The sequence below is a fragment of the Manis pentadactyla genome, chromosome 7, assembly GCF_030020395.1.
Source record: "Manis pentadactyla isolate mManPen7 chromosome 7, mManPen7.hap1, whole genome shotgun sequence".
Classification (NCBI taxonomy): Eukaryota; Metazoa; Chordata; class Mammalia; order Pholidota; family Manidae; genus Manis; species Manis pentadactyla.
This window is the reverse complement of record NC_080025.1, coordinates 55,638,047-56,604,436: the sequence shown is the minus strand read 5'-3', so window position 1 is coordinate 56,604,436 and position 966,390 is coordinate 55,638,047. Positions and strand designations below refer to the sequence as shown.

Sequence of the window (966,390 nt, the reverse complement as noted above, 5' to 3'; positions counted from 1 at the left end):
CATCAGGTGAGAAATTGGGGATCAACAGAGGTGAGGCTTAGAACCTCACCCCCCCGTTCTGAGAGAAATCTTCTGCATACGTGGATGTTTTATTGCCCTGGTCTAGCTTGGATTAACACATAGTCTACAGGCACACACCTGATCATCTACATGTGCTCTCTTACAACACTAAACTATGTTTTCTACCTTTATCTTGTATCTACCTACCACTTCAGCATTTTATTAAAAATAATAATAATAAAGAGAGAAATGTGGTATCCACATATAAATCAAGTATAAAAACCAAATGAGTATTCATATTTGAACTGACTGTTTATAGTTCATAATGCATGAGCAAAACCGAAAGTTTCTGTGATGACTACCCTTGTACTGTTCACTATGTAACTTATTCATTATGTAAGAATTTGTTCTACATGTAAAAACTTGTTTGTTATGCCTCAGAAGATTGGAGACTGACAAAAATTAGGCTTGGGGTGGAATAATGATTGTGCATTGAGCATTGACTCCCCTATACAGAATTTTATTGTCGTTAACAACCATTTGATCAATAAATATGAGAGATGCCCTCACAAAAAAAAAAAAAAAAAAAAAGGACAGACTTCCAATGGTAAAATAAATTAGTAACCGGGATGTAATGTATAGCATAAGGAATATAGTCAAGATATTGTAACAGCCTGGTAGGGTGATAGCTGGAACCTAGAATTATGTATATAAATGTTCTCCCACTGTGTTGTACACTTGAAACTCATGTAATGTAATACTGTGTGTCAACTACCCTTCAATAAAAAATAATTATTAAAAAAAAAAAAAAATAAAATAAATAATCAATCATCCCAAGTTTTCTTCTGCCTGCTACTTCTATAGCTTTTCTTCTTCCTTCCTAATTACAACCCTTAAATAGAATTTGTGCCTCATATCAAATTTACCAAGTATCATAATTCTTCCAAGTGGTAAAGATACCTCAAGACAAATGCTGGGCATAGAAGCCACAGGGCATAACTACGCAAAGAAGTAAAAAGCTAACCTTTTCAAACAATAAGGCTTCTCTCTCACTTACCAACTTTACATTTCCCTGTATGGCCCCGGAAGATGACTGGTTAGCCAGAGACGGGTAAGATTCCTCAAGGGAGGAACAACCTAAGACAGGCACAGTCGCAGGGTGGCCATCAGGTGAGAAATTGGGGATCAACAGAGGTGAGGCTTAGAACCTCACCCCCCCGTTCTGAGAGAAATCTTCTGCATCCGTGGATGTTTTATTGCCCTTGTCTAGCTTGGATTAACACATAGTCTAGCGGCACACACCTGATCATCTACATTTGCTCTCTTACAACACTAAACTATGTTTTCTACCTTTATCTTGTATTTACCTACCACTTCAGCATTTTATTAAAAAGAATAATAATAAAGAGAGAAATGTGGTGTCCACATATAAATCAAGTATAAAAATCAAATGAGTATTCATATTTGAAATGACTGTTTATAGTTCATAATGCATGAGCAAAACCAAAGGTTTCTGTGATGACTGCCCTTGTACTGTTCACCATGTAAGAACTTATTCACTATGTAAGAATTTGTTCTCCATGTAAGAACTTGTTTGTTATGCCTCAGAAGATTGGAGACTGACGAAAATTAGGCTTGGGGTGGATTAATGATTGTGCATTGAGCATTGACTCCCCTATACAGAATTTTATTGTTGTTAATAACCATTTGATCAATAAATATGAGAGATACCCTCTCAAAAAAAACAAAAAAAAAAGTACACACTTCCAATTGTAAAATAAATAAGTAACCAGGATGTATTGTATTACATAAGGAATATAGTCAAAATATTGTAACAACTTTGTATGGTGATAGATGGTAGCTAGAATTATCATGTATATAAATGTTGAATCACTGTGTTGTACACCTGAAATTAATGTAATACTGTGTGTCAACTACCCTTCAATAAAAAATAATTATCTACAAAAAAAAAAAAAAAATGAGAAGGGTGCCCTCCCTGTACCAGGAAGGGAACATCCTTATTACCAGAGGCTGGGAATTGCCATGAAGGGGATCTGTGCAAACACACTCAAATGACCCTCATCTTCCACAAGCTTTGTGCAACCCACAGGTCTCTGTGCCACTTCCCACGATTTCACTTCCCTAGCCCAAACCCCTTTGTCTTAACACTTCTTCACAAGTGCATCATTTCTTTGTCTAAAATGTATAAAATATGCTTTCTGTTCTGATCACTTCTCCAGATCGTCATTCTCTTGCAAAGACCTCCTGTACATATAAAAATTTAAAAAGACTTTTCTCCTGATCTGTCTTATGTGTTCCTAATTCCTAGGCCCAGCTGGAGAACATAAAGGGGTACAGGAGAGCGCTTTTTTTCCTCCCCTAAATCGGAATCTAAATCCTCTTTTAAGACAGTGCTAGAGACAGAAGCGGCTGGGAAAGAGCACCATGGTAGCAGCAAGGAATCCTGGCTCCTGGCCCGGGGCAAACCAGTCAACCTCCCTGGGCTACATGATTCTCTTGGGGACAAAGAGAAGGTGGGGCTGGGCTCTGTGTGAGGTTCCTTCCGTTGTCTACCAGTCTATGATTCTGACAAGCTAAAAGTCCCTGTAATCCAAGGAGACTCCCTCTCAGGGAAAATTCTGAATATTCCCAACTCTATTTACAGGAAATAGAGAAATAAAATAGGTTGTTGTCTGGTCAACCTGCTCAGTGTCACTTTTACAGAAAGCGTCATGACTTCAACCAGAACCCACCACGTGACTCTGGAGCAGTGCTCCTGTGCGGGTCGCCCGACCACCCTCTGAGTGTGCAGGACGTGACTACTGTCACAAACCCAGCCTCGAAAGCCAGTCCTGGAGGTCGACACCCTTGCTGTACCACAGAACACCTACCACGGACCCACGCAGGTCGGAAACCACAGGACTAACAACCTGAACCCAGACTACAGAAAGAAATGTGGTTAACAGCTGCTTCCAGCAGAACTGGGTGTTTTATGAGGGGCTTTTGGATGGAAGTAACAGAATTCTATTTTAAGAACAGTGGGATTTACCTTAAGTATGTAAATATGTCTCGTAAAATCTTGCATCCAAGCCTCCCAGATGAAGACATGAGAACTAAAAAGCATCAAAGTGCCTTCCAGTCTCTCTTCTCTCTCTCACTCTGCTTGCCCTTCTCTTGAAAGTGATTGAATCTCTGTCTCCTGAATACCAGCTTTCCTCCTGTTGGTTTAGCAGTTGGTGGCTACCTCTCAGCTCTCCTCTGGTTTGAACAGCTAATTTAAACCTCCAGCATCTTTGTCTCCAATTAAACTGCATTGGAGGTTATGATTGGCTCAGCTTTGGTCAGGTGCTCCCCTCAAGGCCAATCAGTTGTGATCAGAGAGGTGGGATCACCTGGCAGAAACATGTCTGCCAGGATCCAGCCCACTACACTGGGTGCATGGGCAGGGGAAAGTCTTTGACCATGACTGGGGATATGTAGGTATAGAAACATTTTGGCCAGATTTTCTGGAATTTTCTTCCTGAATATTTCTTTACATATAAAAAATATGCATAAAATATTCTGTGGTATTCACATTTTCTACAGTCTGATGTACATAGGCTCTAACTGGCAAGATAGACAGCTTATTCAGACATCACTATCATTCATTGGTAACCATCACAATAACAGGAAAGAAAAGCAATTCAACCAACTGGAGCTAATCTTGCCTCTCACCCCTCAAATGAACCTAGGTTCTTTAATTCTCCCAGTTGAGTAGGCTGCAGATACATAGTGAAGGAGATATTAGAACGAATTCTGGCTCTGTGGGTGTACTTCATGCAACCACTCTTCTTCAGCAGCTCCTGACTACAAGTGAGGACTCCAAGCACTAGCGGGCATGTTTAGTGTTGGTATATTTAAGAATAAATAATAGAAGTTATATGGTTTCCCTAGAAACCTTTTCTAAAGAAACTGGCTGTGAATAAAATGAGAGTTCCTGTGGCCAGGATTCTCACCTGGCCCTGGTTGACTAGCTCACTGCACACCTGTGGGCAATTTGACTCTTGCTGTGGGCGTGACACAATGGCCCGGATGCAAGGCTGCAGGAGAGCAGAGGACAGAGGCCCAGGGGACAGCTGTGCTGGATGACTGTGCAGAGAGGCCCAGAGGATGGCTGTAAGGATACAGGGGCCTGGAGGCAGAGATCAGCTTGCTACACACAGACTCACTCTGAGGGAACAGGATTTTAGTGACTGACGTGCCACCTGGAAATAAAGTTGGGTAAAACTCTTTCACCCCAAGAACGTTTTACTGTCATTTTCTTTGGTCACACTGAATCCAAAACAAACTTGCCTGGGGCTGAAATCCATTGGCAAGACACTGGCACATACAGCAGTAGTGCTCCTGTGCGGGTCACCCGACCACCCTCCGAGTGTGCAGAATGTGACTACTGTCACAAACCCAGCCTCAAAAGCTAGTCCTGGAGGTCGACACCCTTGCTGTACCACAGAACCGTCCATTACAGGGTCAAGGCCCGAGCTCAGCTGTAGCTCCAGGAGCAGTGGTTGGGCTTATTTTGCTTAAGGTTATTTAGGATCAAGTCTTTCTTTACCAGCTTTCTTTACAGTATATGAAAAATAAACCCAGGTAGTTTTTGGCATCTTTTGAAGCATTTGCAAGTTGTGGCGTATCAAAGAGAAGTGGAAGAAATCCTACAATGCAAAGCAGATGGAGACTCCTCAGGGAATGAGAGGAAATAGCTCTGATTATTGTAAGTTATTTGATTTGAATTCTCAATGCAGTCATGTTCAGATTTGAATAAAAGTGACCTGGAAAAGAGCCGTATATATTAGTATCAGTACCAGGACCTTTGCAATAGCTGTGATCTTATAGAGTTCTTAGGTAAGTTTACCAAAAAAGGTCTACAGAATATCAGAAAATTATTGATACATGATTCCCAAAGTGCTAAGGGAGCTAGATTGAGAATGATTCCTACCTGGCATAAAGGGTTATATTATGAACCACCAGTTTATGTAACAATCCCTTCCTCCACTGCAACATTTCACAACCCTCTTCCCGTGCCCCCCACACCCCAGCCTCACCATAACGAGCAGGGTCGTTAGCAGGAAGAAATCTGTTTGCCTCTTTTACCTTTGTTTCTAATTTAGAGATGATTATCTCAGGGTGTCTACATTATCTCTTCCTTGGGATCTTTGACATTTTAAGTCTTCATTTCAGTACCTTGGTTTCATGATCCTTGTCCATGTCCAACATCAACAGCAGAAGAAATCAAGCAAATCACAAGAAAAGGGGAAATCACTCTAAGATATGGAAGAGATTGCATGACTCTATTTAATAGACCAGGACAGACAGTACAGTTATAACACTGACTAGAAAGAAATATTAGCCAGAACAGCATTTACTCCAGATTCCCTTACCAAGCAAGCCCTCCACAACAGTGTCTTCATTTCCACCTGAAGTCATCTGTCTTGCCAATGGGTTTCAGTCCCAGGCAAGTTCACTATGGATTCAATGTGACCAAAGAAATGACAATACAACATTCTTGGGGTGAAAGGGTTATACCCAACTTTATTTCCACAGAGGCAGGTCAATTACTAAAATCCCATTCACTCAGAGCGAGTCTGCATGCAACAAGCAGGTCTCTGCCTCTGGGCCTTTCTGCCTGCACAGCCATCCCACTCTGTCCTCTGTGCTTCCACCACTCCAGCCTCTGCTCTGCTCTCCTGCATGTGGCCCAGAGCACTGGGCAGACCTCTTTATATAGAGTCAATAATGATGCATTGCCCACACGTAGGTAGTGACCTAGCCGACCAGGGCCAGGTGAGAATCCTGGCCACAGGAACCTTCATTTTATACACATCATCATCAAACACTTAGGATGCCATGGGGTCAAGGCTGAAAGTACCTAATCTGTTTTCAAGATAATATCCTTTTTCTTTCAATATGATTGTCAAACATTTATTTGCCACAAAATGTGAAATTGTTGGAATTCAGAATTAATAATATAATTCTTTCAGAGACACAGTAAGCATCTTGCCTGAATATTCTCCTGGCTCACTTTCAGGGAAAATTCGTGTTCCCTAATTAATCAAGATAAAATATTATTTAGCAAAAACTCTTGAATCAACTTGGCTCTTTAAATATTCTAAAACACAAGAGCCCAAGTTCTTCAAATGCTTATCCCTTGTGGATAAAATTGCAATATTTCCAGAATCTCTCACCTGGCCTTAGTGCATCTCCATATCAATAGGTGTTTGCCAAGTGGGTGGACAGTGAGTGCACACTGGGACTGGAGAGGTTTGGTGGGGTCCTTTTGCATCTGAGTTGCAAGAGATACAGGTGAGCAGAAGTAGATGACTGCTTGTAAGCAATAAACGGGTTTCTCCCACTTCATTTTTCCCTTTTGACTGATTTCAGCTTTAAAGGTTATTTGCCCCTGGCTGGGAACATATTTTCCCCCTGGAGTTACACCTGGAGGTAGTTGGCAGGACCTCTGAACCCGAAATCTGTCTTCAGGGGCACGATGCTTGGGCAGGCTACCCCTAGAGGTGGTTGGGAGATACCTGGAAAAACCCCTGTGGGTGGTGAGGAGGCCCTGGTGGCTGCTGTGGTGGGGAGTGATAACTCACCCTTCCCTCTGGAAGTGTGGATGGTGCAGCTTCACCTGGGAACCCCCTATCCATGGGGCTTCCAATTTGGGAGACCCTAGTGGGAAATTGGTATAGGGTAAAACACCTCCTAGATGGGTGGGCCCTTCCTCAGAATTGGGGGAGGGTGGAGACACTGAAGTTGTGGAATTAGCCCTCCATGAAATAGAAGACTGCTTAGAGGACCCGAGTGGCCACGTGGCAACTGGGATTGTGGGATGTTTGTTTCTCAAGATAGTGAAAAGGGTTATTGAGGAGAGAGACACACTTCGGCATCACTTGGAGGAGCTGGGTGTTGACTGTCTTGCCAATGGGTTTCAGCCCCAGACAAGTTCGCTATGGATTCAGTGTGACCAAAGAAAATGACAGCAAAACGTTCTTGGGGTGAAAGGGTTATACCCAACTTTATTTCCAGGAGGCAGGTCAATCACTAAAATCCCGTTCACTCAGAGTGAGTCTGCATGCAGGAAGCTGGTCTCTGCCTCTGGGCCCCTCTGTCTGCACAGCTGTCCTCTGGGCTTCTCTGCACAGCTGTCCTGCACAGCCATCCCCTGGGTCTCTGTCATCAGTGCTGTCACCACTCCAGCCTCTGCTCTGCTCTCCTGCAGCCTTGCAGCCCTGCCACCGTGTCGTGCCCAGAGCACTGGGTGGAGATCTTGATATAGAGTCAACAGCCATGTATTGCCCACAGGTGTGCAGTGAGCTAGTCAACCAGGGCCAGGTGAGAATCCTGGCCATAGGAACTCTGATTTTATCCACAATGACCTATGGGATGCCCTTAAGAAAGAGACAGTTATTGAGAAGATGGGTCATGCTCCTGGAAGATATGTTAGCAGCAAGGGAGAAGGCAGCAGGAGAACCATTGCAGGAGGCCAAGAGGGAGGGGGAGGAAGGAGCAGTGCCGTTAACCCCGGGGATGGTAGAGATGTTGGGGGAAGGGGAGGGAGTGGAGCTCAGGCAGAACTGTTGCCGAGGCCATCACCCAAGGCACCAGCCCCTCCCTTATTAAAGGCCTGCCTGGTTGTAATTAAGAAAATAAAAACACAACAAAAACAGGCTCCTCAGGGGGAGGAGTCGCCCCCACCCCAGGTTGTGGGGCACTCCATGCTCCACCCCATACCCAGGATCAGCTGGTGGATATGAGCATCCAGTTTCGGCAGAAGCCATCAAACCTCTGCCTAAATGATTTTGCATCTCTGGCATATGGAGGTGGAAAACATTAATATGTCTGGTTCTGAAATGGGTAGACAGGCTTCCCTGACAACTCACCCTTCTCTCCGGAAGTGGTTGCAAAGTGCCCATTACACCTCAGTGAATCAGGTGCTTCTGGATTGGCCATCAGCAGCCATCAGGGCAGTTAGGCCTAATCAGGGTGATTTACCATACTTACCCACTAGCTGGAAAACATGTGCAGAGCTCTAGCAGGTGTTATGGAAGTTGGGCATGAAAAATATCATCTAAAATATGGACCCCCAGAGCCCCTGTGAGGAGTTGTTCACTGCAGGAATGAGAAATCTGGTGCTCCATACAGCTCCCCCATCTCTCTTTGGGTCCCTAGTGACTATTCTTGCCCCCCACCTAGGGCAACCCATAAGTGAGGCTACTCGTACTTTAGCAGACCTGGGGGAGGTTGAAACAGTAAGAGCATAGAAGGAAGTATGGGCTACGACTGAAATGAGAGGTGCAAAGGGCCCCATGAAGGTCTTGATGGCCCAGATGTGTGTTGATTTGATAAAGGCAGGGGTAGTGAAAGGAAAACCTGATGGGCAGCACAACAAGATTTTGTTAGGACTGTGACACCAATTAAAGCCAAAGCAGTGGTTCCAGCCACTGAGGTCCAGGACATGGAAGACGGAGGCAAAGCCCAATGTCAAGCCTGTGTCCCTGCAAGACTTCCTGGGGGACAGTACTCAGGCAACACCTGGGCCCTGTTTGAGCATTGCAGTCTAACTGAAGTGGGGAGTCAAGGCCCCCACCTTGGGGGACTTCATGGGGACTGGAGGCCACATGTAGAATTAGCATTTCATTGGTCTCCCATGAATGTACAATGTGTCCTGGCACTGGTGGACACAGTTGCTGAACATTCTCTGATTTATGGCAATCCTGAGCATTTTCCTGGGACCTCTGCTGTGATAGATGGCTATGAGGGTAAAGTAATTAGAGTGAACAAAGACCAAATCCCACTGGGGACAGGGCATTTAGCTCCAAAGAAGTATACTCTGTACATTTCTCCCATCCCTGAATATATTTTGAGGGTGGATATACTGCAGGGCCTGTGGTTACAGACCACTGCAGGTGAGTTCAGACTGAGGGTACATGTGGTAAAGGCAGTTCTGAGGGGACGTGCTAAGCACCCACCTGTAGCTCTGCCTGTACCTCAGTGGGTGACAAATACTAAGCAGTATAAATCACATGGGAGAGAACCAAGATGGCGGCGTGAGTAGAGCAGCAGAAATCTCCCAAAACCAAATACATTTTTGAAAATACACCAAATACAACTAATCCTAAAAGAGAGACCAGAAGACACAGGACAATAGCCAGTCTACATCCACACCCATAAGAACACAGCACCTCACAAAGGGGGTAAGATACAAGCCACAGCCTGACGGAACCCAAGCACCCCTCACCCCAGCTCCCAGTGGGAGGAGAGGAGTCAGAGCAGGGAGGGAGAGGGAGCCCAGGACTGCTGAACACCCAGCCCCAGACATCTGCCCTGGAGCGAAGACACAGTGCGTGTGTGGGGTCCTGGATACTAGGGAAACAGGAAAGTAAGACCTGTGAGCAGGTCCCCGCAGCCAGCACACCCGAGACAAAGAAAAGTGAGTGCTTTTTGAAAGCCTTAAAGGGACAGGGATCCCACAGCTGGACAGAAGCGCCCTGGGACACTTAGCCAAGCAGCTGAGAACCTCAGGGAACTCTGGGTTCCCGAACCCCCACAGCGCAGCTCAGAGGCCCCTTGCCACGATAAACAGCCTCCCGCCTGTTCCCCCTCTGATGCTTCTCCGCCATATTGGAGCAGCCGCCTGAGGCCAGCCACGCCCACAGCAACTGCAGAGCTAAATAAACTCCATAGCGGCTAGGCAAGATCAGAAGCCCCGTCTGCGTGCAGCTGCCCAGCACAAGCCACTAGAGGCCGCTGTTCTCCCAGGAGAGCAAGGCCATTAAACTGGCAAGAAGGGACTTTCTCTTACCCAACACACGTGCCAGCTCCCCACAAATATATCTATCGCCATGAAAAGGCAGAAGAAATGGATACAGACCAAGATCACAGAGTCAAACCCTGAGAAGGAGATAGACCTAACCAGTCTTCCTGAAAAAGAATTCAAAATAAAGCTCATAACCATGCTGATGGAGATGCAGAGAAATATGCAAGAGCTAAGGGATGAAGTCCAGAGGGAGACTACAGATGTCCGGAGGGAGATTACAGAAATGAAACATCTCTGGAAGGATTTATAAACAGAATGGATAAGATGCAAGAGGCCATTGATGGAATAGAAACCAGACAACAGGAACGCATAGAAGCTGATGCAGAGAGAGATAAAAGGATCTCCAGGAATGAAACAATATTAAAAGAACTGTGTGACCAATCCAAATGGAACAATATCCATATTATAGGGGTACCAGAAGAAGAAGAGAGAGGAAAAGAGATGGAAAGTATCTTAGAAGAAATAATTGCTGAAAACTTCCCCAAACTGGAGGAGGAAATAATCGATCAGACCATGGAAGTGTACAGAACTCCCAACAGAAAGGAACCAAGGAGGACAACAGCAAGACACATAATAATTAAAATGGCAAAGATCAAGGACAAGGACAGAGTTTTAAAGGCAGCTAGAGAGAAAAAGGTCACCTATAAAGGAAAACCCATCAGGCTATCATCAGACTTCTCAACAGAAACATTATAGACCAGAAGAGAATGGCATGATATATGTAATGCAATGAAACAGAAGGGCCTTGAACCAAGGATACTGTATCCAGCACAACTATCATTTAAATATGAAGGAGGGATTAAACAATTCCCAGACAAGCAAAAGTTGAGGGAATTTGCCTCCCACAAACCACCTCTACAGGGTATTTTAGAGGGACTGCTCTAGATGGGAGCACTTCTAAAACTAAATAGATGTCACCAGAGAAAATAAAATCACAGCAATGAAAGGAGACCAACCAAATACTAACTAAAGGCAACAAATAAAATCAATTACCCACAAAAGCAGTTAAAGGAAGCACAAAAGAGCACAGAATAAAACAACCAACATATAAAGAATGGAGGAGGAGGAACAAGAATGGAGAAAAATAAAGAATGACCGGACAGTGTCTAAAATAGCTCAATAAGGGGAGGGCGGAAGATAGCGGCGTGAGTAGAGCAGCGGAAATCTCCTCCCAAAACAACATATATCTACGAAAATATAACAAAGACAACCCTTCCTAGAATAAAGACCAGAGGACACAGGACAATATCCAGACCACATCCGCACCTGAGAGAACCCAGCGCTTCACGAAGGGGGTAAGATACAAGCCCCGGCCCGGCGGGAGCCGAGCGCCCCTCCCCCCAGCTCCCAGCGGGAGAAGAATAGGCAGAGCGGGAGGGAGACAGAGCACAGGACTGCCGAACACCCAGCCCCATCAATCCGGGCCAGAGTGCAGACACAGTACGTGCCCAGGGGGCCCTGGATACTAGGGAAATAGGGCAGCAAGAACAGTGAGCGGGCACTGGAGGCCGGGTGCCGGAGGACATAAGAAAAGCGCGCGACCATTTTTTTTTTTTCTGTTTTGTTTTGGCGAGCGCTTTTTGGAAGTCTTAAAGGGATACGGACCCCAATACCAGAGAAACAGGGCAGCAAGAACAGTGAGCGGGCACCGGTGGCCTGGCGCAGGAGGACACCAGAAAACCAAGCGCCCATTTTCTTTTAATTTTTTTTTTTTTTTTGCTGTTTTGTTTTGGCAAGCGCATTTTGGTAGTCTTAAAGGGATAGAGACCCCAATACTAGGGAAACAGGGCAGCAAGACCGGTGAGCACAGTCCTGAGGCTGGCACCGGAGAATAAAGAAAAATGAGCGACCACCTTTTTTTTAATTTAAAAAAACAATTTTTAATTAAAAAAATTTTTTTTCTTTTTTCTTTTAATTTAAAATTTTTTTCTTTTTTTTTTTTTTAATTTAAAATTTCTTTTCTTTTTTTTTTTTTTTGGTGGTCGTTGTTTTGATTTGGCGGGTGCTTTTGGAAGTCTTAAAGGGGCAGGGAGGGACACTTAATCCAGAGGTAGGGAATCCCGGGATCTCTGGGCACCCTAACCCCTGGGCAGCAGGGAGCAGGGAGGCCCCTTACGGAGATAAATAGCCCCCCAGATGCTCCTGCTCCAACGTGACTCCACCACTTCGGAGTAGCTGCCCAAGCCAGGACACGCCCACAGCAAGAGCGGAGATTAACTCCATAGCATCCCGGCAGGAAGCAGAAACCCTGTCTGCGCGCAGCTGCCCAGCACAAGCCACTAGAGGTCGCTGTTCTCCCTGGAGAGGAGGGCCACAAACCAACAAGAAGGGAAGTTCTTCCAGCCGTCACTCGTCCCAGCTCTGCAAACTATTCCTATCACCATGAAAAGGCAAAGCTACAGGCAGACAAAGATCACAGAGACAACACCAGAGAAGGAGACAGACCTAACCAGTCTTCCTGACAAAGAATTCAAAATAAAAATCATAAACATGCTGACAGAGATGCAGAGAAATACACAAGAGAAATGGGATGAAGTCCGGAGGGAGATCACAGATGCCAGAAAGGAGATCACAGAAATGAAACAAACTCTGGAAAGGTTTATAAGAAGAATGGATAGGATGCAAGAGGCCATTGATGGAATTGAAATCAGAGAACAGGAACGCATAGAAGCTGACAGAGAGAGACAAAAGGATCTCCAGGAATGAAACAATATTAAGAGAACTGTGTGACCAATCCAAAAGGAACAATATCTGTATTATAGGGGTCCCAGAAGAAGAAGAGAGAGGAAAAGAGATGGAAAGTATCCTAGAAGAAATAATTGCTAAAAACTTCCCCAAACTGGGGGAGGAAATAAATGAACAGACCACGGAAAAACACAGAACCCCCAACAGAAAGGATCCAAGCAGGACAACACCAAGACACATAATAATCAAAATGGCAAAGATCAAGGACAAGGAAAGAGTTTTAAAGGCAGCTAGAGAGAAAAAGGTCACCTATAAAGGGAAACCCATCAGGCAAACATCAGACTTCTCAACAGAAACCCTACAGGCCAGAAGAGAATGGCATGATATATTTAATACAATGAAACAGAAGGGCCTTGAACCAAGGATACTGTATCCAGCACGACTATCTTTCAAATATGACGGTGGGATTAAACAATTCCCAGACAAACAAAAGCTGAGGGAATTTGCTTTCCACAAACCACCTCTACAGAACATCTTACAGGGACTGCTCTAGATGGGAGCACTCCTAGAAAGAGCACAGCACAAAACACCAACATATGAAGAATCGAGGATGAGGAACAAGAACGGAGAGAAGAAAAGAATCTCGAGACAGTGTATATAACTGCTCAATAAGCGAGCTAAGTTAGGCAGTAAGATACTAAAGAGGCTAACCTTGAACCTTTGGTTACCACGAATTTAAAGCCTGCAATGGCAATAAGTATATATTTTTCAATAGTCACCCTAATTGTTAATGGGTCGAATGCACCAATCAAAAGACACAGAGTAATAGAATGGATAAAAAAGCAAGACCCATCTATATTCTGCTTACAAGAAACTCACCTCAAACCCAAAGACATGTACAAACTAAAAGTCAAGGGATGGAAAAACATATTTCAAGCAAACAAGAGTGAAAAGAAAGCAGGGGTTGCAGTACTAATATCAGACAAAATAGACTTCCAAACAAAGAAAGTAACAAGGGATAAAGAAGAACACTACATAATGATAAAGGACTCAGTCAAACAAGAGGATATAACCATTCTAAATATATATGCACCAAACACAGGCGCACCAGCATATGTGAAACAAATACTAACAGAACTAAAGGGGGATATAGACTGCAATGCATTCATTCTAGGAAACTTCAACACACCACTCACCCCAAAGGAGAGATCCACCGGGCAGAAAATAAGTAAGGACACGGAAGCACTGAACAACACAGTAGAGCAGATGGACCTAATAGACATCTATAGAACTCTACATCCTAAAGCAACAGGATATACATTCTTCTCAAGTGCACATGGAACATTCTCCAGAGTAGACCACATACTAGGCCACAAAAAGAGCCTCAGTAAATTCCAAAAGATTGAAATCCTACCAACCAACTTTTCAGACCACAAAGGCATAAAACTAGAAATGAACTGTACAAAGAAAGCAAAGAGGCTCACAAACACATGGAGATTTAACAACACGCTCCTAAATAATCAATGGATCAATGACCAAATCAAAATGGAGATCCAGCAATATATGGAAACAAATGACAACAACAACACTAAGCCCCAACTTCTGTGGGACACAGCAAAAGCAGTCTTAAGAGGAAAGTATATAGCAATCCAAGCATATTTAAAAAACGAAGAGCAATCCCAAATGAATGGTCTAATGTCACAATTATCGAAATTGGAAAAAGAACAACAGATGAGGCCTAAGGTCAGCAGAAGGAGGGACATAATAAAGATCAGAGAAGAAATAAATAAAATTGAGAAGAATAAACCAATAGCAAAAATCAATGAAACCAAGAGCTGGTTCTTCGAGAGAATAAACAAAATAGATAAGCCTCAAGCCAGACTTATTAAGAAGAAAAGAGAGTCAATACAAATCAACAGTATCAGAAACGAGAAAGGAAAAATCACGACGGACCCCACAGAAATACAAAGAATTATTAGAGAATACTATGAAAACCTATATGCTAACAAGCTGGGAAACCTAGGAGAAATGGACAACTTCCTAGAAAAATACAACCTTCCAAAATTGACCCAGAAAGAAACAGAAAATCTAAACAGACCAATTACCAGCAACGAAATTGAAGAGGTAATCAAAAAAATACCAAAGAACAAAACCCCTGGGCCAGATGGATTTACCTCGGAATTTTATTAGACATACAAGGAAGAGATAATATCCATTCTCCTTAAAGTTTTCCAAAAAATAGAGGAGGAGGGGATACTCCCAAACTCATTCTATGAAGCTAACATCACACTAATACCAAAATCAGGCAAAGACCCCACCAAAAAAGAAAACTACAGACCAATATCCCTGATGAACGTAGATGCAAAAATACTCAACAAAATATTAGTAAACCGAATTCAAAAATACATCAAAAGGATCATACACCATGACCAAGTGGGATTCATCCCAGGGATGCAAGGATGGTACAACTTTCTAAAGTCCATCAACATCATCCACCACATCAAAAAAAAGAAAGACAAAAACCACATAATCATCTCCATAGATGCTGAAAAAGCATTTGACAAAGTTCAACATCCAATCATGATAAAAACTCTCAGCAAAATGGGAATAGAGGGCAAGTACCTCAACACAATAAAGGCCATCTATGATAAACTCAAAGCCAACATTATATTGAACAGTGAGAAGCTGAAAGCATTTCCTCTGAGATCGGGAACTAGACAGGGATGCCCACTCTCTCCACTGTTATTTAACATAGTACTGGAGGTCCTAGCCACGGCCATCAGACAAAACAAAGAAATACAAGGAATCCAGATTGGTATAGAAGAAGTTAAACTGTCACTATTTGCAGATGACATGATACTGTACATAAGAAACCCTAAAGACTCCACCCCAAAACTACTAGAACTGATATCGGAATACAGCAAAGTTGCAGGATACAAAATCGACACACAGAAATCTGTGGCTTTCCTATATACTAACAATGAACCAACAGAAAGAGAAATCAGGAAAACAACTCCATTCACAATTGCATCAAAAAAAGTAAAATACCTAGGAATAAACCTAACCAAAGAAGTGAAAGACTTATACTCTGAAAACTACAAGTCACTCTTAAGAGAAATTAAAGGGGACACTAACAGATGGAAACTCATCCCATGCTCGTGGCTAGGAAGAATTAATATCGTCAAAATGGCCATCCTGCCCAAAGCAATATACAGATTTGATGCAATCCCTATGAAACTACCAGCAACATTCTTCAATGAACTGGAACAAATAATTCAAAAATTCATATGGAAACACCAAAGACCCCGAATAGCCAAAGCAATCCTCACAAAGAAGAATAAAGTAGGTGGGATCTCACTCCCCAACTACAAGCTCTACTATAAAGCCATAGTAATCAAGACAATTTGGTACTGGCACAAGAGCAGAGCCACAGACCAATGGAACAGACTAGACAATCCAGACATTAACCCAGACATATATGGTCAATTAATATTTGATAAAGGAGCCATGGGCATACAATGGCGAAATGACAGTCTCTTCAACAGATGGTGCTGGCAAAACTGGACAGCTACATGTAGGAGAATGAAACTGGACCATTGTCTAACCCCATATACAAAAGTAAACTCAAAATGGATCAAAGACCTGAATGTAAGTCATGAAACCATTAAACTCTTGGAAGAAAACATAGGAAAAAACCTCTTAGACATAAACATGAGTGACCTCTTCTTGAACATATCTCCCCGGGCAAGGAAAACAACAGCAAAAATGAACAAGTGGGACTATATTAAGCTGAAAAGCTTCTGTACAGCAAAAGACACCATCAATAGAACAAAAAGGAACCCTACAGGATGGGAGAATATATTTGAAAATGACACATCCGATTAAGGCTTCACGTCCAGAATATATAAAGAGCTCACATGCCTCAACAAACAAAAAACAAATAACCCAATTAAAAAATGGGCAGAGGAACTGAACAGACAGTTCTCCAAAAAAGAAATACAGATGTCCAACAGACACATGAAAAGATGCTCCACATTGCTAATTATCAGAGAAATGCAAATTAAAACTACAATGAGGTATCACCTCACACCAGTAAGGATGGCTGCCATCCAAAAGACAAACAACAACAAATGTTGGCGAGGCTGTGGAGAAAGGGGAACCCTCCTACACTGCTGGTGGGAATGTAAGTTAGTTCAACCATTGTGGAAAGCAGTATGGAGGTACATCAAAATGCCCAAAACAGACTTACCATTTGACCCAGGAATTGCACTCCTAGGAATTTACCCTAAGAATGCAGCAATCAAGTATGAGAAAGATCAGTGCACCCCTATGTTTATCGCAGCACTATTTACAATAGCCAAGAATTGGAAGCAACCTAAATGTCCATCGATAGATGAATGGATAAAGATGTGGTCCATATACACAATGGAATACTACTCAGCCATAAGAAAAGGGAAAATCCAATCATTTGCAGCAACATGGATGGAGCTGGAGGGTATTATGCTCAGTGAAACAAGCCAAGCGGAGAAAGAGAAATACCAAATGATTTCACTTATCTGTGGAATATAAGAACAAAGGAAAAACTGAAGGAACAAAACAGCAGCAGAATCACAGAACTCAAGAATGGACTAACAGGTACCAAAGGGAAAGGGACTGGGGAGGATGGGTGGGTAGGGAGGGATAAGGGGGGTGGAGAAGTAGGGCCGTATTAAGATTAACATGCATGGGGGGGTAGGAGAAAAGGGAGGGCTGTACAACACAGAGAAGGCAAGTAGTGATTCTACAACATTTTGCTATGCTAATGGACAGTGACTGTAAAGGGGTTTATAGGGGGGACCTGGTATAGGGGAGAGCCTAGTAAACATAATATTCATCATGTAAGTGTAGATTAGTGATACGAAAAACAAAACAAAACAACAACAACAAAAAAAGGGCAGTTCTCATGTGGTAACCTCAAATGAGTTCTACACAAGGGTATAAAGGGCATATAAAAGTGTAGGCAAAGCGTCTGTTTGTGTTTATACAGAGAATCAAAGCCTCATTGGGGTACCCCGAAAATGAACTAAGATACAATATGAAAGAGAACTTCCAACATCAGAACTCTCTGGAAGACTCATGCCAGAAGATGATCATCAAAAAACCCCAACAAAGATACATGCACTGCTACAGCTGTAGATGCACTCATCCCACCGGCTCCTGGACTTGCCATGGGAATGAAGGAGATATCTAAGCTGGCCTGTGCATACAGTAAAACAACAAATTTGACTGGATCTATACAGTTGGAATTCAACCAAGAATTAGGAGAAGTGCAAATTGTAGCGCTCCAAAATCTTACAACTACAGACTATTTACTATTAGAAGAACATAAGGGATGTGAACATTCCCCAGGAATGGGTTGTTTTAATTTGTCTGATTTCTTTCAGACTGTTCAAGTTCAGTTGGACAATATCAACCATATCATAGATAAGTTTTCACAAATGCCTAAGGTGCCTAACTGGTTTTCTTGGTTTCACTGGAGATGGCTGGTAATTACAGGTATGCTTTGGTTATGTAACTATACTCCTATTATGTTAATATGTGTGCGCAATTTAAGTAGTAGCTTAAAACCTATCCATGCTGAAGTTACTCTACAAGAAGATATGTCAAAGAAATAATCAATCTTCCCATGTTTTCTACCGCCTGCTACGTCTATAGCTTTTCTTCTTCTTTCCTAATTACCACCCTTAAATATAATTCGTGCCTCATATCAAATTTACCGAGTATCATAATTCTTCCAAGTGGTAAAGATACCTCAAGACAAATGCTGGGCATAGAAGCCACAGGGCATAAATATGCAAAGAAGTAAAAAGCTAACTTTTTCAAACAATAAGGCTTCTCTCTCACTTAGCAACTTCACATTTCCCTGTATGGCCCCGGAAGATGACTGGTTAGCCAGAGACGGGTAAGATTCCTCAAGGGAGGAACAACCTAAGACAGGCACAGTCGCAGGGTGGCCATCAGGTGAGAAATTGGGGATCAACAGAGGTGAGGCTTAGAACCTCACCCCCCCGTTCTGAGAGAAATCTTCTGCATACGTGGATGTTTTATTGCCCTTGTCTAGCTTGGATTAGCACATAGTCTAGCGGCACACACATGATCATCTACATTTGCTCTCTTACAACACTAAACTATGTTTTCTACCTTTATCTTGTATCTACCTACCACTTCAGCATTTTATTAAAAATAATCATAATAAAGAGAGAAATGTGGTATCCACATATAAATCAAGTATAAAAACCAAATGAGTATTCATATTTGAACTGTTTATAGTTCATAATGCATGAGCAAAACCGAAAGTTTCTGTGATGACTGCCCTTGTACTGTTCACTATGTAACTTATTCATTATGTAAGAATTTGTTCTCCATGTAAGAACTTGTTTGTTATGCCTCAGAAGATTGCAGACTGATGAAAATTACGCTTGGGGTGGATTAATGATTGTGCATTGTGCATTGACTCCCCTATACAGAATTTAATTGTTGTTAACAACCATTTGATCAATAAATATGAGAGATGCCCTCACAAAAAAAAAAAGAAAGAAAAAAGGACAGACTTCCAATGGTAAAATAAATAAGTAACCGGGATGTAATGTATAGCATAAGGAATATAGTCAAGATATTGTAACAGCTTGGTAGGGTGATAGCTGGAACCTAGAATTATGTATATAAATGTTTTATCACTGTGTTGTACACTTGAAACAAATGTAAGGTAATACTGTGCGTCAACTACCCTTCAATAAAAAATAATTATCTAAAAAAAAAAAAAAAGAAGCAAAGGTGGCCAGGTGTCTCCTGCATCCCAGCAGAGGCCAGAGAGGCTCTTGGGCTGAGGGGCACACCTGAAAGGTTTTCCATGGGATTGGAGAGTCCAGTGGAACCAAGCATGCTGTTACCTGCCTATCATACAGAAACAGTGTCCCTCCTGGGCCGTGCTGGAGAGGAGGGACACTGAATGACAGTATGGGTGTCCTGGTTGCTCAGGACAGTGCACTCCAGGCTCATCCCCACCCAGAAGTGGGACTCTGCCAAAAAAAAAAAAAAAAAAAAAAAATGGGCAGAGGAACTGAACAGACAGTTCTCCAAAAAAGAAATACAGATGGCCAACAGACACATGAAAAGATGCTCCACATCGCTAATTATCAGAGAAATGCAAATTAAAACTACAATGAGGTATCACCTCACACCAGTAAGGATGGCTGCCATCCAAAAGACAAACAACAACAAATGTTGGCGAGGCTGTGGAGAAAGGGGAACCCTCCTACACTGCTGGTGGGAATGTAAGTTAGTTCAACCATTGTGGAAAGCAGTATGGAGGTACATCAAAATGCTCAAAACAGACTTACCATTTGACCCAGGAATTGCACTCCTAGGAATTTACCCTAAGAATGCAGCAATCAAGTTTGAGAAAGACCAATGCACCGCTATGTTTATCGCAGCACTATTTACAATAGCCAAGAATTGGAAGCAACCTAAATGTCCATCGATAGATGAATGGATAAAGAAGAGGTGGTACATATACACAATGGAATACTACTCAGCCATAAGAAAAGGGAAAATCCTACCATTTGCAGCAACATGGATGGAGCTGGAGGGTATTATGCTCAGTGAAACAAGCCAAGCGGAGAAAGAGAAATACCAAATGATTTCACTCATCTGTGGAATATAAGAACAAAGGAAAACATGAAGGAACAAAACAGCACCAGAATCACAGAACGCAAGAATGGACTAACAGGTACCAAAGGGAAAGGGACTGGGGAGGATGGGTGGGTAGGGAGGGATAAGGGGGGGAGAAGTAGGGGGGTGTTAAGATTAGCATGCATGGGGGGGTAGGAGAAAAGGGAGGGCTGTACAACACAGAGAAGGCAAGTAGTGATTCTACAACATTTTGTTATGCTGATGGACAGTGACTGTAAAGGGGTTTATAGGGGAGACCTGGTATAGGGGAGAGCCTAGTAAACATAATATTCTTCATGTAAGTGTAGATTAGTGATACAAAAACAAAACAAAACAAACAAACAAAAAAAGGGCAATTCCTGTGTGGTAACCTCCAACGAGTTCTACACAAGGGTATAAAGGGCATATAAAAGTGTACGCAAAGGGTCTGTTTGCGTTTATACAGAAGATCAAATCCTAATTGGGCTACCCCGAAAATGAACTAAGATACGATATGAAAGAGAACTTCCAACATCAGAACTCTCTGGAAGACTCATGCCAGAAGATGATCATCAAAAAACCCCAACAAAGATACATGCACTGCTACAGCTGTAGATGCACTCATCCCACCAGCTCCTGGACTTGCCATGGGAATGAAGGAGATATCTAAGCTGGCCTGTGCATACAGTAAAACAACAAATTTGACTGGATCTGTACTGTTGCAACTCAATCAAGAATTAGGAGAAGTGCAAATTGTAGCGCTCCAAAATCTTACAACTACAGACTATTTACTGTTAAAAGAACATATGGCATGTGAACATTCCCCAGGAATGGGTTGTTTTAATTTGTCTGATTTCTCTCAGACTGTTCAAGTTCAGTTGGACAATATCAACCATATCATAGATAAGTTTTCACAAATGCCTTAGGTGCCTAACTGGTTCTCTTGGTTTCACTGGAGATGGCTGGTAATTACAGATATGCTTTGGTTATGTAACTATACTCCCATTATGTTAATGTGTGTGTGCAATTTAAGTAGTAGCTTAAAACCTATACATGCTGAAGTTACTCTCCAAGAAGATATGTCAAAGAAATAATCAATCTTCCCATGTTTTCTTCCACCTGCTACTTCTATAGCTTTTCTTCTTCCTTCCTAATTACAACCCTTAAATAGAATTAGTGCCTCATATCAAATTTACCGTGTATCATAATTCTTCCAAGTTGTAAAGATACCTCAAGACAAATGCTGGGCATAGAAGCTACACGGCATAAATATGCAAAGAAATAAAAAGCTAACCATTTCAAACAATAAGGCTTCTCTCTCACTTACCAACTTTACATTTCCCTGTATGGCCCCGGAAGATGACTGGTTAGCCAGACACGGGTAAGATTCCTCAAGGGAGGAACAACCTAAGACAGGCACAGTCACAGGGGGGCCATCAGGTGAGAAATTGGGGATCAACAGAGGTGAGGCTTTGAACCTCACCCCCCCTGTTCTGAGAGAAATCTTCTGCATCCGTGGATGTTTTATTGCCCTTGTCTAGCTTGGATTAACACATAGTCTACAGGCACACACCTGATCATCTACATTTGCTCTCTTACAACACTAAACTATGTTTTCTACCTTTATCTTGTATCTACCTACCACTTCAGCATTTTATTAAAAATAATCATAATAAAGAGAGAAATGTGGTATCCACATATAAATCAAGTATAAAAACCAAATGAGTATTCATATTTGAACTGACTGTTTATAGTTCATAACGCATGAGCAAAACCGAAAGTTTCTGTGATGACTGCCCTTGTACTGTTCACTATGTAACTTATTCATTATGTAAGAATTTGTTCTCCATGTAAGAACTTGTTTGTTATGCCTCAGAAGATTGCAGACTGATGAAAATTACGCTTGGGGTGGATTAATGATTGTGCATTGAGCATTGACTCCCCTATACAGAATTTTATTGTCGTTAACAACCATTTGATCAATAAATATGAGAGATGCCCTCACAAAAAAAGAAAAAAAAAGACAGACTTCCAACGGTAAAATAAATAAGTAACCGGGATGTAATGTATAGCATAAGGAATATAGTCAAGATACTGTAACAGCTTGGTAGGGTGATAGCTGGAACCTAGAATTATGTATATAAATGTTTTATCACTGTGTTGTACACTTGAAACTAATGTAATGTAATACTGTGCGTCAACTACCTTTCAATAAAAAATAATTATCAAAACAAAAAAATAATAAATAAATAAATAAATAAAATAGCTCAATAAGTGAGTTAAGTTAGACATTAAGATACTAAAGAAGCTAACCTTGAACCTTTGGCAACCATGAATCTAAAGCCTCCAATGGCAATAAGTACATATCTTTCAATAATCACCCTAAATGTAAATGGACTGAATGCACCAATCAAAAGACACAGAAGAATAGAATGGATAAAAAAGCAAGACCCATCTCTATGCTGCTTACAAGAGACTCACCTCAAACCCAAAGACTATAGGAACAAAGAAAGACTGAAAGAACAAAACAGCAGCAGAATCATAGAACCTAAGAATGGACTAACAGTTACCAAAGGGAAAGGGACTGGGGAGAAAGGGAGGGAAGGGAGGGATAAGGATGGGGAAAAAGAAAGGGGACATTACGATTAGCATGTATAATGTTGGGGGGGCATGGGGAGGGCTGTGCAACCCAGAGAAGACAAGTAGTGATTCTACAGCATCTTACTATGCTGATGGACAGTACTGTAATGGGGTTTGTGGGGGGAATTTGGTGAAGGGGGACCCTAGTAAACATAATATTCTTCATGTAATTATAGATTAATGACAAGAAAATTAATTAATTAATTTAAATAACTAAATAAATCGCATGGGAGACACAAGGAAATTGGGGAAACTCTACAGGAATTGGAGAAGATGGGCATCGTAAAGCCCTCTCATAGTCATTTTAATTCCCCAATGTGGCCACTGAAAAAGCCAGACGGCTCCTGGCATATGACCATGGGCTACAGGGAATTGAGCAAAGTCACATCCCCCTTGCATGCTGCTGTCCCCTCTATAGCAGCCCTTATGGACACACTCAGCCATGAACTAGGGACATATCATTATGTTGTGAACCTTGCTAATGCTTTCTTCTCTATTGACATAGCACAGGAAAGTCAGGAACAGTTTGCCTTTACATGGGAAGGCTGACTGTGGACATTCACTGTCCTTCCACAGGGATACCTCCACAGTCCCACCATCTGTCACAGACTTGTATACCACATGGAAGAAACCTCAAATGGTGCAGATGTATCACTGCATTGATGATATTATGTTCACATCTGATTCTCTTGTAGATTTAGAAGGGGCAGTTCCTAGACTGCAGCAACATCCACAGGAGAAAGGATTGGTTGTGAACAGCACCAAGGTTCAGGGACCTGGTTTGTCAGTAAAGTTCTTGAGGTTGTCTGGTAGAGTAAAACTAAAGTTATTCCAGAAGCAATCATAGACAAGGTCCAAGCTTTCCCACCCCTACCACTGTGGGAGTATTATAAGATTTTGGGGGCCTTTTGGGATACTGGAGAGTATTTATCCCACACTTGGCACAAATTCCGAAGCCCTGATACTGGTTGGTACAAAAGGGCATCAAGAGGGACTGAGATGAAACATGTGCAGCTGCTTTTACTGCTGATAAGCGAGCAGTCAAGGCCATGCAGGCTCTGAGTGTAATTGACTCATCAAGGCCCTGTGAGCTAGATGTTCATGTAACCAAAGATGGCTATGGATGGAGCATTTGGCAGTGGCTTGAATGGACATGCCAACCTATTGGATTCTGGTCCCAACTATGGAATGGAGCAGAGGTCTGGTACACCTTGATAGAGAAGCAAGTGACTGCTGTGTACCACACCTTGCTAGCTCAGGAGCCCATCACCAAAACAGCCTCGACCAAAGTAATAACCACCTATCCCATTGTGGGGTGGGTGAGAGACTGGAACCAAAGACCACAGAGTGGTGTGGCACAGATGCCTACAGTGCCCAAATGGGGTGCATATTTACAGCAGTGTAGTGCCCTTTCCACTAACCCTTTAAGTGGATAACTCCAACACTTATTGGGGCCAGTGACATATACCAGTGGAAAGCAGGAAGAACTTGCTTTTGAGCCATTAGTATCTGAGAATCCTTATCAAGAGAGAAAAGCCCCTATACCTGAAGATTTTTGGTACACAGATGGCTCTAGTCATGTGCAGCCCCTGAAGTGGAGGACTGTGGCTTTCCATCCTAATACTGAGACAATACAGATGGAGGACAGAGACAGGAAGAGCACTCAATGGACTGAGTTGTGGTCAATATAGCTCGTGATCACCAAAGAGCCCTCCCTTATAGTTGTCTGCACTGATAGCTGGGCTGTCTATCGGGGCTTGACCCTGTGGCTACCCACATGGTACCATACCAACTGGATGGTTGGTCACTGGCCCCTTTGGGGACAAGAGTTTTGGCAAGACCTATGAGCCTCTCATCAGACTAAGACTGTTATGGTATAGCATGTGGTTGGCCATTTGCCTTTGGCATCCCCAGGGAATGATGAAGCAGACACATTTGCCCAGGTGCACTGGCTAGATGGAAAGCCTACCTCTGATGTAGCCCAATGGTTAAATCAGCATTTGTTGCATGTGGAGCAAAAGACAGTGTGGGCTGTGGCTCATCAGTGGGGCTTACTGTTGACCTTTGAAGAAGTCACAGAGCCCAGAAGGAGTGCCTTGTGTACTCTAAGAAAGACTTACACCGAGTCCCACAACAACATGGATGATAGTAAAGGGACTGATACCCCTTGTCAGGTGGCAAATAGACTATATTGGGCCTCTGTCCATATCAGAAGGATATCGGTATGCTGTGACTTGTGTGGACACAGCTACTGGCCTGTTGGTTGCTTTTCCTGCATGTCATGCAGATCAGCAAACCACCAAAAGGGGCCCAGAGTGCCTCGTTGCAATCCATGGCCAGCCACAGGTGACTGAGAGCAATCAAGGCACCCACTTCACTGGACATGCTTTACAAGAATGGGTGCAGCAATTAGGAATAAAGTAGAAGTTTCATGTAACATAAAACCCTACTGGGGTAGGCATTATAGAGAGGTACAATGATTCATTGAAAACTGGCCTGGAGTTGGACACTAATAGTCTACAGAGCTGGTCATTTCACTTATGGACAGTGCTACAACGTTTGAATGAAAAGCCCCGAAAAAGAGCCTTGAGCCCTGTGGACATGCTAACACAAATTGCTGCCTCTCCTATTCAACTGTATGTGCAAACTAAAGAGAAGTCATTGAAGCCAGGATATGGCCAGCAAAGCAACATCCTGCCACCAGCCCCAACTGCGTTAAACCCTGGACACTCTGTTGAGTGGTTGTGGCCCTAGACATTTTAACACATGGACCAGCTTCGGCTGGCCCTATGGCACCTTGGGGAAAAGGCCTGCAAACTAGCCTCCTGTTTATTCCTGGAGTAACAGCAGAATGGCCCCCAAAGGTCATGGTAGTGAGAGGTAAAATGGCTGGGCGGTAAGACTATCTTATGGGGAAGTTTTGTTTTATCTTTATGGCCAGTGCATGTACTTCCTGTAGCCCTATATATTGACCCATTTGTAATTCCCACAGATAGGGGGGTGAAGGTCTTGTATCTAGACCAGGATGTGATCCCATTCCTGCTGCCGTCCTATCACAGGACCACTCTCTTGCATGCATTCTACCTGATGGACAAGATTTGCCTATGCTGGTGTCATTACAGCCTGTATCTTATCGCCCTTAAGGTTATTTTCTTCTACAGTCCCTGTGACCTGGATCCACCCTGTGGCTGCAGCTGCCATGTGATGAGTGCACTGAACTCCCTACCACTTCAGCTACTGGCCTCCTGTGGAATGCGCAAGCTATGGACTTAATCTGAATAGGACTTTGAACCTAGCTGAATCCTCCAGCTTGAGGATTATCATAATTTTATTGCTGTTGTTATTGTATGTTATTAGTCTGATTACAGTGTTCCAGTTTTCTTGCACAGGAGCCATTGCAGAAGATGGGGAATAGATTGTGAGGCAAGATTTCTGGAGGGGTAGCCTGTGGGTAAAATTGCAATATTTCCAGAACCTCTTGCCTGGCCTTAGTGCATCTCCATATCAATAGGTGTTTCCAAAGTATGGAGAGAAGTAGTACATCTCCATATCAATAGGTGATTACAAGGTGGGTGAGGCCAAGAGCACACCTGGACCAGAGGGGTTTGATGGGGCCTGGCAGCCAGGTTGTAAGAGATGCAGGTGAGCAGAAGTAGACAACTGCTTGTAAGCAATAAATGCGTTTCTCCTACTTTATTTCTCCCTTTGACTGATTTCAGCTTCACAGGTTATTTGCCCCGGGTGGGAACATATTTTCCCCCCTGGACTTACATCCCTGATTAATGATATTTATCCTTCCTGGACTTTGTTCTTTCCAAGAAGAAAAAGGAGCCAGCAATCCAAATTAACATAGGATTTGTGTATGCAAGAACTACCATCAGCTTGCCTTCAAAATTCAATAAAATCTCATTATTTTGTTAGTGGCCCTGTTCTCTAAATTCAATCCTCTCTTTCAGCAAATAACAAGTGAAATATTCCTTTGACTGATAACAAAGCTGCATTCCCTTTTCCTCAAATTTCCTGGAAGACTCTTAAAATTTTATATTTATCTTAGTGAAATATGTAGTGCATATTTTGAATTCTTGAAATATTTTGTCCTCTCCAAATATGTCGATTGACTTGAGAATATTTTGAGTTACACAGATCTTGATATAGAAACTGCAGAATTGAATGAAAGATCTCAGAATGTCTAATTAATTGAACTAAAATAATCAAATGACTGATATTGTGACTAAAATTACCATACTATAAATGTACTCCAGTTTTTAAAAAACACTCTCATGAACTTTCCTGAGAGAGCCACAAAGTATAGTCTCTATACCTACAGATTTAACATCTAGAAGTTCAACTATTAAAGGACAACTCAGAACTATGGTATGTACTAACTGATCATTTTTTGTAGGAAATCAACTTTGAACCCAAGCTTTGAGACTCATGTGAGGAGTTGAGCAAATTAGCTAATGAATGAGTCTTTCTGAACATCATATCCATCTCTGCAATTCTTTTGGGTACACATCAAAAGCATATGCAAGTGTGATGTCAATGCCAGTTGTTTATCGCTTTGCATGTATAGTATTTGTTTGTGTTATGTATTTGTAGTTGGAAAATCCATTTATTCATTTGTGCACCAAAGATTAGTGTGTGTTAGTTATTAGGGATTCTGTAGTGAACAAATACAGGAAAAGTCTTTGTTCTCACCGACTGAGACTGTATGGTGGAGATAGACAGTAAACAAATGAGATAATTACAGACTGTAATGTGTGATTAAGGAAATAAATTAGGTGATGTGTTACCAAGTAAATGCAGGAGGACAACCATAAATAGATGGGTTAGAAAAGGCCTTCTGGGGAATTAACACCTGAGTTCAGACCTGAAGGGAGAAAATAAGGGCACCAATAGTTAATTATTAGCTGTTGCTGGAGAAAATCAAGTACATATAGAAAGAGGTGATGCTATTCACGTATTGTGGAGGTACTTAAGCATCAAATGCCATCAGTAGATACGATGTGATATGATTAAATGCTTTTGCATTATGCACCCACTTTTTGATGAGATATTTTGGTCCTCAGGACAAAAGAAAGCCACTGCTTAGGCTATAATTTGCTATTTCATTAGCACAATATTTAGAACAAGCAGTATGTCCTATAGCTGTCTTCTGTTACCAGAGAAAGTGTTACCTTAGAGGAAAAGTAAATCAAGTATATAAAATTCAACTATATTTCTATACACTTGCAATGAACAATCTGAAAATGAACTTTTAAAATTCCATCTACAATGACATCCAAAAGAATAAAGTACTTAGGAATAAATTTAAGAATGTTAGTGCAAAATTTATACTCTGAAAAGTATAAAACATTGTTGAAAGAAACTAAATTAAGATCTAAATAAATGGAGAAGCATCTGTGTTCATGGGTCAGTCAATATTGTTGAGGTGGCAATACTCCTCATTGCCACAGAATCAATACAATCTTCATCAAATCCCAGCTGGATTTGTTGTACAGACTGACAAAGTGATCCTAATATGGAAATGCAAGGGACAGAGAATAACTAAAACAATTTTAAAAGGGAAGAACAAAGTTCAAGGACTCACATTTCTCAATTTCAAAACTTAAAACAAAGGTACAGTAATCAAAACCACATGGTACTGGCATAAGGATGATGTATAGATCAGTAGAGTCGAATTGAGAGTCCAATTTTAAAATGGACAAAAGATATGAATAGACATTTCTCCAAAGAAAATATGTAATAGTCAATAAGCACATGAAAAGATGCTCAACATGATTAGCCATCAAGGAACTGTGTAACTGAAACCCACAATGAAATACCACTTACTACCCATTAGAATGGCTACCATCAGAAAGGGAGTAATGAGCATGTGAGGATGTGGAGAAACTGGAATGCTCATACACTTCTAAAATGGAACAGATGCTTTGGAAAATAGTCTGGCAATTCCTCAAAAGATTAAACATTGAGTTACTATCAAGTCCACGTTTAGGGACACAACAAGAGAAATGAAAGCCTATATCTACATAAGAAATAGTACAAAATGCTCATAGCAGCATTATTCAGAATAGGCAAAAATTAGAAACAACCCAAGATTCACTAGTTGATGAATGGATTAAAATGTAGTATAAAGTAGAATATTACTCAGCCACAAAAAGAATGAAGTACTGATATATGCTGCAACGTGGATGAACTTGAAAACATTAGGCTAAGTTTATGTGAAAGAAGCCAGTCACAAAAGACCATTTAATGTATGATTTTATTTATATTAAATGTCCAGATCTGGAAAATCTATAGAGACAGAAAGCAGATCAGTGGGTACCTACGTCTAGGGTAGGGAGGCATAGGAAAGAAATGGAGAGTGACTGTTAAAAGTTATCGGGTTTCTTTTTGAGGTGATAAAAATTTTCTAAAATTGATAATGATGATAGTCACACAATCTGCGAATACACTAAATAGCATTTAAAAGGGTGAATTGAACAGCATTTGAATTGTATATCAATAAAACTTTTATATTTCAAAAAAGTAAATCAGAAACAATACAGGAAACATCAATAGTTCTATCATTGAACCTTAAAATCAGGAAAGTTAACAAGAATTTATCAAGTCAACTTATCTGTCTTACCTTGAGTCATGACCTCTGTGTAATAACACTAGATGAAAATCTGTTCTGTTTTTCTGACTTAAAGAAAAGGAACATTCATCAGATTCCTCAACAAAACGTTTCAGTTCCGACAACTTTGTGAATCAACAGTCTTCCCTAAGAACAACCTCATGTTAGATTTTAGGCTAAGATTAATCTCTTTTGAGGAGAGAAGATTAATATCTTAATGACTGTTTTCTATTTTTCTGGATGTTTATCTTTCTGTTCTAGAAGAGTCTGGTGCTAATATATTTTGCCTTTGCTCTACTGGTCTCTTCTCAGGCTTGTTTTTTATTGCAAATGGTGATGTTTCACATCTTAATTTAAGACAACAGTGATGCTGTACAAATGGGTAATTTTCTCCCTGCTTTCCTTTCTCCCTGTTATTTCTAAAATGAGGTTATCTGATCCTATCAATTTCATGTGTTACAGTGTGATAAATGAGCTCATATACAAAAGGGAAAGTATCACCCAATAGCATCATTTTAAAGATAATATATTATTATTCTATAGTTTTGCCAAACCCAAAAGTTCCTTTTCTTCCTTAAGAGGGGTGCTTTTAAGTGCCTTATTTTAAGGTTATTATCTTCTCTTTGCTGGAGGCCATTAGCCCTTTAATCAGCAGATTTTTAAATACCATTGCCTTCTGAAAATCTGAAATCACACTGGGAAGTGAGAGGAAAATAGCTGCAAAGTAACTGTTCCTGGGGGAGAAGAGCTCTTCAAGAAAATGGAAAGGAGGAAGGGAAGGGTGGCAGGTAAAAACGAAATGCAGAATTGCATTTAGGTTTTTCTCTCTTCTATGCAACATATTTAGATGGCAGCCTGCCCTCAGGTATACTTTATTAGTTATCTCCTAGAGCTTCCTAGAGAGTTCTGGCTGAGATATTCCTCATCTAGAAAAGTTCAGTAACAGATAATGAAATCATTATTATTTTAACGCACTAAGAACTCATCCCACAAAGATAATCTTTTCTCCAGATTATGTTGTGTCTAATTTGTGCTTTTTTCAAAAAGCAAAAATTAGATTCTTTTGCTGATGGGATCCCAGTTTCTCTAAGATAGTTAAATTTGTGTCTTCAAATGAAAGTCCACTTAGGCACAACTATTACAGAATACTATATGAAGCACTGTGGGGTTAAGCAGATGACTTAGACACAACTCTTAAGCATCTTAGAATCTAATGAGGAATAAAGGACACAAATAACTTTGATACAAGGCAGAGCATGACAAAAGTCATCTTACAGCATTGGTATTAGCTGATGATTTCCCAAAGATTTCCTTCTGTGTTTAATTCCCAATTGGTCCTAAGATTTTGAATTAAATGCAAATATTAAACAACCATCCAAATATGAGGTCTCTACTCAATGTTATGTATCATTTCCTCCAGTTGCTGTCCTGATAAAAACAACATTCAAGTCCTTTAATGCTCTAGCATTTAGATTGCCTTTCACTGGGAGATCTGTATCCTCTAAATGAAAAGACAATGATAGGCCAGAAAAGCAGAAGGTTTCAAAAGTAAGCCAGAGACTCTAGCGGAAAACTATTTAATTCTTTATGATCTTAAAAGATCCAGGTGTTTTTAGATTTCCTCAATAGTTGGATCTTTCTTTAGATAGCTCTCACAAAAACGCATGTAATGTTAACACCTTAAAATTCACCAATGTTATGCATAAATATCTGAAACATTCACAGACAGATGCAAAACTCCCAATTCCCTTTTTACACCACAGAATTACCTGAATGGTTCTTTTAAAGCAGAACAATGAGGTTTCTCTCTGGCAGGAACATTTTCATTTAGAAGATGGTTATAAAAACTCTTAATCCTCTGTGTATATAAATGTCATCTCTTTGCAGTATTAATCATGTCCATTATATTTTCTCACTTTCCTCTAATGCTTTAACTATTTACCCCAATATCATTCCCACTATCAAACCTAAAAGTTTAGTCTTTGACAGGCTGACCAGATAAATCTCACTGGTAACTTTGACTGCCCAGTACATCTAGTGAAACTTTAAAATATTTTTTAATTCCACTGATATAGCAAAAATTCCTGATCCCATATGAATTCACCTGTTCTCTTATGAAAGGTTGATTCTGCCCCATGAAGTTTTATTGAAGTTCATTTGCTCATATTCAGAACCCCAAAGTAGACATGTGTTTCTTTTGCAAGAGCAGATATTGAAAGAAACAGAGAAATAATCACATGATAAAATTCAGGGAATGTAATAAATATATCAGAGCTATGGTACCTGTCCCACCACAGTCTTTGCTAGGGAGCTCTGCTTTGTTCCAGGAGAATGTGACCTCACCAGACTATAGCTGAGTATTGGCCAATCAATTGCTTGGTTAGTGATCTATGATGTATCCTGGTGTGGAAAGTTAATGAGTCCTTATCTTGAAAATTTAGTGAGAATAAGGGAATAAACTCCTCACTCTCTCAGTTTCTTGTGTCCATAATGGGAATGGTAATAAAAGCATTTACAACAAAGCAGAGGTTACTAAATTTTATTAAGGTACTAAACAGGGTCTGGCATGTAGTAAATGTGTCATCATCATCATTATCATTTTGAATAGCTGTCTTCTATTCAAAATCCTCCCATGAGAATGTATATGTAATAATATGTGTGTAATAAGCTGAAAAATGAAAGTGATGAGGGATACCTAGCCCTACCATATAAGAAAATAAAAATTAAAGCCACTTTAAGTAAAATGATAAGGGATTTACACAGAAAGAGACAGATAAAATTTGCTTCTGAAATTGACCAAAATCTATATGGGAATTTAGTATATGATAAAGGTGGTATTTCAAGTTATTGTAGAAAAGATATATTATTCAATTTTTAATAACTGTTTTTGGGAAAGTTTAGCACTTACTTGGAAAATAAAATAAAATATCTAACTCACTTCTCACATCCAAATAAATTCTAGGTGGGTCAAAGATTTAAATCTAAAACATGAAAGTAATAAAAGAAAAATATGGATGAATATTTTATAATTTGGGGAATGTTTTTCTAGGATGAAAAGAGATTCTGAAGGCATTAGAAATTGATGACTATAATTAAAAGCAAATGTTTTGGGAGAAAGTTAAAAGCAAATGTTTGGGAAAAATCATGAAGTCAAAGACAAATAGCAAATAGAGAGGAAATATCTGTCACACAAATGAAAGTCTAAGGAATAATTTCCATAAAATACAGAGAGCTCTTAAAAGTAAGATAACAACTAAGCTTTCAATAGAATAATGGACAAAGGACACAGAAATGACTAATAAATATAGGAAAAAGATTCAATTTTTTACATTAAATAAGCATCAATTTTAAACAATTAAGTATCAATTTACAACTAAGAGATCAGCTAAGACTTCATTTCCAGCAATCAGTGTTGTTGAGGATATAGGAGAAACAGTTTGATTCACTGCTAGTGGGAGCAGAGATTGGTGCAGTGGCTTTAATGGCAACTTGATATTTTCAAATTTTCAAATAAAGAAATGTACATTCCCTTTTACTCAGCAACTCCATTTCTGGAGTTGGACAAAATACAAGAGTATGCATAAAGATGTTCATTGCAACACTGTTCATAAGAACAAGATACTAGCAACAGCTTAAATGACCATACATAAGGCACTGGTTAAATAAATTCCATACACTACAACACCATACACGCATTAATAACAACCAAGGGGAGATGACTATATTGCATGTAGTGACATGGAAAATGTCCAAGATGTATTTTTAGTGGAAAAAGGAAATGACAGAAGAGAGTGTTTAATATGAATATGAAGCCATTTGTGCATCTTAGTATCAGTACAAGTATGCATTCTATGCCCCATTGATATATTCATATGTACATAATATGTGCATATTTATTAAAATACATCGGTGGGGTATATTATGCATATCTAGATGATAAATGGTCATACTATGCATATATCTATTAGTAGTGGTATGTATGGTGGTGGTGGTCATGGTGTTTATATACACTTGGAGAGTATTTGCACGGTGCACCCCAAACTGGTAACCTTTGGGGAATGGGATGGAAAGGGAGGCATTCAGGAAGGAAATCAAGAACCTTTACTTTTTATTCTTATGTTACACATTTCCAAGCTATTCGAATATTTTTATAATAAATGTATGCTACTTTTATAATTTAAAAAACTCATAGAAAGTAATGTGTTTTTTCTAAATCCTGCTATGGCTCCCTATGGCCAAAAAATTAAGCCCAAACTCTTTAGCACACCAAAGGCTGCCATGATTTGTTTCTTATCTCTCCCCTTCTTTCTGCTGCATCTCCTGTAATCCCTTCCTCTTCTGCTCCCCTTCCCACGGTGGTGGTAATTTCCCTGTCTGCTCCCAGATCCACTCTCTGCCCTTTTTCCTTTGTTCTGTATCATAGGAAATGATATTTCCTAAGCTCCCTTGCCCTTCAGCTTCTGGGTGGAACTGCAGTGGGAACCCTGGCAGGAAACGGACAGGCAAAAGTTGGGAAGAAGCCAGGGTACTTCTCCCTCCTGCTCTGCTTCAGATCACCATCTCTAACACTGACTGTGTCCCCAGCCGCCATGGGACAGGTTCCTCTTTCATGGACCCAGCTCCCATGGGACAAGAGTACTGTGACTCCTGCTCCCACAAAGTGGTCCCAGATCCTGGATCTGGTAACATCACTCTGTGTCCCTCCAGTGCGAGGGAAGATAGCAGCTTCCTGCTTCTGCTGAACTCTGAGCTGCCTCATCACCTCTGTTTGACTTCTCAGCTCTTCCACCACTTATGTAACCAATTCTCTGCATTAAATCTCCTGTTTTTAAATACTTAAAGTGCTGTGTGTTTTCCGGCTCAACAAGAACGATACTCTATTCCCTCTTCCAGCAGCAATAAAAAACGGACACAGTCTGCTCTCCCTTGCTGCGCTGAGCACAGGGAACACTTCAGTACCCCAGGGTTTTCTTTCAAGTAGTTCCCTCAGCTTACAATATCATTTTTTTCCGTGTCTTGCAGTCAAAAACTTACTTATTCCCTAAGGCTCAGCCCAAAGCCTGCCTTCTCCAGGAATCCTCCTCTAATCCTCAACCACCCCCAGTCTGCATTTCAACCACATCTAGAGAGCAAATGGATTATCCCAATGCACTTACTGTCAAGTATTAAATAAAAAACTCCAGGGACAAATATATCTTAGGTCAATCACCTGACACCTCATTGGCACTTAAGGTGTTCTTTTTTTTTTCTATTTTGAAAGGTTAAGAAGTAGTCACCTCATCAGACAGCCTTCCCTGACCAGCCTGTATCAATACTTTCCCTTCTTTTCCCAACTCCCATCCCACCTCCATCTCTCCATCTGCTTAGTGAACTTTCATATCAGACATTGTAAAAGACAATCAGCAAATGAATGTCCTGGTGTTTACTGAGAGCCATGTGGACAGAAATTTTTTCTGTTGTGTTCCCTGCCATGTTCAGAACACCTGGAACAGCACCTATTTAATGAATGAGTAATAAATGAATGACAGTGCACTTTGTTCTGGATCATGTAAGGCAGGGAGAGGGATGGAATCCTTGGCAGAAGGATACCGATTCTGTCTCTTTCTAGCCTCAACTTACTTAATCTCCCTCTAGCTTACAAAGCTCTGGCCTCACTGGCCTTTCTCAGATTCCTGGACCCACTAAGACCTTTCCAAACTCAAGCTCCTTTTCATCTTTAGATCCCAGCTTAAATGTTTCCCATTTTTCTCTTCCCCTTGTTTGTTTCCTTCATACTGTTTATTAAACTTGTAGGCCTTTATTTGATTCTCTCATTAGAATAGTAGGTCTATTAGGCTTAGGGCCATGTATCCCTAGCATCTATGCCTGGTACATTAACAGGCACTCATTCTTTTTTAAAAAGGTTGAAAGAATGTTGCTGAATGAATCAAGGATAAATTTTCCTTTACAATTTCAGTCAAGGTCTACTGGGTGGTCCACCATGTAATTCCTGGGGTCAAACCAGAAGAGAAAATTCCCTAGATAGAAATACTGGGAGGCTTCCACTTACCACAGTTGCGTTCAGATTAGAAAATTTCCCTGCAACCACTCTATTCACATAAATGAGACCCTATTCATCGATTACCACTTAGAAGAGTTCTATACTAAAGCCAGGGTTATTCCTTCAACCAATAGCTGCCAATCTGAAAATAAAGAAAAAAGTATTCTCTGAAGATTCTTAAAAGATGCTCTTGGGCAAAGCACCCTCTTTCACATAATCTGCATTTTGTATTGATTATCAAAGGCCTTCAGTAATTTCAAGTAATGTTTTTCATTTTATTTTGGACACACAGTATTAGCAGCAATTCAACTCCCTTCTCAAAGCTAAAGACTTACCTTCTGTGGGTAAAATTATAACATTTCCAGAATATCTCACCTGCCTTTAGTACATCTGCATATCAATAGGCATTCAGTGGTGGAAAGAAGTATGGCTTTAGTGCATTTGCATCCTTCCTCAGGGATGGAGAGAAGTTCATCTCCATATCAGTGGTAATTACCTGGGCAAGAAGGGCTTATCTGTGCCTGAGAGGTGAGGGGGAGGGCCGGTTTTGCTGTTGCTGGAGTAGTAGAGAGAGATGGGCTGGATTGCAGTGTTGTAAGCAATGAATGGGTTTTGTTAGGAAAGAGTATAAAACCTAAATGTGATTTATTCCCCCTAGGATGTTTAAATACTTTAACAGTAAGGTATTAACAAAGGGCCACGTGGTGGAAGCTGCTCGGGCTGAGAGTGGGGGTGGGGGAATTGATAAGGGCCTGGCAATACCTGTTTGAGTTTTTTGAACCTACCAATAAAATTAAGACATGTAAAGGAAAGATATAACTTGGCTTAGGCGACGTCCACGAAAGAATGTGAACCCTGCAGCACTCAGCCAATGAGAAACCAGGAGAGGGACTCGCATACTAGGAGATAAATTATTGGCGCCAAACTCCCCAGGTGTGCCTGCCCACCAGACACCCGATCTTGCAAGACCGTCGTTAAAGCCTCGCTCCACTGTTCTCTTTGTCTTCATGTCCACTTATTGAATTTGGACCAGTGAGTGTGTTTCTCACAATTTGGGGGCTCGTCCAGGATACTCTTGCCTGTGCAAGGTGGGGGCCCAAGCGGAGTGGGAAGACGTGTCCTACCCAGCTTTGGGCGGCTTGTTCAGTCTGGGCGTCTCACCTTCACACGGAAGCCGAGGGGAGACCCGAGACTGTTGTGTGGAGACAGCGTGACCGACGCAGGGGAGAAAACACAGGCACCGTGGCAACCAGGCAACCTTGTGCATGAGCCAAGGTGGGAATATTGGGCTATAAGTACTGCCTTGGTGGTTGGGCATTTTTCAGAGGTCAAGTGTGTGTGGCTGAGACGTGTAATCTCGGGGTGTGTGCAAGAAACTTCCATTATGGGGGATTGAGTAAACAGGGAACTCAGACACAGGGACCTCTTGAAGGATGGGAAATACAAATTCTAGGCCTAGGGAAGCAGAGAAAGGGAACCAGATGAGCTCCTTTGGAATTCCCCCCAGATAGCCTGCTGGGGTGAAGGTTATGGTACTGGCAGGACACCTCCTGTACTGGGTTAAGGACAAACAGAAGATGATCAAATTTTGCTGTTTTGTCTGGATTAAAGTTAGATCAGATGAAAACTGGCTTTGCCAGGTTTGAGTTATTTTTTGATGGTAATAAAGCCTTCAGTTCACCTAAGGAATCTGTTGGTTAACAAGGGCGCTTCCCCTATTTCCCCTCAACACCAGGGAAGGGAAAGCTAGGGAGGAGGAACTACAAGAGACCTCCCAGGAGAAGCCCTGGTGTTGGTGTTGTGTGTTTTTCTCGGTCCCTTTCCCCGCCGCAGCCGCAGCAGAGAGTTGAGAGGTGGGGACACAGCGGTGAGGCAGAGTGAAAGTTTTGCTTGGAGTTACTCCTAGAGAGAGAAAGTGAGGCTGCCTCAGGAGGGAGGGGCGCCCTGGGAGGTTGGAGAAAGTTTTACGTTAAAAGGTTGTGCACTTTGAGGGTGCTGGTGGCCTCGGAGAGGAGCGCCCCAGGGGTTGGGGGTTCCCTCTTTAAGGATTCTTTAGGAGTGTGGCTGCACCTGAAGGTGTGGACTTGTTAGGTGGTCTCAGGTATCTTTGATGAGACATTATATTTCTTATCAGTCCTCTGGGTAATTCTGCAAAATTAGCTTAACACAAGAAATTTACTGCTTTTAGTCCCCTCCCAGGATGGCAGCTTCCTGGTTTAGGAGCTTATCAGGACTGGCTGCCCTTTTTCCAAGGGGGGCAGAGTTATTGTCTGTTTGCTAATGAGTAAGTTGAGGGTCTTGCTTCTTGACCTCCTGGGTATTAAAATGCAATCTTTGGGGTGGAATCCTTCCTGCCTTTTGCTATGTTGTTTACGGCTGCACCTGCATGCTGAATTGATTGCCTGGGTTGCAGACTATAGAAAGAAAAAAAAATAGGTAAAGTTAAAAAAAAAAAAAGAAAAGAAGAGGCTGGGCCTGTATGATTAATATAATAAAGACAGGCTATGCTGAAGTACCCTCTCCTTTATCTGAGGAATATTCAAACATTCCAGGCCAAGTTGCTCCTGTCTTTTTGAGCTTTAATTAATTAACTCTAGGTCTTTTTAGTAGACTTTCCTGGCCTTTTTCTCTTTCCACCCCGCTCATATCTCATATCAACAGACGTTCAGAGGTGGAAAGAAGTATGGCTTTACTGCATTTCTATCTTTCCTCAGGAGTGGAGAGAAATTCATCTCCATATCAATAGGTAATTACCTGGGCAACAGAGGGCTTATCTGTACCTGAGAGGTGAGGGGGAGGGCCAGTTTTTGGCTGATACTAGAGCCTGAAAGAGAAACGGCCCCAGACTGCAGCTTGTGAGTAGTAAATAGATTTTAAACTTTATTTTTCCCTTTGATTTCAGTTTTTAGAGGTATTTTGCCCCAGGATTTCCTCTCCCCAGACTTAAAAATGTAAGAAGGACTTAGAGTTTCCCCTTGCCTTCTGGGGAGTCCACCAGGAATCCCAAGATGTTTCCATTGAGAGAGGTCCCACTAGGACAAGGGGAAATTTGTTAATGCTCCCCTCATGGGTACTGAGGTGAGAAATTTTAAGCATTGTTAGAAGATCTCTTTGGCCAAGTGGACCCACTAGACCAATACCTGGGACCTAATATATATACTTAGGTTGAACTGATGTCCATCATGAATATCCCATTCCCTGGTGGTGAGGGGGGGTGATCAGGAGAGCTGCTGTGTCCATTTGGGAACAAAAACACCCACTGGGCCAGGGTGTCCAGTCAGCGGAACAAAAGTTCCCAAATGTAGATCCTAGATGGGGTAATAATAATCTAGGGAATAGAATTAAAATGCGAGATCTTTGAGGGCTAATTATAAAGGGAATTAGGGAATTGGCCCCAAGATCTCAAAATGTTTCTAAGGTGTTTGAAGTTGAAGTCCAATGGGAAAAGGAAGAAACCCCAATTGCATTTTCATAGAGACTCAGGGACCAGAAGAGAAAGTATTCAGGACCTGACCCAGAAGCTCAGGTAGGACAAAGTCTTTTAAAAGTCAATTTTGTAACCAAAAGTTGGCCAGATATTGCTAAGAAGTTACAGAATTTAGATGGATGGAATGAGAAACCTGTGGAAGAATTACTAAGAGAAGATCAAAAGTGTTTGTTAGAAGAGAGGCTAGAAGCTTGTATTTCAAATTGTTAGAGGGAGAGCCAGACCCTCTCCAATGGACCCCAGGGGAACTGCAAATTCTAGAGAAATTGAAAGCAATCCTTAGTCACCACCCCAGTCCTGGCACTCCCATCATTAGAGAAGCCGTTTCACTAGTTTGTTACTGTTGAACAAGGTTCTCTGTAGGGTTTTGACCCAAGCCTGGGGAGGAAAGAAACAACCAGTGGCCTTTATGTCTAAACTATTGGACCCTGTCTCTTGAGGATGGACTGAATGTGTTTAGGCCATCGCAGCCATGGCCTTACTGGTGGAAGAGAGCAGGAAATTAACTTGGAGGAACCCTCACGGTCAGTAGTCCTCACCAGGTTCGGGTCCTGCTTACTTAATCAGTGGGCTGGGCACTGGCTAACAGATTCTCAAATTTTAAAATATGAAGCAAGTTTACTTGAAAAAGAGGACCTGATCTTAACCACAGACACCTGTCTCAATCCGACCAGCTTCCTATGGGCAGGGGAGTCTGAAGGTCAATCAGAATTGAGCCATAGTTGCATGGACCTCATAGAGTATCAGACTAGAGTCAGGCCTGATTTAAGGAAAACTCCTCTAGGTGGGGGTCAGCTCAAACCTGTGAGTTGTTTGCTCTTAATCAGGCCTTAAAACTACTTTCAGATAAGGAAGGCACCATTTATACAGACATGCCTTCGGAGTAGTCCATACCTTTGGAAAAATTTGGACAGAAAGAGATCTTATAAATAGTAAAGGACAAGAATTGATTTCATTGGGAAATTAATTAAGAGGTTCTGGAAAATCTTGTACTTCCAGCTGAGATTTCTTTAATGTGAATGGTCACCAGAAAGGAAGTTCTTATGAAGCTACGGGTAATAAGATTGCTGATGTAGCTGCTAAAGAGGCTGCATCTGAGGATGAAATTAGATTTTTGAACCTCACCCCAAATATCCCTAAAATCTCATTGATCCCAAAGTTTTCCAAGAAGGAGATTAAGAAGCTACAGGAGGTGGGGGCATCTCGAGATGAGAAAGGGCGGTGGACTTTACCAGATGGGAGAGAAATGATCGGCCAGCCTATTATGAGAGAGCTGATGAACATTTTACACAGGGGGAGCCATTGGGGTCCTCAGGTGATGTGTGATGCTTTGCTAAAGGTTTATGGTGTATTAGCATTTACACCATTGTTAAACAGGTTTGTAGGAGCTGCACAATGTGCCAAAGAATTACTAAGGTGTATGAGAAAGCCAGTATCTGGAGAGAGACTCCCAGGAATAAAACCATTCCAAAGTATTCAGATTGACTTTATGAGATGCTGACAAAGTGGGAAAGCTTAAATATTTAGTGGTGATTGTTGACCATCTCATTGGATGGGTGGAGGCCCACTCATTAACAACTGCAATGGCAGGATCAGTGATAAAGGTACTTTTAGAACAAGTTATTCCTAGGTTTGAGTTAATAGAAAATGTTGATTCAGATAACGGGAGTCATTTTACTTCAAAAGTACTACAGGGAATGATTATTATATGAGCTACCATATCTGGGAAGGGCAACAGACATGCCCACTGTGGAAACAAAAGATCAATTTTTAAGAGAATATGTGCTGGCCATGTCTTCTAATTTATCTTCTCTCAAGCTGAAAGGACTCCTCACCCAGACTCCCCCACTTGAGTTCTTCACTCACTGCTTCCAGCCTAGAGACCTGGTGTTAGTAAAATCCTGGAAAGATCAACTCCAGCCCAGCTGGGAAGGCCCCTACCAAGTGCTCCTGATCACGGAGACTGCAGTGAGGAAGGCTGAAAAGAGTTGGACTCATTACACCAGAGTAAAGAAACTGACTGGGGGATCTGGGGACAAAACAGAATTGGCAGGTGTCCCAGGTGGCTAACCAACCCTTAAGGCTTAAACTAAAAAGAACCTAAAAATGTTAACTTTTATCCTTCTAACTCTGTATTTCACAGGCAAGTCGCAGGAAGCCCTAGAATGGGAAGGAACTCCTGGTTATCCTGTCAAACTGGTCATCAATATTACTAAAACATCAAGCCCCAAACCATTAGGTTCGATGCTTGTCACGTTCTCTCTTGTGGTGACCTAAATGACCAAAGACAGCTTTCTCGAGATAATAAGTATCTCTGTCCTGAATGGACAAATCTTAATAGAATAAAAAAAGGCAAGTAGGCCCCATGTTCAAGGTAGAGCAGTGTTTGGTGGACTACCCAGTTTCAAGGGTGGACAGCCCCTCATGCAGTAGAAAAATCTTCAAAAAGAAAGCTCCACTTAGCTAAAGGAATTCCTCCTGACAGTTGCCAGGATAGACAGTGTAAACCCCTTTTATTAACAATAAAGTTATTATAAATATAGTTTAAATAAATATAATAATTTAATTATATTAATAAATATATATATTAATATATAAATTTTATATATTAATAATAATATATAAATAAATAAATAATAATAAATAAATAAAATAAATAAATAAATAAAATATTAATAAATAAAAAAAAATAAATAAAGTTATTATAAAATAAAAATAACAACCAGTGCAGATGTCATTGGAGTACATCCTGTGGGAAGGTTTGGTTTTAATTTAATCAAAGGCAAGACTTCACCCATAGTGGCCACCCCCAATCCTGAGGGAAATACTGAGCCAGAGCTTCCCCAAAATGACCCTAGACTAGTTACTGTAACAGAGATAAAAGATCTAAAACAGACTCTTGAAATAGAGATAGGTTATGGAGATACCAATGCCTGGGTAGAGTGGGTTAAATTTTCAGTACTCGCTTTGAATAAAAGTGATTGTTATGCATGTGCTGCTGGATGGCCACAGGCGCAGGTGGTTCCCTCTCTGCTGGGACACAGATCCCACTGAGATGAACTGCATGTTGGCCCTGTACCAGGACAAGGACGCTTGGGGAAATGAGACTTGCAAGGGCTTGTCTTTACTCTTTCATGCACTAAAGAAGTCAGACCCAAGGGCAATCCCCTCTTTTTCTATAGGGAAGATGAATCACTCCTCATGCCTCTCTAGGCAAGGGGAAGGTTTCAGAACTCCTGTGGGGAACTTACTGACTTGTACCCATGTCCTAAATGTCTCTAAAGAGGGCAATTTCTCGAAATTATGCATCCCCCGAGTGGATGTTTGGTGGTACTGTAGAAAGGGGAACCTGTGCTACTCATTGCCACCCACCTGGACTGGGACTTGTGCTTTGGTCCAATTGGCCACTCCATTTACCCTGGCATTTCTCTCCACACCCAATGAAGTCAAATGTATACATTGACTCAATAGGAGTCCCCAGGGGAGTCCCTGATGAATTTAAAGCTATAAATCAAATAGCTGCAAGATTTGAGTCAGCACTATTTTGGTGGTCCACTAACAAAAATGTAGTTAGATCATTAACTATACAGGGATGCTCTTCAAGAAGTAGCTAGTCAACTAGATGCTACCAGCAGGATGGCCTGAGAGAACAGAATAGCATACGTTAGCAGGAAAAGGAGTCTGTGTTAAGTTAGGAGGAAAATATTGTACTTTTATCCCAAATAATACTGCCCCTGATGGTACTATTACTAAAGCCCTACAGGGACTCACCACTTTAGCTAATGAATCAGCTGAAAACTCTGGCATCAGTGACCCTTTTACAGACTGGTTGGAAAGATAGTTTAAAAAAAATAGAAAGGTATGGTTGCCTCTGTTTTAACATCCCTTGTTATAGTTGCAAGAGTTCTAACTGCTGTAGATTCTGTATCATCCCTTGTGTGAGAGACTTGACTCAAAAGCTTATAGAGGCAGCCATAAACAAGATAAGAGAAATTTGAGAAAGGACCAGGCATGAATTAAAATACATTACTGGGAATAAAATCAAATTCTTAAATAAAAAGAGGGGGGAACTGTTAGGAAAGAGTATAAAACCTAAATGTGATTTATTCCCACTAGGATGTTTAAACACTTTAACAGTAAGGTATTAACAAAGGGCCACATGGTGGAAGCTGCTCGGGCTGAGAGTGGGGGTGGGGGAATTGATAAGGGCCTGGCAATACCTGTTTGAGTTTTTTGAACCTACCAATAAAATTAAGACATGTAAAGGAAAGATATAACTGGTTTAGGCGACGTCCGGGAAAGAATGTGAACCCTGTAGTACTCAGCCAATGAGAAACCAGGAGAGGGACTCGCGTACTAGGAGATAAATTATTGGCGCCAATCTCCCCAGGTGTGCCTGCCCACCGGACACCCGATCTTGCAAAACCGTCATTAAAGCCTCGCTCCACTGTTCTCTTTGTCTCTGTGTCCACTTATTGAATTTGGACCAGTGAGTGTTTCTCACAGGTTTTAAACTTCATTTCTCCCTTTGATTTCGGTTTTTTAGAGGTATTTTGCCCCAGGATTTCCTCTCCCTGGACATACACCTTCTGAGGGCATACACTCCATTATCAGGTATTAAGAGAAATGGGAAAAACACTGAATTCCTTGGAGCCTTAGTCCCATAGTCTGAATCTGTTTTTATTCCCACACTTGACATGTCTTTTTAAGTAAAATTATAAGTTAAGATTTCCATCTATTACCAATATAAGCTGCTCCAGAGCTAATAGTGCTATCCTGCCTTCCCCAGGTCACATGGCCAAGTAACAATATATTTGCATATACCTGGCACACATTCAATGCGTAATAAATGTTTAAAGAAGAAAGCACTTATTTACCAGTCATTTTGTTTTAATGGAAAAAATTGACAAATGATGATATTCTCATAATTTGGCGAATAATATATCTTTTTCTGGGTAATTATAACTGCCAGTAAATTCTAAAGTCCTTTTTTAAATTTTTTAATGAGTTCACTTTCGCTTTTAGGTGCCTTTTAATACCCATTTTCTCATCAGGTTATTAATAAAGGGTTCCACATTCTTGCTCCAGTTCAGCAAAGGTTCTCTTTAAAAGCAGTGTCAACCCAAGTGTAGAATCCTGGGGGTCCTGCCCTGGCATGTAGATGCGTTTGCAGAAAGCAACCCCCAGTGGTCAGAATTAGCAAACTAGAAGTGGCCTCAGGAAGTTATTAGCTCAGGAACCCTCAGCTCTATTTCTCAAGAGTCTCATCTGTTGTGAGAGAATTGGGGTTTTCCCCAAAGGATCTTTAACTTCTCTTCACCCGGTGATACAGGAGTAGGTCTCTATGAAAAAGAGACGTGTCAAACTTACTGTGAGTAGCTAATGACCCTTTTGTATATCGCACAAAAATGTTCCTCATGGATGATTTTGATAACTACTTTAAGCATTTCCTAATCCTCTGGCAAGGGAGAATGGCCTTCCAAATGGCTGATTTGTCAGCTTAGACCAAATAGGCCCTATGTGCACACTGACGGAATTCTGTTATGAATTGTTATAAAACCATTACATGTATCATTTTAGAAAACAGTGTTACATTTCATATATATATATTTTAATTATAATTGATTTAAAAAATTCTTGAAAAAACCATATTCACAGAAGCACGCTTGTATCTAACCTCAGTTATAGAGTGTGGCCAATACCAACAATTGAGACGTGTTCAATGTTTACAATGTTTATGGAATCAAAATTTCAGATTAACACTCAATACCTCTTGGCAGGTAGTCCCATGAGAAGGACAGTTGCTTCTTTAGATTAGAGAGGAAAACTACTTCCTTGGGACGAAACAAATGCCACAGAGTTTCCTGCATCCCAGTTGACTTCGCTCCTGCTGGTGGAAAGATGGTGCATGAGTGACGCCCAGGTCAGGGCACCACTGTCATCCTGGCTCGAGCAGTCCCACTGCTGCCGTGAACTGCACCTGCACTGCAGACCGCTCTGATCATCTGTCCCCTTCCCTATGCTGCTCCTCAAATCCAAGTTCCCACTATCTCCTCCTTTGCAAGACTCCTATGACTGTTACCCCACTGGATGGTAAACAATCCACCTGTTACTCCCAGCATATTTGAAGAGACTTCCCAGCCCTGCCCTCTACTTCCCTTGTGTAGAGGGAAACTCGGCTCTCCCTGCACAGTTGTGCAGCCGTCTGGGCTAGAAGCTGTTCTGTACAGTCAAGCTCTGCTTATGTGCAGAATTCTCCCATTTCCACCTCCAAATTGTTAACATTTCCCTTAGTCCTTCCTTGTCACCCTCTCTCACTACAGATTCACTTCAAACTCAGGCACTTGTGTCACCTTCCTTCTGTGGGGCTTTCATTGCCATGCAAAAGACCATCCTATCCAGAAGCCACCTTAGTCTCAGTCTCATGGTGTTTTGATTTCTCAAGACCACACCTTAAGTTTAATTACCCCTAAAATTCCTCCATCTCTTAAATCTTAGACTCAAATACCCACCACAATACAGCTACTATTCAACTAGACTGGCAGCTCCAGTTCTGAATCCCACCCACTCTCCAGCCTGTCAAACCCAATGTGTGTTCCCTTCACTTTTTTTCCCACCCCAGACTCCCTGCTCCATCACTTCAGTCCCTTGCCTCTTGACCTATTCCTACCATCTCCAATACAGCACCTGTGCACACTTTCTACCTTCTCCCAGCTCTTCTCTCTTCTGTTGTCACATGACATACTCCTCAGTGACCTCACCTACTCCCACAACTTTAACTGCTACTTTCTATTGGACATTTCGATAAGCACTTGCAAACTCAGTTTGTTAAAACTAAGCGAATCATCCCTCCCCATAGTTGGGGTGAGAAATGTGATCCTCCTCTTATATCCTTCACCTTAGTGAAAGATGCATCATTTACCCAGTCTCTCAAATCTAAAAACCGAGTCCTTCTGGACTTCTCTCTCTTCCTTAGCCACATGGATTCTTTCAATCACAAGGCTCAGTCAGCTGAACTTAGGAAATTCCTAAGTGTCTGTGGAATCCATCCATGCCATATGAACCCTATTCATGTCTTACTCAAACCAGTTAGGATTCTTTAGTTGCACAGAAACTAGCTCTGGCTAATTTGTTATAAGGAATATGCATGCATTTATATATATTACAATGATATGGGTAGTTTCCCAAATTGGAAGAAAAACTGATGAACTGAAACTTTGTAAGGACAGGTACCAATGGCTTACAGAGGTAGGAAGCCTTCAAAGGTATACGATTAGCTAATGTGGTGCCAGTCATCCATGTCGCTGTGTTCCTCCTAACTGATTTCTCTGTTTTAACCCCTCCCATACCACCTTGACAATCCAGTCTCCAAACTCTGGTCAATAAACCTTCATTTTAGAATAGAAATCCAATCAAGTCTCTCTCACTCTTAAAATCCTTCTTAAAATCACTCTTAAAATGGCTGATCAGAGCTTTCAAAATAAAACCCCCAAATCTTCAGCATTCATGAAATGGCTTCTTTCAATCAGCCCATCCCCGACCATTCCTTTCCCCTCGCTCTATCTCACAACCTATTCCTGGGTCCTACCAGGCTACATTCAGTTCCCTGCAGGTGCCAAACTCCCTCATGTTCTGGAGCCTGTAACAGTAGCAGCAGTCTTGGCAGAAATAGAATTGACCTGAGCAGACTTGAATGAAAGAACCACTTCCAGAGGTGTGTGAAGGGTTAAGTGAATCAACAAAGGGAGATGGAGTGCCCATGGACTAGCAATGGTGGGAAGTTACTACCACCCAGGGCTAAGAGACAGGGGAAGAAAGTGATGTCAGAGCCCAGGGAGAGCTGGAGCCAAGGGTGGGGGGGGGCGCGGTTTACCTATTTGGAAGTGTAGCTTTTGGGAGATGCAGCTACTGCCAGAAGGTTAGAATGCCACCTGTATCCCCAAGTGCTCCTAAGCTATTCTGCATAATGCTCACCACAGCATTTGTCACACTGTTGTTGCAGCTTATTCCCTTGTCTGGCTTCCATGTTAGCCTACATTTTCCTACATGACAAAGACTTTCCTTCCTCAGCTACTCAAAACATACATAGCATGGTATCTGGCACATAGTGCTCAACAAATGTTTGCTTAATTAACAAACAAGTAATTGATCTACCTAGTTTCACATTTTTCAAAGTGGAACCTGAAATCAACAGGTTTACAGGCAGAGTTAAGGGATATGTTTATTGAGATAAGAAAGCTACTACTGTGTTGGAATTCCTCCGTCTCCAGGACTAGGAGAAAAAGTGTTATTAAATTAAAATGGAAATAACAGGTTGCTGAGTCTGACTTTTCACGGTAACCATGAACAAGTGCCCTTCAATAACATAATGCAGAAAATGAGGTATAGCCTCTGTCTTCTCTGATGCAAGAAATGAAGAGTCCATGGGTATCAATGAAATTCTCAAAAATAGTAGGATAATTGGAAGAGAGGAAAAATCAAGATGAACTGAAAATGAACAGACCTCTTTGGTCCACATAAATGATGCATGCAGGTGACAGTAAGGTGTCCCATAAGAAACAGTAATAAGGTGGCTCTCTGGGAGTAAATATAAATCAACACCTAAGGGATGAGATTCTAGAGAAAGAGAATGTTGCTACCTGTTAGACCTGCATGATTTGACTGTAGAACATTAGTTTACCTTAAGAGATGTGTAACTTTGGAATGTGTCAGCAACCGGTATGCGAGCACCTCTGGAGCACAGTCTAAGATGATCTTGTGAGTCCTCGGGTCTGAGGACCTGCGGACCTCAGGTCCTCAGGCCAAAGTGAATCCACTGAGACTTAAGGTATGTTAGAAGCCAGGCTCATCCCTCCTAGGTACACCTGCTATGGGCTGCATTTTGACCCCACCCACCCAATTCTTATGTTGAAATCCTAACCCCAGTGTGACTGTATCTGGAGATACAGATAAAGGGTCTTTAGAGGGTAACTAAGGTAAAAGGGATTCATAAAGGGCGTGTCCTAATCTGATAAAACTGTGGTCTCTTAAGAAGGAAAAAGATCTTCAGCTAGGATGCAGACAGAAGGCGACTCTGCAAGTCAGGAAAGAGAGCTCTTAACCAGGGAGTCCTCGACCTTGAACTTCCCAGCCTCCAGAACTATGAGAAGTAGATTTTTGTTGTTTAAGCTGCCCAGTCTGTGGTGTTTTGTCATGGTAGCCAAAGCTGACCAAGACAACACCCTATATTAACTCAGGCTCTCTATTTGAACTTTCACACTGTATTCTTCTCCAAACTTTCATTACCTTTCTCTAAAGAGTTTCCTTATGCAAAATTCAGAATCATAATTTAAGGCCAAAACTTGATGTCGGATGACCCTTGATGAACTACCCTTTGAAAGGGTATCTCGCCGTGACCCTCCTTACCCAGAATGACTCAGGAAACACAGGCCCACGCAAGAGATTTTATTATCTGAAGGAGAGAGTGGCTGCCCCACAGGGGGTGGTGGGGAGAGAAAGAGAGAGGGAGCAGCAGAGAGCAGTAGGACAGAGAGAGAGAGAGAGAGGGAGAGAGAGAGGGAGGGAGGGAGGGAGAGCAGAGAGACAGAGAGCAGCAGAAAGAGACAGAGAGAGAGGGCAGCAGCATGGTGCCTTTTATTGTGGCAGATCCGCTTGGCCTGTTGCCTTGGGGGAGGGTCGGGATGTTTAGAGATAAGGTGGGGTAAGTCCAGGCAAGCTCAGGCATAATTCACACCAGCTTCTGTGCTTGGGACCATGGGGCAAATGGAGGATAAATTATTATTTTCTTATATTCCTCCCTTTTCTGTTTTATAAGTGGTAGAGGATTTGGGAAGGGGTGAAGGTCAGTCTTTAGTAACTGCTTCCTGCTGATTAGGGGCGATGAAGTTCATTTTTGTATTGATGGGGGGTGGTGTTCAGATGAGCCTTTTGTCTGCAGTGGTGATGGCATTTTCCAGGTTCAATAAGGATGATCGTCTTTGGAGAGGGGTTGGTAATCCTGTACTATAAGCTGGTTAAAGGTTTGGTTAGAAATTTTTTGCATTTGGGCTGATTGCTATGTTTACATAGGGTGGCTGAATTAATAGCATTTTGTGGGGACATATGTTTAGGCAGAAAAGCGACCTGTAGGGCAAAGGGGATCTTTGATGGTGCAATCTTTTGGACAGTTTGAAAGAGAAGAAAGGGCTGGTGTTGGGAAGATAGGTCTGGTGAGAGAATAAGTGTTGAGACCAGGGTTAACGGTCTTGAGGCATGATGCATGGCGGTTGTAAGGGAGGTCTTAGGACTCCGTGCAGGCAGAAACTTCTTCAGTGACGGGTGGAAGTGGAGATGAGCAGCACGAAATGCAGAGAGTAAGAGGTCCCATCAGGGTGGAGTAGGAACCTGTGGGAGATTTGGTGGGAGGGGAATATGGGGAGACAAACGGCTTAAGGTGGGAGTTGTGTATATAATGGGGAAGACGCTGGAGTTTAACTGCAGTTGGCATGGAAAGGATTACTGTGTATGGTCTTTGACATTTGGGAGTTAGGGATGGTGTTGCTTGGTGTTTGGGATGGGCATGGTTTGGAGAAGTTTTTTCCTGTCTATGGTAATGGCCTTGTAGTGCAGGGAGAGCTGAACTCCCAGATATGTGACCTGAGCGGTAGACAGCTGAACTTTGGAGGGTGAAACTCGATAGCTGTGTTCTGAGAGAAAGTCTAAAAGGAGAATAGTATCCTGTTGACAGGTTTGTAGGGAGGGACTGCACTGGAGAAGATCATCTACATATTGAAGGAGGGTGGAGCTCTAGAGTAAGGGATTTGAGGTCTTGTGTTAGAGCCTGTCCCAAAAGGTGGGGACTATCTTTAAAGTCTTGGGGAAGGACTTGTTAAGTGTTCTCTGAATATTAAAAATTAACTTAACATAAGGAATTTCCTGCCTTGATTTTTCTCTGGGATAATGGCGTCTTGGTCTGGGAGCATATCAAAAGGCTGCCTGCTCAGCTCCCAAGGTGAGCTGAGATATTGTCTGTTTGCTAAAGAATCCTGCCTTTTACTATGCCATCTACTGCTGAGTCTGCAGTTAGTTGCTCAGTTTGCAAAATTACCTCGTCAGAGCTGAAGGAGGGAAGACAGCACATAGGCTTGGGCCTTTTAATATGTTAAAGTGAATCTTATACACCATTACAAATGATTAGCATAATAAAACATGTGCTACTCTTCTTTATCTGGGGAACATTAATTGATCTCACTGAAGAATGATTCTAGAGCTTAATGTTCAACATAGTTTTAGTACAGGGGTGGTTTCCTAGCATGTAGTTACATTGCTCTGACTGCAAATATCCCGCCCTGCTTTCTCCAGAGGCTCTCACCTTATTCTAAGCCTATGGTCCCTGTCTCATTCTCCCCTCTACAGATGGAGACCTTAGCTGCCGCTAGGGAAAGGGGGCGACGACCGCTCCGGCTGCTTCATGCTGAGAGGGGGTGCAGTAAAGGGTGCAGCTAGGTCTCCATCACTGGTCAGTTGAGAGGGCCTCGGAAGGTTGGTGCTTCTATTCTGGGTTTCATTTCTACTACTATTTGCAGTTTTGTGGCTTCTAGGCAAGATAGAACAAATTATTAGGTTAAGTAGCAACATCTGGAGTTGGATTTTCCATTCTAGAAGGACAAACTTGATGAGATTAAGAATGCATGGCTGAATATGAGAACTAGAAATATGAAGAGTCTAACTGAGAATCATAGCCAGATATCATGGGGAAACTAGAATTCTGGATCGAGTTTACAACTCAATGACTAGTATTAGGGTTTAGTATAGATAAGACTGCATTATTGAAACAATACTTTTCTCTAAAATCACCCTCATTTTTTTATTTTTTTAAATTTTTTTATTTTTTATTGAAGGGTAGTTGACACACAGTATTACATTAGTTTCAGGTGTACAACACAGTGATTCAACATTTATATACATGATAATTCTAGGTACCAGCTATCACCATACCAAGTTGTTACAATATTTTGACTATATTCCTTATCCTATACATTACATCCCGGTTACTTATTTATTTTACAATTGGAAGTGTGTACTTTTTTTTTTTTAATTGAATCACCCTCATTTTTATTTAGAAGTAGCCAGATAAAGAAAATAATTAACAGCTGGCTTGATTATTTGCATAAGTGCAGCAAGAAGAGTAATTTATTACATGGGATCTTTTAAATGTGCTTTGCTGGAACTTTTTGTAAGAATTTCATATTGAACTTTTAAGGGCTTCTTGAGGCCAGAAAGCCAAGCCAGACTTGCCATCAGGTTGTGCCTGCAGTACCTGTACATTTGGGCAAATTCCTCTCTTCTTGAGGTTCCCAAGACATTCCTGAGGTTCCTGCACCTGCCAGGAAGTGAACTTCCTTACTCACCTGGTAAGGCTGCTGGGAACCCTATAAGCAAGGTACCAGGCCAGTTCTTCCAAGGGGCTTTGTTGGCTTTATAAAGTCAACCTTAGTTCCTTAAAGCTGTTCATATCTGAGCTTATGCACGTGTCTCTCAGGTATGACATTCCAGTCAAAGCCTTGGAAGTATAACCTGTGTTTTTAATTGGTCCTCTTACAAGGAAAGCAGATTCTTATTGAACTTATGCAAATAAACATACTGCCATGAAATATAAAAATAGTCAATGAGGGTTTTTAAATTCTGGAGGGATCAGGTAGAGAGAAAAATAAGTTTCAATTCTGCTTATAAAGATTAGTCATTTAATAAACTGTTGTCAGCTTAAGAGAAAAAGCTTAAAAGACTTTATCAGCAACATTTGAAACAAAAAGCCACAAAGTCATCTTCCTTAGTTTACTTAATCCTATGTAACCAATACCTGTTCTGCTGAAATCTAGTTCTTTACTAGCTTAGGAGTAATGAAACAGTGGCTATAAATGACAAAAGACTTACAAATGACAATGGTTAAAGATCTGACAAGAGCTTACTGTAAGACAGATGACATAAGGAAATTCAGATATTTCTGTGACACAAAACATTCAGTAACAAAGTTTAGCATCATTCCCTTTGACAGTGCTTTCCAGGTAATTAAGCAGGTAATTATATATCTGATAAATAAGCCAAATTAGCCAGATACTTTCTCCAATGAGAAAAAATTCCTCTGACATGTTCCAGGGGCCCTCTGGAAAGTATCAGAGTGAACTAGAGGTAAAAAGCACTTTTTGAATTTGATTTTGGGAAGCTGTTAAAAGTTTTAAGGCACTTGCTTAAATAGTTACTCACATTAGAAAAAACTACACTTTAAGCATTTTTCTTTGAAAGATTTAACAGATACCATCAACTTAAATGACTATAGGTAAACTTAGGCAGCTGATAACCATAAGGACATGTCTATTCAGTTCAACTTAAATTAGCATTAATGCTTAATATCTTCTATTAGAATTTTCTGGAAATTTTAGAATGCCCAATTTTTACAAGCGCTTGTCTTTAAATCAATTTTTATTGATACCATCCAGAGGTAGAAAAATATTTTTCATTTACACACTTAGACACAAACATACAGATTGAGATGTACTGCTACAGTGAGAGGACAGACAGAGCTCCTGGCATGAGCCAGGAGGGGACAAGAGAGCCTGTGGTGGTGCATTGTCTAGGAGTTTTATAGGCCATTGAGGATATTTGGGAACGTGAAAAAAGCTTAGGGGTGTGGACTTTAAGGCAAGTAGTAGGTGTTTAGGATTGCAGGGGAGACAGAGGGCTTGGTTTGGAGGTAGGAGATAGCCTGGATATATGGGATCTCTTTCCATTTGCCCCGTACGCTCACAGAAGTTGTATAAGTTGCAGAGAATTTTAGGATCTAAAGAGCCATTTGGGGGCCATTTAGACTGATTGTCCAAGGGATATTGTGGCCAGATCTCATTACAGTAGCGAACAGGTTTGAGGTCTGGAGTGAGGTGGAGAGGCTTTAGATTATTGAGTAAGCACCCTAGCGGTGAATCTGTGGGAACAGAGGAGCCAGATCCCATGGTGAGAACAAGACCGTTCAGAAATCGCTGAGGCGTCCCTGAGCGATTGAGAAGTTCACGGAGAAGACCAGGCACAGTTATGGGGTCGTCACCACCTCTAACTGTGGGGTCGAGGCGAAAATGCCAGGGAGGCTCGGTACCTGGTACCAGGAGTTTACGAGTAGAGTAGATATGTGGATAAAGGGAGACCAGGCCTCAGTGCATGAGGATTCTCACCATGGGGAGGCAGAGAAGGGTCAACTATGGGGATCAACCGTGACTCTGAAAGTCGTGGTTGGAGGTGCCCCTGTCCCAGAGGAGCCCTTGGGGGTGCCGGACACTCAACGGTCACTTCCCAGGTTCCAAAGGGACATTTAAGTTGACCATGAAGGGGAGACTCACCAAATCGAAGGCCAGTGTTGAGAGAGATGAGTGGCAGGGGAAATGGACGGTGAGCCCGTGGAGGAGGATCGGGCAGTGAGGGTTCCCAGAGCAGCTCAGGTTCCCAGAGGAAGAGCAAAGTCAATGGGAGAGCCTCATCCAAGTCACAGCACCAATGAAAGGGTATCTCGCCGCGACCCTCCTTACCCAGAATGACTCAGGAGACACGGGCCCATGCAAGAGACTTTATTAACTGAAGGAGAGAGTGGCTGCCCCGGGGGGGGGGGGGGAGAGGGAGAGAGAGAGAGAGCAACAGAGAGAGCAGAGGGACAGAGAGAGCAGAGAGAGAGAGAGGGAGGGAGGGAGAGAGGGAGAGAAAGCAGGGAGAGCAGAGAGAGACAGAGAGAGGGCAGCAGCGTGGTGCAGAGCGTTGTGCCTTTTATTGTGGTGGATCCGCTTGGCCTGTTGCCTTGGGGGAGGGTTGGGATGTTTAGAGATAAGGAGGGGTAAGTCCAGGCAAGCCCCAGGCAAACTCAGGCATAATTCACACCAGCTTCTGTGCTTGGGACCATGGGGCAAATGGAGGATAAATTACTATTTTCCTATACCCTTGGTGCTCCTTTGTTCTGATTTCTGTAAAATGGGGGGGGGGGGGGCAATTCCTGCTCTGCCAGCCTCACATCATTGCTGTGATGCCCAGATGTGTGAGAACACGCTCCACAAACCTGGAAGTGCCCGGGCCTACCTCTTCAGCCCACAAGGGAGGTCCTCATGATGTTTGCTGGCTCCTAGTTTTCTTTTTTGACCATAACGAAAGGCCATTATAATTCCTAGTTGGAATAATTAAGTAGGGAAGTGGTCAGAAGCGGCAGGAAAATTTCAGGCCGCCTATGTGGGGGAAGTCTCAGGTCAGTCCAGGAGGGAAACTTGGAAGAACTGAGACAGGGAAGGAAGAGTAAAACAGATGTGAAGCTTAAGAAAGAAGAGCCAAAAAACTGAGGGAGCTCTGGCTCCTTGTGCCAAGGCAATAGCCTGTCCTACATCCCACACCCCTTTCTAGGACAAGAGGGAGAAACAGAGATGAGCTCCAGAGAGCACCGTCCTCCGTCCTTCCGGAGTGGGCGGCGGCGGGGGTGGGGAGCTAGGGATTCGAAGACCAATCACTCGCCCTAAGAAGAGGCACAGCGAGAGGAAGAAGGCGGCTGGGTTGCTGTGTATGGCTGCCTAGAGGAAGGGGTCCGGGTTTGCCCTTCTCAAGTTGCAGCCGCTCCGCCCCATTGCGCCACCTGACCCCACCCCGGGCAGGCTCTCAGTCCCCGGCATCCTCTCTCCCACCTTGAGAACCCAAATAGGGGCCCAGGACTTGATGAATTCAGCCATGTAGGGCCCACCTTGTTTTTTTTCTTTCTGTCCCTTTACGTGGAAAAAAAATTGCTACCCCCAGCCCCCCACATACACACCCTGCGCTCACTGTCTAGTTTGGCAGCACCATGTTCACAAGGGTTTACTCACCAACAGGTCTGCTCTTGAGTCTGTGGTCTTGAGCCCCCAACCCTGGGGACAGGTGAGTCCCAATCCACTGGTGAGATGTAGAAGCATGTGAGAGAAAAGAGGACTTGGCTGCCACTCCATAATACACCCTGGGATGTTTTTATCGCAGGGCACAACTTAGGATGCCTTCCATGACTGTGTTACTCAACTGGAGCCTCACAGCAGCTCTATCCAGGAGGCCGTCATACTAGGGTGGAGGCCAAATAACTTGCCCACCAAACAAACATCAGAGCTGGTTAGAGATGGTCCTGGAGCCCAAGCCAGCTTCTGCCTGCTTCCCTGCCCCCCCCCCAACTTCCCCCCGACCCCGGCCATGTCTCTAGTTTCTGCTGCCTCCTGACCCCCACCCCACACAAGTACTAGAACTCAGGCCCCCTCTGGGGAAGCACACCCTGCCTGTCCAGGAGTGGCGGACCCACACACAAAGCCAAATGAGCAGTAACAGACTTCAGACTGAGAACCAAGTCCCAGGGACGCCCCTGGTGAATGCCCTCTGGGGCAGAGATCCCCTCTGCTCTGGGAGATGTCTTCCCCCATATGCACAGAAGCTGATCCTGGCTGCCTGTCCCATGGCTGCTGAAGGGAAGTTTCCTCAGAGTGGGATGATTCCAACTCAGGGCTCCTCAACTTTGTGCACAGTAGAATCACCTAGAGACCTTATAAGAAATGCTGATTGCCAGGATCCCGCCCCAGAGCAGTTGAACCAGAATCTCTGAGAGAGGGACCTAGGCATCTGTTTTTTTTTTTATTTCCCCAGCTGATTCTGCTGTACAGGGATGATTTAGAACCTCTGATTCAGGTGTTCAAAATGAGTGAGGCACAGGCCTAAGATGAAGGATGGATCACAGGATGGGCACCCTGAAATGGAACCAGTGTCCTGACACCCTCTTCTTTTCTCCATTCTCCCAACAAAACATTGCCCTTTCCCTTTTAATTCTGGGTCCCAGGGGGCTCTCTAAATTTCATGAGAGCAGCACTCGTTTGTTCAAGGTTTTTGACTTTCTACCAAATGCCACCGCGTGGCCTGGAGTCTCAGTGCCCAGGGAAGGGTCCCCCGCCTCAGCTCACTCGGCGCTGCAGAGCAGCAGGTTGCCCAAGGCTATTCTAAAGACACCCCTCCTGCCCGAAGGGTCACTCGCTGCTGAAGAGAAGTGGTGCCTGGCCAGCCCACAGAACTGTGGCAATATGCTGAGGAAGTGTCTGTAGGAAGCACGCACAACACAGAGGGAAAGGCCAGTGATTTTATAAACTGCTTCAGCTATCCTCACAACAACCTGTGCTCTCACCTTCAGGCCTTCACACTGGCTGTCCTGTCTGCTGGGGCCCCTCTTCCCGGGTCATCAGTATAGCTAAACCCCTCCCCTCCTTGAATCTTGCCTCTGAATGAGGCCAGTGCCGACCACTCTATTTTATATCACACACACATACACTACCTTGCCTTACTTTCTTCCCACAGCACTAAACGCCTTCTAACAGGACACCATTTACTTGGGTAATTACTTTGTTATTGGGTAATTATACTTTGGGTATAATTGGGTAATTATACTTTGTATAAATACACAAATTACTTTGTTATTTACCGTCTGTCTCCCCCAGCTGGAACATCGGCTCCACCAAGTGGAAATCTCCATTTTGTTTGCTGATGCAGCCCAGCGGCCCGCAGCAGTACCTGCCATGTTGTGCTGCTCCATAAACACAGGCGGAGTGATGCACGAATTAACGGATTTGCATTTTGTCCTGTATGTCCCTAATCTACCAAACACCCAGGGACCCGCCACACACACACTTCCCTGAGCCCCCTGGGATGCCTGCTCTGAGTTCAGCACCAGTACTACAATCTCAGCCTTTTTCAAAGTCTTTTTACCTCCCCACTTCAGTCCAAGCTGGGCTCTGCACTGAGAATGCTGCCTCGCGTACCTACAGTGCTCTTCAAAGAGGTGATCTTTTCTCATTTTAAATGCGCCATGCACAGTGGCTACTTCCCTATCTCACCCTGTCCCACTGTTCTTTCAGTTCCTTCTTTCTTTTCTTTGAAGTGCTTGTTACAACACGAAATCATTATTTTGTCCTCTGCCGACTTAAGGTCTTTCTCCCTCCTGAACAGAAGCTCCACAAGGATGGTGCGCGCCTGTCTTCCTCACTACCGTATCACGAGCACTTAGCACACAGGACAGGCTCCCAGTGAATGTCCGAGGAAAGGGGGAAGAGATGAAGAGGGAGGCGGCGGGAAGCACCAAGGAGAGCTGGATTTATCCTTGTTTATTCCAAACTCTTCTGCTTTATTAAGCTCCACAGGAGGAAATGATTCCTTTGAGGAACAGTCCTCTCATTCTATTAGACGGTGAGCAGAGCTTGAGAAGAAATGGGAGCTCTGAATATTTAAAAAAGGGTAAGGTACAAGATCTGCTGCAGAGGATCTGATAATGGACCCTAGGGGAGGAGGGACAGGGTCCTGGTCAGCAGAAACAGGACTGTCTGGAACCAAACCCAAGCCTATTGGCTTGCCCTCTCCCACTTGCTTGATTAAGGGGTTCTTGGTGGCTAACTCCAGCATCCATCTCATGGACACAAGACGGCAACCAGAGGGCCAGTTCTTCCAGTCTAAGTGGTGACAGCTTTGTCTCCCTGATATTCCAAATAAATCCAAGCACACCCATGGAGTAATATTAAATCCAACAGCCTTCCCCATTTAGATTAGCAAACCATCCACTAAAGGCTTAATGTGCATCACTGTGTCTAATTCTCACCATAACCACATGGTACAGCTCTCATTACTCCTGCTTTACAGAAGGGAGCCTGTTGAGTATACAGGAAGCATGGGCTGGTAGCCTGGTCAGGCTTGCAGGCTTAGCCACTACATTTTATTTCTGCTACCTTCTTAGTAAAAGGGCTCTATGAAGTTCATTTGACTACAAGGATAACACCCCAGCACTTCTGGGCTCAGACCTAAACTGTGACTGGTTTACAAAGCTGACCCTGCAGTTGTTGGTGCAAGGAAGGTTCTAGTTCACAAGAGTTAGGAGAGATTAAAAAGAAAAAAAAAGCTGCTGTCAACAACTGCCTATGGGCTATTTTATTCTGATTTTTCATCATGTTGGAAAACAGTCCTTTTGTTCCCATTTTGTGGAAATGGGAAAAGCCACAAAGTGTCAGCAACACAGTGGTCACCAGGCCCTCTCTGTGATGAGGGCTTCCCCTGAGCCACCAGCTGTAAGGAAAGTGAAGCCACTGAGGGTGAGGCCTTGGAAAGAGTTTTCACATTGCACGTACCTATCAGTGCAGCACTTACTTCTCCTTTCCAAAAATAGGACTTTTATTCAGATCTACTTTGTTCTCCTTCAAAGAGAAACTGTATTTGAATAAAAGCATAGGTGCCACCTGCCACGCTCTGGCGCATGCACACTGAAATTATTTCTGAAACAGGGCTGTGGAGTCAGGGTGTGGGGTGAGCGTCCTTCTGCAAAGTTGTACTTAGGGTGTTCTGAATTCCAACTTGAGCCACTGTGGGTGACTTCTGTCTCCCTTAAATGCCAGCTCTGTAGGATGTTTTCCTAAATATGCCAGACCCTTTCCCAAAACCATCTCTAGAGGCAGGTGCTCATAGGAATTCTGTATATATTTAACAAACAGAATATGATTAAAAGAAGCATCTGGGGCAACCTAGAAACTGAAAGAAAGGGGTGGGGAGAGACTATCTTAGCCTAGAGACATCTAAAGCCTGGAGGCTGGGAAAACTGAAGGATGTGGGGAGGTTGCTATGAGACTTCAAGGTGTGGGGGCCTCACATCTCCAAGAACAGGGAGAGAATCAAAGGGACACCTTCTCTCTTCTTGAAGCTTGGGAGCCCTAGCCTCCCTAAAACTGAAGCCCACACTCACCCTTACCAGAGGCAGAATGTAATTAGCACCTGATCTCTTTGCCTTGAACTTGGAAGTAACAGCTCCCCCTGCCTGTTCTCTGAGGTCCACCCAGTCCTGCCAGAGTGGTTCTTTGTCTGCTCTCTAGATGTGCGGATACCCTCTGGGGGAGCCCTGCAGCAGTGTTACAGGAACCAAGTCCCCAGACTAAACTGTCAAGAGCTCAGGGCTATCCTACAACCACTGTCATCTGGAAAGAGCCATATGGCCTGAATGTATTCAAAATCAGTTCATTGAGGGGGAAATCCTTTTTTGATTCAACTCTTCTCTTTTAAATCATCATCTTCCACTGAAGGGACAATGTTCTTTAATATCCAAAATTGTTAACAGTGTGGTCTTAGGACCATCTATTTGTATCTGAACCAGCTAGGGTACTTATTAAAAATTCAGAGTCCTGGGTGCAATCTCAGACCTACTAAATCAGATTCTCTGTGGGTGGGACTTGCATTTGGCAGATTGAAGGGATCCTGAGACATACTAGGGTTTGGGCATCACTTGAGGTGGTAATTCAAGATTTAAATTCTATCTCAGAAAAATGTGGCCCAGGTGAGATCACAAACACTTTTAGGCCAGGATTTTTTTCAAGCTCCCCCTGTTATTATGGTAACAGTGAGGCACTTGGGAAGTTGTGGATTCATTTCAGAACAAAGGATCTATACACAGAATGGTGGCATCCTTTTCATTTAAATGTCTCTGCCCCACTAATGGTGCTGTTCACTGCTTAATGGCAGTTAGCTCTGAACAAAAGGATCCCAGAGCCGGGTGTACAGGTGAACCCCAGTTGCACTTGCAATTGCCATGGAAACAGCAGCCATCATCACTAGCTGGAGCCACTCCCAGGCAATCCTGCCAGGCCATTTCAAAAGCCCTGGCTTCTGTTTGCCTCACATTGGAAAAGAAACCCTGCCTTCTTGGAGCACTGTTCTGAGGGTCAATAAATGTGTATCCAAAAAAGAAGTAAATAGGGAATTGTGCTTTCCACCACTCTGTTTTCTCCTCTTACATCTTCCAAAAGCATTTCAGCAAAATCCAAACAGGATGACAATTCTTCTCATCTCTTGGCACAAATCTCATATCACCTCTTGCTTGTAGGGAGTAGGAGGGGTTGTGTTTGGGGTTGAAATCATTCATTTGCCTTCTTCCTTTCTCTACTTAATTAGTAGGCCTAATAATAAATGCATCTGCACCAGGATTTTAATTAAGCTGAAGTTTTAAAACATTGTTTATTCTATACTGCATTTAGGGGAACTTTCAAAAGGATAAATGTGAGAGAAACAGCATCATGCTTTTGTTCTAGAAACCTAGATGTTAATGTTGAGCATGCGATGCACGATAAGTAAGCACTCTATCTTACATTATGGATTGAGCATTTTATCTTTGCCTAAAAATGGTAAAATAACAGCAGCTAGAAGCATATGTTTTTATCACATAGGAACAAGGCTCAGGGAGCTGTGTCCTTACTAAGGAATTTTCCACATTCCAGAGTCAGGTCTTCCCCCTCCCAGGCCCGGAAACTCAAGAGTTCCCTGAGTATGTTGATCTCCTCAGGGGAGATGCACACCCATCCACTAAGCCCCCAAAACTCAATGTCAGATTGTTCGTTTACAACGAGATGTCTCATAGAAACAGGAACACATGTATACCCAGCCCTTTCTCCCATAGTTGGTTGGCCTATGGGGTAAACTAAATAACATACTGGTCAAAATGCCACTTTGTTCATTTACAATTAGGAAACAAAATAATAATAAGGAATGAAATACTCAAAGCCCTTATAGCAGACCCATTTCTGTGGGCAGGAATACAGAGGAAGTCAGATAATAATGGGAGATTGCCTGGAGAGCAGGAAATGAGAACAAAGGGAGTTCTTTAGATAAATCCAATGCTTAATGGCATCAGGCTGGGAGAGCCTGAGGCTTCCACCTACAGATAGGATTGGTCCAGTCAATGGGAGGAAAACATTTCCTTTTCTCTGGACAATGCTTGGAAGAGCCGTTGCTGCAGGTCCTGGAGACTCAGTTTTCAATGGTTCCAAGCTTATTACTGTGCTCTTGATTTTCACATTATTTCTTGGAGGGTGATGGGGGGCACTGTCTTGTAAATGGCCTCGCATATTCCATGTTCTGTATTCTGCACCATATTGTGTTGATTTCATAGTTTAACTCTGTGCCATCTACTTTATTTCAATTTCTTGAAGGCAACCTCTCTGAAGCGCCTCATAGAGGCAACATATCTGAGTATTTGCTAAATAACTCCAGCACGCATTTGAGAAGACAGTAATAAATTCACAATCCATGTTATCCTGATGCCGGGGTTCTTGTTCATGAAGCCGAAGAAAGAGCTTCACAAACACTCAAGGTAGGAGAGCAAGGTACAGGCTTTTATTTAGAGATGAAGTGAGAGGACAGAGCTCCCAGCTCACGCCAGGAGGGGACAAGAGAGTTCGCGGTTGGCTCATTGTCTAGGGGTTTTAGGCGCGGTTGAGGATTTTCAGGAATGAGGGTAAAGGGTTAGGGGTGCAGACTTGTCGAGTGGTCCCAGAATGCTTATTCTTGATGAGTAACAGAAGAAATTTTCTGCTCTGATTCTTTCTCAAGATAGCAGTTTCCCTCTGGGAGCATGTCAGTTAAGACTGCCTACCCTGCCCCCAAGGTGGGCTGGGTTGTTGCCTGTTTGCTGAAGTAAATTCAGAATCTTACTTCTTAATTTCTTGGGCTGTTTATAGTTGGGCTTGCTTACTAAATTAGTCTTTTTCCTAGGTTGCAGATTACTGGTTAGGATCAGAGAAGGAAATATAGCACATAGGTATGGTAAACATGAGCTGGGCCTTTTAGCAGGCTAAGGTAAATTTTACGGTGAAGTCACCGGTTATGCTGAGACACTTTACTTTATCTGCAGAACACTCAAACATTCCAGGCTGTTGCTGTTGGCCTTTTGAGTTTTAAATGATCTCACTGAAGATGCCTATATTCCTAGTCTGGTATCTTTACCCTAGAGAATTACTGTGACTCTGACTTTGAGTAATGCTTATCACAGTTTCAATAGGGACTTCTTTGCACATTGCTACATTGTTCTGATGGTAATTATCTTGCTCTGCTTTTTCTCCAGAGGCCCTCCCCCTTCTCTGCCTAATCCCACCGTCCCTGTCTCAATCCTTAGTATGGATTTGGTTCAGACTGTGAGCTGGGCTGAGCCACCTTCAAATGCCATCGCAGGGGCATCCTGGGTTACTTTAGAGATGCTGCCCTCCTTATTGTCCTTGTTCACCTCCTGGTTACTGTTTTCCCATTGCCAGTTACCCACTAGGGGAATGCTTACATCTTAAACTGAGAGGGCTGGGGGCAGATGGGGGTGGGGTGGGGGAAAGCAGAGGTTGAACAGGGAGTGCAAATGGGCACATAGGTCCCCCAGGGCCAGTCTCGGTAGGCACAACGAAGCGGCCAGTTAGAGAATTGTTTAACTTCGATTTGTTCTATTAATTTCTTCGATTTGTTGGACTGAACATCTATTGCATGAATGTATTCAATTTTGCACATAAGTTATTCATTTTCAGGTTAATTCTCATAAGTAGAAGGAAAGGGAAAACAAACACTTTCTATAGCCCCTAGGACCATTTTATCTTACTAGGGCAATGAACCTAGGGACTCAGGTTCTTCTGAAAGCTTTAGCCTGGAATGGAGCTATCACTCAGATATTAAGGATTAGGCCAGGGCAGCAAAACAGAATGGCAAAAAACCCCAGACATACCAGGCTGCTCAGTCTATTGATTCCAAAAGCTGTGTGGTGTCAGAGCAAAAAGGGGTGAGAACCTATTTGAGGAATCCAGGCTCTAACTTCCTCTGCCCTTTGACCATTTCCTTTACTTAAAGCATGTTCTTGGCTACAGGGGTTTCATTAGGGTCTCTGCAAGGGAAGTGTGAGCACAGTGTCCAGCATTTGCCCTGCAGGGACAGCAGACCCCTAGAGAGGCCTTTGCACTCTCTGTGGAGATCTGTGGGGCCCTGCAGCAAACTAAAGGCATGCAGAATTCCAGCCTGAGCTTCTGCCAGGTCCAGAAAGCTGGGGATCCAACCTGAATAGGAGAATAAAGGAACCTGAAAAACTCTGGGGTTGCTGAACACGACTCACTGTGTTGACAACTGTGCTGGTAATCCAGGCTGATCAGAAAGGAGACAAGTCCAGGGACCTCCATGGAGCTAGTCAGGACTGCTCTGCAGATTTCTGAGTAACCCAGAGGAAAAGATGTGATATGTCTCAGCATCTACCCAAAGCTAAAGCCTAGAAATTAAGTAGAGGCAACTCAGATAAGCAAAAGGACAATTTACCAATTTTAGGCCACAAAATTTAAAGATCCTGGAGTCTTAAATTTGGCAATCTAGAAACAAGATGATGTTAGGCTTCAGAAGTCCTATAATGGATGTTAAAGAATTGAATTAAATAGATATTTTCTTAACTATTATTACACTTCTATGTAGGAAGGAAGGAGAAAATAAGGAAAAGTGGAGGTCCTGGGAAATGTTCTATCATTTGAATGTACTATAGTCTAACTCCTTTTTTTGAGCAGAATCATTGCAACTATCCAACACTACATTGGCTAATATATATACACATTATATATATGTATGTATGTGTATATATATATATACATATATATATATATATATACATATATATGTGTGTGTGTGTGTATATATATATATATATGTTTTAATTTGGAGATGTAGAAATGCTAAGCATATACCACAAACAACATCCAAATAAAAGTGAAACAAGGTGAGAACTCCAGAATTTGAATTAAATTGCTTGTAAAATGTCTTATTTGAACAGCCATGGAAGCCCAGAATGCAGGTGAACCCTCTTTAAAGAAATCAATTATGAAGTAAATCCATTCCTACATCTATACACTAGTTCTACATATTTCCTATTGCAAACAAATGTCATATAGAAAATTTAGAAACTGTCTTCTGTTCCATTAAGGGAACAAAAATAGTTTCAAGCTCACTAATTTAAAACAAAGCATCAACACTGGGAAAAATCCAGAAGTAGATGCTATATTTTCAAACTTGAACTATTTGAGCTGCCCAGCTCCAAATGAACTAATTGGCAAAATCTAAGGTTTCTAGTGTGGATGATGGTGTCTGTGAGTAAAGCCCTTTTCATTCAATTACTTGGGAGGATCTACAGCCTGACAGCCAGCCCCTACCCTGCTCATGTGGGAGCTCATGTCTTTGCACAAGGGAACAGCCTTGCCTTGCCTCCTCCAGCACATGCCAACTGTCAGCCTTAAGAGTCCCTCTTACATGACAGCAGAAGAAAGCCACACTTGCTACTCAAGTCTCTTTTACAGAAGAATACACAAGTTAGGATTGCAAGGCATAAGAAACAAACCAGCAACAAGAAGAGAAACCGAGATAATCAGAAAAATGGAAACAATTCAGGGAACAAAGCAATTGTAATTAAAATACTGAGAGAGATTAGCTATCAAGAAACCAAGATTAAGGTACTGTAAATAAGGAGCAGTCAGAAAACAGACAGAACCATTTGAAATTATTAGTTATTGCTGTAAAAAAAAAGTGCAGCAGGAGAATAGAAAAGTCATGAAAACTTTCCAGCCCTTAGAAAAGACAAAGAGAGGAGAACATGAAATAAAAGTTAAAAGACAATTTTATGTTTTATTTCACCATAATAAAAAAGAAAAGTTGAGACAAGACTAACTCATCAAGCCTAGAATTCAACTAATCAAATTTCAAGAGAGCACAGAGGCCATAAGGAGGAAATTAGCAAAGAAATAATGAAAATATTTTCAAGGCAAGAGGTCACAAATCTCTGGGTCAGGAAGATCTATTAAATGCCCAGTTCAAGAATTTTTAAATAACTAATTCTAAACACATTACTATGAAATTTCAGAACACCAAGCATAAAGAGAATCTTCCACAATCTTCCAGAAAGTAAAATCAAGTCAGCCATCAGAGAACAAACCAGACTACCATCTGATTCCTCATTAGTAACAGTGGGTGCTGAAAGGCAATTCAGCTCTACTTTCAAAGGTCTAAGGGAAAACACTTTTTGACCTGTTGTGCTAAGATCATATCTTGAAGTATTAATCTTTATGTTTCCTGTGTGTTTCCTTCCCTCTTTACTTACTTGAACCCCTAGGGTCTTTTTTCTTCCACTCAGTTCCACTCAGATAGGCATGAGTCATCCACTTTGGAAACTACAATAAAGATTTTGAAATTAAAAGGCAAAAGCCTGTAGACAAAGGACCAGACAGGAAGATGTATCTGCACGCTTGCAGAGCTCGTTTTTCCACTACAAAGGCTAGATAAACTATGGACTGAGGAAGAGAAAAAAAAGGCAAAGGTACCACTTCAGAAAGGAATAAAGAAACTTAAAGAAAGGAATTGGTGGGATGGGGAAAGCCCCTCATCTCAGATACTGGTTGGTTTCCTGGAAACCGAGTTGGTGCTGAGCCATCCACATGGCTTGCAGTCTCTGGTGAAGAGCTCCACCCTTCTGGTCTGACGGCTGGTCGTCATCCCTTTACTGTCCAGTTTGATGGGATGCTTAGTATGAGTGCATTATCCACTAGCTGATGGTGTATACCTTAGACATTTTGTGGGATGTTAGTGACATGAATAGAAAGCATTTTCCTCTAATCAAGACAGGGTTTTGCAAAACCAGTTGAAATTGCCCTCTTCCAGTAGAAATCTACACCCAGTCAAACTACCAAATGTGTTGACAAAACTGATACATTCGTATCTTAGCTGTAAGCCATTTTTAGGAAGTATATTGATCTATTTTAGCAAAATGAGGGAGGAAACCAAGAGGAAGACACAGAATTCAGGAAACAGCAGATGCAACAAAAGGATCAGGAGGGAAAGTCCTGGTATTTCCAGAATGATAGCTAGTGCAGGCCTAGAATATAAGCAGTTCCTATAGGAGCAGGAGGTTGGAGGACTCTGAAAGGGAGAGAGGTTTGGGAGGGTAGTCTCTGTTAAAAAGATGATCTAGACAGAAAAGATAGTATATGGACTGAATGTTTGTATCCCTCCAAAATTCCTATGTTGAAACCCTATGCCCAATGTGATGGTGTTAGGAGTTGGGGCCTTTGGGAGGTACTTAGAATTAGATAAGGCCGCAAGGGTGGAGCCCTCGTGAATGAGATTCATGCATTTATAAGAGGCAGAAGAGCTTGCTTCCTTTCTGCTCTCCGCCATGTGAGAGGATACAACAAGAGGTTGCAGTCTATAACCTGGAAGAGGCTTATCACCAGAACTAACCAAACTGGCACCCCAATCTTGGACTTCAGCTTCCACAACAGAGAGAAATAAGTATCTATTGTTTAAGCCACCCAGTCTATGCTGTTATAGCAGCTTAAACTAAGACAGATGGTTTGATGGAGTAGATGGTATAAAGGAAAGGATTTGTTGAAGCCAGTGTTTTAAGAAAAAACAGAGAGAGGCACTTACAAACTTAAAAATAAAACTCCACAAGAAAAAGATATCTAAATATGTAGCAAACTCAAATGCATAATGGTTTTAAGAAATTTCTAAATTGTAAGAAAAGAGAATACATTTGGCTTTGAGGAAAGGAGATCCTCCTACTAATCCTAAATTTATACCATCTGGCCCAAAAAAGAAGTGAAGGTATTTCAAGTGCATAACTTCGGCCAGCATCTGCACAGGCCTAATGACATAAAAATTGCTTTTTGGCTTGCAAGGAAGACTTGACTGTGGTAGCAGAACAGAATACAAGTTGCTCATCTTGACAATGTAGAAGGAGGGTGGTGGCAGGAAGAGGAAAGTTAGAGAAAAGAATGAGGCACCAATATCTTTCTAGAAAGCTGGTGGTCATCAGATAATGCTAAAAATCGATGACACAAGAAACAAAAAGCAAGTAAATTACCTACAGTCACAAAGACAACCAATGGAAGAATTGGAAAAAGATACCAGACACACATCCAGTCCTGCAAGGAGTGGAGGATAATATCAAATATGAGAACTAAAACAAATATTTCTTCAGTGTTGACTGTACTCAAAAATCCAATCAGTTAGAGCTGCTGTAACAGAATATCATCCACTGGTTGGCTTAAACAACAGAAATATATTTCTCAGAGTTCCAGAGAATGGGAAATCCAAGATGGAGGCACCAAGTGGCCCAGTATCTGGTGAGGGTACTCTTCCAGGTGTGTGGGGGCCTCTTCCAGTTATGTCCTCATGGGGAGGGATGCAGAGAGAGATCTTGTGTCTCTCCTTACAAGAGCACCAGACCCATCAGGAAGGCTCCACTGGTGTGACTTAATTATCCCTGCGAAGACCCCACCTCCTAATACCATCACACTGGGGTTTAGGGTTTCAACATATGAATTTGGGGGGACACAGCATCCATTTCACAGCATTGACTATGATAAAGTGGGCTGCAGGCTGGAGAGAGGTAGGGAAACTACTATTCTTTATTATGAACTCCTTTATGTGCTTTAATTCATTATTTTGAACATATACTTCTTTGAAAAATTTTAAATATATTTCAGCAATCACCACCTCTGTGAAGCCTTCTCTGGCTCTCCCTCCCCATCCCCACCAGTAGAGTTGGATACATTCATTTGGGGCCTGACTATACTGAGTATACTTACACCAGATGTTATGGACTGAATTGTGTCCCCACAAACGCATATGGATGATCCTAACTCCCTTGTGACTGTATCTGGAGAGAGGGTCCTTAAGGAGGTGGTTAAGATGAAATGATGTCTTAAGGGTAGAGCCATGACCCAGTGGAATCGGTATCCTCACAGGAAGAGGAAGAGAAACACCAGCACTCTCTCTGACTTGGGAGGAGACAGTGAAAAGACAGCTGTCTGGAAGCCAGCAGGAGAGAGCTCTCAACACTGCTGCTTGCACACTGATCTCAACTCCCAGCCTCCACAACTGTGAGAAAACCAGTTCCTGTTGTGTAAACCCTACAGTCTATGGTATTTTGTTATGACAGCCAGAGCTGACTAGGCACCAGGTTCTCCTGCACGATTTGATATATCTATCTCCCTTTCTAGATTCTAGACTTCTTGAGAGCAAAGACCCAATGTAACTGCCATACTGAGGGCTTACCATGTGCCAGTCGCTGTATGAGGCACTCACATGCTATCTCATTTAATCCTTACAACCTCTCAAGCCGGAACTATCATCCTCATTTTACAGATAAAGACACCAAGGCTTGGAGAAATTATATGATTTTTCTAAACTCAACAGAATCCATTTATACATGGCTCCACACGACCATACTGCTTTCCTGGTCATCTGTGTCTCCTTGCCTCCTAATAGTTCCCCACACATAGCTTGTTTTGAGAGGCTGTTAGTTCCTGAATAAATGTCTCAGCAAAAGAAAAGGACCCTGTTTCTTTTTACAATGATGAAACTCTTGAAGTTGATGTTCTTGAATACTCCCACCTCCCACAATAATGAAATAAATGTAAAAGCCCCTCCTCCAGTCAATCTATCTACACAAGTTACGGAGATCAGTGCAAATAAAATTGCAGGGCCTCTGGTTCAAAAGTTATTAAAAATAATAGCACTTCCGGGTTGGTAAACATGTGGGGGTTAGGGGAGAGTGGCACACGCAGAGAGCAGGGAAGCTCTGGATCCTTCCACATGGGCTGCCCTGTGCATCTCCTCCATCTGGATGTTCCTCAGTTAAATCCTTTTATAGTAAAACAGTAAACATTTGCCTATGCTGGACACCTACTTTGGTTTAATCACAGAACAACTGACACCAGCAATCTCCCTGCAGTAATATGTCTAGATCTTCCTTGTTCCTTCTGCAGCTTCAAAGTCCTGCATGGTGTGGCTTATTCAACCAGTCCCTGCTGATGGACATTCGCCCTGTTTCCAGCCTTGTGTTGTTACAACAGAGTTACAATGAATTTTTTTTTTAAAGTTATCTCAAGATGGCAACAGCAGAGCCTTGAGTGCAGGGCAGGGTCCCGCCACGCACAGCGCCTTGTGTGAATCTACAGTCACAGACCCAGGAATCCTGACATTTTCCTCTACCTTTCTTTTGAGACCAGGCACAAGTCCCAGTTTCTAGCCATCTCATCTGAACGTGTTATTCCCACAAGGGTTTAGGTTCAGGTGGGGTGAGAGTGCTTAGGGATCACACACCCATTTCTCCTTTGCGTTTCTGTTTCCTGAAAATGGTGCATTTACCTATTAAGAACCAGCACTTGAGAAAGGGAGGATTCTCAAAAGGCAGAGTAGCATTAGTCAACAACAAAAAACCATCTGTGGAATGTGATCAATTAGCAAAGGGCTGAGAGCCTATGATTCAGATTTTACTGCAGAAAGGGGAAATACATAAAACTCCACAAAAATATATTACAAAATGAGATATATATTAATCAAAGGAGATTAAAACATTTGGTCCATTACCATACAATCTATTTAATATATTCTAATACAGTGAAGAGTTAGCATCAAAGTTGCTAGCTAGCCCTAGCAGAATTCGTCCATCTGGAGCACTCCATTTGCAGCTTTTGGTTGTGGAGCTTTAAACCAAGAACTGCAACTCCCATGCCTCTGGGAGCCAGACAGGGTCTTGGGTGAGTGAGGTCTGCCAAGTGTGGACTTGGGCAGCAGGAGAGCACGGCTGGGTCTCTGCTGTAGCTGTTCCCTTGTCCAGCTGATTCCTACCTTATGTGGGCTAATGTGGTTAGATCTTCTGAATTTTCAAACACAGCCAGAAATAAGTATATCACAAATTGTAAATGTTAATGACTAATTTCAATAATTTTTTTAAATGTTCCGGTCAAATAAGAATTGTCTGGGAGCTGATCATGGTCATGGGCCCCTGGTTTGAGCTCTCTATGACAAAAGATTCATTTTATCATACAGAATCCTAAGGAAACTAAGTTTGGGACTAGAGTCTCATATACAAATCCATCACTCACAAGAATGCCTGGGTGGCAGGATGTTTGAATTAGGAAGAACAAAGATGTGAAGGCAGTGGTTTGCAAATCCACCACTCCAGGGGCCATGTGGCAATGTCTGGAGACATTTTTGGTTATCATAACTGAGAGGAGGGTGGGGGTGCATCTGGTATCTGGTGGGATGCTACAAACCCTTGTCCAATGCAAAGAATAGCCCCACAACAAATACTCATCTGATCCAAATGGCAATGCTGCTGAGGCTGAGAAGCCTGCTCAAAGGCAATGATTTACCCTCACAATGCAGTTCTCACATTGAAGCTTAAAATGCAGATCCTTGGGTTCCAACCCAGACTACTCATCAGATGCTCTGTGAGTAACATGCAAATATATGCATTTTAGAAATCTTCCCTGCTGATGCTAATACATGCTAAAATCCAAGAACCCCTGAACTGAAATAACAGAATCTAAAGGATGCATTTTTATCTAGAGAACTGCCATTGTATGTTTAGCAGGGATGTATGCTCAGTGATAATAGAGAAAACTTCCACTGCTAAGCCGCAAAATACTGCACAGCCAAAGCAATGGTATCAGAATAATCCGCCCACAATCACATCCTGTTCCAAAAAGATAGGGGGAGTTATAAAGAAGAAAAACTGTCATTGTTTCTTTACCCTCCAAGTACAGAAGGTAATTTCTTAGACTGCTAAAGGTATTTTTAAAAATTTGTCTACAAGAAAAACAAAACAGCTAAAAGAATCACAATTTTGAAGTCCATCTATATTCCTCAAGCATTGCAAATTCAAGCATTTTAAATTAGGATATGTTAAATTGAAGAGAATATGTTATAGATACCATTACCATCTCCTTCAATACATGTCACAGCAGTTGGAAACAGTTTAAGCTTTATAAAGCACCCTATGTTGCAAGTTTTTGTCATTTTCCATTAACATTAAAAAATATATTTTAACAGAAACACTGCCTGGGGCCCTCCCTCTCTTTTGGGGTGTGTTAGAAGCTTCCCCACTCCAGGAAGGCCTATAGATAACTCTTCCCCGCTCTGGCCAGTTGAATACCCGCTAGCATGAACTGCTGTTTTTCGCAGAGGTGTGTGCCACCTTCGGCTGGAAGACTGGGCATGTGTAGTGGCCATGATCCCTAGGGGACATAAATGGAAAACAGCCCAGAAGTGTAAGTACAGAGAAGAGATTTGTCCCAGGGTTGACGCAGTAGGAATTTCAAGGGTGTAAACCCAGACAGAAGGTCTGAGAGATGTAGCTTCCTTGATAGTCAAATCATTGCCTTGTATGCTAGTGTAAGTGTTTTCTGATTTGGAGCACAAAAGGCATCTTTGTAGGCTGGCAAATCACTGAACTCTAGAAAGGTCGCTGTAAGATAAAGAAAGGCCTTTCCACACTCTGGCAAACTTATCTTGCTTATATCCTTTGTGTTGCTCTCTTTTATTGCTTTTAGAGAAAAATCAAAGTAAAAGTGGTCATATCTAGGCCAAATTGTCATTGTTACGTATATGCAAACCCAGATGAGTATCTGTGGGGAAAAAGCTTAAGAGACATTACTTAACCTGGGGAGCAGAGATCAAAGGGCCTCATTTCCAGAAGTTGCACTGTTACTAATCCACAGAGGAAGTAGAGCCCTCAAAGTCCCAACAGGAGAGGAATCTCTGGGCCTCTACCTTCCCTCCCAGCCTCATCCTTGATGACATCCCTGGTAATCACCAAGGGCTACCCAGCTCCTTGCTGGCCCCTGGGCCCTTGTGTCCCCTCCCAATGCCTGTCTCTCATATTCTTCAGGGCTTTTTGCCTCCCTCCCAAAAGATAAATATTCAAGGCTCATTCTGCCCAGTTCTTTCAAGTGGAGGAGACTGATGCGATTAAACTCACTAATATTTAAAGAAAGTAATATGTTACCTCCACAAAGGTTCAGAAGATGTTACCCCAAAATATGCCACTTTGGTATACTGATCATTTTGAATTAAAGGTACTTGAGAAACAAGTGGTGCAAGAAGGACACTCTCTGACCTTTTGTTCCCTAGAAAGGAGGAGATAAATCTCTCATGGGAAAGGTACCGTCCCCATGCCAGGAGGGTAGAAGATATCCTTTTCACCACAGATAGAGAATTTCGGGCCAAGAAGGCTGTATAAACTACCCTTGTTACTTTACCATTTTGCTACCCCTAGCCTGAACTCCTTTGTCGTCTTGATTCTTTACAAACTTATTGTTTCTTTGTTTAAAAGGTATAAAAACCTTCCTGCTTTGGTCACCTCTTTGAGTCTTATGTATTTGTGGGGCTCCACACAAATGTATTTAATTAAGTTTGCTTTACTCCTGTTATTCTTTTATTAAGGGGATTGGGGAACAGGAGAAGGTCCTCACCTAAGAACCTAGACAAGTAGAGGTAAAATTATTTCCCCCCCATACCTCCTTGCAGAAAGTATTTATACTGTAGATGTTAAGAAAGGTAATACTTAATCCAAAATAACTGATCTCTTAAGGTAAATTTTCAAGGAACACATCTGAATAGAGGAGCTCTCACGCCCCTCAGACCACTGTGGGCAGTCAGAACGTGAGCCATGGAGAGGGCGGAGGGCAGGCTCGTAGGAGACCAGCTCGGTCGGTGAGTAAACAGTTCATCTTCCAGATCCATCAGGAAATGGAGATGTCCTTTCCCAAACTTACATTTGAAATCAGAAAAGTTGGAAAGCATTCTACCTGGATCCTACGGTACAAATTCCTTTATCTTCAAAAACAACAATGGCAACTTTCCGAAAGTGCACCCTGAACTGAAAAAACAGTCATTTTCCATTACCTTTGCAGGGAAATGAGAAAGACTGTATCTCACTCGGCCTCTTTCTGACTCAGCTTGCTCATCTTTTAAGCTGAACTGCTCCTACACAGATATCCTGGATGTTAATGGTCTCATTAACTAATTGTGCCTCTGCTAATAATGATAATGGCTTTAAAGGAGGTTATTACATAAGGAAGAGGCTTTTTTGATATAAAAATTATTAAGGTACAGATCTAAGAAAGTGGCAAAGTGTTTTCAAAACCACAAAGATAATGGACATCAATGCAAATAGCTGTAGCTCAGAGTGAAATCCTGGCTGAGAATTGGACCTGTGTCCTGCTCCACGTGCCACTTCCTGCCCTTCAGGTTGTGTGATCCCAGCTGAGACAGGAAAAAATAGGTTGAACATCCTTTAATAGTTTAGGTATCCAAGTGTTCCTCAACAGAGGAGAAGAACCGAGGGTGGTGGGGGTAGTGGATCAAAGATAAGTTCTGAAAGACTAGTAAGAAAGTTTAGCCATGAGGTACAGAATGAGTGATATGCCTGCCCTTAATTAAGGATCAAGTATTGTGAAAAGAAGTATACATTGAGTAAAGACCTATTCTAGCAGGAAAGAGAGATGTAGCACTATGGTCCCAGTCCTATCGCTGATTTGCAGTTCACTGGAATGGCAGTTGTGAACAAGGTGGGGCTTTTTTTGTCTGTCTTACCTGCTGCTAAAGAGCAAACCCCTCCAGCAGTGCATGACACATATCAGGCACTCAATCAACATTTACCAAATAATAAGCAAATGATTTTAGTCTTGAAGAAATCAAACAGCCCTTAGGGACTATTTCTTCACTGATTCTTTCCCAACTAGCCTCACAGGATGCTGCTCCAGTCAAAAGCTCAGAGGAAGTAGTCTTCAAGTCCTAACAGGTGGGTGTGAAGAGAAGCTAATGGCATGTGGTGATGATGTGCAGAGGGACGCTGCAAGGCTTGGAGGTGGGGGTGGGGAACTCAGGTGGTAGGTGGACTGGTCAGAGAATGAAAGATAGCTGAGCTCACTGGGCGTAGATGTGCACACACTGGGGGAGGACAGGAGGGTGGCTGCAAAAGATCAGCAGCTGACCGGGGTCATTTAAGCAGAGCAGAAAAATTGGTTAAGCAACCCAGTTTTCTTCTGGTTTCACCAAGGGGCTAGTGAGAATGAGCTAAGGGCTGCAAATGGCACGACTGTGGGAGAGCAGAAGGGAGTCTAGCCTTAGGAAAGACTGGTCAGAAAACAGAGTCAGCTGATGCTGGACCAGCCATTCTGCCTGCCATTTTTTAAAAAGTTGGGAAGAGGGTCAGAGAGCACAAAGAATGGAAGAGAATCTTATCCCCACATCAGGCATCCAGGATTGTCCATGATGGTCTCAAATTTTTGTCATTTTATTGCTTTCACCAAAGGTAGCTTAGCCTAAGTTCTCTGAAAAATAGAGCTTTTGAAACTTGTGAGTAAATTGTTTATTTGGGAATGTGATTCTGGGAGCAAGGGTAGGATGGGGAGGGAAACAGGCAAGGAGGGAGAAACAAAACAAGGATGTGGAGTGGAGCGGCCATTGCTAAGGGCAGCTGGTGCTCTATCTTCCAGGACCTTCTGATGGGGTGATGAAAAGCACCTCCAAACTGTCTTCTGAGGGGGAGCTGTGGCTAACTTCCCCTTCTGTGGGCCTGTGCATGGGTAAGACAGGGTGGTTTCTTATAGGTGTCATCTGCCTCAGCATCAGCAAAGCCCCAGGGCCAGAAGTGAGAGGTTCACTGCATAGGCTCAAGTACATCTTCCCAGGCCCATCAAAGCCTGCAGGAAACTATTTGTGCAGCAGTGGCTGGAGTAGGAGGTGGAGCTGGAAGATTTGGACATGGGGTATAGTCCACACCCAGCTCCTCTCTGATCTGCTTATGCTCCACCTCTAGGAAGTCCAGTCTATCAGAGAGTCCTGATCCAGGCAGAGGCTAGTTGTAATCTTTGCAAAGACTTAATACCCAAGGGCTAGTGGGAAGTAAAAGGAAAGGAGCGACACACAGCAGCAATTCACCGGAGAATTCCGCTTTATTAGGGAAAGGTGCTGGGTTATATAAGAAGGGGCATGGGGTGATTGTGGTGTAACTTCTACGGGGCTGGTGGCTATTGGCTAGGTGCTGGGATTAGGGGGGCAAGGGGTGATTGGGGTTCAGGTGGCGCCGGCGGGAACCGAGGACCCGGAAGAGAAGCAGGAGGTTCGCCATCTTATGGGTGGGGGCCCTTCATTCCCCCCTTTCTCCTCTATGGGGTTGTGGACGTTGCTTTCTCTCTGACTGCTTCCTGCTGAACGGGGGCGGAGAAGGTAGTGAGGGCTTGAGGACTGGGAGGAAAGGGTTGATAGGACTCCCCACAGTAAGGACGAGTAGATGTGGACTTCTTCAGGTTGGAAATCAGGGAAGGTTCCCTGTAGCCATAGGTCGAGGACTTGTTGATTCTAATGGTGCCAAGAGGATACAGGTGCCAGAAGCCAGGCGTCTGTGGCCATTGTTTCCAGGAACAGTTTCCAGCGGAGAGAGGGGTCCGTCTCAGCGTGTGGTGAGGAGGTTACGTGAGGGTGAGGGATCTTCTGTGGCTAAAAGCTGGTAGTTCCTGAGAAAAGCTGGTTGAAAGTTTGATTAGAGATTTTACCAACTTGGGATTTGATAAACTTTACAAGGCGAGAAGAGACAGACGAGGAGAATGATTATTATAGGGCTTGCAATGGGCCAAAGCCAGGTAAGGAACGGGTTTGTTAGTATTGAAGAGAATGGGTTGGAGGAGTAATACTGTGGGTACCTCGGAGTTACCCATGTAGTGAATGGCGCAAGACCAGTAGGGACATCCGCGTAGGTGTCTGGCCATCACCTGCAACAGGCCTGTTTCTGGTCATAGAGGAAGCAGAGGTAGGGAGAATAAAGGTAGCTGCTAGTGAACACTTCGGTGGAGGGAGGAAAGTGGAGGTATAAAGGCTCGGAGCAGCCTTTCAGAGGGCAGTCTGATGTGGCAATGAGGGCAGTAATTTTTGTTTGATGCTGTGTGTAAGTCTGTCTGACTTTGAATCGCCATACAAAGGAGGCTGGGGTGGCAGGGAAGACAATAGGAATGAGGAAAAAAAGCGAGAGAGAGCGAGGGAGCAGTAAAGGAGGAAAAAGTCATGATTCGGGTATGGATGGCAAAGGGGGTGAACGGGATTTTGGAGGAAAGAGGACAGTAAGGTCAGGAGTCTGGAGGGAGGGAGAGTCTGTAAACTTTTGTAGGTTAAGAGATCCTTTAGGTGATGTGGGGACAGAATGGTAAGGGGCGCCCCAAATGTCAGTTTATGAGCTTCCTTCTGCAAGAGCTGTCCAGCGGCTAATGCCCGTAGGCAGAGGGCCCATCCCCGAACTGTGGGGTCTAATTGCTTAGAAAGATAAGCTACTGGGGCAAAGGATGGACTATAATATTGGCCTAGGACTCCTAGAGCTTGACTGGACCTCTCAAGAATGTATAATGAGAAGGGCTTCCACAAATCAGGAAGATGGAGAGCTGGGGCTTCCACAAGGGCTCCACGGAGCTTAATGAAGGAGTGTTGGGGTGAGGAGGATAATGGTTCTTCAGGGGGGCCCTTGCTGAGGTCGTATAGAGGTCTTGCCAACAGGGAGAAGTTAGGGATCCACGCTCTAAAATACCCAGCCAGGCCTAGAAAGGAAAGGATTTCTGTCTTGGTTTTGGGAACGGGCAGGTCAGAGAGGAGCAGTTTTCTGTCTAAGGTAATGGACTTTCTTTGTTGAGATAGAAGAAATCCGAGGTAAGTGACAGAAGGGGAAGAGATTTGAGCTTTGACGGGGGATACCCGGTAACCTCTGGAAGCTAGAAGGTTAAGTAGGGAGGCAGTGTCAAGTTGAGACTGTTCCCACGAGGGACTGCAGAGTAGAAGATCATCCACCTATTGTAATAAGGTGGACTCGGAGTGATCATGATGAAACTGTTTGAGGTCCTGAGCTAGGACCTGTCCAAAAATATGGGGACTATCTCGGAAGCCTTGTGGCAAAACTGTCCAAGTGAGTTGTTCAGAATGTCTTGTGTATGGGTCCATCCAGGTGAAGGCGAAAAAATCTTGGGAGGAGGGATCAAGAGGGATAGAAAAAAAATGCGTCCTTGAGATCTAGGACTGAGAAGTGGGAGGCCGAGGCAGGGATCTGCAATAAAAGGGTGTATGGATTTGGGACTAAGGGATGGTTAGGGACGATGGCCATGTTGATGAGGCGAAGGTCTTGGACGAGGTGGAAAGATCCGTTGGTTTTTTTAACAGCTAATATGGGGGTATTAAACAGGGAGTGAGTGGGTCTGAGGTAATTTTTGTTTAAAAGATCTTGAATGATGGGTTGGAGGCCTATGAGGGCTGAAGTGGTTAGGGGGTATTGGGCCTGACAGATATACTGAGAGGGGTCACGTAATTTGATAGAGGCAGGAGGACATAGAGCCATGGAGGGGCTTGTAATGTCCCAAACTTTGGGATTTATAGGGTGTATTAGGGCAGAACTGGAGCTTTCATTGGGTAGAGGGGGGTCGTCAGCTATGAGGGCTATCAGAAAGGGAGTACTGGGGGCTGTGGGAGTGGATATAGTTATGGAAACATGGAGGAGAGAAAGGATGTCTCGTCCTAGTAAAGGGATGGGATACTGGGGCATAACCAGGAAGGAGTGGGAGAAAGGTATGGGATTGTCCTGGATTGTGCATAAAAGGGGGGGTGTTTAATGGGAAAATCTGCTTACCTCCTACCCCAACTATAGGAGTAATGGCAGGCGTGGTAGGGCCCCGGTATTCTCGCAAGACTGAGAAGGTGGCTCCTGTGTCTAGGAGGAAGGAGATGGGGCGACCGTCTACTATTAAAGTAACCCTGGGCTCCTGTTTGGTGATGGAAATGGTCGGGCGAGAAGCCCCCGGGCCCCGTCAATCTTCTTCTGCCAGTCCCACTACGGCAGGCTTAGGATGGGGGTTGTTCGTCCAGCCTCCCCTTCGGGTGGCTGGGCAATCAGACCCCCAGTGGCCCTTTTTGTGGCATCTGGGGCATGGGGTGGTAGGAGATCTGCGGGAGGGGCATGCCCTTGACCAATGTCCTTCTTGTCCACACTTGAAACAAGCTCCTGGGGGGGGCTTGTTTGTAGAAGGGCGCCCAGGTTGTGGTTTTATCAGCTGGGCTAACATTTGGAAATTGGCCTGATCAGCCTTTTGTTTACGGCGTTCTTTCTCCCCCTCCCGGTTATGGAAGACTTTAAAGGCCACTGTTAGGATCTCAGTCTGTGGGGTAGCGGGGCCCTGTTCTGACTTTTTGAGTTTAGCTTTAATGTCGGGGTAGCTTTGAGCTAGGAAGTATGTCATAAGGACATGTCTCCCGTCAGGCGTTTCTGGGTCCAGGCTGGTAACTGTAATAGGGCTTGAGTGAGTCTGTCTAAGAACTCGGAGGGAGTCTCCTCACTCCTTTAAATTATGTCTTGGAGCTTTTGAAAATTGACTACTTTATGAGCTGCCTTTTTCAGATCTGCTATTAAGCAGCAGGCAAAGATATCTCGAGAGCGGAGACCCACGGCAGTGGGGGACTGAAGGGTTCTGGCTCAGTCTGTGGGGGAGAAACAGGTGATGGGGGCAAAGACGGAGGAGGCTCCTGGGACTTAGAGGGGGGCTGAAAGGCTCAGGCTTGATCTGCAGGGGGGTGAGGTGGGGGAGGAGATGGTGGGGGAGGAAGGGGGAGGGGCTGTTATAGGAGAGGAGGGGGAAGGGAGTGAACGGGAGGCTTCTGCGGGGGAGAGACGGCTTGCAGGCTAGGAGAACTTGGGGGGAGGTGGGGGGAGGAGGCGGAAAGCCTCGGTATAGGGAATCTCCTTCCATTTTTTCAGGTGCTGGCAGTAGTTAAAGAGATCGCGAGTGATGTTAGGATCAAGAGCTCCCCCTGCGGGCCATTGGTTGTTATTGTCTAGGGGGCATGTCGGCCAATCTTGGGAGCAGTATTTATGGAGAAGTTTTGGTTTTATATCAGGCATCAGGGAGAGGGTGGCTAGATACTTGAGCAGGCATTCAAGAGGTGAACTTTCAGGGAGGGATGAGGAGGCTCCCATGGCTGAAGGACAGAGAAGGAGACAAACGGGAAGACGAACGGAGATCCTCGGACTGGGAGCAGACCGCAAGGAGACAAAGGGCGTCCCCGGTGATCCTTGGTGGTCTGCGGAAACTCGTATATGAGTCGGAATTTCTTAGGAAGTGTGGGTCGTCACCCAGACTTCTCTAAGAAGGCAGAGTGCCGGAGTCACGAGGAACCTAGTACTAGGAATCTTCGGCAGAAGGAATGGAAGGGGGGGAAGGGAGCGTTCTCATCCGCAAAGGAGTCACCTCGTTTATGGCTGTTGGAAGAGGGGCCTGAGGGTCCGCCGCAGCCGTGAAGGCCTGAGGCGGGGAGAGTTCCCTCCTCGTCAGGGAAGAGCGGCCCACTCCAGGGGAAAACTTACCCACAGGCCAAAGAGGAGTGGTGAGTGTGAGGAGCCAGCACCGGAAAAAGAGGACGAGGGCAAGCTGCTGCTGGTGTCAGGGGGAAGACAGGGCCCAGTTGGGGTGTCCCGTCTCTCGGGTTTCGGCACCAATGAAAGGAAAGGAGCAACACACAGCAGCAATTCACCAGAGAATTCCGCTTTATTAAGGAAAGGTGCTGGGTTATATAGGAAGGGGCATGGAGTGATTGTGGTGTCACTTCTACAGGGCTGGTGGCTATTGGCTAGGTGCTGGGATTAGGGGGGCAAGGGGTGATTGGGGTTCAGGTGGCGCCAGCGGGAACCGAGGACCCGGAAGAGAAGCAGGAATTTCTCCATCTTATGGGAGGGGGCCCTTCAGGAAGAGCTACAGCTAGTCCCCAGGCCATTAGTAATAGTTAAGACTTCCCTCCTTTACTATATAATTAGATCAATGGTTCTCAAAATTTGTACATTAGAAGTACCAGAGCAGCTTTTTAAAATCCTGGAGCCTAGGCTGTAATGCAATTTAATTGTCTAAATTAGAAAATTAACGTGACTATAGTTAATAATATTGTATTGTATATTTAAAAGTTGCTATGAGAGTAGATCTTAAAAGTTCTCATCACAAGAATAAAACATGATAACTGTGTAGTGATGGATAGACATTATAGTGATCATTTTGCAATATACACAAATATCAAATTATGTTGTATACCTGAAACTAATATAACACTATATATCAATTTTTAAAAATCACAATTAAAAAAAGGAAACTAACATCAATAACTACCTAATTTGCAGACATTACCCAAATTTCACCAGTTATCCTCTATTGTTCTTTTTGTGAATGGGACCCAGAATCCAATCTAGGGTCAAGTGCATTTAGGTGTCCTGTCTCCTTAGTCTCCTGCAGTCTGTACCAGTTCCTTAGTCTGTCCTTAACATGACCTTGACTCTTTTTTGAAGAGTACTGTTAAGTTATTTTAGATAGTATTTCCTCAATTTGGGTTTGATGATTGCTTGTGATTAGGTTGAGGGTGTCCATTTTTGGCAAGAACATCTCAGAAGGAATATGGTATACTTCTCAGAGGATCATGTCATGGTTATATGACATTGATATGTCTTAGTAGTGGTGATGTTAATCTCAATCACTTGATTAAGGTGATGTCTTCTAGGTTTTCTCTATGTTTCATTTATAATTTCCCCCTTTGTAATCAATACATATCATGTGAGGAGATTCTTTGAGACTATGCAAGTATCCTCTTTCTCCTTATGCTTTGCCTACTAATTCTAGCATCTGTCAATGGTTCTCACATGCAACACATATGACCGTGGTGTTTGCCTAATGTTGCTTTTCTATGCTCATTGTTCCTTCTACATTTATCAACTGGAATCATAATCTAAATTAGAGCTGTGTGACATGCCTTTAAATAACTATGAAAATGTAATAGTCCTAGATAAAGGGGCTAGTCTGGGGCTAAAACCACAGGAATAGGTCAGAAATAGAATTTCTGGCATGAGGAGAATGAAATTAAATACCTGCCACTGGTTTTCATTTCGAGATGGATTGTGTCCCTTGATATAGGGAGCAGCTGGAGATGAGGAATCAATAAACCACCAGAGTGAAATGTGTCGTCTGGAAGTATTTCAGGTGTGAGACAAAACAGACCAGTGTCTTCTATAGTAAAAACCAACCAGCCAACTAGGTTGATAGGTGCAGGAAGGCTGGTATGTGATGTCTGTGGCAAAGGGCGCACACTTATGTGAACAGCCCAAGATTAAAAGAAGGTACCACCTGCAAAAACACAAACTAAGAGCAACAGAGGAAAAACTGAGCTTGATATTTCTGTTCAAAAGAAAACAGAGACATTGTTTCAGGTGAATAAAAAAAAAAAGTGTTGGGGTAGGAGGCAGTGAGGAGAAACGGGAATAAATGAGGAAATAAGGATTAAGGATTTTAGGTCACAGTTGGAGAACCCAGCAATGGAAACTAGGAAAATGGGCTAGGGGTGGAAAACTCCTGAGCCAAGAAACGGAGAGAGGTAGGTCCTAAAGGGTAGCAGTCGGGCAGTCCCGATTCAGACCCAGGGCCTTGTCCCTCAGGAGTCTGGAAAGAAAGGAGTCTGAGGGAGGGAAGGATTGGAAGACGGACAAAGTCAGTGCAAAGGGCATCTTAGCCATGAGTCTTTCATTATGACGACAACAGCTCAGCTCAAACTATATTAAGCAAAACAAGAGACTCTTGACTTCCATGACTGGTCAGGTCACTGTGAGAGCTGGCAGAAGGTTGCCAGCATCCAAAACTCAGCCTTAGGGGCCTTTACTTCTTCTAACCCTAGCTCTGAAAAGACCAGTCCATTGTATCCATGGGGATATCAGATGAGGCTACTGAATTTTTTCCTTTTTTTGTTGTTGTTATGGTAAAATACACATAACACAAAATTTACCATCTTAAGCATTTTTAAGTGCACTAGTATTAAGTATATTTACATGTTGTGTAACCATCACCATGATCCATCTCCAGAATTTTATTTATCTTGCAAAACTGAAACTCTTTACACATTAAACTTTCACTTCCCATTCCCCTTCTCTCCCCAGCCCATGGCAAGCACCATTCTATTTCTGTCTCTGTGAACTGGACTCCTCTAGGTACCTCAGATAAGTGGAAATATATAGTGTCCACCTTTTTATGAGTGGTTTATTTTGCTTAGTATAACATCTTTCAGTTCTTTATTTGGTGTGTTGGTCTTCCCACCATAGATGGGCTTCCTCTGTGTACACAGGGAAGACGGCTGCCTATATCTCAAAGCTTTCATTGTCTCCGCATAGCAGCCCCAGCAGAAAGATGGACTATTTCATACCAGCATCTGCCTGTCACTACCAAGAAGAACTCTGATTGGCCCCCCTTGGATCCCAGGCCCACACTTTGAACCAGTCACTACTGCCAAAAGGATGAAGTGATATATGAGTGGCCAGGCCCAGGTTAAATGCCTACCCAGTGCTCTCGAATCTGGATGGGACCAGGATTAGCAAAATCACTTAGAATAGCAGTTCCCCAGAGCAAAGAGATGCATCCTAACCAGAACAAAGGAGGGCGGGTTTGCTAGGAACATCAAGAGATACTTCCTATTGAATGTCCCCACAAAAAACTTCTGGAAATAATAATAGTCAATTTTATGATAATAATAGCTAACATTCCTTGAGTGCTTACTATGTGACAGGCACTGTCCTAAGCCCTTTCTTGTATTAAATCATCTAAAGCTCACAACATGCCTAGATACTGTTATTATCCCATTATACAAAGGAGGAAACAGATACAGGTAATGAGTCACTCATCCAAGGGCCCACAGAAAATAAGCAGGTGAACAAGGATTAGATACAGGCAGTGTGAATGGAGATCCTGTGCTCTTAACCACGGACTGACACAGGATCTGAGTGAGTTTAGATGTGAAAAATAACAACAAAGTCAAATAGAAAAAATGATAGTGTTTGAATGAAGCCATAGAGTAGGATTGTTAAATCCCCACGAAAAGCATAAGCCCATCGCAGCCCATGATCTCATAGCAAGCATGGGCACCTAGAACTCAGAAGGCTATGACAACAGCACTTGGAGAAGTCTAAAGGTAAGTACTAGAAAGAAGCTCTGAAAAGACCAGTCCATTGTATCCATGGGGATATCAGATGAGGCTACTGAATTTTTCCTTTTTTTGTTGTTGTTATGGTAAAATACACATAACACAAAATTTACCATCTTAAGCATTTTTAAGTGCACTGGTATTAAGTATATTTACATGTTATGTAACCATCACCATGATCCATGTCCAGAATTTAATTTATCTTGCAAAACTGAAACTCTTCACACATTAAACATTCACTTCCCATTCCCCTTCTCTCCCCAGCCCATGGCAAGCACCATTCTGTCTCTGTGAACCAGACTCCTCTAGGTACCTCAGATAAGTGGAAATATATAGTGTCCACCTTTTTATGAGTGGTTTATTTTGCTTAGTATAACATCCTCCAGGTTGATCCATGTTGTACCATATGTCAGAATTTTTTTCCTTTTTTAAGGCTGGGTAATACTTCATTGTCTGCATATGCCACATTTTTGGTATCACTTCATCCCTCAGTGGACAAGGCTATTGATTTGTTATCGTTCAAGGTAGAACAGAGAGGAATTTAGAACATGTTATTGTACTAGGAACAGCAATAAACAGATGTTTAGCCAATTCAGTCCTTGGACTTGCCTCAGCTTAAATTAATTGCAGTAAACCAAGAATAGAAGGAACCCTCCATGTTCACTGCACCACCATTTACAACAGCCGAGATATGGAAACAACCTAAGTGTCCATTGACAGATGAGTGGATGAAGAGAAGGTGATGTATCTATACAATGGAATATTATTGAGCAATAAACAAAGAATGAAATCTTGCCATTTACAACCACATGGATGAACCTTGAGGGCATTATGCTAAGTGAAATATGTCAGACAGAGAAAGACAAATCCCATATGATTTCACTTATATGCAGGATCTAAAACAAACAAAAAAACCAAGCTCACAAATACAGAGAATGATTGGTGGTTGCCAGAGGTAGGGGAGAAAGGAGGAATGGGGGGTAAAATGGGGTGAAGGGGACAAAGGTACAAACTTGCAGTTATAAAATAAGTAAGTCTTGGGGATGTAATGTACAGCATGGAGACTATAGTTAATAATACTGTATTATTGCATATTTGAAAGGTGCTAAGAGAGCAAATCTTAAATATTCTTATCACAAGAAAATTCTTTATGTATGGTGAAAGATGTTAACTAGATGGTGTTGTTCATTTCACAAAAATATAAAAGTATCAAATCACTATATTGTACACCTGAAACTGTTATGTTAATTATATGTCAATTAGAAAGTGGAAGTACATCTAAACACTAAGTCAATAAACAAATATTGCTTACTATTAATAACAATTATTATTAGAAACTTTCCTTCATTGTTAGTATCAGTTCAGGAAGGTATATTTTTTATTTGAGTTTTTCAATAAATTAATATAATGTTAAAAAAAGAGTAGAAGGAAACACATTATTAATACTAAACCAAAGTTCCCTGATACATTATATAGACATGAAAATCGTTACAATGAACCTGAAAGCTTGAGAAAAGAGAATGGTGATAAGGAAACTTTTGAGGCAATTACAATAGTGGAGATGCCCAAGCAGGACTGCTGCTAGGAAATCAGTTGCTTGAAGACATTTTCAGAAATTGCAGTTCAGAGAGTCAGCCCAGGAGCCAGTCGGCTGGGCAGCCCTGGCCCTGGAAGGTTCTGACCTAGCTGTCATTCTCTGGATGCTGCCCTCTAACCTTGCCCCCAGTGGCTTAGAGCCCCATTACTCTTTGCCCTGGGGAGCATGTTGCAAGATAACTCAGACATACACGTGTCCTCTACCCCTCCATGCTGTTTCCACAGCCTTGAACTTGCACCCAGTTTGCCCTAGCATTTGTCATCTGTAAGTTTCTCTTGCTGTTTTCTCTATCTCCTCCAGGTCAGAAGCCTCTCTGACCTCCTTAGGGGCCACTGCATTTTCTGCAAAGACCCAAAAGAGTGTTTGGATAGGCACGCTACATTCTGCCAAACATATAACTCTGGCAATCTGCCCTGAGAAAGACCTTTAAACTTTCATTTGGTCCCGTCTTTTACTGTCATTTCTGAACCATAGACATTAAGGCTGAGACTGAGCATGAAGTGTTCCTTTTCTCAACCTGTTTCATTACAAATGAAGAACTGTCCCATTTTAAGACATCTGGAGGCATTTCTCACATTCGAAAGTGACTGTTCAGCAACTCTCACAGAAAATCCTATTATATTCTCATCTAATCCCATACACCAAAGTTTCAACCTGCTGTTGAAGCAGATATTGCCTCAACATGGACTGTCCTCCAATATATTTTCATCCCTTCTTTTCTAGTGAGAAATCCCTTGATTGGTAGGTGTTTACATGGATATTCAGTGTAAAGATTCATCGTTCAGATTCCCTTACAGTTAATGTGGCCATATTACTAAGATCTGGCCAATTGCATGTGATGGGAAATGATATGTCCAGGTCTGGAAAGTGCCAATGGAAGGGGCATGCCCATCATTCCTCCATTTTGTACCCTGTTTGCTATGTGGTTGTGGATGCAGGGCTGTGCCACACTGGACCACATGGGTAAGGGCAATATCCTAAGTATCATAGAAAAATATGATGGAAGAAACTTGGATCCCTGAATGACCTCATGGAGCAAAAACCTCCACATCATCCCTGGAATTATCTATCTCTTGTCTGTAACAGGAGAGAGAAATTCCTACATTGCTTAACTCACAGTTACTTTGAATCTCTGATACATGAAGCAGAACCTATATAGCAATACATTGGTCTCTGTTCCTGAATCTTTTCTTAAGGCCAAATCATATTCATTCTTTTGATTCTCTCAAGATAAATCTCTATTTTTTCTGGACACTTTCTCCAGGCACCCTCTATTCTTCATTTTGAGTATCCCCATACATAAATTATGATAAAAGGATTAGCTTCTAAACGATGTACTCGACCCTTTATTCCTCCCTCTTCTCCCTACTTCTTGTCCTCCCTCCTTTCCCTTTCCTTTATTTTCCTTTCCTTCCTCCTTTGTTTCCCTGCAACCAATAGTATGATGCTTCTACTGTGTATCAGGCACTGGATAGGACATTGTGAGAGGACACTAAGGTGCTAATATGTATCAGATTCTTAGCTGCCAGCAAAAGAAAACTACTGTGCTTCATTTAAGAGGAAAAGACTAGTAAAAAAAAAAACATTTGGTATCACAAAATCACCAGGATACCTGGACAACCAGGATCATGGTTATACAGCTAGGAAAACCACCCCAAATCAACTGCTCTGGAGAGGCCACCTCTTTGTCCAGCACCAAACACTGAACATCTGTAGTGCTGACACCACTGGCCCTCACCTGGAGCTGTCACCAGTATCACCACCTCTACTGCCCCGCTACCTGATGCTTCCTCACCATCCCCTCCTCTGTGTCTCCAGCTCCCAATTCAAGGTCTGGGCAGTCACCACTGGTTGTGATGCCCACATCACATGCCCAAGACATAGCAGCAAGGGAAAATGAAAACAGAAGTATCTCAAGTGTTCACTTGGTTAAGTGTTAGCAGACTCTACATCATAGTAAAACATAAAATGAAGAATTTTCCCAACATAGGAAGGAAGTTCAGAAGCTGGGCTACCCAAACTAATACAATAGGCCGTATATCTTTCCTGGAGGAACTTAATCTAGTCTCCCTAAATCTATGAGACTGTTAAACTGGAATGCATCAAGAAGCTTCTGTTTTCCAGCTCTGCATCTTTTTAGGAGGCAATTCTAAACAGAGATATCTACCTCCTCACCTGTAGAATATAAGGAGCACTAGAAAAAATTACACTTTCTTTTACTACCCCAGAACTGGTAGAGATGATCTTTAGTATGCCAGATCTGGAGGAAATTTCTAGGAGTTTGCCTGTGTTTGGAGGAATTCCCACATCACCTAGGCCTTAATGGAGAAGACTGATCCTAATTTCACAGTCCCTAGAGGTTTGGGTTCAGGTGTGCAATATAGTCTTGGCCAATCAGACGCTCCTATCCCAGACTTTAAATCTATAATGAATGAAGTGAAGAAGCTGGATTGATTAAAAATTCATCTGTGACCCTGTTTTCAGATGACTTAATATTATACATAAAAAACCCTAAATAATCCACCCCAAAACTACTAGACTAACTGAATTCAGCAAAGTAGCAGGATACAAAATACACAGAAATCTGTTGCATTCCTATATACTAACTATGAACTAGCAGAAAGAGAAATCAGGAAAATAATTCCATTTATAATTGCATCAAAAAGAATGAAATACCTAGGAATAAACCTAACCAAGGAAGTGAAAGACATATACCCTGAAAACTACAAGACACTCATGAAAGTAATTAAAGAAGACACCAATAAATGGAAACACATCCTGTGCTCATGGATAGGAGCAAATAACATTGTCATAATGGCCATCCTGCCTAAAACAATCTACAGATTCAATGCAATCCCTATCAAAATACCAACAGCATTCTTCAAAGAACTAGAAAAAATAGTTCTAAAATTCATATGGAACCACAAAAGACCCCAAATAGCCAAAGCAATCCTGAGAAGGAAGAATAAAGTGGGGGGGATTACACTCCCCAACTTCAAGCTCTACTACAAAGCCACAGTAATCAAGGCAATTTGGTACTGGCACAAGAAGAGATCCATAGATCAATGGAATAGAATAGAGAGTGCAGATATAAACCCACACATATATGGTCAACTAATATATGATAAAGGAGTCATAGGTATACAATAGGGAAATTACAGCCTCTTCAACAGCTGGTGTTGGCAAAACTGGACAGCTACATGTAAGAGAATGAAACTGGATTATCGCCTAATTCCATATACAAAAGTAAACTTGAAATGGATCAAAGACCTGAATGTAAGTCATGAAACCATAAAACTCTTAGAAGAAAACACAGGCAAGGATCTCTTGAATGAAAACATGAACAACTTTTTCATGAACATATCTCCCCAGGCAAGTGAAACAAAAGCAAAAATGAACAAATGGGACTACAGCAAACTAAAAAGCTTCTGTACAGCAAAGGACACCATCAGCAGAACAAAAAGGCATCCTACAGTATGGGAGAATATATTCATAGATGACATATCCGATAAGGGGTTAATATCCAAAATATATGAATAGCCCACATGCCTCAACACCCAAAAAGCAAATAACCTGATTAAAAAATGGGTGGAGAATCTGAACAGACATTTCTCCAAAGAAGAAACTCAGATGGCTAAAAGGCACATGAAAAGATGCTACACATCACTAATCATCAGGGAAATGCAAATTAAAACCACAATGAGGTATCACCTCACACAAGCTAAGATGGCCACCATCCAAAAGACAAGGAACCACAAATGCTGGTGAGGATGTGGAGAAAGGGGAACCCTCCTACACTGCTGGTGGGAATGTAAACTAGTTCAACCATTGTGAAAAGCAATATGGATGTGCCTCCAAAAACCAAAACTAGGACTACCATTTGACCGAGTAATTCCACTCCTAGGAATTTACCCAAAGAAAATAAGATTCAAAAAGACATATGCACCCCTATGTATATTGCAGCACTATTTATAATAGCCAAGAAATGGAAGCAACCTAAGTGTCCATCTGTAGATGAATGGATAAAGAAGATGTGGTACAAATGCACAATGGAATATTATTCAGCCATAAAAAGAAAACAAATCCTATCATTTGCAACAACATGGATGGCGCTGGAGGGTATTATGCTCAGTGAAATAAGCCAGGCAGAGAAAGCCAAGTTCCAAATGATTTCACTCATTTGTGAAGTATAACAATAAAACAAGACTGAAGGAACAAAACAGCAGCAGACTCACAGAACCCATAATGAACTAACAGTTATCAAAGGGAAGGGGTTGTGGATGGTGGGTGGGGAGGGAGGAGAAGGGGATTAAGGGACACTATAATTAGCATACATAATATAGGGGTGGCACAGGGAAGGCAGCACAGCACAGAGAAGAGAAGTAGTGACTCTATAGCATCTTACTATGCTGATGGACAATGACTGCAATGGGGTGGGGCAGGGGGGGACTCGGTAATATGTGTGAATGTGTAACCACAATGCTGCTCATGTGAAATCTTCATAAGATTGTGTATCAATGATATCTTAATTTTTTAAGAAATTAAAAAATTCATCTGTGGCTGATGGAGCCCACAGGAGACCCAACATTTAGTGAGCACAGCAGATATATCCCTATTATGTGTCCTTTGGCATGATCTGGGCTCTGATTCTCAGCTGGGTTTTAGAATTGGCCTTCCTGGAGATGTTGTTACTTACCCTAAGGCCCTTTCAGTAAATTGCTTTTTGCTTAAATCAGTCAGAATTTCTCTTGCTTACAATTAACAGTCTTAATGCACACACCACTAAAAAGCAACCACTACACTTAACTGTATATGTTTTTTTCTTTTACAACTGTTTCACTTTAACAACATATTCACATACACACCAGTAAAAACTACTGGATATTTTTAGCTTTGGCTATCATATTCACATGGTTTTTCTTCATCTTAATGCTACTTAAAGACTAAAACTAGGAGCCCTGGTATCTTGCCAATGGGTTTCAGCCCCGGGGAAGTTCACTATGGAGTCAATGAGACCAAAAAATGACAATGGAATGTTCTTGGGGTGAAAGGCTTTATATCCAACTTTATTCCCACGGTGGCAGGTCAATCATTAGAATCCCATTCACTCAGAGTGAGTCTGCATGCAGTAAGCTGGTCTCTGCGTCTGGGCCTCTCTGCCCCTGAAGCTGTCTCAGTCTCTGTCCTCAGCGCTGCCACCACTCCAGCCTCTGCTCTCCTGCAGCATTGCAGCCCTACAGCCGCACAGCCCAGAGCACTGGGTGGGGAGCTCTTTATATAGAGTCAGTAGCAATGTATTGCACATACCTGTGTGGTGAGCTAGCCGACCAGGGCCAGGTGAGAATCCTGGCCATAGGAAATTTGACTTTATCCACACCTGGGGACTACTTCCTTCACTGAGGGAAACAGACTCACAGAGGTTCCCTCTCATTTCAGTGGATCAATCTCATTTCTGTGGATGGCCTCTGATCACTTCTCCAACTCAATCAAAACCATTCCAAATTAGGAACCTATCTCCTCTCATGCTGAAGGTGCTGAACATGTATTTTAGAAACACAATGAGCTACTTCATTCTGTTACACAAACCACCAAAGGAAATAGGAATACTGGGCCCCAACTAATTTCAAGGCATCACCACCTGTGTAAGCTATTCAGCCCAGTTTGGCAACTTTATCAATTTACTCCATCAAAACTATGTTTTTTTTCCAAATTTGTTAATAAGCATGTTGATGGGAAGAATGGGATCACAAGACTTAAGGAGCCAGCTGGCAGGGAATGAGGAGGTAGCTCAGACTTCCTTAACAAGCTGATACTAAAAATGTAAGAAAACTACCATATGAACCAACATTCCTTACATCCTCTCCCCCACACTCCCAATGTCACTAAAGGAACAGGAATGGACACTGCCCCCTCTGCTTGCATACACATGCCCATATGGTTTCTTTAGCTCTTACTGCTTCTATTCCCCCAGATATTGCCTGTGAACAGGATTTCACTTACATAAAAATGATTGCAGGGAGGCAATGCATGCTAAATGTACTGGAGATGTGTAGAGAACTCGGGAGGCGCCCTTTCCAACTGCTGGGTGATTCCCTTCATGGTATCCTCTGCTCAGTGATCCCCATCATCTCCTATGCTCAGTGATCCCCCATTGCAGAGCTCTTAGCAGGAGAGCCTGATTCTTGATTTCACCATCCCTGAAGGTTTGGGCCCACATGTGTAACCCAGTCTTAGCTGATCAGATGTCCTGCCCAACCCTTTAAATCTGGAAAGAGTGAAGCAAAGAAACTGAAATGATCAGAATGAGGGGGTCAGTTTATAAATTTCCCTCAGGGCAGCCCTGGTTACATGTTTAAAGACCAACCATGGCTTTTGAGTTTGCCCTGAACTATCTCCAGCCAGTCAATCATTAGAATTCCATTCACTGGCAAATATGCTTGTCACCTTCTAATCTTTTAAAGTGGACAAATACAGTGAATTTTCCAGTCTTTCTTGAGTTGCTCTCTGTACCTCTTCTCAAGAATGCCATTTCAGTTTGTTGGTAATTTTCTGCTTCCTTAAACTTTAATATCATTGAGATTAAGCTGTCATGACTAGATTGATATTCATACCCTCAAATACATGTATCTCTTCTATATTATTCTGGATTAGGTTCAGCTGTAAAAAACAAAAAGAACCTCTAAATTACAGAGTTTAAGGCAAGATATAAATTTGTTCTTTCTCAATTAAAATAGTCCAGAGGCAGCTGCCTAAGGCCAGGATGGGCATAATCCTGCATAATCATTAAGACTCAGGCTTCTTCTGTGCCACTACTCTGCCCTTTAGCATGTTCCCTCATGTTTCAAAATGACTGTTGAGTGCCAATGATCACATCTGTGTGACATCCAGAGGAAAGAAAAACTCTCTTTTTAAGGACTGTGGGGAAGTTGGGGTTCCTATGGCCAGGATCCTCACTGAACTTAAACCACCTGATGATGTAACTGGCCTGTTGCTGGGCTGCCGCTTCCACACCTTTAGGCAATAAGCTATTACTGCACTATATAGAGAGCTCGGCCCAGTGCTCTGGGCAGAGGTAGAGACGCTAGTGCTGACCTACCACCAGGAGAACAAGCCAGGTAATAAACCCTTTCACCCCAAAGAACGTTTTGCTGTCAATTTCTTTGGTCACATTGAATCCATAGTGAACTTGCCTGGGGCTGAAACCCATTGGCAAGACAAGGACACTGTCTGAAAGTTACACAACACTCCTTACACCACACTGGACAAAACATGGTTAAACAAGGCCAAAGTAGAACTACAGAATATGGCCCATTAGAGTTGTGCATTGCTACTCCAAATAAACTTGGGAAGAGGGAGAGAATGACTATTGAGCAGGCAACCAATAGCTCTTCTGCAACTCACTAATGTTCTGTTTTTCTGATAGAGTCTATGTTGCTTTCCAGTAGTAGAGTCAAGTCAAGTGGAATATAAATAAAGAGTTTGGACATTGGCATCAGACTGGTTTAGCTTCATACTCACGAGGTTTGTGACTTTGGACAAAATACTTAACCCTTTTGAGGTTCTGTCTTTTCATCAGTAAATGGAGACTGTGACATCTACTTCATAGTGAAATGAGATTTTATACATATGCCAGATTAGAGATGACCAAATTTCTTTGGTATCCCTCGTATTAAGAGGTAAAGTCCATATCCCTTCCCCTTTGAATCTAGGTGAGCTCTGTGACTACTTTGGCCAGTAGATTATGGCAGAAGTGATGCTGTGGCCTCCAATCAACATTGCCCAATGCTGGAGTTAACCTAATCACCCTAGGTTGAGTGACCTTCTGAGGAGTAGGACAGCACTAACTTGAATTATTCCTCCTTTCTAATAATTTCATATGGTAGATTATTAGAAAAATAACCATATTTACCATATTTATACTCCCAGCTTCTACTTCTATCTCTTGGAACACTTGTTCTTGGAGACCAGCTGCCATCTAAGTACAACTGCCCTGAGACCACAATGCTGTGAGAAGCCCAGGCCGTGGGGAGACCAGGGCCAACCAACACTAAAACTCTGAACCTGGGAATGAAGATGCCATCTTGGAAGTGGGTCTTCTAGCCCCAGCTGCCCCAGAGGATGCCATTTGGATCCTAGAAAATCACCCAGCAACAACCTTCTCAAATTCCTGACCCACAAAATCAGAAGCAAAATAAAGGCTGTCTTAAGCCAACAAGTTTGGAGGTAGTTTGCTACTACAGATAAGCAGAACAATGCACATAAGTACATGGTAATTGGGTGACTATGGTGCTGACCTGGATTCAGGATTAGCAATAAGCACCGAGTGACTCTTTGGAAGCCCTTCAGCATGCTCATGCCCCATGTGAAAAACACTGCACATTCACAAAGGAGCACATACATTCCTCTATCACAGCTTTATATATTTATTGTTTTAATCCCAGTGTTCCTATTTAGTTTCCTCTGTAATACCCTGTACTTTATTTTACACAATCAAAATACCCATGTTGAGCCAAAGTCCATTAAACTTCATTCACTTCCAAAGGAATTCATGACCAAAAAAAGGAGTAAGAAAAAAGGAAATAAGTTAGGAATCCCTGTTGGGGGATGGCAGAGCCACCAGATGAAAGGGACCTGGTTTCTTGAGTAACTGCATAAAGCACAGTCTCTCCCTACCCACCCCCACAGACTCATAGTGGACTGTGATAGGAGCTTAACATAAACTTGTATTGTATTAAGCCATTGAGATTTTAGAGTTACATTATTTTGCCTACTCTTCTTACTACAGTGTCTAATTATAGAAGAACACATTTACAGCCATCAAATAAAGCCTACCAGAAGGAGACTATGATAAGGACAGAAAACTTGAGCCAGGTTAATATAAAAAGATAAGAGGGACTTTGAAACCTGTAATTTGTTTCATGGGAACCTCCACCCAGGGCCTTGCTGCTCTGGAGTCCTTCCTTGCCCAAGTGCCACCATCTTCCCAAGGTGGACTCTTGGGCTCCTGATCTCCTGCTTGAGGCTGACCTCTGCCTCCTCTAGGCTGCTTCCAGGTTCTCTAAGGACTGGCCATTCCTCAGTGTTGGCCCCCTGCTGCCTTTGAGTACTGGCCTCTGCCTCTCCTTGGCTCAGGTTGGTCTCCTTCGCTTCACCCTGTGCCTCATTCTCTGCCTTGGCCTTAGGTCTCCTGGCCTGGGTCCCACCCAGCACCCAAAGTACACCCTCCCCAACATCACATGATGCTAGAGTTAACCCAGTTACCCCTGGCTGAGTGAACTTCTGAGGAATTCCAACACATATGAATTATTTTTCCTTTCTGCTAATTTCTTGGAGCAAATTAATTTAGAATATCATATTATATTCTCAACTGTTCATGTTTTCTATCATATATTACATGAAAGAAAAAACTCTATTAAACACCTTACTATATGTCAAACCAATGTGTTAAACACTTTTGCATTTCATTTAATCACTGCCCAAAGACTCCTTTGATGGAGCTATTGTAGCTGCACATTTCCAGAAGAAAAGAATGATGCTCTATAAGATTAAAGTTACAGTCTAAGGTCCCACAGCTAGTAGGAAGGGGAGCCGAGTGTCTGAACTAGGTTCATTTCATCTTTTTTTTTTCTTTTGTAGATAATTATTTTTTATTGAATGGTAGTTGACACACAGTATTACATTACATTAGTTTCAGGTGTACAACATAGTGATTCAACATTTATATACATGACAATTCTAGGTACCAGCTATCACCATACCAAGCTGTTACAATATCTTGACTATATTCCTTATGCTATTCATTACATCCCGGTTACTTATTATTTTACCACTGGAAGTGTATACTTTTTTTTTTTTTTTTTTGTGAGGGCATCTCTCATATTTATTGATCAAATGGTTGTTAACAACAATAAAATTCTGTATAGGGGAGTCAATGCTCAATGCACAATCATTAATCCACCCCAAGCCTAATTTTCGTCAGTCTCCAATCTTCTAAGGCATAACGAACAAGTTCTTACATGGAGAACAAATTCTTACATAGTGAATAAGTTCTTACATGGTGAACAGTACAAGTGCAGCCATCACAGAAACCTTCGGTTTTGCTCATGCATTATAAACTATAAACAGTCAGTTCAAATATGAATACTCATTTGATTTTATACTTGATTTATATGTGGATACCACATTTCTCTGTTTATTATTATTATTTTAAATAAAATGCTGAAGTGGTAGGTAGATAGAAGATAAAGGTAGAAAACATAGTTTAATGTTGTAAGAAAGCAAATGTAGATGATCAGGTGTGTGCCTGTAGACTATGTGTTAATCCAAGCTAGACAAGGGCAATAAAACATCCACGGATGCAGAAGATTTCTCTCAGAAAAGGGGGGGTGAGGTTCTAAGCCTCACCTCTGTTGATCCCCAATTTCTCACCTGATGACCCCCCTGCGACTGTGCCTGTCTTAGGTTGCTCCTCCCTTGAGGAATCTTACCCGTCTCTGGCTAACCAGTCATCTTCCGGGGCCATACAGGGAAATGTAAAGTTGGTAAGTGAGAGAGAAGCCTTATTGTTTGAAATGGTTAGCTTTTTAATTCTTTACATATCTATGCCCTGTAGCTTCTATGCCCAGCATTTGTCTTGAGGTATCTTTACCACTTGGAAGAATTATGATACTCGGTAAATTTGATATGAGGCACGAATTCTATTTAAGGGTTGTAATTAGGAAGGAAGAAGAAAAGCTATAGAAGTAGCAGGCGGAAGAAAACATGGGAAGATTGATTATTTCTTTGACATATCTTCTTGGAGAGTAACTTCAGCATGTATAGGTTTTAAGCTACTATTTAAATTACGCACACACATTATCATAATAGGAGTATAGTTACATAACCAAAGCATACCTGTAATTACCAGCCATCTCCAGTGAAACCAAGTAAACCACTTAGGCATCTTAGGCATTTGTGAAAACTTATCTATGATATGGTGGATATTGTCCAACTGAACTTGAACAGTCTGAGAGAAATCAGACAAATTAAAACAACCCATTCCTGGGGAATGTTCACATCCCTTATGTTCTTTTAACAGTAAATAGTCTGTAGATGTAAGATTTTGGAGCGCTACAATTTGCACTTCTCCTAATTCTTGATTGAGTTCCAACTGTATAGATCCAGTCAAATTTGTTGTTTCACTGTATGCACAGGCCAGCTTAGATATCTCCTTCCTCATTCCCATGGCAAGTCCAGGAACTGGTGGGATGAGTGCATCTACAGCTGTAGCAGTGCGTGGATCTTTGTTGGGGTTTTTTGATGATCATCTTCTAGCATGAGTCTTCCAGAGAGTGCTGATGTTGGAAGTTCTTTTTCATATCGTATCTTAGTTCATTTTCGGGGTAGCCAAATTAGGCTTTGATCCTCTGTATAAACACAAACAGACCCTTTGCCTACACTTTTATATGCCATTTATACCCTTGTGTAGAACTCATTGGAGGTTACCACACAGGAACTGCCCTTTTTTTTTTTTTTTTGGTATCACTAATCTACACTTACATGACGAATATTATGTTTACTAGGCTCTCCCCTATACCAGGTCCCCCCTATAAACCCCTTTACAGTCACTGTCCATCAGCATAGCAAAATGTTGTAGAATCACTACTTGCCTTCTCTGTGTTGTACAGCCCTCCCTTTTCTCCTACCCCCCCATGCATGCTAATCTTAACACCCCCCTACTTCTCCCCCCCTTATCCCTCCCTACCCACTCATCCTCCCCAGTCCCTTTCCCTTTGGTGCCTATTAGTCCATTCTTGCGTTCTGTGATTCTGGTGCTGTTTTGTTCCTTCAGTTTTTCCTTTGTTCTTATATTCCACAGATGAGTGAAATCATTTGGTATTTCTCTTTCTCCGCTTGGCTTGTTTCACTGAGCATAATACCCTCCAGCTCCATCCATGTTGCTGCAAATGGTAGGATTTTCCCTTTTCTTATGGCTGAGTAGTATTCCATTGTGTATATGTACCACCTCTTCTTTATCCATTCATCTATCGATGGACATTTAGGTTGCTTCCAATTCTTGGCTATTGTAAATAGTGCTGCGATAAACATAGGGGTGCACTGATCTTTCTCATTCTTGATTGCTGCATTCTTAGGGTAAATTCCTAGGAGTGCAATTCCTGGGTCAAATGGTAAGTCTGTTTTGAGCATTTTGATGTACCTCCATACTGCTTTCCACAATGGTTGAACTAACTTACATTCCCACCAGCAGTGTAGGAGGGTTCCCCTTTCTCCACAGCCTCACCAACATTTGTTGTTGTTTGTCTTTTGGATGGCAGCCATCCTTACTGGTGTGAGGTGATACCTCATTGTAGTTTTAATTTGCATTTCTCTGATAATTAGCGATGTGGAGCATCTTTTCATGTGTCTGTTGGCCATCTGTATTTCTTTTTTGGAGAACTGTCTGTTCAGTTCCTCTGCCCATTTTTTAATTGGGTTATTTGTTTTTTGTTTGTTGAGGCGTGTGAGCTCTTTATATATTCTGGACGTGAAGCCTTAATCGGATGTGTCATTTTCAAATATATTCTCCCATCATGTAGGGTTCCTTTTTGTTCTATTGATGGTGTCTTTTGCTGTACAGAAGCTTTTCAGCTTAATATAGTCCCACTTGTTCATTTTTGCTGTTGTTTTCCTTGCCCGGGGAGATATGTTCAAGAAGAGGTCACTCATGTTTATGTCTAAGAGGTTTTTGCCTATGTTTTCTTCCAAGAGTTTAATGGTTTCATGACTTACATTCAGGTCTTTGATCCATTTTGAGTTTACTTTTGTATATGGGGTTAGACAATGGTCCAGTTTCATTCTCCTACATGTAGCTGTCCAGTTTTGCCAGCACCATCTGTTGAAGAGACTGTCATTTCGCCATTGTATGCCCATGACTCCTTTATCAAATATTAATTGACCATATATGTCTGGGTTAATGTCTGGATTCTCTAGTCTGTTCCATTGGTCTGTGGCTCTGCTCTTGTGCCAGTACCAAATTGTCTTGATTACTATGGCTTTATAGTAGAGCTTGAAGTTGGGGAGTGAGATCCCCCCTACTTTATTCTTCTTTCTCAGGATTGCTTTGGCTATTCGGGGTCTTTGGTGTTTCCATATGAATTTTTGAATTATTTGTTCCAGTTCATTGAAGAATGTTGCTGGTAGTTTCATAGGGATTGCATCAAATCTGTATATTGCTTTGGGCAGGATGGCCATTTTAATGATATTAATTCTTCCTAGCCACGAGCATGGGATGAGTTTCCATCTGTTAGTGTCCCCTTTAATTTCTCTTAAGAGTGACTTGTAGTTTTCAGAGTATAAGTCTTTCACTTCTTTGGTTAGGTTTATTCCTAGGTATTTTATTTTTTTTGATGCAATTGTGAATGTAGTTGTTTTCCTGATTTCTCTTTCTTTTGGTTCATTGTTAGTGTATAGGAAAGCCACAGATTTCTGTGTGTTGATTTTGTATCCTGCAACTTTGCTGTATTCCGATATCAGTTCTAGTAGTTTTGGGGTGGAGTCTTTAGGGTTTCTTATGTACAGTATCATGTCATCTGCAAATAGTGACAGTTTAACTTCTTCTTTACCAATCTGGATTCCTTGTATTTCTTTGTTTTGTCTGATTGCCGTGGCTAGGACCTCCAGTACTATGTTAAATAACAGTGGGGAGAGTGGGCATCCCTGTCTAGTTCCCGATCTCAGAGGAAAAGCTTTCAGCTTCTCGCTGTTCAATATAATGTTGGCTGTGGGTTTATCATAAATGGCCTTTATTATGTTGAGGTACTTGCCCTCTATTCCCATTTTGCTGAGAGTTTTTATCATGAATGGATGTTGAACTTTGTCAAATGCTTTTTCAGCATCTATGGAGATGATCATGTCGTTTTTGTCTTTCTTTTTGTTGATGTGGTGGATGATGTTGATGGACTTTCGAATGTTGTACCATCCTTGCATCCCTGGGATGAATCCCACTTGGTCATGGTGCACGATCCTTTTGATATATTTTTGAATTCGGTTTGCTAATATTTTGTTGAGTATTTTTGCATCTACGTTCATCAGGGATATTGGTCTGTAGTTTTCTTTTTCGGTGGGGTCTTTGCAAGGTTTTGGTATTAGGGTGATGTTAGCTTCATAGAATGAGTTTGGGAGTATCCCCTCCTCTTCTATTTTTTGGGAAACTTTAAGGAGAATGGGTATTATGTCTTCCCTCTATGTCTGATAAAATTCTGAGGTGAATCCTTCTGGCCCAGGGGTTTTGTTCTTTGGTAGTTTTTTTATTACTGCTTCAATTTCGTTGCTGATAATTGGTCTGTTTAAATTTTCTGTTTCTTCCTGGGTCAGTCTTGGAAGGTTGTATTTTTCTAGGAAGTTGTCCATTTCTCCTAGGTTTCCCAGCTTGTTAGCATATGGGCTTTCATAGTATTCTCTAATAATTCTTTGTATTTCTGTGGGGTCTATCGTGATTTTTCCTTTCTCGTTTCTGATACTGTTGATTTGTGTTGACTCTGTTTTCCTCTTAATAAGTCTGGCTAGAGGCTTATCTATTTTGTTTATTTTCTCAAAGAACCAGCTCTTGATTTCATTGATTTTTGCTATTGTTTTATTCTTCTCAATTTTGTTTATTTCTTCTCTGATCTTTATTATGCCCCTCCTTCTACTGACTTTAGGCCTCATTTGTTCTTCTTTTCCCAATTTCGATAATTGTGATTTTAGACTATTCATTTGGGATTGTTCTTGCTTCTTCAAGTGTGCCTGGACCGCTATATACTTTCCTCTTAAGACTGCTTTCGCTGCGTCCCAGAGAAGTTGGGGCTTTATGTTATTGTTGTCATTTGTTTCTATATATTCCTTGATCTCTATTTTAATTTGTTCGTTGATCCATTGATTATTTAAGAGCATGTTTTTAAACCTCCTTGTGTTTGTAAGCCTTTTTGTTTTCTTTGTAGTATTTATTTCTAGTTTTATACCTTTGTGGTCTGAAAAGTTGGTTGATCGAATTTCAATATTTTTGATTTTGCTGAGGCTCTTTTTATGGGCTAGTATGTGGTCTATTCTGGAGAATGTTCCATGTGCACTTGAGAAGAATGTATATTCTGTTGCTTTTGGATGTAGAGTTCTATAGATATCTCTTAGGTCCATCTGCTCTACTGTGTTGTTCAGTGCTTCTGTGTCCTTACTTATTTTCTGCCCGGTGGATCTATCCTTTGGGGTGATTGGTGTGTTGAAGTCTCCTAGAATGAATGCATTGCAGTCTATTTCCTCCTTTAGTTCTGTTAGTATTTGTTTCACATATGCTGGTGCTCCTGTGTTGGGTACATATATATTTAGAATGGTTATATCCTCTTGTTGGACTGAGCCCTTTATCATTATGTAGTGTCCTTCTTTATGTCTTGTTACTTTCTTTGTTTTGAAGTCTATTTTGTCTGATATTAGTACTGCAACCCCTGCTTTCTTCTCTCTGTTGTTTGCCTGAAATATGTTTTTCCATCCCTTGACTTTTAGTCTGTACATGTCTTTGGGTTTGAGGTGAGTTTCTTGTAAGCAGCATATAGATGGGTCTTGCTTTTTTATCCATTCTATTACTCTGTGTCTTTTGATTGGTGCGTTCAGCCCATTAACATTTTGGGTGACTATTGAAAGATATGTACTGATTGCCATTGCAGGCTTTAAATTCGTGGTTACCAAAGGTTCAAGGTTAGCCTCTTTAGTATCTTACTGCCTAACTTAGCTCGCTTATTGAGCTGTTATATACACTGTCTGGAGATTCTTTTCTTCTCTCCCTTCTTATTCCTCCTCCTCTATTCTTCATATGTTGGGTGTTTTGTGCTGTACTCTTTCTAGGAGTGCTCCCATCTAGAGCAGTCCCTGTAAGATGTTCTGTAGAGGTGGTTTGTGGAAAGCAAATTCCCTCAGCTTTTGTTTGTCTGGGAATTGTTTAATCCCACCATCATATTTGAATGATAGTCGTGCTGGATACAGTATCCTTGGTTCAAGGCCCTTCTGTTTCATTGTATTAAATATATCATGCCATTCTCTTCTGGCCTGTAGGGTTTCTGTTGAGAAATCTGATGTTAGCCTGATGGGTTTCCCTTTATAGGTGACCTTTTTCTCTCTAGCTGCCTTTAAAACTCTTTACTTGCCCTTGATCTTTGCCATTTTATTTATTATGTGTCTTGGTGTTGTCCTCCTTGGATCCTTTCTGTTGGGGGTTCTATGTATTTCCGTGGTCTGTTCGATTATTTCCTCCCCCAGTTTGGGGAAGTTTTCAGCAATTATTTCTTCTAAGATACTTTCCATCTCTTTTCCTCTCTCTTCTTCTTCTGGAACCCCTATCATACGGATATTGTTCCTTTTGGATTGGTCACACAGTTCTCTTAATATTGTTTCATTCCTGGAGATCCTTTTGTCTCTGTCTTTGTCAGCTTCTATGCGTTCCTGTTCTCTGGTTTCAATTCCATCAATGGCCTCTTGCATCCTATCCATTCTGCTTATAAACCCTTCCAGAGTTTGTTTCATTTCTGTGATCTCCTTTCTGGCATCTGTGATCTCCCTCCGGACTTCATCCCATTTCTCTTGCGTATTTCTCTGCATCTCTGTCAGCATGTTTATGATTCTTATTTTGAATTCTTTTTCAGGAAGACTGGTTAGGTCTGTCTCCTTCTCTGGTGTTGTCTCTGTGATCTTTGTCTGCCTGTAGCTTTGCCTTTTCATGGTGATAGGAATAGTTTGCAGAGCTGGGACGAGTGACGGCTGGAAGAACTTCCCTTCTTGTTGGTTTGTGGCCCTCCTCTCCTGGGAGAACAGCGACCTCTAGTGGCTTGTGCTGGGCAGCTGCGTACAGACAGGGTTTCTGCTTCCTGCCCAGCTGCTATGGAGTTTATCTCTGCTGTTGCTGTGGGTGCAGCCTGGCTCAGGCCTCCGCTCCAAAGTGGTGGATTCGCATTGGAGGGGGAGCGGCTGGGAGGCTATTTTTCTCCATAAGGGGCCTCCATGCTCCCTGCAGCCCAGGGGTTAGGGTGCCCAGAGATCCCCTGATTCTCTACCCCTGGATTGTGTCCCGCCCTGCCCCTTTAAGACTTCCAAAGAGCACCTGCCAAAACAACACAACGCCCACCAAAAAAAAAAAAGGTGGCCGCTCGTTTTTCTTTATTCTCTGGCGCCAGCCTCAGGCATCTGCTCACCAGTCTTGCTGCCCTGTTTCCCTAGTATTGGGGTCCCTATCCCTTTAAGACTTCCAAAAAGCGCTCGCCAAACAAAACAGCAAAAAAAAAAAAATTGGTCGCTTGCTTTTCTTATGTCCTCTGGCGGCTGGCCTCTGGTGCCCGCTCACTGTTCTTGCTGCCCTGTTTTCCTAGTATCCAGGGCCCCCTGCACACGTACTGGGTCTGTACTCTGGCCCGGATGGCTGGGGCTGGGTGTTCTGCTGTCCTGGGCTCCATCTCCGTCCCGCTCTGCCTATTCTTATCCCGCTGGGAGTTGGGGGGATGGGCGCTCGGCTCCCGCTGGGCCGGGGCTTGTATCTTACCCCCTTTCCGAGGCGCTGGGTTCTCTCAGGTGCAGATGTGGTCTGGATATTGTCCTGTGTCCTCTGGTCTTTACCTAGGAAGGGTTGTCTTTGTTATATTTTCATAGATATATGTGGTTTTGGGAGGAGATTTCTGCTCCACTGCTCTACTCACACCACCATCTTCCACCCCCTCCTAGGTTTGTTTCATCTTAAAGCTCATTCCCTTATCACCCTACAACATTGTCTCAAACCACCCCATTCTAGGCTATCATTATTCAAATAGGCAAATGGAATTTTAGGTGAGCCTGGGGAAAACAAAAAGTGTGAATGTACAGATCTGTCATAGGCTTCAGAATATTTCTCTCTTGATGACTTGAATCAGAACAGACATGTGCCCATCATTTGCCAATGAAATTAAAGTGATTAGTTGAACAGTAGTTCAAACTAATCATGGTAAAATTTAATAAGGACAAAACTTCAAAAGGAAAAATACAAACACACACTTTAGAAAGTTAATTCTGCATAAGCTTACTTAAAAATGTTCTGAGGTTCACCATTTGCAACAACATGGATGGAGCTAGAGGGTATTATGCTCAATGAAATAAGCCAGGCACAGAAAGACAAGTACCAAATGATTTCACCCATTTGTGGAATATAACAACAAAGCAAAACTGAAGGAACAAAACAGCAGCAGGCTCATAGATTTCAAGAAGGGACTAGAGGTTACCAAAGGGGAGGGTTGGGGGAGGGTGGGTGGGGAGGGAGGGAGAAGGGGTTTAAGGGGCACCGTAATTAGCACTTACAATATAGGTAGGTCATGGGGAAGGCAGTACAGCACAGAGAAAACAAGTAATGAACCCATAGTATCTTACTACACTGATGGATAGTGACTGCAATGGGGTGTGGGTGGGGGAACTTGATAATATGGGTGAATGTTGAAACCATAATGTTGCTTGTGTGCAACCTTCATAAGACTGTGTATCAATGACATCTTAATTCAAAAAATAGTAAACATAAGCTTAAATATAAAAAAATCAAGAACTGGGTGAATAAATTTTGGCACATCTAAAAAAAATACTCTGAGGTTCATAGTGACTCAGCAGAACAACCCTCATGATATATTTTGATCTTGATGATAGTACAGACTATTGTGCAGTTGTTCTGTAAAGTTTGATTCCAGGAGCTATTACCAAAATCACGCAGTGGAGAAGCCATGAAGTAACCTTTCCACTCTGCTCATCCTGGGTCAGGTTGTCTTTGGATTGTGGAGCCACTCACTGTAAGTGATAGAGAACATCTTGGGCATATTCCAGAGGCAAAGCTATGACAATGATTACTTGGGGTAAAGAGTCTCATTAACAAAGCCCTGGGGGACCAGGTTTATGGAGCAACAAAAGAGATCAGTGATTAGAGACTGAAATACCTATTTTTTTAATCATATAGTAGGATTTTTAAGTGTGCACCACACATATGAATTAGCTTCACCAGAGACACAGGTAAGAAATGGAGATCTTGGGAAAACCCCAAACCTACTAAAGCGAATTTCAGTTGGGAGAGGGGAAGCCCCTCCAAGCACTATACACATTGAAGTTGAGAATCTTTGTGCCAGTGGTTCTCAGCTTTAGCTGATGATAGAATCACCTGGACACCCACCCTAGCTATTCCACCCCAGGGCATCATACTTTTAAAGGCTTCCCAGGTGATTCTAATGGGGAACCAAGGGCAAGAACCTCTGCTCTGTGCTAAAATATTAACGTACAAATGTTAACAAGCAATACAGCAGAAATGGGCTTATTAAGTTTGTGAAACACTTTAATTAGAATGATTCCTTAACATTCATTGTGAGTCACCCTTCCAGGATAAATGTACTTTATTTTGATAACAGTGATTTGGAGGAGGAGGAGAAGATGGCAGCATGAGTAGTGTGGTGGAAATCTCCCGAAACCCCATATATTTTGAAAATACAGCAAATACAATGATTCCTAAAAGAGTGACCAGAAGTAAGAGTACACCAGCCAGTCTATATCTGGAGAAGTCAGCATCTCACGGAAAAGGGTAAAGTACAAAGCCGCGACCGGGCAGGACCCCAGCACTCCCCCCACCTCAGCTAACCAGCAGGAGGAAAAGAATCAGAGTGGGGAGAGAGTGGAAGCACAGGACTGCTAAATAACCAGTCCTAGAAATGTGCCCCAGGAGCACAGACACACATTGCATGGTGCTCTGGAGATAAGAGGAGCTGAAAAGAAAAGTCTGAGACTAAGACTGCAAACAGGTTCCCACAACTGGCTGCCCTGGGACAAAAGAAAAGCAGGTGCTTTAAAAGTCTTAAAGGGGCAACACTTTAACAGGTGGACAAAATCGTTCTAGCACACTCAGCACAGCACACTGGGAACTTTCAGGAGCTTCAGGCGCCCTATCCCCCTGCTTGTCAATGCAGCCCTGAGGCCCCTCCGCAATAAGCAGCCTGCCCTCCCTTCCTCAGTGCTGGCACCTGCGCGCAAACCAGCTATCCATGCCATTCCTGCAGACCAGCTGGAGGGCAACCCTGCCTAAAGCAACTACACAGCTTAACACAGATGCTTCTCCATGCGTGCAGCTAACCAGCCAAGACCCAGAGGCGGCTCCCTGTGTGCAGTTGACAAGCACAGACAGCGGAGATGGGCACTGAGACTGGGAGCCATGAAGAGGCTTTCTTCCTGCAGCAGAACACACGCCACTGACCTGTGACCTGTGACAGCATCCTAGGCCATACTGGGGCCTCCCTGCCCATGGCAGCTTAGGGGATTAACCCAGAGGCCTCTCCCTGTGTGTGGATAACCAGCACAGACAGTGGAGACAGGCACGGTGACAGGCAAGCAGGAAGGTAATTTGTCCTCCCAGCTGACACACGCGCCACTGGAGAGCGACCAGTCCCATTGCTCCAGGACCATGAAAAGGCAGAAGAACCTTGCTCAATTCAAAATCCCTAAAACACCAGAAAGAGGGTTCAGTGGGACTGAAATCACCAATCTTCCTGAAAAAGAATTTAAACTAAAAGTCATAAGTATGCTGATGGAGCTACAGAGAAATATTTAAGAGCTAAGGGATGAATTCAAGAGGGAGATAACAGAAATGAAAAAAACAATGGAAGGATTTAAGAGCAGACTGGATGAGGAAGAAGAGACTGTTAATGGAAGAGAAATCAGAGAACAGGAATACAGAGAAGCAGGGACAGAGAGAGAAAGAAAGATCTCTAGGAATGAAAGAATATTAAGAGAACTGTGTGAACAATCCAAATGGAACAGCATCCACATTATAGGGGTATCAGAAGAAGAAGAGAGAAAAAAGAGATACAAAGTGTCTTTGAAGAAATAATTGCTGAAAACTTCCCCAGGTTAGGGAAGGAAATAGTCTCTCAGGCCATGGAAGTCCACAGATCTCCCAACACAAGGGAACCAACAAGGACAACACCAAGACATGTAATAAATAAAATGGCAAAGATCAAAGACAAGGACAGAGTATTAAAAGCAGCCAAAGAGATAAAAAAGATCACCTACAAAGGAAAACCCATCAGGCTATCATCAGACTTCTCAGCAGAAACCTTACAGGCCAGAAATGAGTGGCATGATATATTCCATGCAATGAAACAGAAGGGTCTCGAAGCAAGAATACTGTAATCCAGCAATATTACATTTAAATTTGAAGAAGGGATTAAACAATCAAAGATAAACAAAAGTTGAGGAAATTTACCACCCAAAAACCATCTCTATACTGTAAGTTAAAGGGACTGCTCTAGATGGAAATATGCCTAAGGCTAAATAGCTATCACCAGAGAAAATAAAACCACAGCAAAGGAAGTAGACTACCTAAATACTAACTAAATGCACAGTAAAATCAGCTATCCACCAAGTCAGTCAAGGGAAACACAAAGAGTACAAAATAAAACACCTAACATATAAAGAGTGGAGGAGGAAGAAAAAGAAGGGAGAGAAATAAAGAATCACCAGACTGTGTTTATAATAGCATAATAAGAGAGTTAAAGTTATATGGTTAGATAGTAAAGAAGCTACCCTTGACCCTTTGATAACCACGAATTCAAAGCCTGCAATGGCAATAAGTACATACCTATCGATAATCACCCTAAATGTAAATGGACTGAATGCACCAATCAAAATACACAGAGTAACAGAATGGATAAAAGAGCAAGACCCATCTCTATGCTGCTTGCAAGAGACTCATCTTAAATCCAAAGACATACACAGACTAAAAGCCAAGGGATGGAAAAAGATATTTCATGCAAACAATCGGGAGAAAAAATCAGGTGTTGCAGTACTTCAAAACAAAGAAAATAACAAGAGATAAAGAAGGACACTACATAATGATAAAGGGCTTAGTCCAACAAGAGGATATAACCACTATAAATATATATGCAACCAATACAGGAGCACCGTCATATGTGAAACAAATACTAACAGAATTAAAGGAGGAAATAGAATGCAATGCATTTATTTTAGGAGATTTCAACAGACCACTCACTCCAAAGGACAGGTCCACCAGACAGAAAATAAGTAAGGACACAGAGGCACTGAACCACACAAGAACAGATGTACCTAACAGATATCTACAGAACTCTACACCCAAAAGCAGCAGGATACACATTCTTCTCAAGTGCACATTGAACATTTTCCAGAATAGACCACATACTAGGCCACAAAAAGAGCCTCAGTAAATTCAAAAAGATTGAAATTCTACCAACCAACTTCTCAGAACACAAAGGTATAAAACTAGAAATAAATTGCACGAAGAAAACAAAAAGGCTCACAAACACATGGAGGCTTAACAACATGCTCCTAAATAATCAATGGATGAATGACCAAATTAAAACAGAGATCAAGCAATATATGGAGACAAATGAAAACAACAGCACAATGTCCCACTTCTTGTGGGATGCAGCAAAGGCTGTTCTTAAAGGAAAGTATATAGCAATCCAGGCCTATTTAAAGAAGGAAGAACAATCCCAAATGAATAGTTTGAATTCACAATTATTGAAACTGGAAAAAGAAGAACAAATGAGGCCCAAAGTCAGTAGAAGGAGGATCATAACAAAGATCAGAGAAGAAATAAATAAAATTGAGAAGAATAAAACAATAGAAAAAATCAATGAAATGAGCAGCTGGTTCTTTGAGAAAATAAACAAAATAGATAAACCCCTAGCAAGATTTATTAAGACACAAAGAGAATCTACACACATAAAAAGAATCAGAAATGAGAAAAGAAAAATCACTATGGACACCACAGAAATACAAAGAGTTTTTAGAGAGTACTATGAAAAATCATATGCTAACAAGCTGTATAACCTAGAAGAAATGGACAGCTTTCTAGAAAAATACAAACTTCCAAGACTGACCAAGAAACAGAAAATCTAAACAGACCAATTAACAGCAATGAAATTGAATTGTCAATCAAAAAACTACCCAAGAACAAAACCTCCAGTCCAGATGGATTCATTGCTGAATTTCATCAGACATTTAGAGAAGACATAATACCCATTCTCCTTAAAGTTTTCCAAAATATAGAAGAAGAGGGAATACTTCCAAACTCATTTTATGAAGTCAGCATCACTCTAATACCAAAACCAGGCAAAGGCCCCACAAAAAAGAGAAAATCACAGACCAATATCCCTGATGAATATAGATGCAAAAATACTCAACAAAATATTAGCAAACTGAATTCAAAAATACATCAAGAAGATCATACAGCATGATCAAGTGGGATTCATCCCAGGGATGCAAGGATGGCACCACATTTGAAAATCCATCAACATCATCCACCAGATCAACAAAAAGAAGGATAAAAACCACATGATCATCTCCATAGATGCTGAAAAAGCATTTGACAAAATTCAACATCCATTCATGATAAAAACTCTCAAGAAAATGGGTATGGGTATAGAGGGCAAGTACCTCAACATAATAAAGGCCATATATGACACACCCACAGCCAACATCATACTTAACAGTGAGAAGCTGAAAGCTGCCGGAGTCCAGCTCCAGTGGGGGGGTGTGAAGCCCAAAAGGATGAGATGGAGTCAGTGCATGGAGAGACAGGACACAGAGTCAGATGGAGGTGGTCTCTCGACAAAGTGCCAATGACAGCTTTATTTATACCATTTTGCACAAGGATATGATTATTTTTTATTGTTCTGTTGATTAATTGGTATAGGCCATTGATTAATAGGTATAGGCAAGCTTTTTTCTTTCTTTTTCTTTCTAATCTATTCATGGTTGGTCAAGTGTTAGACAGGTGATCTTTTTCTGTTCCTTGACTGAAACTTTTCCTAGCAACATGTACTCTATTATGTTTCTTGTTTCTATGCAAAGTGGTTTCTAAGTGATGCATGTGACCACAGAAACATGCAGCATGTATCAGTGACTATGGAGTCTATCAGTTCAGGGTGAAATACAGGTCACTCACTACCACAGTTAGCTAGGCAGGTATCATCATCTATATTTCTAATGCAATTGGTATATTTTATTTCCTCATAATATTTATTCTATCGTAGGTAGATGCAAGATAAAGATAGAAAGCATGATTTAGTGCTGTAAGAGGGCAAGTGTAGATGATCAGGTCTGTGCCTATAGACTAGGTATTAATCCAAGCCAGACAAGGGCAACAAAACATCCAGGGGTGTAGACAATTTCTCTCAAAACTGGGGGGTTAGGTTCTAAGCCTCACCTTTGTTGGCCCCCATTTTCTCACCTGATGGCCCCCCTGCGACTGTGCCTATCTTAGGTTGTTCCTCCCTTGAGGAATCTTTCCCATCTCTGGCTAATCAGTCATCTTCCGGGGCCATACAGGGAGATGTAAAGCTGGTAAGTGAGAGAGAAGTAATATTCTTTGAAAAGGTTAGTTTTTCATTTCTTTGCAGATTTATGCTCCATGGCTTCTATGCCCAGCACTTGTCTTGAGGTATCTTTACCACTTGGAAGAATTATGGTACTTGGTAATTTTATGTATGAGGCATGAATTCTAGTAAAGGGCTGTAATTAAGAAGGAAGAAGAAAAGCTATAGAAGTAACAGAGGGAAGAAAACATGAGAAGATTGATTAAGTGTCAGACAGGGTTATTCCATTCAGTATTCCCGTATAGCTCTATTTCTCTAATTTTCCTATAAAACTCTTCATCACTAATTTCACTAGCATTAAAAACAAGGGGGGCATTCCTACCTAGGTGGAGATGGGGTGGTCAATGTTTTACTGACTGCAGGTTTTGGTATTCTATGCCAAGATCGCCATCTGGCCCCTGCGTGTTCTATTCTTCAGGAGCACTGTCCTGAAAAGCTTTTGGGAAGTTATGTTCTCCTCCTTTCCATGCTGCTTATCAAAGGTTAGCTTACTCTTTGGCAAAAATGCAAGCAAAAGCAAAGCCAATAGTATAATGGAGAATAACAAAATCAAGGTGAGTAATAGGGGGAGCCAGCTGTGAAGGCCCCTGCTTTGTGGGGGTCTTCCTCCAGCCTGAGCTTTGCTACACAGCTTGAGTAGCATGGCTCCCACCAGAAAGCTCTTCCTTTAAGATCGGTAACAAGATAAGGATGCCCACTCTCCCCACTGTTATCCAACATAGTACTGGAGGTCCTGCTCACGGCAATCAGACAACACAAAGAAATAAAAGGCATCCAGACTGGCAAGGAAGAAGTTAAACTGTCACTATTTCCAGATGACATGATATTGTACATAAAAAACTATAAAGAACCCTCTCCCAAACTACTAGATCTAATATCTGGATTCAGCAAAGTTGCAGGATACAAAATTAATACACAGAAATCTATTGCATTCCTACACACTGATGATGCACTAGCAGAAAGAGAAATCAGGAAAACAATTCCATTCACAATTGCATCAAAAAGAATAAAATACTTAGGAATAAACCTAACCAAGGAAGTGAAAGACCTATACCCTGAAAACCACAAGACACTCTTAAGAGAAATTAAAGAGGACACTTACAAATGGAAATGCATCCCATGCTCTTGGTTAGGAAGAATTAATATTGTCAAAATGGCTATCCTGCCTAAAGCAATCTGCAGATTCAATGCAATCCCTATCAAAATACCAACAGCATTCTTCAACAAACTTGAACAAATAGTTCTAAAATTCATATGGAACCACAAAAGACCCTGGATAGTCAAAGCAATCCTGAGAAGGAAGAATAAAACAGGGGGGATCTCACTTCCCAATTTCAATCTCTACTACAATGCCACAGTAATCAAGACAATTTGGTACTGGCACAAGAACAGACCCATCGACCAGTGAACAGAATAGAGAGTCTAGATATAAACCCAAGCATATATGGTCAATTAATATATGATAAAGGAGCCATGGATATACAGTGGGGACATGCCAGCCTCTTCAATGGCTGGTGTTGGCAAAACTGGACAGCTACATGTAAGAGAATGAAACTGGCTTACTGTCTAACTCCATACACAAAAGTAAACTTGAAATGGATCAAAGACCTGAATATAAGTCATGAAACCATAAAACTCTTAGATGAAAACATAGGCAAAAATCTCTTCATACCAACATGTGCAACTTCTTCATGAACATATCTCCCCGGGCAAGGGAAACAAAAGCAAAAATGAACAAGTGGGACTATATCAAACTAAAAAGCTTCTGTACAGCAAAGGACACCATAAGTAAAACAAAAAGGCTTCCTACAGTATGGGAGAATATATTCATAAATGACATATCCGATAAAGGGTTGACATCCAAAATACATAAAGAGCTCATGGGCCTCAACAAACAAAAAGCAAATAATCCAAGTAAAAAATGGGCAGAAGACCTGAACAGACAGTTCTCCAAAGAAGAAATTCAGATGGCCAACAGACACATGAAACGATGTTCCACATTGCTAATCATCAGAGAAATGTAAATTAAAACCACAATGAGATATCACCTCACACCAGTTAGGATGGCCAACGTAGAAAAGACTAGGAACTACAAATGCTGGTGAGGTTGTGGAGAAAGGGGAACCCTCCTACACTGCTGGTGGGAACGTAAATTAGTTCAACCATTGTGGAAAGCAGTATGGAGGTCCTTCAAAAAACTAAAAATAGAAATACCATTTGACCCAGGAATTCCACTCCTAGGAATTTATCCTAAGAATGCAGCAGCCCAGTTTGAAAAAGACATATGCACCCCTATGTTTATCACAGCACTCTTTACAATAGCCAAGAAATGGAAGCAACCTAAGTGTGCATCAGTAGATGAATGGATAAAGAAGATGTGGTACATACACACAATGGAATATTATTCAGCCATAAGAAGAAAAGAAATCCTATCATTTGCAACAACATGGATGGAGCTAGAGGGTAGTATGCTCAGTGAAATAAGCCAGGTGGAGAAAGACAAGTACCAAATGATTTCGCTCATCTGTGGAGTGTAACAACAAAGCAAAAAGTGAAGGAACAAATCAACAACAGACTCACAGAAACCAAGAATGGACTAACATTTACCAAAGGGAAGGGACTGGGGAGGGTGGGTGGAAAAGGAGGGATAAGGGGAATAAGGGGTGTTATGATTAGCACACATTTAAGGTAGTGGGTGGGGGGCACGCAGAAGGCAGTATAGCAAAGAGAAGACAAGTAGTGACTCTATAGCATCTTACTACGCTGATGGACAGTGACTGTAATGGGATATGTGGTGGGGACTTGATAAGGGGAGGGAATCTAGTAACCACAATGGTTGCTCATGTGATTGTATATTAATGACACCATAATAAAAATAAATAACTATTTAAAAAATGAAAATAAAGTAATTTTTCTGCTCTGGGGGCAAAAACCTGAGACTCAAAGTCATTGTGAACAAAAGTTATTCTTTGCTCTGTGTTCTGAAGACTACACTAGCCCTTTATTGTGGTTTTTCTCACAAGGTGGCTCTGAGGGATGGCAAATGAAAATATTAGAGTGCTTTTAAACAATTGTCTGTGTCAGAGAATGACCTGAGCCCCTTGGCCCTCAACTGTGGTCTTCCTCCCCCTCTGTGGTCCTGCATCATCTTCAACTTTAGGTACTAAATCTGATCACTGGAATTGTACATGATGAATGCAAGTTTATTTGCAGATATATTTGATTAGGACCCAGAAACAGTGCTTTTCCAGGGGGGAAATGCCGTGAAAGTCAGCAGGTAGAGTAGGCAATTGTTCTATAGCAGAATAGGGCCAGTGGCTGCATCTGATGTTAGCCATTTGTGCCTTAGAAGAAATTTGAGTTCATTGCCACAGATCTTTGCTTTCTGGCCCTTATCTGAGTGTGCAGTGACCTTAATTGGACCCTGAAGGTATTTGACTGAATTTCTGCTAGAGGTTCTTCCCTTACACTCTTGAAATGGTAGTTTAGGTAATTATTTTCTTTCTCTATAGATGCAAAAATTTACACATTGTCTTTTTTTTAATTGTGGTAAAATACACATAAAATGTACCATCTTAACCATTTTAAGGGTACAGTTCAACAGTTTTGTACATTTACATTGTGCAACCAATCTCCAGAACTCTTCATCTTCCAAAACTGAAGCTCTAACCATTAAACAACTTCCCATTCTCCCCTACCCTTAGCTGCACATTACCTTTTGAACATGAGAGTGATCAGTTTAATCTACTCTTTATATAGTTCCCTAAAATTCACTGGCCTACAAAGTTTTACTTGGTGTTAACCACACTTGCTAATCCAGGCTTATTAAATCAAAATATTTTCTTTCTTCTTCATGGATCCATGTATCACTGAGCCAAGAAACTATATACTACAAAAGCAAGTACATTCTTGTTTTTCTTTAGATAAAATGTCCATTCAAAATAGAATAAAAGTGGGATACTATAAGCTGAATTTGTCTTGAATGAAAATTTAAAAGTTTGATATTCCTGAGCTAAGAAACTCTCAAATGTTGGTGGGAGAGAAAATGGATTCAGTATGTTAGACACTATCTATCAATATGGAATGTAGACATCTTTTCACCAGCTATTCGATTGCCACGCCTTTACAGATACATTCACAAAAATTAAAAACAACAACTTAAATGTTAATCAATAAGGAACTGGTTAAATACTTATAGTACACTATGTAATGAACTATATTATACAACTCTTAAAAATGATGTGATAGGTCCATGTGTGCTGATATAGGAAGATAGACTAATATATTATTAAATGAGAAATTCAAGGTATAATGGAATTGTTGGGGTTTAGTTTGTTCTCCTCAGTTCTTGTCCCTGCCACAACAAAGAATTGAAGGGTAGAGACACAGTAGTGAAGCAGAATGAAAGTTTTATTTGAATACACTCCAAGGGAGGAGCAGGTCAGACTCAAGGTAGACAAAGGCAAGTTTACTTGAATATAGCAGAGAGGAAGGAAAAACAGAGGGAGGAAAGGGAAGCTCAATGAACTCCTGCTTCACATAGGGCACCTCCCCTGCCAACTCATAAAGGCAGTGTCACCTGGCATCCAGTGTCTGCTTGAACCTGCATGGCATGGGGACTGAGTCCCTAACCACCCCAGGATTTGGGGGAGCTGCAGAGTACTCGATGGAGAAAGATTATGTTCTGAGAGCTTCCCAAGGAAAGGAAATTTTCAGGCAGGCTACTACAGAGCATGATCATATAGCTGCAGTCTTGTGAAGCCCAAATCAGAGCTGTCAGCAGCCCCTCCCTACTTATCTGAAGTAGGACAGAGAGAGTTACACACTAGAGGAAAGGCAAGTGTGGGCAACCTCAGAGAGGAGACACACGTAAGGGTGTAGGTTCTGGGACTTTCTGAGTAAGGGTTTGCATAAGGCATGATACATACAGGTGATTCGTAATTTCCTTGAAGTTTTGTCTTACAAATAGGGTGTTTTAGGTGACTGTGTTGGCCTGGATCTCAACATTCTTTGCCCACATAGGCTTATTTATACTTCTGAGGTCTGTTTCCCACCCTGGTTACAAAGTTATTTGATTGAGGGGCAGGAAGAAAAGGAAAAAAAAAACAGTATATAGGTTAAGTTAAAGAATAAGACAGGCCTTTTTGCAGGCTAAGTAGATTTTATAATGGCAGGATCTAATTGGTACAATGAAGACATGGGCTGCACTAGGATGTTTTCCTTTACCTGGGAAATAGCTGGACATTCCAGGTTGCTCCTCGCCTTTGGAACTTCAGCTGATTAACTCATTCACTCTGAGTCATTTCTGGCTCTCTAGTTTTATCTGGTTAACTTTGAGTCTCTTTTAGTGGGCTTTACTGGCTTTATTCTCTCTCCACCAGTTCATGTCTATTTTTCTGCCTAACAGAATGACATGACCCTTTTGTGAAAAAATTCAGGATCATACACACACACACACACGTATACATGTTGGTGTCTGGGGATATATTCCTTTTTCTGGGAGGACAAATGTTAACAATGGCTTCTTTGGAGATATAGGCTGGTGGTTATGGAGGAGTGGAAAAGGGAAGAAACATTTATTTTTCATTTATACCTCTCAGCGCTATTTGAATTTTAAAACCACGTACTTGTATTACTTTTAAACTTTTAAAAATGTCAACTGAGTTATATAGTCAGAGGCATTATGGACTTTGAATTTTAAGCATTTTCTCTAGAACAACAAGTATATTAAAAATAATCTCTGGGCTGCTCACCTCTGCAGCATGCCCACACTCCCTCCCTGGGTGTGTTCTTTGCTTTGTTAACCTGTTCTTTGCTTTTACCTGGTTGACCTGCAATGAATCCTTTCTTGATCAGAGTCAAGAAGGAGGGGTGAGAAAGACCTTTCCCTGGAACATCTTTTTGGTGCCACGATTAGGATACTTTCCATGAGTTTTTCCTTACCGTCTCCAACTTCCAACGTGCATGCAGTAGGCAGCGGCAGCTCACCCTGGGTGAATCCACACATGCCAACTGGGTTATTCTCCCCTATTTCCTATTAATAGTTGAGTCTCTTGGCTGAATTCTTTCCTTCGAGGATACAAGAACTGAGAAACTCCATAACCCTCTACCTTCAGATGTGAGTATGTCACTCTCTGCTGTCCAGGTGGAGCAACCAGTCAAACACCTTATGCTGTATTCTTGCCTTTGTGGATGGGTTTCCCCACATTGCTTTTGTTTTCTTTCCTTGCTACCATGCACTCTGCACCCCTGGGTCTATTGCAGGGCCTCGTCATACTATTGCTTCTTTTGTTCATTTATCAGAGGTGAATGTAACTCTGGGGGGAATATATTTTCCCAGCCTAGGGCAAAATACTTTTTAACCAAAATTAGTTAAATCGAGAAATAAAGTGGGAGAACCAGTTTATTGTTTACAAGCAGTCATCCACTTCTACTTGCCTGTGTCTCTTGCCACCCCACTGCCCCACCCAACCTATCTGGTCCAGCTATGCCCTTGCACACCCTTGTAATTCTCTATTGATATGGAGATGGACTACTTCTCTCCACCCCTTGTAAACACCTATTGATACAGAGATGCACTAAGGCCAGGTGAGAGATTCTGGAAATATTGCAATTTTACCCATGGTTCACCCATCCTCCCAAGGTCCTCACCCTTCCCAGACCCTTACCCATGGTCTTGTATTATTGTTGCAATGGTCCCCAATACTGAACTTCTCAGACAAATCTCATCCTCTTGTCTTTTTCCACCATGTCCATTGCCAACACTGGACTTTCCCAGTGATTTCTTCTTGGTAGACTCTGTTGTTGGGTTTCTTCTTCTTCCCTGGTAGAAACCACCCTAACCATTTGGAAAGAAGCTGTTACTCTTTTTAAGTTCTTTCTTTATCTTTTACCCACTTCTGCAGTCAAACTGTGCATCTCGAAATTTCTTCCTATTTCTCTTCTCCAGGCCATACATGGGTAAGATTTACTATTTCCATTTCTCTACTGACCCTAACTGTGCCCCTGACTGGTCTGACACTGTTTTTCCATCAATTACCTAGACAAGGGAACCAGAATGCACCCTCATCTACCTTAATCCCCTCAATCCTTTTCTCTCACTTTCTGTTATGACATTAGATGGGCAATGCCAAGGGAGGCTATCAGAAAGAGTCCTTTTAAGCCAGGAGAAAAATTTCTGGTCAGTTGAAATCATAGCTCCCATTGTTTCCAGATGTATAAGAAATTTCAAGTGGTAATTTTAATGAGGTGTCTTCAAGAAAAGACTGGTCCTCCTCTGAAGGCATTTGTTGGAGATACAATCCTTAGGCTTCTCCTAAACCCTCAGCCACAAATCCTTTTGGGATGCTGCCCCTGGACCACATATGACAATTGCCCTCCCAACTACCATCCTGAGGTACTGAACTTACAATCATTATCCTTAAGAGAGTATTCCGGCAGACCATCCCAGCCCCAGTGGCTCCACATCAAACCCTTAAAGGGACCTGACAGCTCTTCTAGGAGAATTCCCTAAGGCACTGGCATTAGTGGTCCCTGAGGCACACAGACAGGCTTGCTGAACCAGCGCCTCATTGGCTGGGAGGATCAGGGAATGCTCTCTTCCTCTAAAGTCCAGGTTAGGATTTCGGTACACCACAAATTCCTAATCTCTGTATTTCTCTTACAGATGGGTAAGTAGGTCTCCACCACCACCCTCCCATTCCCCATTGGGCTGCATCTTCAAAAACTGGTCTGTCTTTGACCCTGCTACATTTAAGAAAAGGAATTTAGTTTTCTTTTGCAATACCACTTGGCCCCAGTACAAATGAGGAAACCAAGAAGAATGACCCCTTAATGGAAGGCCCCCTATAATATGATCCTGTAATTAGACCTATTTTGCAAACATCAAAGCAAAATGGAGCGAAATCCCTATGTCCAGTTCTTCTTTGCCTATGCAAAAATTGTAAAGTAGATTCTGTTCTCTTGGCTGTGGTGGATCTGCCTCCCTCCCCAGCCCCTGAATACTGCCAGACCACCCAGCCCTAATTCTCCTCCACAAGAGCCTAAGAAGGACTCTCAATCCCCAGGAAGTCCATCAGTCCTTATTACAGAAAAACTAAAACGAATTTAGGTCTATTAGTAAACATATTTTGTATTTACTGAAAGATTGTACTATGAAGAAGCAGGTTTCTAAAAATTATGAAACATATTCATAAATTTGCCAACCTAAAGAATGCTAGTGTAAGGGTTTACAATTGCTTACTTCTTAACTTTCACTGAAAACTAAGGCTTCAAAGGGTTTTAAGTTCTAACTAAGACTTGTTTCACCTGAGGGTTTCAGTCCCAGGCAAATTCACTATGGATTCAGAGAGACCAAAAAATGACAACGAAAGTTGGGTGTAAAAAGGGACTCATACCAAGCTTTATTCTCATGGTGGTAAGTCAAGCACTGAATCACGTCTACCTCCGCATGCAGCATGCCCATCTCAGTCTCTGCCTCAGCTCCAGCTTCTGCGCTGGCTGCAGCTTCTGCCCCAGGTGCTGCCTCTACTCCAGAGCCTCTGGTTTCTTGCTGCCCCATCTCTGCTCTCTTCACTAGGCTCTGCTTGTAACACAGGGGTAACTCCTTTATAGCAGTACAGCAGTAATGGCTTATTGCCAACAGGTATGCAAACATGTACCCACGCAGTAGGCTAAGTATTACCTCAGCGCAGGAACACGATGGGTATCAGGTGAGGATCCTGGCCATGGAACTTCCATTTTCCCTACAGACTTCTTGAAATTATACGGGAAACACCTCTGCATGCAAGAAAAGTAAGATGGGTGTTCTAATAAGAGAAGGTATAAGAAATGGAAATGCATTTTTATTGAGGGTAAAGAAGGTAATTTTGTCCTAAAGTACAGCTGGTTATTTGAAGAGGGAAAACTCCAAAGGTGAAAAGAAAGTTGTAGGTTTGTGGAAGGAGAATTAAATGTGGTCATGCTATGTGAGATCAAAATAAATGTGTTTTGATATCAAGTACACGGCAAGATTAGAATTTTGTTTTCTGTTTCTTAAAAGGACGAACTTTTCTTGAACTATTGGTCTGCTCTTAATATTAAGAGATATTGGAGGGTTTTACTAATTGTTTTATCAGAATAATTTCTTGTGCTTCATATTGTCTAAATCAGGTCTTAGGGTACTTAAAAACAATCTTAATATTAAAAGAGCTAAACTTTGCTAAACTGTTATATATTACACAAATAACCAAATTCCCTTGTCAATTGCCTTATGATGAACTCTCATCAGGTATTTAACCATTGACATTTTAAGTCTTTTGTCATTTGTAGATAGTTTTACCCTGAAAGTAGTAGAAAAATTGGATTCAAGCAGAACAAGAATTAGTTACATAAGACTGAGTAAACTGAGGAGGATGATTTTAATTTTTATGGATTTGTTTCAAATGTTTCCGATCTTTTTAAAAAATGTGTTTTTAAACTCTCTTAAGCTAACTTACACAATTCAGTAAATTGTACCTTTATAAGCAGAACTGAAACATTATCTCTCTCTCTCTACCTGATCCCTCCAGAATTTGGAAACTCTTGAGTTTTTTATATTTTATGGCAGTATATTTATTTGCATAAGTTCAATAAGAATCTGCTCTCCCTGTAAGAGGACACAATTGAAACATTGTTTATATTACTAAGGCTTTGGCTGGAACCTCGTATTTGAGAGAGACATGCATAGACTCAGATATGATCAGACAGCTTTGAGGAACTAAGGTTGACTTTATGGAGCCAACAAAGCCCCTTGGAAGAACTGGCCTTGGGCCTTGCTTACAGGGTTCCCAGCAGCCTTACCAGGTGAGTAAGGAAGGTCACTTCCTGGCAAGTGCAGGAATCTCAGAGTATCTTTGGAGGCCTCGAGAAGAGAGGAATTCACCCTAATTTATAAGTACTGCAGGTGAAACCTGATGGCAAGCTCCTGGCTTGGCTTCCCTGACCTCAAGAGGCCTTTGACAGTTCAGTCTGAAATTCCTTATGAAAAGTTACAGCAAAGCACATTTAAAAGAGCCTATGTGATCAGTTGCTATTCTTGCTGCACTTATATAAATAATCAGGCTAAGTGTTTTGAAGCTAAACTTATCTTACAAACAAACTAGTCTTAGTACAATTACCCCTAATAAAAATGAGGGTGATTTTAGAGAGAAAAGAATTATGTTTCAATAGTATACCTTATGATATTAAATTCTACAATTGGTCATTGTAAAATGTACTGGATCCTGAATTTTGATTTCCTTGAAATATCTAGCTATGACTCCCAAATATTTCCAATTTTCACCCATCATTTCAGTCAGGGTCTTACAATCACTCGTCCTCATATTCAGCCATGCAATCCTCATCTCCTTGTCAAGTTTGTTTCCTCCAGATTACAGAAAATCCAACTCCAGATGCTGCTCAGACAAGGACTTCAATCCACCCTTAACACTGATGAAGACATACATCAGCAACCCCACAACCTCACTGCATCCTCCTTTTACGTGCCCTTGTGCATCTCGGCCACTGCTGAGACAGCTCCGTGACCCTTCCTCTCCCTGACAGACAACAAGGAACTTCTGGGCCCCCAGGTAGGGTCACGCCTCCTCAGCAGGAAGCAGCTACAGAAGAATGACAGACATTCATTTTCCCTTGAAAGATTTCAAGGGTCCACATTCCTTGTGATGCTACAGTAAGTAGATAGCCAGACATCAGCAGGGAGAGTGTTGGGGACTTGGGCCAGGGTTTACATTCCATGTAAACTATTTTCTCGGGATGTAGGGAGGGAGGGCATAGATACCAGACATGCCAAAACTGACTTGTTCCAACATGGAGGAGAAATCGACCTTCACTTCTCTTCGAAGTATTACAGGCTCATTAGCATACTAAAAATCACACCCCTTGGCATCATGACAGTTCTGAGGAAGACCATCTAAGGACAAAAAGAGGGTGTCACCCTGCTTCCCAGAAATCCCCTCCCTATTCCAAGAAAACCCCACCTAGCCCAATGAATATTCCATGCCTTCTGCAACTCCAGCTCTAAGACCACTCAACCCAAGCCCCACCATGCTGCTCACCTTGTTGTGCCCCATTTCCTTGAATCCCCCATGTGGAGCTACAGTCACCAGGTTCAGTCGCGAGATGCAAGAGCAAAATAGGTCTTTATTGCTAGCTCGAACTAGGGTCTCAGTGGCCCATCAGAACACAGGACTCGGTCTGAGACCCTGAGCAAAGTTCCCTTTTTGCTTTTATACTTTTGGAAAACAGGTAGGGGCTTTCCAAGGGGGGGGTGGTTTATTGTGACCTTAGCTGATTGGCTGAGGAGGGTCAGGGTCTTGTTGCTGGGCATGGTTTCCATGGGAATGGGTGTGGCTTGAGCGGGAAACTTCTTTCAAGATGGAGGACACAGAACAAAATGGAGGTGGGGGGTCATGTAGGGAACATAGTTGTTCAAGATGGAGGACACAAAATGGAGGCGGGGGGTTATGTTAACCTTCCAGGGGTCCCACAACCTCTGCAGCATGCCCACACTCCCTCCTTGAGTGCATACTTTGCTTTATTAACTACTCTTTACTTAGAAAATAAATAAATAAAATAAATAAAAATAATCTGTCCATTTGAAAGGTAAAACAAAACATAATGAGATTTTATTTCATGCCTTAGATATTTAGGCAAATAATTACTTTCATGATTAGTTTAAGTCATATAGTCTTCCATGGTTCATGATCAACCAAACAAACCAAAAACCCTTCTTTATTTTCTTTTTGACAAAAGACTAAAAGACATTTTTAAAAATGCCCTTAGTTGTCTCCTTGGTGCTCTGAAACAGTCTTTGTAGAAGTTTTGTAATTTTATTTTTTAAAGCTTTAGTGCAGGATTCAACATTTTCTATAGATTTTGCTTAGAAAATTTCACTCTAAGCTTCTGTTGTTCCATTGACTAGACTATAACATGTATGGATTCCTCAGTGTCTGAGACACTTGAAGATCCTGTTCTTATAAAATTGCTTCATTTTCTTTTCCCAGTCCTGGGAGGTAAGCTTTGTTGCAAGTGAAAATATTTTGCTTTTCTCAGGACAAAGAGACACAGTTGTACCATTCATACTCTGACACTCAGTGCAGTAGAACAAGGGGTCCTCCCACCCCTGGCAACAAGCTCAAGATTTCCATATATATTGTGCACCAAAAGTTACACAAGAAGATGTTTCCCTTTTTCTGTTGGGAAAAGACATGTGATATTAATTTTCTGAGTATTATATTAACATAATGTATCTCTGTACATGTTGAGTAGTTCCACGAATCAAAGCTGTGATAAAGTCAACTAATAAGCCACAACCATTGTAACAGACCAGACCAGTTCTTAGTGACTTTTTTTAAAAAAGAAGACATTTTATTTAAAATAGATCACTTTGAAAGACAATAAACAAAACCCAAACTCACATTTAGTTACCAAGATATTAGAGTTACAAAAAAGTCCAGGTTACAGTATATAATTTTAAGTTGTGTTCCTAATCACACTCACTCCTGACGCCGGGGTTCTTGTTTGCAGAGCTGAAGAATGAGCTTCACAAACAGTCAAGGTAGGAGAGCAAGGTACAGGCTTTTATTTAGAGATAAAGTGAAAGGACAGAGCTCACGCCAGGAGGGGACAAGAGAGCCCGTAGTGGTGTGTTGTCTAGGGGGTTTTATAGGCAGTTGAGGATTTTTCGAGAACATGAAAAAACTTAGGGGTGTGGACTTGCCTCACCTGCCCTGTCCTCAAGGTGGGCTGGGTCATAGTCTGATTGCCAGGGCTGACAGCAGAGTCACAGGTTAATGCTGATACCCTTGCAGAACACTCAAACATTCCAGGCCAAGTTGCTCCTGGCCTTTTAACCTTTAACTGATCTCACTGAAGATGTCTATATTCTTAGCTACCTTCCCCTAGAGAATTAGTGTGACCTTGACTTTGCATAAGGCTTAACAGAGTTTCAATGGGGACTTCTTTGCCCATTGTTACATTGCTCTGGCTGTAAATATTCTGCCTTGCTTTTCCCAGGAGGCCCTCACCCTACTCTGATTACACCCACCATCCCTGTCTCACTCCTACCATGTCCTAGTATAAAAAATGCAGAATGTACTTATTTAGAATTGAGGAATACTCATTGGAAAATAAATTTCTGGCAAATGTACAAACTATGTGTGGTTCCCATAGAATTAAACAAAAATAGATCTTGTTCAAATTAACAATAAAAATCCCATGGGACTGACAAATAAAAGATGGCTGGCACAATTTGAATTCCATTACAAAAACTACTGTAGAACTTTAAAAAGTGGTAACACAATGGAGTCTTTTTTCATTCTCTGTAACTATGGCATGCATTTGGAACTATCCTGGTAACTATGGCTGTGGATAAGATTTCAGGCTGCTGACCACACTGGGAAAAACAAAGGTTGCTTCTTCTGTATTTTGGGATTTCAACAAACCAACACTGGGCCATCCAGACACTATAGGTGTCAGGTTTTGTGATGATTACAGAAGAATCATACCTTAGCCACAGCCTCCTGTTTAATTGTGCTAATATTTCTAAAATGTCATTCCATTAATCAGAAGTGTTTCTCAATACCAGATTCTAAAATAAGAATAATATGATCCGATTACATTGTTCTTTAAGTTTTTTCCACAGAAAGATGAAAATTATGTCAGATTATCAGTCTACTTTGCATACTATAAATACATCATAGTCCCAAACCCCTGCCACTGGTATGTAATTTTTATTATATTCAACAAAAGCAGTTGATTTACAACCATAGCTGAATGATTATGTAATCTGTATATCTTTATAAGGATTTTCATATAATAAATTCTGCAATATGAAAAAAAATCCTTTATTCAGAATACATGCCTCAGAAAATAGTCACTTAAAACTTAGTAAAGATTCCAATGTACTTATTTGTTCTCTGGGAAGTCTTCTAAGTGACGTTAGAAGGAAAAGGCTATAGTAAGCATGAAATGCAAACCATTTGTGTGTATGTATAAGCGTTAGGCTGGTTTGCCTTGCACATGGCTGGGTGGGGTTAGTCAGCATTCCCGAACCATTTCCCAAGAAAACATAACTCCCTGGTGGCTGCTATGCCTAGGTGGCGAGCAGGTCCATACAAGCCCCAGAAGTTGGAAATCACACCTGCCTGGTGCACTGGGCTCCCATCTTCCCACCTCAGTGGTCTTCTAATGGCCATGAAGGAGTCACAGAGTCATGGCTGGCATCTGGAAAACTGTTTCTCTGAAAGACCCCAAATTATTTGGATATCACTAGAATGTGCTTTTAGAATGGCAATGTTACTGAGATGCATGGTGGCAGAGTTGGAAGGACATGAGTTTTTGTCAGACAGACCCAAATTCTCTATAGCTTGGCTCCACCTTTTTCCAGCCATGTCATCCTGCACAAGTCATTTTATCTAAGCCTCAGTTTTTTGCATCAATGAAATAAGGATAGTAATTATTTCATGGGTTTTTGGAGGGGAGTAAATGTGATAACATTTTTAATATGTCTTGAATACAAAAAGTCTTTAACAATTGTGGCTATTACTGTTGTTACAGTTGGTATAATTTCCTTCTCAAATTGTTACATTTAGAATTTATATCCCCTCCCTGACAATCCAATGCTTTTGTTCTTAAATTTCTCATGGTGCTAAAATAGTGGTTAGACAACTGTCTCCCTGAATAGGTTGGAAGGGCCTTGAGGGCAGAGGTCTGCTCAACTTCATCTTTGTATCCCTCCTTCTAGCTTGGCACTCACAATACCATGTGTTTTCTGCATGCTGAACAGGGCTGATATATATTAGAGCCTAATAAAGCTTATCTGAACCTTCCCATGTAAAATTACTAAAATTATGCCACTATTTCAAAAAACCTAAACTCACCTCCAAGAACGCTTACAAAATTTATTTCAAGACATGCAGTCAAGGCTAAGACATAATGGCAATGTCACAACGCATAGTAACACCTTACTGCTGCTTACTAGTGTTTATCTGGAAATAGCTTAGCATGTCTATGCATTTGATCTCACTTGAAGTTTTCCTATGAAATACGTGATGCACAGGTATCATCAGCCTTGTATACAGGTGAAGAAGGTGAGATAAATAGGATTAGTAAATACCTTACTGAAAGTCTGTTTTTTAATCAATGGTGACATTTCCCAGAACCATCATCTCCTATAATTCTCCCCCTTTGAAATAGAGCATTTATGTCTAATTATGCACAGAGATTAAGCACTGGTGTGCATTAGGGGCCTAACTGGAGAGTTGAATAAATGGCTGCTACTATTATTGTTACTACTAATATAACTTCCTTCCCCATTGGAATTATTTCCTTCTTTCTATTCCAAAAGCGTTTTGCTCATGTACCTCTAATGTCAGTTACTGTAGACCATATTCCCTCAAAACCAATGCAAATGATTAATTTTCAACCTGAAGTACCCAAAATGTCCTTTACTGAGAATGTTGATTAGGTGTCCTTGATTGGTAGATTTTTGGGGAAATACAGAAAGAATTGTGTTGATTGTTCCATGGTTTTGGAGGGCTCCCTCTGACTTAAACCCACAAGTTCAACAAGGATGCAAAGTAAAGACTAATAAGGCCATGACATACAGGGAGGGAACATTACTTTTCAGAGCATCTTGAATTTTTCTGGATAAAGGGAAGGAGGGCAGTTACATACTCAATGTTGCTTTGATATTTCATACTATAATCTGCTTCTGTGTAACATTTTATCACTGTGTAATAAAAATTTCCCTTTACTTTCTTTTACAGAAATCATTCCAAGGAAAGATAGCAATCCTGCTCTACAACTGGCCCCTCTTATAGGTATGATGTCTCTACCCTCACCAAGATGGAGTTCAGCTTGGGAAGTTGTGTAAGTTATATAGAGTTGTTTAATATAAAGTCACAGTAAACCCAACCCTAAGTCCCATGCCAGACAGGACATGAGGAAATGCCTCCTCCACTCAGCTATTTTCCCTGACACGCGACATAGACAATATAGTTTCCGAAGGGCTGTACAGGGGCTACCCATCATGTTCGTGGGAACCCACTGGGGTCTACTTTGCTGAAGACCAAGAGACAGCTGAGTAGAAGAGAAAACAATCTCCTTGCTGCCCCAAGGCCAGCTGCTGCTTGTAATTCTACCGGTAGAGTTTCATTCCAGTTTTCTAAAAAGAATAGTCCTGAAATAGAAAACACGTCAAACTTTTGTTCATTAGTTTCCTTTCTGCCTCTTGGGAGAAAGGAGTTGATCAAATCCTTTCTTGAGAGCAGTGTAATGAGGACAAGGGCTATTGGGCAAGGAGAAAACAGAGGAGGGAAACCACCAGCCATCTTCTCCTGAATCACACAGAATAGCTAGGTCCCTCTGTCCTGAGAGTGTCCTCACCTTTAATAGGACAGCAAAGAACCAGAGAATGAGTCCTTTAAAGGAATTGGTATGTTAGTTAGACTTGGCAATGAAATGTCATTTCCAGCAAGTCCTCCATGACTAAGTTGTCTTTTGCTCAAGATTCTGATGTAATGACTCACACCCTACAGTCTTGGGAAAGATACCCCTATGAGATATTCTAATTTCTTAGTATGGTCATTATATCTAAAACAGGAGTGCAAGCCTTTTTTTTCTAGAAACACTGGAGAACAGAAACCAGCTCATCATCCTTAACTCTGCTCAACTGTTCTGAAGAAACTGCTGATGAATTCTTCAGCGCTGCTATTTTTCTCTCTCACTGGCAGATCAAGGGCTTCAAGGCTGAAGACCTTGGGCTGACTTACTTCCTCCTGTCATTATCAGGGCAACTGCAGCAGTGGCTACAATGGGGGTAGCTTTGACGGGCTTCACTATCTCTGTTCCTCTTTCCCTAATTCTAAACTTGGATGTGGCCACCTCTTTCCTTTCAGAGACATCTGCAGGAACATGACAGCTAGTACAAGATGTTATTTTGCTGTAATGTAAAACTACAACATAAGCATTGCAATAATTCCATACTATTTGAAATTACCAATCAGATATATGAGAAGAAAGGTAACAAGTGAAAGCGATATCTGCTTTTAAAAAAAATTCCCTCTATGGTGATCACAGTTAATCATACTGTATTGTGTACTTGAAAGTTACTAAAGAGTAGATCTTAAATGTTCTCATCACACACACACACACACACACAAAAAAAAAAAGGTCAGGGGCTGGGGCAATTGGAAGAAGGTGGTTAAAAGGTACAAACTTCCAGTTATAAGATAACTAAATCCTAGTATGTAATGTATAATGTGATGACTATAGTTAACACTGCTGTCAGGTATACTTCACAGTTGCTAAGAGAGTAGATCCTAAACGTCTCATCACAAGGAACACAAATTTTTTGTAGCTATGAGGAGATGGATGTAACTAAACTTACTGTGGTAATCATTTCAAAAAATATGTATGTTAAATCATTATGCTGTACACTTTAAACTTATGCAGTGCTGTATGTCAATTATATCTCAGTAAAAATGGAGGAAAAAAGGTAACTGAGCTTATGTTAACTATTGTTAAAAATATGTTAACTAAGCTTATTGCAATAATCTTTTCACAATACATACATATATCAAATCATCATATAGTACACCTTAAACATATATCAATTATATATGAATAAAGTTGAGAAATAATCTCTGGCTATTTATGTATTGTCAGGAGTAAAAAACATAATAACAATCCAGTTTAAGCTTGAAAAGTGGTCTGTGTGAGATGTCCTGGGATATAATTTGCTAAAATATTTTTCTCATGTTGCTCAGTACTTGTATATGAACTAAGTTGACACGGTTCTCAAGATATAGGGAGCGTTTTGTATATGCTCAGCCAGGAGCCTCAAACTGACCTCCACTCTCCATGGAACCACAGAGCATCATGAATACGGTGTAGCCTAAGAGCCTCTCATTGCCAAGGGAAACTGAGGAAGCCTATGTTTCTGAGGAGGCCGATGCAACTCCAGGCTCCTTCTATCCTCCTCCCCACCACCTTGATGCCTGATTAGCCCTTCCTCAGCCACCCCCTTGATTCTGCCTTGGCTCTCTAGAAATAAAGTCACTTTAACTTATGACCCAGCTCTTATCTCTAAAAACTGTAAGTGCTTTTATACACATTTTCTTGTTCAATCTGCAATACCTCTAATAAACCCACAGAAAATATAGTTCCATTACTTCAGCAAAGAAATTGAGGTGCACATATGTAACTCCGGGGAGAGGAAATCCAGGGGCAAAATACCTCTAAAACCAAAATCAGTCAAAGGGAGAAATAAAGTTTAAAACCTATTTATTGCTTACAAATTGCAGTCTGGGGCTGTTTCCTTTTTCTGCTCAGGCAGAAGCAAGCAAGGACCTCTCCCTAATCTCTCAGGTTCAGATAAGCCCTTGGTTGCCCAGATAATTACCCATTGATACGGAGATGAACTCTCTCCACCCCTGAGAAATGCCTGTTGATATGCAGATGCACTAAAGCCAGGAGAGAGATTCTGGAAATATTACAATTTTACCCACAACATATTCTAAAACATTTGCATATAGCAAGCTGATAAAGCTGCTGAGACAAGGAATCAAAGGCTTATCTGTTGAAATATGATTGCCTCATTTCTTAAGAACTCAAGATTTTTTTTGGTGTGCTGTCATCATAAATGCATGGATGAATGCTGCTTAGAAAATTGAAAAAAGTACTTTAGCCTCTCTGATAAAATTCAGCAAGCATGAGATTGTCACAATTAGAATCAGTTGTCTTTTTCCAAATTTAGGTGACCTTTTTAAGTGAAGCAATTGAAGTCTAATTAAACACAAAGAAGTTAAGGTTTCACTCAAGAACCAACTTCTAAAAATCAAAAATTATTTCAGTGCTAAGGTTCTGCTTGCTTGTAAGTGAATACAATAGAAGATTTTTTTAATGTTGGATGTGCACACTTGAAGTATCTAAAATACTCTCACATATATTCAGTGATTTTTATTAGCTACTTTTAGATAAAAGACTTGAAAAATAACGCCATTGATAATGAATGCTGCAATCAGTTTTGCATGGCAGAGCAAGTCACCAGATTTATCACCAGGGAGATAAAAATGCTTGGAATTAAAAGGTACCTTTCATTTGTGATGTAAGAGAGGGGGAGGGGCCAGCAACTGGTTTTGTAGCCAATATCAACTTAATTTCAGGAACTTCACAAATAAAATTAGCATAACAAAGATATCTGGAAAGGATTCAGGACCTTCCTTTCCCTGACCTGATGGAAGCAAATGAAAGAATCTTCTCAGGCCCTGTGTGTCTCTATTCACACTTCCTCACTCAAAGTATGGTTTAGGCACTTAAAAATAATAACAATTCTTAAACTTATATGGGACTTAAAGTGTTCTCAAAACACTTTCATATCCTTCCATTGTGTTCTCACCCAGCCCATTATCTCCATTTAGCAAATGGAGACACAACTCAGTCTCTCTGAAATCCAGACTGCAACCACTTTTCAACACCATGAGATGCAACATTAAGATACAATCTAAAATTGGGGGCAAATGAGAAAAACATCGTGCCCTACCCCACAACTGGCCCTCCAAGGTTGAGAGCAGAGCTACTGCCAGACACAAGAGTCACCAGTGTGAGGGTGTTACAGAGGTGGACAATCTATTGAACCTCTTGGTGGGGATTAGGGACAGGCTTCTGAGCCATCCTGCCTGCAAATCCCTCCTTTATAGCCTTAGTCACTGTGTCAGATTAAGTGAAATGTGCACTGTTGTGAAATAGTCCCTGTGCGGTATCCCAACATTCTGGCTTCACAGAGTACATGCAAACAAGCCCATTGCTGAATACGTATATAACAATCATTGTGGCTCATATTGGGTCATTTGCAGTACATAGAACCCATTGTGAGGTCTACATGAAACTTTATATTCTGACTTTACAACGTCCAATTGAGAGTAGTTCTACCCCTGATCTAACTTAAGTCAAAATAAAATACATTCAATATTTTCCAAGAAACAAAGCATGAGTCCATTTTGTAGATCAAAGGATACCAAGACTACTAGGCAGGGGGCTTCAGAAAAATATATCACAATTTTGAAACTGAGCCAAAATTCACATCTTATCCTCCTTAAAAAGAATAGTTTTTAACCAAAACCATATAAGAAACTTCTAAAGTTTCTTTAGAAAATAGCTAGTTTTTCATTGTAATGGTAAAGCATGAAGTTTAAGTATCTGTTGGAAAGAACACTTGCTTCAGTAACCATTGAAGAGCATCATGTCTCCTAAGTACCCCATAGGTCATGCTTTCCTCTTTTACTTACAGGTGTAGAGGCCTGCCTGTCACTGCAGCACTTTACATGTTATAATTTCAGAGCACTTTGAAATACCCTTATTACCACATATTTTTACAAAAAGGAAACTGAAGGATGAAAAGACTCTCTGGCAATTAGAGTCAGTTTAGGGTGGCAGTTCTCAAAGTACAGCAGAGGATGCCTGGGAGTCCCTGAGACCTTTCAGAGGTTGGCCAGGTCCTTCCTTTCCCAGCCACAGACCCGTGTGAGGTAGGATTCTTCACATACTTCAAACAAAACAACATACAGCAACAGTGTCCATGCAGAAGCCAAGTGGAGAGCCCATTGCCTCTTGTAAGGCCAGACACTGAAGAAATTTGCAAAATGTAAAACAACGCCATTCTTCTTGCTGAATCTGTTTCTGCTTTGCAAAATACAGATGTCGTAAATGCTTTTTATGTTCATATGCAATAGGTTTCTTATAGTCACTGTAAAACAAAATACTAAATATTTTTTAAAATTTCTGATATGGTCAATAGCAATAGATAAAATTCAAATAAACAAAAGCCCTTCGGGTCTTCAATGCATTTTTAAAGGAATTTTGATACTAGAAAGTTTGAGATTTTCTGGGTGAGAGAATAAAACCCCCATTAAAAGAGAAAGTCAAATAACATTATCAAAAGAGAATAATGATGGATTTTAGATTAAAATGAAAAGATCAATATGGGAGCTAAAGGAATAAAGAAGTCAGGTCCTAAACTGAAGCCATCTTAACCCAGACAAGCTACAGTCACCGACTCCTCCTCAGTTTTAAATAAATAGCCTCAGGAAGTCAGTCTCTTCCTTCTGCTTCCAAAGGCCATGGGAGCACCCAGTACTGCTTTTGAATTCAGCAGCTCCAGCGTGTGCTAATTGATTTTATTCTGCGAATTTAGAAGTAGGTAGTTTGGAGCAGAGTGAAGAACTCTCCTTGATATAATGAATGCAAATTAATGTGAAAGTATATCCCCAGGATTTCCTGTAAGACTCTTTTATTACAGTGGCAGTCAGGAGTTTTAACAAGTACTTATCATAAATAATTTATTGCTTCTGGTGGCACGTTAGATAACTTACATGACTGTTACTATGGGAACATCAATGTCCATATACAATTTAATTCTATTCCCAGAAGCTGAAATGAAAGTTGGCATTATCTTAATGTTACAGATGTGAGAATACAGGTATGGCAAAGTAAGTAGCTGGCCCAGATCCAACAACAAATCAGAGGCAGAAGAGCTGAAGAGCTGAACTAGCCAGCTGACACCCAAGCCAGGACTCTTGGGGTCAGACCTGGAAGCCTCTTCAAGTCATGTGCACAGCGAGAGCTTTGTTTGCACAGACTCTTCTGCACTAGGGTGAAGACAGGACAGTCTATCACAAGCTCAGGGTGGGCACTGGTTAGTCTTGTTACCTAGAAGCAGTGTACATGAAGGCACCACTCCAAGGCTCTGAATTGCACTCAGGGGTGAAAATCAACAGACCAGGCACTGAATAGGTGCGTACCAGCCAATGACCCTTACTTTGCCCAAGAGAAGCCCAGGCTAGCAGGAAGGGAAGGAAGTACATATGTGCATGGAAGAGAGAACGCAAGAAACATTCACACAGATGAAAGGAGGGCTGTTTCATCTTAAATGAATGTGGCACAGAGAAGCAGGGCAGAGCTCCTTTAGATGGAAAACTACCAGGTTTTTCAGTAGTTGTCAAAGGACAGGAGTGACAGCAGAGTAGTTTCTCTTCCGCCTTCCCCATCGTCATAGGGCAGTGATGATCCCGCCCCTGGTCATCATCTAATCTACAGACAGAAAAAAAGGAAGAATCCTAAAAAAGCTAGATAAGAGAAGGGCTACATTTTATGTGGAGGTTGTAGTCTAGAAAAACAAAGTCATGGTCAAATGACTTACAAAAGAGAATTCTCTTATAAAATTGATATAAAAAGTCTATCTTCCCACCATCCACCACTTTTTATCTTTTAATATACCATTAGTACTCATAGTAAATGAAAATCCTTCACATAAATAAAAAATTATTAATAAAAAAGATTCTAATATTTATGCCATGAAACTGTTTACTCTTGTCTGTAAGAATTCTAGGTCACTCTAAACCTGGGATCAGCAAGTATTTTCTATAAATATGGTAAATATTTCAGGTGTTGCAGGCTATGCAGGATCTCTTTAAAAATATAAAAGTTATTCTTAGCTCAGCTGTACAAGAACATAATTTGTTGCCCCTGCTCTAAACTACTGCAGCAAGCCTAAGGGCCATAACAGGCAGGGGGCAGAATGGACGGGTCATCCATGCTCGCCTCTGTCCTCTCCACAGATGTGGTTCCTCTTGTTCACATTGTATCTCCAGGCTCTGCAACATGAGGCCTAGGTAAATACACTTTGAATCGGTAAGTGATGACTGGAAAGAAGTTATAACTGAAAGTGTGCAGGCCCTTCCCTCTTAATCCTTCCTGGATAAACTTAAAAAATAATTTGGTGTTAACTTTTTTCTGCTGCAAATCTGAATGTTGAGAATCCACAGTAACAGGCCTTTGCTTTCTCCTGGCCAAAAAAGAGTCTTATCAATAATGAATTGGCTAAATATTATGTCTAACACTCTAATGTGTCTACATGTATGAGCACCTAAATGGAAAACAGTACTGAAAGGGGGTTAACATGTAACGGAGACCGCTTTCAAGTGCAAATCACCCCAGAGAGAGGAACACAGGCACTTCCTGGTGGAGTGAAAGGGAGTTCCTGAGCCAACGTTATGCTCTGTGTGTTTAACACTTTATTTACTATCCACATATGTCATTACAAGGTAGAGAATATTACATTTTATGGGTAGAAAACTGAGGCTCAGGGAGGTTGAATAACTTGTTCAAGTTCTGGAAATTAGTAAGCTAACAAACCAGGTTCAAATCCAAACCTGTATGTTCCCACATGGCAGGCTCTTTACATTATATCTGACTGTGGTAGAGGTTGTGTTTCTAACTCTATTGACAATTTGCTTTGTGGCCTTTGAGATGACTGCTTCACTTGTTAAACACAAGTATAAATAGCTACCCACCTCTCAGGGAGGTTTAAAGAATTCATGAATGTTACAAAATACAGCACAGAGCACTACCTTGCACTCAGTATTTGCTGGATTTGAATTTTGTTGAACATCTGAATTGGCTGAGACCCACGACAAAGGAAAAAAAGAGTATGTGGAGGAAATTCCTGATTTAGTACCTCCAAGAGGAAGAAAGAAAAAAAAAAGTGAAATGCAATGAAATGATTGTGCAGTTGGGGGTGTAAATTCAGCAAAGTAGGGTGCAAAGCAGGATTTAGAGAGCACAAGAAGTCCGGTTTCTAGGAGAACTAACATAAGCTTTGATTTTCAAAGGATTTTTGTTTTTGCTTTTGTTAGCAGCAGAGCCTTTCTTCAGAAACCTTATTTTGAAGCCCAGTATAGAACTCAAATGCAGAGCTATTCTTAGCTCCCTTTCTGGTTTCCATGGTGTACCCTAAGGAACTTTCATGGAACCCCCCAGGCCAGCTCAGGGCATGATTTGAAACTTCTTGCTCTTTTTATCTGCCTCCTCCCTAGACACCCATCATAGTATTTATTTATTTACAGTTAATGAAGGGTGGACTGTCTCTTTCTCCTAATAAGAGTATAGAGACCTACCCTGTGGAGTGGTTTCCTGTTGATGGTTATCATGTTCAGAGTTGAGGTGACTCTAGGCATAGTTTGACTCAGGCTTTAAGTTATGGGGTCAAGAATATGTATCTCCCCCTCTTTGATGTGCAGTCTCTGTAAAGACTCATTTCTCAAGCAGGCTCTTTCCACTTGTGGCAGAGATGGCCACCAGCAGTTTTAGACTTACATCCTTAGTACCTACAATCTCAGGAAACAGTGAGTCTTGCTTAATAGTACAAGTCCCCTTAAAGGAATTGACTCATCTTCAATCATGTGCTCATCCTGATCCAATCACTACAGTTGGTGTAATTCAGAATTATGATTGGTGAGCCTGGTTCAGTGCCCACCCCTACAGCCAGGGGAGGCCAGTTCCACCAGAACACATAGCTCGAGAAGAATCAGCGTGAAGGGCCATGCACCCAAATGATACTAAGCACAGAAAACATATGTGTATGCTAGTGACCAGAGTCATGATCATGATGGTAAGTGAGCCCAAGCCCGGGAGATTTGAAGAGCAGGCTGACTGAAATGATGATGTAAGAAAAAGGTAGAAGTAGAATTCAGGAACAAAAAAATGAAAGAGAAAAGATGAAAGCTGTGTCCCCTAGTAGTGTGGTCTTGTGCTTCCACAAGGAGGAGAAAAAGACTCACTCCTTTCCTGAAGGAAAGGCAAACAGACTGTCAAGCCATCCGAGGGACTATTTGTCATCCGAGTAAGATGAAAAGTAGTCAGCAAGAGCCTGCATGACATTTCTGTGTGGGAACTCAGATTATAAAGTCACTGGGGAAGACTTCACGGGACATTTCTGAAGTGACTCAGTTGTCAAGGGTGAAGGGAGCAGCAAGAGCAAGACTTAAGCCTTAAGAGTAGAGCAATTTCTTATTTATTTTGGCCACAGTATCTAGAGAGAAAGATTTAGAAGCTGTTAGCTGGACACAAATAGCATTAAGCCAACCAACGATAAAGACCATTTCCATAGTAGTATAACATAGTGGTTAGATGCTCAAGTTCTAGAATCTTGTAGATCTAGGTGTAAATACTGACTCTTCTCCTCATTGGTGATGTAACATTGAAAAATTACCTATTCTCCCTGGACCATGGTTTTCTCATTTGGAAAATGGAGATGACATCAGCAAAGGACTTTGCACAGTGCCCATCATCTAGTAAGTGTACATAAGTGTTGGTGTTTATATTATTTAGAAACAAAATGGTTGATAGGAACAATGTAGATACTGTATAAATGATGACATCAAAACATCCTAAATCAACTGAGTGAGAAACTGCATTGCCTCTGAGAAAAAAGATGGAGATAGAGGTAAGGGAGTATAGTCCATTGCAAGGAAGTGACCAGAATGCCTGAGTTTTTTTACTTGAAATAGAAATGTCATTGCAATATATTTTTTCATTAATTTATTCATTCCTCATTTACTCATGCAAGAATGTTGTAAGAGCCATTAAGTGTTAAGAGCTGTGGGTAGGGTGCTAGGGATATAAGGAAGATAAAACCCCCTGCCTTAAATATCTCATATTCTAGGAGAGGAGAGAGAGAAGAACGTGAATGGTATCAGCGCAGCGTGATGAGAACTACAGAGCAGTTTGTTCAGAGTCTGTGCTGGCAGCAGGGTGCTGAGCAGCCAGCTCTGCCTGGACATTGCACGGATCCAGAGTGCATTCGAATGCCACCTGTTTTGTCCTTGCAGGTTAGAGGAATAGAGAATAGGACTTCAGTAATATATAAGCTTGGACGGTCACATCTAGAAACCAAACTGGCAAGTGTTAATAACTGTGGAAATGGGGTGATAGGGAGTCTTTCTATTATTCTCCCTATGTTTAAGTATCTTTGAAAATTTGCATAATAAAAATTTTTTTAATGGTGTATGAGATCTAATTTCACAAGGCACAAAAGAGCAGTGAGGTGAAGAATAACTAGGGACTGAAAGACTCTGACGAAAGAGGAAAATTGTGCCTCACTTGATAAGGGTGGAGGAGTAAATAGAAGAAAGTAAAGGGCAGGGGCCTGAGAAAGAACATAGAGCAGAGAGAGCAAGGGGAAAAGGGATCGAAATGGAAAGACAAATCGTTCTAAAAAGGGAAAACTAATAAAAACCAGAATTCTGAATCTTTGAATTTTGTTACAAAACAAAGAAAAAGAAAGGAAGGCAAGAAAAAAAAAAAAGAAAATACAATCAAAGCAGACTCAGATGAAAGCGTGACGGTGAAGCTGAGAGAGGTGAAGGCTCAAGCAAAAACCCTTGTGAGAGATGCCAAGGGATGAAGAATCCGCTCCAAAGAAGGGATAGTGGAAGATAAAACAGGGGGCTGCCCCATGAGGAAACCAGACCCAGCATGAGAAAACGGGCTCCAAACAGGCTACATAGCAGGGTGTTCCTTTAAGGTGCTGCAGTGTAAAGACAATTTTCCAAGTGAGGTTGGGTTAAGTTTGGGGAAGATCCATATATACACCTGGAGAAGTTTTTTGTTCATCCATTCATTCATTCCAACAAATAGCTATTAATTTCATTCTCTAGCAATAAACCAGAAAACAAGGTCAGCATGTTGACCACAGAACTTAGTGCCTAGCAATAAAGACAAACAACTAAATAAGTGATTATAATAAACTGTGATAGGTGGCAAGACTTTTCATGCAGGTGTTCCCCCAATCCAGGCTTGGCCCTTGGGCTTTGTAGGTGCAGAAACCTGATCTGTTCCTATCTCTCAGGGATGGAGACACCTTAGCAAGCTCACAAAGACAGAAGAAGGACAATTTATTCATTTATAGTAAGAAAAATATTAGGAAATATTTGGATATTCATATTCTGGATGAGGACATTCTTTCATGGTAGACAAATATAAATGGGAGTCAGATTAGTATCAAAGGATTGCTCAGAGAATGGAACACAGCAAGGGTGGGTGAACTGGATGGTCTTAATGCCCAGTGTCACCAAGCAGTGATAGCCCAGTGCATTCGGCTGCACTCTATAGTCGCTCGATGCCTCACAGAAGATACTGGTGTTTATGGTTCACACCATCCTTCTGGCCACTGCTAGGTGAGCTACCATGCTCTACCTTCTCAATACCCCTTTTATAGATTCCCTTACTTCTACTTACACACTCATTCTTCACTCACACTACAATACAATTAACTAAATATAATTTTTCTTAGATATAATTAAATTCAGTCTTGCTTCTCTAAGGTGATAAGCATATTACCCAGATTGTATCCGGGTACTTAGGCTGTTGGATCCTTTCTATGTGGGTCTGATTTTATCTATAATGTTTGAATTATTCCCATTTTCACATTCCAAGTATAATTTCAACCTCATTTTGGGGGTGCATGGCCCATTTTCCATTTATTAGATCTACTCTCTAGCCAGCTATGGTTGGGTTTGGCCAATGAATGGGACATCAGAGATCAGAGGGAACGAAAAAAAAAATAAGGTTGGGATATCTAATCCCTGAGCTCTCACTATGGATCCCTGTCAAGTGGGCTCCACCTCCAGACCAAGGATCACAGCTCATATTGGGTGGGTCCTCTCGGTTTCTGGGTTTTGGTAACAGCTCTCCTCCTTTCCCTTTTCAGCCTCAGGGTGGTGACAGTTCCCTGATGTTGTTAGTCCTGACATAGTGCATGGCCCTTTATTGATCTCCCTAAATCCCAACCACACCATTGTAACAGTCTCTTTATTAAATGCTCCTCAAATATCTACTTTGGACATACCATCTCTTTCCCATTGGGACCTTATATAGGTTGGTGTTGACATAAACCCGTTGATTACCAACAGAAAGTGAAGGTAAATAAGGCTGGAGCACAAATACACAGCCAAGTAGTTGACTAGTGAAAGAGACCCAAGGAGTTTGGAATTTAATCTTTGGGGCCGTGAAAGAATTGTCAGGTGTTTCCTGAAAAATAAGTAAGTGAAGTAGAGTAGAATTTTGAATTTAAAAAGGAACCTTAAAGAGTATCATGTTCTTAAGAATACGTGAAATTGAGTCAAGTAAAGCTAAGTGTCTCACCCAACATCACTAAGTTCCTTAACTATGGAACTGAGAGTAAATTGGGCATTCTGGTTCCTGGTGCTACCCTGTGTCCCTGAGGATATTATTTTGGTTCCTAGAAGAAAGCAACATGCATATCTTACAGTTTTCTTTCATCAAACTAGAATTCCATAAAAGGGAGGGTGAGGGAGGTAGGTGTGGTGATTTTAAAATATGTCCATGGGTTCCTGGATAATTCTCCCTTCAAGAGGTGGAGCTAGATTACTCTACTCTTCAGTGTGGGCTGGATTTGCTGACTTGTTTCTAACAAACAGAATATGGTGGACAAGATGGTGTGTCACTTCCAAGATTGGGTCATAAAAGGCAATGTGATTTCCTCCTTGCTTTCTTTCTCTTGGACATCTGCTCTGGGAGAAGCCAGCTGCCATGTTGGGTGGACACTCAAGCAACCTGATCAAGAGGAACTAAGACCAACTGGCAATAGCCCTTTGAGGGCACAATCTTGGAAATAGACTCTCCAGCCCCAGCCCAGCCTTCAGATGATTGCAGCCCTAGATGACAGCTTGACTTCAATCCAGGGCCAGAACCACCCCGCTAAGCGTCTCCTGAATTCCTAACCCACAAAAACTGTAAGATAATAAATGCTTGTTTTAAACTGCTAAGTTGAGGTTAACTTATTACATATTAATAATTAATACAGTAGGGAGGAAGAAGGAAGAGAAAAAGGGAAAAAGAGTAGTCAGAAAAAAATACTGCTTGTAAAATATTCTTGCATACCACAGCCAAAACTTGTTCAGAGATTAACTAACACAGAAGGCTGATGAGTTAGGGAGGTGCCAAATCAACATATTTGGAGCACAGAATGTCATAATTTCTGCAAAAGTACAAGAAAGAAATGTTTTACAATTTTAAAACTTGCAAAGTGCCACTCTGGTCAGTTCAGTCTGTATAAGCCCAATAGTCTATTTATGATGACAGGAAAAGATTTTGTGGGAAAATATAATTACTCTTTATGCACTGGTCTCTGAAATCAAGAGAATATGTCCACCTAATTTCACTCAAATATATGCACATTGTGGGTAAAACTGCAGTATTTCCAGAATCTCTTGCCTGGTCTTAGTGCATCTCCCTATCAATAGATGTTTCCAAGGGGTGGAGAGAAGTAGTCCACGTCCATATCAATAGGTAATTACAAGGGGGAAAGAGGGCATATCTGGACTGGAGAGGTTGGCTGGGGCCCGTTTTTCTGCAGCCAGGTCGTGAGAGACACAGTGAGCAGAAGTGGACGACTGCTTGTAAGCAATAAACAGATTTCTCTCACTTTATTTCTCCTTTTGACTGATTTTGGTTTCAAAGGTATTTTGCTCCAGGCTGGGAAAATATTTTCTCCCCAGTGTTACAACATAAATAGAGTATTAAAAAAAAAAAACTGAGCTATCCACAGACTCTGAGAAGGGACCAGTGGTTACCAAAGGAAGGGGCTGGGGAGGGTGGGTGGAGAGGGAGGGAGAAGGGGATTAAGGGGCACTATAATTAGCACTCACAATATAGGTAGGTCACAGGGAAGGGAGTACAGCACAGAGAAGACAAGTAATGACTCTATAACATCTTACTACACTGATGGACAGTGACTGCAATAGGGGAGTGAGGACTTTATAATATAAATAACCACAATGTTGTTCATGTGAAACCTTCACAAGATTGTATATCAATGATACTTTAATAAAAATAGTATGTTGAACTATCATCCTTTCCCCTGCTTCCAAAACTGCTTCCAAGCTCCAAGAGTTTACCCTTCCGTCTAAATTTCTTGTGACTGTTTTTGCAGGAAGATCTGGAAGTCTAGAGGCCAATGGAAGCTTTGCTAGTTCAGTGTTAATATTTGGGGAGGGGATGGTTTTCAGAGATGAGTAAGGCCCACAAGATAACCAAAGTAACTGACATTATCCATCTCAACAAAAGATGGAATCTCAGGGAAGATCAGTTATTATCTTGTCAATTAATTCTATGATTTGGGCCTTCATGAAAGACACAACTCCTTCTTGATAAGTATAAATGCCTTCCTATGAACCTCTCTTCTGTGGCTTCATGTTATATTTAATATAGGACATGGGGGCCCTCTGAATTTTCTACTGAAAGTCCTTAATTGCTGATTCTGGTATTTGATGGATGTCATTCATCCTAAATGTGGATTGTTTCTTTTATAATCTTTGATTCCTTTTCCATTCAGCTTTAATCTCCTCAGATTCAACAATGGACAAAAACATTAAAGGAGGAAAGCAATACTAAAGAAGTATGAATATCCAAAACTGGACAGCTACATGTAAGAGAATGAAACTGGATCACTGTCTAACCCCATACACAAAAGTAAATTCAAAATGGATCAAAGACCTGAATTCAAGTCATGAAACCATAAAACTCTTAGAAAAAAACATAGGCAAAAATCTCTTGGACATAAACATGAGCAACTTCTTCATGAACATATCTCCCCGGGCAAGGGAAACAAAAGCAAAAATGAACAAGTGGGACTATATCAAGCTGAAAAGTTTCTGTACAGCAAAGGACACCATCGGCAGAACAAAAAGACATTCTACAGTATGGGAGAATATATTCATAAATGAAATATCTGATAAACAGTTGACATCCAAAATATATAAAGAGCTCAAGGAGCCTCAACAAACAAAAAGCAAATAATCCAATTAAAAAATGGGCAGAGGATCTGAACAGACACTTCTCCAAAGAAGAAATTCAGATGGCCAACAGGCACATGAAAAGATGCTCCACATCGCTAATCATCAGAGAAATGCAAAATAAAACCACAATGAGGTATCAACTCACACCAGTAAGGAGGATCACCACCATCCAAAAGACAAACAACAACAAATGTTGTCAAGGTTGTGGAGAAAGGGGAACCCTCCTACACTGCTGGTGGGAATGTAAATTAGTTCAACCATTGTGGAAAGCAGTATGGAGGTTCCTCAAAATGCTCAAAATAGACTTACCATTTGGCCCAGGAATTCCACTTCTAGGAATTTACCCTAAGAATGCAGCAGCCCAGTTTGAAAAAGACAGATGCACCCCTATGTTTATCGCAGCACTATTTACAATAGCCAAGAAACAGAAACAACCTAAGTGTCCATCAGTAGATGAATGGATAAAGAAGATGTGGTACATATGCACAATGGAATATTATTCAGCCATAAGAAGAAAACAAATCCTACCATGTGCAACAACATGGATGGAGCTAGAGGGTATTATGCTCAGTGAAATAAGCCAGGCAGAAAAAGACAAGTTTCAAATGATTTCACTCATATGTGGAGTATAAGAACAAAGAAAAAAACTGAAGGAGCAAAACAGCAGCAGACTCACTGAACCCAAGAATGGACTAACAGCTGCCAAAGGGAAAGGGACTGGGGAGGATGGGTGGGAAGGGAGGGACAAGGGGGGGAAACGGGCATTACAATTAGCAGACATAATGTAGGGGGGGCAAGGAGAGGGCTGTACAACACAGAGAAGACAAGTAGTGATTCTATAGCATCTTACTACGCTGACGGATAGTGACTGTAATGGGGTATGTGGTGGGGACTTGATGATGGGGGGAGTCTAGTAACTATAATGTTGCTCATGTAATTGTAGGTTACTGATAGCCTCCCAAAAACAGAAGTATGAATATCATAAAAAGTAAAATTGAATTATTTTGAATGGTGTAGTACCAAAGATAATTTGGTCTCAAACAAGCAAGGATGTGTGACAAGACAGTAGCTGCATTTCGTGCTTGGAATCACAAGTGTCATGAAGTGAAATGCTTAACCTAGCATATATGAAATTGATGAGCAATGTCAGATCATGAGACAGAGATGGCAAGAAGGTGGGCTGGCTGGGCAGGGAATCTGGGTGTGACCCCAAGGAGGCAACCAAAAGAGTGGAAATCAACCAAAGAGAAGAAGAAATCACCAAAATTAAAGAAGAGATGAGCAAGCAAATTTATGAAAGGGTGAAAGAGGGTACTGATTCAAGGAATTTCATTGAGAGAAATACCAACATATGTGAGTCAGATAAGGAGGAAATAGTCTTTGATTCAATAGAAGAGCTATATAGCTAGCTAGCTATGTAAGAACACAAATACATAAATAAATAAATATCAGTAAAAAAGGAAAGATGAAAACAGTAGGACAATTTGCCTCATGTTGGTTTTTCTTCCCCAGGGAAAGAGAAGTCTAGAAAACCTTGTGAGTGGCAGCAAGACCCCTAAAGAGTGATTGATGTCCATACAGTCCAGCTCTGAAAAAAGAGCTACTTTGATTATGCAAGTATTAGAGGATAAAGTAGGACTCCTTCTAATGCCCTGGGATTGTATCGTTTAGTTTGCTAATGGGAGACTGGATTTTAAGTGGCAGAGGCAAAGGGCTGAGAGAGTTAGAAAGCATAATAAAGTTCAGGAGGAAAAATAGTTTTCTGGGAACAGATTGGCTTACCACTGCATTTGCAAGTAACTCCCCTGCTGTTAAAATAAGCCTTTGGCAGATACATGCAGCCTGGTTCTAGAGAAAAGGGAAATAATAAAACCCAGGACACCAGTGCTTCTGACTGTCTCATTCAAGGAAGCTAACAACAGAATAGCAGTAACGGGAGGCGCTCACCATTTCCGGACTCAGATTAAAATGTTTCACAATTTCATTGCAAAGGCTAGTGGAAGCAAGCAAGAGAATAATACCTAAATAAGGCCTAAAATGTTGCTCCAACAAGAAGATGACAGACTAGTCTTTCCAGTGTTTTAAAATCAGCGACAGAATGACCAAAAAGAGCTTGAATAGTGTCTTTGTTTCAGGAGACAGTCGTCAATACAATGAGGCATAAACTTTAAAAATAGAGCCAGCATATGGGTTGCCGTCTAACTGTGTGAAATATATAAAAATGCTAGAAAAATGTGATTAGAATTCCGATACATTGTGGATAAAGCTGGAAATGAGGCAAGAATATTCATGCAACCCTCTGTAATATGCATAACAATAGAAACTCTGAAAATATACTGCATGGTAAAATGCTAATGAAACATTAATAAGCAAAAATTTCTGTGCACAATCAGTGAAAGTGAGGGTTATTAAAGATTGAGGATCTATTGTTTAGGAAAAAGTGAAGTTATATAAATAGAACAGAATTAGAAATGGTAGGGATAGTCTGTTTTGTGTATCAAAGAATGAGGAGCAAATAATATATAAAGTATGATCCCAGATTTTTTTAAAAGAATAACAGCTGTTGTCTCTGGATATTGGGATATGGGAAATTCTGATTTTTTTCATTATATTTTCTTGCTTTTCAAATAACCTCATATATCATCATTCAAAATGTTATTTTTAGAAATCATGCTGCAGATTTAAGGCCAATACACTGTATTAATAAGGGAAAGAGCATATGTAAGTTGTAGCCTACAAAAATAATATTATTATAAGGATGACAGGAACAGATGGATTCTATTTTCATTTTGGTGACAAATACATAGGTCTAGATTCCATGTAAACAACTATAGAGTGATTGAGGAAGAGAAGAGGGAAAATATAAAAAGGATGAGTAAAGAAAAAGAAATTTTCATTAGAATCTTAAGAGTGTGAGTTTTTAAGAGGTGAAAGAATGCAAAACAAAAATTGGGAGGGATATTAAATAAAAACAATATTAAGCAGAGTTGATTTCTTATAGAGTTTAAAGTTATAACATGTATGTATGCTGTATACAGGATGTGCAGTATTTTATTGAGACATACATAGAATCATAGAACTCTAGACCTTAAAAGAATCTTGGTGGTTATCTATTATCCAATTCCTTCATTTTATAGAAAAAAGTGAGACCCAGAAAAGCAAAGCGACTCAGACCTAGTTAGAGGGAGTCTGGGATTTGAACTCAGAATTTAGGCACTCAGGGCTCTGTTTTTCTGGTTTTACTGTCATTTATGCTGAATGTAAGCATCATGTTCATCCTCGTACAATGAAGAGAAGGAACATTCATTAGGACTGGGCCAGGACATGATAAACACATATTTTAAAGGGATGCATTCCACTTTTCTAAAACTGAAAAAGACTGGATAACTAAGAGGGAACTAAAAGAAAGAGGTAAATTATTCTAGATTGAATGGAGAAAATGGGGGGTGAAGGGTGGTGTGGGCACAAGGTGTGTCATGAACTCAAACACAGCTAAGAAAGTATAAGAGATTAACCAATTGAGACTGATCTTGAATCAAGGGAGGGAATGGATAGAATGTGATAGCTCTCTATAGAAAACTAATGGTTAATGAAAGCAATGAAATTTTAGGTGCTTGATATCTAAATTTGTATAAACATGGACAATCAGAAATAATTTCTTATGGAAAGCCAATTAGCAAAGTTTTCAGGAAGTCATACATGGAGAACAGAGAGTTCTTCTACTCAGGGAACTATTACTTAAATAAAAAGTCAGAAAGAGAGTAGATGAATCTGGAGATGTGACAGAGAACTCTAAACACAAAAGCACAGAAGCTTTTCATTGCATTTGTAAGGAATTATTTGACATAAAATAGGGCCCCCAAGCCTTAGGAAGAAAACCCTCTCCAATAAATAGAAATAAAAATGCAGAACAGCAAAAAAAAGCATAAAGAGTGGGTTGTGGGTTGGGATATTTAAATTTAGGTTTCTGTTATATTAACAGTGAATAAATCTGAACAATAAGAATTAATGGAATTTAGTTGAAGACATTCATCAATATATAATGAAAGGAGAAAAGATTGGCTTTCGATAAATAATACAATTGTGAATGTTTCAAGTGTCTTTTCTTTTTATATCACCCAGAAAAATTGTTTTAAATTAAAAATATTTATGAAGTTTTATATAAACCATTGGCAGCTTAAAAGTTAAAGAAAAAAAGATTGTCCAGCAAAGAAAAAAAGATTGTCCAGTGTGTTTTTCATGATGAATGCTGACCTGTCTGTCCCCCTCCTGACCAGAATCAGAGGCTTTCACAATTATACAATCAAGCCAGCTGGGGAGGACCAGCTGGGGTTCTGGCACCCTATGGGAAGATATGTTTTAGGGTAGGAGTCCTATGGAAAATGACTACATTTTGCCAACTGCGCTCTCTGGGCTTTGGCTCTGAGCCAAGGATCTGCAGTAATGGTACCAGCTGATGCTGCTCTGACAGCTCTGCTGCTTACATTCTCTAGTTCATTAAATAGCAAATGATGGCGGGTCTATACCCAATGCCAGCAGTCCACACAGAGGATGCATTTCCACTCACCTCCAAATTAATTAGGTCTCCCAGCTGATACTCTCTCAGACCATCCTATATTTCTTCACACTTAAATAATTTGTTTTCTATTTATTTGTTTAATGCCAGTCTTCTCAACCAGATTATAAGGACAGGAACATTTTACCACTATCCTAATGGTCCCTTTATGTAACTATTAAGTCCTAACACAGAGCCTTACACAGAGCAGATGCTATAAGTAATGTTGACTTCATGGATGAACTGTCTCTCGGAGAGTCCCCACCTCCAATACAACTAGTAAAGGAAATGTTCCTTAATTTATCGCAAAAGGGCAACTTTCCATATTTTTTAATCCTGGAAAATGGTTGCCTTTAAAATATCTTTCAAGGCCTATTCTTATTCATTTGCTTAGTGCAACTCTCAGCATTACTATTTTTGATTCATTGGGATGTGCTGCAAAAATAGGAAGTCAAATCTAAATCCGTAAATTGGCTCAGGAAGTAGCATCCTGGACATATTACCATTCTTATTGATGATAAACTCTCTTCCCAATAGATTCCCATCCTCCCTGGATTATTTCATGCCAAAAAAGGTATGCTTCACAGAGCTCTTAGTTCGAAGTGGCAGGTTCTATTTAAATACTTAGATAAAAGCATTGCCAGGCTGTGCTGCTATTAAGAGTGAACTTCCATGTAAAGTAACATTGCAATAAAAACAATACTTTTGGTAGTTTTCCATGTTCCTTCAATCCTTCTTCATTTTTTGGAGATCTAATGAACTTAGGGCCTGGTTTAAAAGAAATTTCAAAGAAAAAAAATCAAGAGCTAAGCAACAGCTAGAAATGCAACTATGCCATTAACATTACCTTATATGCAAGGATACACAAGCAGAAACATATTTGATACCCTAATTATTACATGATCTTACTTAAAAAAAATTTTTTTATTAAGGTATTATTGATATACACTCTTATGAAGGTTCTACATGAAAAAACAATGTGGTTACTACACTCACCCATACCATCAAATCCCCACCCATACTCCAATGCAGTCACTGTCCATCAGTGCAGCAAGTTGCCACAGATTCACTACTTGCCCTCTCTGTGCCACACTGTCTTCCCTGCGATTCCTGACACCATATGCACCAAACATAATACCCCTCAATCCCCTCCTCCCTCCCCACCTGCCCTCCCACATCCCTCCCCCCTGGTAACCACTAGTTCCTTCTTGGAGTCTCTGAGTCTTGCATGATCTTACTTTATAAAATAAGTATAAAGTATAAAATAAAGTCCCTGAAAAATCCCAGGGAACACAATATGCTCAAATCTTTGCTCAAGACTCACATTTTGTAGAGTTTATGTGATTTTTAACTTCTGTCCAGGATTTTGAGACAACAGGCTTATTCTGTAAGGATCCATGCTGAATATCACATTTCCTGAGAAAATGATATCTCTCATCACCTTGAAGTACTGAACAATGCTTGGAAGAAATGATTTAACAAGATTTAACCTTAGGTGCCCTCACCAACATATCAAAATTTGTTCAAAATTCGTTTTAGATGTTATCTTGATTTCCCCAGCAGCAGGGTGATGTCTAGAAAAGGATGAGGTTGCTCAACTGCTCTACAGATATATCTTTCCACCTGATACAGTTTACAAATATCTTGCTGATTCTGTTACTGCTAGGAAATAGGAGGAAACCTTGGGAATGTCATTTTTAATCTCCATCTGGCCTCATTTTTCTCATTTACAAAGTGAAGAACTTGAATATGATCAATAGTTTGAAATGTTTGGCAACAAAACGTCTCTTCACTGAAGTTTGGATGTGAATATGGCTTCAGTTAACATAGCTTGAAAATCACTAATTTAAATATTACCTTAAGTCGATTTGATTATTAAATATTATAATTCCCATTCAGAGATTCATGATATTAACAAATATATATTAACAAATATTCACTGAATGCCTGCAGGTATCAGGGCTTGCAAGGATTCTGCTATAGCCTATGCAAACCAGGCTAGGACCTGTTCTTCTAGCAGATTATTTTTCAGAGGAAGACCATATAATTCCACAAACAAAATAAAAGGTTATAATACAAGTACAAAGGAATGCACAAAATAGGGGAGATTACTTCCAGCCAGGGAATCAAAGAAGTCTTCATGGGAGGGTGGCATTTAACCAAGAAGTAGAATTTTTGACTGGGGAAGGTATGGAGGGAGACTTAAGAGAAAAGCACGTATTCCAGTTTGGTTGTGGTATAAATGGTATGATGGGGACTTTGAGCTAGAGCTGGGCAATTAGGTTGGAATCAGATTATCAAAGCCCTTGAATTTCATGATAATGAGGTTTGCTTTTATTCCCCAAGAAACAGAAAGCCACTACAGGGTTTTGGCAGAAAATAACATAAACAGAAATGTACCTAGAAAAGATATATCAAAGTAACGTGTAACTAGAAGTGGGAAAGACTGCAGGCAGGAAAATTAATTAGTCTAGCAAGAAGTGATGAAGACCCAGCCTGGCGGCTATCAACTGAAATGTGTTCCCCCGCCCCCGCCAGATGCGCATGTTGAAGCCCTAGCCCCCAGTTGACTGTATTTGGAGACAGGGCTTTTAGAAGTTTAGTAAGGTTCAATGAGGTCCTAAGGGTGGCATACTAATCCAGTTGGATTGATATTCTGATTAGAAGATGGTGGTGCTGGGGGCGGAAGATGGCGGCGTGAGTAGAGCAGCGGAAATCTCCTCCCAAAACAACATATATCTATGAAAATATAACAAAGACAACCCTTCCTAGAATAAAGACCAGAGGACACAGGACAATATCCAGACCACATCCGCACCTGAGAGAACCCAGCGCCTCGCGAAGGGGGTAAGATACAAGCCCCGGCCCCGGGGGAGCTGAGCGCCCCTCCCCCCAGCTCCCGGCGGGAGAAGAGCAGGCAGAGCGGGAGGGAGACGGAGCCCAGGGCTGCCGAACACCCAGCCCCAGCCATCCGGGCCAGAGTGCAGGGCCCTCGATACTGGGAAAACAGGGCAGCAAGAACAGTGAGCAGGCACTGGAGGCTGGGCGACAGAGGACATAAGAAAAGCGCGTGACCATTTTTTTTTTTTTTGCTTTTTTGCTGCTTTGTTTTGGCGAGCGCTGTTTGGAAGTCTTAAAGGGACAGGGACCCCAATATTAGGGAAACAGGGCAGAAAGACCGGTGAGCAGAGGCCTGAGGCTGGCACCGGAGAATAAAGAAAAACGAACGACCACCTTTTTTTTTTTTAATTAAAATTTTTTTTTTTTTAATTAAAAAAATTTTTTTTCTTGTTTTTTTTTGTGGTCGTTGTTTTGTTTTGGCGGGTGCTTTTTGGAAGTCTTAAAGGGGCAGGGTGGGCCACTTAATCCAGAGGTAGGGAATCCGGGATCTCTGGGCACCCTAACCCCTGGGCTGCAGGGAGCAGGGAGGCCCCTTACGGAGATAAATAGCCTCCCAGCAGCTCCTGCTCCAACGCGACTCCACCATTTTGGAGTAGCTGCCCGAGCCAGGCCACGCCCACAGCAACAGCGGAGATTAACTCCATAGCAGCCGGGCAGGAAGCAGAAACCCTGTCTGCGCGCAGCTGCGCAGCACAAGCCACTAGAGGCCGCTGTTCTCCCAGGAGAGGAGGGCCACAAACCAACAAGAAAGGAAGTCCTTCCAGCCGTCACTCGTCCCAGTTCTGCAGACTATTCCTATCACCATGAAAAGGCAAAGCTACAGGCAGACAAAGATCACAGAGACAACACCAGAGAAGGAGACAGACCTAACCAGTCTTCCTGACAAAGAATTCAAAATAAGAATCATAAACATGCTGACAGAGATGCAGAGAAATACGCAAGAAAAATGGGATGAAGTCCGGAAAGAGATCACAGATGCCAGAAAGGAGATCGCAGAAATGAAACAAACTCTGGAAGGGTTTATAAGCAGAATGGATAGAATGCAAGAGGCCATTGATGGAATTGAAATCAGAGAACAGGAACGCATAGAAGCTGACATAGAGAGAGACAAAAGGATCTCCAGGAATGAAACAATATTAAGAGAACTGTGTGACCAATCTAAAAGGAGCAATATCCGTATTATAGGGGTCCCAGAAGAAGAAGAGAGAGGCAAAGAGATGGAAAGTATCTTAGAAGAAATAATTGCTGAAAACTTCCCCACACTGGGGGAGGAAGTAATCAAACAGACCACGGAAATACACAGAACCCCCAACAGAAAGGATCCAAGAAGGGCAACACCAAGACACATAATAATTAAAAAGGCAAAGATCAAGGACAAGGAAAGAGTGTTAAAGGCAGCTAGAGAGAAAAAGGTCACCTATAAAGGGAAACCCATCAGGCTAACGTCAGATTTCTCAACAGAAACCCTACAGGCCAGAAGAGAATGGCATGATATATTTAATACAATGAAACAGAAGGGCCTGGAACCAAGGATACTGTATCCAGCACGACTATCATTCAAATATGATGGTGGGATTAAACAATTCCCAGACAAACAAAAGCTGAGGGAATTTGCTTTCCACAAACCACCTCTACAGAACATCTTACAGGGACTGCTCTAGATGGGAGCACTCCTAGAAAGAGCACAGCACAAAACACCCAACATATGAAGAATCGAGGAGGAGGAACAAGAAGGGAGAGAAGAAAAGAATCTCCAGACAGTGTATATAAAAGCTCAATAAGCGAGCTAAGTTAGGCAGTAAGATACTAAAGAGGCTAACCTTGAACCTTTGGTAACCACGAATTTAAAGCCTGCAATGGCAATAAGTACATATCTTTCAATAGTCACCCTAAATGTTAATGGGTTGAATGCACCAATCAAAAGACACAGAGTAACAGAATGGATAAAAAAGCAAGACCCATCTATATGCTGCTTACAAGAAACTCACCTCAAACCCAAAGACATGTACAGACTAAAAGTCAAGGGATGGAAAAACATATTTCAAGCAAACAACAGTGAGAAGAAAGCAGGGGTTGCAGTACTAATATCAGACAAAATAGACTTCAAAACAAAGAAAGTAACAAGAGATAAAGAAGGACACTACATAATGATAAAGGGCTCAGTCAAACAAGAGGATATAACCATTCTAAATATATATGCACCCAACACAGGAGCACCAGCATATGTGAAACAAATACTAACAGAACTAAAGGGGGATATAGATTGCAATGCATTCATTCTAGGAGACTTCAACACACCACTCACCCCAAAGGATAGATCCACCGGGCAGAAAATAAGTAAGGACACGGAAGCACTGAACAACACAGTAGAGCAGATGGACCTAATAGACATCTATAGAACTCTACATCCAAAAGCAGCGGGATATACATTCTTCTCAAGTGCACATGGAACATTCTCCAGAATAGACCACATACTAGGCCACAAAAAGAGCCTCAGAAAATTCCAGAAGATTGAAATCCTACCAACCAACTTTTCAGACCACAAAGGCATAAAACTAGAAATAAACTGTACAAAGAAAGCAAAGAGGCTCACGAACACATGGAGGCTTAACAACACGCTCCTAAATAATCAATGGATCAATGACCAAATCAAAATGGAGATCCAGCAATATATGGAAACAAATGACAACAACAACACTAAGCCCCAACTTCTGTGGGACACAGCAAAAGCAGTCTTAAGAGGAAAGTATATAGCAATCCAAGCATATTTAAAAAAGGAAGAGCAATCCCAAATGAATGGTCTAATGTCACAATTATCGAAATTGGAAAAAGAAGAACAGATGAGGCCTAAGGTCAGCAGAAGGAGGGACATAATAAAGATCAGAGAAGAAATAAATAAAATTGAGAAGAATAAAACAATAGCAAAAATCAATGAAACCAAGAGCTGGTTCTTCGAGAAAATAAACAAAATAGATAAGCCTCTAGCCAGACTTATTAAGAAGAAAAGAGAGTCAACACAAATCAACAGTATCAGAAACGAGAAAGGAAAAATCACGACGGACCCCACGGAAATGCAAAGAATTATTGGAGAATACTATGAAAACCTATATGCTAACAAGCTGGGAAACCTAGGAGAAATGGACAACTTCCTAGAAAAATATAACCTTCCAAGATTGACCCAGGAAGAAACAGAAAATCTAAACAGACCAATTACCAGCAACGAAATTGAAGAGGTAATCAAAAAACTACCAAAGAACAAAACCCCCGGGCCAGATGGATTTACCTCGGAATTTTATCAGACATACAGGGAAGACATAATACCCATTCTCCTTAAAGTTTTCCAAAAAATAGAGGAGGAGGGGATACTCCCAAACTCATTCTATGAAGCTAACATCACCCTAATACCAAAACCAGGCAAAGACCCCACCAAAAAAGAAAACTACAGACCAATATCCCTGATGAACGTAGATGCAAAAATACTCAACAAAATATTAGCAAACCGAATTCAAAAATACATCAAAAGGATCATACACCATGACCAAGTGGGATTCATCCCAGGGATGCAAGGATGGTACAACATTCGAAAGTCCATCAACATCATCCACCACATCAACAAAAAGAAAGACAAAAACCACATGATCATCTCCATAGATGCTGAAAAAGCATTTGACAAAGTTCAACATCCATTCATGTTAAAAACTCTCAGCAAAATGGGAATAGAGGGCAAGTACCTCAACATAATAAAGGCCATCTATGATAAACCCACAGCCAACATTATATTGAACAGCGAGAAGCTGAAAGCATTTCCTCTGAGATCGGGAACTAGACAGGGATGCCCACTCTCTCCACTGTTATTTAACATAGTACTGGAGGTCCTAGCCACGGCAATCAGACAAAATAAAGAAATACAAGGAATCCAGATTGGTAAAGAAGAAGTTAAACTGTCACTATTTGCAGATGACATGATACTGTACATAAAAAACCCTAAAGACTCCACCCCAAAATTACTAGAACTGATATCGGAATACAGCAAAGTTGCAGGATACAAAATCAACACACAGAAATCTGTGGCTTTCCTATATACTAACAATGAACCAACAGAGAGAGAAATCAGGAAAACAACTCCATTCACAATTGCATCAAAAAAAATAAAATACCTAGGAATAAACCTAACCAAAGAAGTGAAAGACTTATACTCTGAAAACTACAAGTCACTCTTAAGAGAAATTAAAGGGGACACTAACAGATGGAAACTCATCCCATGCTCGTGGCTAGGAAGAATTAATATCGTTAAAATGGCCATCCTGCCCAAAGCAATATACAGATTTGATGCAATCCCTATGAAACTACCAGCAACATTCTTCAATGAACTGGAACAAATAATTCAAAAATTCATATGGAAACACCAAAGACCCCGAATAGCCAAAGCAATCCTGAGAAAGAAGAATAAAGTAGGGGGGATCTCACTCCCCAACTTCAAGCTCTACTATAAAGCCATAGTAATCAAGACAATTTGGTACTGGCACAAGAGCAGAGCCACAGACCAATGGAACAGACTAGAGAATCCAGACATTAACCCAGACATATATGGTCAATTAATATTTGATAAAGGAGCCATGGACATACAATGGCGAAATGACAGTCTCTTCAACAGGTGGTGCTGGCAAAACTGGACAGCTACATGTAGGAGAATGAAACTGGACCATTGTCTAACCCCATATACAAAAGTAAACTCAAAATGGATCAAAGACCTGAATGTAAGCCATGAAACCATTAAACTCTTGGAAGAAAACATAGGCGAAAACCTCTTAGACATAAACATGAGTGACCTCTTCTTGAACATATCTCCCCGGGCAAGGAAAACAACAGCAAAAATGAGTAAGTGGGACTATATTAAGCTGAAAAGCTTCTGTACAGCAAAAGACACCATCAATAGAACAAGAAGGATCCCTACAGTATGGGAGAATATATTTGAAAATGACACATCCGATAAAGGCTTGACGTCCAGAATATATAAGGAGCTCTCACGCCTCAACAAACAAAAAACAAATAACCCAATTAAAAAATGGGCAGAGGAACTGAACAGACAGTTCTCCAAAAAAGAAATACAGATGGCCAACAGACACATGAAAAGATGCTCCACATCGCTAATTATCAGAGAAATGCAAATTAAAACTACAATGAGGTATCACCTCACACCAGTAAGGATGGCTGCCATCCAAAAGACAAACAACAACAAATGTTGGCGAGGCTGTGGAGAAAGGGGAACCCTCCTACACTGCTGGTGGGAATGTAAGTTAGTTCAACCATTGTGGAAAGCAGTATGGAGGTACATCAAAATGCTCAAAACAGACTTACCATTTGACCCAGGAATTGCACTCCTAGGAATTTACCCTAAGAATGCAGCAATCAAGTTTGAGAAAGACAGATGCACCCCTATGTTTATTGCAGCACTATTTACAATAGCCAAGAATTGGAAGCAACCTAAATGTCCATCAATAGATGAATGGATAAAGAAGATGTGGTACATATACACAATGGAATACTACTCAGCTATAAGAAAAGGGCAAATCCAATCATTTGCAGCAACATGGATGGAGCTGGAGGGTATTATGCTCAGTGAAACAAGCCAAGCGGAGAAAGAGAAATACCAAATGATTTCACTTATCTGTGGAATATAAGAACAAAGGAAAAACTGAAGGAACAAAACAGCAGCAGAATCACAGAACTCAAGAATGGACTAACAGGTACCAAAGGGAAAGGGACTGGGGAGGATGGGTGGGTAGGGAGGGATAAGGGGGGGAGAAGTAGGGGGGTATTAAGATTAACATGCATGGGGGGGTAGGAGAAAAGGGAGGGCTGTACAACACAGAGAAGGCAAGTAGTGATTCTACAACATTTTGCTATGCTGATGGACAGTGACTGTAAAGGGGTTTATAGGGGAGACCTGGTATAGGGGAGAGCCTAGTAAACATAATATTCGTCATGTAAGTGTAGATTAGTGATAGCAAAAAAAAAAAAAAAAAAAAAAAAAAAAAAAGGGCAGTTCCTGTGTGGTAACCTCCAACGAGTTCTACACAAGGGTATAAAGGGCATATAAAAGTGTAGGCAAAGGGTCTGTTTGTGTTTATACAGAGGATCAAAGCCTAATTGGGCTACCCCGAAAATGAACTAAGATACGATATGAAAAAGAACTTCCAACATCTGCACCCTCTGGAAGACTCATGCCAGAAGATGATCATCAAAAAACCCCAACAAAGATCCACGCACTGCTACAGCTGTAGATGCACTCATCCCACCAGTTCCTGGACCTGCCATGGGAATGAGGAAGGAGATATCTAAGCTGGCCTGTGCATACAGTAAAACAACAAAATTGGACTGGATCTATACTGTTGGAACTCAACCAAGAATTTGGAGAAGTGCAAATTGTAGCGCTCCAAAGTCTTACAACTACAAACTATTTATTGTTAAAAGAACATATGGCATGTGAACAGTCCCCAGGAATGGGTTGTTTTAATTTGTCTGATTTCTCTCAGACTGTTCAAGTTCATTTGGACAATATCCACCATATCATAGATAAGTTTTCACAAATGCCTAAGGTGCCTAACTGGTTTTCTTGGTTACACTGCAGATGGCTGGTAATTACAGATATGCTTTGGTTATGTAACTATACTCCTATTATGTTAATGTGTGTGTGCAATTTAAGTAGTAGCTTAAAACCTATACATGCTGAAGTTACTCTACAAGAAGATATATCAAAGAAATAATCAATCTTCCCATGTTTTCTTCCGCCTGCTACTTCTATAGCTTTTCTTCTTCCTTCCTAATTACAACCCTTAAATAGAATTCGTGCCTCATATCAAATTTACCGAGTATCATAATTCTTCCAAGTGGTAAAGATACCTCAAGACAAATGCTGGGCATAGAAGCCACAGGGCATAAATATGCAAAGAAGTAAAAAGCTAACCTTTTCAAACAATAAGGCTTCTCTCTCACTTACCAACTTCACATTTCCCTGTATGGCCCCGGAAGATGACTGGTTAGCCAGAGACGGGTAAGATTCCTCAAGGGAGGAACAACCTAAGACAGGCACAGTCGCAGGGGGGCCATCAGGTGAGAAATTGGGGATCAACAGAGGTGAGGCTTAGAACCTCACCCCCCCGTTCTGAGAGAAATCTTCTGCATACGTGGATGTTTTATTGCCCTGGTCTAGCTTGGATTAACACATAGTCTACAGGCACACACCTGATCATCTACATGTGCTCTCTTACAACACTAAACTATGTTTTCTACCTTTATCTTGTATCTACCTACCACTTCAGCATTTTATTAAAAATAATAATAATAAAGAGAGAAATGTGGTATCCACATATAAATCAAGTATAAAAACCAAATGAGTATTCATATTTGAACTGACTGTTTATAGTTCATAATGCATGAGCAAAACCGAAAGTTTCTGTGATGACTGCCCTTGTACTGTTCACTATGTAACTTATTCATTATGTAAGAATTTGTTCTACATGTAAAAACTTGTTTGTTATGCCTCAGAAGATTGGAGACTGACAAAAATTAGGCTTGGGGTGGAATAATGATTGTGCATTGAGCATTGACTCCCCTATACAGAATTTTATTGTCGTTAACAACCATTTGATCAATAAATATGAGAGATGCCCTCACAAAAAAAAAAAAAAAAAAAAGTACAGACTTCCAATGGTAAAATAAATTAGTAACCGGGATGTAATGTATAGCATAAGGAATATAGTCAAGATATTGTAACAGCCTGGTAGGGTGATAGCTGGAACCTAGAATTATGTATATAAATGTTCTACCACTGTGTTGTACACTTGAAACTCATGTAATGTAATACTGTGTGTCAACTACCCTTCAATAAAAAATAATTAAAAAAAAAAAAAAAAAAGAAGATGGTGGGAGGGAGCTCACTCTCCTTCAAGCACAGACTGAGGAAGGACCATGTCTGTCTGTCTGCAAGCCAGGAAGAGAGTTCCCCCCTGACCATGCTGGCACCCTGATCCCAGCCTCCCAGCCTCCAGAACTGTGAGAAAACAAACGACTGCTGTTTAGGCCACCCAGTCCATGGTACTTTGTTATGGCAGCCTGTGCATATTAAGACAGACAGTGACATTAGGAATGGCAGAGAGAGGACAAATGTCAGCAAGACACCATGGAAATAGAATCAACAGGATTTGACAACTAATCTGCTTTGGAATGTGAGAGGCAAAGGTCTACAGTGGCTCTGAGTCTACAGTCAGTGACCAGAAGGTGTTATGATGCCACCTGCAGATATAGAGACCAGAGTGGGGAAGAACAGTCCTGAAGGGACAGAGCTTAATTTTTGTTTCTGATAAGTTTGGTGATCGAATTTCGTGTGTTGGCAACCTAGCTACTCAGTCTTCCAGCAGGTAAATGGAATTGTGGGTTTGGTGGTAAAGAGAGACGGCTGAACTAAAAATCTAATTCATCTTGAGTCACCAGCAGAGGGACAACACCAAGGACTGCTAATGGACAAAAAGACATTCATGCACGTACAGATCCAAATGACCTCCAATCTACCACAAATGATACCTCTCTCTCTGTTTGCTATGTAGGCTTGGCTTATGTGTTTTACAAATTCTAGAACTTGTACTGTAAAAGAGAATTGGAAAAGGCAGAACATTACCTTTAAAATAGTAAATAAAATGTAGTTGAAATGCCCCAGGATCCCCTTCTGCTTTGATATAAATGTAATTTGTTTCTGTTGGCAAGAAAATGTAGAACAAACAGAACTTACTTGACTATAAGGTTAAACAAACAAAAGATAACTTTGACCCTGAAGCAGGGTGAGATAAACTGTTCTTCAAATGAAGCATGGATAAGCTCTAAGGGGACTGAGGGCAAAAATGGAACATTCTATCCCATAGGGATGCTGATTAGTAAGAGAATTCTACACCTGGGAGTCTTAGTCCTTGAATTTCACAAGTGACAATGGAGTAACTAAATGGAGAGAGAAAATGAGGAGCAAAACAAGAAAATAACTGAAGGAGAACAAGACAGTATAAAATAGGAAAATTTCAAAACATTCACCTAAGTAGGACAATAAACAGGATATGTAGAGAATGAATACCTTGAAGCTCCTTCTCTGTAAAAAGTGGCTACCTGGCTTAAGAGCAGCTGATTTCTAACATTCACAGAATTTGAAGATGAAGGGACTGGAAAGTCTTAATTATATGGTTCCCTGAACCCAAAAATTAGGGAGAGACTTTACAAAATGCAGGGATCCCTGTAACTTAATGACTGCTATAGACTTTCATATTCTTCAGTATAACAAAGTAATTCGTGTATATCATTCCCATTTCCCAGAAGCAACCACTTTCAATTATTTAAGCCATTTCTTTTGCTATTTAATGATATATTTCTAAATTATTTATATATATATATATAACTAGTTACTGAGTCTCCAATTTAGACATTTATATTGATTTCCTGTTATGGACTATCAGGATTTAGTGTTCTTGTTCCATGTTCTCTTGACACACACACAGTCTTCTGTTTCTTTTTCTACCCAAATAACTATACTACATTTTTTTATTGGATCAGTATTCGTTTTCATTGTTGTGACTACATAAATGTTGCTCATGCCTAAGCCACATAGCTTTGATCTTATTTCCTTTCTTGTTCAACCTTCTGTTTTCCCTAGAGTGAATTGTACTGTTTTCTTCAATTGTCTAGTTTTCTCTGAAACTATCAGGTATTCATTTCCTAAACTCTCTGCCAGTAGTTTTTCTCAGCATAACCAAGAGCATGTAGGGAAAATTGAATTTCCATGACTGAATCCAGAATATACTTGTCTGGGGCTGAAACCCTCAGGAGAGACACATGTATCAGATAATTTTTCAGGGCCTTTTTTTTTCCACAGGGACTACTTTCTGCATATCTTTGAGTTCTCCCATCAGTAGGACCCAGATGACACTAGACCTGCTGCACAGCCGCTATCCCTGGCCCTTCTTCACCATTAACCTAAGAATTCCCTCGACCTCTCCTGTATGCATTTCCCTCCCTACTACAACTTCTCTTCTCCCCACTTTCTTCTTTTTACTCAAGAACTATTGAGTGCCCTCTGTGTTCTAGGCATTGTTCTAGTGCTGTGGACAGAGCAGAACTAGCAGTAAAGAGCCCAGTGTTGGACATGGTGAGCTTGAGGTGCTTATGAGACATCTCAAGGCAGTTAGATATGGAAGTGTTGTGTTCAGACAGAGTTAGGGCTGGAGGTGTAAATCTGAGAATAATGCATGTATAAATGGCATTTAAAGCCACTGGACTTGAGTTCACTTGTGGGGTGAGTGTGGAGAAAGAAGATACAGGTGCCTCAACATTTAGAGGTCAGGAGTATGAGACAGATCCAGTAAAGAAGACTGAGAAGACCTGCCAGGGAGGTAGGAGGAGAACCAAGAAAACGGGGTGTCCTAAAAACTAAGTGAAGAAAGTCTTTCTCATGAGCTTCCTCAACATGGCTGCTTACTTCATCAAGCCAGCAAGGAGACTCCCGCCCCTCAGAGAGGCCCAGTTTGTCTTTAAAGGGCTTTCAGCTTATTAAGTCAAACCCTAGATAAATTGCTTTTTGATGAAATGAAAATCAACTGCTTTGGGACCTTAACTCATTCACTTTTGCCATATTTTATTGGCTAGAAGGAAGTAATAGGTACCACTCACACTAAGGGGAGAGGCTTCTATGGGGCTTGAACAGGGCAACTGTGAGGGGTCCCTTAGAACCACTGAGTGGTTCCATTGAAACACTGAAACACTGATGACATAGGAGAGAGGTAGCAATGGCAGAAGCATCTCCTTGAGTAGGCCAGAGGCAACAGGATGGAGGACGGACAACTGAACGAAGAGGGCAAGCATGGAGTGTGAGGTTAAGGTGCCGGTAGGCGGGATGACATGGCAGTGGGAGCATGGCAGGTCCCTTCTGCTATGTCCTATATAGTCTTATTTCTCAGTGTATTTCCTTGTTTTGATAAAACTTATTTGGATTCTTGAGAAAAGATAATGGGAGTTTGTATTACTTAAAAACTTGACATGTCTGAAAGTATCTTTGTTCTACCTTTATTTTGCTGGATACAGAATTCTGGGTTGGAAATCATTTTCCCTCAGCATTTTGAAGATATTCCTTTGCCTTCTAGCTTCCAGTGCTGCTGCTGGGAAGTCTGATGATAATCTGAGCTTTTACACTCTTCTGTTTATGTTAGTGTCCTGAAATTTCAGTATTAAAGGCTTGGTGAAGTTGTTTTAATTTACTATACAATGGGCCTGTCCATGGACCTCTCCAATCTAGAAATTTAGGTCCTTTAATTCTGTAAAAATTCCTGTAAGATTTCTTTAAAAATGTTCTCCATTTCTCATTTCTCTTGAACTTTTGTTACTGGAAGCTGAACTTCCTTCATCAGTTCTCTAATTTCCTTATTTTCCTCTGTAATTTTCTAGATATTTTTTCATTTGACCCATTGTCTGATAAATTTCCTTACCTTTATCTTGAACCCTTTTATAGATTACATTTTTTATATTCTCTTCTTCATTTTATTTTATTTTATTTTTATTAAGGTATCATTGATATACACTCTTATGAAGGTTTCACAAGAAAAACAATGTGGTTAATATATTCATGCTTATTATTGAGACCCCCGTTTCCCCATTGCAGTCACTGTCCATCAGTGTAGTAAGATGCCACAGAGTTCCTACTTGTCTTCTCTGTGGTACACTGTCTTCCCTGTTACCCCACACATACCATGTGCACTAATCATGATGCCCCCAAATCCCCTTCTCCCTTCCTCCCCACCCGCCCTCCCCTAACCCTCCCCTTTGGTAATCACTAGCCCCTTCTTTGAGTCTGCTGCTATTTTGTTCCTTCAGTTTTTTGTTGTTATACTCCACAATTGAGGAAAATCATTTGGTATTTGTCTTTCTCTGCCTGACTTATTTCACTGAGCACAATACCCTCTAGCTCCATCCATGTTGTTGTAAATGGTAGGATATGTTTCCTTCTTATGGTTGAATAGTATTCCATTGTGTATATGTACCACATCTTCTTTATCCATTCATCTACTGATGGACACTTAGGTTGCTTCCATATCTTGGCTATTGTAAATAGTGCTGCAATAAACATAGGGGTGCATATGTCTCTTTGAATCTGATAAATTGATTTATTTGGGAAATTCCTAGGAGTGGAATTCCTGGATTGAATAGTATTTCTATTTTTAGTTTTTTGAGGAAGCTCCATAGTGCTTTCCACAATGGTTGAACTAGTATACATTCCCACCAGCAGTGTAGGAGGGTTCCCCTTTCTTCGTAACCTCACCAGCTTGTTGTTCCTTGCCTTTTCAATATTGGCCATCCTAACTGGTGTGAGGTGATATCTCACCATGGTTTTAATTTGCATTTCCCTGATAATTAGCGATGTAGAGCATCTTCTCATGTGCCTGTTGGCCATCTGAATTTCTTCTTTAGAGAAGTGTCTGTTCATATCCTCCACCCATTTTTTAATAGGGCTATTTGCCTTTTGGGTGTTGAGGTACGTGAGTTCTTTATATATTTTGGATGTTAACCTTTTGTTGGAAATGTCATTTACAAATATATTCTACCATACTGTAGGATGCCTTTTTGTTCTGCTGATAATGTCTCTTGCTGTTCAGAAGCTTTTTAGTTTGATGTAGTCCCATTTGTTCATTTTTGCTTTTGTTTCCCTTGCCTGAGGAGATGCATTCAGGAAAAAGTTGCTCATGTTTATATTCAAGAGGTTTTTGACTATGTTTTCTTCTAAGAGTTTTATGGTTTCATGACTTACATTCAGGTCTTTGACCCATTTTGAATTTACTTTTGTGTATGGGGTTAGACAATAATCCAGTTTCATTCTCTTCCATGTAGCTGTCCAGCTTTGCCAACACCAGGTGTTGAAGAGGCTGTCATTTTCCCATTGTATATCCATGGCTCCTTTATCATATATTAAATTAATTGGGCATATATGGTTGGGTTTATATCTGGCTCTCTAGCCTGTTCTATTGGTCTATGGGTCTCTTCTTGGGCCAGTACCAAATTGTCTTGACTACTGTGGCTTTGTAGTAGACCTTGAAGTGAGGGAGCGTAATTCCCCCAGCTTTATTCTTCCTTATCAGGATTCCTTTGGTTATTTGGGGTCTTTTGTGGTTCCACATGAATTTTAGAACTATTTGCTCTGGTTAGTAACACAACCTAAAGGTTCTTTTATCCCCCCTCCTTTTTCTTCCTCCTCCATTCTTTATATATTAGGTATCATATTCTGTACTCTTTGTCCCTTAACTGACTTTGGGAGTAGTTGATTTGCTTTTGTATCAACTTAGTAATTAATTGTTCTACTTTCTTTACTGTGGTTTTATTTCCTCTGATGACAGCTATTTAGCCTTAGGAACACTTCCATCTATAGCAGTCTCTCCATAATACACTGTAGAGATGGTTTGTGGGAGGTAAATACTCTCAGCTTTTGCTTATCTGGAAATAGTTTAATCCCTCCTTCAAATTTAAATGATATTCTTGCTGGGTGGAGTATTCTTGGTTCGAGGCCCTTATGTTTCATTGCATTAAATGTATCACACCACTCCCTCTGGCCTGAAAGTTTCTGTTGAGAAGTCTGATGATAGCCTGTTGGGCTTTCCTTTGTATGTGATCTTATTTCTCTCTCTGGCTGCTTTTAAAAGTCTGTCCTTATCCTTAATCTTTGCCATTTTAATTATTATATGTCTTGATGTTGTCTTCCTTGGGTCTCCTGTGTTGGGAGATCTGTGCACCTCCAGGGCCTGAGAGACTATCTCCTTCCCCAGATTGGGGAAGTTTTCAGCAATTACATTGTCAAAGACTCTTTCTATCCCTTTTTCTCTCTATTCTTCTTCTGGTACCCCTATAATGCAAATATTGTCCTGTTTGAATTGGTCACACAGTTCTCTCAATATTCTTTCATTCTTAGAGATCCTTTTTTCTCTCTGTGCCTCAGCTTCTTTGTATTCCTATTCTCTAATTTCTGTTCCATTTACTGTCTCTTCTACTATATCTAATCTGGTTTTAAATCCCTCCACTGTATGTTTCGTTTCAGATATGGAATTTCTTAATTGAATCTCCATCTGAAATTCATCTCTGAGTTTTTAAATATTTTTCTGTACCTCCATGAGCATGTTTATGATTTTTATTTTGAATTCTCTTTCAAGAATATTGATGAGTTCAGTTTCACTTGTCCGTTTTTCTGGTGTTTGTGGGATTTTGGGTTGAACCAGGTTAGTTTGCTGTTTCATATTTGTATGTGGTGCCCTCTAGTGCCCATAAGCTCTACTCTCTGGAACTGCTCAGCCCCTGGAGTGATGTTGGGGGTCACAGGGGAGTGGCGCTGGTGCCTGGTGGGAGGAAAGAGCTGTTTCCTGCTTCCTGGATGATGTGCCTGTCTCCACTGTCAGAACCAGTGGGCTGAGCACACAGATGTAAGCCTCTGTGCTTTGCGTTTGTAGCTGCCGTAGGCAGGGCCTCCTTCTGGCTGGCCTGATGCCAGGGCAGGACTGCCAGTTTGTGATCCAGTGCTGGCAGGCCAGGAGGAAGGCGCAGCAGGCTGTGTATCACGTTGGGGCCTCGGAGCTGTGTAGGCAGCCAGGGGAATGGAGTGCCTGAAGCTTCTGAAAGTTCCCAACCTGCTGGGGAACAATTTTGTCCACCTGTCCTTCTGAGCAGCAAGCTATGTGCAATCCTTTCCCCTTTAGTAGCTCTCTCGCTGTTAGGTAGTCTCTCAGACTGCCTGCCTTTTTTTCCCCGAGCAGCCGGATGTGGATCCCTTTTTTCCACAATAAGCTGAAATCTCAGTCTCTCCAAGTATTCCACCTGTCTTAGCTTTCCCTCCCCACTAATCTCCAGAGCACCATGCAATGTATGTTTGTGCTCCTAAAGCAGACCTCCAGGTCTGGGTGTTCAGCAGTACTAGGCTTATAGCCCCTCTCTGCTCCGTTTCTCTTCCTCCCACTGGTAAACTGGGGTGGGGGAAGGGCTTGGTTCCTGCCAGATTAAGGTTTGGTATGTTACCCTGTTTTGTGAGGTCTGATCTTTTCTCCAGGTATATGTAGTCTGGTGCAGCTTTCTTCCCTATTGCTCTTTTAGGATTTGTTGTATTATCTATATTTTCGTATTAAATGTGGTTTTGGAAGGAGTTCTCTGTATCACCTCTCATGCCACCATCTTTAATCCTCTCTTTCTCTAGAACACATTTTTTACTATCACAGTTTTAATATCTAATTTGTTCTTTCTTATTCTTTTCAAATATAGTGGCTGTAGAGCCAAACTGCCTGGGGTCCCATCCTAGAACTATTTTCCAGCTCTGTGATCTTGGACAAATTACTTAACCTCTCTGTGCCTTGATTTATTCATCTGTAGTGTAATAATATATAGGTCTTGTAGGGTACCTGTGAACATTGAAATTTGACTACTCTGCATACTTCAGATAAGTGGAATTATACAGTAATGGTCTTTTTGTGACTGGCTTATTTCACTTAGCATAATATTCTTTACATTTATCCATGTTGTAGCCTGTGTCAGAATTTCCTTCCTTTTTAAGGCTAAATAATTTTTTTTATTACTTAAAATTCTCTTGTTCTTTTATCCTAATGTGTATAGAGTTTTATTTTATTTACCCCATTCCTTTAGGATTATTTTAATGGAGTTTTAGGGAGCAGAGATAAACTAAGTCCAACCTGGTCCTTAATAGCAAACCCATATTCTACTTATGAAATGTAGCATTTAAGGAGATAAATCTCTTTCATGCAGGAAATATTAGTTAATAGATATAAAATAAAACAGTATCTGACAAACACACGTTATCAGTATATCTGAGGGTATTAAAGTGCTTTTTGAATTCTTCTTCTGTTCACTGTAGTCTTTAGTTTTCTGATTTTATAATTTTTTTAGTTCATGTGCTTTGTTCCCAGTCTTTCATACTAAGAACTTTCCTTGGAAATCTAATGATTTCTACTTGCATTCATGTTTATAAGGTATGTGGAGGTAGTGGTTGTTAGTGAATGGTGAACTCTAAAATGGAGTAAAAAGAGAGAGAACTGAGATTTTTACTGGGGGACACTCAAATGTTAATACGTATAGATCCCGTCAGTTAGGCTGGTCAGTGCCCTAAAGAGGATTGCTCTGATTTTCTGCCTGGGAGGGTATAAATCTGGTTCTCAGAATTTGGTGAGTCCAGTAGGGGAAGGATGCCACTGATCAGCAGCTCACCAAATCAGAATCAATCCCCTCATTTTTGGTACATCTCCTGCTGGGAAAGGAGGAGAGCAGTTGCTCATGGACATCTGTGAAGGACAGAGGAGGGACTAGGGGGTGGGCAGTGTTATCAGCTCCCTATACAAACATCTCTAAACCTTGTCTGAGTTAGTTTGCTAAGTTAGTTCCAAAATCCTAGTAGACAGCTCTGATCTTGTTTCTTCTCTAATAAAAAAAATTTTTTTAATGAAACACATATAACCAAGTTTACCATCTTACCTTTTCTCAGACTGTAGTTCAGTACTGTTAAGTATATTCACACTGTTGTACAACCAGCCTCCGAATTTTTTCATCTTGCAAAACCCAAACTCTTCACCCATTAAACACTCCCCATTTCTTTTTTCCCCCAGCCGCTGGCAACCAATCACCATTCTACTTTCTGTTTCTATAAATTTTACTATTCTGCATACTTCAGATAAGTGGAATTATACAGTAATGGTCTTTTTGTGACTGGCTTATTTCACTTAGCATAATATTCTTTACATTTATCCATGTTGTAGCCTGTGTCAGAATTTCCTTCCTTTTTAAGGCTAAATAATTTTTTTTATTACTTAAAATTCTCTTGTTCTTTTATCCTAATGTGTATAGAGTTTTATTTTATTTACCCCATTCCTTTAGGATTATTTTAATGGAGTTTTAGGGAGCAGAGATAAACTAAGTCCAACCTGGTCCTTAATAGCAAACCCATATTCTACTTATGAAATGTAGCATTTAAGGAGATACTCTGTTGCTTTTTAGAATCAGTTTAGCTTTGCAAGACTGCTCAAAGGAGAACAGAACTGGGAAGTTGCATTTATTCCTCATTTAGCCAAAGAAAAGCTTATGTTTTGATGTTAAGCAAAACATTACTTCAAGCAACTGAATTTTCAGTATGAGTATAAACTTTTCCTTGGGGAATCTGGTGTAGGGGATCTCCAAGTGTGGTCCCCAGTCCCACAGCATTAAGAATCACGTGGGAGTGACAGAAATGCAAATTCTCAGGCCCCACCTTAGACCTACTAAATCTGAAAATTTGGGGGTGAGACCAGCAACTGTGTTTTAACAAGCTCTGAAAATGCTTCTATGCTTGCTTAAGTTTGAGAATCACTGGCCTGGAGACAATCCTTTGCAAAGCTGCATCTAGAGATTAAGCAGTTTATTTAGTCTTAGTCCAAATGTTTACAAGATTTTCAGGCTATGCATTGACCATCTTTTAGCAGATATGTTGTGAAGTGACTATACAACCTACAGAGCCCAGGTTTGGGACTTTTGATGAAGAGGCAAGCCTTGTCATGTCCTTATACTACCTGATCACTTCCTTATCCTGCACCCACTGGCCACACTGACTAACTAAACCAAGGGACAACCTCTCATTGAAGCCCAGGCAATCTACTAGATGGTCAACGAACTAACTGGATTCTCTCTCTTGAGAATATGAACTAGAGACACCAAAACAATAGTTAGTGCTGAACTGCTGAAGTTACATAAAACTGAGTGATGGCCACAGTGGGCCCTGGGCAAGCACAGTTCCTGTGTCCTTTTAATTTGCTTACTTTTTTTCCCCTTGAGAGGGTATATATTTCCTGCATGAAAGAGACTTGATTGGCGTACATGTTATTGATTAAAAAATGCTGTGTGATTCCTTGGTTATAGTTATTATTATCCCTTGTATACTTGCCCAAACTATTGGTTTCTCCATGCTGTTGTCCTTTTTTGGCAGCAGTATATAAACAAATTGATGTCTCTGTCCAAAATCTGTTTAATTTCTCAAGTGTGAAAACAAATTTGGTAGCACTCTTTTTTCATTCCAGCACTGAACTCTTGGAGTTCTTTTGCAATTGCTTCTGAGTCTCAGAGAAACGAGTGCAAATTGCTTTGAAAATCAACCAAAGAATCAATATCAGTGATGTTCTTTTAAAAAACTCAAAGATAAATAGTTCCCATAAGCCACTGTCACCGCACTGCAAGGTTCAAAAGGAAATAGTCTGAAAATGAAAGCAAAGGAAATCACACAGTATTACCCAAACGGTTATGTGGTAGTGAATAAAAGCCAGAATGTGATTTGAGAAATGAATGTTTGTTCTGAGAACAACATTAACATAATAGGAACATTAGAATCAAGCCTTTTTCAAGCTATGATATTAAGAATTGATGCACATAAAAATTGTTATCAGAGAGCTGTTTGCAAAGATGTGTTAAATCTAACACATCTTCTTTTAACACTATGCTACTGTAGAATATCCTAGGAATGGAGAGACCATATTGGTCATCTGATCCAATTATGCATTTCATGCTTAACTCACTTCTATGTCCCTAAAGAAATGACAGCCACATGACCCTGGCATGGTGGCTGATGACGGTCATCTATTATACCTCACATAGTAAACCCACAAAAGGGATAAATTCATTTTGAAAAACAAAATGTAGGAAGCTACTTTGAAATATGGCTCTTATAAAATGTTTGGAAAAGTTGGGCTTTTTGTTTCTGTCACTCCTTGAGGAACAGGTATTAAGTATTATCGCAGACACTGATTATTGTCCCCAGGATTGGTTTTCCTTAATCTCCGAATGTTTTCTTGGCACATAACTGCTCAAAATAAAGCTTACATTCCCTAGCTTTCTTATAGCCATGTGCATCATTTACAACCAATTACCACCAAATTCTGTGGGTCAGGATTTCAGATAGGGCGTCACAGGGAAGGCTACTTCCATCATGCTAGCATGACTTCTATTAAAGTAGTCATAAGCCCATCCAGATTCAAGTGTAGAGGAACTAAGACTTTTGGTGGGGGATTGGCAACGTCACAGTGTAGAAGAGCACATGGGACAGATATTTTTGCACTAACCTTTGGAAAAAGCAATCTGCCACACCATACATGTGGCCATCTTGACTAAGTCCTGACCAAGAGGATATAAGAGGAATTCGTGTTTAGCTTCCTGGAAGTATCCTTAGAAGTTGCGTGCGGGGGGAGCTTCCCTTCTTTTTTCCACTTTCCTCTTGGTTGAAACATGGATGAGATGACTGGAGGTGGAGCAGCAGTTTTGGACCACTAATTGAGGATTACAGAGCAATGAGCTGGAAGGAGCCTGGGTGCCTGATGACCTTGGAACCACTGTATCATCCCAGAGCTGCTTAATTCATGTTATGAAAAATAAGCTTCTATCTTGTTTAAGCTACTGTATTTTTCATTTTCTGTCACATGTGAACAATGCTAATCTTAACAAAAACATCACAAATGAAGACAGATGATTGCAAATGCACCTTAACTTACTGGATCTATAAATATAATAATGCTTAGACAGTTTATATAATGCTTACATGGTTAGAGTTTACTGTACCCCATGCAGTAAGGATTATGGTATTTTATGAAAGCTTCTTAGGAATGCCTGACACATTTAGAAGTACTTTACAATATTTGAAAAAACATATTATGAGGTTGATAAGAAATGGTAATAGAGAAATTCATTAATGGAGTGATTGTAAGTTGGATTGTAAACAGAGTTAATATCAAGATGAATTTTTATAAAGGGACTACCTCTACATTTCTAGTCTGAATTTCCTGAACCATGTGCTTTTTTGTGGTTAGAAAGATAAATAACGAAGTGCGCTTGCTCTTGACATATTTTATTTACAATGATACGGTGGTCATTGTAGAAAATGAAGCAGCTGTTTCAAAATAGCATGTAACTGGCAAAAGAGGATTGCTAATTCAAAATTGTAAACATTTGCAGAATAAGCCTCATTTCAAAGTCAAGAACTACTTTAAAACTACACATCTCTAATTCTATTTTTCTTTATTTTGAAGCATTCCTATTTTTGGCGATACAATTCAAATCACTCAAAGCATGAGGGAAAGTTTTAATATAATAAGAGCGTAATCAGGCAAAGCTTTGCTTTAGAACCATCTGTACTATGACATTTTATTCATATCACTGCGCTCTCCTGTTTGAAGGGCATCAACTAACTTTGGTTAAGTTCCTCACAACAAATGGTGCATTTGTTTTTAATAAATAGTTGTAAATGCCTCGAGTGGACAATGGAATATCAGTAAAGCAAAGCACAGTAAATACAGAGAAAGGCTAGAGTATGGCGAAGGAAAAGAATGGTGTCACGAAGATGGGGTATTCTTTCTTTGTCCAAAAAGAGAACGAGCACCACGATATGACTTTAAACATAAGACATTACCAACACTTATCGCGGATGAAAATAAAATGCTGCTACCGAAATGGAGGCTGAAGTTTCAGGGCAAATCGGGCGGCACCAGCTGTACGTGGCTTCCCACGTTGCGCGGCCAGGTGGACGGCGAGGCGCGTCGGGGCTGACGCCCGGTGGCGGAGAGTGGGGCCCAGGGCTCCCGGTCCCGACTCTCGGGGAGCGCTCCTGCCGCGCTCCCCGCGAGACCGCCGGCACCCAGCAGCCTCTTCGGCCCAGCGGCGGCGGCGGGAGTGAGGTGAGCGGCGCCCGCCAGCGGAGGTTGCCATGGTTTCCAGGGGTCACGTGGGCGCGCGGCAGCGCTGCGGGGGCGGGGCGGCCCGGGCGGGGGAGAGGGGCGGCCACGGCGGGAGCGGGAGGAGCCGGAGATGCTGCCAGTCCTCCTGGGGCCGCGCTCGCTCAGCCGCCGCCGCCGCACGGAGCAGCCGGGAGCAGGGAGCCGCGGGCCGGGCCAGCCGGGCGGCTGGGGTCGAGTGCGCCGCGCTCGCAACCGGTAGCGCCGTCCGCGCTCGCTGGACTGCCGCGGGGCCCGAGGCCGTTCCGCGGAGGGGGCGAGGGCGGCGCCCAGGCGCCCGCCGCCCCGGAGGCAGGATGAGCATCGAGATCCCGGCGGGACTGACGGAGCTGCTGCAGGGCTTCACGGTGGAGGTGCTGAGGCACCAGCCGGCGGACCTGCTGGAGTTCGCGCTGCAGCACTTCACGCGCCTTCAGCAGGAGAACGAGCGCAAAGGCGCCGCGCGCTTCGACCATGAGGGCAGGACTTGGGGGGACGCGGGCGCCGCCGCCGGTGGTGGCACCCCCAGCAAGGGGGTCAACTTCGCCGAGGAGCCCCTGCACACGGACTCCGAAAACGGGGAGGAGGAGGAGGAGGAGGAGGCGGCGGTCGCGGACGCGGGGGCGTTCAACGGTGAGGACCCCGCGCCCTGCGCGGCCCCGCTTCCCACCGCCGTGCCCCGCTTTGCTCTTTAATTCCGCGGCTTGGCGCACCCACCTCCCCGCGTGCTCCACCTTCCCTGCCTCGCCATCGCGCCCACCCCCTCAGCATCCATTTCTGTCTCTCACTCGCCTACCTTCCTACTCTGCTCCCTTGTCATGCCCTCCCACCTCGTCCCCTGTGGAGGGGGGAGCCGAAAGGTTACGGCTCTGCCATTTGCCCCTTCGTCCTGCGCTCGGGGGCGGAGGACGGGCGCTTTGGGGTGGGCATGTGAAAGACGACTTTCACTGTGGTTGGAGCTCTTTCGCTTGACGGAGACCATTGTGTACAAAGAAAACTGGCTCGCTTGGAGTCCTCTTTCAGCCCTTACATTTATTAATGGAGTGTCCTAAGAGAAAAGGCGAGGGGTATTCAATTGAATTGGCTTTACTGCCGTTAGGACGGCAGATTCACTCAAAGGTGCATGAAATTGGACTCACTGGGGACAGAATAAAATTTATGATAAGAGCTTTGACGTACTTAGAAACAGTAATATATAATTTAACAATTTACCAGTGCCGCGTTGTGTTAATTCTGGACATACAACAAAGGATCCTGTTTAACCTGCAACCCATGGGGTCTTTGGAATGAGGAAACGGGCTAATTGTTCGCTTTTTATTTAAAACAAATACTGAATGACTTGGTGCCTTTTTAAAAAAGTGTGTGAAAAACACTGTAGGAAGTTCTGAAAGCTTGTTGGTTGTCTTTAGAATGAAAAGCCAGTGAGTAATTGTAAGGACTGTGCCAGACACTGAAGCTAAAAAGAATGAATGGGTAAGAAAAGGAATTTTCTCAAATAGCTGCTCCTGGCAAGCCCCACCCCTTCTGCTTACAACCCTCTTTCATTAACACACACACATATTTACAGTGTCCTGTATTTTACAAAACATGCCTAAATCCCATCTTTATGGCATCCTAAGCTAAAACACAATGGTTTGCAAATGTGCAAGTATTTTCTCTTTGTGGTGTAAGGCAAATATGCATTCAGCATTGCACCAGCTTTTATTTATTTACACTGCTTGTAGTTAATGTGTCCGGAGCGCATTTCATATAATGAAACGTTTTAAAGTGTCATTGCCTTGTGTATGTTCCTAGTAAGATGTTTCTTTCCTTTGCAATATTGTTGAAATGTGTAGTAAAATTAATGTATTTTTAGCGTGTCTGAAGTAACCAGAAAAACCTTGGAAAGGGAAGGTTGTTACTTTAAAATTTTTAGTTTCAGTCTTTTTAGTGTTTGCAGGGATAGGATAATTACATTCTTAATTGTTTTTTTTCACAAGAATTTAATCAGATGCGTTTCTTGCTAGAAACAAAAAAAATGATAGAAGAAAACATTTTAAATAGATGGAAAGGAGAAGCCAATAACGGACGACACAGAAAGGGCAGAAGCATCTAATACTTCTTTTATGCTCTTTTTTTTTTCTTTTATGCTCTTGACACATGCATGTACACATGCATACATACACATGCAATGCACATGACAGAAAAAAGGACTAGTTTCTGGACTGGAGGAAACTAGGAACTAAGGGACTTGGCAAATCTATATATGTTGAATATGATATATTGTTAGTATGACTAAAATAATTTGTTTGTATAATGCTTTTGAAGTACTTTGCATTGACGATTCCATTTTCTCCTTACAATGTACACAGACCAGATTTTATTTCCATTTTGCAGCAAAGAAATAAGCTATTAATTTCTAAACACCAGGGATCATTTTATATGGATTCCCCAAGGCACCTTTATAGTAAAAATTGCTCAGTGTGAGTTTTAATAAATACTTGTTAACTAATTTCACTATTTATTAACCAGCCCTGGCCCCAAGGACTTCAAAACTTTTTGAGTGCAACCAGTACAACTTGATCATTATCCAATACACATATATGTATGTATGTATAACAGAAACTTGGGCAATGGTATTCCCTCTACCAGGTCCAGTAGAAAATATCTTCTAGAACATTTTCTTTTCTAATCAATTTCCTCATATTATTTTTTAAGCAAATTTTATTGAGATATACAGTATAAAAATAATTATAGGCTACCAAGGGGTTGCAAACTTTTTTGTAAAGAAGCAGACAGTAGGATTTGTGAGCAAGATATGGTCTGTATTGCATATTTTTCTTTTTCTTTTTTTAAACAGGTATTCCCTTTGGAAGTTGGGGCTGTACTTCCTCCATAGTTTGCTGATCCTTGGTGAGGGAGTGTGGGGGAGTCAAAATGGTGCCATTGGGGAAAAATATAATAGGAGTGAGCCTATCAGTTTAACATCTAGGTCTAAAAATGTGACAAAATGTGAAAATATCAGACACTGGGTAATTCTGGCATAGTAAATAATAAGTACTACATGGCAAGTCTTAATTTAATGTGACACAGCATAAGACCAGCTGGATCACTAATTCTTAAATTTGAGTGTGCAATCTCAAGGAAGTTGAATTGAGAAATGAGTATTACCTGTTACCATTCTTGGAGAGCTTTTTTGAATAGGTTGGACTGGGACAAGGGATCTTTTTTTTGCTGGCAGACATCCCAGATCATTCTGTTATCCACAGTTTCCTGACCTCACTTTGATATACATTAATCAAGAGAAATGGTAATAATACCTCTTCTTAATAGTTAAAAAAGATAGCTGTCATTTGTTGCCATTTGCTGTATGCTAGGCCTTATCTAAATGCTTTAATTGTTATCCCAGCTCTGTGAGAAATATGAGGCCATCACTTGTCCAGGGTCACACAGCTAGTATGCTGCAGAACGGGGATTGGAACACAGGGGGTCCTGGCTCCATGCCTGTGATCTCCCAGGCTTTATCTCTGAAAGAGAGTGGGGCTGGCATCTCTTCAGTATTCCTTTTATCTCAAGCTTTACTTGAGACCCTGAATGTGTTTTATCTTTAAGGTTCTGAAAAATAAACTTGTCCAGGGTCACATATAGGACCAGTGAGTAGTAGAGCCTGGTTTCTTGCTCACATCTCTCTGACCCAAGACCAGTAGGGAGTTCTTCCTAAATGAAATTTGTAGTATGGGCTGACTCACAGGTCAGGTTTTCCTGGTTATTTTTCCAGTAATGGTGATGAATTTGCATTGATTGGTTCATACCCACTTTCATGAATCCCTTTAGGACAAGTGATGAGAGGTTGGGCAAAAAGATCAGTTTTTGATGGTGCAAAATACCCATGACTCATGTAGGAATCAAGCATGTGACCTTGACCACATAGTTGGTGGCAGCTGAATCAAATAAGTGAGCCAGGGTCTGGTAGCATGGCCATTGATGGCACTAGGCCAAACATCCAGATGGGGAAAGGTGTTCTTTTCTTCTTACCTTTCCAAAGATCCCTTCCCCTGCTGATAGCTTTCCCATTCCTCTCCTATTCTCTTTTAATATTATCACTTTTAATTTTTACTTTCAGTTTTCTACCAATTCTGGTTAAAGGGCAACCTTTAGGTGCTAGAATGATAATAGCTAATGGTGATCTGTCGTTTGTGGGGAACTATTGAAATCCTGAAAGAAGCTCTAATGGAGGCTGCCTCCCTCTTTCCCATCCTACAGAAAGCGAATAAAGCTTGATATGTCACTTAGGAAAGGGTAATGTCCCCAAGCTTGGAAGTTATTAGCAAGGTTTAACAGTAGGCCAAAGAGTTGGATCAGTATTAGTCTGGAGTGAAATCTATAGTAATTAATGGTTTTATACAGTCATCATTGTGAGTTCCTATGTTGCTCAATAATTTCTAAAGTGAAATTGCTGAAATTATAAAATGAAAGAATTAAATTCCAAATTACCATGATAAATTGACAAGTGACCTAAAACAAAATCAATTACATGTGGATACATGAAAAGCAACCAACCTGGGAGAAAAATAAACTAATACAGAAGAGCTAATTTTCCCTATTGTGGAAGTGGAAGAAAAATATCTCTAGTTCAAAGTGGATATACAAGCCAGAAATATAGAACCATGCCTTATAAAGCATGTCAAAGATACATAAATATCTATAAATTTATATATACACATTAATATATATATATGTGTGTATGTATAAATGTAAAATTACTATGTAACAACTATGACTTAATCCTAACTCTGACCTATGTCAAATCTTGTTGGAGATCCTTATCTATTTTTGATTTTTTACCATTTAAAGGGATTACGGAGACTTTACAAGAGAACCTAAAATGTAAAATACTGAAAAGTTGGAGCTTGTGGTGGGAGATTAAGGGAACAAAAGTTATTTATCATGAGAAGAAATGGATGGAGAGTTGAGAAGAATATTCATGTATCTAAGAAGGTTTCTTAGATGATTATGAGCAAATAGTCTTTATCTTGTTAGATACAGAATTAGAAGAACTAAGCTTCATTATAACTTGAATAAAACTCAGAAATTCATTTATCTGCAGTGGTTTATGTGGTCTCCCTAAAACGAGATGGCAGAAGCAATAAGGGCAGGAGACAGACTGGCTTCCCAAGAATCTGCTGTGAAAATGTTCTTAACCATGCCCATACTGGGAGTAAAAAATCAGTGACCTATTGAGTTCTTTGCCTAACTGACAGTGGGAAATCATAGCTTTAAAGAATTGTTGCACTGGTTGAGTGACTAGGCTCACTTCTATGTGTCTCTAAGAACTTGCTCTCGCTGTGGCTACTACAGTTTATGATGCAAAGCAGCTAATTGTTAGCTCTTGACTCCTACTGCACTTAGCTGTCAACATATTACTAAAATTATTTTAGTGGTTGTAGTTCTCTTATGCAACTAACCGAAAGTTAAACTATCTTTTAATATCTTATCAACCTCTTAAATGCATTTAATTGGTTTGAAAAATGTTCATGAAAGTCAGCTTTTTTGAATTAACTTTAATTCAGATTTTTTTTTAAATGTATGAAACACTGCACTAGGCATGTTGACCAGTTATCATACTAATGGTATTTAATGTTTATAAGGCCCTTAGGACAGTGCACACAGCAGGCATTGATTACCTGTTAAATAAATGATCTAAAGAACATGAAGTCTGATAGAAGTGCAAACTATTCTTGCAGAATAGCAATTTCATTATATTTTGTGGGAAGTGAACCTAGTGTTTGCACTTTTTAGAGAGATGAAATAGGAAATGGGTTTATATGGTAGTTCCACCTAGGATTTAATGTGAAATTATGTTGCACAGTAATAAAACCCACATCCTTTCAACTCACAGTTTTTAGCTAACAGCTCCAAGATTTTATAGTTCATGAGGCTTTATGGTCTTTGGCTGTTAGAAATTTACATGGTGAATTTTAAATTTACATGATAGTCTTAATTCCTCCTGAAATGGATTACATCATTCATGACAGCCATAAAATATTGATGCCATTTATTTTAGTCATGAGCATAAAACAATGCTGTTGGAGAAGATTTTTAAAATATGGAATTACAGATGATAATTGTTATTTTCAAAGTGGAACTGTTATGAATATTATTCATTTTAATAGTAGTATTAGGTGGGTTGCTTTAGGGATTGAAATTGGAAATCAAAGGACTTGAATAGATGTCCTTTCTCAAATCTTATCCATCTGGTACTTTAGGCTTTGGGAAAAGGGAGGGAGAGAGGGGAAGGGAAAAAGGCGAGGAGGAGGGAGGTAGGGATGGGAAGAGAGGTGTGAGATCACTTGGGACTTGTGAAGGGTTCTTTGAGTAACTTACCTTTGTCTGCAGAGAGGGCATAGAATCAAAACACCTAAACAAAAATGGAAGCATGGGATGCTATCTTAAAAACTGTTTGGCCATTGTTTACTGTGAGACAGTTATAAGCTTTCCATTTGAGGTTGCACATAAAGTGATGTGCTGTGTATGGGTGGGGCGAGTAAATATTTAATGGTTATTTATTTTTGCAAATCTCATTCCATGGATGTCAGTAAATTTCCAGCTGTCAAGATTTTTGGTCATAGTTGTGTCAAAAACAAATGTGTTTCTTTTCAACCTGTAAATACTAACAGGCCTTTGAATTCATCAATGAGGAATTTTTTGGGACCCATTAAGAAAGTCATTTAATGAGACCAGTAGCAAGGAGAAGGCCTGTGGTGGAGGGTGTTAGAGGGAGGGTTTCGGTGAGAGAGATGGAGTGATGGCAGGATCCACCATAGTGTCTGTAAAGTCACAGTACCAGGAAGGGCTGAGCCCTGGGGTGGCCTGTTAGGAGAATAAATGTATGAAAGTGAGAAGGTTGGGTGCTGTATGCATTTACTCTCAGCAAAAATGTTAATTGACAACGCTCTGCACCATGCTGCTGCTCTCTGTCTCTCTGTCCCCCTGTTCTCCCTGCTCTCTCTCCCTCTCTCTCTCTCTTTCTCTCTCTCTTTCTCTCTCTTTCTCTCCCCCTCCCTCTGGGGCAGCCACTCTCTCTTTTAGATAATAAAGTCTCTTGTGTGGGGAAAAAAAATGTTAATTGAACCTAAGTGTCTATCAGTAGATGAATGGATAAAGAAGATGTGGTACATATACACAATGGAATATTATTCAGCCATAAGAAGAAAACAAATCCTACCATTTGCAACAACATGGATGGAGCTAGAGGGTATTATGCTCAGTGAAATAAGCCAGGCGGAGAAAGACAAGTATCAAATGATTTCATATGTGGAGTATAAGAACAAAGGAAAACTGAAGGAACAAGACAGCAGCAGAATCACAGAACCCATGAATGGACTAACAGTTACCAAAGGGAAAGGGACTGGGGAGGATGGGTGGGAAGGGAGGGATAAGGGTGGGAAAAAGAAAGAGGGCTTTACAAGTAGCATGTATAATGTGGAGGGGGTAGGGGCGGTCTCTACAACACAGAGAAGACAAGTAGTGATTTTACAGCATCTTACTACGCTGATGGACAGTGACTCTGAAGGGGTATGTGGGGGGGACTTGGTGAAGGGGGGAGCCTAGTAAACATAATGTTCTTCATGTAATTGTAGATTAATGATACCAAAATTAAAAAAAAATATATATATATATATATAAACCAGGGATTGCTGAGGCCATTTCATCCCCATGGGAAATGACTGCCTGCGAGTGAAGCTCACCAGAGGAAAACTTAGTTGAAAGAGGGAGAGTTCTTTGTTTGAGACCCTGGATCCAGCTGTGCCTGAAGCCAACAACCGTAGGCTTTTTGGTTACATAAACCAATAAATTCTTTTTTCTTTTTTCATTAAAAAAAATGTTGAGAGCCAACTCCTTTTGCTGAGATAAAAAAATGATTATTCTCATTAATTTATCTCTGGACTCCTAAAGAAATCATCTTTTTGCTAGAGACTGTCTCATAGTGTACATTATCTATTTCATTGAACAGATGGGGCAGCTGAGAGCTGGAGAAGTTCCTCACCCAAATTTAGTCGGTTTTGGTCTTGTTCATAGAACAATCACTTAACATTCTGTGTGCTATTTATATTAACTGACATCTTACGAATTCTGCCCATCTTCCATTCAGGTGATAGATAAGGTTTGAAAGGCCAGGCCAAGAGAAGGGCTTTTGTACTTTTGCTCTCAGACTTATTGTTTGTTTATTCTTGCTTTTTTTAATTGCAGTGAAACCTCATATTAGACTTCATTTTATCAGTTGCTTAAGAATCGAATTTTATAAATGGAAAAGAAAATAGGGTGCAGCAATTTTTCTAAGGTGAATGAATTATTACTGTGCTCCTGGTCCTGTTCTTATTGCCCTTCCAGTTGTCCATACCATTTAGTTGCGGTTGGGATAGTCAAAAATCCCATATAAAAACATTACTATGATGCTGATTATTGTCTTCATTTTATGGGAGTGAGTTTTGTGCTTCGGAAGTTCAAAATGACTCAGGCTGTTCCATTATGTAATTATTTTTTGGAAAGAATTTGAGCTAAAATTTTCAGGTCATGGCTTACATGCAAACACAACAATCTAAAAAAATCAGAAATATAAACGGTTGGTGTAACATTTATAAATGTTTCAGCAATAGGCTCTGCCATGTGTAACTTAATATGTTTGGAAACTAAAAAAAAAATCATTCCAGTTGGTGCTGTTTAAAAAAGTTCCTGTATTTTAAAAAAAGACAAAAGGTCAAAATATAAACACATGTTCCACATAAAAGTGAAGCCAAGAAAATATGCTGTATACAGTTATTCCATAGTTTGGCTAGAGACTGACATTGTTTAATTTACATTAGCTGTTCCAAGACAAAATAGTTCCTGGGAGTGATATTAAGAGGATTTTTTTTTTGGATAGAAAAGAAGGGGAAAAGCTTCCACTTGTTTAAATACATTTCATTTAGACCCAAAAAAGCATCTTTCCAAAAGGTTATGCTGAATTAAAACATGACTCGGCTGTTTCATTTCAGTTCCTATAGAAAGTTAATGTTTGTTAAATGATATTCTTTTCGTTTAATAATAATTGTTAACATTTTTGGCTGCTTAAGTATCAGACACTGAACAAGGACATTTATACATGTCATTTAGCCCTCTTCAGAGTCAAGTGATGGAGTCAGGGTTTGAACCTGTGACAGTCTAAGTTCAGAGCCATTTCCTTAGCCATGGTACATATCCTACATTTTCAGTTATGCTTATAGCAGTAACTGGATTGAAAAGAACCACCTATCAAAAATAAGCTATCTGTTTTTCCCTCTGAAAATGTGCAGTCTAGCTCAGCATTGATCTGGCCCTTTTACACTTTGTTTTCATATCTTTAGCACTTCATACACTGTAGAAACTGAATAAAATGTATATTTTTAAAAAAGAACACCTGATATACTGAGTGGTTTAATGCTCAAAACTTTTTGATTATGTACCCTCATTAGCAAAATGTATACTAGTATGTACTCCTAATATCTGTATTTATAAATCTCATGCATATACCAGTGTATTTATTATGTACATGGTAAAGCATCCCACATGAATTCTGAAAGGAAGAAGTCAAAAGTATTTTGACTTTAATTCACAAGTTAAATTTTTTTTCCTTCACACAAAAGGTTTGCCTTATACTCTGCCTTGGGGTGTATGAACCCATTTTGGAGATCACAACTCCAAACAATACAACTGAACTTGATACTCTATTAATATGCAAGGTACATATAATCAACTTTGGTTTCCTGATTTAAACTCCTAGATTATAAAGGGCCTGCAGGTTGGCAGGATCCTAGCATGCATGTGTATATATGTTTTAAGGCATTCATTGGTGAGTTCATCGTTTGAGTCAACAGAAGTTTGGGAGAATAAAGAGGAAATTTCTATCATAAGAATGGAAATAAAATCATATTTCCTGAAAGGTAAGATTCAGGCTTTTTTCTTTTAAACTTGCATTCTTGACTGCACCTTGAACCCCAGTCTAGATTGTAGAGTAGCATTGTTCTTGGTGCAGATTTTGGGGATGTGACAAAGAGAATCATTTATATTAAAGGTGTTGCTTAAGAATCACTAAATCATGGAAATGCCAATCAGAATTAGAGGAAAATTTAACTATAAGAGTTTAAAGGAAATGAAGTTTCATAGAGGCACATCCTCTGGAGACAACAGTTGGTTAGAAGGGAGACATTTTCACTCTCTCCTATCTGTAATTTGAAACAGTATGTACTGCATGCTTGTATTACTATCCAATACATTTTAATTGTAAAAAGACATGAAAGGAAGGCAATTTACTTTACATGTAAGTGTCCATTCAGTAGTAAATAAGACATAGATGTGCTTCTAAACTGATCCAGCCAAATATTCTTACGTAAATTATTCCCTTGGTCCTCAGCATACAGTCCTCTTTCCTGAACTTTCTGCCAGATCCCACTCTCCAGAGGTTAGCTGACATTTCACCCCACCAAAAGCCTTTGCAGTCTCTCTGACATGGCTGGTATCAGTGTGGCAGGATGAACGTGTTCTGCATCTGAGTAGGCTTTGCAGGTACCAGGTATCCTTGCCACAGGCAGGCAGGAATGTGCAGGAATATGCTCTCTCCCTCTAGGGCTTTCCTGTGTGTGCTGCCCTTTGCCCACAGTAGGTGCTCAAATATACTTTAAATTAACCTTAATTGAATACTAAATGTGTAATAATGGTAAATGTCTATAAATGTATCTAAAACAATTGAAACCCTCTTTGGCATGAAGACATTTAAAATAGCCTAATGATCCTTCACATTAATGCATTTCAAAACATTTTCATGGAAGAAAAAAGCTTTAGCCTATCTTCAGTTTCAGAGTGTTTAGACCTCATTATATTAAAAACGAGGCTTTATTATATTTTGATCTGATACTTGATGACTTGACAAAATGCAAAGAACACGGGCACACAGGCTTGTCTGGCCAGTAAGGATTTCACATTCTAACTGGGGAGACGTTCAAACCCACCTAAATGTCCCATGTCCTTGCTTCACTGAAAGAGCCCTGTGCTAAATCCAAAACTTGCCTTTCCTCATCATTTCTACCACCTAGAATGCAGGCTGCCTTCCTCCCTTTCTTGCATGAATCCTGCACTCCACTCAGGCTTGCTTGCCCGTTGGAGCCCTCCTGTTTTCCCTCCAGCTCCAGCACAGACCTCCTCTCTAAAGACTGAGATCGACACGTTTTCTCGCTTACCAGCAGCCACCTTTGCTTGCTTGTTCCTCAGGCACTTCCAAATAATTTTGTCCTTAACTGAATGTGTTTTCTTCAGTTATGGCTGTTCTCTCTGTATTCTCATGGCATTCTGTTTTTTCCCTCCACTAATTTGATAAACATGGTCAGTAGAGCCCCCTTTCCTCCGCCTCATGTTTCTTAAACCTGGTAGCTATGGAAAACAGATGCTTTTAGTTGCTGAAAATATAAAAATACAGACATGAAAAATCAGAAACAGTGGAAACTTTAAAAAAAAAAAGACTTCACTTTGTTATTGACTCTGGGTTTGAATTCTGTCTCTGCCATTTATCACTTCTGGCACCTTGAGCAAGTTAACATTTACCATCTGTGCCTCACTTTCCTCATCTGTGAAATGGGAATAATGATGGTACCTATCTCTGAGGGTTGTTGTAAGAATTAAATGATGTAACAGTGTCTGTTGTATGTTAAGCACTGTGTATTGGTTTATTAAGAAAGGGAGGCAAGGAAGGAGAATGGGAGAGGCAAGTTTTAGAAGTCAGAACATGACAGTTTTTTTAAATGAAGTTTATTGAAAATATAAGAAACTAGAGACTGCTTTCAAGGCAGAGGATTAAAATGCTTTTTTAAGAAAAGTTACTAATGAAAAATATAAAAGTAAAGTTTTTAGCTAAGTGTTTCAAACTTAAAAAATCCCATGCTCCTTTAAATCTTAACTCCTTTAATTCCATTTGAAATGCAAGGTAAATAGTCTGACTTAAAAAAATGAAAAAAGCATTAGAATAAAGATTTGCTTTATTTTCATACCATCCCTCCCTTAAGAATCAGTGTTAACCTGCCAGAGTAAATAAATTCGTGTGTGCAAAATCTCCATTTTTATGGTTTTAAGTTCTAGCAAGCCATTTTAAAACAACTTAAGAAAGAGTAGGTAGGAGTATTGCAAATAGTCACTTGCTTATTTAAATGAGGTGGATGCTTATAGTAAAAACATCGGTATGTACTTGAAATATAAATTAATTGGAAAAAATTAGTTGTATTAAATTGACAGCTTATTGCCACTTTTTTCCTCATGTCATAATATTTGTGAAAGTAAGCTCAAGATGGGACAAATTTATACTTCCCTAAGTTTTATGTTAGAATGTGGTTTTATTCCAAAAGCCCATAATTACATACTTGCTCCCCTATAAATTGCTAACTTAATATATTTTTAGAAGGACAAAAGATAAACATTTGTGTATACTTTGTTTTGTTTTGTTTTTTGGTATCATTAATATACAATTACATGAGCAACATTGTGGTTACTGGATTCGCCCCATTATCAAGTCCCCACCACATACCCCATTACAGTCACTGTCCATCAGCATAGTAAGATGCTATAGAACCACTACTTGTCTTCTCTGTGCTATACTGGCTTCCCCGTAACCCCCACCTACATTATGTGTGCTAATCGTAATGCCCCTTTTTCCCCTTATCCCTCCTTCTCACCGCCTTCCCCGCAGTCCCTTTCTCTTTGGCAACTGTTATTCCATTTTTGGAATGGTTCTGTGCGTCTGCTACTGTTTTGTTCCTTCAGGTTTGCTTTGTCCTTATGCCCCACAGATGAGTTAAATCATTTGGTACTTGTCTTTCTCTGCCTGGCTTATTTCACTGAGCATAATACCCTCTAGCTCCATCCATGTTGTTGCAAATGGTAGGATTTGTTTTCTTCTTATGGCTGAATAATATTCCATTATGTTTATGTACCACATCTTTATCCATTCTTCCACTGATGGACACTTAGGTTGCTTCCATTTCTTGGCTATTGTAAATAGTGCAGCGGTAAACATAGGGGGATATATATCTTTTTGAGGCATGTGAGTTCTTTATATATTTTGGATGTTAACCCCTTGTTGGATATGTCATTTACAAATATATTCTCCCATACTGTAGGAATGGCTTTTTCTTCCGCTGATAGTGTCCTTTGCTGTACAGAAGCTTTTTAGCATGATGTAGTCCCATTTGTTCATTTTTGCTTTTGTTTCCCATGCCCGAGGAGATGCTTTCAGAAAAAAGTTACTCATATTTTTATTCGAGAGATTTTTGTCTATGTTTTCTTCTGAGCGTATTATGGTTTCATGAGTTACATTCAGGTCTTTGATCCATTTTGAGTTTACTTTTGTGTATGGGGTTAGACAGTAATCCAGTTTCATTCTCTTGCAGGTAGCTGTCCAGTTTTGCCAACACGAGCTGTTGAAGAGGCTGTCATTTTCCCATTGTATATTCATGGCTTCTTTATCATATATTGATTGACCATATATGTCGGGGTTTATATCTGGGCTTTCTAATCTGTTCCAGTGGTCTGTGGGTCTGTTCTTATGCCAGTACCAACTTGTCTTGATTACTGTGGTTTTTTTAGTAGAGCTTGAAGTCAGGAAGCTTAATTCCCCCAGCTTTATTCTTCCTTCTCAAGATTGCTTTGGCTATTCGGGGTCTTTTGTGGTTCCATATGAATTTTAGAACTATTTGCTCTAGTTCACTGATATTTTGATAGGGATTGCATTGAATCTGTAAAAAAAGTGCTTTAGGCAGGATGGCCATTTTAACAATATTAATTCTTCCTATCCATGAGCACAGGATGTGTTTCCATTTATTGGTACCTTCTTTAATTTCTCTCATGAGTGTCTTGTAGTTTTCAGAGTATAGGTCTTTCACTTCCTTGGTTATGTTTATTCCTAGGTATTTTATTCTTTATGATGCAATTGTGAATGGAATTGTTTTCCCGATTTCTCTTTGTACTAGTTCATCTTTAGTGTATAGGAATGCAACAGATTTCTGTGTATTAATTTTGTATCCAGCAGCATTGCTGAACTCAGATATTAGATCTAGTAGTTTTGGGGTGAATTCCTTAGTTTTTTTTATGTACAGTATCATGTCATCTGCAAATAATAACAGTTTGACTTCTTCCTTGCCAATGTTGATGCCTTTTATTTCTTTGTGTTGTCTGATTCCCTTGGCTAGGACCTCCAGAACTATGTTGAATAAAAGTGGGGAGAGTGGGCATCCTTGTCTTGTTCCCGATCTTAAAGGAAAAGCTTTCAGCTTCTCGCTGTTAAGTATGATGTAGGCTACGGGTTTGTCATATATGGCCTTCATTATGTTGAGGTACTTGCCCTCTATACCCATTTTGTTGAGAGATTTTATCATGAATGGATGTTGAATTTTGTCAAATGCTTTTTCAGCATCTATGGAGATGATCATGTGGTTTTTGTCCTTTTTGTTGATGTGGTGGATGATGTTGATGGGTTTTCAAATGGTGTACCATCCTTGCATCCCTGGAATGCATCCCACTTGATCATGATGGATGATCTTTTTGATGTATTTTTGAGTTCGGTTTGCTAATATTTTGTTGAGTATTTTTGCATCTATGATCATCAGGGATATTGGTCTTTAATTTTCTTTTTTTGTGGTGTCTTTGCCTGGTTTTGGTATTAAAGTGGTGTTGGCTTCGTAGAATGAGTTTGGGAGTATTCCATCTGCTTCTACTTTTTGGAAAACTTTAAGGAGGATGGGTATTAGGTCTTCACTAAATGTTTGATAAAATTCAGCAGTGAAACCATCTGCTTCAGGTGTTTTGTTCTTAGGTAGATTTTTGATTGCCAATTCAATTTCCTTGCTGGTAATTGGTCCATTCAGAATTTTTGTTTCTTCCTGGGTCAGCCTTGGAAGGTTGTATTTTTCTAGAAAGTTGTCCTTTTCTTCTAGATTATCCAGTTTGTTAGCATATAATTTTTCATAATTTTCTCTCATAATTCTTTGTATTTCTGTGGTGTCCATAATGATTTTTCCTTTCTTATTTCTGTTTCTGTTTATGTGTGTAGAATCTCTTTTTTTCTTGAGAAGTCTGACTAAGGGTTTATCTGTTTTGTTTATTTTCTCAAAGAACCAGCTCCTGTTTTCATTGATTCTTTCTATTGTTTTAGTCTTCTCAATTTTATTTATTTCTGCTCTAATCTTTATTATGTCCCTCCTTCTACTGACTTTGGGCCTCATTTGTTCTTCCTTTTCTAGTTTTGTTAATTGTGAGTTTAGACTGTTCATTTGGGATTGTTCTTCTTTCCTGAGGTAGGCCTGTATTGCAATATACTTCCCTTTTAGCTTGGCCTTTACTGTGTCCCACAGATTTTGTGGTTTTGAATTATTGTTGTCATTTGTCTCCATATATTGCTTGATCTCTGTTTTTATTTGGTCATTGATCCACTGATTATTTAGGAGCATGTTATTAAGCCTCCATGTGTTTGTGGCATTTTTCATTTTCTTTGCGTAATTTATTTCTAGTTTCATACCTTTGTGATCTGAGAAGCTGGTTGGTACAATTTCAATTTTTTTGCATTTACCAAGGCTCTTTTTATGGCCTAGTGTATGGTTTATTCTTGACAATGTTCCATGTGCACTTGAGAAGAATGTGTATCCTGTTGCTTTTGGATGGAGTGTTCTGTAGATGTCCATTAGGTCCATCTGTTCTAATACGTTATTCAGTGCCTCTGTCTCTTTACTTATTTTCTGTCTGGTTGATCTGTCCTTTGGAATGAGAGGTGTGTTGAAGTCTCCTAAAGTAAATGCATTGCATTCTATTTCCTCCTTTAATTCTGTTAGTATTTGTTTCACGTATGTTGGTGCTCCTGTATTGGGTGAATACATATTTATAATGGTTATATCCTCTTGTTGGACTGAACCTTTTATCATTATGTAATATCCTTCTTTTTCTCTTGTGACTTTCTTTGTTTTGAATTCTATTTTGTCTGATACAAGTACTGCAACTCCTGCTTTTTCTCCCTATTAATTGCATGAAATATCTTTTTCCATCCCTTTATTTTCAGTCTGTGTATGTCTTTGGGTTTGAAGTGAGTTTCTTGTAGGCAGCATATAGACGGGTCTTGTTTTTTTATCCATTCAGTGACTCTATATCTTTTGATTGGTGCATTCAGACCATTTACATTTTGGGGTGATTATCAATAGGTATATACTTATTGCCTTTGCAGGCTTTAGATTTGTGGTTACCAAATGTTCAAGGGTAATTCCCTTACTATCTAACAGTCTAATTTAACTCACTTAGTATATTACAAACATAACCTAAAGGTTCTTTTTTGTTTTCCCTCCTTTTTCTTCCTCCTCCATTCTTTATATGTTAGGTATCATATTTTGTACTCTTTATCCCTTGATTGACTTTGGGGGTAGTTGATTTGATTTTGTATCTACTTAGTAATTAATTGTTCTACTTTGCTGTGGTTTTATTTCCCCTGGTGACAGCTATTTAGCCTTAGGAATACTTCCATCTATAGCCATCCCTCCAAAATGCACTATAGAGGTAGTTTGTGGGAGGTAAATTCTCTCAGCTTTTGCTTATCTGAAAATTGTTTAATCCCTCCTTCAAATTTAAATGATTGCCTTGCCGGATAGAATATTCTTGGTTCGAGGCCCTTCTTTTTCATTGCATTAAATACATCAGTGCCACTCACTTCTGGCCTGTAAGATTTCTGTTGAGAAGTCTGATGATAGCCTGTTGGGTTTACCTTTGTATGTGATGTTTTTTCTCTCTCTAGCTACTTTTAAAAGTCTATCCTTATCCTTGATCTTTGCCATTTTAATTATTATATGTCTTGATGTTGTCTTTCTGGGGTCCCTTGTGTTAGGAGATCTGTGCACCTCCATGGCCTGAGAGATTATCTCCTTCCCCAGATTGGGGAAGTTTTCAGCAATTACATTGTCAAAGACACTTTCTATCCCTTTTTCTCTCTCTTCTTTTTCTGGTACCCCTATAATGTTAGTATTATTCCGTTTGGATTGGTCACACAGTTCTCTCAATATTCTTTCATTCTTAGAGATCCTTTTTTCTCTCTGTGTCTCAGCTTTGTATTCCTCTTCTCTAATTTCTATTCCATTTACCATCTCTTCTTCTACTACATCTAATCTGGTTTTAAATCCCTCCATTGTATGTTTCATTTCAGATCTGGAATTCCTTAATGATTGAATCTCTGTCTTAAATTCGTTCCTTAGTTCTTGAATATTTTTCTGTACCTCCATGAGCATGTTTATGAGTTTTGTTTTGAACTCTCTTTCAGGAAGATTGGTAAGTTCAGTTTCATTTGTCCCTTTTTCTGGGGTTTGTGAGAATTTGGTCTGAACCAGGTTCCTTTGATGCTTCATATTTCTATGTGGCGCCCTCTAGCGCCTAAAAGCTCTAGTCTCTGTATCTGCTCAACCCCTGGAGTGAGGTTGGGCATCGCAGGGGAGTGGCACTGGTGCTTAGAGGGTAGGAAAGAGCTGTTTCCCGATTCCCGGCTGCAATGCCTGTCTCCAGTGCCAGAGCCAGTGGGCCGAGCACACAGGTGTAAGCCTCTGTGCTTTTCATCTCTAGATGTTCTTCTCTGTACTTTTCATCTCTAGCTGTTTTAGGTGGGGCCTCCCTCTGGCTGGCCTAATGCCAGCGCATTGACGGCTGTTTTGCGAGCTGGTTCCGGCAGGACAGGAGGGGGCCTCGGATCTGAGTAGCCAGCCACGGTGATGGAGTGCCTGAAGCTCCTCAAAATTCCCAACCTGCTGGGCAGAGCGTGCCCAGACCACCTTGTCTAATTTAACTCAATTAGTATCCCTTCTCCTGCGCAGCAAGCTCCGTGCCAACCCTGCTCCTTCAGCATCCTTCTCGCTGCTAGGAAGCCTCTCAGACCACCTGCCTTTCCTTTGTCCCAGAGTCACCGGATGTGGATCCCTGTTCTCCACAAATGGCCAGAATATCAGTCTCTCAAGCACTCTGCCTGTCGCAGCTCCCCAACCCCACGAATCTCCAGAGCACCACACAGTGTAGGTTTGTGTTCTAAAGCAGATCTCTAGGGCTGTGTGTTCAGCATTTCTAGGCTACCTCCCCCTTTGCACTCCGTTTCTCTTCCTCCTGCCGGAGAACTGGTGTGGGGGAGGGGCTTGAGTCCCGCTGGATCAAGGCTTTGGTACGTTACCCTGTTTTGTGAGGTCTGCTCTCTTCTCCAGGTTTATGCAGTCTGGTGCAGCCTTCTTTCCTTTTGCTGTTTTAGGGTTAGTTGTGTTAACTATATTTTTGTACTATATGTGGTTTTGAGAGGAGTTCTCTTGTCTCACCTCTCATGCTGCCATCTTGAATCGATCTGTACCTTTGTTTTTATATGGAATTGTTTACAGCCTTTGATTTCTTATTTGACACTCATTAACAGGAATGATATAACAACTAAGCAATTTAGTACTTTTGATTAATAATAATTCCTTAAAAAGAATCCAAAAGGACAAGACAAGTAGTGATTCTACAGCATCTTACTACGCTGATGGACAGTGACTGTAATGGGGTATGTGATGGGGACTTGATGATGAGGGGAGTCTAGTAACCATAATGTTGCTCATGTAATTGTAGATTAATGATACCAAAATAAAAAAAAAAATCCAAAAGATGGTGTTTGAATTATAATAAAAACTCATCTGTAAAAAGAGTATCTTGTTAAAAATATTTTAGGAGGACATTTAGCATTAAAAGGGTAGAAAGTTTCAGTTAATGCAAGGCGCATGCAAGTTCTAGAGATACAATGTACAGCATGGTGACCCTAGTTACCTGTCTGTATTGTACACTTGAAGTTTGCTATGTAGATAGAGCTTAAATTAAAATCTTGGCATGCATTTGTGCACACATAATGGTAGCTATGTAGAGTTGATGGATATGTTATTGATTGTGGTGATTTCAGTGTATACATACATCAAAACATCAAGTTGTATTTAAATATATACCATTTTTATATGCCAAGGATGATAAAGTGTGAATTATTCTGGTTGGGGTGGTTGTGTCAGAGCATACTGAGAGATTTTTATCTGTAGATAAAACCAAGTAGAGCAGAACTTTTTTTTTTCTTTTTTAGTGTGAGGTATTTCTAGTGTACAGAAAGGAACTAAGTAAGGGATGCTCACATACACCATCCCTTAGCTCTAATAAATTTTAACCTTTTTTTCCTTTAAGAAAATAACAGCTGTGCAGTAGGAGTCCCTTATATATCCTGTCATCCTGTTCTGTTACCTTCCCTCTCCATAGATAACCAGCACTATGGTGAATTTGTTATTTGTATCTCCTGTGCATGTTCTTGTATTACTATTATGAAGGCACTTATCCACAGATTAGAAATAGTGCTATTTTGAATATTTTTTGTATAAATTGTGCCACATGTAAGTTTCATTTATGTAAATTATCATCTTTCAGCTTGTTTTTAAGAATGGTGTTTAAGATGATGTTACACTGATTCATGTAGTTCTAGTTCATTTATTTTAAACTGCTATGTAGTATGCCCTTCTAAATACTTTATCCATTCTTTGCTAAATATTTTGGTTGTTTCCAATTTGTTATCACAGTGCTGTAGTGAACACTGTGTGTGTGCATATTATGCAGCTGTAGTAGAGTTTGTAAGGTATTTTTCAAAGTGTGGTCTGAGAACCCCTGGAGAACCATTCCCCTTCTACTCCCAGACCTTTACAGGGGGCCTATGGTGTGAAAACTGTAATAATTATAATAAGAAAAACAATAAGTTCTTTGCCTTTTTTCTCTCTCCTTCTCTCCTAAGTATATGCTATGGTTTTCCAGAGGGTACACGATGTATGGTACGACAACAGATCTGAACATAGAAGCAGGTATGAGAACCCAGCTGCCTTCTATTAAACCAGATTTGCAGAAATATACACAGAGTCATTCTTTTTACTACATTTTGTTTGTTTTGGAAAATATGTTTTCCAAAATCTGTTATGTAAGATAATATGTAATTATTTTGTTGTTGGCAATTTTAGATGAACTATTTAAAAAGTGTATCAGTTCAATTTCTAATACAATAAATATTGATGGACATAAGTCACATGATAATGTTTTTAAGAATATAAAGAGTTTTGAGACCAAAGGGTTTGAGGATTGCAGCTTTGGGGTATATACCTACACGTGGCAAGGCTGGTCGTAGGGATGCATAGCTTTTAACTGCACCTCATGCTGCCATGTTTGCTTGGCAATGTTGTCACACCACTTTACATTCTCAGGAGCAACTTAAGAGTTCTGGTTCTCCACATTCAAGCTAACAATTGTTGGTGGCAGATTTCTAACAAGCTTTGCCAATAGGATGGATTAGATGGAATCTGCTTTTCCCTGAGAACTAGTGATTTAGAGCATCTTTTCTTGTTCATTGACCATATTTGTAGTTTATCTTCTGTAAAAAAAACTTTTCTTACTCTTTGCCATTTTTCCTATCTTGCTGATTGTGTTGTTTTTACTGATTTGTTGAGGGGCTTCTTTTTTTTTTCCTCTTTTTTTCTTTTCTTTTCCCTTCCTCCTTCCTTCCCTCCTTTCCTACCTTCCTTTCTTTCCTGGTTATTAATCTTTTGTTGATAACACATATTGAAAAGATCACTCCTAGTCTTGGGTTTGTCTTTTCATTTTGTTTAAGGTAACTTTGGTTGACTAGAATTTCTTAATTTTAACATAGCCTAACATTAATTTGTTCTTTTATAATTATGCTTTTTGTGCCTTGTTTGAGGACTCCATCTATATCCCAAATTAAAAAGATAATCTCTTTTTATTCTAAAAATGAAAAAATTTTAAGTTTCATACTGAAGGTTTTAATCCATAGATAATTTATTTTTGTGTATGGTATGAGATGGGAATCTCATTTCATTTTTTAAAACTAAACATCACTTATTGATTTTTTCCCCACCTATTTTTCTTCAGAATTGTTCATTCATAGGCTTTTATTATTCCATAGGCTTTTTATTATTTAAGGTAAGCTTCTTCAGTTTTGTGAAAAAGTTTATTGGGGGTTTTATTGGAATTGTACTGGATTTATAAACAAATATGGAGAGAATAGATATTTTAGTGATAATGAGTCTTCCTAGCCATGAACTTGGTATATCTCCCATTTATTCAGTCTTTGTTATTTATATTCTTCAGTAATGTTTTGTAATTTTCTCCATAAAGAATTTTCTCATCTTTTCTTAGTCTTATTTCTATGTAACTTGTCAGTTTTGTTATTATAACTGGGATTTTTTTCTGTTATGTATCCTAATTTGTCTTTACTGAGAATATATAAAAAGAACTGGTAAAACTCAATAAAGAGCCTCTAATCAAATTGAGCTAAAGACTTGAACAGTTTGATAAAGAAGACATAAGAATTGCCAGTAAGCACATGGGATGATGCTCACTATTGTTAATTACTAAGGAAGTGAGAATTAAAACCATGCCATTTTTTATGAAATGCCATTAAACACACACACAAAAAATGGCTAGAATAAGAAGACATACCTTACATTGGCAAAGATGTGGAGCAACTAGAGCTCTTATATATTGTCTAAGAGGGTATAAAATGGTACAAACACTTAGGAAGACTGTGGGCTTTTGTAAGGTTAAACATTCACCTACCTATGACCCAGCAATCCTACTCTAGGCATTTACTCAAGAAAAATAAATGCATACATTTACAAAAAGGCTTGGATACAAATATTCATAGAAGCTTTATTCAAAATAGCCCAAATTGGAAACAATCCAAATGCTCATCAACAGGAGAAAGGGTAAACAAATTGTGATGTGGTAATATAATGGAATACTATTCAGCTAAAAAAAAAAAAAACTACTGATCCTCTCAATAGCAAGAATTAATCTGACATTTATATAAAATATGAAAACAGGGTGTGCGGGTAACCAACACAGGCAGCGGAGAAGGGCAAGGCGACCAGCAAGCAGGAAAGGACTTTGTTCTCCCAGCTGACACACACGCTACCTGCCTACAACTACCTCTATTGCAATAAAAAGGCAGAAGAATTTGGTCCAGTCCAGAATTACCCAGACAACCCCCAAGAGAGGGCCTGGGGAGATATATTTAACCAGTCTTCCTGAAAAAGAATTCAAAATAAAGGTCATAATCATGCTGATGGACCTGCAAAGAAATATGCAAGAGCTAAACGATCAAGTTGGGAGGGAGAATACAGAAATAAAACAATCTCTGGAAGGACTTAAGAGCAGACTGGATGAAGTGCGAGAGGCCATTAATGGAATAGAAACCAGAGATCAGGAACACAGAGAAGCTGAGGCAGAGAGAGAGAAAAGGGTCTCCAGGAATGAAAGAACATTAAGAGAACTGTGTGACCAATCCAAACGGAACAATATTCACATTATAGGGGTACCAGAAGAAGAGAGAGAAAAAGGGATAGAAACTATCTTTGAAGAAATAATTGCTGAAAACTTCCCCAAACTGGGGGAAGAAATAGTCTGTCAGACCATGGAAGCCGTCAGAACCCCCAACAGAAGGGACCCAAGGAGGACAACACCAAGACTTATAATAATTAAAATGGCAAAGATCAAAGACAAGGACAGAGCATTAAAGGCAGCCAGAGAGAGAAAAAAGGTCACCTACAAAGGTAAACCCATCAGGCTTTCATCAGACTTCCCAACAGAAACCTTACAGGCCAGAAGAGAATGATATGGTATATTTAATGCAATGAAACAGAAGGGCCTTGAACCAAGAATACTGTATCCAGCATGACTATCATTTGAATATGAAGGAGGGATTAAACAATTCCCAGATGAGCAAAAGTTGAGGAATTTTGCCTCCCACAAACCACCTTGACAGGACATTTTAAAGGGACTGCTCTAGATGGAAGCACTCCTAAGGCTAAAAATAGTTGTCAACAGAGAAAATAAAATCACAACAAAGAAAGCAGACCAGCCAAATACTTACAAAGGGCAAAAAATAAAATCAGCTATTCACAAAAGCAGTCAAAGGAAACAAAAGAGTACAGAATAAAACACCTAACATATAAAGAATGGAGGAGGAGGAATAAGAAGGGAGAGAAATAAAGAATCATCAGACTGTGTTTATAATAGCTTAATAAGAAAGTTAAGTTAGACGGTTAGATAGTAAAGAACCTACCCTTGAACCTTTGATAACCACGAATCTAAAGTCTGCAATGGCAATACATACATATCTTTCAATAATCACCCTAAATGTAAATACACAGAATGCACCAATCAAAAGACACAGAGTAATAGAATGGATAAAAAAGCAAGACCCATCTATATGCTGCTTACAAGAGACTCACCTCAAAACCAAAGACATACACAGATTAAAAGTCAAGGGATGGAAAAAGATATTTCATGCAAACAAAGGGAGAAGAAAGCAGGTTTTGCACTACTTGTATCAGACAAAATTGACTTCAAAACAAAGAAAGTCACAAGAGGTAAAGAAGGACATTACATAATGATAAAGGGGGCAGTCCAACAAGAGGATATAACCATTATATGTATTCACCCAATACAGGAGCACCAACATACGTGAAACAAATACTAACAGAATTAAAGGAGGAAATAGAATGCAATGCATTTACTTTAGGAGACTTCAACACACCTCTCACTCCAAAGGACAGATCCACCATACAGAAAATAAGTAAAGAGACAGAGGTACTGAATAACATATTAGAACAGATGGACCTAATGGACATCTACAGAACACTCCATCCAAAAGCAACAGGATACACATTCTTCTCAAGTGCACATGGAACACTTTCCAGAATAGACCACATACTAGGCCACAAAAAGAGCTTCAGTAAATTCAAAAACATTGAAATTCTCCCAACCAACTTCTCAGACCACAAAGGCATAAAACTAGAAATAAATTGCACAAACAAAAAACAAAAAGGCTCACAAACACATGGAGGCTTAACAACATGCTCCTAAAATAATCAATGGATGAATGACCAAATTAAAACAGAGATCAAGCAATATATGGAGACAAATGACAGCAAAGGCACAAAGCCCCAGCTTCTGTGGGACACAGCAAAGGCAGTTCTAAGCAGAAAGTATATAGCAATCCAGGCCTATTTAAAGAAGGAAGAACAATCCCAAATGAATAGTCTAAAGTCACAATTATTGAAACTGGAAAAAGAAGAACAAATGAGGCCCAAGGACAGCAGGAGGAGGAACATAATAAAGATCATAGAAGAAATAAATAAAATTGAGAAGAATAAAACAGTAGAAAAAATCAATGAAGCTAAGAGCTGGTTCTTTGAGAAAAAAAACAACATAGATAAACCCCTAGCGAGACTTATTAAGAGAAAAAAAGAATCTACACACATCAACAGAATCAGAAATGAGAAAGGAAAAATCACGATGGACCCCAAAGAAATACAAAAAATTATTAGAGAATACTATGAAAATCTATATGCTAACAAGCTGGAAAACCAAGAAAAAGTGAAAAACTTCCTAGAAAAATACAGCCTCCAAGACTGACCAAGGAAGAAACAGAAAATCTAAACAGAGCAATTATCAGCAAAGAAATTGAATCAGTAATCAAAACACTACCCCAGAACAAAACCCTGGTCCAGATGGATTCACTGCTGAATTTTAACAGACATAAAGAGAAGACATAATACCCACTCTCCTTAAAGTTTTCCAAAAAATAGAAGAGGAGGGAATACTTCAAAACTCATTCTATGAAGTCAGCATCACTGTAATACCAAAACCAGACAAAGACCCCACAAAAAAAGAAAATTACAGACCAATATCCCTGATGAACATAGATGCAAAAATACTCAACAAAATATTAGCAAACCAAATTCAAAAATATATCAAGAAGGTCATACACCATGATCAAGTGGGATTCATGTCAGGAATGCTAGGATGGTACAACATTAAAAAATCCATCAATATCATCCACCACATAAACAAAAAGGACAAAAACCACATGATCATCTCCATAGATGCTGAAAAAGCATTTGACAAAATTCAACATCCGTTCATGATAAAAACTCTCAACAAAATGGGCATAGAGGGGAAGTACCTCAACATAATAAAGGCCATATATGACAAACCCACAGCCAACATCATACTTAACAGTGAGAAGCTGAAAGCTTTTCCTCTAAGATCGGGAACAAGGCAGGGATGCCCACTCTCCCCACTGCTATTAAACATAGTACTGAAGGCTCTAGCCACGGCAGTCAGACAAAACAAAGAAATACAAGGAATCTGGATTGGTAAAGAAGAAGTCAAACTGTCACTTTTTGCAGGTGACATGATATTGCACATCAAAAACCCTAAGGAATCCACTCCCAAAATACTAGAACTAATATTTGAATTAAGCACAGTTGCAGGATACAAAATTAATACACAGAAATTTGTTGCTTTCCTGTACACTAACGATGAACTAGCAGAAAGAGAAATCAGGAAAACAATTCCATTCACAATTGCATCAAAAAGAATAAAATACCTAGGAATAAACCTAACCAAGGAGGTGAAAGACCTATACCCTGAAAACTACAAGACACTCTTTTTTATTTTTATTTTTTACAAGACACTCTTAAGAGAAATTAAAGAGGGCACTAACAAATGGAAACTCATCCCATGCTCTTGCCTAGGAAGAATTAATATTGTCAAAATGGCCATCCTGCCTAAAGCAATCTATAGATTCAGTGCAATCCCTATGAAAATACCAACAGCATTCTTCAATGATATATAATGATGAAAAAATAGTTTTAAAATTCATATGGAACCACAAAAGACCCTGAATAGCCAAAGCAACCCTGAGAAGGAAGAATAAAGCAGGGGGGATCTCGCTTCCCAACTTTAAGCTCTACTAGAAAGCCATAGTAATCAAGACAATTTGGTACTGGCACAAGAACAGACCCACAGACTAGTGGAACAGAATAGAGAGTCCAGATATTAACCGAAACATGGTGAATTAATATATGATAAAGGAGCCATGGACATTCAGTGGGGAAATGACAGCCTCTTCAATAGCTGGTGTTGGCAAAACTGGACAGCTATGTGTAAGAGAATGAAACCGGATCATTGTCAAACCCCATACACAAAAGTAAATTCAAAATGGATCAAAGACCTGATTGTAAGTCATGAAACCATAAAACTCTTAGAAAATAAACATAGGCCGAAATTTCTTGGACATAAACATGAGTGACTTCTTCATGAACATATCTCCCCAGGCAAGGGAAACAAAAGCAAAAATGAACAAGTGGGACTACATCAAACTGAAAAGCTTCTGTACAGCAAAGGATACCACCAATAGAACAAAAAAGGCATCCTACAGTATGGGATAATACATTCATAAATGACATCTGATAAAGGGTTGACATCCAAAATATTTAAAGAGCTCACGCACCTCAACAAACAAAAAGCAAATAATACAATTAAGAAATGGTCAGAGGAGCTGAGCAGGCACTTCTCCAAAGAAGAAATTCAGATGGCCAACAGACACATGAAAAGATGCTCCACATCACTAGTCATCAGAGAAATGCAAATTAAAACCACAATGGGATATCACCTCACATCAGTAAGGATCGCCACTATCCAAAAGAGAAACAACAGCAAATGTTAGCGAGGTTGTGGAGAAAGGGGAACCCTCCTACACTGCTGGTGGGAATGTAAATTAGTTCAACCATTGTGGAAAGCAGTATGGAGGTTCCTCAAAAAACTCAAAATAGAAATACTATTTGACCCAGGAATTCCACTCTTAGGAATTTACCCTAAGAATACAGCAGCCCAGTTTGAAAAAGAGAAATGTACCCCTATATTTATTGCAGCACTTTTCACAATAGCCAAGAAATAGAAGCAACCTAAGTGTCCATCAGTAGATGAATGGATTAAGAAGATGTGGTACATATACACAGTGGAGTATTATTCAGCCATAAGAAGAAAACAAATTGTATCATTTGCAACAACATGGATGGAGCTAGAGGGTATTATGCTCAGTGTAATAAGCCAAGTGGAGAAAGACAAGTATCAAATTATTTCACTCATATGTGGAGTATAAGAGCAAAGGAAAAACTGAAGGAACAACACACCGGAAGACTCACAGAACCCAAGAATGGACTAACAGTTGCCAAAGGGAAAAGGACTGGGGAGGATGGGTGGGAAGGGAGGGATAAGGGGGGGGAAAAGAAAGAGGGCATTATGATTAGCATTTATAATGTGGAGGAGGGGCACAGGGATGGCTCTACAACACAGAGAAGACAAAAGTAGTGATTCAACAACATCTTACTACGCTGATGGACAATGACTGCAATGGGGAATGTGGCAGGAACTTGGTGATGGGCAGAGTCTAGTAAACATAGTGTTCCTCATGTAATTGTACGGTAATGGTACCAAAATAAAAAAAATAAAAAATACAAAGACAGGCAAAAGTAAACTGGTGGTACAAATCCTAATAGTGGTTCTGTAAGAGATAGTGGGAATTGACTGCAAGGGAACTTATTGAACTTTTCCAGGGTGTTGGGAATATTTTACTTCTTGATTGGAGTGTTGATTACCTGGGTGTATGCATTTGTCAAAATTCATTGAACTGTACGTTTCATTGTATGTCAGTTTTACCCTGATTTAAAAAAAAATTGGAAACACAGATGTTCTTGAAATCCTCTTTCTGGATTTTAACTGAAATATTCCATTGCTTTCTACACTGATTATCTTGTGAAATTTTTCATTACTTTTTTGCACACTAGCTTCTCGGTTGCATTTTCATAATTATGGAGCATAAATGGGATTGCTTTTTGCTGCTTGTACAAAAAGCCAAAGGCTAGTCAAGCTGTACTGTTTCTGAGTCTGTTTTATGTTTTCAGTCAATGTGGTATCTTACGGTTTTACAAATTTAATACTTGTATAAGTATCACTTACATTTGTCCAGATAATCTTCAGATGTCTGGGAGCATCAATATTATGTTAATTTTCCATTTGCACTGTTCATTAAACTTTGTCGAACTTAGTATATATTGTACTGTGCAGTGTTCTAGGCAGTGGGGTTATAATAGTGAAGCAGGCAGACAAGGAAGGATCCTGCCCTCAAGGAGTTTACAGTCTATGGAGGGAGGAAACACGCAGTAAACATTGTATAGTACATACCTTTAGACAGAACCAAATCACTGAAGAAAGTGAAACAAGATGATGTGATTGAGATGAACTGCAGGGGGCTAATTTGAACTAGGGGTTCAGAGGCAGGCTTCCTGAAGGGAAGACATTTGAGCCGTGACTAGAATAGCAGGAACATCTTCATTCTGTGAATATGTGGGGGAGGATTTGAATATAGGTATTTTCTGCAATTGTACTCTTAGGAGTAGGCTAACCTTAATCACATCTGCTGATTATTTTCTTAGTTGGTCATCATGTTAAAGTCTTTTTTTACTGAAATACCCTTTTGTGAGTCTGTCGTACTGTGACTTGAACTCATGGAGCTTTTGGCTTTCCTGGTATTTTTGGTAGTCTCATTTGGATTGTTCACTCTTACAAATGGAACATTAGTCTCCATAAATCTGCCATTGCACATATTTGACCACATAGGTTTAGAAGAAACAGTTTTAGCATATGCAGAAGCAGAGATTGAATTTATGTACTTTTGAAAATGGCCTTTCCTAGATCCTACTTCTCTTAAACATTTTAAAATCCTTAAAAGTGTTTGGGAACTTCTCTCTCAGCATTGTTACTGCATCAACTCTGTGTGTGGTTCTATAAGCCTACCTGTCTTAGGACTCTTCTAGGGGAAGCTGTATTTTTCTTTCTGTTCTTCAGGGAATTTTTGGTAACGTTCTCATGAATTAAAAAGTGGAGAATCAAGTTCATTCATAAGCAGAAGTAAGTAGAAATGTTCTTTCTCCTAGTGTAGTAGTTATAATTTATTACCTTGTATTTAAAAATATTAGTTACATTTTGAGTTTGATTTAGTAGGGAAAAAAATGTGCATCTTTTTAGAGGTCCTTAGAACTGGCACTTTCTAAAAGCTGAAGTGTCTGTATTTTATCTGACTGGGCCCTACCTCCAGCCATGCTCCATGTGTCTAGGTGGGTTAGACACCTGATCTCATGATGTATAATCAAAAAAGAAGAAGAAAATTGTTCCCTAAATGCCTGCCTCTCAGTGTCCATCATGTCTGATCAGAAATACTTTGAGGGTATGTGGCTCGTAGTCTGTGTCTCCTTAGGACCAAGACTGGGAAGTCTTTGGAGAGTGCTGGCCATCTGTTGTTCTGTCCTCATACCCCAGGAGCCCTTCCAGAGGCTGGATCCCAGCAGATTCTTAGGCGCCATTTATCTGGAAACACTCAAAGGCTTGTGGGACAGCAGCAACTGGAGTATATCTGAGTACTTATGAAAGTGATCGGGGCTCATTGTCCTTTAACAAAAATGTGGAAAATAAGTGGGCATTTTCAATGTCAGGAATTAATAAGCATGTATAAAGCCTTGTGAAAATTGTGTCAGATTAATTAGCAAAATATTTCAGGTTTTGTTTATTTGCTTTTTTGCTGTTGACCTTTTTAAAAAGTTCATTCCTCTTTGGTTCAAGGGTAGAGTCTTATTTCACTTTTAATTTTTGAAGCACAGGCATAAGAGAAAGTAATTTATCCTCAGCTGAATATTTACTCTGTCAGAAATAATTAGCTAACATGGTTTCAGTTTTACATAATTTCAAGAATCTTTTCTTTAGACAGTTAACAGATTCAGAGAGTGTTTATTGCTAGAAAAGGCTACTAACAGGAGGATGGTGATGTAATTATTCTGCTGACAAAGTATTGTGTACATCTCACTTGAGGTAAATGAACACTTCAGGTAAAAGACCTTTCTGCAAAAGGTCTGTTTAATGTGGCTCCACTGTGGTGGATAGGTGGAGTGTGCGTGTGCGTGTGTGTGTTTGTGTTTAATGACCATAGATCACAACTTTTATTTGTTTAACTTGGAACTTTTCTCACAGTTATGCTTAAAAATGCAAACTGCATACACAGCTGTCAACCTAGCTTTACTTTTTTTAACACCAATCTCATTGGCTCATGCCTTCAACTAACTGCTTTTGTTTTCATAGAATTTCTTAACTTCTTTAGTTTTTTACAGAATTTCACTTTACCTAATTTTTTCGGTTAGGTAGCTGCTTGTGTGCTGTAAACCGTTGCAGTCATGGTATTTGAAATACGTCTTGGACTTGACCAAGCCCCCTGGGGGCAGCGGCTCTTTGTTCTGTTTCCAGTGCTGACATCCACATTCAGTGAAGCAGGAAAATAAGTGGGACTAGGGAACTTGCTCTGTTTACCTAACAGAGCTCATTGCTTTGTGCTGCTGATATTTACTTAGCGCCTCTTATCTCCGGGGCACTGCTTAGGCCTTGGGCATAAAGAGAGGAGAAGATATGCTGGTCCTGCCAGCACCGGAGGGCAACTGGAGTTGCAGGTGTGGGAGGTTGTTGGCCTTGCGAGGAATAGAGAGGCTCAGTTTACCTCTAGAAATGGAGGGATTTTCCTGAAAGGATACTCCAGGATTAAAGATGACTTGAATCAGTTACACTTCTGGGTCTCCTGGGAGCAGGGCAGAAGAATTAAGACCAATCCAGTGGGATACGTTTGGGAACTGAGAGGGAACTGAGGCGGTTGCACAAGTGTGAAGATATTCATGGGAACACAGGACTCTCAGTATTCCAGTGGAACAGCATTTGGGAGAAACTCAAACCTATATAAATATTTTGTATTTTTCTTTCAGGATTCACTAAGATCTTGGTTGTATTTCTTAAAAATGTTAGGAATTGAATATATTCTTAAATCATATTTGTTTCTCCAGGCAAATAAAAAGTTCCCTATTTTTTTCCCTCTCAGTTCTCCTAGTCCTTATTATTGGTTGTGCATGTGCATGCACATATAAATGTACCCACAGAATATCTGTAGAATAGGAAAATCTAAAGGTGGAAACCAGGAGGCTGAGAACACTATCTTTTAACTTTTTTTGTGAATTTGTACTTCTGTGTACCTTGTATATTTAAGAAATGGTAATATTAAAGTGTTGGCACACAATATAAAAGATCATTCTCTCATATTGAATTGAATTTATAGTGTACAGGCACTTTCAAAGACATTTATTTTTTTCTTCAAAAACTCACACTGAAAGAAGGAGGGTGGTCTTACGTTTCATGTTTTGTAAGTTGAGAATTTAAGTCAAATTACCCGATCCCTCTGGTTTTCACAGACGGCAGTGAGGCCAGTGGTGAATCGCAGGCCTCCTGACTCCAGCGGCTGCCCTGCCCCAGCCTGGCCCTCATTCCAACGCTATGGACTGTTGGCGGTGTTCTTCCTCCCCTTCTTCCTGATCCCCTTCCCTGTTCTTAGGTTTCTGGGAGAGAAAACCCCAGGTGTACCCTGCCCAGATGTACATTGCTTTATGTCCAGCAAAGCTTCTACCCTGAACTGCAATATTCTTCCAGCAAAGCTTCTACCCTGAATTGCATTATTCTTCTGCATTTTGGTAACTGGACAAAAAAAAAAATCCAGAGAAATTATGAAGATTACTGCTAGCTTGCCAGAAATTTGTGTTTCATGCGTGAAAGTGCATCTGGAGGGATGTGGATAAGAGGGATTGGATTTTTAGTCGCTGTTGTCAAAGCCCAGTGTTTATCTGGACTACCCACCGCGAACCACTTGCCAGGTGCCCATCTTCCTAACTGCCCAGTCCCAGGCCCCAGTCACTGTTGGGGAATGGAAATCATAGTCATAACCTATCCACTCACTGGTGAAAAATTCATACAGTTTCTAGCAAAAATATGAAGGGGACGTAAAAAGGAACTTGCAGTTCGGAAAATGTCTTTCATAGATGTGTGCTTCAGTATGTATGTGAGAAGACATAATGTAGAGTCTCCCACTAACATGTGGAACCGTGAGGAATGTGAAGCTGTAAATGTAGTCTGATCACATATATTGAGCTGGCAACTCAGATACCCCAAGAGGATTGTGGCAGGGACATGAATTTTTTGAAATGATGAACATCTACTAGTAGAATTCCAGAGCAGAGAAAGCAAAATACAAAAAACTCCACAAAATGCCTTTGACTTATGTAGTATTGTGTTATAGAAAATTAGGTGTATATTGAGAATTCATCAAAGAATTGTATATTTATGTATAAACAGTGTTAGGTTCTAGGCTGCGATAGTTATAAACTGACTGTTGTCAACATGAATGTCCAGTGGGATGTTTGAAAGTAGTGTGGGACAAAGTTGGGAGATTCGGGACAGCTGTTTTCCTCTGAATTGTGATGGTTCAAAAAAATTGCCCCACAAAATCAGAGTACACCTTCTAGATGGCAATGCTCCTTGTGTTGAAAATCTCTGTGTTAACCTCTTCAGAAAGACAGAGACCTAAGGGGGACGCCAAGAGAACCAAGACTTCATAGCATTTCAACCAGAAGCTTATAACCCAGTGATTTAATTGTCTAGAGAGGCTTGGGAGCAGGAGGGGAATTTTCATTCCCAAGGCTAAGATGCGCATTCCACCTTCTTGCCTTTATCAGTCTGCACTCTGTGTTCTGCATTCCTGTGGCTTAAGTTGTTTGCACCCTCTTCACTCTCTGTCCTTGCAGCTTGCTGGGGAGGCTTTCTTTAGACTAGGTTCTGAAGCCGTTTTGTAAAAGGGGGTTGAAAGTGTCCAAAAAAACTGATGGGAGTTGTTTTTCTTTTTTATGTGGCAAATATACATAATATAAAGTCTGCCCAATAAAAGGTTTTTATGTAACTAATTTGTAATTTGTGACCTGAAAATATATGGCTAAGTTATTTTGGTATATAATCAAGGAAATTTTATCTCTCTTGCTCAATGTGGAGGGTATAATTTGGCTATAAACTATAGTGTTTTAATAATTGGGTTTGTGAAGTATTTCAAAGACTTAATCTTTAGTAACAGTGGAAATCAATCTGGAAGGAAATACCTGTAACTGTGTGATTTCTGATCTCTATGAGGCAGCATTTTAGTGTTAGATGCACCTAGGGTCAACTTTTCCAGCTCTGCCATGGGGTGGCTTTGTGATCTAACCAACATCTCTGAGCCTTATTGTAAAATGTCCTCATCAGTAATAAGGTGATGGTGACATTTAATAAAATGATTGCAAGGATTAATGTAAAACATCTGATTCAATTTTTTGCTAGTGTTTGTGTGCATTCATATTTTTCATGCAGTATAACCATAGTGCTGACAAAAAGTTTGTCTTTTTTTACGTAACCTACTTCCACCTTGTAAACAATTTTTACAATTACTGTTTGAAAAGTATTGAAGTATTAAAATGTACTATCGTAGACTCATGATATTCTACCATTAAAATATACCAGTAAAATAGTACATGATGTCCTTACCATATATAGCATGAACCATAAACTTACCTGCTTCTCTCAAGAAATAAAGTTTTAAAAAATCTCACCACTTGAGATACTGTAAGCAAAACCCAGAAAAAACAACAGAGCTGAATTGAGTCTGGGTAGTGGACCCGTGGTTGGCTTACCAGCTAAGTGATGTACTCCCAACACACCAGCCTGAAGTTACAGCCTGTAGTATACAGATTTGCATGTCATGGATCTTTGGGTTGCACACAAATGATCAATTCCTCAAATATGAAATCTCAGAATATTAAGGATATACTGTCCTTCAACTAATGATTTCGGTATACATGAGCATTTTTAGTTCTGTTTCCTAACTTTTTCATAAAAATGATGCTGCTGGTAGTTGTATACATATATTGTTTTTTCCTTGTTTAGTGTTATTTCTTTAGGTTAAATCTCTAAAAGTAGAATCACTCTGTTAAAGGACACAAACCTTTTATGACACTTGATGTAATTGCCAAATTGTTACCAAACATAGATTTACGCTGCCCACAGTTAAGTAATTTCAACTGCCAGTTGGGGGGACTAACTTAAAAGGTGAAGTGTTGATTTTAGTTTACAATTTCTTCGCTTCTAGTGAATTTATAAATATTAAACCTATAAATTTGTGGTACTTCTTGCATTATTTAGTCATTCATATTTTTCCCCTATCTAACTTATGGGATCACTTAACAATTGAGGCCCTTTTCAGGGTTTTGGATGGGTTAGATTTTTATCTAATCATATTTTTTGCTTTTTTCTTTTAGCTCCAGTAATAAACCGATTCACAAGGCGTGCATCAGGTAAGCCTGACTGTATTACGGATTTTGCTTTCTAATGGTGACATTTTTTGGGTGATAGTATTGAACAAGAAGCTATGAAGAAAGTAATTGCTATAGATTAGTAATTTATTTGTCAGTCATTTCCCAGAAAACACAACCGTCTTCTGTAATCAAGAACTGGAAAGTAGTTGGAAATCTTCTCTGAGTGGCTAAACTTAAAATCACACTGTACATTGAGGTACTTGTTTAAATGGAGACTGACACCAATTTGTTTTTTTGTGCTCTTGATAAATTATTATCTGCGTGGTTATCTGCTTTATTAAGCACAGTTTAGAAGTGATATAGAAGGTGGATAAAGGACCCCCTAGAAACAGTGAGGATGAGAGTTTTTACTACAGGACAGGAAAACTGCAGATATAAGAACTTGTTATCGTGGGGCCATTTAAAATAAGAACAAACTGCTTTACTTTTGTTACCATCTCTGAGGCTATTGCTGTTTTAAAGACACCACAGTAACCTAAAGCACATTCACAGTGACAGATCTTAGCCACTGACAAGTACTTAAATTAGGATCACTATACTGTGTTATCCACTTCTTGTAGGGAAGTACTTCCTGTAGAAAGTAGGGTTGAGAGCATTTCTCTCAGAAATGGTTTCAATAAAATACTTTGGGCATCAAAATGGATAAACTATTACTTGGAAAATTCACCTCTGTGGAAAGAATACCTTCTTCTCTGGATAGAGGACAAATAAAATGTTACTGTGTTTGGTTTGAGAAAACTACTCTTCCTTTTAAATTTAACTAGAATTGTTTTGCTGAAACACATTCCAGCAGATCATATTTGACTCTTATATAATACAAATGAGTAATTTTAAAAATGACCTTATTTCTATCTGTGCTGTGTTTTTAAAGGTGTTTTAAGGTTAAGTTGTATTTTTCATCTGTCTCCAGTTACTGGTAGAATTTACTCTTAAGTAGTAACCAGGTCTGTAGGGAAAAAAATAGGGATCAGGAATTTGTGCTACACTGCAGTGGTATTTACTTCACCTCCCTGAGCTTCTTGTAATCTCAAGTAATATTTATTTTAAATATTAAAAACAAAGAGTAGATTATAATGCCTTTTGTGGAATGAGAGGTTATGTTTATGTCAGTAAAGCATCAAACTTCATCCCAAAGTAGAGCTATCAGCGTGATCATATTCTAGCGTAGTATATAGTCTGATAGAAACAAATGAGGAACAATAAGAGAAAATCAACAGTGTGCTATCTTGTTTTCATAATGTAAAATTCTTTCCACAGAAACATAGTGAAGAGTCTTAAAATAAATTACATCTTTTTTGCCTCTAACTGTTGACACAGGATATTTATTTCTGGGCAAGTCACATTAGTATTTGTTGCATAATACACTTACCATCAATTGATGAGTCAGGGACTACAGTATGTAGGTTGGTTTTGAAATGCCATTATTTAATTCCCCTGACACCACTAAATATGTGTCCAGTATATCTCAGCTAGACTTGGCTAGAAATGCAGAGAAGATGGAATGCAAAAAAATACACATTAAAGTAAAAATGTTGCATTTCTTCCTAGAATGATAGGTATTCAGAAATGTCAGTGAAATCAAAAGGAAACAACTTGATTTAAAGAAAATAAAAAAGATGATACCAAGTTCAGGAGTCATGTTATACATAGCAATAAGCCTTAAGAGGAGTAAAAACTGTTACCCTAATAATATAACAGGCAGTAAATCATTATGAGAATGAATCTTGACATTGATTATTGGAAGGAAAAGAATTTATGGAGTGTATGCTAAGCAGTGTACATACTTTTTCAGTCTTTCAAGCAAGGGAGATAAAGTTATATTTAATACCTTAGATAAAAAGACTGGTGATACAAGATTAAAAAAAAGGAATGGGACCATGTAATTATGTACATGTCTGTAATTTATTACCAGAATTTCTTAGGATGTATTTTCTGATGGAGTTCTATTTCAGAAATACTTTTTCTTTCTCATCAGTAAACCATAAAGCTTGAATATAAGACCTATAATTTAAGGGAAGAAAATAAGGTGAAATCAATTAGAAGTTTGTATAAGAGTTTGTTTCTTATTTATCTGCTTTTAAGTAATAACAATAAATACTATATGTATATATTCTGATAAATATACTCTGTGTAGTGCAAGGTGTTCCATCTCTGTTGATTGAATGAGAATTCAAAAAATAATATGTTATATTTCTTATCTTCTGACTAGGTTTCCTAAACCTTTGAGGTTTGGGCTTTTGCTATTTGTACTGCATCTTTCAAAAATAAATATTTCAACCTGAGTAATTCAAACAAAACATTTCTTCCTTTTATGCTTTTTTTCCTTTTGTTATACTTCATGAGGATGAGAGGAATGTTTTAATTTAGAAAGTGTTTAATGAGTATATTATTTAGGATCATTTTTACACTTTCACTGACACCCTTTCTGCTCAACTCTTCTCATGTGTTTTCAGTGCCTAGCCATAAACCTGTCAGTTTTTATTTCTTTAAGTAAAAGGAATCAGTTTTGCTCAGTATTTTCAGACAAAAGCCCTAGAATTTTAATCTTTCAGAGTTTCATAAGTTAGTTTTCCACTTGGTACAGGAATCAAAGGCATACAGTAGAGTATAATTAATGGAAACAAATGCAGTTGGGTGTTGGAAGAATAAGGTCTTGCCTTATAGGTTAGATTTGATGAGTTCTACAAAATGTGATTGAAACTGTCAGGTATCTTCTGAAATCCAGGTGTCTTTGGTATCTTCCTGAGAGCACCCCTTAATCTTATCATTTATTTATTTTTATTTTTTATGGAGGCACAATTAACAATAACATTGTGTATGTTTAAGGTGTACAACATTATTGATTTGATACATTCATATGATTACCCCATAGCATTATTTTTAAAGGCATACGGTAATCTTACTTTTAAATGAGAAACAGTCGTTTTGTTCTTTTTTTTTTTGGAATGATTTCCGATATATTATTTGAAAAAAAGCATGTTACAAACTAACAGGTAAATTAACAAATTAACAAATGATTCCCTTCTGTTTTATAACACAACTATTTCTTTTTTTTTTTTTTTGTGAGGGCATCTCTCATATTTATTGATCAAATAGTTGTTAACAACAATAAATTTCTGTATAGGGGGGTCAATACTCAATGCACAATCATTAATCCACCCCAAGCCTAATTTTCGTCAGTCTCCAATCTTCTGATGCATAACGAACAAATTCTTACATGGAGTACAAATTCTTACATAGTGAATAAGTTACATGGTGAACAGTACAAGGGCAGTCATCACAGAAACTTTCGGTTTTGTTCATGCATTATGAACTATAAACAGTCAGTTCAAATATGAATACTCATTTGGTTTTTATACTTGATTTATATGTGGATACCACATTTCTCTCTTTATTATTATTATTTTTAATAAAATGCTGAAGTGGTAGGTAGATACGAGATAAAGGTAGAAAACAGAGTTTAGTGTTGTAAGAGAGCAAATGTAGATGATCAGGTGTGTGCCTGTAGACTATGTGTTAATCCGAGCTAGACCAGGGCAGTAAACATCCATGTATGCAGAAGATTTCTCTCAGAACATGAGGGGGGAGGTTCTAAGCCTCACCACTGCTGCTCTCCATTTTCTCACCAGATGGCCCCCTGCGACTGTGCCTGTCTTAGGTTGTTCCTCCCTTGAGGAATCTTACCCGTCTCTGGCTAACCAGTCATCTTCCGGGGCCATACAGGGGAATGTTAAGTTGGTAAGTGAGAGAGAAGCCTTATTGTTTGAAAAGGTTAGCTTTTTACTTCTTTGCATATTTATGCCCTGTGGCTTCTATGCCCAGCATTTCTCTTGAGGTGTCTTTACCACTTGGAAGAATTATGATACTCGGTAAATTCGACATGTGACACGATTTCTATTTAAAGGTTGTGATTAGGTCGTTTTGTTCTTTTTTAACCCATTTTTACTCTTAGTAATCACTTCTTAGCAGTACATCTTTTTAAGTTCATGAAAGTCTTACACATAATCTATTTTAGAGTTTTCATGGACTAACATTGGCAATTTGGGGTTTAATTTTTCTTAAAGCTTATAGGCTTTCTGTTTTGAAAGATTATTCTTTCTGGTGGAAAGATGGAAATATACCATTTACTGTTGTAATTATTATTAAAAATTAATGGTAACAGTTGACACAGTAGCTTAATGAATCTTTGAAGAGTAAACTTTGAAGCTAGCAACAATTCTGGTGCTTCATTGTTCACCTGATATTTTATATGGGGAACACCCCAGACTTGAGTTCAAACTGTCCATTTACTGTGTGAATTTGCATGTAAATTGCTCTCCTTACTGAGTTTTTACTTATTTTCATTTTCTTTCATTTAAAGATAATAGCTATAATCACGCTTGTTGTGATGGAAAATTACATGGTTTTTATAAAGTAGAGTGGCTAGGCTCTCAAAAATGTTAGTGGCCAGCCCTCTACTGAGCATAGTTTAAAACAAAACAAAATAAGAAAACGCTCAGCTCTGTGCCTTATCCTGTCATAAAAAAGCCTTAGAGAGTCATAACACTATTTTATATTCATCCTTTAGTATGGGCATCTCTTTTTATTGTTTGTACATTACAGTTTTTAAAAGATTATAATTGTTTTCCTCTGTGGCTTTGTCTCCGAGTTGAAAAAAAAAAATGAAATGTCCGTTGATCTTGAGACAATGCCTTGCAGCATGAGGTCAGACCTCTCTGATTTTTTTTTTTAACCCCAGGATTTTTTATCGAGGAAAGTCAAATCTGTAGAAAAGTTCGAAGAATAGTTCAGTAACCAACACTTTATTTATATTTCCCAGTTGTTAAAAGTCTTGCCACATTTGTGCACTCTTTTTCTTCCTTCCTTACACACGCACATTTTATTTTTTCACCGAGTTTTTTAGGAATCCTAAATACTTAATGTGTATCTCCTAAGAACAAGGATATTCTTCTTCATAATATACAGCTCAGGAATTTGACCTTGACACAATGCTGTTTTATAATATACAGTCTAGAGTCTGGTCTCCTCAGTCTTCTTGATATGTGCTTTCTCCCTCTTCTTAAATTTAAGCTCATTCCAGGATTTTATATTGCATTTAGTAGTCAGGACTGTTTTTCCTGTCTTTCATAAATTCAGTCCCTGAAATTTTTGAGATTGCTTTTTTAGAGTTTGGAAGGTTATCCCAACAGTGAAACAGTTCCCTGTATTGTCTGTTATGAATTCCTAGATGGCATGGCATGTCCACTGTCTGGTCACTGTGCCCCGCTGATGTCCATGAAGTTTTTGCAATGACATTTAGTGTTGCTTTCATTGGACTACTTATAAGTATGCCTTGCTCATAATTATTTCTTACAATAGAAGTGAAAATGGAACTCCAAGTTATGAATTTGCTAATTTTCTTTTCTCATAGTAGATAATTAGCCACTCTTCGATTTGTAGCCATAACATGAACACTGAATTTTATAGTATATTTTTAACAGAGGTAAACTTTTATAATATCCCTACACTAGCATTTGGAGGAATTCAGAGGTCAAATTGAGTCTTTAAATCTCACATACCCACTGTGTGAAATGACATGCTAAAAACTTGTGAAATAACCCCAAACAGAAAGTGATGATTCCCCAAGTGAGTAGCAATATAGCAGTAGTTCAGCTCTTGTCTTGAATCTGATTCAGGGAACATATGCTTCCTTGATTCAGGGAACATATGTGTCCTTTTGTTTTGTTTTGAAATATTTTGTAGCCTTGGTGTTCATTGTTTGCACTTTAAAGTATTTGATGAAAACTTTTAATCCTCAAATCATTTTTTTCTAGAGGTCATTCTCAGCAAACTAATTTGCTGGTATGAATATATTTACATTTATATTTTGTTTTTCCAATGAGCCTCATTTTGGAAGCTCATCTCAAGCTTGGTAATCACCAACACTAGATAATGCATACCAGGAAAATACTACTTTAACCTATTGATTTCACTAATTCATTCAATGAACATTTACTGAGTCCCTACTGTGCACCAGACTTAGAGCTAGGGATGCAAAAAGAGTAAGATGCAGCCCTTAGGAAGTTCACAGTCTAGCAGTAAGGCTGGCTGTGACTCAGTGCGGCAAATACCATAATATCCACAGCGGGAAAAGGAGAAAACGTAGTTCCTCCAGGGTGTGGCTCCCAGAAAGAGTGCCATTTGAGCAGGTCTTTAAGGCTTATAACATGGGTTTCCGGAAAACAAGGGGAGTGTTTGTGCTTTGTCACTACTAGCTAGCTACCTTTATTATAAAGTCCTTCTCATAGGTTGCTGCTCTGCACTTTGCCTCTGCCGTCAAGCAGTGTGGCACAGGGTAAGCAGATGTCTGTGGCCATGGGCAGCAGGGCTGAAGGCCAGGAGTTCTTTCTGCCTTTAACTTACTCTTACTTCAGAATGTTAGTGTCTCTCTTCCCAGGGGAGGCAGTACGGGCTCTGGATTCAGACAGAGTTGGGTTGGAGTACCAGCTCTGCCACACACATATCCACTTACTCAAGTGTGTGTGTGTGTATGGGTGTCCTTAGTCGTCTTTCTAAGGCTCAGTTTCTCCAGGTATAAGTGGGCTGATACCTACCTATCTCATAAGATTATTGTAGTGAATAAACAGAAGATAATCTATGAAAAACACTTAACACAATAATCTCTGTAGTGTGGTTTCACAGTATCAGCCTATGTCCAAATGTGTCTCCTGGATAAGCCGGGGCTTCCAAAAGCCTGAACTGGAGTCAGAAGGAGCTTATGGCTGCAAAGCTTGCCATGGAGCATTCATTAGAAAGAGGACCCAGGGTGAGACTGATAGCAAGTCAGACAGTACCACCAAGGCAATAGGATGAAGCAAGATGTTCTGCCCTGGACAAGAGAGGTGGGAAGTGAGGGGGAGGGAGGATACAGGGAGGTTCTCTGAGATGTCAAGGCCTAGGGCTCTTTGTCCAGGCTTCTTCCTTGGAGGGGCAGAAGTGTGCCCAGGCCAATGTTAAAACAGATTTCTCCCCTGTGATTTGTTGCAAATAACACCGGGTGAACAGAACAAGTGCTGCTCCCATCCCACCCCCAGCCTCTTCCCTGTCCTTCTTACTACTCATCCACTGGTGCTTCCTTGAGCATGCCTTAGCGTGAGGTGGGAAATGGAACCCCAAGGAATCTGCGGGAAGTGTTGAGTCTCTGGTGCTTTTCTGTTAGGCCCAGGAAAGCTGAAAAACTATCTCAAAGCCAGTGAGTAATGTGATTATCTCTTGACTTAATTACATTTTCTCTAAAGTTCTCTTTGAGTCCTCCAGGGAAGGGAGAGAGGAAGAAGTGACATGATCAGCAGTTCAGGCACGACAGGGTGGGGTGAGGTGTCTCTTCTGGCTCCCATGTTGTCCTCACTCAGACTTGCACACCAGCAGATGCAGAGGGACTTAGAAGATGGCATGGAGGCCTCTGTAGCCCACTGAGCCCCTCGTGTGTCCTGTTTACTGCACACTGCCAATAAAACAGACACAAGTAGATAGAATGGGCATTTGAACTTATCACAACCCTTCTGTAATTATGATCAGAGGGGAGGTCACTACTGCTGAAAATCTCTGTGTGAAGGTCCAGTGCCTCCTCCACTCACAACCCCTTCCACTGCAGACCAGTACTTTTGAAAATATAGAATTGCCGTGGCAGTATCAAATTGCTGTGATAGTTCCTAAACACTCCCGCTCTGTACTTATCTCTGTGTGGACTGCTGTGGTCTAGGCGACATGACCTTGGTGTGGTCTGTATGAGATAGAAAATACTCATGAACAGCTTTTACAAAGCAAAGCTACGTATTTATCTAAAAGAACTAATTATTAAAACAAAACCAAAAAATCTCATTTTGTGCAAACGGACGGCAGTGTGAATTGTGAATGGTGCCCTTGGAGCTGTGGAGCGCGGGTCTGCAGCAGCCCTGCCCCAGGTCCGTGGTGCACGATGGCTGCTTGTGCTGCCTGTTCCTACGTGGAACACTTCACAGACTTCCCTTGGCCAGCCATGCTGCAACTTGCCCCCAGCCTGGTTCCCTGCCCCTTAGCATTATTTCCCTCTTTCTGGAGCCTGTGTGTGTGTAGAGTGTGGACTCACGTTGCAGTTACTGTAACACAGTATTTGACACTGGTTGGTTGGTCACCTGTCTCTCTCCCTCTCCTAAACTTTGAGCATCATGATGAATGAGAGAAAAGGGCATTTCTGGAGAAAGTCAAACAAAAAGAAGAATGCGTAATAAGGCAGTGTCAGTAGTAGCTGGGTGGGAAGATTTGGCCAGGCAATGGTATTTAGAATTCCTGAGATAGGACCCACATATGTATAGTTAGGGGCGAGACCACCAAAGTGGTGAAGATTATGGGACTCAAGGAAGCAAAAGAAATTTGAGGATGGGTGTGGACACTGAGATCTTCTGTGATGGTGGCAGAATTGGAGTGGGAAGAATACTGAGCCATGTGCTCATTAGGAGGGGTGCCCAAATGCCACAGATGTCTCAGGGGCACCGGCCTTTTCTTGTGCGGACCAGGTGGGGTCTGGCTGCCAGGGGTGAGATGGGAGCTGAGAGTCCCGGCGGGCAGGGACCAGGGTCCTCTCAGAGAAGAACGGGGTGTCAGCTAAGGTGGAGTAATGTTGGAGATCCTTGAGAAAAGCACTCGAGGATATGGGGAAAGTATTGGAAAGGAGGGTAGTGGATGGGAGGACTCCACGGTCAGCACATCCACTGAGCAGATATTGACAGAGCAGCTTCTGACTCCAGGCACTGTTCTGAGCATAGTACAGCGTCGGCCAGCACCCCTGCCTGCCTGCAAGGTGCTCACAGTCTAAGCGGGAAGGTCGAAGGAGTGGGAGGTGACCCTGGGGAAAAGATGCTCTGTGGGGGATCCTGAATCTCCTAGATGAGCAGGATAACTGAGCAAAGAGGGCATAGCTGGATTGAGAGTCATTAGGTTATAATTTACTCACTATAAATGCTCATTTGACTAAACTTTCTCTAAGGCCAACTCTGTCAGGTTCTCAACAAGAGCACTCTTACCTCTACTATTTAAGTGCACAAGGCGGCATGGCCTGGAAGCCAGGAGCTTGGATGGGAGGCCATTCTTTCATTTATTAATTGTTGTGCCCAAAGTCGCGAATCCCAGAAGACCACCAAGGAGCCAACACCGATGCAAAAGCAAAGAGCCTTTATTCGAGCTAGCTCGAGCTCAATCTGTCATCTACAACAACACAGTAGCAAGATGCCAGAGAAAGAGAGCGCGTTTTCCCCAGAACAAAGGTTTTATGGGTTTCCAGGGCGGTTTGGGGGGGTGATGGCCGTGGCTCTGGCTGATTGGCTGGGCCTGGGGATAGTTGGGGGGCGGTGATGAGTCGTGGTTTTGGTCAGTTGGCAGGATCTAGGGGTGGTGGGTGTACTTCTTGCTGACTGGAGAGAGACTAAGCTCCAATTGGCTGAAATAGGATCTGGGAGCTTGCCCTTTCATTAATCAGATATTCAGTGAGAACCTACAGTGTGCTTGACAGTTTGGGTCATTGTTGCATCATTTAATAGCCATGTGACCTTGGGCAACTTACTTAAACCATCTTCTGTAATGCTGTAATATTTCATGAAGAGAATGCAGACAGCTTTTTTTTTTTTTAAAGCACAGAGCCTGATACATAGAGCTGAATATTAGGCTCATTTTGTCATATTTCAATCTAATTAAAATGCCATACTGTTAATCTCTCTGTTTTTTTCTCCAGTAACGTGTCCCATTTATTTTTAATTGGTTAAAGTACAGAATTCTGTATCTCTTATGGTTAATTCCCTTACCCCAAATTGGAATTGACTTAACATCGTAATGATACTTGTGGAAGATGGAAGAGATTTCTCTCAAATGTACTATCCTTTAGCTTTTCAGATGGAAATAAAAAAGCAACTCCAGTCTCCCCTAAATTATAAGCTGTATTTGTAGACTGTTATTTTATTAATTAAGTTGATCTGCCTTTTAAAGGTTAACCTTTAATTTTAAATGGATGTGTGTAAATGCTGCTCACCCTTCCACACACACACTCCAGCTCTTAATCAGATTGAACCAGCTGCTGCTTGGAGCTGATTGCTAGAGAATGTTACTGTCATTGGGCTGAATCTCTGGGCGCCTGACAATGTACTAGCTAGTCATCTGATCATGTTTTCTGATATTTTGAAAATTAATGGTACAACCAGAACCGAAAGGTATATCCAGATCTTCTCTTGCTTTTTACCAGGAACAAACAGGTGTCACCTTTTTTCCCCCATTTTCAGTCTGGAGTTACTAAAACCAGGGAATATTGATTTTGGGGGGTGGTGTTTTACTTAAGACAATATAATCAAAATGCTAAAAACTTAAAATACAGATTAATGGCATATTGTTTTCAGAATGGTAGAAAAGAGGAGCCTTTCACTTGAAAGACTAAACATCTTAAATAATTGTTAGAACTATTTTGAGGAATTATGAGTGTTATTTTTACTGACCACCATCTATAAAAGTGGAACTGCTCTCCGAAGATACTTTAAAACAGAATTCCAAGTTATAGCCCCCATTTATAACAACAATTTATAACAATAATTTAATGCATTCATTGTATAACATAAAGTAATAGAGTACCAAATGCAAAGTGTTCCGGAAAATGTACATTGTTTTTATGCTGTGAGGTCATTTTTTTATTAAAGTGTCATTGATACACAATCTTATGATGGTTTCACATGAACAACATTGTGGTTTCAACATTCACCCATATTATCAAGTCCCCCCAACCCCCATCTCATTGCAGTCACAGTCCATCAGAGTAGTAAGATGCTATAGAGTCATTACTTGTCTTCTCCATGCTGTACCACCTTCCCTGTGACCTACCTATGTTGTGATTGCAAATTATAGTGCCCCTTAATCCCCTTCTCCCTCCCTCCCCACCCACCCTCCCCAACCCCTGCCCTTTGGTAACCATTAGTCCCTTCTCAGAGTCTGTGAGTCTGCTGCTGTTTTGTTCCTTCAGTTTTGCTTCGTTTTTATACTCTGCTGTTAGGTCATTTTCAAAGCTGAATTTCAACAGGCTGCTGAATCTGCAGTAGAAACTGAAAACTTAAACTTACTGTTATCTACTCTTGTGGCTTTCCAAAAATAAACTGCTGCTCTCAGTTTACCTTTTTATTTGGTATTTTCACTTCATTCAGATTTTATAGCCCTATTAGAGTGTTGCTTTACTTTTCTTAAGCACATGAGTTTGAAGAGAATGGTTTAGTCTATTTTGAGGTTCTTAGATTTGAGAGCTGCTCTTGGAATTAGAATCATGAAAAGGCTTATAATCCATAATTATGTTTTTATTGATTAAAAAATAAAGGCAATCTATCACATAGGCAATTAAATTAAAAGTTAAGTGAAATTAAAATTTTTCTTTAGTTTAATCATCCTTTTAAAAGGGATTCTTGATTTCAAACTATGTGGTTGGTGGGACTGAAGCCTCTTGGATGGTGGTTGTAGCTGGATGGTGGTTGTAGCTGTACGAGTCATCCTGTGGGTCTCATCCTGGACAGAGATTGTGAGACAGAGATTGTTACATGTTTTGAAGGCAGCCTGAGAGTCCTGTTACAAGATAAACTGAGGCATATGAAAATATGCTCATTTGAGGAAAAATCAATTCAAATAGTGCAGCATTCATTCTAGCAGACAGAAAGGAGCTCTGAGGAGCTGTACAAAATGAAACCCTTTTATAGGCAGAAGTGGGTGGGAACAAGGAGTTTACACTAGGCAGGAAAGCAGGTTGGTCATCGCAAGGGGTGGGGGGTCTACCTGGCAGATTACCTAACTAGTGCTAACTGGGTGATTTCTGATTGACTGGTTTAACATTCCATTTTGGGGGAAAACAACTGTAATTCTTGGTTTGGTGATTCTGTTTTGGGCCTTTTGTCATGTTTTTAACAGTCCTCAATGGTTTTTATAAATTTTTAATTCCCAAAGCTTTTCCCTTCAATTTTGTCTGAGAATAGCTCAGAAGTTTGAATAAGGATCAGTTATTTTGGCTATCAGCCTTAATAGGCTGATTTGTGAAAGTAGATGATGATTATGATTTAAAATGTATGCAGGGCTGGCTGTGTGCCAGGCATCATTTTTCAATTTTGCTTTTTTCCTCTGCGATAACCCTTGAAAATTACTACCGACTTTGGATGTATTTTTCTTATTATCTCCATTTTACAGGTGTGTAAACTGAGGCACAAATGTTTTAATATGCCCCAAATCATGTTCTTTTTATTTTTTAATATTATTTATTATTTAAAATGGAATCAAACTAGTTTTTAACTGTTTTATTAAATGGGAGTTATGGGTTAGTAGTACTGTAAAAATCTCGGATACTTGATAGCCTAGTCAAATCATGCAATTGTATGTGGAGATTCTGTAGGAAACTAAATTAGATGTCTTCTAGCTATTTTTCCCTATTAAAATTTTTCATGTTAGATTTTAACATTATATTAAATATTTTATATACTAAATCCCAGCAAAGGAAAGAGCAGTTGTTTAATTTCTAGTGCCACCTTTGTTTTCCTACACATATTCTTACAAATGAAGTATTTAAATCATTGTTTAATAATACCCAAAATATTCTTTGTATTTTAACCAATTCATCATTCAAATTTCTTGTGCCCAAAAGTACAATGTAATTGACTTTATAATGCCCTTAGAAGCCGGTTGAGTGATTCAGGACTCCCTTCCTCCCACTCCCCTTCTTTTTTTTTTTTTTTAAGTATCAGTAAAGGTTTATCAGAAGAGTGTCACCCCGAACTGGTATCGCCTGTGATATGATACTACCATTCATTAAAACCTCCTGGCGGAAATAATGCTTTTTTCCAAAGTGCATAAAAAGCAGTTTTTGGTGTGACTCATGCTCTGCCACTGCCCCTTAACATCCCAATTCATATTAATTTTGATCTAAATTTAAGCATTATTCCCCTATACTTTTAAGCTAGAAATCCGAAAAGTACTATATATTGCCACCCACATGAATGGATGAGTATCTAGAAATGTTGTAAACCACAATACTATTTGTTTATACATGGAATTAACTACATTTCTAGAATGATTAGCTTGCAGCTTAGTCATGTTTATTATTTCTCTTTGTTTCTCCCTGTAGAGGGGAAAAAAAACCTCTTAATATTTGGAAAAATCAGTTTAGTTTATATTGTAATGACTACTATCCATATACTTTTCAGATGTCTGTAAATGAAACAAGATTAATGATACAGGTATATCTAAGGAAGATGCTAAGAACTGAGTAAGTCATGTTTGCTTGGTTTATAGAATTGTATTATTAAATACCATATACCTCAGTGATGATGAATCCTATAAACAATAAAAAGATCTAGTTATATATGTCTATATAAAGTAGCAACCAATGAGATCAGCCCTTCCAGCAGCAGCCCAAAAGCAGTATGTGAGGTGCTATAAGTGATTTGGAAGGGGGGTGGGGTGGGATGAAGAGGGCCAGGAGAGGGGGCCGTGGATAGAGGGGAGGGGTGAGAGGTGACAGTATGCTAATTTTCTCCTTATAATTTGAAATCATTTCTAGCTCTCCCATATCTTCAGCAACAATTAGTCAGGTCTGGCTTTTTTCTTCTTCTTTTGGCATTTTTAATGATGAGGTCATTTTTCCCACTATGTTATTGGTTCAGCTATTAAAACTTTTCTATGTGTAATGTACAGTTAATATCTCTGTATAATACACAGTGTTTTTCATAATAATCAGTATGTACATACACCCTTCATATCATTTAAATATTTTTTATTATAAAACCGGTACATGCTTATGGTAAAAAAAAAAGTCAAATTGTACAAAAGGGTGTAAAATGAAAACTAGAGGTGCTGGTTTCTCCCCTTGTTCCCAATCCTAGTCCTGGAGATAACTTCAGTTAGTGGTTTCGCACTTTTCTGGACATTTTTATGCATGTACACATTAAGTTGAAATTAAAATTATATACAACTGTGCACATTGACATTTTCACTTAATATATCGTGTACTACTTTTTTCATGTACTTACATTTACAGGTACCTGATTCTTACTTTAATGCTCAAATGGTATTCCATTGTACAGCTGTATTACAGCTTATATAACAAGTGTGTTTAAATTTTAGGTAAATGCATCTAATTGTGTAAGTACATCTATAGGGTATATTTCTATAAGTGGAATTCTTAGTTAAAGGCATGAGTATGTGAAATTTGTACAGGTATTGTTAAATTGCCTTCTAAAATGGTGTACTAATTTATATTTCCATTTAACATAGTGAAAAACACTCAATATTACAGAATTCTTAAATGTTTAGCAATTTAATAAGTAATTTATGCTTTAGTTGGCATTTTTAATTTATGATTGAGTTTAGCATATTTTTATTATTGTTGACCATTTGCATTTATTTTTCTGTGAACAGCCTGTTCAGTTCTTTTTTTACTGATTTGTTAAGTGTTTGAGTTCTGAAGTCAGATGACTTTGGGTTCAAATTTGGGTTTTGCTGAGCACTGGGTGTTTGACCGTGAGAGGCCACTTTGAACTTCATTATCTATAAAATGTGGTGATAAGAGTACCTAACTCTTGGAGTATTGTTAATTGATTGGGATAATGAATATAAAACACTTATTTCCTAAAGTATAGGAAGAGTATAATATATGTTTGTTAGTAGCATTACTAATATTACTGAGATTTTTTAAAAATTAAGAGTAGAATTTGTGAAATTCCTTCATGGCATCCATGCAGTCATTTGGTGTTTCTGTTGTAACATAATGCTGCTGTGGTGTATTTGTAGACTTTCTACTCTTCAACTATTGTTATATTCCTAGAATGAACTCTGCTTGGCCATAGCATTAATTATTAATTGTGTTCTTTAAATACAGCTAACACATATGAATTACCTTAGTACAAATCAAAACACATTTTTAAACAGAATCAAGCTGTGAATTTCAGGTATACTTTAGAGAACATTGTTGAATGTGCTTTCCCATTTTAGGTGAATGATTAGGGATCAGAGCTAGAAATGATCTATTTAGGAACTGTTAGTTGAAGCACCCACTGATTCTAATGAGGCATTTATCATGATTCAGACGTAATAGTATATATAACAAGCAGCCATTGTTCCATCCAAACTGTGGAGCAAGAACGGCACAGGGAAGTGACATTTTGTTTCTGCCTCATGTTTTCATGTCTACTGAGATTATATATACTTCACAGCTTTTAAAATAATCACTGCAGTTTTATAAAACTGCAATTATGCTTTTTCATACAAAGAAGTGTTACATGTTCTAATCTGTGCCTTTTAAGGATGGATGTATGCAGCTCTGAAATAATATGTTACATTGCTTCAGTGACATAAATCCTATTAAGATTAATTTTAGATTGGGAGTCTAGCAGAGAAATGAAATAAATACATAAGGAATATTTGTGCAAATCACTTTTCATTGTTTTCCTTCCTAAAACCATTTCATCCTTTAAATACTGACTTCTCTCTTAATTCTTCCTTTTCAACTTCAGAAGGACTAAGGACATTAGAAATGTGATACACATGGGTAAAGATATTTTATGTTGCAAAAGTAAGAATTTGGGTTCTATGCTATGAGTTCATTCTTTATACGAACTTGTATGTAATTAGAACCTGGAATTCCAATGAGAAATACTTCGAATAATCATAATAGCTATCGTTTTTTGAAGGCTTACTGTACGTCGTTAAATGGTCTGAGTACTTTATGTGTATTAATTCATTTTATCCTTGAAGTGACTCTATAGAGCAGGCACTATGTTTGTTCTAACATTACAGGTAAGGGAAGTGATACATAGAAGTTAAGCCCTTGCCCAAGGTCAGCATCAGAATATCATAGAAAGGATTCAAATTCAGGCATTCTGTCTGCAAACCTGTGCTTGAAATATTCCCCTCTACTGACAAAGATGGAACTATCATTCAACAGATGTTGTTGAGAGTCTGTAGTGTGCTGGAAATTCTTAGTTGGAGTAGATCTGGGACAGAATGGTGGTTAAGTGAGACACACAAGCTCCTGCTGTCATGAGATGTACATTCTTCTGGAAGCAAAATAAAGACGTTGAACACCATGTTTTATGAGAGTTCTTCATAGGTATAGCAGGTTGTGCTTTGCAAGGTATTTTGTAATAATGAGGAGTGTCATTCACCTTTTTTCCCTCTCTTGGCTGTCTGCAATATGCCAGCTTTTTATGGAGGTCCAGGAGACAGGGCAGTGTGGGGGGAAAATTCCTGTACTTGGACATCTGAAGACCTGGGTGAGAATCCCAGTGCTCCATCCTGTGCTAGCTGTGTGAACTCTGAGCTTTAGTGCCTTTTATAAACTGACGCTGGACACCCTGCTTCCTGAGATGGTGGTTAGGATTACGTGAGCCCTGGACCCTAGCACAGAGCTTGATGTAAAAGCAGCTGATTAGTCATTAGTTTCCTTCCTTCTGTACATTTACCATATTATTGGTTTTCAGTGAAAGATACAGATGCAGGTAGAAGAACTAAATTGATTTCCCTGTAAATGATGTTTAACTTTTTTCTCACTAGAATACTGTATTTGTTCCAACTCAAAAATTGTTTTGTTTGAAAGCATCATTTAGGCAAATGTTGGAGAAAGTTAATGCTTGCACATTTTATTATTCATAAAAATATCTTCTTGAAAGATGTGGTACATATACACAATGGAATATTATTCAGCCATAAGAAGAAAACAAATCCTACCAGTTTTTGCAACAACATGGATGGAGCTAGAGGGTATTATGCTCAGTGAAATAAGCCAGGCGGAGAAAGACAAGTACCAAATGATTTCACTCATATGTGGAGTATAAGAACAAAGAAAAACTGAAGGAACAAAACAGCAGCAAACTCACAGAACCCAAGAATGGACTAGCAGTTACCAAAGAGAAAGGGGTTGGGGAGGGTGGGTGGGAAGGGAGGGATAAGGGGATTAAGGGGTATTATGATTAGCGCCCATAATGTGGGGGGGAGCACGGGAAGGCAGTGTAACACAGAGAAGACAAGTAGTGACTCTATAGCATCTTACTATGCTGATGGACAGTGATAATGTGGTGGAGACTTGATAAGAGGGGGGAATGTAGTAACCACAATGTTCCTCATGTGAAACCTGAGCATAAGATTGTATATCAATGATGCCTTAAGGAAAACAAAACAAAACACATGAGGTACCACTTCACATTCCCTAGGATAGCTAAACTCAAAAAGATGGGCAATAAATGTTGACATGAATGTGGAGAGACTCAAGCCCTCATACATTGCTAGTGGGATTGTAAAATGGTTCAGCCATCTTAGAAAACAGTTTGAGAGATTCTCAAAATGTTAAGGATAAAGTTACTGCATGACTCAGAAATTTTACTCCTTCATATATACCCAAGGGAACTGAAAGCATATGAAAAAATATATATATCTTCTTGAAATAATTACAAAAAATGCATCGTAGCATACTGTTTTTTCAAAATTTCCTTGTGTAACTAGTATATTACATCACCATGTTAGAATTTGCTTCTGTGTTTTGTACCATAAGAATAACATTATATTTGTAATATTTATATATTTTAATCATATAAGTGATACTGCTTACTTTCTTATGCTTATTAATACCCACATTTGTTTGATTAGAAACATTTGTTTCTGATATTCACTAACGTGTAATGGGATAGCCAGGTTTTTTTGTACTGCAGTAGGCTGATAGAAACTGTACCTGTTTATTAAACTATTAATGCTATACTTAATAACCTTGGCCCTTGTATCTAGTCCGTCACTGGATTAATGCTTACTTTTATGGTGGTTTTCTACTACTTTCTATTTCTGTTGTCACCTTAAAAGTTATCACATATGTCACTTCTGGAGGAAAGCTAAATGATCTCTCTTGCTTTAGTCTTCTGCTTTTTTTCTAATTCATCTGGCATTCCTTTATCATAATGTCCTGTATTTCACACTTGATAAAGTCTTTACATTTTAAATTGACATTTATCTCAAGCCTAGACTCAATCACTCTGTGATCCTGTTTTCTAGTACCCATAACACAAACATTCCCATCCATCCATGCTGTATGGCTGCCTATCATATTCTAAACATTCTTTGATTTAAAATGTGTCATGTGATCCTCTCATCAACTTTTTGAGTAAGGCTCTATTTATTATCCCCATTTTATAGACAAGGAAACTGAGATGCAGAGAAGATAAATAACTGGTTCAAAGTCCCTCCGCTTGTCTGGAGTGCAGTTAGAGTTTGAACCCTGCAAGTTTCCCTTTGGATGTGCGCTCTTCAGCACAGACTTTCTTAGCGGGGGTTTGGGGTGGCTAACACTCTGCTCAGGTGTTATCTGAAATGAAATTCAGTGGGATGACTCAGTTCTTCAGTGAGTGACATGTGACACCTATTTACGTGGGGGAGAATGCCCCTCCCAGGAGGTTACATTTCAGCCAAGACACAGGTTTGGTGGGGAGCATTCCAAGGGACTTGGACATGCAAAGGTTGGGAGCTTACTCTCATTCATAGGCAGGTATGTTTATCTATTCTACTTCATCCTTATGTGTTTTCATGGTTAAGCCAAATATTTCAGTCTGTTTTTAAGGTTCACTCCTCATGTGATTCCTGTATAGTCGGCATTTATTTAATCACAGCAACTCTATGAATTGCTAGTTAATAGCTACATTTTACAGATGAGAAAAACTGAGATTCGTAATGCTTAGTAATGTACAAGGGTCGCACACTTAATAAGTGGCAGGAAAAAGCATGGCAGAGCTGGGATATGCCTCAGTCTGAGTCTTGTGCTCTTTCCCCACATTATAAATCAGTCATGCTCTACATAACCACAAATAATAATTTATACTCCTGCCTCCACAAATGAACACATCTCCCCAACCAAGTTCTAAGTTAGTAGAGTGCAGGAACCCTATGTAGTACTTGGATCATTGTAAACATTAAGCACAGCTTTACAAATAAAGAGTCAGTAAACAAGGGTTTTTTTCCATGTGTTAGCTTCACTAATATTAGAAGCACTTTGTATGTCAGAAAACAAAATTTTAATAGTTAAAAAATGAGTTGCAGGGTGAAAGTATCATTTTCATTAAAAAAAATGCTGTTTTAAAAGATACCAGCCAGTGGTTCTGAAATCCATGAAACATAAAAACTAAATTGAAGACATAGGCCAATCTTATTTGTTCTGCAAGACGAGATTAATTCAATTTTGCTGACTCTTTGTCATTTACATTCCTGACTAATGTCATAGATAAACAATCACAGGTACCCCTGTCAGAACTGTACAATGTCCCTGAGTTATGCACCACCCACTTCCATTGTAAGGGTTCTATTGAATAGTGCCTAGAGCTTAAATTTATTTTGCAAATACCACTTCTTTATCAATGACTGTTCTGTGGTTTTACTCTTTTTTTTATTAGGGTTTCATTGATACACAATCTTATGAAGGTTTTACATGAGCAACATTGTGGTTACTACATTCACATATATTATCAAGTCCCCCCTACATACCATATTACAGTCACTGTCCATCAGTGTAGTAAGATGCTATAGAGTCAGTACTTCTCTGTGCTATGGTCCCTTCCTTGTGCCCCCCCTACATTATGTGTGCTGATCATAATACCCCTTAATCCCCTTCTCTCTCCCTCCCCACCCACCCGCTCCACCCCCTTCCCTTTGGTAACCATTAGTCCCTTCTTGGAGTCTGTGAGTCTGCTGCTGTTTGGCTCCTTCAGTTTTGCTTTGTTGTTATACTCCACAAATGAGTGAAATCATTTAGTACTTGTCTTTCTTCACCTGGCTTATTTCAGTGAGCGTAATACCCTCCAGCTCCATCCATGTTGTTGCAAATGGTAGGATTTATTTTCTTCTTATGGCTGAGTAAGATCCCATATTTTTATCCATTCATCTACTGATAGACACTCAAGTTGCTTCCATATCTTGGCTATTGTAAATAGTGCTGTGATAAACACAGTAGTGCATATATATGTCTTTTTGAATATGTCATCTTGTTTTCTTTGGGTAAATTCCTAGGAGTGGAATTTCTGGGTCAAATGGTATTGGTTTTACTCTTATCTTTGGTAATTGGTTGGGCCTTTATTATCTTGTTTTCCTTGTTCTGATCTTTTTGAGTCAGTGTTCCCTTTACTTTCTGACATCTCCTTGGTTGTGATTGACCAAAAAGCACATTGAATTCAGTCAAGTGAAAATGGAGAGTTTATTGAAATAGTGGTAGGGTGGGGTTCTCACAACATCTTCCAGCTTCAGTGGCAGGGATGTGGCAGGGATGCAGCCGGGCCTCGGGAGTGGCTAGAACCTGTGCTTTGAACACTGTTGGTGATCTCTCCATGTCTTGCCTCTGATTCTCTTTCTTGCTATAAGGCTGCTTTCTCCATATGGTGTGGATATGACCACATAGCTCCACACTTTATAGCAATAGCCACCAGAAGGAGACTGACTTGAGGTTTCCTCTAATTCAAGCCCCCCAAAATCTCAGGAAAGTGTTTAATTAATTAGCCCAGCCATCCTAGATTGACCTGCAGGTTATCTCATTTGCCCATCTGGGGCTGCTATGACACAGGACTCAGAAACCCTGATGTCATCAGGGACTAATTTTAGTTGGTCTGCTCTGGATTATCAGAAACATGTCTGCTAGCTGATTATTAGGTCAGACTGGCTGCCCCGAAGAAACCTCTGTCTTTCCTGGTGGTAGGCTGTGTCTTGGCTGGCCCACTGAGCTTCCTTTCCAGCCTAAGGGACATCAGCAGGGTACTAGCCCATTTGCAAGTCAGAGGGCTTGCAGACAAGCCCTGAGCTCTGTGTTTGAGGGAAGCTAAGTCACTTGTTTCATCACCTGCGTGTGTGTCCGCAGGTGACCCATTTGGATGTGAGAAACATTATCATTTTATGCTAATAATACTTTACACATAGAATGACAATAAATAACAATACCAGACAAATGTTGCTTCTCTTAGGAAAAATGAAACTATTGTCATGCATATCAATTCATCTAGCTACTAAAGGAAAAAGCCCCAAAGAAGAAAGAATACATCAAAGAGATAAAGTGGGAGGTAAAGGTCACTGTTACTTTTTTCTTATTGTTTTTGGATGTTATTTTCTTAAGAACATTAAGAGCAGCCCCAACTGCCTGGTTCTCTCATATTATGCAAAATTTTTCCATTTTTAAAGCAAACTGGATTTTTTTTCCTAGACTTGCAAGGATTTTTAATTTGGGAGAGGACAGCTTTTTTGTGCAAAAATGTTTACTTTGGGAATGTTTATACTCTGATAATGATGGAAGAGACGGCTTTATATCTGGCTGGTCACTTCAGTTAAATTAAACAGCATTTATAATTAACTCACTATTTGCAAGACACTGTTCTATGTATATCGAGAGATTGCTGAAGACGAGTAAGGTTTTGCTTGTGCCTAAGCCCTGGCAGAGCTGACGACCATGTACCCGTGACTCTCTTACCAGACAGTTGTCGGACAGCATAGCAGAGTTGGGTCGTGTTGAATGCCACCCACAGTGATGCCAACGTACACGTTCTACAGAGAGCATGAGCGTGAAGGATTGGATAGACATTCCATGCAGTGAGTTTGTGCCCTCAGTGATGAAAGGGAGATGCGAATCTACCCTTACTGCTGACTTGCTCAGTTTTTGCATGCCTCTCAGAGTATGAACATTTCTAGGGTTTGGAGGTATCTATTTTCCATACAACTTGCTTCTAAATGTAAGCCAGCAGCAACTTCTAGTGACCAACAGAAGGAAAAGCAGTCTGTTTTAATGCTGGAGAGAAAACCCATTGGTGTGGACCTACTGTGGGACCATATGACTGTCTTCAGCGGCACTTCCTATGGGATTTTCAAGAATAACATTGATCATTGGAAATTTTTGCCTCATATATTGATTTAGAATTTAAGCCCCACATAACATGTGATTCCACTAAAATAAAGAACACAAATAAGGTTCATACTGTGTTCCTACATATAGTTTTTAATCCTAACGTGTGCTTGGGTAAAGTGTCAGGGAGGATGTGGCATTTGTGCAGAGTTTTGAGGGAAGAGTGAGTAAGATTTTGACAGGAGAATGGCAGGGGGTGGAAGGGATACATTTCCAGTTGAGTAAATCATGAATAATATTGTGCTTGTGCTGAGGTAATACTGAATTGTCTAATAAGGTTAGAAATTTATAGGTTTTACTACAGGAGAAAAGACTCAAAAAATAGGTTTGAATCAGATCATGGAGGACCCTTGAAAGTCTTGGTAAGAGTTTGGACTTTATTTTATATGTTGCGGGGAGCTTTAAACATTTTTAGTCAGGGATGTATTATGCCCAGGAATGTTTTCCAAATAGGTCCACGTTATCTTCCCCACTTCTTCTGTCTTGATTATTACCCAGGAAAAAACAGAACAGGTGTTCTCTTTGTGGGAGTATCCATATATAGTGATCAGACTGCCTTATTATTAGTAAGGTGTGTGAACTAGGAGGAACTGGGGGTAGGTGGGTGGGTAGGGAGCTACTACCAGCCCATTGTGCTCTTACTGACATGTGTATTACATATGTTGTAAACCCAACAGTTTGCTTTTACAGTTAATACTTTACACAGTTTTGCCTTTTAAAGATAAGAGCAAAAGTGTGTGTTTATACAGTCTTTTATATTTCTCACATATTTACCTTTAATAGTGCTCTTCCTTTTTTCTTGCTGGTTTGAGTTAGCATCTGGTGCCATTTCCTTTCAGCCTGAAGGACTTCTTTTAGTATTTCTCATAGGGCACCTCTGCTAGCAACACATTTTGCTCAGTCTTTTTTCATTTGAGAATGAGTTCAGTTCACTTTCGCCTTAAAGGATAATTTTGCTTGATATAGAATTCTTGTGAGACAAAGTTTTTCTTTTGGTAATTTGTTTATTCTATCAGTGCCTTCTGATCTCCATAGTTTCTGATGAGAAGTTAATCATTAAGTGTTTCATTGTTCCCTTGTGTGTGATAAATCTTTTTTTTTTCTGTTTTGAAGATTTTCTTCATTTTTGACTTGAACAGTTTATTAAAATGTGCCTTGAAATGGATAGCTTTCTGTTTATTCTAGACTATGATTTATTGAGCTTGTTAGGTCTGTAAATGTTTTTCATAAAATTTTGAAATCTTTTGGTCATTATTTCTTCCCATTTTCTTTTCCTGCTACTTTCTCTCTTCTTTTTGTGGAACTGCCATGATGTGTGTGCTTGATGTCTCACAGGTCCCTGGGGCTGTCTTCATTTTTTTTTTTTAGGAGAGCAAGGCAGAGGATTTTATTTAGAGATAAAGTGAGAAGGCAGAGCTCCTGGCTCATGCCAGGAGGGGACAAGAGAGCCCCCTATTCATTCATTTTTCTATCTGTTCTTTTGAATGAATATTTTCTATTTTTCTATCTTGAAGTTCCTTGATTCTTTCTTCTGCCAGTTCACATGTGGTGAACCCATCTAGTGAAATTTTTAAATCTCAATTATTGTGCTTTTCTACTCCATTTGGTTCTTTTTCATAATTCCTACCTCTTTATTGAGATTTTCTGTTGAGTCATTGTCATCATACTTTAATTCTTTAAACATGGTTTCCTTTAGTTCAAAAGCATCATGGTTTTCTTTGAAGTTTTGGTCTGCTAAGTCAGCAGCCAGGGCCACTCAGAGACAATATCTTTTAACTGCTGTTTTTCCTGAGTACGGATCACACTTTCTTGCTTCTTTGCACGCCTTACACATTTGCTGAGGCTTGGCACTTTAGATTACATTTTGTAACAATTCTGAATTCTGATTTCCTTCATCTCAGGATAGTTGTTGCTGTTTTTCATTTAGTGACTTTCCTGGGCTAAATCTGTAGACTCTACCTCCACCAGTGTGTGTGGCTAAAATGTCTCTGCTTTTTTATTTTTTAATTCAAAAAATCTAACCCTGGCATTCCAGGATTAGTCCCTGTATCTTGCATGGCTTAGTGGTCAGTCACTGATTAGCTAGATGTTTTATTCCAATGCGTGGAGCTGATGGATCTGTTTATGAATTGGGGAGCATGTTCACATTTGCGATAACTTTTTTTTTCTTTCTGTCAATCACCAATGTGTTCTTCATATCTGAGTTTGTGTTTTGGTTTTTTTGTTTGTTAAGATTCCACATATAAGTGAGATCATATGGTATTTGTCTTTGTCTAATTTATTTCACTTGATATAATGACCTTCATGTCTATCTATGTTGTTGCAAATGGCAGAATTTCAATTTTCTTCTTTTTATGGTTGAATAATGTTCCATTGTTTAAAAATGCCACATATTCTTTTATCCACTTATCCATCAGTGGGTATTTAGGTGACTTCCATGTCTTGGCTATTATAAATAACGTTGCAGTGAACATGGGGTGCATATCTTTTTAGAAATAGTGATTTTGCTTTCTTCAGGTGAATACCCAGAAATGATGTTGCTAAATCGTATGGTAGTTCTATTTTTAATTTTTGGGGGAACCTCCTATTGTTTTCTACAGTGGATGCACCAATTTATGAAAAGTACACACTTTTCTCCACGTCCTTACCAACACTGTTATTTCTTGCCTTGTTGATAGTAGCCATCCTGACTGGTGCCAGGTGATACCTCATTGTGATTTTGATTTGCATTTCCCTGGAAATTAGTGATCTTGAGCACCTTTCCCTGTACCTGTTTGGCCATCTGTCAGTGTTCTTTGGAAAAATATCTATTCTAATCCCCTGCTCATTTTTTAATCAGATTGCATGATTTTTTTCTCTTGAGTTGTTTCAGGTAGTTTTGAAGTGTGTAGCAATTTTTAACTGCCATCTTTGTCTTCTCTGCACGTGCTATAGCCTCATGGCGATCAGGGATATGTGGATGGCTTGGGCCCCGCCCAGTTTCTGCTGCAAGCCCACACAGCCTTCCAGGATGTTTGGAGAGCTTTATGAAGCCCTTCTGTGGCTGTCTCATTTTTTTGTTTAATTTCTGGTTAGCCTGTCGGTCTAACGTTTGCCATAGCTAGAACCACAACCTCATGCTAGGTAAGCTACTCGCCGCCTTGTTTGTCTGCCACCATGACCACCATTACCAACTGTGTTGCTGGGCATGGTATTTTTGCACTCTACTCTTAATCAAGTGAGCCTTCTCGGCAGCTATGCTGGTAGAACTACCCTCTTGACTGAACTGCCATTGTGGGGGTTCTGGGATAGAAGTTCCAGGCAGGAATTCCTTAGACTTCCTGTGAAATAATGGAAAATATAGACAGCAGTCTCTGTCCACAGTTTCTGGTACAGACCTCCTAAAACGCTCGTCGTTTTCCAAGTGTAAGGGCACTAGGATAATCATTTGTTCTAATATTTGGTCTTGAAACCTAGTGTTTGACACAGAGCTCCCAAATCCTTTGGAACTCCCTAGGTGATGGGAATGCCTTTTGTTCTAATGAGGAGACTTTTGGTGGGCTCAGAGATAGCTTTAGGATGGGGCTGGTCACTAGAAAGACCAAGCCATGATGAGAAGCTTGGAACTTCTAGCACTACCTGCCATCCTGTGGGAAGGGGAGAGGCACTGAGGACTGAGCTGATGATCAGTTGCACCTGTGTGATGAAGCTTCCATTAAAATCCCCCAAGTACAGAGTTTGGTGAATGCATCTACATGCTGGGAGGGTGATGCACTCCAGGTCCACGAGGACAGAAGCTCCTGTGTTTGGGGCCCTTCCAGCCCTTACCGTATGTCTTCATCTTTATCCTTTATCATATCCTTTTTATTAAGGATATAATAAACATGTATCCTCTGTTATATAATAAACATATTTCCCTGAGTTCTGTGTGCTGTTCTAGCAAATGATCAAATACAAGAGAGGGTCGTAGGAACCCCCAGTATATAGCTAGTCTGGCCAGAAGCTGTGGGTAGCCTGGGGACCTGGTACCTGCTGTTGGCATCTGGAGTTGGGGGCAGTCCTGTGGGACTGAACCCTTACAGTGTGGGATCTCACACTACCGCCAGGTAGTAGTGTCAGAACTATGTTGAGTTGTAGGGCACCCAGCTGGTATTGCAGAATTGGTCAGTGTGGGAAAAACCCCACATACCTGGTGTCAGAAGCTGTGAGTTGGTGGTAATGTGAGTTAAATGAGAAACTCCTCTGGTTTTCCTGTGGTGCTCCCACTGTTCTAACTTGAGATTCAGGGTTTTTTCATGAATAATAAATGCTTCTCAATTTGTTGTGTGCCTGTAATTAATTTTGTGAAAATTTTGTCATGTTTTATTCTTGCTTTTGGGGTGGGGATTTGCCACACTCCTCACTCCCTTGTACTGCATCTCTGCTGGTAGTTTTTAAGTATTTAAGATGTAGAGGAAGCCATTGAGGTAGGCTTTAAGTCAGTATTCTGATTTTATGTGAAAAGTGTTATTAAAAAGTTTTCAGTTTTATTGTAGTATTGTTAAGGAGATTTTTTTTCATAACTACTTTCTAAGACTGTGTAGTACCTTGATTCTGCCAGTTGTAGAAGCTGTATGTTTTTAAGAAGTATTAAGTTGTAAAAGAATTTTGAAAAGGGATTATAGGTAAAAACAAAAACCTAGTAAGACTTGGTGAACTGTTTCACATGTCATTAGAAATCCCTAAAGAACATAATTTTAAATGGCTGCATAGTATGTATTGATTGGTACCTATCAAAATTATTATTTATTTATTTGTTGGTAATTTCAGATTTCTTCTATTTTCAGTTTTCATCTCTTCACATTAGATTACTTGAAGAGCACTTGCTGAGTTAGACACAAACATTTTCAAGCCTTTCAATAAATATTTCAGACTGACTCCTCCATCCCTACCCTCACCCCCAGCATAGCATTTCTCCAGCAGTGAATGGAAAAGTTCACTCCAAGCTATGTACCCTCTCTAAAACTGGATTTTATTAAGGAACAAAAAGTTTCCTAATTTACTAGATTTAAAATGTTTAATTGCTGCTTTACCTAATTTCTGTATCTCCTCTTATATCTGTATATCATATCTTTTAAATTAAAAATTCATTTAAGTTCATTGTTACTTAACACCTCACAAATCTTGACTCTTTAAAAAATAGAAATGGAACTTTTATTTTCTCCAAGTAGGAAATCCTATTAGGCTTTTTAGAAGTATTTATTTCTTTAGACTTTAAATAATGAATAAGCTAGAATTGCACTTACTTGTAAACATATATATTTTGAGTCTTTGAATGTTGATATGCATGGTTCTGTCACAATTTGGTCAAAGTTTTCTATTAGCCTCAAATTTCTTATTAGACTTCTGATAGTATCATACAACTTGGTTGAAAGATGATTCCCTGTGGCTCATGTTTGGTAATTAATTGTATTACTAAATCTGGAAATTGACTTAACTATTTTCCTATAACTCTGTCTGTATTTAAGCCCAAATTTTATATCCTGGAACCATCTGGTTAAATGATACTGGTTCTGAAAATGTATTAATAAATTAGAAGAATCCCTGTAGTATTTCTGTTCCTATAATTCTCTCAGAGGTACACGTTAGGCAGTGTTAGTCTAAAAACAGTAAACAAAATATTCAGAAGCTTTAAGTATTTCTAGCTCTGCTGCATCTGAAGGGCAAATTGTGTCTTGATAAATGTGTGTAAATCATTCATTATCAGCTAGTGTTCATATTACTTTAACATGATCAAGGTCTCAGACCAAAATAAAATGTCAAGAATTGAGCATTTGCACAAACTCTTGGGAAGCTGTTGGCATTTTAATAAAAGATCAGAATTCTTTTTTGATTTCTCCTTGGCTATTAATTGCTGAAAACCCTTGGTATTCGTCAAATGTAATTTCAGAAATCCTTATTAGATCATTTTCAGGAAAGCACAAATATAATTTCTATTACAGTGCTGTCCTCTAGTACAAACGAGTTCACGTATTGTCTGCTACTAACTATGTCCTGGAGAATATCGTTGAGGGATTAAAGTGATAAGTAGTAAGCACATACATGGGCTTTAAAATATTAATGGTTATCAAAATATACTTACTAACCAAAGGAATATTAGTAGCTACAGGGGGGCCACTGTTCCTTGTGAGAGGAATCCCACAGCTACTCACAGTGTATCAACAGTGGTATTGTGTAGAGTGCTCGAGCCTGTGCTATTCTGGATTCATCCTCGCAGAAACACTCCATGCTGACATGATTCTTTTTATAAAATCGATTGAATGTTTTGTCCTTTTAATTGTGCCCTACTCCTTATAAACAAGTTAACTAATAAAAGAGGTGATGGCTTTATAGACTGAATGCCTACATGTAGAGCATGAGGTAGAAAGAAAATGGCTTGAGGATCAGTCCAATGACCGAACCCACGTTCTTTGTAACTGAAGTTTTAAAAAAGTTTGAAACCCAAATCTAGAGTAAAAAGTCACTTCCCATATGTCTGTGGGTTCTGAGATAATTAGGACTTTATTTTTCCTTTGGAGGCACTTTTGAAGAAAAATGCATACATCTTTTGAAACAGATTAAAGAATGTTTTCGTTAGCATTAATAATAGGAAAGTAGTGAATGATGAGCAAATTCTCATTGGTTTAAAGCTCTCTATTGCTGTTCAGTTATGTATCTCAGTGACACTGATCTGATAGTGTCCTGAACATAGTGGTTTATTTGTGAGATGTGAATGGTCCTTGATTATACAATCACTTAAAAAGGAGTTGTGGACAGGTGGAGGAAAATTGATTTTAGAAATATAAAAACATAGAAAGGGATTTGTAAATTACATAGTTCTTATTCTAAATATCTCTCGTTAAAGGTCAAAAAGTAATGGTTTTATAATGAATCAGATTTTAGTTCTGCCATTTTCTCAAACTCCTTAAGCTTAAGATAGTCTCTATGCTAAGGTGTCATGTTTTGGGGTGCCATGTCCCAAACCCCATCAGGAGCCAGTCAGCAATTTGCCACTGCCTTGGGACTGGTGACATTCCAAATGGGGTGGCTCTGTCAGCCTGCAGCCCTTCATAAAGAACACGTGTTGCAGATACCCACTGTCCTCCGATGGGCATATAGTGTGCACAGGAAGTAAACTGCTGCTGTTTAGGCCAATAAGACCTGAGGTTGTCTGTTACTGTAGTACAAGCCAGCCCGCACTGACAGAGGCAGGTTCATAGGTCTCAGGATCAATTCACCAACTAAAATAACTATTCATTTCTTAACCATTCTTGTTAACATTCACTATGTGCCGGTCATTGTTCTGAGTGCTAGAAATATAGCAGTGAACAAAACAATGTTCTCTTCTCTCAGCAAACTTCCTCCCATTCTTCATTAACTATTTAGGAGTCTCTTCTTCTGTGGAGCCTTCCTCTGCCCTCTAAGCGACTGGTCACTCCTTTCTCTGCTCCCACAGCACTTTGTACACACCTTCATCTTCACACTAATTTTATCGTGATTATTCTGGTTCTGTTCGTGCTTTCTAGAAAACAAGTGGTTTATATACAGTACAGTGTTATGTATACTATTTAAAGTAATATAAAATATGTAACTAAGTTACACATTATAATAGTGAAAAGATAATGTATATGCATTGCATCATTCGTTTATTCTTTGTTTTATCTCCCACATTTCAAAAACTTTTTAAAATGAATAAATAAGACTTCCTGTGGGTCCCTTTACTTGAACATGGTTTAGAATCAGAATGTGAACTTCATCCAAATGCCTTTTCTGTGACTTACAATGTAAGATTATCACTGTGTGTCAGAGCACATCTCTACCAAACTACCTGGGCGGCGACGTGAATGAATGGTCGCAGGGAGAGCCTGTTGACTCACCTGCCTCTAACTAGTTACAGGGTGTCCTTAAGCCAGTGTCCCAGTCTTATTTTTATTATTGCCTCTCCCCCAAGTCTTTTTTAGACTTTTTCTGCCTACTTGCTCCACCATGGGATTTTGATACTACAGATGTACTGTAATATATTGTATGTAAATCTGTGCTTTATACAAAATAAAAGAGTAAGTTTTTTTTGTCCCATCCCCCAACTAATCTTGTTTGAGAATGCATGCCTTAAACTAGTATTTGTAAAAGGTAAATTTTTTTCCCTTTGTAGAAGGGCATTTCCACTTCAATAAGCTAAGTTTAACCATGTTGAATCAGAACTCTGTTGTCTGATACACCTGTGCTTTTATAATAGCTTTCTTTTAAGCTGATTATCATTTAAATAAGTATGCTAAAATCTTCGTGTGTTGAGAACATTGGAAAAATGAGTTTTGTATATTTTATGGAATTGCATTTTTTTTCCAGGTTAAAGGGCCTCTAAACCTCTCAGTCTTTCTGTACAGACCACATTTGCTTTTGTTCCTTCAATGAATATTTATTGAAGGTGTACTGTGTGCAAGGCTTGGTGCCAGGTGCCAGGCCCAGTGGCTCCTGGAGTTCAGTCTGGCCCCCTTAAGCTTTGTTAGGAAAGCTAGCATGGGTTTCGTAAAGTTGTCTAGTGCAGAGTTGTTTTGACTGTACCAGTTTCTACACATTACCAACAAAGTAAAGTGGGCATTTGGTGAAAAACTGCGGGAGCTGGTAGGACCACTTGTGTGGTATAGTAAGAAAGATGCTAAGGTCTTTGTCCTGGGTCACAGGCAGAGCTAAAATCCTTGGAAATCACCTTAGCACAACAAAGAAACTTGGCTGAGGGGCTCCTAGTTAGCTTCAGGATGGGGATTTGTCTCCAGAAAGACCAAACCTCGATTAGAAGCTTGGAACTTTAGTAGGCTCCAGCCTCCAATCCTGGGGAAGGAGAGAGGGCTGGAGATTGAGCTGATTACCCATGGCAAATGATTTCATCCATGGTGCCTGTGTAATGAAGCCTCTAAAAAAAAAATCCCTAAATGACAGGATTTAGAGAGCTTCCAGATGGGTGTAAACACATTGAGGAGTGGGAGGGTGGAGTGCCCAGGGAGGGCACGGAAGCTCTGTGCCCCTCCCCATAATATATTCTCCCATGCCGCTCTTTATTTGGCTGTTCTTGAGTTGTGTTCTTAATAATAAACCTATAGGAGTGAGTGCTTCCTGAGTTCTGAGCCATTCTGGTGAATTATGGGACCTGAGGAGGGGTGGTGGTGTTAGTGGACCCCCAGAGACCAGGTTCTTGAGTTTCAATGTTACAGAAAAGAACACTGAACTCAAAAGAAAGCAAGCAGGCAGAGTTCATTAGAGACAGCTGGTACACGAGGGGGCCGACAGTAAAGTGGACGGCTCAGCTCCTCCAGGGTTGTGCAAAAGTCTTATAAAGGCAGTTTCAGAGGATGAGGGGTTTGGGAGGAATGGCACCAGGGATTCATTCATGATGTTATCTCTGTCATTTAGCTTCTGGTGGGCTAAGGCATTGTTAGCAGATGCTGACTCACTGGTCAGGGACCTCCCTTTTTGAAGTTTCTGTAAGACAAGCTGACACAAAAGAACCTTGGTAATTTCTTTCTCCCCCAAGGTAATGATTCCTCTTGTGAAAACAGGGACTGGCCATTGATCCTCGGAGGTGGTGGTTCCGGCTTAAGATTCTGGTTGGTTGATTGTTGACCATCTGGCTGACTTATAGCTTACCATAAATTCTTCATAAAAGACATTTTGGGAGCTTTTGCCTTTAATCTTCAAGCTGCAGGATGGAAATTTAGCTTAAAATGGAGTACTTCTTGCTCTTCCCTATGTTGGCCCACTTCCAGTGGGAACCCCCAATTTATAGCTGGTTGGTCAGAAGTATGGGTGGCCTGGGAATTGCAACTGGTGTCTCAAGCAGGGGCAGGCTTGTGGGACTGAGACCTATAATTTGTGGGATCTGACAGTAATTTCTGGTGCGAGTGTCAGAATCTAATTGAATTGTTGGACAGAGAGTTGGAAAAGACATGTATTTGGTGTCAGGAGGAAGAAGACCCTCACCCTGTGTCTATCACATTATACACACACACACACACACACACACACACACACACACACACATAGCACATGAAAAGATTGAGGGGCTACACACACACACACACACACACACACACACACACACACACATAGCGCATGAAAAGATTGAGGGGCTACACACACACACACACACACACACACACACACATAGCGCATGAAAAGATTGAGGGCCAAGCCCCAGAAAGAGGCAAAGTCAGTAGAGTTTTCACTTTGTTGGTCTGTCCTGCAGACTGTGACAGGTGTCTGACTACATATGCACATTGCACTGCCGTATGGAAATCTGCTTACTTTCTTGGACCAGTCTGGGTGACTAATGTATTATCCAAAAACATACATGCACAGCATAATGGGAAATCCTCAATATAGGGTTCGCTTTAAAAAATGAGGCTGTGTCCCTCACAACTGTGTAGTTACCAAACAAAACATGGAGTATAGCTTCAAGTGCAATTTCAGGTTACCTGGGAGGGATGGGGCAAGTACATTTCAGAACGAACAGGAGGCAGCTCAGATTACCTGGAGGCTTTGGTTTGAGGGCCCACCAGGCACAGAGCCTTCTACTGTTCATGCATTGCCCAGATGTTTGCCATCTCCTAATCTCTGTGCCAGGCCTCTTGGTGAACAAGACTGAAGGGCCTCATTTTCACTCATCTCTCTGTCCCCATTTCTTGGACAAATTATGTACTATGACCTTTTAACAAAGAACAACTACTTTTCATTCATTCATTTGTTCATTTATTCATTCCACTTGTGGTTGTGAAGGTATAATATAGATAGTCTTTTGGGAGATATTTAAAAGAGATATCATTTCTGCTTTCAAGGACTCTACAAGCTTGTTGGCTCATCAGTCAGCCAGTCATTCAAAGACGTGTGCTTTGAGCTGGGCAATGTGCCAGGTCAGTAAAGGGAAACAGAGAGGAGCACACAGTCCACCCCTGGAGGGCTGCAAGTCCCAGCCTGGAGGGGCCGACACGCAGTAACACCTCTGGTAGGGTACTGTGGTGGGGTTAATAGTGAGCTCTGCCTACAGTGTGGGTACAGTGCAATGCGAGCACAGAAGTGGGGTTTCCTACATTAGCTCTGTGTAAGTGGGAGATCTGCATGTGACTTTTGCTCTGGCTTTTTAGTTGGGGCTGGAGAAAAGGGTGGCTTGGGAAGAGGCACGTGGAGGGAGCCCAAGTCAGAGGGAACAGTGCAAGTGACCGTAAGGACATGCACAGCACATGGCAGTGTGCAAACTGCAAGTGCTGTACTTTGAGCAATCAACTGATTCATCAGAGGTGGTGGTAAGTGAATTTTTTTTTTGGTATCATTAATCTACAATTACATGAGGAACATTATGTTTACTAGACTCCCCCCATCACCAAGTTCCCCCCACGTACCCCATTAGAGTCACTGTCCATCAGCCAGCGTAGTAAGATCTGTAGAATCACTACTTGTCTTCTCTGTGTTGTACAGCCCTCCCCATGCCCCCCCCTACATTATGTGTGCTAATAGTAATGTTCCCCCCTTACCTCCCCTTATCCCTCCCTTCCCACCCATCCTCCCTGGTCCCTTTCCCTTTGGTAACTGTTAGTCCATTCTTGGGTTCTGTGATTCTGCTGCTGTTTTGTTCTTTCAGTTTTTTTCTTTGTTCTTATATTCACATATGAGTGAAATCATTTGATACTTGTCTTTTTCGGCCTGGCTTATTTCACTGAGCATAATACCCTCTAGCTCCATCCATGTTGTTGCAAATGGTAGGATTTGTTTTCTTCTTATGGATGAATAGTATTCCATTGTGTATATGTACCATCTCTTCTTTATCCATTCATCTACTGATGGACACTTAGGTTGCTTCTATTTCTTGGCTATTGTAAATAGTGCTGCGATAAACATAGGGGTGCATATGTCTTTTTTCAAACTGGGCTGCTACATTCTTAGGGTAAATTCCTAGGAGTGGAATTCCTGGGTCAAATGGTATTTCTATTTTGAATTTTTTGAGGAACCTCCATACTGCTTTCCACAATGGTTGAACTAATTTACATTCCGACCAGCAGTGTAGGAGGGTTCCCCTTTCTCTACAACCTCGCCAACATTTGTTGTTGTTTGTCTTTTGGATGGTGGCGATCCTTACTGGTATGAAGTGATATCTCATTGTGGTTTTAATTTGCAAATCTCTGATGATTAGCAATGTGGAGCATCTTTTCCTGTGTCTGTTGGCCATCTGAATTTCTTCTTTGAAGAAGTGTCTGTTCAGATCCTCTGCCCATTTTTTAATTGGATTATTTGCTTTTTGTTTGTTGAGGTGCATGAGCTCTTTATATATTTTGGATGTCAACCCTTTATTGGATATGTCATTTATGAATGTATTCTCCCATACTGGAGGATGCCTTTTTGTTCTATTGATGGTGTCCTTTGCTGTACAGAAGCTTTTCAGCTTGATATAGTCCCACTTGTTCATTTTTGCTTTTGTTTCCCTTGCCTGGGAAGATATGTTCATGAAGAAGTTGCTCACTCATGTTTATGTCCAAGAGATTTTTGCCTATGTTTTTTTCTAAGAGTTTTATGGTTTCATGACTTACATTCAGGTCTTGGTGAATTTTAATACAGTGAAACAAATGTGCATAAATGGCAGCAACTAAGTCGTTGTGTGGTGACAATGAACAGCTCAGAAATGGACGCCAAGAAAACGTGCCGAGGTGGAGGTATCACACATTAGAAGGAAGTTACCTTGAAGAACCAAATATGTTACCTGCCGTGTTGATCCCATTAGAAGGGCCAACTTCACTGGCCCCATACTCACAAGGGCGCCAAGTTTGGTTTAATGTTCTGCCCTCTTGAAATTCTCAATTTTTGAGAATGGGGTCTGTGTTTGCATTTTGCAGTGGGTCCTGCCATTGGTGCAGCACTCCTGCCTGTGAGGCTGGTCTCCACGGAAACAGAAAATTAGAGGGCCGAGCATTAGAAGTGAATGTCCTCATGCTTTTTGGAGAGCTGCAGCGAACACGCTGAAAGTGCCTCGGCCACATCAGCAGGACCATCTGCAGTGTGCATGTGACGCCTCAGGCTGTCCCAGACTGATGCCATTAAACATGCATTTTATTTGACAAACTCTCTCCCTCCCATTTCCTTCTCCCTACGCAACCTTTTAATTGTGATTTGGCTTCTTCTGTGGTCTTCCTGCAGGGAGGACGCTAGCTGGCCAGGCTGACTCCATATGCGATTCAGGAAGTTAGTTCCTAAACTGGCATTCTGGTAATATGCATCAGTGAGGGTCTTTAATGGGAGCCTGCCCCTGAGAGACGGGTCCCCTTCTGTCAGATTTCTGCGACAGAGGGCTGAAGTGCAGGCATGGTGATGGTGACTTCACCAAAGCAGTCAACCATAGAACAGTGGTTAAGAACAAAGGCTTTGTAGTTAGCCAGGCAATTCTGAGATCTCATATTGGTCCTGTCATACTAAAATGTGTGACCTTGGCCAAGGTTTATAACCTTGCTGTGCTCCTAGTCTTTGATCTGTCAAGTGGTGATACAACACCTATCTTTGGGTTGTGAGATTGAATGGGAAGGATACACTAGGTTGGGGTTTCTCAATCTCAGCACTACTGGTACTCTGGACCCAATGATTCTTTGTTGCGGGTTTGGGGCAGGGGGGCTGTCCTGTGTATCGTGGCATGTTTAGCAGCTTTGGCCTCCCCCTGTAGCCAGCAGCTTCCCCCTAAGCCCCTGCAGTGTGACAGTCAGAATATCTGCAGACATTGCCAAATGTCCTCTGGGGGGCAGATTTGGCCCTGGCTAAGAATCACTCACTGGCCTAGGTGTACAGAGCAGTGCTTGGAAAAAAGAAAGCTAATGTCAGTGTTTGTAGAGTAATGGAATTGAAGAACTGGTTACGATAATACCCTTCCTGCCATCCTGAGACCCCTGGAAAGACATTTGTCAGCCTTTCACCCATCCTCTGTTCTTTAAATTTCCACATCTATAGGATAAAATCTGTATGGGTTAAAGGGTAAATGTAAAAAGATCTACTTTTAAAAAACTGAAAGAAAGAGAAGTAACAAATCTTTAGATTTACAAATAAAGAAGGGGTTTCCGAGCTCAGAACCAGTGCAACTTTTGTGGTGTTTAATGTTGAGCTTAAATCATATGGGGGAATTTTCTTTTTTCTTTTTTTAATTTTGGTATCATTAATATAAAATCACATAGGCAACATTGTAGTTACTATATTCCCCTCATTATCAAGTCCCCACCACATACCCCATTACAGTCACTGTCCATCAGCATAGTAAGATGCTATAGAGTCACTGCTTGTCTTCTCTGTGCTCTACTGCCTTCCCTGTGCCCCCCAATACATTATGTGTGCTAATTGTAATGCCCCTTGTTCCCCTTCCCCCTCCCTTCCCACCCACCCTCCCCAGTCCCTTTGCCTTTGGTAACTGTTAGTCCATTTTTGGGTTCTGTGAGTTTGCTGCTGTTTTTTGTTCCTTCAGTTTTTTGCTTTGTTCTTATGCTCCACAGATGAGTGAAATCATTTGGTTCTTGTCTTTCTCTGCCTGGCTTATTTCACTGAGCATAATACCCTCTAGCTCCATCCATGTTGTTGCAAATGGTAGGATTTGTTTTCTTATGGCTGAATGATACTCCATTGTGTATATGTACCACATCTTCTTTATTCATTCATCTACTGATGGACACTTAGGTTGCTTCCATTTCTTGGCTATTGTAAATAGTGCTGCGATAAACATAGGGGTGCATATGTCTTTTTCAAACTGGGCTGCTGCATTCTTAGGGTAAATTCCTAGGAGTGAAATTCTTGGGTCAAATGGTATTTCTATTTTGAATTTTTTGACGAACCTCCATATTGTTTTCCACAATGGTTGAACTAGCTTACATTCCCACCAGCAGTGTAGGAGGGTTCTCCTTTCTCCGCATCCTCGCCAGCATTTGTAGTTCCTAGTCTTTTCTATGTTGGCCATCCTAACTGGTGTGAGGTGATATCTCACTGTAGTTTTAATATGTGAGTCTCTGATGATTAGCAATGTGGAGCATCTTTTCATGTGCCTGTTGGCCATCTGAATTTCTTCTTTGGAGAAGTGTCTGTTCAGATCCTCCACCCATTTTTCAATAGGGTTATTTGCTTTTTGGGTGTTGAGGTGTATGAGTTCTTTATATATTTTAGATGTTAACCCCTTGTCGGATATGTCATTTATGAATATATTCTTCCATACTGTAGGATGCCTTTTTGCTCCTTGATGGTGTCCTTTGCTGTACAGAAGCTTTTTAGCATGATGTAGTCCCATTTGTTCTTTTTTTATTTTGTTTTCCTTGCCCAAGGAGATGCGTTCAGGGAAAAGTTGCTCATGTTTATATTCAATAAATTTTTGCCTATGTTTTCTTCTAAGAGTTTTATGGTTTCATGACTTACATTCAGGTCTTTGATACATTTTGAGTTTACTTTTGTGTATGGGATTAGACAATAATCCAGTTTCATTCTCTTGCATGTAGCTGTCCAGTTTTGCCAACACCAACTGTTGAAGAGGCTTTCATTTCCCCATTGTATGTTTATGGCTCCTTTATTGTATGTTAATTGATCATATAGGCTTGGTTTAATATCTGGACTCTCAGTTCTGTTCCACTGGTCTATGGGTCTGTTCTTGTGCCAGTACCAAATTGTCTTGATTACTCTGGTTTTGTAGTAGAGCTTGAAATCGGATCGGGGAGCGTAATCTCCCCAGCTTTATTCTTCCTTCTCAGGATTGCTTTGGCATATGGGGGACTTTTCTTCCTTGATGTCACTACATTAAAAATAAACAAACAGGCATAATATGTAAAAGCTTTGTAATTATAGCTAAAAAGAAAAATGGATAAAATGTGAGCAATATGACTAAGTCGCACTAAGAAACTGGTGCAATCAAAAAAATCAAATGCACACATAAATTTCTCACATATAAGGACAAGGGAGGAAATATAGTCAGCTTATTAACATTTGAAAATTGTTCAAATTCAATTACTGAATTTTAAAAATTTTTAATCCTTTTTTCATCTGAATTGGCAAAGATTTTAAGTATAAACATCCAGTTCTGTTGTACAGTTTAGAGGAGTCTAATTACACATTCTTTGTAGGACAGTGGATGGGTACAATCCTTTTGGAAAGAAGCTTGTGCCTTAAAAATTGTTGTACCTTTTCGCTCTCCAAAATAACATTTGGGAATAATTCCTACAGTGTAGTCTGAAATGTAGACAAATATTTATGCATGAAGATATTTATTGCAAGGTTGTTTTATTAGAAGCCAGCTAAGTATCTGGCATAGGGGAATGAAACAACATGTACAGACTGTTTCTAATGGCCTGGGAAACTCCTACAGCATTAAATGAAAAAAAGCAGGTTTTGAAATTGCCTGTGCAATATGAACTTAATTCAGAGTAAAGTTTGGAAAAGGAATGTGGAAAATGTTAACAGTATTTGCTCCTGGAGCATTGGGTCAAGGGTGATTTATGAAAGTTACTCATAACCATATGATTAAACTCATCATTTTACAGCAGACTTAGACTTTTTGGGAGTGTCTGTTTTTTTAGGTAATTTTTTAGATCTTACACATTTCTATAGCTTGGAAATGAAGGTGAAGAGGTTAAGCTGTGTTTCTCTGAGTAAGAGAATACAACAAGCAATTGTCAATATCTTAAAGTGCAGCTTTATATTTTGATAAATTCCTTGTAAATTGCAGTGGTTTAGGGAGGCAGACAGTTTGCTGTGGATGAGGTGAGTTAATGCTTATTTTACATCATGGTCCTCTTTCTGTTCATTAATTTTTTTCAAGATAGATTTATTATAGTATGTTTCTTGATGAAAGAATCTTTAAAACGCCTGTTTTTTTCTTAATAGTATGTGCAGAAGCTTATAACCCTGATGAAGAAGAAGATGATGCAGAGTCCAGGGTATGTAATTTACTGAATAAATTAATTTTAAGTTATACTCTTGTATTGAATAAGGAAAATTATAATAGAAAAGATGTTAACAGGAGATGTAGTAGAACTGTTTTGACTGTTTTCCTTCCTAGTCTTATCTCCTAGCTTACTTCTACTTCAAGCTCTGTACAATTCCTTTTATCCAAGGATAAAAGGAAAGATGAAAATAAATATGGTTTTATTTCTTTTGCAAAAATACAGCCTGGTGATGAAAAGTGTTTTAGCTATCTTTCTTTACTGATGATGTTGTTTTTCTTAGACAGAATTTCTAGTGAAGAAAAGTACTGAGAAAAGTCTTCTGCTCTTACCAATTTATAAAGACAGAAACTGAAACAAAAACAAAAAAAATCACAGTAAATTTACCTCTTAAGTCAGTACAGCAGTTATTATTTTTTAAAATCTATGAATCTGATAGTTTGCTCAGAAACTGATTTCTTGGAGGTCTTAATGTTTTTATAAGAATTTGTCTAGTTTGGTTTGAAGCAGTTTTTAAGCTGTGTCCTTTAGCTCTATTGTTTATCTAGTAAAAAGTAAAGCTAATAATAGATTACTGTGTCTGGAAATGGAAAAGTAATAATTTACTTTTTTTTTTGAGTATATACTTTGCAAAAGTTCCTCTTTTTTATTTGGCCTTAACATAAAAAAAACCATTTCTGTAGCTCTGACAAATACTTGAATAAGAATGGGCTTTTTTAAGAATGAGTTTTAATATGAAATCTGCATCGCTAAATTCGTTACATCTTTAAGCTCCCTGAAATATATGTAAAATACAATGGTAGAAAGATCATATAACACAGAAGATCCTGAAGGAAATCCCATTTCACTCTCTTACCTGTGGGGATTCCCAGGAGCAGGGTTGTGGGAATTCATTTCGTGCTCCCAGACCTTAAATTATTTTGATAAAATCCACAAATTCCAGCCTGAAAATTATGTTGCCTTAGGATCAAGTTTTTACTAACGTATATGCTGTTACCAGTCCAGATAGTGTGAAAAACCAGACTTCCTCTATTGTATGCTTTATTTATATATCTAACAGAAGCAATAATGGGTGACTTTGAGGATTGCATGCATTCTTTCTACTTGTGTATAAAAATATATGATAAAACTTAATAATTGAGGTGTTTGATGAGCTCGTTTAACTTGTTTAGTGAACATCTAAATTAAAGAACATTTAAAAATACAGTTTGAAAGCAATATTCAGTATCTCATAGACTTGAAACTCTTAGCTCCCATTGTTCTATGTGATAAGTAAAGTGATTTGGCTGGATCACTCCAACTGATTTCCAAGTTTTTTTGGGGAGGCTGTACCAGTTAATTCATTGGCTGTGTAAAAGAACCCAATTGCACTGAAAGAAAAAGAAAAAGAGAAAATAGGAAGATTATTCAACATACACTTGGAAATCATAACAGAAGTCCAGAAAGAGTAAAACAGAACAAAACAAACCCAAGCTGGAGTTAGCAGATAGGAGCCAGCCCACCTGCAGTGTCCTTCCACAGCAACAGTACAGAACTTCAGAGCATTGTCTCTGAAAGGGACCCAGCTACCCATTGCTCTTACTCCTGTCTCTCTCAGTTTAAAATCCCAGTTTCTGTGGGGAGGGTTTCTCAGAGACACTCGACTTTGGCTAGGTGGCAAGGGCCAAGAAGTGCAGGCTTGGTTACTGAGCGCCACTTATGAATGAGGGCAGTTTCTAGAGGAGGAATCTTTGTGGGTTGGCCATTCACCTCAAGAGTTGTTGCCTGTCATATCTTCCTATATTACTTTGAATAGTTTTGGATAATTGATTTACTAAGGATCCTTTAATTATGGTAAAGTGCTTCAGGTTCTCCATTTGGTTGACTGCTCTCTCTCCTCTGAACATGTTACTTAAAAACTGTACAGTTTTTTTGTCTAACGTGTAAGTCAGATTGCTCCATAGCCCTTGGAAATGATTGTCACAGATTTCAAAATTAATTGGCTCTATGCAGATATTGGAAAATGTCAGTAAGGAAAACACAGTGTGTTTTGATAAAGCCACATTTCATTTGGATATATTTTGTATTATTTCAGAGACTAAATTAATCATCAAATCCTTAAATCTCAGACTAGTATAAATAAGCATTTATTCTTTGAGTTCAAAGAAAATTAAATACTTAAGATTGATTTTGGAAAACAACAAATCAGATTTTAGTTGGAATATGTTTAGCAATGAAAATATAACGGTTATGCACATCTAGCATGTAGAAACCAGAAGACAAGAACTGGTGAATTTAAGAGTGGAGCATTTCTTTGTTAGTCCATGAAGGTTTTTTTGGAGTGCCTTCTGCATACCTGGCTGGTGCTGGGTAGACAGTGATGAGCACACAGGGTAAGTCCCTGACTCCTTGGAGCTGAGTCTAATGGTGGAAGAAGACCACAAGCAGGTAAATTTACAACAGTCCCAAGACAGGAAGTGCTAAAACGACGGTGAAACAAATTGAGGAGTTGGAGAAGGCCTCCTTGAGGTGAGGCTGGAAGAATGAACAGGGAGAGTTTTGCCCAGGTCTGGCGTGCGTTTGGCTTGACTTGACTACGTCAGAGGGCAAGAGTTGGGAGGTTCCGAGTGAAGGCAGGTGTCATTGTGGCTGAGAGGTTAAGGTGAGAGTGGAGGAGGACTGGGTAGGGATTTAATTCTCAGTGTGATGGGCTCCATCAAGGTGGTAAGCTGGAGAATGCTGTGCTCTGATTAAAGTTTTAAAAATATGCTTACAGCTCTGTGTGAAGAGTGGATTGGACAAATAAAATATGTAGATTTTCCTTTCTTAGCAAAATAGGTACAACAGTGTTTTCCTTAAGAAATGTCTAAGTATATCTTATTTATTAGTTGGTTTTGTAACCTTTTTTTTTTTTTCCCAATCTGTATACTTTTATTTTCTTTTGTGTATTTGCATTAGCTAAGACTTTCCAGTACAATATTGTAAAGGAGTGGTAAGAGGGTGCATCCTAATTTTAGTGAGACAGCTTTAAGTTTCTCACCATTAAGTATGATGTTAGTTGTAGTTTTATAAATATTCTTTATTAAGTTAAGGAAGTTCCCTTCTATTCAGTAATTTTTTTTTTTGTTTGAGAGGGCGTATCTTATATTTATTGATCAAATGGTTGTTAACAACAATAAAATTCTGTATAGAGGACTCAATGCACAATCATTAATCAACCCCAAGCCTAATTCTCAACAGTCTCCAATCTTCTAAAGTATAATGAACAAATTCTTACATTGTGAATAAGTTCTTACATGGTGAACAGTGCAAGGGCAGTCATCACAGAAACTTTCAGTTTTGATCACACATTATGAACCATAAACAATCAGGTCAAATATGAATATTCGTTTGATTTTTATACTTGATTTATATGTGGATCCCACATTTCTCCCTTTATTATTATTATTATTATTATTATTTTTAATAAAATGCTGAAGTGATAGGTAGATGTAAGACAGGTAGAAAACTTAGTTTAGTGTTGTAAGAGAGCACATGTAGATGATCAGGTGTGTGCCTGTAGACTATGTGTTAATCCAAGCTAGACAAGGGCAACAAAACATCCACGGATGCAGAAGATTTCTCTCAAAACAGTGGGGGAGAGGTTCTAAGCCTCACCTCTGTTGATCCCCAATTTCTCACCTGATGGCCCCCCCTGCGACTGTGCCTGTCTTAGGTTGTTCCTCCCTTGAGGAATCTTACCCGTCTCTGGCTAACCAGTCATCTTCCGGGGCCATACAGGGAGATGTAAAGTTGGTCAGTGAGAGAGAAGCCATATTGTTTGAAAAGGTTAGCTTTTTACTTCTTTGCAGATTTATGCCCTGTGGCTTCTATGCCCAGCATTTGTCTTGAGGTATCTTTACCACTTGGAGGAATTATGATACTCGGTAAATTCGTTATGAGGTACGAATTCTATTTAAGGGTTGTAATTAGGAAGGAAGAAGAAAAGCTATAGAGGTAGCAAACGGAAGAAAACATGGGGAGATTGATTATTTCTTTGACATATATTCTTGTAGAGTAATTTAAGCATGTATAGGTTTTAAACTACTAATTAAATTGCACACACACATTAACATAACAGGAATACAGTTACATAACCAAAGCAGATCTATAATTACCAGCCATCTCCAGTGAGGCCAAGAAAACCAGTTAGGCATCCTAGGCATTTGTGAAAATTTGTCTATGATATGATGGATATTGTCCAACTGTACTTGAACAGTCTGAGAGAAATCAGACAAATTAAAACAGCCCATTCCTGGGGACTGTTCACATCCCATATGTTCTTTTAACAGTAGATAGTCTATAGTCGCAAGATTTTGGAGCGCTGCAACTTGCACTTCTCCTAATTCTTGATTGAGTTCCGACAGTATAGATCCAGTCATATTTGTTGTTTTACTGTATGCACAGGCCAGCTTAGATATCTCCTTCCTCATTCCAATGGCAAGTCCAGGAACCGGTGGGATGAGTGCATCTACACCTGTAGCAGTGTGTGGATCTTTGTTGGGGTTTTTTGATGATCATCTTCTGGCATGAGTCTTCCAGAGAGTGCTGATGTTGGAAGTTCTTTTTCATATCGTATCTTAGTTCATTTTCAGCGTAGCCAAATTAGGCTTTGATCCTCTGTATAAACACAAACAGACCCTTTGCCCACACTTTGATCTTCCCTTTATACCATTGTGTAGAACTCATTGGAGGTCACCACACAGGAACTGTTTTGTTTTGTTTTTTTTCTAAGAGAAAAGAATGTTATCAGAAAAGTGTACCTCCATAGCCGATCATCTGATACCCTTTAAGTGATCAAAGTTAAGGATATTTAAAGCACGCATTAATCGTTGATTTACATTTAGTTTTATCCTATCATGGAGTAATCCCCCTTTTCTTTTTTTTTCTTTTTGTTATCTTTAATCTACACTTACATGAAGAATATTCTGTTTACTAGGCTCTCCCCTATACCAGGTCCCCCCTATAAACCCCTTTACAGTCACTGTCCATCAGCATAGCTAAATGTTGTAGAATCACGTCTTGCCTTCTCTGTGTTGTACAGCCCTCCCCTTTCTCCCACCCCCCCATGCATGCTTATCTTAAGACCCCCTTCTTCCTCTCCCTCCTTATCCCTCCCTACCCACCCATCCTCCCCAGTCCCTTTCCCTTTGGTACCTGTTAGTCCATTCTTGGGTTCTGTGATTCCGCTGCTGTTTTGTTCCTTCAGTTTTTCCTTTGTTCTTATACCCCACAGATGAGTGAAATCATTTGGTATTTCTCTTTCTCTGCTTGGCTTATTTCACTGAGTATAATACCCTCCAGCTCCATCCATGTTGCTGCAAATGGTAGGATTTGCCCTCTTCTTATGGCTGAGTAGTATTCCATTGTGTATACGTACCACATCTTCTTTATCCATTCATCTATCGATGGACATTTAGGTTGTTTCCAAATCTCGGCTATTGTAAATAGTGCTGCGATAAACATAGGGGTGCACTGGTCTTTCTCAAACTTGATTGCTGCGTCCTTAGCGTAAATTCCTAGGAGTGGAATTCCTGGGTCAAATGGTAAGTCTGTTTTGAGCATTTTGACGTACCTCCATACTGCTTTCCACAATGGTTGAACTAGTTTACATTCCCACCAGCAGTGTAGGAGGGTTCCCCTTTCTCCACAGCCTCGCCAACATTTGTTGTTGTTTGTCTTTTGGATGGCAGCCATCCTTACTGGTGTGAGGTGATACCTCATTGTAGTTTTAATTTGCATTTCTCTGATAATTAGCGATGTGGAGCATCTTTTCATGTGTCTGTTGGCCATCTGTATTTCTTTTTTGGAGAACTGTCTGTTCAGTTCCTCTGCCCATTTTTTAATTGGGTTATTTGTTTTTTGTTTGTTGAGGCATGTGAGCTCTTTACATATTCTGGATGTCAAGCCTTTATCAGATCTGTCATTTTCAAATATATTCTCCCATACTGTAGGGTTCCTTTTTGTTCTATTGATGGTGTCTTTTGCTGTACAGAAGCTTTTCAGCTTAATATAGTCCCACTTGTTCATTTTTGCTGTTGTTTTCCTTGCCCAGGGAGATATGTTCAAGAAGAGGTCACTCATGTTTATGTCTAAGAGGTTTTTGCCTATGTTTTCCTCCAATAGTTTAATGGTTTCATGACTTACATTCAGTTCTTTGATCCATTTTGAGTTTACTTTTGTATATGGGGTTAGACAATGGTCCAGTTTCATTCTCCTACATGTAACTGTCCAGTTTTGCCAGCACCATCTGTTGAAGAGACTGTCATTTCGCCATTGTATGTCCATGGCTCCTTTATCAAATATTAATTGACCATATATGTCTGGGTTAATGTCTGGATTGTCTAGTCTGTTCCATTGGTCTGTGGCTCTGTTCTTGTGCCAGTACCAAATTGTCTTGATTACTATGGCTTTATAGTAGAGCTTGAAGTTGGGGAGTGAGATCCCCCCTACCTTATTCTTCTTTCTCAGGATTGCTTTGGCTATTCGGGGTCTTTGGTGTTTCCATATGAATTTTTGAATTATTTGTTCCAGTTCATTGAAGAGTGTTGCTGGTAATTTGATAGGGATTGCATCAAATATGTATATTGCTTTGGGCAGGATGGCCATTTTGACGATATTAATTCTTCCTAGCCATGAGCATGGGATGAGTTTCCATTTGTTAGTGTCCCCTTTCATTTCTCTTAAGAGTGACTTGTAGTTTTCAGAGTATAGGTCATTCACTTCTTTGGTTAGATTTATTCCTAGGTATTTTATTCTTTTTGATGCAATTGTGAATGGAATTGTTTTCCTGATTTCTCTTTCTATTGGTTCATTGTTAGTGTATAGGAAAGCTACAGATTTCTGTGTGTTAATTTTGTATCCTGCAACTTTGCTGTATTCTGATATCAGTTCTAGTAGTTTTGGGGTGGAGTCTTTAGGGTTTTTTATGTACAGTATCATGTCATCTGCAAATAGTGACAGTTTAACTTCTTCTTTACCAATCTGGATTCCTTGTATTTTTTTGTTTTGTCTGATTGCTGTGGCTAGGACCTCCAGTACTATGTTAAATAACAGTGGGGAGAGTGGGCATCCCTGTCTAGTTCCCGATCTCAGAGGAAAAGCTTTCAGCTTCTCGCTGTTCAGTATAATGTTGGTTGTGGGTTTTTCATAGATGGCCTTTATTATGTTGAGGTACTTGCCCTCTATTTCCATTTTGCTGAGAGTTTTTATCATGAATGGATGCTGAATTTTGTCAAATGCTTTTTCAGCATCTATGGAGATGATCATGTGGTTTTTGTCTTTATTTTTGTTGATGTAGTGGATGATGTTGATGGATTTTCGAATGTTGTACCATCCTTGCATCCCTGGGATGAATCCCACTTGGTCATGGTGTATGATCCTTTTGATATACTTTTGTATTCGGTTTGCTAATATTTTATTAAGTATTTTTGCATCCACATTCATCAGGGATATTGGTCTGTAATTTTCTTTTTTGGCGGGGTCTTTTCCTGGTTTTTGTATTAGGGTGATGTTGCCTTCATAGAATGAGTTTGGGAGTATTCCCTCCTCTTCTATTTTTTGGAAAACTTTAAGGAGAATGGGTATTATGTGCTCTCTGTGTGTCTGATAAAATTCCGAGGTAAATCCGTCCGGCCCGGGTGTTTTGTTCTTGGGTAGTTTTTTGATTACCGTTTCAACTTCTTTGCTCGTAATTGGTTTGTTTAACTTTTGTGTTTCTTCCTTGGTCAGTCTTGGAAGGTTGTATTTTTCTAGGAAGTTGTCCATTTCTTCTAGGTTTTCCAGCTTGTTGGCATATAGATTTTCATAGTAGTCTTTAATAATTCATTGTATTTCTGTGAAGTCTGTCGTGATTTTTCCGTTCTCATTTGTGAGTCTGTTGATTTGTGTTGATTGTCTTTTTCTCTTAATAAGTTTGGCTAGAGGCTTATCTATTTTGTTTATTTTCTCGAAGAACCAGCTCTTGGTTTCATTGATTTTTGCTATTGTTTTATTCTTCTCAATTTTGTTTATTTCTTCTCTGATCTTTATTATATCCCTCCTTCTGCTGACTTTAGGACTCGTTTGTTCTTCTTTTTCCAATTTCGATAATTGTGATGTTAGACTATTCATTTGGGATTGTTCTTGCTTCTTCAAGACTCTTGCTTCTTTCCTCTTAAGACTGCTTTCGCTGCGTCCCACAGAAGTTGGGGGTTTGTGTTATTGTTGTCATTTGTTTCTATATATTCCTTGATCTCTATTTTAATTTGTTCGTTGATCCATTGATTATTTAGGAGCATGTTGTTAAGCCTCTTTGTGTTTGTGAGCCTTTTTGTTTTCTTTGTAGTATTTATTTCTAGTTTTATACCTTTGTGGTCTGAAAAGTTGGTTGGTAGAATTTCAATATTTTGGATTTTGCTGAGGCTCTTTTTGTGGGCTAGTATGTGGTCTATTCTGGAGAATGTTCCATGTGCACTTGAGAAGAATGTATATCCTGTTGCTTTTGGATGTAGAGTTCTATAGATGTCTCTTAGGTCCATCTGCTCTACTGTGTTGTTCAGTGCTTCCGTGTCCTTACTTATTTTCTGCCCGGTGGATCTATCCTTTGGGGTGAGTGATGTGTTGAAGTCTCCTAGAATGAATGCATTGCAGTCTGTTTCCTCCTGTAGTTCTGTTAGTATTTGTTTCACATATGCTGGTGCTCCTGTGTTGGGTGCATATATATTTAGAATGGTTATATCCTCTTGTTGGACTGAGCCCTTTATCATTATGTAGTGTCCTTCTTTATGTCTTGTTACTTTCTTTGTTTTGAAGTCTATTTTGTCTGATATTAGTACTGCAACCCCTGCTTTCTTCTCTCTGTTGTTTGCCTGAAATATGTTTTTCTTTTTTTTACTTTTAGTCTGTTCATGTCTTTAGGTTTGAGGTGAGTTTCTTGTAAGCAGCATATAGATGGGTCTTGCTTTTTTATCCATTCTGTTACTCTGTGTCTTTTGATTGGTGCATTCAGTCCATTAACATTTAGGGTGACTATTGAAAGATATGTACTTATTGCCATTGCAGGCTTTTAATTCGTGGTTACCAAAGGTTCAAGGTTAGCCTCTTTAGTATCTTACTGCCTAACTTAGCTCGCTTATTGAGCTGTTATATACACTGTCTGGAGATTCTTTTCTTCTCTCCCTTCTTATTCCTCCTCCTCGTTTCTTCATATGTTGGGTGTTTTGTTCTGTGCTCTTTCTAGGAGTGCTCCCATCTAGAGCAGTCCCTGTAAGACGTCCTGTAGAGGTGGTTTGTGGGAAGCAAATTCCCTCAGCTTTTGTTTGTCTGGGAATTGTTTAATCCTACCATCATATTTGAATGATAGTCGTGCTGGATACAGTATCCTTGGTTCAAGGCCCTTCTGTTTCATTGCATTAAATATATCATGCCATTCTCTTCTGGCCTGTAGGGTTTCTGTCGAGAAGTCTGATGTTAGCCTGATGGGTTTTCCTTTATAGGTGACCTTTTTCTCTCTAGCTGCCTTTGAAACTCTTTCCTTGTCCTTGATCTTTGCCATTTTAATTATTATGTGTCTTGGTGTTGTCCTTCTTGGATCCTTTCTGTTGGGGGTTCTGTGTATTTCCATGGTCTGTTCGATTATTTCCTCCCCCAGTTTGGGGAAGTGTTCAGCAATTATTTCTTCCAAGATACTTTCCATCCCTTTTCCTCTCTCTTCTTCTTCTGGTACCCCTATAATATGGATATTGTTCCTTTTGGATTGGTCACACAGTTCCCTTAATATTGTTTCATTCCTGTAGATCCTTTTATCTCTCTCTATGTCAGCTTCTATGTGTTCCTGTTCTCTGGTTTCAATTCCATCAATGGCCTCTTGCATTCTATCCATTCTGCTTATAAACCCTTCCAGAGTTTGTTTCATTTCTGTAATCTCCTTTCTGTCATCTGTGATCTCCCTCCAGACTTCATCCCATATCTCTTGCATATTTCTCTGCATCTCTGTCAGCATGTTTATGATTTTTATTTTGAATTCTTTCTCAGGAAGACTGGTTAGGTCTGTCTCCTTCTCTGGTGTTGTCTTTGTGATCTTTGTCTGCCTGTAGTTTTGCCTTTTCATGGTGATAGGAATAGTTTGCAGAGCTGGGACGAGTGACGGCTGGAAGGACTTCCTTTCTTGTTGGTTTGTGGCCCTCCCCTCCTGGGAGAACAGCGACCTCTAGTGGTTTGTGCTGGGCAGCTGTACGCAGACAGGGCTTCTGCTTCCTGCCCGGCTGCTATGGAGTTAATCTCCGCTGTTGCTGCGGGAATGGCCTGGCTCGGGCCTCTGCTCCAAAGTGGTGGAGTCGCGTTGGAGGAGGAGCGGCGGGAGGCTATTTATCTCCCTAAGGGGCCTCCGTGCTCCCTGCAGCCCAGGGGATTAGGGTGCCCAGAGATCCCCTGATTCCCTACCTCTGGATTAAGTGTCCCGCCCTGCCCCTTTAAGACTTCCAAAAAGCACCCACCAAAACAAAACAACGACCACAAAAAAAAAAATTTTTTTTTAAAAATCAAATAAATAAATAAATAAATAAATAATGGCCGCTCGTTTTTCTTTATTCTCTGGCGCCAGCCTCAGGCATCTGCTCACCGGTGTTGCTGCCCTGTTCCCTAGTATTGGGGTCCCTATCCCTTTAAGACTTCCAAAAAATGCTCGCGAAAACAAAACAGCAAAGAAAAGAAAAAAAAAATGGCCGCTCACTTTTCTTATGTCCTCCGGCGCCAGGCTCAGACCCCCCCTCACCGTTCTTGCTTCCCTGTTTCCCTAGTATCCAGTGCCCCACGCATGCACTGTGTCTCCGCTCTGGTCCGGATGACCGGGGCTGGGTGTTCGGCAGTCCTGGCCTCCCTCTCCCTCCCGCTCTGCCTACTCTTCTCCCACCGGGAGCTGGGGTGAGGGGCGCTCGGGTCCCGCTGGGCCGGGGCTTGTATCTTACCCCCTTTATGATGCACTGGGTTCTCTCAGGTGTCGATGTGGTCTGGATATTGTCCTGTGTCCTCTGGTCTTTATTCTAGGAAGGGTTGTCTTTGTTATATTTTCATAGATATATGTGGTTTTGGGAGGAGATTTCCGCTGCTCTACTCACCCCGCCATCTTGGCTCCTAATGGTTTTCTAACTTTTTACATTGAAAACCAACAGAGGTTTAGTTAGAGCAGGATTGGCGAACTTCTTCTGTAAACCTTTTTTTTTAACCAAAAATGTTACTATTTTGAGATGACAATATTTTAGGCTTTGGTAGCTGCGCAGTTTGTATCACAACTACTCAGCTTAACGGTCCTAGCTTGAAAACAGCCATAAACAATACATAACTGAATGTGCAAGGTTGTGTTCCACTAAAACTTTATATTTATTTATTTATTTGTTTGTTAAGGTATCATTGATACACAATCTTCTGCTCAGGTTTCACATGAAAAACATTGTGGTTACTACATTCCCCCATATTATCAAGTCCCCACCACATACCCCATTTCAGTCACTGTCCGTCAGCATAATAAGATGCTATAGAGTCACTGCTTGTCTTCTTCATGCTATACTGCCTTCCCTGTGCCTCTCCCTGTATTATGTGTGCTAATCACAATACCCCTTAATCCCCTTCTCCCTCCCTCCCTCTCCCCTCCCCTTTGGTAACTTTAGCTAGTCCCTTCTTGGAGTCTGTGAGTCTGCTGCTGTTTTGTTCCTTCAGTTTTTGCATTGTTCTTAAGCTCCACAGATGAGTGAAATCATTTGGTACTTGTCTTTCTCCTCCTGGCTTATTTCACTGAGCATAATACCCTCTAGCTCCATCCATGTTGTTGCAAATGATAGGATTTGTTTTCTTCTTATGGCTGAATAATATTCCATTGTGTATATGTACCATCTCTTCTTTATCCATTCATCTACTGATGGACACTTAGGTTGCTTCCATTTCTTGGCTATTGTAAATAGTGCTGCGATAAACATAGGGGTGCCATATGTCTTTTTCAAACTGGGCTGCTGCATTCTTAGGGTAAATTCCTAGGAGTGGAATTCCTGGGTCAAATGGTATTTCTATTTTGAGTGTTTTGAGGAACCTCCATACTGCTTTCCACAATGGTTAAACTGATTTACTTTCCCACCGCAGTGTAGGAGGGTTCCTCTTTCTCCACATCCTCGCCAGCATTTGTTGTTCCTAGTCTTTTGTGTGTTGGCCATCCTAACTGGTGTGAGGTGATATCTCATTGTGGTTTTAATTTGCATTTCCCTGATGATTAGTGATGTGTGGAGCATCTTTTCATGTGCCTGTTGGCCATCTGAATTTCTTCTTTGGAGAACTGTCTGTTCCTATCCTCCACCCATATTTTAATCAGGTTATTTGTTTTTTGGGTGTTGAGGCTTGTGAGTTCTTTATATATTTTGGATGTTAACCCCTTATTGTATATGTCATTTATGAATATATTCTCCCATACTATAAGGATGCCTCTTTGTTCTACTGATAGTGTCCTTTGCTGTACAGAAGCTTTTTAGTTTGATGTAGACCCACTTGTTCATTTTTGCTTTTGTTGCCCTTGCCCATGGAGATATGTTCATGAAAAAGTTGCTTCTGTTTATATTCAGGCGAGTTTTGCCTATGTTTTCTTCTGTTTTATGGTTTCATGACTTATATTCAGGTCTTTAATCCATTTCAAGTTTACTTTTTTGTATGGAGTTAGACAGTAATCCAGTTTCATTCTCTTACATACAGCTGTCCAGTTCTGCCAACACCTGTTGTTGAAGAGGCTGTCATTTCTCCATTGTATGTCCATTACCCCTTTATCATATATTAATTGGCCATATATATATGGGTTTATATCTGGGCTTTCTATTCTATTCCATTGATCTATGGCTCTGTTCTTATGCAAGTTAAAACTTTATAGACGTTTGAATTTCATATAATTTTGAAGTGTAAAGAAATATTATTATTTTGATCGCCCCCCTCCTGCCCACCAATCATTGAAAAGAAAAAGTTCTTAGTCCAGGGCCGTTATAAAAAGAAAGTTGGCCTGTAGGTCATTGTTTGCTGCCCCTGGTATAGAGTATAAACTCTGTAGCCAGTCTGCCAGGGATGAATCCCAGCTCTTCAGCTTCTGAAGTGTGATATGGTAGAAGTTTCTTGTGGCATTGAAGAAGTTAATGGGCAAGTTCATTGTCTTAACATATAAGTGAGATCATATGTATTTGTCTCTGTCTGACTTACTTTACTTAGCATAAAGAGTTACCTGCTTCATGAGTCCATTACTAGGATAAAATTAGTTAATATTTTTAAAGCCCTCGAAACAGTGCCTAGCACATAGTAAATGCTACATAAATATTTGTTTAACAAATAAGATTTTTATCCTTAAATCACAAATCAATTCTAATAAAAAACAGAGGGGCTGTAGTATAATAAAAATCACATATGAGTGTATAGCCGAACCTTAGTTATCCAGATGCAGGTCTCATCAAAACAAACCGAACAGAAGAAAATGAGACTTTAGAAGTGGGAGAGTATCCTCTGAGCATTTGGTTGCAGGGCAAAGACCCAACACTTCAAAGACTCACCTGATTTCTGACTGTTTGCTTTACAGGACTCAGAGCAGGATTTTAATGAGGGGGTGTGGGGTGGGTGGGAGGGGGTATCTACAATACATAAAGGACTCCAGGTACTGAGGAGTGACCAAGGGGAGAGGGAACAGAGAGGAAAAGGCAGGCAAAGAGGAGCTCAGTGGACACTAGCAGTGGTGGCAGGATTGTGAAACAGTTTGGAAGAGTTATCTCATAAGAAGAGAAGTAGCAGGAGAGAGAAGAGGAAAAGCTGGACTTTTGTGTGAGGGATTCAGACACAGTGAATGGGTTGGGGAGAAAGACTTAAACTGATGACAAGAGTAAAGTACGTGCAAGTCAGTGTTAAAAATGGTTAAAGAAGACAGTTTAGGTGACACAGGCAAACTTTAATGCTTTATGAAGCAGGCAGTCTCGTTTCCAGAGGTCCAGAGAACTTCAGAATAGGGCAGAAGGCAGGCAGCTTTGATGGGAGAGAGAATAAGGAACAAGGAAGAGACGATGGAAAATGATAAGGAGAAGGAAGTAAGCATAGAGTGTGGAGCTGGCATGGTGTTGGGGACTGACTGGCTGGATGCACTGCGTTTCTGGTCAGGCGCAGCATTGACAGGAACATGGAAGTTACCTATGTCTCATTTTGCTGATGTGGTTCCCTGGGCAGGAGTGGCTCTACCTTGGGCCAAGAAAGTCACTTCAGCAATGGTGACATGGTATCCCCAGCCTTTTCTCTCTGGGGTTTACAGCAGGCAGGCATTTATGATTGTTTTAGTGTGAGGTTCTAGATGGATTATGTGAAGTGAGAAATAACCTTTTGCTGTTGTGTTGGGTTGTGTTATGCTAGCCTTCCTTACTCGAAATAGGGAGAAGTGGATTTGGGTTGGCATGATTTAGCTAATACCCCAATTTTTAAAGTTTCTTGCATAGCAGGGAGTTAGTGGGCACCAGGATCTGTTTTTTTGTGTGTCCATATGTCCTTAGAATCTAGTTTGAGATGAATATTGATTAGATGGTTAACAAAAGCTCACATATACCTTACCCTTATAGGAAAAAATGGAATGATGGCCTCTGTCATGGGCTATTAGGCTTTTGCATGATAAGTAAATAGTATACACAAAAATCGTACATATGCAGTGTACATCCCTTCAATTCTTCTAGGGCCTGTGGTTTCATTAACTTTCAGCCATCCAAGATGGGTTTGAAATGCTGGTTTTTTAATTTCCTATTGTTAGTTTTGATATATTTGTGGGCACAGAGCACTGCCCAGTTCTGGTTGCTCTGACGGTGGAGCCAGCTGGTTGAAGAGGTGAGGCAGCTGCTCGGCACTCTGAGTGAACAGTGGAATAGGAGAGGGTGGTGATTAGGGCTCCAGAGACCGACTCAGTGCCTGCTGCTTCTAGGACTGTGTCTCACCTCTCTAACTCAATTTTATGGTTACAAACTACCAGTGTTCACAAAAGTATAAGCCTTGTAGTCCAAGTCGGTTAAGCCTTCTGCTAGTTAAAAGGGACTCTGGAGAGGTGGCAGGCCATACTTACAGACGGCATTCTCTTGGCCTCACCCCCCTGGAATGAAAGTTTACAAGGAGTAGAGCATGCTGGTTTGCTTTGAGCTCATTCTGAAGTGAGCGGGGCAGGACTGCTGGATTCGTTTTTACTCATATTCACACTCTCTTGATGGGACGGAGCATGACTGCTTGCTCCCTTTGGAAAAACCACTCCCTGTGGGAGCCATTACATATATTGTACCTAGAAGTGAATTTAACATGTAATGCAATATGCATCTATGAATTTACTCACTTCTGAAGACTTTATCAAATTTCAAAGGAAAGAGCTACATCCTGAAAGAGAATTAAACTCAGTGGTAAAGAGTATGAAGCAGTATGAAAGAATAATATTGAACAGAATAAAGGTGTCTTGATTTGCAACCTAGCTTTTGTAACCTATTGTCCTTTCTGTGTTCCCACTGGCTGGGAACTTTGGAGACCTTAGTGATTAGCCAGCCAGTCACAGACCTTGACAGAATGAATTTGCTAATCTGGGGGAAAATACTCCCTTGAAAAATGTTCCAGGACCGTATTGATAAATGTGCACCACCTCCCTGAGACAAGTTGCATTACTTTCCCCACTTTATGGGCTGGTAGTTAATGTGTAGTCACCTAAAGTGAACCTCAGCACTAACAATTCTTCCTTCTAACACCTTCCAAGGAGATTTTATCCCTTATGAATAAGGTGAGTAAACTAACTGTCAGTTTGTTTTCATTTTAGATTATACATCCAAAAACTGATGATCAAAGAAATCGATTGCAAGAGGCTTGCAAAGACATCTTGCTGTTTAAGAACCTTGATCCGGTAAGATAAATCACAGTAATAGCCATGGTTTTTTTCAGTGTCACTGTGAAGAACTGTGCAGGGTCTGGGTTTTACCCACCCTCAGGCTGACATCACCTGGGTGATGTCAGGCCCGTGACAGATGCCTGCATGCTCAGCAGTTGTGTTACAGGGAGGTCTTGGGAGCTTGGGGGGTGCACTGCCGCTAGAGCAAGGAGTCAGCAGCCTGCTCTTGGCTGGGGGAAGACATTACCTCATCCCGCACGGTTACTTGTCACAAACAGAGCCCTGGGAACCGGCCCGGTGAAGGAGGTTAGGGCCTTGCATTCTTTGTGCACCCAGAGGGACCCTGTGGGGGTACCCGGGGCCCGTGTTGGACTGCCTGCTTTCACTAGTCAATAATAATAATTCTGTTTTAATGTATAACTTGTGTAGTATATACATTTGTTAAAAGTAACATTTTAGTGGCTTTAGAAGTGGGGGATTTCTTTGTTCCTTGTAAGGATTTTGACATCTCTGGTCTGTGATTTTGTGTATTTCTAGAATGCCCTCTCTCAGTGTGAGTGAGCATGCTGTTCAGATTTTGCCCTGCCCTCTGACCTAATGTTCTAATTTCTTTATCATGGATTAAGTTTATTCGTTGCTACATGGTCATTTGGGAAGAACCCCTGTTACTAGTTCCCAAATGTGAAAACTGAGTCAACTTTTGTAACTTACCTCAACTTTTTTGGTCAAACTCAACATCTTAGAGTTTTTCAAATTGATGCCCTAGAGAAGAAAGCATTAAAAGATCCCCTTTCTATAAGATGAGGTCTTCTTAAAAAAGCCATTTTTATAAAGAGAAATGTACTGCATTGTGCCACATCTTCTACATGGGGTTCGTCGCATTACACCCTGACGTATTTTTAGACCTCCTTTATTTCTAACACCATTTACATTTATATCATGTCCTCCAGGAACAAAGATTGTATTTTGTGCCTTTGGAGATGTTTCATGACCACACCACGTTACACGTTTTGGCCACTTTGATCCAGGTACTCCAGAGTCACCACAGAGCTTGCAAAACTTGGAACTTGACAGAAGGGGTTGCTGATTGTTCTGCTAATGGAAGAATAAGAAATGGACTTTAGGAATTTAGTTTATGAATTTCCTTACAGTATTAATTTAAGTAGTGAAGTAAGTGACTAAAGGGAATTGATGAGAATTCAATGGGCTTCCAAATAAATCCAAACTTCATTGATCTAGAGTGGTAACAATTCTGTGAAACAAAGGATACTAAACTGCATGATCTCTGATAATCTCCTGCCAGTATGAGTTCAAATAATTATAATGGAAAGATACAAACTTTATGTGTGTGTGTGTGTGTGTGTGTGTGTGTGTGTGTGTGTGTATGTATAAAATGATAATTTTAGTACTGGAATTAAACTGATTCAGTATTTCACTCTCCTGCTACAGATACACACAGAAGACAACTGTAAAATTAATCCCTAGTTTTACCCTATGGATAGGCTTCAAGCACGGAGATTCTCTATCTTTCAACTAGAACTTCACTGGGAGAATTGCAGAGGTCACCAGAAGCAGAGCTTCTCAAGCTCTAACGTGCCTGTAGATCATCAGAGGATCTTGTTAAAAATGCAGAGTCTGGTTCAGTAGGTCAGTGGTGTGGAGCCTGAGAGGCTGCATTTCTCACAAGCTCCCAGATGTTGATGCTCCTGGCTCACAACCATGCTCAGTACAGCAAGGTCTAGAGCCTCATGTGAAAAGGCTCTAGCTCATTATTTTGGTACTGCCATGTGTTATTTTGTTTGCATACTTTCCTATCTAGTTGCAGCATTCAGGGTTTTAATGCTGCAACCGTGACTCAACAGTGGCATTCTGGTGTCTCTGCCCTAAGCGATAAACAGGCATGAGGAATAGCTGCCAGTTACGCTTCTCTGAGATGCTGCCTGTTTTCTGCCATCCTCTGAATTATCCAGATTTTTCTTGCCATTTCAACTGTAACTCTTTGAAAGCATTGTGAAAATTTTGGCTGCATTTGAAATTATTTTTTAAAAACTTTGGCTCATATATTCTGACAAGGAGCATCTTTGCTTAATTAAAGTGATTATTTTTATAAACATAGGTATTTTTTATAGTTCTTTCACTACTCACTGCTCTATTGAAGGTCTTCAATATATATGTATATTTTAAAGGCCACTTCATAGGTGAAAAAAGGAAAAGGCCAGTTCAGAAATTATCAAGTTCATGGTTTATCATATTGAATGTTTTACAGGGGAGAAGCAAACATCATTTTCATAGTTGTTTCCCAAAGACCTTTTATTAGATTTGAGCTCAAACCACCTTGGCTTATTTCTCCTTTGTCTCAAATCTTCTAGGAATGATGCAGAATAGAAATAAATAAAAATTTATTGTTCTTAACAAATTACCACCTGGAATTAGAAATTTTTCTCCAAACATGGCAGATTAAATATTTCAGGTTAAGTTTATATTTTACATAGCTTTCTAGGTTTTTATATGTCCTCTTGGGATTTATAATTAGATGAGGGATTCAAATACACATACAAAGTGATTTGGTAAAACATGGTCGTTGTAATATGGTCAGACCCTCATCTAAGGATTCAGGATGCTGGAGAGTTGGCCTGAGCCAAGCCTCAGAAAGTGAGAAGGAAACTGCCAGCTGATGAAAAGTACAGTGTTGTCACTAGAGCCTCACGGGGAAGACAGCCAGTGGCGGGAGCTACGATGTACGTGATGTGTCCAGAGGGACTATTCTTAAATGCTGTGCAGCAGTGTCGGACACATGCTATAGGTAGTGGACAGGCATGATGCAAACACTTTAAGCAGAGCATATAGCAGTCAGATGTGTCTAAGGTCACTGTGGTGGCAGCATAGAGGGTAGAGTTAAAGGCCAGAAAGTGACAGGGCAAGAACCAAAGAATGGAGCTCAGTGAGGAAACCGTGCCCTGATCCAGAAAAAAGAAATAGGCCTAACGAAGGTTGGGAGAAAAGGGATGGTTTCATTAAACATTCAGGAGTAGCACATATTGGTATGTGGTCATTGAATGAATTGAGAGCTGACAAAAAGAACCTTGGGTGACTCCCAGAGTCTAGCTAGAATGATTGTGAAGATATCTTTTCCTAAAATGGGAAAACTTGGGAGGAGGAAGGGGAAGCAGTAGTTAACTAGCAAGAAGAATGATCTTGGCTTTGCATCTCCTGTCTCATTTGGATTCCCTGAACTCATTGTTTAACTTGAAAATCTTGCCCCTCCTAGGCCTCAGAACGTTTCTCCTTAGAGTGCCGTATACACATACGTCAAGCACAGCATTTATAATTATCAATCTCTTTGAAGATATTCTTTTCATGAATATTTTAATGCTCAACTCAGTAGGCCATTTCTCTTCTGACATATTTCTAATTTGAGGCAAACTGAAATAATTTTCCTTTGCTCTAAGATCCTCTCTTTCATTAATGGGTAGTAAACTGTTATTTGCTAAGTGAGTCCGAGCCCTTGAGCTGAGTCTCGAATTTGCATTCCGTAGGAGACTAAGATGTGGATTTCCTACAGTAGTTGTCAGTCATCATGATAAGCCTCTGCATATTAAATATTTCTTAAGTTCTCTTCACTCTGTGCATGACTGTGGGGAAATGACATTTTGACTGACTAGAACAGACACCTGTCACAAAGCAAAGTTCTAGAAGAAATAATTGTTCTGTATTTTATCAGGAATTACATTTTCATACATCCATGCATGAGTTCTTAAGTTATGATTTTTTTAAATGCAGCTAATTCTAAGATAACAAAAAATGTACTATAGCAATGTATTTCATCTTTTTCTCTACCTCACATGTTGAAAAAGAGTTAATGAATAAAGCTGATAATTCCCCCTCTGTCTGCCCTGAACAAGTTGAAATAAAAATTGTAAGCAAACAAAATAGTAGGAAACCATTTAATCAGGCATCATGATTTTGATAGGTGGCCATATGTTGCCTGAGTTGATGAGCTCATTTGGGTAAAATGGTCCCTGCGGGGCCAATTAGCACCACATCAAGAAAGCACTGTTTTACTGGCACCTTGGCTTCCTCTTCAGCCCTGGCCGCTGTTTCACAAATAGGTGCCAAAGCTCACGCAGGGACCCAGGGAGGGCACAAATCACTTCCTGCAGACCCATCACTTTCATTCTTCTAGAGGTTTTTCTTAGCCCACATCCAGATTTATCTATCATCATCTCTGTCTTAAAGCGTCTGTTTTTTTAATTAATTAAAATGTTTAATGCAAATGATTTTAAAAATCAATTTTAAATAAGCAGTTTACAAAATTCAAAAAGAACAAAAGAGCAGTTAGTGAAACAAAATCTCCCCTCCACCCTTGTCTCCCAATAACCCAGTTTCTCAGAAGCTAAGTTCTTTTAGCACAATCATCTGTATTTTTCTAGAGCATGCTCTATGTAATATATATATATTATATAGATACAGATATATGCATATGTACACACACACACACACACAAGTATATTCTTTTCAAAGTTTTAGTGGCAGTAAACTCTACACAGTGTTCTTGCCCAGTTCTTTCCTTTTTTACTTAACAATATACATTTATAGATTCCATACTCTTAAATACTTATTTTGTTAGTATTTATTTATGAGAGTTTAAGTTGGTAACATTTATGTGTTATAAAGCTAAACCATAAAAACACATTGATGTTTTGCTGTTGTCTGATGTATTAAAATTGCACATAACTGGGCTGGGGGTGCAAATAGTCAAAATAATATTGAAAAAGAACAAAGTTGGAGGACTCACACTTGCCAATTCCAAACTTTTACTACAAAGCCATAGTAATGAAAACACTATTACTGGGATAGAGACAGCCATATAGAACAATGGAATAGATTTGAGAGTCTAGAAACAAATCTGTATTGCACATCTATGGCCATTTGATTTTGACGAGGGTCTCAAGACCACTTAATAGTCTCTTCAACAAATGTTGCTGGGACATTTGGGCATCCCAAACACAAAAGAACAAAGTTGGACTCCTACTTCACACTCTATACAAAACTTAACTCAAACTGGATCAGAGACCTAAATGTCAACTCTAAAACTATAAAAACTCGTAGTAAAAAACACAGCCATAAGTCTTCATGCCCTTGAATTTAGCAGTGGATTCTTAGACACCAAAAATAGGAGTAAGAACAGAAAAAGGATTAGTTGGACCTCATAAAAAATAAAAAATTTTGCACATCAAAGGAATTACCAAAAAAAGTGAAGAGATAACCTACTGAATGGTAGAAAACATTTGCAAGTCATATTTATGGTAAATAGTATCTAGAATATATAAGAACTCTTACAACTCAACAAGACAAACAATCCAATTTAAAAACGGGGAAAGGACCATTTCTCCATAGAAGGTATACATGACCAATAAGCACAGGAAAAGGTTTTCAACATGGTTAGTCGTCAGGGAAATGCAATCACAGCCACAGTGAGATACCACATCACTGCACTGAGGATGGCTATTACTTACAAAGGAAAATAAGTGTTGATGAGGATGGGGAAAAATTGGAACCCTAGGATGTTGCTGTTAGGAAAGCAAAATGGTTCAAGCACTGTAGAAAACAGCTTGGCAGTTTCTAAAAGAGTAAACATAGAATCACCATAGGACTAGCAATTCCACCTCTAGGTTTTGACCCAAAAGAATTGAAACGGGTATTCAAACAAATACTCATATATGAATGTTCATAGCCGCACTGCGCACAGTAGCCAAAAGTTGAAAACAAAACCCAGGTATGCATCGATGGATGAGTGGATAAGCAAATTTTGGTGTGTGTGTGTGTAATGCAATCTATAAAAAGGAACAAAGTATATATGCAGTGATAGGGATAAACCTTGAAAACCTTATGCAGAGTGAAATAAGCCAGATACAAAAGATCACAGTTACCTGCTTCTCCAGTGTGGAATACCAAGAGTAGGTAAATCCACAGGAACAGAAAACAGATGGGTGGGTGCCAGGGGCTGGTGGGAAGGGGGAGTGGCAAGTGGCTACTTAATGGGCACAGGGTTTCCCTTTAGGGGGTGGAAATGTTTTGGAACTAGGTAGAGGTGGTAGGTAATTCCACAGCTTTGTGCAAAGCCACTGAATTGTTCACACTAAAATGGTTAATTTTATGTTTGTGAAATTTCACCTCATAAAAATATTGGTATATATAATCCATCTGAGCATTTTGATTTCCATTAGTTTCAATATTTAATGACTAAAATACACTTTCAGGATGCAATTCAATCAGCTGTTACAGACTCAGTCACCGAAGCACCTTCACAAAATCCCAGGGTGCATAAAACAGTGGTGAAGAACACTGAGCCTTTTTAACAGCTGAGGAATGTGGAAACCCTGCTTTGAGCACTTCCCTTGAGTGACAAGGGGCTGATCTCTCTGCAAGGTGGCCCTTGTCACTGCTCGCCAGCTCTCATTCTTAGGCAGGACTAAGTTTGGACGTTGTGCCAAAATCTCCAGGGCATTCTACCCAGTAGCCCTAGCTCTGGCCTCAAGAAGCCCAGCTGTGGTCAGTGCTGCAGAAGAGAGCAGATGTGTTCACGCGCAGGTCATCTCCAGTCTCAACAAAGTGCCCGGTTCCCTAAACTGTTGCTCCTCTGGCGCGTCGTTGGTTTCCTGATTACCCTTCACTGACTGCCCTCCTGCTTGGCAGGGACACCAGTGAGAGGCAGATGTCTTAAAATACTCATATTCTTTTTTATAGCTGCAGAGCTTTCTGATGTGTGAATATGGCAAACTTACTTATCCAGTGGCCTGTAGATAAACATCAGTTTGTTCCCAGTTTTTTGCTATTATGATGGTGCAATGAAAAATACCTGTGAAGAGGTCATTGCACAAATATCTATGGAATAACCTCCTAGAAGAGCAATTGTGAGGTGAAGGGTATGCGTATCTGAATTTTATTAAATACGGACAACTTGCCCTCTGTAGTTTGTTCCATTTTGCCTCCCTGTGAGCAGTTTGTGTGGGAATGCCTCTTTCCTACACCATGTCTATCTGACACAGTGGCTTATTCTAGCATTTTGATGTTTTTGAATCTGACAGGTGACAAATGATATTTCAGTTTTAATTTGCATTTCTCTTTATTTTGAAAGAAGTTTTAAACATCTTTTTGTACTTTTAAGCGTTCCTTCTCCCTTTTTCCTGGAAGCGTGGCACATCTGTTTTTTGTGAGTTCTAAAACTACACTGTCATGTTAGTGTGGAGGTTTTGTGCTGGGCCCTTCCAGTCTGGAAGCTTCCGTCCTTTGGTTCTGGAAAATTAATCCCATATTTCTGTCATTATTTTCTTCCCTTTCTCTTCTCTAATCATCATTTAGTCTAGAACTTATACCTTCTCATTACTTTGTCAACTTCCTTTGAGGTTTTTGGCCTTAATCTCCTTGGTCCTTTACTTGGAAGAAATTTCATAATGGTGGGTCTGTGTCATTATACATGTGTCCGAACCCATGGGGTACACAGCGCCAGGTGTGACCCTGAGGTGAACTGTGATGCTGTGTCAGTGTAGGGTCCTCAGTGGTGACAAATGGACCCTCTGGTAGGGTGGTTGATAGTGTGGGAGGGGCTGGGCACAGGGGAGGTAAGGGGGGCAGGAGGTATGTAAGAAATCTATATGGTTGTTGCTCAATTTTGCGGTGAACCTGTAACTGCCCTAAAAAAATTTAGATATTTATTTATTTTTATTGAAGTATCATTAATACACAATCTCATGATGGTTTCACGAAAACAACACTGGTTTAATCATTCACCCATATTATCAAGTCCTCACCCCTTCTATTACGGTCACTGTCTATCACCATAGTAAGATGCTATATAGAGTCATTATTTGTATTCTCTGTGCTGTACGGCCTAAAAATGAAGATATTTAAAAGGAAGAAAAATTTTGGCAATCACATTTTAATTTCTAACTTCTCTCCGATTTGTTCTTTTTCTAAATGTATTTTCATCTCATGGATATGATATCCTCTTGAATATCTCTGGATATACAAAGTAGAACTTTCTAAAAGCTCTGCTGTTCCCAAATTCTCTGTCCACCTGGTGTTACTGTGCCGTCTCAGTCTTTAGGCTCCAAGAGGGACAACACAGAGCTGACTTAGAGCTCTGAATAAGTAGGGCAGGCATGTCACCAGTGTTCCACTTTGGCTGAGCAACTAGAGAGCTGGCTCTTACAGGGAGGATTCCTAAGTCCAAGCAAGGGAATTCCTTGCTCTGGGGCCCCAGCATCCACCATAGCTGTTACACTTCTCTCTGATTTGGTTAGTTCCCCCCCAAGAACCTGACTCTGACCTTTTGACTGGGAAGAGTTGGGGTTAATGCTTGGCGGCTAGGCATTCTGCGTTGGGGTGGAGGCATTTGGAAAGAAGGTCTCTACTGACGGTGCAGGACTCGGAATCAGTCCACTTGTTTCCACCTGTGCCTTGGTCCCATGCTGGCCAAACTGGTGCCTTCCCGTCTGGGGCCGCGTGGTGCTCCGACAGGTGCTGCAGGCTTACCTTTCCTGCTCTGGACTGTGCCCTCTCTCAGATACCCCCCATTTAACTTGCCTTTGCTCTATCAATCTCTCCCTCAATTTCCCCCTCATACTATATCACATTGTAGATTCATACCTTCACATTCCCTGTGAAATGTCAGTGGAGTCTCAAAAAAGAGAATTACATGTGGTCGGTTCATACTTTTTATCCACAATATCTTATTTCTTTCACCTGCATTTTGCATTTGTATCTTCCCCCACACCCCATATACTGCCAAATCTATCTTCAGCTTCTGGCCTGGCAGTTACTGTTTTACCATTTTTATACCCGTGATGACCTGATCACGTGTTCACAGCTAGTAAGTGGCAAACATAATCCACGGACAACTTCTGGCTTCTGTGTTACTGTGCATCATGCTCTTTCTCCATCTCCATTTCTTCTGTATATTTAGAGGTCTTGGAATTTTTCCTCTATTTGCTTTTTTGTGTGTGTGTGTGTGTTTTATTTTTTTATTATTTATTTATTTATTTATTTATTTATTGTAGATAATTATTTTTTATTGAAGGGTAGTTGACACACAGTATTACATTACATTAGTTTCAGGTGTACAACAAAGTGATTCGACATTTATATACATGATAATTCTAGGTACCAGCTATCACCATACCAAGTTGTTACCATATTCTGACTATATTCCTTATGCTATACATTACATCCTGGTTACTTATTTATTTTACAATTGGAAGTGTGTACTTTATTTTTTTTATTTTTTTTATTTGTGAGTGCATCTCTCATATTTATTGATCAAATGGTTGTTAACAACAATAAAACTCTGTATAGGGGAGTCAATGCTCAATGCACAATCATTAATCCACCCCAAGCCTAATTTTCGTCAGTCTCCAGTCTTCTGAAGCATAACAAACAAGTTCTTACATGGAGAACAAATTCTTACATAGTGAATAAGTTACATGGTGAACAGTACAAGGGCAGTCATCACAGAAGCTTTCGGTTTTGCTCATGCATTATGAACTATAAACAGTCAGTTCAAATATGAATACTCATTTGATTTTTATACTTGATTTATATGTGGATACCACATTTCTCTCTTTATTATTATTATTTTTAATAAAATGCTGAAGTGGTAGGTAGATACAAGATAAAGGTAGAAAACATAGTTTAGTGTTATAAGAGAGCAAATGTAGATGATCAGGTGTGTGCCTGTAGACTATGTGTTAATCCAAGCTAGACAAGGGCAATAAAACATCCACGTATGCAGAAGATTTCTCTCAGAACAGGGGGGGTGAAGTTCGAAGCCTCACCTCTGTTGATCCCCAATTTCTCACCTGATGGCCCCCCCTGCGACTGTGCCTGTCTTAGGTTGTTCCTCCCTTGAGGAATCTTACCCGTCTCTGGCTAACCAGTCATCTTCCGGGGCCATACAGGGAAATGTAAAGTTGGTAAGTGAGAGAGAAGCCTTATTGTTTGAAAAGGTTAGCTTTTTACTTCTTTGCATATTAATGCCCTGTGGCTTCTATGCCCAGCATTTGTCTTGAGGTATCTTTACCACTTGGAAGAATTATGATACACGGTAAATTTGATATGAGGCATGAATTCTATTTAAGGGTTGTAATTAGGAAGGAAGAAGAAAAGCTATGGAAGTAGCAGGCGGAAGAAAACATGGGAAGATTGATTATTTCTTTGACATATCTTCTTGTAGAGTAACTTCAGCATGGATAGGTTTTAAACTACTAATTAAATTGCGCATACACATTAACGTAATAGGAGTATAGTTACATAACCAAAGCATACGTGTAATTACCATCCATCTCCAGTGAAACCAAGAAAACCAGTTAGGCACCTTAGGCATTTGTGAAAACTTACCTATGATATGGTGGATATTGTCCAACTGAACTTGAACAGTCTGAGAGAAATCAGACAAATTAAAACAGCCCATTCCTGGGGACTGTTCACATCCCATATGTTCTTTTAACAGTAAATAGTCTGTAGTTGTAAGATTTTGGAGCGCTACAATTTGCACTTCTCCTAATTCTTAGTTGAGTTCCAACAGTATAGATCCAGTCAAATTTGTTGTTTTACTGTATGCACAGGCCAGCTTAGATATCTCCTTCTTCATTCCCATGGCAAGTCCAGGAACTGGTGGATGAGTGCATCTACACCTGCATCAGTGTGTGAATCTTTGTTGGGGTTTTTTGATGATCATCTTCTGCCATGAGTCTTCCAGACAGTGCTGATGTTGGAAGTTTTTTTCATATCGTATCTTAGTTCATTTTCGGGGTAGCCAAATTAGGCTTTGATCCTCCGTATAAACACAAACAGACCCTTTGCCTACACTTTTATATGCCCTTTATACCCTTGTGTAGAACTCATTGGAGGTCACCACACAGTAACTGCCTTTTTTTTTTTTTTTTTGGTATCATTAATCTACACTTACATGACGAATATTATGTTTACTAGGCTCTCCCCTATACCAGGTCCCCCCTATAAACCCCTTTACAGTCACTGTCCATCAGCATAGCAAAATGTTGTAGAATCACTACTTGCCTTCTCTGTGTTGTACAGCCCTCCCCTTTCTCCCACCCCCCCCATGCATGCTAATCTTAATACCCTCCTTCTTCCCCCGCTCCCTTATCCCTCCCTACCCACCCATCCTCCCCAGTCCCTTTCCCTTTGGTACCTGTTAGTCCATTCATTAGTTCTGTGATTCTGCTGCTGTTTTGTTCCTTCAGTTTTTCCTTTGTTCTTATATTCCACAGATGAGTGAAATCATTTGGTATTTCTCTTTCTCCGCTTGGCTTGTTTCACTGAGCATAATACCCTCCAGCTCCATCCATGTTGCTGCAAATGGTTGGATTCGCCCTTTTCTTATGGCTGAGTAGTATTCCATTGTGTATATGTACCACATCTTCTTTATCCATTCATCTGTCGATGGACATTTAGGTTGTTTCCAATTCTTGGCTATTGTAAATAGTGCTGCGATAAACATAGGGGTGCATTGGTCTTTCTCAAACTTGACTGCTGCATTCTTAGGGTAAATTCCTAGGAGTGGAATTCCTGGGTCAAATGGTAAGTCTGTTTTGAGCATTTTGATGTACCTCCATACTGCTTTCCACAATGGTTGAACTAACTTACATTCCCACCAGCAGTGTATAGGAGGGTTCCCCTTTCTCCACAGCCTCGCCAACATTTGTTGTTGTTTGTCTTTTGGATGGCAGCCATCCTTACTGGTGTGAGGTGATACCTCATTGTAGTTTTAATTTGCATTTCTGTGATAATTAGCGATGTGGAGCATCTTTTCATGTGTCTGTTGGCCATCTGTATTTCTTTTTTGGAGAACTGTCTGTTCAGTTCCTCTGCCCATTTTTTAATTGGGTTATTTGTTTTTTGGTTGTTGAGGCGTGTGAGCTCTTTATATATTCCGGACATCAAGCCTTTATCGGATCTGTCATTTTGAAATATATTGTCCCATACTGTAGGGTTCCTTTTTGTTCTATTGATGGTGTCTTTTGCTGTACAGAAGCTTTTCAGCTTAATATAGTCCCACTTGTTCATTTTTGCTGTTGTTTTCCTTGCCCGGGGAGATATGTTCAAGAAGAGGTCACTCATGTTTATGTCTAAGAGGTTTTTGCCTATGTTTTCCTCCAATAGTTTAATGGTTTCATGACTTACATTCAGTTCTTTGATCCATTTTGAGTTTACTTTTGTATATGGGGTTAGACAATGGTCCAGTTTCATTCTCCTACATGTAACTGTCCAGTTTTGCCAGCACCATCTGTTGAAGAGACTGTCATTTCGCCATTGTATGTCCATGGCTCCTTTATCAAATATTAATTGACCATATATGTCTGGGTTAATGTCTGGATTGTCTAGTCTGTTCCATTGGTCTGTGGCTCTGTTCTTGTGCCAGTACCAAATTGTCTTGATTACTATGGCTTTATAGTAGAGCTTGAAGTTGGGGAGTGAGATCCCCCCTACCTTATTCTTCTTTCTCAGAATTGCTTTGGCTATTCGGGGTCTTTGGTGTTTCCATATGAATTTTTGAATTATTTGTTCCAGTTCATTGAAGAATGTTGCTGGTAGTTTCATAGGGATTGCATCAAATCTGTTTATTGCTTTGGGCAGGATGGCCATTTTAACGATATTAATTCTTCCTAGCCACGAGCATGGGATGAGTTTCCATCTGTTAGTGTCCCCTTTAATTTCTCTTAAGAGTGACTTGTAGTTTTCAGAATATAAGTCTTTCACTTCTTTGGTTAGGTTTATTCCTAGGTATTTTATTTTTTTTTGATGCAATTGTGAATGGAGTTGTTTTCCTGATTTCTCTTTCTGTTGGTTCATTGTTAGTGTATAGGAAAGCCACAGATTTCTGTGTGTTGATTTTGTATCCTGCACCTTTGCTGTATTACGATATCAGTTCTAGTAGTTTTGGGGTGGAGTCTTTAGGGTTTTTTATGTACAGTATCATGTCATCTGCAAATAGTGACAGTTTAACTTCTTCTTTACCAATCTGGATTCCTTGTATTTCTTTGTTTTGTCTGATTGCCGTGGCTAGGACCTCCAGTACTATGTTAAATAACAGTGGGGAGAGTGGGCATCCCTGTCTAGTTCCCAATCTCAGAGGAAAAGCTTTCAGCTTCTTGCTGTTCAATATAATGCTGGCTGTGGGTTTATCATATATGGCCTTTATTATGTTGAGGTACTTTCCCTGTATTCCCATTTTGCTGAGAGTTTTTATCATGAATGGATGTTGAACTTTGTCAAATGCTTTTTCAGCATCTATGGAGATGATCATGTGGTTTTTGTCTTTCTTTTTGCTGATGTGGTGGATGATGTTGATGGACTTTCGAATGTTGTACCATCCTTGCATCCCTGGGATGAATCCCACTTGATCATGGTGCACGATCCTTTTGATGTATTTTTGAATTCAGTTTGCTAATATTTTGTTGAGTATTTTTGCATCTACGTTCATCAGGGATATTGGTCTGTAGTTTTCTTTTTTGGTGGGTTTTGCCTGGTTTTGGTATTAGGGTGATGTTAGCTTCAGAGAATGAGTTTGGGAGTATCCCCTCCTCCTCTATTTTTTGGAAAACTTTAAGGAGAATGGGTATTATGTCTTCCCTGTATGTCTGATAAAATTCTGAGGTAAATCCATCTGGCCCAGGGGTTTTGTTCTTTGGTAGTTTTTTGACTACCGCTTCAATTTCTTTACTGGTAATTGGTCTGTTTAGATTTTCTGTTTCTTTCTGGGTCAATCTTGGAAGGTTGTATTTTTCTGGGAAGTTGTCCATTTCTCCTAGGTTTCCCAGCTTGTTAGCATATAGGTTTTCATAGTATTCTCTAATAATTCTTTGTATTTCTGCGGGGTCCATCATGATTTTTCTTTTCTCGTTTCTGATACTGTTGATTTGTGTTGAATCTCTTTTCCTCTTAATAAGTCTGGCTAGAGGCTTATCTATTTTGTTTATTTTCTCGAAGAACCAGCTCTTGGTTTCATTGATTTTTGCTATTGTTTTATTCTTCTCAATTTTATTTATTTCTTCTCTGATCATTTGTTCTTCTTTTTCCAATTTCGATAATTGTGACATTAGACCATTCATTTGGGATTGTTCTTCCTATTTTAATTATGCCTGGATTGCTATATACTTTCCTCTTAAGACTGCTTTTGCTGTGTCCAACAGTAGTTGGGGCTTTGTGTTGTTGTTGTCGTTTGTTTCCATATATTGCTGGATCTCCATTTTGATTTGGTCATTGATCCATTGATTATTTAGGAGCGTGTTGTTAAGCCTGCATGTGTTTGTGAGCCTTTTTGCTTTCTTTGTACAGTTTATTTCTAGTTTTATGCCTTTGTGGTCTGAAAAGTTGGTTGGTAGGATTTCAATCTTTTGGAATTTACTGAGGCTCTTTTTGTGGCCTAGTATGTGGTCTATTCTGGAGAATGTTCCATGTGCACTTGAGAAGAATGTATATTCTGTTGCTTTTGGATGTAGAGTTCTATAGATGTCTATTAGGTCCATCTGCTCTACTGTGTTGTTCAGTGCTTCCGTGTCCTTACTTATTTTCTGCCCGGTGGATCTGTCCTTTGGGGTGAGTGGTGTGTTGAAGTCTCCTAGAATGAATGCATTGCAGTCTATTTCCCCCTTTAGTTCTGTTAGTATTTGTTTCACATATGCTGGTGCTCCTGTGTTGGGTGCATATATATTTAGAATGGTTATATCCTCTTGTTGGACTGAGCCCTTTATCATTATGTAGTGTCCTTCTTTATGTCTTGTTACTTTCTTTGTTTTGAAGTCTATTTTGTCTGATATTAGTACTGCAACCCCTGCTTTCTTCTCTCTGTTGTTTGCCTGAAATATGTTTTTCCATCCCTTGACTTTTAGTCTGTTCATGTCTTTGGGTTTGAGGTGAGTTTCTTGTAAGCAGCATATAGATGGGTCTTGCATTTTTATCCATTCTATTACTCTGTGTCTTTTGATTGGTGCATTCAGTCCATTAACATTTAGGGTGACTATTGAAAGATATGTACTTACTGCCATTGCAGGCTTTTAATTCGTGGTTATCAAAGGTTCAAGGTTAGCCTCTTTAGTATCTTACTGCCTAACTTAGCTCGCTTATTGAGCTGTTATATACACTGTCTGGAGATTCTTTTCTTCTTTCCCTTCTTATTCCTCCTCCTCATTTCTTCATATGTTGGGTGTTTTGTTCTGTGCTCTTTCTAGGAGTGCTCCCATCTAGAGCAGTCCCTGTAAGACGTCCTGTAGAGGTGGTTTGTGGGAAGCAAATTCCCTCAGCTTTTGTTTGTCTGGGAATTGTTTAATCCCACCATCATATTTGAATGATAGTCGTGCTGGATACAGTATCCTTGGTTCAAGGCCCTTCTGTTTCATTGCATTAAATATATCATGCCATTCTCTTCTGGCCTGTAGGGTTTCTGTTGAGACGTCTGATGTTAGCCTGATGGGTTTTCCTTTATAGGTGACCTTTTTCTCTCTAGCTGCCTTTGAAACTCTTTCCTTGTCCTTGATCTTTGCCATTTTAATTATTATGTGTCTTGGTGTTGTCCTTCTTGGATCCTTTCTGTTGGGGGTTCTGTGTATTTCCATGGTCTGTTCGATTATTTCCTCCCCCAGTTTGGGGAAGTGTTCAGCAATTATTTCTTCCAAGATACTTTCCATCCCTTTTCCTCTCTCTTCTTCTTCTGGTACCCCTATAATATGGATATTGTTCCTTTTGGATTGGTCACACAGTTCTCTTAATATTGTTTCATTCCTGTAGATCCTTTTATCTCTCTCTATGTCAGCTTCTATGCGTTCCTGTTCTCTGGTTTCAATTCCATCAATGGCCTCTTGCATTCTATCCATTCTGCTTATAAACCCTTCCAGAGTTTGTTTCATTTCTGTAATCTCCTTTCTGGCATCTGTGATCTCTCTCCGGACTTCATCCCATATCTCTTGCGTATTTCTCTGCATCTCTGTCAGCATGTTTATGATTTTTATTTTGAATTCTTTCTCAGGAAGACTGGTTAGGTCTGTCTCCTTCTCTGGTGTTGTCTCTGTGATCTTTGTCTGCCTGTAGTTTTGCCTTTTCATGGTGATAGGAATAGTTTGCAGAGCTGGGACGAACGATGGCTGGATGAACTTCCCTTTTTGTTGGTTTGTGGCCCTCCTCTCCTGGGAGAACAGCGACCTCTAGTGGCTTGTGCTGGGCAGCTGCGCGCAGACAGGGCTTCTGCTTCCTCCCGGGCTGCTATGGAGTTAATCTCCGCTGTTGCTGTGGGCGTGGCCTGGCTCGGGCCTCTGCTCCAAAGTGGTGGAGTCGCGTTGGAGGGGGAGCGGCCGGGAGGCTATTTATCTCAGTAAGGGGCCTCCCTGCTCCCTGCAGCCCAGGGGATTAGGGTGCCCAGAGATCCCCTGATTCCCTACCTCTGGATTAAGTGTCCCGCCCTGCCCCTTTAAGACTTCCAAAAAGCACCTGCCAAAACAAAACGACAACCACACACACACACACACACACACACAAAATAAATTTAAAAATTAAAAAAAGTGAAAAAAAAAAAAAGGCCGTTCGTTTTTCTTTATTCTCTGGCGTCAGCCTCAGGCATCTGCTCACTGTTCTTGCTGCCCTGTTCCCTGGTATTGGGGTCGCTATCCCTTTAAGACTTCCAAAAAGCGCTCCCCAAAACAAAACAGCATAAAAAAAAAACGGCCGCTCGCTTTTCTTATGTCCGCCGGCACCAGGCCTCTGGTACCCACTCACCACTCCTGCTACCGTTTCCCTAGTATCCAGGATCCCACGCACGCACTGTGTCTGCGCTCTGGCCCGGATGGCGGGGGCTGGGTGTTCAGCAGTCCTGGGCTCCGTCTCCCTCCCGCTCTGCCTGCTCTTCTCCCGCCGGGAGCTGGGGGGAGGGGCGCTCGGGTCGCGCAGGGCCGGGGCTTGTATCTTACCCCCTTTAAGAGGCACTGGGTTCTCGCAGGTGTGGATGTGGTCTGGATGTTGTCCTGTGGTCCTCTGGTCTTTATTCTAGGAAGAGTTGTTTTTGTTACATTTTCATAGATATATGTGGTTTTGGGAGGAGATTTCCGCTGCTCTACTCACGCTGCCATCTTGGCTCCTCTCCCCTCTATTTCTTCTAAGGAAAAATTTCTTTTACCTCCTATTTTATTTTCACCAGCTGCTGTTCATCCTTAAGCTTTGTCAACCAAACTTAAGCAGGATAAAAATTTTATGTAGTTTAGGTAGTTGTTGAATAATAGGTTTGATGTTTCTGGCTTCAGTTTTAATAAATCTGTCCTAGGGAGCTAAGTGGTTGCTTCTTGAAAAGAACATTCATGACAAAGAATAGTGAAAGAATATTTGCCACAATAGTTTTTGGTTTAGCTTTTGTTATGTTTCTGTTCTGTTTTGGTTTTGGTGCTAAACCAAAAAGCATTGAAGTCAGGATTGACATCACTAAGTATTTAAGAAACCTCTATATAAATACTAGTGATGACTTACATGGGGAAGTTTTACAAATACTTACCTTTAAAATACATTTGTGATAGCTCTTACTAACCTGCTAAGTAAAAGCAGGTTATTTTAGTTGTTAAGATTATATTTCACAAGGTATATGGTGGTTTGGTGGTTAATTTTTCATATTAAAGTGGTGATAGTTCGTTGGAAATATTCTGAAATAGACTAATTATAATTAATTTCATTCAGAAACTGAATATGAGAGTAAACATGTCATCATCTTGTTTATATTAGGTAAGGAAGACTAAGGTTTGTTTTTTTAATAAGACTTAATGGCAGTGATGATGTTATTTCCATTACTTTGAGTTTGTTCACAGATACATAAAGCTAATTATGGTTATTTAAGAAAACATGTTCTAGATAAACATAAAAATGACATCTTTTCTTTTTGAAAAATAGGAGCAGATGTCTCAAGTATTAGATGCCATGTTTGAAAAACTGGTCAAAGAAGGGGAACATGTGATTGATCAAGGTGATGATGGTGATAACTTTTATGTGATCGATAGGTAAGTTTTGCATGACTTCACTACTGAAATGCAATGTATCTTTTGTGTAAAATCTCAGTGGGTTGTTATAATGACTGACAAATTAATGTATGATAGTTGCTGTGGCCTCTATTCCCATTGCTACATAATAGGCGCTGAACCTTCCCTGAATACAGGCAGTGAAACCATAGATCGTGAAAGCAGCCAGTTTATAGAAGAAATGATGATTTTTACTTTAATCTATAAATCTCAGTCAGTTACTGTGAGCATCCTCATTATTCAGCTCCTACTTGAGCGGCAATTAGTGTGTGATAGGGCCTGTGACAGTGAGAATGGAAGTATATAGTGCAGCACCTGGGATATCGAATCAGTACAATTCAACCGATGTCATGTTTTTCAAAAGGCCCTTTTGTATTAACTATAAAGTAAAGCATGCTCTCAAAAAACTCAAATATTTCGGAGGGGCACAGGGTGGAAAGTCTCTTCCTATTGCTTTAATGTCTTCTAGTCAGTAGAGTGTGGAGCTTGTGTTCCTTCCAGAAATTGTTAATGCATTATTATGCTTGTCTTTTAAAAACTACAGTGAAGCTATTTTATTTAAATGAGAAGGCATGCATTTGTATTGAAAGCCTAATTTCAGAAGACTTAAGACATGCTTCCCTTCATTAAAGGACAGTGTGCATGCTCTCTGAATTGGGGGTTTTCGCTGATTCCTCCATTCCCTCCTCCCCAATACCCTGGTGACCTGTAGAGCCATTTGCCAAGGCACTATCCATGGCTGGGGTATATTCTTTGATTTTAGAATAAAACAGAACTGGTTATCCCATATGTAAATTAAAGTCATGGTTTTGATATCATTAATAGCTTTCATCAACGAACACCTCATAAATTCATTCAGCTGTTTAATAGTAGGGTATATGAAAACCCCAAATACAATACAGGATTAATCTCCTTTTAGTAGGTATTTTGACTATAAAAACTCCTTTACATTTGTATATAATGACCTTTTCAGTTAGCTCCTAATCATTCATTTGACAGATGAGAACTCTCAGGTACGCAGACATGTCGTAAGTCCGTGAAGTTCACCCACATGATCAGTGGAGAGCCCAGGCAGCATCCAGGTCTCCTGGCCACCATTTGCTCTTCCCATGGCTCTGCGCTGCTTGAGGCCTTCCCTTATCAGGGAAGAAATCTGTGTGAAAAAGCAGCACACAGTTTTTTAGCAGATCTTAGACTGGTGTGATTGGAACTGGATTGGCAGCTCATTTTACTTCTCATCAGCACATTTGTTGTATATTTTATCCTATTCAAAGTAGGAAATGTAGGAAACAATTTTAGTGTAAATAAAAGAATCAATCTATACTTGAAACAAAATTACTCATGAAACAAATTCTAGAAAGTGTCCTTGAAACAGCCATTCTATCCATGAATTATATTAAAAACCAGTTTTTTTCTTATTCATCAATATCTTTTGTCCAGTATGTTAAGTTACAGCTTTTATTGTATCTTTACTATTCATAATCCTTCCTAATCTTAAAGCACTTCCTCCTTGTTAGGGCTTAACCAATGGATTAAAGAAAAGGATTTCTCCTGTCCTCACAGGAGTTTCAGCAACTCTTTGAAACTATGTCTCTTGATATAGTTTGGGAAGACAGCACATGGGAAGACAGTCCTCCACAGGGAGAGTGTGGTGTGTATGAGTATAGGATCTGTGTGTGTATCCTGTGTAGTGTAGTAACATGCATACCTTGTCTAGAAAAAGATAAGCACAGAATAAAAAGACCAGGAACATATGTTCAGTCTGAATTTCTACCACTTCATGCTTTCAATTGGGTGTCAGTCTGAAATAAAGGACCAGGTGATGTAAAGAGCCAGAAAGTAAGTATTTTAGGCTTTGTAGGCTGATGGTCTCACATGTTGCAACTACTCAACTCTGCTGTTGCAGCACAGATCAGCCATAGGTAATGCATAAAGGAGCCAGTGTGTTTGTGTTCCAATAAAACTTTATTTACAAAAGCAGGCAGTCAGTCTGTGGGCCACAGTTTGCCAGCCCCTCCTTTAGACCATAAAGATCCCTTAGAAGTACTGTACAGTAGTTGCTGACCAAATCATTAGAACTATATTCTTTTTTAAAAAATAATTTTTTTCTGCTCTCAAAAGTAACGCATGTTCATTTGAGAAAAAAAATCTCTTTAATTAGGTGGTGAACATCCCTGGAGTCCTTCACCATTCTTAGCTCAGAGAACTGTGGTCAGCATTTCACACACATCCTTCAAGTGGTTGTCAGTGCATGTAGTTTGGTTGCAGTCTTATACTTTGATGATTTATTATCTTCGATTTTATTGCTTAGTCTCATTATCCACAGCAGGCGCATGCATGGTCCTTACCCCAGTCTAGCTGATGGCGTCTTCATGCTTGTCTGGAACAGATGGTGTCTCTGGCACGCATTGATGCCCTTCTATTACACCTTGTCATCAGAGGGGAAAGCGGGGCTGGAAATTAGATTTTTATTGTACAAGGGCTCTTCTCTGAAGTCATGTTTTATTATCATGATATTTTACTTGAATTATTTTTGCTGCTTCTTTTTCATATGTCCAACAGAGGAACATTTGATATTTATGTAAAATGTGATGGTGTTGGAAGATGTGTTGGTAACTATGATAACCGTGGCAGTTTCGGTGAGCTGGCCTTAATGTACAACACACCCAGAGCAGCTACCATCACGGCGACCTCTCCCGGTGCTCTGTGGGGGTTGGTGAGTGAAATATTTATTTGACCTGAATGGTATTGCTAAAAAGCATTATGACAGAAGCCAGGTAGGTGCAGTATTTTAGTTCTACTAGGTGGATTTATTTGGGATCATCTTCAGACAGGGAGGGGAGTTTATTAAGTAACTACTGGATGGGCCCTAAGACTGCACTGAGTTTAATCTTCATGTTCTTTCCGAGGTCAGGTCAGGAGCTTAACCTACTGTCTCTGAGAGAGACACCCAGATGCAAAATGTGTCTTTTAGCCACTTTTAAAAACCAGCCAGCCACATAAACAATAATTCAGTGCTGTTTGCTCAGATAGTTTTCTGTGGTAAATATGATAATCCATGTTTCCCAAAGTGTGGTCCTCCGACCAATAGCATCTGTATCACTGATGTATAACTGATCAGTGGTGACTTTGAATTAAAAATTAGCTGTGTAGAGACATACATGATGCCAATGCTTCTTATGTGGGTGCACATCAGAATTACTTGATGTTTAAAAAAAAATCCTCTTGCGTAGGCCCCACCACAGACAAATATAATCAGACTCTCTGTGGGTGTGACCTGGGCTTTTAAAATAAATTCCTTCATGGTGGTATTTCTACAAGACTTAAAAGTTGGTTTAAAGACATCTGGATGAGGTAGGGAGGGAGATTCCTTTCACTGACAATTTCAGGATGCAGAGTAGCAGGACTGTAAGGCTGATTATGGAAGGCTGTGTCCGCTAGTGCTATTCAAACTCTAATGTGCTTATGGAACACCTGGGAATCTAGTTAAAATGCAGGTTCTGACTCAGTGGGTCTGGGATGTGGCCTGTGAGTCTACATTTTCCAGTAGACACCATTGCCCAGAACACACTTTAAGCAGCACTGATTTAAGGGAATGTGTACAGTACTCGTATTTTCTTTTTAAGTTGTTGCAAACAGCCCACCCTAGAGCTTTAACATGGATTTATTTATTCAGTTGTGTCTCTCAAATTCTTTTGTGGAAGGAGTTGAGATAATAGGAAGTTTGTTAACGTCATTTCCAAGGGTGTTAGCTTTCCAGTAATTATACACTTAAGTCCCTACTCAGCATTTGACTCTCAAATGGATTCAGCGGATGAAATTATCTCACTCAGAGAAACAAGACATACATACCATGTATTTCTTATTAGGCAGGTAGTTACTGACTACCTTTTAAAAATGTGATGAGTCTTAAATCTTTCCAAAAAGTAGAAGAGGAGGAAATACTTCTAAACTCATTCTATGAGACCAGCATCACTCTAATACCAAAACCAGTCAAAGATACCACAAAAAAGAAAATTACAAATCAATATCCCTGATGAACATAGATGCAAAAATCCTCAACAAAATATTAGCAAACTGAATTGAAAAAAATACATCAGAAAGATCATCCATGATCAAGTAGGATTTATTCCAGGGATGCAAGAATGGTACAATATTCGAAAATCCATCAGCATCATATACCACATCTACAAAAAGGAGAAAAACCACATGATCATCTCCATAAATGCTGAAAAACATTCTACAAATTTAACATTCATTCATGATAAAAACTCTCAACAAAATGGGTACAGAGGGCAGGTACCTCAACATAATAAAGGCCATATATGACAAACCCACAGCCAGCATCATACTTAACAGCGAAAAGCTAAAAGCTTTTCCTCTAAGATCGGGAACAAGACAAGGATGCCCACTCTCCTCACTTTTATTCTACATAGTACTGGAGGTCCTCGCCATGGCAATCAGACAACACAAAGAAATAAAAGGCATCCAGCTTGGTAAGGAAGAAGTTAAACTGTCACTGTTTGCAGATGACATGATTTTGTACATAGAAAACCCTAAAGGATTCACCCCAAAACTACTAAAACCAATAACTGAATTTAACAAAGTTGCAGGATACAAAATTAATACCCAGAAATCTGTTGCATTCCTATATACTAACGATGAACTACAAGAAAGAGAAATCAGGGAAACAAGTCCATTCACAGTTGCAACAAAAAGAATAAAATACCTAGGAATAAACCTAACCAAGGAGGTGAAAGACCTATACCCTGAAAACTACAAGACATACATGAGAGAAATTAAAGAAGACACCAATAAGTGAAAATATATCCTATGCTCATGGATAGAATTAATATTTTCAAAATGGCCATCCCACCTAAAGCAATCTACAGATTCAGTGCAATCCCTATCAAAATACCAACAGCATTCTTTGATGAACTAGAACAAGTAGTCCTAAAATTCATATGGAACCAAAAAAGACCCCAAATAGCCAAAGCAATTCTGAGAAGGAAGAATAAAGCTGGGGGGGATCTCGCTCCCCAATTTCAAGCTCTACTACAAAGCCACAGTAATCAAGACAATTTTGCAGTGACCCAAGAACAGACCCATAGACCAGTGGAACAGGATAGAGAGCCCCAATATAAACCCAAGCATATATGGTCAATTAATATATGTTAAAGGAGCCATGGATATACTATGGGGAAATGACAGCCTCTTCAACAACTGGTGTTGACAAAACTGGACAGCTACATGCAAGAGAATGAAACTGGATTATTGTCTAACTCCATACACAAAAGTAAACCCGAAATGAATCAAAGACCTGAATGTAAGTCATGAAACCATAAAACTCTTAGAAGAAAACATAGGTAAAGATCTTGATAAACATGAGCAACTTCTTCCTGAATGCATCTCCTCGGGCAAGGGAAACAAAAGCAAAAATGAACAAATGGGACTACATCAAACTAAAAAGCTTCTGTACAGCAAAGGACACCATCAGTAGAACAAAAAGGTATCGAACATCTCCCAAAGAACAGTATGGGAGAATATATATATGGGTTAACATCCAAAATATTTAAAGAACTCACATGCCACAACACCAAAAAAGCAAATAACCCAATTAAAAAATGGGCGGAGGCTATGAGCAGACACTTCTTCAAAGAAGAAATTCAGGTGACACTTGAAAATTCAACAGGCACGTGAAAAGATGCTCCACATCGCTAATTATCAGGGAAATGGAAATTAAAACCACAATGAGAGAGTGCCTCACACCAGTTAGGATGGCCAACATCCAAAAGAGAAGGAACCACAAATGCTGACAAGGATGCGGAGAAAGGGGAACCCTCCTACACTGCTGGTGGGAATGTAAATTAGTTCGACCATTGTGGAAAGCAATATGGAGGTTCCTCAAAAAACTCAAAATAGAAATACCATTTGACCCAGGAATTCCACTCCTAGGAATTTACCCAAAGAAAACAAGATCCCTGGTTCAAAAAGACATATGCACCCCTATGTTTATTGCAGCACTGTTTACAATAGCCAAGATACGGAAGCAACCTAAGTGTCCATCAGTAGATGAATGGATAAGGAAGATGTGGTACATATACACAATGGAGTATCATTCAGTCATAAGAAGAAAACAAATTCTACCATTTGCAACAACATGGGTGGAGCTAGAGGGTATTATGCTCAGTGAAATAAGCCAGGCTGAAAAAGACAAGTATCAAATGATTTCATTCATTTGTGGAGTATAACAACAAAGCAAAACTGAAGAAACAAAATAGCAAGCAGACCCACAGACTCCAAGAAGGAACTAACCTAAAGTTACCAAAGTGGGTGGGGGTGGGGAGGGAGGGAGGGAGAAGGGGATTAATGGGTATTATCATTAGCACACATAATGTAGGGGGTTCATGGGGAAGGCAGTATAGCACAAAGAAGACAAGTAGTGACTCTGTAGCATCTTACTACACAAATGGACAGTGACTGAAATGGGGCATGGTGGGGGGGTACTCACTAATAGTGGGTCAGTGTAGTAACCATAGTGTTGCTCATGCGAATCCTTCATAAGATTGTGTATCAATGATACCTTGATTTAAAAAGTATGCAATGAGTCAATTTTTTAATTTGGAGACGAAAAATTGGAATTACTTTAGGTGAAAACTCACTATCTAAAATGTTTTAAAGTCTATCAAAGATTTGAATACCCGAAGCCAGCAAAGTAAAAACTCCAAACTGGAGCAGCTTGGTAGGGCAATGGGCTAACTCCAGTGCCTGCTGTGACCTATTTCATTAAGGAAGGTGTCACTGAAAATTTTAATCATCCCAATGAGGTAGCTAGCCGGGATCAGATTGTCACAGGGTAAGGAAGCCTCCATCTTGTATGTCCTTGTACAGATCACATACTTAGCCAGTTGGGCCTTTGAGTACTGATCGTTTTCAGCCCTCTTAGAAACCTTAAACTAGATATAAAGGCCCCACCCTTCCCAGTGTGTGTGATACTTAAGCTGTCAAGACAGATTAAGCATTTTCAAGGATTTTTTTACTAATCTATGTATGTTATTAAACTTTATAAAAGTCGGTCACTTTGTGATGATCACCTTGGGGTATGTGCAAAAGTACAAAAGCTTTTTTTAAACAACAAAAATAATGAACATAATACTTCAAACGTACTTTTTAAGAGCAGCTTGCCCTAACTAGCCCCTTTTCAGGAAAAGTCAAGGAGAAAAGAAATTTTTCTTTAAGGCCAATAGATTGGAGCTCTGCCATGTAAATGCTCGTGTAAAGATAAGCAAACACCAGGAGAAAAATCCTCTATAGAATAGTTTGACTTTGTAAATAATACTCAGTCACTGTTAACCACAGGGGATAACAATCTACATGGCCATGTGGGTGACTCAAAGAGGCCTCGATCATTGAACTACAACTAGAGTGAAAACATTTGAAGTGGGACTCTTAAGGATTTTATATATATGTCACTGTGGGTGTGAAGAGGTGGGCCACTCAAAGAAAATTTTTCCTGAGATGTAGAACCCATTGTGGTTAATTTCTAAATTTCTAAGCTATTTCTAGTCTTTGTTTTGCAATAAACTCTGCCCATAACTGGTGTTGCACCTAAGTGTCCATCAATAGATGGATAAAGAAGAGGTGGTACATATACACAATGGAATATTATTTAGCCATAAAAAGAGAAGAAATCCTGCCATTTGCAAGAACATGGATGGACCTAGAGGATATTAGGCTCAGTGAAATAAGCCAGGCAAAGAAAGACAAATACCAAATGATTTCACTTATTTGTGGAGTATAAAAAAAGCAAAACAGAAGAAACAAAAAAGAGTAGAGTCATAGACACTGAGAAGGGACTAAAGGTTACCAATGGGGAGGGGTTTGAGGGAAGGGGAAGGGGATCAAGGGGCACAATAATTCGCAAACACAATATACGCTGGTCATGGGGACGGTAGTGCAGCATGGAGAATACAGTTAATGGTTCTGTAACATCTTGCTGTGTTGATGGACAGTGACCACACTGGAGGGGGTGAGGACTTGATAATATGGGTAAATGTTGAACCACTGTGTTGTGTATTTGAAACCAATATAAGATTGTCTATCAATGATACTTTAATAAAACAAAAACAATGTTGCCTCTGGTTCCCATACCTGATTATTTATAAGAATCACTTAGAAACTTTTATGAACTACAGATTATATGGAGCCCTACGCACAGAGATTTTGAGTTACTAAAGTCTGGGGTCTCATAAATCTTTTTTTTAACATTATAGATGATTCTGATACAGAGCCAGGTTTGGATATTATTTCAATATTTTTACTAATTATCTTGTGAAATGTTTTTTTACAAAATTAAGAGTAGTATTATTTGTATAAAGAGTCCCAGTTACAGTCCTTAAAAAGCTATAATAAATGACATTAGAGAACAGGATGTTTAATTTACTAGAGACCTACACCCACACAGTCATTTCTCTCCACCCCATCAGTTCACTTAAATTCAGCCTTAACATGTTGGCACAGTAATTTATTAATTAAATAACATTTTTATAGTATTTAATTTTATATTGAAATGATATTATTGTTATCAGTGTATGCCAAACTAACATACTAACATAATTCGGAGGGCCTTTAACTGAGTACTAAAATAATGTTTTGTAGGAAATTTATTGAAATTAAATCTGTAGGAAAACCATTTTCTGATCTGTTATCTTTACAATTTTCCCCAGTTCCTTAACTGAGTTCTGTATTTTCGAGTTTAACTAGTGTAAAAATAGGAACATCTTAGAACAATGAGCATGATAAACACTGGAACTAGATTCAGCTCAAGAAAGTTGTAGTTTCTCTGTATACACATTTTAAAGAAAACTCTGATGTAATGTGTATGTGACCAAAAAAACCCTACAATGAATAATTTTTCAAAATCTCTTATAATTGCTTGATGATTACAAAATTTCTAATAGTGTTTTTCATGTATTTTTACTGCAATCCACATTAAGAAACGGTAGGAAACATCACAATCAGTGCATGTGTATGTCTTTGTGTATAACAAATAAATATATAATAAAAAAATACCTTACCAAAAGTGGTGCATAGAGATTTTTTAGTCTTTTTTTTAAATAAAAATGCTAGTCATGGGGAAAGCTGGGCAGCAGGGGGTAGGTGGTGTAAAAAAGTACAGCCTTCTGGTTATAAAATAAGTCATAAGGATGTAAGGTACAGCGTGGTGACTCTAATTAATAATTCAAATAATATATTTGAAAGTCGCTGAGAGAGTAGTCTTTTAAAAGTTCTCATTTCAAGAAAAACAGTTTATAACTGTATGGCGATGTTAAGGAGATTTTTTGTGGTGATGGTGACCATTTCTCAATATATGCAAATATCATCATGTTGTACACCTGCAACTAATATGTCAGTTATGCTTCAATTAAAAAAAATTCCATTCATGTCCCGCTGCATTGATTTTGTAACATTCTCGGGCTGTCATCCACAGTAAAAGAACTCAAGGCCAGTCTGAACTCATCAAACCAGTAAAATGGTGACAGCCAGGAGCTGGTGGGTAGAGGAAATGGGGAGAAGTTGTTCAAAGAGAACAAACTTCTATCTTTAAGACAAGTAAGTTCTGAGGATTGAGTGTACAGCGTGGTGATCGTAGTTAACAATACTGTATATATTTGAAAGTTAAGAGTAAATCTTAAATGTTCTCACCATAGAAAAGAAATGGTAATTATGTGGTGATAGAAGTGTTAACTAACCCTACTGTGGTAGTGATTATTTCGCAACATGTAAGTATCAAATCAACATGTTGTACACCTAAAATTTACACAATATTATGGGTCAATTAAACCTCAGTAAAGCTGGGGGTGGGGGACAGGATGGTAGGATCTGTTTTTAAATGGTGCGACAGCGCCACCTGGTGGCTGAAGCCCAATCACATGTTGATGGGATTAAATGAAAAACTGATGATTCTTTTTGAAATGAAAATAGTATTTTACAGGGTTCTGTATTTTATGAAGATATAAAATGAATTGTATTAAATATATAATAACTTAATCATCTTTTATGTCAAAATCTTCAATTATTGTTTATCTCCTCAAATTTCGTTGCCATTAAATCCGCTTTTTAACTGTCTTTGTATTTGACATTCTGCCTTTAGGACAGGGTAACCTTCAGGAGAATAATTGTAAAAAATAATGCCAAAAAGAGAAAAATGTATGAAAGCTTTATTGAATCTCTACCATTCCTTAAATCTTTGGAAGTAAGTATATGTTTATGCTTTAAAAGCTTCTGTTTTGTTAAGAATATTTAATTCTATAGAAATGTTTTTTGAATAAGAATCTATATTTTCATTTGAAAAGATTAAATTACAGTGTTTATATAACTCGGTATTTCTTTTATTAACTAGATTTGCAATTGTTTACAAGTAAAAGACTCCTATGAGCAGCCATAACAGACTTATATGTGCTCTTTACCTATAAGCAGATTTAACATAATGGTACAAATGTAGGAAATAGCTACCAGTTATGGCTTCACAGAGAGAGGTTATCTGAAACTAGAGTGTCCTCACTGGCCTGTCCTTCTCAGTCATCTTTTCTGTTTATTCCTCTTCTCCTTTCCTTTTAAAACTGGCACTTTAGGGTCTCCCCTTCTTTCAGGCTACACTTTTGCACTTGGTGAACTTGTCAAGTCCCTTGCCTTTAAATACTGTTTATATGTTGATGCCTCCTAAAATTAACATCATTGGGCAAGGCCTCTCCCTTGAATGCCAGACTCATGAATCCAACTGTATATTTCACCTTTCCTCCATGTACTCCCCAATCCCCTCTCCACCTTGGTGGACGGCCATCCTCCTAGATTCTCGGCCAGAAACCTCGGAATTGGTACTGACTTGTCTGCCTACTGAAACATCTCTGGTTGGGTTGTCAGTTTGTGCATGGTCGAAGTTTTGGCCATATTACAAAATGCATATTAGGCAACTGATCAGCTCTGGCAGCCTATCTTTTTCAATAAAAATAGATCATGGGTTGGAAATCCAGATGCCTTCAGAGCTAGGCTAATAACAAGGAAACCAAGCCAGGGTGAGGCTTGGGTGAACTGGAGAACACGCACTGTACTAAAGCAGCAGCAGCTTGTCCACCACAGTTTATTGTCACTGTGTGGACATATGGGCCGAGTGTTGCTGAGTCTCCTGATTTTTCAAGAGCAGCAGGAAACTCACACTTATATGAGGAATTTAAGTGTTATAATTAATATAACAAATGTACACATAAAAACGCACACTGCTTGATTTGGCCTATAGGCTAACAATTTTTAACCCCTGGAACAGATGTTACCCAGTTAGCCTGTTGAATGCTATTTTTTTTCTTTGTTAGGTTTCTGAACGCCTAAAAGTGGTAGATGTGATAGGCACCAAAGTATACAACGACGGAGAACAAATCATTGCTCAGGTATACTTTATGTAATTCAGTTTAGGGTCATACTCCAAAAGGTTCTTATACATTATAAATCTTAGTAAGTTTTTCATGTGTCTATAATTATTACATAGTGATGGATTAAATGAATATGACTTCTACCAAATGACCTGTTAAAATGTTTTAATTTACAGCCATTAAGCTCTTTGAATATTTTTATTTATATAATTAACTCCTAGTGAGCATGTATTAAATCATAAAATGGATTTCTGCATTTTCTATTTGTACGTGATGTGAAATTCACAGGAATATGAAGAATAAGATATCATTTATAGAAGGACAAAAGCAAGTGAGCATCCCCATCACATTAGGATCCAGAAGGTGCACTGGAAGATGTAGAGTTTTGCATGACCAACTCATGGTGAAACCTCCCTGAGGAAATTATCCCAGAAGGGAACACACTGTACCATGTACTGTGCTGGCTTCCAGGGACTAAATGGGCGGCAACAAGCTGTGGAACCAGTAGTAATACACACCTTGGTTAGAATAGAGCTACCAATAAGTAGGATTTATGGGGACAGCTAGGTTCCCAGATAAAGCACACAGACGAAATATCTTATTCCTAGTTACAATTTTGAAGCATCGAATGACTGATTTAGATAGATTTTTGATAGATTCTGTAATTTTTGTACCACATTATACTGTATTAGTAGTCTTTATGTAAACTACTGCCATTTCTTTTGATATATGTGAAAGAAGATTCAAAGTCTGTGAGACTAAGGAAACAGTAATTGTTTTAGAAGGCAAACAAGTAAATCACTCTCCTCACAGACACACACAAAGATAAGAGCAGCCTCGGAATGGGAAGAGTGGAGTAAAATTGGAGAACAAGGCTCTATAAAGTGAAAAATAAGTATTGAGCACTTTCAAAATGCTTTTTTAGCTTTTTATTTTGAAATTAGACTCACAGGAAGTTGCAAAAGTAATAGAGAGAGGTTCCAGGTGGTCCTCACGCAGTTTCTCTCAGTACATCTTGCCTCATTATGGAAGGTTATCAAAGCTAGGAAACTCACCAGTTTTGAGTGCATTTAGAGCATGTTCTGAAAACAGAATTACATGGCAGTCAATGGACCTATTATGATTTAAAACACTTGAAAATTTAACATGAAGTTCTTATGAAACCCTGGTGTGTAGAAATAAGGGAAGGGAGAGGTAGTGTTTCCTACACTTAGGGTTTAATATTTTTAGATACTAGTTGTCCTTAAACATTTATAAACATGCATGTTCACACTACATATAAATGTAAACTCCGCATTTATTCCTGTGATGTGTTCTGATACTGTATTTCTTGAATTGTACTAAAGAGTTTTGAAATACCTAAGTTCCTTCAAAATCACTTTGAGACTCTCAGAAAAGTATCTTATCTTCTGTATACTACTACTTAATTCAGAAGGCGTCGTTGGAAATCAAGGTAGGTTTCGTTAAAAAAAAAATGAAAAAACAGGTATTTGGTTAGAAATGACAGTGTTTTTCTTTCGGAAGTTTTCGAGGCCCTGAGGTAGATGGTCGGGAACTGAGAGTGGTGCCTAGCTCACTGCTGTAGAAGAAACTTTGGTGTGCCTGGGCTGCTTCCTAATAGGCCTGGGGCTTTCTCCTCTTTGAGAGTCAGTGGTGCTATTGCTTGTTATGTTAGGACGACCCAGAGTGTGTGCACAGAGCACTTCCTGGGGAGCACAGGTCCAGCTGACGGATTCCTGCTGACAGAAGAGCTACTCCGGGAACATGGTGCTACCATCTCTTACTCTGTGTGAGGGCAAAAAGCCTTAACTTCACTGCTATTTGTGATATTTTCTTAGCTAATTAGCAGAAATGCTAAATGGTAGGGAGTATATTATTTCAAATAACTTTACAAATGGAATCATTACTACATAATTGTCTGCCTCTCAGTTGAGATGAGATAGATAGCCTGTCCCTATGGGGTTTCACTTACCAGGCTATGGTAGGTGTTGCTGTCAAGGGACTATGCATTTTTACCCCCTGTTTTTGTTTTATTCTGATAGGGAGATTTGGCTGATTCTTTTTTCATTGTAGAATCTGGAGAAGTGAAAATTACTATGAAAAGGAAGGTAAGCAAGCATAAGTCCCCAAACGCCACGTAATACTAGCAAGGAACATAATCGATTTTTTTTGTTGTTTAGAGTAAGGTTAACTTTCATTTTCCATACACTGAGTGAAAGTTAATACTTTTAACTGCTTTGTCAGGGTAAATCAGAAGTGGAAGAGAACGGCGCGGTGGAGATTGCTCGGTGTTCTCGGGGACAGTACTTTGGAGAACTGGCTTTGGTGACTAACAAGCCTCGAGCAGCTTCTGCACACGCCATTGGGATGGTCAAATGCTTAGGTGGGAATCACAAGGGGGCATGCCTCTCCTGGACGGAATCGTTCTATGTGCATTTATATATTCATGTTGTATAGATTGCCTCACTGGGGTTGTAAGTTTTATGGTCCCCACAAAACATAATAAGGTCAGGGGTCCATTGCATTATGAAATCAGTGTGTGGAAGACTTTCTTTTTTTCTTTAAAAAATTTATATATATATATATGGGGTTTTTTTTTCTGGTTTTCTGTATAAGCATGAAATAACACTTCATTTTAGAAGTTAAAAATTCCAAGTACCAAGTTCTAAGTGTAATCTTTCAAATAAACATGTACCATGTTCTCAAAAGAGAAGGTGAAGGCAGTGTTTTTATAAAGTACCCCCAGGCCTGTGGGAAGGTGGAATGTCTGTGCGAATACTCACTCAGCCTAGTCTAGGAAACAGAGGTGCAGGCTTGTCAGAGCACAGTGGCTTTCTCTGTCAGTCAGCTGTTTACTGCTTTCTTATACCACAGAGTAGCTTGGCAGAAATGCCCTCTTCATCTGGACAACCTCTATATATATCTGAGATTTTATGTATGAAAAATAACTTACTTTAATGATGAGAAATACAATTCAGATTTCAAAATAGATGACATTTTATGAAAACTGTTTCAACCATAATTACTCTATGCTCTTATCCCCAGTTCAGTAGAATAAACTTAGCTTCAGTGTTCTTAAGGTTTGCAAGTATCCTGAGAATTCACTTCTTAGAGAAATCACTTTTTTAAAGGCTTTAAATAAGTATGATGTTAATCAAGCATACTTAGTTAAAAGTGAAGACAATTAGGTACTGACAGTTTCCCTGAGTAGAGAAATGAGTAAGAGTAAAGGTGATGTCAGTGAAAGCCCTTTTTTTAAAAAAATAAATTACATTCACATTAAAGAAAAATTAAGAAACACAAAAAAAGTAGGAAAAACTAAGAGTCAGCCATATCATCCTCCCCCACCAGTGATTTCCACATCCTGTTTATAATTCCTTCTTGTTTGTATTTGCATGGGTTGCCTGTTTTTAAACAGTTTTATACACTGCCTTTTCCATTCATTATAGCTTAGGAATTTTCTCATCTTAGCACATCAAATTATAACATTCTTTCATGTAAACATACACATTATGAATTATTTAATCACTCCCCAGTGGTGAATATCCCCCCCTCCCCAACCCCTGTAAATATTTTGAGGGTTTTGGCTTCATTTTTTTTTTGGAGGGGGAGGTTTTGTGCATGTGCACAGACTACTTCTCCAAATATAGGATTTTTTTCCTTGGAAATTGTTTTCAGAAGTGGGTTTTCTTTTATGGCCTCTGATACATATCACCAGAAACTTTCTTTACACTAATTTACATGCTACCTGCAGTGTAAGGAAGTCCATTTACTGTTCTTGTAAACATGTCTATATTATGAATTGTTTTTAAAAATGCGTGAGACAGGCAAGCAGGGGAACATGTAACATACAGAAGGGGACTAAAGCATTATTTTAACTGCTATTTTGAATTGGCTAGACAATAGTATAAAAGAGTAAAAAAAAAAAAAAGAGTACAACATTTGGTCTTCACAACATAACACAGTAAACCCTGAGAAGGGAAAACAGGATAGAAAACACTCTCTTACCTCCTTCGAATTCATATTGCTAAGGAGGGAGCATCAAAATTAATTTATTTTTTATAATTGCAAGGCCTTGCTGTAACAGTCCCTCATTTCTTTCTAAAACTGGATCACGATCCTCCCACCAACCTAACATTGCACATCGTATTGCCAGGGGAATCTACACTGTTTCCTTTTTGAAGTGGAACATTTTTACCCTTATGTTTTTTTCTTATATTGGATGTTTATCTGAAAATGCCATTGCATTATTGACACTATGCAGATATTATAAATTACTTAGAAATTCTTCAGATTTTCAAAAAATGTTATTTTGCTTTTATTCTCCTTTTCTTAGCCATGGATGTGCAAGCATTTGAAAGGCTTTTGGGACCTTGCATGGAAATTATGAAAAGGAACATCGCCACCTATGAAGAACAGTTAGTTGCCCTGTTTGGAACAAACATGGATATTGTTGAATCCAGTGCATGAAGCAAATGTATGGAGCAAGAAGACCTGTAGTGACAAAATTACACAGTAGTGGTTAGTCCACTGAGAGTGTGTTTGTGTAGATGCCAAGCATTTTCTGTGATTTCAGGTTTTTTCCTTTTTTTACATTTACAGTGTACCAGTAAACAGAGTAGTGATTTAATAGTCAATAGGCTTTAACATCACTTTCTAAAGAATAGATCAAAGAAATATCAACATACTGATTAAATGACTTTATACTCCACAAAATTGTGATTTGACTGAAAGGTTTATTCAAATGATTGTAATATATTGAAAGTATGTGTTGAAGAAGATAATTAAAGGATGTCACCATAGGCGATGTGCTCATTCTGACTTCCTCGGATTGATGTGTGTCAGTGACTATGCCCATGTTAAGAGAGGACTGGCAGGGAACCATTCCCTACAGTATGCATCACGTTCTTTTTACAATGCATTATATATAGTAAGTACAATTTTAGTTATTTTTGTTTTAAAGTTTTTCTGGCTTGATAAGTTATGTGCTGGCCTTTAGCCTATTGGTGAAATGGTATAAAACATCATATGCAATTTTAAAACCTTTTATATTTTTGCAATAAAGTACATTGACTTCTTTGACATAATGTCAGTAACATATATTCCAGTGGTTTTAAAGGACAGGTAATTTAGTCATTATGATAATAGGGAAGAGCCTTTTTACGTGACATGCTTCATTTCCTCATAAAGCATATACCCCTGCTGCCTTTCATTTTTCAGTTCTCTGTACTATCTTTAAAAATTTGAGCGACATTTCATTATCACAAATAGTTGTTTTAAAATACTATTTAAACTTGTCTTCTAAAGCCTAAGATCTTATATATAACTAAAAAAAATCTCTCCTATACTAAAAATATTTTGGGGTCCTTACCAACATGCCCACAAGGTATTTCTTTGTTCTTCACTAGGTGTGTACATAATACGATTTTTCATAGACATCTGTTCCCGTGTTTCCTCCAAGGAGGCAGGTATAGATTTTTATAAGCAAAACCATATATAAAGACAAAAAGAATTTCTGCCCATTCCAAATAAAACATCAGGCCTTGCCGTTTGCTTTAATGTAGACTCAAAAGTGTGGAATGAATTCAGTATTTTGATAATTGACATGCTTACTATTCTCTGGAAGATGCATTTATATCCAACCAAAGCAATATATTCTTTGATGTCTAGGCGCACAGGACCCCAGTGTCTAGACAGATTAATTCTAACCCCAGTTGTTCACTTTTAAATGAGTAGTTTCATTTTGGGAAACATGTTTCAAAGAAATACATACATGGGTAAAAATATTCTGTGCCTAGTGTGGTCTTAATTAGAGAATGTTTATGGTCTTACTTGTATAATGAAAATGTGGTTAAAATATATCTCCAATTACGTATATATGAGAAGTACGTGAAGTGTGACTTCAGCCACATTTTAGAACACTGTTCAAAAATTCTGCAAACTTTCCTGTAGGAAGGGAGCTTACTATATGAAGGTGACTTGTTTTCTATTTCAGATTTTATTTTAAAAGCCACATCTGTTAAACAAGAAAAAACACAACCCCGAATTCCTACTTCATCATTCTGTATTCATAACTTTATTCACTTTTCCAAGTTACCTATCTTGTTGCATAAGCTGATTGTTAACTATTCATGGAACAGCAAATGCCTGTTTAATAAAAGAACTCTGACCAAGGCTGTAAATGCCAGTTACATTATTTTCAGTATCATTGGTTATATTTAAATTTTCCTTATAATAAAACACACTTTTATAATAAAATGTCCATTGCTTTTAATGTTTTCTTCTTGTTCTTCAAAATGACTTCCATAGTGTCTCTTAAAAGCATGCATGGGAGAGCTAAGCCCCCCGAGCACACTATAGCAAGGAAATGTGGGGCTGTTGGCAGACACTGTTAACAAGTTTAACCTTTAGGCATGTGTGATATAACTGTGGTATGTTGCGGACTCATCTGGCCACTTAGAATAACCACATTAAGTGTGGCTAATTAGGGAGTTTATGTGTTAAAGTATCTAATTAAAACACTTCAAGCATTATTTGAAGACGTCAATATTTAGTCACTAGCTAGAGTACTTACTATTTGAAAAATTCTCCAATTTCATTCAAGGGTGCACTAAATGTGGCTAAGAATTCTTTTGGGAGGACATCCTTTTAACACAAAGGTGCTTCCCCTTATTTCTCTCTGGTGGTGGTGGTGGTGTTTCCTGTGCATCAATATGAACTAGGGCTTGTGTATATTATCTTACCTGTGACATACTTGGCTGAATGTATCTGGTTTACTGTCACAAACTGGCTATTTAAAATGATTTAAAATCCTGCAAGTGAAACTTAAGGTGTAAAGCCAGGGACTTTGGACTTTGACATAGGTAAGATTAAGTGCTGAGTCCTTTTCCTTTCCAAGTCATCTTTAAAATATGGATGTAATTTTTCCTAATTTTCTCAAGAAATGTTATAACGAAGATTAGATGACCTTTGGCATTCTTAAAATAATGTGTAGGCATAAAGGTAAGTAACACATCTGGATAAGCCAAGGCTTTGTTAAGTAACTGAAGGGACTCTATGTAGATCAAATGTCAATACCTAAGGGAGAAACAGAATTATTAAAGCAGAAGGGAGAAAGGGAGTTGGAACGCTGGCTTCTAACACTGAAAGTGTGGGGTACAGCCTGATGTTGAATGTCTGAAAGAATCTTGACAAAAAGCAACTAGAGTAAGATATGACCTTACCTGTTCTGGGCAGCAAAACTGGTTGAGCAAGTCTATATAGCTGTTAGACCTCACAAGTATTTAAAAAAAACCTTGATAGTGTAATGTATTATGGAAATAGAAGCAATAAAACATACCAGGTATTTGCAGAAGACTTACATGCCAATAATAACCGTGTGCTTAAGTCAGTTCAGTTTCTGTAACTGAGAAGAATCAATAACTTCACCAAATCATTGATCTGAGTCTGGGGCAGAACTCCCAGGCAGTTGAGAGCTTTTTGTTCCTTATGCAATTCTTGGTCTCACAGATTTTTCTGTATTGAGCCTAGTATATAGTGAAGTTTGTAGAAACTTCCCAATGCAGATAGACTATTTTGAGAGGAAAACTATTTGACCAACAGATGTAGGCTTTCCGTCCCTTTTATGCTTGAAGTGTGTAATCTAAAATTGCCTAGGAAATCCTGAGGAGGCAGGTGACATTTATATATGGGAAGGTGTGATGATGTTTGATATGGAAATACTTGCACCACAAAAATGAAATGCAACTTACGTAGGTGGTTTTCCCCGATTCTGATTTAACCACAGCCTGCCTGAGTCTTGCCATTTCCCCCCCTCAAAAACCAAAGAAAAAAAAACAAAAAATGCTCTGCAAAATGTATATACTCCAAATGTTTCATTAGTACCAATTATAACCGAGTCGTTATAGTAAGTAAATGCATTGTTTACTGTCAATTAGAAGAACAGAAAATGAGTTATTTTTCTAGGTGGAAGGGAAAGTGTAGGTGTGAGCTGGAAATGGACTCTGGAATGACAAAAGCAGCCTTAACCCTTGACTGCAACAACCCAGAAGTGAAACCCTCAATGTTTTCTCTTTAACCTGAAAAAAAAGTTTACAAAGCAGAACTCTTGGATGAGTTTATGAGTCATAAATATGACCAGTCAAAATCTTGGATAAAGTTGCTTCAAATTGCTGACTTTCCATCTTTGTCCTATTTGGAAACCTACCTAGATCCTGCAGAGGAATAGGAGAATAAACCAATCCCTAGAACTCCACTGCCTCTTTTAGGCCAGAGGCTGACATTTAATACAGATGTACCTCCCTTTACATAATAACTACATTCTTGTAGTGTATGCAAATGACATTTTAAAAAACAAAAAAAAATGTATGCAAACTATTTTAATTCCTTTAGGAGAGGTGCACACTAAAGATACCTTTGTCAAATCTTTTTTCTCATAATTGCTCCTTAGAGCTGAACTTCAATACCCTAAACATTTTTGTTACTGTAACGCGTGACTATGCTATGTCACTTGAAGGGTTGAAATGTACAGAAAGTAGGATTAAGTATAACTATTTGCTGTGCTCTCTAAATATCACGTTTTTATTAACTCCAAATTGGACAACTTAAAAACTCTTTGAGGGCAACTGAGACCACTAAGGGTAGTCCCCTCCCATGTCCTAAGGACACCCAAGTATATTTTTCTAGACATGATTCTTAACTCCAAATACGTTCAACTGCTTAGATGAGCCCTGCACACAAAGTCCTTGCCTGCACAGCAAGCTCATTGTCCAATGTTGAACCCATCCTTTCCCCATCTCGCCGTCCCCAAATCTGTTCTCTCTGATGTTTCCTAGTTCGGACAACAGCGTCAACATACCACAAATACCCAAGCCAGAAATCCTACCCAACGCAGAAATTCTTGATTCCTTTTTCCCTCGACTCTTCCTCCTAATGGTGAGCAGTAAGACGCCACATAACCACTGAAGACAGGCCTTGCTTTACGGTGATCTGAGTAAAATCTAAACTTAGTTGCATCCAGACCCCATTTTAAAATGGCACTCATCATTAGCCCCCAGGCATTTCCTTACAAGCTGACTTTCCCTGAGTAATCAGAATTATCAAACTACCTCATTTTAAAGTATAGAAGGTATATAGGAAGATATTTCTAAGAGGTTATATAATCTACCATGAAATACACTTTCTGAAAAGTTTGGGCACTATTTTAGACCACATGTGCTCCATTTCCTAGTTTTACTACAGAGGGTCCTCAGTTCAGGGTAGTTTGACTTAACGGTTTTTCTACTTTATGAGGGTGCAAAAGTGATGTGCATTCAGTAGAAACCATACTTGGAATTGTCAATTTGGATATTTTCCGGGGCTGGTGTCTGGCAGGATGATCTTCTCTCCTGATGCTGGCAGGGCAGCAAGCCATTATGAGGGTTAACAGCCATTCTGTACCCACAACCATTTTGCTTTTCACTTTCAGAACAGTATTCAATAAATTACACGATTAGCGCTTTATCATAAACTAGGCTTTGTGTTCCATGATTCTGTCCAAATGTAGGCTAATGGGAGGTAGGAGAGACTAAGCTATGACGACTGGTGGGTGTATTAAATGTATTTTCAACTAACAGTACTTTCAATGTAGGATGGGCTTATCTGGACATAACCCCATCATAAGCTGAAAAGGATAGGTACTTGATCTGAGTAATTTCATTTGCTTCTTTTAGCAATGTGAACCATATTCTCAGTATTTAAGCAATGCAGTGTGCTTGAACTTTTATCTTTCTTAGTCTGGGAAAGGAGCCATTGGTGTGCCCAATGTGGAACTGAGGGAGATATTTATGTTGTGTAATTTCACCCCTTTTTTTTAAATACTATCTTTAACAAATTAGAACTTGATGTTTCTTTATTAAAACATAAGTGTTTTACAAACTGATGAAAAAGCATTTTGATTTTAGATGACAACTTCTTGACATTGTGGTATGGTTTGTGTAATATCTGTGTATTTTGTATCTGCACTAACCAAGAGTAGGTGCTGATTTTATAATGTCAGTTTTATCATAGAAAACCTGAAGAACAGATAAAAACTCTTTGGTTACCTCTGTTTTTGTGCAAGAGTTGAATTTACATATGTAAAGATTTTCAAGGAGATCTTATTAGTATTGTACTTTGATCTTTGCTCTCTTAGGAGATGGCAGGTTTCTAAGTCACGCAAGAATTAATGATGATGTTCTTGTTAAATATACTAACAACTAAGGTACTAATGTGGTCATTTAGTCTCCCAGGAAAAGTCAGAAGACAGGATTTATTATCCACTTAAAGGTGTAGAGATTCTAATGCTGATATTCAGTTGAGACTAGAATTTTTCTTTTATTCAATGACTTGGATAAAAATGAAAGTATGTGGAAATATTTCATATCTTTGTATATCCTTATCAGCACAGTGGTCAACAAATAGTAGGAACTAAATATTTTTTGAATGGATGAATGGAAAAAACTTTACAATACTATTAGAAGATATTTACAGTAATGTACAATATCTTGAAGTTGAATCTCTTCCCATGAAACCTCTTCCCCATGAGAGTGTCCACCAATAAAAATATGTCCATGAAGCTTTTAGTAGAAACTTTCAAACAGAACACCTTTTAAAGTAAGGTAAAGTTCAGCCAAAAGCATACCTCATAGTTAATGCAATGAAAAGGGGAAAGAAGTGATTCAAGGTCTTGAGAGCTCATGTGTTTGGAAGGGAAAGTTTAATTTCCTGGAGGGTGTGTTTGCTGTAAATTTCTCACATTTTCGTTTTAAATGATTAGATGAATTCTTGGGACTTTTCTTTTTCTCAAGAAATTAAATACTTGTTTCCATTTTCAATTCTGGGGCACAAAGACCCTCCACTACTTAAAAAAAAGATAAAACCCTGTCCTTTTTCCTCAGTGAAAAATACACACTTTGTTGGCCTTATGAATTAAGAAAGAAAAAACTTGTTTGATTACTATTTGTAACACAGAAAGTGAATCTTTCATCTTATGGTAAGGACAACTATTTCATAAATAATTCCACTTTAAGGACTCAATCAGAACCCCTAAAATAATATGAAAACTTGTTTCAACATACGAGAGTTACTTTGGATTGTTTTGATTTGTTACGTGGCTTTCAGGTAGATTTAAAAAGAAATGTAGGTGGTTTAAAGGAATAATTAGTTATGATTTAAGGCTTTTCAAAAATTTTTACTTTAGATTTCTTAATGTAGGTTTTCCTCCTCTTAAAGCATACATACATAAAACCTATATATAAGATCCAGTGGTATAAAAACTAAAGCATAGCTTAAATGATTAAACACCAAAGGTTCAAAGGAAAGTAATTTAATAATACCTTTGTAATGTAAATGGTAAAAGCATCAATTACAGACTAGACGACTGTGATGGACAGCCATGTTTAAAGTGAAGGGAAGTGTAAAGTCAGAGAAGCCACCCTTTTCTGATGAGTCAAAGCATTAGCAACTTCAGGCGGAATTTCTAGGGGAAACAAATATTCTTTTATCATGGGAGGTTGTCTGGAGGGGGAAAATGGTTAACAAAAGCTCAGCAGAAAACTTAATGATTCACAAGTTAAATCACTTCAAATCACACATTATATCCCTGTGTATTACCTTAACTAAGGTGCAGGCTGGTCAGTATACCGCTTCGACTCGCCTCAGTTTCAAAGTCAGTATTAATCCCCTCTGCCCGCTTACAGCTTTGCAAATTCTCTAGACCCGGAGCGTCTCTCTCACAATTCATCTCCCAAAGCCTCTCAGTGCCTAGCACATGGCCGGCATTTGGTATGAACTGAATGAACAGAGTTGGAAAAGAAACCTCAAGTTGCTGTCCTGGGGGTGACGAGGCAAGGCTTCGGATAAATGAATTCGAGCTTTCCCCGAGGAGCCTACCACCACCTTTCAACATCTACGTCACGCCTGGGGCCGTGATCTGTGGGGGACGGGGGTCCCGAGCGAGGCTGCACTGCTTCCGCTGGTGCAGTCATCTCCTTCCCCTCGCACTACAACAATACCTTGGCCGCCAGCCAAACCGGGAGCAACGAGCGACTTTGGCTGTTCATGGCCCGGAATGAGTGCTGCGAGAGGGGCTGGGGATGCTGCTCCCAGGGCCAGCAGAGGCCCAGAGAAAGAGAGGAAGCCAAAGCTTTAAAACACTCCCTTCCTCCGCCCCCTCCCTTTTGTCCCAGAAACCAAAACAAACGAGCTGATACACGTGTCCCTATGACTCTTGTTTACTATCAAGACTGCGCTGTGCACAGACTTATGGGACCTGTAGTCCACCTGTTCCTCCCGCCTGCAGTTTCCCGGAGGAACCAGCAAATCTGAGACTACGAACCCACAATCCATTTCGGAGGCAAAGTTAGGCTTGAGTCCCCGGAGTCTGGGCAGTAATCCAATCCGAAGAGTTCACTCTAGTGATTGACACACCATCTTCTCCAGTAAACGCAACACAAAAGTCAACACAAGCCCGCCCCCAAAATGGGCCAAGGTATCACCCAATGGGAAGGGGGAAGGATCGAGTGGCAGCTCCATAAACCAATAAGAGGGCGAGAGAGCTGGTAGGTGGCTCAACCCTCCTGGGGTTGAGGGGAGGGGGAAGACGAAGCTTGAAAGACTTGGTAATGGCGACGGGTTTGGTAAGTAGGAAAGTTTCGGTTGACGAGTGAGACCGGCGAGGGGAGCAGTAACGCGCGCCGGAAAGGCGGGCGTCCGTTGGAGAGGGGGTACGGGAGCTGCAGGTGGCGTTGTCGCGGCCAGGGAGGCCTGCGCCGGTGCTGCTCGCACTCGGCGGCGGGATTGTTGTCCTCTCAGTCCGGGAAGGGATGGGGGTGGGGAAGGGAGGGGCAGGATCTCGAGGGGACCGGGCGGCCGGGCGAGCTCGTCTGCGCCCCTCCTCCTAGGAGGGCCGCCCCGACCGTCCGATAACCGCCCCCCGCAAACCCGCGCCCCCCGCCAGCTCACCTGGCTGCGCGGCGGCGCGGCCCCAGGGGTATCGGGGGCTGAGGTTGGGAGGAGCCGGCTTGCGGGGCGCTTGGGGCCGTTCTGCGCAGTGGGTGGCCGAGTCGAGTGCGGACACGGGGAGGGCCAGGGCGGGGAAGGGGCAGATGCGGCGCAGGGGCTGCCCTGGAAAGTTTGACTTCGCCTCCCCGCGAGTGGGCGGAGGGTGGGAGGTCGGCCCAGGGTGGGAGGTCGGCCCGGGCTGGGCGGCCGGCCGCGAGTCCGCGACCCCAGTGAGGCGCCGCCTCCTTCGGGGCCGCGAGCGGCTCCGGCCGAGCTGGGAAGCTCGCGGAGTCGCTGGGCCCCGGGGCTCATTGTTACGCATTTCGAATGAATGGACTCCGAGGCGCCTGCGCGGTGGAGCTGAGCCGAGGGGAAAAACAAGCCTGGAGTCCAGGCTGCGGTCACATGATGGGGGGAGGGGAGGGGAAAACGATAAATGGCGAAAGAGGATGGGGGATGGACCTGGTGTGAACCGGGAGACGCTGCCTCCCTGTGACCGAGCGCCGGGCTTGCCAGGCAATTCCAGTCTCCGCCTTCGAACCTCTTTGCTGCTGCCCCAGGCGGATTGAAACAAAACAAAAAGAACCCAGGCGAAGCCCGGGTTTTTGTGGCTTCTTTAAAATGCTGCATGCTGTCTAGGGGATTTCACTCGCCGCCCTGCTTTCAGCACTGTGTAGAGTTCATTCTTCAGTTTTCAGCAAAAATCGTTTTTAAAAGGAGCAGTGGCAGCTGGGCAGTACTCAAGATTGTCTTTAGCTCGGGGCGCCGCAGATGCTAAGACGGGAGGAGGGTAAAAGGGAGTTGTATATACTGGGAAGTGTTGGAGTCCTACCAACTATTTTGGCCAAGTGCTTTAGATTTATCTTCCTCTAACTAGCAGTAACAGATGACTCCTCCTAACAGTGGTTTTGAAATTAAAGTTACCTTTGGAAAAAGAATAATTTTAACATTTGTAAGTCGTTTTTATGGTTCATAGACAATTATCTACATTGGTAATGTATTCCTAAAACGTTTAGTCTTTGTTTTTTTGTTTTCTTGCTGTTTTTTTGCCTTACGCTAACCAGAGTGTTGAGGTCACCTGTAAAGTTTCCTTGATCAAACTATAGTAGTCCCTCCATGAGAGGGGCGGGGGTGGGGGGAGGGAGGATTTGTTCCAAGATCCTACTCCCGTGAATGCCTGACACCGGCATAGTCTGAGCGCTGTATATGCTGTTTTTTCGTATACATATATACCTATGATAAAGTTGAATTTGTAAATTAGACAAGACAATAATAGTAAAATAGGATGTTCATAAAAATGTACTATAATAAAAGTTACGTGGATGTTGTCTCTCAGAATACCTTACTGTACTGTACTCACCCCTTTCTTGTGATGATGCCAGATGGTGAAATGCCTGGGTGGTGAGATGAAGTGGCGTGAGTGACCTAGGTATCGAGAAGTAGGTTAGACTGCTATTGATCTTACGACACTTTGTCAGGAGGAGGATCATCTGCTTCCGGACTGAGGTTGATTGCGGGTAACTGAAACCGCAGCAGGCTAACCGCGGATAAGGGAGGACTACTGTGATCCATTTTACAAACTGCGTTTCCTCCTGTGAGGGAGAAGGGAATTGTAAATTCTCTTCATCCCCTCCCACAGACAGTTTGAGCGGGTGTAGAAAGTCCTTCATGATGAGGGGAAGGCATGTCTTAGAAGACCCTGTCTGTGATAATCCATATGAGGTTGGGAAGGTCAGGGCTCAGGGAAGGAGAGGCACTGGAAAGTAAGCGTCTAACCTGTGTTGATCTACACCTTTTGTCTTTTTTCTCAAAAAGATGTTCCCACTCAGTTGTCAGAGTCCTGTTTTCCTCCTCCATAATAATACTTTGTTCACAATATTTACAATAATACTTGCATCCAATAAAATTGGACGATGTGGAAATGTTCAGCACGTAGTAGGTTGGCATTTAGTAAAACCTAATTTCCTTTTTTATCCACTGAGACAGCTATTTCTGGACTTCTCCATGCCTTTTGAAGATTTTGTGGCTATTTACTTATGAAAGTTGAAAAAGTCAATACCACTCAAATTTGTGATATTGAACATGGCTTTTCAAAGTAAAAAATGCTTGTGAATTTTACTCTTCCCTTTTGAGAATCACTGATCTGCTGAAGAGTTGACATGTGACATTTAGTTAACTCTTAACTAAAGTACAAGTAAGCCATACCAAATCCTTTAATACCAAAGCCATATACAAAAGCATGAATGAACAACAGGTTTAGCTCCACAGGGAGATATTTGAAAGAGGAGCTTGCTTATCAGAATGAACGTCCGGTGTAATACATGTAGGGGAGTATTTTTGAGTATGGACTCTTCTGATATTCCTTTACTATCTCAGAGGCCTGCCTTCGGCCAAATAGTTGGACAGAGCAAAATAAGAGACCAAAAAACATTACATTTGTATATGGGTTTGAATTTTGTTTTCATGTGTTTTATTTAATGCTCACAGTAGTCCTGTGAGTTGAGTTAGAGGTGCTGTGAGGCTGAGGGTAAGGACCTCCCCCAGGTTACTAGTGTGCAAGCGTGGCCCTCTAGGCCATTGTTCCTAAGCCTGGGCTCTCCTGTACTGTCGGTAGCTTTACAGAAGTGAAACCACCCTCCGTGATCTCAAGACCAGACTTTTGATAGCCTTGAGCAACGAGAGGTGCAGACACACAGAACCAAATTCAGGATATTTATTTGGTCTCTTCTGTTACTTGTAGGTATCTCTGAAATGATTTTTTCCAGCCTCATTTAAGGATGTGATGGGATGTTGGTAGATAACTAAGACAAAGTGCTACAGAAGTGATGTAAGTTGCAAGGAGATGTTAGTGCACTGTGAGTGGTGAGCGGTGGGCACCGCAGGACGAGCTGTGGGGGGGATATCTAGGCAGGAAGAGAAAACCAGAGCTCGGCAGAGGGAGGGGAATATGAGAGGATGTTTTGTACTGTTTTGTATGAGAAACATAGTACAGTAGATGTTCATAAAGAGTTTGAGTCATTAAGATAGGTTAAAATGTTTTATGTACTTAAAATATTGGAAAATTTTCTATGGAAAGAGTTAAAATCTGTCCAACCTGTTAATATTAGCTGTTCAAAGAACTCCCATAGAATGACTAGTTCTTCTTGTGTCTTAGGCATAACTTAATAAGGAATCTGCACAGAAAATACAAATTACCTTTTCTTTTATGAGAACTTTTGCAAAGGAAGCTGAAGGTAGGTGGCTTAACATAGAAATTGGGAATGTGCATACAGTGTTTTTAATATGTTCTCCCTGAAATAGTTCATAGATGTCCCTGCATACTCATACTGTGTTTCAGTATAGTATTTTAAATAGACTGAAAGAAAATGTTTATAGTTCTTATCATGTCAGACCTCTGTTCAAAAGTACTCAGTGGTTTCCCATCATCTGATAATTGCTAATATTCATATAAGCCACTCTACATTGAGGGTTTACTCTGTTAGGCACTCTTGGAAGCCTTTCACCTCTGATAGCTTACTGAGTTTTTACAACCTATACGGGTGTTTTGATTATCTTCATTTTACAAACAAGGCATACAAATTTTAAGTTGTCTAGGACCCATAGCTAGTAATTAGCAAATCTGATGCAGCCTCATTTCAGAGTCCTTACTATAAATCTACAAAAAGCAAACCAGTTTTCCTAAACTAGAATTGAAGATTCTGATCCCAGTCTACCTTTCCAGCTTTAGTATCCATAACCACAAGACACAAGACCATCCTCCCTTCTGTGATGCTGGATTTTCTGTTGGGTGGATTTCATCCAGTACCATGACCGCTCTTCATTCCTTTTTACCCATTCATAGCCAAGTCCTCTCTGTAGAGCTGTGGTCATTTACTTATAACTTTCCACTAAAGTGTAGATTCCTTGAGGTTCGTGACAAACCCTTCATCACTGAAGTCTCACATTGCAACTAGTATGGTGCCTTGTATATAATATCTATTAAATACATGAATAAATGTATTTAAATTAAAAGGACTTTGCAATCATTTTTAGCCCACTGGTTCTCACAGTGCACCTGGGGTCCTTCTGAAATAAAAGAAAAACCAGTGCACATGGCTGTACCCAAAACGAAATGAATCATATTCTCTCGAGCTGGGGCCTGGCCATTATTTTGTTTGAAGCACACAGGATTATATGTGTCTTGAGGTTTGAGATTCCCTGATCAAGCTAAGTTTGCTTGATTTTTGCAGTGAGAAGGTGGAGGCTCAGAATCATGATTTGGCCAGTGATGCTTGAGAACCTGATTTGTGTTACATCTCTTGTAAGCCACCGATTTTGTAGAAAGTTATTTGTTATACCCCAGCAGCATTGCTGGGGTTTATATAATGAGTTTATATAATCAGTGCATTATGGGGATTGAACTAAACTGGAAAAGTGATAATTTCTAGTAAATGCCTCAAACATCTTTGAGATAGGTCAGCTGTTACTTGCCTAAACCAGTGGCATGATGCATGACTTGTATTGAGATGTGTTGGGTAACTTGTCATAGTACTTCCCTGGGAGGAAATTGGTGAAGCTAAATAGCTAGCTGTCCGGTCTTCTGTTGTTACCTATTTTCCATTTACTATCTACTTAGGACATTCAGTGACCAAAGTACATATAATATTGCCCTATATCAATCTAGAGATGAAAAAAATTTTAAAGAAGTCATTTTATGTTTGTTTTCATTCACTTTGCTTCAGTTCGTCCTCACAACTACTCCAGGAGGAAACTAGAGCAGGTATCATTAGCCCTGTTTAACAGATGCAGACACTGAGTTAGAAGGAACTCAGCCACTTCCATCATATATTTAGTCATGAATCAAGCTGGAATCAAACCTGTGTTTCTTTACCCCTAACCCAGTGCCCTTTTCGCTACTCAGTAGTACGTACACCTTAGAGTCGGTATTGAGTAAGGCTCTATGCCATGCCCAGGGTATGGGTCATTTTTGAAGGGTGCCAGCAGACAGCATCTGAAGTAGAAATAAAGTAAGCCACTCGGCAGTTTGGCTTTTTAAGAAGTTTAGTTGCCATCCACCTACTAATCTCTAGGAATCTAAAGACATAATCAGATGTGACGGAAAACTTAAAAAAAAAATTAAGAATGCAAATTCAGTGTTGTTTAGAAGAGTGAGAAAACTAGGAACTTTTTCAGCAGTAAAGATAAGTAGATTTTGGCACATCCTTATGATACATATTGTGTTAACTACTTCAAATAAATCTGAAAAAAATAATGAAATAGGAAAATGTTTATGAACTTAAGGAAAAAGGTATTAATTATATTATGAAGTTGAAGAAAAACATATGATTGTAGTTATCTGCATGAAAAAGAGATTGGATTACAAAATAATACACCAAAATGTTAACAGTATCTAAAACCGGTTGGTGGGATTAGAAGTAATTGTATTCCTTTTTTTTAAAAAAAAGTTTTTTCATTTTTTTCAACAGTGATTGTTTATCTTACAGTCAGGAAAAATATATTTCATAATAAAAAATCCTTTATAGAAAAAAGTTTGTCCATGTTGCCAGTGTTTGTTGATGATTATGTCTTGCCTTAGAAAGCTCTAGTGTAAATATTAAGCAGTTAACATCTTTCACTGCATTTTTTTATCAGCTTGGGCTGGCAATACTTGACTTCTAACAGCAATATATTTCATTGTTTTATTTTGAGGAAAAGCTATGTGTCATGTTAGAATGTTCTGTGTATTTCTTACTAGCTCATTAGAACTTTTTAAAAAATAGAGATTTGAAATAGAGCCTGAGAAATCAGGATATCTCCCTGCTGCTGTCACCTGTGTTAAATAACCAATTTTATCATTGTCCAGAGACCAAGACTGTGAAAGGTATACCCACAGTTTATTTTCATAACAAAATTTAGTTGGTAGACTTGGCTGAGAAATTGTTTAGGTGTATTAACCTAAATTATTTTCTTCCTGGTGGTAACTGTGTATGCTTGAGATGATGGTAGACATACTGTTTGTTTAGCTAAATTTCCCATGATTGTTATTCATCTTTCTAGAAATAATAGTCTGTTCACAAGGATACTTGGTTTTTATCATTATTATGGCCTCAAAGTCTCAATTCCCAAAGTCTCATTAGGAAAACAGCATTTTAATTTTATGAGAAGTATATGGCAATTTAAAAAATTCTTAAGTGTTCTTTAAACTTGTTCACCTCTCATCAAGGATGAGAAAACAAACTAGTGAACACAGTTGGTAAATAGAGAAAATAGAATCTTAAAATAACAGAAAAAAAAGGAATATTCCTTCACTTTTTTAATTTGAGGGAAGTTTATGAATTTTAAATTTGAAGATCCAAGTTAAAGAGATTTTGTTGGTCTCAATATTTGGGTCTGAAAGAGTTACTAGATTAAAAAAGTAAAAGTATATGTAATGGTGCTGTTACTTTTTTAAATAAAAGATGTTTACAAATTCAAAGTATTAATCCTCTGGAATTTGGGTATAATTTAGTGCCGACTATATGGTTGTAGCCCAGGATATCAGGAGTCATCCTGGTCTGAACAATTTGAGGGGGAAACAAAAAGCGATATATGATTAAGTTAAAGATACAACACTGTGATGTCGTTGATGGATTTTTATACTTACATGATCTCCAAATCACATGACTTGACTTTTTTCCTTATATTCTTTTTTATTTCAAGTCAGAGCACCATAACATGGTGTGGGAAGTGAAGACAAATCAGATGCCTAATGCTGTACAGAAACTCTTGCTGGTAATGGACAAGAGAGCTTCAGGAATGAATGACTCATTGGAATTGCTGCAGTGTAATGAAAATCTGCCGTCCTCACCTGGATACAACTCCTGTGATGAGCACATGGAGCTTGGTAAACAAAACTAAAAGGTTTTTAGGAATCTTACTGAGACTCAGATTAATTTTCCTGTTTAGCCAGTTTCACCCATCTTGAACAGCTAAAAAGTATTTGTACATTAAGAGTTTTCATTGTTCTCTTGCTATTGCTTGTAAAATATTATTTAAAAGTAATGTAACTTTGGGCTATTTATGGTTATCATAGAGACTCACTTACAGATTATTTAACTAGCCCACCTTTGTGGGTAAAGATTATAAAACACTTTAGGAAAACCCTGCTGCGTGGCTTTTCAGAAGGCTACTTTGGAAACATGAGAGTGAGCTCAGTAAATTATGCCTGGCCCCTCTTCATGGTTGGTATAATGGGGAAATTCGAGTGGATTTTTGAAACTTGAGGATCTGACATTTGTGGTTATCAGTACTGCTGAGCTACTCCAGAGGTAAGCAACTTGTAAAAGTACTTAGGTTTGTGGTGGTGTGATTTTGCATCGCATAGCTTGGAGGCCGGTGTTGAAGAGTAAACAGCCGTGAGTGACCTTGGCTTGCTGCCCAGCTCTTCCCTGGCTTTGTCTCCATTTCATATGCAGTTTTCCTTAACATGCACAAAACCCTGACACGATATGATTATCCTCATTTCACTAATGATGAAGTAAAGGTGATGGCATGCCGGGGTGCTCTTTGAGAATTTGGAGATTCTGAAGGTCTTGAGAGACAACCTGTTTGAATGCCAGTGGGTTGCCAGGCCCTAACACTCATTGAGTAGTGGTGAATGTTGAGCAGGAAGCACCATTTTGATCAGGTAGTTGATTCTCCACCACCACATTTTAGGTTTCAGGAGGAGACCAGGAACTTAGGACTCAGAGGTGTCAGAAACTTGCATCACCCCTCATGACTTCAGTTTAAAAGCAGCTCATTTTCTGAATCTGACAGACAGAAATGAATCCTTTACGGTAAATGAAGAAGTGATGGTCAACAAAGGGTGCTGGCAACAATGAGAGGAGGGAAATAGCTATACCAGCATGAGAATAATGGGTGGAATTAAGTAGGTATGAGATTTTCACTGCTTTGTGAAAGGGGCATATCTTCTAGTCAGTTTTTAGGAATCCTTAATCAGTAGTTGGATGTAAGACGTTTCAGTTTTAGTAGGTTACTCATGTTTTAGTGTTAGTACGCTGTTCTGGGATATTTGCCTGAATAGAAATTATGTGTGTGTACTCTGTTAGTGACAATTTAGAAGAACTCCCAAGACTGAAAGAGTTTCTTGACTGACATATTGAAGAGACCCAGTGGACCTGCAGAGTTTATAAGTGTGTGTTTCATAGAGAATTTTTTTCAAGGCCTACAAGGATGATTTTTCTCCCCTTCTCTCTTTTTTTTTTTTTAATTCCATTTTTTCCAATTCAGTTGTCTGGATTGTGTTCATAGACTTGGTGTGTACCTGAGGGGCACTTGGTACTTGGTACCTGAGTTTTCTTTCTTGGGGAGCTGAAAGTCTGTCATGAACTACCTTCCAGGAACACACTTAGGGAAAAGTAACAAATATTACCTGAGTTCAGAATTTTTCAGTACAAAGAAATAATTTAGCACAGATAAAGTTGAGTAAATAGTACCTAAAAATCGATGTTATCTATAGTCTCATCGGAAATTGTTTTCATTATTGCACTAATCTTGTATAGCAGGTTAATAAAGCATGTGAATAAGTACATGTATGTACACATAAAATGCCTTTTCTCTCATTAACATGTTAACAGAAAAATTGCTCAGTGGTATGTGAATTATTCCCAGGTGAGCTATAAAATGGGGGAAAAATTAGAAAACATAAACCTTGTTTTTCCAAGTCTAAAAACAGTTGTGATAATTACATGGTTTGGGTGGTGAAGTCGTGAAGACATTTACATTAATAGTAATTAAAACAAATTAGGTTTACTTTTCCATCAGGCTCTGTTGATCCTTAAGTGTATAAAGTGTCATTTTTTAAAATTGAAACTGCTTCATTCAAAAAAAAAATCTCAAATTTATAATTTTCCTCTCAGAAAATTAATTGGTTAAATTTGAGAACTTCTTCCATTATAATATTGTTCCCTGTATTAGTAATTTCCTTCTTATAATTTTGTGTGTGCTTATTTACAGATGACCTTCCTGAACTTCAGGCTGTTCAAAGTGATCCTTCCCAATCTGCCATATACCAGCTAAATTCAGATGTTTCACATCAAGAATATCCAAGACCATCTTGGAACCAAAATACCTCAGACATATCAGAAAATACTTTTGGTGAAAATGAGGTGGATTGGTTAACGGAATTAGCAAATATCGCCACCAGTCCCCAAAGTCCTCTTATGCAGTGCTCATTTTACAACAGGTCAGAACTTTGGCTGTAACATCATTACAAAAAGATGTTAATTATTTTGTTCTTGTTTTAATGATAATCTATTAACCATCTAATGAATGGTTTGTTTAAATTAGAATTTGAGTAAAATATTAGAATTAAGCTATTAAGCTATGTGTCTGATAATGATCAAAGATCGGTGTTCCCTAATATCTTGAGTTCATACTTGGAAAATTAGGTAAAAATGATGTGAGAACAGCACAGTCAAAACTATTAGTAAATGTTTTAAAGTAGTCAAAAAGTAAATTAGATAAGGAAATATTATATATTTCTAGTTATAGACATGAAAAATATATTTAAAGAACCATAATTATTATAATAATAAACAATTTATATTTTAATATAAAACCTTTATCAACCTTGAGTCTGGTTCCTTTTGGTCTAGGTTTATTTTCTTCCACAGTGTATGAGGCCTGAGGTTATTTTATCAGTGTGCAAAATCTAAAATTTGGGAACTTATGAAAGTGGACTCTCTTTGGTAAAAACCAGTGTTTCATATATCCAGACCAGCATTTAAGAAAACAAGTTGTGTTGTGAAATTATGGAAGCTTCTGACTAACAATTCATAGAGAAACTTGAGTGGATAATGTTTCCTTACTTATCCCTAAAGTTATAAAATTATCTATGTAAAAAGACACAGGTAAATATGATAGTTTGGAGGGGAGAGAAATGCCCAGATTTTTGTCCATGTGGGAGGATAAACCATAGTTCATACCGTATATAGGAATAAATGAATTTTGTAGTGCTCCTAAGTTGAAGTAATTCTTTGCTATCTGTTTAGGTGGGAAGTACTGGTTTTTCCCATTAAGTTATGCAGCTCTTCTTCTTTCTAGTAGGATATTGGCCTTGATTAGAACAAATCCAATTTCATTAACTTCAAGTATAATCCCATAAAAATTTCCAGGAAAGAAAACTTGTCTTTCTGATTATTACTTCTTTATAGTCCCAGCTTTCCTTATTATCTTAACAGTCAGAAAGCTAAAAATTCTTCTACAATTAAAAAAAAAAAACCTGATTTACTATTGGACTTTTTCATCTCATTTCTAGTTTAGAGATAATTTCTTTTTTCACAGCAAACTCAGGATTTAGAAGATAGTTCATGGAAAGTTGAGTAAGCATAAGCACCTCAGAGAAAAATCAATATAAATAAAAACATAAGTAAATGAGTATCTCCCTAAAGATGTGAATTTATTCTCTGCAGCATTGTCTGTGCTTCCCTTCTTCCTAGGGATCAAAGCCAAGAGTCGCACTATGCTGTCTTGCCTGCTGCTAACACGGTCAGGGACTGTTCACACAGCTTCTTGTAGAGTGTTACACTATGCTAGGTATCAAGCTGTGGGTGTCTGAAGTCGTAACTATAGTACCAAGGGGCTGAGGATAGGTAACATTTATGTCATCCCTGTGTAGATAGAGGGATGAAGGTTCCAGTGGTATTAATGTTTTAAGGCATGTTTAGCATGTTCATTTTTATAGAACATTCAGGCCTCGTATACTTTAGAACATTGCAGTGTTACTTTTAAGTGGTTAAACAGAAGAACTGATAAACTCATTTTCTTTTATTAGCCATGAAGACAGGGATGGACTTAAGGAATTTAGCAGTTTGGTCATTCTTTAGTACTACATAAAGACCTAAATGTATTGGGCAAAGATGAAATACTCAATATTTGTAATTTGAAATCCAAAATTGATTGGAGAATATGCTAAAATGCATGGAAATCAGGGGTTTTTATTTAAGAAGTGATGTGAGCATGAAAGCAAAGTATAGGTTCATAGATCCTCATTTAAAAGTAATTTCCACAATGGTATAATGAAAAATGTTGAAGGAGGATAAAATAAAAGCTGAGGGGCTAATAAAATTTCTCAGGGAATAAGGGAAGAATTGGAAAGCCAGATACTCCTGCCTCTTTAAAAGAGGATCTGCATAGATAGGCATAACTTTTCCATTACCAACCAAGTCCCTATTTGGCATCTCAGAGAACTGTTGTGATTTGGGACCATCAGACACATTTACCCCTCAGCTCTGCAGTCTTGCTCTCTGCTGCTCTGCAGACGCCTGAGTCTGTGCACCACTGGGCATCTCTGGGCCTGCTGCTCCTCTTACTGGCTGATCTGTTTGTGGGGGATGGATCTTAGTGTGTTCTTGGAGCCCCATGTAATCTAAAGGGAGCACTACCTGGTAAAGTGGCTTTTGAAAGGGGAAAGGGGCGTGAACCTGGGGGGGAAATACCTAGCCTTAGGTGTAGATGCTTTTCAGCAAGAAAGTGAAGTGTCCATTACGAGAAGTTGCAAATAGGTTGCTTTGTGCTACAGTAAGTTTAAGGCATTTTAGCATAAGATAGTCATTGTATATGCACAGTGCTCAGTGGTTGGTAGGCGGGGAGCTCAGTGTTGGCCACATTGAGCTCCGATGCCCTCCTCATATGGAGACTTAGTCACATCAGAGTAGGAGAAAAATGTATAGGGAGTGCTCCTCAGTTTATCCCTCATGAATGAAAAGATGGACATCTGTATGTACTTACATAAACATGAATGAATAAATGAAGCAGTAATTTGGAATTTAAAATACATTGCCAAATCTGAAAAAAAATGTTATGTACAATGTGTGACAAGAGCTTGGGTAAACAGTCGAGTTAAGGAACAGCATACCGTAAGTGGAGTCTTGAGGTTTCTACTAGTGTTTTCCATGGGTGTCTTCTGTGTAACAACCCCGGCATTCTGAATAGGAAGAAGGTCTTTTGTTCAGAAGGAAAGATATCACTTTAAGGACCTATACTTCATGGTTAAAACTGCTGCTTTATTTTAGATCATCTCCTGTACACATCATAGCTACTAGCAAAAGTTTACATTCCTATGCACGCCCTCCACCAGTGTCCTCTTCGAAGGGCGAGCCAGCCTTCCCTCATCACCACTGGAAGGGGGAAACACCAGTCAGACATGAAAGGGTGAGTTGAATTAATTTGTGAAATTAAACTTAGAAGTTTGCACAACAGTTAACAGTATTAACTTTCCCTCCCTAAGAAATTATTTGGCAGTGCGTACAGATAGGTAATAGTAAGTCTCATTGTCTGCTAGTGAGCTGGATTGGATTTTATGTACAGCTCCTATTCACTGTTAGGAAAGTTTGTTACACATGGGAACACACATTTAACTAAAAATTCCAAAAATGTCCACTTTCAAAAGTGTATTTTTTCCTAAGTTTAGAATGATTATCTACTAATAAGAGAGCCTAAGGCTTTGAGGTTAACATAGAGATTAACAAAATGTGTTAAAAAGTAAAAATAAAGTTTATAATAACTTTTCTCTGTAGGCAAACAGTGAGTCAGAATCTGGCATTTTCTGCATGTCCTCCCTCTCAGATGACGACGATTTGGGGTGGTGCAATTCCTGGCCTTCAACTGCTTGGCACTGTTTTTTAAAAGGTAAAAAAATACTTGATTTTTTTACAGCTTACTTGTGTAGCTCACTAGTCACATATCTAATATTGGTTCTTCACTTAAACTTTAGGCACCCGATTGTGCTTTCATAAGGGAAGCAATAAAGAATGGCAGGATGTTGAAGATTTTGCTAGGACCGAAGGCTGCCATAATGATGAAGATCTCCAAATGGACACTTACAAGGTTGATTTAAAATTCTTAAACACTTCAGAATCTTTCAAAAGGAAACAAATACATTTTATACTGGGGAAAAATAAACTGGCATTAAAAAGAAAATGAATAAGCAAACAAAGCCTTAGGTAATGTACAAAGTGGTGATTCCCCTTTGGATAATTAAAATTGATTATTAAGTATTAAGCTACTTCTTAAGGGGCCCCCTGACACTGGTATTCTCTCAGTCAATAAGCAGAAGCAGTGTGTGCAGCAGTAGGGTAAACGTGGGCTGGCATCTGTCTGTGAAGTCCTTAATTTGTCCACCTTCCCTGAAAGCAGAGAACCTGGGCATGTTGAGTATGCTTTCAAATTCCTGTTATAACCCTGCTGCCCCTGACTATTGAAACTCTTGAGAAAAATAGTCCTGACTGGCTGCCTTAATTTCTCCCTCTTGCTGCTACTTTTCTTTATTTTTAAGTGTGCCATAGTCTGACTCGGCCTCTACTACTACACTACAATTATCTCACAGGTTACTAGTTTTATTCTGGTTTCTAGAGAGACTTCTTGTTCTGCTGGACATCTCTGCAAAATTTGGCACAGTGGATTGTCTTGTCTTGATTTCTGTAGCATGGCAGCACCCTGATTATCTCTTAAATATCTCCATCTTCTTGACTGGTGGCTTGTCTGCCTATGATGGTGAATGTAAAATGTGGTTCTGCCCCTCCTCACTACTGACCAATTCCTCTCTCTGATAGAATAAGCTCTTGGGGGGCCTTTGGCAAGCACTCTGGTCTTGGAGTCGGGAAACGGCTTTTTCTAGCCCTTCCAGCAATTATTTGTGTGACCAGCTTTGCGCAGACAGTTAATGCCACTAAGCACTTGCTTCCTGATTTGTAAAATGGGTTTGTATTTGTTTCAAGGTCTTGTAGCTCTAAGAACAAGAAGATTGTATAATTCAGTTATTTACATATTTAGGTCTGTAGCCTCCCCCCTGCATGTTTCCAACTGCATATTAGACCTGTACATGAGTTGTCAATCAGCTCTTCAAACTCAGTGTATTAGTATAACCAAAACTGGACCTTTTTTATTCCCTTTCCTTGTCTACTTTTCCCCTTTCTTTTAAAAGTATTACTATCCTTCTAGTTGGCCAGATTCTTTTGACCCCCCCTCAGTTAATCAATTCTGTTTTCTTAAAAAACCTTTTACAGTCATACTTCTGTCTCATTACTTTCTTCATGTACTAGTGTAATAATGATGGGATACTGTAGCTTCTCCTATTTTTCTGTGAGTTTAAGAGATGATGGGTCCTTAAGGCTTGTTTTCAGAGCCTACCATCTAGGATGTACTAAATGCTCAATAAATATCAGGTAAATTTATTTTTAGCTCATTCTGCCATTGCCATACCTGTCAATTCAAGACTGTAATAGGTTTCTCTTATATCTTCAAATAAATTGAATACTAGAGGTGCTGTTTATTCTGTTGTCTTTACCATCATCTTAACACTGACAGTCATATTTATAACAGTACTTTTCATTGATATCCCAAGGCTCATTAGGGAGGTTAGGGGTAAGGTCTGCCTATGATGGTGAATGTAAAATGTGGTTCTGCCCCTCCTTTCAAGCCCTTTGCCTGTCTTGAAGATCCCTTTACACCAACTGGCCCCTCCTTCTCAGTCTTAACTGCCACAGCTCTGAACTCACCTTGTATGTTTAGCAAAAACAAAGCACTCTGCGGAGAAGTTGTTAATTTCAGCTCTTCCCAGTGTAAGGCATATTCTACCTTTTTTAATTCCATTCTTACATCCCGGTTCAAATGGGAACTAGAAGTCCCCCTACTCTCTCTCTCTCTCTTTTGGAGTTAGTATCTCCCTTTTTTAAACGCCATTAGCATTATTTATATATACTTGAGTTAAAATGCTTATTCCAGTCTGCTTTATGTTATAGTGGCTTATATATGTGTCTTCCTTTATGACTGGGTCAAAAGCTCCTTAAAAACAGGGATCCTATCTTGTTTATTTTTACCTTTTCCACAAAATCTTCACATACCAGGAACTTCGCTATGTTGAATTGAACATTGCCAATTATTCACTCTGTGCATGTATTTTCAGGGCTATGGTTCTGATGGTCTAAAGTTGTTATCACATGAAGAAAGTGTATCATTTGGCGAGTCTGTACTGAAGTTGACTTTTGATCCTGGTACAGTAGAAGATGGTTTACTTACTGTAGAGTGTAAGCTGGACCACCCTTTCTATGTTAAAAATAAAGGTAGGGCTTCAATTTGAATTTGTGGTAACTTTTTAAAGAAAGCTTCTTAAATCTGTAATTATGTCTTTTGGCATAATTCTTTGATGAGTAAGAAAAATACATTTGAAGGGAAAAATTCTTTAAACCTAAATAAGATTACCATAGGAAATGCCTTATAATAATACCAACTGATGCTGAAGTATCTTAGCAGGAGTCAGGCGGAGCTCAACTTCTGGTGGGAATGAACTTTTCAGTTCCTTAGCATACTGTAATCTCTGTGTTACCTTGCTAGTTTTGGGGGGAGTGGATTATTCTGGTTAGTTGCTTTCATTTAGGGTTGCCAAATACACTATATACGTGGATCACTTTCCAGAGACTACTTCATGGTCTCAGTCATCATCATTTATCACTGTCTTGTAGATTGATGGAAACATGGATTGGTAGACTCTGTGGTAATTAAATGCTGGATTAAACTTATTTTGGAAGCCTTTTGGCATTGCTTAAAGAAAATACTTGGACTTGTTCTTTGGCAAAGATGCATAACTCACGTTTAAAGTCTTGGTACTTATTTTAAGTAAAAACTTTCTGGTCTGTCTATCATGTAATAAACAGGTAGGGTGCATTCTATCAGTCCCCATCCTTTATGTAACTATTGTTTGATTTAACTCTAGGTTGGTCGTCATTCTATCCAAGCTTGACTGTGGTACAGCATGGCATTCCGTGTTGTGAAATTCATATTGGTGATGTATGTCTACCTCCTGGACACCCCGATGCCATTAATTTTGATGATTCAGGTGTTTTTGATACATTTAAAAGGTAATATTGGATTTTTTTTTCTGCTTAAGTTTATCCCTAACCTCCCTAATGATTGCAAAGGCAGATATTTAGGAGGTTAAACCTTTAAAATTTGAGCATTCTAAGAGGATTAATTAGAGGAAGTATATACATGGTTAAATGAAAAATTATTTGGTAATTAAAATAATAGTTCAAGGGGAATTTTACATATGGTAGTCATGTAGGAAAAGTGAGTTCATAAAACACTTAGGATTAGATTAGGAAATATCTTAGTTATATGACCAAGAATGAAATAGATGAGCTTTTGAGAGTTACGTAATTTAAAAATTGCTGTATCTGGCCAGTTGTTTTTAACCAGTCCCTAAATCTCTTTTAGTAGTGTTTTCTGTAGTTAGCTATATCTTTTTCTTCAGTTAACTGTATCTTTGTTTAATATTCATTTTGACCAAGGGCATTAGTTGCATAGATTAATAAACAGTAAAAATAGCAAAAACTTGACATTTGGAAAGACTTGAAAAGAATTTTTCCTGAGATCACTTTTCTAATAAATGGTAGAATAGGACAAGAACCCGTGTGTCCTGAACTCAGGAGGGTTGACCAACTGGCTCAGTTTATATGGAACTTTTCTAGTTTTAGCACTCGGGAGTCCCACACCCCTGCTAGGCAAACAGGCACATTTGGTTCATCCTACTTCCAGCAGGTTCCCAGAGAAAGTGCATGTAGATATCTGGGATTTTTAAGACTCATTCTTTATTTAAGATAATTATCAGATACATTGGCATTAAGTAGAGAATTCTCAAGAGTACCTGCTGGCCTGTACATTTTATTTCAGTTTAATGTAATAAAATACTAGGCTGATATATTTTTATTTCAAAAGGATAAGACTATTATTAAAAAAGAATGAGACTATTATTAAAAAAGCCATCCAGCGTAGGTCTTGGTACAGGCTATATGCTCAATAAATATCTGTAAGCTTGGAAACTAGTGCTGTTTGGTATATCCCGCTTATACACTCTTCCCTGAAAAAACTGTAGAAAAACAATGTAATTTTTAATGTCTGATAGTGTAATAGTCTTAAAATGTAGATCAGTGAGGTCTTTTATGTGCTGGTGAGAGTGTAAACTGATATAAAAATTGGGAAAGATAATTTGGCTTTATCTTATAATGCTGAATATCACCAATTCCATTCCTTTGTATATATACTCTAGAGAATAAATTCTTGTGGCCATGCACTAGGAGGTGTGTAAAGAAGTTCCTGGCTGTGTTGCTCATGATAGCAAAAACCTGGTAACAGTATCAGTACTCATAATGGGAAAGTGAATACATAAATTGAAATATAATTATACAGTAGAGTTCCTTTCATCAATGACAAAATGAACCTTTGCCATAGATTTTAAAACATGGATCAGTCTTAGAAATAATGTTAAGCAAAAACTAATGTCAGGTAAGGACATTTGAGTAGACTTCAGCTTGGTAAAGGCCAGAAGAAGCCCGCAGTAGATGAATGACAGTGTTTGGCTCTGTGGTAGAAAGGAAGCTAGTCTTCTAGGCATCAGGCAGGTTTAAGATGGTCACTTCTGACTTTATGAAGTTGACATTTCTGTTCAAGGAATATAATTTAACAAATTTACTGAGTGCTTGTTATGTGCCAGGCACTGTACATGTTAACTTTGTAAATCTTCACTACCCTATTCGATTATATCCTCATTTTAAAGAGAGGGAAAACCAAAGCTGAGTGAGTTAGGGAACAGGCCCAAAACATAGCTTGTTGATTATAAAGATTCCAAGTGCCATCCCGTTTGCAGTCTCGGCTACTTGCACAGTAATAGACACCCAGTGGAGTGCCTGCTGTGTGGGGCTGCCTGCGGAGTCTCAGGTAGGCTGTTCTTGTAGCAGTTCCTTGAGCTCTGCTGCCCTGCATAACCTGTCTAAGGTCATTAATAACTAATAAGTGGCAGAAGTGGGATTTGAACACAGCGTTCCAGAATTCTTTATTTTACCCTCTCAGTCATCAAACATTTCAGAGCCGAGTATGTGCTGGGCATTGGGGATTTAAAATGAGTTAAAACACAGGTCTGCCTCTTTGTTCTAGTCTAGGGAAGGAAATGGGTCAGTAAATGTGTATGGCATGGTATGTGCTGACTGAATGGCAAGGGAGCCTGGTAGGAATATGGGCTCCAAGGCTGGCTGCCTGGATTCAAATCCTGGCTCTGCAACAGTGGATTTGCTGTGGAAGCCCCAGCAAGGTAATTAACCTTTCTAAGACTCCTTAAAAAGAAATATGTAAAATGAGCATAAATGGAAGGGAGGATTAAATGAGTAGATTTTTGTAATGTGGCTAGTAGACAGTACACTAATGTGGAGTTTTTGTTAAAGAGTAATAGTAAAGGTGGGAAAGGACGTTCTCAGCTTAGGGAACAGGAGGAAGAAAAAGTAGACGTGAAACAAGGCACATTTCAGGCCTCTAGACAGTGAAGAGGAGTGCTGAGTGTAGCAAAAGATTAAGCTTTAAATTTTTAGATATTTTAATGCTGTGGTCATATCAAACTCCTGAAAATGCTGAATTCTGTGGTTGAATACTTCAAACAACAGTTGGCCTTGGAGCAACGCAGGTTGGGGCACTGACCTCCTGAGCAACTGAAAATCTTCATACAACTTCTGACTCCAGAGAAAACTAGTACTAGCCTACTGTTACTGTTGACTGGAATCCCTGCCAGTAATTGATTAACACATATTTTGTTCAATACATATATGCCATAATCTCACCATGACGCAAACCAGGGAAAAGAAAATGCTTTCATGTTGTGGTAGATCACCAAATAATTTATGTATTTATTGCAAAAGAGTCTGTGTTTAGGTGGACCCACGCAGTGCAAACCTGTGGTGGTCAAGGGTCAGCTGTACTTTAAATTGTATCCATAAAGAAATAGCTGATAGTCGTATTTGTACCACTAGATGGTGGGGTTTTCAAATTTCAGTAATTAGTTTACCCCAGTTTAAAATCCTTTAGTATTTCAAGTTGTAATTAAATATTTTTCTTAGGTAGAGATGAATAAATGTGTGCTAGGTTCATTTATAATGCTTACGTTTGCTGTTTTTCTAAATTGTATAGAGGAGGGGCTTAAGGTAGCAAAAATTGTTTCTCTGATTGCTAAGCATTCATTAGATGATTTTGGAATCTAAATAGTTGTTTTGTGTAAAATCTTTTAAAAAACCAGCCATCGTGTGGTTACTTGGCAGAAGTCATCTGTATTGTGGCAGTACTGAGAGCTTCATCATGGAGCTCTCTCCATCTATCTTTAAAATAATTCATAATCTCATCTTGCTTTACCTTTAAACAGATAATATTCCTATAGTTATTATGAACCTGTTTTGATGTATTTACCAGAATTTCTGTGTCAGGGAGAGAAGTAGGAGCTGGATTTAGAATAAAAGGTTCTCTGGTAAGATGAAAAGTATCAGCAGTAGGAGTTGACACAGTTGAAACAAAAGAGAATTCTTTTGGCAGGTTATGTTTGGACTGTGGTCTGCATTAGCTCTTAATTATTTGTCCACCTTGAGGTGTGCCGGGGGCCGCATGGAGTACCAGACGGTGAGGAAGCTGGGGGCCTTGCAGGTGGATGGGCAGGTCTGAGTTTGCATCCAGTAGCTGTGTGGCTGTGGGGGGAGTAATAGTTTGTCTTTCTGAGCCTGGATTTTCATCTCAGGAGAGGACAGTGATAGTCTCAAGCAAGCTTGTTGAGGAAGTAAGAGTTAATATGGGTAGCTGATTTGCATGCCTGTGTGAACTGAATATACCGAACAAAATATGGCCTTCCTGATGATTCTGGGTTTTTACTTTTAAGTTACTAGCCTGTGTCGTAAGAGTGGCACTCAGGGAAGATGATGTATACAGGACTTGTTTGTACCTAAACAACCATTGTGAGTTCCTTCAGCTGCGTTTAACTGCTTTTGACTGCCCTACTCAACGTTTTGTCTTCTGTGGTGGTTAGTCCTTAGGCCTGGTGAATGGCACCAGTCCAGTTTAATTTTCTAGTTTTAGACGTCTGTTGGCCAAGATACTAGATTCACTTTTTGACAAATAGGATAATCTCAAGTCTGCAAATAACTGTTACATGGAAGCTGGAAGAGGTATTTTCTAAGAGTAAAGTACATTGATTATAACAGGTTCCTTTGGGGGGGCTTGTCACTTTTTTACTTTTGTACTCTCTACAGATTAAAAAAATTTTGTCAGGGTATACATAAGCTTTCATCTTATAAGCAGCTGTCAGTGGTGGAGCTGTTGAAAGTGTTGGTAACATCATATAAGGGAAAATACATTGAAATTTAGAGTCAGATGTTAAGGGTTTCTAAAAACTCCTGTTTTTACAGGTCAGATATTTAACTTGCATTAAAGCCATGTTAATAATTGTATTTTTTAGCTATGACTTCACGCCCATGGACTCCTCTGCAGTCTACGTGTTGAGTAGTATGGCTCGTCAGCGTCGTGCATCTTTGTCTTGTGGAGGATCTGGTGGTCAAGACTGTGCAAGATCTGGACTCAGTAAAAACTGTGGCTCTCCTGGATCCTCACAGCTCTCGTCCAGTTCTCTGTATGCAAAAGCTGTCAAAAACCATGGCTCAGGGACTGTGAGTGCCACTTCCCCAAACAAGTGCAAAAGACCAATGAATGCCTTCATGCTTTTTGCCAAAAAATACAGAGTTGAATATACTCAGATGTATCCAGGGAAAGATAACAGGTAAAAATTGTGATGGTTCTTATTATAATAATTGAGAAACACTTCAGTGCAGTTCACAGGAACTGGGATAGTTAACCCATTCTTCAATAGCTTTTATTAATTAATTCTATGTTTTTTCTGGTTGACTTTTAAAAGTTTAAGTGGGATTTTTTAGGGTTATGTATAATTATAACGCCTAGAGATAACTAGGTTACCCAAGAGGTAAGGATCTACCTTCTAAAATAATAGCAAATGTCATTTGCCTGTGAGAGGACACGGTTCCAACAAGTGACTGACTGGTTCATCTTCAGAAAAAAGTCTTACACAGAAAAAGAACTGCTAGTACTCGGTGTGTGTCAGATGTCAGGGCTCTACGTACTTGAAAGCTGTCATTCTATGGAACGTGCAGGCATTGGAAATTCATGATCACTGCCAGATTCGTTCAAAACTAAACCTAGAGGTGTCCTTAGTAGAGCCCAGGAATGAAAAATGAACGCTTGTCCTTCCTGCTCTGCCTGCTGTACCCTGACCGCCTTCCACGGCCCCCTCCCTCCCTCCAGGTCCTCCTTCCCCTCTTCCAGTTAGTCACCAGCCAGAACCACTATGTCTGTTACCCTTGGTGTCATGAGGAAAGTCAGATCTTGTCCATGTAAAGTAATTGTTGTGAACTCTAGTCTGTCTCAAAGGCTTCATCTTTTTGTATATATATATATATATGGGGGGGGGTTGTGTAATTGACATAACATATTATTAGGTGCAGGTGTTCAATGTGATTCAGTATTTGTACAGATCACAATAAGCCTAGTTAACATCCATCACCACAGTTAATTTTTTTTCTTGTGATGAAAACATTTAAGATCTATGTTCATAGCAACCTTCTAATCTATGCAGCATTAACCATAGCCCCCCTGCTGTACATTACATGCCATGACACATTAATTTTGAAACTGAAGGTTTGTACCTTGACCCCCTACTCCTATTTTATCCACCTCCATCCCGTCTCTGGTAACCACCAATATGTTCTCACAAATTTAATTAAGTATTTACATTTAAAAAAAAAGCTTTCCTGTACCAAATGCATCTCTGATTTGGGAATTGATCCATACGTGAGTATTTCTTACTAATTTGTTTAACTGGTAAATGTGCTAACCTTAACTATTATATGGTACCTTTAACCCAGAAAGTATAAAAATTGGTTTTCACTTTAATAAAGGAAGATGCAGTAAAATGTTTAATTACATTAACTTACTGGGTAAAAAAAAATTTATTTATCACATACTTCATTTCTTTTTCAGTAGCAGAGCTCCTAGTTACTGTTCTTCTAAAACTCAGATGCTCATTTCTAGTTTCTGTATCAGTCATTGTAAAATGACTATCATAATGGGACCTTCTGTTGTATGAGTGTAAGGAAATTAATAAAAGCTCTCCATAGAAGGAAAATGGTTTATGTCTGCATGGATGAGATGATTTTAGAAGATTAGGGAACAGATTAACAAATATAAATAGGAAATGGCTTCCAGTTTCTATCATGATGCTTCTTACCAGTTTGACTTCGGGTTTATCCAGTTTTGTCAAGTGTTAAGTACAGATATTGCCTGAGGGTTATTTGATGTTGTCTTAGGAGAGAAAACAGTAAAGTGTATGTATATAGTTAATATCACCACATTTTCACTATGGTTGCATGAGTGAAAAAAAAAGTTAAATCTTAACTCTTTGATGGGTTATAGGCAGCTTTTAATGCAAGGTGAATACTTCTTGCTGTTGATAATGAATATTGCCTTAATATCATAAATAGAAAAGCCAATATACCAGGATAGTTCCAAATGATAGTTTAAACCATTTCTTGGAAATACTTTTTTTTTTTAAGCTTTCTAAAACATCCAATTTTTAGCCATTTTAGATGCCCTTTGACAATTGGAAATACTGGCGCTATTCCAGGAGGCTTTACTGCCAAGATTATGATAAATGGACCATATGACTTAGGATTTTATTGGAACTGACTGCGGTAGCCTTGACCTTTTCCCTTCTCTATGTTGGACAAGTTTTTGTCTTCTTTTTTCTTGTAACTTTATATTTCTTCCTGAATAGCAACTTTACATGAGTTTTATGATAAATTTTTGCCTTCAGCATTGTGTAAATACTTATTTTACAGAGCCATAAGTGTGATCCTTGGTGACAGGTGGAAGAAAATGAAGAATGAAGAGAGAAGGATGTATACATTAGAAGCAAAGGCTTTGGCTGAAGAACAGAAACGTTTAAATCCTGACTGTTGGAAAAGGAAAAGAACCAATTCAGTATGTTTCAATGAGTAGTTGCTTAAAATTATCTTGCTTTATCCCCAAATTTGTACTGCCATGTTGGAGCAGTTCTAAAACTTAAAAGCTTGTATTGATGCTGTTCCTCAGCCTTTTTATCCTTACTAGGTAAGGCAGGCTGCCATTTTTTTTTCCATCAAGTGCCATTTACTCTTTTAGCATGGAAAGTTAGCCGTCTCGTGTGCTTAAGAATATTTATTCAGAAATGTTGAGGTAGAAAATCTTGGAATGTAGTATTTCTAGTTGGGTTAAAAGACGGGTGTTGCTAACTCACTAATGTCACAAAATATTTCTGATTTTTGGGTGATATGTCTCAACAGCCTTTCTTATTGGTGAGGGGCAGAGGAGGATGCAGGCATGGGGGTGTATTAACCAACTTTTGTGGTGACTTATGACATCTGGCAGACTTCTAGATTAAAAACCTCAGGAAGAATAAAGACCCAAGAAGACTGATGCAAAGTTTGCACCATAATGCAAGAGAGAGGCTTGGTTCTTAGAACTTTTCTGTTGGAAACTAGCATCTGCTGAGCACTTTAAATTTAGTTACAAGAAAATTTCATGATAAAATGAGCTCAGTTTGAAATATTTTAAAATGAAGGGAAGAAAGACATCAATACTTTGTAGCAGGATGGCTGGCCCTGGATTCTGTGTATCATGCCTGTTTGTTTTTAATAGTATCATGCAGCTCACATCTATTTAAATTTTGGAAGCATTTCTTTTAAAGAGGCAGTTACTAGGTTCCAACAGGAGGGTAGCTAACTGGGTATTTAAGTTCTGGCCTTATAATTCTGTGTGATAGGAATTTCTGCTTATCCTAGTCCATCTGTCTCTTTACTTTTGTAAGTTTTTTGGATGTTCAAACCATCAGATATTAGTGAACTTCCATAAAATCACCACCTTTGAGAAAGTGATTTTTTTTTTTTTTGGTAGATAATTATTTTTTATTGAAGGGTAGTTGACACACAGTATTACATTACATTAGTTTCAGGTGTACAACACAGTGATTCAACATTTATATACATGATAATTCTAGGTACCAGCTATCACCATACCAAGTTGTTGCAATATTTTGACTATATTCCTTATGCTATACATTACATCCCGGTTACTTATTTATTTTACAATTGGAAGTTTGTGCTTTTTTTTTTTTTTTTTTTTTGTGAGGGCATCTCTCATATTTATTGATCAAATGGTTGTTAACAACAATAAAATTCTGTACAGGGGAGTCAATGCTCAATGCACAATCATTAATCCACTCCAAGCCTAATTTTCGTCAGTCTCCAATCTTCTGAGGCATAACAAACAAGTTCGTACATGGAGAACAAATTCTTACATAGTGAATAAGTTACATGGTGAACAGTACAAGGGCAGTCATCACAGAAACTTCCAGTTTTGCTCATGCATTATGAACTATAAACAGTCAGTTCAAATATGATTATTCATTTGATTTTTATACTTGATTTATATGTGGATACCACATTTCTCTATTATTATGATTTTTAATAAAATGCTGAAGTGGTAGGTAGATACGAGATAAAGGTAGAAAACAGAGTTTAGTGTTGTAAGAGAGCAAATGTAGATGATCAGGTGTGTGCCTGTAGACTATGTGTTAATCCAAGCTAGACCAGGGCAATAAAACATCCACGTATGCAGAAGATTTCTTTGAGAAAGTGATTTTTGTAAAATAGTAAGATTGTAAACATTGTCATCTATCCTAGCTTTCATTTGTAGAATTACTGTATTGATTTGTAAACATTCACTGAGTTCTAATTTTATCTCTACAGGGCTCACAACAACATTAAACCCGGATGTTTATATCCTTAAGTCTGTACTTGCATAAAAATTGACTGTTGGTGGAAAGACTTAAGAAGATCGAGGTCTCGCCATTTGTCCTGAATTCGTGTGACCATAAGATACTGATAGCACTGAGTCTTGAAATGATTTAATAATATGAGTGAGGATTTGCTTTCTCCATTAGAGCATTACGTAAGCTAAAACTATCAACATTGTAAACCAAATTGCCTTATTTTTCTTCCAAACTTCATATATGTCTATCAGGTAATATAGGCTTGAAAATTGATATCCTGTGGTGCTAAAGTACAGTAGAAAGAGAGGAGAAGTGTATACATGTTTTATTTTAAATTGTACAAAATGCGAATTTAAAAGTATATAACTGCTGTTTATACATTGGCTCCTTATTGCTTATTAATCTATATTGTACACATAATGGAATGAACCAGAAGCTGGGAGTTGGCCGTTCCTTGAGCAACCACCACATGGCTCAACATCTGTGCCAAACACAGGAGCTCCTAGTCTGGCCTGTGCCAAGAAGCCACCAGAACATGTGGATGTCGTGCCTGTCCCAGCCGAAGAGCCACCTGCCGTGGTCCCCCAAGCAGTTAGTCTGTGCAGCAGGTGGCAGCAGCCGTCCATTGTTGCCCATGGAGCCCTCACCGAGGCCATGGCCAGGCTAGTTAATAGTATTGGGATATAGTCACTGTAATGGTGCTAAGAACAGTTGACACCATTGTAAACTTTGTGTCCTGTATCTCCTCAGCCACTTAGTTTATGTATCTTATTTTGTCATCATATTTTTATGGTGGGGGCAGATCTTGCACTTCCTGCAGTGCAACACTTGCACTTTACTTCTCCTCCAACTGTCTAAGATTAGAGCAAATACATTGGCAAAACAGCTGCTTTTGCTCTGAGCTACAATCATGGCTTCTCCTGTTACTTACCAAGTGGTTTTTCTGGTTAGGAATCACAGCTGTAAAATTGATTTCAGTTCATTACACTTCTTCATGATGTTGCCCCTAAATTTTGCACACTATATTCTTGTATATTATTTCAAATAAAAAGAAAAAATCTCTGCCTTGTGCTGATCTTGGCTGAACTTCATGTATGTATGTATGAATTGTCAGAATAACAGGTTCAGGGAATGGAAAATATATTAATATTTGCTGGTGAGGTTTTTAAACAATGTTAATAGGGCAAAAGCAATAGAAATACAAGAACCTAGATCACTATTAGAAGAATCTTTATAGAGTAAAAATTTTTACTGGCATCTGTTACAAAGAGAGTCCCAAAAGTCAATAAAATGACACACCAAGTTTAAAGACAGCCTTGCTCTACCTTTATTAGTCAGTATGACATACTAAAACATTTAACCTTACATCTTAGCTTTGGGATATGCCAGTGGTTGCTAAACTTTGCTGCCCACTGGAAACGCTGGGGATGTGTTTAAAAAAATCCTGATGCCTGCTTCCCACCCCCACCCAAGTGTTAATGTGGAATGCAAATTGGGCATCACGAATTTTAAAGCTTCCACCGATGATTCTAATAATGTGCAACTAAGTTTAGAAACCAGTGGACTACATACTCTAGGCAAGGAAGGAGGTTGGTTGGGGGAAACGGGGTGTTTATTATATAGCTTGATCATATTCCTTAAAAAGCAGTGGTACTTAATATGTGTCTGTACCTACAGGGGACTCATGTGATGGGAAAGAAATTTCAACCTTGTAGAAAAGCCTGAAAGAGAAAAGAATGGTATGTCTTTTCTGGAGAAATCAGGTCCATGGAGTTTGAAGGTGGTGATAATGGTAGTCTACTTGGTATTACATACGACTGAAGGTAGAAAAGCTAAAAAGGTAAACAGGAAGATCAACCGGAAATTGACAGAGAAGACCGTCACATTCTTAGAATAGTGGATAGTCGGTAGCTGTGCTTGAGAATGTTACTCAGCTTACTGCCAACTGAATGGGTTGGCCAGAATGGAGATTAGGAAATCCTTCACTTTACTACTGAAGAGCAGACATTGCTTTCTGAAGCAGCTGAATCATGATGGGATAAACCGGTGCAAATTCTTTGCCTTCTCTACTTCTTACTGATTGAACATAAGCTTCCAGGGCTCCCCTGAAAACCAAAATGAAAACAATATCAAAAAACTATATAAACGAAATCAAACAGCCTAGTGCAAATACGTAAGCCCATTTCTGGAACTGCTATGCCAAGTTCAACAAGCTAAATGACCAACAGCCTTTAAACATTTGATAGTCTTACTATGGTTAGTGTGCAAAACTAAACGTTTTTCAGTCTGTACTGTTCTTAGTGGTCTAATCATAGAAATCAGGCTTTCTGGCCTTGTTTCTCTTTCCTCCACTTCCCTGTAGAAGGGAACTCTTGACGTGCAGCTTGTGATGCTCACAGAGCCCACAAGGGGGAGCCCGGGACGCACTTAACACCAGTAGGTGGGTTACATACCTGTTACGTGATGGACTTTGAACCCACAAGTATAACTGCTGTTGGGCTCTTAATTTTTGACACATAATATGACTAGGAGGCAGTCTGAATTTAATCAAGGGTATGTGGTACCAGCTGGTTATTTATGATCTCATGAATTGGATCAGGGAGTCATCAAACGACCCCCCAGGCCAAATCCAGCCTTGTGCTCAACTCGGGTACCCATGCCCATGGCGGCTTTCACGCCACAGTGGCAGAATTGAATAGTTACGGCAGAGGCCACATGGCTTGCAAAGCCAAAAATATTTACAATCTGGCCCTGTATGGTAAATTTTCCAATCCCTGAACCAAAAGATCTAAATGTTAGATCATGTTTAATTGGAGCTGAAAGGAATGACTGGTTAGAAGATAAATTTTCATTATTGGTCATTAAAGTCCTCAGTTTAACAAACTTTTGTCATAAACATACTGTTTTTCTAGTTTCACACTCTGAGATTAGAGCATTTCCATAGATGTAAATTACTACCATCATTCAGCTCAAATAGTCTCAAGTTCCATCTAACATGTAATTCTTAACCGTTTTTTTCTGTTCCCGTAACACTGAAAATATTAGTTCTTGGTAAGGTGTGTTCACTGTTCCCATTCAGCCTCGGGGGCTGCGCCTGCCCGAAGCCCGGCCAGCTCACTGCTCCTGGCAGAGCCCCTCCACCCGCCACCCGCTCCCATGGTTTCAGCTACTATGCAAGACTGAAGCGCCATCACTTCCCCCTCTGCCCCACCTCCCTCCTGATTTTGTGAGCCCCGACATCGCTGCCTGGCTTCTTCCAGGTATCCGCCCACCTGACCCTTCAGGGAGTCGGGCAGTCCGGACGCCACCGCGAGGGGACCCTGATGTAAACTGCGGGCCTTGGGGGACAGTGATGTGTCAGTTTGGGTTCACTGACCGTAACGACTGGGCCACTTGGGGATGGGGGGTGTTGCTAGTGGGGGACAATGCACATGATGGGGGCAGGGGGCACGTGGGAAATCCCTGTACCTTCTCAAATTTTCTGTGACCCTAAACCTGCTCTAAAAAATAAAGTCTATCAAAAAAAAAAAACCCAGGAGGAGGAAAGCACCCAGAGGGCAGTGCTCTGCTCAGTTTCTCCTGTTTCAAAAAAAGCCTGCCCAAAGGCCTCTAAGATCTCAGTCCTACACCTGAGCCATCATCAAGCCCTGTTCCTCCACTGACGTGTTTCCACCCCCAGTCCCTCCCCTCCCCTCCGCTTCAGGTTGAATACTGCTGTTCCACGTCCGCAGATCGCCAGCCTCCCAGATGCTGGTCGCCCAGGCGCCTGAAGCCTTGGCCAGCAGCTCCCCCACGCAAGCGAGAGGCTCTGCCTGCAGTGCACCCTGCCAGGCCCGCTCCTGGGAGGCCCCTGAACACCAGCTGCAACATCCACCGACCTCAGCCCCATCCGTGCAGCTGCTGGGCCCCAGAAACTTCACTGTGGTCTGAAAAGACCCTCTAGTCATCAGTCTCCGTTTGGGTGACCAACACCTATACAGAGCAGCTTTGCTCAATTTGCAACTCTAAGGCCAGCCCCAAGGCCCACCCAGGAGAGATCAGGGGTGTTCGTGTGAGCATTACTCTGAGACAAAGATGGTCCTGCCCACTGAGGCAGGGCTGCAGAAGGGCCCGTCTCTCCTCCACCACCCCGAGTATCTCGTTGGCAGCCAGACAGTTTCTCTTAGGCCTTTCTTACTACCTTCGTCCATGGAATGGCCTTCCTTGCAGAGCTCCTTCCTTAGGACCCAGCTCAAATGCCCTCTTTCTGATAAAGCCTTTCCGAATTGCAGGCAGCACGAAAGAACTGAAACCACCTTGGAGTTTCATAGATTTGTGGGAAAGTCTATCAGTTGGGCACCAATAGCTGTGGCCTTGCAGGACCCCAGCATTTGGGAAGCCCTGAAACCTGGCTCCTTGTTCTGTTCATTGCCTGATGACTTTGATTCAGCTGTGTGTGGGCTTGGCAGGCCCTTACTTAAGCAGCATAGCTGGTAAATCAGGCTCTGCCCCTCTTCCTAGCTGTGTCATCTGGCTAAACCAAAATCATGGGATTTTGAACGTCTGTGCTCATCTGAGAATCGTACATGATGCAGTTACAAGGATTCGAACCTTGTACCATGACCGCGAAGCACCTGGCTCTCACCCAGGTACGTATGTGTACCCACAAAGCACTCACACAGTTCTCCCCAGCCCGCTTCCAGGGGGCCTCAAGAGTCTCCACGCAATGAGCAGGTGTTTACTCTTTCACTGGGGCACCACCACATATGGTGTAAGTAAATATCTGTTCCTTGGTAAGTTTCCTTCTTAAGATGTAACTGAACTTTGAGGGTTGGGCCCATTGTATTCATTTAAGTAGCCCCAGGACCTAGTGCTTGACAAATGCATGATGAATGAATAATTTTTTTTAAAAAAGGGAATAAAAATATAAGGAGATAGAACTGTAATGAAAAGTAAAAACAAAAGTGCAGAAGAAAGTAAATAAAGGAGAACCACTTGCAGGGGTCCTCCAAAGCAGCGTAGGTATGCAGAAGGGGATTTAATGCTCTTAGAGAACAATGCTTTGTGAAATGCCAGAGCTCATGTCAGAGCTGAGCCTTAAGGAAGTTATTTCTCTGTGAAAAAAACAGCTTCTTTTAGTAATACTCTGCAAGTTGCTATGGCATCTTGGGCAATCACCCTGCTCCCAAAATGTAGTCCCTGCAGATTCGTGCAAGGTGGAGAATTCCCCAAGGGCCCAACTGTCTCTGAGACAATGATGTATAAACACCAGTCTAAGAAATTAGTACACTGAAATGCACAGAAACTATAATTGTTCTGGAGTGAATGGGTTAGAGCCATTTTATCTAATAAATGAACAAAAATCAACTTAGTTTCATTTGCATTCAAAAGGATGAGACATTATATAAACTACAGAATATGTAGGAGAAAGTTCAGAAATGGATTTGGATAGTTTTTTGGTATTCATGAAAAATATCATCAGAACTACAGAGAGAAAAACAGATTAAAACTGCCCTCCCACATAAAATACCAAGCAAGATTTTCAAGCAATTATTAAATTACTTCATTTGCTTGAGCAAAACATCAGCTTTCTTGGAAGTCAGGCCAGGCATTATGTAAGAGTTAGTCCTAACTCTGGTTTGTAATCAAAACAAGCAGATAATTAAAGTTACCCTTATTGAAAAAAAATTAGTACGGGAATTGTGTGAACAATTAATGGAGGAATGGCTTGCAGTAATGTGGCAGCACTGCTCAGTGTGATATAAACTAGCCAAATGAAAGTTTTTTGGGGCACAAAATTGATTTTTGCCAGGCATTAAATATCAGTGTGTTTAGTTCTGAAATACGTAAATGACCAAATGATCTACCACATTCTTTCACAGACAAGTAAAGCCCTGGCTGTCCCGTGGCTCTGTCCTCTCTCTTGGTCCCAGCTCAGGCACCCAGGCCCAGAACTGGCAGGTGTCTAGGGCCACAGGGACAGCGGAGGAGAGACCAAATGTTGCCCTCATCAGCAGGGATCCTGTGGTTTTGCAGAAGTACAGAGGGTTGAGGGACTGGTTCCCAGCCTGCCAGCTCTGGCCCATGGCAGGAGGGCGAGGGGTCCAAAGATGCATCTGGCACGGAGAGCCATCTGGTACTGCACAACCAGAGTGCCAAAAGGCAAATAAAGCCTGTAAACATTTTTAATACCATAAAGGGCACTCCTACTCAGACTACGAACAAGCCAAGGAGAGGAAGGCGCAATAAGAAGAATGGTTGCTCCCTTGCAAATGTCAAGAGTAAATGAATTTGTGGGAGACCCTAAGGAGTTCTGAGAAACCTTTGCTTCACAAGGTCAGTCTTCACCTTTACTGAACACACACTCCACTTACAGACCCACAGGGGCCTTGGTGCCGGAGGCCCACTGTCTGCAGTGCCTACCTGCTGGCGGCTGAGAACAAACCTTATGCCACAGCCCCATGAGTCAGTGATGACTCTCATTTTAAAACTGACTTGACTAGTATCTGCTCAAGCTCTAAAGAAACACCTGGTGTCAAAAGGAAACAAAGGCAGGCAGAAAAGTGTTCGTCATTTGCCACTTACTCAGCTGCGCCGTTAGGCTCTCCTGGATGCGGCCCACTTCCTGACAACCCACTGGGGCTGTGCTGGGGGGAGACCGAGTGCACTGCAGGGTTTGACCCCCAAGCTACAACCAATTTACTGACATTTAAAGAGCCGTGCTCACCCTGGGTTTCCCAGGGAAATAAATTCATCCAGTGGTGCTTCAGAACGCAGGGGCAAGCTCAGGTTCGTAGAAGTGGGCAGGAGCCAGCCTTCTCTAGGACACAGCAGCCCCTGGCCAGCAGCCCGGGCTGCGGCAGTACAGGGCGCTTTGCAAAAACCAGGAGGGCACAGCGTCCCGCTCAGGATGTAGGCTTCTTAGAGCAGACATGTGGAGTGATGGGGCAGGCCTTATTAAAAAGCCTGACAGTATTTCTGAGCATGGTTTTCAATTGCTAAATAAAGGCTTAGCAACAGCACCACGGATGAAATCACTCAGGAGACATTTTTAAAGAGAAGCAAAAGAAAACAGATTTGAGATGTGCCTACAGCAGGACAACTGTTGTGGATGAACTCATTCCAACTTGTTAGGAAGACAAAAATGAACCCTATTCAATTCACTGAGTCCCAAATCCTCATCTAGTGCCAAGTGTACTGCAGCTGATCAAGGCTCTGGGACTCAGGAAAACAATCCACGGGGATGTTGCCAATCCCAGAGTTAGTCACAGGCCCAGAGCACCTCATACCTGCTCCTCCTCCCAGCGGAGATTTAACTGGTCACATGACCTGACGGCATCCTTTCCCATGTCTGGGTCAGATGCTCACAGCTGAGAAGAGTTACAGAGGAGCAAAGAAGATGGGCAGGGCCCGGACTCAACCACTCTGTCCACAAAGGCACCTAGAGGCCAGTGGCTCCCAGTGGCTCTTTGCACTGAACTTGAGGGCTCAGTGCCAGTCCCAGAAGGGCTGATGCTTCTCAGTGACCTCTCCCAACTCCCTTCCTTTGTAGAGTCTTTCATTACAACAGCGGATCTCATGCATGTCTGGGCAACGTTAAGAAATCCTGATGCCAGGTCCCTGGTCCCAGAGATTGAGGCAGTCGAGAGTGTGGCCTGGACACCACGGTTTTTCAGAGCTCTGCAAATGATTCTAGCGCATGAATTAAGAATGGCTAAGAACCTGTTGCCACATCAGCTCCACTCTGGCTGCGGGGCCCCGATCCCACCTGCCCACAGGCTTGGTGCTGTCATCCCCAGGCCCGCAGCATCTGGGCACCCAGAGAGCCGTGGGAGGCTTCAAGAGTCACTCAAGACATTCTGCTGACTGGATGTGGAGAATGAGGGTGATGAGAAGGGAAATGATGTAGAGGGTTTCTAGCCAGCTGGATAAGGGACGGTGATGTCCCAACCAAGACAGGGAGTCCCGAACCATCAGGTGGAGAAGGAAGACAATTTATTTTTCCCAATGGGGTTGAGATTTCTGTGGGACTTCAGTGACATATGATTGCAGATCTGCTGACCTGAGGCTCTGGGCAATCAAAGTATGTCACTGACCTGGGAGCCACTAGGGCAGGAGAGGTCGCCAGAGTCGTGGACCTGGGTGACCTCACTGGGGACCAGGGTGCAGACGGGAAGGGAATGAGAAAGAGCCAGAAACAAACTGGGAAATGATGGCATTTAAGGGATGGTCAGAAGAGAACAATCCCATAAATAAGACTGAACAATCCTTCAGAGGACAGTGATGTCACGGAAGCTCCATGTCTCAGTTTGCATTGTGTCCTCAGGGCCCAGCACAGAGTGAGCATCAAGGAAAACGGGCAGACTCAGTGAGTCCCTGAGGATGCAGGGTGGGAGTGGCAGGGAACTCTAAAGCCACAGAGCACTAATGCCAACGTTTCAATTTGGTGGTGAAGAGGCCCCTGGGCCTTCTGGTGAGTGAGTGCAATTTCACAAGGGAAAGCTGACGGAAGGGAGAAGCCGCCTGCGTCACCGGTGACAGTCCCAGCGGCCCCCAGGCACCCCCTGTGCACACGCATGTATGTGCACAGATACACTGTGTGGCACGAGTCAGCCAAGCAGCTCTGGCATGTCCTTGTTTTCTATTAAACCTGTATCATGTTACGGTATTTTTAAGTTTACTTACATCTGTGCTCCACCAATTCAGTAACTGCCACACACAAAAATAAAGCAGAAGATATGGCGCTAAGACAAGGAGTCTTCAGAGTGGAGTGCAGAGTTCTCAGGGCTGCATCAGGCGTGGGACAGCACAAAGGCAATGTAAAGATTTGGAAGCCAAGGACACGGAAAGCAAAAATCAGGCCTGGTGGTTCCAGTGGCGCAGCGCCCGACCGCGCACAGACGCAGGGAGCCTGCCTGCCACCAGGGGGCGCCGTCACGTGCACGCCGCACCCGGGCTCTGCTCCCTCCTCCCTGGCCTCCTAACACAGACAGGGCCTCTGAACCACACGGCTTTACCTGAGGAGGAGGAGCCTGTCCTTTTCGGATGGATGGTCATCCAACCACTGGGAGAAGCGTGCGTGGGACCATTCTGCCCTCTGCAGGGTTAAAACACAATTAGAGAAGACAGTGTGTACATGTTCTTCAGGAAACGGCAGCAAGCACTGTTCAAAAGGTACTCTGGGGTTCCCAAGATGAAATGACTCTGCACACCTGCCTGGTGGAAGGTGGCACAGCCCTTGTGCACCTTCCTGACTCCAAGGAGCCTTTAGATTTGTCAAATGAAGGCTAACACAAGGGAACAGAGCCTCCATCAAAAAAAAGCTTATGGGTATAAATTGCTTGTGTCATTATTATTTAAAGGACTAATTCTGGATTCATCAGGTAATGTCTACAATGCTGAGAAGGAAGCGGAATTTCCCTTCCTTAATCGTTTGCTGCCAAGATAGAAACCCAAGACTAAACAAGGCAGAAGAGGCCCGAAAGCCGGTCAGTGCTGGTCACAGACCGGGAGCTTCTGGCTTCCTTTATTACCTGAAAGGGGGATTTCAGCTCAGCAGGTGCTCTGGTGAACAGAAACTGAATAACCAGGCTGAACGGAATCACGTCTCCCAGGGCGGGGCTGCTGGCCACGTGTTCGTTTGTCTGGAAGAGCAGAGGTCTGAAAGAAGCGGCAGCGGTCACTTCACGCTGTTCACTGCGGACGGAGATGACCTGGGCGGGGAACTGTCACAGCAATACCAGCACAAAGTACCAGCACAGTAGTGTAACAGCCTAACAGCGAAGACAAGGAACAGCATCCTTCCTAGACCAGCTATTAACCACTTCTTGACTCCCCACGCAGCCGGAGACACACACATGCAAATCCATACCCTCTGGCAGGCTCACGTGAGCTTCAGCTCCTTCCTTGACCCCCACTTCTTGGCCTATGGGTATGACGATACTTCAAGATAACTTGTATCAAATAACACTATCCTGTAATTGATTTTCTTTATTACTGTGGGGCCATTTCAGTTCACTTTTGTTGCCGATCACCAGAAATTCGTAAGGCTCCCAACCAGGCACTCCGTGGCAGTGTGACGAAGGTCTCCCCACGGCCACACTGAGAAGGTGGTCCACTTGCTTTATAAACTTTTAAGACCCAGATCCCATCACAGTGCTGCACATTGTGGACATTCAGGCAAGGACTCAAGCACCCACCCTTGGCATGAGCATACTGCTGAGGGGAGTTTGGTTTTGTCTGGAGGCCTGAGTCCTCCTGTGTGTGGTGACACGTCTCCATCCGGTGGAGGCTCCCCGTTCTGACACCAGCAGCGAGAGCACCGCACAGAGGACCCACCATGAGTCAGGCACGGTTTTAGCAGCTTTACATATGTGACTCCTTTACTCCTCAACCCTGGGAGGGAGGTACTGTTACATCCCCATTTTACAGATCAAGTACAAGCTAGGAAAGGACAGAGTAACGATTCGAACCCAGGCAGCCTGGCTTTTAATTTTGCCATGTAGCCTCTTTTAGGATATCGACTATAGCAAGTACTCCTCCTGTTTTTAGAACAGATAAGACTTATTCTCAGTGAGAAACAAAGACCCCTGAAAAAAGTACAACTTCAAACTGTCAACAACAACTACAGAAAAATGTATCTGAGGAAATTAATGTTTCCAAGACCTCATTTGAAGGCCATGCAATTACCATCTCTCTAGGCCCCTCAAGTCTTTGAGTCCAAGTGGACCCCCATCAGCTACATATGTGAACTATATTGTCATAATCTCTCGGCATTATTTTCACCAGGCATGACCTTAAGTTCCTGCAGGGCGATGAGTGGTGTCATAGAAGCCTCTGGAAGCTGGCTGTACATTGGCATTGGCATGAGGCTGTGCCCCAGCTCCACTGCCCATAGACTGGAGGCCTCTTCTCCCAGCAGGGGAAGCTGAATCCCTGGCTGCTGTGTGGTGGCATTGCCAGACAGCTCCCTGGAACTCCCAGTCTGGCCTGTGGCCATACAGTTTGCTTCTTGCACCATCCATAAGGCTGCTTCCATTTGAGCTGTGATGGGACCCAGCAGTGGAGAGGGGCCCCTCCACCGTGTCACTGGCTCATGCTACAGGCCCAGCACGTCCTCACTTCTCTCTGGGCCGTTCCTGGTCTTGGGAGGCCTTCCCCTTCCCAGTCGAGCCCACTCCACCTGTGCCACGTGGTGTGGTCGGATTCATCCTGAACACACATAGTTCATGACATGAGGGGCTCTGGGGGGCCAGCCTTTTGGTCTTCGACTTATTGGAGAGCAGCCGTATACAACCCTTTCTGCCCCTCCTGCAGAAGATGGTCAAGAACTGTGGTGCCCATCACTTCCAAGGCTCCCCATGTGAAGTCCCACGTAAGAGTGCTTTAGAATTAAGTACAGTTGACCCTTGGACAACACAGGTTTGAACTGTGTGGGTCCACTTATCAGTAGACTTTTTGCAATAAATGTTACCAGAAAATTTGGGGGAGATATCGAAAAAATTAAGAAAAAAGTATGTCATGAGTGCATAAAATTTATGTAGATACTAGTCTATTTTACCATTTCCTAACATAAAACCGACAGTAGGCTATAAGCAGTTCCGTTTTTGAAGAGGCGGTAGCTATATGTGGATTTGCAGCTGTAGAGCGGATATGGTGGGGGGCCTGCACCCCTAACTCCTGTGCTGCCCCACAGTCAGCCATACTAAGAACTACTGAAGAGCTTTCTCTCTAATTTATTTCCTTCCTACTGAAAATGAGAATTACATAGTTGATCGGTTTTTCTTTTATCTTTGGCTTGAGGAAGTTTAAAGTCAAATTTGAAACTTATCTGTAGCAATTAAATTCATTTTATGGTTTGAACATTTGTGTTTTCCTTTGTGTTTCCTCAGTATGCTCTTGATGCAAATTGAAAATGATGCAAGGGCAGAAAGGGAAGGTGGCTGGGAAGGAGACGGGAGTCGGGGAGAGTGGGCCGGTCTGCCACGTGCCCTGCCCAGCAGCCGGACATGTAGCAAGGCTACGGAGATGCCTGCATAAGCCAGGCCTGCTCCAAACCAGCTCATTTTAAAATGGGATCTTTCAGTCAGTCTCCTGTCCCTTTGGAGCTCTGAGTCACAGCAGTTATTTTTCTGCCAAGACCAAATCTTCCACTCCAGCCACTAACAGGGCGGCCAAGAGAGCAAGGAGGGCGAAGCTGGCTTTGATTCTGTGTCATGCCCCACTGATGTGATTACCTGCAGACATCAAAGGCAGACATTTCTGGTGCTTGTTTTAAGAGTCTAAAGGAACACAGCAAGAGAACCTCCTTTCTCCCTGATTCCATATGGAAATCTGAAATACTGGCAAGTTAAAGAAATAAATCCCCATTTGAGGTGATATGAGGAACAAAAGGAAGTTGATGAAGGTGTCATGAAACCTAGAACTCCTAATGCCACAGCATCATCCTTGGAGAAAAACACTCTGAACAGAGCAGCACTTTGCAAGGCTAAGCTTTACAGCCAGCAGATAGGCCTAATCAAATACGAGGTCCCAAGAGAGAAAGCTGAACTTAGCTGTATTTCTAGCTGGGGATCCCCGCACTGAGTGACGCACAGGTGCACGGCTGTCAGCCTGCTGTGGGGGCCAATGGCCAAGTGAAGGAAGACGAAGTCCTGCTGCCCCGGTGCCCGCACCCATGTCACCTGCCACCACCCCACCCCAAACCTCCCTTAGGTGATGGGCCAGCATGAGAGGTAAGAGGGTATGGGAAGGAAATCCGGCTGCCCCTCACAGGACAAAAAGGGCCTTCTGAGACAAGGGGAGAGATGGCCGGGGGCCTGCAGGAGGAGGGCCAGCAGGGAGGGAGATTCTGTTCGAGGGCCTGAATGTTAGGGCAGGAAGGGCCTATGTGGATCTCGGGAAAACGAAGCAGGAGGCTGATGGCTGGGGTTGAGCAGAGCCTCAAAGAAGTGAGAGGCTCCCACGTGCCTTCCTTAAGAGTCTAGATGGTCCATCCCAGCAGACCAAGTCAGAAAGGAGGCAGGGGTCAGGCAGACATTCTCTAGGAATGGAAGGTGCATCTGGAAGCTTGTGCACAGCAGAATTCTGAGATGGGGCTTTTCATAGTAGGAGGCTGCTGCCCAGGTGAGGTGCTTAGATCTCTCTAAAATTTCCTCACATTTTCCTGGATGATTCATAGAGGCATTCAAACGCTGCTCTAGAACCGATCAGAGTGAAAACAAATGGGAACTTCTAGAATATGAGGGAGGGTTGAGAGGCTGCAAGCCCACGCTTTGGGATTGCACAGCCCTGTGTCTGCAGGGCACACATGGTAAATGACGCCTCTCAGCACCCACGGCTGCCATGGGGACCATGTCTGACTGGCAAGTGTCGCTGCGAGGGTAAAATGGGAAAGTAGCAGTGAAACACTTGGCTTGGGTTGAGCACACAACGAATAGCCCCATATGCTGCTAGGTAATGGTCAGTGATGGTTGCTAGGAGAAAGACTCTTAAGCTGACTGGCCAGCCCGTCCTCCGTGTTTCCTGGGAGCAACCAGCACCACCACGCTCTCGGCAAACACAACGGAACAAGCCTGAGAGATGGCTGCCTTCGGGCTACAGTGCTGAAACCCGAAACGGCAGGGGGTGAGAATACAGAAACCTTGGGGGAAATAGTTCTTCAGGCCTGAGATTCACAAGTGAGAAGAAAAGACAACATCTTTGGGGGTCCTAGTTCTTAAAGTGCTGAAAAGGGAAACTGCAGAGATGGCTGCCTTTCAGGTCTCCAAACTCGCAGGCAGGCAGGGCTGGAATTCAAGCAGCAGATGATCAGCAATACTGAGGACATGGAAAACCCGCACCATGGTTAAAAAGAGTTGACATGAACACTACACTCGAGTCATGGGGGGTTTCCTTCTCCTAACAGATCCACCGTAACAGCCCATGACCTGACAGCTTTCAATGCTTTTTCATTAAACCTAAGAAGCTTCCAGCAGAGCAGGCTGCAGACCTAATTCAGGGACAAAGCTGTCTGCTCCAGAGCTAAGGTGCTGGGGCCTGCCTGAAGGCAGGGTCTATGTCCCTGAGCTAGTGAAAGGCATGCAGTCCCTTCTCTGTCTGTTGCCTTACAAAGATCTGCATTGAGAATGTCAGGGGTCAGAGTTCTCAGGCCTTTGTCAGGTGGAGTGAAGGTGACGGCCCTTACGAACACTCAGGGGACATGCCATGCTGCAGCAGGAGGGACAAGGACGGGGCCTCGCAGCTCTGACCCATGTGTCTTGTGCAGAAACACATATCAGCCAGGGACAAATCTCTAATGTCAGCCACTGTCCGAGGCAGCATTCTGTCTTAGGTAAGAAACCATTTGTGCTGCCTGAGAAACTCTAATGTAGACAGTAAAATGTAAATGTATGCAAGCAGCTTGCCATCTTAATTCACCAGTCCACTACTATTACTGTCAAGAAGAAAGGGTCCTGCGGCAGATGGCTGAGTTGGTGGGGGGGAGGGAGAGCCTGCTTAAGGTCCTTGTGTCTGTGGGTCAGGGGAGAGGTTTCAGGGGGCTGTGGGGGTTGTGAGGGGGCTGCTGCACCTGGGGTCTGGACTGCAGGTTCTCTGGCTGGCAGTGTCCCTCTCTACTGTGAAGGGGCCCTAGACTGGGCCTGCTGCCCTCCTGCAGCCACTGCCTCTACTTCAGCCGGAGGAAAAACCCACTAGGTTTCAGTTGGTTGAATGCCCCCACCCCTTACTGCATAATGTTTTAGTATCTCTTGTATTATTTTTTAGCTCCTTTGTTATTTTTAAATGGGAAAAACACCACAAGAGGTATTTAAAAGTATATTTACCCCACAAAAATACATAGAAATATTAGAGAATACTACAAAAAACTATATGCTTACAAGCTGGAAAACCTAGAAGAAATGGACAACTTCCTAGAAAAATACAACCTTCCAAGACTGACCAAGGAAGAAACAGAAAATCTAAACAGACCAATTACCAGCAAAGAAATTGAAGCAGTAATCAAAAAACTACCTAAGAACAAAACTCCCAGACCAGATGGATTCACCGCAGTTTTATCAGACATACAGAGAAGACATAATACCCATTCTCCTTAAAGTTTTCCAACAAATAGAAGAAGAGGGAATACTTCCGGACTCATCCTATGAAGCCAGCATCACCCTAATACCAAAACAAGGCAAAGACCCCACCAAAAAAGAAAATTACAGACCAATATCCCTGATGAACATAGATGAAAAATACTCAACAAAATACTAGCAAACCGAGTTCAAAAGTACATCAAGAGGATCATACACCATGATCAAGTGGGATTCATCTCAGGGATGCAAGGATGGTACAACATTTGAAAATCCATCAACATCATCCACCACATCAATAAAAAGAAGGACAAAAATCACATGATCATCTCCATAGACACTGAATAAGCATTTGACAAAATTCAACATCCATTCATGATAAAAACTCTCAGCAAAATGGGTATAGAGGGCAAGTACCTCAACATAATAAAGGCCATATATGAAAAACCCACAGCCAACATCATACTGAACAGTGAGAAGCTGAAAGCATTTCATCTAAGATTGGGAAAAAGACAGGGATGCCCACTCTCCCCACTGTTATTCACCATAGTACTGAAGGTCCTAGCCACGGCAATTAGACAAAACAAAGAAATACAAAGAATCCAGATTGGTAAAGAAGAAGTCAAACCATCACTATTTGCAGATGACATGATATTGTACATAAAAAACCCTAAAGACTCCACCCCAAAACTACTAGAACTGATATCGGAATACAACAAAGTTGCAGGATACAAAATTAATACACAGAAATCTGAGGCTTTCCTATACACCAACAATGAACTAACAGAAAGAGAAACCAGGAAAACAATTCCATTCACAATTGCATAAAAAAAAAAAGTACCTAGGAATAAACCTAACCAAGGAAATGAAAGACCTATACCCCAAAAACTACAAGACATTCTTAAGAGAAATTAAAAAGGATACTAACAAATGGAAACTCATCCCATGCTCTTGGCTAGGAAGAATTAATATTGTCAAAATGGCCATCCTGCCCAAAGCAATATACAGATTTAATGCAATCCCTATCAAACTACCAACAGCATTCTTCAACGAACTGGAACAAACAGTTCAAAAATTCATATGGAACCACCAAAGACCCTGAATAGCCAAAGCAATCCTGAGAAGGAAGAATAAAGTGGGAGGGATCTCGCTCCCCAACTTCAAGCTCTACTACAAAGCCATAGTAATCAGGACAATTTGGAACTGGCACAAGAACAGAGTCACAAACCAGTGGAACAGAACAGAGTCTCCAGACAAGAACCCAAACATATATGGTCAATTAATATTTGATAAAGGAGCCATGGACATACAATGGGGAAATGACAGCCTCTTCAACAGCTGGTGTTGGCAAAACTGGACAGCTACATGCAAGAGAATGAAACTGGATCATCATCTAACCCCATACACAAAAGTAAATTCGAAATGGATCAAAGACCTGAATGTAAGCCATGAAACCATTAAACTCTTAGAAAAAAACACAGGCAAAAATCTCTTGGACATAAACATGAGCGACTTCTTCATGAACATATCTCCCTGGGCAAGGGAAACAAAAGCAAAAATGAACAAGTGGGACTACATAAAGCTGAAAAGCTTCTGTACAGCAAAGGACACCATCAATAGAACAAAAAGGTACCCTACAGTATGAGAGAATATATTCATAAATGACAGATCCGATAAAGGATTGACATCCAAAATATATAAAGAGCTCACACACCTCAACAAACAAAAAGCAAATAATCCAATTAAAAAATGGGCAGAGGAGCTGAACAGACAGTTCTCTAAAGAAGAAATCAAGATGGCCAACAGACACATGAAAAGATGCTCCACATTGCTAGCCATCAGAGAAATGCAAATTAAAACTGCAATGAGATATCACCTCACACCAGTAAGGATCACCATCATCCAAAAGACAGACAACAACAAATGTTGGCGAGGCTGTGGAGAAAGGGGAACCCTCCTACACTGCTGGTGGGAATGTAAATTAGTTCAACCATTGTGGAAAGCAGTATGGAGGTTCCTCAAAAAGCTCAAAATATGAATACCATTTGACCCAGGAATTCCACTTCCAGGAATTTACCCTAAGAATGCAGCAGCCCAGTTTGAAAAAGACAGATGCACCCCTATGTTTATCGCAGCACTATTTACAATAGCCAAGAAATGGAAGCAACCTAAGTGTCCATCAGTAGATGAATGGATGAAGAAGAAGTGGTACATATACACAATGGAATATTATTCAGCCGTAAGAAGAAAACAAATCCTACCATTTGCAACAACATGGATGGAGCTAGAGGTTATGCTCAGTGAAATAAACCAGGCAGAGAAAGACAAGTACCAAATGATTTCACTCATCTGTGGAGTATAAGAACAAAGGAAAAACTGAAGGAACAAAACAGCAGCAGAATCACAGAACCCAATAATGGACTAACAGTTACGAAAGGGAAAGGGACTGGGGAGGATGGGTGGGAAGGGAGGGACAAGGGGGGCGGGGGAAGAAAGGGGGCCTTATGATTAGCATGTATAATGTGGGGGGAAGCATGGGGGGCTGTGCTACACAGAGGAGACAAGTAGTGATTTTACAGCATCTTACTACACTGATGGACAGTGACTAATGGCATATGTGGGGGGGACTTGGTGAAGGGGGGAGTCTAGTAAACATAATATTCCTCATGTAACTGTAGATTAATGATACCAAAAAAAAAGTATGACTTTTCTAGTTGCAAATATAAAACAACCAAGGCAGAAAATTTGAAAAAATAAAAACCTCTAAAGGAAATGTCACTAATAACAACCCCACTACCTAAAAATAACATTTGATATTTATCCTTCTTAGGCTTTTCCCTCCATTTACACATATACTATTAGAGGGGATATATCATATATACCCTTGGTATCCTGTTTCTCATTTGCTGATGCTTTAGTATGTTTACATTATTTGGTATTAACTAACAACATACATTGTTAATGGTATGTAGATTCGGTCCTCTGAATGTGACCCATTTGATTTACCCATCTCCTACTGACTGCTGCTGAGCTGGTTCTAGTGTGATTCAGAACCTCTGGGGAGGAGACCCATGAACAAGAGCCAAGGTGGGTCAAGTACATGGCCACTGGGTGATGCCTCCTCCCTGTTACAGTCCACAGCACAGGCAAGATTAACAAGAGGGGGCCTTTGCATTGCAACTGCCCAGGGCTAATTTGGAGAAGCGACAGATCTCTAATAAATTTTTGCATGTAGGCAAACAGAGGACCTAGAATTGAATTGCTGGAATAAAGATTATTCTTTACTGATTTATCCTTTCCAGGAAGGGATTCTGTAGAGCCCTCTAAACAGGTAGGCTTCCCTAAGTCACTTCTCTTCACATGAAAACCGTGGAGAAGATGGCAGGGCTGAGCACCCTCCCAACAACATTTATAGGCAGAGGTAGTAGCATGTACTGACATTTCTCTGCTCAAAAGATGGGACCTAAAACATTCTTTGCAGACTAAGGCTCGATTTGAACGCAGTTTCATTTTATTTCCTGGTCCAGTTAATCCCCAAATCTTAACCAAATGATTTTTCCAAGTCCTATCAAACAAATGAGAAAGTGCTAGAATCAATACAGTAGATGTCTACTGACTCAATAAGCCAAAGAAAAAACTGAAGGAATATATGATATATATAAATCTGTTACAACTTTTCACTGAATTCAAGTTACAGAGAGGACTCCGTAAGGCAAAATGCAATATTCTTATCATATATGTGCTGAGGCCTCAGAAACTAAGGAATCATCTGCAAGAGGAAGTTCCAGAATCCCAGGAGAAAAGGGGATAAATCTTAATGGATGCAGAAAGGAACCAACTGCCCATTACTAGGGCAGCTAAAGTTCAAAAGTTAACTTGTGAGGAAGGTGAGAAACTGCTGGATGCAAACTATTAGTGGGTTTGCATCCACTAGGCCAAGTGAGTGGTTTAAAATAATCAAACAAAAAATAAATGTCAGAGAACATCACATGAAGTAAGTAAGAGTGACTGGTTACTGTTCCATGACACACAAGCGGGCACGCATGGCTTTGAGTGTGTTTGCACACAAGTGTATGCTAGATTGTAATATAAAATATCTCTTACTGTGTGAGTCATGGTTAAAAGTCTGAAGCCCATCTAGACTGACCACTGCTGCATGAGAGAAGGTAAATATAAAAAAATGGCATTTTTTCGTAGTACATCAATCATTTGTTACTCCATAAATTGGTACTAGAAGGTATCGCCACTCAAAGTTCTCCTTTAGATTCTTTTCCTCGTGCGAGAATTGAGAGGGTCAACAGAAAATTCCTATCTTAAATTACTTAAAACAGAATAGGGCTTACGTGAAACCCTCTAGACTTGTATCTCCACACTGTGACACAACTTTAAAAGCACTTGGGATAAAGGCCATCCTGCTCAGTGAACAGCAAACCAAGCACTATTTTAATATATATGCAGCAATAAACCATTAAATGGGAGACAGGACTATCAAAAATAATAGCCTAATTTTAATATAGCACATCCCAAACCACAGCTTTTCCCATGCTTTTTCCAGTAACTAGTTGGTGAGCATCCTCCAGTATGCTGATTCTGTTGTTCAGGGCTGCATTTTCCATCCAGTGAGGACTATTGCAGTACCATCTTACTCTTTGTGAGTGACTTTACTGGATCCTAATTGAGGTAATAGGCTGGTAGACCAGTAACCTCAGACCCTCTTATCTTTCAACTTGTTCATGTTTGGTAGTGCCAAACCCTAAGGCTTCAACAAACTATTTACATACTTTTAAAAGGTTTGAGTTGATCCAAAGAAGGTATTGGAAAACATTTGTGATCCCACTTTCTTTTTGAAACCTGACTCTGTACACATGGGCATTTGAGAAAATAATACAGGCTCTTGTGTTAATATTAGGAAAAAAAATCTCTGCCAATTACAAATAAACAAGGTAAAGCCCAGGGTCCCCCTTTCAATCAATAACCTTGGATTTTTAACTTTCAAGTGACATTATACCTGAATTTTCTACTACCAAAAGCTTAGATGACAGAGAGCTAAGTGATCAGTTAAAGAATCAATAAAAGACTATTATTCTAGTCTCTACTACTGAGTCAGTTTATAGAAAGCTGCATACTTGGACTCCTTACATTATCTTTATAAAGAAACACTCAAGGACCATTATGTTCTTGGACATTATGGATAGTTTATATCAAGGCTTCCCATCTTGTAGGCTGTGGTCACAAAATGGTTGTAAGTATTATGTTGATCTCATCAACCCTCAGCATTGGTCATCTTTTTGAATGTATACATTTCAATGTGTACCATGATGTGAAAAAGTGTGGGATGTTCTCTGACTTACTGAATAAACAGACATACCAACATCTTATCTTCTAAATCTGCTATTGAAGACACTAGTTATTAAACTATGTGCCTTAAAATCTGAGTTGGTAAAAGGCCTAAGCATTCAGCACTGAAAAGGATTTTCTGTTAAACTGGTATATTCTTAGATCATGAGGTCAAATTGGTTAATGTTTTTCTTTTCAAACTGGTTTGTAGGAAGCTCAATCCTAAATTTTATACTCAACTGCATTAGCCATCTTTAGTCTAAATTATTTAACATTTATAGTCATCCCCTACATTTCAGTTCTTTTAATACTATATTCAAAAGTTTTGTTATAAAGTGGGTACAGACGGAACATGCCTCAACATAATAAGGGCCATATATGACAAACCCACAGCTAACGTCACACTCAGTGGAGAAAAGCTGAAAGCTTTTCCTGTAAGATCAGCAACAAGACAAGGTTGCCCACTCTCAACACAGTACTTGTGGTCCTAGCCAATCAGACAGGAAAAACTAAATAAAAAAAGCATCTGAACTGGTGTAAGGAAGAAGTAAAACTGTCACTTGTCAGTATTTGCAGATCACATGATATTATATGTAGAAAACCCTAAAGACACCACCAAAATCTTTTAGAACTAATAAATGGATTCAGTAAAGCTGTAGGATACAAAATCAATATACAGAAATTTGTTGCAGAGCTAACAACTAACCGGCAGAAAGAGAACTCAAGAAAACAGTTCCATTTACAATTGCATCAAAAAGAATAAAATACCTAGGAGTAAAACTTAACCAAGAAGGAGAGGACATGTACTCTGAAAACTCTAAGACACTGATGAGAAAAACTGAAGAAGACAAATAAATAGAAAGCTATCCCATGCTAGTGGATATGAACAATTAACATTGTCAAAATGGCCATCCTGCCCACAACAATTTATAGATTTAATACAATCGCCATGAAAATACCAACAGCATTTTACAATGACAAGAGCAAAAAATTTATACAGAACCACAAAAGACCCCAAATAGCCAAAGCAGTCTTGGCAGAGAAGAACAAAGCCTGAGGTAACACACTCCCTGATTCAAGCTGTACTATAAAGCTACAGTGAATAAAACAGTATGGTACTGCCATAAGAACAGACACATACATCAATGGAACAGATCAGAGAGCCTAGAAATAAATCCATGCATATATGGTCAATTAATATATAACAAAGGGCCCATGAATATACAATGGGAAAAAGACAGTGTCTATAATAAGTGGTGTTGAGAAAACTGGACAACTAGCTGCATGCAAGAGAATGAAACTGGATCACTGTCTAACACCATACAGAAAAGTAAACTAAATGGATTAAAAATCTAAATATAAGACATGAAACCATAAAACTCTTAGAATAAAACATAGGAAGGATCTCTTGAATATCAGCACGAATTTTTGTTTTTAGGATAAGTCTCCCTAGGGGAAGGGAAACAAAAGCAAAAATAAACAAGTGGGACTACATCAAATTAAAAAGCTTCTGTATAGCAAAGGAAAACCAGCAACAAAACCAAAAGGCAACTTACTGTATGGGAAAATTTATTTACAAATGATATATCCGATAAGGGGCTAATATCTAAAATATATGAGGAACTCATATGCCTCAGCACCGAAAGAACAAATAACCCAATTTAAAAATGGACAGAGGACCTGAATAAACATTTTTCCAAAAAAGACATATAGATAGCCAATAAACACATTAAAAAAAATGCTCCACATCACTGATAATCAGGGAAATGCAAGCCAAAACCACAATGAGGTATCACCTCACAACAGTCAGAGTGGCCACTATCTAAAAGACAAGAAATGAGAAGCATTGGAGAGGATGTGGAGAAAAGAGAACCGTCCTACACTGTTGGTGGAAATGTAAATTGGTTCAGCCACTGTGGAAAGCAGTACGGAGGTTCCTCAAAAACTAAAGAGAAATACCATTCCACTTCTGAGAATTTACGTGATGGAAAAAAAAATCACTGATTGAGAAAGATACACGGCACCCCTATATTTATTGCTGTATTATTTACAATAGCCAAGATATGGAAGCAACCAAAGTGTTCATCAATAGATGAAGGGATAAAGATGTGGAGCATATATACAATGAAATATTATTTAGCCATAAAAAGAAAGAAACCTTGCCTTGCAACAATATGAATAGACCTAGAGGGTATTATGGTAAGTAAAACAAACCAGGCAGAGAAAGACAAATACCTATGGCTCCACTTACATGTGGAATATAAAAAACAAAATGAACAAAGAAAACAAACAGAATCAGAGATACTGAGAAGAGGCTGGTGGTTATCATGGGGGAGGAGTTGGGGTGGGTGGGTGAAATAGATGAAGGGGATAAAGGGGCACAAAATTTCAGTCATAATAGAAATTAGTCATGGGGATGAAAGTACAGCCATAGGGAATATAGTCAGTAATTCTGTAACATCTTTCTGTTGACAGATAGCAACCACACTAACTGGAGTGAGCACTTAATTATGTAGATAACTGTCAAATCACTATGTTGTATACTTGAAACCAATGTTATATTGTATATCAAGTACACTCCAATTACAAAAAATCAAAAGCAGCAATATATTTTAAAAAGATAATATATCATGACCAGTGGCCAGAAATATAAGATTGGCTTAATATTCAAAATAACATCAATACATACGTCCAGACTCATCAAGATGGTATACAGTAAATGTGTGTACTTTTTATTAAAAAAGTAGTTTTGTTATAGAACATAACCCTATTTTTGTTATGACAATTTTAGGAGTAGATTGGACTGAAAATGACAAATGAACAAATGAAAACTTCAGAAAAAGATGTCTGTACAATTATGAACTGCCTGGCATTATTACTCAATATATTTTTTTGGTAAGAAAAGAGATTAAAAAGTAAATTCCCTCTAAAGGAGCAGAAAATTTACCAGCTGAGTCTTGTGAATTGTAACTCATAAAATATATAACACATACATACACACATACTCTTAATAGTCACTGCACATAATTTTATATGGGTTTCTAGTTTGAGTAATAACCATATGAAATTGCCATTACTGTAGATCACAAAATGGTTGAATATTGGCAATTTCATGCAGTTCAAAGTGAACAGAAGGATTTATCTGCTAAAAGGATATGATGTTTAACAGCAATAATAGAAGTATTCCTTACCTGAATGATCTCAGCATTCGATAGGACTTTCCTAAATCAGACACTCTTCTGCAGAATGGACCCACTGCCAACTCCATCTGAAATGTTAAAAGAGACTCCATAACTTTTTATGTCAGAATCCTAAGGTGAACTGGGAACACACCTGGCTCACAGAAAGTTGTAGCTTTCAGTACACTTAATTTTATCTGGACTGTGAGACAAGTTTTGAAGTCAATTACATTTATTAACAGGGAAGAACTTAGATACATTTGCATTTATTTACTGAAGGGGCATGAGACAATTCCTTCAAGAAAACAGAAAGGCACTTTTTTTTATGTAAGAGGAGGAATTTTAGATTTTTTTTCTCCACTGAAAAATCAGAAAATGGAAGCTTTTCAAGACTGAGTGTACACTTTAAGCAGGCATCACAAGCCTTTTTACATTAAATATAAATGATTACAGTTTTTTCCAGGTTCATCAGGTGATTAATGACACTGACTTTGGAGGCAGCATATCTGTGTCAGAAAACCAAAGATACAGTGACTCGCTGGGCCAGGCTCCTTCCAGGTCAGATGGAGATGACAACACCTACTTCACAGAGTTATGCAAATAAAATAGATAATTCCACAAAGCACTATGTGCATGGCATATAGTAAGTGCTTGTTAAATGTTAATTATTTACAGTACTGATGTATTTTAAAATATCTTCCCCTTTAAATTAGTAGTAGATCAATCTGCTTCCTGACTCAAGAATTTAGCAACTATTGGTTTAACTTCTTTTCAGTTTCCTCTTTCAACTGGAAATTTTATTTGTCATTAATTGATGTCTGAGACTACCTGTTCTTCATCTACCAAGTGTACATGCAATGTTTCTGCATACGTGTCACTCAGATGATAAGCTGTTTCTCCACTCTTGCTATGAGCAGGACCCTGATAAACAGCAGTTTAGAAAAGGTCTAAGAAAAGGCTGCTCTCTGATCATACAGAATCTTTCTTCAAGAAAAACACACAAAAGGAAAGCAGCATTTCTGTCCTGCTGACTATCTTTCTGAAAAACTGCTTCAATCTCTTTGCCATGGGGAGTCAATAGAAACCTAATCCCTCACTCACTTGAGAAACATTCTTGATTCCCTAGTAATTGTGAAGCACCAAGATGAGAAGGTGAATTAGACTGTCTTATCTTCAAGGAGCTTTCTCAAATTTAGTGAAGAAGGGGATGTAGATTTGTTTAGATAATTATTGAACAAAATCTTAAAGAATACTATATACATAATGTATACATACACATAATGATCATTATTAAGTAAAACAGCAAGTGGGATGTCACATGAATAAACTGAGTGTAGGGGAGACCTGGAGGGCAGCTTCCTTAAGCTGGTCTTGAGGGTGATGAGTGACCAGGTGAGTCTCTCTTATCAAGAAGACTCATACCCTGTATGTCCTAAAAGGAAACCTTCCATATTTGGGAAACTCTTTAAAATGCAGATAAGTAAATAAAAAGAGAAAAATGTAAGGACATAAAGTCAGGAGTCTCTGCCAATAAGGCAAAACAGAGCAGCCTCAAACCGCTATTCTTAAGACAGTGGGTACTTGGGGCCTGTAGTTTATTCACTCCATGGGAGTTTCTGGTGTCCTTCAGAATGTGGCACTTATTTTACACTGAGCACAAGACAAAAATGTGACTATCACGTATCTGATTTAGTAATTCCAATCATATACCTGTGTGTGCGATAGGTTTTTTTATATCCCAAAACTTTGTGAAGTATTTTTCATGAAATGTTTTTGTCAATTCTTTTTTCCGTCCTAAAAGGCTTCATTACCTTCAAAGATTAAACCAAACCACCTTTGCCTTAGGACTGGAACACACAACTGAATGTTAAAGAAGTGGATAAGGAAAAAATTATGATATGAGAGAATAAGACCTGGAATGGCTGATCTCTATGCCATAGGAGAGTTTCAAAATGTTAAATGTTTAAAATAAAACTTTCATCATGAAGGACCTCTAAGGTATGGAAAACCATTTTCTTCTGCCAGAATTCCATTGAAGAACAAAGGCTGTATTTCTAAAGGACAGGAGTAGCCCTTTCAGAGGTGACTCTGCAATTAGCCGTGGATACAAGGATGGTGTGTGCCACTGCCTCTCGCCAGCTCCGGTTTGGAGGGGATGAGGCGTCAGCTGCAGGCTCCGTGAGCTAATTACATAGCTGCTCCTTCCCCACCACAGACATCTGGTTAGCCACAGGGCATCTTGCATATTCCTAGGGCGCTCCTGTCCTGGCAGTGTTCCAGAGAAAAGGCAAGAGGAATTAGAATCTTGATTATTTTGTTTTCTAAGTTTATATTTTTGGGCAAAAAGTGAAACTGACATAAATGTATATTTAAAGGGCACTAGAAGACCTATAAATAGACACTGCTAGGAATAATTTAAATAATAATTTAATGCCAACTTCAGTAGCCATCCTTTCCCTCAGGGAAGAAACCAAATTGAGAGGAGGAGGGGACCACGTGCTGTAGAGGGCAGTATGGACAAGTCCCCAGAGAGATTTTGGACTCAGCAGAAGGCCGGTGGCCTTGGACAAGCTTAGTGCTTTAGAACTGCTGTGTGACCAGTGTGGACACAGAGAGCATGTGGTCACAGCAGGTAATTAATTACCTGTAGGAAATCACCTCATGCCCATGACCTGATTCCCAAGGGGGCTGTATGTTGGGTACTTCCTTCACCACGAACCCTGCAGATGGCACCTGGCAACAACTTGCTCGATCTGAGCAAATGTGCCAGTGTGGAGTGGTCAGGATTCCTAAAGAAATCTTTAAAACACACCATTATCTGTCTTTGCAACAGGACTTGATGCCAAATAATCAGCAATGCCAAATCTATTCAATTGGTCTCTTCTTGAGCTCACTCTTTCTGTCATTGATGCCAGAGGAGCAGGCACTTTTATCCCCAGAACTCTTTTTAAAACCAGAAGATTTGTGGGGTGAGTCCAGTGGCCTCACTGGCTTTGTTTAATTTTGAATACACACTGACAGAGCTCTCAACAATGAGGCAGTCCAAAGGCTTTGTAGCCTCCAGGTGATACCTGTCATGAATATAAATACTGGTGTAATGTTACCTAAGTGTTTTGACTCACCCCAGAAAAATACTTCCAACGAAGTACAGGCCTGCAAGCTGAGGTGCATCATCACAGAACTGCAATTGTGGCAAGAAACCACATCAAATGACACAAAACCCTCAACTCACTTCAGTTTTTTTAAATATGGGGGCTAGGAATGATCTAACAGCTGGATAATAGTTGCCAAAGCTACAGGTCACAAATAATGATGACCTATGGAAGTGCTTCCACCTGTCCTTCCTGTGCCCATGACCTACAGGACCAGGGAGCCAGCATCAAGGTGAGGGGCAGGCTGTTCCGAAACTGGGACACTCTGTCCGGAGTGAACAAAGGAACTGGCATGGCAGACCACAGCACCAATGTCACTGCAGGGCTGGAAACCATGCTCTCACCCCCACAGAAATGCAGGTGTGTGAGTGCAGCTTCTGGATTTCACAAATGGAAAACAGAGGAAGCCTCAGAGCATAAGTTAGTCATGACTGATGAGTTTCATTTACCTCAAGGGAAGGGACCTGGGAAAAAGGTCGATTTGCTGAGCAACATGGGTGAAAAAAGGAGGAAGGCCAAATCAAATGCTGAATAGTAAGGCTCAGGACAGTGGGAGCGCAACCCAGCCACTGGACACTGAGCAGGTGCTGGCTGCAGTAGCAAGGCTTAAAAGACAATGCTTTCCCATGGGAATGAAGGAGATATCTAAGCTGGCCTGTGCATACAGTAAAACAACAAATTTGACTGGATCTATACTGTTGGAACTCAACCAAGAATTAGGAGAAGTGCAAATTGTAGCGCTCCAAAATCTTACAACTACAGACTATTTACTGTTAAAAGAACATATGGGATGTGAACAGTGCCCAGGAATGGGTTGTTTTAATTTGTCTGATTTTTCTCAAACTATTCAAATTCAGTTAGATAATAACCATCATATCATTGATAAGTTTTCACAAATGCCTAGGGTGCCTAACTGGTTTTCTTGGTTTCACTGGAGATGGCTGGTAATTACAGGTATGCTTTGGTTATGTAACTATACTCCTATTATGTTAATGTGTGTGCGCAATTTAAGTAGTAGCTTAAAATATATACATGCTGAAGTTACTCTACAAGAAGATATGTCAAAGAAATAATCAATCTTCCCATGTTTTCTCCCGCCTGCTACTTCTATAGCTTTTCTTCTTCCTTCCTAATTACAACGAATTCTTAAATAGAATTCGTGCCTCATATCAAATTTACCGAGTATCATAACTCCTCCAAGTGGTAAAGATACCTCAAGACAAATGCTGGGCATAGAAGCCACAGGGCATAAATATGCAAAGAAATAAAAAGCTAACCATTTCAAACAATAAGGCTTCTCTCTCACTTACCAACTTAACATTTCCCTGTGTGGCCCCGGAAGATGACTGGTTGGCCAGAGACGGGTAAGATTCCTCAAGGGAGGAACAACCTAAGACAGGCACAGTCGCTGGGGGGTCATCAGGTGAGAAATTGGGGATCAACAGAGGTGAGGCTTAGAACCTCACCCCCCCTGTTCTGAGAGAAATCTTCTGCATACGTGGATGTTTTATTGCCCTTGTCTAGCTTGGATTAACACATAGTCTACAGGCACACACCTGATCATCTACATTTGCTCTCTTACAACACTAAACTATGTTTTCTACCTTTATGTTGTATCTACCTACCACTTCAGCATCTTATTAAAAATAATAAAGAGAGAAATGTGGTATCCACATATAAATCAAGTATAAAAATCAAATGTGTATTCATATTTGAACTGACTGTTTATAGTTCATAATGCATGAGCAAAACCAAAAGTTTCTGTGATGACTGCCCTTGTACTGTTCACCATGTAACTTATTCACTATGTAAGAATTTGTTCTCCATGTAAGAACTTGTTCGTTATGCTTCAGAAGATTGGAGACTGACGAAAATTAGGCTTGGGGTGGATTAATGATTGTGCATTGAGCATTGACTCCCCTATACAGAATTTTATTGTTGTTAACAACCATTTGATCAATAAAAATGAGAGATGCCCTAACAACAACAACCAAGAAAAAGTACACACTTCCAATTGTAAAATAAATAAGCAACCGGGATGTAATGTATAGCATAAGGAATATAGTCAAAATATTGTAACAACTTGGTATGGTGATAGCTGGTACTTAGAATTATCATGTATATAAATGTTGAATCACTGTGTTGTACACCTGAAACTAATGTAATGTAATACTGTGTGTCAACTACCCTTCAATAAAAAATAATTATCTAAAAAAAAAAAAAAAAAAAAAAAAAGACAATGCTTTCCATCTTTCAAGACTCATAAGAAAACATATCATTAAAATAAAAACCCAAACCCCAAAGCCTTTTTCCTGCAGCACTCTCATTTTGGCCATCTCCTGCTCAGCCGCGACTCTAATTGGACTTGAAGTGCTGCCTGCAGGAAAGTGACTCAAGAACCAGCTGGAGCAGAATACAAATAAACTGGTGGGGGAGGGCGCCCATGGGGGAAGAAGAGCCTGGTAAAAGAAAAACCAAACAAGGGAGGAAAGGGAAAAAGAACAGACACCCCTCTGAGTATAGCTCCCAGTGTTGTAAGAGCGTGTCTTTGTATACATCGCTGTGTTTACTCAATAAACAGCTTTTAAACCTAGTAAGGGACATGAAAGACACTACTTAAACATAACTTTCCTTAAGTTTACCTGTTGCAGCAAAGCAAAATGTACAGGTACCTGAGAATGGAGTTGTTGAAAATGGGAAAGGTAAATGGAGTCACATTAATGGTGACACTTATTTCTGATTTTCATGCAGAGGCTACTAAAGGCTTATTTCCCAAAGGAAGGCTCTTTCCTACGGTCAGTGGGCTCAGGTATAGCATTTGTGGGTGAAAATGACTCATTTTAGAGCAATTAATGTGCAAAGGACCTGGCTCCTGAAAAATCAGGTTATGAACCTGTTTTTTTTTTGTAACTCTGTCAGGTATAAGGGAGCGTACAACAAGCACCAGCCTGGTACAAGCAGTCTGCCCCATCCTTTCTTCAGTGTGAGACAAGTGAACCAAGGCTTACTCCCAGACACACACAGGAAGAGAGACATTCAAATCTATCTTGATAAGCAGGGAGGATCTGACAAACCACTGTGAGTAATCCATCTGAATAATTACTTAGATGAGTAAAGCTAACAGTTTTGAAAGGCTTAAAAAATGAGTTCACCTTTCACATTTATGGAAATACAAATTATCTGTCTCTGAATATTTTAATGAAAGTGTATGTTTGAGGTGTTTACTCTGTGTCTCTGATACTATTCAAAGGCTTAAAAAAATTTGTCTAAGGGACAAGAAAAAAAAACTTTCTATAAGAGTTAATTATGGTTCCGCTATTTTAATGTCATTCTACTTCATTCAACCACATCAGATAGCTTGGAATGATTTCAAGGCTGGCCATACACAGGAAAGGTACTCTACTTAATAGAAGGAGACCAAATAATCAGACTCTATCCAGCTGGCCCACTCTGCATGTATATGACTCAGAACACTGTCTTCGAATGTTGACCTGGCCCCTAGGGGATACAGATATCTTGGAGTTCTTTTTAAATGACAGGAGACAGTCCCTTTACAGTGTTTGAAGGATAAATTTCATTGCCTACATTATTTTCCTGCAAGATTATTCAATTACTCTTATCAGTACTGACCTGGTGGGATAGTGAAATAGTGAGAAAGCCCCATATTATGTAAAAGTAGGAAATGTTGCTTTACTGTGGAATGAATGAATGAGCTACGTCACCGTAACCTTGATATATCAAATATCAAAAGAAAGATGATTATTTTGTTAAATACAAAGAAAAAGATACCTGGTATGAAAGTGTCCGTAAGCATTTCCCTTTTTTACTAATTAGGTTTAACTAGATTTATTTTCCTTCTTGCTTCAACTGAAAGACTAAAGTCTTTTATTTAATAGGTAATACTGAGGCTGGAACATTTTCCCTTTTGTAACTATACATCAACTTACCTGTGCAAAATCAGCAGCAAGTCGTACTTTCCCTCCTTCACCAAGAGGTCTTATGAGACTGGCATTGCGAATAAAAAGTTCAATTGCTCTTCGAGCAATAGCTTCGGTGTTATCAAACACAAAATCCAAGCATTCAAAGTGTTTAAAGTAGTCACTCATAACTCTGGCAATGAAACCTTGAAGCTCCTTCATGTACAGAGAACAAGGAACATCAGGCTTTCCTGAAGGGGATAATGAACTGCAAAAGAAGAAAAAAAAAAAACAGCCAATGCCCTGAAAGGCACTATTTGATTTCTGCCCCCCCAACTGCCTGCTATTTTGATCCTAAGCAGTTTTTTCCCCTTAATAGTAGAAAAGGCATTGTTTATTCTTGTTGAGTTAAAGCACACACAAAAATGTTTAAATTCTATTCTAAAGACTGTTTTAAGATGTTAAGAAGATTACTGAAGAAATCTTAGAATCCATTTACCTAAAGATTGCTAAGAATGAAACAGACAACCATCTGTCTGGGATGATTCATAACAAGTGCCTTCTGCACTCTCTGACCTCTCAAGGTCTCTCCCAGCTTCACAACTCTCCATCCACTCACACGTTTTGCCTAGTTAGTGAATAAATCAGTAATGGATCCTGAAATAGCAACCTACATTTTGTAATGGCAGAAAATGCTGCCTTCCACAAACAAGTTCTTGGCAAAGATATCTCTGCTCTTGTGCTACTTAATCTGATCAGTTCCAATAGTAGAATTCTGACTCTCGAATTGGTTATGTAATACACATCGTATGCAATTTTTTCCTCCCAGATGAAGAGGTTTGGAAAGGCTTTAATTTGGATCAACAGATGATGCCAGCTGAGGCTCCAAGAAACCCTATTTATAATTTATAAATGTTTATAATTGCTCTTTAAAGAATATATTAAGAAAATGTGAAATATTTATAGGCAAGAGAAGAGCTATATCAAAATTAGAAATCACTTGATATTAATAGCTAGCCAAAGAGATCACTGGCTACACAATGCTGAATCTTTTGCAAAAAATAAGCATTTCCCCATCTGAGAACGATGTAGAGAAGAACAACAGATATGACTCAAATGCCTGGAGCAAGAGAATGAGATGACCTTAATTATTTTCAAATACAGCAATGGTTATTCTAAGTAACACCAGCCAAAGGTCTCCAACTTCCAGCATCAAACAGAAATAGAGAAAGTATGCTTATGTTCCAGGAAGACAGAACTGGGGTCAGGTATAAGAAGAACAACCCCACTGCAGCAAGGCCGTTGAGCATGATGTGGCGGAACACCACTGCTGGCAGTGCCACTGGGAGGAGCACACTTGGAATGGAGCCCCAGGGCAGCCTTCAGAAGGGATGGCCGGCCTCCTGAGACTGAGTTTGCCAGATTCAGACCACTGCATGGACCATCTTTACTGAAGTTTCATCAGTCCAGAAGCTAGGTTGCAAAAATGAAAAGGGTGGTAGGGGGCGGTGCTTTATCAGCAGCACTGTTTGTTTTCCGGGACTACTCCGGAGGATGGTTTAAGGAACTTTTTATCTGGTCAGTTGAAATGATTTCCTTGAGGATTAGACAATAATATATAAAATAAGTTCCATAGGCATGTATTGATTTAAGTAAAATAAAACGATTTATTAGACAAAATTTTGCAATATGTATTTCCAATTATCAGTGTGGGTTAGAAACTTGATTTGCATTTACTACTTCAAAACTTGCTTGGCAATTGCTAAAGCTCAGTTTTCCCAATTATGCCAAAGCTTTTAGTAAGAGGTTCTCATTTGATAAAGTGCAGTAGTAAGTTGTGCAGAAATGTAAGGGCCTTTATAATGTGAGCCAGTGCACAAAAGTTGAAGATAGGACTCAACAAACACAGCCCTGAGCAGTGCAGATGCCCACCTTCATGTCACCTGTCTCTTCGGTGTGTGTGTGTACAGTCCCCTCCTCAGAGGTGCTCATCCATCACTTCAAGGATCTAGGGTCCTCTCACTTTGACAGCCTTCCCTCCCCATTCCAAGCTACAACCAGACAGAAGTCATTTTAAATGTACTATGTCAATGAGACATGTACATTTTAAGCTTTATCTCATTTGGAATGAAACACATCCACCTGATCAAAAATGTTTCAAATACTGGGAAACAATGTTAAGGACTACTTTTTAAGTGGCAGGGCATTCTGCAACCACAGTCCATGTACGGTTGGCCTAGAAGGTAAACCTGATTTATTCCTCTTACCTAGAATAGGTGGAGGGCTTGGATGGGCAGGCATGCACTATTATTTTTCAAGCCTGATTACTGGGGCCTGGCCATACCATAAAATTGATTCTTACTTCTCAAAGAGTTTAATCCCACTTCAGCTTGTATTTCATACAAGACATACATATATGAAATGACATGACAGAATTACTATAATAAGGTTTTAGAAAGTGGGAAAATTACTGCCTTGTGAGCAATAACTTTAAATACATGATAAAGCAACAGTGCTCCACACTCCTATACTGCCATGTACGGAAAATGACTTTCAGTGGTATCTCTAATTCCTTCTGTATTATCTAGATAGAGCTAAATGGACCCATCAAGGCCACTTGGGTGAAGAAATTAAGGACAATGTTATATACCTTAAAATAACACTTCATATTTGTGGCTACCTATCAGTTAAAGAACCAACCTGGCTCACTAGTATTTAAGCAAGCTAGTAAAAACATACCTATTTGAGAAATCAGCTTTTAATGTCTAATGTGTTATCTGTAAGTGTGAGTCATGGCTCACCAATACAATTACTGAGTATCTGACCACTCTTATAGAATAAGCCTTCAAAAATTACTGCGTATTTGCTTCCTTCTCAGAGGCACTGATGACTGGTTCAACTGGGACATTTCAGATCACCTGTGAACAAAATTCATTGCCTTTCAAATACTGGAATCAGCAGTTTAATATTCCTGTCTCTAACTATAAAAGCATGTCTGTGCATAATCCACTTTACCCTTCTGTGCTTCATTCACGCCATTATTAAAAATACACTGACATTTTCACCCTTCAAAAGATACTTTCTAATGAAATGATAAATGTTTTGAAAAATTAAATGATGTAATAATCACATAATTTTTCTATAAACAGCTAGACTAGTGGCTGGAAATTTAATAAAGTAGCTATTCTTTTAAACAACATGAATATATATATAAAGTGAAACAGAACAGTTCAAAAATGGCAACTAACTATGAACTAGAAATATAAAACACATATATATTAATATTTGGATGTTTAGGTCTACAGTGTGGTTTTTTTAAAAAAATCACTCTAAGCATGTGCAAATAACTATTCCAAATTCTCCATGGATAGTTTCTAATACAGTGAGCCAAAGCCATTTTACTCTACTTAAGAAGACTTCAGTGAACACCAGATTAGGAACTGTGATTCTTATTCTCAGGATACATATATGTGGATAAGCAGTACATGTACAAAACAGCTGTGGAATGATAAGAATGTGGCTAGGGCTGGGTTTGATATGACTCCCTAGAGTGTCACAAAATTCTGAGAAAGGAAAATCATTCTTGGAGGGGGCTGGGCAGGAGTCTGCCCACAAAGCAGAGTAGGATCTGGACTGGACAGTGGCAGAGGCAGGACCTCTTCTGCAAGGAATACCATACCAATTCCAGAGGCTCAAGTACGGGTATTTATCAGAAGTAAGGAAAAGGTAAGATTGGAAAGAGAAGATGCTCAACATCACTAATCATCAGGGAAATGCAGATCAAAACCACAAGATAATCACCTACACTGGTCAGATTGGTTAACATAAAAAAAAAGAAATAACAAGTGTTGGGGAGGATGCAGAGAAAAGGGAACCCTCTTACACACTGTTGATGGGAAAGTAAACTGATACAGATGCTATGTAAAATACAGTATGGAAGTTTCTCAATAAGCTAAAAATAGAAATATGATACAACCTAGTAATTCCACTTCTGGGAATTTATCTGAAGAAAACAAAATCACTAATTTGAAAACATATATGCACTCCTATGTTTATTACAGCATTATTTAAAATAGCCAAGATATCAAAGCAACCTAAATGTCTACTGATGAATAGATAAAGAAGATGTGGTACACATATGCAATGGAGTTTTACCCAGCCATAAAAAAGAATGAAATCTGGCGATTTGCAACAACATGGATGAATCTAGAGGGTATTAAGCTAAGTGAAATAAGTCAGACAGAGAAAGACAAATACCACATGATTTCACTTACATGTGGAATCTAAAAAACAAAACAAAACAAACAGTAAACAGACTCATAAACACAAAGAGCAGACTGGTGGATGCCGCAGAGGAAATGATGGGGGGACAGGCAAATAGGTGAAATAGGTGAAGGGGTAAAGAGGTACAAACTTGCAATTGTAAAATATTTAAGTCACAGGCATGGAAGTATACCATAGGGAATAAAGTCAATAATATTTAGTATCCTCGTTGACAGATGGCAACTATACTTGCTATGTGGAGCATTTAATAATGTACCTAATTGTTGAATCATTATGTTACACATCTGAAACCAATACAATATTATATTTCAACTGTATTTCAATTAAAAAGAAAAAAGGATTGGGAGGGTAAGATGGTACAAACTACTTAAAGTCCTGAAGTGCCAAGCTGCATCCTGTAGATGTTAATGATTCTGTGTTTCAATGCCAGGAGAGAAACTGAAAAATTTTAATCTGCTAATGGAACCCACAATAGTACAGTAGGGTAAAACTGAAGGTCAACCTCCCCACAAGGGGAACAAGTCCTAGATGGTGGGAGACTTAGGAGGCAGGGGTGAAGGTGAGAATGAAAAACAAATGCAGTAAAGGTACGTGAGGAATCTGGTTCCAAGTTCTTACCCAGATAAATCTTCTTGATGCATGGTGATGATTATGGCTTCTATAGCATCTCCCACCGAAGTCAGTAAGGGCTGCACAGCATTTTCCATTAGAATGTGGATCGTCTCAAAAGAGAAGGAATGAGAGGCACAGTTAAAGGAGACCCACACAAAGAAATCTGAGAGGCAAGAAGCATTTTGAGTAAAAGTTTTCATACCACATCAAATTCAGACTATATTCAGTTTAACTATAATAACTCAACAGAAGTCTGCTCCTTTTCCTAACTGCTGTCAGAAATGATTTTTAAAGCTTAGAATATGTGGAACATGGCACTGCAAACTTTCAACTCCCCCATGCTTCTCATATTTTCAAGCAGTTTAAGGGTCAAATTAATCTGGAGCCCCTAGAGAAAGGAGGAAAGAAAAGGAATGCCACTTTAAGTGAAGACCACATAAACACATTTTTTAAGGTTCTGAAAAGAGTAAGGCAAAACCAAAAGTAATTCCTCAAAACTATAATGACATCATAAGCTTTTAAAAACTGAAACATAGTTGATATACAATATTACATCGGTTTCAAGCATTGACATCATATGCTTTTAGCCACAGTGAATATAATAAATATACTGGTGATTCTTACAGGGCAGAACATTTAGGAATTGCAAGAATTAGGCTTCTATTCAGTGTTCTACAGCAGGGGTTCTCAAGTGGGGGCAATTCTGCTCCTAGAAGACATCTGACAATGTTTGGAGACATTTCTGATCGTCACAGCTGGGGTGGGCACGGGGTTCGCTGCCAGCTTCTGGTGGGTAGAGGAAAGGATGCTGCTGAACATGCTACAGTACGGTGGACAGTTGCCCACAACAAAGGAAACCCGGCCGAAGACGTCAGTAGTGCTGCTAGAGAAACTTCTACAGCAAGGTGTCATCATCAGCTAGGTTATGTAAGCCTCCAAGCCTTTGTTATGGGTTTCCAGTGTGAAAATACTGACTGGGCATTAGTAAACACTGAAAACCTAAAGTTTAAATACATAACATATGCTTCAATGATGATTCATTATCATGAAGATGGATGTCTTTGGCTCATGCAAATGATTAAAATCGATGTGAAAAGGTTAAATAGGACCATTACTTGTTAAATGCCTAAATGCCATCCCTAGCCCTGAATCTCTGTTAAAAATAAACACACTGTATACAGGATTGAGAGTATGTGTGTGTACATACAGTCTGCCCCCAGACAGCTCCCGATCCAGTGACAACAGATACCAAGCACAGTCACATCAGTGCTCCACAGAGTGCCAGGGGGCCATGGGGGAGACCTCCAGCTCGCACTGAGAGTACCTGAGAAACAAAAGGTGTTGCTTGAACTGAATTTCAATGGACAACTGGGGAAGAAGCAGTTTGGGAAGGGAGGGCATGTGTTAAAGGCACAGGGGCTGGGAAAGCTGCTGCCCTTGGGGAACTGCAAAGCATTCAATACAGAGAGAGTGTGAGACGCCTGCCTGTGTGGCAGAGAGAGAGGCAGCAGATGTGTTCTATGCGGGTTGCCAAAGAGGTGGGAGTTTATTCTGGGGGCGTTAGCAAACAAAGGGTAGGTTTAAAACAATGAAAAGGTGGGGTTAAAGATTTTAATTTGGGGGAAAACATCATGTTGGATAGCAGACTGGATAAATTAGACTAAAGGCAGGAGGACACAGTAGTATTGTAGATGCAAAATGGTAAGTACTTGAGCTAAGCCAGAGGCAGTAGGACATGGTAGTTAAATCCAATAAATACAGAGTTGAAAGAATTAAGAGTATGCTTCATTTTTTTTCTTTAATTACTTGGTGGTATTATTAACTGAATGTATAAATGCAAAAGAATGCAGAGTAATGTGGGGATGGGGGAGAAAATATAAGTTCAGTTTTGAACAAGAGTTTGAAAGGCCATTGAGAAAAGCACATGGGTTATCTAGACAGTAGGTACTGAGATCTTTACATTCGTAGCTCCTGACACATTCTGGCAAGATTTGGTGGTTTTTGGCTTTTAAGAAGGGAAATGAAGCCAAAGAGTCAATGAGATAGCAGAAGATGGTTTGTTGAGCAAGGCTAAGTGCCATTACAGTAAGGTGATGCCCAGAAGCTTCGGTAGGCCTAAGAGCGGGAAGAGCATTTACTTATATACGTTATGTGCTGGGCTCTGTGCTATGTGCTTCACATATAATGATTTCACTTATGAGTCAATTATTCCCTCCTCTAAGAATTATTAGAACTGCTAACTTATAGATGGGGAATTTAAAGTAATTTATAGATAGGGAAACTGAAATCAAGTAAAAGAGATTATTCAAAGCCATAAGTGAGCAAAGTGAGCTTTTGGTTATACTTTGTCATAGGGCAGAGAAGTAGGAAGAGACAGTAGAGTACAGTGGAAATAGACAAGATTTCAAGAAGGAAGGGCAGGTTTTCTTCAACGGTGTAAAGGAGTGAGTATCTAACTACAGGTCCCCCTCAAATGACTATGGAAAAACAAAACAAACAAATTTTTAAAACCTACTGGAGAGCTCTGGAAATGAAAAAAAAAAAGCAGGTAGTTTTAGAGGGGTGTGGAAATCTGGAGCAAGCAACCAGAAGAGAGTGAATTTTCTACTTTTTGTGACTTTGCTCTAAGAGTAACTATGTTTATGATAGCAGCAGAGCTGGGTGGCTAAAAATATGAGTGAAAAAAATAAAACAAAACAAAACAAAAAAAATCTTCAGTTTTTCAGGCCAAAGGAACAAGGAGAAGGAGCCCTGGGGTTCAGCCAGGGCTGCTGAAGAGTGAGAGAGGAACCTCAGAAAGGAGAGAGGCAGAGAAGAAGAATGCCTAATTCTACATTTAAACTCAGCACTAGTCTTCAGTTGACTCAGTCATGCGTGTGCACAGCAAACCAGAGGTGGCTTGCAACCAAGGCTTAAAGAACTGAACTGAGATTTGACATGTGGCCAACTACAGATATGACAGTGTATGATTTAAGTCTAATCAAGCTAATTTATTGCTAAAGAAACTTCATCAACACTCCTAGGATCAATATAAAAATACTGAGTCTACACAACATTTATGATGTCCAGGATATATTAAAAATTACTACATACACAAAAGCTAGGAAATGTTATCAATTCTCTAGGGAAAAGATAACAGCTGCTAACCCTGAAACGACCCAGACTACAATTAACATGGAAGAACATCAATGAAATAAAGAAAAAATGCTCATAATAAATAAAATAATAGGTAATCTCAGCAGAGTGGTTTCAAAGGGTGAGAAAGAACCAAATGGAAATTTTAAACTAAAAAAATATTACACAATGTATGTGGTAATCTGGCAAGGTACCACTGAAAAAAATCATACAAAGAGGAATAGATGAAAATCTAATAAATTAAAATGGAATCCAAAAACATGTTTGAATGATCCAAAAGAAGGTAGAAAAGGGGGAAAAGAGGAAAGAAAAAAAAGATGGAACAAAAACAATAAAAATATCCATCTAAATAAAATCTTAATGATAACTGTATTACATTAATGGACTAAACATTACAATTTAAAGGCAGAGGTTATCACAACAGAACAACAGACAAAAAGGCAAGACCCAATTATATCCTGTCTTCAGGAGATGCACTTAAAAGTAAAGAAACAGATGAGTTTAAAGTAAATGGACAGAAGAAGATATACCATGTAAACACCTATAATATAGAATGAATGGCAATGAGTATAAACAAGGTTAAAGAGGGATATTTTATATGATAAAAGGGCCAGTTCATCAAGAAGGCATAACAATGATAAATACATATAGTATTTGTATTTATTACAAATAAAAACATGAAGTAACAAAGGGTCAACAAAACTAGTAACACTGCTTTAAAACTGAGGAGCCATGAGTTGACAGAATTAAAGGGAGAAATAAGCAGGTCCATAATCCTAGAAGAAAAGTGCAAACTCTTATCTTTCAGCAACTGATGGAACAAGTACGTAAAACATCAGTAGATACAGAAGATCGGAACACATTATCACTACCCTGATTCAACTGGTATTTATAGAACACTATACTTAACAACTGCAGAGCACACATTTCTGTCAAGCACACATGGTTCATTTACCAAGACAGACCACATGCTAGGCCATACAACAAGATTTAATAAATTTAAAAGAATGGGAATCATACACGGTATGTTTTCTGATGATATAATTAAAACAGAAACCATGCAGTAAGATACATAGGAAAGCCACAATAATTGGAAATATTTTTTTAAGGTTATAAATAACCCATGAATCAAAGAGGAAATCACAAGGAAATTAGAAGATACTTCAAACTGAATAAAGATAAAAATACAACATAGAAATTGAAGGGCTCAGAGGGAAATTTATGACTTTTTAAGTTTATTTTGGATAGGAAAAACTAAAAATTAATCGTATAAGGTCTCAAAAAATTTCTTTAAAAAGCAAAGAAAATCCAAAGTAAGTAGAAGCAAATGAAAAAGACAAAAGCAGGAATCAATGAAAATAGAAAGGCAAATGATAAAGAAAATTAATGAAGCCAAAAAGTGGTTCTTTGAAAAGACCAATGAACTAAATAAACCCCTAACTAGACTATAATCAAGGGGAAAAAAATGAGAACACAAATCATCAATATAAAAAATGAAAAAGAGGTTATCACTATAGGTCCTAAATATATTAAAAGGAGGAGATGGGTATGTACAATATTATTCTGACAAATTAGGTAACTTAGATGAACAGACAAAAACTTAGAAGTCACAAAATATCAAAGCTGACTCAAGAAGGACTTGATAGCCTGAAGAGCTCTTTATCATTAAAACACATTAAGTTTATAGCTATTAAACTTTCTACAAAAAAAACTACAGGTCCAGATGGCTTCACTGGTGAATTCTACTAAGCACTTAAGGAGAAAATAATACAAATTCTACACAAATTCTTCAGAAAATAGAAGAGGAGAAAACACTTGCAAACCTAGTTAGTGAGGCCAGTACTAACCAAAACCAGACAATTACAAGCAAAGAAAATTATATACCAATATCCTTTATAAGTACAGATACAAACATCTTTAAAAAAAATTAAGTAAACCCAATTCAGGAACACATAAAGAGGGTACATTATGACCAAGGTAGGTTTGATATGTGAAAATAAATTCTTGTATTTTATTAACAGAACAAAGGAATAAATCATCATTTCAACAATACAGAAGACTATGTGATAAAGCAACACTATTTGTAATTTTTTTAAATCTCAGTAAACTCAGAATATAAGGGAACTTGTTTAATCTGATTAAGGCCATCTAAGAAAAACCTACAGCTAACATCATAATTAAATTAGTAAAATACTGAGTGCTTTCCCCAGGTTAGGCATGGAAGAGCAGGCATAAAGATCAGAAAGGAAGAAATAAAGCTGTCTCTATTTGCATATGATCTGATGGTTTACATGGAAAACTTTATAGCAGAGTGAGTTTTTCCACTTGTGGAAAATATGGAACAGGAAGAGCATCTTGGGGAATGCCTGCATTTAAAGGATGGGTAGAGGATTAACAATTACCAGAGGAAACTGAGAAAGGACTCTGTATTTCATAAGCTCTTTACAACATAAGGAAATGTACCATACACTTTTAAAAGATTTATCTAAAACAGCTAAGATTATAAAACTATTAAAGGCTCAGCAATCTGGAATATTCCCTTATATAGAACATCCAACCCACACAATAAGACAGAAACGAAGAACTGCCACATATACACTTTGCTATTCAATCACTCTCTACACAAGACAATCTCAGTAAGTGGATCAGTATTATGGGGCCAAGTTATTTCAGGGCCACTTACAGCTGAGGTGGTTATAATGAAATGACTCTAAATGTATATCATTAATTATGCCACACACGACATACAAGAAAATGCTTATCAGATGCTGGACCTCAAGCCTAAAATAACATTTAATTTTGGCTAAAATCTCAACAAGGTCGAGAAGAAAAGACTTTACCTTTAGCTATATTTTTTAGTAAGTAAAAAGTTATGCTTAATATCTTTTTTATCAAATAATAAGCATACAGATTTTTGGTTCTTGGACTCAATTATTTGTGCATCTCATGATGTTCTATCCCTAATTCAAAGTGATATAATAAATTTCCTACAATTTTATGAAATTCAAGGTTTTCTTTTTTTGTTTAAGTCAGAGGCTTTCATTTCTCATTTAATATTTCATAATAGTTTTTATAAGATTTAACTAAAAATCAAAGACAAAACTCTGTCATTGACTTCTGTTAACAGAAGCAATTATGCCTCTGATTGGCAGGGCCACTGCAAGAGGGCCCTGAACTGATTGCTAGTCTTCTCTTACACGGTTCTCAAGTGCACAATTGGTGATGCCCAAGTAAACTGCAGTATGCAGCACATGAAACACTGGTTCTGGTGAGCGATCCTCAGAGTGAGGACTGTCCCCCACGATCAGGGCAATCTTCCCTGCACTGGCCTCAAACTGCCAGCCCAAAGTGACTAATATTAGGAATAACCTTTGTTTTAAGTTGAAAGTACAGAGTCAAGAGAGTCCACCCTATACTGAATTATAGTCTCTGAGGAATTTCTATTTTTAACTTGACTCAAACACTTTTATATCATCAGGCAAAGTACAGGCAGTCTGTCTTAAACCTACAGAATGGACTTGCTCAAACTATGAATTGTGATCATTAGGAGTCAAAAATCAATTTCATGGATCACTATCAGAATATACTAAAAAGTGATAGATGATTATACAAAATATCAGAGTGCATTACACAAAATATGGGAAAGTATTGTTCTGTGAAACCTGTTTCAATTATAGAAATGTGTATAGGTGTGTATTATATATGCAAGTACATATTTGAGTATATATTTATAAATCCTTCTGTATTGTATATGGGGTCACAGGTATAGTATATTTCTTGGGTAGATTTTATGGTATTTTTATGATCATTACTAAACTGGACAACTCTTACTAAAAACGTATTTATTATGGCAGATTTAATAATATTTCATCATAATGAGAGCTCATGTTGAAGTAAAGGACACAAAGAAAACATCCAAGTGCACTTTTACAATGCTGGGGGAAACAGACTGTCTCCTCCCACTCCCATATACGAATATAGTGTCCTTAAGTTTAGGGACTGTTGAATTCCCAACCATGTCACCTATGGACAGCCTTTGACCTCAGAAGTTCCCTTCTCCCCTTATGTTTGTGACACCGTCCTCTCCCAATTTTCTTCCTCACTCTCTGATCATTCTTCCTTTGCAACTTCTTTACTTTTCTAAATCTAAGTGTTTCTCCTTGGAGTTTATGGCACAGCATATCCTTCTCTCTCTCTCTCTCTCAATACTACCCAAGTGACCTAAACCAATCAAACAGCTGACATTTGTTGCCTTTGGGTAGGTTTTGGCATTTTACAGATGCCAAACCTAAGACAAGAGAAAACTTACTGACTTGTCTGATGTCATTTAGCTAGTCAAGTAGCTGTGATGAGATTAATACACAGGTAGTTTGGCTCCAGAGTCTTTGCTCTATGGCTTTAATTACTTATTTACTTAGCAAGTACTAAATACGAATTTAGTGAGTGAATGAATGAATGAATGAATGATAGTACAATAAACACAACTCTTTTGAGTTAGTGAGATCTGGCTTTACGAGTACATGACTTTGAGCAAGTTACTATTTCTAACTTGTATAAAATGGAGATAACAATACATTACTTGAACAGCTGCTATAATATTTCAATACATTGCATCTGACTGGCAAGTAGCTAAATAAAGAGTATGTATTACTATTGAAAGAATGAATGATTTGCTCATGTTTTAAAAGAATTACCTGCTGTCAACTATATATGGCTCTGAATCTCATGCCAACATTATTTTTTTATTTAAAGTTCTGAGTGTTAGAAAGGGGATATATTTATGCTGGTTAAAAAAAAAAAAAGAGAAAATTTACCCTGGTTTGACATCTTACAGATACACATTCTAGTAGAATTTCTCAACTGCAGTATTACTGGATTTTAGGCCTAATAATTCTTTGTTGGGGGGGGGTGTCTTATGCACTGCAGGGTGTTTAAAAGCACCTGTGGCACTAGATGCCATTAGCACCCCACTCCCAGTCAGACAACAATCAAAAATGTCTCCAGATACTGTCAAATGTTCCTTAAGGGATAAAGTCATGTTGGTGGAGCACCATTGCCTTACTGGGGCAATACTGGGCTGTAATGCCCTAAGATACAGCAAACACTTGTAAGACTTTTGCTTCTCTTGCCTAGGATACAATCATTGTAAGTAGAACACAATCTGTAGACACCAATAGGGTCTATTTTTAAATTCTAGAAAATATAAACACACCTGTATCCTTTCCCTTTAGGATAATTATCAACATGCTACTTTTAGTATATGTAGAGGTTTCTGAATTATTTTTAAAATGTGACATCTCCCACGCATCCAACAAATAATTCTAAAATCATTTTGATCTGTAAAGTCAAAGCTTAAATTAAATTCTTTTACCTTTAAGGCTGAAATTATAGTTTGCTCAGCTGCTGGTGGGAATGAACTCTGACTGGAAACCACCTAGAACAAAGTTTGACCCATTTATACCCTTATAAATATTGATTTTGGTAACATGATAAAGCTGTTTCCATAAGCCACATATAAAATAGTATCATATCTTTAGAGTAACAGCTCATACACATTTTAAAAACTCATTAGTATTTAAGATCAGTTGAAAAACACTCTGCTGCATAAAGCAAATACATACTTCAAATAAATGAAGCATTAAGCATTCTAAGAGTTAGCTTTCCTTTATTCACTTTAGATAGGTTTTAATTAGAAAATTTTAACATGAAAAGGTCAGTCTAAAGCCATATTTACTTATTTCTTCGAAAAAAATTCACTTTTCTCTAGGCTCTCTATAATTTTCAGCAAGTCTTTAAAATACAAATGTCAAACATTTCCCTTTTTACAAATCAATACAAACATTACAAAAATTTTGAAAGTATCAATAAAGATATTTAAGCCAGGCTAAATGAATATAACCTTTCATTGACTGTGGTTCTTAGAGTAATAATTAAAGGAAATGGAAAACACATCATTTATTCTTTTTATTGACTTTTGTTTGTTATTCATTTTTCTGAGATTTACCTATTAAAAACCCTTTAAAATATATTTTGTTTAATGTGTGAAATACACACTTTTGGAAACCCCTAATTCATAAAAAGACTTGTTAAAAATTTTAAGTAATTGAGTAATAGTCACGTATAATTATTCTAAAATATAATCTAGATATTAAAGCTCACATTAGAGGTCAAGTTTTCAAGAATGTCATCTAGCTTCCTTCTTACTAAACATTTATCTCTCTATTTACTTAATATTTTGAAAATGATTTATAGAGAATAAACACAAGCTATGCAAAAGTCAAGATTGGGTTGAAAGTGTTGCTTACCTAGGAATTATGAATACAGTTCATCTTAGATGTAATATATGAAGGCAAACAAGTTAAAGCTCAGTCATTTTTTAAAAATGCATTAGTAGTAGAACAATGGCAAAAAGAATACATATGTTCTACTTGCAAGTAATCATCAGTGATTATATCATAAAATTCTACTGTTTTCAATACAGCTTTTCCCCCTCCCCTCCTTTGTGTGCAAAGATTGAACCTTTTTCACATGCTGGAGGGTTTAAGAGTTCTCAGTCTATCATTAGCTTTGCTATAATTTACTACCACCCACATGATATCAAATTATGCTTTTTAATAGATAAGAAACACATATGATTTACACCCTTAAATCACTTCTTTAATAAACTTGATTGTACCAACCAAACTTAAGGATCTACAATTCACATGTTTTAAACCAAATGGAAAGAGAGAAAGTCATACAAATAATAAAGGGCAGGATCGAGACTGCTTTTAAAGAATTCATTCCTCAGCTTATTTTACAATCATTATGTTTACATTGTATTCCTTTGCAAAAAATCAGTAAAAATTTGTAAGCTGTTTACATTTGAGGCAAAAATAAAGAACTTGAAAAGAACTTAATTGAAATAAAGATAACAATTACCTTTGTTACTGACTGGTGCAACTTATACAGTGAATTCACTACTGCCACATTTCTTCTCTGCCCTTCAGTGAGAGGCCCAATCACCTGACTCGCATCTCCTTGTGTGGAGAGCTGTAAGAATTCAACACAAAAAGAAATTACCAAAATCATAGCTCATATTTAAATGGGGGTGGGAGGAACTCATGCCCCCCAATAAAGAAAATGTCAACTAGAAATATTCAGGTCATGCTTTGGGCTTTAGGCACAGTCAGGAACCTCTGTAGATAACACCATGGATATGGAAGCCCAAGCGGTCTTGCAAAGGAAGAACACCCTTCATCAGTACCTCATGGCTCATGGACCCCTGAGGCAGGTGTGACCCATAAGCCCAGTGTGTGCTGTCATTTTAATATATCAGCCTAGTACTCCTAGGCAATACCTTCTGGCAACTGCCAATAAGTTTGCTTTCTATTCAAAAGCTCAGAAATAAGCCATCAAAAAGAAAAAATAAAGAAGGAAAAAAGGGAGGGAAGAATGGAAAAGAGGGAAGAAGGAAAGAAAAAAAGGAATAAAAAACCCTAGATCCTATGTACATTTGACAGCCATCATAATATCCCACTGAATTAAGTTGTGAAAAAGGGTATTACTCTTATTTTCATAAATTAAAATAATACATAAAAAAGGGAGTTACCAAGGATTATACTGTACATGGATGATCAGTTGAGATAGTATGAATAACTTTCTACTCCTGGTCTTTAATTTACTTCTAAATATGTAAGCTAAGAAAAGAGGACATGGAATGCTTTCCTGAGTTAGTCTAAAACTATTACAGTTTGATTTTAGAAAAAAAATCCACATATAAACCATTCTCATACTGATCGGATTTTAATCTCATCCTCTATTAACAATTATTATTTAAATGCAAATTAAACTTGGTCAGGACAAATAAAACATGATTCAAATTAACACTATGAATGTGGATGCTGATTTCAAAAATATGGAAAATCAGCTTTTTAGTAGAAACTAAGAGCATCTTCCCTTTATTAGTGAGCCAAACAAAATACAAAACACTCTTTGTTCTACTTTAATAGACAGACACACATTTTCAAAATTAAACTTAATTTCTACTTTATCAACTCCTACTTGTGCTAATTAAGTACAATTCAAAAACATTAACAACTGCAATTTAAAAAAGGGAATAATTCTTTGTTAAAGTTACAACCCATGACAATGGCTATTAAGTTGACATAAGGATTTTTGATATCAGGTTTAATAATTCCCAATTTATTTTGCCTTTCCTTATAGACATAGTCATCAACTTGCAATCAAGTTGTGTTTTAAATGGTCATTCATTAACTGGTGGTCTGAAAAAAGTCATATTTTTTTAATTGTGAAATGGGGACTGATCATAAGTTTAGGGCTTAAAAGTAGAGAAAGGCCCCTTTCACACACATTATGATGCTATAATAAAAAAGACAGATAGTAACAAATGTTTATCTAAGATGTGGAGAAACTGGAACCCTCACACATTATTGGTAGGAATGTAAAACGGAGTGGCCACTTGGAAAACAGTCTGGTGGTCTCTCAAAGTATATACAGAGTGACCATATACACAGCTATTTGACTCCTAGTTATACACACAAGAGAAATAAAAACACATTCACACAGAAGTATGAATATAAGTGTTTACAGCAGCATTATTCCATAGCATAACAGCCCCCAAATGGAGATGTCAACCAACTGTCAATCAACTGAATGGATAAATATGATGTAGTATGTCCAGACAATGGAACATTACTTAGCAAGAAAAGGAATGGAGTTCTGATACATGTTACAACATGGATGAACCTTGAAAACATTCTAAGTAAAAGAAGCCAGTCACAAAAGACCACAAAATGAATGATCACAAAACAGACTTCTTTCTACCACTTAGAGTAACCTGTGGCTTCAATTTCTTCATCTGTAACATGGAATATTATAGTTGATACCAAAATATGTTTTGTAAACTGTCAAATGCCTTAGCAGTGTAAAGTATTATTTTTATCTCCAGACAATGCTATGTCTTGTTCTTTGTTTCTTCTCACTTATCCTTTGTTTGGTCTTTCTCTGTATACCCCAGTCCCCCAAGCTCAAGCCTATCTCAGCACTGACCAGAGACCAAAGGCACAGACTAGGACTGAGGAATCAGAACCAAAAGCCAATGAAGCTGCCAAGAGTTACAGAGTGAAATTTGGCTCTTTCAGGGTTGTGGTAACAAAGCATTTTATACAGAATAAGCATTTCACAATCTTCCACCCATCTTGAGCCATTTTTAACTTTCACTGTTTCAAGCTAATTCCTTCATTTAAATTCTTTAAAACTGACTTTTATTAATTCATGTTCATGTTCAGCAAGGCATCTTTAAGTAGCAGATACTCATTAGATAGCTGTTGAATGACTGAAAGGTAGAATAATGGTTTCTCATTGTTGTGCTTTCAAAGTCCGCCATATCTGAGATGAATAAAATTGTACAGAGGTACAAAAACACAGCTTTGTCTGTAAAGCATTAGGAACAAGGGGACTAGAAAGGTAGGAGCAATAGGAGATTCAACACTGTGAGAAATGACATACTGGTGAATCATGTTACACTATGTAATACAGTCTGGAAAGATGTCAGGAACCAAAAAAGCTCCATTTGAGTTTTAAAAATCACACATAGACACACACACACACACACACTCTCTCTCTCTCTCTCTCTCTCTCTCTCTCTCTCTCTCTCTCACAGAAGTAAAGGGAATCCAAAACCTAAATGCATCCTTAAATATAATTAAAATGGTTCCTATGTGCAAATGACAAGACATATTATTCCTTTTTAATTTTAACTATCTGAAAAAAATATTTTTCACAAATTTTAATTCTGTATGTCTGCTCACTTGGAACATTGCATGAATTCAATGCACGAGAAACAACTGAGACTGAATCCCTGGAACAATGAGAGGCTATATAGTTAATATGAAGAATGTTTTTATGTAACTGTTACTTTGCAGATGAAATGACCAAGGTCTCCCTAACATCACATCTGAGGGATAGATAGAATAAACAAAACTGACAATTCAAGAAGTAAGCTGCATGAAGGTTTATATTTTTATGTAGAAAATCTATAAAGAATTACAAAGTTGGTAACTCAGAAGAATGTCTAAGAAGAACACAGAAATACACTATGGACTAGTTATGAATTAAAGAAGGTTGCCTTCCAGATATTATGGAACTACCACTAGTGCTCTTATTTATCTGTAATTTTCAATACAGCTAAGGTATGGTCAAGACTGCAGGATAAGTACTTTTTGTGAATTTGTTCAGAATTCTTCTGAATATTCTTTGCAAGCATACATAATACAAATGAGAAAAACGTCAATTAGAATTTCATAGGTTTAGAGCAGAATAATGTAAAATATATTCACCTATAATGCTTTAATGAATGAAAACAACACAAAACATTTTTATACTTAAATCAGGAATTTTTAACAAAAACGTTGAAGTTCTTATGAACCTTTAGTTATATCTATATTTTTCTAAAGGTGTTGAGCATGTTTGCATTATAATTACCAATTTTTAATGTGAATTTATATTAAGATAAAATCTTCTGACTTAATACATGCTTTCCAATTTGGGGGTTCACAGCAAAAAAAAAAAAAAAGAATACATCGAAAGGCAAAATATTATTGTTACTGTTATTATTTTAATGAAAGTAAACAGGGCAAATATCTGGCTCTCAGATTGTCACTCTCCCTCCGAGGCATGTAGAAGACATCAGCAATGAACTGTGGCCCTGAGATGTTCTCTCAACACAGGGCTCCAGGCAGTGACTGCAAAACTCTTAGACCTGACACAGGGGATGAAATCTATCAGTTTTTCTGGACATACGGTTTAATGATTCTAAGTATATTCCATGGTTCATCTAAATGTTATCCTTATCTAGGTCAAGAGATGCTCATGAACAACATATTCCAAGAGCCTCAAAATTTCTGTGTCCTTACATATTCCACTATTAGAAGTGTATCCTAAGGAAAAAAATACTGAAGTTAAATACACAAGGATAATATTATTTATAAAACAGAAATTGGAAAGCCATAATTGTCTAGGAATATAGCACAGTTTGGTCTGTTAGGCAATTTACATGATGGGACAAATAACAATGGGTGATGTTTATGCTATGTTACTTCTAAAAAAAAAAGCAGACTTGTCCATGCAGCAGTTTGTTCTCACAAAAAGACTGGAAAGAAAGCAAAAATATAAAGAATTAGTATGAAGCATCACACAATGAGGAAAGTTTCCAAAATACTAGTAAAGGGCACTGTGGAAGTCCATGCAGTATTTAAAAGGTTCACTTGTAGAATACATTTAGAAATTGTTACACAAGATAATTTCACCCATTATAAAAATGAAAAGTGTACAGTGTTCATTGCTGAAAGATTTAATACAAGAAAATAAACTGCTTTGGTTACTGTTTGCTTGTCCAAAAGATGGTTTGGGGGAAAGATCATCTCATTTAAACAACCAATCTGTGACACAGATAAAAAGTAACTGATTTTTATTTATATTTATTTATTAAATGCTTTCATTATAGATTAACTGGCTCAGGGTAAAATATACAAGGATTACAATTAAATATCATTTAGCTGATTATAATATGCCAATTTTCCTATAAATATATAAAATTATACACACACACACACACGCAAATTATCAAACATCTCTAATAGTAAATAAAGTCTGTAATACATTAGAAATTGTATTGTATTTGGAGCCCAGATGCAGGGCATGTTTTTACAAATGTTCAGCAAAGGACAAATCTGTAGGATTACGTAGCAATTTTATTTCCCTGGCAAGTCAACCTAACTAAACTTGCCTGACAAATGAAACTGATTTTCTCAGGTGCTAAAACTACCAGAAGATACTTTCCAGAAAATATTTCTACAGTGGATTTTACCCTTTCCTGGTTTCATAAATAAGGTACACAGAAGGTATACCTGAATAAGGCAAGTTCTCCTTAAGTTACCCACTGTATATGCTCATTAATGTAATAATAGGTGGTGTTTTGGGTTATTATACATCTTTGTTCTAAAGTTGCTCTCATCAGAGTCAGTGGGAGACAAGCCTGCTTGCCCCTTTACTCTTTAAACAGCCTTTGGTTACTGTATTTTGTGTTTCCTTTCTCTTTTTCTTTAAATTTAGGTGATTCTATTAGTCCTTTTTTTCTCTTATTCCTAAGGTGTCAGTTTTATCTTTTTGATCTTATCCTTTTACCTTGGTCTAACTTGCTTTAGAGAGGGAAACTAGATAACTAACCACATGAAAGCTGGGAGACTTGCCATTGAACTGAAGTATATACTTTAGTTCGTGGACATGGTGACATCAATTCTAGCAGTTCAGAGGATGTTTTTACATCCTTCCTGATTTTACTTCTATTTCAGACTGTTGAAATTTGTCAAATATTTGATCACTTGATAAAAAGATGGGAGGCTGTTACTATATATCTATCTACAAATAAGGACAGGTACACTCAACCACAGAACAATCACACAAATCTCTTATCAGAGATGATAGTTTGAGATGGGTTCCCTTTTGAACACTTAACATATAATCGGAAAGCCAGAAATAAAATCTAATCTTGTTTCTACATGAGACATGAGCAAGACCAACACACAGGAATAAAATACAATTTTATAATTGGAATCTCTATTGCTCAGACATCCTATATTCCTGGTACAAAGCCTTTTATCAACCTACCTTTCTTATTAGCTTCCTCTGGATCTTCTCTCATGCTCCTGTCCTTTAGGGCAAAATCTCCAACCAGGAATACGGGATTTGGTAACCAGAGTTGGTGGGGACAGCAACCACAATTTACTAAGAATGGATCATTTAGAGCTCCCTTTTTCTTCAAAGGACCTTATACTTTTGAAAAACAGATGGAATTTCCACCTACCTACAACCGATCACTGGCTCCTAAATACTGGCCTTGTTAATTAAATTTAGAGACATATGTCTGCATATTTTTAATTCTTTGAAGAAGAGAGAACTATTCACTGACAGGTATCCTGAGCTTTTCCCATTTTCCAATAATGAATACTATGACTAATTCCTTAATCAACAGAAAAACTCTTCACATATACATAAAGTATAAAAAATAAGGCCTCTTTGATTTAGGGTAAATTGGGTTTCATATAATCCAAATTTCAAACTACAGCATCTCCAAAAGAAATGAAAGCTTACTACTTTCAGGGATGTAAAACGACTGAAATCCTAGCAACCTACTACTAAGACCTAAGTTAGTCAATTGAAAAAAAAATTAGGTTATATATATATATATATATATATTTTTTTTTTTTAGATTATTAGTTTTTATTGAAGGGTAGTTGACGCACAGTATTACATTACATTAGTTTCAAGTGTACAACACAGGGATAAAACATTTATACACATAATTCTAGATTCCAGCTATCACCCTACCAAGCTGTTACAATATCTTGACTATATTCCTTATGCTATACATTACATCCCGGCTACTTATTTATTTTACCATTGGAAGTCTGTCCTTTTTTTTTTTTGTGAGGGCATCTCTCATATTTATTGATCAAATGGTTGTTAACAACAATAAAATTCTGTATAGGGGAGTCAATGCTCAATGCACAATCATTAATCCACCCCAAGCCTAATTTTCGTCAGTCTCCAATCTTCTGAGGCATAACAAACAAGTTCTTACATGGAGAACAAATTCTTACATAATGAATAAGTTACATAGTGAACAGTACAAGGGCAGTCATCACAGAAACTTACAGTTTTGCTCATGCATTATGAACTATAAACAGTCAGTTCAAATATGAATACTCATTTGGTTTTTATACTTGATTTATATGTGGATACCACATTTCTCTTTATTATTATTATTTTTAATAAAATGTTAAAGTGGTAAGTAGATACAAATTAAAGGTAGAAAACATAGTTTAGTGTTGTAAGAGAGCAAATGTAGATGATCAGGTGTGTGCCTGTAGACTAAGTGTTAATCCAAGCTAGACAAGGGCAATAAAACATCCACGTATGCAGAAGATTTCTCTCAGAACGGGGGGGTGAGGTTCTAAGCCTCACCACTGCTGCTCCCCATTTTCTCACCTGATGGCCCCCTGCGACTGTGCCTGTCTTAGGTTGTTCCTCCCTTGAGGAATCTTACCCGTCTCTGGCCAACCAGTCATCTTCCGGGGCCATACAGGGAAATGTAAAGTTGGTAAGTGAGAGAGAAGCCTTATTGTTTGAAATGGTTAGCTTTTTATTTCTTTGCATATTTATGCCCTGTAGCTTCTATGCCCAGCATTTGTCTTGAGGTATCTTTACCACTTGGAAGAATTATGATACTCAGTAAATTTGATATGAGGCATGAATTCTATTTAAGGGTTGTAATTAGGAAGGAAGAAGAAAAGCTATAGAAGTAGCAGGCGGAAGAAAACATGGGAAGATTGATTATTTCTTTGACATATCTTCTTGTAGAGTAACTTCAGCATGTATAGGTTTTAAGCTACTACTTAAATTGCGCACACACATTAACATAATAGGAGTATAGTTACATAACCAAAGCATATCTGTAATTACCAGCCATCTCCAGTGAAACCAAGAAAACCAGTTAGGCACCTTAGGCATTTGTGAAAACTTATCTATGATATGGTGGATATTGTCCAACTGAACTTGAACAGTCTGAGAGAAATCAGACAAATTAAAACAACCCATTCCTGGGGAATGTTCACATCCCTTATGTTCTTTTAACAGTAAATAGTCTGTAGTTGTAAGATTTTGGAGCGCTACAATTTGCACTTCTCCTAAATCTTGTTTGAGTTCCAACAGTATAGATCCAGTCAAATTTGTTGTTTTACTGTATGCACAGGCCAGCTTAGATATCTCCTTCATTCCCATGGCAAGTCCAGGAGCTGGTGGGATGAGTGCATCTACAGCTGTAGCAGTGCGTGGATCTTTGTTGGGGTTTTTTGATGATCATCTTCTGGCATGAGTCTTCTAGAGAGTGCTGACGTTGGAAGTTCTCTTTCATATTGTATCTTAGTTCATTTTCGGGGTAGCCCAATTAGGCTTTGATCTTCTGTATAAACGCAAACAGACCCTTTGCCTAGACTTTTATATGCCCTTTATACCCTTGTGTAGAACTCATTAGAGGTTACCACACAGGAACTGCCCTTTTTTGTTTTGTTTTGTTTTATTTTTGGTATCACTAATCTACACTTACATGATGAATATTATGTTTACTAGGCTCTCCCCTATACCAGGTCTCCCCTATAAACCCCTTTATAGTCACTGTCCATCAGCATAGCAAAATGTTGCAGAATCGCTACTTGCCTTCTCTGTGTTGTACAGCCCTCCCTTTTCTCCTACCCCCCATGCATGTTAATCTTAATACCCCCCTACATCCCCCCCCCCCTTATCCCAGCCTAGCCACCCATCCTCCCCAGTCCCTTTCCCTTTGGTACCTGTTAGACCATTCTTGAGTTCTGTGATTCTGCTGCTGTTTTGTTCCTTCAGTTTTTCCTTTGTTCTTATATTCCACAGATAAGTGAAATTATTTGGTATTTCTCTTTCTCCACTTGGCTTGTTACACTGAGCATAATACCCTCCAGCTCCATCCATGTTGCTGCAAATGGTTGGATTCGCCCTTTTCTTATGGCTGAGTAGTATTCCATTGTGTATATGTACCACATCTTCTTTATCCATTCATCTATCGATGGACACTTAGGTTGCTTCCAATTCTTGGCTATTGTAAATAGTGCTGCGATAAACATAGGGGTGCACTGATCTTTCTCATACTTGATTGCTGCATTCTTAGGGTAAATTCCTAGGAGTGCAATTCCTGGGTCAAATGGTAAGTCTGTTTTGAGCATTTTGATGTACCTCCATACTGCTTTCCACAATGGTTGAACTAACTTACATTCCCACCAGCAGTGTAGGAGGGTTCCCCTTTCTCCACAGCCTCGCCAACATTTGTTGTTGTTTGTCTTTTGGATGGCAGCCATCCTTACTAGTGTGAGGTGATACCTCATTGTAGTTTTAATTTGCATTTCTCTGATAATTAGCGATGTGGAGCATCTTTTCATGTGTCTGTTGGCCATCTGTATTTCTTTTTTGGAGAACTGTCTGTTCAGTTCCTCTGCCCATTTTTTAATTGGGTTATTTGTTTTTTGGTTGTTGAGGCATGTGAGCTCTTTATATATTCTGGACGTCAAGCCTTTATCGGATGTGTCATTTTCAAATATATTCTCTCATACTGTAGGGATCCTTTTTGTTCTATTGATGGTGTCTTTTGCTATACAGAAGCTTTTCAGCTTAATATAGTCCCACTTACTCATTTTTGCTGTTGTTTTCCTTGCCCGGGGAGATATGTTCAAGAAGAGGTCACTCATGTTTATGTCTAAGAGGTTTTTGCCTATGTTTTCTTCCAAGAGTTTAATGGTTTCATGATTTACATTCAGGTCCTTGATCCATTTGGAGTTTACTTTGGTATATAGGGTTAGACAATGGTCCAGTTTCATTCTCCTACATGTAGCTGTCCAGTTTTGCCAGCACCATCTGTTGAAGAGACTGTCATTTCGCCATTGTATGCCCATGGCTCCTTTATCAAATATTAATTGACCATATATGTCTGGGTTAATGTCTGGATTCTCTAGTCTGTTCCATTGGTCTGTGGCTCTGCTCTTGTGCCAGTACCAAATTGTCTTGATTACTATGGCTTTATAGTAGAGCTTGAAGTTGGGGAGTGAGATCCCCCCTACTTTATTCTTCTTTCTGAGGATTGCTTTGGCTATTCGGGGTCTTTGGTGTTTCCATATGAATTTTTGAATTATTTGTTCCAGTTCATTGAAGAATGTTGCTGGTAGTTTCATAGGGATTGCATCAAATCTGTATATTGCTTTGGGCAGGATGGCCATTTCGACGATATTAATTCTTCCTAGGCATGAGCATGGGATGAGTTTCCATCTGTTAGTGTCCCCTTTAATTTCTCTTAAGAGTGACTTGTAGTTTTCAGAGTATAAGTCTTTCACTTCTTTGGTTAGGTTTATTCCTAGGTATTTTTTTTTTTTTATGTAATTGTGAATGGAGTTGTTTTCCTGATTTCTCTTTCTGTTGGTTCATTGTTGGTGTATAGGAAAGCCACAGATTTCTGTGTGTTGATTTTGTATCCTGCACCTTTGCTGTATTACGATATCAGTTCTAGTAGTTTTGGGGTGGAGTCTTTAGGGTTTTTTATGTACAGTATCATGTCATCTGCAAATAGTGACAGTTTAACTTCTTCTTTACCAATCTGGATTCCTTGTATGTTTTTGTTCTGTCTGATTGCCGTGGCTAGGACCTCCAGTACTATGTTAAATAAATACGTGGAGAGAGTGGGCATCCCTGTCTAGTTCCTGATCTCAGAGGAAATGCTTTCAGCTTCTCGCTGTTCAATATAATGTTGGCTGTGGGTTTATCATAGATGGCCTTTATTATGTTGAGGTACTTGCCCTCTATTCCCATTTTGCTGAGAGTTTTTATCATGAATGGATGTTGAACTTTGTCAAATGCTTTTTCAGCATCTATGGAGATGATCATGTGGTTTTTGTCTTTCTTTTTGTTGATGTGGTGGATGATGTTGATGGACTTTCCAATGTTGTACCATCCTTGCATCCCTGGGATGAATCCCACTTGGTCATGGTGTATGATCCTTTTGATGTAGTTTTGAATTCGGTTTGCTAATATTTTGTTGAGTATTTTTGCATCTACGTTCATCAGGGATATTGGTCTGTAGTTTTCTTTTTTGGTGGGGTCTTTGCCTGGTTTTGGTATTAGGGTGATGTTAGCTTCATAGAATGAGTTTGGGAGTATCCACTCCTCCTCTATTTTTTGGAAAACTTTAAGGAGAATGGGTATTATGTCTTCCCTGTATGTCTGATAAAATTCTGAGGTAAATCCATCTGGCCCGGGGGTTTTGTTCTTTGGTAGTTTTTTGATTACTGCTTCAATTTCGTTGCTGGTAATTGGTCTGTTTAGATTTTCTGTTTCTTTCTGCATCATTCTTGGAAGGTTGTATTTTTCTAGGAAGTTGTCCAATTCTCCTAGGTTTCCCAGCTTGTTACCATATAGGTTTTCATAATATTCTCTATTAATTCTTTGTATTTCTGTGGGGTCCGTCATGATTTTTCCTTTCTCGTTTCTGATACTGTTGATTTGTGTTGACTCTCTTTTCTTCTTAATAAGTCTGGCTAGAGGCTTATCTATTTTGTTTATTTTCTCGAAGAACCAGCTCTTGGTTTCATTGATTTTTGCTATTGTTTTACTCTTCTCAATTTTATTTATTTCTTCTCTGATCTTTATTATGTCCCTCCTTCTGCTGACCTTAGGCCTCATCTGTTCTTCTTTTTCCAATTTCGATAATTGTGACATTAGACCATTCATTTGGGATTGCTCTTCCTTTTTTAAATATGCTTGGATTGCTATATACTTTCCTCTTAAGACTGCTTTTGCTGTGTCCCACAGAAGTTGGGGCTTAGTGTTGTTGTTGTCATTTGTTTCCATATATTGCTGGATCTCCATTTTGATTTGGTCATTGATCCATTGATTATTTAGGAGCATGTTGTTAAGCCTCCATGTGTTTGTGAGCCTCTTTGCTTTCTTTGTACAGTTTCTTTCTAGTTTTATGCCTTTGTGGTCTGAAAAGTTGATTGGTAGGATTTCAATCTTTTGGAATTTTCTGAGGCTCTTTTTGTGGCCTAGTATGTGGTCTATTCTGGAGAATGTTCCATGTGCACTTGAGAAGAATGTATATCCCGCTGCTTTTGGATGTAGAGTTCTATAGATGTTTATTAGGTCCATCTGCTCTACTGTGTTGTTCAGTGCTTCCGTGTCCTTACTTATTTTCTGCCCAGTGGATCTATCCTTTGGGGTGAGTGGTGTGTTGAAGTCTCCTAGAATGAATGCATTGCAGTCTATATCCCCCTTTAGTTCTGTTAGTATTTGTTTCACATATGCTGGTGCTCCTGTGTTGGGTGCATATATATTTAGAATGGTTATATCCTCTTGTTTGACTGAGCCCTTTATCATTATGTAGTGTCCTTCTTTATCTCTTGTTACTTTCTTTGTTTTGAAGTCCATTTTGTCTGATATTAGTACTGCAACCCCTGTTTTCTTCTCACTGTTGTTTCCTTGAAATATGTTTTTCCATCCCTTGACTTTTAGTCTGTACACGTCTTTGGGTTTGAGGTGAGTTTCTTGTAAGCAGCATATAGATGGGTCTTGCTTTTTTATCCATTCTGTTACTCTGTGCGTTTTGATTGGCGCATTCAACCCATTAACATTTAGGGTGACTATTGAAAGATATGTACTTATTGCCATTGCAGGCTTTAAATTCGTGGTTACCAAAGGTTCAAGGTTAGCCTCTTTAGTGTCTTACTGCCTAACTTAGCTCGCTTATTGAGCTGTTATATACACTGTCTGGAGATTCTTTTCTTCTCTCCCTTCTTGTTCCTCCTCCTCGATTCTTCATATGTTGGGTGTTTTGTGCTGTGCTCTTTCTAGGAGTGCTCCCATCTAGAGCAGTCCCTGTAAGATGTTCTGTAGAGGTGCTTTGTGGAAAGCAAATTCCCTCAGCTTTTGTTTGTCTGGGAATTGTTTAATCCCACTGTCATATTTGAATGATAGTCGTGCTGGATACAGTATCCTTGGTTCAAGGCCCTTCTGTTTCATTGCATTAAATATATCATGCCATTCTCTTCTGGCCTGTAGGGTTTCTGTTGAGAAATCTGATGTTAGCCTGATGGGTTTCCCTTTATAGGTGACCTTTTTCTCTCTAGCTACCTTTAACACTCTTTCCTTGTCCTTGATCTTTGCCATTTTAATTATTATGTGTCTTGGTGTTGTCCTTCTTGGATCCTTTCTGTTGGGGGTTCTGTGTATTTCCATGGTCTGTTCGATTATTTCCTCCCCCAGTTTGGGGAAGTGTTCAGCAATTATTTCTTCTAAGATACTTTCCATCTCTTTTCCTCTCTCTTCTTCTTCTGGGACCCCTATAATACGGATATTGTTCCTTTTGGATTGGTCACACAGTTCTCTTAATATTGTTTCATTCCTGTAGATCCTTTTATCTCTCTCTATGTCAGCTTCTATGCGTTCCTATTCTCTGGTTTCAATTCCATCAATGGCCTCTTGCATCCTATCCATTCTGCTTATAAACCCTTGCAGAGTTTGTTTCATTTCTGCGATCTCCTTTCTGGCATCTGTGATCTCCCTCCGGACTTCATCCCATTTCTCTTGCGTATTTTTCTGCATCTCTGTCAGCATGTTTATGATTCTTATTTTGAATTCTTTGTCAGGAAGACTGGTTAGGTCTGTCTCCTTCTCTGGTGTTGTCTCTGTGATCTTTGTCTGCCTGTAGCTTTGCCTTTTCATGGTGATAGGAATAGTTTGCAGAGCTGGGATGAGTGACGGCTGGAAGGACTTCCTTTCTTGTTGGTTTGTGGCCCTCCTCTCCTGGGAGAACAGCGGCCTCTAGTGGCTTGTGCTGTGCAGCTGCGCGCAGACAGGGTTTCTGCTTCCTGCCCGGCTGCTATGGAGTTAATCTCCGTTGTTGCTGTGGGCGTGGCCTGGCTCGGGCAGCTACTCCAAAATGGTGGAGTTGTGTAGGAGCAGGAGTGGCTGGGAGGCTATTTATCTCCGTAAGGGGCCTCCCTGCTCCCTGCAGCCCAGGGGTTGTGGTGCCCAGAGATCCCCTGATTCCCTACCTCTGGATTAAGTGTCCCGCCCTGCCCCTTTTAAACTTCCAAAAAGCACCTGCCAAAACAAAACAACGACCACCAAAAAAAAAAAAAATTTTTTTAATTAAAAAAAAAAAAGGTGGTCGCTGGTTTTTCTTTATTCTCCAGTGCCAACCTCAGACCTCTGCTCAGCGGTCTTGCTGCCCTGTTTCCCTAGTATTCGGGTCCCTATCCCTTTAAGACTTCCAAAAAGCGCTCGCCAAAACAAAACAGCAAAAAAAGCAAGAAAAAAATGGTCGCGCGCTTTTCTTATGTCCTCCGGCACCAGGCCTCCAGTGCCCGCTCACTGTTCTTGCTGCCCTGTTTTCCTAGTATCGAGGGCCCTGCACTGTGGCCCAGATGGCTGGGGCTGGGTGTTCGGCAGTCCTGGGCTCCGTCTCCCTCCCGCTGTGCCTATTCTTCTCCCGCCGGGAGCTGGGGGGAGGGGCGCTCGGCTCCTGCGGGGCCGGGGCTTGTATCTTACCCCCTTCGCGAGGCGCTGGGTTCTCTCAGGTGCGGATGTGGTCTGGATATTGTCCTGTGTCCTCTGGTCTTTATTCTAGGAAGGGTCGTCTTTGTTATATTTTCATAGATATATGTTGTTTTGGGAGGAGATTTCCGCTGCTCTACTCACGCTGCCATCTTCTGCCCCTCTCAAGTTAGGTTATATTTTATATAGAGAATAGTACTTTTATAGTTTGTGAGAGATATATATTCTAATGTAATTAATCTTATAATTTTGTGTGAATTACTAATTTTCATAGCGAAGAAGTTCTGTATATATTGTTAAAAGATCAAAGATCAATTACAATTAAAGTCTTAGAAATAAAAACTTTTCTATTATTTAACTACAAGCTGATAAGGCTCTCTCTGAATATTAATAACTGTTTATAATATCAATCAGGAAAAAAAGAGTTGATTACCCGAGAGTAATGATTATCTAAAAAACTAGAATTTATTTTGCAAAATCTGGCAATGTCATTCCATGTTTGTATCTGCCATGAGTAACTATAATTGTCTGAGAAGGGGTGTAAAAGAGGTAGTTCTGAAGATCATCATTCTACCCCCTTAACCTGTACAACTTCCCATTTGGATAGATTTGTTAATTCTCTCTGAAATTCTATCCATTAGTCTCTGACACTGTGTTGTAATGTGTGTCATAATTCTTACACCTTCCTAGTAAATTGTTACTTTCCTCCTTTTCTGACACGTCTCCTCTAATTCCTAATAATGCTTATTTTTTCTGATGTTAATACAGTTGTTACACCAGCTTTCCTCTAATTAGTATTTGCCTGAAATATTTTTCTCCGTTTCTTTACTGTGATCCTTTATATGTCATTATATTTAGACATATCACACCAGGCTAAATTTAGTTACTGTTTCTATCCAAACTGAGAAATGTCAGTGGCCAATTTAGTCTATTTATTTATTGTGATCAGTAATAAATTTGGACTCCATCTTACTTAGAACTTTTCATTTTTCTTTTTCTTTTATTAAGGTATCATTGACATATAATCTTATGAAGGTTTCACCTGAGCAACATTGTGGTTACTACATTCACTCATATTATTGAGTCCCCACACACACCCCATTGCAGCCACTGTCCATCCGCATAGTAAGATGCCAGAGTCAGTACTTGTCTTCTCTGTGCTATACTGTCTTTCCCCATGACCCCCTTACATTATGTGTGCTAATCATAATGCCCCTTAATCTTCTTCTCCCTTCCCACCCACCCACCCTCTCACACCCCTCCCCTTTGGTAACCACTAGTCCCTTCTAGGAGTCTGTGTGTCTGCTGCTGTTTTGTTCTTTCAGTTTTTCTTTGTTGTTATACTCCACAGAGGAGTGAAATCATTTGGTACTTGTCTTTCTCCTCCTGGCTTATTTCACTGAGCATAATACCCTCTAGCTCCATCCATACTGTTACAAAAAATGCCAGGATTTTCTTCTTATGGCTGAATAATATTCCACTGTGTATATGTACCATACCCATTCATCTACTGATGGACACATAGGTTGCTTCCCTATCTTGGCTACTGTAAATAGTGCTGCAATAAACATAGGAGTACATATGTCTTTTTGAATTTGTGAACTTGTTTTCTTTGGGTAAATTGCTAGGAGTGGAATTCCCAGGTCAAATGGTATTTCTATTTTTAGTTTTTTGAGGAACCTCCATATTGCTTTCCACAATGGCTGAACTAATTTACATTCCCACCAGCAGTGTAGGGGGGTTCCCCTTTCTCCAAATCCTCACCAGCATTTGTTGTTCCTTGTCTTTTATTTTGGCCGTCTTAACTGGTGTGAGGTGGTATATTTATTATGGTTTTAATTTGCATTTTCTTCATGATTATCGATGTGGAGCATCTTTTCATGTGCCTCTTGGCCATTTGAATTTCTTCTTTGGAGAATTGTCTCTTCATATCCTCCGCCCATTTTTTAATAGGGTTATTTGCTTTTTGGGTGTTTAGGCGTGTGAGTTCTTTGTATATTTTGGATGTTGACCCCTTGTCAGATATGTCATTTACAGATATATTCTCCCATACTGTAGGATGCCTTTTTGTTCTGCTGATGGTGTCCTTTGCTTTACAGAAGCTTTTTAGTTTGATGTAGTCCCATGAGTTCATTTTTGCTTTTGTTTCCCTTGTCCAAGGAGATGTGTTCAGGAAAAAGTTGTTCATGCTTGTATTCAAGAGATTTTTGCCTATGTTTTCTTTTAAGAATTTTACGGTTTCACAACTTACATTCAAGTCTTCGATCCATTTCGAGTTTACTTTTGTGTTTGGGGTTAGATAATAATCCAGTTTATTCTCTTACATGAAGCTGTCCAGTTTTGCCAACACCAGTTGTTGAAGAGGCTGTCATTTCCTCATTGTACATCCATGACTCTAAGAACTTTTTATATATTTTTTTCTTTTCATTCTGTTTACTTTTCATCCTTTTATTGGCCTGGTATGTTTCTCTTTTACCCATTTTTCCATCAATTCATTTAGAATTTAAATATTCTATTTCTATTATTTTAGTGGTCATAATTAATTGTTACAATTCATATTCAAGTAAATGTATCTGTGGCTTTACAGTCCTTCTGAACAATATCAGCACTTCAGAATGCTTTAAAACTCACTATCCTTTTCTAAACTTTAATGTGTGCTTGTATTTTTAGTTCTATCTTCTTTCTATGTCCCAAATTAGTCACTATTATTTCTTTGCAATGAAGGCTTTGGTTTACCTACATGTTTACCAATTGTTTTGCGCCTACTAGTACTTCTTGCATTTCAATCCTTCTTTTTGAGTTAGATTTCCTCCTTCTGTGTTCAATCTTAAAATGGCTTCCCTCTCGAACAAAACAGCAGCAGACTCACAAACTGCAAGAAGGGACTAGCGGTTACCAAAGGGGTGGGGTTGGAGGACGGTGGGTGGGGAGGGAGGCAGAAGGGGATTGAGGGGTATTATGATTAGCACACATGGTGTAGGGGGGATCATGGGGAAGACAGTGTAGCACAGAGAAGACCATGGCATCTTACTACACTGATGGGCAGTGACTGTACTGGGGTATGGGTGGGGACTTGATAATATGGGTGGATGCAGTAACCACATTGTTTTTCATGTGAAACCTTCATAAGAGTGTATATCAAGAGTACCTTAATAAAAAAAATTGTATATATAAAAAAAAAGAAATGGCTTCCCTCTCACTTAGAGCAGAGGCCAAAGCCCTTTACTACATCTTATAAGTGCTGGCATGATCTGGAGTTAAGGTTACAAAATTTCAAGGACATTAAATTGGGTCACAGGAATTCTAGGAAGTCAAGAGCAGTAGTCAGTTGCTAGCCTCTCAGCATTAAGGAATCCAAGTGTATAAGCAAGATGGAAGAAGTAGAGTCCTTGGAACCAGAGGCTCTGGGGTTTAAGGTGCCACTTCATGATGGTATAACTAAAGGCCAGAACACAAATTGCTTTAACAGCTACCAGACTTCTGTTGACTTTTAAGTCACTTACTTACACCTACTTCCTTAGCCCCACTCAGTGTGATCAGTCCCTCTGGGTGCCAAGTGAATTATTTTTTTCTGTTAAAAACTTGCATATGGTAAACAGAAGGAACAAAACACGGCAGACTCACAGATGCCAAGAAGGGACTAGAGGGTATCAAAGGGAAGGGGTTGGGAAGGTGGGGGGGGAGGGAGAAGGGGATTAAGAGCATATAATTAGCACTCACATATAATTAGGTCACAGGAAGACAGTACATCACAGAAAAAACAAGTAATGACTCTATAGCATCTTATTACAGTGATGGTAACTGCAGTGGAGTGGGGGTGAGGACTTGATAATATGAGTGAATGTTGAAACCACAATGTTGTTCATGTGAAACCTTCATAAGATTGTATATGAATGATACTTTAATTTTAAAAACTTGCATATGGTAGAAATAGAAACAGAACTAACTCAAAGGTATAAACTGAAAAACAAATGTTCTCTTTCCACATCCTTAGTCCCATTCCCCTCAGTCACACACACTAACAGTATCTTGCTGTGATGTTCCAAAAAAAAGGTAAAAGAAAAAAGAAAAAGCACAAAACATCAGTTATGTACCTGTTTTACTTTCAGGGACTACTAAATTTACTGTTTTAACCTTCTTTTTCTCTAGCCTAATAATGTATCTTAGAGACTTTTCCAAATCAACACATAAAAATCCTTACAAGACTACAGAGCATTTCCCTCAGTAATACGTAACCAAGCTCCCAAATTATCAATATTTTTTTGAAGTTACTTTCTATGGATGCTTGAGAGAGAAAGGAAGGGGATCTGAATTCCCCAGAGCTCAATATTCCTTGTCATTACTGTCAATCCCTGAAGGGTATTAGAATGATTACATTAAGAAATTCCATTTTTCAACTAAATACGGTTCTCAGCAAAGATAGTGCTCAAGTATGTTTTGAATTAACAAAGGTGAAAATAAATTTCCACCCAAGAAAACATGCCTTACACACATTCAAATATCCCTTTATTTTCTCCAAATTTCCAAATGTACATCATGCTATCTTTAGTTTTAGTTAGTTTATTTTAGGAAGTTCTTAGATGTTTAAATTGGGAGAGGTGGGTGGTTGGTGAACAAACGAAGAAAAAAAGACACTTCCACTTTTCCCAATCTGTATCCTTTTTCCCTTTTTTCCTAGGATTAGTTTATTAAATATTATAACTTCCATAATTTATAAAAGCCCTCCATAACCTTCCAAGTTCTAGACTGGATGATCATTTTCCTATAAAGCTAGGAGATACCCATGTTCCACCTATACATATCCCTATGCCGTTTTTTAAAGTATTTTTAATTGAAATGTAAGATTGAGAGAAAAATGTACAAAAAATATCAATATATAGATAAATGAATTATCATAAATCAAAAACTTTTGTAACCACAAACAGACAGAAAAATTTAAATACTACTGGCACTCCAATAACCCTCCCTTGTGGTCCCAACTCAATCACTATCTCCTTAGTCCTACAAGGTGACTTCTTTATACAAATGGAATCATTTAGGACATATTATATCATTTCACTTACAATAACATTATTACTATGTGTTTGTATTTTTCTCAACATTATGTTTATGAGATTCATACATGAGGAATGTATATAAGCTATCATTTGTTCACTTTTCAATACTGTATAGTATTCCATTGATAAATAGCTCAGAATTTAGTATCCATTCTACTGCTGATGGGCATTTGGGTTGTTTTTAGTCTGGGGCTATTACAAGTAATGCTCTTGGTGTACACATACAGGCATTCCTAGTAGGTTTTCCTTTCACATTTGGACCTACATTCTACCTGAAATTGACTTTTTGTCCCTATTGGGGTCGACTTTCATTTTTTCCACAAGGCTTGACTCATCATCACTTACTGAAAAGACCACCCTTACACACGGCTCTCCAGTGCCATCTTTGGCACACAACAGGTCACCATAAACATATGGGGCTATTTCTCTTTCAATGTTCTGTTTCTGTATCCTTGTACTAATACTTAACTATCTTAATTATTAAAGGCTTCTAATGGGTCTTGATATTTAGTAGAGCAAATCTTCCCAATGTTAAAAAGTACAGTGTTACACTGAACCTACGAATCAGCTTTGGAAGAATTAACACATTTATTTTTCTGAGTTGCCCAATCTATGCATAAAGCATGTGCCATCATTTATCTCTTTCTCTCAATAAAACTTTTAGTTTTCAGTGTAGTCTTGTCCATATTTTATCACATTATTCATAGGAATTTGATATTTTCTGATGCTATGAGTGTTTCTTAAAAATAAATTCTATTTTCTGATTGTAGCTGGTAAACAGAAATTGAAAGAAAAAGAGGAGATGTGAACTCAACAGTCCAACCAGGTTTATTGCTGACCTGAGAGGGACTCCTCTGTCCTGGCCAGCAGAACAAAGGAAAGGGGCCTCTAATAGGTCAAGAGGATTTTTATGGCCAGGGTTTTTGGCAGGCTTTTTGAGGGGAGAGATCAGGGGAAAGGTGGGCTTTGTAGCTTGCTGACATATCCTCTGGAGGATGCTTGTAGCCTAGGTAAGATGACACCTAGGTCTGAGGTAGTGGGTGGGCTTATTGGAAAGGTGTACTCAGGTTCGGATTCTATCACTCCCTACATGTTACCCTCTGACCAGAGCTGTCTGAGTTTTCAAAATTTCACCAGGAGCCCCCTGGGAACTGCCGATGAGGATATTCCCTTCTCCAGGCAGCTTTGAAGCACACAACCTCCTTGAGACCAGCAAGTTTGCCTGGAGGCATCAATTAACGTGATTCTGCACATAGTTCCCCCAACCCAGTGCCCCATTCTCCACAAAGTTCCCTTTTATAGCACTCTCCCTTTAAAATGGCACTTCAGGGATGTTGTTAGGACACTGGCCCACCATCTTCCCAGGCTGTCGGCTGCCTGAATAAAGCAACTTTCCTTTTCACCAACACTTGTCTCTCGCATTCTGGCCTTTTGAGCAATAAGCAGCTGAACTTGGGTTTGCAACCAAGCCACAACCTGGTAACAATAACTTTCAACCACGAGTTGGTAATCTCCAAAATCCCTTAACAGATGTCTTAGATTAACAGTTCCTACCCTATGGTATTGAAAAATGATTTTAAAAAGATCGTCCAAGAACAAGAAAGATTTTCTTGATTCTCATCACAGAACACTTTGCATATGCACCATTTTTTAGGAATGTCTCAGAAAACATTCTGAATTGGGACATCACATGAGTGAGTTGATTAAAAGTTGGCTATCCCAAAAGTGCTCTCTGTTCCTAATACAGTAAAGGACAATTAAAGCAATCAATAGCTTCTAAGATGAAAAAGGACTCTTTATATTCAAATGCAGTGAATTTAAGTTTGCATCCTAATTATAAAAGGAAGTATTTGTGTAGCTTTTCTTCTTCTCCTCAGTTTGCTCCTGGTGGCTGGTGGTTTTACAGTAGCCCTTACAATGATGCCACACTCCCTCCCCACCACAACCACCACAGCTTTCCAATTCAGAGCAGTATCTAATGCTTTCATCTTAGAGATCCCATCACATGGAGATATACTGTGGATCCAATTCCCAGATGAGTTTTGGCCCTGGTTCCACTTGCAAGGCAATCTTGCCCCATGCCACACTAAGCTGATGCCTATAGCAGCCCTAGAAAGTAAATGTAGGTTTTCTTTATATTGTATTTAGGAACATGGTTATATCTTTATTTGTACATGTATTTGCACGTCTGTGTGTGCCAGGGAAGAGGGTGCTCTGGGTGAACCACAGCCTAACCTGGACTACTGCTAACAACTTTCTCTCCTAGAAACATACTCAAATAGTATAATTTTGAAACATGCATAGGGAATTAAATTATAATCCCTGGAACAGGGATAAGATTAAAAGTTTTTCTTGACTGTTGACATGCTTGAAAAGATGTAAAAGATCTGCAGTGTTAAAGACTTCCAATTTCAGCAAAAATGGAACATGTAATTCAAGTTAATACTTTCAATGAGAAAACCTAGAAAAGCTGAATATTTTAAAAATCTTTATAGTATCAAAGTGCTAACAAAGCAGTGAAATATTATGGGGCAAGATCCAGTTCAAGTCTCTAAATACCACTTTTATTTCCTGAAATTGGTATGGAAAATTCTATTTATTCAGATAATGAAGAAATTCTACTTAGTGAAATAAAGGGGGAAAAAAGCATATTTTATAATGAAAGAAATAAAGAAAACATAGAGAATTTATTTGACTATATGCTTATAATAATGAAAACAAGTTTGGAACAATTAAGATTAGAGAATATAATAAGGTATCAAAACATATGTCAACAAAGACAAAAACTCATGAGTTTTTTAAAGTAATATTAATATTAAAGTCATTAAATGAATTACCATAGCAATTAATTTTCTCCTTGACTATTAAGTTGAAGTCAAATGCCATAAAAATTTAATACATGCTTGAGAGAAAATATTTGCAAACATGTATTTCATAGAGGGATTCTAATATCCAAGATATATAAAGAACTCATACCATTCCATAGCAAAAAACTACCGATGCAATTAAGAAAAGGCAAAAGATCTTAATGGGTATTTTTCAAATAAGACATACACAAGGCCAATAGGTCATGAAAAGGTGCTCAACATTACTTATTATGCGGGAAATGCAAATCAATACCTCAATAAGATATCACTTCACATCTGCCAGAATGGCTATTATAAAAAAAAAGCCAAGAAATAGCAAGTGTTGGTGATGATGTAGAGAAAAGGGAACCCTCATGCACTGTTGGTAGGAATGTAAACTGGTGTAGCTACTATGAAAAACAGTATGGAGTGTCCTCAAAAAATTAACTGTAGAACTACCAGCAATTCCACTTCTAGGTATTTATCTTAAGGAAATGAAATCACTATCTTGAAAAGATATTTGGACCCTTTTTTCATTGCAGCATTATTTACACTAGCCAAGACACTGAAACAACAATAGTATATAGAAGGAAGAATGAATGGATAAAGAAAATGTGAAACAAATATGTATGCGGGGGGTGCATATGTACATATGTGTATACATACACACAATAGAATGTCTATTCAGCCATAAAAAAAGAAGGAAATGCTGCTATTTAGGACAATACAGATGGAACTTCAGGGCATTTTATGCTAAGTAAAATAAGTCAGACAGAGAAAGACAAATACTGTATGATGTCACTTATGTGTAGAACCTAAAATAAAAAACAAAAAAATGAACTCATAAATACAGAAAACAGATGGTAGTTGTAGAGGCAAGGGCAGGAGAGTGAGTAAAATGAGTAAAATGGTCAAAACATACAGATTTCCAGGTATAAGTTTGAATTCTGGGTATATAATGTACAATAGGGGGACTACAGTTAACAATACTGCACTGTATATTTGAAAATTATGAAAATAGTAAATCTTAAAAATTCACAAGAAAAAAATTTATGCTGACCCTGGGGAATTAAAGATGGTGGCATGAGAGGTGACACGACCTAGGTCTCCTCCTAAAACTGCATATAATAGGAAAATATAATTAATACGACTAATCCTAAAAGAGCAACAGGAAAGAGGGCTGCGCCAGACTGCATACACCTGGAGAAAAGAACAGACCTCACAGTACAGGGTTAACGTACCAAATCTGTGACCCAGTGGGACCCAAGACCTTCCCCCACCCCAGCTCACTGGCAGGACGAACAGAAACGGAGCAGGAAGGGAGTGGAGGCCTGGGACTGCTGAATGCCTGGCTCCATAGATCTGCTCTTGGAGCACAAACCTACACTGCATGGTGGTCTGGTGATTAGGGGACTTGGAAAGCTAAGACAGGCAAAACACCTGGAGAGACTGAGATTACACCTACTTGTGGAAAACAGGGATCCATATCTGGCTGCTCTGGGACAAAATAAAGGCAGGCAGTCTGAAAGACTTCCTAATAGTGAGAGGGCTGCTAAAGGGGCAAGGATTACTCAGAGCTTACTGCTCAGGAGAAAGAACAGGTTGACAAAATTATCCAGATGCACTCTGCCCAGCAGGTTGGGAACTTTGAGCACCTTCAGGCACTCCATACCCCTGGTGCGGTTTGCAGCAGCTCCAAGGCACCCCTCCATGATACGCAGCCTGCTGCACCTTCCTCCCGGCCAGCCCGCAGGTGGGTCCACAAACCAGGAAAGCCTGCCCTGGCATCAGGTTAGCCAGAGGGAAGCCCAGCCTACAGCAGCTACAAACGCAAAGCATAGAGGCTTCTACCTGTGGCTTGGCCCACTGGTTCTGACGGTGGAGACAGGCATAGCAGCAGGGAAGCAGCAAGTAGCTCTTTCTTCCCACCAGGCACCAATACCACTCCCTGCGACCCCCGACATTGCTCCAGGGGCTAAGCAGCTCCAGAGAGTAGAGCTTCTGGGCACTAGAGGGCACCACATACAAATACGAAACATCAAAGGTACCAGGTTCAAAGCAAAATCCCACATACACCAGAAAAAGAGTCAAATGAAACCAATCTCATGAATCTTCCTGAAAGAGAATTCAAAATAAAAATCATAAACATGTTCATGGAGATACATAAAAATATTGAAGAATTCAGGAATGAATGCAGGTCAGAGATCCAATCATTATGGAACACAGTATCAGAAATGAAACATACAATGGAAGGTTTTAAAAGCAGATTAGATATGGTGGAGGAGATGATGAATGAAATAGAAATTAGAGAAGAGGAATACAAAGAAGCTGAGGCACAGAGGGAAAAAAGGATCTCTAAGAATGAAAGAATATTGAGAGAAGTGTGTGACCAATGCAAATGGAAAAATATTTATATTATAGGGGTACCAGAAGAAGAAGAGAGAGAAAAAGGGAAAGAAAGTGTCTTTGATGATGTAATTGCTGAAAACTTCCCCAATCTGGGAAAAGAGATAGTCTCTCAGGCCATGGAGGTACACAGATCTCCCAACTCAAGGGGCCCAAGGAAGATAACACCAAGACATATAATAATTAAAATGGCAAAGAACAAGGATAAGGACAGACTACTGAAAGCAGCCAGAGAGAGAAATAAGATCACATACAAAGGAAAGCCCATCAGGCTATCATCAGACTTCTCAGCAGAAACCTTACAGGCAAGAAGGGAGTGGCATGATATATTTAATGCAATGAAGCACAAGGGCCTCGAGCCAAGAATACTTTATCCAGCAAGATTATCATTTAAATTTGAAGGAGGGATTTAACAATTTTCAGATAAGCAAAAGCTGAGAGAATTTACCTTCCACAAACCATCTCTACAGTGTATTTTGGAGAAACTGCTATAGATGGAACTGTTCCTAAGGTTTAATAGCTCTCACCAGAGGTAATAAAACCACAGTAAAGAAAGTAGAAAAGTTAATTACTAAGCAAATGCAAAATTAAATCAACTACCCCCAAAGTGAGTCAAGGGACAGACAAAGAGTACAGAATATGATACCTAATATATAAAGAATGGAGAAGGAAGAAAAAGGAGGAGAAAAAAAGAACCTTTAGATTGCATTTGAAATATCATACTAAGTTAAGTTAGACTCTTAGATAGTAAGGAAATTAACCTTTGGTAACCACGCATCAAAAGCCTGCAATGGCAGTTAAGTACTTACCTATCAATAATCAGCAAAAATGTAAATGATCTGAATGCACCAATCAAAAGACATAGAGTCACTGAATGGATAAAAAAAACAAGACCCATCTATATGCTGCCTACAAGAGACTCACTTTAAACCCAAAGACATACACAGACTAAAAATGAAGGGATAGAAAAAGATATTTCATGCAAATAATAGGGAGAAAAAGCAGGAGTTGCAGCACTTGTATCAAACAAAATAGACTTCAAAACAACGAAAGTCACAAGAGACAAAGAAAGACATTACATAATGATAAAGGGGTCAATCCAACAAGAAGATACAACCATTATAAATATCTATGCTCCCAACACAGGAGCAACTACATATGTGAAACAAATACTAACAGAATTAAAAGGGGAAATAGAATGCAACGTATTCATTCTAGGAGACTTCAACACACCACTCACTCCAGAGGACAGATCAACCAGACAGAAAATAACTAAGGACACAGAGGCACTGAACAACACATTACAACATATGGACCTAACAGACATCTACAGAGCTAGAGATCCACGCCCAAAAGCAGCAAGATACACATTCTTCTCAAGGCCACATGGAACATTTTCAAAAATAGATCATATACTAAGCCACAAAAAGAGCCTTGGTAAATTCAAAAAGACTGAAATTGTATCATCCAGCTTCTCAGACCACAAATGTATGAAACTAGAAATAAATTACACAAGGAAAATGAAAAATTCCACAAACACATGGAGGCTTCGCAACATGCTCCTAAATAACCAATGGATCAATGACCAAATAAATACAGAGATTAAGCAATATATGGAGAAATGACAACAATAATACAACACTGTAAAATCTGTGGGACGCAGTGAAGGCCGTGCTAAGAGGGAAGTATATTGCAATACAGGACTAGCTCAGGAATGAAGAGGAATCCTATATGAACAGTCTAAACTCACAATTAACAAAACTAGAAAAGGAAGAACAAATGAGGCCCAAAGTCAATAGAAGGAGGGACATAATAAAGGTTAGAGCAGAAATAAATGAAATTGAGAAAAATAAAACAACAGAAAGAATCAATGAAAGCAAGAGCTGGTTCTTTGATAAAACAAACAAAATAGATAAGCCTCTAGCCAGACTTATTAAGAGAAAAAGGAAATCAACACACATCAACAGAATCAGAAACGAGAGAAAAAATCACGACAGACTCCACAGAAATACAAAGAATTATTAGAGAATACTATGAAAACCTATATGCTAACAAGCTGGGAAACACAGGAGACATGGACAACTTCCTAGAAAAATACAACCTTCCAAGACTGACCCAGAAAGAAACAGAAAATCTGAACAGACCAATAACCAGCAATGAAATTGAAGCGGTAATCAAAAAACTACCAAAGAACAAAACCCCCGGGCCAGATGGATTTACCTCAGAATTTTATCAGACTTTTACAGACAGAATTTTATCTCTGTATAGAGAAGACATAATACCCATTCTCCTTAAAGTTTTCCAAAAAATACAAGAGGATGGAATACTCCCCAACTCATTCTATGAAGGCAACATCACCCTAACACCAAAACCAGGCAAAGACCCCACCAAAAAAGAAAACTATAGACCAATATCCCTGATGAACATAGATGCAAAAATACTCAACAAAATATTAGCAAACTGAATTCAAAAATACATCAAAAGGAGCATACACCATGACCAAGTGGGATTCATCCCAGGGATGCAAGGATGGTATGACATTCAAAAATCCATCAACATCACCCACCACATCAACAAAAAGAAAGACAAAAACCAAACGATCATCTCCATAGATGCTGAAAAAGCATTCGACAAAATTCAACACCCATTCATAATAAAAACTCTCAACAAAATGGGTATAGAGGGCAAGTACCTCAACATAATAAGGACCATATATGATAAAGCCACAGCCAACATCATACTTAACAGTGAGAAGCTGAAAGCTTTTCCTCCGAGATCGGGAACAAGTCAGGGATGCCCACTCTCCGCACTGTTATTCAACATAGTACTGGAGGTCCTAGCCACGGCAATTAAACAAAACAAAGAAATACAAAGAATCCAGATTGGTAAAGAAGAAGTTAAACTGTCACTATTTGCAGATGACATGATATTGTACATAAAAAACCCTAAAGACTCCATTCCAAAACTACTAGAACTAATATTGGAATTCAGCAAAGTTGTAGGATACAAAATTAACACACAGAAATATGTGGCTTTCCTATACACTAATAGAAAGAGAAATCAGGAAAACAATTCCATTCACAATAGCATCAAAAAGAATAAAATACCTAGGAATAAACCTAACCAAGGAAGTGAAAGACCTATACCCTGAAAACTATAAGACACTCTTAAGAGAAATTAAAGAGGTCACTAACAAATGGAAACTCATCGCATGCTCCCAGCTAGGAAGAATTAATATTGTCAAAATGGCCATCCTGCCCAAAACAATATACAGACTTGATGCAATCCCTATCAAATTACCAACAGCATTCTTCAATGAACTAGAACAAATAGTTCAAAAATTCATATGGAAACACCAAAGACCCCGAATAGCTAAAGCAATCCTGAGAAGAACAAAGTAGGGGGGATCTCACTCCCCAACTTCAAGCTCTACTGCAAAGCCACAGTAATCAAGACAATTTGGTACTGGCACAGGAACAGAGCCACAGACCAATGGAACAGAATAGAGACTCCAAACATTAACCCAAACATATATGGTCAATTAATATTCGATAAAGGAACCATGGACATACAATGGGAAATGACAGTCTCTTCAACAGATGGTGCTGGCAAAACTAGACAACTACATGTAAGAGAATGAAACTGGATCACTGTCTAACCCCATACACAAAAGTAAATTCGAAATGGATCAAAGACTTGAACGTAAGTCATGAAACCATAAAAGTCTTAGAAAAAAACATAGGCAAAAATCTCTTAGACTTAAACATGAGTGACCTCTTCTTGAACATATCTCCTCAGGCAAGGGAAACAAAAGCAAAAATGAACAAGTGGGACTATATCAAGCTAAAAAGCTTCTGTACAGCAAAGGACACCAACAATAGAACAAAAAGGTACCCTACAGTATGGGAGAATATATTCATAAATGACAGATCCAATAAAGGGTTGACATCCAAAATATAAAAAGAGCTCACACACCTCAACAAACAAAAAGCAAATAATCCAATTAAAAAATGGGCAGAGGAGCTGAACAGACAGTTCTCTAAAGAAGAAATTCAGATGGCCAACAGACACATGAAAAGATGCTCCACATCACTTGTCATCAGAGAAATGCAAATTAAAACCACAATGAGATATCACCTCACACCAGTAAGGATGGCCACCATCCAAAAGACAAACAACAACAAATGTTGGCGAGGTTGTGGAGGAAGGGGAACCCTCCTACACTGTTCGTGGGAATGTAAATTAGTTCAACCATTGTGGAAAGCAGTATGGAGGTTCCTCAAAATGCTCAAAATAGACTTACCTTTTGACCCAGGGATTCCACTTCTAGGAATTTACCCTAAGAATGCAGCACTCCAGTTTGAAAAAGACAGATGCACCAATATGTTTATCGCAGCACTATTTACAATAGCCAAGAAATGGAAGGAACCTAAGTGTCCATCAGTAGATGAATGGATAAAGAAGATGTGGCAGATATACACAATGGAATATTTTTCAGCCATAAGGACAAAACAAATCCTACCATTTGCAACAACATGGATGGAGCTAGAGGGTATTAGGCTCAGTGAAATAAGCCAGGCGGAGAAAGACAAGTACCAAATGATTTCACTCATATGTGGAGTATAAGAACAAAGAAAAACTGAAGGAACAAAACAGCAGCAGACTCACAGAACCCAAGAATGGACTAACAGTTACCAAAGGGAAAGGGACTGGGGATGATGGGTGGGAAGGGAGGGATAAGGGCGGGGAAAAAGAAAGAGGGCATTAAGATTAGCATGTATAGCATGGGGGGGGGGCGCGGGGAGGGCTGTGCAACACAGAGAAGACAAGTAGTGATTATATAGCATCTTGTTACATTGATGGACAGTGACTGTAGTGGGGTGTGGGGGGGGTCTTGGTGAGGGGGTAGCCTGGTAAACATAGTGTTCTTCATGTAATTGTAGATTAATGATAGCAAAAATAAAAAATAAAAAATAAAAATAAAATAAATAAAATAAAAAAGTTTATGCTGTGCACATGAAACTAACATGTTATATTCCAATTTTATCTCAATAAAATACATACACACATAAATAAATATTTAAAAATTTTAATACACACTAATGGGATTCAAGTAGGAAGATAAGGCCTTTGGGAATAAAAAGGGAAATTCAAGAACCTACATTTTTGGTTATTGCCATGTTCCCAATTTGGTTGTTTGACAGGTGGCATAATTAGTTGGTCCTAATCCTTCATCCCTCTTTGCATCCACCTCTGCTGTTTAATACTACACTGTGGACAGATTGTTTTGGTGATCCAAACTTACGGGAATACTTCCTTTCTTGTGCTTCTGCCTTCAGCATGAGATCAAGTCCAGGACAGCTTACTGCAGGAATAGACACATGCCGAAGAAAGCAGAGTGCTATGGCTAAAGCCAGCCTAGATCAGCAACCAGCCAGCTGCGAGCACACCTAGCTAAGACCAGCAAAGTCATCTGGCTACCCTATCTGTCCTGAGAAGTATGAGCAATGAACGCTTATTGTCAGCCAGTCAGGTACTGTCGTTGTCTGTCATGCAACTCTTGTGGCAACAGGTAATATAGATTTTGACAGATTTTAACTGACAACTTCGAATTTTTTACTTTCTCCTGAAAATATTTCCTAATGATAATAACCATTATTTGACAGTTCTGTCTTCACAATGGCTGACTGAATCTCAGACAAGCATGACCAGCTACTGCTAACCTGGCTCAGCCCCCAGAAAAGCAAGCTCTATAAGTCAGGGAAGCAGGTCAGAAAGCTAGCTTAAAGGAAAGAAGGAGTGATCCTAAAATAGTCCAACGTAAAAACTGAGGTACGAAAGAGTGGAAGGCTCTCTAAAGAATCAAGAGGGTAGGGAACCCAAAGGTTTCAGTGTATTTGTACTACAGCTTTAAGTGCATTTGGTCCAAGAGAATCTACTGACCTGTTTCATCTACTTGCACATTATATAAAAAAAAACTCTTCCAAGTGATTTCATGTTTTTAAAAAATCTTTTACTTATTATAATAAATATAGGTTATTACCATATGATATTACATGGAGCAGTAGCCAGGTAGATGACATTTAAATCTGCATTAAAATAATCCTTGTAAAAAAAAAGTTGAATGCATATGTTTCTATATCATCATTTAAATATCACACATGTGGTACATTTTGTACAAAGAATAATATAAAGAATTTACAAAGCTTTAAAAAACCCTACTACTATCTATACTATCTATAACTACTGACCTCATACACAGCCACCACTGACCTGCATTGAAGTTGAAACCTTCCTTAAATGTCATTCCTATTATTGTTTCAAATGGTCTGAACCTAATTAAACGCCAATCTACTTTCTCAGTTTATAATACTTGACATTTATATCATGACCCTAGATGCCATTCCCTGAAACCATCACATAATACTTACTGTTGAAAAATGCTCTTTAGAATTTACCTTTTAAAAAGACTACTTACTAGTATATTTGCCTATAATTTTGATATCACAAGTTTATAAGCCTATAAATTATAAAGATCCCATAATAATTCCCTTCTATACTAATATTTTAATTTCCTTTTAACATAGGACAAGGAAAACATTGACTCAAACTTGTTACAGCAAGGGCTAGTGACATTTTATTCTAAAGGTCACATTTCAGAACTATACAATTACCAATACATCACCATTAAATTATCTACTCAGCTCAATCATAAAATATTATGATATATACATCTATAGGTATATTGCGTATTTTGAACATGTAAGTTTTACTTTCAGTAAATTAATTATAACTTCATAATTACTGTCAAGACAAATAACTAATAATTTTAAAATAAACAATATAAAAATCACTGATCTCATTTTCACAAAAGAGCACCTTGGAAGCTGATATCACATGATATGTACTAAATGAAATACATATTAGAGGAAGTAAACCCTATTGTTTTGTAACTCAAGTGAGAATTCATGAGAATCCCTATTATTTCTAAATTAAACTAAAATGTTTAAATATCTACTATGCACCTAATGTTTGTATCTCCCCTGCTGCCCCCACCACCCCATTCGTATATTGAAACCTAATGCCCAAGGTGATATCTTTAGGCAGTGGAGCCTTCCAAAGGTGATTAGGTCATGATGGTGGAGCCCTCATGAATGGGACTAGTGCCCTTATAGAAGAGGCTTGAGAAAGCTCCCTTGCCCCTTCCATCATGTGAGGTTACAGGGAAAAGACAGCCATCCATGAATCAGGAAAGAGGCTTTCACCAGACACCAAATCTGATGGTGCCTTGATCTTTGGAATTCCCAGCCTCCAGAATTGTGAGAAATAAACTGCTGTTGTTTATAAGCCATTCAGTTTATGGCATTTTTTAATAGCAGCCCGAATGGACTAAGACACTATCCATTAAGAACACAGAAGTTAAATAAACTATGATAAACAAAATATATTATGCATGTATTAAAATAGTAGGACAGACCTCCATGCATATTGTAAAGTAAGTAAATCACAAACAATATGTATAGCATAATCCCACTTTTCTTAAAGAAGAAAACTTATTTGTGTCTCTATATAACAGAGTTTTTAAAGTTTGGTCTAGAGTCAAATTTGAGTGTGAATACTAGTTTCAACACCCGCTAGCTGGCATTCTACTTTTAGCAGACTACTTTGGACGTGCTACTAGCCTTTCTCAGCCTCAATTTTTGTATACTGTAGTGGTGGATATTGATACCTCCATTCCCTAGGACTGCTGTGAAATAAATAATACATGTAACTGACATGGCATAATTCAAACCACTATAAATGCTTAGTAATGGTAGTTACTCTTAATGGCATACCCTACCTAACCTTAAGAAATGAATTCTCTGGTACCATTTAGAATCAGAAAAAAAGATTCAAGGATTTGCCCTATAAAGGTTTAGGCTTGTATGACACATAATTTTGATGATTAACAAGAGAAGAGACTTAGAAAAAAATAATACATATGCAATGATAGAATACTTTCAGATTATTATAAGCATATATATATATGCAATATATAATTTATATGTTATATGCTACTATGCCCTAGAACATTAAAATGATGAGGTTGAAAAGAAGTAACACAGTTTTCACAGGCATAGAGAATACATATCCACATATACGTGTTAAGTTTAGATGATCATAAGGATGTTCCACAGAAAGAATCAACCTGAAAAATACTTTTACAAGCCTTTATCCTGATGTGAATTAAAGCTACAGGTAAGTATTCTAAAATGTTCTGATAGCCAAGAAACTTCCACAACTAACCTTTAGGGAAATGAATTTCCGGTTCTGGAAAACTACATTCTACATTTCAAGCTCAGTATCTTCAAGTCACTCATTTTGGAAACAGGCTTATCTTAATCCGAGCTTTCCTTTATCTCACTGCTTGAACATTCCATTAACGATCTGATTTCTGTCTCTTTCCAACCTTGTGGACTTAAATTTTTCATCTATAAAAGGAATCCTCCATTTATGATGTAGTTATCGTATCAAATTTCAGGTCAATGTTTCCATTTACAGAGTAAATATTCTACTAAAAAATCTTTTTCAAGTCGTTCTCCCACTTAAAGACTTTAATATTCAGTTATTTTCCTCTGAATGTTTTCAGTGAAATAATTCTAAAAGAATAGGAATAGGGCAATATCAAAGAACAAAGCATGCCAAATCTAAAAACCAGAGGAGTGGCAGAAATAGTTCTATTAAAGGCCAAAAATTAAGAGATGAACACCAAAATGTTACTTAAGTCCTTAATCAATAATGTATTTTAAAAATATAGCATATGATGCTCTTTGTACTTTTATTTAATGCTTAGGTTTCTTTACAAACTAAAATGAAAGTTGAAAATGACTTTCTATCAACCTTTACCATTATAGGGTTAGTAGGCCGAATAATTAAGGGTCACAGACTACTTGACCAACAGTATCAATTCAATTAAATGTTCTGATCTATTTTAATTTGTCAAAGCCTTCTGACATTACTGCTTTAGCTGAAGTTGTATGTTGCCATTACTACTGCCCACTCCTGCCTCAGAAAAGCTAACTACTTTCTATACATACAGTGGCTCTTCCCTAAAATGCTATCCTCAAGTAGGACCATCTTCTAAGGACTTTTTTTCCCTACATCTTCAGTAACTACACTAAACTCTATTGTACAATACTGAATTTCATTTACAGCAGAAAACCATGTTTTTTAAAGCAATGAACATCATGATAAAGCTTCTATTTAAAAAGTTTGAGAGTTCTAATTACCTACCAAGAGCTTCCATGGTCTCTGTAGGGCCAGTCTTCAATAAACAAATTTTAAAGAAAGATGCTTTAAACTATCTGTCAAGGCTGTAAGAACAACCAAATGGCAACTAGCACCATATTAATATGCAAACAATACCTGGCCATCCATTGCAACTGAAAGTAAGAAGCCTTCATGATATGACTGTTACCATCAAGGATCATTTTATGCAAATTTCTTCAGTTTAGTTTACTACTAGTCTACCCTAAAAATTATTCCAGAACCAACTAGAACTACTAGGACATAGGTAAAACCAGATTCCTTCATTTTTTGATGTTATGATTAGGAGTTGTCAGAGAGGCTAAACTGAAAACATGGTTGGCCACTCCTTTAAAGGTAGTAGAAATATCAGATTTTGGTATATTCTCCAAACTTAGTCCATCAATCACAGTTCAAAATATACCAGAGCCTTATTCTTGAATTTGTTAACATATACATACTAGTTAGATACATGTGCTTAACATTAAGCATTAATGTACACAGAATTAAAAGTATGATTCAATTATATAGCTATTATTTTAAATACATGAAAAAAACTGTTTCAAAAAGAACAATTTGAGGGTGAAACTTCCATGCTTGAGGGTTAGCACCTTTGAAGTATACATCAATCTTTTTTCTATTACAGTTTGAAACTTCCTCCAATCATCTGCTAACAGTTGAAGTCAATTTCACACTAGGTAACAGTGCATGAATGCTATCTAGAGTGAGTGGTCACATGAGAGGGGAAATCTGATCAATCTGAGGTAATTACAGTTTTTAAAATATACAGCTAGCCCACAAAGTGGCACATGCACTTTGAAAATCCTTATATACAGTGCATTCTGAAAGTATACCAAAGGTACAAGGGCCATTTTAAAACAGATGTTAATAGTTTACTGGTTTAAATTCATCAGAAAGCTTCATATTTCCACTGAAGTATAAATGCCAGAAGTTAATATTCAGACAGTTCAATATTTGTCATCAGTCAAGTACTGCATAACTAATAATTTTAAATAAAACCATGAAAGTTTACAGAAGGGATATCACTTACAAGCTGCTCTGATTTTACACCATATAACTGGATGGTCTTTGCCACGTTTTTTGACACAGCTAATGTGAGGCTTGTATCAACAGCAGCTACATTCAGTTCACTGGAGAAAACAAAAACAGGCTTTAATTATAAGCAACATAGTTCATCAACAATGTAAAAAGGAACATAAACCTAAACCCAATAAGCAATGTGGGGATCTTTTTATAGATTTCATTGATTGCTTCAAGGAATTGGTTACATTGTATCATTTTCCCTCCTAAATTCAGCATTAGGAAAAAGTGCTTTGAGATGGCCTGGTTAATAACCAGTTTCTCATTAATAAAAGCACATCATGTGTGGGTTCAGGCTGTCATTAAGAGAGTAAACTGTGACAGATTTTTTTAAGTAGCACTCTTGTTAATACTGATAAGTGCAATTAGAGACACTGCACATCACAGACATCTGCAAGGAAATGACAGCTCTTGAGTGGAAATGATGACCTTGGAAGGACATAGGCTAAAAATATAAATTACACATAAAGATACTCAGTTTCTGGAGAAATTATGCCAATTCACGCTATTTTGTATAGAGCAGCTTTTTAAATATATCAAAAGCATGACAAGGATTTAAATTTGAAACTTTAAAAATTTGGATTCTTAAAATGTACCTATGTCATGTTTATTTTCAACTTTAACACTGGATTAATTACAACATTTGCGCTGATGGCTAAAAAATAAAAATATTTATGAAGATCATGAAAAGAATATCAGCAGTTAAAAACTGCATGCAAAAAGCTATATACAAGAAAGCAGGAAAAACAATTACTATCTCTGAACTAGCAGAATAAATCTTGGTACTTACCAGATTCTCTTTATGAAGAAAGTGAAGGTCTTTGAAACAGTACTAGTACATACTATATGCGATAAAAATGTCCTTTCTATAAGTGAGGTATAATTTTAATAATGCCCACTTTTAGGTTTTATTAAACACTGGTGTAAGTATGCTTCTTCAAGCTCTACATTCTGATTATGGCATTGCCAGGCTGTGTAGAGGAATGGGAGAGGTGCCTCTTTAACATGGTCACAAATATGTTAAGAGATAAAACAATCCAGGACTGCTGTCACTGCCACACTGAACAGATAATGGAGACAAGAGGGTTAAAAATCTAGAGTCAGGACTGTCACTGCCACACTGAACAGATAATGGAGACAAGAGGGTTAAAAATCTAGAGTCAGGACTTTGGAAAGCCAGGGTAATTGTGGGAAGATTTAGAATCAAATTGCTGGGCAATTTAGATACTGTTTTACAGGTATGTCTGCATCTGGAAATATGCTTATGTAGATCACACTCATGAATTTTAGTCTTACTCTAACATGCCCCAGAATCACCATCTTCAAATTTGCAAATTAAAGGAATTTAGATAGTTCTATGCCTTGGTTCTATATTGACTAACTACTATTTTTATACTATACTAACTCAAATACTATATACTAACACCAATACCAACTCAAAATATTCATCTACAAATACACAGACCTACTGTTATGACAACTTATTAGATATGACAAAAACAGAGATAATCTCAACTGCAAATTAATCTGGGTAACTGTAAATGTCTAAAGGCAACTGTACAATTACATTGTCTGCAAGCATTCAGGTGTCACCTCTCTGAGGATACCTTCCCTCCTGAGAGTTTTTAAAAGCTGGTCACATTGACTTACAAAGCTTAAAATAGCAAACACAAGTAAGCTAATCAAGATCATGATCCTGTGTGTGCCATAAAATACGTTCTGGATTCAAGATAAAGACGATCTCTCTATTTTAGCTTCTCAATTTATAAAATTATTTTTATGCTTCCTTTCCTGTGTAATATTAGATATTTACTATAGCATGAAAAATTAGGTTTACTTTGCATCCTTGAAAAGATACAGAATACTTATAATAGACTATTTTTAGACTGTAATGAAATGGTTTTTGTTAATTAGAATCTCAAGTACTCTATGTGCACTTATTCACTGCAAAGCTCTGGATTTAATTGCAGGACTAATTACTTGAATAATTTGAGACAAATTAAAAATGTACTGCTATCATAAACCACTAACAAATGTGGCAGGCATTTTATGACATGCCATTACATATAAAAAATACATACCTTGCTATAGTTTTAATGATGCCTTCAAGTTCATCTGCAGAAGGAGGATTACGACCACCAGGGGGGAAAACCAAATTTATAGGATCAAAGAGTCGAGATAAGGATTTTGATAGATATGCAGCTTCATAGGGTTGCAGTGAGTCTTTCAAAGCCTTTTCTGGACTGTGGGAACAAAATTTATTAAAAATGAACTTATACAAAACTAAATGCTACTATATCAGGCTGTAAATACCTTTCTTAAAATCTAAATAACTCTTGTATAAAATGTAACTATATGAAGAAAAAGAAAAAATTTTGTTTAAGAATGTACAAATATACTTACAAATACATAACTAAATGTTTATTAAAGACTAAGCATTCCTAGGTACAAATGTAATATAATATGCACCAATACCTACTGTAGGAAGTATGTCACTTGAAACTGAAAGAGTAACACTGTAAAATCATATCAATTCTAATGGAGCCATGCCTCTACTTAGCAAATCCTGTTGTTAAGAGTATCCAAGCATACACTAAGAGGAAAGTGTGCAGAGACCTGCTCCACTCCCCTAAACCTGCTCACCCTCAGCCGCCATTTCCCAAACAGGCTCACTGTCTGAGAGGAGAGTGTATGTCTAGGTTTTTATCAGCCTTTTCCCATGCCAAAACTGTTACTAAGAATGAGCACAAAATAAAAAGTATTTGTGAAAGTCCTACAATCACGTAAGTACTCCTAACTGGAGTTCTAAGCTGATTAGTTTTACAGTATTCTTCATAAACTAAAACTTAGCCTACTAAATACTTCTTCCCTCCTTAGTCTTCCCGTCTTCAATCATTTGTGCTGGTTTTCATTAGCAGCCCCATCATTGGGTCCTATGTTTTTCCTTTGACAAATACCATCAAATGTCTATAACCATTGTTTTCCCATATCATTTCATATCACTCTTGTTTATGATCCTTTTACCAGCCCATCATCTTTTTTTTTAACAAATCCCCCTTCATCCTAAATGCTGACGTTGAAAACATCTGACCTGCTCCTTCATATAATATATGAAACTTGGCTTTTTCCCTTTCCAACCCTTTCTGGTCAGCTGACAAGGGCAGTCGGAATGCTCTTGGCTCCTACATCATAATTCCAAAGTTATCTCTTAACACGTTTTCTCACTCAGTAAGTATTTCACTTGACACATATTTACTGAGAATACTATGTACCAGGTCCTAGGTAAGTACTGGGAAGCTACAGATTAAAAGTGCTTTACAGTCTAGAGAAGCACTGTGCAGGTAAAGGGCTAACTGTAATAACTTCTCTAGCAGGTGAAGACAAAAAGACCACAAAGGCAACAGGGAAAAACGAATGTCTAACTCTGTCTGCAGCAGTCCTCTTTTGAAGTGCATATCATCTATATTTAAACGTCTTCTCTATTTTTGCTCCTGTCATTTACTGACCTTAAGATGCCTCTTTTCCACAGAAATTTCAACAATGAATTCTAAGTACTAAACGCTCTTCCTATTCTCCAAATCTGCTTGTAAGGATCCTTGATGACTACAATGCCCAAACTGGTAACTTCTCTAAAATCTAGCCTGTGTTATTAGTCCACCTTTATTTTAGCTTTACTATGGAGTTTCCATATTTGATTCACCATCTGGAACTGCTCCATTTCTAAGATCTCTAAGCTTGAAGACAACTTTACACACCCTCTCTTCCTCTTATCTTCTTCCTTCCCACAAATACTATTAAGTCTCCACAATTTTCCAGGTATTTCCTAGGTGCAGGTATCAAAGCAGTGAAGTCAATTAAAAAAAAAAAAAAACTTCCCTGTCCTCTTAAAGCTTACATACTGATGAGAAACACAAAAAATAAAAAATTTTTGAAGAGTTCAATATGGAATACAATAAAGAGTGGTAAGTCCTAAGAGAAAAATGAAAGAGGCTAGAGAATATATTTAGGTGGTTTTCTCTTTTTTTCCATCTCATTTTAGATAGGATGAAGGAGGGCTTACTGAGAAGATGTGAGGGAAGAGAAGGAGCAAGTCAGACAGATTTCCAGGGTGAGAGCTTTCTACGAGGTGAGACCAGAAAGTGCAAAGGGCCCCAGAAGGGACCATGGTTGGCTGTATTTGCTAGGAGCAGAGAACTTAGGTGACAGAACAGTACAAGATGAAGTTACAGAAAAAACAGATGGAACAAATCATGCCAAGCCTGTATATCAACAAATAGATTTTACTGACAAACTTGCTCTTTGACCTTAGTGGGGCCATCATTATAGAACTCTTCCTACTCTCATCCTCCATCCGCCTACCTGGTCATATGTCCATATCAATCACAGCCGACCATTTCAAGGTGCTCTCATTAGCATCCTAATTCTTCTAATTCACCTTTCTTTCAAACCTCTTACTAATAAAAACTTATTTAGATGTCTCTTTATCTACTGCTAAACTGCCTAAGTATTGCAGAGAACAAGTAAATTGTATCTATTAAACATTTATACAAATACCTCATTTCAAGAGACCTGAAGCTCAAAGTATTAACCTGTATAAGTCTGGGAAGAGGAAATCCCAGGGCAAAATACCTCTAAAAACCGAAATCAGTCAAAGGGAGAAAGTTAAAACCCGTTTATTGTTCACAAACTGCAGTGTGGCCGATCTCTCTCTCCTGTCTGGAAGAAGTTAGCCAGCCAGCAAGCCAGCCCCCGCCCCTTAACCTCTTAGGTACAGATAAGCCTAAACCCTCCATAGCCTAGGTAATTACCCATTGATATGGAAATGAACTTCTCTCCACCCCTGAGGAATGAGGCAAACGCACTAAAGCCATACTTCTTTCCACCACTGAATACCTATTGATATGCAGATGTACTAAAGCCACGTGAGATATTCTGGAAATGTTACAATTTTACCCACAACCTGAAATTTTACTTTTACAGCTCTCCACTCCCTGTAAGCAACCATTTGCTTCTACACTAAGACCAAAACCACTAGCAATGACCTTTATCAACTTGGACCTCTCTAGCTTTTTTTTTTTCATTTGTAACTTCATCTATTCTCTGTGATTTTCCCATTACCTCAAAGAAAGAGGAGACTTATTTATTTTTTCATACCAAAACTTAAAAAAAGGAAATCCACTGCCTCTTTTCCCATTTTTCTTTTTCATAAACTATTTATTTAGATATTAATTCACATATGTAATTCACATTCAGTTCAACCATTTAAAGTATATAAATTCAATGGGTTTTAGTATCTACACAGATGGATGCAACCATGCAACCATGGCCACACTCAACTTTGGAATGGTTTTTATCAACCCCAAACCCTTTAACTATCACCCCTTTACCTCCTCACCCCATGCATAATATTAAGCCCACTAATCTACTTTATATCTCCATAGATTCGACTATTCTAGACTTTCAAATGAATAGGACCACATAGTATGTGGTTTTTGTTCCTAGCTTCTCTCAGTATAATCTTTTCAGGGTTCAGTCATGTTGTACCATCAATCAATATCTCATCCCTTTTTATGGCTGGCTAGCATTCCACTGTATGAATATATCACTTTTTGTTTACCCATTTGTCTGTTGAGGGACATCTGAGTTGTTTCTATCTTTTGGCATAATTAAACGTTTGTGTACAAATTGCTTTGTGAATATATTTCTAAAAATCTGTGTAGTATGTTTTGTTTTTATATTGGTAAAATACAAAGTTTAGCATTTTAACCATTTTTAAGTGTACAGTTCAGTGGCATTAAGTACATTCATACACGGTTGTGCAACCATCACCACCATCCATTCATCTTCAGGACCTTTACATCATGCCATACTGAAACTATATCCATTAAACAATAATTCCTCATTCTCTCCGCAGCAACACCAAATGTTTTTATTTGTCATAACTAAATACCTAGAAGGAGAACTGCTGGGTCATATGGTAACTGTGTTTAATTATTTGAGAACAGACAAACTGTTTTCCAAAGCCCTGTGAATTTTTTATTTCCACCAGCAAATGTATGAAGGTTCTAATTTCTCTATATCCTTGTCAACACTTATTATCATTTTGGTTACAGTCATTTTAGTAGGTGGGAAATGGGAACTCATTTGTGGTTTTGAATTGCATTTCCATGATGTTAAGCCTATTTTTATTTGCTTGTGGGCCATCTGTTTATGTTCTTTGGAGATAGGTCTATTCAGATACTTTGCCCATTGTAAAATTAGGTAATTTGTCTTTCATTGTTGAATTGTAAGGGTTTTTAAATATATTCTACATGTAAGTCTATTGCCAGACACGAGTTGCAAATATTTTCTCCTATTCTTGATGTAGTCCTTTGAAGTGTGAGGCAGGAAAATAGATATGAGCAGGGTAGAAAGAGAAAAAAGCCAGAAAGTCCACTAAAAAAGACCCAAAATTCATCAATTAAAGCTCAAAAGGCCAAGAGCAACTTGGCCTGGAATGTTTGAATATTTCCTAGATAAAGGAAGGTACCTCAGCACGGCACACGTCTTTACTGTGTTAATCATGCAGGCCCAGCATACTTTCTTAACCTTTACCTATATGCTGCTTTTTTCTCCTTCCTGCCCAAATTAAGTGATTTGAAACCTAGGCAACTAATTTAGCATGCAGGCCTAGCTGTAAACAACACAGTAGAAGGCAGGAAAGATTACATCTTAAAGATTGTATTTTAATATCCAGAAGTTAAAAATGTTAAGATTCTTAACTTACTCCTTAGCAAACAGACAATAACTCAGCCCACCTTGGGGGTTGGGCAGGCAGCCTGTTTGATATGCTCCCAGACCAAGACGCAGGTATCCCAGGGAGAAATCAGAGCAGGAACTTCCTTGTGTTAAGTTAATCCTAAGAATTCAAAGACCACTTAACAAGTCTGTACCCCCCACCCCCGCCCTTGGTCATATTCCTAAAGATTCCTTAAAAGGGGAAACCCCCAACCTTTTGCGGTGCTCCTCTCACTGAGGTCGCCTGCACTTTCTGTTAGGCTGGAGGAAGGAAAAACAAGGACATGCAAACAGAACAGAGAGATACCATAAAAGGAGAACAGACCAGACCCCAAGGTCCATGCCTTATATGGAAAGGGGACAGCTCTCCCTGAATTCCATCCTTCTCATGTGCCAACTAAGACCCAGATGTCAGCCTCCTCCCTTTTGGAAGGAAAAAAAGTTTCTAGTTGTCTGTTATGTCACCTTTAGCCAATCATACCTCTCCACACCCCCTAGGATAGCTTGCCCACTCCTCCCCCTCCTAACCCCTTATAAGCCCCCACCTCCCTGATCCAGGGTGACTTCCCTGGCCTGTAATACCCAGACCGGGGAACATCACCCGGGAATTGCGCTCAAATAAACTGCCTGGCCCTTTGTTGCCTCTCGTCGCCTGCTTATTTCGGCTAGAATTTATCTTACACTTTCTAAGTGTGTAACCTTTTAACTTGAAACTCTCTCTTTTCAAACTTTCAGGGTGTGCTCCACTCTCTGAGGTCACCCACACTTTCTAAGTGTATAACCTTTTAATCTTAAACTTTCTCTCTCCAAATCTTTCAGGCACCTCTCCTTGCTGAGGTTGCCTGCTGCACTTCTTCTCTAAGTCACTTTAAATAAAACTTTTACTCTGCTTCACTACTGTGTCTCTGCCCTTCAATTCGTTGTCGCGGTGGGGACAAGGACCGAGGAAAATACACAATGTTCCCCCAACAGAAGCACAAAAGTTTTTAATTTTGAGATAGTCTAATATATATTTTATATGCATCTATCAATTTGTATTTTGTTGCTCATGCTTTTGGTGTCACAGCTAAGAGTTCTTTGCCAAATCCTAAGTCATGAGAATTTGCCCCTATATTTTCTTCTAACAGTTTCATATTTTTGACCTTACATCTGGTTTTTGCTCCATTTTGGATTAATTTTTATATAAGGTATGATGTAAGGGTCCAACTTCCATCCTTTTATATGTAGCTATCCAACACAACTTACCAAAAAGTTAAATAAAATTATCCCCATTGAACAATCTTGACAAACTTTTTGAAAACCAGCTGACCATAAATATATGGGTTTTTTTCTGGACTCTTAATTCTATTCCACTGATCAATATGCCTATCCTTGCACCAGTACCATATCATTTTGATTGCCATTGCTTTCTAGTAGGCTTGTAAACTGGGAAGTGTGACTCTTACTTTATACTTCATTTTCAGGAATGAGTTGATTAGTCCAGGTACCTTGCAATCCCATATGAATTTCAGAAGCAGCATGTTACTGTCTACAAAGAAGTCAGCTGAGATTCTGACAGCAACTGAGTTGAATCTGCAGATCAGTTTGGGATGTATTGCTTCTGAACAATGTTAAGTGATGTGATCCATAAATATGGGATATTGTTTTACTTATTTAGATCTTTCATTTCTTTCAATAATATTTTGTACTTTTCAGAGTTTTTATACTTCCTTATGTTAAATTTCTTCCTAATTATTTTATTGTTGTTTTATTGCTATACATATTATGTCTATAAATATTACAAAATGGACAAAAAGTTGTTACATCTATTTTTCTACCATCTGTCATCATTTCTTTAGAACATCACAGCTTCGCTCTCCTTTACCTTCTTTATGCTGTTACCAGCAAATGTATACACAAACATTACATTTCTATGTAAGTCCAACAATACATTCTATACATATTTTATGTAACTGTGTTTTAAATCAGGTAAGAGAAGAAAGAAGAAAATATGTATTTATAGTATCTTTTATAATTTCAGTTATCTTTGGTGGTATTCTTTGTAAGGATTTGAATTACCAGCCAGGGTAACTGGCTTTCAGCCTGAAAAACTTCCTTTCGTATTTCTTGTAAGTTAGGTCTGCTAGCAACAAATTCTTTAAGTTTTTGTTTATCTACAAAAGTATTTCTCTTCACTACAAATGACAGCTTTACTAGATACAGGATTGTTTGTTCAGCTTCTTTGAAAACTCTGAGCCCACTACTTTCTGGCCTCCTTTGTTTCTGCTGAGAAGTGAGCTGTAAATCTTAAGGGGGTGCCCTTATAAGTGATTAAGAATTTTTCTCTTGCTGTTTTCAAAACTTTGTCCTTGTCTTTGACTTTCAGCCTTTTTTCACTATGACATGTCTGTTTGTTCTCTTTATGAGTTAATCTACTTGGAGTTTGTCAAGCTTTTTGAGTGTGTAGACTGCTGTTTTCAATAAATTTGGGATGTTTTCAGCAATTATTTCTTTGAATATTTTTTCTTACCCTTTCTCTCTCTTCTTGTGGTACTCCCACCAGTTTTAAATTTTCAGTTACTGAACTGTTCCACTCCAGCATTTCTATTTGATTCTTTTTTATAATTTCTCTTTTTAATTGAAATTCTCTATCTGATGCAACATTGTCATCATATATTCCTTATTTAATCCTGTTTTCCTTTAGTTCTGTGAACATATTTATAATGGCTACTTTGAAGTCTTATTCTCGTAGATCCAGTATTTGATCCCTTTCACAGGCAGTGTCTGTTGCTTGCTTTTCTTCCCCCAGTGTATGGGTCATACAGTCATGATTCTTTGTGTGCCTCATCATTTTTTTGGAAACTGGACATTTTAGATTAATACATTATAACAGCTCCAGGTACTGGTCCTCCCCTCCTCTAGGGCTTGTTATTTGCTTCTTTAGTGACTGGCTCGATTATTTTAATGACATCTATCTCTCCCCAGCAGTGTAAGTCTCTGATGTTGCACCTCAGAGAGGCACAGCTTTGGGTATGCCCAGAGTCACCTTGGGATGACAGGGGTACTAGCAAAGTTCTCTTTCCTCTTTCTCTGACCATACTCAGCTGTTAAACTGGACTAATTGCCAGCAGATTTTTCAACCATGCCTTGGAAAATAAATTCCTTTACAAATGAATCCAATCTAATTACAGCTCCTTTGATAGAATCATTTCTGAGGTCATGTCTGATATTTGTTCTGACCCTGAAGGGCTCTTCCCAATGGTCTGAGTCCCTGAATCTCTCCAAAAAGCTAGCTGGTCTATAGTCTGCATCTTCATTAGATGCATGAATATCCTCCCCCATAGTCTTTCACCACAACCTCCACAGTGTTTGAGAGTGCCCTCAAGTTTAAATTTCTCCAGGCTCTATTGCAAATGAAGTGAGATACTTTAGAAGGCAATTAGGAGTTAACTGTTTTACTGCCTGCTTCTCCCTCACGCAAAATCTTTATGCCAGAGCTCTTAAATTGGGAATAGAAGAAATGGTAAGCTTCTCTCTGAGTAAGCTCACTCTAGGAATTCAGTGGAGGGGAGCAGCAGCCTGAGGTCCTCTCAGCTCGCCTTTGCTGCCTAGAACCACTATTTCAAAAGTAAGGGTCAGGTGTATTTGGGCCCCAGCACTTTTAGGAAGCCCAACAAGATAGAGATTCCACTTCTTAAGTGAGCATTGTGCACAAAAAGGAAGCACCCAACTCTTAATCTCATTTGCCTGAGACTTCACCTCAGCTACAGGCAGTTGAGAGAAGAAGAAGAAGAAATGCTGAGGCTTTTCTTCTCCCAGTTACAAAGCCCTCCAATTGGGGGCAGAGAGAGTCCTTCATTGCCATCGTCGGGAGTGAAATCTATGCCTTGCTAAGCTGAGAGAAGGGAAAGGGGAACAGTCTTCGTTCAAATATCAGAGGTCTTATGGAATTCTATCTTACTGAGTTTTCATAGATTTTCTTGAGTAGACAATTTACCATTTGCTGTTTTGTTCTAGGACCATTTCCAGAGGCTCTGAATTTTTTTTTTTTTATATAGTTTAACAGTTTCACTTGGGGAGTGGTCAACAAAGTGAGGGAGTGCTGTTGCCCCAGAAGTCAATCTTCTCCCATTCTGTCTTTAATCAATTTTAATAATGCTTTTGTATCTATCACTTCACATCTAGGCCTTTTATAATCTTATTTTATTATGCTGAGGAGTCAATTCCCAGTCCTAAGCTTCTGTTTTTCAGTATCATGTGGCACAGTTAACTATTCCACCTCCAACTTAAATGAACTCATTCTTTGGGTTCCTCAGTCCCTGAGTTTTCCTCCTACCTCACACCACTTTTTTCTGTCTCACTCTCCTTTGCAGGCTGCTACTCCTCTGCCCAATCTATAAATCAAGACAAGAGTACTTATCTTGTCTCTTTATACGTATCTTCCCTATAGAATCTCCTCCACTCCCATGATTTAAAACAACTATATTATGAAGACTCCCCAAAATGATCCACATTCAATAACTCTTTTAACAACTCTAACAACTTTAACAACATGGACTACTTGTCCAAGGATATCCTTGATTCTTCTTTGCCTCTCAAATACAATCTATCACAGCAAACTCTATTTGTTTGACTTCCAAAATATCTTGTGAATCAGTACAATCTAATTCTTACCATCTCATCTGCTCATCCTAGTTCCAGCCATTATCATCTCTAGTCTGGATAAACAAAATGGCTTCCATTTCCCATTTCCTCTTCCCTGTGGTGGCCCTCCCCCTTAAGAAAAGATTGCTAATTCTGAAATGTTACCAATTCATATCATTCCTCTTTTTAAAAGCAATGGTTTCCACTATATTTGAATAAACTCTGAACCCTATATCACGGCTTATAAAGTCCTACATGATCTTACATTTCCCTTCCTCTCTGACCCAATTTTATACCCCTCCCTTCTTCATCACTGCGTTCCAGCCTTCTATTCCTCAACCTCCCCATTTTAGTTTCCTCAAGAACTCTAGATTTGTTGTTCTTTCTGCCTATAATTATCCTACTCCAAATTTTCCACGGTTGAATTCTTTACATTATTTAGATCTCAGGTCAAATGTCACTTTCTCATAGAGAAGACACACACAAGTAACATATACTCATTTAACATAAAAGCAGAAAATACAACATAAAAATTCTACTTCTTGGAGAAAAACCACTACTCCCATTTGCTATGTATATATTTCCAGAGCTTTTAGGTGCCAAAATGTGGATTTAAAAATAAAACTAAGCCATAAATACAGTGATACTAATAAGCTATTTTATATGTATTTTAAGAAAACTTAATATTTCAGATCTTTGTAGATAAACAGATATGTGTTCAGTCTTCTTGTCTCCTCTTCCATTAGTCCTAATCTAATCTTCATGTTTAACGTGAAAAGAGTAACTGAAGGAGAAGAATGTGGTCTAATTCTATAATTGCAACTTATTCTCATGCCATTTACTATGCCAGTCAAAACTTCTACATTCTATATTTTACCACTCACAACTCCTTACTAGAGTGGATACTATTCAAATACAAGTATTTTTAATTTTAAAAGAAACAAATAGCACTCATGAATCTATTCAAGATTGTTCTTACAAGGTAGGTGATAATCTGTTGTTCTGTGCATCAGTCTCATCACAATAATTAAAATTCCAGTGTTACAAAAGTAAAATCAAAATGGATCAAAGGCCTGAATATAAGTCATGAAACCATAAAACTCTTAGAAGACAACATAGGCAAAAATCTGTTGGATATAAAAATGAGCAACTTCTTCATGAACATATCTCCCCGGGTAAGGGAGGCAAAAGCAAAAATGAACAAATTTTAGTACATCATGCTAAAAAGCTTCTGTACAGCAAAGGACACCATCAGCAGAACAATAAGGCATCCTACAGTATGGGAGAATATATTTGTAAATGATATATTCGACAAGGCATTAACATTCAAAATACATAAAGAACTTACACACCTCAACACCCAAAAAGCAAATAACCCTTTTAAAAAATGGGCAGAGGATCTGAACAGACGCTTCTCCAAAGAAAAAATTCAGGTGGCCAACAGGCACCTGAAAAGATGCTCCACATCCCTAATCATCAAAGAAATGCAAATAAAACCACAATGAGATATCATCCCACACCAGTTAGGATGGCCAACATAGAAAAGACTAGGAACAACAAATGCTGGTGAGGTTGTGGAGAAAGGGGAACCCTCCTACACTGCTGGTGGGAATGTAAACTAGTTCAGCCATTGTGGAAAGCAGTATGGAGGTTCCTCAAAAAACTCAAAATAGAAATACTATTCGACCCAGGAATTCTACTCCTAGGAATTTACCCTAAGAATGCAGGATCCCAGTTTCAAAAAGACATATGCACCCCTATGTTTATCACAGCACTATTTACAATAGCTAAGAATGGAATCAACCTAAGTGTCCATCTGTAGATGAATGGATAAAGAAGATGTGGTATATATACACAATGGAGTATTATTCAGCCATAAGAAAAAACAAATCCTATCATTTGCTACAACATGGATGGAGCTAGAGGGTATTATGCTCAGTGAAATAAGCCAGGCAGAGAAAGACAAGTACCAAATGATTTCACTCATCTGTGGAGCATAAGAACAAAGCAAAAACTGAAGGAACAAAACAGCAGCAGACTCACAGAACCCAAAAATGGACTTAGTTACCAAAGGGAAAGGGACTGGGAAGAGTGGGTGGGAATGGAAGGAGAAGGAGAATAAGGGGCATTACGATTAGCACACATAACATGGGGGGAGGAGAGGGTACAGGGAAGGCACTATGAGCACAGAGAAAACAAGTAATGACTCTATAGCATCTTACTACGCTGATGAACAGTGACTGTAATGGGGTATGTGGTGGGGATTTGATAATTGGGGGGAATCGTTGCTCATGTGATTGTATATTAATGATACCAAAATAAAAAATAAAATAAAAAATACCAAAAAAAAAGTCCAGTGTTAAAAGACAGTGTATAACCCAATCAACAGATCTGGTGTTCAAATAGAAATTTGAAAGTAATACTTTTCAATTTAGGAGGAAAAGCTATCTGGTTTAAACTTACTGAGATGGTATAATGCTTCCCAGTGTGGTTCCTAGGTACGGCTACATAAACTGTACTTTATGAGTGTTCTGAGGATATTCAGGTTTAATTTTGACTATACTCAGTTTTTTCCTACAAGACTGAGAAGCTATCCCAGCATAAGATTTACATCCCCCATAGTTCCTAAACACACCAGTTACTTTTATACCATATTTATGTGAGTCCATCAGTGATGATGCTATCTGATATAAATGCAGGTATATTATCAATTAAAAGATAATGATCACATACATTCATCTCACAGCTTCTATTCACCCTATGTGGTGTTATACTTTAAAATGGATTCTAGTCAGGAAACAGGTTATTCAATTGAGGAAGTTTGAGTGTTCAGTTAAAAATGTTGCAAAGTTTTTAAGGTATACAAATAGATAACAATTATTACAAATATTTAGAAGATTAGCATATTCTCAATTTATAATTTATAATAAAAATAAAGGACAAAATCCTTAACATGGCAACAAAGAGTTTTCATTAAATGAACATACTCATAATCTGGCTTTTTTGGTATGAATATGTCTTGTGTATCATCTTCCATGTGTTGTAGGTCAACATACAGGTCTATAGTTCCGCTTGCATTAAACGTTCCTTGAATATTTTGGTTGTACTGATGAAGACGCTTCCATAAGTCATTATAAAGTCGCAATAATTTAGGGTATTCTCCTTCAAATGCCTGTTTCAAAAACATAGATGCTGCCAAGCAAAACAATAACAGATTAGATAACTGATAAAGTAAAATGTAGCAGTTAATAGTTTACTTTATATATTTAGACGATGCTACAAATAGCCTACACTATAGGACTAACCAAAGATGTGTTCTAATACGGCTTTTAAAAATGTTAGTAACTTTCCTCCCAGACTATTTACTGCATTTGATATATGAACTATGTATTTTGAAATTAACCTATAATAGACAAATCAATAATGACAGCTGAAGATTTCAATTCTTTCTCTCAATAAAACAAGTACATAGTAAATCAGCAAACATATAGAAAACTCAAATAATACCCAAAGTTTACTTAATTGACATTTAGACAATACTTCATCTAAAACAACAAAGTACATGTTATTTTGAAGTGCACATGGAACATTTACCAAGAGTGACAATATTTGATGCCATAAACAACCTGAATAAATACAAAAGGTTAGAGTCATACAAAGAACGTTCTTTAACCAAAATAGTTTTAGATTAAAACTGAGAAAACAGAAAGTTATCTTTAAAAATTCTGTATAAATACATAAAATTTTCATTGCTGTTTTATTTTTAATTTTTTGAGTAATCTCCATAATGTTTTAATTGTGGCTTCACCATTTTATATTCCCAACAGCAGTGTATAAGGGTTCTCTTTTCTCCAAAACATTGCCAACACTTGTTATTTCTTTTTGATATTAGTCATGATAACAGGTGTGAGGTGATACCTCAGTGTGGTTTTGATTTACACTTCCCTGACGATTACCAGTGATGTGTATTTTTTCATGTGCCCATTGGCCAACTGTATGACTTCTTTGGGAAAACATTTATTCAGATCCTCTGCCATTTTTTAATCAGATTGTTTGGTTTTTTATGGTTATTGAGCTGTATGAGTTATTTACATATTTCAGTTATTAATCCCTTGTCAGGTATATGACTTGCAAATACTTTCTCCCATTCAGCAGGTTGCCCTTTTATTTTTGTGGATGATTTCCTTTGCTGTGCAGAAGCTTTTCAGTTTGTGCCACTTAGTTTATTTTTGGTTTTGGTGCCTTTGCTTTTGGAGTTATATCCAAAAAAGCCACAATGAGATATGATTTTATACATGTTGGAATTGCTATGCTTAAAAAACCAAATGCTATAAATTAAAGAAGATACCAATAAATGGAAATACATCCCATGCTCAGGGATAGGAAGAATTAATATTGTCAAAATGGCCATCCTGCCTAAAGCAATCTATAGATTCAATGCAATTCCTAACAAAATACTAACAGCATTCTTCAACGAACTAGAGAAAATCATCCTAAAATTCATATGGAACCACAAAAGACCTCGAATAGCCAAAGCAATCCTGAGAAGGAAGAATAAAGCAGGGGAAATTATGCTCCCCAACTTCAAGCTCTACTACAAAGCCACAGTAATCAAGACAATTTGGTACTGGCACAGGAAAAGACCCATAGATCAATGGAACAGACTAGAGAGCTGTGATATAAACCCAACCATATACAGTCAATTAATATATGATAAAGGAGTCATGGACATACAATGGGGAAATGACAGCCTCTTCAACAGCTGGTGTTGGCAAAACTGGACAGCTACATGCAAGAGAATGAAACTGGATTATTGTTTAACCCCATACACCAAACTAAACTCGAAATGGATTAAAGACTTGAATGTAAGTCATGAAACCATAAAACTCTTAGAAGACAACAGGCGAACATCTCCTGAATATATACATGAGCAACTTCTTCCTGAACCCATCTCCTCAAGAAAGGGAAACAAAAGCAAAAATGAAATCACTGGAATGTGTTGTTTTAAATTGTCTGATTTTTCTCACACTATTCAAATTCAGTTAGACAATATCCATCATATCATAGATAAGTTTTCACAAATGCTTAGGGTGCCTAACTGGTTTTCTTGGTTTCACTGGAGATGGCTGGTAATTGTAGGTCTGCTTTGGATATGTAACTGTATTCCTATTATGTTAATGTGTGTGTGCAATTTAATTAGTAGTTTATAACCTATACATGCTTAAGTTACTCTACAAGAAGATATGTCAAAGAAATAACCAATCTTCCCATGTTTTCTTCCGTCTGCTAATTCTATAGCTTTTCTTCTTCCTTCCTAATTACAACCCTTAAATAGAATTCGTGCCTCATATCGAATTTACCGAGTATCATAATTCTTCCAAGTGGTAAAGATACCTCTAGACAAATGCTGGGCATAGAAGCTACAGGGCATAAATCTGCAAAGAAGTAAAAAGCTAACCTTTTCAAACAATAAGGCTTCTCTCTCACTTACTAACTTTACATTTCCCTGTATGGCCCCGGAAGATGACTGGTTAGCCAGAGACGGGTAAGATTCCTCAAGGGAGGAACAACCTAAGACAGGCACAGTCGCAGGGGGGCCATCAGGTGAGAAATTGGGGATCAACAGAGGTGAGGCTTAGAACCTCACCCCCCCCTGTTTTGAGAGAAATCTTCTGCATCCGTGGATGTTTTGTTGCCCTTGTCTAGCTTGGATTAATACTTAGCCTATAAGCACACACCTGATCATCTACATTTGCTTTCTTACAGCACTAAACTATGTTTTCTACCTTTATCTTGCATCTACCTACCACTTCAGCATTTTATTAAAAATAATAATAATAATAAAGGAGAAATGTGGGATTCACATATAAATCAAGTATAAAAATCAAACGAATATTCATATCCGACCTGTTTGTAGTTCATAATGCGTGATCAAAACCGAAAGCTTCTGTGATGACAGCCCTTGTACTGTTCACCATGTAAGAACTTATTCACTATGTAAGAATTTGTTCACCATGTAAGAACTTGTTCATTGTGCTTCAGAAGATTGGAGACTGATGAGAATTAGGCTTGGGGTTGATTAATGATTGTGCATTGAGTCCCCTGTACAGAATTTTATTGTTGTTAACTGTTAACAACCATTTGATCAATAAATATGAGAGATGCCCTCTCAAAAAAAAAAAAAATGAAATCATGGGACTATATCAAACTAAAAAGTTTCTGTATGGCAAAGGACACCATCAGCAGAGCAAAAAGGCATCCTACAGTATGGGAGAATATATTTGTAAATGACATATCCGACAAGGGGTTAACACCCAAAATAAATAAAGAACTTACACACCTCAACACCCAAAAAGCAAATAACCCAATTAACAAATGGGCAGAGTATCTAAAGAGACAGTTCTCCAAAGAAGAAATTCAGATGGCCAACAGACACATAAAAAGAGGCTCCACATCACTAATCATCAGGGAAATGAAAATTAAAACCACAATGAGATGTCACCTCACACCAGTAAGGATGGCCAGCATCAAAAAGACTAAGAACAACAAATGTTTGCGAAAATGTGGAGAGAGGGGTACCCTCCTACACTCTGGTGGGAATGTAAGCTAGTTCAGCCATTGTGGAAAGCAACATGGAGGTTCCTCAAAAAACTAAAAATAGAAATACCATTTCATCCCGGAATCCCACTTCTTGGAATTTACCCAAAGAATACAACTTCTCAGATTCAAAAAGACATATTTACTCCTATGTTCATCGCAGCAATTTTTACAATAGCCAAGATATGGAAGCAACCTAAGTGCCCATCTGTAGATGAATGGATAAAGAAGATATGGTACATATATATAATGGAATACTATTTAGCCATAACAAAGAAACAAATCCTACCATTTGCAACAACATGGATGGAGCTGGAGGACATTATGCTCAGTGAAATAAGCCAGTCGGAGAAAGACAAATGCCAAATGATTTCCCTCATTTGTGGAGTATAACAATGAAGCAAAACTGAAGGAACAAAACGGCAGCAGACTCAGAGACTCCAAGAATGAACTAGTGGTTACCAAAGGGGAGGGGTGTGGGAGAGTGGGTGGGGAGGGAGGGCGGGAGAAGGGGACTGAGGGGTATTATGTTTAGTACACATGGTGTGTGGGATCATGGGGAGAACAGTGTATCACAGAGAAGGGACATGGTGGATCTCTGGCAACTTGCTGCACTGATGGACAGTGACTGCACTGGGGTATGGGTGGGGACTTGATAATATGGGTAAATGTAGTAACCACATTGTTTTTTCATGTGAAATCTTCATAAGAGTGTATATCAATCATACCGTAATAAAAAATTTTTTAAAAAATTAAATGTTGGTAAGGACAGAGGAATTAGAACTCTAGTACGCTGTTTGTGGAAAGGAAAAATTACATATTCATTTTGCAAAAGTGATTGCTACTGCCTTAAAATGTTAAACATATACCTACCATATGGTGGACTCATTCTTCTTCTAGATATTTATCTAATAGAAATAAATGTATATGCCCATATGAAGACTTGTAAATCAACACTGAAAGCACTGTTATTTATAATAGCAAAAAATGGGAAAAACCCAAATATCTAATACATAAACAAACTGGTTTGTCCATACAATTGAATACTATTCAGCATTAAGAACACACTACAATATGGGTAAGTCTAAATATAATCATGCTGCATTAAAGACAAATAAGAATACATAATACATGCTATATCATTCAATTTGTACAATGTTCCAGGAAATCAGCATTTGCCTGGGGAAGGAGAAAGGAGATGGCACGGAAAGGAATTACAAAGGGGTACAAGAAAACTTCTGTAGGTAATAAATATGTTCATTGATATTAATTCCTGCGATGCCTCCCTGGATGTACATATATGTCAAGGTAACACACTGTATACTTTAAATTAATGTTCATCTTACTGTATGTCAGTTATACCACAGTAAAGCTTTTTAAAAAATTATCTCATAGGAGACATCTTTGAAATCCCTCCCCCCCTTGTGAAGAAGCAAGCTACCATGGCCCTGAGTGCCCCTACATGTTTTTGCAGGGTATGCCATTAACGCAAAGCCATGAGTACCCTTTATCCAGGCCATTTATCAGGTTTGTATTTGTAGCAAGCAACCTTGAGAGATGAAATAACTACTCCCTGCTCATGAAGAGCAGACATGCTTACTGCCTACTACAAGCTTGAAGTTCTCACATGCAATGCAAACTCACAGCATATATACTTATCCACATGGGCCCATATTGTGTCTCTCCATGAGACTTGGGGGCATGAGTAACCAACAAATATGCAGACACTCATGCTGCCTGTTGTGCTGTGAGTAATAAAGGACTTTGGCTCTGAACCAGGAGTCCTGTGTCTTCTGACAACATTCAGAAAACGTTGACAGGCCAGCCTTCTTAAGTAGAGCAAAAATCTCAGATCCTGCACACTCTTGAACACCTCTAATCTAAATCATATTCTTCTGGTTATTCTCTCATAACAATCTGTTCTGTGCCTTCTTTGGATTTACCACAATTTCCAATTATATCTGTTTAAAGTATGTTTTCTCCATTTGACTGTAAACTTGATGAGGACAAGGACAATGCTTGTTTTCTTCAATGCATATTTGGTACCCAGTACAGTGCCTGGAATAATAGAATTAAATAAATATTTCCTGAATCATAGAATGAAATAAGGTTTGTTTTTCAGTGGAAAGTATGCTCAATGTCAAGAAATCTTATCTTCAAACCACTGCTGAAGGTTTCAGATAGCCCAACTTTGACTACGTATCTCAGTAAATGTGATTGATTATCTAGCTCTAAGTTACTTAAATCAAATACATTTAAAGCTTACAAATAAGTGTTGTATGTTTAAATGGTTATTGTGGTAATTTGTATGTAATAGCAAATCAGTATGTTGTACACTAATACAATATTGTATGTCAATTATTCTTGAATTTAAAATTTAATAATAGTGAAAAAAAGTGTAGGTTTAGACCCATCTTAAACCTAGAGCTAATTCACCTAGAAATGAAAGGATAGAAATAGTGTATGTGCTCCTTTTCTCTCTTCCTATCTTCTCTATTGCAGCACCCTATTTTCCTTCTTCATAGCAATGAACACTGTAAGAAATTATTAGTCTATGTTGACTGTCTTCCTCCTTTATGAAGCAAGTTTAATTAGAGCAGTGATATTATTTGACTTATCTCTGTATTTTCTTTATCTGGAATAACACTAGGCATTCTATTATTTAAGGAACAAATGAAGCAAAAAGAGAAGGAAAAAGTGTCTAGGTTTGGAATTAAATAATTTCCCCAGATACCAATAGCCTAGCCTTAACTGCCTCCTACTCCCAGAGCACTTGGTTCAAGGCTTCAGAGGACAACCGTAATGTTTGCTCTGTCCCAGAGCTGCAGGACTCCCTGCTCTTGCCTTAGTCTCGAGTAGCTGTGCCAAATCGTGGCCTGTATGTCTGCTTCTGCTACAGCACCTCCCTGTGGAAAGACGGAATGCTTCATCTCTAGGCCACTGACTTGGGTCATGGTCACAGGCAGGCAACACTCCTTAAAACTCCAACCAACCTTCAGCTGGCCAAATACTAAGCACTGTGCAATCTACCTGGAAAGATTTAATCATTCATTCATCCAACAAATATTTGCTGATCATTTACTATATGTCAAGTACTACTGTAAATGCTGCATATTCAGTAGTGAAAAAATAACAGGCAAAGTTCTTACCCATAAGGAGCTTATACTCTAGTGAAGAAGGACAATAAACAAATCAGTATGTAACATAACGCCAAGCAGTAGTGAGTGCTCTGAAGAAAAATTAAGCAAAGTTGGAGAACAGATGGTCACAGGGAGTGTTATTTTATGTATTTTGGACAGGGAAGGCCTCTCTGGATGAAGCAAGGATATGACCCATCTAGATATCTGGGGAAAGAGTAATTTAAATGGGAGAAGAAACAGCAAATGCAAAGGACCTGAGGTAGATTATTCCATTGGAGAATACTGCTCTTATTTTAACAACTTGCCATGTTCTTTAGACATACTAGCCTGAGGGAGTCAGCTTCTAGAGCTAAGTTGAGTATGTCCTTTGTAAGTACACTGTTACCCATTTCTATTTCATTCCTCTCCTAATTTGTTTTGTTCCAATACACTGTCATACACCATCAACCTTGCACCCAAATCATCTAGCACTATGAAAGTACAGGAGGTCAATAATCTACTGGTTTGGTATGTCTTGGAAAATTCAGAAATATTTTGTTTCACAATTATATTAGATATCTATTGCTACATAACAAATTGCCACAAATGTAGCAGCTAATTTAAAAACACACATTTATTATCTCAGTTTCTGTGCATCACGCATAGCTGAGTCCTCTGCTTCAGTGTCTCACTAAAGGCTACAATCCAGCTGTCAGCCATGGCTGGAGTCTCATGTGAAGGTTCACCTGAGGAAGCATCTGATTCCAGGCTCATATGATTGCCACCAGGATTCAGTTCTTTGCAGGTTACTGGACTGAGGACCTCAGTTTCTAGCTTGTTGTTGGCTGGAGGTCAATCTTAGTTCCTTGCCAAGTGGACTTCTCCAACATGGCTGCTTATTTCATCAAAGCTTGTAGGCAGAGTAGGCAATAAGAGAGAGCCCGCCAACAAGATGGAAGTTATGTCTTTATGTAACCTAACCACATAAGGAACATTCCCTTTGTATGTTCTACAGGTTAAAACCAAGTTCTGCCTGTACTCAAGGAGAAGAGACTACATAAGCCTTTAAATATCATTAGTGGCATCTTAGACTCTACCTGCCACAATAAAATGAACCATACATTATTCACATCAACAAGAACTATGTAAAACTCAAATGTTAAGGGCCATACAGCAGTCTTCTGAATACCTTCTCTTGAAATACTGGCATATAATGGATTATATCACTCCTTCTTAATCGATAACAAAATCAGTTATATATAAAATACATAATTGTTTATAAAGCATTGTTGGGGAAAAAAATAGCCCAAATAAACTATAGAAAGAGTTCAGAAGTAAAACAAAGTACCAGAATAAAATAAGGGTAAGTCAATTTGCACCAAGTTAATGAGTTTTTCTCCACTACTCACAGCAGTAATTTTCCTTCTAAGTTCCAAACACCTATAGTCCAAGACATATATTAAAAGCAAATAAATGTTTATATGAACTAAAACTATAAATACATTTTACTGAGGATGAGTCTTTTGATTTAATTTTAACTTAATAAAGATAAAATAAGAATAGGAAACAGATCAGTTTAAAATTCAGAGAAACCCTCTTTAAGGTGAACATATATTAAAATCCAAGTTTTGGAAAATCCCATCAAAGCCTTATATTAAGTTTTAAATGGAGAATCTAAGGGAAAAAAACCCTAAGATTATCCCCTTGCACAAACTATATATAATTAGGGTGAAATATATGTCTGGAAATATCTGGCAATGATCCCTAGGTGGTTTCTTAGTTTTTTTGTTGTTTTTTTCCACAATAGCAGCAAGACTGGATTAAAGAATCCAGTACCAACTGGGTATACATACAAACTACAACCTTCTCTTTTAGCAGGAATATAAAGCATACACATTCCCCTCCAACATCCTAACTAACCTTGAATCCACTTACAATATGAAGATGACCACCCTTATTATCTCACAGAAAAAGTAAAGGTCACCAGAGAAAAATACCTTCAACTTCTTACCCTCTCTTCCCCTATGAATGTTTCTAGTTTTTAGTTTTCTGCACAGGAGAAGACCAATCCTTCAGTTTCTGTACTTGATCCCACCCCATCTCATCTCCACTATGACTATATTCTCTTTGGTATTTTTAGCTTCCCATCAATAAAAATAAATGCTCAAACATGCTCTCACAGTATAAAAAACAAAAATACAAGTAACATGGCAACGCATTTCCCCCTGACCCTACATATGGCTCACTTGTAGCCACTGCCCTGTCACTCTTTGTAATAGTTGTCTACACACGTTTGCTTGCTTCTTCTAGTTGCAACTAGACTTCCAACTGCAATGCCACAATGCTACTGAAACTTGTTCAGTGATGATATGCTATCATTCTGACTGCCAAAAGCAGTGGGCACTTTTCTGCTCTTTCCTTGATCTCTGTTGATCACTCTTTCCTTAGAGAAACTCTCCATGAAGCCATGCTGTCCTGGGTGTTTCTACTTTCTGATGTTTTTCTTATTCCTTTTTGCACACGTCTTTCCTCTGTGTTAAATATTTTCAGTGAGATTTTGAAAAAAAAAAACCTTATTAAAGATTTCAAATACATAACATGAAGAGAATAGTATAATGAACCTCTACATATCTATCACCCAGGTTTAACACTTAAGAACTCATTCTTGTTTTTCTACATCCCTAGCCAAACCTCCTCCAATACTACAGATATCCTGGAGCAATCACTACCATCATATCATTTGACCCATAAATATTTCAGCAAGAATCTCTAATAGTAAAGACTACTTTTTTTAAAAAAAATCTAATCACAGTGCTCTTATCACACTTTGCAAAATTAACAATCAGTGATCACAGTTGCCTGATTGTGATTTTTTTTATGATTTGTTTGATTTAGGACCCATAAATAGTCCATATATTAAAATCAGTTGATACATTACCAAGTCTCACCTATAGTTCCTCTCTTTTTATTCCTTTTAATTCTTTGTTTAAGAAACCAGGTCATATATCCTGTAGAGTTTCCCACAGTGTAGATTTTGCTGGTTGCATCCGCCAATCTCTATATTTCCTATAAATTAACACTTGGATTCTAAAACAGTGCATTCCAACTCTGGCTGCACATTGAAAAACTTGGGGAGCTTTATAAAATCATGATGTTTGGGTCTTATCCTCAGATACTTCAGTGTAATTGCAGCCTAGGCGCTGGGATTTTTAAATGCTCTCCAGGTAATTCCAGTGTGTAACCCAGCTGAAAACCACTGTGATAGATAAGGGGTTTGATCACATTCCAGGTTTTATAATTTCTGACAAGACTACTGCATGATTAGTGTCTGAATTTGTCATCTGTTCACAGTTAATAATAATCACTGCCTATATCCATTAAGAGATTTCAAAATGAAGATAATTTAACATTTTTTGTGCATTTATTACGGTGATTGATGTTTTTTAAATAGAAACTTCTGCCATCAATTATTTGGTTTCTTGAGGTATCTTTTATATAATAAAGGCAGGAAAAATGTTTTTTCTTTACCAGTGTACAAAGTAAGGAGTAGGTTCCATTGTATCATCAAAGATAACCAGTAAGTATTTCTTTATCATTGTGAACTCATAGATTTAGACACGGTATTGGGTGGGTTTCAATCCCTTGTGATCGCTATCCTTATTGATGCTTAATTTATTCCATTTTTGGTAGCTGTCTGTTCAAATTGCTTCCTGAATCCTTTTAATACAATGCTACTAGTCTTTGATATCCTCTTTGCTTATCCACAATTTTGCTTTCTGCAGTTTTTCACCCTGATCAACTGTGGTTCAAAAGCAGGTGATCCCCTTGACAACCATGAGCAGGTCAATAATAGCCTAATACTACAACACAATGCACCCTCACTTCATCTCATCACACAGACATCTCATTAACTCACATCATCATAAATAGAAGGATAAGTACAGTAAGGTATTTTGGGAGAGACCACATTCACATAACGTTTATTACAGTATAATTGTTCTGTTTTATTATTGTTGTTAATCTTTTACTGTGCCTAATTTAGAAATTAAACTTTATCATAAGTATGTATGTATAGGAAAAACATTATTTAGGTTTCAGTACTCTCCATGGTTTCAGGCATCCACTGGGAGTCTTGGAATATATCCTGCGTGGAAATGAGGGCACTACTGTACACGTGGTTACAGCCGTTTCCTCCAAGAATCCTGGTTTCTTTTAATAGGAAATATATTTAAAACCACAACATGGGTTTTAGCTTCAGTACTACTGAAACATCACTGTTTCTAGGCCTTTTCAATGAACAGAGCTATGAAATGTATATAAATCAAATTACATATTTTTAAAGAAAAAATACCTCATCAGTTGATCTCACCCATTTTACATCTTCTTTCTTTCATGCTGAAAATCCTGATTCACTATGATACCAATCTAATTATTCACGAACTTTCTCTGTGGATAAAGTGAAGGTTCCTGCAGCCAGGATTCTCACCTGGCCCTGGTTGGCTAGCTCACTACACACGTGTGAACAATACGTCATTACTGAATCTATATAAGGAGCTCCGCCCAGTGCTGTAGGCGACAGGGTGGCATAACTGCAAGGCTGCAGGAGAGGACAGATGAGACTGGAGTGGTGGCAGCACCAAGGACAGTGACTGAAACATCTGCGGGGGCAGAGAGGCCCAGAGGCAGAGACCAGCTTGCTGCATGCAGACTCACTCTGAGAGGATGGGATTCTAGTGATTGACTTGCCACAGTGGGAATACAGTTGGGTATAACCCTTTCACCCCAAGAACGTTCTATTGTCATTTCTTTGGTCACGTTGAATCCATAGTGAACTTGTCTGGGGCTGAAACCCATTGGCAAGACATCCTCCCACACCACACACACAACAGTTTGAGACTAACAATAATACTACCACCAATAACATGACCACTGAAAAGAGTTCATGGGTTTTTGGGGGCAGTTCTGGTTGTCCTTTAAGTATATCTCAGTGGGGCTATAGAAACTAATTACTATGTTTAAAAGTAAAGTCAAATGAGTGAGGAAACAGTCAAATGGAAGAATGCATCTCCGTGTGGTTATACCACTAACTGGACACATTTACTTTAAGATTTTCCATTTTGCTTTGGACTGAGTAATTTCTTTCATTTTAATTTTGTTTTACAACTATATAAAATATTTATATGATCTGCACAATAAAGTACATTCAAAGAAGTCTAGTTTTAACCTCTGGTCTCTCCAGCCATGTATTCTTCATATGCCCCTTCCTCCACTATTGCTAACTACTTTTCTGGGTTTTATTCTTAAAAATAGAAACAAAAATGCATGTGTATTTATACAGGCATACCTCATTTTACTGCATTTCACTTTATTGCACTTCACAGATAGGTATTTTTTATAATCAAAGGTTTGTGGCACATCTTTGTTGAGCAAATCTAGTAGCACCATTTTCCAATAGCATTTGTCCATTTTCTGTCTGTGTCACATTTTGGTAATTCTTGAAATATTTCAAACTTTTTCATTATATTTTTATAGTGATCTGTGATCAGTGATTATGACTCGCTGAAAGCTCAGATGATCAGCCATTTTTAGCAATAAAGCATTTTTTATTTAAGGTGTGTGTGTGTGTGTGTGTGTGTGTGTGTAGTATATACTTTAGAATAATGCTATTGCACATGTAGACTATAGTATAGTGTAAACATAACTTTCATAGGCACTGGGAAACCAAAAAATTCACTTGACTCATATTACTGTGATACTCTCTTTGTTGCGGTGGTGTGGACCTGACCCCACAATCTCTCTGAAGTCGGCCTGAACAGCTGACCCTTGTGCAGCAGGGATTGGAACCATGCAGGTCCACTTATACACAGATGTTTTTCAATATATTGTAACATATGGAATTTTTTTTGAGATTTGTGACAATTTGAAAAAACATTTTCTTTTCTCTAGCTTACTTTACTATAAGAATATAATATATGATTCACATAATATGCAAAATATGTGTTAATTGACTGCTTACATTATCAGTAAGGCCTCCAATCAACAGTAGGCTATTAGTAGTTAAGTTTTGGGGGAGCCAAAAGTTATATGTGGACTTTCGACTGCGCAGTGGGTCAGTGCCCTTAATTCCTATATTGTCCAAGGGTCAACTATAGTTTGTTTAATCCCCTAGTGATGAACACTTGGGCTGTTTCCCATTTGTTCTATTTCAAATAATGATGCAATGAAGAACCTTATGAATATGTACTTCCACATTTTTGCTAGTGCAGCTATGGAAAAGATCCTTAGAAGTAGAATTGCTGAGTAAAAAAGCAAATACTTTTATAATTTTGTTAGATATTCACAAACTCACCTCCATAAGGTTTGTTTGCTACTTTACAATGTGTGAGTGACTGTTTACCATAGGCTTGCCAACAGAGTGTGTTATTAAGAATTTTTTATTTTTTCTTAATTTGATAGATGAGAAATGGTGTCTTTGTGTACTTTAGTTTGCATTTATCTGTTTATGGATGACATTGAGCATCTTCCAAATACTTAAGAGATAGTGACATTTTTTTCTATAGAGTTGTTCGCCATTTTTTCTCTTTTTAGAAGCTTTTTATGTATTAGGCATACTAACTCCTCTTTGATGTAAGTTACAAATGTTTTTCTAGTTTGTCATTTGTCTTTTTATTTTGTTTAATAATTTTTAAAACAATTTGTTTAAAAAACATATTTGCTGTATTTGTTTTTTTCTTTGCCATGGAAAATTTTTAATCAACTATCGATTTTTTTCAGTCTTGCTGCTGGATATTATATAAGACATGGTTTCCTTATTACTAGTTTACTAACTTGTGTTTTCTTCTAGCACTTGAATGTTTTCATATTTTACATTTAATTGTTTGGTCCACTTAAAATTTACTCTGATATGTGAGGTAAACTGGATTTTTTTACTCTGAATTCTTTTTCTCTACTCTCCAATTCTTAGCACTTCATCCATTTCTATAACTACTAGATCACATTTATCCATTCAATACAACTTCATGGAAAAGTTAATTGAATATCTAAATCTCATATTTGCTCTCTTCTTTTATCTTAATGAAAACTGCTCATATTTTATAACTGATGATATAAATGCTCATTGCAAAGAATTAAATATATAAAGGCAGAAGGAAAAAATATAAGTTATTTGATACCCTATTATCCTACGATAATCATCCTGACATTTTTGCATCATCATTTGTGTCTCTGTTTATCATACATACATACATATATATATATACTGCTATTTGTTTTCTACAGGTACTTCATAATAGGGTCTTGTTTAGCTTATAAGTACTTATTTTTTTTAATGAAGACTTTTAATTTTTATAGTTCCTATCCTCAGATTTCCTAATTCTTAAAGCCTTTAAATACTAATCCAACACATTAGGGATCCATTTCAACAGTATGTCTATTATGTATTGAGGACTCCATTAAATGATAGGAATATAATATGGAACAGAGATACACAGAGAAGTTTTTTCTAGAGCCTAGTGGGAAACACAATCAAGCAGGGAGGTGAGCCACTATAATGCAGTGAGATAAGTAAGAAAGTTATAGCAGCAGATAGATTATGTGAATCCATATTGTGTGTGTGGGGAGGGAGGTGTCAAGGAATACTTCATTTCATAACTGAGATTGGAAAGATGAAGTTATCCAGATAAACGGGAGTAGACATGTATTAGGTATTTACAAATACTGAGAAGAAAGAGGGTGATTCACTCAAGAACTAAAGCACAGAATATATAAAGAGTTGACAAGATGAAAAAACTGGCAACTCTCATATACTGTCAATGGGAGCTTAACTGGCACAATATTAGAAAACTCTTCAGCGGTATCTAGTAAAGCTGAGCAAATGCATACTTCACCACCTACTTATTAGTTTTCTATAGCTGCTGTAACAAATCACCACAAACTTGGTAGCTTAAAACAACAAAAATTATTATAGTTCTAGGTGTTAGAAGTACAAATTTGGTCTTACTAAGACAAAATCAAGGTGTCAGCAGAGCAATATTCCTTCTGAAGGTTCTAGGGGAATTGTTCCTTGACTTTTCCATGTGCCTACATTCCTTGGCTTGTGGTCCCCTTCCAGCAATTGCATCACTTTGACCTCTTTCCATGATCACATCTCCTCCTCTGACTCTCCTGCCTCCCTCTTACCCCTCTAAGGATCTTTGTGACTACACTGGGCCCACCTGGGTCATGCAGAATAATTTATCCATCTTAAGAACCTTAAATCACAACTGCAAAATCCCTTTTGCCATGTAAGGCAACACATGCAAATTTCCAGGAAGGCGATTATTCTATCATACCTATCAATTTTCCATTTCCAGGTTTATTCCCAATGAAAAAAAAAAAAAAGATAGAATTGCCATAGAGTGTAACTTACAACAGCTCAAAATGGGAAAATACCCAAATGCCCATTAGTAATACACTAGATAAGTATACTATGGTATATTCACAGAATGGAATATTTTACAATATTAAAAATGACCCAATGGATAAAGAAGATGTGGTACATACACACAATGGAATATTATTCAGCCATAAGAAGAAAACAAATCCTACCATTTGCAACATGGATGGAGCTAGAGGGTATTATGCTCAGTGAAATAAGCCAGGCAGAGAAAGACAAGTACCAAATGATTTCACTCATCTGTGGAGTATAAGAACAAAGAAAAAACTGAAGGAACAAAACAGCAGCAGAATCACAGAACCCAAGAATGGACTAACAGTCACCAAAGGGAAAGGGACTGGGAAGGATGGGTGGGAAGGGAGGGATAAGAGTGGGGGAAAAGAAAGGGGGCATTACGATTAGCATGTATAATGTGGGGGAAAGCACGGGGAGGGCTGTGCAACACAGGGAAGACAAGTAGTGATACTATAGCATGTTACCATGCTGATGGACAGTGACTGTACTGGGGGTTGTGGGGGGGGACTTGGTGAAGGGGGGAACCTAGCAAACATAATGTTCCTCATGTAATTGTAGATTAAGGATACAAAAAAAAAATGACCCATAAGTATAAGCAACAATATAGAGGACTCTTAGAAACATATTGAGCAAGACATGTCAGACAGCAAACACAAGAGTAGAAATTGGATGATTTTATCTGAAAAAAATAATAACAGCTTAAAAAAACAATCTATTCCATTATAAACTAGTGATTACTCTTATTAGGAGAAGGAAAGGCAGAAACTAGAAGGGGACATGAGCAGAGCTTCTAGGGTCAGGTAATTAATACTCTGTTTCTTAATCTTGATGCTATTCTTGATCTTGGTTACATAGCTGTATTGAGATTTCAAAAATTCATTTAGGTGTATAATCACGCTACTTATACTTTTTCTTTATGAGTATTATACTTCAAAAAATAATTTTTTAAAAAGAGTAATGGGAAATCAATGAAAGATTTTTAAACTCATTTTTATTTTTTTCCAGTTTTATTGAGATGTAATTGACTTATGACATTGTATTTGTGCAAACTGTACATTTGATGTATGTTTATCAATGGAAGATTATCAGAGAATTTCACAATCACATTCATCCTTCCAAATTTAAGTCTCCAAAAATTTACTTGTTGGCTAGACTTACTTTCCTCCAGATTATATAAACATTTAGTACTTTCTTAAAAGACACCTTTCAAGTTCTCAACAACAATTATTCCTCTTTCTGAACATGCTGAAAGTTTTCTTCTTTATAGGCTACAGGGTGTTCAGGGTAGTCCCGTATAAGCTCATTAAAACTAGTGAAAGAATGTTTCAATTGCAAGAATCAAAATTCTAAAAGGTACTGTAAATGAGGGTGTGAGATTAATCTCTTAAGTCCATATTTAAGTTGTACATTAACTTTTAAGTAATGTATCACAGCAAGATCTCATTTAACATGCACACCATTCTAATATAATATTTTTTAAAACCTACATTAAGGAAAGTAATCAAAATTGTATAGCTTTGTTTTACCTCTATTTCTCAGGTAGACTGACTCCTAATTTATCACTGTATTTTTGAAAAGGTACAGAAAATGAGTTTTAGCATATACTTCAAGCCTCAAAGCTTTCTAAATCTTAAAACATGCATATCCTCAGTGTTTTTTTATGCACACTTGATATTTCAAAGCACTACAGATACATACCATTTATCTTTATTAATTTTATGAAGCACCTTGTGTTACTTAAGACTTTTGAGAGGGTAATATTGCAGAAAAGCTTTTAAATACATTTTTAAAGATTCATCTGCTAAAATATTTTAAGCATATTTCAAAAAATGGTTTTATTAACTTCTTAAGCTTTTATAAAAGGGCACTGGCATCTTTTCTTCCTTCATTCCTTCTTTTTTTCCTTAGTTCCAGTAAACAAGCATTTATTAAAGCACAACTGTGTGGTAAATGGAAGTTTTCACCCAGAATTTCCTGCCTGGCCTTAGTCTGTTTACATATCAATGGATGTTCACCATGGCAGAGCCTCTGACCGATGTGGGGTAAGCGGAGGAGAGAAAAAGGCCATTCTCTCCTCTCTTCCATTCCTGGTGCCTAATTGGGCTGGTGACCACCAGTCACCAGGGACACGCCCACAGAGTTCCTACCAGAAGGAGTGGGCAGGGGGAGCGAGCCCACAGGGCTTGGAGGGGACAGTATGGGGCCTGGCTAGCAAACCCAAGCAAACTGTGAGAAATACCCCCCTTTAACCCAACCTGCCTTCCTCCTTAGGTTTCATCGGATTCAGAGGAAACTTGACCCAGCATGGGAACACCCTTCCCCCAGGAGCTATATTTTGGCAAGTGTCAGCAGGGTCCAGTGAACCCTAAATCTGTCCTCATGGGTGCAATGTTTCAGTGGGTTGTCCCTATAGATGATGGGGAAATACCCTTAAACCCCCAGTGGGTGGTGGGGAGACACCTGGGCCCTCCCCACCCCCATGTATGGTAGGGATTCACCTGGAGATCCACCAGTGGAGACTGGTGTGGGGTAAAGGGCCTCCTAGAGGTGTGAACCCCTTCCCAGAAATGGGGAAGTGTAAGGATGCTGGAGGCAGTGGAATTGGCCCTCCCCAAAATAGGGGACTCCTTAGGGGAACTGAGTGGCCAAGAGGTGGCAAAAACTGTGGGTTGGATGTTTCTGGCAGCATTGGAAAGAGTTATCACGGAGAGAGATGCACCTAGGCAGCAAGTGGCTGAACAGGAAAACGAGTTGTGGATGCTCTGAAAAAGGAATGCAAGCTATTGGAAACCAAGATCGCACTGCTGAGAGACATGCTAGTGGTGCAGGAAGGGGCAGCAGAAAAATGTGGGCTGCAAGAGGCTGTGGGGAAGGTAAAGGAAGGGGTAATGCTTTCAGGTCCAGAAATGGTAGATGAGAAGTCAGGGGTGGAATTTGGCCAAAACAGACTGGTTCCTTCAGTCTGTTATCTGTATTCTCAGTAAACGTAGCTCTAGGAGTAACGGGCTTCCCCACCTGAGAGAGAGAGAGAGAGAGAGAGAGAAAAAGAAAGAAACTGAAGGTGCACAAGGGGAAGGGTAGGTTGGGAGGAGAAAGGGTTTTCCTGCTCACAGCTCGCTCAGGTTCACTACGTAGCCTTGCTCCCAGTCCCCTCAGCAGTGCATGTACTCACTCCCCCTCACCGCCCCTTCTCTCAGGAACTCCATGGGCGTGTCCCTGCTGATTGGCAGGCACCTTACCGGGAATGGAGGGGAGGAGAGAATAGCCTTTTCTCTCCACCCCTTGCCCCACATACACTGGAGGCTATGCCAGGGTGAACATCCATTGATATGTAAATAGACTAAGGCCAGGCAGGAAATTCTGGGTGAAAACTTACATTTACCCCTCACAGGTACTATTTTAAAGCCATTGAAAATACTGCCATGATAAAAAAAAGGATTATTTGTCTTACAGGAGTTACATTCTAGAATGTGGAGTGGGATGAGGGCTGGGGGGGAGGCCAGACATGATAAATAAATAAATTATTGGGTATATTAGAAAGTAATAAGAGCTATGGAGAAAAATAAAGCAAAGTAGTAGGGGTGAGATATTCTGGGAAAATCACCAGATAACAAAGAATTATCTTTTCACTTCAAAGAGTTCAAAATGTAATGCTTATTTCACAAACTGTTACTATTAAAAAAATTAAATGCATCATAATATTCTACTGTTACTATTAAAAAATATATATGCATCATAATATTTGTTCTCCTATAGGTTGTTAAACAAATACTATTATCTGGAAGCTACAACAGAAAAATAATAGACAGAAACCTAGAAACTATCTTGGAAATAACTATTCCACAGGTTGCAGATTTCCTATAGAAGCTATACTGAATCTCTACCATGACAAATTCAGGCACCTTTCCTTTTGAATAAAGTAAATTCATTGTCAAGCCCTTGGATTGTATCTTATTATATCTGGTAGAATTTCTTTTTACTAAGCATGAACATTATAATGAGAAAGAACATGTTCCTAACTAGGAAAATTTCCCTTTAGGTATCTTTTGCCAAAATATTACTTACTTAGACAATCTGTTACATTGTGTATAATCTGCAACTCTGCAGATGGTTGCATTTCCTTAATATTGCCTGTCTATAATTTAAAGAAGTACTACAGAACACTTCAGGGATTCTATGTGCTATATAGATGGAAGGTATTTTACAAACAACCCACCTTGGAATTCTCCCAAAGAAAGTTATTAAAGTAATAATGCTACCAGAAGTAAGAAACTACTATTTATGTGAAATATTAATGGGATTTTTCTCCCTAAAAATATTGTGTTTCCTTTCAGCATCTTCTTTGACTACACAAGCCAGATAGTTCCCATAAGATAAGAACTGAAAAACAGCTACTGGAGTTGGTAACTAAGAGGTAGTTGATTGCTTACTTTAGTGAGAACAATTTCAATAGAATGATGAAAGACAGCCAGAGTACAACCTAGCTGAGAAATCAACAGTATGAAATGAAGACAAAATATGCAAACTACTCGTTAGAGAAGTTTAGATTAAAAAAAAAGAAAGGGAGATTAAGTAGTAAATAAAGAGGAACTCTCTAGTTTTTTAGTTTTTGTTAAACTAGAGCAACTTGAACAGGCATGTGTCTGAGGATAAGACCCCAAAAGGAAAAGAGAAAAGCAAGATAAAAAAGAGAGGTACAAATGATGTTGCTGACAAGAAGGGGTAAAAAAAAGCAGACAGGCTGTCATTAATGAATGGGTAGCTTTGAAGAAGAGAGTTACCTTACTCCGAGTCCCATGAGGAGGAAATAAGGCTTTTCTTTGGAGGGAAGGTACAGGATAGATGGATTTTCCTGATGACATTAACTGTCCTGATGACTCAGGAGATAAGGGGTTACTTAGAGTGAGCAGAATGGGAAAAGGGAGGGCATGCAGAGTGTGCTAAGGGTTTGCAATGGTTAAAGAAAATAATAAAGCAGACGACCAAAGAGAAGTAAAGGATAGTACCATTAAACACATACATACCATATAACATTTTGAAATGTGCTTTTAATCATTGTTCTTTTTTTTTTTATTTTTTTATTTTATTTTGTGAGGGCATCTCTCATATTTATTGATCAAATAGTTGTTAACCACAATAAATTTCTGTATAGGGGGGTCAATACTCAATGCACAATCATTAATCCACCCCAAGCCTATTAATCATTGTTCTTAAAACTAGATGAGGGACTCTGCTTCTGGTTGAAATGGAGTAACAGGGACCAGAATTACCCTATGTGAAACAACCAAAAAACCAAACAACAAAACAATACAATAAAAGAGAATGATTTTTAAGAGACAGGAAACAAATGAGATAACCCTGGAAACAGGGTTGGAAACAATTGTCCCAGTGTATTTCTGAGCAGGAATTTCCAGGACATGGCATATGAAAGGAAAAGAGACCCTGCTACCCCCTACTGCTGCAGAGACCGGGAAGATAGACAGAAGCAACTGGAGTTCACAGGACAGAATACCAGAGAGAGAGAGAGCTGCACAAAAAGGAGAGCTGCAGAGACCTGCAAATGGTCCACCTTGAGTATTCAGCAAAACACTAACCAGCATGTGTGTGTAAGGAAACTCCCAAAGTCTTGGGGAGAAGCCATGCAAAAGGATGAGACAGAATATACCCATTACTCACATAAGACTGAGAAGAGTTATCTGCTCCTGAAAGCCAGGCCGGAAGACATAGTAATTCACAGAGTATTTGGAACAGTACTAAATGTCTTGCCTCAATAGTGAGAATAATTGGCCCTAGACTAAACACTGTTCAGGTTTTGCTCATAAATCTTAAGAGCAAGACTCAAAAGGACTAAATTGGTTCTAAGTAACTTGACAGTATAGCAGAACAAGAATATTAAAGGAAGACAAGCAACCAGTACCAAAGTAAAATTCTTGTACATTCCTGTCGAGAGACTAGCCCAAATACAAATTGTTTACTTATTAAAGAAAAGAAAATATTGAATATAACTCCAAGATTTTAAAAAGTTTTTAAAGTGATAAGGTATATTTTTAATGAATGCTTTAAAACAGATACCTTGCAAAAGCCATAAATAAGCTTTCACATTTGTCTTTTTTTATTCTAAAATCCTAGGTTTTAATTAATATTATAATTATGCTTATATATTTTATAGATAAATATACATCTTTGTATTTTCTTACTCGTATGTTAGTAAATGTTTCCATTAACCATAACTGGCTTACAATGTAAGAAATCAAATGATAAAGAAAATTTCATAATTATAATTGTTCTCATGAAAACCTACTACTTTCATACATGGACTAAGAAACTATTAAAACGCTGTATTTATATAATGCTATATTTGGATATTTTATAACCTACATCCTAAAATACTTAATATATTTTAAAATTTCAAACAAAATGTCAGGCTCTAAAAATGCTCATTTAGTTGGAAAGCTATTAATAATTACTGACTCAAAGGCATAGGTATACAGATGTTTATTTCACTATTCTTTTAACTTTTCTAAAATATGTTTGGAAAACTAAGGTGATTGTGGCATGCAGCTAAATTAGAAAACAAAATAAATCAATAATCTAAGCTTAACCTTAATAAACAAGAAAATGAGCCAACTAAATCCAAAGCAGAGAGAAAAACAAAAAGTGTAAGAAATGAAACTGAAAATAGAGAAAAAATCAAGGAAACCAAATGTTGATTTCTAAGAACATGAATAAAATTAATAAAACTCCAGCCATAATTACTAGGAAAAAGAGAACAAATTAAAGTTATCAGGAATGAGATATGGAACATCACATCAAATTCCATATATATTCAAAGGGTAATTAGGAAGCATTTAAAACACCTTTATGCCAGTAAATTATAAAACTTCAATGAACTAGAAAAAGTCTTTGAAAGACATAAACTACCAAGGATTACTCAAGAAGGAATAAATGGAGTAATCCTTTATCTAAGAAGTTGAATTTGAAGTTAAAACCTTCTCACAAAGAAAGTTTTGGGGCCAGATGACTCCTTGGTGAATTCTACCAAACATTTAAAGGTAGAAAGAATACCAATCCCAAACAAACTGCTTAGAAAATTGAAGAGGAAAGAATACTTTCCAGCTTATTCTCTGAGGTTAGCATTAATCTGATATCAAAACTAGAAAAAGACATTACAAGAAAATAAAACTAAAGTTCAATACCTCACATAAACATAGAATTAAAAAAACCCTAAACTGTTTTAGCAATTTAAATCCAACAATATATGAGAAGGAAAATACATCATAACTGTGTGGTGTTTATCCAAGAATGCAAGGTTAGTTCAACACTGGAAAAATCAATCAATGCAATTTATCATATTAACAGACTAATATAACTAGAGTAATTTGATCCAGTGCAGAAAAGCACTGGAAAAAATCAACAACTCAAAGTAAAAACTCTAACAGAAATAGATATGAACTTCCTCAACCTGATTATCATTGAAAAGCCTGCATTTAAGAACATATTAAGGTTGACTGAAAGCTTTCTAAGATTGTAAACATGGGTAAAACTACTTCAATTCTATACTGTACTGGAGATGCTAGCCAATATAGTAAGGCAAAAAGAAAAAGAAAGAAAAAGAAAGGAAACCAGATTAGAAAACAAGTAAAACTGTCTTTATTTGTAAACTATATGACCACAATATAGAAAAATCTAAGAAATCTTCCAAAACTACTAGAACTAATATATAAGGTTACTGAGGTCAAGGATACAAGGTCAGCACATAAAAATCAATTGTTTTTCTATATTCTAACAGTGAGCAATACTGTAAAGTAAAATTTTAAAAACTATCAAAGTACATGAAACAATAATACATTTAAGAGATTTTTTTTAGACCAACACTCTAAAAACTATACAGCATTGATAAGAGAAAATGTAAAGGAACTAAATTCATGGGAGGATATATCACACTTGTGGATCAGAAGACTCAATATTTTGTTAAGATGTGAGTTCATCACAAAATTGATCTGTAGATTCAATGCAACCCTAATCAAAATCCCAGAACATATTTTATAGGAACAACAACCTGATTCTGAGATATACATGGACATGCAAAGGGCCTAGAATAACCAAAATTGTTTTGATAAAGAAGATAAAGTAGGATTAAAATAAGCTTTATACTTCAGTGATTAAAATCATACAGTATTTATACAAACACAGATGTGCAAAAAAAACCCCACAAAAAAACAGAACAGAAGTAGTCTTACACATATATAATCACTTGATTTTCAACAGGACCACCAGGGCAGTATATATAATCTTTTCGGGCATATGCAAAGAAATGAACCTTGACTCTTACATCACAACATAATAAAAAATTAAAGCCAATGAACCTAGTACATCTAGAATAAAATACAGGAGAAAATACTTCTGGCCTTTTCTGACAAAGATTTATTAGGAAAAAAATCATAAATTATAAAATCAAAATTAATAAAGTGGACTTTATCTGGTGGGAGCCATGCTACTCAAGCTGTGTAGCAAAGCTCAGGCTGGAGGAAGACCCCCGCAAAGCAGGGGCCTTCACAGCTGGCTCCCCCTCTTACCCACCTTGATTTTGTTATTCTCCATTATACTATTGGCTTTGCTTTTGCTTGCATTTTTGCCAACGGCTAAGCTAACCTTTGATAAGCAGCACGCAAAGGAGGAGAACATAAACTTCCCAGGAGCTTTTCACAGTGTTCCTGAAGGATGGAGCACACAGAGGCCAGATGGCGATCTTGGCATGGAATATCCAACCCTGCAGTCAGTTAGTCAGACACTGACTACCCCATCTCCACCTAAGTGGGAATGACCCCCTTGTTTGCAATGCTAGTGAAATTAGTGATGAAGAGTTTTATAGGAAAATTAGAGAAATAAGAGTTATGGGGGAATATTGAATGAAATAACCCTGTTAGTCAGCAATGCCATGAAAAGAAAAACTCCCGGTTTAGTTCCTACAGTGATGGGGCCATGGGTACCTGCATATTATATATGAGGGAAATTTTGGTATCCGCCTAGAGGAAAGAGAAATATGGATAGGATAGGGAAATTTATTTTGCTGCCTACTGTGCCCTATGAAAGGGTATATGATGAAGATATGAATTTATGGTTTTAGATTGATTATAAATGTATTAAAGCCTCTAGAAATATAGATGATAATACCTGCCTAGCTAACTGTGGCAGTGGGTGACCTATATTTCACCCTGAGCTGATATACTCCATAGTCACTGCTACATGCTGCACGTTTCTGTGGTCACATGCATTACTTAGAAACCACTTTGCATAGAAATGAGAGACACAATAGAGTACATGTTACTAAGAAAAGTTTAGGTCAAGGAACAGGAAAAGGTCACCTGTCTGACACTTGGCTAACCATGTATAAATCAGAAGGAAATAGAAAGAAAAAGCTTGCCTATGCTTGTTAATCAAAAGAATAAATAAAAAGTAATCATATCCTTGTGCAAAATGGTATAAATAAAGATGTCATCGGCACTTTGTTGAGAGACCTCCTCCAACTGACTCCGCGTCCTGTCTCTCCATGCGCTGACTCCATCCTGCACCTTTGGGCATCCCACCCCTCGGCTGGAGCTGGACTCTGGCATTTATCAAAATTAACTTTTGTCATTTGGAAGATAAATATATTGTATGTATCTATACAATGGAATACTAATTTATCAGCAGTAAGAAGGGAATGGACAACTAGTAAATGTAACAACATGGATGAATCTTAACACAATTATGCTGGCATAAAAGAATCCATACTGCATGATTCCAGTTTCATGAAAATCTAGGAAAACCTTAAACTCACACAAAGCTGAACATTAGTTACCAGGAGCCAAGAGGTGGCAGTAGGAGTTGACTACAAAAGTACATGACAGAAATTTGGAGGAAGGAGGGTGGACATGTTCTATATCTTAATTGTGAGGGAGATTAAAGGATATAAATGTCAAAATCCATGGAATCTTCTGCTTAAAATTGGTGAATTTTACTGTATACACATTACATCTCAGAAATGCTAACCAAAACAGATACCTAATGTAGGGAAATGAACGGTATTCTCTGAGTAGTGTGATCTGTAGAAGTAAATGGAATCAATCAGTCCTAAATAAACCTTCTGCTTAAGTTCTGTTTGGCCACACATGCATGAAGACCACCTCTGTGGTCACTGCCCTGTTGCATACTTCTTTAGAAACAGAACGAGGGAAGCAGGTAGTGTGGTTTATTAAGCCCTGAGTTGCCAGTGACAAAATAATGTTTATGTATATTAGGTACTTGCAATAAGTGTTTGTGAGTAAAAATTGAACTATACACTCTAAACATCCTTTTAAAAAGCCTAGGTACATTCAAAGCTTTTATATTCAGTGATTAAACAATTACGCTCAGAAGATATTAACTAGGAGATGTTTGTATATTTCATTGTTTGTAACTACCCTGTGCCATTATTTCATGACAAAAGTAAATTAAGGAAAAAGTTCTGTGGATCATATATGTATAAACAACTTTCAATTCATGATGCAGGTTATTTCATCTTCATTTTTAACAATAAAGAAAAAACTATAAAGTCCCTGCATTTTAATATCTTTTAGTTAGGATTTAAAATAATTCTGCTGGCATTAACTAAATTCTTCAACATCAACTGCTTTATACCCTTTATACAGGAAAATTCAGGTAGAGTTCCTCCAGGTGTGAATTATGGAAAATTCACTTATTATGCAGAATTTTATCCCACATATTAACTACAAAAAGAAATATGTAAAAAATTAACTTACAGCTCATCAAACTGAATATATATGGCTAATATACAAAATAACAATTAAACAGGAGTTTTAAAGAGATATGTTTTATAAACAGTAGAGCAAAATATTTTGACACTGTTTTACAGTAACTTAAACTTTGAAATGATTTGCAAAATAAATGACCGACTTACAGTTTGTTGCCATACAAAACTGAGAAGAAAGTGCTTGAGTAACTGAATTCCAAAATCTGTATAAGATTTCAGATTGTCCATCCTGTGACCCAAAAAAAGGGGGTGTATTCATTAGTTTCTAAAAATTATAAAAAATAAGATATAACTGTATTTATTAAAAATGTGTTTTATGTATTAAAAATGAAAATTTCTAAGACATATCTATCAAACAATGGAATTAAGTAACTAAGTAGAAATACATAGACGACTCAAATCATGTCTCATGTTCAAATAACCAGTCATCATCCTTCTCTGCTATTACTAGCTGTGTAAGCTTGGGCAAGTTGCTTAATCACTCTGTGCCTCCTTCCCATCTGTGAAATGGAGATGATAACAGTACCTACCTTGCAGGATTATAATAAGGATTAAAAAGTTCATAAAAGTCAAGTCTTGGGACAGTTCCTAACATATAATAAATCCTCAGTGAATGTTAGTTGTTAGATTACAATTATAATCATCCTCATCCTTTGATAGCTTAGCATGATAGTTCATCCAACTTTGAATATATGTTTTAGGAAGTAATTAGTAAAAAGGTAAATATTAGTTCAAGTGTTATTTGTTAAACAAAGTAGACTTGACCCTTGAACAATGCAGGTTTGAACTGAGCCAGTTCAATCATACATGAATTTTTTTCAATACTAAATACATTGGAAAATTTTTTGGAGATTTGTGACTATTTGAAAAAACATTTTTCTTTTCTCTAGCTTACTTTATTATAAGAATACAGTATTTAATACATATAACATACAAAATATGTGTTAATTTATATTATTGGTAAGGCTTCCAGTCCACAGTAAGCTATTATTTAACCTTTGGTGAGTCAAAGTGAGGTAAGGCAAGGACATGGGACAAGCATCATGATGAACTTTTCGTGCTTATGATGAAAAGTGTTGAGATATAATCAGTATAGTAGGAACTGGAGGGAATCCCATCTTAAGGCTAAGATTCCATTTTAAAAAGCAGAGAGTTGAGAAGTAAGATACCTAACATATTCTCTGGTAATCAGACAATAACAACAGCCTATCTTAAGGCAGGGCAGGCAGCCTTTACTGGTAAGTCCCCACTACTTGAGGGTAACGACCATCTTGGAAAAAAACAGGATAAATAAATTCCTTATGTTGGGTTTATTGAGCAGAATTAGCTGCAGGACTGATAATAAAGGAAAGGAGACATGGTGTGTCTCATCAGAGATAAGCACCTTAAGACCACAAGTCAAGCCTATGCCCAACAACCACCCCCTCTGCCCTTTGCCCCATTCTTGAAAGCCTTAAAGGATAGAAACCCCAAACTTTCAGTGCGCCTAAGGATGCCTGCACTATCTTTTAAGTGTGTACCTTCAAATAAATCTTTCTCACTGCTCAGATTATTGTGGTTTGTCTCTTTACTATTTCATTTTATTTCCAAGTCTTCGCTCTGTCTCCGCTTTACTCCTAATAAGTAGGAAGGGGTTGCTAAGAGCTCAGATTTGGACCTGCATGTTTCTGTTACCTGGGTGATTTTGACCTGGACGGAACTGCTGCTGTCAGAGCTCCTCTTAGTAGCCTGCCTGAAAATCTCCTTTCTTTGGGAATTTCTCAGAACATAACCGCACTGCATCCTGGGCTCTGTGGTTCCCCCAAATCCTGGGGTGGTAGGGGCCAGCGCCCGTGTCGTGCAAATCCAAGTGGACACAGGATGCCAGGTGACCCTAGTTTCAGGAGTTGGCAAGGGAATCTCCCTTAAACTGAGAACTTTCCCTCTTTTTCTCTGCATTTATCTGTTCTCTGCTGCCTGCATGGCAGCTGCCATTCCTTGCTGCTAGTACACTAGGAGAGACTTCCTCAAACACAGCTGCCTGGCACCAAAAGGTTATGTGCCGGTTTTCAGTCTAGTGGGGGTTGGTGCCCCCAACCACCAGATTACTCTAAGAGCCAACTGTACATTAATACTGTTAAAACAGAATCACACTTCTAGAAATTGCACCATGTAGTTTTAAGTTATTAACAAATTACTGGTATTATATGTTTGAAATGAAAAATGCCAATTTCATATGGTTCACCCTAGTAATGTAAATATGTCTAATGTTCAATTATGACCATTGTCATAAAAAAAAGAATTAGGAAGTTGTTAATTCTTACTTTTGCACTTAGAACAAATGAAATTCTAATTTCCAAGGTTGTAAATCAAGAAAATAACCAATGAAAACACTGATTTCTCTCACTTTTATACCCTAGGCACACTTTTATTTTCATTGTTGTCTCTTTGTTCAGAAAGTCTTTTGTTTGAATTTAACTGGTTATTGTATATCATAAAAAAAAGCAAATCAAATAATTGTTAATTTATTATGCAATGATCAGAAAATAGACTCAGATGCTGCAGATATGCAACTTAAAAATATTTTTCATCATTACTGAAGAACTACTATAATACACCAAATTAACAGAATGAAGGACAAACACCACATGATCATGTCCAATATACACAGAAATGCACTTGAAAATACTCAACACCATTTCAGGATAAAAATCACTCAACAAGCTAGCAACAGAAGGAAATTACCTCAACATAATAAAGACCAAATAGGAAAAGCCAACAGTTAACATCATAATGGTGAAAACTGAAAGCTTTCCCTCAAGATGAGGAAAAGCTGATGAAAATATAGTCTACAGACATACACACTTTGTAAAGAAGTGCAAAGAGCAGCAAAAGTCAGGAAAAAGAACTAATAAAACCTAGCTAAACCCTAGAGCAAGAGCTACCCAGCTTTCGTAGAAACTGCCTGAAGCTAACACGCCTGCCCTAAGTTAGATAACCAGAGGTGGGCAGTAGCCTCGGGACATAACCCGTGATAAGTCACGTAGACACGCTTGTGTGAGCTAGAGATTACGGGAAGCGGTTAGGTAACCAGGGCGTTCTCGTTTCAACTCCATTGGTTAAAATATAGAATATATAGAATGTGTTTTAAAATTACTGGTTGTAGAAATGCGCGGGCTTCGGTGCAACGGCTGTGAAAACCCTATATAATCCATATCTAAAGTTGCCTAGGGGTCGGCAGCTTGGACTCGGCCTGCGTGTCAGGGGAGGTGCTGTCGGCCCCAGCTAGCTGGCTGAATAAAGACTTTGCTTGGATTTGCATCTCCGTGTCTATGTGGTTTGCTCTCTGGGGAAACCCCGGAGTCCTGGACCCTAACATTTTGGGGGCTCGTCCGGGATCTGAGCAGCTTCCCTGAGAACAAAGGACGGCTGGAGGCAAGGTCTAATTGTCCGGACGGGGCAGTGTAATTCGAGGGTCGCCCCCTCGTGTCTGCATAAACCCATTATAAAGCGGGAGTCGCCATCCCGTGTATGGTCTCGGGTTAGTGACCCGGAGTGAGGAAGTCCGGGTTGGTAGTCCCGGCCCCCAGGTTAGCAACCCTGGGTGAAGTCCAGGTAACCAATCCTGGCCCTGGGGTCCGAGTGACTCAGCCTTGGGAAGGCAAGCCCGATCGGCAGGAACCTGGCACCCAAGGAGGAAAAGATCAAGCTCGTCACCCCGCGGCAGTCCAAGTGGACGCCTTTCGGGAGAATCACGAGAGTTTTTGAGGATCCTGAAAGTGGTGAGTGTGGTGCGCACCAGAGTGAGAGAAGGACCGGTCCGAGCGAGTGCGATCAGATGTGGTGTGTGTGTTTAGTGTTATTGTTGCTTGTTTTATTGTGTTTTGGTTTATATTTCTTTCTGCGCTTATCATTTTAAGTTTCCCCTATTCTGAGGTTCTCCTGTTCTTTCCGTTCCTCCTTTCTGCCACTAAATCATTCCCCACGGGCACGGGTCGGGCAATTAAGAGCCATTAGGGCGCCCGCCGCTAGAAGACTCCCGTGACAGGATAAGGGGGTCACAGCCGCGAATCCCAGATAAATTCGCATCCCCCGCAGAAGAAAAAAACTGTGCAACGACAGGCACCTGTTCACAAGCACATACACCAGTCATCTTGTTTTAAGTGGCATCTCTATCCTTCGCCTTTGTCTTCCTCACTATGGGCCAAACTCAGGCTACTCCTAAAGGTCTGATCCTTTCCCATTTTCCAAAGGTCAAGGAACAGGCCTTAAATATGGGTCTTAGCATCAAGAAAGGTAAGCTCAACACCCTTTGCTCAGCCGAGTGGCCTTCCTTTGAAGTAGGCTGGCCAATGCAGGGGTCTCTTTCCCTGGACCTTATCGGCAAAGTCAAAGCCATTATCTCCCAGCCAGACCCTGAGGGCCACCCCGACCAACTTCCCTATATTCTTGTCTGGGAAAATTTGGCCAAGAATCCCCCTTCCTGGCTGAGGCCCTTTTTGGTGGGGAAACCTCACACCGACCCACTAAAGACTTCCGTCCTAGTTGCCCGGGAAGATTTAAAGCCCTCTGATCGCAGGGCCAGAACCCCGAGTGCACTGCCCGTTCTCCCGGACAGTTCTCCCCTCTACCCCCCTCTGCCAATTGAGCGGCCACCCCCGTATACGGCTCCAAGGGAGGAATGGGGTGAAGCCGCCGGGGTTGTAGAAAACGAGGTTGGGGAGCCCAGCAGGGACAAGGCGGCCGCAGCTTCTCCAGATTCTTCAGCAAGAGAAGACAGGAGGCCAGGGAGAGCGGGAGGAATGGCCGCAGCTTTTCCAGGCTCTCCAGCAAGAGAGGGCAGGAAGCCAGGGAGAGCGGGAGGAATGCAGTTAAGGCCTCGGGGGGCCAGGGAACAAGAAGGGGAGGCTCCCTCCTCCACCTCAGAAGGAGCAGTGCCGGTCCTGCCTGTGCATGCCATCGGTGCAGGCAGTCCGGATGGAGCTCAACAATATCAGTACTGGCCCTTTTCATCTAGTGACCTCTATAATTGGAGGACTCAGAACCCTCCCTTCTCGGAGGACCCCAAGTGTCTTATAGGTCTGGTGGAGTCCATTATGTTTACACATTGTCCCACATGGGACGACTGCCAGCAATTGCTCCGCACCCTCTTCACAACGGAAGAGCGAGAGCGTATCCTCAATGAGGCCAGGAAAAATGTCCTCGGAGAAAATGGAAGACCCACTACCCTCCAGCCCATCATCGATGAGGCGTTCCCACTTGCGCGCCCAAATTGGGACTTCGGGACTGCAGAAGGTAGGGAGCGTCTCCAGGTCTACCACCAGACTCTGATGACTGGTTTCCAGGCGGCCGCCAGGCGGCCCACTAAACTGGCTAAGGTAAAAACTATTGTTCAGGGGGAAATGGAAAGCCCGGCCGCATATCTGGAAAGGCTGTTTGATGCTTACAGGCAATATACCCCCATAAACCCAGAAGCAGAGGAACACAGATCAGCTGTAGTCCTTTCATTCATCAACCAGGCAGCCCCCAATATCCGGAGGAAACTCCACAAGTGGGATGACCTGGGGGAAATATCTATTAGAGAAATGCTGCAGCAAGCGGAGAAGGTCTTCAATGCTAGGGAAACTCCAGAAGACAGAGAGGAAAGGCTGAGGAAAGAGAAATGGGTAATGCAGGAGAAAAATAGGAAAGAAGACAGAGAATTTCAGAGGCGGGAGAATAAGAAGCAGAGGGAGGAGATGGCCAGGATATTCCTGGCCGGGGTGAAGGAGAGCCCTAGATCACCTCGAAGAATAGGGCCCCGCCAATCCCGACTAGGACGAGATCAATGCGCCCTGTGTAAGAGATATGGGCAATGGAAGAGGGAGTGCCCCAAAAGGAGGGAACAAGGCGGAGGGAACCCCATTAAGACCCTACACCTAGGAGAGGAGAATTGACAGGGACGGGGCTCGGCACCCTTCCCCGAGTCCTGGGTAACCCTGTGCATGGAGGGGACTCCCATTGGGTTCATGGTAGATACTGGGGCACAGTATTCAGTTCTCAACCAAGCCCACGGTCCCCTAAACCCAGGACGCACAAGTATAGTCCAAGGAGCGACAGGGTCCAAGAGATGTGCCTGGACTACTAACAGAAAAGTGGACCTAGGAAGGCATCAGGTCTCCCACTCATTTCTGGTCGTACCCGAGAGCCCCGCACCATTGCTGGGCAGAGACTTACTAACCAAGGTCGGCACGCGCATCCATTTTGAACCCGAGGGGATAAAGATCATGGACAAAGAAGGGCAGCCCTTACAACCGGTACATGTGTTGACTCTATCCCTGGCTGATGAACATTGCCTGTTTCAGGCGGATCAAGAAGAGGGGGGCCAGGGAGAACAGGGAGAAATTGACTTTTGGTTGCAGAGGTTCCCTTCCGCATGGGCCGAAACCGGAGGAATCGGTCTCGCCAAACATCTGCCCCCGGTTGTTGTTCAACTCAAAGCTGCAGCCCTACCCGTCCGGGTCCGGCAGTATCCAATACTGGAAGAGGCTAGGAAAGGGATAGCATCCCATATCCACAGACTGTTGGAGACAGGAATCCTTAAACCCTACCGATCCACATGGAATATGCCCCTGCTTCCAGTAAGGAAGCCTGGCAGTGGGGATTACAGACCGGTGTAGGACTTGCGAAAGGTCAATGAGAGAATAGAAGACATCCACCCTACAGTGCCCAACCCTTACACCCTACTCAGCCACCTGCCACCTCACATGTGTGGTATACTACTCTGGACCTGAAAGATGCCTTCTTCAGTATCCCACTCTCTGAAGTTAGTCAGCCTTTGTTTGCTTTTGAGTGGCAGGAGCCAGGGGGAGGAAGAAATGAGCAACTTACCTGGACTAGACTGCCACAGGGCTTCAAGAACTCTCCCACCTTATTCAATGAAGCCCTAAGCCAGGACCTGGAGCCCTTTTGCAGGAGGCACCCCTGCGTGACACTGCTGTAGTATGTGGATGACCTGTTGCTGGCCACAAAAACCTGTGAGGAGTGCGAAGAAGCCACGGGGAACTTGCTGGCTGAACTAGGCACACTGGGATATCGAGCCAGCGCCAAGAAAGCCCACATCTGTCAGAGGTCAGTGGTCTACCTGGGGTATAAAATATCTAATGGAGCCAGGTGGCTAACTCAGGCCATGAAACAAACTATCCTGACTATCCCCATCCCTTCCTCACCCCGGGGAGTGAGGGAATTTCTTGGTTCAGCCGGGTTCTGCAGGCTCTGGATTCCAGGATACGCAGAAATAGCCCGACCGCTATATGAGGCGACCAAAGAAGGGCCGGGCTGGCAATGGAATCAGGAACAACAAGAGGCTTTTGACAGACTGAAAGAAGCTCTCCTGCGGGCCCCTGCCCTATCTCTGCCAGACCCAGAAAAACCCTTCATCCTGTTTGTAGATGAAAAGAAGGGAGTGGCTAAAGGAGTCCTGGCTCAGCAGCTGGGCCCATGGAAGAGACCTGTGGCCTATTTGTCCAAGTGGTTGGACCCAGCGGCCTCTGGGTGGCCACCTTGTCTGCGTATCCTAGCAGCCATCGCTCTACTAGTAAAAGAGGCAGACAAGCTGACTTTTGGCCAGAACCTGAGGGTAACAACCCCACATACTGTAGAGGGGATCCTCAGGCATCCTCCAGGAAAATGGATGACGAATACAAGACTCACCCACTACCAAGGGCTCCTACTAGATTCTCCACGAATTGTCTTCTCTGACTCGGTGACCCTAAATCCTGCCACCCTTCTGCCGAACCCAGATCTGTCGACCCCCATCCATGGCTGTAGAGACATCCTTTCCGAAATTATACAGGTGCGAGCAGACCTGAAAGACACACCGTTACTGAACTGTGAGCTAAATTGGTACACAGATGGGAGCAGCTTTGTGCAGGGAGGGGTCAGGAGAGCAGGGGCAGCGGTAGTGACCCACGAAGGGGAAGTTGTCTGGAGCGCAGCTCTGCCCCCTGGCACCTCAGCACAGAAGGCGGAACTTACTGCTCTCACTGAGGCCCTGGAAAGAGCCGAAGGCAAGCGGGCCAACATCTACACAGATAGCAGGTATGCTTTTGGCACTGTCCACGTCCACGGTGCCATCTACCGAGAAAGAGGATTCCGTTCCGCAGAAGGAAAGGAACTGAGGAATCTACAAGAAGTCCAAAGACTACTAGCCACTATCAAAAAACCAAAGGCGGTAGCAGTTATACATGTACTGGGCCACCAACCAAAGAAGACACCTGAGGCCATCGGCAACAACCATGCTGATGCGGAAGCTAGGAGGGCGGCCCTCTCGGACACCCTTGTACTTGCAGCCCTCGAGATACCCATACCTGAACTGCCGGCCCTGCCACCCAAACCTGAGTATTCCCCTCAGGACCTCGAGTGGATTAGGAAACAAGTCTCGGGGAAAGTGTTTGGGGAAGGAAATTGGGGTAGGGACCAAGAGGGTAGATTGATTCTGCCAGAAGCATTAGGACAGTATATGCTTGCTAATCTGCATAAGTCCACCCATCTAGGCTGGAAAAAGCTGCTCAGCCTTTTCCAGTCTGCACAGTTGGTGTTTCCCCACCAGAATGAGGCAGCTCATCAGATCACGGAAGAATGTAGTAGCTGTGCAATGCTAAGACCAGCCCCAAGAGAGCTGCACCCGGCAGGTACTCGGGAAAGGGGGAGGGCTCCAGGGAGGAATTGGGAAATAGACTTCACTGAAGTAAAACCAGGGAAGTATGGATATAAGTATTTGCTGGTTATGGTGGATACCTTCTCGGGGTGGGTGGAGGCTTTCCCAACCAAGCATGAGACCAGCCAGGTGGTAGCAAAAAAAATAATTGAAGAGATCGTCCCCAGATATGGGGTCCCTGAAGCCATAGGTTCCAATAACGGCCCGGCTTTCGTTAGCAAAGTCCTGCAAGGACTAGCCCTGGCTTTGGGGGTGGATTGGAAGTTACATTGTGCTTACAACCCACAAAGCTCTGGGCAGGTAGAGAGAATGAATCGGACCTTGAAGGAGACCCTTTCTAAATTGGTATTGGAGACTGGCGGGGACTGGGTGACCGTCCTTCCCTTAGCCATCTTCCGCGCTCAGAACTCCCCCCATTGTACATGGTTTAACTCCATTTGAGATAATGTATGGGGCCCCTCCACCCATAACTCGGCGAGTGCAGCTTCCCGGTGCAGAGGACCTGGCCCCTGACTATCTGAATGTGTTGCAAGCTCTTGCTAAAGTGCAGCAGGAAATCTGGCCCCTGATCAGAGCATATTACGAGGGCGGGAAAATTCCGAGCCCGGAACATGGCATAGTCCCAGGGGATATGGTATGGGTCAAGAGACACCAAGTGAGGACTCTCGAGCCCAGGTGGAAGGGACCTTATGTTGTATTGTTTACCACCCCCACTGCTCTCAAGGTTGATGGTATCGCTCCCTGGGTGCATCACACTCACGTTTGGAAGGTCCTGCCTCATAAAGATCCAGGGGCCCGCAAGGAAGAGTGGAAGGTGCAGCAGCATCTTGCGAATCCCCTAAAACTACACCTAAGCCGAAGATGAAGGGGATCCTGCTGATAAGCACCTTAATATGGACCTTCAAGGGAACCACGCTCGAAGGCACCAACCCCCCTCAGCCATGGGACCTGACCTGGATGCTGGTTAACGGCGCAACTGAGGAGGTCATCAGTACCACAGAACACACTGCGCCACTCGGAACCTGGTGGCCTGACCTGTTTTTCTGCCTTCGACTGATCAACCAAGGTTACCGAACCCTTTGGGTGCAGCCCAACATCCCTCAAAACTTGGCTCGCTCCCATGGATTTTATGCTTGCCCAGAAGCAGGTAAAGGAGAGTCATGTGGGTGGGGGCCCTTCTGGTGTGCCAACATAGGGGACTGTGTGACCTCAAACGATGGGGATCGGAGATGGCCAGTTACAAAAAAGGATGCTGTCAAATTTTCTTATGTCAACCAGGGCATCCCTCATCACATGCCTATGGACAAGGCTTGTGACCGAAGGGACCAGGATTGGGTATGAATTCAATTCACCGAGACGGGCAAAAAGACTGAGGTATCGCGTTGGATAAAAGGACTAAAATGGGGGATAAAGTACTATAAATATGAGGGACATGGGGAACGTGAAGGCTCAATCCTCACCATCAAATTAGCCGTGTCAACTCCCAGCACCGCCGTAGGTCCCAACCCGGTTATACATCCCCAGAAACCTTCGATCCAGGACAAGGGCCTGGGCCAAAGGGAAGAGAAAATGTTGACCGGACGTACGCCTGAGCCTCACGCCCGGCTCAGCTCCCCGAGGGGCGCCCTGGCGGGCACCGACGACTACATCCGCAGGCCAACCGCCGGAACACATGCCCCGGACCCACCTGTAGTAGTAGCCGGGGCCGTAGCCGTAATAGCCATGGGGCGAGTCGTCGGAGCCTCCATAGCCTGGCCCGTAGCCCTGCTGGTAGCCATAGCCCTGGTTCCATGGTTCCAGTAGGTGCTGTAGCCCTGATTCCAGAGCCCACAAGAGGACCAGGTCTGGGTCCCTCCGGATCAGATAGCCCCATGTGGGAAATGGTGCAGGCAGTAGCAGAGACTCTTAACCACGCCACTCCCTCCCTCACCGATCCCTGTTGGCTATGCTACCCAGGTTCACCCCCCTTCTATGAGGCAATCGGGATAAATGGCTCCTACACTATCAGCAACTCCCATCCCACTTACTGGGACGGGAAACCGTGGGGACTTACGATCACTCAGGTTTCAGTCGCTGGTACGTGTGTAGGCACAGTCTCGACGGCCCAGGGCCAGTTATGCTCTTCCTATGCTTACAACACGTGGGAGCAGGAAAAGTGGATTATACCCTCCTCGGGCTGGTGGCTCTGCTCAAAGACAGGCCTCACTCTGGCCCTATCCACCTCTGTGTTCAATGCTAACAGTGAGTTTTGTGTGCTGGTGGCCATTCTACCTCGCCTAATGTATCATTCTCATGAATCTCTCCTTTCTTATTGGGAAGAAAGGCCGAGCCCCCACCGGAGCAAGAGGGAGGTTGTTACCGCCCTGACCATTGGGACCCTCTTCTCCCTAGGGATAGCAGGGGCAGGCACTGGGGTCACAGCACTTGTAACTCGGGAAAAAGGGCTCACAGCCCTGAGGCTGGCAGTCGACAGGGACCTAGAACAACTCCGACAGTCAATATCAGACCTGGAGCAATCCCTCACCTCCTTGTCAGAGGTGGTCCTACAAAACCGAAGGGGTCTGGACCTCTTGTTCTTAAAGGAAGGTGGACTGTGTGCAGCCCTAAAGGAAGAGTGCTGTTTCTATGTAGATAAGACAGGTGCAGTCAGAGATTCCTTAGCCAAACTAAAAATGGATCTAGAGAAGAGGCGTAAAGAATATGAGAGTAACGAAAGCTGGTTTGAGTCTTGGTTCAAATACAAGCCTTGGTTCGCTACCCTCCTCTCGGCCGTTGCAGGGCCATTAGTCATCCTGCTGTTGTTGCTTACAATCGGTCCGTGCATAATAAACAGGCTACTTAGGTTTATACAGGAGAGGATTAACACCGTCCAACTTCTGGTCCTTCGTCAAAAGTATCAGGCCCTAGGTGCCGCTGTGGAAGATTCCTCAGTCTGATCAAGAAAAGGGGGGAATGTAAAGAAGTGCAAAGAGCAGCAAAAGTCAGGAAAAAGAACTAATAAAACCTAGCTAAACCCTAGAGCAAGAGCTACCCAGCTTTCGTAGAAACTGCCCGAAGCTAACACGCCTGCCCTAAGTTAGATAACCAGAGGTGGGCAGTAGCCTCGGGACATAACCCGTGATAAGTCACGTAGACACGCTTGTGTGAGCTAGAGATTACGGGAAGCGGTTAGGTAACCAGGGCGTTCTCGTTTCAACTCCATTGGTTAAAATATAGAATATATAGAATGTGTTTTAAAATTACTGGTTGTAGAAATGCGCGGGCTTCGGTGCAACGGCTGTGAAAACCCTATATAATCCATATCTAAAGTTGCCTAGGGGTCGGCAGCTTGGACTCGGCCTGCGTGTCAGGGGAGGTGCTGTCGGCCCCAGCTAGCTGGCTGAATAAAGACTTTGCTTGGATTTGCATCTCCGTGTCTATGTGGTTTGCTCTCTGGGGAAACCCCGGAGTCCTGGACCCTAACAACTTAAAGCAAACTTTAGTCAATCTTGCCTAAGAATACAAATATAAAATTCTCAGATACGAAAGCAAATTAATTTCAACAGTATATTAAAACAGTTATTTGAATTATCTACCTATGTAAGTCGGGTTTATGTCAGCAATGTATCATTTAATATTAAGGTATCTATTGATATAATTACCTAGTGTCTCCAAGAAGGAAATCTACAGAATCACTTAGTCAAGTGAATAAATGGCAATCAATACCCTTTCATTTAATTAATAACCCACTACCCAGTCCTCATTTTTTTATGTCACAGAAGACAATGCATGATTCTTCTCTTTTTTCAAAATTATGGTAAAAAAAACTCATAAAACTTAATATCTTAACCTTTTTTAAGTGTACTGTAGTGTTAACTGTATGTAACTTTCTGTGCAATAGATCATTACAACTTTCTCATTTTGCAGAACTGAAACTCCATACCTCTTTAAAAACTTTTTTTGTCCTACCTCCAGCCCCTAACAACCATGTATCTACTTTCTCTTTCTAAGAATGACTATTTTAGATAGTGGAATCATACAATATTTGTCTTTTTGTGATTAGCTTACTTCATTTAGCAAAATGTCCTCAAGTTACATCCATGTCTTATTTTACCGGAAATATTATTGCTTTTACTTGAGAAATGTTTATAAATCCATTTATTTTTATTCTTCCTTGTCATCTTTTTGATGTGATTCATAAATAACATGTATTTAATTTTATTATTAAAAACAATTTTTGTCTTTTAATAAGAAATTACAAACTAAATATGTTACTTGATAGATTGTTCTTACTTTTATCATCTCATTTGTACTTTCTTTGTGTTTCCTTTGTTTCTAGTGTTTGTCCTACGGGTTATTTTTGTTTGCTTTTATCTTCCTTTCAGGCTTTTTCCTGTTATGTTTTTTGGATGTGTCATTACCTATTCCTACAATTAACCATAGACCCCTTTAAGGCAAATCATCTTTGCAACTCCACAGAATTTCTGAAACGTATTTCTAGAAAAAAAAGAATTCTTCAAGGTTTTTTTAGAATTGACGAAGTAAACAAGAAAATTCTAACTCCTAGACACAGCCTTCTGAAGGAAAACCTGGGGTCCCAGATAATCTGGCTACTTCTCCCTTCTTAGTGAAGAGTTGCTCAAAATTTGAAAGCCATGAAGTATATGGTTTTAATTAAATCAGGGAAGAACCCAAAATGTCTATACTCTCTAAATGTATGTGAACCTTGACTAAGTAATGTGGGTAAAATTGTAGCATTTCCAGAATATCTCGCCTGGCTTTAGAATATCTGCATATCAATAGGCGTTGAGGTGGAAAGAAGTATGGCTTTAGTGCATTTGCATATTTCCTCAGGGGTGAAGAAGTTCATCTCCATATCAATGGGTGATTACCTGGGCAACAGAGGGCTTATCTGCACTTGACAGGTGAGGGGGAGGGCCGGTGTGGTTAATGCTGGAACAGAGAATAAAGATGGCCTGGAACTGCAGTTTGTGAGCAATAAACGGGTTTAAAATTTTATTTCTCCCTTTGAATGATTTTGGTTTTTAGGGGTATTTTGCCCCGGGATTTCCTTTCCCCAAACTTACAAGTAATAACATTTTCTGACTGTCCATTATGTAACAGGCTCTAGTGTTAAAACTTACAACAGCCATTAGAATGTAAGTTCTAGGACAGCACAGGACTCAGCCTCTTTTTACCACTGTAATTTCAGCACTGAGAATGTGACCAGAACATTAAAGCCACTCAATAAATATTTATTCAAAGAATGAAAGGAACAATACTACAAGAAGGCATTCATAGTCCCTTTCTAAAGAGAAAACAAAAATTCAAGAAGAGATAAGGAACTTCCTTAGAACTACACAAAATATCAGAACTTGGATATCTGATATATTAAAGAAGTATTCCCCCTTAACTTGACTTATAAAGTTCTTTATGACCTGACTGTCTCAGTCTATTTTTCTTGTTACACAGCACTGAGGTCAACGATCCAACCACACTCAAATTTTTTCTGGTTCTTGAAGGTTCTTTTGTAGTCTCTCTCAGTTATCAGCTTTAACAACCACACCTTCTTCAGAGATCAGGTTAGGTGTCTCTTCTCTTGGTTCCCTTAGGTTCAGTGCACTGTTACATAATTTTATAGCATCCCATATTTCCTATCATAATATTATCCTCTTTAAATAAAGGAACAGAGTAGTGGTTAAGAAGAGGAACTCTGGAGGCAGAATATTAAGGTTCAAATCCAGACTCTACTGTGGGAATAGAATGATATAATAAAACAAATATTATACATATGTATGTGTGTTTTATATATGTATATGATATGCATACATATATATACACACACATATACATTTATTATACATATTCTGCCAAAATATACAGATAAAGTATTAATTTTAACTATAAAAGAATTATCAAAAATTGTATTATCAAAGCCATTACATAAATATAATTTCCTGCATAAAATAGGAAAATAAAAAGATACATAAAAAATCATGTCACTCAGATGGTGGTGTGAGAGGTGAGACAGAGGGTTCTTTCTAAAACTGCATATAATTCGAAAATATAATTAATACAACTAATCCTGAAAAAGCAACAGGAAAGAGGACTGCGCCAAACTGCATACACCTGGAGAAAAGAATAAACATCATGGAACAGGGTAACGTACCAAAGCCATGGCCCGATAAGACACAAGCCGTTTCCCCATCCCTGCTCATTGGAAGGAGGAAGAGAAACAGAGCGAGAAACGAGTGTAGGCCTGGGACTGCTGAATACTTAACTCTGGAGATCTGCTCTGGGAGCAAAAACCAACATTGCATGGTGCTTGCATGGTACTCTCATGATTAGGGGATTAGAAAGCTAAGACAGGCAGAACTCCTGGAGAGACTGAGATTCCAGCTGCTTGTGGAAAGCAGGGATCCATATCCGGTTGCTCTGGGACAAAAGAAAGGTGGGCAGTCTGAGAGACAAGAGGGCTACTAATGGGGCAAGGATTGCACAGCGCTTACTGCTCAGGAGAAAGAACAGGTAGACAAAATTGTCCGGGTACACTCTGCCCAGCAGGTAGGGAACTTTCACGAGCTTCAGGTGCTCCAACTCCCTGGCTAGCTACACAGCTCCAAGGACCCCGTCGGTGATACGCAGCCTACTGTGCCTTTCTCCCGGCCAGCCCCACCTGGCCCACAAACTGGCAAACCCTACCCTGGCATTAGGACAGCAAGAGGGAAGACCTGTCTACAGCAACTACAAACACAAAGCCTAGAGGCTTATACCTGTGTGCTCAGCCCACTGGTTCTGGCAGTGGACACAGGCATTGCAGCTGGGAAGCAGGAAACAGCTCTTTCCTCCCCCCAGGCACCAATACCATTGCGAACCCAGACATTGCTTCAGGGGCTGAGCAGCACCAAAGAGTAGAGCTTCTGGGCACTAGAGGGCACCATATAGAAATATGAAATGCCAAAGGAACATGGTTCAAAGTAAAAATATGAATACAACTCCTGAAAAAGATTCAAATGACATCAACCTCAAGGATCTTTCTGAAAGGGATTTCAAAATAAAAATCATTAACATGCTTATGGAGATACAGAAAAATATTCAAGAACTCAGGAATGAATTCCAGTCAGAGATCCAATCATTACGGAACACAGTATCAGAAATGAAACATATAATGGAAACTTTTAAAAGCAGATTAGATACAGTGGAAGAGACCATGAGTGAAACAGAAATTAGAGAAGAGTCATACAAAGAAGCTGAGGCACAGAGAGAATAAAGGATCTCTAAGAATGAAAAAATATTGAGAGAAGTGTGTGACCGATCCAAATGAAAAAACATTTGTATTATAGGGGTACCAGAAGAAGAGAGAGTAAAAGGGAAAGAAAGTGTCTTTGAGGAGGTAACTGGTGAAAACTTCCCCAATCTGGGGAAGGAGATAGTCTCTCAGGCCATGGAGACGCACAGATCTCCCAACACAAGGGACACAAGGAAGACAACACCAGGACATACAGTAATTAAAATGGCAAAGAACAAGGATAAGGGCAGACTACTAAAAGCAGCCAGAGAGAGAAATAAGATCACATACAAAGGAAAGCCCATCAGGCTATCATCAAACTTCTTAGCAGAAACCTTACAGGCCAGAAGGGAGTGGCATGATATATTTAATGCAGTGAAGCAGAAGGGCCTCAAACCAAGAACATAATTTATCTGGCAAGATTATCATTTAAATCTGAAGGAGGGATTAAACAATTCAAAGATAAGCAAAAGGGGAGAGAACTTACCTCCCACAAACCATCTCTACAGTGTATTTTGGAGAAACTGCTATAGACAGAGTATTCCTAAGGTTTAATAGCTGTCACTAGAGGTAATAAAACCACAGTAAAGAAAGTAGAACAGTTAATTACTAAGCAAATGCAAAATTAAATCAACTATCCCCAAAGTCAATCAAGGGAAAGACAAAGAATACAGAATATGATACCTAATATATAAAGAATGGAGGAGGAAGAAAAAGGAGGAGAAAAAAAGAGCCTTTAGATTGTGTTTGTAATAGTATATTAAGTGAGTTAAGTTAGACTCTTAGATAGTAAGGAAGTTAAACTTGAACCTTTGGTAACCACAAATATAAAGTCTGCAATGGCAATAAGTACATACCTATCAATAAATGTAAATGGTCTGAATGCACCAATCAAAAGACATAGAGTCACTGAATGGATAAAAAAACAAGACCTACCTATATGCTGCCTACAAGAGACTCACTTTAAACCCAAAGACATACACAGACTAAAAGTGATGGGATGGAAAAAGATATTTGATGCAACTAATAGGGAGAAAAAAAGTAGGCATTTGCGATACTTGTATCAGACAAAACAGACTTCAAAACAAAGAAAGTCACAAGAGACAAAGAAGGACATTACATAATGATACAGGGATCAATCTAACAAGAAGATATAATCATTATAAATATCTATGCACCCAACACAGCAGCACCTACATATGTGAAACAAATACTAACAGAACTAAAAGGGGAAATAGAATGCAATGCATTCACTCTAGGCAACTTCAACACTCCACTCACTCCAATTATGAAGGTTCCACCCTTATGATCTAATTATCTAAGAAAAGGCACAACCTCCTAATACTGTCACCTTAGGGGTTAGGATTTCAATACTGAATTTTAAGGGCACAAACATTAAGACCATAGCATTTTCATTAAATTCAATGTACCTATGTTACCAGATCAATTCTGGAAAAGGTCTGTAATTTAAAACAACATCTTAGTTATAAACAGAAAAATACACTATAATTCTAATTTTTTAAAAAATGATATTTGGACATTTGGCTGAAACCAATAAGTAGAAAATAAAACCAAAATCAGATATATTTTATAGATACAAATAGAAAATATACAGAAATACTTAAACAAATCTGGAAGAATCTGTTACTTAGAATTACAGCTTGGTCTTTGACTGTTTTTGTCATGATTTACATAATTAAATATACTCAGAGAAAGTTAGAATGATAATACCTCCATAGTTTCAGAGGAGATATTACTGTTTTTATAACACAGAATGGATCTGGGATTTCTGTGCTTAAATATATGTGATAGCTTTTTGCACAGAGCATAAGGTCCAAAACTTCAAGTTAACATACTTTCATTAGGTGTGATCAAAGGGCATGACCTTTCAAGTAAGATAACCTTGACTTAAATCCAACGTCTGACTTATACTTCTAGAATCTGTGGGGCATCCATGTGAAGATGATCTAAGCCAGCGAAGATAAATATCTTCCTGAAGAACAAGAGGTAAGCTAAAGAAATAGATTTAGGTCGGGGTTGTAGAAACTGTTAGCATATGTGAACTTCTCCATAGATTACATGAGAAGATGGAATGTTGAGGATGGACCAGGGGAGAAACATTAAAGAGTGGTGGATGAATAATTTGGAATAGAGAGAGAGGAGTTGTTAGGAATGGTTATTGAAAAAAAAAAAAAGATTGGTCACAAGTTAGTAACTGCTAAAGCTGGATGGTGGGTGGTATTCACCATCCTATACTTTAGTTCAATACTTTGGTGTATGTCTGAGATTTCATTAAATATTTTAAAAAGAGGAGAAGGTGGAGGAGGAGGAATCAGTGAGGGATTCTGATAAGATGCAGTACTGTGAAAAAAGAAACCATTAAGCAGAAGTAGCTATTACCTCACAGGAGTGACATAAAAGAGGCTCTAAGAAATGAGCAGAAGTACTTGGTAGTTGGGTTATTAGAAGGCCTTTAGCAAGGCCTGTTTCAGTGGCTGGAAGCTTGATTTCAGTTGTTCGGAGCAAAATACAAACAAGGAATAGACTCAGAAAGTAGCTTAATGAAACCTGGGCAGTAAGGGGAAGAAATACTTGGAGATATGGGACCAAAGGGTTTTGATAAGATTTTGGTTTTAGATGGTAGACCCTTGAGAGGAAGTAGCCTGGAGAGGTTGATATTGGAGAAAGCAGAAAGTGTTGTAGGAAGGGTAAGATGTAGAATGGAAAGCACAAGCAAAGGGGAAAGTCTTAGAAAAGAGAAGATATAATACACCTCTATTTTTGAGACAACAGGGGTAAGTAAGGGTCAGTCCCTATAGAGCTTGTAAGTCACTGTGCTTATACGGTCAGAGGAAAGCAGAGGGAGTTGAGATGAAAAGAGAAGAGGAAGTAAAGATTGAGCAAAAAGCCCCTGCCAGAGATCTCTGTGGAGAGTACATTGTGAATAAGGAAGCCTGGGGACTTGATCAAAGAAACCAAATATATGAATTTCAAATTAGCTCTTAATCATCCTTTGGATTCAAAGCAGAGGGACCCTGGCAAGGCAGAGGAAAGAAAAATTCTCTTTACTGGAAAACAGCTCCAGGGAGAAACAGTTTGCAGCATCTGATTACAAAAGAAGGTACAGAAATTCTAAAAGGACTTCAAAGTGAACCCTCTCATCCCCCAAAATACAAACAAATGCCTGAATTATATTACAATCACTTAAATTAGTGCCAACATGACCACAGAGGAAATGAGATAGCCTGTACAACAAAAAAACTCCAGTTAAAATCAAAATGTTAGCTTTTATATATATACTGTGCAAATGGAAAAAATCCATTATTTTTGGTACAATCTACCTTCTATTTTTAAAAAATTGGAGCTTAGACTAAGGTGGCAGGGGGAGGTTGTGAAAGTAGTCAGATTTCAGATACCTTCTGATAGTAAAACAGTACTTGATGAAATGTACACATTCAATAAAAATTTATACATTTAATAAAGAACTGTAAGTCCAGGGAAAGGAAATTCCAGGGCAAAATACCTCTAAAAACTGAAATCAGTCAAAAGGAGAAATAAAGTTTAAAATCCATTTATTTAAAAAAAAAAATCTGTTTATTGCTTACAAACTGCAGTCCAGGGCATCTCTCTTTCCTGCTCCAGCAGAAGCAAAACCAGCCCTCCCCCGCACCTCTCACGCACAGATAAGCCCTCTGTTGCCCAGGTAATTACCCATTGATAAGGAGAAGAACTTCTCTCCACCCAAGGATATACAAATGCACTAAAGCCATACTTCTTTCCATCAATGAACACCTATTGATATGCAGATGTACTAAAGCCAGGTGAGATACTCTGGAATGTTACAATTTTGCCCACAAGAATTTAGACATACTCCTAATATTTTCCTAATATTCTGAAATATTTTAAAACTCATGCTATGTAAGTAGAACTGTTTTAAGAGCTACTATAATTTTAATTCCCATTTCATTTCTTTTTTACTTTGAGGAAATAATGAGGTTCAATAAAAGGCAAAGTAATGACATTTAAAGGACTCCTCTCAATGCAAAAAGTAGTTTTATGGAACTATAACCCACAATAAATATAGTAACACATGAAAACTTTTCATATATAAAATATGTCCTAGCTTATTTCAGCTCTACCAAAATCAATTTCACTAGATTTTACAAATTATGTGTCTTTAAAAGTTTTATTACAGTCTTAAGTTTGAGGTCTATTATGTCTTAGACATACTTCACATCGTAAGAAAACATATTTTATTACGGACTTTAGTTATAGTATTATTTATTTACCCTCCCATCCCCCAAAATAGAAATGCCTGAATTATTTTACAATCACTTAAATTAGTGCCAACATAAGATTTTCCAAAATTCATTCATTACTCATTTTCTCTCACAAATATGTACATACACAAAAGCAATGTATCTTGACATATGCTTAAAAACTGATTCATGTTGAAATTTAGATTCTTAAAGATCTTTAGTTTCTGTGTTAGAGAGATATAAATTAAAATGAAATAATAAAGTTTGCCTTAATATATCAAAAAAATCAACATCCCTGGTAAAATATCCTCTAGTCAATAGAACTGATATGATAAGTAATGTAGTATATGAAAATATTTTTTGAAGTATCTAAGTATTATTTTGTTTCTTTCCTATCTTTATTATCAACCAAACAGGTAAATATTTGCTATTGTTTCCTTTTTCAGAAAGCAGGAAAGCACAAATTGAAGAATTCATGGCAGTATGTTATTTAAAAAAAAAGAGAGAGATTCAACAACTATATAGATGGTAGAATAGGAAGACCCATCCCTTGTTCACCCACAGAAACACTGACTTAACAACAATATGCTGTCCAGAAATCCTTCAGAACTCCAGAAACCACTTAGATAGAAGTCACACTACCCAACACAAGCTCAAAGCCAAGAACAGAGACACTGAAACAAGTAAGAAGTCATTTCACATCAACCAAGTCAGCCCCTCCCCAAAGCTAGCACCACTCAAAATTGGAAGAAAAAGTTCAACTTGCACCTTTTCCCTTGGGAGGGAAAGAGAAGAGTAGAATGTACATCATCTTGTATGTACAATGCACTGAAGATTCCATTTGAAAAATTATTAAAAACAGATGAATTCATCAAGGTTGCAGAACACAAAATCAACACACAACAATAGCATCAAAAATAATAAAATACATGGGAATAAACTAAATCAAGGAGGTGAAGAACTTGTACACTTAAACTACAAAACACTGCTGAAAGAAATTAAAGAAAACACAAACAAAGTTATCTAGTCTTTCTAGAGTGGAAAACTTAATATTGTTAAAATGTCTATACTATCCAAAGCATGATACAGATTCAATGCAGTTAACTATCAAAATCTCAATGGGATATTCTACAGAAATAGAAAAAAAAACACTTAAAATTAATATGAAATCTCAATGGACTCTATATAGCCAAAACAATCTTGAGAAAGAAAAACAAAGCTGCAAGTCTCAGACTTTCTAACTTAAAAACATTAAAAAGCTAGAATAATCAAACACAATGTGGTAGTGGCATAAAGACAGACCTATAAAGCAATGGAACAGAAAAGAGAGCCCAGACCACTATCCAAAAGATAAGAAATAACAAGTGTTGACAAGGATGTGGAGAAAAAGGAACCATCATGCACTTTTGGTGGGAATTATAATTGGTACAGCCACTGTGGAATGCAGTATGGAGGTTCCTCAAAAAACTAAAAATAGAAATACTGTACTCCCCAGTAATTCCACTTCTAGGAATTTACCCAAAGAAAACAAAATCCCTGACTCAAAAAGACGTATGCACCCCTATGTCTACTGCTGAATTATTTACATTAGCCAAGTTATGGAAGCAACCAAAGTGTCCATCAATAGGTTAATGGATAAAGAAGATGTGATACATATATGCAATGGAATATTATTCAGACATAAAAAAGAAAGAAATTCTGCCATTTGCAACAACTTGGATGGACCTAGAGGGTATTATGCTAAATGAAATATGCCAGGCAGAGAAAGACAAATACCATATGATTTCACTTATTTGTGGAACATAAACACAAAATAAAATGAACAAAATAGCAGTAGACTCACAGACACTGAGAAGTGACTGGTGGTTACCATGGTGGAGGGGTTAGGGTGGGAGAAGGGTGAGGGGGCTAATGGGGCACAAAAATTTCAACATAATATAACTTGGTCACAGGGATAGTAGTACAGCATGTAGAATACAGTCAGTGATTCTGTGACATCTTCCTATGTTGACAGATAATAAATGCACTAGTGGAAGTGAGGATTTAATAATATAGGTAACAACTGAACCATTGTGCTGTATACTTGAAACCAATATAAGATTGTATTATCAACAATACTTCAATTAAAAAAAAAAGAGAGCAAGCCTGGAAATAAATCCTAGCATATATGGTCATATGATCTTCACTGTTATAGCTGCTATGGAAAACAGCATAGAAGTTCCCTAAAAAATTAAAAGTAGAATTCCTATACATCAAATCTTAACTAACTGGATTCCTAAAAAGAAAACAGCTCCATTTTATTTCAGCATTGTAACACTGTTTTAGCAAGTGGTCTAATATAGGATTATTTTTCTTTTCATAACAGAATTGAGGAGTATACATTATATATAAGTGAAGTAGTACTAGATAGTTATTTAAAAGAACTATTAATGTCTTTCAGTTGTACCTTGGCAGTTTTAGTATCTGCAAGTCCCTAATATAAACTAATTGATGCTGTGTACATTTTAAGGAAGTAAAAGAAAAACCCAATTGGCTGCTAACTAGAGAAGCCTATTACTCTAACAGAAAGCTTAGTTCTTCTACAGAATCCACACACAACTTTTTTTTTGTACACCAAGAATGAATCTACTGTGGAAGTCTTTTTTAAGTCTTCCTATAATGAGCTTTCCTTCTTCAGATACTTTAATATTTTACCACTAAAAACCATTAAAAGATATTTACTGTTAATAATTCCACAGGATATCCTAAGAAATTAAGTCCCTACAAAGGCTTCCTTGAAGACAATAGCTGTAACTGGAAAGGAAAGCAGTGGAAGCAGGTTTCTGAAGGCAAGAACTGTCACTTTATTCAACTTTATATCCCAGTGCCCAGCAAAGCATTCAGTTACATTTTGTACATATGTTCATTTCAGTCAGACACTACACTTCTTTTCATAGGTCAAACACTAATTAGAAATTTCATTGAAGTATTCTCCAGAAAATAATAAGATCAAAAGAAAATAAGCGATTTGAGACACACTTAAATGTTCACACTTACACCTAACTTCTACTCACATATATCTACTCACTATAGCTTTTCTACAACTGCATGAACAGGAGAATACTTACTGAACCATGTGTATGAAAAGGTAAAACAATTTAAATATTCAGATAGGTTCTAATTATTTAACAGAGAAAGTGTTTAGCATTACAACTGACAAAAACTGATAAGTATATCAAACAGAACTTAAATATTTTGGATATTTTAACATACATTTTTATACAAACAATGATTGCATTAGAGAGAATGAAAATATAAATAAGCTTACTCACTCAAAATACAAAAAGACCTTAGAGAGAACTTTCTCCCACCCACCTCAGACACTGTTCTATGTGGCTGACAAGAGGTATTACAGGTGATCCTAATCAGTAAAAAGCTGATTTATGATGAACGTATATAGAGTTGTGTTCATGTCCAGGACTTTTTAAGGCCAAGAATTTGATACACAGCACAAAAAAGTTTATAGGGGAATAATCAGTACACACATACACACACACAAACACTAAGTATGAGAGAATGAGAGTAAGAGAGAGATAACCGCATAAAATAACCAGAATTAGAAGATACCAATTTTAAATTGTATCAGTCAAAGACTAGCTCAATTTTCCAGATAGATGAAGCTTTCTGTAGAATTTGATAGGTCTAGAATTTGTTCAAATGTGCAGATAAATAATAGGAATAAATTCCTCTGGAATATTTGAACCCTATTATTTTATTTCTTTTTCCTCTCTTACCATGTTGGGTCAGCCTTCCAATACAATGTTGAGAAGAAGCAGGGATAATGGGCATTGGGCCTTTTTCCTAACTATAAAGGAAATGCTTTTTACATTTACCATTAAGAATGATTGTTAAAGGTCTTTGTTAGATACCCTTTATCAAATTAAGAAAGATCCTTTTTCTTAGTTTGCTAGGGATTTTTACCACCACGAATTTTGTCAAATACTCCTTCTGTATGTGTTTAGATAGTATATCATTTTTAGATATTACCGTGCTTGGCACAGTTTATTTTAAGCTAATATTTTAAGACTTTTCGATATATGTTTCTGAGCATGATTGGATTGTAATCTTTCTCTCTTGCAATCCTTAACTGGTTTGGTTAAAAGGTCATATTAGTCTCGTAAAATGAGTGGGGGAGTTTCCATTCTCCAGAAAACTGGAATGATCTCTTCCTTGAAATTTTGGTACGACTTGCTTGAAAAACCATTTGAGACTACTGGTTCCTTGGTAGGTGACTTTACATTAGCAATTCAATTTCTTTGAAAGTCAAAGAACTATGCAGGGCTTCTAGTTCTATTTGAACAGTTTTGGAAAGTTGTAATTTTCTAGAAATGTGTCCATTTCACCTGCATTTTAAAATTAGTTGTCATGAAGTTTTTGTAGTACCTTTTTTCTTTTTAATCTTTAATTTTGAACTTAGAGAAAAATTTTAAGCTTATAAAAAAGCTGAAAGCATAATCCAAAAATCTTTCTCTTTGGTAAGTATCAAGGAATGGAATTGCTGGATCATATGGGGAGTGTACAGTAAGAAACTGCCAAAATGCTTTCCAGAGAGGCAGTACTATTTTATATTTCCACCAGCAATATATGAGTGTTTCATACCTCAAACCCAAAGACATGTACAGACTAAAAGTCAAGGGATGGAAAAAAATATTTCAAGCAAACAACAGCGAGAAGAAAGCAGGGGATGCAGTACTACTATCAGACAAAATAGACTTCAAAACAAAGAAAGTAACAAGAGATAAAGAAGGACACTACATAATGATAAAGGGCTCAGTCAAACAAGAGGATATAACCATTCTAAATATATATGAAACCAACACAGGAGCACCAGCATATGTGAAACAAATACTAACAGAACTAAAGGAGGAAATAGACTGCAATGCATTCATTCTAGGAGACTTCAACACACCACTCACCCCAAAGGATAGATCCACCGGGCAGAAAATAAGTAAGGACACGGAAGCACTGAACAACACAGTAGAGCAGATGGACCTAATAGACATCTATAGAACTCTACATCCAAAAGCAACACGATATACATTCTTCTCAAGTACACATGGAACATTCTCCAGAATAGAGCATATACTAGGCCACAAAAAGAGCCTCAGAATATTCCAAAAGATTGAAATCCTACCAACCAACTTTTCAGACCACAAAGGCATAAAACCAGAAATAAACTGTACAAAGAAAGCAAAGAGGCTCACAAACACATGGAGGCTTAACAACACGCTCCTAAATAATCAATGGATCAATGACCAAATCAAAATGGAGATCCAGCAATATATGGAAACAAATGACAACAACAACACTAAGCCCCAACTTCTGTGGGACAAAGCAAAAGCAGTCTTAAGAGGAAAGTATATAGCAATATAAGCATATTTAAAAAAGGAATGAATGGTCTAATGTCACAATTATCGAAATTGGAAAAGAAGAACAGATGAGGCCTAAGGTCAGCAGAAGTAGGGACATAATAAAGATCAGAGAAGAAATAAATAAAATTGAGAAGAATAAAACAATAGCAAAAATCAATGAAACCAAGAGCTGGTTCTGCGAGAAAATAAACAAAATAGATAAGCCTCTAGCCAGACTTATTAAGAAGAAAAGAGAGTCAACACAAATCAACAGTATCAGAAACGAGAAAGGAAAAATCACGACGGACCCCACAGAAATACAAAGAATTAATAGAGAATACTATGAAAACCTATATGCTAACAAGCTGGGAAACCTAGGAGAAATGGACAACTTCCTAGAAAAATACAACCTTCCAAGACTGACCCAGAAAGAAACAGAAAATCTAAACAGACCAATTACCAGCAACGAAACTGAAGCGGTAATCAAAAAACTACCAAAGAACAAAACCCCCAGGCCAGATGGATTTACCTCGGAATTTTATCAGACATACAGGGAAGACATAATACCCATTCTCCTTAAAGTTTTCCAAAAAAATAGAGGAGGAGGGGATACTCCCAAACTCATTCTATGAAGCTAACATCACCCTAATACCAAAACCAGGCAAAGACCCCACCAAAAAAGAAAACTACAGACCAATATCCCTGATGAACGTAGATGCAAAAATACTCAACAAAATATTAGCAAACCGAATTAAAAAATTCATCAAAAGGATCAAACACCATGACCAAGTGGGATTCATCCCAGGGATGCAAGGATGGTACAACATTCGAAAGTCCATCAACATCATCCACCACATCAACAAAAAGAAAGACAAAAACCACATGATCATCTCCATAGATGCTGAAAAAGCATTTGACAAAGTTCAACATCCATTCATGATAAAAACTCTCAGCAAAATGGGAATAGAGGGCAAGTACCTCAACATAATAAAGGCCATCTATGATAAACCCACAGCCAACATTATATTGAACAGCGAGAAGCTGAAAGCATTTCCTCTGAGATCCGGAACAAGACAGGGATGCCCACGCTCCCCACTGTTATTCACCATAGTACTGGAGGTCCTAGCCATGGCAATCAGACAAAACAAACAAATACAAGGAATCCAGATTGTTAAAGAAGAAGTTAAACTGTCACTATTTGCAGATGACATGATACTGTACATAAAAAACCCTAAAGACTCCACCCCAAAACTACTAGAACTGATATCGGAATACAGCAAAATTGCAGGATACAAAATCAACACACAGAAATCTGTGGCTTTCCTATACACCAACAATGAACCAACAGAAAGAGAAATCAGGAAAACAACTCCATTCACAATTGCATCAAAAAAAATAAAATACCTAGGAATAAACCTAACCAAAGAAGTAAAAGACTTATACTCTGAAAACTACAAGTCACTCTTAAGAGAAATTAAAGGGGACACTAACAAATGGAAACTCATCCCATGCTCATGGCTAGGAAGAATTAATATCGTCAAAATGGCCATCCTACCCAAAGCAATATACAGATTTGACGCAATCCCTATGAATCTCCCAGCAACATTCTTCAATGAACTGGAACAAATAATTCAAAAATTCATATGGCACCACCAAAGACCCCAAATAGCCAAAGCAATGCTGAGAAAGAAGAATAAAGTAGGGGGGATCTCACTCCCCAACTTCAAGCTCTACTATAAAGCCCTAGTAATCAAGACAATTTGGTACTGGCACAAGAGCAGAGCCACAGACCAATGGAACAGACTAGAGAATCCAGACATTAACCCAGACATATACGGTCAATTAATATTTGATAAAGGAGCCATGGACATAAAATGGCGAAATGACAGTCTCTTCAACAGATGGTGCTGGCAAAACTGGACAGCTACATGTAGGAGAATGAAACTGGACCATTGTCTAACCCCATATACAAAAGTAAACTCAAAATGGATCAAAGACCTGAATGTAAGTCATGAAACCATTAAACTCTTGGAAGAAAACATAGGCAAAAACCTCTTAGACATAAACATGAGTGACCTCTTCTTGAACATATCTCCCCGGGCAAGGAAAACAACAGCAAAAATGAACAAGTGGGACTATATTAAGCTGAAAAGCTTCTGTACAGCAAAAGACACCATCAATAGAACAAAAAGGAACCCTATAGTATGGGAGAATATATTTAAAAATGACACATCTGATAAAGGCTTGATGTCCAGAATATATAAAGAGCTCACACACCTCAACAAACAAAAAACAAATAACCCAATTAAAAAATGGGCAGAGGAACTGAACAGACAGTTCTCCAAAAAAGAAATACAGATGGCCAACAGACACATGAAAAGATGCTCCACATCACTAATTATCAGAGAAATGCAAATTAAAACTACAATGAGGTATCACCTCACACCAGTAAGGATGGCTGCCATCCAAAAGACAAACAACAAATGTTGACAAGGCTGTGGAGAAAGGGGAACCCTCCTACACTGCTGGTGGGAATGTAAGTTAGTTCAACCATTGTGGAAAGCAGTATGGAGGTACATCAAAATGCTCAAAACAGACTTACCATTTGACCCAGGAATTCCACTCCTAGGAATTTACCCTAAGAATGCAGCAATCAAGTATGAGAAAGATCAGTGCACCCCTATGTGTATCGCAGCACTATTTATAATAGCCAAGAATTGGAAGCAAACTAAATGTCCATCGATAGATGAATGGATAAAGAAGCTGTGGTACATATACACAATGGAATACTACTCAGCCATAAGAAAAGGGCAAATCCAACAATTTGCAGCAACATGGATGGAGCTGGAGGGTATTATGCTCAGTGAAACAAGCCAAGTGGAGAAAGGGAAATACCAAATGATTTCACTTATCTGTGGAATATAAGAACAAAGGAAAAACTGAAGGAACAAAACAGCAGCAAAATCACAGAACTCAAGAATGGACTAACAGGTACCAAAGGGAAAGGGACTGGGGAGGATGGGTGGGTAGGGAGGGATAAGGGGGGCGGAGAAGTAGGGGGGTATTAAGATTAGCATGCATGGGGGTGTAGGAGAAAAGGGAGGGCTGTACAACACAGAGAAGGCAAGTAGTGATTCTACAACATTTTGCTATGCTGATGGACAGTGACTGTAAAGGGGTTTATAGGGGAGACCTGGTATAGGGGAGAGCCTAGTAAACATAATATTCGTCATGTAAGTGTAGATTAGTGATACCAAAAATAAAACAAAACAAAACAAAAAAGGGCAATTCCTGTGTGGTAACCTCCAATGAGTTCTACACAAGGGTATAAAGGGCATATAAAAGTGTAGGCAAAGGGTCTGTTTGCGTTTATACAGAAGATCAAAGCCTAATTGGGCTACCCCGAAAATGAACTAAGATATGATATGAAAGAGAACTTCCAACATCAGCACTGTCTGGAAGACTCATGCCAGAAGATGATCATCAAAAAACCCCAACAAAGATCCACACACTGCTACAGCTGTAGATGCACTCATCCCACCAGATCCTGGACTTGCCATGGGAATGAAGGAAATATCTAAGCTGGCCTGTGCATACAGTAAAACAACAAATTGGACTGGATCTATACTGTTGGAACTCAACTAAGAATTAGGAGAAGTGCAAATTGTAGCGCTCCAAAATCTTACAACTACAGACTATTTATTGTTAAAAGAACAGATGGGATGTGAACAGTCCCCAGGAATGGGTTGTTCTAATTTATCTGAATTCTCTCAGACTGTTCAAGTTCAGTTGGACAATATCCACCATATCATAGATAAGTTTTCACAAATGCCTAAGGTGGCTAACTGGTTTTCTTGGTTTCAATGGAGATGGCTGGTAATTACAGGTATGCTTTGGTTAGGTAACTATATTCCTATTATGTTAATGTGTTTGCACAATTTAATTAGTAGTTTAAAACCTATCCATGCTGAAGTTACTCTACAAGAAGATATGTCAAAGAAATAATCAATCTTCCCAGGTTTTCTTCTGCCTGCTACTTCTATAGCTTTTCTTCTTCCTACCTAATCACAACCTTTAAATAGAACTCGTGCCACATGTCGAATTTACCGAGTATCATAATTCTTCCAAGTGGTAAAGATACCTCAAGACAAATGCTGGGCATAGAAGCCACAGGGCATAAACATGCAAAGAAGTAAAAAGCTAACCTTTTCAAACAATAAGGCTTCTCTCTCACTTACCAACTTAACATTTCCCTGTATGGCCCCGGAAGATGACTGGTTAGCCAGAGACGGGTAAGATTCCTCAAGGGAGGAACAACCTAAGACAGGCACAATCACAGGGGGGGTCATCAGGTGAGAAATTAGGGATCAACAGAGGTGAGGCTTAGAACCTCACCCCCCCTGCTCTGAGAGAAATCTTCTGCATACGTGGATGTTTTATTGCCCTTGTCCAGCTTGGATTAACACATAGTCTACAGGCACACACCTGATCATCTACATTTGCTCCCTTACAACACTAAACTATGTGTTCTACCTTTATCTTGTATCTACCTACCACTTCAGCATTTTATTAAAAATAATAATAATAAAGAGAGAAATGTGGTATCCACATATAAATCAAGTATAAAAATAAAATGAGTATTCATATTTGAACTGACTGTTTATAGTTCATAATGCATGAGCAAAACCGGAAGTTTCTATGATGACTGACTGCCCTTGTACTGTTCACTATGTAACTTATTCACTATGTAAGAATTTGTTCTCCATGTAAGAACTTGTTTGTTATGCCTCAGAAGATTGGAGACTGATGAAAATTAGGCTTGGGGTGGATTAATGATTGTGCATTGAGCATTGACTCCCCTATACAGAATTTTATTGTTGTTAACAACCATTTGATCAATAAATATGAGAGATGCCCTCAGAAAAAAAAAAAAAAAAAAAAAGTACACACTTCCAATGGTAAAATAAATAAGTAACTGGGATGTAATGTATAGCATAAGGAATATAGTCAAGATATTCTAACAGCTTGGTATGGTGATAGCTGGTACCTAGAATTGTCATGTATATAAATGTTGAATCACTATGTTGTACACCTGAAACTAATGTAATGTAATACTGTGCGTCAACTACCCTTCAATAAAAAATAATTATCTAAGAAAAAAAAAAAATATATATATATATATATGAGTGTTTCAGATTCTCCATATCTTTACTAACACTTATTACTGATAGTGACTTTGATTACGGCTATTCCACTGGTTATGCAGTGGAATCTCTCAGTAGTGTTGATTCACATTTCCTTAATGAATAATATTTAGCTTTTCTGCTCTAACTTTACACCAACTCCATGGTTTCTTGATTTTTTTTTTTTTGAGGCAGAGTAAAAGTTTTATTTAAAGTTACTTAGAGAGAAGAAGTGCAGCAGGCAATCTCAGCAAGGACAGGCACCTTGAAAGGTTGGAGAGAGAAATTTTAAGATTAAATGGTTACACACTTAGAAAGTGTGGGCGACCTCAGAGAGAGGAGTCTGAAGTTTTATAAGTAGTTCTGTTAAGTGTGGAAATCAGGTAATGTTATTCTGCCAATTTTGCTTTTCTTTTTCAAAATTGTGTTGAGTATCCCAGGTCTTTTGTATTTCTGATTTTTGGAATCAGCTTATCATTCCTCCATAATACTTGTTGGGATTATAGATAAATTTGGGAAAAAAAGATATCTTAACAATAGTGAATCTATCAACCCATAAAGTATCTTTTTCCATTTATTTAGGCCTTCTTTAATTTCTCTCAGCAATATTTTATAGTTTTCAGTGTACAGATGATGTTCATCTTTAGGCAGATTTATTCCCAAGTATTTCATGTTCTTTGATGCTACTGTATACAAAACGATCAAATTTTAATTTCCATAGCAATTAACACCATAATATCTTTGTATGATGACAGATGGTAACTAAACTTATAGTGGTAAGCATTAGGAATGTATAGAGTTGTCAAGTCACTATGCTGTACATCTAAAACCAATATAATATTGTATATCAAGTATATTACAATATAAATAAATTTCAATTTTCAATTGTACATTGCTTATAAAAATGTTGATTTTTGTATATTGACCTTATATTCTGTAATCTTGCAAAAAATCACTCATTAGTTCTAGTAGCTTTTCTGTAGATTCCATCAAGTTTCCTATGTAGATGATCATTTCATTGGTGAATAAAGACTATTTTGCTTTTTCCTTTTCAAACTGGAAGTCTGTGTTTCTTTTTCTTGCTCATTCCATTAGCTAGATAATGCTGAATAGAACTGGAGACAGCAGAAAGAAATCCTTGACTTCTCCTTGATTTTAGAGGATAAGCATTCAGCATTCAAGATTATGTATGATTTTTTTTTTATTTTAAATAATTATTTTTTATTGAAGGGTAGTTGACGCACAGTATTACATTACATTAGTTTCAAGTGTACAACACAGTGGTAGAACATTTATATACATAATTCGAGGTTCCAGCTATCACCCTACCAAGCTGTTACAATATCTTGACTATATTCCTTATGCTATACATTACATCCCGGTTACTTATTTATGTTACCATTGGAAGTCTGTCCTTTTTTTTTTTTTTTTTTTTTTGTGAGGGCATCTCTCATATTTATTGATCAAATGGTTGTTAACAACAATAAAATTCTGTATAGGGGAGTCAATGCTCAATGCACAATCATTAATCCACCCCAAGCCTAATTTTCATCAGTCTCCAATCTTCTGAGGCATAACAAACAAGTTCTTACATGGAGAACAAATTCTTACATAATGAATAAGTTACATAGTGAACAGTACAAGGGCAGTCATCACAGAAACTTTTGGTTTTGCTCATGCATTATGAACTCTAAACAGTCAGTTCAAATATGAATACTCATTTTATTTTTATACTTGATTTATATGTGGATACCACATTTCTCTCTTTATTATTATGATTTTTAATAAAATGCTGAAGTGGTAGGTAGATACAAGATAAAGGTAGAAAACATAGTTTAGTGTTGTAAGAGAGCAAATGTAGATGATCAGGTGTGTGCCTGTAGACTATGTGTTAATCCAAGCTAGACAAGGGCAATAAAACACCCACGTATGCAGAAGATTTCTCTCAGAGCAGGGGTGGTGAGGTTCTAAGCCTCACCTCTGTTGATCCCCAATTTCTCACCTGATGGCCCCCCTGCGACTGTGCCTGTCTTAGGTTGTTCCTCCCTTGAGGAATCTTACCCGTCTCTGGCTAACCAGTAATCTTCCGGGGCCATACAGGGAAATGTGAAGTTGGTAAGTGAGAGAGAAGCCTTATTGTTTGAAAAGGTTAGCTTTTTACATCTTTGCATATTTATGCCCTGTGGCTTCTATGCCCAGCATTTGTCTTGAGGTATCTTTACCACTTGGAAGAATTATGATACTCGGTAAATTTGATACGAGGCACGAATTCTATTTAAGGGTTGTAATTAGGAAGGAAGAAGAAAAGCTATAGAAGTAGCAGGCGGAAGAAAACATGGGAAGATTGATTATTTCTTTGGCATATCTTCTTGTAGAGTACTTCAGCATGAATAGGTTTTAAGCTACTACTTAAATTGCGCACACACATTAACATAATAGGAGTATAGTTACATAACCAAAGCATATCTGTAATTACCAGCCATCTCCAGTGAAACCAAGTAAACCAGTTAGGCACCTTAGGCATTTGTGAAAACTTATCTATGACATGGTGGATATTGTCCAACTGAACTTGAACAGTCTGAGAGAAATCAGACAAATTAAAACAACCCATTCCTGGGGACTGTTCACATGCCATATGTTCTTTTAACAGTAAATAGTCTGTAGTTGTAAGACTTTGGAGCGCTACAATTTGCACTTCTCCAAATTCTTGGTTGAGTTCCAACAGTATAGATCCAGTCAAATTTGTTGTTTTACTGTATGCACAGGCCAGCTTAGATATCTCCTTCCTCATTCCCATGGCAAGTCCAGGAACGGGTGGGATGAGTGCATCTACAGCTGTAGCAGTGCGTGGATCTTTGTTGGGGTTTTTTGATGATCATCTTCTGGCATGAGTCTTCCAGAGAGTGCTGATGTTGGAAGTTCTTTTTCATATCGTATCTTAGTTCATTTTCAGGGAATATTATGTACGATTTTTACCTGTTCCTTGCTTTTTAATCAGGTTAATAGAAAGCTCCCTTCCATTCCTAGTTTGCTGAGAATTCTTACCTGGAATGGGTTTTTGAATCTGTCAAATGCTTTTCCTGCATGTACTGCAATATCATATTGTTTTTCTTTTTGAATTTGCAGGCATTCATTTTCTAATTAGTTTCATGTTAAAACCTCATTTAATCCTCCATTGTTTTAAACCTCTCGTATTTTTCATACCTTTGTCTTTATGTTGCATTCTGGATAATTTCATCAATTTTATCTTCCAGGCCTCAAATTCATTCTATGGCTTTATGTAGTATCTGCTTAGCCTATCTGAATTTTTTATTATCTAAATTGTCTATTTGGTTCTTTCTTATATGCTACCTGGGCATTTTTCAATAGTCATTTGTTTCTCATTTTTTTGTTCAATTATTTATTTTTTAAATATATTAAACGCAGATATCTTAGATCCTTTTCCAGATAATTCTAACACCTGAAGTCCATAGTCTCCTTTAGAAGTTCTTTACAAGTCTAAAATCTGTTTTGTATTGCTTTTATTTTTTCTGCTGACTCTCAATCACAGCTTCTAGTTATTTACAGGGTTAGTGATTTTCTTCACTGTGAGCTCTTATTTGTGCTCACCTTAATTGGTGGCTAATTCTGATGGCTAAAACTAAAAATGTTTTCCTGCAGAGAACCTGAGTTTGTTTCTTGTGGGAACACCGAGGACCATCATCACAGGCCTTAGCTGGATCTAAGTCTATCAGCTTCATTCTAGAGCCCAAGAGTCTAGTGGACATAGACATTTGAGCCCAGGGAGACTCCAGCTTTTGCAATGATTTTATAAGTCACAAGTCCCCACTACAGTTTCAATTATTTTACCTGCTTATGCATATGTATATCTGTATATGTATATATACCTCTTGGAGATTTCTTACTTTTTTGCAGGCCCAACAGTACATTAGGTATTATGCTTTCCTAATTTACCTAGAATTTGTTTGTACTGTAGAGAGAGGGCCCTTAGGAATACCTGGTCCCCATACTGGTGAAAGCAGAAATCTAACTTTTATGAATAAGAATATTTACTGATAATAATGTGACTTAGTAACTGGCTTACTGCTACTTGGTCTTTTTAATCAAATTGAGATGCCACACCTAAATGAATTAAGCCTTTTTCTCACAATATTAGAAAGATTTCACATTAGGTGTCCTAAAATTTTTCTAAGTCCTTTAGCTATTATCAAATCATTTGATATGTCTAAAAGAGCAAAGGAAAACACATTTCATAGCTAAAATTCTCATTAGTACTACAGCTGTTCAAAATGCTGAACACATTCCAGATTTAGCCTAATACATCCTACACATGATTACAAGATTCTGTTCGATGATAAAAATTGCTGGCTTAGAAAATTAAAGACTCATATCTACCCTCCCACATACAGCTAAACCGGCTTAATTCTGAAGATAAGAATCTACAACCTCTTTTCCATTGTATGGATCCTGAATAATTTGTCAATAATTTGCTGCACTCACTTTCAAATAAAGTGTTATACATAGTATTGATGGTTATACAGTGATATTAGAAATCTTAACTGGTTTTAAAATATCCCACAATTGAATGACTGCTAGGTATGAGTATGTCTTTTTAAATATATTGTTAACTGAAAATAACAGGCTAATTTACAAGTTAGCTAAGACATTTATTAAATTTAGTAGAATTAGTAATTAAGGAAAAGCTTTCAAAAAGGCTCTACATTTAAACTATATTCCTAAGATTTGTTATATATAATTTTGATATAATTTGTCCTGTTTTATTTTATATGCAATCCATTTATGCCCTCTTTTCATTTTGATTTGATGTATTTTTATAACATGATGGACATCTACTGCAAAACCTTCAGAACTATTAAATTAATACAGAAACAATCATGATGTGGGTTCCCCCCCCATCCTGTGTGTTCTTAAAATTAGACTCTGAATACCAGTATGTACAGTATTCCCTATCATCTAGAATCAAATATCTCGCAAAGACCACAGCAGACTTGGCAGTATTAACTTCAAAACTAAACGTTTTTTAAGTAAACCCATTTTTTTGGCCTAATAAAAGAGTATAAAAGACTTAATACTTCTCAGAATACTTCACAGAACTAAGGAAAATCATTCTCACTGTTATTATAGCTATAAAATTACCAAAAGTGAGATCATAAACCCATGATTCTTCAGTAGAGTGAGATATAAGTCATGAAAAATTAACAGAAAATCCTTGACTTTGTCTTATTTAAGGAACAATAACTTCTTAGATTTCTGATAACTGCATGAATTAATGTGCATGTATTATCATGTTATTAAAACCATTGAACAAAACTGAGTTTTTCACATGGCAGGGTTCTTTAATACCTAGCACACGGTCAGTTCATGGTCCCCAAATAAAAGTTTCAATGATTAAAAAAAAAAGACTGAAATCATTAATTATAAGAAATTATTGAGCCAATCTTGGAATTAAGTCTACATTATCTCATTTTTCTTCAGAATAATTCAGTTCTATAGTGTTATTACCATACCCATTTGACATGCTGAAAGATTACAGGACCTACCTAAGGCTGCACAATCAATGGGGGCAAAACTTAGTAGCTCTGTCTGATACCAAGGCCCAAGGCCCCAGTTCTTGATCACTGTACTATCCTGCTTTTCACATTTGAATAGGTGTTCAAAAAGGAGACCTTTAAGATTGGGCTTTCCAAATGCTAAAAAACTGTACTTAAATTATTTCACAATATGTTCAATTTTAAGCACCTAAATTGATTAACAGATAAATATTAAATAATGAGTGTGACAGGGCAGTTTGTTTCCCTACAATGATGTCTTAAAACTTAACTAATGAAGATTCTTTTATTTTTATTGACATATTATAGGTATTTTTTTATTGAAGTATCAATGTTCTATTGGTTTTAAGTATACAACACAGTGGTTTAATAGTTTTATTAAATCTTTACCCCCCACTAGCACAGTTACTATCTGTCAATGTGGAAAGATGTTACAGAATCACTGACTATACTCTCCATGCTGTACTATCATTCCCGTGACCAACTTGTTATTATGACTGAGAATTTTTGTGCTCCTCTATCCCCCTCAACCTCCTCACACATTCACCCCAACCCCTCCCCCACGGTAACCACTAGTCACTTCTCAGTGTCTATAAATCTATTGCTGTTTTGGTCATTCTGTTTTATTTTGAATTTATATTCCACAAATAAGTGAAGTCATATGGTATTTGTCTTTTTCTGTCTGGCTTATTTCAATGAGCATAATACCCTCTAGATTAATCTCTGTTGTTGCAAATGTCAGGATTTCTCTTTTTAATGTCTGGATAATATTCCATTGTACATATGTACCATATCTTCTTTATCCACTCATCTACTGATGGACACTTAGGTTGCTCCCACATATTGACTACTGTAAATAACTCAGCTAAAAACATAGGGGTGCTATGTTTATCACAGCACTATTACAATAGCCAAGAAATGGAAGCAACCTAAATGTCCATCAGTAGATGAATGGATAAAGAAGATGTGGTACATATACACAATGGAATATTATTCAGCCATAAGAAGAAAACAAATCCTACCATCTGCAACAACACGGATGGAGCTAGAGGGTATTATGCTCAGTGAAATAAGCCAGGCGGAGAAAGACAAGTACCAAATGATTTCACTCATATGTGGAGTATAAGGACAAAGAAAAACTGAAGGAACAAAACAGCAGAAGAATCACAGAACCCAAGAATGGACTAACAGTTACCAAAGGGAAAAGGACTGGGGAGGATGGGTGGGAAGGGCGGGGAAAAAGAAAGGGGGCATTACAATTAGCATGTATAATGTGGGGGGGTACGGGGCAGGCTCTACAACACAGAGAAGACAAGTAGTGATTTTACAGCATCTTACTATGCTGATGGACAGTGACTGTGAAGGGGTATGTGGGGGGGAGTTGGTGAAGGGGGGAGCCTAGTAAACATAATGTTTTTCATGTAATTGTAGATTAATGATACCAAAATAAAAAAATAAAAAAAGTTCATGGCTAGTTACCAAAATACTGAAACACTGTAGGAGGATTATTCACTGTGACATTGGTTGTAATAGCAAAATATTCAAAAAAAACCTTGCATGTCAAAAAAAAAACAAAAACATAGGGGTGCATATATATTTTTGAATCAGGGACTTTGTTTTTGAAGGTTTTATTCATAAATACAATTTTGAAAGAACCTACAGGCAAATACAAACTAACACAATCAGATACCACTGCACACCCATTAGATTAGCTAAAATCCAGAACACTGACAGTATCAAATGCTGACAAACATGTGGAACAGCAGGAACTCTTTCTTTGCTAGTGAGAATGCAAAATGATATAGCCACATTGGAGGACAGTTTGCAGTTTCTTACAAAGCTTAACATAGTCTAACCACACAATCCACCAAGCATACTCCTTATTATTTACTGAAAGGAGTTGAAAATTTATGTCGACACATGACTATGGACATGAATGTCTACAGCAGTTTTACTTATAATTTCCAAAAACTGGAAGCAACAAGATGTCCTTCAATGGGTAAATTGATAAACAAGGAGGTATATCCATGGAACAATGGACTATTATTCAATGATAAAAAGAAATGAGCTATCAAGCCATGAAAAGACACCAAGAAACCTTAAAGATATGTTCCTAAGGAAAAGAAACCAATATGAATAGGTAGAGCATAGGGGAATTTTACAAAGTGAAACTACTGAAACTACTTTGTATGATCCTGTAATGGTGGATACGTGACATTATGTACTTGCATAACGCACTATGCATCTTGCCTTAGTGTGGTACATTTGTTATAACTGATAAACCACTACTGATACATTATTAACTTAACTCCATAGTTTACATTAGTGTTAGCTAATTGTGTTGCATAATTCTGAGGGTTTTGCATAATGCAGAATAAATGTTAGGAAAACATAATAGCAGATATACTTTCTGCTCAATTTTTTCATAAACGTAAAGCTGCTCTAAAAATTAAACACAATTAACTTTTTAAAAAATCTATAGGTATTAAGCTACAACAGGATAATAATTACAAAAATTATTTAACACAGGAAAATGCAAAATAACTTTTTTTGTACAAATGAAACAAGTTGGTAATAAGAAATCAAAATGGAAATTCCATCAATTTATAGTGAATTTATAGAAGCACTGCAATCAAATGATTTTAAGACAAAGAAACCTAGAAAAATGGATTCTTAATTTTCCTACTTGGCATGAAGTTAACAGTGTGACTTCATTTATATTCCATATTATACACCAAAAAGACACTGTTAATTTAGCTTTCAGTGAATATCAAAATACAGACTTCTGCTTATAAAAATTTTAATACATAGATTTTTTTTTAAAACTTCCAATTTAAAACAGTATTTGCTAGAAATGATCTCTCTAGGGAATAAAAACATTAACTTCTAAACAGATATTGTAGAAAGTGTATGGTATAATTCTAATATTGTTTCATCTTGTGTTATTTACATATTATTTGATTTTTTAAAATATATATTCAGAGGTTAAAAGGTTAAACCACTAAATTAGAAAGAATTTTCCAATATCAGGAAAACCCTGAAACTGCAAGAAGTAGTACTGTTAAGAAAAACATCATTTTCATAACCTTTTCCTCAAAAAGAAATTACACAAAGACAGATTTTGGTCCAGATATTGCTCTTCACTGCATATATATATATACATATATACATATATGTATATATATATATTCATATTCTCAAGTTTAAAACTTTTCTGAAGTTTCTAAGAATCATTATATAGGGTCCAATTCATTTTAAATTCCTATACTTTTTACAAAGGTCTTATTGTTATCAAGTTATTTTAACTAGAATAATAATGTTCTTACATGGTAGTTAGGTAATTAGCAAAAAAATTTATTCACAGCCTTACAATAAAGGAAAAGATTAAAGAAATTATACTATATAGTAAAATTTATGTGCTATATTTGCAATATTTGGCACATATTTTCAGAATTTTTACTTTTCTCTTGCCCTGAAATTCTCAAGTATGTAGAGAAAAAATTTATTATGGACTTATCTTCTGTGAGTACACTGAATTCCAAGAGAGACTAATTTTTTCCATAAATAACAAATATCAGCTGAAAGAACAAATATCAGCTAAACTAGGAACTTACATTGAAATTTATATATAAATATAATATGTGTGTATTGTGTATGGCTATATTTTAAACAGACTAAGGACAGTATCTGGAAAAGCACTCTATTGGTTTTATTTTACTTCAGTAAGAAATTCTGTAATAAAATGGCAAATAAATGAAAGCATATATCCCTATCACTAACAATCCTTTTGAACTGGTAGTAATTCACATGCATTTAAAATCTGGCCCACATAATTTACAAGTGTATATTCACTACAATAATTTTAACAAGAAATGATATATGAATTTTTATGTAGAAATGTTGTCCAATGTGATATCACAAACATAAACATCTTAAATGGTATTCTTCTTTTTTTTATTATTGAAGTATAGTTGATTTACAATCTTATATTGGTTTCAAGTATACAACACAGTGGTTCAACTGTTACCCATATTATTAAATTCTCACCCCCACTAGTGCAGTTAGTGTCTGTCAACATAGGAAGATGTTACAAAATCACTGGCTATATTCTCCCTGCTGTACTACCTACCATCCCTGTGACCAGCTTATATTATGATTGAGAATTTTTGATAATACTATTTTTATTTTTAATCTTTTCTTTAGATTCTCTTAAATATAATGGCTTCATTATAACTGTTTAGTTGTTAGTAGAACATTAAATTAAATATTAATTAAAACAAAGGATTAGATAATAAAAGCTTGAAACCAAGCCACTCAATACTAAATTAATTAATTTTGGTAGAAAGATGGCCAAAATCAGAAGAAATGAATTGATAACACTGCATGTGCAGCTGCTGCCTGTAAAAATAAGGGCCTGATACTATTTATCCCATCCACTAGTAAATGTAAAAAAATGACTACCAAAATTGTCAAAATGATCTTATTGTTTCTTTCACACAATTAAAAGCCAAATATTCAGGGTATTATAAGGTATGCACTAGTTCATACATGGGCAAAGAAGTGTTAACATAGCAGGTCTGAGATTGCTATAGTTAGAAATGCCTGCTTGCAAGGCTGGTCCTTGGCTGGCATCTGAGACTTGTATTTTGACAGAGTCCCTATGATTCTCTAAATAAGAGGGCTCACTGTACCTAAACTGTGTGAACAAATAATGCATTTTATGCTGAACAGTTGCTTTCCTCATGGACTCTAGGCTCAGACCAGCTTCCCTGGACAACATTTCACACATACTATTCACAGCTTGTTGCCAGAAGAATCAAGGGTGTCCTGTCTAGCAGGAGAGGACTCTTGGAAGCTTGCACCTGGTTGCCTCTGGACTCACACTATGCACTTTTCCTACTGTGGACTTCCCTTCTTTAAAGTGGATTTTGTTTCACATCCTTTTTCTGTAATAAACCATAGCCACAAGTACGACTTTATGATGAATGCTGTGAATCCTCACAGAATATCACCAAACTTGGGGGTGATCTTGAACAGCCCCAAAACAGCATAAGAAATATTTAAAACTTTGAACTTACAAAGGAAACTATCTATACCATAATACTGGAAACTTAAGAGAATTTTTTTCTTTGGAGCACTAGGCATTAGGATTGAATGGTGAATAGGATAATTAATTATGCTATTAATCCTTATCACAAACATATCAAAAATGAAAGAATAAATGTAGAGTCAGGGATTCCTATGCATGGAAGAAATTCTTATGGCCCATGAAATCAGCAGATTGGTAGATGACAAAAGGGAGATTTCAGAATATGAAAAATTAATATAGAAATGTTCATAACAATCCATTCATAACAAGTGAATGGATCCTACTATTTTAGGACTTCATAAAGACATTGTTATAGACATATATTTTAAGATATTATTATGACCACTAATTAAATCTCTTAACTTACCAAAAGTTTTCATGTTATTCTCTAGTGGAAGTTTTAAAAATATTTAAAATAAATCATTTATATGACAGAAAATGGTAAATTAGTTTATGCCTTTCAGAAATCTGTAAATAGCATTACTGCTAGCAACTACTCAAACAAATGTGTTTATACATGTACTGCAAAGATAATTTGTGATTGTAAAAAATACATTTCCCTATAACTATTTGACACATAGCCACTCTATAAAGGAAAGAACACAAATAATGTTGGCTTGTATCTTCTGGCATTCTTCAACAAAGAAATAAAAATATTTTCATTCAAACATACCTTAACTATTTCTTCAATGAAACAGATATGAGAAACAGGATCTCTCTTCTTGGCTAATATTTTTTGTAGATGTTGTACCTAAAAAGAGGGAAGAGGGGAAGAATATATGTAATTTAATATATTCAAATGAAATAAATGTAAAGTTTGGGCACTAGAAGCATCAAGGGAAGGAAAATGGCATTTTGCTAGAGCCTCTATACATATTATAATCAGCTAATGTAGGTATTTTGAATGCTCAGAGATTTTTAAAAACCTGCCCATGGCCACACAACTTGGAACAAGCAGGAGTTGATTCATAATTAATGCTCCTTCCACTCTCTAAAATATTTACCTGTCCACAAACAGTAAAAATATGATCCACAAGTTTCTCCATATTGGTCCAGAGGGAAGCACGAAAAGTTGCAGTATTTCCTGGGGTTGGCATGGTAGATCGTCCAGGTCCCCCTGTTTATTAGTGGCAAATATGAAAAATAAAATTTCTAAAATATGACAAAATGTCTGTTATTTTGAGTATCCAATATAAAAAAATTAGAAGTTCCTCAAGAAATAATTTACGTAGCAGTGGACTCACAGACTCCAAGAAGGGACTAGCAGTTACCATGGAGGAGGGCAGGTGGGGAGGGAGGGAGAAGGGGACTCAGGGGTATTATGATTAGTACACATCATAATTATGTTGAAATATTTTTGTGTGGGGGGATCATGGGGAAGACAGTGTAGCACAGAGAAGACAAGTAGTGACTCTGTGACATCTTATTACACTGATGGACAGTGACTACAATGGGCAATGGGGGCGGACTTAATAATAAGGGTGAATGTAGAAACCACATTGTTTTTCTTGTGAAACCTTCATAAGAGTATATATCAATGATACCTTAATAAAAAAAATTTAATGAGAGATATAAAAAATGACACTTTTTAAGAAAAAAGGGAAATAAGATCACACACATGCACATACCACACAGGAGGGGTAAAAAAGAAAACAGAAATTAATGAAAATGGTTTCCTAAAAGTGGGGAATGGGAGTTGTGAAAGGAACCTGTAGAAGTAGTGAGTCTGTATGAGCCAGACAAATGTTTTACACATTTCAAAATGAAATTAAATTGAAAAAAAAAAAAAAGGAAAAAAGGAAACTAAATACAAACAAATACAGAAACAAATGAAACAAACTGTACATAAAACTGGCACTACAACCACACAGATGAAAACAGTTCAAATAATTTCAATTACAGAATCCTAGCTTTAGGGAGAAATATTTTAAGGGCAAAAAAATAATAAGGAACTATTGTACTTAGTAGATTTGTTATTGGATGTGGCATCGATATAATAATACTGAAATATTTTCTGATAAAGCAATTAAGATTTTCAGTGTAAACAATATAAAAATACAAACATGTAATGGGGATTAGAGGTATTTCCCAACTCTGCCCTCTGAAAGGGCAAAGAGACAATGACTCCTAAATAGAAATGAGGGTACCCAGTACCCAGAATTTGATTTGTAACCACCATTCCCTAATAAAAGAAACCAGAGCTCTTTAGAGAACAGGGTAATTCCTTATATGGAGCAATGAAAACAGGAGATGAACTTAGTACAAACTGTTACAGAGAAGTGTTCAAAGACAAATGGAAATTTGTCAAAGGGCACAGTATCCACAATTGCCAATAAAATGAAACTGGACTCTTTGGAGAAAAGGGTGCTTCCATATCTGAAGCAGTGAAAACAGAAGATGAACCTGTTACAAACTGTGCCAGAGAATAAAGAAAGTCATGTTCAAAGACAAAAGGAAATTTGTCAAAGGACACAGGAACTTGACCAGAGGGGGCTTCCACAAATAATACTGATAAAAATGGAGTACAAAACACTGATTAAAAAATACTTCACATAAGATTGTATATCAATGATGCTTCAATAAATTTTTTTTTTAATTCATGAGTTCATAGTGAAAACTCAAAGTTTTAAAAAGGATGAGAACTGCTATCAAAGAAGACAGTCAGTTAATAAATGTGGAAGGAATGAGAATTTTTTTAAAAATCACCATTTTGCAACTACCAGTACAATATTTATGAGGGAAAGATGATCACTGAATACTAAGGCACTGGGTATAGGTAAAACATTACAGGGAACAGGACATTCACGTGGTCTCAAAGTATGCACCACGAATTACTCAGAATTAATTACAAAGAAAAGAGAGCACTTTTACAAGGAGCAATCTGGCATACGCTAAAGTAATGAAGTGATTTCACTTGGCGTCAACGAGGCAAACTGATAGACTTCTGGTGCTTCCTGATACGACACAATGATAAATATACTGTATCACCTTAGCAGTTTGTTTACTCTGTATGTTAGACAAATTCAGATTGTGGGGTTCTCCAAACATGTTAATGCCATAAAAGATAAAGGGTAAAAAAGGCAGTGGGGGTGTTTTTAATTAATGGAGAGTAAAGAGACAAGATAACCAACAAAAAAGCATAGTCCCTGATTGGAGCAACTTGGGAGGAAAAAAACAGCTTTTATAAAGAATATTTTGGGGGAACAACTGAAAAAATGTTGAATATGGATTACATATTAAACAATATTAATGTATCAATGTTAAATTTCTTGAGAGTGATGTCCAAGAATGTTCTTTTCTGTAATATACACATATGGCTATTTGTATAGGTTTGAAATGTTTGAACATAATAAGAAGGAATTTTAATCTCAAATTGAAAAATAAAAATTTCAGTCCAAACTAAGCTTAAAAATTAGGCAGTAGCAGAGCTCATCAGTGACTGGATAGTTTATCCTGCTTTTAAAGAGGGCAAGAGTCAAGAAAACCAGAGAATGTGTCTATAAGCTGCTTTACTCTTGTTTTCAACAATTCTAAATTTAGAAAAGAATTATATGTTCCCTTAGCAAAAAGATACTATTATGTTTTAACTTGATAATAGTGGGAAGCAATAAAAACAGAAACATCTAGAAGAGAGATATTGGCTTTAAAAATATTAATAATCGCTGTTTGAATTTTAGGTCTAATTAATTTTTAAAATTATTTGTAGTGTTGTGCAAAGACTAATAAGGAAAAGCATACAGGGAATACAGAGATACTGGAGCACTCTGCAATTGTCTCAGATGTTATGCAAAGAATGAACTCAACAGTGAGGAAAGGCTCAAGACAAATGCTGGGCATAGAAGCTACAGGGCATAAATATGCAAAGAAATAAAAAGCTAACCATTTCAAACAATAAGGCTTCTCTCTCACTTACCAACTTTACATTTCCCTGTATGGCCCCGGAAGATGACTGGTTAGCCAGAGACGGGTAAGATTCCTCAAGGGAGGAACAACCTAAGACAGGCACAGTCGCAGGGGGGTCATCAGGTGAGAAATTGGGGATCAACAGAGGTGAGGCTTAGAACCTCACCCCCCCTGCTCTGAGAGAAATCTTCTGCATACGTGGATGTTTTATTGCCCTTGTCCAGCTTGGATTAACACATAGTCTACAGGCACACACCTGATCATCTACATTTGCTCTCTTACAACACTAAACTATGTTTTCTACCTTTATCTTGTATCTACCTACCACTTCAGCATTTTATTAAAAATCATAATAATAAAGAGAGAAATGTGGTATCCACATATAAATCAAGTATAAAAATCAAATGAGTATTCATATTTGAACTGACTGTTTATAGTTCATAATGCATGAGCAAAACCGAAGGTTTCTGTGATGACTGCCCTTGTACTGTTCACCATGTAAGAACTTATTCACTATGTAAGAATTTGTTCTCCATGTAAGAACTTGTTTGTTATGCCTCAGAAGATTGGAGACTGATGAAAATTAGGCTTGGGGTGGATTAATGATTGTGCATTGAGCACTGACTCCCCTATACAGAATTTTATTGTTGTTAACAACCATTTGATCAATAAATATGAGAGATGCCCTCAGAAAAAAAAAAAAAAAAAAAGTACACACTTCCAATGGTAAAATAAATAAGTAACCAGGATGTAATGTATAGCATAAGGAATATAGTCAAGATATTGTAACAGCTTGGTATGGTGATAGCTGGTACCTAGAATTGTCATGTATATAAATGTTGAATCACTATGTTGTACACCTGAAACTAATGTATTGTAATACTGTGTGTCAACTACCCTTCAATAAAAAATAATTATCTACAAAAAAAAAAAAAAAAACAGTGAGGAAAGGGTACCTTTGTGAAAATCAGAAAATATTAATCAAATTCCTGAAATATGTATGGCTTGGTTTTATTATGAAAGAATTATGGGATGCATCAGCCCATTACTCTCAGTGTAAATATATATATAACAAGAGATTAAGACCACATTAGAAACAACAAAACATTATAATGATCAAGGGTTAAAACATAATCGGACATGGGAAATAGGCAAGAGGAAATCATACAAACTGAAGTAAAGTACAAAGACATAAAATATCCTAGTGAAATTACTAAACTTCAAAGATAAAGAACCACTTGGACATTGTTCAAAAAAATATTCAACTGAGTAAATTTAAAAGATCTGACTGGCTTTATCCAATGATTCATGAATCAGACAGAATCCAATCTAACAGACAGAAAGGAGCTCCAAAGAGCTGTTCATAATGAAAGACTTTTATAGGCAGAAGGGAACAGAAACAAGGAAGTTACACAAGACAAAAAAGCGAGTTAGTTATGATAAGGTCACTTTTCTTTAGAGGATGTTGGGGTCTCTTATCAAGCAGATTGACTCACTAGTGCTGCTTGGACAATTCATGATTGATTGAGTGGTTTAGGATTCCATTTCTGGAAGAGCTAAAACTGTAAGTCTCATCTCAGTTTGGTGATATGGGGATTAGTGTAAGTGACTACATTTTGGGCCAGCTGTCCTGTTTTTAACAATATTAAAGGAAAAAAAATAAGGGAGTTATGTGGAGCATAAAAGTCTGATTAACCACTCCATTTCTGGTTCCACATGTAGGAGTTGCGAAGTCACCACTCTGTCCTAACAACAAACAAAAAGATGAACAGACTGAAAACTCATCAACTCCTCTTGGACCCATAGGAGAGAGGAAGACACTGCCCCCATGAATCAAGGGACCAAAAGGTGAATGACTACAGGGAGTAATCATTGACATGAGCAGAGCCTCAATAGCAGAAAGTGCTTTGGGAGCCAGTGCTGAGAAAGGAAAACCTGAATTGTAACTGACAAATTGCTAGAGGCTCAGTGTGGACAACTCTGAGAGTTAAAAACTTCAGGGGACAAATAGGGACTCTGTGGCATCTTCCTACACTGATGGACAGTGACTGCAATGGGGTGGGGGGTGGGGGAGACTCAATAAGGGTGAATGTAATAATCACATTGTTTTTCTTGTAAAACCTTCATAAGAGTGTATATCAATGATACCTTAATATAAAACAAAAAACAAAAAAACCTCCAGAAGACCCAGTCATGAGGGGTGGGGGGGGGGGGCCATGATACCAGGAGAAGTGCTTCCATCTCCAGGAGCCTAACTAGGTTTCCACATTAATATTACAGAAAAATCCCCTCATACTTCCAGCAGGAGTAGAGAAAAAGGAACCACTTTGAAACACACCAGAGCACTCTATTCCTAACAAGGGCTGCCCTCAGGAGAAACTAGTTGGTCAGAACCTGCTGGGGTGTTATCAGAGCCTACATGATCTGAGGAAGGAAGATACCCAATTCCAGGCTATTCTACTCAGTCTCTCCCACATAAGGGCAGGGGGCATGGGGGGTGGAACCTAATACCTTGTGAAGTTCACAATACAAAAAAGCATAGACTCACTAAAAGAACTGAGACCCAAGAACACTATAGAATACTCCTCCCACATCTCACATTTCACCACCACATTATTAAAGGCATATTTATAGCTGTTCCTTTTACCAATAAAAAATTACCAGGTGTCTCAAAAGGCCAAAAATACAATTTGAGGAGATGGAGCAAGCATCAGAGCTAGACATGGCAGGAACAGTGGAACTATGAGACCAGGAATTTAAAACAACTAAGATTAATATACTAAGGGCTCTAATGGATAAAGTAGACACACACAAGAACAGACAGGTAATGGAAGCAGAGATGGAAATCCAGAAATAAATAAATGCTAGAGATAAAAAACACTGGAACAGAAAAGAAGAATGCCTTTTATGGGCTTCGTAGTAGACTGAACACAGCTGAGGAAAGAATATCTGAACTACAGGATATGACAATACAATCTTCAAAAACTGTAAGGTAAAGAATACACTGAGCACACAGAAGGCAAATAGTGACTGCGGCATCTTACTTCACTGATGGGCAGTGACTGCAATGGGGTATAGGGGGAACTCGATAATATGAGTGAATGTAGTAAGCACTTTGTTTTTCATGTGAAACCTTCATAAGAGTGTATATAACACCTTAATAAAAAAATTTTTCTAATTTAAAAAAATGTTAAAAAAATAATAAAAGAATACACTGGAAAAAAAACAATATCCAGAGACTGTAGGACAACTATAAAAGGTAATGGGAATACCAGAAGGAAAAGACATATTTGAAACAATACTGACTGAGAATTTCCCCCAAATTGTCAGACAACAAACCACAGACCAATAAAGCTTAGAGAACACCAAGCTGGATAAATGCCAAAAAAAACACACCTAGGTCATATCTTTCGCAAATTATAGAAAATCAAAGATATAGAAAAAAATTCTGAAATCAGCCAAAGGGTAGAAGGGAATGTCTTAGCTACAGAGGTACAAAGATAAAGATATATCCAATTTTCCATAAACTGAGCAAGAAAAATGGAGTGAAACATTTAAATGTGGGGTGGGGGGAGGAGAATATACCAGTCTAGAATTCTGTACCCTGCAAAATCATTCTTCAAAAGTGAAGGAGAAATAAAGATGCTTTCAGTCAAACAAAAATAGAAGGAATTTGTTGCCAACAAACCTGCATTTCAAAAAATGATAAAAGTTCTTTAGCAAGAAGGAAAATATAGGTCGAAACTCAGATCTAAGTTAAGAAAGGAAGAACACCAAAGAAAGAATAAGTGAAGGTAAAATAAAAACTTTTATTTTTCTTATTCTTAATAGATTTAACAGATAACAGTTTGCTCAGAATAATAACAGCAACAATGTATTTGGTTTGTATGCTTCTGTTTAATATCTTGTGCATGCATATATACATTTATGTACACTTATATATAAGTGAAATAAATGACAGCAACAAGATGAAGGACAGGAGGAAGAAATCAGAATTACTGTTATTATATCGCACTATCTATGAAGTGTTACCATATCATCTGAAAGTGAACTTTGATTACCTGTAAATGTGTAGGACAAACTCTAGAAAAACCACTAAAAATGTTAAAAAAAGAAGTACAACTGATACATAAATAAAGGAGAAAAAATGAATGAAATGTTCAATCAAAACCAAAAAAGGCAGGAAAATGGTGGAAGACAAAAACAGAAACAAAGAACAAGGGCAAAAACAGAAAACAATAATGAATACAGTGGTTATTAATCCAACCATGTCAATAAATCACTCTAAATGTCAGTAGTCTAAATGCACCAATTAAAAGACAGAGGTAGAGTGGATCAAAAACCACAATTCAACTATATGTTGTCTACAAGAAACCCACTATATTGACACACATAGACTAAAAGTAAATGAATGAAGAAAAATGTACCATGTAATGCTAATAAAAAAGAAAGCAAGAATAGCTATATTAATTTCAGATGGAGCACATAACAAAGGAAGGAAAGTTAACAGGGATAAAGAAGGGCATTACATAATGATAAATGGGGCCAATTCTTCAAGAAGATCTAACAATTCTTAACATGTACGTGTGTAACAACAGAAGATCAAACTACTGAGGCAAAAACTGATAGAACTGCAAGAAATAGGTGAATCCACTATCATTCTTGAAGACTTCAATATCCCTCCTTCAGAAATGGACACATACAGCAGGAAGAAAACCAGTAAGGACATAGTTGAACTTAATAACATAATCAATCAACTTAATATAATTGACATCTATAGATTACTTCATCCAACAATACACATTCTTCTCAAGTTCACATGGAACATTCACTAACATAGTCCACATTCTGGGACATAAAACACACCCTAACAAATTAAGAGAATAGAAATTATACAATGTCTGCTCTCAGACCACAGAAGACCTACACTAGGAATCAATAACTGAAAGATAACTGGAAAATCCAAAAATATGTGGAGATTAAACAAAGCACTTTTAAATAATAACACATGGGTCAAAGAAGAAATCGCAAGAGAAACTTTAGAATTTTTCTAATTAAATGAAAATGTAAAAGTAACCAAATTTGTGAGATGTGGTAAAAGTGATGCTGAAAGGAAAATTTTGAGTATTGAATGCATACATCAGAAAAATAAGAAAGATCCAAAATCAATTCTCTAAGTTTCTACCCAAAAAAACCAGAAACAGAAGAACAAATTGAAGACAAAGTAAACAAAAGAAATAAAAGAGCAGAAATCAGTGAAATTGCAAACTGGAAATCAGTAGAGAAAACCAATGAAACCAAAAGCTGGTTCTTTGAAAAGATCAATAAGATCAATAACCCTGAAGCCAGACTAACTGATAAAGAAAGAGCAAGGAAAGAAATTACCAATATCAGAAATGAAATACAGGACATCACTATAGATATTCTGAAAATTAAAAGGATAAAAAAGGAATGTTATGAACAATTCTGTGCCCAAAAACTGGATAACACAGATGGAATGGACCAATTTCTTACAAGATGTAATTTGACAAAATTACACAATAAGAAACAGATGATGTGAATAAGCTTATATCTAATAAAGGAGATAAATCAGTACATAATTACCTTCCATAACAATAGTACCAGGACCAAATGGGTCCACTGGTGAATTCTATTAAACAATTAAGGAAAAAATAATATCTATTCTATACTATCACTTTCAGAGTATAGAAGAAGAGGGAATACTTCCTAACTCATTCTATGAGGCCTGCATTACTCCAACACCAAAACCAGGCAAAAACATTATAAGAAAAGAAAATTATAAACCCAAATCTCTCATGGACATACACATAAAAATCTCAACAAAATATTAGCAAATCAAGTCTAATGTGTATAAGAGCAATTTTACACCATGACTAAGTGGGATTTATCCTAGGAATGCAAGGCTGATTTAACATTTAAAAATCAGTTAATATAATCCATTCCATCAATAAGCTAAAAAAGAAAAATCACATGACCATACTAAGTTGCAGACAAAGCATTTTGACAAAATCCAACACTCATTCATGATTAAAGAAACTCTCACTAAACTAGGAATAAATTAAACTCTCGACTTGAAAAACCCTATCTACAAAAACCCTGCAGCTAACGTCATACTTTATGGTGAGAAGCTTTCCCACTAAGATCAAATACAAGGCAAGGATGAACCATCTCACCACTCGGTTTCAACATTTCACTGGAAGTCCTTGTTAAAGCAATAGGGCAAAAAAAAGGAAAGAAAATAGTATACACTGGGAAGGAAGACATAAAAAGTGTCTTTGTTTGCAGATGACATAGTCATCTATGTAGAAAATCAGAAAGAATCCACAAGAAACTAGTAGAATTAATAAGTGATTATAGCAAGGTTGTAGGATATAAGGTTAACATACAAATGTCAACTGCTGTCCTACATACCAACAATGAACAAGTGGAATTTGATTTGAAAACAAAATACCATTTAAGTTACTCAAAAAAATAAAATAGGTATAAATAAATCTAACAAAATATGTACAAGATCTGCAAGAGGAAAATACAACACTATTGAACAAAATCAAAGAATCAAAGAAATGGAAAGACAGTCCATGTTCATGGATGGTTAAACTCAATATTGTCAATATGTTAGTTCTTCCCAACTTGATCTAGAGATTGAACATAATGTGAATCAAAATCACAGCAAATTATTTTGTGGATATCTATAACATGATTCTAAAGTTTCTATGGAGAGGTAAAAAACCCAGAACAGCCAACACAATATTGAAGAATAACAAAGCTGGAAGAGTAACAAAGTACGACTTCAAGACATACTATAAAGTTGTGGTAATTAAGACAGTGTAGTATTGGCAAAACAAGAGATAAACAGATCAACTAAACAAATAGAGAGCTCAGAAATACACCCACATAAATATAGTCAAATGATCTTTGACAAAAGAGCAAAGGCAGTAAGATACAGCAAAGGGAGTCTCCTCAACAAATGGTGCTAAGAACAACTGGACATCCACATGCAAAGAAAATGAATCTAGACAAAGAGCTTATACCCTTCACCAAAAATCAACTCAAAATGGATCATGGATCTAAATGTAAAATGCAAAACAAACAAACAAAAAACAAAGAACAAAAAACCGTATAAAACTCCAAGAAGATAACACCCAGGTGACCCTGGGTATGGCAATGACTTTTTAGATACACTAGAGATGGTCTATGAAAGTAGCAACTGATAAGCTAAAATTAATTAAAATTAAAAACATCTGCTCTGGAAAGGGCACCATCAAGAGAATTAGAAGGCAAGTCACAGACCGGGAGAAAATATTTGCAGAAGACACTCTGTAAAAACAGCTATCCAAAATATACAAATCTGAAAACTCAACACTAATAAAACAAACAACCCGATTAAAAAAAGAGCCAAAGACCTTACAAGACAGCCACCTCACTGATGGAGATATACAGATGGCAAATAAGTGCATGAAAAGATGCTCTATACATCATCAGAGAAATGCAAATTAAAACAACCACTACACTTATTAGAATGGTCAAACGCAGAAATTTGGCAACACCAAATGCTGGTGAGGATGTGGAACAACAGGAACTCTCATACATTGTTGGTGGGATTGCAAAATAGTACACTCACTTTAGAAACACTTTGGTGGTTTCTTACAAAAGTAAACATACTCTTACCAAAAAAATCACTCCATTATGCTCCTTCATATCTACCCAAAGAAGTTGAAAACTTATGTCACAAAATACAAAAACCTGCAAATGTGTATCTATCATAGCCTTGTTCATAATTGCCAAAAACTGGAAGCAACCAAGATGTCCTTCAGTAGGTGGATGGATAAATAAACTGTGTTCCACCCATACAATGGAATATTATTACAATATTATAATATTATACCACTTAAAAAAAAAGAGCTATCAAACCATAAAAGGTCATGGAGGAAACTTAAATGCATATTACTAAGTGGAAGAAGCCAACCTGAGAAGGCTACACATAGTATGATCCCATGACATTCTGGAAAAGTTAAAACTATAGCGACAATAAAAAGATCAGTAGTTGCCAGTGGGAGGAGGTGAGGAGATTAACAGATGGTGCACAGAGGATTTTTAAGGCAGTGAAAATATTCTGTATGTCATTATGATAGATATATGTCATTATACATTTATCCAAACCCACAGAATGTACACAACCAAGAGTGACCCTAAGGTAAACTATGAACTTTGGATGATTATTTCATCCTTCATAACAAATGCCCCACTCTGGTAGGATATGTTGATAACAGGGAGGCTGTGCATGTGTAGAGGCAGGGAATATGTGGGAAATCTCACCACCCTCTGAATTTTGCTGTGATCCTAAAACTATCCTAAAAGTTAAGAATAAAATAAGAATAAACATGGACTTAAAAAAAGGAATAAATAATAAAAGTTCCCTGTATACTCTTCTCTTCTGGTTCCATTTTCTTGTTCTCTTCTCAGAGCTAATGCTATTTTGAATTTGATGACCATTATTACAATGCATATATTTATACTTTCATTACATACATATGCACAAAAAACAACATATAATTTGTCATGTTCTCAGGCTTTAAATATAGTATCATATTGTATGTATTTTTCTGTAACTTGCTTTTCCATGTAATGGCTTTGAGAATTATCTATCTTGGTAAATTTATTAATTTAAATATAGTATAGTAGTCTACTTAATAAAAACGTTTATTCATATTTCCATTGAAAGAAAAGTTGTTTTCACTTTTTCACTACTATATACAATAGTACAATAAAAAATTTCTCTAGGGTATATGCTTGTAAGAGAAATTATAAGATAAAGAGTGCACATTTTTAACCTTAGAGTCCAATTTGATAAAATTGAGTAAAGCTGATGAACCATTTTAAATCTCCTGAAATGAGTATACAAAGTTTCTGCTCTCATCCAACACAACTGTTTTAGATTTTGCCACCTTCATAATAGAGAAATAGTATCTTGTTTAATCTGTATTTACCTAGCTAATAACTAGTTCAGCATCTAAAAAATAGGTGAATACCTTTTCACATGTTTATTAGATGTATTTCTGTTAACTGCTTATTTATATTTCTGATCTATTTTTTTGAGTTATCTTTTCTTATGGTATAACTTTTTAAATAGATCATAGGTGTTTTTCCCTTAAAATTCTGTTAATGATATATATTTAAAATTTTTTTAACAATTTTAAACTTATAGAAAATTTGATAGTCAAAATTTTTCTTGAACCATTTGTGAATAGGTTGCTGATATGATACTTCATCACTCTTGAATGCTTTAATGTATATTTCTGATAATTAAGGATGTTCTATTATATAGTCTCAATATAAACAAGATCAGGAAATTAATATTAATACTGCCAATATAAAATTTTAAAAAATAAAAATAATAGTTATTATTCTTATAAAACATAATAAAGAACTGATGCTTAAGGTTTCTACATTGAATCACAGTATCCACTCCTTAACAGATTATAAAAAGGCTTTAAAACTCTTTATTCTTTCAACAAAACAGGTGTACATTAGGACTGACAGCATGTGAATAACTGCTTTCATTTTTTCCCCATTCTTGACAACACAAGAGGGAATGAGATTAAACTACTCCTAGAAATTTAACATTTCATCAAACTCTCAGAATAATTGATGGGAAAAACTGACAGTGAAATCTCCTTTGGCAATTTCTTTTCAAAGCTCTCCTCTGGGACATTCTCAATACAGATTTATTCAGAGTCTAGAGCTAACCTTTAAAAATCCCTTTAAGATCTAAGATTCTTTTATCTCTTTTTATCTAGTGCAACTTATGTATGAGTGACATATATTCTGTTAAGGTTATGTTTATATAGCAAATATTTTTGTATTTATTTATAACCAAGGGGTTGCAACTATTTTTCAAGTGTTAGCCATTGTATCAGGAACTCTGTTATTAATTCTACACGTATTATTTATTATTCTTTAGAACAACTATGATTAGAGTACCTTCTTCAACAGAAAAATGGGAAGAGAAAAACTGGGCATAGTATGGACAACATCTTGAGGACTTTTCTGTAGTTGAAATAAAATGGGGTAGCAGAACTAAAGAAAGAAATAAAATGAAGATAAATTTTTCTTTAAGTAGATGAAGATACAAAAGCACAATTGTGATGGGAAAGAGACTTAAAGAAGAAAAACTGACTATGCAGCAGAGAGAGATCTGTTCATACAATGCCCTTGAGTGATGGCATCTAACACAAAAGTATAGTACTTAGTGTTTGTAGGGGCAAGTACAGTTGATCCATATTAACAGGGGAGGAGAATGAATATAAGGAGAGAAATGAAGAAATGGGGCTGCTTAGATAAGTGAGAGGTTCACAAACCATGTAGTCTTTCCTATCTATGATGTGTGTTTTTTATACAAATATCATCTTCAGGTAGGTTTTGGAAGGCAAAGGGTTGCAGACTGCTAATATAGGGTTACACCTCTCTTACATCTTTATTTGGTTTACTTTAGATTCTCCTATAATTGTAATGTTCTCAAAGGTGTTAACAGTTTCTATCTCCACAATAAACTATTATAGCTTCTGAATACTAGAATTATCCTGAAGAAAAGCCCAGAAAGCTAACATAGAGATTGTACTTCTTTTAAAAAAAATCTGCCTCAATAAGAAGTACATGTGAGGATAAGAATTTTAGGAAGAAAAATATGTTCCTTTTTTTTTTCTGGCATCTGTTTCCTCTGAACTAAATGAAGCCACACTTTATAGATTTTTATCTAGAAGTTCTTGAATATACCAATTGGCCAGTTCAACTCACTGATTAGACAAAAAAGTTATAAATAAACTCTGAAACATAATTTCTTCTCTCATTTTTTGTCTACTAAAAAATGAGTCATTAGACTGCTTTGAAACTTGAGTGTTTCACATACTATTCAAAGAACTTCTTGGTTATAAATAAATAAAGAAGCTAAATATAAACCATATCCATACCTCTGACAGCTGACTGGGAGGGCTGAGTCAAAACTTTGATGTCTAATGCACTGCTGATATTTTCTTCTACAGTAGCACAATATCCATCCACGACATTGGTAATAGTATCCTTCAAAGTTCCAAGATTATGGAAAACCTGAAGAGCTGTTCCGACTTGGGTTGGATTCTTTAAAAAGGCAGGGTAAGGAGCAGGGTGGGAACAGATATAAAAATAGAAAAAAAATAAAACCAGTATAAATCTATAACTTTTAAGTGGTACATAAGCAGTTACCATATTTTTAAGTTATCACAGACAAGAACAAACACAATGCATGGGGAACAAACATTATTTTTAGTCATTATTTATTTCATTAAAGACAAAGTTAAATACATGTATATTATCTCCCCCTTCCCCTTCTTTTGCTCCTTTAAAGGATAATAACAAGATCGAGTCTCTTGTATTATTAGAGCTTATTTAAAATTTACCACTGACCCCTATAAAGACAGCTATGCTGGAACTAACAACAATCCTACACTTGCTTACAGAATAAATAAATAATAAATGAATGATTCCACAGTTCACAGAGAGCTGAACCAGCAGAATGACAGTTATTCATTACCTTTCTTCCTTCCTTCCTCTCACATTCCTTCCTCTCATTCATGCATCCCTACTACAAATATTTACTCAATGCTTACTATGCATCTGTCTTTATTCTAGGTGCTGCAAATATAGTTGAAAACTAACTCAATTACAGTCCTGCCCTCATAGAGCTTATAGTTACATAGAAATGTATTAAATATATATAATGCAATATCAGATAGTGATAAATGCTATTAAAAAATGAAGCAAGAAATAAGAATAGAGGATGATGGGGATGATTATAGAGAGGAGTCAGAGAATGCATCTCAGAGGTGATTTTTAAACAAAGACCTGAATGTAATGAGGTCAGGAATCTAAGGATGATATGGGGAAACAGATCTGAGCAGGGTTATCAATAAACGTGCTGGGGCAGAAACATGCTTGTTATCAAGTGAAACACAAAGAAGGCCATGATGGTGGCTGGGGACAAGTGTTTGAAGCAGAGAGAGGAATGCCACCACGCAGGCAGCACAAACACTACCTGCCAGTAGATTTAGTACACACTGATACATTATTGCTGGATTTGTCACTAAGTGAATGACTGAATTTTCAAGCTAGAATCTAGTTACATCAACAGCAATCTCCAGGCCCAAATAGTTGCAATTCCTCTTTCATTTAAGGGTCAGTGTCTATTATTAGGAGCACATAGTTAAAAAGTTAAATTACTTCATTAACTTATTTTTTTAACTGTTAAGTTCATAAATAAGACAAAAGGTTACTTCTGAAATCTATTGGTGTTAGTAACAATACATACTGCAGATACACAAGTACACACAGACACAAAGTAAAATCAGCTAAAAGGAAAGACCAAGAAACAAGGTTGGTGAATAACTATTTCACATTTTTAAATTAAAGAAACAAATGGACATTGTTTGAAATTAAAATACCTTTGTTTATTATTATCATTATTATTTATTTATTTATTGTTATTGTTTATTTCATTGTTATCCACGCATTTGTTATTGCTATTATTATTTATTTATTGGTATCATTAATACACACTTACATGAACAACACTGTGGTTACTAGATTCCCCCCATTATCAAGTCCCCACCACATACCCCATTACAGTCACTGTCCATCAGCATAGTAAGATGCTACAGAATCACTACTTGTCTTCTCTGTGCTATACTGCCTTCCCCGTACCCCCCACCCCACTATATTATGTATACTAATTATAATGCCCTTTTCCCCCTTATCCCTCCCTTTCTACCCATCCTCCCCAGTCCCTTTCCCTTTGGTAACTGTTAGTCCATTCTGTTTTGTTCCTTCAGTTTTTTTCTTTGTTCTTATCCTCCACAGATGAGTGAAATCATTTGATACTTGTCTTTTTCTGCCTGGCTTATTTCACTGAGCATAATACCCTCTAGCTCCATCCAAGTTGTTGCAGATGGTAGGATTTGTTTTCTTCTTATGGCTGAATAATATTCCATTGTGTATATGTACCACATCTTCTTTATCCATTCATCTACTGATGGACACTTAGGTTGCTTCCATTTCTTGGCTATTGTGAAGAGTGCTGTGATAAACATAGGAGTGCATATGTCTTTTGCAAACCTGCATTCTTAGGGTAGATTAATAGAAGTGGAATTCATGGGTCAAACGGAATTTCTGTTTTTAGTTTTTTGAGGAACTTCCATACTGCTTTCCACAAAGGTTGAACTAATTTACATTCCGACCAGCAGTGTACAAGGGTTCCCCTTTCCCCACATCCTTGACAACATTTGTTGTTGTTTGTCTTTTGGATGTTGGCCATTATAACTGGTATGAGGTGATATCTCATTGTGGTTTTAATTTGCATTTCTTTGATGATTAGGGATGTGGAGCATTGTTTCAGGTGCCTGTTGGCCATCTGAAGTTTTTCTTTGGAGAAGTGACTGTTCAGATCATCTGCCCATTTTTTAATTGGGTTATTTGCTTTTTGTTTGTTGAGGTACATGAGCTCTTTATATATTTTGGATGTCAACCCCTTATCGGATATGTCATTTATGAATATATTCTCCCATACTGTAGGATGCCTTTTTTGTTCTACTGATGGTGTGTGTCCTTTGCTGTACAGAAGCTTTTAAGTTTGATATAGTCCCACTTGTTCATTTTTGCTTTTGTTTCCCTTGTCCGGGGAGATATGTTCATGAAGAAATTGCTCATGTTTGTATTCAAGAGAGTTTTGCCTACATTTTCTTCTAAGAGTTTTATGGTTTCATGACTTAACATTCAGGTGTTTGATCCATTTTGAGTTTACTTTTGTATATGGAGGTAGACAGTAACCCAGTTTCATTCTCTTAAATGTAGCTGTCCAGTTTTGCCAACACCAGCTGTTGAAGAGGCTGTCATTTCCCCATTGTATATCCATGGCTCCTTTATCATATATTAATTGACAATATATGCTTAGGTTAATATCTGGACTCTCTATTCTGTTCCACTGGTCTATGGGTCTGTTTTTGTGCCAGTACCTAATTGTCTTGATTACTGTGGCTTTGTAGAAGAGCTTGAAGTTAGGAAGCAAGATGCCCCCAGCTTTATTCTTCCTTCTCAGAATTCCTTTGGCTATATGGGGTCTTTTGTAGTTTCATATGAATTTTAGAACAATTTCACCCATCTTAATAATGAGCTCTATGTCTCTCCTTGGAAAAGTTTTTGGAAATTTGTTGGAGTAGGAAATTGTGAAGACTGGTCCATTTTATCTACATCTTTCAAGTGAAATATGACTTGAAATGCTTTCAATTAACATGCACATGTATCTTAAAATGTATATTGAATTGGTAACAGTGAAAACCTCCTGTGTATTGAGTAACTATACTTTTTAGATCCTTTGAGGATAGTAAAAGCAATAAATATAATTTTACAGTCTCTATATTCTAGTTTTTTAAGGTGAAAATATTTTTTGTGGTTGCTCAGGTAACACTTTCTTGCATTGTATACCCATGTGAATGGGTTGAAGAATTCTGTCTAGTTCGTTGAACAATGCTGTCAGTAGTTTGATAGGGATTGCACTGAATCTGTAGATTGCTTTAGACCAGATGGCCATTTTAACAATATTAATTCTTAAAATACTTTTTAAAGGGGGAAAAAGCTTAATTTAATGTGGTTATAACACAACTTGATTCTAGTACATACTGCCAATTATCTTTCAATGTAGCAACAAAGAAAGTAGGGGAAAATAAGCTGTTTTATATAAAGTTATTAACTGAAAACATGGGTGCGTAGCCCTTGGCTTTGGTAGTTTTACTTTCTTCCTTTCCCTCCAAATTGATGGTATCTTTTTACTTTTTAGTAGAGATAAAGAATCAAAATTAGATAGCTGCAAAGAAATTTCCCCCATCTTTATTCACATGAGTATACAACGCAAGAAAGTATTACCTGAGCAACCACAAAAAATATTTTCACCTTAAAAAACTAGAATATAGAGACTGTAAAATTATATTTATTGCTTTTACTATCCTCAAAGGATCTAAAAAGTATAGTTACTCAATACACAGGAGGTTTTCACTGTTACCAATTCAATATACATTTTAAGATACATGTGCATGTTAATTGAAAGCATTTCAAGTCATATTTCACTTGAAAGATGTAGATAAAATGGACCAGTCTTCACAATTTCCTACTCCAACAAATTTCCAAAAACTTTTCCAAGGAGAGACATAGAGCTCATTATTAACAAAGCATCTAATAGAGCAATATTTGTACTAATAATTAATAATACTTACAATAATTCTAGATGTAATTTAAGCTTGCCAATTAACATGACCACTTTTTCATTTAATGCCAGTTATTCACATTCATAGCTTAATGTATAATTTGTTAGTTGGAAAATCACAAAATAATGGTTATTTGGGATAAAATTCTTTAATATACATATAGAGGAGTGTACAAGTAATGTAAACATGGTTTATGAATTATCGCAAAGTGAATACACCTATATAACTACCACTTAGACAATAAAACCAAATATTATCAGTATCTCTGAATCTTGAGTGGCTTCCCCAAGTGCATCTTCCAAACATTATCACTATTGTAACTTCTAAAATAATTGATTAGTTTTGTCCGTTTCTGAATTTTACTTAAATGAAACCATAAAGTAAGTATTATTTGCATCTGGCTCCTCTCAGTCTTATTTACAAAATTCATCCATATTGTAGCAGTATTTGATTCATTTCACTGGTTGGAGTAACCCAGCGTAGCAATTTACCAGTGTAGAAGTTTATCCATCCATCCTACTGTCAATGTACATTTGAGTTATTTCCACTTTTTAGGTATTTTAAATAATGCTGCCACAAACATTCCAATGTACAGCTTTTAGTGAACATACATGCATTTGCATTCCTGCTAGGTAGGAGTAGAAATGCTGGATCATAAGGCATTTGTATGATTAGTGTTGTAGATACACCAATTTTCCAAAGTCATTGTACCACTTTACACCCCCACCAGTAATATGTGAGAGTTGTCGGTGCTCCACAATCTTGCCAAAATCTAGAATGATCAGTACCTTTAATGTGAGCTCTTCTTTTGAGTGAGCAGTGTGGTTTTAATTTACAATTCCATGATGACTAAGTACTTATCCCTTCTTGCATGTTAATTATCCATTTAGACAGTTTCTTTTGTGAAGTACATATTCATCTGTTCTGCCTATTTTTCTCACTGGTTGTTTTTATATTTTACATATTTGTAAAAGTTGCTTATTTATATTTTGGATATAATCACTTTATGATTATATGTATTCCAAGTATGTTCTCCCACTCTTCAATCTTTTAAGAAAGTCCTGAATTTGAATGCATTCATTTCATCAACTTTATTGTCATGATTATTAGCAATTTTAATACTGTTTAAAAAATTTTCCCATACCACATTTAAAGAAAATGTCTTTCATTCATGGAGTCATCCTCCAAAAACTCTACTGGTTTACCTCTCACATTTAGATACACAATCTGTATAATTTGAGATAAGAACCAAGATTCAGTGTTTAAATATGCAATTGACCAGCACAATGTATTTGAAGAAACAAACAAGCAAATAAAAATCTTTCCCCCCTTGCTCTCAAGGGCTATCTTTTCAATAAATCAAGTTTCCATTTATGTGTATTTGTTTCTAGACCCACAATTCTGTACCATTTGTCTATGCTTATAAGAATTCACCTGTGAAAATTACTGTAGCTTTAGAATAACTGTTTTTTAACAAAAATCACCTTTTTTATGTTTTTTATTGATGTACCATCTTATATTACTTTCAAGTATACAACACAGTGGTTCAACAGTAACGTGTATTATTAAATTCTCACCCGCACTAGTATAGTTACTATCTGTCAACACAGGAAGATTTCACAGAATCATTGGCTATATTCTCCACACTGTACTATTAACCCCATGACCATTCTACATTATGATTGAGAATTGTAGGGTCCCTTTATCCCCCTCACCCTTCCCACCCATCCACTCCAACCCGTCCCCATGATAACCACCAGTCCCTTCTTAGCGTCTATGAGTCTACTGCTGTTTGTCCATTCTGTTTTGCTTTGTATTTATATTCCACAAATACGTGAAGTAATATGGTATTTGTCTTTCGCTGCCTGGCTTATTTCATTGAGCACAATACCTTCTGGATCCATCCATGTTGTTGCAAATGGCAGGATTTTTTTTGTTCTATGGCTAAATGATATTCCAGTGTGTATATGTACATCTTCTTTATCCATTCATCTATTCATGGACACTTGGGCTGCTTCGGTATTTTGGCTATTTTAAACAATGCAGAAATGAACATAGGGGTTCATATATCTTTTCGGATCAGGGATTTTGTTTCCTTTGGGTAAATTCCTAGGAGTGGAATTATTGTGTTGAACGGTTTTCTATTTTAAGTATTTTTTGAGGAACCTCCGTACTGCTTTCCACAGTGTCTGCATCAATTTACATTCCCACCAATGCTGTAGGAGGGTCCCCATTTCTCCACATCCTTGCAAACACTTGTTATTTCTTGTCTTTTGGACAGTGGCCATTCTCACTGGTGTGAGGTGGTATCTCATTCTGGTTTTAATTTACATTTCCCTTATGATTAGTGATGTGGAGCATCTCTTCATGTGCCTGTTCGCCATCTGTATCTCTTCTTTGCAGAAATGTCTGTTCAGGCCCTCTGCCCAATTCTTTTTTTATTAAGGTTATCATTGATATGCAATCCTTTGAAGGTTCACATGAGCAACATTGTGGTTTTGAACTAATTTACATTCCAACAGCAGTGTAGGAGGGTTCCCCTATGTCTGCATCCTCAACAACATTTTGTCCTTGTCCTCTGCCCATTTTTTAAATCATATTATTTGTTTTTTTGGTGTTGAGCTGTATGAGCGCTTTATACATTTTAGATGTTAACCCATTATTGGATAAATCTAGAACAACTTTTGATAATCCTCCATCTCTGTTCTTCTTCAATTTGGTACAGGCTATTCTTGGTACATGGTACTTCCATGTAAATTTTATAATGGACTAAAGAATTTTCACTAAAAAAAAAGCTTTTGGAATTGAGATTGCATTAAATCAACATATAAAATTACAAAGAATAGAAATCTTTATAATGCTGAACTCTCCAATCCCTGCATATGGTGTTTTTTTTTTAATTTAGTCAAGTCTTCTTTAATTTCTCTGAATGATAGTATAGTTTCTGGGAAGAGGTGTTATGTATCTTCAGTTTGAATTAATCCTACGCATTTGATACTTTTTTGATGTAAATAGTACTTTAAAAAATGTTTTGTCTATCTGCTGCTAGTATATTGAAAATACAATTGATTTTGATGTATTGAATTTTAATGAACTTCCAAAATTCAGTTACCAATATAATAGGTTATCAGGAAATTTTTTTGAATTTTTGATATTTTTAATCATGTTATCTCTGACTTACTTTTTTTTCTTCTTCTCCAATCCTTCTACACTTCACTGCTTTTTCTTATTAGATTGGCTAGGATCTTCAATATGTTGCTGAGTAAAGGTGATAAGAATAGTATCCTTCTGTCATTCCTAACCTCAGGTAGAAAGCCTTAGATATTTCACCACTGAGATTTATGCGGATACCCTTATCAGATTAAGAAAGTTCTATTCTTGATCTTCCAAGAGTATTTTTAATCACAGACTGATGTTGAATTTTTTACTTATTGTTTTTAATTTTGGTATCAATAACCTACAATTACATGGGGAAAATTATGTTTACTAGACTCCCCCCTTCACCAAGTTCCCCCAACATACCCCTTCACAGTCACTGTCCATCAGCATAGTAAGATGCTGTAGAATTACTACTTGTCTTCTCTGTGTTGCACAGCCCTCTCCGTGCCCACCCCATTATACATGACAATCATAATGCTCCCTTTCTTTTATCCCCACCCTTATAACTCTCTACCCACCCATGCTACCCAGTCCTGTTCCCTTCGGTAACTGTTAGTCCATTCTTGGGTTCTGTGATTCTGCTGCTGTTTTGTTCCTTCAGTTTTTTCTTTCTTCTTATACTCCACATATGACTGAAATGATTTGGTACTTGTCTTTCTCCGCCTGGCTTATTTGACTGAGCACAATACCCTCTAGCTACATCCATGTTGTTGCAGATGGTAGGATTTGTTTTCTTCTTATGGCTGAATAATACTCCATTGTGTATATGTACCACATCTTCCATATCCATTCATCTACTGATGGACACTTAGGTTGCTTCCATTTCTTGGCTATTGTAAATAGTGCTGCGATAAACATAAGGGTGCATATATCTTTTTCAAATTGGACTGCTGCATTCTTAGGGGAAATTCCTAGAAGTGGAATTCCTGGGTCAAAAGGTATTTTTATTTTGAGCTTTTTGAGGAACCTCCATACTGCTTTCCACAATGGTTGAACTAATTTATATTCTCACCAGCAGTGTAGGAGGGTTCCCCTTTCCACAACCTCACCAACATTTGTTGTTGTTTGTCTTTTGGATGGTGGTGATACTTAATGGTGTGAGGTGATATCTCACTGTGGTTTTAATTTGCATTTGCCTGACGTCTAGTGATGTGGAGCATCTTTTCATGTGTCTGCTGGCCATCTGAATTTCTTCTTTGGAGAAATGTCTGTTCAGCTCCTCTGCCCATTTTTTAATTGGATTATTTGCTTTTTGTTTGTTGTGGTGCTTGAGCTCCTTATATATTTTGGATATCAACCCTTTATCAGATCCGTCATTTATTAATATAGTCTCCCATACTATAAGCTGCATTTTTCTTCTATTGGTGGTGTCCTTTGTTGTACAGAAGCTTTAAGCTGAGTACAGTCCCACTTCTTCATTTTTGCTTTTGTTTCCCTTGCAAGGGGAGATATGTTCTTGAAGAAGTCACTCATGATTATGTCCAAGGGATTTTTCCCTATGTTTTTTCTAAGAGTTTTATGGTTTCATGACTAACATTCAGGTCTTTGATCCATTTCGAATTTCCTTTTGTGGATGGGGTTAGACAATGATCCAGTTTCATTCTCTTACATGTAGCTGTCCAGTTTTGCCAGCACCATCTGTTGAACAGGTTGTCATTTCCCCATTGTATGCCCATGGCTCCTTTATCGTATATTAATTGACCATATATGTTTGGGTTAATATCTGGAGTCTCTATTCTGTTCAACTGGTCTGCTGCTACATTCTTGTGCCAGTACCAAATTGTCTTGATTACTGGGGCTTTGTAGTAGAACTTGAAGTTGGAACCGAGATGCCCCCTGTTTTATTTTTCCTTTGCAGGATTGCGTTGGCTATTTGGGGTCTTTGGTGCTTCCATATCAATTTTAGAATGATTTTCTCTAGTTTGTTGAAGAATGCTGTTGGTATTTTGAGAGGGATTGAATTGAATCTATATATAGATTGCTTTAGGGATGATGGCCATTTTGACACTATTAATTCTTCCTAGCCAAGAGCATGGGATGAGTTTCCATGTGTTACTGTCCTCTTTAATTTCTCTTAAGAGTGTCTTACAGTTTTCAGGTACAGGTCTTTCACTTCCTTGGTTAGGTTTCTTCCTAGGTATTTTACTTTTTTTGATGCAATTGTGAATGGAATTGTTTTCCTGACTTCTCTTTGTGCTACTTCATTGTTAGTGTATAGGAAAGTAACAGATTTCTGTGTATTAATTTTGTATGCTGCAACTTTGCTGAATTCAGATATTAGTTCTACAGCTTTGGAGTGGAGTCTATAGGGTTTTTTCTGTACAATATCATGTCATCTGCAATCTGGATTCCTTGTATTTCTTTGTTTTATCTGATTGCTGTGGCTAGGACCTCCAGTACTAAGTTTAATAATAGCAGGGAGAGTGGGCATCCCTGTCTTGTTCCCAAACTCAGAGGAAAAGCTTTCAGCTTCTCACTGTTAAGTATGATGCTGGCTGTGGGTTTATCATATATGGCCTTTATTATGTTGAGGTACTTGCCCTCTTTGTTGAGAGTTTTTATCATGAATGGATGTTGAATTTTGTTGAATACTTTTTCAGTGTCTATGGAGATGATCATGTGGGTTTTGTCCTTCTTTTTGTTGATGTGGTGGATGATGTTGATGTATTTTCGAATGTTGTACCATCCTTTCATACCTGAAATGAATCTCACTTGGTCATGGTGTTTGGTCATATTTTGTGGAGTATTTTTGCATTTATGTTCATCAGGGATATTGGTCTGTAATTTTCTTTTTTGCCGGGGTCTTTGCCTGCTTTTGGTACTAGAGTGATGCTGGCTTCATAGAATGAGTTTGGAAGTATTCCCTCCTCTTCTATTTTTTTCGAAAACTTTAAGGAGAATGGGTATTATTTCTTCTCTGTATGTCTGATAAAATTCCGAGGTAAATCCATCCAGCCCGGGGGTTTTGCTCTTGGGTATTTTTTTGATTACCGCTTCAATTTCATTGCTGGTAATTGGTGTGTTTAGATTTTCTGTTTCTTCCTTGGTCAGTCTTGGAAGGTTGTAGTTTTCTAGGAAGTTGTCCATTTCTTCTAGGTTTTGCAGCTTGTTAGCACAGAGATTCTCATAGTATTCTCTAATGACGCTTTGTATTTCTGCGGGGTCCGTTGTGATGTTTCCCTTCTTGTTTCTGATTTTGTTGATGTGTGTAGATTCTCTTTTGCTCTTAATAAATCTGACTAGGGGCTTATCTATTTTGTTTATTTTCTCAAAGAATCAGCTCTTGGTCTCATTGACTTTTTCTATTGTTTTATTCTTCTCAATTTTATTTATTTCTTCTCTGATCATTATTATGTCCCTCCTTCTGCAGGCTTTGGGCCTCATTTGTTCCACTTTTTCCAATTTCAATAATTGTGACTTTAGACTATTCATTTGGGATTGTTCCTCCTTCTTTAAATGGGCCTGGATTGCTATATACTTTCCTCTTAGAACTGCCTTCGCTGTGTCCCACAGAAGTTGGGGCTTTGTGCTGTTGTTGTCCTTTGTCTCCATATATTGCTTGATCTCTATTTTAATTTGGTCATTGATCCACTGTTTATTTAGGAGCATGTTGTTAAGCCTACATGTGTTTGTGAGCCTTTTTGTTTTCTTTGTACAATTTATTTCTAGTTTTATATCTTTGCGGTTTGAGAAGTCGGTTGGTTGGCAGAATTTCAATCTTTTTGAGTTTACTGAGGCTCTTTTTGTGGCCTAGGATGTGGTCTATTCTGGAAAATGTTCATATGCACTTGAGAGGAATGTGTACCTTGCTGTTTTGGGGTGTAGTGTTCTGCAGATGTCTATTACCCAAGAACAAAACCCCTGGGCCACATGGATTTACCTCAGAATTTTATCAGACATACAGAGAAGACATAATACCCATTCTCCTTAAAGTTTTCCAAAAAATAGAAGAGGAGGGAATACTCCCAAACTCATCCTATGAAGCCAACATCACCCTAATCCCAAAACCAGGCAAAGACCCCACCAAAAAAGAAAACTACAGACCAATATCCCTGATGAACGTAGATGCAAAAATACTCAACAAAATATTAGCAAACCTAATTCAAAAATACACCAAAAGGATCATACACTATGACCAAGTAGGATTTATCCCAGGGATGCAAGGATGGTACAACATTCGAAAATCCATCAACATCATCCACCACATCAACAAAAAGAAGGACAAAAACCACATGATCATCTCCATAGATGCTGAAAAAACATTCGACAAAATTCAACACCCGTTCATAATAAAAACTCTCAACAAAATGGGCATAGAGGGAAAGTACCTCAACATAATAAAGGCCATATATGATAAACCCACAGCTAACATCATACTGAACGAGAGCCTGAAAGCTTTTCATCTGAGATCAGGAACAAGACAGGGATGCCTACTCTCCCCACTGTTATTCAACATAATACTGGAGGTCCTAGCCACGGCAATTAGACAAAACAAAGAAATACAAGGAATCCAGATTGGTAAAGAAGAAGTTAAACTGTCACTATTTGCAGATGACATGATATTGTACATAAAAAACCCTAAAGACTCCACCTCAAAACTACTAGAACTAATATCGGAATTCAGCAAAGTTGCAGGATACAAAATTAACACACAGAAATCTGTGGCTTTCCTATACACTAACAATGAACTAATAGAAAGAGAAATCAGGAAAACAATTTCATCCACAATGGCATCAAAAAGAATAAAATACCTAGGAATAAACCTAACCAAGGAAGTGAAAGACTTATACTCTGAAAACTACAAGACACTCTTAAGAGAAATTAAAGAGGACACCAACAAATGGAAACTCATCCCATGATCCTGGCTAGGAAGAATTAAGATCATCAAAATGGCCTTCCTGCCCAAAGCAATATACAGATTCGATGCAATCCCTATCAAATTCTCAACAGCATTCTTCAATGAACTGGAACAAATAGTTTAAAAATTCATATGGAAGCACCAATGACCCCAAATAGCCAAAGCAATCCTGAAAGGAAGAATAAAGTGGGGGGGGGGGGATCTCGTTCCCCAACCTCAAGCTCTACTACAAAGCCACAGTAATCAAGACAATTTGGTACTGGCACAAGAACAGACCCACAGACCAGTGGAACAGAACAGAGACTCCAAACATTAACCCAAACATATATGGTCAATTAATATATGATAAAGGAGCCATGGACATACAATGGGGAAGTTACAGTCTCATCAACTGATGATGCTGGCAAAACTGGACAGCTACATGTAAGAGAATGAAAGTGGATCACTGTCTAACCCCATACACAAAAGTAAATTTGAAATGGATCAAAGACCTGAATGTAAGTCATGAAATCATAAAACTCTTAGAGAAAAACATAGGCAAACATCTCTTAGACATAAACATGAGTGACTTCTTCATGATCATATCTCCCTGGGCAAGGGAAACAAAAGTAAAAATGAGCAGGTGGGACTATATCAAGCTGAAAAGCTTCTGTACAGCAAAGGACACCATCAATAGAACAAAAAGGTATCCTACAGTATGGGAGAATATATTCATAAATGACAGATCCAACAAAGGGTTGACATCCAAAATATATAGAGTTCACACACCTCAACAAACAAAAAGCATATAATCCAATTAAAGAATGGGCAGAGGAGCTGAACAGACAGTTCTCCAAAGAAGAAATTCAGATGGCCAACAGACACATGAAAAGATGCTGCACATCGTTTGTCATCAGAGAAATGAAAATTAAAACCACAATGAGATAACATCTTACACCAGTAAGGATCGTCACTATCGAAGACAAACAACAACAGATGTTGGCGAGGTTGTGGAGAAAGGGAAACTCTCCTACACTGTTCGTGGGAATGTAAATTAGTTCAGCCATTGTGGAAAGCAGTATGGAGGTTCCTCAAAATGCTTAAAATAGAAATACCATTTGACCCAGGAATTCCACTTCTAGGAATTTACCCTAAGAATGCAGTAGTCCAGTTTGAAAAAGACAGATGCACCCCTATGTTTATCGCAGCACTATTTACAATAGCCAAGAAAAGGAAGCAACCTAAGTGTCCATCAGTAGATGAATGGATCAAGAAGACGTGGTACATATACACAATGGAGTATTATTCAGCCATAAGAAGAAAACAAATCCTACCATTTGCAACAACATGGATGGAGCTAGAGGGTATTGTGCTCAGTGAAATAAGCCAGGCAGAGAAAGACAAGTACCAAATGATTTCACTTACATGTGGAGTATAAGAACAAAGAAAAACTGAAGGAACAAAACAGCAGCAGAATCACAGAACCCAAGAATGGGCTAACAGTTACCAAACGGAAAGGGACTGGGGAGGATGGGTGGGAAGGGAGGGATAAGGCTGGGAGAAATAAAGGGGGCATTGCAATTAGCATGTATAATGTGGGGGGTACGGGGCGGCCTCTAAAACACAGAGAAGACAAGTAGTTATTTCACAGCATTTTACTACGCTGATGCACAGTGACTGTGAAGGGGTATGTGGGGGGTACTTGGTGAAGGGGGGAGCCTAGTAAACATAATGTTCTTCATGTAATTGTAGATTACTGATAACAACAACAACAAAAAAAATGAACCTCGCCTCAGTTGTAAGCTAAATTGAAGTAATAAATAATGAAAATGGGAGTGTTGGAAACTAAAAATCACAAAGGGGGTAATAAATAAAGAACACAGTCAGTGAGAGACTAGAAATGGGCTGACAGAATACTCTATCTAGTCAGAGCTGAAAGTGGAACATTTGGAAAATTGAAAACAAAGTAATTTCGTCTAACTATGATTCTAGTGAAGAACATCTCCTAAAAATACTGAACTTTAGTGTCATTTCCCCACCATTCTCTCTCATCTCAAATACTATAAATTTTGACCTCTAGCTTGCCTGTTTAATAATAAATTTCAGGTTCAGTTCCTTCATCTGTAAAATGAAGGTAGTGGACTACATGAACTTTAGTACCCTTTCCAATACTAAAACATAGTATGATTTTACCATTATTCTATGTATACCATTCACTATGTACTGATACTGTGCCAAGACACTAGGGATAAAAAATTGAGGCAAATGCTGCACTGTCTGACCTTTCCATATTTATGGCCTGAATGGAGATAAAGACAAGTGAAGCAGCAATTAGAATGCACATGATAAATGAGAGGAAACATAGAGAGTTTAATGAAAACAATAAAGAAAACTCAGCCATGGGGAAGGAAAGAGGGATGGAGAGTTGGGAAATGCTCCTAAAAAAGTCCCAGCCAAGACCTGAAATGAAGCTGTCATGGGAAGGTGTCAGGAGTGGAGATGAAGAGGTGTGGAAGACTTATAGGGGAAGTGGAAAAAGAAAAAGAAAAACTGCTTCAAGCAGAGGAAAAGCATATACAAAGGCCTGGGTATGACAGCACATTTGGGAAAACTTAAGTCCCATAATACAACACCTGCTATATAAGACATCTACATAAATATGTGCTACAAATCCAAGTGCTTATAAAATTGGCTCTCAAACTTTTGGTGTATTTAAAAGAATTATCTGGGTGGAACTTTTTAATTGAAAAGGGAATACATGGAAGACCTGTGGGATGCAAGTAAGGTTGCACGCTCTTGTTCTCTCTGCCCTGTGAGGACACAGCAAGAAGGCAGCCCTCACCAGAAACTGAACCCTGCCCAACCTTGATCTTGGACTGTCCAGCCTCCTGAACTATGAGAAAATAAATTTATGTAATTTAAGCTCTCCAGCCTATGGTATCTTGTTGTGGGAGGCCAAACTGCCAAATATTTATACATATATGCTTTACAAATGTTTAAATTTTAGAAGGTGTAGAGGGTTGAAGAGTGTCTCCCCAAAATTCATGCCTACCCAAAACCTCAGAATGTGACCTTATTTGGAAATAGGGTCTTTGCAGATGTAATTCATTAATTTGAGATGAGATCATACTTCATACTGGCTATGGTGGGCTCTAAATCCAATGACTGATGTCCTTGAAAGAAAAGAACGCACACAAGCACACAGTGAAAACGTCTGTGTGACAACAGAGGCAGAGATTAGAATGATAAGAGTTTTAAGCCATTAACTTCAAGGACTGATGGAACCACTAAAAGCTAGAAAGAGGCATGCAAAGATTCTCCTCTAGAGCCTTTAGAGGGAGTATGGCCCTGCCAACACAATGATTTGATTTCTAACCACAATTTCTGTTGTTTTAAGCCACCTAGATTGCAGTAATTTGTTATAGCAGTTTTAGGAAATTAGTACAGAAGATAAGGGCAAGGGGGGAAAAGAGTATGCTTGCAACCCATCTGTCTACTGAATGGATGTAGGAAATGTGGTACACATCCATGGAATATTAGCCTTAAAATGGAAGGAAATCTTGTCACATATTACAATACGGATGTAACTTTGAGAACATTATGCTGAATGAAATAAGCCAGTTACCAAACAAACAAACACTGTATGATTCTATTTATACAAAGACAATTACATTTATATGAAGACAGTACCTAGAGTAGTCAAATTCGTGGAAACAGAAAGTAGAATGGTGGTTGCCAGGGGCTGCAGGGAGAGAGGAATGGGAGTTGTTTAATGGATATAGAGGTTCAGTTCTGTAAGTTAAAAACAGTTGTGGAGACTGGATGCACATTTATGTGAATGTACTTACTACTGAACTGTATGCTTAAAAATGGCTATGACAGTAAATTTTATGTGTATTTCAGCACAATTTAAAAAAATTCACATGCTTGGATTTTATTTTCAGATATCCTAACTTAACATAGGTTTAGGAAAGAAGCCAAAGAATCTGCATTTTTTACTAAGGTAAAGATAGTAATTTCTCTACTACAGTCATCTAGTCAGCCCCTATTTTGAACCAGGCATTATCTTAGGGGCTTTACATACATGATGTCTAATCCTCCCGAACAAAATGTCCAAGGTAGCTGTTATTGTTCCCAAATGAAAGACAGGGGAACTGAAGAATAGAAAAGTTAACAGAAGGTCCAAGAAACATGGAATAAATGACAGAGCAGGGAGTCAAACTTTAAAATCCAAAAAACATGCTTTTTCCAAATAACAATGATTATTTGCAAATAACCATTAATACTAATTAAAGAACAGTCTGGTTTTCTTTATGCAGTAAATAAAGTTTAAAAGAACTGAAGGAGAATGACCAGTGAATGCTATCTTTTTACTTTGCTAAGTAAGGAGATTTACAAAACTCACTATCTACTATCATTATTTCAGAAAAGAGGGGCTATTTAAGTACTAAGAAAAATAGGGGGGGAAATGCTCATGAAAAAGTCACTACTCTGTTCTTATTTTTAATTTTACTGAGAACTGTGACTGCTTCCAAACTAAAGTTCAGTACCGGGAAACCAGTGCTTACATTATCTTTCTGCACAAATAGGTTAGCTACTCCTGTCAAGTGCACTTGCACACATTATCCTCAAGTTTAAATCGCCCATCAAACTGCCCATGAAGAAACTCTTTCATTCCTAGGACTCTGGTTCTCTGGGAAGCTTGATGGTTTGAATTCAGCAGCAAACAGTTAATTGACTTCTCCCTTCACTCAAACCACTTCCCACTCTCTGTTGCAAATCACAACCACAGCGAAGTTTAAATCATCATAAATTGTCCTTAATAGAATCCTCTTCCCCACCACACAGGTAATCCTGACAGACATGATCAACATGAATACCATTCACTGCTTATCTGGAACTGCCTGCTTTGTGTGCGTATTTTCTCAATGCTCCAGGACTACCTTTGTTTCCTTAGACCACCCACCTAATACCCTCTCTACAAAACCAGAACCATTCTTGCTACTTTCTGCCCTTGGGTGGTCTGTATTCACTACAATGTCCCACCTTGATCTGTGGAAACAGTATACAATGCGGAGAAGCTTTCTCTCCCAGAGAGCAATGTTTAAAGGGGCCTTCACATCCACTCTGTCATCACAACACAGTTAAGGATGCTGAAGTACCCAGAGAGCAAGCCCACAGCTGCTTAGTGGCAGGCCAGCTTTAGGTCTTGTAGCCCTGCACTGTCTATTCTCTATTCTGCAACAGGTCATCCTGTCCCCACTTGACTTTAGAAGATCTCCAGATATACCAATTTTGCAGGTGAGAAATACTCTCTGGCAATTATAAAAGGTCTCAAAATATACAGGCTCAACACATTTGAAAAATACTATGCTGGAAAGAAATAAACTTCTACTCAAAAGGTTACAATGTCTTCTAGACAATGTTTTCCCTTTAAATCAGATAGTCAATATTCTAGGAATAACTTTTCTACAGATTGTCACTATGACTTTCAACAAATCACTTAACCTTATATGAAATATCTCAACCTGATAAACTGTGAGATGAAAGCCCATGTGAATGGAGTAGAAAGGATAATTTCTTAAGTGGATCAAAATAGACTTCCCTCTCTTCAAAAGAACTTCAGATGATGGCACAACCATTTTCTTTATTAATCTAAATTATCTCTTTTGCTTTGTAAACAAATAAACATGGTGTTATTTTTTCTTTCTTTTTCAACATCTCAGTAGCATTACATGGGAGGAAAATAAAATCCCACAAGAATACTGTCAGAAAAAAAGCAGAGTTGTTTAAGATCCCTAAAAATCTTGCCAAAACAGGAACGCTGTAACCAAAGTAACAGCTGGCACTGAGCTAATGGAACAGAGATATAGCAAGACTGCTATAAAGATTGTTCCATAAAATAGCAAGCAATATTCTAGCATCTAGTGAGCTATAGGCTAGTATGACTTGTGTGTGTATATAGAGTGTTAAATCAAAGTTTGAAAGGATTTTTAAAGCCTCATAATTGAAATAAGCAATGGAAAGAGTGACAAAATTTTATTTAATAGGAAACAAAATGCAAAAATGATATAAATGTATAAAACCACGATTCCACTGTGATTACAAGTCTGGAAGAATCTAATACTCCTTTTATCACAAAGATTAACAATCACATTTTACTTTTTCTCCTAATGAAATTATTTTTTAGCAGCTCAATTATCTTTCTTTAGGCTTCATATATAAGAGAAAGCAATGGGCTGATGGAAAGAAAAAGACAAATACAGAATATAAATTCTAATGATGCTATTCTGTTATTGTAGTCCATGCACCATTCCACAAAGTGACTCAGTTCACAAAGCTTTATGCCCTATGATAAAGTCTTAGTTGATTCTGATTTTAACTAGTAAGACAGAGAGTAAGAAATTTTACTTCTAAAACAATTTATTAGTGAGGAAGTTTCAGGACTACAATATTTCCTCAGTTTGATTAGTAAGATATTTCATACTCAGTTAAAACAACAAAAAGGAACCCCCAAATTACACATAAAGGGGGGAACTGAGGAGCAAAAGAGAGAAATGTTCAACACGTTCCCAAGTTGGCTTCCCCAAAGACAAGGAGGTTATAGTAAGAAGGATGCAAAGTCAGTTCTGGCAAAATTCAGAGGACAGGTGTCTTTGCTGGGGAAAAAAAAAAAAGCTTTTTTGGGTTTTTTAAGCCACAGAAAGGACAGATCTAAGAATCTTTACCACAATTCTTTAAAGCACTGTCTCAGCAGAATATGTAGTTAATAAAATTAGGCTGATGACTTCAAGTACTTTAAGACAATCAAAAGCACAGTCACCTTAATCCTGCACAATAATCGAGGAACTATAAAATCCAAATATTTTATTTTCAAGAGTAGTATGAATAAACTCATAATACCTTATACATATCAGGCATATATTAGGCCAAATATATTTAAGGCAATTTATAATATCTGTGTACATATGCCCTGACATGATAAACACATAACACTTTTTCAGGATCTATAACCTGCCTAAAACATTGAGAACTTAATGGAGCTCCATGGGAGATTACATGTACTAAAGGAAGAGAGAATCACATTAAATAACCTAATTTAAAAGCAAGAATTATATTAGCTATCTTGGTTGTGATTCAGAGCTTACCAGTGGCTTCCCTGATTCAGTAAGATGAAGCCCATTAATGCCTGATATGTACTTCTCAGCTAACCTAATATGATTATTTCAGAACCTGTTAACAATCAACAGTCAACAGTACATAACCCAAATGAAATTAAGAAACTAAGAAGAACATTTAATAGCACAATATGATCTGAACAACCAGAAATGAACTCCACGCGAGCTGTTTTTGAAGAGAAGCAGAAAGAGTTACAGAAATTTTGGCAAGGAAAATATAAGAGAATAAAGAAAAAGGAGAGAAAGCCTGAGAGTCAATGTGGATTGGGAGAGAAACTTTCTGCAGAAAAAGAAGTGATGACAAATGGAGAGCCTAAGAAATGGAAAAGAGAATAAATGGATGATCAATATAGAGAAAAAAGGTTATTTTAACTTCCAGATTTCTTTATAAAATAAATCTGAAGAGCATAGTTTATATGATTTCACAGCTTGGCATTAAGTAAAAATTTTCAAATGATGTGTCAATACTTAGACTAGCATTCTCATTGTATTAGATAATAGTAGATAATATTTCAAAAACAGTAAACCATGTTCAATAATGAAATGGATTTTATAGAACAATGAAAGTAATCATGAGACATTAATGTGGGAAGTCCCCAAATCTTATTATTTTAATATAAACTTTTAAGTGAAATGTATAAATGCAGCTTATTTTTTAAAATAAAACAATGAAATGTAATAATTCTAGATTTTCATGATTTACCAAAGATATTTATGGCAGGCAATTACTTGCTATTCCCCCAAATCTATTTCACCCCTTTCCTATTAGTAAAAACCTAATTTTTTCCGGGGGTGGCAATGTGCACTGCCCCAAGCAATGGCTCATGAGGAGCTTAAGCCAAAGTTGACAATTCCATTCCTCCTTGCCTGATACCTGCTTTCACAGGTGGAGTGATGATGCAACCGAGATCTGGCCAATGAAACATAAGGGCAGGTCTAGTAGAGTAATTTGGGAAAAGAATTTTATAATACTGCCCTTCGACAGATTTGGCACTGCCCTATCTCCACACCTTGAACGTAGCCATAATGCCTAGAAGTGTGACAGTTATGACCATGACGTGCCAGAAAGAGGACACTAAGGATGACAGAATGAAAGGAAAGGCTCAAATCCTTGAGTAGCTGAAGCAATATGAGCATCACACACATGCAGACAAATCCCCTTTTGTTTAGCATTGTTTATCTAGCTTGTTTCAGCTTGAACAGTCTCATCCAGCACCAAACTGAGACACACTACGTAAAAACACATGTGCCCATAACAATACTTAAAAAAATGAAGGAAAAACTAGAGAACAAATTCACGCCTCATCTGCTACCACTAGAGATGACTGTTAACATCAACTCATTACTCTGCAAATTGGCAATGAAAGTGCTAAATTTTAAAATTTAAATATTTAACCATCATTTTTAAAAAGGAACTACAGTTCAGGGTAACCAAGTATCTAAGTCAATGAGTGAAAGTTCTTTACAAAAGATTCACAGCTAATAAATACAGAGGAATAACAAAAATAGAAAAGTCACTCTTTGACAATCTGATGAAAAAAATTAAAAGATTTAGGCAAAAATCATGAACAGATGTTAAAACCATTAGCAGAAAGATTGACAGGGAATTAAATATTCTCAAGGTGCCAAACTATTTGCAATTCACAATAAAGAAAGTCCATGGAGGAAAAAATCATCTTTTTCAACAAAAGGTGCTCAAACAACTGAATATCTCTGTGGAAAAATGAACCTTACACTGTACATAAAAGTTCAACTAAAAGCTAAAACTATAAACTTCTAAAAGACAGGACGAAAGCTCTACAACTTTAGGGTAGGGTACAAAAAATGTCTTACATAACATGCAAATGAAAACATGGATAAACTGGCCTTCATCAAAACTAAAAAAACTTTTTCCTCTTCAAACAGACAATGTCAAGGGTGGGGTAGGTGGGTAGTCAGCATTATCCTTAATAACTAAAAACTGTAATCAATCTAACGTCCATCAACCTTCCAATAAATAAAGTGAGTTTAGCCACAGAATGGAATATTGCTCAGCAATAAAAAGGACTGCATACACCTGCAACAACATAGATGAACCTAACTAAACATTGTGCCAAGCAAAAGAAGCTAGATATATAAGATTACCTATTGCATGGTTCCATTTATATGAAATTTTTATAGAAAGCCTATCTATAGAGACAATAAGCAGATTATTGACTGCCTGGTTTGGGGGATGGGAGAAAGGACTGATTTCAAACAGGCATGAGGGAACTGTTTTGTTGTGATTACTTTTCTTAAAAAAATGGGTTGTGAGATGGTTGCACGACTGTGAAAATTTACGGAAACTCACTAAATACATGAATGTTATGGTATGTAAATTACATCTTAATAAGTGTTAAAAGAAAAAAAGACAAGTTAGAAAATTGGACAAAATATTTACAATACACATATATGGCAAAAGACGTAACCAGAGCACATTAAGAATTCTTACAAGTCAATAAGAAGACAACAAATATACTCTTTTAAATGTTGGACAAAGACTTCACTGTCAGGTATTTGAAAAACTTGATCACATCAGCAATTAAGAAAAAGCAAATTAAAACTACAGTGAGAATCTACTACACCCTGTCAAAATGGCTAAAATTAAGGACTGTCAACATCAAATTTTGGTGAGGATCTGGAGGAGCCAAAATGCTAATTTACTGATTTGGGAATGTAAAATAATGGAACTTTTTTTGGAGAACTGGTAGTTCTTTAAAAAGTAAACATATCATTCTTTGCAAAATCCAACTATTCTTTATGTTTAGGTATTTACCCAAGAAAAATGAGAACATGCTGACACAAAGATTTATATTTGTTCATGGCAGCTTTATTTCAATAGCCTAAAAAGGAAGTAGCCCAAATGTGTCAATAAGCAAACAGCTAAACATACTTCAAAAAAATGGAATACTGATTTTTTTTAGCAATAAAGGACCAAACTACCAATGCACATAGTGTGAATCAATCTCAAAATAATTATGTTGAATTAATAGAGCCAGATAAAAGAAGGCACACTGTGTGACTCCAATATTTCCAAATTTGGAAAAAGCAGATTAATCTATAGTGACCCAAAGTGGTTGCCTTGGGGTCTTCATTTTCTTGATATACAAAAAAAAAATTTAGTACTTACTACTACAAGACAAAGCCAGCACAAGATTGTTTAAATTAAGTAAAATCATATAAAGAAGAGTTATCCAAATTCAAAAGTTCTGAATTTTTGAGAAACAGAAAACAATTAACACATAGATTGAAGAGTTACGAACCAAATTTTAACTGAAGAGCAGTGACAGAATTCTACATGAAATACAATAAAAATTTAGTCAGTTATTGAAAAAAATTATTCATAGGCCAGAATGAAAATGATATGCCATTCAGTTAACTGGAAAACTATGAAAAGCAAGAATGGCAAAAGACCCTAAAGATGAAAGCAGACAGTTAATTAGATGTGACTCTACATTACAAGATAGCAGTAAGATAAAATAAAATAGCAAAGCAACCAATGTTACTGTGGGTTGTTCATAACAAGAGAATATATCAAAGAAAAAGAAAATAAATGACTGTATAATATAAAAATTAGAATACAGTTCTACTTTACACTTGGCTTAAAACAAATACAGAGAAATACCATGTGATAACTGAACTACTACAAAAGCGGAAAGGGTGCTAGTTGGAAAGATTATGGATGGACAGACAGACTGAGAGATGGACAGGAAAGAAGGAAATATAAAAGCACCCACCATGAAGAAAATACGATTATTTAGGCATGGATAGACCTTGAAGGCTGTGAAAACTAAGGGAAGCCTCACTGACACGTCCTTGGGAGGCCAGCAGGGAAGCTGTGGCATCCTACCACTCCTCATCAATTGCAGACTTACAGGGAAGAAGCCTACTTTACTACCCAGCAGAAGGAAAGTTTCCACCATCCCCCAGTAATAGCCCAGCCAATGAGAGTCTGTCACAACTCAGCCAACAAGGAGTCATGATACATGGAACTCCTGGATTATACGAAAGCACTTTTTTCACTTAACAACCCCAAAAACTCAGCCCCTTTCTTTCCAAAAAGTGTTCCTCTCTTTTGTTCTCCTGAATTGCAATTCTTTGTTATTCCTGAATAAACCCATTTTTCTGGTAAAATAACTTATTTTTTTAGTATACTTTTTTTTCAACTAAAGTATCACTGGTATACAATCTTACGTTGGTTTCAAACATACAACACAGTAGTTTAGCAGTTACTCATATTATTAAATCCTCATCCCCTCTAGTGCAGTTACTATCTTATCAACATAGTAAGATGCTACAGAATCATTAACTGTATTCTCCATGCTGTCCTCCCATGCCCGTGACCAACTTATAGTTACTGAAAATTATTGTGCCCCTTTATTCCCTTCACCCTCCCCAACCACCCACCCTAATGCCTCCCCTGTGATAACCACTAGTTACCTCTCGATGTCTGTGAGTCTACTGCTATTGTGTTCCTTCTATTTTGCTTTGTTTTTATACTCCACAAATAAATGAAATCATATGATATTTATCTTTCTCCACCTGGCTTATTTCACTGAGCATAATAACCTCTAGATCCATTCAGGCTGTTGCAAATGGCAGGATTTCTTTTCTTTTTATGGCTAAATAATATGCCATTGTGTACATGTACCACCTCTTCTTTATCCACTCATCTATGAATGGACACTTAGGTTGCTTCCGTATCTTGGCTATTGCAAATAGTGCAGCAATAAATACAGGGGTAAATATGTCTTTTCAAATCAGGGATTTTGTTTTCTTTGGGTAAATTCCTAGGAGTGGGATTTTTAGTTTTTGGAGGAAATCTCCACAATGGTTGTACCAATTTACATTCCCACCAACAATGTAGGAGGGTTCCCATTTCTCTGCAACCTTTTCAGCATTTGTTATTTCTTGTCATTTGGATAGCGGCCATCCTAACTGGTGTGAGGTGATAACCCATTGTGGTTTCAATTTGCATTTCCCTGATGATTAGCGATGTAGAACATTTTTTCATGTGCCTGTTGGCCATTCATATTCCTTCTCTGACTTTTATTTTTAAGGTTAACAGGGTATTATGCTAATTGAATAAGTGAGACAGAGAAAGACAAATACCATATTTTAGATTTCACTTATAAGTGGAATCTAAAATACGAATGAAAAAAACAAAACACAGACTCAGATACAAGAAACAAACTGTTGCTTATCAAAGGCAGGAGGGTTTGGGGGACAGGTGAAAGGTGAAGGAGATAAGAAGGTACAAACTTCCAGTTGTAAATTAAATAAGTCATGGGGATGTAATGTACAGCAAAAGGAATATAGCCAAAAATATTATAAGTTTGTATGGTAACAGATGGTAACTGTACTTATTGTGAGAATCATTTGGTAATATATAAAAACATCAAATCACTATGATGTATACCTAAAATGGATAGGATCTTATATGCCAATTATACTTCAGTAAAAAATAAGTAAAAAAAGAAAAAGAAAAAGAAAAATGCTTCATACAAAAGTTCAAAACTATTGAAACTTTATATTTAGTAAATGGCAAAAACACTGGGACCAAATATTCAAAAGGAGATTCAAGTGATGAGATCAATTCTAGAATTCATGAGACTAGCCAGCAAAATCTCCAGCAGCAAAAGGTAGGACAGCGAGACCTCTTAAAGCAGATAACTGACAAATCAACCTGACAAAGCAAACTAACAAACAACTGACACTGATACTGACAGTTGTTCAGCTATTGGTGTTTGTTGGGTGCATAGAGAAGAGCGAGATCACAAAAGAAATGCTGCCTGCTGAGCTACCATAATTAACTCCAAAGGAATCAACGTGTCCAACTTTGATGGGGAAGTTCTTTTTGGAGCTTAAGAAAATGATTAACTTCCACAGACCTTCAACACAATAGATCTGAATTGGTGCCCTCTCTATGCTAGAAGCAATTAAGAATTTTTAACTATATAAGTAAGAAGGGTTTGTAATATCATAACCACTTACTGTATGCTACACAGACATTTACCCTTTGATCTTGAATTCCACATTGTCTTCTTTGACAGACTGTCTACATCATGCTGAAATGGTACTTTTGGCTGATAACTATTAGGCACCAGAAACCTGGACTTGACTAAGAAGGTTTTCTGACTTAGGGAAAAAGGCAGGTTCATGGATGTTTACTGAGTAGCAATGGCAACAATTACCACAGGAGAGATTATAGCCAGGTTCTGAGCTCTGAAAGAACTGAGTACATAGACCCTTTTCCTGATGACTTTTAAAGACAGGCATGTACATAAATTTCCTCCATCCTGGAACCTCCAGAAAGTCCTGTTCTTGTTTACTGGAAAAGCATATAATTCACAAGTTAAACCCATCATTCTAATTAAAATGTCATCATTTCACTGTGGGGGCCTGGTATCTATGGTGATGCAGGAACTTGTCCAGATCAAAATATCTATCACCTATTTTTGAAAGCTAGTTACAGCTTGAGGTAATGAGCCTGTTGCAATCCTGAAAATACCATAAGGTTTTATCTTTCTTTGTCTGGCTTCTGTCAGTGAAAGATTCTGAGGATCAGTAGAAAAGAGTGAGAAAGAAACAGGAGTCAAGGAACAGCTGTAGATAGTTGCCATATCTAGCCCCACATTTGTGACAAAGACTGCCAACTGAACTGAAGAATGTTTCTAACATGCTGATATGGTGCACACTCTTAAGTTATCAATGCTTTGAAACTTTTGGTAGTGGTATCACTATGAATCTTTAAAATATAGAAATAATATGGCTTTTGTGAGGTCAGAAGTTTACTTATCTATTTTTCATTTAGGAAAAAACAACAGTTCTTCAGTAAAGTAGTCATTTCGTTTGTGTCTCCAAAAACAAATTTTGAAATACTGTAGTAGAGACTTTCTAACACTACACAGCTATTTAAAGCCTACAAGTGAATACAGCACATTTAAGCAATTGACTGCAAAAAAATTGTAATGATCAAAGAGTAGTTATCTGCATTTACTAAAAGAAAGGTTTTGGAAAAAGAATGCTAAAAAATTAAGTTACATTAACTTTCTTCAAATAAGGTTAAGTTTTACAATTAACTGATACTGAAAATGATGGCTATCAATCAACAAAAGACGATTGCTAACATTCCTGGCAAACCAAATTAATGTCACAAGTTGATTATTAATTTTAAGTGATGACATGTAATTTTTCAAAAGTTCCTTGTTTACTTAACATTTCTAATCATGCAAGAGCCTATAAATTACTTAAGTGTGCAATATTTCATGAACACAATAGTACTTTAAAATAAAAATGCTGTAATTATTTTGTCTATATTAATAAGTGGAATGACTATTCCAGGCATAAAAGGAACATGAAAGCCCTAAAGGAGAAAGGAGAATGGGCATGTGCAACATTAAAAGTTTAAAAAAGCAGAGAATACAGGGGAGAGCAGCATAAATTATGCAAGCTTAAATGCTATTGAAAATAAAAAAGTAAGAGAGAGAGGATGAAGACACAAATAAGAGATGGAAATGCAACAAGATAAAGTTCCTAAGAAAATGGGATCCAGAGCATAGGTGGTACAAGAGGTGCCTCTGAAGACAAAATTAAAACTTGTGCTCAGAGTAAAATGAGGTGTGGGGCAAGAAGGGAAGGTTGACGCAAATTGGAGAAAGCCTAAAACACTAATTTCAGGGAACAGGGAAAAAAAGTTGGCCAGAGAAACATAAAAATTCTGAGGAATATTGAGGAACCAATTTAGAAAAGTCATCACATAAAAGACCTCTCACAGAAATTTTTATGCTATACAAATTCCTTTTTCAATATAAATTGCTTCAAAAATTATCAAGAACTTAAACCATAATTCTTAACAAAATTAGGATAAACTGCTTGGTCTTACTAAGGAAAGGAGGAGAGCAGACACTCCAGGCCATGACTACCACTTGCTAGCTGCGTAATTTTTACTGATTTCCTAACTTTTCCAGGCCTTTCTTTCTTTACCTGTAAAAAACAGAAAATTATATCTTCCTCGCTTATTTGTTATTGTGATTGAGATAACAAATGTAAAGTGACTAACACAAATCCTGGCAAAGAATATGCATTCAATAAAGGGTTATGTTCACTCTTAATTCCTCAACTGCCTGCTGACACGGATGACACCTCGTCTTGATGCTTTCTAAAAGGAAGAGAAAAAAGGCTCCCAAACACTGACTGTTTCCATTAAGGCACCTGCTTCCCAAGAAGCATTATTTCAGTAATACCATTATTGATAAGAGTTTAACCTTCTCAGCTCTGCAAAGTCAGAAACCTGAATTTGTGAAAATAACCCAAGGACCCAGGCCTGACAAAGGCAGACATGTATGATTAAATTCAGAAATAAATGATGCACAAATGATAACTTAATAAAAAAAAAAAATGAAAATAAAGAAAGAAATGGTGCACAAATAGCAATTTATGTGTAAGAAATACTGTAAAAACTGTTAAATGAACCAGAATGTTAATATTGGCAGAAAAGTAAATTTTCTCCCCTTAGGAAAATTATATAAGAAACCAAATTATCCTCAGGTTACTTTATGCATACAAAATCTGAACAAGACAAATGAATTGGATAATATGGCTAATATCAACAAAGAATGATAATATCCATATAACCTTACAAAGAGACAACATTCTCATCCACTGAGCAGAATCTACCTTTCTCTGAACTACGCTGAGACATACAATAAAATTATAGCTCGTTGGCTACTCTTTCTCTAAGATCCATACAGATCCTTCCACCTACCCTTGTAGATAAACAATATTTTTATACCCTTTTTTCTTTGTATTTTTTATATTTTATATATTCTTTTATATTTTATATTTCATTCTATATGTATGTCTTTGATTTACTCACTTTCAATTATGTATAGAATGATCAATTTTTAAGTTTATTTAAAATAGTGACTGACATTTAGTTACATTTTTTAAATTACAATTAAGAATCAGAAGTTGAATAAAAGTCCCTTCCTGATTTTATAGACTAAAGAACTGAGTATTTGTAAAATTATTTTTGTCCAATACAGATGCACAAAATGAAAGCCTTGGTTTAAAGGATATGAATAAACAAAGTATATATTAATAACTGTATTTGGGTCCAATACAAATGGAGAAAACATGTAAGTTCAGTACAAATGTCAAAGACCTCATATTTACAACTAGTTTGTTGATTCTATTACATTAATACCTTTGGGTTTTTTCTAATTCAGAAAATGATAAATGTCAGGAAATTGATACTTTAGAAGACTCTCAAGTTGAACTTTTTTTTTTTTTCTCATTACAGCACAGTGATTGTTAAGAGCACAAGATTCTGGGGTTAAGAGTGGTTAATGAATGGATCCAAACTACACCATTTACTGGCTGTGTGATCTTTGACAAATTATTTAAGCTCCCAATTTCCTCACTGGCAAGGAAATAATAACAAATTTACTGGGTTGCTGAAAGTCTTAAATGAGTTAACAGTGCCTTATATAAAGCAAGTATATTCAACAGGTATTAACTATCTATCTATATGTATATATACACATCATATAAAAATGTATTCAGATCATATACATTACATATTACAAATCTCTGAATCTGTTTTTAGTAGAATTAAATAAATATATATTAAGTATATTTCACCTTTACTTACTTTCTGCCCTGTTCTCCAATTCAAAATGTAGACAAACTTCCTCAGTGATAAAATGAGGACATACATTACTTTTTAAACTCAAAATCAAATGTTCATCTGTATTATGACATATTTTTTTACTAAAAAGACAACATTATTTTTATTACCTGAGTTTCCACACCCTGCTCCAGGAGGCGCTTAGCTTGATTTTCTACTTCAAGTCGAGCTCTTGCAATAAAAAGTAGCTCATTTTCTATTACTTTTATTCCAGAAAGATCTATTCCTTGAGAAAGATAATCTATTACAAAAAAAAACACACATACATTTAAATATTTCAATATCAAATAAATATCAAGGTATCAAAGCATTAGTTGTAACTTCTTTGAAATACTTTAGATTTGCTGTTGAACACTATTCCCTTTCATAACCTGTATTTGAAAAATCCAGTTAGCCAAACATTTTCTACTTAATAAATAGCTTTATTCTGGAGCAAAACATTCCAAATGACACAGAGTTGGTAAAGAAAGAATAGAAAGTATGATCATAGTAAATTCAGAGTAATATGAACCGATTATATAAAAAGTAGTGTCAATTTTTTAAATGTAAATAAATATCCTGATTATCTTATTTCTGAGGTTGCAAAACAGTTTCAAAAGTTATCCTGTAATAAAAAAACATTTGCAACAAACAAAACCATTCTCCACCATTTGGTGAATGACTAATAAGTTATGAAAAAACTTAAACATATTGCCAGTTTAAAGGATCAAGCAGACCTAATAATTACTTACATAAAAGGATTTTTCATATTACTAAATGAAGAAAAATCACAAATAGAAATTAACTATTCACTTATTAAATTATTAAATTTATTATAACAAATACTAAATTACATTTATCTATTGAACTATTTATAGAATTATGTATTCTACTTATAGAATTATAAATTCACAGCACAAAGCCATCTACCAAGATGCTCACAAGAGTTGTCTCTACATAATTAGACTTTAAGAAATTTAGATTCATTTTTATTTCTTAATATTTTTGGCTTAATCTTAGACATATCTAAGGTAACTAAAATGTAACAACTAAAGTTCAAGGTTTCATTAAGCAGCTTAGCCACAGTTCTAAAACTTACTTTCTATTTTAAGAAGGTAAATGATTTCTAAACAAAACTGATTTAGATAGAAGATAACTTTGTTATCCAGTTAATAGAACGGCAATTGTGTTTTTCACTTTATTCTCTTAGTTAGAACTTAACTTTGTCTTAAAAATATATCCCTGGTACATATATATTACCTTATTTTAACTTAAGCTGGATCACAATGAACAACCTAGCAAAAACTATATTAAAGCATACAGTAAGACCCTAACTAAGCACTTAGTAACATTCAAATATCTGCTGATTGAAAACTATATTCTTTGATAGTTTTATGCAAGACAAAAAAGGAAAAGATGCAAAGGGCAGACAAAATAGTGGATACAAGTAACTGTACTTCAATCATGAGCATTTTTTTTTCCAGAACATTTCTTTTTCTCTTTTTTTTTATTAAGGTATTATTGATATACACTCTTACGAAAGTTTCATATGAAAAAAACAATGTGGTTACTACATTCACCCATATTATCGAGTCCCCCTCATGCCCCATTTGCAGTCACTGCCCAACAGTGTACTAAGATGCCACAGAGTCACTATTTGCTTTATCTGTGCTACACTGTTTTCCCCATGATCTCCCCCATACCATGTGTGCCAATCATAATACCCTTCAATTCCCTTTTCCCTCTCTCCCCACCCACCCTGCCTCATCCCTCCCCTTTGGTAACCATTAGGCCCTTATCAGAGTCTGTCAGTCTGCTGCTGTTTTGTTCCTTCAGTTTTGCTTCATTGTTACACTCCACAAATGAGGAAAATCATTGGGTACTTGTCTTTCTCTGCCTGGTTTATTTCACTGAGCATAATATCCTCCAGCTCCATCCATGTTGTTGCAAATGGTAGGATTTGTTTCTTTCTTATGGCTGAGTAGTATTCCATTGTGTATATGTACCACATCTTCTTTATCCATTCATCTACTAATGGACACTTAGGTTGCTTCCATATCTTGGCTACTGTGAATAGTGCTGTGATAAACACAGGGGTACATATGTCTCTCTGAATCTGAGAAATTAACTCCTTGGGTAAATTCCTAGGAATGGAATTCATGGGTCAAATGGTATTTCTATTTTTAGTTTTTTGAGGAATGACCACATTGCTTTCCACAACGGTTGAACTAGCTTACACTCCCACCAGCAATGTAAGAGGGTTCTTCCTCCGCATCCTCGCCAGTATTTGCTGTTCTTAGTCTTTTCAATGCTGGCCATCCTAACTGGTCTGAGGTGATATCTCATTGTGGTTTTTATTTGCATTTCCCTGATAATTAATGATGTGGAGCATCTTTTCATGTACCTGTTGGCCATCTGAATTTCTTCTTTGGAGAATTGTCTGATCATATCCTCCGCCCATTTTTCAATCAGGTTATTTGCTTTTTGGATGTTGAGGCATGTGAGTTCTTTATATATTTTGGATTGTTAACCCCGTGTTGGATATGTTGTTTACAAATGTATTCTCCCATACCGTAGGATGCCTTCTTGTTCTGTTGATGGTGTCCTTACTGTACAGAAGCTTTTAAGTTTGATGTACTCCCATTTGTTCATTTTTGATTTGCTTTCCCTTGCTCAAGGAGATGCATTCAGGAAAAAGTTGCTCACGTTAATATTCAGGAGATTTTTGCCTATGTTGTCTTCTAAGAGTTTTATGGCTTCATGAATTACATTAAGGTCTTTTATCCATTTTGAGTTTACTTTTATGTATGGAGATAGACAATAATTCAGTTTCATCCTCTTGCATGTAGCTGTCCAATCTTGCCAACACCAGCTGTTGAAGAGGCTGTCATTTCCCTATTGTATATCCACAGCTACTTTATCGTATATTAATTGACCATATATGTTTGGGTTTTTATCTGGGCTCTCTATAGTCTGTCCCATTGGTCTATGAGTCTGTTCTTGTGCCAGTACCAAATTGTCTTGATTACTGTGGCTTTGTAGTAGAGCTTGAAGTTGGGGAGCATAATCCCCCCACCTTTATTCTTCCTTCTCAGGATTGCTTTGGCTATTCAGGGTCTTTTGTGGTTCCATATGAATTTTAGAACTATTTTCTCTAGTTTGTTGAAGAATGCTGTTGGTATTTTGATAGGGATTGCATTGAATCTGTAGATTGCTTTAGGTGGGATGGCCATTTTGACAATATTAAGTCTTCCTATCCATGAGCACAGGATGTGTTGCCATTTATTGCTATCTTCTTTAATTTTTCTCAAGAGTGTCTTGTAGTTTTCAGGGTATAGGTCTTTCACTTTCTTGGTTAGATTTATTCCTAGGTATTTTATTCTTTTTGATGCAATTGTGAATGGAATTGTTTTCCTGATTTCTCTTTCTGCTAGTTCACCGTTGGTGTATAAGAATGCAACAGATTTCTGTGTATTAATTTTGTATCCTGCAACTCTGCTGAATTCAGACATTTGTTCTAGTAGTTCTGGAGTGGACTCTTTAGGGTTTTTTATGTACAATATCATGTCATCTGCAAACAGGGACAGTTTAACGTCTTCCTTACCAATCTGGATGCCCTTTATTCCTCTGTGTTGTTTAATTGCTGTGGCAAGGACCTCCAGAACTATGTTGAATAAAAGTGGAGAGAGTGGGCATCCTTGTCTTGTTCCTGAACTTAAAGGAAAGGCTTTTCAGCTTTTTGCTGTTAAGTATGATGTTGGCTGTGGGTTTGTCATATGTGGTGTTTATTATGTTGAGGTACTTGCCCTCTATACCCATTTTGTTGAGAATTTTTTACATGAATGGATGTTGAATTTTTTCAAATGCTTTTTCAGCATCTATGGAGATGATCATGTGGTTTTTGTCCTTTTTGTTGATGTGGTAGATGATGTTGATGGATTTTCAAATATTGTTTCATCCTTGCATCTGGGGAATAAATCCTACTTGATCATGATGGATGATCTTTTTGATGTATTTTTGAATTTGGTTTGCTAATATATTTGTTGAGTATTTTTGCATGTATGTTCATCAGGGATATTGGTCTATAATTTTCTTTTTTTGTGATGTCTTTGCCTGGTTTTGGTATTAAGGTGATGATGGCCTCATAGAATGTGTCTGGAAGTATTCCCTCCTCTTCTACTTTTTGGAAAACTTTAAAAAGGATGGGTATTAGATCTTCACTAAATGTTTGATAAAATTCAGCAGTGAAGCCATCTGGTCCAGGAGTTTTGTTTTTAGGTAGTTTTTTGATTACCAATTCAATTTCATTGCTTATAATTGGTCTGTTCAGATTTTCTGTTTCTTTTTGGGTCAGCCTTGGAAGGTTGTATTTTTCTAGAAAGTTGTCCATTTCTTCTAGGTTATCCAGTTTGTTAGCATACAATTTTTCATAGTATTCTCTAATAATTCTTTGTATTTCTATGGTGTCTGTGTGATTTTTCCTTTCTCATTTCTGATTCTGTTTATGTGTGTAGACTCTCTTTTTTTCTTGATAAGTCTGGCTAGGGGTTTATCTATTATGTTTATTTTCTCAAAGAACCAGCTTCTGCTTTCATTGATTCTTTCTACATGAGCATTTTTTAAAAATGTGTATATCTAAAAAGACTTTTGGCTTAACACAGTGGAAGAAATACTGAAAATGTCTACAAATTTTTTAGTCTTAGATACACATAATTTACATACTAGGTAATCATATTCAAGTGACTCTGACTTACTGAGCCCCAAATTTTCATCTGTAAAATGCCAATTTATAATTCTTGCCCCACATAACTCTTAAGACTATCATGAAAATCATAAGAAGCTAAGGAATGCTGAAGTATATATACACCAATCTATCATGTAAATTTGCATGGATTATAATACACAGGAAATTTTTTACATCTGATTTTTTTATTTAAAATTTTGTATTTCAGAAAAATCTGAGAAAATCATATTTGACTTAAGTTATGGTAATGATCAGTGAAATTGAAAACTCTGACTAGATAATATAGTCAAACTCAGACATACAGACACTAGAAAATGAATATTATTTTCTTCTCAAGGTGGTTTTCAACTTTCCCTCTTTCCGTATCTAAGAAAAAAAATCACAATTAAATAAAAAAGGAAGACACTATCAGTAAGAGATCTAGCTGGGTTCTAACTCTAACTCTGCCATACATGTTTCTGAATGTAAGTCTTGTGAACTTTTGGTACCGGTCACTTTATTAGAAAAATGAAGAGCTACACTACAGCAACCCTAAGTTTTCTTCCAGTTATAAATTTCTAGAGATAAACAAAACGAACAGTTACTTTATTATTATGAACGCTGATCTGTAACTCAAGACTATTCATTCATTCACCCATTTACTATCAATCACCTCTAAGTCACAAACACACAGAAATGAATCAGACACAAATTCTGATCCCAAGGAAGAAAAAGCACAAAGTTATAACCATTGAAAAATACAGATAAAATGTATTATGCCAGGTCATTCAGGAACAAAAAGAAAAAATAAATATAGTTTATGTCCTCACAGTCTCTGCAATCTAGTAGGAGATAAAAGAGATTAACTCCAATATTTTCTTATGGTAAACAATGGCCCTCACCCAGTATCTAACCACCTCTCCAAAAAGAAATGAAGTTAACATTCCCCACCACCCCCAACCAACCCAGGAGAATGAAGGTATTATACTAAATTCTCCCCGCCTGCTTATTCACTATCAGTATTTCAAACCTTTTAACACTTGCTTTTTGTGAAGCACATCTAGGGACTGGAGCCAAAGACAAAAAGATGATAATGATACCAATATCAATATCAATAATTATGATCTTTGACAACCAGGCATGTGAAAGACATTACACACAAGATGTACTTATTATTTTAATATATGCATCCATTATTTGTGATTTCTATACTGCTAAGAAATCATGTATACTGTATTTCTATACTGCTAAGAAATCATGAAAAATTTCACCTGCCTAGTAATCAGCAAAGCAGAATTTAAATTCAGGTCTGCCTGATTTCAGTCTTTTCACTACATCATCCCAGGACACTCCCACAGATATCAAACAGAACAAAGCCTTATATCCAAAGGACAGAGAATATGCCTCCTATAGTCTTCCAATTAGCTCAGTGAAAGTGAAAGATATAAAAGTCACATCAGACTTAACTGTTCAATGACTTAAATTTAGCCAGGATAGAACAATGACAGCATGAAATTATGTAGTATTCTGGGTTTAGTTTTTTAAAATAATGTGTAAAAGTTAAAAAATATGTGAAATGCCAAGTATTAAAACATGCCACATCACTCACACTTTAACAATTTCACCTTAATATGTAATGTGGAGTACATAGCCAGAATTACCTTCTGGCCACCTAACACTAATACCTGTTGAATGCTTAATATACCAAAAATATGTATGAGGAAACTAAAATGATCTATTTTAGATTCAACATATTTATCATCTCATTAGATGTGAGAAAGTGATTAGACTAGTAATTTTAGTGGAAAAGAAATGATATTGCTCATCTCATTTACTTAAGCTGAGAAAAATTTAACAGATTAGACAGAAAGGAATTCTACCAAAAGACCTGATAGAGCAAGAAGACAGGTAATAAGAACAAATTTTTTTTTTTTATCAAATGTATTCACCTCTTCAGAATTTAAAATATTAAGATGAGTTCCGATTTCCCCTGTTAGCATTGTTCTGGTCTCAAGTTATTACAACTTTAGAATGAATTTCATACACTTTGCTCCCACTGCTCTCAGTGACTGGTCCATGTATTATTTCCTGGGATTTCCCATTTCTTTTTATTTCTTTCATCTTCAAAGAAAACTAAAAACTGTGATGGCATAAAAATTACTTACTACAAAAAGACATGCTGGCTATTTTAATAGGCTTTCAATGTTCTAATCAATACTACACAGGGCCACCAACATATAAACATTCTCATTGTGTTCCTTTCCCATCCAAGGAATCTATGGCTTCTTGTTAACTAACATTTTCTCCTTCTGTTTTTTTGCAATACAAATTCTCCTTATTAATCTGAAATACTCAGTGACTCTTCCTTTACTAGTATTTCATTTGTTTAAAAAAAAAAAACAAAAAAAAGAGTAATTATAGTTTGCTAAGTGATTTGGCTATGCATTTACTTTTTTTTTTTTTTTGGTATCATTAATCTACAAATACATGAGGAACATTATGTTTACTAGGCTCCCCCCTTCACCATGCATTTACTTTTTATAATACATTAGCATTAAATTATTTACTTGGGGAAAAAAGGATAAGGGACCAGTTGTGGTTAAAATTACATTTCTAGAATCTCTCGCCTGGCATCTCCTTATCAATAGGTGTTTCCAAGGTGGGGAGAGAAGCAGTCCATCTCCATATCAACAGGTAATTACAAGGGAGAAAAGGGCATTCCTGGACCAGAGATGTTTGGATATAATTCTCCTACACACCAACTTTGCAAAGAGCACAATTCAGATATGTGCCTTAAATTCTCTCCCCTTACCTCCCCCCAACCACAAGCCGGCTACTGAGAGACATGGGCCAGCAGATGTGGACGACTGCTTGTAAGAAATAATGGGTTTCTCCCACTTTATTTCTCCCTTTGACTGATTTCGGTTTCAAAGGTATTTTGCCCTGGGATTTTTCCCTGGAGTTACACAGTGCATGTATAAAATTGGGATGGTGATGGAAGTAGGACAAAATGAAGGAAGCTTAAATGTCATTCTTCATAGTACTTCAAGCTTTGGGAAGCCAAAAAGTTAGGAACTAAAAAATGGAAATGTAGGCAGGTTATTTAGAGACATGGAAGTAAATACCAAAAAAATTGGCAAAAATGTAGGAATGCTTGCCTCAGGGAAAAGTAAATGGGGCAGAGAAGAAGGCAGCTGATTGCTACTCTTAATGACAAACCTTGTAGAACTATTTGAGTATGTTATGTATGCAAAATTTCATAATAAATAAAACTAAAGAGTAAACAGGAAGTCAAGAAAAATTATATAAAAATTAAAATAAGGAGACTAGTCTAATAGATAAAAAAATTTATATCCTCTAAATCAATGATTCTGTTTCTAGGAATAACTAATCTTTAAAAAGAAGAAAAAAGTGAATACATTTGGGCAGGAAGATGTTTGCTACAATGTTAACTGCAATAAGAGATACATACAGATAGACATATGCATGTAGATGTGTGTGTGTGTGTGTGTGTGTCTGTGAGAGAGAGAGAGAGATGTGTGTGCATAAATAGAAATATTGCAAGATAGTAAAAACCACTATGGTAATCAATTTGGGATAAGATCCGTATGAATATCCCTATGACCAAAATATGCCATTCCTAGGTACATAATCCAGAGAAGTTTTTCTATGTGTACATCAAAAGATATGTACAAGAATGTTCATAGTAGCACTGATAAGAACAAAACAAAACTGAGAACAGAAATGACCATCAACTGGAGAACAGATGAATAAAATGTAATAAATGCATTCAAAATACTACTACAGATGGGTAAAAACAAACAATGACAGGTATGTACATAAGTATCAATGTCTCTCAATAACATAATATTAAGGAAGAAAGAATAGGTTTTAGAAAAATACATTAAGAGGTGAATTATATTAAGTTTAAAACATGTAAGAATAAACAATGTATTATTTAGGTATATATAAGAACATTAACAACATTCAAAAAATTTAGTAGGGATAGGTGATAGAACATGGTTATACTTTTCTAATTCTTAAACTTGGTGGGTAGTATTTGTAGCTTATACATATTAAAAGTGTGTTTTTGCATTTTTTAATTTTTCTATTAAATATTAAGTGTGAACCAATGGCACAAATTACAGTATTATAAACAAGGACATTACAACAGTTTAAACTGTTTTTCGTATGTTCAAAAACGGAATAGACTGGACATGTTAGTAAAGACATGGGAAATAAAGTAAGACACAAACTGAAGTTCTAGAGATAAAAAGTATAAAGTCTGGGTGGGACTAACAGCAGATGAGAAAATGCAAGAAAAACAATATACTATCTCATGAAGACGACTTCAATGCTAGGATTATTAACTTGTAATTTTCTTTTCCTTTTAAATATGTCATTAAAGAACTTTTGGAAATCAGAAAAACATTTCTAAAGGGGGGAAACTATATAATCTTACAACATAGAGGCCACGACTGAAAAGTGGATCACTGGACTATACATGAGTATGTCTGAGAAATTCACGAATCTTCAAATTCTCAAGTAGCACCAAAATAACATATATCCTTCCCCCTGGATGTTTATGTGAAAAGAGCAGAAGCAGCAAAAACTGAAATACAGGGACTGGGCAGCTGGCTACAGTCACTTAACCACTAAAAGTGACTCCCTCCTACACACCAACTTTGCAAAGAGCACAATTCAGATATGTGCCTCAAGAGAAATTTCAGGCAACCTTCAGATGTGCTTAAAATACTTAAAATCTTGGTTGTCCTTAAAAGTAAAGGTCTATAATGTTCCTTTTAAATCTTACCATTTTTAATCTAATGGGTTGTTTTATTCTTATTTTAATTTGTATTTATCCTTATTTACAATGTCTTTATAACTTGATAAGCATTTGTCCATCCATTGGTCCTTATAGTATCAATTTTTGACAGCTGTCCAATATTTCATCAAATAAATCAACCAAAAATTATTTTATCCACCTAAGATGGAATAATTATTCATCATAAATAACTACCTTTACACATAAAGATTTTAAGTATCTTAGATTACTTCCTTGGGAAATAAAGAGATATATTTATTGATACAAATTACCAAACTACTTTTCAAAATGGCTATATCACTTTATGCATTTTTTTCTAATAATCAATGGTAGTTACTTAACCATAGACAGCACTGAATATTTTTACTGTTTGTATGTTTTTATGTTGCTATAAGAAATATATTCTTACTGATGGTCTGATATGAAATTTTCAATGATGAGGCTAAATAACTATTTTTTATTATTTTCTTTTCAGAATCTCTAGTTTTTACTCTTATTCTTACCTCATTTTGTACTATTTTATAATAATATTCAGTTTGCTTTGTATTCACATAACAATAGTCTATGAATATTTTCCCAGTCTGATTTTTTAAGTTTTAGTTATATATTTATATACTACTTTTTGAGACCATTTTCAGAATACAATTGAACAATTATATCATCTAAAAAACTCCACATTTGATTCTTCTATATAGCCCTGATTTTATTTATAAACTTCAGACTAAAGCCTGATTTTCACAAAACCAAATATCAAAATGTAAGGTTGTGCTTTATTAAGGGTTATCTGGCTGAGTGATGAATAATAACATAGAGAAGACAGCTGCCATTTTAGAATATGTTCAACAAAAATTTTTATCTTTCAATCAAAATAAATCCTGTTTCAAGATAGGGATTTATCACTACTACATTGTAACTCCTGTAATATCAATCTTCTTTGTTACCATACAATGTTATATAAAAAACACATTTAGTAGAGAATACTGAGCTAAATAACAACTTTAAATTAAGACATAACAGCCAACCAATAAACACCACCAAACAGCATGGATGCTGCACAGTCATAATATTGGATGAGAGTTAATTTATCCAATCAACAATGAGATCTGGGCCTCTATATTTACTGAAGGCATCAAAATGATAAATCAGTAATAATAATAATAATATCCCCAAATCCTTATTTATTGGTAACAAATGGCTACGTCTAAGATAACGCAGTATGGTTTTTAAGAATTGTTTTAAAGACACAAACTCCCTCTCTTTTCCCCTCCCTCTCTGCTCATCAAAAACAAAAAAAATACTGAAGAAACTTTTAAAAGTTAGAGTAAAAGCAAGAACTCCAACAGAAGTCCAACAGTGACAACTACATATACATTTTAGTTTTCACTTCCTTATTCTATGTATAAAAAGTTTTATTTTTATAATTGACATATTGCAATATTTTAAGTATCTTGAAATTGATGATAAAATATGCCTATAGGAGGAAATAGTTCAAAGAAAATGTTTATGTATAATTACAGAATAATTCAATAATGTATAATATAAATGAAAACAATGAAATTATAAAGCAAAATTTTACAAAAGTAATGTGGTATCTGCATTAAAGAAGATACGAAGATATGGAGAACAGAAAAACAACATAACATGGGTCTAAAATGTATAAGATTTTAGTAATGACAACTGAAACATGACTAAACAAAAGGGAAAACTTAATAAAAGCCTCTCACAATATGTGAACCAATCATAGAAAAAAATTTAAAAAACAAAATGAAATACTTATTCCAACTATGGGGAAAATAATTATTAACCAAATGAATTAAAAGAGAAACTTCACATTAATATATATAATTTCTAATTTTTTCTAATAAAAATAAAAATAAAATGAAATAATGGAGGAAAAATTTGAATTAAACACAAAGATATTACCATTAAAAACATGTAATTAACAGTTCTCAATGGGTAAATAATCAAAGGATATTAAAAAACAAGTTCACCACAGGAAAATTTTTAATAATCAAAGGATATTAAAATACAAGTTTACATAAGAATTCATGATTGTCAATAATCTTAAATTTGAAAAATCTATTAAAACTTTCCAATAATCTTTGAAATTTATCTTTATGTAAATGAAATCATACATGATCACTGGAAAATTTACAAAATTAATAAAAGTATATATATATATACACTCAACTCTACTCAAGTTTTAGAGGTAACAAGTATATCCTTTCAACAGTAGAGGGTGATAGAATTTTGAACCAGGAACCAGACTACCTGAACTTTATTCTACTCAATTCTATGACCTAAGAAAAATCACTTAACCCTTCTGAGATTCCAAAAGTAAAGATTAAAAAACCTGTGTTACAGGGCTGTGTGGATTAAATGAGATAATATGCATGAAAAATGTTTTATAAAACAATAAGAACTACATGTAAGTAAGTTATTATTTTTATAAATGGGGTATTAGTTGCTAAATTATTTCTGATGGAGGAAGAAGGGCCCTAAAAAACAGATCTTAAGTTCAGTATCACAAAAAAAACAAACTTTAGGTTAAAATTTATACTTTTCGAACCAATTCTGAACTGCTATTACTATGCACAGAATGGCCTCAAGCTTAAGTAAAGTTCTTTCGGATGAACCTTTATACTTCAAGTGCAAAGCACCTCTCATGGCATGTTGATCTTTCTTGTTCTTCAAAGCTTCATGGAAATTTAACATTAAAAGCCTTACTTTTTTTCCCTAGCTGCTACTACAAGGTGGGAAAAAACCTTATTATTAAAAAAGAGGATTAGCCTTCCTTTCCTAAGTCTTACTCTATGTCTGTTTCAGCTAGCACAAAAATTTGCCCAAGGCCCCCCCAAAAAAAGACAGTTTTCTAAACTCCTCTGGGCATTTTTTTTCCCCCTGACTTTCTAACCATGGTACTGTTCATACCACATAGTCTAAAACATGGATTTATACAAAACCTCCTTTTTGCCCTCCAGAAAGATACTTCAAATGCTTTATTTAGTGCCTACCTTCTACTCAATAAGATAGAGTCAATATTCTTCCCTCAGTAATTTTGAGAGTCAATATCCCTTCCTAAATAATTGGGAGAAGCACTAGATAAAATCAGCAAGGATATTAAAAAATGAACACCAAAAACCAAGGGAACTAACCAACATCTATAGAGCACTCTACCCAACAAAAGTAATATACATTCTGTTCAACTACACATGGAATATTAACCAAGACAGAGCATGTCCTGGGACACAAAAACAAACATTTTAAAAACTGAAATCATACAAAGTATGTTCGTTGATCACAATGGAATCAAACTAAGAATCAATAGAAAAATGAGTTTCCCAAACATTTAGAAATTAAACAACATATCTAAAAATTATCAGTGGATCACAAAGCACCTCAGGGGAAACATTTTTTTTAAGTATTGGAGTAACTGCTATGACAGGTTGGTTGAGTTTCTTTCAGGGAACAGCAGGAAGTTTCATGGCCCACCACTGGCTCCTGACAGTACCAGCTGAGGCAAGCCCAGCAAGCTGAAACTGACTACACCAATTTGAGCTACACAGAAGGGACCTGCCTGCCCCAATGTCACCAGTTGAAAACCCACCACTGTGCACACGCTAAAACTCCCCCAAGAAAAGGAACATGTATCACAGGGAGGAGCATAAACTAGCCTCTCCTATGCACAGACATCTCAGATATCTTCCTCCTTTACTTTGCCCACTAGGCAACTGATAATCCTTACTCTCCTCATTGAAGTCTGTGTTAGTCCTTGGATGGGGGAGACAAATTTGAGCCTTGCCTCCTGTTCCTTGCTGGTTGGTCTCCCAAAAAAGCTCTTTCCTTTTTGCAAAGGCAGGCGTCTTCATATGCCTTATGGTGCATGCCAGGCAGTGGACTGTTGTTCAGTTACACAGGACAGAATGAAAATGAAAATACATGGAAGTCTATGGGAATGCAACTAAGGCAGTTAGAGGTAATTTAATAATACTAAATGTGCTGTTAGAAAAATTAATAATTAGAAAAAAGAAAGGTCTCAAATCAATAATGCAAGCTACTGCCTTAAGAAACTAAGAAAAAAGTGAAATAAATTCAAAATAAGCAGCAGGAAGGAATTAATGAAGATAATAGGTATAGGGGCCCAGGGCAGGCCACCCTGAAATGTACCTCAATGGCATATTGATTACTTCAAATAAAGTCACTTAAGAAACAGCCCTCCTCCGACCACTTCCACTTGTCTCCAGAAAGCAGGAAATAAATCTCCCAAGTGAAAGGCACTCTCCTTGTACCTTAAAGAGAGGTAAAGAGACATCTTTATTCAGAGTCCAGAAGGCTATATAAACAAAGCTTGTACTTTTACTAATTTACAACCCCAGCCCAAATCCAGTTTAGAATTCCTTACTATTTGAAGTTCCTCCAACATGTTTTCCATGTCCTATCAGTTCACCACAGATTTAAATTTTTATATCTAAAAATGTATAAAAGCTGATTGCATCTGTCGTTTCTTTGAGTCATATTATTGGGCAACCATGTCCACCTATTTGTATGTTTTTCCTGTTAATCTGTCTCGTGTCAATTCATTTCTTAGAACAGCAAAGGAAACCTTGAGGGATATGAAACTGAAAACAAAAATAGCAGAAAAATAAATCAAACCAAAAACTGACTCTTTACAACCATCAACAAGATTAATAAACCTCTAGTAATATAAAAAAGGAGAGAAGAGAAATTACCAATATCAGGAGTGAAAAAGAAGATACCACTATAGACCTCACAGATTAAAAGAATCATGGAATACTATGAATAACTTACACTTTAGAAAAAAACTATGAGAACTTGTACAAGGTGATCTGTAATTATTAAACAAATTGAATTTGTAGTTCAAAGCATTCTGAATTAGAAATCTATAAACTCAGATGGTTTCACTGTCGTTGAAAAAAGAAATAATCCAATTACATACAAGGGAAGAAGGAACACTTCCCAAAACTAGACAAAAAAAAAAAGAACACTACAAACATCCCTCAAAAGCAGATATAAAAACCCTCAGAATATTAGCAAATCTGATTACCCTGATAAAAAAAACAAAGACATTTAAATAAAACAAACAAACTACAGAACTACCTCCCTCAAAAGCATACACACAAAAACACTCAAAAAAATATAAATTAGAATCTAATTATACATGATCAGGGACAGTTTCTTAGAATACAAGGAAGCTATAATTGGCTAGAGGTTTTCAATTTTATTTATTTTCTAAAATAATAGAAGCTTTTGTTTTCACTGATATTCTCTAAAGTTCTGGATTTCCATTTTGTTATTTCCTTTATTCTGCTTATTTTGGGGTTTATTTCTTTTCTAATTTTTTAGGTGGAAACAGAGTTTATCTATTTGAAAACTTCCTTCTTTTCTAATATAGGTCATTAGTGCTATAAATTTCCATCCAAGTATTGCTTTGGCTGTACCCTGAAAACTTTGCTATGTTGTGTTTTCATTTTCATTTAATTTAAAATGCTTTCTCACTTCTTTTTGCATTTCCTCTTTGATAGGGGTTTTTTTAAAGGAATTATTTTGTTTTGAATATTCATCATTTTCTAAGTATCTTTATGTTATTGATTTCTAATATTCTGTTCTGTTCAAAAAACATACTTTGTATGAACTAAATCCCTTTAAATTTAATGAGACCTGACTTAGGCCCAGATTGTTGTCTTATTTGGTAAATAATCTTCATATACTTGGAAAAAATTGTGTTCTGATGTGTGAAATGTTCTATAAATATCAGTTGAGTCAACAGAAATAGTTAAATTGGAAAATGCAGTGAGAGATTAACACTTATCTCTCAAGTGTTGACAGGACAAAATAGATAACCAATAAAGAACTAAAAGACTTGAAGATTATCAACCAAAATGACTCAAAACCCAGAACAAGCAGAATAAAGAAAATAATAAAGAACAAAGTGGAAATCTAAAACTTCAGAAACTATCAGTGAAAACAAAAGCTGGTTCTTTTATAAAGTAAATAAGATTGAAAACCTCTAGCCAAAATGATTAAGAAAAAAAAGAAAGGAACACACACATACTATCAATATCAGAACTGAGAGAAATGAAAGGTTTAAAAGGTAAAAAAGTAACATTATGAATAACTTTACATTGTAAACAACACAGATAAGCTCTCAAATAAGTATGCATGTGAAAGAAACCAGACAAAAAAAGAGTACATACATATGAAACTATTTAATAAATTTCAGAAAATGCAAACTAGAGTGGAGGTCAGAGGTTCCCTGGAGGTGTGAGGGATTCTGGAAGAGTGGGAAGGAAGCCTTATGTGGAGACTTTTGGAATTGATGAATATGTTTGCTATTTTGATTGTGCTGACAATTTCTCAGCAAATATATCAAAATTTATCAAATTGCACAATGTAAACATGTGCAGGTTCTTGCATATCAACTTATACCTCAATGAAATTGTTTTTGCTTTTAAATGAAGAAAAACTGCAACAGAAATACATCAAACAGACCTGCAGGACTTACTCAACAACAAAAAAAATCATTTTCCCTCTTCATACTACTTAGGAAAGACATTAAGAAGGATCTACAGAACTCTCAGTTTCTCTTTAAAACAGCTAATTTAATGCCTCCTATGTTCTAGGTACTGTCTATACATAGATAAGAGATAGCAATCCTACCTTCAAAATATTTACATTATAGCTTTGTTGACAAATCAGAAAACATAACTATAATCTAGGCAGTCCAGTCTACCAACTGGAAAGTTTAACAATGAACTTACATTAAACAATGAACAATACATTAAAAGGTTTTGCTACCAATGAGTTAAAAACAATGCTATTATTGCTAATTATGGATACTAAAGGGACCGCTACTCTCAGGTCCTGGCACTTCAAAAGATTAAATGTTTATTGGATGCCGACTCTGTGCTATATTAAGAGGTGTTATGATAAAACAAATTTAGAAAATGCTAGATTATCAACAAAATAAAGCAGATTTCTTTACTGTAGTACTCCTCAACCATTAACATGCACTGGAAACATCCATAAGAGACATGTAATATATAATATTTCCCAAATCTATTTATCCCTCTTCTTCTGTTTCCTTCAAATTGCATAAAATCTAGTAGGACTTGCACTCATGGCACATACTTAGGAAAACAGTAATTATACCATACTAATTTAGATGCAATCCTGAAACAAAATCCATATAATTCCACAGATAGAAGCCTTTTGTTACCCTTTTAAAAATCTGGTCAATAAAGGACCTTATTTTCACGGTATAAAACACTAAGAAGTATATATAAGAATATAAAAGATGAGATACAGATTCATAGAATCTTACTCTTGTATGAACAGTATCTATTAAACATCTATGAGCATAGAATCATTCACTCCCTCTCTATATGGTATCTACTAGCCATATTAATATTAATTATATTTAATAATTAATATTAGTTTTTATCCTGTACCTGAATTTCACTTAAAAAAAAACACAAGAAATATCATATGGCTCTATGAAAATCATATTCACACTATGAAGAGATCTTACTATGAAGAAACAGGAAGGTTATTAATGGTACTTATATGGTTTCCAGAATTAATATTAACTCTAAGAGTATTTACTCTCTAACGCATGGTTTATAGATACAGCACTGATAGAAAAAGATCAGAAGAATTACACAGTCATAATGCAACTAGCTAGCAGAATAACAACACTTAACACTCATACAGTGTTTACTATGTATTGTGTTGGATTGTATCCCCCTAAACTTCCTATGTGGAGGCCCTACTGCCCAGTACCTCAGAATGTGACCCTATTTAGAAATAGGGTACTTTCAGATATAATTAGCTAAAATGAGGTCCCATAATCCAATAGGACAGGTATCCTTACAAGAAGGGGAAATTTGGACACAGTTGCCCACACAGGGAGAATGCTATATAAGGATGAAGGGAGAGACTGGGGTGATGTTCTTACAAGCCAGGGAACTCCAAAGATCACCAGCAAACCACCAGAGGAGGGGAGAGGGAGAAAGCAGATTCTTTCCTCAGGGAACTCAGAACCAACCAACCCTTCCAGTATCTTGATGCTGGACTTAAACTTCCAGAACTGTGAGACAATAAATTTCAGTTTTTTTAAGCCACTCAGTCTGTGGCACTTTGTTACAGCAGCCTTAGCAAACTAATACACTATGTGTCCAGACACTATTATAGGAACCTGCATATTACTCATTTAATACCACCTCCATTTAGTTACTTTCACCTATTCCACTTTATAGCCAACAAAACTGAGGCACATAGAAGGTAATTATTTTTCCCAAGTTCACAATTATTAAGTGGCAGAGGCAGGATTTGGGAAATGACACAAATGGTATTGACAGAGCAGTCCCATAGCATGGATGAATACTTCAATTGTCTGGCCACTCAACATCAAAGTTTGATTCTCTGACCCTCTAAAGCTTTCTCTTAATGCACTTTCTAAAATGTTCTAGTTATTCCTTTCTGCTTTGTGTCACTGGAGGATCTCAGTTCTGGGCAAGATCAGTCTGGATTTGGTGAGACCAAATAATGACAATGGAGTGTTGGGCGTAAAAGGGTTTGTACCAAGCTTTATTCTCATGGTGGCAGGTCCAGTGCTGGAATCACATCTGCATCTGGCAAGTCTGCAGTTCACTTCAGACTAACCTGGAGCTCTTTGTACAACAACACAGACAATAGAGGTTCACTGCCGACAGGTGTGGAAGCATGCACCTGCCCAGTAGACCAATTACATAACTGCACATGTGCTGTGAGCAAGTAGATTAGGGTCAGGGGAGGATCCTAACCACAGGAACTTCCAAATCCCCTACAGCTTAAACTTAGCTGGACTAGATTTAGGAGCCCTCAACTAATAACCATGACTGATAAGACCTCCAGTTAGGAAATGGAGTGCTGGGGCAAGCTGAAGTATGAACAGAACCTGACACTGGACCCAGAAAAAATATCCAAGTGATCTCTAACTACTTATTATATGGGTTTTGAGTTTACACAGAGCTAATGAAGGGCCTATCTGACAAGCCTGGCCACAAAAGTTAAATACTCTGATCTTAAAGTAGCTTCAACTAGTCAGTCTGACCATAAAGACTTTAAGACCTCTCTCCAAAAGCAAAGCTCTAGAAACTATACTGGAGTCCAACTGAGGGGTGGAGGGTAGAGAGTTAAGGAGAATAATAGAGGATTCCAAATAAAAGAGACTTAGATTAGTAATTGAGACTTGGCTTTTCCTACACATCAAAGCTGACATTGGCCCAAGCTTGATAACTGCTTTTCTTTATCTTTCATCACTTAATTCACTTTATGTTAACTCCCTGAGAAAACACTGCTTTCAGAAACTGTTTCACAACTTGATAAATATATTTTAAAGCAAAACATTCACTTCAGATATGGATTGAATTGTGTCCCATAAAAATATCTGTTAATGGGGTGGGGGTATGGCCCGCCCCGCCCGCAGACACAGACTTCCGGCTTGTCCTCGCCGTCCTCGCACTTCCGCTGACGTCGCCGGTCAGAGGTGTCAGGCAAGATGTCGGCTACTGGTCGCTGTGAGCTGTTGCTGAGACGAGCATCTTGGCGACAAGCTCCTCTGTGACAAAATCGCAGGAGCGAGTTGTAGGAGGCGGCGGATCCGGCGCAGCCGGGTGTGGACGCCGAGGAGCCGCGGCCGAGGGCCGTGACTGGGAGTGGGGAGTGTGAGGGCCGGAGACCGGTAATGCCCCACTGCCCCCGGGAAAGCCGGGTGGCCTAGCGCCGCGGGGTCGCTCCATGCCGCCGACTGGTCTAGAGCCCGCCAGAATGAACAGGAAGAAAGGAGACAAGGGTTTTGAAAGCCCAAGGCCATATAAATTAACCCATCAGGTCGTCTGCATCAATAACATAAACTTCCAAAGAAAATCTGTTGTGGGATTTGTGGAACTGACTATATTTCCCACAGTTGCAAACTTGAATAGAATCAAGTTGAACAGCAAACAATGTAGGATATATCGAGTAAGGATCAACGATTTAGAAGCTGCTTTTATTTATAATGACCCAACCTTGGAGGTTTGTCACAATGAATCAAAACAGAGAAATCTCAATTATTTTTCCAATGCTTATGCAGCTGCAGTTAGTGCTGTAGATCCTGATGCAGGAAATGGAGAACTTTGCATTAAGGTTCCATCAGAGTTACAGAAACACGTTGATGAATTAAAGGTCCTAAAGATACACATCAATTTTTCTTTGGATCAGCCAAAAGGAGGTCTTCATTTTGTGGTACCCAGTGTAGAGGGAAGTATGGCAGAGAGAGGTGCTCATGTTTTCTCTTGTGGGTATCAAAATTCCACAAGATTTTGGTTCCCATGTGTTGATTCATATTCTGAATTATGTACATGGAAATTGGAATTTACAGTAGATGTTGCAATGGTGGCTGTTTCCAATGGAGATTTGGTGGAGACAGTGTATACTCATGATATGAGGAAGAAGACCTTCCATTACATGCTTACCATCCCAACAGCTGCCTCAAATATCTCCTTGGCCATTGGACCTTTTGAAATACTTGTAGATCCGTATATGCATGAGGTTACTCATTTTTGTTTACCTCAACTTCTTCCATTGCTTAAACATACCACGTCATACCTTCATGAAGTTTTTGAATTTTATGAAGAAATTCTTACATGCCGATACCCATACTCCTGTTTTAAGACTGTATTCATTGATGAGGCTTATGTTGAAGTAGCTGCTTATGCTTCTATGAGCATTTTTAGCACAAACCTGTTGCACAGTGCAATGATTATAGATGAGACACCTTTGACTAGAAGGTGTTTAGCCCAGTCCTTGGCCCAGCAGTTTTTTGGATGTTTCATATCCAGAATGTCTTGGTCTGATGAATGGGTACTGAAGGGAATTTCAGGCTATATTTACGGACTTTGGATGAAAAAAACTTTTGGTGTTAATGAATATCGCCACTGGATCAAAGAGGAACTAGACAAGATAGTGGCATATGAACTAAAAACTGGTGGAGTTTTACTACACCCCATATTTGGTGGAGGAAAAGAGAAGGATAATCCAGCATCCCATCTACACTTTTCTCTAAAGCATCCACATACACTTTCCTGGGAATACTACACTATGTTTCAATGTAAAGCTCACCTTGTAATGAGACTGATTGAAAATAGGATCAGTATGGAATTTATGCTACAAGTTTTCAATAAACTGTTAAGTTTGGCTAGTACTGCTTCATCTCAGAAGTTTCAGTCACATATGTGGAGTCAGATGTTGGTTTCCACATCTGGGTTTTTGAAATCCATCTCAAATGTTTCTGGCAAAGACATCCAGCCTTTAATAAAGCAGTGGGTAGACCAGAGTGGAGTGGTAAAATTTTATGGAAGTTTTGCATTTAATAGAAAACGAAATGTCTTGGAATTAGAAATAAAACAAGATTATACATCTCCTGGAACTCGGAAATATGTGGGACCACTTAAAGTGACAGTGCAAGAGTTAGATGGATCCTTTAATCATACATTGCAAATTGAAGAAAACACCCTTAAACATGATATACCCTGCCATTCCAAAAGCAGAAGGAATAAGAAGAAAAAAATTCCACTGATGAATGGAGAACAAGTTGATATGGACCTCTCTGCAATGGAGGCTGATTCGCCTTTGCTGTGGATAAGGATAGACCCAGATATGTCAGTACTGAGAAAAGGCGAATTTGAACAAGCAGATTTTATGTGGCAGTACCAGCTCCGCCATGAGAGGGATGTTGTTGCCCAACAGGAGTCCCTTTTGGCCTTGGAAAAGTTCCCTACTCCAGCATCTTGCCTTGCACTCACTGACATACTAGAACAAGAGCAGTGTTTCTACCGAGTGAGAATGTCAGCTTGCTTCTGCCTTGCAAAGATTGCAAATTCAATGGTGAGCACATGGACAGGACCACCACCCATGAAGTCACTCTTTACTAGAATGTTTTGTTGCAAAACTTGTCCAAACATTGTGAAAACAAACAATTTTATGAGCTTTCAAAGTTATTTTCTACAGAAGACTATGCCAGTTGCAATGGCTTTATTGAGAGATGTTCACAACCATTGTCCCAAAGAAGACTTAGCATTTATATTAGACTTAATCAAGTACAATGACAACAGAAAGAATAAGTTTTCAGATAACTATTATCGTGCAAAAATGATTGATGCCCTTGCCAACTCTGTTACACCTGCTGTCAGTGTGAATAATGACGTTCGAACTTTGGATAACTTAAATCCAGATGTACGACTCATTCTGGAAGAAATCACTAGGTTTCTGAATATGGAAAAACTTCTTCCAAGTTACAGACACACCATCACTGTCAGTTGTCTGAGAGCCATAAGAGTGCTTCAGAAGAATGGACATGTGCCAAGTGATCCAGCTCTTTTTAAATCTTATGCAGAATATGGCCACTTCGTGGACATTCGGATAGCAGCTTTGGAAGCAGTTGTTGATTACACTAAAGTAGACAGGAGTTATGAAGAACTGCAATGGCTACTTAATATGATTCAGAATGATCCTGTACCTTATGTAAGACATAAGATTCTAAACATGTTGACTAAGAACCCACCATTTACTAAGAACATGGACTCTCCCTTATGCAATGAAGCCTTGGTGGATCAACTTTGGAAACTTATGAATTCTGGTACTTCACACGACTGGAGGTTACGGTGTGGTGCTGTGGACTTGTACTTCACGCTTTTTGGCCTCAGTAGACCTTCCTGCTTACCCTTGCCAGAGCTTGGGTTGGTTCTTAATCCGAAGGAGAAAAAAGCTGTCTTGAATCTGACCATAATTCCAGAGGCCATAGCAGGCAACCAAGAAGCTGTGATTAATCCAAGTGGGCACAAACAGCTAGTTGGATTTCAGAATCCTGAAGATGATCACCTTGCCAAGGAAGCAACATGTAATATATCAGCTCATCAGCAGGGAGTGAAGAGGAAGGCTGATACACCACTGGGGTTCCCACTAGAACCTGGTCAAATACTGGAGAAGAATGAGGATAGCAGTAAAGTCAAACTCAAAATCAGATTTTCAAATTCTCAAGACGAGGAGGAGATTGATATGGATACTGTTCATGATAGCCAGGCGTTCATTTCCCATCATCTAAACATGCTTGAAAGGCCATCAACTCCAGGGCCCTCTAAATATCGGCCATTAAGCTCCCGATCTGCTGTAATACCCCAGCACATACCAGGCTGTGATGGAGCACCTACCACAAAACCACAGTGGAGTATGGAACTTGCACGAAAGGGAACAGGTAAAGAACCATCATCTTTGGAGATGAGTATGCATCCAGTTGCAACAGCTCCACTCTCAGTGTTTACTAAGGAATCTACGTCCTCCAAACACAGGGAACACCATCACCACCATCACCATGAGCACAAGAAGAAGAAGAAGAAGAAGCACAAACATAAGCATAATAGTAAGGAAAAGGACAAGGAACCTTTTGCTTTCTCCAGCCCTGCCAGTGGCAGGTCTGTTCATTCTCCTTCCCTTTCAGACTGAGAAGGGGCAGAGACCTTTCCCTCAGTGTACAGAAAATACATAAATATATATATAGAACTAAGCTTTGTCCTCTGTAAAGAACAAAAGGAAACAAAAACATAGTTAGCCATCTCATAAATTTCAGAATCCATATAAGTTCTAAACATTTGATTCACAGTATTTATACAATTGAGATCTAATTAGGAAAATGTGTTTTATAGTTCTGAATAAATCAGTTCATCCTGTTTTCTCCTTAAACACAAACACACCCCCAAACATTTTCCATAAAGGTCCTCATACCCACTGGCAGTCCCCATTCACATCATGGTCTCCATGTGTACTGCCAAAGCTAATGAGGCTTTAAAGTCTTTGGATGTTAAGGGGCAAAGTTATGTTTTAAAAAGAAGCTATTGCCAAATCTGGGTGAAACCACTATTTCCAGTGAAATACTGTATAACACCATTTGGAGCTACTGAAAAAGGCTTTTCTATGGGAATGTTCACTATTACATGGGTTTTTTTGGGTGTGAACCATAGATGCTAAAAATCAGAATTTATGAAGAATACATTAGATTCATTTACTCCGAAGTACTGAACTTTAAAGAAGGAGCTCTTTAAAAAAATTGAGTAACTATTTGATAGTGCATTCAGCAATCAGGGTGCTGGAACTTGACAGAACTCTCAAATCCATAATTGTTCTCAATTCAGGATGTTTAAATTACCAGTTCTTTTTCTCACTAGGTATGAGTGAATATGTTCATATTCAGAACATGTTTGCTAAATAAGGACAATTTATATACTCAGCACAATCTAAAAATTATTACTGTCTAAAACAAAGTTGGAACCTTAAAAAGGTGGTTATATACTGTTTATTAAGTTGTACATAGACAGTTTAGCCCTCATGTGAGCAAAGCAAAGGCATTTCAAAAGAATGAAACATTTTGGTTTCATACTTCACTAGTTTGTATGTTTGTCCTTTTATTTTTATTTCTGAATTTACCCTGTGCTTTAATGTTTGTTTAAAAATATTTTTCTCACCCGTTCAGTTTTTTATCATTTCCCTTATCATTAGAAAATTTAACAAAACACTTCTTCACAGAATAGATAATTCAAAGGGATCCAATTATGTTGGACTTTTAAATATACTACTTGTAGTTGTGTTTAAGTTGTTTAATAAATAACTTTTTAAATTGAAAAAAAAAAAAACATCTGTTAATGTGGAGCCAAGATGGCGGCGTGAGTAGAGCAGTGGAAATCTCCTCCCAAAACCACATATATTTTTGAAAATACAACAAAGATAAATCTTCCTAAAAGAGAGACCAGAAGACACAGGACAACAGCCAGACTACATCCACACCTGCAAGAACCCAGCGCCTCGCAAAGGGGGAGAGAAAGGCCACAAACCAACAAGAAGGGACGTTAACCCAGCTGTCACTCGTGCCAGCTCCGCAAACTATCTCTATCACCATGAAAAGGCAGAATTTGAGACAGACAAAGATCACAGAGACAACACCTGAGAAGGAGACAGACCTAACCACTCTTCCTGAAAAAGAATTCAAAATAAAAACCATAAACATACTGACAGAGATGCAGTGAAATATACAAGAGCTAAAGAATGAAGTCTGGAGGGAGATTACAGATGTCCAGAGGGAGATTACAGAAGTGAAACAAATTATGGAAGGATTTATAAGCAGAATGGATAAGATGCAAAAGACCACTGATGGAACAGAAACCAGAGAACAGGAACGCATAGAAGCTGACACAGAGAGAGATAAAAGGATCTCCAGGAACGAAACAATATTAAGAGAACTGTGTGACCAAGCCAAAAGGAACAATATCTACATTATAGGGGAACCAGAAGAAGAAGAGAGAGAAAAAAGGATAGAAAGTGTCTTTAAAGAAATAATTGCTGAAAACTTCCCCAGACTGGAGGAGGAAATAATTGATCAGACCATGGAAGTGTACAGAACTCTCAACAGAAAGGACCCAAGGAGGACAACAAGAAGACATATAATAATTAAAATGGCAAAGGTCAAGGACAAGGACAGAGTTTTAAAGGCAGCTAGAGAGAAGAAAAAGGTCACCTATAAAGGAAAACCCATCAGACTATCATGAGACTTCTCAACAGAAACCTTACAGGCCAGAAGAGAATGGCATGATATATTTAATGCAATGAAACAAAAGGGCCTTGAACCAAGAATACTGTATCCAGCACTATTATCATTTAAATATGAAGGAGGGATTAAACAATTCCGAGACAAGCAAAAGTAGCGGGAATTTGCCTCCCACAAACCACCTTTACAGGGTATTCTAGAGGGACTGTTCTGGACGGAAGCACTCCTAAGACTAAACAGCTGTCACCAGAGAAAATAAAATCACAGCAAAGAAAGCAGACCAACCAAATACAAACTAAAGGAAAAAATAAAATCAACTATCCACTAAAAGCAGTTAAAGGAAACACGAAAGAGCACAGAATAAAACAACCAACATGTAAAGAATGGAGGAGGAGAAGTAAGAAGGGAGAGAAGAAAAGAACCTCCAGACAGTGTATATAACAGCTCAATAAGCGAGCTAAGTTAGGCAGTAAGATACTAAAGAGGCTAACCTTGAACCTTTGGTAACCATGAATTTAAAGCCTGCAATGGCAATAAGTACATATCTTTCAACAGTCACCCTAAATGTTAATGGGCTAAATGCACCAATCAAAAGACACAGAGTAACAGAATGGATAAAAAAGCAAGACCCATCTATATGCTGCTTACAAGAAACTCACCTCAAACCCAAAGACATGTACAGACTAAAAGTCAAGGGATGGAAAAACATATTTCAAGCAAACAACAGTGAGAAGAAAGCAGGGGTTGCAGTACTAATATCAGAAAAAATAGACTTCAAAACAAAGAAAGTAACAAGAGATAAAGAAGGACACTACATAATGATAAAGGGCTCAGTCAAACAAGAGGATATAACCATTCTAAATATATATGCACCCAACACAGGAGCACCAGCATATGTGAAACAAATACTAACAGAACTAAAGGGGGATATAGACTGCAATGCATTCATTCTAGGAGACTTCAACACACCACTCACCCCAAAGGATAGATCCACTGGGCAGAAAATAAGTAAGGACACGGAAGCACTGAACAACACAGTAGAGCAGATGGACCTAATAAACATCTATAGAACTCTACATCCAAAAGCAGCGGGATATACATTCTTCTCAAGTGCACATGGAACATTCTCCAGAATAGACCACATACTAGGCCACAAAAAGAGCCTCAGAAAATTCCAAAAGATTGAAATCCTACCAATCAACTTTTCAGACCACAAAGGCATAAAACTAGAAAGAAACTGTACAAAGAAAGCAAAGAGGCTCACAAACACATGGAGGCTTAACAACACGCTCCTAAATACTCAATGGATCAATGACCAAATCAAAATGGAGATCCAGCAATGTATGGAAACAAATGACAACAACAACACTAAGCCCCAACTTCTGTGGGACGCAGCAAAAGCAGTCTTAAGAGGAAAGTATATAGCAAATCCAAGCATATTTAAAAAAGGAAGAGCAATCCCAAATGAATGGTCTAATGTCACAATTATCGAAATTGGAAAAAGAAGAACAGATGAGGCCTAAGGTCAGCAGAAGGAGGGACATAATAAAGATCAGAGAAGAAATAAATAAAATTGAGAAGAATAAAACAATAGCAAAAATCAATGAAACCAAGAGCTGGTTCTTCGAGAAAATAAACAAAATAGATAAGCCTCTAGCCAGACTTATTAAGAAGAAAAGAGAGTCAACACAAATCAACAGTATCAGAAACGAGAAAGGAAAAATCACGACGGACCCCACGGAAATGCAAAGAATTATTGGAGAATACTATGAAAACCTATATGCTAACTAGCTGGGAAACCTAGGAGAAATGGACAACTTCCTAGAAAAATACAACCTTCCAAGATTGACCCAGAAAATATAAACAGACCAATTACCAGCAACGAAATTGAAGCGATAATCAAAAAACTACCAAAGAACAAAACCCCCGGGCCAGATGGATTCACCTCGGAATTTTATCAGACATACAGGGAAGACATAATACCCATTCTCCTTAAAGTTTTCCAAAAAATAGAGGAGGAGGGGATACTCCCAAACTCATTCTATGAAGCTAACATCACCCTAATACCAAAAACAGGCAAAGACCCCACCAAAAAAGAAAACTACAGACCTGATGAATGTAGATGCAAAAATACTCAACAAAATATTAGCAAACCGAATTCAAAAATACATCAAAAGGATCATACACCATGACCAAGTGGGATTCATCCCAGGGATGCAAGGATGGTACAACATTTGAAAGTCCATCAACATCATCCACCACATCAACAAAAAGAAAGACAAAACCACATGATCATCTCCATAGATGCTGAAAAAGCATTTGACATAGTTCAACATCCATTCATGATAAAAAATCTCAGCAAAATGGGAATAGAGGGCAAGTACCTCAACATAATAAAGGCCATCTATGATAAACCCACAGCCAACATTATATTGAACAGCGAGAAGCTGAAAGCATTTCCTCTGAGATCGGGAACTAAACAGGGATGCCCACTCTCTCCACTGTTATTTAACATATTACTGGAGGTCCTAGCCACGGCAATCAGACAAAACAAAGAAATACAAGGAATCCAGATTGGTAAAGAAGAAGTTAAACTGTCACTATTTGCAGATGACATGATGCTGTACATAAAAAACCCTAAAGACTCCACCCCAAAACTACTAGAACTGATATCGGAATACAGCAAAGTTGCAGGATACAAAATCAACGCACAGAAATCTGTGGCTTTCCTATATACTAACAATGAACCAACAGAAAGAGAAATCAGGAAAACAACTCCATTCACAATTGCATCAAAAAAAATAAAATACCTAGGAATAAACCTAACCAAAGAAGTGAAAGACTTATACTCTGAAAACTACAAGTCACTCTTAAGAGAAATTAAAGGGGACACTAACAGATGGAAACTCATCCCATGCTCGTGGCTAGGAAGAATTAATATCATCAAAATGGCCATCCTGCCCAAAGCAATATACAGATTTGATGCAATCCCTATGAAACTACCAGCAACATTCTTCAATGAACTGGAACAAATGATTCAAAAATTCATATGGAAACACCAAAGACCCCGAATAGCCAAAGCAATCCTGAGAAAGAAGAATAAAGTAGGGGGGAATCTCACTCCCCAGCTTCAAGCTCTACTATAAAGCCATAGTACTCAAGACAATTTGGTACTGGCACAAGAGCAGAGCCACAGACCAATGGAACAGACTAGAGAATCCAGACATTAACCCAGACATATATGGTCAATTAATATTTGATAAAGGAGCCATGGACATACAGTGGCGAAATGACAGTCTCTTCAACAGATGGTGCTGGCAAAACTGGACAGCTACATGTAGGAGAATGAAACTGGACCATTGTCTAACCCCATATACAAAAGTAAACTCAAAATGGATCAAAGACCTGAATGTAAGTCATGAAACCATTAAACTCTTGGAAGAAAACATAGGCAAAAACCTCTTAGACATAAACATGAGTGACCTCTTCTTGAACACATCTCCCCGGGCAAGGAAAACAACAGCAAAAATGAGTAAGTGGGACTATATTAAGCTGAAAAGCTTCTGTACAGCAAAAGACACCATCAATAGAACAAGAAGGATCCCTACAGTATGGGAGAATATATTTGAAAATGACACATCCGATAAAAGCTTTGACATCCAGAATATATAAAGAGCTCACACGCCTCAACAAACAAAAAACAAATAACCCAATTAAAAAATGGGCAGAGGAACTGAACAGACAGTTCTCCAAAAAAGAAATACAGATGGCCAACAGACACATGAAAAGATGCTCCACATCACTAATTATCAGAGAAATGCAAATTAAAACTACAATGAGGTATCACCTCACACCAGTAAGGATGGCTGCCATCCAAAAGACAAACAACAACAAATATTGGCGAGGCTGTGCAGAAGGGGGAACCCTCCTATACTGCTGGTGGGAATGTAAGTTAGTTTAACCATTGTGGAAAGCAGTATGGAGGTACATCAAAATGCTCAAAACAGACTTACCATTTGACCCAGGAATTGCACTCCTAGGAATTTACCCTAAGAATGCAGCAATCAAGTATGAGAAAGATCAGTGCACCCCTATGTTTATCGCAGCACTATTTACAATCGCCAAGAATTGGAAGCAACCTAAATGTCCATCGATAGATGAATGGATAAAGAAGATGTGGTACATAGACACAATGGAATACTACTCAGCCATAAGAAAAGGGCAAATCCAACCATTTGCAGCAACATGGATGGAGCTGGAGGGTATTATGCTCAGTGAAACAAGCCAAGTGGAGAAAGAGAAATACCAAATGATTTCACTTATCTGTGGAATATAAGAACAAGGGAAAAACTGAAGGAACAAAACAGCACCAGAATCACAGAACTCAAGAATGGACTAACAGGTACCAAAGGGAAAGGGACTGGGGAGGATGGGTGGGTAGGGAGGGATAAGGGAGGGGGGGAGAAGTAGGGGGGTATTAAGATTAGCATGCATGCAGGGGTAGGAGAAAAGGGAGGGCTGTACAACACAGAGAAGGCAAGTAGTGATTCTACAACATTTTGCTATGCTGATGGACAGTGACTGTAAAGGGGTTTATAGGGGAGACCTGGTATAGGGGAGAGCCTAGTAAACATAATATTCATTATGTAAGTGTAGATTAGTGATACCAAAAACAAAAGAAAACAAAACAAAAAGGGGCAGTTCCTGTGTGGTAACCTCCAATGAGTTCTACACAAGGGTATAAAGGGCATATAAAAGTGTAGGCAAAGGGTCTGTTTGCATTTATACAGAAGATCAAAGCCTAATTGGGCTATCCTGAAAATGAACTAAGATACGATATGAAAGAGAACTTCCAACATCAGCACTCTCTGGAAAACTCATGCCAGAAGATGATCATCAAAAAACCCCAACAAAGATCCATGCACTGCTACAGCTGTAGATGCACTCATCCCACCAGCTCCTGGACTTGCCGTGGGAATGACGAAGGAGATATCTAAGTTGGCCTGTGCATACAGTAAAACAACAAATTTGACTGGATCTATACTGTTGGAACTCAACCAAGAATTAGGAGAAGTGCAAATTGTAGCGCTCCAAAATCTTACAACTACAGACTATTTACTGTTAAAAGAACATAAGGGATGTGAACATTCCCCAGGAATGGGTTGTTTTAATTTGTCTGATTTCTCTCAGACTGTTCAAGTTCAGTTGGACAATATCCACCATATCATAGATAAGTTTTCACAAATGCCTAAGGTGCCTAACTGGTTTTCTTGGTTTCACTGGAGATGGCTGGTAATTACAGATATGCTTTGGTTATGTAACTATACTCCTATTATGTTAATGTGTGTGCGCAATTTAAGTAGTAGCTTAAAACCTACACATGCTGAAGTTACTCTACAAGAAGATATGTCAAAGAAATAATCAATCTTCCCATGTTTTCTTCCGCCTGCTACTTCTATAGCTTTTCTTCTTCCTTCCTAATTACAACCCTTAAATAGAATTCGTGCCTCATATCAAATTTACCCAGTATCATAATTCTTCCAAGTGGTAAAGATACCTCAAGACAAATGCTGGGCATAGAAGCTACAGGGCATAAATATGCAAAGAAATAAAAAGCTAACCATTTCAAACAATAAGGCTTCTCTCTCACTTACCAATTTTACATTTCCCTGTATGGCCCCGGAAGATGACTGGTTAGCCAGAGACGGGTAAGATTCCTCAAGGGAGGAACAACCTAAGACAGGCACAGTCGCAGGGGGGTCATCAGGTGAGAAATTGGGGATCAACAGAGGTGAGGCTTAGAACCCCACCCCCCCGTTCTGAGAGAAATCTTCTGCATACGTGGATGTTTTATTGCCCTTGTCTAGCTTGGATTAACACATAGTCTACAGGCACACACCTGATCATCTACATTTGCTCTCTTACAACACTAAACTATGTTTTCTACCTTTATCTTGTATCTACCTACCACTTCAGCATTTTATTAAAAATAATAATAATAAAGAGAGAAATGTGGTATCCACATATAAATCAAGTATAAAAACCAAATGAGTATTCATATTTGAACTGTTTATAGTTCATAATGCATGAGCAAAACCAAAAGTTTCTGTGATGACAGCCCTTGTACTGTTCACTATGTAACTTATTAACTATGTAAGAATTTGTTCTACATGTAAGAACTTGTCCGTTATGCTTCAGAAGATTGGAGACTGACGAAAATTAGGCTTGGGGTGGATTAGTGATTGTGCATTGAGCATTGACTCCCCTATACAGAATTTTATTGTCATTAACAACCATTTGATCAATAAATATGACAGATGCCCTCACAAAAAAAAAAAAAAAAGACAGACTTCCAATGGTAAAATAAATAAGTAACCAGGATGTAATGTATAGCATAAGGAATATAGTCAAGATATTGTAACAGCTTGGTAGGGTGATAGCTGGAACCTAGAATTATGTATATAAATGTTCTACCACTGTGTTGTACACTTGAAACTAATGTAATGTAATACTGTGCGTCAACTACCCTTCAATAAAAAATAATTATTAAAAAAAAAAAAAGAAAACAAAAAGGCTCACAAACACATGGAGGCTTAACAGCATACTGCTAAATAATCAATGGATCAAAGAACAAATTAAAATAGAGATCAAGGAATATATGGAAACAAATGACAACAACAACACTAAGCCCCAACTTCTGTGGGACACAGGGAAAGCAGTCTTAAGAGGAAAGTATATAGCAATCCAGGCATATTTAAAAAAGGAAGAACAATCCCAAATGAATAGTCTAATGTCACAATTATCGAAATTGGAAAAAGAAGAACAAATGAGGCCTAAAGTCAGCAGAAGGAGGGACATAATAAAGATCAGAGAAGAAATAAACAAAATTGAGAAGAATAACAATAGAAAAAAAATCAATGAAACCAAAAGCTGTTTCTTTGAGAAAATAAACAAAATAGATAAGCCTCTAGCCAAATTTATTAAGAGAAAAAGAGAATCAACACACATCAACAGAATCAGAAACGAGAATGGAAAAATCATGACAGACTCCACAGAAATACAAAGAATTACTAAAGACTACTATGAAAACCTATATGCTAACAAGCTGGAAAACCTAGTAGAAATAGACAACTTCCTAGAAAAATACAACCTTCCAAGACTGACCAAGGAAGAAACAGAAAAGTTAAACAAAACAATTAGGAGCAAAGAAATTGAAGCAGTAATCAAAAAACTACCCAAGAACAAAACCCCCAGGCCAGATGGATTTACCTCGGAATTTTATCAGACATACAGAGAAGACATAATACCCATTCTCCTTAAAGTTTTCCAAAAAAAAGAAGAAGAGGGAACACTCCCAAACTCATTCTATGAAGCCAACATCACCCTAATACCAAAACCAGGCAAAGACCCCACCAAAAAAGAAAATTACAGACCAATATCCCTGATGAATGTAGATGCAAAAATACTCAATAAAATAGTAGCAAACCGAATTCACAAATATATCAAAAGGATCATACACCATGACCAAGTGGGATTCATCCCAGGGATGCAAGGATAGTACAACATTCGAAAATCCATCAACATCATCCACCACATCAACAAAAAGAAGGACAAAAACCACATGATCATCTCCATAGATGCTGAAAAAGCATTTGACAAAATTCAACATCCATTCATGATGAAACCTCTCAACAAAATGGGTATCGAGGGCGAGTACCTCAACATAATAAAGGCCATATATGATAAACACACAGCCAACATCATACTGAACAGTGAGAAGCTGAAAGCTTTTCCTCTGAGATCGGGAACAAAACAGGGATGCCCACTCTCCCCACTGTTATTTAACATAGTACTGGAGGTCCTAACCATGACAATTAGACAAAACAAAGAAATACAAGGAATCCAGATTGGTAAAGAAGTTAAACTGTCACTATTTGCAGATGACATGATACTGTACATAAAAAACCCTAAAGACTCCACCCCAAAACTACTAGAACTGATATCGGAAAACAGCAAAGTTGCAGGATACAAAATCAACACACAGAAATCTGTGGCTGTCCTATATACTAACAATGAGCCAACAGAAAGAGAAATCAGGAAAACAACTCCATTCACAATTGCATCAGAAAGAATAAAATACCTAGGAATAAACCTAACCAAAGAAGTGAAAGACCTATACCCTGAAAACTACAAGACACTCTTAAGAGAAATTAAAGAGGACACCAAAAAATGGAAATTCATCCCATGCTCTTGGCTAGAAAGAATTAATATAGTCAAAATGGCCATCCTGCCCAAAACAATATATAGATTTGATGCAATCCCTATCAAATTACCAGCAACATTCTTCAACAAACTGGAACAAATAGTTCAAAAATTCATATGGAAACACCAAAGACCGCGAATAGCCAAAGCAATCCTGAGAAAGAAAAATAAAGTGGTGGGGATCTCACTCCCCAACTTCAAGCTCTACTACAAAGCCATAGTAATCAAGACAATATGGGACTGGTACAAGAACAGAGCTACAGACCAGTGGAACAGATTAGAGACTCCAGACATTAACCCAAACATATATGGTAAATTAATATTCGATAAAGGAGCCATGGACATACAATGGGGAAATTACAGTCTCTTCAACAGATGGTGCTGGCAAAACTGGACAGCTACATGTAAGAGAATAAAACTGGACCATTGTCTAACCCTATACACAAAAGTAAATTCGAAATGGATCAAAGACCTGAATGCAAGTCATGAAACCATAAAACTCTTAGAAAAAAACATAGGTAAAAATCTCTTAGACATAAACATGAGTGACCTCTTCTTGAACATATCTCCCTGGGCAAGGAAAACAAAAGCAAAAATGAACATGTGGGACTATATCAAGCTGAAAAGCTTCTGTACAGTAAAAGACACCATCAATAGAACAAAAAGGTACCCTACAGTATGGGAGAATATATTTGTAAATGACAGATCCGATAAAGGCTTGACATCCAAAATATATAAAGAGCTCATGCAGCTCAACAAACAAAAAGCAAATAATTCAATTAAAAAATGGGCAGAGGAACTGAACAGACAGTTCTCTAAAAAAGAAATTCAGATGGCCAACAGACACATGAAAAGATGCTCTACATCGCTAGTTATCAGAGAAATGCAAATTAAAACCACAATGAGATATCACCTCACACCAGTAAGGATGGCTACCATCCAAAAGACTAACAACAACAAATGTTGGCGAGGTTGTGGAGAAAAGGGAACCCTCCTACACTGCTGGTGGGAATGTAAATTAGTTCAACCATTGTGGAAAGCAGTATGGAGGTTCCTCAAAAAGCTCAAAATAGGAATACCATTTGTCCCAGGAGTTCCATTCCTAGGAATTTACCCTGAGAATGCAGCAGCCCAGTTTTAAAAAGACAGATGGACCCCTATGTTTACTGCAGCACTATTTACAATAGCCAAGAAATGGAAGCAACCTAAGTGTCCATCAGTAGATAAATGGATAAAGAAGATCTGTTACATATACACAATGGAATATTATTCAGCCATAAGGAGAAAACAAATCCTACCATTTGCAACAACATGGATGGAGCAGGAGGGTATTATGCTCAGTGAAATAAGCCAAGCAGAGAAAGAGTAATACCGAATGATTTCACTCATCTTTGGAGTATAAGAACAAAGGAAAAACTGAAGGAACAAAACAGCAGCAGAATCACAGAACCCAAGAAGGGACTAACAGTTACCAAAGGTTAAGAGACTGGGGAGAATGGGAGGGTAGGGAGGGATAAGTGGGGGAAAAGAAAGGGGGTATTATGATTAGCATGTATAAGGTGGGGGGTGGGGGAAACGGGAGGGCTGTGCAACACAGAGAAGACAAGTAGTGATTCTACAACATTTTGCTATGCTGATGGACAGTGAGTGTAATGGGGTTTTTGCGGGGGACTTGGTGTAGGAGAGAGCCTAGTAAACATAATATTCTTCATGTAATTGTAGATTAATGATAACAAAAAAAGGAGGGGATTACTCCCTGATAGGATAAAATTAACTGCAAATCAACAATTAATGCATGCTTTACATATCCTTAATTTTGATCTTTTAAAGGGTGTCGGATGGTCAGCTATGGAAGTACATTTTTCTGATAATATTTCTTTCTCTTAAAAAAAAAAAAAGCAGTTCCTGTGTGGTGACCTCCAATAGATTCTTCACAATGGTATAAAGGTGATATCAAAGTGTGGGCAAAGGGTTTGTTTGTGTTTATACAGAGGATCAAAGCCTAATTTGGCTACCCAGAAAATGAATTAAGATACGATATGAAGAAGAACTTTCAACATCAACATCTTCTGGAAAAGTCATTCCAGAAGATGATCATCAAAAAACTTCAACAAAGATCCTGGCACTGTTGCAGTTGTAGCTGCATTCATCCCACCGATTCCTGGACTTGTCATTGGAATGAAGAAGGAGATATCTCAGCTGGCAAGTGCATACAGTAAAACAACAAATTTGACTGGATCTATATTGTCAGAACTCAACCAAGAATTAGGAGAAGTGCGAGTTGCAGTGCTCCAAAATCGTGCGACTACAGACTATCTACTGTTAAACGAACATATGGGATGTGAACAGGTCCCAGGAATGTGTTGTTTTAATTTGTCTGATTTTTCTCAAACCATTCAAATTCAGTTAGACAATATCCACCATATTGTTGATAAGTTTTCACAAATGCCTAGGTACCTAACTGGTTTTCCTGGTTTCACTGGATATGGCTGGTAATTGTAGGTCTGCTTTTGTTATGTAGCTGTATTCCTATTCTGTTAATGTGTGTACACAATTTAATTAGTAGTTTGTTAAAACCTATACATGCTTATGTTACTCTACAAGAAATTATGTCAAAGAAATAATCAATCTTCCCATGTTTTCTTCCGTCTGCTGCTTCTATAGCTTTTCTTCTTCCTAATTACAACACTTTAGTAGAATTCGTGCCTCCTATCGAAAATTACCGAGTATCATAATTCTTCCAAGTGGTAAAGATGCCTCAAGACAAATGCTGGGCATAGAAGCCACAGGGCATAAATATCTGCAAAGAAGTAAAAAGCTAACCTTTTCAAACAATATTGCCTCTCTCTCACTTACCAACTTTATATTTCCCTGTATGGCCCAGAAGATGACTGGTTAGCCAGAGACGGGTAAGATTCCTCAAGGGAGGAACAACCTAGGACAGGCACAGTCACAGGGGGGCCATCAGGTGAGAAATTGGGGATCAACAGAGGTGAGGCTTAGAACCCCACCCCCCCTGTTTTGAGAGAAATCTTCTGCATTTGTGGATGTTTTGTTGCCCTTGTCTAGCTTGGATTAATACTTAGTCTATAGGCACAGACCTGATCATCTACATTTGCCCTCTTACAGCACTAAATTATGTTTTCTACCTTTATCTTGCATTTACCTACCACTTCAGCATTTTATTAAAAAAAAAATAAGGGAGAAATGTGGGATTCACATATAAATCAAGTATAAAAATCAAATGAATAATCATATCTGACTTGATTGTTTATAGTTCACAGTGCGTGATCAAAACTGAAAGTTTCTGTGATATGACTGCCCTTGCACTGTTCACCATGTAAGAACTTATTCACTATGTAAGAACTTGTTTGTTATGCTTCAGAAGACTGGAGACTGTTGAAAATTAGGCTTAGGGTTGATTAATGATTGTGCATTGAGTCCCTTATACAGAATTTTATTGTTGTTAACAACCATTTGATCAATAGATATGAGAGATGCCCTCTCAAAAAAAAAATATCTGTTAATGTCTTAACCCACAGGACCTGTAAATATAAATTTTATTTGGAAATAGGTTCTTTGCAGATGTAATAAAGTTAAAATGAGGTTGCAGAGAATTGAGGTGGGCCCTAATCCAATGACTTGGGTTCCTTATAAAACAAGGGAAATTTACACAGACACATAGAAAGGAGAATGCCAAGTATAGACATAGAGACCCACAGGGAAAAAACAGAAGCAGAGATTGGAATGACTTCTCTATTACCAAGGAACACCAAGGATTTCCAGCAACCACCAAAAGCTAGAAGAGGCAAAGAAGGATTCTTCCCCTACAGCCTTCAGACGTAGCATGGCTCTACCAATACCTTTATTTCAAACTTTTAGCCTTCAGAACTGTGACAGAATAAATTTGTTTTAAACCACTCAGTTTGTGGTAATTTCTTAGAGTAACCCTAGGAAACTAATACATCTTCTCTCTGATATATTCATTTTCTTCCATCTTCAGTCAACCCTCGGTTTAGGCCTGAAGCTAAAGACCAAATGAGTTCATTGAGAACTGAAGTCAACGAAGGTTCCACATGCAGAGCAGCTGCTCGATTAGCCATTTAATCTTTTATACAACATTCACTGGCCTATTACCAGCAAGTGCCCGTGTTCTCTTAGCTTAAGAGCTCTTGGGCTACTGAATACAATTTCCACAATGAATCAATTATGCTTGTAAAGAGGAATTTGGAAAGTGGAAGAAAAAAACTGGTTTGAGTACAGGAATCAGATATTTTGCTCAATAAAATGGAGATTATGACATCAGTTCCACCAGTATCATTTCTTGCTGTCTGCTTTACACTGCAAGAAAAAATTCCAGAATTATGCATGACAAAGCAATTATACAATGAAAGTTCTAGGTACTAAGGATACTATTCAAAATTTCACCAAAAATATATTAGTCATATAGAGAGAGAGAAAAATATATAGACTTTACTACATGGAATCCTTATGGAACAAATCCTAGTGCAGTTACTATCAGTCAAACTTTCAAAGGGATTAAATAAACTATGAGCTTCACAGGGCTCTGGTAAGTGTAGTATGAATGTGATAGCTTCAAATGAATGGAATGTTTCTAATTGTAAATGTCCTGAATTAGCCCTCTAATAGTTTCTTGAAATTCTAAGTGGCTAGATGATACATTAAACCTTGGTCATAACAAAAATACTGTGTGTACATGGTGTTACTCATTACAAATAAAAAAGAAAATTGAAAAACCAAAATATGCTTATGTTTATTTAGAATGAGTAAAATTATGGTGTGCTTTTCAAATAATTTTATAAAATAATTTTGGTAGTTTTTTCTTTACAGTTTACTGAGATACTATAGTCTTATACCATCAAATCCACCCATGTAAAAAGTACATACATAATATATATGTCAACTATATATATATATATATATATATATATGCAGTCATAGAGCTGTACAACCATCACCACAATCTAATTTCAGAACACAGTTATCACCTCAAGAAGAAACCCCATGCCTATTAACAGTCATTTCCTATTTCTGCTTTCCCCCAACCCACTGTGCCCTAGCCCCAGGTAACCATTAACATAATACTTTGTTTCTATGGGTTTACCTATTCCATATATTTTATATAAATAGAATGATACAATTTGGTCTTTTGTAATTGGCTTCTTTCACTTAGCATAATGTTTTCAAGGTTCATCCATGATATGGAATATATCAGTACTTCATTTTTTTTATTGCTAAATTATATTCCATGTATATGTATCACATTTCTTTATATATTCAACAGTTGATGGACACTTAGGTTTTTTCCAATTTGGGGTTCTTATGAATAATGCTGTTGGTGAGGTTCAGGGCAGGCATCCCAAAATATGCCATTTTGGCATATTGATAATTTTGAATCAAAGTTACTTAAAAAATAGCCAGCGCAAAGAAGGACATTCTAACTCTCCTTTGTCACTGGGACAGCATAAGAGAGATCTCCCCTGTGGAAGGTACCCTCTCTGCACCAAGAGATAAAGAGACATCCTTAAAGTCAGAAATGGGAATTCAGTGCAGCAGGAGCCAATATAAACAAATTTTGTTACTTTTACTAATTAACTACCAGCCCAGATTCTGTTTAGATTTCCTTACTCACTGAAGCTCCCAAACTAAGTTTTCTTTATCCTGCCAGTTCCTCACAGATTTGTTTCTTTGGCAAACTGTCTTCCAAAAAGGCTGCATTATTTTACATTTCCATCAGCAGGATGTGAGAGTTCCAATTTTTCCATATCCATATCAACACTTATTATTGTCTGCCTTTTTTATTTGAGCCATTCTAGTGGGTGTTAAGGGATTTTTTTAAATTGAAGTATCATTAATATACAATCTCTTATTAGTTCCAAGTACATACCACAGTGGTTCAACAGTTATCCACATTATTAAATCTTCACCCCAACTAGTGCAGTTACTATCTGTCAAAATAGGAAGATATTACAGAATCATTGGCTATATTCTCCTTTCTTTACTACCATCCCTGTGACCAACTTACATTCTGATTGAGAAATTTTGTGTTCTTTTATTGCCTTCACCCTTGCCACCCACCCAACCCCAGCCCTCCCCCATGGTAACCACTAGTCAATTCTCAGTGTCTATGAGTCCACTGCTATTTTGTTCATTGTTTTATTTTGTTTTTACATTTGTGAAATGGAATTTTGTTATGGTTTTAATTTGCATCTCCCTAACAAAGAACAATGTTGAGCATCTTCTCATGTGCTCATTAGCGATTTGAATAACTCCTCTGGAGAAACACCTATTCAAGTTCTTGTTCTTTGTCCATTTTTTAGTCAGGTTGTCTTTTTCTATTTTTGAATTGTAAAAGTTCTTTCTATATTCTACATACAAATAAACTTTTCAAACACATGATGTACAAATATTATCTCTCACCCTATGGACAACCTTTTCACTTTATTGATGGCATCCTATGATGGACAACAGTTTTTAATTTTGATGAAGTACAATTTACCTATTTTTTTTTTTTGTCATTTGGTGTGTTACCTAAGAAATCAAGGTCACAAAAATTTACTCTTATGGTTTCTTCAAGGAGTTTTTTTTATTTTATCTCTTATATTTAGGTTTATGATACATTTAAAGTTCTTTTTCTGCATGGTATACAGAGTGTAAATTCATTCATTTGTATGTTGATATCCACTTGTCCAAGCATCATTTGTTGAAAAGACTATTCATTGCCCACTGAACTGTCTTCACACCTTCTTAAAATTCAATTGATTGTTAATGTGAGAGTCTGTTATTGGGCTCTCAATTCTATTCCACTGATCTATTTGTCTATCCTTATGCCAATACTAGGCTACTCTCTTAATTACTGTAGCCCTGGTAAGCTTTGAAATCAGGAAGTGGTCCCCCACCTTTGTTCTATTTCAAGTTTAAGTCTTTTTCAAACTTCTTTTGGCTATTCTGGGTCACATGCATTTCAGTATAAATTTTAGAGTTCACCTTGTCAATTTCTGCAAAAACACCAGTTAGGATTTTGATAGGGACTTCACTGATTGTATAGATTCATTTAGGTGGGGGGAGGGACATTACCATCAATGATGCCCCAAGGTTATCTACATCCTAAAAATCATAATTTATAAATATGCTACCTTACATGGTAGAAGGGTCTGTGCAAATGAGATAAACTAAGGATCTTGAGATGAGATTATCCTGAATTATCTCAGTAGGCTCAATGCCCTAGGAAAAGGGAGGCAGAGGGAGATTTGAGAATGGAAGCAAAGGGAAGAAAAGGTGATAGGAATACGTGGCCAAGAGACAAGGAATTAAGGAGACCCTCCATGAACCAGAAAAAGAAAGGAAATGGATTCTCCCCTTTAGTTTACAGAAGGAACCAAGCCTAATAACACTTTGATTTTATTCCACTAACATTTATTTAAAACTTATAACCTCCAGAATTGTAAGAGAATAAATTTGTGTTATTTTAAGCCACTCAATTTGTGGTACGTTGTTACAGCAGCCACAGTAAACACATACACCTAATATATCCTAAGTGTTTTTTTGCACATATCAGAGCTCAATATACATGTAGGAAAAGCTAATAAAAAATGAAAGAAACAAAAATCTATACAGTTGGATATTTCTATATCCTTTTCTCAATAATTGAAAGACCAGGCAGAAAGAAAATCAATAAGGATATCTACAGAGAAATAGCTAACAAAAACATAGCCTAATTTTTATAATTGGAAAATCTGGGCTGTGATTATAAGGGTATCCCCCTTTACTATCCATTACATTTTTCACTGGTTTGATATCAAAATAAAAAGGTGGAAAAAGTTCACTAAAGTATGGAGAATAAAACCTAAGAATGATAGACTACTTTTATTTTGAGCATCATCATACTTGATGATTTTACCATCATGGTATTATTATTTACTAAAAAATTCCTACTATTTACCAAACTGATTTTTAAATGAAGTTTGCTTGCCAAACATAGAGCCTATAGAACTGTTAGTAATTTTCTGAGTTTTCTTTAACATTTTATTATAAAAATTTCATAGAACAGAGTGGTATAATGATCCCCCTGAACCTTGTTACTGAGTTTCAACAACTCTCATCATTTTACCAATATTATTTTGTCTATACCCCGACTTCAATAGTTTTCTTGGAGCATTTTGAAGCAAGTTTTAGAAATCAAGTCATATCCCCAATATATACATCAGCATAAGCATTAAACCTAAAGTACAAAGAGAATCATCAAGGAGAATATGCCAAGTGAAAAGAACAAAAACTATGCTACAAAAATAGCTGCTTTTCTGAGAGGTTTAAAGATAGCAGTGTGAGAACTTAGAAACCTCCTCCCAAAACCACATATATTACAAAAATACAGCAAATACTACTAATCCTGATAGAGCAATCAGAAAGAAGACTACAACAGAATGCCTACATCTGGGGAAAGGAGAAGCCTCAGAGAAAAGGGTGAAGAAACAAAACCACAATCCAGCAGGACCCAGGCCCTCCTCCCATCCCAGCCCATCAGCTGGAGGAAGAGAAACAGAGTGGAAGGTAGTAGAAGCCCAAGACTGCTGAATACCCACCCCTGGAGATCTACTCCAGAGATACAAACCAACATTACTTGATGCTCCGGAGATTAACGGGGCTGGTAAGCAAAAAAAGGCAGGATATTCAGACAGATTGAGATTCCAGATGCTTATGGAGAAAAGGTGCCCAAAACCAGACACTCTGGAACAGAAGAAAGGCGAGTACTTTGAAAGACTTCCCATCAGCGAGAGGGCTGCTAATAGGGCAAGGATTACACAGAGCTTGCTACTCAGGAAAAGGGACAGGTAGACAAATCGTCCAAGCACACTCAGCCCAGCAGGTTGGGAACTTTAAGAGGCTTCAAGCAATCAATCTCCCTGGCTGACGATGCGAGCCTAGGCCCCTCAAAGCAATACGTAGCATGTTGCCATCCAGAGGCCAGCCCCACCTACAGCAGCTATAGGGGGGTAAAACAAAGGTTCCTCCCTGCCCACCTGGCCCACTGGCTGTGACACTGGAGGCAAGCAGTACAGCCAGGAAGCAGGAAAGAGCTCTGTCCTACAGGCAGACACCAACGTCGCTTGCCTGTACCCCTGCCATTGCCCCTGGAGGTGCTGGGCAACTCCAGAGAGCAGAACTTCTGGGTACTAGAAGGCACCACCTACACAAAGTTATTATTCCATAGGAATCATTAGAAATGTGAAACTTTGGTAAAAGAATGGGGTATAAGCAAAAAGCCCTCAAATCCCAAAAAGAGGGCTAAATGAAATAGAAATCACCAATCTTCTTGATAAAGATTTCAAAATAAAAACCATAAACATGCTCAAAAAGCTATGGAAAACAATTCAAGATCTCAAGGAGGACTTCAAGAAAGAGACAGAAACCCTGAAAAATGCAGTATCTGAAATGAAACATACAATGGAGGGATTTAAAAGCAGATTAGATGAGGTACAGGAGACGGTAAATGAAACACCAATTAGAGAACAGCAATACAAAGAAGCTGAGGCACAGACAGAAAAGGGGATCTCTAGGAATGAAATATTAATAAGAGAACTATGAGACCAATCCAAAAAGAAAAATATTCATATTATAGAGGTACCGGAAAAAGAGATAGAAAGTATCTTTGAGGAAAAAATAGCTGAAAACTTCCCCACTCTGGGGAAGGAAATAGTCTCTCAGACCATGGAAGTGCACAGATCTCCCAGCACAAGAGACTGAAGGAAGACAACATCAAAACATGTAATAATTAAAATGGCAAAGACCAAGGACAATGACAAAGTATTAAAAGCAGCCAGAGAGAGAAAAAAAGACCACATACAAAGGAAAACACATCAGGCTATCATCAGACTCCTCGGCAGAAACCTTAAAGGCCAGAAGGGAGTGGCATGATATATTTAATGCAATGAAATAGAAGGGCCTCGAACTAAGAATACTCCCACCAGCAAGATTATCATTTAAATTTGAAGCAGGGATTAAGAAATTTCCAGATAAGCAAAAGTTGAGGGAATTTATCTCCCACAAACTATGGCTTCAGTATGTTTTAGAGAGACTGATACAGATGGAAGTGCTCCTAAGGCTAAATAGCTGTTACCAGAGAAAATAAAACCACAGTAAAGGAAGTAAACCAATTAATTACTAAGCAAACACAAATTAAATCAAATACCCACTAAGTCAGTCAAGGGATAAACAAAGAAGTACAGAATATGACACCTAATAAAGAGTGGAAGAGGAAGAAAAAAAAGGGAGCAAACAAAAAAAAGAACCTTTAGACTGTGTTTGAAATAGCCTAAAAAGCGAGTTAAATTAGACTGTTAGATAGTAAAGAAGCTATCCTTGAATCGTTGGTAAATACAAATCTAAAGTCTGCAATGGCAATAAGTACATATCTATCAATAATCACCCTAAATATAAATGGACTGAATGCACCAATCAAAAGACACACAGTTATGGAATGGATAAAAAAACAAGACCCATCTATATGCTGCCTACAAGAGACTCACTTCAAACTCAAAGACATACACAAAAAGTGAAGGGATAGAAAAAGATATTTCATGCAAATAATAGGGAGAAAAAAGCAGAAGTGTAGTACTTGTATCAGACCAGACTTCAAAACAAACAAGGTCACAAGAGACAAAGAAAAACATTACATAACGATAAAGGGGTCAGTCCAACAAGGGGATATAACCATTATAAATACCAATGCACCCAAAATGTGAAACAAATACTAACAGAATTAAAAGGGGAAATAGAATGCAATGCATTCCTTTTAGGAGACTTCAACACACCACTCACTCTAAAGGACAGATCCACCAGACAGACAATAAGTAAGGAGACAGAGGCACTGAACAGATGGACCTAACGGACATCTACAGAACGCTCCAAAAGCAACAGGAAACACATTCTTCTCAAGTGCACATGGAATATTTTTAAGAATAGATCACATACTAGGCCAGAAAAAGAGACTCAGTAAATCCAGAAGGATTGAAATTGTGCCAACCAGCTTCTTGGATGACAAAGGTATGAAACTAGAAATAAACAATGCCAAGAAAACGAAAAAGCCCACAAACACATGGAGGCTTAACAACACGATCCTAAATAATCAATGGATCAATGACCAAATTAAAAAAAAAGGAAATCAAGCAATGTACGGAGACAAATGAAAACAATAACTCACACCACAAAATCTAAATAAACAAAATAGATAAACCCCTAGCCAGACTTATCAAGAAAAAAAAGACAGTCTATACATATAAACAGAATCAGAAGGAGACAGTAAAAATCACTATGGACACCACAGAAATACAAAGAATTGATAGAGAACACTATGAAAAATTATATGCTAACAAATAGAATAACCTAGAAGAAATGGAAAACTTTCTAGAAAAATAAAAACTTCCAAGACTGATCCAGGAAAAAAACAGAAAATCTGAACAGACCAGTTACCAGCAAGAAAAACAATCTGTTAATCAAAAAAAACCCCAAGATAAAAACACTGTCTTCACTGCTAAATTTTATCAAACATTCAGTGAAGACCTAATATCAATCATCCTTAAAGTTTTCCAAAAAGTAGAAGAGGGAATACTTCCAAGCTCATTTTATGAGGCCAGCAACACGCTAATACCAAAACCAGGCAAAGACACCACAAAAAAGGAAAATTACACACCAATATCCCTGATGAACACAGATGCAAAAATATTCAACAAAAAAGGCATTCAGATTGGCAAAGGAGGAAATTAAACTGTCACTGTTTAGAGATATGATATATTGTATGTAAAAAACCCTAAAAAATCCACACACAACTAATAGAATAACTGAATTCAGCAAAGTTGCAGGATACAAAATTAATAGACATCTGGTACACTCTTATACACTAATGATGAACTAGGAGAAAGAGAAATCAGGAAAACAATTCCATTCACTATTGCATCAAAAAAAATAAAATACCTAGGAATAAACCTAACCAAGGAGGTGAAAGACCTATACCCTTAAAACTACAAGACACTCATGAGAGAAATTAAGGAAGACACCAACAAATGGAGATACATCCCGTGCTCATGGATAGGAAGAATTATACTGTCAAAATGGCCATCCTGCCTAAAGCAATCTACAGATTCAATGCAATCCCTATCAAAATACCAACAGCATTCTTCAACGAACTAGAGAAAATAGTTCTAAAATTCATATGGAACCACAAAAGACCCCGAAAAGCCAAAGCAATCCTGAGAAGGAAAAAGAAAGCTGGGGGGATTATGCTCCCCAACTTCAAGCTCTACTACAAAGCCACAGTAATCAAGACAATTGGTACTGGCTCAAGAACAGACCTATAAATCAATGGAATAGGATAGAGAGTCCAGATATAAACCTACATACACATGGCCAATTAATATACAATAAAGGAGCCATGGATATACAATAGGGAAATGACAGCCTCTTCAAAAACTAGTACTGGCAAAACTGGACAGCTACATATAAGAGAATGAAACTGGATTACTGTCTGTCTAACCCCATAGACAAAAGTAAGTTTGAAATGGATAAAAGACCTAAATGTAAGTCATGAAACCATAAAACTCTTAGAAAAAAACATAGGCAAAAATCTCTTGAATACAAACATGAGCAACTTTTTCCTGAATTCATCTCCTCGGGTAAGGAAACAACAGCAGAAATGAACAAATGGGACTACATCAAATTAAAAAGCTGCTCTACAGCAATGGACAACATCAGTAGAACAAAAAGGCTTCCTACAGTATGGGAGAATATATTCACAAATGACATATCCGACAAGCAGTTAACAATCCAAAATATATAAAGAACTCACACACCTCAACACCTAAAAAGCAAATAACCCGATTAAAAAATGGGCACAGTGTATGAACAGATACTTCTCCAAAGAAGAAATTCAGATGGCCAACAGGCACATGAAAAGATGATCCACATCCCTCATCATCAGAGAAATGCAAATTAAAACCACAAGATACCACCTCACACCAGTTAGGATGACTAACATCCAAAAGACAAGGAACAACAAATGCTGGTGAGTATGTGGAAAGGGGAACCCTCCTACACTGTTGGTGGGAATATAAATTAGTTCAACCATTGTGGAAAGCAGTATGGAGGTTCCTCAAAAAACGAAAAATAGAAACACCATTTGACCTAGGAATTCCACTCCTGGGAATTTAACCAAAAAAAAACAAGTTCCCAGATTCAAAAAGACATACACACCCCCATGTTTATCACAGTATATTTACAATAGCCAAGATGAGGAAGCAACCCATCAATAGATGAATGAATAAAGAAGAGGTGGTATAATGGAATATTATTCAGTCATAAGAAAAAAAAATGCTACCATTTGCAACAACATAGATGGAGCTAGAGGGCATTATGCTCAGTAAAATAAGCCAGGCAAAGAAAGACAAGTACCAAATGATTTCACTCATTTGTGCAGTATAACAACAAAGCAAAACTGAAGGAACAAAACAGCAGCAGACTCACAGACTCCAAGAAGGCACTAGTGGTTACCAAAGGGTAAGTGTAGGGAACAGTGGGTGGGGAGGGAGCAAGAAGGGGATTAAGGTACATTATAATTAGCACACACAATGTAGGGGGGTCACAGGGAAGGCAGTATAGCACAGAGAAGATAAATAGTGACTCTATAACATCTTACTACACTGATGGACAGTGCAATGGGGTGTTGGGAGGGGCATCGATAATAAGGGTGAATGTAGTTCCACAATGTTCCTCATGTGAAACATTCATAAGATTGTATATCAATGATACCTTAATAAAAAAAAACTTACAAAAAAGTAGCTGCCTTTTAGTTAACTGAAGTTGAAAATCAGAAACGGCACTGCTAGGATAAGATAAAATTCAAATTGATAAAACATACCAGGTTGGAAAACATTTTGGCAACCCAAAAAGCAACTACATACATACACACACACAAGTAGAAACGACAGAATGCAACCATCTAATTCACTGGGGAATAATATTAGAATACTTAAATAAGAATATAACATGAGTACAGCCCAGACAGCAAGTACTATATAATACATATACTAAAAAGGCAATAGTTTCCATGTAAGTATCTCAGTTAACCAATGTTTACCTTCAAGAAAGTATCAAATTAGCCTCGTAAAAAAGGCTGTTTTTGATGAATATGAAAGTCTTTTCTCCTTAAATAATAATTCAAACAATTCAAACTAGAAAAATAGGGATTTCTAAAGTCATATCATATTTACGTTATGTATACTCTACCATATGCTTATAAAAAGATCTAAGGCTACATCATTTTTTGCAGTAAAAATTTTACTGAAAGAACTATTTTTTCTGTACAACAAAGTACTGAAAGTCTTTGTTGCAACAATTAGGCAAGGAAAAAGAATAGAAGGTATCTAAATTGGAAAAGAATTAGTACAATTATCTCTTCTCACAGACAACTATGTAAAATACCCTAAAGATTTCACACACACACACACAAAAATGTTAGAATAAATATATAGCATCAAAAAGAAAAACACTTGGGAATTAACCAAGCACACGAAAGACTTGTACACGGAAAAGCAAAAACTACAAAGTGTTGGTGAGGATATGGAGATAATGGAACCCCTTGTCCACTGTTGGTGGGAATGTAAAATGGTGCCGCCTCTATTGAAACAGTATGGAGGTTCCACAAAAAAATAAAAATAAATCACCATATGATCTAGCAATCTCATTTCTGATGTATATCCCAAAAAACTGAAAACAAGGTCTCAAGGAGATATTTGTATATCCATATTCAGAGCCACATTATTTACAATGGCCAAGAGGTGGAAGCAACCCAAATGTCCACTGATTGATGAATGGATAAAGAAAACGTGGTATGTATATTGAATACAATATCATTCAGTTTAATAAAAGAAGGACATCCTATCACATGCTATAACATAGATGTAGACTGAAGACATTATGTTACATGAAATAAGGCAGACACAAAAATACAAGTACTGTATGATTCCATTTACGTGAGGTATCTAAAGTAGTCAAACCCATAGAAAAAGGAAGGAGAATGGTGGCCGAAATGAGTTCTTACTCAATGGGTATAGAATTAAATTTTGCTCAATACATAGTTAAGACTACTAAACAGAACTTAAAGATGGTTAAGATGGTATCTTCTATGTTACGTTTTTACCACAACTTAAAACAAAAATAAAAACAGAAAATAACAAGTGTTGGAGAAGATATGGAGAAACTGGAACTCTTATGGATTGCTGGTGGGAATATAGAATGGGTAACCTCTGTGGAAAACACTATGAAAATTCCTCAAAAGATTAAACATAAAATTACCATATGATTCACCAATTCTACTTCTAAAATATACTCAAAAAGATTTGAAAGCAGGAACTTGAACAGATATTTAGACACTCATGTTCACAGCAGCATTATTCACAATATTTAAATGGTGTAAGCAACCCAAGTGCCCATCAAGAGATGAATGGATAAAGAAAATGTAGTATACACATACAATGAAATATTATTCAGCATTAAAAAGGAAATTGTGACATATGCTACAATGTGGATGAATCTTGAAGACATGCTAAAAGAAATGAGCCAGTAATAGAGGGCAATTATTGTATAATCCCACACATATGTGAAGCTGAAGTAGTAAAAATTCAGAGACAGAACTAGAATGGAGGTTAGAGTGACTGGGGGCAGGAAAAATGGGCAGTTACGCTGAATGGGTGGAGAGTTTTAGGTTGGGAGATGAAAAAGTTCTGGAGAGAGATAGTGGTGATGGCTGTATAACTACATGAATGTAATTAACACCAAAGTACTATATACACCTAAATATGGTTAAAATGACAAACTCTGTAACACATATCTCACCACAAGAAAAAAAAACTTTGTTTTAAATATAATACTAGTATTAAAATGGTATTGGTCAATTTTTTAAAATATTATTTATTTTTGCCTGAAACTGACAGAAAGAAAACTAAATATGACTTGCATAAAAGGGAAAAAAGGAATTCATTGGCTCACATAATGAAAGACTCAAAGCAATAGAGAGTTAAAGCAGAGCCAAATTATGGGTTCTCAGCAAATATCATCAAGACTCATTATACCCTGGTTAAGATAATAAAAACTTTACTATTTAATAAAAGAATAAAACAATATATTTATAATGCATATTACCTAGAATTATCTTTTCAAAAGATTGAGTGTCCATTTACAGTGATGCCTGAATTAAGAAAAGACATTCCAGTAACAAAATTTATGGTTAAACATGTATCATCATCACCAAAAAAGTAGACCACAAGTCAGAAATCCGAGATCTGCCTTAACTTCACCATATACAAGCCATGAATCTCTAGATAAGAAGCCTTTTCAGTCTCAGCTTGCTCATTTATTAAATGAGATCACCTCTCTATAAGTTTCAAATGAAGTATTTGTGAAAACTGAGAAAATGTGAATGCTTTATATAAACGCAATGTAGTGCAAGAAATTTTGTTACGTATCAACTATACTTTAATAATGGTAGAAAAATTCCGCAAGCATTGGTCACATACACACACAAAAGAAATTTTGTAAGAAAAATCTAGGAAGCAAAAGAATCTATTACCACATGGTGCTTTCTTTCCTACATTACTTCATCAAGTCCCTCTTTCTCCACTCATTCTGCTCCAAAATGGTGAATATCCAAATGCAATGCATTCTGCCAGATATTAATCTACTGCACTGGGATTTGGGCACACAGCCCTGGTATCACTTACTTAAAACAATTAGCTAAAACCTAAGGTTTAGACACCATAAATTAAAGACTACTGTAACTTTTATTCTTGCTTATGTGATATCTTCTGCTTAGAGGTCTAAAATTTTGGTGCCTGGAATAGAACTGATTATGTCTTTGCTTTCACCAGACAATTACTATTGAACAGCCATCTGGTAACAGGTGCTTTTCTAGATACACAGTTTAAGTTCCTGCTGCTCAGACAGGAATTACAAGATTTTAATATGATTTTTACATGCACATTTATTTTACTGTTATTTATTATATTAAAAGCCACATTTTTATATGCTTCACAATATGTGTTTAACAATAACAGAATCAGACATTCCTCAAAGGAACTGCAATTCTTGCTTTACCATAAGAGTAGTCTATGAACTACCTGCTCATCACAGTTACTGCAAATTGCCAAATCAAACTTTCCCCTTCTTCATTACTAACCAAACTTCAGTTTTCTTCAAGGCAGCAAGTTACCCAGCTAAATAAATCTCCTTTTTCAGCTAAATGTGATTATAAGACATAGAACACATGCTAGAGGTGGGCAATTAGACACATAAGCCACTCTGTTCAGGATTTCTGGACAAGTTTTATTTTCTTAGATAGACAACAACACTTCTTCCTTCATGGACTTCTGTCTTTTTCCTCCCTGGAACCTGGATGTGATGCTTGGAGATGCAGCCATCTTACTGAGGCCCTAAGGATCAAAATTAAACTAGTACAGAAGAAAAGATTAAGAAACTTAAGTTCCTTGACATCATCCTTAGTCCTGACATCAGCCCTGCACTACTATGTAGGAAAGATGCATCTGTTACTTTAAATGCTTGGTGTGGCAGGGTTTGTGTTATTCACAGCCAAATAAAGTATTGATATATGGTTACTTATAAACAAGTAATTACAAACTATGATTCATGTGCTTAAAAGATCATGAGCAGCAATATAATTTAGAGACTCACAAACAGACTGTATGAAGAAAACAAATTTGTACCTTCTTATTTCAGCTGAAACTTGACTCTCCTACTATTTATTTTATAGATATTCAAAACTAAATTAAGGATGTCCCTACTACTCTGTTACAGTTTCGATTTTAAAAAGAGGTTAATGTATTGAATAACTTTTCTCCATCTATTGAGATAATGATTTTGTTACCTGAACCATCAATGTAATTAACTATTCTAATGTTGAATTAAATTTGCATTCCTCAAATAAACTCAACATTCTCTTGATGTGTCCTTTTTTATTTATAGTATAGTTCATACACAATCTTATATTGGTTTCAAATATATAACATAGTGGTTCAACAGTTACCCACATCAAATTTTCACCCCAACTAGAGCAGTTACTATCTGTCAACATAATTATGAGGAATGGGGGCTTGGATGAGGGTATAGTGAAAATGGGTTGTATTTTACCAGGATCTGAAAAAATGGGCAAAAGAGGAAGTTCTGTGCTAAAAATTTCTTAAAATGAAATAAGCTGGAGAAAAGGAGAAAAGGGGAAGAAGAGGAGGGAGAAAGGGGCAAGAGGAAGAGAAGGAGGACAAAGAGGGCAGGAGTATACTGGAAAAGGTACATTGCAAAGGGAAGAGACTATGGACCAGGGAACAGGGAAAGAAGCCTATGCTTTTGCAGGAACGAACTCATTTCTAGGGTCATTACTAACCACACACTGTTTACCCCAAATTTACATTCTGAGCCCAATCTCTGCCATGATTTCCCTGATTCATACATCATCTGCTTTTGGGTAGCTAAAAGGCATCTTAAATTTAGTATGTCCAAAATGAACTGTTATTTCCACGATAAACATTATCTTCCCTCAGGATTCTTCACATCAGTAAATAATACCACTTATATATTTACTTATTGAGCTGTCCCTTAAAACATTCTTGTAATCTCCTGGAGGGTAAAAATTTGGCTCTTGTATCCCTAGTGCCTAGAGCATTGTCTAGGACATGGGAGACCTTCAGTAAATACTTATTTGAATGAATTAATCACCAGAGGACTAATTCTACTAAGTCTTAATTCTGAACACGTCTGTAGAAGTAAAAGAATTAAACCTAATGGCTACAAGATAGGCCATAGTTTTAGTTCTTCCTCCAGAGGAAGGAAGCTAAGAGGAGTATATATATATATATATATGCATATGCTCAATGTGGAGCACAAAGGAAAGCAGGGTAGAAAGTAGGAAGAAAACAGCAGTTTCCTATTAATTAGACACACACACATAATCACACACATACACAAGTGAACAAAATAAATTTGGGGCCATTATCATGACAGATGAGCCCAGAACTACTCTAACATGATTATACAGTCTGACAACACACAATTAGAGAGGAGACTCACCATACAAACACTTCATTCAAAGCAGATTCTGATCAGCAGCAGCACAGAAAACCCAGAACTAAAACTGAGAGTGCTTTGCCACTGAGGAGGAGAAAGGATTTACCCACAGGGAACTGAGGAGTGCTAAAATGCTACCTCATTTTCTTCTATCTTCCTTAGATTTTGAGCAACCATCTATTTCACAGTTCCTGTTCTGTCCTGTTAACCTTCAAATGACCAACTGAATGAGTGTTAGGGAGTGTTTAGTTGCTAATTAAGAGACTATTACCAGTCAGTGCACTTCCTCCCCAGCCCACCACCCCACCACCAAACTGCTTTCCTCAAAGTTTTAAGTGATGGCTTACAAGAAATTCAATCCCTTAGCCCATCTTCAAGAGCCTATGATGTTTCTCATTCTAAGCCTCTCCATAATTTCAAGGCGTGACATGCTTCTTCTTGGCTTTCCTCTTTATAGGTATTTATGTTTCCTTTTTCTACAATCAGTTACACCCTCGTCTATCTGCTTTCTGTATTCCCAAATTCTGATAATTTCTCTCATCTGTTCTATCTTCTTTTGCATTCTTTGTCCTTGTGGATTTATACCTTTTAATCCTTCACTATATTTTAGTGGACTTTAAGGAGGAAGCAGAAATAAAAGTGTGCGTTCAATCCACTGTAATGTAACCAGTAATCCTGAGCTTGCACTTTGGTCAAACTAAACTACTAACTATTCACCTCTAACCCTAAATGTTTACACCTTCCCAATTTCTAAACATCCCAGTAAAATCTTATCTTTAGTGCTAAGTATACATAACATCTTTTCTACTCTACAAATAACTTAGCTATCTTCTCTATTTTCACTGCATATTACTTGAATTTCTTCTGGCATTTACTTAGACCATATGTGCTAAATTTTAATGACTAATGCTCAAAAGTATCCCCCTCTGCCCAAATTATTCACTTCACTAAAACACTTTAAATTCCATCAACCAGGGTGTCATTTAACAAAATAAATGAACTTTTAAAATATAAACTGCTCCTCAAAATGATAAACCTATTGTTATGTGTTAGTTTAATAAGACTCTTCCCTACTCTACAAACTATGACCCATGAACTGAGTATATGTGCTATCTGATAGATGAGGAAAGGAAATCTTGCACAATTTCAAGGCCTAGTCAGCTGGCCTCTGAAAAAGGAACAGGCAGGATATGGATGGAAGTGCTATGAATAATCTACAGGTGTTCAAAAAACCAAAACTTCAAATACTTAACATACATGCACTCATGGTAAATATCAGGCCAAAAGCATGTCAACAATGTTCTTTCCCTACATATATGCCTCAGGATGCAGATTACTTTATAGAAGTATGGTCTCACCCACTGTTTAAACCAAAAAATGGCAATAAGAGTAAGTTATAGTATGTAATTTGTCACCAAGAGAGAGAATATTTAGAGTTACAGGCCTTTAGAGTATATGGTAGACCCAATAATATACTATGACAGAGGTGTTTCAGGGAATACAAGTTAGTAAGATTTTGAAAGCTGGAGAAAGGAACACCAGAAAGAGAGAACAAGATCCAAACACAGGGTTTGGAGAATTCAATAATAAAATAGTTGACCTTTCAGTATATCTTTCCAGTTCCTTAATTCATACTTCCTAATCTCTTCCCAAGTTGAGAGGAGTATATAATATTCTTAAAAGATGCACAATTATGGCTCTGAAAATTACTGTGTGATCCTACAAATATCAACCTGCCTTTACTTTCTCATTTGTAAAGTAATGTAAAAAGTAATGGCAAAAATTTACAATACCCTCCTTCCGGTTTTGTGGTTCTTCACAGCAGTTATCAGTAGAAGATGAACCACATACTGTACTCACTTGTTACTGCTTCTGAAGTATAAGGTCCATAGAAACATTTTTATGTTCATACTCACTAAATAAAATAATTCATACCTGAAAAAAACAGTATCAGGGTTTTCTTTCTTTTGCTGTAGGTCCATGAAAAGGGGAGTTGTATTTCTTGACTTGTGCTGCCTTTACATTAAAAATAAACCAAAAATCTTAGAAGAGATGACTCACAGGGTAAGAGAAAATATTTTTAGAAATAACTTGTGTCCCATCAGGTGATGAATAAAGTTTGGTATATTCATAAATGGAATATTATTTGGCAAAAAAAAGAATGATTATACATGCTACAACACTGATGAACCTTGAAAACACACAAAGTGAAAGAGACCACACACTGAATTATTCTACTTACATGAAAACAGAAAGTAGAATAGTGGTTGCCTAGTACTGCATAATTTAGGCAAGGAGGGCAACGGGGAGTAGGACAGAGTTTCTTTCAGGGGTAATGAAAATGTAGTAAATTAGATTGTGGCTACAACTGCAGAATTTTCTGAATACACTGAAAATCACTGAATCGTACACATGAAATGGGCATATTACATGGTATGTTAATTATATCTGAACAAAACTGTCAAAACATTACTTCTGGACAAAATGATATTCCTAATGAAGTACTACCATAAAGGAGAGACCTAAAATGCATCTTGCTAATAAAAACTGAATTATGTGATTGACTTTGCTTGGAGTTCCAAAAAAAATTTTTTCTTGTCAAAAATCCCAGTCTTATTTTGTAGTAGATTCAACTCCCACTTTTAGGGTGGTTTAAAATTTCCCCTCATGTTTATGGGCCTTGAAAAACTTATACCAATCAGCATAATTATGTTCCTATCCATCCCATTCACCATCTACCTACCATCTCTGCTACAAACTAATGTCATATATTTCATATATCCTTTACCATCTTCTGGATATAAAATATAAAAGAGATCCTGCTTAAGGAGGTCAGGAAGGAGAGGGAATACTAGACTGATCTATAGGAGTCTACAGAAATATTTCAGAATCAGTTACCTTAACAAAAATTAATCAGAGGTCTACTTCAAATAGTCCTAACAGACTAGTTGTTATAATACATGGACCTCCACAGGACCAACTCCATCTCTGTAAATATTTGTAGAAAAATGTTCAACTCGTTTATCTCCCTGGTCCTGGCTCTTCATCTTAAAAATGATGATGAATTAGCTTATCTCTATTGTCCCTTCCAGTTCTGTAAGTCTGTAAATTCTATACCATCCTTAGTCTGCCACAATCTTAACTTAGCTATCACAACCTTCCTATTCTCAGAAAACTGATTGGCTTCATGCTACAGCAGTAAATTAATCATAAAATTTATATTTAAAATAGAGTCTCAATTATTCAGATTTATTTTTAATAGAGTTTCAATTATTCAAGTCCATCTCATTACCACTTTCAGGAGCAATAATTTGAAGTAAAAAGTCAGCCTTGTGAAGTAGCATGGGCCAAAACAGTTCAGGATTTTAAAGCTACAAGCACAAACATTTAAATCAGGTATCTGCATTTTTCCCACACTGTTTTCTTCACTCACTCCAACTCTACTTTTCAAAATTATACCTGTTCACACCTCCACCCTATTTCATGAAACTTATTCAGATTCTTCAAACCTGATGGTCTCTTTTGAACTTTCATAGCACATTATCACCTCTTTTAGAACAGTCACCATATTAAAGTTATTTTTAAACTTCTCTTAGATTCACTCACCCCAAATATTCAAAGACCATAGACCAAAGACTATACTATGTACTATGTGGAAATTAGCCATTTAGGAATGGCTTAGCAAAACAATTGAATTGAATAAAATGACTCTTCTGAACAACTGAAAATAAACTTAGGAAAGTAATAATCACCAAGAGTACTTTTACGGGGCTTGTGACATTCTTATCCTAATAATGACTTAGAAGTCTTACACTAGTAAGTAGAAATACAGCTAACAAACATTTGTGGATTTTAAGAAAACACCCGGGAGGTCTGTAACTGCTAAATTTTGTGTTCAAAGTCATATACAGGTTATTTCCAAAAATTCAACTGAGACAATAGCATGATTCCTCAAAATACAGTTTTACACACTAACCATAAAATACTCAAGACTATTAAACTTTTTACACTTACAGAGAGCTTACACAAACTAAATGCAACTCTCCAGTGCCTAGCAACTGCTGTTGGCAAATGGATTCACTGTTAATTCCATGCTGGACTTAGCTGTTTAAAGATGAATTGAAAAACTGCCTCAATAAATCAGAGATGGGCCAGTAATTACACCTTCACTTATTCCATTACTTTACAAATTGTTCTAGTTCATTTTTTAGTACAAATAGAAACTTCTTGGTATCACAATGGAAGATGCAGATCAACAATACTACCTATGAAGACTAAAACACAATCGCATATAGTTGAAAATAATAAATATTTGAATAGTGCTTATACTGCCACATCAACCACTGACTCATTCATTCAACAAATATTTACCAAGTAATTATGTGTTAGGCACCATGCTACAAGACACACCTATTAACAAAAGAGACATACCTGTGGAAACAAGCCCTAAACTTGTCAAGGAAACATAAACAGCCACTACACTACATAGACTGTCCACTGCACAACTTTACCAGGGCCATTCACATAAACAAAACGAATACTGCCTCATGTGGCAGTATTCAGCAACCCTTTCAGGACCTCTTCTCACAATTCATGTACTGCAGCAGGAGAAGTCATGATTCTATGATGTGACCAACCTCGGTTGGTTCAAGAATTGTCATCTAAAACCACAATAAATGAGTTGCAGTCTTCTATATTCAACCATTTCTTGAATTTCTCAAAAAATACCTCAGTATCCTTAATCTTGAAATAGCACATACACAGTGTCACAACCTTTAAGAAATATCTTGTTTAAACTAGCTTAAATCGATTTCTAGTAGTGACATATAAAGCTAATTTCAACTACTTTCAATTTTAAATGAATAACCTCAGTTTTAGAGAGGCTATATAACTTGCATAGTTACACTGCAGCCCTGAGATTATATATACCTAATGAAGTAATCTAGAACTGTCAGTTCACCTTCTTAGGCACATACTTACTGTGGTTACCTGCCTCCAACATGACCGCCTAATGATCTCTGCCTCCTGATAATCACACTCTGTAATTTATTAGTATATCAGGGTTGTCCAGTGTGAATAGAATACAGCAGATATGCTATGTCACATCTAAGATTGGATTTTACAAGACCCTGTGGATTCTGTATTGTATACTCAAATGCTCTCATATTTGCCCCCCACCACCTTCTCACTCTTCCCTCTGAAAGAAGTCAGCAGCCATGTTGTGAGCAGCTGTATGGTAGGAACGGAAGCGTACAACAAACACATGAGTGAGCCTGAAAAATTATCCTCCAGCCCCAGTCTAGTCTCCAGATGCCTACACCTTCTGGGCAGCTTCTCCGAAATCTTGTGAGAGACCCTGCCCCAGAATAACTCCAGTTAAGCTGTGTGGGTAAAATTGAAACAGTTCCAGAATATCTCGCTGGGCTTTAGTATATCTGCTTATCAATAGGCATTCAGAGGTGGAAAGAAGTATGGCTTTAGTGCATTTGCATCTTTCTTCAGGGGTGGAGAAGTTCATCTCCATATCAATTGGTGATTACCTGGGCAACAGAGGGCTTATCAGTATCTGAGAGGTCAGGGGGAAGGCGGGTGTTGTGGCTGCTTGAGGAAGAGAAGAAAGATGGCCTGGGACTGCAGTTTGTGGTCAATAAACGGATTTTAAACTTTATTTCTCCCTTTGACTGATTTTGGTCTTTAGAGGTATTTTGCCCCAGGATTTCCTTTCCCTGGACTTATAAGCTGCTTCTAGATTCCTGACTCTTTGCATTAATTTGCTATTGTAGCTATAAAACTACGAAATTAATGGCTTTAAACAACACAATTTACTATCTCCCAGTTCTGTAGGTCAGAAGTCCAGTGGGTTCAACTGTTGTTCTCTGTTCTGGGTGTCATAAATCTGAAATCAAGGTGTCGGCTACCTGCATTACAAGGGGCTCTAGGGAGGAATCTGCCTCGAGTCAGTCAGGTTTTTGGCAGAATTCAGTTCCATGCAGTTGTAGGACTAAGGTCCCTGTTGCCTTGCTGACTACCAGCTTCTAGAGGCCACCACATTTCTACCTCCATCTCATTCATTGAATCTCTCTGAACCCCCTTTCTGCTTCATCTCTCTGACTCACCTCTTCTGACTTCAGTTGGGAAAGGTTCTCCACTTTTAAGGGCTTATGTATTAGACTGAGACCATCCAGATAATCTCCCCATCTAAAGGTCCACAACCTTAATCATACTTGCAAAGCCTCTTTTGCTATTTAATGTAACACATTCACAGTTTTGGGAAAATAGGATATGAATATCTTTAGGGGGCTATTATTTTACCAGTCACACCCTCAGAAACTGTATGATTTAATAAATGTTCACTGTTATAATTTTTAACTTTTGGGTGTAATTCATGCCACAACAGATAACCAATACAGGTACCAAGAGAAAAAGTGCCCTGAAATTATTAACCAGCATATATAGTTACATATAAGGTGTTCAATATAACACATATTTATACATATACACACATACCTCTCAAGCATTATTAACATTTTTTATTGAAGTTATTTTTTATACTTCTCTTAGATTCACTTACCCCAAATATTCAAATACCAGAGAGCATATACCTCTCCTGTACTATGTGGAAATTAGCCATTTCCACATAGAAAAATCTTACACTGATTTCAAGAATTCAACATAGTGGCTCAACAGTTACCCATATTATTAAATCCTCACCCCTACTAATGCAGTTAATATCTGCCAACATTATTAACACTTTTTCATATATTATCTCATTAAATTCTCTTATTAACCATATATTATTACCTATAAAATGAAACTCCTACTAATTGTATAGTTTAGACTTTTAAATCCAAATTATTTCAAATTCAAATTATATTTATGACATCTATTTCTCTTTCTCCCTTATAATCTCAGGTTTCAAGTTACAGAATTTTAAAATCAGATTTCATTCTAAAGTACAAAAATACTTTTCCACAATGTATTTGATTCTTAGACACCCCTACACATAAAAACATGAAATGCTTTAAAACTGTACTTGACAACTGAAATTACTTTTTCATTGAAAGAATCACATGGAAAATGTGCTCACACCAGAGCTCACTTTCTCAGTGCTTGTGCTTGCTAATAGTTACATGGAAAAGTTCCTAAGGCCACTTTTCAATCTTATCTTATTTGATGTCTCAGCGACATCTAACAATGTTGACTACTCCAGCCTTAAAACACTATCTTTTCTTAGCTTCCATCATAGCATATTCTCCCACCTCTCTAGTTATTGTCTCTCTGTTCTTCTCTTCCTGGGCCCATCCCTTCAATACTATAGTTTCTCAGGAGTCAGTGTTACGTCCATTCCCTTTGCGGGAGCCAACTCTAGGCCTCTCTATATTCAAGCACCACATGTACATGACAACTTCAGATCTGTATCTTCTGCTCCTTTTCTTTCTCCTGGACTTTAAATGCACATATACTATTTCCTATAAGATATCTACACTTGGGTATCATTCAATAAACACCTCAAATTCATCATGTCCCAATATACATTTATAATCATCCCTCAAAAAACCATTCCACCTAAGAGACATAACTCAGTGAGTAGTCCTACTATCCCCTTATCTTGTCAAGAATGCCCTATCCCTCTCACCAAATCTCACTGCTGCTGTATCTCCTTAAAATGGACCCTACTACTTTATTCCATCTTCAATACTTCAATAATTCTTACCATCAACTCTTGTCTGACATACTAGATTTCCGTGTTTTTAATTATGCTCCCAGCTTTCCAATCCATCTGACATTGATGTCAGAGTAACCTTTCCGATCACATTACTCTCTAACTTAAAGGCCTTTACTGGTGTTATCACTGCCCTCCTATAAAAGTTCAAGTTCTCTAAGACGGTTTGCACAACCATTTATTATCTGGCCCTATCTCTCAACATTCCCTTGTCCTCTTCCCTTGTTTTCCCTACCTCAAACTTCTAATAAAGGCTGGCTTTTTTGTCTGATACCCTTTTACCATTCTGGACTATCACCCATCCCCTTGATCTGGCTGATGCCTGAATATCATTGGTATCTCAGCTTATCTACTCCTAATGAAAAGCTTTCCCTGATTACTTCCCTAAGATCCTGCCCTTCTTATGATTTCATAGCACCTCACACTTAACCCTTAGTACTGCACTTACTCTATACCATCAAGGTATATTTACCTGTCTGTCTTGTTAAACTACATACTCTCTATTTATCAGTTTCCCTAGCAATTTATATACTTCTGACACAGAGACTGTACTGAATAAATATTTGTTAAATGACTGAGTGATCAGACTTTCCTATGATTATTTTTATGTTATTTAAAATAACCTCCTCAATAACGGTCATGTCTTCACAGCCTAAGAGAATTATAGCTAAAAGTATAAGAGTCAAATCTCATACATTAATAAGGTACACGCAAAAGACATAAATGATAGGAACTTCAAGAATTTCCCAGGTTTTAAATATGACTCTTATATGAGAGTTACTGCATCTGGTATCATTAATGAAAGTCTGAGAAATATAGAGAACCAACCAGGATGAGTCTGAGAAAGTGGACAGGGCTAGGCTCACATATTAGTCAAATAACTCCTTGAACATCAGCAACACCAACATGTATTTCATATTGCCTCAACAAATAAACAAATCACACTAACTCAAGGAATCTTCCAAAACAAATGAAAAATAGTTGAAACCTAAAATGTTAAATCATCTCATGTTTTGACAGAGCAATTTCCCCAGGTAACATAAGTCATTGTGATAATGCTTTTACTGGTTTCCTTTCTAAAGCTAGTGAAAACAACTGTATTTTTAACTTATCTGTAACATCTTCATTATATCACAGGTTCAAAAAAAGAACATAATAGCATGGCACAAATTTTAATTATACTAGTGTAAGAGTTCACCTGTGATTCAACAGATTTAAATATGTAAACACAGCTATTACAATACCAATAAAGTTTCTTGATTCTAGGCTCAAACACTCTCAAATTTAAGTGTAATGTCAAACATGCATTTAAAACCATTAAATTACTGTATTATGAATCCTCACAGGTCACTCAGATCACCTTCTTTCAATTTTCAACAAGATTGAGTTACAAATTTAAAACATCCAATTCAAAACTAATTTCAGAAATACACTCAAATAGATAACACTTATTAATGATGCCATTGTACATGCATCAAAAAGAGGGAGGGACAGGAAAATTTAAGAGTATATGGCCATTACAATACTAATAAAATAAGACAAAAGCAAGCAGTTAAAATTCAAGACACAAGCAGTGTCAAGCTGTAATATATATGATTACAAAGAATAATCAAGTAACTGCACCTAACAAAATACAGTCTTAAGATAGATTATAAATAGCTACTCTATGATGTAGCCACTTAAGAGAATAATGTAAAATAAATACTGTCCTTGAAAGTTTAAAATCATGTCAAATATGAATTTAACTCAGAAAATGACATGCAATCTGAAAAGTAAAATCTACAGATGGAAGTCTAGTACTGTGTGTTTTACCTCTGGGAGTTGCAGGCTGCACCATGATTCTATTCTTAAATTACAAATCTGTTGTGTGGGGAGCGGGGGAGGAATAACTGTGTTACAAAAAAAAAAAAAAAAAAGACTAGAACAAATTGTTGTAAGAACATGTAGTTTTTTAATGTGTTGTTATTCTTTAAAATAACTTTATTCTTTAAAGTTTATTTTTTATATAAATGGACTCATCTGTATTTAAAACACCTACTGTTATGTCCTTCGTGTTTCTTAGTATGAGAAAGATCCAGAAAAAGTCACAGCTACTTGACTTAACATTACTGTTTTTTCAAAACCCATGGTACCATAAGACGGGATTCTTTTGTATTTTTTCCTTCCCATTACAAAGCAAAATACCAATGTAAACACTATCACGGAGTGGAGAGAAGAGAGACTGGTTAAGGCAGCAGCTGTGATGAAGCTAAGAAAGGACATGCGTTGGCAGATTTGTGAGGTGATGCCTGCAACACAATGTGCCTAGATCTAGTCTGATTCCTAAAATTTTTTTAAATTCTGTACTTGATGTTTTGCCTTTTAGAAAACAATATCCCTCCCCACCACACAACACTTTTGCTTGAGATGTTCTAATTCATTAATCTTATTATGTTGTCACTATGGGACAGGAGGGAGGGGGAAAACTGTTAATTTATGAAGAAAAACATGGCCAAGATAACTCAGACTTGCATATGTATCATAAAAACACCTTATACCTATATACTTTATTGCAGCTTAAAAGCAACTTTTTGTCCATTTGCAATCAAATGGATACTAAAAATACTTAAACTGGTGCATAGTTTCTATTTTTTTCCTTAAAAATCTACATTTTTGAGATGTCATAAATACAAAATATATCAACAAGAGAGATAGCAAACATTCACATGTTGATAGAGTACAGTCGAAGAATGAGGGAACAGAATACGTACAACAACAAAATGGAACAAGGTGTAAATGAAGTTGGAAGAAGGCAAAAAACAGGAATCCACAGAGAAGGCTTAAGCTTAAATGAAAGGATATGTACACATCTTCACTTGACACAGAGTGAAAGGTGGGCAAACAACTGAAGATCTAGATAGGCTTTTAGAAGGGATACATAGGAAGAAAGAAATTGATAAAGATCAGGCCTGTTTACCCTCACTGAAGTATGAAGGAGGGTCTTAGTAAATATGACTGAGGCAAATGTTGCTTAAACAAATGTGCTGGTCTTTGTCAGAGATGATCAAACTAAGGCCTGTGAGCCAAACATTCAAGCTAAGAATGTTTTTTAGAGTCAGAAAAGAAAGTAAGGAAGAATATACTACAGGCTGTATGTGGCCCCAAAACGTAAAATATTTACTGTCTCATCCTTTACAGAAAAAGTTTGCCAGTACCTGGTCTACACTATAACACCTATGAGGGAGGGGGAAACGACTAGAGATTAAAAGGCATAAATTTGCAAAGGCATCAGTCGGTACAGCTGTATAAGCGTTTTTCTAGCAGAGTTATCTTTTTCTCCAACAGGGAAAAGAAAAATAGAGGCACTCATGAAGGAACATTGTCCTGGGCAGATTTTTTTTTTTTTGGGCAGATATTTTAAATGCAAAAAATCTTAATTATATGATATAAAATATTACCAGCCTATTATTATACCATAATGTTAAGAAGTAAATCATATTATGGGTAGCTGTTGAACCATTGTATTGTATACTTGAAACTAATATAAGATTATGTATCAATGATAATTCAATCTAAATAAATAAATTGACATCTCTTTAAAAAAAAGTCATAAAAACTAAAACAAAGGTTTTAATAACTAAGCAGGAAAAGGACTACCCCAACATAGTTCATTATTAATTGCTAAAAGAAATACCATGATAAGTAGTTTCTAAAACAAATATGGAACCTCTGCTTCCAGTCTAACAGAGTAATTGGTGTAGGACTTATTCTAACTAGAAAACTGGACAAAATTTATGAAACTACTATTTTCAGATACTGGACAACAGAAAATGCAAGACTGAGATTTCTGGAAAATAAATGAAGTGAGCAACATGATTATCCAGGTTTTCTGCCTAAATACACTTTTCCCCACAGAGTTAAGAAAAACCCTAGCAGAGCATAATATTAGGTCTAGATGAGTTGAAGGGCCAAATTTGAGCTCAGGAATGATGAGACAGCTGGACACTGAGGCAGGTCAAAAGAATAAAGTAAGCTAAGCAGATGAAACAGTTCTAGAAATTTCTACATAGGGTTTTTTTGAGTCTTCAAAGGAATTTTAAGTTATGAATGTACATAATGAGACTCAAAGAAGCCAGGCAAACAATTACCAGAAAGCCTGAAATTGATCAAGTCTCAGAGCTCACAGAAAGAACATAGCAAGATATTCCAGCTTAAAGCCAAAATGAAAAAACACCATCAAACAAAAAGACATTCATTACAGATCTATAAGGATTATGCCTTAATGGTAGGGCTAAACTAATCTTAGAGTGAAGATCCCTCTAAATACGTCCCAATATAGCTTAAAAACAAACCTCAAAACCCTCCTACACTGCTGGTGAGAATGTAAATTGGTTCAACCATTGTGGAAAGAAATATGGAGGTTCCTCAAAAAGCTCAAAATAGAAATACCATTTGACCCAGGAATTCCACTTCTAGGAATTTACCCTAAGAATACAGCAGCCCAGTTTGAAAAAGACAGATGCACCCCTCTGTTTATCGCAGCACTATTTACATTAGCCAAGAAATGGAAGCAACCTAAGTGTCCATCAGTAGATGAATGGATAAAGAAGATGTGGTACATATACACAATGGAATATTATTCAGCCATAAGAAGAAAACAAATCCTATCATTTTTAACAACACAGATGGAGCTAGAGGTTATTATGCTCAGTGAAATAAGCCAGGTGAAGAAAGACAAGTATCAAATGACTTCACTCATTTGTGGAGTATAAAAACAAAGCAAACCTGAAGGAACAAAACAGCAGCAGACTCACAAACTCCAAGAAGGTACTAGAGGTTACAAAAGGGCAGGGGCTGGGGCATGTGGGTGTTGATGGAGGGAGAAGGGGATTAAGGGGCACTATAATTCACAATCACAATACAGGTATGTCACGGAGAAGGCAGTACAGCACAGAGAAAACAAGTAATGACTCTATAGCATCTTACTACACTGATGGACAGTGGTTGCAATGGTGGGGGTGAGGACTTGACATGGGTAAATGCTGAAACCACAATGTTGTTCGTGTGAAATCTTCATATGATTGTGTATCAATGATACTTTAATTTCAAAAATAAATAAATAAATAACTCAATCCAAAAGAAGGTAGAAAAGGAGAAACAATGAACAAAGAACACATGGAACAAACAAAACAAATGCCAAGTGGAAGACTTAAACCTAACCATATAGAAAATTATACTAACTGCAAATGCTTTGTACTCCCATTAAAAGACACAAATCAGAATAGAAAGAAGAGAAAACAATTACTATCTACAAAAAACATACCTTAAATATAAGACACAGACAAGTTGAAAATAAGAGTCTAAGGAAATATACATGACATAACCCATATTAAAACAAACCTGGAATAGCTACACTCATATCAAACAAAGCAGACATGAATTGCTAAGGGCTAAGTGTGTGCTAGCAAGAAAGCACAGAACCTATGGAGGCCACCAGCAAAAAGGAAAGGCATAGCCATTCACAGGTTCTTCTTAGACTTCACCAGGTACACAGAAAGAAAAAAAAAAGACTAGGGGCTGAGTGAGAGGCCTGAGATAGCATCCCTCATGGTGCAGGATGAGCGCAGTAGCCACTGAGAGAAAGGCATGAAGTCCAGTCTGCACCCTTTCTACCATCTCTAATACAAGAGGGAAAAAGGTCTAAAACCATGCAGGAAGTGCAGTAAACTCTACCACTCTCAGGCTATTAGAGCTGGGAGAAGGAAAGAGCTTCCTTCTTTCAGAAGGAAAAGGAATTTGACAAGTGGACATGCAGAGAGACACTGAGAAGTCCCCTTTCCTGAAAATCAGAACACAGTGATTGCCCAGTCTATTTCTGTGAGTATGTTGTTATATCTGATACAATAATGGATCCAGGTAGATATGGCTGCAATCTAAGAAGGACAGACTTGAGTGACCCAGTCTGACTGGCACCTGCAATTTGTTTCCATAGTCTGCAGCCCCAGAAATGCTTTTAATCTTTGATATTCCAAGTGGTGCACCTAAATACTAGGCTAAGAGTAGGTAAAGATACAATGTTAATCATGGGGAGTACTGGTCAGAGCTCTGAGGACGAAGCAGGTGATCACATCCACGATCAGTGCTCTGCAGCTGGCTCTGAGGCTGAACAGCTACAGCAGCACAGTGGATGCCATTAGCTTTTACCCTGGCTGAGGCATCAGTGAACCAGGCCCAGGTATCTACAGGAATGCTTGTGAATCAAGGGCCCCCCTGAGCCTATGGCTTTGCTTCAGTGATGCATGAGGCCAAGGTTTTTCCCAAAAGGGGTTGTTTCCACCCCTTCATGCAAAACCAAGACAACTCTAAGGCCAGGCGAGCTATACCCCTGAGAAAACCATTTTCATTTGATCAATGAAGTCTACTGGGCCCTTTCTTTGTTAGTCATCAAATCTGAGTTAACCTATCCCAAAATGGCAACATCAGGCCAGAAAGTCACAAGCATGTAGAGGTCAGGTGTATCATTTAACAAGACCCTTAGCAGCAGGCCTTTTCAAAAGAGGTGCACTTGGTACTGGGTCAGGGAGGGGGCACTGCTGTACTAAGAAATGGTCCCAGTACTTGAGTAGCCACAAAGTCTTTAACTGAAGCCTTGATTTCCTTTTCTTTCTTCCTGGGATGATACATCGTTTGTGCTGGATCACCTGGGGAAGGGACATGCAGCAAACAAAGAATGGGAGAAACTCCTGTGAACTTACAAGCATTCACAGTGTAAGCATGTAAAAACCACCAATACCAAATATACTGTTGTCAGAGGAAGCCAGAACAACAGCACACTGAAAAGGTCCCGAGGCTCCACCCACACTTAAGCTTTTCTTGAATGTGAGTGTGATCCCCCTGCAGGAACACACAGAAAGGAGCTATAGCCACTATGGCCAGGAAAAGGTGTTATTTTCTGACCAGGCAGGGAGAGTGGAGGTAGTCGGGGAGGCTATCCTGCAGAGGAGGGCTGGGGTGGTGGGAGGCTTTTCTTCTGCTTGGCTCCTCACCCCAGGGTTGGAACCACTTCCGTCATCATAACCGTGAGCTCCTGCAAGCGCCCGGGCCTAGAGGCCCTTAATTTTCCCTGTGCACAATGTCTGGCCCCATCCTGCAGTCCTCAGGGCCTTCAGCCTTCCTTGACATATGCCATGCTTTCTCCCCACAGGACCCAGTAGGACGGTGCTTGGGCACCTATATCCAACAGAGCTACCCAAGTTTGAATTCCTCCCACTCTTGGAGGTTCGCTACCACACTTGGTTTTTACCTTAAGCCGCTGAGGTTAGAGTAGATGTGAAGAGAGGAATCAGAGGACACAGAAAGAAGCGCTCTGCTCCAATAAGCAAGACTGCACATATACATTCAAACTGCCTACTTGGACTCACCTAAATGAAGTTATAATGTATTCAAGCTCCTGAAGCTCTGCATCCTCACTGCTGACACCTTTTACTTTAGCTCTGGGGAGCCCTTGATTGAGCAGCTACAGCCGTACTGCCTTTTGTCTTGGGCCCAGAGGCTTGCTGCCTCGCTGATGTAATAACCTTCTTTCCTCCTCCAGCCTAGAGCGTAAGCAACAACCAAAGCGCCATTCAGGCAGCTTCATTTACTTCTGACCTCTCACTGATCAGCCTCTAAATAATTAACTAACAGAAAAGTTAGCAGGGATTTACTAACCCACTGCTTAAACAAGAGTATTTGCTACTGGATCTCAAATCCCCTAAACTGGTCTCTAAGGGCCCTTGTCTTTTCCCTTGCAGGAAGCCACGTTTCTGTCAATATCACATCCCTGTTGCCAAAACTGTCAAAAATTGTAAAGGGTCTAGGATTTTAACCTATTTACAAGCTATGAAAATAGCCTGTTTCCATCATGGACGCTGGCAGAAGACATAAGATGCCAGGGTCAGAGGCAAAGGACTTTATTACCCTTGACACAGCAAGTGGTATGAGGATCACGCCAGTGACACTTCACCTTCCCCTCCAAGTCCCCTTGGCAGAAGCGCCTAAGTGGATACTCTACATACAGTCGGTTTGCCTCACAGCTGAGGAACACTAAGCTTGGGAAATTAACCACTTTTATAAAAATCAGAAGCAAGTCTGCTCTTTGTCTGAGGAGTGATAACTGCGTCCCTCAAGATTGGCAGCTTCAAATACAACCCTGAGAAATCGACCCGATAAAGAGTAATCAGGTCTTCATTCCTGGCATACCCAGCAGGACCCAGCGTGACCCAGGACATTCAGAGATGTTCAGGGCCCATGGCAGACTGCTTCTGCCAACACATTCTTTATCAAATCTGATACAAAATGTACTAGGCAGTGCAATAAGGCAAGGGAAGACATAAAAGTCACACATGGTTCAAGAAGAAGTAAACTGTCTCTATTTGCAAATGACACTGTATATAGAAAATACCACGGAATTCATTTAAAAAGTTCCTAAGACTAATCTGTGATTTTGGTAAAGTTGCAGGATATGAGGTCAATACACAAAAAACATTGTACTCCTGTGTACCAAAAATTGACAATTTTAATTTGTTTTAAAAAATACAAAATTCTCAATCATAACCTAAGTTGGTCACAGGGATGGCAGTACAGCAGGGAGAATTTAGCCAAGGATTCTGTAAGATATTCCTATGTTGACAAATAGTAACTGTCCTAGTGAGGCTGAGAATTTAATTATGTGGGTAACAGGTGAACCACTGTGCTGTATACTTGAAACCATATAAGAATATATATCAACTATACTTCAGTAAAAAAAAATTAGGCACTACTTCAACACCACCATAGAAATGAAATAATTACGTACATATCTAACAAAATAGATGCAGGATCAATAAGCTAAGTACTATAAAGCACTGATATAAAAAAATCAAAGAAGACCTAAAGATAACAAGAGATACTATGCTCATAAACTGGAAGACTCAATTGTTAAGTTAATTATTCCCAAATTGATGTATAAATCCTCTCAGTACCAACAGAAATCACTGCAAGACTTTCTGTAGATAGTATATCCCTAAATGAGAACTAGAAAGTGGCAGTAACTGAAGATATATTGCTCTTTTTTCCTAGCAGTAAGTCAACCAGTGAGCACAGTCTTTAGCTATTATCAGTAAACTCTTAAAATGCATCCATTTTTCCAAATGGATTCCCCAATTATACTATGAAAATTACTGAGTCTACAAGGGAACTCTACCATTCTTCAGTTCTGAACACAAAGATGGCAGCATTCTATGTGTCTAACAGTTTCATTAACAGACCACCGGTTCATAAACAGCCATTGAGCTCCATCTCCCACTAGAGCACAGGACTTGTAACAGCACAGTGGAGGGGATGTGCCATACCTTTCTTAAATACATAATCTAGTTCATCAAACTGACTTGGTTTCAGAACACAGATTTAATTCGATTCTGCATACTAACCTACAATAAGAGAATTGTGTGAAGAGAATGAAGCAACAAAAAAGAGAAACCAATGTGGGAAAAAGGCACAAACATGACTGCTTGTATAATTCTTTGATAGAAATATAAGAAAAACATCATCAAATCCAATATATTTAAGGTGGCAAAAAGGGATATAAATCACTCAAAAGAGAAGCCAAAAAACTGGGGGAAAGGGATATAATAATTTGGACAAGGTCCCAAAGACAACAGGCCAACAGTAGGATAACAGTCACAAGGTCCAAAATCTAGGTTTGGATGAGAAAATGGAAAGCAATATCATTTTTTATTTTATAATATATATGATGCTGGCAAATGATTTACAAATACACAGTATGAAAAATAAAAATGAAAACATTTAAAGCTCAACTTAGGTGAGGTAGAGAAGAATGGGGAAAAATGCTTTGTGGAGTTTTCTGTGAAGAGTATACAGTTCCAGTGCATGTACTTTATACAATTATAATCATTTTCAAGTATTCTCTTACAGATAATGAATTGCCAATGTTGTTGACTCTCTAGTACCTTGGCTACTCCCTACTTGATGGAGGTTTCAGCAGATGGTCCATTTCTAATTTTCTGGTAAAACATTTGTTATAAAAAAATTTAAAGTCGAGAAGCCAAATGAAATTTCTGATTTGACTTTAAACTGAAATAAACCTTTCTTCCTTGGGCTCCAGTAGCAGAGAGAATTGAGAGTTAATTAGAATATTAAGTATTAACTGAAAGAATACCCTTGAAGCAATAAAAAGTGATTTTTCAGCGACCAGAAACTGCTTTTGTATATGTACTTTGCAAAAAGGTTCAAAGCACTTTCAGATGTGGTCAATTCCAACATTTCACAAAGTTGAGTTTTTTTACTTACAAACTCAGAGAATCATCAAAAATGTAGAAACAGAACTAGACACAAGCCGGATCTGATACAATGACCTGATATAATTAGTACAGTGTAAATGTCAGCAATAAATTACTTTCTCATATTATTCACAGTTTTCCAAAGGGAAGGGGACAAATGAATAAAATTTAAAAGGACTCCCATATCAGAAATTTTAGGAATTAAAATTCTTATGCAATCAAAATGCAACAAAAAGGAAAAATACAACTTGTGAAAAATGATATTAATAGAGATATTTGGGGGTTAGATTCCTATCTGTTGCTTAGTTATCGCTAGAAAAGCTTTCCAGGTTAATAAGTAACTAAAAATTAATCTATAAAGTTATTTATAATAAAAAATTTGGTTTTAAATAATCAATTGTAGCATTTTTCAAAATTAGTGTATTATATGAATACAAAATGTATTAGGTGCACAAGTGTGGGAATCTGTTATTATTGAAATAAGAATCTATAAATTCTGACATAATTCGATATGAATATTTTTCATGAAAATAATTTGATTCTCAATCCAGTGGCTGAGATATTTTCTTTCATCTTTGTTAAAAAATAAGTAAGTTAGGCTTATCCAACAAAGATATTAGAAAGCCTTGTAATCACCAAACCAATTTGTAGTTTTTTTGTTTTTTTTTACTTTTAAAATTTTGTATTAGGGAAAATTTTAAACATACACAAAAGTAAAGAGAATAATATAATGAACCCCATGTACTCAGCAATTATCGTTTCATGGCCAATCTTATTGTATCTGTATTCATACCTACTTCTCCCTTCCCCCAGATTTTTTAAGTAAATCCTAGATATAATTCCATCCGTAAATATTTCAGTATGTATGTTTAAAAAATAAAGATTTATTATACATGCCAAAAGATTATCATTTCAATTTTTTAATTTATTTTGGTATCATTAATCTACAACTACATGAGGAACATTATGTTTACTAGGCTCCCCCCTTCACCAAGTCCCCCCCACAAACCCCAGTACAGTCACTGTCCCAATTTGTAGTTTTTAAAAAGAAAACTACACTAAGCATTGTATGCAATAAAAAATACTGTAGTTGGTGGTATCTTGTGTATTCTGAACTACAAGTCACTTGCACAGGGAATCAAAAGCGATGTCCAGACCTGAACCATTGCTGGCATGATTTTTAACAAAGATCCCAGAATTTGTTTCTTCAATATAGTCTGAATATAACTTAGAAATACTGTCTCATAGAGAGTTAAAGTACAGAAATGTATACTTCAACAACAACAAAAAAAATCAAAACTCTATTCTGGACCCAGAGAAAACTTGAACTGCAAAAAGTCATATAACTATTAAGTAGTAACTGAACTCAGGTCACCCAATTCTAAGTCCCAAATACCTTCATATGTTTCCAAACTATAGGAAAAGGGGTATTTGCAGAATTCTAACAATAGCTCTACTAACTTACCTAAGTTGTTTTCAACTCATTAAACAACTCTGTGCCTTAGTTTCCTCTACTTCATAGGGATATTCTGACAATAAATATAGACAAAAACTTGAACTCTTGGCAGAGAAGCACCATATGTATTTCACTAGGGTGATAATTTCTCATCCCCACAAGTTTCAACTCATGTTATTTCTCTGGTTTAATTTTAAGCTTAAAATAGCATTGTGTGTGTGTGTGTGTGTGAGAGTGTGTGTGTATGTGTGTGTGCACGCACATACTACCCACCAACATGGCTAGCATTCTAACAAGATTCTTTTCTCCAACTTTCAAAATGCATGAGAAGTTACACAATACTTTAATTTTTAACATTACCAAAACCTCACCACCACAGCGATACAGAAAATTTTTGAAACTCGCAACTATATTTTCTACTACACTACTCTTACCTTCTATAGAAGTACAATCAAAACTTACAGTCTACTCAGCTAGCCCCTGTGAAGCTTAAACACTACCAGTGGAAGATGATAAAAATGCATACTGCTTTTCACAATTATAAAAGATTAATTCCAACTACAAATTAAAAATTTGGTACACATTTTTTAAAATGAAGGTCACTAATATTCCTAGAATAATGGAAATAGGTGATGATTATATTTCTAATAATTCAGTCATCTGCAACATGTCTTCTACTTTGTCAACAGATATATAATCTAGCCACTGTCTAAAAAAAAATTCCCCAATATTGAGAATAGAAAATTACTTACAGGTAAGCAAAGTTAATAAAAATTTAAAGTAATATTTTAAGTTAATTACTGATACCATTGTTTTTATTCTTTTGACAGATCTATCTTAAATAATTTAACTTTATATCTTAGGAAACCATGTAACTAACTTCCTTTGTCCTTTACCAATATATTTGCCCAATAACATTAGCATATAGCTACATACAACATTTCAGGCATAGCAATCCATTAGAAGTGCCCAGGTTAAAAACAGAAATAGCCAGCTGACATAATATATTACGAGAAATGATCAGTATATACACACTGAATGAAAGGTTTACCTAAGGTAAAGACTAAGTAATAATCTCAAAAGTAATGCATGTGATTAAATCTTTACAAACTGAGACTATGCCAATAGCAATAGAGTTTTAAAAAAATATTTTAGGGTATAATCACCTTAGATCAATCTGATTAATGTTTTGAATGAATGAATGAATGACTACCTGAATGAATGAATACTGCAGTCATAACAATGTTTAACACCTTGAGATGTTCACAACAATTTGAAATACACAAAGAAGATGACTTGAATACAAACAAACTAGTTGAAATTCAATGTGGTTCACAGTGAAGATGCAGTCGCTTTCTATTTGTAGAACAAAGAATCTCAACTAAAAACATATATATGACTAAAATATTCTCAAGTGCTATTTATTATCCAGGCTTTAAAGAGAATATGTACTTTTTACTATGTAATTCTTGCAAGACCCTCCATGTCCCTGCATTTTTTAATGTTTGGCATACATGAACAACAAACCAGAATAGACACATTGTTAAAAGACTAATTTACTCATATTCTATTTAAAAGCAACATACAACCACTTATAAATATAGCCTTTTAAAAAAGTATCCTTATATAAAACAGTGGGGAGGGGGGGAATCCCTGCTATACATATCAAGCAGTTTAAGCCCAATACAACTGACCAATCAAGATTAGTGAATGCACTGCATCTCTCTGCAGTGGAGAGAAGCGACAAGGTAGGCTGTCATTCTGCAAAAGCTGCCCAGACCAGGCTTTCCTCTGAAAAGCAGTGCAGTGGTGCCGTTCCTTTTTAGAAAGACTGAATCTAAATGTTGTCTCTGGAGACAAGAAGCCTTCAGAATGTTAAATTACTTTCATTATGTTTTTTCAGATGCTTATTGATTCCACAGTAGGAAGAGTGAAAGACTGCAGCAGCCTCTAAGCAGCACTACATGTTCCACACACTAGCAGTACTGCTGAAACAATGGCACAGTACAGACACATATTTTCATTAAGGTCTTTTCCGAAGAGATGTTTATGACCCTCATCCCCCAGTTCTCTACTAACAAGTGAACAAAATGAATCAATCAAAACTGGAAACGCTTCAACTACATCAAGATTTTATCAAATCTTTAGCGGAGGTAAGACGCGTTCCTTATTACAGCTGCTTTTGAACCGGCATGGTGGGGTAAAATTACTTTGAAAATTTCAGCCTAAATTTTAAGAGTTTAATTTTACTTATTGCTAACATGAATTTGTAAGCTCTCTTTCTTTTAAGACTTGATATATTTTAAATGTAATTTTTAAAGATGCATTGTTAAATACCAAGAATATTCTTTGTTGACTCACTAATGAAGACATCAGTTTTTAAGTCACTTCAGACAGACTAAATATTCTTAATGTCATCAGGGAACAGTTCTTCTCAAGTGTTAAAAAAAAATGCTTGTGTTTCTGAAAAGAACTAGATTTACTATTTAGTTCTCATTTATCACTCAGTTTTAGGTTAACTTTATTATTGGGCTTTTTCATTGAAAATTTAATTTGCAGTTACATTTTGCTTTACCTTTTACATTTTAACTACATGAACAATTCATCAATGGAGATTTATAGTATCTTATCATGGAATCTGTTTTATTAGTTAAAATTCAAACCATGTGCTAATAATTAAGCAAGCTACAATATTTTACAGCAGGAAATACTGTTGAATTTATTTTAAACACAAAAAGGGATGACAGTATGTTTAGTGTATGCTAATTGCTCATGATCTCTGAAAAACAGGTTAGCTTGTAAAATGAGAGCAGAAATTAGTTTTAAATATGCAGCTTTTCTTTCATGGTTACATTTGTACTGTTACCTCTGTTATCAAATAATATTTATAATCTTTGTTAGGAAAAGAGAATCTCTTATTTAAAGAAATCCAATTTATGCATAAGCTGTGGCTGTAATACTACAATTTGCTTATTCTGATAACAAATACCATATATGGTGTTAAGCAAAACTAAAGTAACTTTCAATTAACTGGAAATTATTAGGAACCTTATTTCTTAACCATTTTTTTTTTCCACAAGGGCCCACGACAGCTAATTCAGTATTTACAACTGACAATATGAAGAACCCATCTGACTGAGCATCTCCTTAGCTGTCTGAACCACGAACTGCAGGATATTCTTGTAACACATGATTTTAAGGCATTAAGGAGTTAAAACCAGAGAACACCAGTCTACATTACTGCTGGGATGTAATACATCAACAATAATCATTTTAAGAAGATGCTATATAAAATAGCCACAAAAAGAAAAATAATATAACTGTAAAAGCCTGACAACAAAATGGTGAGCATTTTTAACGGGGGAGCTTATACTTTAACATATCAGAATTGTGGATTCTTGAAGAAACAATGAAACCTGGATTGCCAGAAGGAGAATATCATATACGACCAGCAAGCTAAATGAAGCTTTAGCAAGTGTTTTCTGCACTAAATATTCAGATATTCATATCAATTGATATTACTAAAAGATTTTTCCATCTAAGTTTTATGACCAATTATGTATCTTCTTCTAATGAAAACAAACCAAATTAAATAGCTGATGGTTTTCATCAAAAGAACACGGACTGGATTTATAATATAAAGCAAGTTATGTGATCAAGAAATCATTTCAAAATAATAAGGACTGCTATAGAAACAGACTTACATTTGTTAACAAAAGGATGTCTAAACACATTCTAGAAGCTAGAAACCTTATGTTTCCATTTTTGTTTTCAAATGTTCTGGGAAACAGACACTTTCATATATTTCCTCAAAGGGAAATGTAACTCCTTTCATTTGAGGAAGTTTCTCTTGGTTGTGACTTTTTAAGACAAAACAAACACAAATATTTTGTACTGGTCTTTAGAAATCCACCAGCCAACTAAATCTCACAATTCATACAGTTGAAGTACTGGAGAGAAAAAAAGAATTCCTACAAGACATGAAATAAAACACAGCTACTTCACTGTTGTCGGGTAAAAATTCATGTCAAAATCTGCCAATGGCACCATGTATCAATTTGTGAAAAACTGCTATAGTGAGCCAAAAGGCCCATAGGCAACAGCAAACAGGTAGGTCAGAGGATGCATGTACCCCACCACACTATTTAACATTTACAGAAGAAAAGAACCTTACTCTAGAGAAGATGCATTTTTCTTAATTATCTAACTTGACATTTCTGCTTTATTTAGTTATAAATCTAACCAATGTGACAAAAGACATGATGTTTAATCTGTCAGTCCAGAAAATTTGGTACACTTAAAATTTTCCATTTTTATAGGATTTGAATGTGGGCTAAGACCTTCACTTACTCAAATATATGCCTCTAATATTTTATGCCGAGCACAAAAGAAATTAATAATTGTCGTTTGTTTCTGAAATATTCCCTAAGATAATATGCATAAATAAAACTGTACTCTAAAACTTGTCACGGTTACATCAAGTGAAAGAAGTTAACATGAGATCTGAAAATTTTTAGTTTTTAGTATTTGTTTGATTATGATTTTACAGTCAAATGCTGTACTTAAAATGTAAAATATAGTTGGTTGTATTTTATATTTTAACTGAATATACTGATTACTGACATTTTAGCACAGAAAACCAGATATTTTTATAGATTACTCTAAACCTCTATATATTAAAATATAGATTTGCATGAATTAGCAAAAGAGTTTTTTTTAATTTACCTCAAATATATGTACAGTGGGTGATTTATACAAAAGGTTTCACAGGGAATGTGTAACTTTAAAGAGATTCCTCAGAAAATGGGCTTCAGATATTCTTTTCCCTAAAATTTCATTTTTATTTTAAAATTTGTTTAAACAAATAAAATCAAGTGATATATTATTTTAAACCACTTCAAAAATGGTTATTTCTTAATATATTAAATTTCAATTTTCTCCTTCTACAAGATACAAGAGGGTGTGGTCACAAAATAAATCATTCATAGGAGTGATTTAGTGCTCTTTTATCAATCTTTGTGACATTGTACCTTAACATAATGTCCTTTTCCCCCAATGTTTATATCGTAAGTGCACCCATTATAAAGTTCAGTGTGAGCATTTTCACTGCGAAATGACATGTTTATCATTTGCCTATGTCTGTGAGAAATAACTCCAAATATCCCCAAACACACTGTTGATTACTGAATATGGATTTCAGTCAAGAACATGGACAAAATGGTTTAAAACAGTTTAAAACTAGTGCTCTGTGCCACTTACATTTTAAATGAACACTTGTCCTGTTTATTTGAAATCTCAAGGGAATAATTACACCTACACTAATTATGCTAGAACATATTAAAATAGCATTTATTTCCCACCTACTCACAACATTTTAAAATGAAAACTTAAAACACTGAGCTAAAATTACTTTTGCATACTGGGTAGTTTCATTGTACAAAAATATACTTTATCTCAAATAATATGCTTGAAAAAACCAAATGAGGAAAATCTTTTTTAGTATACTAAATAATTCTGAACTATATATGGAATATTCCCATACAGTTATTTCTTCAAAGGGAGGACCCTATTTCCTCTTATATCAAAATAATACAACCATGATGCTTCCTTAATTCTATTTCTCATTAATAGTTTACAAACTTTAAGAACACATGAGTTTTTACAAAGAACACATGTTTTATACGTCATTTAAATTGCCAAATATCAAATAGTTTATTCTATTTCACTTTCTAGGGAAAACACCAACTGCTCCAAAAGAATGTGTTTTTCTCCCATTCTGGAAATCAACATGCAGTCTGAATCTAACATTACAGTGCGAGATGACATTGATGACATCAACACCAATATGTACCAACCACTATCATATCCATTAAGCTTTCAAGTGTCTCTCACCGGATTTCTTATGTTAGAAATTGTGCTGGGACTTGGCAGCAACCTCACCGTACTGATACTTTACTGCATGAAATCCAACTTAATCAACTCTGTCAGTAACATTATTACAATGAATCTTCATGTACTTGATGTAATAATTTGTGTGGGATGTATTCCTCTGACTATAGTTATCCTTCTGCTTTCACTGGAGAGTAACACTGCTCTCATTTGCTGTTTCCATGAGGCCTGTGTATCTTTTGCAAGTGTCTCAACAGCAATCAACGTTTTTGCTATCACTCTGGACAGATACGACATCTCTGTAAAACCTGCAAACCGAATTCTGACAATGGGCAGAGCTGTAATGCTCATGATATCCATTTGGATTTTTTCATTTTTCTCTTTCCTGATTCCCTTTATTGAGGTAAATTTTTTCAGTCTTCAGAGTGGAAATACATGGGAAAACAAGACACTTTTGTGTGTCAGTACAAATGAATACTACACTGAACTGGGAATGTATTACCACTTGCTAGTACAGATCCCAATATTCTTTTTCACTGTCATAGTAATGTTAATCACATACACCAAAATACTTCAGGCTCTTAATATTCGAATAGGCACAAGATTTTCAACAGGGCAGAAGAAGAAAGCAAGAAAGAAAAAGACAATTTCTCTAACCACACAACATGAGACTACAGACATGTCACAAAGCAGTGGTGGGAGAAATGTAGTCTTTGGTGTAAGAACTTCAGTCTCTGTAATAATTGCACTCCGGCGAGCCGTGAAACGACACCGTGAACGAAGAGAAAGGCAAAAAAGAGTCTTCAGAATGTCTTTATTGATTATTTCTACATTTCTTCTCTGCTGGACACCAATTTCTGTTTTAAATACGACCATTTTATGTTTAGGCCCAAGTGACCTTTTAGTAAAATTAAGATTGTGTTTTCTAGTCATGGCTTATGGAACTACTATATTTCACCCACTACTATATGCATTCACTAGACAAAAATTTCAAAAGGTCTTGAAAAGTAAAATGAAAAAGCGAGTTGTTTCCATAGTGGAAGCCGACCCCATGCCTAATAATGCTGTAATACACAACTCTTGGATAGATCCTAAAAGAAACAAAAAACTTTGCTTTGAAGATAGTGAAATAAGAGAAAAATGCTTAGTACCTCAGGTTGTCACAGACTAAGGAAAAGACTAAGGTTCACCAAACTCACATTCAGAAGTTCTCAATTAAAATGTAAAAAATGGAATTACTGCCAAATATGAGGAAAAACACTTTAAGTATTAGTTATGGGTTGTAAATTTTCAATGTAAATGTCAAGATTAGATTAGGTCATATATATTCAATTTCTTCATTACTTAATGTATTTGTTGCATGGCAGTTTGTTAAAATAATATTGTGTATATTTTGTCAATATTATGTCTGTCCATCAGAAGATACTCATGTAAGTCATATTTTTTAAAGAATAAATACATAGCCTTAAAACAGTGTATAACTTTAAAATGTAACTGACACAGATATCCTTGCTTTTTTTTATATAAAGTATATTGTTTCTAAGCCACAAACTATAGATATATTTATATGATGACAACTGATACAGCATTTTAACATAAGAATAAAAATCACGGGCTCCAAACAAGCAAAACAATCCAGGATTTTCTGTATCCTGTATTGTTTACTGGTGTAGTCTATTTGCTGTAATACTTAATGCATCAAAAATTATGAGCTATGCATAAAACTTTATCCTCTTTTTTAAATGTAGAAAATTGTAGGATTTATCAGGATTTTAAAATTCAAGAACCAAAAAACAGTCCTCTATATGCACACCAAGCTACAGAAACTTTGAAATTCAAGTTTATTATGAAAAACACATTGAATTTCTAAGATCAAGGGCACTATGCCTAAAATATACAAATGAACTGATAATAAAAAGAAGGCAGAAAATTAAAGCACCAGCCTCTTTCTTCCTTTCTCACTTTGCTTGAGTCTAAGCCAAATGCTCTGGATTTATACAGTATATTGGTAAAAACCAGTGCATTAAAATAAGCTGACTTCCTTACTTTATTCAAGTCAGGCTTTTTGTATAATAGAAGTTAACTATTAAAATCTGAATACAAGGAAGAAAAAGAAAGACTATATAACATTGTAGAAAAGCTTAACAAAAGTAACTATTTCTAATTTTAGATACACAGGAACTTCAGCCTAACACAATTTACACAATGTTCCTACACAACCATGTTTCAAAATACAGTAGTTCTATTTCCACCCGGAAAATCACTAAAGCACTAAAGCAAAAATAAATCTTGTCATTTTGTTTTATTCTACATGACTTAATTTAACTTTCAGCATTTTATCTCCCATCTTCAATTCATGTTGGAAGACTTCTTTGCTATGAGATTGTGAATCCTAACTACAGATATGAGGTTTGGGAATCTCAAAGCCAACAAATATTTTCCAGTTGCTATAATCTAACAATCTATTGATGAGTGCTAATTATCATTGTATTAAAAAACAGCAAAAAGCTACTTAAAGTAGGCAAATACTTGCCACCTTGTAATTGGTTAATGGGTCAATTTTTTTTTTAACAGTGTATTTGCTAAATCAAGTAGCAACTCATTTTTAAGTAAAAAAATTTTGTCTAACAATAATAAATCACTTTTATGTAAATAAAAGAGATTTATCCAATATAGTTAGTGAATACCTCAATCCTTGGGGAAATGAGCACCGTGCAATAGCTTGAATTCACTGAAGTTATATGGCAAATTTAACAGTGATTTATTTGTTAAAATAATGTCAAATCTTGACAAAGGCAGCTTCTTTCTGCCTTTTTTTCCTACTCTTTAATGGAATTAAAGAAATGGCTCAATTTGACAAAATGTGGCATATGCAAGTAAGATTTATATTTTGAAACCATAAAAAGAAATTAAGACTTCATAAAAATATTAAAATATTTTCATTTGATAAATGTTTGACACAGAATATCTAATATATTCATTAAAATTTTTTGAACTAATTTTATACTTAGACTTCTGAGCATAAACTTAAATTATCATATTTAATTTTATAATCTTAATATAAATTAGACTATTTTTAGAGTTTTCATATTGAGAGAAAACCCTTTGTATTTTAAATATTTTTAATCTTCAAGTCTATAAACTTGCCAAAGAAATCAGTAAAAAAAGTTTTCTAATATATTTGCCTAAACTGCTTTCATGCCCTCATTCTCTGTAATAAAAAATCTAAAAAAATAAGAAATAAATGGCAAATATTATAACACTGCCCTCTAAACTGTTATTATTTCTACACTTGACATTGGAACAATTACAAAGCATTTTTGCACACCTGTAATGATCTTTCAGGTATACAACAACGCACACTGATTTACAACGAAGAAAATTCATACTTAAAAGACAATTTCTAACAGCTTTTTAAATGTTAAATGCTACATAATATAAAACCAATATTTACGTTAAAAAGTTCAGCTTTTAAAGACAAGTCACAAGTATGTTTGCAATTACTGACTTCAGTTTAAATGAGAGAATGAGAAGTTTAGACAATCATTTTTATTAAATGTTTGTTCTACGAAAAGGTGAAATATTTTTATTCTCCTCTTGACAACTTTCACTACAACACATAAACTTTCCACTTCATTTTAAATAATTATACCAGAACAAGCATTAATGCTAATTTTTCAAGTTAGAATGAAAATTTTAAATGCAAAAACAACAGAGGTAACAGTAACTCAATATAGGACCCTTCTTAAAATCTTATTTTTCTAACCATGCCACAAATTATATACACAGATATAATTTCTATATAGTTAACCAGGTTAGTTCTTCAAAACAATAGAAATAAGAACTCTTATTTTAAAAACTAACCTAAAGTGAACTCGACAAAATTTGAAACTTTTTGTTTTACTTGCTAATATAAGATTATTATTTTATCAAGTAGTAACTCAACAGATGTTCAAACCTATTATGAAAATGATTTACAATTATGTGTTGTTGTTTTTTTAATGACACTCATAATAACTCTGTACTTCTCAGTCAAGGTAAGTGAATTTTTAGGTATGTGGCCTATTTTTTAATCACCCAAATAAAATTATAGCAAAATCTCAATTCTCTGGGCATTAAAAATTAAATTTCTCATTTAAATGAGATTAGACTTAAAAGTAAAAAACAAAAGTATAAGAGACAGGTGCTCAGTAGGCCTTTATTCAACACAGTGATTTAAGACTACTTACCAAAGTCAATAGAACTTTTGGTTTTATTATATTTTATGACTGTACATTTAAGTAAACTTTGTAAATCAACTAATATTTGAATTATTACAATGTAGAAGGCATTGTTGCAGATATTCATATTCATTTGAATAGTATTATTACCCTTGCAGCTTAAAATCTAGAATCAAGATATTAAAAAGTAAGGTAATACCTATTTAAAAAGGCAGAATGTGGTAAATGCTATATTTAAAAAAGAGCAAAGTTCCTATTAATGGACTAAAAAGGGAATTAAATTGGATTTCAGAACAGTATAAACAAAAGCACTGTTGAGGAAAGCTATTGAAGCATATTCTGGAAACAGTACATTGCTCTTTCTAGAAGAAAAGTAATACAGTAGCAAGAAGTTGATCTGGTAAGTTAAATTGGGGCCAAAAGAGAGGTCTTAAATGCCAGCCGAGAAATCTGAGCAAGGGAATAATATAATGAGAAACAAGCTACAAAAAATAATGATAATAAAACTACAATATGTAAAAAGAGTTGATTGGGTAAGACACAGAAATGGCAAAGTGAGAAACCAAACTGTCAGTTGGGTAAGACACAGAAGATGGGAAGCTGCTGCTATCACCTTGGTAGGTAATAAAAAGCCTGGCAAGAAGTGCCAGCAGTAGCTCTGCAAAGGAGCGTAGAGATGTGACAGGCAATGCAAAGGCAGAATCAAAAGGGCATGCAAGTGGGTGAGATAGACAACTGGTATGAGAGACTTAAGAATTAAAATGATGGCCATAAAAAGGACCATAAGAAACTATTATCCTCAACTATCTACAACTTTTAAATTATGCTTATGTGAAAGTACACGAATACCAAGGACAAAAACAAAAAGAATTTATGGCAGAGTAGAAAATTCAATCAGGTTAACTAAATAACATTATTCAAGAACGTTCTGGTTTTTAGAAACTATTCAAAATGAAAATTCCAAGTTGATGCTTTAAATTATCTACTTTATATTTTGCATATTGGTTTATTCAGTTTTTCCATTAAACACATATTTTCTTCTTTAGTGACCTTTTAATTACAAAAAATTATAAGCAGTTAATGGAAAATTACCAAGGTATATAAAGTAAAAAATGTAAATATCATCCTTTGCTTTTTTCCCTAATAATTTATTGTGACTACCCATCCAACCCATTATATATTTATTTCCTTCATTTTTTGCTAATGATGCATAAAAATAATTTTAAAAAATTAAAAAACAGCAATATTTCTAAAAAACATTGATAATATATCAAATACTTAAGCCTTTTTCTATTTTAATTAAATAGCTTCAAGCTACATTTCAAGATCATCTTGAAAAAGCTAAAAAAAGGTTATCTGGCAAACTGGGAAGCAGGTTATTCTAAGTAGAGGGGTAAGCAAGGGAAGAACCATAAAATAATACATTTATTTTCTTCATTTAAATAAGATGAGAAATTTAAAAAAAACACTGAAGGAACCTTTGGAGCCTATTTTCTTTACATCTCAGAGACGGATTTGTACATACTCCTTCTGAATGTAAGCTCCCAACGGAACTGCAGTGAACACGAACAAAGCTAAACATGAGATGGCTAATAATAAATGCTAGGGTATAAAGGAGCTCAGATTATATTATAAAAGAGAAAAATAGAGATAATTAAACAGATAAGGCAGGAAAATACTCAGAGATGCTCAGCTCTTACAGCAATACAAAGAGAATATAGACTGTATGTTAGAGTTCACAAAGATAATAATTTGAAGACTTTTTCTACAAGCATTCAAGACAATGACAGGAACTTTAAAAAAAAAAAGAAATACCAATTGACTGGACATATTACTAATATAACAATATATACTGCATCATACCAAGCAAAATAAACATTAGATATTACAATAATTCACAAACACTTAGTACAGAATGGTGTTGAGGTGTGGAAGCAAATGGAAAATAAGGCTCATCACTAATATGAAAGCTACCACCTTTTAAAGAATATTCATTTTTACAGAAGAAGAGCTGAGAAACTTAAAAAACAGTATTTCTTTCCTTGCTCATGATAAAATAACATGTGAAAATAATCCTAAGCATCTCTACCCTTCTATTCACACATTTTTAACAGACCTCTATAAGCTGATTCAATGGCTTTCAAGCATGACAACTTTGTATTTCCACCAGCAAGTGGCAAAAAGTGCTGTCATGCCTGTCACTGCCACCAATATCAACTCCTACCACAATCAAACTCTGAAGCATCAAGTAAGATAAAGGAAGAAAGCTGAGCCTATATGGGATTGAGGTCATTTTCCCCACCCTGCTTCCAGAAAGCAGTATGTCATATATTTCTGAGAGACATTAATCAAGGCAGACTACCAAAGCACATCCATCCAAGAAGGGTAAGACTTACTTCTGAAACAAATTTGCAGTGAAAATACTAAAAAACTGTACTGTGTACCTTTTGATTAGATGTCACTCAAGTTAGGTAGATGGTGTCAGTCAGTTTTCCTTTGCTATCATAATTTCCTCTGTGCCATCAACACAATATAGGGAATATTAAGCCACTCTTTGATAATTTATAACAACTTTAATTTCCTATTCTATTTTTATAATAGTTTAAGTAACACTGATACTCAATAAATACTTCAAATGGTATTTCATACTTAAAATGTTATTGCAGAAATACCCTGGGAACATTCCTTATCAACCTTTTCACAGAGAATTTCTTCCAACAACATTGATATTATCTTATGTTATAACTTCTGCTCTTTAGCATTTTCATAGATTAAATCATAGAACAAACCCATAACGAGTTAGTATTTTTGAAAATGAGCTGTGAGAGGTGACAGTGGGGGCAGAAAGAAAGGGGGGGTGCTGCTAGTGAATATAATTTAAATACATAAAGACAACAGTTCAGGTGATTGGACATAATCACCTTACAAGAAAACATCTGCTAAATAATATGTTTCAGGTAAACAATAACTTTGGTATGGAGTTTCCTAATCATGTGAGTCCTTTGAAACTGAGTGCAAAATCTGATGGGTACATGTATGTGTGCTTTTTCTCTGGAGCAAATAACTACAAATTCAGTAAGATCCTAAAAAGAGTGTGTATACAAAACTAATGCAAATCTATGGTTAATGTTAGGAAGAAAGTAGGAAAGCAAAACTTATAAATACTATGCAGTTGACCCTTGAACAATATAGTTTTGAACAGCGCAGGTCCACTTATATGTGTATTTTTTTCAATAAATATTACTGGAAAATTTTCTGGAGATTTTTGACAATTTGAAAAAAATTTTCTTTCTCTAGCTTACTTTATTGTAAGAATATAGTATATAACAAGTATGACATACAAAGTATGTGTTAATCGACTGATTATATTATCAGTAAGGCTTCCAATCAACAGTAAGTTATTAGTAGTTAAGTTTGGGGGGAATCGAAGGTTGTATGTGGATATCTGACTGGTGGCAGGGGGTGGGGGTTGTCAGAGCCCCTAACTTCTTTACTGTTCAAGGGCCAACTGTAAATAATTTATTTATATCTACCTTATTCTAAGGAGACTATAAGACAACTTTAAAAAACGTACAATTTTAGATACAATTAAATGAGAAAATTAGTAATAAAATCAGAGCAAGAAGGATGGAAAAAAACGAAAAAAAAAAAGTTAAAATTAACCCTGGTATAAAATGAAAATAGAAAATGTTTATCATTAAGGCCTTATCATTTTTGCAAGAAGTGAGTCAAAAATTATCTCTGTGCTTTCTATCAGGTCATAGAAAAAGAGAAAAGGGGTTGATTACATGACCCTTAACACTGGCAAAATAAAAATCCTCTAGCTATCCAACAGAAGAACAACATTTTCTTAAAACTGAGACAGACAGCATCCACCTGTCAAAGACCTTCTCAGAAATATGTAATATGTAAATAATGTTTCTACAACAACTTTAAAGACAAAGTCTTACATGGTTGTTTCTAATGTCCCTCAGTGTACAAAAATGATCACAACAACTTTACAGAATGGCAACAGAAGTCTCACAAAGCTGATGACTATAATTTTCCTCAATGTACAAGGATGGCATCAAACTAAAGGGAAATTCAGCAAAAAGAATTATGTGGGAATGAATAACATAATGTTGTCCAGGTACAAAACCCTCTATAATTCTGGTTTCATCAAGAATGGATTCTATAGTATTAAAGCAGTGATTTCACCATATTCTACACATCTAATGAATCGATGTGACTGATTTGAAGAGAGATGTGGCACTTACAACTGAAAAAATGACAGATTTTCTTAAAACACACAAAAAAAGCCTGCCCAGGTATTTCTGATGTACTTACTCCTCTCCTCCCCCAACTCCTCAAACTTCAGAGATTCACTAATTAAGAAAAATGGATGGACTAATAGTTAACTTTCAGAAAAATCTTCCTTAAATATTATCTCTCAACAAAATTCTGGAAAAAATAATTGGCAGAGAAATGGTTAAGGGCAAAACCATAAACTTGAATAGCCACCTGAGCTGAGGGAAAGACTAACATCCAGGGAATGACACCTCATCCTTGAACAGAAGAGGCTATAAGCAAATTCTAAAATTGTAAGTTAAAGTACTGAATTTCTATCAACCAGTCTTAAGATAAATCAACTTTGCCTGAAATTTCTGATCCTTATTAAAACATCTTCCTCCTACAAATCAAAGATACAGTTAGAAGATATAATAAGAACTAAAAGAACTGTGCTTTCAATTACATGATTGAAGAAACCATATAAATATTCTATCACCATTATTAAACCAAAGAAATAAGGTATGAGAAGCTTTTACTTTTAAATGTAGTATATTATTCTATTAGTACTATTTATATTGACAAATATGCTTACTGGTTCTAGACCACAACTTCTCAAACTACTTAAATGTTTCTAAAAAGTTAACAAGTAACATAACGATAGGATCTTGTAGGCAGATTCACAAAACACCCAAATGAAATTATCAAGGAGCAACAACCATAAAATCCTAGTTACTAACATAAACAAGTCTGTTATCTTATAAGTATTAAAAAAAAAAAAATTCAAAGCCCATTGTACTTAATGGCACTAGCCCTCATTTGCCCAAATTTGTACACTTCATAAAAGGTCTGGTTTGTATGCACTTACAAAAGCAACGGCAATGAGATAAATATGTCACAAGACATCAATATCACAAGACAAAATATAACTACAATAAGAGCACAAAGAGCAATGGGGATCAAAGAAAGAGACAAATGCACACTGGTCCCCCTTTATCCATGGTTTTGCCTTGCACCGTTTCAATTACCTGCAGTGTCCAGAAGCAGGTGACTCTACTTCTGATTTATTGTCAGAAGGCCATAGTAGCCTAACTCTACATCATTCATCTCCCTTCAGCTCATCATGTAGGCATTTTATCATTTCACAGCATCAAACAGAAGGGTGAGTACAGTAAAATTAAGGTATTTTAGAGAGAATACATTCATATAACTTTTATTGCATATTGTTATAATAATTCTATTTTAACATTAGTTACTGTTGTTAATCTCTTACTGTGCCTAATTTATAAGTCAAACTTTATCATAGGTATGTATCTATAGCAAAAAAAATCATATATATATTGGTTCAGTACTATCTGCAGTTTCAGGCATCCAGAGCAGCAGGGAGAGGGGGTCTTGGAATGTATCCATCCCAGATAAGGGGGGACTATTATACCTTTAAAAAGCTGCAGAAAGGAAATGGCAATTCAAATGAACGTTGCCTGAGGGATGAGACAGGCTGATGGCATCTGGGCAACAACAGCCTATCAGGCAAAGACACAAGCAAGAGCAAGTCCACAGAAGCAAGACAATGAAGAAGCCAGACCAGAGAACAATTCAATTTGGCTAGTGCATAGACTTTGAATATGTAAGCACAGAGAGATAAAATTGGAAAATGGGCTATAATCATGTTCTGTCAGGTGGAAAAAAAATTTCTTTTAAACTCAAAGTCCAGTGAAAGTCTTTCTAGATAAGACAGTGTGTAGGACATCTAAAATACATATATTTACACAGTTTCTATTTCTATCATTATAGTTTAGGCCCTAATACTTAGGCCACTGTGTTAGCCTCTAACCTGGCCTACACTTCAATATCTTATGATTTCCATGTTCCAAGTACAAATTCTGCTCATTTCCATCCCCTGATCACAGATCTGCCATCAGATACTCTTCACTCAGACTTAAAATACAACAAAATACCTAGCAGAAAATAATTAAAATCCAAATATTGTGGTAATATCTAAGTATTTTTCAAATGTAGGATTAGAGATATCCCACAAAGAGCCTTGAAAAAATGTCTGTGAAAAATGCTTATGGCCATAAACATGAGTGACTTCTTCATGAACATATCTCCCCGGGCAAGGGAAACAAAAGCAAAAATGAATAAGTGAGACTATATCAAGCTGAAAAGCCTCTGTACAGCAAAGGACACCATCAATAGAACAAAAAGGTACCCTACAGTATGGGAGAATATAGTCATAAATGACAGATACGATAAAGGGTTGACATGCAAAATATATATATAAAGAGCTCACGCATCTCAACAAAAAGTAAATAATCCAATTAAAAAATGGGCAGAGGAGATGAACAGACAGTTCTCCAAAGAAGAAATTCAGATGGCCAGCAGACACATGAAAAGATGCTCCACATCGCTAGTCATCAGAGAAATGCAAATTAAAACCACAATGAGATATCACATCACACCAGTTAGGATCACCACCATCCAAAAGACAAACAACAACAAATGTCAGCGAGGTTGTGAAGAAAGGGGAACCCTCCTACACTGTTGATGGGAACGTAAATTAGTTCAACCATTGAGGAAAGCAATATGGAGATTCCTCAAAAAGCTCAAAATAGAAATACCATTTGACCCAGGAATTCCACTTCTAGGAATTTACCCTAAGAATGCAGCAGCCCAGTTTGAAAAAGACAGATGCACCCCTATGTTTATCGCAGCACTATTTACAATAGCCAAGAAATGGAAGCAACCTAAGTGTCCATCAATAGATGAATGGATAAAGAAGATGTGGTACATATACACAATGGAATATTATTCAGCCATAAGAAGAAAACAAATCCTACCATTTGCAGCAATATGGATGGAGCTAGAGGGTATTATGCTCAGTGAAATAAGCCAGGTGGAGAAAGACAAGTACCAAATGATTTCACTCATCTGTGGAGTGTAAGAACAAAGAAAAACTGAAGGAACAAAACAGCAGCAGACTCACAGAACCCAAGAATGGACTAATAGTTACCAAAGGGAAAGGGACTGGAGAGGACGGATGGGAAGGGAGGGATAAAGGGGGGAAAAAGAAAGGGGCCATTACAATTAGCATGTATAATCTTGTGGGGAGGCATGGGGAGGGCTGTGCATTACAGAGAAGACAAGTAGTGACTCTACAGTATCCTAATATGCTGACAGACAGTGACTGTAATGGGGTTTGTGGGGGGGACTTGGTGAAGGGGGGAGCCTAGTAAACATACTGTTCCTCATGTAACTGTAAATTAATGATACAAAAAAATGCTTATGTCCACTTCTATTTAAGAACTATTAAAAATAAGAACCACTGGAAAAACTAATCTGTAAACAGCAGTAAGTAAAAATAAATTAAATGTAACAACAACAAAAAAACTTAAATCTCAAGATTTAAAAAAGAAAAATAAAAATAGACAAATGAAATATAATAGAAATACCATAAGAGACTCAAGCAAATAAAAGACTGCATGGACTAATGGATTATTTCACATGGGTGATGAAATGATGGGCTGTTCATTAAACGGTTTGGGGGAAATAACTAAACATTGGAAAAATAAAGTTAAATGCCGACTTATTCCCAAGGTCAGTGAGTTGCAAATTCCAGAAGTACAGTTCACATATTCACGTGATAGTAAATGGTACTGCCTGGAATTGTGCGATACGGTGGTTATGTGTCTAAGTTATTCTAAAATAAAAGGCAAATGGATGAAAATTAAAATATAAATATATTTGAAAAGTATGGAGGTAACTATTTTTATAATGTACTGAGGAACTTAAGTAATCCATTAAGTAAAAGATTAACAAGTGAACTGTAAAACTGTAAAAACTTTTAAAAACTATGCATAAAAAAATCAAAGAATAAAACAGCTGGGAAATATACTTACAGTCTATATATAGTAAAGCAAATGTATGTCTACTGTGTAAAGAATACTTGAAAACAAACACAGCAAGAGAATAGGACAAAAATACAAATATGTAACTTAACCACAGGCAGAAAAAAGAAATGCAAATTAATTTATATAAGAAATTAACATACCATTTTTCACATATGTGACTGGCAAATAATTTTTAAATGCTAATGTCTAATAATTACGACAAAGTTGTAGGTATGCTCTTTCACATTCATACTGGAAGTAAATTTCATTTTGAAATATTAAGCAAAACCTTAAACATAACCTTTGACCAAGAAATTCAACTTCTAAAATTTATCCTAAGGAAACAATTGAACAATTAAGCAAAAATGTATATTCAAGCATGTCCATCAAAAGATACAAGTGAAAAAATATAAATGACAAAATAGTTAATAATAGTGGATTATTTACATAAATTATGGGAAAGTTTCCAACTGAATATTATCCATCCATTAAAATAATAAAGATTTATGTTTATTAAAATGGAAGGATGTCCATAATGAAGTGTTAAATATAAAATATGTACAAAAATATAGTAATGTACAGGCAAAACAGAAAGTTAGTTTCCCAAAACAAATCTCTATGTGGTATATACCTACATTTTCAAGTTTTCAGCAATTAACATATTCCTGAATTTTCTAGTTTTCACAATTAACATATATTAGTATCATTTTACAAATTAAAGAAATTATTTACTAAACCATTGATAGTAGTCTGATAGTAGTATTTAATTTTTAAAATAACAGAATTGAGCTAATTGGTTAATCCGAACCTATTTATTAAAAATTTTAAAAATACAGCAGGTGGAAGGCCTTATAATTACTTCCTCAGCTGCATTTAGGATCTTAATAATAGTCTGCAAACATAAATGTAAAATCATATTATTAAAAGAAACTTATACAAGTAAATTTGACCCTCTTAAAGTCAAATTAACTGGTCACTTTGATATATTTAAAACAGACATTTTCCTCACAAAGGTATTGTCCAGGTAGAAACTAATCTGTCAATATCCAAGTCTCATTTCTCTTTAGTTTTATATTATCTTTTACTTATGATCATACTTTATATAATACTCATTCATCTTCCATATTTTGCAGAGATTAAAAACATATGAAAATACATCATAGTTATCTAATTTGTTTCAAACCAAAAGAGTAATAGCATTTTCTCATTTCTTCCTTCTGCATTCAAAACTATATATTTCCCCAAAGTTAAAATGTCAAATATATATGAAATTTACTATTTTTCATTTTAAAATCCCTGACCAATACCATAAAAACAGCACATTCATTGTGATTTATCTGATCTTTAGAATGCTCCTTCAATAAAAGTTTTCCTTTGTTACTTTATATTTTTAATTAAGCCAAACCATCAAAATTGCAGGGGTGAAAATTTTAAGCTGTACCCTGGCAGTATGTGCACATTCTTTATACTTCAAAAAAGGTTAAAAATAAAACTACAGGGGCTATTTAAATAATGCCTGTTTCATGTCCTTAAATGTTCTCTAGAACACATTTAAGTAACAAGCAGCAAAATACAAACCCTTGACTAAGCTGAATTTTAATTTTCTTGTAATACTCAAAAGGAACACATTTAAATCCCAAACCAATCTCATATCTCAGCTGGGATAACTTTTGATTCAAAAGAAAAATGTGGGCAGCATAAATGGAGAAGACAAGGCACCATTAAATTAAATTTACAGACGAAGTATTTTAAGTTGTATAGGCCATTCAACTTCTACTGACAAGTAATACTGTCATAGCCCCTACTGAAAATTTGCAAAAGTCCCAAATTCACAAAATACTTTTGTCTCACAGAACTTTTGTTATTAGCACTTCCACCAGAGTACAAATGGTGGAAATAACCAATACAAGTAGAAATCCTTTTCTTACTAGCTGTATGATCCTGGGAATGTTACTTAATCTCATCCAGACTCTGTTCACCATCTGTAAAATGACAGCATCTACCTCAGAGAGCTGTTGTGAAGATTCAACAGATAAAACATACAATGCTTTTAGCACAGAGCTTGTCAATAGCAGTCAACGACAGCTTTTATCATTTCTCTGAAAATTTATATTTTAATTTTTTTCATTTTAAAATTTTATTTTGGTATCATAAATCTACATTTACATGAGCAACATTATGTTTACTAGACTCCCCCCCACATACCCCATTACAGTCACTCCCCATCAGCATAGTAAGATGCTATAGAATCACTACTTGTCTTCTCTGTGTTGTACAGCCCTCTCTGTGCCCCACCCTACATTATGGCTGCTAATAGTAATGCTCCCCCCTTTTTTTTTCACCCTTATCCCTCCCTTCCCACTCATCCTCCCAAATCCCTTTCCCTTTGGTAACTATTAGTCCATTCTCGGGTTCTGTGAGTCTGCTGCTGTTTTGTTCCTTCAGTTTTTTCTTTGTTCTTATACTCCACAGATGAGTGAAATCATTTGATACTTGTCTTTTTCCATCTGGCTTATTCCACTGAGCATAATACCCTGTAGCTCCATCCATGTTGTTGCAAATGGTAGGATTTGTTTTCTTCTTATGGCTGAATAATATTCCATTGTGTATATGTACCACATCTTCTTTATCCATTCACCTACTGATGGACACTTAGGTTGCTTCCATTTCTTGGCTATTGTAAATACTGCTGCGATAAACATAGGGGTGCATCTTTTTCAAACTGGGCTGCTACACTCTTAGGGTAAATTCCTAGGAGTGGAATTCCTGGGTCAAATGGTATTTCTATTTTGAGTTTTTTGAGGAACCTCCATACTGCTTTCCACAATGGTTGAACTAATTTACATTCCCACCAGCGGTGTAGGAGGGTTCCCCTTTCTCCACATCCTGGCCAACATTTGTTGTTTGTCTTTTGGATGGTGGCCATCCTTACTGGTGTGAGGTGATATCTCATTGTGGTTTTAATTTGCATGAAATTTTATTTTTTTTTAATTAGCAAATCTATTTTCAGTTCAATTACATGGTGTAGTTATAAAAAGGGAATCACCATAAACTGATTACTCTAGTTCTTCAAAGAAGTACAACTCTTTCTTGTTTTCTATAGAATTTGAGACTTGATATGCACTTCTCTCAAATGTTTTTTATTCTCCTCCAGTACCCTTCTTTAACTTGACTTTTGTTTTTTGAAGATGTTGAGTTTTTTATTAAACTGTTATTTTCCTGCAAAGCTGTTGCCTCTCTACCTAAAAATAGCACCAGCAAACACAGTATATTGCAAAATTAAGGTAGTATTGTTCTTCATCTGACAATATACAACAAAAACTTTTCTCCACTGCCAGGTATTCCCAATGGAAAGATCACTAAGTATTTTGACACAAATTCAGGGATGGATATAAGCAAGTTACATTACTTAAGCCTTAAGATAACAATGTTATCCTTGAACTACACAGATTTTATACCTAGTTTTTATACAGAGACTTTTAGCAACTCTGAATACTCTAACTGTAGCCTAGCATAAAAGTCATAGGGTGTTGTGAAAAAGATGCATATTGTGTTCATCTGCAATCATTAGAAAGTTAAGGGGTATTTTCTTCCAGGAGCATTGTTGCAAGTAGTTTCCTTTTCCATTGTTACTGCTAAAAGCTATTTAAATTTTTCTATCCACCACTAATTTAAGGCAACTATGCTAATTAAGTGGTTTCATACTGGTTTATTTAAGGGTTCTACTTTCACTCAGTAGATTTTATGCATTTGTCATATGCCTCTTCACTCATTAGTTTCATCTAGTTTTGAAGGATTACTCAGTGTCATCTCTATCAGCCAACCATCTTCATAACAAGATGTGTTGACAAGTCCTGCATTTTCTGCCAAGAGTTTCATTAATTTCGGTTACTTTCCTGACAGAGAATAGAATTCACTAGCAGCCTTCACATTTTCCAAAGCTCCAAACTCATCTTGTTAGTTCAATTTTGTCCCAACTTCAGGCAGACTACAGTAAACATCTCCCAAAGCTTCCTGTGCAAAATTGCTGATTCTCACTGTTCCGATACCATTTTGTGTTGTTATCCATTCATGTTTGTCTGTGAATTTACACAGGGAGAGCAGAGCAAGGCCTGTGCATAGCATCCAGATGGTGCCCACCCTCAGCCCCAGGTCCCCATCAGGTACCAAGGTAGCAAGCAGTCTGCAGACTGCTGCCCAGATGCTCCACACTGCTCACAGTGCCATGTTCGCGGGCTTTAACTTGAAACTCTTTATAGTATACTTCAATATCTTGTTACCAGAAAAAATGCATGAGAAACGTACAGTATATGATGTGATTTAAAAAAATAGATGGCATTTTTACAAACATAAGAGTAGAACCTACAACCAGATTATGATATATATCCAGTGTGAACTTCAAAAAACCATATAGATTTGTTCTTCTAAAGACAGAAGGATAAGAGCAAAGCAGTATTTGAGGAATCTATTAAATGCTAGAGAAAGGACAAACACAACGTACAAACTTTACCTCATTAAGTCTACCTAACAGTCCTTTGAACCTAAGAAGTTAACTTGCTGAAATTTACACAGTTACCAAGAGGGATGGAAATGGGGATTTAAACCAATGTCTGGATGGTTTCAAAGCCTAAGCTCTCCTGTCTCTTAATTAAAAATTATATATCAGGAACAATTATGAAATTTTATGGCAGAATTTTATGATGCTTTGAAATCTCTAAAGTGTTAGTAAAGTGAATATTACTTTGATGAAAGGAAAGTTTATGAACACTGTATTGTTCTCTTTATTACATTAAAATAACCAGCCTCTGTGTACTCATTCAACAATATTTATTCATAAATCATCTACCCTCAATAGAAGTCTTTCCAGCTACTCCTTTTCAGTTTTTAGTTTTGTTACTACAGTTAACATATAAATTTCTTTACTTAGTTTTAGATGGAAAGTATTAGGTAGTTATTCTTAAGTACCACCAAACCTTACCAAAAAACAAGAAACAAAATACCTTTTCTCTAACATTTACACTCTTGTCAAGCAATTACCACAGTTCAGTACTTATGGAGAAAACCAAGCAGAGGTTCCTTCTCTCCTTTATCTTCCAAAGAGAAGAACATCATCTTTGGTAGACTTCCATCCCTTAAGATTGATTGGTTCAAACTGGAGGATGCAGGTCACCAAATAGCATAATCCAGTAAAACACCATATTATCCCATTAACACTTTTGCTCCTAAACTGTTGACACATATTGTAGCCATTTATATGTTGCAAGATGTAACTCTTCCTTAAGTTTTTTCCCATGTGAAGGCTTGGGTCCCGCACCTAACTCAATGATCTACTAAAATCTCAGGAAATAATATGACTTCTATTTTCAAACTTCTTGTAGTAATATAACATTTTCCTTACAAACAAATATTTCTCCAAATCCAAATTCCATAATGAGATAAAAGCAGATAATTCTCAATGACATAAATGAGACACCAGAGTTAAGTAAAACAGAATTCCCTTTATCCAAATAACTAGGATTCTCTTTATCCAAATAACTGGGACTCCTCAGAAGTTTGACACAAATATTTTCAACTACTAACTTTAATAGGAAACTGTATAAGAAATTTTCTGCTTACTGTATTGAGAAACTGACTAAATATTATTATTTCTGTTATAAATTAAGTACCTATACCTCATAACCAGACTCCACCACATGCCTGTAACCAGATCTGGGATAACATACTACAAGTGTCCTGAAGACCAAGAATGGACTTTATGAATCTGCCTAACTCTAAAACAGTCTTAGAGATTGCACACAGTAAGTTTTGAAAACAAATCTATCAACATAGAATTGAATAAGTAAATCTGGTTAGACTAAAAAGTATTTTTCTTTAACTCCCAAATTATTTACTTCTAAGAATCTTTAATGTGGAGGGATTAAAGATGGCGGCGTGAGAGGAGAGAGAGAGGCTTCCTCCTAAAACCATATACAATTAGAAAATATAGTTGGTGCAACTAATCCTGAGAGAGCAACAGGAAAGAGGGCTGTGCCAGACTGCATACACCTGGAGAAAAGAGCAGACCTCACTGAACAGAGCACCAATACTGCTCTCCTGTGACCCCCAACATTGCTTCAGAGGCTGAGCACCTCCAGAAAGTAGAGCTTCTGGACACTAGAGGGTGCCATACACAAATACGAAATGCCAAAGGAACCTGGTACAGAGTAAAATTAATGTAACTCCACACAAAGATTTAAATGACATGGACCTCATGACTCTTTCTGAAAGGGAGTTCAAAATAAAAATCATCAACATGCTAATGGAGCTATGGAAAGATATCCAAGAACTCAGGAATGAATTCCGGATGGAGATCCAATCATTGAAGAGCACGATGGAGGGTATTAAAAGCAGGTTGGATACAGTGGAGGAGACGATACATGAAATAGAAACTAGAGAAGAGGAATACAAAGAAGCTGAGGCACAGAGAGAAAAAAGGATCTCTAAGAATGAAAGAATATTAAGAGAACTGTGTGACCAATCCAAATGGAACAATATTCATACTATAAGGGTACCGGAAGAAAAAGAGAGTGAGAAAGGGATAGAAAGTGTCTTTGAGGAGTTAATTGCTGAAGATTTCCCAAATCAGGGGAAAGAGATAGTCTCTCAGGCCATGAAGATCCACAGATCTCCCAATACAAGGGACCCAAGGAAGACAACGCCAAGACATATAGTAATAAAATTGGCAAAGATCAAGGATAAAGACAGACTATTAAAAGCAGCCAGAGAGAGAAATAAGATCACATACAAAGGAAAGCCCATCAGACTAACATCAGACTTCTCAGCAGAAACCTTACAGGCCAGAAGGGAGTGGCATGATGTATTTAATGCCATGAAGCAGAAGGGCCTGGAACCAAGATTACTTTATCCAGCAAGATTATCATTTAAATTTGAAGGAGGGATTAAACAATTTTCAGATAAGCAAAAGCTGAGAGAATTTACCTCCCACAAACCATCTCTACAGTCTATTTTGGAGGGACTGCTATAGATGGAAGTGTTTCTAAGGTTTAATATCTGTCACCAGAGGTAATAAAACCACAGTAAAGAAAGTAGAACAGCTAATTACTAAGCAAATGAAAAATTAAATTAACTATCTCCAAAGTCAATCAAGGGATAGACTAAGAATACAGAATATGATACCTAATATATAAAGAATTGAGGAGGAAGAATAAGGAGGAGAAAAAGAAAAGAATCTTTAATGTGGCCTGAGGCCACTATTTGTTTAAGAGCAACAGGGGGGGAAAAAGTATAATTAAAGTACAGAGCAGAAATAAATTAAACAGAAACTGGAAAAAAACAAAAACAAAACAACAATGAAACTGAGAGCTGCTTTTTAAAAAAAATGAAATTAATAAATCTTTAGCTAGACTCATCAAAACAAAAGAGAGACTCAAGTAATATCAGAAATGAAAAAGGAGAGGTTACAACTGACATCACAAAGAAATACAAAGGACTAGAAGAGACTGCTATGAAAAATTATATGCCAACAAACTGGACATACTAAAATAAATGAATTCCTAGAAACATGGCATCTTCCAAAACTAAACCAGGAAGAAATAGGAAATCTGAGCAGAATGATCACGAGTAACAAAACTGAATCAGTAATCAAAAAACTTACAACAAACAGTCCAGGACCGGATGGCTTCACAGTTGAATTCTTCCAAACATTTAAAGAAGAATTAATATCTATCCTTATCAAATTATTCTGAAAAGTTGAGAAGAAATGCTTCCAAATTCATTCTATAAGGCCAGCATCAACCTGATGCCAAAACCAGACAAAGACACTATCAAAAATAGAAATAGAGATTACAGACCAATATCCTTGATGAACATAGATGCAAATACCCTCAAAAAAGTATTAGTAAATTGAATTCAACAACACATTAAAAGGAGCACTCACCATGACCACGTGGTTATTTATTCCAGGGATGCAATGGTAGTTTAATATCCGCAAATCAACAAATACAATATACCACATTAAAAAAAGGAAGCATAAAACCATACGATCATCTCAAGAGATGCTGAAAAAGCATTTAACAAAATTCAACATCCATTCATAGTAAAAACTCTCAACAACAATGTGGGTATAAAGGGGACATACCTCAACATAATGAACATCATATACAACAAAGCCACAGCTAAAATCATACTCCATGGCAAAAAGCTGAAGTCTTTTCCTGTATGATCAAGAATAAGACAAGGATGACCACTCTCACCACTTTTACTCAACAAAGTACTGGAAGTCCAGGCCACAGCAATCAGACAAGAAAGAGAAATAAAAGGCATCTAAATTGGTAAGGAAGGAGTAAAACTCGCTATCTGCAGATGACATGATGCTATACATAGAAAACCCCAAAGATTCCACCAAAAAACTGTTAGAACTATTTAATGAACTCAGTAAAGTAACAGGATGCAAAATCAATATATAGAATCTGCTGTTTCTATATACTAATAAAGAACTAGTAAAAAGAGAAATCAAGAAAACAATCCCATTTACAATTGCATCAAAAAAAAAATACCAAGGAATAAATCTAACCAAGGAAGTGAAACCTGTACTATGAAAACTATAAAGCACTGATGAAGGAAACTGAAGATGACACAAGTAATTGGAAAGATATTCCATACTCATGTACAGGAAAAATTTATATTGTTAAAATGGCCATACTACTCACAGCAATCAACAGATTCAGTGCAATCTCTGTCAAAATATCAATGACACTTTTTATAGAATAGAAAACCCATGCTAAAATTTATATGGAATTTCAAGGGATCTTGAATAGCCAAAACAATTTTGACAAAGAACAAAGAGGACTCATCTTCCCAATTTCAAAAGTTACTACAAAGCTACAGATATCAAACAGTATGATTCTGGCAAAATATAGACCCAGACACTAACAGAATAAAAGAAAGAGCCCAGAAATAAACCTTCACACAAATGGTCAATTAAGGGTATCAAGTCCATTCAATGGGGAAAAGATAATGCATGAAATCTAGATATCCACATGTAAAAGCATGAAGCTACATCCCACCTTATACCACATATTAAAATTAACTCAAAATGGATCCAAGATCTAAACTGAAGAGCTAGAACTATAAAACTCTTAAGCAAACACAGGGGGAAATCATGTCCTGGATTTGGCAATGGTTTCTACAAAAGCAGTGGGTACAAAAGAAAAATATAGTTAAGTTGGACTTCATCAAAATAAAAACCTCTGCATCAAGTGTACCATCAAGAGAGTGGAAAGACAACACACAGAATAGGAGAAAATATTTGTTAATCATATATCTGATAAGGAACTAGTATATTTAGAACTTAACAACCACAGAAAACAAACCACCCAATTTAAAAAACAGGCAAAGGACTTAAAAAGACATTTCTCTAAATAAGATATACAAATGGCCAATAAGCACGTGAAAATATGCTCAACATCATCAGTCATTAGGGAAATGCAAATCAACAGAGATACTACGTGAGGAAACACACTTTACACCCACTAGGGTGACAATTATAAAAAAAATGGGAAATGACAGATGTTGATGAGAATGTGGAGAACTTGGAACCCTAGTGCATTGTTGGTGGGGATGTAAAGTGGACAGCTGTTATGGCAAACAGTTTGGCAAATTCTCAAAACGCTAAATACAGAATTACCATATGACACAGCAATTCCACACCTAGGTATATATCCAAAAGAACTATAAACAAGGGACTCAAATAGATACTTGTAAACCAATATTCATAGCAGCATTATTTACAACAGCCAAAAGGTGGAAAAAAACCCAAGCATCCATCAACAAATGAATTTAAAAAATGGCATATACATACAATGCAATATTACTCAACTATAAAAACGGAATGAAGTTCTGAAACATACACAGATGAACCCTGAAAACATTATGTTCCGTGAAATGAGTGAGACATAAAGGGACAAATACTGTATGATTCCACTTATATGAAGTATCTAGAATAGGCAAATTCATAGAGACAAAAAGTAGAACAGAGGTTACCAAGGACTTGGGTAAGGGGAAAGTGGAGAGTGACTGCTTAATGAGTATAGAGTTTCTGCTTGGGATAGTGAAAAAGTTCTGGAAATAAGTAGTGTTGAAAAGGAATAAAAAAGCAAGACCCCAAAATATTTCTGTCTACCAGAAATACACTTCAAATACAAATTCAAAAATAGAGTAATCAAAATATAAAGATATGTGACATAAGGATAGACACAGAGATGAATGGAACAGAATACACACAAGAGAATAGATCCAAAAATACACCTATACATATATGGTCAATTGATTTTCTGCAAAAGCCCCAAGGTAATCTGATAGAGACAGGAAGGTCTTTTAAACAAATGGTACATTATGTCAACACTTTCCTTGACATGGATCATAGCCCTTAATGTAAAAACTAAAACTATAAAATTTCTAGATGAAAATGAAGGAGAAACTTTGCAACCACAGGATAAGATTGTTTTACATTGGGCTCCAGAAGCACAAACTACAAAACAAAACAAGATACACAGGGCTTCATCAAAATTTAAGATTTCTGCTCAAGTAACACAACTAAGAATATTAAAAGCAAACAGTATATTGGAAGAAAAAATTCACAATATATTTATTTGATGAAAGACTTGTATCAGAATATATAAAGACCTCCTATAGCTCAGTAAGAAGACACCTTGTTTAAAACAAGAGCAAAAGATCTGGATAGACACTTCATAAAATAAGATAAACCAAAAGGAAATAAACACACAAAAACAAGTTCAACATTATTAGTAATCAAGTAAAGGCAAATTACAATCACAAAGATTTCATTACACATCTATTATACTGGCTAAAATTAAAACAACTCACAATGCCAACAAAGCATTAAAGGATGTAAAGTAAATGGGACTCCCATGCATTGCTAGTGGGAAAGTAAAAATGGTACAACGACTTGGAAAGTGGTGCAGAAAATCTTAAGAACTTAATCAGAACACTTACAGATGACCTAGGAATTCCACTCCTAAATATTTACTCAAGACCACTGAAAATAAATATTCACAGCAGCTTTATTCAGGATAGTTAAAAGACAAAAAATGTCCAAATATGCATCAAAAGCTGAATAGATAAACATATTGTGGCATATGCATAAATGGAATACTACTCATAAAGCAGTATATATTATTGTATGACTACAAATATATGAAATTCAAGAAAGGGCAAAATGAAATCTCTAGTAACTAAAACTGTGTGTTGGAGGTGGAGAGAATGACTCAAAGATGCATAAGACAACTTTTTAGGAGTGATGGACACGTTCTATTATCTTGACTGTGGTGGTGATTACACCAGTGTATACACATACGTCAAATCTCATCATAGTATATATACTTTAGATGGATGCATTTTATTGTATATAAATTATATGTGAATAAAGTTAATTTTTATTAACGACTTTAAGTCAGTCTGTTTCTTAAAAGTTCACAAATAAGGAAGCCCACCCCACTCTCAAACTAAGTCTGGTGCCCAAGTTCTTTCAAATCCATCATTAGTCAAGCCTCATTTGGGAAGTAAGGGACTATGTCCAAGTACAATAGAAATGTACTTTTAAAAAAAAAAGGGAAGGAAGAAAAAGGAATGGATGGGGGAGACTGGAAAGAAGATAAAGACAAGGAAAGATGGAAAATAGAAGGGGTTAAGGGATATAAAGAGAGAGATTATAACGGAAGAAAAGAGAAATGAAAGGAGATATCTGACAAAATTGTGAGAAAATACTTTCATAAATTATGAAGACCATACCAAACTTTTAACATCCAGAAAAGTTTTTTTTTTAAGTACATGAAATCAAGAAAATGAGAACACCAAAGGAAATGGTAAAGAGATCTGGTTTGTACTGCAACTTCAAAGTTTAGAAATAGGGAGTGGATGAATGGGTGAAATAGGTGAAAGAGGGGGAAAAAAATTGAGAGAATGTTTGATATCTTGATCTGGGTGATGATTATATGAGTACAGAAACATGTCAAAATTCATCTAATTGTATACTAAGATTTGTGCGTTTTATAGTAACATATAAAAATTTATCACCTCAATTTTTTTAAGAAGTTTAGAAACTGGAGGATAGTATCTATATCTACACGCCACCTCTAGTTTCTCCTTTCCACCTGCATTTATTTGCAAAGAAAACCTTTCCAAAAACGTTGGAACTAACTACATAATTCCCACAAGTCTCCTTAAGTCCAAATGAGGTCATGTCCACATCTAAACAATTACAGAAAAGAATGAAACTAGCAAGACCAATCATGATTTAAGCCCTGGAGGAGACGAGTGGCCCCTTCCCTCAGCCCAGAGTTGGTAAGAAGATAAAAACTCAATAAATCTTGTACTCTGCCAGAAAGGAAGAATGGGGGAGAAAGGAATTGGGAAGTCAATCAATAATGTATGTTATACTGATTGAGGAGATCCATATGCTCTGGAAATCAAATTAAAATGTAAGAGTTGAAACTCTGTTTTGAAAAATAAAGATCCTATTCAATTGTTCTTTCCTGGAATATATGAAGGAGGTCTTCAGGAACAGTTGTTGACAAATACAGCATTTTCCTCAAGAAGCAGCTCTGTACAAACTGGAGAAGTGAGTAACTGAAATCTCTGGAGATGTAGCCCATATAATAGATACGGAGATTTTTGCAAAGCAGATGTTACCAATCCCTCTAACTACTATAAAAAATCTTCACAAATCTCTATGTACCATCTCATTCTGAGCATTATGCCTTCTTAATGTACCCACTGGAATAAGCTAGCCATAAGATATACCCCTACATAATTAATGGCCATTTTTAATTATATGGTATAAGCTGATTGGATTTTAGAGAATGGTTTCCCAGGTATATGACTTCAGAACTATTTCATTTTTAATATAATAATATGGAAATAATATAGATCACCACCACTCACCACTGACTATATTCCCTGTTGTGATAATTGGAACAATATCATCAGCATTACCTTCATTTGGATATGGTAAAAAAAAAAAAAAAAATTCTGACTCTCTGAAATGGATTTCAAGTCCCTACCACAGAAATTAAATTGTTTTACAACACATCTCTCAGAAGATCATGCCTACCTACCTGGACTGCTGTTTACATGGTATTAAAATGCAGAATTTTCTAAGTATACCTATAACCATAAATTCACATTGAACCCTTTTAACTTAGCCTATAGCTAATTTCAATTCACCAAACCAAAGACAGATAAAAATTGTTTCATACAGTTCTAGCCTTTTTATACATAGAGTAATGCAATTAAAGTAGAACAGCCCCCCTCCTCCTTCTATAAAATATCGGACTTGGAGATCCAAAGCTGCAGTGCTCTAAGAAGAGGCTGATACCATTTTTAAGGGACAGTCAGTAAACTAAGTTTGTATATCTGAGGCACAGCTTATATTCATTACGATACACTTCAGTTTTTAAAATTTAACATCAAAGCTTAGGTATACTTGAGAACTTTTGGCTTAAGAGTCCAAATGGAAAGCAAATCTTTTGGAACCACGAAATGGAAAAATCTGATACATTACTAGTTTTGAAAAACCTTCCACTAATTTGTTCTCAAACACTGATAAATGTTCCAACAGGAAGTGACAAATAGTAAGGTAAAATACAGAGTCCCATAAGCATTAACTGACCCTTTGGGATAAATCATACCTAGAAATGCTACTGTAACTTTGAAATGTATGAAAGCAATATAAAATTTACAAAAGCTAAGCTGCTTGATTTTGTTTTGATGTTATCCTGGTTTTTTTGACAACATGTGATGAAAGATAAAACCAATAAAACAGAATCATAAATACTATGTGGGTATCACCTGTTGAATACATATTTTAGTAGTAACATTAAAGTCAATTAGTTAAAAAGAAAAAGGGTTTATGTGTGTGTGATTTTAATATGTTTACCTCTACATCAGGCAAACCCATACCTAAGCATAAACCCATTATTCTGAACATTTGAATTTGAACACAGCATCACCCCCACCTGGTGGTAGCTGAATCCACTCACATATGTTAAGCAATTTAAAGGTCATCTAAATCAAACTACTTACTGAAAATGTTTTTCATCATATGATGATTAAAAATTCACATTGAGTTCCCTGTGTTAAATTTGTCACAAAAAACCTATGTATGTATTAAATACATTTAAGAAATCACCTCAGACCTAATTTAATACTGGAAAATGTTATAAGGCATATTTACAGTTTGAATAAGCTTGAAATAATACACACTTCTAAAATTTTCACCAACTACATCATCTTGCAGACATCTCAAAAAGCATTCAGTAATACTAATGCTCAGTAATTATCAGTCACCTATTATGTGGTTAATGTTATATAAATCTTACTTTCTCTCACACATAAATCAGAAATGTTTGCCTGAAGTAGTATTGTTTCATCAGATTGAGAAAATACCACAGTTACAGAAAGAACATTAGTGGATGAAAGAAATTTATTCTACCCTTTCCTTCTACAATAAATATCTCATAAAATGTTTCTATCATAAATTTGGTGCTAAGAATATTTTTTCATGATAAATGATATTAATTACCACTAACAAACCAACAAGTTTGCTTTAGCAAGTGGAATTAGTAGAAAATCATTCTAAAATTCAAGAAACTAAATACATGACGGAAATTTAGAGAACATTCAAAATTCCAATTCACATCTGGAATATAAATATAGTCAGCATTAAGATATAACTTTAATTGGAAGCAGAAACCTAATCAATTTTATTGCATCCTAATTGGAGAGAACTGTGTTAACATGAAACATAAAAGGATGAAATAAAAACTTAAAAGTCAAGGGATTGGCAGTAACCAAACAGAGCGGTCCCTATGACCCAAGACCATTATTCAGCACTCCAGGTAAAGTAGGCATCTTATTAATGAGAAGATGTAATAAGCATCTGGCTAATCAGTTTGTGCCAAACATCTGAATCATATAATAAGCTTTCCTTCATCTAAGTCAAATTTTACCATAGAAGTTCCTGTTTACAAATTTCTTTTTCCATTTAATCATATTAAAGACCAAAGAGAAAATTATATGCTCTCAGTCCAAAGAACAGCATATACCTCATTGCAAATTAGTGGATTACTGTTCTGGATTATAAACCAGTATCTTGTGAACTTGGTTAATACGAAAAAAAATGAACCATTAATGTGGATCTGCAGAATAGAGAAATTTCAGAAGACTGAGTTGTCATTAAAATTTGTGAGAGATCCAATCACTCCTACTCATGTATGAATCCCATATTTAACTTTACCCCAAAAGAAGTGAAAACAATGCCTGTAAGTAGGAAGATAAGTAATCATGAATCCTCACTGCATCAACTGAAGACTTTTTAACAAAAAGCTGTACTACTAAAGAAATCACCTACAGATCATCTCTTTTTTACTTCTGTTGCTAGTCTGATTGTTTTAGTTCTTAGTATATATTCTTGTAAGTCAAATTAATGCCTTCTCTAGAAAAATCAGGCAATACAAATATCCATAAACAATTATTAATTCTATTCTCACTGTTAGCAAAAGTTTCTAAGCCAGAAAAAGTGAGAAATAGACCCTGAATTGTGGCAAATTCACCAAAGTAAATATTGTTCCTTTGTAATCACGACTTTCAAAAATGTCTGATATACGCAGATGGACAGTGACTGTGAAGGGGTATGTGGGGGGGACTTGGTGAAGGGGGGAGCCTAGTAAACATAATGTTCTTCATGTAATTGTAGATTAATGATACCAAAATTAAAAAATTTTTTTTAAAAGTCTGATAAATTTTAAGATAATAATGAGAGCCATGTATAAAGAAAAAAAAGCTTCTTTCAAAAGTAAAAGTCATTTCTAATGTAAATAAGGAGAAATACAATGGAAAGAATTGAAATAAAATCACATAAGAGAGGAACTAGGTTCAAACAGTTTCCCCACAAGCCCAAGGAAACTAGTATAGTAGAACGATCTATCTAAATTCTAAGTAGTACAGATTTACATCTTCCATGTTCTCTCTCCACTTAAGTATTCTAATCCAATAATATTCAGCATAATTTTATCATTTGATAACACTGAAGCAAAGAGTACACTAAATTTCTCACCAATGACTGTGTGATGGGGGGGTCAAGGGACCTATCTTAAGGGAAGAATACCTGAGTATGTTCCATATGAGAAACTAGGTGCTAATGTGATAATGGAAACACAGCACTTTCTGGTTTCACCATTGAAGCTTCAATTTAAGAGGGAAAAAGCACAAATGCATTCCATGGAATAAGCAAACATGATTCAACCTGATCCAGAAATACTGACATTACAAGAACATTTTCGATATTTCTAATCCTGTTTCGAGCTTTCAGACACTAATTCAATTTAAAAAGAGCTGCTCCCTACGGTTCACAGTGACAGCTTAATGAGCTGTTCAAAGCATTTTGAAAAATATCAAATATATGATTTATGTAGGGACCCTACTTAGAGAGGGCTAACAATAATTTTAAAAGGAAGGTGGTAACATCATCAAAAAAATACATTTTTACATACATTATCTTACTAACATTTATAAAATATTACCAGTTTATAGTTAAGGTCCACTTAAATTTTCATCCAGTCTCCAGGCTCTTCTTGAAAAAAAAGCCATAAATCAATGTGAGACAATTTAATCCAGAAATCTACACTAGGTAGTTTTAATCACTACATAATACTTTAATCATTACATATTTTAATCATTACATAATAATCTACATGGAAAATTACAATGAGGAAATCTGCACTAAAATACTTCTGCTTATTCTCTATTGGTAAGATACAGTATGATTTTAATTCTTTTTTATTAAGGTATCATTGATATACACTCTTATGAAGGTTTCACAAGAAAAACAATGTGGTTACTACATTCACCCATATTATCGAGTCCCCCCATACCCAACTGCGGTCACTGTCCATCAGTGTAGTAAGATGCCACAGTCCCTGCTTGTCTCCTCTGTGCTACACTGTCTTCCCTGTGACCTCCCCTACACCATGTGTACTAATCGTAATACCCTTCAATCCCCTTCTCCCTCCCTCCCCACCCACCCTGCCCCACGCCTCCCCTTTGGTAACTGCTGGTCCCTTCTTGGAGTTGGTGAGTCTGCTGTTTTGTTCCTTCAGTTTTACCTTGTTGTTATACTCCACAAATGAGGGAAATCATTTGGTATTTGTCTTTCTCTGCATGACTTATTTCACTGAGTATAATACCCTCTAGCTCCATACATGTTGTTGCAAATGGTAGGATTTGTTTATTTCCTATGGCTGAATACTATTCCATTGTGTATATGTACCAGATCTTCTTTATCCATTCATCTACTGATGGACATTTAAGTTGCCTCCATATCTTGGCTATTGTAAACAGTGCTGTGATAAACATAGGGGTGCATATGTCTTTGTGAATCTGAGAATTGTTTTCTTCGGGTAAATTCCTAGGAGTGGAATTCGTGGGTCAAATGGTATTTCTATTTTTAGTTTTTTGAGGAACCTCCATATTGCTTTCCACAATGATTGAACTAGTTTACATTTCCACCAGCAGTGTAGGAGGGTTCCCCTTGATTTTAATTTTTATTTCCTTAATGCATAATGATATTGAGCAACTTATATGCATATTTGCCATCCACACTATGTTCTTTGGATAAGTGTCTGCCCAATTCTTTTGCCTATTTTTCAGTCGGGTTGTGTTCTTACCAAGGTCAGGGAGTTTCTTATACATTCTAGACAAAAGCCCTTCATCAAATACATACTTCTCAAATATTTTCTGTCTATGGCTCGTCTTTTCATTCTTTTAACAGTACCACTCAAAGAACAGAACTTTTAAATTTTAATGAAGTCTAATTTACCAATTTGTGTGTAATTCACACTATAACTGTATTGAATATGTATATTCATATACATCAATTTAGGAAGAATGAACATCTTAATAAACAATATTACATCTTTCTTCTCACAGACCAAGATTTATTTATCAATTTAGGTCTTTAATTGTACTCAATGATGTCCTATAGCTTTCAGCATACACACCATGTGCTATCTTCTATTAAATTCAACCCTAAGTATTTCATATTTTTGATGCTATTATAAGTGGTATTTTTTTATTTCAATTTCCAACTACTTGTTAATAGCAGAGTATATGGAAATACAACTAATTTTTGTATATTGATCTTGTATCCTGAAATCTTGCTAAACTCCTCTATTAGTTCTAGTAACTTTTTTTTGTAAACTCAGAACAACATACTAACACCTATTAAAATGGCTAAAATTAAGAAGACTGACTATAACAAATGTTGACAAGAAGTAGAGCAAGTGCAATTTTCATGTACTACTGGTAGGAATGTAAACTGCTACAACTACTTTGAAAACCACCATGGCAATTTCTTAAAAAGGTAAACATACATCTACCACATATGATCAACCCATTTCCAAGCCTACATGTTTATCAAAGAGAAATGAAAGTAAATGTCCATACAAAGACTTGTCATGAATGTTTATAGCAGTGGGCTTTATAATGGCCAAAAACTAGGAACTCAAACATCCATCAACAGGTGAATGGATAAAAATACAGTGTGATATACATACAATAGAACAGTACATAGCAAAAATGAAAAATAAGGGAATAAGCTATTGATACACACAATATGGATGAATCTCAAAATAATTTAGTTGACTAAAAGAAGCCAAACAAAAACACATACAAATTATATGATTTCATTTATATAAAATTCTTAAAGTGACAAGTATTCTACAGTGACAGAAAGCACTTCAGTAAATGACGAGGGATTACCAAGGGGCATGAGGAAACTTTTGAGGGTGATAGTTACGCTCACTATCTAATATTGGTGATGGTTTCATGTCAAAGGTTACCAAACTGTACATTTTCAATATATGTAGCTTACTATATGGCATTTAGAACTCAATTTTTAAAAAAGCACCAGTATGAGATAACTATTACTAAATACTAGACCTACATTTAAAACAGACATATAATTCACATACCATAAAATTCAACCTTCTAAAATGTACAATTCAGTGACTTTTTGTATATTGACAAGAATAGGCAACAGTACCACTAACAGACTCCAGAACATTTTCATCACCCCAAAGAGAAATCTGCACCCATTTGCAATCACTCCACATTCCCCGCCACCCAGTCCCTCGAATGTTTTTACTTTCTACACAACAATGTATTTCATCTGATTAATGCAATTCAAGCCTCAAGACCTTTCAAATTTAAAAGACTGGCTTTAAGTTCATTTCAAGGGCCTGTGGAGTAAACACTGCTGCTCTTCATCATTTTACTCTTTCTACTGAGAACCAGAACCATGCTGATACAGACATTGACAATTTCAGAGATGTTCCAATCATAGAAATATCATACAGTATACATGGGTAATTTTAATAGTGATTACTGAGGATTCAAGATGGTGGCGTGAGAAGTGAGACTGAGAACTCCTCCTAAAACCACATATAATACTAAAATATAGTTAATACACCTAATCCTAAAAGAGCAACAGGAAAGAAGGCTGCACCAGACAGCATACCCCTGGAGAACAGAGCAGACCTCACAAAACATGGTAACGTACCAAAGCCTTGATCCAGGGAACCCAATCCCTTCCCTCACCCCAGCTCACCGGAGGGAGGAAGAGAAATGGAGCAGGGAGTGGGTAGAAGCCTAGGACTGCTGAACACCCAGACTTGGAGATCTGCTTTGGGAGCACAAACCTACATTGCATGGTGCTCTGGAAATTAGTGGGATTGGAAAGCTAAGACAGGCAGAATATGTGAAGAGACTGAAATTCCAGCCATCCGTGGAAAACAGGGATCCACATACAGCTGCTCAGGAAAAAAGAAAGGCAGGCAGTCTGACAGGCTACCTAATAGCAAGAGACCTGCTAAAGGAGCAAGAATTGCACAGAGCTTGCTCCTCAGGAGAAAGGATAGGTGGACAAAATAGTCTGGGTGCACTCTACCCAGTAGATCGGGAAATTTCAGGGGCTTCAGGTGCTCCTTCCCTCTGGCTGGCTACTCAGCTCTGAGGCCCACCACCATGATACACAGCCAGCTGAGCCTTCCTCCTGGCCAGCCAGCACCAGCTCACAAACCGGCAGTCCCTTCCCTGGCATGAAGCCAGCCAGAGGGAGGACCCGCTATGGCAGCTACAGATACAAAGCACAGAGGCTTACAGCTGAGTGCTCAGCCCACTGACTCTGACACTGCAGCTGGGAAGCAGGAAACAGCACTTTCCTCCCACCAGGCACCAGCGCCACTAACCTGCGACCCCCAACATCACTCCAGTGGCTGAGCAGCTTCACAGACTAGAGCTCTGGGCACTAGAGGGCGCCACATACAAATACTAAAAGTTAAGGAAACTGGTTTAAACAAAAATCTCACAAACACCAGAAAAAATGCCAAATGAAACTGAACTTACCAATCTTCCTGAAAGAGAGTTCAAAATAAAAATCATACACATACTCATGGAGATACAGAAAAAATATTCAAGAACTCAGGGATGAATTCAAGACTGAGATTCAACTGTTAAGGAATTCAATATCAGAAATTAAAAATACAATGGAGGGACTTAGAACATACCAGATGCAGTACAGGAAACAGTAAATGGAATGGAAATTAGAGAAGAGAAATACAAAGGAGCTGAGGCACAGAGAGAAAAAAGGATCTCCAGGAACAAAGGACAACTGAGGGAACTGTGTGACCTACCCAAATGGAACAATATTTGCATTATAGGGGTACCAGAAGAAGAAGGGAGAGAAATAGGGTTAGAAAGTGTCTTTGAGGAGGTAATTGCTGAGAATGTCCCCAATCTGGAGAGGAGATAGTCTCTCAAACCATGGAGGTGCACAGATCTGACAACACAACTGACCCAAGGAAGACAACACCAAGTTATATAATAATTAAGATTGCAAAGATCAAGGATAAGGACAGACTTTTAAAAGCAGCTAGAAAGAGAAAAAAAAAATCGCATACAAAGGAAAACGCATAAGACTATCATCAGACTTCTCAACAGAAACATTACAGGCCAGAGGGAATGACATGATATATTTAATGCAAAGAAGTAGAAGGGCCTCAAACCAAGGATACTCTAACCAGCAAGATTATCATTTAAATTTGGAGGAGGGAATAAACAATTTTCAGAGAAGCAAAAGCAGAGAAAATTTACCTACCACAAACTGTCTCTACACGATATTTTGGAGGGACTGATATAGATGGAAGTATTTCTAAGACTAAATAGCTGTCACCATGGTAAATAAAACCACAGCAAAGAAAGTAGAAGTTAATTACTAAGCAGATGCAAAAGCAAATCAACTACCCTGAAAGTCAATTAACAGACAAAGAGTACAGAATATGATACCTAACATATAAAGAATGGAGGAGGAAGAAAAAGGAGGGAAAAAAAGAACCTTTAGGTTGTGTTTGTAATAGCAGAATAAGTGAGTTAAATTACAATGTTAGATAATAAGGGAATTAGCCTTGAACCTTTGGTAACCACAAATCTAAAGCCTGCAAGGGCAATAAGTACACAACTATTGATAACCACCTTAAATGTAAATGGTATGAATGCACCAATCAGAAGACATGGAGTCACTGAATGGATAAAAAAACAAGACCCATCTATATGTTGCCTACAAGAGACTCACTTCAAACCCAAAGACATATACAGACTGAAAGTAAATGGATGGAAAAAGATATTTCATGCAACTAATAGGGAGAAAAAAGCAGGAAATACAGTACTTGTATAAGATAAAATAGAAAACAGAACAAAGAAAGTAACAAGAGACAAAGAAGGATACTACATAATGATAAAGAGGTCACTCCAAGAAGAGGATATAAGAATCATGAATACCTATGCAACACAGGTTCACCTATATATACAAAACAAATATGAACAGAATTAAAGAGGAAAACAGTATGCAATGCATTCATTTTAGACTTCAACACACCACTCACTCCAAAGGACAGATCAAACAGACAGCAAATAAGTAAGGAGTCAGAGGCACAAAACAATGTATTAGAACAGATGGACCTAATGGACATCTACAGAAGACTGCATCCAAAAGGAACAAGATACACATTCTTCTCAAGTGCACATGAAACAATTTCAAGAATAGATCATATACCAGGCCACAAAAAGAGCTTCAGTATATTAAAAAAGACTGGAAGTGTAACAACAAGCCTCTCAGATCACAAAGGTATGAAACTAGAAATAAATTACACAACTAAAATGAAAAAGCCCACAAACCCATGGACCTTAATAACATGTTCCTAAATGATCAAAGGATCAATAAACAAATACAAACAGAGGTCAAGCCAATTTGGTACTGGCACAAGAACAGACCCATAGACCAATGGAACAGAATAGAGAGCCCTGATATAAACCCAACCATATATGGTCAAATAATATACAATAAAGGAGCCATGGACATACAATGGGGAAATGACAGCCTCTTCAACACTGGTGTTGGCAAAACTGGACAGCTACATGCAAGAGAATGAAACTGCATTATTGTCTAACCCCATACACAGAAGTAAACTCAAAATGAATCAAAGACCTGAATGTAAGTCATGAAACCATAAAACTCTTAAGCGAAAACATGGGCAAAAATCTACTGAATATAAACAGGAGCAACTTCTTCCTGAAAGCATGTCCTCAGGCAAGGAAACAAAATAAAAAATGAACAAATGGGAGTACATCACGCTAAAAAGCTTCTGTACAGCAAAAGACACCATCAGCAGAATAAAAATATATATGGGAGAATATATTTGTAAATGACATATCTGACAAGGGGTTAACATCCAAAATATATAAAGAACTCACACACCTCAACACCTAAAAAGCAAATAACCCTATTAAAAAAACGTGTGTAGGATCTGTACAGACATTTCTCCAAAGAAGAAATTCAGATGGCCAACAGACACATGAAAAGATCCTCCTCATTATTAATTATCAGGGAAATGCAAAATAAAACCACAATGAGATATCACCTCATACCAGTTAGGATGGCCAACATCGAAAAGACTAGGAACAACAAATGCTGGCAAGGATGTGGAGAAAGGGGAACCCTCCTACACTGCTGGTGGGAATGTTAGCTAGTTCAACCATTGTGGAAATAAATATGGAGGTTCCTCAAAAAGCTAAAAATAGAAATACCATTTGACCCACGAATTCCACTCCTAGGAATTTACCCAAAGAAAACAAGTTCTCAGATTCAGAAAGACAGATGCACCCCGACATTTATTGCGGCACTATTGACAATAGCCAAGATATGGAAGCAACCTAAGTGTCCATCAGTAGATGAAAGGATAAAGAAGAGGTAGTACATACACACAACGGAATATTTTTCAGCCATAAGAAGAAAACAAATCCTACCATTTGCAACAACATGTATGGAGCTAGAGGGTATTATGCTCAGTGAAATAAGTCAGGCAGAGAAAGACAAATACCAAATGATTTCCCTCATTTGTGGAGTACAACAACAAAGCAAAACTTAAGGAACAAAATAGCAGCAGACTCACTGACTCCAAGAAGGGACTAGTGGTTACCAAAGGGGAGGGGTGGGGTAGGGCAGGTGGGGAGAGAGGGAGAAGGGGATCGTGGGGTATCATGATTGGTGCACATGGTGTGTGTGGGGTCACAGGGAAGGCAGTGTAGGTCAGAGAAGACAAATAAATAGTGACTCTGTGGCATCTTACTACACTGATGGGACAGTGACTACAGTGGGTATGAGGCGGGGGGCACTCAATAATAAGGGTGAGTATAATAACCACACTGTTTTTCTTGTGAAACCTTCATAAGAGTGTATATCAATGATACCTTAATAAAAAAAATAAAATGCAAAAAAAAAATAGTGATTACTGAATTACTACTTCATTAAATATTAATTACAGATGTAGAAACTTTATCTTCCTCCTGGTTACTCCTCATTATCAATGTCTGGACTAGCCAAGAATGAACCACAGTGAATGAGGAATAGATGATGCTTTGCAAATTTTGAATAGCACAAAAACTCCAAAGCTTTAATATTTTAAATTAATACAATCCATTTTGAGATAATTCCATCATGAACTACACTTTCTCAACATCTCGCATCATTTAAAATTCATTATAAGGTAATGCAAAGCTTCACTGGAAGGATAACAGGTTTATACTCTGCAGTGCTCTAACTCAGAACACTTTGAATGATATTTTTATCTGTGTTTTAAAAAAAGAGGACATCATCAGTTTTATTATGTATCATCATTGCATCTGTTGTTTCTATAAGAGATGATAATCAAAATCTAGCAGTTTTTGATTATGGAAGAGTGTCAATGGGGACAAATACACATAATAAATTTTGGAATAATTTTTCTGTTTTTAATGATTCTATTATCCTACAGATTACTTGCAGAGTATAGAAATTAAATGTGATGAAACAAAATTAACAGCTGATACTAGGATTTTCACACTCCTATACTTAGCACATACTGTGAAAAAACACTCAAGCATTACTCACTGCTTAAATATAATTAACTTTTTATACAATATATTCCAAGCATACTAAATCACAACTTATATTCCCAATGATGTGCCTAAGCAATATACTTGAGCATTATCAATTGAAATGTTGAAGCATGACTTAAGGATATTACATTTCCTTAGTAAAAAATATGGAATATGCATTATAGCATGACTATGTAATTGAAATATCAAAGATAGGAAAATTCAAAAAGAACATGTAATGCACATTTGCTGATATTATTTTTGGCATAACTACTTCCAAAGCACATCACCAAGATTAAGCAGACTCTTGATATTTGAGATGGATATAATCAAAGACCTTCTGAACCTAAAAAAGTACAAATACCACCAAATACATTTACTTCAGGAAAATTACTGGTTACCTAATCAAAAGAATAAAACCACAGAGCCTCATGAAAATGCAGTTATTAAGTAGTTTTATGTACACTCAGTAGCTATTCAAAAATTTGCCTAAAAAATTGTAAACCTGCTTTATCATGGACCCTGTACCTTGTTAACTGTCAAAACCATCAATGTTTCAACCCTTGAATGTCAGAGCTGGCTCTAAATGTTTGAGAAAGCATGAACAAATTAAGAAATGCATCCAATAATTCTTTGAGGCATAATGTCAACATTGTATTTGTCACCTAAAACACAGCATTTCTCCTGGCTATTTCTCCTAGAGAAATGAAAACTAGTTCATATAAAAACCTGTATACAAATATTTGTATTAGCTCTATTAATAATCACCAAAAACTGGAAACAATACAAATTTCCCTTAACCAGTAAATCAATAAACAAACTGTGGTACAACCATGCACGGTATACCAGCAAACACAAAGTAACAATCTATGATATGTATCAAAACTTGGATAAATCTCAGTGGTATTATGCTGAGTACAAGAAGCCAGCCTCAAAAGGTTATATACTTTATGATTCCATTTATGACATTCTCCAAATGCAAAATTACAGTTATGGAGAACTAATCAGTGGTTGGCAAGATCAGAGGTAGGGGAGTTAGATGTCATTATTAAGTGATAGCATGGGGGATTTTGGGGGATGAGGGAACTATTCTGTGTCATGGCAGTTACAGGAATCTATACATGTGTTAAAATTCACAAGCCTGTATACCAAAAAAAAAAGGCTAATTTCACAAAATGATAATTTAAAAATAAACAGCATTTCTAAAATACCAGCTAATTTTATTCAACCATTTTGAAAAGTGAAAGTGTTCTATACAGCCAATTATTACATAAATTAATTTATTTGAATTATGATGACAAAAGTCAACAAGTGACTGAAAATTTTTAACTCCACTAACTTTTTAACCAAAAAAGGACCTACCAAGTTCATTGAGACTCTGAGCGGCTTTTGTTATCTCTCTGCTTCCCCCCTGTAGTTGTCCCTGGAGTCTCTTACTGAGATGCAAGATGCGAATTATTCTCCGAAGCAAATCACAGGCAACCTGTGCAAACATCACATTAAAAAAGTATAGTTAATCCATGAAGTTTTATTATTATTATGTGAATCTGTCCATTCCTTCCAGATGCTAAAGATTATTCATATCTTGTTTTCTCCCAAACAGGAACCTAAATAATCACATATTTTAAAAGGCATAACTTTACAACAGACTCCAATTTACTCCAAATGGAAAGAATTTGGTTTTGAGGTGCTGTGAAACCCAGGTACTCTTCTCCTCAGTCTTAGACCAGTTTTCTTCTCTAGGCCAGTAGTTCTCAGTCTTGACTTCATATTAAATCCAAATGGCAGGTTTAAAAAGTTCCAGCACCCAGACCATAGCCCTAGCCAATTAAATCGGAATCTCAAGGGGTGGGAACAAAGCATCAGTTTCTTTGTTTTTTTTATATCCTCAGGTTGTGCCAATGTGCAACCAAAGCTGACAACACTGGGCTAGGGCTGCCTAGATTCCTACCACTGCCTCCTACTGTTCCCAAACCGGTTTCTCTTTTCCAAGTCCCTAGTGGAAGAGACTTAAAACTTCTCCCAATTTCACCATGCCTTAAAGAATAAGCATGCTCTATTTGAATTTTCCTAATGTTTTTTCATCACTCATTACAAATTATAAAAGAAAAAGTTATTATAACAAGAAAAATGTTACATATATATTAGCTCCTGTTCCCTTTTGTTACCTGATCATACTGGGTCTTTAATACAGAAAGACTCATGTGTTTCAGGTTACTTTATTACAAAAGCTGGATCCAGAACAATTGCCTGAGGGAAAGTGAGGAGAAAGGTAACAGATGGAATAACAGATATACAGTGACCTCCAGCTTCAGTAATGATAATGAAGAAAAAAGAGAAGAGTTTATGCTACTGCATCACCACCACCATTGAATGGCCCTGAACCTGGCTGAGAAGCAAGAACATCTCCCTTCTGAGGAGTAAATCCTATCTAGTGGCAATAAAGCCAGAAAGCACTGGAAAGCACTAGAAAGCACTGGAAAGACATGGCTCCTGAGGTTTCAGCTATAAACATTTTTTTCTGAGTGAAACATGAACATATACATGAGAGCCACTCCCACCCACACTCATGTACCCACAAGTCACAACATGCATACACACATACACACAAACATAAACATATAATCAAATGTACAAAGTTTACAAACATATATAAGTCAAAGGCAGCCAACTACTGTATTAAACATACTTACCTGACTGCTTTCCTGAGTAACTATAGTATGGGGTACTTAAAATAAAGAATGCCAAACAAGAACTTCCCCCTGGAAATTGGAAGGTTTGGACATTTTTATCTTTCAATTAAATTTTCTTTCTTTTTTGACTAGTCAATATAAGCACATGATTCAAAAATCAAAAAATTAAAAAAGATAAAAAGTCACCCTCATCTCTCCACATCTCAACTCTGTGCTTTCCAAAAACCACCACTGTTACCAGTTTCTTGCTTGCCAGAATAGCATTTTGAGACAAAGCATTTGGAATGCAGACTCCCTAGAAACCATTTATCTGGGATTATAAATACATCATGAGAAGAAATACCACACCTTACATTAGTGTAATCATCAAGAATTGGCCTCCTAAAATTTCCTAATACCTACCCAATAAAGGATAATGCCCCCAACTTGAAATCTTTGAGTTTATTTCCAATGCTTCTTTTTTTAACCATACTACATCTGTCACCCAATCTTTTTTTTCTATTATGGTATCATTGCTATACAATCTTATGAAGGTTTCACATGAGCAACATTGTGGTTACTACATTCACCCATATTATCAAGTCTTCCCCACATCCCATTGTAGTCACTGTCTATCAGCATAGTAAGATGCTATAGAGTCACTACTTGTCTTCTCTGTGCTATATAGCCTTCCCTGTGACCCCCCTCTACCTGCCCTTTAATCCCCTGCTCCCTCCCTCCCCAACCCCTTCCCTTTGGTAACTGCTAGTCTCTTCTTGGAGTCTGTGAGACTATTGCTGTTTTGTTCCTTCAGTTTTGCTTTGCTGTTAATACTCCACAAATGAGTGAAATAATGTGATACTTGTCTTTCTCTGCCTGGCTTATTTCACTGAGCATAATACTCTCTAGCTCTATCCATGTTGTTGCAAATGGTAGGATTTGTTTATTTCTTATGGCTGAATAGTATTCCATTGTGTATATGTACCACCTCTTCTTTATCCATTCACCTACTGATGGACACTTAGGTTGCTTCCGTATCTTGGCTATTGTAAATAGTGCCACAATAAACATAGGGGTGCATATGTCTCTTTAAATCTGGGATCTTGTTTTTCTCTGGGTAAATTCCTAGGAGTGGAATTCCTGGGTCAAATGGTATTTCTATTTTTAGTTTTTTGAGGAACCTCCATATTGCTTTCCACAATGGTTGAATTAATTTACATTCCCACTAACAGTGTAGAAAGGTTCCCCTTCCTCTGCATCCTTACCAGCATTTGTTGTTCCTTGTCTTTTGGATGTTGGCCATCCTAACTGGTGTGAGTCCAGCACCCTTTTTAATAAACTTCAGTGGCTCTCTACTAACATTATGTTCAGTCTCCTCAGAATAGCACTTAACAAAATCCTCAGTCAACAAGTCTTAGATAATCTATAAGGCATCAACTCTCATCATTTCCTAACTCAGCTGCCTCCACTCCAATCAATGTCCTTTCCTTCATTTAATTAGACTTTTATTATCAAATGTAATACATATTATTCAGCACTAAAAAGAAATAAGCTATCAAGTCATACAAAACATAACTTAAATGCATATTAGTAAGTGAAAGAAGCCAATCTGAAAAGGGTACATACTGTATGATTCCAACAATATGACATTCTGTGAAAAGGAAAACTATGGAGACAGTAAAAAGGTCAGTGGTTGCCAGGGGTTAGGAATATGAATAGGCAGAGCAGAGGACTTTTAGGGCACTGAAAATACTCTGTATGAAGTTACGATGATGGGTATATGTCACTACACATTTGTCTAAACCCATAAAACATACACCAAGAGTGAACCTTATGGGACTTTGAGTGTCAGTGAGGTCCATCATTGGTAACAAGCATACCATCTGGTGGGGGATGTTGATTAAAGGGAAGGACACACATGTGTGGGGGCAAAGGGGACAGAGGAAAATCCTGTAGCTGCCCCTAATTTTGCTATGGACCTAAAACTGTTCTAAAAAGCTAAGTTTTAAAAATATAGAGTCTTTTTTTAAAAGCACATACAGAAATTATAGTCAAATTAACTCAGAACCACCATACACAGCAAGAAACAGAACGATGTCAGCCACTACAGAAGCCCTCCACATTTGTTCTACCAATCATGAACCCCTCTAACTATCCCATTTCCCCCATCCCAACAAAAAGAAGCCACTATTTTGGGTTTTGTGGGAATCACTTTCTTACTTTTATTTATTGTTTTATTACTGAAGTGTACATACCTAATTGTTTAAATTTGCTGCCTTTAAATATTACCAATTCCCTTACCATCTCATTTTATTTCTTTGCAGTCTATTGAACATAGAATCACCTGTCTTACGGTTCCCACAGACTGGGTTTCACTGATTCCATTCCTGTAGTGCAGTTTAACATGTTTCTCTGTCTTCTGTATTTCCTGTACTCTAGCAATTGATGTAGGCAGCTTCATCAGATTCAGGTTTAAAATTTTTGGCAAGATTATTCACTAGGTGGTGGTGTTATTTATAACACACATATGATTTTCTCTTTTTGTGCTGTTAGCAGCCACTGATGATGTCCAAATCCACTAAAATATAATGATTGCAAGATGGTGAGAGCCAATTCTATCACTTTGACTTTATTTGCTAGCATATAAAATTTTTCTATAAAAAACTTTACCTCAAGGGGGAGGAAGATGGCGGCATGAGTAGAGCAGCGGAAATCTCCTCCCAAAACCACATATATCTATGAAAATATAACAAAGACAACCCTTCCTAGAATAAAGACCAGAGGACACAGGAAAATATCCAGACCACATCCGCACCTGAGAGAACCCAGTACCTCACGAAGGGGGTAAGATACAAGCCCCGGCCCGAAGGGAGCCGAGCACCCATCCCCCCAAATCCCGGCGGGAGAAGAATAGGCAGACCAGGAGGGAGACGGAGCCCAGGACTGCCGAACACCCAGGCCCAGCCATCCGGGCCAGAGTGCACACACAGTACGTGCCCAGGGGGCCCTGGATACTAGGAAAACAGGGCAGCAAGAACAGGGAGCGGGCACCGGAGGACAAGCGCCGGAGGACATAAGAAAAGCGCGTGAGCAATTTTTTGTTTTGTTTTGTTTTGTTTTGGCGAGTGCTCCTTGGAGGTCTTAAAGGGATAGGGACCCCAATACTAGGAAAACAGGGCAGCAAGACCAGTGAGCAGATGCCTGAGGCTGGCGCCGGAGAATAAAGAAAAACGAGCGGCCACCTTTTTTTTTTTTTTAATTTAAAATTTTTCTTTTTTTTTTTTTTTGGTGGTCGTTGTTTTGTTTTGGCGGGTGCTTTTTGGAAGTCTTAAAGGGGCAGGGCGGGACACTTAATCCAGAGGTAGGGAATCCGGGGATCTCTGGGCACCCTAACCCCTGGGCTGCAGGGAGAAGGGAGGCCCCTTACGGAGATAAATAGCCTCCCAGCCGCTCCCGTTCCAACGCGACTCCACCACTTTGGAGTAGCTGCCCGAGCCAGGCCACGCCCACAGCAACAGCGGAGATAAACTCCATAGAGCTGGGCAGGAAGCAGAAGCCCTGTCTCCGTGCAGCTGCCCAGCACAAGCCACTAGAGGCCGCTGTTCTCCCAGGAGAGGAGGGCCACAAACCAATAAGAAAGGAAGTTCTTCCAGCCGTCACTCGTCCCAGCTCTGAAAACTATTCCTATCACCATGAAAAGGCAAAGCTACAGGCAGACAAATATCACAGAGACAACACCAGAGAAGGAGACAGACCTAACCAGTCTTCCTGAAAAAGAATTCAAAATAAGCATCATAAACATGCTGACAGAGATGCAGAGAAATACGCAAGAGAAATGGGATGAAGTCCGGAGGGAGATCACAGATGCCAGAAAGGAGATCACAGAAATGAAACAAACTCTGGAAGGGTTTATAAGCAGAATGGATAGGATGCAAGAGGCCAGTGATGGAACTGAAACCAGAGAAGAGCAACGCATAAAGCTGACATAGAGAGAGACAAAAGGATCTCCAGGAATGAAACAATATTAAGAGAACTGTGTGACCAATCCAAAAGGAACAATATCCGTATTATAGGGGTTCCAGAAGACAAAGAGAGAGGAAAAGAGATGGAAAGTATCTTAGAAGAAATAATTACTGAAAACTTCCCCAAACTGGGGGAGGAAATAATCGAACAGACCACGGAAATACACAGAACCCCCAACAGAAAGGATCCAAGGAGGACAACACCAAGACACATAATAATTAAAATGGCAAAGATCAAGGACAAGGAAAGAGTTTTAAAGGCAGCTAGAGAGAAAAAGGTCACCTATAAAGGAAAACCCATCAGGCTAACATCAGATTTCTCAACAGAAGCCCTACAGGTTAGAAGAGAATGGCATGATATATTTAATACAATGGAACAGAAGGGCCTTGAACCAAGGATACTGTATCCAGCACGACTATCATTCAAATATAACGGAGGGATTAAACAATCCCAGACAAACAAAAGCTGAGGGAATTTGCTTTCCACAAACCACATCTACAGAACATCTTACAGGGATTGCTCTAGATGGGAGCACTCCTAGAAAGAGCACAGCACAAAACACCCAACATATGAAGAATCGAGGAGGAGGAATAAGAAGGGAGAGAAGAAAAGAAACTCCAGACAGTGTATATAACAGCTCAATAAGCAAGCTAAGTTAGGCAGTAAGATACTAAAGAGGCTAACCTTGAACCTTTGGTAACCATGAATTTAAAGCCTGCAATGGCAATAAGTACATATCTTTCAATAGTCACCCTAAATGTTAATGGGCTGAATGCACCAATCAAAAGACACAGAGTAATAGAATGGATAAAAAAGCAAGACCCATCTATATGCTGCTTACAAGAAACTCACCTCAAACCCAAAGACATGTACAGACTAAAAGTCAAGGGATGGAAAAACATACTTCAAGCAAACAACAGTGAGAAGAAAGCAGGGGTTGCAGTACTAATATCAGACAAAATAGAATTCAAAACAGAGAAAGTAACAAGAGATAAACAAGGACACTACATAATGATAAAGGGCTCAGTCCAACAAGAGGATATAAACATTCTAAATATATATGCACCCAACACAGGAGCACCAGCATATGTGAAACAAATACTAATAGAACTAAAGGGGGAAATAGACTGCAAAGCATTCATTCTAGGAGACTTCAACAAACCACTCACCCCAAAGGATAGATCCACCGGGCAGAAAATAAGTAAGGACACGGAAGCACTGAACAACACAGTAGAGCAGATGGACCTAATAGACATCTATAGAACTCTACATCCAAAAGCAACAGGATATACATTCTTCTCAAGTGCACATGGAACATTCTCCAGAATAGACCACATACTAGGCCACAAAAAGAGCCTCAGAAAATTCCAAAAGATTGAAATCCTACCAACCAACTTTTCAGACCACAAAGGCATAAAACTAGAAATAAACTGTACAAAGAAAGCAAAGAGGCTCACAAACACATGGAGGCTTAACAACACGCTCCTAAATAATCAATGGATCAATGACCAAATCAAAATGGAGATCCAGCAATATATGGAAACAAATGACAACAACAACACTAAGCCCCAACTTCTGTGGGACACAGCAAAAGCAGTCTTAAGAGGAAAGTATATAGCAATCCAAGCATATTTAAAAAAGGAAGAACAATCCCAAATGAATGGTCTAATGTCACAATTATCGAAATTGGAAAAAGAAGAACAGATGTGGCCTAAGGTCACCAGAAGGAGGGACATAATAAAGATCAGAGAAGAATTAAATAAAATTGAGAAGAATAAAACAATAGCAAAAATCAATGAAACCAAGAGCTGGTTCTTCGAGAAACTAAACAAAATAGATAAGCCTCTAGCCAGACTTATTAAGAAGAAAAGAGAGTCAACACAAATCAACAGTATCAAAAACGAGAAAGGAAAAATCACGACGGACCTTAAAGAAATACAAAGAATTATTAGAGACTACTATGAAAACCTATATGCTAACAAGCTGGGAAACCTAGGAGAAATGGACAACTTCCTAGAAAAATACAACCTTCCAAGACTGACCCAGAAAGAAACAAAATCTAAACAGCCCAATTACCAGTAACAAAATTGAAGCGGTAATCAAAAAACTACCAAAGAACAAAACCCCCGGGCCAGATGGATTTACCGCGGAATTTTATCAGACATACAGGGAAGACATAATACCTGTTATCCTTAAAGTTTTCCAAAAAACAGAGGAGGAGGGGATACTCCCAAACTCATTCTATGAAGCTAACATCACCCTAATACCAAAACCAGGCAAAGACCCCACCAAAAAAGAAAACTACAGACCAATATCCCTGATGAACGTAGATGCAAAAATACTCAACAAAATATTAGCAAACCGAATTCAAAATTACATCAAAAGGATCATACACCATGACCAAGTGGGATTCATCCCAGGGATGCAAGGATGGTACAACATTGGAAAGTCCATCAACATCATCCACCACATCAACAAAAAGAAAGACAAAAACCACATGATCATCTCCATAGATGCTGAAAAAGCATTTGACAAAGTTCAACATCCATTCATGATAAAAACTCTCAGCAAAATGGGAATAGAGGGCAAGTACCTCAACATAATAAAGGCCATCTATGATAAATCCACAGCCAACATTATATTGAACAGCGAGAAGCTGAAAACATTTCCTATGAGATTGGGAACTAGACAGGGATGCCCACTCTCCCCACTGTTATTTAATGTAGTACTGGAGGTCCTAGCCACGGCAATCAGACAAAACAAAGAAATACAAGGAATCCAGATGGGTAAAGAAGAAGTTAAACTGTCACTATTTGCAGATGACATGATACTGTACATAAAAAACCCTAAAGACACCACCCCAAAACTACTAGAACTGATATCGGAATACAGCAAAGTTACAGGATACAAAATCAACACACAGAAATCTGTGGCTTTCCTATACACCAACAATGAACCAAAAGAAAGAGAAATCAGGAAAACAACTCCATTCACAATTGCATAAAAAAAAATAAAGTACCTAGGAATAAACCTAACCAAAGAAGTGAAAGACTTATACTCTGAAAACTACAAGTCACTCTTAAGAAAAATTAAAGGGGACACTAACAGATGGAAACTCATCCCATGCTTGTGGCTAGGAAGAATTAATATCGTCATAATGGCCATCCTGCCCAAAGCAATATACAGATTTGATGCAATCCCTTATGAAACTACCAGCAACATTCTTCAATGAACTGGAACAAATAATTCAAAAATTCATATGGAAACACCAAAGACCCCGAATAGCCAAAGCAATCCTCACAAAGAAGAATAAAGTAGGGGGGATCTCACTCCCCAACTTCAAGCTCTACTATAAAGGCATAGTAATCAAGACAATTTGGTACTGGTACAAGAGCAGAGCCACAGACCAATGGAACAGACTAGAGAATCCAGACATTAACCCAGACATATATGGTCAATTAATATTTGATAAAGGAGCCATGGACATACAATGGCGAAATGACAGTCTCTTCAACAGATGGAGCTGGCAAAACTGGACAGCTACATGTAGGAGAATGAAACTGGACCATTGTCTAACCCCATATACAAAAGTAAACTCAAAATGGATCAAAGACCTGAATGTAAGTCATGTAACCATTAAACTCTTGGAAGAAAACATAGGCAAAAACCTCTTAGACATAAACATGAGTGACCTCTTCTTGAACATATCTCCCCGGGCAAGGAAAACAACAGCAAAAATGAGTAAGTGGGACTATATTAAGCTGAAAAGCTTCTGTACAGCAAAAGACACCATCAATAGAACAAAAAGGAACCCTACAGTATGGGAGAATATATTTGAAAATGACACATCTGATAAAGGCTTGATGTCCAGAATATATAAAGAGCTCACACGCCTCAACAAACAAAAAACAAATAACCCAATTAAAAAATGGGCAGAGGAACTGAACAGACAGTTCTCCAAAAAAGAAATACAGATGGCCAACAGACACATGAAAAGACGCTCCACATCGCTAATTATCAGAGAAATGCAAATTAAAACTACAATGAGGTATCACCTCACACCAGTAAGGATGGCTGCCATCCAAAAGACAAACAACAAATGTTGGCGAGGCTGTGGAGAAAGGGGAACCCTCCTACACTGCTGGTGGGAATGTAAGTTAGTTCAACCATTGTGGAAAGCAGTATAGAGGTACATCAAAATGCTCAAAACAGACTTACCATTTGACCCAGGAATTGCACTCCTAGGAATTTACCCTAAGAATGCAGCAATCAAGTATGAGAAAGATTAGAGCACCCCTATGTTTATCGCAGCACTATTTACAATAGCCAAGAATTGGAAGCAACCTAAATGTCCATCGATAGATGAATGGATAAAGAAGATGTGGTACATATACACAATGGAATGCTACTCAGCCATAAGGAAAGGGCAAATCCTACCATTTGCAGCAACATGGATGGAGCTGGAGGGTATTATGCTCAGTGAAGCAAGCCAAGCGGAGAAAGAGAAATACCAAATGATTTCACTTATCTGTGGAATATAAGAACAAAGGAAAAACTGAAGGAACAAAACAGCAGCTGAATCACAGAACTCAAGAATGGACTAACAGGTACCAAAGGGAAAGGGACTGGGGAAGATGGGTGGGTAGGGAGGGCTAAGGTGAGGGGAGAAGTAGAGGGGTATTAAGATTAACGTGCATTGGGGGGTAGGAGAAAAGGGAGGGCTGTACAACACAGAGAAGGCAAGTAGTGATTCTACAACATTTTGCTATGCTGATGGACAGTGACTGTAAAGGGGTTTATAGGGGGGACCTCGTATAGGGGAGAGCCTAGTAAACATAATATTCGTCATGTAAGTGTAGATTAGTGATACCAAAAAAAAAAAAAAAGGGCAGTTCCTGTGTGGTAACCTCCAATGAGTTCTACACAAGAGTATAAAGGGCATATAAAAGTGTAGGCAAAGGGTCTGTTTGTGTTTATACAGAGGATCAAAGCCTAATTGGGCTACCCTGAAAATGAACTAAGATACGATATGAAAGAGAACTTCCAACATCAGCACTCTCTGGAAGACTCATGCCAGAAGATGATCATCAAAAAACCCCAACAAAGATCCACGCACTGCTACAGGTGTAGATGCACTCATCCCACCAGTTCCTGGACTTGCCTTGGGAATGAGGAAGGAGATATCTAAGCTGGCCTGTGCATACAGTAAAACAACAAATTTGACTGGATCTATACTGTTGGAACTCAATCAAGAATTAGGAGAAGTGCAAATTGTAGCGCTCCAAAATCTTACAACCACAGAGTATTTACTGTTAAAAGAACATAAGGTATGTGAACATTCCCCAGGAATGGGTTGTTTTAATTTGTCTGATTTCTCTCAGACTGTTCAAGTTCAGTTGGACAAAATCCACCATATCATAGATAAGTTTTCACAAATGCCTAAGGTGCCTAGCTGGTTTTCTTGGTTTCACTGGAGATGGCTGGTAATTACAGGTATGCTTTGGTTATGTAACTATACTCCTATTATGTTAATGTGTGCGCAATTTAAGTAGTAGCTTAAAACCTATATATGCTGAAGTTACTCTACAAGAAGATATGTCAAAGAAATAATCAATCTTCCCATGTTTTCTGCCGCCTGCTACTTCTATAGCTTTTCTTCTTCCTTCCTAATTACAACCCTTAAATAGAATTCGTGCCTCATATCAAATTTACCGAGTATCATAATTCTTCCAAGTGGTAACGATACCTAAAGACAAATGCTGGGCATAGAAGCTACAGGACATAAATATGCAAAGAAATAAAAAGCTAACCATTTCAAACAATAAGGCTTCTCTCTCACTTATCAACTTTACATTTCCCTGTATAGCCCCGGAAGATGACTGGTTAGCCAGAGACGGGTAAGATTCCTCAAGGGAGGAACAACCTAAGACAGGCACAGTCGCAGGGGGGTCATCAGGTGAGAAATTGGGGATCAACAGAGGTGAGGCTTAGAACTTCACCCCCCCTGTTCTGAGAGAAATCTTCTGCATACATGGATGTTTTATTGCCCTTCTCTAGCTTGGATTAACACATAGGCTACAGGCACACACCTGATCATCTACATTTGCTCCCTTACCACACTAAACTATGTTTTCTGCCTTTATCTTGTATCTATCTACCACTTCAGCATTTTATTAAAAATAATAATAATAAAGAGAGAAATGTGGTATCCACATATCAATCAAGTATAAAAATCAAATGAGTATTCATATTTGAACTGACTGTTTATAGTTCATAATGCATGAACAAAACCGAAAGTTTCTGTGATGACTGCCCTTGTACTGTTCACTATGTAACTTATTCACTACGTAAGAATTTGTTCTCCATGTAAGAACTTGTTTGTTATGCCTCAGAAGATTGGAGACTGATGAAAATTAGGCTTGGGGTGGATTAATGATTGTGCATTGAGCATTGACTCCCCTATACAGAATTTTATTGTCGTTAACAACCATTTGATCAAGAAATATGAGAGATGCCCTCACAAAAAAAAAAAAAAAAAAAAGTACACACTTCCAATGGTAAAATAAATAAGTAACAGGGATGTAATGGAATATAGTCAAGATATTGTAACAGCTTGGTATGGTGATAGCTGGTACCTAGAATTGTCATGTATATAAATGTTGAATCACTATGTTGTACACCTGAAACTAATGTAATGTAATACTGTGTGTCAACTACCCTTCAATAAAAAATAATTATCTACAAAAAAAAACAAAAAAAAAAACTTTACCTCATCTACTATTTGCTTATGTAGTGGTACTGTTCATACATAAACGTTAGAATAAATACTTGATCCTTTCCTTGGTTGATCAGTTTTCAAAATTAAAGACTGCTTTCCTAGTATCCACCAAAGATGTAGTGGGTTTTTTATTTTGGTTATAATTACTTCATAGATTTAAATATAATAAAGAATGCCAATCCATTGACGTTTTTATCCTTATAGATACTCACATCTCATTTTTGGCCAATGGGAGCCTCTGAGGGTGATCAGACTGAGAGGTTTCCCAGGACACAGGACTTCCAGTGCTAAAATTAGGACAGTCAGTCACCCCAGAGCCTCTTAAAGTTAGATCCTACGTTCTTTTGTCATAACTCTAGTTAGTGGTGGTTGATAGCTTCCCTGGTATATGGTATAAAAATATCCCTAGATCACTGTACACATTTCATGCCCCAGACCCAGGATCAAAGATCTATTAAAGAAGCCTGGTTTCTTCTAGAAGTCAACAGCATTTCAAGACCACATTCTGGAAACTAGGTTTGCTCATTTCTGGGAGTTTTCAGCATATATAGCCAGGAAATGTCAAAATTAAAACATCACTCAAAAATTAGTTTTCTTTTTTCCACAATACACATAAAACATTCTCAGACTAACATTTTACATATGTACAAAAATATATACATATATAATGTATATAGCATTTTAAGATAAAATTAAATATTTCATGAGTTCATACTGATATTTCTTATTAAAAATCAGGAGCACAGCATGTTTACTTCATCTTCTAACTTAATCTGTATTTATTTCTTCTACACAGAGACTCCTAGCTCTCAAAGATATAACAGAATTAGAATAAAATTATTAATTCACTTTGCTGTACACTACACAGAAAATATTCTGAATATGAAACTAACAAAATGATGTTATTTCTCACAACTCTGTGGGTCAGGAATTTAGGCAAGGTTCAACTGCTCCATGTGTGACCACCTGGTGTTACTCACTCTGCAGCACTTGGCTAACAGTACAAAAAGCCTTCACTTATACATCTGCTGCCTCAGTGCTTCTTCACCTGTCATCTCCACTCAGCTAGCTTGGGCTTCCTCATAGCATGGTAGTCTCAAGGTAATTGGACTTCTTGCATGGACAGTGGCTTTCCCAGAGCAGAAACAAAAGCCGATGTGCCCCTTGAAGGCACGCCCAAAACCAGCACAGCATCACTTTGGTTTTGACAAACCAGTTGCTGAATGTGTGTTTCTAGTGTCTGAGGACATGGGCATTTTATGCTTCTGTTATCTTCCCTCTTCCTTCTTTCATGCTACATGCACTATCTTGATGCATAATCATAAAGCCAGTAAAATAAGTCATCATTCAATACAGTAATGCAGACAGAACTATTTGACATCTTAGCAACTGGAAACAAAAATGACTGCACAAAAGTATATGATGAAAACCATGTGCATTATAAAACATGAATGTATTAAAGAAGAAAAGACTTTATGGATGATTTTCTCTAATTCCAACATTCTCTCAAGCTTTCTTACTAATTTCCAACTTAAATTTAGAATTTTAATTGAAAAACATATATGTGTATGACTTTGAAAAGTGAAATGATAAAAAGTTTAAAAATAACTTAAAAAGAATTTTAAAAACTTTTATGATAGATGTGAATTATATCTCAAGGCAGCTGTTATGGATTTTTTAATTAATATGATTCAAACTGTTAAAACTTGTAAGACTGGAAAGTTAAGCACTTCATATTTTTAAGTTTTTCTTACATAATTTTAAAGTTAAAAAATTTAAATACTCTATGGAAGAGATAATAAGCTCTTCAAAATATATTTCTGAAAAACTCAAGAGGCAGTCCATCATAAGCACACAATGTTACTAAAATGAGCTAAGATAAAGATGATTCTTGGGGTGATAATTAAATTCAACTCATGTATTCATGTATATAGATGAAATCAGAAGCTTCTACTTCAAGAAAGAAAAGGCTTTCCAAAAAGAGTAGAATGATGATCAAAAGCAAAAAGAACTAAGCATAAAAAAAGTAGTTTCTTCTAATTGATGGTATAATCATAGGGATTTTATATTCTATGTAAAAACAGCTTCATAGCTGTTTTCTTGGTTTCTTGTACCACAGGCATTTAAATGAAATAGAAGCTCAAAGAATAAAAAGATTAAATGGGAGCATTAAAATTTCCCCAATTCTCAAAATGGAAATGGCTAAACAAAGTGAACAAAATAAAAATAATTAAAACATAAATAAGCTTACAAAGAGTCCTTAGACTTCACAACAGTTTAAAAGCAACAAATTTCTAAGATGAATTTCCTTCCTAAAATAAAACTGTGTATGAGCTGACCCAGGAAAAATGAAATACTGGAGCTAAAGATACCAAAATATACTTTGGCATATTTCGTTTTTTTTTCTTTCCTTTCCTCTCTTTCCTCCTTTATAATAATTTGACCAAAGTTACTCAATTTAATTGTCCCTAAAGTGTAATATTTCTCACAGTAAGAGTGTAGGAAATTAGGGCTAATATTTATTAACAATAATAAAAGTAAAAACTCTTTATCCTAACACAAACAATCCTGACCTCTCATGCTTGCATAACCATAAAATATAAAAACATTTGTAAAAAACACTATCACAGCTTCATACAATCACATGATTTTGGAGGTGGAAAAGAATTCACAGGTCAAGTCCAAACTTTCATTGTAAAAACACACACCACCACCACCACCACAATAAAAATGGTAATTATGTGACATGAAGGATGTGTTAACCAACGTTATTGTAGTAATCAGCTCACAATATATACATAAATTAATTAATACATCTTCATCTGTACTTCATGAACCTAGATTCGCTATTTTTAACCTATACAAGCTCCTGAAAAACGTGAACTATATTTTCTTTTTGACATATTCCACAGACTCAAAAGCAAAGAATATTAAATTTAGAAAAAAAAATCTAGTCTTAACACCACTGTACATTGGCAGTACACTTTCAGCAGGTAACTTTCAGAACCTTAGTTTTCTCACCCATAAAATGATCAAATGTGTAACTTCTAAACATAATTATTATAAAAAGTGAATGACACAGACTACTAGAAATTTCTCATCCATTATAAAGTCCTGCATAAACATGATGTTTTTTTTTTAATCATTAATAGCTAGTTAGGTGGCAATAATAAATAAAATTCTTGAAATGTACTGTTAAAAGATTGCACTGAACAAGGGGAAGAAAATAAATGCATGCTTCTGACATGTTTAAGATCTGGAGCTGAAAGCAATGTGAACTGAAATTAAAATTTTAATTTAATAAATTATATTTTAATTCATTGCCAAAAGACAAATAATAATTTATAATCAAAACAACATTGCATGATGCACATGAAGACTAATGGTCCTAGACAGTTCTGCTAATAAAAACACTCCTATGTCTTCACATATAAAATCTTTTAAAGTTTGCTAGAAGTTAAATTCCATATTCTTAGTTAACTATACCATCCTTACATGTTACTCTATTCTTCTGTAAGAAAAAGAATTCCAGTAAAGAAACTGGACCCTTATTTTACACCATAAACAAAAATTAGTTCAAAATGAATTAAAGCCCTAAATGTAAAACATAAAATTATAAAACTCCTTAAGGAAAACATAGAGGAAAAGCTTTATGATATTGGATATGGCACTGATTTCATGTACATGACATCAAATCCCTGGCAACAAAGGCAAAAATAGGCAAGTGGGACTCCATCAAATATCAATACTTATTTGTGACAAAGGTAACAACAGTATGGAAAGGCAAAGTACAGAATGGGAGGAAAAGTAGAGAATGGGAGAAAATACTTCCATGTCACATATCTGATAAGGGACTGATGTCCAGAATATATGAAGATCTCTTATACTCAATCGCAAGAAAAAATGAATAATTCAATGTAGAAATGTGTAAAGGACAGGGGAAGGCAGTAGAGAATGGAGAAGACAAGTAATGACTCTACAGCATCTTACTACACTGACAGACAATGACTGCAATGTGGTGGAGGGAGACGTGATAATATGGGTGAATGTTGAAATCAATGTTACTCATGTGAAACCTTCATAAGATTGTTTATCAATGATACTTAATTTTAAAAAATATATTTCCCAGATTGGAAAAAAAAAATGTGTGAAAGACTTGAGTAAAAATTCTTCAAATAAAATTATACAAATGGTCAACAAGCATATGAAAAGATGCTTAACATCACTAATTACAAGGGAAATGCAATCAAAACCACTAAGATATTATGTCCCACCTATTAAGATAGTCAGAATCAGAAAAACAGAAAATAACAAATGTTGACGAAGATGCAAAGAAGTTGGAACTCCTATGCACTATTGGTGGGAATGTAAAAGGGTACAGCCACTATTGAAAATAGTATGGAGGTTCCATAAAAGAATTAAAAATCGTTACCATATGAACAGGGTATATATCCAAAAGGATTTAAAGCAGGATGGACCTCAAGAGATATTGTACATCCACATTCATTCCAGCATTATGCACAATAGCCAAGAAGTGGAAGCAATCCTAATGTCCATCAATAGATGAATGGATAAGGAAAATGTGGTATATACATACAGTTAAATATTATACAGTTTTGAAGGAAGAGGAAAGCCTATCACATGCTAAAACATAGGTGAACCTCAAGGACATTATGCTACATAAAATCAGCCAGCACAAAAGGACAAACACTGTATTATTCCACTCATATGAAATATCTCCTCAAAATCATAGGAACTGAAAGTAGAATGCTGGTTATCAAGAGGGTAAAAGGAGGAGGAAGGGAAAAAATTAAGTGTTAAGGAGATACAGAGTTTCAGTTTTGCAAGACGAAAAAGTTCTAGAGAGATGTACAACAATGTGCAAAGAATTAACACTACGCTTAAAAATGACAACGATGTGATCACTTTGGCAGCACATACACTAAAATTGAAACGATAGAAAAAATATTAACAAGGCCCCTGCACAGGATGACATGCAAATTCATAAAGCATTCATAATTATCTTCATTTTTTTATATTTTCATATATTTTTATTTTTAAGATGATAAGCTTAGTATTAAGTTTTTTTCACCATAATAACAAACACTAATGCAAATTAGTGAGTATTAAAAAAAATAACTTCTCCTAGTTATGCCACAAAAAGTTGCTAACAACAAAATCACTTCTGCACATGATCAATTCTGTGGCCCAATTTTGGTTTATAACATTATTATTCACTAAAAGGAAGCAAGATGCCTTAGAGGACAGCTAATCCCATTTCTTCCAGCAGGAAGCATCACCATTTGACTAGAACATTCCATCGCAGCAGGAAAACAAATATACTTTCAAAAATGGCAGAGGCACACTGAAAAACAAAGGATGCAACAGATTAAAAACAGCAGTGAGAGGTGAGAGAGGCCTCCTCCCAAAACGACATATAATACAAAAATATAGTTAATACAACTAATTCTGAAAGAACAACAGGAAAGAAGGCTGCACAAGACTGCATACACCTGGAGAAAAGAACAGACCTCACAGAACAGGGTAACGTGCTAAAACCATGATCCAGCAGGACCCAAGCCCTTCCCCCAACCCAGGTCACCAGCGGGAGGAAGAGAAACAGAGCCTAAGATGGAGGCCTAAGACTAGTGAACACCCAGCCCTCGAGATCCATTCTGGGAGCACAAACCTATATTGAATGGTGCTCTGGAGATTAGTGGGTTGAGAAAGCTAAGACAGACAAAATACTTGGAGAGACTGAGATTCAAGCTGCTTGTGGAAAACAGGGATCCACATCAGGCTGCTCTGGGACAAAAGAAAGGTGGGCACTTTGAGAGATTCCTAACAAGAGGGCTGCTAGAGGGGCAAGGATTGCACATAGCATGCTGCTCAGGAAAAAGGACAGGTGGACAAAACTGTCCAGGAGTACAGAGCCAACAAGCTTGGGAGCTTTCAGGAGCTTCAGGCACTCCATCTCCATGGCTGGCTACTCAGCTCCAAGGCCCACCACCATGATATACATCCTGCTAAGCCTTCCTACCACCGGCTATGGTGCACAAACCGGCAGGCCCTGCCCTGGTGTCAGGCCAGGCAGAAGGAAGCTGCACCTACAGCTGCTACAAAAGCAAAGGAAAGAGGCTTACACCTGTGCACTCACTGGGCCCACTGGTTCTGGCAGTGGAGACAGGCAACACAGCAGGGAAGCAGGAAACAGCTCTTTCCTCCCCCAAGGCACCAGCGCAGTTCCCCCGCGACCACCAACACCCCTCCAGAGGCACAGCAGCTCCAGATAGAACAAAACAGCACCACATACAAATATGAAGCGTCAAATGAAACGGGTTCAAACCCAAATCCCACAAACACCGGAAAAAGGACCAAGTAAAACTGAACTCATCAATCTTCCTAAAAGAGATTTCAAAATAAAAATCATGAACATGCTCATGGAGATACAGAAAAAATATTCAAGAACTCGGGGATGAATTCAGGACTGTGAGTCAATCATTAAGGAATTCAATATCTGAAATGAAAAATACAATGAAGGGATTTAAAAGCAGATTAGATGTAGGAGAACAGACATTAAATAGAATAGAAATTAGAGAAAAGGAATACAAAGAAGCTGAAGCACAGAGAGAAAAAAGTACCTCTAGGAACAAAAGATTGTTGAGAGAACTGTGGGACAAATCCAAAAGGAACAATACTTGCATTATAGTGGTACCAGAAGAAGAAAAGGGAGAAAAAGGTACAGAAAGTGTCTTTGAGGAGGTAATGGTTGAGAACTTCCCCAATCTGGGGAAGGAGATAGTCTCTCAACCCATGAAGGTGCACAGATCTCCCAACACAAGTGACCCAAGGAAAACAACACCAAGACATATAAAAATTAAAATGACAAGGATCAAGGATAAGGGTAGAATTTTAAAAGCAGCCGGAGAGAGAGAAAAGATCACATACAAAGGAAAACCCATCAGGCTATCATCAGACCTCTCAACAGAAACCTTCAAGGCCAGAAGGAAATTGCATAATATATTTAATTCAATGAAGCAGAAGGACCTTGAACCAAGAATACTCTACCCGGCAAGATTACCATTCAGATTTGAAAGAGCAATTTAAAAACTTCCAGATAAGCAAAAGCTAAGGGAATATACAGCCCACAGCCCATCTCTACAGTGATTTTTTGGAGGGACTGCTATAGATGGAAGTGTTCCTAATGCTAAATACCTATAAACAGAAGAACTAAAACCACAGTAAAGAAAGTAAAACAATTAATTACTAAGGAAATGCAAAATTAAATCAACTACCCACAAAGTCAGTCAAAGGATAAAGAGTACAGAATATGATAACAAATATATAAAGAATGGAGGAGGAAGAAATAGGAGGAAAAAAAAAAGGAACCTTTAGATTGGGTTTGTAACACCATACTGAGTTAAATTAGACTGTAAGATAGTAAGGAAGATACCTTTGAACCTTTGGTAACCACAAATCTAAAGACTGCAATGGCAATAAGCACATACCTATCTATAATCACCCTAAACGTAAATGGTCTGAATGCACCAATCAAAAGACATAGAGTCACTGAATGCATAAAAAAAAAAGACCCATCTAAGTGCTACCTAAAATAGACTCACTTTAAACCCAAAGACATACACAGACTAAATGTGAAGGGATGGAAAAAGATATTTCATGCAACTAATAGGGAGAAAAAAGCAGATGATGCAGTACTTGTATCCAACAAAATACACTTTAAAACAAAGAAAATCACAAGAAACAAAGAAGGACATTAAATAATGATAAAGGGATCAATTCAAAAAGAGGATATAACCATTATAAATATATATGCACCCAACACAGGAGCACCTAAGATGTGAAACAAACACTAACAGAATTAAAGGGGGTAATAGAATGCAATTCATTCATTTTAGTAGACTTCAACACAACACTCACTAAAAGGACAGATCAACAAGACAGAAAATAAAAAACAGAGGAACTGGACAACACATTAGAACAGATGGACCTAACAGACATCTAGAGAACTCTACACCCAAAACCAGCAGAATATACATTCTTCTCAAGTGCACATGAAACATTTTCCAGAATAGATCATATACTAGGCCACAAAAAGAGCCTGAGTAAATTCAAAAAGACTGAATTTGTACCAACCAGCTTCTCAGACCACAAAAAGATGAAACTAGAAATAAATTACACAAAGAAAACAAAAAAGCCTACAAACACACGGAGGATTAACAACATGCTCCAAAATAATCAATGAATCAATGACCAAATAAAAACAGAGATCAAGCAATATATGGAGACAAATCACAACAATAACTCAACACCGCAAAATCCGTGGGATGCAGCAAAGGCGATGATAAGAGGGAAGCATATTGCAATACAGGACTACCTACCTCAGTAAAGAAGAATAATCCCATAAGAACAGTCTAAACTCACAATTAACAAAACTAGAAAAAGACAACAAATGAGACTCAAAAGTCAGTAGAAGGAGGGATATAATAAAAATCACAGCAGAAATAATGAAATCGAGAAAAATAAAACAGAAAGAATCAATGAAAGCAGGAGCTTGTTTTTCGAGAAAATAGACAAAATAGACAAACCCCTAGCCAGACTTATCAAGAAAGAAAGAAAGTCTAAACACATAAACAGAATCAGAAATGAGAAAGGAAAAATCACTACGGACACCACAGAAATACAAAAAATTATGAGAGAACACTATGAAAAATTATATGCTAACAAATTGGATAACCTAGAAGAAATGGACTTTTTAAAAAACACAAATTAACAAGGCTGACCCATGAAGAAACAGACAGACCAACTACCAGCAAGGAAATTGAACTGGTAATCAAAAAACTACCTAAGAACAAAACTGCTGGGCCAGACGGCTTCACTGCTGAATTTTATCAAACATTTAGTGAAGACCTAATACTCATCATCATTAAAGTTTTCCAAAAAGTAGAAGAGGGAATACTTCCAAACTCACGCTACAAGGCTAGCATCACACTAATACCAAAACCAGGCAAAGACACCACAAAAAAAGAAAATTACAGACCAATATCCCCAATGAACATAGATGCAAAAATACTGAAAAAATATTAGCAAACCAAATTCAAAAATACATCAAAAAGATCATCCATCATGATCAAGTAGGATTTATTCCAGGGATGCAAGGATGGTACAATATTAGGAAATCTATTAACATCATTTACCACATCAAAAAAAAGAACAAAAACTACATGATCATCTCCATAGATGCCAAAAAAGCATTCAACAAAATTCAACATCCATTCATGATAAAAACTCTCAACATAATGGGTGTAGAGGGCAAGTACCTCAACATAATAAAGGCCATATTTGACAAACCCACAGCCAACATCATACATAACAGCGAGAAGCTGAAAGCTTTTCCTCTAAGATCAGGAACAAGACAGGGATGCCCACTCTCCCCACTTTTGTTCAACATAGTTCTGGAGGTCCTAGCTATGGCAATCAGACAACACAAAGAAATACAAGACATACAGACTGGTAAAGAAGTTAAACTGTCACTGCTTGCAGATGATACAATATTGTACATACTACTAAATCTAACATCTGAATTCAGCAAAGTTGCAGGAAACAAAATTAATATACAGAAATCTGTTGCATTCCTATATACTAATGATGAACTAGTAGAAAGAGAAATCAGGAAAACAATTCCATTCACAATTGCATCAAAAAGAATAAAATACCTAGGAATAAACCTAACCAAGGAAGTATAAGACCTATACCCTTAATACTACAAAATATTCAAGAGAGAAATTATAGAAACCAATAAATGGAAATACAGTCTGTGCTCATGGATAAGAAGAATTAATTGTCAAAGTGGCAGTCCTGCCTACAGCAATCTACAGATTCAAAACAATTCCTATCAAAATACCAACAGTATTCCTCAACAAATTAGAGCAAATAGTTCTAAAACACATATGGAACAACAAAAGACCCTGAATTGCCAAAGAAATCCTGAGAAGGAAGAATAAAGCTGGGGGGATATGCTCTGCCACTTCAAGCTCTACTACAGAGCCACAGTAATCAAGACAATTTGGTACTGGCACAAGAACAGACCCATAGACCAGTGGAACAGACTAGAAAGCCCAGATATAAACCCAACCATATATGGTCAATTAATATATGATAAAGGAGCCATGGACATACAAAGGGGAAATGACAGGCTCTTCAACAAATGGGGTTAGCAAAACTGGACAGCTACATGCAAGAGAATGAAACTGGATTACTGTCTAACTCCATACACAAAAGTAAACTCAAAATGGATCAAAGACCTGGATGTAAATCATGAAATCATAAAACTCTTAGAAAAAAACATAGGCAAAAATCTCTTGAATATAAACAAGATGAACTTTTTCCTGCACGCATCTCCTTGGGCAAGGGAAACAAAAGTAGAAATGAACAAATGGGTCTACATCAAGCTAAAAAGCTTCTGTACAACAAAGGACACCACCTGCAGGAAAAAAAGGCATCCTACAGTATTGGAGAATATGTTTGTAGATGACATATCTGACAAGGGGTTAACATCCAAAATTTATAAAGAACTCACATGCCTCAACACCCAAAAAGCAAATAACACTATTGAAAAATGGGCAGAGGATATGAACAAACAATTCTCAAAAGAAGAAATACGGCCAACAGGCACATGAAAAGATGCTCCACATTGCTAATTATCAGGGAAATGGAAATTAAAACCACAATGAGAGAGTGCCTCACACCAGTTAGGATGGCCAACATCCAAAAGACAAGGAACCACAAATACTGGCGAGGATGCAGAGAAAGGGGAACCCTCCTACACTGCTGGTGGGAATGTAAATTACTTCAACCATTGTGGAAAGCAGTATGGAGGTTCCTCAAAAAACTAAAAATAGAAATACCATTTGACCCAGGAGTTCCACTGCTAGGAATTCACCCAAAGAATGTAGGAGCCCAGTTTGAAAAAGACATATGCACCCCTATGTTTATCATAGCACTATTTACAATAGCCAAGAAATGGAAGCAACCTAAGTGTCCATCAGTAGATGAATGGATAAAGAAGATGTGGTACATATACACAATGGAATATTATTCAGCCATTAGAAGAAAACAAATCCTACCATTTGCAACAACATGGATGGAGCTAGAGGGTATTATGCTCAGTGAAATAAGCCAGGTGGAGAAAGACAAGTATCAGATGATTTCAGTCATATGTGGAGTATAAGAAAAAAGGAAAAACTGAAGGAACAAAACAGCAGCAGACTCATAGAACCCAAGAATGGACTAACAGTTACCAAAGGGAAAGGGATTGGGGAGGATGGATGGGAAAGGAGGATAAGGGGGAAAAAGGGTCATTACGATTATCACGTATAATGTGGGGGTGGGGACATGGGGAAGGCAGTATAACACAGAGAAGACAAGTGATCTTACTATGCTGATGGACAGTGACTGTAATGGGGTATGTAGGAAGGACTTGATAATGGGGGTGTCTAGTAACCATAATGTTGTTCATGTAATTGTACATTAATGATAGGAAAATAAAAAAATTTTTTAAATACATACATAACAAAACTGCACTTTATATATTGCTTAATAAGCAGCTTGAATAAGGTTTAGATAGACATAAGGATACCATTTTCTATGTAATATTAGGGAAGAAGACAAAGACATGTACAGTTAAGGCTAAATTTGGAGAGTAGAGGGGGCAGGCAGTTGAGGGAATTTAATTGTACATTATAAATGGGTGAATTATATGATATGTGAATTACATCTTAATAAAGCTATTTTTAAAGAAAGTTGTGGAGTAAGGTACTGAGAGAACTGGAAAATCAGAAGATGTATAAGACAGAAAATAAAAGATAAGGGTTTATGACTTCAGAGATGAATTATATGGTCATGGGAGTCGGTAGCTCAGGAAGAGTCAAGATGAAGATCATCACTGCAGTTAAGAAAGTCAATGAACAGTGAGGACAGAATGACGGATGTCTGGATTATGTGGGTACTATAGCCAGAAACTATCACGTAAAGATTTTCACTGAAAAGATGACTGAGCCAGGTCTATCTTTGTGAACAAGGAGGCTGACAGATCTAAATACATTTGACCCTCAAATAACTCAAGGCTAAGGGTGCTGACCCCCAAGTGCAGTCAAAAATCTGAAAACCTGCATATAATTATTGATTCCCCAAAAACTTAACTACTAGTAAGCTACTGCTGCTGGAAGCCTTATCAATAACAAAATCAATTAACACATTTTGTGTGCGATATGTATTACATACTATACTCTTACAATAAAGCTAGAGAAAAATGTTTTCCCAATTATCACAAATATCCAAAAGTTTTTCCAATATATTTACTGAAAAAAATCCACACATAAGTGTACCCTCACAGTTCAAACACATTTTGTTCCAGGGTCAACTGTACTATGTCAGAAAGACAAGGGCAAATACCTTTGACTTAATCTTTTTCATACACAGTTTCATTGCCATTCTCTGGACATGCCCTGCAAGCCTCATGCCTTTGTTATATTCTTCTATTTGTAATTCCCTACTATCATCTCAGCCTACTCAAATCCTACGTGTACCCTTTAAAACTCATATTAAATAACACTCATTCTTTTTTTTTTAATTTTTTAATTTTGATATCATTAATGTACAATTACTTGAATATTATAGTTACTAGACTCCCCCCATTATCAAGTACCCCCCACATACCCCATTACAGTCACTGTCCATCAGCGTAGTAAGATGCTATAGAATCATTACTTGTCTTCTCTGTATATACTGCCTTTCCCGTATCCAGCCCCCTACATTATGTGTGCTAATCGTAATGCCCCATTTTCCCCCTTATCCCTCCCTTCCCATCCACCCTCCCCAGTCCCTTTCCCCTTGGTAACTGTTAGTCCATTCTTGGGTTCTGTAAATCACATTTATTCTTAAAGATTTAGTTCAAATCTCTCAACAGCCTATTCTCTTAAGCCCATTTCAAATGCCATATCCAAAGCATTAAGCGTCTCATAAAATAACCCAATTGCATATAATTTCTCTCTCCTCTGAATACTCCTTGTTATTTTATTTTGGCATTTATGTAACTTCTCAGTAATTTATCTGGTTATTATGTATAGTTATTCTATTTCCTTTAACCATAATGTAAACTTTCTGAAGACAAGACACCCACCTGTGTCCTCTGTCGTAACTAACAGTGTCTCATATGTGAGACGTCCCAGTGATTTGCTAGACGATCTAGAGCTTGCAGCTATCAGCCTCTCACTACTTTACCATTATTCTTTCCTTTAAACAGTACTGGCACCAAGTCATACTATGCCTACTAACAACATGAAGAGAAAATTTAATTTTAAAAAACCCCTCGTCATCAAGGGGCGGAAGATGGCGGCGTGAGTAGAGCTGCGGAAATCTCCTCCCAAAACAACATATATCTATGAAAATATAACAAAGACAATCCTTCCTAGAATAAAGACCAGAGGACAAAGGACAATATCCAGACCACATCCGCACCTGAGAGAACCCAGCGCCTCTCGAAGGGGGTAAGATACAAGCCCCGGCCCCGTGCGGGAGCCGAGCGCACCTCCCCCCAGCTCCCGGCGGGAGAAGAGTAGGCAGAGCAGGAGGGAGACGGAGCCCAGGACTGCCGAGCACCCAGCCCCAGCCATCCGGGCCAGAGTGCAGGGCCCTCGATACTAGGAAAACAGGGCAGCAAGAACAGTGAGGAGGCACTGGAGGCCGGGTGCTGGAGGACATAAGAAAAGCGCGCGACCATTTTTTTTTTTTTTTTTTGCTTTTTTGCTGTTTTGTTTAGGCGAGCGCTTTTTGGAAGTCTTAAAGGGATAGGACCCCAATACTAGGGAAACAGGGCAGAAAGACCAGTGAGCAGAGGCCGGCACCGGAGAATAAAGAAAAACGAACGACCATGTTTTGTTTTGGCGGGTGCTTTTTGGAAGTCTTAAAGGGGCAGGGCGGGACACTTAATCCAGAGGTAGGGAATCCGGGGATCTCTGGGCACCCTAACCTCTGGGCTGCAGGGAGCAGGGATGCCCCTTAACGAGATAAATAGCCTCCCAGCAGCTCCTGCTCCAACGCGACTCCACCATTTTGGAGTAGCTGCCCGAGCCAGGCCACGCCCACAGCAACAGCGGAGATTAACTCCACAGCAGCCGGGCAGGAAGCACAAACCCTGTCTGAGCGCAGCTGCGCAGCACAAGCCACTAGAGGTCGCTGTTCTCCCAGGAGAGGACGGCCACAAACCAACAAGAAAGGAAGTCCTTCCAGCCGTCACTCGTCCCAGTTCTGCAGACTATTCCTATCACCATGAAAAGGCAAAGCTACAGGCAGACAAAGATCACACAGAAAACACCAGAGAAGGAGACAGACCTAACCAGTCTTCCTGACAAAGAATTCAAAATAAGAATCATAAACATGCTGACAGAGATGCAGAGAAATACGCAAGAGAAATGGGATGAAGTCCGGAAGGAGATTACAGATGCCAGAAAGGAGATCGCACAAATGAAACAAACTCTGGAATGGTTTATAAGCAGAATGGATAGAATGCAAGAGGCCATTAATGGAATTGAAATCAGAGAACAGGAACGCATAGAAGCTGACAGAGAAAGAGACAAAAGGATCTCCAGGAATGAAACAATATTAAGAGAACTGTGTGACCAATCCAAAAGGAACAATATCCGTATTATAGGGGTCCCAGAAGAAGAAGAGAGAGGAAAAGAGATGGAAAGTATTTTAGAAGAAATAACTGCTGAAAACTTCCCCACACTGGGGGAGGAAGTAATCGAACAGACCACGGAAATACACAGAACCCCCAACAGAAAGGATCCAAGAAGGACAACACCAAAACACATAATAATTAAAATGGCAAAGATCAAGGACAAGGAAAGAGTGTTAAAGGCAGCTAGAGAGAAAAAGGTCACCTATAAAGGGAAACCCATCAGGCTAACGTAAGATTTCTCAACAGAAACCCTACAGGCCAGAAGAGAATGGCATGATATATTTAATACAATGAAACAGAAGGGCCTTGAACCAAGGATACTGTATCCAGCACGACTATCATTCAAATATGACGGTGGGATTAAACAATTCCCAGACAAACAAAAGCTGAGGGAATTTGCTTTCTACAAACCAACTCTACAGAACATCTTACAGGGATTGCTCTAGATGGGAGCACTCCTAGAAAGAGCACAGCACAAAACACCCAACATATGAAGAATCGAGGAGGAGGAACAAGAAGGGAGAGAAGAAAAGAATCTCCAGACAGTGTATATAACAGCTCAATAAGCGAGCTAAGTTAGGCAGTAAGATACTAAAGAGGCTAACCTTGAACCTTTGGTAACCACGAATTTAAAGCCTGCAATGGCAATAAGTACATATCTTTCAATAGTCACCCTAAATGTAAATGGACTGAATGCACCAATCAAAAGACACAGAGTAACAGAATGGATAAAAAAGCAAGACCCATCTATATGCTGCTTACAAGAAACTCACCTCAAACCCAAAGACATGTACAGACTAAAAGTCAAGGGATGGAAAAACATATTTCAAGCAAACAACAGTGAGAAGAAAGCAGGGGTTGCAGTACTAATATCAGACAAAATAGACTTCAAAACAAAAAAAGTAACAAGAGATAAAGAAGGACACTACATAATGATAAAGGGCTCAGTCAAACAAGAGGATATAAACATTCTAAATATATATGCACCCAACACAGGAGCACCAGCATATGTGAAACAAATACTAGCAGAACTAAAGGGGGATATAGACTGCAATGCATTCATTCTAGGAGACTTCAACACACCACTCACTCCAAAGGATAGATCCACTGGGCAGAAAATAAGTAAGGACACGGAAGCACTGAACAACACACTAGAACAGATGGACCTAATAGACATCTATAGAACTCTACATCCAAAAGCAACAGGATATACATTCTTCTCAAGTGCACATGGAACATTCTCCAGAATAGACCATATACTAGGCCACAAAAAGAGCCTCAGAAAATTCTAAAAGATTGAAATCCTACCAACCAACTTTTCAGACCACAAAGGCATAAAACTAGAAATAAACTGTACAAAGAAAGCAAAGAGGCTCACAAACACATGGAGGCTTAACAACATGCTCCTAAATAATCAATGGACCAATGACCAAATCAAAATGGAGACCCAGCAATATATGGAAACAAATGACAACAACAACACTAAGCCCCAACTTCTGTGGGACGCAGCAAAAGCAGTCTTAAGAGGAAAGTATATAGCAATCCAAGCATATTTAAAAAAGGAAGAGCAATCCCAAATGAATGGTCTAATGTCACAATTATCGAAATTGTAAAAAGAAGAACAGATGAGGCCTAAGGTCAGCAGAAGGAGGGACATAATAAAGATCAGAGAAGAAATAAATAAAATTGAGAAGAATAAAACAATAGCAAAAATCAACGAAACCAAGAGCTGGTTCTTTGAGAAAATAAACAAAACAGATAAGCCTCTAGCCAGACTTACTAAGAAGAAAAGAGAGTCAACACAAATCAACAGTATCAGAAATGAGAAAGGAAAAATCACGACGGACCCCACGGAAATGCAAAGAATTATTGGAGAATACTATGAAAACCTATATGCTAACAAGCTGGGAAACCTAGGAGAAATGGACAACTTCCTAGAAAAATATAACCTTCCAAGATTGACCCAGGAAGAAACAGAAAATCTAAACAGACCAATTACCAGCAACGAAATTGAAGCGGTAATCAAAAAACTACCCAAGAACAAAACCCCCAGGCCAGATGGATTTACCTCGGAATTTTATCAGACATACAGGGAAGACATAATACCCATTCTCCTTAAAATTTTCCAAAAAATAGAGGAGGAGGGGATACTCCCAAACTCATTCTACGAAGCTAACATCACCCTAATACCAAAACCAGGCAAAGACACCACCAAAAAAGAAAACTACAGACCAATATCCCTGATGAACGTAGATGCAAAAATACTCAACAAAATATTAGCAAACCGAATTCAAAAATACATCAAAAGGATCATACACCATGACCAAGTGGGATTCATCCCAGGGATGCAAGGATGGTACAACATTGGAAAGTCCATCAACATCATCCACCACATCAACAAAAAGAAAGACAAAAACCACATGATCATCTCCATAGATGCTGAAAAAGCATTTAACAAAGTTCAACATCCATTCATGTTAAAAACTCTCAGCAAAATGGGAATAGAGGGCAAGTACCTCAACATAATAAAGGCCATCTATGATAAACCCACAGCCAACATTATATTGAACAGCGAGAAGCTGACAGCGTTTCCTCTGAGATCGGGAACTAGACAGGGATGCCCACTCTCTCCACTGTTATTTAACATAGTACTGGAGGTCCTAGCCACGGCAATCAGACAAAACAATGAAATACAAGGAATCCAGATTGGTAAAGAAGAAGTTAAACTGTCACTATTTACAGATGACATGATACTGTACATAAAAAACCCTAAAGACTCCACCCCAAAACTACTAGAACTGATATCGGAATACAGCAAAGTTGCAGGATACAAAATCAACACACAGAAATCTGTGGCTTTCCTATATACTAACAATGAACCAACAGAAAGAGAAATCAGGAAAACAACTCCATTCACAATTGCATCAAAAAAAATAAAATACCTAGGAATAAACCTAACCAAAGAAGTGAAAGACTTATACTCTGAAAACTACAGGTCACTCTTAAGAGAAATTAAAGGGGACACTAACAGATGGAAACTCATCCCATGCTCATGGCTAGGAAGAATTAATATCGTCAAAATAGCCATCCTGTCCAAAGCAATATACAGATTTGATGCAATCCCTATGAAACTACCAGCAACATTCTTCAATGAACTGGAACAAATAATTCAAAAATTCATATGGAAACACCAAAGACCTCGAATAGCCAAAGCAATCCTGAGAAAGAAGAATAAAGTAGGGGGGATCTCACTCCCCAACTTCAAGCTCTACTATAAAGCCATAGTAATCAAGACAATTTGGTACTGGCACAAGAGCAGAGCCACAGACCAATGGAACAGACTAGAGAATCCAGACATTAACCCAGACGTATATGGTCAATTAATATTTGATAAAGGAGCCATGGACATACAATGGCGAAATGACAGTCTCTTCAACAGGTGGTGCTGGCAAAACTGGACAGCTACATGTAGGAGAATGAAACTGGACCATTGTCTAACCCCATATACAAAAGTAAACTCAAAATGGATCAAAGACCTGAATGTAAGCCATGAAACCATTAAACTCTTGGAAGAAAACATAGGCAAAAACCTCTTAGACATAAACATGAGTGACCTCTTCTTGAACATATCTCCCCGGGCAAGGAAAACAACAGCAAAAATGAGTAAGTGGGACTATATTAAGCTGAAAAGCTTCTGTACAGCAAAAGACACCATCAATAGAACAAGAAGGATCCCAACAGTATGGGAGAATATATTTGAAAATGACACATCCGATAAAGGCTTGACGTCCAGAATATATAAGGAGCTCACACGCCTCAACAAACAAAAAACAAATAACCCAATTAAAAAATGGGCAGAGGAACTGAACAGACCGTTCTCCAAAAAAGAAATACAGATGGCCAACAGACACATGAAAAGATGCTCCACATCGCTAATTATCAGAGAAATGCAAATTAAAACTACAATGAGGTATCACCTCACACCAGTAAGGATGGCTGCCATCCAAAAGACAAACAACAACAAATGTTGGCGAGGCTGTGGAGAAAGGGGAACCCTCCTACACTGCTGGTGGGAATGTAAGTTAGTTCAACCATTGTGGAAAGCAGTATGGAGGTACATCAAAATGCTCAAAACAGATTTACCATTTGACCCAGGAATCCCACTCCTAGGAATTTACCCTAAGAACGCAGCAATCAAGTTTGAGAAAGACAGATGCACCCCTATGTGTATTGCAGCACTATTTACAATAGCCAAGAATTGGAAGCAACCTAAATGTCCATCGATAGATGAATGGATAAAGAAGATGTGGTACAACCCCAACAAAGATCCACGCACTGCTACAGCTGTAGATGCACTCATCCCACCAGTTCCTGGACTTGCCATGGGAATGAGGAAGGAGATATCTAAGCTGGCCTGTGCATACAGTAAAACAACAAATTTGACTGGATCTATACTGTTGGAACTCAACCAAGAATTTGGAGAAGTGCAAATTGTAGCGCTCCAAACTCTTACAACTACAGACTATTTACTGTTAAAAGAACATATGGCATGTGAACAGTCCCCAGGAATGGGTTGTTTTCATTTGTCTGATTTCTCTCAGACTGTTCAAGTTCAGTTGGACAATATCCACCATATCATAGATAAGTTTTCACAAATGCCTAAGGTGCCTTAATGGTTTTCTTGGTTTCACTGGAGATGGCTGGTAATTACAGATATGCTTTGGTTATGTAACTATACTCCTATTATGTTAATGTGTGTGCGCAATTTAAGTAGTAGCTTAAAACGTATATATGCTGAAGTTACTCTACAAGAAGATTTGTCAAAGAAATAATCAATCTTCCCATGTTTTCTTCCGCCTGCTACTTCTATAGCTTTTCTTCTTCCTTCCTAATTACAACCCTTAAATAGAATTCGTGCCTCATATCAAATTTACCGAGTATCATAACTCCTCCAAGTGGTAAAGATACCTCAAGACAAATGCTGGGCATAGAAGCCACAGGGCATAAATATGCAAAGAAGTAAAAAGCTAACCTTTTCAAACAATAAGGCTTCCCTCTCACTTACCAACTTCACATTTCCCTGTATGGCCCCGGAAGATGACTGGTTAGCCAGAGACGGGTAAGATTCCTCAAGGGAGGAACAACCTAAGACAGGCACAGTCGCAGGGGGCCATCAGGTGAGAAATTGGGGATCAACAGAGGTGAGGCTTAGAACCTCACCCCCCCTGTTCTCAGAGAAATCTTCTGCATACGTGGATGTTTTATTGCCCTTGTCTAGCTTGGATTAACACACAGTCTACAGGCACACACCTGATCATCTACATTTGCTCTCTTACAACACTAAACTATGTTTTCTACCTTTATCTTGCATCTACCTACCACTTAAGCATTTTATTAAAAATAATAATAATAAAGAGAGAAATGTGGTATCCACATATAAATCAAGTATAAAAACCAAATGAGTATTCATATTTGAACTGACTGTTTAGAGTTCATAATGCATGAGCAAAACCGAAAGTTTCTGTGATGACTGCCCTTGTACTGTTCACTATGTAACTTATTCATTATGTAAGAATTTGTTCTCCATGTAAGAACTTGTTTGTTATGCCTCAGAAGATTGGAGACTGACGAAAATTAGGCTTGGGGTGGATTAATGATTGTGCATTGAGCACTGACTCCCCTATACAGAATTTTATTGTCGTTAACAACCATTTGATCAATAAATATGAGAGATGCCCTCAAAAAAAAAAAAAAAAAAGGACAGACTTCCAATGGTAAAATAAATAAGTAACCGGGATGTAATGTATAGCATAAGGAATATAGTCAAGATATTGTAACAGCTTGGTAGGGTGATAGCTGGAACCTAGAATTATGTATATAAATGTTCTACCACTGTGTTGTACACTTGAAACTAATGTAATGTAATACTGTGCGTCAACTACCCTTCAATAAAAAATAATTATTAAAAAAAAAAAAAAAAAAAAGAAGATGTGGTACATAGACACAATGGAACACTACTCAGCCATAAGAAAAGGGCAAATCCAATCATTTGCAGCAACATGGATGGAGCTGGAGGGTATTATGCTCAGTGAAACAAGCCAAGCGGAGAAAGAGAAATACCAAATGATTTCACTTATCTGTGGAATATAAGAACAAAGAAAAATCTGAAGGAACAAAACAGCAGCAGAATCACAGAACTCAAGAATGGACTAACAGGTACCAAAGGGAAAGGGACTGGGGAGGATGGGTGGGTAGGGAGGGATAAGGGGGGGGAGAAGTAGGGGGTATTAAGATTAACATGCATGGGGGGGTAGGAGAAAAAGGGAGGGCTGTACAACACAGAGAAGGCAAGTAGTGATTCTACAACATTTTGCTATGCTGATGGACAGTGACTGTAAAGGGGTTTATAGGGGAGACCTGGTATAGGGGAGAGCCTAGTAAACATAATATTCGTCATGTAAGTGTAGATTAGTGATACCAAAAACAAAGCAAAAAAAAAAAAAAAAAGGGCAGTTCCTGTGTGGTAACCTCCAATGAGTTCTACACAAGTATATAAAGGGCATATGTGAGTGTAGGCAAAGGGTCTGTTTGCGTCTATACAGAAGATCAAAGCCTAATTGGGCTATCCTGAAAATGAACTAAGATACGATATGAAAGAGAACTTCCAACATCAGCACTCTCTGGAAGACTCATGCCAGAAGATGATCATCAAAAAACCCCAACAAAGATCTATGCACTGCTGCAGCTGTAGATGCACTCATCCCACCAGCTCCTGGACTTGCCATGGGAATGAAGGAGATATCTAAGCTGGCCTGTGCATACAGTAAAACAACAAATTTGACTGGATCTATACTGTTGGAACTCAACCAAGAATTAGGAGATGTGCAAATTGTAGCGCTCCAAAATCTTACAACTACAGACTATTTACTGTTAAAAGAACATAAGGGATGTGAACATTCCCCAGGAATGGGTTGTTTTAATTTGTCTGATTTCTCTCAGACTGTTCAAGTTCAGTTGGACAATATCCACCATATCATAGATAAGTTTTCACAAATGCCTAAAGTGCCTAACTGGTTTTCTTGGTTTCACTGGAGATGGCTGGTAATTACAGATATGCTTTGGTTATGTAACTATACTCCTATTATGTTAATGTGTGTACGCAATTTAATTAGTAGTTTAAAACCTATACATGCTGAAGTTACTCTACAAGAAGATATGTCAAAGAAATAATCAATCTTCCCATGTTTTCTTCCGCCTGCTACTTCTATAGCTTTTCTTCTTCCTTCCTAATTACAACCCTTAAATAGAATTCGTGCCTCATATCAAATTTACCGAGTATCATAATTCTTCCAAGTGGTAAAGATACCTCAAGACAAATGCTGGGCATAGAAGCCACAGGGCATAAATATGCAAAGAAGTAAAAAGCTAACCTTTTCAAACAGTAAGGCTTCTCTCTCACTTACCAACTTTACATTTCCCTGTATGGCCCCGGAAGATGACTGGTTAGCCAGAGACAGGTAAGATTCCTCAAGGGAGGAACAACCTAAGACAGGCACAGTCGCAGGGGGGCCATCAGGTGAGAAATTGGGGATCAACAGAGGTGAGGCTTAGAACCTCACCCCCCCTGTTCTGAGAGAAATCTTCTGCATACGTGGGTGTTTTATTGCCCTTGTCTAGCTTGGATTAACACATAGTCTACAGGCACACACCTGATCATCTACATTTGCTCTCTTACAACACTAAACTATGTTTTCTACCTATACCTTGTATCTACCTACCACTTCAGCATTTTATTAAAAATAATAATAATAAAGAGAGAAATGTGGTATCCACATATAAATCAAGTATAAAAACCAAATGACTATTCATATTTGAACTGACTGTTTATAGTTCATAATACATGAGCAAAACCGAAAGTTTCTGTGATGACTGCCCTTGTACTGTTCACTATGTAACTTATTCATTATGTAAGAATTTGTTCTCCATGTAAGAACTTGTTTGTTATGCCTCAGAAGATTGGAGACTGACGAAAATTAGGCTCGGGTTGGATTAATGATTGTACATTGAGCATTGACTCCCCTATATAGAATTTTATTGTCGTTAACAACCATTTGATCAAGAAATATGAGAGATGCCCTCACAAAAAAAAAAAGGACAGACTTCCAATGGTAAAATAAATAAGTAACCGGGATGTAATGTATAGCATAAGGAATATAGTCAAGATATTGTAACAGCTTGGTAGGGTGATAGCTGGAACCTAGAATTATGTATATAAATGTTTTATCACTGTGTTGTACACTTGAAACTAATGTAATGTAATACTGTGCGTCAACTACCCTTCAATAAAAAATAATTATTTAAAAAAAAAAAATCTATTACAAAATTTTAAACTGTTATAAGCATCTATCCTTGGCCCTCAACAGGTCCAATTCTGGAAATGTATCCAAAAGCACAAATATCTAGTTAAAAGAATATTCAATGAAGTGCTGTTTATGATAAAATGTATATTTCTCTTAATACAATATACATACCTAAATTTAAAAAAAAAAAAAAAAAAGTGTATATCAATAATACCTTAATAAACAGTTTTTAAAAAAAAAAAAATCCCTCGTAAGTTCCTTTATAGAGTCAATTTTTGAAAATCAAAAGCATCACTATAAAATAGCAATGAATAATAGGAAAATAAAAAAATTTTTTTAAATATCATTTTGCAACAAAACAAAATATTGCTGAAATTAAAGATGTAAGAGTTGATATACCATACTTAAATTGGAACACTCAATGTTGTCAAGATGTCAGTTCTCCCCCAAACTAACCTACAGATAAAATACACTATCAGGCACAATCCTAATGGCTAAAAGATATGAATAGACTGAATAGATTAAAGAAGATATACTAATGACTAATAAGCACTGAAAAGATGCTTAATATCATTAGTCACTTAAGAGATGTAAACTAAAGCCATAATGAGATAATACTGCACACCTACTAGAATAGCCATAATCAAAAAAGAAACAATAACAAGTTACCATTGGTGAGGCTATGTAGACACTGGAACCTTCATACATTGCTGGTGGGAATATAAAATGGTACAGGCACTTTGGAAAACAATATGATAGCTCCTAAAAATTAAACTTATCATACAAAACAGCAATTTCATTTTTATAAATCTAATGGAATGAAAGCATAGGTCCATGCAAATACATGTAAACAAATGTTCAGAGCAGCATTATTCAAAAAAGCCAGTAACTGGAAACAATCCAAATGTTCATCAGCTGGTGAATGGATAAACAATATTCAGTACATCCATAAAATAGAATAGTATTCAGCAATTAAAAAACATAAATTATTGATGACATTCTGCAATATGGATGAACCTCAAGGGCATTATGCAAAGTGAAAGTTGCAGACACAAAAAACGGTATCATGCATGATTCCACTTATACGAAATGACCAGAAAAGGCAAATCTATAGAGACAGAAAAGACTAGTTGTTGCCTAGGACTAGAGATTGGAACAGGGACTGACAGATGGAATCAGCTGAAGGTTACAACTCCTATGTTGAAATCCTAATCCTAGTGTGACAGTATAAAGAAGTGGACCTTTAGGAGGTAATTAGGTCATGAAAAAGAAGCCCTCATGAATGGATCAGGACCCTTTAAAAAGGAACACCAACAAGCTCTCCCACCCTCTCTACAATTTGAGGATACAGAAAATGACTATCTGCAACCCAGAGGAAGGCCCTCAGCAGGATGCAACCATGAGGACACCTTGATCTGGACTTCTTGCTGAAATAAAACTGTGAGAAGTAAAGTTCTGTAGTTTACAAGCCACCCAGTCTACAGTATTTAGTTATATCAGCCTAAATGTAGTAAGACAACAGCAAACAGACATGAGTGATCTTTTTGCCATGATGGAAATGTTCTAAAACAGGACTGTGACCATCACACTCTAAATTAGCAAAGACATTAAAGAATATACTGAACAAGATTAGGGGCAGATGAGACAGTACAGAAGAGAAGATTAATGAACTTGAAGACAAAGCAATAGAAAATATCCAAAATAAAATACACAGGAAAAAGACAACTGTGAAGGAAAAAAAAAAAAAAAAAAAGAACAGGGCATCCAGTGATCTGTGGGACACTTTGAAGATGCCTAACACATTTCTAAATGTAGTTCTCAAAGGAAGGTAAAGAAAAAGGACAGAACAAAAATTTTGGAAAAATAATGGCCATTAATTTTCCATGTTTGGTGAAAATTTTCAACTACCAGATCCAAGAAGGTCAATAAACTATAAACATACATACACACACACACACATACACATAAACTATGCCAAAACATGTCATAATCTGATGGCTCAAAACACAATGATAAAGTGAAATCTTAAAAACAGAGTGATGGGAAGAAATATGTCATGTACTGAGAAACAAAGATAAAGGCACATTTCTCACAGGAAACAATGCAAATGAGAAGATATCAAACAGTACCTGTAACGTACTGAAAACAACATTTAACCTAGAATTCTATGTCTAGCAAAAAATATCTTTCAAAATCAAAGATGAAATAGACTTTTTTAGACATTAAAAAAGATGAAAGAATATACCAACAGATCACACTACAAGAAATGTTAAAAGAAGTTCTTAGAGCACAAGGAAAATGATGCCACCTAGGAATATGGATTTAATCAAAGAAAAACATGGTAACGCATAGGTAAATATACAAGATTTTCTTTTCAATCTCTTTAAAAGATAAGTGACTGTTTAAACATCACAACAATATATTGTAAGGTTTATAACCTGTAAAAGTAAAATTACAATAGCACAAAAGCTGGGAAGGAAGAAATAAAAGTAAGGATCCTATACCTACATGTGAAGTGGTATAATAAACGTACACTGAGAAGTTAAAATGTATACTATATATGCTAGAGAAATCAGTAAAATTAAAAAAAAAAAAAAAAGCTAATAAGCCAACAAAGGAAGTCAATGGAATCATAAAAGTACTCAACCCAAAACAAGGCAGAAAAGAGGAAAAAGTGAACAAAGAACAAATAGGACAAATAGAAAACGGGTAAGATTTAAACCTAACCATATCAATAACCACATTGAATATAAAAGTTCTAAGTATCTCAACTAAAAAAGCAGATTTTGTAAGACCCAGCTATATGCTGTCTTAAGAAATGCACTTAGTAAGACAAAAATAGGCTCAAAGTAAAATGATGGAAAACTTTCAATATCTGTCTATAAAACAATCTCTTAGGATTATTCTCAGAGATAAATAAGATAACACAAGTAAGGCACTGAGCATATACAGAACACTCTGTAGTCTCCTCTACTCTACTATCAGCTATTTGAAAGAGGGCTCCACAGATACAAGGATGCCTCCAGCACCAGAGTCTCAGGCCAGTGTCAGGAGCAGAGCAAGGTCTGATGATGAGAAATGAAGTGAAGAAAGAAATCAAGATTATCTGTGATACCCAAAGGTTTGGCACACAACAGACATTATATATTATAAACCAGATTATTAAAGTTGAGCGCAGGGGAAGAGACATGGACGAAACAGTTAAGATTGTAGAAAAAATAACAAGAAATAAGAAAAACAATGAGGAAAGGATAGAATGTTGACAGAATAATTAGTAAGATCACCAAGGAGAACAGGGAGAAGGGAAAGATGTTGCTAATAAAAGATACATAAAATAAAAAACAAATGATAGGGCAGTATTAGGTCCTCAGGTTACATTAGTAAAACATAAAAAAGTAATGAGAGGAGGGGCGGAACATGGCGGCATGAGTAGAGCAGCGGAAATCTCCTCCCAAAACAACATATATCTATGAAAATATAACAAAGACAACCGTTCCTAGAATAAAGACCAGAGGACACAGGACAATATCCAGACCACATCCGCACCTGAGAGAACCCAGCGCCTCGCGAAGGGGGTAATATACAAGCCCCGGCCCCGGGGGAGCCGAGCGCCCCTCCAACCAGCTCCCGGCGGGAGAAGGGCAGGCAGAGCGGGAGGGAGACGGAGCCCAGGACTGCCGAGCACCCAGCCCAGCCATCCGGGCCAGAGTGCAGGGCGCTTGATACTAGGAAAACAGGGCAGCAAGAACAGTGAGCAGGCACTGGAGGCTGGGCGACAGAGGACATAAGAAAAGCGCATGACCATTTTTTTTTTTTTTGCTTTTTTGCTGTTTTGTTTTAGCGAGCGCTTTTTGGAAGTCTTAAAGGGATAGGGACCCCAATACTAGGGAAAAAGGGCAGAAAGACCGGTGAGAAGAGGCCTGAGGCTGTCACCGGAGAATAAAGAAAAACGAACGAACACCTCTTTTTTTTTTTTTTTTTTTATTAAAAACGTTTTTTTTTTTTAATTTAAAAATCGGTTTTTTTTCGTTTTTTTTTTTTGATGGTCATTGTTTTGTTTTGGCGGATGCTTTTTGGAAGTCTTAAAGGGGCAGGGCGGGTCACTTAATCCAGAGGTAGGGAATCCGGGATCTCTAGGCACCCTAACCCCTGGGCTGCAGGGAGCAGGGAGGCCCCTTACGGAGATAAATAGTCTCCCAGCAGCTCCTGCTCCAACGCGACTCCACCATTTTGGAGTAGCTGCCCGAGCCAGGCCACGCCCACAGCAACAGCGGAGATTAACTCCATAGCAGCCAGGCAGGAAGCAGAAACCCTGTCTGCGCGCAGCTGCGCAGCACAAGCCACTAGAGGTCGCTGTTCTCCCAGGAGAGGACGGCCACAAACCAACAAGAAAGGAAGTCCTTCCAGCCGTCACTCGTCCCAGTTCTGCAGACTATTCCTATCACCATGAAAAGGCAAAGCTACAGGCAGACAAAGATCACAGAGACAACACCAGAGAAGGAGACAGACCTAACCAGTCTTCCTGAAAAAGAATTCAAAATAAGAATCATAAACATGCTGACAGAGATGCAGAGAAATACGCAAAAGAGATGGGATGAAGTCCGGAAGGAGATCACAGATGCCAGAAAGGAGATCGCAGAAATGAAACAAACTCTGGAAGGGTTTATAAGCAGAATGGATAGAATGCAAGAGGCCATTGATGGAATTGAAATCAGAGAACAGGAACGCATAGAAGCTGACATAGAGAGAGACAAAAGGATCTCCAGGAATGAAACAATATTAAGAGAACTGTGTGACCAATCCAAAAGGAAAAATATCCTTATTATAGGGGTCCCAGAAGAAGAAGAGAGAGGAAAAGAGATGGAAAGTATCTTAGAAGAAATAATTGCTGAAAACTTCCCCACACTGGGGGAGGAAGTAATCGAACAGACCACGGAAATACACAGAACCCCCAACAGAAAGGATCCAAGAAGGGCAACACCAAGACACATAATAATTAAAATGGCAAAGATCAAGGACAAGGAAAGAGTGTTAAAGGCAGCTAGAGAGAAAAAGGTCACCTATAAAGGGAAACCCATCAGACTAACGTCAGATTTCTCAACAGAAACCCTACAGGCCAGAAGAGAATGGCATGATATATTTAATACAATGAAACAGAAGGGCCTTGAACCAAGGATACTGTATCCAGCACGACTATCATTCAAATATGACGGTAGGATTAAACAATTCCCAGACAAACAAAAACTTAGGGAATTTGCTTTCCACAAAGCACCTCTACAGAACATCTTACAGGGACTGCTCTAGATGGGAGCACTCCTAGAAAGAGGACAGCACAAAACACCCAACATATGAAGAATCGAGGAGGAGGAACAAGAAGGGAGAGAAGAAAAGAATCTCCAGACAGTGTATATAACAGCTCAATAAGCGAGCTAAGTTAGGCAGTAAGATACTAAAGAGGCTAACCTTGAACCTTTGGTAACCACGAATTTAAAGCCTGCAATGGCAATAAGTACATATCTTTCAATAGTCACCCTAAATGTTAATGGGTTGAATGCACCAATCAAAAGACACAGAGTAACAGAATGGATAAAAAAGCGAGACCCATCTATATGCTGCTTACAAGAAACTCACCTCAAACCCAAAGACATGTACAGACTAAAAGTCAAGGGATGGAAAAACATACCTCAAGCAAACAACAGTGAGAAGAAAGCAGGGGTTGCAGTACTAATATCAGACAAAATAGACTTCAAAACAGAGAAAGTAACAAGAGATAAAGAAGGACACTACATAATGATAAAGGGCTCAGTCAAACAAGAGGATATAACCATTCTAAATATATATGCACCCAACACAGGAGCACCAGCATATGTGAAACAAATACTAACAGAACTAAAGGGGGATATAGATCGCAATGCATTCATTCTAGGAGACTTCAACACACCACTCACCCCAAAGGATAGATCCACTGGGCAGAAAATAAGTAAGGACACGGAAGCACTGAATAACACAGTAGAGCAGATGGACCTAATAGATATCTATAGAACTCTACATCCAAAAGCAGCGGGATATACATTCTTCTCAAGTGCACATGGAACATTCTCCAGAATAGACCACATACTAGGCCACAAAAAGAGCCTCAGAAAATTCCAAAAGACTGAAATCCTACCAACCAACTTTTCAGACCACAAAGGCATAAAACTAGAAATAAACTGTACAAAGAAAGCAAAGAGGCTCACAAACACATGGAGGCTTAACAACACGCTCCTAAATAATCAATGGATCAATGACCAAATCAAAATGGAGACCCAGCAATATATGGAAACAAATGACAACAACAACACTAAGCCCCAACTTCTGTGGGACGCAGCAAAAGCAGTCTTAAGAGGAAAGTATATAGCAATCCAAGCATATTTAAAAAAGGAAGAGCAATCCCAAATGAATGGTCTAATGTCACAATTATCGAAATTGTAAAAAGAAGAACAGATGAGGCCTAAGGTCAGCAGAAGGAGGGACATAATAAAGATCAGAGAAGAAATAAATAAAATTGAGAAGAATAAAACAATAGCAAAAATCAACGAAACCAAGAGCTGGTTCTTTGAGAAAATAAACAAAACAGATAAGCCTCTAGCCAGACTTACTAAGAAGAAAAGAGAGTCAACACAAATCAACAGTATCAGAAATGAGAAAGGAAAAATCACGACGGACCCCACGGAAATGCAAAGAATTATTGGAGAATACTATGAAAACCTATATGCTAACAAGCTGGGAAACCTAGGAGAAATGGACAACTTCCTAGAAAAATATAACCTTCCAAGATTGACCCAGGAAGAAACAGAAAATCTAAACAGACCAATTACCAGCAACGAAATTGAAGCGGTAATCAAAAAACTACCCAAGAACAAAACCCCCAGGCCAGATGGATTTACCTCGGAATTTTATCAGACATACAGGGAAGACATAATACCCATTCTCCTTAAAATTTTCCAAAAAATAGAGGAGGAGGGGATACTCCCAAACTCATTCTACGAAGCTAACATCACCCTAATACCAAAACCAGGCAAAGACACCACCAAAAAAGAAAACTACAGACCAATATCCCTGATGAACGTAGATGCAAAAATACTCAACAAAATATTAGCAAACCGAATTCAAAAATACATCAAAAGGATCATACACCATGACCAAGTGGGATTCATCCCAGGGATGCAAGGATGGTACAACATTGGAAAGTCCATCAACATCATCCACCACATCAACAAAAAGAAAGACAAAAACCACATGATCATCTCCATAGATGCTGAAAAAGCATTTAACAAAGTTCAACATCCATTCATGTTAAAAACTCTCAGCAAAATGGGAATAGAGGGCAAGTACCTCAACATAATAAAGGCCATCTATGATAAACCCACAGCCAACATTATATTGAACAGCGAGAAGCTGACAGCGTTTCCTCTGAGATCGGGAACTAGACAGGGATGCCCACTCTCTCCACTGTTATTTAACATAGTACTGGAGGTCCTAGCCACGGCAATCAGACAAAACAATGAAATACAAGGAATCCAGATTGGTAAAGAAGAAGTTAAACTGTCACTATTTACAGATGACATGATACTGTACATAAAAAACCCTAAAGACTCCACCCCAAAAATACTAGAACTGATATCAGAATACAGCAAAGTTGCAGGATACAAAATCAACACACAGAAATCTGTGGCTTTCCTGTATACTAACAATGAACCAACAGAAAGAGAAATCAGGAAAACAACTTCATTCACAATTGCATAAAAAAAAATAAAATACCTAGGAATAAACCTAACCAAAGAAGTGAAAGACTTATACTCTGAAAACTACAAGTCACTCTTAAGAGAAATTAAAGGGGACACTAACAGATGGAAACTCATCCCATGCTCGTGGCTAGGAAGAATTAATATCGTCAAAATGGCCATCCTGTCCAAAGCAATATACAGATTTGATGCAATCCCTATGAAACTACCAGCAACATTCTTCAATGAACTGGAACAAATAATTCAAAAATTCATTTGGAAACACAAAAGACCCCGAATAGCCAAAGCAATCCTGAGAAAGAAGAATAAAGTAGGGGGGATCTCACTCCCCAACTTCAAGCTCTACTATAAAGCCCTAGTAATCAAGACAATTTGGTACTGGCACAAGAGCAGAGCCACAGACCAATGGAACAGACTAGAGAATCCAGACATTAACCCAGACGTATATGGTCAATTAATATTTGATAAAGGAGCCATGGACATACAATGGCGAAATGACAGTCTCTTCAACAGGTGGTGCTGGCAAAATTGGACAGCTACATGTAGGAGAATGAAACTGGACCATTGTCTAACCCCATATACAAAAGTAAACTCAAAATGGATCAAAGACCTGAATGTAAGCCATGAAACCATTAAACTCTTGGAAGAAAACATAGGCAAAAACCTCTTAGACATAAACATGAGTGACCTCTTCTTGAACATATCTCCCCGGGCAAGGAAAACAACAGCAAAAATGAGTAAGTGGGACTATATTAAGCTGAAAAGCTTCTGTACAGCAAAAGACACCATCAATAGAACAAGAAGGATCCCAACAGTATGGGAGAATATATTTGAAAATGACACATCTGATAAAGGCTTGACGTCCAGAATATATAAGGAGCTCACACGCCTCAACAAACAAAAAACAAATAACCCAATTAAAAAATGGGCAGAGGAACTGAACAGACCGTTCTCCAAAAAAGAAATACAGATGGCCAACAGACACATGAAAAGATGCTCCACATCGCTAATTATCAGAGAAATGCAAATTAAAACTACAATGAGGTATCACCTCACACCAGTAAGGATGGCTGCCATCCAAAAGACAAACAACAACAAATGTTGGCGAGGCTGTGGAGAAAGGGGAACCCTCCTACACTGCTGGTGGGAATGTAAGTTAGTTCAACCATTGTGGAAAGCAGTATGGAGGTACATCAAAATGCTCAAAACAGACTTACCATTTGACCCAGGAATCCCCACTCCTAGGAATTTACCCTAAGAACGCAGCAATCAAGTTTGAGAAAGACAGATGCACCCCTATGTTTATTGCAGCACTATTTACAATAGCCAAGAATTGGAAGCAACCTAAATGTCCATCAACAGATGAATGGATAAAGAAGATGTGGTACATAGACACAATGGAACACTACTCAGCCATAAGAAAAGGGCAAATCCAATCATTTGCAGCAACATGGATGGAGCTGGAGGGTATTATGCTCAGTGAAGCAAGCCAAGCGGAGAAAGAGAAATACCAAATGATTTCACTTATCTGTGGAATATAAGAACAAAGGAAAAACTGAAGGAACAAAACAGCAGCAGAATCACAGAACTCAAGAATGGACTAACAGGTACCAAAGGGAAAGGGACTGGGGAGGATGGGTGGGTAGGGAGGGATAAGGGGGGGAGAAGTAGGGGGGTATTAAGATTAACATGCATGGGGGGGGTAGGAGAAAAGGGAGGGCTGTACAACACAGAGAAGGCAAGTAGTGATTCTACAACATTTTGCTATGCTGATGGACAGTGACTGTAAAGGGGTTTATAGGGGAGACCTGGTATAGGGGAGAGCCTAGTAAACATAATATTTGTCATGTAAGTGTAGATTAGTGATACCAAAAACAAAGAAAAAAAAAAAAAAGGGCAGTTCCTGTGTGGTAACCTCCAACGAGTTCTACACAAGGGTATAAAGGGCATATAAAAGTGTAGGCAAAGGGTCTGTTTGTGTTTATACAGAGGATCAAAGCCTTATTGGGCTACCCCGAAAATGAACTAAGATACGATATGAAAAAGAACTTCCAACATCTGCACTCTCTGGAAGACTCATGCCAGAAGATGATCATCAAAAAACCCCAACAAAGATCCACGCACTGCTACAGCTGTAGATGCACTCATCCCACCAGTTCCTGGACTTGCCATGGGAATGAGGAAGGAGATATCTAAGCTGGCCTGTGCATACAGTAAAACAACAAATTTGACTGGATCTATACTGTTGGAACTCAACCAAGAATTTGGAGAAGTGCAAATTGTAGCGCTCCAAAGTCTTACAACTACAGACTATTTACTGTTAAAAGAACATATGGCATGTGAACAGTCCCCAGGAATGGGTTGTTTTAATTTGTCTGATTTCTCTCAGACTGTTCAAGTCCAGTTGGACAATATCCACCATGTCATAGATAAGTTTTCACAAATGCCTAAGGTGCCTAACTGGTTTACTTGGTTTCACTGGAGATGGCTGGTAATTACAGATATGCTTTGGTTATGTAACTATACTCCTATTATGTTAATGTGTGTGCGCAATTTAAGTAGTAGCTTAAAACCTATTCATGCTGAAGTACTCTACAAGAAGATATGTCAAAGAAATAATCAATCTTCCCATGTTCTCTTCCGCCTGCTACTTCTATAGCTTTTCTTCTTCCTTCCTAATTACAACCCTTAAATAGAATTCGTGCCTCATATCAAATTTACCGAGTATCATAATTCTTCCAAGTGGTAAAGATACCTCAAGACAAATGCTGGGCATAGAAGCCACAGGGCATAAATATGCAAAGAAGTAAAAAGCTAACCTTTTCAAACAATAAGGCTTCCCTCTCACTTACCAACTTCACATTTCCCTGTATGGCCCCGGAAGATGACTGGTTAGCCAGAGACGGGTAAGATTCCTCAAGGGAGGAACAACCTAAGACAGGCACAGTCGCAGGGGGGCCATCAGGTGAGAAATTGGGGATCAACAGAGGTGAGGCTTAGAACCTCACCCCCCCTGTTCTGAGAGAAATCTTCTGCATACGTGGATGTTTTATTGCCCTGGTCTAGCTTGGATTAACACATAGTCTACAGGCACACACCTGATCATCTACATTTGCTCTCTTACAACACTAAACTATGTTTTCTACCTTTATCTTGTATCTACCTACCACTTCAGCATTTTATTAAAAATAATAATAATAAAGAGAGAAATGTGGTATCCACATATAAATCAAGTATAAAAACCAAATGAGTATTCATACTTGAACTGACTGTTTAGAGTTCATAATGCATGAGCAAAACCGAAAGTTTCTGTGATGACTGCCCTTGTACTGTTCACTATGTAACTTATTCATTATGTAAGAATTTGTTCTCCATGTAAGAACTTGTTTGTTATGCCTCAGAAGATTGGAGACTGACGAAAATTAGGCTTGGGGTGGATTAATGATTGTCCATTGAGCATTGACTCCCCTATACAGAATTTTATTGTCGTTAACAACCATTTGATCAATAAATATGAGAGATGCCCTCACAAAAAAAAAAAAAAAAAAAGGACAGACTTCCAATGGTAAAGTAAATAAGTAACCGGGATGTAATGTATAGCATAAGGAATATAGTCAAGATATTGTAACAGCTTGGTAGGGTGATAGCTGGAACCTAGAATTATGTATATAAATGTTCTACTACTGTGTTGTACACTTGAAACTAATGTAATGTAATACTGTGCGTCAACTACCCTTCAATAAAAAATAATTATTTAAAAAAAAAAAAAAAGTAATGAGAGAAATAAAAGAGGATTTTATGGATAGGAAGAATTAATATTGTCAAAATGGCCACTGTGCCTAAAGCAATCTACAGATTCAAAGCAATTCCTATCAAAATACCAAAAGCATTCTTCAACGAACTAGAGAAAATCGTTCTAAAATTCATATGGAACCACAAAAAGACCCCGAATAGCCAAAGCAATCATGAGAAGGAAGAATAAAGCTGGGGGATTATGCTCCCCAACTTCAAGCTCTACTACACAGCCACAGTAATCAAGACAATTTGGTACTGGCACAAGAACAGACCCACAGACCAATGGAACAGACTAGAGAGCCCTGATATAAACCCAACCATATATGGTCAATTAATATAGGAGCCATGGACATACAGTGGGGAAATGACAGCCTCTTCAACAGCTGGTGTTGGCAAACTGAACAGCTACATGCAAGAGAATGAAAATGGATTATTGTTTAACCCATATACAAAAGTAAACTCGAAATGGATCAAAGACATGAATGTAAGTCATGAAACCATAAAACTCTTAGAAGACAACATGGGCAAAAATCCCCTGAATATAAGAATGGGCAACTTCTTCCTGAATGCATTTCCTCAAGAAAGGGAAACAAAAGCAATAAAATGAACTCTTGGGACTACATCAAACTAAAAAGTTTCTGTACGGCAAAGGACACCATCAACAGAACAATAAGGCATTCTACAATATGGGAGAATATATTTGTAAATGACATATCCAACAAAGGGTTATCATCCAAAATATATAAAGAACTTACATGTCTCAGCATCCAAAAAGCAAATAACCCGATTAACAAATGGGCAGAGGAAATGAAGAGACAGTTCTCCAAAGAAGAAATTCAGATGGCCAACAGACACATGAAAAGATGCTCCACATCACTAGTCATCAGGGAAATGCAAATTAAAACCACAATGAGATATCACTTCACACCAGTTAGGATGGCCAGCATCGAAAAGACTAAGAACAACAAATGCTGGCGAGGATGCGGAGAAATGGGAACCCTCCAGCACTGCTGGTGGGAATGTTGGCTAGTTCAACCATTGTGGAAAGCAATATGGAGGTTCCTCAAAAAACTAAAAGTAGAAATACCATTTGACCCAGAAATCCCACTCCTTGGAATTTACCCAAAGATCACAACTTCCCAGATTCAAAAAGACATATGCACCCCTATGTTTATCGCAGCACTACTTACAATAGCCAAGATATGGAAGCAACCTAAGTGTCCATCAGTAGATGAATGGATAAGGAAGATGTGGTACATATACACAATAGAATACTATTTGGCCATAAGAAAGATACAAATCCTACCATTTGCACCAACATGGATAGAACTGGAGGACATTATACTCAGTGAAATAAGCTAAGTGGAGAAAGACAGGTGCCAAATGATTTCCCTCATCTGTGGAGTATAACAATGAAGCAAAACTGAAGGAAAAAATAGCAGCAGACTCAGAGACTCCAAGAAGGACCTAGCGGTTTCCAAAGGAGAGGGGTGTGGGAGGGCGGGTGGGGAGGGAGGGAGAAGGGGATTGAGGGGTATTATGTTTACTACACATGGTGTGGGGGATCACGGGGTAAACAGTATAGCACAGAGAAGGCAAATAGTGGATCTCTGTCATCTTACTACACTGATGGACAGTGCCTGCATTGGGGTATGGGTGGGGCCTTGATAATATGGGTAAATGTAGTAATGTAATTAAATGGGTAAATGTAATTAATGCCCCTGAATTATATACTTTAAAATGGTAAATTTAATGTTAATGTGTGTTATACTACAATTACAAAAAAGGAAGCCTGAGAGATCTTAAAAACCACATTGTTTTTTCATGTGAAATCTTCATAAGAGTGTGTATCAATAATACCTTAATAAAAAATAAAATTAACAAATAAATAAATAAATAAAAGAGGATTTTACTTTGCCTTTGTAAAATGGAGTACAAAATTACCAGATTTCCTAGGAAAATAATCCAAAGTGGGGAAAAGCTATAGGTATAAAATTATTCACAGCAGTGGTACCTACAATTATTATGACAGTCTGAAACAATCTACATCTAGGGGCATCCAGCTAGGGGCAAATCATTTTTGAATAATTATGAAAATTATATGGAAAATAAAATATTTTGTGTATTTCATAGAGCTTCAGAATCACTAAACTGTAGCAAAAACTAAATTTCCTAATGCATAAGCACTGTTAATAGCACAAGTTAAAAGTTTGGGTTCCTTACGTTTGATCATAGCAAACTGTTAAGAATTTAATAAATGTTAGGTTTCTTCCTGTTCCTCTATAAAAGAAATAATTCTGAGTTTCAAAAAGTTAGTAAATGATCATACATTGCAATGATAACAGTGGAAATATACATTTGAATAGCAGTTTAGATTTGTATTTTCTAACTAGGTATCTTATTTTAAAGCTTATTAGTATTTTTTTTCCTTTTCTCTCTATTCCCCTATTTCCTCAGAATTCTCTTGAAATTTGTCCACTTATAAAAGTGATAAACAAAATGAATAATAAAGTATAAGGAAATGAGAAGTGAGAACCTACCTGAAGTCTTGCTAGTTGTGCAGTACGGGATACTATTTTATTATATGGCTCAACAATTTTTGCTTTCATCCTAAAGGAAAAATAAAGAGGAGTAACGATAAAATCATCTTCAAAATATCAATGGATAAAAATCTTTCCATTCCACTTATTTACAAAATGACAACAATACCTATCAACAGCTCCCTGTAAAGCCCCAATTCTTGTCTGCATCATCTGAAGAACACCTAGGAAAAAATAACAGCTTACATTACTTGACAAATTTACAAGGGCTCAAATTGGGTAAAAAAAAAAATGTTAATACATACACAACATATATATAGAAAAGTTTGAAAATTTTCTGCCACCATAGTAATCTAAGCAACCAATACCTTTTACTTTATTATTGTAAAAGCCTCTAACTACTAGTTTCCCCTTCTAATCCTTCATCCACTAAAGATGTGTGACTGCTTAATGGGTATAGGGTTTCTTTTTTGGATGATAAAAAAAAAGTTCTGGAACTAGATAGTTATGCAATATTGTTATTGCATAACATTGTAAATGTAATTAATGCCCCTGAATTATATACTTTAAAATGGTAAATTTAATGTTAATATGTGTTATACTACAATTACAAAAAAGGAAGCCTGAGAGATCTTTAAAAGTGAAAATTCTATCACCACATTCCTCTGCTAAAAACCATTCCACAGTATCTGCTTCACTCCTATGTTAAAACTCAAGTCCACATCTTGGTCTACAAGGCCCTGCCTGACCTGGCTACTCTGCCTGGTACCTGGTGTACTCTGCCTACCACACTCTCTCCAATCCCCACCCCCACCCCAGGCTCCTACTGGACAAATCCCTACTATTCATTTCAAGCCTTGCTTAACATAAACAATTACTAACAGATCCCTCAACTAACTTAGATTCTCTAGTTGTTGTTTTTTTTACAGCATACATTTTCTACATGGCACTAATTACATTAGGTAGTTACATATGTACTTGTGTATCTATTTTAACATTGTACTCTCTCACTAGACTATAAATTACTGGAGGTAGGGTAAGTATATTTTCCTTTCACTACAGTATGACCACGGCCTAATTCAGACTACTTCCCATGACAAGTAGTCTATAAAAATTTGTTGAATTAATTTATTATGTGCTAAATAAACAATAAACATGAACAAGTATATTATTGCCTTTACTCTCTACATATACAACATGATAAAGAACTTTTTACAAAATTGTAAATATATTTTCAGGATGACATATCTTAAATTACACTATTCTATATGCATAAAAATAGGCTTTCCATTATTACAGATTTGTTTACTTTGAAAGCCATTCTTTAAAATCCGTAATTTCTATATTCAACTGGCATAGTTGTACTTTTGAAACAAAGTATTCTAAATAAATTTAAGTATAGAATGTTGTCATACATTAGATTAAGTAATTTTAGACTAAATATTCCTATCACCATACAAATATGCCTTAATATGGCTCAGTCCAGTGGAAACCCCTCTGGGTCTGAGGATTTCCATTTTTCTGCTGTTTTTATGGTTCATTGGCTTTAAATCTGCAAGACTGAACTGCCCTTACTCGTTATCATCACTTCCTTACATCTAATTCTCTCCACGATCCACTCTCATAAATTTTTATACCTAATACCTCAACAGATCTTAAGGTAACCAGAAATCTCTAAGGTGCCAAATTCTATTTTCAATTCTGTGTTTACCTCATTCATTCTCTCAGAAATTCATGACATAATTACAATAATCCTTACCCAAAACATTATTTTCTCTAGGCTTTGAAGTCATCACACTCCATGTGTTTCCTCCTATCTCAGTTTTTCCTACTTCTCTGTTAAATCTCTGCATGCTCCAAGAACTCCAAGATTTTATCCTCAGTCATATTCTCTTCTCCATCTACAATCTCACTTAGGGATTTCATTCAATCCCAATGTTTTAAATACTACCTGTTCAATAAAATACTGATTTGTACACACATATACATTTATTTATACATACATATGTACATACGTGTACATTGATCTGCTTTACATCTGCCTATCTATGTACATACACACACACATACACATACACATAGAAATCGCTAGCCCCGAACTATCTTATGTCAAATTTAAGATACCCAAGATAATTTCTGCCCTACCCTTGTCGTATCAAAATCATAATGCTCTCCAGTCTAATCCATTTCAGTTACTAATACCATCATCTATCCAATTTTTCAGACTAAAATCTTAGGAATCACTCTTGGTGACTTTTTCCAGAGCCCTTTCATCTCCCATCAACAAATCCTATCAGCTCTGCCCTGTTTTATTCCATCCATTTCTCTCTCTCTTTCTTAACATCCACCACTCTAATCCAAAGCACCATCAACTTCTACTCTAATAACTTTTAAATGATATCCCTGATTCCACCCTTGCTTGCCTATAGAGCCTTTCACCAAAGAAAATTTTTTAGACAATTAACCTTGTCAGAAAATACCCCTAGTTAAAGCCCCCCAATGGTTTACCATTGCACTTAGAATGAAAATCAAAATTCTTTTCCAAGAACCTCATCTATAATTCTCTCCCTCATTCACTAAAGTCCAGTCATAGTGGCCCTCTCTATGCACTTTACACATGGCAAGCTAATTCCGGCCTTCCCATTTATTGGTCTCTCAGCTGACAACACTGTTCTCCCCAGATCTTCACATGGTGGCTCTTTCTAATTATTCAGATCTCAGTTCAAGTGTCATCTTCTCAAAAAGTCATCCCCCCGACCATCATAGCTAATAAGGCGTTCCCCTTTCTCCACCCCATTATGCATTTTATTTTTCTTAGGACTTACAAATACCTAAAGTTTCCTATTTGTACTTTTTTTTTTTGTCTATTTCCCCACCTAGAACTTGAGTTCCATAAGAACACTGATTTGTCTATTGTTCACAGGTGCCTGATACCTAACAAATTTTCAACTACTATTTGATTGACTGAACAAATGAATGAATGAATGAGGATATCTGTTTTCAATAAAATAGGCTTAATTAAATATACCTCCAAATTCCACAAGGGTAGGAGCTCAGCCTATTGTTATAGTTGCCTGGAACCTAGCAAATTCTCAATTAATATTTAAAAGAATAAATGAACAAAAAATGAATGGGGGGCAACTTTTTTTTTTGGGGGGGGGGGCAACTTTTAATAAAACTGGCTTAATAAATATATCTCAAAAGTTTAAAATTTTAAATTCATCAGGAATAAAACAGATAAAGTAGAAGTTGGGATATTTGTTTTTAAATAATACCACACTTCCTTTCCAGCTTCTCAAAGTAACATTCTAGTAAGCGCTTAGAAATACACATCATGCTAAAATGACTACTAACCAATTCATACTTTGACTATTTATGTTCAAATAATCTGGAGAAGATTTTTAGATTATCAGAGGAATTCAGTGAAGCCAGCCTTTGTACTCTGTACACTCATCCAATGGACAGTCATTCTAACTCAGTCTAACAATATATTTTAAATATTGTAATAATTGGAAAGGATTCTGGGAAAAACAAGCACATTATAGAACTAAGCGCATAAAAAAGAAAACACAATGAGACATATTTCTGTTGTGATGTTCATCTACACCTATATCACTTAGAATCAACATACAACCATGCCATCCTTATGGGCCTTTATAAATCAAAAAATCATTTATCACTTACTTAAAAAAATTACCATTAAAACAGAATATTATTTACTTGCCTCCAGAAACACATAAAAACATTACAAGATAAAAAAACATAAGTGATTTCCAATAGTAAGTCAATACTTATTTAATTTTCACAAGAATACAGCTTATATCTATCCTGAATATTCAAATAACAGTCAAACTATTATTTCTGAAAATACTAAGTTCTTCATCAGGAAGTCTTACAGTGTACATGCTGAGAACATGTTAATACCTTTGAGTGCATAAGGAACACTGGTGGAAGGATTAAAAAGTTTTGCATCACACAAAGCAACACCCTTCCTCAACATGTAGAAAAACCACTTAGCTTTCTTTTAATATGCAATGATTAATAACAGTAACCATAAGTAATAATGTAAACCAATATAAGACTTCATATTTATGAGCTGTGCTTTAATTTAATCAAGACAGTATGAAAAATTCATAAAAGATTTAGCCAATCAAAAATCAGAGGATTCATAAAAATAAAAATCCAAAGTATTATTCTACTATACTTTCAGTGGAAGGAATTTCAAAGAAAGCCAAAACCAAGGAAAGATTCAAGCCTACTTCTACTACTACCTACTCTGATATTGTTGATGTTTTTGTTTTCAACTAACACTTATAGAGGCACTATATACGTGCCAAGAATTGTTCCACGCATTTTGCTCATTTAATCCTCAGAATAACACCATGTTAGTAAATATTTATATTCCTCCCTTACAGATAAAACTGAGGCACAGAAAGGTTAAATAACTCATCCAAAGTCACACGTCTAGTAAGTGGCAAAGCAAGAATATGAAGCCAGATTGTTTAACTGAGGAGTCAACAAAGTTGTATTAAATTTTTGTTGGAACATAGCCAAATATGTTCATTTACATATTACCTGGCTCCTTTTACTCTGCAATAGTAGAATATGGCCTGCAAAGTCTAAAATATTTACTATTTAACCCTTAAGAGAGAAAGTATGCCAATCCCTGGTCTTGCTCTATATAATGTCTAATAGTTAACTGCAATATACCTTCCAAAGACTCAATACCAGTTGCCTGTGCCAGTAAATCTTCATGTCTTGCAACAACCTGAAAATCAAGAATAAATAATCAGCATTTGCTCTCAAAGTATTAGGTATTTTTCTTTGTAATCACAAAGCAGAATTAAAGGTCTCTCTTCATATAGCAAGGGAGCAAATACTAACACAGAAGAAAAAAATAAAGTTACAAAGGTGTGTTTGAGATGATACTAGCAGGGACACAAACAAACAGTTCAATACAGAGCCAAAGAAGATGCAGCCTTCTCAATAGCCCCTTGCTTTGTTAATGAGATGTGCAGGTGGATTTGTGCCAAAATTAAAAAAAAAAAAAAAAATTCTTGCCATGCTATTATATGGTTTCCCTTTAAAAAAGAAATTTTTCAAACATTAGGTTCTCTTAGCTCCTGAATTGAACTTAAGAACCACCTTTCAATTTAAATCAGGACCACCTTCAAATCTGGAAAGACAATGCAGAGGCAGTGCCTGCCTATCCCTGAACATCTCTCTGCTTCCGTTTTGTAGTATCAGAGCAAATCCTCTCCTCTGCAGAAGACTGGTATTTTTATAAAATGTAAATGGTCATATTAAAACACCAAAAAGATTAAGATTTAAAGGCTACATGCAAGAAATTCCTAGAAACATCAAGAAATCATGCAAATCTTTAGAATAACGCAAGAATCCATATCACTGTATATCCTTTATTCCAATGAATGAAAGTTTCATGCCTTGTCTATGAACTGAAGCTTCTAATCAGCAAGGATTCATTCAATGGAACCCCTACATCCTCCACTTTGACCTGTTTCAGATATCACTGTCATTCTGTCAAGTCTCTTTCATACCACCTAAATTAAGTCCTATATTTTTGGTCTCCTATGTCTCTTAGACTTAAAATTGCCAGAAGATGTCTTAATTTTTCCTGGTCCATTGACATGATTATCAATGTGTCTGTCCTAACAAACCTTATTTCCTTTTAATTCTCTATTCTTCTTTGTTCTTTCTGATAATACTTTGGTAAGCTGAAAACTACACTTTTACAGGCTCCCCACAGCCAATTACATGAATTTCTAAGAGATTTGGAAGACAGAAGAAAAAGGAAAGTTATCTTTCTGCTACTGTTTCAACTAGTAAGCAAGGATTTAGAGAAAGTTGAGAAAGCCATATGGATCATTCCAGAGTTTAGTTACCACGTACCTACCAGCAGAGTACCTAGCAGTGGCATGGGAGGTAACAACAGTAGTATCCAGGCCTGTGTGTTGTATCTATGGTAGATCCTTCAACTCAGTCCACTGGCCACCCACTCAGCAATTTCATGAACATCCAATATTCTGTATTAAATATCTTTCTTGCTTTAAACACCTACAGTTGTTTCTGTTTCCAGTTCAGCCTCAGCTAATACATGTCTCAGTACATCTTTTGTAATTTTAATCATCACAATCATATTTTTTAATTACTTATATTTAATTTACGGGTTTGGTTAGCATTTATCCCAATTTTTCTTAAGCGGACAAACAATTATAGCAGGTTCAGATCTCGTACTGCAACTCGAGACTTCCTCTATCTCACATTCAAAACTACTAGTATATAACTTAGAAATTTTGTTTCTATTGATTCCTGCAAAGAACATACTACATTCAAAGAATAAGGAAAATATCAACCATAAGAGGGCAGAAAGAATTTCGGATGGCTTTTGTAAAAAGCCGCCTACTGAGGGGATAAAGATGGCGGCGTGAGAGGTGAGACAGAGGCTTCCTCCTAAAACCACATATAATACAAAAATATAATTAATACAACTAATCCTGAGAGAGCAAAAGGAGAGAGGACTGCGCCAGACTGCATACACCTGCAGAAAAGAGCAGACCTCACGGAACAGGGTACCATACCAAGGCTGTGGTCAGGCGGAACCCAACCCCTTCCCACACCGCAACTCACCAGCCAGGAGGAGGAGAAATGGAGCGGGGAGTGAGTGGAGGCCTGGGACTGCTGAATACCTAACTCCAGATATCTGCACTAGGACCACAAACCTACATTTCATGGTGCTTTCATGATACTCTTGTGATCACGGGGTTGGAAAGCTAAGACAGGCAGAATTCCTGGAGAGTCTCAGATCCCAGCTGGTGTGGAAAGCAGGGCTACATATCCAGCTGCTCTGGGACAAAAGCTTACACATGTGTACTGAGCCCACTGGTTCAGGCAGTGGGGAGACAGGGATAGCAGCCAGGAAGCAGGAAACAGCTATTTCCTCCCCAGCGGCACCAATACCGCTCCCCTGCGACCCCCAACATTGCTTCAGACGCTGAGCAGATCCAGAGAGTAGAGCTTCTGGACACTAGAGGGCGCCATACGCAAACATGAAACGCCAAAGAAACTGGTACAGAGTAAAATTAACATAACCCCTGAGAAAGATGACATGGACCTCATGACTCTTCCTGAAAGGGAGTTCAAAATAAAAATCATTAACATGCTAATGGCGGCACAGAAAGATAGTCAAGAACTCAGGAATGAATTCCAATCAGAGATCCAATCATTGAAGAGCACAATGGAGGGTATTAAAAGCAGACTGAATACAGTGGAGAAGACGATAAATGAAATAGAAATTAGAGAAGAGGAATACAAAGAAGCTGAGGCACAGAGAGAAAAAAGGATCTCTAAGAATGAAAGAATATTGAGAGAACTGTGACCAATCCAAAGGGAACAATAGTCGCATTACAGGGGTACCAGAAGAAAAAGAGAAAGAGAAAGGGATAGAAAGTATCTTTGAGGAGGTAATTGTTGAAAAATTCCCCAATCTGGGGAAGGAGATAGTCTCTCAAGTCATGGAGGTGCATAGATCTCCCAACACAAGGAAGACAACACCAAGACATACAGTAATTAAAATGGCAAAGATCAAGGATAAGGACATACTGTTAAAAGCAGCAAGAGAGAAAAATAAGATCACAAACAAAGGAAAGCCCATCAGGCCAACATCAGACTTCTCAGCAGAAACCTTACAGGCCAGAAGGGAGTGGCATGATGTATTTAATGCAATGAAGAAGAAGGGCGTGGAACCAAGAATACATTAGCTGGCAAGACAATCATTTAAATTTGAAGGAGGGATTAAACAATTTCCAGATAAGCAAAAGCTGAGAGAATTTACCTCCCACAAACCATCTCTACAGTGTATTTTGGAGGGACTGCTATAGATGGAAATGTTCCTAAGGTTAAATAGCTGTCACCAGAGGTAAGAAAACCACCATAAGGAAAGCAGAACAGTTAATTACTAAGCAAATGCAAAATTAAATTAACTATCCCCAAAGTCAATCAACGGATAGTCAGAGTATAGAATATGATACCTAATATATAAAGAATGGAGGAGGAAGAAAAGAAGGAGAAAAAGGAAAGAACCTTTATAAATTGTGTTTGTAATAACATATTAACTAAGTTAAGTTAGACTCTTAGATAGTAAGGAAGTTAACCTTGAACCTTTGGTAACCACGAATCTAAAGACTGCAATGGCAATAAGTACATACCTATCGGTAATTACCCTAAATGTAAATGGACTGAATGCACCAATCAAAAGACACAGAGTCACTGAATGCATAAAAAAAAAGACCCACGTATATGGTGCCTACATGAGACTCACTTTAAACCCAAAGACATACACAGACAAAAAGTGAAGGGATGGAAAAAGATATTTCATGAAACTAATAGAGAGAAAAGAGCAGGAGTTGCAGTACTTGTATCAGACAAAATAGACTTCAAAACAAAGAAAGTCACAAGAGACGCAGAAGGACATTACATAATGATAAAGGGGTCAATCCAACAAGAAGATGTAATCATTATAAATATCTATGCACCCAACACAGGAGCACCTACATATGTGAAATAATACTGACTGAGTTAAAAGGAGAAATAGAATGCAATGCATTCATTCTAGGAGACTTCAACACTCCACTCACTCTGAAGGACAGATCAACCAGACAGAAAATAAGTAAAGACACAGAGGCACTGAACAACACATTAGAACAGATGGACCTAATCGACATCTACAGAACTCTACACCCAAAAGCAGCAGGATACACATTCTTCTCAAGTGCACATGGAACATTTTCAAGAATAGATCATATACTAGGCCACAAAAAGAGCCTCAGAAAACTCAAAAAGACTGAAATTGTACCAACCAGTTTCTCAGACTACAAAGGTATGAAATTAGAAATAAATTACACAAAGAATATGAAAAATCCCACAAGCACATGGGGGCTTCACAACATGCTCCTAAATAACCAATGGATCAATGACCAAATAAAAACAGAAGTCAAGCAATATATGGAAACAAATGACAACAATAATTCAACACCACAAAATCTGTGGGAGGCAGCCAAAATCTGTGCTAAGAGGAAAGTATATTGCAATACAAGTGTACCTCAGGAAAGAACAACAATCCTGTAGAAGCAGTCTAAACACACAATTAATGAAACCAGAAAAAGAAGAACAAATGAGGCCCAAAGTCGATAGAAGGAGGGACATAATAAAGATTAGAAAAGAAATAAATGAATTTGAGAAGAATAAAACAATAGAAAGAATCAATGAAAGCAAGAGCTGGTTCTTTGCTTTCTACCTAACAAAACAGATAAATCCCTAGCCAGACTTATCAAGAAAAAAAGACAGTCTACACACATAAACAGAATCAGAAATGAGAAAGGAAAAATCACTACGGACAACACAGAAATACAAAGAATTATTAGAGAATACTAGGAAAATTATATGCTAACAAACTGGATAACCTAGAAGAAATGGACAACATTCTAGAAAACTACAACCTTCCAAGACTGACCAAGGCAGAAACAGAAAATCTGAACAGACCAATTACCAGCAACAAAATCAAACTGGTAATCAAAAAAACTACCTAAGAACAAAACTCCTGGACCAGATGGCTTCACTGCTGAATTTGAACAAACATATAGAGAAGACATAATACCCATCCTCCTTAAAGTTTTCCAAAGAGTAGAAGAAGAGGGAATATTTCCAAACTCATTCTATGAGGCCAGCATCACTCTAATACCAAAACCAAGCAAAGACACCACAAAAAAGAAAAATACATACCAATATCCCTGATGAACGTAGATGCAAAAATACTCAACAAAATATTACCAAACTGAATTCAAAAATACATCAAAAAGATCATCCATCATAACCAAATAGGATTTATTCCAGGGATGCAAAGATGGTACAACATTAAAAAATCCATCAACATCATCCACCACATAAACAAAAAGAAGGACAAAAACCACATGATCATCTCCATAGATGCTGAAAAAGCATTTGACAAAATTTGTGGCTTTCATGAATTTCATCCATTCATGATAAAAACTCTAAAAAATATGGGAATAGAGGGCAAGTACCTCAACATAATAAAGGTCATATATGACAAACCCACAGCCAATATCATACTTAACAGTGAGAAGCTGAAAGCTTTTCCTTTAAGATCGGGAACAAGACAAGGATGCCCACTCTCCCCACTTCTATTCAACATAGTACTGGAGGTCCTAGCCATGGCAATCAGACAACACAAAGAAATAAAAGGCATCCAGATTGGCAAGGCAGAAGTTAAACTGTCACTGTTTGCAGATGACATGATATTGTACATAAAAAACCCTAAAGAATCCACTCCAAAACTACTAGATCTAATATCTGAATTCAGCAAAGTTGCAGGATACAAAATTAATAGGCAGAAATCTGTCGCATTCCCATACACTAACAATGATCTAGCAGAGAGAGAAATCAGGAAAACAATTCCATTCACAATTGCATCAAAAAGAATAAAATGCCTAGGAATAAACCTAACCAAGGAAGTGAAAGACCTATACCCTGAAAACTACAAGACACTCTTAAGAGAAATTAAAGAAGGTAACAATAAATGGAAACACATCCTGTGCTCATGGATAGGAAGACTTAATATTGTCAAAATGGCCATCCTGCCTAAAGCAATCTATAGATTCAATGCAATCCCTATCAAAATACCAAAAGCATTCTTCAACAAACTAGAGAAAATCATTCTAAAATTCATATGGAACCACAAAAGACCCCGAATAGCCAAAGCAATCATGAGAAGGAAGAATAAAGCTGGGGGCATTATGCCCCCAACTTCAAGCTGTACTACAAAGCCACAGTAATCAAGACAATTTGGTACTGGCACAAGAACAGACCCACAGACCAGTGGAACAGACTAGAGAGCCCTGATATAAACCCAACCATATATGGTCAATTAATATGCAATAAAAGAGCCATGGAAATACAATGGGGAAATAACAGCCTCTTCAACAGCTGGTGTTGGCAAAACTGGACAGTTACATGCAAGAGAATCAAACTGTATTATTGTTTAACCCCATACACCAAACTGAACTCGAAATGGATTAAAGACTTGTATGTAAGTCATGAAACCATAAAACTCTTAGAAGACAACATAGGCAAACATCTCCTGAATATAAGAATGGGCAACTTCTTCCTGAATGCATTTCCTCAAGAAAGGGAAACAAAAGCAATAAAATGAATTTGTGGGACTACATCAAACTAAAAAGTTTCTGTATGGCAAAGGACACTATCAACAGAAAAATAAGGCACTCTACAATATGGGAGAATATATTTGTAAATGACATATCCAACAAAGGGCTTTCATCCAAAATATATAAAGAACTTCATGCCTCAACACCCAAAAAGCAAACAACCCCATTAACAAATGGGCAGAGGAGATGAAGAGACAGTTCTCCAAAGAAATTCAGATGGCCAACAGATACATGAAAAGATGCTCCACATCACTAATCATCAGGGAAATGAAAATTAAAACCACAATGAGATATCACCTCACACCAGTTAGAATGGCCAGCATCGAAAAGACTAAGAACAACAAATGCTGGCGAGGATGCGGAGAAATGGAAACCCTCCAACACTGCTGGTGGGAATGTTGGCTAGTTCAACCATTGTGGAAAGCAATATGGAGGTACCTCAAAAAACTAAAAGTAGAAATACCATTTGACCCGGAAATCCCACTCCTTGGAATTTACCCAAAGATCACAACTTCTCAGATCCAAAAAGACATATGCACCCCTATGTTTATTGCAGCACTTCTTACAATAGCTAAAATATGGAAGCAACCTAAGTGTCCACAGGAGATAAATGGATAAAGAAGATGTGGTACATATACACAATAGAATACTATTTGGCCATAAGAAGGAAACAAATCCTACCATTTGCAACAACATGGATAGAACTGGAGGACATTATACTCAATGAAATAAGCCAGGCAGGGAAAGACAATGCCACATGATTTCCCTCATTTGTGGAGAATAACAATGAAGCAAAACTGAAGGAAAAAAATAGAAGCAGACTCAGAGACTCTAAGATGGGACTAGTGGTTACAAAAGGGGAAGGGTATGGGAAGAGAGGTGGGGAGGGCGGGAGAAGGGGATTGAGGGGTCTTATGTTTAGACACATGGTGTGGGGGATCACAGGGAGAACAGTGTAGCACAGAAAAGCCACATAGTGGATCTGTGGCATCTTGCTGCACTGATGGACGTGACTGCATTGGGGTATGGGTGGGGACTTGATAATATGGGTAAATGTAGTAACCACATTGTTTTTTCATGTGAAACCTTCATAAGAGTGTATATCAATCATACCTTAATAAAAAAATTTTTTTAAAAGCTGCCCCTTGAGAACCCTAGGCAGAGACAAGTACATTCTCCCTTATTCCCATAAACACTTTGTACTGTTTTAGTTAGGCATCATTTTCCATTGATTATTTCTGTACCTGCACTGGTCTGCGAATCCTTGGAGAGCCAAGAATTGTGTTTGTTTTTCTATCCCTACAGCTTAATGTTTAAAAGTGTTTTACAAATGTTTACTGACAAATACTGAACTCTAATCTTGTATTTGTTCATCACTTAAATGTTTATTAAGTGCTTACTCAGAAACAAAAGGCAACACCAGGAAGTATACCATAAAACCACCTCATAAATTGTAAAACTGTAGAAGAGGAAGACACTTCAAGATTTTCTACTACAATCCCCTCTTCTCCCTTATTCACTCCAACCCATTTTGATAGACTTTTTTTAAAGATTCAAAGACATTAAATGATATGAATGATAACAGCATAGCTGAGATTAGAATCCATCTCCTAATTCCCCATATTTTGCTCAATCCAACAAAAACTCATCAACTTTCTATAATTTCAGCAAATGTTAATATACCTTGTGCCAAAGTGAACATCTCAATTTTTCTCATTCACAGTGTTCTACTTCCAAAATTCCATTTTCTATTATCTTTATCAAAGGCATCCTATTTTTTGCCCACCTATATTATTCACTGCATATCAGTTAAGGTGTTGAAAACAAAGTATCAATAAAAGGTTTGGGAAAAAGAGGTATATTAGTTTTTCAACTAACAGAAAGCCTTTTAAGAGAAAACTTCAAAAATACACTTTGAAACTATTCCAATTCAGTTAGACAATATCCATCATATCATTGATAAGTTTTCACAAATGCCTAGGGTACCTAGCTGGTTTTCTTGGTTTCACTGGATATGGCTGGTAATTGTAGGTCTGCTTTTGTTATGTAGCTGTATTCCTTTATGTTAATGTGTGTGCGCAATTTAATTAGTAGTTTAAAACCTATACATGCTTATGTTACTCTACAAGAAGATATGTCAAAGAAATAATCAATCTTCCCATGTTTTCTTCTGTCTGCTACTTCTATAGCTTTTCTTCTTCCTTCCTAATTACAACCCTTAAATAGAATTTGTGCCTCATATCAAATTTACCGAGTATCATAATTCTTCCAAGTGGTAAAGATACCTCAAGACAAATACTGGGCATAGAAGCCACAGGGCATAAATCTGCAAAGAAGTAAAAAGCTAACCTTTTCAAACAATATTGCTTCTCTCTCACTTACCAACTTTACATTTCCCTGTATGGCCCCGGAAGATGACTGGTTAGCCAGAGACGGGTAAGATTCCTCAAGGGAGGAACAACCTAAGACAGGCACAGTCGCAGGGTGGCCATCAGGAGAGAAATTGGGGATCAACAGAGGGGAGGCTTAGAACCTCACTCCCCGTTTTGAGAGAAATCTTCTGCATCTGTGGATGTTTTGTTGCCCTTGTCTAGCTTGGATTAATACTTAGTCTATAGGCACACACCTGATCATCTACATTTGCCCTCTTACAGCACTAAATTATGTTTTCTACCTTTATCTTGCATCTACCTACCACTTCAGCATTTTATTAAAAATAATAATAATAATAACAATAATAATAATAATAAGGGAGAAATGTGGGATTCACATATAAATCAAGTATAAAAATCAAATGAATAATCATATCTGACTTGATTGTTTATAGTTCATGATGCATGATCAAAACCGAAAGTTTCTGTGATATGACTGCCCTTGCACTATTCACCATGTAAGAACTTATTCACTATGTAAGAACTTGTTCACCATGTAAGAACTTGTTCATTATGCTTCAGAAGATTGGAGACTGTTGAGAATTAGGCTTGGGGTTGATTAATGACTGTGCATTGAGTCCCCTATACAGAATTTTTTTGTTGTCAACAACCATTTGATCAATAAATATGAGAGATGCCCTCTCAAAAAAAAAAAAAATACACTTTGAAAAATTAGCCACACTAGTATGTTAGTTGTACATTTGCTCATGTAAATATGCATTTGGATTAAATAATAAAAAGATTATAAAAATGATAAATTATCATTTTAGGTGAAATAGCCTGCAAAAATTCAGAAGATTAGAATCACCTGTAGGTGTAGTTCTTTATCCAACTGACTAATTCCTTGGGCAAGTTTTGCTAGTTGTTCAGCAATTACAGCTTGATGAATAGATTGGGAAGTGTAACTCTTCACATCAAAGTCTTCATTTAAAAAATCACTATAACAGTCTGGGGAAAAAAGGAAAAATCGCCAGTTACTAATTACACTGCACTAAAGAAACAGATATTAAACAATCATAACATATTTTGAGGTCTTTCTACGAAGCAGGAACTGTTGTAAATGAGAAGAGGGGGAAGTAACATCATAACAAAGTAATACTGTCCATCACTTGAGCACTTACTTTGTACCAGACACTGATCTAAGCACTTTACTCATATTGATTCATTCAGTCCCCACATAACCCTGTTCAACCTGTCATTTTCCCCACTCAACAGATGAAGAGATAGGCACTGACAGGGCATGCAACCTGTCTAACCTCACTGTCTGAGATCTGAATTCAGGCAGTCTACCTGCAGAACCCATACTCTGAAACACTATACTATACTGTGAAAAGCTAAATTTTATCAGTGAATCAGAAGGAAAATATTGAGTGAAAGATTAAGAATTAACTACTAATCATAGCCTTTAATGCAAGAAAACAAGATCACTGACAATGATAACAGGAAAGTTGACTATATTTGGTATTTATGGTCTCTGATATTTCTAGATCAATGCACAAAATGTTATAATAAAGTAAATGGAATTTTAATAGAAATAGGCCAAAAAATTTATAGGTATTACTGACGTTTAGGATCTGTGGGTATGATAAGTAAATGGAAACAGAAACTGTTCAAAACACACCCTTTATAGGCAGGAAAAAGAAGTGATACTAGATATTAAGAAGATATCTTTTTGTACAGAAATCCACCAATCTGCAGGTCAAAGAAATATGGACAGAATTATGAGTTAAAAATAGATATGTAGAAGTAAGCTCAGTGCAGCTATTAATCATTATCTGCTACCCATCTGGTAGACATACCTTTGCCTTGATAGAGATTATGAAACTAACAAGCAAAACAGAGTACAGAGTACTTATAAGAAAGCTTTAATTGTTCATATGCACCATAATGGCTCCAGGAAGGCATGGTCTTTGTTTACTACCACCTCCCTAGGCCTTAACAATGTCTGACACATGGCAGGTGCTCAATATTGGTTGAATGAATTAATCTATGTATCAGCTGGAAGTATTCCGCTAAAAGCAAGATTCATTCTAGACTACTAGCAAAGTGGAGGGGAATGAAAAATGGAAACTGCTACATGGACCTTAAGTATGAGAACCACATTTCCTTCCAGTTTGCCAAGTAGTTCTCAGGATTAAGGATCCTACCAGGTAGATAAGTGGAGAATGCCATTCCAAGAAGCGGGAAGGCTTAGGGCAGCAAATATCATGGCATATTTTGAGAAATAAGGGGAATACTGACTTCAGGGTGTCTAATCACAGAGTACATATGTGGGGCAGAAAGAGTAAAGACTGACAGGTTGTCAGGGGGGCAGTTTTGAAAAGAGCTTGGAAGACACCCACAATGTTCAGAGTACTATATCCCATTATTTTAAGGCCAAAAAGAGCACTGTCAGCTTTGTGTTTTAGACAGTTTCTGGCAACAGTATAGAAGATGATTGAAAAGGGATTACTCATACTGTGGTGTGCCAGAACTGGCTTGTATTCGCACCTGAGAGCCAGTTGTTAGATTTTTCAGGAATTGTGTGAACCAGTTGACATCACAGGTAAGTATCTTAATATTGACAATTGTGAGAATATTTACATTATGGAAATTGGCATATACTACAAAATCAGGGATTTTCCTATTTCCCCGGAAGGCTGGTTTTTTGGCCCACCCAAGGAAGAGCACTGCAGAGACCAGAAAGGTGCTGTGTTAACAGCCCAAGTGACAAGATGAAAGCCTACGGCAGTGGAACTAAGAATGTTAAGGAAGAGACTAATCTGATCTATAATCTATAGGATATAGAGACAAGCTGAAAATGAGTGATCGGGCAGAGCAAAAAGGATGATTCTTGATAAACAAACATGGGGAATTCAGCTTCACATTAGGCTAGACTACCAGGCTTCATATAATGATGAATATGAAATTACCCCTGCCTCCAAGAAACTCATAATCCATACAATTAATGGTAACAGACTACAGAAGAAAAGGTTAGGGGAGAGAGGTCAAAAAAAGAAAGAGAGGGTGAGAGATTCTCAAGATGGTGGCATGAGTAGGGTGGCGGAAATCTCCTCCCAAAACCATATATATTTTGAAAATACAGCAAATACAACTATTCCTAAGAGTGACCAGAAGTTACAGTACAACAGCCAGGCTACATCTACATCTGTGAGAACTCAACATGTCACGGAAAAGGGTAAGATACAAAGCCGTAACCCGGAGGGACCTGAGCACTCCCCCGACCCCAGCTCACCAGTGGGAGGAAAACAATCAGAGTGGGGAAGTAGTGGAAGCATAGAACTGCTAAATAACCAGCCCTAGTATTCTGCACCGGGAGCACAGACACACATTGCACAGTGTACTGGATATTAGAGGAACGGAAAAGCAAAATCCGAGACTAAGACTGAGAACAGTCTCCCACAGCCAGCTGCCCTGGGACAAAAGAAAAGCAGGTGCATTAAAAGTCTTAAAGGGACAAGGGTTTAACAGGTAGACAAAATCGTCCTGGCACACTCAGCCCAGCACACTGGGAACTTTAAGGAACTTCAGGCGCCATAACCCCCTGGGTGGCAAATGCAGATCCGAAGCCCCTTATGGCAACAAATAGGCTGCAGTTCATTTCCCCCCACCAGCACTGGAAGCAAACCGGCTGACTCACCATTGCTGTGGAACAGCTGGGGAGCAGCCACGCCTACAGCAACCACACAGAGGCTTCTCCCAGCACGCAGCTAACCGGGCAAGACCCAGAGGCTGACCCTGCCCACAGCTGACCAGCACAGACAGTGGAGACCAGCGCAGAGTCCAGAAGGGATAAAGGGGCTTTGTTCTCATGGCGAACACATGCTGCTAGAATGCAACCACCACCAGTGCCCTAGGCAATCCCAAGGACCGCACAGCCCACAGCAACTCAGGGGATTAACCTAGGGGCTGTCGCATGCACCCAGTTGACCAGCATAGACAGAGGAAACCAGCGCAGAGTCAGGGAAGCACATAGGGGCCCTGCTCTCGTGGCAAACTGCTCACCTGCAACCATTGCCAGTGCCCAAGGCCAACCCGAGGGCCACCCTACCCACGGCAGCTCAGGGGATTAACCCAGAGGCTGATCCCTGTGTGCAGTTGCCCAGTACAGGCAGCAGACACCAGCACAGAGTTCAAGAAGCATGAAGGGGTACTGTTCTCACAGCAGAACACACGTCACTTGCCTGCAACCCCACCACTGCCCTGGCCATCCCGAAGTCTGCCCTGCCTATGGAAGCTCAGGGTATCAACCCAGAGGCTGCTCCTGGTGTGTGGTTGACCAGCACAGGCAGCAGAGACGGGCAAGGTGACAAGCAAGCAGGAAGGGTCTTTGTTCTCCCAGCTGAAACACACGCCCTTCCATCACCATGAAAAGGCAGAAGAACCTTCTTCAGTCCAAAAAACCTGAAGCACCAGAGAGAGGGCCTGGTGAGACCGAAATTATCAATCTTCCTGAAAAAGAATTCAAAATAAAAGTCATAAGCATGCTGAAGGAGCTACAGAGAAATATGCAAGAGTCAAGGGATGAATTCTGGAGGAAGATAACAAATGAAACAAACAAGAGAAGGATTAAGGAGCAGACTGGATGATGCATAAGACACTGTTAATGGAATAGAATTCAGAGAACAGGAATACAGAGAAGCTGAGGCAGAGAGAGATAAAAGGACCTCTAGGAATGAACGACTATTAAGAAAACTGTGTGACCAATCCAACTGAACAATATTCGCTTTATGGGGGTACCACAAGAAGAAGAGAGAGAAAAAGGGATAGAAACTGTCTTTGAACTTCCCCAATCTGGGAGAACACAACACAAGGGACCCAAGGAGGACAACACCAAGACATATAACAATTAAAATGGCAAAGATCAAAGATAAGGACAGGGTATTAAAAGCAGCCAGAGAGACAAAAAAAATCATCTACAAAGGAAAACCCATCAGGCTATCAGTAGACTTTTCAGCGGAAACCTTACAGGCCAGAAGAGAATGATATGATATATTCAAAGCAATGAAACAGAAGGGCTTCGAACCAACAACACTGTATCCAGCAAGATTATCATTTAAATTTGCAGGAGGAATTAAACAATTCCCATATAAGCAAAAGTTGAGGGAATTTTCCCCCCACAAACCATCTCTACAATGTATTTTAAAGGGACTGCTCTAGACAGAAGTGCTCCTAAGGCTAAACAGATGTCACCAGAGAAAATAAAAACACAGAAAAAAAGTAGACCAACCAAATACTAACTAGATGCAAAATAAAATCAGCTATTCACAAATTCACTCAAGGGAAACACAAAAGAGTACAGCATAAAACACCTAACACAGAAAGAGTGGAGGAGGAAGAAAAAGAAGAGAGAGAGAGAATCATCAGACTGTGTTTATAATAGCATAATAAGTGAGTTAAGTTAGACAGTTATAGAGTAAAGAAGGTACCCTTGAACCCTTGGTAAACATGAATCCAAAGCCTGCAATGGCAATAAGTACATATCTATCGATAATCACCCTAAATGTAAATGGACTGAATGCACCAATCAAAAGGCATGGAGTAATAGAATGGATAAAAAAGCAACACCCATCTATGCAGTGCCTACAAGAGACTCACCTCAAATACAAAGATATACACATAAAAAAAGTGAAGGTATGGAAAAAGATTTCATGCAAACAACAGGGAGAAAAAAGCAGGTGTTGCAGTACTTGTATCAGAAAAAATAGACTTCAAAACAAAGAAAGTAACAAGAGACAAAGAAGGACATTACACAATGATAAAGGGGTCAGTCCAACAAGAGGATATAACCATTATAAATATCTATGGCACTGAACACAGGAGCACTGACATATGCGAAACAAATACTAACAGAATTAAAGGAGGAAATAGAATGCAATGCATTCATTCTAGGAGACTTCAGCACATCACTCACTCCAAAGGACAGATCCACCAGACAGAAAATAAGTAAGGACACAGAGGCACTGAATTACACACTAGAACAGATGGACCTAACAGACATCTACAGAACTCTACACCCAAAAGCAGCAGGATACACATTCTTCTCAAGTGCACATGGACCATTTTCCAGAATAGACCACATACTAGGTCACAAAAAGAGCCTCAGTAAATTCAAAACAACTGAAATTCTAGCAAAAAACTTCTCAGACCACAAAGGTAAAAAACTAGAAATAAATTGTACAAAGAAAGCAAAAAGGCTCACAAACACATGGAGGCTTAACAACATGCTCCTCAATAACTGATGGATTAATGGTCAGATTAAAACAGAGATCAAACAATATATGGAGACAAATGAAAACAACAGCACAATGCCCCAACTTCCGTGGGACGCAGCGAAGGCACTTCTAAGAGGAAAGTACATAGCGATCCAGGCCTAATTAAAGAAGGAGGAACAATCCCAAATTAATAGCCTAAATTCACAATTACTGAAACTGAAAAAAGAACAAATGAGGCCCAAAGTCAGCAAAAGGAGGGACATAATAAAGATCAGAGAAGAAATAAATAAAATTGAGAAGAATAAAACAAAGAAAAAAATCAATGAAACCAAAACCTATTCTTTGAGAAAATTAACAAAATAGATGAACCCCTAGCTAGACTTACTAAGAGAAAAAAAGAATCTACACACATCAAAAGAATGAGAAATGAGAAAGGAAAAATCACTACAGACAACACAGAAATACAAAGACTTATTAGAGAATACTATGAAAATCTATATGCTAACAAACTGGACAATCTAGAAGAAACGGACAACTTTCTAGAAAAATACAACCTTCCAAAACTGACCACAGAAGAAACAGAAAATCTACACAGACCAATTACCAGCAAAGAAATTGAACTGGTAATCAAAAAACTACCTAAGAACAAAACTCCCAGAACACATGGATTCACTGCTGAATTTTATCAGACATTTAGAGAAGACATAATACTCATTTTCCTCTAAGTTTTCCAAAAAATAGAAGAGATGGGAACACTCCCAAACTCATTCTATGAAGCCAGCATCACTCTAGTACCAAAACAAGGCAAAGACACCACAAAAAAAGAAAACTACAAATATCCCTGATGAACATAGATGCAAAAATACTCAACAAAATATTACCAAACTGAATTCAAAAATACATCAAGAGGATCATCCATCATGATCAAGTGGGATTTATTACAGGGATGCAAGGATGGTACAACATTCAAAAATCCATCAACATCATCCATATCAATAAAAAGAAGGACAAAAACCACATGATCATCTCCATAGATGCTGAAAAAACATTTGACAAAATTCAACATCCATTCATGATAAAAACTCTCAACAAAATGGGTAGAGAGAGCAAGTACCTCAACATAATAAAGGCCATATCTGACAAACCCACAGCCAACATCATACTTAGCAGTGAGAAGCTGAAAGCTTTTCCCCTAAGACTGGGAACAAAACAAGGATGCCCACTCTCCCAACTTTTCTTCAACATAGTACTGGAGGTCCTAGCCACGGCAATCAGGCAACACAAAGAAACAAAAGGCATCCAGATTGGCAAAGAAGAAGTTAAACTGTCACTGTGTGCAGATGACATAATGTTATACATTAAAAAACCCTAAAGAATCCACTCCAAAACTACTAGAACTAATATCTGAACTCAGCAAAGTTGCAGGATACAAAATTAATAGGCAGAAATCTGTCGCATGCCTATACACTAACAATGAACTAGCAGAAAGAGAAATCAGGAAAACAATTCCATTCACAATTGCATCAAAAAGAATAAAATACCTAGGAATAAACCTAACCAAGGAAGTGAAAGACCTATACCCTGAAAACTACAAGACACTCTTAAGAGAAATTAAAGAGGACACTAATAAATGGAAATTCATCCCATGCTCTTGAAGAGGCAGAATTAATTTTGTCAAAATGGCCATCCTGCCTAAAGCAATCTACAGATTCAATGCAATCCCTATCAAAATATCAACAGCATTCTTCAATGAAACTGGAACAAATAGTTTTAAAATTCATATGGAACCAAAGAAGACCCCGAATACCAAAGCAATCCTGAGAAGGAAGAATAAGGCAGGGGGGATCTCACTTCCCAACTTCAAGCTCTAGTACAAAGTCACAGTAATCAAGACAATTTGGTACTGGCACAAGAATAGACCCATAGACCAGTGGAACAGAATAGAGTCTGGATATTAACCCAAGCATATATGGTCAATTAATACATAATAAAGAAGCTATGGATATATAATGGAGAAATGACAGCCTCTTTAACAGCTGGTGTTGGCAAAACAGGACAGCTACATGTAAGAGAATGAAACTGATTACTGACTAACTCCATACACAAAGGTAAACTCGAAATGGATCAAAGACCTGAATGTAAGTTATGAAACGATAAACTAACAGAAGAAAACATAGGCAAAACTCTCTTGGACATAAACATGAGCAACTTCTTCATGAACATATCTCCCTGGGCAAGGGAAACAAAAGCAAAACTGAACAAGTGGGACTATATCAAACTAAAAAGGTTCTGTACAGCAAAGGACACTATCAGTAGAACAAAAAGTCATCCTACAGTATGGGAGAATATATTCATAAATGACATATCCAATAAGGGGTTGACATTCAAAATACATAAAGAGCTCATACACCTCAACAAACAAAAAGCAAATAATCCAATTAAAAAATGGGCAGAGGATCTGAACAGACACTTCTCCAAAGAAAATTCAGATAGCCAACAGGCACATGAAAAGATCGCTAATCATCAGAGAAATGCAAATTAAAACCACAATGAGATACCACCTCACACCAGTTAGGATGGCCAACATCCAAAAGACAAACAACAAATGTTGGCTAGGATGTGGAGAAAGGGGAACCCTCCTACACTGTTGGTGGGAATGTAAATTAGTTTAACCATTGTGGAAAGCAGTATGGAGGTTCCTCAAAAAACTAAAAATAGAAATATCATTTGACCCGGGAATTCTACTGCTAGGAATTTGCCCTAAGAATGCAGGAGCCCAGTTTAAAGTAGACATATGCACCCCTATGTTTATCACAGCACTATTTACAATAGCAAAGAAATGGAAGCAACCTAAGTGCCTATCAGTAGATGAATGGATAAAGATGTGATACATATACACAATAGGATATTATTCAGCCATAAGAAGAAAACAAATCCTACCATTTGCAACAACATGGATGGAGCTAGAGGGTATTATGCTCAGTGAAAAAAGCCAGGTGGAGAAAGACAAATATCAAATGATTTCACTCATCTGTGGAGTATAAGAACAAAGAAAAAAACTAAAGGAACAAAATAGCAGCAGACTCGCAGAACCCAAGAATGGACTAACAGTTACTAAAGGGAAAGGGACTGGGAATGATGGGTGGGAGGGGAGGGATAAGGGGAAAAGGGGGCATTACTATTAGCACACATAATGTAGCAGGGTGTGGGCATGAGGAAGGCAGTGTAACACAGAGAAGACAAGTAGTGATTCTACAGCATCTTACTATGCAGATGGATGGTGACTGTAACAGGGTATGTCGTGGAGACTTGATAACGGGGGGAGTCTAATAACCATAATGTTGTTCAGGTAATTAATTGTATATTAATGATACTAAAAGAAAAGAATAGTATTGTGTTCGGATGGGGGACATTGTAGGAAGCATAATAAATTTATTTATTATGTATATAATAATAAGTGTATATCCACTGTATCACAATAACATATTCACCTCAAAAAAAAAACAAAGAAAGGAATTTATTTCACTTTTTCATAGGTAGAACCTGGACTTTTTGTTCCTATGTAGAACTTGTAGTGCTTGTTCACTATCAAGATAGAAATGTCCAGTAGACAGTTCTATAGCTCACAAGAAAGGTAACGGCCATGTATATCTGTGTTTGTGTGCATAGATATTAATTTTGTAACCATGAAAAAGAGAACAGATGATTTAGGAAGAAATTTTAAAATGCACTAAATGTTGGAAATGGGTAAGACAGAGTTCAAAAGCCAGGAAAAAAACAAAAATTGGGGGTTAGACAAGAGAAATGAAAGCAATCAGACTAAGAAGAGTTCAGAGAGAAAAAGAAATAGGAGAGAATGGTAAAAATCAAAAGATGAGACAGTTTAAAGCAAATACATGGTCAGTGGTGCCAAAGATCTTAACAAAAATCAAACACAATGAAGGCTGAGTACCAGTCACTGCATTTGGCACTTGAGGACTGACTGTCTCCTTAAAGAGAAAAGTCCTATAATGCTTCTCTTTAATAATCTTCTCATTTCTATAGGAGGCAACTCAGAAACCCCTAAAAAATTTTCAAATTAAAAAAAAAAAATTTTCCAAATTAACCATCTGCTCACCCATCCTATCCTCTATCACTAGCAGATCCCGGACATAGTTAATTACTGTTCCTGATGGAAATGTTCACCTCCTCAGGAATATTTCAGGGTATGGGTGCAGTGAACCACTGAATCAGGGGCAAACTGAAGACAAACATCCAAAAGAAACTAGAAAAAAGCACTTAGAGAATTAGGAATTAAAAAGAAAAAGGATGGAACTCACAAGCCACGTGAGGAAAGTATTTCAAGAAAGGAATCAAACCCTTTTAGGGTTCCCCTTCATTAGTACAGTGGTGAGTATCCCTGCCTGTCAAACACAGTTATCAATTCAAGTAAAATAAGGACCAAAAAAGTATCCATTTGATTTACCCCACATGGAAGTCATTGAAGACCTTGGTAAAGCAATTTCAATGGCATAATGAGGTAACTAGGTCCTTGAGAAAACAGGAAGAAAGTACAGGGCACCAGAGGAGGGACTGTTCTTATGAAAGAGCAGAGACTACACTTCTGGTGAAATTGAAAATATAAGGGAGAAAAAGAAGAAAGGAGAGTTGCACACTCAGGTTTAGTTTATAGGTTTGATGCAAGAAATGGAGGAAGTTTACATACAATTCTTACCTGAAGACTATGTACACTCCAAAAACCGATTACAATTCCTGGAATGCATCCTACTAAAACATACACCATGTCCGCCATGTGTTATTTCTTCTACTTCTTCACCTGGGGATGTTCTATTTACACTTCAAAACCAATTCCATCTAGACAGCCCTTCCTGACACTCCCCTAACTACTCCAGTTATCCACCTCTGTATTGTTTTACTTTGTACACAATTCTACTACTACCTTTACAACACTACATGACACTGCATACCATTATAGCTTTTTAAGACTATTTCTTCTGCTAAAAATGGTAAGCTACTTGAGGGTGGGAACTGCCCACATATCAGGAACTCAAAATTCGCATAAACTGAATTTAAATCAGAATGCGAAGATGCATCAGAGATCCTAACCTAGGAACCTAATACAGTCTAGTTCAGAAAACAACATTAGTAAGTTTCGATAAAAAGTATATAAATTATCAGAAGGCAAGAAATTTGGGCAATAATAAAATGTACAACAGTCAGAGAAAAATTTGAACTGCATTTCAATAGTTTATAACCTACCTTGGTCTACAAATGTGTGCGTATGCTTCTTACTGTGATGCTCAATTTAAAAAAAGCTTATTTTTGCGGCCACTGTATGCGAGGTTCTATTAACACTATCTAAAATAAGAAGTGGTTTTACAACGCAGTAAGAAAAGATTAAGTAAACAAATTGTTTTAATACAAAGTAGAACATGATGGCGATTAGGAAAGAAAATTAAAAACATGATTAACGTCTTAAAAATACGAACTTTTTCTTAAGGTTAAGAGATTTGGGTGTTAACTGGGGTAATACAATTTAATGTGCTTCTCAAATTGCTATGTTTAACTTATCTTTTCATTTTCAGCAATTACTGTTCAAAACTACCAATAAACCCGACCGCTATATTCAACACATAAAATTAATCCTAGCCTGAACAAATGCTCTGAATCCTCCCCATAGATGGTTGTGAATAAACGCCTTGTTTAAAAAAAAAAAAAAGGTGGAAGCGGGGCCACCTGTGTAGTACAAGAATTTAACAGAGAGTATGTTTCCAATTATTCTTAAAAATGAGCACCTCTTTCATTAAGAGTCTGTCATCTGTTCTGGGTCTTGGTACTTTCCACGGGATTGAACTCCTTCGTTAAGAGTGCGGCAGCAGCGAGCGGCTGCCAACGTGGGTCACAGGGTGCGGGATCCCAGGGCTCTGGGAAGCCCCAGAAGTGTGAACTGTGGAGTTGAAATGAAGCGACCAGAAATCAGGTGTCCCCAGGACACCCGGAAGGGAAGGGGACAGCAAGTTCTTGGGCAAACAGGCGGACCAGCACCCAAACGCCAGGGGGCCGGGCGGAGGGGAGTGGTCACGTCGAGACCGAAAAACTTTCTGCAGAGCGTCGGGGCTGAGTCCATCACTCGGGCCCAGGTGCGGAGCAGGGCAACCCCAGCCCCACCAGCCTGCCAGACCCCGACTCCTTACCGTCCTGCAGAAGCTCCCGGACTGTCGCTGCAGCCGCCCCAGAGACCACAGCTCCAGGGCCAGCAACAGCGACGCCGCTGTCTCCACCTTCCATGTTGGCAGGGGCCGGATGATGACGTCAGCGTCGGCCCCGCTCCGCCCAGGTGGTGACGCAGAATGCTGGGGCCGCTCGCTCCGCCCTCCCAGGGCCCGGCCGGCCTGGGAACGGACCTGAGGCTGCTGCTGGACCAAGGCTTCCTGAGAGCAGCGTGGGGCCCCAAGTAGCGCACCCAGGAAGCCGAGGCCGCAGACCGGCGCTTTACGCAGTGTTCCGCCAACCCCCTGGTGTAGTACCCGAGCTGAAGAGAAGGTGGGCGCCGCAACGTGGCTGCAGTGCTTATCTCTAAAGCAAGTATTGAACCTAAGAACTTGGGCCTCTCGGTGGAGGCAGGATGGGAGAGCGGAGGTTTCTGGGAGCTTCGTGTGCACTCCACAGGCACACGAATAGCTTCCCGGCTTCATCTGTTACACGTCTTTGGCTCGCAGTCCTGGGGTACAGGCAGGCAGTAAAAGTTTGGGAAGGAAAATTGCCCGGGATGAATGGTGAGGAGAGTTAGAGAGCCGAGAGTCGGTGAAGAAGGAAGACTGAACCAGGAAAACACAAGTGAAGTCCGTCTCTGCCCTCCCTCGCCGGAGACCGTGACGTTACGCTTTTTCTCTATTCCTCTGAGTTTCAGCCATGTGCAATGAGTGATCCCAAATTTCTTCCTATTACAAATAGATGGAGTTTCCGTACCTCATCTAACAGTATTTAAGCTATAAAATCGAGTTAGTTCTTGTTATCTTCTCCGCCGATACATCTGTATTATTCACCTAGCTTTCGGCCCAAATAAACACTGATAAATTAACAGCCCACCCCCACGTATGCAAGATTAAACATTGCTTCATAAAAACTAACTTTTCCTTTATGTTCACAGGTTACCAGTTTTTCCCAATTATAGAGCTACGTAGTTCTCTTGATTCTGCTAACAGTATTTTGAGAAGGTAGTATATTAGAACATACCCTGTGTCAAAGGTTTTTCTAAATAACAAATCTAAACGCATTTAATGCAACAAATCAGGTGAGCAAGTCTCCTGATACACTTACTGCATTATGCTTTCTCTCGACTGTCTCAGAGGCTTTTCCTTAGTCTAATTTATTTGATCTCAAGCGTGGTGTGAATAGGATCGATGGTTCTGAGTGGAAGTCACACAAATTGCCAAGGGCATTGTGCACAGACTCAATTAGGATTCATTGTCCATAATACACAAAATATTTAATAATTCTTAAATGTTGACGAATAGGCACTATATTTGAATGATGAGTTCTCCTTCCTTGGTGTTTACATTGCAATATTTAGGAAAGATTTAATATTTCATTCAGTGAAGACTTTTGAGCCCTATACCAGCATGATTTTGCAAACATAAGACTCAATCCTAATCTTATCCCAAAGGAGCTAATAAGGTAACGTAGGAATATATTTAAACAGTTGTACCAGCTGCTTTGCAGTGTATGGATTGATTTATTCCCAAGCTTGGGTGCACAATGAAATCACCTGGAAAGCTTACACTGATGCCTGCATCCTAAGCCCAGAGATTCACATTTAATTGGCCTGGGGTATAGTTTGAGCATCCTTATTCTTAAAAGTTACGCAGATCATTCTAATGTAAACCAAGGTTGAGAACTAGTGATATATTCATTCAGCAAATAAATATTGAGGGAAGCCTTAGTGCCATATATTGGAATACAAGAATGAATAAGAATGACATTTTTCTTGCTAAAGTCACTAATGACTTAGACTTTTTAAGTCTTTACCTTACTTAACTTTTCTGTGATGTTTAAGAGACTTACCCCCTCTCTTAGGGGTGGCTTAGTAATACTCTCCCCTCTCTTGGTTTTTGAATTTTGAAGTTTATTTCCCAGCTTCAGAGTTCATCTCCCTGTCTTATTTGTATTTTTTTTCCTCTTGTCTCTTACTTCAGTGTTGGTGCTTCTAAGGATTTCTTTCAAGATATGGCATCCTTAAGTACTTTGTCCAAGTTTTTCATTTCAGTTTAATTCATAAACGTTAAATATTCTCAATCTATTCCTCTAGCTTTTTCCTGAGCACCACATCTATATAATCAACTATGAGGCATTGCAGTCTTGAAATCCCATGAACACCTCAAGTTTATTACACCCAAATGTGAACTCATATTTCCCTGGCAAAAACATATTCCTCCTTCTGGTTCTCTATCTCATTGACTGGAGTTGCCATCCACCTAGCCTCTAAGCCAGAAGTGTATAGGTTGTCCTACAATTCTTAATACAGATTGTACACTGTCATGAATTGATTCCACCTCCTATCTTGCCAGTTAATTTTTATTTCTAAAAACCTCCTGAATGTGTTCTCTTTTCTCTTCTAACCCTGGAGTCCCACAGTCATGTATAACCTGGTCTACACAATGGCCTCCGTACTCACATTTTGCCAACAGCCCTACCCACTCCAGTGAAGTCTTTCAGAATCAGAAATCTGATCGTGTCATTTCCCTGCTAAAATTTTTCAGTTAACAACTCGCATGCAAAGAGATAACACAGCCTCTACAAAAATACCTGGTATGCTTATGGAAGTATGTCACATGCATGTTAGCATGTTGAGTGCATATGTAAAAATCACCCATGGAAAGGAGGAAAAACGGTTAAGAACTAAGGACCTACAGTATAAAGTCTAAAAAATCTTAACCTGGTATATAAGGCCTATTACTATTTAGTTATAACCATAGTTAGATAGTACCTCTAGTTACAACTCAAGCAACACTGAACTACTACTGTTTTGTTGAAAAAGTATTTTCAAGTCTTCATGGCTTTACATATGTTGTTCTCAGTAACTGAACCTTCCCCTGTCTGCCATGTAATGTCATCTCAGGCGTTCCCTCCTCCGTTGTTTATGACTTTCCTCCCTTCTCTAGACAAGTACTTCTTCCACAATGGTTGAATTATGTGTGTTCAAGCTATTGTTTTGTGTATGTCTAACTCTAATACATTTTTAAGGACACAGGAAATGTATTTTAATCATTATTTCTAAGATGTGGCAGGAACTTAATATTTGTTGAATGAATAAATGTGCAAACACTGAAGAAAAGACACATGTTATTATACTCTACTTAATTGCAAATGCACAAAACAGGAGTGTTACGAGTATAGTGGGGAAATAAGATGAGCTCTATCTGGGATTCAGAGAAGACTGTCTTGAGTCATCAAGATGGGGGTTATGAGTACAGAGACTGTGGGACAATGAAGATGTACTAAAGATTTAATTAAAGGTTGAGCTTGGCTGACACACTTGGAGATGAAGCAGTGGAGAACAAGCTCCAGGTTTCAGACTTTAGTGCATCAGTGTGTACGGTGATGGCACAACCAGGATATGAAATGCAGAAGAGAAGAAACAGATTTGACTCATGAAAAGGATTTATCGTTTGCTTTCTCTTACTTATACTTCATGTATATGGTTTACATTGTTCTAATCATGAATTCTTATTTTTTTAAAAAAGATAAGCTAGTAACTTTGTCTAAATTTTTATGAACTCAGACTGAACAGCAATCAATAAAACTAGTTTATCTTATCCCAACTGTACTTTCTTCCTAAGGAAATTGAAATTATTGATTTATATTTAGTTTATATCAGCACTTTCTGGATTAACCAAATGAAAAAATTGCATGTTGAGCAATTAGATCTTTGTGAAATTGGCCCATATCTGCTTCTAAATCACTAAGGCCAAAAACTGGAATATGGAAAGAAGCCAGCAGTATAAAATGATAGAATTTTAAGTATAGCAACTATAAAGCACTTGTAAAGTACCTAATTTAATCACTTGTACTTCTTTGATATAAGAATGATTTATGATGCAATTATATGATTATAAGTGAAATTTTCACTAGATAATGCCACATCTAAATTTTCTAAAATAATATAAGGTTCGTTTGTCTTCTGATTCAGATACGGAATAAGACTTGAGAACAAGAGCAAACATTACACATACCAATATACTTTCTGGAATGCTAACTACTTAAAGCTAACTACACTGTTGTTCAGATAATGCCATTTAACTTTCCTGGATAAAACAGTGCATTTCAAAGTACCAGACATATATAGTATTATGTATGAAATGATTCAAATCAAATTTCCTGGTTTATCAATGCCAAAGTAACATTGAAAATTAAAAAGTAACATGAAAAATCATAACATGGTATACCAGGAAAAAATCTTGTACTTTCCCACATCTTGAGCATTTGTTAATTTGAGCAGAAAGTGTTACTGCATGCAATTAAATGTAGAATTTGAAACTATTGGTGTTTGACACAACCATAAGTCGTAGAGAATATAAATGTCATGATTTTAGTGTGCTAAAAACTATGTGACTTATAAATGGAGGCAGAGTTCTGTTGCATCTTAGTTGATATTGTGAAAAAAAGCTAAGATCCTGAGCCCACAAGCCTGACGGAGAACATATGTTTTAACATTGAAATTCTTAGAGTGATGGGAATTCATCTAATGAAAGTAACTTTTCTCTATGCAAACTGATTGCCTTTTTCAGATTTGAAACAAGTCTGTATTCATGAAGAGTGACTGCATTCAAACCACAATATGCCAAGAAAGAAAAAAAGATCCAATAGAAATGTTTCATTCTGGGCAGCTGGTGAAAGTCTGTGCACCAATGGTTCGATACTCAAAGTAAGTATTGTTAAATAGCTAATGAGCTAAGATGTGATTTCCTTTTTATACTCCACTTTTTAAAATTAAGACATAGGATCTTCACACACCTAGCTTTGGCATCATGGTCCAGGCTTGAGTCCTGGTGTTACCACTTGCTTGGTATGTGTGTGGCCCTGAGTAAACAATAAATCTCTCCAAGCTCCACTTTCTATCTATAAAAATGATAGTGCTTATAACTCCCATCTATAAAGATACAATGGATATTAAATATAAACATTTATGCATGGTTTTGTGTGAACATGAGTCTTCATTTGTCTGAAACAGATTGCCAGGACTGAGGTGACAGGGTCATACGGTAGTTGTATGTTTGGTTTTTTAAGAAACTATCAAAACTTTTCCAGAGTGGCTGTAACTGTTTCACACTCCCACCCATAATGTATAAGGGATTTAGTTTCTTCTCATCCTCACCGACTTTTTATAATGTCCGTTTGTAATTTAAGACATGTGATAGGTGTGCAGTGGTATTTCCTTATAGTTTTAATTTCCATTTCCTTTATAGCAAATGATGTTGAACATCTTTTCATGAGCTTATTTGCCATCTGTATATTGTTGAGGAAATGTGTCTTTATGTTTTTTGCCAACATTCTAATTGGATTGTTTTCTTCTTTTTAACTGTTGAATTGGCTTTTAATTTTTTTTAATTGGTAAAATACACACAACTTAAAATTTACCATTTTAAACATTTTTTAGAGTATGGTTCAGTAGTACGTTTACATTTAAGTACATTCACCTTGTAATACATCTAATTGCTAAAATTCTTTTCATCTTACAGAACTGAAACCCTATGTACATTAAACAATAGCATCCCATGCCCTCCTACCACACAGACAGTGGCAGCTACCATTCTACTTTCTCAGTCTTTGAATTTGACTATTCTAGGTACCTCATGTAAGTGGAACCATATACAATTTTGTCCTTTTGAGACTGGCTTATTTCACTTACGGTTCATCTATGTTGTAACCTGTATCAGAATTTCCTTCCCTTTTAAGGCTGAATGATAATCTGTTGTGTGTATATACCACATTTTTGCTTATCCATTCACCCAGTGATACATGCTTGCATGGTTTCCACCTTTTAGCTATTGTAAACAATGCTGCTATGAATATGAACGTGGATGTATAAATATCTCTTTGAGATCCTGCTTTCAATGTTTTGGGTATATGCCTGGAAGTAGAATTACTGGATCACACGGCAATTCTATTTATAGTTCCTGGAGGAACCACCCTGTTGTTTTCCACAGTAGCTACACCATTTTTATATTACCACTAGCAGGACACAAGAGTTCTGGTTTCTCAACATTTTCACCAACACTTGTTATTTTGTTTGTTCCATTATTTTTATTATAGCCAGCCTAATGTGTGTGAAGGGTATCTCATTGTAGTTTTGATTTCCCTAGTGTGTTTATATTTTCCATAGTAGTTTTGTGTTTACCTAGTGATATTGAACATCTTTTTGTGTGCTTATTGGCCATTTGTGTATCTTCTCTGGATAAGTGTCTATTCAAGTCCTTTGCCCATTTTTGAATCAGGTTGTTTGTATTTGGGTTGTTGAATTTTCGTTCACTGTAGCTTTTGAGAGTTCTCTGTATACTCTAGACACTGGTCTTTTGTCAAGTATGTGATTTGCAAATATTTCCTTCCATATGTAGCTTGTCTTTTCATTCTCTTGACAAGGTCTTTTGTGGAGCAAGAGTTTCTTACTTAGTGATGAAATCTAATTTATCAGTTTTTCCTTTTGTAAATTGTGCTTGTGTCAAGTGTAAGAAATCTCTGTGTAACTCTTGATCCTAAAGATTTTTCCCTATTTCTTTTCTAAAAGTCTTATTGTTGGTTCTATGTTTTATGTTTAAGTACATGAGCAAATTAATTTTTTTGTATAAGTGTAATGCTTAGGCTGAGGTTCCTTTTGTTCTGCTTTTGGATGTCTGATTATTCCAGCACCATTTCTTGAAATGGGTGTGTTTCCACTATTGAATTACTTGTGCATCTTTCTCAAAAATCAGTTAGGCAAGATTGTATGGCTATCTGGATTTTCTGTTTACGTTCTGCTGATCTATGTGTCTGTCCCTCCATTAATACCACAGTCTTGATTACTATAGCTGTATAATAAGTCTTGAAATTGGGTAACTTGTCACTCTTTCTTTTTCAAAATTGTTTCAGCTATTCCAGTTCATTTGCCTTTCCAAATAAATTTTAGACCTTGTCTGTAGCTACAAACTATCTTGATGGAATTTCCTTCAGAATTGTATCAAATATGTATATCAATTTGGGGAGACCTGCATACCTTACTGTGCTGAATCTCCCAAGTTATGAACACAGTATGTCTCTACATTTATTTAGATCCTCTTTGATATTCTGTCATCATTGCTGTGTAGTTTTCAGCATACCAGTACTGTACATCTTTTGTAACACACCCAATTATTTCTCTTCTCTTTTTAATGATTGTAAATGGTATTATTCTTTTAGTTTCAATGTCCATTGCTGGTTATATAGAAGTAAATTTTATTTTTGTATATTCATCTTGTATCCTGTGAACTTGCTGAAATTACAGACTATAGGACTTTTTTTTTTTGTAAATTCTTTGGGTTCATCTGTGTAGATAATCATGTCATCTGCAAACAGGGACAGTTTTATTTCTTCCTTTCCATCATCTGCCTTTTCTTTCTTTTTCATGCCTTATGACGCTGAATAGAAGTTCTAGCAGTGTGTTGAGTAAGAATGATGAAAGCAGCCATCCTTGCTTTGTTCTTGATCTGGGGGTCAATGTTCTGTCTTTCACCTTTAAGAATAATGTTAGCTGTAGGATTTTTTTTTATGGATGTTCTTTATTATGTTAGTAAACTTCCCCTCTATTCTGTTTTTCTCAATGAATGAGTATTGTTTTGTCAAATACTTTTTCTACACTGATCGACATAACCATATGATTTTTCTTCTTTACAGTGAATTATGTTGATTGATTCTGAATACTGAGCCTTCTGCTTTAACTATGTTTTCTGATATCACTACAACAGGGAAAGGATGAGCAGGCACTACCTCATTATTCTCGGGTGGAGATAGAAGTCCAGGTTCCCCACTTAATCTCCTTTGATGCTTTAGTGGCAGGGGGCTCCACATCACTGCTGAGCAGGGTTTGAGTCTCAGCTCCCCAAGCAGGCGGTGGCCTGGTAACTGCTGGGCAGTGATGAAAGTCCTGGCTCCTCACTAAATATCCTGTGACACTCCTCACAGTGGACATGGACAGGGAGCCTTGCTAATGCAGAGTAGGTGTGGAAGTCCAGGCTCCCCATGTGGTCTCCACTGATACCACTGAGAGGGACCTTGTTACTGGCCAGCAGGGATTACAGTCCCATTCCTTTCTTAGCCTTCTCTGACACCCTGTGGAGAGAGGTGGGGGAACCTCAGTACAGACTTAGGAAGATAGAAGTTCTGGCTCCCCACTCAAATTTTGTCTTTGGAGAAGGGCCACAGTTTTTCCTCTGGTGTTTGGCTGGAGTAGAGCCAGTGTTAATTAAAAGTTTTGTGTCTTGCTCTGCTGCCTCTTTCCTGGTCCTTTGGTTAGAGAGAGTAGACTTGTTGGGGCTGTTTTTGTCTGCACCCATTGGTATTTCTACATTGCCATTTCTTCAGCATCAAGTCTGGGATATCTGAGGCAAAAAAAAAGACCCAGGGACTTACCATTGTCAATACCCAGGTCTTAAAGGAGGTCAGTGTCTAGTCTGCTCTCTTCCCTGCACCTTTCAGAGTTCTTATATTTATTTTGTATATAATACCAGGGTTTTTAGTTATACTAGCCAGAAAGAATAGGGAAAAGTACCCCTACTCTATCTTCCCATAAACAGGACTTTCTGCTAATATATATTTAATAATTAAATTATTTAAAAATTGACTAAATTAAACTTAGAACTAAATATGATTATGATGTTTCCAAAGTACCTAATTAAGGTTTTATATGCTCACAGGTTGGCTTTTAGAACACTAGTAAGAAAATACAGTTGTGATCTGTGCTACACACCAATGATAGTTGCTGCTGATTTTGTCAGATCTATAAAAGCCAGAGACAGTGAATTTACCACAAACCAAGGTATGTGAAACCCAGAATTTGGTGACTTTGTAAAACTTAAAAATAAATTCAACTATCTTGTCTACCAGAAACAACACAATTCAGAGGTTTTATTTTTAAAATCACATACTTGTTTATATGTTTTTAATAACTTTTTTAATGGTTTTATTTAGTGCCTCAAACTATGAATGACATGTCAAAGTGTAAGGTCAGCCTTCCTTAAGGCCCCCATCCTCTTACCTGGACTTTTATATTCCTATTTTATTGCATCCAATCTTGTCCCATTATTCCAAACTACCCTCCAAACAGCCCAAAGGGTCCTTTCTACACCTCCTTCCTGTTTAAAATTCTTCTTAGACCTCTCATTGCCTAAAGAAGTGGTTCTCAAAGTGTGATTCCCCAGATGAGTAGCATTGGCATCATCTGGAAACTGGTTAGGTTAAAAATGGGTCCCCAGGCTCCACCCGAGGCCTACTGAATCAGAAACTCTGGGGATGTGGTCCAGCAATCTGCGTTTTAAAATGCCCTCCAGGTGATTCAGAGCTTGCAAACTACTGAGGAAAACCACTAGCCTAGAAAGTAGAATTCCAGTGCTTGTGGATAAGAATATCATTCTTCATGATCTAGCCTCTGAACACATCAGCAATTTATCTTCTATTAGTTTCTCTCCACAGCCCACTGACTTTATTCTTCAAAAATACTAAGTCATTTTAAATCCCTGAACATGGCCTAGTCTCTCATACTTCTCTACCTAGATTTTCCTTCTCAGCCATGCCTGTCCCCCAGCTCCCTCTCTCTCTGGCAAACAGCAGTTCATGCTTAATCCAGCTCTCAAAAGTTTGTGGCTAAGGAACTTTCCTGATCAACCTCTGTTCTTGTCTTCTCTCTTAAGCATAGGCTTTTTAAATGCCTCTCTTTCCCACTAGACTATGTGTGGGCTCCTTGAGGCTGAAGCTATTTCTTACTGATTTGCATACTCAGCTCCTAGCACAGTACTGAAAATATATTAGACCAACAAGTGGTTGTTAAGTTGAAATTCTATGACTCTTTGAGTTACAAAGGGGGAAGCATCCTACATCTGCAGGAACAAGCAAATTCTCCTATCCCATGATAACTCTGTAAATCAGTGGATTGCCATAGAAATTCTGAGTCAGTGGAACTAGGGTGATACCCAGAAATCTGCATTTTGGCAAACACCCTGTGAATCTCATACAGGTAGTCCTCAAAAAAACTTAGAAAAATTACAATACATCCACCCAGGATTTATAAAACTAACCCAAAGGTGAGAAAATATGTCCTTTAAAACCTAGGAAAGCTCTGATACATTTGACTATATTCAAATTTGTAACTTCTGTCTGTAAGAAAAGAGCAGAAATAACCTCAAAGACAAACCAAAACCTGAAAAAAATGTTTTTGATATTTATGATAGCAGAGCTAGTAACTTTATTTTAGAAATTTAAATAATGAGAAAAGGAACAACTAAAAAATTGTACATAGCAAAATGTTCAAAGAATATGGAGAGAAAGCCCATAAATAGAATTATACACAATTTGATGTAGATAGATTATAGGATAACTTGTGAGGAAACAATAACTTCCATGCATACTGGTTTACACTGGCAGGCTCTTTTGACAGAAAATTTTGTATCAAAACGTTGGATATTTAACCAGCAGTTACACTCCTGGGCATTTACCCTGTGAATATACTCACAAAAGCATTCATGTAAGCCACAGCCAAAATGAAAAACAGTCTACAAGTACAAGTATGGTCCATCATACAGTGGAATATACCACTAAAAAGAAAATTATGGTCTGAGCACAGCTCCCAGGTACATCAGGGGAAGAAAGAAGTAGCATAGCAATGTATATAAAATGTTCACATTTGTTTAAATGTAATAACAGGTATACATAACTTACTCTGGAAAACAATAAGCTAATTCTCACCTTTAAGAAAGGGGTTTGTTCTCCAAGAAGGGACTAGCGGTTACCAAAGGGGAGAGGTATGGGAGGGCGGGTGGGGAGGGAGAGAAGGGGATTGAGGGGTATTATGATTGGCACACATGGTGTGGGGGAGATCATGGGAAGACGGTGTAGCACAGAGAAGACAAATAGTGACTCTGTGGCATCTTAATACACTGATGGGCAGTGACTACAATGGCCTATGGGGGGGACTCGATAATATGGGTGAAAAAACCACATTGTTTTTTCATGTGAAATCTTCATAAGAGTATATATCAATAATTCCTTTAAAGTTTTTTTAAAAAAGGGGTCTGTTGTCAAGAGTACTATACTTTAAATTTTATCAAAATTTATATTGTTTTAATTTTCACTAAATGTCATTTGTGTTTGATTTAAAATATTTAGAATTATTTCAGTGCTATCTTATTTGAACAGGTGCCTCTTAGGCTAAAAATAGTTATTGCTGTTACATCCTATACAAATGTTAGAGTTTGGTATCTCGTGTGTGTGTGTGTGTGTGTGTGTGTGTGTGTGTGTGTGTGTGTGTGTGTGTGTGTGTTTCTGTGGATTTTAATGTTGAGCTGTTCATTTTATCAGGTGATTGCCCCTTGATTGTTCAATTTGCTGCTAATGATGCAAGACTTTTATCTGATGCTGCTCGTATAGTCTGTCCTTATGCGAATGGAATAGACATTAACTGTGGTTGCCCTCAGAGGTAAAACTCAAGAAGCTGGAAGACTTTTCAAAAAGATTAGAAAAAACTATGTGAACATGGTAAAATATCTTTCTAGTTTTCCAAGAATTAGAAAGTAAGGAAAATACAGTTAAAGCACTTGCGCTAAATAAGGAAAGATTATTTAGGAACATACGTGCAAAGGTATGTTCTGATGGCTAAAACAATGTATAGACTTTTGAGGTGAGTTTTGTCTCACCTCACCAACAGGATTTTTTTTGATGTGTGGGGATCTGCCTTGAACCTCATCCATAAGTAATTATGTGAGACTCTAATGTTTATAGCAATACCTAAAAGGTGTTTTTACTGCCAGGTCAGACATACTTACTCTAGAATATATGATTCTCTGATATGGGTGATCATAATTTGTTTTCTCCTAATTTCCTTTATAAGAACACCTTCTTATAATTATGTTTTATTTCTATACCACAGTAACTTGGTTGACTCTAAGTAACTGGGTACTGATAGGATTACTTAATTTGACAATATTATCCCTACCTTCCTGGTGCCACACTGGATTATCTGTCAGTAATTCAAAATGTGTCCAAAGGATAAAATCAAGGTTTTAAGTACAGCATAATCCGAATCAGATTAGACATATTTGTGTACTCATTAGAAGAGTTAAATAAGCTGTTTAGTGGTACTGTAATGCTGTAAACCAAAAATATCTTACTATTAGGACTAATAAAAGTTCTTATTATGTACAATAAACATCAAATGTGGAACTTAAAAAATCTTAAGTAATTGCCATTAATTACACATACTTAAATCTTTTGGTCGAATGAATTTTAATTTAATTTTTTCATAAAACTATCTCTCCTAAGTACTTTTTAATCTGGGAACATATTTTCCTAATCTCATATTGATCCACTTAGAAATGTTGGATCTATGAATTGTAAAAATCTGATTGCATTCCAGATTGCTCAATAGAGAAATAGATGCACTTACAGTGCTTTTAGAATTATATCTTCCAGCTATTTACAATTTATCTGTTGTTGTGTTTGCTCTATAAAGGTGGGCAATGGCAGAAGGTTATGGAGCTTGCTTAATAAACAAGCCAGAGCTTGTTCAAGATATGGTGAAACAAGTAAGAAACCAAGTGGAAAATCCCAGATTTTCAGTATCTATTAAAATAAGGTAAAGGCCATATTTTAATCTATTGACAAGATTGTCCATTACTTAGTAAAGGATATTCCTTTTGTCCAGAGGTGTGGGGATGCCTGTCCTTAATAAATTGGTAGCTGGTGTATGGAAATGTTGAAACATAATATTTAGTAAATCAGTATATACCATATTTTTTATTTACAATCTAGAACGATTTCCTCTTTGCATTTTTTAAAAGAAATTAAAACATCTCTCTATTTAAAAACTTTCCTCCAAAAGAAACCCCCAACTTTTTCCATGTACTATTTAATTAATACTAGAGAAACATTCCTTGTACCAAGAGTAGAAAATATGAATGATATTTGTACCAAAATTTCACAATGAAAAAGAAAAGAAACCAGAAATCAGTTTTTTGATAATGTGTTACCTTATTTCAAGATAAGGTATTATATTCTCCCACTTGCAGACTGGGGCATGCAGAGAAAATATTAGGATAGCATCTTTCAATTCATCTGTGACAGAACTGATAGCTTTTTCAGTTGCCAAAGCCAAAAAGGAGGAGCACAGAGACAGAGTAAGATAAAACTTACTGGCTATCCTATAGTTGCCAGTGAATAATGAAATGGCTAAATTTGAAGTCTTAAATGGGAACTGATCCCTGAACAAAACCTGATAGTAACATGTAGTGATAATAGGTTATAGCAAAGCTAACTATAAGGTATTAGATGAAATATTTATTTATTTATTTAATCATTTGTGTGCTGTGAAAAGACAGATATATCTTTGAAATTATAGGATCCATGATGACCTTACAAGGACTGTAGATCTTTGTCGAAAGGCTGAAGCAACAGGAGTTTCCTGGATTACAGTCCATGGAAGAACTGTTGAAGAAAGACATCAACCAGTTCACTATGAGGCCATGAAAATAATTAAGGAAAGTATGTCTATACCTGTAATTGCTAATGGAGACATCAGAAGCTTACAAGAAGCAGAAAATGTGTGGCATATTACTGGGACAGATGGTAAGAAATCAGTACTTGAGTTTTTGTCTTTTAATTAGCAAAAAAAAAAGGGGGGGTATGAGAATGTTGATGTGATTTTCTTTTAAACAGAATCATATTAATCTATTGTACTGATTTAAGCTAAGCAGTTTAATAAAATGATGTTAACTCTTCTACTTAGAAACAACAGATTCTTTTAATGGGGGTAAATTAATTGTTACTTTTTTGCCACCTTCATAACCAGTGAGTGAACAATTATAAATCTTTCAGATAACTTATTAGTGAAATAGAACACCTAGAATAGAAATGAGAGTGAACAAAATAGTGTTCACAGGAACCAAAGGAATCCTAGACAGCTATGCAGTCTTATTATCCCCTTCAATTATTGGCATACCAAGCCCTTGTGATACCAGTTGCTGAATGGGAGAATACAGATAAACTTAACTTTCAGTAAACCCAACTTTTAACAATCTGGATTTACCCTAAGGAAAAAAAAAAACCCTAGTTGCTTAATGTAGAAGTTTTTAAGAAATAAAAAAGAATTCCTATAAGTAATTAAATTTTCTTGGTTTATAAGAAGTATCAAAATAAATTTTTATAATTGGATAAAAGACTAATATAAGGGCATTATAAAATCTTGGAATACTACTTTATTTTTTAATATTGTTTTTTTCATTGTGTTTGACCTCATAACCATAAATTCTTAATATGTGGACAAATGTCATGTGCTTTAATTTGTAGGAGTGATGGTTGCAAGAGGACTACTAGCAAACCCGGCCATGTTCGCTGGATATGAGGAAACCCCATTAAAATGCATCTGGGACTGGGTTGACATTGCTATTGAACTTGGAACACCTTACATTTGTTTCCATCAACATTTAATGTACATGATGGAAAAGATCACCTCAAGACAGGAAAAAAGAGTATTTAATGCTCTGTCAAGCACATCAGCAGTCTTAGATTACCTCACAGACCATTATGCGATTTGACTGGACTTCCTAAATTAGTTTAATGTATACTGCATTTTCGGTCTACAGTGAAACTACCCAAGGTCACATCTTGGTTTTTACTTTAAATCAGTGGCTTTCAAATGTTAGTATTAAAAACAATATCCTGAGAACATTTTAAAAATCAGTCCTAGACGCCATCCTCAGAGATTCTGATTGAGTAGTTCTCTAGAGTGGAACCAAAATTTACACTTTTAAGGAAGACCCCAGTGACCCAAACATCCTGGTCATCCTAGGTCCAAACATTGACAAACATTGTGCTGAATCCTATTAATGGATTTTTTTTTTAAGTGAGGATTTTTCTCCAAAAGGAATAATGTTTTTAACATTTTTTAAATAAATAAAACTCTTTAATACTAACAGTATGACATGTAATATCTGTAAATTAACATGAAATATGTTTTTAATGAAATGAAGTACAGAGAAAAGAACAAATGCCAATACCTATATAAGATGAAAAGGAACAAAAAATTCTGTATAGAATTGCATTCAGGGCTTAGATTAAAAATTCAGATTGTAAAATCAAACTGGTACTTTGGTACGAATTGAATACCACAAGGTATTTTTTTTATTTTATGTAACAATTTAATTAGATGTGATGTTTTCTAAATTTAAAACAAGATTCCATGAAACTCTTTAAATGACATTAAATTTATTACATTTCAAGCTCTAGGTCTTTAGAAGAGTGATAGCTTGGCAAATAGAGCTGTGTCTAAAATGATAAAAGTTAATTTCAGTCTCCTACATCTTAAGCATGAAAAATTTGGTAGCTAATCTAGAGATGATTATACATTTGAAATATTATTTCCTGGAGAATAGTAACCAGGTTCTATTTTTGATTTACAAACTGAACTTTCATACCCTGTTTTTAGTGATGTTATTTTTATGCCTCCCAGCAGGTGGTAATAATTTTAATGGTTTGGGAATGTTACTAATAGAATTTTGTTATTGGTGAATGTACCACTGCAAGAATTAAGTATCTCAGGTTAAAATAAAGCAATTCTATAATTAAGATATTGATCTATATTACCAACATGAAAACTGAGACAACTATCTGAAACTGCTTAATACCAGAGTTTGGGAATATTAAATGGATCAATTTTAACAATCACTGTGTTGCCATTTTTCTTAAGCACATCTGTGATTTCAATTTTTAACTTTTTTAAATAAGTGGTTTTTTCATTTGATGTGAGTAGTATATAAGCAAATAGGAGGGTATTACTGTCAAAGGAATCACTTTATATTGGAAAATTAACAAGTGAAATGCACTAATGTAAGCACAGCAACGTGGAGTAAGGCACACAGCCTCTCAAAGGAACCAGTATGGAAGGGCAAGGAGTTCCACACGCATTTGATTTTTTTTTTACTTTGTTTATGGTTAATTTATGTTCAGTCTTCTTTCTTTTATATATATGATCAAAAATATTTGTGATAAGAAAAAGCACAAGAAAATATTTTATGTTCTATATAAGAAAAACGTATCTTATAACTTATTTTCATTTAATATTTCCAAATAATTGTCCCCAGGAGAATACTCTCATTTGCATTCCTGATATATTGGCAATATTGGAAAAAGTTAATTTGAGTATTCATGCAATTTGAAAACCTAGAGAATAATTAATTGAAAGAATATGCCATACCTACTTATTTTCCCCTCCTATCAGCCTGCAAACATCTCCCTAAAGTTTATTGCCTCTTCCCAGTCACTTAGAGCAGAAGTTAAAAGTTTTTAGGCCACATGTCTTCCACATTCTCTGAACAAAATCCTGCAAAACCACACTAGCCCTTTTCTTAACTACAGCTCAGTTCTTGACAATGAAACCACCTCTACCAGACAGACGGAACAGGAAAGGAGTGCGTGAGTTTCAAACAGTTTGAATTTGCATCGCTCTAACCCTCCTTCTCACGGGACCCCGACGAGCTCGTTCGGGAAGCGTCGCCTACCGCACCCTCCCAAACCACACCTTATTGGAAATTTTAAGGCGGCCCTACTGAAGAAGTTGCACTTATGATCCCCAAGCTTCGGGTGGAAAAGTCTGAGTCACTCTCTAATTCCACCGCAATTAGCAAACAATTGGCACTAATCGTCGGGTTCCCGCCGCCGTACCTCCTTTGGGACTGGGAGCCCGGGCCGAGGGAGGCGGCCGGCTGGGGTGCGACGAGGCCCTCCCCCTCCCCGCCCCGGCGTCTGACGTCCCGCGCGTCGGCGGCTGCGGAGCAGCGCGGGGAGTCGGGCCGGCCGCAGGCGGGGTAAGACCGGGTGGGAGCCGAGGGGCCGCGGTCCTCTAGGCGGCGCGAACGCGGGGCCTCGGGCCGCCCGCTGTCTCTGCGGCTGGCCCTCGGGAGCGGCCTTGCCCCTGCGTGTCGGTCAGGGGGCCGCGGCGCGTTCGCGGAGTGGAAAAGCCGGGGGCGCGGGCGTTGCCCGAGGGCGGTGTCAGGCGGCCGCGGCCCAAGAGCAGGACCGGGTGCCGCGCAGGCCCCCAGCAGGTTCCGCTCGGCTCGCCGGGGAGGCGGGGACGCGGGCCTCCAGGCGCACCCTTGCCCCTTTGCTTCCCTTCCCGCCCGGGGTTAACGCCTGTGCCTTGGGTGAGGGGAAGGCCGCACTCCACTCACCCCTGGGCAAAACTGCGCCCCGCGGACCTTTAACCCAGTTTTCTCTGAAAGGCAGCAAAGTAAAGTAAGTGTTTCTCTATTTAGGTGTGAAGAGAAAAAAATGACATTCCAGTGGGCGGCAGTTGCAGCCTTTCTTTATGCTGAAATAGGACTCATTTTACTCTTCTGCCTGCCTTTTATTCCTCCTCAGAGGTAGGAAACCTCCAAACCGTTACAGTAATGAAAATGTGATTAGCTCCTTTAAACTGTTTGGTCTGATATGGGAAAAGTTTTCTTAAGATCTAAAAGTTTTGAGTGCTGAACTCAATCATAAATTGATTAAGGGGATGATAGTACAGCCTGGAGAATATAGCCAATGATTCTGTAACATCTTCCTATGTAGGCAGATAGTAACTGCACTAGTGGGGTCAGGATTTAATAATGTGGGTAACTCTTGAACCACTGTGTTGTATATTCGAAACCAATATAAGATTGTCTGCCAACTACAATAAGAAAAAGTTTTGAATCCTGATATATAAAAGGTGCTCTTTCAAAATAAACTCACTAACAAGTTGGGTAATATATACTAATAATATTATCACTTTATGTAAAACTTTTTATTGTATGTACAAATGAATTAAATTTTCCTCCCTTTAGGGCTTAGTCCTTTTGATTGTTAATTACAGATGTAATAAAGCACTGGTTATATTTCTAACACCTATCCTGTGTTCACGTTTACATTTGTTTTATTGCCCTCAATTGGAAGAGTGAACTAAATAAAGGTAAATAGATATATGTACATAAATGGTGTTTACACCATGGCAAGGAGAAGACAAATATTTCATTGGGGCAGTGGAATTACAATTTAGAAACTTACACAATAAATGATTCTTAGTTATGGCCTTGTGCGATCAAGAAGTAGTTTCATTAATGTTTAATAGCAATTTTACTGTTTTCCTCACACAGAATTAATACTAAATTCTGTTAAATTGATTAAGTTAATAAAATTAAAATTAAAAGCATTGGCTCACTTTACTCCTATAATAATCCACTCATTAGGAGTTCAATTTTACATCCAGAAACTTGATACTATGGTGAAATACACTTGCAATAAAAATGCAGCAAGACATCATTCATCCTTTTGTCTCATAAAATAGATCCTTCAGATGACCCACTGAAGTTAAGTAAGAAATGTGGGAAATTTTTTCCTTCGCTCAGGGGCTACATAGTCTTTCACAATTCTTAACTTGCCTCTTACCTACCTGGTTTCTACTCCTTTCCCCATCTATCAGATACCATCAGTTTTTTCTTCCTTACTAAAGGAAAAAATGGGTCATACTATAAGAAGGAGTATTCAAAATAATTTTACCCAAATGAGTCTTTCAATAGGGAACGTGGCCTAAGGTCATCTGGCTGATCCATGGCCTCATTTCAGACAATAACACTACCTGTCATGCTGTTGGTTTTGTTTATAAAGTCCTCAACAACACCTTCTTTAGCTTTTTTGGTAGTACTTGCAATAATAAAGTTCTATATTCAAGAGAAAACAACATGTTATTTATAAACTATCTTGATATGTAAATAAGGCTTAAGAGTTTGCAAAAAAAAAAAACATTTGTCAGTTGATCTTTTCTCAATCAGAATTATCTATAAATTAAGGATCCCTTTCTCCCTGCTAAATATAATTTTTTCCCTGTCCTGATCAAGTGGCTATTTGATAAAAGTTTGGATATGTACATACATTATATAAATAAACCCTCATGTACATTAGAAAGGTGTATATGCACACAAATCACTTACAATATGTGCTTATACCCATCTTTTTATCTTTTATGTGTGTATAATCTTCAAAGAAAAGTCTTAAGCTTTCATTTAATTTGGCGTCCTTGATTTCTTCCCACCGGTTAAAGGCACATGCTTAGAAATACTGTGTTTATATCCCAACTGTGGGCATTAGGGTGCGACCTTGAGCAAGTTAGTTACCATCTCTGGCCAATTTCCCTATCTGTAAAATGGAAGTAATACTGATACCCACCTCACATAGTGTGGTTGGGTTGATTGAATGAGCTGAAATACGTACAAGTGCTTAAAACCATAGTATAGTAGGAACTCAATATATAATAGCCATTACTAATTCCTCCTTGACTTGAATCTTATTAAAAACTGCTAATTAGGCCCTATAGAGGGCCTCTTCTTTGTTCCCATTTATATTGGCCCTTGAAATGTGAATTTACACTTAGACCTAGACCAAAATATTGCCACTTATGTACTCTTTCTAAAAGTACAAAATTTTAATGTAAAATTTAAATAGCATCCTTAGAACTGGAAGCATAGAGACATGTAGTTGCTTCATCTATGTCAGTCTTCTTCTCCCCACCAACTTCAATTTACTGGAGTTGTTTTCAATACCTGTAAATTACTAATTTGTCATAACCTTAAAACTTTCTTTAAAAGTTGTATTTGAAGTTTAAGTGCTTATTACCTTTATATCATCTTTGGACTCAGTTAATGTGTTATTCATTTAAAATACCCATGTAAAAGTCTATATCTTTCCAGGTATACAGGGGATTACTTTGTCACTCTTTGCCGTTTATAATCCATACTTTCTTACCTCTCTGTCTTTGCTTATACTGTTCAACCATCTTAACCATTTCCCCCTTTCATTTACTCTATGTTCAAATATTGATCTGGGTGGTAATTACATGGCTATATGCATATTTAGAAATTCTTCAACCTATATATTTAATATTTTTGCACTTTACCATATATATGCATATTATATTTTAATTATCTTGTGGTAAAAGTAGAGAAATTCTTACTTGTAGTAGATGTTAAAAGTGTATGACATAAAAATAACTAGTGCAGAGACTTGCACCCCTCCCCTCCCCACTCCTGAAATAGGGCTAATTGTTAGACCAGCAGGTCTCCGTTATTTCTAAGTTATTACCCTGGTTAAGGAAAAGATATAAAGTGATAGTTTCTATGAGAAATGTAACATTTTACTATAAGAATTCCTTTTTTAAAGTTTTGATCATGTATCTTTACTTTAAAATATATTTCCATTTTAGAATATTCAAGCCACCAGAAAGAAGATAATCAAATGTCAGGTTATTACTAAATTTGAAAGAGTTGTTCTTAATTCATGAGACATGTCATATCAGAGAATTGATAACTCTCTGATATGACATAAAAATCATTTCTGTAATCCTTTTTACTCACAATATAACTACCAAAATCTCCGTTCAATATTGAGAAAGTATTTCAAGACACTCTTTTTATTTGTTTAACCTAATATATAATTGTATTACGTTACAGATGGCAGAAGATTTTTTCATTTACCGTCTGGGGTAAAATTGCAACCTTCTGGAACAAGGCTTTTCTTACCATTATAGTCCTATTGATTGTTCTGTTTCTAGGTAAGTAGTAGATTTCTCCTTTGAATAAGCTTAACTCTAGTTGTTTTTTTTAAATTAATTCATTGGTTTTTAATTAAGTTGATGTTCCGGTTGACATACACTTGGCTTTAAATAGAATATTGATAAACAGTTGATGATATTACCGTTGATAGAATTACTGATATTACTGTGCTAAATGTCATATTTCAAACTTGCTTTCAAATGGCTATCTGAAAAACAGTATCTGATAAACAATTGATAGGTATTACTGTAGAAGCATAAATTTCAGAATGTAGATGTTCTTAATCTCTTTTAAGTTGTTTTAAGATTTACATGCAGCAGTGCATGGCCCACTTTCCAGAGTTACCAGTTACATTATCCTTTGTTACCTTGATGTCCTAGGCACGCATGGGCTTAGATGTTAGAGAGGCAAACAGAGGAATAGAATCATTAGTCCTCAGAAGTAGTCTTAGATACAGGGTCTGAATCTTGACTGAATTCTGCTTAAGGAAGGAACTACAACACAAACATTTGGGGACTTTTACAAACATTTGAATATGGACTAGTTGTTAGATATTAGAGAATTCTTGCTAACTTCAGTTGTGATAACTAAGAATTCTTGTTAACTTTAATTGTGATAAGTGATGCTGTATAGCAGAAGTCATCAGCCTATAGCCTGTGGACAAAATGCCTATTTTTGTACACAAAGTTTTATTGGAACCATGCCCATTTTTAATGTATTGTCTATGCATGTTTCCCTGGACAACTGCAGAGTTGAGTAATTGCAACCCACAGTACAATCTAAAACATAAGCTACCTACCTCTTTACAGAAAAGGTTTCCTATTACATAGGAATATGTCCTTATTCTTAGGAGCTGCATGATAAAATGTCATATTTTAAACTTACTTTCAAATGTCTAAAAGAGAAAGATAAAGCTAATATGGCAAAGATGTTAAATAATTCTTGAATCTAGGTGGTGGAAATACAGGTATTTATTGTACTAGTTTTTTAGCACGTTTGAAATTTTCATTACAGCAAGTATCTTAGAAATTAGAAGTAGACCTTTAACATTCTCATCAAGTCAGAAATTCCGGGAGTCTTGGTAATTATCATGTGTTTTAGAAAAGGAGTTGACCTCAGAGAGACTAAGTAACTTGTCTGAGATCACCCAGCTGTTCCTTGGCACTTCAGATTTTGATAAATAATGCATTGCATTCCCTCAGGGTTGTTGTGTTGTGGGTTGAGTAGTTTTACAGAAGCCAACCTGGGACCATAATCACCTTGTATGCCACTGTTTTGTGAGAAAATGTATCCCATTTTCCATACCACCTACCTCTAAAATGGAATCTTTTTTATAAAACTGGGAACAACTAAGGTGAGGGGGTATATAAGTAATTGTATCAGGTTGTGAATGGGTTCATGCCTCATTTCAAAATGTCAGTATTTGTCTCATGGTACATTATTGTTAATGTTATTGATTGAATCTCCAGCCATATAAGAAATAACACTAAGTAAAGAACAATAAGGACAACAGGTCCCAACTCTGCCACCAGCTATAACTAAATGACTTTAGAATGGCATTTCATCTCTGTGAGTTTGGTCTATCCATTTACAAAATAGAGGTAGAAGTAATCTCTGCAGATCCTACTAGCTCTAGAAGAGTATTGTGACCCCCTAACTCTAAAATTATCAGAAAATTCTCACTGAAAACTGCTACATATCCATATAAGGGGAATTATAGTCAAGGTTCATGTGCTTATGTATACCAGAAACCAACTTGAGCTAACTTGAACAAGAACAGGGAATTTATAATAAAATATGGGTTGTTTTAGAGCAGTCCAGGGAAGGAACTAGTCCTAGGAACTGCCCTTTTCAAGTCCCTGCATTTCTTCCAGGGGCTACTTCATTATTGCTTATCTCTACAGACTCTGATACTCTATTCCCACAGCAGAAAATGGGCAGCTGCCAAGTTATCATCCCAGCCAGAAGCAAAGATAACCATTTCTGAGTCCCAATCTCAATTCCAATTCTAAGGGAAAAAATTAGACCACCTCGCACCAGGTATCCATCCCTTGCCTAGTAAGCTATGGCTGGGAGTCAGAGTCGCAAAGCAGAACCATTGACTACTGGTTGGAGCCTACATCTTTGGGCAGAATGGGCAGTTAATTCCCAGAGAATAGGAACATCATGAATGGTTAATGTAGGCATTTTAACCATGGTTGATAAAGGCAGGCAGATGGGAACTTACCCTTTTAAGCCTCAGTGTTTCCATCTCAGAATAAGGTAATAGCACCTACTTAACTGACATATCTGAAGGTTTAAGTGCAGTAATTTATGTAATGTACATAGTCCAGGGTTCTCATCCACTAGAATGATGATGTAAATAATGCAAAACCAGTAGATTACTTAAATTTGATTTATATTTTACTTCAGGATTTATTTCATTTTTCTTGTTGGTTGTCTCTCTAATAATGTAATCATTACAAGGTTTCCTCCTAGAGCCAATACTAACTGAAATGTATGTGTGCATCTGTGTCTTAGGAGTGGGACTAGGCAGAAAGGAAGCAGAAACCTAAGAAAATGTTTAAAATCCACAGAAATGTATCTCGGGAATTTAAAAATTTCTACAAGTGAACCATAAAAAGAAGATCTATCTCCACATTGTTTATAGAAAATTGACCATGTGTCATACCCTGCCATTTTGTTGCCCCGTTCCATTTTTCATAGTCTCCTTTACTTCTTGGATATAACTTGTTAATCTTTAGCATTTCTGCATAAAGGACCCAGGAATATTAGTCCCATTTAATTGCCAAGGAAGCTGAATAACAAGCATAGTGATCCTTCATCGTACTGTGGGGTTATTTTGACCTGCTCCAGATTGCTCGTAAATATCATGTTGTTTGTTTTTTAGTTGCTTTGTAGCAGTTGCCATGCTCGCTATGTCATTGAGGCAACCTGAGAAATGACAAAGGGGAAATTGCCATTAACATCAGGGAAATTGCAAAAAGATAATTTAAGAGACTATATACTGAGAGGCGGAGCCAACATGGCGGCGTGAGTAGGACAGTGGGAATCCCCTCCCAAAAACATATATACTTTTGAAAATACAACAAACACAACTAGCCCTAAAAGAGAGACCAGAAGACGCAGGACAGTGGCCAGACTGCAGCTACACCAGCGAGAAACCAGCGACTGGTGAAAGGGGTAAGATACAAGCCCCGGCCCTGCGGGACCCGAGCGCCCATCCCCCCAGTTCCCGGCGGGAGAAGAATAGGCAGAGCGGGAGGGAGACGGAGCCCAGGACTGCCAAACACCCAGCCCCAGCCATCCGGGCCAGAGCGCAGACACAGTACGTGCCCAGGGGGCCCTGGATACTGGGGAAACAGGGAGTAAGACCTCTGAGCGGGTGCCGAAGCTGATGCCCCTGTGACAAAGAAAAGCGGGGGCTTTTTGAAAGTCTTAAAGGGACAGGGACTTAACAGCTTGACGGAAACAACCCAGGTCACAGTACAGCAGCTGGAAATTACAGGGAAAACCGGGTGCACCAACCCCCTGGGCAACAGCTCTGAGACCCCTCACGGAGGCAAACAGTCAAGCAGCCCCCCCATCCATTACCCCACCGGGCGCTGCGAAAGCAGAGAAGCAGCCTGAGACAAATTCCGCCCACAGAAAGGGAAATTTCTCCCTTCCGGCCAGGCAAGACACAAAGACCCAGTCTACACGCAATTACCCAACACAAGCCACTAGGGGTCGCAGTTGTCCCAGTAAAGAAAGGCCAGTAGCAAGTGAAAATTTTGGCCCTCCCAGCTGACAGTCAATAGCACCTGTCAACATGAAAAGGCAAAAAAATATGATCCAGACAAGACTAACCCAGACAGCTTCGGCATCTGCTACATCTTCCCCTGAGAAGGAATCTGGGGAGATAGATTTAGCCAGTCTTCCTGAAAAAGAATTCAAAACAAAAGTCATAACCATGCTGATGGACTTGCAGAGAAATATGCAAGAACTAAGGAAGGAGAATTCAGAAATAAAACAAGCTCTGGAAGGACTTCAAAACAGAATGGACGAGATGCAAGAGACCATTAATGGACTAGAAAACAGAGAACAGGAACGCAGAGAAGCTGATGCAGAGAGAGATAAAAGGATCTCCAGGAATGAAAGAATTTTAAGAGAGCTGAGTGATCAAACAAAAAGGAACAATATAAGAATCATAGGTATTCCAGAAGAAGTAGAGAGAGAAGAGGGGATAGAAAATGTCTTTGAAGAAATAATTGCTGAAAATTTCCCCAAACTAGGGGAAGAAATGGCCTCTCAGACCACAGAGGTACACAGAACTCCCATGACAAGGGATACAAGGAGGGCAACACCAAGACACATAATAATTAAAATGGCAAAGATCAAAGACAAGGACAAAGTATTACAGGCAGCCAGAGAGAAAAAAAAGGTTACCTACAAAGGAAAACCCATCAGGCTATCATCAGACTTCTCAACAGAAACCCTACAGGCCAGAAGAGAATGGCATGATATACTTAATGCAATGAAACAGAAGGGCCTCGAACCAAGACTACTGTATCCAGCACGAATATCATTTAAATATGAAGGAGGGATTAAACAATTCCCAGACAAGCAAAAGTTGAGGGAATTTGCCTCCCACAAACCACCTCTACAGGGCATCCTACAGGGACTGCTCTAGATGGGAGCACTCCTAAAAAGAGCACACAACAAAACACCCAACATATGAAGAAGAGAGGAGGAGGAATAAGAAGGGAGAGAAATAAAGAATCATCAGACTGTGTTTATAATAGCTCAACAAGCGAGTTAAGTTAGACAGTAAGATAGTAAAGAAGCTAACCCTAAACCTTTGGTAACCACAAACTTAAAGCCTGCAATGGCAATAAATTCATACCTTTCAATAATCACCCTAAATGTAAATGGACTGAATGCACCAATCAAAAGACACAGAGTAATAGAATGGATAAAAAAGCAAGATCCATCCATATGCTGCTTACAAGAGACTCACCTCAAACCCAAAGACGCGCACAGACTTAAAGTCAAGGGATGGAAAAAGATATTTCAAGCAAACAACAGAGAGAAGAAAGCAGGTGTTGCAATTCTGGTAGCAGACAAAACAGACTTCAAAATAAAGAAAGTAACAAAAGACAAAGAAGGACATTACATAATGATAAAGGGCTCAGTCCATCAAGAGGATATAACCATTATAAATATATATGCACCCAATACAGGAGCACCAACATACCTGAAACAAATATTAATAGAACTAAAGCAGGAAATAGAATGCAATGCATTCATTCTAGGAGACTTCAACACACCACTCACTCCAAAGGACAGATCCACCAGACAGAAAATAAGTAAGGACACAGAGGCACTGAACAACACATTAGAACAGATGGACCTAATAGACATCTACAGAACTCTACATCCAAAAGCAACAGGATACACACTCTTCTCAAGTGCACATGGAACATTCTCCAGAATAGACCACATACGAGGCCACAAAAAGAGCCTCAGTAAATTCAAAAAGATTGAAATCCTACCAACCAACTTTTCAGACCACAAAGGCATTAAACTAGAAATAAACTGTTCAAAGAAAGCAAAAAGGCTCACAAACACATGGAGGCTAAACAACACGCTCCTAAATAATCAATGGATCAATGATCAAATCAAAATGGAGATCCAGCAATATATGGAAACAAATGACAACAACAACACTAAGCCCCAACTTCTGTGGGACACAGCAAAAGCAGTCTTAAGAGGAAAGTATATAGCAATCCAAGCATATTTAAAAAAGGAAGAGCAATCCCAAATGAACGGCCTAATGTCACAACTATCGAAATTGGAAAAAGAAGAACAGATGAGGCCTAAGGTCAGCAGAAGGAGGGACATAATAAAGATCAGAGAAGAAATAAATAAAATTGAGAAGAATAAAACAATAGCAAAAATCAATGAAACCAAGAGCTGGTTCTTCGAGAAAATAAACAAAATAGATAAGCCTCTAGCCAGACTTATTAAGAGGAAAAGAGAGTCAACACAAATCAACAGTATCAGAAATGAGAAAGGAAAAATCACGACGGACCCCGCAGAAATACAAAGAATTATTAGAGACTACTATGAAAACCTATATGCTAACAAGCTGGTAAACCTAGGAGAAATGGACAACTTCCTAGAAAAATACAACCTTCCAAGTCTGACCCAAAAAGAAACAGAAAATCTAAACAGACCAATTACCAGCAACAAAATTGAAGCGGTAATCAAAAAACTACCAAAGAACAAAACCCCCGGGCCAGATGGATTTACCTCGGAATTTTATCAGACATACAGAGAAGACATAATACCCATTCTCCTTAAAGTTTTCCAAGAAATAGAAGAGGAGGGGATACTCCCAAACTCATTCTATGAAGCTAACATCACCCTAATACCAAAACCAGGCAAAGACACCACCAAAAAAGAAAACTACAGACCAATATCCCTGATGAACGTAGACGCAAAAATACTCAACAAAATTTTACCAAACCGAATTCAAAAATACATCAAAACCATCATACACCATGACCAAGTGGGATTCATCCCAGGGATGCAAGGATGGCACAACATTCGAAAGTCCAACAATATCATCCACCACATCAACAAAAAGAAAGACAAAAACCACATGATCATCTCCATAGATGCTGAAAAAGCATTTGACAAAGTTCAACATCCATTCATGATAAAAACTCTCAGCAAAATGGGAATAGAGGGCAAGTACCTCAACATAATAAAGGCCATCTATGAAAAACCCACAGCCAACATTATATTGAATACCGAGAAGCTGAAAGCATTTCCGCTGAGATCGGGAACTAGACAGGGATGCCCACTCTCCCCACTGTTATTTAACATAGTACTGGAGGTCCTAGCCACGGCAATCAGACAAAACAAAAAAATACAAGGAATCCAGATTGGCAAAGAAGAAGTCAAACTGTCACTATTTGCAGATGACATGATACTGTACATAAAAAACCCTAAAGACTCCACCCCAGAACTACTAGAACTGATATCGGAATACAGCAAAGTTGCAGGATACAAAATCAACACACAGAAATCTGTGGCTTTCCTATATACCAACAATGAACCAACAGAAAGAGAAATCAGGAAAACAACTCCATTCACAATTGCATCAAAAAAAATAAAATACCTAGGAATAAACCTAACCAAAGAAGTGAAAGACTTATATTCTGAAAACTACAAGTCACTCTTAAGAGAAATTAAAGGGGACACTAACAGATGGAAACGCATCCCATGCTCATGGCTAGGAAGAATTAATATCGTCAAAATGGCCATCCTGCCCAAAGCAATATACAGATTTGATGCAATCCCTATGAAACTACCAGCAACATTCTTCAATGAACTGGAACAAATAATTCAAAAATTCATATGGAACCACCAAAGACCCCGAATAGCCAAAGCAATCCTGAGAAAGAAGAATAAAGTAGGGGGGATCTCACTCCCCAACTTCAAGCTCTATTATAAAGCCATAGTAATCAAGACAATTTGGTACTGGCACAAGAACAGAGCCACAGACCAATGGAACAGACTAGACAATCCAGACATTAACCCAGACATATATGGTCAATTAATATTTGATAAAGGAGCCATGGACATACAATGGCGAAATGACAGTCTCTTCAACAGATGGTGCTGGCAAAACTGGACAGCTACACTTAGGAGAATGAAACTGGACCATTGTCTAACCCCATATACAAAAGTAAACTCAAAATGGATCAAAGACCTGAATGTAAGTCATGAAACCATTAAACTCTTGGAAGAAAACATAGGCACGAACCTCTTAGACATAAACATGAGTGACCTCTTCTTGAACATATCTCCCCGGGCAAGGAAAACAACAGCAAAAATGAACAAGTGGGACTATATTAAGCTGGAAAGCTTCTGTACAGCAAAAGACACCATCAATAGAACAAAAAGGAACCCTACAGTATGGGCGAATATATTTGAAAATGACACATCCGATAAAGGCTTGACGTCCAGAATATATAAAGAGCTCACACGCCTCAACAAACAAAAAACAAATAACCCAATTAAAAAATGGGCAAAGGAACTGAACAGACGGTTCTCCAAAAAAGAAATACAGATGGCCAACAGACACATGAAAAGATGCTCCACATCGCTAATTATCAGAGAAATGCAAATTAAAACTACAATGAGGTATCACCTCACACCAGTAAGGATGGCTGCCATCCAAAAGACAGACAACTACAAATGTTGGCAAGGCTGTGGAGAAAGGGGAACCCCTCTACACTGCTGGTGGGAATGTAAACTTGTTCAACCATTGTGGAAAGCAGTATGGAGGTACATCAAAATGCTCAAAACAGACATACCATTTGACCCAGGAATTGCACTCCTAGGAATTTACCCTAAGAATGCAGCAATCAAGTATGAGAAAGACCAGTGTACCCCTCTGTTTATCGCAGCACTATTTACAATAGCCAAGAATTGGAAGCAACCTAAATGTCCATCGATAGATGAATGGATAAAGAAGATGTGGTACATATACACAATGGAATACTACTCAGCCATAAGAAAAGGGCAAATCCAACCATTTGCAGCAACATGGATGGAGCTGGAGGGTATTATGCTCAGTGAAATAAGCCAAGCAGAGAAAGAGAAATACCAAATAATTTCACTCATCTGTGGAATATAAGAACAAAGGAAAAACTGAAGGAACAAAACAGCAACAGAATCACAGAACTCAAGAATGGACTAACAGGTACCAAAGGTAAAGGGACTGGGGAGGATGGGTGGGTAGGGAGGGATAAGGGGGGGCAGAAAAAGAGGGGTATTAAGATTAGCATCCATAGCGGGGTGGGAGAAAGGGGAGGGCTGTACAACACAGAGAAGACAAGTAGTGATTCTACAACAGTTTGCTACGCTGATGGACAGTGACTGTAAAGGAGTATATAGGGGGGACCTGGTATAGGGGAGAGCCTAGTAAACAAAGTATTCATCATGTAAGTGTAGATTAATGATTAAATAAAAAAAAAAAAAAAAAGCAGTTCCTATGTGGTGACCTCTAATGAGTTCTACACAATGATATAAAGGGCATATAAAAGTGTAGGCAAAGGGTCTGTTTGTGTTTATACAGAGGATCAAAGCCTAATTTGGCTACCCCAAAAATGAACTAAGATACGATATGAAAAAGAACTTCCAACATCAGCACTCTCGGGAAGACTCATGACAGAAGATGATCAGCAAAAAAAAAAAAAACTCCAACAAAGATCCACGCACTGTCACAGGTGTAGATGCACTCATCCCACCAGTTCCTGGACTTGCCATGGGAATGATGAAGGAGATATCTAAGCTGGCCTGTGCATACAGTAAAACAAAAATTGGACTGGATCTATACTGTTGGAACTCAACCAAGAATTAGGAGAAGTGCAAATTGTAGCACTCCAAAATCTTACAACCACAGACTATTTATCGTTAAAAGAACATATGGGATATGAACAGTCCCCAGGAATGGGTTGTTCTAGTTTATCTGAATTCTCTCAGACTGTTTAAGTTCAGTCGGACAATATCCACCATATCATAGATAAGTTTTCACAAATGCCTAAGGTGCCTAACTGGTTTTCTTGGTTTCACTGGAGATGGCTGGTAATTACAGGTATGCTTTGGTTAGGTAACTATATTCCTATTATGTTAATGTGTGTGCACAATTTAATTAGTAGTTTAAAACCTATCCATGCTGAAGTTACTCTACAAGAAGATATGTCAAAGAAATAATCAATCTTCCCAGGTTTTCTTCTGCCTGCTACTTCTATAGCTTTTCTTCTTCCTACCTAATCACAACCTTTAAATAGAACTCGTGCCACATGTCGGATTTACCGAGTATCATAATTCTTCCAAGTGGTAAAGATACCTCAAGACAAATGCTGGGCATAGATGCCACAGGGCATAAATATGCAAAGAAGTAAAAAGCTAACCTTTTCAAACAATAAGGCTTCTCTCTCACCTACCAACTTAACATTTCCCTGTATGGCCCCGGAAGATGACTGGTTAGCCAGAGACGGGTAAGATTCCTCAAGGGAGGAACAACCTAAGACAGGCACAGTCGCAGGGGGCCATGTGGTGAGAAAATGGGGAGCAGCAGAGGTGAGGCTTAGAACCTCCCCCCTCATGTTCTGAGAGAAATCTTCTGCATACATGGATGTTTATTGCCCTCGTCTAGCTCGGATTAACACATAGTCTACAGGCACACACCTGATCATCTACATTTGCTCTCTTACAACACTAAACTCTGTTTTCTACCTTTATCTCGTATCTACCTACTTCAGCATTTTATTAAAAATAATAATAATAGAGAAATGTGGTATCCACATATAAATCAAGTTTAAAAATCAAATGAATATTCATATTTGAACTGACTGTGTATAGTTCATAATGCATGAACAAAACCGAAAGCTTCTGTGATGACTGCCCTTGCACTGTTCACCATGTAACTTATTCACTATGTAAGAATTTGTGCTCCATGTAAGAATTTGTTCGTTATGCATCAGAAGATTGGAGACTGACGAAAATTAGGCTTGGGGTGGATTAATGATTGTGCATTGAGTATTGACCCCCCTATACAGAAATTTATTGTGGTTAACAACTATTTGATCAATAAATATGAGAGATGCCCTCACAAAATATATATATATACATATATATATATATAAACACACTTCCAATTGTAAAATAAATAAGTAACCGGGATGTAATGTATAGCATAAGGAATATAGTCAAAATATTGTAACAACCTGGTATGGTGATACCTGGTACCTAGAATTATCATGTATATAAATGTTGAATCACTGTGTTGTACACCTGAAACTAATGTAATGCAATACTGTTGTCAACTACCCTTCAATAATTAAAAAAAAAAAAAAAAAAAAGAGACTATATACCCTCTATGCAGACAAATTTGGAAATGTAGATGAAATGGATAATTTTGTAGAGAAATACAGCTTATCAAGTGAACCCTAATAAAGACGTAGAACTTAAGCAAACCATTTTCCATAGAATTATGGAAAGTTAGCAAAAGGCTACCTGTACTTTAGAAAAGCTTAAAACCAGATAGTTTTGAAAGAAATTCTACCATTCTCAAAAAATAGATATGACCAACGCTGCTAGACTTATTCCAGAATTTAAAGAAAGAAAACTTGAAACATATTTTGTGAAGCTAGAAAAAAACAAACCCTGGAGTTGAAAATAAACCAGAACAAGTAAATCAAATATTATGTAAAATTGGTAATATATGACACAGAGAAAAGAATTGTTTAAGGTAACTTGAATTTGGTGCTCAAACTACCTCCTTGCTGAGATATATTCTAAGAACAAAAGGGATTGCAGGAAATCTGAAACTTCACTTAGTTTCATTGTTAGTAATTTGTAAACTATTTTATGTATATTGCATCATAAAGCAAATGAGTACATATGTTATATCTAAGATACAAAAACGAAGTCAAAATATTAGGAATTTTTTTATTAGAGTGATTTGTTTTTTAATTTGAAGTAGTGGAAATGTCTTGGGACTAGATAGAGATGGTTGTTGCACAACATTATGAATATACTAAATGCCACTGTTTGCTTTACAATGGTTAATTTTTTTTAATATAAATTTCATCTCAATAAATTTTAACAAGTAATAATTTTTAAAGAGATACAGGCATTCTGGTTTTGGTAATGGCAATATAGCTTGCATTAGACCGACTTTTCTGTGGTAACAGTTATGAACTCTGGACAAAATATGAAGAGTATTTGAAGGCCTGGGAAAACAACCAAAAATAGACAGAAACTAGAAGGAGGTCAATCTTGAAAGAAAAGAATCACACTGAGTGTGACCACATAGCTGTTCCTCTAAGGGCACTTCTCAGACCATGTGACATGGACAGGTAGAACTCAGAAGGCCACAGTCTTACTACCTTTAGGTGTCAGAGGTCAGAGATGCTGGAAATTAAGGGGCGATAGCCAAGAAAATAGAAAGCCCCAAAAAGTGAACTCCAAAATCTGCATATAAATTCCTCTCAAAGCCTGGTTGAGTCTTGAACTTCAGGTGTTTAGGGAAGATTCAAGAGGCTCACTGTAAAGCAGCAGCTAGAATGCTGAAAGAGCTGAGCAGAAATTTTAGCTGGTTCCCACCAGGGAGAAACAAGGTTTGGAGTTTAAGTCCCATCATGTTAAAGGGGTTTGGGAAAGTCCTTGGCCTTTCCACTAAAATCACCAAAGGCTACTCCTTGGGAATAGAAACTGTGTCCCAGTAGTTAGGAATTTACTGTAACTGAAAATAAAAGCAGTCCCACACTAAAAAAAAACTGTAAAAATCAAGTCTTCCCCAACAGCTGTAGAATATACATAATCTTTGCCATGATTCTGGGCACATGAATACACTATACTGTGGTCACCAAGATATATTCTGGGCCATAAAGCAAGTCTCATTAAATTACAAAGGACTGAACTCATGCAGAGTATGTAAATGAGAAATTTAGGACATATCTGGAAAAACTCCATGTTTAGAAATTAGACAAGACACATAACCAAGTCAATAACCCATGGGTCAAGGAACTCAAAGGGAAATTAGAAATTTTTTTTTACAGAAAAATAATGAAAACACAATAAATCAAAAATACAGTGAAAATGTATTGATAATTGGGATATCAATATATCATTACTTAGAGGAAAATTTAGTTTTGACTTTATAAGAAAAAGAAAAGAGGTTAAAATCAATGATGTTAATAATATTCATGTTTTTTTTTAAAGTTAGCATATTAGGAATAAAAGGAAACTTCCTCATTCTGATGAAAAGCATCAATAAAAAAACTAGAGCTAATGTCATATGATTAAATATTGAAAATTTCTCCCATAAGACTGGGAGCAAAGTAAAAATGTTTACTTTCACATTTTTATTCAGTTAAGTAATAGATTTCCAAACCAGGATAAAATAAAGCATAAAAATTACAAGTAATGAAGTAAAACAGTCTTTATTTGTAGATGACATAATTGTTTATCTAGAAAATCCTAGAGTACCTAAAAGAAAGCTACTATGTCAAGGAAGTGAATATAGTGACATCACAAAATACAAGGTCAATATGTAAAAATTGATTGTATTTCTATGCTATAAGCAGTGAGCAACTAAAAATAAAAATTTTTTAATTCCTTTTAGAAGTTCAGTAAGAAGTATAAAAACCTTAGAAGTGAACATTATAAAAAATGTACAAAATCTGAAACTTCCTGAAACTACAAAAACATTGCTGGAAGAAATTAAGTATGTTCAAAATAAATTAAGATATTTTCATCAGTTGGAAAACTCAAAATTATTACAATGTTTTATTCTCCCTAAAACAATCTGGATTCAACACAGTCTCAGTAAAAATCCCAACCAGTATTTTCATAGTTCCTTCTAAAATTTATGTGGAAAGATGAGAATTCATGACAGCCATGACAATCTTAATAAAGAACAAAATTGAGGGACTCACACTATCAAATTTCTAGACTAAAAGGAAAAAAATTGTTGTCTAATTGCAAAGGGAAATACAGAACCTTTATGGTGGAAAAACCCAGAATCCACTGATTAAACTCTTTGGTAGTTAACATTATGTGTCAATTTAACTGGGTCATGATTGCCCAGATGCTTGATCAAACATCATAGTTACTCAGTTTTTGTGAAGGTGTTTTGTTTTGTTTTGTTGGTAAGATGAATATTTGAATAAGTAGACTTCAAGTAAAACAGATTACTCTCCATAATGTGGATAGGTCTCATCAGATCAGTTGGTCTTAATATAATAAAAACTGACCTCTTCTGAGCAAGAAGTTCTGCCAGCAGATGGCCTTTGGACTCCAACTGTAACTCTTCCCTGCCATGTCTAGCCTTCCAAACTACTCTGCGGGTTTTAGATTTACCAAGCCTTTGATAATATGTGAATTAATATCTCAAGCATGTGACCTAGTTCCTTAAAATAAATAATAAATCTCTCTCTCCTTCTCTCCCTTTCTCTGTATATATATACACACATGCACACAAACATACATAGAAACATATGTATGCTTGTATGTACATATCTATTTATATACATAGATTTATTTTGTATATATATTCATATGTATATAAATATATATATATACACATGTATATAAATATATATATATACACACATATATACGTGTGTGTGTGTGTATTTATACATTCTCTGGAGTATGGTTCTCTTTCTCTGGAGTACTCTTAATATACCATCCTAACCAAGTAATAAACTTTAGCATGAAAAAGTGTGGGATAGGAATTGGATTAAAGATGGCGGCATGAGAGGAGAGACAGAGGCTTCCTCCTAAAACTGTATACAATTAGAAAATATAGTTAGCGCAACTAATCCCGAGAGAGCAACAGGAAAGAGGATGATACCAGACTGCATACACCTGGAGAAAAGAGCAGACCTCAGCGAACGGGGTAACGTACCAGAGCTGTGACTCCGCGGGACCGAGCCCCTCCCCTACCCCAGCTCACCTGCGGGAGGAAGAGAAATGGAGCAGGGAGGGAGTGGAGGCCTGGGACTGCTGAATACCTAGCTCCGGAGATCTGCTCTGGGAGCACAACCCTACATTCCATGGTGCTTTCATGATACTCGCATGATTACCGGGTTGGAAAACTAGTACAGGCAGAATTCCTGGAGAGACTGAGATTCCAGGTGCTTGTGGAAAGCAGGGATCCATATCTGGCTGCTCTGGTACAAAAGCTTATACCTGTGTGCTCGGCCCACTGGCTCAGGCAGTGGAGACAGGCACAGCAGCTGGGAAGCAGGGAACAGCTCTTTCCTCCCCCCAGGCACCAGTACCACTCCACTGCGACCCCCAACATTGCTTCAGGGGCTGAGCAGTTCCAGAGACTACAGCTTCTGGACACTAGAGGGCGCCATATACAACTATGAAACACCAAAGGAACCTGGTCCAGACTAAAATTAATATAACTCCAGAGAAAGAGTTAAATGATATGGAGCTTACAACTCTTCCTCAAAGGGAGTTCAAAATAAAAATCATCAACATGCTAATGGAGGTACGGAAAGATATCCAAGAACTCAGGAATGAATTCAGATCAGAGATCCAATCGCTGAAGAGCATGATGGAGGGTATTAAAAGCAGGTTGGAAACAGTGGAGAGACAATAAATGAAATAGAAACTAGAGAAGAGGAATACAAAGAAGCTGAGGCACAGAGAGAAAAAAGGATCTCTAAGAATGAAAGAATATTGGTTCTGTGTGACCAATCCAAACAGAACAATATTCACATTATAGGGATACCAGAAGAGGAAGAGAAAGAGAAAGTGACAGAAAGTGTCTTTGAGGAGGTAGTTGCTGAAAACTTCCCCAGTGTGGGGAGGGAGATAGTCTCTCAGGCATGGAGATCCACAGATCTCCCAACCCAAGGGACCCAAGGAAGACAACACCGAGACATCCAGTAATAAAATTGGAAAAGATCAAGGATAAGGACAGACTGTTAAAAGCAGCCAGAGAGAGAAATAAGATTACATACAAAGGAAAGCCCATCAGGCTAATATCAGACTTCTCAGCAGAAACCTTACAGGCCAGAAGGAGTGGCATGATGTATTTAATGCAATGAAGAAGAAGGGCCTGGAACCAAGATTACTTTATCCGGCAAGATAATCATTTAAATTTGAAGGAGGGATTAAACAATTTCCAGATAAGCAAAAGCTGAGAGAATTTACCTCCCACAACCATTTCTACAGTCTATTTGGAAGGATTGCTATAGATGGAAGTGTTCCTAAGGTTTAATAGCTGTCACCAGAGGAATTAAAACCACAGTAAAGAAAGTAGAACAGCTAATTACTAAGCAAATGCATAGTTAAATTAACTACCCCCAAAGTCAATCAAGGGATAGACAAAGAATACAGAATATGATACCTAATATATAAAGAATGGAGGAGGAAGAAAAAGGAGGAGAAAAAGAAAAGAACCTTTAGATTGTGTTTGTAACAACATCTTAAGTGAGTTAAATTAGACTCTTAGATAGTTAGGAAACTAACCTTGAACCTTTGGTAACCATGAATCTAAAGCCTGCAATGGCAATAAGTACATACCTATCGATAATCACCCTAAATGTAAATGGACTGAATGCACCAATCAAAAGACATGGAGTCACTGAATGGATAAAAAAACAAGACCCATCTATATGCTGCCTGCAAGAGACTCACTTTAAACCCAAAGACATACACAGACTAAAAGTGAAGGGATGGAAAAAGATACTTCATGCAACTAACAGAGAGAAAAAAGCAGGAGTTGCAGTACTTGTATCAGACAAAATAGACTTCAAAACACAGAAAGTAACAAGAGACAAAGAAGGACATTGTATAATGATAAAGGGGTCAATCCAACAAGAAGATATAACCATTATAAATATCTGTGCTCCCAACACAGGAGCACCCACATATGTGACGCGGTCCAGCCGCGCCGAGTCAAGCAGTTCCTGAAGAGCGGAAGGGGGGCGAAGGAAACAAAGAAAGACAGAAAGAACTGGGAGGGCTGACGCTCCTGCGCGTCGCCAGCAAAGCTTTATTAGAGTCCAGAGTATTTATACAGCAAAGAAGCACACTATCCCAGGAAATAGCATTATCCAATAGACAATCAAGCACAGTATTGACATCAGCAGTAGCCAGGCAAAGGTAGGCACAGCAGGGCTCCTTCAGTTGCTCATGGAATGCATAAACAGGATGTTCTTTGTTCTCCATTCCCGCCACATCAGCAAGTGGGGGAAAGGGCATAGCCTGCTCCCCACACATATGTGAAACAAATACTAACAGAATTAAATGGGGAAATAGAATGCAATGCATTCATTCTAGGAGACTTCAACACTCCACTCACTCTGAAGGACAGATCAACCAGACAGAAGACAAGTAAGGAGACAAAGGCACTGAACAACACAATAGAACAGATGGACCTAAGAGACATCTACAGAACTCTACACCCAAAAGCAACAGAATATACATTCTTCTCAAGTGCGCATGGAACATTTTCAAAAATAGATCATATACTAGGCCACAAAAAGAGCCTCAGTAAATTAAAAAATATTGAAATTATACCAACCAGTTTCTCAGATCACAAAGCTATGAAACTAGAAATAAATTATGCAAAGAAAATAAAAAATCCCACAAACACATGGAGGCTTCACAACATGCTCCTAAATAACCAATGGATCAATGACCAAATAAAAACAGAGATCACGCAATATATGGAGACAAATGACAACAATAATTCAACACCGCAAAATCTGTGGGACGCAGCCAAGGCTGTGCTAAGAGGAAAGTATATTGCAATACAGGCCTACCTCAAGAAAGAACAATCCCATATGAGCAGTCTAAACTCACAATTAATGAAACTAAAAAAGAATAACAAATGAGGCCCAAAGTCAGTAGAAGGCGGGACATAATAAAGATTAGAGCAGAAATAAATAAAATTGAGAAGAATAAAACAATAGAATCAATGAAAGCAAGAGCTGGTTCTTCAAGATAATAAACAAAATAGATCAACCCCTAGCCAGACTTATCAAGAAAAAAAGAGAGTCTACACACATAAACAGAATCAGAAATGAGAAAGGAAAAATCACTATGGACACCACAGAAATACAAAGAATTATTAGGGAATACTATGAAAAATTATATGCTAACAAACTGGAAAACCTAGAAGAAATGGACAACTTTCTAGAAAAATACAACCTTCCAAGGCTGACCAAGGAAGAAACTTAAAATCTGAACAGACCAATTAGCAGCAATGAAATTGAACTGTTAAACAAAAACCTACTTAAGAACAAAACTCCTATACCAGATGGCTTCACTGCTGAATTTTATCAAACATTTAGTGAAGACCTAATACCCATTCTCCTTAAAGTTTTCCAAAAAATAGAAGAGGAGGGAATACTTCCAAACTCATTCTGTAAGGCCAGCATCACTCTAATATCAAAACCAGGCAAAGACACCACAAAAAAAGAAAAATACAGACCAATATCCCTGATGAATATAGATGCAAAACTACTCAACAAAATATTAGCAAACCAAATTCAAAAATACATCAAAAAGATCATCCATCATGATCAATTTGGATTTATGCCAGGGATGCAAGGATGGTACAACATTGGAAAATCAATCAACATCATCCACCACATAAACAAAAAGAAGGACAAAAACCACATCATCATCTCCATAGATGCTGAAAGAGCATTTGAAAAAATTCAACATCCATTTATGATAAAAACTCTCAACAAAATGGGTATAGAGGGCAAGTACCTCAACATAACAAAGGCCATATATGACAAACCCACAGCCAACATTATACTTAACAGCAAGAAGCCGAAAGCTTTTCCTTTAAGATCAGGAACAAGACAAGGATGCCCACTCTCCCCACTTCTATTCAACATAGTACTGGAGGTCCTAGCCATGGCAATCAGACAACACAAAGAAATAAAAGGCATCCAGATTGGCAAGGCAGAAGTTAAACTGTCCCTGTTTGCAGATGACATGATATTGTACATACAAACCCTAAAGAATCCACTCCGAAACTACTAGATCTAATATCTGAATTCACCAAAGTTGCAGCATACAAAAATAATACACCAGAAATCTGTGGCATTCCTATACACTAACAATGAACTAGCAGAGAGAGAAATCAAGAAAACAATTCCATTCACAATTGCATCAAAAAGAATAAAATCCCTAGGAATAAACCTAACCAAGGAAGTGAAAGACCTATACTCTGAAAACTACAAGACACTCATGAAAGAAATTAAAGAAGATACCAATAAATGGAAACACATCCCATGCTCATGGATAGGAAGAATTAATATTGTCAAAATGGCCATCCTGCCTAAAGCAATCTATAGATTCAATGCAATCCCTATCAAAATGCCAACAGCATTCTTCAAAGACATAGAGAAAATTGTCCTAAAATTCATATGGAACCACAAAAGACCTCGAATAGCCAAAGAAATCCTGAGAAGGAAGAATGAAGCAGGGGGAATTACGCTCCCCAACTTCGAGCTCTACTACAAAGCCACAGTAATCAAGACAATTTGGTACTGGCACGAGAACAGACCCATAGACCAATGGAACAGACTAGAGAGCCCTGATATAAACCCAACCATATATGGTCAATTAATATATGATAAAGGAGCCATGGACATACGATGGCGAAATGACAGCCTCTTCAACAGCTGGTGTTGGCAAAACTGGACAGCTATATGCAAGAGAATGAAACTGGATTATTGTTTAACCCATACACAAAAGTAAACTCGAAATGGATTAAAGACTTGAATGTAAGTCATGAAACCATAAAACTCTTAGAAGACAACATAGGCAAACATCTCCTGAATATAAGCATGAGCAACTTCTTCCTGAATCCATCTCCTCGAGAAAGGGAAGCAAAAGCAAAAATGAACTCATGGGACTACATCAAACTAAAAAGTTTTTGTACAGCAAAGGACATCATCAACAAAACAAAAAGGCATCTTATAGTATGGGAGAATAGATTTGTAAATGACATATCCGACAAGGGGTTGACATCCAAAATATATAAAGAACTTATATATACACCTCGGCACCCAAAAAGCAAATAACCCAATTAACAAATGGGCAGAGGATGTGAAGAGATGGTTCTCCAAAGAGGAAATTCGGATGGCCAACAGACACATGAAAAGATGCTCCACATCACTAATCATCAGGGACATGCAATTTAAAACCACAATGAGATATCACCTCACACCAGTAAGGATGGCCAGCATCAAAAAGACTAAGAACAACAAATGTTTGCGAGAATGTGGAGAAAGGGGAACCCTCCTACACTGCTGGTGGAAATGTAAGCTAGTTCAACCATTGTGGAAAGCAATATGGAGGTTCCTCAAAAAACTAAAAATAAAAATACCATTTGACCCCGGAATCCCACTCCTTGGAATATACCCAAAGAATACAACTTCTCAGATTCAAAAAGACATATGCATCCCTATGTTCATCGCAGCACTTTTTACAATAGCCAAGATATGGAAGCAACCTAAGTGTCCATCTGTAGATGAATGGATAAAGAAGAAGTGGTACATATACACAATGGAATACTATTCAGCCATAGAAAGTAAATCCTCCCATTTGCAACAACATGGATGGAACTGGAGGACATTATGCTCAGTGAAATAAGCCAGGCGGAGAAAGACAAATGGCAAATAATTTCTGTCATTTGTGGAGTATAACAATGAGGCAAAACTGGACGAACAAAATGGCAGCAGAGTCAGAGACTCCAAGAATGAACTAGTGGTTACCAAAGGGGAAGGATGTGGGAGGGCGGGTGGGGAGGGAGGGAGAAGGGAACTGATGGGTATTATGTTTAGTACACATGGTGTGGGGGATCACAGGGAGAACAGTGTATCACAGAGAAGGGACATAGTGGATCTGTGGCATCTTACTACACTGATGGACAGTGACTGCATTGGGGTATGGGCAGGGACTTGATAATATGGGTAAATGTAGAAACCACATTGTTTTTTCATGTGAAACCTTTATAAGAGTGTATATCAATCATACCTTAATTAAAAATTAAAAAAAAGTGTGGGATAAGCTAGCATTACATGGCATCAGCTATGAAGGATTCTTACCAAAAGTGTAGTGTTAAACTTGATCCAATCAAATCTTTATACATGACTTCCAGTTTTTTGTAAATACGGGAGTTAGAAGAACATATTAGCATACACCACAATCAGATAAATCCAGAATGTGTGAACTTTCTATAAAATAGTTGGCCTGGCACTTTAGTTAATGTCTTTTAAAAAAAAAAAGTATTCTATGTAAAAGACTAAAGAGACATAAATACATGCAGTGAATGTCCATTAAGTAGTTCCCAGTTTGAAAAGAAAATCTGTAAAGGACATTTGGGGAACAAATAAAAAGGGAACCCAATTTACACATGGGTAATGGATCCAAATAGATGTTTCTCCAAAGATGATATACAAATGGTCAATAGGCACATGAAAAAGATATCCACCATCATTACCCATAGGGAAATGCAAAACACAACCACAATGAAATACCATGCACACCCACTAGGATGGCTCCAATCAACAGATAATAACAAGTGTTATGAGGATGAGAAGAAACGGGAACCGTCATGCACTGTGGAAATGTAAGATGGCTGCTTTGAAAAACAGCTTGGCAGTTCCTCAGAAAGTTAAACCATAATAGTTACTAGATGACACAGCAATTCCACTCATAAGTATATACATACCCAAGAAAGATGAAAACATACGTCAATACAAAAACTTGTACATATGAATGTTTATAGCAGTATTATTCACAATAGCCAAGAAGTGGAAACAATTCAGATGTCCATCAACTGGTGAATGGATAAGCCAAATTTGGTATATTTGTACAATGGAGTATTATTCAGCCACAAAAAGGAATGAAGTACTGATATATGTCACAACATGGATGAACCTTGAAAACATTATACGAATTGAAGGATGCCAGACCATTTAGTATATGATTCCATTTATATAAAATGTCCAGAATCAGCAATTCTATAGAGACAGAAAGTAGATGGTGGTTTCTAGAAGGTAGTAGTAAAAGTAAAGTAATAATGGGTATAATAAATTGCTAGTGCAGTAAGAGAAGTAAGACAATCTCTCGGAATTGACTGTAATGGGATGTCACCTATATGTTAGTGTCAGTAGGTTGATTTTTTTTGTCAACCTATTAGGATTGAAAGAGTAAAGGCTAGTAGAGATAAGAAGCAGAATAGTGATGGTACTTTAAAAACAGATGAATAGTAAAAAAACAAAAATGCTGTTATATTCAAAGTTTTCTACCAGTATCTTAACAGAGCATCTGATACCCTTTCAGGTGTTGTAGACAGAAAGAAAATCCCTACCTGAAGTTCTTTAATTAAAAGTTAGGTCAGTTATTCTAAAACTGCTTCCCATTTTAATAATTGTATATTTTAAAAGCCAAAAGTAATGTTTTCTTTTGTTCTTGAATAGATGCTGTGAGAGAAGTAAGGAAATATTCCTCTACTCCTGCCATTGAAAGAAGCTCAACCAACAGACCTGGTGCCTATGAACATGTACAGATGAAACTTTTTAGGTCTCAAAGAAATCTTTACATTTCTGGATTTTCATTATTTTTTTGGCTGTAAGTAAAAAAAAAAAACCACAGTTCAAAAACATGAGGTTTCCTTTCTCATTTTTTCTCAAAAAAACCTATACTGTAGGATTTTTTCCTATATTGTTTAGTATACTAACATCTTCATAAAAGAACACAGGTGATGTATTCAAATAACAAAACACTAGTTTTGGCTTGTAGGTTTGATAGGTCTGTAAGGCCATGCATGATCTGGTTCATGCTTCTCTCTGGAGTCTTTTCTCATACCGTTTTCTGATGTGTGCACCACATTCCATCCACACTGACCTTTACTGCTCATTCATTCATTCATTCATTCATTCTTGCAACAGGTATTTATTGAGTTCCTATTGTATACCTAGCTCCTTCCTGCTTCAGGGTCAGGGTCTTCTTGCCTGCTTTTCCTTCTAACGGAACATTTTTCTCTTCCCTCTTTATCTGGCTAACTTATGCTTATCCCTCAGCCCCTTTCTGAGAAGCTATCTGTGACCATGACCCCCAAAAGTAGGTAGGTGTATAATATGCTCCCATAGAATGTATATATATGCTTTCCTTCTTAGTATTATTCATGGTTGTAATTAAATACTGTTTAAATCTTGCCTTCTTGAACAACTAGAACTTAAACTTGAAAGCAGAGATTTTGTCTCATTTCTTGTTGTGTCCTCAGTGCCTACCACAGTGCTTAATATTTAACAATTTCTAACACTTAGCAGAGGAACTAACTGTTGAATCAATAATTGAAGATATTAATTACTATGTCTAACAATGGAAGTTACTCATAAACAGGTGTGAACGAGCAGTTTTTAGGCTTGGCCAGCTTCACACAATGCTCTTTAGATAGCAAATCTTGAGCTGGCCAAAAAAAACACAAAAACAAAACACCTCACTGGCTTTCCCACAGTGTCTAAAATTCTGTTTCTGTTCCTCCTGGTGAAAGGCTTCCACAAAGAAAATAATAAGTACCATTGAACCTGTATTCCAAATGCCAGTATTCTAACAAAGATAAAGTGATAACAAAGTTATCTTTATCTGAAACTCACTGCCTAATGACTAGTCTAGTTACACTTTACTCTGATTTTTTTTGTTTAGAGTGTTGAGACGTCTGCTTAGCCTTATTACTCAGCTGGCAAAGGAACTGTCAATCAAAGGAGTGTTTAAAACAGAAGCAGAAAGTACTAATGAGGCTGCCAAAAAATTCATGGAAGAGAATGAAAAACTAAAACAGGTATTTAAATTTTCTTCTTAAAAATTTGTGTAAATGTTGTTGGTTATCTCCTAGGAACAGTACATTATTTTTCAGCATCCAAAAGAATATTTTCACATTAGTAAGCAGAAAATGACCATAAATTGTAATATTGTTCTATGGAATGATTATTTCAAAAGCATTTTATTAAACTTCAGATTTGCTTGTGCTCACAGTTTCCTGCCATAGAATATTAATACCCTGTTGGACCTACTACTTATGATTCAAGGAAAAAAACTGTTCTGGGATTATGAATTTTAATTTGTTCACTACCATTGATTTTATTTCATAACTTAGAGCAAGTCTTTGTAAGTCTCCATGGCTCTGTTTCCTTGTCAGTTAAATTATCTTTTTTAAACATGTTTGTTTGTATTCTTTTAAATGATGGTTATGTAAGAAGGAGAAGAAAGTAGTTGATGCTAGATTGCTGACTGCATGTAATATTTAAAATCTTTAATTTGGCAATGGTCCTGATACTTCTTTGAGAACTTTGTGCTGTCCTTCCCTGCCATTCAGGAAGAATGAATCAAGTATGTTGTTTTCCCTCTTAAATTTAAAAACAAATGGAAAAATGAAAGATACAAGAGTATTTTGGGTATTTTTTTTTCCCCTGTTTAAAATTCAGGAATCAGATCTCATAGCTTGAGTGTTTTCAGTTCATATTAAGCCTCCTAAGTTTTGCTAATGACAAAAAAGAATTAACGGAACCATCAGTAAAAGATTTTCTTGACAAAAGCATTCCTAAAATAATGCACAAGGATTATTTACCTATTATAAGTTAATGAAATGCAATCAGTTGTATATTACATCAAGTTATATTTATGTAAAAAGTACTGCATCCAACAGTAGAAGTAGAGAATTAAATTCTTATCCAAGCCCTAAAGGCCAGCTTCTTTGGAAAGAACCATAAGCACCACCTTTCATCAATTCTACATGAGCTAGCTATCACAGAGTACAATATAAAACTTTCTAAAACCTATTAAATAAGGCAAAACTTTGCAAAAAATTGTGTTTGATGCTACAGTGTCATGGTGACCTTTTCAAAGCCATGTTTTACTACTTATGATGTCTGCCTTATTTCTACAACAAAAAAGTAAAGAATTTTTTTTCATAGAAACAGAATTCAAAAACTTTGAGGAAATAGACTATAACCACCATCTTTGAAACAGACTTCTGGAGAATAAACATCAGTTTTGTACTTTCTTTTGGTGTGTTTTGAAAAGGCATTGATCCATACATGTCAGGTAGATTAACTGTGTAGTAATTGCAGTTCTGGGAAATCAAGTTGTTGGTATTTCTGTATTCAGAAGAAAGCATAAATCATTATGCCTTTTTTGGAATGTTTCAGTAGAACAGGCAGCCTTATTTTGTACCTTAATATCATCGGCTTCATTTTCTATCCTTTCTTTGATCTCATTTCACAATGGTAAAAATGAAACCTTCAAAGCTTTGATTAATATATTATGGCTGAACTCAAAAGCACATAGCCTTGCATTTGTAGACTTAGCGTGTACCTATCTTGATTTAAAATCATGCCCATATCATGTTAGAGTAATGAATTGTAACTACTAATAAAACACTGCTTTTTTCTTCTTATTCTTTGGTTGTTTTCCTCTTACTCTTAAGCTCGAAAGCAATGGAAAGTGTTTCTGTAAAGTCTTGGTACTATTATTTTTCTCGTATACATGATAATTAATGTACTTACATTAGTCTTATCCTTCAAAAACATCTTTCTCAAAACATTTTTAAAATTTTTCTTTTAGAATTATTTTCAGAACTAGTTACCCTTGCAAGGAAATTTATTTCATGCCTACTGATTCTTTGATCCCCAAAATGTCTCCCTTTTTTGTTTCCTTCTGCTTTGGTTCCATGCTATTCTGGTCCCCTGCTTTCTACTTATCTGTGACCAAGTCTGTGGCCCTAGATCATCAGAGGTACACAGATATGCTGGGCAAAAGCCAGTACACAGTGGAGAGAATCTATTAGCTGGACATAAATACCATCAGTACCAAAGTGTAATTGACCAATAAAAGCCATTAGAATGTCAGGAATGACTTCTATTTCAAGATACTTCATGTAAGTTTTGAAATACTAATTAAGGAAAAATCAAATTGCTAAAACACCTCTTTATCTGCTATTGAAAGCACATTATCTAATGTAAAGCACACTACCCTGAAATACAAGAGACCTGAGTGCTAGTCCCAACTCTGTCAATAATAAGCATTGAGACCTGGGGCAAGTCACCTCATCTGTCCTGGGTTTCAAAATTATAAATCATAGCTAACACTATGTGAGTATTGCTTCAAATGCTTCCTTTGAAGTAAGGCATTAAATTAACTCTTAATTTTTGCAACAACCCCATGAGGTTAGTACTGTTATTATCTGCATTTTGCAGATGAGAAATGGAGACAATAAAAGGTTAAGTGGCTTGCACAAAATTATTCAGCTAGTAACTGACAGAAATAAGATTTTAATCCAAGCAGACTGACCCTTGGATCCACACACTTTTAACCATGTTGTTTTGTGCCCTTGCCTCATATGCTGTCCTATAAAATGACTTGTAGATGGTACTGGAGACCCCTTTCTATTCTGATTTTCAGTTAATGAAGTGAAATAATAACGAAAGACCAATTAACTTTGAATTTAACTGCTTTAAAATAACAACAATGATGGAGCTTTACTTCTTACTAGTTTTTTTTCTAGCCGCTTACCAAGGTGGGATAGGGTGGTAGGATGGTGAATATGCGCATTATTGTAGCTGGTAGTTAGTGAATTTCAGATTCCAGGGATCTTGGTCTTTCTCCAGCATGGAGTTACACATAATAAATTTGGACAAGTTTACAGGTGCAGTAATGAAAGCTAGCTTACAAGGCCAACACAAATCCAACTTTTCCAAGTCAATGGCATAATAATTTAAGCAGTCAGTGTAAACATTCCTGCAACTCAGTGCTTCTCTTCCAATTTGGGTAATCACTGGAGACTGTGCGAACTGAATTCAGTGAAGTAGCAACTAGGATTGTTTTGAAATTGAAATGCACAACAAGTTTATAGAGATTTGAAGAATTTTTTTGTTTCTGCTCTTAAAACCTTTTTTGAAGGTATCAGGCTCCATCCATTTAAGTTATATACTTCAGTCCTCTACTCTTAAAAAAAGAAAAGAAAACTTACTGGGTTTATATAATATATTCATTAGTGCTTTAATTCCTCCTTGAGCTGTCTAGTCTTGTTATAACCCAAGAGCACTGTCTAGTACTATATCTTGTGCTACAGTTTTATGCTCCTGTCTCATCCCTTCCACTAGACTGAAGTTACCTGAGAGCAGAGCCCATGTTCTCTTACATTTGTATTCTTCATAACACCTAGCATTGTAGCATATTTGCATATGGCCAAGGCTCTTTAGAACTTTGTGAGTTTTGTTTGTTGAATATACCAGCTTACATTAGAAAAGGAATCACCTTGCAGTAGAAAGTCTTTTCTCTGTCAGTCTGTTTAAAATTGTCCAGAGTTGCTTTCTTACCTGACTCAGGAAGCTGCGACTATCAAGTTGTTACCCTTTTAGTCAGAAAACCCATGCCCAGGTGTATACATATTTTATTTTCCAAACATTAATTTGCCTATCTTGGTAACTTAAATTCCTTAAAACTTCTTTAGGATGAGTCAGCTTCTTAATTCTGTTAACAATGATGGTTTCCATCAAGACATACAGACTATGAAATTTTTACTCCATGTTGTTTTTATTTTAGTCAAATATTTTGCTATTCAAATCTTAATTTTTCTTGCCTAGACAAGATAAGCTGCAAATATAAAGTGACCATTTTGAAAGCCAAAGTAGATTTTAAAATATAAAGATCTGTATAAAGGATTAATAAAAGTAGTTTGGAGACTATTCAAAGAAAATTAGATAGAATTTTACAAGCATAGAGATGGCCCTGTCATTTTCCACTCACCTATCTCCATCCTGACAACATTATATTCTTCCTTCTGAATTCATCTATATTTAAATAGTCTATATAGAAATAGTCTGAGTAGATACCTCTGCAGTAGGAACATAACGGTTTTCCAATTAATATCCTCAAAATTGTTTTGTTTTCCTTAGATTTACATCACACACTTAACTGAGGAAAAGACATTCGTGTTATATACCTAAATACTTTTGAAAATATTATTTTAATTGTAACCCAACAAAACTCTTATTTTCATCTCAAGAGATTTCAGTCATAGTAAGAAGAAATCTCTTGTGTGTTTGCAAAGTAGCAAGCTTCTGTTAGCAAAAGGACAGTGTGGAAAAGTATACAATACTAAAAAGGACAAAGAATAAAATAAAGACCAATAAGTTTAAATACATTATTCAGCCACTTTCCTGGAAGGATGTCTGGCTTATTGCAATCTTACTTCTTTCTATAACTCTTTTTTTTTTGATAGCTCCTGAAAAGCTATAGCAAGGAAGAGGAACACATTTTGGAAGCAGAAAATAAAAAACTAATAGAAGACCAGGAGAAATTGAAAACTGAATTAAAGAAGACTTCAGATGGTAATTTTGTGTGCATGTGCCAAAGTAGAGAGAGTAGCATGATATTTTATGCTGTTATACTTCATTGTTTTCCCTAAAACAAAACTAATAACTAAATGTTCTCCTGGCTAAAATGCCAGGGGTGACCTATTTATAAATTCCTGCCCAAATGTGAAGATAAAACATTGTTTCAGCCAAAAGAAACATGCTCTGTTATATAAGAAAACAGGTAGGTGTTTCAGATCTGTGTTGTAAATAGACATGTTCCTGCCTTAGCAAAAGAGCTATGTTCCTAAAAATTACTTATAAACACATTTTTGGAAAATGAAGCACATTTTTCCATCACGGCATATTGCTTCTTCAAAGAAAGTAATAGCAGGGGGACAGTTTTGGTTATAAGAAAATATATTGCTTATTTCAAGCCCTAATACTTATACCTGCCAGATATAAAGAAAGCATTCCTTGAAAGAGATGGACAAGCACAGAGTAAGCAAGAATCTGGGGTGAGAATTTGAAAGTCTCATTCAAAAATACATTGCAGTCAGGACTTGGGATAGAATATCCTAACTCCATTTCTCTGAAAGAAGCTGCTTCTCCTACATTTTTTTTTGTTTTTTGAAAAATAGTTCTGATAATATTTTTTCTTCTTAGTCAAAGAACAAATTTTTATTGCCTGCAGGCGCATAACACAAAAAAGTAGGTATCTCAAGTCCAATGTCATCCCAGGGAACTCTGAGTAAAGTTTGTGACTTGACCCCTGGGCAGCATTTCTGCAAATAAAAAATTCCTAAATATAACATATTCCTTGATGTTGTCCAGGCACTGGGGAACCTTTCAACCAGCCAGAGTTAAGGTAATCATCAGTGCATAGACTTTTGGAATTTCAAATCTCTTCCACTACTTTATATTGGAGGTAAATTGGAGAATGTTAAAGTGACTGATTCAAGGACCTATTTTATGCCATTTATCAGTTTAGATTTTTTTAAATTGGTCTCAGTATAATGAAAGTTCTCTACAATATAACCTGCTATTATTGATTATCAATTTAAATAGTTTGGATAGAGTTTACTTAATCAGAATGTACTTGAATTTGAGATGGAAAGCCCAGAGATAAAAGCTAATTCATAATAACCTCAATTTGTAATAAAAACCTTATTTATAAATTTAACTTTATTTATAAATTATAATAATTTACTTGTAATAAAAACAAAAAATTCATATGATATTTCATGTGATACAAAATTCTGTAGTTACTTTTTTACTTCTTATTTAGAGTGAAAGAAGATTGTTTAGAGGCAGTAAGTTAAAAAAATAAGTAAATCTTCTAGATAAGGTGATATACTATGTACTTGGTATAGATACACCAAAATTCAAAATCTTGTCATAGTTGGTACTATTGTCTGTTCTATAATTACAAAAGATTTAGAACATGATTAAGAAGTTTTAACATTTATATGAAAATTAATTAGTAATTTATCTACCCTGTACATTAGACACTTTAGAAGAAACACAGTTTTCTTTTTTTACCCAACATAAAATATTGCTACTAATCCTTTTGAGTAATGCAAGGGCCTATTTCCAAAATACCTTTAATTAGTAAGAAAAAGAAAAATTGTTTTAAAATCATGCTTTTTTTCATATCTGTCAAGGATTCCTTTTCTAGAAATGTTGTAAGTAGGGTGTTATAAAATTAAAGACAGACAATCCATTATGTACCATGCTATACCTCTCTTAACCCTGGCCAGTTCAGTTTCTTCTTCCTTTACCTTTCAAAAATTCCAACTCTGAGATATTCTGCATTTTGACTCCATAAGTTTGAGATGTAACACTAACTCGATATTGTTAGAGAAATAAAAAGAAATTCAGTATTTAACACACAATTCAGATGCTTGAGACTAAGCATCTGAATTGCTTACTTCATCAAAGTAGATGAACTCTTTGATAATATAAGCAGTGTTTATAATCTAATAATAAGAGATACCAGCTTCTATGTTTGAAGTGTAGACTGCAAAGCTACTTTCAAAGAGAATCAGTGTTGAGGTAAAAACAGATTTTACCTGTCTGAGTATGTCCTATTTGGTTCCTGCAAGGTGTGTAATATTTTATGAACACATTTTATTTACCCAAAGTTATCATTTCAGATAACATTATTAATGACCTTGAGATGATCAAAGTTCTGTTTCTAAAGGAGGTATATCCTTGGCTATGTTCTTATAACATTAAATTAATTAAGGCAAGAACTAATAACTTACAGAAAGTACAAGATTTGGATGAATTCAGCAGCACAATCCTTTCTACATAACACTATTCAAATATATTCATTGATTTCTAAAAATTAAGGGTATTAAAGCTGACAGTGCTCAAGAAATGTTTCAGAAAGTTCTTTTATATTTGAACATTGAGTAGAAAAACAATGTGGTTTATTTTTTAATAGAGGCAAATAGACTACCCAGCATATAAATTTTTACCCTTGTGTTTCTTTAGATATAAGTGAAACATATCCTCCAAAGTACATTAGTGGAAATAAAGCCTGAGTACAAATGTTTATTTAAGCTTGTTAGCCCCATTTGGAAAAGTGGCATTCTGAAGGCAGGTATTAAGAACACTAACAGTGATGCCAAACTCTCCTTCAATTTTTAACCACCAGCTCAGATTTTGACCAGAGTTAGTAAACTACCTGTGCTTCAGTGCAGTAATATGACCCTAGTGATCCAAAAGAGAGTGTGCATATCCCAAAGCTCCTAATTTATAGTCAGGGCTAACTTAGTCAGGTGTAAGGGTCTGATCGGTCATTTTTAATGATCTGTTTAACAATAAGTCTAATATCCCAGTATGTGGAGTAATTGGGAAAGGTCAATGACATGAAAAAAAAGAGAACTTAAGCTTGAAAAATCTACAAAGCTCTCATAATAAAAATATTCACAAGTTCTCATAGTAAAAATAGACCTTATATGTAGTGGAAAACCTTCTGATGTCCAAGGAGATTGACTTCACAGGACTCTTCCAGGATAGCTACTGGTTATTTATTTTTATAAATCGTTGCATTCATCCAGGCAATGGTAAAAGTCAATATGATTTCTTAAGTGATTGTGTTTCGTGTAGAAATGTCTTCTCTTCATTCCTTTAGGAACAAGAATATATCTGTAAAACATAATGTTCTTCATGTAATTGTAGATTAATGATAACAAAATAGAAAAATAAAAAATAATGAAAAAAAAAAGAAAGCACACACATACACAAAAAAAGAGGAAACAGGTTTTCAATGAAAAAAAAAAACCACAATTTCTTTAACCAATACCCATCTCTACTGTTAGAGATTGTTTCAAACCTTTTACTGTTATAGATAATGTTATTATTACAGATGTCTACTACCTTTTAAGAACTTTCCCTGCCCACAGGCTTAAAGGGGCAGTCCCTGTGAGCAAGGTGCGCTATGCTAGCTATAGCTTATCAGTCCAGGGTGAAGGTCTGCCCAAAAGTCGGTCCAATTCTTTTGCCAAAAATCTCGTACCATAGACCGAAACAACTGTGAAGAGCCTCAGTCAGGTCAGGGACTGATCAGTCCTGCCATTGTGGAGATGTCACAAGCCAGGTAAATGCAGATAATTAAGCAGAAAAGACAACTGACAGAGACAGAAAAATAATGCATTTGAGCAAGAGAAGAAACATAGGATGGGGGCGTTCAGGAGGAAAAGAGACAGAGAGGCTACCTGGCCACTTTCCAATTCCCAAAGTGTCCAACTGTGCTTCCTGCAACTGGGTTCTGTGAGATTCCTTTATGTCCTAACAATAAGCTTTCTTTTCACTTTTTATTGTAAAATATGCCAGACATATGAAAAGACTGCATGAAAAGCACACATATAACTAAAAATGTTAACAGTGGTACCAATACCGCCTTACTCACTTACTAGGTTTATTAGTAGTACTTAGGAAGTCTTGCCTAATGTCCCTTCCCAATCATCTCCCCCCTTCTGAATTTTGAATAAATAATTCCCTCATTATTCTTTATACATTTTAATCATATTAATTACTGTGTTAAAAACTTTTAGAAAAATTTAAATATACACACACACAAAAAAAAGAATATATCTGTAACATGTTACATCTTTACAGGAGTTCTCAGAGCTGCTAGTCTTACACTAGAAGTTTAATAGTAGTATATTTCTCTTACATAAAGAGAAAAGAAAATATACAAAAAAAAAAAAAAACACTGAGGCAAATTCCTTGACCCTGGCTTCTTTTTTCTTCCTTCTTTCCTTCCTCCCTTCCTTCCTGTGTGTCCAGCTTGCCTGCCTGCCTTCTTTCCCTCCCTCCTTCCCTCCCTCTCTCTCTCTCTTTCCCTTAGCAATTTTTTAAAGAACTTTCAAATAATTTATTTATTGCAACATCATTTAACAGGGAACATAATTAAAATAAGACATAAACTTTTCATTACAAATTTAAAATTGAGGGGTTTCCAATTCCTTACAAATGAATTGTTGAGCCATCTGTCTTAAATTCTCAAAGTTCAACCTGAGCATGTTTTCCAGTTGTAAGTTCTCCTAAACTCAACTGTCTTTAAATTTACAGTTATGTCAAAGCCACCATCTTTTTTTTTTAATTATTAATGCTTTAAAAATTTGTTGGTTTGGTCATACTACATTTTCTACTTATTACTGTTTAATGAACTTTTATGATTTGAATAAGAAAAAACATGTACACATTTAGAAGATTCTTCTTTGCTATCTCCCTCCCTTCTTTTATTAACTGAAGAAACATCCCTATTAAGAAAGAATAGTATCATTTATTTGATTGATGTAGTAATAGGCAGTATGTAATTAATAGTTTGTGAATTCTTTCAGCAAAAGAAATACACCAAACTATTAACAGTGGTTACTTTTGGCATGTACAATGAAGATTTCATTTTCTGGAGTTTAAATTATTTTCTGTAATGAATCTTTTACTTGTACAATGAAATAAAAAAACAAAAGGATTAAGAAACAAAAACACTGTCTTCCAAATACCCAGATAATCTAAGGCATTTGATTTTTGGCTAGAGTTATCTAACTAAATGATTCTTTTCTGTTTTTTCTACTAAAGATGAGAAGTTGTTTAACCTTCTACTGAGTTACATGAATTACATTGCAGGGTCTGAAAATACACTGGGTAGTCTTGATCCAGTCACTGAACCTTCTTAGGCCACAGTTTTCTCTTCTGTGAAATGAGGGAATAGGCAAGTTAACCTTTAATGTCTGTTTATATATCCAAATAATATAATGAAGCAAAAGTGACCATCAAGAACTACTTTCATTGCTGGCTTTTTGACCCGTAAAAATTGTATTTTATTTTTCATGAGAGAAAACTTCACATTAACTTCCCTCTTTCCCCAACTGAAGTTCAGCAGGTGGTTAATTAAACCATATTCCTCACAGTAGAAAAATGTTTCATGCAGGCTTAGGATCATTAGGACAGGACCTGGCATGTTTTACCCATCTGTTAGCTCTTAGCCCAAGTGTGTTATACGGAATGGAGCCTCAAATCTTAAATGTTTAACTCCCTTCGGTGGGACACAGGGAAGGAGAGGAGAGGGATATATGCCAGCAAACATAACCACTTCTCATTAGTGTTACGCTGTGTGGTGCTTTGTGTGGAACATCTATTGCAACTATTGATATGGAATGATAAAACTTTGCAGGAGAGGAGAAATGATTTGAGTAAAGAAATCAACATATTTTCATTATAAATATTATACTATGGAAATAAGAAATGACACTAAGTTTCTAGAGCTCTTTCCATCTCTGAGAGTCTTTGCTTATGGGGTTTTAACACAAAGTTGCTGTAATCCTTAAACAGAGTATCTAGTTTTTTATTTCTTTATTTTTATCAGTTTCTCATATACATAAACTTAAAAGTCAAATCATATTACAAGGCTTATAGTGAAACAACAGTCCCCTTAGACCCATTCCCAGAAGCAACTACATTCAACTCACTCAGCTATCTTGTCTGATACTCACCTCCAAATTTCTAAATGCTATGTGTAGATAGTTATTTTTGATCTTTAAGAATGTGGAATATGATCTTTGACTTTCTTATATGGAAGAGAAGGACTCAGTGCTCTCATCTAACCCAACTTCTCACACACTCTTCCCATCCCTCACCCTTCCAATGTGGACGTAATCATAATTTGTATTACATCACATTATTATGACTAAATATACAACACATCATCATTATGGGGACCCCTTTGCCTCTTACCTATGTTGGTGCCCTCTTCCTGGATTCCATGTTTTATGCTTTCTATTTACTCTGTCCTTTTGGTACACCATATTACCCAGTAGCTTCCTGACAAAGATTATGTGAAAGGGAAACACTGTGAAGGCATGTATGTCTGATTTTTTTCCTGAAAATCATTATTATCTTAGCTTCACCCTTGGTTGACAAATAAATGTTCAACCTCAGAAATTTGAAGGCAGGGCTCCATTATCTTCCAGCTTCTATTATTTCTGTTGACATGGCCAGAGTTCCAGCCCCTGATCCTTTTTGTATATGACCTGTTTTGTTTTGCCTTCTGGAAACTTGTGGAATCTTTCTTTGTCCACAGGGTTATGAAATTTCATCTTGAGAGGGATTTTAGAAGGCAGGCAGAATCAACAAGATTTCAGGAATGAGGAAAAGTAAAAGTTTAAGATGACTCCAGATTTCTAATTTAGTTGACTAGGTAGGTAATGCTTTTAACCAAGATCAGGACCAAAGGAGGAGTGGGGTGCTTTCTCTGGGGAGAGGGGAAGCAGAAATAAAAAGTTTGGTTATAAATATGCTGAGTTTGAGGGATCCTCAGGATATACTAGTGAAAATGCTCAAATAGTTGGACATATGAGCTTGAATATTGGAAGAAAGGTAGTCTCAAAATGGAATCTAAACTGCCACACATACAGGTAGGTAACTGAGCGTTAAATCAAGGAGTTGATGAGAACATGAAGGAAGACTAGTGAGTGAGAAAGAAGAGGTCTCAACATAGGACTCTGGCGCATACCACTGTTTGTGGATGAAGCTGAGAAAAATCTGCAGAGGTTTTACCTGATAACTACTCACCTCTAGTCATTTAATTCTCAGTCATTTAATTAGTAAAAACTCCCTGGGTTCCAGGGAGATACCTCCACTTTTCAATATATATTAATAATATTAAGCCTACTGATGATCTAGAAGATAGTTATAGTATAAAATGCTATGTGTAATTACGCTGATGGACAATGACTACAGTGGGGTTTGGGGGGGACTTGATAATATGGGTGAAAGTTGAAATCACAATGTTGCTCATGTGAAACCTTCATAAGATTGTATATCAATGATACCTTAATTTTTAAAAAAAGAAAAAAATTGCTATGTATAATTATAAACTTGTCTTCTGAAATTCTACTCTTTGAAAGATACTTGGAAGTTGCAAAAAGAAGCAGAAGGTATGAGTAGCCTAAGGCTGCTGAGTTAGAAGACGTTAGGATAAATGAGGAAAGTGACACTTGGGAGCAAATGCTAGTTTAGCCAGGCCCCTCCTCTCCCGGGGCTACTGCACCAATGTCTGCAGCTTCATCTTTTCTTCAGAAGAAACTGGACAGTGTTTTCCTTCACTTCCTCCCTCATCTTGTTTCACCTTCTTAATTCTTGGCAAGAGGTTGTCAAAGGTAATTTTGTTTACCCAACACTTCTGAAGGTTTGCATGTCATTTCAATAAGTTTTCACACAAAGTGATTTTCCTAAAACCCACTTTGTCCTTTACGCTGGATCAATAGCATATTCTTCTGCCATATAGAATGTTCCTGAAACCTTCATGGACCAAGTATTCCTAAACAGTTTTTAAAGGCTCAGTTCCTGAGATTTGGGATTCTGCAAATGACCACATTTTCCTGCAAGGTTGCATATTAGAATGGGTTTAGCAACATGGAGTCTGCTCAGTTTGATTTATGAACTTTTACTTGTACCTGCCATCTACATAGTATGTGCTGGAAGCTGTGAGGGGTACCAAGATGAGCACATTGCCATCCCAGTCTTCAAAGATACCTAATGAGAAAGATAGATAAATTTACTGAGGCAAAAATGTAAGGGCAAGAGATGATAAAAGCCAAAATAAAGGTGTAATACAAATGGCTATGATAGCACAGAGTCTCGAGAGAGAGATTGATTCTTACTGGCAGAGTTGGGGTAAAATTCATGGAGGAGGTATTTGAGCTGCATCTCAGGGATGAAAGGGATTTCAGAAGCAGAGATGGACAGTGAGTGTCCTCCCCCAGCTTCAGGCACAGAAACCACGGATAAAAAGCCGCTGTGCCTAAGCTTGTGGTTTATAGCAGGGTAGAGTGGAAGTGAGGCTGGCAAGAAAGCTGAGACAAGATCTGGGGGCCATGGGTACCATGCTTAGAAATCCAGAAGGTATTCTGAAATAAATGCAGAGGTGGCAGCAAATTGTTAGCAAGAAAATGGAGAGCAAGAAGCAGTCTTTTGCCAAGTAATTTGTGGACAGAAATTTAGAGAAAAGAATAAAATAACTCAAATGCGTAGATCTCTTTATTAAGGAATTCTTTTGCACAATTTCTTTGTTTAAGATGTTGAAAACATCTAGTATTTGGGAATGTGGAGTTTAAAGTTACTCAGACTTGGTTTGAGACAAGCTTTCACTCACTAGCCCCTGTGTGCCCCTGAGGAAGACACTTAGTAGAAGCTGTACTTCTTCATGAAGTTGTTGCATATGTAAAGCACATGGCCCAGAGCCTGGGCTATGTTAAAACTTCAAAAATTGTGAGACATTATTATTATTATTATTATTATTATTATTATTTCTATCAGAAAACTTTCCATGTGAAATAGGGAATGACTGAAGCAAAAAAAGAAGTTTAGACTTTAACTTTCAACCTAAAAAAAAATTGTCAGAACTAATTTAAAACATTTTTCTTAAGTTTAGGGATAATTTTTCTGACACTGACTTTCCAAATACATGTAGTACTGCCTTTTTCATATAGCATAATGAACAGATACTCAAATTTAAGGTAAAATCCTTTACAAGGTTTTAAATTGAAAAAGATAAAGACTTTATCACAGCCTGATCAGTTGTAAAACATTCAGCATTGAATGTTTGAATTGTTCATTTGCTCATTAAATCTGGGGTTGGTTTATAAAAGCAAAATATAATAAAAACGCTGTTCTCATAACAAAAGGAACAAAACAGCAGCAGACTCACAGACACCAAGAAGGGACTAGTGGTTACCAAAGGGAAGGAGTTGGGGAAGATGGGTGTGGAGGGAGAAGGGGATTACGGGGCACTATAATTTGCAATCACAATATAGGTAGGTCATCATGGAAAAGACAGTACAGCGTGGACAAGACAATGACTCTATAACATCTTACTGTGCTGATAGACAATGAGTACAATAGAAGGGGTGAGGACTTGATAATAATGGGTGAATGTTGAAACCACTGTGTTGTTTATGTGAAACCATCATGAGATTGTATATCAATGATACTGTAAAAATTAGGGTAATTAATTAATTAATTAAAATAAAACCCCTCAAAAAGTAGAATTGGCAATAAGCAATGGGAAAATATATATATATATGTAAATGAATGAATGAATGTAAGCAAGCACTGTTCTTTTCTGTGGGTGTCTTAGAAAGACGTTAGTTGGGCCCAGGGTGTTTCACTTGGCTGGTGTTTAAAAGTTCAGCACACCAGTGAGATGAATTCATATTTGCTTTAGAAGCTAAAGCATGAGTTTTTGCTTTAGAGGTGCCTGATGGAGGCATTTCCATGTGAAAATTCAACCAGAGTCTCAAATCAGCTTTCCAAAATCAAACTTGTCTCCTCCAAATTATCCCCTCTTTTGTTTCTTGACTCAGTCACTTTTGAAATGAATCGAAAGCAATCAGCTAAGAAAATGAACTGGAAAATTAAAGGAAGAAAAAACCCGTTCTTTCTAAAATTAAATTTCATTGCACTATCCCTTTGTTTCCTCTATAAGAAAAATTGGTAGAGATAAAATGGGAAACTTTTTAAAACTTTCAGTATAATTTGGACCTTCCTCTTATGTTCTGATACTTTATTTTATAGTTCTTAGTAAATTTCTAATTTAAAAGAAACAGATGAAACTTAAAAGTGTTATATTAGAACAGGACCAGCAAACTATGGCCCATGGGCCAAATCCAGCCTACTTTTTTTTTTTTTAATTAAAGTGTCATTAATACACAATCTTAGGTTTTTTCAAATGTACAACAGTGGTTCAACAGTTACCCATATTATTAAATCCTCACCCCCTACAGAGTGGTTACTATCTATCAATGTAGAAAGGTGTTACAGAATCATTGACCATATTCCCTGTCTTGCTTTTATAAATTAAATTTTATTAGAACAGAGGTGCACTTGTTTACATATTTTCTGTTGACTGCAGAGTTGAGTAGACTGGATAGAGTCTGAGTGGTACAGAGAGCTAAAAATATTTGCTATCTAGACTTAAGTATTTATTATTTAGGATCTTCAAATAAAGAGTACCTTTTATAGAGTAAATGATGCTGAAAATAATTTGGTTCTGCTGTTAATGCTGCTGTAAAATTTGCTATACACCTAAGTGCTTGTTGAATACTGATCACTGAATACTGTATAGTAAAACTAGTTCTTTGTTTATAGTCAAAGAAAATTTACATCTTCAATTCTCATATATGATGGGTTGGAAATTCTTCTAGATTCCATGTACTGCTTCTGCTTACACATGAAATTGCTTTATAAAGCATACCCTTTTCAAAGCAATTTGTATAATCTGTACTTAGACAGTTCTTTGCCTGAAATGTACATCCTGATTTTTAAGTTATAGTTTATATTACTCTTTGCTGAGTAAAAGAGCCAAAATTGTTTTCTTAAATATATTGCTTAGCAACCTAAGATTAATGAAGGAAGTCTTTATTTATTATTGATACTTCTTTCACCAACTGCACATACAGTGGAGCTGATTTTATTTATTAAATCAGAAACCCTGTTTATCTATTCCCTCCCTGGCCAGTAGTCTTTAGAGTGTTATCATGTCTTAAGTCCATTTCTTCACTAAAACTCAAAACACTTGAGCCATGAACCTCATTCATATTCCCAGTTCCCCAGAAGAGATGGGCAGGCATTAATATACCTAGTGGCAGGTAGAGAAATTGAGACCTGAAGAAAAATCATTCATTTCCCATATGTTCTTTGCATGAGAAGAGTAAACTATACTTGGTTTTATTCATTACCATTTACTCTATAGTATAATTACTTAATGCAGCTTTGCTTCTATTACAGAAACGTTGTAATCTTCCTCTTGCAGAGCATTAGGGGCATTTCTACACAAAGCCACCAGAGCAGTTTGTCAACATCACAGATCTGATCATACCTCTGCACTGTTTAAACCTCATTACTGTCACTCTTATGGTCTTCAGGATGGCACACAGTCTTCTGTGATCTGGCCCCCAGCATCATCTCCAGCTTTGTCACCCACCCTTGTCCAATCCAAATTTTATGTACAGCTTTATGAAGTACATAGTCTGTAGTTCTCCTTACAGTGGTATTTCATACTTCTCCCATTTGCCCAGGTCTGCTGGTCCATCTGCCTGTAACACCCTCTGCCTTCACTTTTCTCAGTAGTTTATGCTCACCCTTCACTTCCAACGTTGCCACCTGTAGACTTCCTGAAAATGCTCTCCCTTCTGTTGGGGTTGAGTGGCCACCTTCCAGGCCTCCTTATTCCTGCATGGCCACTTATTTCATAGTGTACTCTGTAGAAATTTTATCTTTGTTTACCTTTCTTACTAGATTATAAGTGCTATGAAGGCAAGGGGCACATCTAAATCAACTCTGTGTCTCCAGCATGCACCTGGTGTTCTAGGCCTGGTATATAATAGATAAGAAAAAGTCTCACACCTCGACACCGACTCTGGTGCCCTCTCTCCCTCCTCACTCAGTTCATGCATGGTTCATCATGATTAATGTTCTTACAAACTACACATCTCCTTCATCTCCCTGCCCCATCCCTTCTCCCTCCCCTCTTCCTCCTCCACTCCCATGGCACTCAAGGACCTACCCCCGGTAACAGCCAAATGTCCAATTACTTGGTATCTGCACCCAAAAACATCTCAGCATTTCTGAAGGGACTGACTTTTTGCTTTAAATAAATGGTCACTGAATTCAAATGGGCCCTCAACACTATGTGACAGTCCTTTTGCAAATCTCTAAAATCTTCACTTTTCCACTCTCCAAATTCTGTTGGATCTTTTTATGTCACTTCTGAATTCTAAGTCTACCCTACTTAATTGGTCACAAAGAATTAATCAGACAAAAACTTCATCTTCTCACCAGCAAAACTACCATCCTCCACACAGCATGGCTCAAACTCTCTGCCTGTCCTTGGGTTACAGTGGATTAAATAATCCCTTTTCTAGGGCTGTGGATTCCAACACCACTATTCTTCTCAGGAATTTTGTTTCTACAATAACCCCCACACTTCCTGTCATCTAAAGACATCTTCTGGGATCTCCTATACAGAAAAGCAAAAACGTCCCTTTGTCTCATATTTTTCCAGTTACTACCTAACTTCTCTGCCTCTATTTCAGGGCAAAATTTCTTTTTTTCCTTTTAACTTTTTATTCAGACATAATTTCACACTCCCAGGAAAGATGTGAAAATAATATTTTAAAAATTCCTCTACACCCTTCACTTAGTTACCCAAATGATAACATTTTACCTTCACTTTATCCTTTTCCCCCACTCTCTTAGTACTACTCTTTCACTTCTTATTTTGATATTGTCCAAATGATGATTTTCTAATTCCCTTATTCCTTCTACATTTGTTAGATGCCATTCTATTATAAGGATGAACTTTCCTTTATGCCCCAGTTATTTATGTGTTTGTATTTGTTTAACTTGCTCAATTTATAATCCATCATGTGCATTATATTTTATTATTCAGATTGTCTCAGATTTGGCCAGTGGGAATATTTTCAGTCTGGGTCCTGAATCATTCTGTCATGCCCCCGTTTTGTGAGCACTTACTTTCTGTTATAACAAGGTATTCTAAGCTCATCTTGTACTTTTCCTCCTCCAGCCCTTGAATCGACCATTTCAACAAACCTTGGTTCCTATAGGTGGGGAATGGTATTTGGAAAATAAAATCTGGGTCCTAGTTCAGCACATTGCTTCTGGAGTGTCATTGTTTCTAGGCCTTCCAAGCAGACAGAACTGATAGTAGCTTAAATGTCACCTCTTTAGAAAAACCTTTCCTGACCACTCAATCTGTTGTAGCCATATAGTCATTCTCTGTCCCTTCACCCCATTATAACTTTGTGCATGAAACTTACCACTTACTGTTGGTAGGTCTCTTTATTGTGTGTCTTCCTCCCCACTTGACAGTCAGTGTTAGGAGAGCAAAGACCCTCACTGACTTCACCATACCCCAAGCACTGAGAAGAGTGCCTAATGCCTAGTAGGCATTCCATCAGTTGCTGAATGGATAGCTGAGTGGGTAACTTCCTTGTCTTAGGATGTTTCATCTGTGTAACAGCCTCATCTTTCATAGTCATGAACAGCAGGAATCTTTGGAGGGACTCTTAAAACATTTCACAGATTCTCAGCATTGGAGACTACCAGAAAAATTTCCTTCCTCCATATCCTTGATGAAAACAGTAAAGTTTGCCATTGGTATTAAAGAGCTTATTTCTCACAGCTCTTTCTGTATTTGTTGCACATATTGATCCTAATTATGATTTCAAAACACTATTATTATTAACCCTAATTTTAAATGCTTTATGAAGTTCATGCTCCTTTACTAGAATACTTGCTTTTCCTTTATCCACTTTCTCACAGCCTACTCACTGACTTTTTTTAATATTACCAGCTTGGTTCTTGTTTATTTTTTCATACATACTATAATATATAATTTTAAAGCATCAAAATATTTATACAGATGAAAATTTTAATTTTTATTTAAAACAAAGGAATTTGGATATCATATTTTAGGCTTTTGCTTAGATAGTACTCATAGCCTAGTGAATATTACGATGTCTGGTTCTGTATACATGGTGCTTTATTTTGTTTTGGTTTTTTCCTATTGTCTATTTTTTAAATAAACATTTTATGTTAGAACATTTTAGATTTAGAGAAAAATTAACAAGATAGTCCATAGAATTCCCACACAACCCCACACTGTTTCCCTTATTATTAAGGTCTTCCATTAATGGGGTACATTTATACAATTAATTAACCAGTATTGATACATTATTATTGACTAAAGCCCATACATAATTCCTATCACCTTAGTTTTCACCTAATACCATTTTTCTTTTCCAGGATCTCATTCAGGATACCACATTCCACTTAGTAGTCATGCCTCCCAAGGCTCCTCTTAACTATAGTAATTTCTAGAACTTACCTTTATTTTACATGATCTTGACAATTCAAAGAGTACTAGTCAGATATTTCGTAGAATCTTTCCCTACTGGAATTTATCTGATGTTTTTCTCATAACTAAACAAGGGTTATAAGATTTGAGAGCCATGGGTAAAGTGCCATTTTCTTCAGAATGTAACAAGTACATACGACATACCAACATGATCTACCACTGTGGGTGTTGACCATGATCACCTGGCTGAGGCAGTGTTTGTCAGATTTTTCAGCTATAAAGATAGATGCCATTTCTTTCCTTCTATCAATACTGCACTCTTTGGAAAGAAGTCACCATTCACAGCCCACGCATAGGATTATGCTATGTCCTTTATGGTAGAGTATCTGTGTAAATTAATTGGAACACTTACATACTGTCTGTTCTCCCCTATTTACTTACTTACTTTTATCACTGTGGGCTCATGGGCATTCATTTATTCTTTGGGTTATAATTTTTTTTATTAAGATATTATTGATATACACTCTTATGGAGGTTTCACATGAAAAAACAATGTGGTTACTACATTTACTCATATTATCAAGTCCCCACCCATACCCCAATGCAGTCACTGTCCGTCAGTGTGGTAAGATGCCACAGATCCACTATGTGCCTTCTCTGTGCCACACTGTTCTCCCTGTGATCCCCCACACCATGTGTACTAAGCATAATACCCCTCAATCCCCTTCTCCCTCCCTCCCCACCCCTCCTCCCATACCCCTCCCCTTTTGTAACCACTAGTCCCTTCTTGGAGTCTCTGAGTCTGCTGCTGTTTTGTTACTTCAGTTTTGCTTCATTGTACTCCACAAGTGAGGGAAATCATTTGGCACTTGTCTTTCTCCACCTGACTTATTTCACTGAGCGTAATATCCTCCAGCTCCATCCAGGTTGTTGCAAATGGTAGGATTTGTTTCTTTCTTATGGATGAATAATATTCCATTGTGTATATGTACCACATCTTCTTTATCCATTCATCTACTGATGGATACTTAGGTTGCTTCCATATCTTGGCTATTGTAAAAAGTGCTGTGATAAACGTAGGGCTGCATATGTCTTTTTTAATCTGAAAAGTATTCTTTGGGTAAATTCCAAGGAGTGGGATTTCCGGGTCAAATGGTATTTCTATTTTTAATTTTTTGAGGAACCTCCATACTGCTTTCCACAATGGTTGAACTAGCTTACATTCTTTGGGTTATAATTTAACACTTTTATTTTTCTTGCCCAGGTTTTCCACTGTGGGCCACTGGGTGTCTTTCAGCTGGCTGCTGTCTCCCTTTGACACATCCCATCATTGTGGATTTTTTTGTCTTTATTTTTTGAGTACTTCCTTATTTTTTGATACTGCAAGATGTTCTGTGCTTATCTTGTATATACCCTTCCCCATCCCTGGAATCAGTGTTTTAGGTTTTTTTTGTTAACTGAACTGGTTTCTATGATGCTGTTTGTTTGGTTTTGTTTTTAATTTTGGATTAGCATGAGGTATTTGTAACATGACTATATTTTTATCAAGATATTTCAAGAATAGTCTGTTTGCTTTGTGGCTCTCTAGCTATCCTGAATATTTTGTTTTTTGATGAAAGATATAATTGTTTTTAGTTGCAACCAGGCTTCCCATCAAGTGACTAAAGTAGTACCTCATTGTTTACCCAACATTTATCATATTTTTAAGAAATGAATTGGTTCCACACAAGTGAATTTTCAGATGCTTAAAGCTTACACTTTATATTTATCTGTTCTTTCCTTCCTGCAAGGAACGTATTTAAGCACCTTCCATGTGGTAGGCGCTGTGCTGGGTGCTCAGAACAGAAACAAGGCAAAGCTCATTTTCTTGAGCAGCCCACAGCCTCATGGGGACATAGTTAGCCTTCAGCATGGTAAGTGCTGAAACAGAGGTCAGCTCAAGAAGAAGTAGGAGCCAGCGGTGGAGATCAAGCACAATTTCTTGACATTTTGGAGGGTGAATGTCAATTAGCCAGATGAAATAGGAGAGAATGAGTGAGACAGGGAGGTTAAAGGGTGGGCAGGATATTTAACAAAATGAGCAGCATGTAACTGAAACAGAGTGTGGCATTTTTGAAGTACAACAAAGGAGCTCCACATAATTGGAACACAAAATTAGATGGCAGTGATGAGAGTTGAGCAGAGGCCTAGGATCCATCTTGCAGGGACTCACATGCCCTGTTTATACATTGACATTTTGGGAGCACCATTGGAAGGGCTTTTAGGAAGAAGAAGAATCACTTTAACAGTACTGTGAACAATGAGTTAGAGTAACCAGGAAACTACGTGAGGAACCCATTTTAGTAATCTAAATTAACGATGAGAACAGTGGTAACAGATGGAGTGGAGCAGATGGATTGGTGAGATACAAAGGAAGTACAATCAACAAACCTTATCAACATATGGGTAGGAGGCTACAAGACAATGGGTAATGATTGGAAGGTGATGAATAAAACAGACCAGACCTGACAATATAGGCATGTACAAAAATAACCATAATACAATTAAACCATAATTTATATTCCTTATGAACAGAAGTTTGTGTGTCTACTTTCCAAATATCATAGAGGTATTTTTGTAGATTAACAGTCCAATAATTGATCACAGGTAAAGGAATAGTACAAATAAGGATTATGTACTGAACAGCTCCAGTGTATCATACTTTGCAGTTCTCTAAATTAGAACCAAATATACTGAAAAGAAACCAACACTAGGTATATGGAAATTTTTCAAATTAAAATTGTTTTCCTCTGGTGGAATCCTTATAGCTGTTGTACAATAGCCAACTTTCATGTCATGTCAGTGCCTCTAAAATTTTTCTCTTGCACTTCCTGGCAGAGCTTAGCTGGTAGTGTCTGTTATCTCTGGTAGAAATCATAGTAATACACTACATTTCCACAGTGCATTAGTCTCCCCAGTTCCTCCTACTGTGCAAATAGCTCAATTAATGTGAGTTTGGCACTTGGAAAGCCACAAATATTTTTGGACTGCTTACATGCCATTTATGCAAACATTTTACACAAACGTTTTGGCTTACTACATGTCACTATAACATTAGTTGGGTGGTGTTCTCTGTATTAATAAATGATGCATGTGTCTCAGAAAGTTCCTGGTGACTAGGACATAATCTAATTTCTGATAGAATCTGGCCAACATTCTCATGAAATATCTCAGCATTTCCATAAAGCCAATGGCAAGTGAGAGAAACTCATTTTTGCAGGTGAGAAAATTGAAATAGTGACTTAGATGTATCACTTCAAGCCTCCTTGTCTAATAATGTCTTTCCTATATATGTTGTTTCCAAAATAATATGGTTCAAAATAAAACAAGCATATTCAAATGTCAGATAACAAGTTTATATAATCCCTTAGTCACAAAGGCAGTTCCAGAAGGAGGTAGAGGTATCCAAAACAGAATATTGTTATTTTTATAAAGTAAGAGATAGTGAAAGGACTGGGAAATAGCCCAAAAGGTTCCTAGACAATAACAGCCTCTCTTAATTGGACTGAATTCAATAAGACAATAATCATTAGTTTTATGACTATCCATTGAAATACAAAACAAAATAAACACAGTTCATACATTAATTTGAAAAGTGCCAGAAAAGCAGAATTTGTCTGCAGTTAATTTTGTTATAACTTCATACCAGTAGTTTTCAGAATGATATCAGTTACAGATTCAACCCCTATCAAAACCCCTATACAAGTGGTTTTCTGCCTTCTTTTACAAATTTGTTGGACCACCTTACTCATTCCCTCTCCTAACAATTCATGAGAAAAATGAGGATAAGTTCTTAATGAGGAACCAGTAAGTCGTAATCCAAGATTTACTGAATTTCCTAAGTAATTTATTCATGTCAGAAATTTAAGTATAAATCATTTTTAACATTAAGATGAATTCCTGTTCAATACAAACTCCTGACCAACATACTTTTTTATTGAAGAATAATTGATGTACAATATTATGTTAGTTTCAGGTGTACAACAGAGTGAATTGATGTTTATATACATTATGAAATGTTCACAAGTCTAGTTACCATCTGTCACTATACAAAGTTGTTGAAATATTGACTATATTCCCTATGCTCTATATTACATCCCTGTGTCTTATTTTACAACTGAAAGATTGTACCCCTTAATCTCCTTTACCCATGTCATCCATCCCCACACCTGCTTCTCCTCTAGCAACCATTAGTTTGTTCTCTGTGTCCATGAGTATGTTTTTGTTTAGTTTTTTTTGTACTTGTTTTTTAGATTCCACCTATACATGAAATCATTCAGTGTCCTCCTCTAACTTACTCCACTTAGCATGCACCTGTGCTGTCACAAATGCCAAGATTTCATTCTTTTTTATGGCTGCATAATATTCCATTGTATACATTTTGTGTGTGTGTGTGTGTATACCTCGTCTTCTTTATCCATTTGTCTATCAGTGGGCATTTAAATTGCTTCCAAATCTTGGCTGTTGTAAATAATGCTGTGATGAACATAGGGTACATATATCTTTTTTATTAACGTTCTTGTTTTCTTTGGATAAGTACCTAGAAATGGAATTGCTGGGTCATAAGTAGGTCTACTTTTAATTTTTGAGGAACCTCCATACTGTTTTTCATAGACAACTGCATGAATTTACATTCCCCAAACAATGCATGAAAATTGCCTTTTATCCATATCCTCACCAGTGCTTATTATTTCCTGTCCTTTTGATACTGAGAGGTGTGAGGTGATACTGTGATTTTGGTTAGTGACTTTGAGCATCATTACCTAGTCTGCTGATCAATCTATATGTCTTCTTTGCAAAAACATCTATTCGAGTACTCTGCCCATTTTTAAATCAAATGGTTTGCTTTTTGATATTGAATTGTATGAATTATTTGTATACACTGAAAGTTAACCCCTTATAGGATATGTTATCTGTGAAGAATATCTTCTCTCATTCAGTAGGTTGGCTCTTTGTTTTGTGGATAGTTTCCTACACAGGGCAAAAGCTTTTTAGTTTGCTTTAGTCACATTTGTTTATTTTTACGACTGTTCTCCTTGCCTGATAGACAGGCTCAAAAGAATATTAAGACCAATGTCAGAGCACTTACTCCTGTATTTTCTTCTAGGAGTTTTGTTTTCAGATCTTGCATTTAAGTCTGTAATCCATTATGAGTTTATTTTTGTTTGTAGTATAAGAAAGAGGTCCAGTTTCATTCTTTTGCATATAGCTGTCCAGTTTTCCTGGCACAGTTTATTAAAGGGTCTTTCTTCTATCCATTACATATTCATGCTTACATTGTCATGTTAATTGACCATATAAGCATGGATTTATTTCTGGGCTCTCTAGTCTGTTCCATTGATTTATATGTCTTTTGTGCCAGTCAGTACCATACTTTTTTGATTACTATTGCTTTGTAATATAGTTTGAAGTCTGAGGGTATGGTACTCCAACTTTGTTCCTCTTTCTCAAGTTTCTTTGGCTATTCAGGGTCTTCTGTAGTTCCATACAGATTTTAGGATTATTTTTCTCTAGTTCTGTGAAAACTGCCATTAGGATTTTGATAGGGGTTGAATCTGTAACTGATATCTAGTTTCATGTAATTATGGTCAGAAAAGATACTTCATATGATTTCAGACATTTTAATATATTGAGACTTTTTTTATGGCCTAACAAGTCTGTATCTGGTTTAATATGTCATTTAAGGCCAATGTTTTCTTATTTTCTATCTGGATCTTCTATTCTTTGATGTAAGTAGGGTGTTAAAGTACCTAGTATTATTGTGTTACTGTGAATTTCCCCCTTTGCATTTGTTAATATTTGTTTTATATATTTAGGTGCGCCTCTGTTGGGTACATAAATTTTTACAGGTGTTATAGCTCCTTGTTAAACTGATCCCTTTATCATTTTATTGTGACCTTCTTTGTCTCTTGTTACAGCCTTTGTTTTAAAGTCTAGTTTGTCTGGTGCAAGTATTTCTACCCTAGCTTTCTTTTCATTTCCATTTGCATGGAATATCTTTTTCCATACCTTTACTTTCTGTCTGTGTGTGTGTTCAGATCTGAAGTGAGTCTCTTGTATATAGCATATAGGTGGGTCTTTTTTTTTTCCTTTTTTATTAAGGTATTATTGATACACAATCTTATGCTCAGATTTCACATGAGCAACATTGTGGTTATTGTATTCCTCCTATTATCAAGTCCCCACCATATATCCCATCACAGTCACTGTCCATCAGCATAGTAAGCTTCTCTGTGCTATATTTCCTTCCCTGTGCACCCCTGTATTATGTGTGCTAATCATAATGCCCTTTAATCCTCTTATCCCTCCCTTCCCACCCAGTCCCTTTCTCTTTGGTAACTGTTAGTCCATTCTTGGGTTCTGTGAGTCTGCTGCTGTTTTGTTCCTTCAGTTTTTGCTTTGTTCTTATACTCCATAGATGAGTGAAATCATTTGGTACTTGTCTTTCTCCATCTAGCTTATTTCACTGAGCATAATACCCTCTAGCTCCATCCATGTTGTTGCAAATGGTAGGATTTGTTTTCTTCTTACAGCTGAATAATATTCCATTGTGTATATGTACCACATCTTCTTTATCCATTCATCTACTGATGGACACTTCAGTTGCTTCCATTTCTTGGCTATTGTAAATAGTGCTGCAATAAACATAGGGGTGCATATGCCTTTTTTCAAACTGGGCTGCTGCATTCTTGGGTAAATTCCTAGAAGTGGAATTCCTGGGTCAAATGGTATTTCTATTTTGAGCTTTTTGAGGAACCTCCATACTGCTTTGAGGTTGAACTAATTTATATTCCCACCAGCAGTGTAGGAAGGTTCCCCTTTCTCCACAACTTCGCCAACATTTGTTGTTGTTTGTCTTTTGGATAGTGGCAATCCTTACTGGTGTGAGGTGATATCTCACTGTGGTTTTAATTTGCATTTCCCTGATGACTAGTGATGTGGAGCATCTTTTCATGTGCCTATTGGCCATCTGAATTTCTTCTTTGGAGAAGTGTGTGTTCAAATCCTCTGCCCATTTTTTAATTGTGTTATTTGTTTTTTGGTTGTTAAGGCATGTGAGCTCTTTATTTATTTTGGATGTCAACCCCTTATCGGATATGTCTTTTATGAATATATTTTCCTGTACTGTGGGATGCCTTTTTGTTCTACTGATGGTGTCCCTTGCTGTTTAATTTTTTTTAAGTATTATTGATATACACTCTTAATGAAGGTTTCACATGAAAAAACAATGTGGTTACTACATTTTACCCGTATTATCAAGTCCCCACCCATACCCCAATGCAGGCACTGTCCCACTTGTTCATTTTTGCTTTTGTTTCCCTTGCCCAAGGAGATATGTTCATGAGGGTCTTGTTTTTTTATCCATTCATTCACACTGTGTCTTTTGATTGGCACACCTAGTTCATTTACATTTAAAGTAATTATTGATAGGTATGTATTTATTGCCATTTTGTTGATTGTTTTCTGGTTGTCTCTGTAGTTCTTTGTTCCTTCTTTATTCTGCTTTCTTGTTTTTTGTTTTTGTTTTTTTTGAGTGTTGATGCACTATAATTACATATGGCCATTGGGGAAGGCTGTACATCCAGCAAATGGCAGATGCTTATGCAGCCAGACTCAGCCTCAGCCCCTGCCCCACCATATACCATGTTCCTTAAGTTGGGCAGCCTCAACCTTCATTTAGATCCCAGCCCTACTCATCTCAGAAGGGCTTCTGATCCCCAACTCCATTTCCTCATTTGCAAATGGATATGAATCCATTTGGGTTTTATATGCATGGAAAATTGGAACATGGTCACTTTCATACAATGTGGCTGGGAGGACTATTTGACAGTATTTAACAACAGCCTCTTACCCATGCCCTCTTGCCTTCTTCACTCTTAAAGTTACTCTTAAGGAAATAATTAGACAAGCAAAAATATAAATATAAAGATATTCCTTGTAGCTTTATGATAGTAGAAAGTATAAACATTCTAAATGACCTATAAAAAGAGAACTGATTTGATTCTAAAGAGGTAATTCAGTTGACTTCTTTTTTACATATATTTCCTTTCTCAAGACCACAAAACTCTTGCAGATATTAAAAATAATGTCTGCTTATGAAACAATTAGAAATTTGAACACTGAGTGATGATACTAGGAATCGTTATTTTAGCTATGTAGTGGTTTTGTGGCTTTGTTAAAAATGAGTCTTCAACTTCTAGAGATGAATACTCAATATTTACACATGAGTTGTGTGGGTAAAATTGCAATATTTCCAGAATCTCCCGCCTGGCTTTAGTGCATCTGCATATCAATAGGTGTTTCCAAGGGGTGGAGAGAGTAAGTTAATCTCCATATCAATAGTTAATTACATGGGCAAGGGAGGGTTTATCTGGACCAGAGAGGTTGGGTGGAGCCCTCTCTTTTGCTGCAGCCTGGTCAGGAGATGGGATAACTGTTTGTAAGAAATAAACAAGTTTCTTAAACTTTATTTCTCCCTTTGACTGATTTTGGTTTCAAAGGTATCTTGTATTCTTGTTATTTGAGGACTTTAGTGTTATGTTTGGATTCTTTTCTCTTTATGTTTGTGTATCCTTCAGAGGTTTTTGGTTTTTGGTTATCATGAGGTACATATATAGCATCCTATGTATATAACAGTTTAAGTTTGTGGTCACTTAAATTTGAACATATTCTAATAGCACTACATATTACTCCTTTCCCCAACATTTATGTTTCAGACATCATATTTTATATCTCTTTTTGTGTTTGTATCTCTTAACTAATTATGGTAGATATACAATATTTAATTTAATAAATTTAGTAAATATTATAGATATACAATTGAGTTATACAATGACTTGATTTTACTACTTTTGTCTTTTAACCTTCTTACTAGCTTTATACCTGGTTGCATTACCTTTACTATATGTTTGCCTTCACCAATGAGATGTTTTTCTTTCCTACAATTTATTTCTAGTATGGCCTTTTCTTTTCACTTAAAGAACTACCTCTAATACTTCTTATAAAGCCAGTTTAGTGATAATTAACTCCTTTACATTTTACTTATCTAGGAAACGGTTTTATCTCCCCTTCAACTGTGAATAATAACCATGCTGGTATAGCATTCCTAGCTTAACTTTTTTCCTCTCACCACTTCAAAAATGTCATGCCATTCCCTTCTGGCCTATAAAGTTTCTGCTGCAAAATCAATTGATAGTCTTATGGGAGTTCTCTTTTACTTAACTTACTGCTTTTTTCTTGCTACTTTTAAGATTCTCTCTGTATCTTTAATTGTTGTTTTGTAATTATTATGTGTCTTGGTGTAGACCACCTTGAGTACATTTGTTTGGGGCTCTCTGTGCTTCCTAAACCTGGATGTCTCTTTCTTTCCCTAGGTCAGGGAAGTTTTTAGCTATTATTTCTTTAAATAAGTTTTCTGCCCCACTCTCTCTCTCTCTCTCTCTTCTCCTTCTGAGACCCCTGTAATGTGAATGTTAGTACATTTGATGTTGTTTCAGTAGTCCCTTAAACTTTTTTTTTTTTTCAGATTCTTTTATCTTTTAGCCATTCAGTTTAGGTGATTTCCACTACCCTATTTTCCAGGTCACTGATCTGTTCTGTATAATCTAATCTGTTGTTTATTCCCTCTAGTGTATTTTTCATTTCTGTTAATATATTCTTCAGCTCTGATTTGTGCATTCTACTATTTTCTCACTTTGTTGAGTTCTCATTGTATTCATCCATCCTACCAAGTTCAATAAGCATCTTTTGACCATTACTTTGAAACTTTTATCAGATTACTCATCTATTTTTTTTTTTTATGAGGTTTTGTCTCATTCTTTCATTTGAAATGTATTACTCTGTCTCCCCATTTTACCTACCTGTCTGTGTTGTTTCTATGTATTAGGTAGTTGAGCTACATCTCCCAGTCTTGAAGGAGCAGCCTATATAGATATCCTGTGGCGCCTGGAAGCACAATCCCTCCCTGGCCACCAGAGCCAGATTCTCCAGGGGTATTCCCTATGTGGGCTGTCTATGCCTCCTGTTGTGGGAACACTGGAACTACTGCAGCACACTGTCAGGTCTAGCTCCCAGCCCAATGAATGTGAGGCCCAGTTGCAACATGGCTGGCTACACTGCTGTGGGCATGCTGGCAGATGGGGCCTGCCAAGGCACAGCCTTGTGTGGGGCTCTCAGCAGGGCACACCCCTGGTGTTAATAGTCTAGAGGGAAGATTCCAAAATGGCAGCTGCCAGCATCAGGATCAGCGTGGTAGAATGCTTTAGTGACAGTGGCTGCCACCAGTATCTCAGTCCCCAGGAAAAGGCCCAGTTGCCGCCTGTCTCTCCAGCAGGCATTCCAAGATTAGTCAGTGGATATCCTTCCCCTGTTTATGCACTTTTCCATCTGATGTTTTTGTTTTTTTTTCTAGGTCAAGCTAGTCTGTACATGACCCTTTTAAGAGTAGGTTTTGCTTCCCCTACAGTTCAGTAAGTTTCCTAGATGTATTCTTGTTGGTTTTCAAATCCAGGTATTTTGGGGGCTCATCTTTCCTGTGCAGGATCTAAGGGTTGGGTGCTAATGTGGAGCTCGAATCTCCTGCTCCTCAGGGAAATGTTCTGTACCTTTGAGATCCCTCCTGACTGGAACACCACACCTGGGTATGTTTGTTTTTCCCCCTTTATTGAGACTGTATCTCTGCCTTTTCTACCCATCTCTGTGCCATCGCTTCTTGTGGAGCCTGTGTTTCGTCCCCTTCAGTGGGGATTTCCTACTTGTAGGTTTCCTTCAGGGGGAACTATTCCATATATAGTATGGAATTATTCCATAAAAATAACAAATTACTCCATTTGTTGTGTCTGTGGGAGGAAGTGAGCTCAGGATCTTCTTGTGCTGCCACCTTAGACCCTCTTGCTCCTGACTAACATTCTTAAAAATCACCATTATAGGCTAGTCAGACATTACTAGATTGTGGGATCTTCCTTGCTTTCTATATGCCAGAAATCCAGGCTTCTAAAGATTTTTAGTAAGGTCTGAAGATAACAACGTGTTTCATATTTTCAAGTAGCCTCTAGGAAATGCCTTGTAGAACCTAAATTGAAAACTACTATATAAGTCTTTACCCTGTGGCTGTGGTCCCAGTGAAATCTAACCACTACCAAAAATCACTTCCATACCTAACCCTTACTTTCACCAAGTGACAATAAGTCTGTCAAATTCAACCTTTAATACATAATTTAGATTTATGGATCTAAAGAAGTAAGGAAGAAAGTATAAAGCTTTGCTGTCCAGTATGGCTAGCTGCTAGCTACACATGGCTAGTATTAAATAAAATTGAGAAAAATTGAAAATTCAGTTCTTCAGTTGCACTAATGTGGCCACCATATTGAACAACACAGATGTAGAGCATTATTGGATAATATAGATGTAGAACTATGCAAAGTTTAATTTGAAAAAATTGTCTAGAAGGTATTAATATAAAAGGCACTTTAGTTGATAGTGATTTATTTTTTTAATATATAAATGCCCCTGTGATGGCTTTTTTATAAAGAATAAAAACAAAGACAACCAGATTGTCTATAAATAGAAGCTATAATTCATTTCATTGTGCCAAAAAAGTGACTTCTAAATTTAGAAATCCTAAAACTCCTACCCTAAAAGATTTACAAACACAGAACTTCTAAAGGCTAAATGTGCAGAATTGTATGTAAAGCTAGTTCAGGAGTCCCATAATTCCTCCAATCCATTTTGTGTTGCTCTTCTCTTCTGCACATTTGCTCATTAGCTTCTCCACAATATGTTGACTTAAACGTTTATGACATATATCTTATTTTAAACCTGTATCTAATCTGTTGACTTAGACTGTAGCTCCTTGGGAAACAAAGGCTAACATATACCCATTTTTACGTATCATCTTGAGGTAAAGCCTTAAAGTGCCACTTAATACAGCCCCATATTTTTCAACTTTGTGTATGAAAGTGATTGTCTTTGTTCTTAAGGAAATGTGGCCTCCCATCTCTCAGTAAGATTGGTAAGTGTTTTTCTTAATTCAGTTTTTTTCAAAAGCAGACCCTTCCAATAAATTCTGTTCTATATTGGCTGAGTCCAAGCTAAGCCAAGGAAGAGTTACAGTTAGCCTGGAACATCTTGTGCCAGAAAATAAAGTACTCAAAAACTGATAAGATCATAGAGGACTAAGAGCCATTCTGAAGGGGATTCCCACTTGCTAAATCTGGGGGAAATTAAGTACAGTAATGAGTTACAAATCACTGAAAAAATAGGAAGCTATGAATTCATAATGTTGATGGATGGATAGGCAGGTAGACGGATGGATGGAGAAAGGAAGGCTTTTTTATTAGAATGCTTATTGAAAATGGATGGAATGGTGAATTGGAATCACCATTTTACAACCATCATAATAAAGATTGGTTTGGGCAAGAATTATTAGTGGATGCTAAATATAAGGGAGAAGTTTTGACAAGAAACAGGATGTTTACATAAACATAATTGTCTTCCCACATACTGCTTCTTAATTATAAGGAGGAAAATAACTCTGAAATGGAGAAACTGGTAAGAGGCAGATGGGCCTCTGGATGTGATGCCTTGAGAAACATTCAACACCATTTATGTTATATGTAAGTGGGATGCGTAGCCTGTATTCAGAATGTCATTGAAAAAAAGAGATAGGAATAGAGGGCAGGGAATAGGCTGAGGAGCTATTTCAGATTAAAGGAAACTAAAAAGACATGACAACTAATGCTAATCTTTGATCTAGGACTAGATCCTGGACTCAAAGTAAAAAAAAAAATTGTGAAAAGGACATAATTAGGACAATTGCCAAGATTGGAATTTGGCTGGTAGATTAGATAAATGTATTGATGTCAAATTTCCTAAATTTGGTAGCTCTGCTATTGTTATGTACTAAAATACCTTTGTTCTTAGGAAATACACAATGAAATACTAAAGAGTAAAGGGGCATGATGTCTATAACTCAGGCTCAAATGGTTCAAGAAAATAGTTGTATGTGTGTGGAGAGAGAGAATGCAATAACAAGTGTACTGCATCAGCTGGTGAATTTGAGGAATGGCTCCAAGAGAGTCTTGCAGCTTTTCTGTAACTTTTAAATTATTTCAAAATGAACATTAAAAAAATTCTATTCACTATTTTCTAGCCCTTTCTAAGGCACAGAATGACGTGATGATAATGAAGATGCAATCAGAGAGACTTTCAAAAGAATACGACCGACTCCTAAAAGAACACTCAGAACTTCAGGTGGGTGACATCCACTTTGTGGGCCCAAAGTTCTTGAAATATAATTACCTTGGAAATAGCCTCAGTGGCTGGACAGATAAAAGGAGAAGGAAGATGTGTATATGCACACACACACACGATGGAATATTATTTGGTCTTAAAGAAATCCTGTCATTTGCAGCAACATGGGTAAACCTAGAGGGCATGATATGAAGTGAAATAAAGCAGGTAGAGAAAGACAAAAAAAAAAGAGAAATATAATTACCTAAGTCAACTGTTTGGGTTATATGCCCTTCCCAAATCAAGAGGATATACTTAATCTTGGCTTTGTTAAATGACTAAGGGAGCCAGATTTTTACCTAGAGAATAAGTATTAGGATATTATATGAAAATACAACATAATCATAACAGAGAATTACTGGCATGCATTCTAGTTTTGGTTAAATTTTAAGCAAAAGAATTTAGCCATAAAAATTGTGACATTTAAAAACAGACTGGTTTTGAAAATTTCTGGTTTTGCTGTTTACAATGTCTCCCCTAATTATGCCAAAATAAGGCCAAAAATTGAAGCCCTGTATCACACTACTTCTGTCGCACTGTTATAGAAATCTTATGACAAAGCCAATGGCATTCAAATACATAATTTACCTGCAAAGTTGGTTTGAACAGTGGAGATGGAAATATGGACCTTTCATTGTTAATGTCACCAAGTCAGGGGCCATAGATTTTCTTTCTCTTCCCCTCCAGTCCTGCAAGAGTCAGTTCCCTACATTCATCTATGTTGGGCTTATCTTTCCCTTCCCTCTTAGACTTCCAGCCCCTAATCTGAGCTGGGAATAACCATACTCTGACCAAGTGTGGATAGAATTCAGTGGAGAAACCATTCCAGAGGAAGCCCTGGCCCTCCCAGTTAATGAAGGGGCTATGCTCTTCTGCTTTCAGATTGAACTTATCCTCAGAATTTGGCAGCCTTTGTGGCTTTCAATCAGGGCTTTTTAGCAATTATAGCTCTCTAGTTCTTTCCCTATACTAGAAGCTCAAGTCCCAGGATTCATTTCCCTGCGTCTTCATGGGCAGTGTATCTCCAGGTTCTAGCACTGTGCCTGGCACAAGGCAAGCAGGCACTATACTCACAGGGCTTAGAGTCAGACAGGCCTGGAATAGCTATAGCTCTCCTAGTAGCTTTGTGATCCCAAGCAGTTATGTTACCCTCTTTATCTATAAAGTCAGAATAACTCCTGACTCACTGGCTTGTTGAGAGTATTAAATAGAATGTGTAGGGTGCTTAGCCTCATGCCTGGCTGATAGTAAGCACTCAAGAAATGATAACTATTATCATAATTATCATCATCAGTATTCATCTGTAGAAGTGTTTCTGAAAGAATGAGTTATTCTCAACCAGCCTTGAATTAGAGCCATTCAGGAAGTCCAAAGCACATGCATAATATGGTTCCCAGTTGAGTTGTATTTTGATTTAACTAACCTACTTTGACAATAGGGCAACCGAGAGAAAAGAAGTACCATTTGTGCTCCAAACCCAGACCCCCAAGAGCTCAGTGCACATGGTCTGGAGTAGGTAGGTAGATTTTCAGAGAGACTATCCTTTCCCCATCTCTAAAACAGAGGTCCTAAAATTGCTAGCTTCACTGTAGCATGATGAGATTTACTCCATGGCCTTCAAGATCCACCATGGGAAGTGAAGAAACATTTTAGAAACCTCTCACCTAGATAAAACTTCTTTTCCCTCCCATTTGTGAGGTCAGTGTATACTTAACAAGGATGAGTACCCACACCGGTGGATAGTGCCTTGGTGTCAAAGACATTTAGAGTCATGAACATGGAGAAGAGAAGCAGGAACATTCCTCATTTTTTTTTTTGGTCCATAGCCATTGCTGATATCCCCATTATGGTAACAGCTAATGATTCTCTTAGTCCTTAGTCCTTGAAGAACACATGTGACAGTAAGATCCCTCCACCCATTTCCTTTCCAAAAAAAACTTCTGCATGCAGCTCAAGAATTCTTGGTAAAAGATGATAAAAAGAAACTTTTATGAGTGATGCCTTCCCACAGAAGCAGTTGTTTATAGCTCTTTCTTTTAAAAATGACTCCTTCTCAGGTGTGACAAGTGCCATACTTAGAGTTGGATCTTGTTCAGTAGTGTATTTAGGCCTTGATCTAATTTTTGCTTGTGTCCAGGTGTTTGAAATATTTAATGGACATTTATTGAAGGTAGCTCTGGACAAGCACTTAGCTAATGACTTCATATATGTCATCCTGTTTATTTTCCATCACAGCCCACTAAATAAAAATATTTTAATACCCAAATACGTGGATGAGGAAAACAAGCCCCTGAGGTATAATATAATGTACCCAAAATCACTGAACTAGAAAATGACAGCAAAGTTAGAATCCAAATCAGGAAATCTTTCTCCAGAACCTCCATCATTAACCACTGTGCTCTTTGTCCTGTGCTGGTCATTGGACTGTGTTCTAAGATCCGTTCTCTTCCCACTTTGCTATTCCAGCTCAGGGAGCTACATTTCTCAGGATCCCTTGCTCTCTGAGTTCTGGGCAGGTTCAGCCAGTGGGAGGCACTAGCATCAGACTGCAGGCAGGAGGGGAGGAGGGGGAAGACAGATTCCTTGCACTCTGTCTGCTTCAGGTTTTAGATGGTAACTACACAGCAGCTGTGTCTCTTTCCATGGTCCCCCTGCCCCCTGGGCAGCTTCCACCCGGTGCCCCTCACTCCTGAGACCCATAACACTATCTCTTCCCTTGTCCCTCCAGCCCAAAAAGTGGTGGTGGTTTTTGCTCTTGCTAATCCCTGAAGTGCATTACCACACTGTTTGGTGTGTCTACTCTCTCATCACCTATAAAGGCAATTCTGCTGATAAATACCTGTTTAAAGAAATCAAAACTCTCAGCTCCATTATTTACTAGTTCTGTAAACTTCAGATGAATCATTTGACAGCCATGCACCTTGTCTTCCTCATGACTTAAATAAGGATTATAATGCCTAGAGCATTAAACCAGATCCTGTTCAAGAAAGTACTTTGAATGTTGTTAAACAAGAAAAGCTCTATACCACCAGAAGATGCTTATAATTATTTCTCAGACATTTTTTCCCATCCACCTACTCACCCCATAGTGTTCAACATGAGAACCTGTACAAGATTCTGAGAGAGAGTTGTTATTAAATGAGAACCATTTTCTTAAATTGGCTTTAAAAGTGACTCTTACACTTGGGTATTCATCTTCTGAACTCTACCTGAGATGCAAAAGATTGCAGTAGATCATCTATAGTAAAAGCTGGATAAAATTGTCCTTCGTGAATTTTACTGGTATTGACAAACCAACCTTAATAATTTAATTATATCCTAAAGTCCTTTGGGAAACTTAGCTTTCTCAATTTTACGTAGTTGACTTAAATAAAAATAATTACAAAATGCTGTTAAAATATTAAAGAAACAAAGGTAGAAGAGGATAAAGCTGTTTTCTTTACTGTAAAAAGTCCCACTTCGCATCTTTTAAATCTGTTGGATTTCCCCATCTGGTCCCCTCCCTATTATAGGCACTAAATAAATACTAGAAAACAATCCCTTCGAAAAATGTGGTCTTTGCCTTTCCTTGTTTGCCCTGGCTGTCTCTCTCTTAGAAAAGAAAAAACAGAACTATAGTAAGGGTAATTGGCAGCACATACCCATGAGTAGCTGCCAAATTTTAAATTTCATTTTGGAAAATCACCCTTCACTTAAACGACTTGTCCAGAGTAACACCTCCATTAAGGCTGTGATTTTTATCTAGAGGGATAAGATACATGTAAATGCGTGAAAGTGGTTCCTTATCATTAAAAATACCTGCTTTAATCCTGACTTCTGATTTGGTTGCTTAGAGTGAATGTTATTAAGGTTTCTCTGAAAGTATTAATGCTCAGCCTGAACAAGAGCTTAATGACCTGCCCCTGTATGAACAACCCTGTACGGTGCTGCTTCAGGGGCCTTTTTTTCCTTAGTGTAGATTTTTAACTTTTTAGTGCAGATGGTCCCTTCTCAACCTGTATTTTAACATTTGATTATTCTCATAACTAATAATTGTACACAGAAAAGAGAATGTTTTGTAAAATTCCTTGTCTCATCTATGACTCTGTTTCTCACTCTGCTAGAATTACCCAAGTCATATTTTTTTCTTGCAGGATCACTCAGGGAAAGGCTCTAAGAAAGCCCTGTGAACTCCATGAAAGAAGACTGATACTCTGTGTCAGGATGGTATATTTGTTACCATGTTAGCCTCCAGAAAATTTGAAATTCAATTCAAGAAAATGTACTGTCTATGACTGGCCGACAGTTTTTTAATGCCACACACAGGCTGTTATCACAATACATTATCACAATATATGATGCTTTATATATATTGTAAAGTCTGTATTTCAGCTCTGTAGTAAAATAATAAGCATGTTAAATATCTTACTTAGATATTGATAGTCACACTGGTGTATGATGGCTCTTTACCAATAAAAGGAAGAATTCATTAGCCAGTTAGTTCCAAAATTAGACTTTAGTTGCATGAAACCATTTAAAGACAAAAGCTTTGATGAGTTTCCAATAATAATAATAATAATATATTTTATCAGGTGGTGATGATAATGCATTTGAAAGTAGTATTCAGTATCAGCAAATTTGTTCATAAGGTGATGAAATAAAGATAAATGGTCAGAATTAACCACTGTATTTACAGGGAAGGGTCAGAAAGGCAAAAAACAAAAACAATGACCTAAGTTGGTTTTTTTAGGCCTGATAGTACTATAATTTACTCTCGGAGAGCAACTGTATTGATAATTATATTTTTGTTACTGTGCTTCTGCACCTGTTGGACTGTTTTTGTTGAGATTTGTGTTAATAATACATACTTAGTAAGAGTTCTACCTTTTTATAAATTTTTCCTAGGAATGAAGTTTACATCTATTTACATAACTGCTATAGCTCTAAACTGAAATTATTTTACAACAGTGTAGAATTGTTGACTTAGAAAGTTAATGTATAACATATCCAAAAAAGCAGTGTTTCCCATCACTAAAAATTGCTAGTTATATGAATATTACCTCAAATATACATACACTGGTGTCAGTTTCTCTGAGCTGTTTCTGTATTCTGAAAACTATTAACTTTTCCATTCAAATACTCACCTAGAATTCCTTTAGAAGATGATAATGTGATGTTAACATGATTTAGGTTGTTGCAGTGTTTAGACATGAAAGTCATCTTTTGTCTCATAAAGACCTAAGAGAAAATGGAAAATAATGACAAGTTTTTACTTTCCTGATAATTTGTTTTATCCTTTGTTGTTTATTATCATTTTAGTACCAACTTTACATGTATTTATTTATTTTTCATTGTAAAGTACATGAAATGAGCAAGTACAATAAGAGTTTTATTTTAGATAAAAGTCAGGAGGGAGTTACGGCTAGAAAACAGACATGTAGGAGACATTTAACAGGAGTGAAAAATGGGAGTGAGACCATATGCTGACAACACCATCAATAATGAGGAAATGGAGTGCTGAAATGGAACAGAGCTAAACAAATGACAGCTCGGAGTATCAACTTAGAAATATCAGTGAGAGCTGCATGGGTACATACATAGATGCAGAGCATTTATGATCTGGGCCTGCTGTACAGAAATCAAGTCTAATGACAGAACTTAAAGAAAGTAGGAAATAGCTTTAGAATTGGCAGACTAAAATCTAATCCCAGCTTCACCACTCATTTAGCCATGTGATTCTAAACAAATTACTCAAACTTGCTAGACTTCTATCTTCTCATCTCCAAAATGGAAATAATAACATTTAGTTCAGGATGACTTTATACACTGAGATTCTCAAACCTTGTTCAGACTATACAGAAAGGGGAAAGTCTGATTGCTCTTTGAAGAGCATGAGGATTTGAAAGATTCTCAGAAAGTACTTTATACATTTAAGCACGGTAATCAGACTTCAACCCTCTCAATTTTACAGATCTGCAACCTGAGGCCTTAGAAATTTGAGCAGTTTGCCAAGGTGACATGTGGTTAGGTTCAGGGACAGCATCTGAGTCTTGAATTCAGATAGCCTTGTTCCCCAGATGTTACTCTAGTCTTTACAGTCAAATTAGCTATAATTTGCTCCACAAAATATTGATGTATTAGCCAGAGTTTAAACCAAGGAGTTTGGCTCCAGTCTGTGTTCTTTACTACCTTATAACTGCCTCTCAAGCTTATGTCTGTTAGTTCTTCCTACTGCCCTTGCCATGATGGTGTTCAGCAAATCCTATTATAAATAAACATATATCCATGGATTTAGTTCTGCTGCATATCAAGTTATTCACTTAGGGCTCCAAGACCTAATTCCAGCGTGTGTGTGGCAGAGGGTGGGGGTTCCCCATACACACAACACCTACTGGTGTGCAAGAATTCAATTCTGACACTTCTCAGCTGGAGATAGCATTTTATTTCCCAGGTGAGGGCTCAGTCCCATAAGATTGCCCTTCCATCCCCTACGTCAGACACCAGTCGTCACAAACCCCTGGCTGTTATCTATGCTTCTCACCAACTGGCTACAGATTGGAGGTTCCAATAACTTCCCCCTTAAGTTCAATTGATTTGCTCCTGCAGTTCACGGAACTCAAGGGAGCACTTAACGTTTACCAGTTTATCAAAGGATATGATAAAGGATACAAGGCAACAAGCACATGAAGAGATGTGTATGTCAAGGTCCTGAACAAAGGAGCTTATGTCCTCGTGGAGCTTCGGACCTGGCTTGGTGGCTTGTGCATCCATTACGGTTCCCCAAGAGTGGAAGCCCTCCAAAAAGGGAAGAGGAACAAAAATCTCTTCTCGTGGGTGTTTATGAAGACTTCGTTACATAGTCACGATTGACTAAGTCATTGGCCATTGGCAATTGATTCAACCTCTAGGTCCTCTTTCCTTAAGGGAGGTCAGTAGTAGAAGTGAGAGTGGGGAGAGATGAAAAATTCAACCTTTTAATCACACGGTTGGTGTACCTGGCCACCAGCACTTGCCCTTGGTTGGGGTCCAAAAATCATTAGTAACAAACTTATTTCACCTTTATTGCTCTAAAGTGTTTTTGAAAACTAGATGAAAACCAAGTATACTGAAAATACATTTTGGCCATCTGAATGATGATATATTTCTTATAAGTCATCACAGTTTTTGTTCCTGTTGTCAGTAATGACTTCTTTATGTCTTCAGCTATATTATAGATCCATCCAATTATGTGGAGTTTTGTCAGATTGTCCCTACTGGCAAATCTACCTTGAGGTTCCGGACTCCAGAAAGTAGCTAGCACTTAAGAAGGTTTAGCTGGTCATTCTCATTGCTTGTCTGGCACTATCTTGGACCCCAGTACTTGTGACTAGATTACCATGAACACCAGTCTAGACTACACAGTTTAACTACTTTCTGTGATGCTGTCCTGATGCCTCCAGCCTGCCTGGATGTCTACCCATGCGTGAAGCTTTGGTGCAGGTCTCTTCTTGCCTGTAGTGACTCTCCTGCTTTCTCCTTGGACCTCCCAACTTCTTGGATGCACCTGTTCCTGTAGTCTTGCTCTACCTCTGTGGTGGTTCTGGTTCTGCACTCCCACTCAGTTGTCCACAGCCTTCTCACTGACCCTCCCATCTGTGTCCACCACAGCTGAACGACCCATGCCCAGCCCTACTGACATAGGATATGCCTTGCATTTGCCCACTCTACACTGTACATACAGCAGATCCTTTTAAGCATTGACTTTAATACCTAGATTGATTGGTCTAAAGTCCATGAAGCTCTTCTGAATTGTTTTTTATCCTCAGCCCACTTTTCCTAGGATTCTTGAAACTCCACTGAATTTTCTTGCTTTGGCATTTCTTTTGCTAATCAATTTACTAAAAAGTATTTTATTATTTCACAGTGTTGCTTTCTACCTTGATCTCTAAACAAACATATGACTTTTATTTGTCTTTCTATAACCAAAAGTGATTTACAGCACTACAGAACTGAAAGAAAGATCACCATGTCCTAGTCCCTGGTATCTGGGTATATTCTCTTCTATGGCAAAAGAGTACTACCTTATATGGCAAATGATGTGACTAAGGTAAGGACCTTGAGATGGAGAGATTATCCTGGGTGGATCCTAAATGCAATCACAAGTATCCTTATAGGAAGGCAGAGGAAGACTTGGCCACACAGAAGAGGAGAAGGCAGTGTGACCAGGGAGGCAGAGGTTGGGGTGCAGTAGCTGCCAGAGCGGAAGAGGCAAGGAACTAAGTCTCTCCTGGAACCTCCTGAGGTTGCACAGCCCTGAAGATACCAGTGAAACTTATTCTACACTTGTGGCCTCCAGAACTATGAGACAGTTTATTGTTATCAGCCACCAAGTTTGTGGTAGTTGCAGCAGCCACAAGAAATCAAAGTGGGAACATACAGGATGAATCTGTAATGGACTGGACTGCATTTCACAATGTGTGGGAAAGGTGCCCCTTAATACATATCCATTGGTCTTCCCATTAGCTATTTGGGTAAATCAAAGATAGCATTAGCCATCCCCTGTCTAGTTCTTTCTCTCCTTCAGTTTTATTTCTCTATTCCCACTGCCATTGCCAAATGAAGCTATCATCCTTTCTCTCCTGGCTGACTGACAATTTCCTACTGGTCTCCCTGCATGCTCTCGCATTCCTTTCCTATGCACACACTCTTGAATCATGCCATATCCCACTTAAAGCCTTCCAGTTACTTCTCATTGCTCTTAAGATCACACTCTCAAGACCTCACCAGCCTCCTAGCTACTCCCCAGCCTCATCTCAGTCCATTGTTCCAGCCACCCCCAGTTCTGACTCTTCTCACAACAAGCCAAGTTCTTCATGCCCTCAGGGCTTTGCATATGCAGTTACATCCTGCGTCCCAGGCTGTCTTCATTTTATTTCCAGCATAGCACTTATCACTTTAATTGTCTCATTTATGGTCTGGTTTTATTTTCTGCCCAGTGACTAACATAGTTCCTGCCCACAGCAGAAACATATTTCTCAACAGGGAGTGGGGCAAATGTTACCAAGGAACATTTAGCAACATCTAGAGATTTTTTGGTTGTCACAAATAGGGGAATGCTACTGGTGAGTAGTGGCCAGCGATGCTGCCCAACCCACTCCAGGTGGCACAGGATTGCCACTGTTGGGGAGTAAGAGATTTCCTCTGCCCTTCAAGGTTCTTCTAGCTGATCTAAGAACCAAACTGACATGAGACAGATTCACAGGAGAAAAAAAAAAAATTATTATACATATGGGAAAGCCATAGGCATGGGTTCCAAAAACAGTCAAGGAGATTTAGGTATATATGGTCATCCTGAACCAAGGAGAAGGGCGTAGGGGACTTCAAAGGAACAGGGAAGCAACTCACAGGAATATGTAGAGTAAATGTTTGATAATCAAATATTCACTGGGCCATACAAACAATGAGGGGGCACAAAGAGGAATTTTAACAGACTTTGCCACATCCCTCCCTGTCTACCACACCTAGTTTACATTATAATATATCTAAGGTGATGGCTCTCTTCCTGAAGCATGTCCTATAAATTATTTTCAGGCAGATGGAGGTGGGGTGGAGGTCCAAGTTCCTTTCAGAGTCTTTGGACCTTGATTATTTTCAACTCTGAAATAATATGCATGTCACAGTGGCACACCTTGGGGCAGCCTGTCCCTACACCCCCGACAAAAACAAATTATCTGACCCAAAATGTCAGTATTGCCAAGGTTGAGACACCCTGCAGTAGATGCTTAGCAGGGGGTACTAGTTGTTGCCCAATATCCATTCTTTCGGTCATCTGTGGTAAAAGATACCTGGTATTTTTACACACAGCTGCCAAGCACGAAGACAGTATTTTCCAGTCTACTTTTAGATACAAATAAGAAAGAATGTCACATGGTAGCAATTTTTTTCCTCCTCCGTCCTGCTGCCTGAAACAGATGCTGCCATCTTAGATCATGAGATTGAGGTGACACACGCTAAAGCAGCAAAATAGAAGGGTGTTGTGTCCCTGACAGCATAGAACTTCTCCCAAATTGCTGCTCAATAAGTAGATGAATAAAGGAATGCCATTGGATATTTTCAGTGCATTCTCTCTCTTAACAGAGCCTAAAAATTTTTAATATGTCCTATCCACAGAACCATCAGCCTTTTTTCTCTTTCTTGCCTATTTGTGGGTCTCATCAACCCTGCCATTATGTTAGAATTATGAGTTTAACTATACCCTCTACTTTCTGTGTACATTCCATTTTTTATATTGAACGTTTAAACATAATTAGCCCAACAGCAGTATGCAACACACACCCCCACAGTCTGCGTGTTGCACACGTAAGTTTACAGGCCTCTGGTCCCTTCTCCTTCCCATTTGTACCGTGACTCTCCACAAGGAGAGCGAACACAGGAGCCTGCAGGTGCATCATGTATATATCGTAGGGCATAAGAGCTTGAGGTGCAATCATGGCAAAACTAGGAAGCTTAAGTTTTGTTCTTGGCGATCACCTCTTTTCCTAAATTTGAGAAAAGAACATGTTTGAAGTCTTGGTTTTGCCCTGCTAAACCAGATGCCTTCCCCAGGTTTCTCCAGAAAGTGTATTTCTCCTTCAGAAATCTTTGTTCTCCCTGAAGTACCACCCGTGGTAAAGAATTTCATTCTCATTCTTCCAAGAGCTGCCAATTTCCTGGAGCACAAATGGCTCCTAGACTGCCACTTCTCAGCTAAGGGCTTCCTGAAATAACCTCCATGGGGACTTACTTCCTGAAGTTTTTGTGGTTTTTTTTTAAGTTTGTTTAGTGGATTTTTTTTCTCTTGAAACAAAGTTGACATGTGGCAAATGTACAAAATATAAACATTACAGAAGGGAATGTGGTTAATATGCTTATACACACATGCATACAAATAGTCACAAAAATTAGATCATATATTCTATTTTGTGACCTTTAATTTCCCTCACATCAGTAAATATTCTTCTCCAAAAGGACCTTCAATAGGTCATACAATCATCACCTGAGGGAGTCAGGGTTTTTTCAAACTACATATAGTAACACTCAGATGCCTGGTCCACCACTACCACCATTGCAAATTACTAACCCAGACAACCAGGGTTAGTATGTGAAGGCAAAAACAGAAATGCAATATGTTTGCTTATTTGTGTTGAGTTCAGTTCAATTCTAATACATCAGCTTCTGTTGAGATGACTTCTTCCATTTAGAATGTGTACTGTTGTCTAAGAGTATGACAGAGCCCGCTACAATTTTGACCAACTTCCTTAAAATATTAATAAGTCCTTACTCCTGGGCACTAATGTATTTCCCTTCAAATCCCATTGGCAGGTCTGACGTGTGAAGGAGCACAGGTCTGAGATGTCTTATTAACCATCTGAACCTTAACCACAACTCTTTTTTTCCTTTCCCAATGATTAAAGTGTGTGTGTGTGTGTGTGTGTCTGTGTGTCTGTGTGATCTTAACTTTTTAAAAAAGGAAAAGGCAAGGGCAGGGGTGGATCCCGAGTTTCAGCAGCTTAGAGCAGGTACAATTTGGGGAGCTGTGAGGAAAAGAATGCACAATTACCAAAACAAATGAGGTTGAACATGAGAATTTATTCAGAATAAGAACAGAAAACTCCAGATCCCTTTCTTCTAAGAGCTATTTGGACAATTTATCAAAAATATATCCTTGTTGCTCCCTGGCTTCCTCCTTCTGCCTAAAACACTCCTGGAGCCCATCCCATCTTCAGAGCCAGCCTCGGTCAGGGGAGTCTTCTCTGCATCACATCGTGCTGACACCGATCTGCTTCCCCCTTTCATACTTAAAGACCCTGTGGTTACATCACAGCCACCAAGACAACCCAGGATAAGCCCTTTATTTTAAAGTCAGTTGATTTGGTACCTAAATTCCTCTTTGCCATGTAATTTAACATACCTACAGTTTCCAGGTATTAGATTGTGGTCATCTTGGGAATCCATTATTCTGTCTACCACAGTGAGGAAATAATTTGAATGCCACAATGCTTCGTGCAATCACATTCCCATCATTTTTATTGGTTCTCAATTTGGGGAATTTTTATTTTTAATTAGAGTATCTGAGGAGAGCCAATGCACAGTTGTACATTCCAGAACTGAAGGAGAGCTGCTCCTCCAAGCTCAGCATACCCAGAGGCTGCTGCCTCTGGTGTAGGCAGCTGCACAACTCTCCCAGCACTAGAAAATATCACCTAAAGAAAACAGGTGAAAATAGGATTTTCACCCAAAGAAAACAGAACTGCAAAAAGATAGCTGATTGAATACACTTGGCTCTCTGCTAAACTGCACTGAAACTATAGTAAAGAAAGTTTTTAAAGGCATAAACCTACAAGGATAAAGTGCATTTCTTCTTCCTGAGAACAAGCAGCACTAACTTTTTAGCAGCTGCAAAGCAGGTAAACAAGTGGTACTGACTTACTAGGACAGATGAAGAATAAATTCTATTTCCTCAGTGGGGAAAGCCAAGGACAAAGCCAATTTAAACCACCAAATAACCAAGACTGGGAAACTGATGGCACCAGCTACTTCTGGGGAAAGGGGGCAGGTGTGTGTTGAAATAAGGAGGGCTGGCTGAAAGCCGTTTGAGAAGCAGATCCTTAGAGGATGCTGTCTTCCTGCAGACTGCAGAGTGGTTCCCTCCCTTAGCCCATCAGAGAACAGTGTTCCTTTTTGAAAAGGAGAAAGCAAATGGTCTTTTTAATAGAGATCAGAGGAGTTAAGTAAATAATGTGTACATACTAATACCAGAACTGACCCAACCCAGAATGACAGCAGCCAGTCCCATACTTCCAGGCAGAAGACCAAACAAGTCTTTTTCTAGATGAGAGTCTCTCACACCCAAGAGGAAAAGCCCAAACACACTGACATGATATGGACAGCAGGGGTTCCCAACAAACAGCCAGGCCAGCTCACCCTACAGGGTATCTCAGCCACTTAGAGCTCCCAGGCAGCTCTTGAGGCCCCCATGTTTAAATATGAGGCAGTCAATCAAGAAAGAGAGCGGGGAAGGGCCTCTAATGTGAAAAAAATAGAGACCAAGAAACAGAAAGAAGATGTGAAAATAAAAATGTGTGCAAGAAGAAAACTACATTAAAAATTAACAACTAATCTCTTTATGTCTTCAGAGATGTCATGGATTCCTATTTCAGTATAACCTTGACATCAGAACTGGAAGCTTGCTCTTTTTTTCCAGAAAATAATGCAGAGCCCTTAGGGAAACATAGAAGGTGGGCCCACCAAGCCCCCAGCACAGTGCCTGAAAATAGACCCACATCACTGACCAGGTTCAAAGAGAACATTCTCCAAGTTTCCAGTGAGAAAACAACACATAAAGGCTAATGGAGCCAGTGAAGCATACTTCTCAAACTCGAAGTAGAAGATGAGAGAGCAATGCTTCCAGAATTCTGAGGGGAAATTATTTCCAACCCACTATTCTAAACTCAACCAAATTATAAATCTGGCACCAATGAAGAATAAAGACTTTTCAGGTGTGCAAGTTTTCAGAAGTTTTACCTCCCACACGCCCCTCCTCTGGGAAAGCCAGTGCCAAGAGGATGTGCTCCACCTAAAGGATGAGCAAACCGAGAAAGGGGAAGGCAGGAACCAGGAGAAGGGAGATGGCACAGGACAGGGCGGGCGTCCGCAGGCGGAGGGCAAAGGGAGATGTTAGCTACAGCTCAGACAACGCGGAGAGGCTTTCTCAAGAAAATGAAGCTAATCAAATACCTGATGTGAATGAGTGTTTTGACCGTGATGAACTTGTTGAAAGGAGACTTTAATTATGCTGGAGGAGGGTTGAGCCAATGAGTATTAGTGGTCATAGAAAACAAGACAAATAACACAAGGTAAGGAAACAAACAAGACAAACTAAGACTCAAGGGAACGCCAATAAAAAGGTCCAGCAAATAGACAGTAAGAGCGGCTTCCCACAACAGCTCCACTCTGAATAGAAAACAAAACGGATACTCAATATTAATCCAACTAAATGTATGTGCCTGTAGCAGGAGAAGAAGAAATGGGGAGTGCACAGAGGTTTGGCAATGGTAGAAACACGGGAAAGAGAGCTCAGTCCTCAGCTCACACAGTGAGAAAGCTGGGGGCGAGATGGGTGGATATTATTTAGAGATACGGACATCCACATCAATCAGCTCAAAGGTTTGAAAGTGGTTGCTTCTGGGAAAGGGAAACAGGGTGGGGGTGGGGGAGGCTTAGGGCTACTTTTGTCTATACAACTAGTTGATTTCTTAAATTGTAACACTGATAAAATTTAAAAAGAAAGCAATATTGCTGAATTAAGAACCTTATCCTACTTTTCTGGAAATGCTGTTCAGTTTACCGAGATGTTTTTATTACAGAAAGAATGCTTGGAAAGAAAAAAAGCCTTATTTAGATTTCTTTATATTGGTCCTCAGCCGTATTAGCATTCCCATCCGTCCCTAAAGTAATTATATTAACATTATATTCGCACATGACCTTGCCTTTTCCAGAACTCTAATTAAGATGTTAACTAAGATGTATACCAGTGGGAATCTCTTATTCACCCTTGTTAAACACCTTTCCTATTTGATTATAATTCCACTTAATGATTCCTTCTGGCTTTTGTCTTCCAAACAATTTTTGATTTTTATGACTTGACTGCAGTTTGAACTGGTCCATCAAATGGTTTACAAGGTCCAGGTGTAAGATAAATTGCCAAACAAATTGAAAAGAAGACGCCCCCACCACTACCCTGGGTAGGACGCAGTCACCAAGGTTACCTCAGCTGATCTGTTTTTAAAAGAACCAATCTATGAAATTTTTTCCAAGTTAAGTATTTTTTAGGCACCTACTCTACACTGAGCATTATGATAATAATAATAGCCAACATTTATTGAATACTTATCATGTGCTATGTTCTAATTGCTTTACCTACTCCTTATCATTTAATTATGGCAGGAACCTTATTAAGTCATACTATTATTATCCCCAGTTTGCGGACAAGGAAAATGAGGCATGAAAAGATGAAGTATGTTTCCTGAATTCCTTAGGGAATGGTTGGGCAGGGACTCAAGCCCTAAGCCCACACTATGAATCAGGAGACGGTATCACCTCCCACCAGAGAGTGAGGAGAACCCGGGAGACTATAAAACCCACAAAGAAAGAGAAAGAAGTTAACTACTGAGCACTTTACTGGGTCCAGAAGGTCTGGTCATTGCATTTAGTTATCACAACAATGGGACAAATGATTACCACTTCCTTACACTTGTGAGAGTGGTTGCCCTGAGTCCAGGGGCATAAGCTTCTGCCCCAAGATGCATTTCTGCTGGGGTTCAACACAAACGCAGAAGGAACTGGCCCAACTACAAGATGTCGTCAAATGTGTAGTAGAAATATAAGTATGGTAAGGTCTCCAAGGAAGGAAAAGGTAGGGTTTAGGAAAGAGAGGAATTCCCGGAGGGAAGACTATTTGGACATAGGACTTGGATTCACAGCTTTCGTGGCCCAGCCCACTGACGGCTGTGCTCTTGGACAGGTTTCCACGAAGGAGGTGAAGCCACTTGCCTTTTGTTTTTTTAAAGAATGTCAGAAGTGTAGGTGAAAAGAAAGAAGAAAAGTCTCTCAGCCAAGACTTGTGCCACTTCCTTCAGATCAGTGGCACATCATCTCAGCCCAGGTAAGTGGTGCTTCCATGTAGTACCTGGGATGGAGCCAGCGGCAGCGTTCAGCAAGCAGGTTCCAGCCACTTGAAAGTAATTGCCTTTACATCTAGTGACATCTTCCATGGACTCTCCAATGAAAATCAATTATAATCCCTTTTGGTGGGAGAAACTAAATTAGAAAGAAAAATGATTAGAAACAGAAGGCAGCTTGATGTGGTGGTGCCAGATTTATTCAACATGTGATTCAAAAGCTGTGGATAAGTTTTCTTGGCCCTTCTCCCAATTAACAACCTTTAGCTTACTTAAAAGCCAAAATCTGTGACTCAAAGAGCGTGCAAGGAAGCAATTTTTGACAGATAAAACTAGCTATTCCTGGCAACATCGAATAACATATATACATACACTCGTGTACCTTTTTTTGAAATGAAGCTCAAAATATACCAAGATCTAACTCAAATTGCTCCCTAGGCCTCCAAAACTCAATTATAATAGTTAACATTCATTAAGGGCTCACTCTGTGCCAGGCATTGCATCTAATTCTCACATCAACATTATGAGTTAGGTACTATTTTCACATAATCATATTTTAAAGATGATGAAATCAAACCAAGGGGAAACCCAGTAACTGCCCAAGGTCACACAGATAGAAAATGACAAAGCAAGCACTAAAACCTAGTCGGACTCACTTCAATCCTGATAAAGTCTTTACCTTCAAGGAGTTTGTAGCCTAATAGTAGATTCATAGCCTGATAGTGTGGTAAGTATAAACAGATGAGACTCTGTAGGAAGAACATCTGACCTGGCCTGTGGCTCTCAGGGAAGGTTCCATAAAAGGGACAGCTAAACCAAAACAAGCTAGGAATGGCAAAAAGGGAAAGAGTTCCAAACAGAGGAGGAAGCAGATCTCCAAGTCCAGAGACGCACAGGAGAGGTCCAACAGCAAGGGTGAGCCATCCTGAAAGATCCTAAGCTAAGGATGGACCAGACCAGATTTGCATTGCTAAAGCTAGTTTTTGTTTTTTGTGTTTTGTTTTTGGCTGCTTTGAATAATGACTTGTGAGTAGAGCAAGAAGAGAAGCAGGGGGCCCTGTTAGGAGGCTATCACCTTAGGCATAGTCCTGTTCTAAACCAAAGCAGTAGCAGTGGAGATGGAGAGAAGCAGAGGAATAAGGGAGCTATTCAAAAAGTAGGCTTGACAGTGGAACAGCATCAAAAGCAACAAAGAAAACAGAATTAAGGATGACTTCTAAGTTTCTACCTCGGGCAGCTGGATGGATGCAAAGCCATTCTCCAAGTTGGGGAATCTAGGAAGAGAAGCAGGTTCAAGACAGGGGTTGAAAGAAGGTAATTAGCTCCATTTTGGCCATGTTGAGGTACCCATGCAACATTCAAATATGGTGTTGGGTGGGAAAGATAGGGGGTGTCATTCTTTATTAAAATTACCCACATGAGTTATTTTAATCACCTAGTTCTCCTGACATATTTTAAAAAGCTTGAGTCACAAGATTTTGATATATTGACACCTTTTCAATAGAGCCTTTTTTTGCATCTAGTAACCCGCAAGTATATATGTAATCAAATCTACATATACACAGTGTATCTTATCACTAGGGCATTTCACACATCATATTATTTCTTTTTAAATGATTGACAAACTAGCATATAGACCTAACAAAAATAAATAAATAAAAAGTACAAAATAGTATACAATAAAAATAAGATTCTTTATTTGTATGAACTTACGTTTAGCTTCATACAGATGGTTTCATGTAGAAATAGTACAGATGTTTATATATATAATGTATTATATAATATTATTCCATAATATACACATATTATTTAGTTGTCCTATCAGCTCAGAAGACCTAGAAGCAATGGCATCCCAGTAGGAATGAGCACAGCTATTGCCCAAGTCTTGGTTTCTAATATCATTTCTCAATAAAAGGTACCAGGATTTCTTAAAGAAATGGCTGATTCAAGGACTGGCACAGGAAATAGACAAGATACACCTGGAACATCTTGCAGTGCCAAAAAGTAAGGAAGTGCTCCAAAAACAAAAACCAAACAACCCTACATTGATGGGACATGTCAAAAAGACATAGGAGCCACCTGAAAGAGCTCCTAATGGCTAACACTGGAACAGTCTGATCAACAAAATGAAGTAGTACTGGGGTACAATGCAAAGTATAAAGTAAATATTCATGATTCCATACTGACACAAATAAATGATTGAACAAATGAATAAATGGAGGGAGGTAGGGAGATAAACTCCCTTGTGGGCTGCATGTAGTGACTTCCTTCCAAACAGTACAGGATAAAAAGTGGGTGAAGTGGGGAAGAGTCACTTTACAGTGGAGAAACTTAACAAACAACACCTCAGCTGGGGGATCAAGGTCAACACTGCATCCACAGTGATGATGATGTTGATACCATGCATCCTTGATTTGATATGATGCAAATGGTTTTTCACCTGTGTGGTTTCCTCCCCCAAAACTGTAACACCAATCTAATTATGAGAAAAAACAGGTAAATTCCAATAAGGAGCATCCTACAAAACACCTGGCCAGTAGTTCCCAAAACTGTCAAGGTCCTCAAAAATAAGGGAAGTCTGAGAAACTATCACAGCCAAGTGGAGCCTGAGGAGACATGGTGGCGAAATGTAATGTGGCCTCCTGCAACAGAAAAATGACATTAGGTGAAAACTAAGGAACTCTGAACCACGGAGTTTAGTTAAATATAATGTATCCATATTGTTTTTTTTTAATTGGGCCACATACACCATACATGTTTAAGATGCTATTCGTAGGGGAAGCTGGGTATGGGGTTTATGGGAACCTTCTGTACTATATTCTCAATCTCTCTATAACTCTAAAACTCCTAGAAACAAAGTATGGTTTTTTTTAAAACATCTCTTGCTTCCATTGGAGTGTAGTTTCTTGCAAATCTTTCCAGAAATACTGTTTACATGTAGATATATTCTCAATTCACCCCTTACTATCCTCTTTCCACCTTTCTCTGCTCTGAGCCCTGAAGACCAACGTTGTGGACAATGTCACCAAGTTATCCTCAGCGCTCTAGCTTCTTCCAGGAGAAGTTGGGCAGTGGAGGAACAGAGAAGTGGGGAAGTTCCTATCAGCAGATCAGAGGTAGAGAGAGGAGAAGTTGGGGTATCTATCCCCCCCAGGTCCTTCCTCCCTGTGCCTGGAATTAACAGTTGCTGTTGGGCAGCCCTGTGGGTTCTGTTAGAAGGGCTCTCCTCCTCTCCCTCGGGCTAGGACCACTGATGGCTCTCCTCTGACAGCAGACAGCTAACAGCTCCCTACAGTTATCCCTGAGGTGCTTCTCCATGTTTTATTGGTTTTCCTTGACCCTGTGCACACAGTTTTGTAAACAGTCCCTTCAATCAACTCTATCTCAGTGTGCCATCTCTTTCTTGCTGGAACTCTGATCAGTATCATATACAAATGTACAGCCCCTTCATTTACACCAATATGAACACACTATACACACTCCTGGCACCTTGCCTTTCTTTCATCTATAATACACTTAGGGCTTCTTCCCATGTGTCACATGTTGATCCATTTTGTTAGTATCCCATGGTGTGCCATTGTCTGTGTACATGACACTGTAAAATATGATATCAAATCAGGGGAATTAAAAGCTGAGACCTTGGCAGAGGGACCATAAGTCTGGGGTGAGGTAATAAGGTAGGATGAGAAATTCTATAGCACGCAAGGGAGGGATCTGACATTGCTGACGACCTAGGTAGTTTGCAGAAGTCAAGAGATCCGGCTTTGGATCCAAATGCCTGGGTACATATTCCAGCTCTGCCAAACTGTGTGTCCTTGGGCAAGTTACTTACCTTTTCTGTATTTCTTCATCTCTAAAGTGGGAATAACAATATCCATCTCAGGGGTAAGACATACTCAAAAGCAGTTTAGCTTTCACGTCAGCTTTCCAGTCAGACCACACTGGGCAGCAGGGCACACCCAGCAGAAATAATGCCACGAGCTTCCCTCCTGGTCTCTCTGCTGATCCCAGTCTCGGGGTTCTTTCTTTTCAGCCTCCTCAGCTTTTCCCTTCCCTTTTCTCTGCTCATCACACTTATCCACGGGTTTATGCATGATAGGCTCTCTCTGTTGATATTTAAATTTGTTCTTAAAGGAAGAATTAGGCAGGAGATTCTAGGATTAATTGTGTTGTTACTTTTGTAGTTCAATAGAGGAGCTATGAATGAATCTAAAAAGAATTCTTTGGAAAGCAAAGCCGCTGTCAGCCATCCAGCCAAAAAGAGAATGATAGACCCAGATGACACGCTGTTGTTTTTAACCAAAAGTAGACAGTTAGTGTTCATGCCTGTTACAGCAGATCAGCTTCTGCTCAGATCTACATGAGTTACCTTGACTGCTGAGAAGGATTTAATGAGTGTAAGGCACAACCTGTACAAAAAAGGTAAAGGTATTAATCACACATGGAATAATTAGAAATAATTTAATACATTCTAAACACAAAGATTTCTTCCTTTACTTTAATACATCATTAAACATCATAGCCACCCAAAACTTGTTTATTCAGAGACTAGTCCATCAAAGAATTTAAAGCAGTTTAGATTTTTTTTCCCTCTCCACCTGAGTTCAAAGATTATCTGCATTTTACAAAAAAGAGGCCCTTCATCCTCCTCCTACGACTTCTCCAGGGCTTCGTCCTGGCCTTTTTTATCTGCCTACTCTGTCTCCCTAAATACCTGGTTTTAATTACTACACACATGCTGAGGACTCCCAGTTTGCTATCTCTAAATATGACTTATCTGGATTGCAACTACTCTGCCTTCCTTTTTGTTTCTCAAGCACATCAAACTCTTTCCCCTACTCGGGGTTTTTGCATTTGTGGTTTCCTTTTCCCAGAAGGCTCTCTCCTTCTCAGGCTTCAGCTCTCTTCTTCAAAGGTCACCTCCTTGAAGGAGACAGGCCAGCCCTGGCCACCTGATTGAAAGCCGTCCTCCCACCCTGCGCTGTGAGCACCCCCAGCAGCAATTCTCCATGACGTCATTCTGTTCATTCCCCTCATAGATTTCATCACAACAGAAGATTGTCTGGTTTATTTCATTTGCTTAAAATCATTGTGCCCATTGAGCCTGTAAGTCCTTTGAGGAAAGGAATTTTGTAAAACTTGTTCACTGCTGGTATCCAACACAAGTAGGGAGCTCTGTAAATATGCACTGAATGAATAAATAGATGTATGGATGAATGGATGAATGAATGAATGGATATTTAAACATACCACTCATGACAACTAGCACATCAGTGTTTACTTGCAACATCCCTAAAGATTCCCTTTTTTCCCTCTGCTGACAAATCATAGAGTTCCTTGGAGTAAGGTACAGAAGGATAACCTTAAAGTTAAATTCATCTAAAAAATAAGAAACTTGGGCAGACCCTCAAATTACTCTTTGCTTAGGAAACTATGCTAGTATTTCATGCTAGTGAGAGACAAATTTACCAAACTACATACCAAATTTGGATTTGTATTAAACAATGTGGTGTTTACTGAAATATTTATTAAATTATATTAAAATGAATTTATTGACAGTGAAAATTTTTTTGTATTGAAGTATTGTTGATATCCAATCTTACATTGGTTTCAGGTATACAACACAGTGTTTCAGCAGTTACCTGTATGATTAACTCCTCACCCCCACTAGAGCAGTTACTATCTGTCAACACAGAAAGATGTTACAGAATCATTGGCTATATTCTCCATGCTGTCCTGCCATCCCAGTGACTAACTTCTATTATGACTGAGAATTTTTGTGCCCTTTGGTCTCCCTCCCCACATCCACCCACTACAATTCACCAGTCACTTCTCAGCATCTATGAGTCTACTGTTATTTTGTTCAAAAGTTGCTTTAAATTGGAATGGACTGTCACATAAGTTTGGGGAGAATTCTTTTTTTTTCTTACCTTTTTTTTTAGGATGGGTTCACATCTTTTTAAACTAGTTTCATTTCTACCCAATAATTTTTCAAGATCTTCTATTAAACCATCGAGCAATCAATAATTCAACAAGTACTTCTCCAGTACTATTACATTGTCATAATTTGCCAAGGTACTGTATAGACATACCACAAGAAGACTAGCATTATGGTCTTACATAAAATGTATACATAGTAATGAGAAAAGACAAGCAGGAAATAAGCAGACAACAATGATTACCTGGGTGATGAGATAAGAAGTGACTGCTATTTTCTATTTTAACATATTTTTTTAACTTGTCCACTATAGGTATGTCTTATTTCTTAATACCATAAAAAACATATATTACTTCTGTTCATAAAGAGTATATTTTATATCTAGAGGGAGAAACAAAGTAACACACTGAAAGCAAAAGGAGAACCATTGAATACAAAACTACATGGTTATAAGTCCAATCAGTTGTTCAGAGGACAGATCAGAAAAGGTAAGACAGTTAAAGTTCTGTTTGTGTATAAATATGACAGAAAGTCAACATCTGTTATCCTGAGAAAATTAACAAGCATAATGAAAATAAAGGCTCAGGATTAGAGTTGATTTTCCCAGGGAAAACGACCACTTTCCCTGGCAACTGATTTTTCAGATTTTCTGTTTATGACCAATGCCTACCTGAAATGTGAACAATGTTTCTGTTTGAAATGTGGTTAACAGCAGATTCCAAGTGCTGCCTCCAACAGAAGTGGTTTGATTCAATTCTACATTTAAAAAAATAACAAATAAGCTACAGATGTTATAATTCAAAGGTAAAAAATGATAAAAAGCCAGAATCCAGGTTGCTTTTGAAAACAAAAGTTTTGGCATTATTTGCATTTTTCCACTTTTTTGCAATTCTTCTGATTAGATAGCATTTTTAATTAAAAAAAAAAGTAAAAATTTACACCACAATATTCGTCTCTAGACAGAAAAAGGTAGCAAGACTGACTGCTCTCAGTTTACATCAACACGGTACTCAAATCATTCTGGTAACACATAGTCACTGAAAAGCATAGATACACTTATGGTGTGTGTGTGTGTGTGTGTGTGTGTGTATACATATATATACACACACACATATATGTATATATACATATTTCATCAATTCAAGTATACCATTAATTGTAAAACTCACAAGTATTTTATGAACCACTAAGAAAATAAATACTGCCAGTTGAACTATATAGCACACCATGAATTATGAGTCCTGATGAAATGTGGAAAATGTGCATTTTAGAATCACTGAAATGGAGTGCACATTTTGTGAACATTTGATGATGCTTCTTTCGTTCATCACTGCTTCTTTCGTTCATCACTGTATCCATGGCCAGCACTAATACCTTTTTAAGAAATACTTGATTGATTGAATGGAGTGTGTAGATGTAACAGCGGAGTTTGCCTTGCACTTCTAATACCTAAATGATAAATAGGAAAATGCATTTTACGTCAACATTAACTGCTATGTAAGTGCTGGAAGGTAACAATAATATTGTCTGATATTTATTTTGGAGTGACACAGTTATCTCTTTAGAAAGAAGTCCTGGAAATGATTAAATCTGATGAATAAGAACCACTCACCTTTATGTGAAACAGGTGGAGCCTGATTTGTAAAACCTAAGTGAGTAATGTGAAGTGTTTAAAATAACAAGTAAATTGGGTGAAGAGAGCAAGCTGTTATCACGTCCTACTCTTCTCTATTTTTAAAAGACAGCCAAATTCAGACCTATAAGAAAAGCAGCTGTATACTCCTTTGCAGAAATCTGCAAAGGAAATGCCATTCTGTCCATGCACCATTTATTTCTTCTCTAGAAAAGGCATTTAACAGAAGAAAGCAATTTCTTCATCTAGGTAAATGTGGGGCTTATTATTTTGTGATGATTATTAAACCAAATTCTTATATAGAAAGAAATGCAGTTCAAAGAATTCTGCCTATTCCTCAAGGGAAGGTATACCTTTGCCCCCAGGTGTTACTTGATAGTCTGTTTTCTCCTCTGTTCTTCCAAACACCTCTACCCTAAATCCTTGTTCTGTTGAATCACTACCCCACCACCAAACAGAGCCAACTTCTGATATAAAGTGGTCCACAGAGTTTATGGAACCAGACAGACTAAAAGTATTTAAAATAGGAAGTAACAGGGAGCAGAAATCCCTATCAGAATAGAATGTGGGATTATTTGTATTTGTACAGACTGCCTCCAAATTAACTTGATAAAGAATTGTCAGTCATCTATGTGAGTTATTGTGGAGTTAAGTGTATGAGTGTATGGTGCTATGGAATGCTAGGCAGCCATTGATAAAATCCATATGTACTCATCTGAAAGATACCCATGACATAGCCATAATTTTTTTTTCATAAATTTTTTTATTAAGTTATTATTGATATACACTCTTATGAAGGTTTCACATGAAAAAACAATGTGGTTATTATCATGTTCCCCCCATATCCCATTTCAGTCACTGATCAACAGTATAGTAAGATGCTTAGAGTCACTATTTGCCTTCTCTGTGCTACACTGTCTTCCCTGTGACCCCTCACACCATGTGTGCCAATCATAATACCCCTGAATCCCTTCTTCCTCCCTCCCCACCCACCCTCTCCAACTCCTCCCCTTTGGTAACCACTAGTCCCTTCTTGGAGTCTGTGAGTCTGCTGTTGTTTTGTTCCTTCAGTTTTGCTTCATTGTTATACTCCACAAATGACAGAAATCATTTGATATTTGTCTTTCTCCACCTGGCTTTTTTCACTGAGCATAATATCCTCCAGCTCCATCCATGTTGTTTCAAATGGTAGGATTTGTTTCTTTCTATTGACTGAATAGTATTCCATTGTGTATATGTACCACATCTTCTTTATCCATTCATCCACTGATGGACACTTAGGTTGCTTCCATATTTTGGCTTTTGTAAATAGTGCTGCAATAAACATAGGGGTGCATATGTCTTTTTGAATCTGAGAAATTATATTCTTTGGGTAAATTCCTAAGAGTGGGATTCCCGGGACAAACGGTATTTCTATTTTTTCGTTTTTTTGAGGAACCTCCATGTTGCTTTCCACAATGGTTGAACTAGTTTAAATTCCCACCAGCAGTGTAGGAGGGTTCCCCTTTCTCCACATCCTTGCCAGCATTTGTTGTTACTACTCTTTTCGATGTTGGCCATCCTAACTGGTATGAGGTAATATCTCATTGTGGATTTAATTTGCATTTCCCTGATAATTAGTGATGTGGAGCATCTTTTCATGTGCCTGTTGGCCATCTGAATTTCTTCTTCGGAGAATTGTCTGTTCATATCCACCACCCATTTTTTAATTGGGTTATTTGCTTTGTGGTTGTTGGGGTGTGTGAGTTCTTTATATATTTTGGATGTTAACCCCTTGTCAGATATGTCATTTACAAATATATTTTCCCATTCTGTAGGATGCTTTTTTGTTCTGTTGATGGTTTCCTTTGCTGTACAGAAGCTTTTTAGTTTGATGTAGTCCTATATGTTCATTTTTGTTTTTGTTTCCCTTGCCTGAGGAGATGCATTTAGGAAAAAGTTGCTCATGTTTATATTCAGGAGATTTTTGCCTATGTTTTCCTCTAAGAGTTTTATGGTTTCATGACTTACATTCAGGTGTTTGATCCATTTCGAGTTTACCTTTGTGTATGGGGTTAGACAATAATCCAGTTTCATTCTCTTGCATGTAGCTGTCCAGTTTTGCCAACACCAGTTGTTGAAGAGGCTGTCATTTCCCCATTGTATGTCCATGGCTCCTTTATCATATATTAATTGACCATATATGCTTGGGTTTATATCTGGACTCTCTAGTCTGTTCCACTGGTCTATGGATCTGTTCTTGTGCCAGTACCAAATTTTCTTGATTACTGTGGCTTTGTAGTAGAGCTTGAAGTCAGGGAGTGTAATCCCCCTGCTTTATTCTTCCTTCTCAGGATTGCTTTGGCTGTTCAGGGTCTTTTTTGGTTCCATATGGATTTTAGAACTATTTGCTCTAGTTCATTGAAGAATACTGTTGGTATTTTGATAGGGATTGCATTGAATCTGTAGATTGCTTTAGGCAGGATGGCCATTTTGACAATATTAATTCTTCCTATCCATGAGCACAGGATGTGTTTCCATTTACTGGTATCTTCTTTAATTTCTCTCATGAGTGTCTTGTAGTTTTCAGAGTATAGGTCTTTCATGTCCTTGATTAAGTTTATTCCTAGGTATTTTATTCTTTTTGATGCAATTGTGAATGGAGTTGTTTTCCTGATTTCTCTTTCTGCTAGTTCATCATTAGTGTATAGGAATGCAACAGATTTCTGTGTATTAATTTTGTATCCTGCAACTTTGCTGAATTCAGATATTAGATCTAGTAGTTTTGGAGTGGATTCTTTAGGGTTTTTTATGCACAATATCATGTCATCTGCAAACAGGGACAGTTTAACTTCTTCTTTACCAATCTGGACGCCTTTTTTTTTTTTTTGTAGATAATTATTTTTTATTGAAGGGTAGGTGACACACAGTATTACATTAGTTTCAGGTGTACAACACAGTGATTCAACATTTATATACATGATAATTCTAGCTACCAGCTATCACCATACAAAGTTGTTATAATATTTTGACTATATTCCTTATGCTATACATTACATCCCGGTTACTTATTTATTTTACAATTGGAAGTCTGTACTTTTTTTTTTTTTTTGAGAGAGCATCTCTCATATTTATTGATCAAATGGTTGTTAACAACAATAAAGTTCCGTATAGGGGAGTCAATGCTCAAAGCACAATCATTAATCCACCCCAAGCCTAATTTTCGTCAGTCTCCAATCTTCTGAAGCAAAACGAACAAGTTCTTACATGGAGAACAAATTCTTACATAGTGAATAAGTTCTTACATGGTGAACAGTACAAGGGCAGTCATCACAGAAACTTTTGGTTTTGATCATGCATTATGAACTATAAACAATCAGTTCAAATATGAATATTCGTTTGATTTTTATACTTGATTTATATGTGGATACCACATTTCTCTCTTTATCATTATTATTTTTAATAAAATGCTGAAGTGGTAGGTAGATGCAAGATAAAGGTAGAAAACATAGTTTAGTGTTGTAAGAGAGCAAATGTAGATGATCAGGTGTGTGCCTGTAGATTATGTGTTAATCCAAGCTAGACAAGGGCAATAAAACATCCACGGATGCAGAAGATTTCTCTCAGAACAGGGGGGGTGAGGTTCTAAGCCTCACCTCTGTTGATCCCCAATTTCTCACCTGATGGCCCCCCTGCAACTGTGCCTGTCTTAGGTTGTTCCTCCCTTGAGGAATCTTACCCGTCTCTGCATAGCCATAATTTTTTTTAAATGTTGTAGACCAATATGTGACCTAATTTTTAGTTGTCTTCAAAAATGTGGACTAGGGACAGATTGGATTAAAGATGGCTGCATGAGAGATGAGACAGAGACCTCCTCCTAAAACCATATATAATATGAAAATATAATTAATACAACTAATCCTGAAAGAGCAACAGGAAAGAAGGCTGCACAAGACTGCATACACCTGGAGAAAAGAGCAGACCTCATGGAACAGGGTAACATACCAAAGCTCTGACCCGGTGGGGCCCAAGCCCTTCTCCCACCCCAGTTCGCTGGAGGGAGGAAGAGAAACAGAGCTGGGAGGGAGTGGAGGCCTGGGACTGCTGAACACCTAGCCCTGGAGATCTGCTCTGGGAGCACGAACCTACATTGCATGGTGCTCTGGTGTTGGAAAGCTAAGCAGGCAGAATACCTGGAGAGATGGAGATTCCAGCTGCTTGTGGAGAACAAGGATTCATGTCTGGCTGATCTGGGCAGGCAGTCTGAGAGACTTCCTAAAAGCGAGAGGGCTGCTAAAGAGGTAAGGATTGCACAGCTTACTGCTCAGGAGAAAGGACAGGTAGACAAAATTGTCCAGGTGCACTCTGCCCAGCAGGTTGGGAGCTTAAATGATCTTCAGGAGCTCCATCCCCCTGGCTGGCTACGCAGCTCCAAGGCGCCCCACCATGATATGCAGCCTGCTGTGTCTTCCTCCCTACTAGCCTGCACCTGGCTCAGGCTCGCAAACCGGCAACCCCTGCCCTGGCATCAGGCCAGCCAGATGGAAGCCCCGCCTATAGAAGCTACAAACACAAAGTACAGAGGCTTATACCTGTGTGTTTGGCCCACTGGTTCTGGCAGTGGAGATAGGCATAGCAGCCAGGAAGCAGAAAACAGCTCTTTCCTCCACCCAAGCACCAACACTGCTCCCCTGTGACCCCCAACATTGCTCCAGGGGCTAAGCAGCTCCAGAGAGTAGAGCTTCTGGGCACTAGACGGCACCACAGACAAGTTATGAAGGGTCAAAGGAACCTGGTTCAAAGCAAAATTATGAATACACCTGAGAAAGATTAAAATGAAATCTACCTCATGAATCTTCCTGAAAGAGAGTTCAAAATAAAAATCATTAGCAGCTCATGGAGGTACAGAAAAACATTCAAGAACTCAGGAATGAATTTAGGACAGAGATCTAATTATTGAAGAACACAATGGATGGTATTAAAAGCAGATTAGATATGGTGGAAGAGATGATGAATGAAATAGAAATTAGGGAACAGGAATACAAAGAAGCTGAGGCACACAGAGAAAAAAGGATCTCTAAGAATGAGAGAATATTGAGAGAACTGTGTGACCAATCCAAATGGAACAATATTCGCATTATAGGGGTACCAGAAGAAGAGAGAGAAAAAGAGATAGAAAGTGTCTTTCAGGAAGTAATTGCTGAAAACTTCCCCAATCTGGGGAAGGAGGTAGTCTCTCAGGCCAGGGAGGTGCACAGATCTCCCAACACAAGGGACCCAAGGAGGACAACACCAAGACATATAATAATTAAAATGGCAAAGATCAAGGATAAGGACAGGGTATTAAAAGCAGCCAGAGAGAGAAATAAGATCACATACAAAGGAAAACCCATCAGGCTATCATCAGACCTCTCAGCAGAAACCTTACAGGCCAGAAGAGAATAGCATGATATTCTTAATGCAATGAAACAGAAGGGCCTCGAACCAAGAATACTTTATCTGGCAAGATTATCATTTAAATTTGAAGGAGGGATTAAACAATTTCCAGATAAGCAAAAGCTGAGAGAATTTAGCTCCCACAAGCCATCTTTACAGTGTATTTTGGAGGGACTGCTATAGATGGATGTGTGCCTAAGGTTTATAGCTGTCACCAGAGGTAATAAAAAGGGATAGACAAACAGTACAGAATATGATACCTAATATATAAAGAATGGAGGAGGAAGAAAAGGAGGGGGAAAAAAGAACCTTTAGATTGTGTTTGCAATAGCATACTAACTGAGTTAAGTTAGACTCTTAGATAGTAAGGAAGTTACCCTTGAACTTTTGGTAACCACGAATCTAAAGACTGCACAGCAATAAGTACATACCTATCGATAATGACCCTAAATGTAAATGGTCTGAATGCACCAATCAAAAGACGTAGAGTCACTGAATGGATAAAACAAAAAGACCCAACTATATGCTGCCTACAAGAGACTCACTTCAAACCCAGAGACATACACAGACTAAAAGTGGAGGGATGGAAAAAGATATTTCATGCAACTAAACAGGTGAGTTATAGATATATCTGTTTAGAAAATGCAGCATAGAAGAGGACTACAGTTGGAGGGAGGCTTAGCATTTGCCTTTGAGATGTTTTTGTTTAGTGAGGGAGATAATACCTGTATGTGAATAAAATTATGATACTCGAGTAGATAGTGAGAAGCATCTTTAGAGAGGATCAGATAAGGTGCCAAGAGAATCCAGAAAAGGGATTGACAGCATCAAGGAATGTTTCTGCAACAGATAGTGTTTTAACTGGACCTTGAAGCCATGCTTGATGGCATATCAAATGGGTACATTCAGAATCTGCTTTCAAAGAAATACTTGTCTCTGTTTCAGTGTAGTGAGTTACACATCCAACAAAATATGCCACTTATAGAAAAGGGATGTACACAATATATGTATTTGAAAGCTGCATATGTTTAGTACACATAGCAATTTATTAATAAGTGTACATGTGAATAACACAGAACCTTAGGGGACTGCACACTTCATTGTAGGTGTTTAGTAGCATCCCTGGCTTCTAGCTACTAGGTCTCAATAGCATCCCTAAAAGGTGTGACAACCAAAAATGTCTCTAGACATTGTCAGATGTCCCCTGGAAAGCAAAATAGTCTTAGTTAAGAACCACTGGCATATGTAAACAAAATCTCCTCTGCAGGTAGGTAAGAATTCTAAAGTACATGGTCTTGATTTTTTTTTTCTTCCTTTTTCAGTTTCTTATTCAATGGTTCTTAACCTTATTCAGGTCAAGTAAATTTCTGAAGCTCTGTTGAAAGCTGTTGACTCATTCATTCCTCAGAAAAATGCACATGCTCACACTGTGTTGAATATAATCGCAGGAAATTTATACTAGGGTTTACACTTTTTTTTTAAACACTTATTCCTGAGAGCAGTTGTTTCCAGGACTTACAGAATGGTCATGGTCTGTATTTTCCAGCTGGGTGGGCAACTGGAGGCTGGTGTCCAGAAAGAAGGTCCATATTTTGGAGACTCTTTTGCATTTACCCCAGAACAACAATGATCAGGCTAAAATCTTCCCATTTACCAAACTCTCCCTGCCCTTATCTTCACCAGCATTAGTCAGTTTTAGCAAGATTCATCCCAGCAGAAGATAAAATCCTGATGAGGTAGGAGAGATCTGGCTTCCCCTCACTCTCTTCTCGTCACGATTCTTGTCTAGTCCAGTTTATGATCTCCTTGATTGTCTGGGTGGATGGCAAGAAAGATAGAAAGACCCAGAGTCAGTCAGGTAAGAAAGGGGACCACCTGGACAGTTTATTTTGATTGTGAAATATAACACACACACACACACGGGATGGGTGCAGAGAATACATCTAAAATTCATGCATATATTATGAACTCTATAACCACCACGCCACTCAGTTACTTCTAAATTAACACTTTCTAGAAATCCATTGCCTTATTAAATACAAAACTGGCCACTGCTCCTTTCCCCCTCCCCACCTAGCATGAGAGTTTTATGCCAGACTGTGGAACTTCCTGATACACACAGTTTGGGAGTCAAGGTCAGCTCTCACGGCAATCCGCAGACCTCTTCCTCCAGCCTGGCTGCTCTCCTGTATCAAGTTCCCCAGGGTCCTTGTCCCGCCCCTGACCTCGCAGCCCTAGTTAGTAATTGGGCTGGGTGGCCCCTGCGTGACAGCCGGTAAGATTCTAGGCCTTCCCGGTTAGGGAAAGGGAACGATGCGGGAGGGATTCTTTCCCGGCAGAATAGGTGGGGAAAAACCGCTGCCAGTGTGTCCTTCTCGTCTACTAAGGTGTCTCTGTTGCTCCATAAATAAATCGTCTCACAGCCTTCTGCGAGCGTTATAAAGGACGCGGAACTGCTGTCCCGAGGGCTTTCCGGGAGGGGCTTGAGCGGAGACAGGTGAGAGCGCCGCGGAGGAGGCCGCGTACGCACCCGGCCCGGCTTACCCCCCGGGGCGGCCTCGCTGGCTGGGGATGGGACCAGTGTGGGGCGTGGAGCGGGCGGGCAGGGGGCAGTGCAGCCTTCTTTCTGAGAATCTGAGAGCGAGAAGGAAACTTAGGTAAACAGGCCCAGGGACAAGGTCTGCTCCACTTGCTTAAACTTCTGGCCCCAGGAGGGCTGCGACTGGCTGCTGGAATGTGCCTGCAGTGCACGCAGCCTCGGCGCCGGCGGAGCGTGGCCTGAGGGTCCCACGCCCGGGTTTGGGCGGTTTCAGGACGCGGACAGCGCCCTGGCTGCCAGCCGGAGGCACTGGGTGGAGCTCCGGAAGCCCCCAGCTGGGGCTCCCTCCCTTCAGGTCCCGAGCGCCGGGCAGCAGGTGCAGGCGCCCGGACCACCCGTCCTCAGCTGCCCCTCTGCAGGCTGGCGGTGCACGCCGCGTGCAGTGCAGCGTCTGCGGGATCTGCGGCAACAGGTGGTGCCGCGAGGCTCCTCCCGGACGGTCGCCTCCTCCTGTGGCTTCGTCTTCATCTCCCCGTCCCCCTCGCTGCATAGCCTCCCTCCTGGTCGTCCTCCGCCTCGCAGGTCATGGCAGCGCCGGGCAGCAGGTTGGAGCCGCCGCCGCTCCCCGAGTACAGCTGCAGCTACGTGGTGTCGCGGCCGGTGTACAGTGAGCTCGCCTTCCAGCAGCAGTATGAGCGTTGCCTGCAGGAGCGCAAGACGCTGCGGGAGAGCCTGGCCGGGGGCTGCAGGTAGCTGCGTGGCAGGCGGGCCGGACGCGGGGAACCGGGCGGGCGGGCGCCCCGAGGCCAAGCCGGGGAAGCCGCGCTGCTCCGCCGCGCGGGTCGCCGCGGCTGTTCGCAAATGAGGCGCCCTGGCTCTCTGTCCTCAGCGCTGTCCCGCCCGGGCGGAGGGTGGCTTGGTCGTCTGGGCCTGAACTGACGCTAGCTCGAAGCGCAACCCGGGGAGAGCGTGCTCCGGGAGCCCCGTCTCTCTTCTGCCCCTCTTGGAGACACCTGGAGCGCGCCGTGGGGGACAGTGGGTCCCTACGGCCTTTTTGTGCAGGTCAAGTGAGGAAAGTGGGGAAGGAAGGGGCTCAATTGAAAGGAAGTGATGGGTACCCATCACCTGACCAGGAGTCCCTGAATGCCCGAGCCCGTCCAGGCAGGATGCCACGCAGCCACACAGAATGGAAGCCAGAATAGGGGAGAGCGCGGGGCTCCGAGGTCTTCACAGGCCGCGCAGGTAGAAACCTCCTCTGTCTCCAAACCCGAACTGGAGCCGGTAATTAGACATCACAACAAAATGAACTGGAGAACCGCCAGCTGCTGCCAGGTTTTCTTACTTTTAAAACACCTTTTGTCATAGAACATTTCAAATATGTACAAAAGTAGACATGGTAAAGGTATAATGAACCCCCTCTCCCTGTTGTTACCATCATCCAGCTTCAACATGATCAACTCAAAGTTGATCTTTCATTTCACACCACCCACTTGTTCCCGCCCACCACTGTTTTCTTGAAGTAAATCCTATATAATGTTTCTTTTTGTCAGTATATAGCTCAGTATATATCTCTAGGGGCTCTTTTTAAAAATGTAGCCAAAACTCACACTTAAAAATATTATAATTCCTTAATATCAAACATTGAGTCAACGTTAAAATTTCCAGTTGTCTCATAAATGTAATTTAGAAATTTTGACTTGAGTCAAATAATATCCACCTGCTGTTAATATGGTTTTTTCTTTTATCTATGTAGGCTGTTGAATTAAAAAAAAACACATAATAGCAAGGTACACCATGGTATGCATTCATCATGTTAAGATTTTTGTACAAAGTGACTCCAAGCTTATATTGCCAAAATATACAGAATGTGTTTATTTTTCTTTAAAGAAAAAGTGAAGAAGTAGAAGAAGGCGCCTGGGTTAGAAGTTTGAAAATTAATCTCCATTTAGAGACTCCACATTGATCAATCTGTGGCTGGACCAGAAAATGGGTCCTTGTGTAGGGATATTTTCTCAGAGGATTAAAAAGGTGGGAGAGGGGAGGGAACACTTAATCCTGTGTTTTCTAACACAGTGCATTTAAAAGGCTAGATAGAGTTCTTGGCAAAAGCGTGGTAAGCACATCAGTGTTAGTATTTTCCATGAAATTCTCATTCTGTCTCTAATTGTTGCAAGCATCAGCAGCCTTCAGTTCAAAACTTGGTGATTTACCATCGGTTGTGGCAGATTGGAACAGAAAACCCCTTTTCTTGCCTTTTGACAGTTGTTCAAGAAAGAAAGTATTTGGTGTGCTGAAGACTCTCCTGCCCATCTTTGACTGGCTCCCCAAATACCGAGTCAAGGAGTGGCTGCTTAGTGACATCATTTCGGGAGTTAGTACAGGGCTGGTGGGTACGCTGCAAGGTAAGACGGTGGTGGGTGGGCTCCCAAGTGATTGACAGTCACAGTCTCCAGCAGTGGTTCACAACGGCCCCCTGGCTCTCCTGGGTCTATGCCAAATGCTTGCTCACCCTTCAAGGCCTTCACCTTCCCTCTGGAACCCCTTACTGGAGAGATTGGCCTCTTTAATCCTTCTTCAGAGTACTCTTCCTGGGAACCCCTGCTGCTTCTATAGCTGCATGGCTCCAACTGGAGTCCTAGCACCTAAGCAGGGTGCTTTCCAACTTTTGTTGTCCACAACTCACAAAAAGAACTATTTGTTACATCATGTTTTGTACACACCTAGCTTAGGTTTTGTAAAATAATATTTCCCCCATGACAAGAGATGTACTCTGCTGTTTTCTACTCTGTCCTATTCTAGACTGCTTATATTTTTAAAAAGGAGGATTGCAGCCAGATAAATTATTTTACATCTCATACATGGGTCTGGACCTGTATTTTGAAAGTGGCTTTTAAGAGAAAGGGATGGGAATATTTTGGCCTGGACTACACATTAGTGTTTTTTCTGTTCCCCTCTCCCACCTTTTTATCCATCTCCTTATTTTAATCTTTGGTAAAATGTCCCAACAAAGGTGCTCATTAATTTTTCCTTAACTGGCTTTATTCCATATTTCAAACAGCACCTAGAAATGTTGCATAGTTGGTAAACGGCAGTATGGGTAATCTCCTCTGTCTCTTGCCCCAACCATCTTGCTTCTGCCTCCCTCCCAACTCTACAAAGCCCCTGGAGCTTGAAAACAGAGATTCATTTATTTATTGTAATTTTATGGAGTATCTAGTATGTGCCAGGTACTGGGTATGCTGACATAAATAAGATGCACTACCTGCTTTCAAGGAGCTTCTAGCCCAGTGGGAGGGAAATTAACAATTCAGTGTAAGGGCTGAGGCAGGGGTAACATTGCCTGGGAAGGGAGTGCACACAGGGGCATTAAACCCAGCCTTAGAGGTTTGGGAATGGCTTCCTGGAGGGCGAGTTGTCAGAGCTAATTTCCCTGAAGGTTAAGTCTGAGTTTGCCAAGTTATGGGAAGCAGGGTGGGGCAGGAATATATGTAGAAAGATAGCTTGAAAATGGACTATTTCAGAAGTTAGTAATAATTGTTGAGCAATATCATGAGCCAAAATTTGCCTGTAGAGCTCTCAAAATTACTCAGATCTGGCCAGGTAGCTGACCACAGAGGAAGATGTTCTGTGGCCCCAGTGCAGAATCTCAGCCTGATCAACCATGTTTTCAATCACAGAGGTGGATGTGAGAGTCAGATGGGACTGTGCAATTTATAAGTTAAATAATGCCAAATGCCCGGGTGCACAGTGGACTCTTAATAGCTGTGATGTAGCAAAGTGTGTGACTCCTAGGGGACAAATTCATGTTTGTTTAGCTAGTGCCTAGAACAGAGACCAAAACAAACTAGCTGGTCCCATCAGCACTTAGTGAAGAGGACTGAATTGCATTCCTGATAATGAATCATCTTCATATGTGAAAAAGGGTATTTCAAGCTCTGTGTGTCCCAAGTTTTCATAGATAAGTAGCTTATAAAAATTAATTTTAATTTTAGATTTGTTTATTGACTATCAGACAATATGCTGGGAGTGTTGGCCAGGTATCTTATTTCATTCTCACAACACTATTATTAACTCCTTTTTTCTAGGTGAGAAATCACTAAACCTTATCCAAGGTCATGGAGCTGGTAGGTAGTAGAGCTGAGATTTTACCTGAGAATCTAATTCTAAGATCTTAATTTATACACAGTGCAGTTCCTACTTCATGAGCAATATGTGTTCCAGAAACATTATCTCTGTAAATTATCTTTGTAAGATGAGTCTCAGGGAGGTAAACCTGGTTCATTCATGCATTCATTCATCATTCATTATCATTCATTCTCTTAATATTTCTAGACAACTCTATATGCCAGGTGTTAAGCCACAGAAATTCAGTAGTTTATTGACAGGCACAGGTAGTGACCTCATGGAGCTCATTTCAAGTGGTTGACAGAGGAATTAAAGAGATAGATAAATATAAAAATAGTTACAGATTGTGCTATTCATCGTGGTAGATAAATATGCTTTAATAGGGATTAATTTGAGTAGGGAGTATTTATTTTAGATAGAACGGTCAAGAAAGGTGAAAGTTACTAAAGAAGAGAAATCTAAGTAGACACCAGAGGATGAGGAGGAGACCTCATGTAATGAGCAGAAAGGAAAGTGTACCAAAGGTGCAAAGGCCCTGAGGCCAAAAAGAGTTCAGTATTTTCGAAGGCAGAAGAGGAGGAATTCTGGTGGGGGTGGAGTGCAGAGAGGGGAGGGTGGGTGAGCAGAATGAGATAAGGGTAGGCAGGGCTGGGATTAGGGTGAGGCAAGTGAGGCACTCATTCCCAGGGGCCTCCTCAAATAATACTGTGCCCTGTGCACCTCACTTTCCTCACCCTTGTTCCAGCCCTGAGGGCAGGTGTGTCAGCTTGAACCAGTGAAGTAAGAGATGGAGAGAACTGCACAGATCTGAAATATGCTTTGGAGCAAGACTCACTGTCATCTACTATCTGTCTGCCTGATGGATTAAGAGTATAGATGAAAATCGTAGATGGCTCCAAGATCGTTGACTTGGTCAACTGGAGAGATGATTATGTCCTTTATTAAAATGGCAAAAACTGGCTGAGGAGCAGGTTTGGGATGGAAAATTAAGAGTTTCCTTTGGGACATGCTAAGATGGAGATGCGTGTGAGACCTCTCGGCAGAGATGCCAAATATGGAGTCAGGCAGATGAAGGGCGCCCAAGAGGCCTGGGCTAGACCTAAAAGTCAGGAAAGCATCTCTCTAGAGGTGGTATTTAAAAGAGTGGGAATGCCTGAGCCTACCCAGGGAGAAAGGGCAAATGGGAGGAGAGGCTGGGGGACTTGGAGTCAGGAAGACCGGGTGGGCGCGCTGGGAGGGGCCACAAAGGAGGCCAGGAGGATGGGCGCAGGGGCTTAGAGAAAAAGAAAACAATTGGAGGATGTGGAATCGGAAGACAAAAGAGAAGGTGTTTTTAAAAAAAGATAGAGGGACTGAGATGTTGAATACTCTTGAGGGGAAAGCGTGATGGGGAAACACAGATAATGTTCTTCAGAAGGTTTGCTGTGAAGCAGAGGAGAGACCCGGCTGTACTTGGAGGAGGAGGAGGGATGAAGGGAAGGGAGGGGAGGGGGGATTTATTTTTCCTTAAAACAGGAAATACTAGGACATACCTGGGAGCTGGTGAGAATGACCAAGTAGAAAGACCTGCAGCCCCAGAGGTAGAGGATAAACAACTTAAAGTGCAAGAAGGGACAAGTGTGGATGGACTCAAGGATGAGTGGGGAACGGTTGCTCCTTAAAGGAGGGAAATCTCCTCTGTTGTCAAAGGGAGAAGACCAGACAGATTGGTCCACATGCAGAGAGATTTGAAATTTTGGTGGAAGGCAAACTGGGGGCAACTCTTGTGGATCCTATGTTTTGAATGAAGTCTCAGATGCATCTCTGAAGGGGTCTGTGTGAGAGGGGTGGGCAGTTGAAAGAAAGTAGGGGAGGTTTGAGTAGCTCTATGGAAAAAGCACGTTTCCTGAGGAAATGTAGCTGATGGCCAGGCGGTCCTGGGGTTCGTGTGGGGCACGTGATCATGAATTTGGCGTGAAACTGTTGTCCCAGTGCAGATATCTCTAGTCCAACTTTAGCGGCTCGAATGCGCGTTGTGGAAAAGGTAGATGTTCGGGTTCTGCCAGATTGGGGTTTTGCCTGAGAGAGGGGCAAGAGGGTGAAGCAAGGGAATTTGGAGTATTTTCAGAATTCCATGGACAAGGAAGCAAGTGAAGATGGTGACAGGGGGCACTCCACGGCGAGGGAGAAACTGGACCAATTAATGGATCAGGAACTTCATGAGGAAAAAATGTCGCAGTAAGGATTCTGGAGGAGGTGAGCTGAAAGGCTAGAAGGCTGTAGTTGGAGAGAGGAAGGCTCGGATTGAGATCTCACATGTGTTGGTGACAGTCTCTAGTGATGACAAGGTCCGGGACGTAACCACTGGCTGGGCGGCTGAAGGCTGGGGATGAGGATTCATCAGAGAGGTCAGGCTCAAATTACAGAGAAGGCAGTTTTTACAAAGGATAAGGGAATCTTTTTGACTTCTGTTTAAAAAAAAAAAAATTCTCCCCCAGACAACAAAAGACCAATGCATCTTTTTTAGTGCCATCGTTATTCCTAGCTAAGGGGGAGTTTGCTCTCCACTTTCAACTTTTGTCTTCTACATGCTTCCAAATGTTTGCCAGCACCCTCTCAATCAATATATGCCACCACCCTACACAGAAAGGGAACCAAGCCAGAGACTTCCTAGCTTAAACGGAAGGCTTACATTCTTCAACAGTTGTATACTTGTAGTATTGTTGAGCCCAGTTCCTTTATAACAAGGATCATGACAGTATGTTTGAGTAGCAGTTGTCCCTAAGTGGGACACTTTTTGAGTACTGAAAAGTTCCCATTTTCCAGGGAACTGCAGAGCCCTGTTAGGGAAGTGGAAGTTTGAGAAGGATGTGAAAAAACTACATGAGGTTGTTTTCATTCCCTGCTCCTCCTTTTTTTGTTGCTTTTAATTGGAATATAGTTGACATACAATATTACATTGGTTTCAGATGTACAGCATAGTGACTCAGTAATTATACACATTAGTAGATGCTTGCCACAGGTAAGTGTAGGTACCATGCCAAGATATTACAATATTATTGGTTTTACTCTCTATGTTGTACTTCCATTTCCTACGACTAATTTATTTTATAATTAGAAGTTTGTATCTCTTTATCCCATTCACCTACTTCACCACCACCCCATGGTAACCAATAGTCTGTTGTCAATTTTTATAAGTCTATTTTTTGGTTTGTTTGTTTGTTTTAGATTCCACAAATAAGTAAAATCCTATGGTATTTTCTTTCTGTTCCTCCTTTTCTTGTCTTCCTTTTGTGGAGTCATCTTTCTATGCCATGTTCTTAGAACATTTTTGCAAATCCTTCTTGTAATTTATATATTAAAACAATAGCATCAGTAATGCTGATTTCTCTAGAATGCAAACTCTGCAAGGGTGGAGATTTTGTTTTGTCCACCATATTTCCCGAAACCTAGACTGGAACCTGGTACATGGTAGGTACATAATCAATCATGGAAGAATGAATGCTCATTGGAATGAACTAGAGAATGTATCCTCCTCTACAAACTAAAAATCTCCTTTGACCCTACCACCTAGATACCCATGAATATCCAAGTAAATATGCTACTAGATACATAAATGCATATCTACATAAAAGTATAAAGAAATGTCTGAGGATGATAAGCACTAAGTTTGGGATAGTGTTTGCCTTCTGAGAAGGGGAGGAAGGAAAGAGGATGTCATTGAAGGAGAGTATATAGAGTTTCAACCATACAGGCAATAAGGTAATTCTTGCTGGACAGTGGCTACATGGGTGTTTATTAAATTATAGCATATATGGAATTACTTCATATTATATTGAAAATCTTTCTGGATTTTTTTTAGGCATACAAGACACATGTTTACTTTCACAAATGTGGGAGCAATCATACTTATCGCAATTTTTAATCCTGTTTTCCTCACTTTTTCATTGTACTTCATAGATTTCCATGTTAGTGTGTTTCTATATTCTAATTCATGTATCATAGAATTACATAGAATTATAGTGTATGCAGTGTAATTTAGTGAACCACTTCCATCTTTGGAGACGTTCATTCAGTAAATAATTTAGGGCACCTGTGAGCCAGGATATTTAGGTCATTGCCTTTTTTTTTTAACTTTTACCAATGTCCCAAGGATCAAAGGGCTTGATTTTTCTCTCACTGTGATGAGTGAAGTGAAATGTGGGGAGGTAATGTGGAGTAAGACGTGCTAGCTCCCTAAGAAGTATTTAACCAAAGAAGAAAATGCATCATCATTATCTCCCAACCCCTGTGCTCCCAGAAAGGTGAGACTTTTCCTTACAGGGTGGCATGCATGGGCCCAGAAGCTTCCTGGGATAGCTGAGGAGAGGAGTCCATCCCCTAGCAGAGAGCCTAGTGGAGTTGTCTTGCTGCTGCTATGTACAGTTGTCATGTTTTTTACTTTGTTTGGATCAAACTTAGGTTCCTCCACAAGCAAGGGGCAAGGGCAGGTGGCAATGCCTGGGTCCCTCAGAGCACAGAGACACGAAATTCAGAAGAAACCATCCATGTGCAAACCTGCATGGAGCCTTTGGACTGAACCGATAAAGTTTTTTTATCAATAACTGACTTGGCTTCTTTTTTCCCTTCATCAGATCAGTGGGTGATTTAATTACTGAAAGTTGAGTCGATCCATTTGACAGGAGATGCAGGTCAAGCGAGCTTTATCCCAGCTGATTTGGATCATGTTCTGCATCCTAGCACAGCCACAGTCTGTATGCAGAATAAAGAGACCCCTCTGGACAAGCTGCAAATTGGGGATATCTATGAAAAAGCCTTTCTTTGTACAGTAGAAATACACCGTAACTTCATTTGTGAATTTAATCATTCTGATGTACTTCCAGGTATGGCATATGCTCTGCTAGCGGCGGTTCCTGTTGGATATGGTCTCTACTCTGCTTTTTTCCCTATTCTGACATACTTTATCTTTGGAACATCAAGACACATCTCAGTTGGTAATTATAAGCATATACTGCCAATTGTATTTATTCACGTTCAACGTGTTTTGGCTGTGTTTTATGTATTTGTTATGTGCCTTTATTGTTGTTTTCCAGGGAAATAGAACTTCAGTGCTTTGTCTGCTTTTCCTATTCAGTGATGCAGTGGTTCTTCTTAGGTTTCAAGAAATATTATGCCTTTAGTCAGCCTTATACTTAACTCTCTTTTTATGAAGAGGAGAAAATGGGAAGATTGTTAAAATTGTAGTCTACCTTCAAATTCTAACATGCTTTGCTTTTTAAAAAATGTATTATGTTTGACTCCATATCTAGAAAGTCTTCTCTTCTGAAAGAAAAGAGGGACACAGGAAAAAAAATCTTAAATAGGTCTTTAAACCTGCTGTTTTCCTAGATTAATTTAGCATTTACTAAATTATGTTCATCAAGTACATATTCATTATTTCATTAAAAAGTGTACTTATCTTAAGTGACTAATATTGGAACACTGGCAAAATCATGCCAAAACAATTTAGAAACTAAGCTTGGCTTTCCATCTTGGTATGGCTCAAAATAGGTTTATTTCCTGCTGTTCCTGAAATTTAAATTCTCTTTTGCTGGGATGTTCTAGTAAATGAATGTTTAATGCTATTTCGTGACTTTGACATTTATGTGTGAGATAATTTTGCGCCTACTTCCATCTGCTGGCTAGACAGTCTACCTGGACAGTTCTCTTCAAACATAGATAACCATTTACTATACCCTCCACTTGTATCCTTCCCTTCGTTCTATTTCTTCCAGTATGTGGCATATTGCCTTGTCTGTGAAAATAGATCAGGAAAAGGTTCTTGACTGAAAGAACTCCCTCACCTGGAGAATCAATTAGCATCACTTGTTTGACAAGGTGAGGAACATAGAAGCTGATTTTCCTCTTTGATAGTCTGCACATTTAGACAGTCCAGGTCACTGGATTTTGGTCCTGAGTCCTCCGAACCGTCAAAGCCTTTCATGGTCAAAGGATAGGATCATCATTTTCATGGAGATAAATATAAGTAGTGAATAGGGTAGTGGCTAGAAAACATAGACTCTTATAGAGTGGCATTTGATATGAAAAAAATTCTTTGTTTTGGAAAGAGAAAAAGAGAAATTCAACACTCCTTTTGCTGTTTCTTTCCCTTAATTTAGACCATGTGATATTTACTGATCAAGATACTTAGCTCTTATGGAGATCAAGACATTGAATTCTCTAGGAAATGAGCTTATATGGAATAATAAGACAAAACAAGTAAGAACGCAGCCTGTATGCCACCTCCTGTCTCCTCCACCAGGAAACCTTTCCTGGCAACTACCCACCGCTGCCTGCCCCCCACCCCATCCCATCCACACAAACACAGGCTAGACACCCTTCCTGTGTCCTTACAAAGCATCCTGAATGCCTCATTATAATTATCTACCTACATGTCTCTCTCCCTCACTTCTGGGTCAAGAATCCTTTGAAATACTTGCTTTTTAGCTTCTTTCATGAACAAACAGTGTTTTCCCAATCGTAGCTAATTATTTCACATTTCTTTCTAAGCCTATGTAGACATGTTGAGCCTAAACATTTGCTATTAATAATTATTAATTGATGAAGTCTTTTTTCCCCAGGACCTTTCCCAGTGGTCAGTTTAATGGTGGGATCTGTTGTTCTGAGCCTGGCCCCCGATGAACACTTCCTCATATCCAGCAGTAACGGAACTGCATTAAATGCTACCATGATTGACTTCACGGCCAGAGATGCAGCAAGAGTATTGATCGCGAGCACCCTCACTTTTTTGGTTGGAATCATACAGGTAATGGTATGTTAAGTAAAATACAGATTGGCATGATTTTTATTTGAAATAACTAACTGCAAAGCATATGGACTTAAAGATTCATTGAAAAGTGAAACAAAGCCATTTACTGGACACCCCAAAGTATTTTCCAAATTACATTGTTTTAGGTCAGATGCTAAACTCGTCAGTGAGACCCTACTTATTAAGGCTCACTTAGTCTCAAAATCAGAGACAAAAAAAAAAAAAAAAAAAGCAGAAGAACTGGTGTGATTCAAATGAGGATGAGGGAAGGGAAGTGCGCAGAGCTCACAAAGGAGAGAAAAGTGTTCCAGTGAGCGGAGCTGCGGGACCTGCAAGTCACAGAAATAAGCTACATGGTTTTTGCTTTTCTTATTACGTATCTAGAAATACTTCAAGGTTCATATTATGCCTGGTTTTTGAATTTGAGAATGGTGGAGGGGAGAGAGAAGACATTAAGAAATTCAGATTTCTTTCCTCCAAGTATTTTTGTGTCATTGGCAGGCTACCAGAGTTTTAATTGGTGTTAAGTTAAATTTGTTAATAGTTCAGGAGAGTTGGTGCTTCTCCCAGGCAAACATTTGATTTTCCCGTCCTTCTCCTTCTTCTAGTTGGTATTTGGAGCCTTGCAGGCTGGATTCATAGTGAGGTACTTGGCAGATCCTCTGGTTGGCGGATTCACGACAGCTGCTGCCTTCCAAGTGTTGGTCTCGCAGCTAAAGATCATCCTCAACGTTTCAACCAAAAACTATAATGGCATTCTCTCCATTATCTATGTAAGTGTTGCTTCTTACTCCGGGGATGGCTCACTGAGAAAACTGAGTTCTTTTCCTCTTCAGCCTGAGTCTGGAGAGTGCATGTGCCTCTGTGCCACACTTCAGGAGCCACTGAAAACAATCTTGGAGAGAAGCAGTAGAATCAGGAGTAACACTGAAGAGAGCAGAGTTTGCAAATCGTTGTCTCAAGAGGTCAAAATGGTTTCAGCAGAGTCACTGTGCTTAAAAATATTAATGAAAACAAAGTGGTTTAGAGAAGCCTGCTGGAGAATGCCACGGAGTTGAGTTCTTGCCTCTACTTGGCCTCTGACAGGCTGAGTGACTGACACACATCATGCAGGGTGGTGGCTGGAAGCCCAAGCTTGGAGCTGGGTGACCTGGGTTCATATCCTGACTCTCCTACTTATTAGTCATATGAGCAAATCACTAAGCCTTAGTTCTCTGCTCTGCAAAATGGAATTGGCAATAACATCCACCAATGAAGTTGAATGAAGCTATGTGAAAATCACTTGGCCCAGAGGTGGGCACATAACAAGTGCTCAGAAAAAGTTATTTTCAAATCATGATCTCACATCTCAAGCTTCCTTTCTTTTTTATTTGTAAAATGAAATGATCAGAGATATATCTCTAAAGGCTTTCTAACTCTGAGAGTCCATAAAATGCATAATGTAAATGTCTCAGCAATTATAGATAAAAAGGAAGATTAGATTCAAAGATGATTCAACATGCAAAAGAGATGCAAAAGAAAGATGTAGATCACACTAATTAGATTGGAAGAAGTTCTTGGATCTAAATGTATGTTCTATATAAAGCATGTTTTGATGCTTGAAAAATGGTAATAATAGTAATATGATGTCACCCTATCTTGGGGGAGTGATACTATGCAAAAATAATGTGCCACTATTAAGAATTGAGTTGAGGTCTTTTAATCACCCATGTATTAGATTCTAAAACAGTGTAAGGTCATGCATACATGTCTAAAAATCAGTGAGGTGGTCAGGAATTTGCTCACCTTCGCATAATCCTACATTACTCTATCCATTCAATAAATATTACTGAGTGCCTGTTACAGGCCAGGGACTAGGCTAAGCCATGGGAGTAGGTGGAGGAGGCACTGTAACACTGTGATTAAGATCATGGACTTTGCACTAAAGTAGACTTGAGTTGGAAGCTTGGTCCTACCACCTTCCACCCATGTGATCTGGGGCATGTTATACTTAACTTCTCTAAGCCTCAGTGTCCTCCATCATAAAATGGGGGTAACAATAGCAGCTGCCTCTTAGAATTGCCAGGATTAAAAAGAAAATCGTGTGAAGCACTTAGCACAATGTCTGGCTCATTGTAAGAACTCAGTTTATTATTATTTTCATTATCATGATGAATAGACTGCACGGGGCTGACTATTCACTTCCCAAAGACCCAGCACATTAGAAGACATGAGCACATGCTGTTGTTTGATTTAGCCTTGTTTTTGTCACTGTTGCTTTTTTCTTCCTGCCAAGTCCTTGGTGTGCTTTGAAACCCCCTCACTGTCCTTAGTGACAGGCTCACTCGCTGTCACAGTCCCGGACACATCTTGCTTTCATACTTTCCCTGTTAACTGCTCAGTCATGTGTTCTTCCAGTGTCGTTCATTCAATCCATCTCTTCAGTAAGTTTTTGTTAATGACCTACCATATGCCAGGCACTTTTTACTCCCTATACAAACCCACCAACCCATGACTCCACCAAGATGTGCCTTCCTGAGGGGACTCACCTCTGTGTGTGAACATTGCTGGGCCTGCATCCACACAGATCACAGGAGGCCTAGGCCAGCGGTTAACCTGGGTCCCTGGACACTGGCGGACCTCTGCAGAGGACCAAAGTATTTCTTCTGATCTCCTAGGACTATGTTTAAGATGGAGCTTGCTGCAAATGATCCCACTTTCAACAGGGACAAAAGTAACCAGGAAACACCAGAACGAAGTAAAAAATAGTTGTTAAGCCAGCACAATGATTACGTGACTCATGTCCTGTTCAACATTAGTCTTGAGGACCCAGGTTAGAATGTGTCCTAGAATTTGCAAAAAGTTGCCCTCAGGCCAGCCCAGTTGGATGGAGATACTTCAGTCATCCCTGTGCGATGGTGAATGTAAGCTTGCTTTTCTGAAAGGAAAGAATCAGCAGGTGTGGAAATGATTGCATAGAGATTGAATGAGCCACTCAGTATCTGAACAGAGAATTTTGTTCATGGCATTCCCTGTGCAGCCATTCATGAAAGAATCCTTCAACAAATGCAGAGCAGCAATGGATTCCTCCAGGAAAGACTGTAAGATTGTTGTAAGATGCTTTCTCTGGAATGTAGTTAACTTAAAATCCCTTTTGTTAGAAGGCCGTGCTTTGGATTGCCCTCCTTCCCACCCAAAGAAAGAAATAATGAATACAAAGAATTGGAGGAGGAAATATTGGAAAAGAAAGGAGAAGAAAAACCTTACTGTACAAATGCCAGAGATGCTGGGTATAGGATGCAGATGGGAAAATGACAGGGTGTTGGCAGAATTCAGAATTGGTAATGTTCTTCGTGCTACCATGTAGCTACTCAATTATGTAAGTAAATCACACAGTCTATTTAAGAGTGATTGTGTTTTCCTACCACTCACTTTGAATAGTTTGTCTCAAAGGAGGCCTTTCTACTTGTTCACTAAATTGACGGGACTTCCTCATTTCCTCCCCTAATGAGGAGGAAGACCACATTGAAAAGTTCTGCCCAGATGGTGAGTTTTGAAAGCCATCACAAAGCTTCAAAGTAATGATCAGATTCATTACTTTAAATCAATTTCAGAATGTAAAAATTAAGCCATTAACAATGAAAGTAACACTTAAAGGGTTGATCTATATATGTGTAACTTCAGGTAGGAGGACATGCCTGATAGCAAGGGGTGATTATGAAGAGTTTGTTATATTCTAAGAGATAAGATGAATTAAAAGAAATTTGGCAACAGAAGTTAACCAATGAATTTCCTCATACACAGTATGAGGTACAATTTTTCCTTATGGCTTCATACTCCTGACTAATACGAGGCAAGAAGAAATTATATTAATGAAGTAGTCCTAATATTCTCCTAGCATGGTAGGAAATATGGTATCCATTACTGTAAGGCTCGGTATCATAATTTGAATGAGTCAGAATAGTAGGCTGAAATATGGAGTCATGTATGTGTCCATATTTTAAACATATTTTAGTAAGGATTTTAATACTAAGCTAAATTAGAATTACTTTTCAGTACTTTCTTAGCATTTCTGTATCTTTGAGGACAATCTGTCTACTTCAGTTTGTATAAGTGAGTTTTATTTCCACATAAAATATATAAACCTTCTATTGTAAAACTTTTCATAACATCTTGAATGATTGTTTAATATATAGGCAACTAGTATATTCATGTGCCTTATTTCATTCAGTTGTGTAATATCAATTAATTCTGTTTTTTGCAACACATTTTACATTTTAAAAACACCAGATGTGTTTTTTTATTTAAAGGTCTATGTGAGTCTCATAATTAAGTGGAAATCCTATAGTGATTACTTTTGTAAGGTGAAAATGTTTTTGAGATTGGGATAGTTACTTCGTTTATCTTGAAGCTTGAATTTTTCCATCTTGAGTTGAAAGTAAGGCTTTATTGCACAGACAATTAATTGAAATACTATATCTAGCTCATGAATTAATGAGAGTCATCATCAGAAAATTGATGATGCAAAGGGCCAGACAGCAATACTTTGAAGACCTTGAGATATATAGGGCTCTTTGCTCCGATGGTCGATGCGCTAAGCCGTTGAGTTATTGTGCTTGTGTAATTGTGGTAGTTTCTCCATTTTCTCCTTTTCACCCTGCTATCACTGCTTCATCTTTTGCTATCATTGTATCTGCCTCAAGAAATTTTCATTGACTCTGGAAAGCAAGCAAAGTATATTTGTTGGGTTTAAAGCCAGAACAAAAATACCCTCTGAAGGTAAGTCCAAGATGCTTCCTACAAGTCAAATGTTTGAGCCATAGTTCAAGCGCTTAAAGGAATGTATTTTGCTTGCACAATAATTCCCTTACTCTTGAGTATTTTCCAGAGAGTTGAGATTGCTGACAAAATAACTCCTAGATTACTTAATGTACATAATTGTTACCAGATTTTCATTATAATTACTTTAGCTATACTTCATTTAGAAAAATAAGTAAGATATGTGTTATAAGCTATAAGATGTTCCATTCCTGTATCTTCATAAATAGGCACACCTCATTTTATCATACTTTGCAGTATTACAGTTTATGGGTACTGTGTCTTTTACAAATTGAAGATTTATGGCAACCATGTGTTCAGCAAATCTGCTATCACCATTTTTTGCTCATTTTATGTCTCTGTGTCACATTTTGGTAATTCTCATGATACTTCAAATGTTTTCATTATTATTATTATATTACGGTAATCTGTGGTCAGTGACCTTTGTGTAATTATGATCATTGTTTTGGGGGCATCAGGAACCATGCCCACATAAGACAGTAAACTTAATTGGTAGATATTGGTGTGCTCCACCACCTGGCTCTTCCCCCATTTCTCTCCTTCTCCTTGGCTTCCCTATTCTCTGAGACACAACAATATTGAAGTTAGGCCAATTAATAACCCTACAATGACCTCTGAGTGTCTCATGTCTCTCACTTTAAATCAAAAGAAATGACTAAGAAATTATTAAGCTTAGTAAGAAAGGCACGTAGAAAGCTGAGATAGGCCAAAAGCTAGGCTTCTTGTGGCAAACAATTAGTCATGTCATGAATGCAAAGGAAAAATTTCTTGAAGGAAATTAAAAGTGCTACTCCAGTGAACCCACAAAGGATAAGAAAGTGAGAGAGTCTTATTGATGATAAGGAGGAAGTTTGAGTGGTCTGGATAGAAGATCAAACCAGCCACAACATTCCCTGAAGCCAAAGCCCAATTCAGAACAAGTCCATCAGTATCTTCAACTCTAGGAAGGCTGAGAGAGGTGAGGAAGCTGCAGAAGGAAAAGTTTGAAGGTAGCAGTTGGTTCGTGAGGTTTCAGGAATGAAGCATCTCCATTAACAGAAAAGGGCAGGCAGAGCAGCAAGTGCTGATGCAGAAGCTGCAGCAAGTTATCCAGAAGATCTGGCTCACTGATGAAGGTGGCTACACTAGACAGCAGATTTTCGGTGTAGGCAGAACAGCCTTCTATTGGAAGAAGATTCCATTTAGGACTTTCATAGCTAGAGAGGAGAAGTTAATGACTGGCTTCAAAACTTCAAAGGACAAGCTGACTCTCTTGTTTAGGGGCTAATGTAGCTGGTGACTTAGTTGAAGCCAATGCTCATTTAGCATTCCAAAAATCCTGGGACACGCTAATCTCCTCTGCCTGTGCTCTATAAATGGAACAACAAAGCCTGAATGACAGCACATCTGTTTACAATATCGTGTACTGAATATATTAAGCCCACTGTGAGACCTACTGCTCAGAAAAAAAGATTCCTTTCAAATATGACTGCTCATCAGAAATGCACCTGGCCCCCCAAGAGCTCTGATGGAGAGGTACAATGACATGAATGTATTTTCTTGTCTGCTAACACAGTATCCATTCTGCTGCAGCCCGACAGATCAAGGAACCATTTCAACTTCAAGAAATTAATTTCATAAGGCTAGAGATTATTTAAGAAATAGATTTTGTACGGCTATAGCTGCCATAGACAGTGTTTCCTTTGATGGGTCTGGGCAAAGGAAATTGAAAACCTTCTGGAAAGGATTCACCATTCTAGATGCATGAAGAACATTTGTGATTCATGGAAAGAGGTCAAAATATCAACATGAACAGGAGTTTGGAAGAAGTTGATTCCACCCTACATGGTTGATTTTGAGGGGTTCAAGAGTTCAGTGGAGGAAGTAACTGCAGATGTGATGGGAACAGCAAAGAGAATTAGCGTTAGAAGTGGAGCCTTAAGAAGTGGCTGAATTGCTGCATCTCGTGATAAAACAGATGAAAAGATGAGCAAAGCAAGTGGTTTCTTGAGGTGGAATCTACTCCTGGTGAGGATGCTGTGAAGATTGTTGAGATGACAACAAAGGATTTAGAATATGCCATAAACTTAGTTGATAAAGCAGCAAAAGGCTTTGAGAGGACTGACTCCAATTTTGAACTAAGTTCTGCTGTGGGGAAAACGCTGTCAAATAGCACTGCATGCTGCAGAGGTCACTCGTGAAAGGAAGAGTCAATCTATGTGGCAAACTTCATTTTTTTATTGTCTTATCTTAAGAAATTGCCCAGTCTTCGGCAACCTCCCTCCTGATCAGTCAGCCATTTATTTACATGTAGGCAAGACCATCCACCAGCAAAAAGAGTATGCCTCACTGAAAGCTCACATGATGTTTAGCTTTTTTTTCTTTTTTAAAGATCAAGATACGAACTTATTTCTCTCACATACAGGAGATTAAAGAGTTTCACGACCATCAGAATTTGTATCCTTATAGGTTACTGCTTTGCAATTCTTTTTTTTTTTTTTTGCATGAAAGGAAATTTATTCTTATTGAGGTACATACAATAAAATGCATAAATCTTAGCATAGAGATGGATTTGTTTTGGCCTGTGTATACATGTGATTAGCTTTTCTTAGCAATGAAGTATTTTTAAAATGAAGGTATATAATTGTTTTTCTTGGACATAATGCTATTGCACATTTAATAGACTATGTATAGTGTAAACATAACTACCATATGAACTGGAACACCAAAAAGTTCACTGGACTTGCTTTATTGCAATATTCAATCTATTGTGGTGGTCTGAAATTGCAGTATCTCTGAGGTATGCCTGTAAAAATATATCTATAAAGGACTCATTCAAAGAAAAATAACCTTCTCTGGGGAATCAGTTGTCTCAAAGAATTGAAGAATACCTTAAGTCATGCTTTCTGCCAGACTGAAGTTGCTATAACAAAGATATTAGTGTTCTTCCCTGGGATTCTCCCTTGCTAATCTCCCTTGATTCCCAGAAACCTATTTACAAAACAAAAGTGGATTTTTCTTGATCTGGCTTGTCTACACACCTGAAAGGAGTTACTTTTATATGAGTCACTTTTTATTATTATTATTTAAGTTACTTTTTATTAAGTCTTCTTAGTTCAGGTTTGTACTAAGTACCAAATTAATTTCCAGAAATTTGTGCTTGACCCATATCTCAATTTGGTAGCTTTTCTTTGCCAAAAAGAATGGATCAGGCCACATGTATCTACATATAAGGTATTTTAGGTATTTTTATTATAACCTGTCATTCAGGTTTAGGGAAGAGCTTTATCTAAAATACTGGCTAACTGGGACCTGTTGGTTTATCAGCTTATTAGTCTCAATAATAAAATATCAATATGGTGAAAATGAGGTCATTGTAAAACCACTTTAAGATGCAAGTAAACTTTCAAAGCTTTTCTGCAAGTAAAAGATAGTATATAATTATTTCTTTTAAGAGATCTCATTGTTATTGTAAAAAATACAGTTAAGCAAAAATAAGAAAGTTGTTTTACCACTCCAAGTGAACCACCATTAATAACTTGGCATATATATTGCAAAACTGTATGTCTTTAATGGTCTCTGTATTAGTCAATACATTTTTATGGCTTCATATGAAAGTCAGATGACTTCACATTATATTAGCCCTTCGATAATGAAAATGATTTTTCACATGGGACGTGTACAAAATCATTTTCTTTTTACAGACTCTGATTGAGATTTTTCAAAATGCTGGTAACACCAATCTTGCTGATTTAACTGCTGGATTACTCACCATTATCATCTGTATGGCAGTTAAGGAATTAAATGACCGATTTAAACACAAAATCCCAGTTCCTATTCCTATAGAAGTAATTGTGGTAAGTAGAATGTGTAAATAGAAAATTCAACATTAATTAATTTGACAAGAAAGGAATTGTTAAAACAAATGGAGAGGTTTTTTCTCCTTTCTTCTTAAATCTCTTTTGTTTTATTTCAGACAATAATTGCTACTGCCATTTCATATGGGACCAACCTGGAAAAAAATTACAATGCCGGCATTGTTAAGTCCATCCCAAGGGGGTGAGTGTGGCATTCCTCTTAGGCAATACTAATGTACTGTCAGTACTTCCTATTAAAATGAAACCTTTTATTACTAAAAGCTTCATTTTGTTGGTGCTCCTTCAATAGTCTTATTTGTATGTGATCTTGAAGAAACACCCATTCATACAAACTATCAGATAAGTAATATGTGTATAGATAAAGTTCAAGCCATTTGTTTAAAAGCAGCCCCCATATGCTTTCTCTCTTTTCTTAATTTTCATAAAATGTGGCAGAATGTGTAAAGTTAACACCAGACTCCTGATTTAAAGTCATATATGTAATTATAATATAATATAAATAAAATGATGGTCAGTAACATTTATTGTACCTAGAACAATCTGTTTAAGGAATAAGGGACCCCTGGCCTAATTTCGTCACCATTCGGTTTAATCAGTCTTTGGTGATTATTGTATCATTTGTTCCTATAAGTAAAATACATTGTCTTCAAGGGAGGTTTTACATATGTTGGTGAATTGGTGAATTAGAAGAGCAAGGAACTAAGGCCGTTTGTCCATCTCTGTCCATGTCTAGATCTGTGTCCCCAGGGGTAGAGGTGGGGGGCTCCTATAAAACTAGGGTAATGACAGCTGTGGAGATCTCAACTCAGGTTTGTTGTGAGATGCCATTGAGATCTCTCATAAAATGCAGAGTGGACCAAGGGCCCTATATTATAATTTTATCATATGGCATTAAAAAAGTGGTCCAGATGTTTATTAGACGTGTGATATTAACTCGTAGCATTTACAACTAGACTTGCTGTTAGATAACCAGTAAGTACTAGTCTCTCCTCTTTATATTAGCTGAGGGACCTTGTACTAGTCTTTAATTTCCACGCTCTTACTAGAAACTTCTCAGGCTAGCCAAATCCTAGCGCTATTCTACAGGGAGCTGCTGCCTTTCCATTTGATCAACCGTAAGATTTCTGATTTCTTCTAATATCTGTTCATCTGAAAAATTACAAGCAGCTCCATGGGGATTAACGTATATTATCCACTCTAGTGTATCTAGAGTCACATGAAATCCTTGTTAACACAGATTCCTGTTTCCCACCCCAAACCTACTGAATCAGGCTTTTCAGACAAGGGTCCTGCCAATGTATATTTTTCAAAAGCACTTCAAGTGATTCTTATGATCAGATAAAGTTAGGAAATTCTACATTACAGGATCAACAGTTTGATAGTGATTTCTGATGCTGGAGGGAATTGGTTGATAAAAGATGCAGTGTGGCTACTTGTTCTGGCATTTTCACTCTAGCAAGTGGATTGTTTGAGTAGTGACAAACAAACAACTATCCCGTAAAATATATATTTCATAGGTCCATTCTGTAAAGCTTCCTTAGATGGGCCCGTTGGAGGTGGTCCTGTCCATCAATCTATGTTCCATTAATAGATTTGGGGAACTCATTTCTGCTGCCCTCCATTCTCCTTTCTGGCCCTCTCCAGAGCTTTCCTTGCTCTCCTCTGAGAATGGATCTCTAGCCACTTGTTCTTGGGTTTAGGTGAGTTGAATCCTCTGACAGACCACGTGGTGTGAGTTGGCAGCTAACCTAAGCTGCCCGCCCCGAGGACTACATGCTCCTCATCGGGGGCCATGAGCCCATTTGTCTTGTTCAGCCCTGTCTTCGCAGCACAGTACCTAGCTCATAGTAGGCAACAGTTGTTGAAGGGGTAAAATACCCAAGGCTATGCCATTGTAAACAAGCCACAAGATTGACCTTTATTGTCTGACCTCACATGGTAGCACAGAAGCAAGTGGAATGACATTAAACAAACCTGGAAAAGGAAGGGTGGAGTGGAGAGACTGAAGAAAAGGAAAATAGAATGCGTATGATGAAAAGAAGAGGAATAAAGAGAAAGACTGTGCTAGCCCGTCTTGGGCTCCCCTCCTGCTCCAATCCTCCAATAAGGCAATAAAACCAAGGCTGCTGGTGGCAGCTTCCTTTTCTTCCTTTCAGGGTCAATGCCATGTGTTAGGATAGCTCAGTCCCAACAGCACTGTCCCATTGGAGAGCCAAAAACCTAGACTCTGCTTCTCTCTCCCTGGACAAACATATAACTGTTCCATGTCCAGTCAGTATCTGAGTATCCCACTAGGATTCACCCAAAGCAAAGGCCTCATTCAAATTCACTAAGGCTTTTCCTTAACCAGCTGCTGCTAAGAGGGCTGGTCACAACATGCCCGTCTTCTCATGTGACTGGTCTTTATCCTGCAGCTCTTAATGTGTCCAGCTCCTTACTCATTAGAACCTAGTCTTCTCTTTGACCTCTTCTGTCCTGTTTTTTTCTTTTTTTTAAACCCATACCAACAGGATAGACTGCTTTTCCTCTACACTTTAGTCCCTATTCTTTCTTCTCTGCCTCATCTCTGCACATACAGTGACGGGCCCCCTCCTCACCAGTGGTCCTCATCATCATCATGTTTGTCACCACTGTTTCAAAGTGACGCGCTTTGTACTTGAACTTGAAAGTGCAGCACAGGGGAATTCTCCAGGCTGCCTTCTGAGGGCCACTTTAACCGCTGTAGCTGGAGTGGCGGCACATGTGCTGAATGTCAGGGCCAGCCTGAAGTAAAAGTATGCAGTTGGTGTCACGTTCATCGGGCTGACTCCCCCTGTGGGTCCCTTGGCCTTTCAGGGATCCCCACTCCCCATCCTCATCTTTTCAGAAAGTGTGCGTCACACTCTGGCTCCCCTTTGTGCGTTCTTTCACGGCCAGGCCAGATGGGGAAGGGTTGGCTGCAGCCAAATGGGGCCACTGAGGAGCACACAATTTGCCGAGAGTTGTGTCCACTGAGGGAGGGCAGGAGCGAGGGGAAAGGCTTGCTCAGACACCATCGGGTGATGTCAAGCCAGGGCCCCAAGTTGAGTGGCTTGGGGCAAAAAATTGGCACCATTAAGATTCAGCAACACAATACAGATGGATGGCAGACTCATGGCCATCATTTACTGAGTGCCTACTGTGTGTAGGTACTAGTTGCTTACACATCTAATACTTCATTTAAACCTTCCAATAACCCTTGAGAAGAGTATAGAGTCCCTATCTGAGAGCTGAAAAAACTGGAACTTGGAAGGAATAAATAATATGCCCAAGTCAGAAAGTTACTTACAGAGTGATGGAGCCAGTCTTCAGGTCCTTTGACTTCAAGTCTTCGTACTTTCCACTTTGTAATGCTGGGAGATCAAGGATTTGTTAGAAGGATCTGGATTTGGAGAAGTAGGCAGCCAGCCAGGCAGTGGGCATTAGATTGCTATCAAAACTAACCTCTTTGTGGGACTGGAAAATAGCCATTATCCTGACAGACCCCATTACCTGAAGTGGGGTTGATTGGGTCTCAGGAACAAGTCAGAAGCCTGGTGTTGAGAAGTGAGGTCCAAGGTCACATCCAGACTAGTGGAGCTGTGATGCTGAGTCACTCAAGTTCAGTTCCCACTGTCCCCCTGCCTGCAGGTAAGATCCATTCCTGAGCTTACATGTGGGTTAGGATGGGATGTGGGAGAAATGGAGTCTGAAAATTGACCTCACCTGTGGGGAGAAAAAGGCTGAAAGGGCAGAGAACCAGCAGAGCTGGACCTAGGAAATCACCGAACATTTATCATTCATACCTGGACCTACTAAATGACCCCAGACAAATCACTTCACTTTTATAGGCTTCAGTACACTTCTCAACAAAATAAGAGAGGTGTATTCAACAATTTATAGGATATTAGGTTAGGATATTAATTTGGATAATACTAAGATATTATCTAACTCTAAATGTCTACAGTTTTTTTGTAAGAATCTTATTTCTACTTTACCACTTCCCCCTAATTATAGGGAACAAAATATAATTTCCTATTAAAGGAACATCAGGTGTAAGTAAGGTAAGTGGGAGAGATTGGTTTGGTTTTTTGATTTTTGTTTTGGCTAGAGACCTTTCAACTTAGACCATATGAAGATATAGGTAAATGAAAATCATCCCCAAATTTTTACTTTTAGGGACAACCACATGATTATTAACTTGTAAATGTATTTCTTTTTAAAAATGTTTTTTACTGTAGTTGGTATAAAATACTATATTTGTTTCAGGTGTACATGTTATTTCTTTATATGGTTTGTAGAGTCATTTGACTCCACACTCATTGGGATGTCTTAGTTATTGTGACCACGGAGCATTCTGATACTTACCTGAATTTAATCTTTTTTCGATTCAAGAAAATTTTAAACATCATGGTTCTTAAGATATGGATGAATTTTCCACTTAGCTCTTTTAGCATCTTATATTCTGTCTCTTAGGATAATGCTATTTTCTAGTCCCACAGACCTGACATCTCTACATACAGGGTAAATTGCATTTTATGGGCTAGGGTATCTTTTACATTTAAAGACCTTCAAGATGAAACAGTGTAAGGAGAAACACTAATCTGTGAAACATCATGGCATAGGATTGTGTGATATTAAAGAATCTGTAGTGACAGATTTATTCATTTCAGAGGTACAGATAAGGTGGCATTTATAGGCTTTCAAGTAGGAGGACAAAGGAAGCCACCAGTGAGATAACACCAACTTCTGATGAAAAGTTATAAAAGCAGATACAGCCGCTTATATTCCATAGGTGCTTTTTGCCTTCCTGGATCAAGTAGTTTTCTGTCTGACTTGTGGCTGGGTTGATACAGCATTCGATGAGGTAGAAAAAGAGAATTGTGGTCAAATCTTCACTGCATTTTGTCATTAAAAAACTCACTAGGTTTCTGCCTCCCGCACTTCCACCTGTGAGCTTGTTTTCTGAGATGCTGGCTGCGTCATTTTCCATCGCTGTGGTGGCTTATGCTATTGCCGTGTCTGTAGGAAAAGTATATGCCATCAAGCATGATTACACCATCGATGGGAACCAGGTATGGTCACCCTTTTCCCAAACAGGGCTGAAAATTAAAAAACATAAAATGGGAAAGATTGTGTTGTCTGCTAGAGAAGGGTTTGGTTTCTTCCACCAGACCTTAGTGAGTAGGTTTCCCTCATGTACATGCTTATTTGACATTTATTTTGAAATATGCATGCATATTTCCTTTTTTAAGAAATAAGTTGAAGCAATCCTAATTTTAAAAGTTAATTCTGTCAGTGCATAAATAATATTAGAAGTTAATATTTTAGTCCAGAGTAAGTATCTCCTGGTTAAATTTTCTTTAATGGCAGCTATGATGGCAAAGTAGGGCAATGAACACCATTGATAATAGTTGTGACCACTTGAAATTGAGGCGGTTCATTGTGCAATTCAGGAATGCAGGACAGTGTCTGTAGGTGTATGATACATTGCCAGGTGAGCTGATTTTATGCTGCTCTGTTTGCAAAAATGCAAGTACAGTTTGTTTCCGAGAGCACAGCATTGCAATTACAGCAGTTAAATAATTCATCATCAAGCAGAATAATAGCCCTCCTAGTCATAATATGCTTCATGGCCAATACCCAGCCGCAGAAAAAAATGCTTTCTATGAGCACTGCCTATGCGCCACGCACTAGGAAGTGAAATAAGCATTTTGCAAAGATCAGTTACCATACCTTGCCAACCTTCAAAACGACTGACAGCAGAGAGGACTCTGTGGAGCACAAACTCCTAGTGTCTTTCAAGGCTGCCCAGCACCTTGAATGGGAAAAACCAAATCGGGGCTAGGGTTTGGGAGTTTGCATTCTTAATGTTCTTAAACATTTGGTGAGGGGCTTGCAAAGCCTATGTTTGTGGCATTGCTGTCATCCAGTCTCTCCCTTAGGAATTCATTGCCTTTGGGATCAGCAACATCTTCTCGGGATTCTTCTCTTGTTTTGTGGCCACCACTGCCCTGTCCCGCACTGCTGTCCAGGAGAGCACTGGGGGAAAGACACAGGTACAGGACGGCGGCTGGCGTGGTAATACCTTCTTCCTCAATGAACGATCCAGGGGAAGGGGAATGGTGGCTCAGCGAGGCTTGCACCAAAACCGAGCAGGACATTTAGCCTTTGGGAAGGGAGAGACTCGTACTTCCTCATCTGGTCCCACCAGGGCCTATCTGTCTCCTTGATCTCCCGCCCCACCAACATTTATGCAGCAATTAGCAAACAAATCTCTTTGTATTGGAAGGGCAGTGCCCAGCTGGCAGAGAGCTACTCTACCCTGCTTTTCCAGGGGTAGTAATGACTGAGAGGGAATCTGTGAGGAAGAATATGCTGATTTGTATCCACTTGTTATCTGGGGAAAGAGAAGGCTTAGTGAGTGAGGATATTCTCAGGACAACAAAAAGCATCTATTTACATTTCCTTTACAAGGACCAGGATTGTTACAAGGATCAGGTCTCCCTCCAGAGGCCTCTGGTCCCCAGAGCAATCAGTTTGCCAGCCAAGAATATTTTTATTGTAACATTTTGACATTTCTTTTTGAGTAAGGTTTTTTTTTTCCTAAAATTCTCAAGGTAACCCCAAAACCAGTATCTCAGTTAATCTCTGGATAAGCCCTCCTTTTATTGGCCAGAAAGCTCTGGATTTTTTCTCAAAGGCCATCCTTTACAGGAGTACATGGAATCAGATATGCCAATCAAATAGATGGGAACAGGGCTGGCCTTGGGAATTGTGTTTATGTTTTGCATGGAGGGTTTTCCTCTCAACACAGAAAGAGCTGTTATTTGAGTAAAAAGTCCATTGAGACTGTAAATGAGAACAAACCCAAAATAAATAGTGTAACACACACACACAGACACACACACACTGTCTCCGGATAAGGAAGACACTTGCAAATAAGTATAAAAGAGACGGAGACTGCTAATGACTCCAACATGGATTGCCCAGGGAGGGCTTTAATTGTCACCTAGGTGTGCATGATTTATCATGGATCTTTGTGACCGGGTTGGAGGAATGGTCCTCTTCCAATATCTTGGGTCCTATTGAACACAAATTTTAATTTTAATTTTCAGAATTTTTCTTTTTAAAATTGAGTTTCCCCTGTGGGGGGCAAACATTTCTCCCTGTGTGGTTAGATAATACAGCCCATTCCAGGAGGCACACCCAGAGATCTGCAATGAAGCGGGAGAGGTCAGAGGTGATTTCCAAAAGCATACTGGTGTCCGGTGGCAGCTGTCAGCTGCAGGAGCTTCTGCTGCCTCTGTGTGAGACAGGACATTGACACACTCAGGACACAAGGCTACGGCGGGGGCAGGCACATCCCCTGCTGCTCATGTCCACTCTCTCGCCGTTACCTCCAGGCTCAAGTGAGGCACGGGCCAGCCACCCCAGTAAGAATGCCTGTGTAAGATGATTCCTTGGCAGAGGGCTTGGGGATAATGGTGTTCCGGTAAGCTAATACCCCCTGCCACACACTGGCATGTATTATAGTTAGGAATGAAAGATGCCAGGATTTCAGTATTGAAGAATGAAACAAGCACAGAAATGGCGTGCTACTTAATTACTGAAATGTATACTAAGTTTTGGGGTTAGAGGTCTAAGTACCTGGACTGAAATCCAGGGACTCGTGACCAAATAAACTGGCAGGTCTTCCCTTGCTGTGTGGCTTCCCATGTTTTCTCTTAGGCTGGAGCCTCAGTTTCAGCCTCTATATAATGGGAAGAATAACAATATCCACCTCATAGGATTGTTGTGAGGATTAAATAAGAAAATGTTGGTGAAGTCTTGCCACATGTTTGTAAATCCTCATTGTTCCAGTCATTAACTCCTCAAGATAGGACCAGCGTCATAGTACCTATGATACATGTATTGTGCCTGACACGTAAGACGCACCCAGCAAATATTTGCCAAGCGAGTGAATGGAAGAGTGAGCATTAGTGATCATTAACTGTTTTCAGCATATCTGCAGATTGTGGGGTTCAACATTGCAACCTGTTCCTTCTCTCAGCCCCACCTGACTCCTGCAGACTCGTGAAAAACTATTTCTGATTACAAACTATTTTCTGGCTCTGATTACCCTCTCAACAGAATAATCCATTTTCTAGTAACTGAATCTGCTCACAGATATAAAATCTTTAGCATGTCCCACAAATCAGCCTTGTAAAGTAAGTACAAGTAATGGACCCCTCACAGATTTGAATGTAGTGACCCTAACTCATCTTGGCCCTGGTGACTGGAGGCGTATTATTACATATTACATATTACCTGACGAGTAGGTGGCTACCATCCTGGCATGAGTTGGGCAGCTGCCTGTGGTCCCTGCCCCCAAATCTCCATCACTCTCACCAATTCACAGAGCCCTACACCCTCAGTGAGACAGTAAATATTGGCCAAGTAATGGTATGGAAGAAAGGAAGGAAGGGAGGGAGGGAGACAGGGAGGATGGTGGCTTCTCTGCTTACATAGCTGAGGAGAAAGCCACCAAGGTATTGGGAACCTGGAGATGTGGGCCTATCTGGTAACAAGGAGCCTAGAAAAAGGGACCTGGATGCACAAAGCCAAGTTTTTAGTTAGTACATTACATGCTATAGCCTCAGGCTGACTGACCACAGCCTGAATGTGAGCCATCACTTTGCCAGGTGGGGTGAAAGAGTGACCGTGAAATGTCCTGAAGCCTGCGGCTTGCCTGTTCACATCAGCTCTGTCTGTCTCCTGCTGCTCCAGCATCCTGCAGTACGCAGCATTCAGGTCCACGCCAGTCTTGCCTGCTGCTTCCTCTCCGATAGCTTTGCTTCTGGCTTCCTGTCTCCTTCTCTCCTTTGTTTCAGAGCTTCTAGTCCACCTCGGCCATGCCTCAGCTGTCTCAGCAGAGAATTCAGTGGTCATCTAATCAAACCAGAGAATAGTCCCACTCCCTCAGCTCTCTCCTAACTATTTATGGATCTTAGGAGAGCTTTTTTGCCTGTGAAGGTAAAGTTTCTGAAGGTCCTTCACCCCTGCCATTGCCTGTTACCCGCTGGGCTGCTGTGGGCCAAACTCTGAGCTGCACCTAGGGAACCATGAGAGAAAGGGAGGCACGGGCCCACCTCTCCATAGGCTCATGTAGCATTTTGAATTTGCAGTAGGACTGGTACATTTTTTTTCTCTGACACTTCCATGGGAACCATGTGCTCCGAGAATGAAGTGCTGGGTGTTGGTATTATGGCTGCTGCTTCAATAATGCAAACGAATCAGATGTGTGCCCTGAGGATTTCTTTCCCAAGAACACTACAACAGTCTGTTCCAGGGAACGGGGGGAGCTGCATGTTTCCTGGTGTGGCAAATTATCAGAAGTTTGGCCTTCTGAGTTGACACTCAAGCTATAGGTGTGTAATACATCCAAATGAAATCCAGGTCAAACTGCCTTTATTTCAGCATGCATAGTCTCCAAATTTTCTTTAGTCTCTCTGTCACAGTTCCTGTATATATGTTTTCCATTTTTCCTCAATTGTGTAGAGTTTTAGTAAATAATTCTCATCTGTCTTAATAGTCCTGAGCAGAACGGGGAGTAGAGAAGCATCAGGGGCACCCACAGGCAGGCAGGCTCCTGTGTACACCCAGGGAGCCGGGAGACCCCAGGGAGCAGGGCGGGCCCTGTTCATAGGAGGTGCATGTCTTTCAGGTTGCTGGCATTATCTCCGCTGGGATTGTGATGGTTGCCATTGTTGCCCTGGGGAAGCTGCTGGAACCCTTGCAGAAGGTATAACCTGCTCCTTGGCACATTGATTGCATAATTTCCCTTCATTGCTCTGCCACCAGAGAAATAACAGGAGGGTTTTGAAGCATCCCATCGAAAACCATTCCCCTAAATAACACAGCCTTCCCTGTCTCTCTTGGCAGTCAGTCTTGGCAGCTGTTGTAATTGCCAACCTGAAAGGGATGTTTATGCAGGTGTGTGACATTCCTCGTCTGTGGAAGCAGAATAAGATTGATGCTGTAAGTCACTTACCACCCATTTTTTTCTCTAAAATAAAAGTTGGTTCTTACATGCTTCCTGCCACATCGTTGTGTCCCCTTATCTTCTAAGTCATACTTGCATTTTGGGAACCCCAGAGCAGAAATTAAAATTGTGTGGGCAAGCCAAAGCTGTGAGGTCTGCCAGGTGGACAAGTTTTGTGAAGAGACTGTGTCCCTGGGGAGATCCATTGCCATCCAGGAAGAATCCCATATGAGCTCATTCATATACCCTTGGCCACAAACCAGCTAAACACATTCTAGTTTACATATTTCAGTTGTAAACTCTAGTTTACAAGCACAAATGAAACAAAACACAGCACTGAGCAAAAAGAAAACAGAAAGTCTAAAACCCTTGATTGTAATTCTGATCAAACTAACCTTCACAACCATTCTGAGAGACTGTAAAAACCAGAAGTTAAATCCTTTTGCCTGCTGCTCTAATTTAAACCAGGACAGATAAAAAGAATGAGAAAACTTCCTATATATTGATATTGAAATATCTCCAAGACAAACTTTTAAGTAAAAAAGAGATCAGTGCAGAATAGAATAGTGTGGATAATACACTAAAAGATAGGAAAACAAGATATGCTGTGTGTTTATATTTGCCTGTATTTGCAAAAAGAAATGCTGGTGAAAAGTGTCCAGATGTTCAGGCGCACACACACACATACAGAAATAAAAGAGGATACAATTAGGGAGGGAAGTTGGGAATGGGTGGGGAAGGGAGGGGGTTGGAAACAAGATTTTCCATTGTACAGCCTTTACATATTAATTCCATTTTGACCCATGTTAATATATTACCTATTCAAAAATTAAATAGAAAAACATTTAAATGGGACAGCTGGTCTTTACTGGGAAGGTCGATTTCCACTCCCACTTAAATATGAAATAAAGTCAGAATATTTAAAAAAGCTATAATTCGTTCATGGAAAATTGATCTTATTATTTCTACAGGCAGTCTCTCACCTGATGGTACCTGATGAATTACTGTAATTCTTTTCCATTCCCATTTTTTTCCTAGGCTATCTGGGTGTTTACATGTATTGCGTCCATCATTCTGGGGCTGGACCTTGGTTTACTAGCTGGCCTTATGTTTGGATTACTGACTGTGGTTCTGAGAGTTCAGTTGTGAGTATTATTAGACTCCAATTACCTGCGATCAGGATAACACACCCTGAGATTCCTTATCCCACTTTGATACACATAGTGACACTACTTCTTTCATAATAGCTACTATACATTGAGTGCTTCTGTGAATTGAGCCCACAGTGCTTTAACCATGTTATCATACTTAATCTTCAAAAAAAAAATCTTGTGAATAGGTTCTATTATGAGAATAATAAAACTCAGAAAAGTTGAACCTTCCCCAAGATCACACAGCTGGTAAGTGGCAGAGCCAGGATTTGAACCCAGATGTCTCTCACTCCCAAATCTGCACCTAGTCACAGCTGTACTGCTGCCCTTTCCTTTCAGTTGTGGTAAGACTAAAAGATACATGATTCAGCAAAGGATGCAGGCTGCTTTGTAGTTATTCCTGCAAATGAAATATGTGAGGCCATGGACCCAAGGCTTAGGACAAGACAGCTGCTAAATATACTTCATTTTCTTTTGACGCTAGGAACCCAGAAGTTTGTTACCCAAAACAGGAGACTTAAAAAGGGTTGACTGTAATAAAAATTCAATCGCACCCACCAGATAAGGAGTGAACCCAATAAGCCACGTGGTTGTGTGAAGCAGATGAAACTGGCTCATACGCAGAGTGGGAGCAGTAACCCAAACCAGTCGGGGTGGGAGCCCGCAGGTGTACGGTTGTTTGTTTGTTTGTTTGTTTGTTTGTTGTGACTCCTGAGAGGCTTTGGTATGTGGAATTGTCTGGTCAGAGAGCCTATCTCCTTCCTCAGAACCCCTGTTATTGTTGCAGACTTCTGGCCCCTTCTCTGCCTGTGCTGGGGCCACAGAGCAGTAAGAAACCTGGAAAAACATCAACACAGACATCTTCAGCTTAACCTAAGCCCACCTTTCCTGTTCTACCAGCCACTTCTCCTTCTCTCCCTTTTCCCTGCCCTGGAAGTTGGCGTTCACTGCCGCAGTGTCCTGCGCTGGTTGCCACAGGGCCCCCAAGAGTTCGCAGGCCCCCAAAGAGCCCTGCATTTGCTGTTGGGAAATAACTCAGAAACTGTCCTTGGAAGATGCTCCTGCTTGAGCTCCATATGCCTCAGGCTCCTTTTTCTTGTGGGCTGTGGTTGGGAGAGAAGGATTTGCTAGAGTTAGACTATAGAGCTCATGAGCTTTAAGTTAAAATTCAGCACAGCACAGGAAGCCCAGGAGAAACTGGTGGCAGGTGTTTTTAGCTTCCTATTTGGTAACGAGGGTTTTAGCCACAGACAGCAGTGTCCACCAGAGTATTTAATTTCTAGTAATTACAAGGCTGATCCAGAGAGCGCATTGCCGAGATTACCCCAAACAGATACTCTTTCTTCAGGAATGACGTTTAGCATATGTCCCTGGTCACACTTGAAGATTTCACGGAATTGATTTAATTGCCATCAGGTACAGGAAATCAACAGTCTGTTTGTTGGGAAGGACTTTTTTCTGGTCCTCCAGCTCCCATTTCTATACAGTGAGGCTAACTTAATCACCGCCGACTGGCCACACTTCACCGGAGAGCTGCGGCGACTCCCAAGTAAGTTTCAGGCTCTGTGCCAGGCACTGAAGACCCGTGTATCAAAGATAGAGGCGGAGTTGCCCCTTAACTCTGGGGCCTTTTTGAATTTCTCTGAACCACAGCAATGACAATAGGACAACGCAGCTGCCCTTTCAGGTTTACGTGAGGCTTCAGTAAGATTTCACGTGTGTGAACGTGCTTTGCTTGCCCTATAAAGTGTTAAGACACCTGAAACATGGGGCTCGCTGCTTCTCAGGCATCCGAAAAGAGTCCACGGTTTCTCCTCCTCCTGCCCCAATTCCACACAAACAGCAGCTGGTCATCTCAGAGCTAGCTAAGGAGAATGCCACCTGCAATAAAGACAGAGTCCAAAAACACCAGAAACATGGGCTCTTTTGTATCTCTTATTTCTTCTTTTTTATTCCAAAATATGCCTAATCCAAATAATCCTGAACTTAATTTTTTCTTCTTTCAGTCCCTCATGGAATGGCCTTGGAATCATCCCTAGCACAGATATCTACAAAAGTACCAAGAATTACAAAAATGTAAGTGCCTCTGTGAGATGTTTGCAGGACATGGCTCTGCTAGTCTGGATGCTCAGGATGACAGGTTTCTCTCTTCCCATATTAGGTACGAGGCAGCGAGCTGAAGGGGGAGGCATCCTCTGGGAAAGTCAACAACTTTTGACCCAGTGTGCCCTCTGATATCCATGGTTTCTATGAATTTTGTCCATGCTAGTTGAATGCCATTTTAATGTAAAACTATTGTAAGAGGATTTTTTTTTAAATAAGCAATTTGATCAGCTCCAGAAATTGCATCAAAATTCTATTTCTCTGCTAAGTAATCCTTATCCTCTACAAACTTGTCTGAAATCCCTGTAAGATTTTCTTCATTCAGTTCTAACAGGAGACTTTCAAGTTCCCTGTCACCAAGTACCTTAATTTGACCTTTTGTTCTATCCTTGAAATTGGAGGAAATAATATCTAATATGGGAAATAAACACACAAAAAAAGACATCCCACTGCTGGGCTTGTGTTCCCAACAAATAAAATGTCTCAGTGACCACCAGGGGAAAATGAAGATGAAAAAGCAGAGAAAAAAAATTAAAAAAAAAAATTTAGCATAAAATAGTGTTTAAAAGCAAAAAAAATTAATGCAAACCCAGAAAGTTATAGTCTAATTTTAACATTTTAAAAAAATGTTGGACACTGAACCTGTAATCCCAGAAGCTCCTACTTCATTCATTTCCACACTCTTTCTCAGTCATGTTCAGCCAAGTGCCGTCCAGAGCTAGAAACAATTCTAGAGACTCTTTTGGCTCAGGGAACCCTCAGCTGAGCCGGGAAGTTCTGAGCTGTAGGCCCCACTGGGGGACACCTTGCCCGAGTCACTCAGCCTCTCAGGACCTCAGCTTTCTCACTGGAAGGGGCTAGACTACGATTTCTGTGATTCCTAAGAACTAGAAAAGTCTATGATTCTGTGGGTTCTGGCCGCTGTCAGGGTAAGAAAAAGCAAATGACATCAGGGGCCTCAGTTCCTGCAAATCTCCTCGATTTTGCCACTTTTTTGTTGTTGCTATTTTTAAAGAATTTTTGCCAAAAGGTGGGAGTAGGCACTGGGATGAACCTGAGGCAAAATATCATGTCATTGCTCTGAGCCTCAGATTCTTCATTTGGAAATCAGAGGATTGAGTAGTAGCTTTCCAAGGCCCTTTCTAACTGACATTCTATGGGACTGTGGAGGTCCAGGAGGTTGGGTAACTGTTGCCTCCCAACTGGGAGAGGCCCCTTTCAAGGGAAATTGAGTGCAGCCACCCAGTTTCTCTGAGCACTCATAACTTGGCTCCTAGCTGAATGGTCAGAAGTGGTATATATGAGGTCTGAAATTATTTAACCTGAGAAAATTTTCTTTTCAACTCTAGACTGAAGAACCTGAAGGAGTAAAAATTCTTAGGTTTTCTAGTCCTATCTTTTATGGCAACGTCGATGGTTTTAAAAAATGTATCAAGGCCGCTGTAAGTACATATCCCCAGAAACTCAATTTCTAACCTCCTTTGAGACTTCATTCATTCTATAGTTACATTAATTCTACATTAAGTCTTCAGTAAAAAATTACTGGCACAAGCTGAACTAAGGCTATATTCCCTTTGTGTTTGTGTGTATATGTTTGCTGTATTCCCTTTGTGTAGGGCACTGAGAATTATAACATCCTTGCTCTTAAGTAATTTATATTTGGGGAGAGGAGGAAAACACCACATATATTAAAATCCAGGTAACAATACTATGCTGGACAAAAACACTTGAGATGTCTCGAGACAGAATTTGAGTTCCAAATAAGTAGTTTAGATAGTAAATGTTAAGAGTTCATAGAAAGGTTGGACTGATCAAACTTTGTGTGGTTGCTGGGCAAGAGGAAGGAGATATGTCAGGTGTCTGGGAAGTATATGAGCTGAGAGTAGAAGGTGGGAATATGTGTGTAGGGTGGGGTTCAGGGAAGGTACCCAGTTGGAATAAAGGATAAAAAGTGCAAGTGAAATGTGTAAGGATGATATTCTGGTCTTGAATGCCATGAAATGCTTCAAAGATGAGGTTTTCCTCTAGATCAGTGGTTTCCTAAATGAGTTCCCAGGCAAACTGGTTCGGATGAATGCTCATAGATTTTGCAATAGCAAAAGGGCTCTGTGATATCAAGGAAATTTGTTAACACAGCTTTACAGGTAAAGGGTTTATTTTTTGCTGTATGGTTTTTTATTGTCTTGAGCCTCTAATATGTTTCTGTCTTCCCTGAGTCTCTGGGTGGGTGGAGTGTGGGGCCTGGTAGTGGAGACCTGCATCAGACCTCACAATTTCTTTTTTGGCAGGATGTCTCAAGGAATAATGCCACTTGAGAAATAACCTTTCCAGATAACAATTGCCATTAATGAGCATTAGGAACCAGACGTTTTAAGTAACTTGACATTTATTTTCCAAGGTTGGATTTGATGCCATTAGAGTGTATAATAAGAGGCTGAAAGCACTGAGGAAAATACAGAAACTCATCAAAAAAGGGAATTTAAGAGCAACAAAGGTGAGGCAACATCTTTCTTTTCCCTGTTAAACTATTTCTTTTCCCATAAGAAAATGAAAGCCATTAGATAGTCTAAAATAAAATTTACCCTCTTTGGTACCCAGATGTGTACAAGCAGATGACAGGCAAACCAATGTCAAATAACAGCTGAGTTGTTCTTGTATGCATGTGGGGATGGGAGAGGAAAAAAAAATCAGCAAAACTCCCTGGAAACACAGGGTGTGATTTTTTTTCTCTTATGAAATAAAGCTAATTTTTGCTGAAAGGAACAAAATAAATGCTAATTTGATACCAGGAAATTATCCACAAGAGAAGGCAGTAAGGCTACAAACTTTAGAGCTACTACCTTTTATTCAGACTCTCCTGCCCACGTATCCCTTGGCCAGCTTCCACAATCTTCCAGAAATCCAAAGTTTCCTGGTTCCTCTGCTCTTCCATTTTCCTTCCTAGAGAACGTCAAAGTTTGAACTGAGGTAAACCTCATTCCTTAAGAATCCATCCCCTTAATATTGTGCTTGCCAAGTAACAGTGTGTAGGATTTGTACTTCATTGGAAATGAACTGTTGAAAGACATCCTGAATCACTGGCAATTAAGTTGGCAGTGTTTTCTTTGTTTAGAATGGCATTATAAGTGGTGCTGGTTCATCAAATGATGCTTTTGAGCCTGATGAAGATATTGAAGATCTGGAAGAACCTGATATCCCAACCAAGGAAATAGAGATTCGAGTGGATTGGAACTCAGAGCTTCCAGTAAAAGTGAATGTTCCCAAAGTACCAATCCACAGCCTCGTGCTTGATTGTGGAGCTGTGTCTTTCCTGGATGTTGTTGGAGTGAGGTCATTGCTAATGGTAAGGTTCGACTACCTTGAATTACAGATTTGCAGTTTTGGCTATAGGAAAATGATAAGGGTTGCCCAGCCTCACAAAAGCTTATACAAGCTCTGCAATTTTCCTAGGGGAACATTTTTTCAGTAGAATGTATAGCTTTATAAGGCATAGGCTGTGGAGCCAAACCACTGGGGGTTGAATCCTGGCTTTGCCACACTGTGGCAGTGTGACCACAGACAAGTTGCTTAATCTATCAGTGCCTCAATTTTTCCAAACTTCATACTTACAGAGATCTTGATATTTTCCCCCCAGAAATGTCAAATTCTAATTATTATTGCCCACAGGCTTTGTATCTTGATTTTTAAAATTAAACTTTATAGTTTGAGATAATTGTAGATTCACATGAAGGTATAAGAAATTGTACAGAGAGATCCTATGTACCCCTCACCCAGTTTCTCCCTGTGGTAACTACAGTACAAAATAACAATCAGTATATTGACACTGACACAGTCAAACTATGTAGGCTTTGGTTTTTAGGTCAGTTTTTAAATTTGAAATCTGGTGGCCACATATCCATACCCATATATATTCCACTCAAAGATATAAATTCATGACCCAGTAACTCCACTCCTAGGAATTTACCTGAAGAAAACCGAATCCATGATTCAAAAAAATATATGCACCGCTGTGTTTATCACTGCACTGTTTGCAGTAGCCAAGACATGGAAGCAACCTAAGTGTCCATCAATAGATGAGTGGATGAAGATGTGGTCCATATACACAATGGAATATTATTCAACCATAAAAAGAAAATAAATCCTGCCATTTGCAACGACATGAATGGATCTAGAGGGTAGTATGCTCAGTGAAATCAGCCAGGCGGAGAAAGACAAATACCATATGATTTCATTTATTTGTGGAATATAAAAAGAAAACAAAACTGAAGGAACAGAACAGCAGCAAAGTCATAGACACTGAGAAGTGACCAGTGGTTACCAATGGGGAGGGGAGTGGGTGGGGACAGGGTGAAGGAGGAGAGGGACTGTTGAGCCACTATGATGTACATGTGATAGTAATATATATATATATAAAGATACAAACTTATACTCATGTCTCTAGTCTCTCTGGAGCTATATTATGAAGCCTCCTGTACTTCCTTCTTTTCTTTATTGAGCCCCTCTGTGCTTTTGAGAGCTGTGCTGGTATGCACTATTGCTGGTGGTCTTTTCATCCCTAGTTGTACCATCACTGTAGGTTGGTAACCTCTATGGTTTGCCAACAATGAACTTTCTGCCAATAATGAGCTTTCCTCAAAGTCCCGATTAACCCTGAAAGTGTTGAAGTTTCTCCTGAGCAAATAATTGAATGCAACTGAAATGTGGGCAGATAAAATTATTCACTATTACAAATTCTCCTTTTTAAATTTTTAGATTGTCAAAGAATTCCAAAGAATTGATGTAAATGTGTACTTTGCATCGCTTCAAGGTAAATGCATATACAACCTTATCTATATAAGGCTTTCTCCTACCTTGGAATGTGGGTACATGATGTTCAAAGGTCTTTTTTTAAATTATGGTAAAATATGTACAATATAAAATTTGCCATTTTAGTTGTGTTAAAGTGTACAATTAAGTCAGCGGCATCAAGCACGTTCACCATCAGCAGCTGGGCTCACAGCAGCCGGAGGATGGTACACCAGCAAAAGGGACGAGCTCAGGAACCAAGGCCCTCTACAACAACCACACTCATGGTGTAACCATTCCCTGTGCTGCTGGAAAAGAAAGTTTAGAGCAGGCTCACATTTTGAAATTGAAAGGAGGAGCTATAAAAACTTAGTATTGGTTATATTACAGAAATAGACTAACTAAACATTATCTCTTTCTTTTGAAGATCATGTGATAGAGAAGCTGGAGAAATGTGGTTTCTTTAATGATCACATTAGGAAAGACATATTCTTTTTGACTGTCCATGATGCTGTCCTCCACCTACAGAACCAGGTTAAATCTCGAGAGGTTCAAGATTCCATTTTAGATACGGTAAACATTCAACCTTTCTACATATGTAGCATACCTAAACTATCACAATGTCTGTAAACGGCAAAAATTCCACAACTCTAGCGTCCCAGGCATGTGAGATTTTAGACCATCTGCTCAACTTCTCAGATTTTCAGTTTTCTCTTCAGTAAAATGGAAGTAAAAACATTTACTTTGCTGGGTAGATATGATGATTAAATATGATGGTTTATAGGAAAGCATTTGATAGTACCTAGTCCATATTAATTCTAAAGTGTATAGGTTTACTAATAAAAGTAGGCACTAGCTATAATGCCTAATATAGCTGTTTTCAGAATATAGGTACTAAATCTTGGATCTTCTGTGATTTATGCATACACACATAATTTAAATTCTCAGCAATCTGGAAACTCTTGATTATAAATGTCTTTAAGTAGGGTTCATTAGTTCATAATTGATCTTTGGAAAAAGTAAACAAAATGTTAAAAGTCATGAGTCAGCCCAGAGTTAATTATTTCCCACCAAAAGAATAGACCCTGATTTTCTACAGGCCCCCTTATTTTGTTGATTCTTCTGACAAATTTCCAGGAGAGCTGAGCATTTTAGGCTGGATTATTGGATTTGGCCAACTGGTAGCCCTGGTACAAAAACCTCATCTTTCATGGACACTCTTATGGTGAATAAGACAAATACTTATAAACTAACAACAAAAATTATTATTCCAGTGGCACATCTACTATATTTTAAATCACTTCCCTTTTTTCCTAAAGTTAGAATGAGTAGTTCCTTACTATAGATTGGATATTAATGTTTGAAGTAAAACTAATTTAGAAAGCAATGGTACATTATTCTTTTCAGCTATTGTTAGTGGAAAGATAGTTTAATATTGCGGTGGTAAACACTAGCACTAAATACCAAGGTATGGATCTTAAATACAAAAAAGGAAAAAAAAGAAAATTAATAAAACCACAAGTCTTTAAAAAAAAAAGCTACATGCAAGATACTCATCTTGGAAAATTCATAAACTTACTATGTAACTTAACATTCTATAACCACAGGTAACAACAGAGAAGCAAGATCATATAAAGTGTCCAAAGAAGATCTTGCATTAAAAGTAAAATAACTGAGGTGTCAAGTTCTATGTCAACATGAAAATAGTTGTTTTGTTATTTGTCTACACCAGATTCTGATCCAAGATCTCAGGCCATGAATATCACAGAAACCACTAACAAAGAGAGCCCCTACCAGGGTTAGACATAATCTTGTTTGCTACCAGGGAGGCACTGTGCATGGCTGGGATGGACTTTTTTGACCCTGAACGAATGTTAGGCTGAGTATAACTTAGTGTTTGTATTATATACCTACCAGTTCATTGGACAGTGGGTTGAGCACTATGGGTGGCCTGTCAGCTTAGGAAATTTATACTTCTATGTACCCTCAGTGTCCAGCACAAAGCCCTATCCATGGTAGCGGTATAGAAAATGACCTGTGGTACTTTCCTTTTCTTCAGGAATGATAACAATGGATGTTTGATATGACCCTCTGCCGGTCCCTTTATTTGAGTATAACAAAGGACCCAGGACAGCTCAACTTGTAGTTATACCTATCCTCTAACTTGACCATTATTTCATGGCCATCTGCACAGGGACTTAAGTCCCACAAAGCAGACAACTGGGTTATTTATTTGTGAGATGAAAAGTAGCTAAAAAGCACTTTGAAACATCACTCTTGCCTTGAGATACATTTGGAGTTGCTCTAAAAATATCCTTCTTCATGCATAAGACAAAACCAAAATTGTTCCTGGTTTCCTCTGCGTGGACGATTAAATAACATACTACTGCTAAAGAGCAGAACTTTGCTCTTGGTCCACAGATGTTGATTTCCATCTCCAATAAAATTAATTTCCATCCAATTCAACCTGGGGCTGTTTGTTGTCCTCAGTCAGGAGCTCTTCACTGGGCATTCACTGCCTCCTTGATGCTGTTCTAAGTGCTCTTAGTTTAGCTGTTGAAAGAAAAACAACTGGCTGCTGAGTCATTTAGGCAAATGGGCTGACTTGTTAAGAGGCATCGCACTTCAGAGATTGGGGAAGAGAGCTGAAAAGGAGATTAGACAATAGAGGACTATGCCAGTCCACACTTGAATGTGAAAAAATAGTACACAGAAAAATTCTAAGGTGGGAAATATAAAAGAACAAGAAAGCTGAAAAGGGTTTTGAACTATGCGGATATAGATGAGAAGCACCAGCAAAGCTTCAAATAATTTTCAGTGGAGAATGGAGGGTTGGAGGGGGTGGATGCTATTAGGTTTCCAATAAATATTCTCTGTGTTCTCTCTGTCAAGATCACCCTAATCCAAGACTGTAAAGACCCTCTTGACTTAATGGAAGTAGAGCGGGTTGAAGAAGAACTTGATGTCCAGGATGAGGTATGATCATTATTTTCTTTCAAAGAAAATGATTTGGATTAACTCTTGAATAAATAGAGTAATAGAAATAATGACTATGTCTGATTAAAACTATTCAGGGAAAATAATTTTTAAAAAATATTAAGAGGATGGCTTCATAGAAAGGGGAAGATGGAAAACAAGGATTCTCCCTTGAAGGCATTGAGTCCTTGGGGACCTGTCGCCCCAAGCATGTAGATGTGATCGGTGACTGAAAGCAGCCAGCCCATTGGTCCTAATTTTATACCTAAGCTTCTGCATACTTTTCTCTTCCAGAGACCTAGGACCAGTGCAATAGGGGAAAGGTGAACAGAGGGAATTCCTAACCCAGGAGTTTCACAAGCTTCAGGCATAGTACATGAGGAATAAGAACCTCATGACCTTTATCGTCTGACTGATAAAGGCTTAAAAAAGATACTGCCTCCATTTGAGACTCACTCTCTTTCTCATGCTTTGGGCATACCAGACTATTCCTAGGAAACTTGCCTGAAAGTTGTAGTTTCTGAATGAACTTAGTGGATCCACCACTGGCTAAAATGGGACATACAAAGGAAGAACATAGGATTTTAAAGTTGAAAGATGTCTTAGAAATTGAGTGGTCACACTTCCTAGCCCATGCAGAAATTTCTCCTAAACCATCCCTATGGATGTTCATTCAGCCTCTATGTGAACGTTTCCAGACACTGGCAACCAGGAGTTGTTCAAGGGAGTCTGTTACACAGTTGGAAGTCTGTCCGAGTGTTGGTTGTGCTTACAAAACTAGACTCAGCCTCTAATAATCACCCGGTGAACTGAGATCTGCTTTTGGTAATAACACAAACCCTCCCAGTGAAGAGCCCTTAAATATTTGAGAATAGCCCCCAGGTCTCCACCAGACTCTTCTCAGCTCCCTTCACCGTTCCTCATGGTCAGGAAATTTGTCAATGCTGCTCTGACCAAAAAGGGATACAAAGCCCCAGCTGGAGTCAGGCCAGCATGGAGATGATGGAATCATGACCTACCTTAATCTCATCCACAGATTTCTGTTATTATAACTTAAAAATGTGTTTGTCAAAATCTTGGCTTCTATCGAGCAGGGGTCATCTAAAGACTTGGGCATTTTCACACAAACTATGGTCCAGCTAGGCTCCCTATTTGTATTTATATAATTGGGCTTTGGTCCTAATGAGGGCTGCACATATTTCTGCTAGATTACATATGATTGGTTCCAGTTTTTTGACATAGTTTTGAATTCTGCATCTATCAGTCAGCACATTAACTACCTAGCACCACTGGGGTTATGTGCAAATCTGATAAGCATGACTTCTCTGCCATATTCCAGGTCCTCATAAACATGTTGAAAAGAATAACTTCTGCACCCATATGGTAAAATCAGGCAGTGAGTGAGGATGACAGGCAGAGATTCTTTTGTGGAGAAAGTACACTGCCAGAGTGAAAATCATAGGCCCTGTTTCTTAGCCCACCAGCTTAGTGAGCCCAGGAATGCCATTATTGAGCTATGACGTCCTCCCAGCTTTAGTAGTGTATGATCACAGTTATGGGGCTTAGTTAAGTAAAAACATATATCAAAATTGCAACATAAGAAGTTTCCACACTACAGAAGTATTTTTGGAATGTCACATAAAATCATGATATAATTATTCAGAAAATGGATAAAGGATCATCCAGGTAGTGTTCCTATAGATAGGGAAGGAATACAGCAGAGTGGTTTTAAGGGTATGGGCTTTAGAACCAAACAGACTTGAGTGCTAGCCCTGATTCTACTACTTACTAGCTGTGTGTAGCCCACAGCATGTTACTTATCCTGTCTTTATTCTAGTTTCATCATCAAAATAGAAATAATACTTCACAGAGTTGTGACAATTAAAGGATGCATGTAAAATAATTAGAATCGTGTCTTGTACATAATAAGTTTCCAATAAATAGTAATTATTGCTTTTAAATAAATCCAATTAAAAAATGATAAGGTAAAAAATTAAGTTTTTACTCTACTTTGATTGTGATGATACCCACGTAAGATGAGTAACACTATCAAAACATATTTATTAAAAAAAGATAATGTTGACTTAAGGAGAATTCAGTTGTACCAACACTTTATTTCCCCTTTGCTTCCACAGGCTATGCGCACACTTGCTTCCTGAAAGTGGGCTCAGGGGGTCGCTATAAGCAAGGTCTGCAAGGCAAAACCTACCGCCACCCAATGTAATTCTATGCAAATATTTTCTGCATCGACTATTTCTTTGCACTTGAAACACTCATTCTTTTTCCATTAGATTTTTTTAAATCTTTAATTTTTTTTTAAACTTCTTAGTCATTGAAACAGAAGCACTAAGACTGTGTCTGGGCTTTATTTATAAAATAAATAGCTGACCTCTAAAATGTGCAAAATGGTGAGAAGGACTGTCCAGGGGATCTAGCAATGTCTGCAGATGTTAAGCTGCTCCTGCCCCTATGACAGATGTAACAGTGTTCCTGTGAGTGTGACGTACCTTTGCTCAGTCAGGGTAAGACCAAACAGCTTCTGTGGGCAAGTAAATCAGAAATGATATCATAAAGAAAAATCCATTTCAGACTGACTTTGACACCCATGAGCTGCAATGATCACTGTGTAAGGTCACACTGAGTGAATACTGAAATATAATTACTAATGCATTATCCATAACAGCTTTCAAAAATCACTTTTATTAAATATATAAAAAAAATTTTTTGAATGCAACTTTGGTTAGTACTTACTAATGAATGTTACTATATGTCACCAGATGTGTAATCAGAATTCAGAATCAAGGAAATGGTTCACTTAAAAGCTACAGAACTAGGCTGATAGATTTTAGAAACACTGATTCAGGGAAATGAAGCAGTAAGTTTATTGTGGTTTACAGAAATAATTTTTTGATATGATAATCATGGATAATTAAGAGCAAATAGAAATATGACACACTATCTCTAGCTTAAAAATGAAGTTTTGATTTACTTAGTTAATAGAAATGATCATTTCTATGGGTATATCTATGTACCCAACATAGGAGCATCTACACATGTAAAACAAATACTAACAGAATTAAAAGAGGAAATAGACTGCAATGCATTCATTTTAGGAGACTTCAACACACCACTCACTCCAAGGACAGATCAACCAGACAGAAAATAAGTAATCTATTTAAAATCTAACATGAAAATTGTTATTTTGAAAAATAATTTTGATATGTTTATAAGACTGTGGTGATTAAAATGAGTTTATATTTTTCTCTAAAATTTTAGCAGTATGTAAAGTAAGTGATCTTTAATTGAAATCTGACCATCTTTTAAAAAATCTAAAAATCAACAGCCTGTATATAAATCTGTTGAAAAGGAATTTTTAAGACAAAATATTTTGGATGAACTCAATATCAATAAAAAATTTGGTTTGGAATATACACATTAAGAATATATATGTCTTTAAAAATCCATATTTTAGACCAGAAAATATTATTTTATATCTTTTATTTTTACATGATCTTTTTTGAGTGCCAACAATTTTCTAGGTATTATATATAAAATATATAGGCTTTGATCCTGTGGACTGTTCCCATTATTTCATGCTGGAATGAATGAAGTTGTGCTTAATTTCTAGAGAAAGTACTCAGGTCCCCAACTGAGACAATGTCTTGCTTGGTTGAAAACTATATTGTACATCTGGCACAGATGTGTGAAATTTCCAAATGTGTTTGGCTAGCCAAAGACAGCATGCCCTATTTCTATTTTTCTTCTTAAATACAATCAGAAACAAGGTATCTACTTCTGAAGGAATATCATCAGTGATCATATTAAACTGATGAACTAAAAGCCTCATCATTTCCCACCCCCTGCATTCTACTTGTTGGAATCTGAGGGAGTTGTGATGGATTGGGATATTATGATCCTCTTTCATGCTCATGGGTTATCCTGTCTTAAACTGACCTAGAACAGATTTCTCCCCATGTTGGGTACAGCCTAACCAGGATTACAATGTTATCTCATTTTTGCAGTAATACCTGCTTATAATGGCAACAGATCATATCTCTAAATAGCGAATATAATAGTCTTGCAGAAAATGGATGAATACCTCTGTTCAATAGAGGAAATCTGCACTGCCCAATTTTTTTTTTTTTAGTTGAAGGAAATACCAAAGTTACATTTTACAGTAAGGCTAGAGTTTTTTAAAAGATTGGATCCATTTGTGACTATGTAGGACCACAGTCCATTTGACTCATTTCCCCAAGCATGCTCTAAAATACTGTCTTTTCTATGCATTTTGTGAGTAGTAAGCATACTTTTAATTCTGTATTGTCAGTGGAACTTTTACTTGAAATCAAAGTTGTCTTGTTATGTTTTTAATCTATAGAATCAGATTCTAGTGTTGTATTTGAATGTCAGCAACAAGTGAAAAAATCAAACCATGTACATTTGGAAATACTTGCACATAATTTTTATTAAATGTAAAGTTGCCTGTTAAACTACTCTGATATGTTCTTTCTGAACATAACTATTGAATATAATAAAAATTTTTACATTTTAACTTTGCTATTACTCTTACAAGTCATCATTTTGATGCACTATTTATAGCTCCACTTTCATTTGTTGGTGTGCACTTTCTTCTTGTAAAGACTTATCAGTGCAATAAACAGTGTTACTCAGAGGTATCTCAGTAAAATCTTGTCTTCTTCCCCAAACATTTCCAGGTCATTTTATGCAATGATTTTCATTATTTTAAGCAACGTTGTCAGGCTGGTACCACATACATATCAAAAGGATACAAAGCATAGTGTATTGCTTGAGGAATTTTCACAAAACAAGCCCACTAGTGTGGCCAGCACCCAGATCAATAAGCAAAACACGACCAGTACCCAGAAGCCCTCTCATGCTCTTTCCCTGTAAATGCCCCAAGGGCTAATTACTATTTTGACATCTAACACTTGTTTTTTTGAACTTCACATAATTGGAAGAAAACAGATTAATTCTTCTTTCCCTTCACTTTTGTGTCTGTCTTCATTCAACTTGACAATCATGAGATCCATCGTGTTATTGCATATAGCAATCATTCATTAATTTTCACGGCTGGAAAGTATTCCATTGTCTTACTCATCCAGCCTACTGTTTGTGGACATGGGTGGTGTTTCTGGTTTGCGGCTTTCATGAATAGTGCTGCTCTGAACATTCTTGATCCGATTTTTTTTTTTTTTTGGTGAAAGGATGCACACCATTCTGTGAAGTATGTACCTTAGAGTGGAGTTGCTGGGTCATATACATAGGTTCTGCTTCAGTGGAAACTCCGGTAGGTATCTACTATCACCAGCAGACTTTTCCAGAGCATTGTGCCAATCACCAATTTGTCCCTTTCTCAGCTGTGAGTTAGAGTTCCAGTTGCTCCACAATTTGCCAACACTGGCTTTGTGGATCTTTTCATTTGAGGGGTTTGTAGTAGTATCACACTGATGCTCAAGAAGTGGAGTGACTTCTCAGATGTTTATTATCATTTAAAGGCCCTCTTTTGTAATCATCTGCCCCGGTCATCTATTCCTCTTTTTAGTCATGGCCTTGTTCTAATTGCCTTGTAAAAGTTTGTAGAGTAGGCATAAAAACCCGTTGTTGGATATATGTACTGTGAATATCGTATTCAATCTGTGGATTGCCTTGTCCCTTTTAATCCTGCCTTTTGAGCAACATAAATTGTTCATTTTAATGCAGTTCAAGTTATCATTTTTTTCCTTAATGGTTAGCCTTTTATTTTTGGGGGGGGTTGGGGTGCATATCTAGTATAAGAAATCTTTGTCTCCCTAGGTTTTCTTCTAAAAACTTTGTTTTACTAATCACATTTAGATATACAATGTTTCTGGAGTTGAGTTTTGTGTACTGTGTGACACAAAGAGTTGAAGATACATTTTCTTTTGTTTCTAAATGAATATCACATTGACACCCTTCACTGAAAATACCATCCTTTTCTCTTCTTCAATGCAGTGTCACCTTTAACATGAATCAGCTGACTGTATATGTTTGTGTCTGTTTCTGGACACTCTGTTCCATTAGTCTATTTTTCTGTCCTTGTACCAATACTTTTCTTAGGTCTTTAACAGCTCTAGATATTTGGAAGTTTAATTCTTCCAGTTTGGTCTTTTCCTAATTTATTTATGCTAGCCCTCTGCATTTCCATATATATATATATATTTTAGGATAACCTATCAATTTCTAACAATTATTATTCTTAATATATTTCATAGATTTAGCAACAATTTTCATGAAGGCCAACAAGTCTCAAAAAATTAATACTTTATATTAAATGACATGTTGAAACCCACAAAAATAAATTATGCTTATGTTTTATTAGATGATTCAAAATACAAAAGCAACTTGAGTTTTGTGCGTGTTTTAAGTTACAGATACAAATTTGAACTCATTGGCTTCATAAACTTACACAGTGGGACTCCTGGGTTGAGGTGGAGTTGTGTCTACTTGGAATTGTGAGGTGCTGCCCAGGCTCTGCCCCTGCTGGCCAGGCTAAATAGACTAGAGCTTCCTGGAAGAGACACAATTCATCCTAAAGCAAGAAGGAGTAGGCCTCCAGAGTGACCCAGGAATAAGGCGTAGTTGGTGGTGAACAGTGGGGACTGGGGATAATACGGTGCTTGTCACTCTGGAGTATGTTCTGGAGCCAGATTCATGAATTCTTGTTTGGGTCCTAGGAAGAAAAGACGCTGAATAAATATCCAAAAGAGAGGCTTTCCTGAGATCCCTATAAAAGAATGGGGATCTTTTCTTCTACCTGCAACACTCCCAGTGATCACTATAACAATATGACTCCGAAGGTAGAGGATTCTGCCCCAGGCTCCAAGCACATGCGCAGCTCTGGCAATGCCTTGGGTCTTTGCGATGGTGCCCTCCAAGGGTGCGAGGAGGAGGCGGTCCTTGGCGGAGTGGACTTGTTCATCAGTACATGGGAGGCGCTCTCGGCACTTCCAGACATGTTTGAGGGGTCCTCTATCTGGGGCTTGATCTATGCGCAGAGATGAGGTGAGAGACAACAAATCAGGCGTGCTCGCCAGCGGCATCAGGCTGGAATCCTGAAGAAAGTTTGGTTCCATTTAGAACGGAAAAACATGTGTCACACAAATAATATTAACAACCTAACAAAAACCACATGAACTTTAATCATGTGAGCTTTGTTTCCATAAAAATGCCCCATAATAACAAATAGCTCAAAAAGATGGAAGAGAGAGGAAAATAAAAATGGGGGAAGGGAAAGAGCCAAGGAAGATGGCGGCGTGAGTAGTGCAGCGGAAATCTCCTCCCAAAACAACATATATCTATGAAAATATAACAAAGACAACCCTTCCTAGAATAAAGACCAGAGGACACAGGACAATATCCAGACCACACCCGCACCTGAGAGAACCCAGCGCCTCGCGAAGGGGGTAAGATGCAAGCCCCGGCCCCGCGGGAGCCGAGCGCCCATCCCCCAACTCCCGACCGGAGAAGAGTAGGCAGAGCGGGAGGGAGACGGAGCCCAGGACTGCCGAACACCCAGCCCCAGCCATCCGGGCCAGAGCGCAGACACAGTACGTGCCCAGGGGGCCCTGGATGCTAGGGAAACAGGGCAGCAGGAACAGTGAGCGGGCACTGGAGGCCGGGTGCTGGAGGACATAAGAAAAGCGCGCGACCATTTTTTTTTTTTTTTCTGTTTTGTTTTGGCAAGTGCTTTTTGGTAGTCTTAAAAGGATAGGGACCCCAATACTAGGGAAACAGGGCAGCAAGACCGGTGAGCAGAGGCCTGAGGCTGGCACCAGAGAATAAAGAAAAACGAGCGACCACCTATTTTTTTAATTAAAAAAATTTTTTTGTTTTTTTTAATTTAAAATTTTTTTTCTTTTTTTTTTTTGGTGGTCGTTTTGTTTTGGCGGGTGCTTTTTGAAAGTCTTAAAGGGGCAGGGCGGGACACTTAATCCAGAGGTAGGGAATCCGGGGATCTCTGGGCACCCTAACCCCTGGGCTGCAGGGAGAAGGGAGGCCCCTTACGGAGATAAATAGCCTCCCAGCAGCTCCTGCTCCAATGCGACTCCACCACTTTGGAGCAGCTGCCCGAGCCAGGCCACGCCCACAGCAACAGCGGAGATTAACTCCATAGCAGCCGGGCAGGAAGCAGAAACCCTGTCTGCGCGCAGCTGCACAGCACAAGCCACTAGAGGTCGCTGTTCTCCCAGGAGAGGAGGGCCACAAACCAACAAGAAAGGAAGTTCTTCCAGCCGTCACTCGTCCCAGCTCTGCAAACTATTCCTATCAACATGAAAAGGCAAAGCTACAGGCAGACAAAGATCACAGAGACAACACCAGAGAAGGAGACAGACCTAACCAGTCTTCCTGAAAAAGAATTCAAAATAAGAATCATAAACATGCTGACAGAGATGCAGAGAAATACGCAAGAGAAATGGGATGAAGTCCAGAGGGAGATCACAGATGCCAGAAAGGAGATCACAGAAATGAAACAAACTCTGGAAGGGTTTATAAGCAGAATGGATAGGATGCAAGAGGCCATTGATGGAATTGAAACCAGAGAACAGGAACGCATAGAAGCTGACATAGAGAGAGACAAAAGGATCTCCAGGAATGAAACAATATTAAGAGAACTGTGTGACCAATCCAAAAGGAACAAAATCTGTATTATAGGGGTCCCAGAAGAAGAAGAGAGAGGAAAAGAGATGGAAAGTATCTTAGAAGAAATAATTGCTGAAAACTTCCCCAAACTGGGGGAGGAAATAATCGAACAGACCACGGAAATACACAGAACCCCCAACAGAAAGGATCCAAGAAGGACAACACCAAGACACATAATAATTAAAATGGCAAAGATCAAGGACAAGGAAAGAGTTTTAAAGGCAGCTAGAGAGAAAAAGGTCACCTATAAAGGAAAACCCATCAGGCTAACATCAGATTTCTCAACAGAAACCCTACAGGCTAGAAGAGAATGGCATGATATATTTAATACAATGAAACAGAAGGGCCTTGAACCAACGATACTGTATCCAGCACGACTATCATTCAAATATGGTGGTGAGATTAAACAATTCCCAGACAGACAAAAGCTGAGGGAATTTGATTTCCACAAACCATCTCTACAGAACATCTTACAGGGACTGCTCTAGATGGGAGCACTCCTAGAAAGAGCACAGCACAAAACACTCAACATATGAAGAATCGAGGAGGAGGAACAAGAAGGGAGAGAAGAAAAGAATCTCCAGACAGTGTATATAACAGCTCAATAAGCGAGCTAAGTTAGGCAGTAAGATACTAAAGAGGCTAACCTTGAACCTTTGGTAACCATGAATTTAAAGCCTGAAATGGCAATAAGTACATATCTTTCAACAGTCACCCTAAATGTTAATGGGCTAAATGCACCAATCAAAAGACACAGAGTAACAGAATGGATAAAAAAGCAAGACCCATCTATATGCTGCTTACAAGAAACTCACCTCAAACCCAAAGACATGTACAGACTAAAAGTCAAGGGATGGAAAAACATATTTCAAGCAAACAACAGTGAGAAGAAAGCAGGGGTTGCAGTACTAATATCAGAAAAAATAGACTTCAAAACAAAGAAAGTAACAAGAGATAAAGAAGGACACTACATAATGATAAAGGGCTCAGTCAAACAAGAGGATATAACCATTCTAAATATATATGCACCCAACACAGGAGCATCAGCATATGTGAAACAAATACTAACAGAACTAAAGGGGGATATAGACTGCAATGCATTCATTCTAGGAGACTTCAAAACACCACTCACCCCAAAGGATAGATCCACCGGGCAGAAAATAAGTAAGGACACGGAAGCACTGAACAACACAGTAGAGCAGATGGACCTAATAGACATCTATAGAACTCTACATCCAAAAGCAACAGGATATGCATTCTTCTCAAGTGCACATGGAACATTCTCCAGAATAGACCACATACTAGGCCACAAAAAGAGCCTCAGAAAATTCCAAAAGATTGAAATCCTACCAACCAACTTTTCAGACCACAAAGGCATAAAACTAGAAATAAACTGTACAAAGAAAGCAAAGAGGCTCACAAACACATGGAGGCTTAACAACACGCTCCTAAATACTCAATGGATCAATGACCAAATCAAAATGGAGATCCAGCAATGTATGGAAACAAATGACAACAACAACACTAAGCCCCAACTTCTGTGGGACGCAGCAAAAGCAGTCTTAAGAGGAAAGTATATAGCAATCCAAGCATATTTAAAAAAGGAAGAGCAATCCCAAATGAATGGTCTAATGTCACAATTATCGAAATTGGAAAAAGAAGAACAGATGAGGCCTAAGGTCAGCAGAAGGAGGGACGTAATAAAGATCAGAGAAGAAATAAATAAAATTGAGAAGAATAAAACAATAGCAAAAATCAATGAAACCAAGAGCTGGTTCTTCGAGAAAATAAACAAAATAGATAAGCCTCTAGCCAGACTTATTAAGAAGAAAAGAGAGTCAACACAAATCAACAGTATCAGAAACGAGAAAGGAAAAATCACGACGGACCCCAAGGAAATGCAAAGAATTATTGGAGAATACTATGAAAACCTATATGCTAACTAGCTGGGAAACCTAGGAGAAATGGACAACTTCCTAGAAAAATACAACCTTCCAAGATTGACCCAGAAAATCTAAAGAGACCAATTACCAGCAACGAAATTGAAGCGATAATCAAAAAACTACCAAAGAACAAAACCCCCGGGCCAGATGGATTCACCTCGGAATTTTATCAGACATACAGGGAAGACATAATACCCATTCTCCTTAAAGTTTTCCAAAAAATAGAGGAGGAGGGGATACTCCCAAACTCATTCTATGAAGCTAACATCACCCTAATACCAAAACCAGGCAAAGACACCACCAAAAAAGAAAACTACAGACCTGATGAATGTAGATGCAAAAATACTCAACAAAATATTAGCAAACCGAATTCAAAAATACATCAAAAGGATCATACACCATGACCAAGTGGGATTCATCCCAGGGATGCAAGGATGGTACAACATTTGAAAGTCCATCAACATCATCCACCACATCAACAAAAAGAAAGACAAAACCACATGATCATCTCCATAGATGCTGAAAAAGCATTTGACATAGTTCAACATCCATTCATGATAAAAAATCTCAGCAAAATGGGAATAGAGGGCAAGTACCTCAACATAATAAAGGCCATCTATGATAAACCCACAGCCAACATTATATTGAACAGCGAGAAGCTGAAAGCATTTCCTCTGAGATCGGGAACTAAACAGGGATGCCCACTCTCTCCACTGTTATTTAACATATTACTGGAGGTCCTAGCCATGGCAATCAGACAAAACAAAGAAATACAAGGAATCCAGATTGGTAAAGAAGAAGTTAAACTGTCACTATTTGCAGATGACATGATGCTGTACATAAAAAACCCTAAAGACTCCACCCCAAAACTACTAGAACTGATATCGGAATACAGCAAAGTTGCAGGATACAAAATCAACGCACAGAAATCTGTGGCTTTCCTATATACTAACAATGAACCAACAGAAAGAGAAATCAGGAAAACAACTCCATTCACAATTGCATCAAAAAAAATAAAATACCTAGGAATAAACCTAACCAAAGAAGTGAAAGACTTATACTCTGAAAACTACAAGTCACTCTTAAGAGAAATTAAAGGGGACACTAACAGATGGAAACTCATCCCATGCTCGTGGCTAGGAAGAATTAATATCATCAAAATGGCCATCCTGCCCAAAGCAATATACAGATTTGATGCAATCCCTATGAAACTACCAGCAACATTCTTCAATGAACTGGAACAAATGATTCAAAAATTCATATGGAAACACCAAAGACCCCGAATAGCCAAAGCAATCCTGAGAAAGAAGAATAAAGTAGGGGGGAATCTCACTCCCCAGCTTCAAGCTCTACTATAAAGCCATAGTACTCAAGACAATTTGGTACTGGCACAAGAGCAGAGCCACAGACCAATGGAACAGACTAGAGAATCCAGACATTAACCCAGACATATATGGTCAATTAATATTTGATAAAGGAGCCATGGACATACAGTGGCGAAATGACAGTCTCTTCAACAGATGGTGCTGGCAAAACTGGACAGCTACATGTAGGAGAATGAAACTGGACCATTGTCTAACCCCATATACAAAAGTAAACTCAAAATGGATCAAAGACCTGAATGTAAGTCATGAAACCATTAAACTCTTGGAAGAAAACATAGGCAAAAACCTCTTAGACATAAACATGAGTGACCTCTTCTTGAACACATCTCCCCGGGCAAGGAAAACAACAGCAAAAATGAGTAAGTGGGACTATATTAAGCTGAAAAGCTTCTGTACAGCAAAAGACACCATCAATAGAACAAGAAGGATCCCTACAGTATGGGAGAATATATTTGAAAATGACACATCCGATAAAAGCTTTGACATCCAGAATATATAAAGAGCTCACACGCCTCAACAAACAAAAAACAAATAACCCAATTAAAAAATGGGCAGAGGAACTGAACAGACAGTTCTCCAAAAAAGAAATACAGATGGCCAACAGACACATGAAAAGATGCTCCACATCGCTAAATATCAGAGAAATGCAAATTAAAACTACAATGAGGTACCACCTCACACCAGTAAGGATGGCTGCCATCCAAAAGACAAACAACAACAGATGTTGGCGAGGCTGTGGAGAAAGGGGAACCCTCCTACACTGCTGGTGGGAATGTAAGTTAGTTCAACCATTGTGGAAAGCAGTATGGAGGTACATCAAAATGCTCAAAACAGACTTACCATTTGACCCAGGAATCCCACTCCTACGAATTTACCCTAAGAATGCAGCAATCAAGTATGAGAAAGATCAGTGCACCCCTATGTTTATCGCAGCACTATTTACAATCGCCAAGAATTGGAAGCAACCTAAATGTCCATCGATAGATGAATGGATAAAGAAGATGTGGTATTTATACACAATGGAATACTACTCAGCCATAAGAAAAGGGCAAATCCAACCATTTGCAGCAACATGGATGGAGCTGGAGGGTATTATGCTCAGTGAAACAAGCCAAGTGGAGAAAGAGAAATACCAAATGATTTCACTTATCTGTGGAATATAAGAACAAAGGAAAAACTGAAGGAACAAAACAGCACCAGAATCACAGAACTCAAGAATGGACTAACAGGTACCAAAGGGAAAGGGACTGGGGAGGATGGGTGGGTAGGGAAGGATAAGGGAGGGGGGGAGAAGTAGGGGGGTATTAAGATTAGCATGCATGCAGGGGTAGGAGAAAAGGGAGGGCTGTACAACACAGAGAAGGCAAGTAGTGATTCTACAACATTTTGCTATGCTGATGGACAGTGACTGTAAAGGGGTTTATAGGGGAGACCTGGTATAGGGGAGAGCCTAGTAAACATAATATTCATTATGTAAGTGTAGATTAGTGATACCAAAAACAAAAGAAAACAAAACAAAAAGGGGCAGTTCCTGTGTGGTAACCTCCAATGAGTTCTACACAAGGGTATAAAGGGCATATAAAAGTGTAGGCAAAGGGTCTGTTTGCATTTATACAGAAGATCAAAGCCTAATTGGGCTATCCTGAAAATGAACTAAGATACGATATGAAAGAGAACTTCCAACATCAGCACTCTCTGGAAGACTCATGCCAGAAGATGATCATCAAAAAACCCCAACAAAGATCCATGCACTGCTACAGCTGTAGATGCACTCATCCCACCAGCTCCTGGACTTGCCGTGGGAATGACGAAGGAGATATCTAAGTTGGCCTGTGCATACAGTAAAACAACAAATTTGACTGGATCTATACTGTTGGAACTCAACCAAGAATTAGGAGAAGTGCAAATTGTAGCGCTCCAAAATCTTACAACTACAGACTATTTACTGTTAAAAGAACATAAGGGATGTGAACATTCCCCAGGAATGGGTTGTTTTAATTTGTCTGATTTCTCTCAGACTGTTCAAGTTCAGTTGGACAATATCCACCATATCATAGATAAGTTTTCACAAATGCCTAAGGTGCCTAACTGGTTTTCTTGGTTTCACTGGAGATGGCTGGTAATTACAGATATGCTTTGGTTATGTAACTATACTCCTATTATGTTAATGTGTGTGCGCAATTTAAGTAGTAGCTTAAAACCTATACATGCTGAAGTTACTCTACAAGAAGATATGTCAAAGAAATAATCAATCTTCCCATGTTTTCTTCCGCCTGCTACTTCTATAGCTTTTCTTCTTCCTTCCTAATTACAACCCTTAAATAGAATTCGTGCCTCATATCAAATTTACCCAGTATCATAATTCTTCCAAGTGGTAAAGATACCTCAAGACAAATGCTGGGCATAGAAGCTACAGGGCATAAATATGCAAAGAAATAAAAAGCTAACCATTTCAAACAATAAGGCTTCTCTCTCACTTACCAATTTTACATTTCCCTGTATGGCCCCGGAAGATGACTGGTTAGCCAGAGACGGGTAAGATTCCTCAAGGGAGGAACAACCTAAGACAGGCACAGTCGCAGGGGGGTCATCAGGTGAGAAATTGGGGATCAACAGAGGTGAGGCTTAGAACCTCACCCCCCCGTTCTGAAAGAAATCTTCTGCATACGTGGATGTTTTATTGCCCTTGTCTAGCTTGGATTAACACATAGTCTACAGGCACACACCTGATCATCTACATTTGCTCTCTTACAACACTAAACTATGTTTTCTACCTTTATCTTGTATCTACCTACCACTTCAGCATTTTATTAAAAATAATAATAATAAAGAGAGAAATGTGGTATCCACATATAAATCAAGTATAAAAACCAAATGAGTATTCATATTTGAACTGTTTATAGTTCATAATGCATGAGCAAAACCAAAAGTTTCTGTGATGACTGCCCTTGTACTTTTCACTATGTAACTTATTCATTATGTAAGAATTTGTTCTCCATGTAAGAACTTGTTTGTTATGCCTCAGAAGATTGGAGACTGACGAAAATTAGGCTTGGGGTGGATTAATGATTGTGCATTGAGCATTGACTCCCCTATACAGAATTTTGTCGTTAACAACCATTTGATCAATAAATATGAGAGATGCCCTCACAAAAAAAAAAAAAAAAAAAAAAAAAAGAAGGACAGACTTCCAATGGTAACATAAATAAGTAACCGGGATGTAATGTATAGCATAAGGAATATAGTCAAGATATTGTAACAGCTTGGTAGGGTGATAGCTGGAACCTAGAATTATGTATATAAATGTTTTATCACTATGTTGTACACTTGAAACTAATGTAATGTAATACTGTGCGTCAACTACCCTTCAATAAAAAATAATTATCTAAAAAAAAAAAAAAGGGAGGAAGGAAGGGAGGGCCCAAGGGGGGCAAGGAGAAATGGAAAAAGTGGGAGACGCACCTCCCAGGAGAGCGGCAGCAGGGAGAAGAACGGGCGGCGGAATGAACGGTGGGGAGGAGGAGAAAGGAAGAATGAGGGAGCGGCTTTGGGAGCGGGAGAAGGAATTCAAATAGAGGGTTGATGTCGTCACCGAATCACACCATTTGAGGACCTGGAGAATTTAGCGACCGTCCCCTCCCACCCACCACCGTCTCCTCGGTTCTTGGTCCTCCCTACCTGGCTCTGTTTCCCTCCGTGATCGCCGTCACCTTCCAGTGCGCTCCGCAATTCCCTGATCAGTTTGGATCCCTCCCCGCCTCCTCCCCAAGGACAGAACGCATCGCCGGGCGGGGTTCTTGCTCCGACTCCCGGCGCCCACCCCCCGCCAAGCACTGGGAGAGCGCTGAGCGCCAGGCGCGTGATGGGCGCGGAATGACGACAGTCAGAGGACGGAAAGGGGCCGCGGTGGCGCTGAGGCCCGCAGTTTACGTCCAGAGATCCCTGGGCTTGAGGCCTGGTCCCCCATTTCCCACCCTCACCTGCCAGGTCTCCAGGGAAGGCGCGGGGGACTCCCCTGGCTGCTCACAGAGCTTTAGGCAGCAGAAGGCCCTCCGAGGCTCTGTGCTCGTGTTGCCTCTGCTGGCTAGGACAGCCTACCTCATCCTTTTCTTCAGGACAGTCTTTCAGCCTGGACACGGAGAAACTGCTTTTGCATAAGACCCAGCTTAAACGCCATCCCTGACGCACTGTTTTAGATCAAGGGCTCCAGTGTTCCGAGACCCCTCAACCCCTTAAAAAAAAAAAACCTTTTTATTTTGAAATAATTGTGGATTCACAGGAATTTTCAAAGAAACATGCGGCCAGGTTCACGGGCACTCCGCCCCGGCCCCCACCAGTGTTACCGTCTTGCATAACTAGAGTACAGTATAAAAACCTCTGCTTTGGCGCTGGCGCAAATCACGGAGCTAGCTTACATCGTGCCAGTTATACATATGCTCGTGTGTGTGTGTGTGTGTGTGTGTGTGTGTTGCTCTATGCAATTCCATCCTCAGTTCACACCACCACAGTCAAGATATTTAACTGTACGCACAGTTACAGTCCTTCTGAGGGCCCTTTTTGGGAAGCATTCCCAGTGTAGACGCATTTCTTCACCTTACATCACCCCCAGACCTACGGCTCAACTAGGACTTTCTGCGTCCTTGCTCAGAGGAGCACCTCTGATATTACACCTCCTACGACCAGGATGAGTAGACCATAATTTTCGATCTCAGTATTTGTCAGCAGTTCTTTCCATTTTTACCCATGACTGTCTCTGTCATAGTAGAGCTCCAGGCCACACAGGAGGAGCATCTGAAGGTCACCCTTTCCATATAAAAGAAGGGCATGAGTCCTTGAGTAAACAGTGCTGTGAGCTGGCAGAGACTCTTCAGGAGGGAGCCCAGGTATGGCTCTTGTCTCAGCCTGCTCACACTGCTGTAACACGCTACCAGAGCAACATTTACTTCTCAGTTCTGGAGGCTGGAAGTCTGAGACCAGCATGCCAGCTGGTAGGGCTCCTGTGAGCATCCTCTTCTGGGGTGACAGAGGGTGGTCTTCCTGCTGTAGAGGTGGGACTCACTAGCTCTCTGGCCTTGTCTTATAAGGGCACTAGTCCCATCGTGAGGGCTCCACTCTCCTGATTTAATTTCCTCCCAAGGGTACAAGCACTATGGAATTATGGGTTCAACATACAAATGTGTGGGGACACATTCAGGTCATGGCAGCTCTCTTCCAGGTGCACGGACCCTAGTGGCACTGACACCCACTGGAGGATAGGTTCTGATCACTGCCTGTAGATCAAGGCAGTCAATCCAACCTCTCCCAGGTGAGTACACTTCCAGCTCATCAGTGGTTGAGTCTAGCAGAGCAGGCTCCTTTAACCCATTCCCCAAGCCCATACTGTGTACAAAGGAGTACATACGGTGTCCTTCTATACCCTGGCACAGGTATTCAGATGAATAGGAGAGGTCTGGACCATTAGGACCCACTTGTGAGCCCAGGACCTTTCTCTGATAAGCTTCCAATTAAGTGGATAAGGGAAGGAAGTGGTGAGAAATGAGGCTGCGGGGTGGACTGGCCAGATCATGAGGGGCCTTGTATACCGTAAGGAGCTTGATTTTATCCTCCCCTCTAGTAAGAGATAAAGGCAAAATGGCTGGGTTACATTACCGAGCTAATCCAATCAGCTGACCTGGATACCCAGACAGAAATTCAGAAGGTGAAATTAAAGTAGAGATGAATGAAGCTTTTGTTACTTAGTTTCCAAGGAGAGAGTAACAAAGGGAAGCAGACATTAGCTTTTGTGATTTAGAAAGAAAAAGCTTGTTCCACAGATGGGGTTTTTATTTCCCTAGTTTATCCTTTTAAGACAACTTTAGTGTTCTGTTATTTATAATGATATGAGGATTAGGAAAATATGTGTTATATTAAAACACTTAAGGCACAGGGAGATACTGATTTGAGATTGTGGAGTTAATATTTCCTTACAAACATGTTGCGGTTTCTATGTAGGAGTCACTGTCTTTTCCGGTTTTATTTGCCTGTAAAAAATAAAAAGAACTTTCGGTCTCTAAAACAATGGAAGAAGTAGTTGCTTAATATTTTTGTTTAAATCAGTTATTAAATGTCTGTGACAAAATACAAGGTCTAGCAAACAAGGCCTCTGTGCTCCCTGCCTCCTCCCAAAGCATGCAAAGCCTTGAGCCTTGGGGAGCGATGCTCTATTTTCTTTCCTCACCTCCTCTTCTCTATGTTGGGTGGTTGGCCTAACCAGAGACACAGCCAGCCACTCCGTGTGAGGAAGCCCAGGATAAAAATCTATACTCAGGGAGAAGAATAGGGAGACCAATTAGCCTGTTTAAATAGTGGAAGCTAGTTTCTTTTTCCAGTTTCATCTGCTTTTGCTTTTCAGAGGACTAGTTTTTTCCCATGAGTTCCTTATTCCTGCATTCATCAGGCATTTACTGTGCATCTAGTTTGTGACAGGCACAGAACTAGAAGCTGGGTGTCCAGTGAATGGTAAACAAAATAGACACACTCTCTATTCTCATGGGACTTGGGGTGTAATGTGGGACATGGTCAATGAATGAGTCAACAGCCCAGTAAATACCATGACTACGTGATGGGCCTTCCATTACAGAGTAACAGGGGTAGGACGGCTGTGTTACACTCTCTGAGGGCGTAACATTTAAGGAAGGAATTAGAATGTACAGATCTGAGGGTACATTACCCAAGCAGAAGAAACAGCATAGGCAAAAGCCCTGTGGCAGGAAAGATTTCAATTGAGAAGGGGGTTGTCTGGAGCGGAAAGGTCAGGAGGACTGGTGGGGCTGCCAACACAGGGTCCCAAACATTCAACAGTTTGTAATGAGAAGGCACTGAAAGGCTTTCAACTGGAAAAACCCAGACATTTTTTTTGTTTTCAGAAGACATTATAGCTTTGTGTGTGTGTGTGTGTGTGTGTGTGTGTGTGTGTGTGTGTGTGTGTGTGTGTGTGCAGAAAGTATCTCTCAAGGGATGCACAGGATCTAGTCATTCTGGTTGCCTACAGAAGGAGGAACTGGGTGGAGAGAGGACAGGAGCAGGAAGCACAAGTTTTTCTGCAGACCCTTTGTTAATTTCTAACTTTGAAGTTGTTACATGTATTCCAAGACTGCAAGTGGGAACAGGAAAAAGCGTACTGCAAATGTCCAGGACACTTTGGAGTATTTGACGCATACTTAGGAAATCTTGGTGATCAGACTCTGAGAGTAAGAAGAGGGGGGCATTAAGATGCTCCTCATTTGCAGATTAAGGGTCGAGCAACTAAGCAGATGACAATGATAACTGAAATTGGGGAGAGCTGGAGAGGGACAGTTTAGGTAGTGGCAACTCTACCATTTCTATTTAGGGGAGGCTTGAGGGTGGCCAGCTAGCTGGAAGTAGGGGTGGAAGAAATTTGTCTTAAATAAGCACTTGCTTGGCATTTGTATCAGTCAGGTTAGGTTCGATTTTAGTGCAGTAACCTAAAACACACACAAAGCTCACACACCCCTCAGAACTACAAAACTCCCCAAAAACAAAAACCTTGGTGACTTAGACAACCAAGGCTTTTCTTTTTTTCTTCTCGCTCAAAGTTTGCTGCAGATCCAAGTGATGGGCAATTTTTCTCTACGTGAGAGCTCAGCATTCCAGGCTGCTTTGATCTTAGACATCTACAGCTCAACAAATGATAAACTTGGAACAAGGAGAACGGGGGGGAAAAAAGTCAGGAAGGACAATTGTGCACCTGCTGTTCCATATTTCCACCCAGAAGCAGTATGTGTAATTTCACTCACATTTCAATGGCCAAAGTAAGTGCCTCAGCCAAGCCTAACTTCAAGGAGGTGGATAAATAGAATCCCCCCAAATGTCTAGGAAAACTAGGGGAGCTAGAAGTATCAGTGAGCTCTAGTAATATTCAGTACGGCACTTTATGTAAGAGTGGAAAAGCTTCAAAAGTCTGTATCAAAGATTAGGGTAGAGGTTATGAAGAGGGTTGAAACTGGTGACATCTGTGAGCATCACTCAACCCCATTTAGTGTTGTCTTTGGCTGGGAGGGGCTCAAGAATCCCAGTTTTGGGGACATTAAATTCAAGATGCCTCCATCCAAATGGAGGTGTCAAACAAGCAGCGAAATCAGTCGGAGGACAGGTCTGGGTTGGAGATACGGAGATTAGAAGTATATATATACCTACAGCTGGCTATAAGAGGGTGCCGTCCGAGGGAAGGGTCTAGGCTTGTGTGGTTGGGATAAGATCACCTAAGGAACATGTAGAAAGGATAATTAGAAGACAGCTGTGGACAGAGCCCTGCTGGCCACCAAAAATTAGAGGGGCTCTGGAAAGGAGACTGAGAAGGAACAGTAAGAGAGGAAAGGGAGGAGCAGGAGTCAAAACTAAGGGCAAAGCGCTTTCCGAGGGGTGTGTTCCCAGTCCTGCCAAAGCAAAGCCCCTGTGTACTGGATCCGCTCTTCGGCATCTCTGTTCCTCTCTCCTGAATCAGATCTATCAGCACTTAAACATTCTCTAGCGATACTTCCATCTTAGGAAACCAGGCCCCTCTCTCCTCTCCTCCGCCTAACCGCTGTCCTGTCACAACATTCCCAGCCCTTCAGTGCCCTACACTTACTCTTTCCTCTGCCTGGCAGGCTTTTCCCCACCTCTTTCTAAAGTTTAACTCTTTTTCAAGTTTTAGGTCTCAGCTTAAATATCATCTTCCCCAAGAGGCCTCCTTTGACCATAGTATGTGTGGGTAAAATTGCAATATTTCCAGAATCTCTCGCCTGGCCTTAGTGTATCTCCATATCAGTAGGTGTTTCTAAGGGGTGGAGAGAAGCAGTCACCTACATATCAGTAGGTAATTATAAGGGTGAGCAAGAGAGGGTGTATCTGGACTGGAGAGGTTGGGTGGGGACCCCTTTTCCTGCAGCCAGGTTGTGAGAGACACGGGCAAGCAGAAGTGGACAACTGCTTGCCAGCAATAAACAGATTTCTCCCACTCACTTTATTTCTCCCTTTGACTGATTTTGGTTTCAAAGGTATTTTGCCCCAGGATTTCCCCTGGAGTTACACCATGTACAGCAGTTCTCCTCCCCTCCCCCAGGGCCACAGGTGCTTCCACTGGGCTGCTACCACAAAATACCCCGAACACCATGGCTTATGGACAACCGACATTTACTTCTCATAGTTCTGGAGGTGGGGAAGTCAAAGATGCTGGCTCTGGTGGATTTGGAGTCTGCTGAGGCCCACTTCCTGGTTCATGGCTGGTGCCTTTTCAGTCTGCACAAGGTGGAAGGGGGCAATGGAGCAGTGTGGGATTCTTTCATAGGGGCACTAATCCTTTCATGAGGGTGCCACCTTAACACCCAGTCACCTTCCAAAGGCCCCACCGCCTCTCACCTTGGGTGCATTAGGATTTCAAGAGGTGAATTCAGACCATGGCAGAACCTTGTGTCACATTGTCCTGCTGCTTCCTTCATGGCATTTACAGTTCTCTGAAACTGTGGTTTGTTTACATACAGTGTGAGTTTCTCCCCACTAGAAAGCAAACTTCAAGAGATACAAGGAAAGCTTAATTTGTTGATAAAAGAGTTATTAATAACATGATGAAAACTACATTTGAGCACACAAACTCAGACTGCAGCGCCAGCAGAGAACTCAAAGGCGGGCACCCTTGTAAGTGCTTGCTGTCCTAGCAACTAACACTGTGGGGCTCACCATGCCCCCTGCCCTGGCTCCAGGCCAGATATCTCCCCCTTGAGGGAGGACTGCATCCATCCATCACTACATCACAGTGCCTAGAGCAGTGTCAAATACATTGTAGGTACTCAATAATTATTGAATAAATGTTAACAGTTGCAAATGTTGCAGACCGCTTAGACTGGGGCTGAAAGCCACCCAATGATTTTGACATGGAGTTCACTGGTAACCTCACTGGGGCCTTTGCAATTTGGTATTGGAAAAATGGCCAGACTGCAGGGGGGAAATAGAGAAGAGAGGAACTGGGGAGACTGCTCTTCCTAGAAGCATGGCTGTAAAGGGAAGAAAGAACAGGCTAGTAAGTACAAGATAGAACATGAGAGTTTTGTTTTAAAAGGTAGAGGCTTCAATGTTTTTTAATATGCCTAGAGAATAGAGCCAGTAATGAAGAACTGAGGATGTATGAATGGGAATGATAGATGATGATGTGTGGACAAGAGGAGATTTAGCATATAAAGGACAAAGAATTCCTTTCCCCTGGGATAGAAAATAGGTAAGTATGGGTTGAGGTTAGGGTCAGAAAGCTGAAGGAATGCACCTGCCACTGGCCTCTATTTTCTTTCTAAACATAAAGCTCAGAAACTTGACTTCCCAAACCACTTTTTCAATTTCTCCTCTTAACCAGTTTAATTCTGTTCTACCTTTGCTTGTGTCTCCTTGTGGGTAAAACTGCAATATTTCCAGAATCTCTCGCCTGGTTTTAGTGCATTTCCAAATCAATAGATGTTTCCAAGGGGTGGAGAGAAGTAGCCATCTCCATATCAACAAGTAATTATAAGGGCGAGCAGGGCATATTTGGACAGGAGAGGGTAGGTGGGGTCCCTTCTTCTGCACCTGGGTTGCAAGAGACATGGGAGAGCAGAAGTGGAAGGACAGCTTGTAAGCAATAAATGGGTTTCTCCCACTTTACTTCACCCTTAGACTGATTTCAGTTTCAAAGGTATGCTGCCCCAGGATTCCCCCCTGGAGTTACACTCTGCACTTTTGCCCTGTTAAGCTTTGTCTGTTAACTCTTCCCTCTTCTGGACCTACCTGCAGCCCCTAGATCTTAAGCTGGTTTAGTGTATTACTGGCCCGTCTTCTGGGATCACCCTGCTCTTTGATACCAAAATGACAAAACCTTCCATCTGTGAAACTGTAGGAATTCCAAGCTTTTTATCTAGATTTTCTAAGTATTCATGAGGATTCCCATGCTTTCACATTTCACAAACTTTATCATCTTATGTCTGTAACTCAATTCCAATTGGTGTAATAATTCAGCCCAAAGATGGACACAAACTTCCCCCTTAATTCCCTAAAATATATGTAAGATATTTTTAACAAGCTCTCATTTGAAGGCTTGGGGATAATAGGGTTGACAAGAAAGAAAAGTAAAAAAGTGTTGTAATAAGAACATCCAGCTCATTTTGTTCTCACTCTACCTTGAGATCATTTTCTCAGATATCAGGAAATCACTGCTGGTATTCCTTCTCACACAGAAAAACTTGCTGAAAGCCCTGTTTGAACTCTTGTGCACAGCCAATCATGTTTCTGTCCGCCTGTCGGCTGTCTGTTCCCTCCTCTGTTCCCACAGAAGTTTCCTCCCATAGCACACAAGTCTCCAGCCTTCAGCTGGGTCCTTCTCCAAATCGCACCCTGCTCAGCAAAACAAAAGCAGGGAGGAGCAGATTTCTGCAAAATAAAAGCCCCAGTTGTCAGCTGAACCTGACCAAGCATCACACCACCATACCCAGATACAGAAAAGGATGGTTTCTCAAAGTTTTCTCTGCTTGTTCGCTGAGTCAGAATCTCCGGGGGCCTGGGAATCAAACCAGAACACAGCTAACTTAGAATTGTTTTAGATAATTGCTGTAGGTGATTATTATGGATAAAATGCTTAGTTTGGCAGCCACAATATATTTATATCTATATATGCACATTGCCTTATTACCATGGCAGTTTTATTTCTGTCCCTTCACAGTGCTCCAAATTTCTGGTGAGATACAATGTATGTGGAAGATTTTACTGACCAGTGGCTGGTGCCACCTAGTGGAAATGATCTCCTGAAACATGTTTGAGTCTAGGATTTGTGTCTAACCAGGCAAAGGTCGTGATGAAGATGAAGATGTCTGACATTCATTAAATGCTTGTTATTTGTGAGGCATTGTGTTAGATGTGATGCTAATCTGTTTAAATTCAGTGGCTAACTTAATCTCCAAAACAACACTACAGGGTGGGAACAACTATCCCTATTTTGCAAAATACAGAAACTGAGGCAAGGAAAGCTTAAATTAATTGCCTTAGGATATAAATGACTGACTCAAATTCCAGAGGCCAAGCCCTTAACTACTATGCTAAAAACACTGAGTCAACTCTATTAATAACAGAATTCACTTCAGTGCGTTTGTTTCAGGAGGTGAGTGCATGTTGATGGTGTGATTTAGCACCTGGGAAATGGCTAAAGATTTAAGTACTAACAGGTTCCACCAAGAGCTTGGTTGTCCCTTGGTGTATTAAGGGGCCAAAGAAAGGCCCTACACTGGGCAGGCAAGATTCATTCCCACCTCCCCTGGTGCCCTATGCAAGGATGCAGGTGGCTCAGGCCATTATTATTATTATTATTATTAGTTTTTTATTGCAAGAGATAAGCAAATATTCCCAATAAATTGGACTGCAGCTGAAGTAGGGTGAAGATTGACATTCCCCACCCCACCTCACCCCTGACTCCTACATTGTATTAGAAAGCTCAAATTCTATCCTCACAATCTGGAGTCTTTGTTCCTGACAAAGGAAGGGAGTATCATTCCCTAGCCTCTCATTGAGAAGTTCCCCCATGTATCAACCAGCTCTGGCTGCCATAACAAAAAACCCAAACCTGAGGAGCTTAGACTACAGAAATTTATTCCCTCACAGCTCCAGAAGCTGGAAGCCTGAGATCTGGGTGCCTGGGTGCTTGGGCTCTGGGGAGGGCTCTCTCTCTGTCTCACTTGGCTCTTCTTGGGTACGTGTGCAAGAAGACAGAGAGGGGAAGTTTCTGATGTTTCTTTTTATAAGGGCACTAATCTTTTGGTGAGGACCCTACACTCATGACCTCATTTAATCCTAGTTACCTCCAAATGCCATCACAATGGAGATGAGGACTTCAGTATACAAATTCTGGGAGGATGCAGATATTCAGTCCACAGCATTCTGTCCCTGGTCCACCAAAACTCATGTCCTTATCACATGCAAAATACTTCATTCCATCCCAACAATTACCTTGTTCCATCGTCAACCCTGAAGTCTAAATGCCAAAGTATCATCTTAAGATCATCTAAATCAGGTATGGGTGAGACTCTAGGTAGAATTCATCCTGAGGCAAAATTCCTCTCCATCTGTGAACCTGTGAAACTAAGCAGGTTACATGCTTCCAAGACACAATGGTGGGACAGGCATCAGATTGACATTTGCATTCCAAAGGGAGAAACAGGAGAGAAGGAAGGGGTGACTGGTCCCAGGCAAGTGCAAAGCCTAGCAAATTCCATTAGCCCCTGAGGCTGGGGACCAATCCTCTTGGTTGGATGCTCTGTCCCAGGCTCCCTGGGGTGGTAGTGTCACCCCCACAGCTCAGTGGGGCAGCACTGCCCATGGGCTCTCTGTGAAGGCCCTGTCACTGATGTTCTGCTGAGCATAAGTCCTGCCCTTTGAAACCTAGGTGGAGGCAGCCTTGCCTGCATACTGTGGGCCTGTGGCAGGGGTACAGCCTTAAGGATTGCTGACATCACCCCTGGGGTTGTTCTTCCCTTTCCTTGAAGGATAGCACACACATTCACAGCCAACTAGTTCACGGGTCCCATCCTGTAAAATCCAAGAAGTCAGACTTCCTTCACTCCATGGCACCTTCTCTATTTCCTGTAGTTCAAACTGGCAGTATCTCTGTTGGTATAATCCCATTTCTAAACCTGGTTTCTGTTGAGATGGTTATTTAAATCCATGAGCCACACCCATAATCTTTTTATCAAATGATTCTTCAGCCACATCCTTAGTGTTCTCTGCAGAACTAGCTTTCTCATTTTTTGCAATATGGATAGGCTGAGAATGTTCCAAATCTTTCAGTTCTGACAGTTTTTGCTTAACAATTCCTTCTCCAATTTATTTCTCTTTTCTCATTTCATTATAAGGACTCCCGAGGAACCAAGCTGCTCCTTCAACAGTTTGCTTAGAAATCTCCTAAGCTAAATAGCCAGTTTCATCACTTGCAAGTTCTGCCTCCCACAAAACACCAAAACACAGTCCAGCCAAGTTCTTTGCCCCGTAGTTATATGGGGTGCCATTCCTTCACGACATTAACCTTTTGAAGACATTAAGGTATGATAATGGCATTGTGATCATCTTATCTCCTAGGAATTTTTTTGTGTGTGTGAGTGTGAATAAGTTTTTGACCTTCTAAAATTAAAGTTTAAAAAGGAAAATTTAGTAAATATTGCCATTCTATTAAAAAAATAACTTTTTTGTTGGATTGTCAGTACAGGTGCATCTAGCTTTATTCTTTTTATTTTAATTAATGTATGATTGATATACAATCTTATGAAGGTTTCATGTGAACAACATTGTGGTTTCAACACTCACCCATATTATCAAATCCCCTTGCCCCCCACCCCCCTGCATTGCAGTCACTGTCCATCAGTGTAGTAAGATGCTATAGAGTCATTACTTATCTTCTCCATGTTGTACTGTCCTCCCTGGGACCATCCCCACACCATGTGTGCCAAACATAATGCCCCTTAATCCCCTTCTCCCTCCCTCCCCACCCACCCTCCCCACCCCTTCCCTTTGGTAACCGCTCGTCCCTTCTTGGAGTCTGAGTCTGCTGCTGTTTTGTTCCTTCAGTTTTGCTTTACTGTTATACTCCACAAATGAGTGAAATTATTTGGTACTTGTCTTTCTCCACCTGGCTTATTCCACTGAGCATAATACCCTCTAGCTCCATCCATGTTGTTGCAAATGGTAGGATTTCTTCACCTTTAATGGTTGAGTAATATCCCATTGTATATAGGTACCACCTCTTTTTTATCCATTCATCTACTGATGGACACTTAGGTTGCTTCCATATCTTAGCTATTGTAAATAGTGCTGTGATAAACATAGGGGTGAATATGTCTTTTTGAATCTGGAATCTTGTTTTCTTCAGGTGAATTCCTAGAAGTGGAATTCCTGGGTCAAATGGTATTTCTATTTTTTGAGGAATCTCCATACTGCTTTCCACAATAGTTGAACTAATTTACATTCCCACCAGCAGTGTAGAGGGTTCCCTTCCTCTGCATCCTCGCCAGCGTTTGTTGTTTCTTGTCTTTGGATGTTGGCCTTCCTGACTGGTGTGAGGTGATATCTCATTGTGGTTTTAATTTGCATATCCCTGATGATTAGTGATGTGTGGCATCTTTTCATGTGCCTCTTGGCCATTTGAATTTCCTCTTTGGAGAATTGTCTGTTCAGATCTTCTTCCTATTTTTTTATTGGGTTACTTGTTTTTGGGTGTTGAGGTGTGTGAGTTCTTTATATATTTTGGATGTTAACCCCTTATCAGATATGTCATTTACAAATATATTCTCCCATACTGTAGGATGCCTTTTTGTTCTACTGATGGTGTCCTTTATTGTACAGATGCTTTTTAGTTTAATGTAGTCCCATTTGCTCATTTTTGCTTTTGTTTCCCCTGCCCAAGGAGATGTTTTCAGGAAAAAGTTGCTCATGTTTATATTCAAGAGATCTTTGCCATTGTTTTCTTCTATGAATTTTATGGTTTCATGACTTACATTCATGTTTTTGACCCGAGTTTACTTTTGTGTATATAGTTAGACAATAATCCAGTTTCATTCTCTTACATGTAGCTGTCCAGTTTTGCCAACACCATTTGTTGAAGAGTCTGTCTTTTCCCCATTGTATATCCATGGCTCCTTTATCATATATTAATTGGCCATATATATGTGGGTTTATATCTGGACTCTCTATTCTGTTCCATTGACTCATGGGTCTGTTCTTGTGCCAGTACCAAATAGTTTTGTTTTGATTATTGTGGCTTTGCAGTAGAGCTTGAAGTTAGGGAGCATAATCCCCCCAGCTTTGTTCTTCCTTCTCAGGATAGCTTTGGCTATTTGGGGTCTTTTATGGTTCCATATGAATTTTATAACTATTTGTTCTAGTTTATTGAAGAATGCTATTGTAAATGGAGTTGTTTTCCTGATTTCTCTTTGTGTTAGTTCATCCTTAGTATATAGGAATGCAACAGATTTCTGTGTATTAATTTTGTATACTGCAACTTTGCTGAATTCAGTTATTAGTTCTAGTAGTTTTGGGGTGGATTCTTTAGGGTTTTTTATGTACAACATCATGTCATTGGCAAACAGTGACAGCTTAACTTCTTTACCAATCTGGATGCCTTTTGTTTGTTTTCTGATTGCTGTGGCTAGGAACTCCAGTACTATGTTGAATAAAAGTGGTGAGAGTGGGCATCCTTGTCTTGTTCCCAATGTTAGAGGAAAAGCTTTTAGCTTTTCACTGTTAAGTATGATGTCAGCTGTGGGTTTGTCATATATAGCCTTTATTATGTTGAGGTACTTGCCCTCTATACCCATTATGTTGAGAGTTTTTATCACGAATAGATGTTGAATTTTGTGAAATGCTTTTTCATAATCTGTGGAGATAATCATGCGATTTTTGTCCTTTTCGTTGATGTGGTATATGATGTTGATGGGTTTTCTAATATTGCTCCATCCTTGCATCCCTGGAATAAATCCCACTTGATCACGATGCATGATATTTTTGATGTATTTTTGAATTCACTTTGCTAATATTTTACTGAGTATTTTTGCATATATGCTCATCAGGGATATTGGTCTGTAATGTTCTTTTTTTGTGGTGTCTTTGTCTGGTTTTGGTATTAGAGTGATGCTGGCCTCATAGAATGAGTTTGGAAGTATTCCCTCCTCTTCTCCTTTTCAGAATACTTTAAGGAGGATGGGTATTAGGTCTTCACTAAAAGTCTGATAAAATTTAGCAGTGAAGCCATCTCATCCAGGAGATTTTGTTCTTAGTTTTTTGATTACCAATTCAATTTTATTGCTGGTAATTAAACTGTTCAGATTTTCTGTTTCTTCCTGGGTCATTCTTGGAAATTTGTATTTTTCTAGAAATTTATCCATTTCATCTAGTTTATCCAACTTGTTAGCATGTAATTTTTCACAGTATTATCGAATAATTCTTTGTATTTCTGCGGTGTCTAGTGTTTTTCCTTTCTCATTTCTGATTCTGTTTATGCGTGTACTTTCTTTTCTTGATAAATCTGACTAGGGGTTTATCTATTTTGTTTGTTTTCTTGAAGAACCAGCTCCTGGTTTCATTGATTCTTTCTATTGTTTTATTGTTCTCAATTTTATTTATTTCTGCTCTGATCATTATTATGTCCTTCTTTCTACTGATGTTGGACCTCATTTGTTCTTCTTTTTCTAGTTTCATTGTGAATTTAGACTGTTCATTTGAATTGTTCTTTTTTGAGGTAAGCCTGTATTGCTATATACTTTCCTATATACTTTCGCTGCATCCCCACAGGTTTTGAGATGTTGAGTTGTTGTTTAATTTTTCTCCATATATTGCTTGATCTCTGTTTTTATTTGGTCATTGATCCATTGATTACTTAGAAGCATGTTGTTAAGTCTCCATGTGTTTGTGGGCTTTTTTGTTTCCTTTGCATAATTTATTTCCAGTTTCATTCCTTTGTGGTTTGAGAAGCTGGTTGGTACAATTTCAATCCTTCTGAATTTACTGAGGCTCTTTTCATGTCCTAGTATGTAATCTATTATGGAAAATGTTTCATGTGCCCTTGAGAAGAATGTGTATCCTGCTGCTTTTGGGTGTAGAGTTCTATAGATGTCTATTAGGTCCATCTGCTATAATGGGTTGTTCAGTGCCTCTGTCTCCTTACTTATTTTCTGTCTGGTTGATCTGTCTTTGGAATGAGTGGTGTGTTGAAGTCTCCTAAAATGAATGCATTGCATTCTCTTTCTCCCTTTAATTGTGTTAGTATTTGTTTCACATATATAGGTGCTCCTATGTTTGGTGCATAGATATTTATAATGGCTATATCCTCTTGTTGGACTAACCCCTTTATCATAATGTAATGTTCTTCTTTGTCTCTTGTTACTTTCTTTGTTTTGAGGTCTGTTTTGTCTGATACAAGTATTGCAACTCCTGCTTTTTTCTCCCTATTAGTTGCACAAGATATCTTTTTCCATCCCTTCACTTTTAGTCTGTGTATGTCTTTGGATTTGAAGTGAGTTTCTTGTAGTCAACATATAGATGGGTCTTGTTTTTTATCCATTGTGTAACTCCATGTCTTTGGATTGATGAATTCAGTCTTTACATTTAGGGTGATTATCAATAGATATGTACTTATTGCCTTGGTAGGCTTTAGATTAATGGTTACCAAAGGTTCAAGAGAAGCTTCCTTGCTATCTAACAGTCTCTCTTAACACAGTTATTATGCTATTTCAGACACACTCTAAAGGTTCTTTTTTTCCTTCTCCTCCCTCCTCTACTCTTTATATATTAGGTGTCATATTCTGTACTGCTTGTGTATCCCTTGACTAACTTTGTGAGTAGTTTATATAATTTTGCATTTGCTTAGTAATTAATTGGTGTACTTCCTTTACTGTGGTTTTATTTTCTCTGGTGTGACAGCTATTTAGCAGTTGTCTCCTAGAAATTTATACACAAATATTTACCCGTGAAATGTGGGAAATGCTGTTACAAAAATACAATGCATAATTAATTAATTGTCCTCAGATTTAATTTAAACTTCTTGTCTGAGTGGAATCACAAAGCTTATCAATTGCATAAATTAACAGTGTGGTGATAATACTGTAAAACAATGTATGTTCATAATAGAACTCTGCCTAAATCTACCAGTTATAAATGTATGCTCCTCAGTGGTTCAATTCATCAAAATATGTGGATGAAAAAAATTTTAAATCCAACTAAAAAAAAACACTCAATGTAGAAAAATACAAGGATTAAATTGCAAGAAGCACTCAAAATCAGTCTATCCAGAAATAACACCAGATGAACAGCATGTCCAGCTATCTCCCTATATAAATTTATATGGGTAGACAGGTAGCAATGCTTTTATAAAAATAATATGGTGCTCTACATTCAATGCATGGTATAGCTCTTGGTGGAAAATATGTTCTCAGCCCAGGCAAATTATTTTTGAAACCGAAATCCGTCAAAGGGAGAAATAAAGTGGGAGAAACCCATTTATTGCTTATAAACAGTTTTCCACTTCTGCTTGCCCGTGTCTCTGGCAACCTGACTGCAAAAAGAGACCCTACCCAACCTCTCCTGTCTAGATATGCCCTCACTACCCCTTGTTGATGTGGAGATAACTACCTTTGTCCACCCCTTGGAAACACCTATTGATATGGAGGTGCACTAAGGCCAGGCTAGAGATTCTGGAAACATTGTAGTTTTACTCACACACGGCCTCTGTGCCCATTCCTTGTCCTGCCTCTGCTCTCAGCACTGCAGGGGTTTGATCCCAGTTGGCTGTATTCCCCTGGCTCCCAATTCAGCAAACATCTGGCTGGGGTCGATTAATGGGAGATTGGAGGTATGAGAAAGGAAGCCCAAGAATATATTCTTCACAGTTGTGTTTTTTCTGATCCAGTGTGTTTCACATTAACACTATTTTCTCTGTTTGTCCCTTTAGCCTAAGTGTTAAGTGGCTTCTGAGTCATACTAATCACTGGGTTATCTCATTGTCACATTTAGTTTCTTAGCTCTTCCATTACCTGTATAACCAATTCCCTGCATTAAATTCCCTCACTGAAAATACTCAAAGTAGTTTCTGGTTAGACCCTGACTGCTCTATGATAGATGCTATTTTTAATTGAAATATTCTAATTTTAATTAATTTTACTTGAATTTGATACAACAAAAGAACATGAAGTAGAAAAAATTTTAGTGTGAGGAGTACTGCTTTCTAAAAGTTCTTTACAGGTTAAGAAACTGTGAAAACCTCAGAAGCTGGAGTTGTTATGCTTAGTATTTTTAACTAGTTTTCTATTTTAGACAGTAAAGGTGCAACAGGGACCATGAGCTTAGACAGAATAGGGTGAGGGCCTCTGGAAAAAGCAGGGCAGGATATTTACAGTCAGAGCAATGTAACTACATGCTAGGAAACACCCTACCAAAACTGTGTTGAAAATTAAGCTCTAGAGTCATTCTTCAGTGAGATCAGTTAATATTCCCCAGATAAAGAAGAGTAGCACATGTTTTTATTATGCTAATCATTTGTAATCATGTGTAAGATTCACCTTAGCATGCTAAAGGCCCAGGCCTATGTACTGTCTTTCCTCCTTCAGATCTGATGAAGTGATTTTGCAAACTGGGCAACTAATTTAGCATGCAGGCCCAGCCATAAACAACACAGTAAAAGGCAGGAAGGATTCTACCTTAAAGATAAGATTGCATTTTAACACCCAGGAAGGTTAAGAAGTAAGATTCTTAACTTACTCTTTAGCAAACAGACAATACCTCAGCCCACCTTGCGAGCTGGGCAGGCGGCCTTTTGATATGCTGCCAGACTAAGACGCTGGTATCCCAGAGAAAAATCAAGGCAGGAAATTCCTTATGTTAAGTTAATTCTAAATATTCAGGGACCACTTAACAAGTCCACACCCTTAAGCTTTTTTTCATGTTCCCAAATATCCTCAATTGCCTGTAAAACTCCTAGACAAAGCACCACTACAGGCTCTCTCGTCCCCTCCTGGTGTGAGCCAGGAGCTCTGTCCTCTCACTGTATCACTCAAAAGTCTCCCTGGCTCTCCTACCTTGACTGTTTGCTAAGTTCATTCTTTGACTCCACAAACAAGAACCCTGGCATCAAAGGTAGACAATACATGAAAAATTAGTACTCCCAGGCTTTCTTTCACCTCTGCACAATTTTTCAGTTACATTTATTTTGTTCGGGTTTATAATATTTATATTCTGTAACTGTAAGTCTGGAGAGAGGAAATCCCAGGGTAAAATATCTCTAAAAACTGAAATCAGTCACAGGGAGAAATTAACTTTGAAATCCGTTTATTACTTACAAAGTGCAGTCTGGGGCCCTTTCTCTCTTTCCTGCTCCAGCAAAAGCAAAACCCGGCCCTCCTCTCTCCTCTCAGGTACAGATAAGCCCTCCTTGCCCAGGTAATTACCCACTGATATGGAGATGAACTTCTCTCCACCCCTGAGGAAGGACACAAATACACTAAAGCCATACTTCCTTCCACCTCTAAACACCTTTTGATATGCAGATGTTCTAAAGGCAGGCGAGATATTCTGGAAATGTTACAATTTCACCCACAAACAATAATTTCCACAGCTGCTTGGTATTAGTAAGGTAACCTATTTAAACCAGCTATATTTCACTGAATGTAAGTTTCACACAGGAAATAACAGGTGGGATATTTGCTTTGCTCACTGATATATTCAAAGTGAGAAGAGTGTCTTGCGCTAATAAATACTTGTGGAATAAGTTATTTACCACTGTTACTCAGTTTCTTAGTTTTATATTTTAATTCCTTTCCTAATTGACTGGCTTCCATTGTTGTATATGTATAAATGAACACACACATATAGAGCTTTCTTTTCCCATCAAGAAAAGTTCAGCCACACAGGGCTGCTTGAGTCCCATCACGTCTGAAGACATGGGCCACTGTATTCAAATGCACTGTGAATATCGGTGAAATAAACTCACGGATTCTGTACAATCCTAGTAGTCAGTGCACTCCTATCATTATTTTTTATTATAAGCTTTCATCCAGTTGTTGGCATACCCATATACAAAAGCTAAAAAAGAGATTTTTTTTTTTTGACAGGGACATACTACCTTTGATGATATTCTTCGGTAAGTCAACAAGTATTTTGTGAGAACTCTCTGCTAAATTCTACATACTATATAAATATGGATGACAATGGAGCCTGTCCTCAAGGAGTTTGTCTTAAAGGGTAGAGAAAATAAGCATGTTGCTACAATATGAAGTAGAGTAATATTTTAAGAGAAATGCAATACCTGTGTGTTCTGAAAGGCCAGTAATTATTGAGATTACTTTTACTGAAGGCTGGTTATTTGGCAAGCAATAAAAAGCCTTGACAGATGTTATCACCTTTGATCTTCAGGACAACTGTGCAAGGGAAGTTGTCATTATCCCCATTTTACTGGTACAGACATTGCATTTAATTGCCCAATATCACACAGGAAGAGTTGACATTTGAACCCTGATTTCAAAGCTCATATCCTTTCTCTACTAACAAGTATTTCCTGTTGCAAGAATGAGTCTGAGCAGGTTTGATGGAGAAAGTGGCACATGAGCAGGTGCCTTGATGTGTAGGTAGATTTTATGGGTAGGAGGAAGAATTGCAGATCCATCCGTGCAAATCCAAGTATTTTCCACAACTGAGGGCTTGGGTGGGCGTTAAATCTGCCAAGAAGCTGTTTTGTTCATTTGGAGACCCAGTTTGAAGGAGACAGCTATTACCAATCACAGGAAAGAAACTCCAAGTAGCCTTGTTCTTGCATTTCCAGGCATTCTTTGGTCTTGAATAGCTGTCTTTTTCCCCATCACCCCTTTGCATGGCCACATAAGGATTTAGTCTTCCTGGCACTACGATTTATCCTTCTTCTCAGACATTTTAGAATTTCTTCTCAGAAATACCATAGGAGATAAAAAGCAGTGGTTTCAGACTTAAATTCCAAGCCATTAGTGCACTTTGACATTTGTTGAGTCATAACCAGTATTTTTTTTTTTGCAGGGACAGAACTGAATACAAACAGCAGAGAGCATTGCAAATAGTGAGGGTAAGTATAGTTTCATGGCACTTATATGTATGTGTATGTGTGTGTTTGTTTATGTACTGGGTTATGATGTAAAATATATTTCTGACAGTGACAGACACTTATTTGAATATTAACAGGGCCTATTTACAAACCAAGTATACCAAAGGAAGTCTGAAAGCCCCTTCCAACTGGCATGGACAGGCAACTTGGGTTAGGCTTGGGGAGCCCCTGGACAAAAGCTTTCTCAAGTTTAGGAAACAGTATCATAGAGTGCTTGCTTACAAACATAGCATAAACTAGAAAGCAGTTTAATACCTTAAGCATTTTTCAGGAGTGAACTCGCTGAACAGAAATGTAGAGAGAAAAAACAAGGCAATAATCTCTTTGAAGAGGAGTTGTAGGGAGGAGCTGGCCTATCCAGCTCAAAGGATACTCAAAATTTTCCTTCTCAGAAGGAAGGCTACAGAACCTCTATGGATCAAAGCACTCCCATCTCAACAGTATGCATGCATATTGTTAGGTCGCAAAGGATGAGAATAGGGAAATGCCTTAAATCAGCAATGCTCAGTCCTTGTAGTCTTGATTTTTCTTATTCCTTGAATGTCTCTTACCCAGTTTTGATGGTTTGAAAAGCTGGCTGCCATACTTGGGAAGGCTTGGCTGTGGTTAGTATGTTAGGGCTCAATTTCAAGAGCTGGTAGACAAGAGAAAGCTGGGACTGTTTGGGGCTGGAGTTACTCCTGCTACCCCAGGTTGATGGCAGACCCCTCAACTAACTCTAATATACAGAAGTCAGAGTCTTGACTAAATATCAGGCTTGCTTTGGGTGCACATCAGTACGCTAGTAGGTCCAAAGCGACCCTACTGACACTATCTTCAAAACCTATTTCCAATCCATTTTTATAGGTCCTAATGAAATTGTAGCTAACATTTAATACTCATTTAATAATGCACAGCTGCTGTATGGTTCTCATTTAATTCTGTCACCTCAAGAAGCAATGTATAGAATGATCCTGGTAGTAACAGCTACCATTAGTGAGGGTTTACTGTGTGCCAGAGGGTGTTAAGTACTTTAGACAGACACCTAAGTCACAACAATCCTAAAAATACGTACTATCTCATAGCTGGTAAATGGTAGTGCTAGGCTTGGAACCCATAGCCTTCAACTCCCAAGTCCATATATCTAATCACTATAGTCCATTGCCTTTCCTTTCCATTTCTATTTATCAAACTTGTTAATGTATGGTGGACACTAACCTCACCAATTCTTTTCTTATTAACAGTTCATTCATACTTACTGGCATTTTGGACATCGTAGGGGTCTCTGGCTTCTTGGTGAATTGTTCTTATGCTTAACAATGATTCACTTTTTCCCCCCTCAGTTTAAGTTTTGCTCATTGTTTTTTTAATGTATCTTGCTGAACTGTGTTGTTTATATACAATATGTTACGCTAAGTTTTGTTTATGTGATGCTTTCTTAAATGTTACTCTGAAATCTTACTCTCCAAGGTTCTCTACAGTATCTTTTATTTCTTAGTACTCCCAAACATGGATCAACAGTACAAGTCAAGCTGATTACTGTCCTCCACAGAAGCTCTAACAATTCTTACATGTGCAGAGCTGTGCTCTTTCCTGTTTGATATGCCTCTTTCATTGCTCTATTCCTCTCCAAATCCCGTGTGTTCATCAAGAATCAACTTAAACGCCTCCATGAAGTCTACCTTAGTACCCTCAATTCTACTGCTCATTATTTTATCTGAATGTAGGTAGCACTGCAATCCCTCAAAACACTTAAGAATTTAAATATATGTGTTTAATTATTTCTATAAATGCTAGCCTGCATGGTCCTTGAGGTAGGGATTATTATTTATACAGTTCTTGCCTTCTGCAGTCTCAGGCTAAGCAGTGTGATACAATTGAAAGAACATTAAGGAGATGAAGGTTATATTGTCCGGACCTGGTACTGAGGAGTCTCAAACAAGCTCTTGGGAGGAATAAGCACCCTGATACCCATTCCATTTTCCTTGTAGCATTAACAGTGATATTTAAATGGAAGGCTTTCAAAACATCTTGCAGACCATTAGTTTGTAATTCACAGGCTAGTAGATGGTGTGTCAGTGAGACGAAAATACACACCTCAGTGTTTCAGATCATCCATTATGATGATGTTTTTTATAAACCTAGGACAGTATCATGCTATCAAATAAATATGAATGTCAGCTTTCAATAAAGAAATTGTGACTGATTACAGCACATAGGTCACCAAAAATGAAAACAGGGGCAGTAATAAAATATGTCTATGTGCAGTTTCACTTATCCATGTATATAAAGAGATTATTTTGTCACACTTCTAAAGTGAGGCAACTAAAGTTAAGGGGGAAATGAATAGAGCACAGCTGGTAAAGCAATGCATGGAAGCAACAGATAGTCAAATAATTCAGCAAGTGTTTATCTAACATTTTTTCAATAGAAAACCTAAAATACGTGTGTTTTCCCTTGGCAAATTTGAACAACACGATGCACCATAAAATTCTGACAAAACTTGACTTACAGATTAAGTTATATAAAATAGTTTGAAGCCTCTTTTAAATTCTAATTCTTTAAATATTAGCATCAGCAGACACTAACAGTATTATTTTAAAACATCTTAAATTCAAATAGTTTATATACAGTATTTGTTTCAGAGAAACAACTTAGTGATCCATCAGTTATATACATCATTAAATGTTGTGGTTCCAAGTGTAGTTACCATTTGTCACCAAATATTTTACAATACCATGAGTACTGTACTTCCATCCCTCTGACTAGATTACTTTATAATTTGAAGATTTTACCTCTTTATCCCCTTCACCTATTTCACTGTCCCCTGCCATGGTAACCATCTGTTCTTTGTGTTTGACTTTGTTTTTCAGGTTCCACATATAGGTGAAACCATTTGGTATTCCTCTTTCTGACTTATTTCATGTAGCATAATACCCTTTAGATCCATCCATGTTGTTGCAAATAGCCAAGATTTCTTTTTTATGGCTATATAACATTCCATTACATATATGTACCACATCTTCTTTATCCATTCACCTATTGATGGACACTCAGGTTGCTTCCCTATTTTGGCTATTGTAAATAATGAGGCAATAAACATAGGGGTGCATGTAACTTTCAATTAATGATTTCATTTTCTTCAGGTAGATTCCCAGGAGTGGAATTGCTGGGTCCTATGGTATTTCTATTTTTGGTTTATTGAGAAACCTCTATATTGCTTTCCATAGTGGCTGCACCAATTTGCAATCCCACCAACAGTGTATGAGGCTTCCCTCTTTCCCATATCCTCACCAACACTTATTTCTTGTTTATACTAGTCATTCTGTTTGGCATGGTGATATCTCGTTGCAGTTTTGATTTGCATTTCCCTGCTGATTAGTGATGTTGAGCACCTTTTCATGTGTCTCGTTGGCTATCTGTATGTTTCCTTTGGAAAAATGTCTACCAGGTCCGCTGCCATGTTTTAATCAGATTATTTGCTTTTTTGGTGTTGAGTTGTATGACGTCTTTATGTATTTTGGAGCTCAGCCCCTTATCAGATATATTGTTTGCAGTATCATTATTGTTAATCTGGATTTTCATAATACAAAGTATGATGCCGGGGTTCTTGTTTGAGGAGTCAAAGAATGAACTTAGCAAACACTCAAGGTAGGAGAGCCAGGGAGAAGTTTTTATTTAGAGATAAAGTAAGAGGATAGAGCTCCAAGAGAGCCTAGGGTGGTGTGTTGTCTAGGGGATTAATAGGCAGTTGAGGATTTTTGGGAACATGATAAAGGGCTTAGGGGTGTGGACTTGTTAAGTGGTTCCTGAATATTTAAAATTAACTTAACATAAATTTACTGCTCTGATTTCTCTCTGAGATACCATCATTGGCATCTTGGTCTGGGAGCATATCAAACAAGACTGCCTGCCCAGACCCCAAGGTGGGCTGAGCTATTGTCTGTTTGCTAAAGAGTAAGTTAAGAATGCTACTTCTTAACTTCCTGGGTGTTAAAATGCAATCTTATTTTTAAGATGGAATTCTTTTACTATGTTGTTTACGGCTGTCATTATTAATTGCCCAGATTGCAAATCACCTCATCAGGTCTGAAGGAGGAAAGACAGCATATAGGCCTGGGCCTTTTAGCATTTTAAAGTGAATCTTACACGTGATTACAAAAGTAGCATAATAAAAACATGCTTTTATCTGGGGAATATTAACTGATCTCACTAAAGAATGACTTGAGCTTAATGTTTAACACACAGTTTTGGTAGGGGGTTTCTCCTTGTATGTAGTTACATCCTGCCTTGCGTTTTCTGGAGGCACTCACCCTACTCTGACTACACCCATGGTCCCTGTCTCAGTATGACGGGCTAAATATGACAAAAAATAAAAAGAACAACTTCGTTGGTGAAAACCACCTTTTCTATACCCCAAATTGGTGGAAAACGCCTAATCCTATCAGCACCATATTTAGTGAAATTGGGAGGTATGAAAGAAAGGGTAAGCTTCCCCCAGCCTCCAGAACAAAAACAAGCCCAGCAAATGAAAAGCATTTTGAAAACCACTCAGTGACACAGGAATTTACATTTTAACAGAAGCTGGGATAACTTTGATTCACAACTGCCCTTAGCTGTGAATGTAACAAAAAACTTGTTTATAAAGCTGCAGCTACAGTCAAATAACACAGAACGCACACAGTATCGAGCAACATATTCAAAGCTGTTACTCTGTCACTCCGCGGATACATCACATTGCTGGACAAACTTTGTTCGGAATTCAGAACCCATGAAAACATTTCTTTAAGAGGCTAATAAAACAAACTGTTACTGATGTAGGAACTCTGGCACTGAAAGCGTGAATAACCCAAGGTAATGATGTCGTCACCGAGGGACGACCAGAATAGAACTCAAATCCCTTGGGCCCCAAGCTTGTGTTTTCCACAAATTGTGCTCCTCTCTACTCATCGGAGAGCACCCAGTGCAAAGGGTTGGAGAAGGGAGCAGACACAAATCAACCAAGTCGGCCAGGTGGAGACTGCGCCGAGGTCCTCAGGCATCACCCTCCAGCGCTCTCCTTTTGTTTTGGCTGGAGAAGATGAAAGCCGCAGCAGCCACAAAGCCCTGGGAGCAGGAACTGGAACTAGGTACGCCCGTTGTGGTCACTCTCTCTTCCTCATTTGAGGCCTTCCTTCTTCACCTCTCGCTTCCGGCCAGCCCTAACGCTCTCCCCCTCGCTCCGCGTCTAGCCCCTTCCTTCAGCTCCGCCCTGCACCTCACTGGCGCCGGTCCCGAGTGAGAGGCGGCCGTGCCGCACGCGCCCTCCACCTGGCACGGCGGCCGGTCCTTAGGGGCTAGGGGGTTCCTAGAGCCACCAGCATCTTCTTTAGAAAGTAAGTGCTAGTCAAGCATTATAGATGTGTTTCAACTGTTAGAAACTTCAGAGCTGGGAACGGGAGCATGCAACAGCTCGGCTCTGCGTGGGTCTATGTAGCTCGTCACGACAAGGCGAAATTTAGACAGTAAGCAGAGGGCCTTACTCTCTAGCTGGGAGTTCCACACAGCTCCACCATCCCCAGGGCAACCTCCCACCGGAGGACGCCTTCCGGAGCGCGCGTGTTTACCCTGCCGGGACCGGGGGGAGGAGACAGCGGCTCACGCACTCTGGGGGATTCCAAACCGTTACTCCGCCCGCCGGGGTGGGGGTGGGGGTGGGCAGCTCAACCGCCGAGCCTGCGCAGTGGGCCTAGCTGGCTCCAGAGCGCTGGCGCACTACAAGTTCCAGAAGGCAACCCCGCGCGGGAGCAGGAAGCCGCCTCACCTGCCGCGAGCTTATTCCGCCGGTTACTACCGCTCTCCCCCTACCCCGTTCCAGTCGGTCTCCCTTCCACAGTTAAAGGCTACTTTCTCTTGAAGCAAGTGAGGAAAAGCCTTAGCAGCCTCGACAAGGAAGCTCTTCACGTATCCGCTCTTTCTCCCTCTGCGCAAACTATGCCTGACTCCCTCACCGGAGTTGGCCAGTGGACGCGACTGAAGAAAGCCTTCGGAGGCCAAAACCAGGGCGACCTGTTCGCACATCCGCCTCCCGGGCCCCGGAAGGTAGCGCGCACGCGCTCCCTGCGACTCCGGCGCGGTTGACTTCCGCTCCCACTGTGCCCTGCGAGCCGAATCATGGATCACACTGGTAAGGAGGCGGAGGCAGTGGGGGTCTCGGTACCATGCCCCCTTGGCCGGCCTGGGACTGGCTGCCCAGCGGGCATAGAGGGGTTACGCTCACCCCACAGCACTGGGATGTGGCGGTGAGAAAGAAATCTCACAGACCCCTCCCCGTGCCCGGCAAGGGCCTGCTGCCTCTTGGCCTACCGTCCGGTGAGGTACCTACAGCCTGGATGCCGGCAACAGCCGCTGCCTCTCTGACTTTGCTGAGCTCCGAGCCGGGCGGCGCGGGCCGCGTGGGGAGGAGAGCGCGCCGGCTGTTTGTTTCCTCCTCCCGGGTGCTCTGCCCTACGTTGTGGGGACTGGCGGGTAGATTCCCATCTCGGAGTCGGGGAAGCTTCATTACACTGGGAGTCGCTGTGGGACAGAGGGTTGGAGACTTAGTGCTGTCTCTGTCGGCTTTGGGCGGGTGCTGCGGTGGTCACTGCTTCTCGCTATTGTCTCTCTGGTCCTTCATGGACTAGAGGTGGGAGAAAGGAGTTGGATATGGTTTTCGGAGTCATACCCTGAGCAGGATTACACCTGAGCCCAAAGCATGCCGCGTGCTTCGGCTGTGGTCCTTACTCATCATTTGGGGACATTTACAAAGAAGAGTTTAAAGTCAAGTATTCTCATCCCTTTCACCAAGTAAGAATGGCCCCACTTTTTGTTATGGTGTTGTTTTGGTTTTTGCTTCCTTGTGGTTTTGGATATTGGATGGGTGCACCTGGAGTTAGTGCTCAGATCAACCATATCACAAGTAGGGAAAAAAGGTTTTGTATGAAGTTCTGGTTAAGATGTCCTCAATCATCAAATGTCTACTTAATTATATATTTATATATATGTAGTGACTGCTAGTCAACATATTATATATAATATATGCCAAATATCTGTAGGCTTGGAGATGGAGTGATGGCATGGTAAACAAGACAGAGTCCCTGGGTCCTCACGGAGATTACATTCTATTGGGGAAGACAAAATAAGCAAGTTTTTTAAAAAGCCTAAATGTTTACAGATTATGGTGAGTGCTTTGAAGAAAATAAGCGGGTGCTGTGGTAAAGACTAATAGGAGGAGGCAGTCTCAGAGAGAGTGAGTGGTCAGGGAAGGTCTTTCTGGAAAGGTAACATTTACAAGCTGAGATCTGATGGATGAGAAGAATCCAGCCATGGACTGAATCAGAAGGAAGGCATTTGCAGCAAGTACAAAGACCCTGAGATAAGGAACTTAGAGAAGACCAGTCTGCTGCAGCTCAGTTAACGGGGAGAGAGCTCTAAGATGAGATTGGAAAGGAAGACAAAGTCAGGTCACGCAAGACTTTGAAGACCATCATAAAGATTTGGATTTTATTTTAGGTGCAGTATAAAACCATTAAACAGAACTAGAGAAGGAATATAATCTCTTTTTAAAATATTATAGGTTGTCCTATGGCAAATACTGTAAGAGAGGCAGGCAAGAAAAATAGAAAATAGACAATTTAGGAGGTGATTGCGGTAGACCAGAAAAGAGGCTTGGCATAGTAAAGGTGAGTTGGGTTAGTGAAAAGGGGAGTGGGCAGATTGAATAAATATGGTGGTAGCATTCAAATACGCAGTGATGGATTGGTTCGCAGGTATGAGAGAGAAAGGAGAGATGTCTAGGTTTCTGGTTTGAGCGGCTAGGTAGTGTGCATTACTGAGTTGGGGAAAACTTGGGAGAGAAAAACATTTGTTTAAGGGACAGAGGTGAGACTTGGGAATCTGAGCATAAGATTTTGGATTGTTAAGTATAAGATGTGTATTGAGACATACAGGTGGAGATCAGAGGAAAGATCTGGGCTGAAAAATATGTATTGGGAATTAGTACTACATAGCTGATACTTAGAAAGGAGTGAGGGTAGATGAGATCACTTAAGGAAAGGGAATACAGAAAAGCAGAAGGCTTAGAACCAGGACTCTAAAGAACTCTGGGAGTTATATAGATTTGAAACTCTGGGATCTTAATGTTAGAGCAGCAAACATTAAATGTCAGCAAACTCTTTCTCATTTGAGCTTGGGGAAAACTGACGAAATTCTCAAATATTATGCAAAAATGACCAATATTATGATCATGCTGAAAAAGTCAAACAAAATGAAGGCTGTCCTGTGGTGGTCTGATAGAATTTTGCCAAAAAGTTACAAGAAGCTCCCAGGTAACACCTGATTAATTCTTTGGGTATTCTAAGAATTAGCACTTAGTTGTAACTGTAAACCTAGATTTTGGAAGATATTTCTTGGTTCCCTTAATTCAAGATATAATTCTAAATCTTTTTAAATACTGTAATGTAAAAATGTTACTCCTTTTAAAAGTGGATTCATCTTAAATGGCCAGTTACATTGTTAGTTCGTACTTCCTTTGTAATATCCAAGGACTTCTGTTGTTATGGGCTTTGTGTGTTTAGTTGGCATATGTAAAAGGAAATTGTCTTGTATGCTCTTATTTTAATTAAAAAAAAAACACAAGCAAATCCATAATGATATTAAATGCCGTTATGTTGTTTATGAACTTGGAATCTGTGAGGCAGGTGATGAGATATTAAGGGGCAGCAGACCCTTGAAGGTGGTGGTAGGCTAAAAGCAAGCAGTGGCCCTGATCTCGTGTTCAGGGTGTGAACAGGACTTGTCATGATGTGTTGGTATTTTGATCATTCACCAAGGTAAAACCATTAAGAGTCCTTATAATGTCTGAAGGACAGCCTTAAACTGTTAATTGTCCACAACAAATTGCTTTTTTAGTTTATTGGAAAATGAGGAATACTCTCTGAGCAAAAAAATAATCCATTCCGTCATATCTGTGTTTTGGCCATTACATTGCTTGTAGGTAGTTTTACATGTGCAACTACAGTGAAAGTAGATGAAATAACATTGTTCAGCTTGTTAATACATTGAATGAAGTGTTGAAAGTTGATCAAGTTGGATTTATCCTAAATCAAGATTTTAGTTATTCATATAACTTTCCCATGAATTTTTTTTTGAGGGTTAGCTGTTAAAAAAGTAACAGTAGAAAGTAGACTGAAAAATATTTAATTAGTAAGGATCCATTTTGAAATTTGTTTTACATACTGTTCAGAAAGGGTACAAACCCATGTGAACCTAACATGTGTCTATAATCAGTAACCTTGTGGGTCACTTGTACTAGAGTACTACTAACTAGTACTAGTAAATTTGGCTTTACAGAGTTTAATGAAGGCAGTTCAGCTACTAATTTCTATTTGTACTATCTCCTGCAGGGCAGTGGCACAGCCTTGTTCAGTAGTAACCTGTCATGTTTAAAACGCTGTTTTAAAAAATTATTTGCATTTCCTATTTTAGGGCATTTCTCTTTGTCTTTCGTAGGTAAAGGTAAATATTTTCTGTATTGTAATATCTTGTCATAAACTTGAAAAAAGGAGACTTTTAAGCTTCAAATGGATGTTAGTTCAAATAATGCTCCTATTAGTCATGGGATATGAGTTAATCTATTTCATAGCTAATAATAAGCAGGAACTTAGAAAGTGTCTGTTTAGACCCAGTTGGAAATTCAGAAACTTCATATCCTCTTAAACTATACTTTTCCAGTTATAATGCTAAGAATAGCAGTCACATGTATATCTAGAAATGTGATGGCACAAATATGTTATTGTGTGTTTGTACTACTAAATGGTGTGATAATTTTACTATGTTCCTGAATGCTTTTTAGAAAAACTATTTTACACTTGAAGGAATAATCACCTTCCTTAAAACTCACTTCATTTTCAAATGTATTATTTATGTAATTTTGCTGCTGTCATTCTTAGCTTTGTGCTTCCACTTTTATTGATTGTCCTTATATAGATTGTTTATTAAATTAATGAGTGCCTACTTTGAGTGCTTTATGGAAATGGGGATGATTTTGGTTTTTTTCTCTTTATTCTCCCTCTTACTATTCTTTTCTGTCTTTAAAGAATCTTTAATAGTTACTTAAAGACAGAGGTTCTTGCCTTGGGTTCATGAAGGGCTTTTTGTTTCTGTGAGCCCCTCTGGAATCATAGAAAATTTTATTGTCCACTAGGGAGAGGTTCTGTAACTTGTCAACTTTTTAAAGGGTTCTGTGTCTCAAAAAGCATTAAGGGTTAACCAAAATAGAGAAAATTAGTACTAAAACTTACATAACAAAATATTTAAAATCAGAACCCAGATAGTCAACCTTGACAATGTTATGTTGCTTTAATATTTGTAGCAGAATAGTTAAAAGAAAGGAAATTAAAAGAAATTACAACTTTTTTTCCTAACATAGACAATGAGTTACAAGGCACTAATAGTTCTGGATCATTGGGTGGTCTTGATGTTCGAAGACGAATTCCTATAAAGCTCATCTCCAAACAAGGGAACAAAGCCAAAACTGCACCTCGAACTCCAAGGACTATAAACAGGATGCCTGCAAAGGCTGCACCTGGTGATGAAGGTAATTTGTTTTAAATAACAGGGTCCAAAGTCTTTTTGTTGTATCTGATTCCACCAAATAATCCATGTGATCTTACTTAGAGTGACCTCTTTATCTTACATACTCTCCATTTTTCAGTTTTTTTTAATTTGGCTTCTTATTTTGGCATGTTGTACGCTTTTCTCCCTTTATTAATATTTTTGGTTTAGTTTTGTTGTTGAAAGTAACACTACCTATTGTTTAAAAAATAACTAAACAATATTGCAGAAAGCTTATATTAAAAGGAAAATTTGTCCCTCTACCCCCACAATCCTTCCACTCCAAAATAATTTGTTACTTTTTTATTGTTAATTTTTTATGTATAACTGCCCTTTTTTCATGTTAGATGGATTTGGCATTTTGCCTTATCAGATGTACCTTATCAGATGCACAGATGTACCTCATTTAAGAAAATCAGTATTTCATTTTTGGTTGTACCTCATTTTTTTGTCAATTTCACTAATTTTTCTGCTGTTAAAATGAATGTTGCAGTAAGTATCCTTATACATACAGCTAATATGTATACTTTGTATAAATTTGGTCACTTTAGAACTTGATGGATACTGTGCATTTCAGAATTTAGCAGATATTGTCAAATGTCTCTTCAAAAAATGTACATCAGTTTATACTCCCACACACCGATATTGGGATTATTAACCATTTAAAATTTTTGTTGTGATAGGCATTTCTTTAATTAGGAGGGAGGTCATGTATCTTTTCATAGTATCAGTCATTTTTTTCTCATAGGATCTACCCATTCAAACCCTTTTCCCATTTTTTTTCCTGTTTGGCTGTCTTTTTAATTTTTGTGAGTTCTTTGTAAAGTAGTAAAATTGGCCCCTTGTTATATGTTTTGTATAGTCCCATTTATCTTTTGAATTTTATATATGAGATTTTGTTGATTGAAGCTTGAAGATTCTATGTAGTCAGATACACCATCTTTTCTGTTTATGACATTCTTAGAAATGCCTTTCCTCTAGTCCATAAGTATAAAATATTTTCCATCTTACCCCTTAGTACAGGTTCAGCAAACTATGGCCCATGCGCCAAGTCTGGCCCTGTTTTTCTAAGTAAAGCTTCATTGGAACCCAGCCATACCCATTCACTTAAGTATTATTTATGTCTGCTTTCACACTATAATGGCATGGTTGAGTGACTGCAAGAGACTATGGTCTACTCAGCCTAAAATGTTTACTTATCTGGCCTTTTACAGAAAAAGTTTGCTGACCCTGCTTTGGAATATTTATGGATATGTACTTAGTTATTTTTTTTTCAAAAGTGGGGTCTGGTTGGCTTTATTTTTACTATTCTTCTGAAACAGCTAGCTGTCCCAATCATTGAATATTCTTTGCTGTAGGAACCCCACCATTATCATATATTAAAATTCTAGAAGTATGTGTGTCTATTTCTAGATACTCTTTTCTAGCAATTCATTTCTTTTTTTAGAATCAAACTTTTAATTATACCTTATAGTTCCTTTTATTGTAGGGTATCTCTCCTCTAGTAAACAAGTATATTTGACATCAAATGTTATTAATCATGGTAGTAGCAACTTAGGGCTGTTGCTCTACTATATAAACTAGGGTCCTCCCCTTTGGCCTCCTCATTTTCAAATAATTTTTTTAAATTACACAGTAATGTACAAGTAAATTCTCATAATAATCCAAACCATGCAGAAAAGGTAAAGTCTTCCTTCAACCCTTTTTCTCTCAGTTCTCCCCTTCTCCCAAGCCCACACCCTCTTCTAGAGGAAACTGCTTATACCAATCTCTCTCTTAATAAACAAGCTGAGGCTGAAGATAATTTTTTAATACTTTAAATTCACCTATTTAGGGTAAAAAATGATAATTGATTTTCTTCCCCCCAAGCATTGATCAAAATAAGGAGTTTGGGTGCTGGTATGGTAAATGTACAAACATATATAGTTTAATGGTGGGAATATGGGTTGAACTACTCTAAAAAATGATGATGTGCTCCTCATTTCTTTGGTTGTTCTCATTAATTTTCTGAGTTGTAGATAAACAAGAAAAATTGATTTTCTTTGTCTGATGTTTTAGATGACATCAGCCTTTATATAAGGTATAAATGGGCCATAGAAGAACCTGTGGTCACTCATTTGTAACTTACAAGATAAGAACATTCTTTGAACACTTATTTTGGAGTAACTAGATAGCACACTGGAGTGTCTGTATCAGCTTCAAAACGTTTTTGCATTACTGTGTGTGTACACGTGTAGGTGCGCTCATGCACATGTCCATCCATCCATCCATATACAGTCACTGTAGTTTAGCATGGGGCTAAAGTTAAAACTTGTGTGCTTTGGCTACTCTGCTTACCAGTTCTAGGGTCAAAGGAGTTGTGAGAAGTCTGGCATCTTGGAAGCACAGATATGTCTTTTCAGCTTTACTTTATGTAATTGGATTCTACCTAGAATCCCCATCAGACTGTTCATTGGTTTTCTGTTCTTTTGTATGAGATGGGAGGATTACCAACAACTTTTTAATTGAGTCAGAGAAATTGAGCCCATTTGATCTTCATTTTTTCTTAAAAGTTTGTTGGTATTGATACATTCAGTGTAAGGGAGGATACTTGTAGAACAGCTTGTGACTTCAGCTGTTTGGTTGATTAATCAGGGAGAGGTTTTTTTTTAATTCAATGGGGAATGGTTTATTTATTTTTATTAAAGTATCATTGATATACAATCTTATGAAGGTTTCACATGAAAAACATTGTGGTTTTAACATTCACCCATATTATCAAGTCCTCACCCTGCGTTGCAGTCACTGTCTATCAGCATAGTAAGATGCTATAGTCATTACTTGTCTTTTCTGTGCTGTAGTGCCTTGCAATCAGGGAGAGGTTTTAATTGAAAGGACGAAGTGCAAATAAGTTGTTTTTAAAATCAGGCCCAGTTTAAGGCTGAAAAAGGGGATACCTAATTTACTAGGTCATAAAGAAATCTGCAGAATTCTTTGTTTTCATTATATTCTTTTGGCAGCCTCTTGCATCATGATACCATTTTTGTAGATAGAGTAAATGGTGACTAGAATCTTAAAAGTTTGTGTAAGTGTGATGATGGTAATAAAGTTTTATACTAGAGATGGTCTAGTGAATTAAAAAGAGCACTTGGATGGAAGTGAAGATATGTGATGTCTTTTCCTGGCTCTGCCACCAATCTTCTGTGTATTACTTCGTGGGTCTCCAAACTGCAGTAGTCTTCAATTATAAGGTAAAATAAGCAAGAGAGTTGGACTAGATGATCACCAAGATAATTTCTAAAAGGGATGTTTTAAACTACCCTTGATGATTTTGTTCTTAGAAGAGCTGTGAAAGGCATCAGATGGGCTTTTCTGTGAATGGGTCTATTTTGCCATGTATATGTACTTCCAAAGTGCAATTGAAGATTAAAAGGTTAATAAATTAACACTTTGTTTTCTCAGAGGGATTTGATTATAATGAAGAAGAACGGTATGACTGTAAAGGGGGTGAACTGTTTGGAAATCAGCGAAGATTCCCTGGACATCTTTTTTGGGACTTTCAGGTATAACTAAAAATTTTAAAAACTCAATTAGAACAATAAAATAATATTTTTTAGAATAATTCAGAAAACATGAAGAATGGTACAAACTCATTATAGCTATGCCTTACAGCATACACAAATCAATTTCCACTGTTTTCAAAAATAATTTGAAGTTATTTTCGGTAAAGTAAAGTAAAACCAATAACCATAAACACTATTTAAGAAAAAAAATGGCATAACTAATAATAGTGTGGAACACATGGTGATTATACCAAGAAACTTTTATTTCTAGTTGTTCTAACAACTTTAAAAAATACTAATAAATTTGTGTAAATTATAGATATAATTCTAAAAAATGCTTGAAAAGAAAATTGTGATTATGTTATTTCAACAGATAAACATCTTAGGTGAGAAGGATGACACACCAGTTCACTTCTGTGACAAATGTGGACTGCCTATTAAAATCTATGGGCGAATGGTAAGTATAAGTAAAGTAACTTCTCGTTTTGTAAGTATGAATATTTGCATAGAGGTAGGATCCTGAAATTGAAGTAGATAGGTTTATCATTGTTTAATGACCAAGTTTGTGACATTTTAAGTATGAAATAGCTAAGGGAAATTTTGAGATAATAATGCATTTAATGATCTTGACAAATTCTTGAATTGCTTGTAAAATATTAATTAAGGAAACTGAAAACGAAATAATTTCTTTGGATTGTTTGATCCCTGTTAGTTTACATTAGTGGTTTATTAAGGAAAAAGTTTTTTTGTTTAACAGGATAAACAAATTACTCATTTCTGAAGGCTATAATTTTTAATATAAAATTGAATTAATAGTATTTGTAATTTCTGACAGTTGAGTCCTAATCATTAAAAACATTTACAATTCTACCCCTAATTTTATAGTAATTTTGACATATCCTCCCTTAAAAAAAAAGGTAGTTTTACATTTGCATTTGAAAAAAACCTGAATTCAATAATATATCTGTGATGCTAGAGAGCATGGACTATACACTGTTGCTTTGCTGTATAACATAGCTAAGTAATAGGGCTGTGAGTTTTTAAATGGTCCGGCACCATTTTACTGTATCTTTCTGATTTATTTTTAGATTTGTTGAAATTCATTAACTTAACAGTCAGGAAAAAATGCTACTTACATTAAATGTTGGAGGTATTTGTTATTTTACTGCTTTCGAATAGTTTCAGGAGGGGCAGAGTAATATAAAACATGGCTATAGTATTCTTCTGCAGGAGCTTTTAATCTGTAACAACCATCATGAAATTCATAAGGTTTATACCTCCAAAAAATGTAAGCAAATGTGCATTATGGGAGAAAGGGCCAAAGTTTTTACTCCGTTCTCAGAGGGCTTTGTGACTGAACAAGGGTTAACTATTGCTTTTCTATATTTAGTACTTAATAAATGTCCATTTTAACAAACAATTCTCAAATGCCTTCTCTTCCAGGTTACTGTGGTTACTGTCATTTATTTTATTTTATTTTTTATTAAGGTATCACTGATAAACAATCTAATAAAGGTTTCACATGAGCAACATTGTGGTTATTACATTTGGTTACTTTTTTTTTATGGAAATATTTTAAGTTGTTCTGGTGTGCTTAACTGTAGTATGTCTCTGTTTACAGATTCCATGCAAGCATGTTTTTTGCTATGACTGTGCTATTCTACATGAAAAAAAAGGAGATAAGATGTGTCCAGGGTAAGATTATTATTACATTTTTAAATAATGAAGTTTGTGATATAATGATTTATAACCTAGGTTAAAGGTCAGGGTATGATGGAAACCAGTGAAAGGATATCAGATGTATAAACATGGCTAATGTTCCTCTGTGAGCTCAGAGTTGGCCTTAGCCTTCTCCTTAAGATAGCACTAAGTAACTATTATCAGTCAGTTCAAATTGGCCAAAATGACAGAATATATTTACCATCATAAAATTAATGTTATAAACCAAAAATAGATTTTTTCTCTTTTGATGGGACATTGGAGATATAGTATCACATAGTGACTGAAAGCAAAGACTCCAGAATTAGAATTCCTGGGCTCAAATTCCTGTTTTGCCATTTATATATAAGCTGTATGGTATAGGCTGTTTCTTCACCTCTAAAATGGAGCTAATAATAGTATCTACCTCCATGAGTTATTTTTAGAATGAGTTAATGTGTATACAGTACCTAGCATAGTAGTATTATGTAAATATAAGCTCTTATTTATTACCTTCAGATCTATTATGTCTTGAGTATATCTTAGAACACCATCATGCATAGACTTAAAGCAGGTATGAAGATCTAGAGGTAATGGTTGATACTGATCCATTTTGGGATGGTCTTGAAGAATCCAGGATAAACTAGGAATTTTTATATCAGTATAGAAAGTTTGAGAAGGCTTTGAGAGAAACTTCCTTAGAACAACTGTAGGCTTCCTAGATTCCTTATAACCTTATGGCAAAGCTGTCTATCCCAAGTTTTGTCGTATTGGCTGGTAACAAAGCTATGGACAGTCGTAAGGGATGATTTCTTTTATGATCTAGGAAGATTGGCATCACTGGAGAGAAGGGAAGATTCATTAATAAACCAATAACTGATTCTCTTGGCATATTTTTATTAGTCCTTTACAGTAACAGATTATAAAATCTGTAGTGAGGCTTTAAAGAATATTTCCTCCCTAGAATTATAATTCAGAGGAGTTATGAAATTAAAAGTATTTTACTTGTTTGCTTAATTTTTGCTAATGTCTAATTTTCCAACATGGTATACATTAACTTTCTATAGTAAATTTGATTATTTCATTGGGATAAAGGATTTTAGATGTTATGAAATATTATGAGGAAGATATTAAAAGGTTTCCTTTTTTGTATATGTTAATATTTAAAAGGGAATTTAGTTTCAAGGTATTAAATGTAACTCCAGCAAGCACTTCATTGTTTTAGAACATAAGCCTATTAGGATTAGCAAACTGAGATCAGGAAGTGAAAAAAAGCAGCCTAAGTCAATGTATATGTTCTGCTACTGCTTTTAAGCATCACCCAAAAGAAAGTGCCTCATACTCTGTTAACACTGGAGATACTTCTGAGCTTAAAATTCGAAGCAAAAAATGAGAAGTGTGCCAGGTGGCTACTAAAGGAAAGCCTGTTGGTATCAAGGAGTGCCAGTCTTAACAGCGAAGATGAAAATGTAGACACGACTCATAATCAAGAACACAGAGCCATTTAATATAATCTCAGATGACCTGACATACATATTTAATGATAATAACTTCTGTCTATATGTATACACTATTTAACTATGAGTAATTGATTAAGTATAGTTGATTAACTATGATAGTGATTAAATACTGTCACTTTCATTGGCATATGTTAAAGGTACTCTTCAGTAGGGCAAAGTAAAAACAGTATGAGTTATGAGATAGGTGGAATAGATATTTTAGCTCTGTTTTACAGGTGAAAAAACAAAAAGATTCATTGACTTCTCCAAGATTACGGAGCCAAACTAGATTCCAGTTTTGATTCCTAGCTCAGTCTTCCTTCCACTGTATCAAGAAAACTAAAGGCAAGAGTGGATTAAATATTGGTGAATGAAGAAGAGTTAGAATCTGGACTCTAACTCAGTAAGAAAATACAGAGTTAAATTTAGTGCTTAGATTTTAGAAAGGTTAGAGTGTGTAGTACTTTTTAGTAGTAACAGAAAGATCTCTTCCTTTCAGGACTCTTGATAGGGTTTGAGTTTATAAATTGTTTGTTTAAAGTTAAGAACCCTGATGATTAGGAGGATCTTCTTCATTTTTTAGTCATTGAGTGTCTTCTACTTAGAATTAGTTCCTCAATAAATACTATACAAATTTGAATTCTATGATTGTGACAGATCTTTCGGTTTGTTCTTCCTGGATTTTTCTACAAAGCATTGAATTGTTCGAGAAAATCAGATCAATTGTAGGTCTTGAGAACACTAAGGTAGAAATGGAATAAAAATGAAAACATACTCTATTTGATGGACACTTTAAATTTTTTCTTATATTAAGGGTTTTGAGGGTGAAAGAAAACCTGATGCTTAGTAGCTAACACAACAAAGAGGAAAAGGTTAGAGGTTCACTTATAGTAACTACTATAACTTTTAATTGTGAGTTTTTGCAATATTTTCCATTACAAATTTTAAAAACAGATGTGTCTTTCAAACAATTGTTTTTTTTATAGTCTGTTTTTAGTAAATCAAAATTCTTTTTGCCCTTCTAATTTAGCTGTAGTGATCCTGTGCAGCGAATTGAACAGTGTACACGTGGTTCTCTCTTCATGTGTAGCATTGTTCAAGGGTGCAAGAGAACATACTTGTCTCAGAGAGACTTACAGGCTCATATCAACCACCGCCATATGAGAGCTGGAAAACCTGTTACCCGTGCTTCACTTGAGAATGTTCATCCTCCTATTGCCCCACCACCAGCTGAAATCCCTGATCGTTTTATAATGCCGCCAGACAAGCACCATATGAGCCATATTCCACCAAAGCAGCACATCATGATGCCACCACCTCCTTTGCAGCATGTGCCACATGAGCACTATAATCAGCCACATGAGGAAATTCGTGCTCCTCCAGCAGAATTGTCTATGGCTCCACCTCCACCTCGTTCGGTCAGTCAGGAAACCTTTCGTATTTCAACAAGAAAACACAGCAATTTAATAACCGTCCCTATTCAGGATGACTCAAATTCAGGTGCTAGAGAACCACCACCTCCTGCCCCAGCACCTGCTCACCATCATCCCGAATATCAGGGCCAACCCGTGGTGTCGCACCCTCATCATATTATGCCTCCACAGCAACATTATGCACCCCCCCCACCTCCTCCTCCACCCATAAGCCATCCAATGCCACATCCTCCCCAGGCCGCAGGTACTCCTCACTTGGTGTATAGCCAAGCTCCACCTCCACCAATGACCTCTGCTCCACCACCAATAACCCCGCCCCCTGGACATATTATTGCCCAGTTGCCACCTTACATGAATCATCCTCCTCCAGGACCTCCCCCACCTCAGCATGGTGGTCCACCTGTAACTGCACCCCCTCCTCACCATTACAATCCTAACTCTTTACCCCAGTTCACTGAAGATCAAGGAACTCTGAGCCCTCCTTTTACACAACCAGGGGGAATGAGCCCTGGCATATGGCCTGCACCAAGAGGGCCGCCGCCGCCTCCACGAATGCAGGGTCCACCTTCTCAGACCCCACTTCCTGGACCACATCATCCAGATCAGACAAGATACAGACCGTATTACCAATGAGGATAGTATTTTGAACTGAAGATACAATGAGGAAAAAAAAACTTATGTATAGTCAATCTTTTAATTAAGCTTTGACTGGGGAAGGAAAGTTACCCCTTAGTGGGGTGGCTATAAAACACTTAGGGTCTTGTTTCTTGAAATGGTTTTAAATCTTGACCTTAGGATTGATTTCAAGTACTATACTGTAGTGCAGATAAGTGGCTCTGTTGAGCACAGCTATTATTTTAACAGTTTTGTTCCCTTAGTGTGGTGAATTGACCCAGAGGCAACCATTTGTAAAAAATTTGGAAAAGATTTTTCATTGTTCCACTTTAAGAATTGCTTTTGTTAAACCCAATGTTTAGTTTTTCTTGTGATACATTTTGTTAACCTGTGTAGAAGGATTAAATTTCATTATTGTTGTAACAATGCTATTTTTATGTGAATTTAAGTGCAGCCACATACTGTTTTTTAAACTCCTATATTTTACCACTAATTTCCCAAAGTTACAATAAAATCCTAAAAGTAAAAATCTAGAATTTACTGTAAGGCAGACTGTTAAATGATAGAAAATTATTTCACATTTTAGGCACTGAAATTTTGAGGTATATTAAGTATGCAATGTACTTCACTTGGATGGCTTTACATTTCTAGGCAGCCTCAGGAGCACCAAAATACATTGGAATTCCAATACTAAGATACATTTATGTTTGCAATATGGGAAAGCATTATTAATTATTTGGAAAGATATGATCAGAGTAATTGATTCTACAGTAATTGATCCAAGCTGTTGGGGGATGCTATTATTCATGAATGCTTTTTACTGAATGGTTAGAATCACATGATGCACCGTACTTATTATCTTAAGTAACATTATTTTATAGAACAGTTTAAATGGTGTTATTTAGATGAAGTGTGTGCTACTCTGCTCACTGTCTTTAAATATTTAGGGCTGAATAGGCTTTATAGAATTCCTCATTTCATGGTAGAGTTTGATCCTGTGCTTAAGGGGGTTCTTGTTTATTGGGTTTTAAACTCCGATTTGAATGCCATGGAGGAATTTGAATACTGTACTAATGAAGGACATTCTTGTAATCACAAACTCGGCATTGTTCAGGTTTCATTACTGTGTAATCAGTATTTTTCTTTAACTTGAAATTTAACCACCTTTATTTTCTATTCCTTTTATTGATTGAGTAGTCTAAAACTTGAAACATTTTAACATGGAGTCAACAGTGAAGAAGACCAGATGATTTTGTATTGGAGAAGAGAAAAGTAATGATTAAGTTGTGAATTTCAGTGCTTTATAAGGTGCCTTTAGAGTCAGCTTTTGCATTATAGGGGCTTGTTACAGTCCAGCTAAGATGACCACTTGCAGTTTATACAGAACTCATATGTGTAAATCAACATTCTTAGGATATTACTATATATCCTTTGAAAAAACCCCTGTGAAGTATTTCCTCCCCCCTAACTAAAATGGTGCATAATATAAACATGAAATGTGTAGTATGCAGATATCATTTATTAAGTAGTTTGTAGTGTATAAATTTAGAATATTTCTTTTTGACAGAGGGTGAACTGATTACATATTTGCCATTTAATTCTGTCAGGTATAGATAGGCAAAACAGTTTCTCATCTTGGATAATCAGATGCAGAGTCATCTATGAACTTACAGGTGAAGTTAGAAATGATAAAAATGACCATTTCAACCTTGACCAGTCGAAAATAACTAATACACTTTTTCTGAAGTGATTTTTCCATACCTAGCAATTTGAGAGTCTAGTGTTCATGCAATATTTCTAGTGAGAATAATGAGAAATTCTTGTTATTGGAAGCATGGGAGTGAAAAAGTGTGAAATGGTCCTGGTGACAGCTTCTGTCATATTACTGTAGGTACTTGGACGGGTGTAAACTTGATTCCCTTCATGCTCCTATTTAGGAGCTCTTAAAATATTTTTACTCAAAATCCAATACTACTATTTGTTTCATATAATAAGAAAATAGCCAAATTCACTTGAGAGCTTCTCAGCTATTTATGAGGAGCTCTTCTGTTTTTATTGAAATTCACTAGAGTTGAATGCGGTATGAAACCACTTAGTCTACCCATTGGGCAAAAAATTAGTATGATGAAATTCCAAATGTTTAAGAGAATTCTCATAGGCTTTTTAAAAAAATGATTTCTGTTAGGTTTAAAAAATATATTACACAGGGAGAGGCAGATCAGATGAATGTGTTGTAGCAGACAAAATTTTAAAATGGTGTTAGATTTGAATTCATCCAGTTGTTGTTTGAATGAGGGTGGGTGGGTAGAAGGATAACAAAATTACTGTTTTAGTGTTTTCTTTCCTTAAGGAAAAAGATGTGAACCCCAGCCTTATTTCAGGGAAGCCTTTGAAGCTATGATGGACATAAGTCTAAATTAAATGTATGTATGTTTCATTATATTGCTCTTAAGACTACTGAGGTGGCAGTTTAATTCTTAAAAACAATAAAATGGAAGCATAAATACTATTTTGCCTATATGAATTTTTACCTGATGCTGATACGTTTGGGATGATGCAGAATTTTCTGTGTTTACGTTGGTATGATTTTTACAGTAAAATTAGATTTCTTTTTTCTTGGAGATTAAAACCAGAAAGTTGAATGTTAACATTCCTTCACTGGCATGCTTGTGCAGAGTATTTGGGGGAAATACAGTTCCAAAGACCATGTGAAACTATACATTTTGTTCTGCAATAACCATTTGCTCAAAATTACTGTATAAATACTAACTAGATACTTCTGAAATATAAACTGAAAAGCTATTTGAACAGACTTTTAAACTCACAAGTAACTTTATGAAGTATGCAGAGCTGCTTTAGGCTTTGTTCTGACTAACATACTAGAAGAGTATCTGTCATACATCTTTTTGGAAAAGCCCTGTAGTCCTATCTCAGAATTTTTGAAGAAGTCCTATATTATAATAAGTACATGGAAAAAACTGACAAGTACCTAAAACAAAAACGTACTATTCTAATTAATACATTAGCCCTCAGTTGTTATACTGATGTTAATTGAAATTTGACATATCCTACTGAAACATAAAATATTCAGAAGTGGATTTATTTTTCTTCACTGATTTATATCTGTAATCTGTTCAGTTGTGGCCTAGAAACCACGCAGGATTTACTTACTATAATATATGCATACTTAAAGCAATACTGGTTACACTAGCCTTAAAGGGGAAATAGAAGTAAGCCAATTAAACTACTTGATAATGATACTAGTAAAAACATTGGGATTTTCAAACATTTTTTATTTTCTTCTGTGCTCCTTCAGTTTTTCATAGAGGGGAAATGTGTTAAGGGAGAATTCTCAAACACCTTAAAGTTAAATTTTTCCCACTTCACGAAGTGTGAATTTTGAGGCATTACAGAGTCACAGGATTGAAATGAACAATGACAGGTCATGCATGGCTATAGCTCTCACACTTGGGCAGGACTGTGTCTTTTTGAAAAGCTAGCATTATAAAATGTTAACCTATTCTTTGACCTCAGAATATCCCATTTCTATTCTAAGTAGTTGTAAGAAGCTTTCATATTGCATTTAAGCCCATCTCCTATTTGCCTTTAGTTGTTCTCCCTTTGCCTTCAGATTGAAACATCTTGCTCCCTTTTCTTCCTGTGGTTTACTTTAAAACATTTACTTTTTTTTAAACATACTTACGTGAATTACACAGTGATACAACTCGGGGGAAAAATAAAATGCTGCAAATAAAGCTATAGATTGCCTTGACCACTACCACCATGAACATTTCTAGAGAAGTGCCGTTAGAGCTTTGGTGTGTATATATCTAATAATTTTAGGTACAGAGCTGATGACTAAATAGGCTCCATTCTCTGGTTAACCATGGTAAAGGCAGTCTTTCACAGCCAATACTCAAATAAACTGAGCACCTACCATGTAGGATGTAAACATTGATTTATTCATTCATACGTATGTGCCAGACAACATTCTAAGCACTTGGGATGCACAAGTCCTCAGGTAACCAATACATTACACTAAATTGTATAACATGTTTAAGTATGATAAAACCCTATGGAATAAAGGAGAAGTAAGGATAAATGAGTGATGGTAGGCTTACAATCTTAAATAGAGTGGTCAGGGTAGAACTCGTTGAAGAGATGATATTTGAGCAAAGATTTGAAATAGGTGGGAGATAACCATGTAGATTACATGAGGCAGAACTTTCCAAGCAGCGAACATGGTTTGTGAAGGCCTCACAGGGGGGTTGCACCTGATATATTTGAAGAAGAGCAAGGAGGCTGGAGTAGAATGAGTGAGACAAACAGGAAGAGGAGGGCAGAGGAGGACAGAGGTAACAGAATGGGGCATCACGGGCTGCCTAGGCCATGGTAAAGACTGACTCAACTGACATGGGAAGCCCTTGTGGGGTTCTGAGCAGAGGAGTGGAATGATTTGGATATTGTTCTTGAGTTTAGTCTTGCCTTGTGCCAGATCATTTTGTAGACAGGTTTTAATTTCTTTTGTGAGGTAATATTTCCTAATGATGGAGAACCTGTGCTCTGGAGTTGAACTGTTGAGACTGAATTCTGGCTTTACTACCTGCAACTGCATAATTTAGACTAATTATGTATCCCCTTTGAGCCTTGATTTATATTGGTTTTCTAACAAATAGGGATAAGCGTAGTACCCACCTTTTGGGAGCTATTTTGAGAATTCAATGGATTTGCTTCTAGATACATATTAAAGATAGATATATTTAAAGTCTAACAGGATTTCCTGACAGATTTTTCAGCCTGGATAACTAGAAGGATGGAGTTGGCATTAACTGAGATGGAAAACACGATTCTGACCTCTTCCTAAATCAGGGATCGGATTCTTAAACAACTTCCAATATTTGCCCTGAGGCAGGTGAATAGAGGCCCAGCCCCAAATGTTACCATTACCCAAAGCATATCCATCTAGAGACCCAGGAGAAAAAAACATTTAAGGGTGAGGGTTGGTGACCTTCTAAGATGTTAAGGTTGAGTAGGTGGTGATAGGGCAGTGATTGGCGTGCTGGTTCCTATGCTACGTTATTTTGGTTGGCAAGAAGAGCACAGAAGGCTCCTTTACTTGGGAAGATGAAATCTTCACTGACAATCCTATATAAGACTTTTGCCTCACTTCCAAGCCAAATGATGAATTGAATGGGCTTGTGTTTTCAGTTTCTACTCCCTGCCCTTAACAAAGGAAAAGCTTTTAACCTGATATTCATAGGGTATCATATATAAGTATATATATGATGTATTAGTATATAGATAGATACTAGTGTGAACTGTATAAATTAAGAGACTTGAGATAAGATAGACTGCAAAACATATGCACAAAGGTAGTGAGTTAGGTGGAAAAGTGTGTGTGTGTGTGTGTGTGTGTGTATGTGTGTGTGTGTGTGTGTGTTTTCCTAACACATAAAGTCCACAGGGTGCATGAGGCTCAATAAAGTGTCCATGGCTCAAAAAGTTTAAGAAATGTTGCTTCAAAGAGTGCTGATATTCTAGTTTTTAATTAAGAGTAGCTATGTAAATAAATTTTTTGTTTTACCTTTCTATAATTGGGTTTTAAGTAAACAGACTAGCCCTTTCAGTAAAGACACTAATAAAGGCTGAAGGCAACTGATGATAGACATTTAGAGGTGAGATAGAAATCAGTTGGCACAATTTTTCCCATGACAAAGTGGTTTGATGTTTAACAGCACTGAATCTTTTCCTGTTGGTGCTATTAATTTCAAACTATTATGTAAAATAAGTACAAATTTGTGTCAAGACCAGTGCCAGCCAAAAAGACAGCATGTGTGCTGAGTGCCATTCTCCAGCTAAATTGAGCTTGAGAGCTGTTATTCTGCCCCAATGAGTTACAAATAATGACCAGCAGTGAAGAAAGAGTCATACTTTCTCCTGTCGTTTCTCACCTTCCAGGAATACCAGGAAGAATCAGCTACCCATCATGTTGGCTCTTTATTTTTCACCTTCTTGCCTTTTTCATTTTATGTTTTCTATTAGTTTACACAATTTCCATACTAAGAGGTGGGGATAAAAAGGATTTGCCTCAAAAGCTAGTTATAGTTATAGACAGGGCATTAAGAGGAGTGTATCTAAATCTAGACTGGATGCTTTCAAAAGCTATAGTGATAATCATAAAATTTGGGCAAAGAAGTGTCATTGGAGGGGGTTTAAATGATTCCTGCCAGAGCACTCTAAAGGGGACACACAGCAAGCATGTTTCAGAAAGCTAACAAGAAATATAACAAGACACATACACACCACAAGTGAATTTTTTTAAATGGGGATATATTAATATGAACTGTATAAGTTACGAGATTCAAAGCATTGGTATAAAGACACGGCAAAACATGCACAAAGATAGTGAGTTGGTTGGAAATCTGTTAGTGCTATAAAAATACATATAAACAAAATAATTTTCTTCCTTTGGTAAATCTACAAGGTATAAAATTAAGAGTATTTACATAATTTTATGCTAGATATGTGAAAAATATACCATGCTAGAACAATCTTGTTCCAAAGTTTGAAACATAATTCTGTCAAAAATATTCTTCATACAATGTATGAACTTATCAATAACTTTCTGAGTATGAATTTTTTTTTAATGTGACTGTCAGATGAAAATCCTTCTGGATTATATTTTGATTAGAATTTCGTTTCAACTGGTACCTGGAAAAAGAAAGTTATTGATTTAAAGGACTTGTTAAGTTGTATCCTGAATCAACAGTCATATCTTGTATTTAAAAAGAGTCTGTGCTCAATCTCTTTAAGGAGCTAGGATTTATCAGAGTTATCAGCAATTGTTTTTTCTTGAATCTTAATGATCAAATACCTTCGATTGCTACTTTGTTAACATAGCCCCATGTGATAGTATGATGTAATATAAGTATCCTTCAAAGGTCTAATTTATTTTAATCAAAATAACAATACAATGTACTGTAGCAATATATTTCTTCATATTTGTTTCAGGGGCCTCACAGTCTCCAAGGCTGTGTGTACTGGTCAGCCACTTTAAGCTTTTATTTGACTGCTGATTTATCTTCCTCTAATACAAGATGCTGGTGTTAAATATTCCTTTTTTAATTAAACAGGTACAGGATGGTGCTAACTATATTCTGTTGCACATTTGGTTCTAAAGTTTTAATCAGACATCAGGTTTAAATTTTGTTCCTATACTTTATCCTCTAAAACTTGATGATAGTTTTGAATACAACTACTAAGGGGAGGATTTCTGGTTAGTGTTTCCTTATGGGGAGGTGGGGCGCAGGCAAGCAGCCATATGTGAGTGGAAAACAATCATGGTGCTCTCCAAGGCTGCCCTTTTGCCCCTCAGGCCTATGTAACTTTCTGGAATGGCTTTTTCATCTAACGTTTTCCTGTTTGAAATATATATTTCCTATTCCTAGTAATGGCCCAGGGTTATCTTACGTTATACATTTCTTCTTTGTATCTAAGCTAAATTCCTTTCGGTTATTCTTAGAACCTCCTTCAAATAAGAGAAATGCCACCAGCCTCTTCCCATACTCGAAGATAATCATTAGACTCTATCTCAGGACCCTCAATTCTAGTAGTCTCTCACCGAAGGATAGAGCTGGTATGGTATGGTGAACAGAGCACGTTTGGCATCAGACAGATCTTGGTTCAGATCTTGTTGCCATTATGTTGGTGTGTGAGCTTAAGCAAATCTGTAAGCTCTCTGAGCCCTTCCTCATTTTTTTATTTGAAATGAAGATACCTTCTTTGCACATTGTTGTAAGGACTGAAATTATGAATGTAATGCACATGGCCTACAACAGATACCCATCTTATTTGTGAGTTTGTTTTTCCCAAACTAAGGACATTCCCTTAAAGGACTGAATATTCTAGAAGTGAATGTCTTACAATGAAATGGAACTATCCAGTTCAATGATGATTTGGCAACTCTTCCTATAAGGAAGGAAAGGAACTTAACTTTCACTGCTGGGCACTGTGCTAGGGACTTGACTTCCCTTGTACCTGGAAGTCAAGTGTGTATTAGCTTCTCCACTTTTTCACTAATTCATCTGCAAATGAAAACAGAAGCACATTTCCTGCCTCGTGGATTATTATAAAACCAGAATGAGATCTTGGTTGTAAGTATTTGGAAACCATAAGTTCTCTCTCTATACGCTCAATATTGCAGTAATAGAGATCTAGCATTGTGATTTTCCATCCTTTTTTGTAATGGTCTTGAGTTTGTTTTCCCCAGTCCCCCTGAGACTGGCACTGCTTCCTTCAGCTTTCCAGGGACAAGCATAGAGGCTCCATCAAGTCCTGGGCCCTGTGCATCCTGCTGGGAGAGGTCTTACTACCTTTAGATTTTTGTTGCATTGTCTAGATAATGATAAACCTGTGGGAGAATCTTACCTGACATTCCCGATTACGTAATCCTCCATTTGTATTTATGGTAAAATCAAATTTTGCATCTTTTCCCTGAGAAAACCAGAATGGATTTTTGGGTTAGGAACAATTATTTTTAGTGCTGAAAAATAAAGGGAAATTTAAGAAGCATGGATGAAAGTCACCAAAGAGCCAGTACCTGACTGGAATTAAACTTGGAGGTACTGTCATCCTTCTTCATCAAAATTTGCAGAATGGCATCATGGATTGTTAAGAAAAATATTGAGTCCTTGACTTCATCATCAAAAAATTCACACTGCACAAGCTTCTCAATGAAATCGTCTGAAGAGAGAAAAGAAAGAATATCAGTTAACAAGAGGTAATTGGCCACAGGTTTCTCCTTGAGACCAAGGATTTGAACTTCCATTTGCAAATGCGCATTTCTGGATGTTTGGTTAAGTGTTTGGGGGCTGCAATGGTACAATACCAGTGTACCATTAGTGCAGTGTTTTCTGGAAGAAAATCAGTCCACTTTCCTTTAGGCATTAGCCTGGTGAATTAATCTCCCTAGTTAATGATTGGTGCATCAAGCAAGGCTTATTATTAAAAATAGGGAGCCTACCAAAACAGAACACATGCTCACAAACCAGTGATTTGCTGTGGTTCTGGATCACCAGACCTATTATTTACCAGTTACTTACTGCAGTCCACTTTCCCAAAGCTGCTGGCTTCCATGAGAAAACATCTTCCTTGGCACCCCATATTACCTCTCCAAGTCATCTTTGAGGAATCCCATTCTTAAAGGACTAGCCAGCACTCATTTGCAATAGGTCACTCAACCAAATATTACTTCATGTCTACTGTGTGCAAAGCCCTGGCTGGGTAATATGAAGGACCAAAAACTAAGTTAGACATGAATCTTGCCCACAAGGAAAATAGAACATTTATATTTATTCACCTATAGTAATGAAGGGAGAAGTATAGAATGATAAAGGCAGGAAACAATCTGATTTTTTTTCTTTAATATTTTCTTAGTTCTTAAAATAATGCCTGACACATAATAGGTCCTCACATTTTTGTTGAATGAATAAGAAAGGTACAGATCATACTCGGAAGTTCACAAAAAGCAGGGTAAAGGTTTCCTCTTAGTGGGTGCTTGGGGAAACTCCTAAGCAGATACCATTGAGAAGAATGCCTAGGATTGGGAGAAAGATGGAGGAAGAGAAGGTATGGAAGCACGGAGGTGGGAAAGTTTGTTCACAGGCAAGCTTTCAACGCTGACAAGACCTAGCAGTGACTCAGAGGGAAGAAGGAGGGCACTGTGGTCCCCAGAACCTGAGATGTAGGTGGGGGGGCGCACAGTGGGTAGGAAGACAGTGATCTTAGTTAAGGGCTGAAAGGGATGCCAGGCAGCAGGAAGAGACACTCAAAATATCTGGGATGATGGAGAAGGAGTAAAATTGTTTAATAGGTTAAAAGGCAACAGATCAAGAGGATAATTTAAATTATAAGGAAGGCTTGAAATTAGAATATTTCTGGGGATTTTAGGGATAGAGGGGAACATTAAAGATGTGAATTTCATGCCCCCCTCCCTAGAGTGCTTTCCCCAGTGGACTGTCAAGATTGCCTCCCTCGCTTCACTCCAGTGTCCACTCAAATGGCACATTATTGAACATCCTTCATCACCCGTATAAAATAGCACCACCCCTGTCACTCCACGTCTCTTAATTCTGATTTTCTTCACAACATGTACCATTACCTGAAATATGTTTTTGTTTGCTTATTATCTGGCTCTCCCACTAGACTGTAAGCTTCCTGAGGTCATGAGCTTGTCTTACGACTGTATCCCCAGCACCCAGATCAGAGCCTGGCAAATAGTAGGTGCTCAGGAGGTCTTTTCTCAATGTCATGCCCTGAGAATTAGGGAAGAGAGGAAATAAGGTAAATAAGACCAATACCTGCCTTAGAAGAAAGTGTCACCTAGTGGGGACACAAGCACAGAATGGCAGAGTAGTGTGATAGGAGTGTTCCACAGGCTCAAGACCTCAGTGTTCTGTCTGGGGAAGCAAGGAAGTTCTCACAGTTATGAAGGATAAATTTTTAAAGGAGGTTTCTAGTCAGAAAATAGGGTGGGAGAGCATTCTAGGGACAGATAAGGACACTAGTTAGACAGTTTTTTCAGATCTAGATGATAAATTATATGGGTCTTCTGGATTAAGGCTGTGGAAATGGAAAGGAAGAGACTGATGCCAGAGGAAAGAGTTACAGGTGGTTTACTGAGTGTAGAGGGAAGAGGAGAAGGAGAAATGAAAGATGGCTCCCAGGTTCCTACTTTGGACAACTAGCTGAGTGGTGATGCAGTGACAGAGGAAAGGAGAAGTAGTAGTTTTGGGTGGGAGGGAAATATATTTAGTTTTGAACATGTGTATCTGAGATGCCTGGGGGACATCCAGACAGTTGAATACATGGGTCTGAAGCTCTGAGGAAGGTCTGGGCTGGAATGTACTTTGGGGACTCATGAACGTATATACAAGCAGTCATGAGCATGTAGGAGACAGACTAGAATCAGAACTATAGGGTTTAGGGTTGAACTTGGGAGATTGACTGTCAAGGAATGGGGAAGGAGCCAACGTCAGACATGGAGGAGCTATGGAGTAGGGGGAGGTGGGTCAGAAGAATGGGCTTGCAGAAGTCAGGGAGAACGTTTCAAAGACGGATGCTGAAGGAAGGACCCAGTGCTACAGTAACCTCCATGACAATGAGACTGGGAGGCAGGCAGTTGATTTTGATAAGCTGGACATCACTGAGGACCACAGTTGAGGGCAGCCTCATCAGTGAGGTGAGGCAGAAACCACAGGCTGAGGAATCAAAGGACGCAAGGAAGAGAGAAAACAAGCCTACTTTATAAGGAAGATGAGAGTTAAAAGATGGTTACATAGTCACTCTTTTGCTGTTTATTAAACTAGGACTCAAATTGTAAAGTTTATTTAATTACATACCGACACAACTGAAATATAAAGATGCTATTTCCATACTGGTTCAGCCACAAATTAGATTTCCTTCTTGGTGATTGTAAAAACACCTGTTCTTTGGAGAGGCTGTCTAGATTGAGAGTTGGCAATGAACCTGAAGTGATTGTCAGAACATAAAAGTAAAACAACTTACCATCAGTTCCAACAATATACACATCTACTTTGATCCTCATAAATTCTTGCAAAATCTGGTAAAAAGAAAGTAGATCTTCCTTAGGGAACAGTTTCACTTCTCAAAAACGTAAATAAAAATCATAATTATGGCTGATGGGTGATACACTGCTTTCAGAACCTTTTACATCCTGAAAAGGGATGATAGTATAAACACACTAAAGCAGAAAACAAGGCTCTGTGACAGAAAGGAATCCAAAGGAAAGAACTCTCCCCTTTAGAAGCAAGTTAAAAATAATTATTCCTGTGGGAAATAGGATGGGAAAATATTCTGCTTCAACTCAGAAGATGAACTCCAATTTAATTTTAAAAGTTTCTCCTATGGGATGATCTTCACTAGAGCTTTCTATCTACGTGAAAAAAACCCCTATGATCCATAAACTGTTCATTATTCCTATCCACAGTGATGAGATGTATCTGACACCAATGAATCTTTATCCATTTTCCTGATCTCTAGGCTAAGAACAAATACCAGTAGTGGTATGAGTAAGGTCATATAAGGGAATAAAGATAGCTTATACTGTTGGTGAATTTCAATGATCATTAATATCACTCTCATCATCAATAAACACTGAACTGCCACTAGGCTCTGCACTAAGAATTAAGGCTTTAAAGCAACAAGGCAGAGGCCCTGTCCTTTGTGCTATACTCCTAGGTTAATAAACTTTATGTGTGTTTATAGTTTTCCCACCAGCACTAAAACAAACACAAAGAAAAAAGAAAAAAGCAAGCAGTCTTGAGAGTTATGTAATGTGAAAAAAAATTTTTTCAAGATAAGCTTGAAGGAAACCAAATTGATCCAACTTTCTAATTTTGTATCCAGTTCATCCATTCTTAATAGATCTTAGCTCAACTCAGGTAGGCAGGTTTCTGTGGAAAACCAAGCAGAAGAGGGGAAAACGTAGAATTCCTTAAATTTTCTTTACATCTGTTTCTTTACTGCTGTTAGACACTAATCTGTTTTAGAAATGCTGACAACTGGAAAGAAAACAGACTGCCACCTGACTGTTTCAGTCCTGTTTCAACATCACACATTACAGTTACTCCTTCTTAAATGCACTTAGTTTTAAAGAAAAGCCAGATTGTTAGTTAACCAAGCGAAATGTCGTCAGCTTATACTGGATCCACTCTTCCACTTTTCCCCAAGACCTTTGTACATCTCTATTTCAGGAGAGTTTAGATTCAGTGCCCACAAGAATTTGAAGGCACTGCCGAGTTGGAACATAGCATGTGAGCACAGTTGTCCACCACAAATATTAGAAATGTAGGCTTAGTTGCCTTCAGCATATATGTCAGTTGCATGGGAAATGCTCCTTCAAAGAGGTCCCTGAACATGCCCACTCCATTCCCACTCCCTCTGTGGAACAATCTAAGATTATAATTCTACATAAGTGTGTATCATCTAAGGAAGCACCCTTCCACAAATACAATTATTTTACCTTCTCTCACTGATTGGTGGTTTCCATTAAGAAAGGAAATTACCTTTTTGAGACCCCTCATAGAAGAAATGTCAAGAAATGACACTGCTGAAAAATCAAGAATGAGGCTGTGCAGGCTGATTTTTGGGACCACAATGTTGACGGGAAGATCAGCGTTCCAGTCGATCTGGAAGGGCAGGTCTGCGAGATTGATTGGCTGATCCAGTTCTTCAATCTGATGGCTGTCCAGCTCATCCTCAGAATCTTTAAAGCCATCAATGGTACATATAAATCCTTTCTGCAAAACAGGATAATTATTTGCATGTTAATTCTGGCCAGGAAAAACATTGTGTACATTAAATATAACCAATGCGTTTCTGAAGCACATATTCAAAGTTGGGTCAAGTAATGGGACTGTAAACTCTTCTTTTCAGAGAATGGAAAATTTCCCAGGAAAATAAAAATTTTAAGGAGACACTCAAAGTTGCCATTAATGTTGTAACAATATGCTATCAGCTGACCCATGAAATACCTTGTTTTTCTGGCATTGCATTTAAAGGAATGGAACCAATACCTTGAACTATGTTTTACTACACTTTTAGCTATAATACACAGAAATGTGGTTAAGAAACACTGGTTTCATTCCAAAGGAAATGACCTGAGTCTCACAGGGCTCAAGAGGCCTTTAGGAAAACTAAAGAGGCCTAGAAGATTTTTGCTAAAATGCTGTAATTTGGTCAAATTGTCCAATATATACCCAGTCACCATTGGGTCACAACTTTGTTGGTTCTAGGAATCAGTGCATAGTTGAAATTACATCTTTTGCTAAATATAAAAATACGCATTTTCCCATTAAAAATAAGAAAGTTACCGGTGTCACTTGTAGAAGGCCTTTCTTCTGCAGTTTTCGGATTTTCTTCAAGGCTTTGTTGCGCTTGCGTAAAATTCGTAGTGGATTAAAGCCAACCTGAAAAACCCATTGCTTTGTTATAAGAGTACCACATGTTCTACTTACATAGCATACTTTTAATAACTTTCAGTGGGATGGATTAAGGGATTGGGGCACATAATAAAGATATTAGTAATGAAAGTTAAATTGGGTCAAACCACATCAATGACAACATTGCGTCAGACTTCTGGTCTGCTTAATCTGTGTGCAGTTATCAATGTCCAAAGCTTCCATACCATCCAGGATTTATCTATACATTATCCATGAATAAGACAAACTCTATTTAAATCTGTTGGTGTTTTTGGCCTACACAACTCCTAGAGGATTTGATTTGTTTTCTATTTGTTGAATATGTTAGCATTTGATCAGTGTTCTGCTTCTATATAATTGTTATTCTATTAAACTTTGTGATTATATTTTATATTACCTATTATATGACTTTATTGTATACTTTCAGTATTAGATCTGAAGGTACCCTTTCTTTTTTCATTTTTAAAACGTGTTCTTTTTTTAGTTTGATTTTGAATTTATGATGCTAATATTTTGTTTTTGTGGGGGGTTTTTTTGCTTTTTTAATTAAGGTATCATTAATATACAGTCTTATGGAGGTTTCACATTAGCAACATTGTAGTTTCAATATTCACCCATATTATCAAGTGCCCTCCCCTCCACTGCAATCACCCATAAGTGTAGTAAGTTGCTATATAGTCATTACTTGTCTTCTCTGTGCTATACTGCCTTTCTGGTGACCTACCAAAATTGTGAGTGCTAATTATAGTGCCCCTTAATCCCTTCTCCCTCCCTCCCCACCCATCCTCCCCACCCTTCCCTTTAGTAACCGCTAGTGCCTTCTTGGAGTCTGTGAATCTGCTGCTTAAACACATGTGTTCTTATTGTTGCAATATTTAGCTCTAGAGTATTCAATAAGGAGAATCAAATTATGTAATAACAAAATCCATGGCAAAAAATGTAGTTTGATGTAAAGATACTGGATTAAATGAAAAGGACTGTGTGTATAGCCACATATACAATGATCCCATTTTTGTAAAAATAAAAATGGGCAAAAAAAATTGATGCATGCCAAACTAATAATAGGGCTTAAGGCAGAAGTTCCATGCAAGGTGTACAGGTGCACCCAAAGGCATCCAAGAGTAAGTGCTGAGCTTTTGTTTCTTAAAGACTGCTGCTTTGTTACATTCTTTCCAGTCCACCAAGGACACTCAGTTGTTATTTAGTGTTAAATATTCATTTATAATAGATCTATTCATAATCATTTATATTATAAATAGGCATTTGCTGTCCTGAATCTCTTCCATGATGTAATCAAATATTAAATACTATCTTGTTTCTGAAGTTGATTCCCAAAGAAGATCTGTAATACACTATCATCTAAAAACCAGCGCCCAGCATCCTGTGGCAAGTCTTTGTGCTCTACAGAAGAATTTCATGAAAGGACCTCATCCAAAGAGACTTATTTCCCAATAGGTTAATGGACCTTATAAGATAGTTTCACCCACTCTAGGACATAGGATACAAGAACTAACACAATCCAGCATCAACATATGTGAAATCAATGCCATTCTTGTTCAGAACAAAGTACATCCCTAGATAGATATCCGGTGGAATTAAAAAAACAGTTTTAATAACCCCAAACCTTACAGCATCGGTAAGTTTCTGCTTAAAGAACTGAATGTTTGCAAAGTAGATAGGAGATGGACATCTGAAAATTTTCACTCCTTCCGGTTCATACATCTGTAAGGCAGAGAAGTAATATTAGATGGTGCCCATTAGATTCATAGTAATGTCATCTAGCAAGTCAAAGTGAAAAAATGAATCTTCCTTACGTCAGAGTAGTCTTTTTTATTCTTATAAATGTTGCTCCTTCCAACATTAGCCAGAATGCTGCATTTTGGGCTGCGGGAAAATCAACACCAAATGAATCCTTCATGCATATTTATTAGGTCTATAAGGCTAACCCTGATTTTTTCCCAGCATACCAAAGCAGGCTCACTTTTCAAAATTTACAAGGTCGGGGAATCATCATGCCATTGGAGACCCCAAAGGGCAAACACTTTGTTTAGTTTATCCTCCCCAGCTCCTGGAACAGAGCCTCCCATCTACCACATTCAAGTTTACAAAGCTTTGATTCTGAAGTGATTCCTTGAAATGAGGCAGCTATGATTCCTGCGTGTATAGATGAGGACATGAGGAGGACAATCATTTGCCTGTGATCTCTCAGTTTGGCTCTGTGTTTGATAGGTCCCCAAGAAGTGAATGGAAATATAAAAAATAAAAGAATGAAGGAACGTCTCAATATAAATGTGTTCTGTCAGTGAAGGATTAACTTTGACTATGAGAACACCTTTGGTTGGAGAACTCCTAAGCTTCCGAAAAGCTTTATTCCTCCATGACACCATGTAAACCAGTACAGGCTGAGTGACCACGTGGTGGCGTCATCTGGCAGAGGTTTCAGAATCAAAATGATGTTTTGACTAGATGGCTGTTAAGCATCAAGAATTCTCACTGGCTTTGTGGAATTTTAGGATAAGGGGGCCTTTGAGACATTCTTGAACCCAGCACCATTGATTCACATGGGAGTACGATCTAACAACCTATAAAGAGGAATTGCCTCCACCAGATGCAGAGAATCTCACAATCGTCTCAGTAACACATTCCTGTGTTTAACACATCCACGGCAAAGACATTAGGCTTGCTTGAAATACAATTAGTCCCTCTTTACAGCTGGGCAAACAGACTCAGAGATTTATATTTCTTCGAATTGGTGTCAAAGCCGGGGGCAGTAGGACCCCGGCGATGCTCCGAGGTTAGGCCACTCCTTTGCCCTTCAGATCTTGAAGTGAGCAGTCTGAGGAAGAACAGACCTGCCAGCCTTGATAGGTACGCATGCCTGTCAGCCAAGCTACTTTGCCTTCACCAGTGACAAGGTGTTTTCCCTACAGACACAGGCAGGTCACTGTCTACCAGGCTGTAGACCACAGTGAACACTCACAATTGGGTCCTGAACACGATGGTCAGGAGCTGAAATGCTACGCTAGCTGCCAGGCCTAGACCGAGTCCCAGGACGATGGCAAAAATGAAGGTCATGATCCAGATCAGCTGTAGGAAGAAGGCAAAACATGGTGCACAATTTACTCTCATTTAAGTACGGATATCTTAGGTCCAGAGCTGTAAGAAAGCACGCATACCCTTCTAGGGCCAAAAGCAGAGTTTGGAAGTGTACAGAGGAAACTAGCCTGGTTCTGAGCTGCAGAAACACAAACAAAAAATTAAAGAAAAATCTAAAGAGACTGTATCCATGTCTAATCCCACCCCTGAACCATTTAAGGAAATGATTGAGTCTGTCACAGCTAAAATTCCAGAACCAGCTGCTGTTGGTTAAAGTCAGCAAATCAACTGGTAGAGCCTATACTAATCTCTTACTTTTGGTCTGCTGATTTAGTTAATGGCTACTCTCTCTACAAGAATTTTAGCATGCCGAAAGATATTAAAATCCCCAACAATGATCTCTCAGGAGTAAAACCAGGTGCAGTGTATGTGTATTACTTTATTCTTGTTAAGGACCATAGGATATGTTAACAGGTATTTTTACACCATGGACTTTGACCCTGATAAAATTATGGGCTTTGCTTCTCATAGCACGGCATGTTGAGAGCAAGGGGAGCCTTTATAGAGTGTTTCCAAAAAGAATGTTCAGATTCGCTGGAAATTACCATATGATGTAATGAAGAACAGAAGCACCTCATTCCCTAACATTCAGAGTTTCCGTGGCATTTGGGAATTTTTGCAACAGATCTAAGGAAGTTCTCTGCTAGTGAATTGTGGAGCAGTTCCTACTTGCAAATAGCTCATCCTTTTAAATGAAAATCCCAGAGAATGAACTTTAGAATATGCAGTTTAAAGATAGCAGAAAAAGCAAACTAAGGTTATTTGAACAGATATATAGAAACAAAATTTCGCTTAGTTTACAATGTAAGTATGCATTTTACAGCAACATTAAAATGCCATCCTGAATTCTGTCTCCTTGAAATACGTCTACTTACACAATCATACTTGTCCTTTCGCCACAATCTTCCTATCTCCGCGAACTGCATCAGCATTCCCTTTAAGTTTCCAAGAGCTAAAGCTGCCAGGACAGACTGTGAGAACATAAACAGCAGATGTACTTTAAGATAATCAAATAAACCATATAGAAGCAAAGGTGAAGGTTGTAGATAAGTGAGTCCGTTAAGGGCCTCAAAGAATATCAGAGGACCAGCCTTCTCGGGTGTGCAATGCCATGCAAGACACTTCAGCTCTGGGACTCTGACCTGTCCCCATGCATGACTTTGTCCCCACCAGTGGGACACTAACACGCTATAGTTGATCTGAAGGCACTTACTAGCCTGTATCTTGAGACAAAGAAAGGCGGATCTTAAGACTTATGACTGAAATAAATTCTTCCCAATCTGAGATAGTCTAACATATGTTTAATTATTGGAGGTGGGGAGAGTGGGTCACTCTTTGTTAAAAAAAAAAAAAAAGAGCCTTGGTTGCTTGCTCAGGGTCCTGGAATCAGAATTCAGACCTTGCATGATGACCAGCACTCCTGCCATTTTGTGAGAGGAAGCTGAAGATCATGCAGAGGCGAGCAAAAAAGTCATTTTGCTCTGCTGTCCTTAGAACCTACCATGGGATACACACAGGGAACGGGCTTAATACTAGTCGGTGAACAAGTGGATGATCTAATGAATTAATATTTCCTGAGCCAGGCTTAACTACCTAGTAACACAGCCTCTCTTAAGAGGCCTTGATGTTGACACTCCTGAACAGTAGATTCACAAATATTGGTCTGGGTTTACGGGAAGCTCAGCCACAGCAATGCTCCGGGCTCCTGTTTCTTCACATGCCAAGTGAGGCCATTTGTCTTGCAGGAGTGGTGATAGTTAACAGTGAAAAATGCGGAGCGGCCAAGTGTGCTCTCTTCCTTACTTGGATTTTAACACAATGGTAGGACCATGCCCCTTCTGTCCCCCTGTGTCCAATTCAAGCTGGTCCATTCTGAATGGACTGTGAGATGTGCACACTATTTTCTTACCACAAAAGCCCAGTGTACCAAGAAAAACCAAACACAGTTTTTGTCTTCATATCTCAACAATAGTTCACCTGATCTGGGCAGTTTTGATTTTCACAGGTAACATAACTTAATATCTAACCAGTTGATTTTACTCACTGTGAGAATAGAGGTCATTGTTTAGAGGACTAAATATGGTCTTAAATGACTTTAAAAAGGAAATGCACACAAATAAACACCAGTTAAAATGTGGTAAAAACTGAATAAAGTCTGTAATCTAGTTAACAGTAGGGTACCGATATGTACTGGTTTTGATAATGTACTGTAGTCATAAAAGATGTCATCACCGTAATAGCTGGGCGAGGGTTTTATATAGGCCTCTGTACAATGAGACTCCTGCTTTTGGGGGCCTTCAGTATAAAACACGTCAAATGCCACCTGCAGAGAGCACAGCATTTTTCTTTTCACATTTCTTCTTACCTGGTTGATACTCCATGGAAAAACAATTTTTAAAAATTTACATTGAAATGCATACACAATAGAGCCCTTTAAAAAATAAAGAACACAGAGCATTGAGAAGCCACAGAAAGGAAAAGGGGAATTTTACCAAGAACCAGTTATCTATGGTGCAGCAGAAAGAACGGATTAAATACATATGACATGCTTAGAACTCTGCGGATGCTGAGTAAGCACTCCAAAACATTCACTTTCAGCTATGATTATGGGTTATTTTGCTGTCATATGACAAAGAAGAGGCAAACTGGCCATTCCAATCAAACAGACATTAATATACAATGGTCTAAAAACTCGTCACAGGGCCCCTTTAGAGAAAGGGCTTTGGTTAACGTCCTGGACAATGTCCTGGGGTGCAGTTTATTCATGAGAGAGGTAGAATTTGAATGGTAGTCATTTCTTCGGTTTCTCTAAGTTGATGTGGGTGAGGGAGACAGCTCAAGTGTGCCCCCAGGAGGAAGCACAATAGGGCAGAACCCTCTGTGTAGGGGCACTGGGTGTGCATTTGTTTTTATTGAGATCTACATTCTTCTGTCTCTTGGTCATGACTTCTTGATTTCTTTTATCCCTCTCATTTGGACATCAGTAGGTTAGCGTACGGAGAACATGTATTTTTGGCAAACAGTATTCTGCACTGCTGGAAGACACACTCTGCCAGTGCAGCTCTGATGGATGACCACACTGGTAGTCCAGACACCTGCGACCAAATTCACATTCCAGCTACCAACCAACAAGGAGAAAGACCTAGATGTCAACCTATAAACACTGGTGGGCCTTGTGATATCTCTGTGTCTCTTGTCAACAGAGGTGTAATGTCATGCTGTAGAATAATAACAATAGCCAGAATATTGACAATACCAGCCATCATTTATTAAGTGCTTGTCATGTGCCAGGACCTGGGCTAAGTACTTAATGTGCATCATTTCACTTACTCCGTGCAGCAATGCTGGGGAGTGGGTACTATTTCTCTCCCTATTTTACAATTGGGGAACTTGAGGTTCAGAGAAGTTAAGTAATTTGCCCCAAAGCGTATAGATTTAAAAAAACAGGATTAGAAGTAGTTGTACAGGATTTGAGAGCCAGTGCTCCGTGTACAACCTCAAAATCATATTACCACTACAAACAATAATGGATTTGCCATCTCCTGGTTTCCTAGAGAGTCTGCATTTTCCAGGGTGTGCCGTTATTTTTTAATCTGGGGGCTGCAGCAGTTTATCAAGCATTAAGCTAAATCCTCAAAAATCACAGCGCAGAAGAGATGGTCAGAGGAGCTGAGGGTGAGGGCACAAGGTCTGCATCTGGCTGTCCGCTCCCCTCCTGCAATCTGACAGCATTGGTCTTGGAGTCAAACCAAAACTGGGGAGCTGCAGGGTGTACACCTCAGAACAGATTGTGTGGCTGGTAGCACCATTCTCTGAATTAGATAGAGGCCCCGATTGCCTCAGCCTTTAAGGAAATCAGCACGTCAGTCAATCCATATTGAAGCTACTGTGCCAGGATGTCTTTCTGTCTAAGTATTAATTATATTCAGGGCTACAAACATGCGAAGAGTAGAGAAGATAAGGTGGTTTGGGCATCTGCATTCCTAACGTTCATAAAATGCTGCCAGAGGAAAAATAAATATTTTTGGCCCACAGAGTATTAGCAAAGAAGAGCGCTTGAGAGTTTGTAGTTATCTTGTTTTCCTTAGTTTAGTTTGTGCTTTCAGAGGTTAAGAACCTGGATCTTTTATTCATCACCCAAAGGAGAGAGAGACCATATACAAAGAGGCTGCTACCTTTTGCAGTGGCTCCAGAAGAAATCCAATGGCTACAATGACAATCAGCACGATGATGGCAGAGAGAAGCCCAGCAATCTGTGGAGAGGAAGGCACTGTCACCACCAACTCAGCTTTCCCCCTGCCTTGGACTCCCCATCCCTAGCACTAGGGCGGCCCTCCTAGCTGAGAGCCTGAGATACCTACCTGTGTTTTGCCTCCGGTGCTCTCCTGAACCCCTGATCTGGAGAGGGAGGTACTTGCTGCAAACCCTCTGAAGGATCCTCCGAATATGTTACTCACTCCCAAGGCTATTAACTCCTGACGGGAGAGCAAGGAGAAGTCTTTGTAAGTGGCACCACTGATATTATCTATGCAAAATCCTGTTTACAGTTGCCTAATGAGACCCAGCATAGGTCCTAGCCTCACCTGGTTGCCATCAATTGGGTAATCATATTTCAGGGAATAGACGCTGGCGACTGAAAAGGCCACCGCAAAGCCAACGATGGCAATGCCAAAGCTGTCTCCAATGGTATCCTGGAAAATCTGTATGTCTGGCGTGATAGGAGGCTGAAATCTGAAATTGAAATGAAGCAAGTCTGAATGTCACCAACCTGCTTAGAAACCTGTCATGGCATCTGTTTGCTCCCAGGAAAGGTCCAAATTCCTTAGCAAGGCCCTGATCTACACCCACCCCCTTCTGCTTAATCACCACCATTTCCCAGAATTCACGCTTCAGCCATAGTAAGATCGTTTGGGCTTCTCAAAGGCAGCACCTGTTCTCTCAGCTTGGAAGCTTCTAATTTGCTACTCCCTCTGCTTGAACCATTCCCCTTCTTTCCAGGAAGTCTTCCCTCAGCGGCTACATCTCAGTTAGGAGAGACTCTGTGCTCCCCAGCTCCTGCCTTGTCCATTCCCCAGCCTCCCCTCCAGGGGCCATGATGTTTGCTGCTCTGTGGCCAGGACCGAGCGCTCTTCACAGCATGTGCCCGGTAGTCAATAACTGTTGGACAGATCAGGGAGCGAGTGCGATCAACGCTGAGTTGTGCCTCACTTTGGACTATGGCTAGCAAGAACTGAGCACCAGTGAAAACTTTTGAATCTGTTATCTTACTGTTGAAAAGTAATGCTGCGTGAATTTGGTACAAGATTGTAAATCCAGTCCAATGATAATGGTACATCTGATACAATTTTGCTAGTATAACCACATCATAATGTACTCTTCTATCCCCATAAGCTTTGTGCAAAATATCTTAGATCCCACTTGTATTGTTACATTGAGCAGCCAAGCATCACCCACAATGCCTCCAAGAGTTATCCATGGATGCAGACTCTGAACAAACACCATGCTGAGACAAGGAAAGCGAGAAAGTCTTCCCTCCATTGATAACAATAATCTTTCATGGAAAACCCTTAGCAAATAGCTGGGCCTTGGACTCTGCCCTGCGCTCCACAGAACTGCTAGAGCCAACTGTGGCCCTGATGGAGTGGGCTTCCATTTAAAATGGTGTAGTGTCAGGGAGATAGTGAAGTCACAGGGCATTCTTCTGAATTCATGCCTCATGAGCTAGAGCAGTTAAATGATATTGACTAAGTGTATCAAAGAAGGTACAAATATCTCAAACTCAACTTCAATTTACAAAAATGCTCAGCTCCTATAAACATCTGTTTCTGACCTGAAACTTACTGGAAGTGGGTTAATTGGATCTGCCTAACTTTTTCATAGTTGCTGTTCGTGTTTTGTGAATGTCTGTGTTAATACAGTTCAGCTCTAATTTTGCAGAAGTACTCTTATCTCATATTCTCCAGCTACCATGAGTCAAAGTTAGCTTGGGATATTGTTTTTTAAAAAATACATCTAAAGTCAGTGGTACAATGAAACTTTGCATTTTATAGAAAAACAACCAGAAACCTGCTCTTGTTCTTTTATCTTGGCCTCTAAACACCATAGAGTGGTGTGTTGGAGATTTACAGTCTGAAAACTTGCATTCATTTCTTGCGTCTGCTACTTACCCTCCCTGGGCCAGTTTACTCATTTGTAAAGTGAATATAGTAACACTTATTCTTTTTTCTTCATAATTTTTGTGGAAGGGTCAAATGAAATAATGAGCATAAATACTATTTACATATTGTAAAGTACAAAGTACCTCTTAGCCATTATTATAGTATCCTTCTGGAATCTGATTATATCCTATTTCCTTTACTGTTCCAATAATCACTTCCCTTTAATGATGTTATTTGCATTCAGTATACGTGATTTCACAAAATCACTTCCAAGGTATCGTACTCATCAACAGCAGATTAACAGTAATTAATAATCATTATCTTCCAGTTATATTTTCTTTGCAATCATTGGAAATTTAAAATGTCCACTCAGACATTACCCAGAAAAAAAATTAAGAGTGTAAAAGTGTGTAAAGAGCCTAGTACCTAATTTAGGTGCTAAATTAATAATAGTAGAAATGCAGTATGAACTACTGTTGTAGGCCAGGTACTTAAGCACATCACATGTATTAACTCACTTAACCCTTACAAGAATCCTATGTGATAATTACTATTTTTAACCCCATTTTTACAGCCAAGAACATTGAGGCACAGAGTTTAGTTATTTACCTAGGGTCAAGAAGTGAGTCAGAAGTAAATCCCAGGCACACTGCTTCTAGAAAACATAAGCTTACCTACCATATGACACTACACTGTCTTTCTGTATAGACTGTAGTGATTAATAAATGTGAGTTACTCCCTCCCTCTACCCTGCCACACACTGCAGAGAGAGGTCTGTTGGCATTTAAAATATATTTACTAAGTCTCTAAGATTGTAACTTAGTGATCTGAAGTTTATCTTTTATTTCCAAAACCTGTCTGACAAGGTCCCTTTGATTTTTTTGTCTGTTTGTCTATCCGTCTGTTTATCTATCTGGTTTATGTCTCCCAAAATTCCATAAAATGTAATCACTTGAAAGTTGCAGAATGGAGAGAAATCCTAGAAAGAGTCTTGCAGCCTAATTCCTACTTAAAAACCTTAAATTAAATGTGATGTTTGAGATTCATTGCCACACATGAATAACTGGTGTTAAATTTCTGTTTTTGCTTTAAAAAATGTATTTATTTTTAAGAGAATTTGGCTATTTTAAAGTCAACAGTGCATATAAATGCTGATTCTTGGAATTCTCAAGTACTCCATAAGCATGGGGAGGGAGGGAGGTCTTTTTTTTTTTCCCAACAGCAACATTTCCTTTCCTTAGAAGAAACTGATGCTCTGGTCAGAGGGCAGGGAGAGGAGAGAGAGCACCAAACTGATCTCTCTACTCGATCCAGTAAATGCAATGGCATACATTTTCAAAGTTCTTGTGCAAACTGGACCTCCCATCCTTCTGCTGTGGTTAGGAGTTACTCTGGCCATGTTTTGAATTTGCTCCTGAGAAAGGACAGAGTGTGCCTATCCGGATTGGTCAAGCAGCATGCTGTAGGGATTCCTCCAGCGTCTGTTTTGAACTGTCAGAACTTGGCTCTAGTAACCTCAAACAAAACACTACTTATTGTTTATAGTAATTTATGGACAAGGAAATCTGGTTTCATTTGGTTCTTTCTTTTCAGAGAAGCAGGTTTAAAGTGCCTCCCTCTCTACTTCCATTGCTTTGCTTCTGCTGGCATGTGAGTCCTTGTGCAACTGGTTTGTGAGTCCTTCCACAAGGAGAAAGGCTCTGGTGTCAAGAACTGCAGACCCTTTTGTCCTCTGTGGATCCTCTTAGAAGGAGAGGAGCAAGCCTTTCTCATGGATGCCAGATGCATGGATGCATGCATTTCAGCTTACAGTCTTCCAAAACTACTGCTTACTCTCTACTGAGTGCTTGGAGATGGCATCATAAAAGACACACTTACCCACTTTGCATCTTCCCAACCACAGCCACGTTAAACCTGTTTTTGAAGTCAAAACCATAGGATACACCTGTGGCGATCACAGTCTGCAAAGTTGCAAAGTGCTTGGAGTTAGAAATGTGAGAGAACTACGAGGCTTGCTTTGAAAACAATACCATTGTTGAAAACCTCCCCTTAACCTATTAGATAAGAGTCTCAAACCCAGGTTTAGCTATTTTTTTAAAAAGGCCAGAGCCAGTGCTAACGTGCCACTAGAGGTGAGAACTGCTGCTCTAATTTGAATGTGTCTACCAGCTTTTCAGAGGTCTTGCTCTCTGCCCCATCCTGTCTTGCTTGGAAAGAACAAACCCCAAATCACAGAAGGAAGTTACTAAATTCTGAGTGAATAGAAAGCCATACCAAGTATTATACCTGCAGACTGCTGAGATGGCATCGGCCCCACTAAAACCTCCTGGTCTACCGATAGTGAGGGGCATTTGGCATAAACACATGAGACTAATGAATTAGGACAGAAAGTCTTAAGATGATCAGTTACCATGATGAGCTCAATCGGGATGGGCACTGGAAGTTTGGCTTTGTAGCGCTGATTTATTTCTTTAACCACAAATACAATCAATAGGATAATCAAGGATGTCACAAGGTCTGCAATGTTAGTTTTCTCAATTTGTGAGAATATAGAATTTAGTACCTAAAATTATAAGAAAACACCCAAGTGTTATTAATGTATAATTTGGATGCAATACTTAATTATTTCTGAGTGGATAAAAGTAAATATCGAGGCAAATGGACTGACATAGATTGTTAGTGATTCTCTGTTCTGCTCACATGAACTGCGAATGAAGAATTGTAGTGACTAGCATGGAGTTATGAGAAAGGTAAGTTAGGCCAGATGGGCACCCCACTGTTTTAGGGGTGCTTCTGGCAAGTTTTGCTGGGAATCTCTCACTAGTGTTAAATTGTCTTGGGTACATTTCACATTTCTACAACTAGTCTTTCTTGATCTTATGTCTCTTCGGCCATTATTTTTTATTTCACGATCATCACTATGGCTGTGTCCAGGAAGTAACTTCTGATCCCGGAGAGTTTTTCTTAGCATGTAGACCTTTAGTTCCCAGCCTTTTGTAAGTTAAGACCTCTCACATTTCTTAGTTTAGTCTCTGTGTCACTTTTGGAAATTAGTATCCTGGCTGACTGTGCGCTGTGCAGAATCTTTATTTTTGAAGCCAGTTGGATTCCATATCCATGGCATCTGGACAGCTCCAGCAGGCCCCAACTAGGTCCTAGATTGCCTCTAGAACACTCCACTTCTGGACAGGCTTTGGAGGGGAGTGAGAGAATGTTGGTCCCACTTTGTAGCCAGTTCTGTCTCAGACTCCTGAAGACTGTCTTGCCAGAGCCACTAATGAGCCCAAAGTTCATAAAAAGTAGGAAATAACAAAGACCAGAGTAGAAATAAATGAAATAGAATGAAATACTGAAATTAAAAAAAATGAAATGAAGTAAAAAGCTAATAGAAAAGATCAATGAAACAAAGAGCAGGGTTTTAGAAAAGATAAACTAAGGAGACAAAGCTTTAGCTAGACTCACTAGTCAAAAAAGAGGACTCAGAATCAGAAGCACTAAGAACACTGTTCTATGGAACATGCTCTGGCAGTGGGGACGATCACTGCCCTATTGACGTATCAGCCGATTTGCTTTTGCTTTGTAAACAGGAATGCATATAAGAGTCAGAAAGACTTCAATTCCAAAAGACAAGACCTGCTTCTTAGAAACAGGGAAGTATTATCACTCAACTAGCACATGCCTTTCAAAATAAGTTTTTGAGAATGTTTTACAAACTTGGGACAAAATATGAAAGCTTTTAATTCCTTTTTAATAATACCTAAGAGTCCAAATGAAGAGACTTGGTACTTAATCACTGTGGTTTACCTTAGCTGTGTGTGGTTGAATTTTGTTGGTGTTCTTTTTGCCACTTAGTTTTTCTTCATGTGAATACATTTCACAACCCACTGATTTATTGGAAGTTGTAGGTAAGCTGATAGCAAAGGCCTTAAAGGAAAGTTCTCCCAGAAACATGATAGAGAATTTCATGTATTTCAGTATTTTCTAAGCAAAAGGAATACTTACTTTGAAAATTGAAAATGGATCAGTGTGTGCTGGGACTTGGAGCTGAAGAATAAATTTGAGCTGGGAAACCAAAACATGAATAGCAGCAGCTGTGGTGAAACCACTGATTAGGGATTCAGATAGGTAAATCACCACGAACCCGAACTGCAGAACCCCCATGACCAACTGGAAAGACAAAGGAGAAAGGCTTTATTAGTGAAGACTAGGAGTACCTCTCAGCACAGGATCATCAATCGTAGTCATTCAAAATGTAAAGGTCTTACAATGAGGTATCACCTCACACCAGTAAGGATGGCTATCATCCAAAAGACAAACAACAACAAATGTTGGCGATGTTGTGGAGAAAGGGGAACCCTCCTCCACTGCTGGTGGGAATGTAAATTAGTTCAACCATTGTGGAAAGCGGTATGGAGGTTCCTCAAAATTCTCAAAATAGACTTACCATTTGACCCAGGAATTCCACTCCTAGGAATTTACCCTAAGAATGCAGCACTCAAGTTTGAAAAAGACAGATGCACCCCTATGTTAATCGCAGAACTATTTACAATAGCCAAGAATTGGAAGCAACCTAAGTGTCCATCAGTAGATGAATGATCAAGAAGATGTGGTACATATACACAATGGAATATTATTCAGCCATAAGAAGAAAACAAATCCTACCATTTGCAACAACATGGATGGAGCTAGAGGGTATTATGCTCAGTGAAATAAGCCAGGTGGAGAAAGACAAGTATCAAATGATTTCACTCATCTGTGGAGTATAAGAACAAAGGAAAAACTGAAGGAACAAAACAGTAGCAGAATCACAGAACCCAAGAAAGGACTAACAGTTACCAAAGGGAAAGGGACTGGGGAGGATGGGTGGGAAGGGAGGGAGAATGGGGGGGAAGAAGAAAGGGGGCCTTACGATTAGCTTGCATAATATGGGTGGGGGCATGGGGAGGGCTGTACAACACAGAGAAGACAAGTAGTGATTCTACAACATTTAGCTATGCTGATGGACAGTGACTGTAAGGGGGTTTGTGGGGGGGGACCTGGTATAGGGGAGAGCCTAGTAAACATAATGTTCTTCATGTAATTGTAGGTTAATGATAAAAAAAAAAAGAGAAAACAAAGGGGGATTACTCCCTGATAGGATAAAACTAACTGCAAATCACCAATTAATGCATGCTTTAAATATCCTTAATTTTGATCATTTAAAGGGTGTCAGATGATCAGCCATGGAAGTACATTTTTCTGATAATATTCCTTTCTCTTAAAAAAAAAAAAAAGCAGTTCCTGTGTGGTGATCTCCAATAAGTTCTTCACAATGGTATAAAGGGCATATCAAACTGTGGGCAAAGGGTTTGTTTGTGTTTATACAGAGGATCAAAGCCTAATTTGGCTACCCAGAAAACGAATTAAGATACGATATGAAGAAGAACTTCCAACATCAACATTCTCTGGAAGAGTCATTCCAGCAGATCCAGAAGATGATCATCAAAAAACTGCAACAAAGATCCTGGCGCTGTTGCAGTTGTAGCTGCATTCATCCCACAGGTCCCTGGACTTGCCATTGGAATGAAGAAGGAGATATCTAAGCTGGCCTGTGCACACAGTAAAACAACAAATTTGACTGGATCTATACTGTCGGAACTCAACCAAGAATTAGGAGAAGTGTAATTTGCAGCGCTCCAAAATCTTGCGACTATAGACTATCTACTGTTAAAAGAACAAACGGGATATGAACAGTTGCCAGGAATGTGTTGTTTTAATTTGTCTGATTTTTCTCAAACTATTCAAATTCAGTTAGACAATATCCATCATATCACTGATAAGTTTTCACAAATGCCTAGGGTGCCTAACTGGTTTTTTTGGTTTCACTGGATATGGTTGGTAATTGTAGGTCTGCTTTGGTTATGTAGCTGTATTCCTATTATGTTAATGTGTGCACACAATTTAATTAGTAGTTTAAAACCTATACATGCTTATGTTACTCTACAAGAAGATATGTCAAAGAAATAATCAATCTTCCCATGTTTTCTTCCGTCTGCTACTTCTATAGCTTTTCTTCTTCCTTCCTAATTACAACCCTTAAGTAGAATTCGTGCCTCATATCAAAATTACCGAGTATCATAACTCCTCCAAGTGGTAAAGATACCTCAAGACAAATGCTGGGCATAGAAGCCACAGGGCATAAATGTGCAAAGAAGTAAAAAGCTAACCTTTCCAAACAATATTGCTTCTCTCTCACTTACCAACTTTACATTTCCCTGTATGGCCCCGGAAGATGACTGGTTAGCCAGAGACAGGTAAGATTCCTCAAGGGAGGAACAACCTAAGACAGGCACAGTCGCAGGGGGGCCATCAGGTGAGAAATTGGGGATCAACAGAAGTGAGGCTTAGAACCTCACCCCCGCTGTTTTGAGAGAAATCTTCTGCATCTGTGGATGTTTTGTTGCCCTTGTCTAGCTCGGATTAATACTTAGTCTATAGGCACACACCTGATCATGTACATTTGCCCTCTTATAGCATTAAACTATGTTTTCTACCTTTATCTTGCATCTACCTACCACTTCAGCATTTTATTAAAAATAGTAATAATAATAATAATAATAATAAGGGAGAAATGTGGGATTCACATATAAATCAAGTATAAAAATCAAATGAATAATCACAATTGACCTGATTGTTTATAGTTCATGATGTGTGATCAAAACTGAAAGTTTCTGTGATGACTGCCCTTGCACTGTTCACCATGTAAGAACTTGTTCACCATGTAAGAACTTGTTCGTTATGCTTCAGAAGATTGGAGACTGTTGAGAATTAGGCTTGGGGTTGATTAATGATTGTGCATTGAGTCCTCTATACAGAATTTTATTGTTGTTAACAACCATATGATCAATAAATATGAGAGAGGCCCTCTCAAAAACAAAACAAAAAAAAACAAAACTAGAAGACTGTCTATCAACTGCATTTCAATAAAATAAATAAGTAAATAGAAAAAAAATGTAAAGGTCTTAAAGAAGCAGGTGCCCCTGTCTCCTGGCACAGCCCTGTTTAGGGTCCCTCCCTCTCTGTCCTCCCCATCCTACTCGCCGTGGTACAGTGCTACATGGAATTCACGTAGTATATAAATCTAGTACAACCCAAGAAGTAACAGGCTTATCCACTCCTTTTTTAGGTGTGATATTTTTAGAAGCTCATCCATAAACCTTTCCCAGCAGAAGCTTATCTAGCATTGTCCCTCACAAATTTTCCCATGTAGTTTTAAGTTACACTTTCTAGTTGCTGTGGCATGCATGGGTGAGCATCATTCATAGTCCCTCAGACAAGTTGTTCAGCCTCTGTAAGAAGTGCATAACCATGTATTGGACATCAGAAGTGCTCAGTTTTAACTGGGGGCATAAGTGGTTAATTCCCCACAGCACCAGTATTTTGCAATGAAGTGTATGGACGGATTCTCCTTCCCTTGGGTACCTGGGCTGCCTTTCCATGCATGTGTACGTCTCCAGAATGAGGCCAGAGTGGTAGCCATGCAAAGGCTTTGAATCAGAGATGTATTTGAAAGAACTGACCATGCTGTTTGTCAATAGAAGTTAACTTTTTAAATGCAATATAAATTGTATAAATTGACTTTTGCTTTGTAATGATCTGAGCCAACAATATCACTAACCATGAACTTAGACAAAATATTGAGGAGCCCATGGCATTTGCACTATTCATTAGCAATGGTGTCAGAGGTGTGGCTTGGGATGGAGGTTTTAGGCCCTTCATGAAGAGCCAGCTTTCCTCAGATCTTTACTATGGACAGTTTAAAGTGCTAAACCCAAAAAACCCAAATCCCTTCCACTGGATTACAGCCACTGGGGAATTAGAAAGAAGGAAGTTCCAAGGTTGCCAGTGTCCCTATTCCTTGCATGTGTAGTGATTATATCAATTCAGGTACTTTGTGGAGCCAAGGTTTCACTCCTTGCCACTTGTGCCCCCTGTTCCCATTTTTCTACTCTCTAGACCCACATTCACTCATCTTTGCCATAAGGATCTGCCTTTCCACCTCTGGTTGTGATGTGTGACCCTTAAATGATTTCCTGTGGGCCACTGAAGGAGGGGTACAACCCAAAGGGAAGAGGAGGAGAGGTGGCAGGTAGAGAAAAGACAGAAATATGTGTATCAGTCAGGGCAAGCAGATTGGGGAGAATAGATTACATGAGAAAGTGCCCACCTGAATGATTCCAGAAAGGACTGTGACCGTTGCAGCCACCATCACCTTATACTCATCCGTTGATGAGTCATTGCTCATTGAGCTATTAAAGATGTCCAGAGACATTGTACTGGTGGTTGGAACTAATCTCAAAACTACTGCTCCCACCATCATGCTCAGAACAGGAAATGGACCTAGTTAAGAGAAGATGAATTGTAGTCAATATATGCCTCCCTAAAGCACAGTTGTCTTTCAACCATAATGTAACATACATATAAAGACTGCCATCATAGCTCTGGCCTCCTTCCCCAAACCCCAGTGCTAATTCCTGCAAGAAGCTATGGCTTCTCACCTGGATTATGCATGATTTGGAACTGATACAATGAGTGGCTAACAGAATGAACACAGAAAAAGCAATGTAAGCATTAATTAGTTCAATAACTCACTTACCCACAGATATGTGTTTAGAAGTGCCCAAGAAAAAGTAGGTTATCACTGGGAAAAAAGCTGCATACAACCCATAGCTTGGGGGGATGGAGACCAGCAGAGCAAATGCTAAACCTGAAAATACACAAGCACCAGGGTCCTTATTTTGAGCAAGGGGAATCATAGATGTTCTCATTATATTCTTCAAATATTTAAGATTATAACTTACAAATAAGTTAGTTTATTAATTCCTGTATCAAAGATATAAGAGCTAAAACTCTTAGAAGAAAACATAGGTATAAATCTTTGTGGTCTTGGATTAGGCAATGGTTTCTTAGAAATGACATCTACAGCATAAATAACCAAATGAAAAACAAATAAATTCTATTAAAATTTAAAAATGGGTGCTTTGAAGGATACTGCCACTCTAACATTTTAAAAAAGCTGACAATAACAACTGTTCACAAGGATGTGGGGAAATTTGAACCCTCATACATTGCTAGTGGATCATCATATGACACAGCAATTATACTCCTAGGTAGAGACCCAAGAGAATTGAAACACGTTTGCAGGAAAACTTGTATATAGGCATTCATAACAAACTCAAATGCTCATCAACTGATGCATGTGTAAGCAAACTGTAGCATAGTCACACATGGAATATTATGCATCCACAAAAAGGAATGAAGTACCCATACATGCTACAACATGGATGAAACTTGAAAACATTTTGCTAAGTGAAAGAAACCATACATGAAAGGCCACATATTCTCTGATTCTATTTATATGAAATGCTCAGAATAAGCAAATCCGTAGAGAGAGAAAGTTGTTGCCATGGGATGGAGGAGAGAAGGGAAAGTGATTGCTAATGGGCAAGAGATTTTGGGGTGGTGGTGATGGAGAAAATGTTCTGGAATTAGATAGTGGTGATGGTTGTCCAACCTTGTGAATATATAAAAAAACACTGAGTTGAATGTTTCAAAAGAATGAATTTTATAATATACAAATTACATCTAAAAAAAGTGTTACCTTGCAGTACAGCCACCAGCCCCGTGCTGATTCCAGAAACAATGTCACTGAGCAGCCATTCCTTGATCCGGTAAGCTGGTAACCAAGATGCTATGGGGAACAAAGAGAGGGCAATTCTCTTGGCCTTTTGTGTGGAACAGCTGAAAACATTGAAAGCCACAGGTCAGTTAATTAATATCAAAATTCAGGTTAGTACCTAATGGTGGGTAGAAAATTAGTAAAGACGATAATATGTGAAGGAATAAAACTAGTTCACTAACTTCCCCTTAATACATCTCCTTCCCCAAATGAACAGCTCCCCAGCCACCATCAAAGGAATTTTTTAAAGAAAAATGCTGTTTTTCCTGAGCCGTAACAGGGCTGATTTGTCATCCTCAGCTTGGACTGAACAACATTCTTCTAGAAAAATTTCCTCTGTCTCATCTTCTGCAGTGGGAAGACTGTGTTGAGGGCTAAGATGGTGTTCGTTTTAGAGACTACCTTTCCAGCTCTGGCAGGCAGTAGGAAGTTTGGGAGCTCAAGATAAAACGATTCTGAAGGCTATGGGCTAGAGCCAGAAAGGAGAGTTTGAAAGTTTGAAAGCTGAAGAAAAGGGCTTCTTCATCTGTTCCTAACGCCAGTAAAAATATCTTACCTACAACACACTTTGAGGTTATCCAGAAACGTCTTATGATATCTCAGTTTCTTCTTATGGTCTTCCGCAAAAGCGTTTGCAGAATACACTGGCCTGGCCACAATGTACTGATTTCCAATGGGTTCGATCATTTTGCCTTCTCTGACGGCTGCGGGAAGTGGAAGACCTTTGGAACTATGTGGCAAATGCTTCTTCTTGTCTTTAGCAGGTTAAAATGCCTGAAACCAAACAGAGCTTGCTTCTTAAATAACTCAGAGATAATGTGATGCAATTTACAGATGAGTGAGCTCCGAACTGAATGTTACCACCTTTTGAGATCAAAAGAGGCAGGATTAAGGGACCCAGATTGTTTTGTGACAGTGATATCACTTTTTAGTCCAATGAGCTGGACAGGGCTCCTTTGGGTAAGTAAACAAGGGCTTTTGCTTATTTATTTTTAAAAGATCGCCAAAAAGGAATAGAAATTGCCTCAGTTTACTGATTTGTGAATGCAGTTTTTACTTGTAAAGTGAGGTCTCATCAAGCAAAGGAATTTAAGTTTTCTTTCCTAGAAACGTTTCCAAAGTTATGGCATTAGAGACTGGGACAGATTAGACTAAAGCCTATTCATTGCTACATCCAGTCAAGGCTCTTCCATTTTACCCATCAGGATTTTTGTAATACCTTATAGAGTGCTTTTAATTTGTGAGATTCAAAGCTATTGCCCACTTAAGTTATTTTTCCTGCTCTTTCTGGGAGTTAAGTAGAGTTTTACAATTTATAGTTGAGGATGCTATAGCACAAAGAAAATATTACTTGGTTACTTAGTTCACTAGTGATGAGATCTTTTTGGGGAAAGATCTTGGGCAATTAACTTCTCTGAGCTGCTTCTACATAATTGGGATAAAAACACTAAAGTTTCAAGATGATTGGAAAGATTAAATGAGGATGTTTTCCAAGCATCTAGCATTGCACCTAGCACACTATAGGCATTCACTAAATGCTAGTTATTATTCTATCTGCATTTTCTGCACAAGACGTTTAAATTTTTTGTTCCTATCTCAATTCTGTTTCTGTTATTCTTACGAGATCAGTTTTGCAAAAGCTTTTAAGGCACATTACTTACTGAACCCTCACTATTCTTTGAGGCATTTACTATTATTGTCTATTATTGTTATTATTGTCTTCTTACAAATTAGAAAATAATAGCACACTTCTCTCCACAAAAAACCTAAGTACTTTTTCTCAGGTCATATGGCTAGTAGAGTGTCAAAATGGGACTTCTCTTTTCAGACTTTGCTACTTCTTCTGTATCACACAGCTTCTCTATTGTCCAATGTGAACATAAGTGAAGAATATTCCAACTGTTGGCATTTTTTCCCTCTAATCTTGGTTCTGTGTAAGTACCCGTAATACCCAGAGTTTCTTCCCACCCGCGGTCACAGCTAGTAGTGAATGATCTCAAACTAGATTGTACCTTGTGACATGGTGCTCGCTCATAGCTCAAGGGATTTTCAGCATGTTTGCAAAGCTCAAGTTATAACCAGGAGTCAGATGCTGTCTGCAACTTCTGGCCCCACCTGACCTCTCTTTGACCACCCATTTCTCTACCCCATCCCATTCCCTAGCCTCCTCTAAAATCCTCTCCCCCGACTCCCTCTGACCACAGGGTAATGTTTCTACCTTATCTTCTGGTTTGACCTCCAGAATTTGTTGGAGGCCCCTCTGTTGGGCCCCCTCCGCTGTTCTTTTTGAACCTCCATCCACCCAAACTACTTGACCCCTTGCTCTTCCTCTGTCCTCTTTCCCATTCCTTCACTCCGAGTAATGGAGTTCCTTCACTCCAGGGCTCAGATATTACTAAAGACATAGTACTTTCAATTGTCAGAATTTGTACATGGAGCAAGTCAGTTTATTCATTGGTGTGCGTAGCTCAGATTTTTGTCCTTAATTGCCAATTACTAACAATATGTCTGCGGCATGAACAGTTAATATCTAATCCATATCAGTGACTCTTAACACCTCAGATCTCTTGCAAAGGCTATCTGGGGTGTCTTTCAAGAACAGCTTTAGTCCTGTGAGGTATCCAGCCTAGCCAAGTGTAGGATGAAGAAAGCTCATGTATTGGGTGTATCATATCTCTGACAGGTGCTGCTGTGGACAGAAAAAAGTATGATTCCACCATTTTGTTGCTTTACTCATATTTTCACCAAGCTGTTCATGGAAACATTAGCTCTCTTCCTTAAGAAAAAGCCTGAAAGTACTTTTCTTCTGTTTGTTCTTTTCTTTTTCTCTCTCCTAAGTCACGGTCTAATTTTTTGCCAAGTCGCAATGATGGCCGAGCAAACTTCACTTCTGTCTGCTGCCTTGCATGAGGACGCATGGCTGGCCCTGGGGTGGGCTCCATCATACCAGCTGCTCAGCAGGGTCAAGGGCTTGAGCTTCTGGTACCCTGCCGCAGAACGGCAGGCACATGCCTCCTCCTCACCGCCAAGGGCTGATGACAAGGGGAGTGCTCAATGGCAGGAATCAGGGCAGCTTAAGAAATCTGTCCAGAATTTAGAGAGACCCTGAGGTGTCTCAAAACCCCAGTCTTAGGGTTTCTTCCCTTGCTGCCATTCATGCTCCCCAAGTTGCTACCTCCTATTCCACATGCAACAAGCAATGAGAGCCACTGCATCAACCACCGCGATGGTTGATTTTTGCCAAGAGAAGCTCCAGATACTCATAAATTAATATCATTCTCCATTTCATCATTTCTGGTATACTTTAGTATGACCTACTTTAGTTAGGAATTCGAAAGCTATTTTTTTCACTTATTTTTTTTACCTTTCCCCAGAAATTCTTGGAAAAATTTTTCTTGGTTCCTAGAATCACAATTCCAGTTTCAAATACTGACACCCATATTATCATATTCCTTTTCATGCTCTGTTTTATCTTCATGCCTCAGTTTTCTCTTTGGGTTCCTTAGGGTACCAGTGGTTTTGAGGGGATTAAAATTCATTCTTGGGGAGCTTTCCTTCTAATAATTTAAAAACTCAAAGCCTTGTTTGTATACGTTTATGCTTTTATTTCCTTTCCTATGATGTGTTCTTTAAAAATTTTTAGACTTTATGATACAGGTATTATATTCATATACACATACACCCGCACACACACGTACATTCATATACTTACATTCCTCTGTCCTGAGACTTGGTCATACATATTGGTTCTTCTGTTTTTTTTCCTTCTGAGCAGAAATTTAATCCTGAGATTATTCTGAAGTTCAGTTTTTAAAAAATTCTATTCTGGTTTATGAATAACTTTGTGATATTTCTACTAATGAGGGATGGTCAGGTGCATACCCACCCCTACCCCAGTTCCACCCTTCGCCAGCCTGCGGCCAAGCACTGAGGGTCACCACCCTGCTTCCAGTTGCCTCAGCACCTCCACTCTGCCTGCTCCACCCCACTGACAAGTGCCTTGGGGCCCTGACTTTTCTGATCCCCAGCATTTATCTCTTCAGTGTTTCAGTCTTTCAGGGCTCTGTCCTTTCTGCTAGGAAACAACTAATTTGAAACAAGATGCTCATAAGCAGTGCTAGTATTTTTCATTAATTCATGGTTTATGGAAACCAGGAAGCCAGCAGGTGTGCCGAGCATTTCCCAGTCCCTTTCTATGCCCAGTAGATATCTCCACCACTGTTGCATAAAGTGGGTTCTCAGTGATGCCACCCCTCAGTAGGATCTCAGAATGGCCCTGTGCCACTCAGTGGAAAACCAGAGGTAAGCCAGCCTTTGTGCAAATTGGCCTGTGGACAGTTGGAAATATAGCAGTGTCTTGGTAGCTATACTTAGGGGAGGAGGCAGAGGTGGGGAACAAGCAGGGTAATTACTCCAGTGAACTCCTTAAGAGGGACCCCAATCAGCAGTTGAAGAGGAATCAGAAATCAAGGGCACAGAAGCCCTGCATTCAGGTTGGTGTCAAACTGGATGAAAGCAGGGAGATGAGGGCATCAGAATGCGAGAGGGCTCAGTGGTGATTAGGAATAACAGGGCATGGCAGGGGGGGTGGGGGGAGGTGATCAATGCTGATGTCAATGAAGAAAGGTCAGAAGGAGTCAGAGGCTGGGCAGGCAATAATTTCAGGTTAAATGCTGGAATTCCTGTGTGCTTCAGTCCTTTCTGAGACACAGTGGAGGTAATTAATTAATTAAGCTATGTTTTACATATGTGAATCTGGACCTAGTAGCTATTTCTTTGGGAGAAATAAATGGGTCCATTATCATTTAGAATTTGAAAAACACCCCTGTTTTCCCCTACCCCTTAGTGATGATCCTTTTAGAGCTGTCATCTCACAAACCCGTCCAGACTGTTTCTGAAGCCAGAGGCTTTCCCTGGAGAGAGGGAGTGGGCTGACCTAGAAGGCAGTTGGAGGTGACGGGGCTCAGCCGAGGATCCTGAGAGTGGAGGGGCAGCTCCTTCACAGAGCCCCAAGGCAAGCCGGCAAAGGTCACAGTTTTGGTTTTCTTACTTTCTTTTATTTTTTGCCAAAATAATGATAATTCACACAACTTGAGTTCAGGGTCCGTAGTGGGCAAGAACAGAACGAGTCTGGCATGGCTCATTTAAGAAGTCTGTTTACGTGACTTATTTAATTTATAGTGGTCTTACAACATCTTCTAGGACCTTAGCTCAGTTGCAGCTTAATCTTAGATCAAGCACTAAACTTATTATTGTTATTGACAATTCTTTTATAGGCAATTGCTTATTGGTCATACTGCTGAAAAATGAAGTCAAACCTAATTGAGTTAGGATGTGCAGCAGAAGCTGGAGAAATGGGCAGCTAAGTAGACCTGGCTTTCTGTCCTCGCTTTGCCATTGCTTAACGTGTTGCTGGGGGCAAGTGCTTCAATCCTGAGCTCCTCCAGGGGTGAAAGGGGCAGCATTACTTCCTTGCGGGGCTGCTGTCAAGACTGAAAGTAAGGTGTATAAGGGAGACTTCCTAGCTTTAATGTCATAGGCAATGGCCTCAGGACTTTAATATTCTTTAAGTCATATTAAGTTTAACATTGCCCAATTTACAACTGTGGCTACGTGACAAAAGTCAACTGAAACAGGTCTGGAAATGTCAGTGCTGCCAACATTTCTATGACTTTATGTTTACGCTGAGCTGATCCAGAATAAGCAGTTTTCCATCCTTACCAGTTTATTTTAACAGAATTTTAAAGCATCTATCTACCTAGGCTTCTTAGCACGGCCCATGTGGCCCTTCCTAATTTGGGTCTGGCCTGTTTCACGAACTTCTTGGTCCCTCCTGCCCTTCCCCATTAGAACAGCTTTCTGACACCCCACGATATTTGACATCGCCATGCCTCTGCACACATTGTTTCTTTTATCTGTGTTCTTGTCCTCCAACACCTCCTAAATTCCAATTCATCCTTAAAAATACTCAGCTGGCCCTGACCGTTGATGTGTTCCCTCGTTCCTTCAACAAGCATTTATCAGCCTATTGTTTGTCAGCAACTCTCGCCCTACATAGCTGTGCAGATAAGAAGGTGCTGCAAAGCCTTCATGGAATCCCCCTAAGGAGTCAATCCTTTCCGTCTTGTACATACCTTGTATATATTTCTACCCCATGGCATACTGTACTGTTACTTGTTACAAGTTTCTCTCCTCAATAAGACTCAGTTTCCCAAGGGCAAGACCTAAATATTAACCATTTTCCCCTTTCACATAGTGCCTACAGCATAGTAGTTGCTCAGAAAGGTTTGTTGAGATAAACTGAACTATGAACAAAAGGTACATAAATGATAAATGATGTAGTCCCAAACTCCAAAGCTTATGGACATACATGGGGGAGGCTCCAGATGATTGGTATTGACAACAAATTGTAGGAAGAAGGGACCCGAACATGGGCTGGAGTTGAGGAAGGCTCCATGAAGGCACTCTGGGTCTTGAGTTAGACACGGAAGAAACAGGTAAGTTTTGGAGAGATGATGAGAAAGCAGGAGGGAATGGGCAAAGTCTGGTCAAAGGGTAGTGATGTAAAAACTGCAACAGAAGACTCTGTTGACCAAAAACCTAAATCTTTAGAGAAATATTAAGATGTGCCAATAGAAAATGTGGTTTCAGAGCCAGCAGCCTTACTTATAAAAGAATAAAGAGAGTCCCTCAACTTTGTAGAAGACTTCACGGTTTTCTAAGCGTGTTCACTTTTCTCCTTCGAAAGTTATCCTGTGAAGCAGGCAGAGAAGGTAGGCCTTATTACTCCCAAATTAAGATGAAGAAATTGAGATCAGTAGACCCATGACTTTTCAGGTCTCACTCCTAGCAAGTGACAAAGCCAGGACGAGAAGCCAGGCCTTGTGAGTGATTGTCCCCAGTGCACACTCATTCTGCCTTGTTGGGGTGGGGTGCCCGTTAGCTCTGATCCCCAGGAGAGACAAAGATGGGGAACAAGGCTCCAAGTGAGGCACCCTCAGTGCACTTGTCCTTGAGCACGAGCGTCCTTCATCCCACGCTCCTTCTCCCCACAGCATTTCACAAAATGTGAGCCTGCAGTGCAACCTCCCTGGGGTGAGCTGGTTTACTCTCCCCTTTGCACCCCAGCAAAGTGAAAACAGAGGCTAAATGCACATTTTTCTCCTTATTTGCAGAACCTGATCCCTTCATTATGGAGAGAAGATGGACTATTATTACTTATTTAATCTAGGAATTAAAAAATATTGATTCTCATTTTGCAAACTTTTGTTGCTCAGTTGAATATGAGCTATTTAGCAAATATTGATACATTTGTTCATTTATTTATATACTTCTTCATTTATCCAGATGGCAGAGGCAAGGTATTTGTTAACCCACAGGAAAATTCCTTATTTCTAAAATCAAGTAGTTTCCTAATTTCTCAGTCAGAATCAATTATGTGGTCAAACTTTTACTACAGTCTTTTCCTGAATGACAAATTTACTTCAGAAAGAAGAATTATTTAGTCCAGCAATTAATAAGTTGTTTCTTACTTGCATATTTAAAGAATGTTGTGTGCTCTTTTCCTGACATTTTAAAGGATGAAATTAATTTTATCTTGTTAGGACTGCTATTTGGTGGGATAAGCACCCCTACACCATAATATAACTTGTAGCATATGGCAGTCTACTCTTATCCAATTACATTTTTTTCTCTCTCTCCTTTTTTACTCTCTATCCTACTTGCTTCTATTCCCTTTTCTCCTCTCTCCCTTTCCCTTCTTGGATGCTCTGGGGTCTTTGGCAGATAAATCCCTCATTTATGGACCAAAGACCTTTATTAGTACATTGTAACTGATGATTCTATCTCCTGGAAAAAGGTTTCCTAAGAGTGCTTTATTTGCCAAACTTCAGAACAGATGGTCTACCTATAAAGTCAGATCTGGGTGCAGAATTAAAGGAATCATGTGAACAATTAAGGCAAAAATCTCTGCTATCTTTGAAAAGGCTATTTAAGCCTTAACCATGCATATAACCATTTACTTGGTCAAATCAAAGTCTACTCAAATATTTACGTCACATTGCTTGGGCTCCTGACATACATTTTTAGCTTATTGTTAGTGGAATCATTCAAAACTTTCATGCTTATGGAATGAATTCAAGAATGTAACCTTAACTTCTACATAAGTTTTGATCAGACAATATACCATTTGCAAGAAACAGAAAACCAGTTTGAGTAAAATGATCATAAATTTGGTTCCTACCTGATATATACTCAGTGAGGCACTTCAGCAACAGTGGAAAATTTCTGAGATAAAATAGCCCAGTTCTAATAGACAGTGTCCATCCACTTAGGTCTATAGGCTCGGAATGCATCCATATGTATAGGGATGTCTATATATAGGTTATGTAAGGCAGTGAGGAAATTACCTTTCTGTCAGCTTTAATAATTAACTTTCATTAACTTTTACAACAATGGAGAGACTCCAGTGTGGTCTTGACCTTTGAGACTCTGATCAGCAGAAGGGATGATGACAACAGCTTCCTCAAGTTCCCTGTGAGATTATACCACTCACTGCACTTGTGTGTGTGTGTCATTGGTTTGCAGAGATTTGCACAGGAACTGTGTGCAGATGGAAGTAAAAGAAAATCTCAGCACTAATTATCTCCCTGACATTTTACCCACAATTTAGATGGGAGCTCAGAGGTGCTGTTTCTTGGCTGCTGCTCCAAGAAGGTCTCCTGAGCTTCAACACAGTAGTGTACAGGTTAACTCACAGTGTGATAAAGGCCTTTGTTAGGAGGCTCTCCCAATTCCAGGCAATAGACCTGTTTTGCACTCTTAATTTCTGCCCCCACCTCTGCTCCTGCTAAGAGTAGGAAACCCTACGTTGCCAAAGCCAATGAATACTTTGACTCCTCATTTTGCCGAACCTCTTAGCATTTGACCCTACTGACTACTTGTCCTGGAAATTCCCTCCTTTTTTTTTTATTTTTATTTTTTGTATTTGTTATAGGTCCCTTTTTTTTTTGATGTTTACTTTTTTTAATTTTGGTATCATTAATCTACAATTACAGAAAGAACATTATGTTTACTAGGTTCCCCCCTTCACCAAGTTCCCCCCACATACCCCTTCACAGTCACTGTCCATCTGCGTAGTAAGATGCTGTAAAATCACTACTTGTCTTCTCTATGTTGCGCAGCCCTCCCCGTGCCCCCCACGCACTATACATGCTAATCGTAATGCCCTCTTTCTTTGAAATTCCCTCCTTTTAAGATGTGTTTAAAAAAATGTTTTTGTTGTTTTACTTCATGTTTCATGTTTTACCTCATGCTTCCTTGCCAACGCCTCCTCTGTCCAA

General features: G+C 38.4%; 10 protein-coding genes and 2 non-coding genes across 24 annotated transcripts; 10 read left to right on the top strand and 2 right to left on the bottom strand.

Annotated features, from left to right (window-relative positions):
• Window positions 1-167,672: 167,672 nt before the first annotated feature.
• On the top strand, window positions 167,673-292,309 carry PRKAR2B (protein kinase cAMP-dependent type II regulatory subunit beta). Of its 2 annotated transcripts, XM_036880786.2 has the most exons (11): window positions 167,675-168,231; window positions 201,753-201,788; window positions 240,604-240,656; window positions 256,492-256,575; window positions 274,501-274,607; window positions 277,188-277,341; window positions 284,779-284,880; window positions 285,995-286,069; window positions 288,094-288,159; window positions 288,296-288,434; window positions 290,388-292,309. In XM_036880786.2, exons 1-11 carry the CDS (start codon window positions 167,916-167,918, stop codon window positions 290,519-290,521), a joined length of 1,266 nt encoding a protein of 421 aa, XP_036736681.2. In that variant the 5' UTR covers window positions 167,675-167,915; the 3' UTR covers window positions 290,522-292,309. The 2 variants fall into 2 exon arrangements, with proteins under 2 accessions (XP_036736682.2, XP_036736681.2); XM_036880787.2 differs by lacking the exon at window positions 288,094-288,159 and having other exon boundaries at window positions 167,673-168,231.
• Window positions 292,310-298,622: 6,313 nt separating this feature from the next.
• HBP1 (HMG-box transcription factor 1) lies at window positions 298,623-324,146 on the top strand. The gene is made up of 11 exons (XM_036918978.2): window positions 298,623-298,707; window positions 305,750-305,933; window positions 308,048-308,276; window positions 311,107-311,245; window positions 311,611-311,722; window positions 311,808-311,920; window positions 313,998-314,154; window positions 314,805-314,949; window positions 319,350-319,667; window positions 321,799-321,940; window positions 323,746-324,146. The coding sequence occupies exons 1-11, from the start codon at window positions 298,693-298,695 to the stop codon at window positions 323,761-323,763; spliced, it is 1,572 nt and encodes a 523-aa protein (XP_036774873.2). The 5' UTR covers window positions 298,623-298,692; the 3' UTR covers window positions 323,764-324,146.
• Window positions 324,147-324,985: 839 nt separating this feature from the next.
• On the bottom strand, window positions 324,986-722,004 carry COG5 (component of oligomeric golgi complex 5). The gene is made up of 22 exons (XM_036918977.2): window positions 721,856-722,004; window positions 710,255-710,394; window positions 700,467-700,524; window positions 695,926-695,980; window positions 695,757-695,826; window positions 646,409-646,529; window positions 530,309-530,439; window positions 500,999-501,164; window positions 487,112-487,224; window positions 486,781-486,858; window positions 444,820-444,901; window positions 418,703-418,907; window positions 406,397-406,558; window positions 404,266-404,365; window positions 369,356-369,466; window positions 367,806-367,868; window positions 359,306-359,409; window positions 354,434-354,671; window positions 347,347-347,423; window positions 333,281-333,407; window positions 332,765-332,844; window positions 324,986-325,873 (listed from the first exon to the last, which is right to left on the bottom strand). Exons 1-22 carry the CDS (start codon window positions 721,947-721,949, stop codon window positions 325,759-325,761), a joined length of 2,490 nt encoding a protein of 829 aa, XP_036774872.2. The 5' UTR covers window positions 721,950-722,004; the 3' UTR covers window positions 324,986-325,758.
• Window positions 547,253-554,431, top strand: LOC118929106 (transcription initiation factor TFIID subunit 2-like). Its single transcript, XM_036918976.2, has one exon. The coding sequence runs from the start codon at window positions 549,524-549,526 to the stop codon at window positions 553,262-553,264; it is 3,741 nt and encodes a 1,246-aa protein (XP_036774871.2). The 5' UTR covers window positions 547,253-549,523; the 3' UTR covers window positions 553,265-554,431.
• Window positions 602,200-610,398, top strand: GPR22 (G protein-coupled receptor 22). Of its 2 annotated transcripts, none has more exons than XM_036918981.2 (3): window positions 602,200-604,391; window positions 605,319-605,582; window positions 607,972-610,398. In XM_036918981.2, the coding sequence occupies exon 3, from the start codon at window positions 607,997-607,999 to the stop codon at window positions 609,296-609,298; it is 1,302 nt and encodes a 433-aa protein (XP_036774876.1). In that variant the 5' UTR covers window positions 602,200-604,391; window positions 605,319-605,582; window positions 607,972-607,996; the 3' UTR covers window positions 609,299-610,398. The 2 variants fall into 2 exon arrangements, with proteins under 2 accessions (XP_036774876.1, XP_036774875.1); XM_036918980.2 differs by having other exon boundaries at window positions 605,319-606,348.
• Window positions 663,438-663,543, top strand: LOC118929130 (U6 spliceosomal RNA). The gene has a single exon (XR_005031483.2). It is a non-coding gene; the product is annotated as a U6 spliceosomal RNA (small nuclear RNA).
• A 38-nt stretch (window positions 722,005-722,042) lies between the features above and the next one.
• DUS4L (dihydrouridine synthase 4 like) lies at window positions 722,043-737,501 on the top strand. 4 transcript variants are annotated; one of them, XM_036918989.2, is made up of 8 exons: window positions 722,043-722,204; window positions 725,851-726,005; window positions 726,449-726,585; window positions 730,586-730,707; window positions 733,242-733,359; window positions 734,392-734,514; window positions 735,277-735,503; window positions 736,224-737,501. In XM_036918989.2, exons 3-8 carry the CDS (start codon window positions 726,470-726,472, stop codon window positions 736,469-736,471), a joined length of 954 nt encoding a protein of 317 aa, XP_036774884.1. In that variant the 5' UTR covers window positions 722,043-722,204; window positions 725,851-726,005; window positions 726,449-726,469; the 3' UTR covers window positions 736,472-737,501. The 4 variants fall into 4 exon arrangements, with proteins under 4 accessions (XP_036774884.1, XP_036774883.1, XP_036774886.1 ...); XM_057504407.1 differs by lacking the exon at window positions 722,043-722,204 and adding an exon at window positions 722,861-722,878; XM_036918988.2 differs by lacking the exon at window positions 725,851-726,005 and having other exon boundaries at window positions 722,060-722,242.
• Window positions 737,502-738,537: 1,036 nt separating this feature from the next.
• BCAP29 (B cell receptor associated protein 29) lies at window positions 738,538-808,432 on the top strand. 4 transcript variants are annotated; one of them, XM_036918983.2, is made up of 8 exons: window positions 738,561-738,739; window positions 739,187-739,294; window positions 742,397-742,497; window positions 764,536-764,686; window positions 765,764-765,899; window positions 770,340-770,448; window positions 797,994-798,094; window positions 806,266-808,429. In XM_036918983.2, the coding sequence occupies exons 2-8, from the start codon at window positions 739,203-739,205 to the stop codon at window positions 806,311-806,313; spliced, it is 738 nt and encodes a 245-aa protein (XP_036774878.1). In that variant the 5' UTR covers window positions 738,561-738,739; window positions 739,187-739,202; the 3' UTR covers window positions 806,314-808,429. The 4 variants fall into 4 exon arrangements, with proteins under 4 accessions (XP_036774880.1, XP_036774878.1, XP_036774879.1 ...); XM_036918984.2 differs by lacking the exon at window positions 806,266-808,429 and adding an exon at window positions 802,267-804,402 and having other exon boundaries at window positions 738,577-738,739; XM_036918986.2 differs by lacking the exon at window positions 738,561-738,739 and adding an exon at window positions 738,751-738,976 and having other exon boundaries at window positions 806,266-808,432.
• LOC118929128 (small nucleolar RNA U109) lies at window positions 774,455-774,602 on the top strand. Its single transcript, XR_005031482.2, has one exon. It is a non-coding gene; the product is annotated as a small nucleolar RNA U109 (small nucleolar RNA).
• Window positions 808,433-829,146: 20,714 nt separating the features above from the next.
• Window positions 829,147-874,630, top strand: SLC26A4 (solute carrier family 26 member 4). 2 transcript variants are annotated; one of them, XM_036918972.2, is made up of 21 exons: window positions 829,147-829,293; window positions 829,918-830,084; window positions 831,598-831,737; window positions 838,323-838,433; window positions 840,060-840,244; window positions 840,856-841,020; window positions 848,749-848,901; window positions 849,021-849,103; window positions 853,847-853,994; window positions 854,865-854,978; window positions 858,626-858,703; window positions 858,844-858,939; window positions 859,982-860,088; window positions 862,101-862,170; window positions 863,547-863,639; window positions 864,596-864,691; window positions 865,310-865,540; window positions 866,950-867,004; window positions 867,410-867,555; window positions 869,875-869,958; window positions 872,094-874,630. In XM_036918972.2, the coding sequence occupies exons 2-21, from the start codon at window positions 829,921-829,923 to the stop codon at window positions 872,115-872,117; spliced, it is 2,343 nt and encodes a 780-aa protein (XP_036774867.2). In that variant the 5' UTR covers window positions 829,147-829,293; window positions 829,918-829,920; the 3' UTR covers window positions 872,118-874,630. The 2 variants fall into 2 exon arrangements, with proteins under 2 accessions (XP_036774867.2, XP_036774868.2); XM_036918973.2 differs by lacking the exon at window positions 848,749-848,901.
• A 34,964-nt stretch (window positions 874,631-909,594) lies between these two features.
• CBLL1 (Cbl proto-oncogene like 1) lies at window positions 909,595-926,526 on the top strand. Of its 3 annotated transcripts, none has more exons than XM_057504405.1 (6): window positions 909,595-909,727; window positions 915,046-915,213; window positions 918,672-918,772; window positions 919,146-919,229; window positions 920,394-920,467; window positions 923,000-926,526. In XM_057504405.1, the coding sequence occupies exons 1-6, from the start codon at window positions 909,679-909,681 to the stop codon at window positions 924,033-924,035; spliced, it is 1,512 nt and encodes a 503-aa protein (XP_057360388.1). In that variant the 5' UTR covers window positions 909,595-909,678; the 3' UTR covers window positions 924,036-926,526. The 3 variants fall into 3 exon arrangements, with proteins under 3 accessions (XP_057360388.1, XP_036774865.2, XP_036774866.2); XM_036918970.2 differs by lacking the exon at window positions 909,595-909,727 and adding an exon at window positions 910,179-910,764; XM_036918971.2 differs by lacking the exon at window positions 909,595-909,727 and adding an exon at window positions 910,772-911,423.
• A 3,800-nt stretch (window positions 926,527-930,326) lies between these two features.
• Window positions 930,327-965,392, bottom strand: SLC26A3 (solute carrier family 26 member 3). Of its 2 annotated transcripts, XM_036918966.2 has the most exons (21): window positions 965,292-965,392; window positions 957,606-957,823; window positions 956,972-957,111; window positions 955,967-956,077; window positions 955,538-955,710; window positions 951,334-951,498; window positions 949,742-949,894; window positions 949,210-949,292; window positions 945,757-945,904; window positions 945,535-945,648; window positions 945,349-945,426; window positions 942,049-942,144; window positions 940,998-941,104; window positions 939,832-939,901; window positions 939,647-939,739; window positions 937,910-938,005; window positions 937,103-937,336; window positions 935,583-935,637; window positions 932,617-932,759; window positions 932,445-932,510; window positions 930,327-930,728 (listed from the first exon to the last, which is right to left on the bottom strand). In XM_036918966.2, exons 2-21 carry the CDS (start codon window positions 957,734-957,736, stop codon window positions 930,705-930,707), a joined length of 2,280 nt encoding a protein of 759 aa, XP_036774861.2. In that variant the 5' UTR covers window positions 957,737-957,823; window positions 965,292-965,392; the 3' UTR covers window positions 930,327-930,704. The 2 variants fall into 2 exon arrangements, with proteins under 2 accessions (XP_036774861.2, XP_036774862.2); XM_036918967.2 differs by lacking the exon at window positions 949,742-949,894.
• Between the last annotated feature and the right edge of the window lie 998 nt (window positions 965,393-966,390).

Bases quoted from the DNA above. Each gene is read 5' to 3' on its own strand.
- SLC26A3 (XM_036918966.2), bottom strand. From the start codon at position 957,736: ATGATCGAACCCATTGGAAATCAGTACATTGTGGCCAGGCCAGTGTAT. The intron at 957,112-957,605 runs GTAAGATATTTT...CAATGTTTTCAG, and splicing joins AACCTCAAAGTGTGTTGTAG to CTGTTCCACACAAAAGGCCA. The intron at 956,078-956,971 runs GTAACACTTTTT...GTGTATTTTCAG, and splicing joins GCTGGTGGCTGTACTGCAAG to GTTTAGCATTTGCTCTGCTG.
- GPR22 (XM_036918981.2), top strand. From the start codon at position 607,997: ATGTGTTTTTCTCCCATTCTGGAAATCAACATGCAGTCTGAATCTAAC.
- HBP1 (XM_036918978.2), top strand. The intron at 311,921-313,997 runs GTTGATTTAAAA...ATGTATTTTCAG, and splicing joins TCCAAATGGACACTTACAAG to GGCTATGGTTCTGATGGTCT. The intron at 314,155-314,804 runs GTAGGGCTTCAA...ATTTAACTCTAG, and splicing joins TTTCTATGTTAAAAATAAAG to GTTGGTCGTCATTCTATCCA.
- PRKAR2B (XM_036880786.2), top strand. From the start codon at position 167,916: ATGAGCATCGAGATCCCGGCGGGACTGACGGAGCTGCTGCAGGGCTTC. The intron at 256,576-274,500 runs GTAAGATAAATC...TTTGAAAAATAG, and splicing joins TGTTTAAGAACCTTGATCCG to GAGCAGATGTCTCAAGTATT. The intron at 277,342-284,778 runs GTGAGTGAAATA...TTCTGCCTTTAG, and splicing joins CCGGTGCTCTGTGGGGGTTG to GACAGGGTAACCTTCAGGAG.
- BCAP29 (XM_036918986.2), top strand. From the start codon at position 739,203: ATGACATTCCAGTGGGCGGCAGTTGCAGCCTTTCTTTATGCTGAAATA. The intron at 739,295-742,396 runs GTAGGAAACCTC...ATTACGTTACAG, and splicing joins CCTTTTATTCCTCCTCAGAG to ATGGCAGAAGATTTTTTCAT. The intron at 798,095-806,265 runs GTGGGTGACATC...GTATCCTTATAG, and splicing joins AAGAACACTCAGAACTTCAG to GAAGGCAGAGGAAGACTTGG.
- SLC26A4 (XM_036918972.2), top strand. From the start codon at position 829,921: ATGGCAGCGCCGGGCAGCAGGTTGGAGCCGCCGCCGCTCCCCGAGTAC. The intron at 830,085-831,597 runs GTAGCTGCGTGG...GCCTTTTGACAG, and splicing joins AGCCTGGCCGGGGGCTGCAG to TTGTTCAAGAAAGAAAGTAT. The intron at 858,704-858,843 runs GTATAACCTGCT...CTCTCTTGGCAG, and splicing joins TGCTGGAACCCTTGCAGAAG to TCAGTCTTGGCAGCTGTTGT.
- DUS4L (XM_036918989.2), top strand. From the start codon at position 726,470: ATGAAGAGTGACTGCATTCAAACCACAATATGCCAAGAAAGAAAAAAA. The intron at 730,708-733,241 runs GTATGTGAAACC...TCATTTTATCAG, and splicing joins TGAATTTACCACAAACCAAG to GTGATTGCCCCTTGATTGTT. The intron at 734,515-735,276 runs GTAAAGGCCATA...TTGAAATTATAG, and splicing joins TCAGTATCTATTAAAATAAG to GATCCATGATGACCTTACAA.
- CBLL1 (XM_057504405.1), top strand. From the start codon at position 909,679: ATGAAAGCCGCAGCAGCCACAAAGCCCTGGGAGCAGGAACTGGAACTA. The intron at 915,214-918,671 runs GTAATTTGTTTT...TTGTTTTCTCAG, and splicing joins GGCTGCACCTGGTGATGAAG to AGGGATTTGATTATAATGAA. The intron at 918,773-919,145 runs GTATAACTAAAA...TTATTTCAACAG, and splicing joins ATCTTTTTTGGGACTTTCAG to ATAAACATCTTAGGTGAGAA.
- LOC118929106 (XM_036918976.2), top strand. From the start codon at position 549,524: ATGCCGCCGACTGGTCTAGAGCCCGCCAGAATGAACAGGAAGAAAGGA.
- COG5 (XM_036918977.2), bottom strand. From the start codon at position 721,949: ATGGAAGGTGGAGACAGCGGCGTCGCTGTTGCTGGCCCTGGAGCTGTG. The intron at 695,981-700,466 runs GTATATTGCAGT...ATTTTTTCCTAG, and splicing joins TGGTATTGAGTCTTTGGAAG to GTGTTCTTCAGATGATGCAG. The intron at 333,408-347,346 runs GTAAGGAATACT...CGCTTCTTTCAG, and splicing joins CGAATGCTGAGATCATTCAG to ACCTCTGCTCTTCCAGACAA.